Raw genomic sequence first — 1,140,841 nt, forward strand, 5'->3', positions numbered from 1 at the left:
GACTCTGTGTGACCCCATAGACGGCAACCCACTAGGCTCCTCTGTCCCTGGGATTCTCCAGGCAAGAACACTGGATTGGGTTGCCATTTCCTTCTCCAATGCATGAAAGTGAAAAGTGAAAGTGAAGTCGCTCAGTCGTGCCCGACTCTTAGCGACCCCATGGACTGGAGCCCGCCAGGCTCCTCCATCCATGGGATTTTCCAGGCAAGAGTACTGGAGTGGGGTGCCATTGCCTTCTCCGATGGACTCCCTAGTATTAGCTAAATCTAGGATTGGGAGAGGATCCCAAGGGTGAGAAGACTAAAATTCCTGGAAGCTGTCTTGGTGTTGCTGAGGTCTATTTCCTCTGAGATTTGGCATGAGTTTTCAGTAGTTTGTGCCTTTTCTTTTTGTTGTATGTTTCATAGGCATGTTATTGTTGTTGTCATTTAGTCATCAAGTTGTGTCTGACACTGTAGTGAGCTACCATTTCCTCCTCCAGGGGATCTTCCCAACCCAGGGATTGAACCCAAGTCTCCTGCTTGGCTAGTGGATTCTTTGTCTCTGAGCCACCAGGGAAACCCTTGTTATGGGGAAGTTAAAAGAAGCTATATTGAAGACCTCTAGCCAGAACATCCTTGTAACACACAATGGGTCTGAACCTTTGACAGTCCTGTGGAACAACCAGATACTGAATTCGAAGGTTCCTGGAGCTGGCACCAGGGGCAATGGAATGCTCCCCCTCCTCCAGCCCTCCTGACTGTACTCACTTCTTACCATCTTCAGGAAGAAAATGAGGTCTGGCTAGATCAAATGTCTGTGGCTCTGGAAGAGAGTCTCAGGAGTGTAGCGCCAGGAGGAAAAAAAGCCAGAAGCGTTATGTAGACTTGTTTCTCTTAAAAAAAATCTGTGTAATTCCCTGGCTGTCCAGTGGTTAAGATTCCGTGCTCTCACAGCTGAGGGCCCAGATTCGATCCCTGGTCAGGAAAGTAAAGTCCCACAAGCCACGAGGTATGGCCAATAAAACACAATACTTGTTGCTTCCCTTGTGTTCAATTAGGGCAGAGGGTGAGTCTCCTTGTGGCCCCTTCTCACTCATGGTGCTCTTACTGACCAGGGCCCCTTTAGGTCTCTGCTCCTGACCACGATGCTCTTTCACAGCTGGGTGAAGCCAGCACCCTACAAAGGTTCTTACTGCAACTATCCTCTCGTGACATCTCAGACAAGTATTTGGGAACTTATGCTCTGCAGTGTGGGCTCGACAGAAGGGGTGACCCCACTTTGAAGAAGGAGGGTCCCCACTATGGCACCCCTTCTACCACCATAATCTCCCCATAGCCAATTGTCCCAGCCCCTGACAAGCCCCTAGGTTTTTTCCTCTCTGAATTTGTTTATATATATATATCCAGTACTCTTGCCTGGAAAATCCCATGGACGGAGGAGCCTGGTGGGCTGCAGTCCATGGGGTCACTAGGAGTCGGACACGACTGAGTGACTTCACTTTCACTTTTCACTTTCATGCATTGGAGAAGGAAATGGCAACACACTCCAGTGTTCTTGCCTGGAGAATCCCAGGGACGGGGGAGCCTGGTGGGCTGCCATCTACGGGGTCGCACAGAGTTGGACACGACTGAAGTGACTTAGCAGTAGCAGCAGCATATATATAATTATGTTAAAAAACTTATTATTTCTAGCTGCACTGGGTTTTCATTGCTGCATGCAGGCTTTCTCTAGTTGTGGCAAGCAGGGCCTGCTCTCTAGTTGTGGTTTGTGGGCTTCTCGTTGCAGTGGCTTCTCTTGCTGCAGAGCATGGGCTCCAGGGCATGTGTGGGCTTCAGTAGTTGTGGCTCAGGCTTAGTTGCTGCGTAGCATGTGGCGTCTTCTGGGACCAGGGATCAAACCCATTTCCCCTGCACTGGCAGGTGCATCCTTAACCACTGGACCACCAGGGAAGTTCTTCCCTCTGAATCTGATGGTCATGGCAAATGATCCCAAAACATTACATTCATTAAAAAGACCCCTTAGTTGGTCTAACAATGGCACCCCACTCCAGTACTCTTGCCTGGAAAATCCCATGGACGGAGGAGCCTGGTAGGCTGCAGTCCATGGGGTCTCGAAGAGTCAGACACGACTGAGCGACTTCACTTTCACTTTTCACTTTCATGCACTGGAGAAGGAAATGGCAACCCACTCCAGTGTTCTTGCCTGGAGAATCCCAGGGACAGGGGAGCCTGGTGGGCTGCTGTCTGTGGGGTCGCACAGAGTCGGACACGACTGAAGTGACTTAGCAGAGTAGCAGAGTTGGTCTAAAGGATGAAAAGGAGTGAAGAGATAGGTGTTGCAGTGGAGGGAGGAACATCCCACTGTAAGGGGCCAATGTGAAGGACAGTTGAGGTGGCTGGCTGTTGGACAGTGAGGAGCACCAGTGCAAGATAAGGCCAGGGATTGCTGGGGCTAAACATTTTGATCTTTATCATGATAGTGATGGAGAGCCATTCAATATTTTGAAACAGATTAAGTGATACAACCTGATTTGTGCTTTAAAAAATAATCTGCAAAATAATTTGGAGCAAGTCAGAAGGATATAGCTATGGCCCAAGTGAGAGATGATGGTGATGGAGAGAAGACTTATTTAGAATCTGGGGGGAGAGGAATGAAAGATGTCCACAGCACAAAGGTAGGGTTGTTTTCCTGTGTCCATGCCTACCTTTCTCTATACATTCACACCTACATTCATACTTTCACTTCACTTTGGAGAGGTTTTCTCTGTCATCTCGGAGGGAGAACTTGGAGAACTGGGAGCTTTGGGTAAGGAGATAAACATACAGTAGGTGAGATGGGGATGGTGAGATCCCAAGGTGTGGATCACTCTAGGTCAACAAAGCTGTTCAATTTCATCTAGCCAGACCCTCACTGAGAACCCTGGAGAAAAGCTATCCAGCTGCTTCCCTGTAGACCCAGAAGCTCCCTGGGTCCCAGTCTCTAGAGAAGTTGCACTAGGGTGCCATGGCTACAGTAGTCATGTGACAGACTACCTCCACCCCCATATCCCTAAGGACCTGGTGCACCACACTTGGAAGGAGGTTTGGTAGCAGGACCCCTGGGTTTTCACACAGGGCCTCTTAATTGTCTTGGTGACAGACACAGCTGAGGTGTGGTGTTTTCTGACTTTAGTCCTCCACAAGGGGCTGGTCTACCCAACCAGAGGGAAGAGTTGATGGGGGCGACAGGCCAAAGGTCAGAAAAAACCTGGAGACCTTGGAGGAAGAAGCCAGGCACCAAGAGAGGGAGATTGGCCACTGGCCTCAAGGTAATAGAATCAAAAGCAAGAAAGTGCTCAAAAAAAACAAGAGAATGAGAACATATCAAGAGAACACAGGAGTTGATCTGAAGGAGCTCCCAATGGTCAAAGCTGGAACAATCTGAGCAATAAAATGAATATTTTATTATCCAAAAACATTAAATATATGTACATGCATTCATAGTCAGGAAAATATGTCTGAATAAATAATTAAATGGGGATGGGAGAGAAATCTTGCCTCCAAAAGTTCTTTTAACTTATGTCAATAGTCCCTCATCTAGAAATCGGAGCTTAGTTCCCTTTCCACACCTAAGGGTGGACTTGATACTGTCTGTATTCCAAAGAGAGTTTGGAGAAGGAAAAATAGTAACATTACTACTAGTGGAAGAGTCTGGCAAACACTGCCTTAACCGTGTGATCAAAGTAAACATCACAGGTGATGTTGTGTGGGTTTGTTGTTGATTCACTCAGTCGTGTCTCACTCTTTGTGATCACATGGACTGAAGCGCACACCAGTCTTCCCTGTCCTTCACCGTTTCCGGGAGCTTGCTCAAAGCCATGTCCATTGAGTCGGTGATGCCATCCAATCATCTTGTCCTCTGTTGTCCCCTTCTCCTCCTGCCTTCAATCTTTCCCAGCATCAGGGTCTTTCACAATGAGTTAGTTCTTCTCATCAGGTAGCCAAAGTATTGGAGATTCAGCTTCAGCATCAGTCCTTCCAATGAATATTCAGGACTGATTTCCTTTAGGATTGACTGGTTTGATCTCCTTTCAAGTCCAAGGGATTCTCAAGAGTTTTCTCCAACACCACAGTTCAAAAGCATCAATTCTTTGGTGCTCAGCCTTCTTTATAGTCCAACTCTCACAAAACCATAGCTTTGACTATATATATGGATCTTTGTTGGCAAAGCAATGTCTCTGCTTTTTAATATGTTATCTAGGTTTGTCATAGCTTTTCTCCCAAGGAGTAAGCGTCTTTTAATTTCATGGCTGCAGTCACCATCTGCAGTGATTTTGGAGCCCCAAAAAATAAAGTCAGTCACTGTTTCTGTTGATTCCCTATCTATTTGCCATGAAGTGATGGGACCGGATGCCATGATCTTCGTTTTTTGAGTGTTGAGTTTTAAGCCAGATTTTTCACTCTCCTCTTTCACCTTCATCAAGAGACTCTTTAGTTCTTCTTCACTTTCTGCCATAAGGATGGTGTCATCTGCATATCTGAGGTTATTAATATTTCTCCTGGCAATCTTGATTCCAGCTTGTGCTTCATCCAGCCTGGCATTTCATGTGATACATTCTGCATATAAGTTAAATAAGTAGGGTGACAATATACAGCCTTGAAGTACTCCTTTCCCAATTTTGAACTAGTCGTTGTTTCATGTTGGGTTTATGTGCCCCCTAATGTGATGCAAAGAGAAATGACTTCGTCTCTGTGGTGTTCTTTCCTGAAACTCACAACTCCAGTCTAGTTATGAGAGGAACATCAGCCAAACCTAAATTGAGTGGTATCCTATGAGATAACTAACCAGTATTGGGCTTCCCCAATACTGCACTATTTTCACAATGTTTTCTGTAAATCTAAAATTATTCCAAGTTATGATTTTTGACTAATGCAGTGAAATTGCCTTCCTAGTTGTTGTTGTTGTTCAGTCACCCAGTCGGGTCCAACTCTTTGCGACCCCATGGACTGCAGCTCGCCAGGCCTCCCTGTCCCCCACTATCTACTGGAGTTAGCCCAAGTTCATGTTCATTGCATCAGTGATGCTGTCTGGCCATCTCAGCTACTGACACCCTCTTCTCCTCAATCTTTCCCAGTATCAGGGACTTTTTCAGTGAGTTATTTATTTGCATCAGATGACCAAAATACTGGAGCTTCAGCTTCAGCATCAGTCCTTTCAGTGAATATTCAGGGTTGATCTCCCTTAAGATAGACTGGTTTGATCTTCTTGCTGTCCAAGGAACTTTCAGGAGTCTTCTCCAGTGCCCACATCCGAATCCCTAGAATCTCTGAGTGTTATCTTATGTGACAAAAGGGACTTCGCAAATACTATTAAGGGTCTTAGATAGGAGGCTGTCCAGCATATCGCAGGTGGGCCCAGTGTGAAGTTGAGACTGAGCAGGGTTCTGTGTGGCCTTCCTGGGTACAAAAGACCCTCTGTGTCTTCCATTTCTTGTCTGTAGGAAACAGGCTTTAGTCTCCTGGGTCTTTCCTGAGTTCCAAAGGCTACTCCATTTCTTCTAATTGATTCTTGCCCACAGTAGTAGGTATAATGATCATCTGAATCAAATTCATCCTTTCTCATCCATTTTAATCACTGATTCCTAAGATATCCATGTTTAATCTTGCCATCTCCTGCTTGTCAATGTTAAATTTACCTTGATTTGTGGACCTAACATTCCAGGTTTCTATGCAATATTGTTCTTTTCAGCATCAGACTTTACTTTCACCACCAGACACATCCACAGTTGAGCAATGTTTTCACTTTGGCCCACTTGCTTCATTCTTGCTGGGGCTATTAATAATTGCCTGCCTCTCTCCTCCAGACATCTTATGACTTAGGGATTCATCATATCTTTTTGCCTTTTCATAGTGTCCATGGGGTTCTCTAGGCAAGAATACTGGAGTGGGTTGCCATTTCCTCCTCCTGTGAATCACATTTTTTCAGAATGCTTCACTATGACCCATCTGTCTTGGGTCCTCTAGTTTGTCTTTCATTTTTCTGATTTTTTTTCCTCCCATTCCAAGAGGGGTATCTCTACCTTAGGGCCATTTTCATGTCAAGACAGAAATGAAAGTAGTCAGAGGGAAGGCTAAGGTCCTTGATGGGTTGATACTGGGATGCAGAAAGAGTAGTAGCAGTAGCAGTAGCAGTAGCAGTAGTAGCTCAGTCGTGTCCAATTCTGCGATCTCAAGGCAAGAATTCTCCAGGCAAGAATACTGGAGTAGATTGCCAAGCCCTCCTCCAGGGGATCTTCCCTACCCAGAGATCAAACCTCAATCTCTCGCATTGCAGGCAGATTCTTTACTGTGTGAGCCACCAGGGAAGCCCTTAGAAAGAGAGAGCATACATCTGAAGGGATAAGACTGAAGTGGAGAGGGTAGAGGGGAGGGAAGAGTTCTGTAAGATTAAGACAGTAACTTAGGGGTTCCCAAACATGTGAGAACCCTGTCCCATTGAGTCATCTGGCAGAAGTGGTGAAATGGTAGAAAGCAAGAGCCACACAGTACCCCCAGGCTCCCTACCCAGAGATCAAACCTGAATCTCTCGCATTGCAGACAGATTCTTTACTGTGTGAGCCACCAGGAAAGCCCTTAGAAAGAGAGAGCATACATCTGAAGGGATAAGACTGAAGTGGAGAGGGTAGAGGGGAGGGAAGAGTTCTGTAAGATTAAGACAGTAACTTAGGGGTTCCCAAACATGTGAGAACCCTGTCCCATTGAGTCATCCGGCAGAAGTGGTGAAATGGTAGAAAGCAAGAGCCACACAGTACCCCCAGGCTCCCTGGTTGCCGTCCCCACCATGCTTCCTAGGGGAAGGGTGGTTTGGAGGCTGTGGCGCTACTTCACACATCCCCCAGGGCTGGACCAATTAGCATCTTACTGCTGCTCCTGAAAGGTCTCCTGGGCCTTGCTCAAGCCTGGACTGAACTGAATTTTTATTAACTGAAGTAGATTTAATTTGACTGAAGGGAATTAAAGTAATGCACCATTTCTTGCATATCCAGTTTGTGAAGCAAAATTTATAGCTGCTTTGAGTGTGCTAGTCAACTTTCCTAAATAGATGAGACACTCTCTAAATGCAGAGCTTACCTTTTATCATTCATTTGGTCAACAAAGATTTATTGGGAACCTCTATGTGGTAGGCACTGATCTAGGTACCAGGTATACATGAAATAATTCAGACACGGTCCTTGATCTCTTGGACTTACAGATTCATCAGGGAGAAAGAAAATAAACAAAAAAACCAAGCAAGTATATAAGTGTAAATTGGGATGAATGCTATGAAGGAAAAAAACCAGCTGTTCATCTTATAGCTGAGGACATAACACAGAAGCTGGCCCTGAAGCCATTGCTATCAGGGAGGGGAACTTGAGGCACTAATGTAACCCACGCCGCAGCTCCTCTGCTGGAGCAGCACCTCACCAAACTCCAAGTCCTTGGGTCTCATGTTGCTTTTTGTAACGGCCGCACCTGCCTGATGCGAAGACTCATTGGAAAAAACCCTGATGCTGGGGAAGATTGAGGGCAGGAGGAGAAGGCGGGTAACAGAGGATGAGATGGTTGGATGGCATCATCAGATCAATGGACGTGAGTTTGAGCAAACTCTGGGAGATAGTGAAGGACAGGGAAGCCTGGCGTGCTGCAGTCCATGGGGTCGCAAAGAGTTAGACACGACTGAGCAACTGAACAACAACACGACCTGCCAGATCTTTTCAATTTGAGTGTTTAATATTCAAATACCATAATCAAATCGTCAGTCACATTCTGAGGAGTAACTACTGAATCTGACTCATTATGCAAGTCTCAGACATAAATTGCAAACCCTGAAGTTGTCAAGGTTTCGGTTTTTGAGGGACTGAGAAATGGCTGATGGTGCTGGAGGGAAGAACAGGATATAATAAAACTGGGTGCTAACTTTGGGGAAGGTGCGCCTGGCCATGGTTTAAGTTCAAATTTTGTGCTAACTGCAATGGGAGTCACATGCGGATTTTAAGTTGACAAGTGTCCGTCTAATTTTTCTTTTAAACCATATCACATAGTGCTAGGTTTTAGGAGAAAGGACTATTTGTTTTTGATTTTTTGATGATTCCTTGCCATACTGAATTAAACTATGAGTTGGTAGATGCAGGGGGAGAATTACTTTATGGAGATGACTTCCTTATGGTTAATAAAGACTGGTAAGTGAAAAAGTTCTGTGTTGGAGCCTTTTTAAGTTTCCCAGTCTGTGAGAGTCAGAACCTGGAAAAGCTAAGTTGTCCTCGTTTCCTCTTACTCAGCTTCTCCCTTTTCCAGTCTGAAAAAAACCACTGAGGAATGTTTTTTTTTTTTGGATAATTCCCTATGTTTCCTTATTTATATTGGTGTGTCAGAGATTCCAGGCAGTGTGTGTGTGTGTGTGTGTGTGTGTGTGTGTGTGTGTGTGTGCATGTATAGCAAAGTAATGAGTGAGGCTTATGATTTTAGGGGAAAGGCAAGTTATGGTGAAAAACAAAAAGAAAAGAAAGGGACTTCTGGGCAAAGATTAGGACCTCTAAAATCACGGTTAGAAGTTGTTTAGGCAGGGGCATGTAGGTCTGAGTTGCTGTGAAGCTCCATGGAACCAAGGGTGACGTCAGTGTGATGTGGCCTCTGGGGCCTGGCAGAGCAGGAGGCTGACATCACTGCCCAGGGGATCCAATGAGCTGACTCCAGGGAGGCCTCCTCACAGCCCCCAAAGATGCTGGAGCAGCAAACATGACCCAAACGGACCCTGGGGACTGAGCTGCTCCCATTTGCTGTTCAATTATTGTCCTTTCCTTCACAGCTCCACGAGCATAGAAGCTTACCTCAGCACTGGTGAGGGAGAAGGAAGGAGTGTTGATGCTCTGCTCCCAGTAAACTTTAGACCTGTGGGGAGACATATTTTTTCCCTTAAAAGAGAGCCATCAGCTGAGTCAGGCTCCTGCCTGCAAGGAGGTCATGGTATAGATGATGAGACAGAATGAAAACTAATTAAAGCAATAAAGGAAAGCATATGAGCTCTGAGGTGGGGCCTGACTTCAAACCTCAGTCTGTCAGTGACTAGCCCTCTGACTCTGGGCAAGTTATTTAACCATACTGAGCTTCAGTTTTTTCCTCAATAGCATGGAGACAACAACTTTTGTCCTACAGCAGGGTAATTGTGACAATGAAATGAGAGAAACAGAATTATGTTCCTGGAACCTAGCAGGTCTTAATAAGCAGAAGCTGCTGTTATTGCTACTACTTCAGGTCACACCATGTGACAGGGACAATATCGAGTCATGTATTAATGCAAGACAGAGGGTGTTGACGAAGGACCTACTGTTCAACTGCCTGTGTTAGGAAAGAAAGGGTTATCTTCACAGAAGAAGGTCACACAAAGCTGGATCTTGAAGTATAATTTCAGCAAGTGAGGAAGGAGGAGGAAAGGGAAGAGCACTTCATTCAGAAGGAACAGAATAGCATAAGCAAAACCTGAAAAAAGCAACCGGTAGTTCATTTCAGATCAGTTCAGCTCCACTCAAGCTACATGAATTAAGTGCTGTCTATTCTAAGCCATTAAAAAAAGTTTTTTTTTTTTTGGAGTATAGTTGATTACAATGAGTCTGAGTGAACTCCAGGAGTTGGTGATGGACAGGGAGGCCTGGCGTGCTGCGATTCATGGGGTCACAAAGAGTCAGACACAACTGAGCGACTGAACTGAACCGAATGTCAGGCAGGCCATCTTCACTGGAGTTTTCTACACTAGTCACTCCAAACTCACACTGTTGCTGGTAAAAACTCATGTGAGCTCTCTGGCTGCTGAGGGCGGGGGGGGGGGGGCTAGAAATAAAACCTGCTGACAGTAGCAGAAGCTCATTTAATCACTACTATACATATTTAGTCTACATACCCATCTTCTCCCTGTGAGGTATAAAAAGCTTTTTGCTTAGATGTTAAAATTGGTGATTGAAGGGACCAGAGATCTTTAGAAATATGAAAGCCTTCATACTCTTCCTGCCCCGCCTACCTGTGTCTGAAATTGTTTAAGCATGAGTAATGAAACAAGGTGAGACAGCCAGAGATTGTCTAGAAACAGACAGGTTTAGCAACCTTCTCAGTTCCTGGCAAACCAAGACTTGTAACTCATTCTCCTCACTATTGCTTTGTTTATTTATAAAATGTGCTTTTAATTAATAATGACTATTCTTTATTAAAAAAGCAGTACATATACAAGGGAAAGAATTCCAAAACTGCATGCATAATAAAAAATATCTTCCTGCTACTTCATGCCCCTTCCTCCCAATATCTGTCCTGGTTGTCACTAATGTTTACAGTTTCTTGGATACCCTTTCAGAAATATTCTGTGAAGTATTTTATACATATATAAGTATATATATGAATTTTTTCTTTGTGACTTTTTACTGAGGTATAACTGACACACACATCACATTAGTAATTTCAGGTATACAACATGATGATTCGATATTTATGTATGTTCTGAAATGATCACCACAATAAGTCTAGTTAGCAACTGTCACCATATGTATTTATGAAATTTTTTTTCTTGTGGTGAGAACTTTTAAGACCTAGTCACTTAGCAATTTTCAACTGTGCAATAGAATAAAAATTTTGTTTTTGTCTTTCATTTTTCATCAAATATTTGTTGTTCAGTTGCTAAGACGTGTCTGACTCTTTGCAAACCATGGACTGCAGCATGCAAGGGTCTTCTGTCCTCCACTGTCTCCTGGAGTTTGCTCAAATTCAGGTCCATTGAGTTGGTGATGCTATCTAACCACTTATCCTCTGCTGTCCCCTTCTTTTTTGCCCTCAATCTTTCCTAGCATCAGGGTCTTTCCCAGTGAGCCCGTACTTTGCATCAAGTGGTCAAAGTATTTGAGCTTCAGCTTCAGCATCACTCCTTCCAATGAGTCTTCAGGTTTGATTTCCTTTAGGATTGACTGGTTTGATCTCCTTGTAGTCTAAGGGACTCTCAAGAGTCCTCTCCAGCACCACAATGTGAAAGCATCAGTTCTTCAGTGCCCAGCCTTCTTTATGGATCAAATCTCACATCCATACATAACTACTGGAAAAACCATAGCTTTGACTATACAGACCTTTGTCAGCAAAGTTATGTCTCTGCTTTTTATATGCTGTCTATGTTTGTCAGAGCTTTCCTTCCAAGGAGCAAGCATCTTTTAATTTCATGGCTGCAGTCATTGTCCGCAGTGATTGTGGAGACCAAGAAAATAAAATCTGTCACTGCTTTCACTTTTTCCCCTTCTATTTGCCATGAAGCGATGGGACCAGATGCCATGATCTTAGTTTTCTGAATGTTAAGTTTCAAGCCAGCTTTTTCACTCTCTTCTTTCACCTCCATCAAAAGGCTCTTTAGTTTGTCTTCATTTCCTCTATTTGGGTTGTATCATCTGCAATCTGAATCTAAGATTGTTAATATTTCTCCCTGCAATCTTGATTCCAGCTTGGGATTTACCCAACCCAGCATTTTGCATGATGTACTTTGCATATAAGTTAAATAAGCAGGGTGACAATATACATCCATGATGTACTCCTTTTCCAACTTTGAACCAGTCAGATGTTCCACATCTGGTTCTAACTGTTGCTTCTTGACATGCACACAGGTTTCTCAGGATACAGGGAAGGTGTCTGGAATTCCTTTCTCTTTAAGAATTTTTCACAGTTTGTTGTAATCCACACACTCATTGAAACATTCTATCACCTTTTAACACATAAATAGAAACAGATTTAATATAAATAGAATTACACTGAAGTTGAGGTAAAAAAACAAAAACTTATAACTTTCCTTGGAAAACTATAAATAAATTGATAATTTCCCGTCAGTTTTGCATTAGCTTTCTCTAACTACGTCAAGGTTTATGCTCTTTTAGTATTGTATTTTTTATGCTGATCAACGTGATGTAATTTCTTAGCCAGAAAGAATTCAAAGCAAAAATCAGATTTAGGGTCTCAACCTGTTCCAATTGGTTCTTCAGTTCAGTTAAACTCTTGGAGACCCCATGGACTGCAGCACGCCAGGCTTCTCTGTCCACCACCAACTCCTAGAGTTCACTCAAACTCATTTCCATAGCATTGGTGATGCCATCCAACCATCTCATCCTCTTGTCTCCTTCTCCTCTTGCCTTCAATCTTTCCCAGCATCAGGGTCAGGTGGTCAAAGAATAGGAGTTTCTGCTTCAGTATCAGTCCTTCCAATGACTATTCAGGACTGATTTCCTTTAGGATGGACTGGTTGGATCTCCTTGCTGTCCAAGGGACTCTCAAAAGTCTTCTCCAACACCACAGTACAAAAACATAAATTCTTTGGTGCTCAGCTTTCTTTATAATTCAACTCTCACATCCATACATAACTACTAGAAAAATCATAACTTTGACTAGACAGATCTTTGTTGGTAAACTAATGTCTCTGCTTTTTAATATGCTGTCTAGGTTGGTCATAATTTTCCTTTCGAGGAGCAAGTGTCTTTTAATTTCATGGCTGCAGTCACCACCTGCAGTGATTTTGGAACCCCCCAAAATAAAGTCTGACACTGTTTCCATTGCTTCCCCATCTATTTGGCATGAAGTGATGGGACCAGATGCCATGATCTTAGTTTTTTTGAATATTGAACTTTTTTTTTTTTTTCCTAATTTTATTTTATTTTTAAACTTTACATACTTGTGTTAGTTTTGCCAAATATCAAAATGAATCCGCCACAGGTATACATGTGTTCCCCATCCCGAACCCTCCTCCCTCTTCCCTCCCCATACCATCCCTCTGGGCCGTCCCAGTGCACCAGCCCCAAGCATCCAGCATCGTGCATCGAACCTGGACTGGCAACTCGTTTCCTACATGATATTTTACATGTTTCATTGCCATTCTCCCAAATCTTCCCACCCTCTCCCTCTCCCACAGAGTCCATAAGACTGTTCTATACATCAGTGTCTCTTTTGCTGTCTCGTACACCGGGTTATTGTTACCATCTTTCTAAATTCCATATAATGTCCATCAGCAGATGAATGGATAAGAAAGCTGTGGTACATATACACAATGGAGTATTACTCAGCCATTAAAAAGAATACATTTGAATCAGTTCTAATGAGGTGGATGAAACTGGAGCCTATTATACAGAGTGAAGTAAGCCAGAAGGAAAAACATAAATACAGTATACTAACGCATATATATGAATATTGAACTTTAAGCCAACTTTTTCAGTCTCCTCTTTCATGTTCATCAAGAGGCTCTTTAGTTCTCTTTGCTTTCTGCCATAAGGGTGGTGTCATCTGTATATCTGAGGTTATTGATATTTCTCCCAGCAATCTTGATTCCAGTTGTGCTTCATCTAGCCCAGTGTTTCTCATGATGTACTCTGCATATAAGTTAAATAAGCAGGGTGACGATATACAGGCTTGATATACTACTGTTCCTATTTGGAACCAGTGTGTTGTTCCATGTCCAGTTCTAACTGTTGCTTCCTGAACTGCATACAGATTTCTCAGGAGGCAGGTCAGGTGGTCTGGAATGAGTTTGACCTTTTAAATATGATATAATTGTTTATGAAAAGTTGCTTTAATAAGTAATAATTAAAATTCTATTGCCTTTTTAAAACTTGAAATAACTTTTGTTTTAAAAAATACAGCAGTAAAGACCGACGCATAAACTTTTCACAAAACATACTTAGTCTTTTTACACTGAAAATGTTTTGCACTGAAAACATATTTTGTATAGTCCAGGGACTTATAATGGCCATTTCTTTCTCATTTTCACCTTTGTTCCCAGTCAATGTTTTTTAGGGTCCATATTCTGACTGTAAACACCAAGTTCATATTTACTTTCTTCCTGTGGATGGACGGAACCATATATGAGAATTTTATATCCAATTTGCAACAGTAAATCTTTTAAAGGGAAAATATCCTAATTGACTTGAGCTTCTCTGGTGGTGCTAGTGGTAAAGAATCTGCCTGCTAACCCAGGAGACACAAGAGACACTGGTTTGACCCTTGGGTTGGGAAGATCCCCTGAAACAGGAAATGGCAACCTGCTCCACTAGTCTTGCCTGGACAATTCCATGGACAGAGGAGCCTGGTGGACTACAGTCCATGGGGTTGCAAAGAGTCAGACAGGATTAAGCACACACAACCAAAGGCTTTAGCATAGTCAATGAAGCAGAACTAGATGCTTTTATGGAACTCCCTTGTTTTCTCCATGATCCAGTGAATGTTGGCAATTAGATCTCTGGTTCCTCTGCCTTTTCTAAACCCAGGTTCTATATCTGGAAGTTCTTGGTTCACATACTGCTGAAGCCTAGCTTGAAGGATTTTGAGCATAACCTTGCTCGCATGTGAAATGAATGCAATTATACTGTAGTTTAAACATCCTTTGACATTGCCTTTCTTTGGGATTGCAATGAAAACTGACCTTTTCCAGTCCTGTGGCCACTGCTGAGTTTTCCAAATTTGCTGGCATATTGAGTGCAGCACTTTCACAGCATCATCTTTCAGGATTTGAAATAGCTCCACTGGAATTCCATCATCTCCACTAGCTTTGTTCATAGTGATGCTTTCTAAGGCCCACTTGACTTCACATTCTTGTATAGTTCTGTGTATTTTTGCCACTTCTTCTTCATCTCTTCTGCTTTTGTTAGGTCCTTACGGTTTCTATCCTTTTCATGCTCATCCTTGCATGAAATGTTCCTTTGATATCGCCAATTTTCTTCAAGAGATCTCTAGTCTTTGATCTGTATTAAAAAAGAGATCCAAGATGCTTTTGATGCAGGTGGTTGTTGGCCCAGTTGAGCCATTAGAATAAAGTACAAATTTCTGTTCCTGGTGTTCCTTTTCCAAGATGCTTTCCTAGCACCATCTCTTGTTGCTAATTCCCTATACATCAGTGCAAATGAAGTTCTTTCTGGTTTTCTAGGTGCTTCTCACACCTTCCAATCACACCTTTTGAAATGTTCAGGCATAGTCTGTCAATGAATTCTTTACTGACAAAAGTGCTTGCCCTGTTTGATTCTCAGAACTTGCTTACAGGTACATTACACCTTATCTGTTAGTTTTGGGGTTTTTACTTTTGGGCTTTTCCTCTTTCATAACTTGTAAGATATCTGTTCGGGGAAACCTAGTTAATCCTTCCTTAATATTCATGCCTAAAGAGGCTTTTGCACTTTGAGGCAAGGGTCTTCAACAAGAACTGCCTGACAATCGCCGTTGCATATGAAGTTCTTAATTGTTCTTGCCTTACAGTAGAACTTTTTTTTTTCCCCTGAAAAACAAATTTATTTATTTGGCTGCACCAGGTCATGGTTGCAGCACATGGGATCTAATTCCTTGACCAGGGAGTGAACCCGGGTACCCTGGCTTGGGAGTACGGAATCTTAGCCACTGGATATAGTGGAGCTTTTAACACAAGTTTGTGGCTTCAATGAATAATGTGTGAAATCAGGCTATTTTTCCCAGAGAACTACAAATCCCAGCGGGCATCGCGCGGAACGTCCGCGGACGTGGTGATGCTAGGGGGCGTGCCCAGTCTGAGGGAGGGGTAGTCCTGCGGGTGGCCGGAGGCTTAGGATCCCCGGGAGCCTGGAGTGAGAGAGAGAGAGATTGAGAGCGAAAGGTGAGCGGAGCTGAGGGAGGGGACGCGCTGCGGGGCTCCCCGAGTCTATGGAGCGGGTTAAGATGGCGGAGGCGGAGAGCCTGGAGACAGCGGCGGAGCACGAACGGATTCTTCGAGAGATCGAGAGCACCGACACGGCCTGCATCGGGCCCACGCTCAGGTACCCTGGGTACCGGGGCCACAGAGGGGTGGGCACGGGCGGGACCCGGGAGCAGGCTCCCTCGGGACTGTGCGCCTGGCCGGCCTCCTGCAGGGCCAGTGCCGGCCCCTCCCTTCAGAGAACCTGGCGAGCGACCTCCACCCTCGGCGAGGCAGGTCCCCCTCCGTAGCCCCGCAGACCCGACGTGGGGTTCCTTCCCGACCGTCGGCGCCGGCAGCCCCGTTACCCTGTAGGCTCCTTCTGCCTCCCTCAGGGCTGGGGCAGCCTTCGTTCTCCCTCCGAGGCTGGCCCGGCGCGGGCAGCCGGAACGCGCCCGACAGATGGTGGCTCTTAGCAGAGGGTCCCCCTGAGGACATCACCCTTCTGCCCCAGACGCAGGTCCTGCTCTTCAGGCAAAACAGAATTCACCCCACGGTCTGTTGCTCGGAGAGCAAACTCTTGCCTCTTTAAAAATCACAATCACTTCTCAGAAACGAGTTCCTGAAAATCCTAGGCCTGGAAGGAAGGAAGTTTCCTTCAGCCCGCGCGCCCCTCTCCTGGGAGCGGGTACTTGCCGAGCCCTGTCAGGAGGACGACCTCCCCAAAGGTCAGATTCCTGGTGCTCATCGCCGAAAAGACGTTATCTCCCCCCGTTCCCCGTGACCCTTACTTTGCCCACACACCCCCATTTCACTTGGAGACGTCAAACTAAGCCGCCACCTACCTCAACTTATTTAACAAACTTAGCTACAACTTACTGTGTACAGCGCAAGACATTTATTAAGAGATTTACAAGTATGACTTATTCAAACCGCAAAACAGCCCTATTTGGTAGGTACTGTTATTACCCTCATTTTACAGATGAAGCCCAAAGAAGTTAAGTGACTTGCCCAAGGTCACAGAGAAAAGTAGGGGAGTCTCGATTCCTGCTCAGGCATTCTGGATCCAGAGTATGCATTCTTAAGCCCTCTTGTTCTGCCTCAGTTGGGGATCACCATCTATCCGTACTTTCTGCTAATTACTCAACCAAGCGCAAACTACCTTTCTCTTTCCCCTCAGTTTATTAGTGCCCTAGAACCAACACATCGTCCTTCCTTTGGCACCTTCTGATCTCCATGCAGCCAACAGAATGATCTTACCCACCTTGTACAGTCTTGGGAAGCTATTCCTCCCTTCATAAAGATTATTTATTACTCACTGCTTGTTTTTTTCATGGGGAGAAGTTGTCTCATGAAAGTCGTTGAAAGAGGGGGCAGGCTGCGGACTTCGCTTCTCATCTCCGCCTCCACAGCTTCCTTCTCCAGGGCACATGGTTCTCCCAATGCCATCCCTGGACATGGGACATGACCATCCTTAGTAGTTTGCTTTTTGTCCCTGACTGCGCTATGATCATGACTGTCACGCTCCTCTTTTTTCATATTTTCTTGAGCTCTTAAAGGTAAATGACCCTTATTTCATTATCTTTACTTTTATAAAAACTAAGACTACTTACTGGTATTCTATGTGCATTACTATTGGTTATTAATGTTTGGTTTTTGTAAAACAAAATGTTATTAGACTTACAGAGGATGCTGTTTGAGGATTTTACTAAGAAATTTGGCTGCTGAGCTATATAGCTGGCAGCCAAGCAAAGCTCCCACTAGAATAGTTGGGATTACCAGAGTTTTTAGGAAGGATTTTTCATCAGAATACCATTAATATTGTCTTGAGTTGGTTGTTTTGAGTTGCTGTTGTTCTTGGTTTATATGATAAATGACTTAATTTAGTGTTATCAATTTAGTTTGTTGTGATTTATTATGTTAGCCCTCCACTGAATAATAATGCATATTTGTTCAGCTGAATTTTAGCCTGTAATTTTCCATTATATTGACTGAAGAATATATACATTTTGTTTAAAATGTTATCCATTTTCCCTAAAATTTGCTGCGTTATCACTGAATTCCATTGGAAAGTGGGGACTTTTTTGGGCTAAGTGAAGTAGAGATCTTTTGTCCTAAGGGGACATGGTAAGAAAAGTTTTGAGAACCACTGCACTATCCTACTAGTTTAATTTTCTTTTGTTGACTCCCTTTTTTCTTTATCAGGGGCTTTTCATTTTTGGTGTTGTCCTGTCTTTGATGGATAACCCTAAATCTTAACTATCAGACCCAAGATTCAATCATGTGAACATCCTATAATACAAGTAATATCCACTGTCTTTGTCTTCAGTCTAGCTTGTTCCTGCCTGTATTCATAGGAGATGATCTCATCTTTCTTCCTCATCCCATGCAGAGGCAGCGGCATGCATAGACTTGGTGTTTCAGATCTCATGCTTTACCCTGGGTGCGTGTTCATAATCTTATCTCTTGGTTTTCCATCACAGTCAGTAAACAGGTATGATAGAGGCAATAGGCTCTTCTTCCTACCATTGCCCTCAACTGTAAATCTCAGCCTCTATCCCTCTTCATAGACTTTCCTATTTCTTCTGTCTTTTGAGGCATTTTTAAGGCTCTTGGTTCTTACCTGTCCCTGAGACAGGTGTTCTAACTGAAGAGGAATTAAATAACAATAATTTGTGGTACCAAATTATTCTTCCAATTTTATCCCTTTTTGTTTGAGGAACCCCAATGGCTTGACTTTTTCATTATATAACTATCCTTATTTTAATCTTGAAACAGTACTTGCAATATTAGTTGATTACTGTTTATCATAAGGAGTGACTTTATTTATTTATTGTAATTCTAAAAGTCCCAAGCTTATCCATACATACAGAGGCTGTTGCCTAGAAGATTCTTTTGGGGAAGCGGCCATCTCTTCTCTGTCTTCATCTCAAAAATTATTTTGTTAGCTACAAGTCCTAATTTTGCAGATGAGGAAAGAAGCCTGCCGGGAGCCGGTAAGGCATTCTACTCGTGACAGAGGTCATGAGGAAGGAGGCTAGGCATATGCAAAGGCGGGATCGAACCTCAGGAGTCCCCCCGGATATTCTCGAGCATCTACCCCCAAAAAACCAGAGTTTGCCTACTTTATTGTTTTGTGCTCTCACCTCTGACTTTACTGGGGGCTGTTCCCCACCACCATCTCGCTCTCTCTGTCAAAGAGTTAACTTACAGCTCCAATTAATAAAGTTCCTGGGCAATTAGGAGTGTTTAAATCCAAACCCCTCAGATGGCTCTCTAACTCGCCTGACAAATTTACCCGGACTCCTACAGCTATGCATACTATTGTTTACAGTCTCCCAGCCTCTAGAGGCACAGGAAGCTTAAGATATTCAAATAGCTTAGAGCCTCTCAGAAAGTTAGAAACTGTCAGAATAAAACTAGTAAAAGATTTCATTGATGTGCCAATGCTTGTTGCCAAGTTTCCACATCCCCTGAATTGTATCCTTGAATGTGTATTAATTAATATAGTTGGTATGTAGAAAAAATAAGTAGTGGCCTTGGTGTTAGTAACTTTAGACCCTTAAGGTAATAAATTCTTTCCTTTGTTGTAAACCCATTACACATCCGCCCTATAGGAATGCAATTTTATCTTCGGAAGATGGCGCCAAACCTTAAAATAATTACTCTTAGAGAAAATAAGTCTTTGTTGATAAGTCTTTGTCAAGAGTCATAAAATGTTAATAAGCCTTCTGGCCAGAAGATGATGTAAATCACCTAAACCATTTGTATATGGTAAATTTGCAGGAAAGAAACCCTGGTTTTTGATAAGGATCAAAAACTGCTGACTTTGCATCCCCTATTATCCTCTATGTGTAACTTAGGGTATAAAAGCCCCTGTTGAAAATAAAGCTACGGGCCTTGCTCACCAAAGCTTGGTCTCCCCATGTCATTCTTCCCCTTAACTTCCAGCTGAGTCTCTATCTGGAGCGCGGATATCCTCTGCGACCATTTATTTGCCTGGGCTTCTAAGACCCACTCGAGAAGGTGTCTAAGGTGGGGCACCTTCTGCTATTCGAGAGGGCGCCTGCGGCCTCCGTGGTCAGAGCTAACCTGGTGTCACGGGTTATATTGATTTTCCACGTAAACCAAGCTACTCAGCTTCTTTTCTCCACTGAATTTTCCTACTGAGCTATCCTCATTCTATTACTCTTTATATCTTTGATAAATAAATAAATAAATAGGTCGCCGAAGCCGTCTCTCCTTTGAATACCCTGGATCAGCCGGGGCTGGACCTCGACAGAAGCCCATTAGGTGTAAGGGCATGTCTTGTTTTTAAAATAATATTGATTCTTGCTTTGTAGTGCTAATGCATTACAGAAATTGATCACAAGATATTGTGCTGCTGCTGCTAAGTCGCTTCAGTCGTATCCGACTCTGTGCGACCACATAGATGGCAGCCCACCAGGCTACCCCGTCTCTGGGATTCTCCAGGCAAGAACACTGGAGTGGGTTGCCATTTCCTTCTCCAATGCATGGAAGTGAAAAGTGAAACTGAAGTCGCTCAGTCGTGTCCGACTCTTAGCGACCCCATGGACTGCAGCCTACCAGGCTCCTCCGTCCATGGGATTTTCCAGGCAAGAGTATTATGCTGATAATACACTGCAAAAATTGATCACAGAATATTGGTCACAAATCACTCATGAGTAATAGCTCTATATTCTCATTTTTCAAATCACATCTATGTATCCCTAGTCTTCTTTCATATCATTTATTCAAAATAAGTTGTTTCCTCACTTTGCTCTCTGGGTACTAGCAATTAATATTCAGTCTTAATTGTTATTTAAGATTTTAAAAGAGACTTTTAAATTTAGCAGTGAAGTACCTTGCCTTTAAAACAATAGCTTTATTGAGATATTCATATACTGTACAGTTAACCAATTGAAACTGTACAATTCAATGTTTTGTTTTTTTTTTAGCGAATTCACAGAATTGTGTAACAGTTACCACAATCTAATTTTAGAACATTTTCATCAGCTCTGAAAGAAACCCCATACCCATTAGCAGTCACTCTTCATTCTGTCCCTTCCCCAGGCAGTCACTACTTTCTGTCTTCATGGGTTTGCATATTTTGTTCACTTTGTATAAATGGAATCATAGAACATTTTGAGGAACTGCTAAACTGTGTAACAAAATGCCTGCACCATTTTTTAGTCCCACTCCAGTACTCTTGCCTGGAAAATCCCATGGACGGAGGATCCTGGTAGGCTGCAGTCCATGGGCTCCTGAAGAGTCAGACACGACTGAACGACTTCATTTTCACTTTTCACTTTCATTCATTGGAGAAGGAAATGGCAACCCACTCGTGTTCTTGCCTGGAGAATCCCAGGACTGGGGAGCCTGCTGGGCTGCCGTCTATGGGGTCGCACAGAGTCGGACATGACTGAAGTGACTTAGCAGCAGCAGCAGCAGCAATGTATAAGTGTTTTAGTTTCTCCATATCCTTGTCAGCACTTGTTGCTATCTCTTTTTATTTTAGCCATCCCAGTGAATATGAAATTGCATCTCACTGTCATTTTGATTTGTATTTCTCTAATGGTTAATCTTTTCATGTGCTTATTTAGTTATTTGTTTATGTTTTTTGTTTTGTGTATTATGTTTTTTGGAGCAGTGCCTTCAGTTCCTTTGCTCAGTTTTTAATTGGATTATTTTTATTGTTGAGTTATAAGTTTTCTTTATATATTCTGGATATATCTTCTACCAGGAATAGGATTTGAAAATACTTTTCCATTCTTTTGGGTGGTTTTTTCATTTTTCTTGATGGTATCACCTGCTGCACGAAAGTTTTAAATTTTTGATATGAGGCCAGTGTATCTAGTTTTTATTTTTTTGCTTGTGCTTTTGGTGTTGTATCTAGGCAACCTCTGCTTAACCCAAGATTATGAACATTTGCTCCTAAGAGTTGTATAATTTTATTTCTACATCACAGTCTGTGATCCATTTTGAGTTAATTTTTGTCTATCATATAAGGAAGGGTGTCCAATTTCATTCTTTTGCATGTTGATGTGCAGTTTTTCCAGCATCATTTGTTGAGTGCCATTTTTTTCTTATCCAGGTATATTTCAGGTTGACTTATTTTGTCTTTTTATCATGAAATTTATGTTCTTTATTTGTAGCAGCAGTGTAACCTTCAAGACCTTGTCATTGTGTTTATTGGACCTCCCTTGCTGAGTGTTCTCACCTGGGAAAAAGTTTGCTCTATTGTTTTCAGCTCATGATTTTCTCTTTTTAGCTTAGTTGCTGCCTTCCATTTCTAAGGGGTCGGTGTTGTAAGAATGATATGATTTCTATATTTGATCCTGGTAAAGCACTTTACTGTAGGGACTGAATCTTGTCTTACCGTATGGAGTGGTTTTGTGCTATACTGCTTAGTTTTAAGATTAACAAAGGGTATTAATGATAGAATCTTATCCATTTGATCTTTATCACTATTAAAACATTAAAAATTCTGTCAACATTATAAAAATTTTGGAAGCTGTATTAAGAATTACTTGTACTATTGTGACATAGCTGCTGTTGTTTTGGTGCATTTCCTTTTAGATGCTTGCTTTATTTATTCTGTTGTTAAAAAGTTGTATTTTTGGTATAGCAACAGTTTTCTCTCTTGCTTATTTGGTGGTGGAGGTGGTTTAGTTGCTAAGTTGTGACCTTCTCTTGTGACCCCATAGCCTAACCCACCAGGCTCCTCTGTCCCTGTCCATGTCTCCTGCATTGCAGGCAGATTCTTCACCGCTGAGCCACTGGGGAAGCCCAAACCGTGTATAAAGCTGCCTCTTCCAGAAAACAAATATGGGGGATATTTTCAAAAGCTCTTTTGCTGAATGTCATTTGATAATTTAATATGGTGAACTGACCTCCCCACTTACTGCTTCTCTGCCTTTGGCCACATGGCTTTGTTTTCCATCCTTTGGCCTTCCATTACCTGCTACTGCTAAGTCACTTCAGTCGTGTACGACTCCATGCGACCCCATAGACGGCAGCCCACCAGGCTCCTGTTCCTGGGATTCTCCAGGCAAGAACACTGGAGTGGGTTGCCATTTCCTTCTCCAATGCAGGAAAGTGAAAGGGAAGTCGCTCAGTCATGTCCGACTCTTTGCGACCCCATGCACTGCAGCCCACCAGGCTCCTCTGTCCATGGGATTTTCCAGGCAAGAGTACTGGAGTGGGTTGCCACTGCCTTCTCCACCATTGCCTAAGTTGTACAAAATCCAGATAATCCTTGGTTGATGACACTTTCTCATTATTGGTCCTTGTATGGATCTCTTTAAGCAGTTAATTATTTTTATAAGCAACTTACTACCTGAGTGGGCAATTTTTTTTCATCTTTAAGTGGGGATACTACCTACATTGCAGGAACAGTATTAAAAAAAAAGGAGATAAAGCATTCTTCATGGTACCTGCTGCTGCTGCTAAGTCGCTTCAGTTGTGTCCGACTCTGTGCGACCCCATAGAAGGCAGCCCACCAGGCTCCCCCGTCTCTGGGATTCTCCATGCAAGAATACTGGAGTGGGTTGCCATTTGTAACTCCGATAGTGTGAATCATATTCTGCCTTTTACCCTTGAGTTTGTAATGAGGACTTAGGTGTTTCATTGTTGTTGTTTAGTTGCTAAGTCGTGTCTGACTCTGTGACTCCATAGACTGTAGCCCACCAGGCTCCTCTGTCTACGGAATTTCTCAGGCAAGAGTGGGTTGCCATTTCCTTCTCCAAGGGATCTTCCCCACCCAGGGACTGAACCTGTGTCTCCTGCTTGTCAGGGGGATTCTTTACCATCAAGCCAGTGTTAATTACAAAACTTTGTGTTTGGAGTGATTCTTGACTTTCGTTTTTTACTTCTACTCATATATCTGAGGGATAAAATATTCATCAATAATCAGACCCTGGAAGTGGTTATTTTGAGATAGATGGAGAACGGAGGAGGAGATAGGAAACAATTTTATAAAAGCAGTTTAGGTGACTCTGATATTCTCCCTCCTTGACAATCAATGAGGGGAAAGAAATGATCTCCTATTTCTGATTGTTTATTTTTTAGTAGTAACTACCCATTCATGGGAAATAGATGGGGATACAGTGGAAACAATGTCAGACTTTATTTTTTTGGGCTCCAAAATCACGGCAGATGGTGAATGCAGCCCTGAAATTAAAAGATGCTTACTCCTTGGAAGGAAAGTTATGACCAACCTAGATAGCATATTGAAAAGCAGAGACATTACTTTGCCAACAAAGGTCCGTCTAGTCAAGGCTATGGTTTTTCCTGTGGTCATGTATGGATGTGAGAGTTGGACTGTGAAGAAAGCTGAGTGTGGAAGAATTGATGCTTTTGAACTGTGGTGTTGGAGAAGACTCTTGCGAGTCCCTTGGACTGCAAGGAGATCCAACCAGTCCATTCTAAAGGAGATCAGTCCTGGGTGTTCATTGGAAGGACTGATGCTAAAGCTGAAACTCCAGTACTTTGGCCACCTCATGCGAAGAGTTGACTCATTGGAAAAGACCTTGATGCTGGGAGAGATTGGGGGCAGGAGGAGAAGGGGACGACAGAGGATGAGATGGCTGGATGGCATCACCAACACAATGGACATGAGTTTGGGTAAACTCCGGGAGTTGGTGATGGACAGGGAGGCCTGGTGTGCTGCGATTCATGGGGTCGCAAAGAGTCGGACAGGACTGAGTGACTGAACTGAACTGAACCTTTAAAAAATTTTTTTTATATTTTAATTTATAACTGTAATGTAGTGACTTTTAAAAAGAAGAAACAGACAACAACAAACTTAATCCTACCACCCTGTCACAACTCTTATTTTTGTATATTTCTTTTAAACTTTTTCCATATTAATTTTATTATATTAGAAGAATAATGTCATGTTATATGTTGCTTTTTCAGGTAACATTATACATTGTTATATATCTATCATTTTAGTGGCTTCATTCATGAATTAATTTATTTGTTTATTCAACAGATATTTATGAAACAACTTCTGTGTGCCAGGTATTCTTCTGGACTCTGGGATATAATAGAGAACAAAATAGATACGTCCTTGCCCTTTTGGACCATGAATTCTACTAGAGCACTTACAGAATAAACAGACACATAGGCACATGAAATAATAGTGCTATTTAGTGGTTATGTTACATGTGATGGGATATTGTTTCTGACTTAGGTGTTTAGAAAAAGTTGTTTGAAGTAGCAAGCCATGTATCTCTTCCAGACAGCAGGCACAGTATGAAGACCCACAGGAGAAGCATAGTGGGAGGTGATGGTAGGAAATCAGTGAGGGTCCAGATAGCATAGACTAAGAAAGAGACTGTTTTTATTTCTAAGTGTCATGTCAAGGTAGAGAAGAGCATGCAGCAGGGAAGTGACATGCACTAACTTAAGTTAAACAAAGAACATTCTGGCTGCTATATGGAGATTGGAGTAAGAGAAGAAACAGGAAAACCAGTCAAGAAAGTGAAAGAAAAGTGAAAGTTGCTCAGTTGTGTCCAACTCTTTGCGAACCCATGTACTATCCATGGAATTTTCTAGGCCAGAATACTGGAGTGGGTAGCCTTTCCGTTCTCCAGGGGATTTTCCCTACCCAGGAATTGAACTCAGATCTCTCGCATTGCAGGTGGATTCTTTACCAGCTGAGCCACAAGAGAAGCCCAAGAATATTGGAGTGGGTAGCCTATCCCTTCTTTAGGAGATCTTCCCGATGGGAAGAACTGGGAAGTCTCCTGCATTGGAATGGAACCGGGGTCTCCTGAATTGCAGGCGGATTCTTTACCATGTAAAGAATGACAGGCATCAGAGGCCAATTACTTTAGGTTATGCTTTCAATGAAGAGAAAAAGAAACTCTAAAATTGTATATAATTCCAAAAAATAAAATCTTCTGATATGTCAAGGTTTTCAAGATTTTCAGCAGTTTTATACAGGGAAGCTATCAGGGAAGCTTTAACCAGTCAAGGGATATTTGGAATTATATCCAAATGGTTATAGCATGGTTGTATAATGAGATGGTTGTAGCATGCAGTAAGCTATTGGGGAGAAGGTGATGAGAAGTAGTTGGATTTAGAATATTATTTTGAAAACAGAGTCAAACTTTTGGGATTACTTATGGGGGTTAAAGAAAGAGAGGAACCAAGCATGATTCCAAGGCTCTTGGCCTAAGTAAATGGGTGAGTAATGGTGGTGCCATTTGTTGGAGTAGAGAATAAAGGGGAAGGAACTTTATTTTTCTTCATAGCACTTCTGCCTGACATATATTTTTGATTGTCTCCTCTATTGGAATTTGTATTCCAGGAGGGGAGGAATTTTATTCCTTTTGTTTGCTACTGTATCCTGGGAACCTAAGAGAGGGCCTGGCAAACAGTTGGTGCTCAATAAATATTTGTTTAATGAATAGAAGAATAAAATAATTGTACCATGAGCTGTTAATTATCTAGGGGATTAATTAACTGATTTGCAGATTAACTGTCTTTAAAAAAGTATGACTAGGCTTTTGAGCTGGAGAAGGAAATGGCAGCCCACTCCAGTACTCTTGCCTGGAAAATCCCATGGACAGAGGAGTGTAGTAGGCTACAGTCCATGGAGTCGCAAAGAGTCAGACACGACTGAATGACTTCACTTCACTTCAGGCTTTTGAGAAAAAATAAACTGCTGAAAATCTTGAAAACCTTGACATATCAGAAGATTTTATTTTTTGGAATTACATATAATTTTAGAGTTTCTTTTTCTCTTCATTGAAAGCATAACCTAAAGTAATTGGCCTCTGATGCCTGTCATTCTTCAGTATTTTTGCAGTGTTGTTAAAAATTTTCAAATTTAAGTATAACTCTTGAGTAAAATTTTATTTTCTAAGTTAAAATATTTATAGATTTGGGAAGAATGGAATAGAAATAAGTTTCAGTTACACTATGGAATTGTTGTTCAGTCACTAAGTTGAGGCTGACTCTTTGCGACCCCATGAACTGCAGCATGCCAGGCTTCCCTGTCCTTCACTATCTTCCTAAGTTTGCTTGAACTCATGTTCATTGAGTCTGTGATGCCATCCAACCATCTTGTCCTCTGTTGCCCCGCTTCTCCTCTTGCTCTCAATTTTTTCCCAGCATCAGGGTCTTTTCCAATGAGTCAGCTCTTCACATCAGGTGGCCAAAGTATTGGAGCTTCAGCTTCAGCATCAGTTCTTCCAATGAATATTCAGGGTTGATTTCCTTTAGGATTGACTGGTTTGATCTCCTTGCAGTCCAAGGGACTCTCAAGAGTCTTCTCCAACACCACAGTTCAAAAGCATCGATTGTTCAGCGCTCAGCCTTCTTTATGCTCCAACTCTCACATCCATACATGACTACTGGTAAAACCATAGCTTTAACTATATGGACCTTTATCAGCAAAGTGATGTCTCTGCTTTTTGATACATTGTCTAGGTTTGTGGTAACTTTTCCTCCAAGGAGCAAGTGTCTTTTAATTTCGTGGCTGCAGTCATCATATGTGTGATTTTGGAGCCCAAGAAAACGAAATCGGACACTGTTTCCACATTTTCTCCATTTATTTGCCATGAAGTGATGGGAGCAGATGCCATGATCTTCAGTTTTTGAATGTTGAGTTTCAAGCCAGCTTTTTCACTCTTTACTCTTTCACCTTCATCAGAGGCCCTTTAGTTTGTCTTTGCTTTCTGCCATTAAAGAGTATCACCTGCATATCTGAGGTTGTTGGTATTTCTCCCTGCAATCTTCATTCCAGCTTGTGCGTCATCCAGCCCGGCATTTCACATGTTGTACTCTGCATATAAGTTAAATCAGCAGGGTGACAGTATTCAGCTTTCACATACTCCTTTCCCGATTTGAAACTAGTCCATTTTTCCATTTCCAGTTCTAAGTATTGCTTTTTGTCCTGTATTCAGATTTCTCTGGAGGCAGCTAATGTGTCTGGTATTCTCATCTCGTTAAGAATATTCTATAGTTTGTTGTGATCCACACAGTCAAAGGGTTTAGCATAGTCAGTGAAGCAGAAGTATATGGTTTTTTTGAATTCCCTTGCTTTTTCTATGATCCAGCATATGTTGGCAATTTGATCTCTGGTTCCACTGCCTTTTCTAAATCCAGCTTGTACATCTGGAAGTTCTTGGTTCACATACTGCAAAAGCCTAGCTTGAAGGATTTTGAGCATAATCTTACTGGCATGTGAAATGATTGCAATTGTATGGTAATTTGAACATACTTTGGCATTGCCTTTCTTTGGGATTGGAATGAAAACTGACCTTTTCCAGTCCTGTGGCCACTGCTGAGTTTTCCACATTTGCTGGCATGTTGAGTACAGCATTTTCACAGCATCATCTTTTAGGATTTGAAATACTCAACTGGAATTCCATCACTTCCACTAGCTTTGTTCATAGTGATGCTTCCTTAGGCCCACTTGATTTCACACTCCAGGATGTCTGGCTCTAGGTGAGTGCACCATTGTGGTTATCTGGGTCATTAAAAGGTTTCTGTACAGTATGAAGTAGGATAATGAATTTTTTTGTAGTTTGATAATGTTAGGTTTTATTATAATAACTTCATTGAATTGTCAGGGAAATTGGAAAAATGAACAAAGCCGTGTAGCTGGTAAGACATTGTTGGTTTGGTTCTATCAGCAGTGGGCTCCAACTTTGATTTTATTTGAGCTAAACACAAATTTTCATTGCAGCTTTTCCGGTGGAAGGTTATTCTAGTGTGTTATCTGATCAATTAGATTCAAGCCATAAGAAAATTAGTAGTCACAGAGGGAAATTAAATGGGAGAGTAACATTTGGCAATCATTCCTATATTGAATTTGAAGAGTTTATTAGGTATCATCAGATCAAATATGTGATGCTGGTGAAACTCATGTGGAAGTTTTACCTAGTATAATTCTGAAAATAAAAAAACGAGTAGGTAAATTATTTCTATGGGTTAGAAATATTTAAAAAGTGCAAATAAAAAGGTATGAACCATAAATCTAGTATGTTTCCTATTCCCTCTTTTTGTTTTATTAGTTTGTTGTTTATTCTTCCATTGTATTTTATTACAAATATAGGTGTATATGATTTTATTTTCTCCTCCCCTTTTATATAATAAATAATATACTGTATATACAATTATGTATCTTAGTGTCTTGTACTTTTTGTATTATTTCATCAATATATTTTGGAGATCTGTCCGTATCAGTATGTAGAGATTTTCCTTATTCTTTTTTACAGCTACATAGTGTGACTGTACTATGGTTTATTCATCCAGTCCCCTATTTCTGTATATTTGGGTATTTCCAGTCTTCTTTTGGACAAAATGATGCAACTGTGAATAACCTTGAATATCTGTCATTTCTTATTGTACACGTTGTACCGTATCTGTAGGATGTGTTTTCAGAAGTGGGATTGCTAGGTAAAATGATGAATGTATTAAATATTTCTACTTTCATAGGTATTACTCTCTATAGAAGTTATATCATTTTGTTCTCCTTCTAGCGGCCTATGAGATTGCTTATTTCTCCATAGCTTTTTAAACAAAGCATGTGTGTTAGACTTTTGAGATTTTTCCAATATGATAAGTGAAAATGGTATTTCAGTGAAGTTTTTATTTGTGTTGTATTTCTTTCTATGAGTGAGGCTTAATGTTTCTTCCTATATATAAAGGCTGTGTGTGTATATGTGTGTGTTTGCTGTTTGTCTGTGTCCTTTGCTTATTTTTCTATAAGGTTGGCTTTTTTTCTTTTTGATTTGAGCACTAGTGAAGAGCCTTTGGACATGAGTTTGAGTAAACTCTGGGAGTCGGTGATGGACAGGGAGGCCTGGTGTGCTGTAGTCCATGGGGTCACAAAGAGTCGGACACGACTGAACAAACTGAACTGAACTAAGAGCCTTTGATAGGTATACTGTGCTTAAATGAATTAGGAGTATGCAAACGAAAATGGGTTGTAATTACTAAAACAAAGGAACTGTTGTTTTTTTGTGGAATGAAAGTTTCAAACTTTCCTTTTTATTGTTTTAATTATAAAGGAACATGAATAAACAGACTGTTTAAAATTACAAAAATCTTATACCTGTAGGCTATGATAATTTGAAATCAGCAGGTTTTGGGGGAATGCAGTAAACATTATTAGATAATACTGCTTCATATACAAATGAAATTCTTAGCAAATCAGAGGATGTCAACATTTTAATAAATTCTTTACTTTAAAATGTTATGGTATATATTAAAATGTTTACATAATTTCCAGCATCTGCATAATTTGTATATGAATTAGTTGCAAAAAATTATTGAGAAGGACAGTTGTGTAGTATGGACAGTTATTTTGAAGGACAGTTATTTAGTATGGACATTTATTTAGGACAGTTATTTCGGAAGCAGTTTAGGATTTTAGATGACATTTATGATTTTGCTTTAGTTTGAAATATGATATGTGTAGTTTAAAATATGAATATAGTTTGGAATATGAATATTTTTATGTCATTGAGGAAAATAATATTTTTATTCTTTCCATCATTGGATTTGATAGCTTTTAGCATTTGCTAATGATGTAATAATTGATTTAATCACATACGGGGTTTCAGCTTCCTGCTGAAAATAGCCTGAAATTAAATTTGTAAGTAGCTTCCCTATGAAATGTGTGAATCTAGGTTGAGATACTGAGCATCTATGATATTTAATATTTGCTTGGAGGAAATACCAAAAATAATAAGGGGAGATGAGTTAGTAAAAACTGAGTTAAAAGCAGAGCTGGTCTTAAACACTTGTGACCTGTTGTGACTAATAACTTATTTTTTAGAGATAACCTGCTAAGGCTATGAGAAAAAAGAGTAAAGTTTTTTTTTGTAGTGTTGTAGTATCTGCTGGAGTATGTAACAGAAAACAAAGAAGACAGTTTGCTGACTAACTGATGTTGCACGAACTTTGTTCGAATATTTGAAATAAGCAGAGGTCAGCTAAGAAATAGAAAATGATAATGAAATATTTTAATATTTTGGCTATTTTAAAAAGCAATTTGTGATATAAATTTGTAAGTTATATTTATGTTATATTTTGCATTTATAGATATCCTAAGGATGTTAAATGTTTTTCAAATTGCAGGCAACTTAGCATTAATATTTCCTTTATGTTTTGACTGATTTTTTGAAAGGTAATTAATTTTGTTTTAACTTTGTTTTGTGGTTATTCTCAATCTCCTTCCCCTCTTATTCTGGTTGACAGTTGACTGTTCTCCCCTTCCCTCTCTTTTTCTCTGATTTTCCCTTTGCCTTGTTGTAGAGAGGAATTAGATGTTTCCAAAAATATATGTGATTTACAAAAATACATATAGTAGATACAGTCAACGGTGGTGAGCAAATTAGGGCAAGGGAAAGCAAAGGTAGGAAAGAATATGAAGTCAAGAGAGAGCTGTAAAAAGATTATGTTTGTTAAAGTAGCCATCGGTTTGGCTCTAGGGTTTCCAGCAGCTAGTGCAAAAACGAGATATGCTTTGTTGTTTGAGTTATGGTGTAAAATTAAAAAGTAGTTACTTTGGAGAAGCACAGCTATTCTTGGTTCTGAGTAAGACCAGAGAGCTGTTTATACCATGTGTCCTTACAAAGAAGACCCTGTGTAATGTAGCTTTAATATCCGTATAGGAAATGCAGCAATATGTGACAGGCTGCTTCTTACATTGTCCTCTAGTGAAAACATACGGCATAACCAAAGCACAATTCAGTAAAAGCAGTTCTGCAGGGAGTCAAGGGAATGAAGGTGTCTGCTTGTCTTGCCTTAATCAGGGCATAGATTTGACAATATATACAGTGAAACTTGTGCACTTACCTCCTTTTTTTGATTATTGATCACTTTGAGAATCTTTGAATGCTACACACCCTTTCCTTAGTAAAATGCTTGTGACCAGTCTTCATAATTTCTAATATAGAAGAGTGTATGCGTTACATGTACATTAGTCAATTCTTCCTAAGTACTGCTTTTAGTAGTCAAGGTTTTTGACAATGACAATTATCAATGAGTTCAAGATTATACATATATATACTTGCCTTTCTTTCTGAATGTATCACTTGCCTGTGTTCTTAGTTAAGTAAGACCCACGTGTACTTTAAAAGTAAACCATCTGTGGATTGGAGTATTTTTATGAAAGTTGAAGAACCTGAATAAGCCACTTTATTCCTTCAAAAGAAATGCAGTGAGAGAGAGTACTTAAGGATAGAGCCAAAGGTCTTTGAAAGTTATTTGGGTTGTGTTCTAGAATGACATAAATGCTGTTAAAGCCATAATAATTTTATTCCTAATAGTCTTAAATTTGGTGTTAAAAAAGACCAACCTACCTTGGCCATTTAAAAAATTGCCAGCAAATAAAGTAATCGTAGATATTTTGTCTTAAGTTGTGTAATTCACAATATACTCTCTGGAAAAGGTATGTGCTATTAATTAATGGAGGCTATTTACCTACAATGTCTGGAACCTAACTTACTCTCAGTTCAGTTCAGTTGCTCAGTTGTGTCTGACTCTTTGAGACCCCATAGACTGTAGCAAGCTAGGCCTTCCTGTCCATCACCAACTCCTGGAGCTTACTCAAACTCATGTCCATAGAGTTGGTGATGCCATCCAACCATCTCATCCTCTGTTGTCCCCTCTCCTCCTGCCTTCAATCTTTCCCAGCATCAGGGTCTTTTCCAGTGAGTCATTTCTTCGCATCAGGTGGCCGAAGTATTGGGAGTTTCAGTTTCAGCATCAGTCATTCCAATGAATATTCAGGACTGATTTCCTTTAGGATGGACTGGTTTGATCTCCTTGCAGCCCAGGGGACTCTCAAGAGTCTTCTCCAACATCACAATTCAAGAGCATCAATTTTTCAGCACTCAGCTTTCTTTATAGTCCAGCTCTCACATCCATACATGACTACTGGAAAAACCATAGCTTTGACTAGATGGACCTTTGTTGGCAAAGTAATATCTCTGCTTTTTACTATGCTGTCTAGGTTGGTCATAACTTTTCTTCCAAGGAGCAAGCGTCTTTTAATTTCATGGCTGCAGTCACCATCTGCAGTGATTTTGGAAGCCCCCCCCCAAAATAAAGTCTGTCACTGTTTCCACTGTTTCCCCATCTATCTGCAATGAAGTGATGGAACTGGATGCTATGATCTTAGTTTTCTGAATGTTGAGTTTTAAGCCAACTTTTTCACTTTCTCTTTCGCTTTCATCAAGAGGCTCTTTAGTTCTTCTTTGCTTTCTGCCGTAAGAGTGGTGTCATCTGCATATCTGAGGTATCGATATTTCTCCCGGCAATCTTGATTCCAGCTTGTGCTTCATCCAGCCCAGCATTTCGCATAATGTGCTCTGTGTATAAGTTAAATAAGCAAGGTGACAGTATACAGCCTTGATGTACTCCTTTCCTGATTTGGAACCAGTCTGTTGTTCCATGTCCAGTTCTAACTGTTGCTTCTTGACCTGCATACAGATTTCTTAGGAGACAGGTAAGGTGGTCTGGTATTCCCATCTCTTGAAGAATTTTCCACAGTTTGTTGTGATCCGCACAGTCAAAGGCTTTGGTGTAGAAGTAGATGTTTTTCAGGATCTCTCTTGCTTTTTTGATGATCCAGCAGGTATTGTCAATTTGATCTCTGGTTCCTCTGCCTTTTCTAAATCCAGCTTGAACATCTGGAAGTTCGTGGTTCATGTACTGTTGAACCTATTCTAGATTTATAATTAAAAAGCTGAGATGTATAAGTCTAAGAGCACAGTGATTGATAAAATAAATTTAATCATGTGATATGTATTTGCATAACTGTGAACTGTGACTTAGAACTTTGAAAAACATGCATTGCCCAATTAAACATCTAAGTAAGCAAGAGCTATCACAGTACATCCAGCTAGATTACCTTGATGTGATTTGTGATGATATATATGGACTAGGACTCTGTTAATACATGCCTCCCATTCACAGTTTTTTTTTCTTTTTTTGGATAGGCACCATTTCTAAAGTCTTTATTGAATTTGTTATAATATTGCTTTTGTTGTTTATGTTCTGGTTTTTTGGTTGTGAGGCATGTGGGATCTTAGCTTCCCCACTAGGGAATGAACCTGAGCCCCTGGAACTGGAAAGTGAGATCTTAACCAGTGGACTCTTGAGTCCCCCATTCAGAGAGTTGATGATCATCTCATTGACATGTATCTTGCACTGTAATGAATTTACCTTCAGTTATATGGTAATTTGATAATCAGACTAGATAAAAGCAAAAGCAAAAACAATGACAGTAATAACAGACTTTTAAAAAGAGTAGTTCTATAATTTTTTGAGTTAAATTTAGATGTTTCCTGTGTGGCACCCCACTCCAGTACTCTTGCCTGGAAAATCCCATGGATGGAGGAGCCTGGCAGGCTACAGTCTATGGGGTCGCTAAGAGTCTGACACAACTGAGCAGCTTCACTTTGACTTTTCACTTTCACGCATTGGAGAAGGCAATGGCAACCCACTCCAGTGTTCTTGCCTGGAGAATCCCAGGGACGGGGAAGCCTGGTGGGCTGCTGTCTTTGGGGTCGCACAGAGTCGGACACGACTGAAGTGACTTAGCAGTGTTTAGGATGCTGGATAAATATTCTTTTGTGTATTAGATAAGTGATAGGCCATTTGCCAAAAGTGATAATTTGGATTAAAATGAGGCTCTTTTGCTGTAATTGTTTTTGAATAAAAAGCTGTGGAGTAACACAGACTTTCAGTTTTGATTGTTTTTATGCACTTGGAACATGACAGGCTGGGATGAAGCTGCATCTCTTGGCACTGTAGTTTTGTTTAGTGAAGCACTGACATCTTATTTCTTGTCCAAGCCTTTGCTCTTATTGTTCTCAGTATCTCTATATTTGAAAAGTGCTTTTTAATGTTTTTCTCCTTTGCATATTTTGGCTTTGTTTCTTTCCCTATATTTGTGCTTGCTTTTTGTATCTCTCTTCTGCTTCCTGTGATACATCAAAGCAAGCAAGAATCATCACAATGCAACTAACTTCCACTTTCTGGGGAAGCTCTGGTGCCAATAAACAATAAAATTTTAAGGGTATTGATATGAAATGTGATCTTACCAAGAAATATGAATGAATAAGGCCTTCCCTGGTGGCTCAGCAGTAAAGAATCCGCCTACAATGCAGGAGATGCTGCTTCCATCCCTGGGTGGTGGAAGATCCCCTGGAGGAGGGCATGGCAACTACTCTAGTATTCTTGCCTGGAGAATCTCATGGTCTGAGGAGCCTAGTGGGCTACAGTCCATAGGGCCGCGAAGAGTTTGACACGATGGAAGCAGCTGAGCATGCACGCACGGATGAACAAAAACAGCAGACATTGAGCTTGACTGAATCCATGTTATGAAACATTTTTGGTATGGAGTTTGATTTTGAGAAAGACGTGTTTGTATAACACATTAAAAAAAAAAGGAAATAAGGGAGCTAGCCAAACATTTTGTTTTTGATGAGGTAAAAGAATTACTTGACATTTATAAGGGAGAAGTGTACAACAAAGATCTTTTGGCATTGGAGTAGCAAAAGAAAGAGGAAAATGGGATGAGAACAGCTCTGGAAATCTAAAGTAAAATAGGCTATTGGAAACATTTTAAATGGTAAATGTGGATCTGGCTCTATACATTTATTATTTGCATTTTTTAAAAATGTAACTTTTTGTTTTGAGATAATTGGGGATTCAGTTCTAATAAATTATACAGAGATCCCCTGTACCTTCTACACACTTTCCTCCACTAGTAGCATCTTGAAAAACTGTAGCACAATATATCAGGAGCAAGATACTGGCATTGTTACAGTCAAAGTACAGCACATTTCCACCATCACAAGCATCCCTATTTTCCTTTTGTCCCTATATGCTCTTTAATCCCTGACAGCCAGTAAACTGTTCTCTATTTCTATAGTTTTGTCATCTCAAGAATGTTATATAAATGGAACCATACAGAATGTAACATTTTGAAATTGGCTTTACTCACTCAGTATAATTTCCTGGAGATTTCATCCATATTGATGTGTTATATCAAGTTTGTCCCTTTTTATTGCAGAATAGTATTCCATGGTATAGCTGTACCACAGTTGTATAATCATTTACCCATTAAAGGCCATCTGGCTTGTTTACAGTTTTTGGTTATTAAAATGAAACTGCTATAAATACATCTGTAAGTTGAACACACATTTTCACTTCTTTGGGGTATATAACTGGTAGTGGAATTTCTGGGTCATACAGTAACTCTGTTCAACCTTTTGAAGAACTACTAAACTTGTTTTCTAAAGTGGTGATAGTATTTTACATCCCCACCAGCAATGTAGGTGGGTTCCATTTTTCCAGATCCTTGCTAGCAATATGAGGTAAAGTGTCTGTCTACAATGTGGGAGACCTGGGTTCGATCCCTGGGTCGGGAAGATTCCCTGGAGAAGGCAACGGCAACCCACTCCAGTACTCTTGCCTGGAAAATCCCATGGGCGGAGGAGCCTGGTGGGGCTGCAGTCCATGGGATTGCTAAAAGTCGGACACGACTGAGCAATTTCACTTTCACTTTCATACTGCATCGTGGTTTTAATTTGCATTTTTCTAACTGCTAATGATGCTGAATATCTTGTTATGTGCGTATTTGCCATATGTGTATATACTTTGTTGAATTGCCTCTTCATGTGTTTTGCCCAATTTCTAATTAGATTTTTTTTAATTGTTGAGTTTTGAAAACTGTATCCTAGATACTAGTCCTTTATTGTATGTGTGATTTATAGACATTTTCTACCACTCTGTGACTTGTCTTTTCACCCTCTTAACAGAGTCTGTTGCAGATCAGAAGTTTTTTATTTTGATGAAGTTCAAGTTACCATTTCTTCTTCATATAGAACATATTTTTGGTGTCAATTCTGAGAGCTATTTGCCTAGCCTTAGATCTTGAGGATTTTCCTGTGTGTCATTTTTTAATCCTAAAAGTTTATAGTTTTACTAAAATGTAAAGCGTGTGATTCATTTTGAGTTAATTTTTTTAATTTTGTAGTTTTTGTATAAGGAGTGACACTTCAAAATTTCTCTCTCTCTCCCTCCTCTCCTCTCCCCACCACCCACCATGGATATCCTGTTGTTCCACCTCCTTTTATTGAAAAGGCTCTTTTTCCTCTAATGAACTACTTTTGTACCTTTGTCAAAAGCCACTTGTGTATTCTGGGGCCTCAGTTTTTCTGTTGATCTATATGTCTATCCCTCTGCCAGCATCATAGTCTTGGTTACCATAACTAAATAGAATAAGTCTTGATAATGGGTAGACTGATTCCTCCCACTTTAATCTTTTTTTAATCAAAATAGTTTTAGTTCATTTATTTCCTTTGCCTTTCCAAATAAATTTTAGAATAATTTTGTCTGCATCTATGAAAGTAACTTGCTGAGATTTTGATAGTTGCATTAAACCTGTTATCAATTTGTGGAGAGTGGACATCTTTACTTCATGAGTCTTCCAGTCACAGACATGATATGTCTTTCAATTTGTTTAGCTCTCTTTTCATCACCATTGTGTAATTTTTTGCAAACAAATTCAGTCTATATTTTGTTAGATTTACACTTCAGTATTTCTTTTTAAAAAAAGTGATTGTAAACGGTATTTTTAATTTTAGTGTCATTATGTTCATTGCTAACATGTAGAAATATAATTAATTTTTGGATGTTTACCTTGTATCTTTATAACTTTCTTTATTATTCTAGGACCTTTTTTGTAGATTCCTTGGAATTTTCTATGTGGATAATAATGTCATGTGCAATATGGACAGTTTTATTTTTTCTTTCTAATCTGTACCCTTTTACTTTTAACTTTTTTTTTCACTGTCTAGAACTATGCTGTCAGGACTGTCCAGGACTGGACAGGACTATGCTGAATGAGACCAGCGAATGTGGACATCTTTGTCTTGTTCCTAGTCTTAGAAAGGATCCAGTCTCTCCCCCAAGTATAGTGTTTAAGTTAATACGATTTTTTGCAAATACTCTTTATCAAGTTGAGGAAGTTTCCTTATATTCCTGTTTGCTGAGAGTTTTTAATCTTGAAAAATTGTTGAATTTTGTCCAGTGCTTTTATTTCATTGGTTGATATGATCATGTGGTTTTTCTTCTTTAGTCTTTTGGATTACATTGATTGATTTTGAATACTGAATGAACCTGCCTTCCTGAAATAAACCTAACTTAGTAATTGTATATATTCCTTTTTATATACCTACTTGTCCATTTTTTCTTAAGAATTTTTATGTTTATATTTATGGGGGATATTGATACGCAGTTTTATTTATTTTTTGTTGTCTTGATTTTGATGACAGGGTAGTTTCAGAAAAATTAATTAGGAGATGTTTCTTCTTTCTTCTGTTTTCAAGAAGAGGCTTTAGAATTAATTAATTCATAATTAGGTTAATTTTGGTTTAAGCATTTTGTAGAATTCTCCAATTAAACTAGGCCTGGAGACTTATTTTTTGGGAGATCTTATATCAATATTACAAATTCTGGGCTTCCCTGGTAGCTCAGTGGTGAAAAATTCAGTGCAGGAGGTGTGGGCTCGATTCCACGGTCCAGAGAGGCTTTCCTGGTGCCTCAGACAGGAAATGGCAGCCCACTCCAGTATTCTTGCCTGGAAAACCCCATGGACAGAGGAGCCTGGCAAGCTACAATCCATGGGGCACAAAGAATCTGACATGGCTGAGCAGCTGATACTTTCACTTTATGCAAGAGTGTTGAGAAGATCCTCCGGGAAGGAAATGGCAACCCACTCCAGTATTCTTGTCTTGGAAATCCCAAGGACAGCAGGGCTACAGTCCATGGGGTTGCAAAAAGAGTCAGATATGACTTAGTGACTAAACAACAAGTCGATGGACATGATTTTTTTTTTTTTTTTTTTATGGACATGACTTTGAACAAGCTCCGGGAGCTGGTAATGGACAGGGAGACCTGACGTGCTGCAGTCCATGGGGTCACAAAGAGATGGACATGACTGAGCGACTGAACTGAACTGATTACTAATTGAGTTTCCTTCATAGTTGTAGGGCTAAATTACTGTTTTATAGTGGGTAAATTGTGATAATTTGTGATTTTTGAAGACTTGGTTTATTTCATCTACATTATCAAATTTATGTCAAAAGAGTTTATAGCTCTCTTTTATTATCCCTTTGATGGCTACAGGGTATGTAGTGATATCTGTGGTTTTATTCCTTACCTTGATAACTTGTTAGATATCTGTTGATTTTGTTGGTGTCTTCAAAGAATCATTTTTCCATTGATTTCATTGTTTTCATTGATTTTCTGTATTGTTTTTCTGTTTTCTTTTGTATTGATTTCTGCTTGCATCTTTACTATTTCCTTCCTACTGTTTGTCTTTTGTTTTGTTTTTGCTCTGTAGGCTCTTCAGGTATATAGCAGCTTCAAATATTGGTTTGAGATTTTTCCTTTTTTCTAATGATATAAACTGTGTCTCGTGCTGTGTGCACTCGGTTGTGTCTGACTCTTTGGGACCCATGGACTGTAGCCTGCCAGGTTCCTCTGTCCTTGGAATTTTACAGGCATGAATACTGGAGTGGGTGGCCATTTGCTTTTCTAGGATATCTTCCCAACCCAGGGATTGAACCTGCATCTCTGGCATCTCCTGCATTGGCAGGCAGATTCTTTACCGCTATCACCACCTGGTAAGCCCATCTCTAGTGCTACCTATCTCTATATTTATAATACTATAAATTACCTCTGGTGCTATAAATAGCTCAGCTCTGCTTTACCTGTGGCCCACAAATTTTGATATGTTGTATTTTCATTTAGTTTAGTGTATTTTTGATTTCCCTTTAGACTTCCTGTTTGACCCATGAATTATTTAGAAGTGTGTTGTTTAGTATCTAAGGATTTGAATATTTCCTGTTATCAATTTCTAGGTTGATTCTATTATGGTTGGAGAAGATACTGTGTTGATTTCAGGTCTTTTGAATTTGTTGAGGTTTGTGTTATGGACTATATGGTCTTTCTTGATATATATTCTACAAACTTTTGAAAAGAATGTGTATTTTGTTGAGTGTGTGTGCTCAGTTATGGTCAACTTTTTGCCACCCCATGGACTGTATAGCAAACCAGGCTCCTCTGTCCATGGAATTTTCCAGGCAAGAATACTGGAGCGGGTTGTTGTTCAGTTACTCAGGCATGCCCAGCTCTTTGTGACCCCGTGGACTGCAGCACGCCAGGCTTCCCTGTCCTTTGCTGTCTTCTGGAGTTTGCTTGAACTCATGACCATTGAGTCGGTGATGCCATCCAACCATCTTTCCCTCTGTCATCCCCTTCTCCTCCTGCCTTCAGTCTTTCTCAGAATCAGGGTCTTTTCCCATGAGTTGGCTCTTCACATCAGGTGGCCAAAGTATTTGGAGCTTCAGCTTCAGCATCAGTCCTAAAAGATGATGCTGTTAAAGTGCTACACTCAGTAACTGGAGCAGGTAGCCATTTCCTCTTCCAGGGGATCTTCCTTACCCAGGGATCGAACCCATGTCTCTTGCATCTCCTGCATTGGCTTCTTCACCACTGTGCCACCTGGGAGGCCCGTTCTGTTGGGCAGAGTATTTTATAAATGTTCATTAGATTTCCATTAATTTGTGTTTTTCTATATCCATGCTGATATTCTATTTCTCTTAATTGTTGAGAGAGGGGTATTGAAGTCTCTTAATTATAATTGTGGAATTGTCTATTTCTCCTTTCAGACCTGTCCATTTTTGCTTCATATCTTTATCAACTCTTTTGTTTGGTACATATGAATTCAGAATTGTGATGTCTTCTTAGTGGACTGAGCATTTCGTTGTTTTTTTTCCTGGTAATTTTCTTTGCTGTGAAGTCAGCTTTATCTGATGATAATATTAAATATTAAATTATTAATTAATAGTAAATTAATACTTATTGAAATATTAAATATTAAATCTGATGATAATAGATTACCCATTTTCCTTTTTTACTGTTTACACGATATATAACTTTCCCTTCTTTTGTCTTTGACCTGCCTCACTGCATTTTAATTTGTGCTGATAGCGTGTAGTTGCTTTTTTCATCTGCCCTTTCTGTCAGGTATAATTAGAACATTTACATTTAATGTAATTATTGATATGCTAAATCTTAATTCTGTTGTTTCATTGTTGTTTTCTGATTATTCTCTCTTTTGTTTTTCTGTTTTCTTTTTTATGCTTTTCTTTGAATTACTTGAACATTTTTAGAGAATTTCGTTTCGATTTATCTAATGTTTTTGAGCGTACACTTTTTGGTGGTTTCTCTAGTGTTCATGTTGTTTTTATTTAACTTCCTGACGTTTTACTAGTGTCATCATTTTCTACTTTGAGTGAAGTATGGAAACCTTACCACCCCCCCCTCCACACCATGTCCCTTTATTTATCCACATTTTTGCTTACTGTGTCCTTTCTGATACTCCAAGCTTTCCTTTTTTAAAAAAATCATTTCCTTTCTGTTTAGAGAACATCCTATAGCTATTCTTTTAGAGTAGGCATGCTGGCAACAAATTCTCTTTACATGGGAATGGCTGAGTTTTCCTTCACATGAGAAATGTTTTGATTTTTCCTTCATTCCTAGAGGATATTTCTCCTGGGTGTAGGATTCTGGTTGAAAAGTACTGTGCCACTTTTTTTTGGCCTCCATGGTTTCTGATGAGAAGTTTGTTGTCATTCAAGTAATTTTTCCCTTAGAGGAAAGATGTCATTTTTCCTCTGATTACTTTCAAGATTTTTTTTTTCTGTCTTTAGTTTTCAGGAGTTTAATTTATAATGTGTCTTGGCGTGAATTTCTTTGGGTTTATCCTGTTTGGCATTTGCTGATCTTTTTGAATTGGTAGGTTTGCATCCTTTGCCAAACTTGGGAAGTTTTTAGCCATTATTTCTTCAAGAACTTTCTTGCCGCATCGTTTTTCTGTTCTCCTTCTGGGACTTTGGTAACATGGATGTTAGATTTTTGGTACAGTCCAACAACGGCCCCTGAGGCTCTGTTCGTTCTTTCAGTTGATTTTCTCATGTTGTTCTAATAACGTGATTTCGCCTGTTCTTTTATTTCACTGAGTCTTTTCCTCTCTCCCTTTCACTCTATTCTTGAGTGTAGCCACTAAGTTTTTAATTTCAGTTATTGTATTTTTCAGTTCTAAACTCTCAATTTGGTTATCATTTCCTGTATTTCTTTGTTCGGGTTCTCTTTCTGTTTCAAGCATGTACATAATTATTTGTTGAATCATGTTTATCATGGCCACTTTGTAATCTTCACCAGATAATTCTTTTCTGTTGTCTCCGTTTTGGCACCTAATGATTGCCCTTTTCATTAGTTTGGCAACTTCCTGGTTTTGGTCTGAAGAATGATTTTTAATTGAAATCTGTACATTTTTGTATTATGTTAAGCAGCTCTGGCTCGCATTTAAACCTGTTCTTTTAGCTGGCTTTCTTTGATATCACTTGGGTAGGAGAATGTGTGGGTCACTGCTTCAGTACTTTTAGGTAGGGTGCCCCTTGGTTTCTGCTGACATCTGAGAATGGTTTCTCATCACTGCCGGAGATGGCAGTTGTGACTCTTGGTCTCTGCTGACACTGTGGTGTGGGAGAGGGGGTTGTAACCATTTGGTGGGGATGAAAGTTCCAGATCCCTTCTTGGCCTTCTCTGCCACCCTGACTGGGGTGTTGGGTGCCTTGTCATCACCTGTGAGGGTAGATTTCTAGGTTTTCTTTCTGACTGTGGTGGTCTGGGTTATGGGTGGGTCACTTTCCCCACCCTCCCTTCCCCCGAGCCCTGTGGTGTTTATCTTGAATAGAAGGGTGATTGTATAAATGTTTTCTGTCTTGATTGACTGCCTCTTTGGTCATCTTTTGACTAGAGAGAGCAAGCGTTTGTGGGGGCTTTTTAAAATTTGCACCTGTTTGTGTTTCTGGGTTGCCAGTCTCTTTAGTTCCAAGTCTGAGATACAAGGCAAAAAGAAAGCACAGGGGACTCATCATTGTGTCATGCTTTTTGTTTTGAGATCCAAGCCAGTTTGCTGCCTTCTTTCCACCTTTCATATTTTCTTATTTTGTTTTACATGTAATGTCTAGAGTTTTAGTTATACTAATGGGGAGAAATAGAAAATACTATGTCTGCTACATCTTTCCAGAAGTGGAAGTCTTATTATAAGCCTTTTGATTCTCAGTTTTTTTTTTCTTTTTGTAAGTATGATGCATGCTTACTAGTAAAAATAAAATTAAGCAGTAGAGAGAGTATAAAGATGATACAAGTATATATCAGGCAGAAATCTATTTATGAGATATGACCATCATTAACTTTAGGTCAACTTTTTACTTAAGGTAAAAAGTCAGTTTCCATATTTTAGGCAAATTGAATTCCATTCAATTTTAGGCACTATTAATTAATTTCCCATTGTGGAAGAAAAGGGAAATTAGTGCTTTTTTCCCCCAATGGCTTTATTGAAAATAGTTCATGTACTATACAATTTACTTATTTAAACTGTACTATTAAGTGGTTTTTAGTATATTGTAGGCTACATAATTTCTCCAGAAAAGAATCCCCTGATACCTTGGTAGGTGTTTGGCTGCTGGAATCTCCATGTATGGGGTGCACGTGTATGGGTTTGACTGTTCTGTATTAACTATTTCAGTTCATCTGTTTGTTTTCAGTGCTTCCGTTATTCATGGCGTTCTAAATCCTGACCTTCTCCATGATTATGGTTGGTACCTAGACTCCCTTTTGGATTTCATTCCATTGGCAAATAGACTTTTTTTTGTACTAATCTGCTTCATCCTTATTGCCATTTAGCAGCTTTTCTTCCAGAAAATGTTGCTATATCTTGTTAGCTGCAGGTTCTTTCCTAGTTCTTTTTGGAGTAATAGGCTTACCTTTTCCTTTGGTGGAGTTTTAGGAGGGAGGAAGATAAATGTATGTTGTTTCATCACATTGAAATAGAAGTCTGAAAGCCAGAGTTAACTCACACTGCTCAAGCTGTTACCCTCTAGGCTGAAGCCAGTATACATTAAAGAGTGGATATTCACTAGAGTTTTAAAAATGAAGGAAAGCTCTAAAGATTTCCCGTGGCTACTAACTGGCTGTCCTGCTCCCCATCCCTCATTTATCAAGGCTGTTTTCATGTGACGTGATGACCCTCTCCCATGTATGGAACTTTTTCACTATCTCCTAATTTTCTTTCCACATATTTTGTGTCTTTTTCTCCTCTTCCCTTGTTTTACACTGCTTGTCTTTTCTCATCCAGTGTACCTTGGTTTTCTCTATCCATGATTTTCCTATAGAAACCTTGTTTATATATGTGTTCCAGTGTTTGCATTTCTTCTTTTTCTTTCATATTTTATAAAAAGTGTATTGGTTGATGTGATTTTCCTTTAAACTTTATTGTTTTCTATTTTATGTAAAATTTTATGTCATATCTGTGAGTGTGTGACAGCCCCTAGGCAATTCTTTAAAATTTTTCTTTTGTTAATTGAGTAACATTTATGTTCCAGGTACTTTATTTTTAAACAGTAATGACTTTTAAATATTTAAAAATTTTACGTTTATTATAAAAAAGAAACAATTTAGAAGTATAAGTAAAATTCCCTCTCTTCCCCACTCTAAAGTTGTCTCTTCAAAGCATTATTAATTTGATGTGTAGTTTTCCAGACTTTTTTCTATGATTATATAAGCATGTGTATATCCATTCTTGCATTCGTATGTACATACATAGTCTTATAGTTTTCTTTTTAGCTAGGAGTTATCATTTACATTTTGTTACATATCTTTTTTTTCTATTTAGTAATATGTAAATATGTCAGGTATATTTATGAATTGAAACTTCTAATTCTACTTTTGTTCTTTTTAATGACTGTAGAATACTTTGTTGTAGAATTAAATATTCTTCTCTTGATGGACATTTAGATGGCCTCCTTTTTCTCCTTCCCCACATTGTTTTTACAAAAATTTTTGTTATCAGTATCTTTTTATATATCAGTACTATAGAATAGATTCTCAAATCTATTTGAGAATAGATGTGGGATTGTTGAATATGAGCTTTAATTTAAATTTAAAACTTTAATAAGTACAGCCAGTTCTTGTCATATTCTTTTTTCTTACCAAATGAAGTGGAAAATTTAAAGGGTACAAAATTGAAAAAACAGTATAATAAATTCCTGCGTACCCTTCTCACAGTCTTAACAGTTATGAACACACAGCACATCTTGTTTCATCTAATTCTCTAACTGCCTACCCTTTCTCCCCATCCCAGCCTTTGCTAATTTTGAAGTAAGTCCTAGACATCATATCAGTTCTTCCATAAACATTTCAGAAACACCTGTATTACTTCTGAAAAATTTTGGTTTGATTTATAAATATTTGCTTTGTATATAGACTCCTAGGAACTTATTTATTGAATGAATCAGGGACTGCCTGTAGTTGGTCTGAAATTATCCTTTCTGGCAGTAATTAGGCAGCAAGGCCAGTTGTCTAAGGTCATACCTAAAACTGTATAATCAATATATAAGATGTAGCTTTTGTTTCCATTCTCTGCAGGTAGGCATGGGGAGGGTGAAATGGGGAAGAAAAGCATACATTCAGCTCAACCAAAAGAGTTTAAATCTTTAGGGTTTAAGACTAAACAACAATAAAAGAAGTCTTTGTTTATCTCCCTGAGTTATCATCTGATCTTTCAGAAGAGTTTGCCTATAGTTCCCAGCTCCTGCACCAGATTTTACAAATTGACTCTAAAGACTTTGAGTTCATAATTTTTTTTTACTGAGAATCTTAAGTAAAGAAGCCTAATGCAGTTGATATTCTTTGTTATGATTCATTGCATTCATTGAGGATGCTGGCATGTAATTATAATGGATTACTTAGTATGTACTAATGGATTATGTAGTAATATACTACTTTTTTTTTTGTAAACTGAGGATGAGCAAACGGTTCTTTAAAATAATGACTCAATAAGAAAAATAAAATAAAAATAAAATGAAATAATGACTCAGGCCCTCCTCTCCAATCAGAAAAGACATTGATGTGGAGGAGGTAAATTGGCAAAGTGATTCTTAAATACTGCTGGAGTGAGGAAATCTTCCTAAGGCTTTGTTTAGCTTGAACTTTTAAATCAGTTGTACAGTATGAGGGCCTGTGATCAGTACTTTAAAGTGGCCTTATTTCAACACACAAAGTTCTGAGAGTTTATAAAGCTGGGAAAATAACCTCCCAAAGGTATACCAGACTTAAAATGTTGTCATCTCCTTTGTCACATTTGGACAGCATGACCCAGAATTTAACCTTGTTAACCAGACTTATTAAAAAAAGAGTTTATAATAATTAATTCTTAAAATAATTCCCAGGTCTCATTTTCTTGTGGTTTTATTTCCTATGTTATTACATAAACTTGGTCAAGAGTTTTATTTTTTGCTCTCTGTCAGTCTTTGACAAAGTAGGAGGACAAATTCCATGTCACTTCCAATCAGGTTTCTTTTTTTTGTTTTGGCCGTGCTATGCGGCCTGCAGGATCTTAGTTCCCTGGCCAGGGATTGAACCTGTGCCTCCTTTCTTGGGTGCACAGAGTCTTAATCAGTGATCAAAGAAGCAGGGAGAAATTTCTTAAGATACTTGAAGTAGAGTTGTAAAAGTGTATCACTGGATTACAAATGGCTAGAAAGGCTTTGAAATTCCTTTAATCTTTCTGGTTCTCCTCAGTTTGCTAGTCTGCAAAGGCCAGTCATACACGGAGATGGCTCCTTAAATAGCTCTTTTAAGTGTTAAATGAAGGAGAAATTGTCATCTGTCTGGTCCAGGAGTGAAGAGGGGCTGCAGAATGCTACAAATTGCTGTATACCTCAGCAGATTTATTTCTGGTATTACTATTTTGCACCATTAGGTTCTGTTCATCAAATAAAAAATTTTTGAAAGACTATTTTGCCCTAACTAACCCAAGTTAGTAGGTTGTCAATAAAATAATTAGTTGCTAGTGATCAGACCACTCATTTCACCATGGCCTTGAGTGCGTGCGTGCTCAGTTGTGCCCAACTCCTTGTGACCCCATGGACTGTAGCCTGCCAGGGTTCCTTTGTCCATGGGATTTTCCTGGCAAGAATACTGGTGTGGGTTGCCATGCCCTCCTCCTGGGTATCTGTCTGCCTGTATTGCGGGCACATTCTTTACCACTGACCCACCAGGGAAGCCCCTCTTCATGGCCTTAGGATGGGCTGTATCAGACCTTTGTCTATTGTGGTGTTTTTGTTTTAGAGATACAACAGATAAAATAGGAAAGCAGATCTATTAAAAAATAGATAAAAATTAAATTGACTCAGAGTCAAATGAAGGATATTAATCTGCAGCAAAATTCTTAAACTAATTGTGCTTTCCTATGTACTAGATCCATAGTCAAAGCAGCATCATCCTGTTTGCTGGAAAAGCCAAGAGTCAGAGGACAACCTGCTGGTCTTTATGTGCTTGAGGCTGCAAGCACAGAGCTATATAGTTTTATCACTAGTTACTTGGAAAGATGAGGTTATAGGTTATGTATGTAGCAGGGAGACTCCTATCAGTCTAATGTCTTGTCAGCTTTACCTTTTAAAGATTTCTGATTTACTGGGAGGTTCATGTATGGTCTGCTGCTGCTAAGTCGCTTCAGTCGTGTCCGACTCTGTGCGACCCCATAGATGGCAGCCCACCAGGCTCCCCCGTCCCTGGGATTCTCCAGGCAAGAACACTGGAGTGGGTTGCCATTTCCTTCTCCAATGCGTGAAAGTGAAAAGTGAAAGTGAAGTTGCTCAGTCGTGTCCGACTCTTATTGACCCCATGGACTGCAGCCTTCCAGGCCCCTCCGCCCATGGGATTTTCCAGGCAAGAGTGCTGGAGTGGGGTGCCATTGCCTTCTCTGATGTATGGTCTAAATTAGGTTAATTCTTAAGTGTGTTTGCTTTGCACATTTGTGCAGGTTGTATAGTGCATAGCTGGGCCATATCAATGATGATGACATTCATAGCATATGTCATGTAGGTTTGTACATTGATTAGGACAGTTTTCCAGCAGATGGCAGGCAAGTATCTTGAAGAGGAGAAAGATACCATATGGGCAAATGTGTTTTTTTTGAGTATATAAAAATTTCTTGCAAAACTGTAAATGAGAACTCTTTTTTAAGTTGTATTCATAGATGGAGTAATTTTAAGTGCATTGTCCATATATTTAACGCCTCTTTCCTGTATTTATTATGTCTCTCACATTTTCCTTATTTTAATACTATGTATTTTTTTCCACCCCTTCTCCTGGACCCCTGGAGAAATGAACTCAAGTAAATTTGCTATGAAAAACTTTTGGACTTATTTTTGGCATATTTAGTTTGTTCATAATTAAGCAACTCTGAGCTTTAACATGGATGTTCTTGACATTTTGAGATGACTTAATGCTTGGATCCTGTTAATAGTTCCATTGTATGTTGTATAAACCGCACATCTTTGCCAGAGGTCTGTTCTGTCAGTATGTGATCAGCTGGGATTCTGTTTGTTACTGTCTAGAATTTTCAGAAGGTTGCCCTGGGTAGCACCAGGCTTTTGATAGGATTCACCATCTGGGGCTGTTGTTTGTAATGTTAGGCTTGGCAGTTTTGTTATTTGTTCTCTTTGCATCAAGATTAGTCACAGGTCAGGTGGGATTGCTTCTTCATTAATGATATTTTGAATATTTTTGAGGCCTTTATCCCTTACATTTATCAGAAAGAAGGCTCTCAGTGGAGATGTCACCTACATTTGTTTGGATTTATGTGGCACCAACAATACCAAGAGGTGTTTAAATTGGTCTTTCAGGTTACTAGATTGTGAGTTCATCTTAAACAGTGGTCCTCAAACTGGAGAATGGGTCAGAATCATCTGGATACAGGTTGTGGGCTCCACCCTCAGATTTTCTAGTTCAGCAGGTCTGGAGTAGAGCCTGAGATTTTGCATTTCTAGCTAGTTTTTGGCGATGCTGATCAGCTGCTGGTCACTTTGAGAACCATTGCTCTTAAGATAAAATTATCTTATTCTTCTCTAAATTAACAGTACTTAGCATCTGTCATGAAAAGAAATAGGTTCAGGTCTTTGATAAGATGATCCAAATCTTAGACTTCTTTGTTTTATAGATGAAAAGGGATTTTTTTTCCTCTCTGATTTAAAAAATTATATATATATATATAGTAAAAAAAATCAAACTAAAAGGAAAAGTTTAAAGATAAAAGTGAAAAATACTTAAAATCCCATTATCAATACCCTAAGCTAATTTTGGTATACTTCATTCCAGATGTTTTCAATCCATTTACATACATTTATGATCTCATTTAAAACAATTCAATTTATACCTGACATTTTGTAACCTATTTCTAAAATTCAAAAATATTCATTGACTCAGAAGTACATCAGATTGGTATTCCATTATATAGATTACACAATTTATTTAATCAATAATAATGATAAACATTTAGATTGTTTCAATTTTCTAGCAATTATAAGTTCTTATATTATATCTTTGTACATATGTCTAATCATCTTATGAATTACAAGAAGTGGTATTGCTGGATCAAAGGAAATGTACATTTAAAATTTTTATAAATATTGTCAAATTGCCCTCGAGTTAAGGTAGTGAATTAACACTTGCAACAAGCTTTCACAGATTTTTCCTGGGAAGTGAAATGGTTTTAAAGATATTAACTTCCTTTATTCTAAATTCCAATCTTTGTATGGTAGAAAATGTTCTTTCTAAGATAAGTGTTAGTCGCTCAGTCATGTCTGACTCTGTGCAACCCCATGGACTGTAGCCTGCCAGGCTCCCCTGTCCATGGGATTCTCCAGGCAAGAATACTGGAGTGGGTTGCCATTCCCTTCTCCAGGGGATCTTCCCAACCCAGGGATCAAACCTGGGTCTCCTACATTGAAGGCAGATTCCTTACTGTCTGAGCCACCAGAGAAATAGACTTTCTAAAATGAACAGTGTCTATTCTTGGAGCAAATAAATATTCTAATAGTTCTGGGATTGAGAGTCTTTAGTTCTCTATCCCTTCAAATTTCATCATGGTTCTGATCAGATTATTTAATCTTGGTGAGCGTCAAAACACTGTCCCAGATGTTACCTTTATATTCATGATACTGAAAGGACCTTCTGGGATGACAGATGCATTATTTGTCCTTCATTCAAGTTTTGTTGAAAGTTTCTGAGAAGGACCTTTATTTCAGGGTAGGAACAGTCAACATGGTGTTTTTGGAATTCATCTGGTGACCAGTTAAACAGCTAAAAATATCCTGAAACTTTAGGGTGTAAAAGGGAACCTTTAAAATAAAAGTCAAACCATCTTTATAGTGATGTAATTTTTTTTTTGCTAAGTTGTCTTTTTTTTGACCATGTATTCCTGTCAGTAAACAATGAGCACACTTACCCTCTTTAAAGTATATTTGTTTATAAATTATGTGCAAGTACTAAAATATTATATATTTTATAAAACATACATTGGAAAATAGAAATGTAAATGGATGAGATTAAGAGATTGATAGTAAGAATGTAAATGTTTTATTTCTGTACTTCAGTAGAAACTATTGCTCTGTTGAGGGTTTGTTTCTTTTTTTTTTTTTTTCCTTTTTTTTTTTAATTTAATTTTTTAAATTTTTTAATTTTTTTTTTTTTTAAATTTCAGGTTTCTTAAGAATCATTTTCTACAGAGAATAGGGGGGCTTCCTGATTTGAGGCATCTGTATGAGCTGAATTTTTATATCTATCACAGTCCTACGAAGCCCAAGTACCTATTTTGCTAGTTTGTTCCTGAACCTGATAATGCACTTTATGTTTCTTTAGCAACTTCTGGAAAACTTAAGTTACTTGTAATCCAACTCAAGTTACTTGTAATCTCCACCACAGTGGAGAATGAGAAGAAGAGGATTTTATTTGATCCTTTAGGTAGATGGAAACATTCTTTTTAAAATCATTTATAGAGCATATATTACTTTGACTTTAGATCCAGTTCTATTCAGAATCATAGAATTTATAAAAATTATTGTAGGGACTTCCCTGGTGGTCCAGTGATTAAGACTACCTTCCAATGCAGAGTTCATGGGTTCAGTGTCTAGTCGGAGAGCTTACAATCCCACACGCCTGGGAACCAAAAAATAAAACAGGAGCAATATTATAACAGATTCAATAAAGACTTGAAAATGGTCCACACCAAAAAAATCTTAAAAAAAAGTACTGTAGAAATCATCTCATCTCATTTTTCTTTATTATGTAGGTTTTAGTGTGGTAATTTAGAATCCAGTCCTAGACTCTGGGGTTAGCCTACTTGGGCCCCATTTCAGGCTCTGTTCCTTATTTACTGTGTGATCTTGGGTGAGTCACTTTACCTTTTTGTGCCTTACTTTCCTCATCTGTAAAATGGGGCTGTAAGAGCATTCATCTTATGAGGGCTATTGTGAGAAACAGTGTCTCTCTTGTAGTCAGAGCTTCTACTAAATGTTGGCTATTATTACTACTATTCATTCATTGTTATTAATTTCAAAGAAATATGAAATGGAGTATTTAAATTAAAATTAAAACTGAAAAATTTCACTTATAAGTCTCCTATCAGCTATTTTGGTATTTTATGACAAAATGAAATATCTTTCTAGAGTTCTACTGCTTGGGTTTGAACTCTGGTTTTATTACTTACTAGCTATGCCGCCATGGTCAAATCAACTTATATTTGCCTCTGGTTTCTCATCATTTAAATGAGTGATAATAATAGTACCTATCCTGTAAAGTTATTGTAAGAATTAAATGAATGTGTAGGGGTTAGGAGAATTCTTGGATATAATGAGTGATTATTTTATCCTTTACAGATACTTAAAAATATATTTGTAAAGTTTAATTTTTAAAGTGGCGGTGGTGGTTTAGTCGCTAAGTCTTGTCTGACTCTTGCAACTCCATGGACTCTAGCCTGAGACTTCTCTGTCTATGAGATTTCCCAGGGAAGAATACTGGAGTGGGTTGTCAATTCCTTCTCCATGGTATTTTCTGACCCAGAGATTGAACATGGGTCAGAGGAGGGCATGGCAACCCACTCCAGTATTCTTTCCTGGGAAATCCATGGACAGAGGAGCCTGGGGGGCTACAGTCCACAAGGTCTCAGAGTCGGACATGACTAAAGTGACTTAGCACTTAGCTCTCCTGCATTGCAGGTAGATTTTTTACCTTTATGACCGACTGACTCATCAGGGCAGCCCTTTATTTTGGTTTAATTTTTAATGTCTGTGATGCTGGTTCAGTCCCTGGGTTGGGAAGATCCTCTCGAGGAGGACATAGCAACCCACTCCAGTATTCTTGCCTGGAGTAGTGACTGAGCACACACGTGCGAAGGTATTCTTGGTTACCACAGGAAAGAGTTGTTTTTATGTCATTCTCCCATTTAAAACCTTGGTTAAATTATTGCTAACAAAAGAGATTTTTTTGGGGGGGGCAGAATCTGAATATGATGAAAGGTATAGTTCCTTTCCCAGTAATAACAACCACGAAGAAATTTTGTAATAGTTTTGGAATGGCCTTTTAGAGGGCTAGCCTGACTTTGAAGACCTTTTCAGTCTAGCCATAATCTAGCTGTCCTTTTGTTCTGACCCTGTCTCCTAACCCAATTACTCTGTTTTTTTTTTTTTTTTTTTTTTAGTTATTGCTTCTCAAACCTGGCTGTACCTGAGAAATGTACATAAAATTATGTATCCATAATTAACTCCTTCCCTTTCCAGGCAAGGTTGAGAACCACTGATACAGACACATTGGATTGTTATATTCCTGGAGAATTTAATCTCTTCCTTTTCTTTTACTCAGCTCCTCTAGATGAATTCCTAGTATTTTTTCAAGGTCTGAGTGAGATGGTGCTTATTCTGTTATTTTCCCTGACTCAATTCCTATTAGAACTTTTCTGTTATTTCTTTACACTTAGATTTCACACTTTTTATAATTTCTGTTATAACAGTTAACTCATTATGTTTAGTTCACATTTGTATTCTGAGCAGGTTATGAATTCCTTGTTTCTAGCACCTGCTACACTCATTGGGTCATGTTAGGTCAGTTCACTTCAGTCGCTCAGTCGTGTCCGACTCTTTGTGACCCCACGGACTGCAGCACGCCAGGCTTCCCTGTCCATCACCAACTCCTGGAGCTTACTCGAACTCATGTCCCTTGAGTCAGTGATGCCATCCAACCATCTCATCCTCTGTCGTCCCCTTCTCCTCCTGCCTTCAATCTTTATTAGCATCAGGGTTTTTTCCACTGAGTCATTTCTTCACGTCAGGTTGCCAAAGTGTTGGAGTTTCACCTTCAGCATCTGATGCTGAAACTGAAAGCTGAAACAATATTCAGGATCGATTTCTTGTAGGATGGACTGATTTCATTTCCTTGCAGTCCAAGGGACTCTCAAGAGTCTTCTCCAGCACCACAGTTCAAAAGCATAAATTCTTCAGTGCTCAGCTTTCTTTATAGTCCAACTCTCACATCCATACATGACTACTGGAAAACCATAGCTTTGACTAGACGGACCTTTGTTGGCAAAATAACGTCTCTACTTTTTACTATGCTGTCTAGGTTTGTCGTAGCTTTTATTCCAAGGAGTAAGCGTCTTTTGATTTCATGGCTGTAGTCACCATCTGCAGTGATTTTGGAGCCCCCAAAAATAAATTCTGTCACTGTTTCCATTGTTTCCCCATCTATTTGCCATTAAGTGGTGGGACCGGATGCCATAATCTTAGTTTTCTGAATGTTGAGTTTTAAGCCAACTTTTTCACTCTTTTCTTTCACTTTTATCAAGAGGCTCTTTAGTTCTTCTTCACTTTCTGCCATAAGGGTGGTGTCATCTGCATATCTGAGGTTATTGCTATTTCTCCTGGCAGTCTTGATTCCAGCTTGTGCTTCATCCAACCCAGCATTTCGCATGATGTACTCTGCATATAAGTGAAGTAAGCAGGGTGACAATATACAACCTTGATGTACTCCTTTCTCGATTTGGAACCAGTCAGTTGTTCCATGTCCAGTTCTAACTGTTGCTTCTTGACCCACATACAGATTTCTCAGGAGGCATGTCAGGTGGTCTGGTATTCTCATCTCTTGAAGAATTTTCCACAGTTTGTGGTGATCCACACAGTGAAAGGCTTTGGCATAGTCAATAAAGCAGAAGTAGAGGTTTTTCTGAAACTCTCTTGCTTTTTCGATGATCCAGTGGATGCTGGCAATTTGACCTCTGGTTCTTCTGCCTTTTCTAAATCCAGCTTGAACATCTGGACATTCACGGTTCATGTACTGTTGAAGCCTGGCTTGGAGAATTTTGAGCATTACTTTGCTAGCATGTGAGATGAGTGCAATTGTGCAGTAGTTTGAATATTCTTTGGCATTGCCTTTCTTTGGGATTGGAATGAAACTGAAATTGACCTTTTCCAGTCCTGTGGCCACTGCTGAGTTTCCCACATTTATGGCATATTGTATGCAGCACTTTCACAACATCATCTTTTAGGACTGATATTCCATCACCTCCACTAGCTTTGTTCGTTGTGATGTTTCCTAAGGCCCACTTGACTTCACATTCCAGGATGTCTGGCTCTAGGTAAATGATCACATGTTAGGTACTCAGTGTTTATTTTGATCATTTGTCAAATAAACTTACTGAACTCATTCATCTGCTTATGTTTAGACTGTAGCATTTCAGCACCTTCTCTAAGAAGTGAGTAAAGGAAAGATATGTATAAAGTGGTAGGAACTGATTAAAGTGTTTTTGATTATTAGTGTACTTTATATGAGTGAACTTTCTTTTTCTGTTTGTAGCTCTACGTCTCAACCAAGTATCTGGGTGATGTTCACCAAATTTCAAGAGTACCTTTAGGATTGTTTGACATTGTTTTTGGGGAGCTCTGTAGGGAGGATTACCCCCAAACTACACAGTTATCATTGCAGAGCAGCTGATAGGGAGTTAGGTTAAGAGTCCCATGTGGCTGCCAGTTTGGAGAGTCATGCCATACATAGTTAAGCTGCCATAGATGGAGAAACAGTAGTTTCAAATGTTGGCTCCAAATCAAAGGTCAAATGATGGGTTATATGTGTGTTTTATCAGAATTGAGCTGCTCCTAACAAGGGCAGCTCTATATTGCATGAAACAGAATTTCTCTGTTTATATAATGATTAATGAGTATACTGAGCAATGTGGCAGTGGTTAGTGCGAAGGCAATTAGTTGTTGATAAATCAGTATTCATCTCTCATCCCTAATACTGAGGAGTACTTCCCTTTTAAAATGAGGTTTAGAGCAGCTCTTGCTGGCACACCATGGCTCCACTGGAGAGACTGAGGCTCAATTTAGTTTTCTCAGCATTCTTTCTCTTCCATTTTATTAATGTGTCTTACATACTGTCTACCAGCTCTTTGCCCATATCGTATTTGTTGTTCTAGGTACATATTATTCCAGTATCTTGTTTTCTAATATACCTTTTTCTTTCTAGTGCATCTTAACCTTCCCAGTGGTAAAAGGGGCTCATCTCCCAGTTGAAGTATTCCCCTTTATTAGTTTTGTTTTTTCCTGACGCTGTACCTAATGATTTCTTTTTACATCTCATTTACCTGTTTGTAAGGGTTGTCCTTTCAACCATTTTCCACCTCAGAGCCAAACCTACTCTTCAAGGCCCACTTGAAGTGTCTGTCATCTCTTTTCTCCTAACTCCTTCAGGTAGTTAAAGTAGTTCATTTTCTTTGCTTCAGAACAACACTGTTCATATCTCTGTTATGGAATTTATAACATTATTCTTGCCTGTCAATTCCTTCTTTCCCCTCAAGACTGAATATTTTATCCTTCTGTGAATATTTGGGATGGGTGAGGCATAAGCCTTTATCTGTGTTACAAATGCAGCCTGTTCTTAGGCAGATCAGTTTTAGAAAGTAGTATATACGGGAGCTATGGGTCTGAGTTGAATTCTTGAGAAACCGTATGCCCATTTACTGTTTGGAAACTCTGTGTATGTTCTTTGTGTACCTTTTGTGTAGATATGTGAAAATCTTTAGCTTATACATCAGATTACATGTCAAGGAAATGGTCACATCACCAGTGTACATAATAGTTAAAACATGGAAATGATTCAGATGTACAAAAACAATAGGATGGATGAATATTATATGTTCAGATTGTAGAACAGTATATAATAATGAAAATGGATGACTCATAGGTAAGGTAGAACCACATGGATTCAGCTCATTATTTATGTAATACTGAAAGAAACAGGGCACAACAGAATGTCTTGTATTCAGTTTGTGTAATATTCCAGAATGAGCAAAGCTAACCAATCTTGTTTATAGGTGCATATGTATATGGTAAGATATAGAAGAGAACAAGAAAATGATTATCACAAACTCAGGGTAGTGGTTACCTCTGGGGAAGGAAAGTGAGATAGTGATTAGGGAGTGATACTTGGTAGGGCAAAAGTAATGATTATAAGTGACCCAGTGAGTTTGGGCATATTATCTAACCTTTTAACCTCAGTTTCTTTAATTGGAATAATGTAACTACTTTATGAAGGTTGTAAGGATTAAGAGAGATAACCTATATAAAGCAGTTAGCTCAGTGTCTGGCTAATAGTTAAAACTAAATAAATGATAATATTGTCCTTATTATATTGTTTCTCTCACCATGACTTGAAGTAGATGCTATAGACTTTTGGTACGGAGGATAAAGTTCAAAAAAAGTGGATGAAATTGAAATAAGAAAATCTAGAAATAATGAAAAGGACAAGGAAACTACATTTAGGAACTACTGAACTACTGTGTCATATGTCTTGCTAGGTGAGTACATTATTTAATCTTCAAAATAACCCTGAGGCCAGATTCAGTTATATTATAATAGCCAGAGTTAACCCATATCTTGTGGCCTAGGTGTCACTATTACCATTTCATGTCAGATTGGTTAGGTAACTTTCCCAGGGTTCTACAACCAATAAGTAATAGAGCTGGAATGTAAAGCAAGAAATTTCCCCACTGTGCTGTTATAATGATTAAATTTAACTTGTAAGTTGCCAGAAGATAGTCTACATTTGTTGTACCTGTAAATGCTCACAGAATTATTTAACGAGATTTATCCTGAGAGATTTCTCTTGAAGAACATTAGAGTATATTCATTTCCAGAGAGGGACTCCATTTTTCTATGGCTGTGCAACAGAGTCTGGTTAAACTACTGTAGTTTATTCTGGACTTCCAGGATTAATTCTGATTTAATAGGATCGATTCTGGAATGCTGAAGTTGAGTTTTGAAGAAATTATTTGGAATCTAAATTTCAGTGAATTCAACATTAGAAGACAGAAACTTACAGGGTTGGTTGCTAAAGAATATCTCATGTTGAATTATTGTGCTCACTGTCTTAGGTGTTTACTGCAGTGAAGCCAAGTGTGATAGTGTGCAATCAGATTTTCAATATACTCCAAGGATTAAAAAGATGAGTTAATCAAGAATTGCTTATCTACTAGGGATATATCCTTTGGGTATTGACTCCTTCCCTGTTGTGTTTGCTCTCTTCATTATTATTTCTTAATAAGCATTTATATAGCCCTTAGTTTTAAATTTATTTTTAATTGGCCTATTTTCAGTTCAGAAAGCATGGTTAGTATTGCTCTCAGTTTAAGTAGGTAAAGTTAAGTGGCTTCCAAAAACCACCCAGAGAGATTGTAGTGATATCAAGATGTATATCCCCAGCTCCAGATTGCTTTTAATGCCAGTATTAATCATCTTATCTAATTTTCTAGACTCTTGTTTTCTACTGAGAAGTTTTGAGTTAAAATGGGCCACTTTGTTTTGATTGGAGGATAATTGCTTTACAGTGTTGTGTTGGTTTCTGCCATACAACAGTGTGAATCGGTCCCAAGTGTACACATGTCTTCTCTCTTGAGACTCCATAAAATGGACCACTTTTATCTTGTCTCCTACATTACTTAAGAAAGGAGCTATGAACAGTTTGTTCCCTCTTTAGGTTAAAAATTTTTGGAGAACAGAGGAAGCTGAAAGCATAGCTTTGTGTCCCAGAAACTACCCGAGAGACCTTTTAATAAGGTGGGACTTCTCTGTGTCCCAGAAACTACTTGAGAGAACTTTTAATAAGCTAATTATTGCACTTTAAAAAAAAATCCCTGTTTTCACATTATTTTTGTTTCCTGTTGAAGAGCATATTGTGGATTAGGTCCCCCCTGAAGTTGTGGCATTGATGGCTACTAAATACACAGTTTTCTTACTTCTTTTTAATTGAAAAAAAAAAAAAAATCTCTCTTTTGCTACTTAAGTTATAGAAACTCACTGCTTACTGCTTCTATGTAACTGCTTTTTCTAAGGCTTATTTAATTTAACTTAGTATTTTCATTCTTGGATTTAAAAATTAAAAAAGTTAATAAAGGCTCCGGCCATATCAGCCTGAAGGTGCCCGATCTCGTCTGATCTCAGAAGCTAAGCAGGGTCGGGCCTGCTTAGTATCTTAAAAAAAAAAAAAAAAAAAGTTAATAAAGGTTTGTAGTGTTTTATTGGGAGAAGGCAATGGCACCACACTCCAGTACTCTTGCCTGGAAAATCCCATGGATGGAGGAGCCTGGTAGGCTGCAGTCCATGGGGTCGCAAACAGTTGGACATGACTGAGTGACTTCACTTTCACTTTTCACTTTCATTCATTGGAGAAGGAAATGGCAACCCACTCCAGTGTTCTTGCCTGGAGAATCCCAGAGACGGGGGAGCCTGAAGGGCTGCCGTCTATGGGGTCGCACAGAGTCGGACACAACTGAAGTGACTTAGCAGCAACAGCAGCAGCAGCAGTGCTTTATTGGAGTTTTTGTGGTAGAAGCTGGGAATACACTCAATAGACCAATCCATTTCAGCTGACTGTGTTAGAGAGTAAGGGGATTTTTATGGCTGCCAGGTGGAAATTCCTTTTCCTAGTTGGCCTTGTGCTATTCTTCTGAGTGTGGCCTTCTTAAGGGGGTCTATGAACATTTAGGTAGATTGGTATAAGACAACAAAATTTATAAAAATAGCATCAGAAAGATTTTGCTTTCTATTAGATGGCATAGTTTTCCCTCCCAACTTCAGGGAGTGTTAGTGTATGAGTGTGTTAAGTTCTGCCACTCTGCCCTCTGCTGCCCTTTTTTTAAGCAATGTAGGTTTAGTAATTAATTATTAGCATTTGCCATATTAACTCTACACAGTTTCCTCTTTGAGCATCAAATTGGCTTTTTATTATATAGTTAAGAGAAAGTTCAGGTTGGTATCCACTAGGTAGTTAGTAGTTCTGATTTTCACATTCTTCCTGAAATGTAGAACATTTTGACTTCTGAATCAGAAAATAGAGCAGTTTTCTTTCTGATGTTAATCATGACATAAACATTAAACATATAATCACACCCACAGTTTAGGAACTTGGGAGGCACAGCTAAAATGAGGAAGTAGGAATTGGATATCATTAATTTACCTTCAGCTCAGAAGATACTGAGTTGTCAAGAACCCTAGTGTCTCCAAGCTGTGCCTCAGCAAGTTAAGCAGGCACACCCATCCTAGTCTCTCCAGACTTTTTCATTGTATACTCCTTGGAGGTGGGGATAAAGTAGAGCGAGGAAGGTAAGAAACTAGCATTTATTGATTGGTGCAAGATGTATTATGTATCTTAGGTCATTTAATAATAACAGCAATGTTCTTATAGATATTAGTATCCCCATTTTATAACTGAGGAGACTGAGGTTCAGATAAGTTAAATAATTTGCCCAAAGTCACATACTCATAGTAAGTAGAGGAGAAGTATTTTTGAATTAAAAAAACAACTATGTTGTTTTTAGGTCACTGTGATGACAGTATAATCAGGTACATTTGAATTAGAGATCTCAGATGAAAAATGGTTCATTTAGCATCTTGTGGGGCTTCCCAGGTGGCTCAGTGGTAAAGAAAATGCCTACCAATGCAGGATGCACTGCAGACTTGGATTTGATCCCTGGGTTGGAAAGATCCCCTGGAGAAGAAAATGACAACCCACTCCGGTATTCTTGCCTGGATAATCCCATGGACAGAGGAGCCTGGCAGGCTACAGTCCATGGGGCTGAAAAGAGTTGGACACAACTGAGTGCACATGCACAAGCATCTTGTAGTTGGGTAAATTGTCTCACGTGATCAGCAGTCTGGGTGGGATTTGTTAATACTGCTTCGTAGAAGGTGGTTGACAAAGGTCTTAGTTCTTTTGGGATTTGATAGTGCTAAGTAAAGAACTTGTTGACATGTTTTGTGCGTTTCCTCACCCTGATAAAGAAATGGTGGAAAATTGCAAGTTAAACTAGTCTTAAATACAGCTGAATTCCATCACATCAGCATTCTCAGGAGATGGCGCCAAACATGGCACCACACCCAGAATCAGCCAGGCACACCCAATTAGAGAGTCTAAATCAAGAATTTAGTGGAGAGGTTGTGACTCATCCCAGGATCTTGGAGAAAAAAGCTGACATTAAGCTCTCAGGAGGAAACTCAGGAAAAGAATGGGATTCTTGCTCATTTGCTGGTGGTAGCATCAAGGACAGTCTTGATACTCCTGAAGGATGTATGTTAAGAATCTGCAGCTTCAGAACACTGCTAAATGTTGATGCGGGGTAGTTTCCTGGGCTCATGCATGGGCTAAATGACTAGCCTTCACACTTATGTTAATACCGACTCATGTCCATCTGGTTGGTGATGCCATCCAACCATCTCATCCTCTGTTGGCCCCTTCTCCTCCTGCCTTCAGTCTTTCCCAGCATCACGGTCTTTTCCAATGCGTCAGTTCTTTGCATCAGGTGGCCAAAGTATTGGAGTTTCAGCTTCAGCAACCGTCCTTCCAATGAATATTCAGGACTGATTTCCTTTAAGATTGACTGGTTTGATCTCCGTGCAGTCCAAGGGACTCTCAAGAATCTTCTCCAACACCACAGTTCAAAAGCATCAATTCTTCCACATTATCTACCCCAAATTTCTCTTTCTTTTCCCAGTCACATGTTATGATTACATGCCCTTGGTCCTTGGAAGTTAGATGTGGCCATGTGAGTTGCTTTGACCTGTGTTGTGTGAGCTGAAGTCATCTTAGTCTCTGCCACAGTGACCTGTAGCTCTCTGATAAGGCTGTGGGCCAAATATGGTCTGTTGTCTGTATTTTTAAATAAAGTTTTATTGGAACATGCTGCTGCTACTGCTGCTAAGTCGCTTCAGTTGTGTCTGACTCTGTGCGACCCCATAGACTGCAGCCCACCAGGGTCCCCCATCCCTGGGATTCTCCAGGCAAGAACACTGGAGTGGGTTGCCATTTCCTTCTCCAATGCATGAAAGGGAAAAGTGAAAGGGAACTCGCTCAGTCGTGTCAGACTCTTCGCGACCCCATGGTCTGCACCCTACCAGGCTCCTCCGTCCATGGGATTTTCCAGGCAAGAGTACTGGAGTGGGGTGCCATTGCCTTCTCCATTATTGGAACATAGCCATACTTATTTGTTTATGTATTATCTGTGGCCACTTTTGCACTACAATAGCAAAGTTAAATGGTTGTTATAGAGACCGTATGGCCTATAAAGCTGAATATATTTACTATATGGCCATTTACAGAAAAGTTTTGTTGACAGCTTTTCTGGATGTTGGCTCCTTCTTAGAATGAGGACTTTGTAGAGCAGAGACTCCTACTGACCCACAGTGGAGATATGCATATGCCATCAACAAGAAATAAATCTTTATTCTTTTAAGTCACTGATATTTGGGAGTTGTTTGTTATAGTGGTGTAATCCAGCCTGTCTGACAGTTGGGCTCTTATAGGAAAAATGTTTCAGTGGTTCAGAGAGGAGGAACCCTTATGGATAGTAGCAATGTGGAACAAAGATGGATAGCAGTGTTATGGTAATGTTGTAAAACTGTGAGACTGTTAAGCTCAACTGTTTAGATTTTGTTTAGAATCCTCAGTATGGAATCAAGACTTATGATTTTTTTCAATGGACAGAAGAATAGTATGGTGGGAACTTTATGGTAAAAAGCTTAATCTGCGAATAGTTATCAAAAGGTTGGGAGCATTTGTTGAATCAGGAATTTGATCTATGTAAAACGAATGTTCCTGCAAACTGGACTGACAGTGGTTTAAATGGAGTTTTTTTTCTTTTTAATTTAACAATTTGCAGTGACTTAGTTTCTTGTCCTGTTTAATGCTTAATAGCAATCTCAGATTTTCTGAAATTTGAGCTGTTACACAAGTGAGGAATCCTCACTGTAAAGAGAATTGTGATAATTGAGGGCAAGTTTTTAAAAAAATTTTTCTTCCCTTTTTCTTTGATTTCCTCTTTTTTAGATAAAGCAAAACATCAAATACTGCCATCAACTCAGTGAACTTGGTGTCACTACCTAACTTGGTGTCAGGTAGCCAAAGGGAGTTTAAATGGAAAAACAGTCACTTTAGAGTTAGATCTTACTGCATCTCCTGTAACTTCATCTGCTGTATATCTGCTGAAGGAAACCTTCGTCAATTTGCCATGTTACATGAATACAGCTCAAGGCTGATGAGTCTAGCTAATGGTTTGTCAATTTGGTTTTTCTCAAAGAACCAGCTTTTAGTTTTATTGATCTTTTCTATTGTCTCCTTCATTTCTTTTTCATTTATTTCTGCTGTGATCATTATGATTTGTTTCCTTCTACTGTGGGTTTTTTTTTGTTCTTTTTCTAGTTTCTTTAGGTGTAAGGTTAGGTTGTTTATCTGTCTCTTGTTTCTTGAGGTAGGCTTGTATTGTATAAAACTTCCCTCTGCATTGCTTTTGCTGCATTCACAGGTTTTGAGTTGTTGTGTTTTCATTGTCATTTGTTTCTATGCATATTTTGATTTCCTTTTTGATTTTTTCAGTGATCTGTTGGTTATTCAGAAGCATGTTGTTTAGTCTCCATGTATTTGTTTTTCATAGTTCTTTTTTTTTTTTTTCGTGTAGTTGGTGTCTAATCTAGGTCAGAGATTATGCGTTGTGGTCAGAGAAGATGCTTGAAATGATTTTACTTTCTAAAGATTTACCAAGGCGTGATTTGTGGCCCAAGATGTGATCTATCCTAGAAAATGTTCCATGTGCACTTGAGAAAAAAGTGAAGTCTATTGTCGTTGGATGAAGTGTGCTGTAGATATCAGTTAGGTCCAACAGGTCCAATGTATTATTTAAAACCTGTGTTTCCTTAATAATTTTCTGTTCAGATGATCTGTCTGTTGGTATGAGTGGGGTATTAAAGTCCCCCACTATTACTCTGTTACTGTGCAGTTCAGTCACTCAGTTGTGTCTGACTCTTTTTGACCCCATGGACTGCAATACGCCAGGTTTCCCTGTCCATTACCAACTCACAGGCTTGCTCAAACTCATGTACATGGAGTTGGTGATGCCATCCAACCATTTCATTCTCTGTTGTCCCCTTCTCCTCCTGTCTTTAATCTTTCCCAGCATCAGGTCTTTTCCAATGAGTCAGTTCTTTGCATCAGGGGGCCAGAGTGTTCGAGTTTCAGCTTCAGCATCTGTCATTCCAATGAATATTCAGGATTGATTTCCTTTAGGATTGACTGGTTTGATTTCCTTGCAGCCCAAGGGACTCTCAAGAGTCTTCTCCAACACCACAGTTCAAAAGCATCAATTCTTTGGCACTCAGCTTTCTTTATAGTCCAACTCTCACATCCATACATGACTACTGGAAAAACCACAGCTTTGACTATATGGACCTTTGTTGGCAAAGTAATGTCTCTGGTTTTTAATATGCTGTCTAGGTTGGTCATAGCTTTTCTTCCAAGAAGCAAGCGTCTTTTAATTTCATGGCTGCAGTCACCATCTGCAGTGATTTTGAAGCCCCTAAAATAAAGTCTGTCACTGTTGCCATTGTTGCCCATCTATTTGCCATGAAATGGTGGGACTGGATGCCATGATCTTAGTTTTCTGAATGTTGAATTTTAAGCCAACTTTTTCACTCTCCTCTTTCACTAAAGAGGCTCTTTAGTTCTTCACTTTCTGCCATAAGGGTGGTGTCATCTGCATATCTGAGGTTATTGCTATTTCTCCTGGCAGTCTTGATTCCAGCTTGTGCTTCATCCAGCCCAGCATTTCACATGATATACTTGGCATATAAGTTAAATAAGCAGGGTGACAATATACAGCCTTGATTACTCCTTTCCTGATTTAGAACCAGTCTGTTGTTCCATGTCCAGTTCTAACTGTTGCTTCTTGACCTGCATACAGATTTCTCAGGAGAAGGTCAGGTGGTCTGATATTCCCATCTCTTTAAGAATTTTCCACATGATCATGATGGATATTTGGGTGTTGTTCATAATCTGCTTTAGTTCAAGGAGCCAGTCATACCACATGCTGGACCAGGTAGAGCCACAAGCAACAGGGTTAGTCTGGGGAGGAACAAGTGAGAGGGTAACAGATAGGAAGGCTGGAGACCCCCAAACAGAGGAAATAGGCTGCAAGTGTCAGATATTTTTATCTCTCTCTTAAGCAGCAGGAGGAAGCAAACTACAAGTGTCAGATCTTTTTTCCCTTTCATATACAAAATTAAAAGGAGATTTCTTTTAAAATTCTGTGCTGCCATGACGACACTTGGTTCCACCTGAGCTTAACTTTTCTCAAACCTTGAGCTAACCAATGCATTTTTCTTACATAAGTATTTTTCTTAAGCTATGTTAATGAACTATGTATTTACCCTAGACTCTGTCTTTCTTCAAGTCAATTCCACCTAAGACTCAGAACTGATAATGGCTCAACAAACCAATATGTTTTACTGATACAATTGTTCTTCAGTGTATTTTAATAAGACTATGTATTTGCTTGGAAACCTGCCCTTCTTCAAGATTCATGTCAATTGTTTTATGGCCTGTGATGACTCACCTTGTGCCAGTGTTATCTCAAAATGCATGTTGTGGGTGAGGGGCCTGGTGCCACTCTCTGAGTTTGGAGACATTTCCTTTCTCTAATTAGCAGCCTGCTAGTAGGTATATAGCATGGCCCCACCCATCAGAACAAGACCCAGTTTCCCCACAGTCAATTTCTCCCATCAGGAAGCTTCTATAAGACTCTTATCCTTCTCCTTATCCTTATCAGAGGGCAGACAGAATGAAAACCACAATCACAGAAAACTGATCACATGGACTACAGCCTTGTCTAACTCAATGAAACTATGAGCCATGCCGTGTAGGACCACCCAAGACGGATGGGTCGTAGTGGAGAGTTCTGACAAAAAGTGGTCCACTGGAGAAGGGAATGGCAAACCACTTCAGTATTTTTGCCTTGAGGACCCCATGAACAGTATGAAAAGGCAAAAAGATAGGACACAGAGAGATGAATTCCCCAGGTCAGTAGGTGCCCAATATACTACTGGAGATCAGTGGAGAAATAACTCCAGAAAGAATGAAGAGATAGAGCCAGAACAAAAACAACACCCAGTTGTGGATGTGACTGATGATGGAAGTACAGTGTGATGTTGTAAAGAACAATATTGCATAGGAACGTGGAATGTTAGATCCATGAATCAAGGTTAAGTTGGAAGTGGTCAAACAGGAGATGGCAGGAATGAATATTGACATTTTAGGAATCAGTGAACTAAAATGGACTGGAATGGGCGAATTTAACTCAGATGACCATTATATCTACTACTGTGGGCAAGAATCCCTTAGAAGAAATGGAGTAGCCCTCTTGGTCAACAAAAGAGTCCGAAATGCAGTACTTGGATGCAATCTCAAGACACAGAGTGATCTCTGTTCATTCCCAAGGCAAACCATTCAATATCACATTAATCCATGTCTATGCCCTGACCAGTAATGCTGAAGAAGCTGAACAGTTCTATGAATACCTACAAGACTCTCTAGAACTAAAACCCAAAAGAGATGTTCTTTTCATTATAGGGGACTGAAATGCAAAAGTAGGAAGTCAAGAGATACCTGGAGTAACAGGCAAATTTGGCCTTGAAGTACAGAATGAAGCAGGGCACAGGCTAACAGAGTTTTACCAAGAGAATGCACTGGTCATAGCAAACACCCTCTTCCAACAACACAAGAGAAGACTCTATACATGGACATCACCAGATGGTCAGTACCGAAATCAGACTGATTATATTCTTTGCAGCCAAAGATGGAGAAGCTCTATACAGTAATCAGAAACAAGACTGGGAGCTGACTGTGGCTCAGATCATGAGCTCCTTATTGCCAAATTCAGACTTAAATCGAAGAAAGTAGGGAAAACCACTAGACCATTTAGTTATGACCTAAATCAAATCCCTTATAATTATACAGTGGAAGTGACAAATAGATTCAAGGAATTAGATCTGATAGAGTGCCTGAAGAACTATGGATGGAGGTTCGTGACGTTGTACAGGAGGCAGCGATCAAGACCATCCCCAAGAAAAAGAAATGCAAAAAGGCAAAATGGCTCTGAGGAGGCCTTACAAATAGCTGTGAAAAGAAGAGAAGCTAAAGGCAAAGGAGAAAAGGAAAGCTATACCCATTTGAATGCAGAGTTCCAAAGAATAGCAAGGAGAGATAAGAAAGCCTTCTTCAGTGATCAGTGCAAAGAAATAGAGGAAAACAATAGAATGGGAAAAACTAGAGATCTCTTCAAGAAAATAAGAAATACTAAGGGAACATTTCATGCAAAGATGGGTACAATAAAGGACAGAAATGGTATGATCTAACAGAAGCAGAGGATATTAAGAAGAGGTGGCAATAGACAGAAGAACTATACAAAAAAGATCTTCATGATCCAGATAACCACGATGGTGTGATCACTCGCTAAGAGCCAGACATCCTGGCACATGAATTCAAGTGGGCCTTAGGAAGCATCACTATGAACAAAGCTAGTGGAGGTGATGGAATTCCAGTTGAGCTATTTCAAATCCTAAAAGATGATGCTGTGAAAGTGCCGCATTCAATATGCCAGCAAATGTGGAAAACTCAGCAGTGGCAACAGGACTGGAAAGGTCAGTTTTCATTCCAATCCCAAAGAAGTAAGTAAGTAAGTGAAGTCACTCAGTCGTGTCTGACTCTTTGTGACCCCATGGACTGTAGCCTACCAGGCTTCTCCGTCCATGGGATTCTCCAGGCAAGAATACTGGAGTGGGTTACCATTTCCTTCTCCAGGGGATCTTCCCAACCCAGGGATCGAACCCGGGTCTTCCGCATTGGAGGCAGACACTTTAACCTCTGAGCCACCAGGGAAGATAATCCCAAAGAAAGGCAATACCAAAGAATGGCCAAAGAATGTTCAAACTACTGCACAATTGTACTCATCTCACATGCTAGCAAAGTAATGCTCAAAATTCTCCAAGCCAGGCTTCAACATTATGTGAACTGTGAACATCCAGATGTTCAAGCTGGATTTAGAAAAGGCACAGGAGCCAGAGATCAAATTACCAACATCCATTGGATCATCAAAAAAAGCAAGAGAGTTCCAGAAAAACATTTACTTCTGCTTTATTGACTACGCCAAAGCCTTTGTCTGTGTGGATCACAGCAAACTGTGTTACTGTCCGTTTTCCCTTTAGTAGTTGTTAGCATTTGCCTTATGTATTGAGGTGCTCCTATTTTGGGTGCATATATATTTATAATTGTTATATCTTCTTGGATTAATCCCTTGATCGTTACGTAGTGTTCTTCTTTGTCTCTTATAATGGTCTTTATTTCAAAGTCTATTTTATCTGATATGAGTATTGCTACTTCAGCGTTCTTTTGGTTTCCATTCACATGGAATATCTTTTTCTAGCCTCTCACTTTCAGTATATATGTGTCCCTAGGTCTGAGTTGGGTTTTTTGTAGACAGCACATATGGGGTCTTGTTTTTGTATCCATTTAGCCAATATGTATCCTTTGGTTGGAGCATTTAGCCCATTTACATTTAAGGTAATTATTCGTATATGATCTTGTTATCATTTACTCTGTTGTTTTGGGTTTGCTTTTGTAGGCCTGTTCTTTTTGTGTTTCCTGTCTAGAGAAGATCCTTTAGTGTTTGTTGAAGAGCTGGTCTGGTGGTGCTGAATTCTCTTAATTTTGCTTATCTGTAAAGCAAATTTGATTTCTCCTTTGAATCTAAATGAGATCCTTACTGGATAGTAATCTTGGTTGTAGGTTTTTCCTTTTCATCACTTTAAGTATTTCTTGCCGTTCCCTTCTGACCTGTAGAGTTTCTGTTGAAAGATCAGCTGTTAGCTTTATGGGGGATCCCCTCACATGTTATTTGTTGCTTTTAATATTTGTTTTTTTGTGTTTCATTTTCGTTAATTTAATTAATTGTGTTAATATTTATCTTGGCATGTTTCTCCTCGGGTTTATCCTGTATGAGGCTCTCTGGGCTTCCTAGACTTAGGTGGCTATTTCCTTTCCCATTTTAGGGCAACTTTCAACTATAATATCCTCAAATATTTTCTCATGGCTTTTCTTTTTGCCTTCTTCTTCTGGGACCCCTATGATTCGAATGTTGTTATGCTTAATGTTGTCCCATTTTATTGTTCAGTTGCTCAGTCATGTCTGACTCTTTGCCACCCCATGGACTGCTGCACACTGGGATTCCCTGTCCTTCACCATGAGGTGAGCTCTGTTGTCCAATAGCTCTTCTCATTACTTTTTATTCCTTTTTCTTTATTATGTTCTGTTTTAGTTATTTCCACCATTATATCTTCCAGCTCTCATCCATTCTTCTGCCTCAGATACTCTACTGTTAGTTCCTTCCAGTGTATTTTTAATCTCAGTTATTGCATTGTTAATTGTTTATTCTTTAATTCTTCAAGGTCTTTGTTAAATATTTCTTGCATCTTCTCAATTCATGCCTCTGGTCTATTTATTTGTGCCTCCAGTTTATTTTCAAGGTTTTAGATCATATTTACTATCATTACTCTGAAATCTTTTTCAGGTAGATTGTTTCCTCTTCATTTGTTTGGTCTTGTGGGTTTTTATTAAGGTGTTAATCATTCCTTTTCTCTTGGGTCTAATATTTTAATAATGTATTTCACATAGACCATTTCTTTAACAGAAATTAATAGTATAGAAATTCTTTTTTACATATTTATTGATTATGAAAATAATACATACTTAAATTGCTTGGGATTCTGATTGCAAGCGATAGAAATATGTGAATTAACTTTAGCAAAACAGTTCAGTTTATTAGCTTCCTTTGAGTAGGCATCTGAAGACACAGGGTGAAGCTGGTATTATGTAAGACTGCAACAAGGGACCCTTGTGTTTTTTTTACTGACAATGTGTTTTACATTTTTAGGAAATGTTTTCAATGTAGTTGAAAAATACATGTACAAAAATGTACATTTAGAAATTATATATATATATATATATATACATACATGGGTTTCCCTGGTGGCTCAGATGGTAAAGAATCCGCCTGCAGTGTTGGAGACCTGGGTTCAATCCCTGGGTTGGCAAGATCCCCTGGAGGAGGGCATGACAATCCATTCTAATATTTTTGCTATGAATAGAGGAGCCTGGTGGGCTGCAGTCCATAGAGTCGCAAAGAGTCGGACACGACTGGGCAATTAAGCACAGCACAACACGTACGTGTTTTTATATAACTTGTATATTTATAATGTTATGTTTATTTTGTCATGGAACAGCAAGTTGTAATCTGTACATTTCATGTATGTATATTATATATATATATTTTTAATGGGTGGATAGAGAAATAACTGAGTGTGGGATTCTGTATCAGTATACGTATACCTTATCATGGCTCTGTGACTTGGCAAATAATTTGTCTTATCTGTGAGTCTTTGTATGTAAAAATGAAGATAATAGTATTCTCTATCATGGGGTGGCTTTGAGGTTAACAAGATAATAAAGAGTGTTTAGAAGCATCCTTTATAAGTAGTGAACATGGGCTAAATGTTAGTTATTATAAATGCTGTAATATTTATATTACACTTTTGTTGTTGTTGTTCAGTCACTAAGTCATGACTGATTCTTTCTGACCCCATGGACTCCAGCATGCCAGGCTTCCCTGTCCTTCACTATCTTCCAGAGTTTGCTCAAATTCATGTTCATTGAGTCAGTGATGCTGTTTTATCCTCTGCTACCGTCTTCTCCTTTTGCTTTCAGTCTTTCCCAGCATCAGGTTCTTTTCTGATGAGTTGGCTCTTCACATCACCTATCCAAAGTATTGGAGCTTCAGCTTCAGCATCAGCCCTTCCAATGAGTATTCAGGACTTATTTCCTTTAGGATTGACTGGTTTGATCTCCTTGTGGTCCAAGGGACTCAAGAGTCTTCTCCAGCATCACAACTTGAAAGCTTCAATTCTTCGGCATCCAGTCTTCTTTATGGACCGACTCTCACATCTGTACATGACTACTGGAAATACCTTAGCTTTGACTATATAGACTTTTGTCTGCAAAGTGATATCTTTGCTTTTTAATATGCTGTCTAGGTGTGTCATAACTTTTCCATGGGTTGGAAAACTCAACAGTGGCCATAGGACTAGAAAGGATCAGTTTTCATTCCAATCTCAAGGAAAGACAATGCTAAAGAATGTTCACATTACCATACAGTTGCACTCATTCCATGCACTAGCAAGGTTATGCTAAAAATCCTTCAAGCTAGCCTTCAGCAGTATGTGAACTGAGAACTTGCAGATGTACAAGCTGGGTTTAGAAAAGGCAGAGAAACTAGAGATTAAATTGCTAACATTCATTGGATCATGAGGAAAGCAAGGGAATTCCAGAAAAACATCTACTTTTGCTTTACTGACTTTGCTAAAGCCCAAGCAAAGAGAAACTAAAGAACCTCTTGATGTAAGTGAAAGAGGAGAGTGGAAAACCTGGCTTAAAACTCAACATTCAAAAAACAATCATGGATCCAGTCCCATCACTTCATGGCAAATAGATGGGGAAACAATGGAAAAACAGTGACAGACTTAATTTTCTTGGACTCTAAAATCACTGCAGATGGTGACTGCAGCCATGAAATTAAAAGACGTTTGCTCCTTAGAAGAAAAGCTGTGACCAACCTAGACAGCATATTAAAAAGCAGAGACATTATTTTGCTAACAAAGGTCCCTGTAGTCAAAGCTATGGTTTTTCCAGTAGTCATGTATGGATGTGAGAGTTGGACTAAAAAGAAAGCTGAGTGCCAAAGAATTGATGCTTTTGAACTGTGGTGTTGGAGAAGACTCTTGAGATCACTTGGACTCCAAGGAGATCAAACCAGTCCATCCTAAAGGAAACCAATTCTGAATATTCATTGGAAAAACTGATGCTGAAACTGCAGCTCCAGTACTCTGGGCACCAGATGTGAAGAATTGACTCATTGGAAAAGACCCTGATGCTGGGAAAGATTGAAGGTAGGAGAAGAAGGGAATGACAGAAGATGAGATGGTTGGATGGCATCACCAACTTGATGAACATGAGTTTGAACAAGCTCCGGGAGTTGGACAGGGAAGCCTGGAGTGGTGCAACCTATGGGGTCACAAAGAGTCAGACGTGGCTGAGTAGCTGAACTGAACTTGACTGTATGGATCACAACAAACTGGAAAATTCTTAAAGAATTGGAAGTGCCAGACCACCTTACCTGTATCCTAAGAAATCTGTATATGGGTCCAGAAGCAACAGTTAGAACTTTACATGTAACAACTGACTGGTTCCAAATTGGGAAAGGAGTACGGCAAGGCTGTATATTGTCACCCTGCTTATTTAACTATTATGCAGAGTACATCATGTGAAATTCCAGAGTGGATGAATTCCACCTGAAATTGAGATATCAACAATCTCAGATATACAGATGATATCACTCTAATGGCAGAAAGTGAGAAGGAACTAAGGAGCCTTTTGATGAAGGTGAAAGAGGAGAGTGAAAAAGCTGGCTTGAACCTCAGTATTCAGGAAACTAAGATCATGATATCCAGCCCCATTATTTCATGGCAAATAGAAATAATTTGCCATGAAAATTACATCCATACATCATGTATGGATGTGAGAGTTGTTCCATAAAGAGGTCTGGGTGCTGAAGAATTGGTGCTTTTGAATTGTGGTGCTCAAGAAAACTCTTGTATTCCTTGGAGTGCAAGGAGATCAAACCAGTCATTCCTAAAGGAAATAAACCCCGAATATTCATTGGAAGGATTGATGCTGAAACTGAAGCTCGAATACTTTGGATAGGTAATGTGAAGAGCCAACTCATCAGAAAAGAACCTGATGCTGGGAAAGATTGAAAGCTAAAGAAGAAAAGGGCGACAGGGGATGAGATGGTTAGATAGCATCACTGACTCAATGGACATGAATTTGAACAAACTCTGGGAGATAGTGTTGTACAAAGGAGCCTGGCATGCTGCAGTGCATGGGGTCTCAAAAAGTGGGACACAGCATACAACTGGATAACAACAATGGGATTGCCTGATGGCTCAGTGGTAAAGAATTTGCCTGCTAAGCAGGACACCCAGGTTCAATCCCTGGGTTGGAAAGATGCACTGGAGAAGGAAATCGCAACCCACTCCAGTATTCTTGCCTATAGAATTCCATGATCAGAGGAGCCTGGTGGGCTATAGTTCATGGGATTGCAAAAGGGTCTGACACTACTGAGCAAGTCAACAACAACGATGGATAGATACATATGGATTTTGTACTGTGCTTTTTTCACTCTTCTGTTTGTTTTCTTTGTTATATTTTTGAACTTTTAACACCTTTTGGAAAACTCATAAGCCTAAACGAGAGAATATTTGGAGTTCCTTGGTGATCTTAACTTTCCTCTGAAACATGGCATTTTGGGAAAAACTACTTGAGCATGCTAGCCTTTAACCCAGAGGTGTGATGTTTTCAGAAGGAATGGGAGATGACTAACACCAAATCTTAGTCATGATTTATGGTTGTTGCTTTAATGTGTCAATTATCAAGATCAGTATATCCCTTTCGTGAACTGAAAAGATAATTTTTTGATTTAAAGAGTCGAAAGATCAGCCAGGGACTCTTTACCAGTGATTAAAATGACAGTTTTTCGTTAGTAGTATAAACCATATTGTGATTACATTTTAAGTTTCTGTTTATTTTTGTGTTCTGCAGGATAACCGATTTGTTATTTGCACTACTTATGTGGGATTTATTGTTGCTGCCCGTTTGATATTTTCAGATATGTTCTGTTACCCTCCTAAAGGTTGCTAATACATTTTTTAATGGGACTGAATAGTTGCCGGGGACCAGCCCTGGCTGATCCAGGGTATTCGAAGGAGAGACGGCGTAGGCGAAGATCAGGAAACAATTGCTTAATTAAATGTTAATTAAGGATATAAAGAGTAATAGAATGAGGATAGCTCAGTAAAATTCAGTGAAGAAAAGAGGCTGAAATAAGGATAGCTCAGTGAGGAAATTCAGTGGAGAAAAGAGGCTGAGTAGCTTGGTTTATGCGGGAGACCAATAAAACTTCAAGACAAGAAGTTTGCACCACTTACGTAGGCCGCAGGCGTCCTTCCGTTCTCCCGAAGGAGAGGAGACACTGAGGCCTCCCCGGTCGGATCTTAGAAGCCCAGGCATAATTAGTAAGCATGGCGGGTTCTGCGCTCCAGATGGAGACTCAGCCAGAGTGAGAGAGAGAGCGACATGGGGAGACCAGTATTTCGAGAAACTGATCCCAATTCTTTATTTTCCATGGTCTACTTTTATACACTGAGATGTTATGCAAAAGTCACGTGGGGACAGCAGTCCTGACCTTTATCAAAGTCAGGTGCTTCACACAAATGTATACAGAGGTCTTAGGGGTGTTACATCATCTTCTGGCCAGGGGGGCCTGCTGACAATTTACGACCCTCTCCTTGTGACAACGGTCAGTCAACCAGGACACTTATTTCTCCAGGGGTGATTATTCTTAAAACAGACACCACCCAAATAAAGTTACATTCCTATAGGGTGATGGTGTAGTGGGTTTTAGTTAAGGAAAGAATTTACTTAGCCTAAGGTCTAATGTGATTAATATCAAAGGTTAATACTTATTTCTTCTATATTCATTAATGTGTGTAAGGGCAGGGGATGTGGAGACTTAGCAACAAACATTGGCTCAACAAATGAAAAACCCTTCACCAATACAATTTCTAATCAGCCCATTATACTTATACTAATAGTTTTCTAACTTCTCTAAAGAACCTGTTTTTAGAGGGTTTAAAGCATCTCGTGCCTCTCACGGTTGGGAGGCTGTGAGCAATCACATGTGGCTGGACGAGCCTGTCAGGCAGGCTAGAGAACCTTCAGAGGAGTTTGTAGGTTAAAACACTCTTGTCACGCCCAAGAGTTTTTATTGACTGGAGCTCTAGGTTAACTCCTTCTCCGAAAGAGGTGGTGGGGGACAGCCCCCTGTAAAGTCAGAGGTGTAGGTGAGAGCACAAAGTAGTAAAGTAGGCAGGCTCTGGTTATGGGGGTAGATACTCGAGGATTTCCAGGGGGACTCCTGAGGCTCGATCCCACCTTTGCGTATGTCGAGCCTCCTTCCTCATGACCTTTGTCATGGGCAGAGTACCTCACTCTGGCCCCCAACAAATAGTGATATAATGAATGTGATTTTTTGAATTGTAATGAATTATGTCAACATTTGGAAGACCTGCAAAACTCAGAGAATGAGTATTCTTCAAATGATCAATGTCCGATATTACATAATCATACATGGGTAAAAGTTTCATTTGAGGTTTAAGATCAATGGATTTTAATCTAAAACTCATCAAGTTTTGAGGTTGTATCATAAATTTGCATATATATATAATATATAAAGTTTCCTGAAAGGCCTTTAAAAATACTTTGTCCTTTTTCCAACTACATTTGTGCAAGGCTGGATTTTCTCTATATACCATAACCAAAACATGACATTTATTATATTTAATGTAGAAGTGGTACAGAGTCCAGATGTCTTCTGTTAAACCAGACATTAAAGATATTTGCACAAATGCAGCACATACTCTTCCAACTATTTTTAAGAATATAAAAATATTCTGTTTTTCCTGAAATGTATTTTTTAACATGTAAATATTGTTGGTTGTTAATATTAAATGAATTAATTAGTATTTTCTAATTTTTAGTTTTAATTTCTAATACAGTAAGTATTGATGTATATAAAATTAATGTAAACAGAAATTATTTAGGGTTATTAAGAATTTTTAATAGTCTGAAGGGCTCTTGTGTTTAAAATGTGGAGAACTGCTAGTTTGGATGAAAGAAAACAGAAGATACATGGCAACTGAATGTAATTCATGGTCCTAGATTGAATACTCTCCAGGAGGAAATGAAACCACTCTAAAGACCATTATTGGAGGACTTGCCTGGTGATCCAGTGGTTAGAAATCTGCCTTCTAATGCAGGGGATGTGAGTTCAATCCTTGTTTGGGGAACTAAGATCCCACATGCCATGTGGCAACTAAGTGTGCGTATGTGTTGCACACCACAAGTAGAGAGAAGCCCATGTACCTGAAGTAATTACTGATGTAGCCAAAAAAAAAAAAGTGGGACCAAGAGATGGAAATGGTCCCCTGATTAAAAAACAACAACAACAAAGATTATTATTGGGACAGATAACAGGATTGGACTATGGACTATGAATTAATTATAATTTTATCAATGTAAATTTCTTGAATTTGATAATTGTGTTGTAGTTAGGTATGAGAGGAAACAGTAGTCTTAAGAGTTTAATACATGCAACATATTCTCAAATGGTTTAGAAAAATAAATATACAAATATACAGGTACATATACCGATGTACATATATGTACATATGTGTAGAAAGAGAAAATGATAAATGAGGCAAAAATGTTACAAATTGGTGAATTCTGTATATGGCTAAATAAGAGTTCTCTATTATTTGTACAATTTGAAAGTATTTCAAAATAGAAATTAAAAACTTATGAAGTAATGTAATGAATCTCTTAGAAGCAGATTTTACAGATTAACTGGTGAGAGTTTTATTGTGCTTGTGAATGACTGAGATTTTGAGCAGTTTATCAGTTCAGTTCATTCGCTCAGTGGTGTCCGACTGTTTGCGACCCCATGGACTGCAGCACGCCAGGCTTCTCTGTCCATCACCAGCTCCCCGAGCTTGCTCAAGCTTATGTCCGCTGAGTCAGTGATGCCATCCAACCATCTCATCCTCTGTCGTCCCCTCTCCTCCTGCCTTCAGTCTTCCAGCATCAGGATCTTTTCCAGTGAGTCAGTTCTTTGCATCAGGCGGCCAAAATATTGGAGCTTCAGCTTCAGCGTCAGTCCTTCCAATGAATATTCAGGACTGATTTCCTTCAGGATTGACTGGTTTGATCTTGCTGAACAGTTGATAACTGGCTATGGCACCCCACTCCAGTACTCTTGACTGGAAAATCCCATGGACAGAGGAGCCTGGTGGGCTGCAATCCATGGGGTCTCTAAGAGACAGACATGACTTCACTTTCACTTTTATGCATTGGAGAAGGAAATGGCAACCCACTCCAGTGCTCTTGCTTGGAGAATCCCAGGGATGGGGCAGCCTGGTTGGGCTGCCGTCTATGGGGTCGCACAGAGTTGGACACGACTGAAGCGATTTAGCAGCAGCAGCAGCATAAACTCCTTTGGAGTTGTCACGGCTTTTCAGAGGACACTCCTTGTGCTCTGCTGCCCCCTAGTGACATTTATGCTCATCAGCATTTTATTGTGCAAGTACAGTAAGTTGGGAATTTATAATAAATCATTGTAGTTATCATTTAAAAGTACTTTAGTAATTTTAATTAAGCAAAGTAACTTTTAAGGGGAGGTTGGGGAAGATACTACCCTGAGGCCGAATCTCATGATCTTTTTTTTTCCTAATTTTTTAAAAACTATATTTTTGTTCTTAGAGTTCCTTTCTATTGTATCCTTAATCCCTCCTCCCTCCCACCTCTCTTTTTTGAAGATAGTATTTATTGGTTCCTCATCTGACAGAGATATCTCTAGGATATAGTGAAGGACAGGGAAGCCTGGTGTGCTGCAGTCCATTGGGTCGCAAAGAGTCAGATGCGACTTAGCGATTGAATAGCAACATCTGACAGAAATAGTAAAACTTCCTGTGTTTTCTTTTCTGTGACCACAGATATTAGTCAATAATATTATCTTAGTGTTTTACTTTATAGCCTTAAAATGTTTAGAATTCTGCTAGCCCATAATCTCTCATTTGCAATTTGAAAGTACCAAAGATTTTGAAATCATTTGTTATTAAAAGCTATCTGAATTTATTTGGTGAGAAAACTTAATGTGAGTTGATATGAGATAGTCTTTCTTTATATTTACCACTTGTGTGAATATTCCTGCATTTTGCTGCAGAGTTACTGATGTGATTGATTAGGGAATGTTTCTTAAGACCTCACTGGGGATGTTATATATAAAGCACGCACTATAATTATTTTTTAAAATCTGCAAAAATCTGAATTATGGAACATTTCTGCTCCAAGGATTTTAGATTAGGGATTGTAGACTTGTATCTGATTTGCTTAGCTTTGACTCCCAGTCACTATGTATTAAGCATCACCAGTTTATACTACTTTCTTTTTTCTCTTTTTTAATTAGTTGTATAATTTTTACATGCTATTTAAAAATTTTTATTGGAGTGTAGTTGACTTACAGTGTTGTGTTATCACATACTATTTTTATATACCATATTTTGTCACTCTTAATCTGATCTTTTTGTCTTAGGGTTGCAGTTAAGTATGTTCCCTCATTACTTCCAGTCTTTTTTGTTGAAGTTTCTCGTGTCATTTAGTTTGGTTGGAGTTTCTTCTCTACCAATTCAGAATGATTCAAACAATAATTTTTGGATTATTAGATTTTCAGAATGACTGCTCTGTAGACTGTATATTCAGAGGACAGTTTCATTGATCTTAAAATTTTGACTCATATGTTGTTTCCCTGAGTATTGACTTCTGGTGTTCAATGTTGTCCGATGGCTGCTGGGTTTTGCTTATATGATTACTGACTGTTTATTTTTTCATTTGATGTCTTTTGGTTCTTCTTTTTCTAATCTACTTCTTATATGAAGTACTTTTCTGAGTACTTCATATTAAGTATTATATGAAGTACTATTCTGAGTACTTTATATAAGTAGAGTTGTGCAGTATTTGTCTTTTTCACTTAGGATAATGTCTTCAGGTTTCACTCGTGTTAGTACGTGTTAGAATTTCCTTCTTTTTAAGGCTGAATAATATTCCATTGTATGTGTACCACATTTTGTTTACCCATTCGTCTGTTGATGAGCACTTGAGTTGCTTCCTGCTTTTGACTCTGGTGAATAATGCTGCTATGAACATAGATGTTTAAATATCTCTTTGAGTCCCTGCTTTCACTTTTTTGGAGTATGTACCGAGAAGTAGAATTGCTGGATTACATAGTAAATTATTTTTAATTTTTTGAGGGACCACTAAAATGTTTTCTGTAGTAGATGTACCATTTTACATTGCCCGCTTTAACTTTCAAGGGGCTTTTTTTTTAAACTTAGTTTTCGGATTTTAAGCTGGCAGTTTATTTTTTGTTTTTAGCACTCTACTGTATCATTCAGTTGTTGTTTGACATGTATTTCCTGTTAAACAGTTAGCTGTTAATGTTGTTCCTTTTATATTTTTTACCATGTTTTTGGTTTTCTGCAGTTTTACTATGAGGTATTGAGGTATAGTTTTCTTTGTGTTTATCCTTTTGGGGTTTGTAGAGCTTGAAACTGTGGACTGATGTCTTTCATTAGTTTTGGGAAACAGTTGACTATGATGTTTTCAATATTACTACCACCCCATTATAAAAAGAGTAGACCTCTTTCTGCAGAGTCACAAATTCAAAACTATTTCTTAGTAACCACTAAGATATTATTTACTTTTTTTACTCACATTTCTGTTGGAGAATATAGTGAAGTATCCGAGAGGCTATATGATATGTGAGGACTATCATTGTTTTAATGGGTAATGTAATATATGCTTGTATATAGTTATATTTAAATTCTTATTCAACTTTAATTTTTAATGTGATAAATGTCAATAAAAATAACCACATATACAAAATTTTTTGGGGACCTTCATATTTTTTAAGAGCATGAAAATATCCTTAAGCCAAATAGTTTGAGAACCGCTGGGATACACATTTTGACTCTTATCTCATACATTTCGTATAGTCTTACATATTTTATGGACTTCCCAGGTGGTGCAAGTGGTAAAGAATCCACCTTGCATCTCCATCTGGAGATTCAAGAGATGCATCCCAGGGTTGGGAAGAACCTTGGAGTAGGAAATGGCAACCCACTCCCATTTTTCTCGCCTGGAAAACTCTATGGACAGAGGAGCCTGGTGGGCTACAGTCCATACGGTCACAAAGAGTTGACACGAATGAGCACACACATGTGTATGTGTTGCATTTTACATATTTTTATTTTCTTCTTTATGCCTTAATCTGAATATTTTCTATTAATTTATCTTCACTAATCTTCTCTTGCTGAAAAACCATTCTATTGGAACTCTTAATTTTAAAAATTACAGTTTTCATTTCTTATTTTTCTCAGTTTTTAAATAACATAGATTTCAATGCTCTGGTGAATTTTCCATCTTTTTATCTGTTTTGTTCATCTTTTTCTTATCATATTACTCATAGACATTTTAAGTCTTTTTCTCATAACTTCCAATATCTAGATCATCTGGATCTTGATTTTCAGTTTTATGGTCTTCCTTGGCATGCCTGGTAATTTTGGACTGAATGGGAATTTAAAATTTTAAAATTTAAAAATTCATGGAGGTTCTGAATAGCCTTCTCTTGCTTAAGGTTAAACTGTCTTCCCCTTACCCCTTTCTAAGGTGGATAGAATGGCAGTGATCTCAATCCAGTCAGGGACAGAACTGTGGCTATCTCTGGTTCAGGACTGCCTTTTGATATAAGTAAGTGTAAGTGAAGTCGCTCAGTCGTGTCCAACTTTTTGCGACCCCATGGACTGTAGCCTACGAGGCTCCTCTGTCCATGGGATTTTCCAGGCAATAGTACTGGAGTGGATTGCCATTTCCTTCTCCAGTGGATCTTCCTGACCCACGGGTTGAACCTGGGTCTCCCGCATTGTAGACAGACGCTTTACCATCTGAGCCACCAGTCTTTCACATATTCTAAAGAGCCTTGAAGTGATGATTAAGTTCCCTTTCTTCAGATGGCGTGAGGTTGAACATTTTTTCATGTGTTTATTAGCCATCTGTATGCCTTCTTTGGAGAAATGTCTGGAACTTCACCTCTTAAGTCTCTAATTTATGTCCCTTCAGTGCCACAAAACTGTCATAAGCTAATTTCTCTACCTCTTCTACTTGATTCCTTTAATGGAAACAGCCTCTTGTTTGCAGATTTGGCAAATATCTTGGGAAAAAGTGAAAAAGAATGTTGGTACACCCCTTCTCATTCTTCCCCTGGTCTCCAGCATTTTGTTCCCTTAATTTCTGGTTGTCTAGCAGCTCTGTAAGTCAGCCAAGAAAGAACATCACAAATACGGTATGCAGAAAGCCTGAACAGGTGTTAGTTCAGATTGGAGCAGGGGAAATGGGGTCATCAAGACAGAGTTTTCCAGAAAAGGGGGGGTTCCAGTAAGAAAGGGATGGTAATCTTAGTATACAACCTGGCTTAACAATAAAGAATATTTATATAAAATAATACAAATATTGTTTATTGCCTTTCAAAGACAAAGTACTGGTAAACCATAAAAGCTGCTTTTGATTCTGGTATAGAATATCTATGTTATCAACTCAGTGTATAATTCATTTCATCATTTGGAAGAAGGTGAGGAAAAGAAACCAAAAGAAAGTAATGGAGAGCTAATGCCTCACTTTGCACAGGTAGGGCGTTGAGATAATCTATAGATAATAATGTAAGAATTAAAAGCTTAAGTACATTATTAAGAAATAAAAGCACAATATTAGGCATAGTATATTAATTACAAAAATCTTTAGAAAAACTAACAGTGGTATATGTATATTGAGGAGGGGAATGTTATGATATGATGAGGTAAATCTGCTCTGATTACAACAGGAAGTAGTCAGTATCTAAGCTGATAAAGGAGCTTCCCGGGTGACTCAGTGATAAAGACTCCACCTACCAATGCAGGAGGCTGCAGGAGTTGTGGGTTTGATCCCTGCATTGGGAAGACCTGCTGGAGGAGGAAATGGCAACCCACTCCAATATTCTTGCCTGGAAAAGTCCATGGACAGAGGAACCTGGTGGGCTACAGTCCGTGGGGTCGCAGAGTCAGACATGACTGAGTGACTGAGCACAAACTGATAAAAAGAAAGTAGTCTTATCATATTTTTTTTTACAGATATGGGTTTACCTCCATAAAATTAAAATCAGAAATTTTAAAAAGCTCAAAGTAATTTCCTCTGGAATATTAGAATGGAAGTCCAAGAAGCCTAAAGATCCTTAAGCAGGATAAACACAGCAACAAAACTATACCAAGACACCATCAAAAGAATCACAATAGCTCAAAAGATGAGAAGGGGAAAATGAAAGTATACTCAGTTAATTACAAAGAAGAAGAGGGAATTATTTATATTAATATAATTACCTATTTGACTAGGTTTAAATTTATTATCTTGCTATAATTCATTTGTCCCATCTGTCCCCCTTTTTTCTCTTTTTTTACTCTCCTTAACTAACTTAGATTAACTGAATACATTTTAGGATTCCAATTTTCTCCAGTATTGTCTTATTCAGTATACCTTTTTATTTTATTTATATGTTTTCATTATTCCTTTAGGGTTTATAATATGCATTTTTACTATTTGCTACTGCCTGAATGTTTTGTATCTCTTTAAAATTCATATGTTGTTATCTTAACCTCCCCTTCAATGTGATGATATTAGGAGGGGAGGTGTTTGGGAGTTAATTAATTCATGAGGAAGTGGTGAGAATGAAATTCTTTTGAATGGGATTTGTACCCTTGTAAGAACAGACATGAAAGCTCTCTCTGTTCTCTGCAATGTGAGGATACAGTGAGAAGATGGTTGTCTGGTAGACCAGGAACCTGGCTCTCACCAAACATTGGATTTACCAGCACCTTGATCTTGGGTCTCAGTCTCCTGAATTGTGAGAAATAATCTTTTATTAAGCCATTCAGTCTATGTAATTTGTTATAGTAGCCTGAACTGATTTAGACAACAAGCTACTTTCACATGATATCATGGCAGTTCATGTATAACACAAACTTGTAATAGTATACTTTCATTTCCACCATTGGCCTTTGAGTTATAGTTAACATGTAATTTACTTCTACATATCTTATGAATTCCACAATTCATTGCTATAATTTTTGGTTTAAAACATTCGTTTATCTTTTAGGGACTTCTCTGGTCATCCAGTGGCTAAGACTCTGCTTTCCCAATGCAGGGGGCCTCCATTTGATCCCTAGCTAGAGAACTAGGGAGTTCACATGCCACAGCTAACAGTTTCCATGCCTCAACTAAAAAGATCCCACATGCTGCAATTAAAATCCAGCGTGGCCAAATAAATAAAAGACAAAACCATTCAGTTATCTTTTAAGTAAGTTTAAAAAATTATAAAAAATCTGTATATTTATTGTTACTGTGATCTTTATTCCTTTGTATGGACCCATATTTTGATGTGATTTTGTTTTCTTTTCACCCGAAGAACTAAACTTTAATGTTTCTTGTAGTGCAGGCACATTGGTTGGAGAAGGCAATGGCACCCCACTCCAGTACTCCTGCCTGAAAAATCCCATGGACGGAGGAGCCTGGTGGGCTGCAGTCCATGGGGTCGCGAAGAGTCGGACATGACTGAGCGATTTCACTTTGACTTTTCACTTTCATGCATTGGAGAAGGAAATGGCAACCCACTCCAGTATTCTTTCCTGGAGAATCCCAGGGATGGGGGAGCCTGGTGGGCTGCTGTCTATGGGGTCGCACAGAGTTGGACATGACTGAAGTGACTTAGCAGCAGCAGCAGCAGCAGCAGGCACATTGGTAACAGCATCTCTAAGATTTTGTCTGAAAAAAATCTTTATTTTTCCTTAGATTTTGGGGAATATGTTTGCTGGGTATAGAATTCTAGGTCTGTAGTTTTTCCTTCAAAACTTTAAAGATATCTTTCCATTGTCTTCTTGCTTGCATAATTTGGATGACAAATCTGCAGTCTTTTTTCTGTTCCTTTTTTTGTTTGTGTTTTTTTTTTTCCCTCCTCTGTATGCTTTAAGCTATTTTTTCTTCTCCTTTTTTTTTTTTTTTTAACTGATTTTCACCAACTCCAAGAAACCCTTTTCTGATTAATCCAGTTCCACACCAAACATTATGTTGCTATAATGCTGTACAGATTTAGGTATATAGCTTTAAGAGTACAGATTTAAACATTATATTAATTTCTGTACAGATTTATAGTTTATAATTACCTTCAATTGTACTTCCTTGTGCTTTTCTTTACTAATTAAAGTATGTGCTTCCACAAAGAGTATGTGCTTCTTGTCTCCTTTTTAGTAAATTCTCAATAAATGCTTATTAAATGAGCCTATGATGTAAAATGTCTAAACCACCTGGTAGAGCCAGTTTCTATTTAACTTGCTGTGGTCATTTCATTTTATTATTTTCCTATTTTATTTCTTTGTAGTCAAATTTCTCCTTCCTTTTAAAGTTTATTTCTTCTAGTTTAGTGTGTCATGAACATTATTAAAAAATTGCTCCATTTCCCTCATTAAGTAAACAATCAAGTTACTCCTTAGATTGGACAACCAGAGTATTATAGTGATATTCCATAGTTTTTGGAGGGTGACCTAAACATAATCTTATGGAGAAATAGTTTACTGGTAAGCAGCATTTGTTTTTTCAGTGATTTTTGAGGCCATATTAGATTGTCATTTTGTTGACTGCAGAATTGATCTCTGTAGGGTATCTGATTCTTCAAAGAAGTTATATGGTCTAGACCAGATTGATTGATAATATATAATTGATAATAGATGAGTAATAAAAGTATGCACTAGATCTTAGGTAGATATCTAATGAATTGTATAACAAACTTTAATCATAGGATCATTTCTGAAGGAAAGGCAGTTTACTTTTTCCATACTTACCCATTGTACATCTCTTAAATTGAACTAATAATGCGACATTAATGGCCTCTCTTCAGAAAAATGTCTCTAAACATATTAAATTAGTCCATCTCCAATCTTTATGTAAGTTTCCATGTTAGTCATTCTGTTAAACTTTATTTTGTATTGGAACCATTTTCCCATGTAAGTCCATATAGATCAAGGTAGTTTCAGATTTTCTTTTAATCTTTCAAGGTATTAAAAAGAACATCATTTTAGTATCATTTATGTAGTTGAACAGCATATTTTATTTCTTGGTCTAGGTATAAAGTAAATGTATTCACTAGAGCAGGTACTAAGATGACTCCATGTAGAGATAGTTAATGACTGAAGTAAAGTCTTAATCAAAGACCATGACTAGCATTTAAACTAACCCTGTCTTGAACATAAAGTATATAGCAAGGCTGACTGTGATATGCCAGGGCAGTGTTTGGGGATTATGATCCAGATCATTGGTTCTGGATGGTAACATTTGAGAATGATTTCTTGATGGAGCATTTGTGACCTTGGAATTATGAGTTGTCTTAGAATTTCTTTTCAAGGGAAGGAAGCATATGAATGGGAGGGTAAGCAAATATTTTGTTAATAATTTGCTATAAAGATGGTTTATTACAGTTTAATATTAAACAGCTCCGGAGGCCTAAAATTTATCTCGCTTGGTTCTAACTGGTGTTTCTTTCTGACACATGTTGTGAATCAACTGTCCTTCCAACTTGAAAGAGCAGAGAGCTTGCTGACGCAACTCTTTTGTTCTGGGGAATTGTTTCCACTGTGCCTTCAAAAGCAAGGGACATTAAAAGCTTTGACTCATAGCAAGTTCTCTCCAAGTTGGTCACAGTTGGAGGATTGAATGCGGGCTAAAGGAAATGGGTTGATGATTTCTTCTATATCCTGGACTTAAAAAAATAAAATTGAACATTTACTTTTTTGAGCTCTCTATTTAACCTTATGTGATTAACAATCCTTTCTGCCCTCTTAAAATGGAATCAGAAATGTCACATGTTGGTGTTTTCCAGAGTTCTCCTTTCTTAGATCCTAGAGTTGCTTGGGTTTCTGCCCTTCCCCATAGTTGAATTACTTTTGTGAAAATATTCATATACCTACTTAACTAAGCAAAACATGAAAAGGGAAGATTCAATGACAAAATCGTGTCTCAGAAGATCTCAGACAAGAAAAAGGATTATGATTATAACAGGTAATAAGTAGTAGATTCAGAATATCAACTGAATGACTATAGCAATATGTTAAAACAAAGATTTTATGTGACTTTAAGCTCAGTGTACAGCATGATATACCTGCCAGAAACACTCAAGCATTATTTTTAGACTGTTTTAATAGAGGCTGAGTAACAAGTTAAAGGCACTGAGTTTTATTTTCCTAGTTTGACTATATTTGATTTGAAAATTGTTTGTATTTGAAGTGTGCTTTCTGTGTGTCATGTACTGTTTTGAATGTTTTACTTATGCCACTTGATCTTTACATAACAACTATATGAAGTGGTTGCTATTTTTATCTGCGTTTTATAGATGTGGAAACTGAAATAAAGAGAAGTTTAATAACTTTCCCAAGGTCACACAATTAATAACCAAGACTTGAATTCAGGAAGTTTGGCCTTGAAGCCTGTGCTCTTGACTGCTGCACTATAAATGCTGTCTGTATTGTTGCCTTTTAGGAATGTTGACTACTAGAATGTGTCCAGAGGGTAAAAGTCTGAATTGAAAGGACTTATGTAGAATAGTTGATTAATTTGGATTCTTGAGTTTGGAGAAGGGAAGGGAGTGACCAAGGACTCATTTTTGGTGGTCCTTAGAGTGTAAAAATAAGATAAATGATGAAAATTACAGGAAGGCAAATTTTATTTTTTACAGGAACTTTGCAATAGCTATTGAAATGAGATTGGTTACCTTGTAATGAGCTTCCCTTTACTAGAGATGATCCTCTGGAGGAGAATATGGCAACCTACTCCACTGTTCTTGCCTGGAGAATCCCATGGACAGAGGAGCGTGGTGGGCTATTGTCCATAGGGTTGCAGAGAGTTGGACATGACTGAAACGACTTAGGACACATGCATACATGTGATAGAGACATTTAGAAAAAACTGAACTTTTGTCTGAATTAAGGCCAGTCATTTCTGAGGTTCTTTTTTTCTGTACATTTCTATGTATCTCTGTTAAATAGGGATCTTTCAAATGGGCTAGTGTACACTGTCCTTAAGCAAATGCTTCTATTAAAAAAAGGCAGGATATTGATTCCTGATGGAAACATGGTGTGAGAGCCTGGATATGTTCTCATTTATTTTTGTCTAAAACATGAAGGTTTGTTGCAGATAGTTTTATGATGTTGGTAGGAAGTTCTTTGCACATCTGTTAGTGGTATAGGAAACAACAGAAAATGGCCTACTTTTCCAGTTCACAGATCAAGTTACTTAAATTGAGTAATAGATCAGAAGTTCCATCATAGTAACCATTGAGGCTCCCTTCTTCCCCACCATATAAAGGATTATGAAAGAAGGTTAATTGGTGGGGTTCATAGTTGTGATGGAAGGGCTCTGGGAAACTGCTATGTCAATTTGCAAATTAAAAATTTCAGGGTATCAGGTATATCTATTTAAGTGTATTTTGAGGTGATGATCAGTAATGAGATGGTTAGAATATAGAAGAGACTAAATTTTAGCAATTCTGGAATTCTGTGGTGGTCCAGTGATTAGGACTCCATGCTCCATTGCAGGGGGCATGGATTCTATCTTTGGTTGGGAAATTAAGATTCCACAAGCTGAGCAGTACAGGCAAAAAAAAAAAAAAAAAAAAATCAATCCGTGGTGATTGCTTCTTGGGTTTGTAGGTGATAGATTGTGGGAAGAAATTCTTGTTCTTTTTTTTTACATAATATTTTGAAATAACTGTTAAAAACGAGGCCCCCAGTTACTCTGAAGTGTTTGTTCTTGTTTGTTTTTTATTTCAATTAATATTTTATTGAGCATCTGCTATGAACCAGGTACTATTGTAGACTTCTAAAAATACACCTCCTTTTTTCAATTATGTAAAAGCAATTATTGTAAAAGCAATGCATGGAGACTTCTCTAGCGGTTCAGTGGTTAAGAATCTGTCTGACAGTGCAGGGGACACAAATTCAATCCCTGGTCCAGGAATTAAGATTCCATATACCCTGGGGCAACTAATCCCGTGAGCCACAACTACTAACGCCTGTGCGCCTAGAGCCTGTGCTCTGCACCACGAGAAGCCACTATGATAAGAAGCCTGCACACCACAACCCAAGTGTAGCTCCTGCTCACTGCAACCGGAGAAAGCCCGTATGGCATCCAAGACCCAGCACAGCCAAAAAAATTTTTTAAAGCAATACATGTTTTAGAAAATAAAAAATGTAGAAAAGTAGAAAGAAGTCACATTTGCCTTATTCAGACACTGCCATTTGTATTATTTTCGTGATTTTCTCTTCTCCCTTTTCCATCTTGTCCTCATCTTCCTGTGTCCCCTTTTCCTTTTCTTCCTTCTCTTTTATCTTTTTTTCTTGATATAGTTGTAGCAACCTGGGAAAGGGTAAATATTTTTGTTTCCTGGCAATGTCAGAAAGATTGCTTCATGTGTGAAATGATGATAATAACAATGGGATTATTTTTTTAAAAGATTTATTTATTTACTTTTGTAACATATAATAATAATGTTACTATAATTTTGAGCTGGATTTATCATTTAATGTTCTGGGTGATATTGGTGTAATAAGATTTCCTAGACTCAATTGCTGGGTGGTTGAATGACTGGCTTCTAATTTTCTTTATGAGTTGGTACTGTAAGTGACTTTTTTCACTCACATTCTTGAGCCATCATTACAAACTTAGACATATACCTTAGACTTTTTTCACAACCACAATTAGGCATAAATCAATTTAGCTGTTCCATAAGATGTATGGTAGGATTTCTCTTCATATTACTATGATAACCATTTAATCAGACACTTTATCCAGGTCGAAATAGAGTAATGAAAAATTGCTAAATAGCAGGATGTTTAGCATTGCTCTGTTCAGCTTTCTGTGATTGTACATTATAGTGCCTATTCTGGGTATGAGACTGATGTTTAGCATTATGATACAGAATTCTTGACTACTTTTATGTTCTACCAGATACAAATCTTTAACAGACTCTATCCTCCCCTCCTCCTTCAAAAAAGAAAGACTTTCCCAGCAGATTTTTCTCTCCTTTGAGAGTTAGCTTTGTAATTTAGAGCATATAACCATGATGTTTGGGAGCTATCTAACTATTTCCACTGTTGAAATCTGGTTGTCCGTGGTTTAATCATCAGTAGTTAAGAAAGAAAGCAAAAAAAAAAAAAAGTGGCTCCAGGCTGCAGATTACCATAAAAAATTTCCACTTGGAAGCAATTTTTTTCTAAAAGCCCTTAGGGACTGCTGTCACCCTCCGCCTCTACTGGCAACAAGGTCTAGAAACACGGGTTCCCTTCAGAGCCAGGTTTTGTTGCAATTTAATCGTCTTCCTTCTCCTAGCTTCCGGAGAAAGTTTGAGGAAAGCTAGGGAAATAAATTCAGAGAAGGCGATGGCACCCCACTCCAGTACTCTTGCCTAGAAAATCCCATGGACGGAGGAGCCTGGTGGGCTGCAGTCCATGGGGTTGCGAAGAGTCGGACACGACTGAGCGACTTCACTTTGACTTTTCACTTTCATGCATTGGAGAAGGAAATGGCAACCCACTCCAGTGTTCTTGCCTGGAGAATCCCAGGGATGGGGGAGCCTGGTGGGCTGCCATCTATGGGGTCGCACAGAGTTGGACACGACTGAAGCGACTTAGCAGCAGCAGCAGCAGGGAAATACATTATTCCCAGACACTTCTCTTCTATAGTAGATTTTCTTGAACCTCCTAAGTTCCTTCTTTTCTTCCTCTAACTCCTCCTTTTTCTGTTAAGCATTTTAGCTGAAGTATAAATTATTTGCACTGCTAGAACTTGAATTTCCTTTTAAGCAAGAATGTTTATTATTAGCTCTAGTGCTTGTCTTTGGAGAAGGTCTAAATATTCAAACATTTTGGGGCATTGCTTTGGGCCCTTTGTCACTTTATAATGTTTTCTCTGTGGGAGGTGGGCATTGTTCCAGGTATAAACCCTCAAGCAACTTGTGGTCCTGTAGGGGAGATAGACATGCAAATAAATCATTACTGTGTAGACTGCATTACGGTGTAGACTGCTCAATATAGTGCCTGTTCAAAAATATGAACAAATAAACATTTCAAAACAAAAGCATATCAACTCAGCTTTCCATTGGTGAATGTCATTAGAGGTGGTGCCCATTAATTTCTAGGATAATAGTATGCATTTGTTCAAGAAGAAAACAGGATGATAGTACTTCTGGTGAAACTTATCTCAAGCCACACATGGGTTAATAGGATCAAGGACGGTTCACATTGTACAGTGTCAAAATGAGGTGGTAAATGAGGATACTGTGGCTATAAAGGAGCCACTTATATCACTTCCTATCAAGGGTAGGTCTGGGTGTTTCAACAGATATTGTTGCTTCATTTTTAAAATTGAATTTTAAATATATTTCTTAAAAGTAGGCTATTACATGCTATAACAAGCTTTTAATGTAGTTGAAGTTGGCTTCTTTTTGGGAAAGTAGCAGAAAAGTAACCTTCAGTATGAATCTTCAAAGAATGGACTCATAATCCTGTTTGGTGTAAATGTCTTGAGAGAGTACAAGTTTAAATTCTTTCTGGTTTTATAAACAGTTTCTTAGGTTCTGCCTAGTTTGTAAGGAGGGGCGTTTCTATATCGGGTTAGAGTAGTTGTAGTAGGAAAGGAGGTTTTAGAGAGAGAGTGTTATGAGCTGAATCTTGAAGGACAAGGGGGAATTTGCCACCTAAAGTGATAGTAAGGAGATTGTGGGCAGAGGGATTATATAGTACACTCAAGGAACTTTAAGCAGAGTTGTAGAGTGGTATGGGGAGTACTCAGAGGTAAATCTGTACATGGAGGTGTCTCATATTCTATGCTAGGGAATTTGGATTTGATCCTGAGGCAGAACTTAATCCTAAATTGTGGTGTGTGTTTTATGATCATATTTCATTTAAAGGTTACTGCAAAAGAAGTATTAAACATGGATTTTTAGGGAAAGATGAAGAGGGAGGTGAAAACAGTTGCTCAGAAAAGAAATAATGACATGAGGCAAGGCGGTGGCAGGGGAGGATAGGGAGGAAGAGAAGCATAGAAAAGCTATTATGGAATTAAATTAGGAGGACTTAGGGATTGATTAGTTGAAGGCAGGTGCAAGGTGGAGTGAAGTGTCAAGATTAATTTATGTATTTCTAGTTTGGGTAACTGGTTGGCTGGTGTTTGTTTCAGTTGAGATGGTAAATATAGGAGGGATGTGTAGGTTTGGGAAGAAAAGCTAATGGTTTAGCTTTTGAGATGCACAGTTTGAGATGTATTTGAGGATGAATGGTGGTTGAATATTCAGGTTTGTGGGATTTGACAGATATGCCTTGTTACTGATTTGGAAACCAAAGATGTTTAATTAACAGTGAAAGCTAAAGTATTGATAGATATCTCTTAGGGAGTTTGAAGAATGAGAAGAGGTGAAGTCTGAGCAGATATTGAGGGCCAGAAGGAAGAAGAATTATTGAAGACTGAGAAGGGGACTATAATAGAAACTCTGGGAGAAGATATTTCAGAAAGAAGAGTTGGTTAGCAGTGGCACATACAAAGAAGGAATCAAGCAAATGATGAATGGAAGAATGAATATTTCATTTGAGAGTTAGTAGGCTTTTAGTGACCTTAGTTAGCAAGAATAGGTTCTTTGTGGTGATGTGGTAAGAAACAGGTATGCTGGGTTGAAGAGCAAATCTAACTTGAGGAAACGGAGGTGATGAGTATGGACTGCTCTTTAAATAATCTTAACTATGAAAGGAGAAAACAGGAAAGAGAAAGGATACCAGATTAAAGTTACTGGAAAAGAGATTTTAATAATAGTACTTCTTAAAAAAAAGAGCCCAATTGTTTTATTAAGAGGTGGCATGTTTTGTTAAGAAAAAGAAGTCAGTAGAGCTAAAACATGAAAACTATAGATATTTAAAGATGTTTTGATGGGGTAGAGGAGAAAGGAGATTTTTAGAACATAGTATTAAAGTAAGGTAGATCATCTATTTTGTTGAAATCAGTTCAGTTGAGTCACTCAGTTGTGTCTAACTCTTTGTGACCCCATGGACTGCAGCACGCCAGGCTTCCTTGTCCATCACCAACTCCCAGAACTCAAACTCAAAATCGGTGATGCCGTCTCATCATCTCGTCCTCTGTTGTCCCCTTCTCCTCCTGCCTTCAATCCTTCCCAGCATCAGGGTCTTTTCCAATGAGTATCAGTTCTTTGCATCAGGTGGCCAAAGTATTGGAGCTTCAGCTTCAGCATCAGTCGTTCCAATGAATATTCAGGACTGATTTCCTTTAGGATGGACTGGTTTGATCTTGCAGTCCAGGGGACTCTCAAGAGTCTTCTCCAACACCACAGCTCAAAAGAATCAATTCTTCAGCACTCAGCTTTCTTTATGGTCCAACTCTCACATCCATACACGACTACTGGAAAAACCATAGCTTTGTCTGGATGGACCTTTGTTGGTAAAGTAATGTCTCTGCTTTTTAATAGCTTTTCTTCCAAGGAGCAAGTGTCTTTTAATTTCATGGCTGCAGTCACCATCTGCCCTGATTCTGGAGCCCAAGAAAATAATCTGTCACTTTTTCCATGGTTTCCCCATCTATTTGCCATGAAATGATGGGACCAGATGACATGATCTTCGTTTTTTGAATGTTGAGTTTTAAGCCACCTTTTTCACTCTCTTCTTTCAATTAATTGAGATAGGAATGTACAAATGTTAGGGTATATGGAGACAGAGATAGACTTGAAGATTAAGAAGATTCATGCCTAATATGCCTGGATTTTCTTTATGAAATAGATGGCAAAGTCATTTGTTGTGAGAGTAAATTGTGAAAGTGGAAGAATGAGTTGATAAAAGACATACCAAATGTTTGAATGGTGCTAACAGTTCATCTGTTTGTATAATTAGCTCCATCAGTGTAAGGTTCTATATATTACTGTAGTTGAGTCCTGAAGAGAATGACAGCCAGTTCTAAATGTTGATTGATAAAGCTCAACAGAGAGGAGTGCCCTTCCTCTGTTTGGAGACTTATTTTGGTCAGGTTTATAGGTTTGTCTTTTTATTTCTAGAATAATAACTTCTTTGTATCTTTTATCAATATTGGGAAATCTTCAGCTGTTTCTCTGGATATTAATATTACCTGTTTGTTATTTCTTATTAGAGCTCCCATTAAACCTGTCCTATTCTCCATGTTAGAACTGGACATGGAACAACAGACTGGTTCCAAATAGGAAAAGGAGTTCGTCAAGGCTGTATATTGTCACCCTGTTTATTTAACTTATATGCAGAGTACATCATGAGAAATGCTGGACTGGAAGAAACAAGCTGGAATGAAGACTGCCGGGAGAAATATCAATAACCTCAGATATGCAGATGACACCACCCTTATGGCAGAAAGTGAAGAGGAACTAAAAAGCCTTTTGATGAAAGTGAAAGTGGAGAGTGAAAAAGTGGGCTTAAAGCTCAACATTCAGAAAACGAAGATTATGGCATCTGGTCCCACCACTTCATGGGAAATAGATGGGGAAACAGTGGAAACAGTGTCAGACTTTATTTTTCTGGGCTCCAAAATCACTGCAGATGGTGACTGCAGCCATGAAATTAAAAGACGCTTACTCCTTGGAAGGAAAGTTATGACCAACCTAGATAGCATATTCAAAAGTAGAGATATTACTTTGCCAACAAAGGTTTGTCTAGTCAAGGCTATGGTTTTTCCTGTGGTCATGTATGGATGCGAGAGTTGGACTGTGAAGAAGGCTGAGCGCCAAAGAATTGATGCTTTTGAACTGTGGTATAGGAGAAGACTCTTGAGAGTCCCTTGGACTGCAAGGAGATCCAACCAGTCCATTCTGAAGGAGATCAGCCCTGGGATTTCTTTGGAAGGAATGATGCTAAAGCTGAAACTCCAGTACTTTGGCCACCTCATGCGAAGAGTTGACTCATTGGAAAAGACTCTGATGCTGGGAGGGATTGAGGGCAGGAAGAGAAGGGGATGACAGAGGATGAGATGGCTGGATGGCATCACTGACTCGATGGACGTGAGTCTGGGTGAACTCTGGGAGTTGGTGATGGACAGGGAGGCCTGGCGTGCTGCGATTCATGGGGTCGCAAAGAGTCGGACACGACTGAGCGACTGATCTGATCTAATCTGATCTGATGTGATTCTCCATGTTCTTAAGCTTTCTTTAATGTTTTCTGCTATAGGTTGAGTGTTTTGTGTCTCCCATCAAAATTCATATGTTGAAATTCTAACTCTAAGGTGATGGTATTAAGAGGATTAATGTAGTACCTTTAGGGGTGATTATGTCAAGAAAGTGGAGGCTTCATGGACAGGATTAGTTTTTTGAGCCATTATAAAGAGGCCCCAGAGAGCTTGCTTGCCCTTTCAGCTCTGTGAGGATACAAGTTGGCTGCCCAGAAGAGAGAGCCCTTAGCTGACCATGCTAACACCCTCATCTCAGACTTCTACCCTCCAGAACTGTGAGAGAGGAATTTTTTTTTTTTTTATAAGTTACCCAGTCTGTGATATTTTGTATAGCCACCTAACAGACTAAGACATTTTACATTTTTCGTCTTTGTGCTACATTTTGTGTAGGTTTTACGTATACTTCCTAGTTAAATATTATCCCTCCCACTTATTAAATTTTAAAATATCAGTAATTATTATAACTTTTATTCCAAAAGTTCTATCTTTTTCAGTATGTCTGTTTTTGTTTTGGTAGTTCCCTCGTATTTATTTAAATGTATTACATGTTTAATTTTAACTTATTTATTTTCAAGTTTTACAAGTCTAATTCTGTTATTTTTGTTGATTCTTATTTATCATGCTTTGTTTCTTTGTGTGTTTCATCGTTTTTGATACTTGAGTTCAGCTCAAAGGAATGTTATTTGTGACACTAATTAGAACTATGACTTAAGATGTATTCCTCTAGAGAAGTTTTTCCTTTTCTTCAGTCAGTTTTCTGGGGATACTGACAACCAGACTGGGATGACTTTTAAAATAAATTCTCAGTTTGAGATATCTTAGGCCACACAGGCAATGGTATGAACATGGGCCCTCCCTTTGGGTGAGAAGGGCCAGCTTGTGGTTTCAAATTATCCCAGGAGTCCATCCCCCACTTCCCTAGCCAAAGCAAGTAAGTTTCCTTTCAACCTTCTTTTATGGGGAAGAATTTTTCTACATCTTTAACTAAGGGAGTAGCCCTTGGGTATCTTGGCTTTATTCGTTTGGAGGCCTCTTACTGGACTCTCTCTTATGGGCCCTAGGTTTTGTCTCTTGTTCTCTAGATAGCTATAAAATAGAAGCATTAGGTTATAAGGAATTGGTGGAATCTGGATTCCTCTTCCAGTTTTGTTTTAGCCTCTGGAAATCTTTTCTTTTTTTGCTTAGTCATGCACTAGAAAAAATTTAGCAACTTAATGCAGCAGTTTTAGAAGTTTGATAGTAGGGACGTTTTTCATGGTATATTCAGTCTTGCGTATCGTTCATGGAATTTTATCCTGTTTTGCCTACTTAGTCTCCATCATTTTTTAGGATGGAAACTATTCTAATACCTTTTATCCATCTTCCTTACAGGGTCTTCATTGCTTAATGAGTCTTAAATTGTGGTCAGTTTTGGCCATGGTGTGCAAAATTGAACCAGGAATTGAATGTTATTTTGCCAAATCAGGTTCTGTTCTAAGAAAATCAGAAAAATGTGTTGTGTGTGTGTGTGTGTATGACTACACTCATACATATAGGATCAGTTCAGTTCAGTCCAGTTGCTCAGTCGTGTCCGACTCTTTGCGACCCCATAAATTGTAACACGCCAGGCCTCCCTGTCCATCACCAACTCCCAGAGTTCACTAAGACTCACATCCATTGAGTCGGTGATGCCATCCAGCCGTCTCATCCTCTGTCATCCCCTTCTCCTCCTGCCCTCAATCCCTCCCAGCATCAGAGTCTTTTCCAATGAGTCAACTCTTCGCATGAGGTAGCCAAAGTACTGGAGTTTCAGCTTTAGCATCATTCCTCCCAAAGAAATCCCAGGGCTGATCTCCTTCAGAATGGACTGGTTGGATCTCCTTGCAGTCCAAGGGACTCTCAAGAGTCTTCTCCAACACCACAGTTCAAAAGCATCAATTCTTTGGCACTCAGCCTTCTTCACAGTCCAACTCTCACATCCATACATGACCACTGGAAAAACCATAGCCTTGACTAGATGGACTTTTGTTGGCAAAGTAATGTCTCTGCTTTTGAATATGCTGTCTAGGTTGGTCATAACTTTCCTTCCAAGGAGTAAGCGTCTTTTAATTTCATGGCTGCAGTCACCATCTGCAGTGATTTTGGAGCCCAGAAAAATAAAGTCTGACACTGTTTCCACTGTTTCCCCATCTATTTCCCATGAAGTGGTGGAACCAGATGCCACGATCTTCGTTTTCTGAATGTTGAGCTTTAAGCCTACTTTTTCACTCTCCACTTTCACTTTCATCAAAAGGCTTTTTAGTTCCTCTTCACTTTCTGCCATAAGGGTGGTGTCATCTGCATATCTGAAGTTATTGATATTTCTCCCGGCAGTCTTGATTCTAGCTTGTGTTTCTTCCAGTCCAGTGTTTCTCATGATATACTCTGCATATAAGTTAAATAAGCAGGGTGACAATATACAGCCTTGACGAACTCCTTTTCCTATTTGGAAACATTCTGTTGTTCCATGTCCAGTTCTAACTGTTGGCTTCCTGACCTGCATACAAATATTCTCAAGAGGCAGATCAGGTGGTCTGGTATTCCCATCTCTTTCAGAATTTTCCATAGTTTATTGTGATCCACACAGTGAAAGGCTTTGGCATAGTCAATAAAGCAGAAATAGATGTTTTTCTGAAACTCTCTTGCTTTTTCCATGATCCAGCGGATGTTGGCAATTTGATCTCTGGTTCCTCTGCCTTTTCTAAAACTAGCTTGAACATCTGGAATTTCACGGTTCATGTATTGCTGAAGCCTGGCTTGGAGAATTTTGAGCATTACTTTACTAGCATGTGAGATGAGTGCAATTGTGCGGTAGTTTGAGCATTCTTTGAAATTGCCTTTCTTTGGGATTGGAGTGAATACTGACCTTTTCCAGTCTTGTGGCCACTGCTGAGTTTTCCAAATTTGCTGGCATATTGAGTGCAGCACTTTCACAGCATCATCTTTCAGAATTTGAAATAGCTCCACTGGAATTCCATCACCTCCACTAGCTTTGTTTGTAGTGATGCTTTCTAAGGCCCACTTAACTTCACATTCCAGGATGTCTGGCTCTAGGTCAGTGATCACACCATCGTGATTATCTTGGTCGTGATCTTTTTTGTACAGTTCTTCTGTGTATTCTTGCCATCTCTTTTTAATATCTTCTGCTTCTGTTAGGTCCATACCATTTCTGTCCTTTATCGAGCCCATCTTTGCATGAAATGTTCCCTTGGTATCTCTAATTTTCTTGAAGAGATCTCTAGTCTTTCCCATTCTGTTGTTTTCCTCTATTTCTTTGCATTGATCGCTGAGGAAGGCTTTCTTACCTCTTCTTGCTATTCTTTGGAACTCTGCATTCAGATGCTTATATCTTTCCTTTTCTCCTTTGCTTTTCGCTTCTCTTCTTTTCACAGCTATTTGTAAGGCCTCCCCAGACAGCCATTTTGCTTTTTTGCATTTCTTTTCCATGGGGATGGTCTTGATCCCTGTCTCCTGTACAATGTCACGAACCTCATTCCATAGTTCATCAGGCACTCTTATCTATCAAATCTAGGCTCTTAAATCTACTTCTCACTTCCACTGTATAGTCATAAGGGATTTGATTTAGGTCATACCTGAATGGTCTAGTGGTTTTCCCTACTTTCTTCAATTTAAGTCTGAATTTGGCAATAAGGAGTTCATGATCTGAGCCACAGTCAGCTCCTGATCTTGTTTTTGCTGACTGTATAGAGCTTCCCCATCTTTGGCTGCAAAGAATATAATCAGTCTGATTTCGGTGTTGACCATCTGGTGATGTCCATGTGTAGAGTCTTGTGTTGTTGGAAGAGGGTGTTTGCTATGACCAGTGGATTTTCTTGGCCAAACCCTATTAGTCTTTGCCCTGCTTCATTCCGTATTCCAAGGCCAAATTTGCCTGTTACTCCAGGTGTTTCTTGACTTCCTACTTTTGCATTCCAGTCCCCTATAACGAAAAGGACATCTTTTTTGGGTGTTAGTTCTAAAAGGTCTTGTAGGTCTTCATAGAACCGTTCAACTTCAGCTTCTTCGGCATTCGTGGTTAGTGCATAGACTTGGATTACCGTGATATTGAATGGTTTTCCTTGGAAACGAACAGAGATCATTCTGTCATTTTGAGATTGCATCCAAGTAGTGCATTTTGGACTCTTTTGTTGACGACGATGGCCACTCCATTTCTTCTGAGGGATTCCTGCCCACAATAGTAGATATAATGGTCATCTGAGTTAAATTTACCCATTCCAGTCCATTTAGTTCACTAATTCCTAGAATGTCGACATTCACTCTTGCCATCTCTTGTTTGACCACTTCCAATTTGCCTTGCTTCATGGACCTAACATTCCAGTTTCCTATGCAATATGCTCTTTACAGCATCGGACCTTGCTTCTATCACCAGTCACATCCACAGCTGGGTATTGTTTTTGCTTTGGCTCCATCCCTTCATTCTTTTTGGAGTTATTTCTCCACTGATCTCCAGTAGCATATTGGGCACCTACTGACCGGGGGAGTTCCTCTTTCAGTATCCTATCATTTTGCCTTTTTGTACTGTTCATGGGGTTCTCAAGGCAAGAATACTGAAGTGGTTTGCCATTCCCTTCTCCAGTGGACCACATTCTGTCAGATCTCTCCACCATGACCCGCCCATACACACTATGTAATATACTTTTATGTATATATGATGTATACCTATATAGGTATAATAAATATTTACAAATGACATACACATTTACAAATGATGTCAGATTTATTAATGTTGGTCTAACAAAATTGATTGAACCAATTTTCCAAGAATCACTAAATCATGGAATTTTTCAAATTTTCAAAATCTTCTGGGAAACTTGGTTGGTTGAATTTTGTTAGGCCCACATTAAATCTACATGCATAAGGAGACCAGAACTATTCACTGAAATGTTTCTAATACCCACCCTACATTGGTTTGCTTCTGTATGAATACTTTTATGATTCTTGTTATTGAAACCAGAATGATAATTTTAAGTGTGGAGAAGCTGAATCATTTCTTCAATTAATAGGCAGTCTTTTAAAATATTTTCAGAGCTCTTCAGAGTAATTACTTAAATACTTAAATCTTTTGTAAAGGATCTTGAAGAGTTTTACTAATATACCCTAAATCCAGATGATTATGGTAGTGGGAGACAGTGAGTCAGTAGTTTTATTTAGTTCCAACTTTGCATGTTTAAGTGTTAAATTTGACACTTTGAATTCCAGGCAGTGAAATTGGAGCTTATCTATTGATGTTAATTATAACCCTGTATTTGCCAACTGTATCACCACTCTACTTTCAGCAGTTTTCCAGTTTAGATTCAGTCGGTATAACCAGGCCATAGTTGGAGTATTTGTTTCATTTGACAGCAGTATCTAAAATCTAACTTTTAGCTGCCAGATTTTATGACCACCACTGAAAACTACAATCGGATAAATCTAATTACACTTAATACAAATTGATACAGAGGTCAAAATGAAGGCACTAATATATCCTGTAGTGCCTTTATGTCTTCAGTTACTTGTGCTGATTACTTGTTCTAACAGTGTGACATTATCCTGGTAGTAGTTAGAGCATTCTTTGTATCCTTACTTTGGAGTTTACTTGCTTTCGTTTCAAGGCTGTATATTGTCACCCTGCTTGTTTAACTTATGTGCAGAGTATATTATGTGAAATGCTGGGCTGGATGAAGCACAAACTAGAATCAAGATTGCTGGGAGAAATATCAATAACCTCAGATATGCAGATGACACCACCCTTATGGCAGAAAGTGAAGAAGAACTAAAGAGTCTCCTGATGAAGTTGAAAGAGGAAAGTGAAAAAGTTGGTTTAAACCTCAACATTCAAAAAACGAAGATCATGTCATCTGTTCCCATCACTTCATGGCAAATAGATGGGGAAACAATGGAAACAGTGACAGACTTTATTTTCTTGAACTCCAAAATCACTGCAGATGGTGACTGCAGCCATGAAATTAAAAGACGCTTGCTCCTTGGAAGAGAAGATATGACCAACCTAGACAGCATATTAAAAAGCAGAGATATTACTTTGCCAACAAAGATCCATCCAGACAAAGCTATGGTTTTTCCAGTAGTCGTGTATGGATGTGAGAGTTGGAACATAGAGAAAGCTGAGCGCTGAAGAATTGATGCTTTTGAGTTGTGGTGTTGGAGAAGGCTCTTGAGAGTCCCGTGGACTGCAAAGAGATCCAACCAGTCAATCCTAAAGGAAATATTCATTGGAAGTACTGATACTGAAGCTGAAGCTCCAGTATTTTGGCCACCTGATGTGAAGAACTAACTCACTGGAAAAGACCCTGAAGCTGGGAAAGACTGAAGGCAGGAGGAGAAGGGGACAACAGAGGACAAGATGGTTGGATGGCATCACTGACTCGATGGACATGAGTTTGAGCAAGCTTGGGGAGTTGGTGATGGACAGGGAAGGCTGGCATGCTGCAGTCCTGGAGTTGCAAAGAGTTGGACACGACTGAGGAACTGAACTGAATTGCTTTCATTAGTTTATTTCCTAACAGTCTGTTGTTGATTTGACTGATGTTTTGTGACAAGGTCCCTTTCTCCATTTTCCTGTGCTGTTTAACTAATACCAGGTTTTTAGTAGGCTCTATGGCTAAGTGCCATTTGAAAGTTCTCTACTCTGTTTTTATCCCTTTGAAAATAGCTTTCATGGAAGTGGGTTTCCTTCCTTGCCTTGCGGGAGAGTTCCATCACAACTTCTTTTGGTTGCATGGGCTATCTTGGTCAAGCCAGTTCTATACCTTGGTATCTGTAAGAGTGGGAAAAGGATTTGAATGTATTTGATCTCCTGTGGCTGTACAAAAACATTTGATTGTGGTCTTCAACTTAGACCTCATCTATTAGCATATCCTTCCCCTGTCATTGATGATAATATACAGTGGTCTTCTTTCACCTTTTGCAATCGGCATTCAAATTACCTTAGTAAGGTCTGAGTTAAATTGATAGACAAACTGAAGTAAGGAAGGGAAGGAACTTTAAACTCCTCTTGACCTCCTGCAGTTTCTCTTGCAACATCATGCTCAGATCTGTTTTTCCATTTTATTTTTAACTTTTGGAATAAACAAGAAATACTAATGATGCTTTTATGGAGCTTAATGAGAAGAAAATGTTTCATGACTAAAACCATGACAGAAGTTAAAAAACATATATATGAAAAAGAAAAGAACAAACCAAACTCTGAATTTTTTTCTTGGATTAATCAAAAACAAAAGCAAAATGTTTAGTCCTTTGTGTCTTGAAGTTCTCTTTGGTTCTGAAAACATTTCAACAGATAAACTTTGTTTGATATAATACTCCTTTGTATCTATCTTTGAGGCAATCAGAAACCTACATCTTAGTTTCCTACCCTTCCTTCTCTTTCTCTGTTTTTAGCATATATGGAGGGTCTCCTCTATGCCAGTCTCTGTGCTATTAGCTGGAGATAAAATGGATAAGACATGGCCTCAGCCAACAAGGAGATTAACCTTTTGGTATGGGGAAATCGACAAGTGAATGGGTAATCAGAATATAATTAAACAAGTTCTGAAATGGCATTAATAACAAAAGAGAAACACATAACAGAGTCTATGTTTAGAGAATGTTTCCCAGTAAAAGAAAGGGGCAAGCTGAGATTTGAAGAGTGAATTGGAAGTTAACTCTTAACTAAAAGAAAATGGAGAAAAAGCAGTCTAGGTCCCGGAAACAGGATTCCTTAGCCATATTTAGACTTTGGCTGCTGGTTGTTTTCTTTGATTTGCCTGCTACCTTTGAAGAATGAACAGTGGTAAACATTTAGGATACTTTCCTTTCCAAGTAGCAGACTATTAAGACAAAGTGGAAATAGGAAGTTTTCCCTAAAATAGAACATTTCTTATCACACATAACATGAAGACTGGAGATAGGACTATTCAAGGTTCATCATTAAGGACCCAGTTATTTTCTTTCCTCGTTGGAATTATCAAGTTATTGGCAGTATCTCCTCTCATCTCTGGATGGTTGCTGCATCCCAAAGCATTATACAGAACAATTTTCAAAGTAGAAAAAGCAGTTTCTTTTCCTGTATCCTTCAGGAAAGAAGCCTTTCTTTGGATCCTCACTCCCAAACTTCCTTTTACTTCATCAGTGAGTTGAGTTGTGTCATCTGTTAATTGGTCACTGACTAGGGGAATTAAATTACTGTAGTGGTCTAAATTATTAATAGTTTTACTTCTTGCAGTGGGCTTCCCATGTGGCTCAGTGGGTAAAGAATCTGCCTGTCATGCTGGAGATGCAGGGGACACTGGTTCGATCCCTGGGTTGGGAAGGTCCCGTGGAGGAGAGCATGGCAACCCACTCTAGTATTCTTGGCTAGAGAATCCCAGGACAGAGGGGCCTGGCGGGCTGCAGTCCATAGGGTTGCAAAAGAATTGGACATAATTGAAGTGACTAAGCATGTGTGCACGCACCTCTTGGAGTAGGATAGAAAGGTGAAATACCAGAACAAATTGGGCCTCTTCCAATAGGAAGAAGAATGGAATAGCTGTTGTGTAGGCACAGCTAGTAGATAACTGACTCATCTTAAAGCAGAAGTGTGTATGTGTGTCTTTTTAAAAACCATGCTTCATATTGCATTGTCAGGCTTCATATTGCATTAGTTTTTCCTTTTTTTGCGGAGAGGAGGTGGGCCCAGGTGTATCAGTAACAGGCAATGTAATTTTGATTAAGGCGTTTAACTTTTCTTGATTTCAGTTTCCTCCATTGTACAATAAAGGCTTTGTATTCCATTTGCAAGACCTCTTTCAGCTCTAATGTTTTAGGGGTCCATGTGACTTTCTTGCTGTCCTTTGCTGTAAAAGGAGACAGACTGATGTACTACAGAGAATACTCTCTAGGAGTGTGGACTTGGCAAGTTACTTCATCTTGGATTTTAGGTTCTTCAGAATAGAATAATGTCTAATTTATAAGGTGCCTAGGATTTACATGAGATAACATATGCTCATTACATTGTATTTTTTTTATCTTTTGACAAACCAGTGGGAGTTGATATAGGCTTTCACAAGGGATATAATCCTCTTATATCAGTACTTGGGAATAAATATTTTTGTTGAATAGAATTCCTGAAGTTTTTTATTTATAAGTTAAAAAAATCTCTGTTAATTTAGGTGCAATATTTAAAAGTATGTGTCAGATATGGACATTACGATGAAACATTTTCGTTTTCACAGAAGCCTGTGGTTTATTTGGGTATGTTTTTTGGAAATGACTGCACAAGGCAGTATTTATGAAGTTGAATGAAAATTTAGGCTATACAAAGTTGCTAGTTTCCAAGCATATCTTCTTGTTTAACTTTCACTAGGTACCAGAATATTTGTTGGATCATCACAAATAATTAAACCCATGGTGCCGTTTATTTTGTAGTCTTGTTTAACTATGACACACCTAAGGCCCACATGTCAAAAGCATAGAACTTTGTTTTTAAGATTCTACTTTCTATTAGAAATGGACATTTAAACATTAGAGTACTTTATATACAATATCATTTAATAACAAGTTATAAGACTTTGGCTAGCAAATATTATAGAATATAGTTTTAGATTTTTTTAAAAATTTTATTTTATTTTTAAATTTTACATAATTGTATTAGTTTTGCCAAATATCAAAATGAATCCGCCACAGGTATACATGTGTTCCCCATCCTGAACCCTCCTCCCTCCTCCCTCCGCATACCATCCCTCTGGGTCATCCCAGTGCACTAGCCCCAAGCATCCAGTATCGTGCATCGAACCTGGACTGGCAACTCGTTTCTTACATGATATTTTACATGTTTCAATGTCATTCTCCCAAATCTTCCCACCCTCTCCCTCTCCCACAGATAGTTTTAGATTTTTAAGCAGTCCTTTGCTTGGTCACATCAAATTTTAAAGAATGTTAGAAATGGGCCATCACTAGATGGCAGTCTTTCTCCAGTTTTAATTCATTTATTGCAGGGAAGGGAAATAACTCGTTGTTCAAGTTCAATGTTGACTACAAGTATTAGATTAATTTCAGGAGATCTATGGTCTTTCCAGAATTTAAGGCTTGTTGTTTTTGTTTTTAGCATTTTATATCTGATGGGTGGTTAGCACTAAGTCTGAGGTATATGTGAAATGCCGATGTAAGTTGAACTGTTAGGTACTGACTATAATTATAATTGCCTTTTCTATGTTAGGCAATTTGAAACAAACTTTTAGGTTTTTAACCCTTTGATAACCAGATGAAAACTATGGATATTTCCCTAAAAACTTATATATATGTGCTTTTTCCTATACATACAAAATCCATATAAGATACGGAAATTGTGGTTTTCCAGTTGTGTACTCTTGGAACACATGTTAATTAAACACAGTCTAAAACTCCTGTTTTAAGTGTAGGTTTTACATTTTATTCTAACTTTTTAAATTCTCAAGATACTCAGGAGATCCACTATATAAGCCTTTCATATTATTCAACATTATTATAATTAAGAGAGTGTTAGAATCATAAAGGCCCTAAAATAGGAGAAACAGGTGGGGCCCTAGTGATAAGGATGTAGAAAATACATTAACTCTTTACATTGTTCTGAAAAATGTTTGATGTTTACGTTATCATGACTGGACTTGAAAGTGGAATTGAATTGTAGAAATTTAGAGCTAGGCTGATGCTAAAAAGAATTTATAATTGATTGCTTCCTATTTCCTAAATGAGAAAGCTGAGTGTCCTAGAGATTAACTCCTAGTTAATCACATGGCTAAACACCAAGGCCACACAGTCAAGGCAGCTAAAATCCACTTTTCCTTTCTTTCACTTATACTTTTTAAAATAGAAATTTCAGGGAGCTAGGGAGGCACTATTAACATAAATTATAAACTTCTTAACTTTGAGATTTTCTTCTCCTTGAGGTTGTCTTTTGCATATTAATGTAGCTTTTTGGAGGAAGAACAATAGAAAGTTTTACATTGTATAAGGAAGTATACTTACTATTTAAAAGTATTATTGGGTCAAGATATAACTGAATTTGAAACCAAGAGGCTTGTGTCAATATTAAGTAATAATCTTCTTATGCCATTTACATGGTTGGATTTTCAGTGGTTATTTCTCTTCTTCAAATGGCAAGGAACACTGGTGCCTTTACATGGAAACCTTTCTTTTTCTTTCCTTTGGAGGGGGAACAGTTAGGCTTGTTTGAGGTTAGTTACAGATAGCTCATTTAGGCATTTTAATTGTTTTAATTGTCAAAGAAAGGGTTATTTATAATTTATTTGAAGATCTCTTCCTTTTATTTATTCATAAATAAATGTTCAGAATTTTTACTGTAATCCAAACTTGTATATGTATTACGTTCTATGATTATTGCTGAGTTTTGGGCAATGGAACTTACTTGCTGAATCAGGATGGTAATCTGGTATCTACAAATTATGTGCTGTGTGTGCTCAGCTGCTTCAGTTGTGTCTGACTCTTTGTGACCCTAAGGACCATAGCCTGCCAGGCTCCTCTGTCTGTGGGATTCTCCAGGTATGAATACTGGAGTGGGTTGCCATGCCCTCCTTTAGGGGATCTTCCCAGCCCAGGGATTGAACTTGCATTTCTTGAATTGGCATGCGGGTTCTCTACCACTAGCACCACCTGGGAAGCCCAAATGATTATAGAACCAGAAAATGTTGGTAATGAGCAAAAGTATATTTGTTGAATAAATGTCAGACATCTAAGAGCTCTTAGAGATAATGTTCTTCCTAGGTGGCACTGCTGCTGCTGCTGCTAAGTCGCTTCAGTCGTGTCCGACTCTGTGTGACCCCAGAGACTGCAGCCCACCAGGCTCCCCCGTCCCTGGGATTCTCCAGGCAAGAACACTGGAGTGGGTTGCCATTTCCTTCTCCAATGCATGAAAGTGAAAAGTGAAAGTGAAGTCGCTCCGTCGTGTCCGACTCTTTGCGACCCCATGGACTGCAGCCCACCAGGCTCCTCCATCCATGGGATTTTCCAGGCAAGAGTACTGGAGTGGTGCCACTAGTGGTGAAGAATCTGCCTGCCAATGCAGGAGATGCAGGAGACACAGGTTTAGTTCCTGGGTCGATGAGATCCTCTGGAGAAGGAAATGACAATCCACTTCAATGTTCTTGCCTGGGAAATCCCATGGATGGAGAAGCCTAGTGGGCTACAGTCCATGGGGTTGCAGAGTTGGACACGACTGAGCAACTAAACAACAACAGAGACAACAGTAGTCATTCATTTAGTTGGTGAATGTTTACTTACTACCTCTTACCTATCTGGCATTGTTTTAGAGATAGAGGTGAATGTGGCAGACAAAGTTGTTGCCCTGGAGCTTACAATCTAATTGGGATGGGTTGGGGGGGAAGATAACAAACTGAATGAGAAGGAGAAAATTGTTTGAAGATGTAGGGAATGAGTGTCATTAGCATATGAACAGCAAAAACAAAATGCTTGAGGCAGGAAGAGACTGAAAAAAAATCCTCTGTAGCAGGAGCATAGAGGATGGAGGAAGGCAAGGCTAGAGGTGTGACTTAGGGAGAAACAATATTAGAAAAATAATCAGAGGCTAGGTTATGTGGAATGTTATAGGCCATGATAATAAGGATTTATGACTTTTATTCCTTTTGTAAAGAGAAGGAATCGGAGAGTCCGACTCTTGCAACTCCATGGACTGTAGCCTGCCAGGCTCCTCTCTCCGTGGGATTCTCTAGGTTAGAATACTGGAGTGGGTTGCCATTCCCTTCTCCAGAGGGTCTCCCTGACCCAGGAATCAAATCTAGGTCTCCTGCATCGCAGGCACTGAGCTATGAAGGAAGCCCCTTGACTAACACAAACAAGAGGGTAACATCTGAACTACTGCTTCATAAAGGCCATTTTTACTGCTGTGTGGAGTATCTCCTTTGGGACAAGAAGTAGCGGGAGTGAGGGGTGCTGAATGGAGAGTTTTAGGAGGCTATTGCTTTGGTCCAGTGAGCCAGTGATAGCAGTTTAGACTAGGGTTTTTATTGGAAATGGTGGGATGGTGGTTAATTTTAAGATATGCCTTGGAGGTTAAGTTGTCAGGACTTCCTAGCAGATTGGATGAGGTTTGATGGAAAGAGGTGCATTGGGAGTGATTCCTGGATTTGGGTATTTGACTTGGGCAACTGGATACGCCATTAGCTCTGATGGGTAGCTGAGTGGTAGAGAGCTTTTGAGAGGATCAAGTTTGGGATTGGAGATAGTTTGGTGATAGATGATTTTTTTCTATGTTAAAATTCAAGATGATTTTTAAAAATCCAATTGGAGTTGTTAAATAGTAGCTAGGCATTTGAGCCTAGTGCTTAGGGAAGTGCTCAGAATTGAAGGTATAGATTAGGAAGTCTAGCACTATAGTAGATGGTATATATTATAAAGACATGGAATTAGCTGTCATTTCTTGGTGAGAGAGCACAGGTAGGTAAGAGAAGAGCTCTTTGGAATATTAAGAAAAAGAATAGAGGAGGAGGAGTCCAGGAAGGAGATTAAGAAGGTATGTCAGTAAAATGATGAAAACCACTTAGTGTGGCATCATTGAAGTCTAGAGAAAAGAGTGTTTCCAGAAGGAAGATATATTAAACCATAGAAAATGCTGCCATTAGGTGCAGTAAGTTGCTAACTATTCGGAGGTGAGGAGGTAGAAAGAAATTTTGCTGGGAAGAGGAGCAGTGACATAAGATGGTGGCTGGAGGGAAATGAGTAGGTAAAGATGGATTTCATAAAGTCATGTTTATATATTCATGAGAATGATTTAGTAGAGTGGAAGAGATATATAATTCAGGGTAGGAATGAAAGGGGATAATTGCAGGAGTAAAGTTCTTAGAGACAACAAGAATGACTATAGATAAACACTTGAATTTTTATTGTTACAAGAGGGTGGACAGAATAGGAGTTTTAAATGTAAGCAGGTTGTTTGAGAGGAGATGAAATAATACATATATGGTATATATAGATAACATATATATATATTTCTGTGAAATACAACTGAAAGTGACAGAGAGGGTGGACATTTGAGGAGTGGAGAAAGTAAGGTTTTCACACATTTTAGAGACTACAAAGTGATTTTTTTTGGTGGTGGTACTGGGTGGGATAATTTTAATATTATTATCTAGTGATGTTTGGCTGCCCAATTTAAATTTGTCATCAGATGTAGCTGAACTGTTTAGCAGCACAGCTGTGTGATTTGTCTCTAGCAATGTCAGCTTCTTGAGTATAATCTTGGAGTAAATGTATAGTTGGGTTTTTCCAAAATTAAGTTTTTCTAGATTAGTTTAACTGAGAAAGAAAGGTACAGAGGAATTAAAATTCAGTCTTTTTATGATGAGAATTCTATGATGATTACTGTCAAACACTTAAATATTTTTCAATAAATAAGGAAGTAAAATTTTAGATTTTCCTAAAAAAATTCATCAAGCATTGGGGCAACATTAATACAATTGAATTACTCTGTGGTTTATGTTACTTAAACATCTAATTTCTAAATAAATTTGCTTGTGGGTTTGTAATTTTGTCTCTCTTTCTTAAGTATAAATCTATGTCTAATCTTCATGGCATTTTTTTTTTTTTTTGTAAAAGGTCTGTCTATGATGGTGAAGAACATGGACGATTCATGGAGAAGCTTGAAACTCGTATACGCAATCATGACCGAGAAATTGAGAAAATGTGCAACTTTCATTATCAGGGCTTTGTGGACTCTATAACAGAACTGCTGAAAGTAAGAGGAGAAGCCCAGAAACTCAAAGTAAGGAGACTCTCTCTGTCTTGGGGTTTTGGTTAACATTAAAGGAGTAGGGACTGCATTACAGGTTACATATTTGTGGTAAAGATTTTTGAATAGTAAGAAAGAGGTTTGTACTGAAACATAGATAATTGGGATTATAGCTTTTAGCTGAAAAGGATACTCTTTTAAGTTAAAATTTATTGGGGATAACTACATGTGGATGAGAGCTAGTAATAAAAATCAGTTTCTTCCAGATAGAAACTTAATTGATCCTTCTAGTCCTCTGTCTACTTCCTTGCTAGATAAAACCCATCACCATTGAATGACAGAATTGCAAGCCATGGCTGCAGAAGTCTTTGCGGCATGGCAATCTGCAGCTGCTGCTGCTAAGTCGCTTCAGTCGTGTCCGACTCTGTGCGACCCCATAGACGGCAGCCCACCAGGCTCCCCCTCCCTGGGATTCTCCAGGCAGGAACACTGGAGTGGGTTGCCATTTCCTTCTCCAATGCATGAAAATGAAAAGTGAAAGTGAAGTCGCTCAGTTGTGTCCGACTCTTTGCGACCCCGTGGACTGCAGCCTACCAGGCTCCTTCATCCATGGGATTCTCCAGGCAAGAGTACTGGAGTGGGCTGCCATTGCCTTCTCTGATGGCAATCTGAGGCAGGGGAAAAAAAAATTGTGATAGTTGTGGAAGGTCTTCTACCAAAGTATGGAAGTTCTTTCTTGATAGGACTAACTCAAGTTCAGGAGAGAGGGTGGCTGTATTGGTTTTGTCCCTGGCATAGCAGATTTCCTTATCTTGGGTAACTGACTTTGCTACAGAAAAACTACTGTGTTTGATTATGGGATGCTGTCTTAGTGCCTTTTGGGGGGGGGGGTGTTATGAAATAAACAATATTGGCTCTATAAAATCACCCAAATTCTGAAGTACAAATCACAGTGGGTCTGCAAGGTTTCAAATAGGAATTTATGGACGTGTATAACAACTATCCAGTCATCATAAGAAATATAATGTTACAAAGAAAATTAAATCTCTCTTTTTTACCCTTCTCAGTAGCTTTCTTCACTCTACCATTCAAAAATAGCAAATCTTATTTGTTGTTAATGTTCTTTAATGCTTAACTATTATCATTGAAATTAAATTAATTTATTCAGCTTACCAAATTTAATTTCAGGTGAATTAAAAAGTTAAATGTAAAAAATAAAACCGTAAAGAAACAAGTAGAAAATATAGATGAATATTTATGTGATTTTGGAGAGTGAGGAATGCATTTCTAAACACAATTCCTAAGCTAGAAAGAAAATATTGATCCATACAATGATAGTACAGTGAAAGAACTTTCTACATACAAGTTAAAAATGTAAAAGTAAATAATAAAATATTTACAAATACATATGACAAATGATTGATATCCTAACAGAAAATATCTTAATAGGAAAAATATGAATACTAATAGAAAACAGAAATGCTTGTTAATGTACAGTTTACATACAAAGAAATAGAAGGAAATGCTACAATTTAGAAATAATTAAATACAAATTTAAACAATAAAGTGCCACCTAATAAAATAAAAAAAATGAAACAAATGTTAATTAAAGTTGGAGATGATACTTATCAACTGGGGAATGCCTGGTTGGAGTGGAGACTATTACAACTTTTAAGGGGAGCAGTTTTATATATCAATACTGAAAACTTCTTATGGATCACTGCCTTGTCATGGTGAAGGGGCTTGCATAACTCAATGAAGCTATGAGCCTTGCTGTGCAGGACCACCCAAGATGGACACGTCATAGTAGAGAGTTCTGACAAAATGTAGTCCACTGGAGGAGAGAATAGCAAACCACTCCAGTACTCCTGCTATGAGAACCCCATGAACTGTATAAAAAGGTAAAAAGATATGAAACCAAAAGATGAGCGCCCCAGGTCAGAAGGTGTCCAATATGCTACTGGGGAAGAGCAGATGGCAATTTCTCATAGCTCTAGAAAGAATGAAGCAGATGGGCCAAAGCGGAGAGATGCTGACTTGTGGATGTGTCTGGTAATGAAAGTAAAATCCGATGCTATAAAGAACAGTATTGCACAGGAAGCTGGAGTGTTAGGTCCATGAATCGAGGTAAATTGGATGTGGTCAAGCAGGAGATGGCAAGAGTAAACATTAACATATTAGGAATCAGTGAACTAAAATGGACGAGAAGGGGAGAATTTAATTCATATGACCATTATTACATCTACTACTGTGGGCAAGAATCCGTTAGAAGATATGAAGTAGCCCTCATAGTCAACAAAAGAGACCAAAATGCAGTACTTGGTTGCAACCTCAAAAACAGCAGAATGATCTTGGTTCATTTCTAAAACAAACCATTCAACATCACAGTAATCTTAAGTCTGTGTCCAGCCACCAGTGCCGAAGAAGCTGAAGTTGATCAGTTTTATGAAGACCTAGAGGACCTCCTAGAACAAACACCAAAAAAAGAATGTCCTATTCATCACAGGGGATTGGAATGCAAAAGTAGGAAGTTAAGAGATACCTGTAGTAACAGGCAAGTTTGGCATTGGAGTACAAAATGAAGCAGGACAAAGGCTAGCAGAATTTTGCCAAGAGAATACACTGATCATAGCAAACACCCTTTTTCAACAACACAAAAGAAGACTTTATGCATGGATATCACCACATGATCAATACCGAAATCAGATTGATTGCGTTCATTGCAGCCAAAGGTGGAGACGCTCTATACAGTCAGCAAAAACAAGACCTGGAACTGACTGTGGAACAGATCATCAGGTCCTTATAGCAAAATTCAGGCTTAAACTAAGGAAAGTGGGGAAACCACTAGGCCAGTCAGGTATGATCTAAAAATCCCCTATGATTATAGTTAAAGTTAAGTCGCTTAGTCGTGTCTGACTCTTTGCGACCCCATGGACTGTAGCCCACCAGGCTCCTCTGTCCATGGGATTCTCCAGGCAAGAATACTGGAGTGGGTTGCCATTTCCTTCTCCAGGGGATCTTCCAGACCCAGGGATCAAACCTGGGTCTCCCGCATTGCAGGCAGACACTTTAACCTCTGAGCCACCAGGGAAGCCCCCTATGATTATAGGGAGGTTACAAATAGATCTGGTAGATCTGGTAGACAGAGTTCCTGAAGAACTGTGGACAGAACTTCCTAATATACAAGAGGTACTGCAAGGAGGCAAAGTAGTTTTACAAATAGCTGAGGAAAGAAGAGAGGCTTAAGGCAAGGAAGAAAGGGAAAGGTATAACCAACTGAATGCAGAGTTCCAGAGAATAGCAGGGAGAGACAGGAAGGCCTTATTCAATGAACATTGACGAGAAGTAGAAGAAAACAACAGAAGGGGAGAGACTAGAGGTCTCTTGAAGAAACTAGAGATATCACAGGAAAATTTCAATGCAAAGATAGGCATTATAAAGGACAGAAATGGTTAAGACCTAGTAGAAGCAGAAGAGATCCAGAAGAGATGGCAGGAATACACAGAAGAACTGTACAAAAAAGGTCTTAATGACCCAGATAACCACGATTGTGTAGTCTCTCACCCAGAGCCAGATATCCTGGAACGTGAAGTCAAGTGGGCCTTAGGAAGCACTGCTGCCAATAAAGCTAGTGGAGGTGATGGAATTCCAGTTGAGCTATTTAAAATCCTAAAAGATGATACTATTAAAGTGCTGCATTCAATATGTCAGCAAATTTGGAAATACCAGCAGTGGCCACATAACTGGAAAAGGCCAATATTCATCCCAATTCCCAAGAAAGGCAGTACTAAAGAATGTTCAAATTACTGGACAGTTGCATTCACTTCCTATGCTAGTAAGGTTGTGCTCAAAATCTTTCAAGCCAGGCTTCAGCAGTACTTGAATCAAGAACTTCTAGATGTCCAAGCTGGGTTTAGTAAAGGCAGAGGAACAGGGATCACATTGCCAACTGAATCATAGAGAAAGCAAGGGAATTCCAGAAAAAAACTTCTATTTCTGATTCATTGACTATGCTAAAGCCTTTGACTATGTGAATCGTAGCAAACTGGAAAACTCTTAAAGATATGAGAATACCAGACCATCTTACCTGTCTCCTCAGAAACGTATTTGTGGGTCGAGAAGCATCAGTTAGGACCTTATATGGAACAACTGACTGGTTCAGAATTGAGAAAGAGTGCGACAAGTCTGTATATTGTCACCCTGTTTATTTAACTTATATTCAGAACACATTATGTGAAATGTTGGGTTGGATGAGTTACAGGCTGGAATCAAAATTGCCAGGAGAAATATCAACAATCTCAGATATGCAGATGATACCACTTTAATGGCAGAAGGTGAAGAGGAACTAAAGAGCCTCTTGATGAAGGTGAAAGAGGAGACTGAAAAAGCCAGCTTAAAACTCAGTATTAAAAAAAGCTAAGATCATGGCATCTGACCCCATCACTTCATGGCAAATAGAAGTGGAAAACATGGAAGTGGTGACAAATTTCCTCTTTTTGGGCTTTAAAATCACTGTGGATGGTGACTGCAGTCATGAAATTTGAAGACGATTGCTTCTTGGAAGGAAACTATGACAGTCCTAGACAGTGTATTAAAAAGCAAAGACATCACTCTGCTGACAAAGGTCCATATAGTCAAGGCTATGGTTTTTCCAATAGTCATGTACTGATGTGAGAGATGCACCATTAAGAAAGCAGAGCACCAAAGAATTGATACTTTCAAACTGTGGTGCCGGAAAAGACTCTTGAGAATCCCTTGGACCACAAGGAGATCGAACGAGTCAGTCCTAAAGGAAATCAACCCTGAATACTCATTGAAAGGAGTATTAATGCTTGAGCCACCTGATGCGAACAGCAGACTCATTGAAAAAGACCTGACGCTGGGAAAGACTGAAGGCAGAAGGAGAAGAGGGCGACAGATGAGATGGTTGAATGGCATCACCGATTCAATGGACATGAACTTGCGCAAACTCCGAGAGATGGTGAGGGACAGGGAGGCCTGGCGTACTGCAGTTCATGGGGTCACAAAGAGCTGGACTTGACGACTGAACAACAACAACTGAAAACTGCAAACAGCAACAAATGAAAACTATGTTTTCGTTTATTCTAAAGCTACAGGTGCATGTACAGTGATGTGCATGTGATTTTTTTTTTTGATGGCTAAGACTTTAAAATGTCCCTGAAAGTCATGTACTAGAGGATTAGTAAAATAAAGCATGGTATATCCATTTAAAAGAGTAAGAAACTACATTACTGTAGAAGGATATCTGATATGAGAACGTTTGCGTAATGTATAAAAACAGATTGAAAAGTATGAACAATTCGGTTCAATTTAAAAAGTTATACTGAATTTTAGGGGACTGAAAAGCCTCAAGTGGACAGAACTGTTTGAAATATGTGAAAATAAAGATACGGCGCTTCTGCCAGGAGTTGTACGTGCTGTTCGTCCTCACTCTTCTTCCTCATCCCAGCTTCCCATCCATCCTCTCCGTGTGCTGTTCTTGATGCCTGTGTTTGAAAACCTCTCTCTCTTCCTCGGGTGCTTTGTCCATGACAGGCAAAAGGGTGCTTTGTCTCTGGTTACTGAAGTAGACATGTAGTGGAGTACCTGAATATTACCCATAATGTTCTCTGTTAACACATGGGAGACTGCCCTAGGGGGCATCCTTTCAGCTTGTGTGAGGAGCCTGTGAAAATTCTTGAACTTTAGAAATAAGTTTAGAAAATGGAAAAGTTTGACTATTACATACTATCAGTGTTATTTGAACATAGCAATGAAATTTCTGTGTTCTCTAGGATGCCAGTTATTTTTTTTTTTTGATTCACAGTATGTGTGTGTGTGTGTGTGTGTAGGTGTGTATAAATATATATACATATCATACATATGTTCTCTGAATCAAGAAGTAGCATTCTAGACAAGCAGTATATAGAGCCTTTATTGAAATAAACATGGTATGTTTCTCCATTTATTTAGATCTTAATTATTTAAAATCCATCAAAGAGGTTTTTAAAAAAATTTTTTAAATTACGAAAGTATGATAACACTTTTCAGATGACTTGGAAAACACAGAACAAAGTTACATACAGTTCCACTATATATTACAATTATGTTTTAAGTAGATAATTTAAGATTTTTAATTGGAGTTTTAATATCAAACTTTCAGAAATTCATAGCATGAATAAGCAGAAAAGTAGAAGAATACAGTAGACCTGAAAAGCAGTATGAACCAATTCAACATAATTAAGATTTATACAATTTTCACACAATAGCAGGATACAAATTCTATTCAAGTTCCCATAGACTGTAAAGCAGGAGGCACTGAAACATATCTAGGGACATAAAACGGGGCTTCCTAGGTGGCTCAGTGGTAAAGAATCTGCCAGCTAATGGAAGAGACACAGGAGACTCAGGTTCGATCTCTGTGTTGGGATCAATCCCCTGGAGGAAGAAATGGCAACCTACTCCAGTATTCTTGTCTCGGAGATCCCGTGGACAGAGCATCCTGATGGGCTACAGTCCCTAGGGTCACAAAGTTGGACACGACTGAGTACAGACATGCACAAACGCCAAAGAAGGTGCAAAAATTTCATGGTCTAAAGGTATTGGAATCATACAGAATCTGTTCTCTTATCACAGTTGAATTATGTTAGAAGTCAACATTAAAGATACTCGAAAATATCCCACATATTTTCAAGTACAATGTGGCATTTATCAAGAGAGATCTTGACTTAGCTGTTGAAAGCCTCAATAAAGTTCACTTGTTCAGTTGTGTCCGACTCTTTGCGACCCTATGGATTGCAGCATGCCGGGTTTCCCTGTCCATCAACAACTCCCAGAGCTTACTCAAACTCATGTCCATTGAGTCGGTGATGGCATCCAACCATTTCATCCTCTGTTGTCCCCTTCTCCTCCTGCCTTCAATCTTTCCCAGCATTAGGATCTTTTCCAGTGAGTCAGCTCTTCACATCAGGTGGCCAAAGAATTGGATCTTCAGTTTCAGCATCAGTCGTTCCAATGAATAATCAGGACTGATCTCCTTTAGGATGGACTGGTTGGATCTCCTTGCAGTCCAAGGGACTCTCAAAGAGTCTTCTCCAACACCACAGTTCAAAAGCATCAATTCTTCAGCACTCAGCTTTCTTTATAGTCCAACTCTCACATCCATACATGACTACTGGAAAAACCAAAGGTTTGACTAGAGGGACCTTTGTTGGCAAAGTGATGTCTCTACTTTTGAATATGCTGTCTAGGTTGGTCATAGCTTTTCTTCCAAGGAGCAAGCATCTGTTAGTTTCAATAAAGTTAAAAGACTGAAAAAAACACAGAGGGTGACTGTAGAGAAGGAAACATTTAAGTGAGAAATTAATATTAAAATGAGAAATTAATATGAATGATACTTTAAAAAACATGTATTTGGAAATTAAATGTGCACATTTAAGTGATGGATGTATCTAAGAAGCCATAAAAAGGAAAATTAGAAAATGTTTGTAATAGAATAAAAATGAAAGGAAAATTTATCAGATTTTGTTGCATGCAGGTAAAGCTGCTCTGTGCAACTGAATACAATGTGGAATCTTGAATAAGTTATGAAAAAAATAATGGACACTAGCATAAAATTTTGTGAAATTTGAACAAAATCTGTGCTTCAGTTAATAATACTGTATCGCATGTTGATTTTCTGGTTTTTTTTTTTTTTTTTTTTTTTGCATCATCGTATTTCTTTATATTCTCAGAATTGGATTGAAAATGTCAAGCCTCATTCAAATTGAAAAAATGTCACAAAGATAATAAACTTTCTAGACTTTTAGCAGTAATACTAGATGCCAGAGTAAGTGGAATTATATCAAAGTTTTGAGTGAATATAAGTTAGAAATCTAGGATTCCATTCATGCTTAAGCAAACAACTGGAACCAAAATGTCATAAATTTTTTTAGCTAAGCAAAAATTCATAAGTTTCTAAAATATATATTATACATATTTCACTTTTTCTATTTCACGTTCAGTGCTTCCATTTTGTTTAAATGCTTTCCAATTTCTCCTTCTTATTTTTTGTTGTTCTTTCTCAAGCCTTTTTCGAGTGCATTTAAATAAAATGGGAGCACAGACTATGAAATAGAAAAAGTGAAACAAACTAGATAAAAGTAAAAAGTAATACTGTAGTACAGTTATTTTTAAATAGGGCTGTTTATTAGACTCACATCTGAAGCTTTGGAGAAAAAAACAATACCTTGGCATTTGTATTTTACAAAAAATTTCAAGATAATTCTAATGTGCATCTGGATTTTAAAAAGTGATTGCAGGTTTTTCTATTAAACGGTAGTTTCAGTGATATAGAATTTACTATTTTCTGTTGACCAGTCATGATACAATGGTGTTAAAATGAATAACAGTTACATAATCACAGTAGTAAAAAATATTTTTTCAGTTTTCATGATCAGTAGCCAGATAAAAAATAAAAGAGAATTTACAATTGCAAACTATAATGGCAACATGATTAACCTAATGATATAAAATACTTACAGTAGAGTGATGTGGTAATTGGAAGTGTATACTTCCAATTGGATGTGCGTAATTCCAAGTGTTTTCATCCACCCAGCCAGTCTATGTTTTTTGGTTGGTGCATTTAATCAATTTACATTTAAGGTAACCTATTGCTGTTTTCTTAATTGTTTTGAGTTTATTTTTTGTAGTTCTTTTCCTTCTCCTTGGTTTTTCTCCTTAGAGAAGTTTCTTTCTCATTTTATATCCTGCTGTTCCCTTCTGCCTTGTTCCTTTTGCATTTTATATGATGCCATTCCCTTCTGATTTCTGTTGAGAAATCAGCTGATAACCTTATGGGAATTCCCTTGTATGTTATTTGTCATTTTTCCCTTGTTGTTTTTAATGTTTTATCTTTGTATTTAATTTTTGTTATTTTGATTGCTATGTGTCTTAGTGTGTTCCTCCTTGGGTTTATCCTGCCTGGGAGTCTCTGTTCTTCCTGGACTAGGTTGAATTTTTCCTTTTCCATGTTAGGAAAAGGAACTGTTATCATTTTAGACATTTTCTCAGGTGCTTCCTCTCTTCTCCTTTTGGGACCCTTATAATGTGAATGTTGGTGTGTTTAATGTTGTCCCAGAAGTCTCTGGCTGTCTTCTTCTTCTTTTTTTTTTTCCTTTTTTCTATATTCTGTTTTGTGGCAGTGAGAGCCACCATTCTGTCTTCTAGACCATTTACCTCTTCTTCTGCCTGTTACTCTGCTATTGATTCCTTCTACTGCATTGTTCATCTCTGTTTGTTCTTTAGTTATACTTGGGCTTTGGTAAACATTTCTTATATCTTCATTCTTTTTCCAAGATCCTGGATCATTTTCACTGTCATTATTCTGAATTCTTTTTCTGGAATGTGCCTATTTCCCCCCTTTTTAGTTGTCTTCCTGAGATTTTATCTTGTCCCTTCATCTGGGACACAATAGTCTGCATTTTCATTTTGATTAACTTTCTGTTATGTGGTTTCTCTTCTGGCGGCTGCAGGATTGCAGTTTTCCTTGCTTCTTCTGTTTGCTCTCTGGTGGATAAGGCTAAGAGGCTTGTGCAAGCTTCCTGATGGGAAGGACTGGTGGTGGGAAAAACTGGATCTTGCTCTGGTGGGCAGGGTTGTGCTTAGTAAAACTAATCTGGGGACTTCCCTGCTGGTCCAGTGGTTAACACTTTGGCTTCCAATGCCCAGGGTGCAGGTTTGATCCATGGTCACGGAGCTAAGATCCCATATGCCCTATGGCCAAGAAACCAGATCATAAAAAGCAGAGCAATATTGTAACAAATTTAATGAAGACTTAAATTAAGAAAAAAAAAGTAATCCAGTTGTCTGCTTATGGGTAGGGTATTGCACTCCCTCTTTGTTAGTTGTTTGGCCAGAGGGAGCCCAGCCCTGGGGTCTACAGGTTCTGTGGTAGGGTTAATGGTGACCTCAAAGAAGGCTCACCAAGGGGCGCCTCCCAGGCTGCTGTTGCCAGTGCGTGTGGCCAGCCACTGTTGATCCACACCTCCATAGGAGACCCTCCATCACTAAGTAGGTCTGGTTCAGTCTCCTGTGGGGGGTCACTGCTCCTTTCCCTTGGGTCCTGGTGTGCTCAAGATTTTGTTTATGCCCCCCAAGTGGGTGTCTCTGTTTCCCACAGTCCTGTGGAAGTCCTGTAATCAAATCCCACTGGCCTTCACAGTCAGATTCTAGGGGGATTTCTAGTCCCTTTGCTGGATCCCCTGGCTGGGAAGCTTGATGTGGGGCTTGGAACCTTCACAACAGTGGGAGAAGGTCTTTGGTATTATGCTTCTCCAGTGTGTGGGTCGCCTGCCCAGTGGGTATGGGATTTGATTTTATAATGATCGCATTCCTTCTGCTGTCTTGTTGCAGCTTCTCCTTTGTCTTTGGGTGTAAGATATCTTTCTTTGGTCGGTTCCAGCATCCTCCTGTCAATGATTGTTCAACAGCTAGTTGTGATTTTGATGCTCTCGCAGGAGGAGATGAATACATGTTCTTATACTCAGCCATCTTGAACCCCTAGATAAGCTGTGTAGATGTCCTCTCGTTGTTATGTTCAAATAGTATTGAAATAGTAATTATCTTTCTATCAGAAGCTTTAATTAGGCTCCTGTGGCTGTTTTAGAATTCTGGTTTGCGTGAAATTGGTTTAGTGGGCCATGATCAGTATTTTTAATAAAAATTGAAATAGAATGGAAAAGGGAACAATAAAGTGTATTATATGCAGTAAGACAAAATTGTTTCTTGAAAATTTTGTTTCTCTCTGTGTGTGTGTATTTCCTATACTTGCGTATCAGGTTGCAATGTAAAATATATTTCTTTCAATGAGTTTGAGGTTAAAAAAAAAGTTTCAGAAATATCTTTATAAAGTAAACAAGGCATTCTAGTAGAGAATGTGATACTGAAATTAGTAGTATTTATGGAAGGTTGAATTTTATGAAATCTCCTATTTACATGAAAAAAAAAATCTAATCATTCTTAAATAATAATCACTCAGGGGCTGCCCACACCACTTTTATTCACATTGTTTAAAAGCTTTTTCTTATATTGAACTGATATTAATCCCATTTTTGAATAACGTCCATATATTGGTTTGAATAATAAGCTCTTCAGTCTCACTTATTCTAGACCAAGAATCAGCAAAGTATATCTTCTAGGCCAAATCCAGCTTGCCTCCTAATTTTGCAAATGAATGTAGAAACATATTGGAACATAGAAACACCCATTCATTTATGTATGTATATGGTTGCGTTTTTGCTTCAGTGACAGTGCATGTAGTAATCTGCTCAGAAAATGATAGTCCAGGTATAGTGTATAGTTTTGGGCAAAATTTTCAAAGGTGTGTTCCTAAAAAACTGGTTTCCTGAGATGATCCTCAGTGAAAAGATGCTACATAAAATAAGTTGGAAAACACTGTGTGATATCTCCTTAGGCATTTATAGTGCTATAGAATATTAAATGCTTCAGAAGTTCCCAGTAAACGAACCTTTTTAGTATTATTTCCTATACATATTATGTATGTGTGTGTCTATGTTTGTGTGTATACAGAGTGCAGAGTATCTATTAGTATAAAATTTGTTGTCGTTCTGAGGGACATAATAGAAAATGCTGGGTTAAGGAAATATCTTAAACATAAGGAGAGATTTAGAGTCCACCAATTTAGAATTGGTGGAAGTATAGGAAGCCTCTATTAAAGAAAGCTTTAGAAGTTAATATTGCTCATGTTTTGATAATGTTTAAGAAGGTGGGGAAGTTACTATTCTATAAAGTTAATTTTTATATCTACTGATTCTTCAAGAGTGGCTACCAAAATGAGTGGTGCCAATTCATGAATTCTATGTAAATTTAAAGCTTGTTTACCTGATTTTTTACTATCTGATGGATAAATTAGAAAAGAGGGAATATGGAAATGTTAGGAACTATCAAGAATTAGTGATCCAAGAAATTAAGATAAAATACTTTCTAAAATTAGATTATAAGTAGAAATATTTGACCTGAGTTCCGTTCAGTTCAGTTTAGTCGCTCAGTCCTGTCTGACTCTTTGCGACCCCATGGACTGCAGCATGCCAGGCCTCCCTGTCCATCACCAGCTCCCGGAGTTTACTCAGACTCCCTTAGTTAAACAATTCAATTTATGCTCAAGTAAGGTTCTTTGTCCCACTCCAGTGTTCTTGTCTGGAGAATACCAGGGATGGGGGAGCCTGGTGGGCTGCCATCTATGGGGTCACACAAAGTTGGACATGGCTGAAATGACTTAGCAGCAGCAAGGTTCTTTGTGGGTTATTTTTTCTATTATAGTTTTTCTTTCCATTTCAAATGAAAGTGTGATATTTATTTGTGTTATATAGTTTGTACTATTTCAAACTGAACATATTTTTTAGTAATTTTTTTTTATTGTTCAAAAAGTCATATAGATGTTCAGTAGACAAGTTAATACAGTTTAATCCCAGGAGAATACAACTAAACCAAAATGTGGTGAAATATGGAAACAATCTGAGTACGTACACTAAATATTTTCATTTAAAGTCTTCATCTTAATCAAACTATTGTCTAGGTATTTATTATAAGTTTAAATTGTCTTCTCTCCACAGAATCAAGTGACGGATACTAATAGAAAACTACAACATGAGGGAAAGGAAGTAAGACCAGTTTACCTTTTGAAAAAGTCTTTTCTGTTTCCTGTCATTCTCTTTGATGACTGTGTTCCTGATTTAGTGGCTTGTGAGACCATAAGCTGCATGTTGGAAGGAGTTGGACATTATCATTGCTTCTCATGTTTGTCTGCAGTAAATGAATATAATCACTAGAAAGCTTAGTGAGAGTATGTAGCCTTCCTTAGTTGTATTTTTAAATCACTTGAGTAGTCATAATATGGCCAATGCTGTTTCCGCTGCCTAGAATCTTCTTTCTCCAGTGTTTATGCACTTCATATATTTGCTCATATGTTACCTCCTAATGAGGCCTTTACTAACCAACTTACTTAGAATTGCAATCTCACTTTCACCTTTTGTTTTCTTTTTACCTTTCCTGCTTAATTTTTCTCCATTGCACCTATCATGCTCTGATATTATATAGTTTTCCTTATATGTTTGTTTTTTTGGTCTCCTTCCAGTAGAAATTAAGCTCCATGAGGTCAGGATTTTTTTTTTTTTTAAATACACTGCCATATCCCCTCTACCTGCCTAAACAGTGACTGGCACAACATGAATGTGCCATAAGTATTTGTTAAAAAAGTGAATCATTGATTCTATTAGTTGATATATTCACCATTTAAATCATAGTTTATAAGATCACTTGATGTCCATTTTCTCACTTAATCCTCATGGCTGACCTGTGACAAAATTAGGACTAGTATTTTATTGACCAGGAGAATAAAACAGATGATTTGCAAAAGTTTACATAGTAATTGATATGGCTGAGACTAAAATCCAAGTTTTCTGACTTATAGTCAGTTACTGTTCCCTGTATCATGTACCTTCCTTATTGCCTAATACTTATTTAATGTTTAATAATCTTTAAGATTAGCCTTTGATTGTCTTATCAGTAACTTAATCACGACCACTTCTCTCTTTTTTTTGGGAGGGGGGCATAGTATTTAAGTAGCTAACATTTTTAGGTATGGATATGGGATGAATTCTATAAGAGGCCATGTAGCTTATTGCTTTTTAAAAGTTTGTCTCACATATTTTAAGTTTTTGCAAAGAGCACAGTTTCTTCTAGTTTTATTTTCTATCACTTCAGAGGGAAGACTTTAAAACTCTATGAGAAGATAAATACTGGATAAGTACTTCACTAAACTGGAATTCTTGCAAAAGCCACAACTTCTAAGTGTGTGGTTTATTCTCTATTGAAATAGAGATTTAGTTAAAGATTATTTTCAAGATTCATTTGAAGCTGTATAAGAAGGACTGTTTTCCTCTAGGCATCTAGCACTGATGAAAGAAATATAGGATCTTCTTAGATTGATGAAATCATAAATCATGAAAAGTCTGAATAGGGTTTGGAGCAAATCTGCAAGTTTTTTTTTCCTGGATAGCCCCTGAATTTTAAGATTTCATTTCACCCAGCCTTTTCTAGTGTAGTATGTATGCATCTTGGGGAGAAAGGGGGAAACCATGCAGGGATGTTTTACTGGTTGGGAAAGGCAGTTCCTTAGTCCACTTGGCAGGTCTTACTATGAAACTGTCTGGGATGTTCTGATGAATTGAACATAGGGTGGAAAAATGTGACTGAAAGCTTTTTATTTACAGCTGTTGGCATAATTCAGTTTTTTTTTTCCCTCTTGCCAAGCTGGTGATAGCAATGGAAGAGCTGAAGCAGTGTCGACTACAACAGAGAAATATTTCTGCCACTGTTGATAAATTAATGCTGTGTCTTCCAGGTGAGAAACTGGATATAGAGTAGAATTCTTGATGCAGTTTCTTTAGCTTTAATTAATCTTTCACTTTCTCTAAATTATTCTAATGTGCTCTTTTTCCCTTCTCTTTAAAGTTCTGGAGATGTATAGTAAACTGCGGGAGCAGATGAAAACTAAAAGGTAAGTTTTTTTTTATTGAACTTTGTGTTATCTAAAATTTGTTATTTAGAATTTTTTTAAAAGTCCATATTTAGCATAACCTTTCAAAAATAATTGTTGATAAGACATCTTCTCTAGCCTTTTGTATATCTATTGATTCATCCTGAGAGTTACTATTATTTTCATATGCTAGTGGTATGCTGATGTATTTTGTCATGTATTATGTTTAAGAAAAAATACTACACATAGTTTGATTTTTAGAAGACCCAGTTTTTTAGGGGAAAAGCATATAATTGTTTTAGTGATAGTTAATTTCAGAAATATGCTTTGGTTTAGAAAAAATAGTTACTGGTTCTGGAGGTTCTCCATTGAAACAGAACCAATAATGTGTGTATCTGTGTGTGTGTGTGTGTGGAGAGAGAGAGAGAGAGATTGATTGTTTTTTTTTTTTTTTTTTAGCAAATTGGTTCACATGATTATGGAGGCTGGCAACTCCAAAATTTGCCTAGTAGATTAGTAAGCTAGTTAGTGTCAGGGAAGAGTGAATACTATTGCCTGAGTCTGAAGACGGTCTGCTGGCCAAATTCCATCTTCCTCTGGGGAGTTTAGTCTTTTTTCTATCAAGGTGTTTAACTGGTTTAATGAAGCCCATTCACATTATGCAGACTGTTCTTCTTTACTCAAAGTCTACTGATTTAAGCACTGATAAACTGAGTGACTTCACTTTCACTTTTCACTTTCATGCATTGGGGAAGGAAATGGCAACCCACTCCAGTGTTCTTGCCTGGAAAATCCCAGGGACAGGGGAGCCTGGTGGGCTGCCGTCTATGGGTCGCACAGTCGGACATGACTGAAGCGACTTAGCAGCAGTAGCAGCAATCTTGTGTCAAAAATACCTTCACAGAAATATCCAGAATAATATTTGATCAGATCTTTGGGTACTATGGCCTAACCAAGTTGACATGTAAAATTAACTATCACAAGGGGCAAAGTCAAGGTTAAGCTCAGAGGATTGCTTTCCTATGTATTATTTTAATCTGGTTTTATTTCAGAGGAAACTTTATAGTGACTCTTTGGCTCTTCTTCCCAAACTAGAGTAAGCATCCCCATTGTCTCTGCCCTGGGGTACCCTGCAGTATGATGGGGGTATGTGAAGCTTTAAGATAAACAGGACACATTTTCCTGGAATGTTAATTTTACCTAGTTTTGAGGGAAAAAGTACAGAATTAAAATATGTTAATACTGAAATAAGATTAAAAATATTATGAATAAAATTATAAATCCTCAAGACTTTTAAAGTTAAAACATGAGGCATCAGTATTTTTTTAATTTCTTAGGGCTACTTCCCAGACTGTCTTTTCCCCAGGAGAACATATTCATATAAGCGAACACAGATTGAACAGTATGAGAAATTCTGTTAAGAATGATAGAAAGTAGTATTATTTCCCTGATAACCTTTTTATGAAGTTCTAGAATTATAGAGAATTATAGAGATTTAAAAAAAAAAAACCAAACTTCTGTGTCAACTTCTCTGAATTAACAAATAGTAACAATTCTGGTTTTAATTCATATATATAAATATTTATGGCATATATAAACATATGTGAGAGACAGGTAAACATGTACATTTTAAGAAATTCAGGTAGAGCTCATCCCCTTCCTCAGTCCTTTTCCTTTCCTTTCTCCTTTGAGGAAACCAGTATCATAAATCTGGTATTTCCTTCTAGTCCATGTTTTTAATGTCCAAAAATCATATTGTATTTTAAAAAACATTTACATGAATAGTTCTGGTATTTGTTTTTTTGAGATTCATTCATTCATTCAATAAAAATGAATTGAGTACCTACTGTGTTGCTAGGCATTGCTTTTAGTGCTGGGGATATAGCTCTGAAAAAAATAGTATCTGCAATCATGGGCTAACATACTAGTGGAGAGCTTATTAAAACATATATAGAGATCTAGTTCACTTATTTTAATTGCTTTATAGTAGTCCATTATATGAACAATCTGCATTTTTCCTCTTAATTCAAGTGATTGTCATAAGTGCTGTTGACCAATATTTCCAGTTCAACCTTTTTCTGTTGCATAGAATAGGATTATATTTTGGGGGCTCCCTTGAGCTGTATCAGCACCACATACTGAGTTGCCCTCCTGTATGGTATCCTCCTTAATCTGCTTGGGCTCTAATACCCAGTGTTATGCTTCTGTGCCTCCTGAATGCCCTTCTCATCCCTGTTTGGCCCTGACACAGCTGCCTTCCTATACAGACAGTCTTACCGCACTAGGTCCCTTGTATCCCATGCTGGTCCATCTTACCCCTTATCCACCAGTATATGAATGCTCTTGTTTATTTGGATCTTCTTTAGCTGTTTTCTGCTTTTTAGTGAACAAGTCTTATATATCTTTTGTCATATTTCCCCCTAATTATATGGTATTTTTTGATGCCTATTTTCAATGGTATTACTTTTTAAATTTTAATTTTCAGTAATTTATTACTAGTATACTATTAAATTTGTGTATTTATCTTTTATTCTGCAATCTTATTAAATCATTTACTAATTCTAGGAGCTTTTTTGTATATTACATTGAATTTTCTATGTAGCTGATTATCTTATCTGCAAATAAAGACAGGTATATTTTTTTCTTTCCAATTGGGATGCTTTCTTTTTTGGTTTGGTTTTCTTGTCTTGTTGAACTTGTAGAGCCTCTGAAAGTGAAGTGAAAGTGAAAGTTGCTCAGTCATGTCTGACTCTTTACGGCCCCATGGACTACACAGTCCATGGAATTCTCTAGGCCAGGATACTGGAGTGGGTTGCCGTTGCTGTCTCCAGGGCATCTTCCCAGCCCAGGGATAGAACCCAGGTCTCCTGCATTGCAGGCAGATTCTTTACTGTCTGAGCCACAAGGGAAGCTGGTTAGAGCCTCTGGTACAGTGTTACATAGAAATAATGAGGCTAGATATCTTTGTCCTGTTCTTGATCTTAGGGGGAAAGCATTTAACCATTGAATCATATGTTAGGTGTAATTTTTTGGTACATGCAATTTATAAGGTTGAAGAAGTTTGCTTCTATTTCTAGTTCTTGAAACTTTCTGTTAGGAATGAATATTGGTTTTGTCAAATGCTTTTTCTATGTAAGTGAGATGATCATTATGTGTTTTAAGTTGCTTCAATTGTGTCTGACTCTTTGCAACCCTATGGACTATAGCCGACCAGGCTTCTTTGTCCATGAGGATTCTCCAGGCAAGAATACTGGAGTGGGTTGCCATGCCCTCCTCCAAGGGGATCTTCCCAGCCCAAGGATAGAACCTGCATTGGCTCCTGCACTGGCAGGCGGGTTCTTTACCACTAGTGCCAGGTGATCATATGTTTTTTAAAAACTGCTTTTAGTTTCTTAATATGATGATTTATATTGAATGTTAAATGTTAAACTTGCATTAATGGAATAAATCCCACTTGGTCATGATATACTGTCCTTTTTAATATGATGTGGTATTTGATTTGCTAAAATTTTGTTAAGGATTTTTGTATCTATGTTCATGAGAAATGTTTATTTGTGGTTTCCTTTTTGTGTTATATCTTTTTGGAATCAGATTCATGCTAGCCTTATGAATAACTTGGAAAGTTTTCCGTCTTTGATTTTCTGGAAGAATTTGTATAGTGTTAGTAATTATTTTCCTTAAACATTAATACTTGGTAGAATCTACCATTGAAACCACTTGACCCAGGAAATTTGCATCTTTTTGGTAAGAAAGTTGTTAACTACAGATTTGATTTAAAAAATAAATACATGGCTGTTTGCATTTTGTGTTTCTTGAGAAAATTTTATTTGTATCTTTCAAGTAATTTGTCTGTGTTACCAAAATTCTTGAATTCATTAACAAAAATTGTTAATTGTATTACTCTATGCTTTATTGACTATGCCAAAGCCTTTGACTGTGTGGATCACAATAAACTGTGGAAAATTCTGAAAGAGATGGGAATACCAGACCACTTGATCTGCCTCTTGAGAAATCTGTATGCAGGTCAGGAAGCAACAGTTAGAACTGGACATGGAACAACTGACTGGTTCCAAATAGGAAAAGGAGTTCGTCAAGGCTGTATATTGTCACCCTGTTTATTTAACTTCTATGCAGAGTACATCATGAGAAACGCTGGACTGGAAGAAACACAAGCTGGAATCAAGATTGCCGGGAGAAATATCAATAACCTCAGATATGCAGATGACACCACCCTTATGGCAGAAAGTGAAGAGGAACTCAAAAGCCTCTTGATGAAAGTGAAAGAGGAGAGTGAAAAAGTTGGCTTAAAGCTCAACATTCAGAAAATGAAGATCATGGCATCCAGTCCCATCACTTCATGGGAAATAGATGGGGAAACAGTGAAAACAGTGTCAGACATTGTTTTTCTGGGCTCCAAAATCAGTACAGATGGTGACTGCAGCCATGAAATTAAAAGACGCTTACTCCTTGGAAGGAAAGTTATGACCAACCTAGATAGCATATTCAAAAGCAGAGACATTACTTTGCCAACAAAGGTCTGTCTAGTCAAGGCTATGGTTTTTCCTGTGGTCATGTATGGATGTGAGAGTTGGACTGTGAAGAAGGCTGAGTGCCGAAGAATTGATACTTTTGAACTGTGGTGTTGGAGAAGACTCTTGCGAGTCCCTTGGACTGCAAGGAGATCCAACCAGTCCATTCTGAAGGAGATCAGCCCTGGGATTTCTTTGGAAGGAATGATGCTAAAGCTGAAACTCCAGTACTTTGGCCACCTCATGCGAAGAGTTGACTCATTGGAAAAGACTCTGATGCTGGGAGGGATTGGGGGCAGGAGGAGAAGGGGACGACAGAGGATGAGATGGCTGGATGGCATCACTGACTTGATGGATATGAGTCTGAGTGAACTCCGGAAGTTGGTGATGGACAGGGAGGCCTGGCGTGCTGCGATTCATGGGGTCGCAAAGAGTTGGACACGACTGAGCGACTGATCTGATCTGATCTGATTATTTTAACATGTAGAATCTATAGTGATACTTTCTCTTTGATCACTTATGTTGATGATTTGTCTTTTCTGTCTTTGTTTCAGTCTATCTCTCATTATTTTGGCTAGTTGTTTGTCAATTTTATTGATTTTTTGAAAATAGCATCTTTAGGTTTTATTGTTTTTTTTCCTTATTGTTCTATTTTACTGATTTTTAATATGAGGAGAAGAGGACAACAGAGGATGAGATGGTTGGATGGCATCACCGACTCAATGGACATGAGTTTGGGTAAACTCCAGGAGTTGGTGATGGATAGGGAGGTCTGGAGTGCTGCAGACCATGGGGTCACAAAGAGTTGGACACGGCTGAGCAACTAAACTGAACTGAACTGACTATTTCCTTTCTCCTATTTAATTGGGGTCTAATTTGCTCTTTTTTTTTTTGGTTGAAGTATAATTGATTTGCAATGTATTAGTTTTAAGTGCACAGCAAAATGATTCAGTCATAAACACACACACATGCCTGGCTTGCTGCAGTCCATGGGGTTGCAGAGAGTAGGACATGACTGGGCGACTAAACAGCAACTCTCTCTATATCTATCTGTCTATCTCACATCTTCTTTATCCATTCATCTGTTGATGGACACTTGGGTTGCTTCTGTATCTTGGCTATTGTAAATAATTTGTTCTTTTTTCTAGCTTTTTTAGGTGGAAGCCCAGGGCATTGATTTTGGTTCTGTTTTCTAATGTAGCTATTTAAAGCTGTACATTTCTCTTTAACAGTGCTTTAACTAAATCTTACATGTTTTATAATGTTGCAGTTTTTTTTATATTTATTTAAAATATTTTCTAATTTCTGTTGTGATTTTTTTTGATATTCCAATTAATTTTATTAAGTATTATTTTTCATGAAGTTCATAATAACTGTGCAAAATTCTCTGTTGTATATAATTTTTGTTAATTGGAAACCAGATTGTCTTTATTTTTTTTTTTAAACTTTACATAATTGTATTAGTTTTGCCAAATATCAAAATGAATCTGCCACAGGTATACATGTGTTCCCCATCCTGAACCCTCCTCCCTCCTCCCTCCCCATACCATCCCTCTGGGTCGTCCCAGTGCACTAGCCCCAAGCATCCAGTATCGTGCATCGAACCTGGACTGGCATCTCATTTCTTACATGATATTTTACATGTTTCAATGCCATTCTCCCAAATCTTCCCACCCTCTCCCTCTCCCATAGAGTCCATAAGACTGTTCTATACATCAGTGTCTCTTTTGCTGTCTCGTACACAGGGTTATTGTTACCTCTTTCTAAATTCCATATATATGTGTTAGTATACTGTATTGGTGTTTTTCCTTCTGGCTTACTTCACTCTGTATAATAGGCTCCGGTTTCATCCATCTCATTAGAACTGATTCAAATGTATTCTTTGTAATGGCTGAGTAATACTCCATTGTGTATATGTACCTCAGCTTTCTTATCCATTCATCTGCTGATGGACATCTATGTTGCTTCCATGTCCTGGCTATTATAAACAGTGCTGCGATGAACATTGGGGTACACGTGTCTCTTTCCCTTCTGGTTTCCTCAGTGTGTATGCCCAGCAGTGGGATTGCTGGATCATAAGGCAGTTCTATTTCCAGTGTTTTAAGGAATCTCCACACTGTTCTCCATAGTGGCTGTACTAGTTTGCCAAAAGAAACTAAAGACCTATATATAGAAAACTATAAAACACTGGTGAAAGAAATCAAAGAGGACACTAATAGATGGAGAAATATACCATGTTCATGGATTGGAAGAATCAATATAGTGAAAATGAGTATACTACCCAAAGCAATTTATAGATTCAATGCAATCCCTATCAAGCTACCAACAGTATTCTTCACAGAGCTAGAACAAATAATTTCACAATTTGTATGGAAATACAAAAAACCTCGAATAGCCAAAGCGATCTTGAGAAAGAAGAATGGAACTGGAGGAATCAACCTACCTGACTTCAGGCTCTACTACAAAGCCACAGTCATCAAAACAGTATGGTACTGGCACAAAGACAGAAATATAGATCAATGGAACAAAATAGAAAGCCCAGAGATAAATCCATGCACATATGGACACCTTATCTTTGACAAAGGAGGCAAGAATATACAATGGATTAAAGACAATCTCTTTAACAAGTGGTGCTGGGAAATCTGGTCAACCACTTGTAAAAGAATGAAACTAGAACACTTTCTAACACCATACACAAAAATAAACTCAAAATGGATTAAAGATCTAAACATAAGACCAGAAACTATAAAACTCCTAGAGGAGAACATAGGCAAAACACTCTCCGACATACATCACAGCAGGATCCTCTATGACCCACCTTCCAGAATATTGGAAATAAAAGCAAAAATAAACAATTGGGACCTAATTTACCTTAAAAACTTCTGCACATCAAAGGAAACTATTAGCAAGGTGAAAAGACAGCCTTCAGAATGGGAGAAAATAATAGCAAATGAAGCAACGGACAAACAACTAATCTCAAAAATATACAAGCAACTCCTACAGCTCAACTCCAGAAAAATAAATGACCCAATCAAAAAATGGGCCAAAGAACTAAATAGACATTTCTCCAAAGAAGACATACAGATGGCTAACAAACACATGAAAAGATGCTCAACATCACTCATTATCAGAGAAATGCAAATCAAAACCACTATGAGGTACCATTTCACACCAGTCAGAATGGCTGCGATCCAAAAGTCTACAAGCAATAAATGCTGGAGAGGGTGTGGAGAAAAGGGAACCCTCTTACACTGTTGTGATTTTTAAAATTTATTTCACAGACTATTTAGTTCATTGGTTAATTTCTAAATATTAGGGGATTTTCCTGATGTATCAAAATTGATTTATATTTTAGTTCATTGTGTTCATAAATGTAAAATGTATGATTTCAATCTTTTATATTTTTTGAGACTTGATTTATGGCCCAGTTTTATGGTCTGTTTTGGTGAAAATTACATATATACTTTAAAACAATATCTATTGTTATTGAGAAGAGCATCTTTAACTTTCATTTAGACATACTCGTTGATAGCATTATGCAGCTTTTCTACATCCTAATGATTTTGTATTTGTTATTTGCTGACAGGGGAGTGTTGAAATTGCCTATTATGATTGGACTTACATATGTGTTCTTTTTATTCTTTCAATTTTTTCAGTGTATATTTTGAAGCTCTTTTATTGGTTGCATACACATTAAGCATTGTTTTATCTTCTTTATGAAAGGACCCATTTATTATTATGGAAAGTTCTTCATCCCTGGTAATATTTTTTCTGAAATATATGTTGTTTGGTATTAATATAGCCAACCACTGCTGCTATCTTTTTGCTTAATTTTTACATTGCCTATTTTTAACATACATTTTTCTAAAATATTTTTAACAGCCTCATTGAGATATAGTTCATATACTTTTCACTTCATTTATTTAAAACATACAGTTCAGTGGCTTTTAGTGTATTCAGAGTTGTATGACCATCTTCACAGTCAATTGTAGAATGTTTTTATTCTTTACAAAAGAAACTCTGAGCCCCTTGGCCATCAGTATTCAATTTTTTCCTGTCCCCTGCCTCCCTTGCCAGCTACTGGGAATCACTGATCTGTTTTCTGTTTCTTCATATTTACTTATTCTGGACATTTCATATAAATGGAATCATACAATATGATTGGCTTCTTTAGCATAATGTTTCTCAGGTTAATCCATGTTGTACCATATATCAGTACTTTATTTCTTTTTGTTGCTGAATATTCCATTGCATGGATATACCACACTTTTATTTATCCATTCATTAGCGGATGAGCATTTGGGTTGTTTAAGTTTTAGGGTTTTACAAATAATGCTTCTATGCATTTTTGTTTACAATTTGTTGTGTGGAAATATGTTTTTAATTTCATTTCTCTTGGCTTTCTTGGAATGAAATTTTGCTGGATCATGGTAATTCTGTTTAACTATTCAAGGAACTGCCAGATTGTTCTCCAAAACAGCTGTGCCAAATTACCTTACACCCAGCAGCATATGAGGATTTGATTTTCTATACATCCTAGCCAGGACTTAGAATTGTCTTTTGATTACGGCCATCTTGGTGAAATGATACCATATTGTTCACCTTCATTTTTGAAATCTATTTTTGATGGATATATAATTCTAAGTTTATAGATTCATTTGTTCTTGAGATGTCTTTTTTTTTTTTTTGTCTTCTGGCTTGTATAATTTCTGAGAAAGAAGTATATGAACAGCTTTTTTTGGTCACTCTCCTTATTGTGTATTTTCTCCAGCTATTTAAAAACTTTTGCCTGTAAAATTTGTTCTCAGCAATTTGATTTTGATGTGCTTTTGTATAAATATGTATGTATGCATTCATGTATGTGTGTATTTATCCTGCTTGTGGTTTGTTTAGTTTCTTGGTTTTGTGAGTTTATAATTTTCATAAAATCTGAAAGATGTTCAGATACTATTTTTCCAAATATTTTTTTTTGGTCCCTTTTCCATCCTCATTCTGAGATTTCAGTTTTATCTATGTTGGACAACTTCACAAAATCCCGTAGGTGATTTGAGGATCTTCTTTTTTTCCCATCTTTTTTCTCTGTACTTTATATGGGATAGGTTTTATTGCTGTGTTCTTTTTCATTGTCAAATCTTTTAATTTCATCCAGTGAAATTTTCATTTCAGATGATATATTTTTCATCTTTAGGAGTTCCATTTGGTTTTTTATTTTTAATTTCATTTGTTATTTTTCATCTTTTAAAAATACATGTTATAGTGCTCTAATTTCTCTGTTTATGTACTTCTTTGCTAGTTCTGTCATTTTTGGTATTTTGGATATCTCTGAAGATTGTTTTTCCTAATTATATGTCAATTTTTTGTTCTTTTTGTTTCTTGTAAGTTTTGATTAGATAATGGCCATTATATTACGTTGCCGAGTGTTTGAAGTTTGGAGGACTTTTCTTTCTTACAGGATATTGGTCTTTGTTTTGGCAAATAGTTTAGTTGTTTGCAGATCCATTTGAATCCCAGTCTCATGAGACCCCATTTTTAAAGCTCGGCTAACTTTTCCTTTTGGGGCTTCCTTGGCAGCTCAGCTGGTAAAGAATCCGCCTGCAATGCGGGAGAACTGGGTTTGATCCCTGGGTTGGGAAGATCCTCTGGAGAAGGGAAAAGCTATTCACTCCAGTATTCATGCCTCGAGAACTCCATGGACTGTATAGTCCATGGGATCGCAAAGAGTTGGACATGACTGAGAGACTAAGCACAACTTTTCCTGTATTCCAGGGGTCGCTTGGAGTAGTATTCATCTCCTTTGAAAAACTCTTAAAACCCCCAAGAGCTCTGCACTCAAATGTTTTCTCTGTCTTATCTGAGCTCTTTGAAGTATTTTATCTTACATCTCCCTTCTGTCTGTCTCTCCTTCCTTGTTCTTCCTGTCTTTCGTTCCCTTCCTTTTTTTCTCTTCCCTCCCTTCTTTATTCCTGTTCGTGCAGAATTTTACTTTTCCTGTGCTTGGCCTAGTACTCAGCAAAGGCTCAAGGGAACTCTTGTATAAATTTCTGCACTTCTTTCTGCATTGCTTCCCTTTTTTGAGGAAATTTCTGCACAACCTTTAGGTGTATCATTATTCCTGAACTGCATCTCTGATGCTGACTCTGCTAAGTTGTTGGGCTCTGTTTGGGTTTTCTCTGACTGTGTCCATGATCTAGAAGTCACATTCAGGTAACTATTAAATTCACCTTGTTTTGTTTTCCTTTTTTCAGAGACCACAGTTTTGTGTTATTTGATGTTCACTGTCTGAAAGCAGTTGCTTTATGAATTTTAGCTAGTCCCAGGTGGTGTTAGTGGTGAAGAACCCGCCTGCCAGTGCAGGAGGCATAAGAGGCATGAGTTTAATTCTTGGATTGGAAAGATCCCCTGAAGAAGGGCATGGAAACCCACTTCAGTGTTCTTGCCTACAGAATCCCATGGCAGAGAAGCCTGGTGGGCTACATTCCATAGGATCACAAAGAATTGGACATGACTGAAGTGACTTAGCACACACGTAGCCAGTATTTTACTTCTTAAGAGTGGGAGTTCGTTCTCTTCCTTGTTATTCCTTCATGACTGGAAGCTTAGTTACTTTTTTTTAAAGCTATAAATACTGATTATAATACTAGGTTTTGTGCTCCCTGAGGAAAGCTATCTGACCATCTTTCTATCATTAGCTCATAGAAGGAATTAAGTATTTTTTATTAATGATCTTTAATTAGGAAAGACACCAGTGTTTTCTGTGGTGAAAGCTTTTATTTCATATTCTTACCATACTCTGAATTAAAAAAAAATTCTCATGGTAGTTGTGATCCACTTTAAAAGATCAATTAGAAATTTAACACCTGTCACTGTGAAAGAGTGCCATGTGCTGTGCACTGCTTAGTTGCTCTGTTGTGTCTGACTCTTTGAGACCCATGGACTGTAGCCCACCAGGCTCCTCTATCCATGGGGATTCTCCAGGCAAGAATACTGCAGTGGGTTGCCATGCTCTCCTCCAGGGGATCTTCCCAACGTAGGGATCGAACCCAGGTCTCCTGCACTGGCAGGCGGATTCTTTACTGTCTGAGCCACCATGGAAGCCTAAAAATACTGGAGTGGGTAGCCTATCCCTTCTCCAAGGGATCTTCCCAACTCAGGAGTGGAACCACGGTCTCCTGAATTTCAGGCAGATTCTTTACCAACTGAGCTACCTGGGAAGCCTGAAAGAGTTCCATACTATGGCAAAAAAGTACCAAAATTTAATTTGCATATAATCAACAGTCCTCTTTTTAGAATAGCATTCAACCATGTTTAAGTTATTCTGAGCTTAGGTTATCCAATTTTTAGGATTATTTTGACTTCATTTCCTGCCTCATTTTTTAAACAATTTTTTGCTTTGAAGTGGGGAGAAGGGGAAAACTAGCACACATGCAAATGAAACTTAGGAATTGGCTTTTGATTCCATTTTAATAATGTTTAGAGGTTTTCAAAAGTAATGTCAAAGTTGTGTTCTGGATTTCCATGGCCCCTGGAAATAGAATTTTATTCTTTTGTTGTCTGCTATAGAGGAGTTTATACAGTCCATGGGGTTGCAGACAGTCAGACACGACTGAGCGACATTTACTATTTTATAGAGGAGTTTAATTGGAGGATCATGGGAATTTGAATGAATGCTATTGATCTATTATTGATGAAATATGAGTATGGTAGGGAAAGGACAATGGAGAAATAAAGTAACATTCTTTATCGCCAGAAATCACTGGATTTTATACTAATTAGCCTCGAAAAATGTGGCGTTATTTGACAGACCAGATGTTTCCAGCATACAGCCATGTGTCTCATCAGTGAATGTGCCTGTGTCCGCAGGCAACATTGTTAGATTTTTCTCATTCTGTAAACAGTGTTCCAAAATATAACTAGACCCTAAAGTGTGTTTATCTTTTGGCTTAATTTCTGAGTTTATATCCATTCTAAAGTTTCTCTCTAGAGGAAATGCATTTTATTGCACATAGCTCTTCATACCTAATTGTAGTATAAACACCATTATGTTTACACTAAACCATGTAAATTGTACTGTTTTTGAGTCTGTAACATTTTGATAAAAGCAACCATTTCAGGTTAAACTATATTTGTAGTTTTATTTCTAAATTTAGGGGAAATAAATTTCTTCCCTTCATTTATTTGGATTAAAATTTTGATTTTTGGAACAGAGGAAGGGAAAACATAAACAAAGAAAACAAGTAAATCCAACCTCTAGGCTTTAGTGTTTGTGGTATTAAGTGCATTGGAGTTAAAAGAGTTTAAGTATCTACCATGAAATTCATTCTTAAAACCTAAAGTAGAACTAGAAGTCTTTCACTTAAAGGATCAGAACTGAGTTTTTCCTCAGTTCAGTTCAGTCGCTTAGTCATGTCCAACTCTTTGTGACCTCATGGACTGCAGCACGCCAGACTTCCCTGTCTATTACCAGCTCCTGGAGCTTGCTCAAACTCATGTCCATCGAGTTGGTGATGCCATCCAACCATCTCATCCTCTGTCGTCCCCTTCTCCTCCTGACTTCAGTCTTTCCCAGCATCAGGGTCTTTTCTAATGAGTCAGTTCTTCGCATCAGATGGCCAAAGTATTGGAGCTTCAGCTTCAGCATCAGTCGTTCCAATGAATATTCAGGACTGATTTCCTTTAGGATTGACTGGTTTGATCTCCTAGCAGTCCAAGGGTTTTTCCTATGCCAGGTATATTATGGGAAATGTGGAAATTAAAAACATGAAGAAGAAATTTATTACCTTTAAGGTTTCTATCCAAAGGAAAGAAAAAATCACAGTTAACATTTTTGTATGTATTTTCCTAGTCATTTTCTATGTACTTGTTTGTGTGGGGGCTTATATTTGCTATATGTAGCCATACATCGGAGAAGGCAATGGCACCCACTCCAGTACTCTTGCCTGGAGAATCCCATGGATGGAGGAGCCTGGTAGGCTGCAGTCCATGGGGTCGCGAAGAGTCGGACATGACTGAGCGACTTCACTTTGACTTTTCACTTTCATGCATTGGAGAAGGAAATGGCAGCCCACTCCAGTATTCTTGCCTGGAGAATCCCAGGGACGGGAGCCTGGTGGGCTGCTGTCTATGGGGTTGCACAGAGTTGGACACGACTGAAGCGACTTAGCAGTAGCAGCAGCAGCAGCCATACATAGATACATATTCATAATTTACACATATATATGTATTTGTAATTTTGAAAAACATGATTATACTTGTAAGTTCTATTTTTTGAATTAACTTTCATTCAACAATATTGTGAACATTTTGCTATTTTATTATTCTTTGGATATACATATATACTACATGGATATATCATAATCTGTTTAACCAATTCCTTGTTAATAGAATTCTACTTTAGTATTTTATTTGCTAATATAAGTAACTTTAATTCAAGAGGCTTATACATATTTTTGTGCATCTAATTTTTTTTTGCGGGGGCAGAGAAATGCAACTGTTTAGAATATGTGTTTGGTAATATTTTTCATTGAAAACTTGTATCAGTAATATAAATTTGTTTACCAGCAGGATATGAATTCTCATTTATTGAAACTTTTGATAATAATATCCATTGCCTTTTAAGAAATCGTTGGTAGTGTGAATGACAAAATCATATTTTTGACTTTGATGTCTTCATATCAGTCCAACTTCTTTTTTGATGTTTGCCTTTTGGGGTGCTCTTGTGACTTTTCTTTTGCTCATTGCTTTTAAAAAACCCTCAAATTTATATGTTGCAAATAATCTGTACTAGGTTGCTGTTTCTTCTTTATTCTTATTATATATATATATATATACTTTTTATATATACTTATTTTGTTTTTGGTTAGTCAACTGTATCAATCTTAGTTTCGTCTGTTCTCTTATGCTAATAGAAGCTTTCCTACCTAAGAGGTAAATCTTGTCCCTATAAAATTATTATAAAATGTCCTTCTATGTTTCCAACAATATTTGTTGTATATATTTTTTTTATTTTTCTTTTTTTTTTTTTAATTTATTTTTTTTATTTTTATTTTTTAAATTTTTTATTTTTAAACCTTACATAATTGTATTAATTTTGCCAAACATCAAAATGAACCCACCACAGGCACACATGTGCTCCCCATCCCGAACCCTCCTCCCTCCCCCCTCCCCACACCATCCCTCCGGGTCGTCCCAGCGCACCAGCCCCAAGCATCCAGCATCGTGCATTGAACCTTTTATTTTTAAACTTTACAATATTGTATTAGTTTTGCCAAATATCGAAATGAATCCGCCACAGGTATACCCGCATTCCCATCCTAAACCCTCCTCCCTCCTCCCTCCCCTACCCTCCCTCTGGGTCGTCCCAGTGCACCAGCCCCAAGCATCCAGTACCGTGCATCGAACCTGGACTGGCGACTCGTTTCATACATGATATTATACATGTTTCAATGCTAGTCTCCCAAATCTCCCCACCCTCTCCCTCTCCCACAGAGTCCATAAGACTGATCTATACATTGGTGTCTCTTTTGCAGTCTCGTACACAGGGTTATTGTTACCATCTTTCTAAATTCAAAATGGATTAAAGATCTAAACGTAAGACCAGAAACTATAAAACTCCTGGAGGAGAACATAGGTAAAACACTCTCCGACATACATCACAGCAGGATCCTCTATGACCCACCTCCCAGAATATTGGAAATAAAAGCAAAAATAAACAAATGGGACCTAATTAAACTTAAAAGCTTCTGTACAACAAAGGAAACTATTAGCAAGGTGAAAAGACAGCCTTCAGAATGGGAGAAAATAATAGCAAATGAAGCAACGGACAAACAACTAATCTCAAAAATATACAAGCAACTCCTACAGCTCAACTCCAGAAAAATAAATGACCCAATCAAAAAATGGGCCAAAGAACTAAATAGACATTTCTCCAAAGAAGACATACAGATGGCTAACAAACACATGAAAAGATGCTCAACATCACTCATTATCAGAAAAATGCAAATCAAAACCACTATGAGGTACCATTTCATGCCAGTCAGAATGGCTGCCATCCAAAAGTCTACAAGCAATAAATGCTGGAGAGGGTGTGGAGAAAAGGGAACTCTCTTACACTGTTGGTGGGAATGCAAACTAGTACAGCCACTATGGAGAACAGTGTGGAGATTCCTTAAAAAACTGGAAATAGAACTGCCTTATGATCCAGCAATCCCACTGCTGGGCATACACACTGAGGAAACCAGAAGGGAAAGAGACATGTATACCCCAATGTTCATCGCAGCACTGTTTATAATAGCCAGGACATGGAAGCAACCTAGATGCCCATCAGCAGATGAATGGATAAGAAAGCTGAGGTACATATACACAATGGAGTATTACTCAGCCATTAAAAAGAATACATTTGAATCAGTTCTAATGAGATGGATGAAACTGGAACCTATTATACAGAGTGAAGTACGCCAGAAAGAAAAACACCAATACAGTATTTGTTGTATATTAATATAGCCATTCAAACACTTGTATGGTTACATTTTGGGTGTATATTATTGTAGCTTTTACTTTAACCTGTTTGTATCTGTGACTCTAAAGTGGGTTTCTTGTGGGTAACATATAGTTGGATCATGCTTTTTAAATCTGTCTTTTGATTAGCAAGCTTATTAGCCCATTTGCATTTAATATAATTATTAATATGGTTGGGTTTTACTCTCTATTTTTCATGTCTTTTTTGTTCTTATTTATCTTTTACTCCTTTGTTGTATTAAATATTTTGTAGTATACTGTTTTAATTCTTCCATACATTTTTGTGAAAAATTTATTTATTGTTTCTTTACTTAGACTGTGGTGGGTCTTCGTTGCTGTGCACAGCCTGTGCTGAGCACGGCTGCGGCGAGTGGGGACCACTCTTCATTGTGGTGCATGGGCTTCTCGCTGCGGTAGCCTCTCGTATGGGGTACAGGCTTCGGAGTTGTGGCACACGAGCTTAGTTGTTCCAGTGCATGTGGAATCTTCCCGGACCAGGGATAGAACCTGTGTCCTCTGCACTTGGAGGCAGAGTCTTAACCACTGGACCGCCAGGGAAGCACCGTAAATTTTTTAACAGTGTATTTTTTGAGTTGCTTGTTTTTTTAGAGGTTACTCTATGGATTATAATCTGCTTCTTCATTTGTCATAGACTATGTGTCATAGTCTATTTTAGGTCATTGCTGATATAGTTTTGATGTAGTATATAGAAGTAGTTTTGCTTCAACTTGGCTCCATTTCTTCCCTCTTCTTTAGTGCTATTATTGTTATTTATTTATTTAATTTTTTTTTATTCTCTGATCACCTTTATTACTTGAGGTTTAAAGAAAACCTTTTTTTTAACTTTTTTTTTAAATTTTATTTTATTTTAAAACTTTACATAATTGTATTATTTTTGCCAAATATCAAAATGAATCCGCCACAGGTATACATGTGTTCCCCATCCTGAACCCTCCTCCCTCCTCCCTCCCCATTACTCAGCCATTAAAAAGAATACATTTGAATCAGTTCTAATGAGGTGGATGAAACTGGAGCCTATTATACAGAGTGAAGTAAGCCAGAAGGAAAAACACCAATACAGTATACTAACGCATATATATGGAATTTAGAAAGATGGTAACAATAACCCAGTGTACGAGACAGCAAAAGAGACACTGATGTATTATTGTTATTTATATTTCATCTATATATTTTATAAAGCCAACAATGCAATATTATAATCATTGTTTTATAAATGTCTTTTATTGTATTAAAAGAAGAAAAGAGAAAAAACTATGTTCAGTTTTTTATATTCAGCAGATATTTATTGTTTCCTGTGTTCTTCTTCTTTCTTTTTTACTGAGAATTCAGTTTACTACTTGCTATCATTTCCTTTCTGACTTTTGTTAGTATTTCTTGTAAGGAAGATCTATTAACAAGGAATTATCTCAGTCTTTGTTTTTCCGGGAATATATTTCATTTTCATTTTTAAAGTTTAGTCATCAGCTAATGATTGGTCCTGGGTGCTCTAAGAAACTTGAGCCAATAAAAGTATCTACCCTTTGTCAGTGGATTTGTTTGTGGATTAGGGACTTCAGTAAAAATTCAGGCAGTTTTCAACTTTGCTGAGCTTTTATTTCCTTCTCCTGGGTGCAAGTCCAGTGCTGTGTGTGGTGCTTAGGCCCTTTTAGGTGTTACTTGTGTTTGTGCACAGCCTCTGGGTCAGCCAGTGATATGCAGAGAGCTGTCAGGTTATTCGTATTGCTGAAGCCTGGCTTGGAGAATTTTGAGCATTACTTTACTAGCGTGTGAGATGAGTGCAATTGTGCAGTAGTTTGAGCATTCTTTGGCATTGCCTTTCTTTGGGATTGGAATGAAAACTGACCTTTTCCAGTCCCGTGGCCACTGCTGAGTTTTCCAAATTTGCTGACATATTGAGTGCAGCACTTTCATAGCATCATCTTTTAGGATTTGAAATAGCTCCACTGGAATTCCATCACCTCCACTAGCTTTGTTCATAGTGATGCTTTCTAAGGCCCACTTGACTTGACATTCCAGGATGTCTGGCTCTAGATGAGTGATCACACCATCGTGATTATCAGGGTCAAAATTCTCCCAGCCAGGCTTCAGCAATATGTGAACTGTGAACTTCCAGATATTCAAGCTGGTCTTAGAAAAGGCAGAGGAACCAGAGATCAAATTGCCAACATCTGCTGGATCATTGAAAAAGCAATAGAGTTCCAGAAAAACATCTATTTCTGCTTTATTGACTATGCCAAAGCCTTTGACTGTGTGGATCACAATAAACTGTGGAAAATTCTTCAAGAGATGGGCATACCAGACCACCTGACCTGCCTCTTGAGAAACCTGTATACAGGTCAGGAAGCAACAGTTAGAACTGGATATGGAACAACAGACCAGTTCCAAATAGGAAAAGGAGTACATCAAGGCTGTATATTGTCACCCTGCTTATTTAACTTATATGCAGAGTACATCATGAGAAACGCTGGACTGGAAGAAGCACAAGCTGGAATCAAGATTGCTGGGGGAAATATCAATAACCTCAGATACACAGATGACACCACCCTTATGGCAGAAAGTGAAGAAGAACTAAAGAACCTCTTGATGAAAGTGAAAGAGATGAGTGAAAACGTTGGCTTACAGCTCAACATTCAGAAAACTAAGACCATGGCATCCAGTCCCATCACTTCATGGGAAATAGATGGAGAAACAGTGGAAACAGTGGCTGACTTTATTTTTCTGGGCTCCCAAATCACTGCAGATGGTGACTGCAGCCATGAAATTAAAAGATGCTTACTCCTTGGAAGGAAAGTTATGACCAACCTAGATAGCATATTCAAAAGCAGAGACATTACTTCATCAACAAAAGTCCGTCTAGTCAAGGCTATGGTTTTTCCTGTGGTCATGTATGGATGTGAGAGTTGGATTATAAAGAAAGCTGAGCACCAAAGAATTGATGCTTTTGAGCTGTGGTGTTGGAGAAGACTCTTGCGAGTCCCTTGGACTGCAAGGAGATCCACTCAGTCCATCCTAAAGGAGATCAGTCCTGGGTTTTCTTTGGAAGGACTGATGTTGAAGCTGAAACTCCAATACTTTGGCTACCTTATGTGAAGAGCTGACTCATTTAAACAGACCCTGATGCTGGGAAAGACTGAGGGCAGGAGGAGAAGGGGACAACAGAGGATGAGATGGTTGGAATGCATCACCAACTCAATGGACATGCTGCTTCTGCTAAGTGCTTCAGTTGTGTCCACCTCTGTGCGACCCCATAGATGGCAGCCCATCAGGCTCCCCCGTCCCTGGGGTTCTCTAGGCAAGAACACTGGAGTGGGTTGCCATTTCTTTCTCCAATGCATGAAAGTGAAAAGTCAAAGTGAAGCTGCTCAGTCGTGTCCGACTCTTAGCGACCCCATGGACTGTAGCCTACCAGACTCCTCCATCCATGGGATTTTCCAGGCAATAGTACTGAAGTGGTGTGCCATCGCCTTCTCTGCAATGGACATGAGTTTGGGTAAACTCTGGGAGTTGGTGATGGACAGGGAGGCCTGGCGTGCTGCGGTTCATGGGGTCGCAAAAAGTCGGACACGACTGAGCAACTGAACTGACCTGATTAGGTTATTCTGTGGGTCTCTTATTTCTTACTTCCTTGTTAAGTTTTTGATTAGTCCTCTAGTCAGCACTTTGTCCCAACCAAGATGAACATCAGGCCAGTAGATTTGGAAGCTCCCACCTCCTTTTTGTAACTGAGTTTGCTACTTTTCCTAACAGCACTAGTCAGTATAGGATTTTCATCCTCTGCTCCAAATCATGTCAACCCCTAATGGCAGAGAAGTTGCTCATTTTCCTGACAAGTTGTAACCAGGGATATGATGAGGGAAGGTGAAGAGGATGATGGAGGTAGCTCCAGGCAAGAACACCATTAAGTCCCTCTTTGTTTATCAGTTTTCATGAATAAACCCTTCTCAAGCTATTGTTCTACTTTCCAGAGTCCTTTCTAATTTCCAGTCCTGAAATGGCTGTTTGCAAAGTTTTATCCAGTTTATATTTGCTTTTTGAGTAAAAGATTTGCTAAGTTCTTCTGTGTGCCACAGTTGAAAGTCTGTCCTTGGGATGATTTTTATGGCACTGATAGGATCATTTTGTATTTCTCTTTATTTTCGCTCTCTTTTTTTAATCTCCTAGCTGTGGCCTTTATTCTTTATGTAATGAATTTCATTGGTGGATTTTCTATGTTTTCTCTATTCTTGGGATAAAATATTTTTTGATTATAATTTATTAAATCCTATAATACATATATTAGTTTTTAATAATTTGATATTTATTTTTCCATTGATGTTTTTATTGAAACAGTCCTGCATTTGTCTTAATGTAAGTGAAAACTAATTCAGGCTAGAAATTTTCCCTGAAGAATATATCTGTGGCCCTAAAGAAGACTAAATTGACCTAAAGGTGATGCAATTCCTTTTATAGGCATTATCCTGCACTGAAAACTCTGGAACATCTAGAGCATACCTATCTTCCTCAAGTAAGCCATTATCGATTCTGCAAGGTGATGGTGGACAATATCCCCAAGCTTCGAGAAGAAATTAAGGATGTGTCTATGTCCGATCTGAAAGACTTTCTGGAGAGTATCCGCAAACATTCAGACAAAATTGGAGAGACTGCCATGAAGCAAGTAGGTCTGGGGTTTATGATAGGTTGGCCAGTGACTTTGCAAGTATTCTATTACATAGATTTCTTTTTGCTAAGTGTCTTAATTGTTTCTTGTCATTTTAGGGAAGTCCTTCATCTTTATGGGAACACGTGGTTTTAAAATATTTTTTATTTTCTTAACAGAGCAGTGAATTATTTACTAGTATATTGTTTTGCTCTGTAAATGCTCAGTAAATATTAATTGGCTGTTATGGCTTATACTGTTGTTTTGAAGAGGTTTTTCTATTTTTTGAATACTTTTCTAGACTTTGGGTATGATTCATAGCCCAGGGTTTCAAAAAGTACTACTTATAGTTAATGAGCTAAATTGTGCTGCATATACTTCTGATTGATTATTTACTGTGCAAGCAAAATGTTATATATGAGTATTTCTGTAATTGTTATTTCATGTATCAGGGATATCGATGAAAAAAGGCCTGTTGGAAATGGTGTGATTTATGATCATAGAAAGGAACTCACTTATAACTCATTAAAAAGTAACAAAGTATTTAGATTTTTTCTTTCAGTATCTTCATCTCTAATTTATGAAAGTCACACAGAACATCCAGAAGTACTTTGTTGTTATGAATAAAGAACAGTAGTCATTTGCAGTATTATTTGCTCTTTGAAACTTAAGTCATGCTGATTTTATTAAAATTTCTCAGGATACCTTGATGTAACCTACAATGATAGGTAGTAGATTCATTTTATTATGGGAAGTCTTTTTTGGTTCTATAAACAACTATGTTCTTGAATAAGTCATTTGTAGTTTGCATCATTCTGTGAGGAAGAAGGGAGTAGGTCATATTTTGGGTCAGATTTTTGGTCTCAGCTATTCTTTTAGGTATTTGATTCTGTAAAAGAGATCTGCCTGTTGGAAATCCCTTTCCTAAGAGAATACAGATATTCTTTTCTCCTTTCTCCTTTAAAATATTTTTATTATTATACTTTGCAAAGTGCAAAATTTAAAACTAGTTGATAAACTTTGATGGAAATAATCATATCATGTCTTTTTTTTTTTAAGTGATGTATAAAAAATTAATCATTGGAAATATACTTTTGCTTTGCTGTGTATATTTTGAGTACAGGAATGAAAGTATCTTGTAAGGCAAGTCTTTATTGTGGTTGAAAATTTTTTACTAACCTTTCAAAATATTGAAAAGTAGAGTTGCTTTTTTCGGCCTTTGCTTGAGAAATTACTTCGGTTTTGAAGTAAAAGACAAGATTCCATGAAAAGTATTATTATTTCATTTAATGAGATTTTCTGTCTCTCTCCCTAGTTATTTGAAGAAATTATGGCCTAGGGCAGGGAAGTGATTTGCTCAAGTTCAGTTTATAAAGGTCAGATCCTGTAGTATAGAATTCAAATTAGATTGAGATGAATTTATCTGCTGTGTCATTCAGTCTGTGTAAACTGTTAGCTGTTGGCTGTATTTTTGTCATTTAAAGAAATGGTGATGAAATCTTTTGTGAATTCAGGACTTTTTAATTAATTGATAACCCTTTATTCCTCCTATAATATTTTTCATCTCAAGTATAGCTCTTATTGCATCTATTACTATCTTATGCTATAAGATCCTTGAGTAAGGATATCTTACACATTTTAAAATCTTCTGTAGTCCCTAAAAAGTAAGGAAAGTGGGAGGGAGAGAAACTACCACATACCCGCATACTTTGTACGTATAGGTGTTCAATAAATATTTGTTTGAATTCATGGATGTTGGATTAAAAGGGAGAGGTTATGGTTTATTTCTCTCTTATGTCAAGTCCAAAATGATGTTTCTGATTTGTGATGGTTTTCTTTGCAATGGAGATTTAAGAAATGTCTCCATTATATGGCTCTGTCATATTTAATATGGTTTTGAAGCTTGCTGCAGAAGGGGAAAGACCAAAGAGTACTGGATGTGGTAGGGTTTTTTTTTTTTTTTTTTTTTAAGAAGCTTATTTATTTTGTTCTTAGCACACATTTTATTATTTATTTATCTTTTTGTCTGTTTCTTTGGCTGTTCCCTGTGGCATATGGGATCTTAGTTCCCTGACCAGGGATCAAACCCATGTTTTTAAGTTCTGGCCAATGAAATCAGTGTCGTAGTGATGATGTGTCACCTCCATGCCTAGCCCAAAAACCCGACCACAGGGTCTTCCCTGGTGGTCTAGTGGTTAATATTCTGTACTTCCAGTGCAACGGATGAGGGTTTGATCCCTGGTCAGGGAACTAAGATCCCATATGCCACAGGGAACAGCCAAAGAAACAGACAAAAAGATAAATAAATAATAAAATGTGTGCTAAGAACAAAATAAACAAGCTTCTTAAACAAAACAAAACAAAACCCTGCTTCTGCTAAGTCGCTTCAGTCGTGTCCGACTCTGTGCGACCCCATAGATGGCAGCCCACCAGGCTCCCCTGTCCCTGGGATTCTCCAGGCAAGAACACTGGAGTGGGTTGCCATTTCCTTCTCCAGTGCATGAAAGTGAAAAGTGAAAGTCAAGTCACTCAGTCGTGTCTGACTCTTCGCGACCCCATGGACTGCAGCCTACCAGGCTCCTCTATCCATGGGATTTTCCAGGCAAGAGTACTGGAGTGGGGTGCCATTGCCTTCTCCTTGAAGAGATCTCTAGTCTTTCCCATTCTATTGTTTTCCTCTATTTCTTTGCATTGATCGCTGAGGAAGGCTTTCTTATCTCTCCTTACTATTCTTTGGAACTCTGCATTCAGATGCTTATATCTTTCCTTTTCTCCTTCGCTTTTCACTTCTCTTCTTTAATGTTCTGAACAAAGATTTATTTAGTCCAGATTTGTGGGTTTTTGGCATTATAGTTACCTCACAACTTAGTAGACCTCTGATCTGTTTGTTTCCAGTAGGTTCTGTTTAGATAGTGTACCCAGTGTTCTTTTCTAAATATAATTTTCAGGAATGATTTTTTCCTTCTTCCCTGTTTGGAGAGGTAGTGGAATTGGGAGAGAATAACTCTTGCCTCATGTCTTTTTTCTTATTTTAATGGCCCTACTTGGAGGCCATTGGAAATAATGAGTAAGAAAACCATACCTGAATCTAATTTTTGCCTCAGAATTAAGTTCAACAAGTTTTTCTTTAGACTTAATTGCTCAAACTTTTACCTTCTTTTTCTTTTACTGTTTGGAATCTGTATGTGATCAGCTTTCTGACCCTCTGAGGCCCAAGTTTCTGGGCTCAGAAATATGGCCCAAATATTAGTTTGCAAATTAGGAAATTCTGTGCTCATCTCTTTTGTGTAAAACTTTGCTAAAAGCAGAAAGTAAATGCCAAGATACACTATAACTCTCTACATTCACTTATAGAGCTACAGGCCCAGTAGCCACGTGGTATGCCTTTTCATTTATTACTGGTTCCCGTTTTACCAGTTTTTTTTTTTTTTCCCCCCCACAATATCATAGGGCTCTTCAGGCTTTTGACTTGCTTGCTAAATGTATATATTCTTAAAGCCTACTGCCTGATCTCTAAACTGATGCCATTTATTTTAGGCTTTTTTGTTATTTTTTGTTATCAACACCATTCTTCCAACTCTAGTGATTGTTTCTTTAAATAATGCTACCTCTTATAATAGTTAAGCTCTAAAATCTCACCCTAGAAATTCTATGTTTTTGCTTAGGTGAAGTCTTCAATGGATATTCCTGGTGGGGTAGCTCTTCTTCAAGTGACTATGAAGGGATCTAGGACTTGTGGCTCTGTCACTTCACCATGTGACTTTCAGTGTTATAGCAGTAGGGAAAGGAGTAACAGCATTAGGGACTTTTTTTTTTTTTTTTTTTTCATTGACCAACTTGTGAGTGATACATATGACTGCTGCCAACATTACTTTGGCTGAAGCTCACACACTGCAAGTGAGGATTGGAAATACAGTTTATCTGTATGACTGGGAGAAAGAAGAGTTTCGGTGAATAGCTAGCTACTCTGCTACAACCTACTATTACATAGCCTAGAAAAATACATATCTCCATGTTTTTTTCCTTTTTTCTTCACAGTTTCATCTCTTTAACATTTCTCCCCTGTATGTTTGCCTTATAATTTACTGACCCAGTTTTTAGCATTGTCTGTGCCACTAATCATCGTTTTTAGTTCAACAACTGCAGTTTTGGCCTTAAAAATATGTTCTTGTCCTTTAAAGAAAAATTTAAGTGGCCTTCTTCAGAATTATACAAGAAAACAGATTTGAAAGTATCAATTTTGATAGTTGGTCTAGGTGCTTCTAGCAATTATGTAGTACATTATGCTTTTTCTTGGTGGACATCTCCCTTTTTCTTATTCTACTTACCCTATCCTGAGTTGCTGCATTGATCCATGGTTGAACTTTGTCCTTTGTAAAATGAAATGTTGGAGGCAGTTGGTAGACTGGCTTCTCTTTGGGATATACCATTTAAGCCACCAGAAGGACTCCACCAAATTGGGGTTTAATGAGCAAAGTAGGCTCCAGACTTTTATCTGAGATTATAATCTCAAAGTGTTTGTTCAATTTTGTCAAGATATACGATGCAAAAATTATGATTTGAGGCTGATGAAAAAATGCCATTTGAGGGATATGTAGTTTTATTCATTTTTCTGTATTCCAACTATTATATTGTTTCTGGATAAAGCTTTATCTGTAGGAAGATCTTTGCTTTGGTTTCAAGTGGTAGGCAAAATTCTGAGATAGTCCGCAGAATTCCTGCCCCCTGGTCTGTACACCCTGTAAAATATTCTCCCTTGAGTGTGTGAGCCTAGTGTATAAGGTGAGCACCTTTAAAAGAAGGTCTAGAAGTACAGTCAAATGTCCATATAGTCAAAGCTGTGGTTTTTCCAGTAGTCATGTGTGGATGTGAGAGTTGGACCATAAAGAAAGCTGAGCATGGAAGAATTCATGCTTTTGAACTGTAGTGTTGGACAAGACTCTTGAGCGTCCCTTAAACTGTAAGGAGATCAAACCAGTCAATCCTAAAGGAAATCAGTCCTGTATATCAGAAGGACTGATGCTGATTCTGAAGCTCCAGTACTTTGGCTACGTGATGCAAAGAACTGACTCAGTGGAAAAGGCCCTGATGCTGGGAAAGATTGAAGGCAGGAGGAGAAGGGGATGACAGAGGATGAGATGGTTGGATGGCATCATCGACGTGATGGACATGAGTTTGAGCAAGTTCTGGGAGTTAGTGATGGACAGGGAAGCCTGGTGTACTGCAGTCCATGGGGTCACAAAGAGTTGGACACAACTGAGCAGCTGAACTGAACTGACAGGTTAGATACAGAAATTAGATTAAAAACTGCATCTGATGCTTAACTGTTGATCTTGAAGAAACAGATTGCCATGTTTTGGAGAGGGCCATGTGGCAGGAAATTGTAGGCCGCCATGAGTTGCTGAGAGCTATCCCCAGCCACCGGCTAGCAAGAAAATGGGGACCTGAGTTCTACGACCACAAGGAACTGAATTCTGGCAACAGTATGAGAAATTGGCTAATAATCATGTTTAGGGTCACTTGAGAGTCCCTTGGACTGCAAGGAGATCCAACCAGTCCATTCTGAAGGAGATCAGCCCTGGGATTTCTTTGGAAGGAATGATGCTAAAGCTGAAACTCCAGTACTTTGGCCACCTCATGTGAAGAGTTGACTCATTGGAAAAGACTCTGATGCTTGGAGGGATTGGAGGAAGGAGCAGAAGGGGACGACAGAGGATGAGATGGCTGGATGGCATCACCAACTCGATGGATGTGAGTCTGAGTGAAGTCCGGGAGTTGGTGATGGACAGGGAGGCCTGGCGTGCTGCGATTCATGGGGTCACAAAGTGTCGGACACGACTAAGCGACTGAACTGAACTGATAAGTATGAAACTGTTAGGGGAAGCACACTGACTAAACTGCCCACCCTGGCCAGGCTCTATAGTAACCATTGGCATGAGTTATTTTACAGTAGGAAGTCCTGGTAAGGAACACGGACTTAATAAGCCACCACCAACTGTAAGAGTTTGGGAAAGGTCAAAAGGAAATGTAAACGTGTCCTACCACCTTCCAGAAATCCTTCTCAGTGACATCCATCTTGGCACAAGGTGTGCACCACCAGGAAGGACCCTGAGTCAGAGTGACTGGCCAGAGACAACCTGGAAACTAACCTGATCGCCTTAAAACCTGAGGCTGCGAACCGTGTGGCAGAGCAGTTCTGTTGGGTTCCCTTACCTTCCTTCTCTCTGCCCAGTTTCCCCTTCCCAATAAAGTCTCTTGCTTTGTTAGCACGTGTGTCTCCTTGGACAGTTCACTTCTGAGTATTAGACAAGAGCCCAGTCTTGGGCCCGGGAAGAGTTTCCCCTTCCTGCAACAAAACCTAGAATAGAAGTTCAATCATATACTGGAATCTGAGGAGGAATTTTAAAAGTGTTCATTCTACTGTTTATTGCCATTTTGAATTTTTATTTAAGTAGTTTTATTAAAAAAGCAAAACCAAAAAACCCACGTTCATCTTCCTGTATATCTCTTAACATGAATTGGCTTGAAAGCATTTAATGGAGCCTCCTGTGAGTTCTGCCACAAGAAGTAGAGCCATCTTTAAAGCAAGTAGAAAAACCTTCCCTTTTGTCCTGTCCCATTTTCTGTGTTGATATTCTTACAGTGTGCTTCCAGAATACTGTGTATGTCTTATTTTGGAATAATCAATTTAGCTTGACCTGAGTTTATGAAAAATGTCTAAAGTATTTCTTTGTTAATTGTATACTGTTTTTTAGTTTTCTTTATGAAATTGATTTCTGTAATTCACTTGTTATGGAATTTGTGCAGGAGGGAAGTTCTGTATTTGTTATTTTGATTAGTTTGCCTTAGGCTTTGTGGGACTAAATAACATTTGTAACATAAACATTCTTGGCTAGGTTGATTTCTATGTGAAGTCCTTTAACAAAAGGAAGAATTTATTTACTTTTAAAATTCTAACTTGGCTTTGCCAAATTATATGGGTTATATAACTGATGCTTAGAAAAGGAACTGGTTGCTCATAAAAGAAATTGAAGGCTCCCAGGCATTCTTCCTTTAGTAATTAGTTTTAAAGAAAGTGATCCTTGGGTAAGATTAGTTTTCATCATGGCTCTTTCCATGGTCTTCTGAAGTGGCCCAGTGGTAAAGAATCTGCCTGCAATGCAAGAGACTTGAGTTCAATCCCTGGGTAGGAAAGATCCCCTGGAGAAGGAAATGGCAACCCACTCCAGTATTCTTGCCTGGGAAATCCCATGGACAGAGGAGCCCAGCAGGCTGCAGTCTCCATGGGGTCTCAAATAATTGGACATGACTACGCGACTGAGCACACTCATTCACACAATTCTTTCAGCCTTTGACTTTCTTTGGTTAAATCTTGGCTATAGCAAAATGAGCTCTTTTGTTTATTGTGTAGAACATCTTTTGATTTAGATCAGGCATGGTACTACCAGCTGAGTTCATGTAGGCCACGTAATGCCTGCCGAGTAAAAGCAGTATTGCCATTGAAACCTCTTTTGTGCTGGGTGCTCTGCAAAACTTCCACAGAATATGGCCTTTGGAGTCAAAGAAGTTGATGCTCACTTGGTTTGGTGTTCCTGGATTTATGTTTATTCTCTTTTCTTCTTGATTTTGATATTTATGTATTTGTGCAATTTCTTGCTCCTTATTCTTTGATAATACAGATGGCCTTAGGGTAGGGCAGGGGAATATGGATCTGTAAAACAGGGATTCTTGAAGTCGGAACCAATCGGAGTAGCTTATGCTAGATCGTACAGTGTTAGAATCTGAAGAGGATAGTAGGCAGTTAAGTTTACTGTTCAGTAATGATAATTAACAGAATAGACTTTGCAGTTTGGGTTAGACTCCTAGATTTTCCATTTGCTAGCTGGATGACAACCTGCAATTTACTAAACAAAACATTCAGTCTTCACAGCTCTATAGTTAGAATTTTTAATCTTCTCTTCAAAGATGTGGAAACGTTTAGGGAAATCAAGGACTTAGATTAGTCCTACGCTTATAATATATGTTAAATTAAAAAGAAAGAACCATCCTAGATGAATGGTGAATATAAATAGATTCTAAGAGTATGGAGAAGAAGAAGATAAACTTGATGATTGAAATACTTTAAATTTTATTCCTAAAATTCAGTTTTCTGTCACAATTGTCAGCCTTGAATTAGATATCAGTTTTAAACATTTTCCTCCTTCCCATAAAAATTATTTCTATTATGTATACTTTAAAATATTTTGCACCTGATTTCAGTTAAAAAGATGAATGTTAAATTTAAAAGGGCAGTGACTCGATTCATGTTGCATGAAAGAACATACAGAATTTATTTCTTAAATCTGAGGACAATATTGAGGCTTGGTTTTGAGTTTTCTTCAGGATAAAAAGGAAACTATGGTGTGTGTATGTGTAAATATAATAAATGTATTATTTATTTGCCTTGACTAAGCAAAGCATGCTAGCTTATTAGAAATTTTTCTGTTATCAAAGGCAAATTGTCATATGGGTTCTCAATATAATTTGTAAACATGGCCTCATACTGTGCTCATACTAAATAGACCATTACTTTAGAGAAACAGCAGCTATTGCAATATTTACACCATCTCTCACAAATATGCTACATATATACATATTTATATATGCACATGTATATGTTTCAGTTATTTTAAGATTGAATTCTTTTGAAAATATTCCTTTTACTGAGTCTTGGCTTATACTGTAGAGCAGTAATACTTAATTTAAAACTGTATGGTATCATAAGAATAAACTGCTGAGTAGAATAGAAATACAAAAATTGACCCGAATATATAGTATACGAATTTAATAAGTGATAAAGGTAGTGTTAGAGGCATAGACACAAACAAATTAGCATTATGCCATTAAGTTGTAAAGTAAATTTCCTCAGTAAGCCTTATAGGCAGAAAGGTCAGCACAGTGCACAAAAATACCATCTTCCTGTCATTTTATGAAGGAATCTGATGGGTTCTACTTTGCACTGCAAGCAACAGCATACGCCTCAGGAGAAGGACTCCGCTCTTGTATTATTGATAGGGAAGCTGAGAGAGGGGGAGGAACGTCTAGTCAATATGTTGGATCCTTGTTGGTCAGAGAAATGATTTGGTTAGGGGAATTCTCTTATCAATGCCACTTATATTGGCTAAAGAGACCTCGTCTTCAGATGAACTTACTCAGTCTACTGAACTAGTTCATTGCTAAGCTTTGAGAATGGGAAAGGTAGAGAGTTACTCGGGCCTCCAAGGTAGCATCTCATAGCAGGAAGGAATGCCATCAGTGTAATTGCTGCTTTACTTATCTGTCTTCCCAAACAGCTTATGGTCTCTCTAAGGATAGGGGTAGGTTTTTTAGCTTTGTATCTTCAGCACCTTTATAGCATAGTGCTTGGTCATAGTAGATAGTTAATAAATCAATTAATTACTCTTAATTATGTATTTAATTAAATTTAATGTACCTACACCTTAACATTTTTCAGGAACGCTACCCTTTTTGATGGTCTAAGGTATATTCTCTTATTTCAATTATATTCTGAACTATATGAAAATACCTAAAGTTGCTCTTTGAATGGATTTTGAAACTATCTGAAAGTTCTCTGGAGGTGCTATAAAGTGATCAAATTAACTTCTTAATAAAGATGGTGTGTTGAACACATACATTTCTGTCTTCTGCCTCTCATAAAAACAACAGCTAAGGAAATTTTTTTAAAAAAAGCACAAGCTGTCAAACAAAGAATGTAGAAGAGAAGGTGACAGCACATTTTTTGGAAATTGCAAAGTAAAAGATGTGTGAAAAGTGTCCTAGCATATCCAAGAAAACTCAGTCCTGAATTGGTAGTAGAAGAAAGTGAGAACAATCTAGTTTTAGGGTTTTGCAGAACCTCTATGTTTAAGAAATTGCTGGCCTCAAGGAAAGGGGGGTAAAATTGATGCCCAAAAAGAAAGATTGGTTGAATGTCTATTTAAGAACCAGTTAGACGAACCATTGGTTGAGTGTCTGTTTCAGAATCAATTAGGATTCCTTCCTCAGCTTTTCTTGCCAGTTAACTACCTGATCCCAACTCTAGCAGAAGACCAGAGAACAATAGACACAAACTGAAAACAGTGAGTTTATATCCTAAATATTGAGATTTATCCTAAATCTCACAGCCCTCTTTTCTGATTTAGTTTCCAGAACCAGACTTACACCCTTCAGGTGTGAGACTGGAAGATAATCTGAATACTCTGAATAATATAATTAGCCCAAGAGAAGTGTCCTAAAGATATGTCCACTGGGTAGTCACCAATAAAAAGAGCAAGTCAGATCACTTTGAAGGTCACAGTTGATTAGACTAATGTACAGCCAGAGAAATTGCAGTTAGCTTTTTAGTTTCCCAAATTAAAATTTGAGCAGATGGCTAAGGATCACCAGATACTTGAAAAAAGATTCTAACATGAAAATAGAGTCAGAACAAATGTGTACAAAGAAGCAGCATGAAGAAGAAAGAGACTATGCAAGAAGAGGAAAACCTAAAAGGCAAAACGAAACAAACTATCATCAGTAGCATTAGAAAGATAAGAGAAAGTAAATTACATGGTAGAAGCAAGATCAGAATGCTACATAAAAGAAGAGCAGAGAACAAGAAGAATGTTTAAAAATTAAAAATATGGCAGCTGAAAACATTTAAAGGAGGGTTTGGAAAATAAAGTTGAAAAAGTCTTTTAGAGAGAAGAGGTAAAAGAATATTAGGGAGTCAGTCCAGGAGATCTAAAATAGCATTTGAATACTAGATATTTTAGAAAAAGGAAGCAAAAAAGAAGGGAAGGAATTCATCATAGAAATAATGCAGGAAATTTCCCCAAATTCTATTAATAAGACACAAACAAGCAGATTAAAGGACCCACCAAGTATCCAACAAAAAGGATGAAAGTAGACTTACATCAAGGCATATTGTAAAATTTCAGAAACCAGAGGACGAAGTGAAAGTTGTAGGTGTCTTTAGAGATTATAGGCAGTATCCTACATGGCTGTGAATTGCATTCATACAGTTATAATAATTAAATGCAAATGCTAAAAGTTAACATATCTAATTAATCCATTGATTTATCTCTGTGGTAGAGGGATAGGTGAATGGACACTGCCCAGATATGTGGTACTGGTGTGTTAAGAACGTGAAAGAGACCTAAACCCCCTTCTTCCTTGGTGGAAAGTCAATAGATAATGCTTAAAACTAAACCATAGTAGCCAAGAGGTAGAAACAACCCAACTGTCCATTCCATTGACAGATGGATAGAAAAGCAAAAAACGGGTGGAATATTATTTCACCTTAAAAAGGGAAATTTTGACACATGCTACAACATGGATGAACCTTGAAGACATTATGCTAAGTGAAATAAGCCAGGCATGAATGCACAAATACTGTTTAGTTCCACTTAGCTGAGGTTCCTGAACCAGTCAAATTCATACAGACAGAAAGTAGAATGATGGTTTCCAGGGCTTAGTAATAAAGGGAATAAGGAGTTAGTATTTAATGGGTACAGAGTTTCAGCTGGGGAAGATGAAGAGTTTCTGAAGATGGTGGTAGTGATGGTTGTACAACAATGTGAATGTACTTAATATCACAGAACTATACAATTAAAAATGGTTAAAATGGAAAATTCTATGTCATGAATCTTACCACAATGAAAAAGAATCTAAAGAAACAGGCAGTAGCACACACAAGCATGGTATATAGAGATAAAGAGTGGTTGCTTCTGGGGACCAGGATTTGGGGGATAGAGGAGAGGAGAAAGCAGTTGTTTTTCATAATAAGTCTTTGTGTATAATTTATGCATAGATTTGCATATATAACTTAGATAAGATATATTGGAAAAAAAAAGAACAGAAACTTAAGTCAGGTTTGGTATATGTGTGTAATAGATAGGATTTGTTGGTGGACTGGATTTGAGATAGAAAGTGTTATGACTGTCAGGTACAAAGGAAGTATTCTCTTATATAAGGGATTATTTATACTTATTTATGGCATTATTGATTTTCCTTTCTGCTTTGTGTGGGTAACTGAGGAGTCTTCAGAATCATAGCTGTAGCAAGATGGAAAAGGAATTATGTGTTAGATGTAAATTAAATGATTCCATTCAATTCTCTGTTGTATTGTGTGCCTTATTAAAGAAGTGAACAGATAAGTCTGATATAATGGACAATAAAGCAAGTGTTTTTTTTAATAATATAAAAATCTTAAAAGTGATGATTGTTGTTGAGTTGCTATGTTGTTTCTGACTCTTTGCTTCCCCATGAACTTCAGTGATGATAAAGATGGCAAATTTGTGATCACCAGAATGATCTCTTCCCCTTGCCTTGAATTCTTAAGATAAACATTAACCCTTGTTCAGAAGAGAATATGAGGTCTTCAGCACTCCCCTTTGGTTACAAAATGTTACACTACCATACCCCTGCCACTATTGCAGGCTCACACACATTTCATACTTGGTTATGTGTTCTGATGAGTGAAGAGTCCCTATGCTGCTGCAGGAAAAGATGGGGAAAGAGGGAATTAAGAGGGCAGTGAGGGAAAATATTTCTGATAAGTTAGTGTACAATAATTTGGCTTGGCCTCAGAGTCTTGTGGGAGAGAGCCAGTAGCCTCATTATTATCAATATTTCATTGGGAAACTTAACTTTCTGCTAAATTTAAGATAAAGGAGAATGACCTACACTGTGAAGTTTTTCTTGGAGGGTTTATACAGTAACTGAACTTCATTCCATTACAGTGCTCATAGGATTTCCTACAGCTTCCAAGTATCGTGAATAATTGTGCCGCACTGTGTGGAAATGAAATTCAGATCATTGAACTCACTTTTGAATTGAGCTTGAGACCAGTCCTTTATATCTAAGTTATGAGGTAGAAAAATTGATTTCATTGACATAAATAAGATGCTTGCTGTTTGTGTTTTTATTATATAATTTAACCTCTGAAACATGCAAGGATATGAAAAGTTATTTAAAATGATGCCTTAATTATAATACAAAAATATACAGCTGTTAAATATTACTATACAGGGGGTCAAGAACGACCACTTTATTATCTTTATTGTCAGATTAAATTTATTTATTGTTATTATTTTTTGAAAAAGCCTTTATGTATTTACTTATTTTTGACTGGACCATGCAGCAGACCCCTGGCAGTAGATGCACAGAGTCCTAAGCACTGGTCTGCCTGGGAGTTCTCATTACCAGATTAAGTTTAGGTCTGGTCAGACACAGCCTCTGTCTGCCTTTCTAAACGATGAATGGAAGCAAGATACATTTTTCATCTCATAGGAATGAACTGTTAAATTTCATGTTTAATAGGCAGTATTCCCTCATTATAAGACTGAATGAACTAGTATTCTTGTATTATATCTATTTATAAACTTACTCTGCTTATGTATCACTTCAGTTCAGCTCAGTCACTCAGTTGTGTCTTTGCGACCCCATGGACTGCAACACGCTAGACCTCCCTGTCCATCACCTAATCCTGGAGCTTGCTCAAACTCATGTCCATCGAGTCAATGATGCCATCCAACCATTTTCATCCTCTGTTATCCCCTTCTCCTCCTGCCTTCAGTCTTTCCCAGCATCAGGGTCTTTTCCAGTGAGTCAGTTCTTCACATCAGGTAACCAAAGTATTGGAGCTTCAGCGTCAATGTCAGTCATTCCAATGAATATTCAGGACTGATTGCCTTTAGGATTGACTGGTTTGATTTCCTTGCAGTTCAAGGGACTCTCAAGAGTCTTTTCCAACACCACAGTTCAAAAGCATCACTTCTTTGGCGCTCAGCTTTCTTTATGGTCCAACTCTCACATCTGTACATGACTACTGGAAAAACCATAGCTTTGACTAGATGGACCTTTGTCAGCAAAGTAATGTCTCTGTTTTTTAATATGCTGTCTAGGTTATGTATGGATGGTATTTTCTCAAGGCAGATATAACAACTGCATGATTGAAGCACAGAATATACATTTTAAAACAAAGACTTTTTGACAGTTAGATGTCTGCCACGTGTGCAGAGTGTGGTAGAACCAAGTTTGAGGTTTGGATTTAGAGCCCTTCCCAAATCCCTGTAGTGTGCCCTTTGACCTGAAGGATCAGTCTTACTGGCCCTGGAGAAATCCAGTTAAGAATTCCTAGGATTGTTATGCTCTCAGTGAGTTCTTTATTCTTGTGTCCTCTGCCAGATGTTCTCTTTACTAAACATGAAAACTCCTTCAAAATAATGATAAGGCAACTGGTATGTGAGGAAATAGAAAGTAATGGCAAGGGAACTGGTATGTGAGGAGACAGGAAGAGAAAGAAATATTCTCATTTATATAGGAGGGCCAGAGATGTGGACCTAAGGATGTTCTAGAACAAGAGGAATCTATTTTGTCACATCCTTCTAAATATCCCTGCTGAAAAGTTTTAGCAAGTAAACTTAAAGCAGCTTTACAATTAAAAAAATTACATACAATAAAATCTTTTTTGTTGTCATCCGTAAGTTTTTTAACATGCATAGATTGATGTAAGCACCACCACAAACAGAACAATTCCGTCATCTTTCCAACTTCCTTTGTGCTCCCTCTTTGTAGTCAAATCTCTCTCTTCCTAATTCCTGGCCATTGATCATGAAGTTTGTCAAAAGTATAGCGTAGGAAGCACATGGAACAGATAATGAGACTACCAGAAACTTTTTAGTTAATTAATTATTGCTAATTTTTATCTCACTGATTGAGAATGTGGCATCTCTTAATCCTTCTTGTTTAAGATCTCAGCACAGAAATGAACCCCAAACTTAAAACACAGAGAAATGAAATCTTTGTAATTGAAGAGTGACAGGTGACCACCTAAGTTGTTGCTTTTTCTGGGTCTGTGTGATTGTATGCTTTAGAGGCTTTATGAACTTTGATGGATTCTTTCTGTTTTCATTAGAAGGTGAATGGTTACATGACTGCACCAAGCTGGCTAGGGAATAAACACTAGACTGGGAATATGGAAAGTGGTTAGATCACTAGAGCTGAATTTTTCACTCAGACTCATCTTTGTTCTTTGTAAGTGGCTCCTGAACAAAGCAATGGCAAGAGTTTATACTGTAAGCTGAAAGTTTTCAACTGACTACATTTCATTTGTTTTGAAAGCTTGCAAAAAGTTATTTTGTTGAGAGTTCAGGCTACTTTACCTTCCTGACATAACTTTCTAATTGTACATTTACAGCAGATTTAGAAGTTTTCAGTGATTACTTCTGTGTATGCATGCAGAGGAGAAAATACTCGACAGATTAGAGAAGTTGTTTGAGGGGAGAAAGAAAAGACCTTGTCAGGTTGTGGTGCCTACTTTCACGTGTGTGTTTGCTTAAACTCAGAAGTCAGCCAACCATTGAGGCCTCTAGTGTGGTTAGCTATTAGAACAGTGATAATGGATCTTTATATAAATGTTTAAGTATTTGGAAATTTTTAAAAATTGAGAAAATTCTGCTTTAGAGAAAATCAGGGTGGGTTGTCAGGGGAGATGATTATACTCTATACCAGTGAGATGTTAATGAGATTGGGAAGGAAGTAGGGAATTTAAGAGCCCTTATTTTTAAAAAGTCTTACAGTGCCAATGCTTAAGATGTGTTCTGTGGCACACCACCATAAATCACAGGGGACTGACTTGCAGAATACTAGGTAATAAAAGGGATCTGGGGCAGGTGTTTGGAGGAGGGGAACCTAAAGCTAGGATAGAGTCGAGGAAGTGGAACTAAGATGATAATCATTTACTGGCATTTTCTCGAGAGCATGTGTCTGAATTAGCTTCATCTTTTTGTTCCCATAGAACCTAGCACACTGCATTGTACAGACTTGGCATTCGATGCATTTTTATTATATTAAACATATATACACTTTTTTCCCCGTTGTCAGGGCACTTATGCATTTAAGGACAGAGAATTTTCATGGATATTGTAAGCATTTTAATATTTTTCTGGTCTTCTTCGACTCTTAATTTGCTGATGAAACCTTTGACTGTTATGTTCAACTTTGATATCTCAAGATGCAAATTGTCTTGAAGTCCCAGGTGAAGTTTTTCACTTAGGTATAATTTTATCTTGATTCTCCACCAGTGAATATTTCTCACTTTTATGCTTTTTTCCTCCTGGAAAAATATGCATAATATAAAATTTACCTTTATAAAATCATTTTTAAATTATACAGTTTTATGATATTAACAGGTATATTCACGTTGTTGTGTAACCATCACCACCATCCATCCTCAGGACTTTTTCATCTTCTGAAACCAAAACCCTGTAACCAGTGAATCAAAAGCTTACGGTTTGTGCTTTAGTACTGACTGAACAAATAAAGTCTTCTATTTATATACTGAGGAATGTGTGATCTCTTTGCTGGGAAGAAAAAGAGGCAAAAAGCAAATCTGGAATTCACACAGTAGCTTATTAATTTAATAAGAAGTAGATTATAGTTCCTGAATTTTTATAGATAGATTTTTCTCTTCTTCAGTTTCCTTAAGAAATTTGTTCAGAAGCAACTACTGGGAGTAACTCTTATTCTTCCGAAGTATTTCCAGTCTCCGTGTATGTATGTGGTGTGTGTGCGTGTGTTTCTGTAGTCTTTGTATCTAACAAGACATGGAAAGCTATAGTTTTACTTTAGGTTTTGTTTTAGTGTTGTCACTGGCTGGCTTGAACCACGGTGGTCTTCATCTACTTTTGAGGGTTGTGCCCTTGACTATGGTGACTTTACTCTGGTGTCAGAGAATTTAAGGATATGGAGGATCTTATTTTTGGTACTGTAATCTTGCTGACTTAGGCTGAAGTCTGTTATTAATTTTTACCTTCCCCTTGCTTTCCATGTAAGCAAACAAGCAAATGTCAAAAAATAGTACAGCTTACTTTCCAACAGAATGACTTCAGCTCTCTTCAGTTTGTTAAACATAGGCATCTCCTAGCCTCCCTGATGAAGAGGCTATGGTCTAGCTGGCATGCCTTCTGTTTTGTTTTTCTTGGTAGGTCTTTAAGCAGAGTTGGTCTTTTAACATTGGAGAAGAGAGATATCTATAGCAATGGTTCATAAACATTTTAGAGACAAAAACTTAACCTTTTGAGAATCTATTGAAAGTCATGAACCCTCTTCTCAGAAAAGTTACTGAGTGAACACAAATTTTTCATAAAGTGTCAGAGCATTTGAATACTCTGTGAAATATATCCTTGTGGGAGCCATCTGGACTATTAAGATCCAGTATCTGTATCAGATTCAGTAGTATATTCTGAGATACTCCATTTTTATTTTCATCATGGTTTGTGAAGAATACATAGTGGAAAAGCTTGAATAAAATTGTTTAACAGTCTCACAGTTCAGTTTTATGTCCTTTGTGAAATGGATGCTATTTTTACTATAAAACTTTGACAAGTAGGCTTAAGATGTTGGTATACTTTTCTGAGTTGCCCAGTTTAGACAGTAGATAAGTCTCTGAGAATAAGTTGATCTGTATTGTATACTGTGAAAGTTGGATACGGTTATGTTTTCAAACTTTGGTTTGCCTATGATTTCTCATATGTTTCTGTCACTTTTTTTCTTTCTTACTTCTGTTGTATAAGAAGTACAGAAGAAATACAGAAGGGCAAAATAACAGTGGAAAAAATTATTATTATTATTATTTTTTTGTAGGGCATAAGAAATCCTTTTTTTTTTTAAATGGACAAAAATTTTTTTTTCAGTTTTATTTATTTATTTATTTTACTTTACAATATTGTATTTGTTTTGCCATACGTTAACATGAATCCGCCATGGGTGTTCATGTGTTCCCCATTCTGAACGCCCCTCCCACCTCCCTCCCCATCCCATCCCTCTGGGTCATCCCAGTGCACCAGCCCCGAGCATCCTGTATCATGCATCAATTTTTGACATGAAACAGCTAGAGATAGCATAGTGTGAGTAAACTTAAAGTTGGTATGTTCAGTATGGCTTAAAATTGGTCATATTCTGTATGACATAAAAAGACATTTTGGTGAAGACTAACCTTTTTTTCACAGAGCAAATATTCCTTTTTCTGTACAGGTGATCTTCTTAACCAATGTCATAGAGAAACTGAGGACTTTTAAGCAGAAACTGTCTTGACTTTCAAGACTTATTTCTTAACTATGTGTCTCCACCATTCTTTATTCCTTCAACTCCAGTTTCAGAGGAAGAGGCTATTCCTCCTGTTTAAGACTATTTCTTCCACTTGTGCTCATCCTTATTTCTTTGTTCTGTCAAATGTTTCGACTTTCTCTTCCTTCCTTTTTTCTGTTTTTCTTCAATCTTTCCTTTCCAGACTGCTTTCATTTTACATTTGATGTGCTCAGGTCTTCCTTTCATTGGTCATACCACTGTATTTCCTCTTCCTGTTGCCAAACCAGTCAATGCTCTTCTTCCATATTTCCTGTCTCATTGAAAGATATCATTGTTCATCCAAGAAAGGAATTTGCCATGCTAAGGTTTTGATAGCTGGGTGGTGATCTAAGTGTAATCAGTAGTATAGTAAGTAAAATATTGTGGGATGAGGGGAGTATACATATATTGTAAGGTAAAAATGCACTGTATTAGTAAAAGCAGAATACTAGAACTATGGAGATTCTTACTTCCTGGGACAGTTTGGAACTTGTAATGTTGGGAAATAATGGTGGACTAAATAGTGGAGCTCTTTTTCCAACTTTTACTGCATGTAGTAGTGCATGACAACTAACTGAAGGTTTTTCAAAAAAATTTGGTACCATCATCTACAAAAGAAAGAACATTTATATCGAATAGCTGTATATTTGTAAATATAAATTTTATGTATATATTAATTTCAGTAGTAGTATACATATGGTTCTAAACTTTTTGATTATGATTATATACCTCCAGTAAAAATTTTTGTGTATGTATGCATTATATATGTATATGTTATTTATTTATAAGTAGTATACATATGTACTACTCTTTTTTTTTTTTTTTACTTTACAATATTGTATTGGTTTTGCCATACATTGACATGAATCCGCCATGGGTGTACATGTGTTCCTCATCCTGAACCCCCCCCCCCTCACTTCCCTCCCCATCCCATCCCTCTTGGTCATCCCAGTGTACCAGCCCCGAGCATCCTGTATCATGCATTGAACCTAGACTGGCGATTCATTTTACATATGATAATATACATGTTTCAATGCCATTCTCCCAAATTATCCCACCCTTGCCCTCTCCCACAGAGTCCAAAAGACTGTTCTATACATCTGTCTCTTTTGCTGTCTCACATACAGGGTTATTGTTACCATATTTTTAAATTCCATATATATGCGTTATTATACTGTATTGGTGTTTTTCCTTCTGGCTTACTTCACTCTGTATAATAGGCTCCAGTTTCATCCACCTCATTAGAACTGAGTCAAATGTATTCTTTGTAATGGCTGAGTAATACTCCATTGTGTATATGTACCACAGCTTTCTTATCCATTCATCTGCTGATGGACATCTAGGTTGCTTCCATGTCCTGGCTATTATAAACAGTGCTGCGATGAACACTGGGGTACACGTGTCTCTTTCAATTCTGGTTTCCTCGGTGTGTATGCCCAGCAGTGGGATTGCTAGGTTGTATGGCAGTTATTTCCAGTTTTTTAAGGAATCTCCACACTGGTCTCCATAGTGGCTGTACTAGTTTGCATTTCCACTAACAGTGTAAGAGGGTTCCCTTTTCTCCACACCCTCTCCAGCATTTATTGCTTGTAGACTTTTGGATCGCAGCCATTCTGACTGGCGTGAAATGGTACCTCATTATGGTTTTGATTTGCATTTCTCTGATAATGAGTGATGTTGAGCATCTTTTCATGTGTTTGTTAGCCATCTGTATGTCTTCTTTGGAGAAATGTCTGTTTAGTTCTTTGGCCCATTTTTTGATTGAGTCATTTATTTTTTTGGAATTGAGCTGTAGGAGTTGCTTGTATATTTTTGAGATTAGTTGTCAGTTGCTTCATTTGCTATTATTTTCTCCCATTCTGAAGGCTGTCTTTTCACCTTGCTAATAGTTTCCTTTGTTGTGCAGAAGCTTTTAATTTTAATTAGGTCCCATTTGTTTATTTTTGCTTTTATTTCCACTATTCTGGGAGGTGGGTCATAGAGGATCCTGCTGTGATTTATGTCGGAGAGTGTTTTGCCTATGTTCTCCTCTAAGAGTTTTATAGTTTCTGGTCTTACATTTAGATCTTTAATCCATTTTGAGTTTATTTTTGTGTATGGTGTTAGAAAGTGTTCTAGTTTCATTCTTTTACAAGTGGTTGGCCAGTTTTCCCAGCACCACTTGTTAAAGAGATTGTCTTTTCTCCATTGTATATTCTTGCCTCCTTTGTCAAACATAAGGTGTCCATGGGTGCATGGATTTATCTCTGGGCTTTCTATTTTGTTCCATTGATTTATATTTCTGTCTTTCTGCCAGTACCATACTGTCTTGATGACTGTGGCTTTGTAGTAGAGCCTGAAGTCAGGCAGGTTGATTCTTCTGGTTCCATTCTTCTTTCTCAAGATTGCTTTTGCTATTCGAGGTTTTTTGTATTTCCATACAAACTGTGAAATTATTTGTTCTAGCTCTGTGAAAAATACCATTGGTAGCTTGATAGGGATTGCATTGAATCTATAAATTGCTTTGGGTAGTATACTCATTTTCACTATATTGATTCTTCCAATCCATGAACATGGTACATTTCTCCTCTGTTAGTGTCCTCTTTGATTTCTTTCACCAGTGTTTTGTAGTTTTCTATATATAGGTCTTTTGTTTCTTTAGGTAGATATATTCCTAAGTATTTTATTCTTTTCATTGCAATGGTGAATGGAATTTTTTCCTTAATTTCTCTATTTTGTCATTATTAGTGTATAGGAATGCAAGGGATTTCTGTGTGTTGATTTTATAGCCTGCAACTTTACTATATTCATTGATTAGCTCTAGGAATTCTCTGGTGGAGTCTTTAGGGTTTTCTATGTAGAGGATCATGTCATCTTCAAACGGTGAGAGTTTTACTTCTTCTTTTCCAAGTTGGATTCCTTTTATTTCTTTTTCTGCTCTGATTGCTGTGGCCAAAAGTTCCAAACTATGTTGAATAGTAGTGGTAAAAGTGGGCACCCTTGTCTTGTTCCTGACTTTAGGGGAAATGCGTTCAATTTTTCACCATTGAGGATAATGTTTGCTGTGGGTTTGTCATATATAGCTTTTATTATGTTGAGATATGTTCCTTCTGTGCCTGCTTTCTGGAGGGTTTTTATCATAAATGGATGTTGAATTTTGTCAAAGGCTTTCTCTGCATCTATTGAGATAATCATATTGCTTTTATTTTTCAATTTGTCAATGTGGTGTATTAACTGATTGATTTGCGGATATTGAAAAATCCTTGCATCCCTGGGGTAAAGCCCATTTGGTCATGATGTATGATCTTTTAAATTTGTTGTTGGATTCTGTTTGCTAGAATTTTGTTAAGGATTTTTGCATCTATGTTCATCAGTGATATTGGCCTGTAGTTTTCTTTTTTTTGTGGCATCTTTGTCAGGTTTTGGAATTAGGGTGATGGTGGCCTCATAGAATGAGTTTAGAAGTTTACCTTCCTCTGCAATTTTCTGGAAGAGTTTGAGTAGGATAGGTGTTAGCTCTCCTCGAAATTTTTGATAGAATTCAGCTGTGACGCCGTCTGGTCCTGGGCTTTTGTTTGATGGAAGATTTCTGATTACAGTTTCAATTTCTGTGCTTGTGATGGGTCTGTTAAGATTTTCTATTTCTTCCTGGTTCAGTTTTGGAAAGTTGTATTTTTCTAAGAATTTGTCCATTTCTTCCACGTTGTCCATTTTATTGGCATATAGCTGCTGATAGTAGTCTCTTATGGTCCTTTGTATTTCTGTGTTGTCTGTTGTGATCTCTCCATTTTCATTTCTAATTTTATTGATTTGATTTTTCTCCCTTTGTTTCTTGATGAGTCTGACTAATGGTTTGTCAATTTTATTTATCTTCTCAAAGAACCAGCTTTTGGCTTTGTTGATTTTTGGTATGGTCTCTTTTGTTTCTTTTGCATTTATTTCTGCCCTAATTTTTAAGATTTCTTTCCTTCTACTAACCCTGGGGTTCTTCGTTTCTTCCTTTTCTAGTTGCTTTAAGTGTAGAGTTAGATTATTTATTTGACTTTTTTCTTGTTTTTTGAGGTATGCCTGTATTCCCATGAACCTTCCCCTTAGCACTGCTTTTACAGTGTCCCACTGGTTTTGGGTTGTTGTGTTTTCATTTTTATTCATTTCTATGCATATTTTGATTTCTTTTTTGATTTCTTCTGTGATTTGTTGGTTATTCAGTAGTGTGTTGTTCAGCCTCCATATGTTGGAATTTTTAATAGTTTTTCTTCTGTAATTGAGATCTAATCTTACTGCATTGTGGTCAGAAAAGATGCTTGGAAAGATTTCAATTTTTTTGAATTTACCAAGGCTAGGTTTATGGCCCAGGATGTGATCTATCCTGGAGAAGGTTCCATGTACACTTGAGAGAAAGGTGAAATTCATTGTTTTGGGGTGAAATGTCCTATAGATATCAATTAGGTCCCATTGGTCTGTTCTATCATTTAAAGTTTGTGTTTCCTTGTTAATTTTCTGTTTAGTTGATCTATCCATAGGTGTGAGTATGGTATTAAAGTCTCCCACTATTATTGTGTTATTGTTAATTTCCCCTTTCATACTTGTTAGCATTTGTCTTACATATTGTGGTGCTCCTATGTTGGGTGCATATATATTTATAATTGTTATATCTTCTTCTTGGATTGATCCTTTGATCATTATGTAGTGTCCTTCTTTGTCTCTTTTCACAGCCTTTGTTTTAAAGTCTACTTTATCTGATATGAATATTGCTACTCCTGCTTTCTTTTGGTCTTTATTTTCATGGAATATCTTTTTCCAGCCCTTCACTTTCAGTCTGTATGTGTCCCTTGTTTCGAGGTGGGTCTCATGTAGACAACATATATAGGGGTCTTGTTTTTGTATGCATTCAGCCAGTCTTTGTCTTTTGGTTGGGGCATTCAACCCATTTACATTTAAGGTAATTATTGATAAGTATGATCCCATTGCCATTTACTGTATTGTTTTGGGTTCGAGTTTATACACCCTTTTTGTGTTTCCTGTCTAGAGAAGATCCTTTAGCATTTGTTGGAGAGCTGGTTTGGTGGTGCTGAATTCTCTCAGCTTTTGCTTGTCTGTAAAGCTTTTGATTCCTCCTTCATATTTGAATGAGATCCTTGCTGGGTACAGTAATCTGGGCTGTAGGTTATTTTCTTTCATCACTTTAGGTATGTCCTGCCATTCCCTCCTGGCCTGAAGAGTTTCTATTGAAAGATCAGCTGTTATCCTTATGGGAGTCCCCTTGTGTGTTATTTGTTGCTTTTCTCTTGCTGCTTTTAATATTTATTCTTTGTGTTTGATCTTTGTTAATTTGATTAATATGTGTCTTGGGGTGTTTCGCCTTGGGTTTATCCTGTTTGGGACTCTCTGGGTTTCTTGGACTTGGGTGATTATTTCCTTCCCCATTTTAGGGAAGTTTTCAACTATTATCTCCTCAAGTATTTTCTCATGGTCTTTCTTTTTGTCTTCTTCTTCTGGGACTCCTATGATTCAAATGTTGGGGTGTTTAACATTGTCCCAGAGGTCTCTGAGATTGTCCTCATTTCTTTTAATTAGTTTTCCTTTTTTCCTCTCTGTTTAATTTATTTCTAACATTCTATCTTCTACCTCACTTATCCTATCTTCTGCCTCCATTATTCTACTGTTGGTCCCCTCCAGAGTGTTTTTGATCTCATTTATTGCATTATTCATTACATATTGACTCTTTTTTATTTCTTCTAGGTCCTTGTTAAACCGTTTTTGCATGTTCTCAATCCTTGTCTTCAGGCTATGTATCTGTAACTCCATTTTGTTTTCAAGATTTTGGATCATTTTCACTATCATTATTCAGAATTCTTTATCAGGTAGATTCCCTATCTCTTCCTCTTTTGTTTGGTTTGGTGGGCATTTATCCTGTTCCTTTACCTGTTGGGTATTTCTCTGCCTTTTCATCTTGTTTATATTGCTGTGTTTGGGGTGGCCTTTCCATATTCTGACAGTTTGTGGTTCCTCTTTATTGTGGAGGTTCCTCTCTGTGGGTGGGGTTGGACAGATGGCTTGTCAAGGTTTCCTGGTTAGGGAAGCTTGTGTCGGTGTTCTGGTGGGTGGAGCTGGATTTCTTCTCTCTGGAGCGCAATGAAGTGTGCAGTAATGAGTTATGAGATGTCATTGGGTTTGGTGTGACTTTGGGCAGCCTGTATATTGAAGCTTAGGGCTATGTTCCTGTGTTGTTGGAGAATTTGCGTGGTATGTCTTGCTCTGGAACTTGTTGGCCCTTGGGTGGTGCTTGGTTTCAGTGTAGGTATGGAGGTGTTTGATGAGTCCTATTGATTAATGTTCCCTGGAATCAGGAGTTCTCTGGTGTTCTCAGGATTTGGACTTAAACCTCCTGCCTCTGGTTTTCAGTCTTATTCTTAAAGTAGCCTCAAGACTTCTCCGTCTATACAGCACCAAAGATAAAACATCTAGGTTAAAGATGAAAAGTTTCTCCACAGTGAGGGACATCCAGAGAGGTTCACAGAGTTACATGGAGAAGAGAAGAGGGAGGAAGGAGACAGAGGTGGCCAGGAGGATAAAGGGGGAATCAAAAGGAGAGAGACAGATACAGCCAGTAATCTGTTCTAAGTGTTCTCCACACCCTGGAACACACAAAGAGGTTCAGAGTTGGGTAGAGAAGAGAAGGGGGAGGGAGGAGATAGAGGCGATCCGGTGGAGAAAAAGGAGAGTCCAAAGGGGGAGAGAGCAGTTAAGCCGGTAATCTCGCTCCTAAGTAAAAATGGGTACTGAAGATTGGGTTCTTAAAGGTACAAAATTGATAACAAATACCAAAAAGCAAAGATTAAAAATCTAGAGTATTTGTTGGATTCTCAAAAACACAATATTAAAGAAAAAAAAAAGTCACAAAAGTTAAATATATATATGTTGTTTGCTTTAAAAAATAGGGTCTTTTTTCTTTTTTTCAAAGTAATAGTAGGTTATAAAAATGAAAATTAAAGGAGTAATAGAGGACTTAAAAATAAAACAAGTTTTTTTTTTTAAACTTAAAGAATGATAATAGTAAAAATATATCTAGGACTTTCTCTGGTGTTGTTGTGGACAGTGTGGGGTCAGTTTATTTTCAGATCGTTCCTTGATCTGGCTTATACTTCCCAAGATCTATAGACCCCTTCCTATGTAGTCGGTGCTAACTACAGGGTTTTAATCTATTGCACCTGTCACTTCCAAGGCAGTTCCCTCTGTTTTAGCTTCTGTTTGCTGGTCTCTTCAGTGTCTAATTTCCGCCCTGACACAAGGGGGCGGTGGTGGACACTTTTTTAGGCTCACTTGTTTAGTCGTGCTGTGGGGAGGGAGGAACACTGCAAACAAATAACACTGGCGTGTGCTCACAGTGTCTCGGCCACACTGGATTTGCCCCCGCTCATGGCATGTGTGCTTTCCCTGTCTACACTGCTTAGGCTCTAGGTTGCTCTGCCGGGAACTGTCTGAGACTGGCCCTGGGTTGTATGCACTTCCCAGGTCTAAGCCGCTCAGGTTCAGGTACTGGGGTACTCCACAAAGGCACAGACTCGGTTGGGCCTGCGTTTTGTGCCCTTCCCAGGTCCGAGCAGCTCAGGTGACTAGGTGCTTGGCGAGCGCAGTCGCTGCGACTTATCACCTCCCCCATCCCTGCCGCTTGGTTTTCTGGGTGTACAACTGGTGCGCCTTCTCAGGTGTGCCATATGTCTCTTCTGGGTAGCTGATCTCCAGCTGCAACCCTCCTGGTGGATGTCGACCGTCCAGAATCCCAAGAAGTCTTGGTTAGCAAGGAAGCCTGCTTGTAGTTTGGTAGATGATGCCGCGATTGGGGGCCCAGCTCTGGCTGCCCTCGCCTGCCTGTCAGTGGAGGGGGATAGTCTGCAGCTGGCTAGCTCTGCTCAGTCCTTTGTTCTATGAGCGGGCCTGACGGTGTCTTAGGTTAGGGCTTTTTGCGTAGCTCTAGTCGATCCTTTGTTCTGTGAACGGGCCTGGCAGTGTCTTAGGTTTGGGCTTTTCGTGGGGTAGCTATCCCACAGTCTGGTTTGCTATCTCAAGTTAGTTCCCTCAGATTGCCCTCGGGGCATTTAGGCAGGGTCCTTACTCTAAGCAGTGCAGCCCGCGCCTTCCTGCCTAGCCACCGCTTGCTAGTGGCAGATGAGGTCGTCTGCGCTGATTCTCCGCTGGGAGTTACCATTGGGCATGTAATCTGTGGGTTTTAATTATTTATTTATTTTTCCTCCCGGTTATGTTGCCCTCTGAGGTTCCAAGACTCGCCACAGACCCACCGGTGAGAGTGTTTCCTGGTGTTTGGAAACTTCTCTTTTTTAAGACTCCCTTCCCAGGATGGATCTCCATCCCTGCCTCTTTTGTCTCTCTTTTTATCTTTTTTCCTACCTCCTTTTGAAGACAATGGGCTGCTTTTCTGGGTGCCTGATGTCCTCTGCCAGCATTCAGAAGTTGTTTTGTGGAATTTACTCAACATTCAAATGTTCTTTTGGTGGATTTGTGGGGGAGAAAGTGATCTCTGTGTCCTATTCCTCCACCATCTTAGGACCGCCCCCCTGTACTACTCTTATTAGCTACTATCTTTAGGCAGGATGTATAGTTAGGGAGAGATTCATTGTTAACAATGTTTAAATCCCCTTTTTAAATAGTCATTTTATAATTTCAAATTCAGGGTGTTATTTTCTGTCAGACTTACTTTGATCATCTTTATATTTGCCACAGGGCTTCCCTGATGGCTCAGTGGTAAAGAAGCTGCCTGCTAGGCAGGAGACGTGGATTCAATCCATAGTGTCGACAAGATCCTCTGGAGGAAGAAATGACAACCCACTCCAGTGTTCTTGCTTAGAGAATCCCATAGACAGAAGAGCTTGGCAGGCTACAGTCCATGGAGTTGCAAGGAGCTGGATGCAACTGAGGCGACCGAGCACGCATGCATGCATATTTGCCACATACTATATTTTATGGGGAGGTCTTACCAGGTGTATCAGTTAATCTATTTCTCTTAACAAACTACCTCAAAATGTAATGACTTAAAAATAATACTTGCATATTTTTTCTTTTTTTAAATGTTAATTGAGTGGCATCATGATAGAGCTGATGCTTAGAATAGAGATTGGTTCGTGTTAACTCTTGGCTTTTTTTTTTTTTTCCCTTGGCTGAATCACGTGGCTTCTGGGATCTTAGTTCCCTTACCAGGAATGGAACCTGTGCCCTTGACAGTGAAAGCATGGAGTCCTAACCGCCAGACCGCCATGGAATTCCCTGATGTATTTTTTTCTTATGATTCCATGCATTAGCACCTCACACTGGGCACAGCAAGAGAATTTATCTGCTGTCTTCACCTGGAAATCACTAATGTGGCTGGCTGGCAGTTGGTGCCAGCTGTTGTCTTGGTTCTGTACCTGAACTGCACCCTGTTACCCTCCCACTGCCAAGTAGGCTAAACTGTGCTTCCTCATAGCATGGTGGTCTTCCTAATAGCATTCCTCATAGCATGGGTTCGGACAGAGAAAGAGAGCTGAAGCTGCTAGACCTCTTAAGACCTGGACTCCAGAATTTGGCAATGTCCATCACTTTCTGTTAGCCAAAAGCAAGTCACAAAGCCAGTCCAGATTGAAGAGAGTGGGGAAATGGTCTCTATCTCTTGATAGAAGCAGCAGAATCACATTGCTAAGGGACATGCACACAGGCAGGCTTGATTCACTGGGGACCAATATTAAATGTGCTTCCCAGGTGGTGCTAGTGGTAAAGAACCCGCCTGCCAGTTCAGGATGTTGCAAGAGACACAGGTTTGATCCCTGGGTGTGGAAGATGTCTGGAGGAAGGCAGGGCAACTCACTCCAGTATTCTTGCCTGGAGGGTCCCATGGACAGAGGAGCCTGGCAGGCTACAATCCATAGGATCACAAAGAGTCGAACATGACTGGAGTGACTTAGCATGCAGTATTATAATGGTCTTACCGCACTAGGATGCAGATAGGTGTTAACCCTGTTTATTAGTATTATTTCAAATGACCGTGTATATCCAGGAATATGCTAAAACTATTTCTACAAGTTTAACTAAAACTAGGTAATATAACCTAATTTTCATATACAGCATATGTAATCTATATCACAATAAACTGAAAGAAAATCAACAAATGACAGTATTACTATCAACGACTCTGTCCTCTTTTTTCCTTAATATATATATTTTGAATTCCATGTGTGGTATTTGACTATCAGAGGAAGAGGGTATCAGTGTCATTTCTTAAATCAAACGTTAGTAACTTAGTTTCTTTCTTTGTTCTTTTAAAACAAATACAAATATAAGTACTAATGTATTGTTTTTGCATAACCTTGGTGGTAGACACCACCCCACCTGGAGACCAGCGGTCTAACTGATGTGGAACAGTTATGTGCCGCAAGTCTGTGTCACTTGTTTATGTTCACCCTGATAGAAGTCAGTGATTCAGCATGACAGCCTTGCCACTGCACTAGACTAAACTGCAGAGTCCTTCTCAGTGGACCAAGCCAGCTTTCAAAAATAGATCATAGATGACACATGAGATAAAATGTGTTTGTTATTCTGGTTATAAGAGATTAATTGCACTTGTGGAAGAGGTAATGTGTTCATATATTTTGCAGTTGGTGTTTGGAAAAGATCTTTTCAACAGTATGTGTGTGTGTTTTTGAGGGTTTGCTTCAGTAAGTTGGGGAGATAATGCCTTCCATCTCTGCTTTAGTAATTTTCTTTTTTATTCAATCATCAATGGTAACTTTCCTTTGGTTTCCACATTCAAAGAAATTTAATAGCATTTTAATATATTTTAAACGTGTGTAGATGGGAATTGGAAACAAGTGTTTATTTCTAAAATATGAGGTTTGTTTTAATCCTTTGTGTCTACAAAACTCAGTTCACAGTTGCACTTTCCTGATGTTTGAGAGTTTGCTGATGTGAGTTCTTTACCTTTTGATATATGATTGTCATATTGTGCTGCTGGAGTTTTGTGCTTTTACTAAGGAGTTTACTACTTGAAAAGCTTTGTTAAAATTCTGGTGTACTCACAGCTACTTCTCTTATAGTGTGGTTTTCTGTGTCCTGGTGACTCTGGAGAATGCTTCTTCCATGCAGCCAGCAGGATTAACAAATAGCCAAGCTGAACCTAAAGCATTCAGCCTTCTTTCCTGCTTTGACCCCATAACCTCTCCTCTGGTTGGCAGTGTGCTGGTGTTGACAGTTCTCCTGGTTCAGCCAAAGGTGAAAGATAATTGCTTGTGGAGTAGTGGTTGGGATGGTATGTGTTTTTGCAGCAAGCACCCCCACCCCCGTCCGCAGGCAAAGCTTTGGATCTGGTGCACATTTCAAAGCATGTGTTAAACTTTATGTGATACTGATTAAAATAGAGGGCTCCAGGGTGAATTGGCAGAGCCCCACAACTGCATCTGCCAAATGACATACAAAGAAATGTCTTGCTACAAATGGAAGGCCTGAATTCTGTCTATCTTAGCAATATGTAAGCCTACAGAAGGAAAGGTGACTCTGGGCATGTATACATATACAGGCTGTGGAGCATCCAGGTTTCTTTAGTAACTCCTTTGTTCCTGTGACATTCTAACAGGGGAAAAAAGCCTTTTTATTTTTGTTCTCCTTTGAACAACAACAGCAAAACCCATATGGAAATAATAGTTCATATTACCATGTCCTTCAGTTTGCCATTTCCATTGAACATTTATTAAAAACCTAACTTGGACTAAAGACACAGAGATGGAAGAGCTATTTACTTTCTGAAGCTAGATTTGAAGCTAGATTTTTGGAATGAGATCCATAAATGTCATTGTTGAAGGAAGCAAGCTTTTACAAAGCAGACAAGTTTGTTTCCAGAGGTTTTTAGGTTCAAGGTCTCCTCAGGATTCCTTTCTAAAAAGGAGTATGTATTTTTTTTATCATGTGCATAGATCAACACTTCCCCAGAGGGAACATAAATGACAGTATTGCAGGTCACGTTTCCTTAGACATCTTGCCCTGCTTTTATGACAGAGTTAGGCTAGAGAGACCATCAGGTCTTTAAAGAGATTTAGGCATTTTGTTAGGGACAAAGTAAGGAATTTAGAGGCGTAATAAGGGTAAGTGGAGACCTGCAGGAGGAGTTGAAGAGATTGGTGGAAAGAGGTGGATGAATAAAGAGATCAGCCAGGCTTCCAATCCATGGGTGAATCAGAGGGAAAAAATATTAGGGATTATAAAATGAGGAGTCGGTATGAAAAATCAATGAAAAGTAGCCATAATTATATTGATTTATGGATTTAAATAACGCCACTAAACATTGATGTGTTTTATCACATTCATTCTCTTCTCTGGAAAATGAAGAATTGTTTTATTCTTTGCATTATCCTTTTGTTTTTCAGAGTGGCCCAAAGATGACTTGGGGACTTACTATAGGCTTTGTTATCACCTAGGTCATATTTGAGGTGGGGAAGGATAACTTGAACAATTTCACAGGAAAAGAAAAGTACTGTGTACAGCAGATCCTGAATTGGGCAAACAATTACATTTTATTGTTCAGATTGCTTTTACAAATGCTGTGTACAAAACAATCATGAAAAAGCAAACACTGTACATATGGATATATTCCAGTTTTCAAGGTGAGACTATCAGATCTGTTTTGCTTATAACTGTTTTCTATGATGTATCCCATTTCTTTGTTAAATCAAATTTCATCCTCCCCTCCACCTCTTGCTTCTCCTCTCATTTCTCCTCTTTTGTCTTTATTCTTTTGAAACAAAGGTGGAGAATGTACAGGAAACAGAAAGAGAATATGCTGGCTGTTTGCCTACTATTTTGGAGCTTTTATTGAATTTCATACAGTTTGTTTTCCTCTGGTTTTAAAGCTCAGTTTCAGTCATGAAGATATTTCTAGAGTATTTTCGATTAAACTTTTGTGTAAGAGTTGTTTGGGGGGTGGGAGATTGGTAATCTATTTTTCTCTCTGCTAGAGTTTTGGTAGGGTCAAATAGGATTTGCCCTGAGGATATTAGTATTGACTTCATATAAAAGAAGTTTGAAACCTAAGAGTACACTTAGTTTCCTCTCCTGGGCTTTTGTAGAATATTTTGCAGAGAGAAAAATGCAACTGGAATGTAGTTAGCCACCAGTCTTAGTAGTGAATGCCACTTCTTTCCAGCTATCATTTTAGAGCTTCAAATGGGTCAGTTACCAAATGGAAGCTTCACTTTATATAAAGTAAAATTGATAAAGAATACTATGAAAACAGAAGAGGAAGGTTTACACAGTTCTTTATGTAGTTGAAGTTGTAAAACAGAAGGTGGAATAATAAAGAAGAAATTTGTAACTTGTCAGTAATCACACAGTATTCTTCTTATGTAACACATTCATTTCACTGTTTTATGTGTCAGAGATTATCCTTGTCTAGAAATGTCCCAGAATTTGAATATAGTTTAAAAAAAGTCAAGTTTAATATCTTTATGTTTTATACTTCATATATTATTTCTGTCAATAAATACCTATTGAGTGTGTATTAAAAACAAGTCAGTTTAGTTTGTCAGGTGGTGGTATTTGCTATGGAGACAAATCAAGCATGGAAGGGGAAAGGTTTAGCTGTTTATTTAGAGGTTGGGTAAAGAATTCAGTCCTTAAATGTTCTATAGTTACTTAAAAATTAATTTTATATATTTAAAAGATTCATTGACTTCACATCAACCAAATCATCATCTCGTTAGAGTAGGCTACCTTTGGGAGGCAGCACTTAATGCTTCTGCTTCTTCAATAGCCCAGATTCTGACTGTAAGCAACTATTTTAAAGTTAAATGGGCATATAATTTTGTATTTGTCTTTGTTTTTCATAGTATCTTTGGCTAGTACAAAGCCGAATACAACAGCAGATCACCAAATAATAATATCCAATTTTTAGAAAAGTTCTTGAAACTTTAAAGAAGTTTTTATGCATTATAAATTTATATATTAGGTCAAAAATGTATTTGGATATATTTCCCCTTTTTTTCTTTCTTTTCTATTTTTTAAATTATGAAAATATGATAACACATTTACAGGAGACTTGGAAAATACAGAACAAAGTTACATATGGTTCCACTGTATGTTATGGTTGTTTAAGTTGATAAATTAAGATTAGTTGGAGTTTCACTATAAAACTCTCAGAAATTTATAGAATGAATGTACAGAGAAGTAGAAGAATATAGTAGATCTGAAAAGCATTATAAACCAATATGACATAATTAAGATTTATAAAATTTTCACAAAATAGTAGGATACAAATTCTATTAAAGTTTCCATAGACTATAAACTGGGAGACACTGGAATATATCCACAGACATAAGACAGAAATTTCATGGTCTAAAATCATACAGAGTCTATTCTCTTATCACTGTGGAATTATGTTAGAAATCAATATCAAAAGATATTTGAAAATAACCCATATATTTTCAAGTGCAGTGTGACAGTACCAAGAGAGATCTTGGACTTAGCCATTGATTGCCTCAATAAAGTTAAAAATCTGAAAAAAACACAGAGGGGGACTGCAGAGAAGGAAGCATTTAAATGAGAAATTAATATAGAAATGAGAAGTTATATAGATACTTTAAAAAATTCCATGTATCTGGAAATTCAGTGTCCACTTTTAAATGGAGGGTACATCTAAGAAGCCATAGCAAGGAAAATTAGAAAATATTTGTAATGGAATAAAAATGAAAAGAGAATTTACCAGGATTTGTTGCACGTAGCTGAAGCTGCTCAATTCCATTCAATACAATGTGGAGTCTTGAATAAGGTAGAAGACAAATAATGGACACTAGCATAAACTTTCATTATTTATTATGAAATTTGAACAGAATCCACACTTCAGTAGGTGATGCTGTGTCCTACGCTAAATTCCTCATGGTGTTTTTTTTTACAGCATAATATTTTTTTTTATTATTGGATTTATTATTGGATTTTTTATTATTGGATTTATTATTGGATAGAATTGGATTAGAAGTTTCAGACTTCATTCAAAATTTTTCTTAATTGCTAAGGTAACAGACTTTCTAGACTTTCAGCAGTAATGCTAGATGCCAGAATACATGGAACTTTATCAAAATTTTGAGTGAATATAAATTAGTAATCTAGCATTCTGTGCATACTAAGTCAAACAAGTGGAATCAAAATGTCATAAATTTTTTAGCTAGGCAAAGATTCATAAGTTTTCTAAAATATATATTATATTGTACATACTATTTATATTACATATATAAAACAAAGTTTTTCTACTATCCTTGGTAAAGACTTGAAAAAGAACATTAAAAATAAAGATGGAGAAATTGAAAAACAAACTAAATAAAATAGAAGCACTGAATGTGAAATGGAAAAAGTGAAACAAGCTAGATAAAAGACCATCATATAGTGCAGTTGTTTTTAAAGATGGTTGCTCGTTAGATACTCATCTGGAGCTTTGGAACAGAAAAAGCAACATCTGGCCATTTGTGTTTTTAAAAAAATTCCAAGATAATTCTGTTATGCATCTGGACTTTTAAAAGTGATTACAGGTTTTTCTATTAAATGGTAGTTTTAGTGATACAGAATTCTATGATTTTCTGTTGACCAGTCATGATGAAGTGAAGTGAAGTCGCTCAGTCATGTCTGACTCTTTGCGACCCCATGGACTATAGCCTACTACGCTTCTCCGTCCATGGGATTTTCCAGGCAAGAGTACTGGAGTGGGTTGCCATTTCCTTTAAGCAAAAATTGCAATAGTGGAAGACATTTACCAGTTTTTGCAATCGATAGCCAGACAAAAAAATCAAAGATAATTACAGTTGCAAGCCATAATAGAAACATGATTAACCTAACAATATAAAACAATTACATACAATATGGGGGGTTAAGTAGGCTGATGTGGTAAGTGGAAGTGCATGCATGCACATGTTTTCATCTGCCCAGCCAGTCTATATCTTTCGGTTCGTGCATATAACCCATTTATATTTAAGGTAATTATAGATACATATGATCCTACTACTATTTTCTTAGTTGTTTTGGGTTTCTTTTGTGTAAGTCTTTTCCTTCTCTTGTGTTTCTTGCTTAGAGAAGTTCCTTTAGCATTTGTTGTAAAGCTGGTTTGGTGGTGCTGAATTCTCTTAACTTTTGCTTGTCTGGAAAGCTTTTGATTTCTCTGTCAAATCTGAACCAGAGTTGCTGGGTAAAGTATTCCTGATTGTAAGTTCTTTTCTTTCATCACTTTAAATATATCATGCCATTCCCTTCTGGCTTGTAGAGTTTCTGTTGAGAAATCAGCTTATAACCTGATGGGAGTTCCTTTATATGTTATTTGTCTTTTTCCCTTGTTGCTTTTCATATTTTATCTCTGTCTTTAATTTTTGTCAGTTTGATTACCACATGTCTCGGTGTATTCCTCCTTGGGTTTATCCTGGCTGGGTCTCTCTGTGCTTCCTGGACTTGGTTGACTATTTCCTTTCCCATATGAGGGGATTTTTCAGCTATTATCTCTTCAGATATTTTCTCAGATCCTTTCCCTCTTTCTTCTCTTTCTGGGACCCATATAATGGGAATGCTGGTGCATTTAGTGTTGTCCCAAAGGTCTCTTTGGCTGTATTCTTCTTCTTCTTTTTTTTTTATTTCATATTCTGTTCTGTGGCAGTGATTTGCACTGTTCTGTCCTCCAGCTCATTTATCCATTCTTCTGCCTCAGTTATTCTGCTGTTGATTCCTTCAGGTACATTGTTCATTTCTGTTTGTTGGTTCTTAAATTCTTCTAGGTCTTTGGTAAATGTTTCTTGCCATCTTCTCCTGGGATCCTGGATCATCTTCACTATCATTATTCTGAAATCTTTTTCTGGAAGGGTGCCTATCTCCACTTTATTTAATTGTTTTTTTTCTGGGGTTTTATCTTGTTCCTTTATCTGGAACATAACTTTCTGCTTTTTCATCCTGATTATTTAATGTGGTGTTTGTTCTAGCCACTGTAGGATTATGATTCTTTTTGCTTCTGTGTGCACTCTGATGGAGGAGGCTAAGAGCTTTGTGTAAACTTCTTGGAAAAGTTGGGTCTTGCTCTGGTGGGCAGGGCTGTGCTCAGTAAAGCTTTAATCCAGTTGTCTGCTGATAGGTAGGGTTGTGCTCCCTCCCTGTTAGTTGTTTAGCCTGAGGTGACCCAGCCCAGGGGTCTGTGGGCTCTATGGGAGGGTTAGTGGTGACTTGCCAAGTACTTGCCAAGTGGTCTATGTGTCAGACCAGGTTTAGTCAGAGGAGTAGAACCACTGGGAGAGTCTTACCCAATTCCTACAATTGTGTAAGGCAGCCCGTAAGCAGAACTGTTATCTTTGTGTCTGATACTGGAGTTTGAAATCCAAAGGGAAGATAAGAGAAAGAAGAATAAAGTAGGGGAGTAAGACAGAACTCACAGGCATGAGCTAGAACCAAAGAGAATGGACTGAAACTCATTCTTACTGCTTCTGATTTTGATGATGTGTACATACTGCAGGAGAAATGGTGCCCCACCTCTGGGAACTAAACACATACCTGGCCTAGGAGAAGCTGAAGGCAGATCCAGGGGAAAGTGGAGTAATTGGCAGGTTTGGCTGTTGTTCTGTGCCAAAAAGCTTAACTAGCAGATAAAACGTAGCCTGTGAGCTACAAAATAGCTGCTGCTTCATTTCCTCTCTCTACATTTTGCGCTGGAATATCTCATGTGTCTCACCATAACTAGAAACGCATAGGGAGGGGAATTGTGGGAAATGTAGTTTGGCATAGCCAAGTTGACTCATAACTATGTGTCTGTTTCTGGGACAATTAAGAACCATTACTCTATAGCAGGAGTTGGAACTACAGCCTTCGGGTGGACCACCTGTTTTTGTAAATAGAGTTTAACTGAAACATAGCCTTGCTAATTTGTTTACATGTTGTCTACTTTTGTGCTGCCAAGGCAAAGTTAAATAGTTGCAATAGCCACAGTATGGCCTGCACAGCCTAAACTATTTACTATTTGGCTCTTTAGGAGCAAGTTTACTGACCCTCATTCTGTGGGAACTAAAGGAGTCTTTGGATCCCAGAAGGCTCATATCTATCTAGAAACACTTCTCAAAAGCTCTAGAACATTGTATTTATCCCCAGGAAGCCTTGCTAGTTTATATTTTATTTTTGTAAGCATTCTTGTTAAATTTCGTTTATCTTTACCTTTGTATTTTTAAGTTTCCTGAAATGTTAATCAGAAATCAAATACAAATTACTCATGACATATTATTGATTGACATTCTTTTAAGAGCTCTATGAATTAACTGCATATTCATCATGGTTTTTCTATAAGCTTTGTAGCTAAACATTGTTGTGTGTTATTTTTTTTTAATGTGATCCTTCAGTTTATAGTTAAATTTCTTAAGGAAGGTGTATTAGTTTCCTCAGGCTGTTATAAGAAAGTAACACAAATAAGGTGAATTAAAAAAAACCCCAGAAATTCATTCTTTCACAATTCTGGAAGCTAGAAGTCTGAAATCAAGGCGTAGGCAGGGTTGATTCCTTCTTGAATCCTTGGAAAATCTGTTACATGCCTCTCCTGGTTTTTGGTAGTTGACAGAAATCTTTGGCATTCTGTGGCTTGTGGCAGTATAGCTTCAATTTCTGTATCCTTCATCACATGACATTCTCCCTGTGTGTCTGTCCCTTTTTCTTTTCTCATAAGGACACCAGTCATGCTGGATTAAGGCCCAGTCTGATGATCTTATATTAACTTGATTATGTCTGCAATGACAGTTTCCAAATAAGGTCACATTTACAGGTTCTGGGAGTTAGGACTTCAACATGTATTTTGCATGGGACACAATTTGACCCTCAACAGTAGAATTTAAGTTGACTGCGTGCCTGACATGCCCTTCTTAGCAACTTTTTCTCTGTATTGTCATGCCACAAAGAAAGTGTAGAATTGAGCTTTACACACCCTAGAAAATTTTAGTGTAAGAAACTTGTCCTTAGGAAAAACTGATAAAGGCTAAATAGGATGTGAAAGTCGCTTAGTCATATCTGACTCTTTGTGACCCCATTTTCCAGGCCAGAATACTGAAATGGGTAGCCTTTCCCTTCTCCAGGGGATCTTCCCAACCCAGAGATTGAACTCAGGTCTCTCACATTGAAGGCAAATTCTTTACCAGCTGAGCCACAAGGGAAGCCCAAGAATAGTGGAGTGGGTAGCCTATCCCTTCTCCAGCAGATGTTCCCAACCTAGTAATAGAACTGGGATCTTCTGCATTGCAGGAGGATTCTTTACCAACTGAACTATCAGGGAAGCCCTGATAAGTAGGTATAACAGGTTCTATATTCAGAAACTCAGACTATGTCAGTATACAGAAGGTTGGCAAATTGATTAAAAAGACTGATTCATGGTTTGTTACTAGTGTTTGTCAACAAGTCAACAGTGGTTAGTCATTGATATTTTTTATATGACCATTAAGTACAAGGTCTTATGTTAGATGTTGTCAAAACACTCAAAAGAAAGAATCCCTTAAAAAAAAAAAAAAGAAAGAATCCCTTGAGAACCTTTTCAGGAAATGTGAATTGCTGTATGATCAACTGATAAAACTATTGAGGCCCCTTGGGAATAAAGGAATGATTAGGTTAGTTTAATTTAGAATATAAGATACTCCTTTATTTCTTGTCCTATGGAAATAAAATTATTGGTATATGCATAGGGATATGAAAAAAGCCATTTATTAATTTGTCATTAGTTAATTGTAATGTTGCTATCCTTGGCTATCATGTACCCAGAAGATACTCAAATGATGAAAAGATTGTTGATGATATGAAACATCTGTTTAGAGGTTTTAAAGTTACTGTTGACGTTTTTGTGAAGTAGGTCAGTGTTTTATCTTCTCTGCCTTATAGACTATGAGGAAAGGCAGTGTCTCTGGGCAGGCTGGCTATAGAAACTTTATGATAAACTGATTTGAAATGAAGGTTTAATTCCTGGGTTTTAATAAACCATCTCTGTCACCCTTTTGTGAAGAGTTCAGACTTGTAGAACGGGTTGTCTTGACAGAATCAGAGCTAGAATGAAAAGTTAGGCAGTATTCCCTTGAATGTCTTATATGTGTTTTGGTCAGATACTCTCTTTAACTGTACCAGAAATCTCAGGGACACTTAAGCAGCAACTAGCTATGTCCCCTATTTGTCTGGTACATTATGGACCACCTGGGAAAGACAGTTAACACTCTGCACAGTTGTGCATACTTAAACTGAAATAAGGTGATCAGATTGCAAGGAGAAACAGTGGGAGCCCCTGTGAGAAACAAGCATGTGTATAAGGCTCCTGGCAGAGAGAGCCACACTTTGGCACAGGACCTAGATATTAGAAAGGAGCATTGATCTGACCATTCTAACCTAATCATCTTCCTAACCTCACTCTAGAGCCAAGCAGTTGTATACCCTAGGATATGAAACTGAGATTATATCATTAGGAATCCCAGTTCTTCTACCTGTGAACGTGAATGTGAACGTGAAGTCGCTCAGTTGTGTCCGACTCTTTGTGACCCCATGGACTGTAGCCTACCAGGCTCCTCTGTCCATGGGATTTTCCAGGCAGTACTGGAGTGTATTGCCATTTCCTTCTCCAAGGGATCTTCCCAATCCAGGGACTGAACCTGGGTCTCCCACATCGTAGACAGACGCTTTACTGTCTGAGCCACCAGGGAAGTCTCACTACCTATGAGATACCCATCTTTAAACAAAGTATGTAGAGAAAGGGCATTTCTGTAAAGAATAGAGAGAGAGTCCTACAAAGTGGTCTGCAAGCCAGAGTATGAGGGGAAACTGCGGATAGATGGGGAAAAAGTGGAAACAGTGGGAAATTTTATTTTCTTGGGATCCAGAAACACTGTGGACAGTGACTGTAGCCATGTAATTAAAAGACGCTTTCTCATTGGAAGAAAAACCATGAGAAACCTAGACAGCATATTAAAAAGCAGAGACATCACTTTGCTGACAAAGGTCCATATAGTCAAGGCTATGATTTTTCCAGTAGTAACGTATAGATGTGAGAGTTGGACCATAAAGAAAGTTGAACACTGAAGAACTGATGCTTTCAAACTGTAGTGCTGAAGACTCTTGAGAGTCCCTTGGACAGCAAGGAGATCCAACCAGTCCATCCTAAAGGAAGTCAACCCTGAATATTCATTGGAAGGACTGATAGTGAAGCTGAAGCTCCTGATTCAAAGAGCCGCCTCACTGGAAAAGACCCTGATACTCGGAAAGGTTGAGGGCAGGAGGAGAAGGAGGCAACAGAGGATGAGATGGTTGAATGGCATCACTGAATCAATGGACATGAGTTTGAGCAAACTCTGGGAGATAGTGAAGGACAGGGAAGCCTAGCATGCTGCAGTCCATGGGGTCATAAAGAGTCAGATACAACTTAACGACTGAATAACAACAAAAGAAAAGGCAATTCTATAAAGAATAGAGAGAGACTCCCACAAAGTGGACTGCAAGTGAGAGTATGAGGGGGAACGGAGGTCTAGCTGTTTTGGTAAGTTTTTGAGCCAATGGGTGTAAAGACATTGTTAGAATAGGCTACTAGAATACTTAGATTGCTGGGTTTAGAGGACATTCAGGTTGCATTTACCTTTTGGAAATTTAATATTATGGCCAAGTATGTGTTTTAATTATGGTTACCTAATTGTGAATTAAAGTAATGTACCTTTCTGGCCAGCTGCTCTGGGCTAAAATTCTTAGAGCTGGGAATTGGCATAATAAATGTGAATATGAAAGTTAGCAGGTGATACATTTGAAAGTTTAAAATGGGCACCATGAGTTTAGCTTTTAATTTTACCTTAATTTACTTTTGGAACTACGACATTACTTTGTTGATTTTGACTTGTTTTCTCATTGGTGAAATAGGGATGGTTAATGTTAATCTATGATACAGAGTAATAAGGATAATAGCATTAACCCAAATAATGTACAGCTTTGACTAGATAATTTTGTAAAACTGCTTGGTAATTTTGGGACCCTTATCACTTATTACCAAGTTATTAGCTTTATAAAAGACAGTAGAAAAGGATCAAGACAGAACCTCCAAGAGACAGTGTTTTACACTGAATAAAATAGTGACACAAAGTAGCTCAATTATCATAATGAATGTAGCGAATGCCGTTGTGTTTTGTTTTATATCCCTTTAGACTTACCCTTTCAGTGTGTGCCTACTGAATCTCCAATTCCAGCACCTGCATTTCTTTGCCTAAAAGTTTTCTTTGGATGTCAGAAATAGGGAATTAATTCCACTCCGCACACACTCAATCATTGATTAATAACTGATGGAAATTGATGTAAATACTTCACCTCCCCTGCCCATCAGGGGGTAGGATGGTATAAAATACTTCTGAGGCAGGTATTCTATACTATTTCTGTGTACTCTGTGGAATTGTCTCAGTTGACCTAATTTGCTTGATAATAGACCCTTTATTATAAGGCTTCTTTCTTTTCATTGTCTCACTTACTTCTTCATGTCCCTACCAGCCCTTCCTGGGGTCTTCTCCAAAATGAATTCTTTGGACTGAAAAGCTTGTCTCTGGGGGAACTGAAGACAATAATTAATAGCAATGAAAAGTCTGGATCCTGTTTCTATACCTCCTTAGCAGTAAATGTGAGTTTCTTGTGGTCCAAGACAAAGAATATGTACATAGCCACTTAACTCCAACTCCCATTGAAGTTATAACCCTCCTTCTCTTCTCCTACCTGTGCAGTGATCTGGATGGACAATTCCTTTGGGGAGAAACTTCCTTTGTCAGTATCTTTTGGTGATTTTTTTTTTTTTTTTTGCTGTTCAAATTATTCCAGTTAGGAGATTCTAGAATCCTTCTTGCTTGCCAGCATTTTAAGAAGTCTAAGTAGAAGGAAAAGACTGGGAATTCCAGCATTTAGTAAGTAGACTCTAATGCTTAATCCCCCATTTTCAAAATGATACTCATATTCCCCAGTTCAGAGACGTTCTATCTTTTTGCTGTGGTGAGGGAAGGATAGGTGGTGCCCAGATGAAGTTAGAAAGGGGAATCTGAGAGCCTAATTGTTTCTTAGACATACTTTCAACTTAGCTTATTCAAGCTTCCTTTTCTACTCTCCCTTCCAGAAATACCTAGTACTACCAATGTGGTACAAGTTAGGCTGCCACTTGGTCTTCCCTACTGCTTGCTTTGTCTGCTTACCAACTGGGCCCTCTACTTTGCAACTTCCAACATTTTTTGCTGTTGGTTCTTCTGTACTCCTTGATTCTTGTAGGTTTATGCTTTTAAAGCTCAGTGCACATGCTCAATCCAGTATTCTTGCATGGAAAATTCCATGGACAGAGGGACCTGGTGGGCTATAGTCCATGGGGTTGCAAAGAGTCAGACACGACTAAGCAGCTATCATTGTCACTTCACTTCACATGCTCAATCTGCCATCTTTAACTTGAAATCATAGAAGTTAGTTTGCACCAAAGAAAACATAATAAAAGAAGGTTGTATAGCCAGCAGTAGATTGTGTATAGTGCTCCCATAGTTAACTATTTATTTATTTCTGAGCATCTGAGGAAGAACATTCCATGCGATTATTTCTTTTTGGATTATTCATAAAATGATTTTGAGTAATAAAAACATAGACAAAAATGAAAGTTGGGGAAAAAACTAAGATCTTATGATTTTAGTGGCATGAGATATATATTCTCTATTTGTGTAGGGTATTTGTGCTGGGTATCATTGTTTGGGATGTAAGTACTATATGTATGTATTGTACAGGTCCTCTTCTTTTATAGTAGGATGAAATAAGACTATAGCAAGAGTACTTACTTCCTATTGCTTCTGGAAGGTAAAGAATCTGCCTGCAATGTAGGAGACCTGGGTTCGATCCCTGGGTCGGGAAGATCCCCAGAAGAAGGGAATGGCTACCTACTTCAGTATTCTTGCCTGGAGAATTCCATGGATGGACGAGCCTGGTGAGCTACAGTCCTTGGAGTTGCAAAGAATTAGACATGACTGAGAGACTTTGGGCTTCCCTGGTGGCTCAGATGGTGAAGAATCTACCTACAAAGCAGGAGACCTGGGTTTGATCCCTTCCATTGGGAAAATCCCCTAGAGAAAGGAATGGTTACCTACTACAGTATGCTTGCCTGGAGAATTCCATGGGTAGAGGAGCCTGGTGGGCTGCAGTCCATGGGGTTGAAAAGAGCTGGACATGACTGAGTGACTAACACTTTCACTTTCCCTATGAGAAGTTCAGTCTTTAAATATAAATAACTTAGAAAATTTGGTTAATTTTAATAAAGAATTAAGAATTTTGCTATGGTTACACAGAAGTCTCCAAACAGAACACTAATCCTTCACTTCTGAAACCTGTACTTCTTCAGATACTATTCCTTGGCAAAAAATCTGTGCCATAGTCAATAGTTTTACAATAGATCTATCAGATCATAATTGTACATTCTAAGATTCCTATTGACTAGTGATTTTTCCCTAAGAGAATGTCTTTCTCCCATCACCCATGGTAGAGTCTATCTTATTATATCTTGAACTGCATTAATTCAGTTAATTTTGTATGTAGCATATTTGTTAAGTTAAAGAATTCTGTGGGTGGTTTTTCTATCATGACTGTTTTGCCTCTTAGACTTAAAAGCCTGAGCCTACCTAAGGAAATTCACTTTTCAAAACTCCAGACTTAACGTATGATGAAACTTAAAAGAAAAACTCTTGGCTGAGTTTGAATGCTGAGAGCCAGCTAAGTGGTTTTCTCTGTCTGGAGAAAATTGGAAAAAGGGAATTATTAAGCCCAGCAAATGTAGTTGCTGATGGAAATGCTGACATACTGGTCTTGCTTGGTGCCACTGTTGTAAGAAGTCGATCAGTATTAGATGCATTGTAAGAGCTGCTGCTTATGTGCAAGTTGTGTCTTGTAGACTGTCACACATAAATAAACCCCTTCAAAAAATGTTAAGTGATTTTCATAAAAAACATTTATTTTGTTCTCTGTCGTAAGCCAAATTCTTGTTGTTTATGGCTTCCTGTACCCAACAGTTCCTGATTGTCTCAAAAAGCAAAACATATCCTGCATGGATTAAGCTGCTGAAATGCCTCTCAGGCATTGTTTATGAGTCTGCTCTCTTTATTTTCAGAGAGAAAGCGAATACTTTAATGTCTTCCATATTCCATAAATCTGTCCCATGCTGCAATTCAAAGCTGTGTGTGTTTTTGTTAGAAGGTACTTCTGGTTGTACTTAGGGAAGAAAAGCTGCTTAAGAATGTTAGTGAATATTTGGGTGGTGGTGGCAGACTCCCCTAAAAAGGATTTGTACTGGTTAAAAGGGCTCTTGATTTTTTCGCTCAGGAAAGAAGTCACCAAAGGTGCTGTTAGAGTTAGTAGTAGTGTAGCAGCTCTTTGATTGCTTTGCACCAGTCAGTTTCCTGTTTGGCTCATCCTTTGAGACCAGTTTTCCCTCCAGGCAGGCTTGCTGATTTACCACTTTGACTGTACTGCTAAGTAGCATATTGAGTGTGCTTGTCTAGTGTTGTCAGTAGAGGGAAACTGGACTTCACTTCTCCCCAAAACTCTGTCTCTGGAGACTGAGCAAAATGTAATCTGAGCTGGAGGTCAAAGTTTGCCTTTTTCTTAACTTTTTTTTTTTTTTGAAAAAATGTCAAACATGCAGAAAAGCTGAAAGAATTGTACAGTTAAAAGTCACACTTATCTACCACCTAGATTCTACAGTTACCATTCTACAATACTTGTTTTGTTATCTAATCTATTAATATTATTCCTCAACCCATCACATCTTTTTTTGAAAAATGAATTTCAAGGTAAATCTGAGACATCAGTACACTTCGTCTCTAAATACTCCAGCATGTATAACATTAACTCGAGTTCAGTATTCATTTGACTATTTCTTTGAGGTAAAAGGTGGTGCTAGTGGTAAAGAACCCACCTGCCAATGCAGGAGACATAAGAGACGCCGGTTTAATCTCTGGGTCGGGACGATCCCCTGGAGGTGGGCATGGCAACTCACTCCAGTATTCTTGCTTGGTGAATCCCCAGTGGACAGAGGAGCCTGGCAGGCTACAGTCCATGGAGTCACAAAGAGTTGGACATAACTGAGGTGACTGCATGCATGCATGCACGCATGCATAATATGTACAAATCTGAAGTGTGTTTTTAGTAAGTATATACAGTGTTTAACCTAACCCCTGTCAAGATATAGGACATTACCATCTCCTTAGGAAGTTCTCTATACTCCTTTCTCCTTGGTCCTCTACTCTTTTCTTCCCAGAGACAACCATTTTTTTCCATTACAGATTAATCTTGCCTTTTGTAGAACATCATATAAGTGGAATCATACAATATGTATTCTTTTATATAAGTCTTCTTTCAGTCAGCATAATGATTTAGACATACATTTATATGGTTACATGTTTAAATAGTTCATTCTTTTTCATTGCTGAATTTTATTCTCTTACATGAAATTAACAGTTTGTTTATTCATTTTCCAATGGATGGACACTCAAGATATTTCAGCTTTTGGCCATTATGACTAAAGGTACTCTGAACACTCTTACGTAAGTCCTTTGTGAACATTTGTTTCATTTCCCAGGGTAAATATACCTGGAGGTGGAATTCTGGGTCACAATTTTATGAGACTGACAAACCTTTTTGCAAGTGGTTGTCCCATTTTATACCCTATTAATATATGAAAGTTTCAATTGCTTTTCCTCCTTGCTAACATTTGTGTTTTCATTGTGTTCAACATTTATTTTTGTTTTAATATCAGAATGATAAGAGATGGAAGGGACATAAAACCAAGTTGTATCAGCTCAAATAGTGAATTTTCTGCCCTGATGTTGGATGTGGAGTGAGGAATACACAAAGAAAAATAAAACAGAAAGTTGGACTGATAAGACAGATGAAAAAGGACTGGACAGCCACCAGGGCTGAAGACACTTCAGGAATTTGGGAAAAAGTATAGATGTTAGCTTACAGAGTTAAATTTAATTGATTTTTTCCAACATAAAAACATTTTAATTGTTTTGATATTCATGGGAGGGATTAATATTCATTATTTAAAAATTTCATACACTATATAATGGTATAGGTAATGAGGAATGTGGGAATCATTCCAAAATCCCACAGCTCACAGATAACATTTTGGTGAAAAGATTTTATATTTTCTTTATGGATAAACAAGAATCACTTATATATACATGTCAGTATATAGATATTTGCAAAAATGAACTTAGAAAAATTTTTGTAAACTATATAATCTTTCATTCACATCTTAGACATAGTGCACATAAGTATATTAAATCACTTAAGATGTTTTATATGGTATTTGTATAATTATATAAATTATTATATATAGTGGTATAATATATAATTTTTCCTGTTTTTCTGGACATTGGATTGTTTCTAATTTTTTTTCCTTTCTAATATTTTTAAAGTAGTTCTTTTTTACTGTGTAAAACTTTATGCTAGGCACTGGGTGGGCAGGGTTGAGGAAAGCAAAGAATCAAGAATGAAAAAGACATAGTTCTGCCTTCTAGGAACTCACAAGCCAGTGAAACTGAATCAGATGCTAAAAGCTTTCAAAGTACGTGTTTTTCTAACTTTGAGTGTGCAGAGTGTGTGGTGGTTTGTGCAAAAGCTCTTTAAGTGAGATTTAATATTACTATTGCTTGTCAGTCCTTTGTCATGTACCTGGGCAAAGAGATTGCCAAATTTTGATAGAGTTTGCTATTCTAAGAAGTATTTTAAACAAGTTGCAGTTTAGTAATAAAACACTCTACCTGTGGTTTTTCATGTGTGACTCCACAGAACCTTAATATTGCATGAGATCTTTATAAGGGTTCATTGAAAGAAAGAATCATTTTAGAGAGTGTGTCTTTACCAGTGTTTACATGTAATCCCACAGTAAGATTTCAGTAGGTTATAAAACAAGACCGCAGAATAGCTTCATAGTTTCTGCTTTAACTAATGTGAAATCAAGTTGGACTTTTTTCTTATAGATTTCTTATTAGGTATGTTTATAAAGTCAGAGCAAAATCAGTTTCAATAGTATTATTTGGTAACTTTGTTACCATCTGACTTAAATGTTTTAAAATTATTGAATGAGTGAACAGTTGGTTTTCTCCTGTGCTTTCTCCTTATCTCTTATAGTTACCCTGTGGTTTATTTTCGAGCCCATCATTTCTCCTTTCAAAAGTACTCTAAAACATATTTTCTTCCAGGAATCTTCTTACAGAGTTTTCTTACAAAAGGGAGAGCAAAGAAGATGGAGAAAATGATAGAAATAGAAAAACAATAAAATATGTCTAGGAGTTTGTGCACTTTTACTGTTACTATTCTCTGAATTTTATCTGGTTTAAATTGTGGTCTTCAACTCCAGGGATCTTGTTTCTTGAATAGAATAAATAATGTCAGCCTATCCATTTGTGAAAATGGAATCTTAGGAAGAAAGAGCAGATGGTTGGAACCACTGTGTTTCTTACCCAGCTGGGAAAGATACTATTTTCAAATGTTATTTCCATTGTGTTTAATATGGCTCAAGGGCCTATTTCCAGCACCTTTTTTATTTGGCCATGTGTTTTGCCCAACGCACGGTGCAAAAAGGAACTCTGGTCAAGACTTTGATTATAGGAATTAACCAGGCATTGTGACTAGCAAAATTAAATGCCTTCACAGACAGATTGTATTAGTTCTTTTTTTTTTTAGATACTCTAGTTAGAAATAACTTTATGAATTTAGGCCATCCTGTTTCATTGCCAGTGGAGAGAAGGGACCTAGAAAGTTGTCATTTTCTATGGTCTATGCCTCTGGCAGCAAAAGCATTTTCAATTGTTAATATTGTTTTTAGCAGATTAAGAGCACAATATTGTTGTGACTGGTGTATATTAGGCAATCAATGAACATGTGTTTGGAGTAAACGCCCTTTCTTACCAAAAAACAGTGTCATCTACTTTTTCTGATCTCTGAGGCATGAAGCTGGTTTTTTTAAGATGGAAACTTGCATGGCTAACATTTTACATACTTGGTTAAAAGTATAGATTTCACTTAAACATTAGACCTCTGCTTTGGACAAATGCTTTCACATACTGTTATTATTTAGTAGCTAAATTGTGTCTGAGTCTTTTGTGACCCCATGGACTGTAGCCTGTCACCAACTTTCTCTGTCCAGGAGATTTCCCAGGCAAGATTACTGGAGTGGGTTGCCATTTCCTTTTTCAGGGCTTCTTCCTGACTCAGGGATTGAACCTGCATCTCCTGCATTGGCAGGCAGATTCTTTACCACTGACCTACTGGGGAAGCCGTTTCATATGCTGCTCAATAGATTATCTTGTATCTCATTGAAATTTATGTCAACATTGGAAATTATGTCTATATTGAAATCTCTTGTCAAGATTCTTATCGATTCATTCACTCAGCTCTTATTGAAAGCCTGTATCATATCAGGTTTTGTGCTTGAAATTTGAAGGCTTAAAATACATAGATCTTGCCCCTAAGCAGCCTAGAACCTAATGAGCATGATAGCCTAGTCAGTGATTACAGTATAATACCATGGTGGAGGTATGCATGTAGGGTTTTGTGCTCTCAGAGAGGCATCTACATCATACTGAGATGTTCTGAGAGTGAAAATGAGATGGCTAGATGAATAAGGGTGAGATCCTGTTCTAGGCAAAAGAAAATCATCTATGTTAGGGATTTAAGGTAAATAAATCGCTGGTGGCTCAGATGGTGAAGAATCTGCCTGCAGTATAGGAGGCCCACATTCAATCCCTGGCTCAGGAAGATCCCCTGGAGAAGGGAATGGCAACCCACTCCATTATTCTTGCCTGGAGAATTCCATGGACAGAGGAATTCCATGGACAGAGGATTCCAACCAGGTGGGCTACAATCCATGTGGTTGCAAAGAGTCGGACACAAGAATTCCATGGACCGAGAATTCCATGGACACGAGAGTTCCATGGACAGAGGATTCCAACCAGGTGGGCTACAATCCATGTGGTTGCAAAGAGTCGGACACAACTGAAGTGACTTAGCATAGGGATTGAAGATTTTATTCATAGAACTATATTGAGGCCTGAGTGAAGGGTATATTTGTGGAAGTGTAGAGATGAGAACAAGGAAGTATGCTCTAACTAAATGATGATGGGCTTTATAATAAGTTTAAAAAGTTAGAATCTTATCCTTTTTTTTTTTTTTTAAGCTCAGTCAAATTGGTTTACTGAAAACAAAGAAACAAATTCTTCCCCCGTCAGAATCTCATAGCCATGACTCGGCTGGACCACATCACTTCAAAGATATAGGGTATTATTCTTAAAGCTATTATTGAAAAGTTTAAGGACGATCTCAACAGAGTTGTATGTATAAAGAATTACATGTATAAAATCCCCTTTGACAGCCATCAGAGAATAAGTTAAAGAATGACCAACCTGGAGACAGGGATTAATAACTTTGAAGTTAAAAGATGAAACATCATGACTTTTCCCACTGTTTGTTTCTCTTTTTTTCTGTAATTAGCTTAGTCTAAGGCAGAGAGTGGTGGGGTGAAATGGGACGGGAGTAAGAATGATGTTTGGAAAGGAGTAATAATAGCAATAATGAGTAAGATTTGAGTGCTTTGTATGTGTCGGATATTATTCTAATAGATGCTTTACATGAATTATCTCATTGTCATTTTATTCTTTACAACAACTTCAGGTAGTGTTATAGTATCCCTATTTTACAAATGAGGAAACAGAAGCAGAGGCAAAGTTAAAAAACTTACTTGTCTAATGTAACAGAGTGACAGAGCCAGAATTTAAACCTAGACAGCCATGCTCAGAGCACATATTTTTAAATACTTTTAAAAATAATATCAGACTGAAAATTTACAGAAGTTGTACAAAGAAGTCTATATACACTTTATCCAGGTTGCTTAAATGTTAGCATTTTACCATATTTGCTTTACCCATCTCTCTCTACATATAGTTAGACATAATATTAGTTTTTTTTCCAAACAGTTACAGACATAATTCCCCCTTTAAAAAATGCATTCTGTTAAAAAATACGTTCTCTTAAAAAAATGCGTTCTTTTATATATTCTCATATATTATCTTTTATATTCACATTTGCAAAGTCAGGGAATTAATATTCGTATTGTTATTGTTTAGTTGCTAAGTTGTCTCTCTTTTGCTTCCCATGGACTGTAGCCCGCCAGGCTCCTCTGTTTATGGGATTTGCCAAGCAAGAATACTGGAGTGGGTTGTCATTTCCTTCTCCAGGGGTTCTTCCCGACTCAGGGTTCGAACTCATATCTCCTGCTTGGCAGATGAATTCCTTACTACTGAGCCACCTGAGAAGTCCCCATATCCATATTATCCAATCTATGCTATGCTAAGTCACTTCAGTCATGTCCGACTCTGTGCGACCCCATAGATGGCAGCCCACCAGGCTCCCCTGTCCCTGGGATTCTCCAGGCAAGAACACTGGAGTGGGTTGCCATTTCTTCTCCAATGCATGAAAGTGAAAAGTGCAAGTGAAGTTGCTCAGTCGTGTCCGACTCTTAGTGACCCTATGGATTGCAGCCCACCAGGCTCCTCCGTCCATGGGATTTTCCAAGCAAGAGTACTGGAGTGGGGTGCCATTGCCTTCTCCAACTTATCCAATCTATAAACCTTATTTAATTGAAAAAATTTAAAGATCTTATTGGCTTTATTCAGTGATTCATGAATCAGGCAGCATCCAGTCTAACAGGTAGATAAGATCTCTCTAAAATTTTATAAAATAAAAAAAATTGTCCCCAAATCCAATCCAGGATCACCTGTTCAGAGTTTGTGCTCTTAATCTCTACATTGTGTAGCCTTCCCACAGGCTGGTCACCACTGCTAGTATTAAATACTACCAGAATCATTGTCTCTAGCTAAGCTATGAGACATGTTATGTCTCTAGCTATGTTCCATGTTTCTTTTGAAATCTTCTATCACCATTTCTGTCAGCTCAAAGATTTAATAATCATGGATCCTGTTTTTCTCTTTTTCAGAAATTTTTTCTCCAGTTATAAGTATACACTCTATCTTTTCTGTCACTTTCTCCCAATTCATTTTACAGCTTATATACCATCAGTGAAGTCCCATGACATTACCAATTTTTTAGAATTTTACAGTGTTAGAAATTTCATTTTCTTCTAAACTTCCTTTCTTCTCTCCTTGACCATAAACCTCCAAAACCGTAATATTTATTAACAGATTATATCTAAGGGACCCACATGTCCCTTATTTACCTTAAGATGTCTTTTTTTTTAGAACTGGAATTCTGTCTTGTTTTTAATTGAACTATAGTTGATTTACAGTGTTGTGCCAATCTCTGCTGTACAGCAGATTAACTCAGTTATACACGTATATACATTGTTTTGTAATATTCTTTTCCATTATGGTTTATCACAGGATATTGAATATAATTCCCTGAGCTATACATTGGAAACTTGTTGTTTATCCATTCTAAATGTAATAATTTGCATCTACCAGTCATCTACCAACCCCAAACTGAGTCCATTTCTCTCCCCACCCAGCTTGGCAACCTCAGTTTTGTTCTCTATGTCCATAAGTCTGTTTCTATTTTGTAAATAGATTCATATGTGCCATATTTTAGGTCCTGCATATATTTGTCTTTCTCTTTCTTAGTTCACTTAGTGTGATAATCTCTGGCTGCATCTATATTGCTGCAAATGGCGTTACTTTTGTTCTTTTTTCTTTCTTTCTTCTTTATCATTGATCAGCAGTGTAGGATGGCTCCCTTTTCTCTACACCCTCTCCAGCATTTGTTACTTGTCGACTTTTTAATGATGGTCGTTCTGACTGATGTGAGGTTATGTTTCATTGTAGTTTTGATTTGCACTTCTCTAATAATTAGTGATGTTGAACATCTTTTCATGTGCCTATTGGAATTCTTAACCTGTGGCCCATTAACCTGCAATAAGTTTATGTTTTTGCAGATATTTCTGGAGAGAGTGATCTTATCTTTCAATGGAATCTTAAAGTAATTGATAGCCAAGAATGATTTTTAAGAATTGTCTAGTTAGTTTGTTAATTTCTAGAATGGCGAAATTGTATCTTGAGGGGTTGTGTGTGTGTGTGTGTGTGTGTGTATGTGTCTTATGAAATCCTAGTAGACAATAAAACAGTCGGTCCTAGCAAATTTTAATCAAGTGCACTTTTTGAAAATTTATACTGTACACTAATTTGATGTGTGCACGTGCACGTTAGTACATCTTTGTTCCTAATTTAAACAGACTGCTATTGTGTATGTTTCAGCTATTAGCCTGTTTCTGTTCCTTAGTAACAGTCCTATCTACTTCTTATTGCTGCCTCTTCCAGGGAACCAGTGCCAATCCAGTCACACTATTTTACTACTGGGCAGTGAAATCAGATTGCACACTAGTGGCAGCCACATTTACAGGCACTGAAACAGAAATTGGTAATCGTATTACAGATGTTCAGTAAGTCACATTTCATGACCAGCTTTACAAGAAAATATTGCAAGTGTGAACAGCTGTTGGTACATTGCATTTGCATTTCTGAAATTTCAAGTGAGGATAAAACATTAGCAGCTGTGATAGACGGATTCCTGCATTTGCCCTAGTGCCTCAGGGTATGTAACACACTGATGTCATCAGACTGTCAGGGTCCTGCTGAGAAGTGTGGAGAGAGGGAGAATCTAAGAGATGAAAATAGGTTTGTTATTCTTTTAAGCTTTTACTTTTTTTTTGTTTTAAAATCTAGATAGACCTACTGGAATCTAGCAATTCCCATAGTCAGTGAAAGAGCTTTTGATATAGAAATTCCAATAGTTGATTGTCCTCGGACTGTGTATGCCTTAAAAATATTAAATAGTTATCTCTCTTGTAGATTGACCATTTTTAAATTTTGTCTGTTCTAAATTGTGTGCCTTTATGAGCTTTTAATTCTGCTTTGAATTTATTTGAGTTTCGTCTTCTGTCTTCACTTAAGGCATTGTTGAGGAACTCTTTTATGAGATCCAAATGCTTGAGGCCTGAATTAAACTTTATTGATGAAATTACTTTAAGCTCACTTCTCATAATATTTATTAATAAATTATTTTTTCTTTCTCCTCTAGGAGTTATGAAATAAACTGTCAAGGAATATACCACTGTTTGACTTTTGGGTCCACTGAAGCTCAATGTGTAATGCTTTGGAGAGGGTCCAGATAAAACTATTCAGCAGGATTTAAAGTGTGAAGAGTAGGCTTGAAGGCGTTGAGTGCCTAGAGCTGTGAAAGAAAGAATTGGGGAGGAGCTGAAAAGGATCAATCTCCAGTAAGGATCGATTTCTTATAAATTTGAAAGTAGTTAGTTATTCTTTACTGTTGTGCTCTCATTGTCCCCATTTTGTTGAACTATAGAAAGGAAGGTCTAGGGTTTGGTCTCTGATAACTGAGAATTAGGTTATAGATTAGGACTGTGTGGATTCTGAAACACTGAAGTATATTCCAAAAGTTAGCAGGTTTTTGGTCCAGTGATACTAGTAAGAAAGGTAAATTTAATGTTTTGTTTGGAATGGTTTATTTTAGAAGACCCTTGAAGATATTTTAGTCTAAGATTTAGATTCTGAAACTACAACTTAGTGGATCTTATGGGAAGAACAGTAAGTCATTTGTGTGTTTTTTGTTGTTGTTGTTGTTTGTTTGTTTCTGGCTCATTTGACTCCAGAGCATCACTCTGATGTGTCATAATGTGGGTTAACACAGAACTTCTTTGTTTTGGGTCTTTTTGTGTGTGTGTATAATTCCTTCCTTGTTTGAAAACAAAAATAGTTTTTCAGTCATTGGTAGTATCTCCTTCAGCTGTTTAGGAGGCAAAAGATCTTGTGATCTGATTGTTTATCAAGAATATATTTGACATCTGATTAAACAAGGATGCTTTTTCTTGCCTTCTTTTAGTTAGAACTTTTGCCTCTGTTTTGGAAATAGCATTTGGTGGTTCCCCCTCCACTCTCAACCACTAGACTTGTTAATCTTATTGAAGTCTTGAGATTTTATATGCAGCCTGTGCAGGTAGCCAGATGCCATATGCTGTTAATTTCTGATTCCATGAAGGCCAGATCATACAGCTGGAAATGATTGAAAGGAAAAGCATGTTCTTTTGTTTAACAAGACAAAGCCTATTGTGTACTCTGCTTCTGATACTTAAAAGATGTATTTTTTTTTTTTTTTTCCTTACTGCATAGTATGTAGGGCTAAAAGTTTTGAACTCTTCACTTCAGAAATTACTTTTCCAGACAGAAGAGCATAACAATGTTTGTATAAATTGTTCTCTGGAACATGACTGATAGTGTTTACAACATTTCTATGACATTTTGATCCAGTGGGGAGTACTTGGTGAGGTATTTAAAGTGCTTTTCACTAAATCAGATGCTTTGTACTGTTTGAACCTTTAAAAAAAAATTATTTGAAAGGTTGAGCTGAGAGACAGAAAATGGCCAGGTCCTTCTCTAAAGACTAAGAATGGCTTATCATAAGCAAAACTAATTTTCTTCCCTCAAAAATAGAAAAACAACTTCTTTTTTAACTAGAGTGAGATGCATACATATTGGTTCAGAGCTTTTTTATTCATGTCAGCCCTTTCATAGGGGCTGTGTGTAGAGTCTACCTGCCATTCAATGAGAATTCTTTAGAAAAAGCCATTCAGTGTGTGTGTGTGTGTGTGTGTGTATGTGTGTGTGTTTAAATTCTACTGCAGAGGAAGTTATAGCTTGATTCAGATATCAGGGACATATTAGTAGAACATAGAAGAAAGTACTACATAAGTGTCTCTATTGAGCCAAAGATAGAGTATACATGGAGAAATCTGTGTTTTGAACATTGTTTTTTTCTAATCCTGATGGTTGACATGTGAGTTGAAGACATTTAGCTGCTTGAAACTGCCTCAGGGGAGCTTACAAGCTATAAAAACTCCACAACATAAGTATTTAAGTAATTGACTCAGTTTGTATCATCAGTTACTTACAGAGAATCCCAGCTTTTAATGGTGATTTTTTAAGGCATTCTGTTTAGACTGCTGCTGCTGCTGCTGAGTCGCTTCAGTCGTGTCCGACTCTGTGCGACTCCATAGACGGCAGCCCACCAGGCTCTCCTGTCCCTGGGATTCTCCAGGCAAGAACACTGGAGTGGGTTGCCATTTCCTTCTCCAATGCATGAAAGTGAAAAGTGAAAAGTCAAGTCACTCAGTCGTGTCCGACTCCCAGCGACGTCATGGACTGCAGCCCACCAGGTTCCCCTGTCCATGGGATTCTCCAGGCAAGAGTACTGGAGTGGGGTGCCATTAGTGGAATGTTTAAATGCTGTCTTTAAACTGGGAAGCGATCATTTTCAGCATTTTATTTAATTTTTATTTTTTAATCAGCTATAGAAATTTTGCATCACAGAATTCCAGATATGAAAGTCAATGCAAAGTTCAAATAACTTAGTGATATGCCCTGATCATATATCATTTATCAGTAACAGACTTTGGGATTGGACTATGCTATGTACATACTTGTATAAATCATCACAGAGCAAGATATTTTAGTTTTGCCTGTTTTGAGTGGCATATGAAGAAACAGGTCAATCTTATTTTGTAGATGGGCTACATAATGAAGTTGGCTCTTAACCTAAAGATATGAAAGAAATATATTTAAGGAGCATTCCAGCATCATTATTAAGCACATTTATTGTTGTGTATTAGGCAATTTAGACGGAGAAGGCAATGGCACCCCACTCCAGTACTCTTGCCTGGAAAATCCCATAGACGGAGAAGCCTGGTAGGCTGCAGTCAATGGGGTCACTAAGAGTCGGGCACAATTGAGCAACTTCACTTTCACTTTTCACTTTCATGCATTGGAGAAGGAAATGGCAACCCACTCCAGTGTTCTTGCCTGGAGAATCTCAGGGACAGAGGAGCCTGGTGGGCTGCTGTCTATGGGGTCGCACAGAGTCGGACATGACTGAAGCAACTTAGCAGCAGGCAATTTAGATAGTCAAATGGACACTGTCTGCTCTGTAGGCCTTTGTATGCTAAACCAGATAAACATTGTTTGTTTAACATCGGTTTCCAGTCAGATGCACAATCTTTTTAAAGGTACATATATCATTACTACTGGGTAGATATAAATGATCGAAATAAATGGACATCTGCAGAAATGCATCTTCGTGTGTACAAGAGTATGAAAAGTAAGTGAAGAACATTGAAAGTTGAGCTAACACTGGTTCCAAGACTATTAATGAAATGCTTTGTATGAGACGTGGAACTTTGGATTTGAAAGATTATTAAAGGTAGAGAACTTGATAGTCTATAAAAGACAGGACTTTCCTAATCATAGAGCAAGATCTGAGAAAAATCTCAGAAGAAAGGTGATGTCGTTGAAGGGAGATTGGAAATATGCTTGTTTGATAGAGGTACAAAGGACCAAACTAGGGAAACAGGGAATTGGGATAACTGAAACTTCCTAGTGAAACTCACTGAAATGAAGAAATCATAGTTTTGTAAAATCAAAATGGTAAAGGATATCATTTAAGTCATATAATCTAACCTTTCCACCAGTATAAAAGTCTTTCTTCAGTATTACTAATAATCGAAGTGAAGAAAGGAAAGTCCCTCAGTTGTGTTCGACTCATTGTGACCCCATGGACTATACAGTCTGTGGAATTCTCCAGGCCAGAATACTGGAGTGGGTAGCCTTTCCCTTCTCCAGGGAGTCTTCCCAACCCAGGGATTGAACCCAGATCTCCTGCATTGCATGTGGATTCTTTACCAGCTGAGTCACCAGGGAAGCCCACTAATAATTGAAGGGAATTTTTAAATGTTTAAAAAACTCTTTGGTCAGTCAATAAATGCTTACTGAATGTCTGCTGTGTGTCACACACTGTACTATTATTAATGTAGATACGAAGGAAATAGATACAGTCTTCTGCTCATGAATTTTACTGTCTAATTGAGAGTTGATGGTGGATGAAGAATAATCTTAAGGGGCTTAAAAACCAAATATATACTTATAACTTTGTGATAAGAATTATTTTCTTTCCAGTTACAGAAACCTAACTCTAATTACCTTCACCAAAAAAAATAGGGGGAACTTGCTGGTATACATAATTGAAAGTTCTAGGAATGGATCTACAGATGGATCTAATGTGCTCATTATATCTACTTTTCTTTGTGATGACTTAAGGAGACTTTTTCTGCCAGGTGGCAAGGATAGCCATGAGCACCTCTAGGCTTACATAATATTAGACAGTCAGTACTTCTCTTAACTTCAGTAAAAGCTCAGAAAAGGACTCAGCTTGAGTCATATGCTTAATCTTAAACTATGATGACCAGACGAATGGGGTACTCTAGCTAGCCAGTGTAACTTGGCAGCAATCCCCAACCTTTTTGGTAACAGGGATGGGTTTCATTATTTTTCCAGGGACAATTTTTCCAGGGACGAGTTAGAGGGTGGGGCTGGTGGGAGGAGAGATGCAGGTGGTACTAAGAGTGATGAGGAGCAGTCCAGGGGTCGGGGACCCCTGTTATATGGGCAACCTTGTGTGGGGAAGACAGAGAATATCACTGACAGTCACATTCATTTATTCCATAAATGCTAATACTAATATGCTCCAGACCAATTGAACCTGAATCAATGAGGATGGGGCCTGGGCGATGGTAAATTTTAAAAGCTTCCCAAGTAATTCTATGTATCCAGTCTAGATTAATGCTGATATAGGCCTTGAGTTAGTATAAAGACTTACTTTTGAGTGAGAAGGAAGCCTTTGGAGGGTTTTGACTAGAAAAGAATTGATCACTTTTTTGACTCTTTGGATACATCACTCTTACTGCTGTGTGGAATACAGACAAAGAGGGTAGAAATAGAATAAGAAGACCAGGTAGGAGGCAATTTTAATAATGCAGGCATGAGAGGATATAGTTTAGATAAGACTGTACTGCTGGAAAAGGGTTACACTCTGGATTTAGTATATTTTCAGTGTGGAACCAATGGGTGGATTAAGTAGGGTTGTAGAATAAAGAGATACCAGGAATGACTCTAAGACTTTTGGTTTGAATAGGTCAAAGAATAGAATTGCTCTTTACTGAATGGAGAAGAACGTGGGTGGAGTAGGTTTTGGTGGAGGAGAAGGGACTGGGAGAGGGAGTCAAGAGACAAGGGTTTGATCCTTATGTCAGGAAGATCCCTTAGAGTAGGAAATGGCAACCCACTTTAGTATTCTCACCTGGGAAATCCCATGGACAGAGGAGCCTGGTGGGCTACAGTGCCAGGGGACACACAGAGTCAGATGCAGCTGAGCACACGCATGCACACATACTACGGCAGAGATGCCTGTAAGACTTGTGAGTACAGTGTTTAGTAGGGTGATGGGATTTATGAGTCTGTGGTTCAGGGGAGCGGCCTCAGGTTGTGATATAATTTTGAGACTCATTATAGAACTGGAAGGGTTTCCCTTGTGGCGCAACTGGTAAAGAATCCACCTGCAATGTGGGAGACCTGTTCGATTACAGGATCTTTTGGGAAGATCCCCTGGAGAAGGGAAAGGTTACCCACTCCAGTACTCTGGCCTGGAGAATTCCATGGACTATATAGTCCATGGGATTGCAAAGAGTCAGACACGACTGAGTGACTTTCAGATAGAACTGGATGGATCACCTAAAAGGGTAAGCATTGATAAAGAAGACATCTAAGGCCTAAGCTCAGGAACCTCTCCAAAACTGAGAGGATGAGGAAAGGACCTGTAACTAGCAAAACAGATTAAGAATGTGTGTCTGTGTGTGTGTTAGTTGCTCAGTTGTGTCCGACTCTTTGCGACCCCATGGACTGTAGCCCACCAGGCTCCTTTGTCCATGGGATTCTCCAGGCAAGAATACTGGAGTGGGTTGCCATTTCCTAGAAGAGAGTTATTCCAGGTTTTGTTTTGTTTTTATAATGAAGAAAGCTTTTAGTATGAAGGAAAAGAAAGTTCGGAGAAAGAAATATTGTGTGACAAATAATAGTATCATATGCTATAGGATCTTGAATGCCATTTTGAGGAATTTGGGCTTCTTCCTTTAGCCCAATAATTTATAAACATCAGGGAGCATGATTAGGTTTGTGTTTTAGGTAGGCTTGCTGGTTAACATTGTGATGGCCAGGTTAAATGAGAAGGGAGAGACTGCAAAATTTCAGGGGAGAGGTGATACAGTTTAATGTACCAGTTCAGCTCTGTCAGACCCAATGCTGCCTTTTTCTAAGAAATATTTAATGCCCCTGTTTACAGTTCTTAGTAAAATAAATAGATAATATAATCTACCTGTGTACATGATTCAGAAACTAACATAGTACCCTAACTCTAGTATAAAGGAGAAATGAAAGTAAGTTGCAATAAAATATTATAACAAAAAAAAATTATATATAACTTGACTTGTAAAGTGTTATTACACTCCATCCATGTGTGCATGAGTGAATCTGAAGCAGACACCATTAACAGCATACAATTCTTACAGATGTGAATCCAGAAAATAGAACTGAGCCTGTGTATTTTAAAAAAATGTTTATTAAGCAGCTTATCCGGTGCGGCTCCTACGTGCACTGTAGTATTGTAGTATTAATTGTAGTATTATTGTGGTATTAATTCCTCATATTTTTGAGCTCTGAAGCATATAAAAACAAATAGATAAAAATGGTATTTACCCCTTTATTGGAGAAGGAAATGGCAACCCCCTCCAGTGTTCTTGCCTGGAGAATCCCAGGGAGAGGGGAGCCTGGTGGGCTGCCATCTCTGGGGTCACACAGAGTCGGACACGACTGAAGCGACTTAGCAGCAGCAGCACCCCCTTTATAAATCAGAATCTTTTTTTTTTTTTTTTTTTTACTTTGTTTTTCCCTCTTATTTGAGAAAAAAATAAATGATCTTTGTTAGCTTAGACTGCAGTTACATTTTGGGTAAGAGAAACTTCACAGTGAACCTCCCACATTTTCATTGAGTGTTATGAAGATTTTTTGACTACCTTTAGTGGTTGGAACTTTTTTTTTTTTTTTTTTTGCTGCAAAAACCTTTATTGTTTCCATTTGGTCCAAGGCTTTAGAGAGGGCTCCAGGGTGTTAAAAACTTGCCTAGTGGCTGCAGAGAGGGGCTTCAGGCAGCCCTGATGTTAGGTGGGCTCCTCAAAGGCCACTGGTTTCCAGAAGCTCCTAGTCGTGCTTGAGGGTGAGCCTTTTGAAGAGATACTCGCCCAACCCAGCCTGGAGACCAGCCAGCCTGTGAGGGTTGGTCAGGTGGTCACCCATTTTCTTGATGAGTTTCACTTCCTCATGTAGGAAGTGGTTCTCCAGGAAGTCACAGATGTGGGGGTCCGTGTGGGCAGAACCCAGGTCATGTAGATCCAAAAGGGCCTGATCCAGGTTCTTCTCTACGAGAAGGGCGGCTTCCATAGTGTCCTGGGTTTTACCCCACTCATCTTGAGATGGCTTCTGCATGTCCAGGAAGAGGACACGGCCGGCACGCTGGTTTTGCATTTTCAAGAGAGACTCCATGCCCTCGCGCTTCTCCTTGGCCAGGTGCGAAAAAAGTGATCCACACATTGTATAAACATTGTAATGTAATGTAATACTCTATTATATATATGTACCACAACTTCTTTATCCATTCATCTGTCGATGGACACCTAGGTTGCTTCCATGTTCTAGCTATTGTAAATACTGCTGCAGTGAACTATGGGATACATGTGTCTTTTTCAATTTTGGTTTCTTCAGAGTATATGCCTAGGAGTGGCATTGGTCATATGGTGGTTTTATTCCTAGTTTTTAAAGAAATCTCTATACCGTCTTCCATAGTGGCTGTATCAATTTACATTCCCACCAACAGAGCAAGAGCATTCACTTTTCTCCACACCCTCTCCAGCATTTATTTTTTGTAGACTTTTTGATGATGGCCATTCTGACCAGTGTGAGGTGATATCTCATGGTGGTTTTGACTTGTATTTCTCTAATAATGAGTGATGTTGAGCATCTTTTCATGTGTTTTTGAGCCATCTGTATGTCTTCCTTGGAGAAGTGTCTGTTTAGGTCTTTTCCCCACTTTTTGATTGGTTTTTTTCTGGTATTGAGTTGTATGAGCTGCTTGTGTATTTTGGAAATTAATCCTTTGTCCATTGTTTCATTTGCTATTATTTTCTCCCATTCTGAAGGCTGTCTTTTCACCTTGCTCATAGTTTCCTTTGCTGTGCAAAAGCTTTTGAGTTAATCAGTTCCCATTTGTTTACTTTTGTTTCTATTTCCCTTACTATAGGAGGTGGGTCATAGAGGATCTTGCTTTGCTTTATGTCGAGTGTTCTGCCTATGTTATCCTCTAAGAGTTTTATAATAATCTGGTCTTACATTTAGGTCTTTAATCCATTTTGAGTTTATCTTTGTGTATGGTGTTAGGAAGTGTTCTAATTTCATTCTTTTACATGTAGCTATCCAGTTTTCCCAGCACCATTTATTGAACAGGCTATCTTTGCCCCATTGTATATTCTTGCCTCCTTTGTCAAAGATAAGGTACCCATAGGTGCTTGGGTTCATTTCTGGGCTTTCTATCTTGTTGCACTGGTCTGTATTTCTGTTTTTGTGTCAGTACCATACTGTCGCGATGACTGCAGCTTTGTAGTATAGCTGAAGTCAGGAAGGTTGATTCCTGCAGCTCTGTTCTTCTTTCTCAAGACTGCTTTGGCTATTCGGGGTCTTTTGTGTTTCCATATGAATTATGAAATTTTTTGTTCTAGTTCTGTGAAAAATGCCATTGGTAATTTGATAGGGATCGCATTGAATCTGTAGAATGTGTTTGGTAGTATAGTCATTTTCACAATATTGAGTCTTCCTACTCAGGAACATGGAATGTCTCTCCATCTGTTTATATCATCTTTGCTTTCTTTCATTAGTGTCTTATATAATTTTCTGTATACAATTCTTTTGTCTTCTTAGGTATTTTATTCCTAGATATTTAATTCTTTCTGTTGCAGTGGTGAATGGGATTGATTCCTTTCTCTTTCTGATTTTTCATTGTTAGTATATAGAAATGCAAGTGATTTCTGTGTATTGATTTTGTATCCTGCAACTTTGGTAAATTCACTGATTAGCTCTAGTAATTTTCTAATACTGTCTTTAGGGTTTTCTATGTACACTGTCTTGAGTTTATCTTTGTGTATGGTGTTAGGAAGTGTTCTAATTGCATTCTTTTACATGTAGCTGTCCAGTTTTCCCAGCACCATCTATTGAAGAGGCTGTCTTTGCCCCATTGTGTATTCTTGTCTCCTTTGTCAAAGATAAGGTACCCATAGGACTTCCCTGGTGGGTCAGACGGTAAAGTGTCTGTTTACAATGTGGGAGACCGGGGTTCAATCCCTGGGTTGGGAAGATCCCCCGGAGAAAGAAATGGCAATCCACTCCAGTACTGTTGCCTGGAAAATCCCATGGACAGAGGAGCCTGGTAGGCTACAGTCCATGGGGTTGCAAAGAGTCAGACACAACTGAGCAACGTCACTTTGACTTTCATGTACAGTGTCCTGTCATCTGCAAACAGTGAGAGCTTTACTTCTTTTCTGATCTGGATTCCTTTTATTTGCTTTTCTTCTCTGATTGCTGTAGCTAGGACTTCCAGAACTATGTTGAATAATAGCGGTGAAAGTGGACACCCTTGTCTTGTTCCCTGATCTTAGGGGGAATGCTTTCAGTTTTTCACCATTGAGAATAATGTTTGCTGTAGGCTTATCATATATGGTCTTTACTATGTTGAGGTTGGTTCCTTCTATGCCCATTTTTTGAAGAGTTTTAATCATAAATGGGTGTTGAATTTTGTTCAAGGCTTTTTCTGCATCTATTAAGATTATCGTATGGTTTTTATGTTTCAGTTTGTTAATATGGTGTGTATCACACTGATTTCTGTATATAGAAGAATCCTTGCATTCCTCAAATAAACCCAATTTGATCATGGTGTATGAGCTTTTTGATGTGTTGCTGAATTCTGTTTGCTGAAATTTTGTTGAGGATTTTTGCATCTATGTTCATCAGTGATATTGGCCTGTAGTTTTCTTTTTGTGTGTGTGTTGTCTTTGGTTTTGGTATCAGGATGATGGTGGCCTCATAGAATGAGTTTGGAAGTGTTCCTTCCTCTGCAATTTTCTGAAAGGGTTTTTAAAGGATAGGCATTAGCTCTTCTTTAAATGTTAGATAGAATTCTCCTTTGAAGCCATCTGGTCCTGGGCTTTTGGTTTTTGGGAGATTTTTGATCACAGCTCCAATTTCAGTGCTTATAATTGGGTTGTTTATAATTCCTATTTCTTCCTGGTTCAGTCTTGGACAATTGAACTTTTCTAAGAATCTGTCCATTTCTTCTAGGTTATCCATTTTATTGCCATATAGTTATTCATAATATTCTCTAATAACCTTTGTATTTCTACATTGTCTGTTGCAACCTCTATTTCTCATTTCTAATTTTTGTTGACTCGATTCTTCTCTTTTTTTCTTGATGAGTCTGGCTTAAGGCTTGTCAATTTTGTTTATCTTCTCGAAGAACCAGCTTTTAGTTTTTATTAATCTTTACCATTGTTTCTTTCATTTCTTTTTCATTTCTTTCTGCTCAGATATTTATGATTTCTTTCCTTCTACTAATTTTGGAATTTTTTTTTTTGGTTCTTCTTTTTCCAGGTATTTTAGGTGTACTAAAAGGTTGTCCTTTCGATGTTTTTCTTGTTTCTTGAGGTAGGATTGTATTGCTATAAACTTCCCTCTTAGAACAGCTTTTGCTGCATCCCTTAGGTTTTGAGTTGTCATGTTTTCATTGTCATTTGTTTCTAGAAATTTTTTGACTTCGCTTTTGATTTCTTCAGTAACCTGTTGATTATTTAGAAGCGTGTTGTTTAATCTCCATGTGTTTGTGTTTCTTATGGTTTTTTTCTTGTAATTGATATTGAGTCTCAGTGTTGTTTTCAGAGAAGATGTTTGATATGATTTCAGTTTTCTTAAATTTACTGACGTTTGATTTGTGACCAAGATGTGGTCTATCCTAGAGAATGTTCCATGTACACTTTAGAAGAAGGTGTATTCTTCTGCATTTGGATGGAATGTCCTGAAGATATCAATGAGATCCATCTCATCTAATGTATCATTTAAGACTTGTGTTTCCATATTAGTTTTCTGTTTTCATGATCTGTCCGTTAGTGTGAGTGGGGTGTTAAAGTCTACTATTATTGTGTTACTGTCAGTTTCTCATTTTATATCTGTTAGTGTTTGTCTTATGTATTGAGGTGCTCCTGTGTTGGGTGCATAGATATTTACAATTGTTGTCTTTCTCTTGGGCCGATCCCTTGATCATTATGTAGTATCCTTCCTTTTCTCTTGTAATCTTCTTTATGTTAAGGTCTATTTTGTCTGATATGAGGATTGCTACTCCAGCTTTCTTATGTTTCCTGTTTGCATGGAATATATGTTTCTATCTTCTCACTTTCAGTCTATATGTGTGTTTAGGTCTGAGGTGAGTTTCTTATGGACAGCATATTTATGGGTCTTGTTTTTGTATCCATTCAGCCAGTCTGTGTCTTTTGGCTGGAGCATTTAATCCATTTCCGTAATTATTGATATATATGTTCCTATTGCCATTTTCTTAATTGTGTGAGATTGATTTTGCAGATCTTTTTCTTCTCTTGTATGTCTTGACTGTATAAGTCCCTTTAACATTTGTTGTAAAGCTGGTTTGGTGGTACTGAATTCTCTTAACTTTTGCTTGTCTGAAAAGCTTTTTATTTATACACCAATTTTGAATGAGATCCTTGCTGGGTACAGTAATCTTGGTTGTAGACTTTTCCCTTTCAGTACTTTAAATATATCCTGCTCTTCCCTTCTGGCCTGCAGAGTTTCTGCTGAAAGATCAGCTGTTAAGTGTATGGGGTTTCTGTTGTATGTTTCTTGCTGCTTCTCCCTTGCTGCTTTTAATATTCTTTCTTTGTGTTTAGTCTTTGTTAGTTTGATTAGTATGTGTCTTGGCGTGTTTATCCTGTATGGGACTCTTTGTGCATCTTGGACTTGATTGACTATTTCCTTTTCTATGTTGGAGAAATTTTCAACTATAATCTCATCAAAACTTTTCTCATGCCCTTTCTTTTTTTTCTCTTTTTCTTCTGGGACCCCTATAATTTGAAAGTTGGTGGGTTTGATATAGTCCCAGAGGTCTCTGAGACTGTCCTCAGTTCTTTTCATTCCTTTTACTTTATTCTGGTCTTCAGAAATTATTTTCACCATTTTATCTTCCAGTTCACTGGTTTGTTTTTCTGCTTTAGATATTCTGCTATTGATTCCTTCTGGAGTATTTTTAATTTCAGTAATTGTGTTGTTTGTCTCTGTATGCTTATTCTTTAATTTTTCTAGGTTTTTGTTAATTGATTCTTGAATTTTTTCTATTTTGTTTTCAAGGTTTTTGATCATCTTTACTATCATTATTCTGAATTCTTTTTCAGGTAGTTTACCTATTTCCTCTTCATTTATTTGGACTTCTGTGTTTCTAGTTTGTTCCTTTATTTGTGTAGTATTTCTCTGCCTTTTCATTATTATTATTATTTTTTAACTTACTGGGTTTGAGGTGTCCTTTTCCCAGATTTCAAGGTTGAATTCTTTCTTCCTTTTGGTTTCTGCCCTCCTATGGTTGGTCCAGTGATTTGTGTAAGCTTCCTATATGGTGAGATTTGTGTGGAGTTTTTGTTTGTTTGTTTGTTTGTTTCCTTTTCCTCTGATGGGCACCTCTGAGTGAGGTGGTAATCCTGTCTGCTGATGATTGGGTTTTTTTTTTGTTTGTTTGTTTTGTTTGTTGTTTAGATGATGTGTCCTGCACAGGGTGGTACTTGTGGTTGAGTGATGCCAGGTCTTGTATTCATGTGGTTTCCTTCCTGTGAGTTCTAACTATTTGATACTCCCTAGGGTTAATTCTGGAAAAGGCAATGACACCCCACTCCAGTACTCTTGCCTGGAAAATCCTGTGGACAGAGGAGCCTGGTAGGCTGCAGTCCATGGGGTCGCTAAGAGTCGGATATGACTGAGCGACTTGACTTTCACTTTTCACTTTCATGCATTGGAGAAGGAAATGGCAACCCACTCCAGTGTTCTTGCCTGGAGAATCCCAGGGACGGGGGAGCCTGGTGGGCTGCCGTCTATGGGGTCACACAGAGTCGGACACGACTGAAGTGACTTAGCAGCAGGGTTAATTCGTTTGTGTTTGACTCTGTGACCCCATAAGCTACACAGTCGTTGGAATTCTCCAGGCCAGAATACGGGACTGTGTACCTATTCCCTTTTCCAGGGGATCTTTTCAGTCCAGGAATTGAACCCAGATTGATTATATTCTTTGCAGCCAAAGATGGAGAAGCTCTATACAGTCAGCAAAAACAAGACTGGGAGCTGACTGTGACTCAGATCTTGAACTCCTTATTGCCAAATTCAGACTTAAATTGAAAAAGTAGGGAAAACCACTAGACCATTCAGGTATGACCTAAATCAAATCCCTTATGATTATACAGTGGAAGTGAGAAATAGATATAAGGGAATAGATCTGATAGAGTGCCTGATGAACTATGGACGGAGGTTCATGACATTGTACAGGAGACAGGGATCAAGGCCATCCCATGGGAAAGAAATGCAAAAAGCAAAATGGCTGTCTGAGGAGGCCTTACAAATAGCTGTTAAAAGAAGAGAAGCGAATAGCAAAGGTGAAAAGGAAAGATATAAGCATCTGAATGTAGAGTTCTAAAGAATAGCAAGGAGAGATAAGAAAGCCTTTCTCAGCAATCAACGCAAAGAAATAGAGGAAAACAACAGAATGGGAAAGACTAGAGATCTCTTCAAGGAAATTAGAGATCCCAAGGGGACATTTCTTGCAAAGATGGGCACAATAAAGGACGGAAATTGTATGGACCTAACAGAAGCAGAAGATATTAAGGAGAGGTGGCAAGAATGCACAGAAGAACTGTACAAAAAAGATCTTCATGACTCAGATAATCACGATGGTGTGATCACTCACCTAGAGGTAGACATCCTGGAATGTGAAGTCAAGTGGGCCTTAGAAAGCATCACTGCAAACAAAGCTAGTGGAGGTGATGGAATTCCAGTAGAGCTATTTCAAATCCTGAAAGATGATGCTGTGAAAGTGCTGCACTCAATATGCCAGCACATTTGGAAAACTCAGCAGTGGCCACAGGACTGGAAAAGGTCAGTTTTCATTCCAAGCCCAAGGAAGGGCAATGCCAAAGACTGCTCAAACCACCACACAATTGCACTCATCTCACATGCTAGTAAAATCACGCTCAAAATTCTCCAAGCCAGGCTTCAGCAATGCGTGAACTGTGAACTTCAAGATGTTCAAGCTGGTTTTAGAAAAGGCAGAGGAACCAGAGATCAAATTGCCAACATCCTCTGGATCATTGAAAAAGGAAGAGAGTTCCAGAAAAACATCTATTTCTGCTTATTGACTATGCCAGAGCCTTTGACTGTGTAGATCACAATAAACTGTGGAAAATCCTGAAAGAGATGGGCTTAAAAAAAGACCACCTGACCTGCCTCTTGAGAAACCTATATGCAGGTCAGGAAGCAACAGTTAGAACTGGACATGGAACAAGAGACTGGTTCCAAATAGGAAAAGGAGTACATCAAGGCTGTATATTGTCACCCTGCTTATTTAACTTATATGCAGAGTACATCATGAGAAACGCTGGACTGGAAGAAGCATAAGCTGGAATCAAGATTGCTGGGAGAAATATCAATAACCTCAGATATGCAGATGACACCACCCTTATGGCAGAAAGTGAAGAGGAACTAAAAAGCCTCTTGAAGAAAGTGAAAGAGGAGAGTGAAAAAGTTAGCTTAAAGCTCAACATTCAGAAAACTAAAATCATGGCATCTGGTCCCATCACTTCATGGGAAATAGATGGGGAAACAGTGGAAATAGTGTCATACTTTATTTTTTAGGGCTCCAAAATCACTGCAGATGATGATTGCAGCCATGAAATTAAAAGACGCTTACTCCTTGGAAGGAAAGCTATGACCAACCTAGATAGCATATTGAATAGCAGAGATATTACTTTGCCAGCAAAGGTCCTTCTAGTCAAGGCTATGATTTTTCCAGTGGTCATGTATGGATGTGAGACTTGGACTGTGAGGAAATCTGATTGCTGAAGAATTGATGCTTTTGAACTGTGGTGTTGGAGAAGACTCTTGAGAGTCCCTTGGACTGCAAGGAGATCCAACCAGTCCATCCTAAAGGAGATCAGTCCTAGGTGTTCATTGAAAGGACTGATGCTGAAGCTGAAACTCCAATACTTTCTCCACCTCATGCGAAGAGTTGACTCATTGGAAAAGACCCTGCTGCTGGGAGGAATTGGGGGAGGAGGAAAAGGGGACGACAGAGGATGAGATGGTTGGATGGCATCACCGACTCGATGGACATGAATTTGGGTAAACTCCAGGAGTTGGTGATGGACAGGGAGGCCTGGCGTGCTGTGTTTCATGGGGTTGCAAAGAGTTGGAGACTACTGAGTGACTGAACTGAACTGAGGGTTAATTCTTTGGTAGTCCAGGGTCTTGGAGTCAGTGTTCCCACTCCAAAGGCTGAGGACTTGATCTCTTGTCAGGAAGAAAGATTCTACAGTGCTTTATTATGGCATTGTTGCTGCTGCTACTGCTGCTAACTCGCTTCAGTTGTGTCAGACTCTGTGTGACCCCAGAGACGGCAGCCCACCAGGCTCCCCTGTCCCTGGGATTCTCCAGGCAAGAACACTGGAGTGGGTTGCCATTTCCTTCTCCAGTGCATGAAAGTGAAAAGTGAAAGTCAAGTCGCTCAGTCGTGTCTGACTCCTAGCGACCCCATGGATTGCAGCCCACCAGGCTCCTCTGTCCATGAGATTTGCCAGCCAAGAGTACTGAAGTGGGCTGTCATTAAGTAAGATTAAAACAAACATCCAAAAACGAGAAACCAAAGATAAACCCCAAACAAATAGCAGTTACAAAATCAAGCAAATAATAATTAAAATAATGGAATATACATATATACATATACACCCATGAGCAAAGTCAAAACAGTCCACCAATAATAAAGTACAGTAGATTGACCTGGTGAACAAAGGAAATAAAAAATTATATTTACCAGTTAAGAACAAAATTATCTAAAGGACAAACTGGTAAACAAAACTTAAAGCAAGGTGCCAAGTGGGGAATAAAGCAGTGAAAAAATAACTGTCAAATATGTTGAGAGAAAAGGAAAGAAAGAAAAGATATGCAGAGTTAAATAGAGGTAGATGAAGAAGATTTATATACATTAAAGATTAACTGCAAGGGGAAAAGAACAGTAGGAAAGGCAAAGGAATACCTGTGGAAAAAATATAATAGGTTTAAAAAAATTAAAACTTAAACTAATATAAAAGAGAAAAGAAAAAAATGGAAGAAGAAAGAAAATAGGAAATAAAAAGAAAACTCCACAGAACTACAGAAGCCCAATGTAGAGGCAGAAGTTTATAACAACAATAAAAAATGTAACTGAATATACAAATATACATATACACCCACAAGCAAAATCAAAACAGTCCAAAAAAAATAAAGTGCAATAGATTGATCCAGCAAAGAAAGGAAACCAAAAATTTTATCTACCAGAACAAAACTAACTAAAGCACAAACTGGAAAACAAAACTAAAGCAAGGTGCCAATTGGGGAATAAAGCAATGAAAAGAAAACTAACAAATATGTTGAGAGGAAAGGAAAGAAAAGAAAGAAAGAATAGATATGCAAAGTTAAGTAAAGGTAGATCAAGAAGATTTATATACATTAAAGATTAACTGCAAGGGGAAAAGAACAGTAGGAAAAGCAAACAAAGGAATAAATGTAGAAAAAGTAATAATAGGTTTAAAAAATTAAAAATTAAAAAAAGAGAAATGAAAAAAAATTAAAAAGCAAATCTTCACAGAACTTCAAAAGCCCAGTGTAGAGGCAGAGGTTCATAACAACAATAGAAAATGTGAGTGAGGGAAAAAAAAGTTCAAAAGCTTAATTAGATTTCATAATGGCAATAAAATCGACAACTACAACAGCTGGGGAAAAAAAGGCAAAAAAAAAAAATAGAAAAAGAATCTACAGAACAAGTCAAAACATAAGAATAATAAATGTTTTTCTTGAGTCACTGCTGTCAGAGTCCTTTCCCTCCCTGGGAGTTACAGTCCACCTCACCTCCCTAGGATGCCCTCCAACACTGTGCTGATCTCTGGACCTGCTGTGGGCACAGCTCAGATTCTAATCTGGTCCTACTCCTGTGTGTTCTTGCCTCCAATGTCCACAGCTATCAGAACTAGTGTGTTTTCTTTTGTGGGAGCTCTCAATGACCTTTTATATATCCCATAGACACAGAGTCTGCCTCGTTGATTGTGTGGATTTAATCTGCCAGCTTTTATAGCTGGGGGGAAGGTTTTGGGTCTTCTTTCTCATCCACACTGCCCCTGGGTTTCAATTGTGATTTTCTTTCCACCTCTATGTGTGGGTGGTTCAGCGGGGTTTGCTCCTGAGGCTGCCCTGGAGGGCTTGGGTTTGCCCCTATGAGGGCCAGGTGTGGAGGTGGTGCAGCTGCTTGGGTTGCAGGGGTTCTGGCAGCACCAGGTACTCAGGGGGTTGGTGGCTAGGGCAGCAGAAAATACAGTGCTCTTGAAGGTTATGGCAACCAGTACTGGCCAATATGCGCCAGTATTCTTGCTTGGAGAACCCCCTCCCTGACAGAGAAGCCTGGCAGGCCACAGTCTACAGGGCTGCAAAGAGTCCAGACACAACTGAAGTGACCCTGTGTGCATACATACAAGACTTTTTTTGCCTGTGGTAGCTCTGCCCCTGTGAAGGTTGAGCATGAAGGTGCCACAGCTGCTTGGCTTGTGGGAACCCTGGCGGTACCAAGTGTGCAGGGACATGGACTGCCTCTGCTGTAAGAGTAATGGCCCTGTCAGAGTCTTTTTTTGAGCCTCTTGTAGCTGGCGATCAGAAGACCTCTTTGGCCAGTCTTTCTCCGTAGCTTCCCCTGTTCAGGCCCTTAGAGGGCTCCCTTCTCTGTTGTTTGTCAGGTACACAGAGGGCACCCCCCTGGCTGGGGTCCTATTCTTTAGATCGGCCATCAGACACTTAAAAAGGCACCCTGGGTGGGGTCCTACTCTGTAGTTCAGTGCGTCAGGCATTTGATGGGCCAGCCTGTCTATTGTTCAGCTGCCGATGCTGACGTGTGGGGAGAGAGAGGCTATGGTCATGCCTCCACCCTCTACACGTGACTCAGCCCTATTGCCTTGCTTCCATGACTGCCTGGCTTTCCTCCGTGGGCATTTGCCACCACGATCTCCTCCCTCACATCCCCTCAATCTGTCTCTCCACAGTCATTAGCAGCCCTCGCCCTGGGATTGCTGCACAATCCCTAACCTCTAGCTCCTAGTCGCTGCGCCTTGCAGGGGACCTACCTGTGTCCCTATCAGGGGTGTACATGGCTGCGTCAGGGACTGTCTGATTCTCATTCCATTTAGACTGCCACAGATCAGCTGTTTCACTCTCAGCCTTAAGTGTTTCTCCTCTGACTCAGACAATTCCCCGACGTGAGGACTGGGCCCCTGCTTCAGTTCCCCCGCTCACTCAGGGCAGGTCCAGTCCTGTTTTTCCCCCGGTTCCTTCATCCTACTGAGTTTTGCATGGTTCTATCTATTCTTTTCCTCTGGTCATGTACTTTGTCCGCTCTCAGCTGATGTTCTGCATGCACTTCTGTGTCTGAAGGTGTTTTCCTGATGTATCCATGGGGAGAGATGTACTCCGTGTTCACCTACTCCTCTGCCATATTGTTCTCGATTTATCTGCTTTTTAATACACTGTCTAGGTTTGTTATAACTATCTTCCAAGAAGCAAGTGTCTTACAATTTCATGGCTGTAGTCACTGTCCACATTGATTTTGCAGTCCAAGAAAGTGAAATCTGACAGTTTCCACATTTTCCCCATCTATTTGCCATGAAGTGAGGACTGGATGCCATGATCTTCTTTTTTTGAATGTTGAGTTTTAACCCAGCTTAAAACTGAATGAATATTTTTCTCTGTAAAACATTTCATAGTTTTAGGTTTTACAACTAGGACTATGATTCATTTTTAGTTAATTATTATATACAATAAAAAGTTCAAAGCTTTCCTTCCCCCACCCCCACTTTGGGCAGAAGGGAACATATGAATGTCTAGGAGATCTAGCATCATTTGATGAAGAGACTTTTTTCCTCCAATGAATTTTTCTGCCCCTTTTTCAAAAGTCAGGTGGCCATATTGATGTGAATCTATTTCTGTCATTTCTCTTCCATTGATGTATGTGTACACCACTTTACCAGTAATATGCTGTCTTGATTGTTGTAACTTTAAGTCTTAAAAATTAGATAGTATAGTTCCTTTCACTTACTTCTTTTTCCAAAATCAGGAAAATATTTCAGTTCCTTTGCCTTTCTACATGAATTTTAAAATCAACTTGTCTAATATCTAGAAAAAGTCCTATTGGGATTCTAATTGCAATTGCATTTAATCTATGGTTCAATTTGGGAAAAATTGATGTCTTTGTAATGTTGAGTCTTCTAATACATGGATATGATATGTGTCATCATTTATGTAGGTCTCATTTGATTTCTGTCATTAGCATTTTGTAGTTTTCAACATACAGATCCTGTATATATTTTGTTATATTTTTACCAATTCATATTTCATTTAAGGTATTGTAAATGATTTGAGTTTTTGTTTTCCATTTATTTATTGATAGTTTATAGAAGTACAGTTGATGTTTGTATGTTGACCTGTGTTTTCCAAGTTTGACAAACTCACTTTTTTGTTGTAGGACTTTTTTTTTTCTTGAAGGATTTGTTACTGTCTAGGTAGATAGTCATGTCACCTGTGAATAGGAAGTTTTGTTTCCTTTCTAATCTGTATGCTTTTAATTTCCCAGTCTTGTTTTATTGCATTGACTAGGTATTTTTCAGTTTCCTGGCTTTTTGAAAAAAATCCTTTAGTTATAAAGCTTGGGCTTTTGTTATTCTGCTTTGCTGTGGGACTTCCCACCTGCCCCCTCATCCTGAGACAAACAGTGGAAAGATATGAAGAAGGCAACCCTGGGTTTGGTCCAACCCTCTAGGAACCACAGCCTTACTATATAGAGGGAAAGGTTATACCCTTAAGATCTTTAGCTCCTGTGGGCTCCTATTAGTGACCAGTGCCACTGTTGCTTAGAAATTCCTTATAGGCTTTTGGTGGGATGGAGAAGGGAAAGAGAAAAAACATGAGATACTTCTGTACTCTCTGAACATTAGGTAGTCCCTTTCCTGTTTCTTGACCCAAAATCAGAGGGCAGGTCCTGAAGCTTTGTGGTCTACTTCAAAGTTTTTGGTACATTGAGTTCAGGCTAGGAGACACCAGGAGAAAAAAAATGTAAATTTACTGTCAGTTTGGTGGTGCTTCAAATTCGGATCTTCTTCTCTAGTCAAGGTGCTACTGTTTCTTTTTAAGTCCTCAAGTAGCTGCTCCATGCTTTATGTCCATATTTTATAGTTATATTCAATAGAAGAGCTTGGTTTGAGTATGTTTACTCTGTTTTACCTGAAATTTCATTAATGGAATTTTACAGAGATTGAGTCAAGCCATCTCTCTTTTGTATAGACTTTAAGTAATCAAGAATGAATGAGCTCATGATGTTGCTGTAGTTATAACTGAAAATATTCTGTGGTAGATCAATTAATAGGCAAATGCATTGATGGAGACAAAGTTGTTTTTCAGTTCAGTTCAGTCGCTCTGATGTGTGCGACTCTTTGCAACCCCATGGGCTGCAGCATGCCAGGCCTTCCTGTCCATCACCAACTCTCACAGTTTACTCAAACTCACGTCCATTGAGTGGATGATGCCATCCAACCATCTCATTTTCTATCGGCCCCTTCTCCTCCCACCTTCAATCTTTCCCAGCATCAGGTCTTTTCCATCAAATCAGTTCTTCGTGTCAAGTGGCCAAAGTATTGGAGTTTCAGCTTCAGCATCAGTCCTTCCAATGGATATTCAGGACTTATTTCCTTTAGGATGGACTAGTTGGATCTCCTTGCAGTCCCAGGGACTCTCAAGAGGCTTCTCTAACACCACAGTTCAAAAGCATCACTTCTTCGGCACTTAGCTTTCTTTATAGTCCAACTCTCACATCCATACATGACTACTGGAAAAACCATAACTTTGACTAGACGGACCTTTGTTGGCAAAGTAATGTCTCTGCTTTTTAATATGCTGCTTAGGTTGGTTATAGCTTTTCTTCCAAGGAGGAAACATCTTTTAATTTCATGGCTGCAGTCACCATCTGCAGTGATTTTGGAGCCCCCCAAAATAAAGTCTGTCACTGTTTTCATTGTTTCCCCATCTATTTGCTGTGAAGTGATGGGACCTGATGCCATGATCTTAGTTTTCTGAATGTTGAGTTTTAAGCCAATTCTTTCACTCTCCTTTCATCAAGAGGCCCTTTAGTTCTTCAATTTCTGTCATAAATGTGGTGTCATCTGCATATCTGAGGTTATTGATATTTCTCCCATCAGTCTTGGTTCCAGTTTGTGCTTCACCCAGTCCAGCATTTCTCATGATGTACTCTGCATATAAGTTAAATAAGCAGGGTGACAAAGTTGTTTTTAGGAGGCATTGAATCATAATAATATTTGTACATTGTTCCTGAAGGGAGTTTCAAGAATACTGTAGATAATTCATCTTTATTATTTATTATTAGAAAGAGATACAGTTCTATAATTTTTTTATTAATCAAAAGAGAATAGGAAGAAACCTAATTATCGTAAAGCTGAGAAAGGAGAGCATTTTCTGAATACCAGTCTACAAATGTCTCTGGAAATTTGTGCGGTAAGTATGTATTGTTGACTATATTGAAGATAATTAACTTATTATAGGCTTTTATTTCCCCAGCTTTTTGATTAGACAAGTCAAAGTTTTAAAGAATTAGGATAGTACTGGCTATCAGCAGACTGAGTTTTAAAAGCTAATCCTTCGCTCTTACTCTAAAAAATGTTTACTTAAAAGAGTGAGAGAGAGAGTGTGTAGTAAAGGGGACCATTGTGTCAAATTTATGCTGCGATTCCTCATTTTGGGGTTTGTCCAGACTGATCTACATGGGATAGACCTTTTGCTGTTTTCAGATTGCCTTTAGTAAGCTCAGTCTTTTAAGAGTTTAACATTACAAATACCTTGGGTTCATTGGCATATGCAGAACAAATGTGAATCAAACACAGAAGTGATTTCTTCAGGAATTTTATTTATTGATGTGGTAGCGAAATACTACACCGTTTACAACGGAGAACTAAGTGGGATTTTGGGTATGCTGAGAAGTTGACAGCTGGTGGGTCTTGAACAAAATACTGTCTTTTGTGGGATAAAAGAAGAAAATATTATGTTCTTGAAATGATTATTTATAAATTATTTGAAATCTTGTTCTGCTTCCAGCTCAGAAGGTTTTGCCAGCTTTGTGGTCACTGCTATAGTGAAATTTTGGATGCAAAAAAATCCTCACAGAATCTGTTTACATTTGAGTAACAAGTTAAAGAACTCTTATGTAGACTCGGAAATAAGATATAGATGTGCTCACAATTCTTTCACTTTCTTTTTTATAGTAAAATAATTAGGAATTGTAATTAAAAGTTGAAGGAATCAGTGAAAAGTGAATCATGGGTAGGTGGGAAGGATCTTTGCTTGTTATAACGTGGGTAAGAGATTAGCAGTCACGTGATTGAGGAATAGATACCCCGTGAAGAGATTTTCTTCTTGTGTGACTTTATCTTCATCATGGGATGATAATATCTCATTTTTGGCTGTTTTTTAGAACTTGGGCTATAGTCAAAAGACTGCATTGTTTTCATATTGTATATATTCCAGTTTGTTTATTAATTTATTGTATGTTTCTGCTTATTTAAAAAAAAAATTGAGGTATGTTTGGAAAAAGACAGACATACAAATAGTGGACATGGAACAACGGACTGGGTCCAAATAGGGAAAGGAGTACCTTAAGGCTGTATATTGTCACCCTGCTTATTTAACTTATATACAGAGTACATCATGAGAAATGCTGGGCTGGATGAAGTACAAGCTGGGATCAAGATTGCTGGGAGAAATATCAGTAACCTCAGATATGCAGATGACACCACCCTTAAGGCAGAAAGTGAGGAAGAACTAAAGAGCTTTTTTGATGAAAGTGAAAGAGAGTGAAAAAGTTGGCTTAAAGCTCAACTTTCAGAAAACTAAGATCATGGCATGTGGTCCCATCACTTCATGGCAAATAGCTGGGAAACAGTGGAAACAATGACAGACTGTTTTTTTGGGCTCCAAAAATCACTGCAGATGGTGACTATAGCCCTGAAATTAAAAGATGTTTACTCCTTGGGAGAAAAGTTATGACCATCCTAGACAGCATATTAAAAAGCAGTGACATTACTTTGCCAACAAAGGTCCATCTAATCAAAGCAATGGTTTTTCCAGTAGTCATGTGTAGATGTGAGAGTTGGACTATAAAGAAAGCTGAGCACTGAAGAATTGATGCTTTTGAACTGTGGTGTTGGAGAAGACTCTTGAGAGTTCCTTGGACAGCAAAAAGATCCATTTAGTCCATCCTAAAGGAAATGAGTCCTGAATATTCATGGGAAGGACTGATGCTGAAGCTGAAACTCCAATCCTTTGGCCACCTGATGCAAAGAACTGACTCATCTGAAAAGATCCTGATGCTGGGAAAGATTGAAGGCAGGAGGAGAAGGGGACGACAGAGGATGAGATGGCTGGATGGCATCACCGCCTCAATGGACATGAGTTTGAGTAAATTCCGGGAGTTGGTGATGGACAGGGAGGCCTGGTGTGCTGTGATTCATGGGGTCGCAAAGAGTCAGACAAGACTGAGCAACTGAACTGAACTGAACTGAAGAAAAGGGGGAAAGAAAGGGAATAGCTAATCAGGAGAGCAGCCAGAGCACACAGAATTATTAATTAATTTTGCTGTGTATGGTCTCTAGTATCCTATATAGTAGTGTACTACTAAGTCCCTTGGACTGCAAGGAGATCTAACCAGTCCATTCTGAAGGAGATCAGCCCTGGGATTTCTTTGGAAGGAATGATGCTAAAAGCTGAAACTCCAGTACTTTGGCCACCTCATGCGAAGAGTTGACTCACTGGAAAAGACTCTGATGCTGGGAGGGATTGGGGGCAGGAGGAGAAGGGGACAACAGAGGATGAGATGGCTGGATGGCATCACCAACTCGATGGACGTGAGTCTGGGTGAACTCCGGGAGTTGGTGATGGACAGGGAGGCCTGGCGTGCTGCGATTCATGGGGTCGCAAAGAGTCGGACACGACTGAGCGACTGATCTGATCTGATCTGATACTACAGTATACTGTAAGTCTACTACTTATAATAGTAATATGGATCACTGACCACAGATCAGTTTAACAAATATAATAATAATGAAAAAGCTAGAATCACTAAATGTGATACAGAGACACAGAGTGAGCAAATGCTATTAGAAAACTGGCACCTATAACCTCATTTGACACAGGATTTGCCACAAACCTTCAATTTGTAAAAAAGCACATTATCTGCAAAGCACGGTAAAGGCATACCTCAGTAAAATGAGGTATTCATGTATGTGGAAGGATGTACATAGGATGCAAATACTACATCATTTTTATATAAGGGAACTGAGTATCCATGGATTGTAGTATACGTAGGGGTTCTTGGAATCAGTTTCTCACTGATACTAAGGAATGAATAAATTTGAATATGTATGTATACAATTGTATTTGTGTGTGTATGTACACACACACATGTATTCAAAAGGTCTGGAAAGACATACACCAAAATGATGGTTGTAGTTATCCCTGGGTTGCAATTTTATATATTAAAAACATTTAAAAACAGTTCTATGATTAGCATCCTGGAATGAAGATTTCAAATTTCCTCAGTAGTGATTGAATGCAGCTTTTTAATCTGTACTGTTGGCTGCCTTTTTTTCTTATTGAATTTACAATGTATTAATTTCTGCTGTACAGCAAAGTAACTCAGTTATATGTATATATATATATATATATATACATTCTCTTTTATTTTCTTTTCTATTATGGTTTATCCCAGCACATTGAATACAGTTCTCAGTGTAGGACTTTGTCATCCATCCATTTTATATGTAATAGTTTGCATCTACTAACCCCAAACTCCCAATCCATCCCTCCTCTACCCTCCCTCCCCCTTGGCAACCACAAATGTGTTCTATATGTCTGTGAGTCTGTTTCTGCTAAGTGGATACGTTCATTTGTATCATATTTTAGATTCCACATGTAAGTGATATCATATGATGTTTGTCTTTCTCTTTCTGACTTACTTCAGTTAGTATGATAATCTCTAGTTGCATCCATGTGGCTGAAAATATCAATATTTTTTATAGCTAAGTAGTATTCTACTGTGTATATGTACCACATCTTCTTTATCCATTCTTCTGTCGATGGTCATTTAGGTTGTTTCTATGTCTTGGCTATTATAAATAATGCTGCAATGAATATAGGGGTGCATGTATCTTTTGGAATTAGAGATTTGTCCAGATATATGCCTAGGAGCGGAATTGCTGGATCATTTTAGTTCTGTTTTTAGTTTTCTTAGGAACCTGCATACTGTTTGCTTTAGTGGTTGCACCAACTTACATTCCCACCGACAGTGTAGAAGGAATCCCTTTTCTCCACACTCTCTCCAGAATTTGTTATTTGTAGAGTTTTTGATGATAGCCATTCAGACTGGTGTGGGATAGCCTCTCACTGTAGTTTTATTTATTTATTTATTTATTTATTTTAATTGAAGGATAATTACAATATGTGAAGAGTTTTGTCGTACATCAACATGAATTGGCCATAGGCATACATGCGTCCCCTCGCTCTTGAGCCCCCTTCCCACCTTCCTCCCTATGCCATCCCTCAAGGTTGTCACAGAGCACCAGCTTTGGTGGGGTTCCCCACATCATACATCAAACTCCCACTGGCTATCTGTTTTATATGTGATAATGTGTATGTTTCAGTGTTATACTCTCAAATCATCCCACCCTCTCCTCCCACTGAGTTCAAAAGTCTGTTCTGTATGTCTGTGTCTCCTTTGCTGCCCTTCATGTAGGATTGTCAGTACCGTCTTTCTAGACTCTCTATATATGGGTTAATATATGATGTTTGTCTTTCTCTGTCTGACTTCACTCTGTATAGCTGAGTAAATAGTCCATTGTGTATATGTACCACAGCTTCCTTCTCAATTCATCTGCTGTTGGACATCTGTGTTGCTTCCATGTCCTGGTTATTGTAAATAGTGCTGCAGTGAATATTGGGGTACATATGTGTTTTCAGTATGTTTTCCTTAGGGTATATGTCCAGTAGTGGGATTGCTGGGTCATATGGTAGTTTTATTCCTAGTTTTTAAAGAAATTTCCATGTTGTTCTCAATAGTGGTTGTACTAGTTTGCGTTCCCACCAACAACGTAAGAGTGTTCCCTTTTCTCCACACCCTCTCCAGCGTTTATTGTTTGTAGACTTCTTGATGATGGCCATTCTTTCTGGTGTGAGGTGATACCTCATTCTGGTTTGATTTGCGTTTCTCTAGTGATGAGCCTTGTTTAGCATCTTTTCTCGTGCCTGTTGACCACCTGTATGTCTTCTTTGGAGAAATGTCTCTTTAGGTCTTCTGCCCATTTTTCGACTGGGTTGTTTTTGTTTTTTTTCAGTAAACTTTTTACTGATATAAGAAGAAAAAAAAATGATATCTTACTGTTTTGATATATAATGTTTTGACTATTTTATTTCTTCTTTTGTAAATGCCTTTTCTTGTCCCTTGCATTTATTTATAGGCATTTTGTTTTATGTAATCATATTTGATGAGCTTTTCCTTTGTTTTCTATTGTGAAATCTTTCACTATTATAAGATTAAATAGTTATGGTATGATTATTTTAGTATGAGATAGAAACATAGCATTGTATTTTTTACTATAGTTTATTCATTTATGCCATTTATTAAACAATTAATATTTTCCTGGCTGATTTGAAATACTACCTTTATAATTTTAGGCTGTTTTTAGACTTTCTAGTCTATTTTTTTCTTCTGCCTAAGGCACACTATTTTTAACTTTAAGTTATATTTCACTTTAAGTTATATATCACTTTAAGTATATTTATCTGATATTTTAGTTTTCCTGTCAGTATTCTTCAGTTCAAATTGATTTTGAGCATTTTCATTTATGTTTCTTCATTTCCAACATTATCTTAGAAAACACTGTCACGTTTCACACTAGAACTTTGTTTAAACTTTGAAAAGAATTACCTCATATTTCCAATTTAATTTGTGGGTGAATAGACATTTTACAATAGAGGCATCACATCTAAGAATATGGAATGTATCTTCACTTATTATGGTCTTTTTTATGTCTATTAAGTTTTGTAGACCAAGATATTATCAGAAAATATGTAATTTTAAACTGGGAACCTTTGCAGAATATCTCAAGGATAGTTAACTAGTTCAGTATTGTTATTCAGTTGATAGTCATGTCTGACTCTTTGTACCCCCATGGACTGCTGCACACCAGGCTCCTCTGCCCTCCAGTATTTCCCAGGGTTTGCTCAAATTCATGTCTATTGAGTTGGTGATGCTATCTAACCATCTCATCCTCTGCCACCTGCTTTTGTTTTCAGTCTTTCCCAGCAACGGGGTCTTTTCCAGTGAGTTGCCTCTTTGCATCAAGTGGTCAGAGTATTGGAGCTTCAACTTCAACTAAATTACAAAGGCACTTTCTACATAAAAATTAAATTTATACTTTTGGTCATTGTGCTTTCAATAATTTTTTGGAATCTATTTTATTAAATATTTTGGTGTTTATATTCAGATGTTAAATACTCATTTTGGGGTTCTTATTATGATTAGTTTTTGTTTATATGAGTGCATCTTTGAATACTTTTTCAGTAACTTTACATGGAGTGGCATTTATGTGGATGAAAATCTTTTGGAACTGTTGTATAGCTGAAGAATTTTTTTTACTCCTTTTTCTTTGTCTCACAATTAACAACTTTCTTAAAAACAGAATTTTTGTGTCATACATTTTTTCCACCCCAGAAGGTATCTATTTTCCTTCATCGTCGTCTTGTATTTATGATAGAAGTCTTTATATATATATGCTTGATTTTCCCTTTTAGCTTGTCTCTAAAAAAGCTATGGATTTAAAGAATTAAGGAAGAAAAAAACCTTGATAGTTTTGAATCAGTTAGCATCGTTATTTGTAATATGTACTTATAAATTTTTATTGACCTTTATATTCCCCAGCTATTAAGGTGATCATAGTTACAGATACTCTTCTGCATAAACTTCACTGCTCCTAATAGTGCTTTGTGTAGAGTGGTTACTAAATCTCTACATATTTGTTTGAGTTTACTGGTTTTACTGATCCAGTAATTCTGGACTCTGGGTCAGTTAGAAAACCAGATTTGTTTTTCAAAAGATAAATAGAATTGTAAGTAAAAATAATGAATTAATTCTGTATTAGTACTTATATATGGTGTTATTTGTTTTCAAGCAATAGTCCTGTCTGTTTTTTGGGAATTATTTAAGGTAGCGCACGTAGAATAAAACCCAAGAAAACGTGTTCAGCCTGTTTTCTGCTTAATTAACATGTAAAAGCATACAGCCAGCTCTCTTGCTGAGAGATTTTTGTGGTTGGAGCATTAGGCTATCTGGATATGTGGGTGATAACAGCTGTTGAGAATTATATTTGGGGACTTTGGATTTAAAATAATCCTGCCATAAAGTTGTGTGGTCAAGAAAGGCAAAATGAAAGAAGCAAAGGAAGGATGGAAGGAAGAGAAAGACAGAAAGAGAAAGAAAAACAAATTATTTATCCTTGTGTTCCACATGTAAATATTTCATGTATTCAGAAAGGAAGAAAAGGCGCTTAGTTGTTTAACTTACATCTCTAAAGGAGTCAAAAATAGTAAGACACAATCAGAAACTCTACATGTCAGTTTTAAAATCTAATCTCCCCCTCAACCCAAATCATTGTTGTTAAAAACTTTGGGTTTTTCTTGGTTAACCCAGGCAATTAAACATGAGAGGAATTAGGAAACTGATTTAAGGACTCGATGTTTGAATCCTTTGGGAATAAGATAAGACTTGTTAGAAGACAGTTATGAAAGACTTCTGTGTGGATTGAAAACTGGAAGAAAATCTAATTTAAAAAGTGTGTTTCTAAAAAATTAAAAAGGGTGTTGTGCAGTGGTGTTATCAGAGATAGCCCTGTAATCCTTTGGATGTTATGAATACATAATATCCTTTTAGATTCATTTCTAGCAATGCTGCCATCATTGCTTATAGAAGCTTGGATGATTCCATTGAAGCACATATGTGGGAAGATTTTTATTTGATAAAACCTCTGCTAAATGTTAGGCTCAAATGTTGGATATGAAATCAATAACTTTTCTCAGCCAATTAAAATTATTTTTTCTTTAGAGAGTATTTATAATTCAGTAACTAAAATGGACTGGAATGGGTGAATTTAACTCAGATGACCATTATATCTACTACTGCGGGCAGGAATCCCTCAGAAGAAATGGAGTGGCCATCATGGTCAACAAGAGTCTGAAATGCAGTACTTGGATGCAATCTCAAAAACGACAGAATGATCTCTGTTCGTTTCCAAGGCAAACCATTTAATATCACAGTAACCCAAGTCTATGCCCCAACTAGTAACGCTGAAGAAGCTGAAGTTGAACGGTTCTATGAAGACCTACAAGACCTTTTAGAACTAACACCCTAAAAAGATGTCCTTTTCATTATAGGGGACTGGAATGCAAAAGTAGGACGTCCATAGGGTTGCAAAGAGTTGGACACGACTGAAGCAACTGAGCATGAGCACACATTGTCTTCTTGCATTTATGGTAGAAGTCTTATGTTTGCTTGATTTTTGCTTTTAGCTTGTCTTTAAAAAATCTAGAAGTTTAAAGAACATATATAAACTATATATACATATATATAGCTTATTTTTGTGGAATTTTTTTCATTTAGGTAAGCAATAGAAATTATAATTAGATTGGTGTAGCAACAAGTAATAAAAGTATTTATCACTATGTCATTGCTGATAGTTGCAATTTCATTTGATTAATCGGGAAAAATCATAGGTAGGAGGAATTCTTTTTCTATCAAAACTGTTACTCTGTGTTACTGGCTAGGAAAAGCGACATTATTTTGGTTAGTGATTTGAGTTATTGTTGAAGCCACTATGACTGATTTTTAATGTGGTTTGCACTGTGGCAGTAAAATCTGTTGAAAAGTTGGGATTTTTGTGTCTTAGCACAAAAGTTAATCAGCCTTTCCTATCTATAAAGTGGTTATCACTTTTAATTTCCATTAGTTTTCTAACTTTAATATTTTGCAGAACAAGGGGTGGCGAGGAGTTGGTAAGGATTCTGTGGTTGTTGGGTAATTTTGTTACTTAGCTAAATAAATGTAAGTTTGGCATCACATTGAAGAAGCTGGCAGAGCCATTACTGAATAATAGAATTTGAATTTATTATAAAGTCAGAGTAAACTAGAAAGACACATAGATGCAAATTTAATAAGAATAGAGGGAATGGAATGTGTATAGGCTAGGCATAAGGTATAAGGGAGATACAAATTCAGTGATTTGTTAAAAGATGATTTCATTATAACTAAGTAGGGTTTGCAGCAGCAGCAGGGTTTGTTATGGAATATAAATCCTTAATTTTATGAAATAAGACGATCATTATTTCACTATCATTGTCATTTTTTCATTTATCATTATCACTGTTCAACATTTAATAGAAATTCTGTCACTCCAGTAAAAGAATAATAGGAAATGAATTGTGTAAAAAATGAAAAAGGAACAGAATTATTTAACTTGCAATGTAATGCTATTTATTGGAAAGACCCAAGAAAATCAGTTGGAAAATTATTTGAACTAGTAATAGAAAGTAGTAACTAGCTGCACATACATAAAACTTAGTGCTTTACCATATGCAAGAAATAACAGGAAAATAAAATGCGAAGAAAGAGCCCATTTCCAAGAGTACTGACAACAGCTATGTGTACTCAAGTGTATATTTCCTCAGAAAAAGTAAGGCACAGTTAAACAATTAAATTTAACAAAGAAGATATAGAATCTATGTGAAGAAAACAATGAAACATTATTAAGGGACATAAAATAAGACTAATAAATGAAGACACTATGTTGATGGGTGGGAAATTATAAATTTAACGTAGTTATTATGAAGATTGAAGTGAAATGTGAAATTCTTTTGGATAAAATGAAAAATTTCAGAATTCACTTGGAGTAACTATTGTTACTATGAATAATGGTGGGTGGCTTCTGTGGAATTTGTGATTTGGTGCTAACATAGGGAAAATATGTGGGCTTCCCTGGTGGCTCAGACAGTAAAGAGTCTACTTGCAACGCAGGAGACCTGGGTTCGATCCCTGAGTTGGAAAGATCTCTTGGAGAAGGAAATAACAACCCTCTCCAGTATTCTTGCCTTGTCCAGTATCCCCTGGACTGAGGAGCCTGGCAGGCTGCAGTCCTGGGGTCGCAAAGAGTCAGACACGACTGAGCAAGGAACACTTTCACTTTTACTAGGAAAATATGTAATTCTATAATATACAATAATATCAGACAGAATGGAAGATTAGAATCAAAAGTATATAAATCATAGTACATATAAGAAGTTAATATGTGATAGGAAACATTTAAAATTATTAGTAGGAAGACTGAAGGGGTTTACAGACACTACAAGTGGATTAAAAAGTAAATATAAAGTCTGCCAAAGTATTAAACAATATGTTTACTAGTCGTGGGGTCAGGAGGAACTTTTAAACTTGATACCAGTATTTGGGAAAATTTTAGTAAATTTACTTATAACATTAAAAACCTGTGTCTTATTTATTAAAATCAAAAGTAAAAGACAAAACAGACTAAGGGAGAATATTTCATATCTGATGAAGGACTTATATCCAGAATATATGAATAACTCTTAAAACTCAGCATTTAAACAGGACACTCAATTAAAAAATTCCAGAAGAGCTGAACAGATACCTCACCAAAGATATTTACATAAGAAAATTAGCCTATAAAAAGATTCTCTGCATCATATGTCATTATGGAATTGCAAAGTTAGACAGCAACGAGGTACCACTACATGCCTACCAGAATGACCAAAATCCAAAACACTGACAATACCAAATGCTGGCGGTAACGTGAAACAACAGGAGTTCGTATTCATTGCTGGTAGGGATACAGAATGGTTCAGTCACTCTGGAAGACTGTTTGGCAGCTCCTTATAAAGCTACACATACTCTTACTATATGATCCAGCAATCATGCTCCTGGGTATTAACTCAAATGAGTTGAAAACTTGCATTCACACAAAAAAACCTGCATGCAGATTTTATGGCAGCTTTATTCACCCTTGCCCAAACTTGAAAGCAACCACGTTTTCCTTCAGTTGATGAATGGTAAATAAACTATGGTACATCCAGCCAATGGGAAAATTATTTAGCACCCCCCATGCCCCCAGAAAAAGCCTGTAAGGTCATGAGGAGACATGGATAAACCTTAAATGCATATTGCTAAGGGGATGAAGCCAGTCTGAAAGGCTACGTGGTATATGATTCCAACTATATATATTCTGGACAAGGCAAAACTATGGGAGAAGATCAAGGGTTGGAGTTGGGGTAGAGGATGAATAGATGGAGCACAGCAGAATTTTAGGATAATTGAACTATTTCTGCATGATACTGTAATGATGGATGCATGCATGCATGTGTGCTCACTGTGTCCAACTCTTTGCTACCCCATGGATTGCAGCCCGCCAGGCTCCTCTGTCCATGGGATTTCCCAGGCAAGAATACTGGAGTGAGTTGCTGTTTCCTTCTCCAGTAATGATGGATACATGTTATACTTTTGTCCAAACCAACAATTGTGCAACACAGAGAGTTGAACCTTAATGTGATCTTTGGACATAATAATGTATGATTACTGGTTTATCAGTTGTCACAAGTGTACCCCACCAATGCAAAATATTAGTTTTTAAAAAAAATATCTAGGAACAAACTCTTTGACATAAATTACAGCAATATCTTTTTGGACTCATCTATTAGAGTAACAGGAATAAAAACAAAAATAAACAAATGGGACCTAACTAAACTAAAAAGCCTGTGCATAGCAAAAGAAACCATAAACAAAACAAAAAGACAACCTACAGAATGGCAGAAAATATTTGCAAATAATGTGACCAATAATCGCTAAAATATACAAACAGCTCATATAGTTCAATATCAAAAAAACCTAACAATCCAATAAAAAAATGGGCAGAAAATCTACATAGACAGTCTCCAAAGAAGACATACAGGTGGCCAAAAGGATCATGAAAAGATGCTCAACACTGCTAAAATTGTTATAGAAATATAAATCAAAACTACAATGAGATATCACCTCACACTGGTCAGAATGCTATCATAAAAAGTCTACACATAATAAATGCTGGAGAGGGTGTGGAGAAAGGGGAACCTTCTACACTGTTGGTGGGAATGTAAATTGGTACAGCTATTAGAGAGAACAGTATGGTGGTTCCCTAAAAAATTAAAAATATAGTTTCCATATGATCCAGCAATCCCACTCTTGGGCATATACCCAGAGAAAAACGTAATTTGAAAAGATATATATACCCTCATGTTCATTGTAGCACTGTTTACCATAGCAAGGACATGGGAACAACCTAAATGTTCATTGACAGAGGAATGGATAAAGAAGTGGTATATATGGAATACTGCTCACTCATAAAAAAGAATGAAATAATTCCATTCATAGTAACATGGATGGACCTAGAGATTATCATACTAAGTGAAGTAAGCCAGACAGAGAAAGACAAATATCATACGAGTTTGCTTATATGTGGAATCTAAAAAAAATATGAATGAACTTATATGTAAAACAGAAATAGACCCACAGACATAGAAAACAAACCTATGGTTACCAAAGGAGAAAGGTGGACGATGGATACAGTAGGAGTTTGGGATTAACAGATAGATACTACTATATGTAAAATAGATAACCAATAAGAATCTATTTATAGCAACAGGGAAATATTTTGTAATAACCTATAAAGGAAAAGAATCTTAAAAAATAGATATGTATGCATAACTGAATCACTTTGCTGTACACTTGAAACTAACACAACATTGTAAATCAACTATACTGCAATTTAAAAAAAGCCTAAAGTGAAAGGCAGAGCAACTGGAAAACATTTGTATTGTGGAAAGCAAATAAATAGTTAATACTTTAGTTTTAGAGAATTCTAAAGACAAAGGGCCTCATAAGATGGGCAAACAACATGAACAAAAGAAGACAAGCTTAGTAAAAAATAATAGAAACGTGCATGAAAGCTCTAATATGGGCTTCCCTTGTGGCTCAGTGGTAAAGGATCTGCCTGCCAATGCAGGAGACACAGGTTCCATCCCTGGTTTGGGAGGATCCCACATGCCATGGAGCAACTAAGCCTGTGCACCCCAACTGTCGAGCCTATGCTCTGGAGCCAGGAACCGCAACTACTGAGCCTATGTGCTGCAAAACTGAAGCCCATGGGCCCTAGAGCCTGTGCTCCACAACAAGAGAAACCACTGCAATGAGAAGTCCACGTGCTGAAACGAAGAGTAGCCCCCACTTGCCACAACTAGAGAAAAGCCCTCGCAATAACCAAGACCCAGCACAGCTCCCCACCACACACAAAAAAGAAAAACCTCTAATATGATGTTATTTGCCACCTGGAAATTGGCAGAGATACTCAAAAAGTGATAGTGTACCATGACTAAAACATTGAGAAACAACTTTTTTTTTTAACTTGGAGAAAGTATTAGAGAGTGAAAGAAAATTTGAGGATACACATCAAAACTTTAAAGGCTTTACCTAGAATTTGAAGGTTGATTATCCCAGTTAAATGATCAAGGGTGTGTGCAAAGGTCTGTTTATAATGATATACTCTGCCCTAGGTCAATAAAAATTGGAAACTGCTTAGATCGCCGCCATTAAATAAGTCATTGTGTGTTTATACAGTAGAAAAATATGCTGAAATGGTTTTCTAGACAAGTGAGTTTTCAAACTTAAACGTGCTTCAGAATGACTGGAACCTCATCTTCAGAAATTCTGTTCTGTCGGGTCTGAGGTGGGGCCATGAATTTACAATTGATCAACATCTGCTCGTCTGGGGACCATATTTTGAGGACCGCTTTTTAAAGAGAAATATCTAAGGAAAGAATACAGATTATCAAAGTGTTTATAATGTGATTCTACACTTGTAAGTGAAGAAAATAACATTCATTTGTAAAAGTGTTGAAATACTATACACCGAAATGTTTGTATGGTTGTTTTTGTATGATGGAGATATGGGTGATTATGTTTTCTGCTTTTTGTTAATGTGTGTTTGTAAAACTTTCATAATGAAGAAATTTTTAAATAACGGAAAAATTGAAACAACTTAAAAAACAAAAAGATGAGGTAGAAGACTTAATTCTTTTCAGGTTGAACATGAGAACTAAAATCTCAAGCTGTAAGTGATTCCTTTCTCCTCTACCATCTCCCACATACAATTAGTTGTAAAGATGTATCAATTTTACTTTTTAAATGTTTCTTTAATCTTTTCTTATTTTGTCATTCGTTCAGCCACTACTTCATTTAGTTTGTTATAATCTCACTAAGAAGAGGTGGCAAGAATACACAGAAGGACTGTACAAAAAAGATCTTCACGACCCAGATAATCACGATGGTGTGATCACTCACCTAGAGCCAGACATCCTGGAATGTGAAGTCAAGTGGGCCTTAGAAAGCATCACTACGAACAAGCCAGTGGAGGTGGTGGAATTCCAGTTGAGCTATTTCAAATCCTGAAAGATGATGCTGTGAAAGTGCTGCACTCAATATGCCAGCATATTTGGAAAACTCAGCACTGGCCACAGGACTGGAAAAGGTCAATTTTCATTCCAATCCCAAAGAAAGGCAATGCCAAAGAATGCTCAAACTACCGCATAATTGCACTCATCTCACACACTAGTAAAGTAATGCTCAAAATTCTCCAAGCCAGGCTTCAGCAATACGTGAACCCTGAATTTCCAGATGTTCAAGCTGGTTTTAGAAAAGGCAGAGGAACCAGAGATCGAATTGCCAACATCCTCTGGATCATGGAAAAAGCAAGAGAGTTCCAGAAAAACATGTATTTCTGCTTTATTGACTATGCTAAAGCCTTTGACTGTGTGGATCACCATAAACTGTGGAAAATTCTGAAAGAGATGGGAATACCAGACCACCTGACCTGCCTCTTGAGAAATTTGTATGCAGGTCAGGAAGCAACAGTTCAACCTGGACATGGAACAGCAGACTGGTTCCAAACAGGAAAAGGAGTATGTCAAGGCTGTATATTGTCACCCTGCTTATTTAACTTCTATGCAGAGTACATCATGAGAAATGCTGGGCTGAAAGAAGCACAAGCTGGAATCAAGATTGCCGGGAGAAATATCAATAACCTCAGATATGCAGATGATACCACCCTTATGGCAGAAAGTGAAGAGAAACTAAAAAGCCTCTTGAAGAAAGTGAAAGAGGAGAGTAAACAAGTTGGCTTAAAGCTCAACATTCAGAAAACTAAGATCATGGCATCTGGTCCCATCACTGCATGGGAAGTAGATGGGGAAACAGTGGAAGCAGTGTCAGACTTTATTTTTTTGGGCTCCAAAATCACTGCAGATGGTGACTGCAGCCATGAAATTAAAAGATGTTTACTCCTTGGAAGGAAAGTTATGACCAACCTAGACAGCATATTGAAAAGCAGAGACATTACTTTGCAAACAAAGGTCCATCTAGTCAAGGCTATGGTTTTTCCAGTGGTCATGTATGGCTGTGAGAGTTGGACTATGAAGACAGCTGAGCGCCAAAGATTTGATGCTTTTGAACTGTGGTGTTGGAGAAGACTCTTGAGAGTCCCTTGGACTGCAAGCAGATCCAACCAGTCCATTCTAAAGGAGATTAATCCTGGGTGTTCTTTGGAAGGACTGATGCTGAGGCTGAAACTTCAATACTTTGGCCACCTCACGCGAAGAGTTGACTCATTGGAAAACACTCTGATGCTGGGCGGGGTTGGGGGCAGGAGGAGAAGGGGACGACAGAGGATGAGATGGCTGGATGGCATCACCAACTCAATGGACATGAGTAAACTCTGGGAGTTGGTGATGGACAGGGAGGCCTGGCGTGCTGCGATTCATGGAGTCACAAAGAGTTGGACACAACTGAGCGACTGAACTGAACTGAACTGAACTGAATCTCACTGGAATAGAATCCTTATTTGTTTCCCTTACTTCCATTCTTATTCCCTTCCAAATCCATTCTTTACTCATCAGCCAGAATAATCTTTATAACATTAAAAATTGAAGGATTAAGCATATATTGTGTTTTAGTTGCTAGAGTAAAATCCAGACTCTTACCTTACCTCTCTTGCTTATCTTTCATAATTTTCCATTTCTGCTTTCCAGGGATTTTGAGCTCCTTTTATTTTAGATCATGTAAGATATATTTTAGTTTCACTGTTCAGGTCTGAACACTTTCCCCCCAACTCTTTGTGGGTCTTATCCTTTCACTTCACCCTTGACCTAACTAACTCCTACTGATTTCAGCATCAATGTTGTTTCCTTTATTGAGTGTTTTGTAAGGTGTTTCTTCACCATACTACTTCCTCATTCTATTAAGCACCGTTTCTGTGTACTTACATGGCATTCTCATCAGAAGACCTTCCACACTGCATTTTAGTTGCTTCTTGTCTGTATTGCTCATTTGACTGTAAACCTCAGAGGTAGAGATCAGTGCCTGGTACAGAGAGGGAGCTTAAGAAATAATTAATTGTTCATGACTGAGTGAATGAAGGAAGAATGAAACATGCAAATGATGTGTAGAGATGCACTGATGTATAAATAAGTATAACTCATGTAACCTGCTCTGGCTAGACTGGAATTCTCTTCTTATGTTACCAGAAGTTAAACTTTGAAAAAATTTGGAGAATTACCCTAATGATTATGAGCTAGAAAGAAGAACCAATGAAATGAAGTTAAAGGAACTAAGAAAATTATGAGTAGCTTGAAAATTAGCAGTATGATCTAAAGCTGTATATAAATATATGCATGCACAATTAATTTTCTAGAAATACATTGATTAGCTGGCTATTCTCCACCTTTTCATGAGGAAAGATAATTTGATTCTATAGCAGACTTTACATTTAGTATATGGGGTAAAACTTAATGGCTGCCAGTAAATCCTGAATTTATTTTACAATATGAAGCAATGGGATATGCCAGCTTTTGTTTTAATATATAAAAATCCTTGTAAGTTGAGAAGTCTTTTTGAGAAAGATAAAGGTGGTTTCTGATGTTCATTTTGTCAGTAAATAAAGTACATATAATAGTAGTGCCTAAATATTATGGAAATGTAAAACTAAAATTTCTCCTCCAAAAAAGTTTTTCAGAATTGAATATCGTTGATACGAAATAATTTTCTGACTAATCTTTGGAATACCCTCACCAATTTCCCCTCAAGATTTAAGAAATTTTAGCCTTAAATCTATGGGGAAAAGTCTGTCAAAATCTGAGATGTTAATAATCAATATATGAAGAGCTATTTGGGGAGTAACATGAACCTAGAAATGTTGACTTGAAGAAGTGAGTGATGTGTATCCTATATAATCAACAGAATGTAAAGTTTAGCTTTCTATGCAGCTGCTGGTGACATATTTAATTAATACTGAAGCAATTATCTTGACAAGTAAATCAAACTCAGTTAGATCTCAATTAGAATATTAACATTTTCTAAAATACTGTATGGTTGCCAGATGGTTACACTTCTTTTTAGCCTCCTACCTGCTTTGTTCTTTTAAAGATAGACTTTCCCACTACTGTGTCTATTAGGTATAATCACTTGGTTTTGTTTACTTATTTTGGGGAGGAAATTTGAAATTTAAGTGTATATCAAAATTCTCTTCCTAGCAGTGTGTAGTTTTGTTTTATAGAAGATCGCAAAAGTAACAGATACTCACTTATAAATTTAACAAATTCTAATTAGAGATTTTAGATTACTTAGGAAGAGGTTTTCAGAAAGTATTTAATTCATACCCTTGCCAGAGGCAGCACAAATTACAACTGGATCTATATATCATTTGTGTCATAGTTATATTTTCTCTCTGAGTAAAATGGAATCATAGTATTTTTAGACTCCATAAGTGTAGGTATTCCAATTACTAACTGTTATGTAATGCCCGATAAATAAGAAATTATAACATCTTCTACTCTTCAGTTAGTTATACTTAGAACAACTGAGTCTTCAGAGGTGTTCTTTTTTGAAGGTCAACTAAATTTATATATTCAGGTCCAGCTATTTCCCCTCAATCTTAAATTTAATTTCTTGCATCCCTACTTGTCTGAGGAGGCCTTACAAATAGCTGTGAAAAGAAGAGAAGTGAAGGAGAAAAGGAAAGATATACACATTTGAATGCAGAGTTCCAAAGAACAGCAAGGAGAGATAAGAAAACCTTCCTCAGTAATCAGTGCAAAGAAACAGAGGAAAACAATAGAATGGGAAAGACTAGAGATCTCTTCAAGAAAATTAGAGATACCAAGGGAACATTTCATACAAAGATGGGCTCAATAAAGGACAGAAATGATATGGACCTAACAGAAGCAGAAGAGATTAAGAAGAGGTGGCAAGAATACACAGAAGGACTGTACAAAAAAGATCTTCATGACCCAGATAATCACGACGGTGTGATCACTCACCTAGAGCCAGACATCCTGGAATGCAAAGTCAAGTGGGCCTTAGGAAACATCACTAAGAACAAAGCTAGTGGAGGTGATAGAATTCCAGTTGAGCTATTTCAAATCCTGAAAGATGATGCTGTGAAAGTGCTGCACTCAATATGCCAGCACATTTGGAAAACTCAGCAGTGGCCACAGGACTGGAAAAGGTCAATTTTCATTCCAATCCCAAAGAAAGGCAATGCCAAAGAATGCTCAAACTACCACATAATTGCACTCATCTCACACACTAGTAAAGTAATGCTCAAAATTCTCCAAGCCAGGCTTCAGCAGTACGTGAACCGTGAACTTCCTGATGTTCAAGCTGGTTTTAGAAAAGGCAGAGGAACCGGAGATAGAATTGCCAACATCCTCTGGATCATGGAAAAAGCAAGAGAGTTCCAGAAAAACATGTATTTCTGCTTTATTGACTATACCAAAGCCTTTGACTATGTGGATCACAATAAACTGTGGAAAATTCTTCAAGAGATGGGCATACCAGACCACCTGACCTGCCTCTTGAGAAATCTGTATGCAGGTCAGGAAGCAACAGTTAGAAATCGACATGGAACAACAGACAAGTTCCAAATAGGAAAAGAAGTACGTCAAGGCTGTATATTGTCACCCTGCTTATTTAACTTCTATGCAGAGTACATCATGAGAAACGCTGGGCTGAAAGAAGCACAAGCTGGAATCAAGATTGCCGGGAGAAATATCAATAACCTCAGATATGCAGATGATACCACCCTTATGGCAGAAAGTGAAGAACTAAAGAGCCTCTTGAAGAAAGTGAAAGAGGAGAGTGAACAAGTTGGCTTAAAGCTCAACATTCAAAAAACTAAGATCATGGCATCTGGTTCCATGGGAAATAGATGGGGAAACAGTGAAAACAGTGTCAGACTTTCCTTTTTTGGGCTCCAAAATCACTGCAGATGGTGACTGCAACCATTAAAAAATGTTTCCTCCTTGGAAGAAAAGCTATGACCAACCTAGACAGCATATTGAAAAGCAGAGACATTACTTTTCCAACAAAGGTCCATCTAGCCAAGGCTATGGTTTTTCCAGTAGTCGTGTATGGAAGTGAGTGTTGGATTATAAAGAAAGCTGAGTGCCGAAGAATTAATGCTTTTGAACTGTGTTGTTGCAGAAGACTCTTGAGAGTCCCTTGGACTGCAAGGAGATCCAACTAGTCTATCTTAAAGGAAATCAGTCCTGAATATTCTTTGGAAGAATTGATGTTGAAGCTCAATCTCCAATACTTTGGTCACCTGATGCTAAGAGCTGACTCATTTGAAAAGACCCTGATGCTGGGAAAGATTGAAGGCAGGAGGACGAGGGGACAACAAAGGATTAGATAGTTGAATGGCATCAACTACTCAATGAACATGAGGTTGAGTGGACACTGGGGCTTGGTGATGGACACAGAGGCCTGGCGTGCTGCAGTCCATGGGGTTGCAGAGTCAGACACATCTCAGCAACTGAACTGAACTGAAGTTGGATGGAACAGTGGAATGGAATAGAACTGCAGGTTTGATCAGACTGCCTGAATTTTGAGTCCTGGCTTTTCCACTTTTTAGTAGTGAAGCTTTGGCAAGCAAATTCTGTGATCCACAGTTTAAGGTGATAAACTTAATTTAAGGTATAGTAGTTGAAGATTGAGTAAAGATTTGGTGTTGTTTTATTATTATCCATGTACTTAATCATTGTTTTTCCTCATTCACTTTTTCAATGAATACTTGGGTAATACTAGTCTCTGTGCATGAATGCTAAGTCATTTCACTTATGTCCAACTCTTTGTGATCCTATGGACCCTCCAGGCTTCTCTGTCCATGGAATTCTCCAGGCAAGAATACTGGAGTGGGTTGCCTCGTCCTCCTCCAGGGGATCTTCCCAGCCCAGGGATTGAACCTATGTCTCTTGTGTCTCTTGCACTGGCAGTTGGTTCTTTACCTCTAGTGCCATCTGGGAAGCCAGTGCTAGTCTCTTGATTACACTGATTCTTAAATTTAAAGATTTTTGATTTTATTAACTTTGCTTATGTTAGCATATATGTAGGATTTTCAGGAAAGATGAAATAGTCTCAAATTATTTTCTTGTTTCTGTTTTATCATTTTTCTATCCATTCTCCATATACTCTACATCAGGTGTGGACATATATTTTGTTTCAAGGGCAAGAGGGCAAATACTAATTGTAAATATTTTAGGCTTTGGGAGCCACATCGTGTCATTTATGTATGTTATATATATAAATTTCTTACTCTTGAGATATAGATTTACAGAAAATTGCAAAGATAATCTAAAGAGGCCTCATATACCTTTCACACATTTTCCCCAGTGGTTACATCTTACATAATTAAATTGCACCAGGGAGCTCACATTGCTGTATGTGTGTAGAGTTCTGTGGCGTTTTTTCACATCTGTGGATTCCGTTACCTACCACCTCAATTTGCAATCAAGATACAGAATTATTGCATCAATTGCAAAGAACCTCATGCTTCTCCTACTTATCTCACCATCCTTAACTCCTGGAAATTTGTTTATATTCTTGTCATTTTGAGAATTTTCTATGAATAGAATGATATAGTGTGTGACTTTTTGGGACTGACTTCTTTTGTTTTTTCTTGAGACAGTTTCATGTTATGATGTACCATTTTTTGTTTCTTGTGTGTAGTTTTTGAGGAGTTGGTTCATTTCATCTAAGTTGTGTAGAGTTGTTTGTACAGCAGTATGGCCTACATAATCTATGGTGATATCCCCTAGTTCATTCCTAATTTATGCCTTTTCTCTTTCATTGTCAGTCTTGTTAGAAATTTTTCAAGTTTGTCAATTTTACTAATATTTTCCAAGAACCATCTTTTTTGTTTTATTGATTTTTCTGTATTATTGCCCTGTTCTCAATTTAGTTGATTTGTGTGTTTGAAATTATTTTCTTTGTTCTGCTTGTTTTGGGTTTATTTTGCTTTTCTCATTTCTTGAACTTAATTGATTTGAGATTTTCCCTCTTTTCTAATGTATACATTTAGCGTGATGAATTTACCTACTGCTTTAGCTGTCTCCCACACATTTTGAAGCACTTCATTTACATTTTCATTCAGCTCAGTGTACTTTTGAATTTCCTTTGAGGCTTTCTCTTTTCTCATGTGTTGTTTAGAAGTGTTTTGCTTAGTTTCCAAGTGTGTGGAGATTTATTATTTTCAGAGATCACACCGTCTGATTTAAGTTATTTTAAATTTGTTTACATGTGTTTTATTGCCCAGAATATGGTCAGCCTTAGTCTGTGTTTTGTGAGTACTTGAAAAGAGTGAATATCCTGTTCTTACTGTAAGGAGTATTCTAAGAATGTCAATTAGATCTTTTTGGTTGATGGCATTTTGAGTTGTTCTATATCCTTGTTGATTTCTTGTCTGCTTGTTCTATCAGTTGTTGAGGTAGGGGTGTTGAATCTCAACATATAACTGTGAAACGTTTCTCTTTCCATTCTATCATATGGTCTCCATTGACACTGTGCAGGGGGATTCCTTGTGAGTGCCCTGGCTCCCTACTCTGCCTTTTCTGACAGCATCTGTAAATGAGGGAGGAGTTAGAGCACCTCATTAAAGTCTGGAGGGGTGGAAGTCTTGGCTCCTTGGTAGGCTTTTGATGAGGTGGTGGTGAGTGGGGCTGCAGTTTCTTCAGTGGTGTTTGGCTAGAACAGAGTGGTTACTGTGTAAGTTTTCTGTCTTGGTAGAATGCTCCTTTCCTGGTCCTTTGGCTAGAGACAGGGAACTTTTTGGATTTCTTTTGGTCAGCTTTCATTGACTTTTCCAGGTTGCTGGCTTCCCTAGTATCCAGTATGGTATATAGAAGTCAAAATAAAACCCAGAGAACTTACTGCCATGTTGTTTGTTGGGCCCCTTGATGGTATACTGCATTCTTTCCTCCTCTAACAATCTCTATGTAATGTCTAGAATAGCTGTAGTTAGCAGCAAGAATAGGAAAAAATACATCTGTCTTTCTGAAAGTAAAAGCCTGTTTTGTTTTACATTAATTTCTTCCAAGATATTTTTTTGGGGCAGTGTTTGGTTCACAGCAAAACTGAGAGAAGGCTACAGAGATTTCTCGTATCTGTGCTATCGCCACATGTGCATAGCCACCACCTCCATCATCAGCCACCTCCTTTACCCTCTACCATTTCAACTGATGGATGTATATCAACACCTTATATCTCTAGAAGTCCACAGTTTACATTATCGTTTGCTACTGTACATTCTGTGGGTTTGGGCAAATGTGTAATGATATGTATCTACTATTATAGTATCATCCAGAATATTTTCACTGCCTTGGAAATTCTCTGTGCTTTGCCTGTTCTTCACTCACCCCTGCAACCCTTGGCAAACGACTTATCTTTTTATTAACTTCATCATTTTGCCTTTTCCAGAATAATGTCATATAGTTGTAAAGTATGTAGTCTTTTTAGATTGATTTCTTTTACTTAATAATATGAATTTAAGTTTCCTCCATGATTTTTCATGGCTTGATAGCTCATTTGTTTTTAGTGCTGAATAAGGTTCTGCTGCTTGGGTTTGTCACAGTGTATTTATCTACTGAAGGACATCATGGTGGTTTCAAGTTTGGGCAGTGATAAATAAAGCTGCTGCAAACACTTGTGCAGGTTTTTGTGTGGACATAAGTTTTCAGCTCCATTGGATAGATACTAAGGAGTGCAATTGATGAATTGTATGACAAGGGTATGTTTAGTCCTGTAAGAAATTGCCGTAATGTTTTCCAAAGTGTCTATACCATTTTGTATTCTTGTGCGTGCATGCTAAGTCACTTCATTTGTGTCTGACTCATTGTGACCCTATGGACTGTGTAGCCCACTAGGCTCTTCTGTCCATGGGATTCTCCAGGCAAGAACACTGGAGTGGGTTGCCATCCCCTCCTCCAGGGGATCTTCCTGACCCAGGGATCGAACCCATGTCTCATGTCTTCTGCATTGGCAGGTGGGTTCTTTACCATTAGCACCACCTGGGAAGCCCTTTGTATTCCTATCAGTGATGAATGAAAGTTCCTATTACTCCACATCTTCCTCAGCATTTCGTGTTGTCATTGTTCAGGATTTTGACCATTCTAATAGGTGGATAGTGGTGTCTCATTGTTTTATCATGTTTTTTGTACAATCCTTAAAAATGTTAAAAAACATTCTTAGCTCTAGGACTGTGTGAAAGACTATGGAGTGAATTTGGGTCATGGGCTGTGGTTTGCCCACGTGATAGCTGCCTCTAGTTTTAAAGTCTCATCTTGAGTCTTTCTCGTGATTGCTCAGTATATTGCACTGACTGGATTATTATTATTATTTTAATCTGCCAGTTCTTTGCTGTCTTTGGACCTTCAATCATACACTTTTGTTTTTTAAAAATTTATTTATTTTTTAATTGAAGGCTAATTGCTTTACAGAATTTCTTTGTTTTCTCTCAAACATCAACATGAGTCAGCCATAGGTGAATCATACACTTTCTTGGTGGAGATTGTTCTCATCTTTTGTCCCCTTCCATGTCTCTTGTTTATCCTTTAGACTTTAGCCTAAATATCATCTTCTAAAAACAGTCTTTCTTGACCCTAAGCAATCTAAGTTAGATTCCCTACACTATTTAATAAAACTGTCCACTTTTCTTTTATAGTGTTTATGATGATATCTTACTCTAAATTTTATAAGTGTGACTATTTATTTAAACTTTGTTTTTATTCTTACAAAATTGTATGTCCTTCACTGGAACAGACCTCCTACACCCTCATCTGTTTTATTCACCAGCTTACACTGCCCTGGAGCAATATTTCAGTGCTTAACCAAGTAGTTGACACTTCAGCAATTTATTAAGGGGAAGTTGAAATTTTCATTTGGGTCAGCTCCAAGATATTGTTCTAGGTGTTTTACTGATGTTTGCTAATTTTATGTTTATAGAAATGTGTAAGCCAGACATTGTTATTCCTTTTTTATAGGTGAGGATGCTGAAGTTCTAAGAGCTAAAGACATTTAATGCTGGAGAGTTAGAAAGGACCAGAGTCATGTGGTCTGAATACAGACTTTTTTTGTTTTTAATTACACCAGTGGTTCTCACTGAGGCCTCAGAATCTTAATGGCAATAGGAATGGAGTGATATTAAAATAACACAACAGCAAAATGAAATGATATATGATCCTAACTATTTTCTTCACCAGTTTGGGGGCAGGAAGTCAGGTGGCCAGGAATGTCCTCTGGTGTTTAGAATCCCCGCACTTCCACCTATTGGAGAAGGAAATGGCAGCCCACTCCAGTATTCTTGCCTGGAGAATCCCAGGGACAGAGGAGACTAGTGGGCTGCCGTCTATGGGGTCGCACAGAGTTGGACACGACTGAAGCGACTTAGCAGCAGCAGCAGCAGCACCTCCACCTGCTGGCAGACAGAGCACTTTTTGTTAAGGGACTTAATATTTGGTCTGAGAGTCAAATTTTGTATTTTATAATTTGCTATTGAGCTAATAAGTTAATACTGCTACTGCTGCTAAGTCGCTTCAGTCTTGTCCGACTCTGCGACCCCACAGACGGCAGCCCACCAGGCTCCCCGGTTCCTGGGATTCTCCAGGCAAGAACACTGGAGTGGGTTGCCATTTCCTTCTCCAACGCATGAAAGTGAAAAGTGAAAGTGAAGTCGCTCAGTTGCATCCGACTCCCAGTGACCCCATGGACTGCAGCCCACCAGGCTCCTCCATCTATGGGATTCTCCAGGCAAGAGCACTGGAGTGGGGTGCCATCGCCTTCTCCAATAAGTTAATAAAATGTATAAAAAAAAGGAGATAACAACGGATATACCAAAGAGAGTACAATTCATTCTAGTTGGACAGTTTAAAGAAGTTTGTTCACGTCCCATTGGGAAGCCAGGGTGTAAATTAATTACAAAGCTTGGGATTTACTTCCAGGGGCCAGTTAGTGTAGACTCTTACCAGATGTAACGTATGGGTACTAAGTAGAGGGTATACTAAGAATGTAAAAGGCTACTATTATTAAATTTTTGCTTGTTTTCCTCAAGAATTTTGTTCTCCATGGCTATGCTTCTATAAACATTCTCAATCATACTATATATGTAGCTGTGTATCTTATTGTATACATTTACTTATAAGTGTTTTCATGTTGTCTATTCCATGTAAACATCACTTGTACTGAGTGTTTTTTATTCACGTAGAAAGTGATTATGCTGTATGTTAATTATTTTTACTAAATGATGGATGTTTAGATTGTTTTTAGTTTTTTAGAATTGATTTTTAGTTTTTTTAATATTAAAATATCAACAATGTGCCCATAGCCTTTTCCATATTAAGATCATTTCTTGAAGATGGATTCTGAGTAGTGGAATTATTGAGTTAAACAACATAAATATCGTCAAAACTGTTGCTCACATTAAAGAATTGTTTTCTAAATTGATTTTTCACATTTTACTGATATTTTCAGAGAGTTTGTTTTTTTGTTTTTTTGAAAAATGAATTGTTTTTTTCAGCATTTAAAAATTTAATAGGCATTGCTTTACTTTGCATTTCTCTAATTGCTAGTTACAAGTAAACATTTTAACATGTGTTTATCCATTAGTTATATTTCTCTTTTGTGAATTGTGTGTTCATTTCCCTTGTTCATGCTTCTGTTCTATTGGGAGATAGTACCTAGGGTTGTTTTTTTTTTTTTTTAAATCATTAATTTGTGTTTACTTCACAGTGTATCTTCTATTCTTTTTTCTTTGTGATTTATTCTTGTTTTTATATTTAGATATTTATATTTGATCCAGTTTTTTAATAGTTTGAGTGTTTTTATCCCTTAATTTAGCTCTTTAATCCATTTGGAATTTATTTTGTTGTGCACTGTAAAGTAAAAATTTAAATTGCTTTCCAAGTTAGCATCACCATTTATTGGATAATCCTTATATTGTATTATGAATTTGACTCCTGTACACATTTGACTCCTGCCCGTGTGTTTGTGCATTAAACATTACATTTGGATACAGTGAGGAGTAGAGCAGTAGAAGTTCTATATAATAATGATGTGTGATTATGGATAATTAATAACCTTTGACTCATTTAAGTTACATTGTTTTATACACAGTTATATTGATATATAGATATATATATATGCACATACATCTGTAAACACATAATTTTATGCTTTAGAACTATGAAGAAATATTAGCAATGCTATTTTGCTCTTTTACACTGTGATATATTTTCCTTTATAAAAAGTTGATTTTTGTAGGATGTTGTGATTAGTGATAGTATTGCAAAGTCATGATGAATGTGCTATTGGGTAGTTTGCTATGTTAGGACACCACTTTGGGATTATTTAGTTTCGTTCAGTGATTTGATATGGTGCCAGCATTTTTCCTTTAGGGTTGATTGGTGTAGCATTGTTACTCATATTGCTCTTTCCTACTGAGATTTTCACTTGAGCATTAGAATTTTTTTTCCAGGGCAAAACTATAGTTAATATGCTTTAGATTGCCTTTTCTTCTACTGTAATTGTTTAATTAGCTAGCTTGGGAGTTCTTTTCTCTCTTACTTAGCTTGAGAAGTAATCCTATATTTCCTAAATTCTGAAAGCATTATTTCAGAAATGTAAAAAAAAATTTTTTTCTGCTTGGAAATATATACACACATTTATTATACAATACAGAAGAGTACATAAGAGTATGTAAGAGTTGATGATCACAGAAGAATATTTCAGAGGTCACAGTGGAGGTTGGAGGACAAGGTCATGGACATGGACAGGACTAGGTTGTCTTGGGACAGACATCTCATAGTCAGTAAACTCCAGGAATTGAGCAGGTGTGTAAATAAGTGTGGTGACGATTGTGCAGTTCTAAAGGGATTAGCTTCTGTTAGGTTCATACCATTTCTGTCCTTTATCGAGCCCATCTTTGCATGAAATGTTCCTTTGGTATCTCTGATTTTCTTGAAGAGATCTCTAGTCTTTCCCATCCTGTTGTTTTCCTCTATTTCTTTGCATTGATCGCTGAAGAATGCTTTCTTATCTCTTTTTGCTATTCTTTGGAACTCTGTTATTCAGATGTTTATATCTTTCCTTTTCTCTTTTGCTTTTCGGTTCTCTTCTTTTCACAGCTATTTGTAAGGCCTCCCCAGACAGCCGTTTTGCTTTTTTGCATTTCTTTTCCACGGGGATGGTCTTGATCCCTGTCTCCTGTACAATGTCACGAACCTCATTCCATAGTTCATCAGGCACTCTTATCTATCAGATCTAGGCCCTTAAATCTATTTCTCACTTCCACTGTATAATCATAAGGGATTTGATTTAGGTCATACCTGAATGGTCTAGTGATGTTCAAGCTGGTTTTAGAAAAGGCAGAGGAACCAGAGATCAAATTGCCAACATCCGCTCGATCGTGGAAAAAGCAAGAGAGTTCCAGAAAAACATCTATTTCTGCTTTATTGACTATGCCAAAGCCTTTGACTGTGTGGATCACAATAAACTGGAAAATTCTGAAAGAGATGGGAATACCAGACCACCTGATCTGCCTCTTGAGAAATTTGTATGCAGGTCAGGAAGCAACAGTTAGAACTGGACATGGAACAACAGACTGGTTCCAAATAGGAAAAGGAGTACATCAAGGCTGTATATTGTCACCCTGCTTATTTAACTTCTCTGCAGAGTACATCATGAGAAACACTGGACTGGAAGAAACACAAGCTGGAATCAAGATTGCCAGGAGAAATCTCAGTAACCTCAGATATGCAGATGACACCACCCTTAAGGCAGAAAGTGAAGAGGAACTAAAAAGCCTCTTGATGAAAGTGAAAGAGGAGAGTGAAAAAGTTGGCTTAAAGCTCAACATTCAGAAAACGAAGATCATGGCATCCGGTCCCACCACTTCATGGGAAATAAATGGGGAAACAGTGGAAACAGTGTCAGACTTTATTTTTGTGGGCTCCAAAATCACTGCAGATGGTGACTGCAGCCATGAAATTAAAAGACGCTTACTCCTTGGAAGGAAAGTTATGACCAACCTAGATAGCATATTCAAAAGCAGAGATATTACTTTGCCAACAAAGGTCCATCTAGTCAAGGCTATGGTTTTTCCTGTGGTCATTTATGGATGTGAGAGTTGGACTGTGAAGAAAGCTGAGCGCTGAAGAATTGATGCTTTTGAACTGTGGTGTTGGAGAAGACTCTTGAGAGTCCCTTGGACTGCAAGGAGATCCAACCAGTCCATTCTGAAGGAGATCAGCCCTGGGATTTCTTTGGAAGGAATGATGCTAAAGCTGAAACTCCAGTACTTTGGCCACCTCATGCGAAGAGTTGACTCACTGGAAAAGACTCTGATGCTGGGAGGGATTGAGGGCAAGAGGAGAAGGGGACGACAGAGGATGAGGTGGCTGGATGGCATCATGGACTCTATGGACATGAGTCTGAGTGTACTCCAGGAGTTGATGATGGACAGGGAGGCCTGGCGTGCTGCGATTCATGGGGTCGCAAAGAGTCGGACACAACTGAGTGACTGATCTGATCTGATCTAATCTGAAAGGGATTAGCTACTATTCAGCTGTAGCTGATTATTTCATTGGGGCTCAATGTTACTAGACCTTAATTTTTTTTCCCAAGAGATATTGGAAACATGGATTTTGCGTGAATTCTCTTAATTTCTAAATATTGGCAAGTCATACAATTGTGATCACTTAGGAGATCCCACTATGTGGGAATAGTCGTTCCCTTCTCCAGCAGATCTTCTCAACCCAGGGATCGAACCCAGGTCTCCCTCATTGCAGGCGGATTCTTTACCAGCTGAGCTATATGGGAAGCCCAAGAATACTGGAGTGGGTAGCCTATCCCTTCTCCAGTGGATCTTCCCTACCCAGGAATTGAACTGGGGTCTCCTGCATTGCAGGTGGATTCTTTACCAACTGAGCTATCAGGGAAGCCCTGATTGGCATTTTAGTCATTATTTATACACAGTGAGGCCTTCCCTGGTGGCTCAGATGGTAAAGAATCTGCCTGCAAAGCAGGAGATCTGGGTTTGATCCCTGGGTTGGGAGGATCCCCTGGAGAAGGAAATGGCTACCCACTCCAGTATTCTTGCCTGGAAAATTCCATGGACAGAGGAGCCTGATGGGCTACAGTCCATGGGGTTGTACAGAGTCAGACACGATAGAGAGACTTAAGCTTTCATACACAGTGAAGAAGTTTTAGTTGAGTATAAAGACCAATAAGTAGAAACTGGTTGAATATAAAGTACAATGGTAGATGAATCTGTACAAACAGAAGATTGCTGCTATTGTATAGTAGGGTTCTTTGTGTTGATTATTGACTTTTTTTTTTTTTTATCTTTTTGCGGCCGGCGGGCTGCGGGCGAGCGGCCGGGCGGGGGTCCCGGGCGCCAGGAGCTGCTGGAGGGACGGTTAGGACGGCACCGCGGCGCCTGGGCTGGTCGGGTCCCGCCCGAAGCGCGGAGAAGCTAGGGGACCGCAACAGCGAGGGGCTGCGGCGGCCGGGGGGCGCGCTCCTCCACACGACTTCGCAGCGCCTGCCGAACGCAGCCTCCAGCGCCGCTACAAATGGCCTAATCAGACTAAAGATATAATGAATAGGATGAATATCAGAAACAAGATTCTGAATACTCTTTTTAGGGTGATAAATCTGGCTTCATCCAATAGAATAAATTTTGTCTTGAGTTGAAATTTTATCTTGAGTACGTTGCACTGCTTTTAAATCTATAATAATTAACTGTTAAGTACAATGTGAGAAAAGTTTATAAGCAATGTGTGTGTATGTGTGTGTAGGAATCTGGTCATTTAAAAAAAAGGCTGCATGAATAGTTTATTACTGAATGAGTGTATTCTGTTTGGGATACACGTGGAATATAATATTTAAAATAGCTTTTGGTGCAGCACTGTAATAGGCGAGCAGTGAAGCAGAGCACCTTCAGGGAGGTGGAAGTAGAGTAACTATTCAACAAACACCTCTGGCTCTGAGGAGTAGTTGAAGAGCTGAAAGAAATTTTAAATTTGGAAAACAGAACTTTGGGGGCCATTGGTATGACTTTATATTTTGAAAGGGTTAAACATGGAAAGTTAATTAGAATTGTAATGTTTTGGCACAGATAATAGCATTAGATAGATAGAAGCTTTAGGGTTGGGGATAGATTAGGGTAAAGGGGAAAAGTGCAGGATAGGAACTAACATTTCACACTTTAAATGTATTATATCATATACTCCTATAAACACTGAATACATTATATATTACTTGAAGAACTTAATTTTATGTATAAACATTTTTATAATATAAAATATTTTTACAAGTTTGCTGATCCCACATTTGCTTAAAACAGCATTTAAAAGCTAATATAGTAGTTCAGATGACTTCTATATGCCGCATTTACAAAACTAATGAAGAATAACAAATGTGTCTACAAAAATACATTTATCACAAAATACCACAATAAAAAATGAGAAACCATGCAACCCGAACCTTCTATACATTACCTCTTTCTGTTTCTTGTGAGCAGATTTTCCTAACTTGGCATTTTCTGATTAAAAGGATGTAAAGTACTGGGGATACACTATATCATTTTCTTTCAAAAAAAAAAAAAGAAAAGAAAAGATAGATGTGCTAGGCCTCTGCAGAGTACATTTGCTTCCTAGGTAGCCAGATTGTGTGTGGCAGTTGAATAACACAAACAGAAACAACCAATACTTTCATTAACAACTCATGTAAGAACTTTTATTAGTAACTTTATTGATTGTTTTCTTTGAATATAAAAACATAGTGTATTCTGCTTGTGGCTGTCTCCATCCAAAAGCTTTTCCACCTTAGAAGTGATTTCTGTGGATGGTATGCTGGTTGTATAAGGGTGTACAGCATAGTCTGTTAAATTACAAAAGTTCTGTTCTGTGAGTGGTAAATTATAATAAAGTTGGGCAGTGATCTCTAATGTGGCACCAGTAAAGGCAGTACTGCTGAAATGGAGAGTGTTTTTAATATGTACATTTTAGGGTCTTCAACTCAATTAGAGAAGGAATTTGGTTTGTAGTTTGCCCTGACTTTCAGTAACCTGAGAAGCAGGGATGAAGAAAGGAATAATTTTATATGCAGAACAGCATTCAGAGCAGCTAAAGAAAAATAATAGGACTTTGATTTTTCTGTGTGCTTACTAAAGGCGGTTCATGAATTTTGTCCTCACCCATTGTCTTCATAGTAGCTAAGGGGGCAGTCCTTCCTTGCTGCTGCTGCTAAGTCGCTTCAGTCGTGTCCGACTCTGTGTGATCCCGTAGGCGGCAGCCCACCAGGCTCCCCCGTCCCTGGGATTCTCCAGCAAGAACACTGGAGTGGGTTGCCATTTCCTTCTCCAATGCAGGAAAGTGAAAAGTGAAAGTGAAGTCGCTCAGTCATGCCTGACTCTTAGCGACCCCATGGACTGCAGCCTACCAGGCTCCTCCATCCATGGGATTTTCCAGGCAAGAGTACTGGAGTGGGGTGCCATTGCCTTCCCCGAGTCCCTCCTTACTCAACTACAAAATATATGATATTCATCTGATACTGCTTTCTTCCTTAAATCATCAACAGATCCACCCTGTGCAGTAGAATACTGTATAGTGAAAGTGAAAGTGAAGTTGCTCAGTCCTGTCCGACTCTTTGCAACCCCATGGACTGTAGCCTACCAGGCTCCTCCCTCCATGGGATTCTCCAGGCAATAGTACTGGAGTGGGGTGCCATTTCTTTCTCCAGGGGATCTTTCCAACCCAGGGATTGAACCCAGGTCTCCTGCATTCCAGGCAGACACTTTAACCTCTGAGCCAACATAGGTAGTCTCAGAATACTGTATAAGCCACATTAAATAGAAAATTAAAATTGCTTCTGAATACTAATATCTATCCAATAAGGTATATACTTAAATGTGAGAAACCTCTTTTTACTTTTTTTTTTTTTAATATGTTTATTTTAAATATGTGGGCTAACATTTGCTCCTTGCTGGGCAATGATCTTGGGATGATTCTGATCTATACCTTATTGGATAGATATTAGTATTCAGATGCAATTTTAATTTATATTTAATGAGGCTTAGGTACTCTTGCCTGGAAAATCCCATGGATGGAGGAGCCTGGTAGGCTGCAGTCCATGGGGTCGCTAAGAGTCGGGCACGACTGAGCAACTTCACTTTCACTTTTCACTTTCATGCATTGGAGAAGGAAATGGCAACCCACTCCAGTGTTCTTGCCTGGAGAATCCCAGGGACGGGGGAGCCTGGTGGGCGCCTGTCTGTGGGGTCTCACAGAATCGGACACGACTGAAGTGACTTAGCAGTAGCAGCAGCAGGTAGTCTCAGAATACTATATAAGCCTCATTAAATAGAAAATTAAAATTGCTTCTGAATACTAATATCTATCCAATAAGGTATAGATCAGAATCATCCCAAGATCATTGCCCAGCAAGGAGCAAATGTTAGCCCACATATTTAAAATAAACATATTTTAAAATAATAAAAAAGTAAAAAGAGGTTTCTCACATTTAAGTATATTATGGGGGTATCAGGAAAACAAAAAACTCCTCCTTATACTTAGCAATATTTAATAGTATGTGTAAAGTACTATGCAAGTTCAATGCCAAAAAATTATTAAAAGCTTAAGATATTGCCTTTAATATTATTATAGTCTACGTGGGAAGACAAAGCTATTATGTGTAGAAAGAAACTAAAATGGTAGTATATAAACAGCAAGTAAATATTCTAGGCAATGTGTGGTAAAGGTTTTCAGTACAGGGAGAGATCACTGTTGGTGGAATGGTCAAGGAAAGCTAAATTGGAAAATTATCAGAACTTCGTAGTTTTTAAGGACCTACAAAAGTCATCTTGTCTAATAATCCATTTAAGAGTTGACTAGTCTACAGTCAAATACCTCTAAAAATTGAAAACTTAACCTCTTTCCAGTTTTGGTCGATGAGGTCAAATCATACAACGGGACTTCCCTTGTGGTTCAGTGGTAAAGAATCTGCCTGCAAATGCAGGAGACCCAAGTTTGATCCCTGAGTTACAAAGATCCCCTGGAGAAGGAAATGGTAGCCCACTCCAGAATTCTTTCCTGGGAAATAATTCTTTCCTATGGACAGAGTAACCTGGCGGACCATAGTCCATGGGGTCACAAAAGAGTTGGACACGACTTAGTGACTAAACAAATAGCAACAACAATAAAATCATAAAATATCCCTCAAAATATATTTGGGAGCTATTATGCCATCTATTTATTATCTTAAGAAGAACTATATACTATTAGGAGTCTTTGGTATTCTCTTCTAGATAACCATTTAGTGCTTATTCTCCTCTTGATGAATCCAGCTAGGTCAGTTGCTGAAAGACCTGATCATTTCTGTAGTTAAATATGAATGAGTTCATCTGTAAGAATGAATTTAGGATATTTTTATATTTCATCATCTTATTTTTTTTAGTGAAAAACATGTTTTTTGGAATTTTAAATGATTTTTTTTTCGAGATTTGATGAGGTGTTCTGAAAAACAGGGAAATGTTAAGTTACTTGATTTATGCTGTCGTTCTGATATAGGAAAGGAAGGGCTACTGTTTAAATTCTGAATGAAGGTGAATTCAGAAGAGAGGTTTATATAAGCAGAAACTTTGAAGAATAGCCAGAATATCTAAGTTTAGACTCTGAAACCATAGAAAAGTTAAAATAATTCGGTAAAATCCACAATAAATTCAGTTGAAACCATTGTTTTCTGTAAATGATGATGAAACATGAGTTGAAGATCAGGGCATTCCTGAAGTTAAATTTGTAATGGATCCTCTGTGGTGGTCTTGTAGCAGTGGAAGGAGAATAGGAATACCCACTGATACTTGTATGATTCAGTAAAAGACTTAAGAATCCCAAGAGAATGCATAACATTTAGAATCTGTAACAAGACTGCAGGAATTTGGAGGTAATTGGTATAGCCTGGAGCCTTTCTGGGTATATGTTAGCAAATTTTGGAAAACAAATGTTCTCTTTCCAGATGTGTTACATGGGAGAGTTTCTGGAATGAGGACAATAGAGGAAACAAGAAACTGATGTTTCCTTGCTTTCCTTTGATGGACAGGAGAGGGGGCCAGTTGCTCCTCATTCAGAGTCTGGAAATAAACTTTTTGTGAGAGATAACTGAAATTAGTGAACCCAGCAGAGCTGTAGTTAAGAGTTTTGGACATATATTTGACTATATGATTACAGGCAAATATGAAAAAACTGCCTCATTTGAAATTTCATAAGTGAACAAATTTTGAACAGTATTGAGTCTTTTTTTAATGTCTCTTTTTATAGAAGAGAAAAACTGTATGTTCCTGAGCATGGAAAAAGATATGGAAAGACAGACCACCAGGCTATAATCATTGGTTAGAAGGTAGAAGAGTGTAGTGGTTAATACTACATAATGGACTCTGCAGCCAGACAGTATGTTTCAGACCCTAACTCTGCCACTCTGTGTGTAACATTCCTAACCTCTTGGTGTCTGTTTCTTCAGGTGATGTGAAAATTCAATCAGGTAATACTTTAAAGTACTTAGAATGGTGCCTGGCAGATGGTCAGTACTATATAAATGCTTTTTATAATAAAATAGAGTAAATAAAATTTTCTTAACTTGATCTGTAGGGAGAAAATATAGAGTTACTCTTTACATCTTTGTTCTTCATTTCTACTGAGGTCTGAACACAGTGTATTGTTAAGTGATTTTGTCATTATATTAATGTGCTACAGTTCATGGAACTGTTTTTATACTATTAGATATTTAAATTGTTTCCAACCTAAATCTTAGGGTCTTTCAAAGATCTTATGTATATATTAAAAAGTTGTAAAAAAAATAGAATCTGAACCCAGCTTTAATATTTATACAGATACGCTTTTAATTTAAAAATATCTCTGATGGCTTTCATTGAGACTGAGTAAAAATCAGTTTTCTTAACCTTAAGAATATCTGATTTTACCTTATTTTATCCTATTGAACTTTATTCCCAGAAGTGAATTGTGGTTTTTGAGAGAGCCAATGTAGTGCAAAATTTTTTTAAAAAATTTCATAGTTATCTCCTGTGGAAACTTCATGTTTTTTTGATTGAAAGACTAATGAAGAGGATATATATGAAACTGTAGTTTTGTGCCTCCTTTCTGTACTGTATCCAAATACTTAAGCAGATTATATTTAAATAGCAAATTATCACTGTTTCCACTCCCATAAATGAGACAGTAAGATTAGAACTTTTCCTAAAATTTTAATTTTTGAGTCTAGGTACAGTGAAAGTTAAATTGCTACATGAACGTCAGCCAATAAAATTTAGTTTAGCCCATTACCCTGAATAATGTTTCTGTCTTTGTATTAATTAATGTTTATTAAACATCGACAGATAACACCATCTTTATTGATCTCTAGCTTAGACCTTTTTGCCCTCTGGTTTTTTTAACCATTTAAAAAAAATCACCCTAATTTCTTTTAGTTATCAAAGAACTTTCATTTTATTTCTTTTATCCTTTGAAAATTTTATGGGTTTATATTCAAATGCCCCTTAGATTTAAAAAGCTGAGTCAAAAAACAAAGTACACAGTTGAGAAAATAGTGACAGGCGATGAATTATTGAACTCCTTCAAGCTCAGCTTCAGCAGTTTGTGGAACTGAGAACTTCCAGATGTACAAGCTGGGTTTAGAAAAAGCAGAGGAACCAGAGATCAAATTGCTAGCATTTGTTGGATCATGGAGAAAGCAAGGGAATTCCAGGAAAACATCTACTTCTGCTTCACTGACTACACTTTGACAGTGTGGATCACAACAAACTGTGGAAAATTCTTAAAGAGATGGGAGTACCAGACCACCATACCTGTCTCCTGAGAAACCTGTAGGTGAGTCAAGAAGCAACAGTTAGAACCACACATAGAACAACAGACTGGTTCCAAATTGGGAAAGGAGTACCTTAAGCTGTATGTTGTCACCCTGCTTATTTAACTTCTATGCAGAGTACATCAGGACAAAAGCAGGGCTGGATGAAGCACAAGCTGGAATAGAGTTTGCCTAGAGAAATATCAACAAACTCAGATATGCGGAAGACACCTTAGGCAGAAAGTGAAGAGGAGCTAAAAAGCCTACTGTTGAGGGTGAAAGAGGAGAGTGAAAAAGCTGGCTTAAAACTCAACATTCAAGAAACTAAGATCATGGCAACTGTTCCCAGCACTTCAGGACAAATAGAAGTGGAAAAAGTGGAAGCAGTGACAGATTGTATTTTCTTGGGCTCCAGAACCACTGTGGATGGTGGCTGCAGCCTTGAAATTAAAAGATGCTTGCTCCATGGAAGGAAAGCTATGACAAACCTAGATGGTGTATTGGAGAAGGCGATGGTAACCCACTCCAGTACTCTTGCCTGGAGGATCCCATGGACAGAGGAGCCTGGTGGGCTGCAGTCCGTGGGGTCGCGAAGAGTTGGACACAACTGAGTGACTTCACTTTTACTTTTCGATTTCATACATTGGAGAAGGAAATGGCAACCCACTCCAGTGTTCTTGCCTGGAGAATCCCAGGGATGGGGGAGCCTGATTGGCTGCCGTCTATGGGGTTGCAGAGAGTTGGACACGACTGAAGTGACTTAGCAGCAGCAGCAGCAGCAGATGGTGTATTAAAAAGCAGAGATGTCACCTTACTGACATAGGTATATGTATCTTGTATATCCTTTAACTATCCATGTAGTCAAAGCTATGGTTTTTTCCAGTAGTCATGTCCGGATGTGAGAATTCATAAAGAATTCTCAGTGCTGAAGAATTGATGCTTTGACTTGTGGTGCTGGAGAAGACTCTTGAGAGTTCCTTGGACTGCAAAAAGATCAAACCAGTCAATTGTAAAGGAAATAAACCTTGAATATTTATTGGAAAGACTGATGCTAAAGCTGAAGCTCCAATACTTTGGCTACCTGATGTGAAGAGCTGGCTTTTTGGAAAAGGCCCTGATGCTGGGGAAGATTGAAGGCAACAGGAAAAGGGAGCAGCAGAGGATGAGATGGTTAGACACCCTTACTGACTCAGTGGACATGAATTTGAGCACACTCTGGGAGATAGTGGAGGACAGAGGAGCCTGGTGTGCTGTAGTCTATGGGGTCACAAAGAGTCAGATGAGACTTAGCTACTGAAAAACAGCAAATTATTTAAAAATATTTATTGTTTTTTTTGATATTTCTTCTTTGAGATTTTCATCATTTGGACATGTATGTAGAAGAAACATGGCTTCCCAGGTGGCACTAGTGGTAAAGAACCCGCCTGCCAGTGAGGAGACAGGGATTCAGTCTCTGGATTGGGAAGATCCCCTGGGAGAGCGCATGGCAACCTACTCCAGTATTTTTGCCTGGAGAATCCCATGGACAGAGGAGCCTGGCGGGCTGTGGTTCATAGGGTTGTAAAGAGTTGGACATGACTGAAGTGACTTAGCATACACGCATGCACATAGAAGATACATGGGGAAAAGAAAAGGTTAATGCTACCTGCTTTCCAGGAGTATTACTGCTTTTATGTAACAGGACACTGCTTTATTGTATTATGCTGCTGCTGCTGCTGCTACTGCTGCTGCTAAGTCGCTTCAGTCGTGTCCGACTCTGTGTGACCCCATAGACGGCAGCCCACCAGGCTCCCCTGTCCCTGGGGTTCTCCAGGCAAGAACACTGGAGTGGGTTGCCATTTCCTTCTCCAATGCATGAAAGTGAAAAGTGAAAGTCAAGTCGCTCAGTCATGTCCGACTCTTCGCGACCCCATGGACTGCAGCCTACCAGGCTCCTCCGCCCATGGGATTTTCTAGGCAAGAGTACTGGAGTGGGGTGCCATTGCCTTCTCCGATTATTATTATTATTATATTATGAGTGTTCTTCAAATTTTCTCAGGTTGGAGTCCTTCCATTTTTCAGTCTTCTGTACTTACTGAAATTTGCCTAAAATTTGATACTCTGATATCTTTTTTAGCCATATCATTTGTATTTCCTATATGAGTGGTATTTTTTCTGAATATAAGTTTTGCCATACTGTTAATGAAACTTTATTCATAAGTGTTTGGACTTATTCCTAAGATTTCCATTGGGTATAGAATAGTTTCATATTACATAGACCAGCCATCAAGGCTGTCCACAGCTTGTCACAGCCTTTCTTATCTCATTGTCTTTTTCTCCTTTACTCAGATATTCTTTTCCTGCCTAGATTATGCTGTGAACGTATCAGGACCTCGGTTAGCCTGTACGTGTATGTAAAATCCAGTACTATATTCAGATCCCAGTCATTTACTACCTCCTTTATATAGGTTTCTTGGTATCTTCAGTTAACTTTCTTTAAATTTTTAAATAATTAGAATTACAAAACTGCAGGGATAGTATGAAGAAGTCCTGTGTACTGTTTACCCATTTTTCTCCACTGGTCACATCTTACATAATATAGTGCAGTATTAAAATCAGCGAACTGACATTGGCACAGTGTGTGCGTGTGGACTAGTGTGTGCCATTCTATCATTTGTGTAAATTCTGTATTTTTGCCACAATCAGGATGTAGAACTGTTCCATCACCACAGACATTTCCTGATATCAGTGTTTTGCCAATTAAAGTGTAGGAATCTTACCTTCTCCATGTTTTTATTATCCCTTAAATAATAATGTAATGGTCTTTAAATTTTTCTCTCTATAAGTTTGAAATCTCTACCAGACAATATTGTATTTTTGCTTTGATCATTGAATATAATTTAGGAAACTCAAGAGAAGTAGGAAAGTCTATTTTACTTATTCATGCTTTTTCTCTTTCTGTTATTTTTCCTTTTTTCCTGATGTTCTAAGACTCACTCATTTATCATTTCCTTTCTTTTTAAGAACATCCTTTAGGCATTCTTTAGGGTAAGTCTGTGGGTGACAATTCTCTTAGTTTTCCTTCATCTTTAGTGTTTTGAGCTATTCTGATGGCAATATGGAAGACACAAATTCCCCTTTAGTCACTTTTTTTTCTTTTTACTATATATCTATGTTTATTGAGGTATAGTTGATTTACAGTGTAAAGTTTTAGGTGTATAACATAGTGATGCGCAGGTTTTAAATGTTATACTCCATTTATAGTTATTCTAAAATACTGACTATATTCCCTGTGCTGTACAATATATCCTGTACCTTATTTATTTTCTACATAATAGTTTGTACCTCTTAATCCCCTACCCCTATTTTCTTTACATGGTTTTTCTCATCTTCACAGTCTTCTTATGACAGCTGATACTAAAATGATTGTTTTGTGATTTTATCACCTTCCATGACTATGAGAATATAACATACTCCAGGGGATAAAGAGAAGGAAGACCGGAAGATATCAACCTCTGTTTCACCTTTTATCTCTTGAGAATACCTTAGTTTACTAAATTACCTGTTTGTTGACCTTTGTTGATCTTGCATGGAAATGATCAATGCTATGTAACATCTGTAGACAGTTAATTACAAATTTGTACAGTATGTTTTTTGCGGTCATATGTTTTTGCCTTTATAAAAGGCAGCAGCAATTTTTTTTCTATGTCTAATTTTTTGTACATACAATTTCAGTTGTGGGTAGTTAGAATAGTTTGTTACCCACATCTTTTGTTTTTTGATGGGGCTCTTGGCCTGAGAACACTGTGACCATTTCAGTATTTCACTATTTTCTAAAGTACTCCAAAGGCTACCTTATTGGAACTTCCCTTATGTAGAACATAAAAGTATTGTTGTTGTTTTTAAAATTGCAGCCATATTTTTAAATTAAAATCAGTTGCAATTCCAGAGAACAGTAAGTCACAAAAATTTCCAAACACTGGCCTTGAGCTGTTGTTTCTGTTTTTAACTTTATGGAAACTAACTTTTTTTCTTCTTATTATAAAAGTAATATATATTCATTCTAGAAAACTTGGAGAATATTGAAGTACAATGAAGAAATACACATCAATAATGATGTATCAGCCAAGAAAGAGATTAACATTCTGACAGGTTTTATTTTTTTAAAAGATATTTAAGGACACATTTATTTATCAAAAACATTGACATCATATTTATAGACTGTTGGGCATAGTTTACTATTTGTGTTTTTCATTTGTTATAAAATAGAAAATGTAACAAAATATGTAATATATGAAAACTGTAAAATATAAAAATAAGTATCTTTGTATTACTCTCCAGCTTAAGATAGATATTATTAGCAACTTTGAAGTCCTCTGAGTAGATCAATTTCATCATATCCCTGCCTTTTCCTCCACAAGAAATACCTAGTGTGCTGTATTTGGTGTATATAATTTACTTCTGTTTTCTGTAGGTATGTCTAACTATATATAACGTATTGTTTACTTTTCCTTGCTTTTGACCGCTGTGAAAAGGGTAACATATCTGAGGCTTGTACTTTACTCTCAACATTATGTTGCTACAAATCATTTATGTCTTTGTGAGTCATTTACTTTCATTGCTCTAGGGAAATATCTTAAGGTATACACTCCACCGTTCTTCTGAAGGCGGACACTTAATGATGGCAAGTTTGATTACCTGAAAGTAGTACAGTATGGTTTGGTATGTAAAATTACATACATAAAGTTTATGTGTGTGCATTATACTAAGTGTATTACTATCACTTTTTGTTTTATTTATTAATAGTTTGAAGCTGTGTTCTTAGGCGTTTGAATCTTACTGTAAGATCTTTTATCTGTAGTAATCGTTTGCCTTATATTTTGTGTGATATTAAACGAACTATGCTAGTATGTGTGTATATATGGTTAGTATTTTTATTATTTTCAGAGTTTTTTTGAAAATAAATTTTTAAATGTGTCTCTTGTGAAGAGCATATTGCTGGACATATAAACAATCCAGTTGGATCCATTATCAGTGTTATTGTATTTACTAACAGGGGCATTCAGTTTACATATAATTTATTGTTAGTACATTTGAATTTTTGTCTGTCATCTTAGTTTGTATTTTCTGTTTTTTGGCTCTTCTTTGTTTCTTTCTCTCCTTTTCTTGCCTGTCTTTGGGTTGATTTTTAAAAATCCTTTATCCACTATCTCTCAATTATTTCTCCCTCTTTGAAAGTTATACACACTTTCTGTTCTTTCAATGCTGACCCTGTAAATTATAACATATATCCTTAAGTTATGAAAGTCTAAAGCTAATTAAACTTCTACTTTCCTGATGGGTAAAGACCTTAGAACACCAAAATTCTGTTTAGCCTCCACATGATTTGTGATATCATTGTTCTATATTTTAATTTTCTTTTTATTCCTGCTAGACCTTATTATAGTTTCACAAAATAAGTGTTAGTTTATATTAGCAGCTTGCATTTTGGCTTTTTATTCCTTCTTTCCCTCGATCTCAGACCTTCCATTTGAGATCACTTACCTTCTGCCTGAAGAATGTCCTTTGTAATTTCCATTGATGGAAGTCTCTCTGCAACTAACATTTTCAGGTTTTGTAAAAAAAAATTCTGTTGTTTGGCTTGAAATTTCTTTATTTCACTCTTATTTTTAAAAGTAGGTATGTAATTCTGAGCTTGCAATTATTTTCCTGTAGTACTTTACACACAGTATTTCACTGTCTTCTAGCTTTGTTTTTTGATGGTTTAAAATTAGCTATACATCTGATTTCCACTTTGAATGTAATTTATCTTTCTTCACTTGTCTGCTTTAAAATTTTCTCCATATCCTAGACTTTCAGCTGCTTCATTGTGAGATGTTGGTGAGTAGATTTCTTTTCGTTTATATATTTTGGATTTATTGCATGTTTGAACCAGTGGATTAATGTCTTTCATCAGTTCTGGAAAATTCTCAGCCATTTTTTAAGTATTTTTCTTGCCTCAATCTTTCTGTTTTCTCTTTCAGGAGCTTTAATTAAATGTGTATTAGATTAATTTCACTCTAAACTCCATGTTTGTTATTTTCAGCTATATAGTTTTCATTTTTTTCTGACTTGATTCTGTGTAATTTCTTCCAATTTATTTTCCAGTTAGTTCTTTCTTCTGTTGTGTTTCATTATCAGTAATGTAGACTGAAATTAAAATTCAGTTTTTTCCCCCTTTTCTAGGATTTCTGTTTTTTCCCCAAATCTGGGTGTACGTGTGTGTGTGTGTGTGTGTGTGTGTGTCTACATATCTATCTGTCTATCTATATATATGTTTTTCATATTCTTTTCCATTGTGGTTTAGTACAGGATATTGAATATAGTTCCCTGTGCTATACACTAGGACCTTGTTGTTTATCCATTTTATATCTACCAGTTTAATAGTTTTCTATTTTTTATAAGGTATTTTCAACAATTTTATTTTCTGAAAACAGGTAAAGAATAGTTGTAATATCTTTGCCTATTAATTCTAACAGTTGAAGTCTTGTGGGTGTTTTTCTGCTAGTTCATACTCATAGATCTTCATTTTCTTTTTTGCCTAGTTTTCTTTGACTCTGTCATGGCTATTACCTTTGAAAAAAAATGTGTATTCATCTGTGTGTTTGTGTGTATTCCTTGAAATCTTGTATGAAAGTTTCTTTCTCCAGGGCTGAATTTTGTCTGTTTCTGTCAGGTACCTAGTAACACTGCCAATAAAGGACTTTTTAAACCAAACTCATGTAGTCTACCCAGATATGGGCTGCAAATTCTTTTGAGGCTTTGGGTTTGAATACAGCTTCTTCAGAATGTTGTTTATTTTAACTCCTCTACTCCCTGATCCAGCCCCCTGACTTTCTTTTTTTTTTTTTGTGATATTGTGTTCTGCTCTGCACCAAGGTAACTTTCATTGGACTCCCCTCTGGATGGTAAGGATTTAGTGATCTATTCCTACTTCTAGAGTGTAGTTATTCTTTGAAACTTCATATGGGAGAGAATCTTGGATTCTTGGATGGATTTGACCCTTAAATTCTGCTTTCTTTGCCCTTTTAGGCTCCCAAGATGAACCTCACATTTTTGGAATTGTAATTGAGAAATATCTTCAGTTCAAAATCAGTTTAGTGCTCTAGTATTCTCCTTATTTCCCTGGGTATCAGGTTTCTTCTAAAACTTGTCCTGGTGTTTTCACAGTAGCTTATTAACACTTTGCTGTTTTTCAGTGATGCTTTAATGTTTTAGCTAACACATATTTTAAGAAGAAATGTTGGTTTGAGTAACTGTATGATTTGTTGTTGTTTTTACTGCTAACTCAGTTTCTTGGGGACTTTATTTATGGGTGCTATTGTTATGAGAAAGCTGTATTAGTAGCTGCACATGGGGTGGGGAACACTGATTACTTGATATCAGTGTAAACTAAATTTTCACTTTGGTAGTTTTTCTGCCCCCGATCCATATGTAGACTATGTAGTAGCTACAAATGCCCAAGGAAAGTCTTCTTTTTACCTGGTCCCCTGCCCATGAATATTATTGTGTAAGTAGGCCTGGGTCCATGTTATATGATTTTGTGGGATATATATTTCTCTAGTTTGCTTTTGATTAAGGGTGTATCCCTTTGTTCTTATGCCTTTGTACCACATCTCCAGTTTAATTCCTTGCCCTGTGTGAGCCAGAGGCTTTGTTTCCTGTCCCCCTTGTGTATTCATTAAAAATGAAGCTATTGGCCAAGAGTTGGCAAACTTTTTCTGTGAAGGGCCAGATAGAAAATATTTTAGATTTTTCAGGTCATACAGTCTCTGCTGTTGTGATATGAACATATCTGTAGACAAGACTTAAATGAATGAGCATAGGTATATTGTAAAGAACTTCATTTATAGACACTGAAATTTGAGTTTCATATAATTTTCATTTGTTAAGATTTCTTCATTTTTATTTTCAACTATTAAAATTTAAAAACTATTCTTAGCTTATGATTATAAGCTGGATTTGGCTTGTGGATTATAGTTTTCCGACTCCTGCTTTAGGCCATTAAGATAGCTTTCCTCCTTGCTGCTCTCATTCCTGGCCCTTTTAGGATTTTTCTCACTTCCATGCAAGCTTAGGAAAGCTTGATATTCATTTTAATATGAAGTTAAAAAAGCAAAATTTCTATTTTATCCAGCATTTTAGGTTTTTTTGCAGTAGGAACATTTCAGAATACACACACACGTTGCCAGATTCATGTTTATTTCATCATTTCATATTTAGTAATATATAGTAAAATATGAACAAAAGGCCAAACATTCCATTTTAGATTTTATGACCCTGTCTGATCCTTGTTTTGCATTCTTTGTTTTATATAACTTTAAGAGTGTATGTACATTGTTTTTGTTCTGTGCTTTCAATTAATGTTCTTCTGTATGCATAACAATCTCCATACTTATTTTTTGAGTATATAATATTCTTTGTCTTGTCGTACTACAATTTCCTTAATTTACTTCCTTATTTGGAAATTGTGGAGTGTTTTTCCCCCCTTCAGGTATTTGTTTTTGTTGTTGATTGCAACTGAGTTTCTGCTGACAAGTGCTGAGTAGTGTCTGACTGTCTGTAAACCCATGGGACTTTTCCAGGCATGAATACTGGAGTGGGTTTCCTTTTCTTTCTCCAAGGGATCTTCCCAACCCAGGGATCGAACTGGGTCTCTTGCATCTGCTGCATTGGCATGCAGATTCTTTACCACTAGCACCACCATAACTGAGTACTATAGCAATTAAAAAAAGTGGAAAATGTTTTTGTTTCCCATCATGATTCATTTCATTAAGACTGTTTAAAACACTTAAAGGAAGGTGCTTCCTAAAGAGGGGATCTTATTTTGTTCCTTCTTCACTCCAGATAACCTCTGCACAGCAAATGTCTATTCAGTAAAATGTTTTGTTACATGAACACTAAGTCATTAAAATGAGAGTAAATTGAGAGGTATATCTCTGATTGTATTGTCATTGTTTTAATGATAATGAAACAATTCAAGCTGTTTCTCCTTAGCTTTCCCCCAAACAAGAATGGAACATTTCCTCTTCTACCTGTCCCAGGGAACCAAAGCCAGTAGGTATTGTGGCTTGAAAAATACCAAATACAGCTGAGTTGAATGACTGTCTTAAAAGTAGATTTTTGTTCTCTTTTCAACAGGATAAATAATAAGAAAAATTGGCATATAACCATCAGTTCTTTACTATGTGTATTGTATACATGTGTTCAAAGAGACAAAAATGGCATTTAAAAAGAGAGGGTTATATTTCTCTTTATCACAAAGTAAGGTGGTAGGCAGTTCAGTGCTGATGCAGTTGGGGCCCAGTCTTCTTCTATACTTCTGCCCAGAAATCCATAACACGTAGCTTTTACCCATATGTGTTATCTTCTCATAATTTCTGTCTCCAGTGTTATGTCAAGAAGAAGAGTAAGAGGTGAAGGGGGTCGCAAACCGAGCTGAACCTTTACTTTTTTAAAGAGCATTCCTAGATGATTTTTGTATACAATTTCAAAATGTAGTTTTTTAACCTAAGCACACTGCTACTTCTAACAAAATTGGAAATCTTTTCTTTTTCTTTTAAACTAATTTATTTTTTAATTGAAGGATAATTGCTTTATAGAATTTTGTTGTTTTCTGTCAAAGCTCAACATGAATCAGCCATATGTTGATTCATACATCCCCTCTCTTTTGAAACTCCCTCCCATCTCCCTCCCCGTCCCACCCCTCTAGGTTGATGCAGAGCCCCTGTTTGAGTTTCCTGAGCCATAGAGGAAATTCCCGTTGGCTGTCTATTTTACATATGGTAATGTAAGTTTCCATGTTACTCTTTCCATACATCTCACCTTCTTCTCCCCTTTCCCCATGTCCATAAGTCTATTCTCTATGTCTGTTTCTTCATTGCTGCCTTGTAAATAAATCCTTCAGAACCATTTTTCTAGATTCCATACATATGTGTTAGAATATGATATTTATCTTTCTCTTTCTGACTTACTTCACTCTGTATAATAGGTTCTGGGTTTATCCATCTCATTAGAACTGACTCAAATGTGTTCCTTTTTATGGCTGAGTAATATTCCATTGTGTGTGTGTGTGTGTGTGTGTGTGTGTGTGTGTGTGTACTGCAATTTCTTTATCCATTCATCTGTCGATGGACATCTAGGTTGCTTCCATGTTCTAGCTATTGTAAACAGTGCTGCAATGAACAATGGATACATGTGTCTTTCTCAATTTTGATTTCCTCAGGGTATATGCCTAGGAGTGGCATTGCTGGGTTGTATGGTGGTTTTATTCCTAGTTTTTAAAGGAATCTCCATACTGTCTTCCATAGTGGCTGTATCAATTTACATTCTCCACACCTTCTCCAGCATTTATTGTTTGTAGACGTTTTGATGAGGGCCATTCTGACCAGTGTGAGGTGATATCTCATGGTAGTTTTGATTTGTATTTCTTTAATAATGAGTGATGTTGAACATCTTTTCATGTGTTTGTTAGCCATCTGTATGTCTTCCTTGGATAAGTGTCTGTTTAGGTTTTTTCCCCACTTTTTGATTGGGTTGTTTGTTTTTCTGATTGAGTTGTATGAGCTGCCTGTATATTTTGGAAATTAATCCTTTGTCAGTTGTTTCATTTGCTATTATTTTCTCCCATTCTGAGGGTTGTCTTTTCACCTTGCTTATAGTTTCCTTTGCTGTGCAAAAGCTTTTAAGTTTAATCAGGTCCAACTTGTTTACTTTTGTTTTAATTTCTGTTACTGTAGGAGGTGGGTCATAGAGGATCTTGCTTTGATTTACGTCATTCAGTGTTCTCCCTATGTTTTCCTCTAAGAGGTTTTTAGTTTCTGGTCTTATATTTAGGTCTTTAATCCATTTTAAGTTTATCTTTGTGTATGGTGTGTTCTAATTTCATTCTTTTACATATAGTTGTGCAGTTTTCCCAGCATCATTTACTGAAGAGGCTGTCTTTGCCCCATTATATATTCTTGCCTCCTCTGTCAAAAATAAGGTACCCATAAGTGCTTGGGTTTATTTCTGGGCTTTCTATCTTGTTGCATTGGTCTATATTTCTGTTTTTGTGCCAGTTCCATACTTTCTTGATGACTGTAGCTTTGTAGTATAATCTGAAGTCAGGAAGGTTGATTGCTCCAGCTCGATTCTTCTTTCTCAGGACTGCTTTGGCTATTTGGGGTCTTTTGTGTTTCCATATGAATTGTGAAATTTTTTGTTCTAGTTCTGTGAAAAATGCCATTGGTAATTTGATAGGGATTGCATTGAATCTGTAGATTGCATTTGGTAGTATAGTCATTTTCACAATATTGATTCTTTCTACCCAGGAACATGGAATATCTCTATATCTGTTTATGTAATCTTTGATTTCTTTCATTAGTGTCTTATATAATTTTTTTTGTTGATTTTACATATAAGTGTATTACATTTATATGTAATATCCTTTTATTTATTTTTTTAAATTTTATTTTATTTTTAAACTTTACATAATTGTATTAGTTTTGCCAAATATCAAAATGAATCCACCACAGGTATACATGTGTTCCCCATCCTGAACCCTCCTCCCTCCTCCCTCCCCATACCAGTTCCTTCATCTCCTTAGGTAAGTTTATTCCAGGTATTTAATTCTTTTTGTTGCAATGGTGAGTGGGGTTGATTACTTAATTTCTCTTTTTGATTTTTCATTGTTAGTATATAGAAATGCAAGTGATTTCTGTGTATTGATTTTGTATCCTGCAACTTTGCTAAATTCACTGATTAGCTTAGTAATTTTCTGATACTGTCTTTAGGGTTTTCTATGTACAGTGTCATGTCATCTGCAAACAGTGAGAGCTTTACTTCTTTTCTGATCTGCTGCTGCTGCTGCTGCTAAGTCGCTTCAGTCGTGTCCGACTCTGTGTGACCCCATAGACGGCAGCCCACCAGGCCCTCTGTCCCTGGGATTCTCCAGGCAAGAATACTAGAGTGGGTTGCCATTTTCTTCTCCAATGCATTCATGCATGCTAAGTCGCTTCAGTAGTGTCTGACTCTCTGTGACCCTATGGACAGCAGCCCACCAGGCTCCTCTGTCCACAGGGTTCTCCAGGCAAGAATACTGGAGTGGGTTGCCATTTCCTTCTCCTTTCTGATCTGGATTCCTTTTATTTGTTTCTTCTCTGATTGCTGTAGCTAGGATTTGTAGAACTATGTTGAATACTAGTGGTGAAAGTGGACATCCTTGTCTTGTTCCTGATCTTAGGGGGAATTAAGCTTTTCACAATTGAGAATAATGTTTGCTGTAGGTTTATAATATATGGCCTTTACTATGTTGAGGCCCATCAAGAAAAAAAGAGTGGTAAATCAAATCAACATAATTAGAAATGAAAAATGAGAGGTTACAACAGACAATGCAGAAATACAAAGTATTATAAAAGAGTATTATGAACAACTATATGGCAATAAAATAGATAACCTGGAAGAAATGGACAGATTCTTAGAAAAGTTCAATCTTCCAAGACTGAACCAGGAAGAAGGATAAATTATGAACAACTCAATTACAAGCACTGAAATTGAAGCTGTGATCAAAAATCTCCGAAAAAACAATAGCCCAGGACCAAATAGATGGCTTCATGGAAGAATTCTATCAAACATTTGGAGAAGAATTAATGCCTACATTTCTGAAACTCTTTCAAAAAATTGCAGAGGAAGGAATACTTCCAAGCTCATTGTACGAGGCCACCATAATCCCGATACCAAAACCAGACAAAAGCAACACAAAAAAAGAAAACTATAGGCCAGTATCACTGATTAACCTAGATGCAAGAATCCTCAACAAAATTTTAGGAAATAGAATTCAGCAAGACATCAAAAAGCTCATACACCTTGATCAAGTTGGGTTTATTCCAGGGATGCAAGTATTCTTCAATACATGCAAATCAGTGTGATACACCATATTAACAAATTGAAAGATAAAAACCATATGATCATCTCAATAGATGCAGAAAAAACCTTTGACAAAATTCAGCACCCATTTATGATTTTCTTCAAAAAATGAAAATCTTTTAGAATGGAAGGAGATAATTGATCTCGGATAGGCAAATGTCAGCATCTGCCTCATTTAGGATGCTACTTTTGTAGAAACTTCAAAAGAAAGGTCATAGAATTAAAAATTTGACCTTGAGGCATGTGATACTCAACTTCTGTGGTGCAACAAGAAGAGAGTTTTTCAAAACTCTCATGGAGAATTTTTAAAAACTATCAGAAATGCTTTAATTTACATTGTTCCTTTTTTATTGCATTACTGCCAGTGTTGTTGTACATTTTACAAGAATTAAATATTATTTAAATAGTTTTTAATATTGATTTTCACATTTAAAACATTATTTATTAAGCTTTTAGCACATTGTTAAATTTCCTTTTAAACATTTTTTAAGGTTATATACAGTATCTCATGATATAGGTATATCATATATAGATATATGATAATTTTTTTTTACCAGTTCTCTTACTATTAAACATTTACTTGTTTAGTCTGATTACGAATCGATGCTTTTGAATTGTGGTGTTGGAGAAGACTCTTGAGAGTCCCTTCTCTGCTAGATCAAACCAGTCCATCCTAAAGGAAATCAGTCCTGAATGTTCATTGGATGGACTGATGCTGAAGCTGAAACTCCAATACTTTGGCCACCTGACACGAAGAATTGACTCATTGGAAAAGATCCTGATGCTGGGAAAGATTGAAGGTGGGAGGACAAGGGGCAACAGAGGATGAGATGGTTGAATGGGATCACCGACTCCATGGACATGAGTTTGAGTAAGCTCCGGGAGTTCGTGATGGACAGGGAAGCCTGGCATACTGCAGTCCATGGGGTCGCAAAGAATCGGACATGACTGAGTAACTGAACTGAACTTGCCTATTTAATTATACTTTAGGGGAAATAGTTTTAGATTTACAGAGAAATTTCACAGATAATACAGAGTGTTCTTACATTCCCCTTACTCAGGTCCCCCATTGTTAACATCTTACATTTACACTTGTCAAAACTAAGAATCTAGCATGGATGCATCACTGATAACCAAACTCCAGAGTGTCTTTATATTTCACCAGTTTTCCCGTTAATTCCCTCTTTCTGTTCACTGATTCAGTTTAGGATAGCACATTGTTTAGTTGTTTTGTCTCCCCATTTTCCTGTGATCTGTGATAATCTCTCACTCTTTCCTTATTTTTCATGACCTTGACAGTCTTGACAATTTCCGACTAGGTATCTTGTAGAATGTCCCTCAATCTGGGTTTGTCTGATAATTTTTCTTATAATCAGATTGGGATTGTGGGTTTGTGGGAACAATACCACACAAGTCAACTGTCCTTTTTAATATCATCATATCGGGAGTGTGTGGTATCCACATGACAGCACTGGTGGTATGACACTTCATCACCTGGGTAAGGTTCCGTTTGCCAGGTTTCTTCACTAAACAGCTACGGTTTTTCCCTTCTTCCTCCTTGGAAGTGAGTCACTAAGTTCAGCTTACACTTAAGGTAGTGTTGTGGGGTGGGATGGGGAGAAGCAGATACTCTTTCACCTTCTGGCAGGAGTGTGTATATAAATTACCTGAAATTCTTCTGTAAAGAAGATTTGTGCCTCCCCCCATCATTAATTTATTGGTTCAGTGATTTATTTATATCAGCATGATCTTATGTATATTTTATACTTTGAATTGTAATCCAAAAGTGTATTTTTTATTTAGATGCTGAGATCATTCTAGTTTTGGGCATTGTGAATTCTTTAAAGGCTGCTTTCTATATACCTTTGATATACTCCCATTAATTAAAAAAAAAATCAGTTTCTTAACTTTTTATTGAGATGTAGTTGATTTACAATATTACATGTGTTTCAGCTAAAGTATTGGCTGTATTCCCTGCACCATACAACTTTGTAGCTTATTTATTATACATAGTAGTTTGTACCTCACCATCCCCTATCCCCCTTTCCCTTTCCCTTTTCTTCTTCCCACTGGTGACTACTAGTTTTCTATATATGTGAGTGTCATTTGTGTTGTACTCAGTAGTTTGCTTTATTTTTTAGATTCCACATATAAGTGATAACATACAGTATTTGTCTTTCTCTGCCTGACTTATTTCACCAAATATAATATCCTCCAAGTCCATCATGTTGTTGCAGATGTTGCAATTTCATACTTTTATATGACTGAGCAGTGTTACATTGTATATACCTACCACATCTTTTTAAATTTTTAAAAAACATTTACTTATTTATTTTAATTGGAGGATAATGACTTTACAATATTGTGGTGGTTTTTGTCATACATCACTATGAATCAGCCATAAGCATACATGTGTCCTCTCCATCCTGAAACCCCCTACTGCATCTTCTTTTTCCGTTCATCTGTTGATGGACTCTTAGGTTATTTCCATATCTTGGCCATTGTAAATAATGTTGCTATAAACATTGGGGTGTATGTATCTTTCAAATTAGTGTTTTTGTTTTTTTCAGATATATACTCAGGAGAGGAATTGCTGGGTCATTTGATAATTCTATTTGTAGACTTTTTTTTTGGCTGTGCCACATGTCTTGTGGGATCCCAGTTCCCTGACTAGTGATTGAACTTAGGCCCTTGGCAGTGAAAGTGCAAAGTCCCAACCACTGGATTGCCAGAGAATACCCTCCTGTCTTTTAAGGAACATTGATACTATTTACCACAGTGATTGTACCAGTTTTCATTCCACCAGCAGTGTATAAGGATTTCCTTTTCTTCAAAGCCACATCAGCATTTGTTATTTGTTGTCTTTTTGATGATAGCCAATCTGACATTGGAGAAGGCAATTGCACCCCACTCCAGTACTCTTGCCTGGAAAATCCCATGGACGGAGGAGCCTGGTAGGCTGCAGTCCATGGGGTCACGAAGAGTCAGGCACGACTGAGTGACTTCATTTTCACTTTTCACTTTCATGCATTGGAGAAGGAAATGGCAACCCACTCCAGTGTTCTTGCCTGGAGAATCCCAGGAATAGGGGAGCTGTCTATGGGGTCTCACAGAATCGGACACGACTGAAGTGACTTAGCAGCAGCAGCAGCAGCAATCTGACATATGTGAGGTGATACTGAGAATTTGAATTGCATTTCTCTGATGATTAACAGTGTTGGACATCTTTTCATGTGCCTGTTGGCCATTTGTATATCTTCTTTGGAAAAATGTCTATTCAAGTCTCCTGCCCATTTTTTAGTCAAGTTGGATTTTTTTTTTTTTTTGATATTGAGTTTCATGAGGTATCCATATATTTTGGATATTAACTCCATATTAGCCATACCATTTACAAAAATTTTTTCTCATTCAGTAGGTTGTCTTTTCCTTCTGTTGATGGTTTCCTTCGTTATGTAAAAGCTTTTAATTTAATTAGGCCTTATGTGTTTACTTTTCTTTTTGTATTATTTACCTTAGGAGAAAGATTGAGAAAATTATTGCTGGGATTTATGTTGAGGAGTGTTCTGCCTATATTTTCTTCTATGTCTTTTATTGTTTCTGGCCTTAAATTTAGGTTTATAATCTATTTCAAGCTATTTTTTGTATATGGGATAAGGAAATGTTTTAATATCATTCTTTTATATGTACATGTCCAGTTTTTCCAGCACCACTTATTAAAGAAACGATTTTTCTCCATGTGTATTCAATGCCTCTTTTGTAATAGATTAGTTGACCACAAGTGTGTGGGCTTATTTCTGGGTTCTCTACTCTGTTCCATTAATCTATATGTCTGTTTTTATGCCAGTACCATACTATTTTGATTACTGTGGCTTTGTAGTATAGTGTGAAGTCAGGAAGTGTGGTATCTCCAGCTCTGTCCTTTCTCAAGATTGTTTTGGCTTTGGGGTCTTTTGTGTTTTCATACAAATTTTAAAATTATTTATTCTAGTTTTGTGAAGAATACCATTGATATTTTGATAGAGATTGCATTGCGCCTTCAGGCTGCCTTTGATAATATGGTTATTTTAAAAAATATTCTTCCAATTCATGAACATGATCTATCTTTGCATGTGTGTGTTTCCTCTTCAGTTTCTCTCATCAGTGCCTTATAATTTTCTAGTACAAGTCTTTTACTTCCTTAGGAAGTTATTACTAGGTATTTTAATTCTTTTTGATGTGATTGTAAATGGGATCATATCCTTAACTTATCTTTCTGGTAGTTCATTGTTAGTGCATAAAATGCAGTATATTTCTGTATATTAAATTTGTATCCTACAGCTTTAACAAATTCATTGGTGAGCTTTAGTAGTCTTTTGGTAATATCTTTAGGATTTTCTAAGTATAGTATATATGTATAGTCTGCAAAGAGTGATGTTTACTTCTTTCTTTCCAATTTAAATTCCTTTTACTTCTTTTTATTGTCTGATTGCTGCGGGTAGGACTTTCAAAACTATGGTGAATAAAAGTGGTGAAAGTGGGCATCTTTGTCTTGTTCCTGATGTTAGAGAAAATACTTTCAACTTTGTATGATTGAGTATAATGTTGTTGTTTAGTCCCTAAGTCATGTCCGATTCTTTTTGCAATCCCATGGACTATAGCCCACTAGGTTCCTCTGTCCATGGAATTTCCCGGGCAAGAATACTGGAGCGGGTTGCCATTTCCTTCTCCAGGGAATCTTGCTAACCCAGGAATCAAACCTGCGTCTCCTGCACTGGCAGATGGATTCTTTACTACTGAGCCACTGGAGAAGCCTGAGTATATTATTAGCTCTGTGCTTATCATATATAGCCTTTATCATGTTGAGATCACCTCTATACCCAATTTCTGGAGAATTTTTATCATATATGAATGTTGTCAAAATGTTTTATGCATCTGTTGATATGCTTATATGATTTTTCAAACTGTTAATTTGTAGTATAGTGTGAAGTCAGGGAATGTGTGATATCTGCAATTAACACTGCAGATTAAAAAAAATTTATTGGGGTATAGTTGGTTTACATTATTGTGTTAGTACTTTGCATATATTGGGCCATCCTTGCATCTCTGGGATAAATCCCACTTGATCATAATGTATGATCCTTTTAATGTATTGTTAAATTCTGTTTGCTAATATTTTGTTGAGGATTTTAGAATGTATTCAGTTCAGTTCAGTTCAGTCACTCAGTCATGTCCAGCTCTTTGCGACCCCATGAATCGCAGCACGCCAGGCCTCCCTGTCCATCACCAACTCCCGGAGTTCACTCAGACTAACTTCCATCGAGTCAGTGATGCCATCCAGCCATCTCATCCTCTGTCGTCCCCTTCTCCTCCTGCCCCCAATCCCTCCCAGCATCAGAGTCTTTTCCAATGAGTCAACTCTTCGCATGAAACTCTTCGCATGAAACTCCAAAGTACTGGAGTTTCAGCTTCATCATCATTCCCTCCAAAGAAATCCCAGGACGGATCTCCTTCAGAATGGACTGGTTGGATCTCCTTGCAGTCCAAGGGACTCTCAAGAGTCTTCTCCAACACCACAGTTCAAAAGCATCAATTCTTCAGCGCTCAGCTTTCTTCACAGTCCAATTCTCACATCCATACATGACCACTGGAAAAAACCATAGCCTTGACTAGACGGACCTTAGTTGGCAAAGTAATGTCTCTGCTTTTGAATATGCTATGTAGGTTGGTCATAACTTTCCTTCCAAGGAGTAAGCGTCTTTTAATTAGCTTGGTGCAAATATAGTTACAATTTGGACTGTGAATTTTAAATCATTATAACTAGGTTCGAACACATCTTTATTAATCAAAACAGAAACCATTATAACAAATACATTTTTGCCAACAAGAAATGTTTGCTTATTCCTTTAGCATAAAAATCTATGCTTCAGGATTTGACAAACTCTTGGAAAGCATTTTCTGCATCCTGCTGGTTGTGAAAGTGTTTTCCCTGAAAAAAGTCATCGAGATGCTTGAAGAAGTGGTAGTCAGTTGGCGAGAGTTCAGGTGAATATGGGAGATGAGACCAAAGCTTCATAGCCAGATTCATTCAACTTTTGAAGCGTCGGTTGTGCAATGTGTGGTTGGGCATTGTTGTGGAGAATTGTTGGGCTCATTCTATTGACCAATGCCAGTTGTAGGCATTGCAGTTTTCAATGCATCTCGTTGATTTGTTGAGCATACTTCTCAGATGTAATGGTTTCACCTGGATTCAGAAAGCATTAGTGGATCAGCTGGGCAAGAGACCACCAAACAGTGACCAGGACCTTTTTCTGATGCAAAAGTTGACTTTGGGAATTGCTTTGGAACTTTTTCTCAGTTCAGTCCATCCACTGAGCTGGTCATCACTGGTTGTCTTACACAACCCACTTTTTGCTGCACATCACAATCCAATGGAGAAATGGTCCATTGTTGTTGTGTAGAATAAGAGAAGACAACACTTCAAAATGGCGATTTTTTTGATTTGCAGTCACCTCATGAGGTACCCACTAATTAAGCATTTTCACTCTTTCAGTTTGCTTCAAATACTGCATGACAATAGAATGATTGATGTTGGGTTCTTAGGCAACTTCTCATGTAGTTGAAAGAGGATCAGTTTCAATCATGGCTCTTAGTTTTCATTGTCAGCTTCTGATGGGCCAGGACTGCGTTCCTCATCTTCAAGGCTCTCATCTCCTTTGCAAAACTTCTTGACCCACCATTGCACTGTACGTTTGTTAGCAGTTCCTGGGCCAAATGTGTTGTTGATGTTGTGAGTTGTCTCCATTACTTTATGATCCATTTTGAACTCAAATAAGAAAATTGCTCAAATTTGCTTTTTGTCTAATGTCATTTCCATAGTCTAAAATAAATATAAAATAAACAGCAAGTGATAAGTCATTAGCAAAAAACATGAAGTGAGAACTGTGCATTAAAAGGATGTATAACATAACCACATTTATTTAAAATGTATTCCAATATCAAATGGCAAATTTCAACAATGCAAAACTCACAGTTACTTTTGCACCAACCTAAGATATTCATCAGTGATTCTAGCCTGTAATTTTCTTCTCTGTGATATTGTTGTCTGATTTTGGTAAAAGGGTGATGGCGGTATCATAGAATGAGTTTAGAAGCATTCTCTCCTCTTCAATTTTTTGTGGTAGTTTGGGTTGGATAGGTGTTAACCTTTTAAATATTTGGAAGATGTCACCTCAGAAGTCCTAGACTTGTGTTTGTTGGAATTTTTGAAAATTTCTGATTCGGTTTTGTTGATGGTAATTGGTCTGTTCATATTTTCTACTTCTACCTGTTTCAGTCTTGGGAGACTGTACATTTCTAGGAATTTGCCTGGTTCTGCTAGGTTGTTCATTTAATTGGCATATGTTAATAGTTGTTCATGGTAATCTCTTATGACCCATTATATTTCTATGGTGTCAGTTGTAACTTCTTTTTCATTTCTGATTTTATTGATTTAGGCTCTCTCTCTTTTTTTCTTGGTGAACTTGGATATGGGTTTATTGATTTTGTTTATATTTTCAGTAAACCAGATCTTAGTTGCATTGATTCTTTTCTCTTTTTGTTTGTTTGTTTAATTTTAGTCTCTATTTCATATATTTCTGCTCTGATTCTTTTGGTTTCTTTCCTTCTACTAACTTTGAGTTTTGTTCATTCTTTTTCTAGCTACTTTAGGTGTAATGTTAGGTTGTATATTTGGGATTTTTCTTGTTTGCTGAAGTGAGATTATATTGCTATAAAGTTCCCTCTTAGAGCTGATTTTGCTGTGTCCTATAGATTTTGAAGCCTTGTATTTTTATTTTCATTTGTTTCAAAGTATTTTTGGTTTCTTCTTTGGTTTTTTGGTTGATCCATTGGTTGTTTAGTAGCAGATTTTTTAACTACCATGTTTGTGTATTTTGCAACATTTTTTCTTGTAGTTGGTTTCTGTCTCCTAACATTTTGGTCCAAAAAGTTACTTGATATGATTTCAGTGTTCTTAAATTTAAGAAGGCTCCCTTTGTGGCCTAGCACGTGACTTATTCTGGAAAATGTTCCATGTGTGTGTTGAAAATAATGTGTATTCTGCTGCTTTGGATGCAGTGTTCCATATATATCATTAAATCTATCTGATGTAGTGTGTCACCTAAGGGCAGTATTTCCTTATTAATTTTCTGTTTGCCTGATCTGTCCATTGATGCTAGTGAGGTCTTAAAATCTCCTACCAATTTTGTGTTACCGTCAACTTCTTTTTTTTTTATGTCTGTTAATACTTGCTTTATGCATTTAAGTGCTTCTATGTAGTGTACATATATATTTGTAATTGTTATATCTTCTACTTAAATCAACCCCTTGATTATTATGTTATGGCCTTCTTTGTCTTGTTCAGTAGTCTTTGTCTTAAAGTCTATTTTGTCTGAAATAAATATTGCTTTCTATTCGTTTTTGCTTGCATGATAAAACCTTTTTCCATACCCTCACTTTCTGTCTGTGTGTCTTTACATTTGCAATAAATCTTGTGTAGGCAGCATTTATGGGTCTTTTTTTTTTTTAATATCCATTCAGCCACTCTGTGTCTTTTGATTGGTACATTTAGTTCACTTATATTTAAAATAATTATTAATATGTACTTTTTCTGCCATTTTGTTAATTGTGTTTGTAGTTCCTTTTAGTTCCTTTCTTCATCTTTTTTGTCTTTTTTTATTGTGATTTGATGACTATCTTTAGTATTATTTTGGATTCCATTCCCTTTGTGTGTGTGTATGTATATTTGTTAACAGATTTTTGGTTTTTGATTACTGTGAGAGATATATATGATAGTTTTAAGTTGCTGATCTCTTAATTTAAAATTAATTTTAACAGTCCTGCATTTGTAGTCTCATCCCCTCATGATTACCGTCTTTTGACATTTTATTTTGCATCTAATTGTTTTGTGTATCCCTTAACTCCTTTTTGTGGGTAAGAATGATTTTATTCCTACCTTCCTACTCGCTTTGTGTGTGGTTGATTTCCTATCTTACCCTATATTTTCCAGTACTCTTTCATGATTTCATGTTTCTAGTTTTGGCCTTTCCTTTTTTGCTTAGAAAGTCCTTTAAACATTTCTTATAAATTGGTTTGGTGGTGCTAAATTCTTTTAGCTTTGCTTGTCGGTAAAGTTTTGACCTCTCCATGAAATCGGAATGAGACCCTTGCTGGGTACAGTATTCCTGCTTGTAGATTTTTAAATTTCATCAATTTGCGTATGTTGTGCCATTCTTCTGATCTGCAGAGTTTCTACTGAGAAGTCAGTTGGCAGCCTAAGGGGAGTTACCTTATATGCAACTTGTTACTTTTTCCCTTGCTGCTTTTTATATTATCTCTTTATCTTTCATTTTTGCCATTTTAATTAAAATGTGTCTAGCCATTCTTTCCGGACTTGAATGTCTGTTTCCATTCCCAGATTAGGGAAGTTTTCAGCTATTATGTCTTCAAATATGTTCTCTGTCCCCACCTTTTTTTGTCTTTGCTTTTTGGGACTCCTCTATTGCAAGTGTTACTATGCTTGATGTTGTCCTAGAGATCTCTTAAACTTTTCTCATTTGTTTTTATTTTTATTTCCTTCTTTTTGTTCAGGATCAGGATTTCCACTGCTCTGTCTTCCAGCTCATTAATGGGTTTCTTTGTATTGTTTATTCTGCTTTTGATTTCTACTGTGTATTTTTCTTTTTGTGTGTGTATTATCTTTTTTTTAATTAATTTTATTTTATTTTTAAACTTTACATAATTGTATTAGTTTTGCCAAATATCAAAATGAATCTGCCACAGGTATACATGTGTTCTTATTCTTCATGTCTGGTTGGTTGCTCTTTATATTTTCCAACTCTGTGTTACAAATTCTGTCTTCTCGCTCTGTGTCCATTCTTCTCTCAAATTCTTTGATCATCTTTACAGTCATTACCCTGAACTCTTTCTCTAATAGTTTGGTTATCTCCACTTCCCTTGATTATTATGGGCTTTTATCTTATTTGGAACATATTTCACTGTTGACTCATTTTGCCTAACTTGTTTTATTATCTTGTTCCTTTATTTCAAACATTTTTATTGTTGACTCATTTTGCTTAACTTGTTGTTTTATTTCTATGCATTTGGTAGATTGGTTATGTTTCCCAAGTTTGGAGATGTGGTCTTTTGTAGAGGACTTCCTGTATGTACCAGCAGACCACCCTCCATTTGGCCACCAGAGCTATATGCTCTAGGGATGTCCCCTATGTGGGCTGTGTGAGTACTTCTGTTTTGTTGAACTGGCTACTGTGGGTGGTCTGGTAGGCTTGGTTGGTTCCCGGTTTGATTGGTTGCCAGGCCCTGCCTTGTACAAAGGTTTCTGGCACCTCATTGGCAGGGCTGGGTCACACTGCAGCTGGCTGAATAATCCTGTGGGAACCTGCGGCTTGTGCTGACTTACTGGTGGGTAGAGTTGGTTCCACGAGATCCCCAGGCTGGTACCGCTGATGGGTGAAGCCAGGCACCAGGGCTAGTGCTGGCCCCCTGGCAGGTAGAGTTGGGTACTGGTGTCTAGCTGCACAGCCCAGAGGCTCCAGAGCTGGTGTCAGCCTGCTGGCGGGTGGGCTGGTTCCTGACACAGTTGTCTGTTTGGTTCATGGTTCCTGAACTTTATGTTGGCCTGCTGGCTGGTTAGCTGTGTCCTCAGGCTTTGGGGCTCTAGTTGTCCTGTGGCTGGTGTCCTCTTGCTAATGAGTGAGGCTACTCCTGATGCTAGAGACAACTTGCTAGTGACCAGGACCAGAAATTCTAGTTCCTGTCCACTGTTGTGTGTAGGTGGGTCCCGTGGTCCCTGGCAGCAGATTCCCATGGATCCCAGGTTTAGCGTCTATACAGTGGTATGTAGGTTCAGTCTTGGGCCTTTTGGGCAGGGGCAGCTGTGGGCTCAGGGGCCTAAAGTCAGCCTTTGTGGTTGGATGGAGCCGTGTACTTACCTGTGTAGTTAGGTACTTGGCCTGAGGTGTCCTAGTACTGGTGTCTGTAGGCCATTGGGTAGGTACAGGTCTGGATTCTGAGGCTCATAAGCTAGGGGGAGGATTCTAAATTTTTTTTTGCCAGCACCAATGTCCATGTGGTAGAACAAGCTCCCTGAACTGTCTGCTGCCGCTTTCTCTTTCCCCAGGGTAGGCTCCAGTTGCCTTCTATCTCTCTGGGAAACTCTCAAGATCAGCAGATAGGTATGACTTGGGCGCCTTTCAAATTATTGCTTCTGCCTTGTATCCTGGAGCATATGAGATTTTATGTGCACTTTTTAAGAGTGGAGTCTTGATCTCTAACCTTCTGGGACTCCCAACAGTAGGCCCTGCTGGCCTTCAAAGTCAAATGTTTAGGTAACTTGTTTTACTGGTACAGGACTTTTGGGCTGGGAAGCCTGCTGTGGGGCTTAGATTCATTACTTTTAGGGGAGAACGTCTGCAGTTGTAATTATTCTTCCATTTATGGGTCACCCATTTGGGGTATGGGCCTTGACTATACTGTGTCTCTGCCCCTCCTGCCCATCTTGTTGTGGTTCCTTCTTTAATATCTTTAATTTGTAGAAGATCTCATCTGATAGGTTCCAGTCATTTTCATCAATAGCTGTTCTGTTGTAATTTTGGTGTGTCATTAGAGCAGCCGAGCTCAGGATCTTTCAATTCTGCCATCTTGGCTGGTATCTTCTGCATTTTTAATGTTAGCCTCTCTGTGTTCTTTAAAGTGTGTTTCTATTACATAGCATAGATTTAGTCTTTCTTTAAAAAAATTTTTTTTGTAAATCCATTTTGACAGTATCTGTCTTTTACATGGTATTGTTAGTTCATTTGCATTTATCATAAATCCTCATATGGCTGCATTTAAATTGTGTGTTTCTTCTTTATTTGTTGTAGCTGTTCTTTATTCATTTGTTCCTCCTTTCTTTTTTTGGGTTCATTCAGCAATTTTTAGAAATCTATTTCATCTTCTCAATGAGCTGTTTGCTTTAGTCTTAATTTTTATATACTAATTTTTTACTGGGCTTCTTTGGTGGCTCAGATAGTAAAGAATCCACCTGCAATCTGGGAAACCTGGGTTTGATCCCTGAGTTGGGAAGATCTCCTGGAGAAGGGAATGCCTACCCACTCCAGTATTCTGACCTGGAAAATCCCATGTACAGAGGAGCCTGGCAGGATACAGTCCATGGGGTCTTCTTTTAATAACAGTAATTTTTTTATTAGACAGTCTAAAATTTTAATATATATGTTTCAATATTTGTAGCATATCCATATAGTGTGTGTGTGTGTGTGTGTGTGTGTGTGTGTGCGTGCTCAGTCACTCAGTCATGTACAACTCTTTGAGACCCCATGGACTGTAGCCTGCCAAGCTCCTCTGTCCATGGGATTTTTCACACAAGAACACTGGAGTGGGTTGCCATTTCCTTCTTCAGGGGATCTTCCCGACCCAGGGATTGAACCTGTATCTTTTGAGTCTCCTGCACTGACAGGGAGATTCTTTATCACTGCATCACTTGGGAAGCCTATCTAGTACTAGTTAACAATTTTTATACTTTCAGTTCAGTTCAGTCACTCAGTTGTGTCAGACTCTTTGCGACGCCATGAATCGCAGCACGCCAGGCCTCCCTGTCCATCACCAACTCCTGGAGTTCACCCAAACTCATGTCCATCGAGTCGGTAATGCCATCCAGCCATCTCATCCTCTGTCATTCCTTTCTCCTCCTGCCCCCACTCCCTCCCAGAAGCAGGGTCTTTTCCAATGAGTTAACCAAAGTATTGGAGTTTTAGCTTCAGCACCAGTCCTTCCAAAGAACACCCAGGATTGATCTCCTTTAGAATGGACTGGTTGGATCTCCTTGCAGTCCAAGGGACTCTCAAGAGTCTTCTCCAACACCACAGTTCAGAAGCATCAATTCTTTGGTGCTCAACTTTCTTCACAGTCCAATTCTCACATCCATACATGACCATTGGAAAAACCATAGCCTTGATTAGACGGACCTTTGTTGGCAAAGTAATGTCTCTGCTTTTGAATATGCTATGTAGGTTGGTCATAACTTTCCTTTCAAGGAGTAAGTGTCTTTTAATTTCATGGCTGAAATCACCATCTGCAGTGATTTTGAAGCCCCAAAAAATAAAGTCTGACACTGTTTCTACTGTTTCCCCATCTATTTCCCATGAAGTGATGGGACCAGATATCATGATCTTAGTTTTCTGAATGTTGAGCTTTAAGCCAACTTTTTCACTTTCCTCTTTCACTTTCATCAGGAGGCTTTTTAGTTCCTCTTTACTTTCTATAGTTTACAACAGTATTATTCCACTTACCGCATTCTCTTTTTTGTGCTATTGTTATATATTGTATTTTATTCCTACATATTTTATAAATCCCTTAATATGGTATTACCACATTTCGTTTAAATTCAAAATCCTTTAAATACATTTTGCAAGAGTCTTTTATATTTATCCACCTATTTAAACTGTTTGGTGCTCTTTTTTTCCTCCTTCATAACTGGGTCTCCATCAAGGATCATTTGTTTTCAGCCTGAAGAACTTACTTTTATATTTATTATTGTGCAGGCTTTCTGGCAATAGTTTTAGCTTTTACTTATCTAAGTGTGCATTTATTGCACCTTCATTTAAAAGAATATTTTTCACTAGATATAAAATTCTAGATCTGTTTAGTTTTTGTCTTTCCCATAACTTTAATAATGTTATTTCATTATCTTCTGCTTGTATTGTTTTTGATGAGAAACCAGTTGTGAATATCATACAATATCACTTATACGTGGAATCTCAAAAATGGTACACAGAAACTTATTTGCAAAGCAGAAATAGAGTCACACATGTAGAAAACAAGATTATGGTTATGGGTTGTGGGGAGGGAGTGGGATAAATTGGGAGTTAGAGATTGACATATATATATACTACTATGTGGGCTTGCCAGATGGCTCAGTGTTAAAGAATCTGCCTGCCAGTGCAGGTTTGATCCCTGGGTTGGGAAGATCTCCTGGAGGAGGAAATGGTAACCCACTCCAGTATTCTTACTGGAAAAATCCTATGGTCAGAGGAGCCCGGTGGGCTACAGTCCATGGGGGTCACAAAGAGTTGGACACAATTGAGCATGTGCACACTTACTCGTCCTTGCACACATACACACACTACCATGTATATAATAGATAACTAATGAGAACCTACTGTGTAACACAGGAAGCTCTACTCCTCTATGGTAATTTAAACGGGAAAGAAAGCTAAAAAAGAGTGGATATGTGTATATGCATAACTGATCTGCTTTGCTGAACAGCAGAAACTAACACAACATTGTAAAGCATCAGTATTCCAGTAAAAATGAACTGAAAAAAATCACCTGTGTTTCTGTTGCATCCCCTGAATGCAATGTGTATTGTTTTTTTAGTTGCTCTTAATATTTGTTGTTGTTGTTGAGTTTGCATAGTGTTCAGGAGAGGATTTTGGGGTGCGTGTGTCAATTTTTTCATTCTTGGGGTTTACTGAGCTTCTTGGACCTTGGTTTGGATTTTTTCCTTTTTTGAATTTTGGAAAGCTCTTATACTTGATCTCTTCAAATATTTTTTCTGCTTCATAATTTGTCTCTTTTCTTTTGGGAATCCAGTTATGCTTTTGTTAGATTTGATCATTTGTCTCTGAAACTTTTTTTTCTCCTTTGATAGTTTGATTTCATTAATGCTATCTTCTCTTTCATCTGTCTCCTTTTAAGACCATACAGTATGTTCCTCATTTCTGATACCTTATGTTCCACACTGAAATTTCTGTCTGATTCTTTTTAGAGTTCTCATTGCTGAATTTCTTCTAGTCTTCTAAATTCTTATATTTAGTATTTATTTTACTGTTTTTTTCTGCTAATTTGGACAATTAGCTCATCTGTGAATCTTCTATTACTGTTGATTTTTGATATATAAGTTACTTTTCCCCCCTTTTATTACATGTCTTCTCATAATTTCTGATTCTCTGCTCTTCTAGCAGGGCTCTAGGATGTAAGAAATGTGAAGCTCTAGATTTCCCTGTGTTTTCTGGTACCATCCTTGCCTTCCCACATGTTGCTTACTCAGTTAATATAACTCTGTGAGCAGAGGTGGGGTGAAGTGGTAACTGGGTGGTGAGGATTATGAGCTTTGTGTTTGGAACATTTCTAGATTACTGCTTAAGCATTTCTATTGATTTGAACATCAGTCTTTCTGCCACTCAGCTTCATCCCATTCATCATCCAGCAGGCTCTCTCAGCCACCTCTGGCAACTCAAACTTAACCACACTGCACCCCTTTGGCTTCCCATTCTCCATCTTGATGGTGGCATACAGCACGTGGCTGCATTCGTTGAACTTGTCTTTTAGCATCTTCCATGTAAAATCAAATGGGAGGTTTGTCACAAATATCTGGCATGCTTTCCTGGCCACCCCAGGGGCATGGCCTCCAGTTCCACCAAAGGAACCTGTGAAACTTCCTCCAAAATTGCCATGCTCCATCTCGATGGCACAGTCAAAGCTGACACTGCCACCGCCACCCATGGCCAGGCCCATGAGCTCAATGCCAGCGTCCAGGGCTGGGCCCATGGCAGGACCTATGCGTTCCAGGCTGTTGGCGCCCATGCGCTCCAGGGCCATACGCTGGAGACTGTTGGTGCTCATATGCCCCAGGCCCATGCACTCCAGGCTGGTGGCTGTGTGGTCCATCACAGGGCCCGTGCTCTCCAGGCCTGTCCCCATGCCTGGGGGCACCATGTGCTTGATGGCAGGGCCCGTGCGCTCCACACCAGAGCCCATGTGCTCGATGTTCTGGCCTACATGGTCAGTGGGCATGGCCAAAGACCACGCTGGCACACATGCGCTCCACGTCGGAGCTGATGCGCTCCGTGATCTGGCCCGTGTGCTCAAGGCCCAGGGGGTCCATGTGCTCGATGCCAGAGCCCACATGATCCGTGCTGTGGCCTAGGCCTGCGCCCATGCGTTCCATGCTGTCTGCCCTGTCCCCACCCCGCCCCTCTCCCCCCCTCAGCCATGCGGTCAGTGTTGGGGCCCATCCTCTTGATTCCAGGGACACTGCCTCCGCCTCCACCATTTATTCTGCCCATGTTCATCCCAGATCCAAATCGACCCATATTTTTCATACCACCACCAATAGGTCCTTCCATGCCTCCCATTTTATTTGTTCCAAATCCTATGCCTTCCATTCCCATTCCTGCAGGTCCCAGGTTGCCCATTCCAATGCCTTTATTCAAATGGTTGGCATCAGTAGGCTGCCCTCCTGGTCCTAACCCCATGCCAATACCACCAAGTCCATGGGGAAGTTGTTGCAGATGCTCAGGAGGGAAAATATCTCCCTTTGGTAAGGCCTTCTTATCCATTTTCCCGTGCATTGGTCTCAAACAGCAGCTGGCCACTAAACATAGATATAGTTTGCATGGCTTCAGTGGACTGTTCAAAAGTCACAGTGCCTATTCCACGACTTTTTCCATCTTTATCCTCAAGAATGTCTGCTCTGACCACCAAACCAGCCATACTAAAAACTTCCTTCAGTTTCTACCAGCCAACTTTATAATCCAGATTTGCTACAAATACTGTGCTTCCCAGTCTTCCAGCCTTTTGCACTGCTCTCCGGGCATGTTCACCATCAGGATCTTCTTTGACTTTCAGTGGTCAGACTATGCTTGTTTAGAACTTCAGCAGCGTTTTTCATGCTCTCTTCCATCTTGAATTCAACAACAGCTCATCCCCTTGACTTTCCTTCAGCGTCCAACTTTTTCTTTAACCAGATCTTTATGTGACTGCCATCTCGCATCAAAAGGTATGTTTGTAATGAAGGCTCTGTATCTTTTAGTTGGATTGGCATATGGCTCAAAGCGATTGCCTCTCTTTTGATGTTTTTCTCCTTCCTCTTCTCATTCTGAGCAGGTTGTTTTCCTTCACCTTTCGGGCCTGGAGGGCCGTTGCCACTTGGCATGCCGGGCGCGGCACTCTCCTCCTCCATTTTGGGCTCCGTCGCCGCCACCTTGGCCGCTGCTTCAACCCATACTGCCATTTTCTGCGTGTCGGGGCTTTAGACTTTCTGGAATTTAATGACCTTTAATATCTAGAAATCTTGAAACTTTATTGTTTGTCCCTTATTCTCTGCTTTTTGCAACTATTTCCCTTTAATATCTTCTTTGTGTTGGTATTGAGTAACTTATTAAGTTCTTAAGGGATTTAAAAGTTCTTTAAAACTCTGGGCTTTTTGTGTTAAATCTTAATGCTATTGTCTGAGATCCACGAAATAAGAAATCAGGGAGGTAATTTTTAGGATATTTTATTTTGTGTTTTTTGTTTATTTAGCACTGTTTGGTTCATTTATATGTTATTTTTGATGATAACGTTCCTTCATATTTATTAAACATATATAAAACTGTCATTTTTTCCAAATAATATTCCCTTTGTTTTGGCACAGTTTTGGTAATTTACTTGACCATACCCTAGAAAATCTTAAGTATAGGTCTATCTGGTATCTTTGAAAATTGGGTAAGTGTTAGAAATGATCTGTCAGCTAGCAGGCTAGCTGTCTAACAGTATTGTAATGATGTTTTCTTAGATTGTCATATTGAATACTATCAAATATTTGGTTTATCATATGTTGGTTCAGTTTTTAAACACACATTTCTCTCTTCACAAATGGACATTTTTCAGCTTTATTGAGGTATAATTGATAAATAGAATTGTAGGGTATTTAAAGTGTACAACATGATGACTTGATATACATGTATAGTGAAAGGATTCCTTCTATCAAATTAATGAACACATGCATCACCTCACATATTTACTTCTTTGTTTTCTCCTGAGAGCATTTAAATTCTACTTCCCTAGCAGTTTCAGTTATACAATGCAGTGTTGTCAGCCACAATGATGTTATAAGTTAGGTCGTCAGATCTTATTAATCTTATAGCTGAAAGTTTGTACCCTTTCAACAACCCCTTCCTATTTCTCCCACCCCTACCCTGCTAACTGCTTTTCAACTCTGGTAACCACTGGTAACCACTTTTCTACTCTGTTTCCATATGTGTGTGTGTGTGTTTAATTACACATATAAGTGATACCAACACATGGGTATTTGACTTATTATGTTTGAAGAATCTAAGAAAAATTAATTTATATATGAATTTTTATGAAGTTAGAAGAATTTATCATGTTATTAATTATCCATTTTCTGTGTAAACCTCATTAAAAGGGACGATTGATTTTTTTTTTTTTTCCCCGTCTGTGGACTAGGGAATGACTGACTGGACTCTAGGATATAGCATACATTTTCAAGTATCCACTTAAAGACTTGGATTGAGCATTATAATGTATCTGTGAAAATATTATTATATCTTAGGAAAGAGTTTCTAGGTGATTGGGTATAGTCATTATTTTCAATGGTTATGAGACATAAGACTGTCCTAATTATTTGGGGAAATAACTGGATATTTAGAGTTAGATTTAGTGCATATCTAGCGGTATTTGGGGAATAGGTTTTTTATATTGTAATTTGTGTTCACTCTGAATCTGAAAAATATTTAATTCTTGTTTTCTGATTCATTCCACTGATGAGCTGTAGAGGGCATTACATGAATAGTAAATATAGCTTTGTATTTTCAGTTTTCATCTGAAGTCATTGTACAAGGTGACTAGATTCTGAGTTATTATTCACTTTCTTTGATATGACATAAATATCAACATTATCTTCAGTGATAATGGATTGAGATAAAAATATTTATGAAACTTAATTTAATTACCATGAATTTTTCATTAAAATAATATTTTTCATTAACTGTGTTTCATTTTTTCTGAGGGCTAAATGAAAAAAAATGTGTTTAAAGGGATTTTGAGAACATATAAATAAAGCTTCTTAAGATATGTTTGCCTAGAATGGATTAGTTAATGAATCAGGCTTTTAATGTATGTGTACTAGTCTAACCTTTCCTAAAATGCTACCCGAGTGATCCTTGCTATTTTAGAACAATAAGGTGAATAAAGGTATTTTTTTTTCCCCCCTTATTGCAGACATTTTGTGAACTTAAATTGCAAAGAGTTTAGTTCTCCTTATCTCTGAGACAAGTTAATATAATTTAATGAGAACTAATAAAAACTTACAAAATGCTTTTCCTCTGGCCTAAGGGGCCAACTATCTAATCAAAATAAGAATGGGAAGAGACTACTAGATGGGACTGGAAGTTGAGAAGCCCACCTTGCTTTCTTTTCATAAAGTAAACTAAGTGACATGCCTTCTTATCTTGGGGTTTTAGTGTTCCTCTCTGTAAGTTGGAGATTCTTCAGTGTAACCTTTATAAGATAGTGTTTTGCTTTCAGATTTTATGAGGTTCTTAAGGACATTAAGAGATGCTTATGTTCTTGTACACACCACTGAATAATCAGATACCTAGTGCTACCATTTTCTTTTTTTATGGTGTCAGTAATTGGGAAACTGAGTAAATGAACGAGTGATTCTAAAAAAGTAATTTGTGTAAAAACTTATCTTTACAGTATAGAAAGACTTTTTGCCTAGAATTTTAAAAATAATTTCTCTCATCCTTTGGTATAATACATGCCAGACTTGGAATTGCTGTTCAGTCACTAACTCATGTCTGACTCTTTGTGACCCCAGGGACTGCAGCACAGCAGGCTTCCCTGTCGCTCATTATCTCCTGGAGTCTGCCCAAACTCATGTCCATTGAGTTGGTGATGCCATCTAACCATCTCATCCTCTGGTGTCCTCTTCTCTTTCCTTCAGTCTTTCCCATCAGTAGGGTCTTTTCCAAGGAGTCGGCTCTTCACATCAGGTGGCCAGGACTTGGGGTTAAAATACTTTTAATGTAAGATAGCCTGATATGATCAGCAACAGGTGTTCTATATACAGATGAGAATATAATTGTAATGATTATGTGTACAGCCATTATTGTTAGTTTGCCTTCAAATCTTAGTTGTGCCACTCTCTGAAATTTGTAACCTGTGGTCACTTAAATGGCCTTTCTAAACTTTAGATTCAGTTCAGTTCAGTCACTCAGTCATGTCCAACTCTTTGCGACCCCATGAATCGCAGCACGCCAGGCCTCCCTGTCCATCACCAACTCCCAGAGTTCACCCAGACTTACGTCCATCGAGTCAGTGATGCCATCCAGCCATCTCATCCTCTGCTGTCCCCTTCTCCTCCTGCCCCCAATCCTTCTCAGCATCAGAGTCTTTTCCAATGAGTCAACTCTTCGCATGAGGTGGCCAAAAAGTACTGGAGTTTCAGCTTTAGCATCATTCCTTCCAAAAGAATCCCAGGGCTGATCTCCTTCAGAATGGACTGGTTGGATCTCCTTGCAGTTCAAGGGACTCACAAGAGTCTTCTCCAACACCACAGTTCAAAAGCATCAATTCTTCGGCGCTCAGCCTTCTTCACAATCCAACTCTCATATCCATACATGACCACAGGAAAAACCATAGCCTTGACTAGACGAACCTTTGTTGACAAAGTAATGTCTCTGCTTTTCAATATGCTATCTAGGTTGGTCATAACTTTCCTTCCAAGGAGTAAGCGTCTTTTAATTTCATGGCTGCAGTCACCATCTGCAGTGATTTTGGAGCCCACAAAAATAAAGTCTGACACTGTTTCCACTGTTTCCCCATCTATTTCCCCTGAAGTGGTGGGACCAGATGCCATGATCTTTGTTTTCTGAATATTGAGCTTTAAGCCTACTTTTTCACTCTCCACTTTCACTTTCATCAAGAGGCTTTTTAGTTCCTCTTCACTATTTGCCATAAGGGTGGTGTCATCTGCCTATCTGAGGTTATTGATATTTCTCCTGGCAATCTTGATTCCAGCTTGTGTTTCTTCCAGTCCAGCATTTTTCATGATGTACTCTGCATATAAGTTAAATAAGCAGCGTGACAATATACAGCCTTGATGTACTTCTTTTCCTATTTGGAACCAGTCTGTTGTTCCATGTCCAGTTCTAACTGTTGCTTCCTGACCTGCATACAAATTTCTCAAGAGGCAGATCAGGTGGTCTGGTATTCCCATCTCTTTCAGAATTTTCCACAGTTTATTGTGATCTACACAGTCAAAGGATTTGGCATAGTCAAGAAAGCTGAAATAGGTGTTTTTCTGGAACTCTCTTGCTTTTTCCATGATCCAGCGGATGTTGGCAATTTGATCTCTGGTTCCTCTGCCTTTTCTAAAACCAGCTTGAACATCAGGAAGTTCACGGTTCATGTATTGCTGAAGCCTGGCTTGGAGAATTTTGAGCATTACTTTACTAGCATGTGAGGTGAGTGCAATCGTGTGGTAGTTTGAGCATTCTTTGGCATTGCCTTTCTTTGGGATTGGAATGAAAACTGACCTTTTCCAGTCCTGTGGCCACTGCTGAGTTTTCCAAATTTGTTGGCATATTGAGTGCAGCACTTTCACAGCATCATCTTTCAGGATTTGGAATAGTTCAACTGGAATTCCATCATCTCCACTAGCTTTGTTCGTAGTGATGCTTTCTAAGGCCCACTTGACTTCACATTCCAGGATGTTTGGCTCTAGGTCAGTGATCACACCATCTATTAATACTTTATAGGGTTGTTTGTAGTTTAAATACAATTATCCAGTTTATGTGTTTAATATTATAATGCTTGTTGCATAAACAGTATACATAAACATTATTATTATTATAGAATTCCTTTTTATAATTATTTTTAAGGCAAAAAATGTTGCGATTTTCCTCATTTTAATGGTAAAGTGAAAATATTAAAGTATCTTCAAAGGACCTGAAATCTGAGTTTATTCACAGGTCTTTTTTGTAGTGAATTTAAGACTATGAATAATACTAACTCTCATGGGGAAATCTCCAGACATCTTTGAGATCTATTTCAATAACACTGACTTTAGGTTTTGTATTATACTTCCTCCTAAGGTGGTTAGAGTCAATAAATCATTTGGGGAATCTAGACGATTAGTGTGACAGAAATTTACATCAGCTCCAAGTGACCAGGCACTAATAAATCTAAGATTTTTTTTTCTGGCACAATTAATAATTCAGAAACTCTTGATGGAACATATCAATGAAAAAAAAAAAGGTGTTTTTTTTTTTTTTTTTTTTTAAACATATCAGGAAACCACTCTTGCTATTAAGGGGGAAAAAATGTCCAGGACCGTGAAGGGAAAAATGTGAGTGGGGGAAGTCCTTGAAAAGTTGTTAACTTGAGTAAGGGAAATACCAGTATCTCTGTGGTCTTTCAGGAACAAAAATCATCTTTTGCAAAGGGCCTTGTGTTTGAGCCAAGTTATGAAGTGACCTTTGTGGCTGGCTGGCTCAACCTCAGATTTTCCTAGGGAGAGTTAGTCAGCATTGCTTCAGTGCTTGTCAATGGGCAACAGATCACTTATCAGTGGGAAGCAAGGAAATGATGGTTGAAGCAGGGAATGACTGTTATTTCTCACCAGCAGATAGGTACACATCACTTGCTGAAATGATTCAGCAGTTTAAAGTTGAGTTGAGACTTTGTGAGTTACCACATGGGGAACACAGGACCCAGGAGGGTCAGCTGTGTTGGAATACTTCTGGGATTGCTCTGTTCCCTTCTGCTTTGAATCACAATTGTAGGCTTTTTTTTCTTTTTCTCCTCACTCCTAACCCTACCCCCAAAGCTCCCTAATAACAGAGTATTATTCTAGCCAGCAGCAGGTAAAAAATTTTCAGTTGTAGTAGGAGTGTGAGGGGCGGGGGAGGGGGAGAAGGAAGGTGCTTCATGTATTTCATTGGTGTTTAAGATACTTCCATCTTTTAAAACTGACACAGTTCTGTTCCACCCTCACTGCCATAAAAGAACAGGCCTCTTGTCTGGATCTTTTCCTTTTAATGATTTCCATGAAAAAGCTTTTACCCAGTTTCTGACATGACTGTCAGAACACACATTTAAATAAACGTGAGACTACTTTAAAGGTTATTGATATTCCCTGGTGGAAAAGAAAGGGCTTGGAAAAAAAAAAACCATCTGTCCATACACAAGTTAACTCAGGCTGTTTATTATTATCTCCATTCTTGCTTTCTCCCTTTCTTCCTCCCTTCCTTCCTGTCTTTCTTTCCCCCATCTCTTTTTCTCCTCCTTGCCTTCCTCTTCTCTTTCCCCCTCTTTTTACTCAAAGACTCAGTTTAAAGGCAGGTCATTTGTTTCACAAAATTCTTGTGTTACTGTGTCTTAGAAGCTGTCATTTTTATACATTGATGTCTCTGATAAATTTAATCCATATTCAAAGATGTTGAATGGCAAGGAAGAATGCTGAATTCTAAGGCTGCTGTTTAGTTTCTATAGACTATTCCTTTTGCCTATAGGATTCATTTCTGTTTGTATGTCTCAGATTTGTTAGCAGAACTCAGTTATCTGTGTGATAAAAAGATGGTATATACAGCAGGAATTTATACATAGTATTCATAATAAAAACACACACATTAAAAAAATATATTGGGCATCAAAAAAGCACATTGGGTATGGATTTACTAAGAATTAGTGGGAATTAAAGTTCCTATCAGATTGCTGTACTACATAAACCAGTCTTTTATAGCAAATGGGTTCTCAAGTAACAACCAGATATTTGGTAAGATTTCAATTATTTGATAGGCATGAGAATATGGAGTTGTTAACATGGTTTGTCTATTCTGTTTTGAGAGAATGTTCTAATTACTATTAACCACTGTGTTCATTGTTGTTCTCTTTTCCTCACATGAAGTACGATGATTTTATTGAAGAAGCAAGAGATTAAGGTAGTAAATTTCATAAGAAAAAGCATTTGTGGCTACTTATAAATACTTAATTATCTCACAAGTCCTGGTTAGTTTTTCTGTGGTGATTATTGTAAACTTTTTTTCATGTTACTCAGTACCACAGCTTTACCTCTGTTCTGTATTTCAGCAGATGTTCCTTTATGTAGAAAGTGGACATGATTAGGTAGAGGTATAAAAGACATCTAGGCCATTTAGAATAACTGTATCAGATTTCTTTTTTTCTGTTTCAAATTCCCTCTGGGTCATCACCTCCCTTTGCTCTTTCACAGAAAGAAGTGCATAACTTCCATAAGGCTAATAGCTACAAGCTTTTTGATCTCGGTTCTTCCTAATTTTTCTAAAACATTGTTTCTATAGTGTATCTGTCTTTTTCTTACCTCTTCAGTCCCATAGTTGGCCCTTTTGCCACCAACTTGGTCTTGTAAGTTATAATAACAGAGAAAAAAATTATTCTAGCTATACTTCCCTCTTGAATGAAACTTTAGCTTTATAGTTCTTTTTTAACATTTATATATTTTTTATTTAAACTAAAATTTGTTTACAGTGTTGTGTTGGTTTCTGCCATATAACAGTGCAAATCAGCAATAATTACACATACACTGCCTCCCTCCCCAGCTTTCCTCCCTTCCCCTCAGCCCATCCCTCCAGGTCATCACAGAGCACCAAGCTGGGCTTCTTGTGCTACACTTTCTCACCAGCAGCTTCTCACCAGCTGTCCATCTCACACTGTATAGTGTGTATATGTTGATGCTACTTCCTCTGTTTGTCCCACTCTCTCCCTCCTCTGCTTTGTCAACAAGTCCATTCTCTATGTCTGTGTCTCCAGTTCCTTGCAAATAGGTTCATCAGTACTCTTTTTCTAGATTCCATGTATACGTGTTTATATACTATATTTCTTTTTCTAACTTACTTCACTCTGTATAAGAGGCTCTAGGTTCATCCACCTCACTAGAACTGACTCACATGTGTTCCTTTTTATGGCTGAGCAATATCCATTGTATATATGGACTACATCTTCTTTATTCATTCGTCTGTCAGTGGACATCTAGACTGCTTCCATGTCTTTGCTATTATAAATGGTGCTGCTGTGAACATTGGGGTACAAGTGTCTTTTTCAGTTATGATTTTCTCATGGTATATGCCCAGTAGTAATGCTTTAGCAGTGATATTTTTAATGTTTTTCAATGAAATTCAGTATTTACTGAGGACTGCCTACTGTGTGCTCAGCACAAAGATAACAGAGTTTTGGCCTCTGTCTTCTGAAACTTTATGTATATGTTGGTTTGGTGAAGAGGGGTAGATCTAGTTATAATAATAAGTTGTAGGTGCTTTAACAGAGATACGTACTTAGTGCTACAGGAGTTTATTCTGGCATTTCCAGTGTGTCCTCAACTTGGCTTTTCACTTTTCACAACACTCTAAATGTTGAATACTTAATGATTCTCCCAGTGGAGGATAAAGGAATTAATGCAGTTATACTGTGTCCTTTTTATTTTCATCTCATTTATTCTTATCTTTTCTGTTTTGGAGTTCATGAGTTCTGGTTATAATTAATTATTTTATGTTATATGAAGTTTTACAACATATTATAATCTTCATGTAATTTAAAGCTTCTACTTTTTATAACAGTTTCATGTAGTCTTATGAATGTGAGGTAAATTATTTAGAGCCAGTTCAATTTTAAAAGAATTGGTGCTTCTACTAATCCTTTCATAGCCAACTTCCTCAGTCACAAGTACTTTATTTTAAATCAAGGCTAGTTGAATTTCTAACTTCAAGTAGAGTTTTCAAAAAGGGTTCATAAAATGTGATATTTTCCCCATGGATTAAAAAAAATATGAATATATCCTCCTGAAAGTGAAAGTCTCTCAGTTGTGTCCAACTCTTTGTGATCCCATGGACTGTAGCCTGCCAAGCCCTTCAGTCCATGGAATTCTCCAGGCCAGAATAGTGGAGTGGGTAGCTGCTCCCTTCTCCAGGAGATCTTCTCAACCCAGGGATTGAACCCAGGTCTCCCTTATTGCAGGTGGATTCTTTACCAGCTGAGCTACCAGGGAAGCCCATATATCCCCCTGATAATATGAGCAAATAGAATGTTCTCATATGCTGATTCTCTCCCTAGTGCAGTTTCCCCCATTATTAATATCTTCCTTTTGTGGGGTATTTGTTACAATTGATGAATCAGTATTGATTTTTTGAGACATAATTGTGTAAGTTTAAGGTGCATAGTGTGTGGACTTCATCCTTTTATAATATTATAGTATGATTACCACCATAGCTTTAGCTAACACCTCTATCATGTTCCATAATTATAATTTCTTTTTTTGTTGTACTGATAACATTTAAGATCTAGTCTCTAAGCAGTTTTGAAGTTTATAATGATTATTGTTGACCATAATCCCTGTGCTCTAGGACTTACTTATCTACTGATTGTAAATTTGTACTCTTAAATAGTATCTCCCCAATTCTTCTACTGCCGGCCCCTGGTAACCACCATTTTATTCTCTGGTGTTAAAAATTTAGCTTTTTTAGATTCCATATATAAGTAGTATCATACAGTATTTGTCTTTTTCTAACTTACCTTGCTTAGCAATAATGTTCTCAAAGTTCATCCATGTCGTTGTTAATAGCAGGGTTTATCCAAAGGAAAGGAAAACAAGATATCAAAAAGTGATTGTACTCCCATGTTTATTGCAGCATTTATTCACAGTAGCCAAGATATGAAAGTAACATAAGTGTCTGTCAGTGGATGAATGGATAAAGAAGATATGATGTGTATGTATATGTGTGTGTGTATAAATAAAAAAGGAGTATTATTCAATCATGAGAAAGAAGGAGATCCTACCATTTGTGACAATATCCACTCCAGTACTCTTCCCTGGAGAATCCCATGGACAGAGGAGCCTGGCAGGCTACAGTCCGTAGGGTCGCTAAGAGTCAGACATGACTGAAGCAACTTAACACACACAATGCTATATTATTGTGTGTTTTTTTAAAATTTTATTTTATTTTTAAACTTTACAATATTGTGTTAGTTTTGCCAAATATCGAAATGAATCCGCCACAGGTATACATGTGTTCCCCATCCTGAACCCTCCTCCCTCCTCCCTCCCCATACCCTCCCTCTGGGTCGTCCCAGTGCACCAGCCCCAAGCATCCAGTATCGTGCATCGAACCTGGACTGGCGACTCATTTCATACATGATGTTATACATGCTTCAATGCCATTCTCCCAAATCTTCCCACCATCTCCCTCTCCAACAGAGTCCATAAGACTGTTCTATACATCAGTGTCTCTTTTTCTGTCTCGTACACAGGGTTATTGTTACCATCTTTCTAAATTCCATATATATGCATTAGTATACTGTATTGGTGTTTTTCTTTCTGGCTTCCTAGGTTTATACTTTAAATTAGGGCTTATGCTTTGTTCTGTACAGTTCTGCAAGTTTGAGTCATGCATAATGTCATGTATCCATCACTGTAATATTGAACCAAATAGTTTCACCATGCTAATAATTTCCTGTGCTTCACAACTATTTATTCCTTCCTCCAACTCCAAGTCTCTGTGACCACTAATCTTTTTATTGCCTCCATGGTCTAGTTTTTCACCTAGACTGTCATATAATTAGAATCATATGATATGTAGCCTTTCAGACTGACTTTTTTCACTTGGCAGTATGCTTTTAAGGTTCCTCTGGGTCTTTTATGGTATGATAGTTCATTTTTTTTTATTTCAAATTAATATTTCATTGTATATATGTGCCACAGCTTCTTTATCCTTTTACTTAATGAAAGACATCTTGGTTGCTTCCAAGTTGGGCAGTTATGAATATAGCTGCTATAAACATTTGTACCTATGTAAATTTTAAACTCTTCTGGATGAATACCTAGGAGTGCACTTGGTAAGTGCATATAGAAAAAGTATATTTAGCATATTTTAGCTTTGTAATAAACCACTGAACTGTCTTCCAGAGTGGCTGTGTCATTTTATATTCTCAATAGCAATAAATGAGAGCTCTGATTGCTCCACATCCTCACCAGCATTTGGTATAGTTAAGGTTTTTTTCCCCCCTTTTTTGGTCACAACAGGTCTGTAGTGGTATCTTGTTTTATTTAGCAGTTCTCTAATAAAAGATGATGTTGAGCAACCTTTCATATGCTTAGTTGTTATCTATATATTTTCTTTGGTGAGGTGTCTATTCAGAACATTTACTCATTTTTAAATTGAATTGTTTTTTTAATTGAGTCTTAAGAGTTCTTTATATATTTTGTATAGCAGTTCTTTTGTTAGATATGTGTTCTGCAAAAGTTTTCTCCTAATCTATGAGTTATCTTTTTACTCTCTTAGCAGGGCCTTTCACAGAGAAGATGTTTTTAATTTTAATGAATTCCCGCTGGCTAATTTTGCTGTCATGGCTCATGCTTTTGGTATTGTTATCTAAAAAGTTATCACCAAGCCCAAGGTCACCTGGATTTTTCTCTATCATGTAATAGTTTTACATTTTTTGCATTTTATATTTAGATCTACGACACATTTTTTTTTTTTTTGGTGAATGGTACTCAAGTTTATGTCTATATTAATTCTTTTGCATGTGGATATCCAGTAGTTCTAGCATCATTTGTTGAAATGACTATTTCTTTTCTATTGAATTGCCTTTGTTTTATTGTCAAAGATCATTTGACTGTATTTATCTGGGCCTAGAATTTGCATTCTAGACCCATTTATCTGGTTTCTAGAATTTGCATTCTATCCTGTTGATCTGTCTATTCTTTTGCTCCTACTGATAAGTTGCTTCAGTCGTGTCCGACTCTATGTGACCCCTTAGACGGCAGGCCACCAGGCTCTGCCATCCCTGGGATTCTCCAGGCAAGAACATGGGAGTGGGTTGCCATTTCCTTCTCCAATGCATGAAAGTGAAAAGTGAAAGTGAAGTCGCTCAGTCCTGTCCGACTCTTTGCCACCCCATGGACTGCAGCTGATCAGGCTCCTCCGTCCATGGGATTTTCCAGGCAAGAGTACTGGAGTGGGTTGCCGTTGCCTTCTCCGTTTGCTCCTACCATCCTGTAATTATTACAGTATCTTTATCCTAAGTCTCAAAGTTGGATACTATGAAACCTCTTACACCTTTCTTTGTCTTCAGTATTACAATGACTACTTTGTATCTTTTGCTTTTCCATAAATTTTAGAACCAGTTTTGTGATATCCACAAAATAACTTGCTGAGATTTTTTATCGGTATTATATTGAATCTGTAGAACAAGTTGTGAAGATATCTTAACATTATTGAATCTTCCTATCAGTGAACATGGAATATATCTCCATTTATTTAGATCTTCTTTGCAGGCAGATTCTTTACCGACTGAGCTATCAGGGAAGCTATCATCTTATATCATAGTCTTGTCATTTCCTCTTATAGGTATTATACAGTGAGATTTATACCTAATATTTCTTTTGGGTGCTAATGTAGGTAGCGTTGTGTTTTAAATTTCTAATCCCAATTGTTCATGTCAAGAATTTAATGAAGCAGTTAACTTTTGTATATTCACCTCTATCATGCAACTTTTTTTGTAATCACGTACTAGTTTTAGGAGGTTCTTTGTTTGTTGTTGGTTGTTGGTTTTTTGGAAATGTTTACATAATCATGTCATCTTCAAACAAAGACAGTTTTATTGCTTCATTCTTAATTTTATTCACTTTATTTCCTTTTCTTGCCATATTGCATTAGGCAGGACTTCCAATATAATGTTGAATAAGAGGGAACATGCTTGCTTGATTCTTGATCTTAGGAGGAAAGCATGTAGTTTCTCAACATTAACTATAATGTGCTATAGAAGTTTTTAATAGATGTTCTTCTTTAAGTCTAGGAAGTAAGTTATTAAGTATTACCTTCTTTATCCTTGGTACTTTCCCTTGTTCTGTGGTCAGCTTTATCTGAACATATATAGTTACTTCATTTTCCTTTGAAATAGTGATAGTGTGCTCTGTCTTTCTCCATTTCTTTACTTTTTCAACTTGTGACTTTATGTTTAAAGTGGATTTCTTGTAGGCAACATATAGTTGGGTCTTGTTTTTTCATCCAGTCTTTTGGTCTTTGTATTTTAGTTGGTATATTTAGATTGACATTTAAAATAGTTATTGACAGATGGCTTAATATCTACCATATTCGTGATTCTTCAATTTATTGCATTTGTTCTTTGTCTCTGTCTTAAAAAGCCTCTCTAATTCTGCCTTCTATAGTTTTGAGTATTTTATAATTCCATTTTCTCTCTTCTTTCAGCAAATAATTATATTTTCTCTAAGTTTTTTTTGCTGGTTGCTCTGGCATTTGCAATACACATTTATAGTAAATCCACTTTCAAATAGAACTTCACAGGTTGGGCAGATATCTTAAAAGAGAGTATTCCAGGTCCTCCTTCTATCCCATATATTATCATTGCTCTTGTATATGTCCCTTACCCATAAACTGTGATAACCCAATACACTTAGCTATTAATTTAAATTAAAAAAAATTTTAAAAATTGAGGTTAAATTCAGATAACATAGAATTAACCATTTTAAAGTGAATGATTTAGTGGTATTTAGTACATTTACAGTGTTGTGCAATCACCATCTCTATTTACTTCCAAAACATTTCTATTATCCCCAAAAGAATCCGTACTCATTTTTTCCACGTTTCACTCTTTTTCTAGCAGACATGATGTGTCATATACTAGGAACTAAGGAAAACAGGATTTTAATGTGAGTGTTTATGTGTATCACAGGAGTTGCTGCTGCTACTAAGTCGCTTTAGTCGTGTCCAACTCTGTGCTACCCCATAGACGGCAGCCCACCAGGCTCCCTGTCCTTGGGATTCTCCAGGCAGGAACACTGGAGTGGGTTGCCATTTCCTTCTCCAATGCATGAAAGTGAAAAGTGAAAGTGAAGTCGCTCAGTCATGTCGGACTCTTAGTGACCCCATGGACTGTAGCCCACCAGGCTCCTACATCCATGGGATTTTCCAGGCAATAATACTGGAGTGGGGTGCCATTGCCTTCTCCGATCATAGGGTTTATTTAGTGTTTGCTTTACCTCTAGCTGTTAGAGGCTCAAATTTTTTGTTTTGCTTTTGTTTGACCTTTCATCTTTGGGTTTCCCTAGTTGCTCCTTTTAAAATAGAGTCTTTTTCTTGTAACTCTCTCAGCTGTAATTTACTGTAATTACACTGGAACCCTGTTGATGTGGTGGTAAAGTATTGGGGAATGGAAGTAGTCTGTAGTCTTAAGATTATATCTCCATTTTTTGTTTTGTTTTAGATTGGACAAAATCTCAGAGCTGTGACCTTCAAAGTTTCTTAACTTTTCTTTTTTAATCATCTTCTTTGATAAAGAAGGCTAGAGGGTCCTATTTCAAAACGATGCTTTTCCTTTTCCCCTGTTGTAAGTATAAGGGAAATTTTCTTGGTTGTTCTCCATGAGTACCTTGTTAAGCTTCTGGAGGTGAAATTCATGGATGTGTAAGGATCCTTCTATCACTGGGTCCTCAGGAGTTTCAATTTTCAGGCTATCTCAGACCCAGCCTCTGGGAATTCAGTGTATCATTTAAGTTTTCCTACCAGTTACTGGGTTGGCTTTAGGTACTTCTGTTTCTGATAAGCTGTGATTCTCTGTGTCTGCTTCTTTAATTTTTAGATAGCAGTCTGCCTTTTGATCTCAGTTCTCTAATGGATTTAGAAGAGTCGGTTTGCTTTCTTTTTGTCAGCTTTTTTCTTCTTTTGAGAACAGGAGTGACAACTTCAAGCTCTTTGCTCTTTGGAGCTGCAATTGGAAGTCTATTGCATTTTAACTTTTTATATTATCTTTGAAACAAGTCCTTCCTTCACTTTCTTTCTTAACCCCTCTATATTTTGACATCTTTTGTTATTGAGAAGAAGCCCAAGATCTACTTGACTTTTCTTTTTTTTTTTCTTTTTAATGATGCAGTGTGCTTCTTTTGACTTGATAATGATGAGATCTTTAGACTTAAGCTTTTGAAATCTTAGACTGTAACTTGATATTGATTATTTTGGAAGAATATGGTAGTGTTCTTTGATATAGAAATTTAAAACTTTTTTATCCTTCAACATTTTTGAATTCTACTTGTTTTTTCTCTTAGTCTGAAAGCATTTCATTGTTACTTCTTCATATGTATTATCATTTCACTAATTGTTTCATATCTTTGTCTCTTATCTTATTATGTATATATGTATTTTTTCTTTAATTGATGTCAGCTCTCTGCTTTTTGTGCCTAACTTGTTGTACTGCTGCTGGCTTCTAATATGCTTTCAATTATGTAATGGTTTAATATTTTATTCAGTTTCTTCTACTAACTCTCATCACTCTTAAAAAAAAAGGCACTCTTTTGACATTTTCCTTTTTTTAGCATGTTGTTTCTTTTCTTTGATCACTTGTTTTATAGTACTTATGTTTTCTTAATTTCTGTTTGCCTTTTGCTACATCAAATTATTTTTTGAAAATTTTTTCTTTTAACAATATTATTTTTATTTTAAAAATTATATTATTAGCCCATCCTTTGATTTTATGTCTTTCCTTTTTTTTTTTTTTCCCCATGCATGACTTCTCTACTTACTATCTTTGAGTTGAAGTGTTTATTTCTAGAACTGTAATTTTCCAAAAAATATTGTGAATAGGTTCTCTCTGACTTCTTTCTTTCTTTAACTATGTACTATTGAAATCATCCTTTTGAACTTGAGCTACAGAACTCAAAATGGTTTTCAATACTACTCTTGTGGTTTGGGGTTCTTATTAAGTAAAATAAAGGTTATTGAACACAAGCACTCTTGATTCCGTAAAACAATCAATATGATAACGGAGATGAGTACTAACTGACTAGTGGGCAGGATACGCTGGACAAAGGGATAATTCATCATGAGCAGAAAGCAGGATAGTGAGAGATTTAATAATGCTACTCAGAATGGCATGCAGTTTAAAACTTATGGATTGTTTATTTCTGGAATTTTACACTTAGTATCTTTAGACCTTGTTTCAGTGCAGATGATGAAACCATTGTTCACTTAGGAAGGCTTTCTAAGTGAAACAGTGAAAAGAAATAAGGAAAACAATAGAATGGAAAAGGTTGGAGATCTCTTCAAGAAAATTACAGATGCCAAGGGAATGTATCATGCAAAGATGGGCACAATAAAGGACAGAAGTGGTATGGACCTAACAGAAGCAGAAGATACTAAGAAGAGGTGGTAAGAATACACAGAAGAGCTATACAAAAAAAGATCTTAATGACCCTGATAATGACAATGGTGTGATCACTCACCTAGAGCCAGCATCCTGGAGTGTGAAGTCAAGTGGGCCTTAGCAAGCTTCACTATGAACAAAGCTAGTGGAAGTGATGGAATTCCAGCTGAACTATTTCAAATTCTAAAAGATGATGCTGTTAAAGTGCTGCATTCATTATGCCAGAAAATTTGGAAAATTCATTAGGCCACAGATGGAAAAGATCAGTTTTCATTCCAGTCCCAAAAGAAGGGCAGTGCCAAAGAATGTTCAAACTACTGCACAATTGCAGTCATCTCATATGTTAGCAAGGTCATGCTCAAAATCCTCCAAGCTAGGCTTCAACAGTATGTGAACCGTGAACTCCCAGATGTACAAGCTGGATTTAGAAAAGGCAGAGGAACCAGAGATCAAATTGCCAACATCCATTGGATCATAGAAAAAGCAAGAGAATTCAAGAAAACCATCTACTTTTGCTTCATTGACTATGTTAAAGCCTTTGACTGTGTGGATCACAACAAACTGTGCAAAATTTTTCAAGAGATGGGAATACCAGACCACCTTACCTGCCTCTTGAGAAATCTGTATGCAGGTCAAGAAGCAACAGTTAGAACCATGTTGAAGTTTGACAGAAAACAACAAAATTCTGTAAAGCAATTATCCTTCAAAAAAAAAAAAAAAGGAACAGTTAGAACTGGACATGGAAAAATAGACTGGTTCCAAATTGGGAAAGGAGTACGTCAAGGCTGTATATTGTCACCCCACTTATTTAACTTATATGCAGAGCACATCATGTAAAATGCCAGACTGGCTGAAGGGAAATCTGGAATCAAGATTGCCCAAAGAAATATCAATAACCTCAGATATGCAGACGATACTACTCTTATGGCAGAAAGTGAAGAGGAACTAAAGAACCTCTTGACGAAGGTGAAAGAGGAGAGTGAAAAAGCTGGCTTAAAACTTAACATTCAATAAATGAAGATCATGGCATCTGGTCTCATTCTTTCATGGCAAATAATGGGGAAACAATGGAAACAGTGACAGACTTTATTTTCATGGGCTCCAAAATCATTGCAGATGGGGACTGTAGTCATTAAATTAAAGGACAAAAAGCTATGACAAACCTAGACAGCGTATTCAAAAGCAGAGACATAACTTTGTTGGCAAAGGTCCATATAGTCAAAGCTTGGTTTTTCCAGTAGTCATGTATGGAATTGATGCTTTTGAAGTGTGGTGCTGAAGAAGACTACTGAGAGTCCCTTGGACTGCATGGAGATCAAACCAGTCAATCATAAAGGAAATCAACCCTGAATATTCACAGGAAGGACTGATATAGCAGAAAATCCAGTACTTTGGTCACCTGCTGGGAAGAGCTGACTTTTTGGAAAAGACCCTAATACAGGGAAAGATAGAATGCAGGAGTAGAAGGGGACAACAGAGGTCAAGATGGTTGGATGACATCACTGACTCAATGGACATTAGTTTGAGCAAACTCTAGGAGATGGTGAAGGACAGGGAAGGCTGGCATGGTGCATTCCATGGGGTTGCAAAGAGTTGGGCACAACTGTTCTACTGAACAACAGCTATAAATGAAACCATGGAAAGTGAAATGCAGTTACAGCAGGGACTGTTGGCAACACTTTCCTGAGTTCTGTGAGCCAATCTAGCAAATTTTGGAACCTGAAGATGGAATCATGGGAACTCCCGATTTGTGGCCAAATTGGACAGAAGTGTGGGTTTGCTGGGCACCCCGTTTTTGTGGCTGGCATCTGAAGTGATGGCAGTTGCATGAGACTGAGACCTTAAACCTGTGAAGTCTGATTACTAATTTCAGGTAGTTAGTGTCAAAATTGAGATGAGTCATAGGACACCCACTCCAACTCCAGAGAATTAGAGAACTAGTTGGTGTGCGGAAAAACCTCATACATTTGACGTCAGACCATTTGTGAGTAAAAACAGATCTTGGCCTCAAATTGCATTCCGAAGAGAAACACCGTTTGGTTATGAAGTATTAGCATCACACACACACACACACACACACACACACACACACACACACTTCTATTGTTTTATTGAGTTCGCTGTTAGTGTTACATGTTTATATGTCTGTTTTTACAAGGGATGTATAGCTGTAGTTTTCTAGAATAGTTTTTGTTTGGTTTTGGTGTCAGGATAATACTGACCTCTCAAAATTAGTTTGGATATATTCTATTCTCTTCTATTTTCTGGAAGCATTGTGTGGTATCTAGATAGATATAGACAAGCATATACAAATATAGATGTTTGATTGAATTTAATAGTAAATTTTGCTTTCAGTTTTATTTGTTGGAAGATTTTTTTCTACAAACTCCATTTCTTTACTATTAATAGATATAGGACTATTCAGGCCATTTCTTTCTTCTTGAGTAAGTTTTAGTAGTTTTTGAATTTTTCCATTTTGTCTAAATTGTTGAATATCTGGGCACAGAGTTGTTCACAATATTGCCTAATCTTTTGAATGCCTGTTAGATCCGTAATGATGTCCCGCTTTTTGCATCTTTAAAGTCTGTAGTCTAATGATTGTAACTTTTAGAACTTGATTATATTTTCATCTGTTTTTTTGCTCTCTGTTTGTTATTCACGTAGTCTCATCTCCTTATGTGCTTGTTCACTTTTGATTGTGTGCAGGGCATTGAGTTTTTAAATTATTTGTAGGAACAGTTTAAAATGTAGGATGATGATATCCTTTCTTGGAGAGGAGTCATGTTTGCTTTTATCAGACACTTTGTTGTTCAGTCGCTCAGTCTTGTCCAACTCTGCAACCCCATGGACTGCAGCATGCCAGGCTTCCCTGTCCTTCACTATCTCGCAGAGTTCGTTCAAACTTATGTCCGTCAAGACAGTGATGTCATCCAGCCATCTCATCCTCTGTCATGCCCTTCTCCTCCTGCCTTCATTCTTTCCCAGCATCAGTCTTTTCTAATGAGTCAGTTCTTTGCATCAGGTGACCAAAATATTGGAACTTTAGCTTCAGCATCAGTCCTTCCAATAAATATTCAGGACTGATTTTCTTTAGGATTAACTGGTTTGATCTCCTTGCAGTTCAAGGGACTCTCAAGAGTCTTCTCCAACATCACAGTTCAAAAGTATCAATTCTTCAGTGTTCAACTTTCTTTATAGCCCAACTCTCACATCCATACATGACTATTGGCACAGCTTTGACTAGATAGACCTTTGTTTGCAAAGTAATGTCTGCTGTTTAATATGCTGTCTTGGTTTGTTATAGCTTCTCTTCGAAGGAGCAAGCCTCTTTTAATTTCATGGCTGCAGTCACTGTCCACAGTGATTTTAGAGCCCAAGAGAATAAAATCTGTCACTGTTTCCATGTTTCACCATCTATTTGCCATGAAGTGATGGGACCAGATGCCATGATCTTAGTTTTTTTAATGTTGAATTTTAAGCCAGCTTTTACATTCTCGTCTTCCTCTCTTTTATCAGACACTAGTAGACAGTATTATTCTAAGTTATTGGTTGACAAGTAGCACTTTAGGATCACTTTAATCCAATTAATTGCTTAATTTAAGTCCCTACAAGAGCCTGTATAATTCTGGCTTAACCTTTTCAAAGGGCAGCGTTCAACCCGTTAAGAAAGGTATACCCAAGGCCATTCCTCCCTGGTGGCACTTGACTTTTACTCCAGTTTTCTAATTTTTCAGTATTTCATATAGTTACCTTTTCAGTATTGATAAATGCACTTGGGAAAAATGGCTACAAATGTTGATATCCCTTCCTCATGTCAATTCCCTTTCCTGGATTCTGGGCTACTTAATAAGTTTTTCCATCATGTTAACTTTCTGAAGTCTTTAAGCAATTGACTTTTATATTTTGTTCAGTTATTCATATCTAGTTATCCAGCTTACCATAGTTTAAGGTGCCTATTCCCATACAGTTGTTTATATCCACAAATGTTTTATAAAATTTTGATCATATTGTCTATATTAATTATATCTCTTATTTTATACTTACTATTAAGAATATTTGTCCATATAACTAAATATCCTTTAAAGACATGCCTTTAAAATATTTATTGGATAATATTTCTTTACATTCTTGTTGAATGCATGTGTGCTTAGTCACTTAGTCGTGTCTGACTCTTTGTGACCCTTTGGACTGTAGCTCCTCTGTCCGTGGGAATTTTCAGGCAAGAATACTGGAATGGGTTGCTGTGTTCTTCCTCCTCAGGATCTTCCTGACCCAGGGATGGAGCTTGCATCTCCTGTGTCTGCTGCATTGCAGACAAACCCCTTACCCACCAAGCTCTCAGGGAAGCCTCTTTTATGTTGTATAATTTCCCATTAGTTTTTCTGATCCAATTCTCTATTAGTAAACATTTTGTATTCCCTCTTTTTATTTGCTACATAGTGCTAGATTCAAAATTATTTACAATTCCTCTGCTTTACACATTTTATAAATATAACCTTGGTCATACTTACTGGAATAGACATGTAATGTGATAACAAAATTGAATTCTTGAGGGAGGATGCAAAAGAACCTTTAATATCTTGAGAAACACCTGGTTGTTAAATTAAAACTGGAAACAGAAGCTTGTGTAAATGTATAGTTTTACACCTAGCAATAAGAGAATACATGTCCTTCTGCTCTAAGGATGATTTTATAAGTTTCAAATGGGTCTTTGGGCCTGAGCCCTTCTTGCTGTCATTTTTTGTTAACTTTGTTCTCTTTTTCTTCTTATACAATGCCTTCTTTTTGTAATATTTTTTAAAAATGTAATTCCAATATATTGTAATATGGTATATTAAAATAGTATATCTTAGTCCATTAAAAAGACTCATAAAACATCATAACTTAAAATATGCAGTAAATAGAACCACAGAGTTAATCTTAACTTTCTTCTAGCTATTTCATAGTCAATCACTTGGCAATGATCATCACCAAGGCGCAAATTTTTTTTTTTTAAACAAGCGTCGCTACTTTCGTTTGTGGATAAGAATGAGACATTTAATATCACATTTCTTTGATGGAGAGTCCAAATTGGAAATTTTAATAATGTCACTGAGATTAAATCTTACAGTTTACTACTTGATTTTTGCGTGGCATTTGTAGTGGCCTGTTAGTTTATTTTCATAAACTAGATTAATATTTGTGATGTTGGGTCTTTCATAGATTGGCTAAATTGCAGTTATTGCTATTCTTTTTCCTGTGGCACTTAAGAGTAGGTAATAGAAATACGTTCTCTTTATTCTGTAACACTGTCTACTATGGTTTATCAAAACTCAGTGTTGCGAGAAATTGTGTTCAATTTTTTAATTCGTTTATGAACGAATTTATGGTTTATGGTTGTTATATTTAGCAGTCTTTTCTAGGTTGACTACATTATAATTATGCTGCTCCTTTTCCTGCTGCACTTCTTAAAGAAGTGGGTAATAGAGATATGCTCTTGCTGTCCTGGTATTTTTTTTTTTTCCCCAGTAAAGATGAAAAACATGAGTTTGAAAATCAGCACTGTGCCCATCCCCCCACCCCTGCAGCTTTCCAGTAGATAAAGCTGTCATGGCACTCATGTGGAAAGGTTAGTCCATCTAGAAAGGTGGTGCTGATGAACCCATCCACAGGGCAAAAATGGAGATGCACACATGGAGAACAGGCTCCTGGACACAGTAGGGGAGGGAGAAGGTGGGATGATCCGAGAGAGCAGCACTGAAGTATATATACTCCATATGCAAAATACATACCCAGTGGTAAATCACTGTAAGGAAGAGGGAACCCAAAGCCAGTGGTCTTGTGACAACCCAGAGGGATGGGATGGGGAAGGAGGTTTGAAGGAGGTTCAAGAGGGAGGGCTATGGCTGATTCACCTATGGCTGATTCACGCCGATGCATGGCAGAAACCATCACAATATTGTAAAGCAATTATCCTCCAATCAAAAAAAAAAAATCATCATGTAGAAGAAAAATAAAGAAAAGGTTAACCCAGGAGGCCTACATTGTCCTAATTCTACAGCTTCTAAATCTTCAAGACTGGCTTTTGATCAGTTCTTGGAAGAAAACCTCTGAGCCATTGAAACATGCAGCCTGATAAGCAAGTCTTTGCGTGCCTGGGGCCATGTTGGATTGTTGATACTGACAGTGCCATCTATGGGGAATGCTTGCTTTCTTTTGCCTGGGGCCCTGGGCCATGCCAAATAAGTTTGACTTCTTGGGGAAAAGCGAGTTGGAGACTGAATAGCTAAGTTCAGTCACGTGGTTGCTTCCTGCCTATATAACCCCCAATAAAAACCCTCAATATTAAGTTTCAAAGGAGTTTTGTTGGTTGACCATAGTTCATACGTATTGTCACATACTGTTCCTGGGGCCATGATGGGTTGTCTGTTTGATTCCACTTGTAGAGGAACCTGGAAACTCATGCTTGGTTTCTCCTATACTCTGCCTTATACCCTATACACCTTTGATTTTTTTAAAAAAATTTTTATTGAGGGATAATCGCTTTACAGAATCTTGCCGTTTTCTATCAAACCTCAACATGAATCAGCCATGGGTATACATAATATCCCCTCCCTTCCAAAACTCCCCCTATACCTCCCTCCCCATCTCACCCCTCAAGGCCAACACAGAACCCCTGTTTGAGTTTCCTGAGCCATACAGCAAATTCCCACTGGCTATCCACCCTACACATGGTAATGTAAGTTTCCACGTCACTCCTTCCATACATTCCACCCTCTCTTCCCCTCTCCCCATGGCCACAACTCTATCCCCCATGCCCCCACTCTTGCCTGCAAACAAATTCCTTGGCACCATCTTTCCAGATTCCATACATATGTGTTAGAATATGATGTTTTTCTCTCTCTTTCTGACTCACTTCACTCTGTATAATAGGTTCTAGGTTCATCCACCTCATTAGAACTGTCTCAGATGCGTTCCTTTTTATGGCTGAGTAATATTTCATTGTGTATATATACCACGACTTCTTCATCCATTCATCCATTAATGGACATCTAGGTTGCTACCATGTTCTAGATATTGTAAATAGTGTTTCAACGAACAGTGGGATGCATGTGTCTTTTCAATTTTAGTTTCCTCAGAGTATATGCCTAGGAGTGGGATTGTTGGGTCGTATGGTGGTTTTATTCCTAGTTTTTTAAGGACTCTCAATACCATCTTCCATAGTGGCTGTATCAATTTACATTCCCACCAACAGTGCAAGAGGGTTCCCTTTTCTGCAAACCTTCTCCAGCATTTATTGTTTGTAGACTTTTTGATGAGGGCATTCTGACCAGTGTGAGGTGATATCTCATGGTAGTTTTGGTTTCTTTTTTCTCTAATAATGAGTGATTTTGAGCATCTTTTCATGTGTTTGTTAGCTATCTGTATGTCTTCCTTGGAGAAGTGTCTGTATAGGTCTCTTTCCCACTTTTTGATTGGGTTGTTTGTTTTCCTGGTATTGAGTTGTATGAGCTGCCTGTATATTTTGGAAATTAATCTTTTGTCAGTTGTTTCATTTGCTGTTATTTTCTCCCATTCTGAGGGCTGTCTTTTCACTTTGCTTATAGTTTCCTTTGCTGTGCAAAGGCCTTTAAGTTTAACCAGATCCCACTTGTTTACTTTTATTTTTATTTCCATTACTGTAGGAGGTGGGTCACAAAGGATCTTGCTTTGATTTATGTCATTGAGTGTTCTGCTTTCCTCTAAGAGTTTTTTAGTTTCTGGTCTTACATTTAGGTTTTTAATCCATTTTGAGTTTATCTTTATGTATGGTGTTAGGAAGTGTTCTAATTTCATTGTTTTACATTTAGCTGTCCAGTTTTCCCAGCACCATTTACTGAAGAGGCTTTCTTTGCCCCATGTATATTCTTGCTTCCTTTGTCAAAAATAAGGTACCCATAGGTGCTTGGGTTTATTTCTGGGCTTTCTGTTTTGTTGCATTGGTTTGTATTTCTTTTTTTGTGTCAGTACCATACTGTCTTGATGACTGTAGCTTTGTAGTATAATCTGAAGTCAGGAAGGTTGATTCCTCCAGCTCCATTCTTCTTTCTCAGGACTGCTTTGGCTATTTAGGGTCTTTTGTGTTTCCGTATGAATTGTGAAATTTTTTGTTCTAGTTTTGTGAAAAATGCCATTGGTAATTTGATAGGGATCACATTAAACCTGTAGATTGCACTTGGCAGTATAGTCATTTTCACAATATTGTTTTTTCCTACCCAGGAACATAGAATATCTATCTATGTCATCTTTGATTTCTTTCATAGTGTCTTATATTTTCTGTGTACAATTATTTCATCTCCTTAGGTAAGTTTATTCCTGGATATTTAATTGTTTTTATTGCAATGGTGAATGGGATTGATTCCTTAATTTCTCTTTCTGATTTTTCATTGTTAATATATAGAAATGTGTGATTTCTGTGTATTGATTTTGTATCCTACAACTTTGCTAAATTCACTGATTAGTTCTAGTAATTTTCTGATACTATCCTTAGGGTTTTCTATGTACAGTATCATGTCATCTGCAAACAATGAGCACTTTACTTCTTTTCCGATCTGGATTCCTTTATTTGTTTTCTTCTCTGGTTGCTGTAGCTAGGACTTCTAGAACTATGTTGAATAATAGTGGTGAAAGTGGACGTCCTTGTCTTGTTCCTGATCACAGTGGGAATGCTTTTAATTTTCACCATTGAGAATAATGTTTGCTATAGGTTTATCATATATAGCCTTTACTATGTTGAGGTAGGTTCCTTCTAGGAGGATAGGTTCCTTCCTCCTATCTAGACAGATATTCTTAATACCTGTCTAGTGTGGTTCAGGAAAAGCATATGTTCTTGTTGATAGAAAGTAATTGATAAAGCAAGGAAACATTATTTTATGGAAGGAAGAGATAAATTGTTATTTTCAAATGTCATTGCTCATTTTACCCTGTGCCAGTTACAGTGCTCGGGACTCTCATGTAAACTGAAGGAAATATTTTGCTCAGAACCTTTGACATTTTAATGAAAAATTGTCAAAGTAGTTGAAGCTTAGTTTTGGAAATGTTAATTTTTGCAGTGTTTTCTTTGTAATTTTCATTGTTTCTGGAGTAAGTGAATCAAGTGCAGAAGAGTAATTTATGGAATTTTTGGGGAAATATTCCTATTCTTCAAAGATTATCTCTCTTTATAGTTTTTTTTTTAAGCAATCTTTATATTAGAATATGGACTTAAGCTTAGTGTTTTCATAACTTTCCTGTTTGTATTATAAACTACAATGCTCTCTGCATTATTTTTCCAGATTGGCTTTACTACCAATAGTTTATACTGTATATGAATTTTACTAGGATCATAACTGAATTTTTCCTTGTATGGAGTTCTTTGGTATGAGCAATTGTCCTATATACATTTGATTCCCCATCTTTGATCTCATTATCACTCTTCTAGCCAGTGAGTTATACCCAGTAACCTTACTGCAGTCCCAGAATCATGCCCAAAAATCAAGGTAATTTACAGGATAGGAGAAGCATACCATGTCTTTCCTAGTAAACCACACTAAAGGTATGGGTTTCCTCTGCTAAAAATTGGCTTCCTTCATCATTCTCCCTTCTTTAGAGGGCAGTTTAGAGTATTACACTTCACTTTGATGTGGTCTTTAAATTTCTTTTCTTAATTGTACTTCTTACAGAAATCTTTATTTGAAACAGAATGTTGAAATCTAATTGTGGGTTTGTAACACATAATTTTTTTTTTTCATTCAATACTATGCCAAGTAAGTTGAGTTGGATCTGCTAAATCATTTTCTTGATGCAGAGCCATGAAGAGAAAAGCATATGTAGGTAGACATGGGAAGTAGTTCTAGTGACTTAATGCCCGTACTTAGAGCAACTTGTTTTTAGACTCCTTAATTTTGCTAGGGGAATATTAATACTTAGGTAGACAGTATATCTTACTGGATCTATTAGATACAAAGTATACAAATATACCTTAATATTCTGCTCCTTTTCAAAATTTAAAACTTTTAACAAAGGAATAATTTTCTTTATCTAGTCTGTGTTCCTGTTTTAAATATTCAATGTATATTGTTGAATATTTTCTATTTGATAATATTTAAGAAATCCAGAGCACTTTGTAATACTTTATAGAAGAAAATGGAAGGGGAAAAATTTGCTGTTTACTTAGAACTATGGTTACTATTTTGATTCAAACTTTTGCATGTTATTATAGCAATTATTAACTTTGTATCTTCTGTCTTGGTGGAAAGAGTTCTGGTACTTAGAAAAACGGATCCCTTTACTTTTTCGTTTTCAGAGTCTGATAATTATTTGTTCTATCCCCTTTTAAATGAGGTTGTTGTTTCAGGTGTTTAAATAATCAATATATATCTTTAGAGACTCAAAATTTTCATTTTCCTTTCAGCAAACCAAAATCATATAGGGTCATGTAAGCGACTTCACTTTCACTTTCACTTTTCACTTTTCACTTTCATGCATTGGAGAAAGAAATGGCAACCCACTCCAGTGTTCTTGCCTGGAGAATCCCAGGGACGGGGGAGCCTGGTGGGCTGCCGTCTATGGGGTCACACAGAGTTGGACATGACTGAAGCAACTTAGCAGCAGCAGCAGCAAGTATTGAGTAGCACTTAGAACTACAAGTTAAATCTCATAACTCTGATCAGTATTTTTTCTTTTTAGTCATGCCATTTTGTTTTGTCATAGTAATGCCTTAGTATTAACTTCCTTGTGAAGAATTCTGTCTTGAAAAAAATTCTGACAGACAGTTCAAAACTGGGGCCTAATTGGATTCCTCTTTTTGTGATAGATTACTGCTGAGAGAAAACCATAATTATGAATTTGAAGGGAAGTGTTATATTGGATTGGAATCCTCAGTATAATGTTGGAATGGGAAGCTTTTGTCCTTTGGGTTCTATTAGTAGTGATATAAAAGTTTTTGTTTTTTAGGTTTACCTAACATTATTATCCCTTCTCCTACTCCCTACCCTTCTCAGATCCCTTCTCACTGTCACCTGTACTCAAACAAATAACACAGTCATGGAAGTTTGAAAGGGATGAAGAAATATGGTAACAATACTTATCTTTGTGTAAATGACTTGTACCTCAGACATTTTGGAAAGATCGGTATCTCCTCTACTTCTGATAGCTCTTGAGACTCTAATACATTTTATTACATGAATACATTTTATTAGAAATTCATTGAAGAATTTAAAGGCTTGGGCAAAAGTTACAAATTACGTAGTTTCCTGGAAGGAAGGCATAAAGGATAAAGACTGGTAAAGATACATATAGAATTACTATTTTGCTGAAAGGGTAAATCAGTAGAAGAGATAATTTTGAAATAATTCTTCCTGTTCAAGAGTAAATCCCAGGTTCTCTTGATTTTATTTATACTTTCTACCACACTTCTTAATTTTATCCTGTTTTTGTGTTTCTTACCTGGCTTTTGACTATAGGTATTTAAGTAAACCAGAAAAAAGAAGACATTTTCTCTGTAAGCCTAATATAGAAGAAATGAAAGGGACATTGAGAATAATAGCTTGTTGTCTACCTTGGAGATATATTGTGACCTTGTGTTACTTAGTGACACTTTCTTTCATTGAAATATAATTGACATGCAGTCTTAGTTTCTGGTGTACAGCATAGTAGTTTGACTTTTGTATACATTGCTGGGTGAATACCATAGCTTTGGATACAATCTATCAACATACAAAGCTAATACAATATTATTGATGTTATTCTCCATGCTGTACTTTACATCCCCATGACTTATTTATTTTATATCTGTAGGCTGATACTCCATGATCCTCTAGCCTCATCTCCAGTCATGCCTCCCTTCCCCCACCCTATGGTAACCAACAATGTCTTCTCTGTATCTATGAGTCTGGGTATTGTTTTTTCTCTGTTTTACTTATTCCACAGCATATTCTGTCCTCAAGGTACATCCATATTGTCACAAATGGAAAGATTTCATTCTTTTGTCTGACTGTGTGTGTGTGCCTGTGTGCACAGGACTCAGTTTCTAAGTCTTGTCCGACTCTGTGACCCCATGGACTGTAGCCCGCCAGGCTCCTCTGTCCGTGGGATTATCCCGGCAAGAATACTGAAGTGGGTTGCCATTTCCTCCTCCAGGGGATCTTGCCAACCCAGGGATCGAACCTGTGTCTCCTGTGGCTCTTGCATTTGCAGGTGATTTCTTAACCACTTGAGAAGCCTCATGACTGAGTCCACACACACACACACACACACACACACACACATGTTCTTTATCCATTGATTTGTCATCTATCAGTGGTCAGTTAGGTTGTTTCCAAATCTTATTTTTTATAAATAATGTTGCAATGAACATAGAAGTTATATATCACTACAAATTATGTGTTTGTTTTCTTTAGATTGGTATTCAGTTGTGGAATCACTAGATCATACAGTATGTCTATTTTTCTTATTGATGAAGAACCTTCATACTGTTTTCCATCGTTGCTGCCCCATTTACATTCCCACCAACAGTACATGGGGGGTCCCTTTTCTGTGCATTCTTGCCAACACTTGTTATTTCTTGTCTTTTTGATAGGAGCCATTCTGACAGTTTTCAGGTGATATCTCATTGTGGTTTTGCTTTGCATTTCCCTGATGATTCATGATGCTGAACATTTTCCTATGTGCCTGTTGACCATCTTTTAATCTTATTTGGAAAAATGTCTATTCAGATTCTCTCCCCATTTTTTTTTACTGGACTGTTATTTTTGTTGTTGTTGTTGATATGTATGTGATCTTTATATATTTTGGATGCTAACCCCTTGTTAGAAATATGATTTACAAGTATCTTCTTCATTTTGTTGATCATTTCCTTTCCTATGCCGAAGCCTTTTAATAAATGTTGTCCCGTTTATTTATTTCTGCTTTTGTTTCCCTTGCCTTTGGAATCAGGTGCAAAAAACATCTCTAAGACTGGTATCAAGAGGCTTAGTACTTGATTTTTGGGGGGGGTTTACGGTTTCAAGTATGTCATTTAAACTTTAATCCATTTTAAGTTACTTTTTGTGTGTGGTATAATATCAGCTTTTGTATGTGGTGTAACTTCAGTTTCATTCTTTTGTGTGTAGTTGTCCAGTTTTTCCAGCATCCTTTATTGAAGGGACTAGAGTTTCCCCGTTGTATATTCTTGCTTCCTGTGTGTAAATTAATTGACCATATATCTATGGGTTTATATCTAAGCTCTCTTTTTGTTCCACTGATCTATGTGTCTGTTTTTATGCAAATACTATGCTCTTTTTTTTTTACTATAGCTATGTAGAGTAGTTTGAAATCAGGGAGCATGATACCTCCAGCTTTGTTCTTAGATCCCAAGATTGCTTTGGCTGTTCAGGATTTTTTATGTTTCCGTACAGATTTTGGAATTATTTGTTCTCATTCTTTGAAAAATGCCATTGGAGTTTTGATAGGTGTTGCATTAAATATGAATTTTGCTTTGGTGAGTAGGGACTTTTTTTTAAAGGGGAGTGTGGACATTTTAACAATAATAATTCTTCTAATCCATGACTGTGGGATGCTTTTTACATATTTGTGTTTTCTTCAGTTTTCAGATCTTTTACCTCCTTGGTTAAATTCATTTATAGATACTCTTTTTGATGCAGTTGTATTGCATCACAATTGTTGACTGATTTCTCTTTCTGATAGTTTTTATTTATGTATAAATATAACAGATTTTTGAATATCAATTTTGTATCCTGCAGCTTTAGTGAAGTCATTTATTAGTTCACATAGTCTTTTGGTGGAGTCTAGGTTTTTCTACATATAATATCATGTCATCTGCAAATAATGACAGTTTTGTTTCTTCCTTTCCAGTTTGTATGTCTTTTATTTCATTTTCTTTCCTAATTGCTGTTACTAGGAGTTCTAATACTATGCTGAATACAAGTGAGGAGAGTGGGCATCTTTTGTTCTGTTTCCGATCTTAGAGAAAAAGCTTTCAGCTTTTCACTGTTGAATATGATGTTAGTTGTGGGTTTGTTGTATATGGGTTTTATTTTGTGAGGCAAATATTTCAGTAACATGTTTAATTCCATGTTTTAGTGTTTTGTTTTTTTTTTAGTTTGTTCCTTATAATTAATTTTTATTTTCATTTCATAGTGGTAGGAAAAGATACTTCAATTATTTCAGTCTTCTTAAATTTACTGAAATTTGATTTTACTGAAATGTGATTTATCCTGGAGAATCTTCCATGTGCACTTGAGAAGAATGTGTATTTTGCTGCTTTTGAATGAAGTGTTCTATATAAATCTATTTTGTTTATCTGATATGATGATATTTTCTTATTGATTTTCTGTCTGGACAATGTATCCATTGCTGTAAGTGTGGTGTTAAAGTCTCCTACCATTATCATATTGCTGTTAATTTTCTCTCTAAGTTCATTAGCATTTGCTTTATATATTTTGGGTCTTCTATGGTGGATGCATACATATTAATAAATGTTATATCTTCTTGTTGGATTAGCCCCCTTATTGTTATGTAGTTTCTCTCTTTGTCTTTTATTACAGTCTTTCTTTTAGAGATTATTTTTTCTCACACGAGTATAGCTATACCAGCTTTTTTATCATTTCCGTTTGCACAGAATGTATTTTTCCATCCTTTTACTTTCAGTCCATTTGTGTCCTTACTTATTATGAAGTGAGTCTTTTGTAGGCAACGTAAAGATAGATGGGTCTCTAAAAGAAAAATCCATTCAGCCATTCTGTATATTTTGATTGGAGAATTTAGCCTGTAAAAATTGGTGTCTATGTTGATAGTTATAATTGAAACTGTTGGTTCAGTTGAAATAGTGATTGAACCAACAGTTTAAATTATAACTATTTCTGGCCCTTTTCTGTTGAAACATGGGGTGCTCCTTGGAGGAAACCTTGCTTATATATGACATCTTTTCTGGGAGACAAGGTTAGTAAAACATTAAGCAGCTTGGCAATTATTTTTCTTCCCAGGTTTACTTATATTTTTTATATTTGGGGGTCATTATTATAACCATTTAAAATTGACATTTATAAAAAGATATAAAATTCAAACTGGTATGTGATAAAAAAAATTGTGGAGAAAAGTTAATGCTGTTTTCAAAAATAATGTTAAAGATTATCTTGAAATTTAGTTTATCCATTGACCAGCTATCTTAGAATAATGTGTAAATGATACTGAGTGATCATTTAGTGTGTTAGACATGTAGCAAGACTACCATAACACGCCTATCTTCAGGTTGTGTGTGTGTGTGCACGCTTAGTTGCTCCGTCATGTCCGACTCTTTGTGACCCCATGGAATGTACTGTCCAACTCTTTGAGACCCCATGGTCTGTAGTCCACCCTGCTCACCGTCCATGGAGTTTTTCAGTCAAGAATATTGAAGTGGGTTGCCATTTCCTACTTCAGGGGATCTTCTTGACCCAGAGTTCAAAACCTATGCCTCTTGCGACTGGCAGTGGCAGGTGGATTCTTTACCATTGCACTACCTGGGAATCCAGGTTATTGGCATTCTGAAAAGAATGTTGTGTTTGAAATGACTAAAGGTTTCTTGAAACATTATTAACATGTTAGATATTGTCTTTCTAGATATTAGAATATATAATAATGTTTTCAATAGTATAAAATATATGTAGGAATTCAAGATTAAAATGTTGTTCACATGCATATCTCTTTTCTTAAGCCTCTATGATTATTAAATAAATAAGTACTAATGTCTGAAATGCAAATGCCACTTTATGAAAGATACTTTCCTTGATCACTCTGTATTAGAAAAGCAGCCTCTCTTTTCTTATGATTGCTAGACTATTTTGCATTTTCAATTCTATTCATTCATTTCTGGGAATCATTTACTGGAATCATTTGCTTTCAGCCTGAAAAACTTCCTTTAGCACTTTTATAGTACAGATGTGTTGGTCTTAAATTGCCTTTATTTTCTTTTATCTGAAAATGTTTTCCTTTTGTTTTCATTCCTATATTAGTTTTCTAGGGCTGCCTTAACAAAATACCCAAAAGTGGATTTTTGTTGTTGTTCAGTCACTCAGTTGTGTCTGACTCTTTGTGACCCCGTGGACTGCAGCACATCAGACTTCCCTTTCCTTCACTATCTCCTGGAGTTTGCTGAAACTCATGTTCATTGAGTCGATGGCGCTGTCTAACCATCTGATCCTCTGTCACCCCCTTCTTTTGCCTTCAATCTTTGCCCCCTATAAGAAATGTTGAAGTCCTAAACATCTCAGAATATGATGTTATTTAGAAATAGGATAACTGCAGATGTATTTAAGATGAAGTAATATTGCAGCAGGCTGAGTCTTTAATTCAATATGATTGATGTCCTTTTAAGATGAGAAGAAGACAAAGATAGAAGATACAGAGGAAAACATTAGGTGATAATTGAGTCATATTAAAGCAATTTAATTGCAAGCTAAGGAATGCTAATATTGTTGGCAAAACACAAGAAGAAAGGAAGACACAAGGACACAAGACCCTACTGACACTTTGATTTTGAACTTGTAGCATCCAGACCTGTGAGACAGTATTTTTTTTTTTTTTTTATTAAGCCATCCAGCTCTTTGGAAGAGAGTGAAAAAGCTGGCTTAAAACTCAACATTCATAAACAAAAGATCATGTCATCTGGTTCCATCACTTCATAGTGAATAGATGGGGAAAAATTTTTAAATTTTTCTCTCGATCTTTGATTTTCAGTAGTTTGACTATGGTGTTCCCTTTGGGATTCATTAAGCTTCTTGACTATGGTACTTTATGTCTTATATAAAATGTGGGAAATTTTCACCTATTGTTTTTTCAGATTTTTTTCTTCACTATATTGTTTCCCCTTTTTGTTCTAGGATTCTGGCACTACTTAGGTTAGACTTTTTGATAGTGTCTTCCATATTATGCAGGCTTTGTTTTTCATGTTTGTTTGCTTTTTTAACCTTTTATTTATTTTTTTCCTAATTTGATAATTTCTATTGATCTATCTTCAAGTTCACTGACTATCTCTTTTTGACTGTTAAGTGCTTTAAATGGTGAATTCTTTATTTCAGGTATTTTATTTTTCAGTCATAGAATTTACTTTGGTTGTTCTACATAGTTTTTATTTTTCTGATGATATTTACTGTCATTTCATTAGTTTATAATGAGAATGAACAGGGCATAATAAATCTTTGGCAGAAACAGAGTTGAGGTACATCTAATGTCAAAGCATCTAAATATGTTAAACAAATTACTAACAGTTCTGAAGGAAGAAATAGACAGCAATACAATAGTAATAGGAGGCTTAAATACCCCACTTGGACAATGGATAGATCTCCCAGACAGAAAAATCAGTAAGTAACCATTGGACTTGCACTAAACTTAAGACCAAATAGACTTAAAAAAGCATGTAAAGTTTATTCCACCTAATAATAGAATGCATATCCTTCTGAAGTGCACACAGAGTGTTCTGCAGGGTAGATTATATGTTAGTTCACAAAATAAGTCTAAGCGAATGTAAGAAGACTGAGATTATACTAAAGGATATTTTTCATACTATTATAAAATTATACTATGTTTCTAATCACAATGGTATGAACTTTGAATGATGGAAAACTGGAAAATGTATAAATGTGTGGAAAGTAAACAACACATTGCCGAACAACTTAGCAATAATGAATCAGGAAGAACAGGAAATTTGAAAGGATCAATTTTGAGTAAGGAGATTGAAACTAATAAAATGCCTCCCAAAATCTAGAGAAGAGTTAACATCCGTTGTTCTAAATTCTTCTAATAAATTGAATAGGGAACACTCTCAAACTTATGTTACAAGGTGTCTTAATAAGGTGAAAGTGAAAGTCACTCAGTGTGTCTGACTCTTTGTGACCCCATGAACTAACTATACAGTCCATGGAATTCTCCAGGCTAGAATACTGGAGTGGGTAGCGTTTCCCTTCTCAGCATTTGCTTATGGCCATTCTAATCAGTATGAGGTAGTACCTCATTGTACTTTTGTTGCATTCCTCTAATAATTAACAATGTTGAGCATCTTTATATGTGCCTACTGGCCATATATATGTCCTCTTTGGAGAAATTGCTATTGAGGTTTTCTGTCCATTATTTGATTTGGTTGTTTGTCTTTTTGTTATTGAGATGTATGAGCTATTTGTGTATCTTGAAATCTAACCCCTTGTCATTTGGATTACAAACATTTTCTTCTAGTCTGCAGGTTTTTTGGTTTTGTTTATGGTTTCCTCTGGGCCTCCCTGGTGGCTCAGAAGGTAAAGAATCCCCCTGCAATGAGGGAAACCTGGGTTTGATCCCTGGGTTGGGAAGATCCCCTGGAGGAGGGCATGGCAACCCACTCTAGTATTTTCACCTAGAAAATCCCCATTGCAGAGGAGCTTGACAGGCTAAAGTCCATGGGGTCCAAAGAGTCAGACATGACTGAGCAACTAAGCACATGGTTCCCTTTGCTGTGCAAAAGCCTAAAACTTTGAAAAGGTCCTATTTGTTTATTTTTGCTTTTATTTCTATTGCCTTGGGGGACAACTGAAGAAAACATTGGTATGATTCCTGGCAAGCTTTGTAATATTTCTATATAATAAACCAAATTTTTAATTTTTAGGATACCAATGAATTTTTTAAACATATTATTTTGTTTTCTACCTTATCTGCTCCATATAGCTAGTACTTTTTATTGTTGTTATTTGTTTTCTCATATTGGTATTTTGTATCTCTTTCCAGTTGGATATTTTCCTCAAATATCTATTGATCCTTGGCCAGTCACTCATATTTAGTAATAAATTACTTAACAGTTTACAGGAAAGTCTATGGGCATAGAAGACTGTAAAGTAGCAAACTTCATGGAATTCTATAAAGGAAATCACATCTTTGATTGGGAAATATAAATAGTGCTTTGTGGCAGTTCTTTGTTAATTTCTCTAGAAAAAAATTTTCCAATCTCCCAACTAAGAATATAAGTGCAAACATTCATTGCCAAGTGAGTTGGATGGCTAGATCATATGGCAACTCTACTTTTAGTTTTTTAAGAAACCTCCATACTGTTTCCCACAGTGGCTATATTGATGTACATTCCCACCCAGTGAAAGACATGGGAATACCAGACCACCTGACCTGCCTCCTGAGAAATCTGTATGCAGGTCAGGAAACAACAGTTAGAACTGGACATGGAACAATAGACTGGTTCCAAATTGGGAAAGGAGTATATCAAGGCTGTATATTGTCATCCTGCTTATTTAACTTATGTGCAGAGTACATCATGAGAAACGCTGGACTGGATGAAGCACAAGCTAGAATCAAGATTGCTGGGAGAAATATCAATAACCTCAGATAAGCAGATGACACCACCCTTAAGATCATGGCATCCCATCACTTCATGGCAAATAGATGGGGAAACACTGGAAACAGTGGCAGACTTAATTTTCGGGGGCTTCAAAATCACTGCAGATGGTGACTGCAGCCATGAAATTAAAAGACATTTACTCTTTGAAAGAAAAGTTATGACCAACCTAGACAGCATATTAAAAAGCAGAGACATTACTTTGCCAACAAAGGTCTGTCTAGTCAAGGCTATGGTTTTTCCAGTAGTCATGTATGGATGTGAGAGTTGGACTATAAAGAAAGCTGAGTGGTGAAGAATTAATACTTTTAAGCTGTGGTGTTGGAGAAGACTCTGGAGAGTCCCTTGGACTGCAAGGAGATCCAACCGGTCCATCCTAAAGGAAATCAGTCCTGAATATTCATTGGAACGACTGATGCTGAAGCTGAAACTCCAATCCTTTAGCCACTTGATGTGAAGAACTGACTCATTTGAAAAGACCCTGAGCTGGGCAAGATTGAAGGTGGGAGGAGGAGGGGATGATGGAGGATGAGATGGTTGGATGGCATCACCAACTCAATGGACTGGGTTTGAGTAAACTCTGGGAGTTGGTGATGGACAGGGAGGCCTGGCACGCTGCAGTCCGTGGGATTGTGAAAGAGTCAGACACGACTGAGCGACTGAACCGTGACTGTGCAGTGGTGTATTTGTAGGGCAGTTTGCTTCCTTCATCCCTGGACTTCTGAGACGCCATATGGAACTCACTGTGGGCGGAACTAAATGGGGAGTGTATCTGGCTGCTCTTTGGTCAAAGTTTGCCTCACTTCTGGGTTGAGAATCATGAATGCTAATTAATTGCTGTGGGATTCCACACTGTAATGTCTGCAAAACCTCTGGGTAGAAAGCTGGAAGTGTGGCGTACATGCTATGTTGGTTTCAGTTTACACTATATGACACTTCCAAGGCTTCCCAGAACTGGTTGCTGATATTATACTTGAAATAAGAGCTGAACATGAGAGGATGTGAGGTAGAGTACAAGAAGTGTGCAGTACAGATATCTAATAGTTGCAGTATAGTACAAATACAAAATTGAATGGCAGTGTGAAGAAATATGAGATAATATTTTTTTTATGAGATAATATTAATCATTGTGTATCTAAATATTGCTAGATCTTTGATACTTCCAGAGTAGAGAGTGAAACAAGATTCCTATCTCACATTCAGAGGAAGACAGGTGGAACTTAAAATTTTAGTGTGTTTTTTTTTTTTTTCTTTTAAAAAAATGTGCAACATAATAAGTATAATTAGCTCTGCTCTATGTTATATAAAGTTGATAAGAGTAAATCCCAAGAAGTCTCATCACACAGAGCAAAAAATTTTTGTATTTACCTAATTTTTTATCTGTATAAAATAATGAATGTTCACCAACATTATTGAGATAATTGTTTCATGATTATGTTAAGTCAAAAACTTTTGCTTAGACGTATCTTTTAATTCAGGATCATTTACGTGGGGCTTTCTTGGTGCCTCAGGGGTAAAGAATGTGATTGCCAACAGGAGACACAAGTTTGATCCCTGATATGGGAAAATCCCACATGCCACAGAGCAACTAAGCCCATGTGCCACAGACTGTTGAGCCTGTGCTCTAGAGGCTGGGAGCTGCAAGTACTGAGCCTCCGTGCCACAAATACTGAAGTCCGAGCACCTTGGAGTGCAAGCTCTGCAACAAGAGAAGCCACTTCAGTGAGAGACAGGCCCACCCACCACAATTAGAGAGTAGGCCCCGCTGTCTGCAACTAGAGAAAAGCCCCTGCAGCAAGAAGACCCACTGCAGCCAAAAGTGAATAAATAAGTAAAATTATAAAAAAAAAAATGAGTGAATGATTAGGCATGTAAATTAAATGCCATTGAGCTTAAAACCTGTTCCCAAACACAGTACTTCTGCACATTAATTAAAAAAAAATTTTTTTTAAAGATAATTTGCATGTATTTTTAATTTAATCCTTGTGGCAGTTCTGAGTAGATGGGATGTTGCATTGAGAAGAACCTATCCATGGTTATATAATTAATATATCACAGAGCTTAGATTTAAACATATCTTACTCAACGAAGGTTTTTTTCTTCTTCATTTTCTTTTCTGATACAGCACCCTGTGATTGAAGTCTGTGAGCTATAAGCCTAGGCCTCTCTCCATTTGTATTTATTCCTTTAGTCCACTAGAGGTCAGTATTGGGCTGATAAAGAAAGGAACCTCTGTTTTTTTGATTCACAGAATTTTGAGTCTTATTGCTAGGTACCCTTGGAAGTTGTATTTGCAATAAAACTTTATTTAATGGCATGTGTAATGACAGCTGTAAAAGTTGTAATAGCTACATTTTTAGGTGAATAATTCAAGTTAGGTGATTCTTATCCCCCCCCCCCCCCCCCTTAAATAAATAGGAGAATATTCAAATTGTCTTTTACAGATATCCCTCTCTTTTGTTGGGCCAAATCTCATTCTTACATAGTTTTTTTTTTAATTATTTTTTCCTTTATATAGTAAGCATTTATCTGAGTTTTCTGTGTATATGTCATTGTATCTGGACTTGGGGGATTCTAAGAATAGGCAAGTATGTTTTCTATCCTGAAGAAGAGAAGAGTTGAACTCTGAAGTGCTGTACTGTCATTTTTTATCTGAATATCTGACAAGTTTACTTAACTCATCTTCTGTATCCTGCCTTTAACTTACTATTTCCACAGTTCCTATTTTTTGGAATGATCCCATCATCTAGTCTTAAAGACCAGAATATTTGCAGTTATTTTTATTTTCTTTCCCTCTTCCACATACAACATTTAAATCAGTAAACTATATTGCTTCTGCTTTTTCTGTATCTGCTGCTACCTTAATTCAAATTCTCATCATTGTTATTTGGACTCCTTTCAGTTCAGTTCAGTTCAAGTAAGTTGCTTGGTCGTGTCCGACTCTTTGCGACCCCGTGAATTGCAGGCCACCAGGCCTCCCTGTCCGTCACCAACTCCCGGAGTTCACCCAAACTCACGGCCATCCGTCAGTGATGCCATCCAGCCGTCTCATCCTCTGTCGTCCCCTTCTCCTCCTGCCCCCAATCCTTCCCAGCATCAGAGTCTTTTCCAAGGAGTCAACTCTTTGCATGAGGTGGCCAAAGTACTGGAGTTTCAGCTTCAGCATCATTCCTTCCAAAGAAATCCCAGGGCTGATCTCCTTCAGAATGGACTGGTTGGATCTCCTTGCAGTCCAAGGGACTCTCAAGAGTCTTCTCCAACACCATAGTTCAAAAGCATCAATTCTTCGGCACTCAGCTTTCTTCACAGTCCAACTCTGTGATCTGTATTGATTTTCCTGTTTCTAGTCTTTATCTTCTCCCAGTTGACCATTGCTCAGCTCCCAGAGGATGTGCCCGAATTGTAAAGCTGATCGTTTTCTTCCCCTGCTCACATTCTTCTCTTGTTCCTCCATTGCCTACTAGCTGGCCTTGAAACTACTTTGTATGGCATCTTTAACTTTGTCTCTTATTGTTGTTCAGTCGCTAAGTCCTGTCCAACTCCTTGTGACCCCATGGACTTCGGCACACCAGTCTCCTCTATCCTTCACTATCTCCCAGAGTTTGCTCAGATTCATGTCCATTGAGTTGGTGATGCTATTCAACCATCTCGTCTTCTGCCGCCTCCTTCTCCCTTTGCCTTCAGTCTTTTCCAGCATCAAGGTCTTTTCTAATAAGTCCGCTCTTCACCTCAGGTGGCCAGAGTATTGGAGCTTCAGCTTCAGCATCAGTCCTTCCAATGAATATTCAGGGTTGATTTCCTTTAGGATTGACTGATTTGACTATCTCCTGTTAGTCCTTCATAACTTATGTTCTTATACAAAATTATTTATTGCTTGGGTGGATAATGTTATTTCACATGTCTTTTCTTATGCGGTTTCTTTCTTCTGGAATGGTTACCCTTTCTACCTATTTCCCTTTGTAAAAATCATATTCACTTTTTTAAATTGGAGGATAATTGCTTTCCAATGTTGTGCTAGTTTCTACTGTACAACATAGTGAATCATCTATAAGTATACGCATATCCCCCTACTTCTTGAGCCTCCCCACTTGCTACCTTTTCCTCCAAGTTCCTGAAATCCTCCTTGCAAGTATGATTACTTTCTGCTAATCATCGTACCCATGCTTATTTCTATCATACTCATTGCACTGATTTCAGCCACTTGTTTGCTTATCCATTTCTTAAAATGATGTGAGGTTCAAGAGTCAGAAAATCTGTTTTATTTGTATAGTCAACACAATACTGGGCTCAAGTGGTTGTTCAGTACATGTTTGACTGAAAGTAGGGATATAGGGAGAAAGCACTATGAGTTAAAACAGTGAGAGGAGGCTTTCTCAAGGAAAAAGAATTTTAGTTGGGTTTTGGAGGAAAGATTGAGTACAGGTAGGGAGAGGTCATCTAGAAGAGAAATGGCTCAAGCAAAGATATAGTAGTGAAAATATTCTTAGTATATCATGAGGTAGATTCTGTTCCAAGTAGAAATTCATGTTGGAGAATATTGGAAAATACATTGGGACAATCAGGTTCACCTCCCATTAACTGTAATGAGAAGGTGATGAGTTCCATTTTAGGTATGTAGTAAGTGAAGTGATGATCGCACACACAGTAGTAATATAGAACTAGAGATACACTATTGAATTCTGAGGGAGTGGGAAGAGTGGTAGAAGAGTAGGGGTTGAGGAATAAACTTGCTTTATTTCTATATATTAGGAAAACAGAGAAGAACATATGTGAGGGAATCTTGAGGAAGAGGTGGTTAAATGTGTAAAGATTATTCACAAAGAGAATGAACAAAGAAGTTAAAAAAAAGGCCTAAATGTTTTCTAAAGTCTGTTTGTTTGCTTGATACCCTGTTACCTGCACTCTAGGCAGCAAAAGTCAGTCAGCTGCTTCTTTGTCTCCAAGGTTGTCCTTGGAGGGACAGAATAAATGGTTCTGGTGAGATGGCTTAGCATGTTAGAAAAGAGCTCTGAAGAACTCTTGTTTGTTGTATGGACTTTAGAGTCACATTTTAATTTTTACATATATTGCATATATTTACATATTTTTATCTCTATTTACTCTTCTCTACTTCCTGCCAGTCCCATAACATAATTTTGAATAGATGGTGGTTTTCATTTGCTTTCTAATGGGTAATATCTGAGTATGTATTTCATTGTTCTACTTGTTTCAATATTTCCAACTTGATTAGTTCTTTCTTGGCAGATCTGCCCTGACTGCTCCTTTATAAATGGAAAAGCCTTGATAATTTTGACAGAGACCCCAAGTGACTATCGAGCCTTGGAATAAAACTTACAGTGCTCTCATTTCTAGCGTAGGGTATGTTGATTTGGCCTAAGCTACTTTATGCTCCATCAAAGTGATTGGTAAACCAGGCACAAAAAGAACAAATCATAGATGATCTAAAATTACTTCCATAGGGTTTCTTTCAGATTTGTATTATTTGAAGTATAAGTGATACTACTTAGATGTGGCTCCTCTCAATTGCTTTTGGTACATTGATAGTATTTTATTGATTGTGAAAGAAAAATATTTAACTTTGGATTCAATAAAATAAGACCAACTTATGAAAGGTTTTAGTTTTGCTGTACTGAGAGAAAGAATAAAGAGACAAGTGATCATTCTCTAGTTGAGGGCTTGCTTTTCTAATATGAAAGCTTTAGCTTTCTAGAGTCCTCAATCTCTTATTGTGTGGTTTACATTGAAAATAAGTGAGGGGGGGAACTTCCTACCTTTGAGAGGAGTAGGAAGAATGTTTTGTCGAATTTGGGATCTCGAATGCTTTAAGGATATATATTCTTGTTTACAAACATAAAGTAAATGTTATTGGGTATCTTCCCTCTCAGTTTGGTTACTGAAGCCATGTATTTTATGTAAGTCAAATCAAAATATCAACAAGTACTATGCAGAGAAACAAGTTAGTCCATTGATTCAAATCTCTGGAATGTAGATTCTTTTCATTTTCTTGGCAGAGTCTAGCTCACATAGTTGAAGTTTTTCTCTGTCCTGTTATAATTGTCTTATTTAACTAGTACCTGGACTAACCCTTATACTTAGTATTTATCTAGAATTCTTAATCTCATTCAAAATATTTGGAGATTCTGTTTTTTCTCTTGAATTGATTTCTACTTGTTGCTGAGTAGAAACATCATATAGTGATTAAGGAATGCATATTCTGAGAAGTCACATTTCTTAAGCTTTATATCTTTGGATGATACTAAGAATTAACATTATTGTTTTTAAAAAGAAAAGTTCCACTGTGAAACACTTTTGGAACATGCTGGATTAAAGCATGTTAAATAACTTTTCTTAAAATAGGACTTTTCCCAGTTTTTATTCTGTTAATGTATTGTACATCATATGTCTAGAAGAAGGTTTGCATAACATGGAGTGTTTCACATTTATTTGACTGCAGAACTCTTTTTTGGGGGACTGTTTTTGTCATGCTTTATGGGTCTGTTGGTGTAGTGGGAAGATGACTCATATGGAATTTAGGAGATCACACTTTGGGCTTCTGATTTACCACTTACTAACCTTGTGGCCTCATACAATCCTTTGTCTTCCAGTGTATTTCCTGAGTGGTGATTAAGATCCCTTCCAGCTCTGATACTTTGGTCTAACTTCTGATGTTGACTCTGTATAGTCACACTTTCCACCTCTTTGGATGTATGGAAACCACATTGTTATTTGAGTGTACTTTGTTAAGCTGAGGGAATTACACTTTTCTATAAAAGTTTAGAAAAAGAAATGCTTAAAACTCTGACTTCCTCAGACTAAGGTCATGAAATTCTGTTGGATTCATTAGTTCATATTACTCTATTAAGATATTTCATTCTCCTGATTAAAATTTATTGATCTCATATATCCACATATCTGTTTTTAAGAGTACCCTAAGCTTGAAGACTCCTGTCCCTTTTCTCCAAACCACAGTGGTTCTAGTATAGCACTTATCTTTTAAGAGATAAATATTTAGTCATTTGCACTAATCTCTTCGCTGCTGTGCCATGCTAAGTCATTTCAGTCGTGTCCAACTCAGTGTGACCCTATGGACTGTAGACTGCCTGGCTCCTCTGTCCATGGGATTCTCCAGGCAAGAATACTGGAGTGGGTTGCCATGCCCTCCTCTGGGGAAATTTTCCTGACCCAGGAATCCAGCCCGCATCTCTTACGTCTCTTGCATTGGAGGGTAGGTTCTTTACCCCTAGTGCAACCTGGGAAGCCCCAATCTCTTGGCAAATCAATAGATTTCATTTTTGTGATGACAGTGTGTGTATTTAGAAAATCTTCCCAGGTGGCACTATTGGTAAAGAACCCTCTTCCAATGCAGAAGACTTAAGAGATGTGGTTCGATTTCTGGGTTGGGAAGACCCCCTGAAGGAGGCCATAGCAACCCACTCTAGTATTCTTGCCTGGAGAATTCCTGGCACAGAGGAGCCTGGTGGGCTGCAGTCCATGAGGTTGCAAAGAGTTGGACACGACTGAAGTGACTTAGCTCTCACTAAGTGATTATCTTTTTTTTTTTTTTTTCCTATGTGCTACATTAATATGTTTGGTTTTATTTCTGGTACTAAAACTTTATGTATTTTAAGGCATTTCATTGTATTTTCTTTTGATACCAATTAATTCAAAATTAAAAGTTCTTTGAATGCTTAAGTTTTGTTTCTTCTTTTGTTTGTTTATTTGTGTGTATTTATTTCTATCCTAGGCACAACAACAAAGAAACCTGGATAACATCATCTTGCAACAACCCAGGATAGGTAGCAAGAGAAAATCTAAGAAAGAAGCTTATACAATTTTTGATACAGAAATAGAAAGCACTAGCCCCAAGTCTGAACAGGATTCAGGAATTCTGGATGTTGAAGATGAGGAAGACGATGAAGAGGTAACTAACATTTGAACCGGGGCAGTGAACTTATTGTTCCTTTAAATATAGTGTGTTTGAGATGTGATCAGGAATTTATCAATGTAACATAACTTGTGTGATCTTCAGGATATTAAAGATCATTTAAAATACAAATGGTGCCTGATTTAAGGAAACTGAAGATGTACTAAGATATCTTAGGTTCTAAATCTTTATATTTTAAATATATTCATCCATTTTTTGTTTGTTTGTTTGTTTCAGTGTTTTTGATTGTATACTGAGTACTTCATTAAGGGAAGAATAGAGTTTACCTGACCTAGAGAAAGAGACCTAGATGACCTCTGCTGAAGCTGGAACAAATTACTTGAGACAAATAAAAGATGTTACTTTAAACAGTGGAGTGTAAACAAAGAGCTTTCTTAGCCTTGAGAAATGGTTCAGATTGAAATTACTAAATGGTTTCAGAAAGTTGAGAACATATTTCTAGAAGAAATAAATGTATATATGATTATAGAGTATCTGGGAATTTTGAGACATGTCCATGCTGTCTTAATTCTGTGACACTCTGAGGTGAAGAATAAGATTAAGTGGCTTAACTAGTATATTTTTATATCTTTATTTGTTGTTAAAAGTATATTTAATGTATTTTTAAAAATAAAACTACTGTGATATTTGAGATTTCCAGTTAAAATATTTTTGAACTACTTATTATTTGCATAAACTGGATCATTTTTTGTGTAAGTATAGTGGTTAGGGTGACAATATACAGCCTTGACGTACTCCTTTTCCTATTTGGAACCAGTCTGTTGTTCCATGTCCAGTTCTAACTGTTGCTTCCTGACCTGCATATAGGTTTCTCAAGAGGCAGGTCAGGTGGTCTGGTATTCCCATCTCTTTCAGAGTTTTCTACAGTTTATTGTGATCCACACAGTCAAAGGCTTTTGCATAGTCAATAAAGCAGAAATAGATCTTTTTCTGGAACTCTCTTGCTTTTTGGATGATCCAGCAGATGTTGGCAATTTGATCTCTGGTTCCTCTGCCTTTTCTAAAACCAGCTTGAACATTATTTAACTTATATGCAGAGTACATTATGAGAAACGCTGGACTGCATGAAGCACAAGCTGGAATCAAGATTGCCGGGAGAAATATCAATAACCTCAGATATGCAGATGACACCACCCTTATGGCAGAAAGTGAAGAGGAACTAAAAAGCCTCTTGATGAAAGTGAAAGAGGAGAGTGAACAAGTTGGCTTAAAGCTTAACATTCAGAAAACGAAGATCATGGCGTCTGGTCCCATCACTTCATGGGAAATAAATGGGGAAACAGTGGAAACAGTGTCAGACTTTATTTTTGTGGGCTCCAAAATCACTGCAGATGGTGACTGCAGCCATGAAATTAAAAGACGCTTACTCCTTGGGGAAAAAAGCTATGACCAACCTAGATAGCATATTGAAAAGCAGAGAGAGAACTTTGCCAACAAAGGTCTGTCTAGTTAAGGCTGTGGTTTTTCCAGTAGTCATGTATGGATGTGAGAGTTGGACTGTGAAGAAAGCTGTGCGCCGAGGAATTGATGCTTTTGAACTGTGGTGTTGGAGAAGACTCTTGAGAGTAGTCCCTTGGACTGCAAGGAGATCCAACCAGTCCATTCTAAAGGAGCTCAGCCCTGGGTGTTCTTTGGAAGGAATGATGCTAAAGCTGAAACTCCAGTACTTTGGCCACCTCATGCGAAGAGTTGACTCCTTGGAAAAGACTCTGATGCTGGGAGGGATTGGGGGCAGGAGGAAAAGGGGACAACAGAGGATGAGATGGCTTTATGGCATCACTGACTTGATGGACGTGAGTTTGAGTGAACTCCGGGAGTTGATGATGGACAGGGAGGCCTGGTGTGCTACGATTCATGGGGTCGCAAAGAGTCGGACACAAATGAGCGACTGAACTGACTGACTGATAGTGGTTAGGTGCATGAACTTTAAAGGCTTATGGACCATTCAGATATTGATTTTGCTATTTTATTTTACTTAAAAATTATGAGTAATGATCATATTATTTACTTTTCAAATGCTCACTGAAATGAGCAAGAAACCATTTACTACTGTTCTCAGTAACCTGTTTTATCTTTAATTATTTGTCTCCTTTTTATGTTTCCCCAGGTAAAACTAGATTCACTGTTTCTTCCCCATCCGTGTTCTTTGTTATATCCTTACTACACTTCTTACTCTTCTCTCTCTGCTGAAACTACAGCCCCAAACTTTTCACTAGCTTTGTAATCTTAGATATTGTTTGGAACTTCTCACTATGTCTTCTCACTTAGTCTTCCAAACTAAAGTTTGGAACTTTAGTGTCTTTGGAACAAGTGCCTCTACTATTAAAGGTGGTCAGCAAATTTCACTACTCTTTGTTGCTGATTTCTCTTTCATATCATTATTATCAGAGTGCCTGCCCTTATTATCATTACTCTTTTTGCTTCAGAAATTAAATTAACACTATTTAAATGGGGCTGAAAAACAAATAAATGGATTACTTACTTATTGTCTAAGTCATTAGCATTTAACTGTCATTGCGTATCTGAGAGACTGTCATATACATAAGGTACTACATTCTTTTATATAGTTTTTGTTATTGACGGGATACATTTCTATAATCAAATCAATAATTTTATGTACAGTTTATCAGGTTGTGTTTACTATGTGAATGGGTTACATCAGTATTTCACTGGGCGTCCCTGGTGGCTCAGATGGTAAAGAAGCTGCTTGCAGTGCAGGAGACATGGGTTCGATCCCTGAGTTGGGATGATCCCCTGGAGAAGGGAATGGCTACCCACTCCAGTATTCTTGCCTGAAGAATTCCATGGACTGAGGAGCCTGGTGGTCTGTAGTCCATTGGCTTGCAAAGAGCTGGACACGACTAAGCTACTACACAATAGTTAATAAAATGTGAAAGTTTCATTTTAATCCCTAATGTACTTGGATAAAAAGAACTTTTAATAATTCTAAGATATAGAGGTAAGGAAAAACCAGACATTTCCCTGATACCCATGGAAATAGAACGGGGCAGAGAAAACTTGATCCCCTGAGTATTTTTTAGCTTTCTCTCTAGCTTGGAATGACTCGTATGGTTGGATATGGATCCACCCAGGAGACCAGATTGTCAGGGATTAGACTCATCACAAGTAAGAAGTTTATTAGCAGTAAAATAAAGCATCAAGATCAGGATGAGGTCCAGTTAACATTTTAAATTTACATTTTAGATTCCCATTAAGGAAGTTAAATTCTGTCAGGCACTATGGCTTAAGGAAACAAGTTAAACATAGTGTATGCCCCTGGATAATACACACCCCAAAGAGAGGGTTATGTGATAAGATGAAAGAATGAAAGATGTACACAGTTCTCATATATTAGTGAGAGCCTGCTGGATATGAGCCATTCTTTATTGTTAGCTCGCTGAAGATGCTGGGCAAGTCCTTTTTTAATCTTTGTTCCATATTTTTTCATTGTTTTGTCTTCTGACGTCCAGAGAAGATGAAGAAAGTCTGACTAGTAAAATATGTTGGGGTTCCTCATAAAGGAAGTATTATAAGAATGTACTTGGAAGTTAGCATTTTAAAATGGTTATGTATCCCAAATCAAACAGAATTTGTATTAGAGATTTGCTGATTGCGCTCTTACAATAAGAATTCAGCACTTTGCTGTCATCTAATGGCATCCTATCTTAAAAAAAAATCCTACCTTATATTTATTTACTTCTCAGTTTGAATCTTCTTCAAGTGCACATTCTTAATCTCAAACCTCATGTAGAGAATTATTTATTTAGATGTCTCCAAACTGGTTTCTTGGCATAGTTCTTGCATGGTGTGAATAAATTCTTCAGATAAGGTCTTCCATGACCCACTGTGACGTTCTGACCTTCATTCTTGTCATTCTTCAACAGACCTCATTGAGAGTAGCATAAATAGTTTTTGAAATATTTTGACTTTAAACTGTGGCATAGAATTGAGTAGTTCTTAATCTATTTGGAGGTCATATTTTCTGTGACAGTTTAATAAACTATATGGACTTTACCCTTTACTTTGCTGCTTTACCCAGTAAAATCTATGTACATTCACTTACAAAAAATTATGTATAAAATTTTAGGGAATTTGTGAAACTAATGTTGCCCCTAGGACGTAAGTTAAGAACCTGTGTTGTAGAGAGAGTGCTTCTTGAACTTAAATTTGCATAGAAATCAACTTGGAATCATATTAAATGCAGATTCTGATTGTGTAGGATGGGGGTGAATCTGAAAGTCAGCGTATTTAACAAACTCCCAGTTAAGAACTGTGCTTCTGGTCCCTGGGCATACTTTGAGTTGCAAGGCTATAGTGGACCATGAGGAAGCATTTTTAGTACATAAAGCAAATAAATTCATGAATGTTTAGGTGTCTTACTGATTTTTCGTTAATGTGTCCTAACATTTTTCCAGCAAAGAATACTGTACTTGAATCAGTTCAGTTCAGTTCAGTTGCTCAGTCATGTCCAACTCTTTGCGACCCCATGGACTGCAGCACGCCAGGCTCCCTGTCCATCACCAACTCCCGGAGCTTACTCAAACTCATGTCCATTGAGTTGGTGATGCCGTCCAACCGTCTTATCCTCTGTCGTCCCTTCTCCTCCTGCCCCCAATCCCTCTCAGCATCAGGGTCTTTTCCAATGAGTCGGCTCTTCGCATGAGGTGGCCAAAGTATTGGAGTTTCAGCTTCAGCATCAATCCTTCCAATGAACACTCAGGACTGATCTCCTTTAGGATGGACTGGTTGGATCTCCTTGCAGTCCAAGGGACTCTCAGGAGTCTTCTCCAACACCACAGTACAAAAGCATCAATTCTTCAGCACTCAGCTTTCTTTGTAGTCCAACTCTCATATCCATAGATGACTACCGGAAAAACCAAAGCTTTCATTAGATGGACCTTTGTTGACAAAGTAATGTCTCTGCTTTTTAATATGCTGTCTAGATTGGTCATAAATTTTTTTACAAGGAGCATCTTTTAATTTCATGGCTGCAATCACCAGCTGCAGTGACTTTGGAGCCCCCCAAAATAAAGTCTCTTACTGTTTCCATTGTTTTCCCCATCTATTCACCATGAAGTGATGGGACCAGATGCCATGATCTTAATTTTCTGAATGTTGAGTTTTAAGCCAACTTGTTCACTCTCCTCTTTCACTTTCATCAAGAGGCTTTTTAGTTCCTCTTCACTTTCTGCCAAAAGTGTGGTGTCATCTGCATATCTGAGGTTATTGATATTTCTCCCGGCAATCTTGATTCCAGCTTGTGCTTCATCCAGTCCAGCATTTCTCATGATGTGCTCTGCATATAAGTTAAATAAGCAGGGTGACAATATACAGCCTTGACATACTCCTTTCCCAACTTGGATCCTGTCTGTTGTTCCAAATCCAGTTCTAATTGTTGCTTCCTAACCTGCATATAGGTTTCTCAAGAGGCAGATCAGGTGGTCTGGTATGCCCATCTCTTTCAGAATTTTCCACAGTTTGTGGTGATCCACATAGTCAAAGGCTTTGGTGTAGTCAGTAAAGCAGAAATAGATGTTTTTCTGGAACTCTCTTACTTTTTCGATAATCCAGCGGATATTGGCAATTTGATCTCTGTTTCCTTTGCTTTTTCCAAAACCAGCTTGAACATCTGGAACTTCACAGTTCAAGGACTGTCGAAGCCTGGCTTGGAGAATTTTGAGCATTACTTTGCTAGTGTGTGAGATGAGTGCAATTGTGTGGTATTTTGAGCATTCTTTGGCATTGCCTTTCTTTGGGATTGGAATGAAAACTGACCTTTTCCGGTCCTGTGGCCACTGCTGAGTTTTCCAAATTTGCTGTCATATTGAGTGCAGCATTTTCATAGCATCATCTTTTAGGATTTGAAATAGCTATTGAATAGAAAGTACTTGAATAGAAAGTCGTATTTTGTTTTCTAAAATCTGTTGCTTTCCAGGTGGCACTAGTGTGAAGAACCTGCCTGCCAATGCAGGAGATGTAAGAGTGCAGGTTCAGTCCTTGGGTTGAGAAGATCCCCTGGAGGGGGGCATGGGAACCCACTCTGGTATTCTTGTCTGAAAAATCCATGGACAGAGGATCCTGGCGGGCTATAATCCATGGGGTTTCAAAGAGTCAGACACAACTAAAGCAACTTAGCATGCACACATAATAAATTAGAGCATTATTTTTAATGAAATTTTATAATTCTGATTTAACATAGTTCAGTTTAGGTATTTTTTTTCAATATCTGAAGAACGTTTTGCCCTTTCCTGTGTTTTTAGTGAAAATATACTTAATATATTTTTTGAGCCAAGTGACATTTGTACATTATTTACTATGTCTTTAGTTTGATAATAATAGTAGACTATAGAATGAGATGGGTAAGGAAAACTGAACACCTGCAAAAGAGGTTTCTACATAGCAAACAGATTGTATATTTTTAAACTGAAGTAAAGTTTGTGTCAGACATAGGAAAAACTTAATAGCCTGGGGATGAAAAACTTAATAGCCTGAAGATGAAGTCGCAGTAGGAAGTTGTCATCTTGGATGAAAAAAATGATTAAATGTTGAACTGACTGCCAAAGTCAGTCTCTTGATTGCTAGTTGCAAGAAAACTATTCCCCTGTAAATTCTCTCCCTATTTGTATTTTATTTTTGTCTAAGTTAATGAAAGGGTCACCTTAATTAATGTAAGTTTTTTATTTTAACTTGTCATATATATATATAAAGTTGAACTATATAAACTGCTGGTATTTGCCCATTTTTTGACCAAGAACTTAGTTTTCAGTGGAAGTATGTATGAATTTTAGAATTAAAAAGTATTTATATTTCAATTATATGGCATTATAATTTGAGATCTGTAACATTACAAAGTGATCACTCCCCAAAGGGTCACTTCTGTCAACATACTGCTGACCCCTTGAATGCCTTGAAGCCCTCCTCCAGGCCCCTTCCCCTCTGTTGACTACTGGTCTGTTCCCTGTAACAATGTGTTTGTTTTTATTTTATTTAGTTTTATATTCCACATATGAATGAATTCATACATTATTTGTCTTTTTATTTCTGATATTTCACTCAGCATAATAACCCTCAGTTCCATCCATGTCATCCCAGTTGGCAAGATTTCATTGTTTTTATCTAGTTGATTAGTATCTACCTATATGCCAGATCTTTTTTATCCATTCCTTATCCATTAATGGACATTTTCCCCTATCTTATGGCTATTGTACAAATGGCTATCGTAAATAATCCTCAAGTGAACATAGGGGTACGTATATCTTTTTGAATTAGGTTTTCATATTCTTTATATATATATATACACACCCAGTAGTTACAATACCTGGATAATATGGTAGTTCTATTCTTAAGTTTTTGAGGAATCTCTGTACTGTTTTTCATAATAGCTGCACCAATTTACAATCCCACTAACCATATTTGAGTGTTCCCTTTTCTCTATATCCTCTCCAGTATTTGTTATTTTTTAACTTTTTGTTAAAGTTAAAGCCATTTGTTAAAACTTTAACAAAAGCTTTTTCATTCTGATGGATGTAAGATGATATTGTGGCTTTTATTTGCATTTCTGTAGTAAATAGTGATGTTGAACATCTTTTTATGTGATTTTAGCCACCTGTATGTCTTTAGAAAATTGTATATTGAGTTTATTTTCCCATTTTTTAAATTGGACTGTTTATTTTTTGTTGTTGAGTTGTGGGTTCTATATATGTTTTAAATATTAACTCTTTATCAGATATGTGATTTGCAAACATCTTCTTCCATTCAGTAGGTTGTTTTTTGTTTTAATGATGATTTCCTTTGCTGTGCAAAAGCTTCTTAGTTTGATATAGTCCCATTTGTTTACTTTTGCTTTTGTTTCCCTTCCTTTTGGAGTTAGATCCAAAAATCATCACTAAGACAGCAATCAATGAGATTACCTCTTGTGTTTGTTTTCCAGGAATTTTATGGTTTCAGGTCTTACATTTAAGTCTTTAAACAGTTTTGTGCTAATTTTTGTGTGTACTTTAAGATAGTGGTTCGGTTTCATCCCTCTGTCTGTAGCTGTCCAATTTCCCAACACCATTTATTGAAGAGACAGTCCTTTTTCCATTGCATTATATATTCTTTGCTTCTTCATCATAAATTAACTCTTTATTGACCAGGAGAGTTTTGCAGAAACTAATGCCTGTGGCCAGCGATTTGTTATATAAGTGAATATTGAAAAGTCTCTGGTCGATAATGTTTGGGTAACAAAAGATGTTTTCATATGTCTCTGTTCAGTAATGTGATAACTGTCCACATATATGTAGATAGTTTTTGGGCTCTTAATTATGTTTCATTGGCCTGCGTGTCTGCTTTTGGGCCACTGCCATTTTGTTTTGATTACTATAGCTTTGTAGTATAGTTTGAAATCACGATCATGGTCTCTCTGGCTCTGTTGTTTTTCAAGATTGTTTTGACTATTTGGGATCTTTTGTGGTTCCATACAGACTTTAGAATTGTTTTTTCTAGTTCTGTGAAATATTTCATGGGGAATTTTGATAGGGATTTATCTGCCTGCAATGAAGGAGACCTGGGTTTGATCCCTGGGTCAGGAAGATCCCCTGGAGAAAGAAATGGCAACCCACTCCAGTACCTTTGCCTGGAAAATCCCATGAACAGAGGAGCCTGGTAGGCTACAGTCCATGGGATCGCAAAGAGTCAGACATGACTGAATGATTTCACTTTCACTTTTCATTGAATCTGTAGATTGTTTTGGATATTATGAACATTTTAACAGTGTTAAGGCTGTATATTGTCACCCTGCTTATTTAACTTATATGCAGAGTACATCATGGGAAACGCTGGACTGGAAGAAATACAAGCTGGAATCAAGATTGCCAGGAGAAATATCAATAACCTCAGATATGCATATGACACCACCCTTATGGCAGAAAGTGAAGAGGAACTAAAAAGCCTCTTGATGAAGGTAAAAGTGGAGAGTGAAAGAGTTGGCTTAAAGCTCAACATTCAGAAAACAAAGATCATGGCATCCGGTCCCATCACTTCATGGGAAATAGATGGGGAAACAGTGGAAACAGTGTCAGACTTTATTTTTGTGGGCTCCAAAATCACTGCAGATGGTGACTCTGGCCATGAAATTAAAAGACGCTTACTCCTCGAAGGAAAGTTATGTCCAACCTAGATAGCATATTCAAAAGCAGAGACATTACTTTGCCAACTAAGGTCTGTCTAGTCAAGGCTATGGTTTTTCCTGTGGTCATATATGGATGTGAGAGTTGGATTGTGAAGAAGGCTGAGTGCCGAAGAATTGATGCTTTTGAACTGTGGTGTTGGAGAAGACTCTTGAGAGTCCCTTGGACTGCAAGGAGATCCAACCAGTCCATTCTGAAGGAGATCAGCCCTGGGATTTCTTTGGAAGGAATGATGCTAAAGCTGAAAGTCCAGTACTTTGGCCACCTCATGTGAAGAGTTGACTCATTGGAAAAGACTCTGATGCTGGGAGGGATTGGGGGCAGGAGGAGAAGGGGACGACAGAGGATGAGATGGCTGGATGGATGGCATCACTGACTCGATGGATGTGAGTCTGAGTGAACTCCCGGAGATGGTGATGGACAGGGAGGCCTGGCGTGCTGCGATTCATGGGGCTGCAAAGAGTCAGACATGACTGAGCGACTGAACTGAACTGAACTCTTCTATTCCTTGAGCATGAAATGTTTTTTCACTTACTTGAGTCTTCTTTAATTTCTTTCATCAGTCTTCGAGTTTTCAGTGTACAGGCCTTTTATCTCCTTGGTTAAATTTAATCCTGGATATTTTATTCTTTTTGATGCAGTTGTAAATTGGATTGTTTTCTTAATTTCTTTTTCTGATATTTCATTACTGTTGTATATGCTTTCCTGGTGGCTCAGACGGTAAAGCATTTGCCTGCAATGCAGGAGACCTGGGTTCGCTTCCTTGGTCAGGAAGATCCCTTGGAGAAGGAAATGGCAATCCACTCCAGCATTCTTGCCTGGAAAATCCCATGGACGGAGGACCCTGATAGGCTACAGGAAATGCCATGGATTTCTGTGTATTGATTTAATATCCTGGAACTTTGCTGATTTCATTGATTAGTTCTGATTTTTTTTTTTTTGGTGGGGTCTTTAGGGGTTTCTAAATATAGTATCATGTCATCTGCAAACCGTGACAGTTTTACTTCTTTGTTTCTAATTTGGATGCTTTTATTTAATTGCCTTGCCTAATTGCTGTAGCTAGGACTTTGAATACTTTTTTGAATAAAAGTGGTGAGAGTGGACATCCTTGTTTTATTTCTGATCTTAGAAGAATAACATTAAGCTTTTCACTGTTGGCTATGGTGTTAGCTGTGGGTCTGTCATATATGGCCTTTAGTATGTTGAAGTATATTCCCTCTATCCTTGGACAGAGGAGACTGGCAGGGTATGGTCCCTAGGGTCACAAAGAGTCACATGTGACTGAAGCGACTTAGCACACAGGCATATTCCCTCTACACCCACGTTATTGAGAGTTTTTATGGTAAATGAACCTTGAATTTTATTAAAAGCTTTTTCTGCATTAAGATGATCATATGTTTCTCCTTTATTTTGTTAGTGTGATGTATCACATAGATTTTAGATGTAGAACCATCCTTGATCCCTGGAGTAAATCCCACTTGATTGTGGTGTATAATCCTTTTAATGTATTGTCAAATTCAGTTTGTTAATATGTTGTTGAAGATTTTTACCTCTATGTTCATCAGGGATATTGGCCTGTATACAGGTTTTCTTTTTGATGTTGTCCTTGTCTGGTTTTGGTGTCAGGGTAATCATGGCATCATAAAAAGTGTTTGGAAGCATTCCTTCCTATTCATTTTTTTTTTTGGCGGGGGTGGGGGGAAGAATTTGAGAAGCATGCATGTATGCTAAGTCACTTCAGTCATGTCTGACTGTTTGTAACGCTATGGACTATAGCCTGCTGGGGCCTCTATCCACCAGATTCTCCAGGCAAGAATACTGGAGTGGGTTGCCATGCTCTCCTCCAGAGGATCTTCCTGACTCAAGGATTGAACCCTTGTCTCTTATGTCTGGTACATTGGTAGGCAGTTCTTTACTGTTAGCAGCACCTGGGGTGCCTGAGTTTGAGAAGGATAGGTATTGAATCTTTTTCAAATATTTAGGATGATTCACCAGTGAAGCCATCTGGTCTAGGCCTTTTGTTTATTGGGAGGTTTTTGATTAGTATTCGGTCTCCTTGCTAGTAATCAGTCCATTCAGCTTTTCTGTTTCCTCACTATTCCATCCTGGTAGACTATATGTTTTATCTGTTTCTTCTAGGCTGTCCAATTTGTTGGCATATTATTGTTCATAGTATTCTCTTACCATTCTTTGTGTTTTTGTGGTATCAGTTATAATTTCTCTTTATTCCTGATGTTATTTGACTCCTCTTGCTTTTTTTCTTGCTTTGTGTAAAGGCTTGTCAATTTTATTTTTCTTCTTAAAGAACCACCTCTTAGTTTTCTATTGTCTTTTTGCCTTTACATACTGTTCATGGCGTTCTCAGGGCAAGAATATTGAAGGGTTTACCATTCCCTTTTCCAGTAGATCATGTTATTTCAGAGAATGAGATAGTTGGATGGTCAGCATCACTGACTCAATGGACATGAGTTTGAGCAAACTCCAGGAGATAGTGAAGGACAGGGAAGCCTGGTGTGCTGCAGTTTATGGGGTTTCAAGGAGTCTGGTATGACTTAGTGACTGAACATTTGTCTTTTTAATTTCTATTTCATTTATTTCTGCACTGATCTTATTATTTTCTTTTATCTACTAACTTTGGACTTTGATTTGTTCTTCTTTTTCTAGTTCCTTAGCATTAAAATTAGATTTCTATTATTTCTTGAAGTAGTCCTGGACTGCTGTTGACTTCCCTCTGAGAACTACATTTGCTGCATCTTAAAGACTTCAGTGTGTAATATTTCCATTTTTCTTTGTCTCTAGGTATTTTTTTTTAATTTTACTTTTGATTTCTTCAATGACCCACTGGTTGTTTGGTAGCATATTGCTTAATTCCCACATTTTTATTGGTTTTTTGGTTCAGTTTTCTTCTTGTAATTGATTTCTGTTTTCATAGTGTTGTGACTGTGAAAAATGCTTAATATCTCAATCTTCTTAAGTTTATTCATTTAATTTCTTTTTTAATTGGAGGAAAATTGCTTTACAATGTTGTGTTAATTTCTACCATATAACAGCACAAATCAGTCATAATTATATATGTATTGGGTACATTCCACAATTCTAAATTTTTACTACCCCCACCAAATTTTATGTTTTTGATGTCACATTTTGCATCTTTTTATTTATGTTTCCTTAGAAAATTATTGTATTTTTTTGTAGCTAAGTTTACTTCTTTTGTCTCTTAAGCTTTATGGTAGTTTTATAAGTGCTTGATTGGCTACCTTCTTTTTTAAAATTTTTAATTAATTAATTTATTTTAATTGGAGGATAATTGCTTTACAGTGTTGTGATGATTTTTGCCATACATCAGCATGAATTGGCCACAGGTATACATGTGTCCCCCACATCCTGAACCTCCCTCTGACCTCCCTCCCGACTCTATCCCTCTGGGTTGTCCCAGACCACTGGCTTTGGCTACCTGCTTCATGTATCAATCTTGCACTGGCCATCTGTTTTACATATAGTAATGTCCAGGTTTTAATGCTATTCTCTCAAGTCATCCCATTCTCCCCTTCTTCCACTGAGTCCAAAAGTCTGTTCTTTACGTCCGTGTCCTGCATGTAGGATCATTGGTACTGTTTTCCTAAATTCCATGCTGTTGCTGCTGCTAAGTCGCTTCAGTCGTGTCCAACTCTGTACGACCCCATAGACATCAGCCCACCAGGTTCCTCTGTCCCCGGGATTCTCCAGGCAAGAATACTGGAGTGGGTTGCTGTTTTCCTCTCCAATTCATGAAAGTGAAAAGTGAAAGTGAAGTCGTTCAGTCGTGCCCGACTCTTAGCGACCCCATGGACTGGAGCCTACCAGGCTCTTCCATCCATGGGATTTTCCAGGCAAGAGTACTGGAGTGGGGTGCCATTGCCTTCTCCCCTAAATACCATATATATGTATAAATATCAGTATTTGTCTTTCTCTTTCTGACTTGCTTCACTCTGTATATTAAGCTCCAGGTTCATCCACCTCATTAGAACTGTCTCAGATGCATTCCTTTTTGTAGCTGAGTAATATTCCACTGTGTGTATGCACCACAACTTCCTTGTCCATTCATCTGCCGATGGACATCTAGGTTGTTTCCATGTCCTAGCAACTGTAAATAGTGCTGCAGTGAACATTAGGGTACATGTGTTGCTTTCAGTTCTGGTTTCCTCAGGGTGTATCTTGCTTACGTTTTCCCATGAGATTTTTACTTTCCTGTGTTTTCTTCTTATCAGTTAGTGTTGTTTTTTTTTCAACTTAGGGAATTCCCTGTAACATTTCTTGTAAGTCCACTTTAGTGGTGATAAACTTCTTTGCCATGCTGTGCTTAGTTGCTCATTTGTGTCCGACTCTTTGTGACCCCCGTGGATTGTAGCCCTCCAGGCTCCTCTGTCCTTGGGGATTCTCCAGCCAAGAATACTGGTAGCCATGCCCTCCTCTAGGGGATCTTCCCAACCCAGGGATCAAACCCAGGTCTCCTGTATTGCAGGCAGATTCTTCACAGTATGAGCCTCCAAGGAAGTTAACTTCTTGAGCTTTTGCTTATTTGGAAAGCCTTTACCTCATCTTTAATTTTGAATGACAAACTTGCCGATTAGAGAAATATTGGTTGGAAAAATTTTCCTTTTAGCAATTTGAATACGCCATGCCACTCACTTATGGCCTGTAGAGTTTCTTCTGATAAATCTGCTGGAAGCTTTATAAGGATTTTTTTTTTTTTAATATAATAAGTTTTAAACTGTGGAAAATTCTGAAAGAGATGGGAATACCAAACCTATATGCAGGTCAGGAAGCAACAGTTAGAACTGGACATGGAACAACAGACTGGTTCCAAATAGGAAAAGGAGTACATCAAGGCTGTATATTGTCACTCTGCTTATTTAACTTCTATGCAGAGTACATCATGAGAAATGCTGGGCTGGAAGAAGCACAAGCTGGAATCAAGATTGCCGGGAGAAATATCAATAACCTCAGATATGCAGATGACACCACCCTTATGGCAGGAAGTGAAGAAGAACTAAAAAGCCTCTTGATGAAAGTGAAAAAGTTGGCTTAAAGCTGGCCAACTGGCCAATCTGGTCCCATCACTTCATGGGAAATAGATGGGGAAACAGTAGAAACAGTGTCAGACTTTCCTTTTTTGGGCTCCAAAATCACTGCAGATGGTTATTGCAGCCATGAAATTAAAAGATGCTTGCTCCTTGGAAGGAAAGTTATGACCAACCTAGATAGCATATTCAAAAGCAGAGACATTACTTTGTCAACAATGGTCCGTCTAGTCAAGGCTATGTTTTTTCCAGTAGTCACGTATGGATGTGAGAGTTGGACTATAAAGAAAGCTGAGTGCTGAAGAATTGATGTTTTTGAACTGTGGTGTTGGAGAAGACTTTTGAGAGTCCCTTGGACTGCAAGGAGATTCAACCAGTCCATCCTAAAGGAGGTCCGTCCTGGTTGTTCATTGGAAGGACTGATGTTGAAGCTGAAGCTCCAATACTTTGGCCACCTGATGTGAAGAGCTGACTCATTTGAAAAGACCCTGATGATGGGAAAGATCGAGGGCAGGAGAAGAAGGGGACGACAGAGGATGAGATGGTTGGACGGCATCACTGACTCAATGGACATGAGTTTGAGTGAACTCCGGAAGTTGGTGATGGACAGGGAGGCCTGGTATGCTGTGGTTCATGGGGTCACAAAGAGTCAGACACGACTGAGCGACTGAAATGAATGAATGAATGAAGTTGTTTTTCTCTTATTGCTGTTAGAGTTCTCTCTTAGTCCTTACTCTTACCATTTTAATTATAATGTGTCTTGGTGTGCTTCTCCTTGGTGTCATCTTTCTTGGAAGTCTCTTGACTTCTAGACCTGGATGTCTGTTTCCTTCCCCAGCTTGGGCAAGTTTTTCAGCCATTATTTTTTCTGACCCTTTTCTAAGTTTTCTGACCCTTTCTCTTATCTTTCCCTTCTGAAAATTCTATAATGTGAACATAATTCCACTTAATGTTGTCTCAGATATCCCTTGAGGTATATTCACTTTTTTTTTTAAGATTCTTTTTTCATTTTTCACCTTTTTCCAGGTGATGTCCATGTTTTTCTTCCAACTCATTGATTCTTTCTTATGTTTTAATCCAATCTGCTGTTGAATCCCCAAAGTGTATTTTTCAGTGAGTTACAACTGCTGTTTAGTACTTTCTTATATTTTCTATCTTTTTGTTGAGGATTTCACTGTATTCATTCATTCTACTCCTGAGTTTGGTGAATATCTTTATGACTGTTACTTTAAACTCTTTATCAGGTTGGTTGCTTATCTCTGTTTCATCAAGGTCTGTTTCAGGGCATATGTCTCCTTCTTTGGTTTTGGAATACGTTCCTTTGTCTCTTCGTTTAGCCAGACTCTCTGTTTGTCTAAATGTGTTAGGTGAAACAGCTGTCTCTCTCAGTCTTAAAGGAGTGTGCTTTATAAGTTATGATCCGTGTGGCCTGGAAGCACAGTCTTCCCTGGCCACCAGAACCAGGTGCTCACAGGCTGTCCCTCATGTGGACCATGCATGCCCTCCAGTTGTGATGGGACCTTCGCTGCTTTGTGGGGAGAGTGGAGAGTGGTGCACTTGTCCGGCCTAGTTTTGATGTTAGAAATTTGTTTTGAATCTTTATATCTTACTGTGGTATATTCAGATGTTTTTGCTTATTTCTAAATATCTAGACAGAACTTTAAAAATCTTTAGAAGTAGTGAACAGTTTAGTTTGAGAATGTATTAGAGTCATCAGAAATATTATTTTTGAAATATTGGAAGATAGAGTGCAAAGAACCATTTAAGATGATATATTATTTGTGAGAAAGTGGCCAGTAATACCTACAGAGAGTAGGGTTGTTGTGAGGATTGACTGAAGTAATTTATATAATGTTTTGTCATAGTGCTTGGCACTTACAATCCTACCAGTATATAATAGTTAACATTGTAGCATTCTGACTGTGCTTTTTTTTTGCAATAAAGATGAAATATATCTTGATATATTTTTGATAATGTACCAAAAAATGGTAATGATACCATCTATTGTAAACAAACAAACAAAAATCTATTGAAATAAAGCAATATTGAGTAAGACATAGTTTGAAGAAGCAGGGCCTATGATTTCTGCTTTGTCCTAAGGTTACTTAGAGCTTCTGCATTCTTAGAATACTTCATTGTTGCCACATTTCTGGCACATCTCATATTCTAGTTTGTTTGTTACTTTTCTTAATTTGTTTACATACTGTTAGTTATGTAAACTGCAAGGTTGCTACAAAGGATATGGTTTTCCACTAATCCACAATCCCTGTTGTGTCTGCATGTTGGATATTGCTGTTTCTCATCTTATTTGTGCAGGTGCTGAGGGAAATATATTATTGCTTTTAACAAGTGTGTAATAAAAATAGGAAAATGGAAGATATACTGTCAGGACCACATGTTTGGGAAAAAATAATGACAATATAGTTAATTGTAAAAATGAGTAGTAGTCCAGTATATCTGTTAAGAGAATACACTTTAATGTGCTGGCCTGCTTTGCTGATTCCCTGTATCCACTAACCCCTGCTGGCTTTGCATTTTCCATTTCTGTTCTTGATGAAAACTGGTCTGTTAAGGATAAATGTAGTCAAACGAAAAGTAAGTACCTATATTTATAAACAAGTGGCAATAAAGGCAATAAAGACAGTTGACAGAGTTGAATGAAAGCAGTGTGACATGCTTTAGGTATTCTATTTTGCTTTTCTCATTCCTAGTGTTTGATCTTTTAAGTCTATCCATTGGCAAAAATTTGTTATGGCTTACATTGATTTAGGATCTTAAAATTTTTTTCTTTTTCTGATAGTATAAAAGTTTTGTTTTGAAAATTTTTGCCTTAATTATCAAGGTTTACCTATCTTTTCAGGTCTTCTTGAATATCTACTTTATGTACTTGTTGCTTTTTCAGCCACCACTTCTAACTATATGCGAAGTTGCTATTAACCCCGAATAGGGAATGTACTTTCCCCCATTCCGTCTCTGTAATACCAAATTCTACTTTTCCATGAGGACTAGTTGAATCTCACCTCTTCTGTACTTATTTATCTTTTACTTATTTATAAGAATTTTTAATTAAATATGCTACATGTCAGTTAAAGTATAATTGACATATAGTGTGATATATTGAATACACATACACAAACACACACAGACTCTTCACTTAATATTCCATTATTAAATTTAGAGCCTTTTCTCTCAGAAAAATGATTTTGAAAGTCAATTTTATTCTTCATTCTTCCCCACTGTCCCTGTTAAATCTGTCATTTGAAAGAAAGTGGTATATTTTAAACATCATATTTGAACTCTCAGTACATTGACTTGTTTTCTGAGAATGACATCCTTCCACATTATCACAATAAAATAATCACACTCAGGAATTTAATATATAACTTATATACAAATTTTCCCAGTTGTCCCAATATTATAGCAGTTTTTTCTTTCATTTTTTTCCTGCAATCATATGTAGACATGTATCACATGTTGCATTTAATTTTTATGTATATTTATTCTCCTTTAATGTTCTTGTATTTAGGTACATATGGTACACCCCCATGATTAGATTCAGGTTAATAATTTTTGGCAAGAATATTACAAAAGAAGTATTATGTTCTTTTCAGTGCATCATATCAGGAAGTACACAGTTGATTAAGGTGGTGTCTACCAGATTTCTCTACTGTTTTTCACCTATTGGTTTTAGAATTGATTGATGATTCTTTCCTGAATCATGTATTACTATGGTGATTATAAAATAGTGATTTTTCTATCTTTACCATTTGATTCACATTGATTGGTTGGCATTCTTCTAAAAGAAGAAATTTACTTTTCTCCCTTTCCTTTTTTTTGTCTCCGTGTTGGCACTTATATGTTTTTTAGTATACAGCTGCTTATAGTCCATTCTTGTCTTTCATTTTGATTCTCCATTTGTTCCAAACTTGAGTCTCATCCATTGTGCTCTGCTGTGTCTCTGTCAGTTCTGAGCATCTCATTCATTGTCTTGCACAGGATGGGTTCACTCCAGGTTTTGCCCCAGCCCCAGCATTAGCTGTTTTGTCAAAGAGTTCTTGTTCCTTTTACTGGAGAACGGTATTTAGAAACCAAGATACGGGCATTGGGTGTGCTCCTTTTGTGGACAGAATTAAGAAATATACATACTACACTGGCAGAGATATTTTTATAAATTGTAAGTTAAGTCTGATGCTTCTAATTCAAACCTGATATCATAGCTCTTCCTCTTCTGTTGCATATTTGTGTCTGAGAATTCTGGTTCCCAGAGTATTAATATATTTACTCCTCTTCTGTTGCATATTTGTGTCTGAGAATTCTGGTTCCCAGAGTATTAATATATTAATAATAATTAATAATATAATTAATATAATAATAATTATATTAATAATAATTAATATAATATAATTAATATATATTTGGGCAATAATAAATTAATGCCCAAAATAGTTTCAGAATTTCTATGCATATACCACTAAAAGCAGTAAACTTACTAAGTTCAAGATTTCTTTGCTGTTCTTTTCATCTTAAATGCAGTGGAGCTATATTGTTCAAAATGTTTTGCTCAGATGTTTGTTGGCTATTTTAGTTTCTCGTGTGTGCTCATTATCCAATTTATATATTCTTAGGCTCATTGATTTCTTTTTGAGTAATTTTTGGAGGTTCCCTATCCTTATTAGTTTAATTTTTTGACTATATAAAATATGAACATGGTTCAAAAGGCAGAGTTATATAAGACAGTATGTTCACTGAAATCCCACTCTTCTCTTTATCTCTCCCTCCTGATCTTAGCCACCCTTTGTAAGTAGTCAATATTGTGAGTTTGTGTTTGTGGCGTGTATACATACTCTTTCTCATACCTTATATAACATTAACAGCATAATGCATATATATATGTTTTGTACTTTGTTTTTTCATTTGAAAATATATCCTGAAAATAATGATTTTTATATCAGTTCCTGGAAATCGTTCTCATTCTATTTTTACTACTAAATTGTACTCCATTTTTGAATGTACCACAGTTTATTCAGCTAATCTCCTGTATGTAGGAATTTAATGATTTCTAATCTTTTCCTGTAAAAGTATAGTGTTTCTGTTATAGAGCTATTTTGATTAGCTCAACAAAATACTAACAATACCAGGTACTGGCAGGGTGCAGGACAGCTGTGCATTTGCTGTAAAAATGCAAAATGGTTCAGTCAGTTTGGAAAAGAGTCTGTTAGTGAATTTATAAAGTTGAACATACACTTACCATGTGACCCAGCAGTCTCACTCCTAGGAATTTACCCATTATGTTTACACAGTAACATCTACCTGAATTTTTATAGCAACTTTATTCATATGTTGCAGCAAGTAGAAGCAACCCAAGTGTTCTTCAGTGAGTGAAGAGATAAAAATGAACCGTGGTATATCCATAATTAGAGTGTCACTTTGAAGTAAAAAGAAGTAAACTATAGATACATGAAACAACACAAATGAATCTCAGATACTTTATGCTGAATGAAAGAAGCCAGATTCAAAGGTTATGTACAGTATGAGTCTCTTTATATGACATTCTTGAAAAGGCAAAACTCTAGGGACAGGAAATGGATCAGTGTTTGGCAAGGGCTGAACATTATGGAGTAATTTGACTACAGAGGGACATGCCGGAAATTTTGGGGGTGGTGGAACCTTCTTTTAAAATCTAGATTGTGACAGTGATTATAGGATTAGATGGATTGTTTTAGAACATAAAGTTGTTCTAGAAAGTTGTCACTAGAAAGGATGAATTTTCCTCTATGCAAAATACCTTAAAACTTAAAAAAAAGTTTTATAGTAAACCCTCAAACCTGAAAATTGTTTTATATATAGTTGGAGATGTTTCTTCAGGGTAGGTTTCTAGATTGCTGATTCAAGGGATAAATGCATGTGTAGTCTTGTTGGATAATGTGAAATTCTGCTCTATAGAGGTTGAACCATTTTCTGCACCTCCCCACTACCAGCCATGTATGAGATGCTTATTTTCTTACAGCTTCTTTCAGGGAGAATTTTGTTAAGTTTTTTATTTTTTGCCAGTTGCATAAATGAAAAATAGTATCTCTGTATAGTTTTAAATTTGCATTCCTATTACTATGGGTGAAATGTGGTATCTGAGAAGTTTGAGAGGCATTTGTATTTTTTTCCCCAGTAAGCTATCTGTTTGTTTTTTTACCCATTTTTTTCTGATTTTTTTCCCCTTCAATTTTTATGATTTGCTTATATATTAGGGATATTAGTTCTTTAAGATTTTATTCTACCTACTTTTGATCAGCTTAACTTTTCCTCCCCTTAGAACTTTTATATGTAATACCACATTCATGCTAAATTTCCTTTTTGCCTGATAGTTTAGAGTTTCTTAGCATACAGTCTCTCTCTCTCCAGTTGCTAAGTCGTGTCTGACTCTTGCGACCCCATGGACTGTAGCCTGCCAGGCTCCTCTGTCCATGGGATTCTCCAGGCAAGAATACTGGAGTGGGTTGCCCTTTCCTTCTCCAGGGGATCTTCCCAATCCAGGAATTGAAGCCAGGTCTGCTAGACCTGGCAGATTTTTTACCGACTGAGCTATGAGGGAAATCCTAGTATACAGTAGACCATTGTTAAATAAAGATCAGTTCAATCTTTATTTCCTAAATGTTCAGGTTCAAGCAGAGAATTCTTAAAGGACTCTCATTTGATTTGGTCACAGGGTTTTTTGTAATGCCTCAATAAGGAGAAATGCTGTTATCTTTCCTGATTTTCTTCTGTTTAGTGCAAACATGAATTAATTAAGTGGTAATCTACTTAGGGATTTTTCAGGAAGAAGTTGAGTAATTTGTGAGATGCTCAATAGAAAAAAATGCTGTACTTTTAGGGTAGGGCTCTGGTCAGGGTGTTCTTGAGTGTTCAAAGGCTTAGAATGTTTTTTATCCTTTTACTCACCCTAGTGACTTAGAGTCCTATCTTCTAGTTTGTTGGTATGTCTGTGGTGTTAGTCCAGCTCTATTAGAGCTTATGTCCAAATGAATTTTACCCTTTTTTTCCTCTGAAATTTGTAAGTCAAATAGTTCAGAAATGCACACTGGTAAAAAATGTCTGCCAGGTACTTCTTGGCTTCTGGACATAATATAGGCAGTCACAGTTGATCTTCTGGATTCAAAGGCAGTACCCCTTTAGCTAATCATTTGTTGTTTTCTCTCTTGAGAAACATACCTGGTACATTTTAGTAACTTGAGAGTCAAGTAATTTTCAGAAATAGGTACCAAGTCCCTACATTCATTTATCAATACCAAGAAACCAAAGTACCAAAATTCTGTTTTATGTTAAGTGGTAATCAAAAAGTATTTTCAAGATCAAGAATGACCCAAATAATTAGTGAGAAGCATATCTACATTTTTTACAAACTTCTGTCATACTCTTTTTGGAAGGTCCACCTGCTTTGAAAGAGTTCATGAGAAAAAGATAAATGATGTGTGTGTGTGTGTGTATCTCCCGGGCCTACTTAGAGGGAAAGCAGGTAGATTTATCTGATTGTTACCTGCAGATACTCTTTCCCCCACCTCCGTTCACTAGTGAGTCTTTGAAGTTATGGAGAGAGCTAAATTCTAACTCCTTTTTTTTGAGGGGGAAGGTTGTGTTATAAAACTATTAAGTGAATATATCTGATAAAGCTTGAGTGTCATTATTTTAAAATAAAAATCTCCTTTAAAAAAACTAAATCATTTTCCTATCATTTATGAGACTAACTTATCCACTAGCCTTTCCATTTTCAGAGATTTCCTTTGACTTGAACTAAGATATATTAGAAAACAAGAAAAACGTATCATAAAACCAAATCCTGATGTTTTGCAAGAATTTTCATAATGAGAAATACTCTTTCTTTTCTTCTTGATATCTAATATTCCCATTTCTCCTCTGAATCTTTATATCTTATCTAATGTATGTTGTGTACAGAGGTTCATAGACTATTTTTTTCTAGGTGCTTTTCATTAATCCTATTTATAGAAAGGTTAGCTTTTCTTTTTTTCAATATCCTCTGTCTCCAGACTCTTTTTGCCATCTATGTAGTGGCATCATGTGACAGCTGGTGTATTGATGGATATAATGGTATTTAACAACAAATAGTCTATACACAATAATTAGGAATAATTGCTTTGACTAAAGCTGTTCATTTTTATCATAAGTATATAAGATTGAAACAGTCAAATTAGCCTTATAGATTGGTATCTAATGGCACATATCTCTGGTGGGTATGTGAATGTATAATTGTTGAATGTAGTTGTTGCCTTGATGATATCTCTCTGTGGATGTGGTAGGCCAGTCATCCAGAGATTATTTTAACAGCTTATTATTATCTGTTAATTTAAAATATATCCAAGTTTTCTTAATTTCATGGGCTTCTCAAGTGGTGCTAGTGGTAAAGAACCTGCCTGCCAATGTAGGAGACTTAAGAGATGCAGGTTCGATCCCTGGGTTGGGAAAATCCCCTGGAGAAGGGAATGGCAATCCACTCCAGGATTCTTGCCTGCAGAATACCATGGACAGAGGAGCCTCAAGTGCTATGGTCCATAGGATTGCATAGAATTGGACATGATTGAAGTGACTTAGCCCTAGCACTCTCTTAATTTATATAATTTATATTGTGCTCTCCTTACCTGCCACCTTACCGGCCTCCTGAGAAACCTGTATGCAGGTCAAGAAGCAACAGTTAGAACCAGACATAGAACAATGGACTGATTCAAAATTGGAAAAGGAGTATGTCAAGGCTGTGTGTTGTCACCCTGCTTATTTAACTTATATGCAGAGTACATCATGTGAGATGCTGGGCTGGATGAAGGAAAGCTGAAATCAAGATTGGTGGGAGAAATATCAGTGACTTCAGATATGCAGATAACACCACCCTTATGGCAGAAAGTGAAGAGGAACAAAAGAACCTCTTGATGAAAGTGAAAAAGAAGAGTGAAAAAACTGGCTAACATTTTTTCAACATTCAGGAAATGAAAATCATGGCATCTGGTCCCATCACTTCATGACAGAAGGATGGGGAAACAGTAGAAACAGTGATAGACTATTTTCTTGGGTTCCAAAATCACTGTAGATGGTGACTGCAGCCATGAAATTAAATGATGCTTGATCCTTGGAAGAAAAGCTATGACAAACCTAGAAAGCTCATTAAAAAGCAGAGCCATTACATTGCCAACAAAGGTCCATCGAGTCAAAGCTGTGGTTTTTCCAGTAGTCACATATGGATGTGAGAGTTGGAGCATAAAGAAGACTGAGCGTCGAAGAATTAATGCTTTTAAACTGTGGTGTTGAAGAAGGCTCTTGAGAGTCCCTTGGGCTTCAAGGAGATCAAACCAGTCAGTCCTAAAGAAAATCAGTCTATTCATTGGAAGGACTGATGCTGAAGCTGAAGCTCCAATACTTTGGCCACCTGATGCGAAGAGCTGACTCATTAGAAAAGACCCTGTTGCTGGGAAAGATTGAAGGCAGGAGGAGAAAGGGACGACAGAGGATGAGATGGTTGGATGGCACCACCAACTCTATGAACATGAGTTTGAGCAAGGTCTGGGAGATGGTGGACAGGGAAACCTGGTGCACTGCAGTCCATGGGGTTGCAAAGAGTCGGACATGACTGAGTGACTGAAAAACAACAAATAGTGTGCTCTCAGGCATACATTTCTTGGTTGTGTGTGTGTTAAGTCACTTCAGTGTGTCTGACTCCTTGCGACCCTATGGACTATAGCCCACCAGGCTCCTCTGTCCATGGGATTCTAGGCATGAATACTGGAGTGGATTACCATGCCCTCCTCCAGGGGATCTTCCTGACTCAGGAATTGAACCCATGTCTTTTATGCCTCTTTCATTGGCAAGCGGGTTCTTTACCACTAGCACTACCTGGGAAGCCCGGATTTCTCATTTACATAATCTAAAATTTTACCTACTATTTGGTCCTTCCTGACAATAAAGAGGTTTGAAGGGACTCTTCAGAAACTATAGGGAATTAGGCAGCTGCTGTCCTTGGTGATGAAATTATTTCATGTGAATTCTTAAGGAAAACAACTAGTTAAAAAAGTGGGATAATCTTAAGTGCATTGTTTGTGACTACTGTTGGTATGAAGATAGATCTGTTTGAACTAGAAAAATACAGACTGCAGTATCTTAATGTCTTGAGTTCCTGACTGCCATGCAGAGGAAATGTTTAACTATTTTAATCATGTTTCTGTATCTCAGAAAGAAAGCCCTTATGAAAGGAAATGACAGCGTCCTACCACAAAGTTATCTCTTATCAGTTATAGTCTTAGTCGATAATGATTTGTCAAAGTTGGACATGTGTAAAATGCAAGGGCTGTGTTATTTACTTTGGAAAGGAAAAATTAGATGAAGCTGATAAAGACGGAGTCATGGCTTTTGTTAGGAGACAGAAACCATTAAAGGCAGTCATTGTTAGCTTAGGAAAGTGTCCTTGGACCCCTCCCTCTGTCCCAGCTGAGACCTAAACCTGCTTGAATCATTCTTTGCAACTTGAGGGGAGGGAGGGACAACTGAGGGGAAGAAGAATGAAGACAGCTCCGACAGAGATTTAGCATTTTAAATGGGGAGCAAAATGTGGACCTTGAGGCAGACTATTTATTTGAGTCAGAAAACACTGCCTTTTGTTCTGGTACTCACTCCCATTTATTTCGGTTTTTGAAGGTTCATTTCTTATCCTTCCAAACATGTAGCATTCCTTCACGTACAGTGTACGTTGCTCTCCTCCCTTCACCTTTCTGTAGATGTGATTCTTTTTCATTAGTGGAAGCAGAGAAAACACATTTAGCTCAAAGCAACATGAGTCAGTGCATGCTTTACATACCTTTCTCCTCACAGCACTCTTCTGGTTTCCTCACAGTGTTCCTAGTGTTCCTCACAGAAGGGAGCATGAAGGAAAAATCATCTCTAAATAGTAGACTATTTGGAGGGTGGAAGTAAAGTTTGTGAACTTAAGCCCCGTTCTGCTCCTTTTTATCTTGATTTCTGTGTACCACCTTCAAGGCAGGAAAGCATGTCCTTAGGAGGACTTAACTGGATTATGATTTCAGAGGCTAAGAAATAGCGTTGACAGCCCTCCTGCGTCAGAGTACTTTAAACAGTTAGAAGCTGAATATGATGATGTCAAGACAGCCTCACAGAGAATAGATTTGGTTGTAAATATTTGGTGGAGATGACAGAAAAGGCCTTTGTCTCTTCTCTAATTATATCTATTTTTTAGTTGGTCCAGAAAAACCAGTCTTCCCATGCCATTAGTAAAGGGCCCCATTAGGTTATTTGTCACAGATTTCTTGGGAAATTGTCCCCTAAGGTGGGATGTTCATTCTTTAAGGATGGGTCTGACATGTGAAAGGGCTAAGACTTTGACTGAGCAATGGCTAGAAGCAGTTTCCTTTTGAATGAAAGGCTTTGAGTTCAAAGCAAAACAAAATAAACTGTATGAAGAACATAGAAACAAAGTTGTGATTAAATTTGTTGTTTAAAATTAAGTAGAATGTTCTTAATATTTTTAAAGGTATATACTTCTAAAAATAACTTTATAATCATTAATTCTAAATAAAAGGAAAAAGTTTAATTTTCCACACAGATCAAAGTAATTTTTTAATGCGTTTCTGTTCTTGTCTTTTTCATGTACACATGTAATTTTTAGGTAATTTAAATACTATTGTAAATATAATTTTATGGGAATTTTCTGTATTTCTTCTTTTGAAATTGTTTTTCACTTAGCTACAGTTTTCACTAGTAGGCTCTGATTTTCCGGAAAAATAAAATAAATTTCCTTGAAATCTCCACTTCAGAATCAAAGAGGAGCGACTGTAAAGGTGCTTAATGTTGTAGTCATTTTAAAGAAGAGGGCCTGTAATGATCACCTATTGCCCATTGTTGTGTTAAGATGAAAATGAAGGTCCATTTGTATCCTTAAAGTTAGAATTTTTACATGCTTTTTAATCATACTTTTCTTTACCTACATGGTGCCTGTCCATGAAATGTTTTACTTAGTAATTTGGCAGTGCTCACTAACTCTTCTAGATTTTTTTTTTTTTTTAAGTAAAACTGTGCTTTGGCCATGGTGTAGGATCTTGAGCACCTTATCAGTCTTTGGAGTCACAAAAACATATGTTTGGAGTGCTTATAGATACATAATATATTGAGTGAGATTCCCAAACATAGAGGTTTAATTTCTGATCTCATGGATGCAAAGCAAATAAACAGAATGGCCAATAAATTTGAACCAATACATAAAGACATGTGATGGTTTTGAAGGGAAAAGAAAGTGGATATTGTACTATTGAATTAGGATGAATAGGTTTCATTAGAAACAGCATCTTGATGAAGAATCAGTTCACCCAAAGAAGATATGAGGTTTACTTTTATGAAGTAAAGGAAACTGACCTTATAATCATGAATCAGCCCAATCCAATTTAGATGTGCCTGCTGCTCGTATTCAGATGAATTACAGTTACTAGTGTTGTACTAAAAACTTTAGTCTTTGTCTTTATTTAGTCTTTAGTTTTTATTTTAGTCTATATTTTGACTTCTGTATTTCTTCATGTAGTTGTGTCTTTTCTTTTTTGTTCTGTTTTGCTTAATACTTGCTTTCTAGTGTTTCCTTTTATTCTTATTAAATTTATTTAGGTCAACTAATATTTTTCTTTTTCAGATGAGGAAATTGAGGTCAAAGAACATTGTGACTTATTCATCATCACAATTGTAATGCATCAGTTTTAGCACTGTGACTGTATTGCAGTTCTAGTTTTTTGTTTTACTTTCCTTGTTTGATGTCTAGGATTAATCTGTATGCATTTTTCATACTATAATTTGTTGATACTCTAGGTTTGATTTTTCTATTCATTATCTTATTTTTAAAAATATCATCTCCCCTCTCTTCTTGGAGTATTTCTGTATTTGACTGCATGCAGTCTTAAATATTCACAGATTCTAATGCCCTTTCCTGCTTTTTTTCTGCAGTCTCCAAGTGTATCTCTAAAAGCATATGCAAGACCAGAGACACCTGTTACTCTTCTCTGTTATCTGTTCTTCAGTTCTCTGTGTCCCAACCTTGGTGATAGCCTCACTGTTTTTTAATCTATGACTGAAATGCTAAAACTAGGTTTCTTGAAGCATACTTTGTTTTGTTTTAACACTTTAGTATTAAAAATGAGTGCTATTGCTCTTTATAGCTTTGTTTGAATATTTTGTGACAATTTTGGTTGTTTTGCAGGTACCTGGTGCCCAAGATTTGGTTGATTTCTCTCCTGTTTATCGATGTCTACACATATATTCTGTCTTGGTGAGTCTTTGGCTTTGCCTAATAAAACTTTACATTGAATTCAAATCTCTGCTTTCTCATATTTGATAGTTTTTCTTATTATTATTAAGGAATAAGAAACTATTATTAAGGAATTGTTATTGTTATTCAGTCACTAAGTCATGTCTGACTCTTGAGACCCCATGGACTGTAGCACACCAGGCTCCTCTGTCCTCCACTATCTCCCAGAGTTTGCTCAAATTCATGTCTGTTGAATCAGTGATTCTGTTTAACCATCTCATCCTCTGCGGCTCCCTACTCCTTTTTTAAAGGAATATCATTTATTAAAAAATAATCTTTTCATTTCTTCCTGAATCTTTTATTTATCTTTGCCATGTCATATGTGGTAACTAGTAACATTAATTTCTGTCAGTCATCAACAGATTATTAGATTATAGCTAAAAATAGTGACACACAAATTTGAATTTCTACTGTTAATTTAAAAATGTGTTATTCATATAACAATAGCCTATCTTCAAATATTAAAATAAGATTTTTTATTCCTGATGGTAATTACTCCTTTGTCATGTAACACCTATGGAAAGAGGAACTTCTCTGAGGAGAAATACTGTGGATATCAATGTCATTCTAAGAAAGGCGCTTTATCCTTCATGGTAATATACCTACATGCAGACACACAGATACGTACAATCAGTAAAAAGATTAAACTCTAAAGTATCATCAAAGACAAATTGATTAGAAAAGTCCATTATCAATACATTTTATAGCAAAATTCAGTGAATCTTCTATCAGGTTTTCAGTCTATTTGAATATGTCTTATTGCCTAGTGTGTTATCCATATTCTTTCCTTATATATTTACCAAAGTATCATTACTCCAGATAGTTTGGGTGGACTTTATAGCCTGAAGTGTTTTTGGTAACCTCCAGTAGCTTGAGAGCTTCCCTGGTGGCTCAGAGGGTAAAGTGTCTGCCTGCAATGCAGGAGACCTGAGTTCCATCCCTGGGTCAGGAAGATCCCTGGAGAAGGAAATGGCACCCCACTCCAGTACTCTTGCCTGGAAAATCCCATGGACAGAGGAGCCTGGTAGGCTGCAGTCCATGGGGTCACAAAGAGGTGGATATGACTGAGCGACTTCACTTTAGTAGCCTGAGAAAAGAACTGAAAGCTTCTTCTCTTCCTCCTCTCACTTGTTGCTGTCTGTTTCCCTTTTCCCCTCTCCCTCTTTTCTCACTTTCTATTCCTTTTCTCTGTTCATCGTTCTTTTGTATAAAAATGGGGCTTCCCTGGTGGTTCAGCTGGTAAAGAATCCGCCTGCAGTGCCAGAGACCTGGGTTTGATCCCTGGGTTGGATAGATCCCCTGAAGAAGGGAACGGTTACGTACTCCAGTATTCTGGCCCGGAGGATTCCATGGACTGTATAGTCCATGGGGTCACAGAGAGTTGGACATGACTGAAGCAAGATATAGATAAAATTGTATCAAAACATCTAAAATAAGTTGACTACTTCTTTTTAATATCATGTGTATGAAAGTCACTCAGTTGTGTCCGACTCTTTACTACCGCATGGACTGTAGCCTTCCAGGCTCCTTCATCCATGGAATTCTGCAGGCAAGAATACTGGAGTTGGTAGCTATTCCCTTCTCCAGGGGATCTTCACAACCCAGGGATCGAACCCAGGTCTCCCTCATTGCAGTCATATGCTTTACCCTCTGAGCCACCAGGAGAATTAAATAAATTATATACATCTTAGTTTGTGACATGCTTTTTTTGTCACTTCATACAAGGTCCCCTGCTGTATTGCGTTTTGTCATGGTTTTTCCATTCATCCCCTGTCCATAACTCCACTTGTCTCTCATCCCCAGTTATACTAACTCTATTATGTTTAACATATGATCGTGGTTATGGTTTTGAAAAGTATATAGTAACTTTGTATTTGATTTTAACTTATTCAAATAGTATTGTCTTATGGACCTAGTTCTATTTCTTATATCTTTTGTTTAGTCCTATTTTTAATATCAGTTCCTCATTATAGTTTGTGTATTTAGTTCATTGCCTCCTGCTTATATGTGATATTTAATCGATCCCATTTGTATTTGCTGTGTTTTAATTATCTATTACCTTAGTATGTGTTAGTCATTCAGTTGTGTCTGACTCTTTGTGACCCCTTGGACTGTGGCCCACCAGCTTCTCTGTCCATGGGATTCTCCAGGCAAGAATGCTGGAATGGATTGCCATTCCCTTCAATCAACTCTTAAACTGCCTAATATATTCTGTTGTAACAAATAAATACCCTCCTATGGACTTGTAAGTTTCTATACTTTAGGTATGAAATTCTTGGTTGTAAGGTATATGTATAATATTTAATTTTACCAATTTCTAATTTCTGATAACCTGATGGATATTGATATCATTTTAATTTGCATTTCTCTGAATACTGGTAACATTATACTTCTCTTTTTGAACCTGCTGCTACTGCTGCTGAGTCGCTTCAGTCGTGTCCGACTCTGTGCGACCCCATAGACGGTAGCCCACCAGGCTCCCCGTCCCCAAGATTCTCCAGGCAAAAACACTGGAGTGGGTTGCCTTTTCCTTCTCCAGTGCATGAAAGTGAAAAGTGAAAGTGAAGTTGCTCAGTTGTGTCCAACTCTTAACGAACCCATGGACTGCAGCCCACCAGGCTCCTCCATCCATGGGATTTTCCAGGCAAGAGTACTGGAGTGGGGTGCCATTAATCCTTTAAGATTTTTCTTCTCTGAACTGCCTACTTTTAGTCAGTTGAATTTATAGTTAAATTTTGGGAAAAAAATGATTACTTCATAATACTAAGTCATCCCATTTATGGAAGAATAAGGCCTACTTTAAAGTTATTTAATTAAGCTTTATTTTTCTCTGTTAATAGTCTTGGGCACTTTTTGTTTAGTTACTAACAGAACACTTAGTTTTTGTTGCTATTTTCTGCTTTCATTTCTAAAATTATTGCTGATATTGAGAAACACTATTGGTTTTTATAAGTTAACCTACATCTGGCAACCTGCTCAATTCTTTTGTTAGTTATTATAGTTTGTTTTTTGGTTTATGATAGGTTTTCTGTGTGGTTGATTATAGCATATGCAGATATTTGTTTCTTTTCTTCCTAACCATTTATCTCTATTCTTTCTATTGTGGTGTTGTATTGACCAGGATCATCATTACTTTGCTGTTCAGTAAAGTGATAATGGATCATCCTTCTCTGATTTCTAAATTCAAAGAGAGTATCTAAAGTTTCTCCATTAACTGATGTTTGCAATAGGATTTTGGTAAATATTCTTTATCTAGTTATTCTTAGACTTATATTTTTTTTTATAAAAACATAAATGAGTATTGAATTTTATTGAATTTGTTTTCCAAATATATTGATAAAATGCTGTGGTTTTTATTCTTTAATTCATGAAGGTGATGGCTTTCATTGGTAGATACTTTTGATAGTAAACAATTCTTTTATTCTTAGATAAATCCAACTTGTTAAGGATGTAAATCACTGCCTTTCTTTAACTCCCTGTGGAATTTGACTTCTTTTTGTCTATTTTATTTTTAATCTTTTTTGTATTTATGTGTACGGCTATGAGTAACACAGGCCTAGTGTTGTTCTTACTCTTCTTCTTTTTTTTTTTTTGTATTTTCTTGTGTGGTTTGTAAGTCAGCATTATTTTAACCTCATTAGAATTGTTGAACATCCTTCCCTTTTTTTGGTCTTACGAAATGATTTATGTAACATAAAAGTTATCTATTTATTGAAAGTTGAGTAGAAATCACATTCAGTAATATGCATTTTTCATTTGCCACATACTTCCTCCTCCTTTTTCCCATATTATCTTACTTCTCTGACGCACTCCAGTATCCTTATCTGGAAAATTCCATGGACAGAGAAGTCTGCTGGGCTATAGTACACAGGGTTGCAAAGAGTCAGACATGACTGAGTGACTAAGAGCATATGTGTCATGATTTTGTTTACTCTCTTCAATAGTATGTATAGCTAAAAAACCATATTTGCTTATATAAAATTTTAAGTTTTATTATAAGCCTCATAATTATAAATCAAGTGAATATTTCCTCATAAAGTATAGGAAAATGGGTAGTTTGTTTAATGTTATATCCTCAGTACCAACAAGAGTTCTTGGTGTAGGTACTCAGTAAATATTAGTTAAATAGATAAATAAGTAGTACGTGAAGATGGATAGGGCTTCCCTGGTGGCCTCAATCAAAGACTTATGCTTTTACAAAATTATAATCTGTCAGGAAATAAGTTACAACATTTGAATGACTATAATATGACAGCACTATATCTTATCACTGTGTGTATATTAATTCCTCAAGTGAGAAATCTAGTAGTGATTCATAAGAGTACTAAAGTAATTTGTTTACATAGTAGTGGTGTTAAGCAAGTTACCCAGATCTCAGCTTTCTCATATATAAAATGTGATAATAATGTTCAGTTGCATCTTACTCTTTGGGACCCCATGGTCTGTAGCCTGTCAGACTCCTCTGTCCATGGAATTCTCTGGGCAAGAATATTGAAGTTGGTAGTCATTCACTTCTCCAGGGGGTCTTCCCAACCCAAGGATTGAACCCAGGTCCTCTGCATTGCAGGCAGATTCTTTACCATCTGAGCCACCAGAGAAGCCCAATAATTACCTACTTAGTGCAGTTATGGTATGGTATGAACGTTGCCTGGCTTAGTGCATAGTTGGCATTTAATAAATGGTAGTTAATATGTCAAAAAGTATGTGTCTCTGATGCCAATCATGAGACATGTTATAGGTATTTTTCAAAGTATATGACAAAGTATAGACATGTTGATAGAGATTGTAGTTTCTGCCATCAACATGCAATCTTTATCAATTATTTAAAATTCACACATTCTTAAATATACAAAGTCTATATAGTCTTAAATTGTAAGAACAAAAAAGAGGGCCTTAAACTGCCCATTTCAAAATACATTCAATAATATTGAAATATTTAGTGTTTGTTAATTTTAATGTGGGGCTTCCCTGGTGACTCAGATGGTAAAGCATCTGCCTGCAATGCTGAAGACCCGGGTTTGATCCCTGGGTTGGGAAGATCCCCTGGAGAAGGAAAAGGCAACCCACTCCAGTACTCTTGCCTGGAAAATTCCATGGACAGAGGAGCCTGGTAGGGTACAGTCCATGGGGTTCCAAAGAGTTGGACACGACTGAGCAACTTCACTTTCTTATGGCAGAAACAAGCCTCTTTCCCCATTTGTAATGTTTCTTACAAGTTTTGAAAAGGTACAACCTTCAACTAGGGTGGTAAGAAGTCGGCTATGTATTTTTTGGAATACATGTTTAGTTTTTAGATGTTGCTGTACTCGACCTATATGGACTTTAAATAAGAACTCAGTTATCTCATTTGCTAAAACAAGAGCCAAATCATGTATAACTTCTAGGGTTGGATCTTTTCACAGGTTTTTGGGGGCCATAATCTGTCACTTTTCTGTATTTGTTTCCTTATTCTCAAGTCACTAATTTGTATTATTACGTGATAAAAGGTAGTTCCTCATATTGTTAATGACAATGATATTTAAAAATAGATTACTTAATATAAATATTTGTAACATAAATATTTTCTTATTTCCTGATGTAGTTCATATTAGCATTTTACTTGTTGTTATTTAGTCTCTAACTCGTGTCTGGCTCTTTGTAACCCCATGAACTGCAGCATGCCAGGCTTCCCTGTCTTTCACTATCTCCCAGAGTTTGCTCAAAATCATGTCCGTTGAGTTGGTGATACTATTCAACCATCTAATCCTCTGTTGCCCCTTTCTCTTCCTGCCTTCAATCTTGCCCAGCATCAAGGTCTTTTCCAGTGAGTTGGTTCTTCACATGAGGTGGACAAAATTTTGGAGTTTCGGCTTCAGCATCAGTCCTTCTAATGAATATTTTGGGTTAATTTCTTTTAGGATTGACTGCTTTGATCTCCTTGCAGTCCAAGGGACTTTCAAGAGTTAGGCTTGAAGAAAAGATTTAGGAATAGAGAAATGAGGAGTGAGGAGAAAGTAAACCTTCTCTTTCTCATTCTTTTCCATTTCTATACTTGTCTCGACTTCTTCACTTTTCATTCTTTCATCAACCTAGTGTATTTATCTTCTGTTTATACCACTACCCTGAATCTGTATGTTACTGGACTTTTTAGCAGTTTATGACTTTGATAGTTTACAATCTAAAACTAAGTTAACTGCTTAATCCCTTCCTATTTCAATAACGTATTCAGATCTCAGATCTTCCAAGTGTTACCTCTTAGGTGTCGTTTTACTTCACCTTCTCCTTTCCTAAAATGATTGCTCTAGTTTAGATTCTCATCAAGATTACTGAAAACTGTCTCCTAACTGTTCTCCCTACCTTGTATCTTAACCCCTCACTCACTTCTCACTGTAGTGTGTTAATAATCTATCATATAAATCTGATCAATGATGTCTGTGTAAAATGCTCTAATTGGTCATCTGTGGAGTAAAATGTAGAGGTATAGAAGAAGACCCAGCATATGAAAGCATAGTAGGTTTTCCATGTCCAGTCTGCTGTTTTTCCTGTGGTTCCCACCTTCCTTTACTGATACTGAAATGCTTCCGGTTCATTGAATATACCATGCTGTTTCACGCAGCTCATCCTGTCTTCATGCTAGTGCTTCTGCTTGAATTACTATTCCCATTCTATTTTACAGATTCATATTTATTTGCTACTCAAGTCCTCTAGCAAATTTTCCTGATGTTTCAGGTTAAGCACAGTGGATGCTGTTTCTCTTTGCACTACTATAGAACCTGGTGCATATTTACATTAGTGCTTACTATATTATATCATTGTATTCTCAATAGGCATTCTTTTTCTGCAGTAGACTATAACACTTAGTCTTAATACTTATAATACTATAGCACTTAATTCTTAGTATTAGTAGAATATAATGCTAAATACAAGTTTTTTTATTTTGAAATATAACTACCCTCCTTTTGACCTGCAAATGAATCCAGTATCCTAGTCTCGGTCAGTGTTATACAATATCAGAGCTGGGGCTTATACAAGGGAAAACAGTTCTATTGGTGTCCAACGGAAGGATCATAACAGAAGTAACAAAAAGTTCTAATATTTGTCATTTACAATAGTGTTTATCTGAACTTTTGGCCTGGAGGATAACAAGGCACACTTTGAATAAACATGGCAATATTTATTATTTTTAGTGAAACCGACCTTCCATTCACCCCCCTTTTATGGCTGTGCTGCTTATAAATTCCCAAAGGATTATTTGAAAAATCCTACTTATATCTGCCAGCCTTATCAGTAGGGCAGGAGTTCACGTATTGTAACAGGAGGTCAGATTTCGGTCATGGTCTTATAGATGGGGCCAAGCACCTGTAAATTCTTCCTTTGGTGACTAAAGTGAAGTACAATATCAAACAGGCTGTGAGACTTTTCTAGGAAGTGCTGAACTTTGGCAGGAAGGGCAAACTTTGGCAGGAGGAGGGGAGGGAAGAAAGTGAACAAGGGTCAGATAGTGGTTAATTGAGACTTGGTCCCTGGTGTAGTAAGGCAAATGGAAGTGTACAAAGCAGAGGTAGGTATATTTTATAGAATTGTTTTAAAGAGCTTCAAGTGTTTAAATCTTCCTGTACAGTTGAGAAATGGGCAGGTAAGGGATAGGATATAAGACATCTCACAGTCATTAAGGATAATTTTTTAGGAAGGGAGAAAATAGCATAAACTAAAAATTTAACTGGAAGGGAAATGATGAAGAATAATCTGAGATTCTTGTACATTGTGTAGTTTTAGTTTAAAAGATGGATAGTTGTCTAATGAAGACAGAAACAAATCTGTCTTGCAGATTTTTAAAAAACATCTCATCAATCCAGGGATGTCTGCCATGTTTATGGGCTTCAAGCCTTGAATTCCAATCAACTTGGACAAAGATTTGTACATACTTCAAGCTTTTCTATGTACTATTCCATCTTTCTGACTCTTCTTCAGATTCGTTGCTCACTCACCTTTCTCTCACTAAAGGGTGTATATATGCCCCATAACAAGGATCTTGGGTATCATTAAGATACTAGGGGAGCAAATCTGTAAATATAACCATAACCCCTAGTTTGTGGGCCTGATTTATAATCTTCTTGTGGTATGTTGGTTGTCAGTGATCTATATCATCTGCTCATTAACAATTTAAAAAACTACCAGATTAAAAAATGTTGACAAATGTATACCTTTGATTTATGTACTTTTCTGCATGTGTATTACACAATAATGAAAAAAATTATTTTAAACATTTCTGACTTCTCGGGCCTAGGGATAGCAATTATAGCAATATATGGATTTTTTTTAGTAGGCAGTAACCCCTCAGTATTACCTAAATCATCAAAACCTTAGTTTAATATAATTGTCCTTTAGTCAGTAAAGAACACTGTGAAACTGCCTAAGATATAAGGAGAGAAGAATGCTATTGTGCAGTGAATTCATTATTATAAAGGCAATATAATACTACAAATGTAGTATTTTTAAAAACTCTCTTCAGTAGGAGGCCTCTGAGAATTAGATGAAAGCTGAGAACCCTTTCCCCAGATAAGATGTGCATATGTCCATGTACTTTGTATTCTGCTTAGAATTTCAGAGGCTTCCCTAACTCCTGAATCTCATCCAAAGACCTAAAAAGAATAATTCATCTAAAGGGAGCTACAAGTTGAGTTAGATTTCAGGTATCTACTGACTATAGACCTATGCCCCAGAGTAACTTATCCCAATTCCATTTGAGTATCCCCTTTTATAAGCCCCCTAAGGACTCCCTACCACCTTGTCTTTTTCTTAGACTTGCAAACCTTGCCAAAATCTAACTTTAAAAGCATATTTCAAAGTAACCTTATTTCTTTGTCATAAATCTTTATTCCCTGGGAAGCCATTATACATGGCAAGTGAGTGGACCTGTTTTTCTTTTAAGAGTAAAGTTAACATCAGCATCTAAACTAATAGTTTTATTCCCCTGAATTCTTCAGCTTAGAAGGATACAGAGCAGAGATTTAGAAATAATATGAAGACTGTAGTTAGTAGTTTATCTTCCTGAATATAACTGTGGTAAATTTCAGAATATGTTACCTCTTACTTGTATTTAACAGTATCTCTTTTTAAGTATTTGGCCATAATTAGAAGAGGTGAGTCAGCAGCAGAGTTAGAATTTACCCACAATCTCTTTAAAGTCCTTCATTCATGATCATTGTTGATGCAAGAGATGGGGGAAGCTTGGGTGGGCAGAAACATTTCTGGAACATGTTTCTCCCTTTATAATCTGAGGATTTCTGCTGGTATGGTCTGTACTGGCAGCTGGGAGAACTTAGAAAATCCGTGGTCATGTAACTACAGATTATACTAATAGTAAGGAAAGGATTTGGAGAGTGGAAAAAGGAAAAGCTATAAGCAGTTGTAAGTGACACAAGTTTTCTGAGCTCTCAAGGGAATTATTTAATGAAATCAGTTAAAGAACTTTGTGGTAGCAATTGGCTATTATATAGAAGTACTTGAGGAATAAATATTTGAAGAGTCTGAAATTTTCAATTAAAGAAAAATGATTAGTTTTGGCATTCTTAAGGTTAAAGATCCTTTTGAGTAGTGGTCGTTGAGGTGTTGTAGCTTATGCCTGTATTTATAATTTTATCATCTTGGATTTTATCTAATACTTTGTTCAGCAGTCTCATAGTGCTATATGCAAATTTAACTACATCAAATAAGTGACTCATTCATATGGTAAATATGAGGGAAACACCTTATTTCATAAAGACTAAGCTCACTCTGAAATAGTTGTTTTTTTGCTACCAGAGGTAAGGTTTTATGTTTCTTATTTCTGTAGTTTTATCAAAAAGTACTTTAACTGCCAAGTGAATTTAGTAGAGGGCTTCCCTGGAAGCTCAGTGGTAAAGAACCCGCCTGCCAATGCAGTAGACACGGGTTTGATCCCTGGGTCGGGAAGATGCCCTGGGGAACGAAATGACAGCCCCTCCCGTATTCTTGCCTGGGAAATCCCTTGGACAGAGGAGCCTGGCGGGCTACAGTCCATGGGGTTGCAAAGGAGTTGGACATGACTTAGTGACTAAACAACAACAAATTTAGTAGAAACAATTAGATCATAGACTTAAAGGAAATCAGAAGGATGGGGTATATTTTTGATGGTCAGATTTTTTTAAATTGTTATTTTTTAAAATGAAACCCCCTTAAAAAAAAACAAAACATCTCTGCTACACTTTGATTTTAAGATAATTGATTAGCAAATGAAAAAAAAAAGATATTCAGGTATTAACCTCACATAGCTTTTGACGGTGCTTCTCACAGATCATTGACCTGGCAGTGTGTGTGTGTTTGCTAAGTTGCTTCAGTCGTGTTGGACTCTGTGCAACCCTACTAACTGTAGCCTGCCAGGATCCTCTAGCCATGGGCTTCTCCAGGAAAGAATACTGGACTGGGTTGCCATTTCAGTGAATTTGATAAATAAAGCTCTGACTGATTATTTAGTTTTCATTACAATTGATTGTACTTTTACAGTAGCCTAGTTTGTAAAATCTATTCTGATTCTACTTTGAACAGTTGATTTGTATTAATTTATATAGCTGTAGTAAAAATCCATTATTTAAACTCTTTCAATTTCTTACAAAGAAACTTGAATTTAAATTTTGGTTTGGATATAAATACAAGTGCAGTCATTTATTAATATTACTGCAATGGTAGAAATAAAAACAAATGGATAAGGCCTATATGCAAAATTCTTGGTGCTTAGAGTTAGTGGATAAGGTTGTTTTTGTTTTTCTCCTTGTTTGACATTCGCAAAGATGGTGGTACAGAGAGAGGGAAATATCAGTTGATTTTGCCTGTCACACAGAATTGGAAATTGTGGATATAGAATTTCAGCATTGTCAGAGGCAAATAGGATCTAAGTCTCCTTACAGTTGTTTCTGGAGCTGTCTTTCTGGGGAACCCCAGTTTTATCAGTTGATCTGTTTTTGTTTTTGTTTTTGTTTTTCTGTTTTAAAAAAAAGGAGGGGAGCCCTATTTCAAATGTCTTTGAAGCTCTGTGTACTTTATTTATGTCTTGGGTTTTTCACAGTTCACACTAGTATATTCAAGTATATTCTGAGATCTGAAAATAAAAATGTTATATTTCACTCAAGCAAACATTTCCTAATTCAGTGGAATGTGTATAGATGATCAGGATGTCTCCTGATCATCAAACTTTTTGGTAATCAAAAAATTTATAATTTGATCAATCTAGAGTAAAGCTCCTTTGTAAGAGACTCTGAAGAGGTCTGTTTTTTTTTTTTTTTAATTCATTATGTTTAGTTGAAATATGTATACTTACTTTGGGAAGTAAGAAAAGAAAGTTGAATTTTCAATCAAAAAGCCTTCCAGAGAACCATAATTTGAAATGAGTAGGTACTATTTTCAAATCTTTATACTGTTAGAATAGAGCTGAAAGCTTTCCTGATTGTTTCCATGGTGACCTTGAATACTTCCGAGCAATAAGAATGTATTTAAAGTATTTTCTTTAGAGATATTTTTTAATGTGGAAAGTTTTGCCCTGAAATACTTGGTGACTCCTAGTCCATCTTTGACACTTAACAGATTGTCTCATCACTATCCTGCCATATCTCACTGCCTCCTAGTTTTACTGACCTACCAGTGCCTGGTGAGGGTAGATAGGCATAAGCACTACATAGATCACAGCGAAAAGCTGAGGGTGAGCTACTCTGTGCGCTGCATTGATAAGGGCACAGGAAAAGCCATGTATAGTGATAACTTTACTGTAGTAAGGGCTAATGGGTCCTGGTTTGTAGTAGCTGCAATCTAACTTTTTATAATTGTCATATTGCTCTTTTAACCTGGTGACCTTATTACTCATGGGCATACATATCATTTGGCTTTGAATAAAACAAGAGGGAAAAAAAGTGATTAAAAGTGTTTTTTTCTAGACATGCTTGTGTTTGTTTTTCAGAATGCTTACTTTGGGAACATGGAACTTCTCAAGTGTGCTTACGTTTTTTAAAACAAGAATATCTCACTTAAACAGCTTTAGATACCACAATAATGTAACTGTTTAAGTCCGGACAAAATGAACAAGAAATAATTCACTTTCCTTATAACACACAGTCATCTTTCTAAACACAGTTTAAATCATATAAAAACTGTGCTTTAAATACTTTAGTTTCTTATTGTTCTCAGAGTAAAGTAAACTACTTAACTCGGTCTGTGTAGTTTTCCATATTGTATCCTTGCTTATCTCTCTTACCTCATTCTTAGTGCTCTTTTCCTCCTGCCTGCTCCAGATGTACAGACCCCGGTGTCCTTTCATAATGATGCCTTGGCACAGGCAGTTCTTTCCTGAAACATACTTCATCTTTTCTTTCTTCTTTTGATGTTTCTTCCTATTAATTATGCCAAATTTCTTCATTGCTGTGATCTCGATTTGGCATTTATAATCTTCTTTCCCTCATCTCATATATCCAGATCTCTTCTATCTTTTTCTTCCTTTTCCTTCTTTCTTGGTGGTGACTGCCAGGTATTTTTTTGTTTTTAAATTAAAAATTTTTAGTTTGTTTTGTTTGTTTCTCTAAAATAGCTTCTATACTAGGTACTTAGTTTAATACATTGCCCTAATAGTTGGGGATTCTGGAGGGGGGGCATAAATAATTGTTGCCAGAAACTTGTGATCTAAGTGAGAGGGCATGGAAGGGAGGAATTTCCTTTTGTTTTAAAGGTGAAATTTGGTCATTGATTTATGTAAATTACATGTGCCAAAATGATCTTCGCATCAGAAACAAATACTGGAGCTCATGTTTATCTGTGATTGATTGTAGCAGGTGTAATGAAGAGGTTTTTTTTTCACCTATGAATACAAATGGATTTAGTTTAAATTGTGCGGCCGTGCATACGGGCTCACTCACTCAGTCATGTGTGACTCTTTACGACTCCATGGACAATAGCCCACCAGGCTCCTCTGTTCATGGGATTTCACAAGAGAAAACTGGAGTGGGTTGCCGTTTCCTTCTCCAGGGGATCTTCCTGACCCAGGGATCAAACCTGTGTCTCCTGCATTGCAGGCAGATTCTTTGCTGCTGAGAATTGTGGGGGATTCAAAAAGCTGAGTTAAAATAGAAGTGGATTCTCTTTTTCTGATTCCAAAACTCAGATCACAGTCTTTAGGTGAAGTAGTCTAGGATTTTGACATTGGCGTGGAATTGCTTGTCCACACCCCTGACTCTTTGCTTGTCCACACCCCTGACTTTCTCAGGGAATGTAGGCAGTTTAGTTTCTTTCTTCAGTGTCTTTAACCGGAATTTCTGGAAATCTCAGAATACTGTGTCATTCACACCTCACAGAAGGAGCTTAGCAAATAATTTTAGAATTAATAAATGAACAAATATCATCAAAATATGTCAAGAAAATACTGTAAAAAATAAAAGGACTATGGTGGAAAACTGAAAGCATTCCCTCTAAGATCAGGAATAAAATATGCCATAGAGTAAGATTTAGATGTTTTAACTGAAATTAATACAGTTAACCTATTGATTATATACAGTGTTATCATTTAAGATTTGGAGTTTTGTCTTGTCCTAAATTGCCAACATCTGCTGGATCATCGAAAAAGCAAGAGAGTTCCAGAAAAACATCTATTTCTGCTTTATTGACTATGCCAAAGACTTTGACTGTGTGGATTACAATAAACTGTGGAAAATTCTTCAAGAGATGGGAATACCAGACCACCTGACCTGCCTCTTGAGAAGTCTGTATGCAGGTCAGGAAGCAACAGTTAGAACTGAACATGGAAAAACAGACTGGTTCCAAATAGGAAAGGAGTACGTCAAGGCTGTATATTGTCACCTTGCTTATTTAACTTATATGCAGAGTACATCATGAGAAATGCTGGGCTGGAAGAAGCACAAGCTGGAATCAAGATTGCCGGGACAAATATCAATAACCTCAGATATGCAGATGACACCACCCTTATGGCAGAAAGTGAAGAAGAACTAAAGAGCCTCTTGATGAAAGTGAAAGAGGAGAGTGAAAAATTTGGCTTAAAGCTCAACATTCAGAAAACGAAGATCATGGGATCCGGTCCCATCACTTCATGGCAATTAGGTGGGGAAACAGTGGAAACAGTGTCAGACTTTATTTTTGAGGGCTCCAAAATCACTGTAGATGGTGACTGCAGCCATGAAATTAAAAGATGCTTACTCCTTGGAAGGAAAATTATGACCAACCTAGACGGCATATTAAGAAGCAGAGATATTACTTAGTCAACAAAGGTCCGTCTAGTCAAGGCTATGGTTTTTCCAGTAGTCATGTATGGATGTGAGAGTTGGACTATAAAGAAAGCTGAGCGCTGAAGAATTGATGCTTTTGAACTGTGGTGTTGGAGAAGACTCTTGAGAATCCCTTGGACTGTAAGAAGATCCCACCAGTCCATCCTAAAGGTGATCAGTCCGGGGTGTTCATTGGTAGGACTCAGGCTGAAGCTGAAACTTTAATACTTTGACCACCTCATGCAAAGAGCTGACTCATTTGAAAAGACCCTGACGGTGGGAAAGATTGAGGGCAGGAGGAGAAGGGGACGACAGAGTATGAGATGGTTGGATAGCGTCACCAACTCGATGGACATGGGTTTGGGTAGATTCTGGGAGTTGGTGATGGACAGGGAGGCCTGGCGTGCTGCGGTCGCAACGAGTCGGACACGACTGAGTGACTAAACTGAACTTGTCCTAAAATGAAGTGTAAGATATGTTAATGTATTTTTTAGATGTGAAAAACTAAGTCATTTATAATGTTTAATGATGATGTTTGTGGCAGTGCAGATTGTATTTGTTAACGTGTTTCTAAAACCCAAGCATAATGGTTTAAATGAATGCTTGGGTTTTAGAAACACGTTAACAAATACAATCTGCACTGCCACAAACATCATCATTATTATTACATTCATAAATGAATATAGAGTTTGTTTCTTTATATATGATAAAGAAGTCCAGATATAGGCAATTCACTATTGGTATGGTGACTTACACTGTCATTAAGGCTTAGGTTCTTTTAGTTGTTGCAGTTCTCCTTCTTTAGCACGTAATGTGTCTTCCATTTTGCAAGGTGGATCTTTTTCATATTTCAGAAAGACAGCAGGTGCGAAGGCCAAAGTGTAAAAGCTGCATTCCCATCTGTATCCGTTTCTGTTTTCAAGAAAACAGTAGCTTTAGTAAAAAAATAAAAGGTTCTGCAAAAATGATGAATTATTTTGTAATTTTAAAAACAAAAAATTGGGAACAAATCAGACAATCTTGAATCCAGATCTTGATCTACAGTGTATTAGTTAACTTCTTATAGCTTCAGTTTCCCATTAAAAATGCAAATAAGAGTGTTTATCTCACAGTGTTTCTGTGAGAATGAAGTGAAAGAGTATATGTAAAAAAAAAGTACCTGGCATACTAGCTTGATCTGAAAAGAAATATTTCTCCTTCTAACTTGTACATGTTCTGCTCACCCCCATCTCCTATCACCAAATTCTTATAAGGATGTGATACAGATGGAGGAAGGGACTAGAAACTAGACTGATGCATGTGTAATACATATGCAGATGTAAGAAACAATTCAAGAAAACCCATACAGTTCCTCTCACAGCCCATCCCCATTTAATGTCGTCGTTGTTGTTTACTTGCTAAGTCATATCCAACTCTTTTGCAACCCCATGGACTATAACCCACCAGGCTCCTTTGTCCATGGAATTTTCCAGGCAGGAATACCAGAGTGGGTCGCCATTTCCTCCTCCAGGGGATCTTCCCAACTCAGGGACTGAACCCGCATCTGGCAGGCTGGTTCTTTACCACTGAGCTGCCAGGTAAGCCCCATTTAATGTTACCTTTATAAAAAGTCTAATCTACAGATTAAAAGCCATGCTATATTAAGAGGAGAAAGACCTTTGTATACCTTTTCTTTTAATCATCTTATTTCCCAGAGAGGGAAACCTCGGCCTAGGGCAGTTGAATTACTCACCTAAAGTCCCCTATTGCTAAATAGCAGAATTGAAACTAAAACTGGAAATACATCTCTGTCTTGTGTTCTTTCCTCCATCAGTTTTCATTATCATTAAAGCAGTTAAATTTATCATCCTTTGTGTGATGCCCTATTCTAAGCACTTAAAAGTGTTAATCAGTAAATTATATTGTACTCTAATTTGGTAAAGAATAATTATATGAAATTTATAAACCTAATTAACCTATGGTTTTTCTTATTCTACTACAGTTAGGGACTAGACTTGGTTTCCTGTCAGTAATGATTGCAAATAGCGATGCAAAGCCTTTTGTATTTATTGTCTATCTTAATTTTTTTTTCTCTTTCAGCATTTTCTTTGCTATATACTTTAACAATTCTGTATTCTCAATTCTTATATGACCATATTTGTCAACATTCTTACTCTGGTTGACCAGAGCCATGTTACAGGGAAGCCTAATGATCATAGTTGTTGTAGGGAAATGACCATTTTCCTTTCTTAAACAGTAAGATCAGTTACTTTTCTTCCATGAAAATAATCTGTCTCCTTTTTTAAAATTTTTTCCCCTGTCTTGTAACATAAATGCCATTGAAACCAGTATCTATCAGAGAGTGAATAGTCCACACTAGACCACAGTTGGCTGCAACTGGTTTTGGGCTAAGCAATCAATAGCAGCTACTTGTGAATTTTTTTAAGCTATTATTTGGGATTTTAGGAGGGTCCTCAGTCCATTCTGAAGGAGATCAGCCCTGAGATTTCTTTGGAAGGAATGATGCTAAAGCTGAAACTCCAGTACTTTGGCCACCTCATGCGAAGAGTTGACTCCTTGGAAAAGACTCTGATGCTGGGAGGGATTGGGGGCAGGAGGAGAAGGGGACGACAGAGGATGAGATGGCTGGATGGCATCACTGACTCGATGGACATGAGTCTGAGTGAACTCCGGGAGTTGGTGATGGACAGGGAGGCCTGGCGTGCTGCGATTCATGGGGTCGCAAAGAGTCGGACACGACTGAGTGACTGATCTGATCTGATCTGAGGACTCTTAAATCTTAAGTTTTAGTTGTATTTGACCTCTTGTCTTTCTGGATTTTCCTACATTATTCAGAAATTCACAAACATAATTTCTTCCATCAAATGATACAATAAAGTATAGTTGGGCTTTAAAATCTTAATGAAAAATAGAAAAATTTATGAGTATAGGTATTTTCATTGGGGAAAAATCAGAAAACTATGAGTCTATACTGATAATAAACAGGTATATAAATGAATAAACTATTACATATATACTTAAGTACATACACAAATAGAGAAGAAGGCTGTGATCTTACTCATAGTAGGATGCTGCATCTTGACTGATGGGAGACAATTATGGGTGTCTTGTATCTTTCTACATCTTGTGAGCACAGGCACTGACTTTGTTCTGGACTAGGTTTTCAAGGATGTTTGTGTAGTCAACAGATTTCTAGAGGAGGGATAATGTCTCTGCTCAGAGAAAAAAGCAGGTGTGCTTCCAAGTTTGGAAGACTGAGATTGTGTTTTTCTTTTTTTTTTAAATTTTATTTTATTTTTAAACTTTACATAATTGTATTAGTTTTGCCAAATATCGAAATGAATCCGCCACAGGTATACTGGAATAAAAATATTTGGGTTCTCTACACTCAGGGATTCTCTGCTTTAGAACAAACCTAGATTATTTCCCATTGGTGTGTAGAAATTGGAACTCTGGGAACTGGTGCAAGTATAATTGTTGATATCCTGGCCACTGCTGTTGATATTAGTAATGAAGTCCTTTGTCTCTGATCCAGGGATCCAGCTTTTTTTTTTTTTCTGCCTTCTACTGCTACTGCTGCTGCTAAGTCACTTCAGTCGTGTCCAACTCTGTGCGACCCCATAGATGGCAGCCCACCAGGCTCCCCCATCCATGGGATTCTCCAGGCAAGAACACTGGAGTGGGTTGCCATTTCCTTCTCCAATGCATGAAAGTGAAAAGTGAAAGTGAAGTTGCTCAGTTGTGTCCGACTCTTAGCGACCCCTTGGACTGCAGCCTACCAGGCTCCTCCACCCATAGGATTTCCAGGCAAGAGTACTGGAGTGGGGTGCCATTGCCTTCTCCACCGCCTTTTACTAGCATCCATGAAACTGTGGCAAGCTAATTTGTTGGCTTATAAGTGAGTAAGTCTCAGATTCTTAATGGTTATTCATTTGCAGACATTATAATAAAAACTTATTCAGGTAGAAATCATCAATAGATACTAAATTTATTGGGATAATTGGAAAAAAAAAGTTTATTTGTGTGGTCTTAAATTGTCTCCCCAAGATTGTTTATTAATAGCAAGACAAAAATTGTAACTAGACACTACCTTTGCCAGGTGATCAAAATTAACATGGTAATTAAGGATCATTGAGTGCCTATGAATGAGAAGCCCTGAGAGGGATGTACTATTTTGACCTGGAGTGTATATCCTGAATCTAATTTACAAGGAAACATCATAGCAACTTCAAGTGAGGAGCATTCTATTATGAAAGAAAGAAAGAGTGAAAGAGAGAGAGAGAAAAATTTTCAAAAATATCAGTTATAAAAGATAAATGCTTAGAAACTATTTTAGACTAAAGGAAGCTAAAGAAAACATGAGAACTAACTAAATGATCTAGATCTGGGATTGGCAAACATTTTGTCAAAAGGACCTGACAATAAGTATTTAAAGCTATGAAGGCCACAAGGTCTCTGTCACAACCACTGAAGTTTACTGTTACAGCTCAAAAACAGTCAGACACAATGTGTAAATGAGTGTGGCTGCATTCTAATTAAACTTTATTTGCATAACAGATAATGGGATGTATTTGACCCGTGGGCTGTGGTTTACTGATCCCTGTCCCATATTCAGTCTTGTGCTTGAGGGAGAACATGCTATAAAGAGCATTTTTGGGTCCATTGACAGAATTAGAACATGGACAGTAGGTTAGGAAAATGTCATATTTTTTCTGAAATTGATAAATATTCTATTATTATCTAAGAAATTATTCTTATTCTCAGAAAATACACAATGAAATATTTAGAAGGAAAGAGATCTGTATATTACATACATTCAAATCGCTAAGGAAAAATATATGCAGAAAGAGCACATGAAAAAGAATATGGGGCAAAATATTAACAGTAGGTAAATCTGGGTGGAGTATATGGGTGTGTTTTTTGATACTATTCTAACTTTCCTATAAATTGAAATTGCTTCCAAATGAAAAGTTAAATGAGTATATGTGTTTATATATGTAAACTTATATGCGTGTACATAGCCCATAGGGAGAGAAAAATATAAAAGATTTTGGTAGCTTCTTTACACTCTCTTGATACCTATTAAAAAAAAAAAAAGGGAGAATTTAACCAACACATGAATTGAAAATGAAAATCTGTGGTTGCTCTAACAAGGGGAGCCAGCAGACATCATCTTTGGCCTAATCTGAATGCACTTAGTTACCAAGTGGCTGTAGTCTAGGGGCCAGAGGTTTTTAGTGCGGTCTGAAAACGATGGTGGGAGCCACATTTTCCAGACTATGAAACACAGGGCACCTTGTTTAGTCAGCACAGTTTAGGTCAAATGTGGTTATGAAAAACAGATGAATTCTGGTGATCAAGTTGTACTTTGACAAATATTCCATTGTTTGAACATGCAGTAATTTCTGAAAAATGTGAAGCAGCTTGGACTGCAGAGATTGAGTTCTCTCTTCTCAACTCCCTTGCCTGCTCACAAAGGTCTTGTCATCATGGGGAGTAAAAATAACATGGCAGAAGAAGTATATTAGATACCACTCCCCCCCTTTTTACCCTTTTCTTTGCTTTACTGGTAAATCAAGCAGTTTTGGGCAGGCTGTTTTGTCAGCTGGAGGTCTTACACTTACTCTGGGCTTTGGGTACAGCTTTTGTGCTTCAGTTTTATGGATAGTGGTGTGTTCTAGTGAATTAGATACTTTGAGTTTATCCCATTAATAAGAAAATGGTACTTGAGGTTTAGTGAGACGTTGTTGTATTTCACTGGCTGTTCTGGTCGTGACCTAAGAGTCATTATTTCATCTAATGTCTAACCCTAGCTCAAGAGGCTTATCCCTAGAGCTCTGTTCCTATAACTTAAGAATTATAATAATAGTATAACAGGCCAGAGCTACTTGATGCAGAAAATTTCACATAGAATCAAGTCTCTGATGGCTTATTTTTCCATTTTTGTGCTAGTGTTGTATTTTTTGTTGTTGTTGCTTTATGGTGTTTGTCTTACTTTACTCACTTGGTTCATTTATCCATTCAATAAATATTTATTGCATACTTATTGTATACAGAATACATGATCCAGCCTTCTGCCTTTGAGTAGGATTTTCATTTTGGATGATTTGGACTTCTGGTGTTTAATATGGTAACCATCAGCCACATGTGGCTTTTGAGCACTGGAAACAATGGATAGGCTGAATCAAGATATAACTATAAAATATGCATCAGATTTCAAAGACTTAGCATGAAAAAAGGAGTGAAAATTATTTAATAAGTAATTTTTATATTAATTAGTTCAGTTCATTTCAGTTGCTCAGTTGTGTCTGACTCTTTGTGACCCCATGGACTGCACCACGCCAGGCTTCCCTGTCCATCAGCAACTCCCAGAGCTTGCTCAAACTCATGTCCATCGAGTCGGTGATGCCATCCAACCATCGTATCCTCTGTCATCCCCTTCTCCTCCTGCCTTTGGTCTTTCCCAGCTTCAGGGTCTTTTCCAGTGAGTCAGTTCTTCACATCAGGTAACCAGAGTATTAGAACTTCAGCTTCAGTATCAGTCCTTCCAATTAATTACATATTGAGATGATATTTTAGATATATTAAATATATTATTAAAAGTTAATTATACATATTATATTAATACATTATTAAAATTTATATCACTTTTTTACTATTGCTTCTAGAAAATTTAAAAATTGAATATGTTGCTTGCAATATATTTCTGTTGAACATTGTTGCTCATCATATATGAACTCTGAGTATTTTTCTCCTCTCACATGAAGCTATCTTGGTCTTTTCTAGTATTAGTATGTTTAGCATTTTTATATAAAAACTAATCAGCCGCAACTATTATACCTTCAGTTTTTTTCTTTCAGTTTTGATGATGATCAGCACATATAAAATATACCATCAGTTTGTGTCAAATTGGTATATAATTTATGAATAAATTTGTTATCTTAATGAATATTTCTGAGCATCTAGATAAGCTTCGGAGAAGGCAATGGCATCCCACTCCAGTACTCTTGCCTGGAAAATCCCATGGACGGAGGAGCCTGGAAGGCTGCAGTCCATGGGGTCGCTAAGAGTCGGGCAGGACTGAGCGACTTCATTTTCACTTTTCACTTTCATGCATTGGAGAAGGAAATGGCAACCCACTCCAGTGTTCTTGCCTGGAGAATCCCAGGGATGGGGGAGCCTAGTGAGCTTCCAAATCTATGGGGTCGCACAGAGTCGGACTTGACTGAAGCGACTTAGCAGCAGCAGATAAGCTTAATAACAAGCTGACAATTGTAACAATAATGATTATTGGTCAGAAATCTTGAGTGTAGTGTTCTTATGAATTCTGCTAAAATTTTTATATAAGCTACTGAAATCTTACGGGAAAGTTTCCTTTTTTTTTTTTTTAATTATTCTAGCTACAGGAAGTAAGTCTTGGTAGTTGCGTGAGCTGTAAAATATGAAAGAACTCATCTCTAATCTTGAACATTTAATAATTTTTAAAATTCTGAGTAAGTATAAAATGGTGCAGTGCATGTTTAATACTTATTTGTGAAGATTACTTTTTGTTGCTGAAATCTTCAGTGCATTGTGCTTTGAGAATAGACTGAGGAAATTTTTCAGATGACTGTCTGGCTGTATCTTTGAAAATATTGGTTCTTTCATGCCCTGGGAAGTCTGCCAAGATATAAGTATTGCAGTGCCCTACAGATAGCGTTATTTTTTAGAAGCTTGAAGCTAAATCTTCATTGTATATACTAGTGTTGGAGCTCTGCAGGTGTTTGTGGCAGTATTAACATCTTTTGTCATTGTATCCCCATGGTTTGGATTTCGATTGCCTTTCATTAGGTAAGTCATATTTGGTGTTAGTGGCATACCTGAATTTGGGAAAGTCTTTAATCTCTTGAAGTCTCAACTGTGGTATAGATACTTTTCAGGGCTGTAGGGACTTCTGTGACTTGAGATTCCATCAGGGAACAAACAGTCCTGATGAGGAATGAAGTTGTGGGCAACTTTAAGGGAAGAGAGAAACAAAAAACTCCTGCTATAGAATTGCTTAAGCAGAGGGTGGAAGCATGGATTTTAGCCAGGAAGAATCATATTCATCTGGATAAGGTGAGATCCACAATAGGAAGCCAGGATGGTAATTATCATTCTTTCTCTCTCCTCTTTTTTTTTTGTTACCTTGTACTGATACATCTTTGCAATGAGCTTATTAGGAAAAAGGCCAATCAATCTGAGAATATTGTTTTTACTGTGTCTTATACTTTGAGGAGAGACTAAAAAAATGGGTCATATTCTTATATTCAAGAAAAATTGATATACTGGAACTGCTTTGGTGGTCCAGTGGTTAAAAGTCCCCGCTTCAAATGCAGGGTGGTGTGGGTTCGATACCTGTTATCGGAACTAGGATCCCACATGCTGTGCAGTACAGCATAAAGTAGAATAGACTAGAATAAAAGAGTAAGGTCAAATAAAAATAACTTCCTTGAAAAAAAGAAAAAAAAAAAGGATATAGATAAGACATGAGATGAGTACCAGTATGTATAGAAGTTTTTAAATTTGGTAAGGGGCGTCTATGAAAAATCCACAGCAAAGATCAAAATGACTGAACTTTACAATGATTTCCAATAAGTCAAGAAGAAGACAAAGACAAATACTAGGCATGGAAAATACATGCCAGCATCATGATCATTATTCCCAAGGTTCTAGGCCAAGAAAAAAAGAGAGATTTAAAAAAGTATATAACATACCCAATAACAATTCTTTAAATCAATTATACTCATCAAGAAGATACAATTGAAAATAAATAAACCCTTTAAAATAGGTTATATAGAAATTAACCTGAAAAATGTACAAGTCCTTTATGATGAAAGTTTCAAATTTCTATTAAAGGACATGTAGGTGTAGGAAGTACTGAATAAATGAATAGTGAGATACTCTTCCAACAGAATGTCTGAACATTGCAAAATTATCAGTTTCTCCCTTATTTTATTAGTTAAGTCAATGAAATTCCTATAGTAATCACAATAGAAAGGTTGTGGTAATGTTACAATCCTCTTTTTAATTCATCAGAGTTGCTGTGCTGTAACGTATAGGCAAGTGACTTACTGTCAAGACTTGAGGCTGCCACATTGTAATGGCCTCTATCCCATAAAAAACTCTCCTTTATTCCCACAAGGTTGCATTTATGAGGGTTTTATTTTGGCATTGTTGAGAGTGGTAAATAGTGGAGGCAATCTAGGTATTCATTACCCAGGAACTAGATGAGTAAAATTCGTACTTAGAGATGATTGAATGTAATATGAAACACATAACAAGCACTGTAAATGATGAATAATACTTACATACTATAAGGATTTCAGAACTAAAATGCTGAGGATCGAAGTAAGAAACAATACATTTGATAGCTCAGTGTCATTTATATAAATTAAAATTAATGCATAAACTAGTACTGTACATACTTAGGTCAAAGATGCATTTTTAGATAAATAACTATGAAAGATTCATATGAATAACAGGTCTTATATATAGTAAGATGGGTGTTTGTGTTGATAAGGAAAGTGATTTAGGAATGGAGTATAAAAGAGAAAAAAATTTAAATGTGTAATACTGTATACTTCAACAGTTACATTTTGAACTGGGATAGTATTATAATATAAAGTCAGTTCTTTGGAAGTGATACCCTATTACAATACTCTTAAATTGCTTCTACCTGCATGTCACATTATCAGATAAATTCCATTCAGTTGAGTTGCTCAGTCGTGTCAGACTCTTTGCAACCCCATGAATTGCAGCACGCCAGGCCTCCCTGTCCATCACCAACTCCCGGAGTTCACTCAAACTCATGTCCATCGGGTCGTTAATGCTATCCAGCCGTCTCATCCTCTGCTGTCCCCTTCTCCTACTGCCCCCAATCCCTCCCAGCATCAGGGTCTTTTCCAATGAGTCAGCTCCTCGCATGAGGTGGCCAAAGTATTGGAGTTTCAGCTTTAGCATCAGTCCTTCCAGTTAACACCCAGCACGGATCTCTTTTAGAATGGACTGGGTGGATCTCCTTGCAGTCCAAGGGACTCTCAAGAGTCTTCTCCAATACCACAATTCAAAAGTATCAATTCTTCGGCGCTCAGGTTTCTTCACAGTCCAACTCTCACATCCATACATGACCACTAGAAAAACCATAGCCTAGACTAGATGGACCTTTGTTGGCAAAGTAATGTCTCTGCTTTTTAATATGCTGTCTAGGTTGGTCATAACTTTCCTTCCAACAAGTAAGCGTCTTTAAATTTCATGGCTGAAATCACCATCTATAGTGATTTTGGAGCCCCCCCAAATGAAGTCTGACACTGTTTCCACTGTTTCCCCATCTATTTGCCATGAAGTCTTGGGACCAGATGCCGTGATCTTCGTTTTCTGAATGTTGAGCTTTAAGCCAACTTTTCACTCTCCTCTTTTAACAACTGAGCTATCAGGGAAGCCCATAACTTTTCTTATAATCCTAAGAAAATATACTTTAAAGAGTTGTTGAGAATAGAAATGGGACACTAAAATTGTTTTTATAAAGCATATAATAGGTGTAGTGGTTGCTCCCGCATGCATGCTAAGTCGCTTCAGTCATGTCTGACTCTTTGCGACCCATAAACTGTGGCTGACCAGGCTCCTCTGTCCATGGGATTCCCAGTCAAGAATACTGGGATGTGTTGCCATGCCCTCCTCTAGGGGATATTCCTGATCCAGGGATTGAACCTGTTTCTCTTATGTCTCCTGCATTGGCAGGCAGATTTTTTACCACTAGCGCCACCATACTTCATAAAAATAAGCTCCACTTAAGAGTCTAGAGGGCTTCCCTGGTGGCTCGGACAGTAAAATGTCTGCTCACAATGTGGGAGACCCAGGTTCAATTCCTGGGTCGGGAAGATTCCCCTGGAGAAGGAAACGGCAATCCACTCCAGCACTCTTGCCTGGAAAATCCCATAGATGAAGGAGCCTGATAGGCTACAGTCCATGGGGTCACAAAGAGTCGGACACAACTGAGTGACTTCACTTCATTTCACTAAGAGTCTTGAACAGGTAGGAGTTGGATTTAGGATTTGATGAAGTAAAAGAGGCATGCTTAACAAATGCTTTATTATATACCATCTTATACCATGTAATTTTGTTATATGCTTTTTAAAACCTGAAGCATAGATTATTTTCTCTTTTTTCAGAATAATTAAAATTATTTGTTGCTTGTGGTTTCTATGAAATATCCTTTGTGAAAATGGCCAGCATGGAGGATCCAGTTTAACTTTTAGAGCTATATCTATCTTCTCAAATTTCTTACAAATATGAAAATAGAGAAGGATCAAACTTTAGTCCTCATTAGAAGGAAGGATAGTTTTTGTCTTTTTTCTCCATTTGAAAGTATTACCTATGTTTGTGTTCGTTGCTCAGTTGTGTCTGACTCTTTACGACCCCATGGACTGTAGCCTGCCAGACTCCTCTGTACATGGAATTTTCCAGGCAAGAATACTGGAGTGGGTTGCCATTTCCTTCTCCAAATATTACCTATAGCTGTAAGGTATTCTACAGTCAGTGTCCAAACTGCTGCATTTTTTTAAGTTTAGGATACCAGTCTGACAAAAGCAGGTTTTATAGTCAGCATCATATATTGACTTGGTAGTTGAGGGAACTGAAGTTCAGCAAGATCAACTGAACTGCCTAATGGATCATGTACTCTGTATACATTATGTGAAATGCCAGGCTAGATGAAGCACTAGCTGGAATCAAGATTGCTGGGAGAAATATCAATAACCTCAGATATGCAGATGATACTCCCCTTATGACAAAAAGTGAAGAGGAACTAAAGAACCTCCTGATGAAGGTGAAAGAGGAGAGTGAAAAAGCTGGCTTAAAACTCAAATTCAGAAAATTAAGGTCATGGCATCTGGTCCCATCATGGCAAAAAGATGGGGAAAGAATGGAAACAGTGGCAGACTTTATATTTTCTCGGGCTCCAAAATCACTGCAGATGGTGACTGCAGCCATGAAATTAACAGACTCCTGCTCCTTGGGAGAAAAGCTGTAACAGACCTAGATAGCATATTAAAAAGCAGAGACATTATTTTGCCGACAAAGATTCCTATAGTCAAAGCTATGGTTTTTTCAGTAGTCACGTGAGAGTTGGACCAAAAAGAAAGTTGAGAGCCGAAGAATTGATGCTTTTGAACTTTGGTGTTGGAGAAGTCTCTTGAGGGTTCTTGGGACTGCACGGAGATCAAACCAGTCAATTCTAAAGGAAATCAATCTTGAATATTCATTGGAAGGACTGATGTTGAAGCTGAAGCTCTAATACTTTGACCACCTGATGCAAAGAGCCAACTCATTAGAAAAGACCCTGATACTGGGAAAGATTGAAGGCAGGAGGAGAAGGTGATGACAGAGGACAAGATGGTTGGATGTCATGACTGACTCAATGGACATGAGTTTGAGCAAGCTCTGGGAGATGGTGATGCTTCTGGACAGGGAAGCCTGGCATGCTGCAGTCTGTGGGGTCGCAGAGTTGGACACGACTGAGCAACTGAACAACCACACTGGATCACAGTGCTAGTGGTTTGCAAAAATAGGAGCTAAGTTTGTTTTTGCATTGTATTTGAAACCTTGTATTACTTTTCTGTATCATTAATGTTTCTGTTCCGGGGCAAAAGTTATGTAGTAAGTAAACAAACTTTTTCTATAACTATACATTCTGAACATACTACTAAAAAAAAATAGATTGACATTATTTTGCATTCATATCTGGTATTTGAAATTTGAGGAAAAAGAAAAAAATTATAAAATTCTTAAGAAAGCAATGTTCTTGGTAGTTTTGGGAAATTTTTTTTTTTTAAATAATAGTCATGCCCTTCCAGGCAAAGCCTGGAAATCAGATATAAAGGCATAGAGAAACTCAGTCATATTAAACCACATATGTATTGGCTTAGAAAAATGGCCACAGTAGAGAGAGAAGGTAGACAAATATGTTTAATATTTTGCCCTTGGATTAGGAGTATTGGCTTATAAAGTGAAGTCACTCAGTCGTGTCTGACTCTTTGTGACCCTGTGGACTGTAGCCCACCAGGCTCCTCCGTCCATGGGATTCTCCAGGCAAGAATACTGGAGTGGGTTGCCATTTCCTTCTCCAGGGAATCTTCCCATCCCTGGGATCGAACCCAGGTCTCCCGCATTTCAGGCAGACGCTTTAACCTCTGAGCCACCAGGGAAGCCTAGGAACTCTAATAATGCGTTAGTGTCGTCATGCAAGGTCTCTTTGAACATGTCAGAGTTTTGCAACTGCCATGTGCAACTGCAGCCTTGCTGGGGTAGCTCTGCACAGTTCATCCTAAGGGTTTATTTTTAATTAGAAATTATCCTGCGCTCACTCTCTGCTCTTCACTCTAAACCTGGCTTGGGAAATTCAGGAGGGGAGAGGCAGGTGATAGTTTTAAAAGGATCACGGCCAGCCCTCAGTTAGGCAAAGCCAAGCTCACTCTGGACTAGTCTTAGGATAGATCATCCTTCCTTGAGTTGCCAAATAGCCCTTCATAATGCCAGGTTATTGTGCAGTTTGTTCCAAGATCAAGCTTCACTTGGACCCTCCCATTCAGAAAAGAGCAAAAATTTTTCTCTTTCCAGGCATAGTTTTTTTACTCTTTTAAGGGAAATTTTCAAACAGACGTTCTGTTGAAAGTTTCTACAGTGCCAGATATCTTCTGTCTAAAATCGTCCTGTACAGTTATTATAGAGTTGTATACTTGGTTTTTACAGGAAGGAGTCTTCAGATAGGCAGCCACCTTGTCTGTAGGCAGAGTGGTAGATGGCACGGTCCCAAAGTATCAGTTTTATGGTTTTCTTATTGCTACAGGATGGTGAGTTCCTTTCCAGGTGCCAGCTGTTACTCTAACCCTGTCCAACTCTAGACATAGCACAGGAACCACTTTTATTCTCACCTATCAACTTTGAAGAAAGAACTTATTTTTTTTTCTCTTCTTATGTTCTTTATCTCGGGATATGGCAGTTTCTATACTAATCATTCCAGTCTGTCCTAGGCTCTTTCTACCCTGACCTGGTGAGATCATGGACCCTGTGATGCCTTTGATATTTATTTTTCACCTAAATGTCATTGTTCCTTGTTTTAAAAAGTTGAAAAATTTTAAGAAACCAAATTACTTGTAATTTCCCCACAATTTTGGTCTGCTTCCATACAGACATTATTCTTTGGACACATTTGATATACTTTTTACATAAATTTAATTATACTGTGTGCATTTCTTTATACTTTGCTTCCCCCTTCCCTTAATATGAACATTATCACAAATATATGTTCACGTCATATGTTGTCATATGATGTTACAGATCAACATTGTTGTTTTTATTTTCACTATATAGGTTTCCTTAATCTAATATTGTAATTAATCACGATAGTCATGAAAAACAGTAATGATGATAGTGATGATGATGATGATGTCAGTGTCACCATTTATTGAGAGCTTAGTATATGCTAGGCGTCATTTTGTATGATTTGCATACTTTGTCTTATTTTATCCTCCTAGCAATCCTGGCAAGTATATATATTAATATTCCTATTTTTCAGGTGAGGCAGTTGAGACTTAGATTAAATAAATTGCTTAAGATCACAGAGTTAGGAATAAGCCAGGGTTCTAACCTATACTGTAAGAATGTGAACCTGAGTTCTTTCAACTGTGCACATTTTAAGCATTTTTTTAAAAAAATTACTCAGCCGTTAAAAAGAATACATTTGAATCAGTTCTAATGAGGTGGATGAAACTGGAGCCTATTATACAGAGTGAAGTAAGCCAGAAAGAAAAACACCAATACAGTACACTAACGCATATATATGGAATTTAGAAAGAAGGTAACAATAACCATGTATAGGAGACAGCAAAAGAGACAATGATGTATAGAACAGTCTTTTGGACTCTGTGGGAGAGGGCGAGGGTGGGAAGATTTGGGAGAATGGCATTGAAACGTGTATAATATCATATATGAAACGAGTTGCCAGTCCAGGTTTGATGCACGATACTGGATGCTTGGGGCTGGTGCACTGGGACGACCCAGAGGGATGGTATGGGGAGGGAGGAGGGAGGAGGGTTCAGGATGGCGAAGACATGTATACCTGTGGCAGATTCATGTTGATATATGGCAAAACCAATACAATATTGTAAAGTTAAAAAATTTAAAAAAAATAGTTTAAAAATGAAAAAAAAATTACTCATCTAATGCTTACTTTAGGTAAATGATTAAAGTGAGTTACAGGGCAGACGTATTTTTAGCTTCCTGATAATCTCTCAAAAACGTCATGACAATTTGCATTCCTTAAGAAAAGAATTTAGGGTTGTGGTTTTGCCATATTTTCAATGATACAGAGTATTGTCTTTTTTCTTTTGCTAACTTTGTAACAGGAAAACAAATGGTACATTGGTGAATTTTATTAGTATTTTTAAAATCACTATTGATTTTGGACTATTTTAAACAAAAATTATTCTTTTTTTTATTCTCTCATTGTTTTTTTTATTGAAATATATTTGATTTACAAAGTTGCAACAGTTTCAGGTATATAGAAAAGTGACACATACTTGTACGTACATACGTGTACACACATATATCCTTTCCTTTTTAGATTATTTTCCATTATGGATTATTACAAGATATTAAGTATAGTTCTCTATGCTATACAGTGGGATTCCCAGGTGGTGCTAGTGGTAAAGAACCCACCTGCCAATGCAGGAGACATAAGAGACACGGGTTTGATCCCTGGGTTGAGAAGATCCCCTGGAGTAGGAAATGGTAACCCACTCCAGAATTCTTGCCTGGAGAATCCAGGACATGGACAGAGGAGCCTGGTAGCTACAGTCCAGAGGGTCACGTGGAGTCGGACACGACTGTAGCGGCTTAGCACACACGCTGCACAGTTGTCCTTGTTGCTTGTTTTATGTGTAGCACCATGTGTCTGTTAGTTCTACATGCCCAGTCTACCTCCTCTTCTGCTTTGGTAACTCAGTTTGTTTTCTATGTCTGTGAGTTTATTTCAGTTTTTTAAGTATGTTCATTTCTATCATTTTTTAAGACTGCATATAAATGATATCATGCAGTATTTGTCTTTCTCTGACTGACTTCAATTAGTATGATAATCTCCAGATCCATCCATGTTGCCACAAATGGCATTATTTCATTCTTTTTTGTGGATGAGCAATATTCCATTATGTGTGTGTATGTGTATATATACACATGTGTATATAGCACATCTTCTTTTTTCATTCCTCTGTTGGACATGGAAGTTGTTTCTCTGTCTTAACTGTTGTAAATAGTGCCACCTTGAACGTCGGAGTGCATATATCTTTTTGAATTAGAATTTCTCTGGATATATGCCCAGGAGTGAAATTGCTGGATTATATGGTAGCTCTATTTTTAATGTTTTAAGAAACCTCCAGATTGTTCTCCATAGTGGCTGCACAAATTTACATTTCCACTAACAATGCAGGAGGGTTCCTTTTTCTGCGCACCCTTTCCAGGATATTATGTTTAGAGTTTTTGATGGTAGCCATACTGACTGGTGTGAAGTGATACTTCATAGTTTTAATTTGCACATCTCTAATAGTGATGTTGGGAATCCTTTCATGTGCCCATTGCATGTCTTCTTTGGAGAAATGTCTATTTAGATCTTCTGCCAATTTTTTTTTTTTGGGGGGGTTGATATTAAGCTGCATGAGCTATTTGTATATTTTGGAAATTAAGCCCTTATTGATCACATCATTTACAATATTTTCTTCCATTCTGTAAGTTGTCTTTTCATTTTGCTTATGGTTTACTTTGCTGTTCAAAAGCTTTAATTAGGTGAAGATGGTTAAGAGGTACAAACTTTCAGTAATGACAAAAAATCCTGGGGGTGTAATGTACAGCATATAGACCATAGTCAGTTATATTGTAGAGAATACTTGAAAGTTGCCATGAGAATAAATCCTAAAAATTAAGCTTGTGTGGTGATGGATGGTAACTAGACTTATTGTGGTGATCATTTCACAATGTGTACTATCTAATCTGAAACCAAATGACGTTATATATAAGACATAGCTCAATGGAAAGCTTTTTTTAAAAAAGAAAGATGTATGGAATTGACAAAGGGCTACACAGACCAGTGGGACAGACCAGAAAATTTAGAAAGATAAAAACATGGGATGGAGTTGCAGAAGCAATTCAACAAATGGTGCTAGAATAGTTGCACATTCACACAGCAAAACAGTGAACCTGCAGTTACTTCTCACATTTTGTACAAAAAGTGACTCAAAATGTGTTATGATTTAAACGTAAAATGCAAAACTAGACAACTTTTGAGATCAAGACAGTATGGTACTGGCACAAAGACAGAAATATAGATCAATGGAACAAAATAGAAAGCCCAGAGATAAATCCACGCACATATGGACACCTTATCTTTGACAAAGGAGGCAAGAATATACAATGGAGAAAAGACAATCTCTTTAACAAGTGGTGCTGGGAAATCTGGTCAACCACTTGTAAAAGAATGAAACTAGACCACTTTCTAACACCATACACAAAAATAAACTCAAAATGGATTAAAGATCTAAACGTAAGACCAGAAACTATAAAACTCCTAGAGGAGAACGTAGGCAAAACACTCTCTGACATACATCACAGCAGGATCCTCTATGACCCACCTCCCAGAATATTGGAAATAAAATCAAAAATAAACAAATGAGACCTAATTAACCTTAAAAGCTTCTGCACATCAAAGGAAACTATTAGCAAGGTGAAAAGACAGCCTTCAGAATGGGAGAAAATAATAGCAAATGAAGCAGCTGACAAACAACTAATATCAAAAATATACAAGCAACTCCTACAGCTCAACTCCAGAAAAATAAACAACCCAATCAAAAAATGGGCCAAAGAACTAAATAGACATTTCTCCAAAGAAGACATACAGACGGCTAACAAACACATGAAAAGATGCTCAACATCACTCATTATCAGAGAAATGCAAATCAAAACCACAATGAGATACCGTTTCACACCAGTCAGAATGGCTGCCATCCAAAAGTCTACAAATAATAAATGCTGGAGAGGGTGTGGAGAAAAGGGAGCCCTCTTACACTGTTGGTGGGAATGCAAACTAGTACAGCCACTATGGAGAACAGTGTGGAGATTCCTTAAAAAACTGGAAATAGAACTGCCTTATGATCCAGCAATCCCACTGCTGAGCATACACACTGAGGAAACCAGAAGGGAAAGAGACACGTGTACCCCAATGTTCATCGCAGCACTGTTTATAATAGCCAGGACATGGAAGCAACCTAGATGTCCATCAGCAGATGAATGGATAAGAAAGCTGAGGTACATATACACAATGGAATATTACTCAGCCATTAAAAAGAATACATTTGAATCAGTTCTAATGAGGTGGTTGAAACTGGAGCCTATTATACAGAGTGAAGTAAGCCAGAAGGAAAAACATAAATACAGTATACTAACGCATATATATGGAATTTAGAAAGATGGTAACAATAACCCGGTGTACGAGACAGCAAAAGAGACACTGATGTATAGAACAGTCTTATGGACTCTATGGGAGAGGGAGAGGGTGGGAAGATTTGGGAGAATGACATTGAAACATGTAAAATATCATGTAAGAAACGAGATGCCAGTCCAGGTTCGATGCATGATACTGGATGCTTGGGGCTAGTGCACTGGGACGACCCAGAGGGATGGTATGGGGAGGGAGGAGGGAGGAGGGTTCAGGATGGGGAACACATGTATACCTGTGGCGGATTCATTTTGATATTTGGCAAAACTAATACAATTATGTAAAGTTTAAAAATTAAATTAAATTAAAAAAAACAAAAACAACAACAACAACAAAAAGAAGACCCTCAGACTCTAGAGGTAGACAGAGTCCTTGTACTTTACTCCAAAAACACTTATCACAAAAAGAAAATAATTGATAAATTGAACCTCATCAAAATTAAAAGACCCTGTTAACAGGGTGAAAAGCCAAGTTACAGAGTGGGAGAAAATGTTAGCAAATGGCGTATCCAAAAAGGACTAGTATCTAGAATGTATATAAAGACTTTTCCAAACTCAACCATAAAAAAGTAAACAATCCAGTTGGTATGGACAAAAAACACAATAAACTGTTTACCAGTGCATATGGACAGATGGAAACTAAGCATTTGGTAACATCTTTTGTTCAGCATCATTAGTTATTAAAAAGAATTAAAGCCACCATGAGCCATCATTACATTCCTTTACAATAATGACTACATGAAATACCATTACGATTGCTGATGGGCACATATATGGTGCAGGTCACCCTAGAAAACAGTTTGGCAGTTTAAAAAACTCAGCATGAAACTATCATGTAACCCAGCAATTGCACTCATGTTTACTTATCCCAGAGAAAAGAAAGCTTATTTCAGGTATTTTACTTCAGGTACTTTATAGCAGCTTTGTTCATAATAGCACCAAACGGGAAACAACCCTATAATCTTGAAGGAGATGAATAGTTAAACTATGGTCCATTTATACGATAGCATCATGACATATTACTCGGCAATACAAAGGAAAGAACTACTGATATTTGCAGCAACCTAGATGAATCTTCAGAGATTTATGCTGAGTGAAATAAGCCAATCTCAAAAGGCTGCACACTGTAAAATTCCATTTACATAAGTCTTAAATGACAAAAATTATAGGAATGGAGAGAACATTCAGATCAGATCAGATCAGTCGCTCAGTCGTGTCCGACTCTTTGCGACCCCATGAATCGCAGCACGCCAGGCCTCCCTGTCCATCACCAACTCCCGGAGTTCACTCAGACTCACGTCCATCGAGTTGGTGATGCCATCCAGCCATCTCATCCTCTGTCGTCCCCTTCTCCTCCTGCCTCCAATCCCTCCCAGCATCAGAGTCTTTTCCAATGAGTCAGCTCTTCGCGTGAGGTGGCCAAAGTACTGGAGTTTCAGCTTTAGCATCATTCCTTCCAAAGAAATCCCAGGGCTGGTCTCCTTCAGAATGGACTGGTTGGATCTCCTTGCAGTCCAAAGGACTCTCAAGAGTCTTCTCCAACACTACAGTTCAAAAGCATCAATTCTTCGGCGCTCAGCCTTCTTCACAGTCCAACTCTCACATCCATACATGACCACAGGAAAAACCATAGCCTTGACTAGATGGACCTTTGTTGGCAAAGTAATGTCTCTGCTGAGAAACGCTGGACTGGAAAGAACATTAGTGCTGACCAAAAGCTCAGGAGAAGGTAGGGATGGAGGGAAGTGGGTATGGCTATAAAAAGGACACTTGTGACATCCTTGTAGTTTTGGAATTGTGCATCCTTGACTGATTGTATCACTGTCAGTGGCCCAGTTGTGATAGTGAACTGTAGTTTTCTAAGATGTTCACCTTTGGAAAACCTGCTTAAAGGCACACGGAATCTCTATTAATTTTTTTATAATTGCATGTAAATCTACAGGCCTCTCATAATAAAAGTTTAATTAAAAATTAGTATTGAAACTCTTAGTTTCCTTTTTTCTCTTAATCTATATTCTTATATTTTTAAGCAAACATCAGCTGAATATATTTATCTTTTTTTGTTTTTAGATATTCTGCTTGTTTTTCTGAATATCTGAAGTTCAGTGTGACAGATTTTTTTTTATTCTTATATTCTAAATTTGTCTGTTTCTGTACAGTTTCTGTTAACGGGGGGAAAAGGCATAGATTTATTTATACAAAATTCCTCCAGTTGTCACTTAACTATATAAAGGGCTGTTTTGGGAGGTGGTTTGGCAAGTTTGATTTTGAAAGGCAGGGAGCAGCCATGTGTCTTTAATAAAACAGCCATTACATACATTTATATATCATAAAAATAATGTGTATAACTCGTTTAGTTTATAAACTTCTTAGACTGAGCCTCAGATTTTTTGCTTTTCCTGGTGTTGACTTCCTCTCATATACTTGAGAAGTCACTTGAAAGCTATATGCCTAGTTCTTCTTGTATAAAATCTTGTATTGCACCTTCTGTTAAGCCAGCAGTTTCTATTTACTTATTGTTAATAGTGAGAACTATTAATAATATCTCATTGCCTTTCATCTCCATGAAGTGATTGTGTATAACAACTGTGACGTGATGATATAATTTTTATTTACATTTTTAGATGGTACCTTTTTCTGTGTGCTCTTTAGTAATTGTTCAAAGCCCTATTCATTTTGGCAACATGAAAAAAGATTAAGAGATTGGGAAATTTTAAAGTTTTACATTTTGAAGCACTTCAGCAGTTGAAAAGATTGACAGTTGTGAGTTAGAAGAGGCTTCTAACCATCATAATCAAATCACCATACTGGATGTCTTAAACTTACACAGAGATGTAAGTCAATTATTTCTCAGTAAAACTGGAAAAAAAGAAAGCGAAAAAAAGAATTCTCTTGCTAATTGTCTACAAATTGATTAAATTGTATTATAGTATACAATTAGCACATTATTTGTGCATGTAATTGTACACAGTTATATACAGATTATTCAACTTATGTTTTTTATAACAAAATGGCACACTTAACCTTAAAAGTGAAATCCAAGTCTTTTCCTGATCAATTACCTTAATCATAGAGGAAGTCTGGGTTTCTGTTCTATCCAGGTAGGTAGGTTGTAATTTTAAGCAGTTTGGTTTGCTAAGCATGATTAAGACACTGTTCCCTTTGAGGTTTACCCTTTCGCTTCTAAGGTACAACTGTTTATCATCTTGGGTCAAAGGTTATAAAAAGTAGTCATCAATTAAAGCTTTATTGGTTGTAATTGGTAATGCTATGAAAGGAGGCAGCCAAACTGAATCTAATAATAAAAGACTCTTTGTTAAAATATTTAATAAATTAACACTCTCTCATGGAAGAGGGGAAGCTAATTACAAAGCCCAAGATTGTTAATCATAATGTTTACTTTCTTCAAAAGCACAGACCCAACTATCCATAATCATTAGACATTAGATTTCTTTCTTTTTTAAAATTCTGTAGACTTCTGTCATTCCCGGAGGGGATGTTCTTTTCTATGGCTCAGACTTGGGGTATGGGAGAAAGAGGAAATGCCAAGACAAACATAAGTTATAAGGGGCATCTTAAAAATAAACAGGATTCTGTTAGAACATCAGATTACCGTTGCTCTTCAAACAGGGTCAGAAGTTTATGTAGGTTTACTCTGTAGGCTAAGTGAGTAATAGCAAGAATCGGGGCATTTAGAAAGTAATGGTTTTTTGTTTTTTTCATGGTTAATTATTTACCAGAGCAATTATCCTTTCCACATCTATGTTGTGAACAGTGTGGTTCTTGAATTTTAGACATTTTTCAAAGCCATAATGTAGGTAAGTGGAGCAGTGACACAGTACTACCTTCACAACTCTTGAATGATCTTGCCATGAGAACTGTGAATGGGCTTTCACATCTGAGAATCAAACGATCAAATGAATGTTTCTAGATTTAAGAAATAGGGGACATCTTGGGTTTGTTCTTTACATATGTTTCTGTAGTCTGATCTTTAAGTCACTTCTAATGAAAGAAAATCCTGCTTTCGGCCTGCTGTTCAAATTAGCCATATGGTGAAGTGTAATATCCCGCTGAATGTCATTACGGTGCCCTGTGATATGTGCTCCCCTTTTCACATGGAAGCAAATTAAAATAGCCCTTTCAGGTGTTTTTTTTTTTTTTTTTTTTTAAACACTCTGAATAAACCTGTCTTCACTTGGATGCTGGGACAGTTAAAAGGGTGTTCTCCAGCTGCAGTCAGGGCAATGAAATTATAGGCTTTGCTCAAGACCAAATGGAAATATTGCTTCCTGTAGGCAAAGCCGGAAGAACCCTGCATGTGATTCCCTTCTTCCATTTCTCTCTCTCGTTCTCTGCGTGCTTGTCCATAGTTGTTTCTCAGTCCAAGGGTTCACTGTGTTTTGTTGTGATGGATGGGAAGGATTCTGTCTACTTTCCAGTGAACCTCATATCAGTCTCTACCATGGAAGAGGCACTAGATGAAGAGCTGTTTAACCAAATCATGGCATAGTAAATATTTAATAAAGAAAATAGAAGGTCTTTTCCTCTTTCTGTTGTGTAGACATATTGCCCCTATGAGGAAGTATTGTCCCAGCATAAGCTTTTTTTCCTATGAAACTGGACATGTTTCCACTAACATTTAGAGACCTGGGGATCAGTAATTGTATGAAATGCTCAGGGTGTTTCTGCATATAGGATACATTGTTACCTTTTATGAAGGAAAGAAATTCAGGAAAGGTCCTTCATCTGGCCTTCTCTTTTCCCACTAAGAGCAAGGATCACATGATCCTGACTTATTTGATTCCTGGTGTGACCTACTATAGCAACTATAATTTGACTTTGAGCTTTGTTAGCAATGAATTTTATCACTTTTATTTATATACAAAAACAAAAGGCCTTACTCATTTGCCCCCACTGAGTGGCAATACTGTGTTGTTTTTTTTTTTAATGTTTATATTCAGACAAGTCTAGACATGTGGGAAATTCAAAATCATCACTTGTGTTTTTATTTTTAAACATTTATTCATAACTCATGTTTGTTCTGGCATTTGTATGGCAGTCTGTAGCATGTGTTTGAAGAAAGGCAGTTGGAACAGTGTTGTGCAGTAAAAGTGGATCATACTGGATTATGATGTTCTGGAAAAGATTTTTGCCTGGAAAAGTCAGTGAAAAGAATATGTATACTATGATATATGATCCTATTTATAAATGTGTTATATGCACATATGTGTGTAGGTAAAATACCTGTTTAGAATAGCTCCCTGGTACCTCAGACAGTAAAGAATCTGCCTGTAATGCGGGAGACCTGGGTTCAATCCCGGGGTCTGGGAGATCCCCTTGAGAAGGGAATGGCTACCCACTTCAGTGTTCTTGCCAGGAGAATTCCATGGACAGAGGAGCCTGGTGGGCTGCAGTCCATGGGGTCACAAAGAGTCAGACACAACTGAGCAACTAAGCACACACACACACGAAGTAGTAAGCAGTAGCTGTCTCTAGGAGATGGGGATTATGAATGAGGTTTTTAAAAATTAAAGGTTGATTTATAATATTATCAACATATTAGTTTCGTGTATATAACATAGTGATTAAACATTTTTATAGATTATAGTGCATTTAAAATTGCTGTAAAATATTGGCTATGTTCCCTGTGCTGTACAGTATATCCTCATAGCATGGTTATTTTATATGTGCGTAGTGGTTTGTACCACTTAATCCCCACGCATGTCTTGTCCCTCTTTCCTTCCCTTTACCTATTGGTAACAATTTGTTCATTCTCAATATCTGCTAGTCTTCTTGTGTTTTGTAATATTCAATTGTTTATTTTTTTTATATTTCACATGTAAGTGATAACATGCAGTATTTATCTTCCTTTGTCTAACTTACTTCACTAACCATAATACTCTCTAGGTCCATTCATGTTGTCGCAAGTGGCAGAATTTCATTCTTTTTTATGACTGAGTAATATCCAATTGTATATATTTGCCATATCTTCTTTATCCACTCATCTGTTAATGGACATTTAGGTTGCTTCCATATGTTGGCAGTTGCAGATAGTGCTGCTGTGAACAATGGGATGCATATATCTTTTTGAATTATTGTTTTTGTTTTCTTCAGATCTGGATATATAAACATATAGGAACACGTATATCAGGCAACTCAAAATGTTTACCACTCTGTGTATGTCTGTGGATGACTGTGAAAGTGCCATGGGTTTTGATTTTGAGACTACCCATAAATTTTAGCAGGCAGACAAATTTGCAAATTAGGAATCCATGAATAATAATTGACTGCATTTCCCCCTGATTCCTCTCTTATTAAATGACACCACCAGCCAAACTAGTTACCTAGGTTAGAAATCTCATGTCAGTTTTCTTTCCTTCATATCCTTTACCACATATATCCAATTGGCTTGTGCCTCTTTAAGTATATGTCAGAGTCTAATCCTTTTGTAGCTAATTTCCCCTTCCTTCATAGTGCTTACTACATTACAGCTTCCAGGTGTTTAAAACTAGAGTTGAAGTCCAAATATCGTATCATGATTCACAAAGTCCTCTGGCCTTGTCTCCTATCATACCTCTCCCTTACATGCTGAAGTTCCAATTGTGAAGAACTTCTTTCAGATCATGGAGTGTGTGATATCTTTTTTCATTGAATCTCTCTGTCTCTACAAGGAACAGTTTTCCCCCCTTTCTGTTTACCTGGCTTATTCTTCTGAGTCATTCTTCAATTATGGGTATAAATGTTATTTTTTTCCTGAGAATCTTTCTCTAACATTTATCCCTCCCCCATTCATGTGCATGCATACACACACACACACGCACACACACACACTCAGTTATACATTCCACTCCAATCCATAGGATTTTATTGTTTATTTTAATATAATTGCTTATTTAATTTCTAGTCTTCCACTGTAGACTAGAAATTCACTGAGGAGATTCTTAGTGTCTTTCACATGGTAAGCACTTTATATACTTTGTAACTGATTTTTCTGTAATAATTAATTAATTATCGTATAGTCTTCGGAGCACTGTCATTCTAAAGACATAAAATGAAAACGAAAACAACTTTTGCCTTGCCTTCCTGTTGTTTTGTATCTTTTTGTTTATACCTTTATTAGCTGTTCAGGTGACTTTTTTGGTTTGTGTTTTGCTTTTTTTCATTTGAGTGGTTAAAGGAGCTTGAGGCCGTAGTGGCAGGACTCTATAGAGCATTGTCTATTGACCTATTTGTGAATAGGCAGGCACTTCCTCAATTACTCAGCTGTATTGGGCAGACATCTATTTCTCAATTTCTTCCTATAAGCATTGAGTTGACAAAATTGGCAAAAGAAATAGAAAAATCAGAGGTGAATTTCTTGAACATTCACTAGGGAAAATCTAACTCAATTTTGTAAATGGAGAAGCCAGACCTATTAGATAAATTGGTCTTTTCTTATGTTTTAATTTTATTAAAAAACAAAATGTATATAGTTTAGAATTAAGTAGAAGTTCATGATTTGGTTTTTATATAGAATTTCATCTTGTTTATTTTTTATCATTTATGACAAATAATTAAATTAGTATGCTACTGCTAAGTCACTTTAGTCATGTCCGCCTCTTTGCTATCTTATGGACTGTAGCCCTCCAGGCTCCTCTGCCCGTGGGGTTCTCCAGATAAGAATAGTGGAGTGGATTGCCATTTCCTCCTCCAGGGGATCTTCCTGACCTAGGGATTGAACCCGTGTCTCCTACAGCTCCTGCATTGAAGATGGATTCTTTACCACTAGGCCACCCGGGAAGTCTCGGTTAGTCCCGGTTAGTATGCTGTGTCCTAATTAACAAGGCTTTCCCTAAATTCTCAACTAAGTGTATCTTGGCTCAAAAGTATGTTGAAAGTGTAATGTCACACTCACATAATAAAGGGCCTTTTAGGGCTGTTAACCTTAAAATGAAATGTCCTTCACTGTGTACAAAAGGTAATTGACCTTTAATAATACCACTATGCTGGAAAGTGGTGACAAGTAGGGAATAACTTAAACAAACCAACAGACAGTTTCCACTTCTTATTTCTTAAATATAATTATTTGCTACCTCACTAGCTTATGGACTAAGAAAGTCTTGAAATAGCTGTCTTAAGGTTTGTTTTCATTTTTTAGACAGAAAAATTCAGATGTATATAGTTGTCAAAACCTTACTGTGTTAAAATATTTGATTTTAAGCTACACCAAGAGTTGTCAAACCATGACTCTTGTGTTAAGTCCATCATATTGCCTGTTTTTGTATGACCTTGTAAACTTTTACATTTTCAAATGATGGGTGAAAAATAATTTTTTATCCCTCGAGGACTAATATTTTATGACAGGTGAAAATGGTTTAAAATTCTAATTTCAGTTTCTACAAATAAGGTTTTATTGGAACAGAGCCATACTCATTTATATATTGTTTATGACTGCTCTTATACAACAGCAGCAGTGTTGAGTAGTTGCATCAAAGACTGCATGGCTCAACAAAGACTATTTACTATTCTACTCATTACAGAAAGCATTTGCCAACCACTGAGCTACACTATCAAGTGTGCATGATTTAGTACCTTAAATAGCTTTTCTAGTTTAAGGATAACAAAGAAGTCATGTTGAGTAAGATTCTTCAGACTTTTGGGAAGGTGAAAAAAACTGAAGGTAGATAGTACATGGAAAATCTTCCTTCTGTGCAGGGGACCTGTGTTCAATCCCTGGGTTGGGAGGATCCCCTGGAGAAGGGAATGGCTACCCACTTCAGTATTCTTGCCTGGACAGAGGAGCCTGGCAGGCAATGGTCCATAGAGTCTCAAAGAGTCAGACATGACTGAAATGATCAACACTTTCACAGTAAACCTTATCTTCACATGGGTGGGGCTTTCACTTTCATCATTGATTTCATCTTATGTTTTAAATAAGTATTTGCATAGTGGTTATTATTTATCTAGACAGTATTCTAAAAGCTTTATAATGCTTCATAATCTTTATAACAAACATAGGAGGTTGGCATCTCTACAAATAAGTGAGCCATAGCATGTTTACTAGTGAAAGGTAAAGAGTTAAACAGTGGAAGTTAAATTAATGAAAGGGAAATTATATAGCTAGTTGTATGAGTTATACTGTAGGAGGAAATGGCAACCCACTCCGGTATTCTTGCTGGGATAATCCCATGACAGAGAAGCCTGGCGAGCTACAGTCCATGTGGTTGGAAAGAGTCAGACACAACTGACTGACGGAGCACATGAGTTACACAGTTAGTAAGGGCTAGGCCATGATTGGAATAAATTCATCTGGTTCTAAATTCAATACTGTTAACCGCTATACAATGCTGTCTCTCCCTTTCTACTTTTGTTTATTTAGAAAAGTCTTGGGTTGTGAGTAGAGTTTAATAAAAGAGGAGCATCATGTTTTAAAAGTTTTGAGTTCATATCAGTTTCTAGGATTGTTATAATCAAGTACCACAACTCGGTGGCTTAAAATAAGAGAAATTTCTTCTGTCACTGTTTTGGAGAGTAGAAATCCAAAATCAGGATGTTAGGAGGCTGTCCTTCCTCTGAGATTCTGGGTAGAATCCTTGCCTCTCTGCAGCCTCTGTGGTGGCCAGGAGTCCTTGGTGTTGAGATGTATCAATCCCATCTCTGCTTGTGGCTACAGGTTGAATTCTCCCTGTGCTGTCCTCATATAGCATTCTCCTCTTCTTATGAAGACACCAGTTATGCTAGATTAAGGATCACCCTGTTATAGTATGGCTACATCTTAATTTAACGAATTATACCTGTAAAGACTATTTCTAAATGGTCATGCTGTGAGGTCCGGGGAAGGACATTAATTTCGAGAGGACACTATTCAACCCCAGTTATAGAGCATATAAATCAGCTCTTGTTTTCTAGAGTACCTTTCAGTTTAAGCCCAAAAACCCTGAATGAAAAGTTACAGGGCTTTGTTTCTTCCTTTTTGGTGTTAATCCTGTGCTAGATAATACTCTGTCTGAGAAGACTGACATTATTCTCAATTGCTGCCTTTTTCTTGCCTTCTTTTGGCCTCTTGCTCATAATTTATTTGAGGCTAGATTTTATTCTGGAATTTTCTTCTGGGATGTTCTGTGATTTTTTTTTTTTTAAGGATCATTTTCTCAACTGTTATTATAACCTACAAGAATGTTGGTTTGTTTTTTTCTTGTAAATTTGTGATAATTAGTTCAAAAACCAACTTTGGTGTTTTTGGAGGTTGAGTTCCGACAGTTTCCTCTGAATAATCTTGTGTCCATTTCTATTGGGATTTGTAAGTTAGGTTCAGTAAGTTCTAATAATTATTTTTGTTTTTTCAATGGTTATTATTGTTTAAATGACAGATTGTGAGAAATGTGGGACTGCCTTAGCTTCTGACCTGGGAGCTTCTCTTTTCCCACGAAATACTAGAGTGGTTGGCCCAATTGTGTCAACCTATTTCCTTTCATTTGTTTTGCAGGGGGCCCGGGAAACATTTGAGAACTACTACCGAAAACAAAGGCGAAAACAGGCTCGTTTGGTGCTCCAGCCTCCGTCTAACATGGTAGGATAACCACTTTTATTTTTCTCCCTTTTTCATTTTTCTTCTATATCTTTTAATTATTTTCCACTTGTGATTCCCCCCAGCCCCAAATTGTCATTTGGGGACCACTTTTGGTGGCCATGACTTGCACTAAGAAAGTAGCAACTAACATTTCTTGATTGCTATGTTTCAGGCATTCTTCTAAGTACTAGATATGTATTGTCTCATTTTATCCTCACTGTAATCCTATAAAGGTAGGTTGTTGTTGAGTCACCCAGTCATGTCCGACTCTTTGCAACCCCATGGACTGTAGCATGCCAGGCTTCTCTGGGCTTCACTATCTCCTGAAGTTTGCTCAAACTCATGTCCATTGAGTTGGTGATGCCATCCTACCATCTCGTCCTCTGTCAACCCCTTCACTTCCTACCCTCAATCTTTCCCAGCATCAGGGTCTTTTCCAGTGAGTGAGTGCTTTGTGTCAGGTGGCCAATGTATTGGAGCTTCAGCTTCAGCATCGTCCATCCAGTGACTATTCAGGATTGATTTCCTTTAGGATTGCCTGGTTTGATTGCTTTACTGTCCAAGGGAATCTCAAGAGCCTTCTCCAGCACCACAGTTCGAAGGCATCAATTGTTTCATGCTCAGCCTTCTTTATGGTCCACCACTCACATTGGTACATGACTATTGGAAGAACCACAGCTTTGAGTATATGGACTTTTGTTGGCAAAATGATGTCTCTGCTTTTGAATATGCTGTCTAGGTTTGTAATAGCTTTTTTTACAAGGAGCAAGTGTCTTTTAATTTTATGGCTGCAGTCCCCACCTGCAGTGATTTTGGAGCCCAAGAAAATATAGTCTGTCACTGTTTCCACTGTTTCCCCATCTATTTGCCATGAAGTGATGGGACTGGATGCCATGATCTTTGTTTTCTGAATGTTGAGTTTTAAGCCAGCTTTTTCACTCTTCTCTTTACCTTCATCAAGAGGCTCTTTAGTTCCTCTGCACTTTCTGGCATTAGGGTGGTGTCATCTGCACATCTGAGGTTATTGTTACTTCTCTCGACAATCTTGATTCCAGCTTGAGCTTCATCCAGCCCAGTGTTTCACATGATGTACTCTGCATATAAGTTAAATAAACAGGGTGACAATATACAGCCTTGATGTACTCCTTTCTCAATTTGGAACCAGCCCATTGTTCCGTGTCCAGTTCTAACTGTTGCTTCTTGACCTGCATACAGGTTTCTCAGGAGGCAGGTAAAGTGATCTGGTATTCCCATCTCTTGAAGAATTTTCTATAGTTTGTTCTGATCCACACAGTCAAAGATTTTAGCATAGCCAATGAAGCAGAAGTAGATGTGTTTCTGCAGTTAGCTTGATTTTTCTGTGATCCATCTGATGTTAGCAGTTTGATCCTCTGCCTTTTCTAAATCCTGCTTGGACATCTGAAAGTTCTTAGTTCATGTACTGTTGAAGCCTCGCTTGAAGGATTTTGAGCATTACCTTGCTACCATATAAAATAAATGTAATTGTGGGGCAGTTTGAACATTCTTTGACATTGCCCTTCTTTGGAATTCAAATGAAAACTGACATTTCCAGTCCTATGACTACTGCTGAGTTTTCTAAATTTGCTGATATACTGAGTGCAGCACTTTAACTGCATCATCTTTTAGGATTTAAAATAGCTCAGCTGAAATTCTGTCACCTCCACTAGCTGTGTTCAAGACGCTTTCTTGGTTGCACTTGACTTCCCATTCCAGGATGTCTGGTTCTAGGTGAGTGATCACACCATCATGGTTATCTGGGTCATTAAGACCTTTTTTGTATAGTTTTTCTGTGTATTCTTGACACCTCTTCTTAATATCTTCTGTTTTTGTTAGGTCCATACCATTTCTGTCCTTTATTGTGCCCATCTTTGCATGAAATGTTCCTTTGGTAATTTTCTTGAAGAGATATCTAGTCTTTCCCATTCTATTGTTTTTCCCTGTTTCTTTGCATTGTTCACTTTAGAAGGATTTCTCATCTCTCCTTGATATTCTTTGGAACTCTGCATTCAGCTGGGTATGTATGTTTCTTCCTTTCTTCTTTTTACGTTTGCTTCTCTTCTTTTTTCAACTATTTGTAAGGCCTCCTCAGACGACCATTTTGCCTTTTTGCATTTCTTTTTCTTGGGGATGATTTTGATCACTGCCTCCTGTACAATGTTAGGAACCTCTGTCCTTGGTTCTTCAGGCATTCTGTCTGTCAGATCTAATCCCTTGAATCTATTTGTCACTTCCACTGTATAATCATAAGGGATTCGATTTAGGTCATCCTTGAATGGCCTAGTGGTTTTCCCTACTTACTTCAATCTAAGTCTGAATTTTACAATAAGGAGTTCATGATCTGAGCCACAGTCAGTTCTCGATCTTGTTTTTGCTGACTGTATAGAGCTTTCCCACCTTCAGCTGCAGAGAATATAATCAGTCTGATTTTGGTACTGACCATCTGGTGACGTCCATGTGTAGAGTTGTCTCTTTTCTCTTCTGTTGTTGTAACAGGGTTTGCTATGATAAGTGTGTTCTCTTGGCAAAACTCTGTCGGTGTTTGCCCCACTTTATTTTGTACTCCAAGGCCAAACTTGCCTATTATTTCAGGTATCTCTTGATGTCCTACTTTTGCATTTCAATTCCCTATGATGAAAAGGACATCTTTTTTTGGACACCTTGTTAGTTCTAGAAGGTCTTGTAGGTCTTCATAGAACTGTTCAGCTTCGGCTTTTTCAGCATTAGTGGTTGGGGCATAGATTCGTAGGTACTCTTATTGTATTTACTTTATAGTCTTGGGAATTGAGCCTTAAGAAATGAATTAGCTGATTTGTGTCTTTATCAAAACAAAAACAATAACTTCTTTCTTCTTTGCTTTTTTGTAGCATGAAACTTTAGATGGCTACAGGAAGTATTTTAATCAAATTGTCGGGTGGGTATTTGTGTGTGTGTCTTAAATTTATACACTTTCAATAGTTTGTACACTTTTCCTGAGACTTGGAAAAGTATAGCAAGTGTTCTTTGGGAATTTATTTTTTTTCCTTTATTTAAATTCTTAAAACAAGATTTGGTTTTGAATATCTGATAATTTTAAAGGAACATCTATTTGTTTCAACATTATATTGTTGGAGAATACTTTTTACGGAGAAAGGAAGAATAATGTTGAATTATAACCTTATTATATGTGATATTTTGCTTTTCCATTATTGTTAAGAGAGAACCCAGCAATCAACAAACGTTGGCACTTTTTTTTCTAAAAGAGCCAAATAGTAATGTGTTTTAGGTTCAACAGACCAAACAGTTTCTGCTATTCAGCTTTGTTGCAGTACAAAAACAGCTATAGACAATATGTACATGAGACACAATTGGTGTGTTCCAATAACACAGCATTTATAAAAATAAGCAGTGTGCCAAACTTATTCCATGGACTGTGTCGTTTGCCACCCTCATCTTGAGAATACATACTAGTTTGGAATTCCAGTTCCCCAATAAGCTTCCCAAATATAGGCAGCTTATTCTTATTGCAAAATAGTGATTTTGTAGTGAAAAAAGGGAAGTAAGTTGAATTGTTCCATGAAATTTCTTTATTTTTCAAATTCAGATTGTTATACTGTAACTGGTAACTTTATTAAAGTGTTATCATGAGCAATTCTCTAAAGAATTGTTTTAATTAGTATGACTATTTAGGTAAGATAACTAAAGATAATTTCAGATGCATAAAAATTAGGACACCACAGCAGAATGTTAAAAAAATATGTGTGTATTTTTTTACCTTTGTGCTATATCTTTTCAACACTTTGATGAAAATGTTTTATATAAGGGGAATTGTTTTAATATTTTGTGTGTTGGATTCTTAAAATAATGGGTGTTTTAACTTTTGTTGTTTTTTGTAAAATGTTTTAATGGCCTGGTATTTTTACTGTAGTGAAACTAGTCTCCTTCATCTATAAACATTTTTTTCTTCCCTTTTAAATTCCAGGATAGCATGGTTAACATTTAATGCAAATGTAATTCCAGTTTACAAATGTAATTCCAGTTTATTGAAGTGATTAAAATGATATCATGATCAAAGGTATAATTCCAAGTCTAATAAATGTGATTTTGTTTGTTATACCAAGTAACTTTCTTTAAGAAAAACACTAGTATTGCCTTCAAATTTAATGGCAGCTCTTAATGTTTGTGACATGCTGAAAATAGTAATCAAACTATTTTCTGACAGCTGTGCTTTCTTTTTTTCCTCAATCTTAGCTTTTTTGTGGTTGAAGATCACATTTTACATACAACACAGGGCTTAGTAAATAGAGCCTACATTGATGAACTGTGGGAAATGGCACTTTCAAAAACCATCGCAGCACTCCGTACTCACTCGGTATGTAAGACACCCAAGAGAAATTTTTACTTCAAGCTAATTGTCTCTACAGTATTCAGTCTTCTACAGCTTTAAAATCATCCTATGAATACCATTTACTCATGAAAGATGTATGGAAGTAACCACTTCAAACTGCATGTTCTCTAATGCTAAGCCCCCTTTATGGATGTTCTTTGCATTAAGAAAACAACAGCTAACATTTACTGATTGTTCTCTATGTCTCAGGCATTGTTATTGTATTGTTACTGTGTAGTGCATATATATTTCATCTTCACTTCATCTTTCTGAGGCAGATACTGTTTTTATATTTGTCATGTAGACTGCAGAACAACCTCAGAGAGGTTAAGTAACTAGCCCAATATCACCCAATAAGTGGTAGAGCTTGGATTCGAACCTTGACAGTATGGCTGCAGACCCTGTGTTCTTAGCCACTACACCATAGTGCCTTTGTAATGCCTATTAATACTGGTTTGGAGTTCACAGGTTTATTCTTACTCCATAACATTTTAATAAGTTGCCCGATTTTCAGTGTCCATGCTCTATTGATCTGTTTTATGACAGCATCAATTTTAAATGGTAATCTACTTTATTACAGGTGGGGAATCCTGGCTCTGAATTATTCATTTATTCATTCATTCAGTATTTCTTGAACAAGGATTACATGTTGATGATAGCAATACAAGAATGAATAAGACTAAGGACTTTGTTCTCAGAGAGCTGTATTATGACTGGGGAGATTCCCAATAAACTAATCAATATCAGACAGTGATAATGCAATGCAATTAAAAGAGAGTGATATATTAGGACAACAAGGTGTCTGATTTTGATAAGTTGATATGACGTGGCATTCTGAGATATAAATATCAAGGAGTCAGTATTTGTGCAAAAATCAATTAAAAGATCATACTATAGGTATAAGGAACAGTAGTGTAAGGACTTTGTGGCATTATTATGTATGAATGTGTTTCAGGAACAATAGTGAGAAGTTAATAATAAGAGATAATTTGGTATTTTAAAAATTTCAAGAAATGGTTCTAGTATGCATATTATTTTGTTAACCAGAAGCTTAAAAGTCATTCATAACCCTACAAGTCTCTATCCATTATCAGGTGTTCCAGAGTAAATATCATGTCTAAAATCTAGAACTGAAGGGAGCGTAGCCACTTTAAAGGAAACTGAACAATGCTCCAAGTAGTTAGAACATAAGACATAGAACCCTAAGGAGGTATGGTAAGAAGTAAGAATAAAAAAAAATAGGAAGATTTCACATTATATAGGGCCTGGTTGACCCTTTAAGCAGTGAGTTAAGTGGAATATGTGTGTTCGGGACAGGAGTAGAGTAAATTGGAGTGAGAAGATCAGATTTCTATTTTTAAAAGATTATTCTAGCTAAATAATGGATGAGGGATGAGAATGGATATGGGGAGAAGAGTTATTGGTAGGCTGGTCTAGTATTCCAGACAAGAGATGATGATTGCTGGACAAAAGTGATGGTAGATATGGAAAGAAGTGAATGAGTTTGAGAGATATTTAGGAAGTAAGATTTATAATACTTTGTGAGGGACTAAATATAAGAGATAAGGTTAAAGAAGTATCAGGGCCTAGTTTACGGTTTTCTTCTTTGGATGATAGTGTTGGTATTGATGGTTTGGAGTGGGAAAGTCATAAGTTACTTTTGGATACGATTACTTTAGATGCTTTTGTGCAATTAAAGTAGTAGGCTCTGTCGTTGTGGGTCAGTCGCTGTCATTTCTGACTCTTGTGACCCCATGGACTGCAGCACACCAGGCTTCCCCGTCCATCACCAACGCCCGGAGCTTGCTCAAACTCATGTCCATTAAGTCACTGAAGCCATCCAACCATCTCATCCTCTATCATCCCTTTCTCCTCCTGCCTTCAGTCTTTCCCAGCATCAGGGTCTTTTCTAATGAGTCAGCTCTTCACATCAGGTGGCCAAGGTATTGGAGCTTTAGCTTCAGGATCAGTCATTCCAATGAATATTCAGGATTGATTTCCTTTAGGATTGACTGGTTTGATCTCCTTGCAGTCCAAGGGACTTTCAAGAGTCTTCTCCAACACCACAGTTCAAAAGCATCAATTCTTTATCACTCAGGCTTCTTTATGGTCCAACTCTCACATCCATAGAAGACTACTGGAAAAACCTTAGCTTTGAGTAGACAGACCTTTGTTGGCAAAGTAATGTTTCTGCTTTTTAAAACACTATGTGGGTTTGTCATAGCTTTTCTTCCAAGGAGCAAGCGTCCTTTAATTTCATGGCTGCAGTCACTATCTGCAGTGATTTTGGAGCCCAAGAAAATACAAGTAAATTTTCTCAGCAAGAAAATACGCTGTTTTCTTCATCATACAATCATATTTATTATCATTAAGAATAGGACACATTGCAAGTGTGCTGATTAAGTTGTATATCTATGGAAAAAATTAATTTAATTTAATTTTCATCTGTGGATCCACTGTATATTCTTTTGAACTAAAGGGAAAATGACACAACTACTTTTAAAAAATAGTTCTGCATCAGTCTACAGAGGCATAAAGAAATTAGTCGTCTCTTAGGGCTGAAAGTGGGTATGAGGAATAATGAGGTGATAGTTTAAGGGGCACAGGGTTTCTCCTTGAGGTGATGAAAATGTTCTAAAGTTGATTATGATTATATTTGTACCTATCTGCAAAGATATTTTTAAAAATGTAAAAAAAACATTGAATTATATACTTTAAGTGGGTGAATTGCATGGTATTGAAATTGTATTTTAACATAACCATTAAAATATAACTCAGCCTTACATTCATTTACCCACTGAACCATATTTATCCATTATGAGATAGTGTAGTTGATGCCCATATACCAGTTCCATTCTATGATAACTATTTACTGTATTATATTTTCAGCAAGAAAGACAGATAGACAACCCAAACATCAAAACAAATCTCAAAAGGAAACATTTTATCTGAGTGGTTATTTTTTTATAAGAATTCTATATTATTCCAACTTTCTGTCACTAATTAAAACTCTTCATATTTTCTAATTGAATTATCAATCTTTGTATAAATTAGAAACATTTTGAAAGGTATATTATTCTCAATGCTGATTTCAAGAAAAATCTTATACAATCCATTTCACATAGATTTCAAATTTAGCAGTACCTAATACATTTTCTCAGCAAGAAAATACACTGTTTTCTTCATCATACAATAATATTTATTATCATTAAGAATATGACACATTGTAAGTGTGCTGATTAAAGTGTATATCTATGGAAAAATTTAATTTAATTTAATATTCATCTGTGTATTCTACTGTATATTCTTTTGAACTGAAATAATATACAGTATTCTTGTTTTAAAATAATAATATGCTAATACAGAATTCATATAAGAAATGGCTTCATATTGGAAGATCTGTTAATATAATTGCTAGCCTGGCTGCTAGTAAAATGATAGGCCGATCATCTGATAATACTGGAAAAATACTTTTTTATAATTTAAATTATGGAACAATGTAATCTATAGGCAAAAATCCTCATGTTTTATAGCTATTAAACATTAGACATCTTTTCTTATTATGTGATAGGCACACAAGAGTGTGTACTGTGATAGTGGTTTGATACACACCCACAGCCATATTCACCCTCTCACACACCCGTTTTTGAATCAGAGGGTATACTGAGAATATGTGTCATTCAGCTCCCCTAACCAAATTGACATTGAAATAAAATGTAAGAAAAACTAAAAGGAAAAACAGTTCAAAGTGTACCTCTATAGGCTAGAAAATTTGAAAAATTTCTCTGAACTTAGAAAATCAGATGGAATCAGAATAATGACTCAGCCTGAGGAAAGAAAATATTGGATTAAGTATGAAGTAGAGGGTTTTGTGGCAGCCCACTCCAGTACTCTTGCCTGGAAAATCCCATGGACGGAGGAGCCTGGTAGGCTGCAGTCCGTGGTGTAGCTAGGAGTCAGACATGACCGAGCGACTTCACTTTCACTTTTCACTTTCACGCATTGGAGAAGGAAATGGCAACCCACTCCAGTGTTCTCGCCTGGAGAATCCCAGGGACGGGGAAGCCTGATGGGCTGCCATCTCTGTGGTTGCACAGAGTTGGACACGACTGAAGCAGCTTAGCAGCAGCAGCAGCAGCAGAAGGTTTTGTTAAAGCAGGAAATGTTCCAAATGGAATCTACTGCTAAGTCACTTCAGTCATGTCTGACTCTGTGTGATCCCACAGACGGCAGCAACCAGGCTCCCCTGTCCCTGGGATTCTCCAGGCAAGAACACTGGAGTGGGTTGCCATTTCCTTCTCCAATGCATGAAAGTGAAAAGTGAAAGTGAAGTTGCTCAGTTGTGTCCGACTCTTAGTGACCCCATGGACTGCAGCCTACCAGGCTCCTCCATCCATGGGATTTTCCAGGCAAAGTACAATGGAATCTAGGAACACTCTAAATTCAGTAAACAAATGTCATGAGCAGGAATGAGCCTGGGAGAAATCTTGGTGGAAATAATTTAGAGATCTGCCTTATATGCAGAATACATCCTGCAAAATGCTGAGCTGGATGAATCACAAGCTGGAATCAAGACTGCTTGGAGAAGTATCAGGAATCTCATATATCCAGATGATACCACTCCAGTGATAGAAAGTGAAGAGGAACTAAAGAACCTCCTGATGAAGGTGAAAGAAGAGAGTGAAAAAGCTGGCTTAAAATTCAACATTCAAAAAACTAAGATCAGGGCATCCGGTCCCATTACTTCATGGCAAATAGATGGGGAAACGAAGGAAACAGTGGCATATTTCATTTTCTTGGGCTCCAAAATCACTGCGGATGGTGACTGTAGCCATGAAATTAAAAGGTGCTTGTTCCTTGGAAGAAAAGCTGTGACAAACCTAGCTGCTGCTGCTGCTATTAAGTCACTTCAGTTGTGTCCAACTATGTGCGACCCCATAGGCGGCAGCCCACCCAGCTCCCCTGTCCCTGGAATTCTCCAGGCAAGAACACTGGAGTGGGTTGCCATTTCCTTCTCCAATGCGTGAAAGTGAAGTTGCTTGGTTGTGTCTGACTCTTAGCGACCCCATGGACTGCAGCCTACCAGGCTCCTCCATCCATGGGATTTTCCAGGCGTGAGTACTGGAGTGGGGTGCCATTGCCTGCTCTGTGACAAACATGTATTAAAAAGCAGAGACATTACTTTGCTGACAAAGGTCCATATAGTCAGCGCTATGGTTTTTCCGGTAGTCACATATGGATGTGAGAGTTGGACCATAAAGAAGGCTGAGCACCACAGAATTGTTGCTTTTGAAATGTGGCTCTGGAGATAACTCTTGAAAGTCCCTTGGACAGCAAGGAGATCAAACCAGTCAATCCTAAAGGAAATCAACCCTGACTGTTCTTTGGAAGGACTGATGCTGAAGCACCAATGTTTGGGCCACCTGATGTGAAGAGCTGACTCATTTGAAAAGACCCTGATGCTGGGGAAGACTGACGGCAGAAGGAGAAGGGGGTGATAGAGGATGAGATGGTTGTATCCATCATCGCCTAAATGGACATGAGTTCGAGCTAACTTTGGGAGACAGTGAAGGACAGGGAAGCTTGAAGTGCTGCAGTCCATGGGCTCACAAAGAGTTGGACAAGACTGAGCGAGTGAACAACAACATTTACATGATATAGAAGACATTAATAATCAAAATGAATAGCTATTCTTTAGCAAAAACAAGTAATTCATGGACTAGGAGAAAAATTTATGAAATAACAATCATTTCTCATTTTAGGAATATAGGAGGCTAGATTATTCATAGCAACTGTTCAGCTTGAAACAACTAAAAGTACTGTAATATGTAATATGCATCATATAAGACATTAAGTCTCAGAGTACTTAGTAAGGTTATTAAGGAATTTATCAGGCCAAATCCAGGGGAAATTGAGAGTCCAGAAGTTCAGAGTGATACGCTGAAATACATAAGCTGCCTTTCCCTTGAGGTTGCTTGTTAGTCCAATTTGTACTCAGATTTTATAGTCTCTTGGGCCTACCTGAGATAAAGAGTCTAGTATGGTGCCCTCCCCACATTAAGCTGGAGAAACTATTCCTTTCAGGTTAAGAATGTATCTGAAGTAAGTGATCAGCAGTCACAGTTCTTCCCCCAAAGAGATCTTCAGGTTTGGGGAGTTTTATCTTAAATTGTTATCTATATAAATTCTTGGAGAACAGAAAAGGAAGATACTCACTAACTCATCTTATGAGTTGTATGAGGTGTGAGTAATCTTGATAATGAAGCTAGAGAAGGATAGCATAACTCATAAGCTCATAAATATACAGGCTTATTCATAAATATAGTTGTATTTAGTAAAGATAGAAATATAAATAAAAAATAAACCTTTGAAAGGAAAAAGGAAAATTGTCATTTTTGCTGATGATATATTTTAGTATATTGAAAATCCAAAGAAATTTACAGAAAAAATTATTCCAATAAATGGAAGAGGTTAGCATATTCTATGTTGCAAAATTGTCTCTTTATATCCAGGAATAAAATTTGAAAAATTAAAAATTTTAAAAGATAAAAATTGATACAATAACATATATTAAAAGTAGTAGAAATATACCTAACATAATATGTCAAGACCTAAATGGAGAAAATTCAAAAATATTTTTGAGAGATGGAAAGGAATTAAAGAAGACCTAAATAAAACTGAGAGTAATAGCATGTTCAGTGATTGGAAGAGTTATTGTAGATATCTACTGTCTTAAAATTTATCTATAAATTTAATTCAATGCCAATTAAAATCTCCATAATCTTATTTTTGGAAAGATGAGTACCTTTGCAATTAGATTTATAATATTTTTAAGCCAGTACAAAAGCAAAGAATAGCTAAGAGACTCCTTAAGACTGGAGGCAGGTGGTTTTTCTCTACCAAATATGAAGACTCAATTTAAAAATCTTACTAAATCAATACCAGACCCTCTGGTACTGTCATTGGATAGATAGAACAGAATATAGCCCTCAAAAAAATATTTGATATTTATCAAAGACTGTTGCTGGTCAGTGGGTAGAGAACAGACTTTTCAATGAATAGTACTAGAACAATTGATTATCAGTATGGGGGAATTGGAGAAGGAAATGGCAACCCACTCCAGTATTCTTGCCTGGAGAATCCCAGGGACAGAGGAGCCTAGTGGGCTGCCATCTATGGGGTCGCACAGAGTCAGACACAACTGAAGCGACTTAGCAGCAGCAGCAGCATGGGGGAAATAATTATACCAAAAAAAAGTTTCAGGTTGATAAAATACCAAAATGTGAAATGTAAGACCATAAATTCTCTACAAGATAGTGTAAGATAATATCTTTGTGGTTTAGGATATGGAAGAAATTCCTAACTAAAATACAAAAGAGACACTAACCATAAAGATTCATACATTAAGCTACATTAAAACTAAGAAAAAAACAAAAAAAAAAATTAAAGATACTAGATAAAATAAGATATATGATGAGAAATGATATCTTCAACAGAATATCAGCAAAGAACTAACATAAAATATATAAAAATTTTCACTATACATCATCACAATAGAGACAAACATCTCAGTAGAAATAAGAAGCAAAAGATTTACAGTTATTTCATTAAGGAAGGAATTCACTTGGCTGAGAAACATGTGCTCAACTTCAGTGCATCGGTGAAAGGCAGATAAAAACAAAATGAAATAGCATGTAAAAATTAGTAATACAGATGTTGACAAAGATATGAATCATTCAGAACTCTTATATACTACTAAGGGAATAAGTTTAAATTGATAAAACCCTTTGAAAAAAATAGCAGTATCTTCTAATCAACCATCCACATTAACCACAAATTCTTTTACTAACTATATTCCCTTGAAAAACTTGCCCTAATGCACCATAGTACACATGCAAGAATATTCATTCCAGCATTGTTCAGTTTTAAAAATTAGAAATGACTTAAATGTCCATGGTTGGATGGCATCCGTGACTCAATGGACATGAGTTCAGGTGAGCTCTGGGAGATGGTAAAGGACAGGGAAACCTGGTGTGCTGCAGTCCACGTGGTTGCCAAGAGTCAGACACCACTGAGCATCTGGACAACAAAATGTCCATTGGTAATAAAATGAACAATCTGAGTTAAAGTCATAGCATGAAATATTATACAGCATGAAAATGCCCACCCTGCAGCCATATACAGTAGCATAGATGAATTTCACAAGTACAATGTTGAATTATAAAAGCAGGTCAGAAAATTATACATACAGATTTTTATCCATTTACATAATGTTGAAAAAATATTGAGTAAGGCTGAATATTTAGATGGTTACAAAACAATGAAATTAAGAGAATGAACTGACAAGCCACAGATCAGGAGAAAATCTTTGCAAAACACATACCTGTTAAAGGCCTGGTACTGAAAATACATACAGAACTCTTAACACTCAGCAGTAAGAAAACAACCCAATTAAAAAATGGACAAAAGTTCACCACAGAAAATGCTCAAAGATCAAGAAAGCATGTAAAAAATGCTTAACAACATATGTCATCAGTTCAGTTCAGTTCAATCCCTCAGTCGTGTCCGACTCTTTGTGACCCCGTGAACCACAGCACAACAGGCCTCCCTGTCCATCACCAACTCTTGGAGTTTACCCAAACTCATGTCCATCGAGTCGGTGATGCCATCCAACCATGTCATTCTCTGTTGTCCCCTTCTCCTCCTGCCCTCAATCTTTCCCAGCATCAGGGTTTTTTCAAATGAGTCAGCTCTTTGCATCAGGTGGCCAAAGTATTGGAGTTTCAGAATCAACATCAGTCCTTCCAATGAACACCCAGGACTGATCTCCTTTAGGATGGACAGGTTGGACCTCCTTGCAGTCCAAGGGACTCTCAAGAGTCTTCTGCAACAACGCAGTTCAAAAGCATCAATTCTTCTGTGCTCAGCTTCCTTTTTAGTCCAACTCTCACATCCATACATGACTACTGGAAAAACCATAGCCTTGACTAGATGGACCTTTGTTGGCAAAGTAATGTCTTTGCTTTTTAATATGCTGTTTTGGTTGGTCGTAACTTTCCTTCTAAGGAGTATGCATCTTTTAATTTCATGGCTGCAGTCACCATCCACAGTGATTTTGGAGCCCTCAAAAATACAGTCTGACACTGTTTCCACTGTTTCCCCATCTATTTGCCATGAAGTGATGGGACCTGATGCCATGATCTTTGTTTTCTGAATGTTGAGCTTTAAGCCAACTTTTTCACTCTCCTCTTTCACTTTAATCAAGAGGCTCTTTAGTTCTTCTTCACTTTCTGCCATAAGAATGGTGTAATCTGCATATCTGAGGTTATTGATATTGCTCCTAGCAATCTTGATTCCAGCTTGTGCTTCCTCCAGCCCAGCGTTTCTCATGATCTACTCTGCATGTAAGTTAAATAAGCAGGGTGACAATATACAGCCTTGACGTACTCCTTTCCTGATTTGGAACCCATCTGTTGTTCCATGTCCAGTTCTAACTGTTGCTTCCTGATGTGCATACAGATTTCTCAGGAGGCAGGTCAACTGGCCTGGTATTCCCATCTCCTTCAGAATTTTCCACAGTTTATTGTGATCCACACAGTCAAAGTCTTTGGCATAGTCAATAAAGCATAAATAGATGTTTTTCTGGAACTCTCTTGCTTTTTCAGTGATCAGCAAATGTTGGCAATTTGATATCTGGTTCCTCTGCCTTTTCTAAATTCAGCTTGAACATCTGGAAGTTCATGGTTCATGTATTGCTGAAGCCTGGCTTGGAGAATTTTGAGCATTACTTTACTGGTGTGTGAGATGAATGCAATTGTGCAGTAGTTTGAGCATTCTTTGGCATTGCCTTTCTTTGGGATTGGAATGAAAACTGACCTTTTCCAGTCCTGTGGCCACTGCTGAGTTTTCCACATTTGCTGGCATATTGAGTGCAGCACTTTGACATCATCATCTTTTAGAATTTGAAATAGCTCAACTGGAATTCCATCACCTGTACTAGCTTTGTTCGTAGTGATGCTTTCTAAGGCCCACTTGACTAAGGATGGCTGGCTCTAGGTGAGTGATCACACCATCGTGATTATCTGGGTTGTGAAGATCTTTTTTGTGTAGTTCTTCTGTGTATTCTTGCCCCCTCTTCTTAATATCTTCTGCTTCTGTTAGGTCCATACCATTTCTGTCCTTTATTGAGCCCATCTTTGCATGAAATGTTCCCTTGGTATCTCTAATTTTCTTGAAGAGATCTCTAGTTTTTCCCATTCTATTGTTTTCCTCTATTTCTTTGCACTGATCACTGAGGAAGGCTTTCTTATCTCTCCTTGCTGTTCTTTGGAACCCTGCATTCAAATGGGTATATCTTTCCTTCTCTCCTTTGCTCTTCGCTTTTCTTCTTTTCACAGGTATTTGTAAGGCCTGCTCAGACAGCCATTCTGCTTTTTTGCATTTCTTTTTCTTGGGAATGGTCTTGATCCCTGTCTCCTGTACAATGTCATGGACCTCTGTCCATAGTTCATCAGGCACTCTGTTACCAGATCTAGTCCTTTAAATGTATTTCTCACTTCCACTGTGTAATCATAACGGATTTGATGTAGGTCATACCTGAATGGTCTAGTGGTTTTCCCCACTTTCAGTTTAAGTCTGAATTTGGCAATAAGGAGTTCATGATCTGAGCCACAGTCAACCCCTGGTCTTGTTTTCACTGACTGTATAGAGCTTCTCCATCTTTGACTGCAAAGAGCATAATCAATCTGATTTCAGTGTTGGCTATATGGTGATATCCATGTGTAAAGTCTTCTCTTGTTTTGTTCGAAGAGGGTGTTTGCTACGACCAGTGCATTCTGTTGGCAAAACTCTATTGTCATATGTCATCAGGGAATTCCAAATTAAAACAGCAGTAAACTACTGCCACATGCCCAGTAGAATGACTATAATGCTGAAAACACCAAATTCTGGAGAGAATGTGGACAACAGGTACTCTCCTTGCTGGTGGGAATGGAAAATGGTACAGCCAGCTTAGAAGAGAATTTGGAAGTTTATACAAAATGCAACATAGATATAAGATGCAGCAAGTAGGTATACACTATAGGTATTTGCTAAATGTGTTGAAAATGTATGTTAACACAAAAATCTGCCCACCAGTGTTTATAACAGCTTATTCAAAATAACCAAAACCTGGAAGTAACCAAGATGTCCTTTAATAGGTGAATGGATGAACTCTAGTACATCCTTATAATTGAATATTACTCAGTGGTAAACAAAAGAAGTAATCTGTCAACCCACAAAAAGACACGGAGGAAGCTAAGTGCATATTGCTAAGTGAAAGTACCCAAACTGAGAAGGCTACATATTCATAGGATTCCAACTATATGACATTCTTGACAAGGCAAAATTAAGGAGGCAATAAAAAGATAAGGGTTGCTAGGATTTGGGAGAGGGCTCGAGGGATAAATAAGTGGAAGACAGAATTTCTAGGGCAGGCAGTGAAACTATTCTGTATGATATTGTAATGGTGGAATACATCATTATGCTCATGTTAAAACCCATGATTATATAACACAGAGAGGAAACTCTAAATAAGCTATAGAATTTAGTTAATAAGAATAATAATGTGGATAATGTGTCAGTATTGGTTCACCAACTGTACCAAATGTCACCACACTAAGGGAAAATGTTATAATAAGGGAACCTGTGCATGAATGTCTGTATGAAGGGATATATGGGAACTCTGTACTTTCTGTTCAGTTTATCTGTAAATGCAAAACTGCTCTAAAAAATAAGATCTATTAAGCTAAAAAATACAAAGAAAAAAGAATGAAAGAAAGATATGTAATGATTATAATAAATGTCATGATAATGTTTTCCTGAGTGGAAAGGAAAGAAGTTGTTTTTGAGCTTCTGATATGCTGGTGCTGTTCAGTTATGTTTGCCTGGTAAAATTACATGTATAGGTTTTATTTATGTATACTATATTCACAGTTATACAAAATGTGAGAAGGAGGAAAAGGAAGGATGGCAGCCACAGAAGAATATAAATCAAAGATTAATGTTGTTTTATTGAGATTTATGCCTACCAAAATAGAGAAATTTAATTCTAAGATTAAATAGATAAAACTGAATATCATTCTGTGATCAAGAAGACAAAGTCAAATACATAACCCCAATATAGAGCAGAGACACAAAGAGATGGAAAATATTAATGAAAAGTTAAGAAACATGGATAATTGCTGTAGATTTTGGTTGTATTTAGTAGAGATTTAGAAATAAAATATAGTCACAAAGGAGGGACCTTAATAATTAAATGAAAGAGGGAAATTTCCCTGCAGTAGAAAACGACTAGATTACTACAGCTGAAAGGGTGCATCTTTTTGTCAGGCAGAGTAAATGAGGCAGGCAGTTTTCTCATGTCTGAAATGGTGTATTTTAGTTTGAGTGCAAAAGAAAGACATTTCCAAACACATGAGGATACAAAGTTTACTTTTCACCCATCTTATCTTACTGATGTCTTACCAAAAATGAAAAAGAAATTAAAAATACGTGATGGGGTGAGAATAAATAAAATGTGTGCAAAAAATGAGAGTAAAACTCATAGATAAATCTAAATAACTGATCAGTTGTTTGTAAGTGAAAATCACTCAGTTGTGTCTAACTTTGCAACCCCATGGACTGTACAGCCCATGGAATTCTCCAGGCCAGAATACTGGAGTGGGTAGCCTTTCCCTTCTCCAGGGGATCTTCCCAACCCAGGGATTGAACCCAGCTTTGCCACATTGAAGACGGATTCTTCACCAGCTGAACCACAAGGGAAGCCCCCAAGAATACTCAAGTGGGTAGCCTATTCCTTCTCCAGGGGATCTTCCCAATCCAGGAATAGAACCAGGGTCTCCTGCATTGCACGCAGATTCTTTACCAACTGAGCTTTCAGGGAAGCCCATTGTTTGTAAAGTTTAATGCTATTAAGAATCCCTACAAGAGGAGTGGCTTAATGTTTAAAACATTTTTAAAATGACACTACAGATTATTTCAAGTAAACAGTGGACAGAAAGTATCAGTTCATTTCAGTTCAGTCGCTGGGTCGTGTCCGACTTTTTGCGACCCCATGAATTGCAGCACACCAGGCCTCCCTGTCCATCACCAACTCCCGGAGTTCACCCAAACTCAAGTGCATCGAGTCGGTGATGCCATCCAGCCATCTCATCCTCTGACAGAAAGTAAATATGTTATTAATAACCAGTATAAGATAATTTGAAAAAACTAATCCAATGAAAAACATGAAATGATACAAAAAATAAAGAATAAATCATTGAAAATAGAAAACTTAAAATAAGATGGCTAGAATAGGTCCAAATATGTCAGTATTCATGAGAAACATCACAGGTAGAAAGTATTATAGTTTGGTTACTAAGGGAGATTTCTGCATTAAGATTATATAGAAAGATTAAAAATGAAGAATGGGGAGCAGAAAGGGCAATATTCTTCAAGAACACCGGATTGAAGTTAAAGACTGTTAAACGGGAGAAGAGAGCAACATTTTGTTTTGATAATACTTTTAACCCATCAAAAAGACCGTATACCATTTACTGGAAACGAGCAAGCATCAGATCAGATCAGATCAATCTCTCAGTCGTGTTCGACTCTTTGCGACCCCATGAATCGCAGCACGCCAGGCCTCCCTGTCCATCACCAACTCCTGGAGTTCACTCAGACTCACGTCCATCGAGTCAGTGATGCCATCCAGCCATCTCATCCTCTGTCGTCCCCTTCTCCTCCTGCCCCCAATCCCTCCCAGCATCAGAGTCTTTTCCAATGAGTCAACTCTTCACATGAGGTGGCCAAAGTACTGGACTTTCAGCCTTAGCATCATTCCTTCCAAAGAAATCCCAGGGCTGATCTCCTTCAGAATGGACTGGTTGGATCTCCTTGCAGTCCAAGGGACTCTCAAGAGTCTTCTCTCCCTCTTCAGTGCTTGGGATGGATGGAGGTGTTTCAGCTGGCTTTCAGCTCTTGTTAAAGGTGCAATTTCTAATTAAGTGATGTTTCCTGGCCTGGGCTGCAGGCATACTAACATATATATATGGAATTTAGAAGGATGGTAACAATAACCCTGTATATGAGACAGCAAAAGACACACTGATGTATAGAACAGTCTTTTGGACTCTGTGGGAGAGGGAGAGGGTGGGGTGATTTGGGAGAATGGCATTGAAACATGTATAATATCATGTATGAAACAAGTCACCAGTCCAGGTTCGATGCACGATACTGGATGCTTGGGGCTGGTGCACTGGGACAACCCAGAGGGATGGTATGGGGAGGGAGGAGGGAGGAGGGTTCAGGATGGGGAACACATGTATACCTGTGTTGGATTCATTTCAATATATGGCAAAACCAATACAATATTGTAAAGTTAAAAAATAAAATAAAATTAAAATAAAGAGTCTTCTCCAACACCACAGTTCAAAAGCATCAATTCTTCAGCGCTTATCCTTCTTCACAATCCAACTCTCACATCCATACATGACCACAGGAAAAACCATAGCCTTGACTAGACGAACCTTTGTTGGCAAAGTCATGTCTCTGCTTTTGAATATGCTATCTAGGTTGGTCATAATTTTCCTTCCAAGGAGTAAGTGTCTTTTAATTCAGTATGTATATAAACAAAAACTGATAGTAGTAGGAGGAGAAACAGAGGCCACACCACTTTGGGAGAATTCAACGTGCCTTCTTTAGGAATTGAGGAGTTAAGTAGAGAGCAAGTAACCAAATTATACTTAAGAGAATTTGAATATCAAAAGTCACTGAAAAATAGTGACATAATATATCTTTGTAAAGAAGATGCCTTCCAAGTCATTTCAGTTTTCAAATTTTTTAAGAGATTATACATTGAATTTGTTTGTAAATTTTATTTTCTTCTGTATTATATTTATTTTCTGTGTTCCTTGCATTGTTGTTTCTTTTTGTTGTTTAATTGGACTTACCTGTGATTTGTCTCTCATACTGATTTTATGTTTAACTTGAGTTTTTGGTTTCATTGATCAAATCTTTCATGTCTTCTCTGTGTCATTAATGTCTGCTTTTTATTTTATCAATCTCTCATTTGTGGTTTATTTTGGCTTTTTTGGCCTGCTTCATGAGTTGAGTTCTTAGTTTATTATAAGTCTTTTATGTTTTCTAATGTTCACATACATTTTTTAAATGGCATTAGCTGAATTCTATAAGTTTTGATATGAACTTTTTTGTTTTTTTACTATTTGTTTTATTTGTTTTTAATTAATTTTATTTTATTTTTAAACTTTACATAATTGTATTAGTTTTGCCAAATATCAAAATGAATCCGCCACAGGTATACATGTGTTCCCCAGTATCAGCTTTGATTTCTTCTTTAACCAGACAGTTATTTAGAAGTGTGTTTTTAAATTTCCAAAAGTTAAACATGTAGGTCATGGATTATTGGAGTCTTACTCATTCTCCCCTGACTGTATCTGGTGTTAACCTTAAACCAGGAAGGCTTTCCAGAGAACCTGCACCAGGTGAAGCGTTAAGTAATTGAATAAATCAAAAGATAGTTTTGTTTTTAATAAATATGTTTTTCCTCATTGTCTTTTATTTCCTTTAGTCTTACTGCTCTGATCCAAACCTCGTGTTAGATTTGAAGAACCTCATTGTGCTTTTTGCTGACACACTTCAGGTTTGTGGCTTATATTTATGTGATCTTAACCTAGATGAGTGTTTCATCAGCTCTATATCCTTTGATTGTCTATCTAAGCTTGAGTAAGTATCTTTTTCTTTTTAGTTGTGTTTCTTCTTTTCCTAGCGCTAGATAATTTTTGTCTCTTTGTAGCATTTCCTGGTCATCACCTTGTCTATTATGTTCTCATAATTTGTTCTCATCCCCCCTTTTTTTTCTCAAAGCAAATTGATTAAATGAACTCACTACGTTAGTTCTTAAACTATTGTCTTACCTACTCTTTTGAGTAATGATTATTGATATGAACCACATGTTATATTCAATAGAATAACATTAGAAGTGGGTAAGATTGGTAGCATTCTCATTTTCTGACCCTACTCTTAAAAGTTGCTAAGAGTTACAGAAGGAGTTATAGGGAAAACTTCATTGACAGTTATATCCAATATATATTAATTTTATTTTTTATTATTTTTTTTAATTTTTTATTCCTTTATTTCTCATGTGTTCCCCATCCTGAACCCTCCTCCCTCCTCCCTCCCCATACTATTCCTCTGGGTCGTCCCAGTGCACCAGCCCCAAGCATCCAGCATCGTGCATTGAACCTGGACTGGCATCTCGTTTCATACATGACATTTCACATGTTTCAATGCCATTCTCCCAAATCTTCCCACCCTCTCCCTCTCCCACAGAGTCCATAAGCCTGTTCTATATATTAATTTTAATGTTCATCTTTTTATTATTTTCTGACTGGTTCAAATATTTTGGTATATATCTTTTAATTATTGAGGATAAACACTAGATATTAGGTGGGAATGGAAGATTCTTGTATCATGGTTTTATTTAAATTGTTGTGCAAAGAACAAAATTATCTTTCAGTGCCTAATCTCTCTCATGTTGTTTAAAAAAATCACCTTATAAAATGAAACTTTTTTCTTATTTTGTTTCAGGTGTATGGTTTTCCTGTAAATCAGCTTTTTGACATGCTATTAGAAATCAGAGACCAATATAGTGAAACTTTGCTAAAGAAGTGGTCAGGTATTTTCAGGTGAGAGATTATCTATAGTTGTGTGTGTGTGGGCATGCATGTTTGTACACTCATCTTTATACATACGGGTTTTCAGGTATAATAGGCAACAAGTGTATGTGGCTCATTTTTTTTTTTAGGTCTGATTCCAATTATGATTGGGAATTCAATTAAATAGTGATGGTATCCCAAATAAAGTTCCCAAGATATTCAAACTCTGGATATTAGTACCTTCTATGTGAGGAGTCCCCAAATCCCCAGATTTGTTTCATTGAATAAATGGCAAATACCTTGGTTCATACCAACCAGATCACCTTGTGTCATCTTAATTTGATTTTTGATTTTCTCTTTGGGGATCATGCCTAATCTATGTCTCACTTGTAGGATAGTGGCTTTTGAACCCTTTTGAATAATTTAGCTTTTTTTTTTTAACTTGTTTGAAGACTCACTCATGTTATTCCTCATCTTCTTTACTCTCCATACCCAAAGAAGAGATCTATTACAATCTAATATTTGAAGCATATTATTTAAATAGTTACTGCAACATGCATACAAAAATAAGAAAATTATTGTATTACATCTCCACTTACAAATATTTCCTTGGACATGTTTTCCTCACACATAACTCTTGTCAACTCACTTGCTTCTTCTTTTAAAGTGATCTTTCTGCTTACTGCAGGACCACTTCCCCAGATCAACTTTCTTTGTTTTCAAGTTCTTATAGCTTTAAGGTATTACATTGTCCCATTAATCTTACTCTTCACATTTTATAAACATATAGCTAATAATTATGTAGTGTAACTCATTAGTATATTCATATAAATATTTGTATTTCTAAAAAGTCCTGTTTATTAATGATATAATTTTCTTTAGGGGAGATTATCTTTGAATATTAGTACCATGATATATCCAAATGCATCTGATCTGAAGCCTTCAGTAAATTTCTTTTTTGATTTTGGTAGTATGGTCTCTGCTCTGGAGAATTCCTAGTCTAGTTAAGGACACAGAACCTTTGGATGAAGAAAAGTCATTCTTAATATAGAGCAGTAGATGAAGTACATGAACATAGTTTGATAAAATTTTTTTTTTTTTTAAGAAAGCGTATAAAACCTCTTTGCCTTTTCCAGAGCTCACATTTTTTTGTTGTTGTTGCTCCTCATTTGCCTTAAGGCTTCAACGTGTTGCCTTGAAATTTTCTGTCTGAGCTATAAATCTCAAATACTATGAGGTCATCTTTATATTTGTGTTCCATTTGTTTTAGAATGCAATTTCCCTTCTGTGTTTTTTTTTTTTTAAGATGTCCTTACCTAAGACCAAATAGCTGTACTGTAAAAGGAATAGATTAGGGACTAAGAAATGTTCATTCTGAAAGTTACTTGTGATCACTCTACTGATGAACTCACCTGTCTTTCCTTTTTTACTTTATCCCTCCCTCCTTTCCTTTCTTCTTTTATTTTCTTTATAGAAACATACTTGATTCTGACAACTACAGTCCTATCCCAGTAACAAGTGAAGAGATGTATAAAAAGGTGATAGGACAATTCCCATTCCAAGATGCAGAGCTGGAAAAGGTAAGGAACACTAAAGTAAACTTCTCTGATTTGACATCCTCTTAAAGCTTTCTTTGTATCAGTCTCATTAAAGGCATAATTTCTAACTCAATGAGTTAGGAATCTAAAACAGTTTCAAAGGATGATTTTTGGGCTTAGGGGAGCCAAAGTTCCTGTTTGGAGAATCAATCAGTAAATGGCTTTGGAGTATTGTCACCTCCAAAGTGTTGAGGAGATTTCTGGCAGTGTTTCCTTTTGACTTACACATTGAAATATTTGCTTTTCTTATACTTTGAGGACATTTTATCCCCAAAATATACAGTAAAATTTACCTTGCTATATAATTGTATTGGTTTTGACTGTGCTTTGTGGTGTATGTACTACCACAACAATGTTGCAGAATAGTTCCATGATTCCCCCAAATTCCCTCATGCTATACCTTGGCTTCTGTCTATGGGGTCACACAGAGTCGGACACGACTGAAGCGACTTAGCAGCAGCAGCAGCATACCTTCTTAATCAATTACTCCTCAAGCCCCAGCTTTTGGCAACCACCTATCGTTGCTATCCATCTACTTTTACCTTTTCTAAAAGGCCTTATAAATAGAATTATATAGTGTGTAACCTTTTGAGATTGGCTTCTTTGACTGAAGATAATGCTTTTGAGACTCATCTAAGTTACTTATTCCTTTTTATTGCTGAGTATGTATCAGAATTTGTTTATCAGGTTTTACAGGATGTTAGAATCATTTATTTAATTTAATCTTATTCTTTTTAGTATTAGAAAACTTTCACAAATATGTTTTTAAAATGTAGAGTTGTTAAGAAGGCAGTTCCTGGTATGCAAGAAAATCTCTTTTGTATTTTAGTTAGTAGGTATTTTCAATGTATGCTCATTTGTAACTTTCATTAATTCTTGCTTTTACAGCAACCATTCCCAAAAAAGTTTCCATTTTCTGAATTTGTGCCAAAAGTTTACAACCAAATTAAAGAATTTATCTACGCCTGTCTGAAGTTTTCAGAAGATCTTCATCTAAGGTATAGTATGAAATAATGGAAGTGCAATAGATACTGAGATTATGGCTCTATATACATAAATATTCTGGAATACTTTTGATGTTCCCTTCAGTTCCAAGTTTGAAAGTCTTAATATTAGCCTTGTATGGTATGCCACTGCCCTATTTATATGGTCAGGTTATAAAAAAGGGAAGTTGGAAACTCTTGAATAATTTCTTTTCATATTACTTACTTTATTCTCTACTGTTTTCTTTACAGACTTGCATTTCTAGTGAGAATTCACTAGAAAAGAGTAGTATAATATTCTGGTTTTTACATTATATTGATGAAATGTTAAGGCCAGTAGAGGAGTGGCATGTGAAATTCTTGCTGTGATCTCCTTGCTATCCAAAGGAATCTCAAGAGCCTTCTCCAGCTTCACAGTTTGAAAGCATAAATTCTTCGGCACTAAGCCGTCTTTATGATCCAGTTCTCACATCTGTACATGATATTGGAAAAACCATAGCTTTGAGTATGCAGACCTTTATCAGCAAAATGATGTCTCTGCTTTTTTAATATGCTGTCACATGAGGTTTGTCATAGCTTTCCTTCTTTGCTCTTTGGTTCCTTCACTTTTTGCCTTTAGAGGGATATCATCTTCATATCTGAGGTTGTTGATATTTCTCCTGGTAGTTTTGATTCCAGTTTGTGATTCATCCACCCTGGCATTTCGTATGATGTACTTTGCATATAAATTAAATAAGCAGGGTTTTTGTTTTTTTTAATGGTGTGGATGGGGAAACAGTGGCTGCCTTTATTTTTCTGGGCTCCAAAATCACTGCAGATGGTAATTGCAGCCATGAAATTAAAAGATGCTTACTCCTTGGAAGGAAAGTTAGGACCAACCTAGATAGCATATTAAAAAGCAGAGACATTACTTTGCCAACAAAGGTCCGTCTAGTTAAGGCTATGGTTTTTCTGGTGGTCATGTATGGATGTGAGAGTTGGATTATAAAGAAAGCTGAGCACAGAAGAATTGATGCTTTTGAACTGTGGTGTTGGAGAAGACTCTTGAGAGTCCCTTGGACTGCAAGGAGATCCAACCAGTCCATCCTAAAGGAGATCAGTCCTGGGTGTTCATTGGAAGGACTGATGTTGAAGCTGAAACTCCAATACTTTTGCCACCTGATGCGAAGAGCTGACTCATTTGAAAAGACCCTGATGCTGGGAAAGATTGAGGGCAGGAGGAGAAGGGGACGACAGAGGATGAGATGGTTGGATGGCATCACTGACTTGATGGACATGGGTCTGGGTGGACTCTGGGAGTTGGTGATGGACTTGGAGGCCTGGCGTGCTGTGGTTCATGGGGTCACAAAGAGTCGGACATGACTGAGCGACTTAACTGAATAGGTCTCTCATGCTTTCTTTACAGTTTTTCTCTTTGTTCCTCTTTCTGTTTTTAAATGGCCTGTTTTCTAATGCCCTGATTCTTTCTTCTGCATTATTTAGTCTGCTGTTGATGCTCTAAGAATTTTTCAATTCTTTTATTGTATACTTCAGCTCCAGGATTTGTTTTTTTTTTTATAGTTTCTATATCTTTATTAAACTTCGCATTTTATTTGTGCATTGTATTCTAGATTTCATTTTGTTGTCTCTCTGTGTTCTCTTGCATATTATTGAGCTTAATACGATATTTCAAATTCTTTTTAGGGCAATTTGTATGTCTCAGTTTCTTTGGGATTCATTAGTGGAACTCATATTTGTTTTCTTTGGTGGTGTCAAGTTGTTTGATTCTTTTTGGTCCATGTAGCTTTGTATTGGTGACTCTGCCTTTGTGCTTCTCTGGGGACATGGAGATATGTGTCTCCCCCAGGTCCCAGGGTGGCAGGACTATTCCTGTACCGTGCCTGAAGGGGCCTGGAGTCAAATCACAGGTCTGCTTCGGGGTTTCACAATTAGAATGACTGATAGATTGTGGCTCTGCAACTGCACTGAGGAATTCATCGCTCAGTGGGGCACTTCTGGGGTTTCCTTCTGGTGGGTTCCTGGAAAAGTAGGGTTTCTCTTAGATCATAGTTGGGAGTGGCTGAAGCCAGATTCCAGAGCCACTTCAAGATCCACAATGAGACTGAGGTCACTGGGCCTATCTCTAGGGGTACATATAGCCATGTCTCCTGTTGGATCCCTGGCAGGCACAACTGCCTCCCGTCCATGGGTACAGTGGGCTAAAGCCAGGTTGTGCGGGCACATTAACCTCTCCAGTCAAGTTTGAGATTGGCGGCCCTTCCTCCAGGTGCATGGAAAGTTATTGCTCCAGCAGGTCTCTGAGTAGGCAGGAGTGTTCCTGGTCTGTGGCTATGAATATATGGGGTAATGTTACAGGGATTTTTTTAGTATTTGCAGTCAGACAAAGGTTGGAGAACTTGCCTGGATTCATGAATGAGCATGTCTCTGCCCAGTCATAGGCAGGCAGGGTGGGCAGCTAATAGGAGCTGGAGTTGGGTCATGGAACAATTCAGTTTACAGCTGGAACTGAGGTTGGCGGACCTATTATCCAAAGCACAGGTTGGCATGACTCTTGCTGGGTTGTTTTCCAACTGGTGATGTTGGCAAGGCCAAATAGGCCATGTCCATAGGCTGTCAAGGGTCAGGGTCTGTTCCTGGGACTGTAGGTAGGACTATGGTTAGCAGGTGTGCCACATGAGTGAGTTTATGCTTGCCTTCTAAAAGCAACCCTCCTTGGTCTTAGATGCTACCAGACTTTTACAGTCTTCTTTCTTCAATCCAAAGTTTCACAAAAGTACTTTTGTCTCTGCTTGCCTGCCAAATTATTATTGCTGAGAAGGGATATGAATGCAGGACTTCCTGTTCTGCTATTTCTAATGTCATTCCTCTATTTTTAATTGGTCTTACAGAAAATTGCTTGTGTACATGAAAAATAATGATAGTATCTGGTAAAGAAATGTAACTATAAAAGTAAAGAAGGCAATGGCACCCTACTCCAGTATTCTTGCCTGGAAAATCCCATGGACGGAGGAGCCTGGTGGGCTGCAGTCCATGGGGTCGGGAAGAGTCGGAGACGACTGAGCGACTTTACTTTCACTTTTCACTTTCATGCATTGGAGAAAGAAATGGCAACCCACTCCAGTGTTCCTGCCTGGAGAATCCCAGGGACAGCGGAGCCTGTTGAGCTGCCATCTGTGGAGTCGCACAGAGTCAGACATGACTGAAGTGACTTAGCAGCAGCAGCAGGACAAAGAATATGAGAGAGGAATGTGATTTACTACTTAAGGATTTTACATTATGCATGAAGTAGTATGATCTAGAACAACCACTGAAAAAATGGTCAAAAACATGAAAGAAGTAAAAGTAATAAGCCAATAATGAAAATGAAAAGGAATCATGGAAAGAATACTCAATCCAGAAACAACCAACTGAAGAGTTAAATGGGCCATAGAACAGGTGGAACAAATAGAGATCAACTAAGAAAATGGTACATTTAAATCCAGGTACAATAGTGTTCCATGTATATTTGAATAAAATCTGTATCTTTAGTTGTTGAATGTTGTATTCTCTAAATGACAACTGGATTAAATTTATTAATATTGTTGTACAATTTTCTGTATCCTCTCTTTTGTAGGTCTGCTTTTTCTGTCAATAACTGAGGAGTGTTCAACTGTCCAAATATGATTGTAGATTTGTCTGTTTCTCTTTTGAGATCTCTCAAGTTTGCTTCATATATTTGAATATATCTTTTAAGTTTATGCACAGTTTGAATTATGATATCTTCTTGTTATATTCATCTTTTTAATTTCATGAAATGTCCTTCTTTGTGTTAAAAATTATAATAGTCTTTTTTTATGCACTTATTTATTTATTTATTTTTTAATATAAATTTATTTATTTTAATTGGAGGCTAATTGCTTTACAATATTGTATTGGTTTTGCCATACATCAACATGAATCTGCCACGGGTGTACACGTGTTCCCCATCCTGAACCCCCTCCCACCTCCCTCCTCATATCATCCCTCTGAGTCATCCCAGTGCACCAGCCCCGAGCATCCTGTATCATGCAACGAACCTGGACTGGCGATTCATTTCACATATGATATTATACATGTTTCAATGCCATTCTCCCAATCATCCCACCCTCGCCCTCTCCCACAGAGTCCAAAAGACTGTTCTATACATCAGTGTCTCTTTTGCTGTCTCACATACAGGGTTATCATTACCATCTTTCTAAATTCCATATATATGCGTTAGTATACTGTATTGGTGTTTTTCTTTCTGGCTTACTTCACTCTGTATAATAGGCTCCAGTTTCATCCACCTCATTAGAACTGATTCAAATGTGTTCTTTTTAATGGCTGAGTAATACTCTATTGTGTATATGTACCACAGCTTTCTTATCCATTCATCTGCTAAAGGACATCTAGGTTGCTTCCATGTCCTGGCTATTATAAACAGTGCTGCGATGAACATTGGGGTACATGTGTCTCTTTCAATTCTGGCTTCCTCGGTGTGTATGCCCAGCAGTGGGATTGCTGGGTCGTATGGCAGTTTTATTTCCAGTTTTTTAAGGAATCTCCACACTGTTCTCCATAGTGGCTGTACTAGTTTGCATTCCTGCCAACAGTGTAAGAGGGCTCCCTTTTCTCTGCATCCTCTCCAGCATTTATTGCTTGTAGACTTTTGGATCGCAGCCATTCTGACTGGCGTGAAATGGTACCTCATAGTGGTTTTGATTTGCATTTCTCTGATACTGAGTGATGTTGAGCATCTTTTCATGTGTTTGTTAGCCGTCTGTATGTCTTCTTTGGAGAAATGTCTATTTAGTTCTTTGGCCCATTTTTTGATTGGGTCATTTTTTTTTCTGGAGTTGAGCTGCAGGAGTTGCTTGTATATTTTTGAGATTAATTCTTTGTCAGTTGCTTCATTTGCTATTATTTTCTCCCATTCTGAAGGCTGTCTTTTCACCTGGCTTATAGTTTCCTTTGTTGTGCAGAAGCTTTTAATTTTAATTAGGTCCCATTTGTTTATTTTTGCTTTTATTTCCACTATTCTGGGAGGTGGGTCATAGAGGATCCTGCTGTGATGTATGTCAGAGAGTGTTTTGCCTATGTTCTCCTCTAGGAGTTTTATAGTTTCTGGTCTTACGTTTAGATCTTTAATCCATTTTGAGTTTATTTTTGTGTATGGTGTTAGAAAGTGTTCTAGTTTCATTCTTTTACAAGTGGTTGACCAGTTTTCCCAGCACCACTTGTTAAAGAGATTGTCTTTAATCCATTGTATATTCTTGCCTCCTTTGTCAACATTATCCTCAATGGTGAAAAATTGAAATTATTTCCCCTAAAGTCAGGAACAAGACAAGGATGCCCACTTTCACCACTACTATTCAACATAGTTTTGGAAGTTTTGGACACAGCAGTCAGAGCAGAAAAAGAAAATAAAAGGAATCCAGATTGGAAAAGAAGAAGTAAAACTCTCACTGTTTGCAGATGACATGATTCTCTACATAGAAAACCCTAAAGACTCCACCAGAAAATTACTAGAGTTAATCAATGCATATAGTGAAGTTGCAGGATATAAAATCAATGCACAGAAATCCCTAGCATTCCTATACAGTAATAATGATAAAATAGAGAAATTAAGGAAACAATTCCATTCACCATTGCAACGAAAAGAATAAAATACTTAGGAACATATCTACCTAAAGAAATAAAAGACCTACATATAGAAAACTATAAAACACTGGTGAAAGAAATCAAAGAGGACACTAATAGATGGAGAAATACAGCATGTTCATGGATCAGAAGGATCAATATAGTGAAAAAAAGTATACTATAGTATACTGTATACCAAAGCAATAGTATACTTTGGTAAAAGTATACTATATACCAAAGCAATCTATAGATTCAATGCAATCCCTATCAAGCTACCGGTAGTATTTTTCACAGAGCTAGAACAAGTAATTTCACAATTTGTATGGAAATACAAAAAACTTCGAATAGCCAAAGCAATCTTGAGAAAGAAGAATGGAACTGGAGGAATCAACCTGCCTGACTTCAGGCTCTACTACAAAGCCACAGTCATCAAGACAGTATGGTACCGGCATAAAGACAGAAATACAGATCAATGAAATAAAAATTAAAATAGTCTTGATGTCTTGCTTGCCTTGTATTAATATGACCACCACTTTCTGTTATGGTATGCCTTTGTCTCTTCTATTACTTATAACCTTTTTTAGCATGTTATTTTCAGATAATTTCAACATTACAGAAGAATTTTGAAAATGTTGCTGAACTGAAAGCTTTTTCCCCAAATTCTTCAGTTTTTGAAATGTTGCCATATTGACTTTATTACTTCCTTTCTCCCTTCTTTACTGTTTCTCTATATGTACCTATGTGTGTTTAGCATTTTAATCTCTTATGGTTCATATTAATTTTAATTAGCTAGTTAAGATTTTTCTGTTTTCTGTGTATAGTTTCCATTTTTCCTTTTGTAATAAGTAATGTTTGTATTAAAGTACTTTGAGACCATGTATTTATTCTTTTGGTTACTAGATGTCTTTCACTATAGTATTCATTAATGATTCTTGCCTGAATCAGTTTTTTTTTCTCTGATAATTTAGCTAATATGGGATTTTTTATTCCTTAAGGGGCTACTTTGTTGGTGCAGCAGTGAAGAATCTGCCTGGAGTGCAGAAGACTCAGGTTCAGTCCTGGGTCAGGAAGATCCCCTAGAGGAGGAAATGGCACTCACTCCAGTGTTCTTGCTGGGACAATCCCATGGAGGAGAGGGAGAGGAGAGAAGAGGAGCTTGGGAGCTACAGTCTTTGGAGTCACAAAGACTCAGACACCACTGAGCAACTCTCTCTGTGTGTGAGTCGCTCAGTCACATCTGACTCTTTGTGACCCCATAAACTGTAGCCTCCAGGGCTCCTGTGTCCATGGAATCCTCCAGGCAAGAATACAGGAGTGGGTTGCCATTCTCTTCTCTGGGGAGCAACTGAACATGTCAGTATGTTATTACTTCACATTCTGTATTAGGGAGTCCTTCTGTATTACCTATTTACCTGTCTGTTTATCTTTCTATCTGTCTACCTTTGGTCTCCTATTATTGTATTAGACTCATAGATTTTTACATCATTCAGTCAAGTTGTTCCTTTAATGACCTTATTCATTTTGATGCTCAGATGGTCCCAGATGTAGCTGGTGTAAGCTACCTCAAGCTGGCTCATATGACGTGTTGATGCACTTTTATCATTTTGGGCAAATTTCCTAACTTAATCATGAGACCATTAATTTTTTCAAGGAGCTCAGTTCTTTTTAGTGCTGAATGGCATCTTGACAGTAAGATCTGGCCATGTGTCCTTGTATTTAAAATGTGTCAGTTTGAATCAACAGGTAGCTAGGTATCGGTTTTTTATTCATTCTGCCTAATTAGAATATTTATTCTATTACATTAACTGATTTAGTGATTTATGTGGATTTAAGTCTTGGATCTAGCTATTGTTTTTCTATTCCATTCTTTTTTTTTTAAGCTCCTTTTGTTCCCCCTGTTTTCCTTCCTTCTTCTAGATTACCGTCTTTTAGTATTATCATTTAGTTTCTCTATTGGCTTACTGGAGTATAACTTTTAACTTTATTTATTATTTGTTTGTATTTGTTCTGGGAATTACAATGTATATCCTTAAGTTATTAGTTTATCTTGAATAATGATATGTCACTTTACATGTAATTTAAGAATCTTATAGCAGTATAGTATAATTTACCTTTATACTTACTTTTTTAATGTGGTTGGTATATACTTATACAGTTATTTTTAAACGCTAAATATGTTACTGTTTGTGCTTTGAACATTTAATTGTATTTTAAAATTCAAGAAGGAAAAGTAGTTCATTATACTCATCCACAGATTTGCTATTTCCAGGCCTTCTCATTCTTTCTTACAGATCTATGTTATGACTTGGTGTCATTTTCTTTCAATGTGAAGAATTCTTTTAGTTATTCTTTTAGTGTATATCTGCTGGTTTTAGATTTTCTTAGCTTTTGTTTATCTAAAAATATTTTTTCATCTGTTTTCAAAGTTCTCCCTTTCCCAACCCCTTAAAGATGTTATTCCTCTGTTTGCTTTGATTGTTTCTGAAGAGAGATAAGCCAGTAGTCTTACTGTTATTCATCTAAATGTATTGCCTTCTTTTTCTGGTTGTCTTTAAGGTTTCTTCTTTATCTTTGCATTTTGCAGTGTTTGATTTTCTTGTGAGATTTCATTTGCATCAGTTCTTTTGGGGTTGTGTTAAACTTCTGAGATCTGTAGGTTGAGATCTTTTATTAGGGTTGGAGATGATGTTGCCAGTTTCCCCTTAAATATGTCTCTTTTCTCATTTCTCCTTTTGCAACTCATTGTGTTGTTCAGTTGTTCAGTCATGTTCGACCCCATGGACTGCAGCCAGCCAGGCTTCACTGTGCCTCCTAGCTGCTAAATATATCATTCAGATTTCATCATTACTTGAGTGAACTGAATGTGAGTCTCAGTTTTTATTAGTTTCAAATTACTTATGATTTCAGTTCTAAAAATTCTGTTGTAGAGTCTCTTTGTCCTTAAGACTCTGAAATTCCAAAGCTTCTATCCAGGGGCTTATCTCTGATTTTAACAGGATTTGAGTTGGGCTGGGTTTCAGCTTTGATTGGTTTTTACTCTCCTTTGGATTGAATTGCAGTAGAACCTTGGACTCTAAACCCTTTGCAAAATGTGCAACATTTCTCTCTGATTTCTAGCACTCCCCATCCCCACCCCCACCCCACCCCCACCCACCATTTCTTATGGAACCGAATTGTTTTAGGGAAGAATTTTGGGTTAGTATGTTTATTTTTGCTTAGAGGCTCTTCCAAGATTACAGTCCAAAATAGCAGCCCACACTATTAAAGGATTGCATGGTTTGTTCTTGTTGTTGTTGCTTTTTTTTTTTTTCATTCCACCAACGTCTCTCAGCATATGACTGTTTCACTCTCTCATCTCTGTGTATCCAGATTAGACAACTGGCCTTAGATATGAAGGTGATGGCTGCTTTTTGCTCATCTTTCAAGAGCTTTATCTCAGTGTGCAGTTTAATTCAGTTATGCATCTTTGTGTATATTATACTTCATTAATATTAAAGGAAAATACAACTTTTAGCTTAGACCTAGCTTTCTTCTGCTTTTGAAGGTAATGACAGCGTTTCTTGATCTTTGACATCGTATCTAAGAATAGAATTTCTACCAGATCTTCTTAAAGCATAATAGAAATATGTAATGTAAGTAGAATGCTAGGTGGGTGATTACTATCAGAGTCACCAGATTATTTTGGGCCCCTGTGTTCATCACTTGTATAGCAACCTGTACTTATTCATTACACATACTGTAATTGATATGATATAACTGTGAGTCTGACATATGAAGGCAGGAACCATGAATATTTCTTCGCTATTGTAAATACAGTATTCCATCAACACAAGTGTAACTTCAATATCTCTTCACCATTGTAATTTCAATACTCCATTAACACATTTTTGTAATGAAGTTTTAAATTCAATAACATTTTTGGAAAGGGTGGCAATAGGCCAGAGTTTATCATTCAGTAAATATATCCTGTAAGAATATTTTGAGGTATCTTTTTTTCCCCTAACTGAATTTCCTACCTGGATTCCTTGCAGTCTTCTTTATTTCAAATAATTTTCTCTTCTGCATAATAATCTAATTTGTGTACATATTTAGTAATTTAAGATTTTTAATTGAACTATATACTAAGGCTCTGATATTCTGTAGAAAGAGAAATCAATAAGATAAAATTTGTGACCTTTGCTCACAAGCAATAAATTACTGAAAAAGAACTGCGTACAAGTCTTTCAGATCAGATCAGTCACTCAGTCGTGTCCGATCTTTGCAACCCCATGAATCGCAGCACACCAGGCCTCTCTGTCCATCACCAGCTCCCGGAGTTCACCCAGACTCACGTCCATTGAGTCAGTGATGCCATCCAGCCATCTCATCCTCTGTCGTCCCCTTCTCCTCCTGCCCGAGTCTTTTCCAAGGAGTCAACTCTTCGCATGAGGTGGCCAAAGTACTGGAGTTTCAACTTTAGCATCATTCCTTCCAAAGAAATCCCAGGGCTGATCTCCTTCAGAATGGACTGGTTGGATCTCCTTGCAGTCCAAGAGACTCTCAAGAGTCTTCTCCAACACCACAGTTCAAAAGCATCAATTCTTCGGCGCTCAGCCTTCTTCACAGTCCAACTCTCACATCCATACATGACCACTGGAAAAACCATAACCTTAACTAGATGAACCTTTGTTGGCAAAGTAATGTCTCTGCTTTTGAATATGCTATCTAGGTTGGTCATAACTTTCCATCCAAGGAGTAAGTGTCTTTTAATTTCATGGCTGCAGTCACCATCTGTAGTGATTTTGGAGCCCAGAAAAATAAAGTCTTGACACTGTTTCCACTGTTTCCCCATCTATTTCCCGTGAAGTGATGGGACCGGATGCCATGATCTTTGTTTTCTGAATGTTGAGCTTTAAGCCCACTTTTTCACTCTCCACTTTCACTTTCATCAAGAGGCTTTTGAGTTCCTCTTCACTTTCTGCCATAAGGGTGGTGTCATCTGCATATCTGAGGTTATTCATATTTCTCCTGGCAATCTTGATTCCAGTTTGTGTTTCTTCCAGCCCAGCGTTTCTCATGATGTACTCTGCATAGAAGTTAAATAAACAGGGTGACAATATACAGCCTTGATGTACTCCTTTTCCTATTTGGAACCAGTCTGTTGTTCCATGTCCAGTTCTAACTGTTGCTTCCTGACCTGCATACAAATTTCTCAAGAGGCAGATCAGGTGGTCTGGTATTCCCATCTCTTTCAGAATTTTCTACAGTTTATTGTGATCCACACAGTCAAAGGCTTTGGCATAGTCAATAAAGCAGTAATGTTTTTCTGGAACTCTCTTGCTTTTTCCATGATCCAGAGGATGTTGGCAATTTGATCTCTGGTTCCTCTGCCTTTTCTAAAACCAGCTTGAACATCAGGAAGTTCACGGTTCACATATTGCTGAAGCCTGGCTTGGAGAATTTTGAGCATTACTTTACTAGCGTGTGAGATGAGTGCAATTGTGCGGTAGTTTGAGCATTCTTTGGCATTGCCTTTCTTTGGGATTGGAATGAATACTGACCTTTTCCAGTCCTGTGGCCACTGCTGAGTTTTCCACATTTGCTGGCATATTGAGTGCAGCACTTTCACAGCATCATCTTTCAGGATTTGGAATAGCTCAACTGGAATTCCATCACCTCCACTAGCTTTGTTCATAGTGATGCTTTCTAAGGCCCACTTGACTTCACATTCCAGGATGTCTAGTATTATTGCAATACTGACTTTATTTTGAAGAAATATTTGTCTCAAAAGGGTATCTTTTATAGAGAGACATCTTGGGTGACACTTTTAGGGGCTTGTGAAAGATACATAGTTCTGGAATTTTGTTTGTTGATTGTAAGATTTATTTTTAAAACTTTGCTTGTAAAGATAGCTTTGGAGTTATTTTCTTTATGTTTAGTTTCCTTTACTGAATAAAAAGTATCATTATTGATCACTTTTGTAATAGTAAGGATTATAAAACATTTAGGTAGAATTACATTATTGGTTTATTTTCGAAGCCAGGGGAAAAGAGAGTGCCAAGATAGATGTAGGGAATTAAGAAGTACATACTACTGTGATTGGACTAATAACCTGCAAGGATAAGTTGTACAGCACAGGGAATATGGCCAATGTTTTATAACTTTAAGTGGAATATAATCTTTAAAAATTTTGATTCATTTTGTTGTCTACCTGAAAGTAATAAAATCTTATAAATCAATAATAAAGGTGAGAAATGGTAGAGACCTAGTAGATGCTGAAGAGATCAAGAAGTGATGGAAAGAATCCACAGAACTGTACAGAAAAGATTTTAATGTACTGGATTCCTACAATGGTGTGCTCAGTCACCCAGAGCCAGACATTCTGGAGTGCAGAGTCAACTGCTGTTAATAAAGCTAGTGGATGTGACAGAATTCCAGTAGAACTATTCAAAACCCTAAAGGATGATGCCTTCAAAGTGTTGCATTCAATATGCCAGCAAATCTAGAAGACCCAGCAGTGGCCACAGGACTGGAAAAGGTCAGTCCTCATCCCATTTCCCAGGAAGGGTAGTATTAAAGAATGTGCTAACCATCAGACAGTTGCACTCATCTCTCATGAGGTCATGCTTAAAATCTTGCATGTTAGGTTCAGCATTATGTGAACCAAGAACTTCCAGATGTCCACTCTGGATTTAGAAAAGGAAGAGGAACCAGAGATCAAATTGCCAACAGTCTCTGGGTCATAGAGCAGGTTAGGGAATTCCAGAAAAACATCTACCTCTTTTTTATCGACTACGCTAAAGCCTTTGACTGTGTGAATCATAAAAAACTGTTGGAAGCTCTTAAAGAGATGGGAATACCAGACCATCCTACCTATCTCCTGAGAAACCTGTTTGCAGGTCAAGAAGCAACAGTTAGAACCCTATATGGAGCAACTGATTGGTTCAAGATTGAGAAAGGAACACGACAGGGCTGTCTGCTGTCTCCCTCTTTGCTTAACCTATACACTGAGCACATCATGAGAAATGCTGGGCTGGATGAGTTGCAGACTGAAATCAAGGTAGACAGGAGAAACATCAACAACCTCAGATATGCAGATGATGCCACTCTAATGGCAGAAAGCGAAGAGGAACCTCTTGGTGAAGGTGAAGGAGAAGAGTGAAAGAGCCTGCTTAAAACTAAGTATTATAAAACTAAGATCATGGCATCCAGCCCTATACTTCATGGCAAATAGAAGGGGAAAATGTGGAAACAGTGACAGAATTCCTCTTCTTGGGCTCTAAAATCACTGTGGATGGTGACTGCAGCCATGAAATCAGATGATTGTTTCTTGGCAGGAAAGCAATGACAAATCTAGACAACATGTGAAAAACAGACATTGCAGTACCAACAAAAGTCTGTAGAATCACAGCTGTGGGCTTCCCAGCGGTCTCATACAGCTATGAGAGCTGAACTGTAAGAAAGGCAGAGCACCACAGAATTGATGCCTTCGAACTGTGGTGCTGGAGAAGACTCCTGAAAGTCCCTTGGACAGCAAGGAGATCAAGCTGGTCAATCTTAAGGGAAATCAACCCTGAATTCTTGGAAGGACTGATGCTGAATCTCCAGTATTTTGGTCATCTGATGCTAACAGCCAACTCATTGGAAAAGTCCCTGATGCTGGGAAAGATTCAGGGCAGAAGGAAGATAGGGTGTCAGAGGATGAGGTGGCTGGGTGGAATCACCAATGCAATGGACATGAACTTGGGCGAGCTTTGGGAGATAGTGAGGGTCGGGAAGGCCTGGCGTGTTGCAATCCATGGGGTTACAAAGAGTTGGACATGACTGGGCAACTGAACAAGGAGAAGACATAATATGAAATATGATGACATAGGAGCAGAGATATTTTTCTTTTTTTTAGGAGCCTTTATCAGCTAATTGTGCAGGAAGGCTACAGAGAGATCAGCTTGAAAAATTATGAATATTAACTGTGAAGGAATTTGAATGTGTGGGAGAAATAAAGGTTTCAGGACACAGAATCATGTTAGAGGATTCTTCATGAGAGGTAGTGTAGCATAGTGTTTAAGTGTTGTTGGCTTTAGATCTAGACTGCCTTATTAAAATCTTTTTTTATTTTTTTTGCTATCTGCTCAATACTAAAATTATTTCTCATGGTTATTGTGAAGGTTGAATGAATTTTTATACATTAAAGTATTTAGAACCTAATTTTTGAAGTACAATAAATATTTCCTGCAGTTATTATTAGTATTATTAAAGTACTACTGGAGCCTTGTTTGCAAAATAATTCTCCTACCTATGACTGACTCTTGATACTTCCTTTTTAGCTCAACTGAAGTTGATGACATGATTCGTAAATCAACAAACCTGTTGCTAACTAGGACTCTAAGCAACTCTCTGCAGAATGTCATTAAAAGGAAGAATATTGGACTTACTGAGGTAACTCTGCTATTATTGGAGGCAGTCAAGGCAATATGTGAATAGATCTCCTAAGCCCTAGGGCTTGTGTGTTAATTAATTACAATTTTCTGTGTGGTCTGTCATGTTCTTCATGGGATCATGGTGAAAGTGCAAAATAAATTCCTTGTATTTTTCATTTGTTGCCTTGGAGAAATCCAGTATTTTTTGGAAAAGTCACTTTTCTCTCTCTCATATCTTCACTAATTTAACTGGTTTTCCTTTCTGAGGTTATTGGGTTAAATTTCTATTATTTGCAATTGATTATATATTTTATAAACATTGTTGATTGGAGAATAGAGTCAATGTCAGGATCCTGTTTAAAATAATGGCACTTTGAGTACAACATACAGTATGAAATCACATTTTGCCTACATAAGTCACTGATGCCAGGGATATTAGCATTCATAGTCATTGGTTAGTGTTAGATTCAGATTTTGTTTTTGAGAAACATTAGGAATATGAATAGTAAATTACTCTTAATTAGCATGTAACTGGGAATTTAGGATTGAGGAAATGTGAGAGAAAGGCAGTTGTCACATTTCTGTGGAAGCTTACACAATCTCACAAAGGATGAAGGGATATTGTACATATGTTGAGAACAGTATCTTTGCAAACCGAATATCTGATGCATTGTCTTAAGTCCTAAAATTTAGAAAGATGTGAAATTTCCTTTTCTTAGAAACCCAGGTTTGTGTAGGAGCCTCAAACTGCCACTTTATGGAAATCATAGTGCCAAAAATGAGAGATGGTAAGAATCTTATTCACAAGCAAAGGGAAAGGCTGTTGGCCATCTGCTTTACCTATATAGGTGGTGTAGTTTCAAATTCAGTTGGTCTAGAAAATTGACATTTTTAGGTATATGTTACCAAGGATGAACATCAGAAAGTGATTAACGATACTGACCCATAGGTAAATATAGCTGGAAGCCAGGTGAACATCTATTGTTACTTCTGATTTTGGAGTGATTGTTTCTTTCCCTGTGTTAATATTTTAAAATACTGTATTATAATATATAAATAGTGTATTACAACATGGGACATTGGCAGTGATTGAATTCTACTTATAACCAACTTATTTTTATAGTTTAAAGTCACATTTGACATTATTAGACAATCCCTTCACTTTGCAATGCTTTGTTTCTGTTGCCTGATCTAGAAGTGTTAGTTATTGCCATTATGTGTCTGAGGATAGGCTAACTTCTTTTGTAATCAGGAACGCTACAAAAAACCAAGTTCGACTGAAAATTTGGCAGTCCTTCTATTTTGTAGACTATTCTGTTCTCCTTTTCTGAATCCCAAGTAAGACAAGAAATTTATTTATTTTACGAACTGCTGCTGCTGCTGCTGCTAAGTCGCTTCAGTCATGTCCGACTCTTTGCGACCCCATAGACGGCAGCCCACCAAGCTCCCCCATCCCTGGGATTCTCCAGGCAAGAACACTGGAGTGGGTTGCCATTTCCTCCTCCAATGCATGAAAGTGAAAAGTGAAAGTGAAGTCGCTCAATTGTATCCAACTCTTAGCAACCCCATGGACTGCAGCCCACCAGGCCCCTCCGTCCATGGGATTTTCCAGGCAAGAGTACTGGAGTGGGGTGCCATTGCCTTCTCTGATTTTATGAACTACTTCTGCATTAAAGCTCTTGATGTAATTCTGCTTCTTGCCATCTTAAAAGCCGTTTTATTTAATTATTTAATTTTTATTGAAGTTTAGTTGATTTATACTACTGTGTTAGTTTCATGTATCCAAAAAAAAAAAAAAAAAGAAATCCATTTTAAACAAGTAGCATAGCAGGAATGTGGTGTGGTAGAAAGAGCTTTGGCCACAGAAGACTCTGGATTTAGTTATGACTATGCCATTGATTTACTGTAGCGTCTTAAAAGAAGACCTAACTCCTTAGCTCTTCAGTTTTTCTGACTCCATTGTTCTTTTCAAGGGTACTGTACAGATCAACTAACAACAGGAAGAAGCAGTAGGAGCTTGTCAAGAAGGACTGTATCACATTTCTTGACATTATTTCACTGAATGCTAAATGTTATTGCTAAGTCATTGGATTGTTTTAGGAAAAAATACTTTTGTTATCAAAATCTTTGCATATGCATGAAGGAACATCCACACATATTTATTTATTTTGGCTATGATGGTTGTGTGTACACACAACTAGTGATTTTTTTCATCACCAAGTAAATCTTTGACTAACTTCACCTTTTATGAAAGGGAGGACATTATATCTTCCTTTATAGGTAACTGAAGTGATTTTTACATCTGAAATCATCATCATAATAGGCAATGTATGTGTAACAATTTATATTCTTCAGGGGCTATTCACATATAATCACCTTATCTAAATAAGGTGATTTAGCACAATAACATTTGAAGCAGGTTGGGCATATATTATTACTCCCTTTTTATAGAAGGTATAATTAAGGTTCAAGGAGAATGCCTAAGCGAGCAAAATGATAGAAATGAGGCTTGAGTTCAGGTTATTTTTTCCCCAAACTTACTAATATTTACTATATTGTATTTTCTCCCATATTGACTTAATTATTCTATCATAACAAGGATAGAGATTTTTATAGGAGGTCCATGGTAATATGGAAATGGTTCTACTTATAGATGATTTTCCGAGATCAGTCAAGATCGGGCGCGTTCAGTGGCAGAAAGCGAAGAGGAACTAAAAAGCCTTTTGATGAAGGTGAAAGAGGAGAGTGAAAAAGTTGGCTTAAAACTCAACATTCAGAAAACGAAGATCATGGCATCTGGTCCCATCACTTCATGGGAAATAGATGGGGAAACAGTGGAATCAGTTTCAGACTTAATTTTTTGGGGCTCCAAAATCACTGCAGATGGTGACTGCAACCATGAAATTAAAAGACGCTTACTCCTTGGATGAAAAGTTATGGCCAACCTAGACAGCATATTGAAAAGCAGAGACATTACTTTGCCAACAAAGATCCATCTAGTCAAGGCTATAGTTTTTCCAGTGGTCATGTATGGATGTGAGAGTTGGACTGTGAAGAAAGCTGAGTGGCGAAGAATTGATGCTTTTGAACTGTGGCTTTGGAGAAGACTCTTGAGAGTCCCTTGGACTGCAAGGAGATCCAACCAGTCCATTCTGAAGGAGATCAGCCCTGGGATTCCTTCTGAGGGAATGATGCTGAAGCTGAAACTCCAGTACTTTGGCCACCTCATGCGAAGAGTTGACTCCTTGGAAAAGACTCTGATGCTGGGAGGGATTGGGGGCAGGAGCAGAAGGGGACGACAGAGGATAAGATGGCTGGATGGCATCACTGACTCGATGGACGTGAGTCTGAGTGAACTCCAGGAGTTGGTGATGGACAGGGAGGCCTGTTGTGCTGCGATTCATGGGGTCGCAAAGAGTCGGACACGACTGAGTGACTGAACTGAACCAATAGATGATTTTGTAATATATCCAGTCAAATGATAGAAGTATTGTAAGCACTCAAAACTCACAAGAGTCCTATTTTTGGTTACCAGACAGACAATGCTTTTAGCATTTAAAAGCTCACATAACTTAATGTCTTCCTGCCTATCTTGATGCGCGATTATATGCCATCTCATCTCTTATTTTTTTCTGTCCATATACTCTATCCTTTTATCTCTTTCTCTCTATAAACTAGCTTTTATGCCTTTCACAAGACTTCTTTACTTCCCACGTTAAGCCAACTCAACATTACCTTTCATTTCTAGCCCGTAATGTAACTTGAATGCCCTAACTCTCAGACCCTAAGTGATGATCTACATACAGTTCAGTCAGCACGTACAGCTGTTTCCTAGGGATTATTCTTCCAGGTCTGTGAGAAGGTTAGCTGAGCAGCAGTGAAGAGTGTATGTTTTAAAGCAGACTGCATGGGTTCCAGTTCTGGTTTTCTTTAATAAATATGATCCTGGGTAGATTACTTGGGTTTATGTGAAAAATGGGGACAAGAGTAGCATGTATTTCATAAGATTTCTGTGAAGATAAAATGAACAGATAAGTGCTTAGCATAGTTCCTGTTTCATAGCAAATACTCAATACATATTGCCTATTATTAAAAAAGAGGTCTGGCAGATAGGGTGGTGGTTAGGGCTGGTACAGAAATGGAATTTTTCTGTTAAGAAAAGTCAGAAGACTAGAGCAAGATGTCCTATTAAGGTAAATAATTTTTAAAATTAACTCCTACTCTGTGACAGGCACTGATCTAAGTCTTAAGAATAAATAAGTAAAGAACAATAAGAACAACAACAAAAGAGATTTTTGCTTATATTCTAGTGGCAGAAAAGAGATAATAAAGAGTAAATAAAATAAATAAGTAAATCATCTAGTATGATGAAAGGTCTTGAGTTCTATAGATGAAGAGAAAGAACCTGGGTTAAGGAAATCAGGAGTCTGCTGGAGGTTCAAGGTTGGTCTTACCAAAAAGAGCAGCATATTGACAGTAATTTACCATTGAAGAAGAAAGAGTATTCTTGGCAGAAGTTAGAACTAGAGCAAAGGTCTGAAAGTACTTAAGTTATTGGCAAGTTTAGGGAATAATAAGGAAGCTAAAGTAGCTGGACTGGAGTGATCTAGGGGAAGAGAAAGAGGAGATTAAATCAAAGAGGTACCTGGGATTCATGCTAGGCCATTAAAAAGTGTTTGGCTGTTGTTTTGTATGAAAAGGGATGCCATGGCAGGATTTTGATAGTGGCATGATCTGGCATATCCAGAAAGGATCACATTGACTATGGTATTGAGAATTAAATGTATGGTAAAAACAGGGAGACCAGTTAGGAGGCTATTACAGTAATCCTGCAAGATTTGATGGAAGCTTGGGGATAGAGGTGATGACAAGTGGTCCTATTTGGACTGTATACTCAGTATGGTTTCCTGATGGTTAGATGTAAAGAAAGCAAGAAAATGAGAAATTGATACTTTTCAATATTTTCAAGTGAGCAACTAGAATGCTGCATATAACATGTGCTTTGATAGGAAAAATTTGAAGTAGAGCTAAATTTGGGGTAAAGGAAGATTGGGAATTTGGTACTGGATATATTATATTTGTAGTGTTATTAAACATAGTTTGAGATACTGAGTTAACAGATATATATATGAATTTAGTTTGAGAAAGTGATTTGACCTAGAGATAAAAAGTTGGGACCATAAAAATTATGTTTATAACCACCTGACTGCATAATATTACTTTATTTGTAAAGATGCAGAGAAATAGAGGAAAACAATAGAATGGGAGAGACTACAGATCTCTTGCAGAAAATTAGAGATACCAAGGGAACATATCATGCAAAGGGAAAGAAAGTGAAAGTGAAAGTTGCTCAGTCATGTCCAACTCTTTGCAACCCCATGGACTATAGAGTCCATGGAATTCTCCAGGCAACAATACTGGAGTGGGAGGCCTTTCCCTTCTCCAGGGGAACATCCCAACCCAAGGATCGAACCCAGGTCTCCCACATGCAAAGATGGGCACAATAAATGACAGAAACAGTATGGACCTAACAGAAGCAGAAGATATTAAGAAGTGGCAAGAATACACAGAAGAACTATACAAAACAGGTCTTAATGACCCAGATAACCATGATGGTGTGATCACTCACCTAGAGCCAGATATCTTAGAGTGTGAAGTCAAGTGGGCCTTAGGAAGCATCACTACAAACAAAGCTAGTGGAGGTGATGGAATTCCAGCTAAGCTACTTCAAGTCCAAAAAGATGATGATGTTAAAGTGCTGCATTCAGTGTGTCAGCAAGTTTGGAAAACGCAGCAGCGGCCACAGGACTGGAAAAGGTCAGTTTTCAAAGAAGGGCAGTGGGAAAGAATTCAAATTACCACAAAATTGTACTCATTTCACATACTAGCAAAGTAATACTCAAAAATCTTCAAGCTAGGCTTCAACAGTATGTGAACGAAGACTCCCAGAAGTTCAAACTGGATTTAGAAAAAGGCAGAGGAACCAGAGATCAAATTGCCACTCTCCATTGGATCATAGAAAAAATAAGACAATTCTAGAAAAAATCTACTTCTGCTTTATTGACTACACTGAAGCCTTTGACTGTGTGAATCACAACAAACTGTGGGAGATTCTTCAAGAGATGGGAATATCAGACCACCTTACCTGCCTCCTGTGAAACCTGTATGCAGGTCAAGAAGTAACAGTTAGAACTGGACATAGAACAATGGCTGGTTCTAAATTGGGAAGGGAAAACATCAGGACTGTATATTGTTACCCTGCTTATTTAACTTATATGCAGAGTACATCATGTGAAATGCTGGGCTGGGTGAAGCACAAGCTGGAATCAAGATTTCCGAGAGAAATATCAATAACCACAGATACGCAGATGACACTACCCTTTCAGCAGAAAGCAAAGAGGAACTAAAGAGTCTCTTGATGAAAGTGCAAGAGGAGAGTGAAAAACTTAACATTCAAAACTCAACATTCACAAAACAAAGATCATGGCATCTGGTCCCATCACTTCATGGAAAATGAATGGGGAAACAGTGGAAACAGTGACAGATTTTATTTTCTTGGGCCCCGAAATCACTGCAGATGGTGACTCTAGCAATGAAATGAAAAGACGCTTACTCCTTGGAAGGAAAGTTATGACCAACCTAGACAGCGTATTGAAAAGCAGAGACATTACTTTGCCAACAAAGGTCCATCTAGTTAAAGCTATGGTTTTTCCAGTCTGTCTGGATGTGGGAGTTGGGTTGTGAAGAAAGCTGAGTGCCGAAAAATTGATGCTTTTGAACCATGATGTTGGAGAAAACTCTTGAGAGTCCCTTGGACTGCAAGGAGATCAAAGCAGTTAATCCTAAAGGAAATTGATCCTGAATATTCATTGGAAGAACTGATGCTGAAGCTCGAATACTTTGGCCACCTGTTGAGAAGAGCTGACTCATTGGATAAACCCTGAAAGAGCACACAGCAGCAGGGTGAAAGACCATGGAAAGGAAGATTGAAGGCAGGAGGAGAAGGGGACAATAGAGGACGAGATGGTTGGGTGGCATTACCGACTCAATGGATATGAGTTTGAGCAAGCTCCAGTAGATGGTGAAGAACAGAGAAGCCTGGCGTGCTGCAGTCCATGGAGTCACAAAGATTGGGATGTGACTGAGTAAGTGCACAACAATTTATAAAAATGGAGAAGAAGATAAAGAATTGAACCCTTGGACTTTTTAGTATTAAGAAATCAGGAGAAAAGAGGAATCTGGAATGGAGGATGGGAAAGAGCTACTAGGGAAGTAAAAAGGTAACAACAAAAACAAACAAAAACCCCACAAAACTCAAGAGTGTAGTGTCCTGGAAGTCAATGAAGAAAGTATATCAAAAAGGAAGGAGTGGTCAATTATGATAATAATTTGTGATACTTCAGGTAATTGAGGATTAAGATTTACCATTGGATGTAGCAACTTGGTGTAAGATGGTGACCTTGATAGGAGCATTATTAATAGAATGATGTTAGGAAACTCTTCATGAAGTAGATTTAAAAGAGAAGGAGTTCTTCACAGAAGAATTTCAAATAAACTATATGGATATTACCCCTCCAGGGCTGGAGCTTTGCTTCATACCCCTTGGGTAGGTTGTTCTTAGTGACTTACTTCCTAAAAGCGGAGTGTTGAAGGAGGGAAATGCTGCTTTACAGTGAGCAAATCTGACACACTATTTAAGTCAGGTAATCAAGATTATCACCAATTCAGTGGACATGAGTTTGAGGAAACTCTGGGAGATAAAACGCTGGAGATGAGAGGAAACTCAAGGGAAGCCTGGTGTGCTGCATTCATGGGGTCACAAAGAGTTGACATGACTGAGTGACTGAACAACAACAAAATATTTTAACATCATCAGTTATAAGCAGTGTTGATGGCATGTACCTTCAATATGATGTGATAAGGTATTTTACCTCTCTGGTCTTCCTTCCAAACCCATGATGTTAGTCTATCCATGAGAAAAACATTAAACAAAACCAAATTGAAGGATATTCTACAAAATACCCAACCAGTACTCCTCAAAACTTCATGATCAACAAAAACAAGGGAAGTGTGAGGAGGCTAAGGAGACAAGATAAATAAATGTAATGTGGTATCTTAGATGGGCTCCTGAAAACAGTAAAGAACATCAGATGAAAACTAATTAGACCTAAAGAAGGTGTGTTGTTCAGTTATTGGCTTCTGTCATAGCTCAGTTGGTAAAGAATCTGCCTCCAATTCAGGAGACCCCAATTTGATTCCTGTGTTGGGAAGATTTGCTGGAGAAGGAATAGGCTACCCACTCTAGTATTCTTGGGCTTCCCTTGTAGCTCAGCTTTGTTTGTAGTGATGCTTTCTAAGGCCCACTTGACTTCACATTCCAGGATGTCTGGCTCTAGGTCAGTGATCACACCATCGTGATTATCTGGGTCGTGAAGATCTTTTTTGTACAGTTCTTCTGTGTATTCTTGCCACCTTTTCTTAATATCTTCTGCTTCTGTTAGGTCCTTACCATTTCTGTCCTTTATCGAGCCCATCTTTGCATGAAATGTTCCTTTGGTATCTCTGATTTTCTTTCCTTTTTTTTTTTATTTATTTTTTTTTAAATTTTATTTTATTTTTAAACTTTACAATATTGTATTGGTTCTGCCATATATTGAAATGAATCTGCCACAGGCATACACGTGTTCCCCATCCTGAACCCTCCTCCCTCCTCCCTCCCCATACCATCCCTCTGGGTCGTCCCAGTGCACCAGCCCCAAGCATCCAGTATCGTGCGTCGAACCTGGACTGGCGACTTGTTTCATATATGATATTATACATATTTCAGTGCCATTCTCCCAAATCATCTCACCCTCTCCCTCTCCCACAGAGTCCAAAAGACTGTTCTATACATCAGTGTCTCTTTTGCTGTCTCACATACAGGGTTATTGTTACCATCTTTCTAAATTCCATATATATGCGTTAGTATACTGTATTGGTGTTTTTCTTTCTGGCTTACTTCACTCTGTATAATAGGCTCCAGTTTCATCCATCTCATTAGGACTGATTCAAATGTATTCTTTTTAATGGCTGAGTAATACTCTATTGTGTATATGTACCATAGCTTTCTTATCCATTCATCTGCTGATGGACATCTAGGTTGCTTCCATGTCCTGGCTATTATAAACAGTGCTGTGATGAACATTGGGGTACATGTGTCTCTTTCAGTTCTGGTTTCCTCAGTGTGTATGCCCAGCAGTGGGATTGCTGGATCATAAGGCAGTTCTATTTCCAGTTTTTTTAAGGAATCTCCACACTGTTCTCCATAGTGGCTGTACTAGTTTGCATTCCCACCAGCAGTGTAAGAGGGTTCCCTTTTCTCATCCTCTCCAGCATTTATTATTTGTAGACTTTTGGATCGCAGCCATTCTGACTGGCGTGAAATGGTACCTCATAGTGGTTTTGATTTGCATTTCTCTGATAATGAGTGATGTATAGCATCTCTCTGATTTTCTTGAAGAGATCCCTAGTCTTTCCCATTCTGTTGTTTTCCTCTATTTCTTTGCATTGATCACTGAAGAAGGCTTTCTTATCTCTTCTTGCTATTCTTTGGAACTCTGTATTCAGATGTTTATATCTTTCCTTTTCAATCCCGGGGTTGGGAAGATCCCCTGGAAAAGGGAAAGGCTACCCACTCCAATATTCTGGCCTGGAGAATTCCTGAGACTGTATAGTCCATGGGGTTGCAAAGCATCAGACACAACTGAGTGACTTTCACTTCATTTCACTTCAGTTAATGGTAATGTACTGACGTTGTTTCCTTAGTTATGGCAAATGCACCATAGTAAAGGGCTTCCCAGGTAGGTCAGTGGTTGAATAACTACCTGCAATGCAGGAGATGTGGGTTCAATACCTAGATTGGGAAGATCTCCTGGAGAAGGGCAGGGTAACCCACTCCAGTATTCTTTTTTTTTTTTAATTTTTAAAAAATTAATTTAATTTTTACTGAAGAATAACTGCTTTAGAGAATTTTGCTGTTTTCTGTCAAACCTCAACATGAATCTGCCATAGGTATAAATATATTCCCTCCCTTTTGAAACTCCCTCCCATCTCCGTCCCCATTCCACCCCTCTATGTTGATACAGAGCCCCTGTTTGAGTTTCCTGAGCCATACAGCAAATTCCCGTTGGCTATCTATTTTACATATGGTAATGTTTATTTCCATGGTCCTCTTTCCATACATCTTACCATCTTCCCCCCTCTCCCCGTGTCCATAAGTCTATTTACTATGTCTGTTTCTCCATTGTTGCCCTGTAAATAAATTCTTCAGTACCATTTTTCTAGATTCTGTATATGTTTGTTAGAATACGGTATTTATCTTTCTCTTTCTGACTCAATTCACTCTGTATAATTGGTTATAGGTTCATCCACCTCATTAGAAATGACTCAAATGCATTCCTTTTTATGGCTGAGTAATATTTCATTATATATATATATAGCAGAACTTCTTTATCCGTTCATCTGTCGATGGACAAAGAGGTTGCTTCCATGTCCTGGATATTGTAAATAGTGCTGCATTGGAATAGCAATGCAGCTTTAAATATAAATATATATATATATATTTAAATATAAATTTATATATATTTATATATAAATATAAATAGTGAACATTGGGATACATGTGTCATTTTCAATTATGGTTTTCCTGGGATATCTACTCAGTAGTGGGATTGCGGGGTCATATGGTTTTCTTATTCCTAGTTTTTTAAGGAATCTCCATACCGTCTTCCATAGTGGCTGATCAGTTTACATTCCCACCAACAGTACAAGAGTGTTCCCTTTTCTGCACACCCTTTCCAGCATTTATTGTTTGTAGACTTTTTGATGATGGCCATTCTGACTGGTGTGAGGTGATGACTCGTTGTATTTTTGATTTGCATTTCTGTAATTATGAGCGAGGTTGAGCATCTTTTCATGTGTTTGTTAGCCTTCTGTATGTCTTCTTTGGAAAAATGTCTGTTTAGGTCTGTTTCCTACCTTTTGTTTGGGTTGCTTTTTTTTTTTTCTGGTATTGAGTTGTATGAACTGCTTGTATATTTTGCAAATTAATCTTGTGTCAGTTGTTTCATTTGCTATTATTTTCTCCCATTCTGAGAGTTTTCTTTTCGCCTTGCTCATAGTTTCCTTTGCTGTGCAAAAGCTTTTACGTTTAATCAGGTCCCACTTGTTTACTTTGTTTTAATTTCTGTTACTGTAGGAGGTGGTTTATAAAGGATCTTGCTTTGATTTATATCATTGAGTGTTCTGCCTATGTTTTCCTCCAAGAGTTTTATAGTTTCTGGTCTTACATTTAGGTCTTCAATCCATTTTGAGTTTATCTTTGTGTATGGTGTTAGGAAATATTCTAATTTCATTCTTTTACATGCAGCTGTCCAGTTTTTCCAGCACCATTTATTGAAGAGGCTGTCTTTGCCCCATTGTATATTCTTGCCTCCATTGTCAAAAATAAGGTACCCATAGGTACCTGGGTTATTTCTGGGCTTTCTATCTTGTTGCATTGGTCTGTATTTCTGTTTTTGTGCCAGTACCATACTGTCTTGATGACTGTAGTTTTGTGGTATAATCTGAAATCAGGAAGCTTGATTCCTCCGGCCCCATTCTTCTTTCTCAAGACTGCCTTGGGTATTTGAGGTCTTTTGTGTTTCCATATGAATTGTGAAATTTTTTGTTCTAGTTTTGTGAAAAATGCCATTGGTAATTTGATAGGGATCACATTTAATCTCCAGATTGCCTTTGGTAGTATAGTCATTTTCACAATATTGTTTCTTCCAACCCAGTACATTGGAATGTACTCCATCTGTTTATGTCTTCTTTGATTTCTTTCATTGCTGCTGCTGCTAAGTCACTTCAGTCGTGTCTGACTCTATGTGACCCCATGGACAGCAGCCCACCAGGCTCTGCCATCCCTGGGATTCTCCAGGCAAGAACACTGCAGTGGGTTGCCATTTCCTTCTACAATGCATGAAAGTGAAAAGGGAAAGTGAAGTCGCTCAGTTGTGTCTGACTCTTTAGCGACCCCATGGACTGCAGCCTACCAGGCTCCTCCGTCCTTGGGATTTTCCAGGCAAGTTTGTGTACAGTTCTTTAGTCTCCTTAGGGAAGTTTATTCCTGGATATTTAGTTCTTTTTGTTGCAATGGTGAATGGGATTGATTCCTTAGTTGCTCTTTCTGATTTTTCATTTCAGTATATAATGCAAGTGATTTGTGTGTATTGATTTTGTATCTTGCAACTTTGCTAAATTCACTGATTAGTTCTAGTAATTTTCTGATACTATCTTTAGGGTTTTCTATGTACAGTGTCATGTCATCTGCAAACAGTGAGAGCTTTACTTCTTTTTTTTCCAATCTGGATTCCTTTTATCTCTTTTACTTCTCTGATTGCTGGAGCTAGGACTTCCAGAACTATGTTGAATAATAGTGGCAAAAGTGGACATCCTCATCTTGTTCCTGATCTTAAGGGGAATGTTTTCAGTTTTCCACCATTTTGAATAATGTTTGCTGTAGTCTTATCATATATGGCCTTTACTTTGTTGAGGTAAGTTCCTTCTATGCCCTTTTTTTGAAGAGTTTTAGTCATAAATAGGTGCTGAATTTTGTCAAAGGCTTTTTCCGCATCTATTGAGATGATCATATGGATTTTATCTTTCAGTTTGTTGATATGGTGTATCACATTGATTGATTTGTGTATACTGAAGAATCCTTGCATCCCTGGAATAAACCCAAATTAATCATGGTGTATGAGCTTTTTGATGTGTTGGTGAATTCTGTTTGCTAAAATTTTGTTGGGGATTTTTGCATTTATGTTCATCAGTGATATTGGCCTGTAGTTTTCTTTTTTTGTGTTGTCTCTGTCTGGTTTTGGTATCAAGATGATGGTGGCCTCAAAGAATGAATTTGAAAGTGTTCCTTCCTCTGTAATTTTTGGAAAGAGTTTTAGAAGGATAGGCATTAGGTTTTCTCTAAATGTTCGATAGAATTCTCCTGTGAAGCCATCTGGTCCTGGGCTTTTGCTTTTTGGGAGATTTTTGATCACAGCTTCAATTTCAGTGCTTGTAATTGGTTTGTTCATAATTTCTATTTTTTCCTGATTCAGTCTTGGAAGATTGAACTTTTGTAAGAAGCTGTCCATTTTGTACAGGTTATCTATTTTATTGCCATATAGTTGTTCATAATAGCCTCTTATGATCCTTTGTATTTCTGCAATATCTGTTGTAACCTCTCCTTTTTCATTTCTGATTTTGTTGATTTTATTCTTCTCTCTTTTTTTCTTGATGAGTCTGGCAAGGGTTTGTCAATTTTTTATATCTTCTCAAAGAACCAGCTTTTAGTTTTGTTAATCTTTACTATTGTTTCTTTCATTTCTTTTTCATTTATTTCTGCTTGGATGTTTATGATTTCTTTCCTTCTACTAATTTTGTTTTTTTTCTTCTTCTTCTTCTTTTTCCAGTTGCTTTAGGTGTAAAGTTACGGTCGTCTATTCGATGTTTTTCTTGTTTCTTGAGATAGGATTGTATTGCTATAAACTTCCCTCTTAGAACTGCTTTTGCTGCATCCCTTAGGTTTTGAGTTGTCATGTTTTCATTGCCATTTGTTTCTAGAAATTTTTTGATTTCCCTTTTGATTTCTTCAGTTACCTGTTGGTTATTTAGAAACGTGTTGTTTAATCTCCATGTGTTTGTGTTTCTTACAAGTTTTTTCTTGTAATTGATATCTAGGCTCATAGTGTTGTGGTTGGAGATGCTTGACATGATTTCAATTTTCTTAAGTTTACTGAGGTTTGATTTGTGACCCAAGATGTGGTCTATCCTGGAGAATTTCCCATGTTCACTTGGAAGGTGTATTCTTCTGCATTTGGATGAATGTCCTGAAGAAATCAGTCAGATCCATTTAATCTAATGTATAATTTAACACTTGTGTTTCCATGTTAATTTTCTGTTTTCATGATCCGTCCATCGGTCTGAGTGGGGTGTTAAAGTCTCCTACTATTCTTGTGTTACTGTCAGTTTCTCGTTTTATGTCTGTTAGTGTTTGTCTTATGCATTGAGGTGCTCCTATGTTGGGTGCATAGATATTTACAATTGTTATGTCTTCCTCTTGGACTGATCCCTTGATCATTATGTACTGTCCTTCTTTATCTCTTGTAATCTTCTTTATATTAAGGTCTATTTTGTCTGATATGAGGATTGCTCCTCCAGCTTTTTTTTTTGCTTCCTGTTTGCGTGGAATATATTTTTCCATCCTCTCACTTTCAGTCTTTATGTTTCTTAAGGTCTAACGTGGGTTTTTTGTAAACAGCATGTATGTGGGTCTTGTTTTTATATACATTTAGCCAGTCTGTGTCTTTTGGTTGGAGCTTTTAATCCATTTCCATTTAAAGTAATTATCGATATATATGTTCCTATTACCATTTTCTAATTGTTTGGGGTTGATTTTATAGATCTTTTTTCTTCTGTTTTATTTCTTGACTATCAGTTCAGTTCAGTCACTCAGTCGTGTCTAACTCTTTGCGACCCCATGAACTGCAGCATGCCAGGCCTGCCTGTATATCACCAACTGCCAAAGTCTACCCAACCCCATGTCCATTGAGTCAGGGATGCCATCCAACCATCTCATCCTCTGTCGTCCCCTTCTCCTCCTGCCCTCTATGAGTCAGCTCTTTGCATCAGGTAGCCAAAGTATTGGAGTTTCAGTTTCAATATCAGTCCTTCCAGTTAACACCCAGGACTAATGTCCTTCAGAATGGACTGGTTGGATCTCCTTGCAGTCCAAGGGACTCTCAAGAGTCTTCTCCAACACCACAGTTCAAAAGCATCAATTCTTCAGCGCTCAGCTTTCCTTATAGTCCAACTCTCACATCCATACATGACTACTGGAAAAACCATAGCCTTGACTAGATGGACCTTTGTGGACAAAGTAATGTCTCTGTTTTTTAATATGCTGTCTAGTTTGGTCCTAACTTTCCTTCCAAGGAGTAAGCGTCTTTTAATTTCATGGCTGCAGTCACCATCTACAGTGATTTTGGAGCCCAGAAAAATAAAGTCAGCCACTGTTTCCATTGTTTCCCCATCTATTTGTCATGAAGTTATGGGACCAGATGCCATGATCTTCATTTTCTGAATGTTGAGTTTTAAGCCAACTTTTTCACTCTCCTCTTTCACTTTCATCAAGACGCTCTTTAGTTCTTCTTCACTTCCTGCCATAAGGGTGGTGTCGTCTGCATATCTAAGGTTATTGATATTTCTCCCGGCAATCTTGATTCCAGCTTGTGCTTCTTCCAGCCCAGCATTTCTCATGATGTACTCTGCATATAAGTTAAACAAGCAGGATGATAATATACAACCTTGACGTACTCCTTTTCCTATTTGGAACCAGTCTGTTGTTCCATGTCGAATTCTGACTGTTGCTTCCTGATCTGCATACAGGTTTTTCAACAGGCAGGTTAGGTGGTCTGGTATTTCCATTTCCTTCAGAATTTTCCACAGTTTATTGTGATCCACACAGTCAAAGGCTTTGGCATAGTCAATAAAGCAGAAATAGATGTTTTTCTGGAACTTTCTTGCTTTTTTGACGATCCAGTTGGCAATTTGATCTCTGGTTCCGCTGCCTTTTCTAAAACCAGCTTGAACATCTAGAAGTTCATGGTTCATATATTGCTGAATACAAGTCCTTTTAACATTTATTATAAAGCTGGTTTGGTGGTACTGAATTCTCTTAAATTTGCTTGTCTGAAAAGCTTTTTATTTCTACATCAATTTTGAATGAGATCCTTGCTGGGTACAGTGATCTTGGTTGTAGATTTTTCCCTTTCAGTACTTTAAATATATCCTGCCATTCTCTTCTGGCCTGCAGAGTTGTTGCTGAAAGAGCAGCTGTTAAGTGTATGGGGTTTCCCTTGTATATTATTGCTTCTCCCTTGCTGCTTTTAATATTCTTTCTTTGTGTTTAGTCTTTGTTACTTTGATTTGTATGTGTCCTGGCGTGTTTCTCCTTGGGTTTATCCTGTACGGGACTTTTTGTGCCTCTTGGACTTGATTGGCTCTTTCCTTTTCCATGTTAAGGAAATTTTCATCTATAATCTCTTCAAAAATTTTCTGGTACCCTTTCTTTTTCTCTTGTTCTTCTGGGACCCCTATAATTCAAACATTGGTACCTTTGATATGTTCCCAGAGGTCTCTGAGAGTGTCCTCAGCTCTTTTCATTCTTTTTACTTTATTCTGCTCTTCAGAAGTTATTTCTACCATTTTATCTTCTAGCTAGCTCACTGATTCATTCTTTTGCTTCAGATATTCTGCTATTAATTCCTTCTGCAGTATTTTTAGTTTCAGTAATTGTGTTGTTTGTCTCTGTGTGCTTATTCTTTAATTCTTCTAGGTGTTTGTTAACTGATTCTTGCATTTTCTCTGTTTTGTTTTCAAGGTTGTTTTGTTTTTGTCTTTTTTTGTTTTTTTTTTTTTTAACCATCTTTACTATCATTATTCTGAATTCTTTTTCAGATTATTTTCTTAGTTGCTGTTCACTGATTTGGACTTCTGTGTTTCTTGTTTGTTCCTTCATTTGTTCAGTATTTCTCTGCCTTTTCTTTTTTTTTTTTTTAAGTTATTGTGTTTTAGGTCTCCTTTTCCCAGGCCTCAAGGAAAGTTGAATTCTTTACTTGAAGAAAGTTGAATTCTTTCTTCCTTTTGATTTTTGCCCTCCTAACTTTGGTCCAGTGGTTTGTGTGAGCTTCATATAGGGTGAGATTTGTGCTGAGTTTTTGTTTGTTTGTTTGTTTTTCTTCTGATGGGCAAGGGTGAGTGATGTGGTACTCCTGTCTGCTGATGATTGGATTTGTATTTTTGTTTTGTTTGTTGTTTAGATGAGGCATCCTGCATGGGGTGCTACTGGTGGTTGGGTAATGCTGGATCTTGTATTCAAGTGGTTTTTTTTGTGTGAGTTCTCACTACTGGATACTCCCTAGGGTTATTTTCTGGTTGTCTAGAGTCTTGGATTCAGTGCTCCCACTCCAAATGCTTAGGGTTTGATATCTGGTCAGGAACAAAGATTCCACAAGTTGTTTGTCATGGAAGAGAAAAACAAATATCTAAAAATGAGAAACCAAAAATGAATCCAAGGCCAATGGCATTTACAAAATCAGGCAAATAATAATTAAAATAATGGAATATACACATATACATATACACCCATGAACAACATGAAAACTATCCAACAAAAATCAAGTACAATTGATTGATCCAGCGAACAAAGGAAATCAAAAGTTATATTTGCCAGTTAAGAACAAAACTAACTTAAGCACAAACTAAAAAACAAAACTAAAGCAAGGTGCCAAGCGGGGAATAAAGGAATAAAAACAAAAGTAACAAACATGTTGAGAGCAAAGGAAATTAAGAAAAGAAAGAAAGAATAGGTATGCTAAGTTAAATAGAGGTAGTGAAGATTTATATACATTAAAGATTAACTGCAAGGAGAAAAGAACAGTAGGAAAGGCAAATGAAGCAATAAATGTAGAAAAAATATAATAGGTTTTAAAAAATTAAAATTAGAATAAAACAGAAAATAGAAAACACTTCAGTATTCTTGCCTGGGGAATCCCACGGACAGAGGAGCCTGGTGGGCTACAGTCAGTAGGGTCACAAAGAGTTGAACACGATTCAAACGACTGAGCACGCATACATGTACCATAGTAATGTGAGATGTAAACAATAGGGGGAACTGGGTGTGGAGTATTTGGGAACTCTTTGCAACTGTCTTGTAAATATAAAATGATTCTACATAAAGTGTTTGTTTATATTAATATTTTTAAAGAATGGAAAGAGAGGAATTGGAGACAGTGTGTATAAGACAACTCTTCCAGGAAATTTTGTTACAAAGGTAGGTAAGGAAATGAGGTCATAGCTGTCAGTGGAAGTCGGTTAATTAAAAAAAAATTGTGTAATAGCAGAAGTAACAGCATGTTATTTATGGTGAGAATAATACAATAGAAAGCAAAAAGTTGATGATGTATGAGAAAAGGGGAAATCTCCAGAATGCTGTACTTGAGTAGGTGAGAGACTTTAGAATCCCATGCACAATTAGAGGAATTGGTTTTAAGTGGTATGAAGTTCACCTCTGGTAACAGATGAGAATCACAGTTTGTGGATGCAGATGGTGGTGATTGTGTATATGTTATGATGGAATTTTCCAAGTGCTCAGTTTTCCCACTGAAAGAAGTGTCTTTAGCTAAAAGTGGATTTCTAGTACAAATGTTGGGTTTAAGTTATCTCTGAAGAAGAGAAGGTATCTCTGGGCGCTGGAAAAGAGAATTACTTCATGAACAGTAATGTGGTTATTTCATAGCATTATATGTACACTTTGGCTAGTGGATATGAAGTAAAGTGAGGCTAGCCAGCCTAGTTATATATTTTATTCAGCCATATAAGCCATATTTAGCTGAATCTGTATATAATAAGCAGTAAGTCCACATCAATAATAAAGTTCCCATGAATTTAGTACATTTTATACTTGATACTTTATTATTTATATTGTTGTTGTTATTCAGTTGCTAAGTCTTAGCTGACTCTTTGCAACCCCATGCACTATAGCATGCCCAGCTCCTCTGTCCTCTCCTATCTCCTGGAGTTTGCTCAAGTTCATGTCCATTGAGTTAGTGATACTCTTTGACCATGTCATCCTCTGCCACCCTCTTCTCCTTTTTATTTTTAAAATTTATTTTCTCTTCTCCTTTTGCCTTCGAAAAATGAGTTGGTTCTTCGCAATAGGCGGCCAGTGTATTGGAACATCAGTTTCAGCAACAGTTCTTCCAGTGAATATTCAGGGTTGATTTCCTTTATGATTGACTTGTTTGATATCTTTGTTCCCAATTTGGAACCAGCCCATTATTTCATGTCCCGTTGTAACTGTTGCTTCTTCACCTGAATACAGATTTTGCCAGAGGCAAGTAAGGTGGTCTAGTATTCCCATCTCTTGAAGAATTTTCCAGTTTGTTGTGATCCACACAGTCAACGTCTTTAGTGTAATCAATGAAGCAGAAGTAGATGCTTTCTGGATGTGGAGATACCATATTATCCTGCAATCCCATTCGTGGGCTTATATCCAGAGAAAATCATTCTTTGAAAAGATACATGGACCACCCCCCACCTTGTTCATAGCAGCACTGTATACAGTTGCCCATGGGAACAACCTAAGTGTCTATCAACAGATGAATGGATAATGAAGATATGGTATAATTGTACAAAATATTACTCAGCCAAGAAAAGAAATAATACCATTTTTAGCCACAATGATGGACCTAGTGATTATCATACTAAGTGAAATAAGTTAGAGCAAGACGAGTAATATATATATCATTTATGCATTGAATCTAAAAAGTGATACAAATGAACTTATTTTTAAAATTGAAACAAATTCCAGACTTAGAAGCTTATGGGTACCTGAGGGGGATGGTGAACAGAGGGTGTCAACTAGGAGGTTGGAATGAACATACATACACTACTATATGTAATATATATACTCAACAGACATCTACTGCATAGCCCAATGAACTTTACTCAATGCTGTGTAATAACTTACATGGGAAAATAATCTGATAAAATTATATATATGTGTGTGTGTATGACAGTCACTTTGATGTATGCTTGAAACTAACACAATGTTGTAAATCAGCTGCATTTCAATTAAAAAAAATTTGAAGTAAGTTTTAAAATAAGGTTTATCTTTTTTCTAAGCCTTTTCTTTTTTACTACAGAAATTTGAAAACAATGTTGTAAAGAGAAAGGAAATAAACCACAAGTTTGTTAATTTCAGGATATCAGAGAATTAATTAAATTTGAAAGAAGGTTTTAAAATGAATCAAAGGATATTCTTTCTGTATTAAAAATGTACTTATAGGCTTAAGGTATAAATTAGACTTAAAATTATTTATTTATCACATATGGTAGCAATATATCTTCAGTTAAGTCCCTACTCAAATATTATTTCCTTAAGGAGATTTCCTTGACCACCTATTCTCAGAATAGCTCAAATCTCCCATCCCCATATACCTCCTTGTCCTTCCTTCTATTAATAATATTCCCAGTGCTTATTGCCACCTGTTGTTGTTGTCATTCAGTTGGTAAGTCATGGCCCACTCTTTGCAACCCCATGGTTTGCTGGTTTCTCGGTCCTCTGCTGTCTCCTAGAGTTTTCTCAAATTCAAGTCCATTGAATTAGTGATGCTATCTAACCATTTCATCCTTTGCCACTCTCTTCTACTTTTGCATTCAATCTTCTGTAGCATCAGGGTCTTTTCCAATGAATCACCTCTTCACATCAGATGGTCAGAGTATTGGAGCTTCAGCTTCAGCATCAGTCCTTCCAAATGAATATTTAGGGTTGATTTCCATTAGGATTGACTGATTTGATCTCCTTGCAGTCCAGGGGAATCTCAAGAGTCCTCTCAAGCACTACAGTTAGAAAACATCTCTTCAGCGCTGATCCTTCTTTATAGTCCTGCTCTCACATCCATACATGACTGCTGAAAAGATCATAGCTTTGACTGTATGGGCCTTTGTTGGCAGTAATATCTCTGCTTTTTAATACACTGTCTAGGTTTGTCATAGCTTTCCTTTCAAGGAGCAGGCATCTTAATTTCATGACTACAGTCACCATCTGCAGGGATTTTGGAGCCCAAGAAAATAAAATCTGTCACTGTTTCTACTTTTTCTTCTTGTATGTGGCATAAAGTGATATTAGTTTTTGTAATGTTAATTTTCAAACCAACTTTTTCAGTCTCCTCTTTTACCCTCATCAAGAGGCTCTTTAGTTCTTCTTCACTTTCTGCCACTAAAATGGTATCATCTGCATATCTGAGGTTGTTGATATTTCTCCTGGCAGTCTTGATTCCAGTTTTTGATTCATCTAGCTCAGCACTGCACATGTTGTACTCTACATATAAGTTAAATAATCAGGGTGATAATTTACAGCCTAATCGTACTCCTTTCACAATTTTGAACCAGTTCATTGTTTCATGTCTGGTTCTGTTACTTCTTGATTCACATATAGGTTTCTCAGGAGACAGATAAGGTGATCTAGTACTCCCGTCTCTTGAAGAATTTTCAACAATTTGTTATTATCCGCACAGTCAAGGGCTTTAGCAAAGTCAGTGAAGCAGAAGTAGTTTTCCTGGAATTACTTGGCTTTCTCCAAGATCTAATGAATGTTGCAGTTTGATCTCTCTTTCTTCTGCCTCTTCAAAACCCAGCTTATACATCTGAAAGTTCTCAGTTCATGTACTGCTGAAGCCTAGCTTGAAGGATTTTCAACATAACCTTGCTAGCATGTGAGATGAGCACAGTTGTAGTTGGGACATTCTTTGGCATTGCTTTTCTTTTGGATTGGAATGAAAACTTGACTCTTTCCAGTCCTGTGGCCACTGCTGAATTTTCCAAATTTGCTGGCATATTGAGTACAGCGCTTTAACAGCATCATCTATTAGGATTTTTAAATAGCTCAGCTGTGATTCTGTCACCTCTAGCTTCCTCATAGTAATGCTTCCTAAGGCCCACTTGACTTCACACTACAGGATGTCTGACTCTTGAATAATGGTCACACCATCATGATTATCTGAAATTCTTCTGTGTTTTCTTGCCACCTCTTCTTAATCTCTTCTGCTTCTGTTACATCCTTATCAGTTCTGTCCTTTATCATGCTCATTCTTGCCTGAAATGGTCCCTTGATCTCTTCAGTGTTTTTGAGGAGATGTCTTTGCCCTTCTATTATTTTCCTCTGTTTCTTTGCACTGTTCATTTAAGGAGGTCTTCTTATCTCTGCTTGCTGTTGTCTGGAACTCTGCATTCAGTTGGCTGTATCTTTCTTTCTCCTTTGCATTTCTCTTCTCTTCTTTCAAAGCTATTTGTAAAGCCTCCTTGGACAACCACTTTGTTTGGGGTAGTTTTGGTCACTGCCCCCTGTATAGTGTTACAAACCTCCATCCATTGTTCTTCACACACTCTGTCTACCCGATCTAATCCCTTGAATCTATTTGTCACCTCCACTGAATATAATGTAAGAAATTTGATTTAGGTCGTACCTGAATGTCCTGGTGAATTTCCCTACTTTGTTCAATTTAAGCCTGAATTTTGCAATAAAGAGCTCATCATATTAGCAGTAGTCAGCTACAGGTCTTATTTTTGCTGACTGTATAGAGCTTCTCCTTCTTTGGCCTCAAAGAACATAATCAGTCTGATTTCAGTATTGACCATTTAATGATGTCCATGGGGCTTCCCAGGTGGCTCTAGTAGTAAAGAACCCCTACTGGGAATGTAGGAGATGCAAGTTTGACCGCTGGGTTGGGAAGATCCCTTGGAGGAGGGCATGGGAACAAAGTCCAGTATTCTTGCCTGGAGAATTCCATGGACAGAGGAGCCCGGCAGGCTACAGCCCATACGGTCACAAAGAGTCTTACATGATTGAAACAACTGAGCAACAGGGCAGTCATAATGTCCATGTGTAAGGTCATCTCTTGGGTTGTTGGGAAAGGGTATTTGCTATGACCAGTGTGTTCTCTTGTCTAAATTCTGTTAGCCTTTGCCCTGCTCGTATCCCAAACCAAACTTGCCAATGGTTCCAGGTATCTCTTGATTTCCTACTTTTGTATTCCAGTCCCCTGATGAAAAGGACATCATTTTTGGTATTAGTTCTAGAAAGTAGATCCTCATAGAACTTGTCAGCTTCAGCTTCTTTGACATCAGTGGTTGGGGCATAGACTTGGTTTGCTGTGATGTTGAATGGTTTGCCTTGGAAATGAATTGAGATCATTCTTTCTTTTCAGGTTCCACCCAAGTACTGCATTTTGTACTCATTTGTGGACTGTGAGGGCTACTCTTCTTCTAAGGGATTCTTGCCGATAGTAGTAAATATAATGAATTAAGTTTGCCCATTCATGTCCATTTTAGTTCACTCATTCCTGAGATGTTCTATCTTGCCATCTCCTGCTTGACCATATCCAGTTTACCTTGATTCATGGACTTAACACTACAGGTTCCTATGCAATATTGTTCTTTACAACACTGAATGTACTTTCACCATCAGGTACTACCACAATTGCTCATGTTTCCACTTTGTCCCAGCTGCTGCATTCTTTCTGGAGCTGTTAGTTATTGCCCTCTGCTCTTCCCCAGTAGCATACTGAACACTTTTCTACTTGGAGAGCTCATCTTCCAGTGTCCTGTATTTTTGCCTTTTCATACTGTTCATGGGGTTTTCCAAGCAAGAATACTGGACTGGGTTGCTATTTCCTCTTCCAGTGGACCATGATTTGTCGTAACTTCACTATGACCCATCCATCCTGGGTGGCCCTGTACTGCATGGCTCATAGCTTCATTGAGTTATACAAGCCTCTTTGCCATGACAAGGCTGTGATCCATGAAGGTTTTACAGTGAATGAAAGGATATTCTGTTTCTTTATGAAGAATGTAACTATAGAAAGGCTTAAAATATAAATTAGACATAAAATAATTTATTTATTACACATGACAGCAATATACCTTCACTTAAATTCCTTCTCAAATATTATTTCCTTAAAGAGGCCTCTTGACCACCCTATCTCCAAGTAGCTCAGATAGATTAATACCCTCCCCTTGTACCTACTTTTTCTCTCTCCTATTCCCGGTGCTTACTACCACCTGCTGTCATACTATGTATTTGTATGTTTATATGTTTACTATAATCTCCATGAAACCAAGGACTGTGTCTTGTGTATAATTATGTACAACCCTATCCCAGTTCCTGGGCATATAGAAATTGTTAAGTAATGAAAGAGAGAAGAAGGGGAAAAAAAAAAAAGAAAGTAGGTAGGTAGGTTTTCAGTGTAAAGTTAAAGAAATTTAGAGGGGCTAGTAGTTATACCATATTGAACACATATTTTTATGATTATAATCATGCCCCAGGGGATCTGAATAAATGACTGATGCTTTGCATTCTCCTTTTCCTTTTAATATAGTTTAGGTTGATGACCATTCCTATGTTATCTCCTGCATATCATTTGTCTCCATCCCCTATTGTTAACAGCAACGATATTGCTAATATTATGTTAAAACATTGTATACAGAAGTTTTTCAAATATAACCTTTGTGTTAGTCCTTTGAATTTGAAACCAGTAATTCCAAGTATTTTAATAGTTTAGATATTTACCATAGAGATGGTATAAAATGGGTAGCTGACACAGCTTTTTATACCCTCTTGCTGCGGTGAAATGGAGATAAAATTCCTTGAAGTCTTCAGTTCAGTTCAGTTCATTCACTCGGTTGTGTCCAACTCTTTGCGACCCCGTGAACTGCAGCTCACAGGCCTCCCTGTCCATCACCAACTCCTGAGTCAACCCAAACCCATGTCCATTGGGTTGGTGATGCCATCCAACCATCTTATCCTCTGTCGTCCCCTTCTCCTCCTGCCCTCAATCTTTCCCAGCATCAGGGTCTTTTCCAATGAGTTAACTCTTCGCATGAGATGGCCAAAGTACTGGAGTTTCAGCTTCAACATTAGTCCTTCCAATGAACACCCAGGACTGATCTCCTTTATGATGGACTGGTCTTAGGGATAGCTTATACTTGTGAATGAGAAATAAGACTGTTATTTAGTTTTTAATCTTTTCTATCAGGAGTTGAGAGGCATTGGTGGGTGGAAAGAGTCATTTTCTTGGCTTGGATTAGTCCATTTGGAGCTTCAGTATACTAAATTATCTGTTTTGGGGGACAAGGTAATGTAATATATCAGAAGTAACTTATAATCAGGAATGGAAGCCTCTTCTTGGAATTTAAGGCTTAGTTTTGAACTGTTAACGATTATGAAGACATTTTCTTTCCTGGAGTTTGTCAGGAATATGAACACCTATCTGTGATCATAGTTCAGCTTCTGCTGTGGTGTTTGGAGCAAAGTTGAAGAAGTGATGCCTACAATCTACTCTGTGCCTTCTTTATTAGATTCTCTCTGATTTTAGGAAGGAAAGAGCCCCCCCCCCAAAAAAAAAAAAAATTCCTGTTTCTTAATGGTTTTTCGTCTAAGTAACTTCTGTCATTTGGTTGTGGAAGTGTTTCTTTGCTTTTTGGTGTTTTTTTGTGTGTGTGTGTACAGTTTTCATGGAAATCCACTTTATGTGAGATATAACCAGTATCTTAATACATTGTTAGTTCCATGTTCTTGAAACAATAGGACAGTTTAGACTGCTGCAGTGATATATTTTTAAACGAGAGTGGGTAGTATGGGTTAAAAATATCAAAGGAGCTCAAACTCTGATGGAAGTTGATATAAGAAATTGCTTCATTTCACCCTTAAGTTCAAAATAACTCCCAAAGCATCTGGCTTCACATTTGTAAATGCCCTTTTAAGGATTTTGGTTAGCTGTCATTCAGGAGTAGAGATCACTTAGACCTCATTAACAGACAAATATTCCCTTTGAAAATGACATGATATCTACTGTAATCCTAGAGTGTTTTAATAGTCTCTTCTGTGCTCAGCAATGAAACATTTCAAAAGTGACTGACAGCCAATTGATGTAATTCATGGTGATCTTTTGTGTTGACAGATCTTTAAAAAATCATGGGAAATTACTACTGTACCCAGTGAAGCCGCCTCCTTTTTTTTTTAACTGCCAATATCCTGCAAAACATGACAATTTTCTCTTTGACTGCCACTGTTTTTTATTTCTATAACATGACACGATTCCTCCTTATTATTAGGATTTCTTTTGATAGATAGAATGTGTTCCCTATTGGTAATGCTCATTTTAAAATAGAAAATTTTTGGTTCCCCAAATTAACTCTCTTACTTTTCTAGCTTCCACATCAAGACAACCTTTCCAGTAGCCACATTCCCACTCATGAAGAAGAATGATTTAATGTATAAAATTTAAATTTTTAAAGTGATTTTAGTCCTTCTCTGAAGAAGAAACACATTGAAAGGAAGAGGGTAAGAAATCACTTATTTTTGTGGGTGTTTTCCCCTAAAGCACTCTCAAGTTAAAAAGCTGATATTTTGGGTAATTTTATAGGTGACAGAATTTTTTTTCCAAAATTCGAAGTGTCCAAATTCAAACTATCGAATAAATGGAAAGGACCTGGGTATGTGCTAAGTTGCTTCACTCGTGTCTAATTCTTTGAGACCCCATGGACTGTAGCCCACCAGGCTTCTCTGTCCTTGGGGATTCTCCAGGCAAGAATACTGGAGTGGGTTGTCATTCCATACCCCAGGGTATCTTCCTGACACAAGGATTGAACCCATGTCTCTTATGTCTCCTGCATCGGCAGTTGTGTTCTTTACCACTACCCCTACCTGGGAAGCCCAACCCTGGGATCGAACCCAGGTCTCCCACACTGCAGGCAGATTCTTTACTATTTGAGCCACCAGGAAAGCCCAGAAAGAGCCTAATGATTAATATGAACTTGTCTGATGAGTTTTGGGAAATAGTAAAAGACTTAGTCCCATTGTTGCCCTAACTTATCTTTCTTGGAACTCAGTCTTTTATCTTTGCCATTATATTTCAAAAGTAGCTGTTTTTGGCTGATCCTTAGTGGGTAGAAGTTACCTTTTCCCTTACTTGAATCTATTACTAAAGCATTATTATGAGTTGACATGTATTTTTGGAGAATGAACTGTGTATTTGGCCCTGTGCTGTGTGCTGTTTGAGGAGGTTGTTGTTGTTCAGTCGTGAAGTCATGTCCGACTCTTTGAGACTGCTTGGACTGCAACACACCAGGCTTCCTGTCCTTCGCTATCTCCTGGAGTTTGCTCACATTCGGGTCTGTTGAATCAGTGATGCTATCTAACCATTTCACTCTCTGCCACCCCCTTCTCTTTTGCCTTCAAGCTTTACCAGCAGCAGGGTCTTTTCCAATGAGAAGGTTTTTCAATCAGGTAGCTATAGTATTGGAGCTTCATCTTCAGCATCAGTCCTTCCGATGAATATTCAGCATTGATTTCCTTTAGGACTGATTGGTTTGATCTCCTTGCTGTCCAAAGGACTCTCATGGCTGCAGTCACCATCTGTAGTGATTTTGGAGCCCAGAAAAATTAAGTCTGACACTGTTTCCACTGTTTCCCCATCTATTTCCCATGAAGTGATGGGACCAGATGCCATGATCTTCGTTTTCTGAATGTTGAGTTTTAAGCCAGCTTTTTCACTCCTCTTTTACCTTCATCAAGAGGCTCTTTAGTTCCTCTTCACTTTCTGCCATTAGAGTGTTATCATTGGCATATCTGAGGTTATCGATATTTCTCTCAGCAATCTTGATTCTAGCTTGTGTTTCATCCAGCTTGGCATTTCTCATGATGTACTCTGCACATAAGTTAAATAAGCAAGGTGACAATACACAGCTTTGGTGTACTCCTTTCCCAGTTTTGAACCAGTCTGTTGTTCTGTGTCTGGTTCTAACTGTTGCTTCTTGACCTGCATACAAGTTTCTCAGGAGACAGGTAAGAGAGTCTGAGACGTACTCACATCTCTCTAAGAATTTTCCACAATTTGTTGTGATCCATACAATCAAAGGCTTTAGTATAGTATTTCTGATTATGGTCCTATTAATAATTTAATTTAATATTCCACAGCATAATACAGTCACTTTTACTGAAGTACAGTTCTATCTTTTAAACATTGTTTTCGAATATCATTTGATTTAAAAATGTGTAGTACCTCCCTTCATCTTTAACTCCAGTTTTCCCCTTCTGTCATCTACTTACTTCTCTGGATTATTATCTCACTAGACTAAAAGAGGATGCAAGTTCATTCATAGCCTTAAACACCAAAACTCCCCTGCCTACCACAACCCCACCCCTAGACATATTCTTGTGAAAATGAAAAGTTAAAGATGTAGAAAAGAAAAGTAAAAAGGTTCCATTTTACTTTCTCTTTGTATTTCTTTTTGGGGAATGTGAATAGTTTTTTTTTCAATATAAATGTATTTATTTTAATTGGAGGTGAATTACTTTACAATATTGTATTGGTACATAGTAGGTATCAGTCATTAAAAATTTTAACTTAATTTTTTACATAAGGTAGAATCAAAGAATGGAGATGTATGGTTGATGTCAGCCCCTGAATCTGATAGTTCAGCCTAGTATACATAAAAATGTAGTACTCCAGGGCTGCCATCTTAAGCTTATGCTAAAAGGCACTGGCTGAAATCATTAAGATGAGACCATAATTTGAAGGTTGATGACTTGGATTTGAATCCCAGTTTAATTTCATTTTTTGTTTCTCTTATGGTAGAATGGAAGTAATAAGTATGCCCACTTAACTTACTTCTTCAGGTTGCTAGGAGGGTGATGTAAGAAAATGAACTGTAAAGTGGTTTAGAAAGTTTAATTCTACAGACAGCAGTTTTCTTTCTCATCTTGCTCTCGAAGAAATTTAGAGATGGCTTTTTATCATCAGTACTGCCTTCTTTAAGGATCTCTTCTGTAAGAAAAGGAAAATAGTATTAACAAAAGAATATTTAGTCTTCATAATAAGTGTGAGTTAGAAATTATTATTAATATTTTACAGGTAAATAAATAGGCTTAGAGAAGTCAAGAAACTTTGTCAGTATCAATAATTTGTAAGTAGTTGCTCCCTGGTTTCTCTGATTCCTGTGCTCATATTTTTTTCTTTCATAGAAACTGATGTAGTTTATTTATATATTGCAACTGTTCCAAAATTCCTATGTTCACTGTGCCTTATTTTGAAACTTACTGTCCTTTACTGTCTTATTCTTTTAATAGGAGTTTATTTTATTCATTTGGCAATTATTTATTTCCAGGTTGTGTGCTAAATACTATCAGTTTTTTATCTTAGCCTAGTCTTTATTTTGAACCAAAGATATGAGTTTAAAATAGTGACATTTACTCCTATAGTTGGGGGAAATGCTAGATTCTTTGGGAAGTCAGGGAAATCTTCATAGAGGAAGTGATACCTATCCTGTGCTTTCACTTTAACATTTACAGAATACAGATGGCCTCTGCCATTATGCCTTTTATTTTTCTTATACCAGTAGATTCATAATGAGCCATGCATCCAAGGTTAAATAGTCAAATGACCCTTACATGTTCTTGTTATTTTCTAGCTTGTCCAGATTATTATCAATACAACACACTTGGAGAAATCCTGTAAGTACTTGGAAGAATTTATCACCAATATCACTAATGTCCTTCCAGAGACAGTCCACACTACCAAGCTGTATGGCACCACGACTTTTAAGGTGAGAAAGTCCTGCAGTACTATAGAAGTGCTTCTGGTGTGCTGGGGCTTTATACCTAACCTTGCTTTGTTTCTCTCATAAGTCATACATGGTCTTGAGAATAAGTCCTTATTATTTCCTTAGGAAAACAAATACCAATGCCTGTTTTGGGGTGTTTAAACTAAAAAGGGTCTATGGTTGTATTCACTGAATCTTCCTTATATTTCATACGTAAAAATGACTGTTTTCCTCTATTGACTGCCTGGCATTCAAGAAGTCTTAAGTTTGGTCTAGAAAATGGTGGTTATAGCTGAAATCAACAGCAATTAAAATTTAAATTTAGCCACCTTCTCTTCTCTGTGTCCTATTTCTAGTCTTTTTTTTTTTTTTTACCTTACTAGAACATGTATGTTTTAGGATTCTGTTGTTATTATTTGATGATTTCAGTTTTCGAGCAAATATATGTTTTGAAATCCAGAAGTTGATATGAATTAGATATAAAATTATAGAATTGAAATTTTTTTTCTCTATTTCTCTTTATTGATACCTTCCCTTGAAAATAGATTTAAGAGTACAAATCAAATTTGATTCATGTTGCTTATTATATTTTATGAGATATAAAAATTGTTGGTATGATCTACTTTTTTCTGTTCTAAGAAAAAAGATGTGAAAGAACCTGCCCAAAGCAGTCTTGAGAGAGAAGAACAAAGCTAGAAGCATTACACGATCTGATTTCAAAATGTATTATAAAGCTATAGTAATCAGAACGGTATAGTATTGACATAAAAACAGAGATACAGATCAATGGAACAGATTGCAGAGCCCAGAAATAAACATGCATATATGGTCAATTAATTTATGACAAAATGGCCAAGAATGTATAATGAGGAAAGGATGGCCTTTTCAAAAAAGTAAATCTAAACCACAATGTGATAATGCATCACACATGTTAGAATAGCTATCAGTAAAAATACAAGAGATGATAAATACTGGTGAGGATATGGACTAAAGGGAACACTTGTACACTGTTGGTAGGAATGTATATTGGTATAGCCATTATGGAAAACAGTATGGAGGTTCCTCAAAAAATTACAAATAGAGCTTGTAATTTCTTGAAGAATCATATGATCTGGCAATTCTGCTTCTGGGTGTGTATTCAAAGAAATTGGAAAATTGTATTTCAGAGTTATATATAGTTCCATGTTCATCGCAGGAATAATCACAATAGCTATGACATGGAAACAGTCTTCAGATAAGTGGATAAAGAAATGTTTTATATATATATATATATATATATATATATATACACACACACAAACATATATTCTCCATATATGTATTGATATTGATATGTGTATATATATGAATATTATTCAGTTATGAAAAATAAGAACATCCTACCATTTGTGATAATGTAGATGGACCTAGAGGGCATTATGCTAAGGAAAATAAGCCACACCAAGAAGGACAATTACTGCCTTTATATGAAGAATATTTTTAAAAAATTAGTAGAAAAGTGGTTGCTAGGTACTAGAAGAGTGGGTTAGGCAATAGAGAGAAGTTGGTAAGGAGGAACAGACTTTCAGCTTTAAGAGGAAAAAGAGTTAAGGATCTAATGTAAAGCATGATTCCCATAGTTGATAGTACTGTATTGTTGCTAAGAAAATAGAACTTAAATGTTCTTATAGAATAAAAAGTAATATGTGAGGTGATGAGTATGTTAAATAACTAGATGATGGAAAAGAAATACTCTCACAATATATATGCGTGTTAGATCACCACAATGTATGGTTTTAAATATCTTATGATTTTGTTTTCAGTGAAGCTAAAAAAAAGGAAAAAATGGGATGTGTAACAACTGGTGTATTCTTTCTCTATGTTTATCATTACATTGACTGCTAGATGAATTACACATTTATGATGTGACCTTGGGTTATTTCAAATTATCTATAAAATTACTTACAATAGAATTCATTATACATGATTTATATTTGTAGCTTGTGAACTTTTCAATAATGTCTCATTGTATTAATATTGACTCTCTTTTAGTGATGGATACTGAGCGACTTCACTTTCACTTTTCACTTTCATGCATTGGAGAAGGAAATGGCAACCCACTCCAGTGTTCTTGCCTGGAGAATCCCAGGGACGGGGGAGCCTGGTGGGCTGCCTGCCGTCTATGGGGTCGCACAGAGTCGGACACGACTGAAGTGACTTAGCAGCAGCAGCAGCAGATTTACTTTATAAAGAGGCCCCAAGTATTAATATGAAAATATGACAAGAGATTTAAGAGTTTTAGGATGACTTTCCTTAGGTAATTTAATAGGAATTATAAATATTCTTAAATATTATCATTATTATGGAACATGGGCAATAATTTTATCAAAAAGTATTTCTACATGATTTCTACATGTGGAATCTAAAATTTCTCCTTGAAAGAAAACGAGGTAGGGACTTACAGTTGAGTGTTGAATAGAAAATAGGAGAGAGAATGTGATGTGCATTTATAGTTGTTTACCCTATGTATGTAATATAATTACATACATATGTATGTACGAATATGTAATATGTACTACTATTCTTCCTCTAATCCATTTCAATTTTCTTATTTCAAGGGCTTTTCAAATTATGGTTAGAAATCCTCCCAGAGGATGACTTGTGTATTTTGTTGTTGTTCCAGCATTAAAATTGCTGAGGGAAAATTAAAGGCAGACAGGAAGGCATAGAGGTTGAGCATCCAGTTAAATACTTAGTAAAGGAGAAGTTCTGGAGACCACTAAAGGTCATGTTGACAGTGCTTATTGGAAACACTGATTGCTTAAAACACATTGAAAGTTTATTTTTACCAGGACTGTTTCAAAGCAGCTAACCCAGAACTCAGTATAAACATGGCAATTATAAGAGCTTCATATTGTGTATTTTCCTAAGCTACTGTTTCCAGAAAACTTCTCCTAGCAGATGGAAACCTTAATGCTGAAAATGGGGCAAAAATAATCCGAAGGTCTTCAAGGTATTTTCTTGCAGAGTTCCTTCTTGTTTTTACCATATGTGACCTAATCAAGCTGATATTCTTAGCTTTCCTTGTTTATAAGAATTCCCTCACTCACTGACAATATAAAATGAAGGTATTTTACATCACAAATATTGCCTGTGTACCTACTATTAAATAAGGTAGATTTTTGGGTAGAAGAAGAGAAAATACTTAGTCCTTTAATTTAGAGTTTATAATCCATAGGGAAGACAGTCACTGTAAATTTTGTAAAGAACTGTGCAAAAAAAAAATGCTATAATAATACAATAAATACATTAAACTTCTCCATTTTCTTAAAGTTTTTATAAAGCATTGGTTACATACCAGGCAATAAACCAGTGTCCTGGCTTGACATAGCTTGTATTCTAGTGGTGATAGATGGCACACAAACAAAAAATTTAATATAATGTCAGGTAGTGTTAAGAACTAGGAAGACAAAGAAATGATCTGAATGAAATCAGAAATTGAATCACTTGGATTTCTAATAGATAAGCATTCTAGTCGGAGCTAGGGCTTGCTAGGTGGCTCTAGTGGTAAAGAACCCACCTGCCAATGCAGGACATGTAGGAGATGTGGGTTGGGAAGATCTCCTGGAGGAGAGCATGGCAACCCACTCTGTCCAATAGTATCCCATGGACAGAGGAGCCTGACAGGCTGCAGTCCATACTGTCTCAAAGACTCAGACAAGACTGGAGTGACATAGCATGCAATCATGCATGCACGTCAGAAGTTACAGTATAGTTCAGTTCAGTTCAGTCACTCAGTCGTATCTGACTCTTCGCGACCCCAAGAATCACAGCACGCCAGGCCTCCCTGTCCATCACCAACTCCTGGAGTTCACTCAGACTCACGTCCATCCAGCCATCTCATCCTCTGTCGTCCCCTTCTTCTCCTGCCCCCAGTCCCTCCCAGCATCAGAGTCTTTTCCAATGAGTCAACTCTTCACATGAGGTGGCCAAAGTACTGGAGTTTCAGCTTCAGCATCATTCCCTCAGAAGGAATCCCAGGGCTGATCTCCTTCAGAATGGACTGGTTGGATCTCCTTGTAGTCCAAGGGACTCTCAAGAGTCTTCTCCAACACCACAGTTCAAAAGCATCAATTCTTCAGCGCTCAGCCTTCTTCACAGTCCAGCTCTCACATCCATACATGACCACAGGAAAAACCATAGCCTTGACTAGACGAACCTTTGTTGGCAAAGTAATGTCTCTGCTTTTGAATATGCTATCTAGTTTGGTCATAACTTTCCTTCCAAGGAGTAAGCATCTTTTAATTTCATGGCTGCAGTCACCATCTGCAGTGATTTTGGAGCCCAAAAAAGTAAAGTCTGACACTGTTTCCACTGTTTCCCATCTATTTCCCATGAAGTGATGGGACCAGATGCCATGATCTTCATTTTCTGAATGTTGAGTTTTAAGCCAACTTTTTCACTCTCCACTTTCACTTTCATCAAGAGGCTTTTTAGTTCCTCTTTACTTTGTGCCATAAGGGTGGTGTCATCTGCATATCTGAGGTTATTCATATTTCTCCTGGCAATCTTAATTCCAGCTTGTGTTTCTTCCAGTCCAGTGTTTCTCATGATGTACTCTGCATATAAGTTAAACAAGCAGGATGATAATATACAGCCTTGACGTACTCCTTTTCCTATTTGGAACCAGTCTGTTGTTCCATGTCCAGTTCTAACTGTTGCTTCCTGACCTGCATACAGATTTCTCAAGAGGCAGGTCAGGTGGTCTGGTATTCCCATCTCTTGCAGAATTTTCCACAGTTTATTGTGATACACATAGTCAAAGGCTTTGGCATAGTCAATAAAGCAGAAATAGATGTTTTTATGGAACTCTCTTGCTTTTTTGATGACCCAGCGGATGTTGGCAATTTGATCTCTGATTCCTCTGCCTTTTCTAAAACCAGCTTGAACATCAGGAAGTTCACGGTTCACGTATTGCTGAAGCCTGGCTTGGAGAATTTTGAGCATTACTTTACTAGCACGTGAGATGAGTGCAATTGTGCGGTACTTTGAGCATTCTTTAGCATTGCCTTTCTTTGGGATTGGAATGAAAACTGACCTTTTCCAGTCCTGTGGCCACTGCTGAGTTTTCCAAATTTGCTGGCATAGTGAGTGCAGCACTTTCACAGCATCGTCTTTCAGGATTTGAAATAGCTCAACTGGAATTCCATCACCTCCGCTAGCTTTGTTCGTAGTGATGCTTTCTAAGGCCCACTTGACTAAGGATGGCTGGCTCTAGATGAGTTATCATATCGTGATTATCTGGGTCGTGAAGATCTTTTTTGTACAGTTCTTCTGTGTATTCTTGCCACCTCTTCTTAATATCTTCTGCTTCTGTTAGGTCCCTACCATTTCTGTCCTTTATCGAGCCCATCTTTGCATGAAATGTCCATTGGTATATCTAATTTTCTTGAAGAGATCTCTAGTCTTTCCCATTCTGTTGTTTTCCTCTATTTCTTTGCATTGATCGCTAGGGAAGGCTTTCTTATCTCTCCTTGCAATTCTTTGGAACTCTGCATTCATATGCTTATATCTTTACTTTTCTCCTTTGCTTTTTGCTTCTTTTCTTTTCACAGCTATTTGTAAGGCCTTCCCAGACAGCCATTTTGCTTTTTTGCATTTCTTTTCTATGGAGATGGTCTTGATTCCTATCTCCTGTACAGTGTCACGAACCTCATTCCATAATTCATCAGGCACTCTATCTATCAGATCTAGTCCCTTAAATCTATTTCTCACTTCCAGTGTATAATCATAAGGGATTTGATTTAGGTCATACCTGAATGGTCTAGTGGTTTTCCCTACTTTCTTCAATCTAAGTCTGAAGTTGGCAATAAGGAGTTCATGGTCTGAGCCACAGTCAGTTCTTGGTCTTGTTTTTGTTGACTGCAATGAGTTTCTCCATCTTTGGCTGCAAAAAATATAATCAATCTGATTTCAGTGTTGACCATCTGGTGATGTCCATGTGTAGAGTCTTCTCTTGTGTTGTTGGAAGGGGGTGTTTGCTATGACCAGTGCATTCTCTTGGCAAAACTCTATTAATCTTTGCCCTGCTTCATTCCGTATTCCAAGGCCAAATTTGCCTGCTACTCCAGGTGTTTCTTGACTTCCTACTTTTGCATTCCAGTCCCCTATAATGAAAAGAATAACTTTTTTGGGTGTTAGTTCTAAAAGGTCTTGTAGGTCTTCATAGAACCGTTCAACTTCAGCTTCTTCAGTGTTACTGGTTGGGCCATAGACTTGAATTACTGTGATATTGAATGGTTTGCCTTGGAAACGAGCAGACATCATTCTGTCGTTTTTGAGATTACATCCAAGTACTGCATTTCGGACTCTTTTGTTGACCATGATGGCTACTCCGTTTCTTCTGAGGGATTCCTGCCCGCAGTAGTAGATATAATGGTCATCTGAGTTAAATTCACCCATTCCAGTCCATTTTAGTTCACTGATTCCTAGAATGTCGACATTCACTCTTGCCATCTCTTGTTGGACCACTTCCAATTTGCCTTGATTCATGGACCTGACATTCCAGGTTCCTATGCAATATTGCTCTTTACAGCATCGGACCTTGCTTCTATCACCAGTCACATCCACAGCTGGGTATTGTTTTTGCTTTGGCTCCATCCCTTCATTCTTTCTGGAGTTATTTCTCCACCCATCTCCAGTAGCATATTGGGCCCCTATTGACCTGGGGAGTTCCTCTTTCAGTATCCTATCATTTTGCCTTTTCATACTGTTTATGGCCTTCTCAAGGCAAGAATACTGAAGTGGTTTGTCATTCCCTTCTCCAGTGGACCGCATTCTGTCAGACCTCTCCACCATGACCCGCCCATCTTGGGTTACCCATAGTAGAAGGTATTATGTAGTTAAGGTGATCAGTATGCAGAGGGGTCAGTCTGGCAATGCTGTATGTATCATTTGTGGTAGGAATGGTAAGAGACAGGATTTCGAATCATATGATTTCTGGATTTTAGGCCACAGTAAGGAGAAGGCGATGGCACCCCACTCCAGTACTCTTGCCTGGAAAATCCCATGGACGGAGGAGCCTGGTGGGCTGCAGTCCATGGGGTCGCTAAGAGTCGGACACGACTGAGCGACTTCCCTTTCACTTTTCACTTTCATGCATTGGAGGAGGAAATGGCAGTCCACTCCAGTGTTCTTGCCTGGAGAATCCCAGGGATGGGGGAGCTGGTGGGCTGCCGTCTATGGGGTCACACAGAGTCGGACATGACTGAGGTGACTTAGCAGCAGCAGCAAGTATTTTTTATTTTATTTGAAATGAAATGTGAGGCCATAAGAAGACTGGAAATGGTGGTGATAACCTGATTTTATAATGGGTAACACTGGTGGCAATGTGGAAAATATATGATAGGTCAAGAAGAGTGGAAGAAGGCGCCCAGTCGGAAGGTCATTACAATAGTCTAGGTAAGAGAGACTGATCATCTGGACTATAGTGGCAGGGACAGAAGTGTAAAGAAATATTTTTGAAGGTAGAGATGGCAAGTTTTACAGCTAGATTGGGTATGAGGTTATAAGAGAAAGCATGGAGTCAAAAATTATTCTAAGATATTTAAGCTAAGCAAACTAGATGAGTAGTGATGCTGTTACCTAAGATAGGGAACAGTGAGAAAATAACAGGTTTGGGGAGTGGCAGTAGAATCAAGATTTCCATTTTTAATATATTATGTTTGAAGTATTTAGTAGTCATTTATCATTGAGATATTAATTTGACAGGATAAAGTCATGCTGCTAAGTCACTTCAGTCGTGTCCGACTCTGTGCGACCCCATAGACGGCAGCCCACCAGGCTCCCCCGTCCCTAGGATTCTCCAGGCAAGAACACTGGAGTGGGGTGCCATTTCCTTCATAGTTGTACATAAAACTTTAAAACTTATATATATATAAAGATGGTATTTAATACCATGGAGCTGGCTTTCTGCTGGGAATTGAATATAGATAAAGAAAAGCGGAAGAACAGGGAAGCCTGCAGTCCACAGGGTTGCAAAGAGTCAGACTCTTGCTAAGTCAGACTTAGCAACTGAATAGCAACAACCAAAGAAAAACTATGAGGTTTGAGCTCTAAGGAAAATCAACTTTAACAGATCTAGAAGAGGTGAATGGTACTTATCCCAGGTATGAAACTTTCAAGGAGGACTTACCAGAAAAGGCTTAGTAGGAGGTGTCCAACAGGAGTATCTTTGGACCTGCAGAATGTATCCAGAGAAAGGATGAGGAAGGGATAAGAGACATTTTTAGGTGAGGCAACTTCATGTACAAAAATGAAATAATGAAATAAAATTGTACATGTTCCATGTCAAATAAGGGTAGCAATGACTTATAGAAGTAGGTAAATGTCAGTATGTGAAGCACTGTGCTTTATGATGATAGATAATTTGGATTTCATCCTAATAAAATCTTTGAGAGACTTTAAGCAAGGGTATGTCACAATTTAAAAAATAATTGTTTATTTTGCTTAATTAGAAGGAAGGAAAAGGACACTTCCCTGGTGGTCCGATTGTTAGGAGTCCTCCTTGCAGTGCAGGGAATGCGAATTCAATCCCTGGTTGGGGAACTAGAGTCCCTATGCCTCGGAGCAACTAAGCTAACTCCATGCACCACAACTAAGACCTGAGTCAGCCAAATAAACAAATAAATGTTAAAAAAAAAAAAGGAAGGAAGGAAAGAAGGAGACAGGAAGGAAGTATTGAGAAAAGGATAAAGAGCAGAAAGGAAAGGAGAACAGAAGGAAAAAGCAAGGAATAAATAAATCACAGTTACTTGAAATTCATAATCAGAAGAAATGAAATATATCTCCAGCATATGTTGTATAACTCTATGCTAATAAATTTGAAGATCTATTAGAAAATGTGTGATTAATAAATGATACAAGAAAATACAGAAGATCGGCATAACTATGAAAGACATGAAAATATTGTTAAGTATTTCTTGAAAAGAGGATGGAGTCGCATGATTTTATAAGGGAATTCATTTATGCTTTCATGAAACAGATAACGTCTGTATAATTTAACATACTCTAGACTATAGAGAAAAAAGGAAAATATGTCAGTTAATTTTTGTGAAGTCAACTTAGCAATGATTCAAAAACTAGAGAAACCACAAAAAGCCCTGAACAATTAAAGACAAATATTATGTGAAAATCATAAATAATAAAATATCAAACAAGATCTGGAAGTGCATAGAAAATAGGGATAAATAGGTTATGATAATGCAATAAATAAATAAATAAATAATTAATAATAAATAATAATAATAATAAATAAATAAATAAATAAATAAATAGGTTATGATATGCAATGATGATTAGTACTAGAAAATTATATAAAATTATTCACTACTGTAATAGATCAACTGAGAAAAAAGGCATGAGTATTTAAAAAGGTATTTATTAATATATAAGACAGATTTTATTCTCTTGGGCTCCAGAATCACTGCAGATGGTGACTGCAGCCATGAAATTAAAAGACCCTTACTCCTTAGAAGAAAAGTTATGACAAATCTAGCCAGCATATTAAAAAGCAGAGAAATCACTTTGCCAACAAAGATCCATACAGTCAAAACTATAGTTTTTCCAGCAGTCAAGTACAGATGTGAGAGGTGGATCATAAAGAAGGCTTAGTGCCAAAGAATTGATCCTTTCCAATTATGGTGCCGAAGAATACTTTTGAGAGTCCCTTGTATTCCAGGAGATCAAACCTGTCAATCCTAAAAGAAATTAACTCTGAGTATTTGTTGGATGGACTCATGCTGAAGCTGAAGCTCCAGAACTTTGGCTGCCTGATGTGAAAAGCCAACTCATTGGAAAAGACTCTGATGCTAAGAAAGAATGAAGGGTAAAGGAGAAGGGGTGACAGAGGATGAGATGGTTAGATTGCAATGACCAACTCAGTGGACTTGAATTTGACCAAACACTGAGACATAGTGAGGGACAGAGGAACCTGGTGCACTGCAGTCCATGCGGCTGCCAGGGGTCAGACACGACTTAGCAACTGAGCAACAATACCAGCTTATGTAAGACCACATCTCTTCCTGGTAAAGTCTCTTAGTAAACCCCTCTATCAGCAATTGACAGATTATTAGCAGAAAATTAGTAAGGCTGGGGTTTAACTGAATGGTGCTATCGATCAGCTGGATCAAATTGACATTTGTAGAATATTTCATCTAATAACAACATAATACATATTCTTCTCAAAAGTCATAAGAACGTTCACCAACACAGATTATGTTCTGGGTATTAAAACACATCTTAAAAATTTTAAAGAATAAAAATCATATGAAACTTGCTCTCAGGCCAAATGGTATTAAACTCTAGAAATAAATAATAGAAAGATAGATAGAAAATCCTCAAATATTTGGAGATGAACCTACACACTTTAGAAAAACACGAGTCCAAAAAAATTTTTTTCAAGAGAGATTAAGAAAGACTTCAAATTATTTTATATGACCCCCATGAACTGTAGCCCGTTCCTCTGTCCAAGCAATTCTCCAGGCAGCTAAACTGGAGTGGGTAGCCATTCCCTTCTCCAGGGGATCTTCCCAACCCAGCAATCGAAACCCAGGTCTCCTACATTGCAGGTGGACTCTTTACCATCTGAGCCACCAAGGAAGCCTAAAATAAAGTGTAACTTATTAAAATTTGTGGCATCAGTGAAAGCACTGCTGATAGAGAAATTTACAGCATTAATCACATAAATCAGAAAATAAGAAATTTCAAAGTCAATAATCTAAGATTCTGCTTTAGGAAACTAGGGAAGGAAGAACTAATTAAATCTGAAATAGCCAGAAGAAAAGAAAGTTAGAATAGAAATCATTGAAAACAGAAAGGCAGGGGGAAGGAGGGTTCGGGATGGGGAATGTGTGTGTGCCTGTGGCCGATTCATTTTAATGTAGGGCAAAACCAATACAATATTGTAAGTTAAATAATAAAAAAAAAAAAAAAAGAAAACAGAAAGGCAAAGGAGAAAACCAATGAAATCAAATACAGATTTTTAGAAGCATCAATAAAATTGATAAACTTTGAGTTAGGCTGACCAATAATAAAAGAGAGAAGACACAAGTTATTAATATCATAAATAAAAAAGGGGCCATCACTAGTGATTCAGTGGATTAAAAGATTAACAAGGGCATATTATGAACAACTCTGTACCCACAAATTGATAGTCTACATAAATTGAACAAATTATTTCAAAGACACAATTTACCAAAACTCAAAAAATGATACTCTAAGTACCCTTATATCTATTGAAGAAATTGAATCAATAATTAATAGCTTTTCAAAATAGAATTAATATGTTACCAATATCCAGACTATCCAAAATGACCTGCAGATTCAATGCAATCCTTATCAAAATGATTATTTTTAATAGTATGATATTTTTATAGAAACTTAAAAATCAATATTAAAATCTGTATGAAAGTTCAACAAACTCTGGAAATTCAAAACAATCATGAGGAAGAACAAAGCTGGAAGAATCACACTTCATGATTTCAAATTATATTATAAAGCTATTGTAATCTAAACAATATGGTATTGGTATAAAAGCAAACATATTTATCAATGAAACAGATGGGATCGCCAATACATATATCACTTGTATATATCTCCAATACATATATGGGATCTCCCATACATATATGGTCAAGTGATTTATGACAAAAGGGCCAAGAAATACAATGAGGAAAGGATAGTGTCTTCAATAAGTGGTTTTGGTAAAACTGGATAGCCATATGCAGAAAGAATGAAACTGGATCTCTATCTTATATCATAGGCACAGATTGACACAAAATGGATTATAAACTTGAATGTAAGACTGAATCCATAACACTCCTAGAAGAAAACTTAATGTGTAACTTCTTTGACATTGATCTAGGAAGTGATTTTTTGGAATTTACAACAAAAGGAAAGGCAATAAAATACAAAATAAACAAGTGGGACTTCTGTGTGAAGTTATTTACAAAACAGGAACTAGAGCCACAGACACTGAAAATAAATTTATGATACCAAAGGGGAAAGGGGATGGGGGAGCTATAAATTAGGAGTTTGGGACCAGTAGATACAAACTGCAATATATAAAATAAATAAATAACAAGGTCTTACTGCATAGCACAGGAAACTGTATTCAGTATCTTGTAATAAAACATGTGGAAAGGAATATATATATGTGTGAGTTTGTGTAAACACACACACACACACACACATACTTGGCTGAATCACTTTACATAAGAAACTAATATAACACTGTAAATCAACTTTCTTTTTATTAAAGAAAAAAGCATAGATGACAAATGCTGCAAAGGATTTGGAGAAGAGGGAACCCTTGTATACTGTTGGTGGGAATGTAAGCTGATACAGCCACTGTGGAAAACAATATGGAAGTTTCTCAAAAAATTAAAAACAGAGTTACTATATGATCCAGCAAGTCTACTTCTTGGTATCTTTTCAAAGGAATCAAAATCATTATCTTGAAGAGTTATGTATACTCTCAAGTTCATTATTACATTAATTAAAATAGTGAAGATTGGAAACAACCTAAGTGTCTAATGGATGAATGGCTAAATTACACACACACACACACGTGCACACACACCATACATACAATGGAATATTATTCAGCTATAAAATAGAAGGAAGGAAGTACTGCAAAAACATGGATGAACCTGGAAGGTATTATGCTAAGTGAAATAAATCAGATAAGGAAGGACAAAAACTTCATGGTGTCATTTATATGTAGAATCTGAAAAGAAGTTGAACTCATAGAAATAGAGAATAGAAAAATTATTGCCAGGACTGTTGGGTGACAGAAGTAGAGGCTGATAAAAGACTATAAACTTTCAATTGTAAGATGAATAGTTTGAGCACCTAGTGTATAACAATGTGACTGTAGTTGATTGCACTGTATTATACTAATGGTGATTACTAAGAGAATAGGGACTTCCCAGATGGTGCTGCTGCTGCTGCTAAGTCGTTTCAGTCGTGTCCGACTCTGTTCGACCCCATAGACGGCAGCCCACCAGGCCCCGCAGTCCCTGGGGTTCTCTAGGCAAGAACACTGGAGTGGGTTGCCATTTCCTCCTCCAATGCATGAAAGTGAAAAGTGAAAGTGAAGTCGCTCAGTCGTGTCCGACTCTTCGCAACTGCATGGACTGCAGCCTACCAGGTTCCTCCATCCATGGGATTTTCCAGGCGAGAGTACTGGAGTGGGGTGCCATTGCCTTCTCCGCCAGATGGTGCTAGTGGTAAAGAACTCGCCTGCCAATGCAAGAGTCATGAGTCAAGAGTTAGATCCTTGGGTGGGGAATATTCCCTAGAAGAGGGCATGGCAACCCACCTCAGTATTCTTTGCCTGGAGAATCCCATGGACAGAGGAGCCTGGCGGGCTATGGTCCATAGGGTCACAAAGAGTCAGACATGACTGAAGTGACTTAGCGTGTACACGTGCTATGAGAGTAGAACTAAAATGTTCTTACACAAAAAAGTAAATATGTGAGGTGATGATGTGTGTTAATTAACTTGATGTGGGGAATCTTTTTGCAGTGTGTCCGTATATTTAATCATTATGTAGTACATTTTAAATATCTTGTAGCCTCTCAATTATATCCAAATTAAGCCAAAAAAACTCTATCTAATATTTAAGGGTGAAATTTCACCCCTTCTCTATAATATTTTCTAGGAAGCATAAGCAGAGGAAGTACTACCTAACTCATTGTAGGCATGCATGTATGCTCAGTTGCTCAGTCATGTCCCACTTTTTATGACTGTAGCCTGCCAAGCTCCTCTGTCCATGGGATTATTCTGGTAAGAATACTGGAGTAGGTTGCTGTTTCCTTCTCCAGGAGATCTTTCTGACCCAGGGATCAGACCCACATCTCCTGCAGCTCCTGCATTGGCAGGTGGATTCTTTCCCACTGAGGCGCCTGGGGAGCCCTAACTCGTTGTATGAGTTCAGTATTATCCTAATACCAACCAGACATTGTATGAGAGGAAAACTACAGAACAGTAGTTCTCATGAACATTGATATAAAATCCTCAACAAAATATTATTAAATTGAGTCCAATAATGTATCAGAATTATACATGACAGCCAAGTGGGATTTATTCTAGTTCTTCAAGGCTTATTCAGCATCAGAAATCAAGTAATGTATTCATCACATCAATGGGCTGCATACAGAACAATTAGATTAATAGAATCATATCAATAAATGTAGAAAATGTGTTGACAGAATCCAACAGCTATTCATGATAAAACATCTCAGCTAACTTTAATAGGGGCAGGGGGGGAAATTTCCTCAACTTGACAGAGTACATCTGCATGAGTCCTATAAATAACTTCATACCTGCTGATGAGAAACTAGAAACTTTCCTGTTAAAATCATGGGAAAAGAAGGCAGGGTTGTTCTTTCATGCCAGTCTTCTTCAGTGCTCAGTAAACCTTGATATCAAAGATTTACAAATTGGATGTTGCTGTTTAGTCACTGAGTCTGTCCAACTCTGTGACCCCATGGACTGTCACCCACCAGGCTCCTCTGTCCATGGATCTCCCAGGCAAGAATACTGGAATGGGTTGCCATTTCCTCCTCAGGGGATCTTCCCAAACCAGGGATCAAACCTGCGTCTCTTGCACTGGCAGGCAGGTTGTTTACTACTGAGCCACAAGGGAAGCCCCTTAAAGATTGGGAAGATAGAAATAAAGCTGATCTCAGTTACAAATGACATGATTGACAACGTAGAAACTATAAAAGGATTAACAATAACAAAAAGACTACTGGAAGTAATGAAAGGTTCAGATTATAAAAGTGATATACAAAAGTCATTTGGTCTTTGTATCAGTAATGAATAACGCATTTGTAATTGAAAATGCAATACTATTTAGATTAGCATTGAAGTAGGATAGAAATATGCATAAATCTAACAAAAAAAAACAGTATCTATATGAGGAAATCTTTAAAACTCTGATACAAAGTAGTCAAAAAAGTAAGATCTAAATAATGGAGATATATGATTTATAAGTATTCATGGATAAGTAGATTTAGTATTTTATGAATATATCAGTTGTTTTCAACTTAATATAAAGATTCAGTCCCAGTCAAAATTCCAGCAAATATCATTTTGTGGATATTGGCAAATTGTTTCTGAATTTTATATGGAAATGCAAAACACCCAGTACAGCCAACACAGTATTGACAGAGAAGAACAGTGTTCGAGAACTGACACTCCTTGACTTCAAGATTTACTCTAAAGCTACAGTGACAAGACAATGTGATAATGGTAAAAAATAAATAAATAATTCAATCAAAGGAACAGAATAGGTAGCCCAGAAATAGACTCACACAAATATAATCAATTGATTGTTGACGTGGAATAAACTCAGTTTAATGGGAAAATGAAAAGCTTTTCCATAAATGGCTTGAAACAACTTGTCATCCACATGCAAAAGAAAAAGAAAGAAATCTAAACACAGATGTTACACTTCAAAATTGAGTTAAAATTTTGAGGATTTTTCTCCTGAAATTTTTAAAAAATTTAATTGCAGGATGATTTCTTTATAAAATGTATTGTTTTCTGCTGTACAGCAATGTGAATCAGCTCTAAGTATACATCTGTATCACCTTTCTCTTGAAAAAAAAATTTCAGTTTGAATTAAACTCAAGAAAATTTGAGTTAATTGACTTAAAGATTAACACAAAAGGGATCACAGACTTACAGGTAAAACACAACACAATAAAACTCCTAGAAGATAATATAAAGGGAAATGTTGCTGACCTTGACTATGAAACTTTTAAGGTTCAGTTCAGTTCAGTCGCTCAGTCATGTCCAACTCTTTGTGACCCCATGAATCGCAGCACGCCAGGCCTCCCTGTCCATCACCAACTCCCGGAGTTCACTCAGACTCACGTCCATCGGTGAGTTGGTGATGCCATCCAGCCATCTCATCCTCTGTCGTCCCCTTCTCCTCCTGCCCCCAATCCCTCCCAGCATCAGGGTCTTTTCCAATTGCATGAAGTGGCCAAAGTATTGGAGTTTCAGCCTCAGCATCAGTCCTTCCAGTGAACACCCAGGGCTGATCTCTTTTAGGATGGACTGGTTGGATCTCCTTGCAGTCCAAGGGACTCTCAAGAGTCTTCTCCAACACAATGGTTCAAAAGCATCAATTCTTCGGTGCTCTGCTTTCTTCACAGTCCAACTCTCACATCCATACATGACCACTGGAAAAACCATAGCCTTGACTAGACAGACCTTTGTTGGCAAAGTAATGTCTCTGCTTTTGAATATGCTATCTAGGTTGGTCATAACTTTCCTTCCAAGGAGTAAGCATCTTTTAATTTCATGGCTGCAGTCACCATCTGCAGTGATTTTGGAGCCCAAAAAAAAAATAAAGTCTGAGACTGTTTCCACTGTTTCCCCATCTATTTGCCATGAAGTGATGGGACCAGATGCCATGATCTTCGTTTTCTGAATGTTGAGCTTTAAGCCAACTTTTCATTCTCCACTGAAACTTTTAAGGTGCAACAACCAAAACATGATCCATCAAAGAGAATACTAAGTTGGACTTCATTAAAATGAAAAACTTCTGCTGTAGAAAAGATACTATTAAGAAAATGAAAAGACAATCATAAAATATTTGTAAAAGGCTTATCTAATAAAGGATTTATATCTAAAATATAAAAAAACTGGTAAAACTCAACAATAACAAAATTTAAAACTGGGTTTAATATGGGTTCACTCTAAAAATGGGCAAAAGATCTGAACAGATATCACACCAAAGCATGGAAAGGGTATTATAAATTAAAACAACAGTTAGACACCATTGTATAGTTCTTAAAATGACTAAAACCCAAAATAGTAACAACAATTGCTGGAGCAATAGCAGCTTTCTCATTCATTGCTGGTGGTAATGCAAAGTTCAGTTCAGTTGCTCAGCTGTGTCTGACTCTTTGCAACCCCTTGGACTGCAGCACGCCAGGCTTCCCTGTCCATCACCAACTCCCAGAGCTTGCTCAGACTCATGTCCTTTGAGTTGGTGATGCCATCCAGCCATCTCATCCTCTGGTAATGCAAAATGGTAATGTTATTTGGAAGACAGTTTGTCAGTTTCTTACAAGGCTAAACAGAAATAGTCTTCCTATGCAATTGATCAATCATGTTCCTTGGTGAGGGGTGAATTGAAGTCTTAATCCACACAAAAACTTACACATGAATGGCCACAGCAGCATTGCTAATAATTGCCTGCATTTGAAGACTACCAAGATGTCCTTCAGTAGGTGAATGAGTAGAAAAACTGTGATGTATCCTGACAATGAAATATTATTCAGTGATGAAAAGGAGTGAACTATCAAGCCACAGAAGACCTGGAGGAAAATTAACTGCACATTGCTAAGTGAATTAAGGCAATTTGAAAAGCTACATACATGATTCTCAGTATAAGACACTCAATAAAGTTAAAATTTTGGAGAAAGTAAAATGATCAATTATTTCCAAGATTTGGGGGATAAGCAAGGTAGGGATAGTTAGAGCAGAGTGGATTTTTAGGGCAAGAGAACTCTTCCATATGATTCTGACTGTAATGGTGAATACATGGCATTACCCATTTGTAAGTACCCATGGAACTGTACAACATGAATAATAAAATCTGGTGCAAACTATAGACTTTATTTAATAATAAAATATTGTTATTGGTTCATCTGTCGTAACAAATGTTCCGCACTCACTCACGGGTTTTTTAATTGGGGAAACAGGAGGGAGACAGGGATGCAGCATCTGCGAATGCTCTGTGCTTTCTGCTCAAGTTTTCTTCAAGCCAGATTTTCTAGAAAATAATGCTTATTAAAAGAAAATTTAGTAAAATGGGAATTCAAGGACAACATTAGATTATCATACAAGCAAGTAAATAAGCAAGTAATCAGAGAAATGTTCTTGAAACTGTTCATATAAGTAAACATAGTCAGTGCCTATATTAGAGTATGTAAATACCTTGCAAAATTATGCAGGTATTAAAAAGGTGAAAATGGAGAAGAGGTTATGAGTTAGCATAAAATTTGGAGGTTAGAATTTATAGGACATAGTGACTGACTATGGAGGAATCAGTGGAATCTAATATGTTGCTTAGATCTCTGCCTTGAGTGGTTCAGTTTAGTCACTCAGTCGTGTCTGACTCTTTGTGACCCCATGAACCTCAGCACGCCAGGCCTCCCTGTTCATCACCAACTCCCGGAGTCAGCCAAACCCATGTCCATCGAGTCGGTGATACCATCCAACCATCTCATCCTCTGTCGTCCCCTTCTCCTCCTGCCCTCTATCTTTCTCAGCATCAGGGTCTTTTCCAATGAGTTAGCTCTTCGCATCATGTGGCCAAAGTACTGGAGTTTCAGCTTCAACATCAGCCCTACCAATGAACACTCAGGACTTATCTCCTTTAAGATGGACAGGTTGGATCTCCTTGCAGTCGGATTATAATTATTCTAGTCCTGGACTTGGAATAATATTTAAAGTTTCTGTGAACCATAATGCAGGAAACAATCAGTTATACGTGTCTTTAACAAGAATGGGCTTGGACAGAGATGGTGAGTGAAAGGCATAGGAGGTGATGAAATCACTCAGCAAAAGTGAGAGGATTAGAGGCCAGAAAAGTAAAAGAAAAACTATGTCCTGAAAGCCAAAAAGGAACAGGGTTATAGCAGAGAATGTTTAACAGAGGATGGTCAAGTAAGATCAGCCTGAAAAATGAATATTAGATATGGTAGCCTGGCGAATTACCCTGGACCAATCCATGTTGATGGATTGTTAGCGTTTCAGTTTAGACTGCTTTGCCCTAAAAATGTTTTTCTTGGAGCCTTAGTCCCATGACACTTCTTAGCACCTTTTATATGCCACTGTACATCACAACTCTTTTAAATAGGGTTTCTCAAACTTGCTTGATTTAGGAACATTTTTTGTTATTGTTTAAGTACTTTTCAGGACTATTGTTAATTAGCCTGAAATTAAGTACTTTTCAGGACTATTGTTAATTAGCCTGAAATTGTTAATTTTTGTAAATATGTGCCCATTTTTGGAGAAACTTCATTATAAAGAATCTAGAAAGCTGGGATGGTAACTAGTGGAAACAAAGAGCATTAAATTTGGAACTTCAGGAAACCTACAATAAGGAAAGTGAAGAGACTAGCAATTTTAAGAGAGGTTGGTATTGTCAGGAGAGAGGTTCTTGGAATCCCAGAAGAGAAGAGAAGAGAACAGGATCCTGAGAATGAGTCTGGTTTTGATAGTTTGTTTGATAGATAGTTGAGTATAGTTTGATGGATAAGAAAGTAAAAAGGATGCAGATAGCTGAGAGTAGTGAAGGCAGTTTCTTATTTGGTAAATCTAAATAATAGCTTGTTTTGCAGACATAAATTGAAAAGATTCTACTGAGCTTTTGGAAAAAAGAAAAATTAATGGAGACTGTAATATTACTTGATATTCTCAATTATGTTACTCAGTTTGAGATGTTTCCAAGCAGAAATTTCTGCTTTGTTTGTAATGCAATTCTGAATGATTATTAAAATTTCATATATCACAGGATGCCAGACATGCAGCTGAAGAAGAGATTTATACCAACTTAAACCAGAAGATTGACCAGTTTCTACAGCTGGCTGACTATGACTGGATGACAGGAGATTTGGGCAGCAAAGCTAGTGACTATCTAGTGGACCTCATTGCCTTTCTACGTAGCACCTTTGCTGTATTCACGCACCTTCCTGTAAGTGACAATTGCTTGTATTTTCTCCGTCATATAGAAAAAGGATTTCTTAAAATCTAGGTTGGTGAAAGATGTTTGTTTCTGCTGTAACTAGCCAGGAAGCAATGGGTATAAAATCTCACATTATAATTATCCCTTAACAATATTTACAGACTTCTTCCATCTTATTCTAAGACTTCTTTTTTTCATTGACATTTGCATTTTGTTTATTCTGGAAATGATTCCTAATATTATGTCTGCTTATATATCCCTACTAACTTCAAGGTAATTAGTACAACACATGATGGATGCCTTGGTGGAAGTAAAATAGAAAATTAGGAGTTAGAATTTTCTATATGTATCTTTTAATTCTATAATGTTGATTTAATTTTTTTTTTAGTATCCTCAAATTCTCTGGTAAAATTCTCCAAGATTTTTCTATTTGTCTATCTTTTCTCTATTTTCTTAAGCATATGTATCACAGTCTTTTAAAAATTAAAGTATAATTTATTTGCAGTATTATATTAGGAACTTCCTTGGTGGTCCAGAGATTAAGATTCCTTGCTCCCAATACAGGGGGCACGAGTTTGACCCCTCACTGGGGAACTAAAGATCCCACATTTCTCACAGCATAGCCAGAAGAAAAGTTACATTATATTGGTTTCAAGTTTACAGCATAGTGTTTCAGTGTTTTTACAGACTGTAAGATAATGGCTATAATTCCATGTGCTGTATGTATATCCTTGTTGCCTATCTGTTTGATACACAGTAGTTTGTGTCTCTTCACCCCTTTCTCCTGTCTTGCCCCTCCCTCTTTCCCTCTGGTTTATTGATTCCCTATTGTTTATTGATCTCTGTTTTATTCATTTTCTCTCTAATCTTTATTATTTCCTTCCTTCTGATGACTGGACTTTGTTCATCTTTTTCTAATTTTTAAAACAGTGGTGGGTTAGGTACTTTATTTGAGGTTTTACTTATTTCTTGAGAAAGGCCTGCACTGCTGTACACTTCCCTCTTAAATACTGCCTTCTGCATGCCATAGATTTTTGGAGTTTTGTGTTTCCATTTTCCTTTATCAGAACTGGTTTTCTGATTTCCTCTTTGATTTCTTATTCAATTAGTTGGTTTTTTAGTAAGATGTAGTTTAGTCTTCACATTTGTGCTTTTCCCATTTTTCTTCCTGTAATTGATTTCTAACTTTATACAATTGTAATGGGGGAAGATGCCTGATATAATATCTATCTCCTTAAATTTGTTCTGACTTATTTTGTGGCCTAGCATGTGATCTGACCTGGGGAATGTTTCGTCTATACTTGGAAGGAATGTATATTGTGGTACTTTTGGATGAAATGTCCTGTCAATAGCTTTTAACTGTTCAAGTGTGTTAGTTAAGACTACTGTTACATGATAAATTTTCTGTCTAGATGGTGTGTTCACTGATGTAAGTGAGGTGGTGTTGTTGCAGCCCTATGGGCTATAGTCTGCCAGGCTCCTCTGTCCATGAGATTTCCCAGGCAAGAATACTAGCGTGGGTTGCCATTTCCTTCTCCAGAGGATCTTCCAGACCCAGGGATCAAACTCATGTCTCCTGCATTTGCAGGCAGATTCTTTGCCACTGAGCCACAAGGGAAGCCCAAGTGAGATGTGAAGTCCTCTTTTGTTATGGTATTATTGTCAATTTCTCCCTTCGTGTCTGTAAATATTTAGGTACCCTTGCGGTGTGCATATTAATGCATATAATATCCTTGTCTTGTATCGATCCCCTTATCGTGGAATAATACCCCTCTTGGTGTTTTGTTATAGCCTTTGTTTTAAAGTCTATTTCATCTGAAGCAAGTATTGTTACCTTGGGTTTCTTATTGTTTCTCTTTGCATGAAATACCATTTTCATTTCCTCACATTCTTCCTATATGTGTATCTTACTTTGAAGTGAATCTCTTAAGCAGCATGTAGAAGGGTCTTTTCTTTTCATTTAATCTGTCACCCTATATCTTTTAATTGGAGCATTTGTCCACTGATATTTAAAGCAATTATTGGTAGGTATATAGTTACTGCCATCTTGTCGCTTGTTTTCTGATTGTTCTTATAGTTCGCTGTTCATTTTTTCTTCCCTTTGTATCTTCCCTTGTGGTTTTGCTGACTTTTCTTTAGTAGTATATACCAGAGAACTCTCAGACTGTTTTGAATTTTTACAATTTGCTCTTTTTTTTTTTTTTAACTGTTCAGATTGGGCGATTTCCTCTATTTTACCAGATCACTTACATGTTCCTCTGTATCAATTAGTTTGCTTTTCATTTTTCCTAGTGTGTTTTTAATTTCAACTATTGAATTCCTCTTTTATTATTGGGTCTTTTTAAATAGTTTCTAGTTTTTTTATTAAAATTATCACTTTGTAGATATAGTCTTTCCCCTAATTCAATTAACGTTTTTTATAACCAGTGGTTTGAATTCTTTATCAGATGAATTATTTATGTTTTATTATTTTTTCAGGTGTGTTTTCTTGTTCTTTCAATTGATAATGGCTCTTCTGCCGTTACATTTTGCTTAACTTATCTGTTTCTATGAGTTTAGGTGAAACAGTTACCTGTTGTGATCTTGAAGGGGTGTTCTATGTGGCAACAACCCGATGTGTGCCCTGTGCCTTTGGTGTGAGAGCTGCATTTGACGGGAAACAAGTCACAGTGATAGCTTTCCTCAGGTTGTGCTGATAGCATCAGCTTGGTAGAGAGTGGGGCTCCAGAGGGAGGAGCCAGGGTCTGTTCCGGGTGTGAAATGGGACTTGCCCTCTGCTCAGTGGGCATCAACACTCTATGGGGGTGGGGTCTGATTCCAAATTCCTGGAACAGAAGTCCTGAGCACCTGGCCTGGGCCAGCTCTGTCCCTTTAACTATGTGTTTCCCATTTTTTCCACACTGGGAGCCTTACCTGAGTGGTGGGAACTGCTGAAGTAAGTTGGGTCCTTGGGGGCTCTTGGCTTGTGTTGATTAGAGGCAGAGGCTTAAGCCCCTCTTATGTGCTGCCTGTATGGGATCCCACATTTTTTCCCTTACTCTGCTCTGACTCAGCCACAGGTCCAAGTCCTCTTTGTCTCTCACAGCTGATCACTGCCCTCTGTCCCAGCTCCCCCTCTCTTGTCGGGAACCACATTATAGTGTTGTTGCCTATGTTGATTCTCAGTGTGTGTCAGGAGGTGAGCTATGCTTGAGTGCTACCATGAGAGATCTGGGTTGCTTGTGATGTTCTGCTTGAGTAAGCATCAACAATGACCCCATCCCCCCACCCCTCAGGCTCCCCCAAAAGACCAGATTGCTTCTGCCTCCCAAGATCGAGTTTTCTCCCTGGTCATGACCACCCCAGATTTAATACCCTGCTGAGATGTGAATAGCCATGGTGCACTGGCTCAGCTTGGGCTGAGTCACACACTGAGGTGGTTGTGGGAAACCTGGCAGCCTCTGGAGTATACCTCTTTCCACCCTGTCTTGGGGTATGAATGTGCTCCTCATGAGTGGAGTGCAGACTTCCCACTGCCCTCCTAGTAGTGCCAGTGGCCCTCAAACCAGCCAAGAAAGCTTATCTCTCCTGCATAGGACCCCAGACTTGGGCATCTAATTTATGGCTCTCACTGCTCACTCCCCTGGGCAGGTGTCCACCTGTGTATTCCCCCTTTTACTCTGAGTCACCTCCCAGGAACACATCCTTCCTGATTACTTGTGTATTTTTCTTCCAACCTTTTTCATGCTAGCTGTCTTCTGTCAGTTTCCAGTTTGTTTTCAGTGAGAATTTTTAGACTTGTAGATGTCTTTTTGGTATGTTCATGGGGGGATATGAGCTCCATGTCCTCTTAATCCACTATCTTGATCCTGCTCCTCTGCAGTTGTTTTAAACATGTTTATTAATGCCTACATATAATTCACCTACATATTGGTTAGATTTGTTTCTGAGTTTTATTGTTGATGTTGCTGTTCTCAGTCATATGGTCCTATCTCGTCCTATCACTTTTTGGTATATGGTAGACATTGTTTTTAAAATATGTTTTAATAGGTGTTCCAGATAATATCTTCTGCCACCAGAATTGTTTCGTCCTTTCCCATACTAAGTAGTTAAAATGAGTGGGTGGTTTGTGGTTTGAACCTCATCACCTTAATCCAATTATGAACTGGTCTGGATTGAGCTTGGGTTGCAGTTGTATTGTACCTTTGGTTTACATTTGTTGCTAGGATGTGGTTCTTCAGAGCTTTTAATGAGAGCCTGGCACATTATTGTCTCTTCAGTACCAAGAGGACTGTGGAAATTTCCACTTTTCATATAAACTTAGCTCTTCAGCTTCCTGCTTTTTACAGTCTTAAAATTTGGCTAATATCTTGAGTAGGTGTCTTACTCAGATCAGCAATTGCTAACAGTAAAAACTGTGATTGGAGACTGTCGATATCAATTCATTAATCCCTCAAGAGCTTTCAAGTTGCCACCTGTGATTCTTATGAACACTCCCACTAGTGAGTTGTTTTTTCTGAAACATTGTGAAACTGCAGGAAAGCTTACTTTGCTTTTGAAAGGTTTTGGCTTAGACTATTATTTTCCTCGGCTGTATAGCTTTAGAATTCAGAAAATGTCTTGAGAAAACTGGCCCTGAGATCTCTAATTTTGGCACTTCAGCCCCATGGAAGCAACAAAAATTCAGTGATTCTTTTTTTTTTTTTTTCCTCCAGGGCAGTTGCTTTCTGCCTGGACCTAACCCAGATTTTCAGTCTGTTACTACTCCTAGGTTTGTCAAATGCCTCCAGGGACAACTTGAGATCCTCAGCTCACCTTTAACAGGTCTGCCCTCTTTGCAATTTTATTCCCTTACGTTTTCATTACTTCCTTGCCTTCTGGTTTTCTCCAAATTTTTAAATTACCTTTCCTAATTTTTGGTGGAAGCACTACCTATAAAAAACTAGGCCATTTTATCTTGATACCAAAGTCAGAGAAAGTAGCCCAAAAGACAAAACTATAAATTAATCTCACAATTATAAATAAAAAAATTTAGCAAATCTATTCCAGAATGTTTCAAGAAAATAATTTAGCATTAGTATGTAGGATTTACTCTAGAAATGCAGAGATAGTTTGATATTTAAAAATCTAATAATATAATTTATTATAATACTAGGTGAAGGAGATAAAGTATATGATCATCTTTATGTAATTCTAAAAAGATATTATATAACGTCCAGCCTGCTTTTCAAATTTTTTTAAAAAGTTTTAAATACAAGAAATATTATATTTCAGTAGCATGATAAAGAGCATCTATATGAAATTTAGCAGCAACCAAAGATTTAACAGTGGAACACTAGGAATATTTATTTGCATCAACATCAGAAGAATGGTGAAGACATCTCACCATTACTTTAGATGCTCTATAAAATAAGGTAAAAGAGAAGTAAATTTCAAATATTACAATGAGCCATGTATCTTATCATTATCCTTATGTTAGTATTGTGTGGTTGAAAACTCTAGAAAATCAACTGAAAAATAATTAGGACCAATAAAACTTTTGGTTACAGAGTACACTTAGAAAACAGGTCATCTTCTCTTACCTTTGCAATACCTTCATGGAAAATATTGTCCTAAAAGTATCCTATTTGCCATTGATGCATATTATATAAGGTCTCTGTGAGTATATTTTAACAAGTCATGTATAGCATCATTGTGGAAAACATGTCACAGAATAATTTAAAAGATACTTTATTATGATCAGATATGTGCAGGGTTCTAGGATGAGAAAATAAGGATTGTGGCATCTGGTTTCATCACTTCATGGCAAATAGATGGGGAAGCAATGGAAACAGTGAGAGACTTTATTTTCTTGGGCTCCAAAATCACTGCAGACAGTGACTGACCCAGAGGGAGGGTATGGGGAGGGAGGAGGGAGGAGGGTTCAGGATGGGGAACACAGGTATACCTGTGGTGGATTCATTTCGATATTTGGCAAAACTAATACAATATTGTAAAGTTTTAAAATAAAATACAATTAAAAAAACAAAAAAGACACTTACTCCATGGAAGAAAAGCTATGATGAACCTAGACAGCGTATTAAAAAGCAGAGACATCATTTTGCCGACAAAAGGTCCATATAGTCAAAGCTATGGTTTTTCCAGTAGTCATGTGTGGATGTGAGAGTTGGACCATAAAGAAGGCTGAGTGCTGAAGAAGTGATGCTTTCAAACTGTGGTGTTGGAAAAGACTTCTGAGAGTCCCTTGGACTGCGAGGAAATCAAACCTGTCAATCCTAAAGGAAATTAATGCTGAATATTCATTGGAAGGACTGATGCTGAAGCTGAAGCTCCAGTACTTTGGCCACCTATGTGAAGAGCCAACTCGTTGAAAAGACCTTAATGCTGGGAAAGATTGAAGGCAGGAGGAGAAGGAGACTACAGAGGACGAGATGGCTGCATGGCATCCCTGACTCAATGGACATGAGTTTAAGCAAACTCTTGCATATGGTGAAGGACAGGGAAACATGGCACGCTGCAGTCTATGGGGTCGCAAAGAGTGGACACGACTGAGTGACAGAACAACAAGGATGAGAATAGTAGTTTTTCCAAAATTAATCTAACTGCAGTGAATCCGAAGTAAATTTGATGGTGGTGGGTTATCTTAACAAAATAATTCTACAGTTCATTCAGAGACAAAAATGGATAACACTTGGCAAAAAAAAATATAGAAAAGAAAATTAATGAGTGTAGTACCTTTGAATATAGAAATGTTATTATTAATGAAAATAATTAATATCCCTTCTACACAGGACTGGACTGATAGAATAAAGGGATAGTTAAAGAAAATATCTATAAATATTTCAAAGAATATACGGGCTTCCCTGGAGGCTCAGACAGTAAAGCGTCTGCCTGCAATGTGGGAGACCCGGGTCCGATTCCTGGATCAGGAAGATCCCCTGGAGAAGGAAATGGCCATCCACTCTAGCACTTGTGCCTGGAGAATCCCATGGATGGAGGAGCCTGATAGGCTACAGTCCATGGGGTCGCAAAGAGTCGGACATGACTGAGCGACTTCACTTTCTTACTATGTGATAAAAATGGCATTTAGCAATTGCTGTTACCAATGCTGTCTGCTTGTTGGGTAAAAAGAATATTAAGTCTATACCTCATATATCAAAATGAATTCTAGATCAAATGCATGTTCATATTTTTAAAAAGAAAGAAACTATGGGAAAACCAATAAAAATATTAGCAAATATATCTATAATCTGAAAGTGACTTACTCTCATAAGGATGACACCAAAGACTGAAATCATTAAGGAAAAGGTTAATAATTTGACTACAGAAAATTATTTATAATGTTCCTAAAAGGTATTAGTTAGAAAATAGAATGTAAGATTATCAGTAAAAACATTTATAGTAAATATTCCCAAAGGTTAATATCTATAATGTATAACAATATAACACATTCTTTCAATTTTAATCAGAGGAAGATACAACTTGAAGAAAAATTTGCAAAAGTTGTATTAAGGCAATCAGAAGAGGAGAAAAATCAAAGACTAATAATAACATGAATAAAGCATGTAATTCTAATAATGACATATATATATATATATATATATATATATATATATATATATATAAACATTGTGGGGTATTTTTGCCTATAAATTTGCCAAACGTAAATAAGAAATGACAGCCTTCAGTATTTGTGATTAGTATTTCAGGAACTATGTATTCTGATACTTTGGTGGTAGGTGTGTAAATTGGTATAGTCTTCTTAGTACTTAATTTTTCAGTGTCTCTTATAAATGTTTTAAAATTTGTGTACCTATTATGCTGAAATCCCATTTATAGAAATCTAACTTAATGAACTTAATCTAACTTAATGTTCAAGCTGGTTTTAGAAAAGGCAGAGGAACCAGAGATCAAATTGCCAACATCTGCTAGATCATCGAGAAAGCAAGAGAGTTCCAGAAAAACATCTATTTCTGCTTTATTGACTATGCCAAAGCCTTTGACTGTGTGGATCACAATAAACTGTGGAAAATTCTTCAAGAGATGGGAATACCAGAGCACCTGACCTGGCTCTTGAGAAATTTGTATACAGGTCAGAAAGCAACAGGTAGAACTGGACATGGAACAACAGATTGGTTCCAAATAGGAAAAGGAGTACGTCAAGGCTGTATATTGTCACCCTGCTTATTTAATTTATATGCAGAGTACATCATGAGAAACACGGGGCTGGAAGACACACAAGCTGGAATCAAGATTGCCAGGAGAAATCTCAATAACCTCAGATATGCAGATGACACCACCCTTATGGCAGAAAGTGAAGACGAACTACAAAGCCTCTTGATGAAAGTAAAAGTGGAGAGTGAAAAAGTTGGCTTAAAACTCAACATTCAGAAAACAAAGATCATGGCATCTGGTCCCATCACTTCATGGGAAATAGATGGGGAGACAGTGGAAACAGTGTAAGACTTTATTTTGGGGGGCTCCAAAATCACTGCAGATGGTGACTGCAGCCATGAAATTAAAAGACAATTACTCCTTGGAAGAAAAGTTATAACCAACCTAGACAGCATATTCAAAAGCAGAGACATTACTTTGCCAGCAAAAGTTCATCTAGTCAAGGCTATGGTTTTTCCAGTAGTCATGTATGGATGTGAGAGTTGGACTGTGAAGAAGGCTGAGCGCTGAAGAATTGATGCTTTTGAACTGTGGTGTTGGAGAAGACTCTTGAGAGTCCCTTGGACTGCAAGGAGATCCAACCAGTCCATCCTAAAGGAGATCAGTCCTGGGATTTCTTTGGAAGGAATGATGCTAAAGCTGAAACTCCAATACTTTGGCTACCTCATGCGAAGAGTTGACTCATTGGAGAAGACTCTGATGCTGGGAGGAACTGGGGGCAGGAGGAGAAGGGGATGACAGAGGATGAGATGGCTGGATGGCATCACTGACTCGATGGACATGAGTCTCAGTGAACTCCAGGAGTTGGTGATGGACAGGGAGGCCTGGCGTGCTGCGATTCATGGGGTCCCAAAGAGTCGGACACAACTGAGCGACTGAACTGAACTGAACTTAATGAAATTTCCTTCATGGCTTATAGCCTTGATGTGATGAAGTGATTTGTGTAACTCAGTGAAGCTATGAACCATGCCATGCAGGACCACCTAAGATGGATGGGTCATAGTGAAGAGTTCTGACAAATCGTGGTCCACTGGAGGAGGAAATAGCAATCCACTCCAGTATTCTTGCCTGGAAAACCCTATGAACAGTATGAAAAGGCAAAAAGATGACACTGGAAGATGTTGGAAGGTGTCCAGTATGCTACTGGGGAAGAAAGAAAAGTGAAGGAAAGTGTTAGTTGCTCAGTCGTGTCTGACTCTTTGTGATCTCATGAACTGTAGCCCAGCAGGCTCCTCTGACCATGGAATTCTCCAGGCAAGAATACCACAGTGGGTAGCCATTCCCTTCTCTAGGGTTTCTTCCCAATCAGGGATTGAACTCAGATCTTGTGCATTGCAGGTGGATTCTTTACTATCTGAGCCACCAGGGAATCCCCGGGGAAGAGCTGAGGGCAATTACTAATAGCTCCAGAAAGAATGAGGTGGCTGGGACAAAGCAGAAATGACATTCAGTTGTGGTTGTGTCTGGTGGTGAAAGTAAAGTCTGATTCTGTAAGGAAAAATATTGCATAGCAACCTGGAATGTTAGGTCCATGAATCAAGGTAAATGGCACATGGTCAAACAGGAGATGGCAAGATTGAACACTGACATCTTAGGAATCAGTGAATTATTAATAAAATGGACAAGAATGGGCAAATTTAATTCACATGACCATTATATCTACAACTGTGGGCAAGAATGCTTTAGAAGAAATGGAGAAGCCCTCATAGTCAACTAAAGAGTCTGAAATGCAGTATTTGGGTGCAACCTCAAAAATTACAGAATGATCTTAGTTCATTTTCAAGGCAAACCAGTCAACATCTCAGTAATCCAAGTCTATGCCCCCACCACTGATGCTTAAAAAGCTAATGTTGACCTGTTCTATAAAAACCTACAATACCTTATAGAACTAACACCAAAAAAAGATGTCCTTTTTATCATAGGGGGTTGGAATGCAAATAGGAACTCAGGAGATACCTGGAATAACAGGCCAGTTTGGCCTTGGCATGCAAAATGAAGCGGGGCAAAGACTAGCAGAATGTTGTCAAAAGAACACATTGGTCATAGCAAACACTGTTGTCCAACAGCCCAAAAAATGACTCTACACCTGGACATCACCAGATGGTCAATATTGAAATTAGATTGATTCTTTTCTTTGCAGCCAAATCTGGAGAAGCTCTATGCATGCTTGTGTGCGTGCTAAGTTGCTTTAGTCGTGTCTGACTCTGTGCTACCCTATGGATTGTAACCTGTCAGGCTCCTCTGTCTATGGGATTCCCAGGCAAGAATACTGGAGTCGGTTGCCATGCCCTCCTTAAGGGAATCTTTCAGACCCAAGGATTGAAGCCAAGTCTCTTTCATCTCCTGTATTGACAGGCACGTTCTTTACTGCTAGTGACATGTGGGAAGCCCTGGAAAGGCTCTATACAGTCAGCAAAAACAAGAACTTCAGCTGACTGTTATTCACATCAGGAGCTTCTTATTGCAAAATTTAGGCTTAAATAGAAGAAAGTAGGGAAAACCACTAACCATTCAGGTATCACCTAAATCAAATCCCTAATGATTGTACAATGGAGGTGATTAATAGGTTCAAGGGATTAGATTTGGTAGGCAGAGTGCCTGAGAAACTATGGATGGAGGTTCATAACATTGTAAAGGAGGCAGTGACCAAAGCTGTCCCACAGAAAAAGAGATGCAAGAAGGCAAAGTGGTTGTCCAAGGAGGCTTTGAAAATACCTAAGGAAAGAAGAGAAGCAAAAGGCAAGAGAGAAAGGGAAAGATATACCCAACTGAGTGCAGAGTTCCAGAGAATAACAAGGAGAGATAAAAAAGGCCTTCTTAAAGGAACAATGCAAAGGAATAGAGGAAAACAGTATAATGGGAAAGACTAGAGATTTCTTCAAGGAAATTGGAGATATCAAGGACGCTTTTCAGGAAAGAATGGGCATAATAAAGGACTGAAATGGTAAGGACCTAACAGAAACAGAAGAGATTAAGAAGAGATGGCAAGAATACACAAAAGAGCTATACAAAAAAGGTCTTAATGACTGGGATAACCACGATGGTGTGGTCACTCACCTAGAATCAGACATCCTGGAGTATGAAGTCAAATGGGCCTTAGGAAGCGTTACTATGAACAAAGCTACCTGCAGTGATGAAATTCCAGCTGAGCTATTTAAAATCCTAAAAGATGATGCTGTTAAAGTGCTGCATTCAGTATGCCAGCAAGTTTGGAAAATTCTGTGGTGGCCACAGGACTGGAAAAAGTTAGTTTTCATTCCAATCCCAAAGAAGAGCAATACCAAATAAAGTCCAAACTAGCATACAGTTACACTGATTTTACATGCTAGCAAAGTTATGCTGAAAATCCTTCAAGCTAGACTTCATAAGTACATGAACTGAGAACTTCTGGATGTATAAGCTGTATTGTATAGCTGTATTATATAAAAGGCAGAGGAACCAAAGATCAAATTGCCAACATTTGCTGAATAATGGTAAAAGCAAGGGAATTCCAAGAAAACATCTACTTTTGCTTCATTGACTTTGCAAAAGCCTTTGACTGTGTGGATTACAAAAAACTATGGAAAATTCTTAAAGAGATGGGTATACCAGACCACCTTACTTTCTTCCTGAGAACCCTGTATGCAGGTCAAAAAGCAACAGTTTGAACTGGACATGCAACAATGGACTGGGTTCAAAATTGGGAAAGTAGTATGACAAGGCTATATATTGTAAGCCTGCTTATTTAACTTATATACAGAGTACATCATGCAAATGCCAGGCTGGATGAATCACCAGCTGGAATTGAGATTGCTGGGAGAAATATTAACAACCTGAGATGTATAAGACTCTGATGCTGGGAGGGATTGGGGGCAGGAGGAGAAGGGGACGACAGAGGATGAGATGGCTGGATGGCATCACCGACTCGATGGACGTGAGTCTGAGTGAACTCTGGGAGTTGGTGATGGACAGGGAGGCCTGGCGTGCTGCGATTCATGGGGTCGCAAAGAGTCGGACATGACTGAGCGACTGAACTGAACTGAACTGAACTGAGATGTATAGATGATACCACTCTAATGGCAGAAATTGAGGAGGAACTAAGGAGCCTCTTGATAAAGGTGAAAGAGGAGAGTTAAAATGCTGGCTTAAAACTCAACATTCAAAAAACTAAGATCATGGCATCCGATCCCATCACTTCATAGCAAATAGAAGGGAAAAAAGTGGGAGCAATAGCAGATTTTATTTTCTTGGGCTTCAAAATCACTGTGGATGATGACAGCAGCCATGAAATTAAAAGATGCTTGCTCCTTGGAAGAAAAGCTATGACAAACCTAGACAGAATATTAAAAAGCAGAGATATCAGTTTGCTGACACAGGTAAGGTTTTTATATAGTCAAAGGTAAGGTTTTTCCAACAAATTATATATGAATATGAGAATTGGACTCTAAAGAAGGCTGAGTGCCAAAGAATTGATGTTTTCGAATTGTGGTGCTGGAGAAGACGCTTGAGAGTCCTTGGACTGCAAGGGAAAGGAAATCAAGAATAAATATTCATTGCAAGGACTGATGCTGAAGCTGAAGCTCCAATACTTTGGTCATCTGATAAGATGAGCTGACTCATTGGAAAAGACCCTGATGCTGGGAAAATTTGATGACAAAAGCAGAAGGGGGCAGCAGATGATGAAATGGTTAGATAGTATAAATGACTCAATGGACCTGAATTTGAGCAAACTCAGGGAGATGGTGGAGGACAGAGGAACCTGCGTGTTGTAGTCCATGGAGTCACAACGTGAAAAATGACTTAGTGACTGAACAACAACAAAAAGAAAGTTAATGAAATAACCATGGATGTATTATAAAATTAAGATATAAATATGTTCACCATTGCATTACTTCCCGGGTGGCTCAGAAGGTAAAGTGTCTGCCTACAATGCAGGAGACCTGGGTTGGGAAGATCTCCTAGAGAAGGAAATGGCAACCCTCTCCAGTATTCTTGCCTGAAAAATCCCACCGACAGAGGAGCCTGGTGGTTTATAGTCCCTGGGGTCACAAAGAGTTGGACACGACTGAGTGACTTCACTCACTTTGTATAGTAAAAAGTTGGAAATAAATTAAAAATCTAGTAACAGATGTACTAGCTAAATAAATTATTATATATTCACATAATGTGATGTCAGTGATTCACTAAATTAATGTAAATGATATTTACTTATTTAAAAATATGTTATTTGTCTCTTAATTTGAAAATTGAGATTACTTTTTAAACTGGTTGGAGAGAAGGTGAAGTCCAATGATGTTTTTTATTTTAACTCCAGATTACTCTTTTATTCTTAGATAAAGAAGACTATAACCATAAAAGAAAGGACATCCCTGCAGTCTGGTTGTTAGTACTTGGTACTGTCCTTGCAGGGGCCCAGTTTCAATCTCTATTCAGGGAACTAAGATTTTATTAGCCTTATAGGATGACCAAAAAAACACCCAAAATACAAACAAAAAACTGTAACAATATGATCTCATTTTTATTAATATAATTATAGGGACATTATTCATTATTCATAGATACTAATGTGTTATAAAATACATTGATATTAATGTGTAATAAAAAACTAGAATTAAATTACTCTCTAGTTTACCTGTACTCTGTATAGTCTGTGACTTTTCCCTTTTGTTTATCTGTATTAAAAGTTTTTTTTTTCCCGTCATGAAATCATGAAACGTTTATAATCCTGGGTTGGTGGAAGGTCATGTTTAGAATCTATCTCAGTATATTATTATTCTCTATCTCAAGATTATTTTTTGATAATTCATATTAAAATATTTTTATTAATGAAACATTATTTTTAAATGTGTTTCATATTTCAATAGGAAAGTGGCCAGCAGTATTTTGGTCATTATGTCTCCCCCAGTATTGTACAATGCTTTGACTGAGATTTTGGAGTATCATAAGGTAAAAATGCAGTATGCCAGGAGAAGGCAATGGCACCCCACTCCAGTACTCTTGCCTGGAAAAACCCATGGACAGAGGAGCCTGGTAAGCTGAAATCCATGGGGTCGCTAAGAGTCGGACATGACTGAGCGACTTCACTTTCACTTCTCACTTACATGCATTGGAGAAGGAAATGGCAACCCACTCCAGTGTTCTTGCCTGGACAATCTCAGGGATGGGGGAGCCTGGTGGGCTGCCATCTGTGGGGTCGCACAGAGTCGGACACTACTGAAGTGACTTAGCAGCAGCAGCAGCAGCAGCAGCATGCTGTTCTTAGTGGCCAAGTCGTGTCCGACTCTTTGTGACTCCCATGGACTGTAGCCCACCAGGCTCCTCTGTCCATGGGGATTCTCCAGGCAAGAATCCCAAAGTGGGTTGCCATGTCCTCCTCCAGAGGATCTTCTCAACCTAGGGATCAAATGCAGGTCTCCCACATTGCAGGTGGATTCCTTATGGTCTGAGCCATCAGGGAACCCAAAGAATTCTGGAGTGGGTAGCCTGTACCTTCTCCAGGGGATCTTCCTGACCCAGGAATCGAACCAGGGCCTCCTGCATTGCAGGCAGATTCTTTACGAACTGAACTACTGGGGAAGCCCCCAAAATACTATACTTCTAGTCAAAACCATGCTGTACAGGTGTTCTCAGTGTTCAAATTTCTTTTTATTTTCTGTTTTTAAAATGTAACAAACAACTTATACCAAGTGTTATTGTTCATACATGCCATATAATACAGTGGTTCTATATATACAGTAACTATCATATGTCAATACCATACTTACTTCAATGTCCAGGCCATTTAGAAGTAGTACTTTGAATTAAATTCATGTTTGTCTAACTACAGGTACACACTTTTTCCACTTGTGGAGTTGTAATCTTTGTTATAGGATTATATTGTAAGTATTTAATTGAGGGTATTTTTTTCATTTTTGTTTATTCTGAGGTGCCATTGCTTCCTAAATATTATACAGTAACCTCTCAGTGTAGATTCAGTTGATCCTACCGTTCATAATCACCTTACCACTTACCACTAATAATTGAACTCAGGTAGTTCAGAGTCCTGAATCGTCAATATCACTTTCATAATTGCCCTATTTTTGTCTTGTCTAATATAGAGATGTCTTTCTGAAGCCATACTTTAAAAACTTAGTCATATTGACCAACTTTGTATTCGATAAAATAAAATTAGTATGACTTTATAAAACTGCCCCTTGTTTTAATTTTTCACAGCGATCACTCCACACTTATGTTCATGTTCCCAGCATGCTAGATAACTTCTTCGTGGAACTTTATTTTAGTAAAATGTATTAGCAAAAATAGCTGTGTCTGAGATTCACTGTAGTGCGTTATTAGTGAACAATGAGAGAGGAAGGAGCTAGGTATTTCTGAGAAAGTACCAGGGTTACCTGTCTTTTCATAAATATAAATACTTCTTTTCATTTAAAAAATTCCCTGATAAGAGTGACTCTATGTCAAAGAGGGATTGAATGATATGAAATATGGATATGGAAAGAACTGTAAAGAAAAAAAGCAAAGACTATCTTGTTCTTTTACACTTTGAAATCCCCAATTTTTCTTAGTTCTCAAAGATGTTTTATCACCACAATAGCAACAAAGCTAAAGGGTGTGTCAGTGACTGACTGTGTGTGTGGTGGGGAGGGGAGATGATGTCCTGGATTAGATTTATTAGATGGTGAATGATCAGGGGAAAATTATTGAAATTTGCAACTATTTTCTCATTGAAATTTTGATGACCAAGATAGCTTACCTCTTTTCACATGTATTGTATCGTGTGTGTGTTCAGTCGGGTCTGACTGTGATGCCATGGACTCCTCAGCCCATGGAATTTTCCAGGGAGAATACTGGAGTGGGTTGCCTTTTCCTACTCCATGGGATTTTTGTTGACCCAGGGATCAAACCCACCTCTCTTGAGTCCCCTGAATTGGCAGGCGGATTCTTTACCACTGAGCAACCTGGGGATGATTTGTGGGTACCTCCTAACTCTTCATGAGACACCCACAAATCAGTAATAATAAGATTTTCCACAGTTAGACTTCTAAAATGTTGCTGTGTCTCTTTAATTAACAAATGAGGTAAACAGACAAGTATTTTTTCAGCCTCCAGTTGTATAATTTACACTTGCATGCATAGCTACTCATTTTGCATGCTCAGCATAAGAACATACTTTTGAGAGTTTATCCTTGTTGTTCTGATAATTATCTTTCATAAATGCTTGAGAGAGAGGAAATACTGTCTCAAGTATCAGACCCAGAGGAGGGAATCTTGAATTAGTTTTCTCTGTCTGCTGTTAATGTTAATTTATATGACCTTGGACAAGATCTCTCTTAACCCGCCTTAGTTTCTTTGTCTGAAAATACAGTGATACCTGTTACTTGATGGGTCATCTTTAAGAGGAAGTTATTTTCTACGTGCAAGTTCCTGAAATTCTTCTAAAATCTTTTAAAAACGGACATTCCTCTCAGCACAAATGGATGGACCTAGAAGGCAATGGCACCCCACTCCAGTACTCTTACCTGGAAAATCCCGTGGATGGAGGAGCCTGGAAGGCTGCAGTCCATGGGGTCGCTAGGAGTCGGACACAACTGAGTGACTTCACTTTCACTTTTCACTTTCATGCATTGGAGAAGGAAATGGCAACCCACTTCAGTGTTCTTGCCTGGAGAATTCCAGGGACATCGGAGCCTGGTGGGCTGCCATCTATGGGGTCTCACAGAGTCGGACACGACTGAAGCGACTTAGCAGCAGCAGCAGCAGCAGCAGTGATTATCATACCATGTGAAGTAAGTTGTCAGAGAAGGACAAGTATCATATGATACAGCTTGTACGTGGAATCCAATTTAAAGAAAAGATACAGAAGAACTTATTTCCAAAGCAGAAGCTGACTTGTAGATATCAAAAACAAACTTAGGACTACCAAAGGAGAAACTTTGGGGGAGGAATGAATTAGGAACTTGGGGTGAACACATGCATGCTACTGTATATAATATAGGTAACCAGCAAGGACCTTCTGTATAGCACAAGAAACTCTACCGTATGTATTCTGATAACCTACCTGTATGAGAAAAGAATCTAAAAAGAACGAACATATGTATATATACAACTGAATCACTTTGCTGTGTACCAGAAACTAATAATACATTATAAATCAACTATGTATGTATGTGTGTGTGTATTAAGTCACTTCAGTCATGTCTGACTCTTTGCGGCCTATGGACAATAGCTCGCCAGGTTCCTCTGTCCATGGGATTCTCCAGGCAAGAATGCCGGAATGGATTACCATGCCCTCCTCCAGGGGCTCTTCCTGACCCAGGGGTTGAACCCACGTCTCTTATGTCTTCTGCATTGGCAAGGAGGTTCTTTACCACTAGCACCACCTGAGAAGCCCAAATAAAATATTAAAAACCTTCATTACTGAATTGAAAAGGAAAAATAAGATAATAATAATAAGTCCAAATACATTAAAGATCACAGTAACTGTGAAACTAGTACAATTTCCTTTTCAACTTAGAGATTGTCAAATTTACTTTATGTCAGAATTTGGCTTTGTGTTGTTTACAAGAATAAACAAATTAGGCAAGATAGAAAAATGCAAAATAAGTGTGAGAAATAGTCTAGGCTAAGAGCAGAAGAGATTAGGAAGAGGTGGCAAGAATACACAGAAAAAATGTACACTAAAGGTCTTAAAGACCTGGGTAGCCACTATGGTGTGGGCACTCACCTAGAGCCAGACATCCTGGAATGTGAAGTCGAGTGAGACTTAGGAAGCATCACTACTACAAACAAAGCTATTGGAGGTGATGGAACTCAAGCTAAACTATTTACAGTCCTAAAAGTTGATGCTTTTAAAGTGCTGCACTCAATATGCCAGCAACTATGGAAAACTCAGCAGTGTCCATAGGAATGGAAAAATTAAGTTTTCTTTCCAATCCCAAAGAAAGGCAATGCCAAAGAATGTTCAAGGTACTGTACAATCATGTTAATTTCACATGCTAGCAAGGTAATACTCAAAAATCCTGCAAGCTAGGCTTCAACAGTATGTGAACTGAAAACTTCCAGATGTACAAGCTGAATTTAGAAAAGGCAAAAGAACCAGATATCAAGTTGCCAACATCCATTGGACCATATAAAAAGCAAGAGAATTCCAGAAAAACATCTAGTTCATTGACTGCACCAAAGCCTTTGACTGTGTGGATCACAACAAACTGGAAAATTCTTCAAGAGATGGGAATACCAGAACACCTTACCTCCTCCTGAGAAACCTATATGCAGGTCAAGAGGCAATGGTAAAAACCGGACGTGGAACAATAGAATGGTTCAAAATTGCAAAAAGAGTACATCATGGCTATATATTGTCACCTGCTTATTTAACTTCTGTGCAGAATACATCATGCAAAATGCTGGGCTGGATGAATCACAATCAGCAATCAAGAGTGCTAGGAGAAATATCAACAACCTCAGATATGCAGATGATACCACCCTAATGGCAAAAAGCAAACAGGAATGAGCCTTTTGATGAAAGGAGACTGAAAAAGCTGGCTTAAAACTCAAAATCACAGATATGTCATCCAATCCCATTACTTCATGGCAAATAGATGGAGAAACAATGGAAATGGTGGCAGACTTGATTTTCTTGGGCTTCAAAATCACTACAAATAGTGACTGCAGCCATGGAATTGCTCCTTAGAAAAAAAGCTATGACAAATTTAGACAGCCTATTGAAAAACAGAGACATAACTTTGCCGACAAAGGTCCATGTAGTCAAAGCTATGGTTTTTCCAGTAGCCATGTATGGATGTGAGAGTTGGACTATAAAGAAGGCTGAGCACAGAAGAATTGATGTGTTTGAACTGGGGTGCTGGAGAAGACTCTTGGGAGTCCCTTAGACAACAAGGAAATCAAACCAGTCCATCCTAAAGGAAATCAACCCTGAATGTTCATTGGAAGGACTGATGCTGAGGCTGGGGGTCCAATACTTTGACCACCTGATGTGAAGAGCCAACTCACTGGAAAAGATCCTGATGGTGGGAAAAATTGAGGGCAGGAGGAGAAGGGACTGCAGAGGATGAGATGGTTGGATGGCATCCCCGACTCAATGGACATGAGTTTGAGCAAGCTCCTGGAGATAGTGAAGGACAGGGAAGCCTGGTGTGCTGCAGTTCATGGGATCACAAAGAATCAAACACAACTTAGTGACTCAACACCACCACCAAGACAAACAGCATATATAGCAGTATTAACATTATATGGTTAGCAGACATTTTTTCCTGTCCGAAATGTTCATAAGAAGTTAGGTTCATGCCAAAAGGTTTTAATATTTGGTCCTATTCAAAATCACTTTTCATGCCCATGGGCATTTTGGATAGGACCAAATTTCAGAGACCTTCTGGCATCAACCAAATGTGTTACGGACACTTTGGACAATACCAAATGTCCTACAAGGCATTATATAAAATAGAAGTTAAGTTAGACAAGCTCAAAACTAGAAAAAATAGGTATATAGTGTAGTATAAAAAATTACACTACCAGGCAGATTAAAAGGGAAAAACCGTATATTCATATAGTAATGAAAGGAATAATATTTTAACATGAAATTAAAAATTTAACATTGAATATATAGCCATTCCTAATAGAAGCTGAACAAACTAATATTAGACTGAAACTTTTGTCAATTTAATAGCTGCTGTCTATCAGAGACTTGGAAGAAACATCATGTTTAATGGTGAAACACTAGAATCAATCTCGTTATGCCAGATCAAAGAAATAAAAAGACTATTATCACCACTGCCGTTCAGTGTTTTCAGGGGATCCAAACCAATGCAGTAAGACAAGAAAAATAAAAAGCAGTAGGACTGTTGGAAACCAAGCGAGAAAGCTTCAGTATGCAAACAGTGTGATTATGTAAAACAGTCTTAAGATAACAATTGTGGACCGACTGGAATTGACGAGAGTTTAATAAAAATGACTGACTGCAGCATTATAAATCATATCCTTCAGCTTTTGTGTGCCTATAACATATTATGAAATGTAATGAAATTGGTTTGCGTTCACAACTGCCAGAAAAATAATAAAAGTCATAAATATACATGACAAGAAGTATGTTAGACTTATAGGAGGAAACTTTGAAAGTTTAATGAGGGGATCACTAGAAAACCAGATTAATAACAGGAATACAATGTTCCTGGACAGAAAGGTTTGGGATTTGAAATTACTAGAGTGTAAAGCAGTAATAACTAAAACAGTAATGTGTACTAATAGAAAAGAGAACAGTGACCTAGAAGGGGAACCAAAATTATTTTAAAGTGCCTCATAAAATTGAAATTTGTGTACGATATAAGATACTGCATAATAAAGATAATTCTAGATAAAGACTGAGGAAATATTTATAATATAACAAAGATTAATAATTAAATCTTACAAATTATTAAGAATAAGCTTAATAGAAAAATAGGAAAAGTATATGAATGAATATTTTACTAAATGCCTGGTAATAAATGAAAAGAGATTCAGTCCTTACTTCAGAAAAATAGAGTTTAAAATCATAGTAATACATATTTTTCCTATCAGATTAGCTTAAATGATAAAGATAGATAAAATACAAGAAAACCAGCTCTTTCATATATTTTTGATGATAAGCTCTTTTGGAGCACAATGTAACAGTATCTAACAAAACTTTTAAGTACATACTCAGAGTCTGCAATTCCGTGTTATACTCATAAATGAAGATCAATATATATAAATATTCATCATAACAGTGTTGTATGAAAAATTGAAAAGAACCCAATTGTTCATTAATAGGGGGCTTGTAAAGTAAATTCTAGTAAGTACTGTAGTAAACAATTAGACTAATATTTAATCTTTTAAAATAAAGCAATGATGTGATAAGTTGCTATTTGAAAATTTAAGTTGCCGAGCAATAGATACATTATGACTTTATGTTTTAAGAAAAGATATATATGCTTGTGCAAATGTATGAAAATGTATAAAAGCCAGACTGGAAGAATGTATTCCTTGCTGTTAGTGAGTATATGTGAAGAAGGACTTACACATTTTGCTCTATTAAATTCTTAATTATTTTGAGTCTTTTATAGTGACAGTGTAACGAAAAATTAGAAGAAAAATGTTGAAATGACAAAAAATGCACAAAGTACAATAAGTAAACTTATTTGCACTCTCAATTATAGAAACACGTAAAAACAGGGAGATTTTTCATCTATCATATAAGGAAAGGTTGAAAAGAACTCAGTCTTGGGAAGGTTGTGACCAAAATAGGGCCGGATATACCATAGGTTAGAATATAATTTGACTTATCATATTATGAAGTCAGTTGACTTCATCTAATGAAATTCTATTTTTTTATTTAGCAATCTCATTCTTATATAGTACTTTAAAGACACCTCTTCAAAAGGCAACAGTATATCTCTAAAAATTTTTTTTAAGCTTTTTCAGTTATTCAGTTTTTACAATGCTATGGAAATAATCAGCAGGGACTTAAATTTTGACACATTCATATGTCAAAATTTGTCCAAGATACACATTAAGATTTTTTTTTTAAGTTTGGTACAAATAAGCATGTCTAGTGTGATCTCATTTTTCCAAAATGTGTGTGTATTCACAGGGTATTTTGGTTAGGAAAAAACTTATAAAGGTAAGTAAAAGGTTTGAAATCAGTAATCCCTGCAGTGAAGGAAAAGGGACTTGCTCTTTCTTACTTAAAGATTTCCATGATGTTTGATGATTTTTTTTTTTTAGCTGCAATTATGCATTGCTTCATCAGGGAACCACAAATATGGCAGTTGAGCTATAGAGAATCTGTCTTCCTATTAAAAAAATGTTCTGTGATTTTTAGGAGTTGAATAAGCAAAAGTCTTTTCTTGTTTTTGTTCATTTTTCATCCCTTTGTTATCAGTGGTAACAATAATATCTAATATTTATTCAGTGTGTATTTTGTCAGGCACTGCTCATGACAAATAGCATTTATTTTAATCCTCAAAATCCTTGAATCATTATTATTATTTGTGCTTTATAGTGGCAATTTTCAAACTTTTTGGTTTCAGGATCTATTTGTATGCCTAAAAAGTATCAGGGACCCTAAATAACTTTTGCTTATTTGTGTTATATCTGTATGATATATGCCATATTAGAAATGGTCTTGAGTGAAGTCGCTCAGACTATAGTCTACCAGGCTCCTCTGTCCATGGGATTTTCCAGGCAACAATACTGGAGTGGGTTGCCATTTCCTTCTCCAGGGGATCTTCCCAACCCAGGGATTGAACCCGGGTCTCCTGCATTGCAGGCAGATGCTTTACCCTCTAAGCCACCAGGGAAGTCTAGAAATGGTCTTAGACTTCTTCTAAGTATTATTTTATTTAAAAGAGCAATAATAGATCTAATATGTTAATATAAATAACACTTTTATGAAAAATTACTATTTTCTATATAAAAATTTACTCTTTTGAGTAGCACTATTTTACATTTTTGCAAATCCCTTTTACTTTCTGGCTTAATGGAATACAGCTGAATTCTTCTACATCCTGCTGCATTCAATCTGTTGTGATACATTATTTTAGTAGATTATATTATTTCCAGTTATTCAGTTCCCTTCCCTGTGTCAGGCTTGGCCATGTGACTTGCTTTGGCTACTGAAATGAAAATGTTTCCTGTATTACTTTTCAGAATAAGCTTTAAGAGCCATTTTGTGGTTCTTCATCGCTCTTTTTCCTCTGCTGTGTGCATAGAATGTCATAAAGAGTAGCTGCTTCATTTCCAACTTTGTTCTATGATAAAAATGTCATGAAGCAGAGCAACTGATCCCTAGCCAACAATAACTGAGGGAGGATTAAACCTTAGTTGTAAGAAACTGAAATTTGGCAGTTATTTTGTTATCATATAATAGCTGAGTATAAGGTAACTGATACAGAAATTGATAAAACTCTATGAGATACTGAAGTGATAAACACACATACAAAAATACCTAGAATATATGACACTGACTTTGGGGCTAAGCAAAAGTTGATTCCCATGATAAAACTTTTGATGAAGTTGTCTCTTGAGATAACTGGAAATCAGATACTATTCCAGACGAGTGTACCAGCAAAGAGTTTGGGAACAGAATATGATCAATATTCTTTGGTTTCTCTTGGTTTCATTTGATTACAAAATAAAGATGAACTCAGGAAAGAATTGACCTGTTTATAATCAGAGGGTAAAGGGAATGGAGAGACTCTAGAAATTTCAAGAATAACAGTCAAACTGTGAAACTTTTTCATTTTCTCATTTTTGGTAATATACATAACTAAAAAATTATATGAATGGATGGAAGTCTATTTCAGCTGTCTGTCAAAGATAACATGAGGGTTAAAGCCAGCATATTTTTTTAAAAAAACTTAGATTCAATTAAAGTAGGTACCCAGTAAATATTTTCATTTGATTGAAATGTCTCAGAAGGCAAAACAAGTACTGAGTATGTGGTTATACCATAGAAACTTGCTCACTTCAGGAAACTTGTAATTAAGTCTAGAGTAAGAGGCATATCCTGAAAATATTTGTAAATATGGGTACTGGCATAACAAGATGACTGCAGTTATTAATAAATAAATAAAATTTCAAGAGTGTTGTACTGCCAAATGAGCTAGTAGGTTCCACTAAAATAGATTTGTGATTGTTCATAACTTGTGTGCCTCCTACCTTCTGTGAATTAGAAGTAGCCTGAGAAAGCTGCTCAAATCACCAAGGAAGTAGTAGTGAGTCATATTCTTCAATACCTTATCTATAGATCTAATGAGGGTCAAAGAAAATGAACAGCCTCTTACAGGCTGAGCCAGCAGCCTCAAAGAACAGTGAGTTAGGAAGGTACCCCAAGAGAGTGAAACCAGGGCCCAAGTAAGGTATGCTCCCCACTTCAAGGGCAAGCGGCCCTCACAAGTTCTGAATTGATGTGGATACGTGCTGTGTGTTTCCCATTCTTCCCCTTTCCAAATTGGAGATTTAATCCAGTTGTGTTTTTCCCCTTCTCCACTTATATGTTGGATATGTGAGGGGCAGCTCACTTGTTTTTTTAGTTTATTGGTCTACAGAGTAAGAGGTGCCACATCTGGGTTTGGTATGGAGTCGATTGCCATGTCCAGAAAGGACTTTGAGGTTATCCCTTCTGGGAAACAGGGTGTGTGTAGTTCATGTGCAGAAGGCAAAAGCAAAGCTAACTGGTTATCAGTTAGCAGACTGTGGTATTATTATTTTATCCAATTATTTGCTGCCTCTCCCTGTGACAGAATTACGATTCTCCATTCAGTGATTGGAGTGATTGCCACAATCACTCCACGGCCACAATCACAATCCACACAGTGATTGCCTGTGTCCAGGGTAATGTGAACAGAAGGGATGCATGTCACCCCCAAGCAGAATCTTTAGAAACATTACATTGTTCTGCCATGGCTGTCTTTCCTTTGCCATGAAGTTAGCATGTCCATGAAAAGGGGCTGCTTCTGCAGCTGACATGGAACATGGGTAGAAAATAAATCTTCGTAGTTGTAAGCCACAGAGATTTGGGAGGTGTGTAAGCTGTCTGACAAATCAGTATTTGGCTGAAGTTTTTTGTGTGTACTGCAAGAATCCTGAAGATGCCAAGACTCCAAAATCTCCTGGAAATCACGTTTTCTCTGCACTTTACTACCAGAAGATATACAGTAAAAAGTATGATTGCTGTTTGGCACTGTTTCGTATGTAGTCTCTGTTGGTGGTAGCAGTGATGTTCAGTCATTAAGTTGTGTCTAACTCTTTGTGAGCCCGTGGACTGTAGCACGCCAGGCCTCCTTGTCCCTTACCTTCTCCTGGAGTTTGCCCAAGTTCATATACTATATACATACAGTTGTTATTTTTTTTTACAGTTCTAAGCTCCAACTTGTTTTGTCATAAGATCAGAAATTTCATTTTTTGCTACCTGTTTCCCCTTATAAGCAGAGTGAAGCAGTGTCCTGCAACAGTTTTATTCCGTTGGCTTTTACATTGGCATGGTTAATTCTAGAAGCTGTGATCTAAATTGGTTTATCATACTTTGGACACTTAAATACAATGAGTTGTAGCAGCTGTCTGTGATTGAATACAGTCAAAAAAACACATGGAAATGTCTCCACACTTTTCAAACTACAGTGTCAGTACATTTTTAAGAGTTTTCGGGATCCTTTTCAAACGTAGGTTTTTGTTTTTTGTGCCCTGAGAAGACCTTGCTGCTTTCCCCCACTGCTTTTTGTTTGCCACAGCTACAACGATTTGGCCTTTGATCAGTGTATTCTTTGGAGGACCCTAGGCTCAGCATCTTTTTCCTTTTTGTTTGCTCTTTGACTTGTAAGCTTTCAGAACTCTGAGCTATATTTGGGAGACTGGGGCAAAAGCTGCAGTCAGGAAATTTGTTTAATTTAGCTGAGTTGTAGAGACTTAAGGTTCATTATCTTTCCTGACTTCAAAATATGAATGCGTACCAAAGTTTTAAGAATCTTTCTGGATTGCTGCAGCCATTGATTGTGTTTAATACAAGAAAGATATATTAAAAACTCCACTTGTTCATATCCTTTACAAAAACATTTTCACCAAGTAAGTGAGAGGGGAATGCTTCTGACCAGGTTAATTCAGCCGAGGCTGTGGGCGTAGTCTGAAATTAGGCAAGGGAAAAAAGGACTGCCATAAAATAGACTGTAATCTGCTAAATTGTCTGACTATTGATCCTCTGCTAACCAAATCAACTTGAGGTAAGTACGAGCAGAGCTGAGCAATTTTAATGATCTGGTAAATTTTATAAACTTGAAAATTGTATTCTTAGGATTTATCTTAAGTCTGTCAAATGGACTTGAATTCAATGTAATGCTCAAGAAGTTGGCACAAAAAATAAGCAAAGCTATGTAAAGGTCGTTGATTTCTAAAGTTTAACCAGTTGACACTGAGTGCATCAGATCCTTGCAAGAGTGCTCTTGAACATATTAATATCACTGCAAAGAGGGCCTCTGGCAGTATTGTGTGAAATTGGTAGGATTCTCTGTCTTCTTGTCACATTAGCTAACTGGAGTCAAGTGCTCAAATTTGAAAGTAATTCCTTTTTTTTTTTTTATAGTTTTTGTTAAGTATTTATAGGAAGAAGGCAATGGCACCCCACTCTAGTACTCTTGCCTGGAAAATCCCATGGACGGGGGAGCCTGGTAGGCTGCAGTCCATGGGGTCGCTAAGAGTCGGACACAACTGAGCGCCTTCACTTTCACTTTTCATTTTCATGCATTGGAGAAGGAAATGGCAACCCACTCCAGTGTTCTTGCCTGGAGAGTCCCAGGGACGGGGGAGCCCGGTGGGCTGCTGTCTATGGGGTTGCACAGAGTCGGACACGACTGAAGCGACTTAGCAGCAGCAAGTATTTATAAAACTGTCTTTTTGGATGACTCATAATTAGACAAGTAAACTATTCATATAGTAGTGAGGGAAGCATTTAGTTTTCAAGGGTTTTTGGAAAGCATTATATAGTTGATTCATTGTTTTTTGACATCCTTAGAAATTCTGTTAAGAGAATTAAAAAAAATAATTTGTAGAATGCTCAGTCCAGAGCCTTTAAGTTCTCTTAATGTCAGGGAAAGGACACCAAGATATCTTTAAAACTGGTATGCTTTTAAATTAGAGATGACAGAGATCTGGAACTCCTCTTAGCTTAATGAACTAAAACTAAAATATAAGAAATAATACACTCTCTTCATATATGAATATGTCACTAATGGTTTAACTATGTAATGTTCATTTTGTTGATTTTCTCAGTAGAGATGGAAAATAAAGAACAGGAATGTTTAGTTGGTTATTCAAATCAATTGTGCTTGTTAAAAAAAGGCTTGAAATCTTGATAAGGAAGAATGGAACTGGAAGAATCAACCTGCCTGACTTCAGGCTCTACTACAAAGCCACAGTCATCAAGACAGTATGGTACTGGCACAAAGACAGAAATATAGATCAATGGAACCAAATAGAAAGCCCAGAGATAAATCCACGCACCTATGGACACCTTATCTTTGACAAAGGAGGCAAGAATATACAATGGAGAAAAGACAATCTCTTTAACAAGTGGTGCTGGGAAAACTGGTCAACCACTTGTAAAAGAATGAAACTAGAACACTTTCTGACACCATACACAAAAATAAACTCAAAATGGATTAAAGATCTAAACGTAAGACCAGAAACTATAAAACTCCTAGAGGAGAACATAGGCAAAACACTCTCCGACATAAATCACAGCAGGACCCTCTATGACCCACCTCCCAGAATAGTGGAAATAAAAGCAAAAATAAACCAATGGGACCTAATTAAAATTAAAAGCTTCTGCACAACAAAGGAAACTATAAGCAAGGTGAAAAGACAGCCTTCAGAATGGGAGAAAATAATAGCAAATGAAGCAACTGACAAACAACTGATCTCAAAAATATACAAGCAACTCCTACAGCTCAATTCCAGAAAAATAAACGACCCAATCAAAAAATGGGCCAAAGAACTAAACAGACATTTCTCCAAAGAAGACATACAGATGGCTAACAAACACATGAAAAGATGCTCAACATCACTCATTATCAGAGAAATGCAAATCAAAACCACAGTGAGGTACCATTTAATGCCAATCAGAATGGCTGTGATCCAAAAGTCTACAAGCAATAAATGCTGGAGAGGATGTGGAGAAAAGGGAGCCCTCTTACACTGTTGGTGGGAATGCAAACTAGTACAGCCACTATGGAGAACAGTGTGGAGATTCCTTAAAAAACTGGAAGTAGAACTGCCAGACAACCCAGCAATCCCACTGCTGGGCATACACACTGAGGAAACCAGAAGGGAAAGAGACACGTGTACCCCAATGTTCATTGCAGCACTGTTTATAATAGCCAGGACATGGAAGCAACCTAGATGTCCATCAGTAGACAAATGGATAAGAAAGCTGAGGTACATATACACAATGGAGTATTACTCAGCCATTACAAAGAATACATTTGAATCAATTCTAATGAGGTGGATGAAACTGGAGCCTATTATACAGAGTGAAGTAAGCCAGAAGGAAAAACACCAATACAGTATACTAACGCATATATATGGAATTTAGAAAGATGGTAACGATAACCCTGTATGTGAGACAGCAAAAGAGACACAGATGTATAGAACAGTCTTTTGCACTCTGTGGGAGAGGGAGAGAGTGGAATGATTTGGGAGAATGACATTGAAACATATATAATATCATGTAAGAAACGAGTTGCCGGTCCAGGTTCGATGCAGGATACAGGAAGCTTGGGGCTGGTGCACTGGGATGACCCAGAGGGATGGTATGGGGAGGGAGGTGGGAGCAGGGTTCAGGATGGGGAGCACGTGTACACCTGTGGTGGATTCATGTTGATGTATGGCAAAACCAATACAATATTGTAAAGTAATTAGCCTCCAATTAAATAAATTTAAATTAAAAAAATGGCTTGAGAATTTGAGTTGACTGCAAATTCAGGTTAAGTAAGCAAGATCTACCGAACAGCTTAATTGTTATAATATTTTATTATAGAAGAATAGTATCTAACAGTTTTCAAAATGTGGTACCTGGAACATCAGTGTCATATTTTTGTTAAAAAATGCATGACCTCAGGCCCCATCCTAGACATACTGAATCAAAAACTTGGTTTTTGCCCTAGCGATAGGTATTTTAATACATCCTCCAGGGAATTCCTGATATATACTAAAGTTTAAGAACTACTGATCTAGAACAAAATCCTCTTCTACTTGATGCTGACCAGAGCATTGTTTTGGATCAGTTGTTTTGCTTTTATTTTGTAATCTAAAAAGGATGCTGAGCAGTGGAGTCCTCTAAAAGAAAATGCTGTGGTGTAGAAAGGACTAGAAACTAAACCGTATAGGGATATTTGAAGATGTTTATTTAGCTTTGAGAAAAGATCACTTAGAGGCTCATGGCATATAGTTGTGGCCTTTTGTTAGCTAAAGGGCTATTTTAGCTCCAGAAGGTGAGGTTTAGCTGAAAAACCTTCTGACCAAAGTTTTATTTGATGTCTCTTTGATTTTGTGATCTTTACTTCTCTGGAAGCATTTGTGTAAGTTCTAGACACCCTCTTAATGGCAGTACTGTAGTAGTCATTTATGTAGTAGTTAGAATCAGATGCCACTAACTAAGGTCTTTTCTATATTTAGTTAGTGGCATCTGATTCTAACCACTAACTAAACTAAATGAACTAAAATGGACCGGAATGGGTGACTTTAATTCAGATGACCATTGCATCTACTACTGTGAGCAAGAATCCCTTAGAAGAAATGGAGTAGCCCTCATAGTCAACAAAAGAGTCTGAAATGCAGTACTTGGGTTCAGTCTCAAAAACGACAGATTGATGTCTGTTCATTTCCAAGGCAGAACATTCAATATCACAGTAGTCCAAGTCTGTGCCCCACCCAGTAATGCCAAAGAAGCTGAATGGTTCTATGAAGACGTATAAGACCTTCTAGAAATAACACCAAAAGAAAGATGTCTTTTTCATCATAGAAGACTGGAATGAAAAAGTAGGAAGTCAAGAGATAGCTGGAATAACAGGCAAATTTGGCCTTGGAGTACAAAATGAAGCAGGGCAAAGACTAACCAAGTTTTGCCAAGAGAAAGCATTGGTCATAGCAAACACCCTCTGATCAAATGCCTTCACTGATCTAAGACTAGGTTTTTGTTCATATTTTAGCTTAGGGCTTCCTGTACTACATTTGTATTGTAAATTCTGACAGCATATCAATACTTAGATTTTTATTTCTCATGGAAGGCTATTTTTTTTTCCAGTGCAAAATGTCACTTTAATCTCATTCCTTTTGACTGAAAGTATAGCCTTTTTGAGGTCTCAAAAGTGCACGTGCTATGGACTGAATATTTGTGCCCCAGTGAAATACGTATGTTGAAATCTAACTCCATGTGATAGTGTTTGGGAGTCTTTGGGAGGTAATTAGGAATGAAGGTGGAGCCCACATGAAAAATGGATTAGTATTAGCGGGCTATAGTCCATAGGGTCTCAAAGAGTCGGACACAACTGAAGCACCTTGACACGCACACCCACGCGTGCCCTTATAGGAGACCAAAGAGCTAGCTTGCTCTCTGCTCACCATTTGAGGATACAAAGAGAAATTGGCAGTCTGCAACCTTGCAGAGGGTTCACACCAGAACTCAGTCATGTGGGCATCCTGATCTTGACCTTCCAGTCTCCAGAACTGTGAGAAATAAATGTCTGATGTTTACACACACTCAGTCTGTGGTACTTTGTGGTAGTAATCTGAAGTGACTAAGCGGGAGTCTATTTTATATCTGCATTCTTTCTGCAGATCCCAAGGCGTATTGCTCTGTTGATATTAAACTCCTGTATGTAGCTATGAATTAACTCCAGCCTCGTGTCCTCCTGGGATCAGGGCAACAAAATACTAGCAAAGTGAATCCAACAGAATATTGAGAGTATTGTGTCCCTGGACCAGCTGGGATCTTACCTAGGAATGCAATAGTGGTTCACTGTAAGGGGGTCAATAATTATAATACAGTCAATAGAATGAAGCACAAATACCACGTGATCATCTCAGTTCTTGCAGAAAAGTGATTTGACAGAATGCAACACCTTTTTATGGAGAAACGATCAGTAAACTAGGAATAGAAGGGAACCATCTTCAGTATGATGGAGCATTTTTGAAAATTCCACAGCTAACATCTTACTCAGTGGTGAGCGACTAAAAGCTTTCTAAGAACAGGATCAAGACAAGCATTCCTGTTTTCACTGTTACTGCCCAACATTATACTGGAAGTTCCAGCCAGGTCTCTAGATGAGAAAAAGAAATAAAAGCCTTCGAAATTATGACGGAAGAAGTTAAAGTATCTCTAAAGCAGATGATGTGATTCTCTATGTACAAAAATTAAAGAATTCACAGAAAAGTTATTATAGCTAATAAACAAGTTCAGAAAAGTTTCAGGGTACATGATAAACACACGAAATCCTGTTCTGTTTCTGTATACTCACAATGAACAATCCAAAAAAGAAAACAAGAAATTCGTTTACAATAGTGTCTTTAAATATTTCACCTTCAGTGTATTTCCTATATATTTGTAGCTAGTGGTTAATTGATTGATTTTTGGTATATACACTTATTAGGTTAATAAATTTCCTGATATTCCAATGATTATGAATATTTTTCTCACCAGTTACTGAATTCCTCACTTTCTTTTCTTACATTTTTTGAGACAAGTATGTGATATTTCCCCCTTTATTCTGTTACAAGATAAATTACAATCTTGTATTCCTGGAACAAACTGATTGTGATACATTTTTACATGAAACTGGATTTCATTTGCTAATATTTTGTTTAGAATTTTGTTTCTGTATTCATGTTAGAGATCGGCCTATGCTTCTTAGCTATAATGTCTTCATCAGGGTTTGGTATGAGAATTATTCTGCTTTAGAGAACAAGTTGGAAAATGTTTTATTATCTGGAAGTATTTGTGTAAGATTATTTGTTTCCTTCTTGTTGTTGTTGTTTAGTCACTATGTTGTGTCCAACTCTTTTGGGACCCCATGGACTGTAGCTCGCCAGGTTCCTCTGTCCATGGGATTTCCCAGGCAAGAGTACTGGAGTGGGTTGCCGTTCCCTTCTCCAGGGGATATTCCCAGTCCAGGGATTGAACCCAGGTCTCCTGCATTGCAGGCAGATTCTTTACTACTGTCTGAACCACCAGGGAAGCCCTGTCTGTAAGTATTTGTTTAAGATTGGTATTATTTGATTCTTTACTGTTGGAAGATTCAGAGAAGCCCCCTGTGCCTTTGCTTTTAAGGAAAGTTTGAACTGGGATAAAGTTTTTAATTGCAGGATCAATGTACTTCAGGGCTATCCAGATTTTCTTCTTCTTGTGTCACTTTTGATAAGTTGTGTCATTTATTTCATCTACCTTGTTAATTTTATTGATATTTATTTGTTAATAATATATTCTTATTTTTAATGTCAGCATTTATAGTGATGTCCTGTTTTTCAGTCTTCCTGATGCTATTGATTTCTTAAATGCTCTTGTTATTATTTATGTTGACCATCAAAAATTTTTAATCTTTTCTTGTTAGTTGTTTGTAATTTGATTTATGCTTTCAAAAGCCAACTTGTGGTTTTATCGTTTTCTCTATTGTATGTTTTTCCATTTCATTTCTTTTTTCTCTTATTTTTATTATTTACTATTGATATGTTTAAAAATACATTTTCCTACTGTTTGTTTTTTGAGATGGATACTTACATAATCAATGTACAGCCTTTAAAACAATGCATGTTTAAGGCTGTAACCTTAAGCGTCTCTTTAGTTACATTGCTCAAATTTTGATGCATTATATTTTTATTCTGGTTCAGCTCAAAGTAGTTTTTAGTTTACATTGTGATTGATTTCTTGGCCAATAGATTATTGTTGCTTGATTTTCAGTTTCTGTTGTTACTATTGCTGTTGGGAGGGGATTTCTTTTTTAGGTGTCTTTTCTCAAAATCCATTTCTCGCTTACTTCCATTCTGGTCAGAGACCAAAATCTATATTAAATTTTAATACTATCAAATTCATAAGGACTTGCATTATGACTATGACCTATTAGTCATATGAGCTCTTGAAACATGCATATATTCTGAAGTTGTTAGGTTCTGCACTATTTTATATATATCAATTAGGTTAAACTTCTTCATTGTGACATTTAAATATTCTGTATTATTTTGCCTTATTTGAGTTAGTCTTTTTTTAGTTTTCTTGTTTTTGTTTAATATATTTGAAGCTAGTTAAGTGCATATAAATTTAGATTTATTATATCTTTTCATTGGATTAACTTTTTTTATCTATGGGGATATTTTCATACCTTATAATCTTTTTTTGATATTTGCTAAGGTACACAAACTTTCTTTTAATGCTTAGATAGTGTATCTTTTTCCATCTGTGTGTCCTTACTTAAAGGTACATTGCTTTCAAGTAGCGTATGTATGTATTATTACATATTTTAAAAAACTATTTTGACAATTTTTTCTTTAAATTGTACTGTCTATTTGACATACTTCTAATATGATTACTGTAGCATTTCTATTTAAATCTACCACCTTACTTTTTGCATTCTCTTGGTCCCATCTGTTTTTTGTTTCTATATTCTTTTCTTTGCCTTATTTGGATTTAATCAATTCTTACTATTCTCTTGTTCTATATTAGCTTGTTCTATAACTTTATTATTTTAGTTGTTTCACAAGAGATCACAGCATGCATTTAAAAATTGTTTAAAGGTATTGCAAACAAGAAATTTTGCTAGTGCCTGAATAATGCAAAAACTTTATAATACTACCATTCCGTTACCTTCTTTCTGCCTTTTGTGCTACCATTGTCACATATATTAATCTTACATTTATTTTAAAACTTTTAAAACCTTATTATTACTGTTTTGCAGTCTATGCATTAACCTCGTTTATAATTTCTTTTTGCATTATCTTACTTCCATCTTGGTATTATTTATGTCCTGGGTAACTCCCTTTAGTATTTTTTGTTTTTGTGAGTCTACTGGCAGAAAATTCTCTTCCTTTTGTGTGTCAAAACTTAAAAAAAGTTTTCTTCATTTTTGAAGGATTTTTTAAATTAATTTTTATTGGGGTATAGTTGCCTTACAATGTTTTGTTAGTTTCTGCTGTGCAGCACGGTGAATCAGTTATACATATACATATATCCACCCTATAAAAAGATCTCCTTCTAAGTTTCCTTTTAGATTTGCTTCAGATGACCATTAGGTCATCACAGAGCACTGAGTTGAGTTCCCTGCGCTATGCAGTAGATTCTCATTAGTTATCTATTTTGTACATAGTAGTGTATATAAGTCAATCCGAATCTCCAAATTCATCCACCTCCCTTTCCTCCTTGGTAGCATAAGTTTGTTCTCTACATCTGTGACTCTAGTTCTGCTTTGCAAATAAGTTCATCTGTACCATTTTTCTAGATTCCACATATAAGTGATATTATCCAATATTTGTTTTTCTCTTTCTGACTTACTTCGCTGTGTATGACAGTCTCCAGGTCTTTCTATGTCCCTACAAATGGCACTATTTTGTTCATTTTCGTGGCAGAGTAATTTTCCATTATGTATATGTAACACCACATATTCTTTTAACATTCCTCTGTAGATGGACATTTAGGTTGCTTTCATGTCCTTGCTGTTGTAAATAGAGCTACAATGAACTTTGGGGTGCATGCATCCTTTCAAATTCTGGTTTTCTCTGGATATAAGCCTAGGAGACGCATTGCTAGGTCATATGGTAGTTCTGTTTTTAGTTTTTAAAGGAGTCTCCATACTGTTCTCCATAGTGACTGTGCAATTTTACATCCTCAACAACAGTGTAGGAGGGTTTCCTTTTTCCCAGATCCTCTCCAGCATTTATTGTTTGTAGATTTTTTTGATGGCACCCATTTTCACAGGTGAGAGATGATACCTCATTGTTGTTTTGATTTGTAAGTTTCTAATAATTAGTGGGCAGCATCACTGATGCAATGAACATGAACTTGGACCAGCTCCAGGAGATGGTGAGGGACAGGGAGGCCTGGTGTGCTGCAGTCCATGGGGTCACAAAGCGTTGGACACAACTAGACAACTGAACAACAAGAACAACAATTAGTGATGTTGAACATTTCTTTCTGTGTTTGTTAGCCGTATGTATGTCTTCTTTGGAGGAAAAAAAATTGGGAAAGAAGAGGTAAAACTGTCTTAGTTTAATTTTTTTCTTGGCTCCCCTTTGCAAACATCAGTTGATCTGGTATTAACTTAATCTTCTGTCTTCAAATTGATCATCTCTGTTATGATTTTTAGCTTCTTACTAGTTTTCTAAGTTCTGGGAAAATGTTTCATGTTTGTTTTCCAAATAACTTGGGTAATTTTTCATAGCATAAGTCCTAAACTTATGCCCTCTCCTTTGAATCTTAAACTCGTTACTGTGCTTTTGGTTTTTCTTAATAACTCTTTATCTTATTCATGTCCCTTTATATTTCTATTTGATTTTTTAATTTATCACGTTATTATTTCACTTCACATTATTCTCTTCTTATTCTCTTGTGCTTCTCTTTTTTAATAGTATTCTTTGTTTTTATTTTTAATTGGAAGATAATTGCTTTACAATATTTTGTTGGTTTCTGCCATACAACAATGTGAATCAGCTATAAGTATACATACATTCCCTCCCTTGGAGCCTCTCCCCAACCCACCCCACCCCCATGTCATTCCTCTCAGTCATCACAGAGCACCAAGCTGAACTCCCACTAGCATTCTCCCACTAGCTATCTGTTTTACACGTGGTAATGTATGTAATTCAATTCCCCTCTCTCAGTTCATCCCACCCACTCTTTCTCCCTCTGTGGTTCATAAGTCCATTCTCTACATCTGTGTCTCTTTATTCCTGCCCTGCACATAGGTTTATCAGTATCATTTTTCTAGATTCCATATATATGTGTTAATATACAATATTTGTTTTTCTTTCTGACTGACTTCACTGTGTATAACAGGCTCTAGGTTTGTTCACCTCGGTTCAACTGACACAAATTTGCACCTTTTTATGACTAAATAACATTCCATTGTATATATGTACCGTAACTTCTTTATCCATTCATCTGTCAGTGGACATCTAGGTTGCTTCCATGTCCTGGATATTGTAATAGTGCTGCAGTGAACATTGGGATACATGTGTCTTTTTCAGTTACAGTTTTCTCAGGATATCTGCTCAGCAATGGGATTGCTGGGTCATGTGGTTGTCTTATTCCTAGTTTTTTAAGGAATCTCCATACCTTTCTCCATACTGGCTCTCAGTTTACATTACCACCCACAGTGCAAGAGGATTCCTTTTTCTCCACATTCTCTCGAGCATTTATTGTTTGTGATTTTTTGATGGTGGCCATTCTGACTGCTGTGAGGTGATACCCCGCTGTAATTTTGATTTGCATTTCTCTAATAATGAGTGATGTTGAGCATCTTTTTATCTGTTTATTTGCCATCTATAAGTCTTCTTTCGGAGAAGGCAATGGCACCCCACTCCAGTACTCTTGCCTGGAAAATCCCATGGATGGAGGAGCCAGGTGGGCTGCAGTCCATGGGATCGCTAAGAGTCAGACACGACTGAGCGACTTCACTTTCACTTTTCGCTTTCATGCGTTGGAGAAGGAAATGGCAACCCACTCCAGTGTTCTTGCCTGGAGAATCCCAGGGACGCGGCAGCCTGGTGGGCTGCCGTCTATGGGGTCACACAGAGTTGGACACGACTGAAGTGACTTAGCAAGTCTTCTTTGCAGAAGTGTCTATTTAGATCTTCTGCCCATCTCGGGGTTGCTTGCTTTTCTTTTCATGGAAATGGTTTATTTTATACTCTAGCTGATGATGCCATAGAGTTGTTTGAAAAAAAATTTTTTTGATCCTCTAATATATAATTTTATGAAGCTTTATAATTTTCCTAGTCTTTCAGATATTGTATTAGTCAGAATTCTTCAGAGAAATAAAACCAATAAGTTATGTGTATAATAATCTAAGAGACTTACGAGGAATGGGCTCATGCAGTTATGGAGGTTGGGGCGTCCCAAGGTTTGCAGTGGCAAGCCTGAGACTGAGGAATTTGATATAAGTTCATGACCAAGAGCTAGCATACTGACGATCCAATAAGAGCCATAATTCAGTTTGGTTCTGAAAACTGGAAAGACTGATGTGCAAGGTCAAGGCAGTTAGGCAGAAAGAATTCCCTCCCACAAGTGGATAGCCTTTTTATTCTACTCAGGTCTTCAACTGGTTGGATGAGGCCCATTCACAATAAAGAGGGCAATATGTTTTACTCAGTCTCATTTACTCAACCATTTAAATATTGTGGTTGTTCAGTTGTGCAGTCATGTCTGACTCTTTGCAACCCTATGGACTTCAGCACATCAGGCTTCCCTGTCCTTCACTGTCTCTCAGAGTTTGCTCAGATTCATGTCCATTGAGTTGATGATTCTATCTAGCCATCTCATCCTCTGTCACCCCTTTCTCCTCCTGCCTTCAGTCTATCCCATCATCAGGGTCTTTTCCAGTGAGTCAGCTCTTCGCATCAGGTGGACAAAGTTTTGGAGTTTCAGCTTCAGCACCAGTCCTTCCAATAAATATTCAGTACTGATTTCCTTTAAGATTGACTGATTTGATCTCTTTGCTGTCCAAGGGATACTCAAGATCCTTCTCCAACACCACAGTTCAAAAACAATTCTTCATCGCTCAGCCTTCTTTATGGTGCAACTCTCACATCTCTACATGGTTACTGAAAAACCATCACTTTGACTAGATGGACCTTTGTCAGCAAAGCAATGTATCTGCTTTTTAATATGCTGCCTAGGTTTGTTGTAGCTTTTCTTCCAAGGGACAAGCGTCTTTTAATTTCATAGCTGCAGTCACCATCTACAGTGATTCTGGAGCCCAAGAAAATAAACTCTGTCATTGTTTCCATTTTTTCCCTATCTATTTGCCATGAAGTGATGGGACCGGAAGCCATGATCTTAGTTCTTTGAATGTTGAGTTGTAAGCCCGTGGCCTGCATGGGGGTCACTGGCACTGGCAGCAGCAGGCCTGGGAGGCACAGGGTGCTGGCACAAGTCCTCCTGGAGGAGGTTGCCCTTACCCCTACCTTAGGGCCTATAGCCTACCACAGAGACTGCAAACTCTAGAATGGGGCCACCTCAGGCCAAACTACAGGGAGGGACCACAGCCCCGCCTTCAGCAGAAAGTTGGATTAAAGATGTTCTGTAGTTTCTTAATTGTCCACCCTACGGCTCTGTGGTGGGACTAATGGCGACCTCCTCCAAGAGGACTTGCACCACACACAGTGCCTCCCAGAACTTCTGTGGCCAGTGCTCCTGTCCCCGCGGCAGGCCACTGCTGACCCGTGCCTACACAGGAGATCGTCAAGCACACACAGACAGGTCTGGCTCAGTCTCTTGTGGCAGCCACTGCTTCTTTCCTTGGGCCCTGGGGCACACAAGGTTCTGTTTGTGCCCTCCAAGAGTCTGGTGGAAATGAGGTTTGATATTAAACACGATTGTGCCTCTCCTATTGTCCTGTTTCAGCTTCCTATTTGTCCTTGGACATGGGGTATCTTTTTTTTTGGTGGGTTCCAACATCCTCCTTTCAATGGTTGTTCAGCAGCTAATTGTGGTTTTGATGTTCTTACAGAAGAAGATGAGCTCATGCCCTTCTGCTCCACCATCTTGCTGGTGTATGATTTAAATATTAATTTCATCCAAAAATACTTTTACAGTCACATTCAGCATAATGTTTGACCAAATCTCTGGGCAGCTCATGACCTAGTCAAGTTGACACATGAGATTAACCATCACAGAGTTTGTACCCTGTCCTTTGTTTTATAGTATTTCTCCTTGGATTGTATGTTAGTATTTTTACCTTCCTCCTTACCTGAAGAAGATATAGAAGTCTTTTCACACTGTATACTTGTCCAAAAACAAGGTAAGTAGATAGCCTTTCATCCCTTTCTTCAAACTATCCATGTGTACATCTCTCATCCAATTTCCTAATTCTACTGGCTTGGACCGCAGCCCTTCCAACTCCTGTCCATGACATTTGCCAGGCAAGAATAGTGGAGTAGGTTGCCATTCCCTTCTGCAGGGGATCTTTCTGACCCAGGGATCAAACCTGCATCTCCTGCATTGGCAGGAGGAATCTTTACCACTGAGCCAGCAGGGAAACCCAACTGTCTATATAGCCAAGGATTATTTTGTTAAGGTAGAAGGGAGCGTGGATAATATATAGGCAGCTAACATATTCTGCAAGTATATTCTTTTTTCAATGCTAGCATATTTTTCCTATCACCAGTGTTTGGTTCTCTGAAAATTATCTGAACTTGTGGAATATAATGTGAATGATTAATATCTAGTATGTTCTGTTGTAGAGTTCCTTCTACAAGGGCAGTTAGGGACATTGCTCAAGGAACTATACCAGTATCTCATCAATATCTGCAGCTTCTGATGAAATAAGAAACTAACCAGGCAGCAGGTAGTAGGTGAGGAACCCACTAGGAATAGGAAGAACCACATTTTAACTTAATGGCTAGGCGTAGCAAAGTATAAAGAGGAGCAGCTTCCCGGTTCTGTGTTATGCAACACTTAGAGTCTGTGAGAACAAGGGATAGACGGAAGAGCACTTTACAAGAATGTTTGATGTCTCATATTCTGAATTTCTAGGAAGGCTTTTCTTAGGTCAGCTTCTGCCTTCCACATAGTATAACTTCCTTTGTGGGTTTGTCAATTATGGTTTTAGCATTATTGTGGCTTTTCATCTTTTTCTGGGTCTTTACTATTGCAAATGTTTGTAAAAAGCTATATTGAGGTTGTTAGCCAGGCAACCTGTATTCAGTGGGTACTTATTTTAATAGCCATTTGGTTTCATTACTGTTTAATGAGCTTTTTGATAGTAAGTTTCTTAATTAACAAGGCAGTCTTTCAGATTTCCTCTTTTCTAATTGTTAACATATTTTGGTGCTTTCACATAGATATACTGTGATGAAAAGTTTCCTCTTTTATAGCTCCTGTCGGACCATTCAGAAGGGAAAAAGACAGGGATGGGAAGAATGTACAGCATATTTCCCTGAGATATAAATGGTTTAAGAGCATTTATCCTTTCAAACTGAGACATAGTCTTGCTTTATGCTCAATTTCCTGCAGCATGATTAAGTCAGTGTGAATTTCTAGCTGTATGAAAGTTGATTAAGTTCAACTCATATTAGAATTTGTATGTTGAGTTTTTATATAACCACGTTTCCCTGGGACCCAAATAAATTTTCCCTTTAAATTTTCTTTGATGTATTGGCAGTACTGCTCAAAATGACAGGGATATTTTATAATAAAGTATCTACCATTCATTGAGCCTCTACTATGTGCCAGACACTGTACAGGGCTCTGTATTATATGACCTCAGATATTGCATATGTTTTCTGCGTAGTTGGTGTTACTATATTCATTTTGCTGATGAGGAAGTTGATTCTAATGAAGATTAAACTTTCCCAAGAGTCACACAAGTGATAGGGCCAGGATTTGAGCCTACGTTAGTATGAACCAAAGTTATTGCTCTTTCTCTATGTCTTACTTCCACTCTGGTCCTATCTTCTTTTCACTATTACTTACCATAAAATGGATATAATGGTTCATGCACTATTCTCCCAGTAGTGAAATTAATTAGAGCTAATTAAATTCTTGTAAAGAAGATCTTAAATTGTCTCTGTCAGAGAAACCTGAGGTTTTAAATATTCTGAAATGAAGCATATGTTATTGGCAGAAAATAATGAACCAAAGCACCTACAGGATACATTAGCTCAAAAAAGCAAAAAAGAAGCAGGCTAATGAGGTGTTTGGGTGGAGAAACGCTCTTATTTAGGGTATTGACCAGTTAGGGACTGAGTAATAAGTTGTATGTGGAAGTTAAAAGCAACTGGCTGGCAGACATTCAGGCGTCTGTAGCATCGTGTTTTGTAAACTTTCTCCTATGGCTGTGGTGTGTTTTTTCCAGGCCCATTTAATTTTTTATGAGGTTTGTAAAGGTCTTGAATAAACAATTGAGATTATAGAGGTTTTCCTGGAAGCTTTGGTTAATATTTTAATATGATTTGCTTTGTCACATTATTAAATGGCTTATTGGAAAGTTTGAAAGAAAAGGTTTATTTTTTACTTTTCCTATTTTTCTTCTTCTCTCCTCCCCGCCTTTTTTTGTTCTAGTAGTTAAATATCAAAATTGGCTTTAATTTTTAGCTCATTCCCACTCTTCTTTTTATTTTAACTTTATTCCTCTACAGATCACCCTTGGGTTGGGAATTCAGCTTCTGGGAGGCCTCCACTTAAAATGCACTTCCAGTGAATTACAGTTTAGAGGGTATATCTTGAAATGAAGCCAATGACTGTAAATGTGTGTAGTAAGAGAGGACTGGAGAAAGGGAGAAGGAATTGGATAGGGTCAGAAAACAAGAACTAATGGAACTTTGGAGATTACTTCATCATGACCTTTTGCTTATTAATATTTGAATCTGATTCTTTGGCATCTTGGTTGCAGTCTGGTGAAATGTCAAACATGACAAAGACTGAATACTCTTAAAGATATTTCTGTGTTAATGAGATGACTTGATGAAGTTGAACTTTAACCTGAACAAGAGTTGAGAAAAGGGAAAGGAAAAGTTTTTATTTCTCATTAAGTGAAAAGTAAAAGTGTTAATTGCTCAGTCATATCTGACTCTTTGTGACCTCATGGACTGTAGCCTGCCAGGCTCCTCTATCCATGGAATTCTCTCGATAAGAATACTGAAGTGGGTAGCCATCCCTTCTCCTCTTCCAAACCCAGGGATCGAACCCAGGTGTCCTGCATTGCAGGCAGATTCTGTACAGTCTGAGCCACCAAGGAAGCCATTTTGTAGAGGTTTGTCTAAATAGTAATAATTGTTGTTATTTGTAAAATGTTTGCCTCATTTCAAATTGGACACCAGTTAAATATTTCTATGTTGTTGGGATGAAATGAGGGTCACCCAGCAAGTTCTACCGCTTTTGTGAAGTCTTCTCTGATTATTTTGGCCTCATAGTCTTTTCTTCTAAAATCATATAGTACTTAGAGTTTATTCTGCTCTATTTAGCACTTAATTGTATGTTCTCCTTGATTTGCTTCAGAATAGGAAGTATGCTTTCCATTTTTTTGTGTGACAATTTTTGGTTTCGAAGAAAAAAATCATATGACTCTATAAAAGGCATAAGTGATTAGTAAAATATTATGTACTTATAAAATACTTATATTTTAAGCAAGTATACCCATTGTCTTTTTCAACTGTTTTTCATGTTCAGGATCATAGAAATAAAAATTAATCATAATTATAAGACATTTGCCAAATAATTAATATAAGACAGGTACTGCAGTAAATACTACATAGGAATTATTTTTATTTAACCATTATAACAATCATATTGTTTAGGTGATGAAACTGAGAAACAGATTAAATAAAGTTAATGCTCTAGGACATTGTATTTAATTTGTATGTTGATTTTCATTAAAACACATATCTGTACTTTCTCCATTTGCCTTTATATAGATGTCTTTGTTTTGCTCTGACAATGTTTTGATCTACGGCACTAGAACATACAAGCTAAGATTTTGGCCTTTGGTGGTTTTGTTGTTTGATAATATGCATGTACTGATTATTGGCTATACCCTTTATCCCTTATTGTAAATTTGAGTTCAAAAGAAACATATATGTGTGCATTTACTTTATAAAGCAAAAATGATGGCTAAGATGATAAAGGAAATCAGGACTAGGGCATATAAAAATATTGACCAGATTGACATTCTTTGTTTTCTATACTATTCTATAATTTGACTACTATAGTTTTTTTCTGGTTGATATAGATTCGTAAATGATTTTGGGGGATTCTAGTTGTGATGACATAGCGAGTATCAGACTTATCCTCTAGCCATCAACAATTATAAAAACTGGACAAAATATAAATCAGAATATTGTCAAAAGAGTGAATCAGTGTTTGGGATTCCATAAGAATTGGTTATTGAGAAACAGAATACTAAAGAAGAAGGAGACATAGAAGAGGGGCCCCCTCAGTGTCTGTATAAAATTCTTCTTCAGTCTTTGGCCAGTTTCTAAGCTGAACATGAATACAGCATACTGTGGACTTAAGAAGACATCAGTTGCTAAGATATTGATAGCTGAACAAATATTCTAGAAGTTACGTAGTGGAAACATTGCAGATTGAACCCACAGAGTGACTTGATGAACATAAGATTCAATTAAGGTCAGTTCAGTCATGTCCAATTCTTTGTGACCCCATGGGCTGCAAAACACCAGGCTTCCCTGTCCATCCCCCACTCCCAGAGCCTGCTCAAACTCATGTCCATCGAGGCAGTGATGCCATCCAACTATCTCACCCTCTGTGGTCCCCTTCTCTTCCTGCCTTCAATCTTTTCCAGTGTCAGGGTCTTTTCCAGTGAGTCAGTTCTTTGCATTAGGTGGCCCTAGTATTGGAATTTCAGCTTCAACATCAGTCCTTCCAATGAATATTCAGGACTGATTTCCTTTAGGATGGACTGGTTGGAGCTCCTTGTAGTCCAAGGGAATCTCAAGAGTCTTTTCGAACACCACAGTTCAAAGGCATCAATTCTTCTGCACTCAGCTTTCTAATAGTCTAACTCTCACATCCATACATGACTAGTGGAAAAACCATACCTTTGACCAGACTGACCTTTGTCAGTAAAATAATGTCTCTGCTTTTTAATATGCTGTCTAGGTTATTCATAGCTTTTTTTCCAAGGAGCAAGCCTCTTTTAATTTCATGGCTGCAATCACCTTCTGCAGTGATTCTGGAGCCCAAGAAAATAATTCTGTCACTATTTCCATTGTTTCCCCACCTATTTGCCATGAAGTGATGGGGCCAAATGCCATGATCTTGGTTTTTTGAGTGATTGAGTTTTAAGCCAACTTTTTCACTCTTTTACTTTCATCAAGAGGCTCTGTAGTTCTTCTTTGCTTTCTGCCATAAGGATGGTGTCATCTGCATATCTGAGGTTATTGATATTTCTCCCGGCAATCTTGATTCCAGCTTGTGCTTCATCCAGCCCAGCATTTCTTATGATGTACTCTTCATATAAGTTAAATAAGCAGGGTGACAGTATACAGCCTTGACCTACTCCTTTCCCAATTTGGGACCAGTCTGTTGTTCCATGTCCAGTTTTAACTGTTGCTTCTTGACCTGAATACAGATTTCTCAGGAAGCATGTCAGGTGGTCTGGTATTCCCAGCTCTTGAAGAATTTCCCACATTTTGTGGTGATCCACACAGTCAAAAGTGTTGGCATAGTCAATAAAGCAGAAGTAGATGTTTTTCTGGAACTGTCTTGCTTTTTCAATGATCCAGTGGGTGTTGGCAATTTGATCTCTGGTTCCTTTGCCCTTTCTAAATCCAGTTTAAACATCTGGAAGTTCTCAGTTCACATACTGTTGAAGCCTGGCTTGGAGAATTTTGAGCATTACTTTGCTAGCATTGGAGAAGGCAGTGGCAACCCACTCCAGTACTCTTGCCTGGAAAATCCCATGGACACAGGAGCCTGGTAGGCTTTAGTCCATGAGGTCGCTAAGAGTCGGGCACCACTGAGCAACTTCACTTCACTTTCACTTTCACTTTGCTAGCATGTGAGATGAGTGCAATTGTGCACTAGTTTGACCACTCTTTGGCATTGCCTTTCTTTGGGATTGGAATGAAATCTGACTTTTTCCAGTCCTGTGGAGTTTAAATATCTGTAAAGTCGTTTGAAGGGATTACGGACAAGGTCCTAAGTATAAGGGAAAAATCACTGTAATTTTTAAAACAAGCCTGACTATATCAAGATGACCCACTAATAATTTAACTGCCTGCCTAAACAAAACTTAAAATTCTATTTAGGAAGGTAAGATAATCTAGAGCCTCTATAGCATCTTATTTGCCATATGAAACAAAATTTCTTAACAGGATAATAAGCAGAAAAAACTGAACCTTAATCAAAACTTGAAACAGTCAATAGAGGCAGAGTATTAGATAATCTGGATATTTATGCTAGGAAACAATGATTTCAAAGTAACTATGATTAATATGTTAAAGAGGAACGAATGGACAAAATACCAAAGCAAAGAAAAAAAGATTATACATTCTTTGTACAGATATTAAAAAGCAAGTGTGTATTCTAGTATGCTGTGCCGTGCTCAGTCACTTCAGTCATATGCAGCTCTTTGCGACCCCAGGGTCGCAACCTGGACTGTAACCTGCCAGGGTATTCTGAGGCAAGAATACTAGAGTGGGTCACCCATGCCCTTCTCCAGGGGACCTTCCTGACACAGGGATCGAACCCCTATCTCCTGAATTACAGGTAGATTCTTTACCAATGAGCCCCTTGGGAAGCCTGTATTCTAATATATAGCAAAATACAAAATCTGTAATGAAGAACTCATTAGGTGAAGTTTTTAAAATGTATTACATGGGGTTTAACAACAGACTCAACAAAGTCTGAAGTCAAGATTTGTAAACTCAGAGATCTAATATTAATATTTTTTAAAAAAGTAAACTTAAACACATATATAAAAAAATAAATTTTTAAATTTTAAAACTAGTAAGGAGCATAAAAGAGAGATGCAACATAATTGAAAGGTATAATCTATATGTCTTTGGAGTGTCAGAAGGAGAGGAGAATGAAAATGGTACAGAAGCATTACTTAAATAATGCTTGAGCATTTTCTGTATCTGAGAATTGTATCAATCCACAGATTTTTGGAAGATCAATAGGTATTGGAACCCCCTGAGGCTTTGGCTAAATATTAACTGTTCATGCATAGGGTGAAAAAAATCCATGAGGTTAGGCAAAAAACAACTTCTGGGGTACAGAAGCTGAGCACAATTGCCAGAATTCACATAAGGAAGGGAAATGGTCAAGTTCCTACTTGTAAGATGGAAAAGTAGAACTTCCAGAAGAGTAGAGACTCTAAAGTTTAACCACAGCTTGTCTTAAGCATTGAAAACCTGAGACCTCATCTCACCATTAGGACCAGAGCAATGTTTGGCAGGGGCTTCCCAGGTGACTCAGTGGTAAAGAATCTACCTGCCAGTGCAGGAGACACAGAAGACACAGGTTCCATCCCTGGGTTGGAAAGATCCCCCGGAGAAGGGAATGGCAACCCACTCCAGTATTCTTGCATGGAAAATCCATGGACAGAAGAGCCTGGCGGGGCTACAGTTCAGGGGGTCACAAAGAGAAGACAGGACTGAGCACACACGCACAACAAGGTAACTGGAGAAAAGATGATTTCTAATCCCTACATAAGTTTGTATGCCAACAAACCTCCAAATTTCAAAGTGAAAGAAAAAAAATGGAGCTGTTTGTTTCAACAAAAGTCAACGCTCTTTAAAGAAATTCATAAAGAAGAGAGACTGTAAAAGGTTAAAGATGCATATTATAAACCCTGAAGTAACACTGCATATATAAAACAAGGAGCAGTAGCTAATAAGCCAAAAATAGAGTTAAATAGATTCATAAAAATATTCAGATAATTCAAAAGAAGCCATAAAAATTGGAAAATAAGAGATTGGATGAAAAAAAAGCTAAGATCTAAGTAATCAAATTAAATCCAACCAATTCTGTTATTTATATTGTACCAATACTCTGAATAAATGGCAGAGAATAATTATTTTGGATAACTAGAGTTATTCAACTGTATTATAAAAACACAGATAGGTTAAAAGTAACAGGAAAGAATAAAGTTATACCATGTAAACACTAATCATAATAAAGTCGAGTTTCCATATTAATATCAGGTAAAGTAATCTCAGAAGAAGAAGCATTCTAGGGATAAAGATTGGTATTTTATATTGATAAAATGACCAATTTGTTAAGGATATATTGCAGTCTTAACCATGGCTACATTCAGCAATGTGTGAACAAAATTTTAAATTCATGAACCAAAAAGAAACTGAGGACTGCAAACATAAACAAATACAGAATTGCAACTAGTTAACACTCCTTCAGTTCAGTTCAGTGGCTCAGTCGTGTCCGACTCTTTGGGACCCCATGAATCGCAGCATGCCAGGCCTCCCTATCCATCATCAACTCCTGGAGTTCACTCAGACTCAGGTCCATCAAGTCAGTGATGCCATCCAGCCATCTCATCCTCTGTCATCCCCTTCTACTCCTGCCTCCAATCCCTCCCATCATCAGGGTCTTTTCCAATGAGTCAACTCTTCGCATGAGGTGGCCAAAGTACTGGAGTTTCAGCTTCAGCATCATTCCTTCCAAAGAAATCCCAGGGTTGATCTCCTTCAGAATGGACTGGTTGGATCTCCTTGCAGTCCAAGGGACTCTCAAGAGTCTTCTCCAACACCACAGTTCAAAAGCATCAATTCTTCACCACTCAGCTTTCTTTAGAGTCCAACTCTGACATCCATACATGACCACTGGAAAAACCATAGCCTTGACTAGACGGACCTTTGTTGGCAAAGTAATGTCTCTGCTTTTGAATATGCTATCTAGGTTGGTCATAACTTTCCTTCCAAGGAGTAAGCATCTTTTAATTTCATGGCTGCAGTCACCATCTGCAGTGATTTTGGAGCCCACAAAAATAAAGTCTGAGACTGTTTCCTCATTTCCCCATCTATTTGCCATGAAGTAGTGGGACCGGATGCAATGATCTTCGTTTTCTGAATGTTGAGCTTTAAGCCAACTTTTTCACTCTCCTCTTTCACTTTCATAAAGAGGCTTTTTAGTTCCTCTTCACTTTCTGCCATAAGGGTGGTGTCATCTGCATATCTGAGGTTATTGAGATTTCTCCCGGCAATCTTAATTCCAGCTTGTGCTTCTTCCAGTCCAGCGTTTCTCATGATGTACTCTGCATGTAAGTTAAATAAGCAGGGTGACAATATACAGCCTTGACGTACTCCTTTTCCTAGTTGGAACCAGTCTGCTGTTCCATGTCCAGTTCTAACTGTTGCTTCCTGACCTGCATATAGGTTTCTCAAGAGGCAGGTCAAGTGGTCTGGTATTCCCATCTCTTTCAGAATTTTCCACAGTTTATTGTGATCCACACAGTCAAAGGCTTTGGCATAGTCAATAAAGAAGAAATAGATGTTTTTCTGGAACTCTCTTGCTTTTTCGATGATCCAGCAGATGTTGGCAATTTGGTGTCTGGTTCTTTTGCATTTTCTACACATGGACATCACCAGATGGTCAACACCAAAATCAGATTGATTATATTCTTTGCAGCAAAGATGGGGAAGCTCTATACCGTCAACAAAAAACAAGACCAGGAGCTGACTGTGGTTCAGATCATGAACTCCTTATTGCCAAATTCAGACTTAAATTGAAGAAAGTAGGGAAAACCACTAGACCATTCAGGTATGACCTAAATCAAATCCCTTATGATTATACAGTGGAAGTAAGAAATAGATTTAAGGGACTAGATCTGATAGAGTGCCTGATGAACTATGGAATGAGGTTTGTGACATTGTACAGGAGACAGGGATCAAGAAAAAGAAATCCCCAAGAAAAATAAATGCAAAAAAGCAAAATGGCTGTCTGAGGAGGCCTTACAAATAGCTGTGAAAAGAAGAGAAGCGAAAAGCAAAGGAGAAAAGGAAAGATATAAGCATCTGAATGCAGAGTTCCAAAGAATAGCAAGAAGAGATAAGAAAGCCTTCCTCAGTGATCAATGCAAAGAAATAGAGGAAAACAACAGAATGGGAAAGACAAGATCTCTTCAAGAAAATTAGAGATACCAAGGGAACATTTCATGCAAAATGGGCTCGATAAAGGACAGAAATGGTATGGACCTAACAGAAGCAGAAGATATTAAGAAGAGGTGGCAAGAATACACAGAAGAACTGTACAAAAAAGATCTTGACGACCAAGATAATCACGATGTTGTGATTACTCACCTAGAGCCAGACACCCTGGAATGTGAAGTTAAGTTGGCCTTAGAAAGCATCACTACGAACAAAGCTAGTGGAGGTGATGGAATTCCAGTTGAGCTATTTCAAATCCTGAAAGATGATGCTGTGAAAGTGCTGCACTCAGTATGCCAGCAAATGTGGAAATCTCAGCAGTGGCCAAAAGGCCTGGAAAAGGTCAGTTTCATTCCAGTCCTAAAGAAAGACAATGCCAGAGAATACTCAAACTACTGCACAATTGCACTTATCTCACATGCTAGTAAAGTAATGGTCAAAATTCTCCAAGCCAGGCTTCAGCAATACGTGAACCGTGAACACTCCTACAGTAATTGATAACACAAGTAAAGAGAATATCAGTAAGGATATTGAAGACCTGAACAGCAGTATCAAATAATTTGACTTAATTGGCATTTATAGTTCCAGTAAACAAAGCATTCAGTAAGCAAGAGCATATTCTGGACCATAAAACAAGTCTCAATAAATTCAAAAGGAGTAAAATCATATGACTATTTTGCCATCTGCAACAGAAATAAATTGGAAATCAGTAACAGACACATTTATATAGCTATAGTGCATCATCTTTTTTTTTAATATAAAGGCTGGACTTGATTTTTTATTATTATATTAAATTTTGTGTGTGTTTATATGAGATACTGTTCTATAGTTTTCTGTTCTTGTTTTGTCTTTCCATTTATTTTTATGAGTGATGTTGATTTCATAAGTTTATAAATATTTCCCCCATCTATTTTGTGAAAGATTTTGTTTAGAATTGGTTTAATTTCTTCAACAGAAAGATTTTTAAATACAAATTAAATTTCTTTATTAGAAATAAGCTCATTCAGTGTGTGTATATGTGTGTGTCTGTCTGTGTGTGCATGTGATCATCTCAATAGATGCAGAGGAAGCATTTGATTGAATACACTTTCATGAAAAAGAGACTTTTGGTAGACTAATCTAGTCTTTTCTAATCTGAAAAAGGGTATCTATGAAAAACTTACTGCTAATATTTTAGTTAATGGCAAAAGACTGAAAAAGGCAAGATTGGAACAAGGCAGGTTATGTTTGCTTTTACCATTTCAATATAGTATCCTGTTGGAACTAGTAAGTGCAATATGGCAAGTAAAAGAAATAAAAAGCATATTACTTAAAACAGGGAAAAATTAAGCTTTTTTTCTTTTTTTAAAAGATCACACTATCTTTTTATTCTTACAATATATTTATTGAAAAAATAAGGAAACCACAAGAGAAAGACTCACAAATTGGACTACATAAAAAATTAAAATTTCTGCATTACCAAATACACAGTACACAAAGTGAAAAAAATCAAGTCACAAAATCAAAGATTTGCAGCGTGTAAAACCACCACCACCACCATCAACAAAAATGCCCACTGTTGTCTATATAGAAAATCCTAAGAGATCTACAAAAAAGGGTATTAGAACTAATAGTTTAGCAAGATCATAGAGTACAAAGTCACTATGCAAAACAATTCTATTTCTAGGTACCAATAATGAAATAATTAGAATCTGACACTAAAAATCAATATAATTAAATAGCATCAAAAAACTGGAAGTACTTTGTAATAGGCAAAATATGTACAAAACTTATACACTCAAAACTGCAAAACATTATTAGCAAAATTAAAAATCTAACTAAGTGGAAGCATATACTATGTTTATGGATGCAATATTGTTAAAACATCAGTCCTCCCATTACTAATCTGTGGCAGTTCTTCTCCAGGCTTCTGAGTGAGAATTAAGCCTTAATGCTCTAAGCCATCCATTATATGTAATAAATTAATATTTCTTGCATTCATGTAAAATCATACTAGCTATACCAATCTAGAGGAAATTGAGTATACATGTTAACAAGCTGATTTCAAGATTTATATGAAAATTAAAAGGACCTAAAATAAAGACTATCATGAAAAAGAAGAATAATGTTTGGAGAACTTTATGCTGCCTGATTTCTATATCTACTCTAAAGTTTGGGCTGTTAAAGACAGTGAAGTATTGGCATAAAGATAGACAAAAAGATCAATGGACCTGAATAGGGAGTCTCAAAATAGACCCACATGTAGTGGTCACTTGATTTTCAACAAAGGTGCCTATGCAGTGGGAGAAAGATGAGTCTTCTCAATAGATGTGTTCAAGTAATCCAGTATTTGAATTGACAAGAAAATTAGTACTGACATCTATCCCACACTATTAATTAAGATGGATTATACAGCTAAATGTGAAAGCTACTATAGTAAATTGTCTAAAAAATGTATGAGAATATCTTCAAGACTTTGACTTAAGCAAAGATTTCTTAGACAAGTCATAAAGGTTATTAGCCATAAAAAGAAAAGTTAATACTTTATCAAAATCTTACATTTCTGATCATCAAAAAAAAACCACCATTAAGAAAGCAAAAAGGCAAGCCAAAGAACATGTGAGAATATTTTCAGTACTTGTATCAAATCAGTCATTCAGAAAATACAAAGACCTTGTACAAATCTCTAAGGAAATGTTAGTTCACACTTTCACTCACCCCCAGTGTGGACAATCAACTTAACTGGCACTTTACAAAAGAGGATATACATTTGCGCAACAGGCCCTTGAAAATATGCTTTAATAGACTTACTCACAAGGGACTGTAGATTGAAACTGCAATAAGATGCCACTATATGCTGGTAAAATAGGAATTAAAAAGGCTTATAAGACCAAGTGTCAAAGAAGATACAGAACAACTCTCAATACATAGCTGGTAGGAGAATGAAATAATACAGTCACTCTGAAGAACTTTGACAGTTTCTAATAAAATTAAGCATACTATTAATAAACTCGGAGAAAGCGATGGCACCCCACTCCAGTACTCTTGCCTGGAAAATCCCATGGACAGAGGAGCCTGGTGGGCTGCAGTCCATGGGGTCACGAAGAGTTGGACACGACTGAGCAACTTCACTTTCACTTTTCACTTTCATGCATTGGAGAAGGAAATGGCAGCCTACTCCAGTGTTCTTGCCTGGAGAATCCCAGGGACTGGGGAGCCTGGTGGGCTGCCGTCTATGGGGTCACACAGAGTCAGACACAACTGAAGTGACTTAGCAACTAACAAACTATGATCCAGCAGTTTCACTCCTAGGTATTTTTCCAAGGAAAACAAATAGTTATATTTGAAAGACTATTCACAGGGCTTCCCTGATGGTCCAGTGGTTAAGAATCCACCTGCCAGTGCAGGGGGCACAAGTTCGGTCCCTACTCGGGGAAGATCCCACATGCCACGGAGCAGCTAATCCTGTGTGCCACAAGAACTGAACCGGTGCTCTAAAGCCCACAAGCCACAACTACTGAGCCCTCATTTCACAACTGCTGAAGCCTGTACACCCTAGAGCCTGTGCTCCGCAATAAGAGAAGCCACTGCAATGAGAAGCCTGAGCACTGCAACAAAGAGTAGCCCCCACAGCTAGAGAAAGCGCATGCATAGCCATGAAGACCAAGTAAGGCCAAGTATAAATAAGTAAATAAATCTCTAAAAAAAAAAGAACACTCCTTGACATAAATCATAGCAATATTTTAAAAGACAATTCATAATACTGCCTACCTAGAAATAAACCAAATTGGTGTCAATAAGAAAAATGAATAAACAAATTGTGATTTATTCATACCTGTAAGGTTTTTCTTTTTTCTTTTTTTTAATGAATGAAGTTCAAGAAACAGGCAAAACATATATCTATGGGCTTTAGAAAAGTTACGTCATGGTGTCAGTGGATCTACTGATTTGAAAGGGGGATGAAGAACTTCCACGTTTTGTGGAAATATTTCACATCTTGATCTGAATGTCAGTTTTAGAGGGTTTTACATATAAAGGTCATAAATGGAAACAGTGACAGACTTTATTTCCTTGGGCTCCCAAATCACTTCAGAAGGTGACTGCAGCCATGAAATTAAAAAGATGCTTGCTCCTTGGAAGGAAAGCTATGACAAACCTAGACGGCATATTCAAAAGCAGAGACATTACTTTGCTGACAAAGTTCCGTATAGTCAGAACTGTGATTTTTCCAATAGTCATGTATGGATGTAAGAATTGTACCATAAAGAAGACCAAGCATCGAAGAATTGATGCTTTGAACTGTGGTGTTGGAGAAGACTCTTGAGAGTCCCTTGGACTGCAAAGAGGTCAAATCAGTCAATCCTAAAGGAAATCAAATTGCCAACATCCTCTGGACCATCGAAAAAGCAAGAAAGTTCCAGGAAAATATCTATTTCTGCTTTATTGACCATGCCAAACCCTTTGACTGTATGGATCACAATAAACTGTGGAAAATTCTGAAAGAGACGGGAATACCAGACCAACTGACCTGCCTCTTGAGAAACATGTGCAGGTCAGGAAGCAACAGTTAAAACTGGACATGAAACAACAGACTGGTTCCAACTAGGAAAAGGAGTATGTCAAGGCTGTATATTGTCACCCTGCTTATTTAACTTATAGCAGAGTACATCATGAGAAAGCCTGGGCTAGAGGAAGCACAAGCTGGAATCAAGATTGCTGGGAGAAATATAAATAACCTCAGACATGCAGATGACAACACCCTTATGGCAGAAAGTGAAGAGGAACTAAAAAGCCTCTTGATGAAAGTGAAAGAGGAGAGTGAAAAAGTTGGCTTGAAGCTCAACATTCAGACAACTAAGATCATGACATCTGGTCCCATCACTTCATGGCAAATAGATGGGGAAACAGTGTCAGACTTTATCTTTTTGGGCTCCAGAATCACTGCAGATGATGACTGCAGCCATGAAATTAAAAGACACTTACTCCTTGGAAGGAAAGTTATGAACCTAGACAGCATATTAAAAAGCAGAAACATTACTTTGTCAACAAAGGTCCGTCTAGTCAAGGCTATGGTTTTTCCAGTAGTCATATATGGATGTGAGAGTTGAATTATAAAGAAAGCTGAGCACCAAAGAATTGATGCTTTTGAACTGTGGTGTTGGAGAAAACTCTTGAGAGTCCCTTGGACTGCAAGGAGATCCAACCAGTCCATCCTAAAGGAGATCAGGCCTGGGTGTTCATTGGAAGGACTGATGTTGAAGCTGAAACTCCAATACTTTGGCCACCTCATGCGAAGAGCTGACTCATTTGAAAAGACCCTGATACTGCGAAAGATCGAGGGCAGGAGGAGAAGGGGATGACAGAGGATGAGATGGTTGGATGGCATCACTGACTCAATGGACCTGAGTTTGGGTAGATTCTGTGAGTTGGTGATGGACAGGGAGGCCTGGCGTGCTGTGGTTTATGGGGTTGCAAAGAGCTGGACACAACTTAGTGGCTGAACTGAAAGGAAATCAATCTTGAATATTTATTGGAAAGACTGATGGTGAAGCTGAAGCTCCAATACTTTGGCCACCTGATGCAAAGAACTGACTCATTGGGAAAGACCCTGATGCTAGGAAAGATTGAAGGTAGGAAGAGAAGGGGATGACAGAGGCTGAGATGGTTGGATGGCATCACCAACTCGATGGGCATGAGTTTGCACAAGCTCCGGGAGTTGGGGATGGACAGGGAAGCTTGGTGTGTTGTAGTCAATGGGGTTGCAAAGAGTCAGACACAACTGAGTGACTGAATAACAAAGGTCATCAAGCTGTATATTCTTAAGATCTCCATATGTACAGTTTGTGATCATACCTCAATAAAACCATGGGTAGTGAAAAGTATTTTTAAACAGTTTCTTGTGTTTCTTGAAAAATGACTGAGAATAAGAGTGAAACAGGTGGGTGAGTCTGAGAACCAGGTTTATGGCATCTATTACATCCCTCCTCTGACACCTCCTTCCATCTACATCCTAGTTTTCTTTTGACTCTGCTTTTTCATTTGAACTTATTAATTTTTTCACGAGAAATTGATTAGGGATTATTTCCCCTTATTTACTTTGTGTTGTGTTTTTCTTATTTTTGGTTTACTAGAGGTTCACCATCTCATTGTAGACTCTACTAATGTCATCAAATAACACCACATACCTTGCCTAGGATATTTTAACTATCACCCTTGGGCTTAATTTTCTGTAGTTGTTAGGGAATATTTGTTTATCTAAAATAGGGCTTTGTGAATCTTTTGATGAGTGGATATTTATATAGATTCTCTAATTGAATTTGAGATTACTCTTTAAACAGGATTATAATCCTTCCTAAGACATGGATACAGTTGTAGGAAAAACTGCTTGGACAGGCTATATGATTTTTAAGATGGTTTAGATATAAAGACTTTGCCATGGGGTTTCTGCAGCACATAGGAAACAAAGTTCAAAACATGGGTCACAGACAACAGGAACATATGGGGTGATCCAGAACTCTGCTCTCTGAACGTGGCTTCTAGAATATCCATTCTAAGTAAATGGGAAGTGTAGTGCTCCGGGAATGAAGCGGCCGTACCCGTGTCTATGGGATACTGAGGAAAAAGAACAAGACAACATGCTTGTTCAGTGAAGAAAGGACAGCCGGAAGAAACTGTGTACAGTCGTGGCCAGGGCAGAAGGTTAAGGAATTAGAGGCATGGGTACACAGAAAGAATGAGCAGTGTATAGGGTGGATTTACTTCTCTCTGAGTAGTTCTTACTTGCCTTGCTAGAACAGTTTCTGTGTCTGAACTTTTCTCTTTCACAGTGAAATAACTCTTTAAATAACTAGAGAGAGATAAAATTTGACACATTATACCGTAAGCAATGGAGTGTTACTCAGAGAGCAGAGAAGAAAGTTGGTGTGAAAAGACAGCTCTTTCACAGAATAGTTCCTCGCCTTCTTTCCTTACTTTGAAACTTAAGATTATCCACAGAGAGAAATTTGGCTTTTACCACTTAAAGTCATGTAGTTAAGATTCTTGATGATCCGGAGGTCAGATCTGATCCCAGTAGGTTGACAGAGAGCTGTGGTTGGGATTCGTTCTAAACATCTGTGAATCCAGTGTTCTGTGGATGCTTACTTAGATGGAGAAGGGAGAAAAAAGAAGTTTTCTTTTTGTCCTCTTCATTCCCTTACCCACAGTCTCAAAACTACAGAAAGACAATATAATAAGTATCACAAGGACTTTTACTGGCAGGCAGAATCAAATGATAAGAGCCTTTGGAGTTTGACAAGGCTGAATTCACATCTTTGGTCCACAACTCATAAGGTATTTTCATATGGCTTAACTTCTCTACCCTTATCTATAAAGAGAGGGTTAAATACCTCATGGGGTTCTTGTGAGAATTATATGAGAAACTATTTTCAAAACACTTGGCACATAGTCAGTGCTCAATATATGGAAGCAGCTGCTCTGGTGATGGTGGTAGGATTTGTGGTGATACTGTGGGTGATGATGCTTTCTCTAAACTGTTCACCTCAACTCGTTTTTACTACTATGACATAGCACTAAGTATTGTATAATTGAAGTACGTAGTAATTGAAAGTTATGAATACTAAGCTTTCTGTATTTATTTGAAATCTGTGAGATTCCTATGTATCTTTTTTAGTTGTGTTTATATCTATGTTATATCTATGTATGAAACAATGGATGGCATCTCCCTTTTTGTAGAAGAGAATGAGATAGCCCCAAAGCATAAAGTTGGATGGCAGTGTGTACCTACTTTGCAGTCTAGAACTGTTGCTTCATTTAGATACACCAAAGTTTTAAATGCCATAGTGTCTTTCCTTGCAAATCACATAAATTTCAAGGAAATGTAGATGCATGAAATGACACTGCAGTAAATCATTTAGTGCAAAGTTTTATGTTACAAGGGAGACTGTAAATAGAGAATAGGAGGTAGATGGAATAATTCAAATTGGATGATGTGAATCTGCATGTATTTTTGAAGGAAGTGGGTTGATTTGGTTACTAAAGAGCTCCATGGTGAAAACCAAAAATGTATTATCACAGATCTTGACTTACGCCCAGTGAGGGTTCTCACTATGGTAATAAGCCTGACTTTGAATTTACAATATGAATTTTCACCAATGTACTCTTCTTGGTTTCCCAAAACTTTTTTTTAAAAAAGGTATTTTAAATGAATTGATAAGTAGTATGAACTATTTAAGTCCTTTGGTAATTGACTTTTAGTTCATTTAGTTGATATTTATTGACTCTCTTGGAATACGGAAATATTGTAGCTGCATCAAGAGGCAGTATGATGTTGCCTCTAGAACTTTTTATAAGACTGCATGACTCAAATCTCCCTGCATCCCAGGTTCCTCATATATTCAAAATATGATGATAACGCTTAGGTCATTTTTCATCTTCTCTGACATTCTATTTCTATTCATGTGTAGTCTCTGTACACTAAGACTATCATAGCCTCATAATCACCTAGTTGTGATTATCTAGGTTGTGATTTGAAAGTGTTCCTGGGGGCATCCAAAGGCAGTTTTGGTCATATTAAGTTTTTTTATGTTCCAGATTTTTATCCTGGTCCTAGAGTTTGGCAGTTCATCCCTAGAAAGAATCTACTTCATAAACAGATTACTTAATAAAGAGGGTGAAAGCACCAATTTTTATTGCTTAATGCTTTGATTATTATTGCCTGAGTTACTGTTTATCCTTTCTTACAAAACCTATGGATGCTGTGGTAACCAGAAGTAAAAAGGGAAATGGGAGAATGAATAGCAGACTGTGAATTAGCAAAGCTCCAAAATGCTTTCTAGAATTAGAAAAAATGTTTAACAATGAAAATATACATTTCTGCAATTATCACTATGTTTGGAAATAAAGAATTAGCTTGAGTGGGAGGAAATGAGGTGGAAAGTGATTGGAGGACAGTTAAGTAATTCAGTATGTTAAGGTAGTATATAGCATATGGTCAAGTACAAGTGCCTTTGGCTCTATTGATATCAGCTGATAGATTTGTTTCATGTTAATGCTAAAGTTGATAAGCTGTTTAATATTTTGAGATAAATAATGATCGAACCCAGGTCTCTCACAATGTAGACAGACGCCTTACTGTCTGAGCCACCAGGAAGTCCAAGAATCAACTAACTTGTCCTAAATTGCATTTCTAAAAAGTGATGGAGACAAAAATTCAAACCTTGGTCTTTCTGATTGTGAGCTATCTTATTTTAATTTTATTAGGTCAGTTTTGCTTCTCCTTGGCAATCTGTTTTGACTGCTCAAAACAAGCTTTTCAAATGTTATCTTCTCAGACTCCAGCTTAATTGGACTTTTAGCTGTTTAATTTTTACAACATCTCCTTGTTCAGTTTGTTAGGACCTTTAAATATCAATCTTGGCCTAGATAATTATTTTGGACTTCAAGTTAAAAAGCATGCCCCAGCAGATACGCAGAATTTGAAGAGTTGGCTCCTGAGCTACTACTGTCCTACCTGTTTGGACCTAGTTTTTATGTCTTGGATAACCTGTCAACCCTGTTATTATCTGAACCTGTTTCTGCCCAACTGTTCCAGTAGAAGACAATGTAAGATTTACTGTTGCTTTTTAGGTAATGATTTACTGGAAAGATACAGATTTAGGATTGGGTAGAAGTAACAAATAGCTGTATTAGTTTGTCTAAATTTCTTAACCTCACAGAGAAGTGAGGTTTATTCATCTACAAGAAAGAATAATGCCAACTTCTTGGGGTGATTGGGAGAATTAAGTGAAATAACATAAGATGTCAGCTGCCTAAGACAGAGTGTCTTTCCCTTTTCTCTGCCTTCTGATTTGCAGTGTTATCTCTGGACTTACAGTTTAGTCTTTCCTAATTGCTTCACTGCACTCCCACTCTCATTGTTGAAAAGCCATAGGGCTTCTCACAGCTTTGATCTGCCGCCTCTGAGTGTTCACATGGGACATAGCCTAACAACTGTGTTGAATTATATGGTTTCTTGGTGGCACCTGTTCTAGGTTTCCAGCATGCCATTTAATGTGGATTTCTTTTTGTGACTTTTCTCTTTAGGCTACTTTATGCTTCCATTGCCTCATTCTGACTTGGTCTCTATTCCCTAACTTAAGTATTTCCATTTGTTGTCTAAATCACCTACAGAGTATGGGTCTTCAGAACATACAAACAGAACCATCTAGAGGAGGAACATTTTTAGAATGTGTAATTTCACTGTTTATTAGTTATTTTTTATTCTATAAAATAGTTTTAAATCAAATAAAATTTAGAAAGTTTCTTTTTTTTTTTTTTTTACTTTCTCAAAGGTAGAAGCCAGACATACAAATCATAAAATATCTCTTATTTAATTGTGGAAAAAATGTTATAGTACTCATGCTGGTGATTATGCAACTAAGTGACACTCAGAAATATCTAGGAACATTGTAAATCAGAACATACGGTAGGCAGAGCTATTTATAGTTAGGTATTTGGAAATCTGGCTTCTACCCATGTTCCTCTTCATATATACACATGTACATTATGAATCATTCTCATTCTAGTAGATTCAAGAAATAACCTTAAAGGAATTATCTGAAGTATATAAAAAGGCATGCAAATTTAAAACTTCATTCTGGTATTGTTTGTTCTATTTGTTCAGTTTAAAGCCTGCTACTTTTGTAAAAGGGCTTCCCTGGTGGCTCAGTGGTAAAGAATCTGCCTGCCAATAGAAAGGGGTTCAGTCTCTGGGTCGGGAAGATCCCCTGGAGAAGGAAATGGCAACCACTCCAGTATTCTTGCCTGGGAAATCCCATGGACAGAGAAGTCTGGAGGGCTGTAGTCCATGAGGTCGCAAAAGAGTCAGATGTAATTTAGTGGCTAGACAACAGCAACAACTTTTGTAGAAGGCCCTGGCCCAGAGAAACATGTGGCAAAAAAAAAAAAAAAAAATATATATATATATATATATACACACATATGAAAACTATAGTCAGAATCTGGTATAATAGGAAAAAAAAAACCCCATAAACCATCAACAACAGAAAAATGGACAAATGAATTATGGTATAGTCCTAAAATGGGATACTGTGGAATAATTAAAGGAATAAACTACAACCACATGTATTTCATTAAAAAAAAAAATTCACATTCATAACATTGAGAGCAAGTTGTAGAAGGATATCCTGTGTAGTAATAGAAAGTTCCAAATACATAAAATAAGATGTTGTTTTTTATTATATACTTGTCATATAGTGTTTTTATAATACAAATGGTATACTTAAAGTAAGAAATGGTCACCTCTGGGGAGAGGGAAGAAAATGATTTAAGGAGGCCATATAGGGCTGTTGGGAGAAGGCGATGGCACCCCACTACAGTACTCTTGCCTGGAAAATCCCATGGATGGAGGAGGTAGGCTGCAGTCCATGGGGTCGCTAAGAGTTGGACATGACTGAGAGACTTCAATTTCACTTTTCACTTTCATTCATTGGAGAAGGAAATGGCAACTCACTCCAGTGTTCTTGCCTAGAGAATCCCAGGGACGGGGCAGCCTGGTGGGCTGCCATCTATGGGGTCACACAGAGTCGGACACGACTGAAGCGACCTAGCAGCAGCAGCAGCATAGGGCTGTTGACTATATTTCTAATGTTTAGTGGATATGTGTGCTCGTCATAAAATTATATATATTTTTCTGTATGACTAAAATACTTCATTATTTCACAAAAGAAGGATCCACTGAGTAATATGAGGAGTCAGACTTTTAAAAACTTATCAGGCTTTTCAGACCAGATGATAAATAGCAGAAATAAAATGAATATACATCTGGGGAAGAAATGGATATGTCCTCCATACTGTATAACTCAGACCTGGGACTAAAATATAATTCACTAGTGTAAAAATGAATCTTTCAAAGAAATAGCAAATTACTAATTTTGATATCAGTGTTTTAAAAATTAGCTTAGAGTATGTGCTTATAAACTTCAGTGCTTATTTTCTGAGAAAATTTACCCTTTTATTAATTTTTTCAGAAAACTCTTTTGTTTTAAACCATTCTTTTCATTTATTTTTTTATTTTTTATTTTTTTAATTTTATTTTATTTTTAAACTTTACAATATTGTATTAGTTTTGCCAAATATCGAAATGAATCCGCCACAGGTATATCTGTGTTCCCCATCCTGAGCCCTCCTCCCTCCTCCCTCCTCATACCCTCCCTCTGGGTCGTCCCAGTGCACCAGCCTCAAGCATTTTATATGTGTTAAATCATAAAGTAGTAAACACTTTGGTTTCTAGATAAGTTAGGAAATTGTTTTCATTTGCTCTTTAAGAACTACAGTAGTTTTGAAGGGATTGCTGAAATTTATTCTCTCTGGAAACATTCCTTCTCAGTTTAATTAAGATTTTGAGTATTGTTTATCTATTGTTGATTTAGGGGAAAAAACATTTTGTGAATGAAGAGCTGGGATTTATGAATTTTAGCTGAGTATTATAGTGACATAACTAAATGGTGATGGAGCTAATATTTAAGATGTTTGCCATCAGGTGCTATTAATTTCAAAATTATTTGAAAGGAAGGGTTATCATGATGGAGAAAACCTTTAAAGAAATTCCTAATTGAAAAATAAATGATTTTAATTTTTGTTGGAATTTCATTTTAATCCATCAACCTTATGATTTGCTTTCTTGTATTTCAGGGAAAGGTGGCCCAGACAGCATGTATGTCAGCTTGCAAGCATTTAGCCACATCTTTGATGCAACTTTTGCTGGAAGCTGAAGTAAGGCAGCTCACCTTGGGAGCATTACAGCAGTTCAACCTGGATGTCAGAGAATGTGAACGTAAGACAGGAAACCATCTCTTTGTTTGTTTGTTTTACCTGCCTGCTCACTACTGCAGGAAAAAAGCTTTAGGTCTGTGGGGTTTTGGTCCTAATGGAGTCAAAAAATACCTAAGTGACAGAAATAATTTGTAGGTCTAAAAGTAAGACTCTGTCAGCAAGCTAATTTGAACACCCAAAAGTGCATAGGCCCACATATAGGAAAAAGACCCCTGGCTGCATGGAAGTCTAGGGGGAATACAAGGCAGACATGCATTTCATACACAGCAAAGGAAACCTGATTAGTTCATAGACTTCAAAAGAATGCAGTTCTCAACCATTTGCTTTTTATCTTGTAATTTAAAATTATTTTTTCATCTTATGTGCAAACTCTTCTTAGTCTAAAGAATAAATGGAGTATGCATTTATCAGTCAGAAATGCTTTCTATGACAGGTCGAAACAGAAAACCTTAGGCAGAGTAGTTAAATAGGTTTTGATTTTCTCAGAGACCGTGGGTTGCTGTACTAATTTAGTTGTTCAGTGATGTCATCAAGGACCCAGGCTCTTTTGTTCCCTCTCCTCTGTCACACTTAGGAATATAGAATTTTCCTTCTCATCTATATTATAGTCAGAAAGGACTCACATTCAATGGACAAAAAAGGTGCCAAGATCACCTAGTCTTTTTTATTTAAAAAATTAAAATCTTTTCAGTAAACCCCTAACAAACTTTCCTGTATGTCTCGTTGATCAAAATATAGTTGTATAATATTGAAGAAGTGAATGAGTCTTATTTTCGTGTGTAATTAGTAGATTTATCACAGTCCAGATTCTAATCTAGTTTCATAAATAAATAAATTATTCATTACATGCAAAATATGTATATATATATAGGTGTATAGGTGTATGATCACCTCCAGCTCTCAGGGAGGCTGGGGGATTGAGTATCTGGCAGAGTGAAAGAGGAGCATCATTCCTGACATAGTTCATTTATCATGAATCATCTACTTGGAATTAAACATGAAATCAGGCTTTGGTTAGCAAAGAAGGAAGGGATGAAAAGTGTGTGCCATCAGTGCACATCTCACTGTGCCATCGGTGAGAAATGAAAATGAACTAAAATGATATGACTTCTGGAAACTTCTGTTTCTAGAAAAATTAAAATAGTGAAAAATTACATAAGTGTACTAATACTTCTGCCTCACCTTTTTATTTTTCTACTGCTAATTGGTTTCCTTTTGTGGACATTTTTTTTTTTAATGTACCACGCAACCACAGGATCTTAGTTCTCCAACCAGGTATTGCACCTGGGTTCCCTGCAGTGGAAGCGTGGAGTCCTGACCACTGGACTGCCTGGGAATTCCACCTCTTGGTTGACTTTTGATGGCTAGAAATTAAGGCTATGCTATTTTTAGTTAATTAAATAAGACTTCCAGTTCCAGCATCATGGTGTAACAGCTATCAAAGTCACCCTTTTGCCATAAACAGCTCTAAAACTGGATTAACTGTATGAAGCAACCTTTTTCATGCATTAGACAGCAGACAGCACACGACTATGATCCTTCAAAGGGGAAGTGCACAAGGTAACCTTGACATTTGCTCTTGTTTTCTGTCTAAGGGCACTATCCAGACACAGCACAGAAAAGTAGAACCCCTATAAAAAGCTGTGTTTTACATAGGAAAATACCCAGAGATTGGCATATAGAACTGTTGAGACACCTTAGCTTAGGTTTATGGACCAAGGTACCATAGAGCAAGGAGTTGTTTAGAGAAATAGCTCTAGAAATATGCATTGGAGATCCCTTGAGTCTTTGATCAAAAACTAAGTTGCCATGTGTGGTGTAAAACTCTGGGAGGCTTAGCAGAGAATAGCCACTAAGGAGTTATGAGCTGAATAGGAATGCCAGATGTCACAGAGTGCTAGGAAGCTCTGGAATTCTGACCAACCAGAATGGAAAGACCACCCTAACATATTGTGCATTCAGTAATACCCTTAAAAGTTAGGCATTAAGAATACTTTTCAAGCTCTGGAGTAAGAGCTAATCTTGATCCACCCTAATAAAGCCTAATAACAAGACTTGACAAGATGAAGGTAATCCACCAGTAAAATAACTGCCTGCCAAAACATTCAAGAGTCTTTGAAGGAAGAGGAACATGAAAATGTTTTCAGATTCCCACCATCTAGCATCTATAATTTCACATCAAAAAACTAAAATTTGGGATTTCCCTGGTGGTACAGTGGATAAGAATCCACCTGCCAGTGTAGGAAACACAGGTTCAGTTCCTGGTCCAGGAAGATTCCATATTCCGCTGAGCAACTAAAGTCTGTAAACTATGACTGATGAAGCCCATGCGCCCTAGAACCAGCAGGCTGCAACTGCTGAGCCTGTGTGCCTAGAGCCCGTGCACAAGAGGAGCCACTGCGATGAGAAGCCCGCTCACTGCAGCTGCAGATGAGCCCCCGCTCTCTGCAAGTGGAGAAAGCCTGTGTGCAGCCATGAAGACCCACTGAGACCAAAAAAATAAGATAAACATTAAAAAATTTAAAAAACCCTAAAATATGACAAACAAATATGTAGGGAAATATGACCTATAACAAGAAAAAATGACAAATAGAAATAGACCCATTGATTATACAAATGTTGAAAATAGTGGGCAGGGCCTTTAGAAAACAGAATATAGTCAATAATATAAAGGAAAAGGTGGAATGACTATAGCTGAAATCTTTTCCAGATTTGATTAAAAAAAGTGTTAACTCACTGATTTAAAAAGCTTAACAAATTTTTAGCAAGATAAACGTATAGCCACGCCCAGGCACATTATGGTCCCTAAAAATAGCAATAAAAGAGAAAGTCTTCAAAGCAGAAGAAAATACACATTACGTAAAAAAGAACAATGATAAGAATTAGAAACAGTGCAATCCAGAAAGCAGTAGAAGGACATCTTTACAATACTGAAAGAAAAAGTCTGTTAATCTTAACTCAAAAATTCTTTTTCTTGTGAAAAATATCCTTCAAAGATAAAGGTAAAATATAGACATTTTCAAATATGGACGTTGAAAAAAATTGTCACCAGAAGATCACCACATTTAAAAGTTGGTTTTTCAAGTTGGAAGGAAATTATACTACCTGTCTGTCACCCCAGCTCTGCAGTGAAGATAACATTGTTCAAAGATGTAAACCACAGTATCTCTTTCCTCACATCATTTGTAGAATCTTGACACTACTAAGAATTGACGTCTGTTAGAGGGAAGTGTGCAGTATTGTATGCATGTTCAAAATTATTTAATTGAAAAAATAATCAACATCTAATTCCCCTTCTCTTGAATCTGAGCAAGCTTGTGACTTGATTGTAACCCACAGAATGTGGCAAAAGTGGCTTTTGTGGCTGGATCATAAAAGACAATGCAGCCTCCACGTTCTTAGCTGCTGTATATCAAGTCCCTCTACCCTGAGGTGTCCATGCTGTGAGGAAGCCTAAACCAGCTCATGTGGACAGACCACATGGAGGAACTCTGGTATATGACATATAAAACTGTATGCTGTTGCTACTGTGTTTTGTTGTACTCCTTCAAATAGTGCTAGATTTTGTTCTGACCTAGAATTGCATTACTGGTTGGATCCTTTTGAGATTTGTTTTTCATTTATATTAGGTCTAGAGCAACCTTTTGTCTCAGTCAGATTTAACCCCAAATCTAAAGCAATGCCCTTTGAAATATTCTACCTCATTACCCCAAGTATATGAAGATATTTCAACTCTGGCTGGTGGAAACCCAAAGTATGCCTGGCTATATAAGAACTCCACAAATTATTCCGTCATTTCTTTCTTATAATTCTTTGCCCAGCCTTGGGTAGTTTCTTCTCATGCTATCCTATGCTATGCTAAGTCACTTCAGTCGTGTCCAACTCTGTGCGACCCCATAGATGGCAGCCCACCAAGCTCTGTCATCCCTGGGATTCTCCAGGCAAGAACACTGGAGTGGGTTGCCATTTCCTCCTCCAGTGCACAAAAGTGAAAAGTGAAAGTGAAGTCACTCAGTCGTGTCCAACTCTTAGCGACCCCATGGACTGCAGCCTTCCAGGCTCCTCTGTCCATGGGATTTTCCAAGCAAAAGAGTACTGGAGTGGGGTGCCTTTGCCTTCTCCGATAGCATCCAGCAGCTATAGAATTTTTTCTAGAGTTTGCTCAGCTTTATGTCCATTGAGTCCAATGATGCTATCTAACCATTTCATCCTCTATTACCCTTTTCTCCTTTTTGCCTTCAATCTTTCCCAGCATTAAGATCTTTTCCAACAAGTTGGTTCTTTGAATCAAATGGCCAAAGTATTGGAGCTTCAGCTTTACCATCAGTCCTTCAATGAATATTCAGGGTTGCTTTCCTTTAGGATTGACTGGTTTGATCACCTTGCTGTCCAAGGGACTCTCGCGTCTTCAACACCACAGTTCAAAAGCATCAGTTCTTCATGGTCCAGTTCTCACAGCCATACATGACAACTGGAAACACCATAGCTTTGACTATGCAGACTTGTCAGCAAAGTGATGTCTATGCTTTTTAATACACTGTCTAGGTTTGTGATAGCTTTCCTTCCAAGGAGCAAATGTCTTTTAATTTTATGGCTGCAGTCACCATCCACAGTGATTTTGGAGCCCACAGAAATAGAGTCTGTCACTGCTTCCACTTTTTCTTCTTCTACTTGCCATGAAGTGGTAGGACTGGATGCCATGATCTTCGTTTTTTTTAATGTTGAGTTTCAAGCCAGCTTTTTCACTCTCCTCTTTCACCCTCATCAAGAGACTCTTTAGTTCTTCTTCACTTTCTGCCATTAGAGTGGTATCATGTGCGTATCTGAGGTTGTTGTTGTTTCTCCCAGCAATCTTTTTGATTCCAGCTTGAGCTTCGTCCAGCCTGGCATTTTGCAGGATATACTCTGAATATAATTTAAATAAACAACCAGTACCATTGGTTGAATAGGAAAATCTGAATTATTGGGAATGACTTGTGACTGCATTTTTGATAGAGCTAAAAGGTAAAGAGGGATGAAGGGTGATAAGCTAAAATATATTAACCTTGAGGAGGAGGAGCACTGAGAGAATAAGGAAAAGGCCCATCTTATAGCCCAATTCGGAAATTTATTTTATATGGAAGAATGAACAGTTTCTACTTTAGACAATTTATAGGTGAATTGGTATCCTTAGTAGAGAGCCATATTTCAGTTAATATTGAGGAAGAGAGACCATTTAATGAAAAGTTGGAAACTGTGCAAATAGTTTGTTAATTTTGCAAAAGGAGTTCCAGGGGCCAGTGTCTTATCTGAAAAGCCATTCAGTATCTGTAATAGCCTTTTGTAATTGGGATCAGCTTGAAGCTAACATTTGTAAAGCGTGACAGTGCCTCTAATAACCCTATTACCACTGAAATTTTTTCTCCGTATATTGAGGAGCCTCTAAGGTTCATTGATTTAGAATTTAATGTTTCATTTCTGATTGGCATTAATTTGTCTGTCAAAAAACTTTTCATGGACATTTATTTTAATTTAAAAGAAAGAATTCTATGTCTTTTGCTATACCATCCCCCTCATTTTCTTCTTTAGATGCTCAGTGGTCTATAAAAAATCTTAAAGAAATGATACATAAGATTCACATAACTATACAGAGGCGTATTAAAGCAACTCCAAATGACAAGATAATTAACACTTACATCTTTCTACCCAGTGGTGTGTACGTGAGGTATTTTTGCTATTGTCTGTGAGTCCTTGGAAGAACTGTGTATAGGTCTTAAATAAAACTTTGGACAAGATAGAATGTGAATGTATCTTTAGTGTTTGACTCTGAGGCCTGGCCTGCCACTTTGTTAGATTCAAATACTTAGATGAATTGTATGCATACAAGCATGAGATAATCAATTAGTATAGTGTAGTCATTAAGAACTCAAATTTTAGAGTCAGCTCAATCAGATGGATTCAAGTCACTACTTCTTTTTAGTGTGATTGTGTATAAATTAACCTCTTACAGCTCCATTTATGAAATAGGTACAATAATAGTACCTAATATTACAGGAATGGGTTCAGAATTAAATGAGATAATGCATGAAAGAGTTTATTTCATTACTGGCAAAATATTAAATATGCAGTAAGGAATAACTTCTCCTATTGTTATCATTGTCAGCAATTAATAAACTGCTGTTTATTAACAGCAGTTAATAAACATCCAGCAACTCTCAGAAGGTCCTTTGCAGTTTCTGTAGTTTGTGAATCAGTTAGGTTTGGAGATGCCCTTTTATTTGATTTATGTTGTGCTTTTTTGTAGCTGTCTGTCAAGCTTCCATATTTATTTGGAAAGTTATCATCCAGAACTGATAATTTTCTAATTCTTAGCTTATGCTTTTGCAAGAAATCAATTAGTTAGCTCAGATGTTTACTAGAGATGGTACCTACTGCTTTGGATACCACCATCTAGGAATGTTGTTGATTTCTTACTGACAGACTGTCAAACCAAGTACCTTTAAGGTGACAATTATTAGGACTTAGGAGATATGAAGAAAATATTCCTTTTCCTTTAAAAATTGACAGTAATCTCTCGGTATTTCTTCTCTGTTTGAGTTCATCTTATATTCTCCATATGTTTGTATGTCTTATATGTAGTTTTGGATATTGGAACACTGGATCCCAACAGAGAAACTGGATTTTGAATACTAGCAGGTCTTGATGACCTAATGCTTACCTCCTTGATAAAACTTCAGCTTTTGTAACTTTCATGTACTAGGATGTTCAGTCTGTGTCCAGCTTTGGAATTTCCAAATGTTTTACTTTGTATATTCTAAAAATATGGAGGTCTAGGTTCATATTCAGGCTCAACTACTTGTTAACAGCACTAATTCAGTAATTTGTTCATTTATTCAAAAAATTCATGTGAAGCCCCTACTCCATACAAAGTACCATGCTGGAGGCTTGAAACAAAATGGGAAACCACTGATGTTAATTAGGAGGGTAATGAATCTAAATTCATTAGATATGTGGTTTGAAAAGGAACTCTCCAATTTATCAGGAGCCTCAGAGATCTGTTGTAAGGCTGTTGCAGTAATCCATAATAGAGATGATTTGGAAGCTTTAGCATATTTATGCATCATAATTCAAGCATTATGTGAATGAGTGAATGAAGCAACTCATCTAACCTCTCTTGAGTCCATCAGTAAACTGGAAATGATAATCCCTGTATATTTTTCTCACAGTATTGTTATGAAGTCAAATGAGATACTATACATAAAATCATTTGTATACAGCCATGGAAAATTTATTTATTATAGCTGTCATTTCTTTATCCATATGCTTTCATATGTTTTTATTTTGTTTTCTTTCCCACTTCCACTGTTATATGAGTTATAATGTTAAATATTTTCATATTTTAATAATCTGTTCACGTTCCTAAATTATTTGAAAGATTGGTGTGTTAAAAATATAACAATTAAACCAAATCCAGGGGACATTTGGTTGTGAGGAAATGCAGCAGCAATTGCATCTTTTAAAATTTGCCATAATCCATCTTTTCCCAGGGCCCATAAGCCTTTTGCACAGAATAGACCAAGTCCTTGTACAGAAAGGTTAATAGTATGCATCTTGCCAAATTCCCAGCTCTTTGATGGTCAAGTTAACCAGAGCTCGGTTTGCTATTTTGGAAAGGAGCAAGGACTCCAAAGCCTTGTATTTCACCCTTCTTACCACAATAGCCCTTGCTTTACAGGTCAAGAAACCAATGTGGAGAATCTGCCTAAACTCAGGACTTAATAAAACAATTTCAGATTAGATTCATGACTTTACTGAGCGAATTATGGTATAAAATATTGGCAGAACACCATTTGTCACTTAACTCCATAAACCCCACTCTAACTGAAAGATCAGATCACTTTCTACATTCCTAGAGAAGTAGTTTTAGCTCAAAGTCAGGATCAAATAGCCCAGTACTGAAAAGTCTGAATTTTCTATCTCTTAGTATATATTTACTAAAACAAATGGCTACAAGTTTCCCTTGTGGTATAGCAGGCTCTCCTCTGACTCAGGTGTGAGATGTTTTAGCAAATCTTACTGGGACAGACCTTAATAGGCTTGCTTATGATTTTGCAACTGGAGCTTCTGAACTAAAGAATCTTTATAAAGTGATCTTTCTGAATTTTAAGTACTAAGCCCAAATACCTGCCATTTGAGGTAACTGTACTCACTTTTTGTTTTTTCTGTTACTTGGGTCCAGCTATCCTTGACTGTCCACCTCTGTATAGTTAATTATCCCCATAGACTCCCTACAAGAGTCTGAGAACTTTCAGGCATCCCTTTACCAATCTCTTCCTGGTGAGAGGGAGACAGTAGAGAAGTGAGTCCTCAGGACCCTGGTCAGAAGCATCATGGAACCATATGTGACAGCTCTCACATCCATTCTTCTCTTACAACCTTTGAAGTTTACATTTGCAAAAGGAATTTTGATCTTGAATAACTACGCCAGTGTTAAACTCCCTGGTGGCTCAGATGGTAAAGAATCCACCTGCAGTACAAGAGACATGGGTTCGATCCTTGGGTCAGAAAGATCCCCTGGAAAAGGGAATGGCTGCCCACTCCAGTATTCTTGCCTGGAGAATTCCATGGACAGAGGAGCCTGGCAGACTACAGTCCATGGTGTTGCAGAGTTGGATACGACTGCACAACTAACACTTTCACTTTTCATATTTTTCAAATCCAAACTGCATCAGCTAACCAAACTGTACAAAGTGACTACTAGCTCATGTATTAAATCACGCCTCTCTGGTGAGATGCCTTATAGTAATTAACTTGTCATTCAAAATTATGTTTAGTTGTCCTTGAATAAGTAGTAAAAAATGCATATCCACACTGTTGTTTTTTTTCCCCCTAGAGATTCCTTAGAAAACTCTTCTGTTTCTTTCTGAATGTATTCTCTGCTACTCTTATTTAGCATATCACCTTTGAGACCACGTTGTGTTTAGATCCTAGTCACGGGTCAATATTCAGTAAGGGGTAGAGCAGAGCAGAGTGCTACCCTTCTGTGGCAAGGGAGACACAATGGAAAGCATTCTGGAGAAGACCGAGGAATCAAGGTTTCAAACTTTCTCTTAGCACCCTTGCATTTTTCAAGGAGATGTGGTGAAAGTATGAAGGCAGATGGTGTGTCAGTTCATAACTTGAAAGAGCAGTTTGTGCCCCATTTTCATTGTAAGTTGCCCAGTGTTAGTAAAAGCTTTTACATGAAAACTTTTCATATTCTTCAGTTTACTTAAATTGAACAATGTCAGGACAACCTGGAGAAGGAAGTGGCAACCCACGCCAGTATTCTTGCTGGAAAATCCCCTGGACAGAGGAGCCTGGTGGGCTATAGTCCATGAGATCTCAAAGAGTCAGACAAGACCAAGCTAATTTAACTAATGCTAAATTCTAGGACAACCTAGTCCTCCAAAGCTTCACCTTCAATGAGAACTTGTTCCCAGGTGACTCAAAATAATACCTTAATTTTGAGCTTGGCTGCCATATTCCACTGACCATTAACTTCTCATCCTAGGAAATGAAGGGATTCTTAATGCCCTTTTCCCTGCCATCACCTGTTAATAAATTCCAAATATTCTACTTTTTAAATAAAGTCTTTGGATTGCCAAGTCAATCTTCAGTCATCTGTCTTAATTAAATTATGCTTATTGCATGAAACAAAAATTTATTCAAAATAGTTCAAAAAAAGAGGAGGGCTTATTTTGAATACATGGATTTCATAGGACCCCAGAAAAAGATAAATAGATCATTTAGGTTAGGGATCATGTCTGCTCACGCATGTCTCCTTAGTCTCTTACATAGTACCTGACATGTGGTACTTACTTAATATTTATTTATTGAATGAATAAAAATGATTCAGCAACTACCCAAGTTTCTGGATCTTTCTGGTCAGCTCTGACGATGGAAGGGAATAGAAGTAAGAAGTGGCTTGGAATGGATGTCATGTGATGTGAACAGCAAGACAAACAGGGATGTAGTTGGAACCCCAAGGAATATTCTCTTAGGAGAATGGACAATTGGCAACTTGAGTACACATATCCTACCAACTTCTATGGATTATAAAGCCGTTCTTGCCAACAACAGTCACTTTTTGATATATCACCTGTATAATATATAATAATTAAAATCAGAGGTGATGCAAACAGATTGGCCTTTGACATCAATCTGTTTCTATCACTTCTGATTTTTATCATTATATATTATATTTAGTAGTTTGGACATATTTTATTCCTCTTCTAAACCTCAGTCTCTCTACTTATAAAATGAATTTACAATTATACTATCTCACAGACTTGTTCAGTTGGTTGAGTAATTAATACATAACAAATGCTCAGTAACTGCTAGCTGCTATTCTCGTTGTCTGTGTCATTATCGTTGTCATAGAGTATTAACCTGGAAGGAAAGTTGTATTACGACCTCAGTTTTGCCACTGATTTGCTGTATGATCTTGTTAATTCATTAAATCTGAATTTGGGCTTCTTGGGAAGCCCAAAGTGTTCCAATATGGGAACACTTGGCTAGACTGTTTCTGAGTTTCTATTTAGTTCTGGCTTCCATGATGGCTCAGACAGTAAAGAATCCACTTGCAATGTGGGAGACCTGGGCTCAATTACCGGGTTGGGAAGATTCCCCTGGAGAAAAAAATGGCAAACCACTCCAGTATTCTTGCCTGGAGAATTCCATGGATAGAGGAGCCTGGTGGGCTATTTAGTTCTAAGATATTATAGTTTATCGTGGGAGGGAAGATCGTGTGGATATGTTTATATGTATGGAAAATTGTTATAATTTATATTGTTATATTAAATGAGATAATGTAATGAAATGCTTTATAAATCCTAATACATACATATTTGTAAGCACCAGTAAATATTAAATAGGTTTCTTATAGTTTTTATTATATTATGTATGATACCGTGTTCATCAGGGAACTTGATAACATGTTCATCAGGGAACAGAGTATATGGAAGTAGAAAGCAGGCTTTGAGTGATTGCCATTAAGGGTTCTTATAAACTTAATGACCATTGGAATAGGGTCAGTGGTTTTTTTTCTCAAAGAAACTTTCTGTATGATTAAGACAAGATTGTCCCAGCCTACTTTATGCTATTTACTTTGGATAATATTAGTTTAGGAAGAAAGCAAGCTGTCTAGTCAATACCTAAAGCACTATGAAACAGTGGAAGTGTTAGTCACTCAGTTGTGGCCAACTCTTTGCGACCCTGTGAACTATGTAACCCGCCAGGCTCCTCTGTCCGTGGGCTTCTCTGGGCAAGAATACTGGAGTGGGTTGCCATTTTCTTCTCCAGGGGATCTTCCTGACCCAGGGATTGAACCGTGGTCTCCTTCATTGCAGGCAGATTCTTTTACCATCTGAGCCACCAGGGTATCCCCTAGAAATGTCAGTGTGGTTTTGGGGAAAACCAGAGTTGCCGTGGTGAATCATGTTAGCAGTCCTGAATTTCAGAAGTCTAAAGAGTATGATTACATTTCTTTGGGAACTTACTTACTAGAACCTAGTACTAATATAGTACTGATATGAGAAATAGATTTTTAAAAATTGGCTTTCTATAAGATTTACTTTAATCTTAGAAATGTTAAATTATTGTAGCAAATGGTATCATTACATATTATGAGATTCTTGTGAAAAGTCTTGAATTTACTTCCTTTCCTATTAAAGCATAGGTTTTATGTTTTATCCAGAAGACACTTTTCAAATTGTATCTTAATTATTTTAATTGTACCTCTTCAAATCTTAAAAAGAAAGCCCTGTTAAGCCCTCTTAAGAATATAAGGCTTGAAAAGAGACAAATGGAGAAAGTTTGAGCCCAATAAAATTTTAAACCTCATCTTCCTAAGTTATATCAAAATAATAGATGCCTCCTTTGTTTGAGGATATGTAATGCCTGAAGATGCAAATTTCCTGTTGCAGACTATTGAAGGACATTTTGTGTGTTTCAGTATCATTAATTTCAGATCCCTTAGCTTCTATCCTCGGCCTCATCTTTCTAAATTGCAGTTTTAAAACAAGCTTTCCTGTTCTGCCCTCTTCCATCTGAGAAACATTACAGTGGAAAGATTGATGATAGACTTCGAGTTTGTATGCAGAAAAATAAACTTGCTTCCTATAATTTGCAGTGTTCTGCACATGTGAAAATCTAAGGATAATTAGTTGTTATTGCTTTAATGTGATGGAGACAATAACTTGTTCTGTGAGACAAGCTCCATGGCTGATGAATTTTGTCTTTTGGTTGATTGACTGGTTAATGGAATCAGAAAGAAATATTTTATGTTTCTTCTTCAGAAAAATGCTTTCATTTTCTGTTGGAAATGTACAGGGATTTAGTTGGCCACTCTTTGTTAGAACACATCTTTCTTTATTCTATCATTTGTTTTCCCTTTTTCTCAGTTTTGTTCTATATTCTTGTTTCTCATTCTCATTTTGACTCAATATTTGCAATGAAACTCACATTTGCAAGGGAAAATCATTAAGCTGGCCGTTATATATGCATATGTATTAAATATAGTTATAGCTATCAATATTTCATTCATTCTCTTCATTCCTTGTTTTCTCTGCAAGACCTGGAACACTGTAGATGTTCTATACAAGAAATCAAATTTAAAACTAAAGTGCAGTGGGAATTTGTAGGGTGAAAATAGAGGCCATTTTTCTGAGAGGTACTTTCTCAGTCACACAGCTCTCAATCAACCTATGCAGAGGCTTCCCCAGAAACATACAGGTTGTGTGGCTTTGTCTCTCTCCCTCTTCCCAGGCCCTTACTAGTTCTTTTTAAAAGTAGGATTGAGCTTGAATTCTTAGATCTAAAATGGTGTGGGAAGAACACAACTGCAGATATCTTCCTTCTGTCAAAAATAGGCAATACAAAACCCTGCTTTGCTCGCTGTTGTCTTCCCACACCAGCAAGGTTTGTCATGCTAGGTGCTGTGCTGTTATGATGTGCCTTTCTTAGCCACGGAAAACCCAAACAGAAGGTTTCACTGCCGTTTAAAGGGCCATGTCACTTCTCTTTGACTATGGATGATGGACCCTGTACCCTCTGGAAGGACTTTTCCCAGACATGGATCAGTGAGTAGTGCCCACTCAGCAGTTATTTTGGTTTATGGGCTGAAGTTCCTTGAATTCCAGGAGATAAGACACTCATTGTCTCTGTGAGCCCACTGCCAGACGCCTAGTCGTTTGATAGTATGTGCTGCCAACCTGAGCGCTGAAGGCAGGCAACCTGCTCTTCCTCACCATGGCGAGGATGCCATCCCTGTCAAGAAAATGGAGATGAATCATGCTGCTCTGACCTGGTTATGCATCACTGTCAAACCCTGTTGTTGGCTTCCAGACATTGGCCAACAGAGACAAAATACTTTTTCTGGTAGCAAGTGTGACCTTGGATTGTTTGTGAGCATTTAAGTGATGAGGAAGTACAAAGGACCTGCTACGTGAAGAATCATACTACTCAATTAAGCTTTTTTATTTGTGACAAACTTAATACTCTAAATTCTGTTTGGCTGTTTGGTAAATGTGGTACTTATCCCAGCTCTAAATAAGGACAGGGACTGATTCCTCTTTGAAATTGTTTAGATTTTTCTTCCCAGCTTTGTTTCAAGGGATATTTGGAGGGAGGAAGATACAGGTGGTAGGAGGAAATTAACTTAAATCAGCTGGTAGCTTCCAGAAGTCCATTTTTCTACTGTATGATTTTGAAAAGAAGAAGACCAGATGTTTTTTAAAGTGATATTCCAAACTTGGTGCTCCTTTCTTCTTTTTCTACGTTTTTCATTACTTATTTTTTCTTAACTTTGAGACCTTCTGCACTTTGGAAGTTTCAGAGACTGGAAAGATTAAGAAATGCCATTTCAAAGAAGTAGAAATTTAAAAATATATTGTGGTTATTGCTATTTTCCTGTTACTTAACCCTGGTTCCAGACCCAGTAAAACAGATTTTTCTTAAAGTTAAAAGAGTATGTTATAGCAATTTCATAATCTCCAAAGACTTTTTACTATTTCTCTATTAGAAACTTTAAAAACAATTATTAAGTTGCCAGTCCAGGTTCGATGCATGATACTGGATACTTGGGGCTGGTGCACTGGGATGACCCAGAGGGATGGTATGGGGCGGGAGGAGGGAGGAGGGTTCAGGATGGGGAACACATGTATACCTGTGGCGGATTCATTTCAATATTTGGCAAAACCAATACAATATTGTAAAGTTTAAAAATAAAATTAAAAAAAATAATAAAAATTAAAAATAAATAAATAAAAACAATTATTTGAACATTTTCATGAGTCCTCATAATTTGCTTGAAAACACCCAGAAACATTTTCCTGGAGAAATGAGCCCACTGAAACAACAGTGTTTCTTAATCATTGCAAACCAGAGACCTCACCTCACCATTAGCACCAGAGCAGTGTCTGGCTGAGGCTTCCCAGGTGACTCAGTGGTAGGAACCTGCCTGCCAATGTAGGAGATGGGGATCAGTAGGTTCAGTCCCTCGGTCGGGAAGATCTCTTGGAGGAGAAAATAGCAACCCACTCCAGTATTCTTGCTAGGATAATCCCATGGACAGAGGAGCCTGGTGGGCTACAGACCATGAGGTTGCCAAGAATCGGACACGAATGAGCCACTGAGCTTGACGGTGTATGTACGGCTGGCCATCTCTTTTTCCTATATCAACTATATCAACTACAAACATCACCTCAGGTGAAGAGTTACTTCTTCAGCATCGCTGCCTCATTCCATCAAGGCATTTGCACCTCCCTTTTATTCACATAGGCTAAAATCCTAATATTTGTACTAAACCAGACTCTCCCAAGAACATCTGATGCATTTACTGTACTTGTCTCCGAGTGATTATGCTGAGGCGTTGTGTACGTTTTCTATTTTCTTTGGCCCTTACTTCCTGTCTTTGGGGTTGAGGCCAGTAAACTATTTATTTTTTTTTTTTTTCCTTTTTTTTAATATTGAGTTTGTTTTTTTTTTTAAACTTTACATAATTGTATTAGTTTTGCCAAATATTTTAATTAGGCCATTTTATAGGGTGTAAACCAGGAAATCATATTAAATACAATGTATATTTAAAAATCATTTTAATTGTTGAAAATTGACAGACTTGGGCCCACAAAAAATGCCTGTAACATTCTCATCCACCTACTGCCTTTAGGTGGAATAGTACTATATACATCTCAAAAAGTTGATCAAAGTCCTAATTTTTATGAAACATTTTAAAAGAAAAAAACTTTCTTTTCCATTATCACCTGCTGTAACATTTTAAGAGTTAACAGATTCTGATTTGAGTTCTAATTTGAGTTCTGAGGTGATTTTAATTAAACCATCTATCTGATCTAGTTTTTCTAAAATTTATTACAAATTTTAGAAATTTATCCTTTCTCTCTTCCTCTGTTCTATGTGTGTGTATATGTATGAGAGAGTGGCACCCCACAATTCCCTTAGCATTCCCAGTTTCTTTTTTCTAAGATTGGAATTTAGAAAATATGAGTAAAATGTCACTGCCAACACTTCCACTTAGAAAAGCTGAAGTTTTCAGAAACTAGTGAGACAATGAATAGCATTTTTAAAGTCTTACCTATAATGTTCTGTAATAGTAGTTGATCTATATTTTGCTTCTATTTTCTACTCCTTTCCTGGGAGGAGAAAGTAGTATATATTAGGGTCACTGGTGGGATAATGTACACCTACCAGTACTTTGGATGGGTGAATTGAGGCCTGTGTTTTTGTCTTTGTTTGATCACTAAGTAGCTGTGAATTTGGACAGCACACTTAATCTCTTGCAAAATCTTTTTACTCATTTGTTATATGTGAATGATTTGGACTAGGATATTCCATTGGACAACGTGGCTAGGAATTAGCCATTCAAGTAGGATGAGGTAGACTGGGAAGGGTGTTCTGACAAAGGCAAGTATTTGTATCAATTCTGGGAGGAAATAAAGAATATGGCCTATTAGGGAAATAAAGCTAGTTCATTTGACTAGAAAATATAGTGAAATGAACTGGGGTATCCAGAAAGAAACATGGAAATATAATTGTTACTATTGGAGCCAAAGCAGATTTTAGAGAGCACACTTTCAGTGGAAGTAGATGATGGACCAGATTGCTAGGAGTTGAGAAATGAATGAAAGACAAAGAAATTGAATCAGTGCTTATAAAAGACTCTCAGAAATTGACATTGAAAGAGAGGAGAGAAAAGGTTGTTTATTTCATTGCCTCCATTAAGCCTGATAATTGGGACTGTTTAATTGTAAATAACAGCAAATATTTTGTATAATGTAGCCAAGAATAAAAGAAAAATAACTCTTAAATTATTTTGTCAGTATCAGTAAAATTTCCCTAGTAATCTTTGTCTTCTTTCTCTGCTCTTTTTTCCTGAATGATGTGCCTTTCTGAAATTCAAGCCTCCTCAGTTTTTCACCAAATCCCAGCAGTCAGGCTTAAGGGCCTGCCATTCCGTCTGGCTCACAGAATCTCTTTGTCAGCTGTCTGCCTGTCAATAGATGGAAACAAGGTGTAGCATCAGCTCCTGTCCAGACAATTAACCAGGGGAAAGAATGTTTCTGTACTCTCCTGTAGAAAAGCATTTCGAGAGCTTTTAAACATTTTAAAGACAGAAGTGCTTTTAATACTTGAGATGCTCATTTGTCTCCTATACTTCCTATTTGTTAGGATATTCCTTTCAAAGCACCAGTTTATCATGGAAAGAAGTTGCTTATGTACCTAAAGAAACACTTACTTCCATTTCCTTTTTTTCCAACTGACTTAAATTCTCTTAAAACACTAATCTCCCCCTTTCTTACCAGCGCCTCCAAGTTAAACGCCTAACATTGCCTCTGGAGTTCCCCGTTGTGTCTGCCTTCAAGTCTTTGGTCTTACAACCACCAGCTTAAGGTCTCAGGTTTCACTGACAGAGATTCTCTTCTTCACCTTCTTTTGTTTTTGTTTGCTTCATTGTTTGTTTTAGGGGAAAAAAAGAAAAGGGAAAATACACCTCAAACTGAGCTCTTAGTGGCAATGTTTATATTCTTTAGTAAGATAGATCCTGAGTGTAGATCTTGACCTCTGAAAACAAATTCATTAGTCTGTATAACTATAATGGCAGACCAGTATTTATGTTCATACTGATCTAATGCAAACATTTAGTGTGGAAGTGGATCATTGTTTTAATACTTAACATTATAATTCCATTTGAGGAGGTGAAATTCCCAACAAATACTTGAACAATTATATGAAGTAAAGCTAGAAAGTGTAGAAAATGTTATTGTTCTCTGAGAAAGATATGTGAAACCTTTTATTTTGCTATGTCAAAAATAATCTCTTCTAACGAACACTCAGTTTAATGCAATATCTTTAATAAGTTTTTTGATTTATTGAAGAAGTGGCCATGTAGGCAAAAAAAAAGCATATCATTATTTTATTATATCCGTTTCCAGTTAATTTCATATTTGTTATGCTGGGACATATCTGGCTATAACCTAGATACTAAAATGTACCAAATATCAAGTTGTATTGTACATGATCTGAGTTGAAACTTGTGTTCCAACAGCAATTCTTCAACACCAACTGAGTGAGGAGTAAAGTTGCTCAGTTGTGTCTGACTCTGCAACCCCACTGACTATACAGCCCATGGAATTCTCCAGGCCAGAATACTGGAGTGGGTAGCCGTTCCCTTCTCCAGGGGATGTTCCTAACCCAGGTATCAAACCCAGGTCTCCCACATTGCAGGCAGATTCTTTACCAACTGAGCCACCAGGGAATCCCAGCAACAGCTGGGTGTTCTACAATTCAATCCAGTTCTAACAGTAACTACCTGGAGTTAGTAGAGATTCTACAAATTAAGGGTTCAGTCCCACAAGACTGCCCCTCTACAGATGTCAGCTACAAGCCTCAGGTGTCCTCAAGCCACTCCCACTTCTTTCTAGCTGACTACAGATTTTGGGGGCTTCCCCGGTGGCTCAGATGGTAAAGTGTCTGCCAGCAATGCAGGAGGCCTGGGTTCGATCCCTAGGTTGGGAAGATCCCCTGGAGAAGGAAATGGCAACCCACTCCAATACTCTTGCCTGGAAAACCTCATGGATGAAGGAGCCTGGTAGGCTATAGTCCATGGGGTCGCAAAGAGTCGGACCCGACTGAGCGACTTCACTTTCATTTTTTATTTTCACAGATATTGAGCTCACCACATCCCCTTTCAGTTCAGTTGTTGTTGTTCAGTTGCTAAGTCATGTCTAACGCTTTGGGATCCCATGGACTGCAGCATGCCAGCCTTCCCTGTCCTTGACTATCTCCTGGAGTTTGCTCAAATTCATGTCTGTTGAGTCAGTGATGCTATATACCCATCTCATCCTCTGCTGTCCTCTTCTCCTTTTGTCTTCAGTCTTTTCCAGCATCAAGGTCTTTTTCAGTGAGTTGACTATTCACAACAGGTGGCCAAAGTATTGGAACTTCAACTTTAGCATCAGTTCTTCCAATGAATATTCAGGGTTAATTTCCTTTAGGATTTACTGGTTTGATCTCCTTCTCCAGCACCACAATTCAAAAGCATCAGTTCTTTGGCCCTCAGCTTTCTTTATGTTCCAACTCTCACATCTGTACATTCAGTTCAGTAATTCACTACAAAAACTCACATAACTCACCAAAAATGCTGTACTTATGATTGCAGTTTTATTATAAAGGCTATAACTCAGGAACAGCCAAATGGAAGAGATATACAGGATAGGATCCTGGGGAGGAGGGTGGCAAAACAGAATTTCCATGTCCTGTCCTTAAGGAATCAGGCATGTCAACCTTCCAGCACATCAGCATGTTCACCAAATCAGGAAGATCCACTGAGTTTCAGTGCACAGAGTTTTTATATGAGGGTTTTATTATGTAGTGAAGTGAGTCGTTCAGTTGTGTCCAGCTCTTTGTGACCCCGTAGACTGTAGCCTGCTGATTAATTAATTAATTAATTAATTCCTGTCCATGGAATTATCCAGGCAAGAATACTTTAGTAGGTAGCTATTCCCTTCTCCAGGGGATCTTCCCAACCCAGGGATGGAACCCAAGTCTCCACATTGCAGATGGATTCTTTACCATCTGAGTCACCAGGGAAGCGTGAAGCATGATTGAATAAATAAATTGCTACATGATTGAAATCAACCACCATCCCTTCCCCTCTCTGGAAATTGGGAGTGGGGCTGGAAGTGTCAACCCTCTGGTCATAGGCTTGGTCATTCTGGGTTGTGCAGCCCCTCCCTTAAAACTACTTAAGGGCCCTCAGGAGTCAACTTCTCAGCATAAACTTAGGTATGATCAAAATGATTCAATTATGAATTGCTCAGGAGCTTTCCTTTTGCTTAGGACCTTTGGAAGATATAAAACTCCTTGTCAGGAGCTAGGACCAAAGACCAGGTATATTCCTTGTTATATAATAGGCCTCAAGAGTATATTTGATTCAGTCCCATAGCTTTAAGCAAGTGAAATATTATTGCCTTCATTTTACAGAGGAGACATCTGGCACTAAAAACTTATATGATAGACCCAAGGTCACATAAGTAAAATCTAGAAATGTTGGAATCCCAGTTACCTTAGCTAATGATATATCCATTTCCTGTGAACACCAATCAATGTAGACTGAGACTCAGTTTTCCTAGCAAATTGTGAGACTATCCACGAAACTTATACCAAAGAAACATTATTGGCTTTCAGTTTAGAAAGAATTACAACTAACTTAAAAAAAGTCTAGCTCTTTTAACTTAGCAAACATCCTATGTGGAACCTACCTTAATCATTTCTCTTTTGGCAGTTTTGGTACCTTTGTCTACCTTTGTCTACCCTGTTCGAGAGCGCTGACAGTGTCCTGATACTTTTCCTTTTAATGAAAGCATTTGTTTTGTGTTGTGGACTTAACAAAACATTTTGGAGTTATAAGTCAGGATTGTTATTATCATCACTTGCTGGGGAACCTGAGAGTCAAAGAGCTTTGTCTGGAAACATATACTGGTCAACTATCAGTTTTTTAAATATACCTTAATCATCCCAAAATGATTTGAGACTACTTTCAGTAGGATAAGTTGAAAAAATTAGTGAATTAGATATTAAGAAAAGAAAATGAGATGAAGAGAAGAAAAGAAAGAATACTAGCATAAGAATTAATAGAGAGGTACTGTAAAAATTTATTGACAGACATGGTGAAGAATATACAAAGTATATAGCTGTATCAGAGGGTGGCATATTTTAAAAATATGAGCTGAAGAGAAGCCATTGTGTAGTACCAGGAACATTTGTTTCGATCCTAATTTCATAGTCAATGTAGAAACAATTCATATTGCTGTGAATTTGGAGAGTGCTCTTTCCTTGTCATTTCAAAGTCTGAAATCATTCTTTGCACATTTCATTTTAGCTTTCATTCTTTACAGTCAACATCATCTGAAGCTGTGCTGTCCAAAACTGTAGTTACAGCCACAAGTGGCTATTAGAGCATTTGACACACAGCTCAAATATGCATTGTACTCTAAGTGAAGAACACATCCTGGATTTCAAAAAAACCTCATGAATAATTTTTTAAATGCTAATTTTATGTTGCAATTAAAATATTTTAGATATATTAAGTAAAATAAGATATGCTATTATTAATTTTTAATTGATTTTTATTTTCTTAAGTGTATCTACTTAAAATTCTAGAATTACACAGGTAGCTCTTGTTTCTATTTGGACCGTGCTTTTCTAGAGAATTTTTCACCTTATGTTAAATGCCTACAGAATCCTTCTCAATGTAAAATTTCAGATAAACTTAATTCTGTCTTGTGTCCATACAACAGAACGATCAGTGCTGAACAGACACATGGATAAGATTAAGTCCTTGAAAGCACAGTAAAAATACCAGGGATATAAAGTTGCTACTTTAGAACACCAGCCTTTCTCATTTCTCAGGAAACCCACGCCTTTCATTGCAAGTTCTCAGCTTTCTTTAATATTATGCACAGAAGCACTGCTGTTTGCTAATTGGCAGAGGCATCTTTTCACTGTAGTATTAAAAAATCTATTATGAAATTGGCCTTTATTTTGCAAAATTGCAAAACTTCAGAAGAAAATTGTGATTTTACACAGATCTGTATATTTTTATGACTTCATTGTTATTGAAATGAAAAAGATATACACACATATATATGCATATATATGAGGAACGTGTAAAGAAAATATTTGCTTTCAGACATTATAGGTCAGGGATGCATATTGAAATAATAGGGGAATTAGGTTTTAACTGATTCACCAACTTACTTTTTTTTTGGTTTTAATTTTTTCATCTGTAAAAGTCCTCAGCAATTACAAATGCTCCTTTCAGCTTTAGGATTCTTGGTTGTAAACTCAAGTCCTAGGACATTTTGTGCTGTGTTTTTGGCAATTATTTATGGAATATTAAGGGAACGTCCAGTGCCATGTGGCATGACATTGTTCTGCCACTTGTTATGGGTCTTGGCTTTCCTTAACCTTCTTCCTCTGCAATGCAAAGGGTACTCTGTTTAATTTGGTGAATACATCTAACGTGTTCTTATCCACCATTTAGAATACTATTTCCTTAAACAAAGAACACCACTGTATTTCTATAGAAGCACCCAGTGGCACCTGGAATCCATGACATGGTAGGAATTTATGTCATCTCCTTCTTTTAAATCTTGAATAAAATTATTTTCTAGTTTGCTTTGCTAGAAATCAATCAATTAATTTCATTAAACTGTTTACAGATTCTTCTTCTATGTTAGAGATGTTAGTAGGGCATAAAAATCAACTTCTCCAATTTCCTAGGTTTATTCCACGTAAGACAGCTGTGTCCAGGGGAATGTGTTCTGTCATTGACACCAGTCTCTGCCAGTATATGAACCCTCGTTTCCTTTCAGTGGTACGGCATAAGGGACAGACACATGGAGACTGATTGGCTTATTTACTCAGCGGCATCGTGGAAGTTCCTTCATGCTTGTGGCCATTTTCTCTCTTACAGTAGATTAATCTTTTATTAATTAAAAACCTATATTTATCTGTCCTAGTTTTCAATTGTCTTTTAAAGCAAAAGGAGCTAGGAGAATTAAACTTTGAAAACAATTTATGAATCTATTTAGAGTGCTGCTTTGGCATTTGCTATCAGACTCTGTTATTATCAGTTTTACTTGTATTTCTCACACAGAAACTCAGAATAGGTTAGATTGTACTTTACTCTGCCCTTCTTAAGGCAGAAGGTCTAGTGAGTTTAAAATATATGAAAGCAAAGAAAAATTTATATCACAGGATTATACTCTATGTAATTAAAGGTGACTGTTTTTTATGATCACATGTTCATACAAACGCTTACACAAGTATAGTCAGCTGAATCTTCAAGGAACTTGTCCCTCCCCACTCCCGCCCCCACCCCCGGGCCTCCCTTCCTTTTTCCGTCTCCTTGATAGCTCTCTCATCTGTACTTACTTCCTTATGTTCTGGCCTACCTTTCTCTGACCATCAGGGCCTTGAGTGGAGTCCCTGTGGAGTCCATCAACTCTTCTTCGTAATTAGCTTAGTGGAACCACTGTGAAGTGATGCAAGAAGGCTTTAACTTCCCCAGAGCTACACTTCATAGTCTAGCACACTCCTTATCTGTTGCCCCAGGGACCCAATACCAGGAAACCGTTATGTTAATACAGCAACAGCAGCTCTTATTTTTAATCCCATAAAAACCGCATGTGACCTGACCTGATCTCAAGATATAAACAAGTACCCAATATAGTTTGAGTTCCAGAATACTGATTTTCCTTTCTCACCTGACATTTTGGCCAAAAACAAAACCCTAATCTGTTCAGTGGAGGCTGGTAATGCTATCTTGTCCACTGTCTAACTTGGAACTTCACTGAAAGCAGTAGTATATTATGCTAACCAGGAATTTCTGGTTAAAATTTTGCCCACTGCCTTTTCAATTTTCTCTTATTTGAACAAATTAGCTTTTCCTCTAAGAATTGCTATTTTACCTACTTCCCAGATACTGTACTAGTTTTGATTTTTTGAAATAAATTTTGCCTTGCTCATCGTCCTTTGAAAATTATTCTTGTTTTATGGACAATTTGCAAAGATTCAGAGGAATTTCTTTTATATTCTGTTTCCCACAAGTTGCTTTTGATAAGTTCTCAAATGTCCTGTCTGATTACAGATTACAGACTAAGGCAGCCTTTTTTTGGTGGAGGGAGCTGTTTTATTTGGTGACCTTGTTGTTCAGTCGTTAAGTTGTGTCCGACTCTTTGGAACCCCATGGATAGCAGCACACTAGGCTTCCCTGCCCCTCTGTCTTGGAGTCTGTCCAAACTCATGTCTGTTGAGTTGGTGATGCTATCTAACCGTCTCATCCTCTGCCACCTCCTTCTCCTCCTGCCCTCAGTCTTTCCCAGCATCAGGGTCTTTTCCACTGAGTCAGCTCTTCACATCAGGTGGCCAAAGTATTGGAGCTTCAGCTTCAGCATCAGTCCTTCCAATAAATATTCAGGGTTGATTCCTTTAGGAGTGACTGATTTGATCTCCTTGCAGTTCAAGGGACTCTCAAGAAAACTATCTAGCACCACAGTTTGAAAGCATCAATTCTTCCGCGCTCAGCTTTCTTTATGATCCAACTCACATCCATACATGACCACTGGAAAAACCATAGCTTTGACTACTGAGAACTAAAACCTAGGAGGCACCTCTCAGATGAAACTGTTCCAAAAAGGTAAGGGAGGAGCCAGAATATATAGGAATTTTTGCTGAAAAAGAAAACAGAGTCAAACATCAATAGATTACCGCTAATCACAGAAGGCAGACATCTCAAATTAATGATTTTGGTTCTTGTCTATAGATGGAAAGATGCAAAAGTCTGACTCATAGAATTTATTCCTTTGATGTGTATCCTAACTATCTTGGGCCAATATCCTGTTTTTCTGCATCCTGAAATCCCTTCAGGGCATAGTTAGGGTAGCTGCAATGGTTGATGGCTTGATGGTGGACAACTTGTGATTTTTACCAGAATGGCAGGCAACATTCTTGTTTATTGAAATGGCAGGCAACATTTTTTTATCCATATTGATGTTAAAACTTAGAAGTGCTGTATCTTGGGAATCCTTCAAGCAAGAGGAGGGAAAAAAGGAGACACATAAGTCAAGCTTTTCCAGGCCTCCACCAGCCAACTTCACCTATAATCATTTAAGGTTTAACCTTTCTGAGTTTAATTCACTTTCCTTTACTCTCTCAAGGCCTTGAACTCTGAAAAACTATAATACTGTTCTCTGGCTATAAGGCATCATTTTGACTCCTCAAAGCCTCTTCTAACTGTGACTCTCCCATTTTTTCTAATTAGGGTTCTATGCTTTTTTTTAAATTAGGGTTCTATGCTCTTTATCAAATGTATATTTTGTTTTCTTCAGCGAAATGTGAATGTACCAAGTAATTTTAAAGTTTATTTAAACATTTTTTTCCTCCCCTCTCTAAGTGGTAGTTCATTTTAAGAAGAGCCTTCAAGAAGTCTAGAAAGCATTTTGAAATTAGTTGAATTCCTCTATTTTCTACTTTGGTAATTTTTATTTCAGTAAAATATGAAGGTTATTAGAACTGTAAACCTGTTGGATATTTTTGAGAAATTAATATTGATTTAAAAATATTGTCACACCTCATAAATTTAAGTGTGTATGAGAATGTGAAAAAATGTTGGATATTTGTTAAGTAAAAGTGAGAGGTTTTTTGTGTGTGATTTTCTTTCCCTGTTTATACCTTCACTTAACAGTATGCCACCTTTCCTATAATTTTTATACCTCCCTTTAATTTTTTAATGAAATATTTATTTCATTAAAATATTTTTTATACTTGCAAATTGGATTTGAGAGTCAGGCTCTGATAGCAGTTTCAACTCTTGAGAAACCATACTGTGATTAAGGACAGTAAAAAGGAACTGGAGTGAGCCAAGCTCTCAAAAAGATGGCTTGGCCAGAAGCTCCAATAACCTGAACAAGTCTTTTAAGAGGAAGCTTTCTTGCCAGCCCATTGGAACCTTGATTCAGTCCCCAGATAACATAAGATAGTCAAAGGTAGGATTTGGTTCTCTGTGAAGTGGAACAAGCACCTTGATATTCTTGTGAGGCTGGCGCCACTCTGCAGAACTCCAGGCACTGGCTTAAGCCTCTTAGAGACTGAAAACCTACTACAGATCTTGGAATGCAGAGACAAGTCCAGAAAGAGGCGTCTTCACTGTCCCATTCATCCGTTGGTTCTACTTGGCCACTAGTACAGACATGTTCTCCTTTTCATTTGTGATTATAAAGGAAAGCGTCTCTGTGTTCATGGAGTCAATCTGTGTGTGTTTCAATGGACTGGGGGCTGCTGTACCCCTCCCACGTGTAGTTGTTCTCATCTCTGTTAAGCAGCCTCTGAGAATATGGGTGTGCAAATCAATCCCAGTTGCCTGTAATGCTAAATCCTGAACAGGTTATAGCTCTTGTTACTAGAGAAAATAGCACTGAATAATTTGGGGATGTATGTGTTCTTCTATTTCCTGTTCTCTGATTATAAAAGTGGTCTGTACTCACTTTTAAAGTTTATAAAATGTAAAGGAGAATAAAATCCCATGTAATTGTTCTCTCTCTAACAGCCTCAGCTAACATTATGAGATGAATGCCTACTGTCATGTGTTTCACTGTTACTGTATTTTACATAGTTGAAGATAAATGCAAATTTTAATTTAAAAATATTCACACTTTCTTATGCTATTAACATTTTTCATATATGTAAAAAATTGCCTCTATAGGAATAGTCCTGTTTTAAAGGAAACATTGAATCACAAAATTATAGGAGATCTGCTTAATATATTTATTGATTTTCTAAAATAATACTAGTGAAAATTCCTGTGCTGTGGCTAATACACTAGTAATTAGTCATATCAGCCTTCTTTAAGTGAATCACTTAAATATTTGCCCATAAATTTCAATACCAACTCACTAACTTACAACTGAATGGAAGCTGAATTTTCTTCTAATGTTTTGTCCTGGATATAAAACAGTGTTTCTTTACATTTGTTTGGTCACCTACTCTCTGAGAATTCAGTAAAACATACCCACCTTCTTCACAGGGAAACGCATATTCCCACAAAAAACTAATTGTAATGATAATCAATTATGATATGCCAGGCACTCTACTCTGCCAGTGGCTTTACATGTTATTTCACTTAACCCTCATAGCAGCAGTGTAAGGAATACACTGCCACCCTCATTTTTGAGATAAAGATATTGAACCTTTTAGGAGATTAAGTAGTTTGCACATATCCATAGAGCTAGTAAGTAGAACTCAAACTCTGATTTTTAAAACCCCAGAGCCCATCCCCTCAATCATTGTGCACCTAATTTTAGGAAGCTCATATATTCCTAAAGCCTACTTATTGATACTCATGTTAAGGACGCCTTACTATTGCAATCCAAAGAGTTTCATTGGCAGTAAAGAATGTGTGTAATTAATTGATCTTGTTATTTCTGTAAAGTATAGGTATTTGTTGGACATCTACTATTTTGAACACTTTGCTGTGTTCTGTGATATAGTCCTTACCCCTAAGAATTTTACTGTCTACACGAGAGGATAAGCACTACATTCATAAAATAATGAGAAAATATAAATATGAAGTTGAATATATAGTATTTAATATTTCTATATTAAATAATTAATCTCTTAACTTTGTTGCACCTGATGCAATTGTCATTTTCTGATTTATAAAATTAAAATCAAATCTAAAAGGCCACTGTGTCCTCTGGGAACCTGGAAAATTGAGTGTGTCATAAAATGAGATCTATAAAGTGTGATTTACTAAATATGTATCAGATCCAGATACCTGAGTGGTTTCATCAGCATCATGTCAGCCCCAGGGAGCATGCCCAATAACGAGATTCAGGAATGTGTAGCCAGCTCTCAAGCATTCAACCCGTGTATCACAGGGCAGTCCTGTTGAACTGAACATGTGTAGGTCAGCAGAACACCTTGGCAGTTGCTGTGTCTTGACTTGTGGGGTTCCTACTGACAGAGGAAACTTCAGTACTTCAAATGATGCAGCATAAGGCATATGTCATATGGGAGTAGCAGTGATAATCTACCAACATTGGATGAAATCGTCAGACATAGGAAGCTTATTTAAGCTGACTGTCTGACCGTCAAGGCTGTCAAAAAGAGTGACTGTGGCTATGACTCAAAGAGCTGCTTTCTATAGGAGCATAGTATGAGAAAGTTGTACGTGTGATTGAGCAGCTGTTACATACAAGGTTATCACAGATGATTGCTATGAAGGATGGATTATTTAAGCTTTTATTAACATGGCTCTTATCATGTATTTGTACAGTTTTAGAACTTTACCCTTTTAAAACTTTAATTATCTGCGCTATACATATGATGGAATTAATTTATAAATGACATATAAATTTTCTTTCCAAAGTAAATAGAAACTTAGTGTGCTGTCATTCTATATAGTTTATCTCCTTCCATTTGAGTTATTTTTATTTGAAATCTCTGAAGTAAGACTATTTTGTGAAAACTCCAGGATAAGAATGTTTTTTTTTTATTTCACATTTGTGCTCTATATAATTAGTTTAGCAAATTGGTGTAAATTTTATTTCATGTAGTGTTTTTATATTCCCTGCAACTTAACTTGTTAACATTATTTTTTAAAGTAGGGCAAGGAATTTATGAAAACCCATTAGACATTTCCTAGATGGAAAATAGTTTTAAAGAACAGGAATATCTGTCATTGTTCGTAAATCATCATTTGAAGCTATCCAGTTACTAGTTGTTTGGAGGAATTTTCCAGACATATATGCAAATATATTGGTAGATTTTATTTAATTTCAAAAGAAAATATGATACCAACTTCCTGTAATTTCTTAAATTCATTCCTGGAGAAAAATAAAATCAAAAGGAAAACATCCCTTTTCATATTTGTTTTGAGCAGATATTTGAGTTGTTTTTGAAGTAAATAGTAGATTGATGTTAAATGTTTATCCTGCTTTGTTTGACTTCACGGATAGAATTCAAGGGATAGTAACTGTACAACTTTTGAATTTTCTCTGTGTCTATTTTGTCTGTATATAGGGGCTTAAACAAGACCTTTCGATTTCATAATAAGCAGGGCTTAGGGACAATAAAACTTGACATTCTTAACTGTTAACTAGTACATTTCCCTGTAGTCCTATGCAGTTACCTTCTTCTTAATGATGTAGAAGCCAGAGTCATAAACTAAGCATGTACCCAAGGCACTATTGTAAATTGCAAATAGCATTCATGTGTCTCTTCGACCTAAGACTCAATTGGAGTAGAGGAAGAGAAAAATAATTTTTAAGAGTGAAATAGAAGTCAAAAACAAAGAATACACTAGGAGGATAGACATATACAAAAATTTCCTAAGTTTTTGCAGTGATATTTATTTAGATGGGTCTTTTCATATCTGCAATACTCTTTTACTGAAGAGCCAAGCACTGGATTGGGGCAGCCTCTGCTGCTGGTGTGTGTGTTTGTGTGTCTGTGTGTGGGTTGGCAATAATGCACTCATGAGATAATACAAATAATCAGTGAGGGAATAATTAATGATGTGGCAGGGAATATTTTTTGATAAATGCTTGGGGAATGAGGTGACAGGCGTGAAATTAGAAAATTCCTTCAGCGATCTAAAATATAAATAGCTTTCGGAACTGAAAAGAGTTTCACAGCTGAAGATTTTATTGTGTTGAGAGGAAAAACTTTTTTCTCTCCCCCACTCCCTCCTCCTTTGCAAGTTGTTTGTCCATTCACAAAACAAATACTCTGAAGCCCAGCGCGGCTCATGGGAATAAATTTCAGGTCGAATTAGTACAGTTTCCTTGCTGTCAGGATGCTGGAATTAATGGTGTTTTGATGACACGAATTTTGAAGGGCAAACAAAGAAGCTGAAGGGAGAGAGACATGACTCCTTAGAAGCTTGGTCCTCCTCTCCCCCAGCCTCTCTTGTCTTCCCTGTCATCCGTCTGCCAATCTCCCTGTCCATGGTTAGTTAAAGGCGCTTTTTATCCTCTTTTCTTTCCCACAGAGTTTGCCAGATCCGGCCCGGTGCCTGGGTTCCAGGAGGACACGCTGCAGTTGGCCTTCATCGACTTGAGACAAGTAAGTCTTTGTGTTTTTGTTTTTTGTTTTTCTTTTAAGATGTGTGACTGAAGACCATCAGGTCTTAAGGAAAAGGAGAGGGGAGGGGCATTGGCATTGGCGATTCACACTGGAGACCTAAGGGCTTTTCCCTGTGTTTGAGGCCACCTCTTTTATTTAGCTATCTGGGATCCTTAGCTATGGTGGAGTTAAAGGTTTTGTGGATGGAAGGAAAGGGAGGAGGTGGAAGGAGGGCCCCAGAATGTAGTGGGACTCAAGTGACCCTCAAGTGATGTGACCCATTGTGCTATAGTTGGCTTTTGCAGACACAGCAGAAAAGATAACTCAGCAAACTGATGCTAAGCAGGTGCACTGATGCAGACTGCCTGCTTAGAGAACTTCTGTTTGCAGATAATGAGGGCAGTAACAGTTAATAAAAATGAAATATTTTACATTCTGGATTGTTGATTTGGTTTGTTGACTTTTTTTTCTGTTCCCTTAAGTCTTCTCATCCCCACCTTTGTAGAATGTGGTCAGCCATGAGTGACTGAGTGGTCATTGTAGATGACTAGTAAAGGCCCTGAACAGTCATGATAACCTGACAGGTAACCCTACTGAAGTAGTGTGATGAAAGCGGGTACTTAGGTATACCTGAGGTTTGCAAGCCCATCAGACAGAGTCATTCTGTAGAGCTGTTGCTTGCAGATTGAAAAGGGTGGGTCGGTGGGTCTTGGTGGATTTGGTACAGAGGAGCAGTATGGGTGGGGGCCGACAGAGGGAGAGGGTTAACTGGGCTCTGTCATCTCTTCACTCTGAAGATGGATGGGGTTGGATAGAAAGTGTGAATGAAGTAAGAATCAATGACTGATGCTTCTCTCCTATTAAAACAATCTTTTTTTTTTTGTCTGTTTTTAAAAGGGTGCTGGCTTTGTTTCTCCTGCCATAATGATGCAGTGCCTCTTGTTTTCAGAGCTGACAAAGTTTGCATTCTGAGAACTTTTAGATGCCCAGGGTATTTCTTAAAGCTGTAGGACCCCTTGTATTGGTAGTCTCCTTACCACTGTGACTCGATTCATGCTAGCACAGCTTTTAACCCATAATGGATGGCTTGAGCTACCCCTGAATCCTTGTGGATGGGTGGTGTAATCTGTCATCTGATGACAATTCTGGAAAGCCCTGTTAAGCAGAAAACAGAAAATTGTGTCTCTATAGACCTGCAAAGTTTGAGGATTCAGGCTGTGTCCCAGAAACGTGTGTCAACTTAATATTTAGGAGTTGAGATGGGGGTTCTCTTAAACATAAAGGCTTTCTCAGCATGGTCCCAAATGGAGCTGAGTATCTCTTTCCACCCTTTAGACCTTCCACCTGTGGATTCAGCAACTCAACTGAGGCGTTCAGGTTTTAACCCCTTGACTGATGCTAAGGCTGAAAGGTTGGGATTTTGCTTTGGAGTTTTGTGGTATGGTATCTGTCTGACTATCCCCACACTGTTCTTTCTCAGAGACTTCTGAGCCAATTGGCTTTTCTTGGAAAGCAGAAATTGAATTTCATTGGAAAAACACATCCAAGGAAAAAATTTTCTCTTCTCACTGTTCATGAAAAGGAAGTGTGGTAATTCTCTCAAGTTTGTGGTTTTGGTCCCTATGGAAAGTGACTGGTGTTCACAGAAAATGTTAACTAAAGGAGTAAGTTAGAAAGCACAGCCAAAATAAGGTGGATCTGAGCTGGGATGAATGCTGAAATACTTGTGAGTTCTCAGTGAGCACTGTTGTTTATGCTTAAGTTCCTATTTTCTATTACATTTTTGTTCTCAGAGTTCCTTGCATGAAATTTTTAGGAGTAGAAAAAACTCTAAAACTCACTGAATCATGAGAGTATGCCTCTTCCTATTGAATCTATCACTTAATTTCTATTTATGTCTGTCTCTATTAAGGCAGCTTAAATTCTTCTTAGATCATATGAAAAACTTCCCTAGCTCATTATTAGCATTATTTAACCTCAGGTAGGTTAAATCAGTGTGACAAAAATGATCTTTCCCCATCCCATGCTGAAAATGCATCTCTCTTTGTAGTTCATCTTAGTCATTCTCATAAATTAATTAAAGTGAGCGTTGTTTTTAAAGGGAGCAGTTTATGAACTATAAGAGATGTTCAGATTATAAATAGAAAGCCTGGAAGCATGTTTTCAAATAAGACATGATTAGGTGTCCTTTAATATATGTCCCTTTGCCTGCACTCTTTGGACTCCTAAAATAAGAGTTATAGAATTTTGGGGGCTACGCTGGGTGCTGATCTTAAAAATCATGTAAATGTATCCTGATTTATGGAGCTTCCATCTGCTAGTAATTGAATCTTTTTCACACATAACATTGTTACCCACTCTGTATCTAGTTCTTACGTGGTTGATTTTATACACCACAGCTGAAGGTTTCGCTATCTTTGGACAGTGTTTGCCTTTTAAGACATTTTATTAACAAACCAGATTTTAATCATTAAATCGTTACTTAATAATTAGTCATTTCATTATTTATTTAGCCTGTCTAAACCTTTAATGTCTTGACTCAATTATCCACCTTACTACTTGATTTGACTGTTATGTTCCTTATAAGTCAAAGATAACAGTATTGATCAGAAATGGCTGAAGTTAAAGAAAGAAATTAAAGCATGTTATAGGATACATATATGCACCCATGGAAAAGGGGGATTTGTGCCCGTTCAGTGCAGCAAGGATGTTCTTTTACTGTCATTGAATTTATTTTGCTCTCTGGTTTATGAATATATTCATGCTGATCATGCTTTTCATGTCCTTTTGCTTTAGAGTGTTTCAGACTATCAACTGAATTATAATTTTGAAAATATTCAAAACATAGAATATTTGATGAAATCATCTCTGTACAGACTATAATAACAGAGTGTCATTTGAAAGCCATAGAATTTTATTAGGAAGCAAATTAGATGTGGATAGCAAAACTATTTATCCTTTCTGAGCCATCCTGTCTACTCTGATTTTTCTACTTCTTAAGGAAAAAAGTGAAATGACATTCTGAATACACAGGATTTCATGATATTTTACATTTGTAAAACACTTCAGAATTAAAGCATATTTATACACATAAGTCATTTGTCAGGTTTGTGGATTTAGAAAACCAGCTGTTAATGGAAATTTGTGCAAATCAAAGGAGAAGGCAATGGCACCTCACCCCAATGGTACTCTTGCCTGGAAAATCCCATGGACGGAGGAGCCTGGTAGGCTGCAGTCCATGGGGTTGCTAAGAGTCAGAAACAACTGAGCGACTTCACTTTCACTTTTCACTGTCATGCATTGGAGAAGGAAATAGCAACCCACTCCAATGTTCTTGCCTGGAGAATCCCAGGGACGTGGGAACCTGGTGGGCTGCCGTCTATGGGGTCGCACAGAGTCGGACACGACTGAAGCAACTTAGCAGTAGCAGCAGCAGCAGTGCAAATCAAAATCTTCTTCTTTTACACTTTATATTTTCTGTATTCTGAAGCTCATGAAAGGATTGCAGTACAATTTCACATCCATGTATCAAATGTGTGATATTTCTATTAAAATCCAAAATTTGGATTAATCCTAAATATTGAGAAGGTCAGCTTAAGGGCTCACTTATTAACTGCCTTGAAGTAGCATGTATATTCTAGGTACTAATAGTTGCTGTCCCTTAATGGTTCATAATTGAAAGTAGCAACTCAAGGCCACTAGCAGATCCTCAGTAGTTATTTGATTCTCAAACAGTACTATGGTTGGTATTTTCTTCTGTTGTTAGAGTTTAAGTAAATAATGCCAATGAACACCAGAATTTTAACTTTAGTTGATTTTCATTTCAGTCTATCAAACTCTGAGTGCCTACTATGAACAAATTACAACTTAGGTGTTGTGGGAATAGACAGTGGATATAATACACTCTAATAGCAAAGCGGTGAACGGCAAATACTGGATTCTAGTATAAGGCACACTATGAGTAAGTATTTCATTGGAAAGCTAAAACCATTGTGTGTGTTTCAGTTATTTCAACAGCTTTCGCTGCATAACAGATCACCCCACAACATATTGGCTTAAAATAGGAATCATTTATTTAGCTCATGTTTCTACAGACTGGACAGATTCAGCTGAGCTCATCAGACTTTGAGATGAGCTACTAGAGTGGCTGCAGACTACCTGATCCAGGATGCCTTAGCTAAGCTGACTCTTCTCTGCTCCTTGTGATTTCTCTCTAACCAACTGCCCAAGCCAGGCTTCTTCACATGGCATCCTGGCAGGGTTCTGGAAAAGCAAGAGGAGATGTGAAAACCTCTTGAGGCCTACACTTGAAATATCACTTCTTCAGCATTCTGTTGGCTAGAGCTGGTCACAGATAGGGGCAGCCCAAATTCAGGGAATAGAGAAATAGATTCCAACTTACAGTCTCATTGGAATATGACTTTTATATAATGATGCAAAATAAACAATGCAAATCAGGAGCAAAATTGAATCTCTAAGTACAAAAAGAGGCCATGAAGTAGAGAGGTCTTTGTAGGCCTTGGCAGTATAAAATTTTTCATGGAAAAGGTGGAGAGTTAAACCGAGAGGAGAGTTAAATCAAGAATAGCTGGATTTAAGTACTGTTTGGAAAAATCTGTGCATGTGTCTGTGTGTTTGTTGTTAACCAGGATCTAACTGTCTTTCTGCCTTTAACTATTAAGCTCATCTCTTTAAATACCATTTTCTTAATTTCTCTTCTTTATTCTTTGTTTTTACTTTTCAGCTTCTTTTTGGACCTCTTTTTTTATGTTCCATATCTCCTCATCAAATGCTGTTTATTACAAGCTACCCTGAAACATTTCACATTTCTGTTATTCCTTTCATTATGAGAGTCTTAATTTCCCCTGATAATTATTACATTATTTATTTAATTTTTAGCTGTTCACCTTCCATTTCTGACCAATAGGGAAAGGCTTGAATGTGTTCTTTAGCAATGTCACATTATTTTCTGTTCTTTGGCATCAACAATTATTTACTTCCAATATACTTAAGTTTTATAAAGCTGAATGAATTAGGTTGTGACATTGCATCAGATCTCCTGAATGGAGCTTGTTGGCAACGACTCTTAAACAGCAAAGCCATCCCAAGATATCTGTGGCTTTTTTTAGATTGAGTTGGTGACATTCCCTCTAGGCCAGTTATTCTCCAATTTCTAAACCTTCTGTCTAAAGTAAACACAGTGCCTTTCCATTGCAGGCACTTAACATGCCTTAAAAACAACTATAGGACCTAAAAGAAATAATTGTAAATTTCTTTGGAGATATTGAACAAATTCTGGTATTATACCTGTTAGAGATATAGAGGCAAAATCAGTAAGTTAGCCAACATCAGGTAGGGAAACCTGAGAACCACCCAAGAATCTTACTGCGTAGAACTGCCCCTTTTATTTCCCCTCCTATCTTGATCCTGTTCAATAAAATTTTGTCTTTTTATTATATTTACTTTCTGTCTTTTTTGGCCTACCCTCAAGTTTAATGAACAGTGTTCCATTAAGAGGAATATGTTCCCTTTGCTTGACTGCTGTTGGCTCTTATGGAAAAAAATCCTAACTTCGCTTTATAATCACTTATATTTTAGCCTCAGTAGAATATCCATTTATATCAAAAAACTGCTTTTGTCTAATATGGCATATATCAAAATGATACTTAATAGAATTTATTTTATATTATTTCACCCTAACCAGACTAAACAACCCCTAACTAGGTGATTAGGAGGCTAGGCTAGGGGACAGGCATGAAAGGCCTCAAGGATCAGTCTTCATCACTGATCATTTCTTCCAGTATTAAACTGGAAGAAAGCCATCTCCCCCATGTACTTCTTAATAGGGAGGGGTGGTAGCCTGTAGTTTTCCCATGTATTTACTGAGCAGTTGTCAGTAAGTGATGGTAAAGAAGGGAGGTGTGGGTGTAGATAGATAGGGGAAAGTTTTTCTGAAAGGATGTTCCTGTTGGAGGAAAATAGAGACCGTGGTGTATTAACCCTCTAGTATTGAAGTGTGTGGATCAGTAATGTGGTCAGTAGAAATACTCTCCAGGTGCTCAATTGAAATAGTTTGTGGGTATTTAATAATGACCTATAAAACTGAGAGTCTGCTGCTGCTGCTGCTAAATCGCTTCAGTCGTGTCCGACTCTGTGTGACCCCATAGACGGCCTCCCACTAGGTTCCCCCGTCCCTGGGATTCTCCAGGCAAGAACACTGGAGTGGGTTGCCATTTCCTTCTCCAATGCATTAAAGTGAAAAGTGAAGGGGAAGTCGCTCAGTTGTGTCCGACTCTTAGCGACCCCATGGACTGCAGCCTACCAGGCTCCTCTGTCCATGGGATTTTCAAGGCAAGAGTACTGGAGTGGGGTGCCATTGCCTTCTCCAGGGAGTCATCTACACCAGAGTTATTAATCAAATAGTTTGATAACCCATGAAATTGGAAGATGTCATTTATATAAATGATGTGAATGGTGGGGTTGGAAGGATGGTTTAAGACATTAATTGAATTATCTAGGAAAAGATTATCTGCACAGCCAATATGATAGCATATGTAACCTATCCCTTGGACAGTAGGGAGATCAATGCAGTATGTCCTAAATTTAGTAAATCCTAAAGGAAATCAACCCTGAATATTCATTGGAAGGACTGATGCTGAAGCTGAAACTCCAATACTTTGGCCACCAGATGTGACGAGCTGACTCATTGGAAAAGACCCTGATGCTGGGGAAGATTGAGGGCTGGAGGAGAAGGGGAAAACAGAGGATAAGATGTTTCGATGGCATCATCAATTTAATGGACATGAGTTTGAACAAACTCAGGGAGATAGTGAAGGACAGGGAAGCCTGGCTTGCTGCAGTCCATGGGGGTCACAAAGAGTTGGACACGACTGAGTGACAAACAACAGTGTAGGTAGATGTCATTTCAGGAATGAAATCCAGGGTTATCATATCCCAAAGGCATTTGCTGATTAGAAGAGGTTGTAGTATTAATAATATATTGGAACACCTTCACAAATCTATGCTGATACAGAGCTACTAAAAGTTCCTGCAGGCTATAGTCCATGTTTTGATATAACCATGGCAAGCACTTGAATGTTAATATAGACCTCCCTAATCAGAAAGTATTTATTCATTCATTCATTCAACACTATGCCTAGCACTGTTATAGTGGGTATAGTGATATAGGGGGTATAGGATAATGAATAAAATATGATCCATCCCCTTGTGGAGCTTATATTCTGGTATAGTTTGCCCATGGTTGTAAAATAGGCCTTTTTAATGTTCTGGCCTTCCAAAAATCTCTCTTCATGTGACCCTGGTGCTTTGAGAGAATGCCATTTTGTCTAGATAATCTATTTTTTGTATTGATGCTGTATTGGTCAGTTTTAGGGACAGCTGCAGAATTTTCTGTAAAGATCCCCAGGACAAGGTGAAGTCTGTTGCATATTGATAAGCAGGCTTTCACAAAAGAGTATTTAGGTATGGTTGGCAGCCTGGCATAAATAAGATAGTTAACTTGAAATACTTCAAAAAATAGTCCTTTGGTTTTTGAAGGCAGGTTTTTCTAATTGTATTGACAAAATTCTTTTGCCCAAGTTGTTTTGACAGATGCTTATAACCTTCACAGTGATACCTCTAACCTTAAAGGAGGTTCTGACAGCAAATAATTTGTATTCTGAAGTAGGAGAAAGCTAACACTTTTAGGTCTCTAAGTGTAAGTAAGTGAAAGTCACTCAGTCATGTCCAGCTCTTTGCGACCCCATGGACTATACAGTCCATGGAATTCTCCAGGCCAGAATACTGGAGTGGGGAGCCGTTCCCTTCTCCAGAGAATCCTCCCAACCCATGGATCGAACCCAGGTCTCCCGCATTGCAGGCAGATTCTTTACCAGCTGAGCCACCAGGGAAGCCCTTTTGGGTCTGGTTCTGTAAAAAAAAAAAGAAAGTAAAAATGGGAATATTTCCAAGAATAGACTCTACTGAGCTAGACTTTTGACCTCAGCTAAGTCAACGCTAGATCAGCATACACACAGATGGGGCACAGGTGAATAAGGTCTTCAGCTGCTGCAGTGTGGCTGCAGCTTTTGCAAACCAGATATATCTCCTTACCTTCCTCACGACAGTATTAACTAGAGCTGTCACAGCAGCTTTACAGAAGGAATTGCCAGTAATATGTCATACATTCTAGGATTTACTGAATGCTTTTGGTTGGTTGGAGAATTTATTCTAGAACTGTTGAGACTTTGTCTCACCTAGACCAGCCTCTTAACTGGGGAGGAGGTGAGCTCAGAAATTCTGTCTTAGGGCTCATTTCTGATTTAACACAGAACCCATTTTTTCTAGACCAGGGTTTTATGAAATAATATCCAAGTAGAGTACAACTGTTTGGTAATAGAAAATCGTATAAAGAATCACTTAAGAACTAGGAAAAGACCCAGATATTTAATGGGCCAGATAACATTATAGCGTGTTAGGAAAACCATTTCCTATTTATTAACCTCTCTCTATGGAGATCATTTTAGCAATTCAGAGGTCTAATTTCTTAAAGTCTCATGGAATCATTTCAGGAGGTCAGGAGTCAGAGGAGAGGGAACAAATATTACTGGTTGATCCTCACCGCATTGAGACCATGGTAGTCTCAGAAGAAGGAGACTCCTCAATGATTTTTTTCAAGTGAAGAATAGTTGGGGCCTTGAAGGGAAGGGGGAAGGGTTAATGAGCTCCACTGTGTATTTGCCAGGGGCTTTGCTTTTCCTCTGAGAGGAGGCATATCTACTTAGCAAAAATTTAGGCAACAGAAACTCTCTGCACAGTTGTGCTTGGTGGAGAGGCCTCTTAGCTTCTTTAAGGGCCTCCTCCTGTAGGTAGTTTGTGTGTCCAAAATGCTGAATCATTAATAATAGGATATTAATGACAGATACATGGAAATAAGCAATGGATGAAGAACCTTCAGTTAGAGGGGTTGTGGACAATCTTTTGGGTAGCACGAGATAAAACACCAGGCTTTTGATGTGTTTTCCCACAAATAATACATTGGATTTGGCCTTTGACTTACAAGCTGGCTAGGCTAACGTTTTCCATTGTTACTGGCAACTCATATTGATACAGTCCTGGGTTAGATGGCTCATCTAATCTAAAGCTGGTCAACAGAGTTGTCCACTACTTCCCACTTTAAACTGGAGGCAGAGAGATCTGCCAGCTAGAGGTTCTACCCAAGTATAGAATAGCCTTTCCAGAAGAGTGAGTCTATAGTGTGTGACAATCCTCCTACTCCTTTGGTCCAGTAAAATCTCTGTAACATTTAATATGGGCATGGTGCCAGCATCACTCCAGATAGCCCCATAGTGAAATATGTCAGTTCAGAGGCTAGTTTCATTCCCTTTCAACTCTTATGTGAATAGCGAATAAGTGTAGCATAGTAAGCCACATGGTTATTTCTACGTTGGCTCATAGACCACATTTGTGATCCTCATGCTAAATCATAAAAGACCTAGGCAGTCTGTGAGACTAGCTACTAGGCTGACCTAAGGCACTGCACCACTCTCTACTTTCTCAGCAAGCCAAGCCTCAGAACAGATTTCTCCCTTACCTCCAACACAGTGTGGATATGCATATGCATAAACCTGGAATTTGTGAATTTCTTAGATAATAACATCTTCAAGAGAAAGGACAGGAAAGTCATCACCAATGAATTTCCCTGGGAGTAACAGTGGAGTCAGAGGCTGTTGTTGGTAGTGCTGGCTGAGTTGCAGCCTGGTGAGCTCCCAACACAAAGCTCATCTGCATTAACTACACTGTCTAGTGTCCTATTAGAGGACACTCACAGGCCAGAGGGCAGTAGAGCCAGTGCGTGCGTGCTCAGTTGCTATGTTGTGTCCGACTCTTTGTGACCCCATGGACTGCAGCCCACCAGTCTCCGCTGTCCATGGAGTTTCCCAGGCAAGAATACTGGAGTGGGTTGCCATTTCTTGAAACTAATTTTTAACAGGGCTTCCCTTGTAGTTTAGTTGGTAAAGAATCTGCCTACAGTGCAGGAGATCCAGGTTCGATCCCTGGGTCTGGAAGATCCTCTGGAGAAGGAAATGGCAACCCACTCCAGTATCCTTGCCTGGAACATCTCATGGACAGAAGAGCCTGGTGGGCTGCAGTCCATGGGGTCGTAGAGTGTATCCTACTGGTAGCCGCTGGAGGGCAGCAGAGAGTGACAGCAAAGGGCTAGATTTGGGGAATTGGGGCATATTTCATTTTGCCAAGAAAGAAGCCCCCATAACTGTAAGAGAATTAGCTCTCTGGGAGCCACCATTACAAGCATAGGCCCATGGTGAACAAGGAACAAAGAGAACATCCAGAACCTGATCTGAAGGTTAAAACCCTTTATTAGGCAAGTTCAGAAACCAGGATTTGGTAAAGAAATGAAGTAGAATGAACTATGAAAGGGGAACCAGACATCAGTAAAGATCGGGAACCAAAAGTGCTGTCTAAAGTGTCAAGTTCAATGAAGCAAACAAAGATGGAACAGGAACCAAGTGAAAGAAGCAACTACAGTGGGACGCACGCCAGAGTGAGTGCACTGAGGCAAACAGACAGTCAGGAACGACTGACTCAGGCAGCCGTACAGGAAGGAGCCTTTTGTAGGACACCTATCAGCAAGCAGGGAGCTGCAAAGGAATTTCAGACACAATCACACAGCTATATCAACGGGATGCTCACCTCGTAAAGTAGTCCCTCCTTGATTAGACAGGATTATTTCTTGTTTTGGTCTTTGTTGATTTCAGAAGCCAAATAACCCATTGAGAATGTGGAGAGGAAGAAATGATAAGGCATTTTAAGATGTGACCAAGGAATTATTATGTATGAAATGTTAAATTTGGGCATGAAGCCCTTCTGAATAGTATTGGTGTCAAAGGACAGCTCACTTTCCTAGTATAGCCTCTGATGTTCCCTTTTGGTATTTTTACACTGTAACATTTGCTGAGAATATCCAGTGGAAAAGAAAACCAGGCTCTTGACTAGTTATATAGGCAAGATCCCAATCAATCCAAGATTTGGGATCTGTTCCCAGTAGGTTAGCAGAGAGCTTTCTGGAGTCTATTTTTCCAAACCTCTTAAGTATGGAGAAAGAAAACTCTTTTTTGGCCTGTTAAAATTCTAGTGTCTCCCTTTGTTTCAACTCCTTAAACATCAGGAAAAGGAAATTCTTGTACCTGCAAATTACAGTAACCTTATGGTGGCTGTTAAGACAGCATAATGGTTAAGAAATTTGGAATCAAGAAGACCTGGATTTCTAGCTGTGATATTGGCAAATTATTTGACCTCGCTAAGATGTAGTTTCCAACTATCTTTGATTATACGCTTACCAAATACTGTGATGTAATTACAATATCTTATTTAGTGCTTACTCCAGCATTTTTAATCTTATAAGCTATAAAATCTTCATTTTTATAGACTAAGAAATGTTTCCATAGGTTAGTTCATAAATATAACAGGTGAATAAATTATGCTATGCCCTATATTAAAGAAATATCTCTCATCAATAAAAAGAATAAACTACTGATACATCCAATTCTAGAATTTATGTAAAATTCCAGAAAGGGAATTTCATACAGCATATTTGAGATTCATCCATGGAGTAGACGTATCAGTAGTTCATTCCTTCCTTATTATTGATGAATGATATTCTTTATATGGATATATTGTACTTTATTTGATTTTTCACCTCTTATGAACATTTTGTTTCCAATTTTGCACTATTGTAAATAAGGCTGATGAACACAAGGAGTACTTGCATAGATACATGTTTTTATTTCCCTTGAGGAATTATTGGAGTATATGTTTGACTTTATTTTTTTAAGGTCAAACTCGTTCCCAAAGTGGTTGTACCATTTTCCATACCTGTCAGCAGTGAATGAGAGTTCTGGTTGTTCCACATTCTCTTCAACACTTGGTGTGACAGTCTTTTATTTGTTTGTTGGTTTGTTGAGGCATAATTAACATGTAGTAAAAATTCATCCTTCTTAGATATACAGGTCTATAAATTTTTACCAAGTTGTGCAATTGTGTAACTACCACCAAAATCAAGATACAGAATATTGCCATTACTCAAAAAATTCCTTTATACTTCTTTGCAGTGAGTCTCTTCTTTCTACTTTCAGCTTCTGACAGTGATTGTTTTGATCTCTGATGCTACAGTTTTGCCACTTAAAAGGAATAATACATATAAATGGACCCATACGTTTCATTTGACATCTTTCACTTAGCATGATGCTTTTGAGATTCATTCATATTGTTACATATATTAGTAGTTTCTTCATTTTTATTACAGACTACTATTCTGTAATGGGGATTATTTATTTACTCATTCACCAGTTGGTAGATATTTGGATTTTTTCCAGTTTGGGGAATATTATGAAAAAAAAAAAACCCACAATAAAGATATGTGTAAAAGTTTTTATGTGGACATGTGTTTTCATTTCTCTGGAGTACTTAGGAGTGGGGTTACTGAGTCATATGGTAAGTATATGTTTAACTTTATAAGGAACCATCGAACTGTTTTCAAAGTTGCTTTACCATTTTACATTTTCACCAAGAATACTTGAGAGTTACAGTTGCTGTGCACCCTTACTAACATTTGATAGTGTCAATTTTCTTTTCATTTTTTAACATTCCAATAGGTATATATAGTGTATCTTGTGGTTTTTATTTGCATTCGTGTAATGACTGTTGATGCTGAACATTATTTTGTGTACTTATTTGACATCTGTGTTTCTTCTTTTGTGAAATATTTGTTCAAATCTTTCATCCAGTTTTAAAAATATTTATTATTGAGTTGTAAAAGATTTTTACATATTCTTATTAACAATTCTATTAGATATGTTTGGCAACTTTTTTCCTTAGTCTGTAGCTTTTAATTTTCTTAACAGTATTTCTTCAAAAGTTTGAGATTTTTACCCGAATAAAATATAGTTCACAGTGACATCAATTTTTTCTTTTATGGCTCGTGCATAATGTAGAACATGAAGTTCTTTGTTAAGAAATTTTTACCTAACCCAAAGATACAAAGATTATCTCCTGTTTTTTCTCTAGGACTGTTATATACAGTTCGGGGTTCTGGTTTTTTTTTTTGTTTGTTTGTTTAAAAACCCACATTTTATTTATGTAGATGCATATACCTATATATATATATATTTTTAATTTTATTTTATTTTTAAACTTTACATAATTGTATTAGTTTTGCCAAATATCAAAATGAATCTGCCACAGGTATACATATGTTCCCCATCCTGAACCCTCCTCCCTCCTCCCTCCCCATACCATCCCTCTGGGTCGTCCCAGTGCACTAGCCCCAAGCATCCAGTATCGTGCATCGAACCTGGACTGGCAACTCGCTTCTTACATGATATTTTACATGTTTCAATGCCATTCTCCCAAATCTTCCCACCCTCTCCCTCTCCCGCAGAGTCCATAAGACTGTTCTGTTTTGTTCGTTTGTTTGTTTACATTTGCATCTCTGTTCATACTTTCTGAGTTAATTTTTCAATGTAATGTAAAATATGGTCAAGGTTCATATTTTTATATAGAATGTATGTGTTTTCTAGCCCCATTTGTTAAAAAGGCCATACTTTTTTTATTGATTTGCCTTGAAACCTTTATCAAAAGTCAGTTGACCATAGATGTACTGTTCTATTTCTGGACTCTATACTTTGTTCTGTTCATCTGTGTGTCTGTTGTTTTACTCTGTCTTGATCTTGCTTTTATATTGTCTTGAAATGAGGCAATGTGGTATGTCCTCCTGTATTTTTTCTTTTTCAAAATTGTTTATTTACTCTAGGTCCTTTACATACATATTCTAGAATCATTTTGTCGATTCCTACTAAAAAAACTCTTGGTGGAATTTTGACTAGGATTTTACCAAATTCATAGGTCACTTTGGAGAAAATTGACATTCTGACAATATTGAGTCTTCTAATCCATGTACATAGCCTGTCTCTCCATGTATTTGTGTCTTTGATTTCTTCTATCAGTGCTTTGTACTTTTTCAGATAATGTGCACATACTTTGCTAGAATAAATCAAAGTACTTAATGTTCATTTTAAAAGCTATTGATTTATGTCAATTTTTAATTGTAAATTGCTAGTATATAGAAACCCAATTGGTTTTTGTATGTTGATCTTAAATATCAAAAATTTTAAGCTCACTTATTATATCTAATAGTACTTTATGCATCTTTGGGATTTTCTAGGTAGACAGTTATGGCATCTGTGAATAAAGACAGTTTTACTTCTGCCTTTCCAATTGATGCCTTCTGACTTGACTAGTTGCACCAGGACCTCCAGGACAATCTTATATAGAAGTGCTGAGAGCGGATTCCTTGCTTATTCCTGATCTTAGTGGGAGAATATTTGATCTCACACCATTAAATGTAATGATAGGTGTAAGTTTTTTTATGCTTCTCATCAGTTGAGAAATTTTCTTTTAATTCTTAATTTGCTTAGAGCTTTTATTATGAAGAATATATCAATTTTGTTGTTGTTGTTTAGTCACTAAGTTGTGTTTTACTCTTTATGACCCCATGGACTACAACACGCCAGACTTCCCTGTCCTTCACCATCTCCCAGACTTTGCTTAAACCCATGTCCATTGAATCAGTGATGCCATCCAACCTCTGTCACCACCTTTTCCTGCCTTCAATCTTTCCTAGCATCAGGGTCTTTTCCAGTGAGTCAGCTCTTACCATCAGGTGGCCAAAGTATTGGAGCTTCAGCTTCAGCATCAGTCCTTCCAGTGAATATTCAGGATTGATTTCCTTTAGGATTGACTGGTTTGATCTCCTTGACATCCAAGGGACTCTCAAGAGTCTTCTCCAGCACCACAGTTCAAAAGCATCAGTTCTTTAGCACTCAGCCTTCTTTATGTTCCACCTCTCACATCTGTACATGACTACTGGAAAAACCGTATTTTTTACTATATGGACCTTGGTTGGCAAAGTGATGTCTTTGCTTTTTAATATACTGTCTAGATCTGTCATAGCTCTTCTTCCAAGGAGCAAGCGTCTTTTAATTTCAGTATCTCATCATTTAATTAGTCACTATTAGTTTCAGAGAAGGCAGTGGCACCCCACTCCAGTACTCTTGCCTGGAAAATCCCATGGACAGAGGAGCCTGGTGGGCTCCAGTCCATGGGGTCGCTAAGAGTCAGGCACGACTGAGCGACTTCACTTTCACTTTTCACTTTCATGCATTGGAGAAGGAAATGGCAACCCACTCCAGTGTTCTTGCCTGGAGAATCCCAGGGACTGGGGAGCCTGGCGGGCTGCCGTCTATGGGGTCGCACAGAGTCGGACACGACTGAAGCAACGCAGCAGCAGCAGCAGCAGCAGTTTTGGACTTATGTTATTACTAGTGTTTTTTTATATATTTAAATTATAATGTGTTCATACATAAAGCCTTCTTTTAATCTGAATTTTTCCTTAAGGTAATTTCTTTATGCAAGAGTTATAAAAACATTTTTATGGCTTTTAAATATATTGCTGGTTCATATAACAAAGTAACTTAAAGTACACCTAGCAGTGTATTCATGCACTAGTTTTTCAGCACCCTCAATATTGAGTCTATAAATTATAAATTTTAAGTGTTTGGTTAACACAATATGTATAAGAGGGTATTCTTATTTTTTTATTCCATGTCTTTTTTATGTTGCACATTAAAAAAATGAGTAGCCCATGAACATCAGTAAGGGCATGAATTTACCATTGTCTGGTTTTCAGTTCTCAGTGCCCTGTCCTGTGATAGGTTTTTGGTAATCTGATTTGATGGATCTCCAATTTAGCTTTTAGCTTATTACAATCTAGTAGGAAAGATAAACCTGATATTTCTAAAAAGTAGCATATCATTGACAAATTAAGTATTGTGCAAGCATTACGGGCATTTGAAAGAGAGAAATATTGCTGAGCCTTTAGAAGTGATGATTCTTGCCTTTTTGGTTAATGGGTCAGTAGGAGATGATTTTGTTTCTTAATTTTATTTTGTTTACTTAGTTTTATAAAAGTGTTCTGTGACCAGTGCATTTGAGATTCACTATTTATGGTGTCTCTAAAATTGTGTGTGAAATTTAATTCCATGCTAATAATAAAAAATGTTCAAACTATTGCTTACCTCCAGTGTTACTGTAAAAAGATCAAATGAGCCTGCTCTTGGCTAGAAAAACTAAGGTGTGACTTCTCTATTTTCCAGAGTATGCTAAAAAAACAATATGCTCCAGAGATTTTATCTAAAGATTGAGGTGCAGGTATTCACCTAAGCTGAACATCAATCAGAAAAGACCTATCAAATTCTTCCCAGAGTTCTGATGCTTTGGGCCTGGTGAAGACAAATAGCAGGTTCTCTGTCATAATGTTTTGGCTACTTTAATGGCTACTTTAAAAGCTACCGCAAGTATAGTCTGTGGTATTCTGTGACTTGGGACCACAAGAGACTTGGAGAGACAATGGGAAGAAAGTGGTTCTCAGGATCTACTGGTACACCAAAGCTCTATTTAAGAGAACAATAATGAATTAGCAGCATCACTGAAAGTGAATGTATGTTAAGAGGGAAAGGAAGGTGTATCATTCTTTTTAGATTATATATTGCTAACAATTTGTCAATACAACATTTGTAGTGTATGTGCTTCCCTGGTCTAAATCCAAGTGTGATTAGAGTTACATTGTTGTTGTTGCTCAGTCACCCAGCTGTATCCGACTCTTTGCAACCCCTTGGACTGTGGCACGCCAGGCCTCTTTTTCCCTCACCATCTTCCAAAATTTGTCCAAGTTCATGTCCATAGCATTGGTGATGCCATCCAGCCATCTCATCCTCTGACACCCTCTTCTCCTGCTGCCCTTAATCTTTCCCAGCATCAGGGACTTCTCCGATGAGTCAGCTGTTCACATCAGATGACCAAAATACTGGAGTTCCAGCTTCATCAGTCATTCCAGCGAGTATTCAGGGTTGATTTCCCTTAAGATTGACTGGTTTGATCTCCAGCTGTCCAAGGGATTCCTGGGAGTCTTCTCCAGCAACACAGTTAGAAGGCATCAATTCTTCAGCCAAGGTCCGTCTAGTCAAGGCTATGGTTTTTCCAGGGTCATGTATGGATGTGAGAGTTGGACTGTGAAGAAAGCTGAGTGCCAAAGAATTGATGCTTTTGAACTGTGGTGTTGGAGAAGACTCTTGAGAGTCCCTTGGACTGCAAGGAGGTCCAACCAGTCAGTCCTAAAGGAGATCAGTCCTGGGTGTTCATTGGAAGAACTGATGCTGACGCTGAAACTCCAGTACTTTGGCCACCTTATGCGAAGAGTTGACTCATTGGAAAAGACCCTGATGCTGGAAGGGATTGGGGGCAGGAGCAGAAGGGGACGACAGAGGATGAGATGACTGAATGGCATCACTGACTCGATGGACATGAGTTTGGGTGGACTCTGGGAGTTGGTGATGGACAGGGAGGCCTGGCGTGCTGCGATTCACGGGGTCGCAAAGAGTTGGACACGACTGAACGACTGAACTGAACTGAACTGAATTCTTCAGGGCTCCACCTTCTTTACAGTCCAGCTCTCACAACCCTATGTGACCCCTGGGAAGACCATAGCCTTGAATATATGTACCTTTGTTGACAGAGTAATGTCTCTGCTTTTCAACACACTGTCTAGGCTTGTCATAGCTCCCCTACCAAAAAGCAGCAGTCTTCTGATTTCATGGCTGCAGTCACCATCTGCAGTGATTTTAGAGCCCAAGAATAGGAAATCTGTTGCTACTTCCACCATTTCTCCCTCTATTTCCCATGAATTAATGGGTCCAGATGCCACGATCTTAGATTTTTTAATATTTAGTCTTCAGCCGGCTCTTTCACTCTCCTCCTTCACCTTCATCAAGAAGCTCTTTAGTTCTTTCACTTTTTCCCATTAGAGTGGTATGTCAGATATCTGCATATTTGAGGTTGTTGATGTTTCTCATGCCTATCTTGATTCCTGCTTGTAACTCATTCATCACTTCTCATGATGTGCTCAGTGTATAGACTAAACAAACAGGGTGACATTAGACAGCCCTGTCATACTCCTTTCTCAATCTTGAACCAACCAATTGTTCCATTCAGGGTTCTAACTGTGGCTTCTTGACCTGCATACAGATTTCTCAGGTAACATGGTCTGGTATTCCCATCTCTTCAAAAGCTTTCCACAGTTTATTATGATCCACATAGTCAAAGGCTTTGTTTGGTGTAGTTGATGCAACAGAGGTAGATGTTTTTCTGGAATTCCCTAACTTCAACTATGATCCAGTGAATGTTGGCAATTTGATCTCTGGTTCCTCTTCCTTTTCTAAACTCTGCTTGAACAGCTGGAAGTTCTTGGTTCACATAATGCTGAAGCCTAGCATCCAATATTTTAAGCATGACCTTACTGGCATGGGAGATGAGTGCAGTTGTTTGATGGTTAGCACATTCTTTAGTACTACCCTTCTTGGAAATTGGGATGAGGATTGACCTTTTCCAGTCATGTGGCCACTGTGGGGTCTTCCAGATATGCTGGTGTATTGAATGCAACACTTTGAAGGTATCATCCTTTAGGGTTTTGAATAGTTCTACTGGAATTCTGTCACATCTACTAGCTTTATTAATAGCAGTGCTTCCCAAGGCCCACTTGACCAAACCCTCCAGAATGTCTGGCTCTGGGTGACTGACCACACCGTTGTAGTCATCCAGTTCATCTGGATCTTTTTTGAACATAGAGTTCCATATGATGCTGTTAATTTAATTTTTCCTTCCATTATAACCTCTGATAGAAATCATTAAAAGAGAGAAAGTGGTTTTTCTTGTGTTTTCTTGGAAGAACGTAGGAAGTTCTTTCCAACTTCCTATGTCTATCTGTGTGAACCTCTTTTCCTTCACTGTCTGATTGATTAAATGGTAGTGAAAGAAGACAGTTTCATTGGAGGAGGTAATGATTGACTTGGAACATAAGTGGATAGTGGTTATGTTCATGATACTTTCTGTTAAGTATGAAACTATTTTATTGTCACTTCTTCTCTTGACCTGTCTTATGCTGCTACCATTAAAAATTTCTTATTTCGTTTTTTTCATTCTGCTACCTACTATTTTTAAAAACTACAGTTATTGTTAGGTCGTTTGCTTGCTTATAAAGCCTAAGAGCTCTGTTGCCCAGAGAACAAATGAAAAACTCCCAGCAAAACAAGTCTGGTCCCAGCTTGTCTCTCTAGTCTCCTTTCCCTGTCTTTTCCCCATGTAACCTCTAATGGGACCACTCTTTACACCTCCCTGATCCAAAAACTGGACAAGCTTTAGGCCCCCTCTGCCTGTCACAGACTGCTCTCTTGATAAAGTGACAAACTCCTTCCCTTCCTTCACAGTTTGGCTCAAATGTCATCTCCTTTATAAATTCTTCCCAACCTCCTCAGACAGATTTAATTGTTCCCCCTTTGGGTCCCTGACATTTTGTATATCCCTTCATTACTAATTCCTTTGTAATTACTTGTTTAATCATCTGCCTTCTCCATTAGATTCTGAGTTCACCAAGGGCAGGATCTCTGTTTTTATTTATCCTCAAATTTCCCCTGCTCCAGTGGGTAACGTAGTTCCTATGAGGTATTATGCTTTCATAACTGCTTTCTGAATGCATTGACTTAATATTGTTTTGTGCCATTTTAGAAGTAAATGGAATTAGATTGAATTTCTGATAATATTTGTACTCAAACTCCCTTAAATAAATAGTATTCATTATTTTCCTCCCACACCATGCTCTTCATTTTCACTTTACTTTAGTCCTGTTAAATGAAGTGCAGAGGTCACAGCCCTGAGGAAGGTAGGACCAAATATAGGGAAAGGGAGCGTCACCGGTAGTCCCTGTGACCCAAAATAGGAAGAGCTTCACTTCCTACAGTGAGAGTCATGAGGGAAGCCGACCTAGAAAGACAGTAGCTCCTCTTCTGGTAAATTATTCTTATTACTTCAACAAGAGATGACTTCTTAGATGAAACACTTGGTCATATTCCTCCAACCTTAATGAGCACCTGAGTTCAAGTATCAGGTGATGCCTTTGTATTTCTGTGCCCAGATGCGTGTCATTTTTTCTCAATGCAAATGTTCTGTTAGAGTCCATCCAGTATTTCATCCTTGCTATATCCCTCTGAGATGCATGTATCCCCTGTAACTGAGCTCCAAAATTAGGCCAGAATATCAATCCAAATTCTTAAATCAGTTCACAAGGTTGACATCTTTTTTTAGAATGACTTCTAGTTTACAAATAATTCTTATTGAGGCAGTGAGGAATTTTGAATCAAAGTGATTATTGCATTGAAAATATAAATATGGCCTTATTCTCCAAGCCAGAAATATACTATCTTCATCTTATATAATATTTTAAAAACTCTTAATATGTTATATCCTAATTTTAAATGTCCTGAAACTAAGTTCCTGATTCCCCCTCACCCCAGCCCCATAAAACCAGGCTTCCCAGGTGTCATTAGTGGTAAAGAACCTACCTGCCAATGCAGGAGAAGTAAGAGATGCAGGTTAGATCCCTGGATCAGGAAGATCTCCTGGAGGAGGGCATGGCGACCCACTCCAGTGTTCTTGCCTGGAGAATCCAACACACAGAGGAGCCTGGTGGGCTACAGTCCATAGGGTCACAAAGAGTTAGCCTTGACTGAAGTGACTTAGCATGGCATCCTCAAAAAAACCTGTTCCTTCTGTAAGGAACCTGTTCTTCTTCACCTCAATTAATGGCAATTCTGGTCTTGCTTGTAGGAATAGATATCTTGAAGTCATCTTTGACTCCTTTCTTTTTCTAACTTCCTACATCTAGTCTGTCATGAAACCCTGTTTTCTCTCCCTTCAAAATATATCCAGAAACCAGCCATTTAGAACTATCATTTTTCTCGTGATTGAAGTAATAATTATTTCTCATTGTATTCTTACAGTAACTTCCTAACTAGTCTCCATGATTGTGACTTTGCCCCCTACAGACCATTCTTTGCCCCCTACAGACCAGCATGAAACAAAACAGAAGTCAGATCATATCAGTCCTCTGTCCAAAACCTTACGATGATTTCCCATTTCACTTTAAGTAAATGCCTGAATTCTTTTAATGTTAAGTCGCTCCAGTGGTGTTCAATTCTTTGCAACCCTATGGACTGTAGTCCACCACGCTCCTCTGTCAATAGGATTCTCCAGGCAAGAATACTAAAGCAGCTGCCATGCCCTCCTCCAGGGGATCTTCCTGACCCAGGAATGGAACTCTTATGTCTCTTATGTCATAAGAACTCTTATGTCTCTTGTGTCTCCTGCATTGGTAGGTGGGTTTTTTACCACTCGCACCACCTGGGAAGCCCTTTTAATGACCTACAAGCTACTGTAGAATTTTCGTGCACACACACACACACACACACACCCCACTTGACTGTCTGGCCTCATCTCTGCTGCTTTTCCCCTCACCCACTCTGGTTCTGACAGCCTCCTTGTTGTCTCTCCACTATGTCAGGTACAGGCCCAGCTCAAGGCCTTTGCACCTGATGTCAACTCTTCCTAGAAGGCCCTTTTCCATATTTGTAGTGTTTGCTACTTTCTCTCTTCAGGTCTTTATTCAAGTCATTTAAAATTCACCTTTACGTGGAGGCCTTTTTTATTTAAGATTGTAATGTCACTCTCCTGCTACCCCTGCCTCCCTACCAGCAAATCAAAACCAAATTAAAACTCTATCCTTTTCCTTGTTTTAGTTTTGTCTGAAGAATTCATTATCTTCTGGTATGTACCTTACATATCTTGCTTAATGTATTTTCCCTTCACTAGAAAATGATTTCATGAGGGTAGAGATTTGGCCCATTTTGTGAACAACTTTATTCTTAGTTCTAGAACATTCCTAGTACATGGTAGGCCTTCAGTAAGTATTGTTGAGGGAAAAAGTGTAACCTCTACATGTTTGCTTTAGTTTTAAGTACTGACAGGTTAATATCCTTTTAGACATGAACTTTTCTACAAAGCAACCTTATACTATGATATATATGATATAATTATACTATTATAAGCAACCTTATACTATAGGGATTTCAAAAAGCTGTTACTGATCAACAGCTTTTTGAAATCCCTATAGTATAAGGTTGCTTATAATAGTATATTATATATATATATAAGTATAATAGTATAAGGTTTACAGATGACATGATCCTCTACATAGAAAACCCTAAAGACTCCACCAGAAAATTACTAGAGCTAATCAATGAATATAGTAAAGTTGCATGATATAAAATCAACACACAGAAATCCCTTGCATTCTTATACACTAATAATGAGAAAATAGAAAGAGAAATTAAGGAAACAATTCCATTCACCATTGCAACAAAAATAATAAAATACTTAGGAATATATCTACCTAAAGAAACTAAAGACCTATATATAGAGAACTATAAAACACTGGTGAAAGAAATCAAAGAGGACACTAATAGATGGAGAAATATACCATGTTCATGGATCGGAAGAATCAATATAGTGAAAATGAGTATACTACCCAAAGCAATCTATAGATTCAATGCAATCCCTGTCAAGCTACCAATGGTATTTTTCACAGAGCTAGAACAAATAATTTCATAATTTGTATGGAAATACAAAAAAACACGAATAGCCAAAGCAATCTTGAGAAAGAAGAATGGAACGGGAGGAATCAACCTGCCTGACTTCAGGCTCTACTACAAAGTCATCAAGACAGTATGGTACTGGCACAAAGACAGATATATAGATCAGTGGAACAAAATAGAAAGCCCAGAGATAAACCCATGCACCTATGGACACCTTATCTTTGAAAAAGGAGGCAAGAATATACAATGGAGAAAAGACGATCTCTTTAACAAGTGGTGCTGGGAAAACTGGTCAACCACTTGTAAAAGAATGAAACTAGAACACTTTCTGACACCACACACAAAAATAAACTCAAAATGGATTAAATATCTAAATGTAAGACCAGAAACTATAAAACTCCTAGAGGAGAACATAGGCAAAACACTCTCCAACATAAATAAAAGCAGAATCCTCTATGACCCACCTCCCAGAATAGTGGAAATAAAAGCAAAAATAAACCAATGGGACCTAATTAAAATTAAAAGCTTCTGCACAACAAAGGAAACTATAAGCAAGGTGAAAAGACAGCCTTCAGCATGGGAGAAAATAATAGCAAATGAAGCAACTGACAAACAACTAATCTCAAAATTATAGAAGCAACTCCTGCAGCTCAATTCCAGAAAAATAAACGACCCAATCAAAAAATGGGCCAAAGAACTAAACAGACATTTCTCCAAAGAAGACATACAGATGGCTAACAAACACATGAAAAGATGCTCAGCATCACTCATTATCAGAGAAATGCAAATCAAAACCACAATGAGGTACCATTTCACGCCAGTCAGAATGGCTGCGATCCAAAAGTCTACAAGCAATAAATGCTGGAGAGGGTGTGGAGAAAAGGGAACCCTCTTACACTGTTGGTGGGAACGCAAACTAGTACAGCCACTATGGAGAACAGTGTGGAGATTCCTTAAAAAACTGGAAATAGAACTGCCTTATGACCTAGCAATCCCACTGCTGGGCATACACACTGAGGAAACCAGAATTGAAAGAAACACGTGTACCCCAATGTTCATTGCATCACTGTTTATAATAGCCAGGACATGGAAGCAACCTAGATGTCCATCAGCAGATGAATAGATAAGAAAGCTAAGGTACATATACACAATGGAGTATTACTCAGCCATTACAAAGAATACATTTGAACCAGTTCTAATGAGGTGGATGAAACTGGAGCCTATTATACAGAGTGAAGTAAGCTAGGAAAAAAACACCAATACAGTATACTAACGCATATATATAGAATTTAGAAAGATGGTAACGATAACCCTGTATGCGAGACAGCAAAAGAGACACAGATGTATAGAACAGTCTTTTGGACTCTGTGGGAGAGGGCGAGGGTGGGATGATTTGGGAGAATGGCATTGAAACATGTATAATATCATATATGAAATGAATCACCAGTCCAGGTTCAATACAGGATACAGGATGCTTGGGGCTGGTGCACTGGGATGACCCAGAGGGATGGTATGGGGAGGGAGGTGGGCAGGGGTTCAGGATGGGGAACATGTGTACACCCGTGGTGGATTCATGTTGATGTATGGCAAAACCAATACAATATTGTAAAGTAATTAGCCTCCAATTAAAATAAATAAATTTTTTAAAAAAGATTAAAAAAGAAACCAAAAAACAAAATACAAAAAAAAAAAAAAAAAGTATGTTGCACATATTGAACATAAACTCTTTCAATGAAGTAGAGAAATGGTATTTCCTAAGTGTTCTTGGTTGTGGATTTCTTTGCTTCATAATATAGATTGATAGATACTGATAAATCTCTCTCTCCAATAACCTATTCCCAGGATGATAATGATGGTGATGATACTGTCTGGAGAGGTAAACTGTAAGCCAGGCGCCATAATTTCTGATCACAAGGTAGCAATGAAACTTAAGGCAACTCTGCTTATCAAGAAATGCAGAAGTCACTTTACAGTGGCCAAAGTAAGTCAGCAGAACTTGATGAGAAGTAGTGTTGTCGTAAAGGGAAAATTGACTCCTGATTGCAGAAGTGTGTTGTGACTTTTACAGAGGACTTTTAATGTTATATAGGGACATTATATATTCTTTTTCCAGCACAATACAGTGGAGAATAATGAGATATGGAGAGTTTGGGAAATCAAAGGATACCAGGTGAATATGACACCCTGGATAATCAGCGTGACTACACCAAGGAGATAGAGAGGCAGAAGTCCTCCCTGCATTGTGATAATCCACATATTCTATTTTGTATAACAGCAACAACAGCAGCAAGAGATATTTAAACTGTGTAATCAATAATTAGAATCTATAAATTCAGTAGCTCATCCTGAGAAGTGGCAGAGAATTCTGAAATTAGATTTCCCTTCATTTTTGTTACCTTTTTTTCCTTCATCTCCTTACTCAATATGGTTATATGTCAGTGTCCTGGAGGGCATTAGGCTCATAAAAACCCAGAGAAAGAAGGGTGATCTGTGGAGGATCTAGCCTGCAGAAATCTCCCACTTCTTTTACAAAGGGCAACTGCCACAGTTTACTGTCCTTAAGCAGCACATTGCCTGGACAGGGATCATAGGATTTAATTATTAAATCTGTGACTGGCTAATTGCATAGATGCTAGGGTTGGGTGGCCTAGATAGGCCAACTGACTCCCTAAAATGTGAGTTTTTTTTTTCATTTCACTGTCTGGAACAGAAGAAAATGGCTGTGGTTTTATGTGAGTTGCATCCTGTAATGTGCTGGGAAGCATGAGTTTCAGAGATTTCTTTATTGTGGCTCCCGCTTTTTATGAGGTAATAGAACTAAAAAAAAAAGTCTTGGCAAAAATCAAATGTGGGAGAGGTGAGGTGAAACCATTCACCTTTTTTCCTACTTTCTCTTTCCCATTTTCATTCCCCAGAATCCAGTGGTGGTTTTACATTCACACACACCCCTCAAAATCTCTTATGCAGAGCTATTGAGTTTTGAGTTGTGTACTGTCTTTTGGTTTTCTAGGCATACTAGCCCCTGGGAGACACCTGGAGTTCACTGGTTTTTAGAAGTCATCCCCTAGAAGAAAAGATGTTATTTAGACTCAAATATCCTAGAAGTGACTTTCTAGTAAATTGAGGCTAGAATTGCTTACAGTGTTAAAGCATTGTGAGTGGCAGTGTTTCACCCATGTTTTGGTCTTCCTCACTGAAGCCCCAGAATAAAGTAACTGAGGAAAAGAATCCATTAAGGAAGTGGAAGTAGATCTACCCTCTATGGACCATCCCAGGATGCAGAACATTGAAGGGGAAGTCAGGATAGCTCTGATGTTGCAGCAACTAGGTTATTTTAGAAAAGTCCTTTCCTTGTATTTTAATTTCCCCAATGTAAAATGAAAAGATTAGGTTAAATCTTCATGTTCTCTTTGATCTCTTGTGTCCTGTGATTTTCGATCATACTAGCTTTAAACTTCTCTTCAAGATGGTTTCTTCCTTAACTTCTCATATGTACTTGTTTAGAATTCCTATATTCCTATATTTCAGTTTTAGAAGATAGCATGTATTTGATAGGGAGCTTTTTGGCTTTATCAACACTGATAATTGTCAGCTTATAACACAGAATCCACCGAATCTTTTAGTTAAATTAATGCTTATTAATCCACAAGTCTATATCTCATAGAACTTATTGACTCAGTTGCAGGGAGCAGGGTGGGGGTCGGGGAAGGTGGAGAGTAAGTACTGACACCAGGAGATTCCCTACTTGGTCTCTCCTTTTGAAAACCTGAGGTCAGGATCTTGCTTGCCAGCAATGGAATCTGCCATCAAGGTACTGCAGCTTTCCACAGCTACCTTGCTTTAGAGAGTTCTAGCATGATCTATTATTCTATTGCCTGGAGCAAGATGTTCCTGGTAAAGAGGTTTCTGAATGTTCAGCCAATTTAGCAATTCATTGGCTCAGTGTTAGAGATATTTCAGTATACTATGTGCAAACCTGAAATTTGTCTGGTCACTGCCCAAGAATCAGCACCATTAATGATGACTGGATTAGGAGGTAAAAGACTGGGCAAAAGAGCTTTGGGAAAATAGCATGTTAAGTGATGTTTCCAAGTTAAAGAGGAAATTAGTAAGTCAAGAGAAGACAAAACTTCACATAAGAATCTTTAAGATACCTCAGGATCTACCTCTCTGACTGTTTCCCAGGCTCTCTTTTTGCAGGAGGTGGGAGAGGGGTTTTTTCTTCTGATTATCCTTTAGTATCAGCATCTTACTTCAAGGGCTCAACCAGTCTTCTGTCAGATCTGCCAGTCCTCTGTTCTTCTTACTCTGTATATTTACCTAGCCGAGGTAAAAATATAAGGGTGTGTGTATATGTGTGTGTGTCAGAATAAATGCCCTGTTCCTCCAAAGATGTCCACATATTAATCCCTGGGACATGTCCATGCTACCTTTAAGACAAAAGAAACTTCACTGATGTGATGTTAAGGACTTTGAGCAGATTATCCTGAAATTGTCTGGGTGAGTCCAGTCTAATCCCATGAATCTTTAAAAGCAGAAGAGGGAGGCAGAAGAGTGGGTCAGAGAGATGAGATGAAAGAAAAAAGAGAGATTCAAAGTGTGAGAGGGATTTGATAAACCTTATTGGTTTTGAAGATGGAAGAAAGAGGCCATGAGCAAGAGTACAGGTGGCCTCTAGAGCCTAGGACTGGCTAGGAATAGCTGACAGCCAGCAAGGAAATGGGGATCTCAATCCTCTAACAACAAGACACTGAGTTCTGTCAACAATCCAAATGAGCAAGGAAGTCCAGCCTCCAGAAAGGGATGCAGCCCTGCCAACACCCTGATTTTAGTTGGTGGACACCCATGTTGCACTTCTGACCTATATAGAGCTGCTGCTGCTGCTGCTAAGTCGCTTCAGTCGTGTCCGACTCTGTGTGACCCCATAGACTCAGCCCACCAGGCTCCCTCATCTCTGGGATTCTCCAGGCAAGAACACTGGAGTGGGTTGCCATTTCTTTCTCCAAGTGCATGAAAGTGAAAAGTGAAACTAAAGTCATTCAGTCATGCCCGACTCCTAGCGACCCCATGGACTGCAGCCTACCAGGCTCCTCCGTCCATAGGATTTTCCAGGCAAGAGTACTGGAGTGGTGTGTCATTGTATATAGAGCTAGAAGATAATAAATTTGTGTTGCTTAGGCCACTAAATTATTATGGAAGCAACGGAAAGCATACATTCCTTCTTTTGTTACCAAAATCAAAAACTTTACATTATGCTATATAATAATGAAATGCAGTACAGTAGAGAAAAAAAGAGTGTGGTTTGTACAGTTAGACAAAGCTGGATTTGAATCTTGTCTCTATCATTTCCTACTGAATGACTTTGAGAAAATTCCCTTTTTGAACTTTTTTTTCCTCTAGAAAATGGCCTACTACCAACCAGGTTAGAGAGAGGGAGAATGAGAGTAACAGCAAGAAAGGGGCGGGTGGAAGGAAATGAAAGAGCACACGTGAAACGCCAGCATGTGGTTGCAATTTGATAAATTGTAGTGATTAATATAATAAAAATTAAAGCCAAAATTGACATATTTTAGCTCTCTAAAGAAGCACCGTAGTTAAATATGATATCAAAGAAACAAGCAACAAAAGAAACATAAATTAGACTTCATTACAATTGAAATTTTTTGTTTCAAAAGACACTAGGAAGAAAGTAAATGACAACTGATACAATAGGAGATAATATTTGCAAATCATATATCTGATAAGGGGCCAGTATCCAGAATATACCAAAGAATTTACAACTTAACGATAAAAAGAAAATCCAATGTTAGAGTGTACAAAGGATTTAAATAGACATTTCTCCAAAGAAGGTATACAAATGCCCAATAAGCACCTGAGAAAATATTCAGCACCATTAACCATTACAGTTCAATATTACTCTATACCTACAGGGTAACTGTAATCAATAAAATGGAAAATAACAAATGTTGGTGAAGATATAGAGAAATGAGAACCCTTATACATTGCTGATGGGTGTAAGATGATGCTGCCTCTGGAAAATAGTTTGGTGGTTCCTCAAAAAGTTAAAAAGAATTACCATATGACCCAGCAATTTCATTCCTGAGCACATACCCCAAATAATTGAAAACAGATGTTTAAACAAAAACTTGTACTTGATTATTCATAGCAACAATATTCACCATAGCCAAAAGGAGAAACAACCCAAATGTCCATCAACTGATGAATAGATAAATAAAAGGTAGTATATATACAATGGAATTATTATTCAGCCAAAAAAACGAGTGAAATACTGGTACAACATAGAGGAACTTTGAAAACATTATGCTTAGTGAAAGCAGTCAGATGCAATAGGGTCACAAAGTGTATGATTCCATTTATATGAAATATCCAAAATAGCCAAATTCATACAGAGAAAATGCAGGAACCAAGAATGTAAGGATGAATGTTCAGACTAATTTTCAATAACTCCACATTTTAGTGAGGGGTATATTTCAAGAGGTTCACTTGAAAACAAAGTTTCTGAAGAGATTAGAAGAGCATTATTAACTTGACATCAAATGGTGGGAGCCAAATGAACCTCCTATAGCAGCCAGGTCACTTTCTCCTCATTTTAAGTTCTCTTTCCTATTTACCTGCGTTTTGTCCCTCTTTTCTTGTAGAAAAAAATTTTAGGTGGCCATTTAGGATCAGTCACAGAAAAAGAGAAAAGTAAAAGCAGAAACACTTCAGGGCAGTTTTATACTGCTATAGAAAGCAACATCCCCTGTTGGTCAGAGGGAGTCTCAGTGTCTTAGGGCTGCCCCAACAAAAATACTACAGACTGGATCTCTTAAACACCAGACATTTATTTTTCACAGTTTTAAAGGCTGCGAAGTCCAATATCAAGGAATTGGCAAATTTGATGTCTGATGAGAGCCTGCTTAGTTCATAGATGGGCATCTTCTTGCTGTGTCCTCACATGGCAGAAGGAATAAAGAAACTGTCTGATGTCTCCTTTATAAGGACACTAATCCCATTTAATGGACAGCAAGGAGGTCAAACAAATCAATCCTAAAGGAAATCAACTCTGAATATTCATTGGAAGGACTGATGCTGTAGCTGAGGCTCCAATACTTTGGCCACCTGATGTGAAGAGTTGACTCATTGGAAAAGACTCTGATGCTGGGAAAGATTGAAGTCAAAAGGAGAAGGGGGCAGCAGAGGATGAGATAGTTGGAAGGCATCATCAACTCAATGGACATGAATCTGAGCAAGCTCTGGGAGATGGTGAAGGACAGGGACATCTGGTGTGCTGCAGTCCATCAGGTCACAAAGAGTAAGACATGACTTAGCAACTGAATAGCAACCACCATCATCATGACCTAATTGTTTCCCAAAGGCCCCATTTCCAAATACCATCATTTCATTATTGGGGAACTCAAAACATACAGTGTACAATGTAAGGTTATCTATCCCTTGCTTCTCCATGATTATACTTGAGATAACTTATTTCCTAAGGTTTTTATTACTTTTCTGTCAGATTTGCCATTTTTTTATGTTAGTAGAAATTATTTTTTCTCATGACAATTAAATCATTTTGACTTAAGTACTTCCCTTATTCATTTAGAGTCATCATTTTCATTAAATGACAGAAAATAACTTTGTTTTCCTACTACTAAAAAATAAAAGTAGACAAAAAAGTTTAACTAAAATAGTTTTAGATGTTATGAAGAACTTCCTATTAGGATAGGGAAAGTAACAAAGTTGGGATATTAGAAACTTCCCTAGAAATGTACATGTATAGAGATTGTCATCAGCCATGAGTAAACTGCTACTGCTAAGTCACATCAGTCGTGTCCGACTCTGTGCGACCCCATAGATGGCAGCCCACCAGGCTCCCCCATCCCTGGGATTCTCCAGGCAAGAACACTGGAGTGGGTTGCCATTTCCTTTTCCAATGCATGAAAGTGAAAAGTGAAAGTGAAGTCGCTCAGTCGCGTCTAACTCTTCGTGACCCCATGGACTATAGCCCACCAGGCTCCTCTGTCCATGGGAGTTTCCAGGCAGGAGTACTGGAGTGGGTTGCCAGTGCCTTCTAAGACGTCTCTTATTAGCCCAAAATGCTGGCCCAGGTTTTTATTTACTTAAAGTCTTAACTTCCAGCTGCCTAATGAGAAATGAAAAGACAACATAATAGTGCCAGGCACTAAGCATTTCGAGTGATTAACTCATTCATTTCTTACAATACCTCTATGAGGTGGATACTACTGTTAGTCTCACTGCAGATGTGCTCTCAGTAGTATAAGTTGATCAGTTAGAAACATCGCTTTACTTTAGTGTGTTCCTTCTTACCAGCTCCGTAGCTGTTTTGTTACTTATTTATTCCATAGCTGTTCCTCTTGCTACCTTTCTTTGATCTCTTTGTTTAGGCTTTCAGTGTATCTACAATAAAAGAGAGTTGATTTTGACAGTTAATAATGCCATAAAACAAGAAAAACCAAGGATGAGATGTTTAAAGGATGATCCACTGTTGTAGAAAGGAGCTAGTGTTTAGGATTGATAGTTCTGCTTGAGCAGATGCCAGTAGAAACATGGGCATTTCCTGGAGACTTTAGGATCATTTAATGAAGTAAGTGTAGAAAGCAGAAAATATTTACGTACTGTGATCTTTGCTGAGTTTTCCTTCTTTGAAGTTTCTGTAGAGGAGATTTCTTCACTTCAAAGTATGTAAAGGACTCAACTTATTTAATTTTGTAAGTCTTTCAAATGAGTCAACTATTTTAGCACAGTGTTTTGATAAATTTTCAACAATGACTCAGGAAGCCCCGATGGCTATGTTTTTGTGATGTATGATTGCCTCTTCTAGTTTATATTCTATTGTATAAACATATTTATAACGTTTTATGGTGAAATATTACAAAGTATTTGCCAGACACAGACTTTACTAAGTTTGTTCTTTGTATTACATCTTGATATAAATCCACTGAACACATAATTGAATGTAAGATGCTGTGCTAAACTTTGGGTGGAAGAGATATATAAAAACCAGCCCTACTAGCCCAAGTTAGTTCCCTCAGATTGCCCTCGGGGCGTTCAGGTCCAGTTCTTACTCTAAACAATGCAGCCCATGCCTCCCTGCCCAGCCCCCTTAACAAGTGGTGCTGGGAAAACTGGTCAACCACTTGTAAAGGAATGAAACTAGAATACTTTCTAACACCATACACACATAAAAAAAACTAAAAATGGATTAAAAATCTAAACATAAGACCAGAAACTATAAAACTCCTAGAGGAGAACATAGGCAAAACACACTCCGACATAAATAAAAGCAGGATCCTCTATGATGCACCTTCCAGAATATTGGAAATAAAAGCAAAAATAAACCAATGGGACCTAATTAAAATTAAAAGCTTCTCCACAACAAAGGAAACTATAAGCAAGGTGAAAAGACAGCCTTCAGCATGGGAGAAAATAATAGCAAATGAAGCAACTGACAAACAACTGACCTCAAAAATATACAAGCAACTCCTGCAGCTCAATTCCAGAAAAATAAACGACCCAACCAAAAAATGGGCCAAAGAACTAAACAGACATTTCTCCAAAGAAGACATACAGACGGCTAACAAACACATGAAAAGATGCTCAACATCACTCATTATCAGAGAAATGCAAATCAAAACCACAATGAGGTACTATTTCATGCCAGTCAGAATGGCTTCGATCCAAAAGTCTACAAGCAATAAATGCTGGAGAGGGTGTGGAGAAAAGGGAACCCTCTTACAGTGTTGGTGGGAATGCAAACTAGTACAGCCACTATGGAGAACAGTGTGGAGATTCCTTAAAAAACTGGAAATAGAACTGCCTTATGATCCAGCAATCCCACTGCTGGGCATACACACCGAGGAAACCAGAATTGAAAGAAACACATGTACCCCAATGTTCATTGCAGCACTGTTTATAATAGCCAGGACATGGAAGCAACCTAGGTGCCCATCAGCAGATGAATGGATAAGAAAGCTGTGGTACATATACACAATGGAGTATTACTCAGCCATTACAAAGAATACATTTGAACCAGTTCTAATGAGGTGGATGAAACTGGAGCCTATTATACAGAGTGAAGTAAGCTAGAAAAAAAACACCAATACAGTATACTAATGCATATATATGGAATTTAGAAAGATGGTAATGATAACCCTGTATGCGAGACAGCAAAAGAGACACAGATGTATAGAATAGTCTTTTGGACTCTGTGGGAGAGGGAGAGGGTGGGATGATTTGGGAGAATGGCATTGAAACATGTATAATATCATATATGAAATGAATCACCAGTCCAGGTTCAATGCAGGATACAGGATGCTTGGGGCTGGTGTACTGGGATGACCCAGAGGGATGGTATGGGGAAGGAGGTGGGCAGGGGGTTCTGGATGGGGAACACGTGTACACCCGTGGCAGATACATGTTGATATATGGCAAAACCAATACAATATTGTAATTAGCCTCCAATTAAAATAAATAAATTTATATTTTAAAAAAAGAGTCCTTATCTTTGGTTTACACTCTAGTGGGGAGACAGAATATACAATATCTAGCTCTTAAACTCCTGAGGTAAAGAAGGCTTGCTTACTGCTCACATGAAAAAAGTCTGCTCTTACAGAGTTTTCTACAGTTCATTAGAGAGATCAGACGTTCAGTAAGCAATTTGAATAAGGTGAGCTGATTAGTGAGGAGCTTTAACTTAATGATAGATTTTAGTGACATTTAAGAGTAGCTCAGTAAAATTTAGCTAGGAGAGGGAAGGTCAGTCCCTTGGTGCATGCATTTGAAGTCCTGATCTTAAAATGTGTGCTAAAGTGAAAGTTAGTCACTCAGTCATGCCCGACTCTTTGTGACCCCATGGACTGAAGCCCACCAGACTCCTCTGCCCATGGAATTCTCCCGGCAAGAATACTAGAGGGGGTAGCCAATCTCTTCTCCAGGGAATCCTCCCAACCTAGGGATCAAACTCAGGTCTACTGCATTGCAGGCAGATTCTTTACCATCTGAGCCTAAAGTGAATACCTAAAAAAGCAACATGACAGGAATCTCATTTATAAAAGAGACGTAAATATCTTAAATAAAATAGAATTTAGTTTTAATAGCATTATCTAGAAGCTCATGTGTAGTAATAAGAAACCATTATCACATTTCCCCAGAATTACAGATATTGAGAGCATATGGAAACTCACTACCACTTACAAGAGAGGACTAAGATTTGGGGAGAAGTAGGCTTAGATGTGGAGAAGGCAATGGCAACGCACTCCAGTACTCTTGCCTGGAAAATCCTATAGACAGAGGAGCCTGGTAGGCTGCAATCCATGGGGTCGCTAAGAGTCAGACATGACTGAGTGACTTCACTTTCACTTTTCACTTTCATGCATTGGAGAAGGAAATGGCAACCCACTCCAGTGTTCTTGCCTGGAGAATCCCAGGGACAGAGGAGCCTAGTGGGCTGCCGTCTATGGGGTCGCACAGAGTTGGACACGACTGAAGCGACTTAGCAGCAGCAGCAGCAGCAGACTTAGATGTCATTGAGTAAATTGCCAGTCTTTTTTGGAGAGAAGTTTAGCAATAAACAATGAAGATCATAAAATGGGCACTATTTTTGACCTAAAACTACTATTTTCATAAAATTACCCAAAGAGGTTAGAAAGAACTACATATGTATAGCTTCACCATCACTATTTTTAATAAAAATGAGGTACTAGAAGCTCATGTGTAGTTGAAACTAAGTGCTAGACTGTTGTATGTTAATAAAAATTGATTATTGTAATTGAAATCACAGAACTGTTGACTGTGTTAATGCATGTGAGGAGAATAATACATATAAAATGTACAACAAAGTAATGTTTAAAAAAATCAAAAAATGGCACATCCATATGATACAATTATATAAAATGTATTTTTAATAGTAAAGGTAGGAAACATAATTTATGTTTCTTAGACTCAGTTTTTGTTTTTTTTTTTAATTATTTTTACTTTTGGCCGCATTGAGTCTTCATTGCTGTATGTGGATTTTTCTCTAGTTGCAGCAGATGGGGGTCACTCTCTGGTTGTGTGCAGGCTTCTCGTTACCTGCAGTGGCTTCTCTTGTGGAGCACAGGCTCTAGGCGCCTGTGGACTTCGGGAGTTGTGGCGTGAGGGTTCTAGAGCTGGTGCACGGGCACAGCTGGTCCGTGGCGGGTGGGATCTTCCTGGACCAGGGAGCAAACCCATGACCCCTGCATTGGAAGGTAGACTCCCAACCACTGGACCACCAGGGAAGCCCCCTTAGATTCAGTTTTGTTAGCTGTAAAATGAGGATGTTGGATTACAAATGTATACATTTTTCTTTTCAATTCTAATCTATGAAATATTTATCCCCTTTTTTGTAAATATATTTAAGTGGGCAATATATATGAGTATATCTTGAGATATGTCTTAAGATGAATCAGCTTATTCAGAGTAGGAAAGTTCCTCCTTTCCTTCAACTGAGCCTGCTCTTCCCAAGAGGAAAAATGTATTCAGAATTTTTAGGTCTCTGGGACCATGCTGCTTGCTCCCCCTTTTGGAACAGAAGAACAAGACAGGAGCCCCAGCCACATGCTGTGTAAATTAGAACAGATTTCTGAGCCTTAGAATTGTAATCTTTTAATTTTACTAGCTTCTTGAGATCTTTTGAATCTTACCAGCTAGTGTTCAGAGTTTTAACAAACCTAAATTAATTTGAAGTCAGTAGTAGAGATTAGTTTCCTAAACATCTGGAGGATACTAATATATTGAAACTTGCTACTTATTAGAGCAGACAAGGAATTTGGTGGAATACATTAGAGATGGAAACTTTGTGTAACTATATGCTAGAAGTATCTTCTTATAAATCTTTCATTTTGAACACAGCATCTATTTTAGCAGTGTAATCTACTTTGCAGTCTTAGGTGGATAATTTGACTATATAATTTTAGTATCCACAAGGACACAGTTAACATTCCGTGAAGACAAATATTCTAACCTTTCTTCACAGGGTTCAAAAGGAACAACTGGCTCAGTGTATAAATGATCAAACATCAGAAAGGAACAAAAACAGCATCATATACACACCTGTAAACATGCACTCACACCCTCACTCTTATACCATATATTTTTTTCAACTTAATTGTCTTAGGCATTCCTGTGAAATCATTCCTCCACTAGCCTCAGAGCCAAAGCCAACCTGGCTTTACCTACATAAACTTAGCAATATAACCCTGGACAAGTTCATAGCCATTCTGTGCCTCAGTTTCTTCACTTGTAAAACACAGATAATAACAGTAGCTGTTTAGAAGCTACCTCATATGCTTGTTGTCATGATTAAATAAGCTAATCCATTCAGAGTGCTTAACATACTACTTGTCACATGATAAACATTCAGTAAATGTTTGTGATTTGTACTTGTTCTGATTTACTGTATCATTCAGAAACTCCTTCATTCTTTAGGCATGCTCACATTGGATTTGTTGAAAGAAAAAGATGTATGATGCATGTTCTCCCAGATGCCTCTGAATGCCCACTTTTCTTAAGAAACCTTGTTCTCAGTCTCAGCTGCCTGATAGCAATTCAAATAACCTAACCCCAATCTTACTGAATTTCTTCCTTGTTGTCTAGGGCCCTTGCACCTTAAAGGTGGTCAGGTTCCCAAACATTAGTTTTACATTTGGGGTAAAGAGGTTGGTAATAATAGAACTGATATGACCAAAAGTAAGGGTCCTGTTGAATGCAGAGCTGATTAACCTTTTCATATCACAAAAGGGATTTTGTATTAGAGGGATCATCTTCAGGTTGACTCTGCTACGTAAAATTCACTCCATCTACTCCAGTCTATTTAGTGTAGCTTAACTTTTGAGAGCCTTACTTACTGACAGTCTAGAAAGAGATGGGTGGTAGGCAACAGACAGATTATCAGCTAACACTGAAAGGTGTGTGTTTGTTTTAATTTTGCTGCATAAAAAAGTGAGAAGTTACCTGTTTTGTCCTCGTTTGGATCAGCTGGATTTCTCTTCTGCATCTCTCTAAAACAGTAGTCTAGAACTCAAGGAGTGCTATTGGCAAATTAGGGAGTGAGATATATACCTCATCCACGATGAAATAAAGCATAACTGTCCTAGAGTTATGCTGGGTATTTTGTTCTTTGCTTTGGTTTTTTATTTTAACCTGCTGCTGCTGCTGCTAAATCGCTTCAGTCGTGTCCGACTCTGTGCGACCCCATAGACGGCAGCCCACCATGCTGTCCTGCCCCTGGGATTCTCCAGGCAAGAACACTGGAGTGGGTTGCCATTTCCTTCTCCAATGCATGGAAGTGAAAAGTGAAAGTGAAGTCGCTCAGTCGTGTCCAACTCTTCCTGACTCCATGGACTGCAGCCTACCAGGCTCCTCCGTCCATGGGATTTTCCAGGCAAGAGTACCTAGATAGGTTTAATTTGGAGATAGAGAAAGGATCAATTTCTTGGTTACTGAACCTTATATTTCCACTGCACATTTTATCACATATATTTCCCAAAAATTATTGCTCAGAACTGCCCGCACCCTCACTCTTCTTTCTTAAAAATAAATAATACAAATATTTATTAGAGAATTATAGAGCTTACTTTCAATATACTAACATTAAAAGAAAAGAGAAATAGAAACAGCAGAGTATACATCACCAAATTGGATTTTGACCAACATCCAGACTTAGCACAGGGAAGACCCGTGTCACAGCACTTCTGGAGTCTCAATTGGGAAAAGGTCCCAGGCAGCACATCCGATCTGTGGGTGAGACTTCAAAGATTGCAGGTCAGGATTCCCATTTATAATCCCAGAATGCCAACTGATTTCATCATCAATCTGTGACCAAATTGCAGCTCTGGTTTCATGTTAATGCTGTAGGTTTTGTCATGTAAACTTGGAATGCTGCTAAGCCTGGGGCTCGGTTGCCCAGGTCCCCTCCAGGGTCACAACAATCTTAAAATTCCTCCCCCATCTTTCTATGGCACTGGAAGTCTTGCACTCACAGCAGACAGTTACTCACAGTCAACTCACAGTCAAGGTAGTATCCAGGCAGGTTAGAAGCAAGGTTAGAGGCCTACTCTGATTTGTCTCTGAAGCCTAAGCAAGACTATTTAATTTCCCCAGGATTGTTTAGGCTGAAGAGAAAAGGAACAAGGCAAAATAAGATAAGCAGTCTTATTGATTTTACAAGTAACAATGTAGAACATATTGTAGGTTTTAGTGAAAGCAGTCTATTCACAGGAATTGATGCAGTGTTCTAATAAACAGGGTTCTCAAATTTGAGAATTTGGTTCATAGCAGTTCTTCCATAGCCTTGTCACAGTCTGTCAGTAAATGGGTGCAGTTGTCAAAGTCTAGATAATTTAACCACCTTTGCAAGAGTCTATGTGTTATGCTTCTTTTGGCCAACAGTAGGGCAGGTGAACTTGTCTTGCCACCCCCACTCTTGCCCAATACTCAGTTTATACCTGAACCACAAAGAAAACTTCCTGGGTGAGGGGGCAGTGACTATCCTTTGCTATTCTTTCCTTAGCAGAAAGAAAGTGCATGAATGACTGGCTTTTGTTGTATTATTGTATATTTTCTTGCTATTTTGCTTTTTTTTTCCTCTTTTACTCTTTGGCCTACTATGTTTTCATTGTTTTTTATTTTTGCTGGTAAACAGAAGATTTATGTTACACTTTTATTTCTACTGGTTTTTAGTTTTCCCATACTAAATTTTGTTTTCTTATTCATGTATGAGACAGAAATTATTTATTAATTCATGCTCCACTCCCATAAGAGTTAATAAGCATTATTTTTCTTCTCTTAATTTTTTCTTTCAACCTTGCTTTTGCTATATTGATACTTGTGTATGTATAATGCAGTAGTATACATATGGTAGTATACATATAGTATTATGGAGTTGAGTGCATGCCTACTTAGTGATGTTCGACTCTTTGCGACCCCATGGACTATAGCCCTCCAGGCTGCTCTGTCCATGGGATTTTCCAGGGAAGACTATTGGAATGGGTTGCCATATCTTTCTCCAGAGGATCTTCCTAACCTTCCTAACCCAGGGATCAAACCTGTATCTCTTACATCTCCTGCATTGGTAGGTGGGTTCTTTACCATTAGAGCCACCTGGGAAGCCCTCATATAGTAGTATACTGATATATAAAATATATCTAAATCTATGTTAGCAGTAGGAAGTATGGAGAAGAGGAAGGTTAGGTAAGTGACAGCAGCTTAGTGAGGGGACTGGAAGGTTGAACAGGAGATGACAGTACAGTATGACAAACGCTATAAAAGAAAATCACATGCACAAAGTGCACACCTCGCCTGAATTAGGGAAGGGAGTCCTCGCAGGGAACAGTGTCAGCATTTGTTCCTGTCTTATACTTATTATAACAATTTTTAGATTTAACACGTTTGGCTGATTTCTTTGTTCACTACCAGGACATAGAACACATTGACAACATAATTTTTCCAGAATTCTTGATAGGCTAGTGAGTGTCTTTGGGTAATGTTTTCAGGAGTGATTTGAAGTAGATTTTGTAGGTCTTTATATACTTGAAAATCTCTCTTTTTTTTTTTTTTAGTTTCACATGGCAGTAACAACCTGAAGAATATAAATTTCTCAGGTCATATCCTTTTTATCCTCTTGGACATTGCTTTGTGATCAGCTTGATTTTTGTTACTAAAAATTTACCTCTTACATTTTGTTGCTAATAATTTACCATATATTTGTAAACTTATTTCCTTATCATTGAAGTTTAACAAATTTCCCAGGATATATATCCAGGTATTGATCTCTTTTCCTTAAGTTTTCTAGTTATATGGTGAATCTTTCCAATCTGTATGCTTCAGTCTTTGCACTGCTCAATTTTTTTTCTGTTGTATTAATTTATTTCCTATGTTCTTTTCTTCCTCATGGATATGAATAATCTATATGTCATAAAAAAACTTTATATTCACTATTATGTGCCTTTTTCTGTCCTTTCCTCTATTTTCAGAGGAAGCATCTCCAATCAAAGGATTAAATCTGTTGGGTTTTTAAATTTTCACTTTGTAGGACAGATTGTAGTTTTACTTGCATTTTTATTTATCATCTCTTGTGACATCTACCTCATTTTAAAGTTCCATGAAACTAACAATTTTTTCAGTATTTTTATCTTTCAACTCTTTCTCCCAGAGAATCTATCGTTCCTTGAAGTCTATTGAAAATATTAAAATTTCTGTCCATGCTTAAGTTTACTTCTATAGTTTACTGTCTTTTTATTATAAACTCCTTTCCTCATCTTCCATGATTCTTTACTTCCTTTTCCTTAAAATTATGTACCTGACTCTGAAAAGAAAGGTCTATTTGGATCTACCACTTGCTTGTGAAAAGGTTGTCATGTAATTACCGACGTGGGGTCTTTACACCTCTCATCCAGGAATTATTAGAACTGTAGAATCTCATACCCTACTCTGGACTTACTGAATCAGAATCTGCCTTTAAACAAGATACTCAGGTGACTGATATACATATTAAAGTTTAAAAAGCACCATTCTCCATTATTGCTATTAGAATACATACAATCTCAAGTTAGAGGGGTGATTGATGGAAGCATCATCTATTCCCATTTGATTAATTGTTTGATTATCTTTATATAGGATCACAATCTGCAGTTCTGCTTTAGCCATAAAAATTGGGGGAGGAGCAGGAATCAGTAGCCTACAAGATACACTACTCTTATGGATTTTCCAAGCTCATCTCCTTCTTGTTGACAACTTTTCACTGAGAGATGAAGCTTTATCCCTTTACTATTTCAGTCTCAAACTATGTTTTATTCCCTGTGTAGAAGAGGAAGTACTTTAATTCTATACCCTGAGGGCCTATAAATTAAACTGACAGAGGATAGACTAATAAGAGAACAGACATATACATTTTAATATATTTTTTGTTGTTTGTTTTTTCTTGTAATAGATTGATTCTTTTTTAATTTATTTTTAATTGGAGGATAATTGCTTTACACTATTGTGTTGGTTGCTGCCATACATCAACATGAATCAGCCATAGGTATACCTACATCCGCCCCCTCGTGGCCTCCCTCCCTCCTCCCACACCATCCCACTCCTGTAGGTTGTCACAGAGCACTGGTTTGAGCTCCTTGAGTCATACAGCATTTTTATATACATGGGGGCTTCACAGAAAAGAATTGGAAACCCAAAGAAGGAGCTAGATTCATTGTATTATATATACCATTTTAACAAAGGGTGATAAATTGTGGAGAAGTGTCTAGATAAAGGAAAGGGGATTTGGGATCCTAGGGGTGGTGAATTTGGGGACAGTGGTTGGGAAATGTATGATACAGCAGGCTCATCTGGTGCCATATCTGTCTTCTGAGCATAGGAGGGTTTACAAATGGAAATTTATATCATCTTTACAAAAGAAAATTTATGCCCTGTTCTTGGGCCAAAGGTGGAAGAGCAAAGTATTCTTCTGTATAAATTGTTTCTCTTTTGCCTTCAGCTCAAGACAATCCTAAATAATACTAAAGTGGCATATTTTGGAGTAGCATATTCTAACCCCCTTTACAGGGAATCATAGTCCTAAAATGTCCTTTTAGGACATGCTTTTACAGCCTTATCTATGCTTTGAACAATATGAATTCTTCCTGAATCTTGACAAGTAAGTTTCTTAGTTTTCAATCAGCTTGAAACTTATCATCACTTGCTGTAGTTTCATGAGAATTTTAATGGGAAGCTGAGGAAGGGCTAACAGGACATTGTTAACATTCCCATCATTGAACAAGGAGCTCTCACTGTAAAAATGCAGACGCCAGATGGCCACTTTTGAGAATGCTGTATGAAGAATTCCTCCCTGATAGAAGATTGCATGGATGACTTTGAGGTGTTCTCCCACCCAAACAGATCATCATTTAGCAGTCCTTTTGTTGCATGTAGTCCAATTTATATCCCTCTCTTAATATGGAGTAAAGTGAAGGTTTATAAAGGCATACAGCTTACGGAATGTTTAACTATAAATACCATTTTGGGCTTAGTCTTTCTTAAATTATTTAAAATGTTGAATTGTTTCTTATATTTAGTTTATAATTTACACACACTATGTTAATATATGTTACGCTTTTGAGTCACATTTTACAGTTGAATTAAAATGTGGCCACAAAGATTAAGCAACTTGTTTAAAATAATTTAGCTGATAGTTGCAGAACCTCAACTACTTACTGGCTGTGTAAACTTCTCAAGTAACTAACCTGTGTGTTTTCAGTTTCCTCATTATAACAAAGGGATTGCACCTTACTGCAAGTAGTTCTTGTGAAGATTAAACATGTCAGTGTATGTCAAAGCATCTAGTATCAGTTCAGTTCAGTTCAGCTCAGTCGCTCAATTGTGTCCAACTCTTTGCGACCCCATGAATTGCAGCACGCCAGGTCTCCCTGTCCATCACCAACTCCCGGAGTTCACTCAAACTCACATCCATCGAGTATAGTGTCTGGTAAATCGTAAATGTTCATTAACTGTTTATTTTTTCCCTTTTCTGCAGTTATGGTTTCTCAAGCACACTTTGTGCCTTTCTGATTTCATATCTCTACTGCCTCTTCTTTTTGCCACTAATCTCAGTCCATTGAGAAGGCACCCATTTAATTTAGGCTAGAGAAGTAATCACCCAACTGGACAAAGTTGTATGTACCAAGAAGTTTGTCACAGTATTGTTTGTAATGGCAAACATTTGGCACCATTTTGATTTATTTAATCCAAGTTTGGATTAAATTATTGAATCAAAATTTGATTTCTTTAATCTGATTAAATAAATTATGATACATACATACCATATGGTATGGCACGTACCTCAGATGTAATGAAGATTGAGTTGATATTTATAAAGCACTTCAAACAGTGCCTAGTACAATCACTATGCTTTTTTAAAATGGTAAATTCAAACCACAGAATGTGATACACTTGCTAGAGATGATTTTTATACCTGTGGCGGATTCATGTTGATGTATGGCAAAACCAATACAATATTGTAAAGTAATTAACCTCCAATTTAAATAAATAAATTTATATGGCAAAAACCAATACAATATTGTAAATTAAAAAAAAAGAAAAAATAAAAAATCTACTTTTATTTACATTCAAATTGGCCACAATATATTGTTAAGATAGAAAGTAGCTCATAGTACAATTATCTATAATATATTTTTTCAAGAGTATATAAATTTTTTGCAGAGTACAGAGCCAGAAATATAGCCTGATTTTTTTCTGCCTGACTTCTTGGCAGTAAGTCAGGATGGGATTATATATGACCTTGAGAGATTTATTTAATGGTGATAAGTTTTAAGGACTTTACTTCAGCTCTTCTTAGTCCATGTGGCTGTCCAAGTAGATTCTTATGATGAAATTCTATAGCTCAAACTGATCAGACTTGCTTACTTGGAAATTAAGGAGCTTTGGGGTTAGAGGACAAGTGGCAACTTGCTTAACTCACCTTAGGTGGGGGTGTTTAGATATAACTAACAGATTACAAAGTTCCTTAAAGGGAAAACCATCAGGATGTCCTTTCTGTGAAAATGCTATTTGGGGAGACTAATTTCACTTATCCCTTATGGGGTTGCTGTGAGGATTAAATGAATTAATATATTTAAAATATGTAGAAGAATATCCAGCATACAGTAAGCACTACATATGTATTTCTTAGTGTTTATGTGTGTATGTTTTTTGAGCCAGTATTTAAATGGAGCAGAAGCTCTCGTGAAGTATCTCACCTAGTGACTGTTTTCACTTAACCAAAAGACAGGGAGGAATACTGTTTCTTTTCTCAGTGTTTTTGACTAGATATAAAAATATATATATATATTAGAAAGGAGGAAATGAAGGTGTCCTTATTAACAGTGTATATCATCATCAACCTGAACATTTCAAGTGAATTGATTAAAAAACAATATTCTAATAAAAAATGGTAAGCAAGTCTGTCAGGCATAAAATTAATATACTAAGACAAATGCTTTCCTGTATAATAGCAAACACCTGTAGAGGGGAAAAAATCCCATTTATAATAAGAATAGAATCAGTAGAATAAAATAGGCCATGGAAATTTAACTTACTTATGATTTAGAGACAATTTAAACTCAGTCAGAAAAATGTTGGTAAATGGTGCTGAGTCAACTCACTGTTTCTTTAGGGAAAACCCTAAGTTAGATCACTCCTTCATAGCATTGCCCAAAATAAATTCCAAATGTATTAAAGGCTTAAATGTAGAAGATATTTAAGAAAAAAATAGGAGAATGATTTTATATGCTTAAGGTAGAAAAATACTTTCTGACTGAATACAAAATGTAAAGCCATACAATAAAAGAGTGATAAGATTTGAGATTTTAACATGGTACAAGTCAGTATAAATAAAGTTCAATCACAATCTGAGAGAATAATGGTAGTAACTATAATGAAACACTGATTAACATTCAGAACATATTTAAAACTTTGCAGACTCAATAAGAAAAATTGGTAACAACCCAGTAAAAAGTGATCAGAGAATAATCAATAGGCAGTTTTAAAAATAAGTGCTCTGTGACAACCTAGAGGGATGGGATGGGGCAGAAGATGGGAGGGAGGTTCAAGATGGAGGGGGTATATGTATACCTGTGACTGATTCATGTTGATGTATGACAGAAACCAACACAATATTGTGAAGCAATTATCTTCCAATAAAAATTTTTAAAAAAAAAGAACTAAAGACTTGCATGGTGGTCCAGTTGTTAAGAATCCACCAGCCAATGCAGGGGACATGGGTTCAGTCCCCAGTCAGGGAAGATTCGACGTACCACAGGGCAGCTAAGCCCATGAGCCGCAACTGCTGAGCCAGCGCCTAGAGCCTGCAAGCTGCAACCACTGAAGCCCACGCGCCCTGAAGCCCACGCTCTGCAACAAGAAAAGCGTCTGCAATAAGAAGCCCCTGCACCATAACTGGAAAGTAGCCCCCGCTTGCTGCAACTAGAGAAAGCCCCTGTGCAGCAATGAAGACTTAGTGCAGCCAAAAATAAATAAACAACTTTTTAAAACAACTAAAAGTCCCCCTCCCCTACAATGAAGACAATTACCTTCATTATTAATGGAAATTAAAATTATAATGAGGTACCATTTTTTGATTATCAGATTAGAAAAAAGTTTTAATTTACAGTATCTAGCTTTGCCTGGAAAATCCCATGGATGGAGGAGCCTGTTAGGCTGCAGTCCATGGGGTCGCTGAGAGTCGGACATGACTGAGCGACTTCACTTTCACTTTTCACTTTCATGCATTGGAGAAGGAAATGGCAACACACTCCAGTGTTCTTGCCTGGAGAATCCCAAGGATGGCAGAGCCTGGTGGGCTGCCGTCTATGGGGTCGCACAGAGTCAGAAGTGACTGAAGTGACTTAGCAGCAGCAGGTTTGCAAAAAGGAGTGAAGAAACTGACACTATTTTGAAGCTGTAAATTACAGTGTGAATTAATGCAGCTTATTTGAGGACAGTTTTGGAAATAACTATCATTATTTTAAATTACACTTTCTACTTGATCTCTAGTAATTTTACTGCTAAGAGTCTATTCGAAAGAGTCAGTCATGTTTCCAAGAATATGAGTGTAAAATATTCATTAAAGTATTCTAGCAAGGGTGAGGAATTAGAACAAATATCCTTGGAAGAAGAATGGTTAAATGATGAACCATTTCTAGTTGAGATATTATACATCCCTTGAAAAGGCTGAGGCAGTCATATACATATTGGCATGAAAAGATCTCCCAGACATACCAAGTTTAAATAAGTCACCAAACAATACTTATAGTAAAATCCTATCTACACCTAAAAATCTGTCTATATTGTGCATATTTATCTATATTAACAATTAAATTATTCTTCATCTTGAATATGGGAGAAAAGGGAGAATTTCAACTTTTACTTGATATCTTTCTTTAAAATTTTGAGAATGTTTTCACATATTCTTTGCATACTTTTTCAAAATGCAGTTAAGAGGTGGATAAATTTAAAGGTGGAAAATTCTGTAGAATAATATTGTTCATGTCTTTCTTGTTTCTGCAGGTGTATTCTCTATAGAATAGTATAAAAAGATCAGTCTTTCACATGACTATGCACCATCTTCCCCAGGGAATTTAGTTCACAAGTAGAAATTTAGGAAAACTCAGAAAAGCTTTCTTTTTACTCTGCATTTTCCTTTGCCTAATTTCATCCCATTAACACAGGGTTAAAGTCTCTTTAGATGTTACCTCTGTCTCCTTGATAGTCACATTCATGAAATACTTGGAGAATCATCATAGAATCATGGAAATAGAATGTCTTTTCTATTTCCATTTTAAAAGCATTATTGTACACATATCTTTTATCATGAAATACCTAGAACACTTTTTCGGAGCAGACAAAATAGATAAATAATCATAATAAATCATGATATCTTCATCTATCTGCTCTACTCTCATCTATTATTTAAATGTATACTATACATATAAGAGATCCTGGATAAATACTGAATGAATTATCTTTAAATATTTAAGGGATTCTCTTGAACTCCCCTTCTTCCCTGTCCATTTCTGCTCTAAAGAGAACAGTGGTATTATTAGGAAGGCCAAAGAAATTGACCTTATAGTTTTGGCAACTCAGAAGGCTTTTCCACTGGAAAAATCTGAATGTCCCATGTTTCTTCTCCCCCAAACATAATCAGGTATCATTTCAGCTAACTCAAGCTATATTACATTAGAAAGTTCCTGTTTTGTATTGGAAACTTCCAGAATGAATATAACCTTATATTCAGCACTCCAGTAGTACATACTTATTTATTCCAAAGCATATCTATTGTTTTTAATATATTTTTATTTAATATCATGTAAAACGGAGACTTAGAAGAAATGGAGTAGCCATCATAGTCAACAAAAGAGTCCGAAATGCAGTACTTGGATGCAATCTCAAAAATGAAAGAATGATCTCTGTTTGTTTCCAAGGTAAACCATTCAGTATCATGGTAATCCAAGTCTATGCCCCGACCAGTAATGCTGAAGAAGCTAAATGGTTCTATGAAGACCTACAAGACCTTTTAGAACTAACACACAAAAAAGATGTCCTTTTCATTATAGGGGGCTGGAATGCAAAAGTAGGAAGTCAAGAAACACCTTGAGTAGCAGGCAAATTTGGCCTTGGAGTACAGAATGAAGCAGAGCAAGGGCTAACAAAGTTTTGCCAAGAGAACGCACTGATCATAGCAAACACCCTCTTCCAACAACACAAGAGAAGATTCTACACATGGTCATCACTAGTTGGTCAACACTGAAATCAGATTGATTATATTCTTTGCAGCAAAAGATGGAGAAGCTGTATACAGTCACCAAAAATAAGACCAGGAGCTGGCTGTGGCTCAGATCATGAACTCCTTATTGCCAAATTCAGACATAAATTGAAGAAAGTAGGGGAAACCACTAGATCATTCAGGTATGACCTAAATCAAACCCCTTATGATTATACAGTGGAAGTGAGAAATAGATTTAAGGGGCTAGATCTTATAGACAAAATGCCTGATGGACTGTGGATGGAGGTTCATGACATTGTACAGGAGACAGGGATCAAGAACATCCACAAGAAAAAGAAATGCAAAAAAGCAAAATGGGTGTCTGAGGAGGCCTTACAAATAGCTATGAAAAGAAGAGAAGCAGAAAACAAAGGAGAAAAGGAAAGATATACCCATTTGAATGTAGAGTTCCAAAGAACAGCAAGGAGAGATAAGAAAACCTTCCTCAATGATCAGTGCAAAGAAATAGAGGAAAACAATAGAATGGAAGAGACTAGAGATCTTTTCAAGAAAATTAGAGATACCAAGGGAACATTTCATGCAAAGATGGGCTCAATAAAGGACAGAAATGCTATAGAAGCAGAAGATATTAAGAAGAGGTGGCAAGAATACACAGAAGAACCGTACCAAAAAAGATCTTCACGACCCAGATAATCAGGATGGTGTGACCACTCACCTAGAGCCAGACATCCTGGAATGTGAAGTCAAGTGGGCCTTAAAAGCATCACTATGAACAAAGCTAGTGGAGGCGATGGAATTCCAGTTAAGCTATCTCAAATCCTAAAAGAAAATGCTGTGAAAGTGCTACACTCAATATGCCAGCAAATTTGGAAAACTCAGCAGTGCCCACAGGACTGGGAATGGTCAGTTTTCATTCCAATCCCAAAGAAAAGCAATGCCAAAGAATGCTCAGACTACCACACAATTGCACTCATCTCACACGCTAGTAAAGTAATGCTCAAAATTCTCCAAGCCAGGGAGAGTTTGTGTGAACTGCAAACTTCCAGATGTTCAAGCTGGATTTAGAAAAGGCAGAGGAGCAGAGATCAAATTGCCAACACCCGTTGGATCACTGAAAAAGCAAGAGGGTTCAAGAAAAACATCTGCTTTATTGACTACGCCAAAGCCTCTGACTATGTGGATCACAACAAACTGTGGAAAATTCTTCACGAGATGGGCATACCAGACCACCTGACCTGCCTCTTGAGAAACCTGTATGCAGGTCAGGAAGCAACAGTTAGAACTGGACATGGAACAACAGACTGGTTCCAAAGGCTGTATATTGTCACCCTGCTTATTTAACTTCTATGCCGAGTACATCATGAGAAACTCTGGGCTGAAAGAAGCACAAGCTGGAATCAAGATTGCCTGGAGAAATAGCAATAACCTCTGATATGCAGATGATACCACCGTTATGGAAGAAAGTGAAGAAGAACTAAAGAGTTGGCTTAAAGCTCAACATTCAGAAAACAAAGATCATGGCATCTGGTCCCATCACTTCATGGCAAATAGATGGGGAAACAGTGTCAGACTTTATTTTTTGGGGCTCCAAAATCACTGCAGATGGTGACTGCAGCCATGAAATTAAAAGACGCTTACTCCTTGGAAGGAAAGTTATGACCAACCTAGACGGCATATTAAAAAGCAGAGACATTACTTTGCCAAGAAAGGTCCTTCTAGTCAAGGCTATGTTTTTCCAGTGGTCATGTATGGATGTGAGAATTGGACTATAAAGAAAGCTGAGCACTGAAGAATTGATGCTTTTGAACTGTGGTGTTGGAGAAGACTTTTGAGAGTCCCTTGGACTGCAAGATCCACCCAGTCCATCCTAAAGCAGGTCAGTCCTGAATATTCATTGGAAGGACTGATGTTGAAGCTGAAACTCTAATACTTTGGCCACCTGATGCAAAGAACTGAGTTCTTGGAAAAGGCCCTGATGCTGGGAAAGATTGAAGGCTGGAAGAGAAGGGGACGACAGAGGATGAGATGGTTGGATGGCATCACCGACTCAATGGACATGAGTTTGGGTAAACTCCGGGAGTTGGTGATGGACAGGGAGGCCTGGCATGCTGGAGTCCATGGGGTTGCAGAGTCAGACATGACTGAGCGACTGAACTGAACTGAACTGAAAAACGGAGAAATAACATGTTCAGCAATCTGTTACGATTCTCTTTCTGTGTACCCTTGGACAAATCCATAACTGTCCCTGTCCTTCAGTTCTTCATCTTTAAGAGTATATCTGTGTATTTATTTTACAGAGAAATTTTGAAGCAGAGTTCTTATTATAAGAACTCCTTATAAAGATTTAACTTGTTATTCAGTCACAAAGTCATGTCTGACACTTTGCGACCCCATGGATTGTAGCACACCAGGGTCCTCTGTTCTCCACCCTCCTAGAGTTTGCTCAAATTCATGTCTGCTGAGTTAGTAATGCTATCTAACCATTACATCCTCTGCCACCCCCTTCTCCTTTTGCCTTCAATCTTTCCCAGCATCAGGGTCTTCTCCAATGAGTCAACTCTTTTGCATCAGGTGACCAAAGTATTGGAGCTTCAGCTTCAGCAACAGTCCTTCCAATGAATATGCAGGGTTGATTTCCTTTAGGATTGACTGGATTGACCTCCTTGCCATTCAGGGGATTCTCAAGTGTCTTCTCCAATATCACAATTTGAAAGCATCAGTTCTTTAGTTCTTGGCCTTCTTTATGGTCCAACTTCTTTATGGTCCTTGTCCTTTATACAGTATCTTTTTCTATGTTAAAAAAATTACATACTGTAAGTCTGCTTTTCTATTCTTAATTTGTTTTATGCTCAGTTGTCTTATCTTTTATAATAAATATACTGGAAATGACTTCAGTATATCATCTGGTCTAATAATTGGGATCTCTGACTCAGTTTCCCATAAAGCTGGAGTCATTTCAAAGCTCTCTTGGGAAAGATTTACTTCCTTGCTTACTTAGTAGTTGGTTGTTGGAGGATCCATTTTCTTATTGGACTGAGACCTCAGTTCCTCAGGAGCTCTTAGCCAAGACCTTCTTTAGTTCCTTGACACATGGGTCTCTCCCTAACATATCTCATAACATGGCATATTGCTTCATCAGAGCAAGCAAGTGAATGGGTAACAAAGTATAAGAGCAAGACAGAAATCAGTCTTCTGGAACCTACCACAGAATCCCCTCACTTTCCCCATATTCTACTTTTCTCCTTCTTGTCTGGGTTTAAGGAAGTACTCATAACTGATCTGACATGTACATACATGTGACAATAAATATCCAGTTGTTTCCTGTCAAAACAAAAAATTTCACCTGTAGCTGTAGACATTTAAGATCTACACCAATTTTTAGGCAGCTGAATTCACACCTGGGACCAGGATTCAAACTAGGGGTTGATTCACCTGACAGAACCTTGAAACCAAATACTCCTCATATCTTCCATTTTTTCTCTTGATGCCTAAAAGGTTGGATAAAAGATAAACTGAGGCATATGTGTCTTAGAAGTAATACAGAACCTTATATAGATGATGAAACATCTTCATTCAAACTAGATGAATATATGTTGATAGCTAGATCTGTTTCTCTCCTGCAGAAAGTTATCACCCGTAATGAACCAGTTAGCATAGTGGCTTCAGTTAGCATTGGAAGATGTACATATGAAAGAAGAAAGCAAATCAAATCAGTTGAAATAAAGCAGGGGAAATACTTTTTCTCTAGGTCATACTGAAGTTTTACCCACTTAGGAAATTAAAAAAAAAAAAAAAGTCGCTCAGTCGTGTCCAACTCTTTGAGACCCCGTAGACTATAGCCTACCAGGCTCCTCTGTCCATGGGATTTTCCAGGCAAGAATACTGGAGTGGGTTGCCATTTCCTTCTCCAGGAGACCTTCCCAGCCCAGGGATTGAACCCAGGTTTCCTGCATTGTCGGTAGATGCTTTACCGTCTGAGCCACCAGGGAAGCCCAAGGAAATTAAGGTGGCAGTTTATTAGGTGGGAGGGAATGGTTTTCACTGTCTTTGAGGATAGATGTTCTGCAGTTTCATGATAGCTTTATTACAGTATTTTCAACTCTTCACTTAAAACCTGTTTCTTATTATTCTGGCCTTGATTGAGTTCACAAGTCATTCAAAACCATTATTGCATTAATTTTAGATCACAATTGGAAATGGACCCACATACCACTGTATACATAAACAGGTACCATACAGTTAGGGAATTTTCTTCTCACCCTTTCTTCTCTAGGTTCAAATAGCCCCAGCTTCATTAGCCTCTCCTAGGACCTATGTTCTGTCTATTAAACCTTGTGACTTCAGACCTTCTTTGAGTTTTTAATGTAGTTTTTTTTTTCTTTCTCTGTGAATTTGACAGTCTTAATTTCAGGTATTTTACAGATATTTCATACAAAAGTGATTTTTGTTTTTTGTTTGCAAGCCATTTTTATCCAGTCCCTTATTCTAATCTTCCTCTCTTTTTTTGGTAAATAGAGAGGGATTACAAGATTACATTGGTCCTAGCCATCCCCTCAAAATATAAATAATTAGGTAATTATAAATATATAAAGAGAAATATATACATAGAAATAAACACCTAATAAGGATTTTATTCTGGCAAATTTGCAATAAATTTAGGAGAGATGAAAAAAGAGGCAAACCAAGGATGTCTGCTCTCAGAGGTTCACTGGCTTGTCCTGACTTTTTGTCCTTTTGGCTCTGATCACAGTGATCAGTGGTCCCACTAGATTATGCTGCATCTTTGTCTGGATTTATTAGGAGTCCCAAAGATCTATTTTCCTGGTAACTGACTCCTTATCTCTCCTTCTTTCTCCTCCTACCATCTGGAAGACATACGTTTGCTGATATAATTTCAATTCCAATTTCTTTCTCACAGTTCCAATTTAGTGAAAATGAGAGCCCTGCCCCCTAGAATCACCGAAAGCTTCATGCATGTCGTTACACTACAGGATGCGTACGGATCTTTCTCTATGCCTTTTCCAGTCAACTTACAGAAGCAAAGATTGAAGTTATTAGTCTTCATTCTGTACACCAGCTGGATTTGTCATACTCATAAAAAATCGTAGAACCTTTAAGATTCACCCTAAAGTGAATCTTTGTTTTTACATTCAATGGAATAGGACGTGGGACAAATATTTAGGCCTGCTTTTATGTTATAGAAAAACCAAGTTTTCTATTAATAGAATGAGCATGCCAAAAGAAATTAAGCAGCATCTCAGAGATTATATACTTTAAAGAGCGCATATTTGGTCATTCTGGTTTTAAAATACTCATTGACACTCTAGTTTTATGGTTTTTAAAAATCACAGTAAATAATGACTGCATATCTACTAGATTTACGGTCGAGTCTCTTTTTATCAGGGGAATAGGAAAGTGGAGAACCTAGAGCTGTGCCTCTTACTTCATGTATTGTCATCTAACCTTAGAAAAAGGCTGAATCCAATCACACTGGCCCCATACTTTTTCTCTGTAGCAACAGTTGGCAATCTGTGGCCCACTGCCTGTCTCTAGAAATAAAGTTTTATGGGAACATAGCTATACTCATTTGCTTACTGTCTGGGGCTGCTTTCACATTACAATGGCAGAATTGAAGACTTAATTCAGAGAATAAATATATGGCCCAGGAATGTAAAGCATTTACTCTCCGGCCCTTTACAGAAAGTTTTCCACCTCCTGCTCAACAGAATTAAATGCAAGAAAGTGAAAATCTTTACAAACTTAAAATAGGATAAAAGTCTCTATAATACTAATCAAGTTGTCCATGTTTTTGATCAATGGAATTTTTTTTAATAAGAGGATGTGATTTTATAAAAGGACTGATAGGGAAAATTAAGCTATTTTTAAACATGAAGTCTGAGTAAATTTTGAGAGACATTTTTAATATTTAAGATACTTTTGAAAAACAAATAAGATACTTTTGTGTGTAAATACTTAAAAATAAGAAGCTGTGTCTGAAATCCCTAATAATATCAACCATACTGAGAGATGAGAAGTGTAGGGCTAATAATGCTCTTTTAGTCTTGACACTAATAATTAAGTTTATATTTTAAAAATTGAATTGAGACTGTATACATTCTAAATTATTATCAAAAACTAATCAAAGAAAATTTCTGTGTAGCAAAGGAAACAACAAAGAAGAAAACAAAGCAGAAAGCACAAAAACAAATAATGCAAGCCCAAACATACTCATTATGATAATAAATATAATTAGAGTAAATGTTCTACTAAAAGGCTCAGATTGGCTTTTTAAAAATATCAAAATATGAAAAATAGCTCTGAGATGTTAAAAGACAAATAAAAGGCAAAAATTCAAGCAAATACAATTTAAAGGAAAGTGTAAGTTGTAGTTTGATTATCATGTTAAGAGTTAGTATATTAATTTTTTTAATGGGACTTCCTAGGTGACGCTAGCCTGCCAATGAAGGAAATAAAGGAGACTCAGTTTGATCTCTGGGTTGGGAAGATCCCCTGGAGTAGGAAGCGGCACCCTACTCCACTATTCTTGCCTGGAAAATTACATGGGCAGAGGAGCCCGGTGGGCTGCAGTCCATTGGGCCACAAAGAGTCCCAAATGACTGAGCAACTCAGCACCACCATATTGATTTTTACTTGAAGAAATTACAGTGCAACTGCATTTAATTTCATTGAACATTGTTATTGAGTTAGCAATGAAGCAAGATTGTTAAGGTCTATCATTGTAGTAAACATGTATATAATCTCTGGACATTAAAGTATATTGTATTTTGGATTAGTGTATAAATGTGTAAAAGAAGGAAATCTGTTTAAGATATATCCAAGTTTCTGAGGAAAGAAAGTCAGACACAGGTAATTATTGCTTATCTTCAACATATACCTTGCTAATTCTTAATGCCTTGAAATTAGAACCACATTGGTCAAAATCCCAGAGCTAAGCAATTGTTATCAGATTCTCAATGATCTATTTCTATTATGAAGAATCAAACTGAGGACAGGAGAAGAGAATGACTATAATGTTACCTTGTGGAGAGTAAACACTAAATAATTGTTTATTCAGTTCTTAGATCTTGTCTCCCCATACAAATCATTTTCTTTATCTGTTTCTTTTCTTTTTTTTTCATTTCAGCACTCATTAAAGTTATTCAGGTTTGTCCTTCATATCTGTTATTTAAGTTGCTGAAGTTGTGATCATCATTACCTTCAATATTTATTGAAAATTCTACTATTGCAGGTTTTTTGCATTGTTTCCACTATCTCCCTTAACATGAACTTTCATTCTGGACTTCTGCTTCCTTGCATTGTATTGAGAATGCAAATTAGTTTTTATTTTTTAAAGTTCTCTCTGGTTTCTATACTTTAAAAAAAAATGTGCCTTTTCTCTTAAAGAGATCCCTTAAAGAGATCCCTTCCATGATCCTGGAGTATTTTTCCATATTTTTTTTTTGTTTTTTTCCTGATTATCCATCATGGAAGGAATATTTAGATGCATTCTGCATATCAACAGACAGGATATGTCGTTCACTATATATGAACGACATATCCTGTTTCTTAGGTTTGTTTGCCATATAGTATCCCAAGAAATATCAGGAAAGGAAGTTCATGTTCTTGTATCTACATTAGGAGTCAGCACAGTAGCATGTATTATAAGCCTAGAGGAAAAAAAATGTTGGCTTATAGGCTACATTACCATAAGCCATTTTTAGGCCAAAAGCCATTTTTATACCAAACTTTCAGTTTTAAAAACCAGACATCTATTTACCTTATTCTTGAGTGTGATTAGCCTCATCTCAGATCCATAGCTGGAGAGTGCATTGATATACACAATTTCTATCCAAGTACCTCACCATTAGCAGATATTCATCAAATGCAATGTGATTTATTGTAAGCCTATACCCTCATTGTATCTTTCTCTAATATTAACCAGAGAATGAATGGAAACTCTGTTGCCCTAATATGTCCTCTTACTGGGCTCTTTAATTTGTGCCCACATCATGACTCCATAGTATTTTGCATCACTTAAGTCCTGTTGCCTTTTGCCATGTTATAAAGGCATAAGCTAAGCTAAGTCACTTCAGTCGTGTCCGACTCTGTGCGACCCCATAGACGGCAGCCTACCGGGCATAAGGGCTCAGAAAAAAGGATATCCAGCTTTGTGTACCTCAGGAAGCATGAGGTAAATGAAATGCTGGTGAGAATGCAGCACAATTGAATCTCTCGTGTATATATTACTGGTGGGGATATAAAATGGTTCTGTCACTCTGGAGAACAGCCTAGCAGTTTCTTATAAAATTAAATATATCCTTGTCATATAAACCAGCAGTCACACTCCTGGGCATTTGTCCTAGAGAAGTGAAACGTTTACCAAAAAAAAGAAAAAGGAAAACCCTGTACGTGAATGTTCATAGCAGCTTTATTTGTAATAACCAAAACTGGAAGTGTACTTCCAATGTACAGTCCAAATGTACCTCAGAGAATGAATGGATAAATAATCTGAGATACATCTGTACAACGGAATACTGCTTGACAGTAAAAAGACTGGTCTGTTGATATGTATGCAAAAACTAGGATAGCTCTTGAGGGCATTATGCTAAGTCAAAACTAAAATTCAAATTTTATATACTGTCTAATTCCACTTATGTGACATTCTCTAAGTTACAAAATTATACTGATGGAGAACAAATCAGTGGTTGTCAGAGGTTAGTGCTGGAGAAGGTTTGACTAGTAAGAAAAAAAACAGAGGAGTTCCTTAATGGTGATAGAACAGTTTTGCATTCTTGATACAAATCTACATGTGATAAATTTTTGTGCAGCTGCATGCATACAAGTGTATGTCTGACGCTGTGCGACCCCATGGACTATACAGTCCATGGAATTCTCTAGGCCAGAATACTGGAGTCCGTAGCCTTTCCCTTCTCCAGGGGATCTTCCCAACTCAGGGATAGAACCCAGGTCTCCCACATTGCAAGCTGATTCTTTACCAGCTGAGCCACAAGGGAAGCCCAAGAATACTGGAGTGAGTAGCCTGTCCCTTCCCCAGGGGATCTTCCTGACCCAGGAATCGAACCGGGTTCTTCTGCAGTGCAAGCAGATTCTTTACCAACTGAGCTATCAGGGAAACTGCATATAAAACACACATATACAAAAATGTGTGCAAAAACTGGTGAAATCCAAATAAGGTCTATACCTGAATTCATAGTATTGTACCAGAGTCAGTTTCCTCGTTTTGACAATGTGTTCTGGTTATATAAGATATTATTATTGGAGGAAGCTGGTTGAAAGGTTTATGGAAACCCTTGGTATTATTTTTTGAAACTTGTCATGAGTATTTCAAAATTTTTTAATTATGTTTTTAAAAAAATAGCAGCAAGTATGCAACAGAGCAGTATCCAGTATCCAGTTTTAGTAATTGCTATAGACCAGTAGTTTTCTAACCTGGGAGATCATCAGATTCATTTAGTGTTTTATAAAAAATATTCACTTACAGACAACTCCCCCTACTCCCCAACTACCCAAACCAGACTTTGAATTAGGATCTCTACAAATGGAGCCAAAGGATCTGTATTGCAGAAAATTGCCCGATGTTGAAAAGTACTGTTGTAGAGCCTAGTTTCTGACCTGGGGGTAGGAGTAGAGAAGTCTGGTGAGTCTGTTCTTATGAGCCCTGAACTGGGATTCTCAATTCTGCTCTCTTCCTGTTCATTTGAAAATCCTTCTGAATTTTGGCCATAGTTTAACCATTCATTTTAGAGTTTAACATTGTTAAGAGTTTCTGCTTTTTTCAAAGTTTTTATGGCCATTTCAGTGGGAAGTGTCTTGGTGCTGTATCTTTAGCTCCTAATCAGTTGCCAGCGTAAACCAGAAGCAGGGCAGCAGTACTTTTGTAGATGGACCCTGTCTTTGCCTTATCCACATGTGAATGGTGACTTGCTTCCAGCTCTCCCCAGTTAGGCTACAGAGTTCTACTTTACTTGATCAGATTTTCACATTGATGTGGCGTCAGCGTAAATCATGCTTCCCCCAAGATTGGCTAGTACGTGGAAGACAGCCAAGGCACACCACAGTGAAGACATCAGTTAGGAAAATTACATCCAAAACCTGAAAGCAGCTGTCACTGAAGTTTTTGTTTATGAAAATTGGAAAAACTTTCCTCTCTCAACCACTGACATCCCTGATTTATTGTTTCTCTGCTGAAAATTATCCAAAGATGTTTTCAGACATTAGCTGGTGAAAGCCAAATTTATTGAAGGTGGAAGAAAATGTAAAGAACCATTCTATTTGTGAATTTCTCAGTCAGATATGGCAACTTTTTAATAGCTAGAGATGACCAGATTCTTTTTGTGCATGTAAAAAAAAGCCGTTGAGGAGCTAATATGACTGATCGTGCTAGAAGGGACAGGTATCGTAGGTGGTGGTGCAAAGAATTCTGGCCCCATAATCAGGACACTTGAATACTTACCCTAACTCTGCTGCTAACTAAAACTGTATTCTTAGTTGAATTTCTTGACTGCTCTGGGTCTTGGTTTCTGTATCTGTGATATTTGGAGGTAGATATTAGATCCAAATCTACTTATATGACCTGTTGTTTGGAATTTTTAATTTTGAATATTGAAAGCTAGTATTTTTAGTATTTAATTTCAACTTGTGTTTCTAAATATTATAAGAAAAGGTCTTTCATGCTAGTAAGTGCAAGTAATTCTCAGAAATAAATGTCAACACAACTAATCTTAAATCCTGATAAATATAAAGGCAAATTAAACATATTTCCTCTTTTTAAATATTAAGTTTAAAAAGATTAAGACTATGTACATTGTAAGGAGTCTGATCAATTTAATGTGATTGCATGTTTAAGATATTTCAGACTTATTTGCAAAATTGTGATAATTTTATGGTCTTTATGTATTTTTATTTTTTCAGTATTTCTTATGTTTTCTGCCTTTAACAAATGATCTATTATGGATAAAAATTAAGCAATGTATGAGTGTATTAGTCAGAGTTCTCCAGAGAAATAGAACCAATAAGATATATGTGTATGTAAATGTATGTATGTATACTTATTTACTTACTTACAATGAATTAGCTCGTGTGATTATGGAAGCTGGCAAATTTCCCTAGATCCGCAGATCCATCAAGCTGCAGACGCAAGTAAAGTTCCGTTTTAAAATGCTAGCAGATTTGAGACCCAAAACTCATGTTTTCATTTCAGTCAAGGCCAGAAAAGACTGATGTTCCAGCTTAAGACAGTTAGACAGGAGGAGTTTCCTCTTACTTGTAGGAGGGTCAGCCTTTTGATTCTATTTAGTCCTTTACCCAACTGGATGGGGCCCACTCACATGAGGGAGAGCAATCTGCTTTACTAAGTCTATCAATTAAAATGTTGGTATTTATCCAGAAATACTCCCACAGGCACACCCAGTGTAATGTTTGACCTAATTTCTGGCCCAGTCAAGTTGACACATAAAGTTAACCATCACAATGAGTACAAATGAAAACATTTTCAAGTTTTATGGTGGTAAAAATACACACACACACACATTTGTATCACAGAACCTAGCTGTGTCAGCTAGGGAGAAAACCAACCAAGACTCTGGATCTGTGAATACAGTCTTCTAAATTCCTTTTGCTATTCATGACTTACTCTAAACCCACTTAGAGGATCTGAAGCAATACAGATTTAAAGGAGAAAAGTTTACAAATGAACTTGTTTACAGAGCAGAAATAGAGTCACAGGAGTAGAAAGCAAAGTTATAGTCACCAGAAGGAAAGCAGAGTGTGTAGGGGAGGAGGGATGAATTGGGAGATTGAGACTGAAAAATATACACACTACTATATATAAAATCAGAGCTTCCCTGATAGCTCAGTTGGTAAAGAATCCACCTGCAATGCAGGAAACCCCAGTTTGATTCCTGGGTAAGAAAGATCCACTGGAGAAGGGATAGGCTACCCACTCCAGTATTCTTGGGCTTCCCTTGTGGCTCAGCTGGTAAAGAATCCACCTGCAATGCGGGAGACCTGGGTTTAATCCCTGGGCTGGGAAGATCCCCTGGAGAAGGGAAAGGCTACGGACTCCAGTATTCCGGCCTAGAGAATTCCATGGACTGTATAGTCCATGGGATCACAAAGAGTCAGACATGACTGAGCAACTTTCACTTTCATATATAAAGTAGATTACTAATAAGGATCTACTGCAGAGCAGTCTTCTCAATACTCTGTAATGACCTATATGGGAAAAGACTCTAAAAATGTGTGGAGATACACATATATATGTGTACTAATCTGTGAAACTAATATACATTGCTATACAACAGAAACTAACACAGCATTATAAATCAGCTATACTTTAATTTAAAAATGTTGTAAAAGACAGTTCATGTCTACTTTTTAATAAGTTCTACCCATGAAGGAAAAAAATTGAGGAAAGTTAGAATATTCCTTTTATTGACATTTTAAAGTCAAGGTTATTGTAGAATAGAAAAAGCTGTAAATTACAATTGTGCACCTTGGTTTGTCTTTGTAAAGTGAATGCACCCATAAAACCCAGAAAAAATTACTCGTTCTTGGGAATGAACATTCTCATTATTCCTGTTCCCAGTCCCTAATTCCTCTCATGCAATAGTAATCACTATACTTATTTCTATCAACACTGAATAGTTTGACCTGTTTATGAGATTCATCTAAACTGTTGCATGAGGTGATAATTTATCCTTTCTCATTGCTGTAAAGCATTCCATTATATAGTTATGCAGATATACAAAAAACTCAGCAGTGGCCATAGGACTGGAAAAGATCAGCTTTCAATCCAGTCCCAAAGAAGGGCAGTGCCAAAGAATGTTCAAACTACTGTGCAATTATGCTCATTTCACATGCTGGCAAGGTAATGCTCAAAATCCTTCAAGCTAGGCTTCAGCAGTATGTGAATCGAAAACTTCTAGATGTACAAGCTGGGTTTAGAAAAGGCGGAGGAACCAGAGATCAAATTGCCAACATTCGTTAGATCATAGAAAAAGCAAGGAAATTCCAGAAAAACATCTACTTCTTTTTCATTGACTATTCTAAAGCCTTTCACTGCATGGGTCACAACAAACTGTGGAATTTCTTGAAGAGGTGTGAATACCAGACCACCGTACATGTCTCCTGAGAAATCTGTATGCCGGTCAAGAAGCAACAGTTAAAACTGGACATGGAACAACGGACTGGTTCAAAATTGGGAAAGGAGTACGTCAAGGCTGTATATTGTCACCCTGCTTATTTAACTTTGATGCATAGTGCATCATGTTAAATGCCAGGCTGGATGAATCACAAGCTGGAATCAAGATTGCTGGGAGAGATATCAACAACTTCAGATATGCAGATGATATCACCCAAATGGCAGAAAGCAAAGGAACTAAAAAGCCTCTTGATGAAGGTGAAAGAGGAGAGTGAAAAAGCTGGCTTGAAACTCAACATTCAAAAAACTAAGATCATGACATCTGGCCCCATTACTTCATGACAAATAGAGATGGGAAAAAAGTGGAAACAGTGGCATATTTTATTTTATTGGGCTCCAAAATCACTGCCAATCATGACTGCAGCCATGAAATTAAAGGATGCTTGCTGCTTGGAAGGAAAGTGATGACAAACCTATTAGCGTATTAAAAAGCAGAGACATCACTTTGCCGACAAAGATCTGTATAGTCAAAGCTGTGGTTTTTCCAATAGTCATGTACAGATGTGAGAGTTGGACCATAAATAAGGCTGAGTGCCAAAGAATTGATGCTTTCGAATTGTAGTGCTAAAGAGGACTCTTGAGAGTCCACTGGAGATCAAACCAGTCAGTCCTAATGGAAATCAACCCTGAATATTCATTGATGCTGAAGCTGAAGCTCCAGTACCTTGTCCATCTGCTTCAAAGAGCTGGCTTGTTGGAAAGACCCTGATGCTGGGAAAGATTGAGGGCAGAAGGAGAAGGGGGCGACAGAGGGTGAGACATTTAGATAGCATCACCAACTCAATGAACGTGAGTTTGAGCAAACTTCAGGAGACAGTAAAGGACAAAGAAGGTTGGCACAGTGCAGTCCATGGGGTCTCTAAGAGTCGGACATGACTTAGGGACTAAAGAACAACAAATACAGATAAGCCACAGTTTAGTCATTCCTGTTTGATTGTTGATGAACATAAGGGATATTTCTTCAGTGGGGTTTTTATAAATAGCACTGCCTTAAACAGTCTTGTATATGCTTTTTGATGTGCCATTTTCTGTTGGATATATACCTAGGGTTGAATTGCTAGTCATTTGTTAGGATATATGCGTCAGCTTTAGTAGATACCACTGGTTTTTCAGTGATTGTAATCAGTTTATACCAACAATGATGGTAGTTCAACTTACTCCACATCTTCAACAATGTGTGGTATTGTATTCTTCCTAATTTTAGCCATTCTGGTGAGTGTACTGCTATTTTTTTGAGTTTATTGTGTAATATAATTATTAGTAATATTTTTCTAATATTTATGATATTAGGCAATCTTTGTATGTTAATTAGCCATTTTGGTATCTTCTTTTGTGAAATGCTAGTTCAGCTATTTTTCCCAATTTTCTGTTGGGATTTTCTTTCTTATAATGGCCTGTGGGGTTTTGATAGCAAGGTTATGCTGGTCTACTAAAAATACTTGATAAGTTTTCCCTCATTTTCTTTCTTAAGAAGAATTTGTGTAAGATTAGTTTTATTTTTTCCTTTAATATTACAAAAATTTCACCATATGGACCAGGAAATTTCTTTCTGGGAAACTTATTATAGACTCAACTTCTTTAATCCACAAGTGTCCCATCTTCTATTTATTCTTGTGTCAATTTTGGAAAATTGTGTTTTCCTAGAAATTTGTTTCATCTAAACTTCCTAATATGTTGACATAAAGTTGTTTATAATATTCTCTATATTTTTAACATCTATAGGATATGTAGTTATATGCTTCTTTTCATTTTGAATACTGGTAATTTGTGCCTTCTTTCCGTTCTCTTTGATTATTGTTAATGCAACATTTTGTCATTTTTAGCAGCCTTTTCAACAAGCCATTTTTTTCCTTTATTGATTCCACTTTACATATGTATTCTACTTCTCTTATTCTGCTATAAGCAGTGGCAGCAGCAGCAGTTTGCTATTCTTTAACTTCTTGAGATACATATTTAGATCTATCTTTTTTCTTCTTTAGTTTTTCTTCTCTTTTAAGGTATTCATTTAAGGCAATAAAGTTCCCTAGAGATACCTTCATCACAGAAATCTTTGTACCTCATATTTTCATTAACATCTCCAGATATTTCTGATTTCCATTTTGATTGCTTCTTTGACACATGAGTTATTTAGTAGGGCATTATTTTCCATTTTTTGATTTCCTGGCTGTCTTTGTGTTGTTGATTTCTACCTTGATTCTGCTGTGGTCAGAGAACATAATAGAATGATTTCTAGTCCTGTGAAATTTGTTGAGACTTGACATTTGGCTCAGCATATGGTCAGTGTTGGTACATATTCTGTACGCCGTTTAAAAATGGAACTTGTGTTTACAGTTACTGTCTGCAGTGTTTCTATAAACATCAACTAGATCAAATTTGTTAATTACAATGGATAAATAGTCTATATCTCTATCAATCCTTTGGTTTTATTCTAGTTATTCCATTGATTGTTGACAGTTGTATGCACCCCTCCAATTATGATTGTGAATTTATTTCTCTTAGTCCTGTCCATTTTTGCTTTATATATAATATAACCATATATTACTAGGGGCATATAAATTTAGGATTTTTTATCTTCTTGTTAAATTGACTTTTAACATTATAATATATTATTATTTATATATATATATATATAATATGTTATAATAATGCCTTTGCCTTAAAGTATACTTTGTCTGATATTAGTATAGCCACATCAGCTTTCTTTTTGGCTAGATTTGCACAGTATATGTTTTTTCATCAGTTTACTTTCAACTTTTCAGGATTGTTATAGTTGAGGTGTGCTTTTATAAGTGGCATGTAGAATGTTTGTTCAAACAAATTTTGCTTTTTATTGGAGTATTTAGTAAATTTTCATTTAAGTTAATTACTGATATGTTGGGATTTATACATAGCATTATACTTGCTTTCTGTTTTTGCCCTCTCTTTTGTTTTTGTTTTGTTTTACTTCTTTCTTTCTTTTTAAAAATTAATTATACTTCACTACTCTACTTTTTTTTCTCCATTATCTTGTTTGTTATACAGTCTCTAAGTGATTCCTCTAAACAATACAACCTGCACCTTTTACTTATAAAAGTCTGATATAACTTAAACCCCACAAAAATGCTAGAAATTAAAGCAACTTTAATTTACTCCATTCCTACTTTTTTTTATTATTGCTAACATTTTCACTTCACAAGTATTTTAAGTCTAAATCAACATTAATATTACTGATAACATTTATTTATATGTATCTAATATATGTATATATGTTTCCTTGCACATTGTTTTTAATGTATCTTTTAGTATGGATCTGCTAATAATAAATTATCTTAGCTTTTGTCTTGAATTTTTTTTGCCTTCATTACTCAAGAATTTTTTTTACTGAGTGATGAATTTTAAGTTGCCAGTTATTTTCTTTTAGCATATCCATGTGTGGTTCCATTGTTTTCTGATTTTCATCATTTTTCTTGATGAAGTAAAGTGTAAGTCTTATAGCTGCTCCTTTGAAAGTTTGTCTGCTTTTGACCATTTTACTCTAATGTGCATAGTGTGGTTTCCTTTGTATTTTTCCTCTATGGAGTGTAAAATTACTGTTGAATCTGTAGATTGGGTTCTTTTGTAAGTTTTAGAAATTTTGCAGCTATTATGTCTTCAAACTTTCCTTCTCCTATTCTCTAGCTTCTGCTTTTGGGGACTCCAGAAAGACATATTTGGCTCTTCTCACTATGTCCCATATGTTCTGTCCTTTTGTTTCAGTCTAGCTATTTTCTTCAGTCTAGGTATTTTGTACTCATTCCAATTTATTAATCTTGTCTTCAACTGTGTACAATCTGCTTGTCAACCCACTATTTTATTAATTTTAGTTATATTTTTCAATGCTAGAATTTCTTCTTTTTTAAATATTTCAGTTGTATGGTGCAGTTTTGCATTTTCGTTTGCATTTTATTATTTCTTAGTCATGTAATGTAAGTCACAGTTTTTTTAAAGCCCATTTCTGATTTTGTTCATCTGTAGGACTGTTTCTATTGTCTAGTTTTCTCTTGCTCCTGTTTTTGGCAAATCTAAATTTTTATTGAGTCCCTGTCATTGTGAATGAAAAGTGTTGCTGGTTCTAGATGACGACATTTACTGCAGAGATGCATCTTGTCTTTTGGCAGGTACCAGGAGTGTGGGTGACATCACCACAGTCTGCCCAGAACCTTTGCAGACTTGGTCTGGGGCGTGGCTCAGCCTACTCTTTGCTCAGGCCTACCATTATACGTATTCACCTTTGTGTCCCCGCTGAGCGTCCAGGGCATTTTAGTAAGGCTTCTCCTAGGTGGACCTGAACTCTTCATTTTTGTTTCCTCAGCACCAAGAATCTATAGAAAACTGTTCTCTACTTTTTAGCCATTATCTGCTTGGCTTCTCAGGCCCTACGTCCTACAGCTTAGCATCAGCACATACCAGTAGGCTCACTTTTCTGTCCCTCTCCAGCCCTTTGAGTTTTCTAGAAGTTCTCTTAGCTCCTCTGCCTTTCTCCCAACACCAAGAACCTGGTGTACAGAATTTTGGCTTCATCTCAAAGAACTTCTTTTTCTTCCCAGTCTTGTCTTCTCAAATCCTGTATTCCTCAGTTGTTAGCTGATTTTTTGCTTCTAATCTTCCTGATTGTTTTTGGCAGAAGTGTTGGTCTGCTACAAGTTACCTCATTATATTCAAAAACCTGTTTATTGATTTAAAATAGAAATTCTTACTGATGCCATTACCACCTTGAACAATTTGAAACCTCAGGAATTCCCAAACACACCTATGACTACATGATTTCTGAGTGAAAGTGAAAGTCGCTCAGTTGTGTCTGAATCTTTGTGACCCCATGGAAAATACAGTCCATGGAATTCTCCAGGCCAGAATACTGGAGTAGGTAGCCTTTTCCTCCTCCAGGGGATCTTCCCAACCCAGGGATCGAACCCAGGTCTCCCACATTGCAGGCGGATTCTTTAACAGCTGAGCACCCAGGTATATTTAATTTTAACTTTTAATTTTAAATTAAAATATACTGAATACTTAAGGCATATTTAATTTTAACTTCTAATATTAAATATACTGAATACTTAAGGCATATTTAATTTTAACTTCCAATGATTCTTTCATATAAACATCAAGAACTTTGATACCTATATCAGTGTATGGGAAATGATCATTTCTTTTTGCTTAATTCTAAAATCTGTTCTCTCGGGTTTATTTATTTTCAAAAGGGTTATGAGCACAAAAAAAAAAAAATTGTGAAAAGAAAGAGAAAAAAATAGAGTTTCCATGTTTAAAATATATTTGAATTTGTGAACCAGTCATCAGCAATGCAGGCTCCCAGAAAAGAATATGAGATGTAATAGGGAAGTAAAAGTACAGAAAGAAATGCCAGGGTATGATTTTTGAATCTATGTCATAAAAATTACTTTGTTCTAATGCCACTTTTTAAGTACAGAAAAGGAGAAAATAGCCAGATTGAACTAGAATGATAAGAAGAAATTAATAATGACCAGAGGTTATAATGACTAAGACCCTATGCAGATTGAGTACTTGATACATGGTTGCTATGAGACAAATGAAAGATGTACTTTTAGAAAGCATTTCTTGGTTCAGTAAAGCAGGATTTTATTGTCATTGTCATTGTCATCATCATTGTTGATAATGATGTTCCTCAGCCATCTGACTGCTTCTCAATGTACCTTTAGAAAAATTATCTGTTTTGCTAGTGCACTGTTGATCCAAAAGGAAAGGGTAAGTTTAGCTTAACTGAAGTTCCTTTGTCATCACAACTTTTTAGAGGAATAAAAAATGAGTTCCAGCTCACAATTGTATTTTATCACATAAAAAAAAAAAAAAGAGTTCTTTAGCATTTGAACCCTTATATAATTTTTGTGTGGATCAAGGTCCAAATTTTCTAAACCACCAAGTCCCTTACCCTAGCCATCTTGACTGTCATCTAAAGGTATGGATCATAATATCCCTGAGGGAAATCTAAAATGTGACTTTGTGACTCCCGAAAGTTTGGCAGAGGAATAATTAACTAAAGGTAAAGATCTTAACACTGGTAATAGGCCTATGACTTCTACACTTCTGAGAGTATGTAGTTGTTCTACTTCCAGTTCAGCCCTGACTCGGGTATAAAAGAAGAAAGAAGAAGGACTTCCCTAGAGGTCTGGTGGTAAAGACCCTGTGCTTACACTGCCGGGAGCATGGGTTCAATCACCGAACTAAGATTCCACATGCCGTAGGGCACGGCCAAAAGAAAAAAGAGGGAAGGAGGAATAGAATAAGGGATAGTGATGGGAAAGATGTGGTGATTGAGATGGAAGTCCTTTTCATGTTTTTAATCTTAGTAATATTCTGAAACCAATTCAGTTTGATATATCCTGGGATTTATCTTTGGGCTTCCCTGGTGGCTCAAATAGTAAAGAATCCACCTGCAAGGCAGGAGATCTGGGTTTCATCCCTGAGTTGGGAAGATCCCCTGGAGGAGGGCATGGCAACCTACTCCAGTATTCTTGCCTGGAGAATTCCATGGACAGAGGGGCCTGGCAGGCTATAGTCCATGGGGTTCCAGAGTCAGACACGACTGAGCACAGCACAACATAGGAGCTTACTTTGGAACAAACCCAGGGCTCTGGATTCCCCCTACCCCCACTACACAACTTTAATTCCCTAAAGTTAAACTTGTACCCCTGTACCCCTTGGATACTAAATTACAAGCTGCCTGGGTGTTCACCTAATGGCAGTTGATTTACAAAGTCAAAAATATATTTCTTTCTTATCTCTCTCTTGAACATTTAGCATACTTAGGATCACACACAGGATCCTGAATCAGTTATAAACCAGGAACAGTGCTTGATAAATCTTATCTTTTATATCTTGAAAATAATCTTGTGAGGTAGCAATTATTATTCTACTTAAAGAGGTAAGGAAATAGAGGCAAGGTGCTCTTAGGCAGTATCTTATTGCTATGAAGTAGCAATGTGGCACCCCACTCCAGTACTCTTGCCTGGAAAATCCCATGGATGGAGGAGCCTGGTAGGCTGTAGTCCATGGGGTCGCTAAGAGTCGGACACGACTGAGCGACTTCACTTTCATTTTTCACTTTCATGCACTGGAGAAGGAGATGGCAACCCACTCCAGTGTTCTTGCCCGGAGAATCCCAGGGACGGAGAACCCTGGTGGGCTACCGTCTATGGGGTTGCACAGAGTCGGACACGACTGAAGCAACTTAGCAGCAGCAGCAGCAGCAGCAATCTTAAATTTGGACTCCAGTGTTCTGACTTCAAGTTCAATGCTCATTTTAGAAACACAAAGTGTGTTAGTCGCTAGTTTCTCAGTTGTGTCTGACTCTTTGTGACCCCATGAACTGTAATGCACCAGGCTCCTCCTTCCATGGAATTCTCCAGCCAAAAATAATGGAGTGGGTTGCCATTTCCTTCTCCTGGGGTTCTTCCTGACCCAAGGATTGAACTGCATCTCCTGCGTTGCAGGCAGATTCTCTACTGTCTGAGCCACCACATGATCAGGATATCAGTAAATACTTGGTTAATTGGTGACTGAGAAGGAACAATTTTCCTAAAATAGAAGGCAGACTTTAAATGACTTCCTTGGCTTGATTTAACACTCATTATACCTCCTTTTGAATTTCAGGCAAGGGAAATGATTAGTTTGATTATTGCCATTTTTAAGTTGAGACCAGATAAGCTTTATTGAAGGCCTCAACTTTCAATTGTCATTCTACATTTCTCATTAAGGAAAGTTGAGATGTGTGGAGGTTGTCATCTTGTTTGAAGATAAGATGGAGTGTTTCAGTGATGACTGCTATAGTGGCTTGTCTCTTGTGATCTCTGTGATGATGTGATGACTAGGGATTTCTGAGTGAATACAGAGTGAGGGAGGAGAGAGATATCATTTCTGCCCCCTTAAAATGTTCCACACAGAAAATAATTTTTTCCAATCTGAGGCAAGGCATTGTAATGCAAGATTTATTAAACATTTAGGATTAGCTAGATTTTATAGGGAGTATAATATAAACAAGACAAAGCTCTTGTCTTCAAGAGATAGTCTTTTAATAGAAAAAAGTTCTAACATGGTCATTTTCATATAGTTCTGAGTTAATTAAGTTTGAGGAAATGATTTGCCACTTACAAATACCTATTTCCTAATTACTACCAACACCATGTCTTAGAAGCTTTTAAGCTGTGTTGGGTGGTAGCTAGTGGTTCTATTGAGTTCCCTTGGGTATGATTCTGTACTGTGCTGGTAGAAGTGGGGAAAATTGAGGAGATAGATGAGCTGAGCTGATAGGTCTTGGGGTGGTTTATCCTAAATCTGCCCAAGCAGCTTTCATATTACACATTTCATATTTTGGGCTTCTTCATAAGATTCATTTGGGAGAAGCAAACAGGCTCTGCAACTAAAAAATTTAAATCACTGCGTTATGCAACAGTAACAAAACATCAGGCTTTATGGTGGGGCACTCATCTAAATGCTTTGTGGTCCTGCAGGAACTAAAAATTACCTCCCTCATTTGAAAAGCACTATTGAAATAATGTGCGGTTAACTTTTGAGAGTGAAAAGGGTTGTCATACCACCCACTTATTTGCCAAGAAAGGATCCTCTGAAGAGGGAATAAGTGAACATTATAGAAATTGTCCTTTCATTTTGTCAAAAAGGATTGACAAGACAGATCAAGCTGTAAGAAAGCAGATGCAGCCCAGCCAAGTGGGATCTAAATGCCAGGGAAGACTGCTCTTAAGCAATTTGAGACAAAGTACCATACAACTAATAATTGTTTCAAGGGGAATAAATGGCCAAGAATAAACGGGGTCTCTATTTTTTTTATCTCTCCAAAACAGTTCATAGTATGAACCATAAATACTAAGCAGTTGAGCGTTTAGATAGTTTGAAAAACTAAAAGAAAACAAAACAAACAAAACATGGCTAAGCTCTGTGAAATGGAAAATGACTTTTCCATACAAATGACTGATGAGTTATGCAAAAAGCATTCCTGAGCAAAAGCTTTAGGACCACTTGCTTTTAGTTTGGTTTGGTTTTTAAATGGGAAAATGGGTCGGTTGGTCTTATTAAAAAAGTGAAAGTTGCTCAGTCCTGTCTGACTCTTTGGGACCCCATGGACTGCCAGGCCTTTCTGTGCATGGAATTCTCCAGGCAAGAATACTGGAGTGGGTAGCCGTGCCCTTCTCCGGGAGATCCTTCCAACCCAGGAATCTTACAAAACATCCCCACAAAGCTTGTCATTCCAACATGTGATACCGTATAGACAGTAGAGATGAGAAAAATCACATCTGAAATGATTCCTCTCATTAATGTTACCTGGGCTTGTTCAACCTGATTTGTAAGATAAAGAGCCTTTGTCTGTAGAAAACATTTACCCTTCTGAGAACTTCCATTTCTGCTCCTCTGTGTGTGTGTGCTTAGTCGCTCAGTCATGTCCGATTCTGTGACCCCTTGGACTGTAGCCTGCCAGGCTCCCCTGTCCATGGAATTCTCTGGGCAAGAATACTGAAGTGGGTAGCCATTCCCTTCTCCAGGGAATCTTCCCAACCCAGGGGTAGAACCCAGATCTCCTGCATCACAGGTGGATCCTTTACTGTCTAAGCCACCAGGGAAGCCCTTTTCTGTTCCTGCTCACTGAGAAAGAGAAGGAAATCAGCCCTGTCTCAGTTGCCATCAATGCAGAATCAAGCTTCCACTGTTGTGGTCACTTCAGAATGAAAATATAAGGCTGCTTTGGAGCCAGTTTTGTTTCTGGCAGTGATGTAATCAAGTAAACACTAGAAACTCCTGAAAGGCTCCACCTCAAAAGTGTAGAGCGTTCCGCCACAACCCAGAATCAGCAAAGATGGTCATTGGTAGTGAACCTCTCAGAACTGCAGAAGGCAGGAACCATGGCTCTGCTTCCCCCTTCTACCCTCTCCTTTCCTTCTCCCCCACTCCCTCCTTCCTTCAGAGCTACTAAGTGCTCTCTCTGGAATGTTTGAAGATGAGGATTTAGGTCTGGGCAACCTGTTAAAAATATGAATTGTTACCATGAACTCTGAGTGGCCTTTCGGCTTTGCTGACAGAAATTTACTCCATGTAGACACCTCCCTCCAAAAAAAAAATTAAGCAGGTAAGGTCATTTGGAGTTGAAACAAGCATGCAGTCGGTGTGTTTGAAATGAAATTATAATTAACCTACTGATGGCTGTGAGGTGTTACCTTGAACTCTGTGTGGCCTCTTGGCACAGCGGCTGAACTTGCTTTATTGAATACCCAGAGACCTGAACAGGTGAAATCAGGATATGTCCAGGGCCAATTGTACTTTTAGAAAAAAGGTTATTTCTCTTTTAGTGCTGATTATAAGAGAGTTGAGGATTAATTGAGCAACACTAATCAGAAAATAAAAATGAGTTTTGACCATTCATGTCTACATGAAACATAAAATTGGTTAAAACTGCTGAGGAAAATGAGTTTACTTGCCCACTTTGTGAATTGATTCCTGAAGTGATGAGAAATTACTAGGCCTGAATAGTGGCCTAGGAAGATTATTGCAATTTGGAAATCATATATTATCTACATGTTTAGGAAAACATTATAATTACCAGCTGAGAGATATGAAGTGTTGCTCAAAGTCCAAGTGGTCTGTTGACACATGGGCTGGACAACTTTATGGAGCTATTCAAAATGAGGTAGGTAAAATTATACAGCAGTAACTTAGCATTGTTAATGACAAGGAAGGATGGTGAGGTCATTTATGGTGTAGAATGAATGAGTCAGAGATAAAGTTTAACTCTCTCTTGTCCATGAAATATTATTTTAACAGAAGTGTGCAGCTTACTGCCTTACAGAATCAACAAAATTGAATAATGGGTACTGCAGTTATCAAGTATGTACTAGATTAGGGGAATACTATAAACAATTTATTGACAGAGTTGGTTATAAGCTATACCTTGTCTTGGCTTTAAGCTGACAAGAAATCCATTTCACCCCTTGTGACACTGAATAAAAAACAACTGCATTATTCTTTTGCTTCCGTCTTCACATCTCCTCCCTCTCATTATCTAATATCATTGCATGGTAAAGTCACGGTTCATAAAAGCAAAAGTTGGGGGATCCTGCTTGTTTTGGCTGAGAGCACCTATTGTTCGACTAAACAGAGTGTTTGGTTCATTTTGTGCTTTTGACACACTAGCTGGAATGAATGCTCTTGTTGGTTTAATAAACAAAGAATAATAATCCAAAATGGGGTTTGATTACTATGTGGAATTTCTCGTTCATAGAATGATCTAATTGTTCACATCTCTGCGTAGTGTTAAGCAGTAAAGTATAAGTAATATGGAGGTTTTTCTATTTGAAAAGAAGTTTCAGTTAGGACACACGTAAAAACACTCTTGGCCTTCCCAACTCCTTTTTTAGTAGGAGATGTCATCATATACTCTTCTGTTTCTTACAGAACACTTAAGTGAAGTAGAAAGTTCACAAAGTACTAACCAGTAATCCAGGTTCATATCAACTTAATGGGATTTCACTTGGTTGATGACTAAGGTTCAATATTGGTAACAGACCAGAGAAATCTATCTTTTTGGAAGTAAGTGCTTTGTATTTGCCCAGCATGTTTCATCTCCATCTAATGCACAAACTTAGAAATGGACTAAACTCCCCACAATAGTTATAGGTACGATCATGTCAGCTCAGTGTCGACAGTGCTTGACTGCCGAGTCCTACTTTGGGGTGCCATGTAGATTTTGGTAGACTTCAGTGTAACTTAATATACCTGCCTAAATGTATAAGGCCTTGGATAATTTTATTTCTCTTGTTTTCCCCAATAGTCTGATGTTCTCCAGTTCACAGATGCATCATGGTTCTATCCTGTATTTAGAGGCATCACACTTTATTTGAAAGATTTCTGCAATCTGGGATGGTCATCCTATTACAGCTTCAGTTGTATCTGTCTGCCTGCCTTCTCCTTAAAGCCTTTCCTTATCATCCCATTCCAGTCTCTGAACTCTTATTATATTGATTTTCCATAACACTCATAATGGTGGCAGATATATGACAAAATTTAAATAAGTATCCACACTTACATCAGCACTTTTAAACTTAATCATACTAATTTTACATACTTGTCTCAGAGTCCCCTCTGCTTTTGCATGGTAGCTACTCCCTTCTGATTACTGCCAAAGTTATCTTTCTAAAATATAAATTTGATTGATTATTCTTCTGGGTCTGCCCATCATCTCCAGAAAGGGAAGAGAAAGCCCTTGCATATTGCTGTCTTTTTAAGCCAGCTCCCACCTACCTTTCCAACTGTGTCTTCTACCATTCCTTTGGTATACCCACACTTGGTTGCTATTCACCCAACATGACGTAGCAGAGTTTCTTCCTTTTAGCTGGGCACTTATACCCCTGGCAAATATTTACTCAACTTTTAAGACTCAGATGTTTCCTCCCCTTGGAAACTTTCCCTGACTCTTTCAGGCAGGAGCTGGCCTGCCCTCTGCACCTCTTTAATACCATACACAATGCTCTAATACAGTATATCTTACTGTACTATTTTTGTTTTCCCATATGTCTCCTCTTCTAACTGTACACTATTTAAGATAGAAACTGTTAAACTGTTACCTTCCTCACATTTATATCCTAGCTCAGTTCCTGCCACATAGCAGCTGCTCAATAAATGTTTGTCAAATGAATGAACAAATGAACTTTTTCAAAAGAAAAAGTTTAAAAGCCAAGTACTCTCCAATGAGAAAGATGCTTTAAAGTATTTTATATCCATAAATATCCTTCCTTTTATGTCAGTATATCGGAGAAGGCAATGGCACCCCACTCCAGTACTCTTGCCTGGAAAATCCCATGGATGGAAGAGCCTGGTAGGCTGCAGTCCATGGGGTCGCGAAGAGTCGGATACGACTGAGTGACTTCACTTTCACTTTTCACTTTCATGCACTGGAGAAGGAAATGGCAACCCACTCCAGTGTTCTTGCCTGGAGAATCGCAGGGATGGCGGAGCCTGGTGGGCTGCCGTCTATGGGGTCACACAGAGTCGGACACGACTGAAGCAACTTAGCAGCATGTCAGTATATGAACTACTTGCTAAGGAGCCTGGGTGCATACCCTCTGTTGTCTTTCAGCAGGGAATCCAGTCTGTTGAAATATGTCTTGACCATGAATACTTTGATTGGAGAAAGTTTTCTAGTTTGAGAAGAAGTGATTATTGCTATTGTTGATCACAGCTAGATTCCAAAGTAGATCAGATAGGTGTGAGGACAATTTGACTGTAATAGGGTAGAGTTTTTAGTCTTATCTTTTACCTTCTCTTTACTGCAAAGTGAGCTTCAGAAAATTAATACTGTTCCTTAGTGTTGACCTTAACAGGGCAGAATGAGTCAATATTCCCATCTGCTTTGTAACAATTCACATAAGACCCAAGCAATGGCCAGTTCTATCCAAAATTAACATAAAGGAACAATGCTAATATCCTCTTCAGGGACAGCCATAGGGCTTCCCCATCAGCCGACCCTCAACCCCCAAATCTGGAAGCACAAACTTGAAATTTGATATTCTGTTTCTTTTTCTGTTCCTGAGACCTAGGTGTTCTACTGGCCAGGGCTCTTTAAGCAGGTAATTGAAGCAGTTCAGGAATAAAGAGTAAGAACTGCCATTTTATAGGAGAATACAACAAGGCAAGCGAAGGTTATCCAGATTGTGAAACGATGTTGGGAAGGTTCGGGTACAGGTCAGTGCAGTGCTGAGGAAAGCACCCAGGTATCCTTGACAGGTACCCGGGCTAAATACCCGACTCTTCCACCCTGGGCAGTTTAACTTGTGCCAGCAATCCCATGGATTTTCTGAATGAATTACCATAATTGGATTTAATTCAGGAGGGGGATGTTTCCTGTACACACCAAACAAGCTGCATACTGGATTCTTTTGCCCCTGTGACAGGGAAAAGAAACCCAACAGGAAATACATCTTTGCAAATTAAAAAAGTTGATGAGCTAAGTCCTTCAATATTGGGCACTTATCCAAAGTGAACTCCTAGTGACCCCCTGGCACCTTGGCTCACCTCACCACACTTCACAGCCAGAAGCATACCAGGTGGATTCCCGCTCTTCCCTCCCTGATAAGGCAGCAGGACCTTGCCACACCCACACTCACATCCAGTCGCCTTCCCAGCTTCCGCTGACCCCAGGTCTGATGGAAATCCAGGGTGATAATGCTATTGAGGTACAGGCCATAAACCATATCAGTATGTACGTAAGTGGAGGGAGGGGAAATGGGGAGGAAAAAGCAAAAAAGGCCAAATGGAGAGTTCAGCGTCACCTCTGGGTGACCTTGGCAGCATGTAGAGTAGAAGGGAAATTGCCAGGAACTCGCAGTCTTTTGTGGAGCATTGTTTTGACTTGGCTTTGCTACAGAGCAACTTTGGGGGACTGGGGCAAAAAATAGGTCATTGTGAACTGCAGGTGCGGTTTTGATCTTGAACTATAATCTGAACTGTATATGTGCAAACCCAGAAGTATTTATTGAGATGAAAATGAAGCTTTCCCTCATAGATAATACAGACCACTTTACATTATAATGGCACCAACAACATAACTGGGTTTCTTTCCCCAAAATGGAAGGATAGAGTAGCCAGCTCTCCTTCCTTCCCCCTGCCCCTCTCCTCTTTTTTCTCTCTCCCTCCCTTTCTCCCTCAATCTCTCCCTCTACTTCTCTTTTCTTCTCTCACGCCCTCCCTCCTTCACTTCCTCCTTTAATAGACTGTGCTTCTCTATTATGAAAAGCCTCATTTGACAAACCAACCTATGAATCTGAAGGTATCCTCGTCAGGAGATACTGATTAATGTAGGCAGATGCACTCAAAGACTCAGTGACAGGCAAGATATTCAAAGGGCTGGGACTTTAACTGTCGCTCCCAAATAGTCAGCACTTACCATGATCTTTGCCTACTTAATTTAAACTCTTGAGAGTATGCAGGCCAGTGTGCAGAAAAAACATATCCCAGCAAATGAAAGAGAGTTTTAAAACCCTTACTCTTGGCCTCAATCATGTCATTTAATCCCTCCCACCATATGTTTGCTCGTTTTCTAAACCTAATAGGAAACATGTCAAAGCACCTGGCTGCTAAAGTGATAGGCACTGTCTTTGGACTAAGAGGAAAATCTGGAGAGTATTGCCTGAGCAATTTTGTTCTTGAGAACTATTAAACACGTTGCTGGGGTTGCTGATTTCTTCCCTCCAAAGTACTCTGTACATACAAAGAAGATTAAGAGAGCAGAGGTTTAAATTGCAGCAAGAAATATTTAGATTAGTCTAGAAATGCCCTGCCACAGATTTGTGTGGGAAAGGTGTCTTTGGTGGTGGTGGTTTAGTTGCTGAGTTGTGTCCAACTGCTTTACAACGCCATGGACTATAGCTGGCCAGGCTTCTCTGTCCATGGGATTTTTCAGGTACTGGAGTGGGTTGCCATTCCCTTCTCCAGGAGATCTTCCCGACCCAGGAATAGAACCTGAGGCTCTTGCAGTGCAGGTGGCACCATTCTTTACGCTGACCCACCAAGTTAGGTGAGGCCTGATACCAAGAAGGCCAGTTTTATTCATTTTCTGATCACTGTGACTTTTGAAGATTAATAACTTAAAGGAAAATAGGTATCTGCTACTGACATTTTTGGGGTAAAGTTGGATTCATTGACTGAAAATGTTGAGAAACATAAGCAGCTAAGAAAAGTGGTTTCATTATGTTTTCAACAATGACTTGTGATGTAATCTGGATAATGTGGGTGGGAAGGTGGAAAAGGAAGGATAGGTAGTCAGATGGACTCCACTGGAGGTTTCTTCAAACTTTGTGATTTAATATGTTTGAACAGCTCAAAGTTTTTTGTTCTTTTTTTCTGAACCTTTATTGATATTTGGAGGAAAGAGATGTAAACTATTATCTCCTTTCAGGAGCGAGACAAGATTGGGGTAGACAAATATGTTAGGACACTGTGTTGGCCTTCATTTGGGATTCCTCTCCTGTGATTCAGGGTGGGGTCCCCTAAGACACTAGGCTGCTTAGACAGAGTACGAGCCACCATCCCCTTCCAGTGCCCCAGAATTTCGTCCACCCAGGAGACCCAGCTGCTGCCAGCAGGAAGTATCACATTTCTGTGATCTCTGGAATCCAGGTTCCCAGAGGGAGCAGTGATCTGGAGCTGCTACCAGCTACACCTCTGTTATCCTAGAAACCTTAAATTCCCAGACCGGGATACTGCTAAACTATTCATAGAACAGTGACTCTCAGTGATGATGGGAGGGGCACTGGGGTTAGGGGCACATCTAGAAGGCTTCCTGACCCCAGTCATCACCTCACATCCTACTCACCTCTTCATAGTCTTCCACTATTATGATGGAAACTCCTCATATTCATCATGTATGTAGAATTAATAAAAGAATGGTTAACCTTTAAAAGTCCATGTGTAACAATAAATGCTTCCTCATCCGTTTCATTTTCACTAACCATTCTTTGAATATTTCCTATGTGCTAGACAAAGTGGTATATTTATACATTAGCTCAGGAAATTTTCCAAAAATTATGTGAGATGGGCTTCCCTGGTGGCTTAGATGGTAAAGAATCTGCCTGCAATGCGTGAGACCTGGGTTCAGTCCCTGGGTGGGGAAGATCCCCTGGAGAAAGGAATGGCAACCTACTCCAATATTGTTGCCTGGAAAGTTCTGTGGACAGAGGAGCATCGCAGGCTGTTACAGTCCATGGGGTCGCAGAGTCATACACAACTGAATGACTAACACTTTCTTTCTTCACTTTCTATGTGAGATAAGAATTATTATTTCCATTTTATACATGAGGAAATGGAAGCTTAAAGAGGTTAAGCAGCATAGCTAAAGTCATACTTAGTGGCTGAATCAGGAGTTAGGCCCAGATCTGTGTGATGTCAAAGCTTCTTAATTGTTACACTATTCTGCTTCCTCTTGCCAGTGTCCTTGCCTAGAACCAGTATTGCTGAATGGCTGGCTCATGTCTATAGAAGCAATTGTTCACTCAGATAGCCATGAACTCTCTCCTTTAATGTTTCAGACGAAACATTAAACAGTGCTAAGTCTTTACGTATGTTTGGAATTCCTAACATCCCATACATGCGTTTTTCCATGCCAGTCAAGTGATTGGCCCCTTTGAGGTCTAATTTTCTTAAGAAGTTTAAATAGAACAAATACTATATTCCTACTACCTAGACTTGAAAATTAACATTTTTGTCTGATGTTTCATCTTTTTATTTTAAAACTCATACATTGTCAAGAAATAAACAAAGAAAGGAAAAATAGTTAAATGAAAATAAATAAAAGAAGCAAAACAGTATAACGTAGATAACATCCTAGGCAAGCCCATTCCTGCCATGAGTTTGCCATTTATCCTTTCAGTTTTTAAAAATATTTTAAAGCCATTTATGAGTATCTATGTAATGTAATGTATATGTAATGTTGCTTTGTGGGCTTTCTAGGTTTATGTATGTAGATCATGCTATGTATCATTCTGTTACATTATTTTTCGGGCTCAATAGGTAAAGAATCTGCCTGCAATGTGGGAACCTGGGTTCAGTCCCTGGGTTGGGAAGATCCCCTGGAGAAGGGAAGGGCTACCCACTCCAGTATTTTGGCATAGAGAATTCCATTTTAGTAGTATTTTCAGAATTTCTTCATCCTTATAGTGAGATCCAATTCATTCCTTTTATCTGTAACATAGTTCTCCATTGATTCCTCTGCCACTTTTTATTTTCCATTCTGCTATTGATGAACATTTCAGTTGTTTCTGTTTTATTATTTTGTTTCCAAATCGCATTTCATGGAACATTCTTCATTGCTTCCTTGTGCATACATATGTGTGTTTCTTGAAAGTTTATTCCTAAAAGCATACCTACAGGTAAAATGACTGGCTCATTAAGTTGTCTAGCCTTTTTTTAAAGCTATTTATTTTGTATTGGGATATAGCCAATTAGTAATGTTGTGATAGTTTCAGGTGAAGAGCTAAGGGACTCAGCCATACATATACAAGTATCCATGAGTTGGATATATATGTATTCTTGAGAATATACATGTATTCTTGAGTTGTCTTGTCTTGATGCACATGAGATTTTTATATGTTGAGATAAATCCAAGTGAAACCATCAGTGTGTGTTTGCAGTAAGAGAAGAAAGGTAGGGATAGTGTCATTGTAGAGTATAGAAATGAGAGACTGGCTCTCAGGGCTGTCAGTAGCATTGTTCCCCTTCAACAGACAGAATGTCAGTCTTCAGCTCTACTGGCAGGAGAGATCACTGTAGTTCAGTTGACTATATATGTCATCTTCTCTTTATTGGAATGTTTCCCCTTTTTGATACACTCTGGGATAGGCCCATTCCTTAATTCAGAAAAAGGAAATAAAATGTTTTATGCTCAAAATTCAAACATCAGCCAGCTCTGTGGTATTCTAAGCAAACTGCTTTCAGGATCTTCATAATATCCCAACTGTCTGTCAGAATGCTTTACTGTGGTGCCTGCAGCAGAACCTGAAAGAAAGAATTTCTCTTTGCAGGAGTGGCTGAGAACGGCAGGACTGTGCATTGTCTGGATGTTCTGCTGTACTTATTAAGTATTTATTTACTTTATTTAGTGGCAAAAGCTGTGACTCTATCTTCTTCTAGCTCATTTTCCAGTGTAACAGGATAAGACCACTCCTGCCATTATGACTTACCATGCAGTAAACAATGAGGGCTTTTGGACTGCATTTTACAGAATTGCTTTATTCGGTTCTCCTTCCAACCCCTTTGGGAAACAATTGACAATTGATATTTCTCTTTTGGATTTCTCGGTGAATTCAGCATTCCTAGATTTGGTTTCTGTTTGTTATTGTCTTGTAAAATCCATCACTTTGGGGGTAAGAATGGCCTATGTCCAGCCTAACAGCTTTTTGCTTACTAGTCTACCCAGTGACAGGAGGGAAAGCGCAACGTGGCTTGCCCTGGCCCTGTCTCAGTTGTGCTTTTCGTATCTACTTCAAACATAGCAGTGCCCGTCTCCCAGACAAACGACAGTTGGGTGTCACCTTTGACCATGGAGCGTAGGCCTGTCCCAGGAGTTCATCTACAGTCATGGAAAGTTCAGGTATCTCAGAGTCAAAATTCTACAGAATTAATCGGCTCATCCTAGTCTCTCTGTCCTCAGTCATGCCCTACTCCGCAACCCCATGGACTGTAGCCTGGGGCTCCTTTCTCCATAGAATTCCAGGCAAGAATACTGGAGTGGGTAGCCATTCCCTTCTCCAGGGGATCTTCCCAACCCAGGGACTGAACCCAGGTCCATTGCATTTCAGGAGGATTCTTCACTGTCTGAGCCACAGAAACCCCATCCTAGGGGCCAGTTAATTTCACAGGGCATGTTTATTATGCTGATAGAAGAGGAGTTTCTGGATCTTTTGTGTTTTGAGGCTTTCATGTAATTTTCAATCTGATGTCAAATGTAAATTGATCCCAATTTTAAATTATCCCCCAACTTTGGATCTTGCTTTCAGAGGAAAAGATTGAGTATAGGTGCGTTTTTATTTTATGCATCCATTTTTTCCTTGTATCAGCATAGCTTCTTTGTTATCTGCATATTTGTCTTTTTAACATTAGTTGCTGAGTTCCTTTAAGGCAGGCCTCATTCTTTTTTATGTGTGTGAATTTCAGTTCTCAATGCCTTTTGTCTTGTTGATTTGCAGTAAGTAGATATTGAATTAATTCCATATGTATTTTCAGGGGTGAATTTGGAACTTATGGAGGGTAGGAAAGATACAAAGAAAGCACATAAGCCAAAACCCAACCATTGTGCAACAGAATGCTATTTTGCCCAAAGCTCTCAAACTCAATTTTAACTACTAGCCCAGAAGTAATATATACATCACTCCATTCTGCATCTTTGCTCTATATATTTTATATTCAAAATTCTGATTAAAAGGTGAGTATAGTTGAGCTTTATCCGCTACCACTCAGGCTGATATTTAATTGTCTTAAATTTATAATTTGTCTTTAATGTCAGGGGAGTAAGTATTGGGATTTCAGTTGGGAGGTATAAGAAACCCTTCTGGATTGCACCAAACCTCTTAAACAAAGACCAGGAGGTGCTCACTCGTGCTTTGATCCTTTGCAACTACATCCTTTGAGACCTGTATCCAGAGAGAATACATTTTTGTTTTCCTTCGTGGACAGGAGTAGAGACCCGAATAAGGGAATTAAACTGGCCTGTAAGAAGGAAGTTCTTCATCCTAAGACTCATTGCTTTCCATTCATTCCTTTTGTAATCACAAAAATCCTGTTATCCATGTTGAAGAAACATATTTTTCCTATATTACAGATTATTTTCAACATGATATAAAGAATTCTGACCTGAGAATACAGAGATCCATTTCTTATTTCTGTCTCTATTTCTTTTTGATTAAATGTGAGCAAGTAATCTAACCTTTCTTGTCAATTTTCATTGGAGGCAGTTAGCTATGATAATAAGCCCATACCTAAGGCATTGCGTTTGATTTGGAGTACCACATGTTGAGCAAGACACTGATAAAGTATGTTTAGAAGATAAAATTAATCAGATTATCAAGAGATCTGGAAATCCTGTTTAAAGAAATGTGGATATTTCAACCTAGAAAAGAGAAGGCTTGGGTGATTTATGATACCCAGTTTCAAACATATGAGGACCTCACTTGTTAAGAATTGTGAGTAGACTTACTTCTGTTTTGCTAACTAGAACCCATGGTTGAATGTTAAAAGGAAGCAGATTTCCTCAGTATTAGAGAAAAACTTGTCAACAGTTGAGAACTCAAACATTTTAACAGACCACATGTCCTATGAGGCATGCAAGCAGAAAACAGATTCATATTTATAAGGGGATATTTTATATTGGGTAGCGAACTCTACTAAATGATTCCCAAGGCCCCTACCAAAGCTAAAAGTCTATGATTCTGTGAGTAGACACACTCAAATTCCTTCCACCCTTCACTTCTATAATCCTAGAGGATCTATACATTTTAACAAACTTTTCTTAAAATCATGAGAAAAATAGATAAAGCATGTTATTTCGTTACTTTAGAATCTGGCAGAATTTCAAAGTCTGATATGATCACAAGTTCCCTGGAGGGGGTGCTCCAAGCTTGTTCTTCCTCTGCTGGTTCTCCCTCCCTCCAAGCACATCTGCCACGTTTTTTTGTTTTTTTTTTTTTCTTCTTCTTCTTCTTAGTGATTTTTGTATTTTTTTGAATCTTTACAGGTGGTAGCAATTTTGGCTCATCTGACTTGATGGTATGAAATTCTAAATAGTTGGGGGTCATTTGGAGTGATTACTTTTTTCTTTGTATTCTGGGAGCCTGGGGGAGTGTATGGAGCTGCTTAGTTTATAGTCCTTGTCAACATAAACTCTGTATTCATCTTCCCATCTCTGAAGAACAGACAGAGGAGGTTCATGATATCACAGATGTCCTGCAGCAGACACATACAGAGTCAACAGAATTACAATAGTCTCTAAACTGGACAAATTTTGTAACTTACTTTTTTAAGTCAGTGCTTCAGGCGGCGGGGGGGATATCTGTATATTATCACCAGATAGAAAATAAGACCTCAGTTTTGATGGACAATGTCTCTAATAGGAAATTTGTCAGTGTATGCTCTTGCATGTGGGAATATCTTCACCTCACCATCCCCCCAAGGATTAAGTTACTGAGAATTGCAGCTATTACAATGAAATTGCCAAGATCTTCTCTGTTCTCTTATCAAATTATCTGGATGACTGGGTTTTGTTTTGTTTTGTTTTTTTTTCCTTACTTCCCATACTCCTCTTTCTGAATTCTGCTGGAGCCCACATTTTATATGAGATTCTTCCCCATTACACTTTCTGGGTGTTTGAAATCCTGTCTAGATTATTGGCCATGGGGCAGGGAAAGAGAATCTTTGAACTTGATCTGTGTGGCAGCATATTTTAAAACAATCTCTTCCAACTTCACAGAGATTGTGCTTGTGACTCTCTGCTCATAATTGTTTCTTCACATAATCAAAACTGGATATAACTTCTGTTATCCTACAGACTTGTTTCAAAGCAAATTTTCAAAAGTAGATTGCCATTCTTTCATAATGTCCCAGTCAGCCTCAACTAACCCTGTGATATTGATGAAAGCCTAACCGTCTTCATGGGCCACAGCATTCCCCTTGGATATGCCCACACAGTTCAGTTTTCCTTCATACATCTAACTTTTCTTTAAGGCATAATTAAAGATCGTTGTAGTTGTTTAGTAGCTAAGTCATGTCCAACTCTTCTACGACCCCATGGACTATAGCCCTCTAGGCCCCTCTGTCTTTTCCTAGACAAGAGTACTGGAGTGGGTTGCCATTTCCTTCTCCAGGAGATCTTCTCAATCCAGGGACTGATTCCTGTCTCCTGCATTGGCAGGGAGATTCTTTTCCACTGAGCCACCAGGGGAGCCTTTAATTAAAGAGACTGCTTTACTATTATCTATAAACTTCATTAGCTATATACTTAAGGGGGAGCTCAACCACTGCTACTCCTCTAAGAGAAAGGAATCCAGAATGCCATGCTGGGATGACACTGCTGCTGCACTAGACACTATAATAAAAATGTAAATTATAAAGTTTAGGGGATGAGTATATAGTTGTTTATTGTTAAATTGTTTCAACTTTCCAGTATGTTTGAAAATTTTTATAAAATGTTAGTGAGAATAGTCAAGAAGCATTAATAACCACAATGACAAGAAAAGCCAAGCTTAAAGTTTTCAATGGAGTAATTACTGTCTCAATCTGTATGTGTTAGAGCCTTCTAATACTGTTATTGTTATTATTTTTTATTATTGTTATTATTATATTCACTCATACACTTATTCAGCAAGCATTCATAGAGTACTCACAAGTTCTGGTCTTAATGCTGGTAACAACAGGATAAAAGAAAGATAAACCCTGCCCTTAAAGAGCTCACAGTCTAATAGGGTAGGGGAGCTAAGAGATGCTTCCATGCTGTTCTGGTAGCTCAGACCTAAAGAATCCACCTGCAAGCAGGAGACCCAGGTTTGATCCCTGGGTTGGGAAGATTCTCTGGAGAAAGAAATAACTACCCACCCAAGTATTCATGGCTGAAAAATCCCATGGACAGGGGAGCCTGGTGGGCTACAGTCCATGCGGTTGCAAAGAGTCAGACACGACTGAGTGACTAACACTTTCCATGCTTTTCATACTTAACTTCTCAAAAGAGAAACATCTCTGTTTCCTTGCTTCTTTGTCTTAGTAATCTGAGAATTTAAAAATGAATAATTGAAAGACTGTATAAAATCTAAGCAAATGTAGGATTTTAGTTATAAAGTACTTAAAGACTCTAAAAGTGAAATCTAGTGAGTGAACCATCCTCCTCCTGAAAATCCCAGGATAGAAGTTCCCAGAGGGTGTAGGATATAACACAGAACCGTGGGAAGAGTCCCAGTTGCCTGAATGAGATATTTGTGTGCCCCTTTAACTTTAACTCTTCAAAGAGTCTTTAAAGAGACTGGTGTTGTAGAAATTAGAATGCTATCTGGGATGATGTGATTCCTCTCCATCAGCCTCATACTGCCCTGTGACTGTAGATTGTGAAGACTAGCCCAGCCCTGGGAAATGGGGTAGATGGAACAAACAGAAAAAATAACTCCTGCTTTGATCTTCCTCAAGATAACCAGGGATCTGTGTTTCATTGATCTTTCTAGGTTGTCCAAATTCTGCAAAATTCACAAATCCTGTCTCCATAAGGATCTTCTGCGGCTGACAGACATGTAATTCAGGCTCTATGTGTTGACAAGCCTTGTTAACACATGGTATTCAGCAAATAGTAAACATCAGAAAAATACTTTTCCTTCTGTGTTGACTTCATGACCAGAGAGTCATAGTGATTTTTAATTCTGCTAAGATTGTGTTTACTCAGGATCAATGAGTTTTAATGATTACATTTAGGCTCTAATACACATTAAATTTTTCCACACCTACTATTGCAGTTAGACATTAAATTTAGGAGACAAAATATGGTAAACTTGAGAGCCAAGAAGATAACTCAAGCCTAGATTTAAATACAAACAAAAAAACCGTATATAGTCAAGCTGGGCCTTTTTCTAAGAAGGAGGATGTGTTTTTTTTTCTTAAAGCTGTGTGACTTCTGAAAGATGGAAAAGATTTTGTGAATATCATTCTCAGATGTGACAAATCCATGTTGGCAACACTAGCTTGTATGCAGACATTCTGAACGATACCTGTTTCACTTGGCCTGTGCTGTGTCACATATGTGCTTTCCCTTTGTGGAGAGAAAACACTTTACACAATCATCCTGTTCACAGAACACGATGAGATGCGACAGGAAGGAGTCAGCCAGGGACAGTGACTGGTTATGCAGAACAAAGATATTAAGAGTTATTTTAGGCCCAAATCCCATGCCCCTGGAACCTGGAATAAATAGGTTCCAGATACTTGCTTTTACATTCATCCTCTTTATGTTCACAGATATACACAGTCCACGCCCTGCATATATTTAAGTGTTGAAAACTATGGGAATAGGTCTCTAATCCAATACGAAACATAGCACCAAGTGAGATTTGATAACCATCTCACCCTGTGATTCCCAAACTTGGTGATCTTTAATCAGCTGGGAATTTTTAAAAGATAGATTTCAGAGCTGCAGTGATTCTGAATTAACAGGTTGGACAGGGGTGGTGTGATAAAGGCTGGGAGTCTATAGTAAGTCTATAGGAAGCTTTTTATGTAAGCTTTCCATGTGATTCACATGACTAGCAATTTTGAACTCTCTCTGTATATATATAATATATGTATTATATATATTAATATATATATATTTATATATAATATAAATTAAGTATGTATATATATATAAAATACTCATCATCCCCACTCTCACTTTTACAAATGAGGCAGCTGATGCCCAGAGAAGTTATGACTTGTCCAGAGTCCCACAGCTAACACCAGAACTAGAACTCCCATCTCCTCACTTTCATTCCACTGCCTTTTCACCCTACCTTGAAGCAACAGTTGCAAAGACCATCTGTTTCATGCTTTTTCTTTAAACTGAAATCACTTAAGTTCTTTAAACTTTAGTTACCTTAGCTGTAAAATGCTGTCTTAGTTGTATAAGTTTCCTGTGGCTACAGTAACAAGTTACCACAAACTTGGTAGCTTGAAATAGCAGAAATTTATTTTTTAACATTTCTGGAGGCAAGAATTCCAAAATCAAATGTAAGAAGGGTCATGCTGTCTCCAAAGCTTAGCAGAAAGAATCTTTCCTTGCTTCTTCCCCTTCCAGGGATTCCTTAGCTGTGGTTTGCGTAACTCCAGTTTTGGCCTCTGTGTTAAATGACTTCTCTTCTTCTCCCCACGTCTTCTCCTCTTTTGTCTCTCAGAGGATATTTGCCATTAGATTTAAGGCTTATCTGTTTAATCCAGAAATAATGTTTTCTTAAGACCCTTAACCAAGTTACATCTGCAAAGATTATTTTTCCAATTAAGGTCATATACAGAGACACTTGAGATTAGGACCTGGGCATATCTTTTTGGGAATCATCATTTAACCCACTAACTTTAACTTTTTGGCTTTAAACAAATCAAATCTATCCCACATGAAAAACACATTCACCCTGTTCCAACATCTACAAAAGTTCAACCCATTACAACATTTTCTCCAGGTCTGAAATCTCATTTAAATATTATCAGCTCAAGAGTCACACATTTTATCATCTAAATGATCTGTGTCAAGATGTAGGTGAGAATCTAGGTATGATCAATACTATGGTAAAACTCTTCTCTATTTATGACTCTATGAACCTACAAAATAAGTTATCTGTTTCCAAAATTACTGTGATGTTTCAGGCACATGATAGACATTTTCATTCCACAAGGATAAAATGAGAGAATAAAGGGGTTACTAATCCCAGAAACTTTGGAATACAGTAAGTAAAATTCCATTAGATTTCGGGGATTGGGACTTGCTCTGTGGCTCTTAGCACTGCCCTCTGGGCCTCTGACTCCAACCTCCACATCTGTGGCATCTCTATCAGCTTTTGCTTCTGCATCTGAGTCTGTCCTGGAAGTCATTCTTTCCTTTCCTTGAATGGCAGCACATGTTTGCAGTTGGGTAGCTCTATCAGCACATTTCCTGCTTGTAGAATTATGGAAGTGCAACAATCTTTCTTCACTTCCTCCTGTCTTAATCTCCTTCAGTTCAACCTGACAATGCTTCTGCTGATGCCCTATTCCTAAATATTGTAGAAAAGATTCCTGTGTATGTCACAGGAAGCCTGATTTTTTGACAGTGTAATAATGTGTGGATTGTTCTTGTTGTTCAGTCACTAAGTTGTATCTTACTGTTTGTGACCCCATGGACTGAAGCACAGCAGTCTTCCCTGTCCTTCACTGTCTCCCGGAGTTTGCTCAAACTCATGTCCATTGAGTTGGTGAAGCCATCCAACCATCTCATCCTCTGTTGCCCCCTTCTCCTCCTGCCCTCAATCTCTATAGTCTTTCCCAGCATCAGGGTCTTTTCCAATGAGTCTGCTGTGCGCATCAGGTGGCCAAAGTTATTGGAGCCTCAGCTTCAGCATCAGTCCTTCCAATGAATATTCAGGGTTGCTTTCCTTTAGGATTGACTGGTTTGATCTCCTCACCGTCCAACTGACTCAAGAGTCTTCTCCAGCACCACAGTTCAAAAGCATCATTTCTTCAGTGCTCAGCCTTCTTTATGGTCCAGCTCTCACATCTGTACATGACTACTGGAAAAACCATAGCTTTGACTCTACAGACCTTTGTCTTTCAAGAAGCAAGCATCTTTTAATTTCATGGTTGTAGTCACTGTCTGTAGTGATTTTGAAGCCCAAGAAAATAAAATCTGTCACTGCTTCCACTTTTTCCCATCTATTTTCCTTGAAGTGATGGGACCGGATGCCATGATTTAAGTTTTTTGAATGTTGAGTTTAAAGCTAGCTTTTTCACTCTCTTCTTTCACCCTCATCAAGAGGCTCTTTAGTTCTTCTTCACTTTCTGCCATTAGAGTGGTGTCACCTGCATATCTGAGGTTGCTGATATTTCTCCCAACAATCTTGATTCCAGCTTGAGTTTCATCCAGCCCAGCATTTTACATGATGTATCCTGCATATAAGTTAAATAAGGGTGACAATATACAGCCTTGACGTTCTCCTTTCCTGATTTTGAACCAGGTGTTCCATGTCTGGTTCTAACTGTTGCTTCTTGTCCTGCATACAGATTTCTCATGAGGCAGGTAAGGTGGTCTGGTATTCCCATGTCCTTAAAAATTTTCCACAGTTTCTTGTGATCCACACAGTCAATAGCTTTAACTGAGTCAATGAAGCAGAAGTAGATGTGTTTTTTTGGAATTCCCGAGCTTTATCTCGGAGAAGGCAATGGTACCCCACTCCAGTGTTCTTGCCTGGAGAATCCCAGGGACGGGGAAGCCTGGTGGGCTGCCGTCTATGGGGTCGCACAGAGTTGGACACGACTGAAGCAACTTAGCAGCAGCAGAAGCTTTATCTATGATCCTGTAGATATTGGCAATTTGATCTCTGGTTTCTCTGCCCTTTCTAAATCTAGCTTGTACATCTAGAACTTCTTGGTTCACATACTGTTGAAGCCTAGCTTGAAGGATTATGAGCATTACCTCACTAGCATGTGAAATGAGTGCGATTGTACAATAGTTTGGACATTCTTTGGCATTGCCTTTTTTTGGGATTGGAATGAAAGCTTACCTTTTCCAGTCCTGTGACCGCTGCTGAATTTTCCAAATTTACTGGCATATTGAGTGCAGCACTTTAACAGCATCACCTTTTAGATTTTGAAATAGCTCAGCTGGAATTCCATCACCTCCACTAGCCTTGTTCGTAGCAATGCTTCCTAAGGCCAACTTGACTTCACACTCCAGGTGAGTCTGGCTCTAGGTGAGTGACGCCATCAAAGTGGTTACCAGGTCATTAAGACTTTGCTGTAGAGTTCTTCTGTGTGCTGTTGTCACCTCTCGATCTTTTATGCTCTTGCTAAGTGAAGTGACTCAGTTGTGACCAACTCTGTGACCCCATGGACTGTAGCCTGCCAGGGTCCTCCATCCATGGGATTTTCCAGGCAAGAGTACTGGAGTGGGCTGCCATTTCCTTCTCCAGGGTATCTTCCCAACCCAGGGATTGAACCCAGGTCTCCCGCATTGCAGGCAGATTCTTTATTGTCTGAGCCACCGGGGAATCTTATGCTTCTGTTAGGTGCTTGCCATTTCTGTCCTTTATTATGCCCATGCCAAAGAATAAGATATGTGTTTTTTTTCTGTGCCATTAACATAGTTATTTATTTAAACTCTTGTTTATTTAAACTTAGTTAAATTTTATTTATTTGTTTATATAGCATTATTTGTGTAAACTAGAAATGATTATAAGAAGCAAATAAAACCATTGGCTAATAGTTCACCCATTTACATTTATCTGTATATTCAGCAGGTGTTTATTGAGTACCTTTTCTGTGCTAGGCAGGGATATAATACTGAACCAGACAGAGTAAGTCCCCAGTCTGTTTATAAGCTGATGGAAACAGACAAACAAATGACCATACAAATAAACAATAAATTATCAGGTGGTAGTGATTAGTTTTATGGTAAAATAAACCCATATGCATTTGACTTTTGATGCTGGTGTAAGAGATATCCATTTGGAAAAATTTTACAAATCAGTTATAAAATTAAAGAACCCTATATACTTTTTTGTCCACCATACAAAAAATGTCTCTCCTAGAAATCAGTACCAGGAAAATATTTGACTATTCAGATGAATTCTATTGAAACTAGAAATTTTGTGTGTTTTTCTTTTTGTTTGGCAGCTAGGAAGCCAGTGAAACTGTTTAGCACTCCATTACAGTGATAAATTTACCCAGATTCCCAGTTCATCTTTCTTACTTTCATTTCTATTTTTTCATTTTCTAAAATCCAACTCTTTTCTATTTGTATATATTTTAAATTTTTATTGCATTTTTATTACTTCTGTTATTCTATTATTTATAGCATTTTTACTATATACATATATTCATAATGTTTTACTATTTCTACTATTAATTTTCTTATTTCCACTTTTTCTTATTTTCAGTTACTTTTTAAATCATCGTATTTTTTACTCTTTATATCAATTAATCAATCAATACTTTGACCACCTGATGTGAAGAACCAACTCACTGGAAAAGATTGTGATGCTGGGAAAGATTGAAGGCAAAAGGAAAATAGGAAAGCAGAGGATGAGATGATTAAATAGCATCACTGACTCAGTGCACATGAGTTTGAGCAAACTCCAGGAGACAGTAGAGGATATAAGAGACTGGGGTGCTGTAGTCAATGGGGTCGGAAAGAGTTGGACACAACTTAGTGACTGAATGACATATGTTTTAATGTTATAGGCAAACATGTCATTTTTGGTAGTAAATAAGGTATGAATAATAATTTAACGAACTCTTAAGACACGCCACTTTCTCATTTTTTCTACAAATACCCTTATATGAACAAACACTACATATGGCACTGGTATAAATTGGGCGAACTTTAAGCTAAAATGCCTCTGCTTGCAAAGGGCTTAAAATTCAACAAATCCAGATATAACTGTTATTTCTTAAGTGTCTGTAAGTGCTGTTTACAATAAAATGATGACTTATCACACCTATATCCTACCTTCAAAGATGGTCAGTCTGGTTGGTAAAAAAGAACAGAAATCTAAGATTAATGTTAACTGAAAATGTAGTACCTATATCTGTCATGGGATATAGAATTATAATAATAAAAATGTTCTAACTTATTTTTAGATGTTGTCATTGTTTTTGTGTTATCTAAGTAATTCAGAGTGTGAAAGAGAGGGTCAAGTAATGTGGAGATGCCTCCAGAAGGATTAGAGAACAGGCCAGTGTCCCAAGGCCACTGGCAAACATAGGCACCAATAGACTCACTGTCTGATTAGATTGTATATTGTTGTAGAATCTTTAGTGAAAGGCTTTTCAGGACAAATTAGCCTGTCTTGCATTCTCTAGGCCTCCTCTCCCTATACCATTAAAAAGATAGATAACAACCTTTTTAAATCCCCAAAATTCTTTATTTTATTTTTTTAATTTTTTAAATTATTATTTTACTTTACAATATTGTACCAAGATTCTTAAGAAAGAGATTGAAATTTAGATTCAGAACATTTTAATATGCTTTCCAAACTTTTTTCATAAATTGAGTCAAAACAAATTACTGACCAAAAGTATGAACTTTGAGAAAACTACTAACCATTCTTCCCCTGTCCCCCACAAAAAGAGTCTCATCTATGAGCCAGTCATCATGTTCTGACAAATTCACAAATTTCCCATATTTGCCTTCCAACACAGCTGTAGAAAAGGAGATGGGAGTTTACATGAGTAGTTACAGTCATAGACTTCAGTCTGCCAAAAAGTGTCTCAATTTCATAGCAGATATGAGAGGGAGGACTTTGACATCTGGATGGAGCTGGAAAGGCCAGAGGCACATCATCAGGTCAGCACAGTATATTATCCTTGGGAAACCCTGGGAGAAGAGCTCGAGGAAGACTAGAAACTTTTAAAAGGCCCTAAGCAAACAAACACTGCTTCCCTGGTGGCTCAGAGGTTAAAGCATCTGTCTGGAATGCAGGAGACCCGGGTTCGATTCCTGGGACTGGAAAATCCCCTGGAGAAGGAAAATGGCAACGCACTCCAATACTCTTGCCTGGAGAATCTCATGGAGGGAGGAGCCTGGTAGGCTACAGTCCATGGGGTTGCAAAGAGTTGGACACGACTAAGAGACTTCACTTTAAGCAAACAAAGGAGTTCCCTGGTGGCTCAAGTGGTAAAGAATCTGCCTGCAACACATGAGACCTGGGTTCAGTCCCTAGGTTGGGAAAATTTCCCTTGGAAAAGGGAATGGCTACCCACCCCAGTATTCTTGCCTGGAGAATCCCCATGGACAGAGGAGCCTGGTGGGCTACAGTCCGTGGAGTCGCAAAGAGTCAGACACAACTAAGCGCAGCACATTTTTATTTTTTTTATTTTTTTGCATTGAGTTTATGAGCTGTTTGTATGTTTTGGAAATTAAATCCTTGTCAGTCATTTTCAAATATTTTGTCCCATTTTGTAGACTGCCTTTTCATTTTGTTTATGGTTTCCTTTGCTGTGCAAAACCTTTTAGGTTTGATTAAGTCTCATTTATTTACTTTTGCTTTGGGAGATTGACCTAAGAAAACATTTCTACAATTTCTGTCAGAGAATGCTTTGCCTATGTTCTCTTCTGGGAGTTTTATGGTATCATGTATTATATGTAAGTCTTTAAGCCATTTTGAATTTATTTTTGTGTATGGTGTGAGAGTAGCCTAACGTCATTGGTTTACATGCAACTCTCCAGCTTTGCCAACAACATTTGCTGAAGAGACCATCTTTTCTCCCTTGTATATTCTTGCCTCCTTTACTGCAGGTTAATTGATTGTAGGTGTGTGGGTTTATTTCTGGGCGCTCTATTCTGTTCCACTGACCTGTGTGTCTGTCTTTGTGCCAGTACCACACTGTTTTGATTACTGTAGCTTTGTAGTATTGTCTGAAGTCTGGAAGGGTTATGTCTCCAACTTAGTTTTTTTCCCTCAGGATTGCTTTGGCAGTATTGAGTCTTTTGTGGTTCCATATAAATATTAGGATTATTTGTTCTTGTTCTGTGAAAAATGCCCTGGGTAATTCGATAAGGATCACATTAAATCTGAAGATTGCTTTGGATGCCCTTATTATTCTTGATAATTTTCCTTGACTCTGAAATCCACATTGTCTGAAATCAATAGGTTTTATTCCAACTCTTTGGTTTTAATCTGTCTGTGTCTTTGTATTTAAAGTGAGTTTCTTATGGGTAACATATAATGGCATCTATTAAATTTATTTACTCTGTTACTGTTCATCTTTTAATTAATATTTAGATCATTCATTTACATTTTAAATGATTATTGATATAGTTAGAGTAATATCTACCATATCTGTATTCTCTATCATTGCCCTTGTTCTGTGTTTGTTTTTATTTTTATTTTTTGTTATTTTTCTCTGTCTTCTATGGTTATAATTGAATGTTTTAAAGATTTCTTTTTTCTCCTCTTGTATCATATCAATAATAGTACTTTTTTTAGTGGTTGCTGTAGATTTTGAAATATAAATTTACAATGAATCCAAGTCCATTTTCAAACAGTCTCCCTTCATGGGTAGTGCAAGTACATCATACCAAAGTATTCTCAATTTTATCCTGCTATTTCTTATAACATTGCTGTCAATTTATTTCATTTACCCATAAGGTATATATAATTCCCTAGTATGATGTTGCTATTATTGTTTTGAACAAACTGTTAAATCAATTAAGGTTAAGAAAATGAATTTTGTATCACCTTAGTTTATTGCCACCTCATGTGAAGAGTTGACTCATTGGAAAAGACTCTGATGCTAGGAGGGATTGGGGGCAGGAGGAGAAGGGGACGACAGAGAATGAGATGGCTGGATGGCATCACTGACTCAATGGACATGAGTCTGAGTGAACTCTGGGAGATGGTGATGGACAGGGAGGCCTGGCGTGTTGCGATTCATGGGGTCGCAAAGAGTCGGACACGACTGAGCAACTGAACTGAACTGAACTGAACCTATTCCATCTCTAATGCACTTTATTTAGAGTTGATTTTCTGATGTATATAAGTTTCTTCTTTTTAAGAACTTCATTTAAAATATCTTGCAAAGAACTGGGTATAGGATTCTAGGTTAGGGGTTTTTTCTTTCAGTGCTTTAAATATTTCATTTCACTGTCTTCTTGCTTGCATGGTCTTCTGAGAGAAGTTTGAAATATTTCTTGTCCATAGTCCTCTATAAGTAAAGGCTTTTTTTCTCTTACTTTTTTCAAGATTTTCCCTTTGTCCTTGATTGTTTGCAGTTTCAATATGATATGCGTTAAGTGTGGTTTTAGATATTTATTCTGCAGATTTTCTCTGAGCTTCTTGTACCTGTGACTTGAGGTCTGTCTATGATTTTGGAAAGTTCTCAATCACTATTACTTCAAGTATTTCTTCTCTTTCTTCTTTCTTTTCCTTCTGGTGTTCCCATTACACTTATGTTATACCTTTTGTAATTGTCCCGCAGTTCTAAGATAGCAATAGTCCCCACTCTCTGAAACTTCACATTACACCATTTGCTTTTACAAAAAACCTATGTTGATACTTCTTTTCACTAACCAAAATAAATCCAAAGGGAATTTTTTGTTTAACAAATAAAAAATCGTTACCATACTAACATTGGTCTTTCACGAAAGTAAAACGGCATGATGTGAACTTTTAGCAAGCATGGGATACTGTCTGCTTTATGCCAGTTTGGCATATAAAAGTTTTCATAGGAATGCTCTGCATTCAGGTCCTGGGAGAGACCTGTATTCTGTTCTTTCCCTTTCTCTTTACATTTCAATTTTGACAGTTCCTATTGACATTTCTCCAAGCTCACTGATTCTTTCCTCAGCATGTCCAATCTAGGGATGAGCACATCAAAGGCATTCTTCATTTCTCCTCCAGAGGGCTTTTGATTTCCAGCATTTCCTTAGATTTTTTCTTAGAGTTCTTATCTCTCTACTTATGTTACCCATCTGGTTTTGCATGTTGTCTACATTCCTGACTAGAGCCCTTAGCATCCTAATCATAGTAGTTTTATTCCCAGTCTGGTAATTTCAACACTTCTGTCATATATGAGTCTGTTTCTGGTGCTTGTTCTGGCTTTTCAAACTGTGTGGTTTGCCTTTCAGTATGTCTTGTAATTTTTTGATTGTAAGCCAAACATGATGCAAAAAAACTGAGGCACTAAGATGTCTTTAGTGTAAGGTTTTATGAATATCTGGATAGGAGTCAGGTTGTATTTACTATTTGTTTAGATCTGTCAGAGGCTAAAATTTTCTCTGATGTCCTTGTTTTTGTCTTCCTTGTCTTTGGATTTCCCTAGAAACTTCTTTAAAAAAAATAAATAACACCTAAGATATGTTGTTCGTTCAGTTATATTCCTCATTTGTTATGCAAGAGCTCTGTTGTTATGGCCATGAGGTGTGGGGAGAGGGGAAGTGTTCTGTAGTCCTAGTGTTTGGTCTCAGTCTTTTAGTGAGCCTTTGCTCTTGAGATATTACCGTCACAAGCACATCTTATCTCTCCCCACCCACTCTGATGAAATAGGAAGGCTGCAGAGGGCTGGAGTCCAGTATTCTCCTTCCCCCAGGCTGGAAGGAAATACTTGGAACAGTCTGGAGCATTTCCTTTCCCCAGGATTGTTAGGCTCTGATAAAACCCCAGTTAGGTTCTAATAAAATAGTTTTTCTTGAGAGCAGGCCTTGCTGAGAACAGGATGCTCTGGGAGTATTTCAAATTGACTACTGAAAATAGCTACAGGGTTTCTTTTTAGAGTGATGAAAATGTTCTAAAAGTGATTGCAGTGCTTGATGCACAGTTAATGTGACTGTCATAAAGACCATTGAGTTATACACTTTTAAGTGGGTGAATTATATGATATGTGAGTTGTATTTTAGCTAAACTGTTAAAAAAAAAATGCTTCCTCAAGTCCAAAAGTGAAAGAAATTTTTGCTTCCTTTTTTCTTTGGCCTTGACTCTCTCCTGTCTCTTCTCCACCCACACTTCAAGTCAGTAGCCTCCAAGGAGCACTCAGTTTACAGCCCCTGCTGCCACAATGTCAAACTCTGTAGAAATATGTTATGCAGAGCAGAAATCAAAAAGTCATAGTATGTGAAGTCCGACAGAAACTGGCAATTGCACAGACACTGAGAGGTCAGGCAGGGGACGAGGGTAAGAAGAAGGACAAGCTGACTCTGGAACATGTTTAAATTCTCTTTGTCCTGTAGCTTGTTTTATATTGTCTGCTAGAGGCTTTACTTCATTTATATTCAAGTTTCAAGTTTACTATGTATTTTGTTCATAATCTACATGTTGATTTCTTTTCATATTTTTATTATGCATATCTGTTGAGTCTTGTGCGCCTGTCATATTGGCCCTCTTTTTCTAGCAAACATGTATGGTTGAAATTTGTATGTGTACATTTTCAGCATCATGATTGTATTCTCAGAGAGAGGCCTGTATTTGGCCGATGATAAAACTATTGATCAGAAATAAAGGAGACAGCATCTCAGTTATAAGCTGCCTGCCATATAGCACACGTGCTTTCCTAGTTTGGTCTTTGCATTTACTCATCCTAGTGATAGATTTAACTTTGGAAAATAACTTTCCAAAAGTTATTCCAACTGTTAAAGGAATGTAACAGTTTGCATCTCCACTACTTAACATAATGCCTGGTCACTCTTAATGCACTCCATAAATATTTATGAATGAATGAATTCATGAATGAACTACCTCGTAGCCTCTACTTAGTACTGATGCTTCCACTCACTTCTTTCTCTGGTGCCTTTTTCTTTTTCAAGCCTACCTTTCTACCTTGAAGTCTCAGGAAATACTGACTCTCTTTAGAGTCTATAGCTGTGTCATCTGTCTGTCCTGCAAGTAGAAAATCATTCTGGAAGAAAAGAAAAACTTGATTACTACTTCTCTGTGTCTAAATATGAGACTAGTCATCTGCTGTTGACAGTGATCAGAGACAGCATTGACTTTGCCAAAGAGTAGTGGAATCACCTGAAATTGTCTGGGAGAAATTGAGAGCCTTTGTGGTCTCCTTAATTTTGATGTCACTCTTTGCTTACAATTCTATAATACATCTTTTTGCACCAGATCTGGCTAAATGACAGTTAAGGCAAAAATTACCAGGGAAGTAACTGCATCTTTCAAGATTCTTCTGCTGAGTCACAGAAATCTCACCACTTTGCCTGTGGAATAGCATCACTGATTGATTGAGTCATCATGGGCCAAACATGTCAAACAGTTCAAAAGACAGGGACAATGCTGGAATGCAGTTTCCAGGGCCTACTGCAGAACCTAAGAATATTTGAATTTATTGGTAGCTGTCTTACAGGAAAGTGTGAGGAAAGTTATATTGTATTTTAAAACCAAATATTTAGTGATTTGAGAAGTCTAAATTCAAGACAGTACTGACAAGTCAGTGCCAGGATCTGATTTACTTCCCTTTGCCCTCAAAATGGTGTATCCAGAAAGTTACTTTCCAAGCTCAGAAAAAACTAGGATTCTGAATATTTCAAATCACTTCATCTCCTCTTCTGGATGGAGTACCCTAGTATTACAGCCCTATTTTCCAACTGCCATGTGCCTGCAAACATAAAACAATACCAGCTATGCTGGTAAGCAAGCAGTGGTACTGAAGGAATTAGTTACTTTGATTTGCCAAGAGGTTGCTTGATCTGGTCAGGAGAGAAGCATTCTTAGTTCCCTTTAGGTTCAGTTCAAGAATATGAGGAAAGTAAGTTGGCTATTGTAGATGTTAATTCATATATCCATAGAATGTGAGTAGGAATCCCTTCTTCACGAGAATTATCAGAATGGTTAGATGTTAGCGTTTGTTAGGTGTGTTAAGCTCTGTCATCAGCTGGTATCTGTATATATGATATCTGTATGTATGTGTGCATCTGTATGGTTGTGTTTACAATCTTCTTGATATGGGTGGCAAAATATACCTGTACAAAGATAAGCCAAAATAAAAGGTAGTGTATGATAGTTCAGTTCAGTCGCTCAGTCATGTCCGACTCTTTGCGACCCCATGAATCGCAGCACGCCAGGCCTCCCTGTCCATCACCAATTCCTGGAGTTCACTCAAACTCACGTCCATCGAGTCAGTGATGCCATCCAGCCATCTCATCCTCTGTCGTCCCCTTCTCCTCTTGCCCCCAATCCCTCCCAGCATCAGAGTCTTTTCCAATGAGTCAACTCTTCGCATGAGGTGGCCAAAGTAATGTATGATAAATGCCAAATAAATGGTACAAGCATTGGGAAGAAGAGATGATAGCAGAGGCTGCAATGATGTAGAAAATCTGCTTGGAGAGACAGAGAGCCTTACTAATGCAGCAAGGGGGAGGACAAGGACTGCACTGTAGAAAGAAGGACAAGGCATCCAAAGAACGTGGCTGGGAAAGAGACTGGAGTAAAGGAAGTTAGAAACTGAAAGGCCTGTATACCTGTGTCTTGGACCCATTTTAGCTTTTATAAGAGTGGGGTTTGTTTAGTAGGGTTTATTTCCCTGAGTATAAAAGTAGTACATGTTTATTATAGAAATTTTGAAAAATATGGGTAAACTATTGGGAATTTACAATAACCTCAAGTTTATTGCCCACGTTTCATAGTAACATTATATTCTTATCAGTTATAGCTCTTCATATAGTAGAGTTATTACTTCTTTGTCATATATACTGAAGACATTTTCTGTGGTTTCTTTGCCTTTTGTTTTTTTTTACATGTATTCTAAAGCTGTAAATTTGTATGTATTAATAGTAATTTGTAATTCCTCCTATTCTTCAAAAGTCTTTCCACAATCAGAAATAAGATTAATACTGTCATTTCTTCTTTATTGTTTCATTTTTTAAAAAAAAATATATTGTAAATGCATCTAGAATTTATTTTGGAGAAAGGCCTGAAATTAGGATTTATTTTTGTCTCATGCATCTAATTTTCCAAGCGCCCTTGTTGATTAATCTATTTCCCCAGATTTGGCAATCTGGTCTTTTACATTTATAGTGCTGTTTACTTAAAGAATGTATGTGTGATGTTTTCATGGAAAATAGGAAGTTGGGAAAGTTGGGAAAATCTTCCACCATGTTAAACCAGAACGAGGTTCTATTTTCAGTGGGAACTTTTAAATCAAATAATCTCAGTGGATTTAATTTTTTCAAATCAAAGCTATTCTTTATTTCTAGCTGGTCTCATTGATGGAAAAAGATTGTAAGTTTTCCTTTTTGATTGTTTTAACCTCTGTTCTCTGACACATACCAGTAAGGCCTGTTTCTTCATTCTTAGGAATGTGCCAGCTTTTTTACTGCTTTCATTCATAGTGCTTTTTGCCTGAAAGGGCCTCTTTCTAGTCATCTTCCAGTAGAACTTCAATACCCAGATCAAATCCTAATTCTTCCAGCTTGTTTTGTTTGGTCCTCTAAACTTCAGTAACATTGATGGTCTGTATCTAACGATTGAGCCCTTTCATTCATTTTATCCCCTATGTAAATCTTGTTTTACAAGATATTGTAGGCTTCTTGCAGAGACTATTTATCTTCCTTAATACCTAACACTAAGATTTTCTTTTAATCTCATTTTAATATATGGATCGGGTCAATAACTAAAATATTAGAATGCAGAGAATCACAATAACTAAAATATTAGAATGCAGAGAATCAAGTGTTATATATTTACCATCCTCTCTACCATCATCTCATACAGCTAGTATCAGGGTGTCTGTAAGACTAAGGCAAAATAAATTACTTTCCCTACTTGACACAAGAAAGAATTGTAATGCAAAATGTACCATCAGTTATTTAAAGACATCACTCAGAAATAAGAACTCCCAACTTCAATCTTCTTGTCTTTCTACTAGTTCTTCCCTTTCCAAAGCTACTTTGTTACCAAATGATTATTTTAATTTAGTTTATATTTGTCAAAGTATGTTCAATAGAACCATAGTTTCATAGCATGCTAATAAGTGTTTTGCAATGAGAGTTCCATAGTAAATAAATTTGGGACATACTGAGTTAAATTTCAAATGAGCTTTTTACAGCAGAACTTCTCAAAATCCTATACTTGACATGGTGGGTTTAACTTTTAGATTGCAGAATTCTTTTGTTTTTCACAGAGAATCTGTGAACATATTTTGGGAAAGAGTGCTACCCTGTTACTTTACCTAGGCATTTACCTCTCTCTTTCCTGCTTTTTATATTCCTTTTTTTGGTTTCTGTCTAGGGTATAGTGTACAGTAAGGTGATCCTGCCTTTAAAAGATACTTTGAGATGGGGATGCCTGTCAGAAAGAATCCCTTGTCTTGATATAATTACATCTAGTAACACAAAAATAGCCAAAGCTTTATCATTTTAAGGAACGTTATTAAGTGGCATGTGGTATCTATTTCTTTGAAATAGGCAGCTTTTCTAAAAGAAATGTTTTGAGTTAATGTACCAAAATTTACCAGTTTGAATCTTTGTTGGGAATTTAGGTGATTTATCATTTTTGCTATTGCAAGTGACTCTATGATACACATTTTCATGCAGTATTAACTATAGAAGAATGAAAATGAAACAGATATTTGAATTTGTAAATTGTCTCTCTCTTTTCTTCCCTTTGTGTGATGCTCTGTAGCCTCCACTGGGGGAACTCCCTACCTTGACCTCTCTGATAAATATACTTGATTTCTTCCAGGCCTGGGAAGAGGTGTCTTGCTTATCATTATAGGCAGCAGTGGTTGGACTAAACCTGTCCTGTTGTCATAAAGATTGCAAATGGCAGACTGATTCTGGGTGCTCAGTTTCTGCCAACCTGAATCTGTCTGACCTCTAATCATCACCTGCTTTCTCTCTGCTTAATGCTGCTTCCTCTACACTCTCCCATCACTGTCAGAGTTAGATCTTCTTCAGGATGTTCCACTAGTACTCCAAATGCAGTGTGTCCTAAATGTGATGCTTTATTTTTACTTTTTTTCCATTCCTTCACTGCCCAATCCATCATTCAAACTAAAACATCTTTAATTTACCCTTGATTCCTCTTTTTCTCCCACTTAACTATTCACCCTCCTGGATATAGGGCAAATTTTCAAGTAAGGTCAACTCCATGTCCTTATAACTGCTGCTGCTGCTGCTAAGTCGCTTCAGTTGTGTCCAACTCTGTGCGACCCCATAGACGGCCTCCTACCAGGATCCTCTGTCCCTGGGATTCTCCAGGCAAGAATACTGGAGTGGGTTGCCATTTCCTTCTCCAGTGCATGAAGTGAAAAGTGAAAGTGAAGTCGCTCAGTCGTGTCTGACTCTTAGCGACCCCATAGACTGCAGCCCACCAGGCTCCTCCATCCATGGGGTTTTCCAGGCAAGAGTACTGGAGTGGGGTGCCATCGCCTTCTCCGGTCCTTACCACATCTCAGACCAATTGTTTACTCTGTCTCTCCACTGCTTCTACCCAACTGAAGCTCTTTGAATTTATCACTCTCTTCGTTATTTCTTCAATGTATTCCATCCTCCACAATGGAATAGAACGATGAACGTTATCAACTCAACACTTCGACACCTGTGATCACTTCCCTTTATCTAAATGGTAAAATCCAAACTTCCTTCTTTGGTATAAAATCCAAACGTGCTGACTCCAGTCTGCTTTCACACCCTCTTTCCTCCTTTTTCCCTCTCACCCTATGTACGCTGTAATCATACTTTCACCCTGAATGTCTTGCTTTTTCACCACTTTACCTTTACAACCTTTGTTCCCCCACCGGCAATACTCTCCTTGTTGGCCTGATGGATTCTATTAATGAGCAACCTTAGTTATGTAATGCTGAAATGAAGGTATCACCTCCTTAGCTTTTGCCCAGCCGAGCTGTTTTTCTAAGTTGAGTAAAATCATTAGCTTCCTGATGAAAGATTGTCTTGTTTAAAAAAAATACATGCAGCTTCAAGTTATTTGTTTATAATTCTATTGCCCTAATACAAAGAATGTGGTATTTTTTGAGATTTGCTTTATAGCATGTTTCTGACCTAGTTTTGTAAACACCCCCTAGGTGCTTGTAAAGAATATGTGTTTTCTCATAAATAAATGCAGGGTTATATAGCCAGTGAATCAAACTTAATAATTGTTCTCAGTCATCTGCAGCTTTACTAATTTGTTTAAAACCTGCTTTATCCAATTACAAAAAAAGAGTCTTAAAAACTCCCTCTATTATTGTGGTGTATCAATTTATTCTTATAATAGTGTCAGTCTTCATTTTGTATATTTTATTATATAGTCTGAGATCATGGTCTGGGTACATAGAAGTTTAGAAGTTTGATGTCATGGTGAATTTTTCTTTTACCGGCGTACTGTGGCCCTTTTTATTCCTGAAGACTGCTTTTTTGTCTCATAGTCTGTGTTGCACCTACCTTCTCTTTAGTTTTTACTATCTGCTCAGTATGTCTTTTGCCATTGCTTGACTTTGCGCTTTCTGTGTCCTCATGGTTATCTTTAAATTTATCTTTTATAAGCAGCATACAGTTGTATTTACTTACTAATGCATGAAAATGTTTACCTTCTGACTGTTTTAATTTAGATCATTGCAATCACATTTTTGTTTCTAACATCTTATTTGTGCTGTATGTACCATGCTTTTTCTTAGTTTCTCTTTGTTTTTATTTTTTCCTGCTTTCTATTTCTTATTTTGGTTTTAAAATATTAGCATTACAAATATGAATTTATAGAATGCAGATTTTTTTTTACACGATTTTACCCTTGGAATTGCTTTCAGTCTTTGACACACATATCAAGGATTATATCTTTTATTTGTTTGTTTGTTTTATATAATGGCTGCTTCCTATTTACCTGAGAGTTCGACTGCTTCTTATTTACCTGGAAAAATAAACTGACAATTTGCTTCTAATTAAGAAGGCAGAGAACATGCCATTTCTAATTTCAAAGCGTTCATTTTTCCCTTTGCTATTATTTATTTGAATGACAGAGCTATGAAATTTAATGTAATCATCACCAGTTGGCTTTTCGCACACTTTGCACACCAGTTCACTGATGAACCAGGGCTCCTGACTTACTGGATGAAATCAGCCCTGTGCAGTTACTACCAGAACGACCGTGCTCTGGTGGTGGTCCTCATCGTGGTGCGTGCCTGCGTGCAGTCATGTCTGACTCTTTGTGACCCCGTGGACTGTAGCCCACCAGGCTCCTCTGTCCGTGGGATTATCCTGGCAAGAATACTGGAGTGGGATGCCACTTCCTCCTCCAGGGGATCCTTGCGATCCAGGGATCAAACCCGCATCTTGTGGCACCTGCATTGCAGGCGGGTGGTTTGCCACGGAGCCACCAGGGAAGCCCTTGGTGATAGTATCAAGAGCTAATCAAAGTGAACAGAAAATCTAAATTCTTATTTTTTTCTTTAAAATGTGAGAACCTAAGTGAACCTCAACCAATATATTTTAAAGAGATATTATGCAAAAAGGAATAATAAATTCATACATCCAGAGCTGCACCTTGACTCTCCAGTAACACCAGGCTGCCTCTAGTTCCTTGCATGGATGGTACTGTTTCCCTCTCGATGTCTTTGTTTACACTACCCTCCTCACTTGCTGGAATGTCCTTCCCCTTTCCCTTGTGTTTTATGTAAAATTTGGGGGAGAATATTTTAGATACACAGAAATGTTACAAAGATAATACAGAGAGTTCCTGTATGCCTTTTAACCAGTTTCTCCTAATGTTAACATCTTTCCTCTTACTGTTGTATACTTGCCATACTAAGAAATCAACATTGGCATACTATTATTGACTAATTACAGACTTTATTCACATTTCATCAGTTTTCCCACTAATGTCCTTTTTCTGTTTCAGGATCCAGTCCAGGTTACTACATTGCGTTTAGTCGTTCTGTCTCCTTAGACCCTCTACGTTCTATTTGACTTAAAAAAATCCTTTCCCTCTTTTTCCCTTTACTCTGATGGTTTTGCATTCTATTTCTGTTCTTGTAGAAGTTACCAACACACCATGTTTCCTGAGATATGGAGGGACCATCACATATAGTCCTGTGGTGGTATAAATTGGCACAACTTCTAAGAAATATAGTGTGTACATCTTTTAATCCAACAGTTCCTCTCCAAGAATATAGTCCTACAGCTTTATATACTTGTGCACATATACTAGGTTATTTACTGCATCATTATTTATAATTGTTTAATAGGACACTAATTAAGAAGTTTTATATACTGATAGGAAATAATGCCAAACATATTATTGTTAAATGGGGACAGGGGAAGCAAAATTCAGAACAGTGTGTTTAATGTACTCTGACAAACAGATGTCCTTATTCCTGCTAGATTCGCTTTCTGGTCTGCCCTTTTATGAAGTTTCAGCTCTTGAAGAGCCTTGTCTTCACACAGCAGTCTCAGGTCTAATCTGGCTGCGTAGACAGGTCCAAGTCATTGTCTCCAGCCCCCACGTGGGCTTGAAAACCCAAGCTTCAGGCACCTCCCTGCCCCCTCGGACAACTAAATGAACTTTTCATTACTACCTGGTTTTGATAATGACTTTTTATATCAATGTAAAAAACTACCACTTAGGAATATGAAAATTAAATAAAGAATAATGTATGCAAAGAATTTAGCTCAGTACCTGACCCACGAAGTACTCAATTAACTTTAGCTATTGTTGTTGAGTTGCTTTTCTGGATACTGTCAGACTTGCTACTGATATTAGATTGATATTTATCAAACTTTCTTTACTCATACCTCTTCTTAGTAAGCCAAAACTATCATATCCTGTTTAATATTGTTTAAAATGATAAGATAAAGCAATTTTATGTTAAAAGACAATAAAAGCATTGGTAATTTCTAATATCCTTTTCAAACTACACATGTATTTGGTTTCTTTCCTCTTTCCCTCTGGGAAGATTCTGATATACTTTCTTCCTCCAAAAAAGGGTGCTGGTACCGTAGTTGATAGCCAGTGATTTAACTTCTTTCCAATTTTGTGTTGTTTGGTTTCCTTTTTCCCCTGAGAATTCTGTTATATACATCTTCATGCATATAACGTTTTTAGTCTAGTAGATTATTCCCTTCATATAAATTTCTAGGAGTCGAATCAATTGTGCCAGAGGTAGAAATATTTTTGTGATTCTCAAAACATAAGGTAGTATTTCTTCCTAAATTATTTGCTATATTATAGTGCTTTATTTGCAATGCATGAGTATACTGATTTTACCAAAACCTTGCAAGCATGAAGTTAATATTTAATGCATTTAGCTAATTCTTAGGTGTAAAATGGCAACTTCTCATTGTTTTAATGTCAGTTTTCTTGATTACAAGTGAGTGTAAACTAAATGTCTATACAACATACATTTTTGTTATCTTTTATTCCTTTAATGAGAATCACCAGGCATTAATCTAAAAAATTTCGTATTTAGGCACTCTGAAAAGATTTGGAACTTAAACAAACTGAAACAAAGGAGAGAAATTAAACTAGAAAGTGGCTGTGTTTATAAACAAGCAGTCTTGAAACACAAGACCATTGTGGTAATTGGAATGGTTTGTATCCCAGAATGTCCTTCTTAGTAGATGCCAAGCTTACCAACTAGCTGGGAAAAGGCAGAGCAGTGTGTTTGCCCCCAAGGTGTTCAGATGAGGCAAATCTGAGTTCCTAAGCTCCACAATTACTCTCTGCCCAAAAACTTACCATGGCCCCCACCATCTAAGTGTTTACGTTAAGGATTCTGTTTTTCTGGCGTGTTACAGGATTCTGGTTCTTTAAAAAAAAAAATCCTAAAATACAAAAAACAGGCATCTACTAGATCTGAGAACATTTTCTTTCTTTATAAATGTATTTAATAATAAAATAGAAACACATGTTCTTTTTCCAAATACCATGTTAATTCAAAAAAGGCCTTTTCATTAGATGATATATACACAAGGGCTAAAGATTACAAAGGAAAAAAATTAAATTGTAAACTATACAAGGATGCTTAGGAGAAAAGCTTAACAGGGGCCGTAATCAGAGATCCTATCCTTTCTGCTTGCTCTGTTTGCAATCTGACATTCATGGGGAATACTGTCTAGGGAGAGCCTGAAATGGTTTCATAATCTGTAACCACAAAGGGATGACTCAGATCTTTATCTTTTATAAACTGCACTCATAACTTGGTGCTGTACTCACTTTCCCAATGTCTAAATGTTTGGTCAAATGATTTAAAACAAGTTGAAGGAATCTTTTTGTTTTGGGTTTTTTTCCCCCACTGCATTTCCTGAATAGTGGTTTCTCAGTGGCTATTAGCCATTGAAATCGGTTAACCCTCATAACTTTATCTTCCTATGGGGCTTTTTTCTATCTTCTTACCGAGTTAGAGTAGAGCCTAGTGACCAAGGAAAAGACAGTGGTGTTCTTTGCGGACAGAGGTGCAGGGTAGAGGGGATGGAGCTCAGACATGCTGAGCACAGATTATGTTGCCACCACACATTTTTAGTCCTGGTGACTCACATAGAAAGCAGTCAGTCTCTAAAGAGAGAGAGTGTGCTGCAAGTACTCACGTGAAAGTAAATGTCTCTTCTTCTTCTCCTGGTATCTTGGCCACCAGCCTCACCTTATTGGTTGAGTTACTAAGAAATGGTAAATACTTGAAGGGAAGGGACCCCTACCATTAAAGTCTCTTCTGCCCAATTAGGGTTCAGAGTACCTTGTGATGAGTTATTTTAAGTGTTGTGCATATGTTAAGTGATATATACAACTCATCGTGTAGTCATAGCATTTTCCAGGGGAATTGCTCATGTAGCCAGGCAGCCCCATGACGTCTCTCCGACATAGGCCAGTATCAGATATTTCCTGAGAAAGGTACCAGTGAGCTCAGAAGGACTCAATTACAAAATCCTCCATCACAAGAAAGGCTGTGTGCTCCACGTGCTCTCCCCAGCTGATAGTTAGCTCAGCTTCCAGCCTAGGGCTGTTTGTTTTTGAGATCCTATAACTAGGTACAGTGCCACTCAAATATATCATCAAGTTTTTGTATTAAAAACGATTGAGAAGTTTCTTGAATAAATTGTCCTATGCCTTAAAAATATAGTTATTGCAAAGTTTTTATCATGTCTACACAGAGATACTTCCTTCCATGCTTTAAGGCCTACGTTTCCTGTAGAAAGGTTTCTCTGATAAATTGTGAACACAAAGATGGCCTTTGAACTTTTCTCATACATGGTGTTTCTCTACTGCAATAAGTAGGTATTAGTCAGCTTGGTATAGCACTTCCCCTCTTTTCTTAGATCTGATTCTGTCTTCCAAGGGAAATCATAGAATTCCCCGTGTCTTATAGGACTCATTATTCAGGTGCCTAGAACACACCAGGCAGCGAGGTCCAGCCAATAAAAGGATGGAAGTTGTAAATGTTTAAAAGAAATACCATCTTCCTTGGCGATTATTTCAATAGTGAATCTCCTAGGTTCTGAGAGGCTTTAATGACGTCTCTCGTTATTATGAGACTACTGGCTATTTCTCAGTTATTCTAAAATCTCTGGTTAGTCACATCCCTTGGCTTTGCCCAGCCTCACTTCCCTAGCTTGACCCTTTTACCAGCTAGTTAATTCATAAAGGTTTTCCAAAGCCAAGGAGAAGACAGATGAAAGAAGGCAGTCACAGAGTATTTATGGGTTTCAGATACATATGTCAGATGTGTCTTCAGATATTTTCTGGGCCAAAACTCTGAGTTGATTACAGTAACACACAGAAGAAGGTAGCCTCTGCCCTAAAGTACCTTAAAAGTAAATTATTCTTAGAGGTTCATTCATTCATTCATTTTTTTCAGTAAATATTTGCTGAGCCTCTGCTGTGTGCTGGGCACTTGAAATAAATCAGTGAACAAAACAGACTTCTGACTTCATGGAGCTTACAATTTAGGATGGAGAAGTGAGTAAATAAATAAATAAGGAGAATAATCCATCAACTGTGTACTTGTAAGTGGGTAATAAGCTCCATGGAAAGAATAAGAAAGTAGAATAAGGGAAAGGTGGGTTAGAGTGTGGAAGTCTGGGGATACAAGTCACAGTATTAAGAGAGATCAGGTAGGCCTTGTTGAGGGTGAGATTTGAGCAATGCCTTGTGGGAGATGATATAATTAGCCAAGCAGGTACCTGAGAAGAGCAGCCTTACAGGTGAATGGGAGAGCCATGATTTATCATTTAAAATTTGCAGGCATTTTTAAATTTGGTAATTTGATGTAGATTGTTTTATTCTTCTTTTTCAAGGGAAGAAACTGGATATACCAGGTGAATATCAGCTCTGGCTTAAAGAGATTGTCAGTTGAGATAGGTTTTAGACAGAGGCCATTGTCTTGGTTTTACAGATGGGAAAAAGTAAGACACAGAAAGGAAAGAGGAACCAAATTCCTTAGAGTTATGAAACTGAGCAACATGGAACAGGCCACCGTCTTTTAGATTAGCACTGCGATAGTATATCATCACAGGGTTTGTCCTCCCTGGAGCTTAGAGATTTCTTTCCTTGTACATTTATTTCAATTCTTTTATTTGATGTATTACATTTTCATCAGTTTCTCTATGTGATAAGATGTACTTTCATCTGTTGTAAAGCATGTTAAATGAATTTCAGTGAAAGGTGGCGGAGCGGTGGGGAACTATAATATGAAGACCTTGGACATAGGCCTAGGTCATTTCTAAGCAGCATTGCCACACTGTACATGCTTTGAATGCCCTGGAAATTATTAGGATGTTTTCTTAGAGGTCAGAGTGCCCATCTGGAAGGTCTGTAGGGAATCTGCTTGTGATCATCTCTGCTGCTTCAGGGGGCATGAAGAGCCAGCCCTCCTGCAGGATTTTCTCACCCCTGGCTGGATAGAGAGCAACCATCTGCTTTGGTTCAAGTGAGGAGGGCCAGCACAGTGAGGGCTTGCAAGCAGCAGGGCCATCACCTAGGAGCAGTTTAGAAAGAGCTGGGCATGTTCTCTAAGCTCAGTCCAGTTGATATACTTTGTAGAACCCTGAAAAGTATAAGCACTTAGAGATAAGTTCAATTCATTTCCATGCTTGGGTACCTAACGGAGCCTTAACATACAAAGTTAATTAAAACATTTATGTAACACTTGAAATCTCCAAAACCCTTTATAGTTATGTATTGGCTGATTAAAATCTGCAGCTTCCCTGGGAAATAAGTTGGTACTTTCATCCCCATTTTAGAGATTAGACACAAGTAGTTTAAGTGGCTTACCTGAGGCTGTAGTGTGAGTTGGGTCCCCAGCATTCCACAGTACATGAGCCACTATTCAACCATGACCCCCCAGCATAAATCACTTAACCTCTCTGAGCCTTAGATTTTTCATGTATGTATGAGATACTAATGATCTTCGTCCTACCTATTCTGAAGAATAGGTGTAAAAATAAGTCATTATATCATTCAGCAAACTCAAAGTGCTATAATGCTTGTTATAATTAGGTAATGGATTAAGGCAGAAAGAATCAGCAACTTCATTACTTAGTATTTAGGGAGTGCTACTCGTTTGGGGCCAGAGTGGAAGAAACGGGGAAAGAGACCAGCTATCGCTAACCCTTTAAAAAAACTGAGTCCTCCTACTTGTTTGACTCAGCCTTGATTAGAGTAGGGAAGAGAAGGAAAACAGAGTAGTGAACGAAAGATTGAAAGAGTGAGTAAATGCTGAGAGGAGAGAAATGAAAGAGCCAAGACTGCAAGTCTTCCCAAGATTAGCAATGAACTGCTGATCTCAGCCTAAGAATCACTGTCTGAACTTGGGCAGTATTGCAGCATACAGGGAGAGGCTTAACATTCCAGTGCAGAGGACACGAGCTGGATTTTGCTATCTAAACCATTGGTCCGTGTCCCAGATCTGGTAATGATCTAAGATCATGTAGTCCTGCTCTCCTTCCCTCCCCACTCCCCACCTCACTCCCTCCTGCCACTGCCTAAGCCAAGCTTCAGAAAATGAGACCATTACTTGGTTGTCAGTATCCGCACACCGGCTGACCACTTGATGATTGCAGCTGGCGTTCCCTTCAGCCGTCTCTAGTCTGGCTTGGAGACTTCCAGACCAGCCCTTTCTTTCCATATAATCACAGGTGAATGCAGGTGTCCCTTGTTGCATGTATAAAGCAAGGCCCCCACATACAAGCGACTGAAGGTATAATCAAGTTGCTAGAACTTTAGCCTTCTTTTCATTCTCTATGGTTTTTTTTTTTCATTCCTTTTTCTTTTTTAAGTTGGTCCATATAAGAGCAGAACTGAAGGTTTAAGTAAACATAAAAACTGAAGTAAGTCGTGTGGAATAATGCAAAAGAAGAGGTCCTGGGAACAAATAAAAACTCAGCAAGGTGATGAACAGTGTTGGAGGACAGTGAACAAATAAATCATTGCTAATCAGGTTGTTTGTTATGGATGTACATGCATACACATGCGTACACATTTTTGTGTGTGCACTCACACGTACACCATGTTATGATACCTTTGTTAGATGGTCTCCTCATTCTAGGTTGAGCCCCTAGAAATTAAGATAGAGTCAAATAATTTATTCATATGCATAAAAGCTAAAGAGTAAAATGTCTTATGCTTAGGATTAAAGCTCCATAGCTACTGGAGCAGGAAGCAACGTGAAAAATTCACCTTACTGAGGAGCTGAACACTAAGTAGCCGCTCTGCAGGCCTTACTGCACACATCCGCAAAAAACAAACACATTTATGAGATATTTTCTTGATTGACACAAGGAAAGTAATATTTTTCCTCTGAGTACACACTGACTGTTAATGGCAAAGTTTTCTTCCTTCATTGTTCCCAGTAGCGTGCATTTTCCTTTTCCAAAGAGTCCTTCGGTGATTTAGAACAAGTTACTTAACCTCTCTGGCCTCATTCTCTTCAACTATAAAGCGGGCTTATTAATAAACCCTGCCTCATAGGGTTGTTTTGAGGATAATTAAAATGATATATAAAAATGCTTCGCACAGGGTCCGGCGTGTCATTTCCATATTAGCACTTATCGCTTGCTGAATGCCGGTTACGGGCTATGTTCTTTTCAGGGCAGTGGAGGCACAAGGGAGGTAGAGCATAGCCAAGGAGGCCTCCAGATGCGCATCCTCTTCAATGCCTGGAAATTCCTAACTGAAAATGACCGATATCAGTTCTTTGAAGCAGACGCAATGTGCTTAAGCACTCAGGCACCCTCACTCACGCTGCGATTTTCCTGTCTCTTTTTTCCTGTCTCCCACTCTTTCGTCCAGCCTCTTAAAGGCAGTTCCCTCTATCCCACCTTGACAAGGAATGCCCCTGTGGTGGGAGACTGTGTCTTGGCCACTAGGCCAGGATCTCCTCGGTTGGAGCACTTTTCGTTCCTCTGCTTTAGGTGCCTGGTGTCTTACACACTGAGTGCTTGGAGTGCACCCACTCCTTTCACACCAGCTCCATTTTGTAGCTGAGGAGTGTGTAGCTCCACATGCATTTGGACCAATACCTTCATCCATGTCACTGACTTTGGAAGTCCACCTTGGGTATCCGTGCTGCCCCAACTCAGGAAATCCTATTTCTTGATCCTGCTCTGTTTGTTGTGTGTTGGTTCCTTATCCTAATTCAAGTAAAGGGACAGAAAGTAGCCAAGAGGGAGAGATTGAGAGGCAAAGATTGGTATTACCGACGATGGACCTGCAGTGGGAAAATACGTTATAACAGTAGGATTCTATGGGAAGCATAGTTCAATCCCTGGGTTGGGAAGATCACCTGGAGAAGGGAAAGGCTTCCCACTCCAGTATTCTGGCCTGGGGAATTCCATGGACTGTATAGTCCATGGGGTCACAAAGAGTTGGACACAACTGAGTGACTTTCACTTCACTTCACTTCATGGAAATCATGCAATGTACGCCTTTAACCCCCAAAGTTAGGCCTATAGGAGAGGAAGACACCGCAGTTCAGACCACCTTATTCCCTTAATCACCCCATTTGCTGCAACTTTTCTTCATGGTCTTCTGCTCCCAGTCTTACTGTCCACTGGGTGGTGTTCTCCATGTTGCTGTTAGATCTCTCACTGCTCAGAGACCCCATAGCCATAGGTCTCTCCTTTGACGGTTATTGCTTTCTACCTTGTGTGTAGAACTGTGTGTGAATATCCTGTCTTTGCCAGATTAGAAGGTTACAAGGTCACTGTGCTACAATATCTTTCTCTTCTTTGATTATCAGTCTTCTTTATTTTATGAACCACCCAGTCTATACTAGTCTATGGAATCAACTGCCTCTGTTTAAATCCTGGCCCTGCCACATGCTAGCTGTCTGATCATGAGTTAACTTTTCAGTGCCTCAGTTTCCACATTTATAAAAAGAGGGTGATAACAGAATCTTTTAGAGCTACTAAAGATCAAATAAGGAGGTACATAAATAATACCTGGCATATAGTTAATAGTTTATAAATGAAGCTGCTGCTGCTGCTGCTCTGCTGCTGATAGTCAGAGGACAGTGCTTTTCCCCAGGGCTTCTGAGGTTCTGTGCTTGCTTCTAAGGCGACAACTGTCCCGTAAAGAAGACTCATTCTTAGTCATGGGTAAGAGTGCCTGCTCTCGTACCAGCTCTTTAAACACAGGATCTGTCGTTACCTAACTCTTTGTTCTTTACAGTGCTGTGGAAATAGATGCTGACTTATGTCTTACGGTTTAGTTTTCCAATTTTAAAACTTCTAAATGCTCATTAAATAAACTTAGAGAATGTGACATATAATTCAGAAAGAAAAAATATTACCCATTTTTGTACAATCAAAGAGACTCACTGAAAATATTTTGATGTGTCTTCCTTCTTCACTAATATGGAATATGTATGATTGAACTGATTCTATATATATAGTTTTATATGCTGATTTTTTAATACTATTTTAAGAATATTTTCTCCTATATTTTTACAAACAGCTAACCTTGTGGCTGTACTATAAATTGACATTCCTTTATTGTTGAATGTTGCTAATTTTAAGTTATAATGAAGAAGTCTGTAATGATCAATTTGGTATATAATGCTTTTTTTAAAGCATGTCAGGGGACTCGGTACTTTCAGCTATCAAGAATAAAATTATAATGTCAAAAAATATCAGTGTCAATATATGAAACGTCAATTTCATTTTTGTTTTCAACATCTGTTTTCTTCCCTTTTGTGAAAGTTGAGACATTTGGTCAACTCTAGGCTTCAATCATTCTTCTTATTTTTTATATATTATAGTCCTTAATCATTTATATATTTGAAAAATAAAAGGTGAAGAGGCGTCTGCAGAGGAGTGGCCTGGCAGGTATGTCAGGATCTGAGCAGGATGAGAAGGATGTCTTCGTAGAGGGTGGCCTGACGCAAGGACTCAGGGCCCAGGAAGTGAGGAAAGCATGCCCACAGAGAGGTGGCCGGGGGTGGGCTGTCGGAGCCCACACAGAGTGAGGTCAGAGTGTGTGCTTGGGGGCAGTCTGGTTTCAGGGGTCAGAACCCGTGCAAGTAGGGGAGAGCGCACACTTGGAGGAGTGGCACGGCCTGGGCCAGCAGAGCGCAGGAGTGGCGTAAGAAGCACTTGCACCTGGGAGAGCTGTTCAGAAAAGGGAGTCAGAGCCAAACAGGAAAAGAGGGTATCCACATGTGGGAGAAGGTAGAAACCGAAATAGGAAACTCTTTGCAAAAGGAAAATTGATTGAATAAATAAGTGACTATATTAAGGATAATAGAAGCCAGTTTCTGTCAGAGAAGGGGTTTATAGATATAGAAAGGGAAAAAAGTCAAATGAACCCTATGGTGTGAACTCATGGTTCTTTATTATAGATAAATATAGAAGTAAATAAGTATATGTGTTATGTATGCATTCCCTAAGTTTGTCTGGGAATAGTAATACCCCCATGGAAATGAGTAAGCTTGTCTAGTGCTATATCTTGGCCTCTCAGTGTAATTGTCTACTAAAAAGAATCAGTGCGTTTTGGCCAAATGACTAATTCCTGGGTCATGAGTCTGTTTCTAGGCTCATCATGAGCCTAGAACATCTTGTACCAGAAATGAAGTGCTCAAAGAATATTGGAGGTACGTCAAAATGATACCAAAGCAGCCTAAAGGGGCCACTACTGGCTAAACTGGCGACAATTTGAGCACTTAACTAAATAATTAAAAACAAATTGTTATAGTAACAAATTATGTTGAAAAAATAAGAAATCACAAGGCAGTACAAACAACAAACTGAATACGTTGAAAGTTTGATGAAGAATGGTGTATTTATGTAATTTCAAAGTATGTATCTTCCCACAAAATACTTACTAGTTAAGAGTGAGAAAATGTGCCATTACACCAGATAAGCCTAGCAGATAGTGCCTTAATCAAGTGATCAAAGTGAACATCATCAGTAACAGGGAAATTTGAAATCATTTGATAGAATCTGAAATCTCTCGATAGGATGCAGTAAGGAAAAAAGCAAGATCACTGATATAATATTATTGACCAAAATGAATCATCTGAATCTAGTCATAGGAGAACATCAGCTAAATCCAGACTGAAAGACATTCTACACAGTAACTGGTCTGTAATCATCAAAAAATCAAGGAAAATCAAGGAGCTAACAGTTCCAAATCTAAGGAGTCTAAATAAGTGACAATTAAACACAACTCATAATTCTCAACTGAATGCTTCTGGTGTAAAAAACACTGAGACAACTAGTGAAACTTGAGTGGGATATAAGGACTAGATGATAGTAACTTAGTGTAATTTTCTGACTTTGATAGCTATACTGTGCTTATGTCGAATAATGTCTTTGTTTATAGGAAATATAAACTAAAGTATTTGCTAGAGAGAGGGAATCAGATTGGCATTTTACTCTCAAATGGCTCAGGAAATTTAAAAAAATTGTACTGTATTTCCAACTTTTCTGTAAATTTGTGATTATTTATCAAAGTATAAAATATTAATTCAAAAAGGGAAAAATAAAAGATTCAAAAATTACATGAAACCAAAATAAATTAACCTAATTGTGTATTAAAATGATAATATAAAATGAAAGATTCAAAATTTGCATGAAACCAAAATAATTAACTGAATTGTGTATTAAAATGATAATATAACCATGTGAGACAAATAGTAATTTCAAGTTACTTTTGAAAACAGTTCTATTCTTTCCACAAAAGGACTGCAAAATGTTTTTAAATTTTTGCTCATAGGTTCATTATAGTTGGTAATATTGATGTTATACTTTGAATCAACATTACGTATATTACCAGTCAACAACTAAAAGATCGATGTTATTAGAAACAAAGATTTTTACGAAAAGAAAGAAACTAATTTAAAATAAATAAAAGAGGCTTGAGGACTGAACAGTCCTCTGATGTGGTTTTTTACCATATATTTAGTGAATAATCTTATTTAATGTATTCCTTTACAACACTATTTAAATTATATCAGAATTTAAAAAAAACAGAACATCTTCCCAGTTCACTTTTTTTTAGTCTAATCAAATTAGACTAATTACTAAAGTTGCATTTCCAGAAACACACAAACAAACAAACATTTTAAATTAGAACATTTATTTTTTTAATCTGAAGTAAAATACTACTGAGTGAATTCAACAGCATTTTAAAAGAATAATCTGTCTTGACCAATAAGATTTATCTGAGAAACACAAGGATATTTCACATTATCAGTAGATGAAAATAGAAAAATTATTAGGTAAGATAATTAAATTGCTAAATAAGAATGCCCACTGTCACCAGTATCATGGTACTATATTTTCCAGTTAATGAATATGACAAGCAGAAATAAAAGGCAAGGAAAAGAAAAAAATTGTCCTTAATTATAAACAATATAATTGTCTGCTAATAAAACATATAGGAATAAATTGAAAACTAATTGGAGTTTAATGAAAACTTAAAAACCAGAGTTAAAATACAAGTAACAGACTAGAAGAAAATATGTTCATATCTGTAATTGACAGAAGATTAACATTCAGAACATATAAAGAGCTCTTACTAATCAATAGGAAAAAGCCTGCAGAAAAGTGGACAACAGATGTGAACATGTGTATATATTGTTGTTGTTTAGTTGCTCAGTCATGTCCAACTCTGTGTGACCACATGAACTGCAGCATGCCAGGCTTCACCGTCCTTCACTGTAGCCCGGAGTCTGCTCAAACTCATGTCCATTGAATCACTGATGTCAGCCAACCATCTCATCCTCTGTTGCCCCCTTCTCATCCTGCCTTCAATCTTTCCCAGCATCAGTGTCTTTTCCAGTGAGTTGGCTCTTCGCATCAGGTGGCCAAAGGATTGGAGTTTCAGCTTCAGCATCAGTCCTTCCAATGAATATTCAGGGTTGACTTCCTTAAGGATGGACTGCTTTGATCTCCTTGCTGTCCAGGGGACTTTCAAGAGTCTTCTCCAGTACCACAGTTTGAAAGCATCAATTCTTTGGCTCTCAGCCTTCTTTATGGTCCAACTCTCACAACCATACATGACTACTGGAAAAACCATAGCTTTGACTATATGGACCTTTGTCAGCAAGGTGATGTCTCTGCTTTTTAATACATTGTCTAGGTTTGTCTTAGCTTTTCTTCCAAGGAGCAAAAGTCTTTTAATTTCATGGCTGTAGTCATATGTGTGTGTGTTTCTGTATGTATGTATAGTGCAATACTGCTGCTGCTGCTGCTAACTCGCTTTAGTCATGTCTGACTCTGTGCGACCCCGTAGACAGCAGCCCAGCAGGCTCCCCCGTCCCTGGGATTCTCCAGGCAAGAACACTGGAGTGGGTTGCCATTTCCTTCTCCAATGCATGAAAGTGAAAAGTGAAAGTGAAGTCACTCAGTCATGTCTGACTCTTAGCGACCCCATGGACTGCAGCCTACCAGGCTCCTCCGTCCATGGGATTTTCCAGGCAAGAGTACTGGAGTGGGGTGCCATTGCCTTCTCCGAGTGCAATACTACTCAGTCATAAAAAAAGAATAAAATAATGCCATTTTGCAACAATATAGATAGACCTAAAGATTATCATACAAATTAAGTCAGAAAGAGAAAGACAAATATCATATGAAATCACTTGTATGTGGAGTCTAAATTATGACACAAATAAACTTATTTATGAAACAAAAACAGGCTCACAGACATAGAGAACAGACTTGCGGTACCAAGAAGGAGGAGAGGGGTGGCAGGGATAGACTGGGAGTCTGGAATTGCCAAATGCAAACTGTTCTATATAGAATGGATAAACAGGGTCCTACTGTATAGCATGAGGAACTATATTTAATATCCTGTAATAAACCATAATGGAAAACAAAAAAAAAGAATTATCCAATATAGAGCTTTTTCAGTCTGGCTTCTTTCACTTTGGGGCTTGCCAGGTGGCGCTAGTGGTAAACAATCTGCCTGCCAGTGCAGGAGATGCAGGAGACATGGCTTTGATCCCTGGGTCGGGAAGGTACCCTGGAGTAGAAAATATATGCATTGAGATTCATCCATGTTGTAACAGGTATCTGTAGTTCATGCATTTTGTTGCTGGGTAGTGTTCCATGGTATAGGTGTACCACTGTCTGTTTATCCACTCATCTGAACTATGTCCAGTTTTTTGAAGTTAGGAATAAAGACATTTTAAGCATTCACATACAGGTTTTGCTCTGAAAATAAGTTTTTCACTTAGCGTTTATAAATACCTAAGAGTAGGATTTGTGTGTATGGATTGTACGCTAAGCCTTAATGAGAAATTGCAAAGGTATTTTCCACGTGGATGTACAACTTTGTTTTTAATTTGAGCTGTTTCAGTAGGTGTATGGTGATCTTGTTGTGGCTTTAATTTATATTTCCTAAACAACTAATGATGTTGAGCATCTTTTCATGTGCTTATTATCATCTGTGTACCTTCTTAGGTGACATGTCTATATAAATTTTTTTCTCATTCAAAAAATTGGGTTTTTCTTATTATTCAGTTTTGAAAGTTCTTTTTTTATTCTGGATACCAGTCCTTTATTATATATATTATTTTAAGACATTTTCCCCTGGTTAGTGGCTGTTTTTCATTCTCTTTTAAAGGGCAGAAGTTGAAACATGTATAATATCATGTATGAAACGAGTCGCCAGTCCAGGTTTGATGCACGGTACTGGATGCTTGGGGCTGGTGCACTGGGACGACCCAGAGGGAGGGTAGGGGAGGGAGGAGGGAGGAAGGTTCAGGATGTGGAACGCGGGTATACCTGTGGCGGATTCATTTCGATATTTGGCAAAACTAATACAATATTGTAAAGTTTAAAAATAAAATAAAATTTAAAAAAAATGGGAAAAGAGAAATCAAAAAAAATAAAATAAAATAGCTCAACTGGAATTCCAAAAAAAAATAAAAATAAAAAAAAATAAAGGGCAGAAGTTCTTAATTTTTATGAAGTATGACTTATCAATTTTTTTGAGTTTATGGATTAGGCATTTTGTATTAGATCCAAGAAATCTTTGTTTAAACCAAGGCCACAAAGATTTTCTTCTGTAAGTTTTATAGTTTTAGATTTTTTTTGTTTGTTTAGGCATTATGTTCCATTTTGAGTTAATTTTTATACATGATATAATGTATAGATTGGATTATTTGTATACAGCTTTGGTGGCCTCAATGATGGTCCCCCCAAAGATATGTCCCCATCCTAACCCCTAGAACTGCGAATGTTACTTTATGAGGCACAAGATGCAATTAAATTAAGAATTTTGTTTATAATAGCCAGGACAAGGAAGCAACCTAGATGTCCATCAGCAGATGAATGGATAAGAAAGCTGTGGTACATATACACAATGGAGTATTACTCAGCCATTAAAAAGAATACATTTGAATCAGTTCTAATGAGGTGGATGAAACTGGAGCCTATTATACAGAGTGAAGTAAGCCAGAAAGAAGAACACCAATAAAGTATACTAACGCATATATATGGAATTTAGAAAGATGGTAATGACAACCCTGTATGCGAGACAGCAGAAGAGACACAGATGTATAGAACAGTCTTTTGGACGCTGTGGGAGAGGGAGAGGGGATGATTTGGGAGAATGGCATTTAAACATGTATAATGTCATATAAGAAACGAATCGCCAGTCCAGGTTCAATGCAGGATACAGGAAGCTTGGGGCTGGTGCACTGGGATGACCCAGAGGGATGGTATGGGGAGGGAGGTGGGAGGGGGGTTCAGGATGGGGAACACATGTACACCCGTGGCGGATGTATGTTGATGTATGGCAAAATCAATACAATATTGTAAAGTAAAAAAAAAAAATAATAATAATAATAAATAAATAAAATTTTAAAAATAAATAAATAAAGCTTTGGGGACACACACACATACAAAAAAAAGAATTTTGAGAGAAGTGTTTATCCTGTATTATCCAGGTTGGCCCTAAATGCAAACACATGTAGGAATTTTTGAAACATACAGAGAGAGAGGAGGTGGTGGTGTGACCACAGCAGCAGAGATTGCAGTGATGTGTAGGCTAATGATGCTTCCAGAAGCTGGAAGAAGCAACAAACATATTTTCCTCTAGAACTTTCAGAGGGATATGCCAGCATCTTGATTTTGGACTTCTGATCTACATAACTGAGAAGGAATAAATTTCTCTTGTTTTAGGCCACCCAGTTTATCATAATTTATTACGGTACTCATAGGAAGTTAATATAATGACTCTACAGTTCTTCCAGCAGCATTTGCGGAGAAAGCTCTCCTTTCTCTATTGAATTGCCTTTGTACTTTTATCAAAAACCAGTGACCACACATATGTGTTAGGTCTACTTCTGATCTTTCTGTTCTAATTTACTGACCTGTATATCTGTAATTTCACTAATACTACTTGGTCATGATTACTGTAACTTTATAGTAAGTTTTGAAAGTAGGTAATGTGAATCTTCAAATTTTGTTTTGTTTTCAAAATAGTTTTGGCTTTCCTAGTTTCTTTGCTTTTCTATATAAATTTTAGAATCGCCTTGTCAATTTCCGCTAAAAAGTTCCTGCTTTCACTGGAAATGTCAGTCAGTTCAGTCACTCAGTCATGTCCAACTTTTTGCGACCCCATGAACCGCAGCACGCCAGGCCCCCCTGGCCATCACCACTCCCGGAATTTACTCAAATTCATGTCCATAAAGTCGGTGATGCCATCCAGCTGTCTCATCCTGTGTCATCCGCTTCTCCTCCTGCCCCCAGTCCCTCCCAGCATCAGAGTCTTTTCCAATGAGTCAACTCTTCGCATGAGGTGGCCAAAGTATTGGAGTTTCAGCTTTAGCATCAGTCCTTCCAATGAACATCCAGGACTGATATCCTTTAGGATGAACTACTGGTTGGATCTCCTTGAAGTGCAAGGGACTCTCAAGAGTCTTCTCCAACACCACAGTTCAAAAGCATCAATTCTTCGGCTCTCAGCCTTCTTCACAGTCCAACTCTCACATCCATACATGACCCCTGGAAAAACCGTAGCCTTGACTAGATGGACCTTTGTTGGCAAAGTAATGTCTCTGCTTTTGAATATGTTATCTAGGTTGGTCATAACTTTCCTTCCAAGGAGTAACCATCTTTTAATTTCATGGCTGCAAAATCACCATCTGCAGTGATTTTGGAGCCCCAAAAAATAAAGTCTGACACTGTTTCTACTGTTTCCCCATCTATTTCCCATGAAGTGATGGGACCAGATGCAATGATCTTCGTTTTCTGAATGTTGAGCTTTAAGCCAACTTTTTCACTCTCCTCTTTCACTTTCATCAAGAGGCTTTTTAGTTCCTCTTCACTTTCTGCCATAAGGGTGGTGTCATCTGCATATCTAAGGTTATTGACATTTCTCCCAGCAATCTTGATTCCAGCTTGTGCTTCTTCCAGCCCAGCGTTTCTCATGATGTACTCTGCATAGAAGTTAAATAAGCAGGGTGACAATATACAGCCTTGACATACTCCTTTTCCTATTTGGAACCAGTCTGTTGTTACATGTCCAGTTCTAACTGTTGCTTCCTGACCTGCATGTAGGTTTCTCAAGAGGCAGATCAGGTGGTCTGGTATTCCCATCTCTTTCAGAATTTTCCACAGTTTATTGTGATCCACACAGTCAAAGGCTTTGGCATAGTCAATAAAGCAGAAATAGATGTTTTTATGGAACTCTCTTCCTTTTTCCATGATCCAGGGGATGTTGGCAATTTGATCTCTGGTTCCTCTGCCTTTTCTAAAACCAGCTTGAACATCTGGAAGTTCATGGTTCACGTATTGCTGAAGCCTGGCTTGGAGAATTTTGAGCATTTCTTTACTAGCGTGTGAGATGAGTGCAATTGTGTGGTAGTTTGAGCATTCTTTGGCATTGCCTTTCTTTGGGATTGGAATGAAAACTGACCTTTTCCAGTCCTGTGGCCACTGCTGAGTTTTCCAAATTTGCTGGCATATTGAGAGCAGCACTTTCACAGCATCATCTTTCAGAATTTGAAATAGCTCCACTAGAATTCCATCACCTCCACTAGCTTTGTTCGTAGTGATGCTTTCTAAGGCCCACTTGACTTCACATTCCAGGATGTTTGGCTCTAGGTGAGTGATCACACGTTCGTGGTTATCTGGGTCATGAAGATCTGTTTTGTACAGTTCTTCTGTGTATTCTTGCCACCTCTTCTTAATATCTTCTGCTTCTGTTAGGTCCGTACCATTTCTGTCCTTTATCGAGCCCATCTTTGCATGAAATGTTCTCTTGATATCTCTGATTTTCTTGAGATCTCTAGTCTTTCCCATTCTGTTGTTTTCCTCTATTTCTTTGCACTGATCGCTGAGGAAGGCTTTCTTATCTCTTCTTGCTATTCTTTGGAACTCTGCATTCAGGTGCTTATATCTTTCGTTTTCTCCTTTGCTTTTCACTTCTCTTCTTTTCACAGCTATTTGTAAGGCCTCCTTAGACAGCCATTTTGCTTTTTTGCATTTATTTTCCATGGGGGTGGTCTTGATCCCTGTCTCCTGTACAATGTCATGAACCTCCGTCCATAGTTCATCAGGCACTCTGTCTATCAGATCTAGTCCCTTAAATCTATTTCTCACTTCCACTGTATAATCATAAGGGGTTTGATTTAGGTCATACCTGAATGGTCTAGTGGTTTTCCCTACTTTCTTCATTTTAAGTCTGAATTTGGCAATGTATTTATCTACAATTTGGGAAATTTTGACCTCTTACTAATCTTGAGTCCTCTAATCCATAAGTTTGGGTATTTAGGTGTTCTTTGATTTCTTTCATCATTTTGTAGTTTTCATCATACAGATCTGGTACCTAAGATCATGGGTTTTGGTGTTTTTTAAATAAAAGTACTTAAATTTCTAAGTATTTATTTATATAGCATCAGGGTACATCTTTCTGTAGAGTGACCCTGTGTGCTGTCATCTTACTGAATTTGGTTACTAGTACTAGTAGCTTTTTTTGTAGACTTGGGGGAGATTTTCTCTGTAGATCATCTTGTCATATATGAGTAGTGCTATTTCTCCCTTTCTTTCATTTTTTCTTCCCTTGCCTTATTGCACTGCCAGAAACCTCCACTGTAGTGTTGAAGAGAACAGGAGTGGCATCCTTGTGTGGGTCTTCGCTTTCTGCTTCGTCTCCGAGTGTGTCTCCTCCAGCAGTTTACCACTGCTGTTGGCTATTTGTTTCTTGCTGGTTTGGAGGTGAGGAGTAAAAGTGTTCACATTTTCTCTTCTCAGTGCTCCTGCCCCTCCGTCAGCAGTAAGGGCTGTCTGATGATCTTGGACACCCTCCTTTTTCTGTGTTTCCCCATGGATCCAGGGCATCCATGGGAAGGGTATTCCCTTCCCCCAGCTGCACTGGATCTCGTCCTGTGCCCTAAATTCTGCCCCTTCTTTCCTAAATGGCTCAAGGCTTTCTTTTTTGCAATTGAGAAAGGGTAGAAGTACCTAGGACAGAACTCTGATCCTTTCTTGAAATGACCACCACATGTCTTCCCCAGGCCTTCACAGTGAAGGAAGCCTTTTCTCGTCTCTCCTGTTCCAATCCCAGTCTCTCTTGAGTGGTGATGTCTGTGAGAAAGAGTCTCCTAAATTCCTCTGGTGTATATTGTTCCCAGAAGTTCTGTACTCTGGCTGGTCCACACTCAGCCTTTAGGAATGTGTTAACAATTTTAGCTGACTTCTTACCAGCTTGCCTGGTACCCAGCTTCTGCTGCAGGTAAGCATGTGCTTGTCTTCCCTGTCTGCTTGAAGCTGCCTGTCTTTCCTTAGGTTTCAGACTGGTTAGTTCTGCAATATCGGCTGTCTGATAGCTTCAAGAATTGTTCCTTCCTTCGACGTTTCTACTCTGCTTTGATTTTCTTGGGCATTTTTATGTAGTATGATGGTTGCTTTCTTGGATATAAGTTTAGTTAATAAGCATGTGTTTAGTAGGGAGTGAGACGTGTTGCAGAGGTCCTGTGAGGCAGAAGATGCATCTGCTTCGGCCTTCTTGATTCCTGGAGGATGTTAGGGTGGTGAATCAAAGAGGTGTGATGAGACTCGTGCCTGGCCAGGCCGATCCCAGAGCGAAACGAGATTTCTCTCTACATCTTACCTCAACGGAGAGACATGATACTGTAAGACCTATTAGCTTCAATGTCCCTGCCTTCTTTCTGTGCCCAAGCAGGCAGGTGGGAAGGAGATGAGATTACGTGGCCCTCTGTCACTACGCAGCCAGCTCATAGTTTGAGCCTCATAAGTAGCTCTTGCTCTCCATTTCCAATGTAAGCCAGACTCCTATGATTAATGTGATGGGGCATTCACCAATGCTTTTAAAAGATGGATCATTGTGAAAAGGCCCAACCCTGTTTGCTGCATTTCCTCCCTAAAAGCAGTCAGTCTTGACAGAAGCTATGCGAGTCATCCTGTCTCCCATTAACAATGACCTCAGCTGTTTGTTTTAAAGAGTTCACAACCCCAAAGCAAAATTTTCACATACAGAAAAACATAGCACGAACCAAACCTTTTGGGAAAGCTTCTCCTGAGCCCTCAGCCTGTGTTTCTGTTCATTAAATCAAAAAAACCCTTTATAGTGGGTGGGAATCTCCCACCAGTTGCATTGGTGTGATCTGAAAGGAACTTGCAAACGGCCACCTCTCTATGTGCCTGCAATCTAACTGCACATCAGCTGATGAGTGGAAATTATGGCAGAAAAGAAATAGAAGAGGTGATTCCACAGAAGCAGGGTTGATTGGCTAGGGATTCCTAGTCAGAAGCAGACTCTGATAAGGGGCTTAGGCTGCCACAGCGGTGTGTGATAACAAATAGTCATCAGAAATGGTATTCATGAAACATCCTGTGCCCTAGGCACCAGTAACAATTCTCAATAATAGCAAATAACTGGATGAAGAGAAATGGCACATTCTTGACTTAGGTTTTCCACAACAGGAAGAGACTCATTCGAGGGCGTGGTGGACAAAAGAGCATCATCAGAACCCCTTTTTGAGCATGAATGGAGAGTTTCTGTTTCAAGAGCTACCAGTCTACAGATAAAGTCAATTTTTCCTTGAAGGTTAGTGCCATCCAGAAATCCTAACAAGACTTACTATTGAGAGTCGAAAGGAATTCATTCCTCCTTTTTCCCCATGTTGAGTGGATTGGTAAAACCAGAAAGGTGAATTTGAGGCTTCAAACTGTCTCTGAGTTCCCAAAACAATGACTATCTAACTTGTTCCTATAATTGATCTAGGAGGGAGATTTCCACCTGTTTTGATTTTCATTTGCTAATGTTAACCATCTACCCCCAAATGTAGTGACTTCAATCAACAATCATTTTATTTGTTCACCATTCTGGAGGTCACAGATTTGGCCAGGGTGCAGCTGGGCAGTTCTTCTGCTTTACATGGTATTAACTAGTGTCTTTTGTGAGGCTGCAATCAGATGGCACTTGTGGTTGGAGTCCCAGAATGGCTTTACTCATAAGAGTGGCACCTTGGGAGGGCTAACTAGGAGGCTAGGATATCTCTCTGCTTCCTCGCATGGATCGCTTGACTTCTTTGCATGACACCTAGATTCCAAGAATGAGTATTCCAAGTAGTGAAGCAGAAGCTATGATCTCTTAAGGCCCAACTACAGAAGGTACATACACAGCATCACTCATGATAACCTTTCGATGAAAACAAGTCCTAGGGCTAACCCATATTCACAGGGAATGTGGGAAATGGAAGGGTTACTCATCAAAAGAGCACGTGGCATGGGAGATATCATTGCAATCATCTTTTGAAACGCAGTCTACTACACCACCTAATGCTCTCCTTCCACTGCCTCAGATTCTGCTCTGTAAGAACTGTTTTGTATTTAACCAAAGTGTTATGTACTGCAGTTGGCATTCATGCTTTTTGTTTGGAGAATATGGGAGTCATTGCCCCTCCATACATCCCTGAAAGACTGATTATCCAATAGACTTGAACTCTGCTTAAGTAAGATTAGGAGTTGTGAGATATAACTTGGAAAGAAACAAGATGCAGATTCCTGCTTCATTTCCCCCATTGCTATCTACATCAAATGCATTTTTATTATTATTAAGTTAAAGGTGTTTTATTATCCACACAGGGATTTTCAGTTCAGTTAATATGCTTGATACTGACATTTAATTTTTTTTTATTACCCTATTCTTTTATCCCTTCTCAGTACCAGCAGCTCCAAGTCCTCTTTTATAGGGCTATTATTTTCTAGGGTTATTCTATTCCTACGTGTGTTAGAAATTGGGTTTATTTCTATGAGACATTAGTAATTAAAGCAAATCTCTACAACAAGCCATAAAATAGCCTGCCCTGCCCCAAGAAACTGGAACTATGGAGGAGACTAAAAGTTGAATCAGACAAAGATAAAGAGTTCTGTCGGTAGCTGATCCACCTACCATCACATCCTTTGAAACAGTTTCTGCTCCCTGCGTCTAAACATGCTTCAGGCCCCCTTTCAGGCAAAGATGTCACCTTTCTAGAAAGAGAGGCACCAACCTAGGCCAGACTCTACCTTTGAAACAGCACTCATTTTAACTCAGTGTTCTTGGGCCAAGGGGAGAAACACCCTCAGCATATTCCAAAGCAGTGGAGCCTTTTTTTTTTTTTTTTTTCCATCTCAACACACCTAAGGGATTCCACACACTCCTATCGGTAGAGACTCATTAGGGCAGTGAAGGGCTTTGTGGTTTGGGAAAAGTCCATTATTGAGAATCACAGAAATAAAACTTTAAATAGCTTAGGGTAACACTGGATGGCAGAGAAAGCCAAACAAAAGAAACAGTCAACCAAACTGATACACAACCTCCTAAATCCTTCACACAGCCTCTGAGGTTAACAAAACAAAGACTACTTTTATCCAGAATCACATTGGTTTCCTAGTAATCCTTGATTATGCTACCTGACCACATAATAAATTCACAATGAGAAGTGGGAACTTGGGTAATTAAAAATCATTCATAACTCTGCTCATCACCTTCTAGTAACCTTGCCAGGCACAGTGCCTCATTAAAATCTTCATAAAACCCGCCCTGTGGTGGGTGTGGTCTAGTGTTTCATCTCAAGCAGTGACCAAGTTTTTGTTTCTGTTTCGGCTGCGCACTCTTGGGGCAAGTGGTAGGTCTTCATTATGGGTCTTCATTAATGAGTAGATGAGAAAATGAACGCATGTGTGGAAATAACTCTGCCAGCCTTAGTCCTCACCTTGTACCTGACTTTTCTAAAGGCTTTACTTTCCCTGGCAGTACAGCCTTAGTAGAAGAGGAAGGCTCAGTTTCCCACCTCAATCTCTCATTGGAGAATATGGCATATGTAAAGATTAAGTTTCAGAGCTCGAAAGGGGCCCTTAGAAATCAATTAGCTCCAAAACTTCATTTTACAGATGGAGAAATTGAGTCCAGAAATATTATGACTTTGCCCAGCATCACCTGTCAGTACATCTGTAACTGAATCTCTGCTAGGGGGCGGGGGGGAGCATATAAACTGGTTCATTGAGGACTGAGTCTTAGAGGGCACAGGTGCCCAGGCATTTGGTGCAGACAGGACCCATTTCAGGTGGAGAGGGAGGAGAATAAAACGGCCCACCCTTTCCTAGATCAGCTCTGGCAAGAGGAAGCAGCAGCTGCCTGCGGAGGGTGAGAGGTGGTATGTTTGCCTTCCACCGAGACCATCTGACTCAGCCTGCTACTCTTTCGTCATCAGCACTCTCAAATAAGTTCTAAGTGAAAACACTTTGAGAAAAAGCCTTTGTAAACTTGGTTGCTCTCTTGTAACCCAGACATCATCTCAAAGGTTTCGCGGCTGAATGCCCTCTCCCCGTCTGCAAACGGCTGATAGGGGTGCGAGCCATGGGGTTTCTAAAGGGATGTGTGTACGCTTTGCTGAGGAAACAAGCCTCTCCATTGCAGACCACAAAAAAAAAAAAAAAGAAAAAAAATTCTCATTAGTAGTGCCAAGCAAGCTCCTGTGGGCTCTGTCCCTGGAGAAGCAGTGCACGCTGACTTGTTATGTGAAGCATGTCCCCCTCTGGGACGGCTGCCAGAAAACTGCACAACCTTATGGAAATTGTAATGACTTGGGGGCCCTTTGGGAAAGGTAGATGTCCTGGAAAACACCTGGTCCCTTAGCTTTGAAATAGATGGCAGGACAGGAGAGGGGGGAATTCAATCTATAAATATTTATTGGGTGTCTATTATGTGTCAGGCACTGTTCTAGGAAATAGGTATCTAGTATGAACCAAATAGTGTTATTGTCCACTGTTCTTCCTTTCTAAACCTTCTGTAGTGATCCATATCTTCCTGCACAATATGCTTATCTTATTTAGCATCAAAAGAAAATTAACAATATGCCATCCATAAAATAGTATTTGTTTTGACAAATACATTGGTCAGGATGCCCAATTAAATTGTAGCCTCCTTGAGGGCAGAGGTAATATTGTCTGTTTCCTTTGTAGTCCTCACAGCATTTCACATGATGGTGAGTGCAGAGAAAATATTCAATAAAGGGTAACTGACTAGATCCTTAAGAAATAATATCTGTAGACAACCAAAAAGAATTAGGGATAGCAAGCAGAAGTTTAGGATCCGAAAGAGAGGGCATCTAGAGATACCTACCAACAGAAAGCCTTATTGTTTACAGTGACTTTAACACCATCGTTGGGTCCATCGTATTCAATTGTAAAGAGCAGTCATAAAATACATTATCACTGAAGAACAAAATTAAATACCATTTATTTTAAGAAAGAAGGATTGCCGTGATTATGGCCATTGTATTCAGATGCTCACAATTATATTTTCAGTGCACTTGGCTTGATTTTAACCCTGAGGACACAGGTTATGGCACTCATTCTCTGATGCAGACATAAGCCTTTACTTCGGCAAATATTGTAATGATCGGAAATGTAACTACAGCCCCATTTCTTAAACGAGCCACTTGTTCTTTTCTTCTATGAGCTTAAGTCTGCTTTGGCTCTTTGAAACACGTATAGCTTCTGATCGAGTGGAATTCTTAGACTTCCTATTAGCAGGAGAGTATGCTAAGATGGAGACATTTAGAGGTCCTGAAGACATCAGGCTGAACTTTGCTTCTTCAGAAACCTGACAAATGAAGAAAGAAAGGAGTTATTATGGAATAGAGAGAAATTGCTGTGATTGTAAGATAAAATCCAAAGGGAAGATGGTTCTGAATCCTCGATTAGTGGCAGTGGAAGACAAGAGAACCTTAGAGAGTTCTTGATGATTTGCAACGAAAGGTGTGGGCACCCTGAGTTTATAGCATTGTGAGGTGCAGGGCTGGGTCTAAGATCTACAAAAGAGTTAAGAGGAGACTAGGCATTCATTTTATTTTGTAACTTAATCATCCTTTGATTGTTCTAGTTGGAGAATATGAGTTTTCATAGCCAATAACTTATTATTGTGGAAAAGTATTGTTTATACTTCAAAATGAGAATATATTTGAACACATTTTACAAATCATAAAGCACTAGATAAATGGAGGTTAGCACACTCCTTCCAGAATATTCCAGGTATTTTCAATGCGTTCTCTGGATTTTCAGTACATATATATGATTTAAACATCAGGGCAAGAAAGCATGGGATCTTATAGTAGATAGAAACCATTGAGGTTCCTAATACTTTCCATTCATCTAGGCTCTATTCAGTTATTTCCATTCAAAAACACTTTGATATATGTTAATGGAGAGTAAGTCGATACGCCATTTTGGAGGACAGTTTATCAGTGGATATCAAAAACTGTGACTGAGAATTCTGCTCCCAGAAATTTATCATCAAATATCATTATCAACATCATTATAGCTAACATTTGTTGTGCATTTACTCTGGGAAAGGCACTGTTCTAAATGCTTTGCGTGAATTTATTCAGTCCTCATAGCATTGCTATGGTGTGTGTTATTATCCCTGTTATATAGATAATGAAAAACTGAATTATAAAGAAGTTAGATAACTTGCCCAAGATCACAAAACTGGTAAGTTGAAGAGCTAATAATCTAAGTTAGGCTGTCCAGATCGAGTCAATACATTTAACCACTGTACTATATTAGGACTTGTGTTATTTCCTAAATAACAATTGAAGAAATGCACAGTGATGTATATTCAATATTTCATCAAGGCATTGAGTAACGTAGGGAAGGATTAGGGGAAACCCAAAATATCTGCCAGCAAGGCATTTGTTCAACTTAGTATGGTGTATAGCCATTAAAAACAGATACTGTGGTGTCTTTCAAATGATTAAGTTCATCAGTATAACTTCTTTTGACTATCAGTAAAAGATGTGCTGTATTAGTGAAAAAATCAACCTTTGAAAGTACATATAATTTGCTCTGTTTTGGTAAGAACATAGTCTTGAAGGCTAGATACCAAGTCATTATCAGTTATTATCCCTCCGAGATAAGATTATGGATGATAGGTTTTCCATTGTCTTTTTTTTTTTTTTTTTGAGTTAAAGAAGTTTTTCTTGAATTTTTATGGAAAAAATTATACTCAAAAGAAGTAGGTCTCATTCTACTCCCACATACATATCCCTTACATCTTCCACTCCAGCACAGTCTGCTGGTAAACAGCTCTCTTTGTTATAAAGTGTTTCTTCACTTCGTACACTAAGAGATTTTGTTGGTTTCTGGGGGCTTAGTCACAAACGTGTCGAGGCCCCACTATGTGTGCCTTGCCGTGTTAGGCATTCTGGATCTTAGATTGCAAAGAATTGACTTTCTATTCTGGGAGACTTTATCTCCTTAGGTTTGGGTTTCTCTCTGTATCAACATCTGGTTACTGACATACTCAACTATTTGGTTGTGAGGGACAAGTAGTTGGAAGAATAGAGAAGTATGTGACATGTGACACAATGCTTCCTGCGCACGTAAACGATAGGTGCAAGTGGAGTTCAGAGAAGGGATAAATCTAAGAAGCCGATAGCAGCATTCAGGTTTTCCTAAAGGAGATAAGGACTTAAGCAGGATCTTGAAGGTTGATAGGAAGAGGAGGACATTTTATCCAATCTCACCAACTGAACTTTTGTAGATTTCCTTCCTGGTTCTAAGATTCTGCTCTCATATTTAAAGATGCATTGAATCAGATAAACCTGAGTTCAACTTCTAACTTGTTTCATTAGCAGTGAACTTTTAAGCAGTTGTTTATTTGCTCCGTGCCTCAGTTTTCTTATCTATAAAATGGGCATGGTAATAGTATCTTCCTCTTAGAATAAAATTATATGAGACAGTGCCAAAAAAGCATTTACTATAATGCTTGGCCCACTTTCAGCTCACAGCAAATGTAATTTTTATTATACTTCCCAAACCCTCACCCCCAAGTTGCCACCCAAGGGTATAATTTCTTATTTTCTTTCTCTTGGAACATAGTTGCCTTTCTTCCTCCCCGAGTTTACTTTTTCAGTTCCTAACTGACCTGTTGAGTCTGTCTCTTTGCCCTTGGCTGGTATCTATGTGTTATGCAACTGTTTGCCTGATTTCAGACTGTCAGCTTCGTTACAGCCTCCTGCTTGCTCACTCTACTTTCCCGTGATTCTCATATCCCAGCCTCCATATGTTCAGACTCCAGGACTCACCACCAAACACGGAACTTGAACTGAGAGGCAAGAATCTGTTTTCATTCTTCTCCAAGTCCAAGCTAAAACTTTGGACACCAATTGCCCCCGTGACTAGAAGATGACTTCAGAATCCCCATGCCAAACTTAAATATCCCCCAGTACTGTCCTGGCTCCATGGCCATTTCACTTCTCCACTCAGCTCTGAGTGTCAAAGGCAATGCCAAAGCATTTCTAAAGGCCTGATTCTTTTGAGCAGTGAGAGGTCTTGCCTAGAGTGGAAGCTGAGCTAAGCCACCAGCTGCTTTCCTCATGTCATGGACCCTGGGTTTTGCAGCTTTTATGGTCAAGGCCTTGCCAACTGTAGAAACAATGAGTCTCTTTAGCACCCGTGTCTCTGCCGTAGGGTAACCAGAGACAGAATGACTCCTTTCCAAAGGTGACTTTGCTGGCCAGAGCCTATCACCTCAGTCTGGGCTTCCTGACCACATTTTACAATTCTTTTGGATCAAACAGAGTACTCTGTGGCCTTTTCTGGTTATAGAGGTCTCATTGTTTAATGGTCAGTACAGGCCTTTTGCAAACGTATCCTGGCTTTGGAATCTTAGAGGATTTAGCAAACTTTACTTCAGTGGAATATCCATTTTTTTTTTCTTTAACCATGAAACAGTGAATCATAGAAATAAATGTTCTTGGGTCATCTGGTCAGTCTCCCGGGTACAGCTACAGGGTGTTTCCTTTAGAGTATGCTCTAGTCTTTGTCCAGTCACCGTTTAAATGTCCCAGATGTCAGGGCATCCTCATCTCCCATAGCAGCTCAAAGAACAAAATAAGCAGTGTTTTCTTTCAGGCTTCTTTCTGCTGCCTGCTGCCCTTCAGTTTGCCCCATACTGTACAGCAGACCCAAGGAAGAGCATCTCTCATACAGGCAGAAGTGTTACACCAGGAATACCCTTTATGACAAGCCAGGAGTCAGGGTAGAACAGGCTCATGTTCACCTGCGAACTTGCAGATTGCCTGAAAATGGAACCAAGAGCAGCTCAGCTCTTCTGTTGAGTTTGGGGCTTTTGGAGTCTTCTAGAGCTTTAATTTCTCTCACGTGGCCAGATTTCTTTCCCCTTCTTTCTGGGATACCTATGCAGTGTTTTCCCTTTTGTTCGGAGCTGTGAAAAGGAACTGTTTGTTTGAGTTTCCCTTTTTTTAACTCCCCCCCACCCTAAACCCATAGCTCTCTTCCTCTCCCAAAGAAGAAAGAGGAAAGCAAGCCACAATAATACTTCTGTAAATTTATGGCCACTCTGTAATGTTTAATCACAGCTACGTGACTGGGGGCTTCAGAGCAGGCGTACAAGTTCAGCGCAAGGTGAATCTTGTCTGAGATAATCTGAAAGTTCATTCAGAGGTGAGGGCAGCAGCCTCTTGCAGACGGGTGAGGTTAACAGGAGGTCACCTGCTTTTTTTTTTTTTCTTCTGGTCTTCTCCCCTTTAATGTGTAAACAAAGGGAAAATGTAACTTCCAATGAACTTGGCATATGTTGTGCTCACGCTAATCTTGGCCTGGCCAACTGTAAACAGTCCAATATCCTGTGGCTGAGCCTTTCCACCCATTCTCCGCCCTTTGGAGAGCATGGAGAAACATCAGCAGAGAGCACAGACCAGCACCTTGTGGAGGCGGACTCTGGTGCCCCCAGAGAAGCACCAGGAGCCCAGCACGGAGGCCCTGGCCAAGACTTCAGACTGACGTTTCTGCTGTGATGTATTCAAGGGCCTCCAGCACATGTGATGCTTTCTGACAGCCATCAGTCAGCATGCACTTATTGAGCTTCTTTTCTGCCCCAGTACACAGCGCTCAGCACTAAGAAGTAAACATGCAGAGGCCCTAAGGTGCTTTCAAGCTGAAGGGCAAGAATGCCTATGATCTGGCCCTAGAGGTATGAGGATGAGGGAGGGACGTTGCTAGTATCCAGAGAAGGCTGACCACAGCTTCTGGATAGAACCCTGTCAGAAGCCCCCTCCATTGTAGGGCTGTGCTTTGGTTTCCATCCCATTTGTGGACAGACATGTCTCAAGGCTGGAGGATTCCAGAAGCCTATGGAGGCAGTATCTGCGGGCTGTATGGAGACCCATAGCCTAAGCATCAGCAGCTTACAGTACAGCAGGGGTTATTTGATGATTTGTTACCAGCTCTCATTTGCCATAAACCCAGTTCCTTGGGCCAATATAGATGTGCTCGGGGAACATACCTCTGCTGTACCTCAGCAGCTCTCTTGGGAATGTGGGAATGTAATTAGTATTCCAATATCCAGAACAGGAATTACTAATTAGTGAATTATTTGTTCAGTTCAGTTCAGTTGCTCAGTCGTGCCCGACTCTTTGTGGCCCCATGGACTGCAGCACGCCAGGCCTCCCTATCACCAACTCGTGGAGCTTACTCAAACTCATGTCCATCGAGGCAGTGATGCCATCCAACCATCTCATGTTCTGTCGCCCCCTTCTCCTCCCACCTTCAGTCTTTCCCAGCGTCGGGGTCTTTTCCAATGAGTCAGTTTTTCACAGCACGTGGCCAAAGTATTGGAGTTTCAGCTTCATCATCAGGCATTCCAATGAATATTCAAGACTGATTTCCTTTAGGATTGACTGGTTTGATTTTACAGTCCAAGGGACTCTCAAAAGTCTTCTCCAACACCACAGGTCAAAAGCATCAATTCTTTAGCATTCAGCTTTCTTTATAATCCAGTTCTCACATCCATCATGACCACTGGAAAAACCATAGCTTTGACTAGACAAACCTTTGTTGGCAAAGTAATGGCTCTGCTTTTTAATATGCTGTCTAGATTGGTCATAGCTTTTCTTCCAAGGAGCAAGCATCTTTTAATTTCATGCATCTGCAGTGATTTTGGAACCCAAAAAATAGTCTCTCACTGTTTCCATTGTTTCCCCATCTATTTGCCATAAAGTGATGTTTGACCAGATGCCATGATCTTAGTTTTCTGAATGTTGAATTTTAGGCCAACTTTTTCACTCTCTTCTTTCACTTCCATCAAGAGGCTCTTGATGAAAGACAAACATGAATTATCTGTTCAGTTCAGTTCATTCGCTCAGTCGTGTCCAACTCTTTGCCACCCCATGAACCGCAACATGCCAGGCCTCCCTGTCCATCACCAACTCCCAGAGTCCACCCACCCATGTCCATCGAGTCAGTAATGCCATCCAACCATCTCATCCTCTGTCGTCCCCTTCTCCTCCTGCCCTCAATCCTTCCCAGCATCAGGGTCTTTTCCAGTGATTCAGCTCTTCACATCAGGTGGCCAAAGTATTGGAGTTTCAGCTTCAACATCAGTCCTTCCAATGAACACCCAGGACTGATCTCCTTTAGGATGGACTGGTTGGATCTCCTTGCAGTCCAAGGGACTCTCAAGAGTCTTCTCCAACTGCTGCTGCTGCTGCTAAGTCACTTCAGTCATGTCCGATTCTGTGCAACCCCATAAGACGGCAGTCCAACAGGCTCTGCCGTCCCTGGGATTCTCCAGGCAAGAACACTGGAGTGGGTTGCCATTTCCTTCTCCAAGGCATGAAAGTGAAAAGTGAAAGTGAAGTGAACACCACAGTTCAAAAGCATCAATTTTTTGGCGCTCAGCTTTCTTTATAGTCCAACTCTCATATCCATACATGACCACTGGAAAAAACATAGCCTTGACTAGACAGACCTTTGTTGGCAAAGTAATGTCTCTGCTTTTTAATATGCTGTCTAGGTTGGTCATAACTTTCCTTCCAAGGAGTAAGCGTCTTTTAATTTCATGGCTGCAATCACCATCTGCTGTGATTTTGGAGCCCAGAAAAATAAAGTCTGACACTGTTTCCACTGTTTCCCCATCTATTTGCCATGAATTGATGGGACCGTATGCCATGATCTTCGTTTTCTGAATGTTGAGCTTTAAGCCAACTTTTTCACTCTCCTCTTTCACTTTCATCAAGAGGCTTTTGAGTTCCTCTTCACTTTCTGCCATAAGGGTGGTGTCATCTGCATATCTGAGGTGATTGATATTTCTCCCGGCAATCTTGATTCCAGCTTGTGCTTCATCCAGCCCAGCATTTCTCATGATGTACTCTGCATATAAGTTAAATAAGCAGGGTGACAATATACAGCCTTGATGTACTCCTTTTCCTATTTGGAACGAGTCTGTTGTTCCCATGTCCAGTTCTAACTGTTGCTTCCTAACCTGCATACAGGTTTCTCAAGAGGCAGATCAGGTGGTCTGGTATTCCCATCTCTTTCAGAATTTTCCACAGTTTATTGTGATCCACACAGTCAAAGGCTTTGGCATAGTCAATAAAGCAAAAATAGATGTTTTTCTGGAACTCTCTTGCTTTTTCCATGATCCAGCAGATGTTGGCAATTTGATCTCTGGCAAGCATTAACTCTTAAACCAGCTTCTAGAACCCCTTACTCATTTGAGAAGTATTTAGGGACTGTGGGCTTTCCAAACATTCAGCCAGCATATGACTTTTTGAGTAGTATGAGACAGTAAGAAAAGCTCAGAAATCCTGAACTGCCAAGAAGACACAGCGTTCAGCTGGGAAATTCCCTGTGTCCTGTGCTTGGTACCACCCTGTGACCAGGAAATAGAAACCTCTGTAACTACACTTAATATCAAGTATTTCATAGCTAACATGGGCCCAAGCTTGTGTTGGGTAGAAGCAAAGGGAAAGATCCTGTGCTTAAGAAGCTTATAATCTCCCTGAGGAGGCAAGACAAAAAATATTAATAATATTTAGGAGTTTAAGCTGGGTTTTGACACTATCAAGTGAGCCGTTGTACCTGGAGCACCTAATAACAATTAGGAGTTTAAGATGGACCATGATACTACCAAGTGAACTATTGGGACAAAGACTTGTTAAGGGTCTCTTTAGAAAGGGAAAGGTCCAGATGGGACACAGAGGAAAGGGGAGATATTCCACATGAGAGGACAGCATGAGGGCATTGTGAGGGCAGAGATGAATTTGTCAGCTTCGTTGTCGTTTTCTTCTTTTCCTTCTTTCATCATTGTCATCATCATAACTAATGTTTGCTGAGCATTTACCGTGTGCCAGGCACTATGCTAAGTACTTTACCAAGGTAGGCATTAATATTTCCACTTCCATGAAAGCCCAGGGCCACAGAAGTGAGACACAGTAGAAATTCTGAACTGTAGCTCCTAGGCAGATTGACTTGGATTTGGCTCAACACCACTCCTCTTTATAACTCTGAAGATCTCGTAATCCCCTCCCCTCTGCTCCCAGCCCAGTGTTGTAAAGTGTTTGATCTTGAGATCCATAGTGGGGACAGGGGAAGGTGCTGGGAAACTTTAGCTGCTGAAGAGGACACTTTCAGTCAGGAGCGGGGCTAGTTTGTGGAGAGGACTAGTTAAGGGCTGACAAGATGGTGATGATTTGCCAGTGCACTGTGCTAGCTCCTTTGGGGTTATTTTCTTACAGACATGCGAAAGGTCTCAGGTAGAAAACTAGATTGTTTTTCCCACAGCTTACCCACTGTATTTAAAGTGTGGGTGGTCCCCTCCTAAAAGCCACTGCTTATAATCTGGCCCTTGAAGGAACTCTGCTCCGAGGAAACAAGCCACATGGACAAATGCTAATCTGGAGAATGTCCATCCGCCCCTGGCTCACAAATAATACGGATGTGAAAGCCCTGGGGTCAGGGGAAGGGAGTTGTAGCTTGAAAGAAAGCCAGGGGCTCCAGCCTATATTACATTGAAGCAAAATTTAGACAGTTTTTGTTGCTTTAAAGTTCATGAAGGGTAATGTTTAGTTGCTTTTTAGAAATATCTTTGAATAGTAATGACGCCCTGTGATAAGAATGTTATTAACTATAATAACAATGTGAAATTTTCAAGTGGTTTCACTATGTCTCTTTTCATACCTTTATTCAATAAATTGGAGCAGTTTTTTTTTTTTTTAACAAATTCACATCACTGATTGATTCAGAAAACCATAATGATTTGTTTGAGACCTTACAACAAGCCATACTATAACCCAGAGGTAGTAAACAGGAAGATCTTCTGTAGGATAAAGGCCCCCATGCCATCAAGGACCTTATTACTCTGGCCATACAAGAAACCAGAAGGTTGATTTATCTTTGCAAAATAACAGAAGAATTCTTTCCATTCTAGGATCTCAGAGAATGACACTAAATTCTCCCCCAAGGAGGCTTCTTTCTTCTCCTAATTTCTGCTTCCCACCAAGTCAAACAGTAGCTAATGGGCATTTAGGTGCTTCAAGTTCGAGACAGAAGAAAATGGCTACTGAAGCAGAGTTTGCCATTCTCTGCCATCCCAGGTCAACCTCATCTTTGAAAATACTGTAGAAACCTCCTGGTCCATTCCCAGAGGCTCAGAAATGAGAATGTAACTTCCTGACTTTACTATTCAGAGAAGAATTAGTTTGTGTTTATCTTCATTCTAGCCTGAGTGGGTGTGCTTCTTTCTTTATTCCTCTGCATGTTCTTTCTCAAGGAGAGATGGCGCCCTTTAGTTACTCTTTAAGAGCCTTGGCCTGGACCGAGATTCCTCTGTGCCACTGGCCGTGGTGTCAGAGTCAGGAAGTGTTTAAGTTGGCCCGTTAAGTGACAGGACACTTTGCTATCATTTCAGGTGCGTGTGGTGGTAAGGATGAACTGACACCCCTTTCTCACTATACTCACCTGGAATGCTGTGTATTCCTTGCAGGCACTACAGATTCCCTATCAGCCAGAAGCACAGTTGTGCACATTCCCATCAGTTAATGAGTTTGATGAATACAGTGTAGTATATTTAAATATGCTTATACAGTGGAGAATATTCTTCAGCAGTCAAAAATCAGTGAACTAGGTTTACATGGATCAACGTAGGTAGATCTTGAAAGCATTCTCTTTTTTTTAACTTGGGGTATAGTTTCTTTACAATGTAGTTTCTGCTGTACAACAAAGTGAATCAGCTATATGTGTGCATATATCTCATCTTTCCCTCGCACCACCACTCCCATCCCATCCATCTGGGTCATCACAGAGCTCCGAGCTGAGCTCCCTGTGCTGTGTAGCATTTCCCACTAGCTATCTGTGAAAACAAAATACTGAATGAAAAAAATAACTTACAGAATTTTGTATACAATGTTTTAATATATATAGAAAGTAAAACACAAAACATTACCATATATCGTCTCTCTAGTTGTTGTTGTTGTTTAGTCACGAAGTCTTGTCTGAGTCTTTGCGACTCCATGGACTGCAGCACACCAGGCTTCCTTGCCCTTCACTATCTTCCAGAGTTTGCTTAAACTCGTGTCCAGTGAGTTGGTGATGACATCCAACCATCGCATCCTCTGTCACCCTCTCCTCTTCCTGCTCTCAATCTTTCCCAGCATCAGAGTTTTTTCCACTGAGTCAGCTCTTTGCATCAGGGGGCCAAAGTATTGGAGTTTCAGCTTCAGCATCAGTCCTTCTAATGAATATGCAGGGTTGATTTCCTTTAGGATTGATTGGTTTGACCTTGCTGTTCAAGGGACTCTCAAGAGTCTTCTCCAGCACCACAATTCGAAAGCATCAATTCTCCGGCACTCAGCCTTCTTCACGGTCCAGCTCTTACATCCATACATGACTACTGGAAAAACGATAGCTTTGACTACACAGGCCTTTGCAAGCAAAGTGATGTCTCCTTTTTAATACACTGTCTAGGTTTGCCATAGCTTTTCTTCCAAGAAGCAAGCATCTTTTAATTTCAGTCACCATCTGCAGTGATTTTGGAGCCCAAGAAAATAAAGTCTGTCACTGTTTCCACTTTTTCCCATCTATTTGCCATGAAGTGATGGAACCGGATGCCATGATCTTAGTTTTTTGAGTGCCAAATTTTAAGCTAGCTTTTTATTCTCCTCTTTCACCCTCATCAAGAGGTTTTTTAGTTCCTCTTCACTTTTCTGCCATTAGAGCAGTATAATCTATATCTGAGGTTGTTAATATTTCTCCCAGCATCTTGATTCCAGCTTGTGTTTCATCCAGCCCAGCATTTTGCATGATGTACTCTGTATATAAGTTAAATAAGCAGGGTGACAATAGACAGCCTTGACGTACTCCTTCCCCAATTTTGAACCAGTCTGTTGTTCCATGTCCAGCTCTAACTGTTGCTTCTTGACCTATATACAGGTTTCTCAAGAGGCAGGTCAGGTGGTCTGGTATTCCCAGCTCTTTTAAGAATTTTCCACAGTTTGTTGTGATCCACACAGTCAAAGGCTGTAGCATAGGGGGTGAAGCAGAAGTAGTAAAAGCGTAAAAACTTGTGCTGTGTGTATGCTATGTCTCTTCAGTCGTGTCTGACTCTTTGCGACCTTATAAACTGTAGCCCGCCAGGCTCCTCTGTCCATGGGATTCTCCAGGCAAGAATACTGGAGTAGGTTGCCAGGCCCTCCTCCAGGGGCTCTTTCCCATCCATTGATAGAACCCCCATCTCTTATGTCTCCTGCATTGGCAGGAGTGTTCTTACTGCTAGCGCCACCTGGGAAGCTCTTTAAAAAAAAAAAAAAAAATGTAGGCGATTACATAATTAAATCATGATGGTAGTCTCCTCCAAGAAGGCATAAAGGAGGGGGATTTCACCCTTACTTATGTTTTATTTCTTGAAAACAGAGGATCTAAACTAAATTAGACAAATTGTTAACGTTTGTTCACTAGGGCTAAGATGGACTTTATATATTCTTTTTTACTTTATTTTTTAATTAAAAAAAAAAAACCTCTTTCCTTCTCATTCACCTGATCTAGGCATTTGTTCTCATAGATTTTGGTTCTTCACCAGCTGGTTAAATTGCACCACACAACTGAAAGAAAAGTTGACTAGAAATCAAGGGCTTATGTTCTAATCCTGCCTGCATTCACGGAAGCTTTGCCTGTGATCGTGACATCTTTCTTGACCTGTTTCCTCCTCTGCAAGACAAAGAAATGGTCATCTTCTCTGCAGTTCCTCACAATCTGCCATTTTAGCAGGCTCATTCCTGCTAAGTGATGAGAATTACTCTCTGGGTCCTATAGTTGTTTACTTCCCAATAAGGAATTCTCTGGGTTTAGAATCTTAGAGCTAGAAGGGACATTAATGTTTCTGGTCATCAGTAAGTGTGATCTTTAGAGGAATCCTACTTAGTAGTAGGACTGTCTGCTATTGGCGGATGCAGGGCTGTGACGCTGGACCCTGATTGATTTTCCTGAAATTAAACGAAATAAGATGAGTAAGTTGCCTGGCCCAGCGGAATCTGTCGCATAGTAAGTGTTCAAGAAATGTCTAGTTCATTCTTCCCTTGAACACATCTGAGCTACTCCCCTTTCTGCGCTTTGACTGCCACTAGTCTTTTTGTCTGAAATTCCGCCTGTCCTCTTCTGTATTTGATGTGTTTTGTGCCCATCCTTTTGAAAGACTGAAACTTGAAATCATTTGGGCCTCTCCCATCTTTCCTTGTCCTGAATGCCTTCATTTGGCTCCCAAGGACAAGTGACATGCTTCACAGCACTTTTTATCAAATTTGTTTAATTCCACCTATTTCCAAAATGACCTTGAGGTGGCTCATTAGAATGATACATAAAATATAATTAGGAAAATAGGATTGAAAGGAAGGAAAGAAATTTAATGAAAAAGAACCAGCAAATACCCCAGCCCCATGGGGCTGAGTCTCTAGCCTTCCTAGGAACTAGTGTTTACTCACACAGTCTTTAGGAGGCAGAGAACCTTTTTGTGGTTTGGAGTGGTGGTTGAAAACCACTTATCATCTGATACTTCTTTATTTGGTCTATTGATCAGCTCCAAAATTTGGCAGTGGAATCTGAGTTGCAGTTTTCCTCGATCTCCAACGCCTCACACACAGAACAAAATAGATTTTATTTTTTTTTTTTTTTTATTTTTTTTTTTTTTCTGTTTGCTCGAGACAGTTTATTGCTTATGTTATTTCTTCTGTTCCTTTTTTTTTTTTTTTAATTTTTCAGCACTTTATTTATTTATTTTTTTTATTTGATAAATTTAACGCCTTTTATTGCCATACCTCATTTTACTGTGCTTTGCTTTAGTGAACTTTATAGATACATTTTTTTTTTTTTCCTTGTTAATTTTCTGTTTAGTTGATCTATCCATAAGTGTGAGTGGGGTATTAAAGTCTCCCATTATTATTGTGTTATTGTTAATTTCTCCTTTCATACTTGTTAGAATTTGTCTTACATACTGCGGTGCTCCCATGTTGGGTGGATATATATTATATAATTGTTATATCTTCTTCTTGGATTGATCCTTTGATCATTATGTAGTGACCTTCTTTGTCTCTTTTCACAGCCTTTGTTTTAAAGTCTAATTTATCTGATACGAGTATTGTGACTCCTGCTTTCTTTTGGTCCCAATTTGCATGGAAAATCTTTTTCCAGCCCTTCACTTTCAGTCTGTATGTGTCCCCTGTTTTGAGGTGGGTCTCTTGTAGACAACATATGTAGGGGTCTTGTTTTTGTATCCATTCAGCCAGTCTTTGTCTTTTGGTTGGGGCATTCAACCCATTTACGTTTAAGGTAATTACTAATAAGTATGATCCCGTTGCCATTTACTTTATTGTTTTGGGTTCGAGTTTATACACCATTTTTGTGTTTCCTGTCTAGAGAATATCCTTTAGTATTTGTTGGAGAGCTGGTTTGATGGTGCAGAATTCTCTCAGCTTTTGCTTGTCTGAAAAACTTTTGATTTCTCCTTCATACTTGAATGAGATCCTTGCTGGGTACAATAATCTGGGCTGTAGGTTATTTTCTTTCATCATTTTAAGTATGTCTTGCCATTCCCTCCTGGCTTGAAGAGTTTCTATTGAAAGATCAGCTGTTATCCTTATGGGAATTCCCTTGTGTGTTATTTGTTGTTTTTCCCTTGCTGCTTTTAATATTTGTTCTTTGTGTTTGATCTTTGTTAATTTGATTAATATGTGTCTTGGGGTGTTTCTCCTTGGGTTTATCCTGTTTGGGACTCTCTGGGTTTCTTGCACTTGGGTGATTATTTCCTTCCCCATTTTAGGGAAGTTTTCAACTATTATCTCCTCAAGTATTTTCTCATGGTCTTTCTTTTTGTCTTCTTCTTCTGGAACCCCTATGATTCGAATGTTGTAGCGTTTAATATTGTCCTGGAGGTCTCTGAGATTGTCCTCATTTCTTTTAATTCGTTTTTCTTTTATCCTCTCTGATTCATTTATTTCTAATAGATTTTAAATGCATACGTTTCTGGGCTAAAGGCCTTCAGAAGCTAGCCTTCTAGTGCTGAGCCTTTTGTCCAGACCCATGCATATTTCCCAGACCACTGAGATTGTAGCTTATTCTAAACTTATCCAGGGTATAAGGATGCTTCCTGCTTAACTACCCTTGTGATGTCAGATATTTTTTCTTAGGCCAATCAGGAAGTTCGTGGACTATAATTTGTAATGACTCATATAAGACAAGAAATAGTGTTCTATAACTAATGTTTCTAATTTATCCACTTACAAAAGAGAACCCAAACCGTTTTCATTATGAATTTTGATAGTTTTTCCTGCAGGTTATCTAACCAGTATCTCCAAACTTTTTGATTGGCCACTACTGCTGACAAAGACATCTTGAAGACTCACCCCAAATATATGTATAACAATTTATTAACAAACTGTAATTAGATACTGAATGGCTACAAAAGAATAGTCCAATACACGCCCTTCTCCCCACCTCAGTTTAAAAACAGAAATTATATTACCTTTGAAAGTCTATGTGTATACCCATGTGCGTGTACATACTCATGTTACTATCAGTAATATTTCAAGGCACAATATGTACTTAGGCTAAGTTAAGTTCATTGTTCACAATACTGGATATGAATCATGTTTTAAATAGCCTTTTTATAATTTCAGGTTTGGCAAACTGCTTTATCGAAGCTAATTAGTCATCATTGTTTTTACTTTGTAGTGTGGGTGATAAAGACCTTGCTCATGATCTGCAGACTTGTGTGCTCTGCCATTTTCTTGATGCTGCTTACACTTTATGGTTAATGTTATCTTCAATTCATGGTGTCTTTACAGGGGTATTTTTAAACCACTTATTTATTTTGACCAGAGAGGGAAGAAGAGTAGTTTAGTTAAAAACTCAACAGTATAGTGCCCAATCCGCCTACCTAGCACACTTTAACAGATCACAATATGCTGAAAAGGAACTGGGCCCTGGCTCCCACCTCCTGCCACATCTATGGCAGCAGTCCATCCAAACCAACACCTGCCTGCCTCCCCCTTCCCCATCCCAACAAGGGGCAACTCCGCCCAGGGCAGTCTCCCGTCCTCCCCTTGAACATGTATGTACAGTATGATGATCATCACCCTGCAGCAGGATAGATGCTGTCATGAATGAGAAATGGCCTTACAGTACAGTCTCTGACACAAAGGAATGCTTAGTGTTAAAATGTTTTGAATTTTGGGACTCTTCCCTCAGACTCCAATTGATGACAATGGGAGAGCCTCAAGCCTCCCTGTCTTTCCTTTTCTCTTTACCAGGGTAGTCTCAGAGGTGAAAAGTTTAGATAGCAAACCTATAAACCCATATTTATGAGGCAAATAAATATTTCCCAGAGTGACGTTCCCTTCCAGGCGAAGCTGCCGACGTGTAATGGGTTTCTGATAAAGAGCTGAGTGAAACTTCCATCCACCTGGCAGCTGGGCTGGAGGGAAAACAGGGACCTGCATAGCCATGGTTTGCCCCTCGCCTGCTGCACTCATCCGGGGGAGAAAGAGGAAGAAGGCAGAAGTTTCTGGGAGGCCCCAGTGCCAGCCTATAGAGTGACCATTGTTGCAAAACTCAGGTTTAAGCCAGATCCCTTTAACCTATAGAGATCCGGAGAAACTTGGAACCTCTCCCCACCCCAGTTTCATGGCCTGTGGAAAATCCTAAGACCTCTTTCAGATTTCTGTGGACCCCTAGATACCTCCAGTCTTCTTGTTTCCTGGGGTCCCCTTTCCACAGTCTATCTATGCAGCTTTCTAGGTGTCAAACTCAACCTTAAAAAAAAAAAGTCATTCGCCCAAGCAATTAGGAACAGATTGTCTTAAGATTGGGATTGAGGATATGGATTTTTAGGGGCGATTTATATCATACACAGCAAATAGCTTTGAAAAAGTCAGTTAATCAGCCATCCCAGATCTCCAAATTTGTTTGGGGCCATAGTAACAATAACAATAGGAATTCCCTTCTTAGCCCTTCTCACACACGTTAGTTGTCTCCTCTCTTTAGATTAGCTCCCTGCCTCTCAGAAACCAGAGCAACAAATTCTGTCCCCTTTCTGCACTGCATGTCTTGGCACCCTGGGGGATCTCACAAAGCAAGGTATTTCCCCCAAACACATTTTTCTATCCGATGATGCCAGATGTTAAGATAATGAAGTTTTTGCCATTCATGTTATAATCAAAATTGTCTCCCTGAAGCCATTTTCTTTCCTTCTTTTTTTTAATTTAGTGGCTATTAGACATTTTACACCTGAGAAAATTTCAGACCACTCTGTCCTCCCTGGCCTGAATCTAGAGGCAAATTTTCTCTGTAAAGGACTAGGTGGTGAATATTTTCGGTTTTTTAGGCTGTAATGGTCTCTGTCACAACTACTTAATTCAGCTGTTACAGCACATAAACATAGACAATATGTTAAGCAATGAGCATGACTATGTTCCAATAAAACTTTATTTGCAAAAACAAGTGGTGGCTGTAGTTTTCCATCCCATGATCTAGAAGAAAGCAGATAGCAGCTTTGATGAAAACAAGTAGAGAAGGCTCCAGGCTAAAATTCAATCTCCTCAGCTTATTAGCATATGAGGCCATTTATCATTTGCTTCATTGGTCCTACTTATTACTAAGGCAGTCTCCACCTACCTGGCTCAGGCTTAGATGCCCTTCTTCTGAACTTTCTTTGCACCCTGTTAGAGTACATCTCCTAGTGCTCACGTCACTCTGCATCTGTTATTTACTAGACTGAGTTTCTCAAAGTAGAAGTGTCTGCTTCATCCTTTCATGTGCCTAGAAGAGTAGCTGAGACTTTGTTGGTACTCGGTTTGTGTTTGTTAAAGTGACTGCTGCTTTCCCTTTCCTGTGTTTGCCCAGATTTCTGTGTCAGGAAGCATGGGAGGCAGACAGGTGGTCTGTGAATGAGAGTGGCCCAGCACCAAGGACAAGGAGTTGGGGGGACCTTGGGCAATAAACACAATGAGTCCTTAGTCAAGTCCGTGCTTTTTGGTGGACTTTCTACAGTTGTTCTCTTCATCTGCCCTCAGCTATTGATAGGAGCTCTTGTGTTTCCATATCCAAATGAGAAAAACAGATTTGGTGACTTACCTGGAGTCACACTGTCAGTTGGGGGACCTACAGCCTGAGGGTCTTTTATTGTGTTAAACTGCCTTTTAAAAGGCACCTGGGCATTGGATGTTTATGAAAAATACTTTATAGTGATATGATTGGTTTCATCCTGTTAGAGGCTAGAAGTCGACCAAAAAAAAAAAAAAACCCTGGCTTAGTGTTCTATATGTTTGAAAAATGAAAGTGAAAGTGTTAGTTGCTCAGTTGTGTCTGACTCTTTGCAACCCTATAGACTGTAGCCTGCCAGACTCCTCCGTCCATGGGATTCTCCAGGCAAGAATACTGGAGTGGGTTGCCATTCCCTTCTCCACGGGATCTTCCCGACCCAGGGATCAAACCTGGGTTTCCCACATTACAGGCAGATTCTTTACCATCTGACTGCACTTTATATGGTAGCCACGTTCTGAAGAGGTAGCATATTTAGAATTTTGTCATTTAGACTGTATGTTAAGAGTTCCAGAGGAGCATGTTATTTGAAATCATTTTGTCATCTAACCTGTTTCACATGAAGGTTTCTTCTGGAGTATATATAAAGTGCAAGTTCAGATCTTCATGTATCAAGTTTCCTTCAAGGACGTACTTTGGGAGCACAGTTCTCAACATGACTCAGTGTGCCTTTTCAATAGAAAATGTAAACAAAATCGCTTCTGGGCAAAAGAGGCGTGGCTCTGGTCAGTACGTCTTTGTGTCTGTCTGTGTGTACCTTCAGTGTGTGCCTGTGGTCCTTCGCTGCCCGTGTTATCTTTAAGAGGAAACTCTCCCTAACATGAGGTAGGCCCCATGCTGCCTGCTAGAAGCCAGCACAGTTAACTCGTAGAAGCCAGACATCTGCTGAGTTCCCATCACTAGTCACAGGATCTTCCCCTTCGTGCCCACTCATCTGTCACAACTCTTATTGCTCCCGTTTGATGTGTCCTTCTTCCCCAGACAACCTTGTTTCTAGTGCTGGTCAGAGGGACCCTAAGTTTGGTCTCTTTGTAAAGTTTGTTCTGAAAAACAAATTATAAGTCCGTCCCACCATCCCCAATATTGTTCCTATAAAATGTCATTTTTACCTAGCTTAATTCTATTTAATGTGCTTTTACTGATTACCTGCTGGTAACCTAGCCCTATCTGGTCCATGTTCTGGAGTAGTCAGGAGGAGGAAACATGATCTCCATCCTTGTGAAGCTCCCCGTCAACATGGGAGATGAGATTCATATCTCAAGAATTAGCAGTGAAGGTGAGAATATATAGAATAATTCTCCTCACCAAAGTAAGCATGATGTGAACTGGTTTAGTAAAAAATACTAGTCTAGCAAACTTTGGGAGATAGGACAGGGAAGCCTGGCGCGCTGCAGTCCATGGGGTCGCAAAGAGCTGGACTCGACTTGGCCCTAAACAACAGCAGTGGGAACATGCAGGGCGTCCTTCACTGATCTTTTCATTTTTACTTTCTGAGTTGGTGGGGGGCGAGGTGGTAATCCTTTCTGCCTCTGAGAACACAGGAGCACCCTCAGGACCATTTACTTGAATATTAACCTGTAATTCTCCTTTACCCATGAACAATTCATCCATTTGAATCACTTCTGCATGTTCTGTGGGAGAAGTATGTATGTTGATATGCATGAACAAGTATGTATGTTGACATGCTTATCTTAATATCTCATTTCTATGGTCTTTCCTAGAAGTTTGCGTTTGTTCTACTATTATGATGCTATCGACACTCTGCCAGTTAGCTCACTGTCTGGCTTTGAACTAGCTTGCACCTTGACTCATTTGAATTTTGCTAGTCTTTCCTAGCTACCATTGCAAAAAAATGAAAGTCTGGTCAGAACTTTGACCTAGCCTTAGGCAAGTGCTTTATCCAGAATCAATGATGATTTTTAAAAATAGACAGCTATGGTGTCTTAGGGAGTAGAAGTCATCAAGCCATGTCTACTACTTGTCTTCTTTGTGACTTTCAGCAATTTACTCATCCTTTCTGGGTCTTTCTCCTCCCCCTCCTGCCCACCCCCTGTCACCCCATGAAATCAGAACTGTAATTTGAGTCCTAGAAAGCCATGAGCATGTTCTGAAACAATGAAATGTATTAGAGTCAGGTTTAGAATTGCCAAAGCCCTAGTTAGAAGTCATATAGCTTAAATTCATGGAAGAGGGAAAAAAAAGAAGATATTCCTAGGATTAATAGCTTGTTTAGTATAACCTGATATCTTTCCTTGTCATATCCTTTACCTGTACAAAACTTGTACACAGTTTTGTATAATAACCAATAATCACATAATTTATAATATTTATTAACCTTTTTTCTTTGTAGCTTATAAGATGTCACATCAATTACTACACTAGTTTCTCTGATAAATACCATAAACAAATAACTCTGTGTTAGAGGTCAAAGCATCATTAATGATTGGTTGAGTTTGCTTTTGTTTGAAGAAGCCGTAACATTTATCAGTATGTTCTACTCTGAAAATATCCAATACTCCTGTTCCACCAGTTAAATGATAAAAATGCCCCCCCCCCCCGCCACATAATGTCTGATCTGTCCCTTGAAAATGGCTTATATAGTTTATAAAAACTGCACTTATATGAATAAATCAAGAATATGATTAATAAGGAATTAGCATCTTTGGTGTGAGTCCTAGGAGTACTGTTAAGTGAAAAACGCAAAAGTGCAGAAGAGTATCTACAGCATGCTACCCTTCCAGTGAGAAGGAAGAGGATATAAGAACATGCACGTGTAGCTTCTCGTTTGTACAAAAAAAGTAAAAGAAGGATAAACCAGAAGCCATATTGGTCACCTGTGAAGAGTCAATAGAAAAGATGTAGTAAGAAATGCAGAGAATAGAGCAGCTTAGTTGGGATGAGGAAAGAACGTTACTTCTGAGTGTACTTTTTCTATAGCTCTGATTCATTCACCAAAATAAATGATTTAAACCAACTAGAATGTGAGGGGGTCCAAAATGGAACACAAGCAGTGAAAACTAAATCTTAACTAAATTGTGAGAGAATAGCATAATCATACTGAAAGGAGTGAGGAAGAAAACAAGTAACGTAAGTAATTTTGAGATGGCTGGATGGCATCACTGACTCAATAGATATGAGTCTGAGCAAATTCAGGGAGATAGTGATGGACAGAGAAGCCCGGCGTGATGGATGCAGTTCACGGGGTCACAAAGAGTCAGACACGACTTAAAGAACTGTATAAAGTACTGAACTACAGGTAGTAAACTCGTTTTTCTCACATGGGTATGGATTAGCAGTTCTGAAACTACTTTAGACTGTACCAGGATGAAACCCAGTAAGTAAAATATAATGAGAGCCAGGTTTCTCATTGTCAGAGAAAGAAGTGATAAATAAGGAAAGAGGGAAAGGTAGACTGAATCCTGTGGTGTTGGCCTGGAATATGAACTGACATAAAATATGAACTCATAATTTTAAAATATATTCACAAAGAGATATAGAAATAAATATGTTGTGTTAATAAATATACATGTGTTTCCTAGCTCTGTCCATTAATAGAGCTTAGAAACATTAACACCACAATAGGAATGAGCATGCTAAGGGCCCAGATCTTGGTTTCTAAATCTATTCTACAATACAAGGAACCGGAGCTCCTTGGAGAAGTGACTGGTTCCAAAGCAGGGGCAGGGAATGTGCAAGATGAGCTTGGCACATCTTATAGCGCCAGCAAGTAAGGAATTGTTCAAGAAAGGATCAGTTCAGTTCAGTTCAGTCACTCAGTCATGTCCAACTCTTTGCGACCCCATGAATCGCAGCATGCCAGGCCTCCCTGGCCATCACCAACTCCTGGAGTTCACTCAGACTCACGTCCATCAAGTCAGTGATGCCATCCAGCCATCTCATCCTCTGTCGTCCCCTTCTCCTCCTGCCCCCAATCCCTCCCAGCATCAGGGTCTTTTCCAATGAGTCAACTCTTCGCATGAGGTGGCCAAAGTACTGGAGTTTCAGCTTCAGCATCATTCCTTCCAAAGAAATCCCAGGGCTGATCTCCTTCAGAATGGACTGGTTGGATCTCCTTGCAGTCCAAGGGACTCTCAAGAGTCTTCTCCAACACCACAGTTCAAAAGCATCAATTCTTCGGCGCTCAGCCTTCTTCACAGTCCAACTCTCACATCCATACATGACCACAGGAAAAACCATAGCCTTGACTAGACAGACCTTTCTTGGCAAAGTACTGTCTCTGCTTTTCAATATGCTATCTAGGTTGGTCATAACTTTCCTTCCAAGGAGTAAGCATCTTTTAATTTCATGGCTGCAGTCACCATCTGCAGTGATTTTGGAGCCCAAAAAATAAAGTCTGACACTGTTTCCACTGTTTCCCCATCTATTTCCCATGAAGTGATGGGACCAGATGCCATGATCTTAGTTTTCTGAATGTTGAGCTTTAAGCCAACTTTTTCATTCTCCTCTTTCACTTTCATCAAGAGGCTTTATAGTTCCTCTTCACTTTCTGCCATAAGGGTGGTGTCATCTGCATATCTGAGATTATTGATATTTCTCCCAGCAATCTTGATTCCAGCTTGTGCTTCTTCCAGTCCAGCATTTCTCATGATGTACTCTGCATATACCTTAAATAAGCAGGGTGACAATATACAGCCTTGACGTACTCCTTTTCCTATTTGGAACCAGTCTGTTGTTCCATGTCCAGATAGATAGATGGAAAATACATGGGAGAGCCAGTCTGCAGGCATCCCTGACAACCATAGCTGGAACAGTTCGAACAACAGCATGAATGATGATTGTATTAGATTATAATCCACAAAATAAATACCTCTGAGGTCATACTGATATAAATAAATGGACAAATAAATGGAGGAGAAGGGACAACACTTTTCCTCACAGGAGGATTTCATTTAATAACTGTATATATATATTTATTAGCATTATTAATTTAACATTATTAATAATAAATGTTGTTATAGACAAGATCTACCAATGGATGTTAACATTAGTGGACAAAAGTTTGAGGAGAAACAGGATATTTTCTTAGTATCAAAGTATATCTCTGACAAAAAAATATTAATTACAAAGGTAAAAATAATAATTTTGCAATAGAGAAACTTAACCACTTAAACTAAGTGATCAAGTGATCATTATTGGTTAATGTCACCAATAGTGAAATATGTGGATATCCTGTACACCTAATATGATACACTAAGAAGGGGACAGTATCACTTCTGTAGTGTTTTTGCAAAACAAAAAATGCACAACCTCAATCCAGAATTTGGTAACCGTGACACCGCTGCCATTTGGGCTTGGTAGTTCTTTGCTGTAGGGGCTGTCCTGAGCACTGGAGGATGCTTACCAGCATTCCTGGCTCCCTCGATACCAGAAGCATCACCTCCACTACCACCGCCAGCCTTGTTACAACCAAAAATGTCTCCAGACGTATTTCCAGGTGTCCCATGTGAGGCAAGGTCCCCCTCACTGAAAACTACTGCCTCAGTTTAACCAGAAGCAAATATCGAGGGAGTGAAGTCGCTCAGCCGTGTCTGACTCTTTGCAACCCCATGGACTGTAGCAGGCTTCTCCATCCATGGGATTTTCCCAGCAAGCATACTGGAGTGGATTGCCATTTCCTTCTCCAGGAGATCTTCCTGACCCGGGGACTGAACCCGGATCTCCCGCATTGCAGACGCTTTACACTCTGAGCCACCAGAGAAGTCTAAGCAAATATTGGGCAGACTCAAATTAAGGGACCTTCTGCAAAATAAATAACTAAGAGTAATTTATAAATGTCAAGGTCTTCAAAGATAAAAATGAGAAAATATACTGGAAGAGTCATAGAAGACATGATGATTAAATGCAGTGGGATACTGAATGTGTTCAGAAAAAGGACATTAGTGGAAAATCTGGTGAAAGTAGAATGAAATAGTTTAATAGCATTGTACCAATGTTGATTTCTTGATTCTGATCATTGTAATATAATATGTGGACATTAGAGAAGCTGGGTAAATCTGGACGTTAGAGGAATTGTCTAAACTATTTTTACAACTTGTATGTAAGTCTAAAATTATTTCAAAACAAAATTTTTTAATTTTGTTTAACAAAATCTGTGACTGATGGTAATAATAAAATGCAGGCAAATTTCCATATCTGACTCAATGACAGAGATATAATCATAACACATTTGTTTCTGCTGATGTGATTCTAATCACCTCAAACATTGTCTGATAATCAAAATAAATTTAAACCCAATGTGTGTGTGTGTGTGTGCATTCTGAACCACAGTTTATATATGCTGTTTAAATTTTGTTACAAGTGAAAAACCTTGTAGATTGTTCATGTGATAGTTCAAAAAGAAGAGGAATACATTACTTAATAGCATTAAAATCATTTGGCTTGGATTGCAGTTATTTGTGTTTTTCTTTTATTCTCCTATGTGGGGGGAAACCACATATCTTAATATCACTTGAAAAGCCCATCCCTGTCCTTCCACATATTAGATGCTTCTAAAAACATTTGCTGAATGTTTTTAGAAGACAATGGCTAATGTCTTCATTAAGACAATCTGAGACGAGAAAATATGCTTTATTATTTATGTTTCAAATCCTATGAGTAAATATTAGAAGAAGCCACTCGAACTTTTAAACTTAAGAAGGTTATAATTTTTATGCAACTCTTAAGAAATATAAATAGAATGAACATGGTGCAGGCCCACAACATGGTTCTGTAAATTCAATGAGAAGGCATCACATGGAAAATCAAGAATTTTAACAATGCTCTGACACAAAAGTAAGAGTTCATCAAAAGTCGATTACGTGGAAACCCACTCTCTAATGAGGGTTCCCGGGGATGAGAGAAGTGAACTATTCTCGTGATTGTGTTAACCTGTCGCCCCAGCCCATCTAGCCTCCCAGGTCTTACCAACCAAACCAGACCTTTGGCTGTGGACCCTGCTGACCATCCCAGCACACAGGGCCCAGGTGTGCTCTGATCCTCTCTCATAATGAGACTAATTCTTGCTGAAAACATCTGTTACAGGTGCTTCCCTGTGCCCATACACCACTTAACACTGGTGCAGGCACACAGTCATCACTCAACTCTTGGCTAAAGCCACAAATACCAAAACAGAGGGTGAATGGAGGGCTTCCCTCTTAGCTCAGTTGGTAAAGAATCTGCCTGCAATGCAGAAGACCCCGGTTCGATTCCTGAGTCGGGAAGATCTACGGGAGAAGGGATAGGCTACCCACTCCAGTATTCTTGGGCTTCCCTGGTGGCTCAGCTGGTAAAGAATCTGCCTGCAATGCAGGAGATCTGGGTTCGATCCCTAGGTTGGGAAGATCCCCTGGAGAAAGGAACGGCTAGAGAATTCCATGTATAGTCCGTGGGGTCGCAAAGAATCGGACATGAGTGAGCAACTTTCACTTTCACAGGTTGGATGGAATAGCGGAGTTACGGAAGGCCATCTGAAGTGGCACTTGAGTTGTTGCTTCAGTCGCTTAGTCACGTCTGACTCTTTACAACCCCATAAACTGCAGCATGCCATGCTTCCCTATCCTTCACTATCTCCCAGAGTTTGCCCAAACTCATGTCCATTGAGTCATGATGCTACCCAACCATGTTATTTTCAGTCTCCCCATTCTCCTCCTGCCCTCAATCTTTCCCAGCATCAGGATCTTTCCAGTGAGTCGGCTCTTTGCATCAAGTGGCCAAAGTATTGGAGCTTCAGCATCCGTCCTTCCAATGGTTATTCAGGGTTGATTTCCTTTATGATAGACTGGTTTGATTGCCTTGCAGTCCAAGAGACTCTCAAGAGTCCTTTCCAGCACCACAATATGAAAGCATCAATTCTTCGGTTCTCAGTCTTCTTTATGGTCCAACTCTTACATCCATACATGACTACTGGAAAAACCATAGCTTTAACTAGATGGACCTTTGTTGGCAAAGTGATGTCTCTGCTTTTTAATATGCTGTCTAGCATTGTCATAGCTTTTCTTCCAAGGAGCAAGCGTCTTTTAATTTCATGGCTGCAGTCACCATCCACAGTGATTTTGGAGTCCAAAAGAATAAAGTCTGTCACTGTTTCCACTTTTTCCCCATCTATTTGCCATAAAGGGATGGGACCTGATGGCATGATCTTCTTTTTTTGAATGTTGAGTTTTAAGCCAACTTTTTCACTCTCCTCCTTCACTCTCATTAAGAAGCTATTTAATTCCTCCTTTCTTTCTGCCATTAGAGTGGTATCATCTGCATGTCTGAGGTTGTTATTTCTCCCAGCAGTCTTGATTCCAGCTTGTTTCCAGCTTGTGATTCATCCACCCCCACATTTTGCATGATGGACTTTGCATATCTAAACTGAGTACAGGGTGAGATAGTACCGAGATGCACATTAAACACAGAATCATTGTTGAAAGAAAGCTATCCCTTTATAGCCTTTGCGACAACAAAGCAAGTATCTCATTGTTGTGCTGATGTTTGAGTTATCTTCTATTTATGACAAGTTAGAATGGTTTCCCATTTATGATAGTGGTGTAAAGTGTTCTTTAAAATTTTTTAATACCAAAATATGAATCAATGCAAAACTGTTAAATTAATAAATACACTTGTAGCATGAGGATATGGTAAAAATTATGAATTGATACTCAATAAAGTTTGAAGAATAGTTCAGTCTCCTGCCTTTGACACTCTCTTTTCTTCTTCTCCATCCCCCTCCTGCTTATAAATGTGAAGAAATAAAATATCTTAAGTGCATACATAGTATTCTACTTTCTGTGAAAGAAAGAAGAGGAAATAAGGAAGCAAACGTGTATCTGTTTATCTTTACAAATAGAAACATGTTGGAAAGAAAGTTATGACCAACCTAGATGGCATATTCAAAAGCAGAGACATTACTTTGCCAACAAAGGTCCGTCTAGTCAAGGCTATGGTTTTTCCAGTGGTCATGTATGGATGTGAGAGTTGGACTGTGAAGAAGGCTGAGCGCCGAAGAATTGATGCTTTTGAACTGTGGTGTTGGAGAAGACTCTTGAGAGTCCCTTGGACTGCAAGGAGATCCAACCAGTCCATTCTGAAGGAAATCAGCCCTGGGATTTCTTTGGAGGGAATGATGCTAAAGCTGGAACTCCAGTACTTTGGCCACCTCATGTGAAGAGTTGACTCATTGGAAAAGACTCTGATGCTGGGAGGGATTGGGGGCAGGAGGAGAAGGGGACGACAGAGGATGAGATGGCTGGATAGCATCACTGACTCAATGGATGTGAGTCTGAGTGAACTCCGGGAGTTGGTGATGGCCAGGGAGGCCTGGCATGCTGCGATTCATGGGGTCGCAAAGAGTCAGACACAACTGAGCGACTGAACTGAACTGAACTGAACTAATGAATATAAACTATTAAACAGTGGAAACCCATGAATCCATACCAGTAATAAAGCAGATGAATTAATAGTGGAGCAGAAGCGAGCACTTGCTTATGGTCAAATGCTGAGTGACAGCTGATAAACTTGGAGGGAAGGATGGAATCAGTTTGAAACTATCGTAGTGAAGACTAAATTGGAGAAACATCTTCAATAGATGCTAAATCTAATAGAAAATTTTAATCAGGAACAGTATGTTCACGTGATCTCCTAAATTGCTTGCTCGTTACAAAAGAAAAAATAATACCTAGACAGTGGAGAAATCAGACGACATCTTATCTTGACTGGGTGATCAAAATTAATGTCACCGTTGAGAGACACGTGAACATTTGCACCTCCAGATGTGATGCCCTGAGGAGGACACAGCATCACATGTAGGATTCTGGCCAGATATGCATATCTTACATCTTATTATGAGAAAGAGTTAGGAAAGTCAAAACCTAGGATGAAAAAGGAGGTAGGGAACTTTTGAAGAGTTGATATTATTAAAAAATGTCAATATCATATAAGAAAGACTGTGGAAATAGTCCAGATTAAAGGAGACTCAATAGCTAGCTAAATGTAATACCTGATCCTGAACAAAGAAGCTATACAGGACATTATTGGGTCAATTTATAAAATTAGAGTATGAACTGTATCAAAATTAGATTTATTGAAGTTAAAAACCATACTGTGATTATGTTTGAGAAGAATGCTGAAATATTTGGGGATAAAGGGCCATGATGTGTGTAATTACTCTCAAGAGACTCCAAGAAGAAATACTGTATATGTGCAAAAAAAGAAAGAACACAAATGATGGGGCATGCTGGGTAAAACATTGGTGATGCATGGATCTGGGAGGAGGGTATATAGTGCTCCTTAGACTACGCCTCTTCTTAGAACTTTCTGATAGATTGGAATTATTTCCAAAATGGAAACTTTTAGAGATAAAAAATTAAGATGTGCTCGCGACACACGTTCAGTGATGACAGAATGTTCAGCGTCCTCGGGAGAGACTTTACTGAGATCTTACAAGGCAGTTGCATGCAGAGAACTAGGCTGAGAGGCCTCATTCACCTCGGAATATCATAGTCTGGAGATCCAAGTGCCGTGATAAAGAGGCCTACTGGTTTTCTTATTCTCTTATTCTAACTCTGATCTAAAGAATCCAGTAGAGCTGTACCCCAGAGCAGGTTAACTTAGCTAAGTCTTACCCAGCCTCTAGTCTATGTCCATCTGTCTCAGAGGAGACCATCAGATCTAGGTGCAGGCCACAAAAAGGCCTGTGGGAAGCAGCATAGACCCAGAGCGTGAGCCGCAGGCTCATACTGGTTGAGCTTAGTAGAGTTGTGTGGTTTCCAGGCCCAGCGTGGGATAAACTAGCTAGCTTGTCATCCCAGAGGTCGTAAGCTCAGTACTGGCATTGAGAGACTTTGGCAAGAATTTAAAAATAGGAAATCTTGGGACTAAGTTATGAACTGCCCTCCACGCCCTATTGGTGATTTACCCAGGTTTCATCATCCAGAAAGACATGGTGTTCTTTGCAGTAAATCAGAAAATGCTGATACCATCAGTTCCATCACTGAAATTAGGATTCTATTAGTAGAGAACAAAATGAAATTAGTTTTATGAAATGTATATATATATATATATATATCCACATCTGAGAAATAATATCTAAAATAGCTTTAAGAAATCAGGTTTTCAAATTTTTCCAACTAAACTTATTTGTTATTCTTTCATGCTTCTTTTGTTAGGTCCCTAGCATGCAAACAGCAAAAAGCTCCCAACATTTTCTGTTTAGTTTTCTAAGAGGAAAAAAAACTAATTAATAAAATGCTCTCTTTTCCCATAGTTTCTTTCCTTGGGGTTTCAGGGAAAAACATAATCTTACTTGTAGAAGACCTTTAGAACAAGGGACACTCCAAATGTCTATCATGTTCCTTAGGAGGAACTGTCTTGAGCAGTCTTTAGGCTGGAAATACCAAGATTAGGATAGGAAGTCAGGGAAATTTTTCTTCTAAAGGAGAGCTCTGTGAGGCCTTGGGGCAGTGAAAGGAAGTGGTAGAAGCCCTTTTACTTGCCAACTAAAACAAGCATGACCTAAAAGAGGCCTGAGAGGGCCGTTTGGGGCCTTGCTGACCCAGGCCAACCAACATGTCTGTCTCTCTCCCCGTCTCCTCTCGTATTTAGTATCCCCTTCTTGGCTGAGGGTGTAGGGGCTTTTCTCTGTTTTAGTTTTGGGACTTTAGCCAATTTGCATCCTGAGGAAGTTCTTAACATCTATCCTAAGAGAATGGATAGAAGAGGAGACTTGGCCCACACTGCCTGTTTGCCCAGCTGCACAGTGGGGAAGACAGAGGAGGAAGGTATGCCTAAGAGCCCAGACTCCAGCGTTGAATTTGATTCTTGGCCTCTCCGCCTTAGTTCTGCACAGAGAGATTGTGGTCTGCTTACCTTCATCAACTGTTACCTCTTGGAAAGGGAGAAGTGGGGAAACGCCCTAAGTCCAGAAGCACTTGTGTGCATCTCATGGCTAGAAAGACTGCTTGAAGGCCCTTCTGTGTGATGATGTGAGTCTGGGGCAGTGACCCCCGCAGGTTTATACAGGGGGCTACCAGCTTCCCTTCCGTCACCCCTACCCCACCTTTGAAAGGCACTGATTTTTTTCTTTTTGAGTTTTATTTAGTTATGAGTTTTCAATATTTGTTAGACTGATACCTGAGGCTAAAGCTGGCTGAGAAGGAAAGCCTTTGACAAAATGTGGTTAGTTAGCAGATTTCTATCTGTTCAACCAGTGTCCACATGGGTGTTGTATATTGCCTCATGTAAATAGCATATGGTCCATTTGTGTCTTGGTTCAGTGTGTTTCTGTGCTATCTGTGTGTCCTGTTTGTTTTTGGCATGTGTCTGTATCAACTGAGTAACTTAGCAAAGTCAACACAGCAAGTCATGAAATTCATACTTGAACCCAGACCTTTTAACCTGAAAGCTCATATAGTTGCATATGGGGCACTGGACACACCCACCTGTATTTGTTCATGGTTGAATTCTGAGCTCCTAGAACGGTGCTTGGCACATGGAAGACATTTCGTAAGTATTTATTAAGTGAATGAGTGATTATTATGATAGTCTGGTGTTTTGATTCAGTCCAGTGCCAGTTTCTTTCCAGGCCTGCCTCTGAGAGCTCTCTCCCGGCATCAGCAGTGCAGTGCTTCCGGCAGAGATGACTCTACCTTACAGTGATTACCCGTTTATTTTCTTAGTTTTGTTACTGTAGCCATTCTTTCTCTTGTGTGTGTGTTAGTGGCTCAGTCGTGTCCAGCTCTTTGCAACCCCATGGACTGCAGCCCGCCAGGCTCCTCTGTCCATGGAGTCTCCAGGCAAGGACACTGGAGTGGGTCACCATCCCCTTCTTTGGGTGCTCTTCCCAACCCAGGGATCAAACCTGGGTCTCCTGCATTGCAGGTGGATTCTTTACCATCTGAGCTCTCAGGGAAGAGTCATACTCTTTCTCGTATTACAATTTTAATTTTATTTTTCAAATCTAGTGGGTAGTGAAGGGTGCTAGGAGTTTTTGAGATCCTGATTTGTCTTATCTGTCTGATTAATCACCAGAGTGGGGGTTTGGATATTTTACAGCTTTTGGATCTCTTCATCCAGTGGGATTGGTCAACCTACCTTGCTGACTACGGTCAGCCCACCTGCAAGTACCTCCGGGTAAACCCTGTGACAGCTCTGACCCTGCTTGAGAAGTGAGTACCCATCCCGTGGCCTGTTTTGAGGGGTGGGGTGATGGGGAGGGGAGACTGATACAGAGGATAATTTTCTCTTTGCCACTACCTTGAAAAGATGGCAAAGAGGCCCCACTCTAAAGCCGCCACAGGTGTTCTCAGCAGTTTCCATTGCTGGATTTGGCAGTTCAGTCTTCCTTTTGGAGCCTCTTAATCCCTGAGCCCCAGCAAGCTAGGGAAAGTGTGTGTCAGGGGAACTGTGGCATTACTTCAGAGCTTACCTACAGATGACAGGAAGAGAAAGGAAGATGCCTTAGCCTGGGGCTCAGGTCAGCCTGGTGAACAGAGTGAGCCAGCCCCAGCCATCTGGGGTGTGATGATGGATGGAGAGCGTCCCCACAGAATAGATGGCTTCTCTGGTTCCTGGCAAAGAAGCTCCTGAAATTATTTCAGCTGCCCTACCAACCCGTGACTCCATCAGATTGAGCTTTCTTATGCTGAATAGCCCAAGAAAGCTGTATTGGAAGTGTCTAACTCTTGCCTTAAGCAGTCACTAGCCAGCAAAGTGGCTGCCATGGGACTTGCGCGTCTCTGAAGCAGAGCTGCTGCCGTTGAGGTTGAGTTAGCCAGCTCCAGAACATCTCACTAACCAACATGTCACCCAGATGCTGGAATCTGCACTGCGTTGTAGCCTGGGCCTGGCTTTAGCTTACCTAGTTGAGAGCTGGCAGACCAGAGACAAAGACCCATGTAAAAAGGAAGCTTTCTCTTGTCATCAAACTAGATAAAACCCTTGGCTTCTTAGAAGAACGCCCTGCATATAGACAGTGTAGTAAGTCTACATATATAGCCAGTCAGGCAGGTCTCAACTCCTAAGAAGGCAAGAATCCGAGTCCAGGAGGCCAGAGTGAAGCCTTAAGCAGAAGGAGAGGCTGAGGGGTGCCTTCCTACTGAAGGCTATACTGGGGGAGAGAAGGGGAGGAGGTAGAGAGCGGGCGCGAGCAGAAGGCAGAGGTGTGCGCTGGAGCCAAGCCACTAAGAGCCCAGAATTGACTTTTTCCAGATCAAGACAGACTCATGTTTCCATTTTAACTCTGTTTCCCATGATTCTCTCTCCCAATGACCTTCTTCCCTAGGATATCTAGAGAGTAAGTATATTATTCACTTGGGCCTTTTCCACTACTTTCAGGCAAGTCCTTCTGGTTTCCTCATTGACACTAATGACTACACTAAAATCCCTACCCTGTGAGTTGTCCCCACCCTGACATACTAATCTGCTAAACCAGCCTGGTGCCAGCTGGCTGGCTGCCTCCTCTCTCCTTGGTCCTTCAAGTGACCCTTGGCTTACCAGTTCCTTTGGGGCTGGGAGTGGTGACAGGGATTTTCCCCCATCAGTGCCAGGTAAAAGGTTGCTCCCGCCCACCTTCCTGGCACACTCAATACTCTTGCTAGTCCAGGGCCTGAAATCCAGCCCTGACACAAGGGAGCTTCCTCAGCAGTCTTCCCGCCCTCCCAGTGGTGAGGCCCTGGCTTCAGGATCTCCCACAGAAGACTCTTTCTTAGAGGCGAGGCCTCACCCACGTTCTCTGCACCCTACTGGCTTTTGCGTTGCTGCTCGGGTGTCCTGTTCAGATGGGCTCTGGGATTCCCTTCGGCCAGTTGCCTCTCTCAATAGTTCTTACGCCTCTGTTCCTGAGAATCTCACATCCAGGAAGTACTGGCTTATCTACTTCCTGTGGATCAACAACAGGGTAAAATAATCAGCCTCTCAGTAGCATTCTGGAGGCCTAGCCAGTGATAATGCCATGTACTTACCCTGGGTGATCAGCAGGATTTAAAAGCCCCCTTCCAAACACAGTAGGGCCAGAGGCCACCCAGATCACTAAAATCCACATTTCCCAGCCTCATAGGAATCAGTCTCTCGATTTGACCCTCTCCTGCTCTCCCCACAGCCAGCTCTACCACCAGAGCTCAAAATTCTGTCCTTTCCAGCCTGACACTTCTTAGTGGGATGAGACGTGGAAAGACACAGGACATGATGAGGACTTTCAGGAAAGAGAAGAGGCCCCTGTGTCTTTGAGAGGTGTCCAGGGCCAGAAAGATCCAGATCCTGGGCTCACAGAACGTGATAGGGGATGGGGGCTGTCCTTTGGTTTTTGAGCATTGCAGGGTACACACCAGCATGCCACCATCAGCCCTCAGGGCACCTGAGTTTCTCCTTCAAGTAATCCCCACTCCAGGCCTTAATGGCTAAGAAATCCTGGCCTCTGGGGCCCAAAGACTACCCTTTTCTCCTGTTCCCTCCTTCCTTCTTTCCGGACCTCCTCAAAGGAAATTGAAAGCCATCTCTGTCTTTGGGCTGCTTTGAGGAGTTATGAAACGAGTGACCACATAGGATGTTAAATTAAGTGTTCTATAAAGGTCAGAAGTGCTTTTCTTCCTTTATTATTCTTTTTTTTGTTTGTTTAGTGTTGGTTTTATTTAGATTTATAGTATATCCAGCAAAGGAGTTGCTGTCTGGGATAAATAATCCTAAGTCAAGCCAGTTCCACAAATATCATGGTGCGGTTACTGTTTGAGAGACCAAATACAGTAATCATCATAGCCTTGAGGTCCTTTGTGCTTTCTTTTCAACCTAAACCTCTAAACCTCTGTCATCTCTTCTTCTTCCTCTCTTTCAAGCACAGACCTCCACATGTGGGTGGTTGTACCTTATACGCAGTGTCTAAGTATGCTTGATGAGTAATTCCAGGCTCAAGGCCCTAAAGTTTAGATCAGAGAGAGAAGTCTCAATTCATTTGTGGCTGTCACCATCAGCCAGAGCCATAAAGCTGGGATGCTCATCAGAACCTCCCTACCATATGGATATAAACGTCCTTGTGGACTCTCTGACCTTCTGGCCTCTCTAGTCCATCCCTCTGCACGGGGCCTCCCCACGGGAAAAAGTGGTCCAGGATTAGCCAAAGGCCCCTGGAAGTCTTCCTGGGAGTAGTTGACTCCCTGGTGCCAGGTTCCTTCTGTCCCCTCTCCTCGCCCATCGCCATGCAGGGCAGGGGGCTGTGAAGTCAGAGAGCCGGCCAAGCTCCTGAGGGATGGTGGTAAGGAACCACCTAGGCCGCCCCAGGGACAAATGAGTCTGGGCAGAGTCCTTCTTTCTCTACCACGAGAACTATCTGTGGGCTGGAGATCCGATGTGCAGAGGCTGGGGCCAAAGTTGACAATCACCAACAAATACCAGGGGCTGGGGCGCCTTTCAGGGGAATGAAAGGTTCCTGGGATCTGTCACGATGGCTGAGTCAGGCTTGGGGTTCCTCTGGACCTCAGCCTGGCCTTGCCTTTCTCCATCCATGCTTTCCAGTTAGGTCTCTCCATCTGCGGAATTGACGGCCAGAACTGCCCATGGTTTGTGCTCTAGGAATACGCCGTCTTGGGAGCTTTAGCAGCAGCCAGTTAAAAAGCTTTCCAAAGGTCGAGATCTGAAGGTGTCGCAGCCATTGAGAACTCAGGGGCTTCTCTTGCCTAAAGCCCTGGTTTTTCAACTGAGAGAACGGCTCAGCCTTTTGGCACCTTCTTTCCTCAGCACCGTGCCCTCTGAACCACCTCACTGCCTCTGGGCCCCATTCTGAGGCAAAGGAAAAGAGATCAGTCAGGCCCTTGGTTTTGTTAGGAGTAGGATAGAGTTACCAGCTAGAGTAATGTTTAGGAATGCATAGTGGCTTTCAGTACTCGTGTTCTTTTGAAATGCTCGTTAAGAGCATTGTCTTGCTTTCCCTTTCAAATGCCAGCTGTAAGGTCGCAGCAGGATTTCAGTAGGTTCGGGGTTGATGAGAAGACCTTAGACATTCTCTGAGGTCCTGTTGTCCATCAGGGCTGCAGCAGGTGCCAGACACCTACGCCAGGCTCATACCTGGGCATAGAAAGGGAGGAAGTAGGTACGGTGAGCATGGATAGTAAGGGGGCTGGCCATGGCTGGCTCTCAACTGTTTTCCAGAGGTGACTGAAGTTGGGAGGTATGGAGGTGCCAACAGGGCAGCTTTCTGAATAGTAGGTGAGCGTGGGCCTGACAGTGGAAATATTCTGGACTCTCTCAACTCCGGGTGGTTGTTCAGACATACTGGCCACCTTGCTGCCTCGAACACTTTGCTATCTCTCTTCCCCCTCTCTGTTTAGGATGAAGGACACCAGCCGCAAGAACAACATGTTTGCACAGTTTCGGAAAAATGAGCGAGACAAGCAGAAATTGATTGACACCGTGGCCAAGCAACTCCGGGGACTCATCAGCAGCCACCACTCGTGAAGACGGGCCTCAGGCCCACAGAGGCTGATGGCTGCAGCCCCAGAGTCCAGGACCCAGCGCTGGCTGGCCCTGCATTTGTGCATTCTTCTTCAAAGAGAACAAATGTATTTTTTTATAATAACCTATGTACAGTATTCGCATAACCTTTCCCTATAGTAGAAGAGGCACAAGAGTAAGCAAGTCCAGGAGATGTTGCTAGGCCGGGCTTCAGGGGAAGCCACACTACACTGTATCTTCCTAGAGATGGTGGCGTCCTCAGTCCGGTGTGAGGAACCCCCTTTCACCCGTGGCTCTAGAGCTTAGGTCTGGGACTCAGAAACTGCACAGACAAAATGGGCACTTGGCACTGGGAGATAAGGTGATAGGCAGAAGGATAATAAAGTACATCCTGTTCACTCCTAGGTGCCCCATTCACTGCGTAGGTGAGGCTGGTTGTTCTTGATGCAAGGAAAGGGCCTGGAAGACACTACTCCTTGGTCTATGAAAGACCAACACACAGCTGTGGAGTTCCAGAGGTTTTTTTTCTCAGTCCAGAGACTTTCCCTAAGCAGACAGCAAGCACGCCACTGTGACCAGCTGACAGCTTCGCTGCAGCTCCCCCAGGATGGCATCTTGAAGCCTCAATCTGCCCCCAGCGCTTGCACTCCTGATTTGTCTGGGGCATGGCAGAGCTGAGTACGCAGTGGGACTAACTAGACTATGACTAGCTGTAGGTTGCCCCCACACCAGGAGGAGTCTTGAAAGCCAGTGTGAATGGGGTCAGAGCCCAGCCCCTTCCCCATTCCTCTCACTGCCCTCCTTCCTGGTCAGGCGCTTGGTTCAGGGCCCAGGTCCGCAGTTATTCCACAGACAGAGAAGCTCAGACGTGGCCTCCGCCAGCAGTGTCACTGGGATAGTCAGCTTGCAGAAGCCTGAAAAATGACCTCTTGCTTTCCGCTTAGGTAAAACCTGAAGGTTACTTGCAATCGATCCTTTGTGTTTTAAAACCAACTTTCTGGCCACCATCTCTATGGGAAATGCCACCAGCTCTGTGCTGTGGGGAGAGCTTCCGCTGGACCTGCCTCTGGGATGGAGCCGCTGTCACCATGAAGTAGAGCAGAGCAACCCTGACTAATGGTTTGTCACCCCAGCCGTCCCTCACCAAGTCATACCCTGGATAAGAAGCTCCTGCTCAAGCCTAAAGCTTCCGTCCCCCTTTGAGGTCCCCAGAGCTATCTTTTGGCTTTGTCTGAGAAAGATTGCCTGTAATCCTATCCTTCAAGCTCTGGAGTTTGCAGAGGAGCCTGAACTGGCTATGTCCTCTGTCACAAATGGGCTCCTGTGACTTAATGCAAAGGCTTTGCTATGAGGTCAGTCATTGGAACCTGCCCTTTAAGACACTTCAGGAAGACGCTATTAAGGCTACTGGTGAGAGTATAATTGTGCATCACCAAACAATGACAAATAAGCCACACAGGCCTTTCCAGCTAGGATTAGTGGGAGGAAAGACTCATCAAACAGAATTCACTACCTTTGTCAGCTGTTGAGTTGCTTCTAGGGAGGGCAGTGCTTTTCACCACCACCCCCGCCCCCCTGCCAAATATTATGTCACAACTTGAAAACCGTGGGGAAGAAAATATGCACACAGACACACAGACTTCCTCAAAACTGGAAAGACCAGGCTGCTGGAGGCTCTGCAGAGCTTTCTGAGGCTCATCCTCAGGGCTAGTCATCCTGAGGGCTTGGTCCAGGGTCTTAGAATGAGGCTCAGAGATGAGCGCTGCCTCTCAGAACTGCTACAGCCAAGGGAGGGCAGGGGCCAAGGGGATGAGACCTCAAATGCCATCTCTCAGATTCTGGACTTTATTAGAAAAGAGCAAGAAATGATCACTCAAATCCTATTGCTTAAGAAGGGCCCCAAACACCCTGCTTCACTAGACCCGTTACAGCAGGATCTCTTCTGCTTTTTGCATTCCACTCTAACTTTGAAGTGGAATGGAGAGAAGCTTAAGTATGTCGCTTTATTTTTCAAGCATTATCATTGTCGGTCTGGTCTCAGACCCGTACCCTGGAGAAATAGTGTTACAAAGAGAAAATGAACAGGGTAGAGGAACGAGGGTCACCCTGCCCCTTGCACACAGAAGCCCCTCTGTAGAAAACACGTACTCAAGCCCGAGACTCACAGGGCAGATCCTTTGTAAGAGCCCTTCTTTCCTCTTGGTCTGCCTCCAGCCTTCCCTAACAAAACCAACCTGCACCACTGAGTTGTCTGTGGAGACACACTCTTGGTGACCAGGGAAAGGTAGAAAACAGGGACTGGCAATGTCCAGACTGTCTGAATTGGTGAAGTCGGAGTTTTAGTTTTGTCTGTAGGCCTCAAGCTAGGTCAGCCCTTGAGAGGACTTGGACGAAGCATGGGTGCCTGTGTCCCCCAGAATCCTGACATCTGGCCTCAGATGCCCAGAGATGTAGATGCGCCCCAGAGGCCTGAGGAAGAGGCGAGAAAAAGGGTGCCTGGAGGCCTTACCGTCTTCTAGTTGGCTGAGTTCTTGGGAAAACCAGACCCATATTCCTGAAGGGACAGTCAGGTTTGGGACCCTGGTGGGTTGCAAGTAGTATTTTAGGCAGCTGGAATAGTTTGAATGTATCACATGGCAAAATCTCTGAGGAGAATAAATGAAGCTGCTGATGGTGGGGAAGAACAGGACGTGAAAATTGGAAGCAGCAGAGAGTTCCCATTGGTAAAGGGCATATACAGCCTCCAGGGAGCAATGCCCAGCATTTGCGTTGTCTCCCAGGCCTCCGAGTCAGCCTAGCTTCACTGCGCACTTGACAAGTGTTTGCTCAGCAAGTCCCAGACCCAGGCCCTTTATCCCCAAGGTTGACATTGGCCGTGACTCTGCCCATGAGGCCTCTGAGCACACTCCCCACGGCCTGCTGCAGAAGCCCCTCACCAGAGCCTCGCTTCTCCCAGGACGCTGCTCCTGGCTGCTTCTGGTGCCTCTTTTATCTTTTTCCTTTGCCTGAGTTTGCAATTACTTTTCACTAATGTGTTGGAAATGGCCTTTTTATTTTGCACAAATAGTTGCACATTTATGAGGGAAATTTAGGAAAGTCCATTTTTAACTCTAAAGGGAACTTTTTTCTTTAAAACTCAACCAGTAAAGCTACTGATACAGATGGGCCTTGTGGTTAGTAGAAAACCTCTCACGTGGAAAGAGCATGTCTACTCCTCCTGTATGTTCTCTTTTAATTGCTATTAAATAAGGGAGCCTACGCACCTGCTCACCGTGTTGTCTCATGGTTTTTGTTCTCCCGCCCCTTTCACACCGTGGAGCGTGGTTGGTGATCTGGATAGAGACCCTGCACCCCTTCAGCCCCACTGGGGACTAGAGCAGGCAGAAGCCTGCTGGGGAGGAGAAAGCTGCCTGCTAGGCAAGGCGAGAAATCGAACTGTGGCCTTGGAAGCATTCCAAACCACCGGCCTAGGCTTTCCTGCCTGTACCATTAACACTGGCATCATCGTCATCAAGAGGAATAACCCTTGAGTTGCCTGATTTATGAGGAGTACCTGGCTAGGCTACTAGGGGCTCACGGTGTTCTGAACACTGGCCCTGCCATGGAACGGCTCCTGGTTAAGATGGAGCCAGGACGGATTATCTAGAGGAAGGAGCGAAATGAGCCTGTCTTAGAGCTTGGTGGAGAGAGGGACAGGCATCCCAGACTGCTGTGGGAACGGCTCTCGTCAGGGAAGCAACACAAAGTGAAAGTCGCTCAGCCGCGTCCAACTCTTTGCAACCCCATGGACTATACAGTCCATGGAATTCTCCAGGCCAGAATACTGGAGTGGGTAGCCTTTCCCTTCCCCAGGGGATCTTCCCAACCCAGGGATCGAACCCAGGTCTCCTGCACTGCAGGCAGATTCTTTACCAGCTGAGCTACAAGGGCCCAGAGAAATGGGGATGTTAATTAGCTGGACCTTGAAGGAATTAAATCCAATGTGGGGCAGACCACGTTAGAGTGAAAAGTTGGCACAAGTCTGGTGTGTGCACAAGTCTGGTAGGCATACCTGAAACCACGGTGAGTAAGGCCTGAAATGTCTGTGCAACAGCACCAGCCTTCCTGGCCCCAGGTGGAATGGGAATAGGCTGGAGAGAATTTCTTCAGTAACAAGTCTGACCACTACAACTGGGCTTCAATGCCTGAGAGACCTGGGCTTCAGTTCCTGCTGTACCAATACCAGCTGAATGACCTTGAACAGTGAACTCCCTGAATCTCATAATCCTTATCAGTGAAAGCAGAACCATAGTCAGGCCTAATGTACAGGCTTGTTGTGAAGTGTAACTGGGCTACGGATGGTCAAAAGGCCTAGCCATTTCCTAGCCACACACACAAGCTCTTCCAGGCCTTTCCCTCCCTCGCTTCCAATTCCACAACAGGCGGTGTCACGTCATATAGAATTGTCCAGAGCATCGCTGCATCCCGGGTTCCCCTCCCCAAGCCCATCACAGGCTTCATGGTCCCTAGGTCCCCCGAGCTCCTGCGTATCCACCGAGATACAAGCCTTCACTTCAGACAGCCAGTTACCTGGCTCAGAGTAGAGCCAGTTCTTCAGGTGGGATCTGCCCCTCAATTCCACTTGGAACCTCTTCTGCCAAAACTTACACCTCCTTCTAAAGTTTAGGAGTTCTTGACCAGAATTCCGTGAACCCTTGGAGTGTGTATGTGGGGGAATATATGTACAAACACACAGGCTTGTATCCACTCAGTTTTCTGGCTAGAAGGTACATGGCTTTCATCAATGTCTAAGGAAGATTCAGGACTAAAATCCTGAATAATAACCAGATCCCTTTGGAAGTATAGATCTCCCTGTAGAAAAAGCCAGACACTGAGCAGTCACCTCCTCTCTCTGCCTCACAGAGTTCTGGCAGGAGATTTTTCAAGACCTGCAGCCCTGCCTCCGACCCTCCCACCTCTCCCGGGAGCCTCTACATGAACCTCGGTTCACACCTAAAAACCAGCACAACCACCATTCCTAGCTTGACCTCCCTGAACCAGTTTAGGGTACCCAGGGGCACGCAAAGACCCTGTACTTCTGAGAAGAGAGACTTCCAGCTGGTTGAGGGAATCACAAGCAAGAAGGTTCAGTCTAGAGACTTGGGATGTGGAAGCTGAACCGAACCCAGACTGTTTCCCACAGCTTCTGAGTCTGAGCACTGCTACAAAGTCTCACCCACGGCTCTGTCCAGAGAGGGCCCAGCAACCCTTGTGGTACGTATGCACTGCGGGGAATCACACCAAACCAGGGACAGATGGGAAGCTCTCTCTAGCTTGCCCCTTATCTGATCTGCTCAGCAGGCAGACGAGGGTGGGGAATAGCCAGTGGGAGATAAGGGGAGGGAGGAGAAAGAGTTGCCAGACCCTTTACCCCAGAGGCCTCAGCTTTGATTTAATGGACACTGTTTGCCGGGAATGAGAGAGCCTCCAGGCCCAAGAGACCAGAAGACAAAAGGCTCTCGAGGAAGTGCAGGGAGGGGAGGGGAGTGGTGGGGGCCCCGCATTGTGCTGGAGCACCACCCCTCTATCTGTTTCAATCTCTGCTAGGGTTAGGGTTACCCTGCCTTTGGGGCCCCGGCTCCTTTGTGGGGTCTGTGACATCAGCTGTTGTGATGTTAATGGAGCCCCCACCCCTGCCCCCCACACAGGGGGTACCCCTGCACTGGCCAGCCCACATCAGCTCCTGGGGAGGATCCCAGCTCCTATTCCCTCAGGGAGGGGGCAGTCTGTGGGCCCAGAACCCAACCCAAGACAACAGCCCCCTCCCAATCTGAACCCACTGCTAAGCGTACCTTCCAGGCCCAAGCTGTGACCTTCCTCTCTCCAAAGCTCCAGAAAAGGAATGAAATCTGAACATTGAGACGCTTTTCTGGCCCTAAACAATCCTTCCATTCTCTAGGCTCAATGATGGGTCTATTCCCTCCTGTAAATGGGTCTCGTAATCTTCAACTTTTACCTTTGCTTCTAAGGGTAATTAATTGCATCTCCCTCTTGTTCTCCCCACACACTCCCCTCTCTGTTACAAGGCTCAGGTTAAGCTGGGTGGATGGCTTTTCTTTCTTTCTATTCGATAGAGTGCTTATTTTTAAAGCTGATGGAGTCACGCCCTGCCCTCTGCAGTGAACCTCTTTTCCGGAGAAGCCTGCCGGGGAAATACCACTTCCCTGGGCACAGGAAAGGGGGCCTCAGACTGTCCAGCTTTTCAGAGAGCCAGCTCTGAGCTACCATTTCACTCCTCCCAACCCCCAGATATGTTTCCAAGGTTTTAGGAAAGACATTTTCAGGTACCACTCAGGAGCAAAGTGGAGGGTTAAGCAGTGATCTGGAAAGTAAAGATGGGCATGGGAGAAAGCAAGACCAAAGGGTCAGAGTCTCCTTTTTTCCAGGATGAGGAGAAACAGTAAGGTTCAAGTGCAGGGCAGCCTGAGGACATCCAGGATGGAGGTGAGGGTAAGACCCATGAAGGCCAGCTGGCAGAGAGACTGCCGTGGTGGAGGCAGGTCGTGCAGGCAGCAGGTTGAACCCCACAGGGACTGCTGCTGGTTTCTGGTGTCGGTGTCCTTGGCTCATGCCTCTGCGATTCGAAGGCGGGAAAGACATCACAGGCCTGTCTGGGGCCCCCGCAGCACCTCACCCAGCAGATGGCATATGGGCTCTCGTGGCCACATCAGGTCACACTTAGTGATTCGCTACCAAGAGTGGGGACTGTGAGGGCAGCACCCCTTGCTAAGAGGAATTCTCTGTCACTGACATTCTTGAGAAAGCATATGGTGATAATAAAAAGCAAACCAACGTTTAGCCAGGTTTATTACCGTGTAAAATTCTCTGCAGATATGTTCCATTCCACTCTTGGTATGCCACGGAATAAGGAACAGGTTGAAAACAGATTGAGTAAGGTGAGAAATCAAAGTAGCATTTTAGTTCCTGATGGGCAGGATGTGGTCCTGGTGGTGATGGTGACCGTGTTCATACATGCCTGCGCACACGTGCACACAGAGATCCGACAGCACTGCTGGAGGGTTTCCCCACTGGGCCCGAAGGCCGTGCCCCACACTGAATCACTGCTCTCGGGATGGTGACGTTCTTCCAGATCATTTTACTACATACATACCGACTTTTTTCACAAAAAAATTATGATGTATTAACTACAGGTTTGTTTTTTTTTTTCCTACACTGTGTATCTTAAACATTTTTGTGGCAACATACAGGATATCTTCATCCTTTGTGAAGCTCATAATTATTTCTATTGCATGGATATACCTTGAGTTTGTTTAACCAATTCCCAATTGATGGATATTTGGGATGTTTCCAGTATTTCACAGGTGTTTCACAGTATATCAAGACATCTGTATACATCTTTGCCTTGTTTAGGTATTTAAAGGCTATAAATACCATTAATATTAATAAAAAGTGTGTCTTACTTTCTAGCAAATCACCAACTTATACTGTCTCCAATACTATATTATGAGTTTGTGTGTATTCTCAGCCCTAAGGAATTTCAATATTCTTCATTCATTTTTTTACAAAAGTAAAAAAATCATTTCCTTTTGTTTTATTTATACTTCCTTATAGTAAGCCTAGCATCACTTATATTGTTTACTGCTCATTGCATTTCCTCTTGTATGAAGTAGCCATCCGTTTATTGTGCCTTTAAAAAAATAGGTTGTTTCCTTGTTCATATGATTTGTAACTCTTTGTCTGTATGGGCTTTCAATTATTTGTCTTTTGCATAGCAAATATTTTCCCCAGCTTTTCTTTTGAGTTTGTTCACGGTCCATAGCTTTTAGAACTCTTCATTCTACAAGTGAAAAAAACCAGCTCATAAAAGGAGATCTGTTGATTGAAAGTCCAAAGTTAGTTCAAGGCTGTTTTGTTTCAATGACTGAAAAATATCAAGGTTCTTTCCTTCTCTCTACTATCTTTTCAAGTAGCAAGGCCGTCCTAAATTTCACTATCCTTCTGGTGGCTGACTGTCCTTTTTCCAGGTTTCATGTCTCCACACCGCACCGTGTAGAAACTGACTTCCATTGGCCCTCTGAGCTGAGTGAGGAACCTTCTGTCCCATACGCCTCCCCTATTTGGAGACCTAAAGTTAATTACATGTCATTCTTTTTGATCAGAACCAATTCATGAGTTTACTGCTTAGGCCAGAGTGACTTGTACCAATCATGGTGGCAGAGGCAACAAGGTTGCCTTGGTAGATTAAACCAATCAGTTCTTACCCCTAAAAGTTATAGTAAAGAGGTATTAATACTCCCCACAAAGCAAACGGCAAGACATCTGTGCAATGGGGAAGAGGCGGAAGGAATGTTGGGGAGACAGGCCACAATACTCAGTGCACGGTGCTTTTTTGTCGTATAGAAAGATTTTTCATTTTTGGAACGTTCATTTATCAGAATTTTCATTTATGATGTTTAGATTTCACATCATACTTAGATTTCCCCCTCTTCAAGTAAAAACATTGACCCACGTTTTCTTCTGGTATTTGTGTTTAATATAGCAACCATTTATCAGTTTGAGTTTTCCTTAGAGGTGAAGAATGTGGCAGAGATCCAGCTTTTTCTTTTTTTCCAAATGGCTCACCAGTTGTCCCCCAACAGCACTGATTTCTTTTTTATGTTATTTTTATCATACATAAAATTCCCACTGATTCTTGGGGCTATTTCTGGGCTTTCTATGCTGTTCCTTGATCATCTGTTTCTGAGCCATTACCATATTGCTTTAGTTACCATTGTCTTCGTAATTTGTTTAAATATCTAGTAACCTACATCGTGGAGGAGGAAATGGCAACCCACTCCCGTATTCTTGCTTGGAGAATTCCATAGACAGAAGAGCCTGGCGGGCTACAGTCCACAGGGTCACAAGAGCCAGACACGGACTGAGGCCACTGAGCACACATGCGGTTGTCTTTTTTCAAAATGTTCTTCAATATTTGGATACTTATTCGTCTCAAGTAGTTTTTTTTTTTTTAATTGAGGTACAATTGCTTTAAAATGCTGTATTCTCCCAGAGTAGTTTTAATCTTTTAAAAAAATGTTTAAAGGTATATTGTGATTTTGACTGGAGTTGCACTGAATCATAAAATAATTTGCAGGTAAATGACACCTTTATAACGTAAAGCCTGTCTATGCAATGATGAAAAATGTTTATTTTCTCACCACATGTGTATTCCTGACAATTTTTAACATTTTCTTCATTTAGATTCTTTGCATTTCTAATTCAATACAAACAGATGTTTTATGTTGTCATTATTGTTATAAATGGGATCTCTCCTTCCATGTTCTATATTTTCTTCGGCTTTTAATTACAGAAGTAATATATAAACACCTATAAAATTAGCAAAACTCCTGAAGTCTGATATTACCTAATATTGGTAAGGATATGGAAAAACATTTGTAGGAAGATAAATTAATACAACTACTTTAGAAAGTAGTTTGATGATGCAGATCCAAACCCCTCATCCACAACTTAGAAACCCAAAGAGCTCTGAAAACTGAACTGTCTTTCCTAACTCATCTGGTGGCAAATCCTGACCTGCTGTGAAGCTAAGTGGCATCTTTATTTGTCTCACTTTATGTGAATATTTCTATTTTTCACCACAGAAGAAGTAATACATCTGATTGTAGAATACTTTCCCAAACCCTACTGAAAGTGTTATGTATGGCATATATACTATATTACCTTTCTAAAATCCAAAAAATTCTTAAACTGCAACGTATCTGACCGTAAGGGCATTGAGCAATGCATTGTGGGCCTGTATCTAAGAAAGATGCACATATCCTAAGACCCAGCAATGTTACTTCTGAGAATATTCCCTCGGGAAATCAATCCTGTGGGCACGAGGAGACATAAGACGGTTCATTCTAGCCTTGCTTGGAATGATGAAAAACTAGAAATTACCTAAAGGTCCACCAAGCAGTGAGTAGATAAATTGTGATATATTCATCTAATAGAATATATCACAGCAGTTAGAATGAACTATAGTTACATAAGTCAATATGAATAAATCTTTTAAAAGCTGTTGAGTCAAAAAGCAAGTTGAAGCATAACAGTGCCTTGCCACTCTAAAAACACGCAGGAGAGCGATCAACAGTAAGTTCCTTCTGCGGCAGGAGGAACAAAGTAAGGTCCACTGGGGCACACAGGGCTTTTTTGCTTTATAAAGTCTAACTTCTTTTTAAAAAATCTGAAATGAACATGGCAAAATTTTGAAATGTTTTTACAAATAAATTTGTAGTCTACATAATGATCCTAACCCGTTTTGTGGCTGCATAGTATTCCATGGTGGGACTACTCCTTAATTTAGCCATTCCTTTACTATTTATTGATATTTAACTTGCTTTTACTTCCTTGTTATAACCAAAACTGCAGAATCAAGCACATTTGATATCATTTTGCATTTATACAAACATCTCTTTAAGATTGCTAGTAATTCCTAGGAGTGATGTTAGTAGGTAAAGGGTGTACATTTCATGGGCTCCCCAGGGGGCACTAGTGGTAAAGAGGCTGCCAGCCAGTGCAGGCTGCACAAGAGACACGGGTTTGATCTCTGGGGCAAGAAGATCCCCTGGAAAAGGGAATGACAACCCATTCCAGTATTCTTGCCTGGAGAATCCCATGGACAGAGGAACCTGGCAAGCTACAGTCAATGGGGTTGAAAAGAGTCAGACATGACTGGAGCAACTTAGCACACATATATTTTATATTTTGTTCAGTTCAGTTCAGTCGCCCAGTCGTGTCCGACTCTTCGCGACCCCATGAATCGCAGCACGCCAGGCCTCCCTGTCCATCACCAACTCCCAGAGGTCACTCAGACTCACGTCCATCGAGTCAGTGATGCCGTCCAGCCATCTCATGCTCTGTCGTCCCCTTCTCCTCCTACCCCTGATCCCTCCCAGCATCAGAGTCTTTTCCAAGATGATGCCAATTGTCTTTCCAAAAGGCTGTACTAATTTACTTTCTTACCAGCAATGTAAGATTATCAATTTCCCAACATCATCAGTGAAACTCAAACTGGAGTGAGGAGAAATGGTGTATTAATTTGCAGTTGTCAATTTCTGTTAGGCTGAATCATCTTTTCCTATCTCATTAGTCATTTATAGTATTCTCAAGAAATTGCCAGTTGATACTGTTTTCAATTCAAAGTATGTTCAGCTACAAGTAATGGAAAATGGACAATGACTTTGGTAAAGAATAAGGTAGGGATTTTTTTTGTTCTTCATTTGGTTTCCATGTTTTATTTTGACTAAGAAGAATTCTGGAGGCTTAGCACAAAAGCAGTACAAGGCTAGAGCAGCAGAGCAGCAGAGACCTAGGCACTTTCTGTCTTCCTGTTCTGTCTCCTTAGTATGCTCACCACTTCATAGGCACAGGGCAGCTGTGTCACCTACAGACAGCATGTCCACCTTCCAGGATGGAGGAAGAAAACAAAAAGAGATAAAGGCCTGTTCAGGTCAAAGCTGCCCCTTTCATATGTGCATGCGTGCTCAGTCATGTCTGACTCTGTGACCTCATGGACTGAAGCCTCCAGGCTCCTCTGTCCATGGGATTATCCTGGCAAGAATACTAAAGTGGGTTGCCATTTCCTCCTCCAGGGGACTTGCCTGACACAGGAATCCAACCCGTGTCTCCAGCATCTCCTGCACGGGCAGGTGGATTCCTTACCACTGAGCCACCTGAGAAGCCTGTCCCTTTCTTAGAAACCTGTAATTTTCATCTGTCTTTGGGTTTGAATATTACCCTAAAATTATGCATTCTCAGAATTATTTAAATTGCTATTTAGCATTATCTCTTCACGTTACCTCCCCTTACATCATATTGGTCAAAATGTGGCCACTAAACCAATCATGACCAAACAGAGTGTGACTATGGTTTAGACCAATGGTGGTTCATTCCCTGTGAGCTCCACCAGAAAAGAGTGTTTGTTCATAGACTTACCCTTAGTGTCTAGAAGAGTTTTTGCCACATAGAATATGTTCAATAAATTTTGCTGAATAAACTGTATCCATGAATGAAAAGATAAATGGAGCTGGGATGGGGTGGGAGATCAAGGGATTTGTAACAGCATTTGAGCCAATCTGAGTCCTGTCCACAGGAAGTCGTTAGGAATAAATACTCTCAAGAGAGGGGATCTATCACAATATCCTGGAACCACTGAGCCAATTGATGCTAACTACCTGTGTGTTTGGGCAACTATTGTCTCCCAGTCTTTCATTTATTTTTTAAATAAACTTAATTTTCAAATAATTTTAGGTTTACAGAAAAGTTGCAAAGTGGCACAGAGTTTATACCACTCACCCAGATTCCTCTGTTAACATATTATCGTGTATATGTGTGAAAATGTTAAAAACCCAAAGCGTTTTCCTAGCTCCTTGGTCTCCTCTGGCCCATGACAGTTTCTCAGTCCTTCCCTGCTTTTCATGTCCTTAACAGTTTTGAGGAGTACTGCTCAAGTATTTCGTAGAACGTCCTTCAAATTTGCGTCTGTCTGGTGCTTTTCTCTTGATTAGCATGGGGTAATGGGTTTTATGAAAGAATACCACAGAGGTGAAATGCACTTCCCATTGCGTATCAGAGCTTACACGATGTCCGTGTGACATCACTAATGATGCGAACCTTGATCACTTGGGTAAGGCAGCGTCTGCTCTGTTTCTTCACAATGAAGTCATTATTCATCCCTTCCCATATTCTGTTATTAGAAGCAAGTCACTAATTACAGCCCACACTTAAAAATGATGACAGGGAGAGGTGGAGTGTTTTTGCCTAAAAGGTACCTAAAAAAATTCTTTGGAATTCTTCTATAAGGATTGTTTTCTTTTTATTCTCATTTATTATTCTAAATTATTCATGTATTTCAGTGTGAATGCACACTCATTTTAGGGTTTTTTCTTTTTGTAACTTTTTATTGTGATATAACTCACAAAACGTAAAGTTCATCATTTCAAAGTGACAATCCAGGATTTGGGTATACTGTCAATGTTGTGTAGTTATCACCATCTAATTTCAGAATATTCCCATCAACCCAAAGGAAACACTGTATTTATCAGCAATCACTTCTAATTCCCTCTTTCTCTACCCCAGAATCTACTTTCTGTTCCTGTTAATTTGCCCATTCGGTACATTTTCTGTAAGTGGAGTCATATAATATGTGTCCTTTTGTGTCTGGCTTCTTTCACTTAGCAAAATGCTTTCAAGGTTTATACGTGTTGTAACATGTATCAGAACTTCATTCCTTTTATGACTAAATAATATTCCATTCTATAGATATTACTACATTTTGCTTATCCGTTCATCTGTTGATAGACTTTTGCCCATCAGTGAATAGACAAGTCCAACAGAAGAATAAACAGCTTGTTTCCACTCTGGGGCTCTTGTGGACAATGCCACTCTGACCATTAGTGCACAGTTTTGTTTGGACATGTTTTTAATTCTCCAGACACATACCTAGAGGACCTGCTGGGCCATATGATAGATCTATGTTTAACTTTTTGAGGAACTGCCAAACTGTTTTCCGAAGTGTCTGCATTACTTTATAGTCCTGTCAGCAATGCATGAGGGTTCAAATTCCATCACGTATTTGCCAGCACTTGGTATTTTCTGGTTTGCTTTTTTTTTATAATTGCCATCCTGGTAGGTATGAAGTGATATCTCACTGTAGTTTTAATATTCATTTCCCTAATGACTAATGATGGAGAAGGCAATGGCACCCCACTCCAGTACTCTTGCCTGGAAAATCCCATGGACGGAGGAGCCTGGTAGGCTGCAGTCCATGGGGTCACTAAGAGTCAGACGTGACTGAGCGACTTCACTTTCACTTTTCACTTTCATGCATTGGAGAAGGAAATGGCAACCCACTCCAGTGTTCTTGCCTGGAGAATCCCAGGGACGGGGGAGCCTGGTGGGCTGCCGGCTATGGGGTCGCACAGAGTCGGACACGACTGAAGCGACTTAGCAGCAGCAATGACTAATGATGTTGAGAATCTTTGCTTGTGCTTATTAGCCATTTGTATATCTTTGGAGACATGTCTGTTCAAATCATTTGTTCCTTTTTAAACTGGGTCATTTGTCTTGGTTTTGAATTGTAAAAGTTTTTCATATATTCTGGATATTAGACCCTTATCATATACATGATTTGCAAATTTTCTCCCATTCTGTGGAACTTTTCTCATTTTGACACTGCCCTTTGATCCAAAAAAAGTTGTAAGTGCTGATAAAGTCCAAATGTATCTCTTGTTTCTGTTGTTGCTTGTGCTTTGGGTGTGATAGCTGAGAATCTAAGAAAATGTTGCTTCATCCAAAGTCATGAAGAGTATGCCTCTATTCCAAGAATTTTATAATTTTACCTCATGTTTAGGTCTTTAATGATCCAGTTGGATTTGAATTTCTGTATGTGGTGTAAGTTAGGGGTCCAAGCTAATTCTTTCATGTGTGATATCCAGTTGTCCCAGCACAATTCATCGAAAAGACAATTATTTCCCCATGGAATAGTCTTGGCACCCTTGTTAAAATCAATTGACTATAGATGTATATGGGTTCATTTCTAGACTCTCAGTTCTGTTCCGTTGATCTATGTATCTACCCTTTGGGCTTACATATTTATTTCACCTTTTAGGTTATAATCCAATACTACGTTCTTTCTTTCTTTTATTGCTCAGATTATTTCAGGTTGGGAGCTCTTTTGGGTTGTCTCCAGAGTACCGTTGCCAAACCCCTATTCTTTTGTTAAAAACATTTCCTTGCTTTATCAAACTACAAGATGCTACAAGTTTATCTTCTCTTTTCCCTGTTCCAGCCCTAGAATTCACCAGTTTTTCATGGAGCCCTGATTCCTTTTATGAAAGAATGATTTTTAGAAACTAAGATTTGGATGTGTGGTGTGCTCACTGCTATTGAGATGTCATTTTTTATTTTTTGGCTCTCAGCAGACAGAGCTAGATACTTTATTATATATGATGTCCATATATACACATGGTATTACTGTTCCTATATCTATACATCTGTGTGTATATATGTGAGGTATGAGGCTTATGTGTTTATTTATACTATGCATCAAACTCTAGTACCATAGAAATAATTCTAACCTTTCATCATTGCTTATCTCTCTCCAACAGTGAGAACCTGGCTCCCATCATCATCTACCAGCCGTTAACTTAATTTCAACCCCAGTACACCGTTTCAGAATTGTTAGCTCATACACGTACTTTTATCTATTTTCATTGTTTATACTGGCTTTCCTCATACAGCATTTTGAAATTTGACGTAGTTGGTCAATTCTTTCTTTTAAAAAGGAAGCTCCTGAGTTTTGTATCTTGCCTAGAAGAGCTTTCCCACCCACCCCCAGATTATAAAAAATTTTAGTTTTGTTTTACATTTAGATAATCTTTCTGAATTTTATTTTGGGATTATATAAGATGCAGATCTAATCTTTTTTTCCCCCAAATGGCGATCTGAAGATCCTAAACACATGTTATTATGAGCCAGTCCTTCCTCACTGATGTGTAATGCATGGGTCTATTGATAGTCTACTGATCTATTGGTCTATTTCTGTGCCAACAGGAAACACTTTAATTTTTGTAATCTTAAAATACGTCTAATATCTAGTTCTAATATCTAGTAGAGAAAGCCTCCCATCAGCAACCTTCTCTGAAAATGTCTTGGTTCTTCTTGTATGTATATTCTCATAGATGAGCTTTAGAATTATTTTGTAAAGTTTTATTTTTAAAATTCCATGGGAATTTTGATTGGGATTACACTGAATTTATTCAATATTGGAGAAAGTGACTCCTAACATTGTGAGTCTCTATCTAGGTCTTCTTTTATGTCCTATGTAAAGTTTTGTGTTTTCTTCCCATAACTACTGAATTCATGAATTCACTTTATTTGCATTAATTACATAAATCCACAAGAGTATTCATATTATTTATTATATATTTTAAATTAAATTTCCAAATTTAATAATGTTAACATACATGAAAGCTATTGATTATATATTTGTCATGTATCTGAGCAAGTTACTGCATATTTTGTTCAACTGAATAGGTTTTCAGTTGATTCTCTGGGATATTCTATTATAGGCAGTCCTAATATCTGCAGATGATGACAATTTCACATTTCTTTGTAAATCAAAGAACTGTCTATTGGTGGGAGGAGGAAACACACAAATCACTAAGCAAACCTAAAAAATCATGGAAAAACAATGTAAAAAAGTACAGATACTACTATCCTTATTTCTAAATAAAACTAAGAAATAGAAAGTGGAAATTACCACTGAAAAGGGTTTAAATAATAATTTAAAATAATAGTTTAACTATAAGTAATGCTGCACTCAATATGCCAGCAAATTTAGGAAACTCAGCAGTGGCCACAGGACTGGAAAAGGTCAGTTTTCATTCCAATCCCAAAGAAAGGCAATGCCAAAGAATGCTCAAACTACCGCACAATTGCACTCATCTCACATGCTAGTAAAGTAATGCTCAAAATTCTCCAAGCCAGGCTTCAGCAATACGTGAACCATGAGCTTCCTGATGTTCAAGCTGGTTTTAGAAAAAGCAGAGGAACCAGAAATCAAATTGCCAACATCCACTGGATCATGGAAAAAGCAAGAGAGTTCCAGAAAAACATGTATTTCTGTTTTATTGACTATGCCAAAGCCTTTGTCTGTGTGGATCACAATAAACTGTGGAAAATTCTGAAAGAGATGGGAATACCAGACCACCCGATCTGCCTCTTGAGAAACCTGTATGCAGGTCCAGAAGCAAAAGTTAGAAGTGGACATGGAACAAAAGACTGGTTCCAAATAGGAAAAGGAGTACGTCAAGGCTGTATATTGTCACCCTGCTTATTTAACTTCTTTGCAGAGTACATCATGAGAAACACTGGGCTGGAAGAAGCACAAGCTGGAATCAAGATTGCTGGGAGAAATAACAATCACCTCAGATATGCAGATGACACCACCCTTATGGCAGAAAGTGAAGAGGAACTCAAAAGCCTCTTGATGAAAGTGAAAGAGGAGAGTGAAAAAGTTGGCTTAAAGCTCAACATTCAGAAAACGAAGATCATTGCATCTGGTCCCATCACTTCATGGGAAATAGATGGGGAAACAGTGGAAACAGACTTTATTTTTGGGGGCTCCAAAATCACTGCAGATGGCGACTGCAGCCATGAAATTAAAAGATGGTTACTCCTTGGAAGGAAAGTTATGACCAACCTAGATAGCATATTCAAAAGCAGAGACATTACTTTGCCCACAAAGGTTCGTCTAGTCAAGGCTATGGTTTTTCCTGTGGTCATGTATGGATGTGAGAGTTGAACTGTGAAGAAGGCTGAGCGCCGAAGAATTGATGCTTTTGAACTGTGGTGTTGGAGAAGACTCTTGAGAGTCCCTTGAACTGCAAGGAGATCCAACCAGTCCATTCTAAAGGAGATCGGCCCTGGGATTTCTTTGGAAGGAATGATGCTAAAGCTGAAATTCTAGTATTTTGGCCACCTCATGTGAAGAGTTGACTCATTGGAAAAGACTGATGCTGGGAGGGATTGGGGGCAGGAGGAGAAGGGGACGACAGAGGATGAGATGGCTGGATGGCATCACTGACTCGATGGACGTGAGTGTGAGTGAACTCCGGGAGTTGGTGATGGACAGGGAGGCCTGGTGTGCTGCGGTTCATGGGGTTGCAAAGAGTCGGACACGACTGAGCGACTGAACTGAACTGAACTGAATGTTGAGAATAATTTATGTAATTTTGTGTAAATAATCCATAAACCCAAAGAAAGACGACTGATGCTGCTACAAGAGTGTGTATTACCAAGAGTGACCCAGGAAGGGAGAGAAAACCCCCAAGATCAATAAACAGGAAAGAAGTTGAAAAAGTTGTCCAAGAGCTCTTAAAATTTTCATTTTTTAAAATTTTAAAATTTTTATTTACCCTTGCATTTCTGATTTTTTCTTCATTTATTTAGCTAAGACAACCAGACAGTATTGCCCGTTAGTGGTAATGGTAAGAATTTGTCTCTTTTCTTGCTTTAACCGAAATTCATCTAATGTTTAATTATTCATTATGAGGTTTGTTGTAGGCTTATAAAGTTAAGGGAGTTTTCTTCTATTCCTGGATAGTATAAGAAATTAGTGTTGAACTTTACTAAGTGCTGTTTTTTCCAGCCATTCCCTTCACTCATGCATACAGTTAAGTACTAATGTTTCAACATTTTGGTTCATTTATGGGTTCAACCCCAGTTGGTCGTCATGTCTTACTATTATGAACTTCTGAGTTTTATTTTGGAGCATTTATTTTAGGATTTTTGTATAAATATTCAGAAGTAAAATTTGTCTGTACTAACACTGTGTTTATACCACCTTCAAAAGGTTTGCTCTGGTCCTCAGGAAGATTTTTTGAAAGATCTTATCTTCCTTTTTGCTTTGGTGTATCAAGGGTTACCTGTTCCTTGACATGACTTGTAAAATTAACCCCATCTGTGGCAGGTGGAGGTAGCTAGCGTGCTGGTCATTGAGGTTTGTGGTTCCTATAAGCCACCAGATGAGCGTGGATGGGTAGAAGCAGTTAGTTAGGGTGGGAAGTAAGCTGAGAACATAGGTTACCAGCAGCCTTCATTTGTATATACTGTCTTCTCCATTCTGAAGCTTCCTCTACTCCGAGGACAGTGGAAACAGGAATGGAGATGAGGGGTATATTTGAGAACCAACGTGGAAGGTGACTCAGTTGACTTTGGTTAACTAAACAGCCAGGGAGATGGGAGATGTCAGGTTAATATCTTCTTGATTCACTGGGAAAAAATAACAGGATTGCTAGAAACAAAAGATTCCAGAGGAGATTTAGTTTTAGGGAAGATGAGAAATTCAGTTTTGGATGTGTGTGGAAGATATCTTTCAGAACTTGAAGAAGGAAAGAGATTGCGCACAGAATGTTATCAAATGGTGAGTGTAACTCTCACAACTCATTTACATCTGATGTACAGACTGCTAAACCAGAGGCCTGGAAAGATTGAGCTCTTCAAGTTCTTTTAATTCTAAAAATCATGTTCTTTTCAATGCATCCTTTATGAGATATCAGCTTAGGGTTCATTGGCATCAAGGGAAAGACTTTTCAGGCTAAGAGAGATATTTGTTTGGTCACAGGCAGAGGAAAGAAACATTTAGAAATGACTAGAATAAAGTTTGGAGAAGGCAATGGCACCCCACTCCAGTACTCTTGCCTGGAAAATCCCACGGATGGAAGAGCCTGGTAGGCTGCAGTCCATGGGGTCACGAAGAGTTGGACACGACTGAGCAACTTCACTTTCACTTTTCACTTTCATGCATTGGAGAAGGAAATGGCAACCCACTCCAGTGTTCTTGCCTGGAGAATCCCAGGGACGGGGGAGCCTGGTGGGCTGCTGTCTATGGGATTGCACAGAGTCGGACACGACTGAAGCAACTTAGCAGCAGCAGCAGAATAAAGTTGCTTGAAGTCTGAGTGAGGTCCTGGAGTACATAAGACGGGACTTAAGTTAGAAAAATACTTATTGAGAGTACAGACAGAAAAAGAATGTGTCGTGATTGCCCGACTTCCCCATTCTCACAGACACAGCCCACCCTCTCCTTCACTCTTCCTCCTCTCTCCAACGGTTCCAAAAGGCAGGAAACTTTTCTGCCTTAGCGGCCAAGGCAGAGGGCGGTGTGTGAGTGAGAAAGAGAGGAAGGACTATGGTGAGATGGTAAATGCTAGGGTGGTACGTACCGAATGTTCCGGAGCACCAAGGAAAGGTTGACAAACTGGAAAACTCCACACAAGGATATAATTCTTAAATTGGGTTTTAAAAGACAAGTAGACTTTTACTAGTCAGTGAAAGGGGGGTAGTCAAAACAGTGGTAACTGGGATGTGTGAAGGCTTCAGAGACTTCATTCTGATCAAACTGGCAAAACTAGAAATGAGCAGAATGCAAGAGTCGTTTATGATGTGAGGAACCAGGCACCTTTGTGCACTGCTGATGGACGTGAGCCAGTGCGGTCTGCCTGGAGTCACACAGCAAAACTTCATTTGCATCTGCACATTCCCTAGGATGCGCTCATTGCTGGTTAAACGCCCAGAGAAAATACATTCACTGCACAGTGTGTGCAGAAATAGGAAGCTGGAAGAAATCTGGGCGTCTGCTACCAAGGTAAAATGTGGTAGATACATATTTTGGAATATTTTACAGCAGTTACAGAGTAACAAACTAGAAATACATAAAGCAACATAAACAGAATTTTTAAATGATGTTAAAAAATTTTTAAACCTGAAATAAGATCTACATTGCAAGATGATTTGTGTTAGTTGAAGACACATACATACAAAAGATAATACTATTTTCAAAGATACATACACATCGCCAGACATATACCAACACAATGGCAGGTGGGCCTGGGGGTGGAGGTGAGGGTCAAAAGGAGGGCTGGGGATCAGAGGGGAAAAGGAGACGAGCAGAGGCTGTACTGACCAAAATGTTCAGGAACTGGCGCATGTGGTGATCAGTTTCCTGTCCCTAAAGTCCAAATAAAGGATCTAGAAGTGTAAAAGTGGATGGCGTGCCTTTGCCACAGAAGAGGCTGGGTAAGTTGGAGGGAACCCCAGAGCTGAGGCTGGGGGAGAGGCTGGAGTCAGAGTGCCAGCCTGAGACCCATCCCGAGGGCAACAGGGAGCTGCTGACAGCTTTTAAGGAGAAAAGAACATTTTGTTTTAAAAGATTCCCTCTGGTGATCTAGAGGACAGACTGGAGACAGTGGAGTGTTTAGAAGTCTACTTTAAAATGACAGGAGAGAGACATGGAGATCAGAACGAACGTGGGTAGGTGGGGCTGCAGGACTGTGGGTGGTCTGGAGTGAAGGCCATCTCGGGCCCCTGTGGGAACCTGCAGCAGACCATGTCCTCTTTGAATGGAAGCGGTCATCGGCCTCCCTCTTCTCAGGAGAGCAGCGGAGAGGCCAGAGTAGCGTTGTATCTCCTTTCCTAGTCTCATTCGCTCCTCCATCTCTGGCTGCAGCTGCGCAGAAAGCAGGAGACTCGAGTGCTAAGTCTAGCTCTTTGGGTTCCAGAAGAGACCTTGGACAGGTCACACCTTCTCTCCTGGCCTCACTTCCCCTCGCTTCTTTCCTTCTGCATTTTTTTTTAGTTCCATATGATTTCCCTAGTAATAACCCCCAACAAGGAAATCTTGCCCCCCACCCTCTGCAACCTCCCCCAGGTGTCTCCCAAGTCCTGACGTCCTCCTTAATCTCCCAGCCCCACTGCCCCGCCCTGGTGAGGAGGAGCAACAAATTGGTATCGTAATGGCCCTGCTGATCGCATTATGGGTGTCTAATGCAATATGCCCTCATGAGGACCATCCATCAGAGCAGAGCCCCTCCCCAGGTCCCTGCCACCCCAGTCACATTAGTCAGGCAGCTCATTCATCACTCCCGCGCACCTCCATGGAGACTGGCCTAGACAGATGAGGGGCCAAATCAGATTTATGGGGAGGAATCCTGGAAAAAATCGGCCCCATCCATCTCCCAGACACTGAGGAGGGAGTCCTGTGTCCCCACTCCCTCCAAGGCTCCTCAGGGAAACGGGTGCTAATGGAGAAGCCGGCCAAGTTGCTTTTGTTTTCCTGAAGGCCCATTCTTGAGCCCTGGGGTTGCCTAGCACAGCCCTAAAACTAGCTTCCCTAGGAGTTCATAATTTTTGGAGCAAAGTCTCTGCCAGGACTAGGACACAGTGCCCAGAATTCCAGGGAATTCATTTAAAGGGGTCCCAGCTGGCTTAACTGCTGTGAGCCAGAATGGGGTGCACAGCCTGGCTCAGGGAGGCAGCCGTCCCGGGGTGACCAGCTCAGGGAAGGTGACGGCGCCCGGGCCTTCCACCTGGAACGAGGCCTTGCCTGGGGCTGGTTTCAGCTCTGCCCACCTGACGGGGGCATTCTCCTGTGCCTGGGAGGCAGTGAGAGGCTTGAGGACGGGGTGGAGCAGGAAGGGCAATGGCTACCATCCAGGCCCCAGGATTTATGAAACCCGAAACCTTGGGGACCCTCTTGAAGAAAATAATGCAAAGTATAAATTTCCAGGGCTTCTCAGGAGCCTAGACAAGTGAGAAACCCAAAGCTTCCTGGCCTTCCTGTGGCTCTGTCCCGGCTCTGAGCCCACCACCGTGCCAAGTGTTTCACATGGAATATCTCTGACATTTTTATCAATGTCATCACTGCCAATTGCCCAGTAAGGCAAGACTTCTTTTCCCCATTCTTATAAGATTGAGCCTGAGGGGTGAAGTGACTTGGCCAGGACTGTACATCTGATGAGCGGCAGGAATGACTCCCTGACCTGTACTCCTGTTGGCTGGTTGGTTCCAGGCCATCCTCAAGCTGTAGACGGGGTGTGTCCTCTGCCCTGGGGATCCTGATGAGGGACCAGTCACAGGGACAGGACAGTAGAAAACAAATCCTTGTACCACAGAGCCCCAAGGGTTCAGTGACGGGTGCTCTGAGCCCCTGCCCTACAGCAAGTATTCTTTCTTCCTCTAAACCGACTAGGACCCCGTGGAGCTGGGTCACTGTAGAGGGGGCTCTGGGGTTAAGGGAGCCAGCAGAGAGCCACAGAGTCCTTCTCCTGTCACTGTAGCCGTCTCTGTGTAGCCTGCCCACGCCCCAGCCTCACCCCTGGCCTTCCCCACTCCACTGAGGCTCTGAGCTGTCCCTCTCTGCTGGCCAAGCCTGTCACCGCTCATGTGAGTTCTAAGGTACCGAGAGGGCTGGGTGGCCCAACCTTCTCCTGCCAGGCCAGAGGTGCCAAGGCCATGAAGCTCCGTGCCTGAACCGGCTTGTGGGGAGTGGGGAGGGGGCTGGGCATGCGAAGCTTCGGGGCGGGGGCTGGGAGCTCCGGAAGAACGTGTCTCCGTGAGCAGGCGTGAGTGTGGGAGAGCACCTGTGAGACAGGAACGTGAGCATCCACCCGAGAGGGGAATCTCTGCTAACGTTTCCCTGAGCATGTGCTCTCGGCTGGATGGCTGTGCAGGGGAACTTGCCCACAGCTGCCACTTGCCTCTGAGGGCAATGCCTTGTCTCCCCCCAGAGGGCAAGCCTAGCCTAGGGCTGTCTGAGCTGGTGCTTTCATAACTAGTGTGGGGAGACCTAGCCTAAGCACCTCCATCCTCCTCTACTTCCCTCACCCTTCTCTCCCGGTTGGCCCAGGCCCCTCCAGGGGAGCTTGGCAGCCCTGCTTGCCCAGCCAGCACATGGACTCTCCCTGATGGGTCAGGAGAGCAGTGGGAAGAGAGTCCGTCTCTCTCTCGCATTGCCTGGCTTTCTTCCCGTGCTTCCGCCGTTCCCCGTTCCCACTTGGTTCCCACATGGCTTTCAGTGTGGCCTCTCCATCTGGCGCGTTCTGGCCCTTCTCTGGACCTCACCGGATCCTCACACTCCCTGCTCCCACAGAGGCCCCCTTCCTGTCTCAGCCCTGAACAAACAACAGCAGGCCGCCCAGTCAGGTAGTGCTGTCTGGGGGACCCACAGTCTGCGGCAGCACGCCGTGCAATGGGGAGCTCTGCCGTGCCGTGCAACCTGGGTGGAGTGCAGTCTGTGGCAGGCAAGATCCAGACCCACGAGGAGGTGCCCCTGAAAGTGTTACGGCACTGTATGACATGGTGAAAAGCTCAGTGAAATGGATGGCTTTATACACAAGATGTCAACAGTAACTCAGCAGCTAGATTCAGAATCCTACCAATGACCATAGGTCAGGAAGCTCTATGCGAGTACGTGTGTGTCCCTAAGTTATGCGGGGGCGAAATTACTAACCTGAGTACCTTGATTACCCTGAGCTTCTAAGTGCTGAGTGGAAACAAACACGTCGGATCATCAGTCTCGTGAGGTTAACACTAGGGTGTGAGTTTGGGGCAAAGAAGAGAGGCCCCTCTTCCCCAGACCCCTTTTTCTCTGCTTGTGCCTTGAATGTTGGTGTCCTTGGGGCTCTATCCTAGGCCCACTTCTCCTCCCGTGTAGGCTTCTCTACTCCCACGCCTTCCATTATCATCAGAACACAGATGACTTTTAAATCATTTCTAAGAGCCCACCAGAAAACTCCATTTGAATATCCCCTAGTCACCTTGGGACTTCCAGGGCAAAACCAAACTCATCATCTTGTTCCCTGAGCTTCCAGCTCAGTAGGTAATTCTGACATGCACCCAGCTACCCCGCCTGAAATCCTAGACACCCACCTTCCTCCCTACCTAATCAGTTGCCAAATATGTCAATTTTTTAATTGGACACTCCTAAAATATGTCCGGATTCCCTGGTGGCTCAGACGGTAAAGAGTCTGCCTGCCATGCAGGAGACCTGGGTTCCATCCCTGGATTGGGAAGATCCCCTGGAGGAGGGCATGGCAACCCACTCCAGTATTCTTTCCTGGAGAATCCCAGGGACAGAGGAATCCACTTTTCTCCATCCTCACTGCAGCCAGCTTCGTTTAGTCCTTAGTATGCTGGCTAAGAGCCCTGGCTAATGCAGATTCCCTGGGCTTGAATTCTAGAGGAGATTAAATCTAACCCCCAAAGTGCAGCAGGATTCATTTGGGTAAGTTGTCAAAACACTTGGTGCCTCAGATTCTTCGTCTATGAAGTGGGACTATAGTACCTACCTCCTGGGGTTGATGTGAGGATTAAATGAAATAATATATGTGAAGTGCTTTGAAGCACACCAGGCGCATAGGACCCAGTGGTGGCCTTCGCTGCGGTGTTATTGCTTCACTACTGCTACTACTGTTATTGCTCCTGGGTTACCACCAGCCTTCTAACAGGACTCCCGCCTCAACCCTCATTCCCTTCTAATCCAGTGACCACATTGGAGACATATCCGAGGCTCAGATGACCAGCGCTCACGGGAATGAGCGGTGGAGCAGGCTCAGCGCCCAGGTCTCATGGATTCCAGAGCCAGTATTCCGAGTTACAGGCCACTCTGCCTATTTGCTGCAAGTATGATGAGTGAATGGATTTGGAAAAGCAGGGCAGGGAGGAAGGAAAGAAACCAGTGGAGGGAAAACTAAAAGAGAGAGAGAGGAGCTCCAGGTTTCCCACACAGAAGGGATTTCAGGAGGCAATCTAGTTGTGGGATGGGAGACCAGGGGCTTGGTACTGAAGCTTGAACTGAAGAGGAAGCCTAGAGTTCTGGTGGGCATGCTGATGGAGAGACTGTGTAGGAGGGGCCCAAGTCCTCCCACGAACTTTCTGGTGCCTCAGGGTGGTCAGGAAGGGGAAATCCTGGTGGGAGCACAGGTACAGGCTAGAACAGCCCTGGACTTCAGGACGGCGGGCCCCAGGGCATCTTGCTGGGAGCGCCTCCTCTCACCAGCGTCTGGGGAAGAATCTGAGGAGAGCCGTGGCATCTGGGACCACTTCAGCTCGGAGCTGGGGTGGACAGTGGGGTACAGGTGTGAGAAGAAAGGGGGGTGGACTTCAGGTGGGCGGCCATACAGCCCCCCTGCTCTGTGTCTCCTCCAGCTCCTCCTCCAGAGAGAGCCCACAGGAGCCACAGCCTCACGCAAGAGGAAGGGATTTGGACTCAGGGTTGGGGAGCTCTGCCAGCTAGCTTCTCGGGTGAGCTCTGCTCGCTGAGCTTTCTGAGCAAGGCTGCCAGTCAGCTGGCCGGCCGGCCTGCTGGGAGGCTTCTGGGCCTGAGCCAGCTAGGAATGGGAAGGCTGGTAGGAGTCAAATTGTTCTGGGCACTTTCTCTGGATGAGGGGATATTCTTCCTGGCTCCTTCGGCTGTGTCTGAGGCTGGCGACTGGGTTGCTGCTCTCTCCCTTCCAGCCCCAAAGAATGGAGACCTTTGGGAAAGCAGTCCAGTGACCCCATGTACTTTGCTTCAGGCCCCAAACTGCCTTGACAGTTCATCCAGCTCCATCTAGCAATCCTCTGAGTTCAGGTGCAGGGCAGAACTTTGGCAAGAAAAAGCCCACCCAATCCTTGTCCCAGCCAGGCCCAGGGAGAGAAGCTGGCTGCACAGGCCCGGATGGGGGAGGGCAGAGGGCACTGTACCTCCGTGAGCGACTCCTCTGAGCAGGCTTCCCAGCCCTCCCCTGGCATGGGGGGCTGGGAAGGGCAGCCCTGGAGGGAGGAAGCTGTGCTCCAGCTTGCCTGGCTCAGCCCGTGTGAAAATGAACAGTGTTCCTTTTAAAAATCAACCATCTTGCAATTTCTAGGATCCCTGGGATTTTTGCAGCTGAGGTGGTGGGTGGGGGGAACAGTTTTTAGCACCAACAGCGTGAAGGCAAAATCACTTAGAGCCACCCGACCACATCCCCGCCTTTGACACCGGTGTTTTACCCTCCACAAAAGCCTTGGGTTCTCTGTCGTGCCTTTCTTTTTTCCTCCTGGATCTCCAATTGTCAAGCCTTCAAGAAAATGCACTTCAGTCCTTTGTCACTGAGTGTAATTTGATAAACTGAGCAGAAACACACTGCTCTCCCCATCCTTTCAAAAACTGTTACTGCCAGAGAAAGAGGATGAGGGAAAGAGATCTGAGGTCTTTGAATGGAAGTTTAAGCACGAGCGCACGCGTGCGCGGACAGACACACACAGACACACTCACACACACACACACACACACACGACTCTCATGCACATACCAGGACATGGAGTTGCCTGGGATGGGAGGAGGTTGAATCCCAGATTCTTGTGCATGCGGCCTGGCCCTGGGGTCCTGGGGCGCATGCCCTTCCAGCTCCTAGCGACTCCCCTGGTTGCAACCGCCCAGTGGGCGGTGCCAGGGCAGGTTTCAGGCTATAAAGGGCTCTTGGCTCCCAGGGCCTGAGGGAACGCCATCGCTGCAGCACTGTCCCTGCCAGCCACAGCCAGCTTGGGGCACTCCGGCCGGTGTCCCATCGCCACCGGGCAGGCTACTCTTTTCCAGGCAGTGCCGACTTGGACACTGCCAGCTGCATTCCTCATCCCTACCTCGCTCCTTCCATCGGCAAGTCCCTTTTTTGGTTGCTTTGGTTTGGGTTGGGTATGGGGTAGGAGGAAGGGGACTGGCTGTGGGGGCTTTGACAGAGGAAGATGGGGATATTTCCATTTCTCTGAAAAAATTCCTTCTGAGGCAAGTGTCCGAAGCTGCGATTTCTGAGATGAGGTATGGGGTGAGGCTTGTTCCACATTCAGGCAAAGGAGGAAGCAGCAAAGTTCGCTCCTAAGGGCTGCCTGCCTGCTTCCCAGCGCTGCAAGGGGGTGGGTGAGGGGCTCCCTCCCCCAGCCATGGGTCTCGGAGCAGCTGGCAGCGAGGTGCCAGGCTGTGTCTGCATCTGGCCCCTGCCAGGTAGAGACACTTGGGGGGTTATCGATAAAATAAAACAAAAACAAAAGAGTCTAAAGAGCTAATGATGAGAGGGTACTGGGGGTAATGTGGGAGCAAGTCACACTGAGGGACAAGGAAGAAGAGGAAACCTTTAGGAAATAAATAATTAGAATCCAGAATCTAGCTCTGCTTCGGAAGCACCACAGGCAGCAGGATGGTGGCTCCAAAGAGGTGGGGGGCCTGGCTGGGACTCTGGCAGGTAGTGGTTTTGAAGGGGCCCATAAATGTTCTAAACAGTTCAGAGCCTAACTTGGGGGGTGGAGGGGTGGGGAGTGAAGGGGAGCTTAGCCCCTGGGGGCTCTAGGAAGGCAGCATCCACGGCACTCTGGCGATTTCCAAATCGAGCTGGGTTATGTCTGCAGCCCCGCCTGGCCCGGCGAGCAAGGGACCCAGCCCCTCGCAGAATCACCAGCACAGCCTGGGACTGCCCTCTACGCTGTCCTTGAAGACTGGGCGCCCGAGAGGCATGGCCGGCCTAGCGATGCCCGATCCGGAGGGAGGACATGGAGAGGAGAAGGGTTAGCTGTCCTTGGGATGAATGTCCGGGGCCACAGCTGGGGCCCAGGGCCAAAGGGGTGCTGCTAATGTGCTGGGGTGGCACATTAGCAGAACTTCTGCTCCAGTTCTAGAAAGCAATGGAAGAGCATGACTGAGTAGGGCCTGGTGGCCCAAGGCAACCTCTCTTCTTCACCCCTCAGAAACAGAATGTCACTTCCCCTCGGGACTCAAGGTTTTTCAGGCAAGGAGGCCTGCTTCTGCCATGCATCTACAGAGAGGCCTCAGAATGGAATGGGGACCAGCCTGAAGCCCTGGGGAGGATGAGGAGGAGAAAAGAGCTGACTTCCAAGGGTGCCTTGGTGCCAGCAAGGCAGGAGAGGGCAGCTTTATTTCTCAGGATAGACTACCGTGGACCCAACGGGAGGCCAGCAAAGCCCTGCAGCCTCTCTTTGACCTCTGAACAGTAGCCCTGCTTCCTACCCACAGCCTCCTGGTCTCTACTCTGGACACTGGCCACCTTTTATCATGGGCTTTTTTTTTTTTTTTTTTTTTTTTTGCCTCTTTCCATTTGGCTCCAGTTGGAGGAAGCAGAGGTAGTTTTAGGGGAAAGAAATTACTGCAATAAATCAGCATCAATTTTAAAAATTCAGGGCCAAAACTATGCAAAATTAGGTGTAAAACTAACAACTCCCTCCGTTGTCAGCTTTAATGGTCAGAAGCATGGATGTTAAACAAAGGGGCAGCTGCCATGTGGGACAGGATCTCCGTCTCAGGGGCTGTGTGCTTGACGCGGGGAGAGGGGCAAGGAGAATACAATGGAGATGGGGAGGGCCTCTCTGGGGCTAAGCTTTGTCTTCAGTACAAAAAGTTATATGTAAATCTAATATCTAAAAATAGTGTTTTCTCACAGGGCTGAGTGGAGATGAAATAAATAGTAGCTGTGGAAGAGATGTTGGCCCTACAGGGCTGCACACATGTAAAGGATTTGGAAAGTGCGATGTCGTTATTTCTTTGAGCACAGAAAGGCTGGGATACTCCTGGGGAGCCCTGTGCCTCTGTGAGGAGCTGACTTGCCCCATAGATGGGTGTTTCCTGAGCCTGGGAGGCGGGCGCAGAGCCTGTGCCTTGCCCGACTGACTACATAGTCCAAGAGTGTCTGATGTCTGCCCTTTGTGTTCTTTCAGCCCCTGTGCCAAGCATTGCAAAGTTCATCCAGGCAAAGCTCCACTTGAACTGGCATGATTGATCCCCCAGTCTGTTCTGATTTCAAGGTGCCCAGAAGGCCACAGAGACGTGGGAGGCAAGCTGTGAACCCAGGCTTCAGAGCACTTCAGGCAATAGTTGAAACCCCATGGAAAAGGGTTGTAAGTGGGGTGGGGTGGGAGGGAAATATTCTATCCTACAGCCGGGTCTCACTCCCAGAGCCTCCGGGCTGAGCTGCGTCCCATTGCTGGGGAGTCCACAAGGGTCCAGCCACACTCCTCTCGCCAAATGCAGGGTCGGATGATGCTTGAGAGGATTGGGGTTCAGTCTGGGGTCAGGGACAGGGTCCTGACCTATGACTCCATGACCAGGATAAAGGGTCAAGCTGGGATTAAGCTTGGGGATCTGTTTTAGGTCAGGGTTTTGGGTCAGACTGAGGTCTGGATCAGGGCTTGTTCTAGGGCCAGGGTCAGAGGAACATGTGAAGCGGATGAAGGCATGTTCTCAGTTGGAATCTGTTGAAGATGATTGCCGACCTTTCTCTGTCCTAGTCCCACTCTTTCTGAGGCTGCCCCACGGCCCCAGGATTCCTACTCTCCCTAGCACCTCTGGCAACATAGATAATTACAATACCATGGCTTTTCTTTTCTTTCTTTTCTCTTAAGTACTCTGTGATTTGAATAGAGAGATGGTTCCAATTAGGACATCCAGGGACTATTGCTATGTAGCCATGCTGTCCCTATGGGCATTCCCCAGGACCCCACTTGGTGGCTGGACAATAAAGACTCAGAATGACTCCCCCGGGGGCCCCTCCCAACTCCCACCAGAACAGGAGGAGAGGATGGAAGTGCTCCAAAGCCAACGGTGAAGCAGGAGAGGGGTAGGGGAAGACAGTAGGTTCCTGGAGACTTCTGAGGCTGTGATCTCTGCAGAGCAGACACCTCCTATGGTCTCTTGAGGTTGGAGGCAGGTGTTGTGTGAATTTGTTGACAATGATCTCTAAGTGTATGTGTCTGTGCCTCTCTCTGTGTGCACTATTCGCCTGCCTATGCATCTGTTTGCGTCTCTATAAGGCCATGTGTCCCTCCTTTCAGAGGTTGATGTTTCTGGAGATGGGTTCCCAGGGTGACTGCCCATTCTGCCGCCTTCTGGGAGTGCTGTGTCTAGGGCTCAGGCTAGATCCTTAGGGCTCTTCAAAACAGCAGAGCCTCAATAATCCACCCCCCTCCAGTCCTCACCCGAATCCCCTCCCCGCATGGGGAACACTGTGGTTTCGGTCTCACAGCTCCTGTGTTCCCAGTCCAGAGTTGTCCTCCCTGTTGTGAGGATGTGCCCCGGCTCTCTACTTCTGGGGTCGCAACGGTCCCAACGAGGACTCCGTGTGTCTGGGTCCAAAGCTGCTTGACGTGGCAATCTGAGGGCACCGAGGCAGGAGTGGAGCCACTTAGGAGCCTACAAGCAGGCCCTTTAGAGCCAACCTTCCCCTGCGAATGGAGTCAGGAAAGGGGGAGCCGGAATCGCTTCCCCCTGGATCTGTAGTGCTACGACTGTCCACCAGGTGGGGTTCCAGGGCAGAGAGAGAATTGAGATGACCCAGCGCTAGAAGCAAGAGACCGAGCTTTTAAACCTCCGCCCGCCACATCAACCTCGGAAGCGCTCGCACAGGGAGGAACAGCACAGATGCTCGCCCCTTAGACACTCACATACGTTCTCTTCCGGTGAACTCTAAAAGAGAACCCGTATTCGGTGCAGGGGACGTGTTAAAAGGGGAGTCGAGTTTCACTTACACACACATCATCCTAACCGAAGGTTAGGTCTTCTGCTCTGGGAATGCCAGAGTGAACGACGGAGAAAGGGGGCCGGGGGAACAAGACGCGCGGGAGAGGGCGAGCCAGGCGCGGGCTAGACCGTGTCGGGGTTGGCACGCACAGCTCCATGTATCACAGACAGCAGGAGGAGAGACCAGATGACAGACGGATGCACGATGCACAGACACACATTCAGCACCAGAGAGAACACACAAACGCGCAGACACGCCACGCAGCTCCACAGACGTCGGGCCGACCCGGGCCACACGCGCGCGCACAGACGCGGCCCCGGGCCACACGCACACCTCGCACAGGCGCGCGCGTTGGGCCCTCAGCGGCCGGCTGGGAGAAGGTGGCCGCTCTCACCTGGCATGTTTATTTATTAATATTAATTTATCAATGAATGTTTGTATCCTACTCCTCCCGCCGCCGGGTGCCGGGGCCGCCGCATTGGTCCTCTTCGCGGGACATTCACCAGCATCGGGGTTCCTCTGACGCTGCGGGGCGAGGAGGGGGCGGAGGGGACTACAAAATGAGAGAGTCTCGAGGTGTCCGAGGGGAAGGCTGCAGCGTCAGCTGCCCGGGACGCGGACGGGGAGAGGGGTACATCGGGTCCTGTAGGGTAAGAGACGTATAGAAGCGGGGGGAAGGGACCTTGGCCTCCAAGGTCTGAGGATGTCGGGATCCAAGATGGGGACTCCCCGCTAGAAGGAATTGGGAGTGACAGTTGAGAGGGCTGAGGGGTTCCGGGAGACGGGAGCCGGCGGGGTCCCGCGGGATAGGAGCTGGAGATCCTAAGCACAGGTTCAGGGGCTTTTGGCGCCCCTCAGTCGAGAAGCGGTCCGCCCGAGACCTCAGCTGCTGGGGCGACAGCCCACGCGGGACTGCCTGGGGGGCGAGAAGGGGGCCGGGGGCCCGGGAGGGGGGAAAGAGGGAGGGAAATAGCCTAGCAGCCAAGCGGGCACCATGCGAGCGCTCACCGTGTGTGTGTGTGTGTGTGTGTGTGTGTGCGCGCGCGCGCGTGTGTGTGTGTCTGTGTGTGTGTCTCATCTCGTCCGTCTGTAGGTGCCGGGCTCAGCGAGACGCCGGCGAGAAGGAAGAGGAGGCAAGAGGTGAACTGAGTTTGATCCTGCGGCGGCTACAAGTGGGTCCGCGGCGGGCGGCGGGCTGCGGGCGGCCGGGGCGGGGCAGGAGGCCGGCGGGCGCTCACACGCTCCGGCCGCCGGCCTCTCACCACGCCTCCGGCTTCGAGAGCGCGGCGGGGGGGTGGTAGGGAGGGTTGGGGGGGGGTGGGGGTGGGAGGGGGGGGCCCTGGCGGAGCGCCCACGGCGCAGCCTCCCGCCTCTATATAAACACACGCATCGCCTGGCTCTCAGAGGCACAAATTCACATTGAGGGAAGCTTTTAAAACCATCAGCCCTGAAATCCTGCCTCCGGCTTTTCCCCCTCTTTCATTCCTTTTGCCTTCCTTTCTTTTTCCCCCCTTTCTTTCCCCAGCAGCAACTCCAGAGCCGAGAGACCGCGTCCCGGGACGGACTGCCTTTTCTTAATTGATACAATAGCCTAGCTCGGGTTTTCACCTCCTCCCCCAACCCCACCCCGCCTCACCCCTCCCGCCCGCCGCCGCCGCCGCCGCCCCAGCGCCCGCCCGGGGCTCTGTCGCCGGCTGCGTCCCGTCCGGGCCGCGGGCCGCCGGCTCCGCACCCGCGTCCGCCTCGCCGCCTCGCCTGCCGCGCCCTCCTCGGGGGTGCAGCGGCGGCTCCGGGGCTTCGGCGCGCCGCCCCGGGCAGCCCAGAGGCGCTGAGCTCGGCCTCTCCACTCGCCTCAGCCGGGGAGCCTTCCCCCTTGCACCCAAAGTTTCTGGGTTCGTTGGAATTTGGGGATTCAGGATTTTTTCCTTTTTTTTTTTAACCTAGGAATTTGAGGGGAAAACTTTTGACAAATCCATCGCACTTTCTCTCCGCTAGTTCTCTGTCCCCCTTCTTCTTTTTTTCCCAAACAGGGGAAGGGGCTTACGAGAGAGACTCCCGCTGGACAAAGTTTTCCCCAAGTTTTCCGAGTGTGATGGTTGCGGGGAGAGCCAACCCACCAGCTTGATTCACGACTTCGTCTCGCCACCCCTCGAGCAACCCCTAAGCCCGCTATAAGGGAACAAACAAACAAACAAACAAACAAAGTTACACTCCGAGTCGCCTCGTGTCTCCTCTCTCTCTTCTTTTAGGCGATTTCCCGCCCCCCTCTGCTCTCCCCTCACAACCTCCACTTCCCTTCCCTCGGCCCCTTGCTCCTTCTCTGTTTCGGCTGGAGGTGCCAGGACCCCCGGCCGAAGCCTCCCCTCCCCCGCCGCTCGCGTCCCTTCTCGTCTGGCCCTCCCCTCCCCCGCCGAGGCCCGCACAGCCAATCCCCCGAGCGGCCGCCAACATGCTCTTTGAAGGCTTGGAGCTGGTGTCGGCGCTGGCCACCCTCGCCGCGTGCCTGGTGTCGGTGACGCTGCTGCTGGCCGTGTCGCAGCAGCTGTGGCAGCTGCGCTGGGCTGCCACCCGCGACAAGAGCTGCAAGCTGCCCATCCCTAAGGGCTCCATGGGCTTCCCGCTCATCGGAGAGACCGGCCACTGGCTGCTACAGGTAAGGGCGCACTCACTCCGTTGCTCTCCAGGTTCCACTAACGGCGAGCACCGGGCGGATGGAGCCGAGGGCCGGCCAGGGGGCGCCGGGAGCCTGAAGGCACCAGTCCCCGCCCCGCCCCTTCCCTCCTCTCCGCTTGAGCCGCCCGGGCTTCCCCGGCCCGCCTGTGGCGTGGTTCTGAGCCCGCTGGCGCCGGGTGCGCAGGTTCAAGGGGGTGGTAAGAGAGGTCCCTGGATCCCAAGACCGACTTTTTCCAGCCGCGAGCGACTCAGCAGGGGTGCGTCTAGCGTCCCGGGGGCTTCCCGAGCCGCGCGAGTCGGAGGGGGTGTCCCGTCTTGAGCCGCTTTCGCCTTTCCTTAGCGTTCCCGTCCCAGTCGCTGTCGACTTCCCTGTCTTTGTCGGTGTACCTGGGACCCGAAAACGGAGTCAGGCAAAGAAAGAGTGGGCCAGTGGCAGCCGGGATTGCCGCTTTAAGACCCGGGCTCTGTTCCCACCGCGTCCCGTACTGGCCAAGCCAGGTACTACTGCCCTGGTCCACGGTTCGAGAAAGTGTGTGTGTTTTGTGGTGGGGGAAGAAGGAGGTAACCCAAGGAAAATGAGAAGCCTGAGACCCGAGGTTTCTCGACTTTCGGAGAAAAGGGTCTATTTACTTACTAGGTGGGGACAGTTTAGCAGGGGAGAGGAACTTGGGAGAGGTGTGTGAGATCCATTGAGAGCGTTTGTGTTTGTTGTTAGACGCCGCACGACCACACTGACGGCGATAATGGGGGTGGGCCTGTCGGGGACCAGACCCAGGTAGGTAATGGGGAAATTAATCTGGAATTAACCTCCTCAAGCGCTAGACAACCGCTTTTGCAATGTGTTAAACAGCAGGTTTTTCTTTGGGATGGGGGTCCTCTGGGTTAACCGCGGGAGGTGTGTTGCGTGCGCGTGTGCACGCGGGTTTGTCTGGCAGATGCTGATGAGAATTAGAAGGATGGCTGTACTGAAACAGACAGTCCAGGCCCAGGAAAGCTGAGGCGGGAGGTGAAGGCAGAGACCTGTGGGTTTAGAAGTGCGAAAGCTTGGCTTGAAATTAACAGACGCGTGCAATCCGCGCGTGCACACACAGACACCCAGCGCAGCCCCGCCCCGCCCGGAGCCAATTGACAGAGCTGGGGCGGGAGGGGTACGCGAGCTTCCTCTCCCCAGTGGTCTTCCCAAGTCCCGAATCAAACTCATCTCTTTGGGGTTCGTGCAGCAAGGTGGGGTTCATATCAACCAGTGAGACCTACATACCCCGCCCCCACCGCTGTGAAGAAATCCCCAGAGCCTCTCCTGTGCCAACACACTTAAAGGGTTAACTGCAGCGGTGGTCTACGCTTTTGGCCGAGAATTTAGGAAATAAAATAATTCACAGGGGCGTCGGCCCCTGCCTTGTTATAGCCAATCTGCCGAATTCGCGGTCTGGCCCCCCCTTTCTTTACCCCCCCTCCCCCGGCCACCAACGTCCCCCTGACCTTTTCTCCGAATCCCACAAGGGCCTCTGGGGCTCCGCGTCCAACTCGCTTGTAAGATGGGGAGGGGGAAGCAGGCCTACGCCTCCCCATCCGTCCGCCCCCGGGGGCCCCTTGACCCTCCCGGCTGGCGGGTAATGAGAGATGCGTGTAGAGGAGCAGTGAAGGGGTTAATGGGAACCCTCTGAATCCCAGCTTTATTTTTTCGGAGTCATTTATCAGATTTTACTGGGGGACCTCCAAGGGCTCTCCGTTTCCACCGTGCGCCATCTAAACAGAGCCCAGGGCTAAAAATACAACATTTTTGTATAAATTGGACTCGCGGCCCGAGCGGCCGCCCCTATGAAAGTCCTCTTTGTGAAGACCGTGGAAACGGCGGACAAATAACCCTTTATTAATACCACAAAAAACGCACTTTAATTATAGTTAGGCAGATCAGAGGCGGGGGGGTGGTGCGGCGGGAGAAAGGCGGCGGCGACCTCGGAAAATTCACAACCCAACTTTTGTGTCGAAAGAAAAGAAAAACAGAGGAAACGCAGGAGAGGAGCGAAGGAGAGTCAGACGGAGTGAGAGAGACCGGTACCTCGGGCAGGGTGTAGGAGCCCCGCTCCTCAACCCCCTTTGGTCGCACCTCCACCCTCGCCTAGATTTCTCTTAAAGGGGTAGACGCCGCCTAGAAGTGCCGCAGAGTGGCGGGAGTTCTCCCCCACCCGCCAACCTGGAGGCGCGGGCGCTCCGGGCTCGCTCCCTGTCGCGCGCCCGGGCCGGAGGCACATGTGGAAAAGTGATTAGGGCTCCGGGTTCTGCAGAGTCACTTTTCGGCGGGGCTGGGGTGTGTACACATCTAACTGGCGAATACTTTTCCGCCGAAGAAAGGAAAGTGAGGAGGGGGACCAACCGGGGAAAAGAGGAAGCCGAGGGTCCCTTCGGGGGATGCATGACCCCGCAGGTCTGGAGCCCGCATCTGCACGTCTGCTGGCGGGCGGGCGGGACAGCCTGACAGGTGGCGCCCCTCCCCCTTCTCCGGGTTGTAGCCGCGGCTGGAGAAGGGTTAATGCGGGGTTGGGTGGCGAGCAACGACGTCAAAGGTGAGCGGGACGCCCCTGCCCCCGCCCCTCGGAGGTCCCCTCGGTTTCCGGTACCCTCGCGGGGCCAGCACCGCCAGCTCCTCCGAGCGCCCGGCTCGGGCCGGGGCCTGGCTCTGCTCGGCTCGCGCCGCCGCCGGGGATCCGGTTACCTGTGACGGCCGCCCAGCCCCGCCCCGCCCCGCCCCGCGGGAAGCGCCTTCCTCTGCGCTCCAGTTCCAAACTCCAAGGCGGCGACGAAAGTCCTGCTCAGTTATTTCGGGGCAAATTGCATTCGAAAATCGCGGCTCCGGGCCCGTGACTCTACCCTGCGGAGCTCTCAGAGGGCCGCCGGGTCCCTTCGAGGCCCACACCCGCGAACAGAGGAAACCCCAACCCCCATCTGTAGTGATTGCCTCGGGGCACCGACCGCTCGCCGCTATAAATAATCTTTGGCCTGCGGCCACCCCGCGGGGTCTCGCCAGCCCGTGGCCGCGAGCCTGGAAATATTTATTCCGAGAGTCTCCCGAGCGCGAGGCGAGGGAGGGGGGAGGCGGAGGCTCTAGTTTAGGGTCTCGCGGTCCGGTCCGTGATACCTTTTCCCTCCCGCAAGTCATTACTAAAAAGCCTCCCGCGGGGTGCCCTGGGCCTCTCGCCCCCTTGCATTATTTATTATCCTCTAGGCCCCACTTCCCAGTTCTCGTGCATGCTATGAAAAATAAAACCTACGTGCGTGCGTGCGTATGTGTATGAGTGGGATAGGGGAGGGCAGGGAACTGGTGCCCGAGGTGGGGGTCCTCCGCCCCTCCCCCGCGGCCCTCGAGGCTGGGCCTCCTGGACGTCCCATCTAGCGCTGTGGGCCCTGAGAAAGTTCTTGCGTGGCCCCTGTAGGGTTCTGGCTTCCAGTCGTCGCGGAGGGAGAAGTATGGCAACGTGTTCAAGACGCACTTGCTCGGGCGGCCGCTAATCCGTGTGACGGGCGCAGAGAATGTACGCAAGATCCTCATGGGCGAGCACCACCTCGTGAGCACCGAGTGGCCACGTAGCACACGCATGCTGCTGGGCCCGAACACGGTGTCCAACTCCATCGGCGATATCCACCGGAACAAGCGCAAGGTAAGAGCTCCGCAACCGTGCTCTGATCCTCTTCTCGCGTGCACCCCCTCGGAGTAAGGAGTTCTTGGGGCCCCGGTGACGTCCCCACCAGAATCCGCACCCGTATTCGCACACCATGCGGGAGAATCCCGAAGCTCCCTGCCTATACAGCTGCGACCCCAGATCCAGGGCCTGCACAGGCCTCCTCCGGGTCTGCCCTTTTGCTGACCCACCGCACCGTGCGCGCTACCAGGCCCAAAGGGAGGGTCATTGGGAGTTGGTTTGGACAACTTGAACATGCGGCGATAGGGGCGTCCAAAGCCTGTCCTCGCCGTGCTCCACAAACCTGGACAAAAAGAGAGGGCGGACGGTGGCCAGCGCTCCTCCTTATCGCCCCTTGGAATCCCGAGGACTAGAAACGGCTCATTCTAAAATCACACGTAGCCTCCCCTGCTGCAGGTTGCTTTAAGGGCACCGCAAGCAGGCGCAGGCGGCTGGGGGCACCTTGTGACAGAGGTTGCTGGGCCTTGCCTGGGAGGGGCGAGGTGAAATTTGGGCCACCGCGCTCGGATCTGGCCGAGGGGGAAGTACGAGGGGTGGGATAACAGCCGAGGAGGCGGCGGGGGATCAAAGCGCACCTACCCCCCTCCCATAAAGAGGAAGAGAAAGTGGGTGTTTATCCTGTGGATTTCCCGAGCGCCTGGAAGAGGCGAGGAGGAGGCGAGCCAGCGCGCACGGAGCAAGCCTCCCCCGCCCCCTCCCAGGGCTGCGCCGCCGCCGCGGCTCCGAGCGCGGGCGGCACGTGCTGTTTGAACTGCAGTAACCCGAAAGCTGAGCCGCCGGCGGGCGGGGCGCCGGCCCGCCGGCTTAAAGCGGCCGCGACAGGGGAAGGCGGCGCTGCACGACCTCCCCTCCCTTCATTTTTTCCACTGGGTCAGGGGACTCACCAGGTTTGAAACCTAGAGGAAAGGGAGAAGCAGCGTGTGATTTCTGGGAAGAGTGGCAGAGCCCGGGAGACAGGAGACGGCCACGGTGGGCAGTCCCCTCCGCCGGAAGTCTGTGTGTGAACGGAGGAATTCATCCCATAGAATTCGATGTCTTCCGAACGGCCCGCGAAGAGTAGTTCTTCGTAACAGACAAAAGGAGGAAAAATCAGAGGGGACTGGTCTGCACATACCCACCCCCACCCGGCCCCTGAAAAGCACGCATTTCAGGGGCTGGGAAAGGGGCTTCTGAAGTAGTCTCTCCAGCTGCTTCACTGGAGCCGGAAGCAGCTAACAGAGCCCGTGGGCAGATGGGGAGAGTTCTCGGGAGTGGCGGGGAGGGGGCTGCCAAACACTTCTTTTTTTCTTTTGGTGTTACTCCACCAAAAGTTTATTTTAAAGAGTTAGGAGAGAGCCCGAGACTCAGAAACCCAGCTCCAAAGAATGTGGCTTAGAAAGCCATTTTTGTCCTCCGCCCACAGAAGAGGACCCTGAGGCTTAGAGAGGTTGAGGGACTTGAAACAGGTCAGTTCAGTTCAGTTCAGTTCAGTCGCTCAGTCATGTCCGACTCTTTGCGACCCCATGGACTGCATGCAGCAGTCCAGGCTTCCCTGTCCATCACCAACTCCCAGAGGTCGGGAAACAGGTCGGGAAGGAGGAAAAGACAGGGCAGGGCTTGCAACACTGGCATCTCTGGGAAGAGCCTTTCTAAGCCATCGAGAAGAGCCTACTCAGCCCTGCCCACCCGGGGCTGCAAGAAGCTGAGGGTGGAGATGGAGGTGGGGGTGGGGGCGGTGCTGGGAGGAAGAAAGCTTGGTCAGGACCTGAGTGTGAGACCCTGGGGATGTGGAAGGTTTGCGGGGAGGCTCTTGCCTTGCAATTGCATTCACCCTCTGCTTGACTTGGCTGTAGGCCTTCAGGTGGGGCAGGGCCCTCTTGGAAAGCCCCCGAGGGTTTGGCTTTCTGTGGTCCATTTGGAAGGAGGGCCGGGAGGGTGGGGGAGGGGGAACACAAAGAATGCTGCTGGAGGAATACTCAGGGAAGGAAGCCTGAGGGACAGGGTTAGGTGGTGGGACCTGAGAGGCCAGAAAGCTGGATCACAGAGGAGGCATGGATAGTGTCCCTCTGCCTGGCACCCGTGCCCTCTAGCTCCTTGGGGGTCGGGAGCAGCCAAAGACCAGCTCATCCTGACTGAGACTTGGGGACCCTCTGTGTGTACAGGTGGTGGTCTTGTTATGTGGCATGTGTGTGTCTTATGTTAAAAAGACAGATGAAAAGGTCCTTCTCCCCCAGATCATTAATTGGTGTTCTGTCAGCTTAAGTTTACTGAGTTAAATAGCAGGGCTTGGGCTAGAAACAAACACAGAAGGTAGGTATACAAACATAAAGGCAAGGTCCTTGCCCTTGAAAAGTGGAATCTAGCTGGAGGGATGAGAAGAGAATACTCAGGAGCACACATATGGGTCCTGGAGAGAATGGCCTGTTTGCTGGACCCAGTGCCTGGTAGACCCAATTTGGCCAGGGTTGGGGCTGCCCTGTGGCACTCCTGCTGCCTTATCCAGCCCGCACTGCAAGCAGGGACCCTGCCGAGGGTAGCATGTACTCGCAGGCAGTGGGGCCCAGGTGTAGTGAGGCCCTGCTGGTGGGGAACTAGGAGCGTCACAATTTCCATTGGGGCAGGTACCCCACCCCTTCTCTGGGAGGTCTGACCAGATGTGCTGGGAAGGGGTTCCTCACAGTCATCGCTGAAGTCCAGGTGTTTGTCCAGGCTGCCCTGGTGGTCTAGGGCCCAGAAGGGTAGGGCTGCCAGGGAGAACACCTCGCCCAGTCTAACAGAATCCTCTCAGGACTCCAGGCCAATGTCGTCACAGCCACCACCTCAGGTTCCGTCCCCCTCCTCTGTTACGCCTCCCCTCCCTGGGGCCTGGGGAGTCTCTGATTTTGAGGGGAGGGACTGCATCTGTCTATGTGTGCAGAGAGGCTGGGTTGCCCTGGAAGAGTGCGTGGAGAGAAGTAGAGAAGATCAGGGGAGGGTTACCAGAGACACAGAGGAGGGGGACAGGGGATTGTTGTGCGTCATCCTGGAAACATCCAGTGCCGAAGCCCACACACAGGATCAGACATTTCCTCTTTTTCTTTGGAGCTGGGGCCTGGCTGCTTTACACCAAAGAGCCAGCATCTTCAGGGCATCTCAGGCAGTGGCCCTGAGATTCTGCCGGAGAACTTGGAGTTCTCTGCATCATAGTGCATCTCAGGGATGAACTTAGCTTTGGAACTCTAGACTGGAGAGACCCTAGGAGTGGTCTTCTTGCCCCTCCTACTCTGACCCCTGGCTCAGGGACTTCTGTGGCCATGACTGAGATAGGCGAACAGCTTCTCAGGTTTTGGGGGTAGGAATTAAGAAACTCTGCCCGCCCACCTAGGGCTCCTCACAGACTTAGCCTTTCGGCCCCCTGGGTGGGGATGGAGCTCAAGCTCAGGCTCATTGCACTTCTCTCAGAAATCCTGTGTATGCTGGGATTTGTGTCAGGATAGAGAGACCAGGAGGTGCTTCAGCAGGAGGCAGAGCCAAGAGGGCCACGGTTGCAGGATCCTGAGGGAGGCCAGCTCAGACCGGCTCCAGGTGTTCTTTGAACCAGTGCACAGCCTCTGACTCCAAAGTCATGTCCATCAGGGTTGGCTCAGGGCAGAAGCTCCTACCTGGGTTGAATGGGAAGGCAGTGAATGGCCAGGCAGCCCTGCTCCTGGGAGCTGCCCCGCCTCCCCCACCTCCGGCATAGGCTCAGAGCCTTTGTTTGGCCAGCGGAGGTCCTTCACCAAAAGTTACTGTAGCATCAGGGGCTTCTGAGGGGGCGGTTGACAAGAGCGGATGTCTCTGAAGGTCAGCGGGGGAGGGTGCCCACGGCTGGCTGCCAGGGCGCCTGGGAGTGGTCTCCTCCCTCTGTGTACCCTTGTGTCGGGCAGAGGCAAGTGGTGTGGGGGCTGTCCTCTCCCTTCCCTCTCCCTCCTGCGTCCTCCTCCCAGGGAGGGATGGATCCAAGACTGTGATGCTGAGGTATGTGCTCACTCTCCCAGCCTTGGGAGGCAGTTGTGGCCTTGGCCGGCAGCAGGGAGGCTTGGCCGGGGTCTGCTCCGGCCCTGAGCCCTCTATGCCGGTTGCTGTATCTGTTCTAGGTGCCCCAGGCTGAAGGGCAGAGGTTGGGGGTGTGCCCCAGGGGCTGACAAGGTTTGAGAGTAAACCAGAGTAGCCAAAACAGCTGGCCTTACCCTTAGAATAAACTTGGGCCCTTGAGGAGTGTCCCCTTCAGGCTCATAGATACATTGGAGTCCCCAGGACTGGTAGAGACTGGCTCAGTGGGTTTGGAGTGGTGGGAGGCTGGGTATTCAGGGACCCTGGTGAGTGTGGCCAGTCATGCCTGGGACTGTGACCTTGGGAGGCTTTTCCTGCTTTGGGCCTCAGCTTTCCAAGGGGGTTTGTCTCTGGCTGGAGGAGGGATAGAAGGGTCTGAGAAGACCTTCTCAGAGTCTATGGCCCAGCAGGGATGTACCAAGTGCTGCCCTCCCTTCACGCACTGGGTGCTTTTGTTGTGTGTGGAAGAGTTAGGGGAGACGGTCAGAGCTGGACTCAAACCGGGGACAGAAACTGTTCCCACAGGTGCTGAGGACCCCGAAGGGCATGCACAGGCTGGGCAGGGCGGGGGAGGTGGGTGTCTGGCCAGCACCTCCCCATCAGAGGGTCTGAGTGGGGCCTGACTCAGGAGGCAGCCAAGGTGAAGTGGAGGTCCAGTGGAAATGCCAGGCAGCCAAGGGGTGACGTCCTCTCCTGTCCTCCCCCTTCCTTGAGTATAAAGTACACACCTTGGCGTCACCCCTGTGCTGTGCGGACAGCTGCCTCGGCGGCTACCCGCCCTCTGTTATTCTTTCCACTCCGCAGGCTGCGGCTCCGGTGGCTTGGCGGGGTGGCCTGCCCGGGCCCCCACCCTCCCGGGCAGCCGCTTCCATTCCTCCCAGTCTGAGTCACTGGCCCGGGGAGTGGGTTCCCTCTCCGGCTCTTCCAGCTTCTGAGGCTGCCCATCTTTCTCTGCATCCATCCAGTTGTGAAGGGGCAGTTATCTGGCTGAGTGGGTCAGCAGAGGGCTCTGGGGGCCTGGGGATCTACTCCCCTACCAGGGTGAGATGTGGGGAGGGGGGCCTCGGGGTGTGAGGGAGACATTTGCAGAAACAATCACAGGGAATTTGAGCCTTGACAAGCCCCCTGGTGGTTACCCCAGCCCCCACTGTGGAATCCACTTTTATTCCAGGGAGAGGAAGAACCAGGGATGAGGGGTCTTGAGCCAACTGCGTTGCTGGGAAAGCCAGTAGAGGTAGGGGGAGGGTTTCCAAGCATGTCATCCTTCAAGGCCGGAGCCCATCCTGCTCTGGCGTCTGTGCCTGAAGTTCCCAGGTCTCCCGCGCCCTGCCCTCCCAGCACCAACCCCATGGGGCGTTCCCTACCTGCTGCTCTCTCTGCTGTGCTCTTTGGAGCCGGGCTGGTTCCCAGTGACCTTTGTCCAGCATTCTTGGCTCACTTGTGGGAATTCCCAGGGAAGCCCCAGAGGGAAACAAAGCAGTCCTGGCTCCCGCTGCGACTGCGGTCAGGCCATGGGCTCTGGGGCCACGGGACACCCTTCCCCTCCTCACCCAGAGCTGCTCCGCCGGCGCCTTCCCCAGTGCCCGAGTGCTGACCCTGCCCGCCCCCATGAGCCCCGGCCTTCCTCTGCCCTGGCCAGCACCTCCGCCTCCTCCTGGGCTTTGTGGTGGGCGGTGGTTTCTGGGCTGCCCCAGCTTTGGGAAGCGCCCGCGTTGTTAACCCTGGGCACGGTCCCAGGGATGAGGCCCTGGAGTTTCCCGGCGCCTGGGAGGCCCCGATGCCTGTGGAACGGCTGAGCAGGAGGCAAGAGCGTGGTCTTCATGACCACGGAGCAAAGCCCCTTGAGCTTGGAGTGCCCGCAACCTGCCTTTGCTTTGCTTCTCGTTTGGGTGGTTTTTCCCCCTCAGGGGCCCTCTAAGGAGAATCATGGGACTGCCAGGAGGAAAGGGATCCCAGAGCATCCAGTTAGACTCCTGGATGGGTCAAGATAAGGGCCCTGGTTGTGGCTGCCGTTCTTTCAGAAGCCCCACCTCAACGAGCCTGCAGATTCAGGCATCCTGGGGTCATTTCAGCTTCTGGCCTTGCTCAGGGCCCCTTCCCACTTGGACGTCAGGTGTGGACCCCCTGCTCTGGAATCGTTCTGCTCAGTCCCAGGTCCCCTTGGGTCCCTCCTGTTGTCCCTGGCTCCCAAGGCTTGAGTAGGAGCAATTCAGCCAGCCATCGCTAGAGGGCGCAGGGAATGTAACCTTTGGGACAGGGCAGGGCTTGTCCCTGGGTCCTGCCTGGCCACTCCTTGGGGTGCAGTGGGGTCCCTCAGAGCTCCCTGTTTCATAGCCCTGGAGTGACCCCTTCTGAGCCACTGTAGCCCATACAGAGTGTGTGAGTAGGGGCCCAGCAGGCAATTATACCATGTGATTATACCAGATTCTGGGCTTTGAAGGGATAGTGTCTACTTAGGGACACGTGGATATTGGTGTTTATGTGATTTGTACATTGAAAGGAACCTCAGAGGTCACCTGGTTCAGCCTCACCAGTTTACAGATGAGGAAACTGTGAGGCCGGGAGGTGATTTGGGCATGATCCTACAGTGAGCTGGTGGATGATCTGGGATTAAAACTCAGGTTTCCGGGTGCCAGGCCTGCCTTTTTCTACCACCCACTGCATGGACAGAGGAGCCTGTCAGGCCACAGTCCACGGGATCGCAAGAGTCGGACATGATTTAGCGACTGAACCACCACCAGCACTGCATCTTAGGAGCCTCGATGGCTTTGACTTTGGCTGATCCTTGTCAGCGTGGACCTCTGCTTGCTTCCCCCTCCCCCTCCACACGCCCACTTTTGTGGCCAGGTCTTCTGTGTGCTGGGGGCCCTGACCAGCCACTGCTCCGTTTCCTTCAGGGTAGTGCCCTTGACTCTGCTCTGGACCGGCTGGCTCTGGCCAGGCATGGTGCCCCCACCGTCCCTGCCTGCCCTACCTCCAGCCTCCCCACGGAGGCCTGGCAGCCACAGAATTATCATCCTGTGTCCCTCATGAGCCTGCTCGGCTCCCATGGACCACTTTCTGTGGGCTGTTTGCTATTTTATAAGGGCCCCTAGTCAGCTGGTGCTGGGTTCTGGGGCAGTGCCCTGCTCCTACCCATAAAACTCTTGGACCAGGAGTGGAACCTGGAATCCTAAGAACACCAGGGCTGGGGGGGCGGTGCTGAGGCAGAGAGCACGCTGGAGGGAGGTGGCCCTGGAAATGCCCCGGGCCCCCACAGCTGAGCAAGGTGTGAGTGACCTGGCCAGGCCTGGGCTGCCCCTGCCACCTCCCCTCATCCTGCTACATTTCAGCTGTCCCTTAGTAGCAGGAGCAGCCCCAAACAGTGCTGGTTTTTCTGCCCCTCACCGGCCTCCCTCCCCCCTCCCTCCCTCTGCCCACCGGGAATTTCGGAATGAAAGTGCTATTGTGAGCGTCTGGCTGGGCCACTGAAGGGCCAGCCCTGTTATTTCTGCAAACCAGCCCTCCCATTAGCCATGCAGGGCCGGGGCCAGGAAAATGTTACCTTTTCCTTCTTGAGCTGACTGCAGGGGAAATTCTCACATTTACAGTTTGTGCGGTGGTTGTGTTTGGGGGCAGGAGGGGAGGGCGGGCGCGTGTGTGTGGTTTGCGTGGGGCTGATTGGGGGTGGCTAGAGGGATATTTGTCTCCTTCCTCTGCTCTGCCCCTCCCCTCTCTGCCTTTCCTGATGACCTTTCCCTTGGCATTGGTGGGGGCACCCCTTCTTTCTGTCTCCAGGGATTGGGGCTAGAGGTTGTTGGTTGCCAGTGAGACCCACAGGCCACCAGTAAATAAACTCACATCTCACCCTCTCCTCTACACCTTGGGCAGCAACGTGAAACCGTGCACAGGGGCATCTGGGTGAGGAGGGGCAGGGGGGCTAAGGACTTCTTTGCTCAGGAATTGCGAGGACAGAAAGCAAGGGAAGTGGAAGCAGAGACTCACTGGCTACTTAAAATGAACTGGGAAGATGCAGGGAATTAAAAGACCTTCTGTTTGGCTTTCTGATCTTTTGAGGTGAAAAGCCTTACCTCCATTCCCATGCCTCCAGACCCGGTCACAGTGAAGACTTCTGGATGGCACAGTAACAGACTCCCTAGGATCTCCACCCAATAGGTGTTTCGCAGGGAGTGAGAGCAGCCCTGGGTCTCAGGAAGTTCTGCTTGCAGTCTAGCCTTAGACTCTCTTGTTCTCCCATCAGTGGAATAAAAGAGCCACCTCCTGCTTTCCACCTCTTCCTCGTCCAGTCCACTCACCTGTGTTCTCTTCCTGCTGGGCACATCTGTGCCGTGGCCTAGGCATTCAGGAATGGCCCCTGCGGCGGAGGGGCAGCCTCCCCTCCAGCCCTGCCCAGCCCCCTCTTTTTTGCCCCTCATGCTGGTATGGCCACATGGCCTTGCAGACCTGTTGGCAGCTGGACTGCCAGGTCTCCGGGCTTTGCCATTGTTTAGAGCACATGCTTTCCTGGGGCTTCAGTAAGAAAGGACAGCTCAGGTCACCCTGTGAGTGATGTTGAATGTCCCAACTCTGTGAACTGTTTTAATTCCGTCCTTCCCCTGCCTTCCCTTCAAGACATGGGCAGTGGGAGGGGGGCTCAGAGCGGAGGAGCCAGCAGAGGGACTGTGACTGGAGACAGGAAGGCCTGAGGCTAGTCAGGGCAAGGACCTGGAGTTTCCCTAATCGAGGTCATGGGGACTGCGCTTCGGCTGGGCAGGGCTGAGTCCGTCTGACCAGTTCACTCCTCTGCAGGTCTTCTCTAAGATCTTCAGCCACGAGGCCCTAGAGAGCTACCTGCCCAAGATCCAGCTGGTGATCCAGGACACGCTTCGTGCCTGGAGTAGCCACCCCGAGGCCATCAACGTGTACCAGGAGGCTCAGAAGCTCACCTTCCGTATGGCCATCCGAGTGCTGCTGGGCTTCAGCATCCCCGAGGAGGACCTGGGGCACCTCTTCGAGGTCTACCAGCAGTTTGTGGAGAACGTCTTCTCTCTGCCCGTCGACTTGCCCTTTAGTGGCTACCGGCGGGTGAGCACCCAGGGCCTGGGAAGAGAAGAGATGGGCATCCGTGAGCTCCCCTCGGGGAGGGGCAACTGACCGCTAAGCTGGTCACTGGTCACATTGGCAGAGAGGGGTTTCAGTGGGAGGGCACAGTGGACCCTTCACCTGGGCTCTCTGCTGCTTAGATGGGAAATTCTCAGAGGATTCCCTACCACACCTTGCCAGACCTTGGGAGGAGGCCCTGGGTGACCCTGCCCTTCCCCTTGGGTAACCCGATGGCCTCCTCCCTGCCTCAGGGCATTCAGGCAAGACAGACCCTACAGAAGGGCCTGGAAAAGGCAATCCGGGAGAAGCTGCAATGCACGCAGGGCAAGGACTACTCGGATGCTCTGGACATCCTCATCGAGAGCAGCAAGGAGCACGGGAAGGAGATGACCATGCAGGAGCTGAAGGTGGGGCCCCCTGACCCCCGGCCCAGGCAGCGCAAGTGCCGGAACTCTACCCTGGGACTGCATGTGCACCCATAGGGGTGGGGCCGTCCCTTCCGTCCCCATGACTTGCTGTGCACAGAGTCCTGATGATGAACTGGTCCCCACAGCAGCTGGGCCCCAGGCTCTCCCTCTCACCACAATTCCCTCTACCATTTTGGTAAAGATGCTGGAAATTGGATCCTAGAAATCCCGAACAGATGTGGCGTCAGGGGCATTGTCAATCCCCTCATCTGCTCCTCACCCACAACCCTCCCCCGACCAGTATTCACTATTGCAGTGCCTTTCATGGTCACAGTAGCCTTAGGAGCTCACCTAGGGAAATGAGGCCCAGCAGAAGCCACGTGCTGGAGGGCGGCCTCAGCCCTTGGGGAGGAGCAACCTTTTCAAGTTGGAGTCACAGCCTGCCTAGCACTGGCCAAATCCAGCTGGGCTGCCAGCCCCGGGACTGTCCTCTCTGGGCTCCAAGAAAGGCTTCCTGCCTACCCTTTCTTGAGGCGGATGTTCATCCTCACTTAGACTCTGCTGCCCACATGCTTCCCAGGTGCCCGTGGACACTGAACTGCCGACTGCTCCATCCCTGTCTCTGCTTCCCCTTTTTTTGGTTGTTTATAAATCTCTGATGAGCCAGAAAGGAGCTCAAAAGACTTCCCCATTTCATAAGAAGTTTTGTGACTTGTAGATAGTGCCATGGCAAGTAAGGGACATACTCGTTCACTCCGGTCTCTGGGTGCAGCGTCCACATTTGTAAAATGCAGGGCTTGGAATGAGACGGTTTGGGGAGACCTTTTCATGGGGCACCATTGCTCCCCAGAGGGCCCTGGAGGGGCTCTAAGTCCTCAGGGGGCCACCTCGCCTCAGCCTTCTCACTGCAGGTCCCATCCCAGGTCCTCCTGCCTCCTTAGCCCCTCAGCTCTCCTGACCACCTGCCACCTCCCTCCGTCTCCTGAGGAGGGAGGAAGAGCTGGGGCTGCCAGTGTGGAGGCCCAGCTGGAGACCCTGCAGCACACTCTACTGGCCCAAACAGTGCCTGCTCCCTGGGATTTGCTCATTTGCACTGATGAGGGCCGATGGCCAGCCCTGGAATCCAGCAGTGAGTGGGAAGCAGCTGTGCCCCAGGGGACTTTTAAGCTAGTGCCTCTGCCCAGCCAGGGGACTGGACCTATGTCCGCCGTGGCTGACACGCCCCAGCAATGTGAGGCTCAGAGGAAGCACCAGGGCTCAGATAGATGGCCCCAGGGTCGGGGGGATATGGGTGAAGAGGGGCTGCCGCCAGGCTGAACCCAGGTTGCAAGCGGCTCCTCCTCCCCGCTGCTGCAGGATGGGACCCTGGAGCTCATCTTTGCTGCCTACGCCACCACTGCCAGCGCCAGCACCTCGCTTATCATGCAGCTGCTGAAGCACCCGGCCGTGCTGGAGAAGCTGCGGGAGGAGCTGCGGGCCAAGGGCCTCCTGCACAGTGGCGGCTGCCCCTGCGAGGGCACGCTGCGCCTCGACACGCTCAGTGGGCTGCACTATCTGGACTGCGTCATCAAGGAGGTCATGCGCCTGTTCACGCCGGTCTCCGGCGGGTACCGCACCGTGCTGCAGACCTTCGAGCTCGACGTGAGACTCCCATGGGCTGTGGGGCGGGCTGACGGGAAAGACCAGCTCCCCGTGGGGTACCTCAGTCTCAGTCTCGTGGGGGGATGATGCTGACTTTCAGGGACCTTTCAGGCTGGTGGGAGGGTCTTTGCCCCAAATACTGGGTCAGATGCAGCCCCCCTGGGTGTCCTGTGAAGCTGCCTGAGACATCTATAAATAGGTGGACTGACATGCCCAAAGGAGAGCCTGGCCAGGCCCCTGGGACCACAGTGGGAACATCTGGGTGGAGACTGGCAGGCAGAAGGTCCGGGTCCTCTGAAACCCCCTTTGGTTCTCACCACCCCCTCCCGTCCCTTCCCCTACCTTGCCTCCAGGGTTTTCAGATCCCCAAAGGCTGGAGCGTCATGTACAGCATCCGGGACACACACGACACGGCGCCCGTGTTCAAGGATGTGAACGTCTTCGACCCTGACCGCTTCGGCCAGGCGCGGAGTGAGGACAAGGACGGCCGCTTCCATTACCTCCCTTTCGGCGGCGGTGTCCGGACCTGCCTAGGCAAGCACCTGGCCAAGCTGTTCCTGAAGGTGCTGGCAGTGGAGCTGGCCAGCACCAGCCGCTTCGAGCTGGCCACCCGGACCTTCCCCCGCATCACCTTAGTCCCCGTCCTGCACCCCGTGGACGGCCTCAGCGTCAAGTTCTTCGGCCTGGACTCTAACCAGAACAAGATCCTGCCAGAGACTGAGGCCATGCTGAGCGCCACGGTCTAAGGCTCCAGGCCTTGGGGTGGGAGCGCTGGAAGGGTATAAACCTGTGTGCGGGTGGGGCTGGAGCCCGGGGAAGGGGGAGGCCCCCAGGCCTTGCCCTCCCCTGTTCCCCTACCTGCAAACCTGCCCCAAGTCAAAAGGGGGCCAGCCTCCGGGGTGGGGCCCTCCCCCGACCCCTGCCTCTCTCCAGTCTCTCTGGTTCCCAACAGCTTAGTCCCCCGGGAAAGGGCCCGGCCCCCCGGGGCCCCGCATGCCCGTCACAGTGTTAACCGTCGGCTGTGCTGCAGCCTTTGCTTGTGATGTTCTGACCTGGTCTCTCCCCTCCCTTTTCTTTTGGACTCTTAGTTTGAGGTCAGGTGATTGCCATGGGGAGGGAGAAAAAGAGGTTCCCCCTGTGGCCCTCTCTTCAGCACCCGCCCCCGCTGCCCCGGCTCAGACAGGCGAGTGCCCCTCCCGGCGTGGCCACCCGTGCCCGCGGGGAACAGCATTGTGGGTAATAGAATGCCAGTCACCCTTGGCAGAGCGGGGATGGGTTGTCACCAGCCTGGAGGCCCACCCCTTGCCATCTGGGACGTTTGAAATTACCTGTTGCTGCTACTTTTTCTCTCTTCTGACCTTGGGGCAGAGGAGCCCCAGGCCCTGTCCTCCCAGCATCCTCCCTGGTGGCCCTGGGCACGCGCACTGACACCCCCACCTTTCCACCAGGCGGCTCAGAGCCCACCCTGCTCCCTGTACACCCACGCCCAAGGCCCTCTGCCCATGGGCTGACCCCCGTACCCCACCCCCCATATTTATTCACTGATATAACCGACTCTTGGTGTTACTGGGACTGGAACAAGCATTCTGCCATCCCCTGGCTTCCATCCCAGCTGTCCCAGGCAGGACTTCTGCAAGTGGCCAACCCCCAGCCCCTACCCCCACTGGCCAAGGGTCGAGCAGCCCCCCAGGCACCAGACCTTCTGTGGGCTCAACCTCGGAGCCTCACCCCCGAGGTGAGATCCAGTGGGTCTGCTTTTGTCCCCAGGGGAGATGGGGAGATGGCGCACTGCCTCCCCGCCTGCTCTGGCGGAAACCTCTAGCACAGGGGCCCTGGGGGCTGCTGCCGGCTCCCACGTGGTCACTGTCCACCGCGGTGCCCCCCACTCTGGCTGGTGAGTATGGAGAAGGATACGGGTTCTTCTGACGGGGAGCCAGGGCCTCCGTCATCCCTCCCTTGACCCTTCCCTTTGCCCTTGGAAAGGTGTCCCTGAAGTCCCTTCCCGCCTCTATGCCACTGTCTGCTTAGCCCAGCTCAGGGGTGTGGGGACCAGATGGAAGCCAGGGGAGGTGAGAGCAGAAGGCAGCCCTCCCTCGGCCGTGGTGGCTTGAGGTGGCTGTGGGGAGCGCTGCAGCGAGAGCCGAGGAGGAGGGTACGTGCGACTTGTCAAGTGATTTGGTGGAAAATGAGCGGTCAGGGGATGGAGGAGGAATAGCTCCTGCCACTGGCATTTTGAGTGTTGGCAATTAGGGATGCCTCCTGGGATGGTTTTGGGCCTCTGGTGAGTCTCTCAGTGATTTTGTCTGTTTCCAAACTTTTCTTTGATTTTCATGTTTCTCTGTTGGCTTTTGATGTTATAAAAGCAATGAATCCTCTTTAGGAGAAAATCAAAAACACACAGAAGAATAATGCGGGGCACCAGTGCCCCCGCTTGGCTCTCCGCAGCAGTGACTCAGTGGCTTCCCAGAGGCGTTCAGTGGGCAGGTGGCAGACCTCCACTCCTGCCCCCGCTCACACCTACCTTGTGCTGGGCTTTACGGGAATGGTTTGTGCCCACGGACTGGTCTGTGACACCCATTCTCAAGTATTTCATTCGGTTCCTACCTTTCCATCATTTAAAAAGCCAGTGCAGCACAGACATTATTGACAAAACTTGACATTAAAAAAATAGTAATATTATCAATTTCCCCCCACCCCATTCTGAAAAACAGGCAAAAAATACCCCACAAAAAAACGTGTTAAGGACTCATCAAAGCTTGCGAAACAGCTGCATGGTGCACCAAAATTTATCCCCTACACAAAGCCCAGTCTCTGGAAGGTCCTTGCTCCTCTATGCTGACCCATCTTATCCCAAACCAATTGTTTTTTGACTGCTTTTTGATTGCAGTAAGTGCAGATTCACCAGGAAGCCCGCCAGGCCTGGCCCTGGCAAGGAGCAGAGAGCTGGAGGGCTGTGGGAAGCTTCAGTGGCCTTCAGTTTCGGCCACCAGCCTGGGAGGGGCAGAGAAGGCAAGACAGAGGATCCCTGTGAGGGAGGGAAGAAGGATTACTTACCCCACTGGGTCTCAAAGGGGTTAAGAATAGAACTGAAGAAAGCTCTTGACTGGCTGACAGGAGGGTTTCCATGTCGAGGCTCATCCATCTCTCCTCTTTACATCCATCCGTGTCTGTGTGCTTGTCGTAGGTCTTAGAGCGGTAGCATTAGATGGGTGACGTGTTCTCACTTACCATTCCTACTATTGTAACTTGACATTAAAGAGACAGAACCCCACAGAGCTCTTCACGCCATGGGCTTGCGGATTGAAGCACTTTCAATGTTGGGCGCTGGCATCTGTGTTCTGGGCCTCATCTTGACTCTGCCCAGATCGCTCTAATTTTATACACAAAACTTGTTTTTTCATAAATGTTATAATTTTGTGTCTGTCTTTATAAACTATTATAAGTACTATTTTTGTTATAATTCAAAATAGATATTTAGTATAAAGTTTTTGCTGTTAAATATTTGTTATTTAGTAAAATATGAAGTGTTTCCTCTATTGTAAACATGGTTCAAAATATTAATATGTTTTTATCACAGTTGTTTTAATATTGAAAAAAAGCACTTGTGTGTTTTGTTTTGATATGAACCTGGTGCCGTGTGAGTGTTTTTGCCGTCGTGTGGTTTCACACTGTATATAATATTCCATGTTGCATATTAAAAAAATGTTGTGCATTTTGTGATTTTGGAAATACTCAATGTGGCTCTTTTATAGGCTTCCATAATAAACCGTGAAGACTCACCCTCGTTTGGCTCTCTGGCCTCTGCTTTCTCAGCTCCCTGAAAGGGTCCTCCTGGCCACCCACAGTCCCTTCATCAACACCCAGTCCCACCCACTTCTCAGGGAGGAAGGTCTTCCCCTCAGGGTTGGTCCTGAAAGGCCACCCCCCCACCAACTCCCCATGTGAAGGCACACAGAGATCTGTGGCTGTGTCCTGGGAGCAGCAGGTCCCCCAGGGAGTGGCGGGTGTACTTGGATGGTCGTTGGCCCCAGAAGCCTGATGTGGGATGGAATGACTGGGAGCTGAGTCCTGGCTGCATGGCTGGGCCAGGTGTCTTGGCAACCAGAGTGCTGCAGAGTCCAGCTTGTTTACACAAGTGAGGACATGGATGTTCACAGCCACACGACAAATAGGAGAGCAGAACTCAGTTCTCCTGACTTCCAGTCTCACACTCCATGAGGCACTTCTCAGGGCTATTTCATGGGTGTCACAGGAACGCATTGATTCTGGGACCAAATCCGTTTGCAAAAGGGCTTAAACAGAGTCAGGCACGCTGAGGGCTGGACAGTGAAGAGCTCACAGGCTACAGGGGTCCCTAAGCCCACTTGATGACTAAAACCATGTCCTCTTTGCCCATTCTCAAACTCTGTGACTGTCATAGAGCCCAGAGATGACCCTGCAAAAGACACATCGTCCAGTGCCAGACAAGGAACGTCCAGGGCAGTCCCTAGAACAAGGGGCTGGGGGTGGGGAGGGAGAGAGGGCAGTGAGTAGCAAAGCCGTGGTCCCTGGAGCTACACCAGGCACCGGGAGGCCCAGCCCTGGCAAGCACCAAGCCTCACAGTGCTCAGGCCAGTCCCAGACCCTGTCTGTGCCCAGGCCCTTCCTCAGAGCCTGGGGAGTGAAAGTCCCCACTGAGCTGGCCTGAAAAAGGCCGTTTTGTGGCTTCAGTGTTTCTTTTTGATACAATCAGTCAGACCCAACCTCAGCCCAGACAAGGCCTCTCACAACCTGGGTCACAGAACCGGGCCACCCAGAGGGGCATCACCAGCATCTCCTGGGCAGTGCCACCGGTAGGCTGCTTCACCCTTGCTCTGCTTCCCCACCCCGATCTGTACTCCCCAAGCCCTAACCTCCACCCTGGGGAGGGGAGAGCAAGGTGATCCCCCGTTTCCTTAAGCTGAAGCAGAGTCTCAGCATAGCAGGGATGTTCCCAGAACCATGCAGAAGCAGAGGATGTCCTATGCCAGAACGGGGACCACCTGGCCCTAACAGCACAGGCCCCACCCAAGGGCTCTCTCAGACTGAGGCCTCCAGGGCCAGCAAGAAGCAGCAACAGACACCCCCAGCTTCCCTAAGGAAGTGTGCCAGTGGAAGGCAGTAGTTTTTCAGAGTGTAAATTCCATCTCTCCCGGTGGAATGTCCTGTGTGGCAGCAGAGGTGAAGGAAGCCTGGTCCTCGGGCTGCCCTCGGTCTGACCGCCCTGCCACGGGGTGGGAGGACCCGGCTGGGCGGGTGGCTGACCTGTCATCACCAAGTCTGTCCTGGCCTCTCCCCCGTGGGCCCAGCGGGCCAGTGACGTCTCCCGCACGGCTGCCTGCCCCTGGGATCTCCTGGCCTGGAAGGAGAACACAGGCCGCTGTGGACAGGCCGACACGGCCGCTGTTTGTCCAGGGGTTGGGGCGCCAGGTTGGAGGGAACTCACAGACCGCACATTCTGCCACCTCCCAGCACTTTTCCAAAACAGCCTGCCTTGGTTGGGCCTGGCTGCCTGGGGTGGCCGGGGGCTGGGCGCCAGGAACAGGGCAGGGGAAAGCAGGGCCTCAGGGCCAGCGAGTGAGGTGGCTAGGTGAGGGCAGAGACAGCACTCTGCCAGAGCCAGTCTGTGGGCTGGGTCTTGGACTGGGGCAGGGGGAGCGGGAGGAGGACTGTGTGTGTCTGTGTTGGGGGCTAAAGGAAAAACAAGCCTGACTAGCCTGGGTACTCAGCTGAGCCAGCCAGGCTCTGTTCCTCACAAAGGCTCTGAAGCCCTGAGCACGGTGTGGAGGTGGTGATGGCGAAGCAGCAAGCTGGGCCTCAGGTTCCGCTGCTTATCTCCTGCCCCACTTTCCTTTCACCGGATTGGTCTGCCCTGCTGGCCTCATCCACCCCCAGGGACTCTGGCCTCCCAGGAGATACTTATTCTAGTCCCTGCAACCTTGGCCTTCCCATGATGAGAATGCCTCTCCGAATCCTCCTGAACCCTAGTGCTCTAAGCCTCTGCCCCCCTCCATCAGATCCCCCATGCTGCACAGTAGTGGAGCATATGTGAGCCCACAAAGACTTCCATGGGAGTGTGGCGCTAAGACACCAAATTTGGAAGCAGCTGGGTCTGCCCCGGGGGGCTGTCAGAGGCACAGTGGGGGATCCTTGGCTGCTGGCAGCCCTGTGGCCAGGTTGCTGGCCCACGTGAGGGCATCATGCTCCTGTGAGGGAATGTGGGTGGTCTTGGAGGCAGATGTGCCTGGGCAAGGCCCACCTGCTTGGCTATAGTCCTCTCCTTCCTGGCTTGTCTCCACCCAGAGAAGCCCTTTTTGCCTTGCCTCGTGTAGACTTGATTTTTTTTTAGACTTTGACATTTTGGTAAGTCCTTCCTTCCCACAGCTTTTTCCCTCTGGGACTCACCCTTAGATTCCCTCTGAGAGAAATGTTTTGTAGGACACATTGTGAGTGGTGCCCTCAAAGGTAGGCAGGAGCGAGAATGCTCCACCCTGAACCCATAGGACAGTTTTCACATAGCAACTCCTGCGAGGTCTCTGATTGGTCCAATTTGAGTCACATGCTTATCCCGATGGGAAAAAGGATGGCTACCTCTGATTGGTTACCTTGCCGTGGGAGCAGCTACATCGCATATGATTGGCAGCCCAAGGTGGAGGTGTGAGGGAATTGTTGGAGGGGACAGATGGAAGTAAAATTTACTCCAGAACACAGTCGAGGAGGGAGAGAAAGGAACAAGCAAGATGGGGAAAGATCCTGGCTGCCGAAGTGATGTGCCAGGACTGTAGAAGGAGGATGTGTGATGAATGATAGTTCAAGAGAAGAGAAGCTCTTAAGTGGCAGACTCGCATGCTTCTGGTGAGAATGCATGGCTATGATGTCAACTCCTCGTCCGTCAGAATAAAGTGCGCCATGTTTCCAAGGGCTTTGTGTGACAGTGCATGTTGGTATTTTATTTTGAAATAATTGCAGATGCACAGAAAGCTGCAAAGACAGTACAAGAGAGGTCGCATGCACCCTGCACCCAGTCTCTCCCGATGGCTTCTTACATAATTATAGTACAATATCCAAACCAGGAAACTGACACTGCACAGTGGTTGTGTGTAGTTTGATGCCATTTTATCAACTACAGATTCATATAGTCATCAGTGATATCAACATACAGAATTATTTCACCACCACAAAGATCTATATAATACTTTATACTCACTCGTGGTATACCTCCCCACCAGTCCCTTCTCTCTCTAAGCCCTGGCCACCGCTACTTTCCCGTGTCTATAATTCTGTCATTTCAAGAAGGTTAAACAAGCGGAATCATTCAGTGTGTGATCTTTTGAGATTTTTTTCCCCCTAACAAATCATAATGCTCTGAAGAACCACCCAAGTTACTGCTGCTGCTGCTAAGTCGCTTCAGTCGTGTCCGACTCTGTGCGACCCCATAGACGGCAGCCCACCAGGCTGCCCCGTCCCTGGGATTCTCCAGGCAAGAACGCTGGAGTGGGTTGCCATTTCCTTCTCCAATGCATGAAAGTGAAAAGTGAAAATGAAGTCTCTCAGTTGTCCATGACTCTTAGCGACACCAAGGACTGCAGCCTACCAGGCTCCTCCGTCCATGGGATTTTCCAGGCAAGAGTACTGGAGTGGGGTGCCATTGCCTTCTCCAGTTACTGTATATATCATTAATTTATTTCTTTTTGTTGCTGAGTAGATTTCCATGGTAAGGACGTATAACAGTTTGTTTAACCATTCACTTGTTGAAGGATATTTGGGTTGTTTCCAGTTTTTGGCTGTTTCAAATGTTATGTTGAGGTTATTTCCTTCTATTCCTAGTTTGTTGAGTTTTTACAATGAAAAGGTGTAAAATTTTGTTAAATGCTTTTTTAGCATCAGTTGAGGTGATATTGTCATGTCCCCACAATCATTCCATTAATGTGATGTACTGCATTGATTGAATTGTATATGTCAAACTATCCTTGCATTCAATGAATAAATCCCACTTGATCATATGGAATTTATTATGATATTGAATTTTGTTTCCTAGTATTTTGTTAGGATTTTTACTTCCATATTCATCAGGTATATTGATCTATAGTTTTCTTTTTTTGTAGTGCCTTTGACTATAGTAACAGGGTAATGCTGGTCTCATAGCATGAGTTTAGAAATGTTTCCATCACTTCAATTTTGGGGAAAGGTTTGAAGAGGATTGTCACTCTGCTTATTTAACTTATATGCAGAGTACATCATGAGAAATGCCAGGCTGGATGAAGCACAATCTGGAATCAAGATTGCCAGGAGAAATATCAACCTCAGATATGCAGATGACACCACTCTTATGGCAGAAAGCAAAGAACTAAAGAGCCTCTTGATGAAAGTGAAAGAGGAGAGTGAAAAAGTTCGCTTAAAACTCAACATTCAAAAACTAAGATCATGGCATCCCATCCCATCACTTCATGGCAAATAGATGGGGAAACAATGGAAACAGTGACGACTATTTTCTTGGGCTCCAAAATCACTGTGGATGGTGACTGCAGCCATGAAATTAAAAGATGCTTGCTCCTTGGAAGAAAAGCTATGACCAACCTAGACAGCATATTAATAAGTAGAGATATTACTTTGCTACAAAGGTCCCTCTAGTCGAAGCTATGATTTTTCCAGTGGTCATGTATGGATGTGAGAGTTGGACCATAAAGAAAGCTGAGCACCTAAGAATTGATGCTTTTGTATAGTGATGTTTGAGAAGACTCTTGAGAGTCCCTTGGACTGCAAGGAGATCCAACCAGTCAATCCTAAAGGAAATAAATCCTGAATGTTCATTGGAAGGACGGATGCTGAAGCTGACTCCAATACTTTGGCCACCTGATGTGATGAACTGACTCATTGGAAAAGACCCTGATGCTGGGAAAGATTGAAAACAGGAGGAGAAGGGATGACAGAGGATGAGATGGCTGGATGGCATCACCAACTTGATGTACATGAGTTTGAACAAGCTCTGGGAGTTGGTGATGGACAGGGAAGCCTGGCGTGCTGTAGTCCATGGGGTCACAAAGAGTTGGACACGACTGAGCGACTGAACTGAACTGAACTGAGGATTTCCTACCCATAGTATCCTGTTACGTTATCTGCAACCAATGACAGTTTTATGTCTTTCTTTCCAATCTGATTTCCTTTTATTTTTTCTATTATCTGACTGCTGTGGCTAGGACATCCAATAATATATTGAATTCAAGTGGCCAGAGTGTGTATCCTTGACTTGTTTCTGATCTTAGAGGAAATAGTTTCAGTTTTCACCATTGAGTATTGAGTTTTAGCTAGGGGTTTAAAACTCAATGAAACTATCAGCCATGTCATGTAGGGCAACCCCAGACAGACGGGTCATGGTGGAGAGTTCTGACAAAACGTGGTCCACTGGAAAAGGGAATGGCTAACTACTTCAGTATTCTTGCCTTGAGAACCCCATGAACAGTATGAAAAGGCAAAAAGATATGACTCTGGAAGATGAACCCCCCAGGTTGGTAGGTGTCCAATATGCTACTGGGAAAGAGGAGAGAAATAGCTCCAGAAATACTGAAGAGGCGGAACCAAAGTGGAACTGACACCCAGTTGTGGATGTGTCTGGTGGTGAAAGTAAAGTCTGATGCTATGAAGAACAATACTGCATAGGAAGCTGGAATGTTAGATCCATGAATCAAGGTAAATTGGATGTTCACATAGGAGATACCAAGAGTGAACATCAACATCTTAGGAACTAAAATGGAGGGGATGGGCAAATTCGATTCATATGATCATTATATTTACTACTACTGTGGACAAGAATCCCTTAGAAGAAATGGAGTAGCCCTCATAGTCAACAAAAGAGTCAGAAATGCAGTACTTGTGTGCAGTCTCAAAAACAGCAGGTTGATCTTTGTTCATTTCCAAAGCAAACCATTCAACATCACAGTAATCCAAGTCTATGCCCCAAACACTAATGCCAAAGAAGTTGAACAGTTCTGTAAAGACCTGCAAGATCTTCTAGAACTAACACCCAAAAAAGATGTCCTTTTCATCATAGGGGAAATGCTAAAGTAGGAAGTCAAGAGATACCTGGAGTAACAGGCACGTTTGGCCTTGGAGTATAAAATGAAGCAGGACAAAGGTTAACAGAGTTTTGCCAAGAGAACTCACTTGTCATAGCAAATACCCTCTTCCAACAACACAAGAAATGACTCTACATTTAGATGTCACCAGATGGTCAATACTGAAATTAGATTGATTATATTATTTGCAGCCAAAGATGGAGAAGCTCTATATAGTCAGCAAAAACAAGACCAGGAAGTGACTGTGGCTCAGATCATGAGCTCCTTATTGCCAAGTTCAGACTGAAATTGAAGAAAGTAGGGAAAACCACTAGGCCATTACGGTAATATCTAAATCAAATCCTTTATGACTATATAGTGGAAGTGACAAATAGATTCAAGGAATTAGGTCTGATAGAATGTCTGAAGAATTATGGACAGAGGTTCGTAACATTGTACAGGAGGTGGACACCAAAACCATGCCGAAGAAAAAGAAATACAACAAGGCAAAATGATTGTCTTACAAATAGCTGTGAAAAGAAGAGAATCAAAAGGCAAAAGAGCAAAAAAAAAAAAAAAGGCAAATTAGACCCAACTGAATGCAGAGTTCCAAAGAGAAGCAAGGAGAGAGAAGAAAGCCTTCTTAAGTGAACATCACACGGAAATAGAGGAAACAATAGAATAGGAAAGACTAGCAATCTCTTGAAAAAAATTAGAGATACCAAGGGAGCATTTCATACAAAGATGGGCACAATATACGACAGAAATTGTATGGACCTAACAGAATCAGAAGATATTAAAAAGAGGTGGCAAGAATACACAGAAGAACTGTACAAAAAAGGTCTTAATGATTCTAATAACCACAATGGTGTGATCAGTCACCTAGAGCCAGACATCCTGGAGCATGAAGTCAAGTGAGCCTTAAGAAACATTACTACAAACAAAGCTAGTGGAGGTAATAGAATTCCAGCTGAGGTATTTCAAATCCTAAAAGATGATGCTGTTAAAGTGCTACACTCAATATGCCAGCAAATTTGGAAAACTCAGCAGTGGTCACAGGACTGGAAAAGGTCAGTTTTCATTCCAATCCCAAAGAAAGGCAATGCCAAAGTATGTTCAAACAACTGCACAATTACACTAATTTTCCATGCTATCAGTTCAGTTCAGTTCAGTCACTCAGTCGTGTCCGACTCTTTGCGACCCTATGAATTGCAGCACGCCAGACCTTCCTGTCCATCACCAAGTCCCGGAGTTCACCCAGACTCACGTCCATCAAGTCAGTGATGCCATCCAGCCATCTCATCCTCTGTCGTCCCCTTCTCCTCCTGCCCCCAATCCCTCCCAGCATCAGGGTCTTTTCCAATGAGTCAACTCTTCGCATGAGGTGGCCAAAGTACTGGAGTTTCAGCTTTAGCATCATTCCTTCCAAAGAAATCCCAGGGCTGATCTCCTTCAGAATGGACTGGTTGGATCTCCTTGCAGTCCAAGGGACTCTCAAGAGTCTTCTCCAACACCACAGTTCAAAAGCATCAATTCTTCGGTACTCAGCTTTATTCACAGTCCAACTCTCACATCCACACATGACCATTGGAAAAACCATAACCTTGACTAGACGGGCCTTTGTTGGCAAAGTAATGTCTCTGCTTTTGAATATGCTTTCAAGGTTGGTCATAACTTTCCTTCCAAGGAGTAAGCATCTTTTTATTTCATGGCTGCAATCACCATCTGCAGTGATTTTGGAGCTCCCAAAAATAAAGTCTCACACTGTTTCCACTGTTTCCCCATCTATTTCCCATGAAGTGATGGGACCAGATGCCATGATCTTCGTTTTCTGAATGTTGAGCTTTAAGCCAACTTTTTCACTCTCCTCTTTCACTTTCATCAAGAGGCTTTTGAGTTCCTCTTCACTTTCTGCCATAAGCGTGGTGTCATCTGCATATCTGAGGTTATTGATATTTCTCCCAGCAATCTTGATTCCAGCTTGTGCTTCTTCCAGCCCAGCGTTTCTCATGATGTACTCTGCATAGACGTTAAATAAGCAGGGTGACAATATACAGCCTTGACATACTCCTTTTCCTATTTGGAACCAGTCTGTTGTTCCATGTCCAGTTCTAACTGTTGCTTCCCGACCTGCATACAGGTTTCTCAAGAGGGAGGTCAGGTGGTCTGGTATTCCCATCTATTTCAGAATTTTCCACAGTTTATTGTGATCTACACAGTCAAAGGCTTTGGCATAGTCAATAAAGCAGAAATAGATGTTTTTTCTGGAACTCTCTTGCTTTTTCCATGATCCAGCGGATGTTGGCAATTTGATCTCTGGTTCCTCTGCCTTTTCTAAAACCAGCTTGAACATCAGGAAGTTCACGGTTCACATATTGCTGAAGCCTGGCTTGGAGAGTTTTGAGCATTACTTTACTAGCATGTGAGATGAGTGCAATTGTGTGGTAGTTTGAGCATTCTTTGGCATTGCCTTTCTTTGGGATTGGAATGAAAACTGACCTTTTCCAGTCCTGTGGCCACTGCTGAGTTTTCCAAATTTGCTGGCATATTGAGTGCAGCACTTTCACAGCATCATCTTTTAGAATTTGGAATAGCTCAACTGGAATTCCATCACCTCCACTAGCTTTGCTCGTAGTGATGCTTTCCAAGGCCCACTTGACTTCACATTCCAGGATGTTTGGCTCTAGGTGAGTGATTACACCATCATGATTATCTTGGTCGTGAAGATCTTTTTTGTACAGTTCTTCTGTGTATTCTTGCCATCTCTTCTTAATATCTTCTGCTTCTGTTAGGTCCATACCATTTCTGTCCTTTATTGAGCCCATCTTTGCATGAAATGTTCCCTTGGTATCTCTAATTTTCTTGAAGAGATCTCTAGTCTTTCCCATTCTGTTGTTTTCCTCTATTTCTTTGCATTGATCACTGAAGAAGGCTTTCTTATCTCTTCTTGCTATTCTTTGGAACTCTGCATTCAGATGCTTATATCTTTCCTTTTCTCCTTTGCTTTTTGCTTCTCTTGCTATCAAGGTAATGCTAAAAATCCTTCAAGCAAGGCTTCAACAGTACATGAACTGAGAACTTCCAGATATACAAGCTGGATTTAGAAAAGGCAGAGGAACCAGAGATCAAATTGCCAACATCCATTGGATCATAGAAAAAATTAAGGGAATTGTGGAAAAACATTTACTTCTGCTTCATTGACTATACTAAAGCCTTTGACTGTGTGGATCACAACAAACTGGAAAATTCTTCAAGAGATGGGAGTACCAGACCACCTTACCTGCTTCCTGAGAAACCTGTATGCTGGTCAAGAAGCAACAGTTAGAACCAGGCGTGAAACAACAGACTGGTTCAAAATTGGGAAAGGAGTATATCAAAGCCGTATATTGTCATCCTGCTTATTTAACTTATATACAGGATACAACATGTAAAATACCAGGCTGAATGAAGCACAAGCTGGAATCAAGATTGCTGGGAGAAATATCAATAACCTCAGAAATACAGATGACACCACTGTAATGGCAGAAAACAAAGAGGAACTAAAGAGTCTCTTGATGAGGTGAAAGAGAAGAGTGAAAAGCTGGCTTAAAACTCAAGATTCAGAAGATGAAGATCATGGCATCTAGTCCCAACACTTCATGGCAAATAGATGGGGAAACAATGGAAACAGTGACAGACTTTATTTTCTTGGGCTCCAAAATCACTGCAGATGGTGACTGCAGCCACCAAATTAAAAGACACTTGCTCATTGGAAGAAAAGCTATGACAAACCTAGACAGTGTATTAAAAAGCAGAGCTATTACTTTGCCAGCAAAAGCCATATAGTCAAAGCTATGGTTTTTCCAGTAGTCTTGTAGGGATGTGAAATTTGGACCATAGAGAAGGCTGAGTGGTGAAAAATTGATGCTTTCAAATTGTGGTGTTGGAGAAGACTCTTGAGAGTCCCTTGGACCGCATGGAGCTTTCCTGGTGGCTCATGTGGTAAAGAACCTGCCTGCAACGTGGGAGACTGGAGTTCAATCCCTGGGTTGGGAATATGCCCTGGAGAAGGCCATGGCACCCCACTCCAGTATTCTTGCCTGGAGAATTCTATGGACAGAGGAACCTGTCCACAGGACTACAGTCCATAGGGTTCCAAGAGTAGGACATGACTGAGTGACTAACATTTCAGGCTTCCCTGGTAGCTAAGCTGATAAAGAGTCCACCTGCAATATGTGGGACCTGGGTTTGATCCCTGGGTTGGGAAGATTCCCTGGGGAAGGGAATGGTTACCCACTCCAGTATTCTGGCCTGGAGAATTCCATGGACTGTATCGTTCATGCGGTTGCAAAGAGCTGGACACAACAGAGTGACTTTCATTTTCACTGGACTGCAAGATCAAATCAGTCAGTCAAAAAGGAAATCAACACTGAATATTCATTGGAAAGACTGATGCTGAAGCTGAAGCTCTAATCCTTTGGCCTCTGATGCAAAGAGCCAACTCATTGGAAAAAACCCTGATGCTGAAAGATTGAAGGCAGGAGGAAAAGGGGACGAGAGAGGATGAGATGGTTGGGTAGCATCACAGACTCAATGGACATGAGTTTGAGCAAACTCTGGGAGATGGTGAAGGACAGGGAAGCCTGGTGTGCTGCAGTCCATGGGGTCACAAAGAGTCAGACACAACTGAGCGACTGAACAGAAACAACAATTTGTCTTTAATTCTTGCTCTGTTAATTGCAGTGTGTCTTGGTGTGGTCTTCTTTGGGTTGATCCTGTTTGGTAATCTCGATACTTCTTGGACATGGATGTCTATTTCCTTTCCCAGTTTAGGAATGTTTTCAACTATTATTTCCTCAAAATGTTTCCTGTTCTTTCTCTCTCTCTTACCCTTCTCCCCCTATAATGTTAATGTTAGTAGGCTTGATACTGTCCTAGAAGTCTTTTAAATTGTTTTCATTTCTTTTTATTAAATTTTTTTCTGTTCAGTCAGAGATTTCCAGTATTCTGTCTTCCAGCGTGTTGATTTGTTCCTCTGTATCATCTAACCTCAATTGACTTCTAGTGTATTCTTCACTTCCATAATTGTATACAACTTCATCTTTGTTTGGTTCTTCTTTATATTATGTAACTCCTTGTTAAAATTCTCACTGTTATCCAAACTTCTCTTGATATATCTTTAAGTATCTCAATATACATTTAAATATATCTTTAAGTTCTTTAAATATCTTTATGATCAGTACCTTGAACTCTATCCTTAACATAGCTTGCTGCTGCTGCTGCTAAGTCGCTTCAGTCGTGTCTGACTCTGTGTGACCCCGTAGACGCCAACCTACCAGGCTCCTCCATCCTTGGGATTCTCCAGGCAAGAATGCTGGAGTGGGTTGCCATTGCCTTCTCCAATTCACATAGCTTATCTCCACTTAGTTTTTCTTCTCAGGTTTTATCCTTTTTTTTAAATTGAAGTATAGTTAATTTATAATGTGTTAATTTCTGGTGTACAGCAAACTGGTAAACGGATTCAGACGTATATCTATATATATTCTTTTTAATATTTTTTCTATTATAGTTTATTATAAGATGTTGAATATATTTCCCTGTGCTATACAGTAGGATCTTGTTTATCATCTATTTTATATACAGCAGTTTGTGTCTGCTAATCCCAAACTCCTAGTTTGTCCCTCTCCCCATCTTCCCCCTTTGGTAACCATAAGTTTGTTTTCTGTGTCTCTGAGTCTGTTTCTGTTTTGTGAATAAGCTCATTTATGTCAAATCTTAGATTCACTATATAAGTGGCATCATATGATATTTGTCTTTCTCTGTCTGATTTCACTTAATACGATAATCTCTGGGTCCATTCATGTTACTGCAAATGGCATTATTTTATTCTATTTTTATGGCAAAGTAGTCTTCCACTGTGTGTATATATGTGCTATGCTGTGCTGTGCTTAGTTACTCAGTCGTGTCTGACTCTTTGAGACCCCATGGACTATAGCCCACCAGGCTCCTCTGTCCACAGGGATTCTCCAGGCAAGAATGCTGGAGTGGGTTGCCATGACCTCCTCTAGGGGATCTTCCCAACCTAGGGATTGAACCCTGGTCTCCGACATTGCACCTGTATTCTTTACTGTCTGAGCTTCCAGGGAAGCCATAAATACTGGAGTGGGTAGCCTATCCCTACTCCAGGGGATCTTCCCAACCCAGGAATCAAACCAGGGTCTCCTGCATTGCAGGCAGATTCTTTATCAGCTGCTGCTGCTGCTGCTAAGTCGCTTCAGTCGTGTCTGACTCTGTGCAGCCCCATAGACGGCAGCTCACCAGGCTTCCCCGTCCCTGGGATTCTCCAGGCAAGAACACTGGAGTGGGTTGCCATTTCCTTCTCCAATTTTATCAGCTGAGCTACCAGCAACTCCCTGTATGTATATGTGCGTGTGTATACATATGTATATACACACACCATGTTTTCTTTATCCATTCACTTGTCAGTGGTCATTAGGTTGCTTCTATGTCTTTTTTGTTGTTGATAGTGCTGGTATTAACATTGGGGTGCATGTTTCTTTTCAAATTAGAATTTTCTCCAGATGTGTCCACAAGAGTAGGATTGCTGGATCATATGGTAACTATTTTTAGTTTTTAAAGAAACCTTCATATTGTTCTCTATAGTGGGTGCACCAGTTTACATTCCCACCAAGAGTGTAGGAGAACCCCAGTTCTTCTGGGGTTTTATCTTGTTCCTTCATTTGGAACATATTCTTCTGTTGCCACATTTTGCCTCGTTTGATGCTTTTATTTCTATGTATTGTTAGGTTGGTTATGTTTTCCAACCTTGGAGTTGTGGCTTTTTATAGGAGACACCCTATGTGTCCCAATAGCACACTTCTATCTGGTCACCAGAGTTATATGCTCTAGGGTGACCCTTACGTGGGCTTCTCTTGTGGGTCCTTCTGCTGTGGTGGGCTGACTGCTGTGGGTAACCTGGGAGATGTGGCCGGCCCTCGTCTGGTTGGTTGCCAGGCCCTGCCCTGAGTGGAGGCTGCTGGCTTCTGGTTGGTAGGGCTGTGTCACCAGGCAGGTGACTGCAGAGCCCCAGCAGGTCCTGGGGCTAGTGACAGTAAGCTGATTGGTTGAGCCTGGTTCTGCCCATGGTTGCAGGGTCGGCGATGCTGGGTTTAGTCTTGGCTGGCTGGTGGGTTGGGCTGGTTCCCATCCCTGCTGGCTGTGGGATCCAGGGTGCCCCAAAGCTGGCCTTGCCCCATTGGAGATTGGGGCTGGATCCTGAGGTGATGGCCTGAGTGGTCCAAGGTGTCTCAGAGCTTGCTGGTGGGTAGGGTTAGAGCCCAGTGTTCCCAGGGCTAGTTCTGGCTCACTGGTGGGCAGTGCCTGGTTCTTGAGTCTCTGGCTGCAGGGCCGTGGTTGACCTGGTGGCCAGTGCTGTGGCCCAGGTGGTCCCAGGCTTGGAGCTGGCCCACTGAGGGCGGGCTGGGTCCTGATATGGCCACCTGCAGAGCTTGCTTTGGTCCCGGGGCTGGGGCCTGGAGGATTCCCCATGCTGGTGCCTGCCTACTGGTGGGTGAGGCTGGATCCTGCAGCTACTGCTGGCCCATTGGCGGATGAAACCAAATCTATGAATCTATGGTTGCAGATCCCTGGGGGTGGTGCCTAACTACTGTTAGAGGGAGACTGATCCCAGGGTATCTGGCTGTAGGGCCTTAGAGGCCTAGGGACTTGTGCGGAGGCATTGGTGTTTGGAGCTGAGTTCTGGGCCCTGCAGTGGACAAGGCAAGCTCCCGGGGCTAGCCAGTGCACTTGTGGGTGGTGTGATCCCGGGGCAGCTGGGGGCTCAGAAGGTCCTAAGGCAGCCAGCCTGCTGGTGGGTGGAGCTGTGTCTCTGCCTGGCTAATTGCTTGGCCTGGGGTGTCTCAGTACTGGTGCCAAAAGGCTGCTGGGAGGAGTCAGGTTCTGGTATTAATAAGCCAGAGAAAGGATTCCAAAATGGTGCTTGCCAACACCAGTGTTCATGTGTTGAATGAGCTCCCCAAAATGGTTTTTGCCAGTGTCTGTGTCCCCAAGGTGAGCTCCAATTGCCTCTTGCCTCTCTGAAAGGCTAAGATCAGCAGGTGGGTCTGACCAAGGCACTTTTCAAATTACCCCTTCTAACCTGGGTCCTAGAGCTTGTAAGATTTTGTGTGTGCTCCTTAAGAGAGGAGTCTCTATTTCCCACCATACTTTAGCTCTTCTGAAAGTAAGCCCTGAAAGTAAGTCGCTTCAGTTGTGTCTGACTCTGTGCAACCCTATGGACTACAACCCATCAGGATCCTCTGTCCAAGAGATTCTCCAGGCAAGATTACTGGAGTAGGTTGCTGTGCTCTCTTCCAGGGGATTGAACCCACGTCTTTTATGTCTCCTGCATTGGCAGGTGGGTTCTTTACTACTAATGCTACCTGGGAAGCTGAAAGTAAGCCCATTGACCTTCAATGCCAATTCTTCTGTGGGTAAGTAGAAGAGATGAGAAAGTGAAAGTCATTCAGTTGTGTCCAACTCTTTGTGACCCCATGGACTGTACAGTCCATGGAATTCTCCAGGCCAGAATACTGGAGTGGCTAGCCTTTCCCTCCTCCAGGGGATTGAACCCAGTTCTCCTGCATTGCAGGCGGATTCTTTACCAGCCGAGCCACAAGAGAAGCCCAAGAATTCTGGAGTGGTTAGCCTATCTCTTCTCCAGCAAATCTTCCCAACCCAGCAGTCGAACCAGGGTCTCCTGAATTGCAGGCAGATTCTTTACCAACTGAGCTATCAGGGAGAGACCCCAGAGACCTCAGAGAGGTCTCTCATCTCAATTTATCTATAGTATTTTTGACTGTATTTCTTTATGGTTTGCATTTCTTGGTGGTTGCTCTGGGTATTTTAACATATATGTCACCTATAAGGTCTGCTGGTATCAACATTTCAGCAGTTTGAGTGAAGCATCGAGACCTTAAACCTATTTAAGTCCTTTCACCTAGTTCACTTTTAAATATTATTAGCTTGAGTTTCGGGGCTTCCCTGGTGGCTCAGAGGTTAAAGCGTCTGCCTGCATTGCAGGAGAACTGGGCTTGATCCCTGGGTCGGGAAGATCCCCTGGAGAAGGAAATGGCAACCCACTCCAGTATCCTTGCCTGGAGAATCCCATGGACAGAGGAGCCTGGTGGGCTACAGTCCACGGGATTGCAAAGAGTTGGACACGACTGAGCGAATTCATTCAGATGGTGTTATATATTTTGTTTCAGTAATAAAATATAGTTTAGAAAGCTTACAAGGAGAGAATAGTTTATTGTATATTCCCATATTTATTTTGTTCTATCGTTTTATTTTCCTTCCTGATGTTCCAAGATTCTTCCTTACATCCTTTCCTTTCCATTTGGAGAATTTCCTTTTCCCATTTTAAGTCATATGAGAAGACATATACCTCCTTTATGCCCGAAAGACAGTTTTACCCAGTGTAGGCTCCACAATGGACAGATGTTTTTGCATTTGAAAAATATTATGCCACCTCCTTCTGGTCTCAGTGGTTTCAGATGAGAAATTTGTTTTTCAAATTGATGTTCCTTTACAGTTAATGTACCGTTTCTATTTGACAGTTTCAAGACCCTCCCCTTTTCTTTAGTTTTCATAAATTTAATTATGTATCTTGGCATGGATTTCTTTTGAATTTATCCTTTGGTGTTCATTCAGCTTTTTTGATCTGTGGGCTTATGTCTTTTGCCAAATTTAGGATTTCAGCTTATTTCTTTGAGGACTTTTTCAGCACTTTCCCTCCTCTTTTGCTTCTTGGATGGCAATTATATGAATATTGGGTCTTTTTTGTCATCTTCACATATGAGAAGCTCTGTTTATTTATTATATTTTTAGTACTTTCCCTATATGTTGTTTGGACTGGATAAATTCTATTATTATGTGTTCAGGCTCACTGATTCTTTTCTCTCTCAACTCCATTCTACAATTTAGCCTATCCAGTGAGATTAAAAAAAATTATTATTTTTCAGTTCTATGATTTCTATTTGCTTCTTTTTTATAGTGTCTACTTGCTGAATTTTTAAAATTTTTTCATTTGTTTCAAGATAATTTATAATTGCTGTCGAAGCAACTAATGTTTCAAAATTCTTGCCAGATAACTTATCTTATTTGGACCTCAGTTGATTGTCTTTCCTCGTTCAAATTGTAATTTCCCTGACTCTTGGTATGCTGGGTGGTTTTTTATTCTATCTTGTATGTTTTGGCTATCGTGTTAGGAGACTCTGGGTTTTATACAAATTTCCAATTTCAGCACTTAGTTGCTCTTTTTAGTACAAAGGTCTTGGCTTGCTTTTGTGAGTTGTAGCTTCATTGAAAATTTAAATTTCAGAGTTGTTTTGGTCTACTTGGTTTATCTAGGTGGCTCAGAGGTAAAAAGAATCTGCCTACCAAGCAGGAGACCTGGGTTCTATCCCTGGGTCAGGAGGATCCCCTGGGGAAGGAAATGTATTTCCCACTCCAGTATTCTTGCCTGGGAAATCCCATGGACAGAGGAGCCTAGTAAGTTACAGTCCATGAGGTCACAAAGAGTCTTTGTAGCTATATAAGTCTTAAACTTGGGTAGAATTATTTCTTCTACATTCTTCTTCTTTTTCCACATTGTTTTAGCTATTCCAATTCTTTTGCCTTTCTATACAAAATGTATAATAATTTTTTCTATATATCTACAAAAATTCTTTCTGGGATTTTGATAGGTCTTACACTAAATTCCTGTATCAATGTGAGGATCAGCGCATCTTGGCAGTCCAAGGTCGAGATGGGGTGGGATAGGGGAAAGGGACAGATGGAAACTAACATTATTCCAGAGGAAGAGGAAGAAGCTAGCAAGACAGTGAGTGGGAAAAAAAAAAAAAAAAAGGCAGCATGTGGGCTGGGAGTGGGGAATGACATTTTAAAGGTGGAGAAGCTCTAAGATGAAGCTGTTGCTGCTGCATGTGAAATTATTTGAGTTATTATGATGTCAAATCTTCCTCTTTCAAAATTAAGTCTACCATGTGCCAAGGGCTTTGTGTAATTCTGTGTGTGTGTGTTTAAAACATTTAAGCAGGACTGAGTCTCCCATCAGTGTCTCTGAATACAGAGCTGTTAGGCGGCACTAGTGGTGAAGAGCCCGCCTGCCAGTGCAGGAGACATAAAAGACTCAAGTTTGATCCCTGGGTTGGGACGATCCCCTGGAGGAGGGCATGGCAACCCACTCCAGTATTCTTGCCTGGAGAATCCCATGGACAGAGGAGCCTGGCCGGTTATAGTCCGTAGGGTCACAAAGAGTTGAACACTGAAGTGACTTAGCACGCATGCAAGATACATAGGAGCAGGAGTCCAGGCCCAAGGTTAGAGGGTAGGCAGAATGTATGCTCCTGGGAACCCCAGGGCTTGTCACTTATAACTCCAGTGTGGATGGGAGATACTGAGGGGTTTTTTTAAACCTATTTCTCAAGAGCAGGGGAAGCTAGCTGACCTCTTTGGTTTGCTCCCATTATTCTCCAAAAACAACCAGAATTGGAAATTCCCCACTAGTCTTCTACTAGTGTGAAAAGTAAATGGGGAAAAAGAGGGTGAAATTCAGTCAGATGTGACTGAATGCTTTCTATTAGGGACAGAAAGAGCCTTTTGGAGCTGGTAGCAAGCCTGAAAAATCATCCTCAAGTCTGAACATCCTTGCCATTTCTACCCTTCGTGGAAGTTGGAAGATGTATCAACCCCCTCCATGAGACCAGTCAACTGGCAACCCTCCCCAAGTTCAGGCCAACAGACGCCAAGCTTGCCCCATGGTCTTGAGACATAACCCATACCCTTTTGCTTGCCATAAACATCATAACTTATGAATAATTTCATCATTCACATCATAACTCACGAATAACTCACTACCTCAACGCCCCAGTTAGTGAAGGCGTTGGGTCTAAAAAGCATTACAGATTTCTAACTGCAAATGTATACTCTTCAGCCAGTCGAGATGATGTCAGGGCCCGTAGGTAGGAACAGTGCTGGCTGAGAAAAGAGCAGGCCCGGACAGCACTGTCCAGAGCTCTCCTTTCTGCTTACCTCTCCCCTCTCCCGTCAACATTCAGAACAGTTCCGCGCAGGTGGCCAGTGGAGGGGCGGCGAAGAGGGGAATGTCCAGAAGCCTGGCCCTGTCCACGGGCACCTGCTCACTCTGATTCCAGGCAGGTGGTCCTGGAAAGATTGGCATAGTGGGGAGAGAGGTCTGAACTAATCTTTCCTAAGTACAGAAAGGCAAAGGCCCAGAAGTGGAGATAAGCAAGCAGGGAGCCCTAAAGCAGAGGTCACCAGCTTAACTGGTTCCTCCTGGCTTCTGGGGACATTTGACACAGGACATACTCTCCTCTGCATTGCTGAGCAATGGCTGAGCAAATCAGTGCCACAGGAGGGGGTGCTCCTGCCACCCTTGGTGGTATAGCTCTCTGGACACACCGAGAAGGCCCAGCCCTCCGGTAGGATCCCCCCAGTCCTCCTGGCTTCTGTGTAGGTAAGCACCCACCCCTGTTTGCCCAGGTCAAAAGTCCTGTCTCCTAGGAAATGCTTCAGTCCTGGGCAAACCAGGCCAGGTTTTTTTGTTTTTGTTTTTTTACCCGATTTCTGTGAGTGGCTGTGAAAGTCGTTTCTAACCCACTTGAGGGGCAGCCCTGAACAGCCTGCCTGGGGCTCACAGTTTGGCTGAATACAATATAGAGGATTCCTCAGTAATGAAGGGTATCCAGCGTGATGGAAAGTGCTGCCTTCTAAAGCAGGGGTCAGAGCATCCCCACGTGGGACACATCCCTGGACCCAGTCTGCAGCCAGGCTAACCCAACCTCCTGTCTCCTGGAAAGGCAGGCAGATCCTGCCCACCTGTCACTAGGACACCAGGGGCCGGCTTCCACAGCCTCACAGCTTTTCCTTGGGAAGCAGCTACTGCTCTCTTCACCTCCCTGCCTCTCCGCCTCCAGGCACTGCTCCTCTTGAACTTCCATGCTGGGACGTGCTAAGGCCGCCCAGGCAGGAGCACTGGCTAAAGTCTGGCAGCTCAGAATGTCTCTCTGATGTCCTCACAAGTAATATGTCAAGGATTCCAAGAGACCTCACAGACCACTGAAGGTGTGTATTTCCCCTCCTTTTTGCCTGCGAGGAAGTCACCGCCCAGCTTACTCGACAGGACAGAAATTGTCAAATACCCTCCAGGAGGCTTCATCCCTGGCTCTCTGTGCAGTCTCCTTTGTCTCTAATCTGGGCAGATACACAGGTATCTTTTCTGCATCAGGACCTAGAGCTAAAAACCAAATCTAATGTAACCGTTAGTGCCCATGCCCTAGAGGTCTGAACTGGAGAGCCTCCCCCAGCCTCTTACTGTGCTGGGCGCTGGAGGAGGTGATCTGATTTATTAATGCTTTTTTATATTTATATATTTCTGTGTGCTATTTTCATTGGTCTGGTATAGTTCACACACAGAAAACTTAACATTCAAAAGAATGTGAGATTGTCCCAGGTAAGAGATCAGTCCTGGGTGTTCATTGGAAGGACTGATGCTAAAGCTGAAACTCCAGTACTTTGGCCACCTCATGCGAAGAGTTGACTCATTGGAAAAGACTCTGATGCTGGGAGGGATTGGGGGCAGGAGGAGAAGGGGACGACAGAGGATGAGATGGCTGGATGGCATCACTGACTCGATGGACGTGAGTTTAAGTAAACTCCAGGAGTTGGTGTTGGACAGGGAGGCCTGGCGTGCTGCGATTCATGGGGTCGCAAAGAGTCGGACACAACTGAGCGACTAAACTGAACTGAACTGAAGAGCTACAAAGGAGCAGGGCGTGGGACCACATCCTTCCGAGGACAGCCACCTTGCTTGGAGGCACGTGGGCCAAGATGCTGTGGGGCGGCAGGAGCCTGGTGGGAGAGGCACACCGCACATCCCACAAGCCACCCTTTGCTCTGCCAGGAGAGCTGCTGCCATCTCCAGGCCCTGCTTAGAATGGAGCGCAGAGCCCCGTGCACTTCTTTCTGCCTTGCACGCCCCTGCGAGTGTGCTCCCAGATGGGCCAGCTGGAGCACAAGTGCTTTGTTGTGGGCCCAGCGTGACCACTAAGGCTGGCCTCAGATAGCCCTGAGCGCCGAGCCCCACCCAGACTGCATCTGTGGAACAGATTTCCAATGCAGGGGCAGTGGAGGGCTGCAGGGGCCCCTCAGCCTGAGCACTGCTTGTGCAATGTTTGTGTGGTTGCCTTCTTAGAGGAGGGAGGTCATACCCTCCAGAGCTTTTCAGGGGGCCCCAGATCTAGAGAGAGGTGAGGAGTTGGTGCTCTGCGCTTCTGCCGGCAAGAGTAAAACAAGCAGAGACCATCCTGACTCGGCTCCTTCTGTGTCCCAGGCCCCATTCTCTCTTTTTTCAGAAGAGGAAACTGAGGCTGAGCTCTGGGCGCTTTGTTCAGGTTCTCACTGTTGGAAAGTTGGAGTCTTCAGAGGCGGTTTCTCATGGCTTTCTCCTGGAGATGGGGGAGCAGGCTGGGCCCTTGTGCAGCTCACAGGAGCCTCTCCTGGCTCAGGGCGGACGCCACATTGGGATGGCTGCCCACGGGCCTGGGGCGCTGCTGCAGAAGCTCCAGGTTGGTGCAAAGCCGTCAGGCATGGCTCCTCCCTTCCCTTCTGTATGGCGGCAGAGAAGGGGCTAAACAAAGGGGCAAGTAGGCCCCTCTGAGGCTCTGAGATAGCAGGGGGAGGAACAGCTCCATGCAGACCCTTCTCTGGCCTTTAAGGGGCTCTGGGGGCTCTGGGGCTGGGGGTGACCCTGGGGGCTCCTCAGAGTGGCAGGCTGGGCTCTGCGCCGGGAGGCTGGGAAGAGCGATGTGAACACAGAGAAGAGTCAGGGCATGTGTGGGCTAACACTGGAGAAACAGCATGAGGTGTGTCCTGAGGGGCCGAACCCGGAGCGTTAATACAGGGTGGGAGAAGCCGGTGAGGCACGCATGCTTAAGAAAACGACCCGGGGGTCAGGGCTGGCCCCACGCTGGCAGTGAGCAGCATTTAGAGCTGCTTGTGGGGTGGGGCCCATGGCAGGGTGTGGGTGAGCTGAGAGCCAGGAAGTGATCTTTCCTCAGCCCTCAGCATCAGCCCCACCCTCCCTGGAGTGTCCTGTCCGCTGAAGGGCAGGCTGTTGTCCGGCCTGGAGTTGGGGACCACCAGTCTGTTGCTGGTGTGTGGAAAGGGGGTGCCCTTCTCTGTCCCTCAGGCTTCCCTCAAACGCTCAGCCTCTCAGACTGAGGAGGGGTGTGAGGGGAAGGAGCGAGTGAGGACGGACACGGAGGGCCCCGGGGGGCCGGGCCCGGAGGGTGACCTGTGTCAGGAGCCTGCCCTTGGTGCCGCCCTTTCCCGGCACTTTCACTGCCTCTTGTCTGTCGGTCGCCTGTCCGTCAGTCAGCAGGCTGAGTCAGAGGCGCTCCGGGGCTGGGGGCCGCCTGCCAAAGGCCTGACTCACTGAGGATGGCTGACTGATTTCCCCACCTCTGCACCTCCCTGTCATGACACGCTGAGGGGTGAGGGCCGGGGGAGCACAGGGCTTCTCTCTCCCAGGAGGCTCCTCCAGACAGCACGGAGCACTGGGCTTCCCGGACAGGACCACTGGGACTGCAGATGGCTGGCAAGAAAGGCCCTCCTGCCACGTGGGCTTCTCCCCACTCCAGAGCCTGACACGGATCGTGCACGTGCTCAGAACCTGTGTAGTGACTGGATGCGTGACGCCCTCTTCACTGCTGGAGGAAAACGACACTCCACCCACTCAGGATCGTGTGGATCCCAGCTTCCTCAATTCCAGACAGTGGGAAACCCTCATTTGTGTGCCATGGTCCAAAAAGACATTTTCCTAGCATTAGTCCCATCATTAGTTCTGATTTCACATTTTATTTAAATGAGAAATAACTCCCAAGCTAGCATGCTAAGGAGACAAATCGAATGAAGGGTTTGGGCAGGGAGTGAGCCTCTGAGTGTACGTGATCAGGTGCAGCTCTTCAGAGCAGGCTGCATTCCCGAGGTGGGGACCTGGAGCTCCAGGCTGAGGCCCGGCAGCCAGGCTCGTGTACAACCCAGCCCCTGGCACTGGCGGGCGCCACGTCTGCTCTGAGCTGCAGGGAGGGCCAGTCTAGGACCACGGTCCTCACCATGGGGAAGCCAGGGCTGCAGGGCCACAGGTTCTGTGTGGTGGGTGAGGCCGAGGAGCCAGCGTGTTGCAGTGACAGCTGAGGAGTGAAGGTCCAGGTATGCGCCATCCTGTGTGTTAGAGCTGCGTCAGTCAAAACCCTTTCATTTACAAGCAGCAGGAAATACGACCCACTGACTCCAAGTCTAGCTCAGGCACACCAGGTCTGGGGTTCAAATAGAATCCCTCATCTGAGTATCTGTGTTTGGCTCCATTCTGAGCGAGTAGGGGGCCGGTGGATGGCCGTGTGCTGTCCGGTCCTTGCAGCCCTGGTGGAAGAAGAGCTCTCTCGCTGTTGATGCAACAGTGCGAGGAAGGTTCTGGCTGGAGGCAGGGACTGAGTCTGTGGTTAGGGTCACGTCCTAGCCTCCTTGGGGTGATGGAGGGTGTGGACTGTTGGCCCCACCTGGAATGCCTGAGGAGAGATGACTGAGGGGGCGGCAGGAAGCCTGTTTCTCCTAGCCTCTCTGGATGCTGGGCCTGTGCACGTGGTCATTTGCGGCTCTGACCCCTTCTAGCTGTGTACCTGAGTGAGCTCTGACCTGCTGAGAGGCTAATGGTTCAGGGAGGTAACAGACCTAAGGGGACATACTGGGAGATTGCAGCAGGACTGCTGTCTTCGTAACAAAGAGAATTTCAACCTGGGCAGACAGCCTCTCCCAGGGAAACCTTTTCCCTTGTGTTCAGCAAACCTACGTACACTTGCTGGGTCTTCTGGGGGAGATGATTGTGGGGAACCTCCAGCCCCAGGGCCAGCTGGGGTGATTGAATTCTTGTCACTCACCTCACTGGGGGGGCAGCAGGGCCAAATGCGGTGTCTGGAAGAGGACCATCCCCACTGGGAAATGCAGCTTTCTGCCTCATCCGTCTTCCTCCGGAACTAACCCTCAGCACTGGGCCCTGCAGGAGGTCAGCTCCCCTCTGAGTGACCAGGCCACGGCATGTTTCTCACCCCCCACTTCCCTCCCTTGGCCCAGGCACAAACCACCAGGTCCTGCATAATCATCTCCCAAACACCCCGCCAGTGCCTCATGGAGTAGGTCAGGTGGCTCGGAGCCTCAGTGTTCTGTCACGGGCTCTATCAGCCACTGCTGCTGCTGCTGCTGAGTCACTTCAGTCGTGTCCGACTCTGTGCGACCCCATAGATGGCAGCCCACCAGGCTGCCCCGTCCCTGGGATTCTCCAGCCAAGAACACTGGAGTGGGTTGCCATTTCCTTCTCCAATGCAGGAAAGTTAAAAGTGAAAGTGAAGTCGCTCAGTCATGTCTGACCCTCAGCGACCCCATGGACTGCAGCCTTCCAGGTTCCTCCATCCATGGGATTTTCCAGGGAAGAGTACTGGAGTGGGGTGCCATTGCCTTCTCTGTTATCAGCCACTGAACGGGGTCAAATGCAATACCTGCCAGAGCTTTCCTGCAGACTGAACACTTGGGGAGTGGCTGAGGGCAATGATGCATCCTGCAGCCATTAAGAGGGTCTCTCGCTTGAGGAGTGGACACAGCACCCCCTCCCTGAAGCTTCACACACCCCCCCCACCCCATGGCTCTACAAGTTTCTGTTCCCTGCTGGCCTGACGCTGCACTCGGCCCGTGGTCTTCCAGACCTGACTCGTGACTCTCCCCCTCCTTGGCTCTGGCCTTCTCAGACCCCTCTGAGCCCCTAGGACACTCGGCTCCGGGGTTGTTCCGCGCTCAATGCCCTCCCCAGTGGCTGGTCTCAGCGCCCGTCTGCGTTTGTCTGGGGACTCTGCCCTCGAGTCGGCCTCTGCTTGTAGTGCTCTTGGCCTGCTGAGTGTGGTCCTGTCTCCTCAAGAAGAACACAACCTCTGTAGTGATCCTGCTCACTGAAGTCACTTGGCCACTCATCAGTGACACTTGTACTCTGTAAATGGTTACCAAGTAGGGACCATGAGGTTAAAATGGGTATGAACTTCACTTGGTCCACACTTCCCACTTGACAGATGAAGTAACTGAGGACCAGGCAGGAAAAGCAACTTGCCTGTAACCAGCCAGCAGCTGACGCTGGGACAGTCTGTGAGACCTGACTGCCCTGGGTCTCAGGCCAGTGTCTGCCCACCTGCCCCTGCTGCCCGGGGAACTGATTCAGTGAATGAGTCCCTTCAGAACCAGCCACATGAAGGATCAAATAAAAATTCTCAGACCTTCCTGTACATGTCAGAAAGGGCAATTTTAAGAAAGGCTTAATAAGCAAACACTTGTGTATTAGTCAGGATTCTTTTAGTTACAAATGACAAAATACCCACTCAAAATAGTTTATGCACAAGAGGGATTCTATTGCCTCCTGTTCAAGGCAGTCCAGGGAGGTGCTGACCAAGAGGTGTCAGGCTGGTGCCAGTCTGGATGGATGGAGGTGCTGCTTGAGACTGAGGACCCGATCTTCTAATGCAGCTCCCCCTAGGGAAAGGGGTGGGGGTTCTTGGCAGGGGGAGGGGCGCTGCTGTGTGACTTGAAGAGGGAGGCATGAAAAGGGGAGCAAATGCCAGTTGCTGAGTCTGGAAGGAGCCCTCTGTGTAAAGTCCTGAGGCATGAAGTTGTGAGAATATTTTTGATTTATAATATTGTGAAGCATTGATATTTCTTACATATTAAAGAGCATTAAAGAATAACAACAAAGCAAATACTGTGGAACCACCACTGGGGATGGGAAAATGAACTCTGCCAGGTCTGATAACAACCAAGTGAAACTCACCCCAACTGCACACAATTCCCTTCCAATCCTTCTCAATTTTGAGTTTATTACTCTGTTTCCCACTTGGGAGTGTAGCCTTGAGCAAGACAATATTTAGCGTTGCTGACCATTTTGTAAATGGAATCCTTGTTCTACCTGTTTCTTTTGCTCCATGTTATGAATTTTGAGATTCTGCAAAATTAAGTTGATATGTGGAGTTGTGATTAATTTTTTCACTACTTTATGACATCCTATTATATATGAAAATACACCTCGATCTATCTATCCATTCTACAGTGGATTATCTCCACGTGTTTTTCTACCGTAAGCAGTGCTACTGTGAATATTCCTGTGGCCCGAGGAACAAATTCCACAGTTTCTTTAGAAGTAGGTTGTAGGATACATGGGTGGGAGTGTTCAGCTTTACAAGATGATGCCAAGACGGTTTCCCAGAGTATGTTCTTCCTGTGTGGTTGTTCCTTCCTGATACTGTCCTCATGCTTCCACTGAGACCATAGTTTAACACTATGGTCTGATGAGTTAATTTGGTGGAGATTAATGGGGGAGGCATTTGGCTCTTGAATGCCCTGGAATGTGAACTTGTTGGGGCCTGTAGTAGCCCCTCAGAGATTCAATATAGGTTCCAGGGAGATCTATACCAAGCAAGAAAGAAGACCGTTACTATGACCATGTGGCTGGCCGAGATGATAAAAAGGATGGCTGGGGAGCTTGTTGGCGCTAATGTCTGGGAGCTGGGAGAGGTCCTTGCTACCACTAACATTCCAGTATAGCCATATAGAAAGCCCTTCTGCACAGTGAAGAGACACCTGGCACCAGGCTCACCAAGCCGAAGAAACTTCTGTATTCATCAGTGACAAATAGACCTCTTGAGAAAAGTAAAGCCACAGAATAGCTCAGCCTTTCTCTTTTCCTTCCTCTAGGATGAAAGAGTTGAACAGAGACCCACATGCTTTTAGCACCACCTATCTCAAGCCCCAATACTGGAAAAGTAACATTTATTGAAATGGCCAATCAGTTCAAAAGAAGGGGGCTCTATCAGTTATCTATGGCTGCCTAACCAATTATCCCAAAACTCAGTGGTGTAAAACAATAATAAACACTTATAATCTGAAATTTCTGTGAGTTAGCAGTTTGGGAGACCCATGGAGGGGTGGTTCTGGCCTGGGGACTGTCATGAGGGTGGTCCTCCAACATGTTGATCGGCTGCTATCATCAGAAGACTTGATGGGTTGGGATGATCTTCTTCCAAGGTAGCTCATTCACACAGCTAACAAGTTGGCACTGGCTGCTGTTGGCAGGACCCCTTTTTTCCTTTCCAGGTGGACCTCTCCCCAGGGTTGCTTGAGCATCCTCATGACATGATGGTGGGCTTCCTCCAGAGGGAGAGATCCCAGAGGACCAGGAGGAGATCACAATGCCTTTATAACCTAGCCTCAAAAGTCGGGCACAGTAATGTCTGCACTGTGGTGAGACACCACTGGTCTCACAGGTTGCCCTGGTTCACTGTGTAGGGGGAACACAGAAGGGCAGGAAGAGCAGGAGGGAGATATCTCTTTGAGAGATATTTTGGAGGCTGGTTAGAAAGAGGAGGGCTTCCCTTATGGTTCAGCTGGTAAAGAATCCACTTGCAATGCAGGAGACCTGGGTTCAGTCCCTGGGTCAGGAAGATCCCCTGGAGAAGGAAATGACAAGCCACTCCAGTATTCTTGCCTAGGAAATCCCACAGACAGAGGAGCCTGACAAGTTACAGTCCATGGGTTTGCAAAGAGTCTTTATTATTGTAGCTATTGATTGTTCAGTTGGAAAAGAATCTGCCTGCAATTCAGGAGACCCCGGTTCATTTCCTGGGTCAGGAAGATCTGCTGGAGAAGGGATAGGTACCCACTCCAGTATTCTTGAGCTTCCCTTGTGGCTCAGCTAGTAGTAAGGAATCCACCTGCAATGTGGGAGACTTGATTCAACCCCTGGGTTGGGAAGATCCCCTAGAGAAAGGAAAGGCTACCCACTCCAATGTTCTGGCCTGGAGAATTCCATGGACTGTATAGTCCATGGGGTCACAAAGAGTCAGACACAACTGAGCGACTTTCACTTTCACTTAGAAAAAAGGAAACTGAACAAATATTCCCCTGTGGAGCAGAACTACTGCAAGAAACAAGAGAAAATAAAATGGAATGAAATAAAATACTATATCTGTCTTTATAACTTTTACAAATTTCATTGCACCTGTGAGAAAAGAGTAATTACAATTACAAAAATTTATTTTATATGAAAAATTGCTATTATAAAAGTATGAGAAGTGGATAGCATAATAACAAATATTATTAGAAAGCTAGCTTGAAAATTTCTATTAAATACCAGAGGAGAAGGCTAAAGGGATGAAGGAAATACAGGTGATGGAGCATTTGTATAATTGGGAGATGAAGGGAGCAAAGAAGGAGAAAAAGAAGATTCATTCATTCATCCACTTGTCATTCATTTAACGTATATTTATTGAGTCTATCATGAGTCAACAACTAGCGGAGACATTTTCTGTTCATTTAAAATTTCTAGTCAAGACAGAGAAAGACAAATACTATATAATCTCACTTATATGAGAAATTAAAAAAAAAAAGCCAAATTCATAGAAGATGATCTGGTTACCAGAGGTGGGGCTCGTGAGTGAGGGGACTGGAAAGAGCATCAAAGGTACAAAATTTCTGTTATAAGAAAAATAATCTCTGGAGATGTAACGTAGAACATGATGACTATAGTTAACATTGCTGTATGGTATATTTGAAAACTGCAAAGAGAGTAGATCTTAAACATTCTCATCACAAGGAAAAACATTTTCTCTTTCTCTCTTTTTCTGGCAATAATGTGAAATGATGGATGTTCAGTAAACTTATCATGGTAATTATCATACAATATACGCTAATTGGGTCATTATAATGTACATTTTAAACTTTTCTAGTGCTGTATCGTAGCAGTGTTAGTGCTCAGTCATGTCCTACTCTTTTTGCGACCCCATGAACTGTAGCCTGCCAGGCTCCTCTGTCCACGGGATCTACCAGTCAAGAATACTGAAGTGGGATGCCTTTTCCTTCTCCAGGGGATCTTCCCAATCCAATGATCCAACCTGGGTCTCCTGCATTGTGGGCAGATTTTTTACCATCTGAACCACCAGGTTCAATATATGTAAATCAGGTTACAATATATGTAACATATACAATATATGTATCAGATTACAATATATGTAAATCAGGTCACTATAATGTATACTTTAAACTTATAGAGTACTGTATGTTAATTATATCTCAATAAAGTTGAACAGAAAAAAAATTTTTTTAAGTTCTAAAAGTGTTCTGTAATTTACTATTCCTATAATCAAAGAATTAATAGAAAACTTCTCTGATGTGGAGGGTGTAAGCCATCAGATTTAATGGCTGAAATTAATGTAAAGGGACCCATGCATATTTGTGTCTTTATAAAATCTCAAGTTTCAAAGATAAAGGAAAAATGTTTTCATGTTTTTAGGAAAAACAGTTTACTCACATAGAAAAGAATGGACTTGTCCTAGACTTTATTAGGTAACTCTCAATTCTAGAAGACAATGAAGCAATTACTGCTGAATTTTTAGAAGCAACAAATGTGAAGAATTCTTTAAGTAGCTATGATGTCATTCATACATGGGTCAAGAGAAAGACATTCTTAGACATGTAAGGACTCACAGTATCTGCCTGAAAAATAATGCCGTCAAAGGTCCACCAATTAACCTAGAAATGAGTCAAAAAAAAGAACCCAGGAATGGAAGAGGTGGTACAAAAGAAACAATCATGAGTAATTAAGCCGGTAAAGAATAGTTAATGTCTAAATCATTGTTCAGAACATGGTTATGAAACCAAATGCAAACGTCAGAAATAATCTTTAAGGGAATTATTCTGACAAAAATTTAAGATGATGGAAAAGTAAAGAAGGAAGAGCCCTCAATTTCTCATCTAATTTGAATGCAGTTGTAGATATTGTTTAATTCTTGAAATTGGTAGAATTTTTTTAAACATTTTGTCTTATTCTATAAGAATACACAGAAGAACTATACAAAAAAGATCTTCATGACCCAGATAATCACGATGGTGTGATCACTCACCTAGAACCAGACATGCTGGAATGTGAAGTCAAATGGGACTTAGGAAGCATCACTACGAACAAGCTAGTGGAGGTGATGGAATTCCAGCTGAGCTATTTCAAATCCTAAAAGGTGATGCTGTGAAAGTGCTTCTCTCAATATGCCAGCACATTTGGAAAACTCAGCAGTGGCCACAGGACTGGAAAAGGTCAGTTTTCATTCCAATCCCAAAGAAAGGCAACGCCAAAGAATGCTCAAACTACCGCACAATTGCACTCATCTCACACGCTAGTAAAGTAATGCTCAAAGTTCTCCAAGCCAGGCTTCAGCAATACGTGAACCATGAACTTCCAGATGTTCAAGGTGGTTTTAGAAAAGGCAGAGGAACCAGAGATCAAATTGCTAACATCCACTGGACCATCAAAAAAGCAAGAGATTTCCAGAAAAACATCTATTTCTGCTTTGTTGACTATGCCAAAGCCTTTGACTGTGTGGACCACAGCAAACTGTGGAAAATTCTGAAAGAGATGGGAATACCAGACCACCTGATCTGCCTCTTGAGAAACCTATATGCAGGTCAGGAAGCAACAGTTAGAACTGGACATGGAACAACAGACCAATTCCAAAGGCTGTATATTGTCACCCTGCTTATTTAACTTCTATGCAGAGTACATCATGAGAAACGCTGGGCTGGAAGAAGCACAAGCTGGAATCAAGACTGCCGGGAGAAATATCAATAACCTCTGATATGCAGATGACACCACCCTTATGGCAGAAAGTGAAGAACTAAAGAGCCTCTTGATGAAAGTGAAAGAGGAGAGTGAAAAAGTTGGCTTAAAGCTCAACATTCAGAAAACTAAGATCATGGCATCCAGTCCCATCACTGCATGGGAAATAGATGGGGAAACAGTGGAAACAGTGTCAGACTTTATTTTTTTGGGCTCCCAAATCACTGCAGATGGTGATTGCAGCCATGAAATTAAAAGACGCTTACTCCTTGGAAGGAAAGTTATGACCAACCTAGATAGCATATTCAAAAGCAAAGACATTACTTTGTCAACAAAGGTCTGTCTAGTCAAGGCTATGGTTTTTCCAGTAGTCATGTATGGATGTGAGAGATAGACTTTAAAGAAAGCTGAGCTCTGAAGAACTGATGCTTTTGAACTGTGGTGTTGGAGAAGACTCTTGAGAGTCCCTTGGACTGGAAGGAGATCAAAACAATCCATCCTAGAGGAGATCAGTCCTGGGTGTTCATTGGAAGGACTGATGTTGAAGCTGAAACTCCAATACTTTGGCCACCTCATGCGAAGAGCTGACTCATTGGAAAAGACCCTGATGTTGGGAAAGATTGAGGGCAGGAGGCTAAGGGGTCGACAGAGGATGAGATGGTTGGACGGCATCACCGACTCAATGGACATGAGTTTGGGTAGACTCTGGCAGTTGGTGATGTACAGGGAGGCCCACGTGCTGCAGTTAATGGAGTCACAAAGAATCAGACATGACTGAGCATCTGAACTGAACTGATATGTATATAACTTTCAAATTATTACAGAAAAGCAAGCCAATAAAAATTGATCAACTAACCAAAATTCAGAAAAAGAAATGGCAAAGGAAAAAAAGCAAGTGCAAAATAATGTTACAAAAATAATACCAAACATAAACGTTTCATTCAAATATGAGAGCATGAATTCTACTATTAATAGTTGAAAACTTTTAGATTGTATTGAAAATTAAGGTATTTTGTTCATCAGAAACATAAGATGTTATGCAAAAGTGAAAAATACATGAATATAAAAGTATTATACTCAGGAAATGCAAACAAAAACAGCAGAAGTAGTGATATTGAAAGTATATGGGGTAAAATTCAAGAGAAAATGCCACTAAGAGACTGTTAATAGTAAACAAAGTGGGTTTCCCCCCGGTTCAGTGGTAAAGAATTTGCCGCCGATGCAGGAGATATGGGTTTGATCCCTGATCCTGGAAGATTTCACGTGCCACGGAGCTACAGAACTCCTGCTCCACAACTATTGAGCCTGTGCTCTGAGCCCAGGAGCCACTACTGAAGCCTGCGCTCCTAGAGCCTGCGTGCCATGACAACAGCAGCCACCTCAGTGAGAAGCCCACGCCCCGTGACTAGAGAGTAGCCCCCCCCACAACTAGGGCAAGCACGTGCAGCAGTGAAGACCCATCACAGCCAGAAGTGAACAAGTAAATATCACCCCCCAACATGATGAAAAAGTGTCAATCTACATTAAAGATACATGGTAGACTTTTATGAGCCGAATAACATCTCATTAAAAAAAAACAGAAGACAAAAGCTATTACAAACAAAAGAAGAAATTCACAAACCCATCGTATTAGTGGGGATTTAAAACATATGATCTTTGTATTTGACAGAGTGAGGAAACTTTTAGAGCTATAGAGAGATTGAATACTATGAATATAACAGTACAGGGGGTGAGTGGAGACTCCTGAGGTTTCATTTGAATAAGGAAGAATCACCTTTTAAGGTTGCAGTGCTCCCTTTAGCGTTTGTTGGGTGAGAAAGGAACACCAATACTTCATCCTCAACCTAGCCCAAGACTTTGTTCTGGGATTAAATCATACTCTCACCTTAGTGCGTTTACTCCAGCTTTCCCTTAGTTTGGAAAAACCTGACCTCTGCCTGACCTGTATTTTCTTGACTCATCCTCACTGCATTTTCTTGAAAGCTCAAAAGCCACCTCCTCAAAGAGGCCTTCTACTTTTCCTCATGAGAGGATTCTCCCTGTTGGCTCTAGGCCATCATTATTTCTTATTGTGCTTTCTTTGTTTATTTTCTGCACATAAAATTATCACTATTTGACATTATATTATTATATAAACATTTGGTTTGTTCACCTTTATATCCCCAGTACAAGAACTCTGTTTAGCGTACAATAGCACTGGCTCAATAATATAATTTGTAAATGAATGAAGTTACAAGTGTAAAAAATTTTAAACTTCTTCAAGTTCTTTGGGTTGCTATAAATCAATGGTTCTTGACTAAAGGTGATTCTGCACCCTCCCCTCTTCTCAGAACATTTGGTAACTTCTAGGGAAATTTTTGGTTGTCGTAACTTGGTAAGAGTATTTCTACCTGCCAGCAGCTAGTAGGTAAAAACTGGGGATGTTGCTAATATCCTACGCTCCCACCACAAAGGAAACTCAGCTTGTTGTTTAATCGCTAAGTCAGCTATAGAGACATTATCGCCTTTCTTTGGGAAGATACCTTCTTAGGATTTAACAAATTATGAATATGTAATAAGATTAAGAAAAGAAGGGCAAACCACTTCAGTATTCTTGCCTTGAGAGCTCCATGAAGAGTATGAAAAGTCAAAAAGATATGACACTGAAAGATGAACTCCCCAGGTCAGTAGATGCCCAATATGCTCCTGGAGAAAAGTGGAGAAATAACTCCAGAAAGAATGAAGAGACAGAGCCAAAGGAAAAAACAATGCCCAGTTGTAGATGTGACATGATGGAAGTAAAGTCCAATGCTGTCAAGAACAATATTGCGTAGGAAACCGGAATGTTAGGTCCATCAATCAAGGTAAATTGGATGTGGTCAAACAGGAGATAGCAAGAGTGAACATACACATTTTAGGAATCAATGAACTAAAATGGACTGGAAAGGGAGAATTTAATTCAGATGACTATTATGTCTACAACTGTGGGTAAGAATCCTTTAGAAGAAATGGAGTAGACCTCATAGTCAACAAGAGTCTGAAATTTAGTACTTGGGTGCAATCTCAAAAATGACAGAATGATTTCTGTTAGTTTCCAAGGTAAACCATTCAATATCACAGTAATCCAAGTCTATGCCCCAACCACTAATGCCAAAGAAGCTGAAGTTGAATGGTTCTATGATGACCTACAAGACCTTCTAGGACTAACACCCCCAAAAGATGTCCTTTTCATCATAGGAGACTGGAATGCAAAAGTAGGAAGTCAAGAAATACCTGGAGTAACAGGCAAGTTTGGCCTTGGAGTATAAAATGAAGCAGGGCAAAGGCTAACAGAGTTTTGCCAAGAGAATGCACTGGTCATAGCAAACACCCTCTTCCAACAACACAAGAGAAGACTCTACACATGGACATCACCAGATGGTCAATACTGAAATCAGATTGATTATATTCTTTACAGCCAAAGATGGAGAAGCTCTATACAGTCAGCAAAAACAAGACTGAGAGCTGACTGTGGCTCAGATCATGAACTCCTTATTGCCAAATTCAGACTGAAATTGAAGAAAGTAGGGAAAACTATTAGACCATTCAGGTATGACCTAAATCAAATCCCTTATGACTACACAGTGGAAGTGAGGAATAGATTTAAGGGACTAGATCTGATAGACAGAGTGCCTGATGAACTATGGATAAAGGTTTGTGATATTGTACAGGAGGCAGTGATGAAGACCACCCCAAGAAAAAGAAATGCAAAAAGGCAAAATGGTTGTCTGAAGAGGTCTTACAAATAGCTGAGAAAAGAAGAGAAGCTAAAGGCAAAGGAGAAGAGGAAAGATATACTCATCTGAATGCAGAGTTCCAAAGAATAGCAAGGAAAGATAAGAAAGCCTTCCTCAGTGATCAGTGCAAAAAAATAGAGGAAAACAATAGAAGGGAAAAGACTAGAGATCTCTTCAAGAAAATTAGAGATACCAAGGGAACATTTCATGCAAAGATGGGAACAATAAAGGACAGAAAAGTTACGGACCTAACAGAAGCAGAAGATAAGAAGAGGTGGCAAGAATACAGAGAAGAACTATACAAAAAAGATCTTAATGACCCAGATAAACACGATGGTGTGATCACTCACCTAGAGCCAGACATCCTGGAATTCGAAGTCAAGTGGGCCTTAGGAAGCATCACTACAACCAAAGCTAGTGGAGGTGATAGAATTCCAGCTGAGCTATTTCAAATCCTAAAAGATGATGCTGTGAAAGTGCTGCACTCAATATGCCAGCAAATTTGGAAAACTCAGCAGTGGCCACAGGACTGGAAAAGGTCAGTTTTCATTCCAATCCCAAAGAAAGGCAATGACAAAGAATGCTCAAACTACTATACAATTGCACTCATCTCACATGCTAGCAAAGCGGTGCTCAAAATTCTCCAAGTGAGGCTTCAACAGTATGTGAACTGAGAACTTCCAGATGTTCAAGCTGGATTTGGAAAAGGCAGAGGAACCAGAGATCAAATTACCAACATCTGTTTGGATCATTGAAAATAAATGCAAGAGAGTTCCAAAAAAACATCTACTTTTGCTTTATTGATGAAGCCAAAAGCTTTGACTGTGTGGATCACAGCAAACTGTGAACATTCTTAAAGATATGGGAATACCAGACCACCTTACCTGCCTCCTGAGAAATCTGTATGCAGGTCAAGAAGCAACAGTTAGAACCAGACTTGGAACAATGGACTGGTTCCAAATTAGAAAAGGAGTATGTCAAGGCTATATATTGTCACCCTGCTTATTTAACTTATATGCAGAGTACATCATGAGAAATGCTGGACTGAATGAAGCACAAGCTGGAATCAAGATTGCAGGGAGAAATATCAATAACCTCAGATATGCAGATGACATTACCCTTACACCAGAAAGTGAAGAAGAACTAAAGAGCCTCTTGATGAAAGTGAAAGAGGAGAGTGAAAAAGCTGGCTTAAAACTCAACATTCAAAAAACTAAGATCATGGCATCCAGTCCCATCACTTCATGGCAAATAGATGGGGAAACAATGGAAACAGTAACATTCTTTAGTTTTGGGGGCTCCAAAATCACTGCAGATGGTGATTGCAGGCATGAAATTAAAAGATGCTTGCCACTGGAAGAAAAGTTATGACCAACCTAGACAGCATATTAAAAAGCAGAGACATTACTTTGCCTACAAAGGTCCATCTATTGAAAGCTTTGGTTTTTCCAGGAGTCATGTACAGATGTGAGAGTTGGACCATAAAGAAAGCTGAGTGCCGAAGAATTGATGCTTTTGAACTGTGGTGTTGGAGAAGACTCTTGAGAGTCCCTTGGACTGCAAGGAGATTCAACCAGTCAATCCTAAAGGAAACCAGTCCTAAATATTCATTGGAAGGACTGATGCTGAAGCTGAAGCTCCAATACTATGGCCACCTGATGTGAAGAGCTGACTCATTGGAAAATACCCTGATGCTGGGAAAGATTGAAGGCAGGAAGAGAAGGGGACAACAGAGGTTGAGATGGTTGGACAGTATCACTGACTCAATGGACATGAGTTTGAGCAAGCTCCAGGAGTTGGTGATGGACAGGGAAGCCTGGCGTGCTTCAGTCCATGAGATCACACAGAGTCAGGCACGACTGAGTGAATGAACTGAACTGTTGCTGCTGCTAAGTCGCGTCAGTCGTGTCCAACTCCGTGCGACCCCATGGACAGCAACCCACCAGGCTCCCCTGACCACCGGATTCTCTAGGCAAGAATACTGGAATGGGTTGCCGTTTCCTTTTCCAGACCTGAACTGAATAAGATTAAAAATCAGTTTTAAATGGTTGCAAGAGATTAGGAAGTAGAGAGGGATGAATAGGCTGAGTGCAGAGGACTTTTCGGGGGCAAAACTACTTTTATGATAGTTGTGAATATTAGTCATTATACTTCTGTCAAAACTGTACAACAAGAGTGAGCCCTACTGTAGATTATGGACTTTGGGTGATTACAATGTGTCAGCATAGATTCACCATTTGTGTGGGATGTTGATAATGACAAGCTGTGCATGTGTGGGGGCAGGAGGTATATGAGAAAATACTGTGCTTTCTACCCAGTTTTGCTGTGAATGTAAAACTGCTCTAAAAATATAAAGCCTATAAAAAAAGAAAAAGCAGAGTTTTACCAAAACACATTGATATTCTAGCTCCTTGATGCTCAAATCATGGTCTTCAGACCAGATATGTTACATCATTTGGGAGTGAGCTTGTTAGAAATGCAGACTCTGGACCCCAGGCTTACTATTTAATGGCGTCCTGGGCCCATCACAAGCACATGAGTTTGAGAAGCACTGGGCCAGGACACTGTTCTCATTCTTGGCTGTTCATTGGAACCACCTGGAGAGTTTTAAAAAAACCTCAATGGCCAGGCCACATCCCAAGCCAATTAAACGAAAATCTGGAGGCTGGGGTGTAGGTATTACTATTTTTACAAACACTTCGGGTGATTTCAGTGTGGACCCAAGTAGTGTAGCCTTGCAGGGATCATAGGCAGAAGTGACTAAAGACAGTTAAAAAATTGGTTTTGTGACTTGGGCCCTTTACAAAAACCACTGGTGAGGGCCAAGTGGTGAGGGTTGGAGGGGATTTGAGAGGGAGGGTCTCCTTGGAGAATGTGGGCATGTGTGAGCCTCCGGCTCCCCTCACCTCTGGGCCCGGGAGACTTGGCTGTGCAGCCTGGGTGTGGGCATGCATGGACTGGGTTCTGACTTCTGCCTGAGAAGAGGCAGAGTGAGGCTGGCCACAAGGAGACTGAGCTTGCTTCCACCCAGGACTGATCTAGGGGCACCATTTCTCATGAAATCAGAGTGAACCTCGGGGTGAGAACTCACCAACTGGCTTAAGGGAAAATGTGTCCCACATCCTCTTCCCGCTTTCACTGTGACTGGAAAGGCTGTGGGAGAAAATGCATCTCCCCTTCAAAGCAAGTACAGCAGGGGATTCCCAAGAAGGTGCAGGCTCAGAAAGTCACCTTTAAATCACAGTGTAAAGCATTCTTGCAACAGTACCTGTCAGGTGGGTACTCTGCTCTCGCTCATATCCTTACTCCTCCTTCTTCTCCTTCCTCTCAAGACCCCCAGTCCTGGAAGGACAGATGCCACAGCTACTGGCCAAGGAGGTAGAGGAGCACCAGATAATGAAAGAGAGAACAAGTCATATGCCTAATGCCCACCCCAAGTTGCCCCCTATGCACAGCACCCGCTTCCTGCATGGGAGTGAAAATAAAAATCAGGTTTGAGGATTTTATTCTCAGTTGGGGGCCTGGACACTTCCAACTGAGTCAGTATTTGGAACTTCAAGTGATTTTTATTATTTGAAAGTGAGATACAGAGAAAAAAAATATTGCTCCAATGTTTAACCCAAGGCTTTGGGATTAAATAACATTGCTCACTGAATAGATCTTGAAGGGCTGATGATGGGAGACGGGAATAATGGAAACTACTGAATTCGCTGTGTAATTCCAGCTCAGTGGGCAGGCTACAGGAGGGCTCAGTCTGGAAGGCGGGGGAGGAATTTCACCAAAGACGGCTATATCCTTCCATGTAATCGAATGTAACAGAGCACAGAAGGAGGGGTCTTGGGGTGAGGGTCTGAGAGAGAGCTGGGAGAAGGGACTCAAGTGCAAGGCAAGGGCCCAGGCTAGTTCCTGAGACACAGACCAGGGGCCCTGCATGCTGGGCGTGCCCCAGTGCGCGGCTCTGAGAGTCACACAGGCCACACACATGCGTGTTTGGATGTCTAGAACCGTGTCACTGCACTTTGGCTTTTTCTAAGCAAGATAAAGCAGTTGAACCAAGGATAATAAGGTTCTCTCTTTCTTTGAGTTCCCTGAAACTTTGGGCTTCCCTGGTGGCTCAGACGGTAAAGCGTCTGCCTACAGTGTGAGAGACCCAGGTTCGATCCCTGGATCAGGAAGATCCTCTGGAGAAGGAATTGGCAACCCACTCCAGTCCTCTTGCCTGGAAAATCCCATGGACGGAGGAGGGTGGTAGGCTACAGTCCATGGAGTTGCAAAGAGTCGGACACGACCGAGCAACTTCACTTTCACTCACTTTCTTTGAGTTCGTGTCAGGATTAAGTGACCCCTCTCTTCCCTGAACCCCCCACTACCCACTGTCACACCTGGGGGAGAGAGGCCAGTGAGGAGCAGACCTGTTCTCAGCAAGTCTGGCTGCTTCCTTGAGGGTCCACTTGGCCTCTCCGCCTTTCTGTGTTCAATAAGCAGGTAAAATCGGGCCCCCAAGCCGCAAAACAATGCTCTTTGAGGGGCTCCTGTGCCCCCACCCACTGTCTGCCCCAGGTGTCTCTAGGAAGAACTTCCAGGCCACCTGGAAGTTGGGATGGTTTTGGACAGCTTGGGAAGGTTTCCCGGCTCCTCCTGTGCCTTTGCCATCCACGGACTCCCACCCTTGGTCTCTTTCTAGTGTTAAAAAATCTGGTTTGTCCCGAGGGGGATTGAAAGTCATGATTTCTCCATCCTTCAAGCTTGCTCAGGGGTCATCTGAGAGTATCCTACAAGCAGGGATATACACTCTGTATATATAAACTGTTGAGACCATTTTCAAAAATTATTTTTATTCCAGGTCACAAACACGTTATCAATAACCTCTAAAATGTACAAACTGCATAGGTTACATTCTCTGACTAGAATTTAAGAAAACTAGAAATCAAAACTTTCGTGATAAATAATCAACAAAATTACTGAACCACTTGGGAAATTAAATATCACTTTTTGAAGTCACTCTTGGGTCTAGGCGGGAATACAGACAGACATCCCTAATGAGAAGTATAGAACCAGTGATCATGATGACAACACAGAGAAACAAATGAGCCAAACATTTATTTCCAGATGCCAAAAAGAGATGAAAGCTAACTACCACCACCGCAACCCAAAGAAACAAGATGGTGAAGCTAATAACAAAAGCCCCAGAAATTAATGAATTAGAAAATGGGAAACACAAATTGACAAATGCATTCCGAATCTGGCTCTTTAAAAAGGCCGATGACTTAGAGAAGCCATTGGCAAGGCTAATCAAGGAAAGGAAAATGTGATTGGGCAGAAATGAGAAATGGTATGCCATTAAAGAAAAATGCCGAGGAGTAGGTTTCGGAGAAGGAAATGGCACCCTACTCCAGTACTCTTGCCTGGCAAATCCCATGGACAGAGGAGCCTGGTAGGCTGCAGTCCATGGGGTCGCTGCCAGTCGGACACGACTGAGCAACTTCACTTTCACTTTTCACTTTCATGCATTGGAGAAGGAAATGGCAACCCACTCCAGTGTTCTTGCCTGGAGAATCCCAGGGACAGGGGAGCCTGGTGGGCTGCCATCTATGGCGTCACACAGAGTCAGACATGACTGAAGCGACTTAGCAGCAGCAGCAGCAGGTTTTACAACTTTATATTAATAAGCTTGAAAATCTCAATGAAGAGGATGGTTTTCTGGGAAAATAAAAATTATCGAATTTGACTGAAGAAGTGGTAGAAAAGATGCATAGATGAAAAATCCTAGAAGAAGCTGAGAAAGTTGTCCAAAAATGTATTACCCAGACCCTTTCACCAGAAGTGAATCAACAAACTGATCATCTCCATGCTGTTTAAATAGGGTTAGCATGTGGGAAAAGAGAGGCAGCCCAAGTCATTTTAGTAAGCCAGCATTGCACACCACTCCCCCACCCCCCAACAAAAGCGAACCTGTCAGGCGGACAAAAGAAGAACGGCAGCCGAGTTTCACAGTAGAGACACAAAATGATAGAAAACTGAATGCAACCAAATGTGTAAAATAACAATACACTATGTACAAGCAGGACTAATGTCAGCAAAACAAATGTTATTGTATCGCTGATCCTGTTCGTGATGCCAAGTCGCTAAACTGAGGGTAGGCAAGGCGCAAGTGGGAAGCTGGAAGAAAATTCAAGGAAGCGCAGGAACTGCAGACATGTTTCTTCTCTCCTGGCTGGCACAGCAGCTGTAGCAGCAGACAAGCTATATTCTCCCCTCTTGTGCTTGACCCAGTGGTGGACACAGCCGTGATGCAGCAGCAATGCCACCACTTTTTAGGTGGAGCTCACACATCAGTACCACACAACCCCTGACAAAGGGAGAAACTCGTGATGTGCATGCACAACGCTATAAGTGTACTCAACTGTTACATAGTCTTACAGAAAGTGGGGCAAGAGCAAGGCCATGGGGTGAGAGAGCCTGACCACGCCATCTTGGCTAATTTGCTTTTCCCTACAGTTGTACAGTATCAGGAAATCTCTTAATGTGATCAATTATGTTAGTAGATCAAGGAGAACAACCACATTATTGCTGTCTTATGAGCTTAGGTTTTGAAATCAGAAAGTCTGAGTACAAATTCTGTCTTTTTTCAATTCTTAACTGTGAATCTTGTACACTTTCCCTATCTTCAAGTTTGGAAAATATTGTCTGAAGTCAAGGTCGTATACAGATTAAATTAAATAATGAATATAACTCTTGACACAGTGCTGAATGCATAAGCAGAGCTTAGTAAATGAGAATTTTAGAAAAATTCCAAGATATTGCCTTCCATTCCTGGTAATGTTTTGTAAATAAAACAAGAATTGAAGAACAGTCCTTTAGTATTACAAAGATAGTCTCTCTCAAACCAAAGTAATAATTAACTGTGGAAAAATTAGTGACATCCTAGTTAAACTCAGGAACAAGATAAGGATGCCTTTGTCTCCCCACTACCACTTATTAATGTTCCAGAAGTTCTAATAATGGATCTAACAAGAGAATAAAATAAGAGTCACAAATATTCCCAAGGAAGAAATATTATTATCATAATTTTCAGGAGATATGGGGTGTTTTTTGTCATTTGAACCTCTCAAAAAAATGGAAAACGTCATAGAGCTAGCAAGTGAATTTAGTAGGGTAGCAGTCACAAAATATAGAATTAGAGATGTAAAAACAAATACTTTTTTTTAATGATAATAAGCAAGCTGTTAGGAACATATCATGGAACTATATCACATTTACAGCAGCAACAAAATTCATGGGAATTAACTCAACAAGAAATGGACAAGATTTACGCAAAGAAAACAGAAAGACCTTTAGAAAGAAATTTAGGATGAAACAAGGAGATACAAAGGAGATACAAACACTCTTTTCTAAGAAGAGTCAACAATGTAAGCTTTCAGCTGTTCCAATGAATCTAGAAATGAACAAATTCCAATCTAAGTCTCAATGAGGTTGGTTTTTTTTTTTTCCATAGGGAAATCTTGACAAAATTATTGTAAATTTACTTGGAAGACTAAAAGTGTGAAGAGGAAAATGGTGCTGGAGAGCAAGGTGGATAGACTGGCCCTACCAGGTATTAAATATAATTAAAGACTCTAACAATTAAAACCGATTCACTGGTACATAAAAACAGACAGGATTCATGGGACAGATGAGGGAGGGAGGAGGAAATCCAAATGTGCATGAAAATTTATTATTTCATAGACCAGTCAATAAGCAAATCTCAGCTTCTACTTATGTATGTTTTTATTTTTGATCTTTTGTTTTGAAAAAATTTCAAGATTTTTTTTTTAAGGTGCAAGAAGAGTACAATAAATTCCATTATCCCTCATGAGATGATTCACCAGTTGTTAATATTTTACAATTGTTTATAACTTTAAGCTAATAAACTTATAAATCTCATGAATTCAAATCCTGGCTTTTTTCCACTTCCTGACTGTGCCGTGCACACACACACACACACAGAGACGCAAAGGAACACATTTTTTTCTGTGACAATTGACAGTAAGTTTCAGACCACATGTACTCTTTATCCTAGAGTGAAATTCTCCAAAGAACAAGGCTATTCTTTTGTGCAACCATAACACAATGATCAAATTCAGAATATTTAACATTAAGACAATACTCCAAGGTGGCTCAATGGTAAAGAATCTGCCTGCCAAGCAGGAGACATGGGTTTGGTCCTTGCATCAGGAAGAACTCCTGGAGAAGGTAACAACAGCCCACTTCAGTATTCTTGCCTAGGAAATTCTATGGACAGAGGAGCCAGTCCATGCGACACGACTTGGCAACTAAACAATAGTAACAACAAAATGTTTAGTCCATATTCAAATTTTGCTGTTTCCCATTAATATCCATTTTGGATACCCCCCTGCCTCTATCCAGGACCGGAATCTGGGGTCACTCGTTACATTTAGTTGTCACGTCTTTCGTTTCCTTTGATCTGGAGTAATTCCTCAGCCTTTCTTTGTCTTTCATGCTGCTGATATTTTTTGAAATATACAGAGCAGTAGTTTGGAGGAATCTCTCTCCATTTGTGTATATCCAGCACTTCTTCATAACTAGAATCAAGGCATGCATTTGTGTGGGGATACTGCACAAGGTATGTTATGTCCTTCTCGATGCTGCACTCTGGGAGGCACGCGATGTAGGTTTTTCCATTATTGGTGCTGTCAACTTTGATTGATCACTTAGTGAAGTAGTGGTTAATGGATTTCTCCACTGTGCAGTTATTCTATCTTCTTTTGTGATAAATACAAAATCTGTGACATAATACTTGGAAGCTATTTAAATATTTGTTACTCATTTTGGCTAAATTAGTTGCTGCTAGGGTTGCTGTAAGGTGGTGATTTTCCAATTCTGTTATTCTTTCTGTATTTATTAGTTGGCCCTTATTGTACAGAAGAGCTTTCTCTCCCTGTTTTCCCCTCTCCCTCTCTTCTCTCTTTCTTCCTTTCTTTCTCCTCTGTCAGTGTGGACTCGTGGATTCTTATGTTATTCAATGGGCCATCATCCATTACCATCATAATTCATTTTGATGCTGAAATTTTCCCCTGTTTGGCAGCGGGTCTTTTGCCCCTGGGACCCGTTCCCATCATTTTTAAAGCTCTCCTTTGCTTTCTGGCACAACAAGATGTTCCAGGCTTATTTTATACGTTCTCTGTCCCAGACTTGGAGTCAGCCATTTCTCTAGGGAACTTTGGTTCTTTTTATTGGGAAATGGTATTGAAAAATAAAGATCAGGGCATAATTAAATATAAAAGTTAAATCATAAAAGAACCATAGATGAAGAGTTATATAACCTTTGGGTGAGAAAGAACTTTAAAATATACTATCAAAGCCAAAACTCATAGATTTATCTATATATAAATTTAGGACCTTCTCTAGGAAGTCATCATAAACAAATATTAAAAGGTCCAAGCTCGTTCCTTGAATTTCTTCTCTTCTCTTTCCATACTCCTTTCCTTGGTGATTATGTGATGTTATGGCTTTAAGGATTAGTATATTCTGATACGTAACAAATTTGCATCTCTAGCCTGGATCTTGCTCCTGGATCCCACCCTTGTGTGCTCAACTGCACATTCAGGATCTTCACTTAGATGTCCACTATGAATCGCAAACGTCTCTACCCCACCCTCGCTTACTCATATCGCATCACCCCTCCGTCAGAATCCCCATTGCCCCTTGGCTCTCACAGCACTTGGAAGAGAAATCCAAGTCCTTGTAATGGCCTCCATGCCTCAGTGTCACTGGTTCTTAACTATGGCTACACGTTAGAATCATCTGGAAATTTTAAAAGAAGTAGAGATGCTTGGAATAGGGCCAATTAAATGAGAGTCTCTGAGAGTGGGTCATCAGCATTGGGAGTGTAGGAAAGCCCTTTGGGGTCCTAATGAGCAGATGGAGTGGAGAAGCCCTGCCCTTCACCTTCTACTGTTGCCTCTCTGGTTTCATCTTCTACAATTTCTTTCTCACTTGCTTACTCCATTCCAACTGAACTGGCTTTTCACTGATCTTGAGCACACCAGGCAAGCTCCTGCCTCAAGGCCTTTGCACAGGCTGTTTCCTCCTGCTTGGAACCTATTCCCTCAGACATCGGAGTGGTTTGGCTGCCTCATTTTCTTCAAGTCTTGCCCTGACTTGAAGACATGCCCTTGCTCAGTGAGATCTCCCTTGTTTAGAGTTGCAGTCCCTGTCTTCCTGCCAGTACACTTTGTCCCTCTTCCCCGCTTTATGTTTTTTTTTCCTCTAGCACCTCAATAATTTGACAGTTTATATATGTACGTTTTTATGTACTCATTGTATGTCTCACTCCTCTAGAGAAGAGGTTAGAAGCCACAGCACATAGGTCAAATTTGGCTGCAGCCTGTGTTTTTATGGGTCAGCTCGGTAAGCTAAGAAGACCTCAGAGCACCTCCTGCACCCATTTCCCCCTTAGCCTCCAGGGACTGCCTCCCTTGTCCCCCCTCCCCGGCCCCCAAGATCCTCTGGTTGATATCTCTGTGCTCTTGGCAACAACCAGGCACTGACTGGTGGAAGGAATATCAGTCTGGGAGACAGTGACTCAGCCAGCAACCCCCCCACCCCACCACCTACCGCTGCTCTGGTTGAGATGGCAGATTTTCTTGGAAAAGCAAGCTGTTTTGAGGGTTGGTTGTCACTGGAGCAGAGGGTGAAACTCTTCATTGCAGCTGCACCCACTCTTGTCTGCCATCCCCTCCTTGAGATGGTCACTCTTCTTCTCAAGAATGTCTGCAGTGGACGTCCACCAGCGCCAGTCGGGCCCATCACCCTGGCAACTGGGGTGGGGTCGGGAGGAGAGGGAGCTTTATCATTATATAAGTACCTACCTCAAACTTGTCTACTGACCTAAAGTATTTAGTATTATCTAGTCCTTTTCACGGAGAAGGCGATGGCACCCCACTCCAGTACTCTTGCCTGGCAAATCCCATGGACGGAGGAGCCTGATGGGCTGCAGTCCATGGGGTCGCGAAGAGTCGGACACAACTGGGCGACTTCACTTTCACTTTTCACTTTCCTGCATTGGAGAAAGAAATGGCAACCCACTCCAGTGTTCTTGCCTGGAGAATCCCAGGGACGGGGGAGCCTGGTGGGCTGCCGTCTATGGGGTCGCACAGAGTCGGACAAGACTGAAGCGACTTAGCAGCAGCAGTCCTTTTCAAAAAAAGTTTAGGACGTTTGCCTAAGTTTCATGAGGTCATGTCTTTTTAATCTTATTTTGTTCACTAATGATATTTCTGCATCTAGTAAAGTGTCTGGCACATAATAGATACTTAGCAAATATTTATAGATGAATACAAACCAAATAATAAACTAGATGATAAATGATAAAGCAAACGATAAGTACATTAAATATCACTTGTAATGAAAAGCCTTAAAATATAGAGCCAGCATATACCATTAAGAAAAACTTGAACATACTAAGAAAAAAAATCAAGTAAAGACAAGCAGATAAAGATTCACAAAGTAGAAATACAATGACCAGTAAACATGAAAACTTTAATAGCAATCAAATAAATCCAAAATAGGAAAAGATTTACTTCTCAGGTTGGCAAAGACTAAAATGATGAAATAGCTGGTTTTAGGAAGGCTGTTTGAACTGCTTAGTGTATTAATTTCTGGGTAATGAGATTATGAATGTGTTTTTTTTTCCTCTTTATCTTATAAGAATTTTTGAAAGTTTTATACTGAGCACATATTACTTAAGTAATGATCTAGAAACTTATTAAAGAACAAGAGGAGTTGCTGGGACAGCTGAATATCTATTAGGAAAAAATAAATCTCCACATTTACCGCTCATAAAAGTTAATCCTAAATGAGTCATAGACCTAAAATAATAAAGTTTCTAGAAAAAAACACAGGAGAAAATATTTGTGACATTGGCTTAGGTAAAGATTTCTGAAACAGAACATGACAAACACGAATCGTAAAAGAAAAATGATACAATGAATTTTATCAAAATTTAAAAAATTTGCTTTTCTAAAGACAATGTTAAGAAAATGAAAAGGCAAGTCACATAATGCGAGGATATATTTACTAAACATGTCTGGCCCAGGACTTGTATACAGAATATTCAAAGAACTCGTACCATTTAGTAATAATACAAATTACCCAATTTAAAAGTGAGCAAATAATTGAAGAGACACTTCACTAAAGAACACATATGACTGATCAGTGTGTGTCCTTAATTGCTCAGTTGTGTCCAACTCTTTGTGACTCCATGGACTGTGGCCCAACAGGTTCCTTGGTCCATGGGATTCTCTAGACAAGAATATTTGAGTGGGTTGCCATTTCCTCCTCCAAGGGATCTTCCCAACCCAGGAATCAAATCAGTGTCTCCTGTATCTCCTGCATTGCAGATGGATTCTTTACTACTGAGCCACTAGAGAAGCCTGACTGATTGATAAGCGCATGAAAAGATGTTTGAGATCACTAGTCTTCAGTGAAATGCAAATTAAATCCACAGTGAGAAACCACTATCTGCCTGCTAGAATTAAATTTGAAAGATTGACCATACCAAACATTGTTGAGGACAATCAACTAACAATCAGATTCATTACTTGGGAATGTAAGGTAATGCACCCACTTTGGTAAACAGGATGGTTCACCTTATCACATGAACCAATCGTGTCTGACTCTTTTCGACTCCATTGTCTGCAGCCTGCAAGGCTCTCCTGTCCATGAAATTTTCCAGGCAAGAATACTGGAGTGGGTTGCCATTTCCTACCCCAGGGGATCTTCTCCCCCAGGGATCAAACCCACATCTCCCACCAGCAGGTGGATGCTTTACCACTGCGCCACCTATCCAGTAATCCCACTCCTAGATAGTTACCCGAGAGAAAGAACATTTGTCCACTAACATACTTGTAAGAGAATGTTCACAGCACCTTTTTTTCATACATGTCCCAAACTAGAAACAGCCTAAATGCTCATCAGCTGGCAAGTGGGTAAACAAATTGTGGAATTTCTGTGAGGTAAACTTAGCAATAAAAAGAACAAACTATTGATACATACAATAGCATGAATTAATCTCAAGAGAGTTATGCTAAATAAGAGAAGTAAAGTGTAAAAGACCAGGTACTGTATGATTCCTTTATGTGAAGTTCTACAAAATGCAAGATTATAGTGACAGAAAGTGGATGAGTGACTCTCTGAGCCTGTGGGGCTGGGGGAGGGGATTGATACAAAGAGACACCAAGAAAATTCTAGGTTGATGAAAACACTTTTGATCTTGATTGTAGCAGTGGTTATATGACTGCATATAATTTCCCTGATGTAAAACTGATGAAGCTTTACACTTAAAATGAATATTAATGTGTATAAATTATACTCTAATAAGGCTGGTTTAAAAATCATGCGGGAAAAATAGAAAAATAATAAGAAGGACATTCAAAAAAGAAGGGACTGCAAGGAGACCTCTTGCTCACCCTAGGAGTGGCAGAGGGCCACTGGAACCTGAGTGATATTGTGTCCTGAGACAGAGAGCACAGTGCTTTTGGTAAGAAAGTAGTCTTAGAGTAATGCCTGAATTAAAGCCGTCAGCTGTGGCCACACCGCACCAATATAATTCTCAAGAAAAACGCTGGCCTAGACAGAATTTTCTCCATTTGAAGGGGAAATAGTTTCAGAAAGGAATCGTCAAGAAAATTGGTACAACAGAGAAGGGAGAAAAGACACATAAAAGTAAAAAGTTGATGACAAATGCATATCAGAAAAAGAATTACTCCTGGAAATAGAGGAACATTTCAGTAAAATACTCTGTCCATGATCTCAAAGAAATTAATGAGAACATGAACACTTAGGAGGGAAACGGAAGACAGAGAAGAGATAAAAGATTGAACAAGCAACATTAAGATAGTGGAGAGAGAGAAAAAGTGAGCCAATGAAGATTAAAAAATAGAAATATAAGATAATAATGTGTTAGAAAGTCAAAAATCTTATCTACAACACAAAAACTGAGCGTACTTTTGAAAGCAAAGTAAGTATAGTGTCTACTATCTCATACATAGTAGATAAGTATGAGAAAATTTACAAAATGAAATGAGAAGAGCAAATATAAAAAATAGATTAAATGCTCAAGATAGATCAAAGGACTGCAGCATGTATGCAATTGTTGTTCCATTAAAAGTGATACAGTAAAAGGAATAAGAAAAATTCAAAAGTAAATGAAAACTGTCCAATTAAGGAAGACCTGAATGTGCAGTTTGAACAGGCACGTTTATGTTCCTGAAAGAACACATCCTGGTGAAGTAATTAGGTATTAAAGCTAAAGAATCACTTGGGCAACCAGGAAGAAAAAGCAACTCACTCAAAGGAGAAAATAATATTAGCTGGCCTGAGGCTTATCTTCAGTGACATTCAGTAGCAAAAGAGAGTGGAGTTCTGTCTCGAGTTCTGGGGAAAGTATGACCCAACAAATTTTCACTCAGCCAAATTGTCACTCAAGTCTACAGGCAATAGTCATTCACAAACCTGAAAATACGCCAGGACTATTACATCCTGTATTTCTTGATAAACTGCCTGGGGTTGGAATCCAGTTAATCAATGGAGGAGTCTAAATAAAGAACCCAGTGGAATTGAGAAACCATTGTATTAGGTGGTGGGTGATGAATATTTAATAATACATTTATGTATAGAATTATTATGCTTATATTTAATGTTTTAAATAATGTTGCAAATGTAAAAACTTGTTGCAAGCACCACTGAAATTGTGGGATTTCTTATTGCTGCAAGGTAAAGTAGCACAAGCTAATTGATACACCGGTATTGGTCTACTAAACCAGAATTTACTTGAATGAGAGACTGAGGGGATTTGGGGGAAAGAATATGCCCTAATATTATAAAGGTCTTGGTTGGTCTTAAAGAGGCTAAGGGAGTATAATACAGGGTGATGTGTATTACTTAAATATGTTCTTGGCCACACCCCATGAAGTTGCATCTTATCCCTGGGGGAAAGAGAACTGCAGTACAAGTAAAAGCAAAATCTTTCCCTAAAAATCTAAAAGGTATTGTGACCAGAGCAATGAGCTTTGAGATTTTCTCCCAGAGGGCAGCACAATGGCAGAAGAAAGAGTCTGTCTCTCCACCCTGATCCTCTGATGACTTTGCATCTTGAGGGTACCAGAACACTGGTGTCTGTGCCCACTGGGAAGTGCTGTGGATAGGAGTCATGTTCAGGGGGTGGAGATTAGAGTCCAGTGGGAAAAGGCATAGTCCAGTGCTTGTGTAGGGTGTGTTAGATGCTGGATGTGTGCTGTACAGAAAAGGAAAGTGCAAGTAGCTCAGTCGTGTCTGACTCCTTGCATCCTCATGGACTGTAGTCCATGGAATTCTCCAGGCCAGAATACTGGAGTGGGTAGCCTTTCCCTTCTCCAGGGGATCTTCCCAACCCAGGGATTGAACCCAGATCTCCCACATTGCAGGTGGATTCTTTACTAGCTGAGCCACAAGGGAAGCCCCAAAATACTGGAGTGAGTAGCCCATCCCTTATCCAGAGGATCTTCCTGACCCAGAATGGAATCAAGGTCTCCTGCATTGCAGGCTGATTCTTTACCAGCTGAGCTACCCGGAAAGCCCCAAGGATTCCTTAAGAGATGTTCAAAAGGGGAATGACAGGGACTTCCCTGGTGGCTCAATGGTGAAGAATCTGCCTGCCAATGCAGGAGACACAGGTTCAATCCCTGATCGGGGAAGGTCTCACATGTGGAGGAACAACTAAGCCCATGTGCCATAACTATTGAGCCTGAACTACGGAGCTCTGAAGCCTGAGCATGTACCAAGTTCACGCTCTGCAACTACTGAAGCCCGTGTAGCCTAGAGCTGGGCTCCATAACAAGAGAAACCACTACAGTGAGAAGCCCTCACGTCGCACACAACTAGAGAGTGGCCCATGCTCTACACAATTCGAGAAAAGCCCATGCAGCAGCAAAGGCTCACTCAGCACGGCCAGTTCAGTGCAGTTCAGTCACTCTGTTGTGTCCAACTCTTTGCGACCCCATGAATCATAGCACGCCAAGCCTCCCTGTCCATCACCAACTCCTGGAGTCCACCCAAACCCATGTCTATCGAGTTGGTGATGCCATCCAAAGATCTCATCCTCTGTCATCCCCTTCTCCTCCTGCCCTCAATCTTTCCCAGCATCAGGGTCTTTTCAAATGAATAGTTCTTCTCATCAGGTGGCCAAAGTATTAGAGTTTCAGCTTCAAAATCAGTCCTCAATGAACACCTAGGACTGATTTCCTTTAGGCCAGAGTGGTTGGATCTCCTTGAAGTCCAAGGGACTCTCAAGAGTCTTCTCCAACACCACAGTTCAAAAGCATCAATTCTTCGGTGCTCAGCTTTCTTTATAGTCCAACTCTCACATCCATACATGACCACTGGAAAAACCATAGCCTTGACTAGACGAAGGCTGTGTTGACTAAGTAATGTCTCTGCTTTTGAATATGCTATCTAGGTTAGTCATAACTTTCCTTCCAAGGAGTAAGCATCTTTTAATTTCATGGCTGCAATCACCATCTGCAGTGACTTTGGAGCCCAGAAAAATAAAGTCAGCCACTGTTTCCACTGTTTCCCCATCCATTTGCCATGAAGTGATGGGACCGGATGCCATGATCTTCATTTTCTGAATGTTGAGCTTTAAGCCAACTTTTCCACTCTCCTTTTTCACTTTCATCCAGAGGCTTTTTAGTTCTTCTTCACTTTCTGCCATAAGGGTGGTGTCATCTGCTTATCTGAGGTTATTGATATTTCTCCCAGCAATCTTGATTCCAGCTTGTGCTTCCTCCAGCCCAGTGTTTCTCATGATGTACTCTGCTGCTGCTGCTGCTACTGGTAAGTCACTTCAGTCATGTCCGACTCTGTGTGACCCCATAGATGGCAGCCCACCAGGCTCTGCTGTCCCTGGGATTCTCCAGGCAAGAACACTGGAGTGGGTTGCCATTTCTTTCTCCAATACATGAAAGTGAAAAGTGAAATTGAAGTCACTCAATCGTGTCCAACTCTTAGCGACCCCATGGACCACAGCCTACCAGGCTCCTCCATCCATGGAATTTTCCAGGCAAGAGTACTGGAGTGGGTTGCCATTGCCTTCTCCGCATGTACTCTGCATATAAGTTAAATAAGCAGGGTGACAATATACAGCCTTGATGTACTCCTTTTCCTATTTGGAACCAGTCTGTTATTCCATGTCCAGTTCTAACTGTTGCTTCCTGACCTGCATATAGGTTTCTCAAGAGGCATGTCAGATGGTCTGGTATTCCCATCTCTTTCAGAATTTTCCACAGTTTATTGTGATCCACACAGTCAAAGGCCTTGGCATAGTCAATAAAGCAGAAATAGATGTTTTTCTGCAACTCTCTTGCTTTTTCCATGATCCAGCAGATGTTGGCAGTTTGATCTCTGGTTCCTCTGCCTTTTCTAAAACCACCTTGAACATCTGGAAGTTCACGGTTCACGTATTGCTGAAGCCTGGCTTGGAGAATTTTGAGCATTACTTTACTAGCATGTGAGATGAGTGCAATTGTGCGGTAGTTTGAGCATTCTTTGGCATTGCCTTTCTTTGGGATTGGAATGAAAACTGACCTTTTCCAGTCCTGTGGCCACTGCTGAGTTTTCCAAATTTGCTGGTATATTGAGAGAAGCACTTTCACAGCATCATCTTTCAGGATTTGAAATAGCCAAACTGGAATTCCATCACCTCCACTAGAATAATAATAAATAAATAACATTATTGAAAAGGGGAATGACATCATCAGTTTGCCTTTGTAAACATCACATCTTGTGTTGAGGAAGAATTAGGTCGAGGACACAAGTTGGGCAGGATGGTCTCCAGTTAGAAGACTACAGCAGCATCCTGGGTGGGGCCAGATGATGCATGAGGTCAAGGAGGTGGAGAGGAGGGCATGGGTTTGAGAGCTACTAGGTGGAGGCAGTTATAGGATTTGGAGATGGGTTGAATGCGGGATGTAAGAGAAGAGTCAAGAATATCTCCCACACTTCTAACCAAAACTGCGTGTCGGGTGATGGAACCAACTGACAGAGATGGAGTACAGAGGAAGCACTGGCTTGTTGATATGGGGAGGAGACGGTAGGTTGGGTTTTGAATCTGCTGGGTTTGAGGGCCTTTTAGGATTTGGGTCTGGAGCTCAGGAGTGCCATCATCTAATCAATGGAACTGAATTGGTGGGAGGGGAATTGCGTGTAAAGGGAAAAGAAAGCAACTCAGGAGAGAAAGTTGGGGAAGCCGAACTTCTAAGGACAGGCTAAAAAGAGCCTGAAAGAGGGCTAGGAGGAAAATCAGAGAGGGAAAGACACTTGGGAGAAGGAGGTAGTTGCCAAGAATCAGACACTACCAGGAAATCATGTACAATAAGGCTTGAAAGCAGCTGTTGAATTTAGCACCAGGAGGCCGCTGGCGACCTTGGAAACAAGTTTTCTTGAAGCGATAGAGGTGGAAGTCAGGTTGCAAAGCACTGGGGAAACGATGGGAAGTGAGGAGATAGAGAGGGTAAATCCAAACCCCTCTAAGGAAAAGCTTGACTGGAAAGAGAGCCAAAGGAGTTGATGGCAGGAGGAAGGGAAAGGCAGACAGACAGAAAATTCAGAAAAACCTGAAAGCTGCTTCCATTAAATCTAAAAGCCAAATAATTTTAAGAACGTTAATGGTGAACTAAATTGCATTAATAAATGACTTCCTTTGAAGGAAAAAAGTGAGCATTAATACAGACTTTAAAAAAATCAATGCTTGTAAGCCAATAATTTTAGCTTTTGTTACGTAATCTAATATTTTCTTATTATTAATATAAAAGTAGTACCGAGAGTAGTTCTCCTGGGTTCCCTATCTTGCTGCTCTCCACTTGAGCTCCCCTTTCCAATAAAGTCTCTTGCTTTGTCAGTAAAAAAAAAAGAAAGCAATATGTGTTACTTAAAACTTTAATTTTAATTTATATCATTTATATTAAGAATAATTTATAGATATATTACATACTTATAGATTTATTATATATTGAATTATTTTATACTTTATATAATTGTTTCTCTCTTGGTTATTTTTATTTATTTAGATGGTCAGAACTTTCATGCTAAGGGAAAGAGTTAGTGGAGGGGAGGAGAAAATGAAGTGCCCTGTTCCAAGTTCATGATCCCCCTAGGAGATTGAAACCGCCTCTTGCCAGCTCAGGAACCCCTTTAATTTCTCACACATTTGAGGAAGCGATAACTAAGGTCAAAGGATGAGCAAGCTCTTGCCAGCGGAAGTCACCATCCTTCTCCAGTGCCCAAGGCTTCCCACCTTCCGAGTGAGATCATTTTCCAGAAATTTATTGCATTTGCTTTACATCCATGTTTCCAAATGTGCATTGTCAATACACTGAAAGCCTCTAGTGCCCAGTCATTTCCTCACATGAGGCGGAGGAGTCTGGACTTGATCTTACAATATGAGTGAGAAGTTGGCTCCTATGCTAACCGCCCCCTGGGGTAAGCAGGCCTTCTCCTGCTGCCTCTGGACTGAATCTTCCCTCCTCCTGGGTGAACCATCCAGAACAAATGCAAATGTTCAATTCCATCACTGCCTTTTTGAGCTGATGACTCAGCTGATGATACCCAAACATCACCCCAGGATAATCAATCAATGTGCTGATATCCTGTAAGAGGCAGTCAGGACTGCAGACCCAGAGACAGCCGTGGGATTGCACAACTCTAAGTCATCATGGAAGCTGAGAGGGGATCAGGAAGCCTGGCCCAATGCCATCCTGAACTTAAAAACTGGAGAGAAGATGGGTTATGGCAGAAGGTATTATGGATGGGTGAAAAAAGAAAGTGGACAGTGCCAGGAACTGCTTTGGCTCTGCTCAAAAACATCCGTGAAATTCCTTCATGTTTGTTTTTGAAGGATTATGAATTAAAAGGAAGGGGCAGGCATGCCCATTTTACCTGGAGTTTTTCAGGTCACCCCTGTAGGGTCAAATGGTGGCCCAGGGGCTGGGATGACCTATCCCTTCTCTGACCTGCCTCTTTCCTTCTCTTACAGCTGAAGCCAGATGGATGGCTGTCCAGCTATATTTATATTTATTTAGGAATAATTCCCTGGGAAATGTAATGAGCTCAGTATGGATTTGGTTAAGTCAGCACAATTACCTCTTATTTTCAACTTGTTCTGATTGAAAGACTCATATTCAGAGATTAGGGACATCCTTGAACTCAATCTAATATAAGGTCTCTCTTGTCCCTGAGACGTTTCAGGAACTCTGGTCCATCCACATGTTGGGTCTGTGGGTCTGTGTCTGGTCCTTACCAGTCTGCTGCATCTGCTCTTTCCAGAGAAATGTACACAGTCCGTCCACCAGGACTGCCAACGTCTGTGGCTTGGTCCTCTCTCGGGCCCTCTTCTTGCCAGGCCTCTCCAAGGCTGGCCCAGCCTTGGCAGTATCTACAGCCAGTCTACTCTCTTTCCGCTGGCCCAAGCACACTTCCTGCCCCCATGACAGCTGGTGTGTCCCAAGCAAACGGCTGTTCCAAAGTCATGTCTGGTTTCTGATCCCAGCGTTTCTACAGCCTGCTCCTGTTCTCAGAGGTTGGAGCCAGAAGCACTAGTCTGGGGGACTCCAAGTGCCTGCCATTCCCACTGCTTCCTTATGAGGAGAGTGGCCTTGGGCAGCTGCTTGCAAGTGAATACTGGCTGTTATAGTCTGGGACCTTGCTCCTCTCTGGCCACGTGAATTGGCCCAGGAATTAGGACTTGAGCCCAAGGAGCCATTTATTGGCTGGGCATGGGGAGACTAGCATCCCATGAACTAGCCTGGAGGTTAAGATTTTGCTTACAGGACAGTTGCATATTAGTGACCAGCAGGCTCAATCAGATCTCTCTTGGGAATTTTGATCATATAAGTCAGGCAGTGAAAAGGAGAAACAAAGGCAAAGGAAGTACAAGAGAACTGCTTACTTCCGAGGTGGGGAAGATACCTTCTGCAGCCATGTTGAGCCTTCCTGGGTACCAGATAGCAGTCTGTTCCTCCACCTGGGAGCCAGACATGACTGAGACCCCGTTGGGGCAGGTTTTCCTCTCTTTTCCATCTCCCAAGGTTACACTGAGCCAAGCTTTATTCCCAGCCTCTTCAGGAGTGAATGGCCACACCCAGAGGGTAATTGAGGAAATGACTGTGGTTAGATGGAGGCAGTTTTCAGCAGAATGTCCTGGCTTGTTATTGATTCTAGTAGCTAAAGAGATGAGATGCAGATGACATGTTTATCGAATGAAGGTGTGACCCAGGACTGAGCGGGACAGTGAATGGGTATCAGGGTCAAAGGTCGAAGAGGCTTCGTGTCAGGCTGGAGAGATGGGCCAAATGCAATGTGATGACACTCCAAGGACAAATAGGAACTTCTTCCCCAACCCCCACGGTAGCAGTACAGCTCTTTAAAAATACTTGGCGTGTCTCATTGGCTGCGGGAAAAATAGCCCACAGAGTGAAGGAGTTGCTCCAAAGCGAGACCAAAATGTTTGAATCCTATAATAATGAGAGTATGGTCTCTGGTTCAACCTCCACCTGGAACAAAATGCCATGAGGCCCTATGGGCTATTCTAGTAGTGAGTGGAGCTTTCCATCAGAGGGATGAAGGGGCTGATGGTGCCCAGAGCATCATCCTAATCTTTCCTTCCTAATCCTTCCTTCCTTCTTTCCTTCTTAAGCCTTACTTTCTAAACCTTCTTCCTTCCCTTCCTTTCTTCATCCCTTCCTTCCTTCTCTCCTTCTTTTCTTCCTTTATCAAACACTGAGTGAACACCTCTGATCTGGCACTGATAGGTATTTGGTCTCACAGGAGAACAAAGAGGTCAAAGAAGTTGTACAGAGAAGTTTGTGTCTGGAGAAATGAGTAGGAGTTTCGTTTAGTCAAGCGGATTTAGGAGGAGGTGGGGGGCAGGGGAAGGTCATCCCAGTTGAATGGTGAGACGTTTAAACTGGCTGGAGTTTTGGGAATGGAGGAAGAGAAGTTATGATCCCACAGTGAAAGACATTACATATAGTGTGCCAAGGACTGTGGTCTTTATCCTGAGGTTGATTATTAAGAGTTTTTGAACAGGGACAACACAACCAAATCTGAGATTAAAGAGATCTCTCTGGTGGCAGGACAGAGGATGGTCCAGAGAGGATACAGATTAAGAGCAGTGAGATCCAGTTAGCCAGCATGGCAGTCTTCCTTCTCTTGCAGGCAGAAACCACTCCCTGGTAAAGGACTAAAAAGTCAGACACTGGCTTTCTCCACCTCCTTTGGAGCTAGATATGAACATATGACCTGGATTGGCCAATGGGACCAGGGAATCCTCCTGGGGACAGAGTTTCTGGGGGAAAACTTTTTTCCCTGATAAAAAGAGAAAAATGAGGTGAGAAATGTCTTCTTTGCCTTTAGATTTTGCCTTGTGCAAATGTAATGTCAGAATCTGTGGCCATTGTCTCACACACTCAGGGGAAAGCCACAGGAATCAAGGTGCATCTGATCCCAATCCCTAATATCTGGGTGGCTGAGTTAGCCAGTCCTTCTTCCCTGCCTCTTGGCTACCTCCTGTGGAATAAGGGAGGCTAAAATTCATTGAGTGCTAGCTCAAGAAATACGCATGTATTGATTCTTTAATTCCTGATAACCTCATAGGGAAATTTAAATATATATATGTGTGTGTATTATCATCTATATATTTAACACGTGTAGGTTATTATCTATACCTTACAGATGAGGAATTGGATACAAAAGACCAAAGTGACTTGGACACAGAGAATGCAACAACGAATAATGAAAGAACCAGAATTCAACATTTCACTTGGTTAAGCCCCTGATGGCTAGGTATTTTGTAATTGACAAACAGAGGCATGCTGACTGATGGAGGCTACTGCTGTGGCCCAGGGAAGACAGGGTCAGGTGAGGCAGGACGCTGGCCCTAGCATGGTAAGAGAAGACGGAGGAGAGAGAGATTTGAGGGGTAGATGATCAGCCTTGGTGCCCTACTGGGTGTGGGAAGTAAGGGAGAGGAAGGAGTAAAGAAACTTCCTAACTGCCTGGTGAGGTTGTAGAGAGTGACAGGCAAGGAGGGGGGTTCTCTGGAGGAAGAGGAATTTGGTTTGGAACAGTTGAGTGTTCCAAAGGGGTGTCCCTCTGGAGTTGTCAGGTAGCACTGGGGGTCCAGCAGGCCCTTGAAAATTCTCCTGTAGGAGGAGGGATGGAGCTCTAGGCTGCAAGCTGTTGACACAGACAGGGAGCTATGCTAGGTGGCTTGAAGTTATGCAGAATTGAACGTTTGGTGGTGGGGTGGTTCCTCGAGATGAACCTTCTTCTCACCTTCTCCCCCACTGTGCACTCTCTCCCCTCTCCTCCTGCCCCTGTCCGTGAGGGCTGCAAGGGCTTGAGGGAGCCATCAGACCAAAGTGGTGCTGGGAATGTAGCCTGGGCAAAGGGCAACTTCCTCCGGGCAGCCTGCCTAGGTCGATGGGGAGCTGGTGGGCTCCCGCACAGCTTCAGCTTGCCCAGTGGCCTCACTGCCCAGTACTTGGCCTGACTACTTCATGTCATTACTTTCAGGGATCCTCGCTCTTCCCTTGGCATTTCTGAAGCAGATAGATGTCTGTCTGTGAAGATGGGTTTCTCTCCCAAGACTGGATCTTCCTTTCTCCTCAAGGCACATTCTGGGAAGGAAGTGGACTTGGAAGATGACTGTCTGGGCAACCTCACAGGGGTTTACTGGGAATCCGGAGCAGAGTTCTCATGAGGAGATACTGGGGAGACTGAAGGGATGTGAGATATACTTCCAGGGCTATGGAGGTCCTGAGTCCCACCTCCTGCCTCCGAAGCCTGGGACTTGGCTGAGTTCCACGGCTCCACAGCTATCCTGGCTTGGGGGAGCCCTTGATGCTCCAGCACCACCAGGTACCTGTCTGGAGGAGGTCATCACGGGGTCAGCCCTGCTGGGTGGGGCACAACATATCACCCAGCTCTGGGGCTGTCAGCCCTTCCTACCTCTCAGTCCACATCCGCTTAACAAGGGAGAACAAGGTCCTTGGGGCCACTTTCCTCTGTGGGCAGCAGTACTTAGTGCAGAATAAATCCTGGTCCCCGATGGGCTCTGAAGTCAGACCACTTGGGTTCCCGAGTTTAAATCCTAGCGGTGCAGGTGCCAACAGAGCAACTTAAACCTCTCTGAGCTTCAGTTTCCATTTGTAAAATGGGGTTAATATTATACCCAATCTACAATGTTAATGTAAGGATTTAAGTGAGATGATCCACAAGCCAGGTGCTATGGTGTTCTGTCCCTTGGTGCCTTTGTTGGGACAGCCCTGTCCCCTGCATGTTCAGGGCACCCCCATCCTGGGGAGCAGACAGACAGGAGACAGCTCCGTCTGAGGAGGACTGTGCGTGTGTCCAAGAAGAGCTGATCCGTGAAGCGGAGCCTGGAATTCCTACACTCATCTGCTGGATCCCAAATGGAAACAAATCCAAAACCTCTCTATAAACAAAGACGGCATCTTAAAAAGAGAACAAACCAATGAGCCAGTCTGAACTGGAACTGAACCTCTGGGTTTTCTATCTAAATAGAAAACTCCTCTCCCCGCAGTGCCCAGACCTGACTGTCCTCCAGGCCTGGATGCCGGTGGCTGGAGTGCCTCCTCCCACAGTCCAGCCACGTGCCGGGAACTCGCCGGCTGTGGGAAATTCTTCCAGCAGCTTCTCTTCCAGGCCCAGCCAGCTAGGAAGGGAGATGATGTGGTCCTTGCCCCTTGAGGGACTGAGGTTAGTGGACACGTTCCCTGACTAAGGCGTCCCTCCCAGGTCAGTTCTCCACTCTGCTGGCTCCCTTCCCCATATAGCTCGGATTGCGTTCCTGTCCCTGTGTGGCTCCCCGTCTTCAAGAGAAGAAAATCAGGGTCCTTAGCTAGTGTTCAAGACTCTTTACAGTCTTTCTAATTTTCACTTAAGGTTCCTGCTCCCCCACATGCTGCCCACCAGGCATCCTCCTCTGGACCGTCAAACACTCTGAACACTCTCGAGGGACAGTGGGCCTGTACAGCCAGTGCTCCCAAATCTGGCTGTCTTATGTCCAGGCTCATTATGTCTTATGTCCAGGCCTCAGCTCATTGTTCTCCAAGTGCAGTCTTCTCTCACACACCCAACCCCAGCCCCCAACATGGGACTCTCCTGGAAGACATGGAACCAAGGCAGACTGCAGGGTCCCTGGGCCCCATACACTCAGAGCCTCTGGAGTCACCTCTTAAGCCAGCTGCCCTGGTGGTGTTTCTGGTTCTTGCAGACCTTTGAAGAGCCCTGTGGACATTGACAGAGACTGAAGGCTGGCGAGGGGTTTTTTCTCTTGGCTCTAGCTCTCAAAGCCCAGCGCAAACTCAAGGAAAATCTCAAACTCAAGAATTCAAGCAAAATCATGTCCCACAGGAGATCTAAGCTTCCAGGGGTTGTGTCTGCCTGTGGGTGGGAACACTCATGTCAGCAGTAACTGCTGCTGCTGCTGCTGCTGCTAAGTCGCTTCAGTCGTGTCTGACTCTGTGCAACCCCATGGATTCTCCAGGCAAGAACACTGGAGTGGGTTGCCATTTCCTTCTCCAATGAATGAAAGTGAAAACTGAAAGTCAAGTCGCTTAGTCGTGTCCAACCCTTTGCGACCCCATGGACTGCAGCCCACCAGGCTCTTCCATCCATGGGATTCTCCAGGCAAGAGTACTGGAGTGGGGTGCCATTGACTGAGGAGGGCCTTAAATAGCAAGGACCCTCAAAACACCAGTTTCCTTTAATGGAAGGGAGAGGATGGACAAGAGGTCTTCCAGGCCAGGATCCATGCAGGGAGCCACCACCTATTGACATCCCCAACCCAAAGGGTAAAGGACACAGTCCTCATCTTGGGGGTGCAAACTGGAGAACACACCCATGAATCAGTTTTTCTGAGAAGGTGACACATGTGGGGTCTCAGGAGGGAGGGACCAGCTACCAGCAGTTCCGGAGGGGCTCCTGATGGTAGCTGATTCCTCCTCCAAGCCAACTGTGATTTCCTGTGACCAGGTGTAATTGCACACGCCCACTGCATCCTGTGCACTGCTGGAGGGACACCGCAGCCAGGTAGGTGCAAGGTGGGCTCCTAATGCCCTGGGCCTCAGGTGGTGCTGGCCTTCTGTCCTCCAACCAGTTTCTGCCATCCAGTAGCCCAGGTTCCATGGGCCGTCACTCCCCACAATCCCTCTCCCCTGAGGCCTGGCCCACTCTAATCCTTGTCAGCACTCCATCAGGGCCAGAACCACCGTGGTTACCGGCAGCACTCAGAGCAGCAGAAACAGAACAATGCATGACTCAGAGTGCCACACTTCTGTTGTGGGTTCTAATTTTAGGCCATTGTTCCATTCCTCCCTTTGCCTTTCCCAGAATTCTAACGGGTGGGGGCAGACTGACTTGCCAAGATGGAGACCACGGCTGGGATGGGGTGCAGGGCTGAGGTGGGACTGAGGCATTGCTCTGGGGGCTGGGCGGAGAGCAGATGGCGAAGAAAGGTGACCCTTGGGGAAAAGGGACTCCGCCATCCTCCAGAGAGCAGCTCGAGGGTGGGGAGACTGGTGGCTCTGATCCTTGTAACCTCTCTGTGATTACTCAGCAATGCCATTTGAGCTACAGGGAGGGAGATCTGGAAACCTCATAGCTCTGAGTCACTTGGGTTCACATGCCAGTGAAAAGCCCCACAAATCTCAGAACGACAGCAGGCTCGTGCACTGGTGGGTGAGCACGGGTGTGCCTGTGGTTCACGTGCTCTGTGGCTGCAGGGCAGCTGAAGAACAGCTCCATGGCCCCTCATTTTCCTCATCCCATCCACAGAGGGACCAGCAACAGCCCTGCTCACCAGTGGTCCAGGCATGAGGTGGATACTGGGGGTGGGTCTGCACTGCCAGGAAGCCATCTGGCCACTGCTTCCTTCCTGGGCTCTGAGCATCAGTGTTCATGATGAAGGGAGGCAGAGAGCTGGTTTGGAGTCTGACTGTCTGGTGCTCCTGTGTTTTTGGAAAGTTTTTCAGAGCCTGCATTCCCCTGAGCAGAATGTGGTATGTGATTCACAGCTCCTTGCAGTCCGATGCGTGTGTGTGTGTGTGAGCGTGCATGTGTGTCCGAGTGCATGCACATGCATGCCAGCACAGTAAGCTCCCTCCCTGAATTGTGAATAATCATGGTCCTTCCTGGAAATCATCTTTGAGCTGGGATGTGAACCTCCTCATCTCAACTCACCTCTCCTTTCTACCCCTCACTTCCTGTGAAGTGATTACTTAGGTGTAACCTGGCAGAAAGAATAGGGCTGGGTGTCCAAGAGGCCTTGCATCCAGCTCCACCCATGCACTGGGTGTGTGGCCCTGGGCAGTTTCTTGTTCACCCTGCACTGGTTCTCCTGGAATCAGGAAACTTGCGTGCCCTTCTTTCCTCCTCAGAGAGCTTAGAAGGGTGGAAGGGCTCTGAGGAGAGCTGGGCGCCCCACTATGTGCTCTGGGAGGGTTTCCCTGGCAAATGAGGGTGGTCCTTCTCGTCCCTTGCTGACTCAGGCAGGGGACAGAGCAGACTGGATGCCTAGAACCCCACAAGGGCTCAGGATGCTGGCGCTCCTCTCTGCCTTCTTTCTGCTTTCTTCCCCTGAGCTCTCTGCCCCTTTACCCCTGGTTCAGGGAGGCTCTTCTGGCCCACATGCATTCTGGACTCCTCCACCAGCTATGCCCCCTCAACCCTTTTCATTAACTTCAGGGCTCATTTTCTCCCAATTCAGTGCCCTTTCCCTTACCCTGCTTTCCTCCCCTCAAGATCAGAAACATTTCACTCTGTCTCTTCCTCTGCAAATCCCCTGTGTCCCCCAATGTCAATACAAACCATGTCTCCCTTCACTCCAGTCCACGAGTACCTTTTGCTCTTATCCTGTTCCTGAGTGGTCTGCCTCAGCTATCTACTGCTGTGTAATAAACAACAAAAGCAACCACTGTTTTTTATACATCACAATTGTGTGGGTCGGGAATTTTTGGATGGGGCTCAATTGGACGATCCTTTCAATGTTTCCCATGATGTTGATTAAAACCTCTTAACAGTCCTTAGTGGATGAGATGGTTGGTCTGGAGGGTCTAAAATGCTTCATTCAGACATCTGGTATTCCCAGCTGACTTGTCCCAGAGTGAGTGTTCCAAGAGACTTGGATGGAAGCTTCCAGGCTAAGATCAGCTGGGGTTGTCACCTAGAGCATTTACAGGTGATCTGTCCAGCCTGGTGGTCTCAAGGGTAACAGCCTCAGCTGAGCCAGCCCATAGTCGAGAGGAGGGATTAGATTCTACTCTCAATGCAGGGACTAGCAGAGACTTTCAAGTCACCTTTCATTGACCAGCACATCTTTCAGGTCTTGCTCTGAAGCCTCTCATTTTGCCCTTGCAGATGAGGCATTGCTCTGTGACTTTTTCCTAGGTCCTTGATAGTCTTGGTTTTCCCAGCTGGGCTGTACACTCTTCCAGGAAGGGAGGAAGGGGAGGTGCTGGCCAGGTGCTGCAGGCAGAGGCTATGCCCAGCAGATGCTTAACAAAAAGAGCGGGAGAGGCTCTCAGGAGCTGGAAGATGAGTTGTATAGGTTAAGCATCATGTCAAGGACACGTATTATCCATAAGCTGTCCTCCAAACACCAGGAACAATCACGGGACCAAGAAATCCTAGCTCAGCGGCCTTGTTAGGAAGCAGGTATTTGGGCCCCCAGGCGGATGAGACAACAACCACCTGGTCAAAGTGGGCAGAGTGAGGCTGTTTTGATGATGGCAGTTCTCATTCACAGGCTCTTGGCTCCTGCAGATTTGAAGTTGGCTGCCTGAAGGAGGATAGAAGCTTGTGAATTTCACCTGCTTCAGCATCAGCGAGCTGTACAGAACGAAGCATCAGTGCGCAGGTGCTGCAACAGCAGTGCTGCACAACAGCCTGGTTAACCTATCATTGGTCTCTCTCAACAATTTGTTTGAGCTTCAGCTTTACAGAACCTATTGTCAGTTACCGTTTGGTTATCCACTTTCACCTTTCAATGTTTTGTGACTGTTTACTCTTCTATTCTATTTGTCTTTGTGGGTTTATACCTAAAACATCCACTTTTGTATTAGTGAGACTTCCAGTTCAGTTCAGTTCACTTCAGTTGCTCAGTCGTGTCCGACTCTTTGAGACCCCATGGACTGCAGCACGCCAGGCTTCCCTGTCCATCGCCAACTCCTGGAGCTTACTCAAACTCATGTCCATTGAGTCGGTGATGCCACCCAACCGTCATCCTCTGTCATCCACTTCTCTTGCCTTCAATCTTTCTCAATGTCAGGGTCTTTTCCAATGAGTCAGCTCTTCGCATCAGGCAGCCATAGTATTGGAGTTTCAGCTTCAGCATCAGTCCTTCCAATGAATATTCAGGACTGATCTCCTTTAGGATGGACTGGTTGGATCTCCTTGCTGTCCAAGGGACTCTCAAGAGTCTTCTCCAACACCATAGTTTAAAATCATCAATCCTTCTGTACTCAGCTGTCTTTATAGTCCAGCTCTCACATCCATACATTACTACTGGAAGAACCATAGCTTTGACTAGATGAACATTTGTTGTCAAAGTAATATCTCTGCTTTTGAATATGCTATCTAGATTGGTCATAACTTTTTCCCAAGGAGTAAGCATCTTTTAATTTCATGGCTGCAATCACAATCTGCAGTGATTTTGGAGCCCCCCAAAAATAAAGTCTGTCACTGTTTCCACTGTTTGCCCATCTATTTCCCATGAAGTGATGTGACCAGATGCCATGATCTTAGTTTTCTGAATGTTGAATTTTAAGCCAGCTTTTTCACTCTCCTCTTTCACTTTCATCAAGAGGCTCTTTAGTTCTTCTTCTCTTTCTGCCGTGAGTGTGGTATCATCTGTGTATCTGAGGTTATTGATATTTCTCCCACCAATCTTGATTCCAGTTGTGCTTATCCAGCCCAGCATTTCTCATGATGTACTCTGCATATAAGTTAAATAAGCAGGGAGACAATATACAGCCTTGACGTACTCCTTTCCCTATTTGGAACCAGTCTGTTGTTCCATGTCCAGATCTAACTATTGCTTCCTGACCTGCATACAGATTTCTCAAGAGGCAGGTCAGGTGGTCTGATATTCCCATCTCTTTCAGAATTGTCCACAGTTTATTGTGATCCACACAGTCAAAGACTTTGGCATAGTCAATAAAGCAGAAATAGATGCTTTTCTGGAACTCTCTAGCTTTTTCAATGATCCAGGGGATGTTGGCAATTTGATCTCTGGTTCCTCTGCCTTTTCTAAATGCAGCTTGAACATCTGGAAGTTCATGGTTCATGTACTATTGAAGCCTGGCTTGGAGTAAAGCATTACTTTACTAGCATGTGAGATGAGTGGAATTGTGCAGCAGTTTGAGCATTTTTTGGCATTGCCTTTCTTTGGGATTGGGATGAAAACTGACCTTTTCTAGTCTTGTGGCCACGGCTGAGTTTTCCAAATTTGCTGGCATATTGAGTGCAGCACTTTCACAGCATCATCTTTTAGATGAGACTTCCAGAGAGAGTGGCTAAGTCTGCCGTGTTTAACTGGAAGTTCCAGGGTGCATTATTTAGTCACTTTATATGGTGCTAGTAGTAAAGAACCTGCCTGCCAATGCAGAAAATGTAAGAGCTGTAGGTTTTATCCCTGGGTTGGGAAGCTCCCCTGGAGGAGGGCATGGTAACTCACGCCAGTATTCTTGCCTGGAGAATCCCTTGGACAAAGGAGACTGACGGGCTCCAGTCCATGGGGTAACAGAGAGTTGGACATGACTAAGCAACTTAGCATGCAGGCATAATGAAGAAAGTTAAGCTCACAAAGGATGTGAGTTGTGTAAAGACCACAAAAACAGTGAAAGAACTTGAACCCAGATCTGGTTCTAAATCTGGTGCTGTTTCTTGACCCACCCTTCGGTCATTCCTCTAATGATCATCTCTCATAAGACAGTTTTGTGCAATACGTTTTGCTAAAGGTTCAAGAAGGTAATAATGAAGGAGAGCTACATCACAGGGTATGCAACTCAACACTGAGCGTTAGACATTTTAATAGTCAGTTCTTCCCACAACTGAGAATTATATTTCTAACTACTTTTCCTCCTTTGGCTCCCTAACTGCTGTCTTCTTTCTTCTATTTCTCCCTGTATTTCAGGTGGCCTCATTATCCCTTTCTCAAGCTACCCATGAAAACTCAAAATTTCTCTCACAGTTTTCTGCACAATTGAGCTACTTCTTCTGTATTCTCTCCATGCCATGGAAGTAGTAGGAAGATAGGGAATGGGGAAGAATTAATTTTGACTAACCAAAAATCTCATTGTATTATTTAAGGTAAAAGGGTAAAATTCTGGGAAAAAAGGAATCCAAATTTATAGGACTGAAAACAATTTATTTCTCTTGTGTAAGGGTATTCGGTGGAGGTCTATGTATACCCCATCCAATCCTTCAGGGAACCAGGCTGATGGCAGCTCTGCCAACTTGAGTATTGACTTCCAAGGGTGCTCTGGTACTTGACATCTCAGTAAGCTGAAGGACTGTGGAGAAATGAATAAGCAGGGCTCTCATCTACCCCATCCTCCAGGGCAACTGGAAGCCACTTTTAACAAAAATCTAGCAGAATAAAAGCAAACAAAATAATCTTTTTGACCAGGATGAAACAATTTGAATAGGATCCAATACCTAAATTATTGCTTATTATTACAAGTCCTAGTCCTGAACAAATATGTACATCCTCTCTATAGGCAAACAAAAATCACCAGATACATGAACAAATTCAGCAGCTCCAAGCAAGGGATTCATTGAAAAAATTACACAATCTGAAACATATTTAATCCTTTAAACCTTAACTTTAAAAAGAAATAACCTATATTTATATTTCCAGGGAGAAGGAGTCTGAAATTAGTTTCCAGCAGTAGTTGAATCTCTCTTTACCTTTTATTTTTTTCTCTATCTTTACTTGGTAATCAATACGTTTTCTTTTTTGGCAGGATCCATGTGCTCCTGATTGCATCTTCCGTCATTGTTCAGCTCTGCAGTTACTTTGGAATGGCTTCTTTCTCAGGTAGCCTGTTTGCATGGTGACCCAAAGGGCTATTAGCAGCTCTGAGACTTTGCTTTTATAATATTAGCTTGATGCAAAAGTAATTGTGGTTTTTGCACTGTTGAAACTTGCCATTTGATATTGGAACACATTCTGAATAAATGTGGTTATGTTATACATCATTTTAATGCTCATTTCTCACTTTATTTTGTTTTTGCTAATGACTTATTACTTGCTGTGTATATTATATTTTGAACTGTGGTGTTGGAGAAGACCCTTGAGAGTCCCTTGGACTACAAGGAGATCCAACCAGTCCATCCTAAAGGAGATCAGTCCTGGATGTTCATTGGAAGGACTGATGTTGAAGCTGAAACTCCAATACTTTGGCCACCTCATGCAAAGAGTTGACTCATTGGAAAAGACCCTGATGCTGGGAAAGATTGAAGGCAGGAGGAGAAGGGGATGACAGAGGATGAGATGGTTGGATGGCATCACTGACTCAATGGACATGAGTTTGGGTAGGCTCCAGGAGTTGGTGATGGACAGGGAGGCCTGGCGTGCTGCAGTCCATGGGGTTGCAGAATCGGACATGACTGAGGGACTGAACTGAACTGAACTGATATTATATATATTTTAGACTTTGGACATAATGTTAGACAAAAAAAAATTCAAGCAATTTTCTTATTTGAGTTCAAAATGGGTCATAAAGTGGCAGAGAAAATTCGCAACATTAACAATACATTTGGCCCAGGAACTGCTAACGAATGTATAGTTCAGTGGTGGTTCAAGAAGTTTTGCAAAGGAAATAAGAACCTTGAAGATGAGCAGTGTAGTGGCCAGCCATCAGAAGTTGACAGTGACAACTGACAGCTATCATAGAAGCAGATCAGTCCTCTTACAACCACATGAGAAGTTGCCAAAGAACTCAATGTTGACCATTCTATGGTCCTTCGGCCTTTGAAACAAATTGGAAAGGTGAAAAAGCTCAGTAAGTGGGTGCCCCATGAGCTAACTACAAACCAAAAAATCATTTTGAAGTGTCATCTTCTCTTAATTCTATGCAACAACGAACCATTTCTCCATCAGATTGTGACATTCGATGAAAAGTGGATTGTTTACAACACCTGTCGATGACCAACTCAGTTGCTGGACCAAGAAGAAGCTCCAAAGCACTTCCCAAAGCCAAACTCAGCACCAAAAAGAAAAAGGTCATGGTCACTGGTGGTCTGCTGTTGGTCTGATCCACTACAGCTTTCTGAATCTTGGCAAAACCATTACATCTGAGAAGTATGCTCAGCAGATTGATGAGATGCACCAGAAACCGCAATTGCCTGCAGCTGGCATTGGTCAACAGCATCGGCTCAATTCTTCTCCACAACAACACCCAAACACATGTCGCACAACCAATGCTTCAAAAGTTGAACAAATTGGGCTATGAAGTTTTTGTCTCATCTGCCACATTCACTTGACCTCTCACCAACTGATTACAACTTCTTCAAGAACCACTTTGCAGGGAAAGCACTTCCAGAATGAGCAGAAGGCAGAAAATGCTTTCCAAGAGTTCGTCGAATCCCGAAGCATGGATTTTTATGCTACAGGAATAAACAAACTTATTTTTCATTGGCAAAAATGTGTTGATTGTAATTGTTCCTAATTTGATTAATAAAGATGTGTTTGAGCCTAGTTATAATGATTTAAAACCGCCAATTACACTGAAACTGCAATTACATTTGCACCAGCCTCATAGTCCCAGCAAAATCAATCTCATTGTCCTGGCATCAGTCAATGCCTACTACAGTACCTATAAGGTGGCCAAAGAATTGCCATGCTGTTATTGTCATGTATCTGTTCACCCATAGGATCTGGGGATAGAGTCTCATTCACTCAGCCCACATGAATCCAGAAGGAGGAAGAGGTGTTTCCTTAAAGGAAGAGATGGGTGCTGGACCAGCAGAAACAGCTTTTCACTTACCCAACCTAATTACTGTTCATGTGGAAGACAACACAGAGACACTCTTAGATACACTGGGATTCAGAAAGCAAGCTATCTATTGTTGTTGTTTAGTCACCAAGTCATGTCCTGGTCTTTGCAACCTCATGGACTGTAGCCTGCCAGGCTCCTCTGTCCACGGTATTCTCCAGGCAAGCGTACTGGAGGGGGTTTCCATTTCCTTCTCCAAAACTATCTATTACCCTTTCTGAAAAGTTGTTTCAAGAAATATAACTAAGAAATGAATCCAAATAAAAACTCTAATGTGGAAGATGTACTATAAAAGAAATGGTGGCAAGCAATACAATTATAAGACTTAGAGTTAATATATATATGACTACTAGTAACATAGTTAGAAATTTAATCAAATGAGAAAAATTCTTTAGAGAGCTAACCAAAGTGAAAAGAAATCTGTGGTAATAACTGACACCCAAACAACTCTGGTTTGTTGTTGTTGTTAATTCACTAAGTCATGTCCGACTCTTTGCCACCTCATGGACAGCGGGATGTGAAGGACACCTGTCCTTCACTGTCTCCAGGAGTTTTCTCAAAGTCATATCCATTGAATCAGTGATGCCATCCAACCGTCTCATCCTCTGTCATCCCCTTCTCCTGTCTTCAATCTTCCCCATCACCAGGGTCTCTTCTAATGAGTCGGCTGTTCGCATCAGGCGGCCCTAGTGACTGGGAAGAGCCAATTCCGACTGCATGTTGGATCAGTTTCTCTTACTTTCACCCTTGCACTTTGTTGCTTTTGCTCTTATGAGAGTGTTAGTCACTTAGTTGTGTCCGAATCTTAGTGACCCCTCGGACTATAACCTACCAGGCTCCTTGGTCCATGGGATTCTCCAGGCAAGAACACTGGAGTGGGTTGCCATTTCCTCCTCCGGGGGATCTTCCTGACCCAGGGATAGAACCTGGGTCTCCCACACAGCAGGCAGATTCTTTATCTTCTGAGCCACCAGGGAAGCTCTTTGTTCTTGTAATCGTACATAATGGCTTGCCTCAGGGAGCCCTGCCCCTCTGTGCAGGCTCAGTCACTTTAGTCCTGTCCAACTCTTTGTGATCCTATCTAGACTCTCTGCCCATGGGATTCTCCAGGCAAGAATAACTGGAGTGGGTTGCCATGCCCTTCTCGAGGGGATCTTCCTGATCCAGGAATTGAACCCTTGTATCTTATGCCTCTTGCATTGGCTGGTAGGTTCTTTACCACTAGTGCCACCTGGGAAACCCCTCTGCCTGAGGGAGTAAACTAAAGTGGCTTTGTTCAGTTTACAGAGGGACAATCTGACCCTTCCTATCTGTGAAAGGATGTAGAAAAGAAGAAATTAACATACACCCCTTCCTGTTTTGCAAGATAAATGGCCTTTTTTAACTTTAATTCCTCAACACCTCTCCCTTTCTGTTTTATTAAAAAAACAGATCCTGATAAGAAATTGGTAGTAATAACTGACACCCAAACGACTTTGGATCTAGATTCTGATAAGATGGTTTTTTGGCGACACTAATCTATCATCTTTTCATTCTACAGGCTTTCCAAATAAGGTCATTATTCCTTGCCTCATCGCCTCATTTCCCAATTCATTGGCCTGTTGTGCAGCAAGCAGAGTCTGGACTAGGTAACACTCTAACAAATTGCAACAAACATGATGCCTTGAGACAACATACATTTATTCTCTGGCAGTTCTAGAAGACAGATGTCCAAACAGCTCACTGGAATAAAATCAAAGTATAAACATGGCCATAATAATTTTGGAGGCTCAAGGGGAGAACCCATTTCTTGCTTCTTCCAGCTTCTAGAGGTTACTGGAATTCCTTGACTTGTGGCTGCATCACTCCAGCATCTTCTCCCTGCTTAGTCTGCACATCTCCTTCTCTGCTGTGTGTGTCAAATCTTCCTCTATCTCACTCTTATAAAGATAATAATAAATGGGATTGCATTTAAAGCCCACCATAATAATCTAGGATAATCTTCCCACCACAAGATCCTTAATTTAATCACATCTGCAAAGATATTTTCGTAACGTTTACAGGTTCTAGGGATTAGTATCTGAATATCTTTCAGAGGGCTTTTTTTTTCCCAGCCATAATCTCAAATTGGAAATAATCCAAATTTTTATGAACTGATGAGTGTATTTTGGTATATCCATATGATAGAATACTATTCACTTTTTAAAAAAGGAACAAACTCCTGATATTTACATGTGTGAATCTCAAAAACATGTTGAGAAAATGAAATCAAATATAAAGCACAAATTTTATCTGATTCCATCCCTGAAAAATTCTAGGAAAAGCACAGTTACAGTGATAGAAATCAAATCAGTGGTTGCATGGGGCACAGGTTGGAAGAGGATATTGATTGTAAAGGGGCCACAGGGAACTTCTTTGCATGATGGAAATGCTCTATATTTTTGGTGGCGGTTACAAGAATGCATTTATTTGTTAAAATCCATTAAACAGAACACTTAAAATGGGTGAGTTTAAAAGTGTAAATTGTATTTAAAACTAATATTTAAAAAGAAAGACTAAAGGGCCAAGAAATTTGAAAATCTAGATGAATTGGTTGAGTTTTAAGGAAAATATAACTAAAATAGAGTCAAGAAGAAAAATAAAGTTTGAACAGAGCAATCAACATGGAATAAATCAAGAAGTTTGTGAAGAACTTTGGTCCTTTTCCCAATATCCTCTAAACTGCGTCACAGGAACAGGAAGTAAATCTGCTTGTTTGTGATTTATTTCACACCTGAGAGAATTCCTATGCAACTTAAATTGCTCTAGTGAATAAATAAAGAAGGAAAAGCTTTCCATTTTTAAAATAAAATTTATTTAACCTTAATACAATACCTGTAAAACTTCACAAAGCAGAAAGCTACTGAATTATATGTACTTGAATAAAACATTAGCAAATTAAATACATTCCTGTGTAAGAAGAATAACACCACTAAATTAGAGCTCATTCCAGACATGCAGTGTAAGTTTGAGGAACTAAGAAAAATAGGTAGAGATTAACTTTGGACTTTTGCTTCCAACCTCACCCTCTCCAAAGGCGCAAGACAGATGGTCTCTATTGGGTGGGTGGGAAGTGGGGAGCTGTTTCTAGGGTGCAACAGGTGAATGAAGGCCAGCCCCAAAGAGCTGTTTTGTGGTGTGGATAGTGATTGAGATAGATTTCTCCTTAGTGCATTTCTTCTTCACCCAGATGTCTTTTATCCTCTCAGCTCACTGGGACTCACATAGATAGGGATCTGGCTTTGTACTGACTCACAGACCACAACATCCTCAGCAGAACATAAGCTGAGGTCCAAATATTACAGTTTAGAATCACAGTCATTCCAAACAAAAAATAACATATAATTGGAGTACAGGGTCCTTCAGAAGGAGAAGTATTAGAACAGACAGACAAATAATTTAGAATTAGACTAAAAGTGATAAGGGAAGATATTAGCAGTATCTAACATCTTAGGATAAAAATAAGAATAAACTAAATATATAAGAAACTAAATATACTAAACTAAATAAACTAAACATGTAAGAATATAAGAATAAACTAAAAGTGATAAGGGAAGATATTAGCAATATCTAACATCTTAGGATAAGAATAGGAAGATAAAGACCAAGCAGAAATACTAGTATGAAAAATGTGGCAGTTGAAATAAATGATAGAGCAGCTTAGATAAATAGCAGACAGGATCTATGTGGAGGGGATACATTAATGATGTAGAAGGCTAAACTGAGCTCATCCTCCCTTAAGGAAGAGGAAAATGACAAACAAAAAATATGAAATGAAAAGCCAAGACACATGGAAAAATCAAGTTGAAGTGCTAACATTCAGCTAATAGAAGTACCAGAAAGAAAGAAAAAATGGAGAGGAAGACTTATTTGCAGAAATAATAATGATACAATTTCCAAAGTAGAGGGAAAAGAAGAGGAGGATAAGAAGAAGGAAGAGGAAGGGGAAGGGGAGAAGACAAGAAGGTGGAGAAGAAAGTCTTTGGATTGAAAGAAACTGCAGAGGATAGGCAACATGGGATGAAAGTGAGAGTGAGAGTCACTCAGTCTTGTCCGACGCTTCGCAATCCCATGGACTAGACAATCCATGGAGTGAATGTGATTTTAAGAATAGCAAAGTTGACCAGAAAATTCTAAAATTTTCCAGAGAGAAAGAATAGTTCACACACAAAAAAACAAGAGTTAGATTGATCTTGAGAGATTTTTCAATTAAGTACTGGGTACAGGAAATCAGAAGATTATCATTTAAAAAATATTAGAAGGAAAGAACTTAGACTCTAGAATTTTATATTTAGCTAAGACATTTACATATGAGGGCATGATAAAAATATTCTTAGTCCCAGAAAGCTTCAGAAGGTTTGTCACAAAAAGATCCACACTGAAAGCTGTTTTGGATGAAGTATATAAAGAGGAAATACAAACCCAGATTTGGCTACCATATTGAACAGCACAAGTATAGATTCTTGCTTTTCAAAGTGTCGTGTTTTGAACCAGCATCAGCATCACCAGGGAGCTTGTTAGAAAAACTCACATCACACCTCAAAACATGCAGAATCATAACGTACCTTTTAACAAGAATTCTAGATGCTCTGAGACTTTAAGAAGCACAAGTCTAGATATATCATTATGATTGGGGTTAGGTTGGAGGGAAAACTAAGGGAATATAAAAATGTGCTAAAATGCTTATCAAATTAGAGGGCAAAGGACTGAAAAGAAACATTGTCAGACAACTGAAAAATTAAGATGGTAGAAACTAATCCAAATATATAAAAATAAATGTGAGTGGACTTAACTCACAAGTAAAAAGCAAATGTTGATAGATGGAATTTAAAAATTCAGATGTTATGTTATTTACAACACATACTTAAAAAGCTAAATGCAAGCCCAAGTTAATAATAAAAGGGAGAAAAAATGATATATCAGCAAATATTAACCTAAATACAATAGTTATAGCTATATTGGTATCCAAATATCTATATCTATCTATATTATATACATATATATAAAATATAGATATATTCATATACAAAGAAATAAAATTGACTTTAAGGCAAAGGGCATGATTAAGGATAGATAGAGCACTACCTAATGTAATGATAAAGTGTTCTTTTTTGCCAAAGAGATACAGCAATTTTAATGATGCATCTAACAAAAGAACCTCAAATAGCTATAGAAAGCAAAAACCAATAAATAAAGAGCTCATAAATCTACCACCATACTGAGAGATCTCAACTTTCTCAATTATATCAACAAAGATATAAAAATATGAATAATACAAAAGATTATCTAGTGGGAATTTATGACGTTCTGAATAAAAAATTGGAAAGTACACATTTTTCTCAAGCACGCCAGAAATACTTACAGTTTCAAATAACAAATAAAACTCAGAACATGATCTCTAACCACAGGATATGTAATTCTGGAGTAACCAAAAGATAAACAAGAAACCTTACATATTTGAAAACTTAAAAAATACACTGCTAATTAATTCATAGATCAAGAGAAAGTCATAATAGAAGTGTAAAAATATTTAGATCTTAAGTTCGGTTCAGTTCAGTCTCTCAGTAGTGTCTGACTCTGCGACCCCATGGACGGCAGCATGCCAGGCTGTCCATCACCCGGTTGTCCATCACCAACTCCCGGAGCCTACTCATGTCCACCGCGTCTGTGATGCCATCTAACCATCTTATCCTCTGTTGTCCCCTTCTCCTCCCACCTTCAATCTTTCCCAGCATCAGGATCTTTTCCAATGAGTTGGTTCTTTGCATCAGATGGCCAAAGTGTTGGAGTTTCAGTTTCAGCATCAGTCCTTCCAAAGAATATTCAGGACTGATTTCCTTTAGATCTTAAAAATTGTGAAGATACTAAATATCAGATTTTATGGAACTTAAAAAAAAAAAAAAGTGTAGCTTTAGCTATGTATATAGGAAAACAAGACAGCCTCAAAGTTAGTGAGCTATATGTCTAACTTAAAAAGGTAGGAAAAAAACAACAGAATAAAACAAAAGGGAGGGGAAACAGATACTATGAATGAAAAGGGAGGAGTAACTTCACATAGAAATTTAAAGATAAGAATATACTATCAGCAATTATATGCCAATAATTTTGAATCTGGAGTCAAAATAGGCAAATTCTTGGAAAATTGAAAGTGCTGCCTAAAAAGTAAAAACAAAGCATCAGTCCCAGATGGTTTTACAGATGAGTCCATCTTATATAACTTTCACGTAGGAGAAAAAGGAGGAATATAACTTATTCTATGAGGACTGCACCACCCTGATACCAGAGCCAAAGACATACTGAGGAAGGGAAAAAGGGAAATCTAATCTGAAAAAGCTATAGACAATACGGTTCCAATTCTATGATATTCTTGAAAAGGCAAAACTATCAAAACAGTAAAAAGATCAGTGGTTGCTAGAGGTTAGATTAGGAGGGATGATGAGCAGGCAAAATCCAGAGGATTTTTGGAGCACTGAAAGTAGTCTGTATGACAGCATAGTGATAGATACTCATCTTTATACATTTATCAAAACCCATAGAACATGTAATAACAAGAGTAAACACTAGTGTATATTGTGGATTTTGGATGATTGTGATATGTCAATGTAGGTTCATTGATTGTAACAAATGTCCCACTCCGATAGGAGATGCTAATAATGGTGGAGGCTATGCATGTGTGAAGGGAGCATGTGGGAAATCTCTGTACCTCCCCTCAATTTCACTGTGAATCAAAAACTGTTGTTAAAAAAAAGTCTTAGAAAAAGAGAGAGAAATTAAAACAATATGGAAAAAAATTTAAGAATTTTAGTTCTCTAAAAGATTTTTAAAATAAAAGAGAAAGTCAATCTAGAAACTGAGAGATGATCTTTGCAATATCTGCTGATGATAATGAGTTTGTATCAAGAATATATAAAGCACTCATACAAAATAATAAGAAAAGCACGTGTAACCCAAAAGAAAATTACCCAAAGATATGAAGAGACATTTCATGGAACAGGAAACACATATCACTCACAAATAGATGAGGAAATGGTCAGCATCATTAGTGACAAGAAAATGCCAATTAGCACTACAATGAGAAGCATTTAATACTCATCCAACTGGCAAAAATGAAAAAAATCTGACAATACAGAAAGTTGGAGTGGATATGATTCCAGAGGATCTCTTTCTTAAACATTGCCAGTAGGAATTTAAATTGATATAACCATGTGGTCCATGGGGTCGTGAGGAGTCGGACATGACTGAGCGACTGAACTGAACTGAACTGAACCATGGTAGAACGCAATTCAGGACAAACTCCTAAAGTTTATCATCTCTTTTGAGCCAACAATTCTACTCCTAGCTATATCAGAAATTCTCATATGTACAACATGAGAAATTCACATATGTACAACAGGAAGTATCCACAAGAGTGTTCATAGCAATACTGTTCACAATAGCAAAAATCAGTGAATGATTAAATGGAGATACTTGGATGAAAAAGAAGCACATGGCCTACAAAATAAATGAACTAACGTGATACACAACCATACGGATGAATCTTAATAGTATACTATTAAGTGAAAATTGTAAGGCCCCAAAGATTAATAACCTCAGATATGCAGATGACACCACTCTTATGGCAGAAAGTGAAGAGGAACTAAAAAGCCTCTTGATGAAAGTGAAAGAGGAGAGTGAAAAAGTTGGCTTAAAGCTCAACATTCAGAAAACGAAGATCATGGCATCTGGTCCCATCACTTCATGGCAAATAGATGGGGAAACAGTGTAAACAGTGTCAGATTTTATTTTTTGGGGCTCCAAAATCACTGCTAATGGTGACTGCAGCCATGAAATTAAAAGACGCTTACTTCTTGGAAGGAGGGTTATGACCAACCTAGATAGCATATTCAAAAGCAGAGACATTACTTTGCCAACAAAGGTCCATCTAGTCAAGGCTATGGTTTTTCCAGTGGTCATGTATGGATGTGCAAGTTGGACTGTGAAGAAAGCTGAGTGTAGAAGAATTGATGCTTTTGAACTGTGGTGTTGGGGAAGACTCTTGAGTGTCCCTTGGACTGCAAGGAGATCCAACCAGTCCATTCTAAAGGAGATTAGTCCTGGGTGTTCATTGGAGGGACTGATGTTGAAGCTGAAATTCCAATACTTTGGCCACCTCATGCGAAGAGTTGACTCATTGGAAAAGACTCTGATGCTGGGAGGGATTGGGGGCAGGAGGAGAAGGGGACGACAGAGGATGAGATGGCTGGATGGCATCACCGATTCGATGGACATGAGTCTGAGTCAACTCTGGGAGTTGGTGATGGATAGGGAGGCCTGGCGTGCTGCAATTCATGGGGTCACAAAGAGTCGGACATGACTGAGCGACTGAACTGAACTGAACTGAAAGATTACACTTTTTTAACAAAAATAAAATATGTTCAATTTTAACAAATATATATGCAATCAAACTATACAGAAAGAAAGTTTAAAGAGTGATGAATACCAGCTTATGAATGATGGTTAACTTGAGTTGGAACAGGAAGGGGAACAGAATACAGAGAGATCATATAATTTTGTTGTTCAGTCACTAAGTTGTATCCCACTCCTTGCCACCCCGTGGACTGTAGCATGCTAGGCTCCTCTGTCCTCCACTATCTTCTGGAGTTTTCTCATGTTCATTGAGTAGGACATGCTATCTAAACATCTCATCTTCTGTTGCCTCCTTCTCCTTTTGCCTTTAATCTTCTCAGCATCAGGGTCTTTTCCAATGACTTGGCTCATCGAATCAGTTGGTCAAACTACTGGAGCTTCAGCATCAGTACTTGCAATGAATATTCAGGGTTGATTTCCCCTAGAATTGACTACTTTAATCTTCTCGCAGTCCAAAGGACTCTCAAAAGTCTTCTCCAGCACCACAATTTTAAAGCATCAATTTTTCACCCCTCAGCCTTCTTTATGGTCCAACTCTCACATCCATACATGACTACTGGAAAAACCACAGCTTTAATTATATGGACTTTTGTTGCCAAAGTGATGTCTCTGATTTTTAATACACTGTTGAGGTTTGTCATAGCTATCCTTTCAAGGAGCAAGTTCTTTTATTTTCAAGGCTGCAGTTGTGGTACAGCAATTTTGGAGCCCAAGAAAATAAAATCTGTCACTGCTTCTACTTTTTCCCCTTCTATTTGTCATGAAGTGGTGGGACCAGATGCCATGACCTTAGTTTTTTGAATGTTGAGTTTCAAGCCAGCGTTTTCACTCTCCTCTTTCACGCTCATCAAGAAGCTCTTTATTTCCTCTTCTGTGTAGTTAAATGCAGGTTATTTTCAAGGTCGAAGCTCTTGTTTTGGATGTTGTGTTCACAGATGCTTATGTAATTATCAGAACTAAAAACCAACTAAGTAATTTACTATCCATTTCAGTTATTTATTATTGCCTAACAAGTCACTCCAAGGTAAATGGCTCAACAGAACAGTTGTTATTATCACACCTCATGCTTCTCTGGGTTGGGAATTTAGACAGTGCACAGAGAGGCTTGTTTTTGTTCCACAATGGCTTGGGTCCCTTGAGATTAGTTCAAGTAGCAGGGGGTGGGAACAGAGAGGGGCTGGCCAGGAATTTCTCTCTTTATCTCCATGGGGCTAGGCTTCCTCACAGTATGGCAGCCCCAGAGTAGCCGGACTTCTTCTGCAGTGGCTGAGGACTCTAGAGTGACTAGGTAGAAGTTACAAGGCTTCTTTTTATGTTGCCTCATAAATCAAGGAAAAGGGAGGAACAGACTCCATCTCCCTCCACCTCTGGAGAGGCAGGAAGGATGAGGAAGAGAGGCATTGATGGCAACCATCTTCACATACAAGCCTGCAGGAAGACTGTATCATAAATAGATCTATTCTCCCCTAATTAACCTATTACTTTGATATGTTTCTCAGCAGAACTCAAAGATCTAAAATTTATACAAAGGTTCAGTAATATAGAACAGTCAAGAATATTATAAAAAAGAGAAGTGATGAGAAGATATTTTTTTATCCAGGTATATAATGTATGTTCTTGGGGAAAGGGAAGGGAGAGGGGTAAAATAAAGACAGGGGATTAACAGGTGCAAACTATCCTGGATAAAATAAGCTACAAGGATATATTGTAAAACACATATTTTATTTTAACTAAATATTTTATTATAACTAAAATTGGGGTAGGCTTCAACAATATGTGAACTGAGAACTTACAATATGGCAGAGGAACCAGAGATCAAATTCTCAACATCCTTTGTACTGTAGAAAAAGCAAAGGAATTCCAGAAAAACATCTATTTCTGCTTCATTGACTATGTGAAATCTTTTAACTATGTGGATCACAACAAACTGTGGAACATTCTTAGAGATGGAATACGAGACCACCTTATGTGCCTCTTGAGAAACCTGAATGCAGATCAAGAAGCAACAGTTAAAACCAGACATGAAACAATGAACTGGTTCCAAATTAGGAAAGGAGCAATGGCTGTATATTGTCAAGGCTGTATATACAGTCAAGGCTGTATATTGTCACCCTGCTTATTTAACTTATATGCAGAGTACATCATGTGAAATGCTGGGCTGGATGAATCACAAGCTGGAATTAAGATTTCAAGGAAAAATAGCAACAACTTCAGATATGCAGATGATATCACCCAAATGGAACAAAGCAAAGAGGAACTAAAGAGCCTCTTGAAGGTGAAAGAGGAGCGTGAAAAAGCTGGCTTGAAACTCAGCATTAAAGAACTAAGATCATGGCATCCAGTCCCATCATTTCATGGCAAATAGACATGGGAAAAGTGGAAACAGTACCAGATTTTATTTTCTTGGGCTCCAAAATTGCTGACGACAGTGACAGTAGCCATGAAATTAAGACACTTGCTCCTTGGACGAAAAGCTATGACAAACCTCAACAGTGTGTTAAAGAGCACAGACATCACTTTGCCGACAAATGTCCATATAGTCAAAGCTATGATTTTTTTCAGCAGAAAAAGTGATCTCAGTTCTTTCCAAGGCAAAGCATTCAAAATCACAGCAATCCAAGTCTATGCCCCAACCGCTGATGCAGAAGAAGCTCAAGTTGAATGGTTCTACGAAGACCTACAAGATCTTCTAGAACTAACACCAAAAAAAGATGTCCTTTTCCTCATAGGGGTTTGGAATGCAAAAGTAGGAAGTCAGAGACACCTAGAGTAACAGGCAAGTTTGGCCTAGGAGGACAAAATGAAGTAGGGCAAATCCTAACAGAGCTTTGTCAAGAGAATTCACTGGTCATAGCAAACACCCTTTTTCAACAATACAAGAGATGACTTTACACATGGGCATCACCAAATAGTCAATATCCAAATCAGACAAAAACTATATTCTTTGCAGCCAATGATGGAAAAACTCTATACAGTCAGCAGAAACAAGACCTGGAACTGACTATGGCTCAGATCAGGAGCTCCTTATTGCAAAATTCAGGCTTAAATTGAAGAAAGTAGGGAAAACCACTAGGCCATTCAGGCATGACTTAAATCAAATCCCTTATGATTATACACTGCAGGTGATGAATAGATTCAAGGGATTAGATCTGGTAGACAGAGTGCCTAAAGAACTACAGACAGAGGTTCGTAACGATGTATAGGAGGCAATGACCAAGCCATCTTAAAGAAAAAGAAATGCAAGAAGACAAAGTGTTTGTCTGAGGAGGCTTTACAAATAGCTGAGGAAAGAAGAGAAGTGAAAGGCAAAGGAAAAAGGGAAATACACACACAACTGTATGCAGAGTTCCAGAGAAAAGAAGGAGAAATAAGAAAATCTTCTTAAAAGAACAATGCAAAGAAGTAGAGGAAAACAATAGAATGGGAAAGACTGGACATATCTTTAAGAAAATCAGAGATATCAAGGGAACATTTCATACAACGATGGGCACAATAAACGACAGAAATGGTAAGGACCAGAAGCAGAAGATTTTAAGAAGAGGTGGCAAGAATACACACAAGAACTGTACAAAAAAGATCTTAATGACCCAGATAACCACGATGGTGTGATCACTCACCTAGAACCAGACATCCTGGAATGAGAAGTCAAGTGGGCCTTAGGAAACATTACTATGAACAAAGCTAGTGGAGGTGATGGAATTCCAGTTGAGCTATTTCAAATCCTAAAGATGATGCTGTTAAAATGCTGCACTCAATATGTCAGTAACTTTGGAAAATTCAGCAGTGGCCACCGGAATGGATAAAATCAGGTTTCATTCCAATCCCAAAGTAGGGCAGTGCCAAAGAATATTCAAATTACCATTCAGTTGTGCTCAGTTTTACATGCTAGCTTCCCTTGTAGCTCAGCTGATAAAGAATCCACCTGCAATATGGAAGACCTGGGTTCGATCCCTGGGTTGGGAAGATCCCCTGGAGAAGGGAAAGGTTACCCACTCCAGTATTCTGGCCTGGAGAATTCCATGGACTGTATAGTCCATGGGTCACAAAGAGTCAGACACGACTGAGCGACTTTCACGTTCACGTTCAAAGTTATGCTCAAAATTCTTCAAGCTAGGCTTCAGCAGCTCCTGAACTGAAAACTTCCAGATGTACAAGCTGGGCTTAGAAAAGGCAGAAGAACCAGGGATCTAATTGCCAACATTCACTGGATCCTAGAGAAAGCAACGGAATTCCAGAAAAACTACTTCTGCTTCATTGACTATGTGAAAGCCTTTGACTGCGTGGAAAATTCTTAAAGATACGGGAAAGCCAGACCACCTTACCTGTCTCCTGAGAAACCTCTATGCAGATCAAGAAGCAACAATTAGAACTGGACATGGAACAACTGACTGGTTCCAAATTGAGAAAGGAGTACGTCCAGGCTGTCTATTGTCACCCTGCTTCTTTAACTTATATGTACAGTACAGGGTGTTAAAAAGCAGAGAAATCACTTTGCCAACAAATCTTCCAATAGTCAAAACTATGGTTTTTCCAGTAGTTATATATGGATGTGAGAGTTGATCCATAAAGAAGCCTGAGGGCTGAAGAATTGATGCTTTCAAATTATAGTGCTGGAGAGGGCTCTTCAGAGTCCTTTGGACAGCAAGGAGATCAAAGGAGTCAATCCTAAAGGAAATCAACTCTGAATATTCATTGGAAGGACTGGTGCTGAAGCTGAAGCTCCAATACTTTGGCCACCTGATGGGAAGAGCCAACTCATTGGGAAAATGATGCTGGGAAAGATTGAGGGCAGGAGAGACAGGGGAGACAGAGGATGAGTGGTTAGATAGCATCACCAATTCAACGGATTAAATCTGAAGAAACTCCAGGAGATAGTGAAGGACAGGGAAGCCTGGTGTGCTGCAGTCTGTGGGGTCACAAAGATTCAGACATGACTTAGAGACTGGACAACAGCAACATATTGTGCTCATGTAACTTATATAATACTGGACATCAACTATATTTCAATTAAAAGAAATTAAAGCAAAAACGTGGAGTAAATAGAAAGTTCAGACCCAAACAGATCTTTATAATGATTTAGCATAAGATAAAGATGAGGTTTCTTTCAATAAGGAAAGGACAGGCTATCGGCATAATTGACCTCTTTTTTAAGAAAAAATATGGTTGGATTCTCTTCCTTTTTACTTACTTTAAAATAAACCTCAAAATTAATACATATTTAAATAAAACAATTAAAAGAGAATGTAGAATATTATTTTCACTGTTTCAGAATGGGGAGGACTTTTTACTCTTGATGGTGAAAGCAATGAAACAAGATACTGACAAATTTGTCTACATAGAAAGTACAAATTTGTGCTCTAAAATTATCATTCTGAAACAATTAAAAGATATCAAACTAGAAATTTTTTTGCAATAAAAGTACATAAAGAGTTAATATTCTCTATATACAGCACTCTTAAAAATCAGGAAGAAAATGAATAGTGTAACTGTAAAAATATTGACAAATTACACAAGCAATTTACCAAAGAGGCAATGCATGCTAAGTCGCTTCAGTTGTATCCGACTCTGTGCAACCCCATAGACAGCAGCTCACCAGGCTCCTCTGTCCACGGAATTCTCTAGGCAAGAATACTGGAGTGGGTTGCCATTTCCTTCTCCAAAAGAGGCAATAAATATATTTAAAAAGTTAATATTCACTTAAAAATGCAAAATGAGATATCTTCTCCCCTAACAGATTGACAAAGGTTTAAAGGAGTAAAACTGCACAGTGCTTATCAGAGTATAAAGAAATGGTCACATTCATACCCCGATGGGGTACTTAAAAAATGGAGGGCATTTAGACCATCGCTACCAAAAGTCTTAAAATGCAAGCAAGCCCTTTGACAAAGTAATTCCACTTTGGGGAAGGAATTTATCTTAATAAGGAGATAATTGGAGAACTTCAAGTTAAACATGGTGGGTTTAAAAAAAAAAAAGGGTTTATCCCTGCCCCTCTCCTGAAACCACACTAGACTGATACAAAGTTAAAAAAGTGTAAAGTAACAAGGAGATGACAGTAGGGCAGAGTTGTCAACATAGCTTTGGAAGTTGAGAATGGATGAATGAACAGAGAATGGCAAACTGAACACATGCATTTAATTTTGTTCTCTTCCAAATATCCCATGAAATCTACAGTAAAAGGATTGTTTAAAAGGACTTGAACCCAGAAGGGTGGGGAGAATAGGAGAAGAGAAAGGAGGAACACAATTTTGTAAGCTAGAAAGTCAATGGATGAGTCATAATTTACTTGGTGAAGCTGAGAAAGCTGAGAACTCACCTGGTTTATACCACAGAATCTTCAAAGGACACAAGAATTGGAGGCCCCAGTTCCTCTGGAAGGAAGTGCAGGAAGGAATGTGTGTGACTAACATAGGGAGGATTGTTTGAAAGCCACTTAAGAGGCAATTAGATCCCTATGCCCCCTCTTCAACTCTGTGTCACTGAGTTCCTGCCTCTCCCCTATGCCAGCAGATGACTGGAGGTTTATTCTCTTTGGAGAAGGCTGTTTGGACTTGTGGCTATATTATGCCAGTCTCTGCTGCCACGGTCACACTGCCTCTTCCTCTTCTGTGCCAGTCTTCCTCTGCATTAGGATACTTATGATAGCATTTAAGTGAAAGTGTTAGTGGCTCAGCTGTGTCCGACCCTTTGCGACCCCATAGACTGTAGTCAGCCAGGCTTCTCTGTCCATGGAGTTCTCCAGACAAGAATACTGGTGTGGGTTACCATTCCCTTCTCCAGGGAATCTTCCCCACCCAGGAATCGAACCCGGATCTCCTGTGTTGCAGGCATATTCTTTACTGTGTGAGCCACCAGGGAAGCCCATGATAGCATTTAGGACTCACTTACATAACCGAGGATTATCTTTTCATCTCAGAATCCTTGACTTGATCTCACCTGAAAAGATTCTTTTTTCCCAAATCATGTAACATTTATAGATTTCAGGAATTAGGATGTGAGTATCTTTTAGGGGACAATTTTTCATCCTGCCAAATATGCTAAATTAAATTGATTAATTTGCAAATGTTAAACTAACTTTCCATTTCTGGAATAAACCCTATTTTGATTGTACTGTATTACCCTTTCTGAGAATACATTGTTGGATTCAATTTACTAAAAATGTTAATGGATGTTTTCTAAGCCAAATATCATGACTATCACAAAGGACATTTGTCTAAAACTTTCTTTACTCTCTGTTAGGTTTAGATATCATGGTTGTGATGTCAGTTTTCATTTCATGTACTTTGAATAACCAGTTTTTGGTTTCAATGATTTTTCTTCATCGTTTTTTTACTTCCTTCTAAAAATTTATTTCTGTTCCTTATTATCTCCTTCTCCCTTTTAACTTGGGTTTAATTTGACTTTTGTTTGTTTGATTATTTTAGTTTCTTAAACTTAAGCCATTAGTTTCCAACCATTTCCCACCTTGTCCCCTCATATAAAATCATTTAATGCTACAAATTTCCCTCAAAAGAATGTTTTACTTGTAACTTAATTATTTTGATTGACTGTATTTTCACTTTTATTTAATTCAAAATATACTTTTATTTTGCTTGTGAATTCTTTGAAAGATAGGTTATTTATAACTGTGCTATTTAATGTCCAAATATTTGGAAATCTCCCAGTGTTTTTCTGTCGCTGATTTATAGTTTAATTCTGGGTGGTAAGATGTATTCTTAAATATATTGAGATTTCGTTTTATGGTCCAGAATATAGTCTATCTTCCAGGACTCCATATGCCTTTGAAAAGATTTGTATTTTGCTATATTAGATGGTGTGATCTACAAATGTAAATTAAATCACATTCGTTGACTTAAGTCAAATCTTCCGTACTATTAATTTTCTACTTGTCTTATTCAGTTACTGAATGAGGGCTGTTGGAAAATTATAGTTATCTCTTCTTTCAGTTATATACTTTTATTTCATCTGGTTTGAATATTTTTATGTTCTGTTGACAAATCTGTCCTTTTATTCTAGCTTTATCTCTGGTAATATTCCTGCTCTGAAGTCTACTATATATGATATTAAGAGAGCTACTCCAGCTTTCTTATGAATAGTGTTTGCAAGATACATCTTTCTCATAATTTTGCTTTTAACCTGTGTTTTTGTATTTACAGTGGGTTTCTTAAAGAGGATATATTATTGGGTCTTGCTTTAAAAGAAAAATCAAATCTGATAGTCTTTTCTTTTTAACTTGTATGCATAGATCATTTATAATAAATGTACATTTCAATATTTTTCAGCTTAAATTTACCAACTTCCTCCTTGTTTTCTTCTAACTCCAACTGCTATTTATTTCTTTTTTTTTCCTCTTTTCTTTCTTCTCTGGTTTAAATTTTTAAAATTGTATCCCCACTTGGCTTTTTGCTCTATCTCTTTGCTTTATTTTTTAGCTATTGCTCTATGGTTTGCTATAAATGTCTTTAACTTATGCTTAATATATTACAGTATAGTTAAAAGTAATACATAACCTCACATGTATTTGTAGGAAACTAGAAATAGTATATTTTCATTACCCTCTCCATCCTTTATACTATTTCCCATAATTTTCCTTATACATATTTGTAAACGGAATAATACTCCGGTATTCTTGCCTGGGAAATCCCATGGGCAGAGGAACTTGGCAGGCTACAGTCCATGGGATCACAAGAATTGGTCATGACTTAGTGATTAAACCATCACCACCACTCATCCTAAAGCTTATGTGAAATTGCAAGGGACTCTGAGTAGTAAACAATTTTGAAAAAGAAGAGCAAAGTTGCAGGTCTCACATTTTGTGATTATAAAACTTACAACAAAGCTGCAGTAGTCAAAAGAGTGTGGTACTTCAGACATATTTAACAACAGAATAGAATAGACAGCCCAGAAACAAACCTTTGTGTGTACGGCCAAAAGGCTTTCAGCGGGGCGCCAGAACCGTGGGGAAACGCCAGCGGTTTCAACACGTAGTGCTGGGAAAACTGACATCCACACGCAGAAGAATGAAGCCGGGCCTGTACCTTACACAGTACATGCAAATTCATAAACATGGATTAAAGACCTAAATATGAGAGCTGAAGCTGTAAAACTCTTAGAAGAAACTACAGAGTAAAAGCTACATGACTTGATTTGATTATGATTTTTTGAATATGACACTAAAAGCACAGGCAATAGAAGAAAAATTAGGTAAACTGGACCTAATAAAAATTAAAAATGTTTACACATCAAAGGACATTATGATCTTAGTGAAAAGACAACCAATGGAATCGGAGGAAATATTTGCAAATTGTATACCTGATAAAGGATTGATATCCAAATTATATAAAGAATTTCTATAATTGACAAATAAAAAGCAGACAATTAATTTTACGAAAAAACAGAAGACTTTAATAAACAGTTCTTCAAAGAAGGTATATAAACTGCCTATAAGCACATAAGATGATGCTCAATGTCAGGAATCATCAGAGAAATGCAAAACAAAATCTCAATGAGATATCATTTATACCCATTAGCATGACCTCTATACAACAACAATCCAGAAAATAATGAGCATTGGTAATGATGTGAAGAAATTGAAATCCTTGTGCATTCTTGGTGGGATATAAAATGGCACAGTTCTGTGGAAAACAAGGTGGTTCCTCAAAAAAGAGGGCACTCTATTAGCTATGGCCTAACAATTTCACTCTAGGGTTATACTCCAAAGAACTGAAAGTAGAAACTCAAACAGATACTTGCACCTCTACATTCATAGCATCATCATTCACGGTTGCCAAAAGGTGGTAGTGGTTTAGTTGCTAAGTCATGTCCAACTCTAGCGACCCCCCATGGACCCCCTGCCAGGCCCCTCTGTCCATGGGGTACTCCAGGCAAGAGTACTAGAGTGGGTTGCCATTACCTTCTCCAGGGGATCTTCCCAACCCAGGAATCAAACCCAGGTCTCCTGCCTTGCAGGCAGATTCTTTACTGACTGAGCTATGAGGGAAGCCCTGCCAAAAGGTGAAAATAATTCAAATGTCCATCAACAGATAAATGGGGAAGCAAAATTTTGTACACACAATGGAATATTAAAAAAAAATTCTGACACATGTTATGATATCAGTGAAACTTGAAAACATTATACTAATATTTTTTTATGAAAAAAAGCCAATTACAAAAGGATAAGCACTATACAATTTCACTTATATGAGGTACACAGTGGAGTAAAATTTGTAGAAATAGAAAGTAGAATGGTAGTGGACAGGGGTTGTTTCAGTTTGGGGAGATGAAAAGAGTTCTGGAGGAGGATGATGGTTATGATTGCATGACAGTGTGGATATTCTTATAGCCACTGAATTGTACAGTTAAGGATGCCTAAATGGTGAATCTTATGCATATTTTACCACAGTATAAAAAAAAAAAGTACATTTTGCACTGGACCAGGGTAAATTTATCACTAAAAATCTATGCCCATCCTCATTGAAGACCAATTAAATCAGGTTCTGGAGTATCAGTATATATGTTTTAAATCTCTGCCAGTGATACTAATGTCAATCCAGTATTGAAGACATCTGACTTGCCTTATAGATGTCAATGATGGGAGAATTGTTTCCTGACTTTATTTTTATTTCCTTATGCTTTTGAGTTTGGATATGAAATATAAATTGTGTTTAAAGTAATTTTTCTAGCATCTGGCTATATTTTAGTAGGAGGCAACTTTAAAATATAAATTTAGATTTTTATATCCAGAGAAACTATTGATCAATCTTGAGGGTAGAATAAAAGCAATTCAGACACATACTTTTTCAAAAATTTTATCTGCTATTTTTCCTGAAGAAACCACAGGACATTGTGTTCCAACAAAATAAGAGACTAAACCAAGAAAATAAAAATAGGGGAACTAGGAACCAGGCTAGCCAACATAAGAGAGAAGCAAAGTGGTCACAAGATGATGAAAGAAATACTAAAAAAGAGATGTATTAGATGCTGTAGAAGCACACACAGTGGTATGAAGTGCTCAAGAGCCAGATCAGACGAGAAGAGTAGGGTAAATAACTATTTGAGGTGTTGGTCTTATTTAGAAAATTTTCATGGTTTTGTCAGAGAACTTGAGCAGAATTAGCAATAAATATTGAGAAAGTGAAGTAAATTTTAAAAATGAGGCAATTCTTAACTCTGGGAAGAATTGAAACTTTTACAGGAAAAAAAATGTAATCCTAGTATATTACAAGGCTCAGATTTAAGAATGTTGTAATTTAACCCTACTGGAAGATTGAGGAGCAGGGAAATGCTTGTGTGTGGCAGTACAAGAGCACTCCTTGCCCACCTCCCACAGTAGGAACTAAATAGACAATGTTTAAACTTGGTTAAAGAAAGTAGAATATTAAAAATTTATATGTATACAGTTAAATACCAGGAAAACTACTAAAAGAACTGTGAATGTCTTGGTGGAGGGGGAGAAATGAGACAGAACATTGCTGGTTTTCATTACGAGATTTTTTGACTTTTAAAATTTGGTTGGAGAGAAGTTCTTCAAGTATATAAATGCATAAAGATTTATTTATAAGGATATTCGTCTCAGCATTGTTTTTGCAGAGATAATTCGAGTATATACCTTACATGCAATCATTCTGCCAAGGAAAATAACTGTGGAAGAAGACAATAGAAGGAATGTTTATGATTAATGGCCAGATTGATTGTTAAGTTACACGGTTGCAGGATTCCACAAGACAGAAAGAGCCTTCTGGCTGTGTTTGGTTTGGGAAAGTAGATGATGTCTGTGTTTGGCTCAGGGGCCTCTGAAGCTGGGACAGGGGGTATCAAAGGCCCAGAAGAAGACCAGGAGCCCGGGGTCAGGGAAGAATGGGCACACTTGCTTAGCAGGTTGCGGAGGGGCATGGTGAAGCCAAGAGACCCGTTCCTGTAGGATGCTGGGCTACACTGCAGAACAATGGCTGTGGATGACTGGCAGCCTTGGCCATGTGCAGCCAAGCGTCATCCCACCAGGCCCTGCAGCAGGGTTCTCAGCGGTGTTTCTCTGGAAACACCTACATGCTCTTTTCCTCTACCTTTGAGATCAAACATGCAGTTTTGAAGTGGCCAGTGGCCAAGATTAGGCTCAGTGAAGCTGAAGGAGTTGGGATTAGGTAAGTCTGAGGACAGATTTAGCGGTGAGTCTTGGCCAGGGTTAAAGTTCAGTTTGAGGCCAGGTCTAGGGTTCAGCCTGCGATCATTGTTAGGGTTTGGATCTCATTTTTCACCCTGTCCATAAATGTTGCTGAAGTTCACGGATGAATTGCAAATTCTGGCCAGCTATCCTTCTCAAAGCTTTTCATACTGCCCCTTCTTTTGGCTTTCTGTCTCTCTCTTAGGACACCACACATACAGGCATCTCTTCCAACCCTCCCCAGGTCCAGGCTGCCCTAGTCTCAACCCACCACCTCTCCCCATCCTCATTAGCTAGGCTCCAAGCCCTCAGGTGCCTGGCCTGTGTTGTAAGGAAGAGTCTGCATGGTGAGAGGTGGTGGTGGGGCTCTGGTTCTCCTGCTAGAGGAGGCTGGCCTGCCCACCGCACCCCAACCAGTGGCTGGTGGCTCTTCCCCCCTCATCGTTCTAGTTGCCGGCCTTACTCAGTGCTCAGGAATCCTGGCTCACGCAATGCCTGGGTGCTTTCGAGGCAGGTTACTGAAACTTTAATCCCAGCTTTCCTTTCATTCCTGACCCCCCGCCCCAAGTGCCATGGTCTGTCGGGTCCCTCCCTTTCCCTGTCCCCAGAAGACACTCAAGGCCGACCTTGGAGAAGGACTCCTCATCCAGCCCAGTTCTGCCCTCTGGGTGAGGGACTGTCCCTCAGCTAGGTTGGGGTGAAGTGGAGGTGTGATGGTGTGGGCCACAGGGCAGGGCAGTTTCTCCTTGACCCAACGCCACCCCTCTGGGTGCATGCGTCCCTGGCATTCTGGTCCTCGGCTGCCTTCCAGTTTGGCTACCTTCCTTCTGCCTTCGTGCTTCAACATGCAGGAGTTTCAGGAGTGGCTTTGAGGATGCAGAGCCCAGCCTGGCACTGAGGCAGCCAAGGAGGGAGGGGCCCACGCTCTGGCTACCCTTCTGCCTCTCTCGGCTTCGCTTGGCCTTCCTCTCCGTTGCCCTTGTTTGCGCTCTCTGGGTCCCTGCCCCACCCAGGCCCTGGCCTCTTCCTGTCTCTGCTTGCCCCTCTCCTCTTTCCCTGACCCTACTTCTGTCTATCCCTGTCGCCGCCTTGCTCCTGCTCCGTTTCTCTGCCTCCATCCCTCAATGGGCTCTAGCCCCTATCTTGTTGCTCTTCGTGATTTCTGTCTGCACCTCTTGCTTGCAGATTTTTCACTCCATCGTCAGATTGGAGGGGCAAGTCTCATCCTCAATTACTTGGCAACAGAGACATATGACAAATACCTGTTGGTGATGATCATAATTTGAGGGACCCTTCCCGTAACCTCACCCCACCCAGTGATCCCCATATAGGAAACCTCGTCACCCACTCACTTCTTGGAGCTAAGGAATTCAAAACCACAGACTGTTCTCCACCAGGCAGGTAACAGCACTCTACTGGGGGTTGGAATATATTAGTAAGACAGACCTCCAGCCTCTAAGAGTTTGCAACAGAGGAGAGGTGGTGGTGAAGAACACAAATGCTGATGAGAGAAATAGCAATCTACGATGAAAGTGACTGTTGGAGGCAACAATGAGACTTCTAGCGGAATGTGCAGGCCCATCTCCCCTACTGTTTTGAGGAGTAAGGAGTCATCATGGGCTGAGGGAGCTTGTGGGAGCTGGGTGGAATTCATAGATGATGTGATTACACCTGGGGAGTGAGGTGGCCATTCCAGGGTGAGAAACGTGAGCAATGCTACAGAAGTAGAACTGTGCTTGGAGCCAGCGCCCTAGGGGGTCAGCTTGCTGAGACCTTGGTGTTAGTGTTTGTGGACAAATGGGGAAAAACTGACAGGCCACTTGAGCTCAGATAGTGGACTCAGACTGGACCCACTGGACATTAGGAAGGCAAGGCAGCTGCTTGAACACAGGGCTGATAGGCCTCAAGCGAGCACCAGCAAGCAGCTCCAGTCTGCCGTGTGCATCCTGCTTCTTCCCTTGACAGACAGGCTTGGACCCGGGTCCGTGTGGACCATGGCCACAAAGGCAGCTGTGTAGGTCCTGGTCTCCACTGAGACCAAACAAGGCCACAGTGTCTGTCTCCATTGGGAAGTCTGCAGGTGTGAGGACCACGGGGCCTAGGCCCAGGTAGGTCAGGAAACGTGGTGGCCGTGTCTCCTGTGTTTATGCCCTTCAGTGGCTTCTCCTGGCCTGGAATAAAGCTTAGGATCTGTGCCGAGGTCACAGGCCCTACCTGCCTGGAGCTTGTGTCCTGTTGTGCCTCCCCCATATGTTTAGACTGTCTCCCCGGGGACGCTCAGCCCACTCCTTCCCACCAAGGGCTTCTGCAGTGAGGCCTACCCTACCCATTGCAGGTGACCTTGGTCCTGCCCCTGTGTCACACTTTGAGAGTCCTGGTTCCTCTGCAGGCCCCATCGGGTGGGGCGTCTGGTGGCTAACTGGTGCTTGTAAAGCACTTGAAAACATAAAGGATGACACCAGCGAGGAATGCAGCTTCTAATCCCAGTGTCTCTTGAGTCAGAGGACAAACTGGGCAGGGGACAGTCCCAAGAAGCTTCTGGACTGGTTTCTTTTCCATCTTTGGGAGACATGCCCATTCAAGGTCTACACCCGTCTGGAGGGTCCCAGGAGACCCTCTTCTCAGGAAGCACCCCTGAGCACTGCATTGGTCCTGGTTGCTTCTGAGGTGGAAAGAGGACCTAGTGCAGGGTCAGGAGACCCAGGCTCTGACTTCTAGAACGTCTGTGAGTTCATTAAAAGACGCCTCTTGTATTTGAACCACCATGGCGACAAGTAACTGAAGGCCTGCTTCAAAGCAGCCTCAACAAGAGGGCTTGTCTTCTCACACATCAGGGAGTCTCTGACATATATATCTGATATACAGGGTGACCCCAGGCCAACTGACCTAGCAGGGCAACTGTCCCTCAACCCTCAGGGATCTGGTACCTCTCATATTTTCTTTGCCTAAAAGCAGCAATTGGCAGTGCTTCCCTCAGGGTGGTAAATAGCAAAGTGGTGTCTCACTTTTCAATACTGAGAGAATTTCCCCTTACACCCCTCCTCCCAGGTCCTATTGACCAAGATTGGATGACACATTCAGACCAGGGGAGTGAGACCCTGCCCCGCTGGCTCTCAGAAGCAGAGTGTGGTGCAGGGTGGTTGTCTTGGTGATGTGGATGCTCTGGCATTTGGAGGTGGGGGGCTGGGGATGGCCTGCAATGCAGGGGATGGTTTGTATCCCCCGTGACTTTTGACTGTCTTACGAGTCATTCGTGAAGGTGAAAAACCTTACTTTTACTGTTCAAGCCTAGGCCCTAACTCCATGTTATAAGAAGTGTTCTTGCCCAAGATTTACCACATAAATTGAGGGAAAATTCTCCGTGGCTTAGAGTCATCCGCCACTTTGGAAGATCCCAAAACTCAGGTGTGGCTGGATGGGCACAAGTGACCACCGCCCCTCTGGCCCCTGCCTTTGCCGCTATCCCAGTACATCCTCTTGGGTGATCCTGCTTGAGCACGTAATGTATCAAAACACAATTATCTTATTGGAAATTGCTTTTCATGTGTTCCTCCTTTATGTTAGGTATGGTGCTGTGTTGATTTTTTTCTTCAAAATTGTATTATCTATGGATTTCATTTCAGGGATAGAAAAGAGCCTGGCTCAAAGTGTCTGCTCTCCAAAGAGGGTGTAAGGTTTGAGAGGGTTGTGAGCCGCTGCCTTAGGCTAATGAAGCTTGTCCCTGAGGCAGAGAGCGGGCATCCTCCTTGGGCACCTGAGATGATAAACTTCAGGACAAAATTGGGAGTTCCGAGCAACACACCTTCTCTGGGGTGGGGTGGGAAGTCAGGTGGGAAGCTGTACTTATCCCATGGGGCCTCAGTTTGCTCATCTGTGGAACAGGTTGATACTTTCCGCTCTGTTCACCTCCTCCCTTGTGAAACTAATGCGGGGAACCGTGAACGTTTCTGGAGAAGAGTAAAGTGCTGAAGACTAGGAAGGCCCCCTGTGTCTTATGGATCACTGTTCCTTCCCTCAGGAGCCCATATCTTCACAATCCCATATTTTAGACCCAGAATCATTAGTGCCATTAATGTCGAACAGAAAGGCTGTTACCGACATAGAGCACAAACTTGTGGTTGCTAAGAGGGATGGGTATGGGCGAGGGATGGAGTGGGAGTTTGGGATTAGTAGATGCAAACCAGTATATGTAGAAGAATAAGCAACAAGGGCTTACTGTGTAGCTCAGGGAATTATTTTAAATAGTCTATGATTGGAGCTTCCCTAGTACCTCAGTGGTACAGAATAGGCCTGTCAACGCAGGAGACACAGGCTCAATCCCTGGTTGGAGAAGATCCCACATTCTGCAGAGCATTGAAGCCCATGTGCCACAACTACTGAGCCTGTGCTCTAGAGCCTGGGAGCCATAACTACTGGAGCCCGCACGTCTAGAGCCCGTGCTCTAGAGCAAGAGAAGCCACCACAATGAGAAGTCCATGTACAATGGAGAGTAGCCTGCACTCTCTGAAACTAGAGAAAAGCCCACGTAGCAGTGAAGACCCAGCACAGCCAAAAATAAATAAATAATAGATAAAATTATTTTTAAATTTATGATAAGCCGTAAGGGAAAAGAATATGAAACTATATTTAATATCCTTTGATAAACCATAATGAAAAAGAATATATATGTAAATATATATATATATATATATATATATATATATAAATATATAAAACTGATCCTGGGTCGAGGATGGCATGGCAGCCTGGAGGAGGGCATGGCAACCCACTCCAGTATTCTTGCCCTGAGAATTCCCGTGGACAGAGGAGCCTGGCAGGGTACAGTCCATGGGACTGCAAAGAGTCAGTCACGACTTAGCGACTAAGCACACACACAGCATATATAACTGAATAATCACTTTTCTATACACCAGAAACTATTATAAAACAACATTGTAAATCAAGTATACTTCAATTTTAAAAATTAATTAATTAATTTGAAAAAAACATAAAGAAGATAACAAGTGAAAGACAAAGGAAAGGAAAAGCTGTTACAACAGCATCCTGCAGTCCATGGTGTTTCTCGACCTGGCTCCTCAGGAGGCTGGCACACTCTACTGGACTGCCCCTCCCAGAGCAGAAGTGCGCCGCGGACCCTGTGCTCCGTAGAAAAGAAAAAAAATGAAGATGGTGAAATTCCAGGTACCAGAAAGTGCGGAGATGGTGCAACCGCTGCTGGCTGGCATCCACTTCTCTCCCCTGGGATTCACTCCTGGAGACTTAGACACTGGCTCTCAGTTTCTTCCAGGAGGCAGGGGTTGGGGGATGATGGGGATCATGGAGTGGGGCAGGGGGTGGTGGGGTGGGGACAGCTTTGGCAAAGTCACAGCTTGCTCAAATGGGGATGGGGTGGGATCAGTCTCAGCCTTATGGGCATATGGTAATTAAGAGCAAGGCTGACCACCTGGATTTAAAACTAATGCCTGGATTGAAATGCAGGAGCCACATTGTGCCTCAGTTTCCTCATCTATAAATGGTATAATAACCTATATTGGAGTAAAAGAAACAATGTGTAAAAAGCCTTAGAACTCTGCCTGTGCAGTATGACTTCACCATGAGCTGACTTGCTGCTGACGCATGAAGTTCTAGGGTTGAGAGGAACGTGCTGCTGGGGTACCCTCATCCTTTGCTGGGCCCAGGAGCTGTAGGGATTATGACTCACAGGCACTCTGGGGGAGCCACCTCGGAACCTCTGCTTCCCCTCCCAGGCCTGGGGTGGCTGGGCCCAGGGAATGACCTCAGCCTGGAGGAATGAAGAATCTAAAGGGCTGCTTCCCCCTAGGGCCCTCTCGAGTCCGCCTGGTGCCTGCTCCCTAGCAGGTGACCCACAGGCAGCAGATTCCAGGGGTTACCCCAATGACTCACTGAGGCCTCTCCTTTCACACCCAGTGCATGGGACCCCCCTCAGCCCCTCCCTTCTGCAGCCAACTCCAGTCTCAGATACATTATTGACTTTGACTTCTAGCTGACATCTCAATCCTGCTCTGAATGATGTGTGACCCTGACCTTTGACTGACCTCTGACTCTGGGCACAGACTGACTCCTGGGCTCAGGCAGTTCCAGTTCTAGTCTTTGGCTGAGTTCTGGACCTGGCTTGGGCCTGAACCATCTCCCAGGCATGGAAGATGGGATGAAGTCCCTCTCCTGGCACCACTTGCCTCTCCCTTCTGATCCCTGGGCTCTGGGCAGGCACGCTCCATCTGCCTCCCTGAAGGTGAGGAGTGCATGTCTGGCCCCCCTTGCTGGGAGTGGTCACACAGAGAAGGGACCTCACCCTGGGAGGAGTCCACTTCTCAGTGATACCTGCCGGGGAACATCCTTCCGCCTTCTGACTACAGCTCCCAGATGGAAAGGAACCACCCTCCCCATACCACACCCCCGTTAGCTCAGGAGCTCCCAACTGGACAAGGTTTCATAAGGAAGAACGGTGTCTCTTCCTTCAGACTGGGGCATCCTTCAAAGCTGGAGTTCTGTCTCAATCTAGAGATTGAGGGGTGTCTTCAAGAAGGGGATTAGAGCAACTTCGGTGCTGGAGTTGTACAAACTTGGATTCAAATCTTGACACTGTTCATTAGCCTGTGTTCTTGAACCAGTCCTTCAACCTCTCTCAGCTCAGTTTCTTCACCAGCAAAATGAGGCCAGTGGTATTACTTACCTCGTAGGGTTGTGAGGATTAAATGAGATGAGTTTCAGGAAGTGTCTGCCATTTGTAAGTGCTCAGCAGACATCAGAAGTCACGGATATTGTATCATGTTAGGGGTTTTGCAAGTGCTGGTAGGCTCAGTGAAGCTGAGATCTTTGCCTCCACCTCTCAAACTAGGTTTTTGTCACTGGCGGGGGATCAGATGGCAGTCTCTGGGCTGGCCTCCCCTGCCTCCCTCAGGGACTCTGGGCCTATAGAGCTTGGTCCAGCCTCTCTGCAAATCTCCTCTCTGCCCTTTGCTGTAAGAAGGCTTCTCCTTGGCTTCACTCCTCTGCATCTACTCATTCTTCTTGGGTTGCTGGCCCAGCCCAACCTCTTTAGCAAGCCTCTTGAAGTTGACACCTGCCAGGGCCTAGATCTCTAAGGCTAAGTCACAGAAGCCAGGGCTGATCCTCCACTGCCGATGGCCTTGCTGTGATCCCTGGCTGCCTGTTTCCACAGACAGTGAGGATCTGGGGCCAAGCCCACCCTTCCCATCATGGACTCTAGGGCAGGTCTGGGGTAGAGGTGAGGTAAGTCGTCTGAACATGAGACACTGCGGCAGACATCTCTAGCACTGGTGACCCAAACAAGTGCCCAAACTGTCCTTGGGAGGGTTTGGTTTTTCCTCTCTTTTTAATTCAGCAAATCAATTAAGTCATTTTGAATCATTCCAGTTAGCCACTTGGGGCTCTCTCTTTAGTGAAGCCTGATTCATTAGGGTAACGGGACAGGTGCCAAGGTCAGCCATGACTTCATGAGCCCAGGGCATACTTCCTGTGGGCAGGCTAGGGGGTCCTGCCCACAGACCATTACTCAGGAGAGAGAAGAGCAAGGCGTGCCCCATGCATGCCCCAGGACTGACCTCTGGAGGAAAACAAGGATGTGATGCCCAATGGGATCAGGTGGCCAAAGCAAGGTATGAACTCAGACCACCCCAGAGACTGGGGAATCCAATTTTTCAATCAGCCACAAGCATTGCTTTGATAGTCTTCTAGATGCAGGTTTGGGGGAAGGTGAAAAAGAAAATGGCTCTATGACTCCTAGAGACTCCCTTTTTACCTTGGTGGTTGGAGAGCTCAGATATTAATTTAATCCTTAATCACAGTGATCTAGGTCAGCCTCTGTGTCTGACATATTTGTATCTTTTTCCTCTCGAATTTTGATTTACTAGTATTATTTATTAGTAGAAGCATAGTATTATGCATGTATTTTATTGTAAGTCACCTCATGTCCCCTCTGGAAGTAAGTAGAGTATACATGGAAAATCAGGGTGGCTCCAGTGGAGCTCAGACTATTCAGGGAGACTTGTGGGATCCTGTATCTTTAATTCTTGGTGGAAGGTGACCTCAAGCTAAAGAGTTGGATAAAGTCAATTTTCTGTGGCCCAAGGATCTGTAAACAAATTTCCAGGGAGGGCCTTGGCTCTCTGTAGAGGGAAAATGGTCTGGTTCAGGGCCACAAGCCCTGACTTTTGGCTCCAGCTTCACTCTTCTGTAGCAGTGGGACCTGGGACAGCTCCGTTTGCTCCAGTGGGCCTCTGTTTATCTGGGTGTCAAATAGGTATGATGGGGGCTGATGGACTTTGGCTTTCATGGTGCTCTTCCATGGCTCCCCTGAGCCAACGGGCAATTTGAACAATTTTTCTGATCAGGACTGGTTTATACACTGCCCTTGCTGCTCAGAGAAGGAACAAGAAGGGTTTTCTCAGACTTCAGGGCTAGAAAGACCCCCTACTCCCAGCTCCTAGAGGAGGAATACATGTGTTATAAGAATAATTGCTTCTGGCACCAGAAAGACCCACTCCTCACCTGAGGCCTAGTCCCCTCTGCCCACTGCCTCCCCAGGGATACTGGCCTTTATCCCTCTATGTCACATTCCCAGAATCTGATGGTGACCCAGTGCCTGTGCCATAGCTGCCCAAATTCCTTGGAGCTGCAGCTGGCTTCTCAGCCTGGGGTGCCCTCCTGGGACTCTGAACAAGAGGAATTTGCTGAGCAAATTGACAAGCGCTTCCACGAGGATCTCTAACCTGGAAATGGTCCAAGTGGACTCTGACCCTCCTGCCTCCCAATGATTCTGAGCAGATGATATCACGGGCACAGTCAACATTTACTGAGCCCACATCATATGCCATCTGCTGAGCTGAATACCTTATTTAATCCACACAACATACCTATGAGTCAGGTATCATTATTAGCTTCATGTTACAAATGGACAAACCAAGGCACAACAAGGTCACACAGTTAGGAAATGGTGAATTACCCAAGTTCTCTTAACCATTACAATCTACAGACTCTCATTCATTTCACAAGTGTTTATTACATGTTTGTCACGTGCCAGGAGGTAATGATCCATTAACATGTGAACCAGGCTGGGAGTCCTGCCCACCTGGAACTGACATTCCAGAGTGGGGAGAAAGACAATAAATAATAGAATACAGTAGACAAGTAAATTGTATAATACGCTAGAGGGTAGTAAGTGGTATGGAGAAAATAAGGAAGAGTAAAGTGACTGAAGGATGCTGTGAGGGTGGAGGGAGTATTGCAATTTAAGGAAGGCCTCACTTTTGGGAAGACTTGAAGGAGGCGAGAGAAGGAACCCTGGGAGGAAGACGCACACGAGCCTGGGGGTGACCCTGGAGCGTGCCTGTGTATAAAGACAGCAGGGGGTCAGGTGTGACTGCAGGGAGGCTGAAGGACCTGAGGACAGAGAGGGACTGGGGGACAGGGACCCTGTGTGCAGGCGTCTGATGGCCATTGTAAGGCCTTTTGTGTTTTTTTTTTTTTTAAACCAAGTTGGTTTTATTACACAAATAGGAGGATGCCTGCATTGTCAGGGCTTTGGTTCTACTCGGAAAGTAACGGGTAGCCTTGGCAGAGTTCTCAGCCCAGAGGAACCTGCTCAGACCTCCTATTTACAAAGGCCCCCTCTGACTACAATGAGGGGTGCAGCTGAGGGCAGGGGTTCAAGGGCTGGGCTCCTGCAGACCCTGGGGCCTGGTCTGGTGAGGAAGGGGAGGTGCACTGAGGAACAGTGGGATTCTGGGTCTATTTTGAAGGTGAAGCCAAAGGATTTGCCTGTGGATTGGATGTGGATGGGAGGGAATGACAGGAGTCAAAAATGTGTGGCCTGAACAACTGGTAGGATGGGTTGCCATTTACTGAGATATGGGGTGGAGAATTTCTTTTTTGGGGTTTGCGGGATGATCCAGAGTTCGGTCTTGGGCATGTTGAGTTTGAGCTGCTTTTCATTGCAGCTCAGGCTGAGCTACTGAACTGGCAGCTGGACTTAGGGGTCTGGAGTCCAGGGAGAGGCCAGGCTGAGGCCTCGTCCCCGGGTGTTCTAGCATCAGAGCTTAGGGACTGCTGAGGACCAGGAGCGGTGGGATGTCAGGCCACGAAGTAGGCAGATAGCTGGGCTGGGACTGTCACTCCGTGCGGTCCCTAGGAAAAGGGCCACCTTCACTCACTGCTTTCTAGTGACAGCCAGCTCAGGGAAGATTTGTGGCTACTGAGTCCACCATGCCTGTGACACAGAAGGGCACTCAGGCCCACATAACTCGCCTGGGCTGGCGAGGGCAGGCGGCAGAGCTGGACCCCAGGCCTCCCTGACACAGGATTCAGAGATCTGTGCGTGACAAGATAGCACTCGTGGAAGCGCCCTAACAGGTCTGGAATGTGGGAGTGAGTGCGGTGGTGATTATCATTTGCCCCATTGGCTTGCCAGGGGCGCATTTCAGCAGGATTGCCCTCTCACCCAGAGAGCTCTAAGGACCGGCTCATGCGCTTCCTGCTGGGAGAGGCCCGATCCCCTGGGTGGGGGCCCAACACTCAGTACCTGCCTCCCTGATTCATTCCAACTCTCCTGGCAGCCTGAGTCACGTTCCAGGCGAGAGCGGCTGCCTGTTGGCCAAATCCCTGAATCCTGGAGGGAGCGATGGCAACGAGAGCCCAGGGTTAGTCCTGTGTGAGGCAGGCAGCCACCCACACCTACCCTGGATGCCTGTCTCAGCCTGGAATTCACTCACTTGTCTCACTAGCCAGCCAGCAAATCCTGAGTGACCATCTCTATTCAAATGCTCAGTACTGTGCAGGTTACAAACCATTTTCAAATTGTCCTATTTTGCAGATGAGAAGACCAAGGTTCAGAGAGAGGAAAACACTGTTTCAAGAGTGCCCGGCTAGTTAACAGAAGAGCCAGGGTCCAGCCCTACCTTTTCCGACTCCAAGAGCTCTTCTGTTTACATCCATTGCTGCCCCCAAGCCTGGCTGCCATTTTCCAAATCTTGGCCCCGATTCTCTGCTCTGGGAGGCAAACCATGACCTTGGGGAAATCTGTGGATTTGCCTTGTACTTTGGGTAGACAGTCTCTTGGATGACTGTGCAGCTGGAGCTGGACAGAGGCTCTGGGAGAAGTCTCTGGCAGAAGTCTTGGTGGGTGGGTACTTAGGAGCAGCTCCATGGAAGCAGTCAGAACATCAGAGAAAAAGTCAGCTTGCAGAAGGCATTCTAGGGAGGGAAATAACCAGAGGAATAGACAGAAATGTATTCAGGAGCCGGGATCATAGGGTCTGTGTGTGGGTGAGGGAAGGTCAACGTGCAGAAGTTCCAGAATGCCTATGGAAGGCTCTGGGCAGTACTGGTGAGGGGCTAAAGCGCCGCTTCTCCCAGGAAGGCGTCCTGTGTAAACTCTGCCGGCTCCTCTGGCCAGTCAGCTCTCCTTCCTTCCCTGGCATAGCCTGTGCTTCAGAAGGAAAGCATGAAACTTCCTGTGTCATGCCATCTCTCCCAGAGAACAGGGCATGGGGCAGCTCCCAGGGTACCCGTGTGACTGATAGAAACCAGAAGGAGCGAAGCTCAGAAGGAGGACCAGCCTCAGGACAGGTGCGTTGTGTTTTTCTTGAGGTATATTCAGACGTCTCTCCAAAGAGCCCCAACCAAACATTATGTGCCTGGAATGCAAGACGTGGAGACTATTTTGGCTGAAAGCACATCCCTTATCATAGGCAGATTCCCAGGAGAAGGGTGTTATTGTTCCCATCTCTATGAATGCCACAGTTTAACACTTTCCTCCCTGGTTGGGTGGTGAGGGTGGGATGGGGGAGCAGAGAAGAGGAGGGTGACCTGAGACCCCCACAGGAAGGCTGGGTGGCAGAGGCACCTCTGGCCACTTCAGACCTGTGGCGTGGGAGGACTGGGTCTGTTGAGAGGCTTCGCAATAATCCATTCCCATGTTCCACTGATACCCCGGCAGGTACATCAACTTCTGCCATCCTTCAATAAGACTCTTGGTGGATCCTGGTCTTCCTTGTTATAGGGCTGTATAGCGGCTGATTTAAGGGGACCAAGATGAGGGGTCTTGGAATCCAGTGCCCCTTAGCAGGCAGAGCCTAATTCAGGGAAAGCAAACCTGGGCACCTGTCAATCTATAGAGGGTACAAAAGAGTTAAATTGTAAAATGATGCCCTCTCAGGTTTCCACCTGTGACCCCATCTAGAACTGCCCAATGCAAATTAGCTCTACTCCTACCGAAATGGACAGTGCCCTTCAGCAGAATTAAGAAAAAAATACCAACCTATCCTGATACGTATTTCTGCAATAAGTATGCACATACTGCATTTGCATGTCACACCTCTCACCTAGAAGTCAAAGCTGCAATTAGCCAAAATCATGCAACCAAGCAATGCATGGTGGATACAGCACGACTTCTGGGGAAGGAGGGATTTGTTTTCTTATATAAAGTTAAACCTTTTGATATGACTTTCAAAAGCAAGTCTGGTTTAGAAAAAGGCAGTCTGAAAACTTGAGGAATGTGGCCAGTGGATGACCACAAGCCAAAATAAAAAAAAAGTTTAAATATGTTGTGAATAAGGCTTAGTAATGATAAGTATATAAGGTATTGCGTGTGTGCTAAGTCGCTTCAGTCATGTCCAAGTCTGTATGACCCTACTGTAGTCTGTAGTCTATAGACTGTAGTCTGCCAGGCTCCTCTGTCCATGGGATTCTCCAGACAAGAATACTGGAGCTCTAGCTGCTCCCTCTGCCTGTCGTGCCCCTTGCTCAGCTCTTGCTCAGACATGACTTTTGCCAGGAACCTCTGCTGCTCTCTGCAATGCCCCTGTTCTGTGTTGGCTGATCTGCTTAGTCTAGATTATGATAACGTGATTTTATCTCTCACATGGAGCATGGATGGAGGTCCTTTGATGTGGCGAGGGAGGCACCGGGAGCATCCTGCCATCTGGGACTGAGCAACATTGAGGGAACCCTGGCTCAAGGATTGTACTAATTTCAGGAGCTAATGGAGCACTGGGAACCCAGGACCTTAGACCTGCAAGGAAGAGGGGAGGAAGGTGCCCACGTAAAGCTCCCCCTGTGTGGGCTCTCTTTGCACCATGATCTCTAATCTAAAGCCCCTGATGCAGTTGCAATTTCACTTTTCTTTGATGGAGATCATTTCCACACCCAGACTGAAAGTTCTGAGGAGGCCCAGATGGTGTCCGTGCCTGGCCTGTCGCCTGAGCCTGGCACACAGCAGAGTTCAGCAGTTACTTTTGATAGACGTGAGACTTCTCTCTGCCCAGCTGGCAGGCAGGAAGAGCCGTGCCTGCTCACAGCTTCCCCGACCTCTTCAGAATCTGCACCTCTCAGCTGGGCTTACATGGATATTTCCCCACTAGCCCGCACGGTCATGGCTTACTCGTTTTGCAGGAGGTTACCAGTGACTCACACCTGGTGTGGCTGGGCCTGGCTCTGAGGGAGCTCCCCGGAGACTGGGTAGCTGCTCAGGAGACGTGTGCCGAGTTGAGTGTCAGCCAAGCTTGGAGGCAGACAGTGGGACAGGATGGCCTGGTTGGAGGAGCATGGGCCCTCAGAGGAGAGGACAGACAGGACAGGTGCCTGAGGTCAGGGTTCAATTCAGGGTCAGGTGGCGGGGCCTAGGCTCAGATACTGGGGAGTCTGGGGAGTTCCACGCCCCATGATCTGGGCTGGGTGCTCCAGATAGGATTCTGGCACACCCCCAGCAGCCTGCCCCCACCTGCTCCTGGGGCGGGGGTAGCAGGTGGGGCCCACTTATCGCCAACCAGGCCAGCAGGCGGAGCTGGCCCGGATCCGGGGAGATGACAATCACTCGGCACTCCTCAGTGGAAAATCACCTCACTGCACAGCCCCTTCCTGGGAATGGGGACAGAAAGAACCTGGGAGACATGGGGGGCAGAGGGCTCCATCAGGCGTAGGGTCTGCAGAAGACACTCAGACTCCTCTTGACCTGGAGGCAGGTGGGCTCCTCTCTGTGGGACACACAGGTGGGCAGTGCTCAGACTTTCCTCGGGTCTTGGGAAGCAATTGTAGCCTCCTTCTAGGCCCTTGGTGGGGGGGGTCTCTAAGATCACCTCTAACGAGTAGGCCTGGACCAATTTCAGTCATGGCCTCCTGAGGTCTCCTTAGATGTGACAGCTCCCTTGTCCAGGGCCAGCTTGAGAGCTGAGTGCTTCAGATACTGTTTAGGGGGCCGAGGTTGCTGGCCTCCTTACATTCAGGATTGGCAGGCTGAAGAATGTCCACATGACTTACTAACTGGCTTAAAGACAAAGACTTTTACATAAAACATGTGAATATACTGAGAGTATCCACTGGTATGTGCTTCCTCACACACGTCCACAAATGAAGACACGCTCTAGAGTGACCACAGACACAATCAGGCTCCTGTGCACCAATGCAGGGTTTTCATGCAGCAGTGCATGCATGTACCAGTCTCTACTAGCCCAGTCCTGTTCAGGAAGGTGAGCAGTCATGCAGATCTTCCAGCCTCTTTTCTCTACACTTAAAAAACATACATGCAGTTGAACTGTTTGCATGATTTTGTAGCTCATGTCATGAAACACTTTTTAAAAATGTCATTTTAAATTATTGCATAATCTACTGTCACATACCTGGAGAAGAAAATGGCAACCCACTCCAGTATTCTTGCCTGGAGAATCCCATGGACAGAGGAACCAGGGGGGCTTAAGTCCATGGGGTTGCAAAGAGTCGGACATGACTGAAGCAACTTAGCACACTGTCGGCAGACCATAATTTATTAAAACCAATTCTGTGTTATTGAACACATTATGTTTCACAATCATTTTCAGCTATTCACGAGACAGTGCATAAATCTCTATCCACCTAACAGATGATTTCCTTGGGCTGAATTTCCACAATTCACAATACTGTCAGAGGGTAAGATTTTTCCCCTCAATTTTATTGAGATACAATTGATATATAAAATGGTATGATTTTTGTAAAGGCTTTTGACAAATATTGACAGATTTACTTAAATAATCAATTTACATGTCCTCCAGCAGTGCTCATGTCCACCAGCAACTGCTCACTCCCTTGCCAAGCCTAGAAACTCTTATTTAAAAAACTATTAACTTCATGTGCAAAATTGTTTTTTGTCATTCTTGTAGTTTACCTTTGTAAATTATTAATGATTACAAACCTTTTTCTGTGTTTTTAAGCCATTTATACTTCTACTTTTTTTCTATTTAAGTCCTTTACCATTTATGTATTTTGATCCTAGCTTTTTGAAAATATTGATTTATAAGAACTCTTTGTATATGAAGGACACAACTCTCCCTTTAGTGGCCATAGTTATATCAAAGATTGTTTCTGTGTTCCTCCTTGGTTTTATATTTTGCTTATTTTTTGACATAGAGAAGACATGCAATCTAAGCTATCAAACTTAAAATGTTTTTCTTCAGTTTAAGAATGCTCTTGCCCAGTTCTAAATAGATGTTGATTATTAATTCTGTTTTCCTGTTGTGTTTGTGTGGCTTCATTTTACATACAGTTCTGTAATCATTCAGGAAGCAAGGAGGAGATGACATTATCCCTTCCCACAAAGGAGCTTGAGGGAACAGAGGAGAGGGAGTACCAGCCTGTGTTATCTCTGCTTTCATCTGTACCAGTGACAGGATGCAGATAGGGGTTCAGCGAAAGGAGAAGGAAGCTGAATGGAAGACACTTTATGGAGTCCTCAGAGTTGCACTGGGCTGAGAGAGGCTCTATTTATTTTTCAGACACATACCTAGAATTATTATGTGACAGGCATTGCTTTAGTGCTTTATGAATTTTAACTGATTCAATTCTTGTAACAATTTAGAATGATTATCTTACTATTACTATCCCCATTTTACAGAGTAGAAAACTGAGGCCCAAAGAGTATAAATTACCTACCCAAGACACTATACAAGGGCCAGGATTGGAACTCATGAAATCTGGTCAGATTGGAGGGAAACAGGGCTATTTAAGACTAAGGGACCTGAATGTTCAAAGGAAGAATTTAGACCAGTGTTTGGCCAGAAGTTGTCAAAATTTTCCTGTAAGGAGCCAGATATTTTAGATTTTTCAGGCCAAGCTAAAAAATTGAGGATATCATAGGTACTTAAATAATTCGAGAGAAAACAATTTCCCACAAAAATTTTGATGTAATTTAATAATAATAATAATAATAATAGCCTATAATTTAAAAAATAATACAGTTCCACTGATGTGAAGAATGGAATTATTTTGGAGGGAGCAGAAGATATTAAGAAGAGGTGGCAAGAATACATGGGAGAACTATGCAAAAAAGATCTTCATGACCCAGATAACCACGATGGTGTGATCACTCACCTAGAGCCAGACATCCTAGAATTCAAAGTTAAGTGGGCCTTACTTTTGAACATAGTGGGCATCACTATGAACAAAGCTAGTGGAGATGATGGAATTCCAGTTGAGCTATTTCAAATCTTGAAAGATGATGGTGTGAAAGTGCTGCACTCAATATGCCAGCAAATTTGGAAAACTCAGCAGTGGCCATGGGACTGGAAAAGGTCAGTTTTCATTCCAATCCCAAAGAAAGGCAATGACAAAGAATGTTCAAACTACTGGACAATTGCAATCATCTCACACGCTAGTAAATTAATGTACAAAATTCTCCAAGTCAGGCTTCAACAGGAAGTTCATGAAATTAAAAGATGCTTGCTCCTTGAAAGAAAAGTTATAACCAACCTAGACAGCATATTAAAAAGTAGAGACATTACTTTGCTACAGAGATCCATCTAGTCAAAGCTATGGTTTTTCCAGTAATCATGTATGGATGTGAGTTGGACTATAAAGAAAGCTGGGCACCAAAGAATTGATGCTTTTGAATGGCAGTGTTGGAGAAGACTCTCGAGAGTCCCTTGGACTGCAAGGAGATCCAACCAGTCAATCCTAAAGGAAATCAGTCCTGAATATTCATTAGAAGGACTGATGCTGAAGCTGAAACTCCAATACTTTGGCCACCTGATCCAAAGAATGGATCTCATTGGAAAAGACCCTGATGCTGGGAAAGATTGAAGGCAGGAGGAGAAGCAGACGACAGAGGATGAGATGGTTGGATGGCATCACCACCTCAAAGGACATGAGTTTGAGTAAGCTCCGGGAGTTGGTGATGGACAGGGGAGCCTGGTGTGTTGCAGTCCATAGGATCACAAAGAGTCAGACATAACTGAGCGACTAACTGAACTGAACTGAACTGAACATTTTGCTTAATTGGGATTTAAATTTAGTGGTCCCAATCATCTAACTGTAAGCTGTTGTTGTTCAGTTGCTCAGTTGTGTCCAACTCTTTGCAACCCCATGGACTGCAGTACGCCAGGCTTCCCTGTCCTTCACCATTTCCCAGAGCTTGCTCAAACTCAGGTCCATTGAGTCGGTGGTGCCATCCAAACATCTCATTTTCTGTCATCCCTTTCTGCTCATGCCTTCAATCTTTCCCAGCATCAGGGTCTTTTCTAATGAGTCAGCTCTTTGCATCAGGTGGCCAAAGTATTGGAGCTTCAGCCCAGCATCAGTCCTTCCAATGAACATTCAGGATTGATTTCCTTTAGGATTGACTGGTTTGATCTTCTTGCAGTCCACAGGAATCTCAAGAGTCTTCTCCAACACCACCGTTCAAAGGCATAAATTCTTCGGTGCTCAGCCTTCTTTATGGCCCAACTCTCACATCCATACATGACTACTGGAAAAACCATAGCTTTGACTCTATGGACCTTGATTGGCAAAGTGATGTCTCTGCTTTTTAGTATGCTCTCTAGGTTTGTCATTGCTTTTCTTTCAAGGAGCAAGCGTCTTTTAATTTATGGCTGCAGTCACCATCTGTAGTGATTTTGGAGTCCAAAAAATTAAAGTCTGTCACTGTTTCTATTGTTTTCCCATCTATGTGCATGAAGTGATAGGACCAGATCCCATCTGTAAAATCCACTCTCAGCTTGTGGGACCTTAGGAACACAGACTTGGCCTTGCACGTTTTCTGCTGACCTCGGCATGGAGCTTGGTGTGGACCTATTGTTGCAGGGCTGATCTGCATGGAGAAATGATGGGTGGCCTTGAAGATCTGTGCACTAGCTACTTCAAGGGCCCAGGGGTCCACCTGGGGCTAGGGCAGTGTAGGTGGGGAGGCAGGACAGTTCCGCTCTTTTGTTGCAGAGAAAAGCCAATTCTGAATCCTTGTTGGATCTGTTTCTTTGACTTTAACTTTTGCTTTTCATTGCTTTTGTTATTATAATCATGTATAATAGCCTGCCTCAAGGAACCCTCCCCCTCTACCTGACTGATAAAGTGCCTTTGTTAGAGATAGTCTGACCCAGTCCATCTGTGAATGGCTGTGGTAAAGAAGAAATTAACCCCATTTCTACTTTCTCACCTCTTTTCTCTCTCTGTTCTCTAAAGAAAACTGGCATCCAGACGCTGAAAAGAAGGTTATTTGGGGACATTAGTCTGTCATCTTCTCAGTCAGCTGGCTTTCTGAATAAATTCGTATTCCTTGCATCAACAACCTCATCTCTGATTTTATTGGCCAGTCATGCAGTGAATAGAGTAAGATTGGACTCGGTAACAACCTTTCTGAGGCTCCCAAGTGGGGAGAGGGCCCCACAGATAATGTGGGGTGCTGGGTATGACCCAGCACAGGGAAGCACAGTCCTGCTCACCAAGTCAGAAGTACCCCAGCACTTACCTTCTCTCAGATGGCTCAGGGGAGTCCATCTGGAAGCCTAGGCTCAGGGCCAAGACACCAAAGAAGACAAGAAGGCCATTCCTGCTCTGGTGGGGTCATGCTGCTGCCGAGCACCAGGAGGACCCCGCTCCAGAAATAGTCTCCACATCTGCTGGTCACAAGGCCAGTGATCTCACTGCAGAGAGACCTCTCTTGGGCTTCAGTGCTGCCCCTTCAGAATCCTTTCACAGAGTGTTGGGACATCCAGTCCTTCCCTTTCAGAGAGAGGTGAAGTTAGGGGCTGTATGGTAGATAAGAGAGTGTTGCTGAAATGGGGCGGGGCGGGGGAGGAACAGAGAAAGGGGATGCAAGGCAGTCTGAGAAAATGTCCCCTCAATGGTCATGGTTTCGACTGAGGCAGGTCCCACTATTGGGAAATGTTCCATGATTTCTCTCCTTGATACCTCCTTGGGAAGCACAAGCCTGCCCCCACCTGTGCTCCGTGTGGGGGCGGAAGGTGGCCACTTACTGCGGCCGGGCTCTGTAATTAAGTCTGTAGCAATGGGCGAGGGATCGGACAGATCTCATCCCAAAGTTCTTGCTGTCAATGGGCTTAAATGCCGACAGGTGCTTGCGAAACGCTCCTGAGAAATCACTGCGGGTGAGCCCAAGCTGTACCAGATGCAAACAAGCCTGAGGGACAAACACAAGGCACCTCTGCTGTGGGTGCAGTCAGTCCTCCTGTCCTCAGGTCCGGAGGGACTGCGGAGAGCAGAGTTAGAAGGCTGAGGACTGGGTTAGGGAGGGAGTGGTTCCTGCCCACGGGCTGTCAGCACTGTGTTCAGAGAGTCACTGTTCACGTGCAGGGCAGTCCCTTAACCCTGACTTCAGAGTAACCCTGTTCTAGCCTGACTAACCCTTGACCATGGCCTCAGCCAGAAATGTAATCTTTCCTCTCCAGACTGACCTTTGAACCCTATTCATCTTAAAAGCAAAGCTTCTTTATGCTAGGGGAGATTGGGCCCAGCAGTGTGGCCTCCCCACGTGCATCCAGAGGGACCCAGGCCACAGCCTGAGTCTTAATGCCTGGAGGGTGGCTAGTGGATGGCCTGGAAGGCCACTGGACTGAGAATAGGGCTCAGCCTTCTCCCCTGGCTCCCACTCAACTCGATTACTCTTGGTAACTGTCCAGCGGGTATATGGATACCACAGGGCAGGAGGAGAAGGGGACAAAGAGGATGAGATGGTTGGATGGCATCACCGACTCAATGGACATGGGTTTGGGTGGACTCCGGGAGTTGGTGATGGACAGGGAGGCCTGGAGTGCTGAGGTTCACGGGGTCGCAAAGAGTGGGACACGACTGAGCGACTGAACTGAACTGAACTTGCCATCTCCTGAAGTAGGTGTGAATGTTCAGTGTGGAGATGTGGAAGTGATTTGAAAGCCATGGAATGAACTTGATTGTATCATAGCCAGCTATGATACAAATCTGTAGTATTAAAATGAGAAAGATTGCTTGCATGGACTGCCTGTCATCAGTCTGTGCTTCCCAACCCTGTTGCGTATGATAACTTGGTTATACATTCCTTTGCCCTAAAATTTTCTGCTCTCTCCATTCTTTTTCCTTTTAGTATTCATTGAGAAATGTTCCAAATATAACATACTCAAAAGTAAATGTTTAATGAACTCTTTACGTGGTAGTCAAGGGAGCATGCTTAACAGACCTCTTAGTGCAGGGGCCCTAATTGATCTGGGGTTCAAATCCTGGGATCTGGTGGTGCAGAGACTGTACCTCCCCAGGGCTGGACCCTGCCAGCATGGCAGATACATTAAGGCCACTGCATCTTGAGACATGTGGGCTCCTCTACTAGCAATTTTCAGTCAAGTGCTCCCCTGTGGCTTTGTGCAACTGTCCTCAGGCTCCATGTCAGCCCCGAGGTGTCAGATGCACCCCCCCAACCTCTCTCCTTCCTGCTTCATTCAGGGGCAGACCTGCATGTAGAATGACAGCTCTCCCAGCCTCTCTGCCCTTTCTCTGTTCTCTTTCTCACTGGCATTTCCTCTAGTAAAATAAAAACCTTTAATCCCATCTTGGTGTCTGCTCCTTGGAGGACCTGGACGAACAGAAATGAGATCTCATATGTCCATCCTCCAAGGTTGACAGTTATCAGTATTTTCCCATATTTGCTTCATCTTGTCTTTCCTCATCTTCCCCCCGCCCCCAATGAAGTGATTTACAATAAATCCTAGACAATATGCCATTTCACTCTTAGAACACTTATTGCTCATTCTTCATAAATTCTGAATTTGCAAGTTCACCTACAGCCAAATTTTATTTGTAAGGCCAAAATCAATACTGCTGTGCTTTCATGGTCATTCATGAACGTGCACAAGAGTGGTAAAAAACCTGAGTTGCCAGCTGTCCTCAGCTGAGGTCAAACAAGCCAATGTCCTGGCTTTTTGTTTTCTGTTTTTTCCCCAGCTTTATTGAGATATAATTGACATATAACATTGTGTAAGTTTAAGGTGTACAAGGTGTTGATCTGATATACTTATATATTGCAAAATGATTACAGCCTTAGCATTAGCTAACACCTCCATCACATCATATAATTACCCTCATTTTGTGGGAAGAACACTTAAGATCTACTCTTTTAACAATTTGTTCTGCCTTTTTGTTTTGGCTCTCATACCATAGCAAGTGGCCTTTTCACAGTCTTTCTGGTTGCACATTTTTTGCATTTTTGTGCTTTTTTTTGGTGATTTTTCTGTTTAAAATGGTCCCCAAGCATAGTACTAAAGCACTGTCTCAGTACTTTTGAATTAAAGAAGGCTTTGGTGTGCCTTAGGGAGAAAATGTATGTTAGATTAACTTTATTTGGGCTTATGAATTATTCACTTTCATGAATTATTCAGTTATTGGTCAAATTTAATGTAAATAAATAAATATATTAAATAAGATGTCTTTAAACAGAAACACACTTAAAACAATACTATGTATTGATCAGTTGATGAAAACATGACCAGAAGCCCACAGGAACTTACCTTGTATACACCCTAGGAACAATGGTTTACTATTCAGTTGTTCAGTGTTTTGGTGACTTTATATAACATAACTTCCAAAGATAAAGAAAAATCAACAGTTCATGTAGAATTAACATTTTTTCACAGGACCAGAATGTCATAATCACACCTAACAAAATTAATACAGTTTCCTTGATAACACTTATGTCTCAGCCTCTTATCAAAGTGCTTCAATTGTTTCAAAAATGTTTTTTTATGATTGGTTTATTCAAATTTGGCAAGATCCAAGCATTTCATATTTGGTGGTTATTATTTTTAAGTTTTTGAATCCAGAGCACTTCTGCCTCCCCTTTTAATTTTTCTTCCGTGCCACTGACTTGTTGAAGAAACGGGCCAGTTGTCCTGTGAAATGTCTCACCTTCTGTGTTCTGTCTCTTTGCCTCCTTCTGGTATCATTTATCATTGAATGTTGTGGAATTTATCTCTAGAGGATTCTATTAGTGGTGGGGTACTGGTAGCTCAGCTGGTAAAGAATCTGCCTGCAATGCAGGAGACCCTGGTTTGACCCTTGACTCAGGAAGATTCCCTGGAGAAGGGATAGGCTACCCACTCCAGTATTCTTGGGTTTCTCTGGTGGCTCAGACGGTAAAGTACCCACCTGCAATGCAGGAGACCTGGGTTTGATCCCTAGGTTGGGAAGATTCCTTGGAGGAGGGCACGGCAACCCACTTCAGTATTCTTGTCTGGAGAATCCCCATGGACAGAGGAGCCTGGCAGGCTTCAGTCCATGGGATCGCAAAGAGTTGGACGTGACTGAATGACTAAGCACAATACAGGATATAAAGGGTGAATGGTGACAGTTGGGGTTGGAAGATGGTGTTTTATTGAACATGGTGACATTAGGGTTGGGTTGGGTTGAAGTTTGAATTCAGGGCAGAGCTACATCTGGCAGGATGATCCAGTGGTTAGCAGACTCAGGACTTCTGGGTACAAATTGTGCTCTGTCACTTAATAGCTATTGACTCTGAACAAGTTATGTAACCTCTCTGTGTCTTAGTTTCCTCATCTATAAAATGAGGATAACGAGAATCCTTACCTCATAGGGTTGTTGTGGAGTTTAAATTAGTTAATATATAAAAGCACTGGGTTGGTGCCTGGCACATGGTGATTGCTACATTAGGGTTTGTTACTCTGTTGTTATTGGGGTTAGACTAGGGGTTGGGGCTGGCTCAGTTGTATGGTAAGAGTGATTTCTAATTCATGATTCCACCCAGTACTGGAAGCTCCACCGCATACTTAGGAGGGGTTTGGAGGTGATGAGTGCTGAGACCACCCCTCCTTGGGTGGCCTTCCCTCATCCCCTCTCTAAAAACCTGTTTGGAATGGAAGGGGGAGCAGTGTGGCTCCATCTTTCCCTTGGAAGCTTTCCCATTTCAGAACCAGTTTTGACCCTGATCCTTCTTCCTTGCCCATATGCCAACAGGACTGTGGATGTCCTTTGATAAAACCACAATCCTGAGTGGGATGTTAGAAGGGTGGGAGGAAGTAGGCCTGGCCCTTTCACTCACTTCTGAGAAGGAAATTTTGTAGGTTGGGGACACTCATGTGGACATATGGATCAGTTACATAGGGGTACAATGAAGTGAAGTGAAGTGAAGGGAAAGTCACTCAATCGTGTCTGACTCTTTGCGGCCCCATGGACTATACAGTCCATGAAATTCTCTAGGCCAGAATACTGGAGTGGGTAGCTTTCCCTTTCCAACTTAAGAGTAAGACAGATCATACAGTGGCCACTAGAGGTGTTGGTGGACATGCATGGAGTATTCATCTATCCATCTATGTTGCATGCATCCGTCCATTTATTCGTCTGTTCATCTATCCATCACTACAGTAAACGCCAGGCACTCACTCTGAGTCAGGAACATCCTCCTGGCACTCAGGCAGCTCATTGTCTAGTGACGAACACCATGTGTAATGACTACATGCTGTGCTAGTAGAGGGATGTACAATATGTGAAGAGGTTTTCGGAGAGGGTGGAACCATCTGTGGCTGGGACCAGGGGCTAGAAGGGAGGCCCCCTCCTTTCTTCTTTGCATCTGGTTCTTCTGCCCTGGTGACAATTCCTGTCCCAGGGCTGGGTTCAGTGGCAGGCTAATTCTTCAGTTTCCTTGTTCTATATCACCAGGCACAACTGGAGAAGAGAACTGTTCCTTCTGGGAAGGAATTTTGGAGTTCAATCAGTCTACCACACCTGGCCAGGCACCCTGAGGCTGTAGTCCACATCTCTGGAGACAGGGTCTCTTCCTCATGAAGACTCCCTGGGAAGATGTGGACACAGTGTCCACACCACTTTCACCCACTAGACTGGCTGGATACGGTAGTGCTGTTCCCAGTTTGGAACTGCTTCCTTACTTAGGGCAGTGGAGACTGGACCGGAAGTCCATCTTGTGTCCTTCTCTGCTGCCTTGATCCCAGCCTAATGCTTGGCCTTTGGCTTGGGTCTCTTATTAATGACTCCTCTCAATCTTGAGTATCTTGATAGGGGCTATTTTGCCTCTAAGTAATGGCAGGGTCCAGAATCAGAGAGAAGGAAACGTGATTCCCCCAGAGGAGACCACGTTCCCCATGGCTGCAGCATGGTGCAGCCAGTCTTTTTGCCATTGGCCTGGGGGTCAAATGGAAGGGGCTGTGTCTGCTCCATCAGCCTAGCGCAGGGGAAGAGGCCTCGCCCTTCACGTCTTCCCAGCTCCAGAGAAGCAGCAAGCCCACAGAGCCTCACAGAGTGGCCTGTTTTGGGGGAAAACCTGCCAGGGCCCAAGACGGTTTCAGCACACTCTCCCTCCCTCTGTCTGTCTGACTAATGCTCCCATAAGCAAGCCCCAGGTGAGAGACGGCTGTGTCTCCTGTGGCTGCCCCAGGGAGAGGTTGTGTTTGTGGTGTAACTGCCTGATGGTATCACAGAGGGTGGTTTGGGTGAGCTGTCTCTTGGGAGTATCTGCCTGTTGTTTGCCTGAGCCCCCCACCTGGCCCCCACCCCAGCCCCCGCCTGAGCTCACTGCATTATTCGTAGAACTCTGGGCCCAGCGCCTCTGCCCCCAGCACTGTGAGACCCCTCCCTGGTTGATGCTGGTGTCCGTGTGTGTTTCAGGGGAGAAGAGTCCTCTCTGCACGTCCTCCTGAACTAGCCCCGGGATTTCTCTTCTAACAAGTCCCTCACTAGAGGATCTGAAGACATTGCTGCTGCCAGAGTGTCTCTGGGGATGAGAGGCCTCATTTCCACCTTCCGCATTACAGACATCCCAGCAACGAGTGCTGAGGTCTGACTCCCCAATCCTGAATGGCCCCTAAACACTCTTTCCTGCACTAGTGGGCTCCCAGATCCTTATTCTGGGAGATTTTTCTCTGCTCCCACCAGTGGAAGAGGGCCTCTTCCTGGCCCCAAGTCTCTTCCCAGTAAGAGAAGATAGGGGACAATGCCATTAACAGAACTTGGTTGCCAGCCCGGCTCGACCCCTACGACCAGCTGTGTGAACCACAACCACCAACCCACCCCTCCCACTGTACCAGTTTCCCAAGCTGGTAATGGAAATAATAGAAGAAGAGTCTCTTTGGGGTTAAAAGAGATCATGTATGCAAAGTGATGGACACAGGAATCCAGTGTCTTAACATTCTTCCTCTTCCTGACTGTCCTGGCAGTCCTGTATTCCCTAAGGACCGTCTCCTGGGCTGTAATCGTGCCCAGAGTACATTCAGAGGAGAAACAGAAACACAAGTAATAGAAGGAAAAGAACCCCACCCTACGAGATCCTCTGAGCTCATGGGAGAGATAACTTTCTGGCAGGGAGCTGTGTGTGTGCATATGTACGCATGGTGGAGGCGTTGTCTAAGCAGAGGAAGGGAGCCCAGATACATGTATCTAGGTTAAACCAGTGACTGAAGTGTCTTTTTAGTAAGCAAGACCAATCAGCAGATTCATTAAGTTCCTGTTTACCATCAATCGTCAAAGCTAATAATTTAACTAAGCTGATTATCTTCATTAAAAACCATTAGTTCCCGTACGTAAATGTTCCCGTGCTTGCATTTTCATAATTGTGTTGACATTTCACAACTTGCATTTCAAAGGAGTCCTGTGCTCAAAGTCTTCTTCCACGCCAGCCTGCCTGGCTCTCTGTGTTTATCTCAGCCCAGGAGCCATGTTAGGTGTTGGGGAACAGTGGGGAACAAGACAGGCCTGGTCATCCTTTGCCTGCAGCCCAACTTTGTTGTCTCTGGTGTTCTGGATGAGCCATGCCCTTCTGTCTGTGAACAGGACCAAGACCAGCCTGACATGCAGTTTTAAGAACCTCCCGGTGCCTGGTTGCCTAACTGAGTCCCTTAGAAGTGGGACAGCCCTCAACACAGCCTTTCAATGTCACCATTCATTGACACACCCACCATTAACTCAGGGAAGGAAGGCCCTCGGTACCGCTTCAGGGAAGAGGAAGGAACCAGTGTTTGTTGAGCACCCACAGCTGCCAGGTGCTGACATTGTGGTTCCCTCTTTAATACCTCCAGTAACATAGCAGCATCTCCATTCTACAGGTGATGAAACTGGGACTGGGGGAGGTTGAGTAACCCAAGTTCACACACCAGGAAGAGCTTCGGTTCTGGATCTGTACCCCAAGCCTGTGCCGTTTCCACCCCGTCACATCTTCCTTCCCAAGAGAAAGGTAAACATGGCCCCAGGCACTCTTTGTTCCAGATTCCCCAAGGTCCATGTGCTGGCTTCCCCAGCAACATCTGGGTCTACACTGCACTCCATGACGGTGGGACTCAAGGACCCTGGCCTTCCTCCACTGTGATTTTCCCTGTACCACAGGTCCTGGCCTGGCCCCAGGAGGCACCTGACTGCGAAAAGAATCTTGTGCATTCTGGGTCCTGGGCAAGAGTGCCTTCCCTCCCTTCTCCCCTGTGGCCTGAGTTCCCGAAGCCCACAGGCAGACTATGTGCAGGGCAGCAGGAGCCCAGCATCTGTCCTCCCACCTCTCTGGCAGGTGCCCTGGTGGGTTTTCCTAGATGCCCACTGCTCTGAATCAAGGGCCAGGGTCTGGGCTGGGGAAGCGTGGAGGTGGCACTCGCTTGGAGGACGAGGGCTCCAGATAGCAGAGGAGTCCGGCCTTGTAACAACAGCAACCAGGGACGATATCCACAGAGCACCAGCATGCACCTAGGCCCTGTGCTAAAAACTTCACCAGCGACGGGCAGGAAGATGTGGCTCTTGGACCCTTGGCATCCCTATCTCCATGCTCCCACACAAGGAAGTGTGTCCTGTGGGAGCAGAGAGCTCTGGGCTTGGATTTCTTGGTGCTGTGGACACAGTCTTCCTTGGTCCTGGACTGGGATGGAAGGGAGCCTGTGTCTGTCAGGGTCTCCGTTGCAGGTCCTGGGAGTTGGGGCGAGTCTGAGCCTGGAGGAAGGAAGGGCTCTTTCCCAAGGGCCGTGTGAGGACCCAGCTGCGTTTGGCATCGCCTGCTTGGCCCTCTTCCCTCCCTCCCGTGCTCTGCTTCCTTTTGCTGTGTCCTAGCTTCTTGTGGGGGGCACCTCTCCCCTACCCCATCTCTCCTCACCCCTTCTCTAACCTGCTTTTCCCAGGCCTCACTTGGGAGTGCTGTTCCCAAGGACACCCCCCTGCCCCAGGGTGCCAGAAACCAGCTCCACAGCCCCTCTTACAGCAGGATCCCTCCCTGGGACCTTGGGGCCCTCCTTTCCCTTGCCTCTTGCCTTCCCATCCCACCGCTGCTGCCCCTTCTCTTTCCTCCTTCCCTCTTCCTGCCTCCCCAGCTCCGCAAGCCACCTTCCTGACTGTGAACACCTCGGGCTCCAGCTGTGCTGTCTCCTGCTACCCACCTCCCTTGACCTTTGCTCTGTTCTGGATCTCCCCACTGCCCCTCCCTCACCCCCAGCCCAGAGCCACCTCTACACTTGCAGGAGACAGAAGCTTCTAGATTCCACATGGGAGGAAGCCCAGGGCCTGGACTGAGGAGTCAGCATTCTTGGACATTTGGAGGAGTCAGGGGAGCCCAGCAGAGGAGACAAGTGTTGCTCAGAGACCCGAGGGAGCCTGTGGCACTTTCTGTGGTGTGTCTTCCTATCGTAAATCTCCTGCCCCCCTTTGAGGACAGCATTGACTTTTTAAAAAAATGTAAATTTATTGTGACGCAGATGGTGAGTGAGGTGTTAGAGAAGGCAATCTGGGGCAGGAACCTGGGTGTGGCCATAAAGGAAGACTGCTTTGGTGTGCCCTGTCAGATCAGATCTGCTCTCCAGGGGTGGTCCAGAGCCACAGCCAGCCTCCCTGTCCTCCAGAGCTCACGTCCACGAGACAGGTTACCTGAGGGCTGCGAGAGTGCTTCTGCGTATGAGACAGAACAACTCGGTTCCTAGTAGGGAGAAGACAGATTGCGATGTGCAAAGCCTTAAAAGCTTCTGCTGCTAGAACATGAAGGGCTGCGAGCCTTGGTGCCAGGGAAGCAGGCGTAAGGCCCACTGGATTTGTGTTCCAGCATCACCATTTTCTACTGTAACATGGGCATGTAACCCTGAACATGTGACTCTCTGGAGCTTGGTTTTCCCACCTTTAAAATGGGAACAATGTTCAGACTCATCTCACAGTGTTCTTGTGAGGCTCAGCAACTGAAAGCGTTCAACATATTTTTGCTTTAAAGAAGGACATTTCTAAAGTGTCCCATCTCAAGAACATTTCTGAGTGAAGCACGAGCAACCTCCCAAGCAACTGCACTTCCAGCCATCCTCTGGAGTGCCCGAACAGAGAAGCTGGACTCTTCTCTGTCTCTGCCTCCCGCCTGCTATGTGCCCATCTGCAAAATGAAGAGGCTGTAAGAGATATTTCTCAGGTTCCTGCAGGTTGACATTATTTCCTTAAGAATCCAGTGTTTTTGTCGCTGGCCCCGTGGCAGTGGGAACAATCAAATGGGGGCTGGGGTGAGGTGAATGAGAAGAAGGCCCCCTTCCAAGAGCCTGGATCCAGGAAAAACAGACCAGATAGGAGAACTCTGGTCTTAAGTCAACTTCTAGAAGGAATTAGGGTCCATGCATGCCCTAGGGCCCCAAATCCAAATATTTGGAGGCTTCCACACTTGGGGTGTGGTGGGGTGAGTCACCCAGTAGGGAAAAAAACAGGGAAAAATTCCTCTTGTCCCCTTCCCTTCCCTCTCCTGGGCTCACGAGCAGGGAGGCTGAGCAGGATCAAAGCCACACACACCTCCAAGGGACAGATGTTGGCATATCTGTCACCCAGGCCCAGAGGTGGGGGGCAGGGAGGATCGGGAGATGGGGAGGCCTTCCGTGTCGTGGGATGTAGCAATGAGAGTGTGCACACACTCCCTCCCCACCACCTTGCACTAGCTTTATTGAGCAAAGCTACAGCCCTTTAAGCAGCTCACATCCATCCATGTTCGAAAGAAAGCACTATTAATAAGTCGCCCTGGGCAGCCAGTGATGATTGTCAGCGGTGGTAAGCCAGGGTACACGAGGGCACTGCAACTTGAAAGGGAGAATTTCCCAAAGGGAGGTGATAGGTCCTGATAATTGTTATAATAACAGCTCAGCAGCCCTGCGTTGGTTCCTTTCATCCTGTGAGGTCATAAATGGCTTTCTCTACCAGGGAAAGGATAGGGCCTCCACCCACCACAAACACACTCTTGCCCACACTCACCCAGCTGGGGATCTGCCCAGCTGTTATTTCTGAGCTGGGAAAACGTCGGGATTGTTAACACAAGGTGAGCTAATCAGGCCTGTGTGCGCCCTTGTCCCCAGATGGGAGTGGAAATTCCACTTGGCACGTAGGTTCTCGAGCCCTCTGCCAGGAAGCCTGGCCCATTATACTGGCTCTGTTGTCTCATGCACACACCTGGACTGTGCTGAGGAGTCCCCGCTTCATGTGCCGCCCGAGTGACCACAAAATGCATGGCGTGTTTACTCTCCTCTTCTCCTTAGGTGTGCTTACACTTGAGGAGTTGAAAGTTGTCCGCTGAGGATGGGAGGGTTAACACAACTCTGACTTGTATCTTCGTTGGGCTCAAGGCATCTCTTTAGGACTCTACCAATGAGCACCTCACAGTTCCAGCAGGCAAAGGGTGGGATGGCAATTGGAGTGCCAATAACTTGCTTGTAGATGTTATCCAGACCGGGTATTTATTTAAAGCTGTTGGTTCTCTATGTGTTTTATGATGGTTTGAGACAGCGAGATGACAAGAGCATGGGCCAGTGTGTGCCAATCTGAGACCACGGTACCCTGGGCCCCCCTCACCCTGCTAATTCCCCTGTGGAGGAGGAAGCCGTATTCATGGTCACTTGGTTAAAGAAGATGGTGATGGGAAGTGGGACTTGGGAAGATCAGAGTTCAGCTCCTCCACTTTCACAACCATAAAAATAATAACGATTACTCCTGTAGCTGATAGTCCACGGTCCAGACGCTATTCCACATGTTCTTCCTACACTAGCTGATTTTATCTCCTCATAATCCTATGACGTACATCCCTTATTCCCATTGTACAACAGAAGAAACTAAAGAGCAAAGGCAAATAACTTGCTCAAATGGGAGCATCAGAATGTGAACCCGCGTTCCTAAGCTCTCAAAGTAGTCACCTCCACTTTGCCTCTGCCCTGGTTCAAAGCTGCCTGCCCTATGTGTGATATCTTCCCAGCCCTCAGGGGTCTTCAGCTCCCAGATACTGGCTTTGCTGAACAACCATAACCTGCCCTGAGAGCCTATTAGAAACACACATCCCGAACTTTCCTGTGAATCCTTACTCAGTGTTCAACCCTTTGTCAGGCTCTGGGCCACATTTAGATCTTCCACACCAAACTGCATCACACATGTAGATGCCGTGTGGTGCTACGGGCATTCATGAAGCATGTAGACTTGATTTTTTTTCACATTAAGTTCTGTTCTCTTGTCTGACTACACAGACCTGGGCACAGAAGGGGCTTCTGGAAACTGCTGCTGAGATTGGAGAATATATGAAGATGTGCAGGTATGTAGAGAGTTTAGGAACATGAGTTCAATTTCTGATCCTCCCATTTGGCAAGTTATTTGCCTTTGCTCCTTAGTTTCTTCAACTGTATGATGGGAATAAGACACATAACGTCATAGGATAATGAGGAGATAAAATCAGTTAGTGTAGGAAGAACATTTAGAACAGGGCCTGGGCCATGGACTGTCAGCTGCGGTAGTAATCGTTATTATTTTTATCGTTGTGAAAGTGGAGGAACTGAACTCTTAGCTTTCCAAGTCCCACATCCCACAACCAGGGCCTGCATGATTCACAGGTGTGGCATGAGCTACCTGCAACCAGCAGACAAGGATCTTGTTAAAGCCTCTGGGACCATCCTTAACTCATATAAGTTTCAGCCTTCCGCTGTCAGGAATTCCCCTTAGATCAGACTTCTGACCTGCATGCTGCAGCCAAACCACACCTCTGTACCTGCCTCATGCTCCACGTAGAGGAGGAGGAAGGCCCTTCCTCGTAGCCAGTTTCCCAGGCTATGAGGTATCATGTGGCTATGAGTTGCCCAGTGACTAGAGTCTAAAAGATGGGGATAATACTAGGGTAGTCCCTGGGCATGCCAGCCTGATAGCCCAACATCTATGGCCTTTATATTCAGCCCTTAGAACAAGAGCAGCCACTCCAACACCTAGACAGAATGCCCATAAGGGCTTTGTGTACAAATCTTCACTGTTTATCCACCTCTCACCCCAGAGCAGCCTCTGATTGCAAGGGCCACACAGATGTTTCTTCACTGTGACTTTCCCTACTTCACCTATGGCTCAAGGAAGGTATGTTCTCCTAAACAGCAGTTCTCCATCCATATAGGTGCCACTGCAAAGCGTGTTTTCTTTGCTCTGTGCTGACTCCCTCTCTTGAATTCCTCTGGCCCTTGGAATTAATATGGGATAGGCCAAAGGTTTATCAGGCTCTGTGTCACCCTCCTACCTCATGCCTCCATGATGGCTGAAGTCTGGCCAGGATGAAGTGACAGAGCACCATACAATCTCTTCAGAAGCCAAGGAACAGACTTGCATCCCTGCCCTTGGGGAGGTGGATCTTCCCTGCACAAGGGTGTGATGGAGCCCTGGCCACATCTGCTTCTGGGGGGAGGGGGAGAGTCACTGGACCTCACTTTGAACTTGCATTGGAATGCTTACAGGACTCAAAGTTAAGGGCCAGGATAGGGGTGCACAAGTTGGCTTACCCCTGCATTAGGTTTGGAGATCAAGTGCCAGGAGAACGCTTCTGAGAAGCACCAGTGTCCAGTGAAGACTGCTTTGTGCTGGAGCGCTTTTGACCTCCCCTTGCCCCCGATGCTGTGTCTCAAGTCTCTGTGCCACTGTTCCTCAGCCGTCTCTTAGGGCAAGCTCACCAAGGTGCCTCACACGTCAACCAGAGGAGTGTGTGGACCCAGCCTTGGCACAAAGAGCCTTCTGCTCCCCTCTGATCCTGCCTCCAGATCCCAGTCTAAGATTGAGTCTGCACACCGCCAGAGCAGAGACTGGCCAGCTGGCCCCCAGTATCCATTTTCCAGATAGATACAAGCAAAGTCTTAAGCCTGAAACGCCAACCTGCCACGGCTCCCCCACACTCTGGATCATGCTGAAGTGAAGTCCCCCCTTGCTCCGAGGTTACTTTTCTTTTTAGTCTCAGACCATCTACATCTGCAAATGGAAAAGAGAGAAAATAATTGCCTTCCAGGAGAGGAAAACCAGGGAGTCCAAGACAGGAAATCACCAAAGGACTGTGACCTAGTGTCAGCCTCTGGAATGGCCAAGCTGTGACCTCTGCCTTTCCTGCCGTGGCTCTGACTTGGCAGCCTCAGGGAGCGAAGGAACCACCTTAGGTAACCATAACCAGGCAGGGTGCTGGGATGGTGGATAGAAAGGGGTGACACAAAAGTCAAAGGTTAGGAGAGGTGCATGCAGAATGAGACCGCCACCCTGAGGCAGGACTCCGTTCCAAGATCCAGGCATCTCCCTTTGTTTCCTGGCTGGACACACCTTGTCTCTCTCCGGGGATCTCCTTCCCCTCAGGAGTTTTCACACACAATGGTTGGCAGATTCCGACATTTGTTTTCATCACCATTTTTCAGGTGAATGACATTTGTCACATCCCTTCCTTGATGGCTTTGATGTGGGGATTTTCCCACTCTCTAATGACAGGTGAGGAGCTGACACCTGGCCCCTCTGGGCGGCTCGCCATCTCTGCCAGACCTGGTTCCCACAGCAGTTGACTCTGTTCCCGGGCTCTTAATTAAGATCCTCTCTAATGATGGCGGGGGACTTCTCCCGCGATTATCTCCTTGTTTTTCCAGCTCCCATAGGCTCTGTCTCTCCTTCCTTCTCCTGGGTCTCATGGGCTCTGTTCCTCCTCACCCTGATGTGAGGAGCTGAGGACAGTTTTCCGGAGGATCTTGGGGGTTCACACGAGGGTTTTGGGAATGTTTAGACATTCCAGCGATGCTTGAGTGCAACATAATAACATGCAAGATAGTTTTAATGCCTGTGCCCTAGAGAAACTGTAAAACTGCAGTATAGCCCAGAGCCTGGTGCACAAACGAAACTTATTACATGTGGGTTTCTTCAGTGAAATGAATGAAAAGATTAGCGTGTGGGTGAGTTTAGTACTGAACACAAATATGGACATTTGGGGCAGAACGCCTCTGATTTTCTGACCAGAAATAAGTCTCGGAGTCCGAGTCTCTCTCCATGAAGCTAAGTGTTGGTATCCGTCAAGTACGGGACATGGGGATCCGGTCATGATGGGGGTGTGTTGGGGCCAAGCTACACAGTGGGGGCAGCGCTGGTTCATGCCCTGCCATCCTTGCCTCTCTCCCAGGTCCACCCTGACTTCACTTTTCTGCCTCCATTTTCTTGGCTGCAAATTTTCTCAACCCCAGTCACACAGGTAGATTGTGAAGCAGTGACCAGAACCTGCCTGTAAACAATGTCTGGCAAGAGCCATTTCAGGATGGTTCAGGTTAAAGGTGGGCCTTGACTTCTTGGCCTCACAGAGTCCCACGCGGCCCACGGCCTGCGCTCAGCCTCCTCCTTGGCCCAGCGCTCCTGCCTCTCTTCCCCTCAGGGTCCCGTCTCTCCGCCCTCTTCAAGGGAGCCTCCCACCTCAACCCACCCTTTTCCTTCTGACAGCCATGGAGGGGCAGGCAGCCTTATCGCATATCTCCAAGGAGATATCGAAGGGAATTCTGGAGTCATATGACGAACCGAGGACCCCAAGACTAGGATTCATTCAGATCACCTCCTTCACGGTAAAGGCTGTGCATAGGCTCTCAAAGGTGAAAGGGCGGGAGTTGGTCATCCAGTTGGTCAGGTCTCAAGGCTGGAAAGAACTGAGGCCCCACCTTATGTTCTTTCCAGAAGCTAGTGGCCAGGACTCATACAGGGCAGCATAGACATGTGGGAGTGGCAGGGCAGGTGTATGCGTGGCTGTGCAAGGCTGAAGGGAAATCCCATCACGCCCCGCTTCTAACTGGGTCCTGCAGTTTGCTCATGGCGCGGGCACTCTGGGTAGAAACACCCAGCTTGCTTCCCACCCTCTCTGCGACCCTCAGTGTGTCCCCATCTGTGAAGTGCAGGGTTACAATAAGAAAACTCTTGTGTTGCCTCTGGCTGGGTCACTCCCTGGCACCATTCAGTGAAGCAGGAAATGTGGTAATTTTGTGTCCCAGAGAACCCCTTCACCCACCCTCTTGCCTCACCTCCCTTACACACACCTGTCCACTGTGTGCTCCAGTGGCCCTTCGGGAGGCTGATCAGTCCTGAAAAGTGGCTGGCTTTGGCTGGGGGTGGTGAGTTGCAGGCTGAGAGTCTGGAGTTTTGAGCTCTGTTGCTCATCTGGAAACTCACTTGTAGCAAAGCTGTGAGAAAACCAGGGGATGATTTTTGAGCCTAATTCTTTATTTGCAAAATTGAGACAACAGTTAGCCTTCAACCACCCACACCCTAGTGGCTGTGGGGCAGATCTAAAGAGTGCCAGTGAGGTGGTTATTATGATGAACCCCAAAGGGCCAGTGAGAGGGTGAGAAGGTGGAGAGAGTGCAGTTGGGTCAAGCCCAGAGAACAGAGCTGGTGGAGGAATGGTCGAGAGGCGCCACGCTGAGCCTCTGTAGAGGCTGCTTCTGCACAAGATTGTGGACGTGAAGCCGCAGCTCAGGCAGAGCCGGGAAGCTGCATGGTGGCCTTGAGTGAGCCCGGGGCTTCTCAGGGCTCCAGGTATGTCAGACGTAGGCCAGTGAGTGTGCTCAATATTTGTGGACTTGATAGCATGTTTTCATCTGTGTCAAGAAAGCTTCAGTGAAGGTTCTAGAAGGCCCACCAACCCATTTCTTTGACCTGGTCCCAGAGCTGAGAACTCTGTTTTGGGAGCTGGGGCTCGAGGGGTGTAGAGGGCCTGGCAGCCCGGAGCCTGCCTTGCCATTCAGGTCTGCCTAGAGGTCTTCACCCAGGGCTTGGTTTTTATTTGCCTAGTGCCTTCCTTCCCAGGAACTCAGAGGAGGGGCACTTTGTTATCTTGGAGACTTTCAACATCCAGGGGAGGCAGGGAGGTGACTGGGATCCTTATCAGGGGTGGGGCCCGGGCCTGCGGAGGGGCCACCCCATCTCTGTTCAAACTTCCGGCAGCCCAGAGCCTAGATATTCTGGGGCAGCTTGATTTCAGCCTCTGGGCCCAGGAGACAGCTAGCCTGCTCTCTAGTTGTTGCCAGAAAGGAAGACCTCAGATCAAATGCTTTATTAGCAAAACCATCATTTTTGTTTCTGTCCCTCAGCTTTTAATGCCAGATTATCCCACACAGGTCTCCTCCAAGTTACCTTGGGTTGCACTTTGCAAACAGTTTATCTTGGAAGTTTAGCAGGAAGGAGACTGCTCAAAACTATGCATCCAGGAGACTTCACTGACTCTTAAAAAAGGTGGGTTGATGTTTGACTGATTTTGCTCTAAAATGTTCCCAGGCTCAAGTCACTTGAAGCATGTTTCAATGAGTCCGTCATTATTTTCCAGGAAGACTCTTGGTCCTTGTGAGGCCTCTTTGATTTTCACAAGAGGATGTCCAAACTTTCCCCAGTTTGACATCTCGTGGGTCACTGGGTCTCATGCAAAATTTTATCACTTAGAAGGGCTTCAGTAAAGAGAACTTCTAGTCCCCATTGTCTGCCTGAATCTGGCCCAGAGACATTCTCCTTCAAAAACATTATTTTGGGGATCTGTAGACAACACCCTCCATTGTTTGCATCGACGTCTACCCCGGGACGAAGTCAGATCATCTGGAACACGTGTAGCTGTACCAAACCTCACATCCCTAGCCTCACAACTAACTGCATTTCCCATTAGGCGCACTCTGCTGTGCCCCACTGATGAGCGTAAGAAACAAAGCTCACAGCTGCGCCTGCTGCAGAGACGCCTCTGAGTGCTCTGCCCGTTGCCTTATCCCTTGTCCTCTTTGTGTGTGCGTGTGTTGGGGGAGAAGCTAAGGAGACATTTCTTTCTGTTCTCTGGGACATCAGGAATGCTGGTGTTTCTCCTGGGCAAGTAGCTTGCTTTAATCTCAAGGATCCTGGCAGTTGTGCAGCTGATCGTGTTTCATCTTGGCACTGGCTGTTAGAGGTTTTAGAGCCAAATTTGTGGCCCACCCCTAGCAAATGGATCAAAGTTTATGGTATGTTTACTTTGTATTAGTCCCATCCTTGGCTCCATTTTATGGCTTTACCCTTGCTTTTTCATTTTTTTTCTTTCTCACCTGCTTCTAATTTATGTCATCTTGCTGAATTTTATGCATCTTTGTAAACTGACTTAAATCCTTCTGTGAAACAAAGAGGTATGTATATACACAAACAGACAAACAAATGAATATTCTCCATCACTGGACAATGTATAATTTTTTGGTTTGGGAAATCGGGTTCATAAAGTTCCTGCTTTCCCCAGGGCCATCATTATTCCACAAGGCCAGCCAAACAGATCAACTGTGAATGAAGCTCAGCATGAATTCCCCTAAGGATGGAGAGACAAAAACGGAAAAAATAAGAACACAAAGTCAGGTGATGCTAAGGGCTGTGATGAAGATAAAGCAGGGCAGGAGGACTAGGGTGCTGATATAGCTTGGTCAGAGGTGATCTCACTGAGAGGGGATTTTTGAGTTGAGCTCAAGGAAAAGAAAGAGGTAATCTGGTATCCATGGTAGAGGAGCATCCCAAGCCAAGCAACTGGCTAGTGCAAAGCTTTGTGGCAAGTTGAAGGTGTTGGAGGGACTCAAGTGAGCTGATGTGCCCAGAGCTGAGCAGTGAGGAGAGTGTAAGGTAACTGAAAGCAGGGCCTTGACCTGGAGCCACGGTAAAGACTTGATAATCTTCTGAGAGGTGAAGACTGGTGGGTCTGGGCAGAAGTGTGACATGATCTGTTTTAAGTTGCATCACAATCAGTGCAATGATCAGGTCAAGGCTGAAGCAGGGTGAGGAGCTAGGAGGCCTGTAGGAGAGCTGTGAGCATTTGAACTACAATAGCAGTGAGAGAAGAGGTAAGTGGTCTGATTCTGGATCTTTCTCCACACTGTATCACCAAACTCAAAATCCATTCTTGTCTACTTTTGTTGTCTACATGTTCTCGACTATTTCATTCTTGAACAGTGTGAGCCAGCCACTGCCCCCGGCCCCTCACAGTTCGTCAACAACTCCTCTGCATGATGGGTGCTCTGGGGTCCCCCCTTCTTTTGTTTCTGCAGCCTACCTCTCCTTCGTCTCCTCCCCCTGGCACAGGGGCTTCTCTTGTACCACCCACCCCTTTCAGCTCAGTACTTCAGAATATTTTGTCTTCATCCCTCTTACCTGCAAAAACTGCTACATAATTGTGGGGAGAGAGGTAACTAGCCAAGATGGTGTGTTCAGGCTCTCTCATCCCATGTTTTGTAAATAATGACTACGTAACAGCTGAGATCATTTATAGCACTGTGGATGCATGTCATGAGGTACTCGCTTGGTCACGGGTTACTTTGTGCTCTACGGATGTGTGAGCTCCACCTAGAAAGCAGCAGCATTTTGCTGCGGCATCACTGCTATGTCTGTTGGGTCAGCCATGAGAGGAGAGAATGATGGTTCTGCTGCTGCGTCAGCCAGGAGAGAATACTGCTACGGCTGCCGTGCCAGCCAGGAGAGACTAAATGTGTCTGCAGTTCCTATGACTCTTTGAGTTTTCTTCTAGCCTCTTAGCTCATGCCTTGCCTTCCTTGGGTTCAATGAACAGTGTGCATAGTGAGATACAGTGAGACAATTCATGTCACAAGCAAGATCAGCAAGACAATAATTTACAGGGCCCAGTGCAAAATGAAAATGTGGGGCACCTACTTTAAAACTTAAGAAATCCAAGATTGCAACAGCAGAGCGTTAAACCAAACATGAGGCCCTTCTGAGCACAGGGTCCTGTGTGGTCACACAGCTATGAAGCCAGCTTTGCTCACTCTGTGTGTTCCCAGGACAATCTCATCCATGATGCCATTAACTACCACACATGCTAATGACTCCCTGATACATCTTCTTTCTTGAGTCGCAGACCCAACTGCTGTCTCAACCTACTGTCACTTTACAGAGAACTTAAAAGCATTGAGTTCAAGGATGAACTCATTAACATCCCCCCAAACCTGCTTCTCCTCCTGTATTCTCTATCTTGATGAATAGAAACATAATCCTCTGAGTTGCCCAAACCAGAAATCTCTGAGTCATCTCTGACTCTACCCTCTGCTTTACCCCTCATATCCAGTAGGTCTCCAGGTTTGAGTGATCTTAGTTCCCTGTTATCTCTGGAACCCATCTGGTGCTGTCAATGTCCCAGGCCACTGCCCTAGTTCAGGTGTTCAGCAGCTCCCACTTCCTCTGGTGCAGTGGTTTCCTCCCCACCTCCGCTCCTCAGCATTCCATCCAACCTCCTCCACCCTGTCATCACAGTGACGTTTTTAAAGCACAAAACCCAATTACCTCACTGCCATTTCTACAACTTCCAGAGTCTATGGAACAATGCTCAGACTCTTTGGCATCTTATGCCAGCTCTTCAAGATCTGGCCTCTACCAACCAGCATCTCCCAAACTAGGCCACACCCTTTCAACCAAGGATACCGATGGTCCAGCTGTTCCTGTCTCCTCTTGACAGGCTATGCACGTTCATGTGGCTTACCTTTGCATATCTTGGTCTCCCTAGCTGCCTGAGGGCCGTACTCCTGCTGGACCATCATGATGCAGCTCCAGGATGGCACTTCTCACCTCCAAAAGATGCACTGAAATGACCAATGAGAACAAGAGTTAGGAAAAGTCCATAAAAACACTGATAATCAGAGGAGGCTGCTATGAAAACAGAAGGCATTTATAGAGATTTCTGGAAGAAATGAAGCAGATAATTCCATCTAAAAATTAACAACAAAGAAAACAGTATATCAGGACTTATGAGGTGAAGCCAAATCTGTACTCAGAGTAAAATTCATTGTCTTAATTATTTTATTAAAAATAAAAGATTGGAAGGGACAGTCTGAGAGTTTTGTTTCAAAAAGTAGAAAAGAAACAATAAAACATCAAAAAATAAAAGTAGGAGAAAGAAATTGGTGCATTAGAAAGAAAAAAAAAAAGAAAAGAATTGACATAAAAAGGCAAAACACAACTCTATTGATTTACCTTGTCAGTAATATTTTTTGCCTACCAAACTTGCGCCAGGTACTGCACAAAGCCCATGGGGATCCTGAGATGAACAGAGCAGATGTGATTGCTATTCTTGTGGAGTTTTTTGAGAAGTTTTATAAAACAGAAAAAATCTCTTTCAAGACTGGCAAGAAAACAAGATAGGAAAAGAGTGAAAAAGAATACAAACACAATTTTATAAATAAGAAAGTAGATATAATTACATATATGGAGGAAAACCTTTTAAAAATCAGTGTTATGTATAGATTTGTGTCTATAAAATTGAAATTCTAGATGAAGTGGACACTTTTCATGCAAATGTAAATAGAAAAATGTAAATGCAAATGTAAATAGCAAAATTGGTTCAAGAGAGAACAGAAGACTGAAAAGCTCAACAAGCACTGAAAAAGTATAAATATAATAAAATATGTAACCTCAGGCCAGATGGTTTTACAAATGAATTGTATCTATCAGATCTCCCAAAGGCAAATATTTCTTATCTATATTTAGAGATAAAGCCCTTCCAGATTTGTTTTCTAAGACTCATTTAACCCTAATAATAAAAATCGGACAAAGATAGGACTAAAACATGAACAAATTTATGGACATGTAAAAATCTTAAATAAATCATTGAAAATTTCAATATAGCTACATAAGTTTTCCCATCCCTCAGGGTCGTCCCAGTGCACCGGCTTTGAGTGCCCTGTTTCATGCATCAAACTTGGACTGGTGATCCATTTCACGTATGGTAATATATGTTTCAATGCTATTCTCTCAAATCATCCCACCCTCGCCTTCTTCCACAGAGTCCAAAAGTCTGTTCTTTATATCTGTGTCTCTTTTGCTGTCTCGTATATAGGGTCATTGTTACCATCTTTCTAAATTCCATATATATGCATTAATATATTGTATTGGTGTTTTTCTTTCTGACTTACTTCACTCTGTATAATAGGCTCCAATTTCACCCACCTCATTAAAACTGATTCAAATGTGTACTTTTTAATAGCTGAGTAATATTCCATTGTGTATATGTACCACAGCTTTCTTATCCATTCATCTTCTGGTGGACATCTAGGTTGCTTCCATGTCCTAGCTATGTAAACAGTGCTGCAATGAACATTGGGGTACACATGTCTCTTTCAATTCTGGTTTCCTTGGTGTGTATGCCCAGCAGTGGGATTGGTGGGTCATATGGCAGTTCTAGTTCCAGTTTTTTAAGGAATCTGCACACTGTTCTCCATAGTGGCTGTACTAGTTTGCATTCCCACCAACAGTGAAAGAGGGTTTCCTTTTCTCCGCACCTTCTCCAGCATTTATTGTCTGTAGACTTTTGGATCGCAGCCATTCTGACTAGCGTGAAATGGTACCTCATTGTGCTTTTGATTTGCATTTCTCTGATAATGAGTGATGTTGAGCATCTTTTCATGTGTTTGTTAGCCATCTGTATGTCTTCTTTGGAGAAATGGCTGTTTAGTTCTTTGGCACATTTTTTGATTGGGTCATTTATTTTTCTGATATTGAGCTTCATGAGCTGCTTGTATATTTTTGAGATTAATTCTTTATCAGTTGCTTCATTTGCTCTTATTTTCTCCCATTCTGAAGGCTGTCTTTTCACCTTGCTTATAGTTTCCTTTGTTGTGCAAAAGTTTTTGAGTTTAATTAGATCCCATTTGTTTATTTTTGCTTTTATTTCCATTACTCTGGGAGGTGGGTCATAGAGGATCCTGCTGTGATTTATGTCAGAGAGTGTTCTGCTTATGTTTTTCTCTTAGAGTTTTATAGTTTCTGGTCTTACATTTAGATCTTTAATCCATTTGAGTTTATTTTTGTGTATGGTGTTAGAAAGTGTTCTAGTTCCATTCTTTTACATGTGGTTGACCAGTTTTCCCAGCACCACCTGTTAAAGAGATTGTCTTTCTCCATTGTAAATTCTTGCCTCCCTCATCAAAGATAAGATGTCCATAGGTGCGTGGATTTATCTTTGGGCTTTCTATTTTGTTCCATTGATCTGTATTTCTGTCTTTGTGCCAGTACCATACTATCTTGATGACTGTACCTTTGTAGTATAGTCTGAAGTCAGGAAGGTTGATTCCTCCAGTTCCATTCTTCTTTCTCATGATTGCTTTGGCTATTCAAGGTTGTTTTTTTTTTTTTTTTTTTTTTTGTATTTTCATACTAATTATCAAATTATTTATTCTAGTTTGTGAAAAATACCATTGGTAGCTTGATAGGGATTGCATTGAATTTATAGATTGCTTTGTGTAGTATACTCATTTTCACTATATTGATTCTTCCAATCCATGAACATGGAATATTTCTCCATCTATTTGTGTCATCTTTGGTTTCTTTCATCAATGTGTTATTGTTTTCTATATATAGGTCTTTTGTTTCTTTAGGTAGATTTATTCCTAAGTATTTTATTCTTTTTGTCACAATGGTGAATGGAATTGTTTCCTTAATTTCTCTTTCTGCTTTCTTATTTTTTGGGTATAGGAATGCAAGGGATTTCTGTGTATTAATTTTATATCCTTCAACTTTACTATATTCATTGATTAGCTCTAGTAATTTTCTGGTGGTGTCTTTAGGGTTTTCTATGTAGAGGAGCATGTCATCTGCAAACAGTGAGAGTTTTATTTCTTCTTCTCAAGTCTGGATTTCTTTTTCTTCCCTGATTGCTGTGGCAAAAACTCTCAAAACTACATTGAATAGTAATGGTGAGAGTGGACACCCTTGTCTTGTTCCTGACTGTAAGGGAAATGCTTTTAGTTTTTCACCATTGAGGATAATGTTTGCTGTGGGTTTATTATATATGGTTTTTTATTATGTTGAGGCATGTTCCTTCTGTGCCTGCTTTCTGGAATTTTTTTTTTTATCATAAATGGATGTTGAATTTTGTCAAAGGCTTTCTCTGCATCTATTGAGGTAATCATATGGTTTTTATCTTTCAATTTTTTAATGTGGTGTATCACATTGATTGATTTGAGAATATTGAAGAATTCTTGTATCCCTGGGATAAAACCCACTTGATCATGATGTATGATCTTTCAAATATGTTGTTGGATTCTGTTTGCTAGAATTTCGCTGAGGATATTTGCATCTATGTTCATCAGTGATATTGGCCTGAAGTTTTCTTTTTTTTTTTTTTTTTTGTAGCATCTTTGTCTGGTTTTTTTATTCAGGTAATGGTGGCTTCATAGAATGAGTTTGGCAGTTTACCTTTTCTGGAAGAGTTTGAGTAGGATAGGTGTTAAGTCTTCTCTAAATTTTTGGTAGAATTCACCTGTGAAGTTATCTGATCCTGGGCTTTTGTTTGTTGGAAGATTTTTGATTACAGTTTTGATTTCCATGCCTGTGATGGATCTGTTAAGATTTTCTCTTTCTTCCTAGTTCAATTTTGGAAGGTTATGCTTTTCTAAGAATTCATCCATTTCTTCCACATTGTCCATTTTATTGTCATATAGTTGTTGATAGTAGTCTCTTATGATCCTTTGTATTTCTGTGTTGTCTGTTGTGATTTCTCCATTTTCAGTTCTCATTTTCTTGATTTGATTCTTCTCCCTCCTTTTCTTGATGAGTCTAGCTAATGGTATGTCTATTTTATTTATCTTCTCAAAGATCCAGCTTTTAGTTTTGTTTTACAAGAGAAAAATAGGGGGCAAGGAGGGATGGGATGAACTGGAGGATTGGGATTGACATATATACACTACTATGTATAAAATAGATAACTAATGAGAATCTACTGTATAGCATAGGGAACTCAACTCAATGTTCTGCGGTCACCTAAATGGGAAGGAAATCCAAAAAAGCGGGGATACTTATGTATACACTGATTCACTTTGCTGAACAGCAGAGACTAACCCAACATTGTAAAGCAACTACACAACAATAAAAGTTAATTATAAAAAAGACATTGAATTTAATCCCCTTCTCATCTTGAGGTCAATGTCTAACCCTTTCCTGTAACATTAATTCTTGCTAATTTACTTATTTTGAGGTGAGGACAGAGGGCTCCTGGCTTCATTATTTACTAATTACATGACTTTGGACAAGTTAGTTAGTTTTTGAATCTCAGATTTTTTACCTACAGTATAGAGACAGTAATACTTACATCATAGAACTTCTGTGGAGATGGAAAAAAGATAATAAGTCTAAGGTATCTAACACAGAGGTGTGCACACAGTGGATGACTGAATACTACCTATTACTACTATATTACTACTACTACTAACAATAATGGCTAGCTTCCCTCATAGCTCAGTTAGTAAAGAATCTGCCTGCAATGCAGGAGACCTGGATTAGATTCTTGGGTCAGGAAGCCCCTGGAGAAGGAACTGGAAACCCACTCCAGTATTCTTGCCTAGAGAATCCCCATGGACAGAGGAGGCTGGCAGGCTACAGTCCACAGGGTTGCAAGAGTCAGACATGACTTAGCGACTAAACCACCACCACCACTAACAATAATAAAAACTGCTAAAATTTATTAAAATTTTTCTATGTGCTAGAAACTTTCTAAGTGCTTAGTAAATATTAACTGATTAAAATGAGAGAGAAATATCAAGTTTAAACATTCCAAAATCCTTAAGCATGCTCAAAATCCTTCAGGCTAGGCTTCAACTGAAAACTTTCAGATGTACAAGCTGGATTTAGAAAAGGAAGAGGAACCAGAGGTCAAATTGCCAACATTTGTTGGATCACAGAGAAAGCAAGAGAATTCCGGAAAAATATCTATTTATGCTTTATTGACTAAGCTAAAGCTTTTGACTGCATGGATCACAACAAACTCTGTAAAATTCTTAAAGAGATGGGAACACCAGAGCACTTTAACTGCCTCGTGAGAAACGTGTCACTTCATGGCAAATAGATGGGGAAACAATGGAAACAGTGAGAGACTTTATTTTTGGGGGCTCCAAAATCATGGCAGATGGTGACTTCAGCCATGAAATTGAAAGACATTTGTTCCTTGGAGGAAAAACTATGACCAACCTACAGAACATATTAAAAAGCAGAGACATTACTTTACCAACAAAGGTCTGTCTAGTCAAAGCTATGGTTTTTCTAGTAGTCATGTATGAATGTGAGAGATGGACTATAAAGAAAGCTGAGGGCCAAAGAATTGATGCTTTTGAACTGTGGTGTTGAAGAAGACTCTTGAGAGTCCCTTGGACTGCAAGGAGATCCAACCAGTCCATCCTATAGGAAATCAGTCCTGAATAGTCATTGGAAGGACTGATGTTGAAGCTAAAACTCCAATACTTTGGCCACCTGATGGCAAGAACGACTCATTGGAAAAGACCCTGATGCTGAGAAAGATTGAGGGTGGGAGGAGAAGGAGATGACAGAGGATGAGATGGTTGGATGGCATCACTGACACAATGGACATGAGTTTGAGTAAGCTCCAGGAGTTGGTGATGGACAAGGAAGCCTGATGTGCTGCAGACCATGTGGTTGCAAAGAGTCAGAAACGACTGAGTGACTAAGCTGAACTGAACTGAGAAACCTATATGCAGGTCAAGAAGTAACAGTTATAACTGAACATGGAACAATGCACCGGTTCAAAATTGGGAAAGGAGTACATCAAGACTGTGTATTGTCACCCTGCTTATTTTACTTACATGCAGAGTACTTCATGCAAAATGCCAGGCTGGATGAATCACAAGCTGGAATCAAGTTTGCTGGGAGAAATATCAACAACCTCAGATATGTGGATGATACCATCCTAATGGCAGAAAGCAAAGAGGAACTAAAGAGCCTCTTGATGAAAGAAGAGAGTGAAAAAGGTGGCTTGAAACTCAACATTCAAAAAACTAAGATTATGTCATCCTGTCCCATCACTTCATGGCAAATGGATGGGGAAAAAGTGGAAATAGTGATAGATTTTATTTTCCTGGGCTCCAAAATCACTGCAAATTGTGACTGAAGCCATGAAATTAAAAGATGATTGCTCCTTGGAAGAAAAGCTATGACAAACCTAGACAGTGCATTAAAAAGCAAAAACATCACTGCCTACAAAGGTCTGTAGAGACAAAGCTGTAGTTTTACCAGTAGTCATGTATAGACATGAAATTTGGACCATAAAGAAGGTTGTGTGCTGAAGAATTGATGCTTTTGAACTGTGGTGTTGAAGAAGACTCTTGAGACTCCAGTGGACTGCAAGGAGATCAAATCAGTCAAGCCTAAAGAAAATCACCCTGAATATTCACTGGAAGGACTGATGCTGAAGCTGAAGCTCCAATACTTTGGCCACCTGATGTGAAGAGCCAACTCACTGGAAAGGATTCTGATGCTGGGAAAGGTTGAGAGCAGGAAGAAGAGTGGATGACAGAGGATGAGATGGTTGGATAGCACCATCAACTCAACGGACATGAATTTGAGCAAACTCTGGGAGAGAGTGAAGGATAGGAAATCCTGGCATGCCACAGTCCATGGGGTTGCAAAGAGCTGGATAATACAACTTAGTGACTGAACGCCAATAAAGCATTCCAGACATTCAAGGGTGATTCAGTATTAGATAATTCAATAATTTATGTTAATAGATTAAAGAAAAATTATGATCTCAATAGATGGCAGAGTATTATGTGACAAAAATTAAATTCTGAGCTTGATGAATTCCTCATAATTCAGGTGGGTTTCCTAAATATCAACAATAATCTGTTAGAAAATAAAAGTTTTAAAAAAAGTCATTCAAAGAGTATGCTTAACTAGTAACAAGTTTAATAAAAAATGTATATGATGTGTATGAAACAAATTATATACTTTTTAAAGGAGTATAGAAATTTGAATTAATAAATGGAGAAACAATAAGTTTTTGGATGGGTAGATTTAAAAATTGTATGACAGATATACAGAAAAAGTTGATTTACCAAAGACAGTAGAGAGTATAAATATAGATGGATGTACATACACATATAAAAGAACTAAATGTGAAAAGGTTGAAATCATATTAGTAGGGGAAGAATCTTTTAAATAAATGATGCTTGAATATGTAGCTATCCATTCACTTGTAGTGATGTGGATGAACCTAGAATCTGTTATACAGAGTGAAGTAAGTCAGAAAGATATAAGCAGCTATTGTTATTAATACATATATAATGGAAACTAGAAATCTGGTACAGATGAATCATTTACACAACATGAATAGAGACACATAGGTAGAGAACAGACTTGCAGACACAGGGAGGGAAGAAAAGGGTGGGACAAACTGAGGGAGTAGCTGTTGACACTATTCCCGTTACTGACATAGTGGGAAGCTAATGAATAGCACAGGGAGCTCAGCTCAGTGCTCTGTGATGACCTAGATGGCTGGGTTGGGGGCCGTGGGGGGAGGGAGACTCACGAAGGAAGGGATATATATACCTACAGATGTTTCACATTGTTGTACAGAAGAAACAAACACAACATTGTAAAGCAATTATGCTCCAATTAAGAAAAAGTAATAATAATAAAAGGAAAAAATAGTGTCTAAGAGGAGAGTGAAAAAGCTGACTTAAAGCTCAACATTCAAAAAAACAAAGATGATGGCATCCAGTCCTATCCCTTCATGGTAAATAGATGGGAGAAAAGTGGAAACAGTGTCAGATTTCATTTTCTTTGGCTCCAAAATCAATGCAGACATGCTGCTATGAAATTAAAAGATGCTTGCTCCTTGGAAGAAAAGCTATGAAAAACCTAGACAGCATTTTAAAAAGCAGGGACATGCTTTCCTGACAAAGGTCTGGAGAGTCAAAATTATGGTTTTTCCAGTAGTCATGTATGGATGTGAAATTTGTACCATAAAGAAAGCTTGAATGCTGAAGAATTGATGCTTTTGAACTGTGGTGCTAGATAAGACTCTTGAGTGTCCTTTGGACGGCAAGGAGATCCAACCAGTCAATCCTAAGGGAGATCAGTTCTGAATATTCATTGGAAGGACTGATGCTGAAGCTGAAGCTCCAATACTTTGAGTACCTGAGGCAAAGAGCTGATAGAGTGGAAAAGACTCTGTTACTGGGAAAGATTGAGGGCAAGAGGAGAAGGGGGTGACAGAGGATGAGATGGTTGGATGTCATCACCCACTCAATGGACATGAGTTTGAGCAAGCTCTGAGAGATAGTGAAGGACAGGGAAGCCTGGTGTGCTACAGTCCATGGGGTTGCAAGGAGTAGGATGTAACTTACTGACTGAACAACAACAACATAGCTATTTGACACCATATACAAAAATAAATTTTATTAAGTAATTAAATATAAAGCATCTTGGAGAATACTTGCATAATCTTTTAATTTGAAATACTTCTCTAAGTATAACTTAAAATATAAAAGTTATAAAATGAAACAATGTCAGATTTTATTAAACATTTCTGTCCAGTGAAAGACCTAAATAGACTTTAAAAGATAAATGCAAAACTGCAAATAACATTTGTAATACATATATCAGAAAAATCATTAATACTCATATATATTAATATTAATATTTCAATCAGAATATATAAATAAGTTTTACAAAATATTGATAACTCATAGAATAAAGAGAAAGATTATGAAAAGTAATTCAGTAAATGTAAGAAAAGATGCACAAGTGTACTAATAATCAAAGTAATTCAAATTAAAATATAAATCTATCAGTTTGATAGGAAGGATTAAGAATATTGATGTGAATTGTTAAGGAGACTAAATTTGTAGTGTCTGTCCCTTATAGTCAGCGATTCCATTTCTGAAAATTTAACCTGTAAAATTGGGCTTCCTTGGTGGCTCAGTGGTAAAGAATCTGCCTACCAATGCAGGAGATGCAAGAGATATGTGTTTGATCCCTGGGTCAGGACGGTCCCCTGGAGCAGAAAATGGCTACTGGTCCAGTATTCTTGCCTGGAAAATTCCATGGACAGAGGAGCCTGGTAGACTACAGTCCATGGGGTTGCAAATAGTCGGACACGACTGAGTGACTGAGTACACACACATACAACCTATACAAATATTTACATAAGTGCCTACTAGTTATATATATGGATGTTTATATGTATGGTTTGAAATAGTAAAAATTGAAAATAACCTGAAGGTTTGTCAATTGGGGACTGATTAATTAAGGTCAATTCAAGTGCCAAATTATGCAAATGTGTACAAGGCGGTTTAGGAATTGGGAAGGAAAATCTGACAGGAAATAGTTCTATGTTTGAACATCATACTCTTGATTCTGCAACCCAGAGACCATACTCCACTTGGATACTAGGAAAGAACTTGGAGAGGTAGATAAAACGCTTTTGTTTTTCAAGATGAGGAATTTGATCCTGATAAATATTTGAAGACCTTAATTGGAGACCCTGGTAGAAAATCTTCCTTAGGTAAAGCAAATCTGACTCTCTGAAACCTGTTTGTCATCAGAGAGCAGCTGAGGAGACTGGAAAGAGGGATGGGAGTCAAAGGAGACAGAGTTTAGTGTAATGAAGAAAATCTTTAGGACTGACTGAAGAGGCCCTAGTGTGGTGACTCCTGGGAGACACTGTAGAAGGAATGCAGACGTTATTTGTGGAAGTTGGTTAATTGACCATTGAGCCTTGATATCTCACGATTCTATGGTTCCACTTATTGGATTCAGTTTTGTCCTTTGGAGAAATACAGATTTAACCTGATATCTGTCTGTTTATACCCTTTGGTTAACTGTAGAGGACTCTCCAGTTCACTTCTCGTGTTTTCTTCCTTAGGCTCTACATTTCCAGTTCCTTTTTTTTTTTTTTTTTTTTTAGTATACTTTGACTTACCTCATCGGCTGTTCTTCCTCCTGCCTAATTTTCTTTGGTCTTTTTTAAAATCTTGAACCATGAAACCTAGAATTTAGCCATGAATTCCAGCCATGGTCTAATACAGAATACAGAGTGAGATTTTTCACTTTCCTTACTTGGGACATACAGGTCCTGTTTTGAAGTCCTAAACTACTTCTTTGACTGCCATTTTACAGAACTGGATCCCACCAGAGTCACACAAGGGGTGCTCTAATACATTGCGAGTTTACATACTGCACAACTCTAGGGGGCTCTGTTTACAACAGATTGTAGATTTATATATTTGTTATAATAATTTCCAGCAGATGGCAGTAAAGTGTCTGAGGAAGGGGGTGCCTTTTCTATTTCATATAGAGACCTTCTATGGACTAGCAATGACCCTGGATTATGATCAATTATTATTAGTCAAGAAAAGCAATAGATATTTTTAATATGAGTTCACAGTCTTTATAGCAGACTCCTCAAGATTCATCTCGTTCCCTCTTCCTTCCTAACAAAACCAGTTTTGCTCACATATCCACCCACGACCCTCCACCCCCATGAAATTGGGGAAGGCAATCCTTTAACTCCCTCAGGTCTTGTCGTTAAGTCTCTCAGTCATGTCCAACTCTGGGATTTTTCTGGGCAAGAGTACTGGAGCGGGTTGCCATCTCCTCCTCCAGGGGATCTTCCCAACCCAGGGATTGAATTTGAGTCTCCTGCGTCTCTTCCATTACAGGCGGATTATTTACTGCTCTGCCACTGGGGAAACCCCTAGGTGTAGATTACTCTAAATCTGAGTTTCTTAGCCCTACTGATATTTGTGCTAGATAATTCTTTGTTGTGGAAGCTGTCCTATACTTTGTAGGATTGTTTACACCTTTGGACTCTCTCTCCCCATTAAATACCACTAGCACCCCCCGCCCCCGCCAACAATCCCCTATTGTGACAACCAAAAATATCTCCAGACATTGCTAAATATTCCCTGGGGGAAACTATGCCCACCCCTCCCCCACTGGCTGAGAATTATTTTACTTTCAGAGAAGTACAACTTTCACACTTCACACTTTCATACTTTCCCTCTATTTCGTTGTTATAGAAAGTGATAACTTGCCTTATCTGTCGTGAACATGTGTTTTCATTACATGCAGCCCAAAGCATGCCCATCTAAAATGAGGAATTACTACTAACTCACGTCAACTCTCATTGTGCTTATATTATTGCTTTCTTGTTACCTAAATGAAGAACTTTTTATTACTTCCATTCATTTTGTCAGTGAATTTTAGTTCATGTTCAGTCTACCAAGAGACTTCAGAATCCCAATTTTGTCATCTAAATTATTAGTTATCCCTCCCATTTGGCATTCTTTGCAAATCTGATAGGCATGTCATAGTCTTGTCTGAGTTGTCCTTTAGGGATAGTTATTTAGTCAGTTACGTGTTACTTAATGGATCAGTAACCAACTCACATTTCTTTATCTCATATACTAAAATTTCCAGAGAGACTTTGGCAAGTGCCTGACTAAAGCCAGGAGAAGCCTCGCCCATAGTGGTCTCTAACTCATAAATCAAATAATCAAGTGGAAATAGACTTTCCAAGTGTCACTAGTGGTAAAGAGCCCACCTGCCAATGCAGGAGACATAAGAGACATGGGTTCCAATCAAAAAATGGGCCAAAGAACTAAACAGCCGTTTCTCCAAAGAAGACATACAGACAGCTAACAAACACATGAAAAGATGCTCAACATCACTCATAATCAGAGAAATGCAAATCAAAAGCACAATGAGGTACCATCTCACACTGGTCAGAACAGCTGTTATCAAAAAGTCTACAAACAATAAATGCTGGAGAGGGTGTGGAGAAAAGGGAACCCTCTTACACTGTTCGTGGGAATGCAAACTAGTACAGCCACTATGGACAACAGTGTGCAGATTCCTTAAAAAACTGGAACTAGAACTGCCATACAATCCAGCAATCCCACTGCTGGGCATACACACCGAGGAAACCAGAATTGAAAGAGACATGTGTACCCCAATGTTCATTGCAGCACTGTTTACATAGCTAGGACATGGAAGCAACCTAGATGTCCACCAGAAGATGAATGGATAAGAAAGCTGTGGTACATATACACAATGGAATATTACTTGGCTATTAAAAAGTACACATTTGAATCAATTTTAATGAGGTGGATGGGATTGGAGCCTATTATACAGAGTGAAGTAAGTCAGAAAGAAAAACACCAATACAATATATTAATGCATATATATGGAATTTAGAAAGATGGTAATAGTGACCCTATATGTGAGACAGCAAAAGAGACACAGATATAAAGAACACACTTTTGGACTCTGTGGGAGAAGGCGAGGGTGGGATGATTTGAGAGAATAGCATTGAAACATATATATTTATATATGAACTAAATTACCAGTACAGGTTTGATGCATGAGACAGGGCACTCAGGGCCAGTGCACTAGGACGACCCTGAGGAATGGGATGGGGAGGGAGGTGGGAGGGGGGTTCAGGATGGGGAACACATGCACACCCATGGCTGATTCATGTCAATGTATAGCAAAACCCACCACAATATTGTAAAGTAATTAGCCTCCAATTAAAATAATTAATTAATTAAAAAGAGAGAGAGAGACGTGGGTTCAGTCCCTGGATAGGGAAGATCTCCTGGAGAAGAGCATGGCAACCCACTTGAATATTCTTGTCTGGAGAATCCCATTGCCAGAGAAGCCTGACAGGCTACATTTCATAGGGTCACAAAGAGTTGGACATGATTGAAGTGACTTAGCATGCATGCATTTGGTGTGAGCTATTCATTCCTTGAGAACCCATGTTTATGCATAGTAATTTAGTGTGAAGAATCTGTTTATTAGTTCATTCTGGTGTTTTGCTGGTAACAGGTGTCACAATTATCAGTCTGCAATTCCCACATACCATCTATCTTTCCTACATGAAAAATATTCAACATCTGTTGGTCTCCTGCTTTGTGCCCATCTCTAGTTTTCTAAGAATTCTCAAACATTATCGACCATAGCTTAATAATCACATTTGCAATGGTATTTTCTGTGCTGAGATTTAATTCATCTATGACATGAATTCATTCAAAATCACCTTTTGTGTAAAATATATTAAGTAAAGGGGCACTTACTTAGGCTTCCCTGGTGGCTCAGATGGCAATGAATCTGCCTGCAATGTGGGAGACCTGGGTTGGATCCCTGGGTTGGGAAGATCTTCTGGAGGAGGGCATGACAACCAAGTCCAGTATTCTTGCCTGGAGAATCCCCATGGACAGAGGAGCCTGGTGGGCTACAGTCCTGGGGTCGCAAAGAGTAAGACACGACGGAGCGACTAAGCACAGCAATACACTTACTCAACCAATACCAAGATGAAAGGAGTGTCTACTAAACACGGTGTTGATGGGCCTGATTAATAAATACCATGAAGAGCTGACAGACTCCACCTCGGTATCCAAAACAAATAGTCAGGATGTTTGGTAAACTAAGAGCAAAAGAGAACCCTTGAAGAGCTCCATGGGAATGAGAAAAGACTATTGAGAAAGCAAAATAGAAATGAATCAAGCTGGCAACTTCTATGGAGTTGAATTGAATTCCTTTCTCTCCTTCCTGCTTAACAATCCCTTCCCCCAACTTACTCCTGCAGGCTCCAGAGAGACACTGTTGACAGGAAACTGCAGTGATGTCAGGACCCACTTAGCTGTCAGGAGTGAGCATCTGCAGCCTTGGGGGATGAGCCAGACCCAGAAGAAATAACAATGTTGAGAAGTGGACCAAAGGGACCCCTGTCAGTGATTCCCCTTGAGAGTGGGGAAATGGAAGACTCGTCACAGAGCTATCTCTAAGAACCATGGAGGGACTTGGGCTTCTCAGTCTGCACCAGGAGAATGTCATGGTATCCACAGACGACTGTGGAGCAAGAGTGAATCTTCAGTGACTTTCCTCCCCAGTCTGGGTTTTCACTCCCGACCTGTAGGCTGCAGTTAAGGGGGCTGGAGCCAGACTGACTGGGTTCATCTACTGGATATCCAAGTTATCAGCTATGGGATCTTGGGAAAACCACTTAACCTCTCTGAGTTTCACTCTTTTTGTTGAAAAACAAGAGAGTATGTGTGGTATGGTGCCTGGCACATAGAATGCAGGGATGTGAGCAACCATCACTTTGAGACCATCTGCTTTGGAAATGCCCTCCTTTCAGAGATTTCCTCTCTTGAGGGAAGAGAAGGCCAAGACATTCTAAGCTTGATCCTCAAACTGAGACTTGGTCCTGGAGTTTACATTGTCTTGGTAGAAAGGATCAAAGCTGGAACACAACTGTGGTTTCTAAGGTTCACCCGTGATTTTCTTTGTTGCCAGAGGTAGGTTCTTAGATTAATTATTGGGCAATAGCCCTGTGATTAAGTAAAGCAAAAGGAATAGATTTCCAAAGAGCTAAGTCTCTGCATAACAATGTTAACAGGCTATCCTGAACAAGAATGATGGAGGTGGCTAGGGTGGACAGAGTTACACCTCTGCTGAAACACTTCCTTTAAAGAAATACCTCTTTCACAACTGCTGGATTAGGTTGTCTTTCTTGGTATAATATCCCTTGTTCTCAGGAGGCATTTCTTGGAGGAGACCCTGAAAATGACAGAAAGCCTGTGCAAGTCTGGTCAACACGTTGCTGGAGAAGAGGAGAAAGGAATGGTTTGGTTTGGATTTTTGATAGTTCACAGATGGTATTTTTTTTTAACACTAAATAAGTTAGAATTTGGGGAAGATCTTGATTTCTAACTTGGGTTCAGATACCTTTAAAGGTCAAAGGGCAAGATCATATCCTTGTGGGTTGGGTTGGGCTTTTCTCAAAGGAAGCTAATTTCTCATTGTCACTCATGCTTGCAAAAGGTTAATCACAGGGTTAAAAAATAAGACCTTGGAAGGTGGGTCCTAGAATTGAGTGAGGGAAAACTGCCTCCTGGCTGCAGGTCTCAGGATATGGCTTAATTGGATCTTGGGTTGGGCCATCGTGCTCAAGGATACTTCCTTTGGGGTAGACCTAGTAACAGGTGGCAGATGGGGGCAAGGCAGAGAGGCTGGCTTCTACCCTAACAAGGAGGGCCAGTATCAACAGAAAGCAGGGCAGTAGTGGGTCTCTGTGAAGGGGCCTGGGCTTGTGGCCTTAGGGTAGCCATCACTTACACTGGGTATAAAATGTTTGTGCAGAAATGCCACCTGTCATAGCCTACATTTCAATCAACAGAGGAAAGATAGGAAGGCTCTTTTCACACTTGGGGAAAAGTAGGTTCCTGGAGAAAGGAAGCATCTTGAGGAAAGCTGATCCTGAGTCTGTAAAAACAACATTCAGAAGAATAAGGAGTGTTCCAGGGGCACATGACACCTAGAGGTGGGAAGAACTCAGGAGGCATTTGGTGAGCACAGCAGTGTTCCCCAGGAAGTCCAGACATAGCTGGGGAGGGACAGTAGCTTAGAGTTCTATGAATCAGGGATTAAAGGGAAGCATAGCAGGTGTGGCTTCCTGAATCTGTAAAGCTTGGGATGTCAGGGAATGCAACTATATGACCTTCTGGCTGCATAGCTTCATCTGAGTTGCTTATCCTTCCAAGTCTGTTTCTTCATCTGGGAAATGGGGGTAATAACCTTGACTACCTCACAGGATTCTTGTGAAAATCAGATGACCTACAGTAGTTACTCAATTCACAGTAATTATTGATACTAACCCCAAGAGTGCTGGGAAAGCGTGATTAGTGCACTAAGCAAAGCCATTACCACTAATTGTCAGGACTCATGTAAGGTGTACAGATAAAACTTTTACATAGGGAAGAGGAGTTCTCAGCTCATCACTGACTCAGAGATGAGAAGACAGCCCTGACCCAGGGATCTGATGTACCAATGGCCCTCAGAAGCTCTCTTCAGATGAAAACCACCAGAAATGGGTCCTGTATCAGCATCTCACCCTCCTGGAGAAAAATTCTCCTTGCTGGGACCCAAATATAATTTAAAAGAGAGTGCTAACTCAGAAAACTCTGCTGGAAATGGGTGTGAGGACTTAGTATCATGTTGCCCCGACCCATTCTTCTCAAGCTCAACTTTGGTAGAGGCAGCAGAACACGAGATCTACGGTAATTCTACCTGGACCCCTCAGTGGACAGTCAGCTGTGTCTGTACTGAAGTGACTTGATACTGAGCTTCATGCTGGAACCATTCCTGGCTCATCCTTGTCAGACTTCCTCTCCAGCGCATTCTTCTTCTTCTTGCTTCCAGCCAAGCTCCCTGTGATATTCCCTTCAGCACCCTGACTCCAGTCATGGGACCCTGCTCACTATGCCCAGAGCTGTTCCCTCCCAGCCTTGACATCTTCCCTCATGGGATACTGCTTTCTGGAAGTTTCCACACACCCGTACTTCGTAATATACTGAATTAGGAATAAAGTGCCCCTCCATGGCACTCCATTCATCTATCATGCTTAGCACTGTAATATTGCTGTGACTTTATCTCTTCTCCAGTTGGAATGTTTGCTACTTTGGGAGAATGGGTTATGTCTTCTTTCTTTCTTTGTTCCTATTTCTACCTCAGTGTGTATTCCTGTTTCTAGCATAGTAAACACTTTTTAAACATGTGCTAGATAAATTCTTGAGCAAATGAACTCAAGTATACAGAAGTCAAACTAGAAAAGTTATTCATTAAATTAAATTCACTCAAGCATTGATTGAGCACCTACTGTTTGCCAGACACCCCTCCAGACACCGGAGACACAGTGGTAAACGCTAGACCCGAGCTCTGCCTTAGCGCCCGCAAATTCTAATCAGTGTGGAGAGCTGGAGCTAAGTGAGCAGACGGTTGAGCTCTCAGTTGGCAATGTGTGCTATGTTTTCAAATAAAGCCAGGAAAAGTGGGGCAAACCATAAGCATCGCATCGAACATTTTAAAGACAAACAAGTTAAGTAAAAATGTTTTAAATATTAAATAAAAATAAAATGAAGATAAATAGCTCAATCATATTTAGAAGCAAATATTGGAGTCACAACCCCGGATTAAATTTTTTAATGTTAAAATGATTAGAAACACTTTAGACATTTAAACCTTTCATATTTTTCTCTATGTGGTCATTTACATATGCATGCACATACACACATTATATACATAATGAAAGGTTTTGTTTCCCTGTCATTTTTTAATAAAAATGTAAAGAGGAAATATATTTATCCTTTTCTACCTCTTGCTCAACGCAACCTCATGTAAGTCTCTCTAAGGCAAAATGTGTATTTCTAATACTGTTTTTAAAACACAGCTGCAAAACTTAAAAGCTGGGAGAACATAATAGCAAATGAAACAACTGACAAAGAATTAATCTCAAAAATATACAAGCAACTCCTGCAGCTCAATTCCAGAAAAATAAGTAACCTAATAAAAAAATGGGCCAGAGAACTAAACAGACATTTCTCCAAAGAAGACATACAGATGGCTAACAAACACATGAAAAGATGCTCAACATCACTCATTATCAGGGAGATGCAAATCAAAGCCACAGTGAGGTACCATCTCATGCCAGTCAGAATGGCTGTGATCCAAAAGTCTACAAACGATAAATGATGGAGAGGGTGTGGAGAAAAAGGAACTCTTTTACACTGTTGGTGGAAAAGCAAACTAGTACAGCCACTATGGAGAACAGTGTGGAGATTCCTTAAAAAACAAACTAAAACTGCCATACGACCCAGCAATCCCACTGCTGGGCATACACACCAAGGAAACCAGAATTGAAAGAGACACGTGTACCCCAATGTTCATCGCAGCACTATTTACAATAGCCAGGATATGGAAGCAACCTAGATGTCCATCAGCAGATGAATGGATAACATAGCATATGGTGGTACATACACACAATGGAGTATTACTCAGCTATTAAAAAGAATGCATTTGAATCAGCTCTAATGAGGTGAATGAAACTGGAGCCTATTATACTGAGTGAAGTAAGTCAAAAAGAAAAACACCAATACAGTATATTAACGCATATGTATGGAATTTAGAAAGATGGTAATGATGACCATATATGTGAGACAGCAAAAGAGACATAGATGTAAAGAACAGACTTTTGGACTCCGTGGGAGAAGGTAAGGGTGGGATGATTTGAGAGAATAGCATTGAAACATGTATATTATCATATGTGAAATAGGTCTCCAGTCCAGGTTCGAGGCATGAGACAGGGTGCTCAGGGCTGGTGCACTGGGATGACCCTGAGGGATGGGATGGGGAGGGAGGTGGGAGGGAGGGTCAGGATGGGGGACACATGTACACCCGTGGCTGATTCATGCGAATGTATGGCAAAAACCACCACAATATTGTAAAGTAATTAGCCTCCAATTAAAATAATTTTTTTTAAAAAGCTGCAGAATATTCCATGATATGGCCAAACCATATTTTCTCAGTTTTTCCCCTATTTATAGGCATTAATTTTGTTTCCAGTTTTTCTTCCACAATAACAATGATGCTATAAATACCCTTGAATATATGTCCTTAGATACACTTAATGTTATCTAAGATTCCCAGCAGTGAGAGTACGAGGTTATATGTGTGTATATATATATAGATATATATATAGTTTAATTTCATAGGTTGCTTTTCATACTAGCTATAAATTTTCATATTGTTATCAGCAATATGTTAGAGTTTCTTTTCTTCCACATGTCCTCTAGGAATAGATGTTCAATGAAGTGACATTTCATTATTACTTTAATCTGTATTTCTCTGTCTACAGGTGATTTAGATTTTTTATTTGGGTTTTAGTAATTCAATGAATATCATTTTAAGTAAACTTTTTATAGAAGCACAACACATATGCAGATAAGTACATAAACACTAGTGTGCAGTTCAGTGAACAAATCCTTAAAACCAGCATCCAGATCAAGAAATAGAACATTACCAGTCCCCCAGCAGTCCCTTCATGACCCCTACTAGTGAATAGCCCCTGTGCCTCCAAGGGGAATCATTATTCTGACTGCTATCATCATAGATTCGTTTATTTTTGAAACATATATTTTTGAAATCCCATAGTCTATACTCTTGCCCAATAATATTTTATGAGATCTCTACTGTTGCATGAAGCAGTAAATCTTTTACTCTTTGCTATAAAGATTTACATTATTTAAATATACCATTGTATATCTATTCAATTGTTGATGAACATTGTGTTGTTTCCAACTTAAACTGTTATGCCTCTTGCTGCCATGAGTATTCTGGTATGTCATGATATCCTATTGATACACATCTAGCAATGGAATTGCTGGGCCATAGATGTATCCATGTGTTCACTTTTAGCAAATACTGGCAAACATCTACTGCTAAGGACCACTGCCAAAAATAATTCTTACAAATTCACACTACCCCAGCAGTGTCTGAGAGTTCTAGTTGCTCTGTATCTTTGCAAAATTTTTTATTTTTAGCCTGTTGGGTGTGTTTTTCATTTGCATTTTCCTTATGACTAATGATACAGCATACCTTACCATGTTTATTCATTTAGACCACCTTTTTTATGATATGCCTATTTAAGCCTTTTGCCCATTTCTCTGGTTCCATGATTTACAAGAGTTCTGTATATATTCTGGAAAAATATTCTTTGTCTTTATCAGATATTTATATTTTAATGTCTCCTCCCATTCTGTTGCTTGTCTTTTCTTTCTCTTAATGGGGTTTTTTGATGAATGAAATGAAAATGAAATGAAAGTCACTCAGTCGTGTCCGACTCTTTGCGACCCTACGGACTGTATAGTCCATGGAATTCTCCAGGCCAGAAAACTGGAGTGGGTAGCCTTTCCCTTCAGGGGATCTTCCCAACCCAGGGATTGAACCCAGGTCTCCCTCACTGTAGGCAGATTCTTTACCGGCTGAACCACAAGGGAAGTCCATGAAGTGAAAGTGAATGTGAAGTCACTCAGTCGTGTCCAGTTCTTTGCGACCCCATCCAATCAGGCTCCTCCATTCATGGAATTTTCCAGGCAAGAGTACTGGATTGGGCTGCCATTTCCTTCTCTAGAGGATCTTCCCAGCCCAGGGATTGAACCCAGGTCTTCTGCATTGAAGGTAGACGCATTACTGTCTGAGCCACCAGGGAAGCCCTTTGATGAATAGAACTTCTGAATGTAGGCTGATTTATCTTTTTTTTTCCTACTGGATTTAGTGCTTTTTGTATACGGCGTAGGAAATCTTTGCTTACCTCAAAATCATGAAGACATTCTCCTGTGCTTTTGTCTAGAACAATGTTTCTCAACTTTTTTCCCCATAATTTGTGATGAGTAGACTGCAAGGTTGGAGAAGGCAATGGCACCCCACTCCAGTCCTCTTGCCTGGAAAATCCCATGGATGGAGGAGCCTGGAAGGCTGCAGTCCATGGGGTCGCTAAGAGTCAGACACGGCTGAGCGACTTCACTTTTACTTTTCACTTTCCTGCATTGGAGAAGGAAATGGCAACCCACTCCAGTGTTCTTGCCTGAAGAATCCCAGGGACGGGGGAGCCTGGTGGGCTGCCATCTATGGGGTCACACAGAGTCAGACACGACTGAAGTGACTTAGCAGCAGCAGCAGCAGCAGACTGCAAGGTGTCCCCATAATTCCCACCTCCCAGTATTCATGTCCTTGTAAAATCTCCTCCCCATGAATGTGGGAGGGACCTGTGATTTACTTCTAGCCAATAGAAAACAGAAAAGGGGACAGGCTGTCCCTTCTGCCACTATGTTACCAAAGGTTGCTATGGAACTTTCCTTTGATGGTTTTGGACAAGCAAGCTTCCATATTGTAAGCTTCCCAGGAACTGAGAGTACTCGCTAGATGATAGCCAGGAAGAAATTGAAGTCTTCAGGCCCAAAGCCTGCAGATAACTGAGTTCCACCAACAACCTTCTGAGCTTCAACATTGATCCTTCCCCTACACAAATTTTCAGATGAACCAGTCTGGTTAATGGTTTAATTGCGGACTTTAGGGGACTGTCTAAGCCATCCCAGACTCCTGGCCCATAAAAACTGTGACGGATGCATGGCTTTAAGTCACTGAGTTTGTGATAATATTGTCTTGTAGCAATTTGTTGTTGTTCAGTTGCTCAGTTGTATCCGACACTTTGCGACCCCGTGGACTGAAGCATGACAGGCTCCCCTGTCCTTCACCATCTCCTGGAACTTGCTCAAACTTAGGTCCATGGAGTCCATGACCCCATCCAACCATCTCATCCTCTGACATCCCCTTCTCCTGCCTTCTATCTTTCCCTGCATCAGGGTTTTTTCCAATGTGTCAGCTCTTTGTATCGCGTGGTCAAAGTATTGGAGCTTCAGCTTCAGCATCAGTCCTTCCAATGAATATTCAGGACTGATTTCTTTTAGGACCAACTGGTTTGATCTCCTTTCCAAGGGATTCTCAAGAGTCTTCTTCAACACTACAGTTTGAAGGCATCAGTCCTTCGGCCCTCAGCCTTTTTTATTGTCCAGCTCTCATATCCATACGTGACTACTGGAAAAACCACAGCTTTGACTATATGGACCTTTGTAGGCAAAGTGATATCTCTGCTTTTTAACATGCTGCCTAGGTTTGTCAGAGCTTTTCTTCCATGGAGCAATCATCTTTTAATTTCATGGCTTCAGTCACTGTCTGCAGTAATTTTGGAGCCCAAGAAAATAAAGTCCATCACTGTTTATGTTGTTTCCCCATCTATTTGCCATAAAGTGATGGGACTGGATGCCGTGATCTTTGTTTTTGAATGTGGAGTTTAAAGCCAGCCTTTTCACTCTCCTTTTTCATCTTCTTCAAGAGGCTCTTTAATTCCTTTTTGCTTTCTGGCATAAGGGTGTTGGCATCAGCATATCTGAGGTTATTGATATTTCTCCCGCTAATCCTGATTCCAGCTTGTGCTTCATCCAGCCTGGAATTTTGCATGATGTACTCTGCATACAAGTTAAATGAGCAGGGTGACAACATACAGCCTTGATGTACTCCACTCCCAATTTGGAACAAGTCCATTGTTTCATGTCTGATTCTAACTGTTGCTTCTTGAACTGCATACAGGTTTTGCAGAAGGCAGGTAAGGTGTTCAGGTATTTCCATCTCTTTAAGAATTTTCCACAGTTTGTTGTGATCTACAAAGTCAAAGGCTTTAGAGTAGTCAATGAAGCAGAAGTAGATGTTTTCCTGGAATTCTCTAGCTTTTTCTGTGACCCAGTAGATGTTGGCAATTTGATCTCTGGTTCCTCTGCCTTTTCTAAATCCAGCTTGTACATCTGGAAGTTCTCAGTTCACATACTATTGAAGCCTAGCTTGAAGGAATTGGAGCATTAGTTTGCTAGCATGTGAAATCAGTGACATTGGGCAGTAGTTTGAACATTCTTTGGCATTGCCTTTCTTTGGGATTGGAATGAAAACTGACCTTTTCCAGTCCTGTGGCCACTGCTGAGTTTTCCACACTTGCTGGCGTATTGAGTGCAGCAGTTTTACAGCATCATCTTTTAGGAATTGAATTAGTTTAGCTGCAATTCCATCACCTCTACTAGCTTTGTTTGTAGTGATGTTTCCTAAGGCCCACTTGACTTCACATTCCAGGATGTCTGGCTCTAAGTGAGTGATCACTTAGATCACCATCATAATTACCCAGGTCATTAAAATCTTTATTGTGTAGTTCTCTGTATTCTTGCCACCTCTTCTTAGTATCTTCTGCTTCTGCTTGAATAGATAACTAAAATATCACACCCCCAAAGGAGACCACTTTGACTTTTGTTTTCATAATCACTACAGCCCCTCCACTGTGCAACTTTAATACTTGCTGTTGTTACTGGCTAGGTTGTGTCTGACTCCTTGTCCCCATGGACTGCAGTATGCGGGCTTCTCTGTCCTCTGCTCTTTCCCAGAGTCTGCTCAGTTTCATGTCCATTGATTCAATGATGCTATCCAACCATCTCATCTTCTGCCATCCCTTCTCCGTTTGCCTTCAATCTTTCCCAGCATGAGGGTCTTTTCCAATGAATCAGCTCTTCACATCAGGTGGCCAAAGTATTGGAGTTTCAGCTTCAGTCCTTCAAATTAGTATTCAGGGTTGATTTCCTTTAAGATTGACTGGTTTTATCTCCTTGCTGTCCAAGGGACTAACAAGTCTTCTTTAGCACCACAATTTGACAGCATCAATTCTTCAGCCCTCAGCCTTGTTTATGGTCCAACTCTCACATCCATATATGACTAATGGAATAATCACAGCTTTGACTATAAGGACCTTTGTCAGCAAAGTTATGTCTCTGCTTTTTAATATGTTGTCTAGGTTTGTCATAGCTTTCCTTCCAACATGCAAGCGTCTTTTAATTTCATGGCTGCAGTCACCATCCCTGTGATTTTGGAGACCAAGAAAATAAAATCTTTCACTGCTTCCACTTTTTCCCTTCTATTTGCCATGATGTGATGGGACCAGGTGCCATGATCTTAGTTTTTTGAATGTTGAATTTTAAGCTACCTTTTCACTCTCCTCTTTCACTCTCATCAAGAGGCTCTTTAATTCCTCTTCACTTTCTACCATTAAAGTTTATCATCTGCGTTTATGAGGTTGTTGATATTTCTCTGCACATTCTTGATTCCAGCCTGTGATTCATCCAACCCAGTATTTTGCATAATGTATTCTGCATAGACGTTAAATAAGCAAGGTGACAATACGGAGCCTTGTACTCCTTCCCGAACTTGGAGTCAGTCAGTTGTCCCACATCTGGTTCTAACTGCTGCTTCTTGACCCTCATACAGGTTTCTCAGGAGTCAGGTAAGGTGGTCTGGTACTCTCATCTCTTTAAGAAATTTCCACAGTTTGTTGTGATCCACACAGTCAAAGGTTTTAGTGTAGTCAATGAAGCAGATGTTTTTCTGGAATTCCCTTGCTTTCTTCATGATCTGATGAATGTTGGCAATTTGATCTCTGGTTCTCTTGCCTTTTCTAAATCCATCTTGTACATTTGGAAGTTCTTGGTTCGCATACCCCTGAAGCCTAGCTTGAAGGATTTTGAGTATTACTTTGCTAGCATGTGAAATGAGCATAGTTGTATGGTAATTGAAACATTCTTTGGCGTTACCCTTCTTTGGGATTGGAATGAAAACTGACCTTATCCATTCCTGTGACCAGGAATGGATTTCTGAGTTTTCCAAGTTTGCCCACATATTTAGCATAGCCTATCTTTCAGGATTTGAAATAGCTCAGCTGGAATTCCATCACCTCCACTAGCTTTGCTCGTAGTAATGCTTCCTAAGGCCCACTGGACTTAACACTCTAGGATGTCTGACACTAAGTGAGTGACCACACCATCATGGTTATCCAGGTCATTAAGACTTTTTTGTGTAGTTCTTCTGTGTATTCTTGCCACCTGTTCTTAATCTCTTCTGCTTCTGTTAGTTTCTTAACATTTCTGTTCTTTATCATGCCCATCCTTGCATTATATGTTCCCTTGATATATCCAATTGTCCTGGAAAGATGTCTAGTCTTTCCTATTCTATTGTTTCCCTCTATTTCTTTGCTTTGTTCATTTAAGAAGGCTTTCTTATCTCTCCTTGCTATTCTCTCGAACTCTGCATTCAGTTGGCTGTATCTTTCCCTTTCTCCCTTGCCTTTCACTTCTTTTCTTTCCTCAGCTATCTGTATAGCCTCCTCAGAGAACAACTTTGCCTTCTTGCATTTCTTTTTCTTTAGGATGGCTTTGGTCATTGCTTCTTGTAAAATGTTATGAACTTCTGTCTATTGTTTCAGAAACTCTATGAGATCTGATCCCTTGAATCTATTAATCACCAGCACAGTATAATTATAACGGGTTTGATATAGATCATATCTGAATGACATAGTGGTTTTCCCTACTTTCTTCGATTTCAACCTGAATTTTGCAATAAGGAGCTGATGATCTGAGTCACAGGCAGCTCCACGTCTTGGTTTTGGTGACTCTATGAAGTTTCTCAATCTTTGGCTGCAATGAACATAATCAGTCTGATTTTGGTATTCACCATCTGGTGGTGTCTATGTGTAGAGTCATCTCTTGGGTTGTTCAAATGCTTATACATCTGTTTATGTACTATCATTTCAGTTCAGTCACTCAGTCGTGTCCAACCTTTGTGACCCCATGGACTGCAGCATGCCAGGCCACCCTGTCCATCACCAGCTCCCAGAGTTCACTCAAACTCATGTCCGTTGAGTTGGTGATGCCATCCAACCATCTCATCCTCTGTTGCCCCCTTCTCCTCCTGCCCTCAATCTTTCCCAGCATCAGGGTCTTTTCAAATGAGTCAGCTCTTTGCATCAAGTGGCCAAAGTATTGGAGTTTCAGCTTCAACATCAGTCCTTCCAATGAACACCTAGGACTGATCTCCTTTAGGATGGACTGGTTGGATCTCCTTGCTGTCCAAGGGACTCTCAAGAGTCTTCTCCAACATCACAGTTCAAAAGCATCAATTCTTCAGCGCTCAGCTTTCTTCATAGTCCAACTCTCACATCCATACATGACCGTGGAAAAAACCACAACCTTGACTAGACAGACCTTTGTTGACAAAGTAATGTCTCTGCCTTTGAATATGCTATCTAGGTTTGTCCTAACTTTCCTTCCAAGGAGTAAACGTCTTTTAATTTCATGGCTGCAGTCACCATCTGCAGTACCATCATGTCCCCACTGCAAGGTAGTGTCACCTTTATCTTAATCAATGACTGTGTATATGTGGGTCTCTGATGAGTACATGATTTGTAGACAATTGATATCTTTATAATATTGAGTTTTCTAAAAGTTGACATGATATATAGTTGCATTTATTTAAATCTTTTAACTTTTTCTCAGTGGTATTTTTACTTTTCTTGTAGAGGTCATATATCTATTATATTAGATTAAGTCCTTGATATTTGATTTATTTGATCAATCATAAGTAGTACCATATAGTCATTTCTATTCTTTAATGGTATGCTGTTAGTATATGTAGATACAGTTGATTTTCCTATATTAATTTTGCTTTTAATGTCTTTGGTAAGTCCATTACTAATTGTAATAATTTACCTGAAAATTATTTATGATTGTTTATGAGCACAGTCATGTCATTTTTGAATGACATCTTTATTTTTCCTTTTCTGATTTTCAAATCTTTGAATTTATTTTTATTTTCTTACCTTAACTCATCAATTAAAATTATCAAAAACATTAAATAGAAGTAATAGCAGATATCTTTGTCTTCTTCTGGATATCAGTTGGGAAAGCTTTCAATATTTCATGATTAAGTATGATGTTTGGTGTAAGTCTTCCATTGAAACTAATTATCAGATTAAGGAAATTCTGCCCTACTCCTAGTTTCTAACAGTTTTAATTTTATTTTATCATGAATATGTGTTTAACTTTTATAATTTTTCTATGAGATAATCACTTGATTCTTCCTATATATTGTAATTAATGTAGTAAATTATATTCCTTGAGTTTAACATCCAGTTAAATTAACCTTTCACCTTGAGTTCTTGGACTAAATCCACCTTGGTTTTTTTAATACACATCATTGGATTCACTTTTATATAATTGGCTTATTTTTTACATCTATCTTGATAAAACAACTTAGTAAGTGCTTACTCCTTTTTTCATTCTTTGGAACAGTTTGTAAAACATTGGTGTTAATCATATTAACAAATTGAAAGATAAAAACCGTATGATTATCTCAATAGATGCAGAGAAAGCCTTTGACAAAATTCAACACTCATTTATGATAAAAACTCTTCAGAAAACAGACATAGAAGGAACATACCTCAATATAATAAAAGCCATATATGACAAACCCACAGAATACATTATCCTCAATGGTGAAAAATTGAAAGCATTTCCTCTAAAATCAGGAACAAGACAAGGGTTTCCACTCTCACTACTACTATTCAGCATAGTTTTGGAAGTCCTAGCCACAGCAATCAGAGAAGAAAAATAAATAAAAGGAATCCAGACTGGAAAAGAAGTAAAACTCTCATTGTTTGCAGATGACATGATCCTCCACATAGAAAACCCTAAAGATACCACCCCAAAATTACTAGAGCTAATCAATGAATATAGTAAAGTTACAGGATTTAAAATTAATATACAGCAATATCTTGTATTCCTAAACACTAACAATGAAAAAGCAGAAAGATATTAAGGAAACAATCCCATTTACCATTGCAATGAAAAGAATAAAATACTTAGGAATACATTTACCTAAAGAAAGAAAAGAACTATATATAGAAAACTATAAAACACTGATGAAAGAAATCAAAGATGACACAAACAGGTGGAGAAATATATGATGTTTGTGGATTGGAAGAATCAATATAATGAAAATTAGTGAACTACCCAAAGTAATCTACAGATTCAATATAATCCCTATCAAACTATGAACAGTATTTTTCACAGAACTAGAACAAATAATTTTGCAATTTGTATGGAAACACAAAAAGCTTCAAATAGCCAAAGATATCTTGAGAAAGAAGAATGGGCCTGGAGCAATCAATCTTCCTGACTTCAGACTATGCTAATAAAGCTATAGTCACCAAGACAGTATAGTACTGGCACAAAGACAGAAATACAGATCAATGGAACAAAACAGAAAGTCCAGAGATAAATCTACACACCTATGGACATCTTAAGGAGGCAAAAATATAAAATGGAGACAAGACAGTCTCTTTAACAAGTGGTGATGGGAAAACTGGCCAACCACCTGTAAAAGAATGAAACTAGAACACCTCCTAACACCATACACAAAAATAAACTCAAAATGGATTAAAGATCTAAATGTAAGACCAGAAACTATAAAACTCTTAGAGGAAAACATAAGCAGAACACTCTCTGACATAAATCACAGCAGGATCCTCTATGACCCACCTCCCAGAGTAATGGAAATAAAAGCAAAAATAAACAAATGGGACCTAATTAAATTGAAATTTTTGCACAACGAAGAAAATTATAAGCAAAGTGAAAAGACAGCCTTCAGAATGGGAGAAAATAATAGCAAATGAAACAACTGACAAAGAATTAATCTCCAAAATACACAAGCAGCTCCTGCAGCTCAATTCCAGAAGAATAAACAACCCAATCAAAAAGTGGGCAAAAGAACTAAACAGACATTTCTCCAAAGAAGACATACAGATGGCTAACAAACACATGAAAAGATGCTCAACATCACTCATTATCAGAGAAATGCAAATCAAAACCACAATGAGGTATCATCTCACACTGGTCAGAAGGTCTACCAACAATAAATGCTGGAGAGGGTGTGGAGAAAAGAGAACCCTCTTACATTATTGGTAGGAAAGCAAAATAGTACACACACTATGCAGAACAGTGTGGAGATTCCTTAAAAGCTGGGAATAGAACTACCATCAGTTCAGTTCAGTTCAGTCACTCAGTCGTGTCCGACTCTTTGCGACCCCATGAATCGCAGCACGCCAGGCCTCCTTATCCATCACCAACTCCCAGAGTTCACTCAAACTCACGTCCATCGAGTCGGTGATGCCATCCAGGCATCTCATTCTCTGTTGTCCCCTTCTCCTCCTGTCCCCAGTCCCTCCCAGTGTCAGAGTCTTTTCCAATGAGTCAACTCTTCACGTGAGGTGACCAAAGTACTGGAGTTTCAGCTTCAGCATCAGTCCCTCCAAAGAGCACCGAGGACTGATCTCCTCTAGAATGGACTGGTTGGATCTCCTTGCAGTCCAAGGGACACTCAAGAGTCTTCTCCAACACCACAGTTCAAAAGCATCAATTCTTCGGCGCTCAGCCTTCTTCACAGTCCAACTCTCACATCCATACATGACCACAGGAAAAGCCACAGCCTTGACTAGATGGACCTTTGTTGGCAAAGTAATGTCTCTGCTTTTTAATATGCAATCTAGGTTGGTCATAACTTTCCTTCCAAGGAGTAAGCGTCTTTTAATTTCATGGCTGCAGTCACCATCTGCAGTGATTTTGAAGATAATAACTAAAAAATAGGGATTTCATTTTGATGTTATGAAAATGTTCTAAAATTGACTATGGTGATGGTTGTCCCTATATGTGAATATACTAAGACCATTGAATTGGACACTTGAAATGGGTGAATTTAAGTGATAAGGAAATTATATCTCAATAAAGCTGTTAAAAATGTATGCGAAAACGAACCAGAGAATAGACAGAACAAATTTGAAAAAGAAGAATAAAGTTGGAGGAATCACACTTCCTACTTTTAAGATTTACTACAAAATTTTTAAATTTACTGAAGCTACAGTAATCAATAGTGTGAAATGAAGGAAGAGGTAGATTTAAAAATCAATGACAATGAAGCATTCAGAAATCACCCAACACAAATGTGGCCAATTGCTATTCTCGTGTATGGTAAAATATGCATAACATAAAATTACCATTTAAATCATTTAAAGGGCACCGTTTATGGGCAATTAATACATTCACAGTGTTATGCAATCATCATTAGTATCTAATTCAAGACCAATTTAATCACCTCAAGAAGAAATGCTGTTCCCATTAAATGTTCTTCATTACCTTCTGGCCCCAGACCCTGTCACCACTAATCTGATTTCTGTCTCTGTGGATTTGCCTATTCTGTATATTTATCTAAATGGAATCATACAATACACAGCTTTTTCTGTCTGACTTCTTTTACTTAACATAATGTTTTCAAGGTTTATCCATGTTGGAGCATGCATCAGTACTTCACTCCTTTTGATGACCAAATAATGTATCATCGTATGGATAGGCCACATTTATTTGTTCATTCATCAGTCAATGGACATTCCCACCTTTTGGTTGTTGTGAGTAGTGCTGCTATGAACCTGAGTGCACAAACTGTGTTTGAACATCTGCTTTCAAGTCTTTTGACTATATACCTAGAAATGGAATTGCTGGGTCACATGGTTACTATATGTTTAATCTATTGAGGAACTGATAAACTGTTTTACATAGCTGCTATATCTTTGTATATCCCACCAGCAGTCAATGAGGGTTCTAATTTCTGCACATCCTCACCAACAAATATGATTTTCTAGTTTTGCTTCATTTTTTTTTTTATGGGCACCCTAGTCTGAGACTGAAGTAGAATCTTATTGTGGTTTTGATTAGCTTTCCCGTGAGACTAGTGATATTGAGCATCTTTCCATGTGTTTATAGGCCATTAATATATCTTCCTTAGAGAAATGTCTGTTCAGATGCTTAGCCCATTTTTAAATTCAGTTGTCTTTTTATTATTGAGCTATGAGAATTTTTAAAAATATATTCTGGATTCTAGACCCTTATCAGATATATAATTTATAAATACTTCCCTCCTATTCTGTGGGTTGCCTTTTCACTTTCTTGATAGTGTTCTTTGATGCACAGAAGTTTTTCATTTTCTTGCAGTCCAATTTAGTTTTTGTTCTATTGGTTCTGTTTTGTTGTCATATTTATGAACCAAGGTTATAAAGACTTACAGTCATCTTCTTCTAAGAATTCTGTAGTTTCAACTCTTAAATTTATATAGATTTAGGTATTTGGCCCATTTCAAGTCAGTTTTTATATAAGGTGTGAGGTTGGTTAATTGATTTTTGACAAATGTACAAAAGCACTTCTATGAAGAAAGGATAGTCTTTTCAATTAATGATTTGTAAAAAATGGGCATTCAAATTCAAAACATTAACTTCAACCTATACCTGTACCTTAAGAGAGAGAAGTCCATAAATTAGCTCAAAGAGAAACTTAAGAGAAAACACCAGCATCCAAACTTGTTTGGGGGTCAAATGGCAATCAATGGAGAAGGAAGTTATTCTCTCCTTCTTTACATAAAACTCAGCAAAGTTTTGTTACCCTAAGGACTGGAGACTTCAGCAGTGCGTGGAATATGCACCTTGGCATGGGGCTCATTCTGGACAACAGCAATGACAATTTTACTGTTTTGGGGGATGGGATAATTTCATAGTGCACCATTCAAAGTGCTGGTCAAAAGCAGCCCTCTGAAAGTAAGCCCAGGAAAGCACAAACTGGAGCCCTCATTAAGTGATAACGACAAAATCAATGATATCCAAGAACTGGATGCATTTACTAATCCAATCCATTTTCTTCCATCCTTGAAAAGCATCAAAACAGTCCAAAGTTTCTACAGTTCTTTTCTCCTGTTGCTCACCATTGGAATGCAAAGAGAAATAGGGATCCCACTGGGGAATGTCAGTTTCTTTGAATCAAGGGAGTTGTAAAGAGGGTGTCTGGCAATGGCATGTGAGTCATAAATATTTGACTATGTGCATGATGTACCTTCGTCTTCCGAGGCCTATTTCTTTGACAGCAAGAAGCTGAAGTTCTTACATTTCCTATTACTCATAAATCCCCAAAGCCAAGAGCTCCTGGCCATTCCTCAGAATCACAGAATGAAGTCTAGTTGTAAACAGCAGTTGCTGTGATGACAAGATGTTATGGTTTATCTATTTGTTTCCCAAAGGCACATAGGTTCTAGAGAATATGAGGTGATTAAGGTCTTTACATAAGCTAACCCTTGGCCCAGTTGGGAGTCTATTTTCTGTTCACTCATCTTCAGGAGATTGACATGAAGGGAATCTGGGTTTTGGAGTCAGATAGATACACCCTGTTTCAAACCTCAGTCTAGTCAGGGTTTTAGCTGTGTGACTCTGAACAAACTTCTTAAGCTAACTGAACCTCAGTCTCCTCATGAGTAACAGTGTGGTTAATAGCACCCATTTTGCAGAACTGTTGAGAGGATTAAATGCAGTAATACAGGTGGAAAGTTAGAGAAAGTGCTCAGAAAATGTTAATTTCTATTTGCTTTTCCTCTTTAAATGAATGATGGGAATTCTGTTCTTTGATATCTGCAATAGTTTGAAACTAGCTTTGGGGTAAGACTCCAAATACAGTAGCTTAAATTTAAGAGAGAAGCTTATGTCATTTCTATTGATGAAAGCTAAAACAAATAGGGATTTATTAACAGTGTGGAGTCTTTGTGCTGGACGCCTATGTTCCCCTCTGGATCCACTCTTCATCTCCTCGCTGTGCTGAGGCCCAGGAGACTGACCTGTAGGGGCCACATTGACAGTTTCCTTGCCCTTATTGCACTTGGGTTTGGCCAAGAGAAAGCTCAACAGGAGATTGAAGGGTTGTAGGAGGCTGAGACTGGGCATTTAGTTGCCCAGAAGCCTTCCTGCAAGGGTGTCACAGATAGTCTGTGTCCCTCCCCTGAGCCTGCCTTTTCCATATGGGAGCTCATTCCATATGCTTGCTCCCTATTTCCAGGTTCCCTTACAGGTTGTCACCCTTGCCCCTTCCAGCCTAAGGAAGATAATGCCCCTGCTGCTTCTAGCCCTAGGCTGCTGTACTACCACTGTGGTTTTTCTACAGCGGGACCACACCTTGCATATAGTTTATTAAAACTTCTTCAAATTACCCACTTAGAGTGGGCCATCTGTTCCCTTTAAGAACCCAGATGATGCCTAATGCCCCAAACACTACAATGTCAAAAGGCACAAGAAAAATCTGTCAGAATTATAGAACAAGGTTTATAAAAGCAAACTTTTTTGAGATATTTTTAACCAACCATTATCCATCTAAACAATTTAAGGAGTAATGTAAAATTTGCATCTTAGATGAAAAGAATATGTACTATTTTCAAAAGCCCAATTTAGATAATTGAACAATATGTTCAATAAATATGGATAATGTTCTTAAATCACAGAGAACTTGGAAACAAAGTTATGAAAGGTTAATAAGCACATTAAAAATTTTTTAATATGACTGGTAATCAAAATATGCAAATTAAATCATAAAGTATCTTCTTTAACCTATCAAATTAACAAAGACTGAAAAAAATAGTGCTTGCAAGAGTTGATATGACACTGTTACAGCTGGTGAGAGTATGAACTGATAAAAATTTTCTGGAAAGAAATCTGTCCTCTATGTATCAAGGGCCTTATAAATATTTATAGTCTTTCAAACCAGCAATTCCACATCTAGAAATTTATTATAAAGAAATAATAAATAGTACAGAAGTGTTTATGGAGGTTTAGCATACATATTTATAAGAGAAAAATGGGAATAGTCTATATAATTAACAATAGTTGATGGTTGCTTTGTTATGTCCATGGAGAAATAAGGGCTTTCCAGGTAGCTTGGTGGTAAAGAGTGCGCCTGCCAATGCAGGAGATGTGGGTTCGATCCACTCCAGTATTCTTGCCTAGGAAATCCTATGGACAGAGGAGCCTGGCAGACTATAGTCTATGAGGTCACAAAATCAGTCGGACACAACTTAGCAACTGAACAACAATGTGGAAAAACACAGACACATTAAACTAGGGTTTTATAAAAAGTTAAATGAAACAGGACAGTAATCCCCAAATTATATTAATTTATCATAGTGAGACATAAAACTGTAGAAACAGTTTGATTCTTAAGTTTAAAATATGCATAAAAATATTAACAGTGTTCATACAAGTAGTGAATTACAGATAATTTTTACATCTCTCTCCCTTTTTCTGCATGTTCCAATTGCTCTACACTGAGTTTTACTTTCATCACGCTATGTAATTTTTCACGAAAAATAGTGAAAGGTCCAAGCTACCTAAAAAGTATGTCATTTCCACAAAACTATGATGTCCCAGGAGCCAAGTGATTCTGATGTACAACATACCCTTTCTACCTTCGTCACTCCACACGCAGTGCGCTCTCTTCGGAAGACACGTTCTTCTCACCCGGGAAGAGATTTTGAGCTGTCTCGGTCCAGTTCGTGTTGAGCACGTTAATTGCTGGGTGAGTGAGTGATCAGGGAAAAGGAAGGGGAAGGAAGACAACGGAAGAAGGACAGGAGGGTGTGGCTCAGAGAACTAGGGGGTCACTTAAACAGCATGACTGGGTGTGGGCCAGGTGAAACTGTGAAGGTAATGCAGGCCAAGAGCAGGTGTTGTTTAGAGCAACCCAGGTGAGCAGAGGCCAGCAGCCTGAACAGATTCACAGGAACATATATGATACCCATGGGTGGGTCTTAGGAATGCCTGACAGGTGGGGCTGCTGCTGCAAAGACCGCGACTTTATATATTAAAGTTACTATTCTTTTTACTACTTTTCTTTAGAAATCAATCTCTTTCTAAATTCTTTTTTATATGCAAACATCTTTTTTTTTCAATTGACATGTTTTCATTATTTTAGCTCTAAGAAATCCTTTAAAATTTAGTTTTAATGCCTGCTAGTACCACCTGACCTGCCTCTTGAGAAACCTGTATGCAGGTCAGGAAACAACAGTTAGAACTGGACATGGAACAACAGACTGGTTCCAAATAGGAAAAGGAGTACGTCAAGGCTGTGTATTGTCACCCTGCTTATTTAACTTCTATGCAGAGTACATCATGAGAAACGCTGGGCTGGAAGAAGCACAAGCTGGAATCAAGATTGCCGGGAGAAATATCAATAACCTCAGATATGCAGATGACATCGCCCTTATGGCAGAAAGTGAAGACGAACTCAAAAGCCTCTTGATGAAAGTGAAAGAGGAGAGTGAAAAAGTTGGTTTAAAGCTCAACATTCAGAAAACGAAGATCATGGCATCTGGTCCCATCACTTCATGGGAAATAGATGGGGAAACAGTGGAAACAGTGTCAGACTTTATTTTTTGGGGCTCCCAAATCACTGCAGATGGTGACTGCAGCCATGAAATTAAAAGACGCTTACTCCTTGGAAGGAAAGATATGACCAACCTAGATGGCATATTGAAAAGCTGAGACATTACTTTGCCAACAAAGATTTGTCTAGTCAAGGCTATGGTTTTTCCTGTGGTCATGTATGGATGTGAGAGTTGGACTGTGAAGAAGGCTGAGCACTGAAGAATTGATGCTTTTGAACTGTGGTGTTGGAGAAGACTCTTGAGAGTCCCTTGGACTGCAAGGAGATCCAACCAGTCCATTCTGAAGGAGATCAGCCCTGGGATTTCTTTGGAAGGAATGATGCTAAAGCTGAAACTCCAGTACTTTGGCCACCTCATGCGAAGAGTTGACTCATTGGAAAAGACTCTGATGCTGGGAGGGATTGGGGGCAGGAGGAGAAGGGGTTGACAGAGGATGAGATGCCTGGATGGCATCACTGACTCGATGGAAGTGAATCTCAGTGAACTCCGGGAGTTGGTGATGGACAGAGAGGCCTGGCGTGCTGCTATTCATGGGGTCGCGAAGAGTCGGACACGACTGAGCAACTGATTTGATCTGATCTGATCCACCCCAATATTCTTGCCTGGAGAATCTCGTGAATGGAGGAGCCTGATGGGCTGCAGTCCATGGGGTCGAGAAGAATTGGACACAACTGAGAGACTAAGCTCACCTAATCATTTCCTATTTTTCCCTCCCTCGTATGTCATTCTTCGCAGACATCTTCTGTGGTTCCCCAGACTCTCAACCTATAAATCACATGGTTTGTGCCCTGAGCCTTCCCTCCTTCATCCTTCTCATGTTGCTTATCCTGGATGCTCAGGTTTTCTGATCTGTGTTCAAAGCTTTTTTTGAGAGTATCAGAGGAGCTCTTGATTCTTTCTCCCCAGCATTGCTCACCCACTCCCTACTTCCAAATTTCCTGTGATGTTACAGCCATGCAATGTCATGTATACCATAGTGTTTTGGTTAGGTAATGAAATGTGATGCAAGTCGATCAATCAAAGCCTCTTTCTGAGAACGCCCTTTTCCTTCATGGGCGAAAGCTACAAGGAGGAGTCTGGAGTTTGCCTGTGGCCAGGTAGCCCATCCTGTGTGAAAATCAGGCTGAGAGAACCTAGTTCATACACAGAGAAGAGACACATGAAAGAAACAGTCCAGATGGTATTTGGTCCCTCAGCCCAGTTCTCCCTGAAAGCCAGTTCCATTCCCAACCTCACTATGAGTTGGTTACATGAATTTCCCCTTTAACATTTTGAATCAGTTTGAAATGAATTTCTGACACTATCAACCCAGTGTTCTAATGTAACTATTCCAGAGCTCTCAGAGTCCCCATGATTTAACATTGCAATAGTCCTTTGCATACCTCCCTCTGGAAGCTGTCTTATTGGTCTTCATATTCTCAGCACCCATCCCTCTGCAGGTACAGAAGTTCTGGACTCAGAATGGAGACCAGAATTCTACCACTGTCAGATAGAAAGAGCTAGTAAAAGCTGTGTGAGTTTGAGGATAGCCTTGAATGTGTGTGGGTCTCTATCCCCTCATTGATAAAAGAAGACTTGAATTAGATGAAACCTAAAATTCTTTCCAGCTCTAACGTTTTTAAATTTTATGATTCCGAATTCTCTCTCTCTAGGCTGATTTAGTCAAAGCTCTGGTCCAAAACCGGCCCGCTTAGTGTTTGCAGTTTTACCTCCCAACATGATTCCAGGCTCAAAAACTCTGAAACCAGTCATCATTTGTCCCCAACAACATGCTATTTTTTGTTTCTGCCAATGTTAAGTGACCACCAATTAATACTATTTCTTCCTTTAGAAATTCTTGTAGTCATCCTGTGTTGGGTTCTTTGTGCTATTTGTTAAGATCAATCTAGGTCTATCTATCTCAGTCTCTATCTCTGTTTCTCATATATAATTACATTGATATTTGTGTCTGTATTTATGTCTACATCCACATCTACATTTATATCATCTGTATCCCCAGTCTCTGCCTTAAGTTTCAGGCCCATATCTTCAAATATGTATTGAAATATCTCCCTGGTTATCTCTCAGATGTCTCAAACTCATTATCCTCTTCTCAGATATCTACTTCTTTTGTGTTACATGTCTTGCTTGGAGTTGTCATCATGCACTGGATTTCCCAAGCTATAACCTTGGACATACCCTTAACTACCTCTCTAATTCCATCAGTTTTATCTCAGAAATGGCTCTCAAACCTTTCACTACTCTCTTGAACCTACACCCCCTTCAAATTACCATAGGTCAGACTTCCGTTATCTCTCACTGAAATACTGCAACAGCCTCTTAACAAAATCCCTGCCAAAGTTCTCAGCCTATCCTATTCTCCACATTGATGTCAGAGAGTACTTTTCAGGGCATTAAATCCACCAAGTTTATCTACTGCTTGGCAACTTTCAAAGCTCACCCTTTTCCTATAGGATTAAGTCCAAATGTCTTAACATAGCCTGAAATGACAAAATGATAAGAATAGGGTGTTCTAAGATGGGTAGGAGGTGTTCAGAAATTATTTTGAATGGTAAAGCTCCCAAAGGAATTATTTTATGAACAGAGATAAAATAAGACATGAACAAAGATGGAGACTGGTGCAGCCAAGGAAAACAAGATTTCAGGAAGGACTCGGGCTTGAAGAAAAGTGCAAAACACTAACTAAACTATTGATCTTTAGTGGAAGGACCAGGTCTTTATCTGATTTTTTCCCTCCTATAATGAGGATTGGAGAAGGCAATGGCACCCCACTCCAGTACTCTTGCCTGGAAAATCCCATGGATGGAGGAGCCTGGTGGGCTGCAGTCCATGGGGTTGCGAAGAGTCGGACATGACTGAGCAACTTCACTTTCACTTTTCACTTTCATGCATTGGGGAAGGAAATGGCAACCCACTCCAGTGTTCTTGTCTGGAGAATCCCAGGGACGGGGGAGCCTGATGGGCTGCCATCTACGGGGTCGCACAGAGTTGAACACGACTGAAGTGACTTAGCAGCATAATGAAGATACTCAAGGTTTAAGACTGCTCCACAGGGCCAGAGGCATGGTCTGCTTTCTTTCCTGAATTCAGCGGTGACTTAACTTTCACGGGAATGGCAAGTTGGGTAGATCTGGTGATGCTCCTACTGCTGGGGTGGGCCTCCGGATCACTGCTGATCTGGGTTCTAGGGCCAACATCTTCTTTACAGCACACCCTCCTCTTCTTCCCTGGCCAGAAATGCTCAGAATTGCCCTTCCACACATGGCAACAGCTCCAGGATCTGAGACGGGGCTCACCTGGAGAGAAGCTCCCAGGATAGCCAAGGAACACCTGGCTCTGCCCTGCACTGGGGTCTGGGACAAAGTCCCCACTAGAAACAAGGGGTCCTATGCCTAATTTTGTCTTCTTTGTGCTTATTTTCCCTTTTGGAGAGTCTGGGGAAGGCATATTGTTGAAAGCCAGATTAGGGAAGCCATACCTAGGCCACTTATGTCTCCATGAGCTTATCAGTATGTCATTCTGATACAGTTCAAAACTTTCATGATTACTTTGTGTCAGACAAAGCAAGAGGAATAAGGAAGGGATAGGAACATGTTTTCTGGCAGATGGTATCTGGGAACAGATGACAAAGAGAAGACAGGTCAGTCAACTCCTACTGAAAGGGAAAAATTGGCTTTCTCTACCCAAGACAGAGATCTTCATTCTTGGAAGTGTAGAACAAATGTGGTCAGAAAGGAATGTGGATGTAAAAATAGAAGCAGGTGGTAAGAGAGCAATTTATTGCTTTTGAAAAATATTTAATGGTAAAGTTTTTTTTTAACTTTAAAGAGCAGTTTGAAGTTGAAATGTAGAAAGAAGGAAAGTCACTGCTAGCCCCACCGTGAGCCATGAACTTTATTAACAATTATTATCAAATTCCTCCCATACTCCACTTATTTTAACTGTACATATATTTTTATTCTTTTTATTTTTCAAATTGCAGTCTTAATAGACACAAAATTTTGTATTCTGCTTTTTTACTGGAATATTATAGAATAGTCATATTTATGTTCCACTGCACAGCATATACTCATCAAACACCTACAATGCCCAGGTATGGGCCAGTCACAATGAGCCCTCTTCCCTCATGGCATTAACAGTCTAGTGAAGCACTGAGGCATGGGAACACGAAGCCTGCAGGTACCCATGTGAGACCAGGGCCAGGGAGGGGGCACAGGCTCTGGGGGAGCATGTACCAAGGGCGCAGATGTCTGTGGGACGACTGTCACAGAAACTTCTTGGAGGAGGCGGTGGCTAAGCTGAGTCCTGCAGGGTGAGTAAGACTTGGCCAGGAAAAGAAGGTGAAGGAAAAAAAGAGTGTCCGGGGGTCTGGGAGAGAGTGAGAGCATGAGCAAGTGGAGGAAGTTTGCTCTTTGGAGCATATGGAGAGCCGGGGTTTGAGCACAGAGGGGGGCGGTCTTCATAAGAGGGAGGAGCAAGAGGGGGTCCGGTGTGGGGGAGGGGCACGACAGTCCCTGCCAACCTTGCCCAGGAGTCTGCTCACTGTCTGGAAGGCACTGGGGAGCAGGAAGGGCTTTAAGAAAGGGAGTGACAGGTTAGGGCTGCGTTGCGGAAAGATTGCCTAGGCTGTGCTGTAACTGGCACACCAGGGTGGGGTGAGAATAGTCAGGGAGAAGGCCCAGGACCCCCGGCAGTACTCCAGTGAAAGCGGGTGCATTTCTGACCTGTCTCCTCCCCTTCCAGCTCAGCTCCACACCATGCGTAGAAGTAGCCTTCCACAGGCTTCTCCACAGACTTTCCTTGGGGCCCTCTCCTGGCTGGGCACACCTGAGTCAGGGGACTGTTCAGTGACTTTCTTCTGATCTTCCAATTCCCCCTTTAGGACTGCTGCCCCCTAGATCCCCCCACACCACTGTAGTGTCTTATTCCTATAGCGAACCCCCCATTTCTTAATGCTCACAGCCCCTCTGCTTCCTGATTCATCCTCACGAATGCAGCCCCCAGTCATGCTGGCCCATGACTCTGTTGGCTCTTATCCTGCATGGAGTGGTCTTGTCTCCCCATATCGAGTGTGTCTCTGCCACACCGTGAAGCCCCCAAGTGCAGGGGCTTGATCTGTTTTGTTCCTGGTTCATGGTAGGTGTACAATCTGTTTGAGTGAGTGAGTGAGTGCACGAATGAGTGACTGTGTAGCTCAGGAGAGAGCTCTGGGCTATAGTCACTTAGGCCATGGAAGTGAGTGAGATCACCCATTGGAGAGTATGGAGTGAAAAGGGAAAAGGAGGAGGGTCAAATCCAGAATTCTGAAAAGGGCCCACGATGGAGGCACAGCCAGAGGCAAGAGCCAAATCGGGGGCTGTGCCAGAAAGACAGGGGTGGGAGCACTGGGGCTGGAGAGGCTGGGGCCGTGTGCTGCTGGAATCGGATCCAGCAGCAAGAAAGCCTCTGACTTTGGAGAGAGAAGTGTCAGGAAAGTGGTGGGGACAGAAGCCACACTACTATGGACCGAGGAGAAAGTAAAAGTCACGAGAGGAAAGCCAGCAAGTGTGTGTACTTCCAGGAAGTCCGCTGTAACAGGGAGAAAGCAGGGAGGGTGGCAGGTGGCACTGTGCCGCTTTAACATGGCAGATGCTTTAACATCATAAATGCTGATGGGAGGGGCAAATAGTTGTGCCGTGCTTAGTCGCTCAGTCGTGTCTGATTCTCTGTGACCTCATGGACTCTAGCCCGCCAGGCTCCTCTGTCCATGGGGATTCTCCAGGCAAGAATACTGGAGTGGGTTGCCATGCCCTCCTCCAGGGGATCTTCCCAACCCAGGGATCCAACCTAGGTCTCCCGCAATGCATGTGGATTCTTTACCATCTGAGCCACCAGGAAAGCCCAAGAGAGCAGAGATTAAATCATGCAGGGGCCCTGGGGTGCTAATTGCAAGACGGATGGCTCCCAGGAGGCAGAGAGGACACCTGTATGACTCTCAGTGGGGATGTAGCCCTGAGGGAGCAGAGGCTTGGGGCAGACAGCTCCCCCATGTTAACTTGAGTGGAAGACCAAGGTCGTGATAGGCTGGGTGCAGGGAGCCCTGTGTGTCTGGGGACAGGAGCTCCGGGGAATTAACATTCCTCTGCTTCCCCTCCCCGGGAGGTGGGAGCCAAGGCCATCTGCTCCGAGAGCTGGGCAGCAGTGGGATAAATGTTGTTGGCTCCTGTCCCATTAGTGTACTGAATCCTTCCTAAGGAGGGCATTTCCTGTGGCCAGAATGTCGCTGGCCCCTCAACTAGACCTTGAAAGTGTTCATTCCCATCCAGAGTCTAGCCAAGAGCAGTTTCCCCATTTTTAGGAAAAGACCATTTCTGAAGCTCTTCTGAGCCTCTGCCCACGCTTCCTCAGGGGATAGCTGAGGGCCTGGCCCACCCTCCCGCCGGGGGCAGTCCCCAGAGAAGATGTTCTCACAGGTGGGCCCTGCTGTGAGGACCCCCTTGTGAGACGACTCTAGCTGTCTAAACTGGGGCCGATAAAAGAATTTGCCAAGAGGTCTTTGAAGTAATGACCTCCCTAGTTAGTGCCTTGAAACATATTTTTACTTCTTGGAGGAGAGATTATGAGCTGGGGGGCCCAAGAGCCGTGGGAGGGTGAAAGACCCCTGAGGGTGGCAGAACTTGGCTCCTGTCCAGCGGTCCCACCGGGCGAGCCACGGCTGCTGCTCCTGGAGGGCCCCATGGCCTAGGGAAGTCAGCTTCACAGAAGTCTAAGTGTCTAAGCCCCAGCTCCTGTGCAAAGCGAGGTTTGTCTGGATGAGATCTGTTTATTCTCCACAAGCCCAGCCCAGGCGGGCTCCGTGTGGGGCCCAGGCCCGCTGAAGCTGCGTGGAGCAGCCCCTTTCCCTGTATCCCATGAGGATGAGCAAGGTGTGGGCAAGGTTCGGGCAGGAGTGTGGAGGCAATGTGGGGAGATGGGCCCAGAGGGATGCTGACCCACGTGGCAGTAAGGATCTTTCGCACGATTTAAAAAATTGTCTCATTTTCCCATTCATTCAGTCCCCAAATCTTTATTGAGCACCTACATATGGCACGCTCTTTGCAGGGTAAAATGGGTCTGGTCCTGGCCCCACAGAGCTGACACTCCGTGGGAAAGACGCATCATAAACAAACAGGTGTGCCAGTGTGTAAGGAGGACCCTGACAGAGCTACAGAGAGGAACAGCTGTGGACCAGGAGAGCTATAACCAGGACCTTGCAGCGTGGAGAGGGCAGTGCCTGGGGCTCTGGGGAGCTGGGACCTGATGCCTAGGTGACATTCACCAGGGCTGTGTGTGTGTAGGATTCGAAGCTGAGGGAACAGCACGTGGAAAGGTCCTCGGGGGCCAGAAGTGGGCTGTTCCAGGAAGCAGAGGGCCACCAGGACAGCGGGACACAGAGATGGAGCGGGCTGGAGGAGGAGGAGACGAGGGAGGCTGCAGGGGCCAGATCACACAGGGCCTTGTGGGCGGCAGTGAAAGGTCTGGATTTTATTCTGGGCGCAAATAGGAAGCTCTTGGCTGCCATGCCGTAGACGGCAGAGGTTTGCATGTGGAGGCCTCCTCCTGGCAATGACAAGGTGACCCATCTTGTCAGAAAGTGGAAACAGAAGTCTGCCCCACCACTCCCAGCCTCCCTTTCCATTTGATTTCTCTCCACCCAGGAATGCCTTCCAGGGAACAGCTGGAAACAGGAGGACCCCGGGTTTCCCCCTGCTCTGGGCTCTCAGGCTCCCCTGCAGGATTGCAGCATTGCCTGCAGGCAGATGCCAGGTGCGGTGAAGGGCTGGCCTCCTGTGGGTTTAGGGATGTACAGACTGATGTGGGAGGCAGGCGAGAGCTCTCAGCTCCCACGGGGTATTCGAGGTGCCAGAAATGCTTCACCCAGAGGCCTCAAGGGCCTCCCACCTGCATCTTTGGTGAATCTTTACTGTGAGCAAAATGCTGTAGGAGAAAATAAAGCAGACAAGATGTGTGTGTGTGTGTGTGTGTGTGTGTGTGTAAAGAGGCTCAGAAATGTAATGCTATTTCTTTGGAGAGTCTCAAAGTCCTCTCAGCAAACAGACCCACACCAATATGTTCTGGAATGCAGGATGAATTGGCAGGGTGGAGAGATAGGAGACAGGGCCAGTAGTGCTAAGGCTGCTGCGGTCTAAGAGGGAAACAGTCAAGTGTGATTATGGTGGAGGCAGGGAGGTTCGGGAGGAGTAGAGGCTGAGGCACTGCTGGCAGAGGCCCCAGTGAAACTTGTTGAGAGATGAGTGCTGTGTGTGTGTGTGTGTGTGTGTGTGTGTGTATGTGTGTGTGTGTGTGCTGGTGCTTGTGTGAATCTTAAAGGATGCCAAGGCCCTGGACATTCTTAGATGACTGTGGAGTTTGGTCCAGGTGTGGGTGAGAGGTGTGGCTGACTTTGACCAGGCTCAGGTGCTAACAGATTCAGCTCAGGGAGCCAAGTGGAGAATTGGTAAATTAAGCCTGGAACTCAAAAGGGAGGCGCTCTGGGGTTAACTAGCTTCCGGTATGAATTCATCACCAATTAACTTATTATCCTACAAGCAAAATGCCTCCTCTGTGAATTCCCACACTTCCCAGTCAAACCCTGCCACCCCAGTTACTGAATTTTGACTTGTCATTCCTAAGGTCAACCCCACCCTTGACTATCAGTAAGAACAACATTAGTTCATCCTTCATTCTCTACACCTCTACCTTCTTTTCCAACTCTGGGTGGAAACATACAGGGAAACTCACCTCTCAAATCCCATCTGATTTATCTCTTGAGCTTCCCTAAGGTTCCCTTGCAACCCCAGGGAAACCTGCGTGGCCCAGTCCTTTACGTTCTCACCAACATTTTTGTTCATGTGTTTGGCCCATCATGGTGCTTCTTCTGGGATGTCCACCCTTCTCCTGGCTTATCTCAGCTTTCCCAGGTGGGCAGTCCTTGTAGGTTGAAAACCACAAGGCTATGTGAACCCTACCCATTTTCCAAGGCCAATCCCTAGTTTCCCCTCCTCCAGGGGCTCTCCCATGATTATGCTTTAGTCAGCTCCCCTTGCAAGACCAGGAGGGTGCCCAACTCTGTATCACATGGATTGCTTGGGTTGCATATGGCATTTGCCCAGCAAGCTAGAACTTGGTCTTGTTCAGCCTGATTTTGCTGCTCCCTGCTCATTTCGTGCAGATGGGCTGTGCTAGTCTGACTAGCATGGAAGGTCGGACTCTAGGGGAGCAAAACCTTCACCCTGAAATCTCAGTAGTGTCACATAATGCAAGTTTATTTCTTGCTGATGCTCAATATCCCCTGTGGGTTGCTGCGAGGTTCTGCTCCCTTTTCACTTGAGGACCAGGGTGGATAGTGACTGAAATCTTGGAGCTTCACCACCTGGGATGGTGTTTTCCAGTAGAACTTTCTACGAGGATGGAGATGTCCTGGATGTGCTGTGCCATCGATGCCATCTCTGCACCTCGGCTTGCCACGTGTAACCGTCAAGAACTTGAAATGGGGCTAGTGTGACTAAGACACAGAATTTGAAATTCCATTTAATTATAAGTAATTTAAATTGCCACACATGGCTACCACATTTGGCAGTGCAGAGCTGTGCTATGAGGTCTCCGTGTTTACCTTCAGGAGGAGAGAGCATGTGGAGGATTGTGCCTGCCTGTCTGTGCTCAGCCAAGGAGTCATCATGGGTCAGAACTGGACACCAGGCCCAACCTAACTGCAAGGCTTCTAGAATAGGTGCAGGACCCCATGAATATTCAGAGAGCAAAAAATAGCTTCGCCACAGAACTCTTCTAAGTGCAGTCAAAACTTTCTGAGGCTAAGATGCATGCGACTTTGCAGGGAGTGCAGACTGAGATACTCTGGGTGGCGAGGAAGGGTGGGGGGTGGACTGAGATAGTGCAAAGGGATTATAGCTTAGAGATGCAGAGACAGGCCCAGAGAGGGCAAGGGGTACACACATCCAGGCTGGAGTCTTGACGTGCTGGCTCAGGGAAGAGGGAAGGGGAAGGTGAATGCTGTATATGCCCTTGGGGAACAACAGCCCTGGCTGGGACACGTCTAGTCTTCCATTCTGCATCCCTGGGAAGGGAAGAGTTCAGAGCTGCCAAAGGTCTGTTCTTGAAGCCCTTGGATGGAAAGGGCCCCACAGGGCTTCAGTGTTCAAATGGCCTTGGCTCTCTCCCCCTGAGGTGAGTCACCGAGCTGCCTGCCGAGAGAAGAACAGATGAACGGCTGAGCAAGAGCCCAGCATGAGGTCATCTGGGCCACACTTCCCTCCTGACCCTGGCCCTGGGGCCAAGTTCAGGGAGTTTCCAAGGCCAGCAAGGAAGGGGGTCATGCCCTGACTATTGTAGTGCTCCAGCCACTGCAAAGTGGGTGGAGGTGGGTGGGATATGTGCTGTTAGGGTCAGGGCCCAAGAGCTGTGGAATAGATATCAGCTGAGGTGGGGAACTGAGACCCAGAGAGAGGCCCCGAGACACCCTGGGGGTTGTGGTGGAAGGCCCTTTGCACCCCACATGCAGAACCTCTGAGGCAGTCTTGCCCAGATTTCATCTTCACCGTCTCCAGGTTGGTGCTTGCTCCAGCTGTTTCTATTTTTCCTAGAGACCCACATAACTTAGGCTCTGTCCACTTCTGATTTAAATCTTTGCTGCTGTTGGAAACCATTTCTCTCCCTCTCACCACCGCCCCCCCACCCCGCCCCCCCCCCCCCACCGCCACCACAGGACAGACGGCAAAGCTCCAGATGGAAGAGAAAAACCCATGTGAACAAAGAAACTGGAGCCAGGGAAGGTAGCCTCTGGTTCCCCTGACCAGGAGGACACAAATCTGTATTTAAAAAAAAAAAAAAAACTACAGCTGGAGAAATTCTTCACTTCACAAGCTACTCTTCACTTTAGAGCAGACTTTACCATAGGAGTCCATTAAAGCAAGGAGTTCCTGGTCTATTTCATATGGAATTTGATTCACAAACCGTCTAATTTCATCAGCAAAATTCTATTAACAATTACCATCTGTAAGACACCAGAGTTTTTAAAAAATGTGGCATCTCATTAAAGCCAGGCCTGTCTGTGGGTTCTTCAAGCTTCAGGGAACCCCAAATCAATTTGGACTATGCTGGCCTCCAATCTACCCAAATTGGGAGAATATAGCCCCCATTTCATAAAGCAAAAACTGATGTTGGAGTCAAGAATTAGAGCCAAGACCAGGCTCTACTGTGCAGGGAAGGGTGTGCTGGGAATCTGGTCCAGGCAAAGCTTCTTGCCTGAATCCTCTCATCTAGTCCCATGAGTCCTGCGGGCTGGGGCTCCCATTGTGTCAGAGACCAGAGTGCATTCCAGAAACAAACTCTCTTGCCCTCTTTCTAAACACTGCTCAGAAAACCCAAACCACAGTCCAATTTGACCTGCCCTCTGCTGCTATCTGTGGCAGATGGTATTTTTTAGAGACTTCCAAATATCTCTGGTGCACCTGTCCTACTCGGAGACCATGCCACACCCACATGGAACGTGGAATCTAATTCCCTTTCCCTTGTTTCTTATTTCCTCCCCTTCCCTTGATTGCTTGAACAATAGAGCACAGTGGAAGTGATGCTTCTGAGCCTGGGTCAGAGAAGGTGATGCAACTTCTGCCTATTTCCTATAACTTAGGGGCTCGTGGAAGAAATCCAGACACCTTGAGGCCAGCCGCCACGCTAGGAGGAAGCCAAGCCACGTGGCGAGGCCCCATGCAGGTGTTCTGGCCAATGGTCATGGCCCAGGTGCCAGACGAGTGACTGAGGAGCCATCAGATGAGTCTCGTCCCAAGCCGTAGAGCCACTCCCTGCCTTGGGATCTACCCAGCTGAACCCCAGACAGCGCAGGGCGGAGACTAGCCATCCCCTCCAGGCCTTTCCAATTCCCAGCCCACAGAGTCTGTGAGCATAACAAATGGTTGTCTGAAGCTACAAAGTTATGGGATCATTTGCTCCATGGCCACAATAACTGAACGAGACCTCGTTCTCTTCCATAGCACGAGGTGCAATGGTAATTAATGACCCCACTATCAGGCGATTTCTTCTTAACTGTCTTTCCCATTTGACTCTGAGTTCCAGGAAGACAAGGGATGCTGTCAGGCTCATCACTGCACTCCTCGGGAGTCAGCCAGGGAGACACTCAGTGACTGTTTAATGGATGACTGATCTTAACACTGTCCCCGGATTGACCCCTAAACTTGACCTCGGAATGACTCTGGCCCTGAATTCAGACTGACTTTAACCTTGGCCGCAGACCAACCCCTAATTCTGGCATCGAAGACCTAACCCTGGCCACAGCCCCAGCACAGCCTCTTGCTCTGGTGCCTGCTCACTAAGCCCAGCCTCAGACTGACCCTTAAACTTGACCTCAGAATGACCCCTGGCCTCGCCATAGCCCAGATGGACTGGCCCCAGCCTGCCTCTCCTGGCTCGCCTCTCCCCTTGTACCCCCCTCCACCCCATGTTCCTGCCTCATGAGCCTTCTTTCAGTCGCTTCAAGGAATAAAGCTCTTCCAGGAGTCAGAATGAACCCCAGCATATACTTGCCCCTGCCAGGAACACATTCCCTGCTAACTCTGCTCTTTCTTTCAATCTTTCCTTCAGGATCAGCTCATTTCGGTTAGACCCCTGTACCTAGAATTAAGTAGACTGCATGTGGCTCAATGGCCAGGGGTAGAGATGTGTGTGGTATTTGTTCCATCTATTAAATATTTATACATGAAAAAATAAAAAATAATGAGACCCCTTTATAAATGCTGTTAGCATTTTCCCACTTTATAACTATATATGTGTTTGCTATTTGCTTGATGTCCCTCTTCCTAGAGACTGGACTCCTTCCATGAGTACAGGAACCACATCTGCTTTGCTCACCACTCCATACACAGTATACCCAGCACAGGATCTGGCACCTACACCAGGGCTCCTGATTAACCGTAGGATGACTGAAGGAACAATGCCTGGTTTACATCTTCCAGGAGGCCATCTCTGTGACTTCTCCCGGCCCTGGTCGAGCTCCTGTTCTTCCCTGTTTCTCTTCCCTGGGCCCCGCAAACAACCCAGTGGGAGCGCTCAGCCGGGAGCTGGGTGATTTTCATGCCTTCCTGTCTCTCCCGCCAGTGTGTGGCCTCCTCCAGTCCTGAGCCCGGCCTCTCCCCTCAGCAGCTCCAGCACGCACAGGCCCGGGCAGCTCAATAAATGTTGATTGAACTGTTGAACTAAACCAATTCCTTCTCTCCAGCCTCCTTTCTGGCCTTGGCTCTCAACTGGTTCATGTAAGGGGCCATCAGCAGCAGCGCTTCAAACAGAGCAGGAACAAACGAAACAGCTGAGAAATCGGCAGGAGGAGACAGGCGGGGACATTCATCTCCTCCTGCCCTCTGTCCTCGCCATCCCCTCGAGGGTTGCAGGCAGTCAAAAGTTCAGGCTCCACATTTTCTGGAAGAGGGAGGGAAATCTGTGTGTGGGGGATAAAAAAAAGTCCCCAAACTCAAATCACGCACACAGAACAACAAGCCATAAAACAGAACACCATTGGGAGAAGATGGGGTCACATGGTGGGAATCTGGATTGCAACGGGGTGGGGGGGCGGGGTGGGGGCAGCACTTGAGAAAACGCAGCCTGCTCAATGGGAACCAGATGGGCTGCGTGTTCTTAAATAGAATCCCAGACTCGCAGCGCGGGCGGGAGCCGGGCTGGGGGCTCTCCCCTTGGCTCCTTCGTGGGCACAGGGTACGTGGAGACGGAGGGAGATGGTGGCAGGCCCTGAGGCTGGGACAGGGTGGCATCTAGGCTCGGTCTCCTGGCTCTGGGTCAGCGCTCCACTCACCCTGCCACGCTGTCTCCCAGCCTTTTGCCAGGATCTCCAAATTAGAAGCATATCGAGAAGCAATACTGTCATTTCCCCCCTTTTTCCGTCCTTTCTTTGAATTCTTTCTCTTTGCTGTATAATTTTAGAGGTGCCAGGAAGTCCTCCTCTTCCAATATCCCTACCCTGCACCCACCCCATCCACGGAACACACGACAAGACCTGTGATGGGCACTGAGGGGTGGAGGTGGGGGCTCTACAGCTCTTGAAGTCCTCCCAGCACCTGTGGGGGGTGGGTGTTGGTCTATTAGTTCACCATCTTGCAGGATGGGAGGGAGGATGGGGTCAGATATTGTCTTTTTGCCTTTTATTGACCACTTAAGATTTAGTATCTTAACCAGAGATTTTTATAGCAAAAAATAAAATAAAATAAAATAAAACTGTCCCTGCAGAAACCACTGTGTGGAGACATGAAAGTGGCCATGCATTCTCTTTCTTCCCTGCCCTCTCCTCCCAGGATAAAGGCATCATGGGTCTCTTTCCCAGCTCCCTGAAACAGACTCTAGCAATAAGCTCCGCGGGGTGCTACGAATGGCCCTGTATGCCCAACAGCCCCAGGGGCAGCATTCAGTGATGTGAGTGACACCCCCGGCCCCTCACAGAGACTTCCTGCTGCCTGCACAGGCAGGAGGCGGGACCTCATCCTCCTTAGGGCATGGTGAGGAAGCCCTGCTCATCTAGGGACTCAGACGAGTCTGGGTCTCCTAACAGGAGGGGTAAAAAATTAGGCATCCACTTATATTTGAAATCTTTGTCCTCTGGGTTGCCCCGGGGCTGGAAATCCTTCATTTTTAATCCCCCCAGGGGTGAGAGTGTCTCTCACAACCAGTCACTCAGTCATCCAAACAGTGGTGGCCAGCACCCTGCAGTGTGCTCCTGAATTGTGGGTGAACAGGCTACCAGATACAGAGCCTCAGGGTGGGTGTCCTGACAGAGGAAGTGCAGAAAGGCCAGGGGGGAAGGGCTGGACTGCACGGGGGTGAATGTGGCTATGGCACAGGGAGCAGAAAGGGCGGTGGTAGGGGAACCGGGAGGTGTGAGGTTGGAGCAGGGACCGACCCAGGAAGGGTCTGGAAGGCTGTGGCCAGGAGTCTGGACTCAATTTGAAGAGTGGTGGGGACACTTTGAAAGGCTCTAAGCTGGAAAGTGACGTGACTGACATTTTTGCAGCATCCCTCTGGCTGGAGTGGGTTAGGAGAAACAGAAGTGGAGCAGAGCATCATGAGAGAAGACTATTTCAGGGCTCCAGGTGGGTGGAGAAGGTGGCTTGGACAAGGGCACTGTTAGAAAGAAGTGGATGGATTTGAGGACATGTTGGAGAAAGACGCCTGGACTTCCTGTGGGATTTGATGTGGGTGTGAGAGATGAGGAGGGTCCTAAGTTTGGGGCCTGGATAAGCAGGGTAGCTGGAGGGGCCCCTCCTTGGGACAGGAAGGTCACCTCCTTCCCTAACTCCCATCTCTGCTGCAACCCGTGACTCCAGCAAGTGAGTAACACATGCTGTGGCCTCTCTCTGCTCCCTTCCTTGCAAAACAGATGGTGAGAGAAGGAAGAAGGCCAAGCCTCTGCCGCTGTGATTGTACTTTCCACTTTTAGCTCAGCAGTTGGGAGCCCGTGGTCTTGCCATTCCTTGCCTCCCACTCCTGGTTCTCCCAGATCTACCCTAAATCAAACTCGCCTCAGAATTGTTTACCAAGCACCTGCTGTGGCTCAGCCACATGAAGGCACTCTAGGCTAAACAGGAGAAGAAGTATGGGGTCCAGCCATTATGGCCTGAGGACAGCTGGGGACATGGGGCAGAGAAGGACTGAGCAGCCAGGGAGTCCTTCCTGGAGGAGGCAGGTATTTGGGTTGGCATGAGAGATGGGTGTGAGCTGAGCAGCAGAGAGACCAGGAGGGGAATCCCCATGAAATTACTTCCATGGAAGAGAAAGAGAGTCCTAGAAAGCTGTGGACACTTATTCAAGGTCAAACAGTGGGAACTGGAGGAAGAGTCAGCAGTTCAGATGAGCCCCTGAGTCAGGGAAAAGCTAGTGCCATTTCCATTACATGTGCCCTCTCTCTTTCTCTCTCTCTCTCACTCACACACACACACACACACACACACACACGCACCCACATGCATGCACAAGCGTGCGTACTTCCAGGAGGCCACCCCTCATTTCTCACCTCAGCCATATGCCTCCCTGTTCCCCAGTGGGGTGGGAAGAAGGAAGGAGATGGACGGGTCAGTTGTCCACTTGTCTGCCTCACCATCCCAGACCACCCCCAGAGGGTCAGCTAAAACATCTTTGAAGACAGCCGTTTGCTGACCTTCTGTTCTGAGCTTCCCCATGTGGCAGGTCAGCTTGTTCATGCCTCTAGAAAGCTCCAGCGATTCTCAAGGTGTGGACCCAGATCAGTAGCATCAGCATCAACCTGTGAACTTGTTAGAAACAAACGTTCTCAGACCCCACCCCAGACCTGCTGAATCAGCAACTCTGGGGCCTTAGAATCTGTGTTTTCATACACCGCCCCATGCCCCTGGGGGTGGAGAGCGGGGGTCCTGAGACAAAACTTCCCCAGAAAGGGGGATGTTTCTCTTCTGCTGCCGCCCCCAAGGGGAAACTCCCACGTGGCCCTCCAGGGCCTAACCCTGCTCCTCCCCAGAAGTCATTTCCGCCCAAACGGACTCTTTAACTCTTCAAGTTTATTGCCCACTCCCACCCCAGCTGGGGCTGTGGGAGAGAAAGCCAGGTGGCTGCATCTGCCGCCTTCTCCCCCAACCCAGCCTGTTCTGCCACATCCATGCAGGGTCCACAGAGAAGCCAGCTTTGTCCATGGAGAACATTCCAGGCAGCAGAATAAATGAGATGGCTTGTGAAAAAGGAAGTGGGGTACCCCGATGGCCCCTTTCCAGTTCAGTTTATCCAGCTCCCCCTTCTTCCCCAGAACCCTGCTCCTCACCATGGAGAGGGGCAACACCAAGCCATTGGCATGGTGCTGGGCTCCTGTAGATTAGAGATGAGAGGCTGGTGTGCATCAGACAAAATCAGTTGTCTGCTGGCTGCTTCCTGGGATGGGACAGTTTCATTGCCCCTAGGGAGCTCGTATGACAATGTTAACTCCAACTAGGGGCCCTGTTTTCTTTAAAACCACAAGCAGGAAAAAATAAAATAAAATAAAACCACAAGCAGTAGTTGCCCACCGAAGGGTTACTCCTTCCTGGAGCCCCTATTTGGTGGGATTCTTGGCTGAGCCCTACGGGAGGCACTGGGTGGTGATGGGGATTTGGTGCTATACTGGGCAGAGCTGAGCAGACAGAGAAGGCTGTGTGTGCGAGCAAACATGTGTCCAACCAGCCCCTGTTGGCAGAAGAAGGAACCAGGGATTACAGCCCATGCTCCGTTGCCAGTAGACTGAGCGGCTCTGGGAGAGTCAGCCTCTTTGGGTCTCAGTTTACTTGACAGACAAATGGGAATAATACTAGCTCTGCCTCCCCCGCAGGATTATCATGACATCCAAATGAGCTCATGTCTAGAATGGCCTTGAAAATACTGATGGCTACATAAAGCAAGACGATGTATTCACAACAAGGTCATTGCCTCTTCCTTGCAGGCAAAGACGGATTTTCCCGTGTTTTCTATTCCCCAGGGCGCCTGGTACCACCCTAGCAGGTGGTCAATCAGTGCTTGTTGAATGGATGAAATAGAAGACATGGTCCCTGTCTCCATGGAATTTAATATCTGGCTGGTGGATGGCGGTGGGGATGAGAAACACATAAGGGAAGGAACTTAAGAGTATAGAGGCTCTTGTTTGCTCAGACACCTCTCATTTAGAACTTGTGGTGCTTTCTCAGGGCCAGAGAGGAATTGGACCCTGCTGATTGGAACGCTTGGGCGCAGGAGGGCTTACAGGAGCTATCCCACGTTGAATGTCAGGAAGGGCAGCGGTGAGGAGATACCCCTCGTCCAAGGAAAGGAGCAGTGGCTGTGCTTTGCTGGAGCAGCCATGAAGAGATACCCCACGCCCAAGGTAAGAGAAACCCAAGTAAGACGGTAGGTGTTGCAAGAGGGCATCAGAGGGCAAACACACTGAAACCATACTCACAGAAAACTAGTCAATCTAATCACACTAGGACCACAGCCTTGTCTAACTCAGTGAAACTAAGCCATGCCCGTGGGGCAACCCAAGATGGGCGGGGCATGGTGGAGAGATCTGACAGAATGTGGTCCACTGGAGAAGGGAATGGCAAACCACTTCAGTATTCTTGCCTTGAGAACCCCATGAACAGTATGAAAAGGCAAAATGATAGGATACTGAAAGAGAAACTCCCCAGGTCAGTAGGTGCCCAATATGCTACTGGAGATCAGTAGAGAAATAACTCCAGAAAGAATGAAGGGATGGAGCCAAAGCAAAAAAAATACCCAGCTGTGGATGTGACTGGTGATAGAAGCAAGGTCTGATGCTGTAAAGAGCAATATTGCATAGGAACCTGGAATGTCAGGTCCATGAATCAAGGCAAATTGGAAGTGGTCAAACAAGAGATGGCAAGAGTGAATGTCGACGTTCTAGGAATCAGCGAACTCAAATGGACTGGAATGGGTGAATTTAACTCAGATGACCATTATATCTACTACTGCGGGCAGGAATCCCCCAGAAGAAATGGAGTAGCCATCATGGTCAACAAAAGAGTCCGCAATGCAGTACTTGGATGCAATCTCAAAAACAACAGAATGATCTCTGTTCGTTTCCAAGGCAAACCATTCAATATCACAGTAATCCAAGTCTATGCCTCAACCAGTAACGCTGACGAAGCTGAAATTGAACGGTTCTATGAAGACCTACAAGACCTTTTAGAACTAACACCCGAAAAATGTCCTTTTCATTATAGGGGACTGGAATGCAAAAGTAGGAAGTCAAGAAACACCTGGATTAACAGGCAAATTTGGCCTTGGAATATGGAATGAAGCAGGGCAAAGACTAATAGGGTTTTGCCAAGAAAATGCACTGGTCATAACAAACACCCTCTTCCAACAACACAAGAGAAGACTCTATACATGGATCACCGGATGGTCAACACTGAAATCAGTTTGATTATATTCTTTGCAGCCAAAGATGGAGAAGCTCTATACAGTCAGCAAAAACAAGACCAGGAGCTCACTGTGACTCAGATCATGAACTCCTTATTGCCAAATTCAGACTTAAATTGAAGAAAGTAGGGAAAACCACTAGACCATTCAGGTATGACCTAAATCAAATCCCTTATGATTATACAGTGGAAGTGAGAAATAGATTTAAGGGCCTAGATCTGATAGATAGAGTGCCTGATGAACTATGGACTGAGGTTCGTGACATTGTACAGGAGACAGGGATCAAGACCATCCCCATGGGAAAGAAATGCAAAAAATCAAAATGGCTGTCTTACAAATTACAAAATGGAGGCCTTACAAATAGCTGTGAAAAGAAGAGAAGCGAAAAGCAAAGGAGAAAAGGAAAGATATAAGCATCTGAATGCAGAGTTCCAAAGAATAGCAAGGAGGGATAAGAAAGCCTTCCTCAGTGATCAATGCAAAGAAATAGAGGAAAACAACAGAGTGGGAAAGACTAGAGATCTCTTCAAGAAAATTAGAGATACCGAGGGAACATTTCATGAAAAGATGGGCTCGATAAAGGACAGAAACGGTATGGACCTAACAGAAGCAGAAGATATTAAGAAGAGATGGCAAGAATACACAGAAGAACTGTACAAAAAAGATCTTCACGACCCAGATAATCATGATGGTGTGATCACTGACCTAGAGCCAGAGATCCTGGAATGTGAAGTCAAGTGGGCCTTAGCAAGCATCACTATGAACAAAGCTAGTGGAGGTGATGGAATTGCAGCTAAACTATTTCAAATCCTGAAAGATAGTGCTGTGAAAGTGCTGCACTCAATATGCCAGCAAATTTGGAAAACTCAGCGGTGGCCACAGGACTGGAAAAGGTCAGTTTTCATTCCAATCCCAAAAAAGGCAATGCCAAAGAATGCTCAAACTATTGCACAATTGCACTCATCTCACACGCTAGTAAAGTAATGCTCAAAATTCTCCAAGCCAGGCTTCAGCAATATGTGAACCATGAACTTCCTGATGTTCAAGCTTGTTTTAGAAAAAGCAGAGGAACCAGAGATCAAATTTCCAACATCTGCTGGATCATGGAAAAAGCAAGAGAATTCCAGAAAAACATCTATTTCTGCTTTATTGACTATGCCAAAGCCTTTGACTGTGTGGATCACAATAAACTGTGGAAAATTCTGAAAGAAATGGGAATACCAGACCACCTGATCTTCCTCTTGAGAAGTGTGTATGCAGGTCAGGAAGCAACAGTTAGAACTGGACATGGAACAACAGACTGGTTCCAAATAGGAAAAGGAGTACGTCAAGGCTGTATATTGTCACCCTACTTATTTAACTTATATGCAGAAACATCATGAGAAACTCTGGGCTGGAAGAAGCACAAGCTGGAATCAAGACTGCTGGGAGAAATATCAATAACCTCAGATATGCAGATGACACCACCCTTATGGCAGTAAGTGAAGAGGAACTAAAAAGCCTCTTGATGAAAGTGAAACTGGAGAGTGAAAAAGTTGGCTTAAAGCTCAACATTCAGAAAATGAAGACCATGGCATCTGGTCCCATCACTTCATGGGAAATAGATGGGGAAACAGTGGAAACAGTGTCAGACTTTATTTTTTTGGGTTCCAAAATCACTGCAGATGGTGACTGCAGCCATGAAATTAAAAGACACTTACTCCTTGGAAGGAAAGTTATGACCAACCTAGATAGCGTATTCAGAAGCCGAGACTACTTTGCCAACAAAGATTCGTCTAGTCAAGGCTATGGTTTTTCCTGTGGTCATGTATGGATGTGAGAGTTGGACTGTGAAGAAGGCTGAGCACTGAAGAATTGATGCTTTTGAACTGTGGTGTTGGAGAAGACTCTTGAGAGTCCCTTGGACTGCAAGAAGATCCAACCAATCCATTCTGAAGGAGATCAGCCCTGGGATTTCTTTGGAAGGAATGATGCTAAAGCTGAAACTCCAGTACTTTTGGCCACCTCATGCGAAGAGTTGACTCATTGGAAAAGACTCTGATGCTGGGAAGGATTGGGGGCAAGAGGAGAAGGGGACGACAGAGGATGAGATGGCTGGATGGCATCACTGACTCGATGGACGTGAGTTTGGGTGAACTCCAGGAGTTGGTGTTGGACAGGGAAGCCTGGCGTGCTGTGATTCATGGGGTTGCAAAGAGTCGGACACGACTGAGCAACTGAACGGAACTGAACTGATTGGAACATGCAGTGAACAAACTCCTAGTGGGAACGAGATAACAACAACAGGAGCTCCCAGCCTCCGAGCTCAGGTTGTGTTCCAGATGGCAGAGAGAGCGCCGTGCCCTTCGGCAGCACCTGATTGCAAGGGAACAGTTAGCATGCCAATCACTAGTGAACTCTGACCTCATCTCTGAAGCAGCCAGCACCTTTCCTTGACCATGTTTTGTTAATGGCCATTTAGGGTGACTTCATGTATTTAAGGAACATAAAACTTTATTTTGCTAAGACTAGACCATGCTGGCCTCCCTCTGCCTCCTCCTAAGCATCTCAGATCCATTCACAATTTTCAAATAGATTTGGTGACAGGGAGCCTGCAATCCACTATATCTTATCTTCCCTGGAGGAGCAGACATGGATTCCCTCAGCAGCAGCTGGAGGGTTTGTGGGCCTGGCAGAGAGCTCTTGTCTTCTGGGACTTGAGCCAGCCACTGGCCCTTCTGGGCTACAGTTGCCCCAATAAAAAGAGGAGGTTGGGTCAAATGAACCTCAAGGTAGGTGCCCGCCACATTGGACCCCCTGTCCAGTGTTAGAGGATGACAGTCCCTCTGCTGGCTGCTGCCTTCTTCTGCCCTGTTCTCTGGCCAGGAGGCGAGGCCCTGCAGGCTAGAGACAGATGGCTCAGGTAGTTTGTCTGTCCTTCCTGGTCCCAGATGCTTGGACCAGGCTCCCAGTGGACTGGGCTCAGGTGGAAGGAGTGCCCAGTTAAGCCATGCCAACAGGAGTGTTGGAGACCATGGGTAAATGCATGAGCATTGGCGTGGCAGTGGGAAGGCGAGAGCTCAAGTCCCTGCTGGAGAGAGCGGGTGGTGGGCAGAGTGGAGATATAGTAATGGGATGGGATGTGAGAGTTCCAGCTTCAGGGAGAGGGGCTCAGTCTTAACTGGTAAGAGGGAGTCATTGCCTGTTGTGAGCAAGGAGGGCCTGTGATCAAGGTTCGGCGTGATGGTCTGCACCCCTTCAGTGAGTCAAGCTGGAGCCCGAGGCTCTGGGTGTGAGACCTCAGGGGCTGACTGGCTGCAGAGGTTCAGCCCCACTGCAGGGAAGAGAGTAGATGTGCAGAGCTGGAAATCCTTCTAAGCTCAGAATTGCTAACTAGTTAGTGGCAGCTAGAAGGGCCCTGGAGAGACCCCTCTGCCCAGAAATATCTCACACAACTGAGATTCAGTAACCCCCAAGCCCACAGGCATCTACATCTCGTTTCCCTATTGAATCCTCACACAACCCAGCAACACACCATCATCACCATCTCGCGAGTGAAAACACCCAGCCTGGAAGAACTAGCAACATAACTGGAGGTCATAGGCTGGGAAGGGTCTGAGGCAGGTTTTGAACCCCTGCCTGTCTGACTCTAGAGCCCCTGCTCTTTCCATCACACTCCCCGCGACCATGCCTGGAACAGCCCCCAGGCCCAGAGCTGGCATGGGGATTGGACTTCTAGGGAGGGTCTGGCACCCGCTGTGCAGAGCGTCTTGTCCCACACCCCAGCCCTGGAGGCAAGCTGGACCCTATCAGAGGAGAGGCTGGGTCTAGTCCTGATGGACACCACTGTGGAATCTCCAGGTCTGAGTGCAGACAAGAGTCAAGTGATGCCCTGTACTAAACACACCCTGTGCTTTCTGCTCTTCATGCCCTTACTCAAAGCTTTCTTCTGCCAGTTCTGCCTCTTTCTGACTGAGCTTCCACACAAGTGTCCTTACATATCGTCACCCCTCTGTTTTCTCATCAGTAAACGGGGGCTAATAATAGTGTATCGTGGTCGTGAGAGAATCAGTGGAGTAATATACGCTGAAGTTCATGTTGTAAGTGGACTGGCTTTGTACAGCCTTATCTGCAGGCTTCTCCCCATTTCCCCTTGTCCACCTGTTGCACATTCCACTCATCTTCTAAAGCCCAGTGTAAATGCCTCTCATCCCTCTTGGCAGAATCTGTTTCCCTGATTTCTGTCCTGCTAGAAGCTTGGTAACAGCTTTATTGCATGATTTATCTAGGTCTGGGTGTAATCAGTTGAAGATATGTCTGTCCTTCCAGACAGCATGCCCCCAGGGACAGGGCCTCTACTCACCTTGTTTGCTTTCTCCTCCTTGGCTCAGGAGGGAACAGCTGTCGGGACAGTTCTCAGCAGTCCCCAGACACGTGCCCTTTGGCCATGCCCACCCGGGATCCCTCCTTCTTTCAAAGCAAAGGTCTCTAGTCTCAACCCTCTGCTTCCTTAAGGCCTCCTCAGCCCCCCAACAGCCTGCTTCCTGCCTCTCCAGCCACCTGTGACCCTCATAGCTATTCTTTATTTGGCTCACTCTTTCAATGCCTGATAATGCAGACCACTCCCTATTTCTAGAAATAAATATTTCCTTTTGTCTGTGTCACTATCTTCCTAGATTTTTCCTTGCTCTGGCCACTCCTTTTCTCCATCCTTCATAACAGAGATGGAAATTCATAGCACTTCAAGGTGATTCCAGCTCAAGGCAGCTATGAGAAATGTGCCCCTTCGCGGACCTCCCACGCGGCTGCCTGTCTACCATGCCCGCACATCCTGCTTTCCTGCCATCACATAGTTACACCAATTGCACTGAGCCATCAACACAGAGTGAAAGACAGTCAGCATGTGTATATTCAGAATGGCAGAGATGGTGATCTGTTCTCCAGGCCTCAGTCCCTCTGCCTCCTGGACCAGGCATCTCCCACCTCCTTGTAGGGACTAAATTCTGACCGATGTGATATGAGCAGACATGATGGAGGGCACTCCAGGCCTGGCCCTGAGAACCTCCCTGACAATATCCATCCTGGCTGGATATGGAGAGTCCAGCAGAGAACTCTGGAACTATGGAGTTGGCAGATTCCAGGTCCCTGAATCACAATAGAAGGAGAGTCACCCAATCAGCAATGCTTGCATTGGATTGGATTGCTATAGTAGTGAGAAAGAAACTCTAATTTCTGTTAAACCATTTTCAGTAAGGTGATCCTACGCCGATTACTACAACCCTAAGAGTACTTACACACACACACACACACACACACACACGCACACACACACACGCGCGCGCGTACATATGTGTGCTTCCATCCTGGAATCACCTGGGCTTCCCAGGTGATGCTGGTCATAAAGAACCTGCCTGCCAATGCAGGAGATGTAAGAAAGGCTAGTTCGATCCCTGGGTCAGGAAGACCCCCTAGAGGAGGGCACAGCAACCCACTCCAGTATTCTTTCCTGGGGAACCTCCACGGAGGAGAGGAGCCTGGCAGGTTACAGTCCATAGAGTTGCACAGAGTTGTACATGACTAAAGTGACTTTTAGCACGCATGCATGCATGCCAAAAATAGAGATATAAGCACGTAAGGACTGCCCTGGTGGCTTAGGCGATAAAGTGTCTGTCTACAATGAGGGAGACCCGGGTTCGATCCCTGGGTCGGGAAGATTCCCCTAGAGAAGGAAATGGCAATCCACTCCAGTACTATTGCCTGGAAAATCCTATGGACAGAGGAGCCTGGTAGGCTACAGTCCATGGGGTCGCAAAGAGTCGGACACGACTGAGCGACTAGAGAATAGAGAAAGGAAATCAAGATGGGGGCAAAATAGACTAGGGAGATAAGATGATGTAAAGAGTAAAAGAAAGGCAACAAGTCTTGCTAATCTTACAGAAAAAGAATAATATTCCAATAGAATAATGAGACAAAGGCTCTGAGCAGATAGCTTCCAAGTGAGTTAGCTCTAAGGCCAGTGCATACATGAAAAAGATGCCCCTGAGTAATTAGAGAAATGCAGTTTAAATAAAGAATGTGATAACCACTCCTTCGAGGAAATGCCAAACTATTCATCTTGGCAAAAACTAGACATTGTGACGATACCCAGTGTTGGTGAAAAGAGGGAGGAATAGGAACTCTGGGTCTCTTGATGGGAGGGTTAATAGCTTCAACCTCCTTGGACAACAATTTGACAATATCTAGAAAAACTGAAGATGAGCCCCCAGCTGTTCTACTGGAACTCTCACACAAACACAGCTGATACAGAAGGGATGCTAATCTGGCTCTGAGCTTCCTACATGCCAACGCAAACAGGAGCTGATGATTAATTACAAGATTCTCAATGCCCACGTAATAATAAAAGGCTCCGGCTTTTGGCCATGAGGTTGGAGAAAATGTTCTCTGAATTGCTTCTGGGAGCAGTGTACACTTTCATAGAAAAGATCTTATGCAACCTTCCCATAATAAATAGTAAATTGGATACCACTAGGTTTCAAAGCACATGTGCAGTCATATGAAACTTACTATCAATTATAGGAATGAAATTCAAGCAGAGGCTCAAAAGGCAATTCAGTATCAGCAATTATGAGAGAGAGTTCAAAGCCATGAGGTACATGTATGAGCTCTCCGGTGGCTTAAGATAGCCTGGCTTAATTCAGGAATAAGATTTTTAGTATTACCAGGAACCTCACTCCCTGCCCCCATGATGACTATTTCTTCAAAGCAAGCTTCTGAATAGAGCTAAATAGTAGAGAGTTCAGGTTATAATATCAGGCAAGCAAACAGAGTGAAGATATCCTCTACTATTGATTTAAGGCATTAACCATGAGCTATGTAAATGACATAAGCAAGAAAATGGCTGTCTTTTCATGAAAATGAAGGAGTCTTCAGGGGGAACAGTGTCTAGAAAGCTAGCCCCAGATCCAAAGGTGTGTGTTGTTGCTGTTCAGTCACCCAGTCGTGTCCAACTCTTTGCAACCCCATGGACGGCAGCTCAGCAGGCTTCCCTGTCCCTCGTTATCTCCTGGAGTTTGCCCAAGTTCTTGTTCATTATGTTGGTGATGCCGTCCAGCCACTCATTCTCTGATGACCTCTTCTGTTTCCACCCTCAATCTTTCCCAGCACGAGGGACTTTCCCAATGTGTTATCTGTTCACATAAGATGACCAAAATATTGGAGCTTCAGCTACAGCATCAGTCCCTCCAGTGAATATTCAGGGTTGATCTCCCTTAAGATTGACTGGTTTAATCTCCTTGCTGTCCAAGGGCCTTTCGGGTGTCTTCTTCAGCACCACAGTTCGAAGGCATTGGTTCTTTGGCATTCTGCCTTCTTTAAGTCCAGCTCTCACAACCATACATGACCACTGGGAAGACCATAGCCTTGACTATAGAAACCTTTGTTGGCAGAATAATGTCTCTATTTTTCACATGTTGTCTATATTTGTAATTGCTTTCCTGCCAAGAAGCAATCGTCTTCTGATTGCATGGCTGCAGTCACCACCTGCAGTGATTTTAGAGCCCAAGAAGAGGAAATTAGTCACTACTTCCACCTCTTCCCCTTCTATTTGCCATGCAGTAATGGGGTCAGATGCAATAATCTTAGTTTTTTAATATTCAGTTTTAAGCCAGCTCTTTCACTCTCCCCCTTCACCTTCATCAAGAGGCTGTTTAGTTTCTCTTCGCTTCCTGCCATTAGAGTGGTATCATCCACATATCTGAGGTTGCTGATGTTTCTTCCACCTTTCTTGATTCCAGCTTGTATCCAGCCTGGCATTTCTCAAGATGCACTCAGTGTATAGGGTAAGCAAACAGGGAAACAGCAGACAGCACTGTCATACTCCTTTCTTGACATGAACCAATCAGTTGTTCCATACAGGGTTCTAACTGTTGCTTCTTGGCCTGCATACAGGTTTCTCAGGAGACAGGTAAGATGGTCTGGTATTCCCACCTCTCGAAGAGCTTTCCAGAGTTTGTCATGATCCACACAGTCAAAGGCTTTAGCGTAGTTGATGAAACACATAGATGTTTTTCTGAAATTCCCTTGCTTTCTCTATAATCCAGTGAATGTTGACAATTTGATCTCTAGCTCCTCTTCCTTTTCTAAATCCAGCTTGGACACAAGGAAGTTCTTGGTTCGCATAATGCTGAAGCCTAGCATGCAAGATTTTAAGCATGACCTTACTAGCATGTGAGAGGAATGCATTTGTCTGATGGTTAGCACATTCTTTGGTACTACCCTTCTTGGGAACTGGGATGAGGACTGACCTTTTCCAGTTCTGTGGCCACTGCTGGGTCTTCCAGATTTGCTGACATAATGAATGTGGCACTTTGATGGCATCATCTTTGGGGATTTGAATAGTTCTGCTGGAATTTCATCACATCCACTAGTTATATTAACAGCAGTGCTTCTTAAGGCCCACTTGACTTCACAATCCAGAATATCTGGCTCTGGGTGACTAACCACACCATCGTAGTAATCCAGTTCATTAAGATCTTGTTTATACTGTTCTTCCATATATTCTTTCCATCTCTTCTTGATCTCTTCAACATCTACTGGGTCATTACCATTTTTATCCTTTATTGTGCCCAACTTTGGGCGGAATGCTCCCTTGGTATTTCCAATTTTCTTGAAGAGATCTCTAGTCTTTCCTGTTTTTATTGTTTTCTTCTATTATTAAGCACTGTTCATTGAAGAAGGCCTTCTTGTCTCTTCTGGCTATTTTTTGAAACTCTGTGTTTAATTGAATGTACCTTTCTCTCTCTCCGTTGCTTTTCACTTCTCTTCATTCTTCCGCTATTTGTAAAGCCTCCTCAGATAACCACTTAACCTTCTTGTTTTTCTTGGGATGGTTTTGTTTGCCACCTCCTGTACAATATTACAGACTACTGTCAAAAGGTCTTCAGGCACACTGTTAACCAGGTCTAACCCCTTGAATCTACTGTTATCACTACTGTGAATTCATACGGGATTTAAGTCATACTTGGCTGGCCTATTGTTTTTCCTAGTTTTCTTTAGTTTAAGTCTGAATTTTTCTATGTATAAAAGGCCAAAATAAAAGGCCAGAAGTGTGTAGAGGGGATATAAGTAAATAAGAGAAAGCCATATTAAGAAATCACATAACTGCAAGCTATTGCTGGTTCCTAATCACAAACTTCCTTACAGCCTAAGGGAAAATGGACAGTGACCACAGGCAGTGCTGTATTACATCACTTCTCCACAGGCACTCACTGACATTTGTTCTGAAAGATCTAGGTTATGGTCCAAGTGCCCATAGTTCCTGAGCAAGGCTAGGAGCCCCTAGAGGAATGAGTACTTGCCTTGTTCTTTTAGCTCAGTCTTTTTAATGGTCAAGACAAAAGCTGTAACCAAATACTCTTGGTTCAGGGCAAGGAGGTGCCTCGAAATCAGTCTTCCTTTATCGCATTTCAAAAAGCGACACTGTCTGTCAGATGGTTACTCCTAGGATTCCCAGTGTGGTAGGATGGTCAGAGAGGTTATCAGGGCATACCCAAGCCATACTAAAACCACCTAACTGGCCCCAACGTGGTTCCGCCTAGGAGTTAAAGAAAAAGACAGTGGGACCCAGACTAGGAAGAGGATGCCCTGTTTTTAGCTGTTGCCCATGTTGGGTAGAAGAGAGTGATGGGTATCAGCGAGAGGGTATTGCCATCCCAGATTTGGAGCTTACAGAAGAGGACTGTCCACCTCCTGCTAAGCTTGAAAGCAGCTCGAAAGCTTGAAAGATCTGTTAGGTCTGATACATAGAGAAGAGCTGTCCCTTCCTTTGGTGATATGAGCCCCTGCTTTTGGCTCAGCCTTTGTTACTTAACCAGGATGCAGAATAGACAGTTTGCAGGAATTTGGCTCCACAGTTGAGGGCAAAAGTTCAAAAGCTCTGAAAGCACAGAGGTCCTTCAGTGGCATTCTTCAGCTCCAGGAAGCAATCTTTAATCAGTGACATCACCAGGTGAGAAGGATGATTTGGGGCTCCACCCAATGCCCTTTGCCAGTTCTTTGTGCCCATCTCCTAGCTCTCGTGAGCTTCATTCTAAGAGTTGGCACCTTTGAAGGCTACCACTGGATCAACTAGAGCCACATCACCAGGACTCCTAGAGATCTGGAAATGCTGAGTTTCTATTTCCCCTGGGGCAGACTGAAGCTACTGCCTAACTGCTTGAGGAATATGGCAGCCTGGTTTCCTTATCTCTGTGAGGAGAAACTCTGTGATGTAATTTATGCCCCAGAGCTCCCTGCAGGATCAGGCAGAGGCTGGGACTTACCTGAAATCACACCATTATTGAACTTCTCTCTGACCTTCATGAATCATTTGTACATGACTCTCCATCTCAGCAGGTCCACGAAGGGGCCTTTCTGGGGCCTGACACAGAATGAAGAAGGAGACCTAGGCTTGCACTGACTTGTCCCCCCACGCTTCATTCGTCTCACTCTGCCTGGGTCAAGGGCAGCAGGGTCCTGGGGTGTCCATGAATTGCCAGTCTTTGACCGCCTCTAAGACCTGTGACAACTGGCTGGGTGTCGGGGCTTTTGAGAAATGCATTGCTCATCAAGCGACTGAGATGCAGGGCATTCTGGCCTCCTCCACTGTGTTCCTCTGGGGCTGCCCTGGTAGGCTTGCCAGGGGACTTCTGGATTCCCAGAGAACCTCGTAAAACAAGAATTTTATAGCCAGAGTATGCTGCCCAGATCAGGGAAGTCAGACAGACAATCAAGCAGCCCCACTGGTGCCGTGTGGCCACAGGGAAAGCACCACGGCAAGGCCCAGCAATGACCACACATCAACCCCTCAGATGCTGGGTGGTCCCAACCTCCCCAGGGTCTTCATGACCGCCTGACTGGGCCTGTCCAGGTCACCCAGAATTGATCCAAGTCCACCCATGTGCAGAGGGATTTTGTGAGAAGATGGGCTTCTTTTTTGGAACCCTGTAGAATGCCCATGTCAGAGATATGGCAATTGCACCATCAAAGACACCAGCCCTTTGGCTGACCTGCGAGCCCATTTCCCATCAACGTGTGTGATGGGCTGTGTTGTGCAATAATGTGTCAGTTGGATCAGACATCCCCCTTCAGTCACAATGACTTTCTCAGAGGTGTGGCCCATAGGGAGACGGTCTTCACAGGCAGCTTGCCCAAAGATGGGGTACAACCTGGGCCTTTGAGCCAGTATTCCTGGCACCCAGGTCACTTTCAATTAGCATAGCAATCAGGAAGGAGCTGGATGGGGAAACTGGGACCCTGCACCCAAGGAGCCTCCCTTGAATGGCAACAAAGGAACACAGACTCTGAAACTGGTCTTTTCCGGCTCAGTCAGGTGCCTGACGTCCTCCAGGGGCAGGGCAGCGGCTGGCCAGCTGGTCACCTTGTCAGCCACTGGCCGGCAAAAGCAGAAAATTCAGGGTTCTTACAAAGAGCATCAGCTTGGAAAGAAGGGCCTGGGAGTCCCCACACATTCTAACCCCACCCACTCCCTGCCCTTCCACCAGTTGGGCACAGCCCTCCTCCTCAAGTTCAGAAGTACCTTCCTTCCCATTTCAGAGGAAAAATTGTCTAGCATGTTCTCCAAGGCTGCAGGGGCCTTCTGCTCTGAGAACCAGCCTTCTGGGGGCTTCTCTGAGACCTTGTCCCAGCACGTGGTTTTGTGATCCAAGTCAGCAATGTTGTTCCGCCTGTGATGTCAATCTTATTCCCAGAGGGACACACAGGACCAGTCTGTCCCCCGCCACTGAGGTCCGGCCTCTGCTCTGTTCACTGTCCCCACAAAAGCCATTTGTGCCCTCTGCCACCAGGGGTGGAGGCGTCTCAGTCGTCAGTGCCTTGTCCTCTCTCAGTCTTGGTCACTGTTGGACATGTCCCCCTTCTTGACACCACCTTCTCTGTCCCCACCACCTCCTGGCCGTGCCTTCTCGTCTTTTGCAAGCCCTTTGTCCCCTGCTCTCGGCCTGGGCTCCTCTTGCCTCACTGTTCTCACTTTCCCTGGACATGAATGACTGGGCTCTGACCTGACACCAGTCACCTTCTCTGTGAATGCAGCTCCCTGTGCTTACTCCTTACAGCGTCCCTACCGGACATGCCCCTGGAAATCTGGCAAAGTTTTGGCCAGCTCACCTGCCCTAAACGAAACCCATCTTATCCCCACTTTCCCCCAAACCCACTCTTCCTCATTAAGCCCATTATATTTTGTACACACCTAACTCCTTCTCCCCCAGCATCCCCATTCGCAGCTAACAGCACCACTGACTGTACAGGTGTTCACAGCAAAAACCAGGACACTGTCCCCATCCCTTGCCCTTTCACTCCTTGGCCCCACACAGAACCCTGTTGGGTTTCCCTACACATGACTTGTCACTTCTGTCCTTAGTCTCTGTGGCCAGGGCCTGGGCTCTACGCAGGCCCCATCTTCCCCTTCCAACCCCTCTCGGAGAGCTTTTGCCTCTGAGTGCCCAGAGCAGGGTGCCTGCTCCTTCAGAGAGAACAAGGGCAGGGCTAGGAGTGGGCCACAAGCCTAGCTCCCTGCTAATGGCACCCAAAGAAATTCTGCTGGACCCAGGTTAAGATCCCACAGTCTCTCCAGAGTGGTGTGAGCCTTCCTGTGTTGACTGTATGTGTGCAGAAGCCTTGCACCCAGGCAGACTCAATCCTGGGGGTGTCTTCACTCCATGGCCATGCAAGGGACTTGGCTGGTGGGTGGAGGAGCGGGGTGGGGTCCCCGGCTGTGACCTCATATGGATGCACACTGCCTACACTGAGCTCATGCCTTTCCACGGCATGGATAGTTCTGCTCTGCCCACGCCAGCACACCAGCCCCTCAGCGACACAGGCCCCACCCCAGATCACTGTCCCCTAGCCCAGCCACTCCCGAGTCTCCAAATTGATTGTTTTAAAAATCCTGAGCCACCCCTGGCCCAGCCACCAAATGTCCAACTTCTTGGAAAAAGAAGCCTCTTCTGCACCTTCACTCCCGAATGAACAACGCTGGGGCCTCGGGAGCATCATGAGACCCCTGGTCCTTCAGAGGAGTTCCCTGTGGTGCTTTATCTTGGGGAACCTATCTTGCTCCCCTCCAAACCCTCTGATGAGGCACAGCACTTCTAGGAATTCTTCATTTCTCTGGGGCAAATGCCCTTGCAGGACAAGTCCCATAGGTTTGTCAACAGCCATGACTGACCCTGCAGAGCAAATGGACTGTGGCCCAAAAGGTGTGCGTGTGTGTGTGTCAAGAGGAGGCGTGGAAAGGCAGGGAGCACCCCGGAGACCTGTGGGCTGAGGGGGTGCCGTGTGGACACGTTGGGGCCACTGGGAAGTTGGGGAGCTGAGACAATCCCTGGGCCAGGCCGGCTTTGGGAACCCTGCGCGGGGACCTGGGGGAGGGGGAGGAGGAGGAGGCTGGTGGGAGAGAGGCTTTCAGACTTTCAGGGAACGTAAATTTTACCCCCGGCTACTTTCTCTGGGATTTATTTCTCGGTGAACTTGAGACTTTGCCTAATTACGTTTGGGTCTCTTTCAAAGCACATAAATTGCATCCAGTTCTTCTGCCTCCTTCTTAGGAATAAATTGTCCCTGTGTAAGGAGGGGTCTGGGGGAGAGAGTGAGACTTTATTAATTCGACACAGAACTCTGTTCCCCTGCCCTCCCCTCTGCCCCCTGTTGAATAATAAAATAATGAAGATTTGACTTGGACCAGGATGTGTGGATAAATATATTGGTGACATGAATGGAAATGGATTTATTACATAAACAGGAGACTTCATCAATTTAAACCTGGCCTCCTTTCAATGGGCATAAATTACATTTTCTTTTCCTACCAGTTGCTGTTTTTTTTTTTTTAAGAAACTGGATTTATCGGAATTGAGATTTCACTAATTTATTTCATGGAGCCTCATGCTTCCTCTTTCTGCCCAACTCGTTAAAGACAGGTTTTCTTCCAGCCGCCCTACTCGGGTCTCCTCCACCTCAGCCCCAGAGCAGCTCTATGGCCTGCTGGGATGCCGGGGTCATGCCTTTACTCACTCTGGAACTATTCAGTCCACCTTAGGAAGGATGCTGGAACAAGGTGGCCAGCCCAGAAGCAGAAGAAGGTCCCTTTCCAGGCCCCGTGGAGAGCCAAGGATGAGCTTGGCTGGTCCCAGGATGGGTCAGCAGGCAGTGGCAAAGAGGTTCTGCCAACAGGATTGCAGAAGAGCTTTGGTGTGCTTGGCCAGGAGACCCAGGTGAGGTAGGGTGGGAGGAGTGCAGAGAGTACTAGAAGGTTCCATCAAAGACTGAGGGCAGAAGGCTCACGCACAAGAGTTGATTTCGTACAAGTTCCAGGTCCAGTTTATATAGACTCCCTTCATTCCCATCCTCCCCCTTCTCCTGCTGCTTTCTCTTAGCGAAATGAGGATTCAGAGCAGCATCAGCGAAAATGCTTGGTTGGAGCAGGGAATATAACTTGAAACTGCCTTATAGCAGACAATGTGGCCTTTGGCAGCTGACTTGGTTTTTCTATATCTTTGCTGGCATGTCAAGGTCACTGACATGGGAATTCCAAGTATGGAGCCTCCCACCTTCCTCACCCCAGGTACCTCCACTCCAACTTACTGTCTCAAGTCTTGAATATTCTCATCGACTTAGAGTGGTAAGGAGCTCACTATGTTGACACTTCTGGGAAATATGGATGATAAAGAAGTGTGGTGCCATCTTACTTAGAGAACCCAAAGAGGGCAATGGCGAACTCAAGGGGTGACTTCTGGTGGGGGCAGGGTGGGCCACCGCAAGAGATTCCTGTTCACTGAGACTTCCTGACACCCAAGTCCCACGTGACAACAGGAGGGGTGCTGCCTTGGCAACGCTGGCCCTGCGGGGGCTTAGGGAGGAGGGGAGAGGGATGGAAGACACGACCCCCACCCAAGCCCTTACCCCCATCTCCCGTACCACCCTCTTCACCAGCCCCAGGATGGGTGTGGGGGGCAGTGGCAGCTCTGCAGGCTGTCATTCACCAGGCCTGCCGTCTGGCGCAGGTGTTTCTAATAAGGGCTCCTTCAGGCTTGCTTCATCCAGGAGGATGTTTACAAGAAGGTCTGATGAGAAATTGTCTCCAAATGCTGTCTTGTAAGCAAGACGTTAAGAAGGGGGTGGGGGTAGTGCCTCAGGCTGTAAGCAGGCAGGGCTCCTGGAATGGGGCCTGGCCAGTGCGCCCTCCACCCCCAGTCCTCTTGGCCAGGCCTGGCAGGCTGGGGCCTGGGCAGGTCTGGGCCCACTGCCAAAGGTGCTGAGTGCCATGGGGGTTGGGTTTCAATAAACAAAAGCAATAATGTTGGAAGAGCCTCTACACTAAACAGAGACTGGGGCATCCCAATATTGCTAACCCAAACCCTGAGGCTTTTTCTCTGACCCTGTGATCTTTCTTCAGCCCCTCCTCCACAGGTTGGGGGCAGGCAATCACAGGTTTTATTATCAGCATAATGAACCATCCACACATTATTAAGGAGCATCTTTTTGAGAAGCACAGAACAGGAGGGGAGGTCTCCTGCATTCACACACAGACTTCTCCAGTGTGGTTAGACCCTCTGGGAGGAAGGTAGAGGATGTGTATCAGAGGTGGCACACTTTTTCTGCAAGGGCAGATAGTAAATCTTTTTGACTTTGAGCCCCATATTGTTTCTGTTGCCACAACTCAAGACTGCAGCTGTTGGGGGAAGGCAGCCATAGCCAACAGGTAACTGAGAGGGAGGGCATGGCTGGGTCTGCTCCAACTGTAGTAGTCTGCTGACCTCTGAAGTATAGGAGGGCTTTCCTGGTGGCTCAGACAGTAAAGAATCTGCCCGCAATGTGAGAGACCCGGGTTCAGTCCCTGGGTTGGGAAGATCCCCTGGAGAAGGGAATGACATCAAGTGAGTTCCAGGGAGGTGAAGTGATCAGCTGAGATCACACAGCGTGTGGGCAAGTGAGCAGAACAGTTGTCCAGGTTCCTGACCCCTCACGCAGGGGTGGCCGTGACCCAACTCAGTGTAATGCCTGAGATGGCTCCCTGGAGACATGGACTTGACATCAGGAAATTGTAGCCCATAGAAGAGGTCAGGATGCTCAAAGCTGGAGAGAAATTTGGGACTTGGTCTCATTGGAATTAGAAATAATAGGAGGAATGTAGCCGGCGGCCTCAGTGTTGCTGAGTAAGAACTTCTGGTGCCTTCCCTGGGTCACGGAGCTGGGCCATAGGAAGAACATCAGGCCCTCGGTCTAGGCGTCGCTGCCCAAGCCCTCTCTGCTCATCATCCCTGTGTGTCCTGGCCTGCGTGGGGTCACAGGACCCATGGGACAAGGTTGTGTTGGAAAATAGGGTACAGTTGAACTGGGTGGTCTCTGTGAAGATGGAATCTCAGGTCCCTTCAGGCATGCGTGAGGTTGAAGGGCGCAGAGTGAGGCTGGGCTGGCAGTGTTTTGTGGAGGGTTGGTGTGTGGATGGGATTTGAAGGCCCCACGTAGCTGGGGGACCCAGTGAACAGTGTGTGAACTTACAGTGCTATCAGAGTGCCCTTTTTCTCTGGAGGGGCAGTGAGGTTTGGAATGGGGTGTTCAGCTTGCAGTGAGGTTAGGGGTTCAGTTTAGTTCAGTTGCTCAGTCATGTCCAACTCTTTGTGACCTCATGGACTGCAGCATGCCAGACCTCCCTGTCCATCACCAACTCCTGGAATTTACTCAAACTCATGTCCATTGAGCCAGTGATGCCTCCAACCATCTCATCCTCTGTTGTCCCCTTCTCCTCCCACCTTCAATCTTTCCCAGCATCAGGGTCTTTTCAAATGAGTCAGTTCTTTGCATCAGGTGGCCAAAGTATTGGAGTTTCAGCTTCAGCATCAGTCCAGATTGGGGGTTAGGGTGGTGTTTGGCTCTGGGGTCAGCAAGTCTTTGCTGGCTTGGGCTAGGGTTAAGAGCATAGAGGGAGGGTGAGGGTCAGTGTATGCTTGGGACATGGTCACTTTGAGGTTAAGTTTGGTGGATCACACTTTGTTGGGGCTGAGAGGGAGATGAAGTTCTGCAGTTGAAGACAAGGCCTGGTTTGGGGGTCGGAATGGCTGGTTTGAGGTAGCTAGGACTGAGGTCTTTGTTTGGTTGATGTTCCTGGCTGGAATTCAAGTCATTGGTTGACGGTCATGAGCTCAATGAATATTCAGATTGGGGTGTCTATGCCAGTGGATCTAACTGGGTGGTGGGCATCCATGTGGGGCTTGAGATAGGAGTGACAGGCAGTGATTGGGATGGGGGTCAGCTTGTGGTTGGAAAGCTGGCAGTCGGCACTCTTTGGGCTTTAGTGGATCAGTGTCATGTTGCATTGAGAGGGTTAGTGTATGTGCTGTTTGAAAGTGAAAGGGAAAATGTCTTAGTCATGTCTGACTCTTTGCCACCCCATGGACTACACAGTCCATGGGATTCTTCAGGCCAGAATACTGGAGTGGGTAGGCTTTCCCTTCTTCAGGGGATCTTCCCAACCCAGGGATCAAGCCCAGGTCTCCCATATTGCAGGTGGATTCTTTACCAGTTGAGTCACCAGGGAAGCCAGAGAATGCTGGAGTGGGTAGCCTGTCTCTTCTCCAGCAGATCTTCCTGACCCAGGAATCGAACCAGGGTCTCCTGCATTACAGGTGGATTCTTTACCAACTGCGCTCTCAGGGAAGCTGTGTGCTGTTTGGTACTGGGAAACTGATGTGTGTCTTGATGATCCTGCCAACTACGCCAACTGTCTTGCTGTATCTCACTGTTCATTGAAAGCAGGGTAGGCAAGGCGCAAGCAGGGAAGCTGGAAGAAAATGCGAGGAGCTGTAAGAAATGCAGACACGTTTATTCTCTCCTGACTGGCACAGCGGCTGTAGCAGAAGCCATGCTGTGTTCTCTCATAGTTGAGCAAGTGGACGCAGCATAACGCAGACACAACACAGCCATAAAGTAGACACACACAGCCATAAAGTAGACACACACAGCCATAATGCAGACACACACAGCCATAATGCAGACACAACACAGCCATAAAGTAGACACACACAGCCATAATGCAGACACACACAGCCATAATGTGGACACAAGTGCTTTGCAGGTCATAATTATATAGGACCACACCATGATGTGTGTGCACAGTGCCACAGATGATCTCAGCTGTTATATAATCATTATCTACCAAACGTGAGGCCAAACCGAGAGGCCATGGGGCGAGAGAGCCTGACCACTGCCATCTTGGCTAATTTGCTCTTTCCCTACAGTGTGTATCAGGGGTTGGGGTACCATGTGTGTGACTGCGTTCAGAGAAAATGTGTGGCTGGGCTATGTATTGCAGCAGGGTTGTGTCTGTGGGTCAGTGTAGCCAGGGATGGCACTGAGGCATTCATGTGTGGTTGGTGTTGGGGGAATCAGTGTGGTTTCGGGTCATTCATGGTTGAGAATTCAACATATAGTGGGTCTTGCAGTGTGTGGGTCTTTGCAAGTTGTGTTATTAGGTTGGAAGAACAAGGTGCAGGCAGGTCTGAGTGGTCCTTGTGGGTTGGGGATCAGTTGGTCACTTTGAGTTCCTGTGGGAGCAGTTAGGGTGTGGAAGAAATTGGGATGGGGGTGGATGAATGGTCTCCCGGGCAGGTTCCCCGAGGAAGGGAGCACTGTAAGCAGAGATTCCAAGGCTGTGCTGGCATCAGTTTGTGATTTTGACAGTAGGTTCCACACGCAGTGAGGTTTACAGGTCAGCTGGTCAGCATGTGACTACGAGGGCAAGAAAGGGTCCTAGGAGTTGGTAGAAAGAGTGTATTTGGAGAGTCAGTGCTTTGTCTGGGGTGGAGAGTTCTGGGTGTGATCTTTTCAAACTGAGCTTAGAGCGTGTAGAAACCAGGGGATATATAGAAGTCAAGTTTACTTGAATATTTGGGTAAAAATACTGTAATAAATTATACCATTGCCCTGCCCAGACCCTCTGGTATTCACCATTCCTTATACACTGATGGCTTTTGCACCTGCAGCTCTGCCTGGGCGTGTGGTCTAGCTGTGGGAGCAGGTTCCTTTCTCACCAGGCAGGTGCCCTCAGTGACAGCCCAACACTCATGACGGGCAGGAATTGAGAGAGATACACCTGCTTCGGGTCCTCCGCAGGACTGAGCCCCTTTCCTAAGGAGCCCCTTGCTCTGAGGCACCCTGTGGGCTTCGTCCCCTGTCCTGGCTCACATCTCAAGTCCCCACTCTCCTATCGCTCTTCCCAGGATCACATGAACAACTTGCCCTCAAATCCTTGTCCTGGGTTTGCTTCTGGGGAACCCAACACAAGAGAAACATTTTTTATAATAAAGCTAACAAAGGTGCATAATGAAGCATGAATTTCACATGACTTTTCAAGTTAAAGCAAAAACTAGGATAGAGTTGTGCATGCTCCTGGAGGCTCACCGAAGTGAAAAGTGTTATTCACTCAGTGGTATCCAACACTTCTTGCAACCCCATGAACTGTAGCCCACAGATTCCTCAGTCCATAAGATTCTCCAGGCAAGAACACTGGAGTGGGTAGCCATTCCCTTCTCCAGGGGATCTTCCAGACCCAGGGATCGAACCTGGGTCTCCTCCTGCATTGCAGGCAGACCCTTTATCATCTGAGCAAACAGGGAAGCCCTCACCTCACCAAAAGGAACTCTAATTTAGGAATCTGGTTGTAAGTCAGAGGGCAAAGCGGGGCATAATGCAGTCCCTAGAGGTCAGCTTCCTAAGCACAAAAAGCACAGAGAAGGATGGGGCAGGAATCTGGCAGCAGGGGGTGGGGGAATTGGAAAATTCTGAGCACGGCTGTGCACTTGGGTCTGCAGGTCAGCATGTAGCTGGGGTACAGTGAGTGTGACAGTGAGATTTCCTCTTCCATTTCTTCTATTGTAGAGTCAGCTGGGGACTGAGGTGGCTCGGCTTAGAGAGCAGTTTTTACATTTGGGGTGGTCTGTGTCCTGATGACATTGTGGGAATCGATATGCAATTGCTATGGGATGACCAATTTTGGTCATTATGTGGTGAGTGGACAATCAAGGACTGAGGGGATCAGCAAGTTTCTGATGTCAGGACTTGATGATTGTCATGAATTTTGCCGGTGGAAGGGCTGTGAAATTTGGGAGTACAGTGAGTCAATGGATTTGGGAGTCAGTATCTGAAGCAGTTAAGGTAGAGATCTGGATTTGCCCAAGGGATCTGTGAGCATGGCTGCCAATCACACAGCACCTTTGTGTGGGTTCTAGAAATGCCCCATTCTGGGTAGATGTCACCCTGCCCAAGGGGACAGGTGCAGTGAACAGAACGTGGGTGGACTTCAGCCCTCACTTCTGTTTGTGTGGGTACCTTCAGGCAATGACCAACGTGTATGTCAGCTCTGGGGTCTCTGAGCTGGGGATCCCCACTGACCCAGCATCCTCCACCCCTCCCCCTGCCGTCCTGACCTTCCAGAGGAGGCTGGGTAGGTTTCTGCAGCGTGAGCCCCTGCACCCTGTGAGGCTTGGGAGCTGGCTTCCTGGAGTGAGGGTCAGGGTCAGAGTTCGAGTCCTGGCCACGTCGTATATGTGTCAGAATGAGCAATGCCTTTTTAGGTCACATATACTTTGGACTTCAACACTGCTTTATGTAGGCCGTAAAATTAATAGGTGGGAACGGGATTTATGGGCCCCACTGGGCTGTTCTTTGCTTGTTAGGTTAAACACACTGATTTCCTGGTACAAAAGTGCTTGTTAAAATAATCTCCCCCAGCATGTTCAGAGGGGACATATCTGTCTTGTTTGGGGGGTGGGGAGAAGACCAAGGCACCCCATCCCCACCTCCCTGGCTGGCCCACCTGTCATGGCCTCCCCCAGCCCCAGCTGTGTGTGTGATGGAATGAATAATGATGTTTCTGGGTGGGGGCGGGCCAGGGAAGGAATGTGCCTCTGTGCAGATAACGCTAGAGCCAGACGTGCACTCCCGTCATCCCCGCCCACCCTGAAGAGCCGCTCGCCTTTGTTCTGGCCATATCTTGAGGAGGAAGGCTAGAAGCACGGGGCATATGTGGGGGAGTCATGTTGGAGCGGATGGGAGGATGTCCGCTTCTGAATATTCGCAAGTCAGCAATGGAAGCAGAGAGAAGGAGTGGCAGGGCCTGCTGCCTGAGCGCCTCTCTACATCTTCCAGCTCAGGTGGCACCATGTTTGCAGGTACATAGGGCTTGACCCTGCTTCTCTGCCCACTGTCCCTCACCTCCCACAGTGCTCAGGGGCGGGCATCCTCTGAATGCCTCAGCCACCCCAGGGAGTGGAGACTGCCCTGGTGGATACCCCTCTCCTCCTGCAGGTGTGATGGTGGAGTGAATTGTGCAGAGCGTGTAGAGAACTTCTGAGAGGTCCAGGTTACTCACAGATGTGAGGGGCAGAGATGGGAGATGGGCCTGGATGGGGCCCGTGTGGGCCTGATACAAGTGATGGCAAGACGGTGCTGTGGACGTCTGCTAGGACACATCTATAATACACAAGAAAGACCCAGGCTGAGCCCACACAAGACTGGTGTCTGGTCCTTAGGAGGCCCACGAATGCTTGTTAAACCATGGGCTGCTGGCCGGGGCGCTCCGAGTCCTCCACCTCCTTGTTAGACTCTGGCTTGCTATGAGACCCTCTGAAGATCACATCCCCCAGCCTGGCTTCATGGGACAGAAGGGCACCCCTGGGATCCTCACCCTCCTGCCAATCACCTGCACCTAGGAAACTCGTCCCATGGCCCCTGCTGTGGACACTCTTTGCCTTTCGTGTTTGATATTTGTGGTCATTTCAGTAAAGCACACAGCCTACTCCATGCCTGATGCTTCTGCCCCTTGACCCTGTGAGGTGTATATTATACCTAATTATAGACAGATAAAAAACTGAAGGCCCGAGACATCTGTCAGTTACCAAGGCCACCCCACAGTGAGCAGAGGAGCCAGACTTGAGCCAGGTCTGAGGACCCAGTCAGTGTCCGGCCCCTTAAGCTGCTGCCTACGTCCACCATCCCAGAGAATCAGAGTCTGAGTGGGATGCTGTCTAGACCACTTTGGGGTCTCTAACCCCCAGCACAACACTTAATCCATGATGAAAATTCAGCATATGCTGTGGACTGAGGCATGATGTTGCATCTGTATAGAGTTTAGGTCTGGATCTGGAGTTGGCTGCCTAGGTAAGAATCTGAGTTCCAGTACTTCCTGGCTCTGTGGCTTTGAACAAATTACTAAACCCTTCTCGTGTAAAATGAGGCTAATAATAGTACGTACCTCACTGAATTGTTGTGAGGGTTCAGTGAGACGCTCTGTGTGAAACATTTATGACAATGCCTGGCACATAGTAAGAGCTCAGTAACTCCTCTTTCTGCCATGGTCCTAAGTTGTCACCTTCTTGTTCTGAAATACTGCCACCTGCTGGTAGGTTTCTGGTGCAACCACCCTTAACCGTCAGTGTCCAGAGCCTCTGAGCGCCCTACTGGCAGCGTCCTTGACTCATCCGTTTGGACCATCCTGCTCCCCTCCACAGTAAGCCCTCCTCCTCTTCTTCTTTCAGGGCCTGCATAGCAGCAGCTCCTTCTGGGAGCTTCCTTGTTTATCAACCCTGCACAACAGGAGCCCAGAGCCATCTCTAGCTTCCCCGCTCTGTCTACCCATCCTGTTTCTTTGGTTGCATGGATTTTAGAGCCAGAAAGATGCGGATTTTGACCCTGGTGTCAAAAGCTAGTAGCTGGTGACACTGAACCTTTCTGAGCTTCCTGATTAAAGGACCTCCCCGTAAAATGTCACGAGTGGCGTTTATCTTCTGCCTCCTTGTCCCATTCAGTCCCTGATGTCCCCCCTCAGGTCCCCACAGGGCACTACTCGCCTCCTGCCACTGCCAAAGGGGAAAGGGAACAGCATGCACACAAAGAAGGGGGTTATTGTACCAGTTACAACGTATGTCATCGTGATGGTGACCCAGAAGGACTCGGTTCCCACTCTCTTGCTTCCATTCTCGCCCGCATGTGTTTCACTGTAGGCGTTGCTTGGAGGGAGCCAAGCCTTCCTGGTGTCTTCTGACCACACCCTGTGCTCTTCCAAAGCGGCAAGCTAGTGGAGCAAGGAGTTTGGCTTACTGAAAATCCTTCTGGAGGAGGATCTCACGGGAATTGATCTATAAACATGGGGGCTGAACCTCAAAGTTCTCAGAGGTCTTTCCTAGCTCTGACGTGCTTTGCGTCTGAGACAACCATTTTTGGCTGAATGACTCCCAAGTGTCTGCTTGGGAGAAATTGCCTTTGTACACATAGTTGACACTGAGCACCACCCACGTTGACTCAAGAAAACCTTCTGGGCCTGGTGGTGGTGAGTAGGTGCTTCTTGATGAAAGACAGTCTCTTCATTCAAATCCAGTGCAAGCTGCTATAAGCTGAGAAGTGATGGGAGAGACAGACGTGGTCAAGAAGGCACCATGCTTCTTCCTCTCATCGCTTCCTCTGAGATGGGTGCAGGTCCACTGTGATGGACACCCCACACAGGGCACTTGGCCCCCAAATGTGCTTTCTTCTGCCTGGAATCTCACAGTTCGTGTCCTTCTTTCGAGTTTTCCTCTACAAGCTCATCTCAAACCCAGCCTTACCCCAGGGAGGATGGCACGTTTGAGGCCCCTCCCCATACCATGTGAGTTTCCCAGACCCTCAACAGGCAGCCTGAGTTCCCAAGGAAATGGAAGGTGGTGGGGAAGGGCTCCAAGGGGGCCAGGCCAGGGAGTGTGGTTCAGACAGCCCTCGTCATGGGGCAGAGCCTGAGCGCAGGCCTGGTGGATTAGAAGGGGTGTTTGGTGAGCCCACAACTAGCCCGCAGCAGTGGGAGCTCTGCTCAGGCTTTGTAGACCATCCAATGGTCTCTTTCAAAACAGGGTTTTGATGAGTTAAGTGTAAATGAATCAGAAACACATGGGTTGGATTTCCCTCCAAATGCAATGGGGTTTGAACACAGCTCTGGGAGGGTAGGGTGGGGGAAAGAAGGGGAGCTTGGGGGAAAAAAGACATGTCTTTCTTTCTTTCTTCTTTCATGTCTAATCAAACAGGTCTTTTCTTTTTCAGTTAACATTTGCCACCAGTGCCCTGGGGCTCCCTGTCCTCCACCGTCTCCCCCACCCCAGCTCCAGGGGTGGGAGGCCGGGGTCTATGCTGCCCGTGCTAAGTGGTGGACCTGGGGCCAGCCCTGCCGGCGTCAGGCTCAGAAGGAGATGGATGCTCCCAGCCTCCCTCCAGGCAGCCGTCCAGGATGACTGGCAGAAGCAGCTGGAAGGCTTTTCTCTGGAGATTGTGTTTCTCAGCTCATCCTAGACTTCTGAGGTGGGTGACCCAGGTAGGAGGGCAGAGCTAGGGAGTGCGCGAGGCCCTTATAGGATAGCCCCAGGGACACACAGGCACCAGACCCCCTCTTAGAATGTGGTGTCTCGTGAGGAGGCGATCTTTCCAGGTAAGACCGGGTCTTCACCTATTTAAATCTCATGTATTAATTTACTTCTTTTTATAAACACTTTTTTCTTTTGGTATAAATCTTAAAAGCATAGAAAAGTAAAATAAAATTCTCTGTAACCCCACCAAAATGTGAGTGTGTTAACATTTGGTACAGCTGCTTCCAGGCCCGTATTGTATGTATGCGAGACAGCAAAAGAGACACAGATGTATAGAACAGTCTTTTGGACTCTGTGGGAGAGGGAGGTGGGGGATGATTTGGGAGAATGGCATTAAAACATGTATAATATCATATAAGAAACGAATCGCCAGTCCAGGTTCGATGCAGGATACAGGAAGCTTGGGGCTGGTGCACTGGGATGACCCAGAGGGATGGTATGGGGAGGGAGGTGGGAGGGGGGTTCAGGATGGGGAACACGTGTACAACCGTGGCGGATGCATGTTGATGTATGGCAAAACCAATACAATATTGTAAAGTAATAATAATAATAAAAATAAATAAATAAAAATACAGATTCAGAGTCATGCAGGATGCAGACAATAAAGCGTACTGGTTATAATTGGGGTCCAGGACGAGACAACCTCGGTTCAGATCCAAGCTTCACTATTTGCTGCATGTTAGATCACTTTTCCTAAACTTCAGGTCCTGGATCTCAAGCTAATAATAACAACAATGACAATAATAATATGCTAGTTGCCAGAACTGAATGGGATAGCATTTATAGAGCACTCAGAGGAGTCCCAGCATATAGTAACCACACAACAGTTGTTAGCTTTTAGTGTTTCTATTGTGTATCCTGTCTTTTCCTCCTATATGTATGACATCAACACTTCAATATGTCATTAGTATTCTCTATAACATGATTGGATGGCTGTATTCTTTTCATACATTATTTGACCAACTTTTTCCTTTAAGCATTTACTATAAATAGTGCAATGATGAACATCCTTCTGCATTCTAAAAGGGCAAAAACTTGAGTTTAATTTGTTGTCACACAAGTTTATTTTTGCATAAGTTAATTTGCCTGAAGAAAATTTAACTTGGAGAATATTTATGCTTATGAACTTGGAGGATATATTGGAGATTTCTAATCCCTACAGTTCTGCCTTTCCTAGAATGTCAAATAAATGAAATCATACTGTACACATTGTTTTGTGTCTGGCTTCTTTCACTTTGCCTAATACTTTTAAGATTCACTCATATCATATCAATAGTGCATTTCTTTCTATTGCCATGTAGTATTTCATTATATGGATGTAACATAATTCGCTTATCCATTTACTAGTTGATAAACCTTTGTATTATTTCCAATTTGGGCCTATTATTTTTTAAATTTTGTTGAGATATAGTATACAACATTGTGTTAATTTCTTCTGTACAGCAAAATGACTCAGTCATGCACATGCACATTCTCCTTCATATTCTTTTCTATTATGCTTTATCACAGGATATTGAGTGTAGTTCTCTGTGTGCTGTGTAATGAGACCGTGTTGTTTATCGACCCTATTATAATAGATTACATCTGCTAATCCCATATGCCCACCCACCCTCCTTGGCAACCATAAGTGTGCTGTCTGCGTCTGTGAGCCTGTTTCTGTTTTGTAGGTATGTTGATTGGTGTCGTGTTTTAGATTCCTGATGTCAGTGATTATCGTACGGTATTTGTCTTTTTCTGATTTGCTTTGCTTAGTATGATCATCTCTAGGTGCATCCGTGCTGCTGCAAATGGCATTTTATTTCATTCTTTTTGATGGTTGAGTAATATTCCATTACTTACTTTTACACACACACACACACACACACACATCTTCTTTATCCATTCAGATGGGCATTTAGGTTGCTTACATGTCTTGGCTATTGTACATAGCATTGCTATGAACATGGGGTTGTATGTATCTTCTCAAATTATAGTTTTTTTCTGTGTATATGCCCAGGAGTCGGATTGCTGGATCATATGGCAACTGTATTTTTAGTTTTCTGAGCAACCACCATACTGTTTTCCATAGTGGCTGCAGCAATTTATATTCCCACAAACAGCGTAAGACGGTTCCAATTTGGGCCTATTATAAATAAAGCTCCTAAAAATTTACATTCCAGTCATTGGGTAGACATATGTTTTCATTCTTCTTGAGTAAATTCCTAGGAATAGAATTTCTGAGTCACATATAAGAGTAAATGTATCTTTTAACTTTATAAGAAACTGCCAAACATTTTCCTCAGAGGCTGTATTATTTTGCATTTCCACCAAAAAATGTTTCAGACTTCTGATTAATCATATTCTTCAGCAGCACTTGGTACTATCAGTTTTTAAAACTTTAGCCATTCTAATAGAAATGGTAGTGGTACCATATTGTGTTTTTAATTTACTTTCTCCTAACCAGTAATGATGTTGAGCCTCTGTTTATGCGCTTATTTGCTATCCATACATGTTCTTTGGTTATGTGCTTAAATCATTTGTACATTTTTTGATTGGGTTAATTATTTTCCTATTATTAAGTTATAATTATTCCTTATATATTCTAGACACAAATTCTTTATTGTATATGCATTTTGCAAGTATTTCTTTACAATCTGTGTCCTGGCTTTTCATTTTCTAAACTGTGCCTTTTGAAGAGCAGAATATTTTAATTAGATAAAGTTTAATTTATTGATTTTTTTTTAATGAATTGTGCTTTTTAGGTTATAGCTATAAAATCTTACTCAGTCCAAAGCCACAAATATTTCCTCTAAATTTTTTTCTCTAGAAGTTTTATAGTTCTAGAATTTATATTTAGGTTTATAATACATTTTGAGTTAATTTCTACATGGCGTGAAGTATGGATTGAAGTAAATTATTTTGCATATAGATGCCTAATTATTTCAGCACCATTTGTTGAAAAAGCTATCCTTTATCTAATGAATCATTTGTAATCCTTCACCAAAAATCAATTAACCGTATTTGTGAGGCTGTATCTTTATTCTGTTCTGTTGATCATAGTTCTGTCTTTTCACCAACATCACTATCTTGTTTACTATAGCTGTATATGAATCTTGAAATCAGATAATGGGAGTCTTTCAACTTTCTTTTTCAAAATTATTTTGGCTATTTTAGTCCCTTGCTTTTCCATACATAGGCATACCTCAGAGATATTGCAGGTTTGCTTCCAGATCACCACGATAAACGAATATCTCAGCAAAGCAAGTCGCATGAATTTTTTGGTTTCTCAGTGCACATAAAGTTGTATTTACACTATACTATAGTCTAAGTTATGTGTGTGCAATTCTCGCATTGGTAAGAAGAAACTCCCCATCCATGAAAAGCTTTATTATGAAATTACAGAAGTTCAGCCACAGCTTCAGTCTCCACTTCTAATTCTACTTTGCTTGCTATTTCCATCATATGTACAGTTGCTTCGTTCATGGGAGTCTTGAGTCCCTCAAAGTCACCTGTGAGGGTTGGCATCAACTTCTTCCAAACTCCTGTTAATGTTGATATTTTTACATCTTTCCATGAATCACAGATGTTCTTAATGACATCTAGAATGGTGAAGCATTTCCAGAAGACTTACAATTTACTTGGCTCAGATCCATCCAAGGGATCACTATCTATGGCAGCTAGAGTCTTATGAAATGTATTTCTTAAATAATAAAACTTGAAAGTTAAAATTACTCCTTGATCCATGAACTGCAAAATGGATGCTGTGGTAGCTGGAATAAAAAGATTAATCTATTGTATATTCAATCAGATCTCTTGGGTGGCCAGGTACATTATCAGTGAACAATGCCTTTTTGAAAGGGATACTTTTTTCTGACCAGTAGGTCTCAGCAGTGGGCTTAAAATATCCAATAAACCATATTGTAAACAGATTTGCTATCACTCAGGCTTTGTTGTTCTATTTCTAGAGCACAGACAGAGTAGATTAGCAAAATTCTTAAGGGTCCTGGGATTTTCCATTTGTAAGTGAGCATTGGCTTCAACTTAAAGTCACCAGCTTCATTTACCCCCAACCAGAGTGTCAGCCTGTCCTTTGAAACTTCAAAGACAGGCATTCACATCTCTGTAGCTATGAAAGTGCTACATGGTTGCAAGGATGTTTCATCTACATTGAAAATCTGTTATTTAGTGGACCACCTTTGTTAGTTGTATTAGCTGGGTTTTCTGGAAAACTTGTTGCAGCTTCTGCATCAGTACTTGCAGCTTCCTCTTGCAATTTTATGTTATTAAGATGGTTTCTTTTCTTAAATTTCAGGAACCAACCTCTGCTAGCTTCAAACTTTTCTTCTGCAGCCTCCTCGCCTGTCTGTCTTCACAGTATTGAGGAGAATTAGAGCCTTACTCAGGATTAAACTGTAGCTCAGGGGAATGTTGTGACTAGTTTGATCTTCTATGCAGGCCACTAAAACCTTTTCCATATTAGCAATAAAACTGTCTCACTTTCTTATTATTCATGTGTTCACTGCAGTGGCACTTTTAGCTTCCCTCAAGAACTTCTTCTTTGCATTCGCAAGTTAACTTGATTAACTTGTGCAAGAGGCCTAGCTTTTGGCCTCTCTCAACCCTTGACATGCCTTCCTCACTAAGATTAATCATTTCTAGCTTTTGATTTAAGGGGAGAGACACAAAACACTTGAATGTGAAGCCAAGTGGGCCTTAGAAAGCATCGCTACGAACAAACCTAGTGGAGGTGATAGAATTCCAATTGAGCTATTTCAAATCCTGAAAGATGATGCTGTGAAAGTGCTGCACTCAATATGCCAGCAAATTAGGAAAACTCAGCAGTGGCCATAGGACTGGAAAAGGTCAATTTTCATTCCAATCCCAAAGAAAGGCAATGCCAAAGAATGCTCAAACTACCGCACAATTGCACTCATCTCACATGCTAGTAAAGTAATGCTCAAAATTCTCCAAGCCAGGCTTCAGCAATACGTGAACCGTGAACTTCCAGATGTTCAGGCAGGTTTTAGAAAAGGCAGAGGAACCAGAGATCAAATTTCCAACATCTACTGGATCATGGAAAAAGCAAGAGAGTTCCAGAAAAACATCTATTTCTGCTTTATTGACTATGCCAAAGCCTTTGACTGTGTGGATCACAAAAAACAGTGGAAAATTCTGAAAGAGATGGGAATACCAGACCACCTGACCTGCCTCTTGAGAAACCTGTATGCAGGTCAGGAAGAAACAGTTAGAACTGGACATGGAACAACAGACTGGTTCCAAATAGGAAAAGGAGTACGTCAAGGCTGTATATTGTCACTCTGCTTATTTAACTTATATGCAGAGTACATCATGAGAAACGCTGGGCTGGAAGAAACACAAGCTGGAATCAGGATTGTTGGGAGAAATATCAATAACCTCAGATATGCAGATGACACCACCCTTATGGCAAAAAGTGAAGAAGAACTAAAAAGCCTCTTGATGAAAATGAAAGAGGAGAGTGAAAAAGTTGGCTTAAAGCTCAACATTCAGAAAACGAAGATCATGGCATCCAGTCCCATCACTTCATGGGAAATAGATGGGGAAACAGTGGAAACAGTGTCAGACTTTATTTTGGGGGGCTCAAAAATCACTGCAGATGGTGATTGCAGCCGTAAAATTAAAAGACACTTACTCCTTGGAAGAAAAGTTATGACCAGCCGAGATAGCATATTGAAAAGCAGAGACATGACTTTGCCAACAAAGTCCATCTAGTCAAGGCTATGGTTTTCCCAGTGGTCATGTATGGATGTGAGAGTTAGACTGTGAAGAAAGCTGAGCGCCGAAGAATTGATGCTTTTGAACTGTGGTGTTGAAGAAGACTCTTGAGAGTCCCTTGGACTGTAAGGAGATCCAACCAGTCCATTCTGAAGGAGATCAGCCCTGGGATTTCTTTGGAAGGAATGATGCTGAAGCTGAAGCTCCAGTACTTTGGCCACCTCATGCGAAGAGTTGATTCATTGGAAAAGACTCTGATGCTGGGAGGGATTGGGGGCAGGAGGAGAAGGGGACGACAGAGGATGAGATGGCTGGATGGCATCACTGACTCGATGGACGTGAGTCTGAGTGAACTCCAGGAGTTGGTGATGGACAGGGAGGCCTGGCGTGCTGCGATTCATAGGGTTGCAAAGAGTCGGACACGACTGAGCGACTGAACTGAACACAAAATTCTTCCTTCCACTGGAACAGTTAGACGCCATTATAGGAGTATCAGTTGATCAAATCTCAATACTGTTGTGTTTCGGGGGATAAGGGAGGCTCAAGAAGAGGGAGAGAGATGGAGGAACAGCCAGTTGATGCAGCAGTAAGAACACATGCAACATATATCAATTAAGTGTACTGTCTTAAATGGGCATGTATCGTGGTGCCCAAAACACTTCTAATAGTGGCGTGAAAAATCACTGATTACAGATCACCATCACAAATACAATCATAATGAAAATATTCAAAATATTGCAAGAATTACCAAAATGTAACAGAGACATGAAGTGAGCAAGTGTTGGAAAAATGGCACTGTTACACCTGCTCAGTGCAGGGTTGCCACAAACTTTCAGTTTATTAAAAAAAAAAAAATACAGTATCTGCAAGGCACAATAAAGCAAAGTACAACTGGACATGGTATGCCAGTACATTTTAGGGCTATCTTGCCAGTTTCTGCCCAAAGCTTACTGGGATTTCTGTTGGGGTTTCTTTTTAATATTTTTTCTCCAAGTTTCTTGACTCTGTGGTTTGTTGTCCTTCAATACTTTGGAAAAGTTCTCTGCCACTACCTCTTCAAATACTTCTTCTTGTAAGTTCTTTCTGTCTTCTTTTGTAACTCAATTTGATATTATCCTAAAGCTTTAGAGTATTGTTTATGCTCTCTCTGTACCTCAGTTTGGAAAGCAGCTATTGACCTACCTTTAAGTTCAGTGATTCTTTTCTATATCTAGTCTATCGATAAACCTATCAAAGAAATTCTTCTGTATCTCTGGTGTAATAATGTCCTCCCCACCCCAGTATTTCTACCTGATTTTTTAAATAGTTTTCATCTCTATGTTTAAACTCCCCATCTATTTAAACATGCTTTTCCCACTAGATCCTTTAATGAATTAATCAGTTATTTTAAGGTGATCATTCCAACATCTGGGTCATCTCTTGGTCTGGTCCTATGGATTGCCTTATCTCTTGACAATTTTTTATAGCTTTTAAAAATGCATCTTGTAATTTTTTGTTGAATGTTGGACATGGTGTGAAGAAAGCCACACAGACTGAGACAAATAGTTCTTCTGCCTGAGATGGACATGACTTTTTCTGTGAGACCATTAGTATATGTGTGTGGGGGGGCGGTGGGGGGGCAGCTGTTGAGTTAATCTAATTTCTGTTTGAACTGGGTTTGAGTATTCTTGCTATAGTTGTCTTCACGATATCACATCTTGCAAATTCCTCTAGTGGTGGAGCACTGCTACTTATGCAACTGCCCCTTTCTTCTGCCCTCTGCCAAAAGGAAATAGTTTGCATATTCCATTTCTCCTCAAATGGGCTTTTCACTCTTTGATATTTAGTTCATGTTGTCACCTGTGACATCAGTTCACCGATGGGTCAGTCAATTATCAGCCTGATAATCTTATAGTTTATCTGGCTTTTCTTAAACCATTTTTTATGAGGGGAAGCAGTGTTCCTTTGTCATTTTCTGCATCCCAAGAGAAAGCATATTTTTCTTGCCTTTTCATATCTATCATAGGATTTTCTCCTTTTGCCTAAGGATGCAGTAAATTTTATTAATGCATTGTGTGTGTGTTAGTTGCTCAGCCATATCTGATTTTGCATGCGACCCCATGGACTATAGCCCACCAGGCTCCTCTGTCCATGGAGTTCTTCAGGCAAGAATACTGGAGTGGGTAGCCACTTCCTTCTCTAGGGGATCTTCCTGACTCAGGGATTGAACCGAGGTCTCCTGCACTGCAGGCAGATTCCTTACCATCTGAGCCACCAGGAAAATCCATATTAATGTATTATTTGCTATTAAATCATATTTACTTATTTGAGTAATGCCCATTGGCACATATTATTCCTTTACTGTAGTATACTGGATTTCATTTTATAGTGCTATTAAGTAATTTAGGTTTGTTACTTTATTTATTGTGTTTTTGTATAATAATTATCTACATTGATAGAATAAACTGTGATCTTTTGTATCTTTTTCTTTTTCTCTCAAAGTTTATGTGGCATGTAAATCCTCCATTCCATGAATTGGTAAAGCTTTCAGGCCATTGCACCATTTTTGGAAGTTGTTCTACATCAATCTTCTCCATTTGTTCCTTAATTACTGGTCTTTTAAGGCTTTATATTGCTTTAATTCCTGGTGACAGTATGCATTTCCCAAGAAAATAATTTGTCTTATTGACAAATAAGACAAGAAAATTGGAAAATTGGAAAAATTGGAAAATTATTTTTCCCAAGGAAATAATTGTCTTAAATTGTAGACTTGACTGAGTTTGTAACCCTCAGCTCAGCATGAGAAGGAAAGAGAGCTGAGACAGAGGCTCTAGGAGCATCAGTATTTAAGAGCAGAGGAGGAAGAAGTATTAGAAAGGACTGTGAAAAGGAACATCCTGAGAAATATGGAAAATCAGGAGGTCTGGAACCAAAGGAGGAAGAATTTCTCAATACTGACAGTAATCAAGCTGGGCTCGTATTTCTTTGCCATGTTAGAGAGCAGAAGAAACTAGAAGTAACCTATCCAGAATTTTAAAGGAAAGTTGAGATTCAAGAATTCCATATGAAAGGTAAGATGCCATTGTGTATGAAGGCAGTCGAAATAAATTCTCAGTTACACACGTTTTCAGGAAAAATACCACATCTATGTTTTCTGGAAAATTACTTATTTAAAAATATAAACCAGCTAACAAGGAGATAAAACAAGAGTTCACAAATGGGGAAGTCATGATATAAAGGAAACCATAGTGATTGTTGAAGTAATGTGGACACAGAACAGTCTAAATTATTGTCATTATTGTTTTGAAGCGAACTCCTTTCTTAGTTGATTTTGAAAAGATAACAATGTAAAAACAATAATGACTTGACAATGATAAAACTGAGGCAAAATTACCAAATCCTTTTGACAAATATTGAGAAGAGGAATTTAGGGGAAATCTGAAGTAAATGTGTACCAGTTCTTGATCTTTCGTAGGGATATCTTAATAGATATTATTTTTAAAGATACAATTCATTGGGGTATAATTTATTATGATAAAACACACATTTTAAGTATATGGACCAATGAGTTTTGTCAAATGTATAAAGCCATATGACCACCACCACAGACAAGATACAGGGCGTTTCACTTGCCCTAGGAAACTTCCTTGTGGCCTTTCCCAGTTAATCACTACCTTCTACCCCTCCCTGACCTCAGGAAACCATTACTTTGTTCTCTCTCTAGTTTTCCTGGAGTTTAATATAAATGGAAGCATGTAGTATACACTCTTTTGCACCTGGCTTCTTTTCTTCACTATAAGTAAGATTTGACATTAAATATTATAAGTTCTCCAACTGTGTTCTTTTTTTTTTTTTAAGCAAAATCATTTTATCTATCCTAGTTCCTTTATTTATTTATGTAACTTTTAGAATCAACTTGTCAATTCTATTTTTAAAACCTACTAGAATTTTGGTTGAATTTCCTGTTGAATCTATAAATTGATTTAGGCAGAAAATGCATCTTAATATCTTGAGTCTTCCAATACATGAATATGACCTCTTTTTTATCCACTTATTTAATTTTCTTTAATTTTTCTCAGCAGTGCTCTATATGTTTTAATTTTGTGTCTAAATATTTCATATTTTAATGGTGATAGAAATGATATTTTTAAAAGTTTAATTCCTAGTAATCCACTCCTAATATATGAAAATACAATGTATATTTGTTTATTGACATTTTATTCTGAAACATTTCTAATTTGCTTATTCATTTCAGTAGGATTTTTGTAGATTGACTCCTTATTTTATGAACCTAACTGTGTCATCCATAAATAGAGCTTAACTGTATTTACCAAAACTATATCCCTTTTGTTTCTTTTTATTTCCTTATTGTATTTGCTAGGAGAAGAGGGCAACAGAGGATGAGATGGTTGGATGGCATCACTGATTCAATGGACGTGAATTTGGGCAAACTCTGGGAGATGGTGAGACAGGGAAGCCCAGCATGCTGCAGTCCATGGGGTCGTGAAGAGTCGGATATGACTTGGTGACTGAACAACAACAAACTTACTCGGATTTCTAACCAAGTGCTAAATATAAGAGGTGAAAGGGAATATCATTGCATTGTTTCCCATGTTAGGGGGTAAGAATCATCATTATATAAGCATTTTATAAGGTATAGGTTTTTTCGGATTCATGTTCACAGCAAAATTAAGAGAAGCTTGAAGAAATGTCTTATACTGACTACCTCTCTCACATGCAAGTTACTCCCTCACCATCTCCTACCAGAACGCTACGTTTGTTACAACTAATGAACTTACATTGACACATAATGACCTCAAATCCATAGTTTACAGTAGGATTCACTCTTGGCTTTTTATAGCTACAGGCTTGAACAGAAGTATAAAAACACATATTCATCATTGTACTATCATTCAGAATATTGTCAATGCCCTAACATTCCTCTGTGCTATACCTCTTCATCTCCCATAGCAATCATTGCTAGCAATCGATAGCAATCACTGATTCTTTTTAACTGTCTCCATAGTTTTGCTTTTTCTATGATATTATATAGTTGGAATCATACACTCTGTTGCCTTTTCAGATTAGCTTCTTTCATTTAGTAGTATGCATTTAAGGTTTCTCCAGGTCTTTTCTTGGCTTGATAGCTTATTTATTTAGTTCTGTATATTATTCAATTGCCTAGATGTTCCACAGTGTTTATCCATTCACTTACTGAAAGACATATTGGTTACCTCAAACTTTTGGCAATTACTAATAATACTTCTATAAACATTTATGTGTAGGTTTTTGTGTGGCCACAAGGTTTCAACTAACTGGGGTAAAGGCCACAGAATCCAATTAGTGGGCTCTATAGAACTGGACATGGAACAACAGACTGGTTCCAAACAGAAGGAGTACGTCAAGGCTGTATATTGTCATCCTGATTATTTAACTTAAATGCAAAGTACAATATGAGAAACACTGGGCTGGAAGAAGCACAAGCTGGAATCAAGATTGCTGGGAGAAATACCAATAACCTCAGATATGCAGATGACACCACCCTTATGGTAGAAAGTGAAGAGGAACTAAAAAGTCTCCTGATGAAAGTGAAAAAGGAGAGTGAAAAAGTTGGCTTAAAGCTCAACATTCAGAAAACAAAGATCATGGCATCTGGTCCCATCACTTCATGGGAAATAGAAGGGGAAACAGTGGAAACAGTGTCAGACTTTGTTTTTGGGGGCTCCAAAATCACTGCAGATGGTGACTGCAGCCATGAAATTAAAAGATTCTTACTCCTTGGAAGGAAAGTTATGACCAACCTAGATAGCATATTCAAAAGCAGAGACATTACTTTGCCAACAAAGGTCCGTCTAGTCAAGGCTATGGTTTTCCCAGTGGTCACATATGGATGTGAGAGTTGGACTGTGAAGAAAGCTGAGCGCCGAAGAATTGTTGCTTTTGAACTGTGGTGTTGGAGAAGACTCTTGAGAGTCCCTTGGACTGCAAGGAGATCCAACCAGTCCATTCTAAAGGAGATCAGCCCTGGGTGTTCTTTGTAAGGAATGATGCTAAAGCTGAAACTCCAGTACTTTGGCCACCTCATGCGAAAAGTTGACTCATTGGAAAAGACTCTGATGCTGGGAGGGATTGGGGGCAGGAGGAGAAGGGGACAACAGAGGATGAGATGGCTGGATGGCATCACTGACTCGATGGACATGAGTCTGAGTGAACTCCAGGAGTTGGTGATGCACAGGGAGGCCTGGCATGCTGCGATTCATGGGGTCGCAAAAAGTCGAACACAACTGAGCGACTGAACTGAACTGAACTGAAGTCAAATTCAGACTTAAATTGAAGAAAGTAGGGAAAACCACTAGACCATTCAGGTATGACCTAAATCAAATCCCTTATGATTATACAGTGGAAGTGAGAAATAGATTTAAGGGACTAGATCTGATAGATAGAGTGCCTGATGAACTATGGACTGAGGTTTGTGACACTGTACAGGAGACAGGGATGAAGACCATCCCCATGGAAAAGAAATGCAAAAAAGCAAAACGGCTGTCTGGGGAAGCCTTACAAATAGCTGTGAAAAGAAGAGAAGCGAAAAGCAAAGGAGAAAAGGAAAGATAAAAGCATCTGAATGCAGAGTTCCAAAGAATAGCAAGGAGAGATAAGAAAGCCTTCCTCAGTGATCAATGCAAAGAAATAGAGGAAAACAACAGAATGGGAAAGACTAGAGATCTCTTCAAGAAAATTAGAGATACCAAGGGAACATTTCATGCAAAGATGAGCTCGATAAAGGACAAAAATGGTATGGACCTAACAGAAGCAGAAGATATTAAGAAGAGATGGCAAGAATACACAGAAGAACTGTACAAAAAAGATCTTCACGACCCAGATAATCACGATGATGTGATCACTGACCTAGAGCCGGACATCCTGGAATGTGAAGTCAAGTGGGCCTTAGAAAGCATCACTACAAACAAAGCTAGTGGAGGTGATGGAATTCCAGTGGAGCTCTTTCAAATCCTGAAAGATGATGGTGTGAAAGTGCTGCATTCAACATGCCAGCTAATTGGGAAAACTCAGCAGTGGCCACAGGATGGGAAAAGGTCAGTTTTCATTCCAATCCCAAAGAAAGGCAATGCCAAAGAATGCTCAAACTACCGCACAATTGCACTCATCTCACATGCTAGTAAAGTAATGCTCAAAATTTTTCAAGCCAGGCTTCAGCAATACATGAACCGTGAACTTCAGATGTTCAAGCAGGTTTTAGAAAAGGCAGAGGAACCAGAGATCAAATGGCCAACATCCGCTGGATCATCGAAAAAGCAGAGAGTTCCAGAAAAACATCTATTTCTGCTTTATTGACTATGCCAAAGCCTTTGACTGTGTGGATGACAATAAACTGTGGAAAATTCTGAAAAAGATGGGAATACCAGACCACCTGACCTGCCTCTTGAGAAATCTGTATGCCGGTCAGGAAGAAACAGTTAGAACTGGACATGGAACAACAGACTGGTTCCAAATAGGAAAAGGAGTACGTCAAGGCTGTATATTGTCACCCTGTTTATTTAACTTATATGCAGAGTACATCATGAGAAACGCTGGGCTGGATGAAGCACAAGCTGGAATCAAGATTGCCGGGAGAAATACCAATAACCTCAGATATGCAGATGACACCACCCTTATGGTAGAAAGTGAAGAGGAACTAAAGAGCCTCTTGATGAAAGTGAAAGTGGAGAGAGAAAAAGTTGACTTAAAGCTCAACATTCAGAAAACGAAGATCATGGCATCTGGTCCCATCACTTCATGGGAAATAGATGGGGAAACAGTGGAAAGTGTCCGACTTTATTTTTGGGGGCTCCAAAATCACTGCAGATGGTGACTGCAGCCATGAAATTAAAAGATTCTTACTCCTTGGAAGGAAAGTTATGACCAACCTAGGTAGCATATTCAAAAGCAGAAACATTACTTTGCCAACAAAGGTCCATCTAGTCAAGGCTATGGTTTTTCCTGTGGTCATGTATGGATGTGAGAGTTGGACTATGAAGAAAGCTGAGTGCCAAAATTGATGCTTTTGAACTGTGGTGTTGGAGAAGACTCTTGGGAGTCCCTTCGACTGCAAGGAGATCCAACCAGTCCATTCTGAAGGAGACAGTCCTGGGATTTCTTTGGAAGGAATGATGCTAAAGCTGAAACTCTAGTACTTTGGCCACCTCATGCAAGGAGTTGACTCATTGGAAAAGACTCTGATGCTGGGAGGGATTGGGGGCAGGAGGAGAAGGGGACGACAGAGGATGAGATGGCTGGATGGCATCACTGACTCGATGGACGTGAGTCTAAGTAAACTCCAGGAGTTGGTGATGGACAGGGAGGCCTGGCGTGCTGCGATTCATGGGGTCGGAAAGAGTCAGACATGACTGAGCGACTGAACTGAACTGAACTGAACTGAATGACATGTGATATGGAGCATTTTGTCATATGCTTATTTTCTATCTGTGTATCTTCTTTGTTGAGATGTTAAGGTATTTGGCACATTTTAAAATCAGGTTGTTTCTTTTCTTATTGTTTTACAAATTCTTCATGTATTTTAGATAATAGTTCTTTATCAGATGCATCTTTTATAAGTAATTTTTCTCAGTCTGTGGCTTGTCTTTTTATTCTCTTGACAGTGATTTTTCACAAAGCAGACATTTTTAATTTTAACAAAGCCCAGTTTATCAATTATTTATTTTGTGAGTTCTGCCTTTGATGTTACGTATAAAGAGTAAGTGCCATACCCGATGTCATCTAGGTTTTCTCTCTTATTATTTTATAGTTTTGTTTTATGCTTATGTTTATGATCCATTTTGAGTTAATTTTTGTGAGGGATTTAAGGTCCGTGTCTAGATTAGTTTTTTCATGTGAATGTCCAGTTGCATGTACCAGTACCATTTGTTGAAAAGACTATCTTTAACTCATTGCATTGCCTTTTCTTCTGTGTCAAAGAGCAACTCACATTGTCAACAGGGTTCTATTCCTGGACTCTATTCTGTTTCATTCGTCTGTTCTTCTGCCAATACCATGTGTCTTGATTATTGTAGCTTTATAATAAGTCTTCTTGCAGTAGCATCTGTCTTCCAGTTTTGTTCTTCAATACTGTGTTGGGTGTTCTGGGTCTTTCATCTCTCCATATAAACTTTAGAATTAGCCTGTTCATATCCACAGAATAACTTGCTGTGATTTTTATTGGGATTGCATTGAATATATAGATCAAGCTGGAAAGAACTAACGTCTTGACAATATTGAGTTTTCCTATCCATGGACATTGAATATCTTTCTATTTAGTTTTAAAATTTTCTTCTTCAGAGTTTTGCAGTTTTCCTCATACAAATTTTATACATATTTGCTAGATTATATCCAAGCATTTAAGTTTTGGGGGTCCTAATATAAATGGCATTATGTTTTTAATTTCAAGGTTTGCTTGTTTATTGCTGGTGTAGAGGAAAGCAATAGACTTTTGTATTGATATATTAATCTTCTATCTTACAACCTTGCTATAATCATTTACAGATTCCAGGATTTTTCGTTGTTGATTCCTTCAGATTATCTACATAGACTATCATGTCATCCGTGAACATTTATAATTTTTCCTTCTCAATCTGTATGCTCTTCCCCACCCTTTCCTCATCTTTAGATAGTACTTTCAGTATGATGTTGAAAAGGAGAGGGGAGTGGGACTTGCCTTATTCTTGATCCTAATGGGAAAGCTTCTATTTTCTTACCATTAAGTGTGATGTTAACTGTATGGTTTTGGGGTAGATATTCTTTGTCAAATTGAGGGATTTCCCCTATATTCCTAGTTTACTGAGAGTTTTTATGATGAATGGGTACTGAATTTTGTCAAATGCTTACTCTGCATCTATTAACATGAGCATGTGATTTTTCTTTTTTAATCCATTGATGTGATGGATAATTGATACATAATTGTATGTATCAATATGTATTGATATATAATTGTATGTATCAATATGAATCACAATTATGTGATACATAATTGATTTTTGAATGCTGAACTTGCCTTGCATATCTAGATAAATTCCAGTTGATCATTGTTGAATTTTATTTGCTAAGATATTGTTGAGAATTTTTACACTATGCTCTTGAGATATACTGGCATGTAATTTTCTTTCTTTTTTGTAATGTTTTTGTCTGGGTTTTGGTGATATGGAATTCTATTATTTTTCTGTTGATCAATCATATGATGGCGTTAACTGAGTAATAGTTACATAATCACAATAGTAGATGCTTATCAATTTTCACAATCAATAGCCTGACAAAAAATAAAAGAGAATCACAATTGCAAGTCACACTGGGAAGATGATTAACCTAAAATATAAAATAATTACACACAATTTGGAGGGTCAAGCAGACTGATGTGGTAAGCAGACGTGCATGCATGAACATGCTTTCATCTGTCCAGCCAGTCTATGTCTTTTGGTTGGTGCATTTAATCTATTTACATTTAAGGTGATTATCGACAGGTATGACACTATTACCATTTTATTAATTGTTTTGGGCTTATTTTCTGTAGATCTTTTCCTTCTCTTATGTTTCCTGCCTAGAGAAGTTCCCTTAACATTTGTTGTAAAGCTGGTTTGGTGGTGCTGAATTCCCTTAACCTTTGCTTGTCTGAAAAGCTTTTGATTTCTCCATCAAATCTGAATGAGTCTTGCTGGCTAGAGTATTCTTGGTTATAGGTTCTTCTCTTTCATCACTTTAAATATATCATGCCATTCCCTTCTGGCTTGTAGAGTTTCTGTTGAGAAATCAGCTGATAACCTGATGGGATTCCCTTGTATGTTATTTGTCATTTCTCACTTGTTGCTTTTAATATTTTATCTTTGTCTTTCATTTTTGTTAGTTTTATTATTGTGAGTCTTTGGCTGTTCCTCCTTGGTTTATCCTGCCTGGGTCTCTCTGCACTTTCTGGGCTTGGTTGACTATATCCTTTCCCATGTTATGGATGTATTCAGCGATTATCTCTTCAGATATTTTCCCAGGTTCTTTATCTCTCTCTTCTCCTTCCAGGACCTGTATAATGTGAATGTTGGTGTGTTTAATGTTGTCTCAGAGGTCTCTTAGGCTATCTTGATTTTTTTCATTCTTTTTTCTATATTCTACTTTGTCAAATGATTTCTACCATTCTGTCCTCCAAGTCACTTATCCCTTTTTTCTATATTCTACTTTGTCAAGTGATTTCTACCATTCTGTCCTCCAAGTCACTTATCCCTTCTTCTGTCTCAGTCATTCTGCTATTGATTCCTTCTAGTGTATTGTTCATCTCTGTCTGCTTGTTCTTTAGTTGTTCCAAGTTTTTGGTAAACATTTCTTGCATCTTGTCCATTCTGTTTCCGAGATCCTGGATCATCTTCACTATCATTATTCTGAATTCTTTTCTGAAAGACTCCACTTCATTTAGTTGTTTTCTTGGGGTTTTGTCTTGCTCTTTAGAACATAACTCTACTTTTTCATCCTGATTAATTTTCTGTAATGTGGTTTTTGTTCTAGCACTGTGGTATTGTGGTTTCTCTGGCTTCTTCTGTGTACCCTGTGGTAGATGAGGCTAAGAAGCTTGTGTAAGCTTCTTGATGGGAGGGACAGGATGGGAAAATCTAAATCTTGCTCTGGTAGGCAGGGCCTTGCCCAGTAAAGCTTTTAATCCAATTATCTGCTGATGGGTGAGATTGTCTCTCTCTGTTGTTCTGCCTGAGGTGACCCAGCCCTGGAGTCTACAGGCTCTATGGTGGTGTTAATGGTGACCTCCAAGAGGGTTTACACCAAAGGGGATCTTCCAGGAGTGCTGCTACCAGTGCCTCTGTCCCTGAGATGAACCCCTGCCAACACACGCCTCCATAGGAGACCCTCCAACACTAGCAGGAGACCAACCAACACAGCAGTTTTGGTTCAGTCCTCTATGGGGTCACTGTTCCTTTCCTCCGGGTATTGGTGACCACAAAATTTTCTTTGTACCCTCTAAGACTGGAGTCTCTGTTTCCTCCAGTCCTGTGGAAGTTCTGTAATCAAATTCCATTGGCCTTCAAGGTCAGATTCCCTGGGATTCCCAGTCCGTTTTTGGATCCCCAGGCTAGGAAGCCTGACATGGGGCTCAAAATCTTCACAACAGTGGGAGAGTTTCTTTGGTAATACTGTTCCCCAGTTTGTGGGTCGTCCACCCGATAGGTATGGGATTTGATTTTTTCCAGCAGACTCCTGTCAATGGTTGTTCAACAGCTAGTCGTGATTTTGGTGCTCTTGCAAGAGGAGACGAGCACACATCCTTCTACTCCACCATCTTGAACCTGAAGACTTTTTCTGCTTGCTTTTGATTTAGTTTGTTCTTCTTCTATTTTGCTAAGGTGGAAACTTATATGATCTATTTTAGGTCTTTCTTCTTTCCTAATATATATTTAATGCTCTAAGTATCCTTCTAGGTACTGCTTTCATTGTATTCCACAAAATTTGATAACTAGCATTTTCATTGTCATTTAGTTTAAAATATTTTTAAATTTCACTTGAGATTTCTTCTTTGACCCATGTGTTATTTAGAAGTATGTCATTTAATCTCCGTGAATTTTGGGGGTTATCTAATTGTCTTTCTTTTATTAATTGCAAATAGATGTGAAAAGAAGAGAAGCGAAAAGCAAAGGAGAAAAGGAAAGATAAAAGCATCTGAATGCAGAGTTCCAAAGAATAGCAAGGAGGGATAAGAAAGCCTTCTTCAGCAATAAATGCAAAGAAATAGAGGAAAACAACAGAATGGGAAAGACTAGAGATCTCTTCAAGAAAATTAGAGATACCAAGGGAACATTTCATGCAAAGATGGGCTCAATAAAGGACAGAAATGGTATGGACCTAACAGAAGCAGAAGATATTAAGAAGAGATGGCAAGAATACACAGAAGAACTGTACAAAAAAGATCTTCACGACCCAGATAATCATGATGGTGTGATCACTGACCTAGAGCCAGACATCCTGGAATGTGAAGTCAAGTGGGCCTTAGCAAGCATCACTATGAACAAAGCTAGTGGAGGTGATGAAATTGCAGCTAAACTATTTCAAATCCTGAAAGATAGTGCTGTGAAAGTGCTGCACTCAATATGCCAGCAAATTTGGAAAACTCAGCAGTGGCCACAGGACTGGAGAAGGTCAGTTTTCATTCCAATCCCAAAAAAGGCAATGCCAAAGAATGCTCAAACTATTGCACAATTGCACTCATCTCACACGCTAGTAAAGTAATGCTCAAAATTCTCCAAGCCAGGCTTCAGCAATACGTGAACCGTGAACTTCCTGATGTTCAAGCTGGTTTTAGAAAAGGCAGAGGAACCAGAGATCAAATTGCCGACATCCACTGAATCATGGAAAAACCAAGACAGTTCCAGAAAAAAACATCTATTTCTGCTTGATTGATTATGCCAAAGCCTTTGACTGTGTGGATCACAATAAACTGTGGAAAATTCTGAAAGAGATGGGAATACCAGACCACCTGACCTGCCTCTTGAGAAACCTATATGCAGGTCAGGAAGCAACAGTTAGAACTGGACATGGAACAACAGACTGGTTCCAAATAGGAAAAGGAGTACGTCAAGGCTGTATATTGTCACCCTGCTTACTTAACTTACATGCAGAGTACATGATGAGAAACACTGGGCTGGAAGAAGCACAAGCTGGAATCAAGATTGCTGGGAGAAATACCAATAACCTCAGATATGCAGATGACACCACCCTTATGGCAGAAAGTGAAGAGGAACTAAAAAGCCACTTGATGAAAGTGAAAGTGGAGAGGGAAAAAGTTGGCTTAAAGCTCAACATTCAGAAAACGAAGATCATGGCATCTGGTCCCATCACTTCATGGGAAATAGAAGGGGAAACAGTGGAAACAGTGTCAGACTTTATTTTTGGGGGCTCAAAAATCACTGCAGATGGTGACTGCAGCCATGAAATTAAAAGATGGTTACTCCTTGGAAGGAAAGTTATGACCAACCTAGATAGCATATTAAAAAGCAGAGACATTACTTTGCCCACAAAGGTTCGTCTAGTCAAGGCTATGGTTTTTCCAGTGGTCACATATGGATGTGAGAATTGGACTGTGAAGAGAGCCGAGCACCGAAGAATTGATGCTTTTGAACTGTGGTGTTGGAGAAGACTCTTGAGAGTCCCTTCGACTGCAAGGAGATCCAACCAGTCCATTCTGAAGGAGATCAGCCTTGGGATTTCTTTGGAAGGAATGATGCTAAAGCTGAAACTCCAGTACTTTGGCCACCTCATGCGAAGAGTTGACTCATTGGAAAAGACTCTGATGCTGGGAGGAGAAGGGGACGACAGAGGATGAGATGGCTGGATGGCATCACTGACTCGATGGATGTGAGTCTGGGTGAACTCCGGGAGTTGGTGATGGACAGGGAGGCCTGGTGTGCTGTGATTCATGGGGTCGTAAAGAGTCGGACACTACTGAGTGACTGAACTGAACTGACTGAATTGTGTTTCTTTTATTAATTGCTAGTTTAATGTCACTGTCATCCAAGAGTGGACATTGTATAATTTTTATTCTTTTATATGTGTTAAAGTGTGTCTTGTGGCTAAGAATATGGCCTTTCTTGGTTAATGTTCCATAAACTCTTAAAAAGAATGCTTATTCTGCATTGATGTATGTTTCACTATAATGTCAATTAGGTCATGTTGCTCGGTAGTGTTATTCAGATTTTCTATATACTTTCTGACTTCCTGCCTACTTGGTTTTTTTAAACTGAGGAGAAATTAACAAGAATAATTTTATGCATTTAAAGTGTATGGTGTGATGATTTGATACACACATGCATTGTGAAATGTTACTAGTATCAAATTAGTTAACTCTACATCATCTCATATAGTTGACGACTTTTGTTTATGTAATGAAAATAATTAAGATCTACTCTCAGCAACTTTCAAGTATACCGTATTGTATTATTAACTATAGTCACTGTGATATACATGAGATATCTAGAACTTATTCTTCTTATAATTAAAAATGTGTGCCCTTTAATTTACCCACTTTATTTCCCCCTACCTCAGATTCTGGCAACAACCTTACTATTCTGTTTCTATAAAATTTACTTTAAAAATACCACGTATAAGTGATGCCATACAATATTTGCTTTTTTTTGGTCTGATTATTTCACTTGACGTAATGCCTTCCACATTAATCCACATTGTTACAAATGACAGGATTACCCTCTTTTTTTATGGCTGAATTATATATTGCTTCCATATCTTGACTATAGCATATAATGCTGCAGTGAACATGGGTGTGTATATATCTCTTTGAGATGCTAGTTTCAATTCCTTTGGATATATATACCTAGGAGTAGGATTGCTGGGCCATATAGTAGTCAATTTTCTTTGAGGAACTGCCATACTGTTTTCCATAATCATTATACCAATTTACATTCCCACCAACCATGTGTAAGTGTTCTCTTTTCTCCAATTCTTACCAACATTTATTATTTCTTCTCTTTTAGAAAATAGTCATTTTAACAGGTGTAAGATGATATCTCATTGTGATTTTAATTTTTGCATTTCTCTCATGATTAGTTGAGGAGGGTATGGCAAGTCACTGAAGTATTCTTGCCTGGAGAATCCCATGGACAGGGGAGGCTGGTGGGCTATTATTCATGGGGTCACAAAGAGTCAGATGTGACTGAAGTGAGTTAGCACACACACATGCATAACTCAGTATGTTGAGCAGAGTTTCACATATCTATTGGCCATTCATATGTCTTCTTTGGAAAAATATCTATCTAGCTTATTTTCCCATATTTAAATTGGATTGTTTGCTTTTTTGCTATTGTGTTGTATGTCATTGATCAGTCGTAAAGATATGTCCAACAATTTGTGACCCCATGGACTGCAGCACAGCAAGCTCCCCTGTCCTTCACTATCACCCAGAGTTTGCTCAAATTCACGTCCATTGAGTCAGTGATGCTATCTAACCATCTCATCCCCTGCTGCCCTCTTCTCCTTTTGCCTTCAATCTTTCCCAGCATCAGGGTCTTTTCCAATGAGTTGACTCTGCATTAAGTGGCCAAACTATTGGAGCTTCAACTTTAGCATCAGTCCTTCCATTGAATATTCAGTATTGATTTTCTTTAGGATTGACTGGTTTGATTTCCTTGCAGTCCAAGGGACTCTCAAGAGTCCTCTCCCACACCACAATTCGAAAGCATCAATTCTTCAGTGCTCAGCCTCCAACTCTCACATTCATACATGACTGCTGGAAAAGCCATAGTTTTGACTATGCAGACTTTTGTTGGCAAAATTATGTCTCTGCTTTTTAATATGCTGTCTAGTTTTGTCATAGCTTTCCTTCCAAGGAGCAAGTGCCTTTTAATTTCATGGCTGCAGTCACTGTCTGCAGTGATTTTGGAGCCCAAGAAAATGAAATCTGTCACTGCATCCACTTTTCCCCTTTCTATTTGCCTTGAAGCGATGGAACCATATGCCATAATCTTAGCTTTTATTAATGTTGAGTTCTAAGCCAGCCTTTTCTCTCTCTTGTTTCTTCACTCTCTTTTTTGTGTTGTGTGAGTTCTTTATATATTTTAGATATTAACCACTTACAGATATGTGGTTTGGGAATATTTTCTCTCAATCTAGTTTGTATTTTCAACTTATAGATTGTTTCCTTTGCTGTGCAGAAGCTCTGTAGTTTGATGTAGTTCCACTTGTTTGTTCTAGTTTATGTTGCTTGCGTTTATAGTGTTTTATGAAAAAATCATTACTAAATCTACTGTCAAGTATATTTGCCCCTATGTTTTCTTCTCAGGGTTTTATGGTTTCGGGCCTTACATTGGAGTCTTCTATTCAAGTTAATTTTTTTGAGTGGTGTAAGATAGGTGTCTATTTATAGTTTCTTGCATTGGATAGCCAACTTTCTCAGCAGCATTTATTGAGGACACTTCATTTTCCTGCATGTGTGCTTAACGCTCTTGCCAAAAATTGAGTGTACATAAGTGGACTTATAACTGGCTTCTCCAGTCTGTTCCATTGGTCTATGTGCCAACTTTTATGCCAGTACCATACTGTTTTGATAACTAGCTTTGCAATATAGTTTGAAATCAAGAAGTATGATACTTCCAGCTTTGTTGTTCTTTCTCAGAATTGCCTCAGATATATGGGGTCTTTTGTAGTTTCATGCCAATTTTAGGATAGTTTTCACCTATTTTGTGAAAAAAAAAAAAGTCATTGAAATTTTGATAGATATTGCATTGAATCTGTGTCTTGCTTTTGGTAGTATGGACATTTTCACAGTATTCATTATTCCATCCCAAGAACACAGGATACTGTTCCATTTTTTTGTGCTGTTTTCAGTCTCTTTAATCAATGTTGTATAGTTTTCAGTGTACTTCTTGATTAAATTTATTCTTAAGTGTTTTATTGTCTTTGATGCTATTGTAAGTGATATTGCTTTATTAATTTCTCTTTCAAATAGTTTGTTGTTGGTGTATAGAAACACAGCTGATTTCTATATGTTGATTTTGTATCCTGCAAATTTGCCAATTTTATTTATTGAATATATTAGATCTAACAGTTTTTGGTAGTGTATTTAGGATTTTCAGTATGTAAGGACATGTCACCTGAGTAAAACAGAGATGATTTTACTTATTCCTTTCCAATTTGGATGCCTATTATTCTTTATTCTTGCCTAAGTGCTCTGGCTAGAACTTCTAGCACTGTTCACTAGAAATCAGAGTGGATATTCTTGAATGGTACTTAACCTTAGAGAAGCGACTTTTAATCTTTCACTATTGAGTATGATGTTAGCTGTGGCTTTGATGTGGCCTTTATTATGCTGAGGAACATCCCTTATATACCTAATTTGTTGAGAGTTTTTATCATGAAAAGATGTTGAATTTTGTCAAGTGCATTTCCTGCATCTGTTGAAATGATTACCCTATTTTAATTTTTCATTTGTTAATGTGATGTATCATACTTATTGGCTTGCATTAAGTTAAACCATTCTTGCATATCAGGGATGACTCCCACTTGATCATAGTGTATGATCCTTTCACTATGCTCTTGAATTTGGTTTGCTAACATTTTGTTGAGAATTTTGCATCTCACTTCATCGGAGATATTGGTCTGTAATTTTATTTTCTTGTATTATTCTTCTGGCTTTAGTATCAGGGTAGTGCTGACCTCACAAAATGAATTTGCAAGTATTTCTTTCTCTTCAGTTTTTTGGAAGAGTTTGAGAAGGATTGGTATTAATTATTCTTTAAATAGTTGGTAGAACTCACCTGTGACGTCATCTCATCCTGAGCTTTCATTTGTTGGGAGATTTTTCATTATAAGTTCAATCTCATTGCACATTATTGATCTGGTCAGTTTCCTGTTACTTCAAGCTTCTATCTTGGAAAACTGTGTTTTTCTAGGAATGTATTCATTTTTTCTAAGTTTTCTAATTTGTTGGCATATAATTGTTCTTACTAGTTTCTTACAGTTCTTTGTATTTCTGTGGTGTCAGTTGTAATGTCTCTTCTTTCACTTATAATGTTATTAACTTGAATCATCCTTTTTTTCTTAGTCTGGCTAAAGGTTTGTCAATTTTGTTTTTCTTTTCAAAAAACACAGCTCTTGGTTTTTGTTGGTTTTTTCCATTGTCATTCTAGTCTCTAATTTGTTAATTTCTGCTCTAATCTTTACTCTGCTAACTTTGGGTTTAGCTTTTTCTTCCCTTTTTAGTTTCTTGGGATGCAAGTTTAGTTTTTCTACTTAAGATCTTACTTTTTCTTAATTAAATATTTGTTGTTGCAAACTTCCCACTTGGGACTACTTCTGCTGCATCCCCAAAGTTGATTGTGTTGTGTTTCCATTTTTGTTTTTCCTCAAGATATTTTTGAATTTTTCTTTTGATTTCTTTTTTGACCCATTATTTATCCGTTTAATTTCCACATATTTGTGAATTTTCCAGCTTTCCTGCTGCCATTGATTTCTAGTTTTATACCACTGTGTTCAGAAAAGATACTTGATATGATTTAAATATATTAAAATTTATTGCATCTTGTTTTGTGACCTATAGTATGATTTATCCTGGGATATGTTTCAGGTGGGTTTGAAAAGAGTATATTCACCTACTGTTGATTGAAATGCTCTGTATATGTCCATTTGGTATAAAGTTTAGTTTCAGTTCAGTTCAGTTCAGTTGCTTAGTCGTGTCCGACTCTTTGCGACCCCATGAATCGAGCACGCCAGGCCTCCCTGTCCAACACCAACTCCTGGAATTCACTCAAACTCACGTCCATCGAGTCAATGATGCCATCCAGCCATCTCATCCTCTGTCGTCCCCTTCTCCTTCTTCCCCTAATCCCTCCCAGCATCAGAGTCTTTTCCAATGAGTCAACTCTTCGCATGAGGTGGCCAAAGTACTGGAGTTTCAGCTTTAGCATCAGTCCTTCCAAAGAAATCCCAGGGCTGATCTCCTTCAGAATGGACTGGTTGGATCTCCTTGCAGTCCAAGGGACTCTCAAGAGTCTTCTCCAACACCACAGTTCAAAAGCATCAATTCTTCAGCACTCAGCTTTCTTCACAGTCCAACTCTCACATCCATACATGACCACTGGAAAAACCATAGCTTTGACTAGATGGATCTTTGTTGGCAAAGTAATGTCTCTGTTTTTCAATATGCTATCAAGGTTGGTCATAACTTTCCTTCCAAGGAGTAAGCATCTTTTAATTTCATGGCTGCAGTCACCATCCGCAGTGATTTTAGAGCCCAGAAAAATAAAGTCTGACACTGTTTCCCCATCTATTTCCCATGAAGTGATGGGACCAGATACCACGATCTTCGTTTTCTGAATGTTGAGCTTTAAGCCAACTTTTCACTCTCTCACTTTCATCAAGGGGCTTTTTAGTTCCTCTTCACTTTCTGCCATAAGGGTGGTGTCATCTGCTTATCTGAGGTTATTGATATTTCTCCCGGCAATCTTGATTCCAGCTTGTGCTTCTTCCAGCCCAGCATTTCTCATGATGTACTCTGCATATAAGTTAAATAAACAGGGTGACAATATACAGCCTTGACGTACTCCTTTTCCTACTGGAACCAATCTGTTGTTCCATGTCCAGTTCTAACTGTTACTTCCTGACCTGCATATAGGTTTCTCAAAAGGCAGGTCAGGTGGTCTGGTATTCACATCTCTTTCAGAATTTTCCACACTTTATTGTGATCCACACAGTCAAAGGCTTTGGCATAGTCAATAAAGCAGAAATAGATGTTTTTTCTGGAACTCTCTTCCTTTTCCATGATCCAGCGGATGTTGGCAATTTGGTCTCTGGTTCCTCTGCCTTTTCTAAAACCAGCTTGAACATCTGGAAGTTCACGGTTCACATATTGCTGAAGCCTGGCTTGGAGAATTTTGAGCATTACTTTACTAGCGTGTGAGATGAGTGCAATTGTGTGGTAGTTTGAGCAGTCTTTGGCATTGCCTTTCTTTGGGAGTGGAATGAAAACTGACCTTTTCCAGTCCTGTGGCCATTGCTGAGTTTTCCAAATTTGCTGGCATGTTGAGTGCAGCACTTTCACACCATCATCTTTCAGGATTTGGAATAGCTCCACTGGAATTCCATCACCTCCACTAGCTTTGTTCATAGTGATGCTTTCTAAGGCCCACTTGACTTCACATTTCAGGATATCTGGCTATAGGTGAGTGATCACACCATCGTGATTATCTTGGTCATGAAAATCTTTTTTGTACAGTTCTTCTGTGTATTATTGCCACTTCTTCTTAATATCTTCTGCTTCTGTTAGGTCCATACCATTTCTGTCCTTTATCGAGCCCATCTTTGCATGAAATGTTCCCTTGGTATCTCTAATTTTCTTGAAGAGATCTCTAGTCTTTCCCATTCTGTTGTTTTCCTCTATTTCTTTGCATTGATTGCTGAGGAAGGCTTTCTTATATCTTCTTGCTATTCTTTGGAACTCTGCATTCAGATGCTTATATCTTTCCTTTTCTCCTTTGCTTTTCACTTCTCTTCTTTTCACAGCTATTTGTAAGGCCTCCCCAGTAAATACTTTATTTTCATATTGATTTTCTGTCTGGATGATCTATTTGTTGTTGAAAGTGCAGTACTGAAGTCCCCTACTATTATTTCACTGCTGTCTACTTTTGTCTTCAGATCTGTTAATAATTTTTTAATAATTTTCTGGGAAACTCTTTTCCTCTCTTTCATTTCTGAAGGACAGCTTTGCTGAGTAAAGTATACTTGGTTGACAGATTTTTTTCTTGGTCTCTTTGTGTATCCCATTCTCTCCTGAACTGCAAGGCTTCTGCTTAGAAATTTGCTGATAGCATTTTTGGGATTTCCTTGTTTGTGATGAGTCTTTTTCCTTTTTCTGCTTCCAGATTCTCTATGTCTTTGATTTTGAGACCTTGATTCACTGTGTCCCAATGAAGATCTCTTTAGGTTGAAACTCTGAGTTTTGAGCTTCATGTCTCCAGTTGGCCACATCTCTTCCCATATTTACAAAGTTTTTAACCATTATTTTTTTTTTAATTTTCTGTCTCTTTCTCTCTTATCCTTCTGAGACTCTCATAAGCATATATTGTTTTGTTTGATGGTGCCTCATAATTTATGTAAATTTTCTTTACTCTTTTTAATTCTAAATTCTTTTCTCTCTGACTGGATAGTATCAACAGAACTGTCTTCAAGTTTACAAATTCTTTCTTTTGCCTGATTGAGCTTGTTGTTGAAGCTGTCTATTGCATTCTTCATTTTGTTAATTGCATTTTTCAGCATCAGAATTTGTTTGATTCTTTTCATGATTTCTATCTCATTGTTGAACTTCTCATTTTATTCGTGCTCAGAGCAGCAGTGACTGGGGTAGTAATAGTGGAACAATGCATGGGGGGAAGGGCACTGAGCAAAAGCTGTTTCATTTGCATATATGGTGAGGTGTTATAGCATCCTGATCCCGGAGAGGCAGGCACAGAGGCAACTGGGCCCCTGAGGGCAGGTATCACTTCAGCAACAGTTTTAGTCCCTAGGAAGAGATGCAGTGGCAGGAACTTTGCACAGCATCAACAACTAGTATCAGTGTAGGTAAAGAATGTAGAGTGCTCAGAATCAAAGGCTGCAAATGTCCACAAGGTGAGATTTGCTGGGATTTCCCTCTCTTCTTCATCTCATGGGGTAAAATGCCTCTAAGGGGATCCCTGTTGGCTATGAGATGCTCTGAAATAGGAGAGGTGGTAATGCAGGTATAATGAGTGCTATACTTTTCTATGTGTCTATCCTCAAATTTTGAGCTCTGCAGGATTTTTGTTGATGGTTATGTAGTCCTGAGAAGTTGTCTCTTTATTGGTTTCATGGGAGAAGGTGAGGATTGGAACCTTTTTACCCTCCAACTTGGTAATGTCACCCTCCTTGTTCTTTCAGTTACTGAGAAACATGTGTTCAAAATTCTAATTAGTAATGGATTTCTCTATTTTCCATTCATTTCTGTTAGTTTTGGCCTCTTTTATTTTGATGCTGTGTTGGTGGGCATCAGAACATTTAGGATTGTCATAACTTTTTTATGCATTACCTTTTCATCATTATGAAATGCCCTTCTTTATGTCTGATAATGTTACTTCTTATTAAGTTAAACTTGTTACTCAAATAGCTAACCCAGCATTCTTGTGATTCATGTTTACATGGCATATATCTTTTCATGCATATATGGCATATATCTTTTCACTTTTTTGCAACTGGTGTGTTAGTCGCTCAGTCATAACCAACTCTTTTCAACCCCATGGACTATTTAGCCTGTCCATGGAATTCTCCAGGCAAGAATACCGAAGTGGGTTGCCATTTCCTCCTCCAGGGAATTTTCCTGACCCACAGATCGAACCTGGACTCCTGCACTGCAGGCAGATTCTTTACCATCTGAGCCACCAGGGAAGCCCTCTGGAATTTGTATTTCAAATGGTTAGAGCATGATGTTGGAATTTGATTTTTCTTCTACACTGAAATTTTCTGTCTTTTGTTGGAACTGTTTAAATTCGAAGTCAGCAAACTACATCCTGACAATTGTGATCATTCATTTACATGTTGTCTATCACTACTTTTATGCATTGACCACCTGTGACATTGACTGTATGACCCACAAAAGCCTAAAATATTTACTGTCTGGCCCTTTAAATAAAATGTTTACACACTCTGGTTTTGACCATTTACACTGAATGTGATTATCAATACAGTTGTATATAAATCTACCATCTTAGCATTTGTTTTCTTTTTGTCCCATTTATGCTTTTTTGTCTTCCTGTAAGTTAATTATTTTTTAAAATTCTACTTTGCCTCCACTATGGTTCACTAGCTATGCTTCTTTGCTTTTAAAGATTGCAGTAGTGTTTTTTTTAATATGTGTCTTTAATCACAGCCTGCCTTCAGCTATCATGTGTGCTCAGTTGCTCAGTTGTGTCCAACCCTTGGTGACTCTATGGACTGTGTAGCCTGCCAGACTTCTTTGTCCATGGAATTCTCCAGGCAAGAACACTGGAGTGGGTTGCCATTTCCTCCTCCAGGGGACTTTCCCATCCCAGGGATCAAACCCATATCTTCTCTGTTTCCTGCATTGGCAGGGAGATTGTTTACCACTGAGCCACCTGGGAAGCCCTACGATACCATTACACTGTTTAACATATCACATAAAACCCTACAAAATGCTTCCCATTTCCCTATTCACTGTGTTGTTGTTGGTATGCCTTTTACCATCTTCTTGTTGTTCAGTAGCTCAGCCGTGTCTGACTTTTTGTGACCGCATGGACCACAGAACACTGGGCTTCCCTGTTCTTCATTATTTCCCAGAGTTTGCTTAAACTCATGTCCATTGAGTCAGTGATGCCACCTAATGAGTTATAAACCCCACCTTACATTCTCATTGATTTCAACCAATCAATTATGTTTTAAAGAAATTTAGTTTTTCCTTCCGGTTTTATTGAGATATAATTGATATACAGTACTGTATACACTTGGGCTTCCTGGGTGGTGCTAATGGTAAAGAACCCTCCTACCAATGCAAGAGATGTAAGACTCAGGTTTGATCCCTGGATTGGGAAGATCCCCTGGAGGAGGACAGGGCAACCCACTCCAGTATTCTTGCTTGAAGAATCCCATAGACAGAGGAGCCTGGCAGGCTACAGTCTGTAGTGTCACAAAGAGTTGGACATACCTGAAGTGATCTAGCATGCATGTACTGTATACAATTAAGGTGTATAGCATGATAAGTTGACTTACATACATCAAGAAATGATTATCACAAGTTTGGTGAGCATTCATAATCTTATACAGATACAAAATTAAAGAAATAGAAACAAGATTTTCTTATGATAAGAACTGTTACGATGTACTTTCTTAACAACACTCATATGTAATGTACAACAGTGTTAATTATATTTATCATGTTGTACATTGTATCCCTAGAACCAATTTATCTTATAGCTGGAAGTTTGTACCTTTTGAATGCTTTCATCCACCCCCTCCCACACACACCCACCTCTGGTAATCACAAATTGATCTTTTTTTTTTTTGTCAATTTGTTCACTTGTTTTTGAAGAATAATTGACCTACAACACTACATTGTTTCTAATTACACAACATAGTGATTCAATATTTCTATACATTTCAAAACAATGATCACAATGAGTAGTTATGATATGCCTCCACTCAAAGATATTACAGTTGCTGATGATATTACCCACACTGTACATTTCATCCATGACTCATTTGTTTTTCAACTGGAGTTTCAACTGGACCCCTTAATCTAATCTACCTCACCTATTCCTTTCCTCCTCCACTCACTGCACCTCTGGCAATCATCTGTTTGTTCTCTGTACCTGTAATGATGTTTCTGTTTTGTTATATTTGTTCATTTGTTTTGTTTTTTAGAGTCCACATATAAGTAAAATCATACGGTATTTATCTTTTTCCATCTGACATTTCATGTAGCATAATACCCTCTAGGTCCATGAATGTTGTCACAAATGGCAAGATTTCATTCCTTTTTAAGGCTAATATTCACATATATGTGTATATATATATATGTATAATGCATATAACACACACATATATATGTATATATGTATATATATATATATATTTAGGTTGCTTCCATATCTTGGTTATTATAAATAATGCTATAATGAACATAGGGATTCACATATTTTTTCTAATTAGTATTTTTGTTTTGTTTGGATAAATATTCAAGAGTGAATTGCTGGATTATATGGTAATTTTATTTGTAATTTTTGAGGACTCTCCATAACCTACGCTACGCTACATTTACATTTCTACCAACAGTGCGTGAGGTGTTCCTTTTCTCCATATCCTCGCCAACACTTGTTATTTGTTGTCTTTGATAATAGTCATTCTAACAGGTGTGAGGTGATATCTCATTGTGATTTTGATTTTCATTTCCCTGCTGATTAGTGATGTTGAGCATCTTTTCATGTTCATCTTGACCATCTGTGTGTCTTTTTTGGAAAACATGTATTCAGAGACTTCCCACTTTATTTTTTAATTTCTTTTTATTGGAATATAGTTGCTTACACCGTTGTGTTAGTTTCTGCTCTACAACAAAACAAATCAGCCATAAATATACATCTATCCCCTCTTTTTAGGATTTCCTTCCTATTTAAATCACCATGGAGCACTGAGTGGAGTTCGCTGTGCTATATAGTAGGTTCTCATTATTTATCTATTCTATACATAGTAGTACATATATGGGACTTCCTTGTATGAGCCATGGGACTTCCCTGTAGTTCAGATAGTAAAGATTCTGCCTGCAATGCAGGAGACCTGGATTTGATCCCTTGGTCAGAAGGATCCCCTGGAAAAGGAAATGTCTACCCACTCCAGTATTCGTGCCTGGAGAATTACATGGACAGAGGAGCCTGATGGGCTAGAATCCATGGGGTCGCAAAGAATCAGACATGACTGAGCGACTAACACATTCTAGCTCTAGTGTATACATGTGAATCCCAATCTCCTGATTCATCTCCCCTTGATATATGTGTATTTGTTCTCTCTATATATTTGTTCTCTAGGTCTATATATCTATTTCTTCTTTGCAGATAAATTTATCTATACTATTTTTCTAGATTCCACATATATGTGTTAATATACAATGTTTGTTTTCCTCTTTCTGACTCACTTCACTCTGTATGACAGTCTCTAGGTCCATCCACATCTCTGCAAATGACACAATTTCATTCTTGTTTATGGCTGAGTTATAGCCCATTGTGTATATGCATCACATCCTCTTTATCTATTTATCTATTAATGAGCATTTAGGTTGCATCCATGTCTTGGTCATTATAAATAATGATACAGTGAACATGGGCTTCCCTGATAGTGCAGAAGACCCTGGTTCAATTCCTGGGTCAGGAAGATCTGCTGGAGAAGGGATAGGCTACCCACTCTAGTATTCTTGGGCTTCCCTTGTGGCTCAGTGGGTAAAGAACCCGCCCACAATGCAGGAGACCTGGGTTTGATCTCTGGGTTAGAAAGATCCCCTGGAGAAGGGAAAGGCTACCCACTCCAGTATTCTGGCCTGGAGAATTCCATGGACTGTATAGTCCATGGGTTCGCAAAGAATCAGACACGACTTAGGGACTTTCACTTCACTTCACTTACAATGAACATAAGGGTGCATATATCTTTTTATAATTAATTATCTTTGTTTTCTCTTTGGATAAATATTCAAGAGTAGAATTGCTGGATTATGTGGCACTTCTATTTTTAATTTTTGAGGATACTCCATAGTAGCTGTACCAATTTACATTCCCACCAACAATGCATGAGGTTTTCTTTTTCTCCACATCCTCACCAACACTTGCTATTTGTTATCTTTTTGAGAGTAGTCATTCTGACAGGAGTGAGGTGATATCTCATTCTGATTTTGATTTGCATTTCCCTGATGACTGGTGATGTTGAGCATCTTTTCATGAGCCTGTTGGCCATCTGTGTGTCTTTTTGGAAAAATGTCTATTTAGAGCCTCTGCCCATTTTAAAGTCAGATGATTTGTTTTTTGCTATGACCAGTGTGCTCTCTCAGTAAAACTCTGTTAGCCTTTGCCCTGCTTCATTTTGTACTCCAAGGCCAAATTTGCCTGTTACTCCAGGTATCTCTTGACTTCCTACTTTTTCATTCCAATCTCCTATGGTGAGAAAGACATCTACTTCTATTTTGTTGACTACACTAAAGCCTTTGACTGTGTAGATCACAACAAACTTCAGAAAATTCTTAAAGAGATGGGAATACCAGACTTTACCTGCCTCCTGAGAAAAATGTATGCAGTTCAAGAAGCAACAGCTGAATAGGACATGGAACAATGGACTGGTTTCAAATTGGGAAAGGAGTACATCAAGGCTGTATATTGTCACCCTGCTTATTTAACTTATATGCAGAGTACATCATGCAAAGTGCTGGATGAATCACAAGCTGGAATCAAGGTTGCTGGGAGAAATATCAACAACCTCAGATATGCAGGTAATACCACTCTAATGGCAGAAAGCAAAGGAGCTTCTTGATGGAGGTGAAAAAAAGAAAGTAAAAAGGCTGGTTTAAAACTCAACATTAAAAAAAACTAAGACCATGGCAGCTGGTCCCATGACTTCATGGCAAACAGATGGGGAAACAGTGAAAGACTTTATTTTCTTGAGCTCCAAAATCACTGCAGAGAGTGACTGAAGTCATGAAATTAAAAGATGCTTGCTCCTTGGAAGAAAAGCTATAACAAACCTAGACAGTATATTAAAAAGCAGAGATACCACTTTGCTGACAAAGGTCTGCATAGTCAAAGCTATAGTTTTTCCAGTAGTCATGTATGGATGTGAGTTGGACCATAAAGAAGGCTGAGCACAGAAGAATTGATGTTTTTGAATTGTGGTGCTGGAGAACATTCTTGAGAGTCCCTTGGACTGCAAAAAGATCAAACCAGTCAATCCTAAAGGAAACCAACCATGAATACTCATTGGAAGGACTGATGCTAAAGTCCCAATACTTTGGCCACCTGATGCGAAGACTCAACTCAATGGAAAAGATCCCAATGTGGGAAAGATCAAGGGCAGGAGAAGGGGATGATAGAGGATAAGATGATTGCATGGCATCACCGACTCAATGGACATGAGTTTGAGCAAACTTCAGGAGATGGTGAAGGACATGCTGCTGTCCATGGGATCTCAAAGAGTCAGACATGACTTAGCAACTGAGCAACAATAAGTTTGTTTCTAATGTTGAGTTGTGTGAATTTTTTGTATAGTTTGGGTATTAACCCTTTAACAGATGAATCCTTTGCAAATATCTTCTCCCATTTACTAGGCTACTTTTTGTTTTGTTTCCCTCACTGTGAAAAAGCTTTTTAGTTTGGGATAGTCCCATTTTTTTATTTTGTTTTTCTTCCCTGAGGAGACATATTTTAAAAATGTTATTAAGACCTATGTCAAAGAGAGTACTGTTGTTCTTGAAGTTTTATGGTTTCGGGTCTTACATTTAAGTCTTTAATCTGTTTGTAATTTAATTTTGTGCATGCTGTGGGACAGTAGACCAGTTTGATTACTTTGCATGTAACTGTCCACTTTTCCCAACACTACATATATATATATATATATATATATATTTGTAATTTATTTTATTTTATTTTTTAACTTTACAATATTATATTGGTTTTGCCATATATCAACATGAATCCGCCACAGGTATACACGTGTTCCCCATCCTGAACCCTTCTCCCTCCTCCTTCCCCATATCATCCCTCTGGGTCATCCCAGTGCACCAGCCCCAAGCATCCAGTATCATGCATCGAACCTGGACTGGCGACTCGTTTCATATATGATATTATACATGTTTCAATGCTATCCTCCCAAATCATCCCACCCTCTCCCTCTCCCACAGAGTCCAAAAGACTGTTCTATACATCAGCATCTCTTTTGCTGTCTCAATCATGGGAAATAGATGGGGAAACAGTGGAAACAGTGTCAGACTTTATTTTTCTGGGCTCCAAAATCACTGCAGATCGTGACTGCAGCCATGAAATTAAAAGACACTTACTCCTTGGAAGGAAAGTTATGACCAACCTTGATAGCATATTCAAAAGCAGAGACATTACTTTGCCAACAAAGGTTCATCTAGTCAAGGCTATGGTTTTTCCTGTGGTCATGTATGGATGTGAGAGTTGGACTGTGAAGATGGCTGAGCGCCGAAGAATTGATGCTTTTGAAATGTGGTGCTGGAGAAGACTCTTGAGAGTCCCTTGGACTGCAAGGAGATCCAACCAGTCCATTCTGAAGGAGATCAGCCCTGGGATTTCTTTGGAAGGAATGATGCTAAAGCTGAAACTCCAGTACTTTGGCCACCTCATGCGAGGAGTTGACTCATTGGAAAAGACTCTGATGCTGGGAGGGATTGGGGGCAAGAGGAGAAGGGGACAACAGAGGATAAGATGGCTGGATGGCATCACTGACTCGATGGACATGAGTCTGAGTGAACTCGGGGAGTTGATGATGGACAGGGAGGCCTGGCGTGCTGTGGTTCATGGGGTCGCAAAGAGTCGGACATGACTGAGTGACTGATCTGGTCTGATACAGGGTTATTGTTACCATATTTTTAAATTCCATATATATGTGTTAGTATACTGTATTGGTGTTTTTCTTTCTGGGCTTACTTCACTCTGTACAATAGGCTCCAGTTTCATCCACCTCATTAGAACTGATTCAAATGTATTCTTTTCAATGGCTGAGTAATACTTCATTGTGTATATGTACCACAGCTTTCTTATCCATTCATCTGCTGATGGACATCTAGGTTGCTTCCATGTCCTGGCTATTATAAACAGTGCTGCGATGAACATTGGGGTGGAACAAAATAGAAAGCCCAAAGATAAATACACGCACCTATGGACACCTTATCTTTGACAAAGGAGGCATGAATATACAATGGATTAAAGACAATCTCTTTAACAAGTGGTGCTGGGAAAACTGGTCAACCACTTGTAAAAGAATGAAACTAGAACACTTTCTAACACCATACACAAAAATAAACTCAAAATGGATTAAAGATCTAAACATAAGACCAGAAACTATAAAACTCCTAGAGGAGAACATAGGCAAAACACTCTCTGACATACATCACAGAAGGATCCTCTATGACCCACCTCCCAAAATATTGGAAATAAAAGCAAAAATAAACAAATGGGACCTAATTAAACTTAAAAGCTTCTGCACAACAAAGGAAACTATAAGCAACGTGTAAAGACAGCCTTCAGAATGGGAGAAAATAATAGCAAATTAAGCAACTGACAAACAACTAATCTCAAAAATATACAAGCAACTCCTACAGCTCAATTCCAGAAAAATAAACGATCCAATCAAAAAATGGGCCAAAGAACTAAATAGACATTTCTCCAAAGAAGACATACAGATGGCTAACAAACACATGAAAAGATGCTCAACATCACTCATTATCAGAGAAATGCAAATCAAAACCACTATGAGGTACCATTTCACGCCAGTCAGAATGGCTGCGATCCAAAAGTCTACAAGCAATGAATGCTGGAGAGGATGTGGAGAAAAGGGAACCCTCTTACACTGTTGGTGGGAATGCAAACTAGCCCAACACTTTTCTTGAAGAGATACCTTTTGTCATTGTATATTCTTGCCTCCTTTATCACAGATTCAGTTCAGTTCAGTTCAGTCGCTCAGTCGTGTCCGACTCTTTGCGACCCCATGAATTGCAGCACGCCAGGCCTCCCTGTCCATCATCAACTCCCCGAGTTCACTCAGACTCACGTCCATCGAGTCAGTGATGCCATCCAGCCATCTCATCCTCTGTCGTCCCCTTCTCCTCCTGCCCCCAATCCCTCCTGGCATCAGAGTCTTTTCCAATGAGTCAACTCTTCGCATAAGGTGGCCAAAGTGCTGTAGTTTCAGCTTCAGCATCATTCCCTCCAAAGAAATCCCAGGGCTGATCTCCTTCAGAATGGACTGGTTGGATCTCCTTGCAGTCCAAGGGACTCTCAAGAGTCTTCTCCAACACCACAGTTCAAAAGCATCAATTCTTTGGCACTCAGCTTTCTTCACAGTCCAACTCTCACATCCATACATGACCACTGGGAAAACCATAGCCTTGACTAGACGGACCTTTGTTGGCAAAGTAATGTTTCTGCTTTTCAATATGCTATCTAGGTTGGTCATAATTTTCCTTCCAAGGAGTAAGCGTCTTTTAATTTCATGGCTGCAGTCACGATCTGCAGTGATTTTGGAGCCCCAAAAAATAAAGTTTGACACTGTTCCCACTGTTTCCCCATCTATTGGCCATGAAGTGAAGGGACCAGATACCATGATCTTAGTTTTCTGAATGTTGAGCTTTAAGCCAACTTTTTCACTCTCCTCTTCACTTTCATCAAGAGGCTTTGTAGTTCCCCTCACTTTCTGCCATAAGGGTGGTGTCATCTGCATATCTGAGGTTATTGATATTTCTCCTGGCAATCTTGATTCCAGCTTGTGCTTCTTTCAGCCCAGCATTTCAAAAACATCTATTTCTGCTTTATTGACTATGCCAAAGCCTTTGACTGTGTGGATCACAATAAACTGTGGAAAATTCTGAAAGAGATGGGAATACCAGACCACCTGACCTGCCTCTTGAGAAACCTATATGCAGGTCAGGAAGCAACAGTTAGAACTGGACATGGAACAACAGACTGCTTCCAAATAGGAAAAGGAGTACGTCAAGGCTGTATATTATCACAGATTAATTGCCCATAAAAGTGTGAGTTCCCATCTGAGTTCTCTCAGAATAGTCTCATTAATCTGTGTGTCTATTTCTGTTTCAGTACTATATTGCTTTGATGACTGCAGCTTTGTAGTAAAGCTTGAAATCAGGGAGCATGATACCTCCAGCTTTGTTCTTTCTCAAGAAAGTTTTATCTAGTCAGAATCATTTATATTTCCAAACAAATTTTAAAATTATTTGTTCTAGTTCTGTGAAAAATGTGATTGGCATTTTTGACAGGAATAAATTTTAATCTGTAGGTTGCCTTGTGTAATATGGTCATTTTAGCAATACTAATTCTTTCAATCCATGAACACAGTATATCTTTCAAAGAAACAGCTTTTGCTTTCATTGACCTTTCCTATTTTTTTTTTATCTCTATTTTTCTTCTGTTCTGATCTTTATGATTTCTTTCCTTCTAATAACTTAGGTTTGTTTGTTCTTTTTCCTTTCAAAGAAACAGCTTTTGCTTTCATGGATCTTTTCTATTTTTAAAAAGTCTCTAATTTTCTTCTGCTCTGATCTTTATTACTTCTTTCCTTCTACTAACTTTGGATATCATTTGTTCTTCTTTTTCTGGTTCCTTTAGGTGTAAAGTTAGATTGTTTATTTGAGATTTGTGCTTCTAAACTACCCTCTTAAAACTTCTTTTGTTGCAGCCCATAGATTTTTGGATTGTTGTATTTCTTTTTTATTTTTTTGGTGTGTCTCCAACTATTTCTTAAATTAATCTTGAATTTCATCACTGACCCACTTGTTTAGTAGCATATTCTATAGCTTCTGCACATTTGTGGGATTTGCAGGGTTTTTTTTCCCTCAAAGTTGATTTCTACTCTCATAGTGTTATGGTCAGAAAAGATGCTTGATATGATTTTAGTTTTCTTAAATTTATTGATATTTCATATATATATATATATATATATATATATATATATATATATGTCTATGGTTTAATACACCATTTAAGGCCAGTGTCTCCTTGTTGATTTTCTGTCTGGATGATCTGTACATTGAGGTAAATGGTGTTAAAATGCCCTACTATTATTGCATTACTGTCAATTTATCCCTTTATGACTGTTAATGTTTGCTTTAGGTATTTAGGTGCTCCTATGTTGAGTGCAGGGAGAAGGCAATGGCACCCCACTCCAGTACTGTTGCCCGGAAAATCCCATGGATGGAGGAGCCTGGTGGGTTGCAGTCCATGGGGTCACTAAGAGTCAGACACAACTGAGTGACTTCACTTTCACTTTCCACTTTCATGCATTGGAGAAGGAAATGGCAACCCACTCCAGTGTTCTTGCCTGGAGAATCCCATGGACAGAGAAGCCTAGTGGATACAGTCCATGGGGTCGCACAGAGTTGGACACAACTGAAGCCACTTGGCAGCAGCAGCAGCATGTTGAGTGCATATATATTTACAACTGTTACATCTTTTTGTAATGTCCTTCTTTATCCCTTGTCTTTGCTTTAAAGTCTGTTTTGTCTGATATAAGTATTTCTATTCCATCTTTCTTTTGATTTCCATTTGCATAGACAGCTTATTCCATCCCTTCTCTTTTGTATGTATGTTTAGATCTTAAGTGAGTCTCCTGTAGGCAGCATACATATAGAACTTGTTTGGTATATCCATTCACCTACTGTAGTCCTTTGAATGAAGCATTCAGCCATTTCTTTTTAAAGTAACTATTGGTAGGCATGTACTTAGTCCCTTCATGTATCACAATTTTGCCATGGAGAAGGGGCTTGTGTCACTCAGTGAAGCTATGAGCCATGCTCTGCAGGACCACACAAAACAGACAGATAATAATGAAGAGCTTGACAAAACATGGTCCACTGGAGAAGGAAATGGCAAGCCATTCCAGTATTCTTGCCTGGAGAACCCCATGCACAGTATGAAAAGGCAAAAAGATAGGACACTGGAAGATGAACACCCCAGGTCAGAAGATGTCCAATATGCTCCTGGGGAACACTGAAGGACAATTACAAATAACTCCAGAAAGAATGAAGTGGCTGTACCAAAGTGGAACACTGTTCAGTTGTGGGCGTATCTGGTGGGGAAAGTAATGCCTACTGCTGTAAAGAACAATATTGCATAGGAACCTGGAATGTTAGGTCCATGAATCAAGGTAAATTGGATGTGGTCAAGCAGGAGATGGCAAGATGGAACATTTGCATCTTAGGAATCAGTGAACTAAAATGGACAGAAAAGGTGAATTTAATTCCATAGCCACTATATCTACCACTGTGGGCAAGAATCCCTTAGAAGAAATGGAGTAGACTTCATGGTCAAAAAAAGAGTCCAAAATGTAGTACTTGGGTGCAATTGCAAAAGTGACAGAATAATCTTGTTTCTTTTCAAGGCAAACCATACAACATCACAGTAATCCAAATGCATGACCCAACCACTGATGCTGAAGAAACTAAAATTGACTAGTTCTGTGAAGACCTACAACACCTTCTAGAACTAACACCCAAAAAAAAATGTCCCTTTCATCCTAAGGGATTGGAATGCCAAAGTAGGAAGTCAAGAGATACCCAGAATAACAGGCAAGTTTGACCTTGAAGTACAAGATGAAGCAGGGCAAAGTCTAACAGAGTTTTGTTCAGAGAACACACAGGTCATAGCAAATATCCTTATCCAACAACACAAGAGATGACTCTATACATGGACATCACTAGACAGTCAACACTAAAATCAAATTGATTATGTTTCTTGCAGCCAAACATGAACAACCTCTATACAGTCAGTAAAAACAAGACCTGGAGCAGACTGTGGCTCAGATAGTAAGTTCCTTATTGCAATTTTCAGGCTTAAATTAAAGAAAGTAGGGAAAACCATTAAGTAATTCAGGTATGACCTAAATCAAATTCTTTATGATTACACAGTTGGAGGTGATGAATTAGATTCAAGAGATTAGCTCTCATAAACAGAGTTCCTGAAGAATCATGGACAGAGGTCCATTACATTGTATAGGAGGCAGTGACCAACATCATACCAAAGAGAAAGAGGTTGTCTGAGGAGGCTTTACAAATAGCTGAGGGAAGAAGAAAAGTAATGGGCAAGGGGGAAAGGGAAAGATGTAGCCAACTGAATGCAGAGCTCCAGGGAACAGCAAGGAGAGATAAGAAGGCCATCTTAAATAAACAGTGTAAGAAATAGAGGAAAACACTAGAATGGGAAAGATCTCTTCAAGAAAATTGGCCGTATCAAGGGAACATTTCATGCAAGGATGGGCATGAAAAAGGACAGAAATTGTAAGGAACTAACAGAAGCAGAAGAGATTAAGAAGAGGTGGCAAAAATACACAGGAAAACTCTACAGAAAAGGGCTTAATGACCCAGATAACCACGAAGGTGTGGTCATTCATCTAGAGCTGGATGTCCTGGAGTGTGAGGCCAAGTGGGCCTTTGGAAGCATTATTATGAACAAAGTTAGTGGAGGTGATAGAAATCCGGCTGAGCTGTTTCAAATCCTAAAAGGTAATGCTGTTAAAGTGCTGCACTCAATATGTGAGCAAATTAGGAAAACTCAGCAGTGGTCATGGTGCTGGAAAAGGTCAGTTTTCATTCCAATCCCAAAGAAAGGCAATGGCAAAGAATGTTCAAACTATCATACAGTTGTGCTTATTTCACATGCTAGCAAGGTTATGCTCAAAATCCTTCAAGCTAGGCTTCAATAGTACATGAACCAAGAACTTCCAGATGTACAAGGTGGATTTTGAAGAGACAGAGGAACCAGAGATCAAATTGCCAACATTTGTTGGATCATGGAGAAAGCAAAGGAATTTCAGAAAAACATCTATTCTGCTTCATTGACTATGCTAAAGCCTTTGTGTGGATCAAAACACACTGCAGAAAACTCTTAAAGAGATGAGAGTATCAGACCACCTTACCTGCCTCCTGAGAAACCTATATGTGGACCAAGAAGCAGCAGTTAGAACCAGACACGGAACAACTGTCTGGTTCCAAATTGGGAAGGGAGTTACAAAAACGCTGTATTTTAACTTCTATGCAGAGTAATTCATGCAAAATGCCAGGCTGGATGAATCACAAGCTGGAAACAAGATGGCCAGGAGAAGCGTCAACAGTGTTAGATATGCAGATGATACCACTCTAATGGCAGAAAGTTAAGAGGAACTAAAGAGCCTCTTAATGAGGGTGAAACAGGAGAGTGGAAAAACTGGCTTAAAACTCAACATTCAAAACCTAAGATCATGGCATCCAGTCCCATTGTGGGTGTGTACTCTGTCCCATCACTTCATGGCAAACGGAAGAGGAAAGAGGGAAAGCAGTGACAAATTTTCTTTTCTTGGGCTCAAAAATCACTGCAGATGGTGACTACAGCCATAAAATTAAAAGCTGCTTTGCTCCTTGGAAGGAAAGCTATGACAAACTTAGTGTATTAAAAAGGAGAAACATCACTTTGTTGACAAAGGCCCATATAGTCAAAGCTATGGTTTTTCCAGTAGTCACGTATGGATGTGAGAGTTGGACAATAAAGAAGGCTAAGTGAAGAACTAATGATTTCAAATTGTGGTGCTGGAGAAGAGTCTTGAGAGTCCGTTGGACAGCAAGGAGATCAAACCAGTCAATCCTAAAGGAAATCAACTCTGAAGTACTGATGCTGAAGCTCCAATACTTTGGCCACCTGATGCAAAGAGCCAACTCATTGGAAAAGTCCCTGATGCTGGGAAAGATTGAGGGCAAGAGGAGAAGGGGAAAGCAGAGGATGAGATGGTTAGATATGACCCTGGGGCTCATACCTGCTCACTGGTAGATGAAACTGGTCTTGCAGCCTGTGCCAGCCAGCTGCTGTGTAGGAGTCAGGTCCCAGGGTCTCTGGCTGCAGGACCCCAGGGATTCCAGAGCTAGTGCCCATGCGTTGGTGTCGGGGACCAGGTCTCAGGCCTTCTGGTGGATAGTGCTAGGTCCCAGGGCTCCTATTCGCTCAGGCATCTTAAGCATTCAGTCTGCCTGTGAGTAGGGCTGTGTCCCCACCTGGCTAGCTGCTTGATCTGAGGCATCCCAGTCCTGGTGGGTGAGACTAGGTCCAGACACTAATAAGCTAGAGGAAGATTGCAAAGTGGTGTTTGCCGGCACCAATGTCCTCATGGTAGAATGAGCTCACAAAAGTGACTGCCTCCAGTGCCTGTGTCCCCAGGCTGGGCTCAAGTTGCCTCCTGCCTCTCCTCCTCCCTCTGCTTCCACCTGACCCAGGTCCTTTCAAATTATTGTCTCTGCCCTGGGTCCCAGAGTGTGTTGGATTTTGTATGTGCCCTTTAAAAGTGTAGTCTCTATAGATTCCCACAGCTCTCTGGCTCTCCCAAAAGTTAGCCCCACTGGCTTCCAAAGCCAAACTTTCTAAAGGCTCATCTTTCCAGTACAGAACATCTCCCAGCTTAGAGAGCCTGATGTAAGGTTCAGCCTCCTCACTCCTTGGGGAGAACCTCCACATTTGTAATTATCTTTCTATTTATGGGTCACCTGCCTAGGAGAATGAGGCTTCACTGTATCATGCCTCTGACACTCCTACAAGGCCCACTGTTGACCTTTCTTTACATCTTTAGTTGTAGAACGTCTTTTCTGCTAGTCTTCAGATTTTCCCCATCAATAGTTGTTCTGTAAATAGTTGTATAAAGGGACAACAGAGGACAAGATGGTTGGATGGCATCACTGACTCGATGGACATGAGTTTGAGCAAGCTCCGGGAGTTGGTGAAGGACAGAGAAGCCTGGCGTGCTGCAGACCATGGGGTCAAAAGGGGTTGGACATGACTGAGAGGCTGAATAACAAAAACAGTTGCAATTTTGGTATGCCCATGGTAGGAGGTAAACTATCTTGGCCACTCCCCCTAAGGAAATTTAAAATAAGAAAAATAATTCATGTTTATACCCTTTTCAGTGTTCTTCATTCTTTCGTATAGATTACAGTTTCCATCTGGTATCATTTTCCTTCCACTTGAACTACTTCCTTTAACACTTCCTGTAGTGAAGCATATAAATAATGAATTATCTCAGCTTTTATCTAAAAAGATTTAGTAGTATTTACAATTTCAAACTATTCACTGAATTTAGAATTCTAGTTTTACACTTTGTCTTAGCACTTTAAAAATCTCATTTCATTGTTTTCTGGCTTGAAAAGTCTTTGATGAGAGATCTGTGATTATATGCTTATCTTTGTCTGTATATAATGTATCTTTTTTCACTTGATATATTTAAGATTTTCTCTTTAACATCACTTTTTAGAAATTTTGTAATGGTTTTTCCTTTGTATTAATCTTTTGTGGAGTCTGTTAAATTGTGGGGAAGGGCTGTGGGTTTATAGTTTCCATCAAATTTTTGACATTTTAAAATTATAATGTCATCAAATACTTTTCCACCCCCTCCTTTTTCCTTGAGATTCTATTAGCATATGAGTATGTTATGCTCTTGATCCCTTGATATTACCTCACACAGCACTAAGGCTCTATACCCTGTCCCCTATCTTTTTTCTCTCTCTGCTTCATTTGTAGCTTCCAGTCTTCAAGTTTGCTAATTTTTCTTTTGCTGTTTCTAACACACTATTAATCTCATTCAGGAAAATTTTCATTTCAAATATTCCATTTGATAGAAATATATTATCTGTTTATTCCATTTTATTTAAATTCTTGAACATATTAACAATATCTCCTTAAGCATCCATCATCTAGACCATCTGAATCTCTTTCTATTGAGTGTTTTTTTTCCACCCCCCCGGCATGGATCACATTTTATACTGGAGGCTGGATGTTTGTCTTCCTTTAAAGAGCACTGCGCTTTGTTGCAGTAACATGTGAAATGAGTGTCTTAGCTCATCCTCTCAAGACTTATTTTTAAGCATTTTTCTGCTGAGCCTTTAATCTAGGTTTAGTCCTACTGTTAATGTGCGAGTCTTCTTAGGTTCTCTGCTAAATGTTCTACATGCTCAACAAGGACTCTTCCTGTCCTGTATGATATCTTTAAACTGTTCAGTGTATGACTTCCTGATTATTCTTTTCCCACTCTCATGGAACTTTACACATAACCATCTTAGTATTCATCAAAAACACAGAGGACCCTACATATGCAAATTTCTCAAGCTCTTTTCTAGATTGCTTATTCCATCTGGGAATTCTTCTCAGTACTCAGCTACCTCAGACTCCCTTAACTCAAATCTCTGTTTTCTCTTCCTAGTGAGACTGCCATACACAGCTTGGGATACCCCTCCCTCTTCTGTAGTCCAGAAGGTACCTCCAAGCAGAAGCCAGTGCAATCATACAGATCTCCTTATTTGTTCCCTGCCTCCCTGGGGCCACAGTCTTGAGCTGCCTGTTGTTCAAAATCTGAAAGTGGTCGTTTCATATACTTTTCTAGTTTCTAGTTGTTTAAGGTAGGAGAGTAAGCCCTATCCCTGTTAATCCATCATCAATGAAAGTGGAAGAGTAGATACTCTTTTCCTTCTTGACTTGGATAATCATAGAACTATAGAGTTAAATAAGCTGCAGAAATTGTCTGTTGATTTCTTGTGATATTTACTATAAATATTACCAAAATACAGAAGTTATGACAAACATAATAACCACTGTTAATATTTTGATGTGTTTCTTCACAATTATTTTCTATATTTGGTGACACTCATAGATATGGCTTTATAACTTTAACTTTGTAGTATAGTGTACAAGCCTTAGTAATTAAACAAAAGAAAAATAAGTAGTATAAATCTTGGAATGGAGCTGGAAATGTTATCATTATGTACAGACAATATGATTGATTGCCTATTTAGAAAACTCAAGAAAATAAAAATGACTGGAGATGTATGATTTTGCAAAAAGATTTCTATATGTCAATGTTAACTAAATTAGAAAATATAATGCGATAAATATCTTGATTATAATAGTAACAAATATATGTAATAACACACATATATATGTAAAACTCCAAGTTCATTTGAATGTTTAATTAATGAGGGAGAGCATTATGTTCTAATTTGGGAACATTTAATAGTGGAAAGTTGTCTATTTCCCATGAATTAAGCTATAAATTATTTGAAATCCTCACCAAAATCCATATGGGTTTTTTTTTTAGAAAAAGACAAAATGATTCTAAAAACCACTGAGAAAATAGTTTGAGAAGATCCAGAGGGGATTTGAAGGAGAGTTAATGATATGGGAGTTTCCCTACCAGATATTAAAATGTATAATAATAAAGTTGTAATAATCACAGTCATATGGAACCAGTGCAGGAATACAAAACAGATCATTGGAGCAAATGACAAAGCCCTGAAAAAGTCCAAAAATATTCAAGAAAATATTGCAAGTTAAAAGTAGCATTTTAAGTCAGTGGAGAAAAGATGAATTTATTTAACAAACAAATTTGAATTTACTATCTAAAGTATTTTGGGACAGGGAATATGTAAGGAGTTAATGCATAATTTATGTCAGAATAAATTCAGGTAGATTAAAGGCTTAAATGTAAAATATTAAGCTTAAAGGGGGTGGAAAACAGGCACTCTCATATATTTTTGGTGAAGAGCAATTTGTATAACTCTTTGGAGGACAATTTGGCAATACCCAACAATTCCTCTTCTGTTAATTCATCTGGTACTTTCTATAGATATACTGGTCCATATACACAAATAAATATTCTCAGGCAAGACTACTAGTAACAGCATTATTTATGATAGTGTAACATAATATTAGAACAGAACTCTTCTTGGCTCAGAATACCAAAGTGAATGAGCCATAAACTCTGCCCTCTCCATAAATTGGTAAAGAAATTTGGCCAAGAATCTGTTCAATGGTTCTTCAACTGCTCAGCCACATCAAGGATGAAAACAAGCTATGAAAACTACAAGGGTGGGGCATTTCAGGAGGGCAATTTTTAGAGAGAAATGTTGCCTTTTGGGGTCCTCACTGACATTTGGGGGACCAGTGAGGAAGACTTCTGTCAAGACTAGGAAGGGGGTTTTAAGGAATCTCTTGGAGAGCTTCCAAAGGCTGTGCCAGCAGTGGGAGACACAGAGGACCGATGTCTGGCCCAGGATTGGGGATGCTAACGTGGCCTGGGGCCAGGGGCTGACTTTCCCAAGAAATTCAGAAGTCAAGGAAGGCCTTCCTTATGGGGACAAAGCCCTACAATTACCACTGTGTTGGGATCAGAGATTTTTAGGACAAGGGATACATGAATGATTCAAGGCCAGTTATGGGTCATGTGCCAAAGAGAGGGCCAACATGGGGTTCCCCTGGGTCTGGTTTAGTAAAGCTGCCCAGAAGGCCAAGGTAGAACCAGGGTGGCAACACCTCCATGTGCTCACACCAAGGAACGAGTCCCAAGGGACCATTAGGCACAGGTCAGGAAAACTTCAGGGAAGAGGGGCTTTCTAGGGGGCCTCCAATGACACCCCCAAAGCTCCCGAAGAGAAAAAGGCAGTATGAGCCATCTGCTAGGGGCACAGAACTCAAAATCACCCCCACCAAATGATAACAACCATCTCATTCCTTTACTTTTCCTTGTTCATTTTCCCCCTACTTTCATTTTGATTCTTTTGGGGAATAAAGCAGCAACTAGTGGGGTGATGATGAAGAGAAGCAGATGGACTAAAGCCCCTTCTCCACTGCAGGCTTCCTTTTGGAAGCTGGCCAGTGTCTGGGGGAGGGAAGAAGATATAATATTAAGTCAAGTTCTGAGGGTTGGTTTATAATGTGGGAATGGATACTATAATTTCTGAATTGAGGCCGTGTTTGACCAAAAAATGAAAACCTACAAGAACTTCCAGTGTTTTCAAATATACACAGGAAATATTAATCTAAAGAAATACTTTTAAAGGGATGATGGAATAAAAAATAAAATTTTATTTTTATTATGTCATGAAGAATGCTTGTTCAACATACCAGTTACAGCCGTAAAACACTGGGAAAACTTAAAAGTCCACCAAAAAGGACTGGATAAATACACTTATGTGTCCATATAGTAAGATATTATGCTATTGTTAAAAATAATGAGGAAGATTTTTTATGCTCCGATAAGGAATGATCTCCAAATAAAACACTCAGTGGGGACAAAAGTAAAGAATAGAACACTTTATGGAGTGAGCTACCATAAATAGGGAATAAAAGGGTTGAGGGAACATTAAGTATGTATTTGGTTCATGCTAGAATATCTCTGGAAAGTTACCTAAGAAACTGGTCACACAATTTGCTTCTGAAGAATACAAATTGGATACTGGGGAGCAGGTATGAAAGAGAAATCTACTTTCTAACATGTGCATTTATAAATAAATTGTGGAATTACAAAAGTACTAGAAAAGACAGGTGATTATTTATCCAAATAAACCTGGGTAGTTTCATAGTTCAATCTTAACACAGAATAAGAGTTAAATAGAACCTTTGTAGAAAATAGAATTAGAAAGAATTTAGATCTTACTCTTGGGTAAATACCAGCGAGCTGTGGTGATAGTGTGAGCCTGTGTGAAAGAAGCACATTTTTAATGAGCCACAAAACATTTGAAAAATTCTCTTCCATCTCTGCCATTTTCTATGTTCTTCACATGTACAATAGCTGGTATCTACAAAATTTAGTATTTGTTCCACTCAATCAAAATTCATTTTGAAACTAAGAATGCATGGCTCAATTCTTCCACTCCTTCTTTTCTATGGATATACATTTTTCTTTTGCTAGAATTCTCTTTCCTAGGTAAACATCTCGAACCCCTCTTCTACATCTTTCTGATTCTGCAGCTGTTTCTATGAAGCATTTGTAAACACACACACACACACGAAAAAAAATCAGGAATACAAACAGACAGAATAGTCTTTGGTGTGGAGGAAAGTAGGGAAGCTATCAAATATTTAAACATTATTCCTCTGATGTTTTTGTGATCTTGGTGTGGGGCACATTTCACAAACATAAGACTAAATGTAAGGGGGAAAATATACTTAACTGTACTTCAAAACAACTTTTGAAAAAAACTGATACAGGGACTCTTTTGACCATGTATAAAGATATTATAAAGGTACAATTAATATAATGTGTTGGTAGTTGAAGGATCGACAAGGATACCAATGCAATATAACAGCACAGAAACAGACTCAGTCATATACAGAAAGTTAATATGACAAAAGGGCAATAACAAACCAGTGGCAAAATGAATGATTTAACAAATGCTGCTGGAATACTAAGTTATCCATATGAAAAAAAAAATATTAGATCCCTATCTCATACCATAGTTTAAAGAATAGAAAAACTTCAAAAGTCCAGGTAGATCAAATATAAAAAACAAAGCTTTTCACTTTTAGAAGAAAATGTAGGACACTAGATTTATGATCTTTGGAAAAGGAAAGCCAAAATTAAAACACACACACAGCCCACACCCTGAAGAGGAAGACTGATAGTAAGATTACATTCAAGTTGAAGATTTTTCTCAGCCAACACATTATACAAATTTACTAAGCAACCACCAACTGTAAAACAATCTGCAACAGGGAAAGGAATATGACAATTGAACTAGAAAAATAAATAGAAGAATGGGCAAAATACATGAGGATTTACAGCAAAGGGAAGCTTAATGTTCAAAAAATGTGCACAAGGATAAACAAATTAACTCGGGATTAGGCAAATATAGAAATAAACAGTGAGATAACATTTTTACCCATAATATTAGCAAGAACAAAAAGCCTGATAATCCTGTGAGCTGGATTAGGGAAACAATATGGAGGAGGGGATACAGTGGCTACACAGCTTGGGGGAGATGTTTGGCACCATCCAGGGAATCTGAGGGCTTCCATGGCAGCTCAGGGGTAGAGAGTCCACCTGCAATGCAGGAGACCCCGGTTCGATTCCTGGGTCTCCAGTATTCTTGAGCTTCCCTGGTGGCTCAGATGGTAAAGAATCCTTCCATAATGAGGGAGACCTGGATTCGATCCCTGGGTTGGGAAGATCCCCTGAAGTAGGTCATGGCAGCCCACTCCAGTATTCTTGCCTGGAGAATCCCATGGACAGAGAAGCCTGGAGGGCTACAGTCTATGTGGTCACAAAGAGTCAGACACCACTGAGTGATGAAGCACAAACACAGGGAATCTGAAACGGTTTCCCTGGTGGCTCAGCAGTAAAGAATCTACCTGTAAAGCAGGAGACCTGGGTTCAAGCCCTGGGTTGGGAAAATCCCCTGGAGGAGGACATGGCAACCCACTCCAGTATTCTCACCTGGAGAATCCCATGGGCAGAGGAGCCTGGAAGGCTACAGTCCATGGGGTCGCAAAGAGTTGGACAAGAGTGAAGCGACAGCAAGCACACATGCATGCAGGGAATGTGTAATGTGCACACCAGCTACCCAGACAGTCCACCTCTTGGCATGTACGTGGAGAAGTACATGCAAGTCCACATCTTGCACATGCACATAAGAGCCACATGCAATAATATTCAATGAAGTGTTGTTCTTATGAAAATTTAGGAGGAAAAACCCTAAGAGCCCAGCAATAAAATAAGCTGTGATGTATTTATAAAATAGAACAGTATGCCTCCATTAAAATGAATGAAATACAGCTGTATATTTCAATACAAATGTATTTCTAAAACACAATGTTGACCAAAAGCAAATTATAGGACACCTAAATTTCAACTTTGTTCATGTAAAGTTTCAAAACATTAAATGTGCAAAACAATGTCACATTTATCATTTATGGACACACACTGTAGCATTGCTATTAAAACATACGTGACAACTGGCAAAGGATTAATCTCCAAAATATGCAAACAGCTCATGCAGCTCAATACCAGAAGAAGAATCCAATCAAAAAGTGGGCAGAAGACCTAAACTGGAATATTCAGTTCAGTTCAGTTCAATTCAGTGTTCAGTCGTGTCCGACTCTTTGTGACCCCATGAATCACAGCATGCCAGGCCTCCCTGTCCATCACCAACTCCCAGAATCTACCCATACCCATGTCCATCGAGTCGGTGATGCCATCCAACCATCTCATCCTCTGTCAACCCCTTCTCCTCCTGCCCTCAATCTTTCCCAGCATCAGGGTCTTTTCAAATGAGTCAACTTTTTGCATCAGGTGGACAAAGTATTGGAGTTTCAGCTTCAACATCAGTCCTTCCAATGAACACCCAGGACTGATATCCTTTAGGATGAATTGGTTGGATCTCCTAACAGTCCAAAGGACTCTCAAGAGTCTTCTCCAACCACAGTTCAAAAGCGTCAATTCTTCTGCGCTCAGCTTTCTTTATAGTCCAACTCTCACATCCATACATGACCATGGGAAAAACCATGGCCTTACTAGACAGACCCTTCATTGGCAAAGTAATGTCTCTGCTTTTGAATATGCTATCTAGGTTGGTCATAACCCTCCTTCCAAGGAGTAAGCATCTTTTAATTTCATGGTGGCAATCACCATCTGCCATGATTTTGGAGCTCCAAAAAATAAAGTCTGACACTGTTTCTACTGTTTCCCCATCTATTTCCCATGAAGTGATGGGACCAGATGCCATGATCTTCGTTTTCTGAATGTTGAGCTTTAAGCCAACTTTTCATTCTCCTCTTTCACTTTCATCAAGAGGCTTTTTAGTTCCTCTTCACTTTCTGCCATAAGGGTGGTGTCATCTGCATATCTGAGGTTATTGATATTTCTCCCGGCAATCTTGATTCCAGCTTGTGCTTCCTCCAGCCCAGCATTTCTCATAATGTACTCTGCATATAAGTTAAATAAGCAGGGTGCCAATATACAGCCTTGACGTACTCCTTTTCCTATTTGGAACCAGTCTGTTGTTCCATGTCCAGTTCTAACTGTTGCTTCCTGACCTGCATACAGATTTCTCAAGAGGCAAATCAGGTGGTCTGGTATTCCCATCTCTTTCAGAATTTTCCACAGTTTATTGTGATCCACACAGTCTAAGGCTTTGGTGTAGTCAATAAAACAGAAATAGATGTTTTTCTGGAACTCTCTTGCTTTTTCAATGACCCATCGGATGTTGGCAACTTGATCTCTGGTTCCTCTGACTTTTCTAAAACCAGATGAACATCTGGAAGTTCATGGTTCACGTATTGCTGAAGCCTGGCTTGGAGAATTTTGAGCATTACTTTACTAGCGTGTGAGATGAGTGCAATTGTGCAGTAGTTTGAGCATTCTTTGGCATTGCCTTTCTTTGGGATTGGAATGAAAACTGATCTTTTCCAGTCCTATGGCCACTGCTGAGTTTTCCCAATTTGCTGGCATGTTGAGTGCAGCACTTTCACAGCATCATCTTTCAGGATTTGAAATAGCTCAACTGGAATTCTTACTCAGCCACAAAAAGGAATGTATTTGAGTCAGTTCTAATGAGACGGTTGAGGTTCAACCTGGAGTCTGCAGAAACCCGTAGAAAATGGGGCACTGAGGGCTACACCTGCCCTGTGAGGTCCTGTTCAAGTGAGCATCTCTTCCACATGAGTCGTTGCTCAGTCTCTTACCGTCTACATGATCTTGGGTGAGTCACTTTCCTCTCTGTGCTTCAGTTTCTACGTTAGACAAATGTGGAGATAATAATAGTAATACCTATCTCATAGAGCTATTGTGAGAATGCAGTGGGCTTATTTATATGACACACTTAAAACAGTTCCTGGCACATACTGTGTCCAAAAATGATAATTAATATTTGAAATATAATTAAATAGAATTAAATTTTATTTCTATTTTATTTAAAATAGAATTCGAAATTCTATTTTATGCTTCACTCACTGAAAAGCTATTTCTGAAAAGGACACAAAGCACAATCCTGTCCCCAGCAGTCCTTCTCCCAGAGCTCAGCTGTCAGTTGAGAAGTCGAACCACATTTAGCCATCCTGGGCCTCCCTCCTGCTACTCTTTGTCCTCAAAGAAGAGGCCAATTTAATCTGAAACACTCCAGCTGTGTTTTAGTCAGTGATGGTTTGGCCTGGGGTGCTGATGGAGCCTCTGTGTGTGGGGCCCAGGGACCTTCCACATCCATAGGACGTGCTCCATGGGCAGGAATGTGGGGAGTGGAGGACAGCTGCCCTAGAGCCAGGGGCAATCCACAAGATCTAGTCTTCAGCACTCTCCTTGTTAGGTCTTTCCCCAGACACAGCTGTCTGGAGCGGGATGAGGTATTTCAACCCCTTCATTTTACAGAAAAGAGATCTGAGGCCCAGAGAGGCAAGGCCAGCACAAGACCACAGGACAGAGACATGACCAGAACCTAGGTCTGGGGCGGCCTGGCCAGAGTGCCCTCTCCTGGAGGTCCTGGGTGCATTTTCTCACTGTCTTGCCCTCCATCCTTGCACCCCAAGCAGGCACTAGCTTTCATCAACACTCCCTGAGCTTGTGCAGGGGAGGGGGTTCTAGAACACAGATGGGGCGGGGGCAGGAGGGATGGTGGTGCAGGGAGTCATTCATCAGGAAGTTAAGGCCAGTCCCTGAGGCTGGTACTAGGACAGGGAGGTGGGCCGCAGCCAGTCTCAAACCCTCAAAGTAGGTCTCCAAGATACTTATATGATCAGAGGTCAGCCATCCTGGCTGGCCAGAAAAGTCTGATGTTTGGGTGCAGGGCCAAGGAAAGGGTGGTATGGGGCCGTGGGACCCCTGCCCAGGCCCAGGACACACCTGGCTGTGCTCCTTCTGCCAGGCCTGGCTGCTTCTGCACTCTGACCCCAGCAAGGGCCTGAAAAACAGACATGGCATCTGAACTGGGAATTCAGGGCTCATCTAGATATTGAAAACACTCAGTTCCGATCTTTCTTGGAATCCATTCCATCTTCTCTATTCTCTCCCTCTTCTTTTGCTAATCCTTCCAAGGTTTGATCCCGATAAAGGGTGTAAGTGGTCGACTTGTCAGCCCATCAGAGCGTCTGAAATGCCACTGTTGTCCTTCCTTCCCTTGGAGCCACCGTTCCTCCAGTTGGTGCGGGGTGTCTCTGCGCTCCTCCCTAGATTCAAACTGCATCAGGCCCTCAATACAACCAAGTCCTGCTTCATCAAAGAAGCCACCTTCAAATGCTTCCCTGATCTTGCCCCACTCTGAAAGCATATTAAACTCATTGCCCCATGCTGGAACCAGGTTTCAGCGGCTAACTTGGCTCCCTAAAGGGCACCCTGGGTGTAGCAGCCTCATCTCCTCCCTCTCTGTCTTCATGCTGCTACTGAACATGAGGCTCAGAGACAAGAGGGGTGGGACCTGGGGGCTGGTTAAAAACTCAGAATCCCATTCAATTCTGGTTTCCTCAGTGTGTATGCCCAGCAGTGGAATTGCTGGATCATAAGGCAGTTCTATTCCCAGTTTTTTAAGGAATCTCCACACTGTTCTCCATAGTGGCTGTACTAGTTTGCATTCCCACCAACAGTGTAAGAGGGTTCCCTTTTCTCCACACCCTCTCCAGCATTTATTGCTTGTAGACTTTTGGATCGCAGCCATTCTGACCGGCGTGAAATGGTACCTCATAGTGGTTTTGATTTGTATGGGGAGGGAGGTGGGAGGAAGGTTCAGGATGGGGAACACATGTATACATGTGGAGGATTCATTTTGATATATGGCAAAACCAATACAATATTGTAAAGTTAAAAAATAAAATTAAATTAAAAAAAAAACAAACAACTCAGAATCCCAGGCCCTACTCAGAACTTACTGGGCAGGGTGCCAGGGAATCCTCTAGGACAAGCGCCCTGGGTGATGGCCACAGCTATTTAGGCTTTAGAACCTGTGAGGGAGTCACAGGGAACCCCACTCCTTACCTCATGCATCACATGAGACAGAAGCCCTGACAGAATCCTTATTCTGGGTGGGGTAGGAGGAGGGGTTGGGGAAGGCTGTGGAAGAAGCAAAGGGAGAGGGAGGTGAAGACAGACGTGCCCCTCAGAGGCATCCAAGGCCCCAGGGGCTGTGGGGTCTCCAGGGGGAACGGCTTGCCCTGTGAGGCTGCCAAAGCCCAGTGAGATGGGATGGTGGCTGCTTCCTGCTTTGGGGTAGCTCTTTGCTTCTCCCCTGGGAGGAGACAGAGGCTCTCAGACACCAATGGAGTCCTTTGGGTGTCTCCTGGCTGAGCAGGCTGGCCACGGAAACAGGGATTCAGGAAGGAGAGAGAATAAAAAGGTACTGAGTTGGGGGCAGATCTGGGAGGAGGACGACATTGCTCCCCACCTCTGTGGAGACCTAAGGAGTCAGAAAAGAGAATGTTTTCAAATATAAAGTGGGTAAAGGGCAAAGAGCTTGGCTAGAGTCAAGGAGAGATGGGCTGGCTCCCATCAGTCCTGCGTGGATGAATTTTGCACTTGGGAGGCAGGGAGTGGGGAGCTTTTTCAAGCCCCTCCAAGCACAAGCCCAGAGAGGTCCCATCCAGGTGACAGAGAAAAGATGAGCTGCAGACCTGGAGTGCTTGCTGGCCAGCCTGGCTGGCTCAGCTGACATGAGGTTCAGCTGGTTCATGCTGACAAGTGATTCCAGACATGCACCCCAAGCTGGGCTGGCAGCAGGTGACCTCTTGTTCCTCCCTGGAGTATGCTGTGGAGAAGATAAGAGATGACAGGGAGGCCCAGACTCAGCCGTGGGAACCATCAGAGCACAGCACCAGAGCATGGAGGGGTATCTGCTCCAGGCCCCGTGTCCACACTCAGCCTGGTCACCACACTTATTTATGGGCACTTAGGATAGGAGCAGGAAGAGGAAGAGGATAGGAGAGGAAGGGGCTGTGTGCTGAGACAGTCAGGGAAGGCTTTCTGGAGCAGGGAACCAACAGGGCCTTGAAATACCAGCCAACTGTGATGGATGGATAGAGGGAACTGCTTTTTCTCTCCAGATTCCTTTAAAACAAGCCTTTGAAAACCACTCTCATCTTGTCACTGTGTTATTTTTTAAAAATTATAAAATCTAGTAGATCTCTTTTAATGCAGCTTTTTGTGCCTTATGCAGAAATGCTCTTTATTATTTTTTAATTAATTTATTTAATTGAAGGATAATCACTTTACAGAATTTTGTTGTTTTCTGTCAAATCTCAAAATGAATCAGCCATAGGTATACATATGTCTGCTCCCTTTAGACCCTCCCTTCCATCTCTCTTCCCATCCCACCCCGTAGGTTGATACAGAGCCCTGTTTGAGCTTCCTGAGTCATACAGCAAATTCCCGTTGGCTGTCTATTTTACATATGGTAATGTAAGTTTCCATGTTACTCTTTCCATACATCTCACCATCTTCTTCCCTTTCCCCATGTCCATAAGTCTGTTCTCTGTTTCTCCATTGTTGCCTTGTAAATAAATTCTTCAGTACCATTTTTCTAGATTCTGTATATATGCATTAGAATACGATATTTATCTTTCTCCTTCTGACTTACTTCACTCTGTATAATAGGTTCTAGGTTCACTCACCTCATTAGAACTGAACGCATAAAGATGCGTTCCTTTTTACGTCTGAGTAATACTCCATTGTGTATATGTACCACAACCTCTTTATCCATTCATCTCTCAATGGACATATAGGTTGCTTCCACGTTCTAGCTATTGTACATAGTGCTGCAATGAACGATGGGATACATGTGTCTTTTTCAGTTTTGATTTCTTCAGGGTATATGCCTAGGAGTGGGATTGCTGGGTTGTATGGTGGTTTTATTCCTGGTTTTTTAAGGAATCTCCATACCGTCTTCCATAGTGGCTGTATCGATTTACATTCCCACCAACAGTGCAAGAGCGTTCCCTTTTCTCCACACCTTCTCCAACATTTATCGTTTGCAGACTTTTTGATGATGGCCATTCTGACCAGTGTGAGGTGATATCTCATTGTAGTTTTGATTTGCATTTCTCTAATTATGAGCAAGGTTGAGCATTTTTTCATGTGTTTGTTAGCCATCTGTATCTCTTCTTTGGAGAAATGTCTGTTTAGGTATTTTTTCCCACTTTTTGATTGGATTGTTTGTTTTTCTGGTATTGAGTTGTATGAGCTGCTTATATATTTTGGTAATTAATCTTGTGTCAGTTGTTTCATTTGCTATTATTTTCTTCCTTCTGAGGGTTGTCTTTTCACCTTGATCATAGTTTCCTTTGCTGTGCAAAAGCTTTTAAGTTTAATCAGGTCCCACTGGTTTACTTTTGTTTTTATTTCCCTTACTATAGGAGGTGGGTCACAGAGGCTCTTGCTTTGATTTATGTCATCGAGTGTTCTGCCTATGCTTTCCTCTAAGAGTTTTTTAGTTTTTGGTCTTACATTTAGGTCTTTAATCCATTTTGAGTTTATCTTTGTGTATGGAAGAGTTCTAAATTCATTCTTTTACATGTAGCTATCCAGTTTTCCCAGCACCATTTATTGAAGAGGCTGTCTTTGCCCCATTGTATATTCTTGCCTCCTTTGTCAGAAATAAAGTACCCAGAGGTGCATGGGTTTATTTCTGGGCTTTCTATCTTGTTCTATTGGTCTATATTTTTGTTTTTGTACCAGTACCATACTGTCTTGATGACTGTATCTTTGTAGTATAATCTGAAGTCAGGAAGGTTGATTCCTCCAGCTCCATTTTTCTTTCTCAAGACTGCTTTGGCTATTCGGGGTCTTTTGTGTTTCCATATGAATTGTGAAATTTTTTGTTCTAGTTCTGTGAAAAATGTCTTTGATAATTTGATAGGGGTTGCATTGAATCTGTAGATTGTGTTTTGGTAGTATAGTCATTCTCACGATATTGATTCTTCCTACCCAAGAACATGGAATATCTCTCTATCTATTTATACTGTCTTTGATTTCTTTCATTAGTGTTTTATAATTTTCTGTGTACAGTTCTTTTGTCTCCTTAGGTAAGTTTATTTCTAGATATTTAATTCTTTTTGTTGCAATGGTGAATGGGATTGATTCCTTAATTTCTCTTTCTGATTTTTCATTGTTAGTATATAGAAATGCTAGTGATTTCTGTGTATTGATTTTGTACCCTGCAACTTTGCTAAATTCACTGATTAGCTCTAGTAATTTTCTGATACTATCTTTAGAGTTTTCTATATACAGTATCATGTCATCTGCATACAGTGAGAGCTTTACTTCTTTTCTGATCTGGATTCCTTTTATTTCTTTTTCTTCTCTGATTGCTGTAGCTAGGACTTCCAGAACAATGTTGAATAATAGTGGCAAAACTGAACACCCTTGTCTTGACTCTGAACTTTGGGGGAATACTTTCAGTTTTCCACTATTGAGAATAATGTTTGCTGTAGGCTTATCATATATGGCCTTTACTATGTTGATAAAGGTTCCTTCTACGCCCATTTTTTGAAGAGTTTTAAAGCTCAACATTCAGAAAACTAGGATCATGGCAACCGGTCCCATCACTTCATGGGAAATAGATGGGGAAACAGTGGAAACAGTGTCAGACTTTATTTTTCTGGGCTCCAAAATCACTGCAGATGGTAACTGCAGCCATGAAATTAAAAGACGCTTACTCCTTGGAAGGAAAGTTATGACCAACCTTGATAGCATATTCAAAAGCAGAGACATTACTTTGCCAACAAGGTTCATCTAGTCAAGGCTATGGTTTTTCCTGTGGTCATGTATGGATGTGGGAGTTGGACTGTGTAGAAGGCTGAGAGCCAAAGAATTGATGCTTTTGAACTGTGGTGTTGCAGAAGACTCTGGAGAGTCCCTTGGACTGCAAGGAGATCCAACCAGTCCATTCTGTCCTTCAGATCAGCCCTGGGATTTCTTTGGAAGGAATGATGCTGAAGCTGAAACTCCAGTACTTTGGCCACCTCATGTGAAGAGTTGACTCATTGGAAAAGACTCTGATGTTGGGAGGGATTGGGGGCAAGAGGAGAAGGGGCTGACAGAGGATGAGATGGCTGGTTGGCATCACTGACTCGATGGACGTGAGTCTGGGTTAACTCCAGGAGTTGATGATGGACAGGGAGGCCTGGCGTGCTGTGATTCATGGGGTCACAAAGAGCGACTGATCTGAATCTGAATCATAAGTGGGTGCTGAATTTTATCAAAGGCTTTTTCTGCATCTATTGAGATTATCGTATGTTTTTTATCTTTCAATTTGTTAATATGGTGTATCACATTGATTGATTTGCGTATATTGAAGAATTCTTGCATTCCCAGAATAAACCCAACTTGATCATGGTGTATGAGCTTTTTGATGTGTTGCTGAATTCTGTTTGCTAAAATTTTGTTGAGCATTTTTGCACCTATGTTCATCAGTGATGTTGACCTGTAGCTTTCTTTTTGTGTGTTGTCTTTGTCTGGTTTTGGTATCAGGGTAATGGTGGCCTGGTAGAATGAGTTTGGAAGTGTTCCTTCCTCTGCAATTTTTGAAAGAGTTTTAGAAGGATAGGTATTAGCTCTTCTCTAAATGCTTGATCAAATTCTCCTGGTCCTGGGCTTTTGTTTTTTGGGAGATTTTTGATCACAGCTTCAATTTCAGTGGTTGTAATTGGGTTGTTCATAATTTCTATTTTTTCCTGGTTCATTCTTGGAAGATTGAAATTTTCTAAGAATTTGTCCATTTCTTCCAGGTTATCTATTTTATTGCCATATAGTTGTTCATAATAGTCTCATAATCCTTTGAGTTTCTGCACTGTCTATTGTAACCTCTTCTTTTTCATTTCTAATTTTGTTGATTTGATTCTTCTCTCTCTTTTTCTTGATGAGTCTGGCTAAAGGCTTGTCAATTTTGTTTATCTTCTCAAAGAACCAGCTTTTAGTTTTATTAATCTTTACTATTGTTTCTTTCATTTCTTTTTCATTTATTTCTGCTCAGATCTTTATGATTTCTTTCCTTCTACTAATTTGGGGTTGATTTTTTTTTGTTCTTTTTCCAGTTGTTTTAGGTGTAAAGTTAGGTTGCCTATTGGTGTTTTTCTTGCTTCTTGAGGTAGGATTGTATTGCTATAAACTGCCCTCTTAGAACTGCTTTTGCTGTATCCCATAGGTTTTGAGTTGTCGTGTTTTCATTGTCATTTGTTTCTAGAAATTTTTTGATTTCCCTTTTGATTTCTTCAGTTACCTGTTGGTTATTTAGAAACGTGTTGTTTAATCTCCATGTGTTTGTGTTTCTTACAGTTTTTTCTTGTAATGGATATCTGGTCTCACAGCATTGTGGTCGGAGAAGATGCTTGACATGATTTCAATTTTCTTAAATTTACTGAGGTTTGATTTATGACCGAAGATGTGGTCTATCCTAGAGAATGTTCCATGTGCACTTGAGAAGAAGGTGTATTCTTCTATGTTTGGATGGAATGTCCCGAAGATATCAATGAGATCCATCTCATCTAATGTATCATTTAAGACTTGTTTTTCCTTATTAATTTTCTGTTTTGATGATCTGTCCATTGGTGTGAGTGGGGTGTTAAAGTCTCCTACTATTCTTGTGTTACTGCCAATTTCTCTTTTTATATCTGCTAGTGTTTGTCTTGTGTATTGAAGTGCTCTTTTTTGGGGTGCACAGATATTTACAATTGTTATGTCTTCTTCTGGGATTGATCCCTTGATCATTATGTAGTGTCCTTCCTTATTTCTTGTAATCTTCTTTATTTTAAGGTCTATTTCTTCTGATGGTGAGGATTGCTACTCCAGCTTTCTTTTGCTTCCTATTTGCATGGAATATATTTTTCCATCCTCTCATTTTCAATCTATATGTGTCTTGAGGTCTGAAGTGGATTTCTTGTAGACAGCATATATATGGATCTGGTTTTTGTAGCCATTCAGCCAATCTGTGTCTTTTGCTTGTAGCATTTAATCCATTTACATTTAAAGTAATTATTGATATATATGTTTCTATTGCCATTTTATTAATTGTTTGTGGTTGATTTTGTAGATCTTTCTTCTTCTCTTGTATTTCTTGACTATATAAGTCCCTTTAACATTTGTGATAAAGCTGGTTTGGTGGTACTGAATTCTCTTAACTTTTGCTTGTCTGAAAAGCTTTTTATTTCTCCACCAATTTTGAATGAGATCCTTGGGTACAGTAATATTGGTTGTAGATTTTTCCCTTTCAGTACTTTAAATATACCCTGCCATTCTCTTCTGGCCTGCAGAGTTTCTGCTGAAAGATCAGCTGTTAAACATATGGGGTTTCCCTCGTATGTTACCTGTTGCTTCTCCCTTGCTGCTTTTAATATTCTTTCTTTGTGTTTAGTCTTTGTTAGTTTGATTAGTATGTGTTTTAGCATGTTTCTCCTTGGGTTTATCCTGTATGGGACTCTTTGTGCCTCTTGGACTTGATTGACTATTTCCTTTTCCATGTTGGGGAAATTTTCAATTATTATCTCTTTAAAAATTTTCTCATACCCTTTCTTTTTCTCTTCTTCTTCTGGGACCCCTATAATTCGAATGTTGGTGTGTTTGATATGGTCTCAGAGGTCTCTGAGACTATCCTCAGTTCTTTCATCCTTTTTACTTTATTCTGCTCTTCATAAGTTATTTCCACCATTTTATCTTCCAGCTCACTGATTCATTTTTCTGCTTCAGATATTCTGCTATTGATTCCTTCTAGAGTATTTTGAATTTCAGTAATTGTGCTGTTTGTCTCTGTATGTTTATTCTTTAATTCTTCTTTGTTAACTGATTCTTGCATTTTCTCCATTTTGTTTTCAAGGTTTTTGATCATCTTTACTATCATTATTCTGAATTTTTTCAGGTAGTTTGCCTATTTCCGCTTCATTTATTTGAACTTTTGTGTTTCTAGTTTGTTCCTTCATTTGTGTAGTATTTCTCTGCCTTTTCATTTTTTTTTTTTTTAACTTACTGTGTTTGAGGTCTCCTTTTCCCAAGCTTCAAGGAAAGTTGAATTCTTTTCTTGAAGATAGTTGAATTCTTTCTTCCTTTTGGTTTCTGCCCTTCTAAGGTTGGTGTAGTGATTTGTGTAAGCTTTGTGTAGGGTGAGATTTGTGCTGAGTTTTTGTTTGTTTGTTTGTTTGTTTTTCCTCTGATGGGCAAGGCTGAGTGAGGCGGCAATCCTGTCTACTGATGATTGGGTTTATATTTTTGTTTTGTTTGTTGTTTAGATGAGGTGTCCTGCAGAGGGTGCTACTGGTGGTTGGGTGATCCTGGGTCTTGTATTCAAATGTTTCATTTGTGAGTTCTTACTATTTGATACTCCCTAGACAGTAAAGCATCTGCTTGCAATGCAGGAGACCTGGATTTGATCCCTGGGTTCGGAAGATCCCCTGGAGAAGGAAATGGCAACCCACTCGAGTACTCTTGCCTGGAAAATTCCATGGATGGAGGAGCCTGGTAGGCTACAGTCCATGGGATTGCAAAGAGTCAGACACGACTGAGCAACTTCACTGAGGATTAGTTCTCTGGTAGTCTAGGGTCTTGGACTCAGTCCTCCCACTCCAAAGGCTCAGGGCTTGATCTCTGGTCAGGAATGAAGATTCCACAAGTGGTTTTCTTATGTCATTAAGTGAGATTAAAACAAATATCCAAAAATGAAAAACCAAATATGAACTCCAGACAAATGGCAGTTACAAAATCAGGCAAATAATAATTAAAATAATGGAATATACACATATACATATACACCCATGAGCAAAGTCAAAACAGTCCAACAAAAATAAAGTACAGTAGATTGACCCAGAGAACAAAGGAAATCAAAAATTATATTTACCAGTTAAGGACAAGACTAACTAAAGAACAAATTGGAAAACAAAACTAAAGCAAAGTGCCAAATGGGGAATAAAGCAATGAAAATAAGACTAACAAATATGTTGACAGGAAAGCAAAGAAAAGAAAGAAAAATAGATATGCAAATTTAAATAGAGGTAGACAAAGAAGATTTATATATGTTAAAGATTAACTGCAAGGGGAAAATAACAGTAGGAAAAGCAAACAAAGGAATAAATGTATGAAAAAATAGGTTTAAAAAATTAAAATTAAAAAAAAAGAAAAGAAAAAGGAAAACTCTACAGAACTGCAAAAGCCCAACGTAGAGGCAGAGGTTTCTAACAACAATAAAAAATGTGAATGAGGAAAAAAAAAAAAAAAAAAAGCCCAAAGCTTAATTAGATTTCATTCAGTTCAGTTCATTCCTTCAGTAGTGTCTGACTCGTTGTGACCCCGTGGACGGCAGCATGGCCTTCCTGTCCATCAGCAATTCCTGGAGTTTATCCAAACTCATGTCCATTGAGTCGGTGACACCATCCAACCATCTCATCCTCTGTCGTCCCCTTCTCCTCCTGCCTTCAATCTTTCCCAGCATTAGGGTCTTTTCAAATAAGTTAATTCTTTGCATCAGGTGGCCAAAGTATTGGAGTTTCAGCTTCAACATCAGTCCTTCCAATGAACACTCAGGATTGATCTCATCCAACCAGGATGGATTGGTTGGATTTCCTTGCAGTCCAAGGGACTCTCAAGAGTCTTCTCCAACACCACAGTTAAAAAGCATTAATTCTTCGGTGCTCAGCTTTCTTTATAGTCCAACTCTCACATCCATACATGACCACTGGAAAAACCATAGCCTTGACTAGATGGATCTTTGTTAGCAAAATAATGTCTCTGCTTTTTAATATGCTGTCTAGCTTGGTCATAAATTTCCTTCCAAGGAGTAAGTGTCTTTTAATTTCATGGCTGCAGTCACCATCTGCAGTGATTTTGGAGCCCTCCAAAATAAAGCCAGCCACTGTTTCCACTGTTTCCCCATCTATTTGCCATGAAATGATGGAACCAAATGTCATGATCTTAGTTTTCTGAATGTTGAGCTTTAAACCAATTTTTTCACTCTCCTCTTTCACTTTCATCAAGAGGCTCGTTAGTTCTTCACTTTTTGCCATAAGGGTGCTGTTATCTGCATATCTGAGGTTATTAATATTTCTCCCAGAAATCTTGATTCCAGCTTGTGCTTCTTCCAGCCCAGCATTTCTCATGATGTACTCTGCATAGAAGTTAAATAAGCAGGATGACAACATACAGCCTTGACGTACTCCTTTTCCTATTTGGAACCAGTCTGTTGTTCCATATCCGGTTGTAACTGTTGCTTCCTGACCTGCCTACAGGCTTCTCAAGAGGCAGATCAGGTGGTCTGGTGTTCCCATCTCTTGAAGAATTTTCCACAGTTTGTTGTGATCCACACAGTCAAAGGCTTTGGCATAGTCAATAACAAAAATAGATGTTTTTCTGGAACTCTCTTGCTTTTTCCATGATCCAACCGCTGTTGGCAATTTGATCTCTGGTTCCTGTGCCTTTCCTAAAAGCAGCTTGAACATCTGGATGTTCACAGTTCACATATTGCTGAAGCCTGGCTTGGAGAATTTTAAGCATTACTTTACTAGCGTGTGAGATGAGTGCAATTGTGCAGTAGTTTGAGCATTCTTTGACATTGCCTTTATTTGGGATTGGAATGAAAACTGACCTTTTCCAGTCCTATGGCCACTGCTGAGTTTTCCAAATTCGCTGGCATATTGAGTGAAGCACTTTCACAACATCATCTTTCAGGATTTGAAATAGCTCAACTGGAATTCCATCACCTCCACTAGTTTTGTTTGTAGTGATGCTTCCTAAGGCCCACTTGACTTTACATTCCAGGATGCCTGGCTCTAGGTGAGTGATCACACCATCGTGATTATCTGGGTAGTGATAGTGCCAATAAAATTGACAACTATAACGGGGGAGGGGGGTGGGAAGCAAAAAAAAAAAAATTCAAAGGAAGCCACAGAACAAGTCAAAATATAAGAATAATAAATGTTTTTCTTGAGTGACTGCTGTCAGAGTCCTTTCCCTCCCTGGGAGTCACAGTCCACCTCACCACTCTAGGATGCCCTCCAACACTGTGCTTATCTCTGGACCTGCTTATGGGCACAGCTCAGATTCTAATCTGGTCCTACTCCTGCATGTTCTTGCTTCCAATGTCCACAGCTATCAGAACTAGTGCCTTTCTTTTGTGGGAGCTCTCAATGACCTTTTATATATTCCATAGACACAGAGTCTGCCTAGTTGATCCTGTGGATTTAATCTGCAGCTTGTACAGCTGGTGGGAAGGTTTTGGATCTTCTTTCTTAGCCACATTGCCCCTGGGTTTCAATTGTGGTTTTATTTCCACCTCTGTATGTGGGTCATCCACTGGGGTTAGCTCCCGGGGCTTCCCTGGAGACTTGGGTTTGCCCCTGTGGGGGCCAGGTGTGGAGCTGGTGCAACTGCTTAGGTCGCAGGAGTTTTGGTGGCACCGGGTACTCAGGAGTTGATGGCTAGGGAAGCAGGAAATACAGTGCTCTAAAAGACTATGGCAACCAGTATTGGCCAATATGCTCCAGTATTCTTGCCTGAAGAAACCCCCTCCCTGACAGAGAAGCCTGGCAGGCCACAGTCTACAGGGTTGCAAAGAGTCGGACATGACCAAAATGACCCTGTGCACATAGAAGAGACTTTTTTGACCTGTGGCAGCTCTGCCCCAGTGAGAGTTGAGAGTGAAGATGACACAGCTGCTTGGCTTGCAGGGACCCTGGTGGCACCAAGTGTGCAGAGACACGGACTGCCTCCATGACAGGAGTTATGGCCCTAACAGAGTCTTTTTCCAAACTTCTTGTAGCTGGCGATCAGAAGCCCTCTTTGGCCAGTCTTTCTCCGTAGCTCCGCCCATTCAGGCACTTGGAGGGTTCCCTTGCCTGGGGTCCTTCTCTGTTGTTCCACGCGTCAGGCACATAGAGGGGGCCCCCCTGGCTGGGGTCCTACTCTGTAGATCAGCGCATCAGGCCCTTTGATGGGTCAGCCTCTCTATTGTTCAGCTGCCAATGCTGGTGTGTGGGGAGAAAGAGGCTATGGTGATGGCTCCACCTCTACGTGTGACTCAGCTGTATCGCCTTGCTTCCATGGCTGCCTGGCTTTCCTCCACTGGCATTTCTCACCACAATCTCCTCCCTCAGATGCCCTCAATCCATCTCTCTGCAGTCAACAGCAGCCCTCACCCTGGGATTGCTCCACAATCCCTGAACTCCAGCTCCCAGCTACTGCGCCTGCCAGGGGACCAGCTTTCCTGTCCGGGGTATGTATGGCTGCAGCAAGGACTGTCTGATTCTCATTCCATTTAGGCTGCCGCAGATCACCTGTTTCACTCTCAGCCTTAAATGTTTCTTCTCTGTCTCAGACAGTTGCCCCAATGTGGGGATCATACCCCTGCTTCAGTTCCCCCACCTGCTGAGCGCAGTTTCTGTCCTACTAACACTCCTGTTTTTCTCCCTAGTTCCTTCATTCTACTGAGTTTTGCGTGGTTCTGTATATTCTTTTCCACTGGTCAGGTACTCCTGTCTGCTCTCAGCTGGTGTTCTGATGCACTTCTGTGTCTGAAAGTGTATTCCAGATGTATCCATGAAGAGAGAGATATTCCATGTCCACCTACTCCTCTGCCATCTTGATCTCTGTCTCTGTGTTCTTGTTCCTCGTGGGCCTTTCTGTGGTGCCCAGAAGTCCTGGCTGTGCTTGGGTAAAGGGACGTTGGAGGATGCTGTGCTGTTTGGCCCCAGTCTTGTGCTTGGCACCATGGACATAACGGACTGGGAAAGGACTTCTGGGGCCTCTGGGGAAGCCAAGGGGACAAGGAGGGACATACAGGATATGGCTCTCTTCCCCTTCACCCCAAGAGGGCTTCCTCCTGACAGGTGGTGGGGCCATCTGTTCTTGTCCTGTGGTCCTGGGCAGGGAGCATGACAATAGGGCTGCCCACCCACTGTATGCCAGGGCTTGGCCTGCCCTTGATGGTGCCTGGTGTTTGTGGCCATGTGGAGCTGGGCATGAGGATGACTCTGTGGTGGAGCAGCAGGGAGGAGGCCAGGCTGAGGCAGGAGACCCCTCTCTCCCCCTATGCCACAGGGCAGTGCTAGGGCAAGGTCCCCTCAGAATGGCACACCCTCCTTTCTCCTGAGGAGATTCGTGGGGCACCAGTGGCTTGATGAGAACATGCGGACCATGTCTCAGAAGTTGCCAACCCTCACACAGTGGAACCACGGCCACATCCTATCCTGAATTCAGACCCTAACTGATCCCAACTGACCCTGACTCTGTCTTCAGACTTGTGCCTGTGGCCAGGGACAGGGACTGGCTTGGCACAACCAGTGCTCATATTACACATCCCTTCCTCCATGCTGGGCACTATTCTAAACAGGTTCTATGGATTAATCTATTTAAATCCACACAATCCCTCATCAAGGCCAAGTTCCGCTCTCTGGGAGACTCTGTCTCTTCCACAGTGAAACAGGCAGTGGGGTGGGTTTGAGCTCACATGGTCTGGCGCCTGAGGCTGCTCCCCACCCACCGTGCTGAGGAGGAAGAGAAAGGCGGCCCTTCTGCTGGCCTGGCAGGTGGTCAAGGGCCTCATAGTCCTTGCTAGATGACAGCACGCTCATGCTCTTACCCTAGAGCTGACAGAAGAGGGGCAGAGCAAAGCTGGAAATGATCTGGCCCCCCATCCTGGTCTCTGGGCCTCATGTGACCCCCTGCCCTCCTTGGAAGCACTGGTGACAGCAGCAGCTGGTGATTCATTCTAGATCCATGGGTTTCTGTGCCAACTTCCTGCCCACCCAAGCTTTGCCTTCAACATCTAGCCATTCATTCATTAAGCATTACTGTGTGCTCAGCTCTGTGCTAGGAATGGGAGTGGCATGGATGGATGAGGTTCCATTTGTGCCGTCACAGTCTGCTGGGGCAACATTTGAATCAATCTAGCTAGCTAGCTATCATCTGTATCTTTATATATCTGTCATCGGTGCATCTATGCATGTGTCTATCTACCATCTAAGTATGACATATCATCTATGTAGCTATCGATACATCTATGTATATAGCATCTGTATATGTTTCTATCTATCAGACACAGTGAACACAGCAAAGTATCTGGGAAGGGGGAGCTGCTTGGGGAAAGTTTCCTGAGAGGAAGGGGTACCTTAGCTCAGTCTTGAAGGAGGTGACGGAGTCAGCCTGGTGCAGGCCTGGGGCCATGGGCCATCCGAGGGGGTGAGGGTTCCAGGGACAGAAACTTCGGGTGAGGCAGCAGGGCAGGGGCAAATTGAGAGTCACCATTTGGAGAGCAGGGTGTGAGGGAAGTGGATGGAGACATGCTGCGGAGCTAAGTGTGGCTCGCCACTGGGAGGGCCTCAGAAGACAACCTGGAACATACTCCCCCAGGCTGAGACCACGCCCTCTCCAGTGTGGTTGGAGAATCTCCCAGACTCCTGGCCAGGGCCTTCCTTAGCGGCCTGCTGGCTTCTGAGAATGGTTGTCCCGGCTGAGGAGCCTGTGGTTCCTCCTCTTCAGAAGTTCCTTGGGTGTTCTAAGTCGTTTTCCCGGGAAGGCTGCTCTGAGGCGGAGCTCTGAGGGTTCTGAGCATCTTGGTAAGAAGGTGCTGGGCTGCTGGGTGACCCGCTTATCGGGCTGAAAAACTACCTTTCAACTAAACCTCAGGTTGCAGCCTGTTCAATGCTGGCTGAGACTTCAGACTCACAGTGACCCATCACTCAGCCTAGAGTGAGGAGACTATCCATGTGTGGCGGAGCCAGGAGCAGTATTTTGGGGGCATTTTTAGTTTTTCTGCTATAAGGAAGTGTCTGCTTCAGCAGAGCGTGTTGTCCTTAGGAACAGAGGGAGACAAAAGCAACCAGCCCTTTGTGCTGCATTCACTACCCTCAAAGAGGGGCGTCCAAATGTTTAGAATCAGTATCTTTATGAATGGATAAAGAAGATGTGGTGTACGGGAATTCCCTGGCAGTCCACTGGTTAGGCTTTTTGATCTCACTGCCAAGAGCCCAGGTTCAATCCCTGGTCCAGGAGCTAAGATGCCTCAAGCCTCATTTATGACATGGTCATAAGAAGAAAAAAAAAGATGTGGAATACTAGCCACAAAAAATAATGAAATAATGCTATTTGCAGCAGCATGGATGGACATAGAGACTATCATACTAAGTGAAGTAAGTCAAAAAGAGGAAGACAATACTATATATCACATCATTTCAGCTCAGTTCAGTCACTCAGTTGTGTCCTACTCTCTGTGACCTCATGGACTGCAACGAACCAGGCTTCCCTGTCCATCACTAAATCCCAGAGTTTACTCAAACTCGTGTCCTTTGAGTCAGTGATGCCATCCAACCATCTCATCCTCTGTCATCCCCTTCTCCTCCTGCCTTCAATCTTTCCCAGAATCAGAGTCTTTTCAAATGAGTCAGCTCTTCACATCAGGTGGCCAAAGTATTAGAGTTTCAGCTTCACAGTCCTTCCAATGAATATTCAGGGCTGATTTCCTTTAGGATGGACTGGTTGGACCTCTTTGCAGTCCAAGGGACACTCAAGAGTCTTCTCCAACACCGCAGTTCAAAAGCATCAATTCTTTGGCGCTCAGCCTTCTTCACAGTCCAACTCTCACATCCATACACGACTACTGGAAAAACCATAGCCTTGACTAGACACACTTTGTTGGCAAAGTAATGTCTCTTCTTTTTAATATGCTGTCTAGGTTGGTCATAACTTTCCTTCCAAGGAGTAAGCGTCTTTTAATTTCATGGCTGCAGTCATCATCTCCAATGATTTTGGAGCCCCACAAAATAAAGTCTGACACTGTTTCCACTGTTTCTCCATTTATTTCCCATGAAGTGATGGGATCAGATGCTATGATTTTTGTTTTCTGAATGTTGAGTTTTAAACCAACTTTTTCTAATCTCCTCTTTCACTTTCATCAAGAGGCTTTTCAGTTCTTCTTCACTTTCTGCCTTAAGGATGGTGTCATCTGCATATCTGTCATATGCATATCTGCATATTGATATTTCTCCCGGCAATCTTGATTCCAGCTTGTGCTTCCTCCAGCCCAGCGTTTCTCATGATGTACTCTGCATAGAAGTTAAATAAGCAGGTGACGATATACAGCCTTGATGTAGTCCTTTTCCTATTTGGAACCAGTCTGTTGTTCCATGTCCAGTTCTAACTGTTACTTTCTGACCTGCATACAGATTTCTCAAAAGCTAGATCAGGTGGTCTGGTATTCCCATCTCTTTCAGAATTTTCCACAGTTTATTGTGATCCACACAGTCAAAGGCTTTGGCATAGTCAATAAAGCAGAAATAGATGTTTTTTTCTGGAACTCTCTTGCTTTTTCAATGATCCAGCGGACGTTGGCAATTTGATCTTTGGTTCCTCTGCCTTTTCTAAAACCAGCTTGAACATCTGGAAGTTCACGGTTCACGTATTGCTGAAGCCTGGCTTGGACAATTTTAAGCATTACTTTACTAGCGTGAGATGAGTGCAATTATGCAATAGTTTGAGCATTCTTTGGCATTGCCTTTCTTTGGGATTGGAATGAAAACTGACCTTTTCCAGTCCTGTGGCCACTGCTGAGTTTTCCAAATTTGCTGGCATGTTGAGTGCAGCACTTTCACAGCATCATCTTTTAGGATTTGAAATAGATCAACTGGAATTCCATCACCTCCACTGGCTTTGTTCTTAGTGATGCTTCCTAAGGCCCACTTGACTTCACATTCCAGGATGTCTGGCTCTAGGTGAGTGATCAAACCATTGTGATTATCTGGGTCGTGAAAGTCTTTTTTGTACAGTTCTTCTGTGTATTCTTGCCACCTCTTCTTTATATCTTCTGCTTCTGTTAGGTCCAAATCTAAAAAATGATTCCAATGAGCTTATTTACAGAACAAAAACAGACTCACAGACATAGAAAACAAACTTATGGTTACTGAAGGGGAAAGAGGATGGATGATGGATAAATTGGGCGTTTAAGATTAGCAAATACACACTCAGATCAGATCAGTCGCTCAGTCGTGTCCGACTCTTTGCGACCCCATGAATCGCAGCATGCCAGGCTTCAACTATGTATAAGATAGACAAACAGCAAGGCCCTAGTGTGCAGCACAGGGAACTCCTTTCAGTGTCCTGTAATAGACCATATCGGAAAAGGAAAAACAGAATCAGTATCTTCATAAAAATCAATATTTTTAGCAGGAGATTCTGTTGATACTTCCTTGAAGCTGCAGAGAAGAAGGCATCTGAGAAGAGGGATAAGGAGGAGAGAAGAGGGAGAGAAAGAAAGGAGGGGCAGGGCCTTCATCGGTACCAGACAGTCTTATTTTTGTAGGTCCCACCCCAGAGTGTATAAAAGAATTAAAATGCACCCACATCCCACATTAAATAGAATGATTTTGCTATAAAATACTTGGAAAGAATTTTTATAATTTTGCTTTTGAAATTATTTGGCTGAAGTTTACTCATTTAGTTTACCATCTGCTCTGACTTCCCAGCCCTCCTCACGCATACTCAGGAATCTGTAAGGCGAGGGAATCGAAGGTACAAATTGTTTTCAAATGGAGGGAGATTTTCATGATACCTAATTGGACAATTAATAATGTTTGAATGTATTCATTAAAAATTTACTATTTCCAATTTTGCTCTTTTGTATTTTGGAGCAACTTCATTTTTCCCAGCTCACAACAGTTTGATGGGTAGAGTTTATGGGTCCCAAATACTTGACTTTTTAGGGTTTGCTTTGCCATGAAATGTTTACAGTAAGGCCATGCAGGGAAGCGGGGGAAGAGGGGAGGGGAGAATGAGCTTCCTGGAGGGAGGGGCTGGGGTAGGCTCTCTGGCCGGTCCTTCCTCCAGCTGCCCTGCTTGCTAGGCCAGAGCTTTGCCACTGGGCCAAGGGCTCGAGCTGGGGAAAAGGCCCCAGTCTGGAGTCTGGGAGAGGTGTCTCGGGAAACCCTGGGTCAGCCTGGGTCAACCTGTCACACTCAATTCTGGTCCTGGGGTTATGAGAATCTCATCCCAGGCAGGGGGAACGTCTGAGGTCCCCTGGGGCCGGGCCGTGGGGCGCCTGTACTTTGTAACTTGGATTCCTGGTAACTAGCCCTGGGCGGACAGAGGAGGAGAACAGAAAGTCACTTGATGGCCTCCTGCTTTCAGTCACGACAGAGGTTTTATGATCTGAGAGGTGAACTGGGGAGCAGGCACAGACGATTTAATCTTTATCCTAACATACTGAACGAAAACACAGACAAAAGGGTTTGCGTTTTAAAAAAATCTTTTTTTAACAAAAAAGAAATAAAACTCCCAGCTCACTTCAGGTAATGGTGCTGGAGTTCTGCAGCCTTCCAGGTGGACATGGGACTGTCCCTGGCTCCAGGCAGCTGCCTGGGGGAAACCTTGCAGTTCAGCTGTGGTGACCTGGCCAGAGACAGACATGCAGGGGGTCCTATCCCCAAGGCCCATAACTCGGGCTCAGAAGCCCTGGTGTGGGTCTGCGGGGTGCAGGCTGCTGTCCCCGACTTCCACTCACTGCAGGACAGCGTGTCTCCCTCCCTGGTGGAGTGCAACTGAGGGAAATCACATTAGCACATGAGGTGTTGTGATTGATGGGGTCTCTTCTGGACGTCAGGATGATGAATGGGCTGCAGGAGTGGGCCTGACTACAGGATGGGGGCCGTGTGGGGACCACACCCAGCAAGCCTGGTGCACTGGGACTCTGTGCTAACACAGGGGAGGGACACAGGGCATTTTGAATGAATAGTCCATTGATGGAAACTTCGATACGGTCAGCGCTGTGTGGAGGCAGTGAGTAGAGGGCTGGATGTTGTCAACTGTTTTCTGAGGCACTAGAATCTGATGGATGAGTGACTCCCTGATCTCATAGTCCCTCACATTGCTCTGAAGGGCTCTTCCACAGGCATCCTTCCCCGACTGCCTCCCACATTGGCCATGGGTTTGGTCAAGGTGATGCTACATGCCTTCATAAATTAACCCCTAAATTTCAGTGGCCTCAGGGTGCTTTGTGACTGAGAGCACCCTTTCAGGGTAGTTTGTGGCCCACGTACGTGACAGTCCAACATGGGTGTTCTTGGCAGGCCTGTGACTTTCCTCCAGGTGGTGACTCAGGGACATGGCTCTTTTCATCTGTGGCCTCATCATCCCTTAGGGCCTTGAGACCTCTCCATATGTACAGCGAATGAGCAGAATGTGGAGAATGCATTTCGAAATCCCTTAGCTGGGAAATGATCATTTGTCTACCATTGGTGAGAATTAGTCACACAGCAGATAGTACGTCTGGATGAAAGGAGGGCTGGGGCCCATCCTCACTGGGAAGTTGATAGCCAGAAAAAAAAAAAAAAAACCAACTCTGTTCTACAGAGAGGAACAATGGAGAATAAGCCATCTCACTATTCACTCCCCAGAGGCCTTCATCCTTGCCATCCTCCTCCTCACTACCCAAATAGCTAACACACACACACACACACACACTCACGTGCACACACGTTATGTTCTGGTCGCTGTTCTCCGTGATTTGCATATTTTAAATCATGTAACTCTCACAATGACCCTAATGAGCAATTACTACTCTGTTTCACCAGTTCCAAGATGCACAATTTCTTTTCACACACTAGCTCCTCTGAAATCAGAACATAGTCAATGGCATCTTTTGATCACTGTCAGTTAGGCAGCAGTTATGGTGGCTGTGTGTGGAAAACTTTCCCCTGACATTGACACTTTCTAAAAAGATCCAGAGAGTTTCAGCATCTACAGATTTGGAAACTGGTGCCCAGAGAGGTTTAGTAACTTGCCCAAAGTCACACAGTCGATGAGTGATGTTCTGGGGAACCAGTCACGTTTAACAACTGTCCTCTCCCAGACCTCTCCTTAGAAGAAGCATTTCTCCACATCCAAGATCAGGGTCCTCGAAACTTACAGAAGCCCAATCCTTGCCAGAGTGATGGGACTACAAGGACGTCTGCTGAAGCCAGGATGCTTGCTACATTCTTGCCTGGCTAATAATTTAATCTCTCAAAAAGAAACAAGCAGAACTGACAGGATACACCAAATTCTAATCAACTAAGAGGCATGCAGTGGTGAAATGAAAGTGATAGAAGCCTGGGAAGAAAAGGACTTTATCACCCTAGCATTGACAATGTCACAGGAAGGGAGTGGTGAGCGAAAGCTCATAACCTACCAGTTATGTAGGGTGGACCTTGAGAAAGTAGATAGTTTCCAAACAAAGAAAATATAGTAGCCCTGAAAAGATGACTCAAAAATCAATGTGGCCCCTTGAGAAACTCAAAATAGAAAAGAAAAGCAAAGATTGTGATTGATAGCAACAAACAAGGAAAAAGATGGTGGGAGAAGGGGCAGTTCAGTATACTGACAGAACAAAACCAGACAACACACCCCCCACTCAGATCAGATGGTAGAGTGTATGTCAGAAACACCCCAGCCAGAAAGCGTCAAAGCCGAATAGGACCTTTGATGAGAGAGACAGCTGAACGTTTGCCTTCTAAAATCATTCAGGTCTTCCTTAGACAGTCAACAGCCCTGGGAACTGTCTGAATATGGGAGTAGCACCCTGATGCCCGGAGAGGTGGGAGGTACATGGGCCCAGATGAGCTGACTTTCAGTTCTGGGAAAAATTGCTGCTGAAACCCCATGATAAGAGGAGAGCTGAAGATGAGAGATGGATGAAGATTTTCGTGATCTTCCAGACGAAACTTGGAAGGTGGAGACAGTGAAGCAAGTACCGCAATAGACAGGAGCAGGCTGTGATTATAAACAGTTGACGGAGCTGGTCAGACCTGCCCTGTGCAGCCCCCTGGGCTCTCTTGAGTCTCACCCAGCTCTGCCCCCAGGCCAGCTGCAGGGCTGGTGCTGCCCTGCCTGCCACGCTCACATGGGCACCACCTGGTGCCCTAAGCCTAACCTCCCACACCCCACAGAGTGCCCTGGGGCACACTTGCTGCAGGAGGAGCACCCCCAGGCTCCTTCTGGGTGCCTCCCATGCGGAACCAGGAGTGTGGGAGTGTGAGCTCCCAGGGTGGAGCTGGAGCTGGAGCTGATGGGTGTTTCTGCTTCCCCTGACAGGCAAGCAGCCCTGAAGTACATTTTGTACAGCTCCTGGGGCAGCCCTGTGGAGCCCAGAGACGGGCAGTGATGGAGGCCAGCTCCCTTTTGCCCACTTCATTCCCTGTCCCACCCTCCTGCTCTCGGGAACAGTCCTCAATAAGATGCCTTCAGCTAATGTTTGTCTCAGAAACTGCTTTCTGCAGAGTGATGGAAAGTTTGGAAAACAGAAAGCCTAAGGCTTCCCTGGTGGCTCAGTTGGTAAAGAATCCATAAGCAATTTAGGAGACCTGAATTCGATCACTGGGTCAGGAAGATCCCCTGCAGAAGGAAATGGCAACCCACTCCAGTATTCTTGTCTGGGAAATCCCATGGACAGAGGAGCATGGCGGGCTACAGTCCATGGGGTTGCAAAGAGTCGGACATGACTTGGTGACTAAAAAAACAAACAAGTCACCCATTCCTATCTCCCTGACTCAACTTCTACAATATTGAGAAATTCCTCATGTGTACACATTGTTTTACATATTTACTCTCATGACCCTATGAACTGTAACCCACCAGGCTCCTCTGTCCACGGACTTCTTTAGGCAAGAATACTGGAGTGGGTTGCCATTTCCTTCTAGAGGAGATCTTCCTGACCCAGGGATTGAAGCCAGGTCTCCCACATTGTAGGCAGACTCTTTACCAACTGAGCCACCAGGGAAGATGCTTACTTTCATGGGTTTCACATAATTTTGTAGATTTCTTTTTCTGAGTTCACATTATATCTACATTTTCCCCCTGTGTTGTTACCATATATGTTTAAAAAATATAGTATTGCTTTAATGGTGCCAATGCTTTTCTATGGAGAGGATGTATCACAATCGACTTTGCCATTTTCCTGACTCTTGGGCTCTTAGGTCACAGCTGTTAGCATTATGGTGGGGTTATCAGGTCTACGAATTTGAACGACTTCATGGTTCTCAATACATAGCAATAAAATAAATGACTTTGACAGCCTATAAGAGAAAGTGAAGATGCCTAGGAACAAGCATCACTTTGCAAAGAGCAAAGGAAAGCTGGCAGACTCCATTCTCTCTTCTGGCACAGGCACCAGAGGCAAGGGGATTCTGTATATGTCATTGTTTCAGCTTGCACACACTCCGGTCATACTTTATGGACAAAATGGATAAGAATACAGATAGGATCAGAGATGGCTAAATTATCATTCATCAGTTCTACTGATTAAAAAGTTGATGTCCATAAGCCAGGAGATCTTTGGTGGCCTGACTTGTTCAGCATTTTTGTCATTGACCATGGATGAAGAGGCAGATTGCTCTTGTGTCCCAATTAGAGGGATGAACAACATGTTGAGTCAAAAGACAAGACTGGAATAGATCTTGAGAAGTTAGAAGAACGGACTATCGCTCAGCAGGATGAAATGTTACATAAGGCATTTAGTTAAAAAAATCAACTGCATATGGACAGGATGGGGAAGCCCTGCCTTACTTAATAGCTGTTCATGTGAAACAGACCCAGAGACTACAGTTGACCTCAAGCTCAATATGAATCATCTGTGCTGTGTGCCTGCCAAGGAGACTAATATAATGTTGGGCCACGTTAAGAGAAGTATAATATTAAGACCAGGGGAGGAGGCGTTCCCTCCAGGCTCTGATTAATCAGACCACAGTGGGAACATCGAGTCAAGTTCTCTAAGTCAGTTTTTCAGTGAAACATGGCCAAACTCACTTCTTCATAAAGCATTTATTGAATGCCTACTACATGCCCAACATTGTGCTAGCTGGAGGACACACAGATAAATGAGACAAGTTCCTGGCACACACGGGGGTTGCAGCCTAGGGATAGCAACAGTGTTCAGATTTCACATAACATTTAATAATTTAGAAAGCAAAACTTAGAAAGCTAAAATATATTCTGTCAGCTGTGCTTAGGAGCCTTTAAATGTTCTCAGGAAACACAAGGACATCACACACACACTCAAACACACACGCTGTGTGTCTTCATTGATACTGTGGTGGTCTTCATTTGAGGTGGAGAGTTAATACAGATTTCCTCTCCCACCTTCCCTTGCTCCTTGGAAGAAAGGCTATGACAAACCTAAACACCAATATTAAAAAGCAGAGACATCACCTTGCTAACAGAAGTTGATACAGTCAAAACTATTTTTTTTATGGGTTTTTCCCATAGTCATGTACAGATGTGAGAATTGGACCATAAAGAAGGCTGAGCACCAAAGAACTGATGTTCTTGAACTGTGGTGTTGGAAAAGACTCTTGAGAGTCCCTTGGACTGCAAGGAGATCAAACAGGGCAATCCTAAAGGAAATCAACCCTGAATAGTCACAGGAAGGACTGATCTGAAGCTGAAGCTCCAATACTTTGGCCACCTGATATGAAGTGCTGACTCATTGGAAAAGACCTTGATGCTGGGAAAGATTGAGGGCAGGAGGAGAAGGGGACAACAGAGGATGAGATGATTAGATAGCATTACCAACTCAATGGACATGAGTTTGAGCAAACTCTGGGAGCTAATGAAAGACAGGGAAGCCTGGCTTGCTGCAGTCCATGGGGTTGCAGAGTCGGACCTGACTTAGTGACTGAAGAACAACACCTGCCCTCCCAAGCCCATCTAATGTGATTTTGCTCCTCAGTTCCCTTCACCCAGCCCTGTTTGGTCCAACTATCAGGTTGTGGATTCTGCTTACCCTGGCTTTGAGCAGGAACACACTTAGGGTTCCAGTATGAGTTTGCTAGGTGGGAGTGCTAAATTGGCTTCCAGAATCAATCCTTTGAGAATGCTTTCCTGTATTACAGAAGCTGGAGAGCTAAAAACTACATTCCCTAGACTCCCCTAAAGCTATGATTCTGGATGCAAATTAGGTTTTGCCAACTCGATGCAGTTTTTGAAAGGTGGAATTGCAATAAAGGCCATCTTCCTACTACGTCAGCTCTTGCTTTGGGCAAGCAAGTAATCAGGGCCAGCATGTCCCAATGTCCAGTGTCACCAGTAAGAATGACCTACACTCTGGTCACTACATGCAGGTCAGGAAGCAACAGTTAGAACTGGACATGGAACAACAGACCAGTTCCAAATAGGAAAGGAGTACGTCAAGGCTGTATGTTGTCACCCTGCTTATTTAACTTCTATGCAAAGTACATCATGAGAAACATTGGACTGGATGAAGCACAAGCTGGAACCAAGATTGCTGGTAGAAATTTCAATAACCTCAGATATGCAGATGACACCACACTTATGGCAGAAAGTAAAGAAGAACTAAAGAGCCTCTTGATGAAATTGAAAGAGGAGAGTAGAAAAAGTTGGTTTAAAACTCAACATTCAGAAAACTAAGATCATGGCATCTGGTCCCATCACTTCATGGGAAATAGATGGGGAAACAATGGAAACAGTGGCAGACTTAATTTGGGGGGGCTCCAAAATCACTGCAGATGGTGACTGGCCGTGAAATTAAAAGACGCTTGCTCCTTGAAAGAAAAGTTATGACCAACCTAGACAGCATATTAAAAAGCAGAGACATTACTTTGCCAACAAAGGTCTGTCTAGTCAAAGCTATGGTTTTTGCAGTGGTCATGTATGGATGTGAGAGTTGGACCATAAAGGAAGCTGAGTGCTGAAGAATTGATGCTTTTGAACTGTGGTGTTGGAGAAGACTCTTGAGAGTCCCTTGGACAGCTAGAGATCCAACCAGTCCATTCTAAAGGAAATCAGTCCTGAATATTCATTGGAAGGACTGATGTTGAAGCTGAAACGCCAATACTTTGGCCACCTGATGCAAAAAAGTGACTCATTGGAAAAGACCCTGATGTTGGGAAAGATTGAAGGCAGGAGGAGAAGGAGACGACAGAGGATGAGATGGTTGAATGGCATCACCGACTCAATGGACATGAGTTTGAGTAAACTCCACGAGTTGATAATGGACAGGGAGGCCTGGTGTGCTGTAGTCCATGGGGTCGCAAAGAGTCGGACACAACTGAGCGACTGAACTGGTCACCACATCACAGGATTGACTGAGGAGCTGACCACTGCTTTCACCACGTGGGGACCCAGGCTGATAAAGCTACCAGAATGTGGAGAATGTGGGTCACTGTGGCAAGAGAAACAAAGAATACAGAAAATTACACCATAGCACTTAAAGCTTCCACTAGGAGATGACACATAAATCACAGAGTCTCGTGATCACTTAACTCTGGGGGCAGAGAAAGCTCATCCTACCACGTGACTGGGGGAGAAGTGGAGCAGTCTGGTGAAACCCGAATGAGCAGCACACTAGTCATCAGCTTCCAGAATACTGCAGGGCAGTTGTGGAGTGGCCGGGGCGTTTCCTCAGTCCCAATTGCTCAGCAGCCTCCAGCTTCCTGGCCGCCCTGGTCTTGGGAGACAAGGAGCCCCCTGGCCACATCCAGGAAGGATTTCTCAGGAAGGATTGATTACCTGGCAGGATCAGGTAATCAGGTAATTAGGTAATTAGGTGATTACCTAATCACCTGATTACCTGTGTTTGATCCCTTCCGCTTAACATCGCTTTGGTATCATCTATTTCCTACTGATCCCTGATGGACACAAGCTGCCTGCCTGTGTGCTCTGCCCTGGCCTCCAAGACTGCCACCCTCAGCACCATCCTCCTTTAACCCTGAGCACAGTCCTTCGAGGTTGCTGGGGAGGCCTCCTCAGCTCCTTGTTTACTGAGAGAAAAAGCAAGACCCATGGAATTTGAATAACTCATCCAGGGTCGTAGAATCAGACAGTGGCAGAGCTGGGTCACAAACCCAGCTTCTTGCAGGTTTGCGCCCTCCACTGAACCACGTCTAAACCACATTGTGCAGAGAAGCACACCACAAAGAGAGGGTCCAAAGGGCTGGACACAAGGTCTCACGAGGAAGACTAAAGACAACTTAGGGGGAGCGGTAGCCAAAAGAGTTGACTTAAAATACTATTAATGCACTTATGTAAAATCTAGAAAAATGATGCAGATGAACCCATTTCCAAGGCAGGAATAGAGATCCAGATGTAGAGAACAAAAGTGTAGACACAACAGGGGAAGAGGAGGGAGCAGCAGATTGGGAAATTGGGATTTACATATATGCACTACCATTGGTAAAACAGACAGCTAGTGGGAAGCTGCTGTAAAGCACAGGGAACTCAGCTCAGTGCTCTCTGATGACCTGGGGCGAGGGGATGGCGGTGGGAGAGATACATGCATATGGCTTATTTACTTCATTGTACAGAAGAAACTAACAAAGCACAGTAAAGCAATTCTATTACAATTTTTAAAAACACTTTAAGGGGACTGAAGCAGACTGAATTTTCCAAAAAATGGTCCCAGCAATATTTCCGGTCCCACATGCTCCTCCCTGAAAACAGAGAGACACACTCAGCAGACTGAAATGAGAGTCGAGGAGAACCAGCAGGCCATGGTCACCATTGTCCTGGCAGGGGAAACCTACCAAAGAGACTTTGGAAAGAAAGGCGAGGTGGTTACTGGAACTTCTGGCAAAAGAAACCATCATCTGCTGAGATGAGAAACTTTAGAGGAAGAGTGATTTGGGAAGGAGTTGATGAGCTTATTAATGGATTTATTGATTTGGGGGAGTTAAAATGATTTCAGCTACAAGGAACAGAATACCTAACCGGAAGTGATTTAGAATAAAGCTGTGTGTTTACTCATGTAGCAATAAGCCCAGAGATCCCAGGATTAGTTCATCTGTCCAATCAAATAATCAATGATGCAACATACTTTGCATATAGAAGTTGTTCCCTCATGGTCACAAAGGCTGCTGAAAGTCTAGACACTACCTCTGGATGCAAACTTCTGGCCAGAGAAGAGCAGAGTTTCCATTCATGAGCCTGTTTTAGTGGAGAGGAGAATTTTTCCTTTGATCAAGATGAAGTCATATGTCCATGTCTTAGCTGCAAGGGAGGCTGGAGAACAACCAGGTGACTTTTACAGCCCCTCTGTGGGAGGTAGACTAGAGTCTGATCTAGTGAAATTCAGGAAGCATAAAAATGGAAGCTCTGAGTCTGGTGGTTCTTGAGAGAACAGTTCAGCCCCAGACACACGAAGAGACCTGGAACCCAGATGCAAAGAACTGTGCTTCCCCAGGGAGTTGGGGCACCAGAGAAATAGCTACAGTGCTTGGTCAAGGGAGAAAGCTGAGACTGAACCAAGGAGACAATTATGAGAGAGAGTTCCCCTTTTGCTGAGGACAAGCTGACTTGAGGCCGGGGGGTGGATTTCTCATTCCCCTGAGGCCTCTCTGTGGATTGCCGATGCCCATGGTGGGGAAACCTGCTGACCAGGCTATGGCAGGGAAATGATTAGAGGAGAGAGAGAAGGAAAGAGCTTTCACCTCATGCTGGGGAAGTGATCCCAGTAGGTGGTTACCTGGAGAAGCAGCCTCTGAGGAAGTAGGACTTTTAAATGGACTTGGGCGAGATGGGTTCATATCATGGGTTCTTCTAGGTTCACCTGAGGCTGAGCCCTAAGCTCAAACCAGCTGAAGGAGCCCAGTCTGGTTGGAGCCTATTGCAGAACCCTACTGAAGAACATTCATGCTGAGAGCACTGCCCGGGGGCTCGGGGACTGGGTAGGATCCAGCACTGATGGCTGAAGCCCAGCTTGGATCATGGTGTCTGTGTGGAGGCAGTGGTGGTCACCAGCATTCCACTCACCCCACAACTGTCCTCACCCCCTTGAAGGGAAGAAGGGCCCTGGGGCTAGTTCTGAACAATGAACTATCTCATCCCCACCTTGTGAATGTCTGCTGATGAGATGACAGAGCCCCAACTCAAAGCAGCCTGCAACAAGAGTGGATGATAGCTACTCTGAAGAGTCCAGCTGCAGTTTGAGTGACAGAATAATAAGACTTTGCTTATAGTAAAATTCTGGGGCTGTTTGACACTGCAGTATAACATCACATATTTTTACCAGTACACAGTATGTGCTTGATATCCATCCATTTAAATTATAGCTGCTGCTGCTGCTGCTAAGTCGCTTCAGTCGTGTCCGACTCTGTGCGACCCCATAGACGGCAGCCCACCAGGCTCCCCCGTCCCTGGGATTCTCCAGGCAAGAACACTGGAGTGGGGCGCCATTTCCTTCTCCAATGCATGAAAGTGAAAAGTGAAAGGGAAGTCGCTCAGTCGTGTCCGACTCTTAGCGACCCCATGGACTGCAGCCTACCAGGCTCCTCCGTCCATGGGATTTTCCAGGCAAGAGTACTGGAGTGGGGTGCCATCGCCTTCTCTGAAATTATAGCTACTGACTGGTTATTTGACCCTGGGCCAGTTCTTTTCTCTCTAGGCCTCAGTGTCTCCATCTAAAAACTGGGAGTGTTTACACTTGCTTTATTTATAGGATTGTTGCAAGGACTGAATATGGCAATACTTGGCTTGGTATGAGACACAGACAAATCTTGTTCATGTCACTTCCATTTCCATGAATAAGACATAAAGAGGTAGGCAGCAAGGACCCTGACCTGGAGAGTGTCCAGTTTCACTCGTGGCTCCAAGTGAGCTGGGTTCTGTGACATCCCTGAGGGTGGGAAATGACACCGCCTAAGGACTGGCTGAATGTATGGCTGGAGCGTCCCAGTTTTTTGGCTGGCGCATCTTAAAAGTGGAGAGGAGAGGTCTGCCCTTCCCAATTTGGCAGGGCTTCCCAAGCCTCTTCTTCCTCATCTCAAAAATGGGTGTAACTCAAGAAGTCTTCCTAAGCGGTGCCCACTTTTCTCCTTTGCCTTCCCATCCTCCAAGTTTCCTCCAGGAGGGAAGTCAGTGGTTCATGACTGCCCCAGCTGCTCATGTCATTCTGGACATCCATCTCAAGAGGTGGGGGAGAGTTCCAGAAGAACTCTGCCAGCTCTGGGTCCTCTTCCTTGCTTGGGCTCAGAACTCTTGGTTCTGAGGTTGCTGCTGTTTCCATGTGTCTGGCTGTGGGCAAGGAGACTTAGGAGGGGCAAGTGATAGCTTGATCAGTCCCTGGGGGGGGGAGATGGGGACTGAGGGGGTGGACTGTGAGCTGGGTGGAGGGAAGCCATCCCAAGGCTAGGCTGAGGAGGGAGAGCCTGTCGCAGAGGGCCAAGTTCAGGCCCATAGCCCACTCCAGGTGCCCAGTGGCATCTGAGTGATTCTGGAAACAAGACTCTGGGGCTCAAGTTCTTGACTGGGTAGTCCTGGACAAATCACTTATGACTCCTCTGTTTCCATCTCTGGAAAATGAAGCACACGCCTGTCTCACAGGCCACACGGTGAAAGACTGTGCAGTGCTGTACTTTCAGCAGTAGGTAAAGCCTGCAGTCTGCTGGGGCAGCCTACTGGGAAAGGCAGCAGAGCAGGGGATGAGGACTGGGCAACGGCTGACGGATGACCCTGCTGAGGACCGAGGGGCTGGATTCCAGGGCAGCGGGGAAGCAGGGGGCAGGAGCCAGGGACTGCTGGCTGCGCTGGCACCAGGCATCCGTTCCTCGCATCTCACTTGGCCTTGGAGAGCAGCAGAGCTGGCCTCCCTCCCCAGCTGTTCCTCGTGCTCCAGATAAATTGTTTCCGCCTGAGCCGCCTCCTCCTCCCCCCAGCCCTCTTCCTGTTGCAACACCTCAGCCGGCAGGGCAATAAACACCGGCCCTATCTCTCTCCACCAGTCTCTGGCTTCCTGCCTGCACAGGCTAACCCTCCTCCAGCCCAGCCTGGCCAGATGTGCCAGTGGCTTTCCCAGCTGTTCCCTTGACCCTTGAGTCAAAGCTCTCTACGTCTAGGGATTGCCTTTGGCCCTCCCCACCCTCTCCTTTCTCCTCCGCCATCCTATGAGGATGGGAACTGAGAGGGTCCCAGGCTGCCTTTTCATTGCGGTTTTCTCTCACCTCCAGCTCCTTAGCAGCCTCTATAGACTCCAGCATTGATGCCCACCATGTCTTCATTGTGCCCCCAGCACCTGCTTCCCAGATTCTCCAGTCTGGTTTCCCCCCAACCCCCCTACAGGTACCCAGGCCCTCCAAGTGTTCCAGAATCCTCCTGACTGGGATAAGACAAGCCCACCTAGACGAGGTGCTTCAGACCCATCTCCTCCTCCCTCCCAAGAGGGTCTCTATCATGGCCTCACCTTCCCAAGGGAGGGTTATCTCCATTTGTCCTACCCTGGCCCTGGCCCTGGCCCTGAACCCCATCCACAGCCATTCTTCCAGAGCGAAGGGGGCTTCTCTTCTTTCCTGGTCTCCAGAGGTGCTGGGGGGGCAGTCCTGCTGTTAGCTAGGAAAGGAATAGGGCCCTTTACGGTCCTGAATAGGATTCTGGAGATTGTGGCCCAAGCTTCCAGGCCTCCATGTCCTGACCTGATCACCAGGACACAGCTCCATGGCTGCCCCACTTCTCTGATAGACGGCAAAGATGCCCATATCTGTCTGTTCAGATGACCCAACAGGACATTGGTGGATAGTCCCAGACCTCTCTCTGTCACACACACACACACACACACACACACACGCACACACGCATGCCCATGCACACGCACACACATCTCAGAAAGCCAGGAAGAAAGGCGGGGGAGCAACACGCCTAACCAACTCCTCTAGCAGCACACGTTTGATGCAACTGTGGTTAAGAGCATGATGAAAAGACCACCTGGATAAACTGTGAGAAGATGCTTCTGCTAGAATTCAGGGGAAACCTGAGTGCCAGCTAAGGAGGAGACTTCCTCCCAGAGGTCAGGGCCACCTGGGCTCCTGCCCCTGAGGGTCAGAGCGTGCTGAGCTTCTCTCCACCCAGCCTCTCCAGAGCTCACCCTTGGTCCTCTGTCACCTCCCCGTCCCTTCTCTACAGCTCTGGAGATCTTTCCTCACCCCATGGCTTCCTCATTCCTCACAAGTCATGGTACCTGAACTGATGGCACAGGCTGGGTAAGCTGATTAGAGAAAATGACGACTAGAGAAAGGGAAGTAGAAATCATTCTCACCACCTCTCTTTTTGTATAGGGATGTAATTGAGTCCCAGAGGTAGTAGCTGGCAGTGACAGTACAAGGATCTACTGAATATTTGCTGTGGACTGAGCATTTCACATCAATTACCTTATTTAATCCATGGGGTCACAAAGAGTCGGACATGATTGAGTGGCTGAACTGAACTGAATCCACACAACAATCCCCTGAGAAAAGTACTGTCATTCTTCCCATTCTACAGACCTGAAAACAGTCTTGGTAAGGTTACATGCCTTGCCCCAGGATACCCAGCTACTAAGTGTTGTAACAGAGGTTCTGACCCAAGCTAGCTCCATGCCTTAAACCCAAGCTGTGCTGCCTCTAGTGTAGAAAAGGGCTTTGGGAAGCAATTGGTCCAAAGTTGCACAACAAATTTGGAGAGCGGCTGGGCCCCCCACCCAGGATGGGCCGTAACTTGCTGCCCATCTTTAGGAGTCAGGTCCTCAGTGGGCAATTGCTGATGATGAGGACAGGGCCAGACTTGGCCTGAAGGCTTCCTGCTGGCCCTCTCAGATCCCAGCTCAGCTGAGCTCTGGGGGAATGTCAGAGCTGGGAGCCGTGGGAGTTGAACTCCTCACAGAGACCTGGTCAAGGTCACAGGTGAGCCGGAGGCAGAATCTAACACTCTAACCAGCCCCTCCCAACTCTGGTTCCAACCCTGCCAGAGTGGGCCAGGCCTTCCCAAGGTGACATCAGCTCCAAGAGTATTTTGGCGGTCAAGTCTCGATGGCAAGTCCCAACAAGTCCTCTTTGAGGGGTTAAGATTAGCACAGGGACCTCAGCTATGACTCATGGAGGTGACTGGGGTCAGGTCAGCCTGGCTCCCATTACCACTCTCCTCTGATTCACCAGTGGAAAAAAATGGTCCAAGATGTTTTCCTGGCTACCAGCTTCCTCTCTCTGCTTCCTAACCAACTGGGCAATGCAGAGCAGGGGCGGGGCCCTCCATTTCTCAGGCTCAGAGCCTGGGCTACCAACAGTGACTGGGGATTCCCTTCTTTGGGGTCCACTCTGATGTACCCCAAACCTTCTCTCATTTTATTAATATCCATCCTCCCCATCTAAATAGCTTAAGCCCAGTTTTCTGCTTCATAGGGAAACCCCAGGTCAGGTGGTGGCCTGGTGCAGCCAGCTCTGCCCATGCCTTGCTGTGGCTGCTCAGATTTCACTGAACATTTGGAGTTATGATATGGCTTCAATCCAAGAATAAGAGATGCACCATTTGTATGTTTCATGTCACTTGCACAGTCTTAAATCCACAAAGGGCTCAGTGACCAGGAATTACCTGTGTGTGTGGAGAGAGAGCTTGGGAAGTACAGATCTGGATATCTCATAGGGATCCAGGGCCCTGCCTTCAGAAATCTCAGATCAGGGCTGGCAGAACTCAACTTCCCCATCTGTAAGATGGGCATTTGTACTTGACAGCCTGTTAGTGTCTCAGCCTCAGGCTGGCTTTCCCAGTTCCAGCTACTCAAGTGCACTTGCCTTTTAAGACACAGACTTAGCTTGTCTGAGAGTTCCTTGGATACCAAGGAGATCAAACCAGTCAATCCTAGAGAAAATTAGTCCTGAGTATTCAGTGGAAGGACTGATGCTGAAGCTGAAGCTCCAATACTTTGGCCACCTGATGTGAAAGACTGACTCATTGGAAAAGACCCTGGTGCTGGGAATGATTGAAGATAGGAGGAGAAGGGGACAACAGAAGATGAGATGGTTGGATGGTATTACCAACTTGAGGAAATTCTGGAAGTTGGTAATGGATAGGGAAGCCTGGCGTGCTGCATTCCATGGGGGTCACAAGAGTCAGACACAACAGAGCAGCTGAACTGAACTGAAGCTTCCTTCCCAGTCTGCATCCTGGAGGCATCTGTAGAGGGGAGCAAAGGTCCTTCAGCATCCCTGGTGAGCACTGCTCTCTATAGAGGGCAGGAAAGAAGAAGCAGGAGGAAGGGAGAGGTTAATTTCTTGTGAAACCATGTGATTTCTGCCAAGAGCCATCAGAGATGGTCCCAGGCCCCCAACCCAACTGCCCTCAGGCTCTGGTTCTGGTTGGCGCTGTCCCCAAAGGCTTCAGAGTCCCTGGCATAGGGGATGTGGTGGTAACCACAACACTCCCTCTTCCTTCTCTCCTCTTCTTCCCTGAGACTGCATGGAGACATGGGCCCTGAGGATCTGTGAACCATGAATGGAATAGTCTGCAGGGCCTGAGGTTTGGAATATATGAGTTTATGGGCACCCCTGGAACCACCATGGAAAAGGACTGACCCAGTTCCTCCCCAGGACTGGGTGAAGTGAACAAGGGCCATTGGGGAGCAGGCCTTCGGAAAGCTCTCTTCCAGGGAGGCAGGGAGCAGGGGGGCACTGGGGGTAGGCCTGGGCAGGGAGGATGGGTACTGCTCACCCCTTGCCTCACGCTGGGCAAAGCTGGCAGAGGCCAGAGAGGGCTGAGCACCATCTCTGCAGCTGCAGCATCCCTGGGACAGCCTGCTCTCCCTGGAGCCCAAAGGCTAATTGGACAAAGCAACCAGTCCAGGAGAAAACAGCAAGGCAGAATGGCTTTCAAATGCTCCAGCCCTTAGTGGGCACAGCTGGTGGCAGTTCTACAAATCCACAAAGTGTGTGAACAGATACTCCCGTCAGTCAGGGGCTCATCACACAGAGGGCAGCTGGTAGCCATTGCTTGGGCTTGAGCTGGGAGGTGACGAGAAGCCATGGGATGGGAGTAGGGTGGGCAGAAGAGGGCTTTAGGTAGTGTCAGGGACAAGAGGGAGAGCTATATAGAAGAAAGGGTGATCAGGAACCATGGATCCAGAGGGAAGAGTGAGGGGCTATGGATGTCAAGACAAATCCACTCCACTGGGCTCTCCTCACCCGTAGACAAGTGGTCTCTGCAGCCCCCAGTCACAGGCTGCTGGGGAAAATCGGTCCTCAGGATGGGTGGCAGGGTCCAGCCTTGCTGGGTGGCTGCACCTTACAAAAACCAGGCTGAGCCAGGGTGCAAGGCAGTCTGTGTCCTGGGGAAGGGAGGCCACACACGGGGTGGGCTCGAGCCAGGGCAAGAGGTTACCTTGCTGGCTCACCCCAGGCCTCGGGGCAGGTCTGACTGTGCTGCCCAAGGCCACCCCTTGGGTGGGGAGCACAGCTGGCCTGCCTGGAAAAGCCCAGCACAGGCTGCATTCTTCTCACTTCATTCCTGTTGCCCCCAGGGACCGGCAGGGCCAGCCCAGGTCATTCCAGCTGACAGCCCTCAGAAAAGGACGCCCCCTCCACTCACGCCTACACAACCCTATCTTGTTTACACTGCTGTTCCAGGTCTGAACATGGCAGGATGCAGAGGAAGGATTTGAGGGGGGCCTCATAGCACGATCCAGGAGGAAATCTACTGCTCAGGACCGTCCCCAGAGTCACAGACCCTCTCTCCTCCAGTGAGGGATAGCAGGTAAGGATTGGGAGTGGCGGGGAGGAGGTTGTCTCTCCAAAAGCATGCATCCTTATCCCTGCTTTTGATAAGCTGGTCCCAGGATGGGCACATGAGTAGCAGACCCAAGCACCTCAGTTGAAGTGGCAGAGGTCTCTCTGACATCTGAAGGAAACCTCTGGGGCACCACTGTCAGTCTCCACACCCGCTTCATGGTAGGAGCTCCCCATGGCTTTGCAGACATGACCAACTCATCCATCCATCTGTCCATCCATCCATCCATCCTCCCATCCATTAATAAACTCATCTGACCTCCTGCTCCTCCCTTTTCCTACCCCGACTTCCTTCACCCTGAACTTCCTTAGTACCTTTTGTTCTGTGAGGCTTCCAGTCCTTGACACAAGCTGTGTCCTACAACCAAGCCTACTTGACCCCAGAAGCCCCTACTTGCCCATCCAGTCTCAGCTCAGGCATGACCTTTTCCAGGAAGCCTTCCTGGGCCATGTGCTGTTCCTCTGGGCTCCCACAGTCCCCTGGGCTTCTCGCATTGTAGCATGTCTCATGCTGAGTTGTCATTGCCAAGATGAACAAATGGACTCTTCATTGTGTGCCTGCTGCATGGTGAGCCCTCTGCAGGATGCTGGGGACAGGCGTGATGAAGCACCAGCCCCTGCCCATCCCCACAGTTTATAGGGAGAGGCAGGTATCTGAATTACTACAGAAAGTGGTGACCTTGTTCACGCCTGAGGCTGATTGTCTGCAACTTTCGAGTCAGCTTGGTCACCGTCACCATGATCACCACTACCATCTCTTTTTCCAAACAGCTTTATTGAGGTATTCGTCTTTGTTGTTGTTTTCACCAAGTCTTGTCCAATTCTTCACAACTCCATGGACTATAGCCCTTCAGGCTCCTCTGTCCATGAGATTTCCCAGGCAAGAATACTGAATTGCCATTTCCTTCTCCAGGGGATCTTCCTGACCCAGGGACTGAACCCACATCCCTTTCATTGGCAGGTGGATTCTTTACTGCTGAGCCACCAGGGAAGTCTTCACTGAGGTATAACTAATGTATAGTAAACAGACCTATTTAAGGTGACAGTTGGACCATTTCTGATATCTGCATACCGTCACCACAGTCAAAATAATGAACACCTCTGTCCTCCTCAAAAGATAATGAACACCTTCATCCTCTTAAAAACATTTCCTCCTGTCCTTTGTCATCCGTCCTCCCACCCCTCCCAGTCCCTTCCCTGTCCCCAGACAACCTCTGCTCTGCCTTCTGTCACTATAGATTAGTTAGCATTTTCTAGAGTTTTATATAAGTGGAATCATACAGCATGTGCCCTTTTTTGGCCTGGCTTCTTTCACTCAGCATAATTATCTTGAGCTCTGTCCAAGCTGTGGCATGAATCAGTCGTTTGTTCCTTTTTATTGCTGACTAGTGTTCCACTGGATGGATTTACTGGAGATGTTTATCCACGCACCTGTCGATGGGTGTTTGGGCTGTTTCCATCTTGAGGCTACTCCAGATAAAGCTGCCCAACACCTGTGTGTGTCTCTGCAGAAGCCCTTGTGTGGATGGGTGCTTTCCTGTCTCTCATCATCATCCTTGACACGGATTCGCCCTCCAGCGTGGAGGCTAGGGGCCTGGCCAGGAGGACCTCCTGAGAAGGCAGGAGGCATGGAGCAAGGAAGAACAAACACAAGCAGGACTGCCTAAGGCCTTGTCAGGTCCCCAGGGGCAGTAAAAGGACTGTCTGGCTACCTGGGAGGTGCCAGATCTTACACAACCCTCAGGCCCATCAGGGCTCCTGACCTCTTTACCAGGGTTGCTGTCTCCACACACAGCTGATTACAAAAAAAAAAAAAAACATTTTAGAGTCCTCCTCACTCACACCCTGTTTAGAACAGACAAGTGTCTACCAGCACATTCTTCTCCCTCTGGGGTAAGGAAATGTCCTTCTCTCCCTACAGCTGATTCCTTTCTTTCTTAAATTTACATACACACACACACACACACACACACACACACACACACACACACACACACACACTCCTCTGTAACCCACGGAGAAACAGACAGGTTTGGAGCTGCAGGGCTGAGGGCTGCGAAGGCAAGAGGGCCCTCAGAGATGGGCTTCCTGGCAGAGACAGTGGGTTTTGCCCTAAAGGCTCATGTTCCTGCCCTGGAGCAGTTTCTCTGGCCAGACTTCAGGTGACGGTGGAGCCACTGAGAGAGCAGCTGATACGGAGGACTTTGAAAAACCCCACCAGTATCTGAGCTGCTTTAAACGTGCAGCCTAATCCCCTCCCTCTGGACCTTGGACCCAGCATTTCTCTGCACCCAAACCTCCCACTCTGACCCTCCCTGCCTTCTCCCTGCAGTTGGGGTCACCACTTGGACACGCCGATCTTCAGACCCACTCTCTCCCCAGCTCACTCTGCCACAGGCCACCCCCTCTTCACCTCGGGCCTCCCCATCCTCAAAGTGAGCTGTCTACTCCCAAGGCCTTTCTCACTCTGTCCTCCGTTTGTCTTTTGATCAAGTCCCTCCCTCAACCTGAACTGCCAACCTTAGCTCTTTTTCACAAGGCCTGTGACCTGAAGTCACCCCCTTGCAGAGCCTCAGAAGGAGAGAATAGGATTGTCAGCATCGCAGAGACTGCCTCAGTCTCCCCATCTGCCTGCAGTCAGAACAGTGTTGAGCCCCGGGTCGGGGCTCAGCTTTCAGTTACTCAGGGATCAGGCTGCAGTGTTAGAACAAGGGACACGGAATCACCAGGCTTGAGGAAGTGAGAAGAGGCAGGAACAAGCTACTGCCGTGTCTTTTCCTTTGGAGTGAGTCCCCAGGAGCCAGAAAGGGGCAGAGTGGGGCTAGAACTCAAGAGCCCTCCCTTCCCATTGGGTGCTTGTCCCACCCTTGCATCAAAACATCACATCTCAATAAATGCTCCCCACAGTTAACTTGGGGCACTGGTGCCTGAAGGTCAGAAAAGACAATCAGTTGGGGGGTGGGGAAAGCCATCTGTGAGGACACCACAGAAAAAACTGTCAGGACTAGTCAAATATGAGGACTGGAGGTGTCTAATCTCAAATACAGAGAACACGCTCTGGGCGCCCAGTCGAGGAGAAGCACGCTGCAGTCCCTGGGGCCTGGAGGGCTTCTTGGATGAGCCCGGATGGGAGCTGGCCTGGAAGAGCAGGCGAGTGGGAGGAGCGCAGAGCACAGCTCCCTCAGAGGGCCGGTGGGCTGGGCCCGCACCGCTCTGTCCCGCTACATCCACCAGTGCCACCTTGGCCTCCTCTTCCTTCAGCTTTCACCCTCTGGGGGCTCCTTGCATCCTTCCCCCAACCTCCAGCCCCCGCCCCCAGGTCTCCTCTCCGGGAAATCCAGGGGGTCGGCATGCAGACGCGGCTGGGCACCCACACTTTGCCTTTCCTGTTTGAGGCTGGCGTCAGGTCTTTATCGGGAAATGACCATCCTGGGCCTGGCTGCAGCCCTGCTCCCTGCCTCTTGCCCTCTCATACCAGGCAGTCACCTGAGGCTCCAAGGCCCTTTGGGTGGGGCAGGTGAGAATGTGATGATATGGAGATATTATTGCCTTCAGCTATAAATACCCCGGCCGCAGAGGTGGGGTTGCTGAATATAGCATCTGGTCATCGGTCCTGACGTCTGTGTGTTTGTATCACCATCACCTTAGAAGCTTCTTAAAAATACGTGTGCCCAGGCCACACCCTGGAAACTGAGTCAGAACACCCAGGACATGTTGTGAGGAGGCATGTTTATACTTTTAACATTCACCAGCTGATTCTGATGTCCTTCACACGGCCCCACCTTCCCCTGAGTGGAAAACAAAAGAGGTTGAAGGACAAGAGAGCTTTGCCACCTGGCCTCAGGACTTCCCCATCCAGTCAGCTCTGGGCAGCCCCAGGCACTTCGGCCTCCTCTGGACCTTCGGGAGGCATGGAGGCCTCCTCACCCTCCTCATCTTTGGCTTCAGGGTCATCACCCTGCAAAGTCTCCATCAAAGCGGCCCTTCTCCCCTCTCGGGTCCACAGTCTCGGTCCTGTGGGCTTTTCTGCTGCTCATTCTCACTCACGTCTTGTAAAACCCACAGCCTTGGGCTCCGTAACTGGTGTTCTTGTTTCAGGTCAAATTTGAACCACTTCCATTCAAAAGTGCTTTTTTGCCCTTTTTTTTTTACAAAAGAAAACAAAAAACAAGTTATGTTTTAGATCCTCTCCCAGCTATTCTAGATCATCCTTCTTCTTCCCCAGCTCTCCACTCCCCTTGCTCCAGGATCCTTCCCTCTGGGGATAATGGTGGTGGTTTGAAGCCTCTGCCCCCTCCACCATCCCTGCTCCTCGTCCCATGGTCACCCCCACTGCAACAACCGCCATCAATGCTTAATCCCTGTTTCCATGACTGCCACTATCTCTGCTCCCTCAGTTACCAACATCATGAGAACTACTATGCCTGCCCTCACCTTCTTTATAACATCTACCTGGGCATTGACTGACATCCTGCCCTGACCTTCACTTGAGCCTGACTTGGCTTTGTGGTTGATGCCTCTGTCTTGCTTCAACTGCTCTTGTCCAGGAACTTGCAGGGGCTATCCAGTCTGCTGGAGGCGATGACATCCCCACGGACCCCAGACTACTGGAGAGACCTACTCTCAAGGGCTGCACAGTGGAGAAGATCCTTCATTGATTACCCACATTGATAGAGACCTGAAGGAGATATCATCTTAAGGAACCTCTAGACTGATGGACGGAGAAGGCAATGGCACCCCACTCCAGTACTCTTGTCTGGAAAATCCCATGGGTGTGGAGGAGCTTGGTAGGCTGCAGTCCATGGGGTCGCTAAGAGTCAGACATGACTGAGCGACTTCACTTTCACTTTTCACTTTCATGCATTGGAGAAGGAAATGGCAACCCACTCCAGTATTCTTGCCTGGAGAATCCTAGGGATGGTGGAGCCTGGTGGGCTGCCGTCTATGGGGTCGCACAGAGTCAGACACGGCTGAAGCGACTTAGCAGCAGCAGCAGCAGCAGACTGATGGAAGAAGTGTCTCCATACGGAGGTGGAGGCATTTCCTTAGGAATCTCCCTCCCCATGTCGACAGGAGGGCCTTCCCAGAGAGCCATCTTCTGACAGGTGGACTCTCTTTAGGGAGGCCTTTGACTAATGGATAAAGACCATAACCTAAGGAAGTCAGAGACTGCTAACAGGTGCAGAAGGAATGCAACTGCTAAGGAACAGACGTGCCTTACCGAGGCTCTCATTTGAGAAAACAGGGCTAAGATGTGTACTGAAAACTGTAGTGAAAAGTGCCACGGAACAGTGGAATGGCCCTTGGCCTGCTGCAGCTGCCACATCGGGGTGGCCACCTGATAAGGCCTCCTGAAGAAGGTGGCTCTGGGCTGAGTGAGCCCCTTGCAGCTCCCACCCCAGGGCTCTGGCTCCCTCAGTGACAACCCTGCCCATCGCCAGCCTGGGAGTGGCTTGAGGGTACATGCTGGACTCACATTGTTTCCATGGCCACTCCCTGTTTCCAGGTTGTGTCACCCCTGCCTGACGCCAGCCCCTGCCCGACGCCAGCCCCTGCCCGACGCCAGCCCCTGCCCTGGCAACCCTGAGTGCAGACTCAGAGACCAGGAGTACTTGGAGCTAGGAATGTGTGGAGAAGTGCCCCCTGGCAAGCCAGTAGAGAGTCTGCTTTTCCCAAAGGTGAGAGAAGATGACTTGGGAGTCCAGGCGTCTGTCGATGAGCTGGACCCTGACCAGGAGACACCATCATTTGGGGACTTTTCCTACCATTCCATTCAACTGTGTTCAGCCCCTCTCTTGTCCCTCAGGGTTTCAAGTTTCTTCTTCAAAATCTCACTAGAAACGTATTCTCTCCAGGAAATCATCCCTGTTTTTTTCCCTTAGAGAACAGAGTTCAAAATGTCATGGGGGCACTTATTTGTCTTATAGTCATTCTATTACCAGTTACAGAATAACTCCACCTCCCACCTCAATCAGAGCCTGGCCTCACACTGATCCTAACACTGACTGTGGACTGAATCGGACTGTAGCCAAGGGTAGATTCTAATCCTGGACTGTAACCCAGCACCCAACTCCACCTGCGGTTTAAAAAATATATATTTTTAATTTGAGGAAAATTGCTTTACAATATTGTGTTGGTTTCTGTCATACATCAACAAGAGTCAGCCATAGGCATATACATGTCCCCTCCCTCTGGAACCTCCCTCCCACCTCCCAACCCCGTCCCACCCCTCCAGGTTGTCACAGAGCACTGGGTTTGAGCTCCTCACATCCTACTATCTGCTGGCTTTTAGAGAAAGTCATTGGTTGCTAAGGGAAACCAACGAAGAAGCTATGGAGGCCAGACTCAGCCTCTCTGAAGCAGTTATCATTTTCACACACAACAACTGCTTCCACAAAGACGTGTGTGCGTGTGTGTGTCCTTTATTCTATTTAGGATTCCTTTCATCACAATTCTATCCCTACTTCTCCAGGGAACTGAGGAAATTAGGAAATGGATCTCGGGTTACCAGGAGAGGAAGTCTGCACTGGAGTGCAAGGGAGGCCCGCGGCCCCCTAGTGGGGCCCGGATGTCACTGCACCAGCCGCATCTCCGGCGCTCAGGGCAGAGCGGGCAGTTTGAGTGGTGCTGAGTAGGAGGCAGCCACTAGGACACGCCCTTCGGAGCTTCTGTTTGTCACCTCAGGCAGTGACCAGCATGAATGACACCCTCCTCAATTCATCTGTCCCCCCGCTCCCACCAGTCCAGACCCTCACTCCCCAGCCACACCATCCTTGGGTGGCTCTCCTCTGTCCCTCTCTCTTTCCACATCGTTTCATTCTCTCTCCATCTCTCTCCCTCTCATTCTCCTTCTCTCATTTTCTTACTTCCAATCTCTCTACTTTTTCACATCATCTCTCTTTTTTCTCATCCAGTTTCTCTGTGTCCCTCTTTTGGTCCCTTCCTTTTCTCAACAAAATATTAAACTTACCATATTTGTTAGCAAAGTTTAGTTTCACCTGATGTTAAAAGGCTCCACAAACCCATGCAATCACAAATCTGGCCTCTTTAACCAGAAATATGAGCTGAACTTTCTCTTGTCTTTTCTACAGCAGAGTTTGGCTCATTGCAAAATCCAAAAATACCGGATGGAGAGAAGCTTTGGAGATTCAACCTTCTTGTTAAACAATGGAGTAAATTTGAGACCCCATAAAAAGAAGGATATTTCCTTGGGCAGTCTTGCCTATTAATGGTGAAGTTAGAAGCCTGACCACTACCCTATCCCCATTAAGACTGTGCCTTTTCCTCTCTAAGGAAAAGTCTCTGGTCCATCCATACCTTTTGGTTTTAACTGAATTTGACTTATTTTTTAGATCAGTGATCTAAGACTAGAACATCTGATAATCTTTAAAAACATAAAGACATGTCTAGAACTATGGGGGCAGTTTCCCAACGTGGGAAAGGGAGGATGAGACCATGTGAGCTGAATCAGAAGGAAATAGCAAAATGATGAGACTTGGTCCAAATTTATGGAGATCTGAACTTGATGACAGTTAACTAGATGGATGAGTAGACGGACAAACCAACTGAGATCTGAATAAGACAATAATATGAGTACCGATGTCTCATCTCTGCTCACTTTACCCAAGATTGTCATCGATGTGATCAAAATATTAGAAATGTGGAAATAGGAAATGCACAGGATCACTGATAATATGGAAGAGCACCCCTTACATCCGGAAAGCTAAGGGTGGGGATTGCATGAATGCAAATTGAATCACAGCAGCAAAACAAATCTTCAGTGGCCCCATCTGAGAAGCAGTACACTTCCTTACAAGGAAGTGAGGAGAAAAGAGCCTGCAGACACTACCACTGCACCCTGATCTGAGGGATGAGGGTTATCAGAGAAGGAGGTCTGAGAGCAGAGGAGGCAAACACCATGTGTCTTCCCTCCATATTTCAGAGCAGCGGCCTGTGTAAGAAGCGCTGGGGGGCTCCTGGTTTTGAGTGGCAGCATCCTCCCACAGAAAGCCTGCAAGGGAGTTTGCCTCTGGTAAAGCAGGCAATGACCCACGGAAGGAGGGTGGTTTACATCTGGTGTGAAGGCCAGATCTAACAGGAAAACAGAAGTAGAAAATAGCTTCCCCAGACCCTGAGCTAGGGTCCAAGACACACAATTCCTGCTAGGACCGCTCACAGCTCTGCCTATCTTCCACTCGGAATTGATTGTGTAAATTATTGCCAGCCACCTCTCCAGCTTAAGATCTGTCAGAAGGATTTATACAGCAACCCAAAGAAGTTGATAGGAACTAAGAACAATACACCCAGTGGTTGTAGTAGCTGGCCAAACACCAGATTTTATTTTTCTGTGTCCTCAGGAGGAAGCTAAAAAGGCACCATGGACCAAAGAGATTCTGTAAAATAAAGCACCACAATCAAGATGCAGATGATACATATGCTTGGGTCAAATATTTAGTAAGGAACTGAAAGAACTGTTAGGGAATAGTTACTTTGTGTTCTCAAATAATTTTTTAAAAGGTGAACTCTATGAAAAAAGAGGTAACAGATGAGATAATAAAATATTACTCTGAGATGAAAAGGGTAAGACTAAGAGTTTAAAGAGAAATGGAGTCTGATGATGGGGAAAGAGAGTAAGGAAACTAGAAATGCCACAAAGAATTGAAATCATTAGAAATGGAAAGGAGTATTTGACACAGAAGAAAATAGAATTAATAATGTGAAGGATATTTTAGAAATGTTCTAATAATGCCAAGGAGAAGAATATGATGATAGAATGGTCAAAAGAGAACATGGATTTTTGTGTCTAGGAAGACCCAATATTGTTAAGAGGTCAGTTCTTTCCAACTTGATCTATATCCCAATCAAAGTCCAAGCAAGTTGCTTGTGGATATTGAAAAACTGATTGTAAAAGGTTGATATGGAAATGCAAAAAGACCCAGAAAAGCCAACACAATATTGAAGAAGAACAAAGTTTTTGGATTGACAGTACCTGATAACAAGACTTACTATAGTGCTCGCTTTGGCAGCACATATACTAAAATTGGAATGATACAGAAAAGATTAGCATGGCCCCTGCGCAAGGATGACATGCAAATTCGTGAAGCGTTCCATATTTTTAGAACTAGACATTTCTCCAAAGAAGACATACAGATGGCTAACAAACACATGAGAAGATGCTCAACATCACTCATTATCAGAGAAATGCAAATCAAAACCACAGTGAGGTACCATTTCACGCCAGTCAGAATGGCTGCGATCCAAAAGTCTACAAGCAATATATGCTGGAGAGGGTGTGGAGAAAAGGGAACCCTCTTACACTGTTGGTGGGAATGCAAACTAGTACAGCCACTGTGGAGAACAGTGTGGAGATTCCTTAAAAAACTGGAAATAGAACTGCTATACGACCCAGCAATCCCACTGCTGGGCATACACACCAAGGAAACCAGACTTGAAAGAGACACGTGTACCCCAATGTTCATTGCAGCACTGTTTATAATAGCCAGGACATGGAAGCAACCTAGATGTCCATCAGCAGATGAATGGATAAGAAAGCTGTGGTACATATACACAATGGAGTATTAATCAGCCATTAAAAAGAATACATTTGAATCAGTTCTAATGAGGTGGATGAAACTGGAGCCTATTATACAGAGTGAAGTAAGCCAGAAAGAAAAACACCAATACAGTATACTAATGCATATATATGGAATTTAGAAAGATGGTAACGACAACCCTGTATGCGAGACAGCAAAAGAGACACAGATGTATAGAACAGTCTTTTGGACTCTGTGGGAGAGGTAGGGGGGATAATTTGGGAGAATGGCATTAAAACATGTATAAAATCATATAAGAAACGAATCGCCAGTCCAGGTTCGATTCAGGATACAGGAAGCTTGGGGCTGGTGCACTGGGATGACCCAGAGGGATGGTATGGGGAGGGAGGTGGGAGGGGGGTTCAGGATGGGGAACATGTGTACACCTGTGGCGGATTCATGTTGATGTATGGCAGCAAAACCAATACAATACTGTAAGGTAAAAAATAAATAAATAATAATTTAAAAAAAGACTTACTATAGACTTCCCTGGCGGCTCAGTGGTAAAGAATCCATCTGCCAATGCAATAGACAAGAGTTTGATCCCTGGTCCAGGAAGATCCCCTATGCCAGGGAGCAACTGTGCTTGTGCACCACAACAATTGAGCTTCTGGTTTAGAGCCCAGGAATTTCAACTACCGAAGCCCATGTGCCCCAGAGCCCATGCTCTGCAACAAGAAAAGTCAGCACAGTGAGAAGCCCCTGCACGTCAACTAGAGAAAAGCCACTGCAGTGAAGACCTAGGATAGCCAAAATTTTAAAAAAATAAATAAATAAAGCTGTTTAAAGAAAAAAAAAGTCTTGCTATAAAGCTACAGTAATCAAGTCAGTGCGGTACTGATGAAAGAGTAGACAGCTCACTGGAACAGATTAGAGAACCAAGAAACAGACCTCCATCAACATACTTACCTGATATATTATAAAGGAGCAAAGGCAATACAGTGGAAAAAGACAGTCTTTTCAACAAATAGTGCTGAATAACTGGATATCCACAAGCTAAAAATGAATTAGACACAGAGCTTCAGCTTTCACAAATACGAGCTCAACACTGATCATAGACCTTATGTAAAACTGCAAAACTATAAAACCCCTAGAAGATAGTAGAAGAGAAAAACCAGATGACTAGAATTTGACAATGAGTTTTTTTTAGCTACAACACTAAAGTCACAATCCATGAAGAAAAAAATTGATAAGCTCAGCTTCCCTGAAATCAAAAACTTCTGCTTGGGAAAGATACTGTTAAGAAAATGAAAAGACAAACCACAGGCTAGGAGAAAATATTTGCAAAAGACACTTCTGATAAAGAACTGTTATTCAAAACACACAAGGTTTTCTTAAAATTCAAAACTAAGAAAATTAACAAAAGACCTGAACAGAAACCTTACCACTGCAGATAGCAAATAAGTATATTAGATAATGCTCCAAATCATATGTCATCAGTTCAGTTCAGTTGCTCAGTCATGTCTGACTCTTTGCAACCCCATGAACCGCAGCATGCCAGGCCTCCCTGTCCATCACCAACTCCCAGAGTCCACCCAAACCCATCTCCATTGAGTCGGTGATGCCATCCAACCATTTCATCTTCTGTTGTCTCCTTCTCCTCCTGCCCTCAATATTTTCCAGCATCAGGGTCTTTTCAAATGAGTCAGCTCTTTGCATCAGGTGGCCAAATTATTAGAGTCTCAGCTTCAACATCAGTCCTTCCAATGAACACCCAGGACTGAACTCTTTTAGGATGGACTGGTTCAATCTCCTTGCAGTCCAAGAGACTCTCAAGAGTCTTCTCCAACACCATAGTTCAAAAGCATCAATTTTTTTGCGCTCAGCTTTCTTCATAGTCCAACTTTCACATCCATACATGACCACTGGAAAAACCATAGTCTTGACTAGATGGACCTTTGTACAAAGTAATGTCTCTGCTTTTTAATATGCTGTCTAGGTTGGTCATAACTTTCCTTCCAAGGAGTAAGCGTCTTTTAATTTCATGGCTGCAATCACCATCCACAGTGATTTTGGAGCCCAAAAAAATAAACTCTGACACTGTTTCCACTGTTTCCCCATCCATGTGCCATGAAGTAATGGGACCGGATGCCATGATCTTAGTTTTCTGAATGTTGAGCTTTAAGCCAACTTTTTCACTCTCCTCTTTCACTTTCATCAAGAGGCTCTTTAGTTCTTCTTCACTTTCTGCCATAAGGGTGGTGTCATCTGCATATCTGAGTTTATTGATATTTCTCCCAGCAATCTTGATTCCAGCTTGTGCTTCATCCAGGCCAGCGTTTCTCATGATGTACTCTGCATATAAGTTAAGTAAGCAGGGTGACAATATACAGCCTTGACGTACTCCTTTTCCTATTTGGAACCAGTCTGTTGTTCCATGTCTAGTTCTAACTGTTGCTTCCTGACCTGCATATAGGTTTCTCAAGAGGCAGGTCAGGTGGTCTGGTATTCCCATCTCTTTCAGAGTTTTCCACAGTTTATTGTGATCCAACAGTCAAAGGCTTTGGCATAGTCAATAAAGCAGAAGTAGATGTTTTTCTGGAATTCTCTTGCTTATTTGATGATCCAGCAGATGTTAGCAATATGTCATCAGGGAAGCTCAAATTAAAAGAATGAAACATCACTACATACCTAATAGAATGGCCAAAATTCAAAACACTTGCAGCACCAACACGCTGGTAAGAATGTGAAGCAACGGGAACTCTCTTTCATTGTTGGTGAGAATGAAAAGTGGAACAGTCATTTTGGAAGACAGCTTAACAGTTTCTTAGAAAACTGAAAATGCTCCCAGCATATAACCAGCAATTGTGCTCTGTGGCATTTGCCCAAATAAGTTGAAAAATTATGTCCACACAAAAACTTGCAGAGGAATGCTTAGAGCAACTTTATTCATTATTGCTACAACTTGGAAGCAACCAAGATGTCCTTCAGTAGGTAAATGGATGAAACTGTGGTATATCCAGACTATGGAATATTATACAGTGCTTAAAAAATAAGCTACCAAGCCATGAAAAGACATGGATAAACCTTAAATGTATATTACTAAGTGAAAGAAGCAAATCTGAAAAGATAATAGAATGTATGAGTCCAACCATATGATGTTTGAGAAATGGCAAAACTATGGAGAGAGTAAAAAGACTAATGGCTGCTGGGATTATCCTGGAGGGAGGGCTGATTAGGAGCACAGAGGATTTTTAGGGCAGTGAAACTATCTGTGATACTGTATACTAGTATGAAACTACAATGGTGGATAGACGTCTTCATACATTTTTCAAAACTCATAGAATGTGCAATACCCAGAATGCACGCTAATGTGAACTGTGGACTTTGAGTGATATTGAGGTGTTAAAGAATATTTATCTATTGTCACAAAAGTACCACTTAGGTATGGATATGATACTGCAGGAAGCTGGGGGAGGGGGTTCTCTGTACTTTCTGATCACTTTTCCTTTGAAACTAAAACTGCTTTGAAAAATAAAAAAGCTTTTTAAAAAGGAGAGGCAAAAAAAGAGAACAGGGCATGTGGAAGGAAAGAACAGGATCCAATGTGCATGAAATTAATTGATAATCCTGAAATCAATTTCATCAGAACCAAAGAAATCCATTACAACAACAACGGAAACAAGACTTTCGTGGGTTAAAGAAAGATCTGAAAAGGAATCAACCCATTGGATATACTCCCAATGAAATTTCTAAAATTGAAAGATGAAGAACATCATGATGAAAAAGAAAATAGGTTACTTACAAAAGAAGAAAAATCAACTTCATATTTCTTTTCTGTTTAATGCAAAAAAATAAGGGAGTGAGGTGTTATGACCCTTTAAGAGAAAAAGTCTGTGATTGGAAACACAAACTAGCCAAGTTGTCATTTATGTGTAGAGGCCATTGTCAGATATGAAAGCGTTCAGAGCATTGCATCCATGTACCCTACCTAGAAGAATGTAAATATATATACATATATGATATTTATATATTTATTTCAAGTATATATAAAATATAATTCATCTGAACATATAATCCAACCAATAAAGAACCCAAGAAAGGACAGTGAGCACTATTAAATTCAGACTTGGATCTAAATAATCATGGTAAATATGGTTTAGAGAAAAATGACTGCCCCTCTCTAAAACTGGAGTGAACTTCTGGGACCTAGGTGGCCATTTCTATGTACAGATTCTATTCTAAATTCATTAATTCTTTGACCAGGAAGAATTCCCTAAACCATTAATGTGCTACCTTGATACAAGCAGTGTTTACATGGGTATATCCAAAAGTAAAAATTAAGATTAAAATTTAGTACTTAAGATTTAATCACATATAAATTATACCTCCATTAAAAATACATAAAGTGAAAAGACAAAAAAATCCATTGATATTGAAAGCACTGGAATTCCCACCACCAGGAAGAAATGCCATTAAATGGGTGTCTTTGGGGGTGCTGTCCACGTGACATCTTTGTGCAAGGTAGAAAGGGACATCTCAAGAGCCTTTACTTCCATCTCTTACAAACTCTAGCAATAAATATACTGTCTTTGATGACTATGATGAAATAATATCCCCTTAGCTCTCCTGCAGTTGTGCAGGGCGCAACCTGCCCAGTGTTATGGCTTAGACTTCGCTGTCCTGCCTCCCTCCACCCTTCCTCCATAGCCTCTGCCTCTGCCTAGAGTGACAGCCAACTGCTACTGGGGTATTTTCTTGCCTGGTTTGCAGAGTTCATTGACCCTGGCCCATTCTTTATTACCAAGCCTAGTCTCTAGAGAAATATGGTGGATTTCTCTGCAAGGGAAAAGGGAATCCCTTCCCTCGGCAAGGCAAGGGAATTTTGCCATAGGATTTGCCATAAGTTTGGCAAAAGACTCCTGTTTACAATTGCCAGAAATGAGTGGATAACTTCCACTTCTTACCACTGCTCAGAAATCCCTTGCCTTTTCCTACATCGACCCCCACAGATGCTAGGGCCTGCCGGTGAGTAGGGGATGAGTCTGTGGTTAGCCATCCCTCTCCTGTTTGTGACCTGGTACCCTAACATAGGAAGGAAACTAATGGGCTGAGTCTGCTCAGGACCCCTGGACTCGTTAGGAAGCCTGCTGACCAGAATGGTCACTCCCACACCCCAAAGTTCCCCAGGGCTGCCCGAGGCCCACCTGCCCCCACCATACTCTTCTGTCTTCTAAGGGCAGCCAATGACACCACCATCTCTTTCTCTTTCTGAATTAATTACACTAATGACAAGAATTTAGGGCATCTTTTTTCTCACGAGCTGTAGAATTTCATAGGGTTTACTTGCCCTGACAGCTAAAGCCCCATAGTTCTCATTATAGAATTTATTTATATACTTATCTCAAGAATAAATGAGATTAACAAACTTTAACAGTCTTCTACTGTAAAAAGGTCAGTGGCACTAGAATCTGTGTGCACCTTTCCCTAAAGATGAATTTTACAAAGAGAAATTACTGTCCCAAGCTGTGTCAGTTAATTAGATATGGCTGCTACAGAACACAGGGAGACTTGTTCATTGTCCTCAAATGACATAATAGAGTTGCACTTGATGCTCACCATGGCCAGGAATTTCACCCCCCAGAGAAGCTGTAAAAAGAGTCAGAGCATTTCCCCACTTTGAAGCAAATGGCCAGTGTGTGTTAAATTGTCTGTGTCCATCTGGTCCCATAAAAGTTCAGGGTTGAAGAGATCTCCTTAGACCGTACTTGGAAGAGGGAAGGGAGGAAGGTCAAGAGGGAGGCTGGCACACGATAGGTGTCTGTGCTAACAGCTAGGTGTAAGGAACTCTAGGGTAACCAAAGACGGAGGTGTGCTAAGTTTGTTGCCACAACTTAGGAAGGGGGGTTGCTACTGACATCTAGTGACATCTAGACATGCTGACATGCTACTGACATCTGTATATTTCAGGCTATATGCAACATTCTTGTAGCAAAAGCAATTGAATATGAAGATTAAAAGAAACAGCTCTAATATGTGATCAGATGTGTTCTTCCTTATTACACTGCCCTTAGGATTCAAAACCCTCAACAAATCTCCCAAGTGTGTCCCAGATATGAGCTGTCTTACCTAGATAGCATCTCTTTTCTTTTCTTCCCGTAAAAACTTGAAGCCAGCTAGGGGTAGGGGAAAGCAAGGACATATAGTGCATATAGCAAATGAAAGCTAAAACAACGTGGAACAGAGCCCTAAGAGGAATTATAAACAACATGAATGAAGTATGGCTATCTATGATAACAAAAATATGACAATAAATTAAATTTTACGCCAGTCACAAAAGACACACCTATACTAAAGTGATACAGAAAATTTGGGAGTAACTGAGTGAGTTGGGACTTCCCTGGTGGCCCACTGGTTAATGTCCCACACCCTCAATGCAGGGGGCCTGGGTTCAATCCTTGGTCAGAGAAACTAAATCTCAGGTGTCTCAACTAAAGATCCCACATGCCGTAACAGATCTCACATGCAGCAATGAATATCTCGTGTGCTGCAACTAAGATATGCAACCAAATAAACAGACATTTTTAAAACAAGCATTAATAGAGTGAATAAGAGGATGCCAAACAAGTGAGGAAACAGCAAAAAAATCAAAAGCCACAGGACTACGAAGCAAAGCAATTCGATTGGACAAAGCTTCACTTGATAAATGCTAAAGGTTACATCTGCTTCAATATTCATAAAACTTTATGCACAATTAACACACTGTTGAACTTGATAGAGCAATATCTGCTAAATAAGTAAGGAGAGATTGATAGGAATGGGGCCAAAGGGGAGATTTAATATGTCCATGTCATCATCAAACTAATAAAATAATTACAAAAGCAAGAGCATCTGAATGACCCAGCTAATAAAGTCAGATTAATATGCTTATAAGCCTCACATCTTACAGACAGAATACACTTCCCATTAAAACATTCATAATACATTAAAAAATGATCATATTTGTCGGCCACAAAGAATGCTTCCAAATAAAATCCTCAAAGCAGAAACTGTACAGACCACATTCTCTAACAACATTGCAATAAAATTGGATATTAATAACAAAAAGTACAGCTACTTAGGAATTTGCATGTAGTCTCCTAAATAACTCTTGGGATAAAGAGGAAATAAATTCTGCAATGATAGATTTTAAAGAAATAATGACAATGAAAAAATCAATATATCCAACGTGATATATACCACATGGTCACTATCATACAAAAAAAGTCATGGCAAAAGTATAGAAACTAATACAACATTGTAAAGTTTAAAAATAAAATAAAATTTAAAAAAAGTATAGAAATAAAATCCATCAAAGTGTTAACAATATTTGCCTTTGTGCAAAATTGAAGTAATTTTGGTAGGAGCTGGGAAACACATGCTGTTCCCTGGTTTTTATTCCCAACACCTATGAGATTAGAATTAATGCCCACTTTCACAGATGAGAAAAGCAAGGTTCACAGTGCATGATGCTGTGGAAAGCATCACATATTTGATGAAGGATTAAGAGCAGATCTGACACTACACACCCAGGTACTCTTCCTTCTACCACACTTTCCTGCCCTGGGGCCTAATTTTCCGCAGAGTAAATCTAAGAGGCCACAGACGGTTTGTGAGAGACCCTTCCAGCTCAGCCCTGGGCTCTAAGAAACAAAAGAAGAGACAACATAGCCCTGTTTTATTTCCACTATGGCTGAGAAGATAAGGTTTGCAACCTGGGAGAACTCACCTGGAGGGGAACATGAATCATACAGGAGGGAATACAAAAGCCTCTATCTAATCTTATCAGAGAAACATTTGTTAGGCATCCCTGTATGTGTTGGTGTTGGGCATGTGATAGGTGGGCATCAGGGACATGAAGAACAAATGGCCATCTGCCTTCTGAGAGCTCTTAGAGAGGAGCTGGCACCTCTTCCAAGTCATACGAGAGCCATGATGAACCTCAGAGGGCTGGAGAAAACAGGCCAGAGCCGGCCTTGGCACGTGGAGAGGGGATGGAGCTGCAGCCGGACCGGTGATGTGGTCAAAGTCTTGGGAAGTGAGATAAGCACAGCCCTGTATAGAGTTAAGGTTGATTGTTGGTGATGGACAGGGAAGCCTAGCGTGCTGCAGTCCATGGGGTCACAAAGAGTCAGACATGACTGAGCAACTAAACTGAACTGAACTGAACTGTGCTTTCGCTTCACTGGAAAGGCAGACATTCCGATTCTCTTGTTGTGGGTAAGGCCGTGCTCTCACTATCACAGGGATCTTGGCTTACCTCCTGTCCATCTTCTTGAAGATGTCTGCAAAGAACATGATGTATCTAACTTCCCCACACTCTCCTCTTCTTTCAAACATCTTCTCTGCATTTCACATTCCATGATACTTTAGATAGTGCTCATGTTTGAGGCACATTTTCAAAAAATGAAAGTTTTGGTGACATATTTGATGGGATTGAAGGATTTGAAACATCCTGTGACCATTTTGGTGGCTGAGAGTGGAGCTGTGGTGGGTGCCTGCAGCCCAGAGCCCAGTCCTTAGGGCCACTGTGTGGCCCGGGCCTCACAATTCTGAGGTGGGACCTCCCCTGCCCTTAGATCTTCTTGACTATTTTTGAGGGACCCAGAAAAGGTCTGATGCCTTCTCCATCAGATGGTGATGCCCCAGGGCAGGGACTGTGACGCCACCATCTGGGACCCCGAAGGAGGCCTGAGGTCTGTGTTCTCCTGCACTCCTTGGTCCGCTTCACCCCCTAGCCCCACTCCCTGACATTCTGGAGAAAATGACTTGGTATTGCAGCTCCCCTACCAGGAAGGCAGGGACATCAGCTTGATGGAATGTTAGCGAGCCTCTCGCCCAGCATTTCCCAACCACCAGTCCATGCCAGGCACAGGGCCAGGGCAGATTTTTCCTCCCCCGCATTCCTTTCATCCTAAACCTTACAAACAGAAGCACATCTAAGTGGCTCCAACCGCTACAGATATAGCAGGGAGTCTGGTGAGGGCTCCCAGGGCCTGGGGCACTTGTGTGCCTTTGTTAACTTAGTCCTGAGCCCAAAGACTGTCTCTTCCTCCAGCTTATCAAGGAGCCTGTTGAGGCCACCATCCATCCCCCAGCTGCCTATAGTCCCCACCACAAGTCAAGGTTCATCTTACTGTTGGGTTTACAGAAGCTGTTCTGTCTTGTTCCATTAGCACCACATCTTACTGTTTTAATCTGTTTTTTAATTGGAGGAAAATCCCTTTACAATTTGGTTGTAAGATTCCTTTTCAATGTGTGTTCATTTCTGCTGTACAACACCGCGAATCAGCCATAATTACACATATAAACCTCTCTCTTGAGCCTCCCTCCTCTCCCCCGTCCCACCCCCTAGGTCATCACAGAGCACCAGGCTGGGCCCTTTGTGTTGTACAACTTCTCACCAGCCATCTATTTTACACATGGTAGTGTATATGTCAGGAGAAGGCAATGGCAACCCACTCCAGTGTTCTTGCCTGGAGAATCCCAGGGACAGAGAAGCCTAGTAGGCTGCCGTCTATGGGGTTCACAGAGTCGGACAGGACTGAAGCGACTTAGCAGCAGCAGTATATATGTCAATGCTGCTTTCTTCATTCATCTCACTCTTCCCTTCCCCTACTGTGTCCACAAGTCCGCTCTCTACATCTGTGTCTCTATTCCTTCCATGCAAATAAGTTCATCAATACCATTTTTCTAGATTCCATATATACGCATTAATATATATTTGTTTTTCTTATTCTGACTTACTTCACTCTGTGTAATAGGCTCCAGTTTCATCCACCTTACTAGAACCGACTCAAATTCATTCTTTTTTATGGCCGAGTAATATTCCATTGTGTATCTGTACCACATCTTCTTTATTCACTCATCTGTCCAAGCCCCTCTAGGTGCTTCCATGTCCTAGCTAGTGTAAACAGTGCTGTTTATGAACACTGGGGTGCATGTGGCACCGCCTCTTGTGGAAATCTTCTCTTGCCCAGCGTCCCTTCTCTGAGGCTCAGTCAGGTGGCCCTGCTCTGTGGCCTCCAGGGCACCACCCACCCCTCTCTCTGCACACATATGCAAACACAAATAAACATCTGTGACCATGTAGATCAGTTTCTCTGTCTTCCTCAGCAGACATGAGCTGCTTAAGGGAAGCAACCTGGGATCCTCGACCACTGAGTTCTCAGGACCCAGCATGGTGCCTGGCATCTGGTGGGTGCCTAGTAAAAATCTCACTCGGCAAATGAATGTGTAGACAAATGGATGGGTGGATGGATAGGTGGATGGATGGATGCATGGGTAGATGGGTGGATGGGTGGATGGGTGGATGGATGGGTGGAGAGATGGATGCTTGCAAAATAGCTGGACCTTGTTATTTAATCTCCAGTATTATTGGGGAGAGAGCAAGAGATGCTGGCCAAGACCCCCAAGATGGTGTGTCCTCCTCTCTCTCTACCAGACACTAGATTAAAGATGTATCCTGCATCAAACTTAAAAAATGTGAGGATCATATGCTTGTGATTCCCTCTCCTTTGTCTCCTTAAAGAGGCTGTGATGGTAGCAGGAGGATCAAAGGAAGAATTCAGAATCTGCTTCTTAGTGTCTGAAGATCCAGCAACAGCTGTGGCCCTCTTGATGACTGTGGTCTCAACATCCAGAACAGCGTGTGTGTGTGTGTGTGTGTGTGTGTGCACGTGTGTGTCTGTATGTGTGTGTCTGTGTCTGCGTGTGTGTGTGAGTGAGATGGCAAGGTGTATGGGGCAGGAGAGGAACCTCAAGCTACCCTTTGCTCCTGAGCTGTCTCAGGTTGCTGTCAGCCCTTAGTCACCGCCCCCGCCCTGCTGGCCAGTTTGCCTGATTGGCTGTTTCCTCTGCTGAGCCTCTCTAACTGCAGAGCAGGTAGTCACTGTCACAAACACGAGCACACATATTCACACACTCATCTACACCCACACTCGTTCACGTGCACACTGACATATACTGTTACACACACTCATATGCTCACCCATGCACCCTCTATTTCTAATCTACTGGGAGTCAAAAGGGCATCAGCACCCAGAGTCAAAATTCCAATAATTCCCAAGGGCGGCGTTTCCTGGTGTCGTTGGATCGGGAACAGAGAAGGATGTCTTACCTCTTACCTGCAGTAACCTGAGCCCTGACAGACAGATCCAGGGGGCAGCAGGGTGTCACCAGTCTTTCCTCATCTGACCCATAGGTCTCTCCAGTGCTGGAAGGAGTTGCTCCATGGAGGACGCACCTAGGTGAATGAGCAGCGTCTTTCTGGTTTGCTTACAGCTTTACTGAGGTACGTTTTCATGCCATAAAATTCACTTGTAACACAAAATCATCAATGATTTTAGTAAATTCATACAGTTGCACAATCACCACCACAACCCACCTTTAGAAGATTTCCATCACCCCTTCCAAGCTTCTCAGGTTGGGGAAATTTCCCTCTCCCTAGTTTATTGAGCGTTTTCATCACTTTGGAGCACTTTGTCTGGGGAGACTAATAAGGTTCTTAGTCATTTATATCTTAGCATAGATTAATTTAATGCACTGCGTTTATAAATTCACTCAATTCTTCATTAAGCAATGATCCAGTACTGTTTCTACCACTGTTGAGGTTGGTGAGAGTTTGATGTCCCCTGGGCTCCTCAGCCTGGGGTTGGGTTGTTCTCTGGTGGCTCTGCCTCCACTCAGGTGAGCAGTAGGACATCATGCTCTGCTCACTGATGCGGTGACATCAGGGAGCCCCACTGGCGGGAACAGAGCCCATTCCCCAAGAGCTGCAGTTTTGTAGAGACAATATAGTAGTTACCCAATCACCATGATGCATTTTGGAAAGAGGTAGTTGGTTAATAGGCAATGGCAACCCACTCCAGTACTCTTGCCTGGAAAATTCCATGGACAGAGAAGCCTGGTGGGCTGCAGTCCATGGGGTCGCTGGGAGTCAGACACGACTGAAGCGACTTAGCAGCAGCAGTTGGTTAATAAAGGTGCAAAATGACAAGGTGCTGTGAAATTTAGAGGGTGGAATGCTTTTGTTGGGGAAGGGAGAGGGCAGTGCAGTGTGAAAGGCCCTGAGAGTGGAGTGCTGGGAATCAGGGATCAGGGAGTGAGGGGAGGCCAGGGATGTCAAGCTTGCTGGGACATTGTGGTAAGGGCCACTGTGCCAGAGCTCCTCCTGTAGGGCCATGCAGCCCAGACACATCCCCGGCTTCCTCGGGTGCCTCCGATGCTTCAGGTACTTTGGCCAGCTCTCATGGACAGTAATGCCACTCAAGAGGGGCAGGGCTGAAGACTCATGCAAGCCCCGACCAAGGCAAGATCTGCCTTTAGACATTGTCCCAGGGGCGGTGTGGGTACCCATTTTTATCTGGGTATGACCTGACAAGACCCACTGCCATGGCCCCAGGGTAGCCCTTAACCAAGCCAGTTAATCCTTGTCTCCTTCTTCCTTCATCTCTCGCTCCTTCCAGGACTTGGTTCCATCTCATTTTATTTTTTTCTGCTATCCCTTGCCCCTACCCCTGCTCTCATTTCCTCTTTCCAGAGTGCAAGGGAATTTCGGCTGGAACAGCCCATTGTGTGTGGTGGGCCTGGGGGGGCATCCAGAGGTCGCTGGAGCTGGGAGGGCCCCAGGCGGGGGCTGAGCAATGTGTCACTGCCAGGCCTTGGCAAGGGCTGCAGCCCTGGGGGGTTGGGACCAAGAGAGACCCAGGAGGTGGGAGGCAGAGGGCAGCCGAGAGGCTTGGAGCCTGCCAGAGAAGACCTGAGGCAGGGGTGGGGAGGCCCTTCAAGCTTGGAAAGGGGATCCTTGCCGGCCACTTCCCGTCCAAGCTCCCAGGGTCTTTGGTAGGCTATCCTGGCTTAAGAGGTACCAACATAGCCAAGAATTCTCCTTTCTTTAAAAAAATTTTTTTCACTAAATTAAATAATAGAGGGACTGTGTCTATCTCTATTTCCATGTAGCCAAGTCTGAGCCTCGGCTGATCCTGGAAGCCAACCAGGTATGTGGAAAGAGGAAAAAGCAACAGCCAAAGAAAATGAAGCGATGCCTTGAAGGCCAGATGGAGGCCATGGGCAGAGATCTGCAGGAGGCCCTGGACTAGGGAGCCAAGGAAAAGGGGGTCCTGTCTGGCCTCAGAGCAGTGGGTGAAGGCAGATTGAGAGTTGGTCTCCCCACAGTGGGCTCCTGGGAGGTTAGAGCCTGAACATGGGTGATCTGAGCATGAATGGAGACACATAAAGTTGGTGAGGAACCCCCAGGGAGCAGGGGGCACTAAGTCTGGTGGAGGGCAGGAGGGGCACGGTGGTGATTGGCCCGGCAGGAGAAGTGGGGTCACTTGGCGCTTGATGCTCCCCAGTCTCGTGTCCCTGCTCCTTCTAGCCTAGAACTCACTTCGGCCACCACTCCCATCTCCCACTCCTGCATGAGTCTCACCCTGAGGAACACTCAACCCAAGAAGGAAAATATGGCAGTGGGGTACCAGAAGGAGCAGCGAGCCTGCCCTATTGACTTTTCTGAGAAGGAGGAGGAGACACAGCAAGCTCCTCTGCCTTAACTGCCTCTCTCATCCACCCCCCTCTCTCATGCCCATGCTTCCGGGTGGGGTGGGAGCCCTGAAATGCCACATGGCAAAACCCCTTAACCACCCCTGCTGTGTGTACCCCAGGCCCTCTCAGAGCCACTCCCCACATCACAGCCAGAGCCCTCTTCCTCCTTTCAGATATTAATACCTGCTTTGCATCAGAACCCATCAATATTTTTCCTCAGCTCTCAGGATAGAGGCCAAGTTTCCAAGCATGTTCCCAAAGGTCCTACCAGGCCAGGTGCCTTCCTACTGCTCCAACACCATGTCCTAACACCCCCGCTTTACCCGCGTTCCTGCACCCACTTCACACCACTCATAATTCTCTGAGGGTCCTGCTCTCTCCCTGCCCACCTCCCCTCCCTTCTGCCAGGAAAGTACCCTCTGTCATGCACCCAATTAACTCCTTTCATACCAGCACCAAGGACAGCGCCTGGCACCGAATAGGTGCCAATGAATAATGATAATTGAATGAATCTTTCAGTCTCTGCCCTCCCTCCCTTCCCCTGGGCCAAGTCAGGCATTTCTAGCTGGGTTAGGCCTCCCTAGCTTTTGTCACTTTATACTGGAATAGCCTGATGGAATAGCCTTATGCAGATGATAGGATTTCAGCATCTGCATTGATGTACTCTTGTATCTCAGTACTTATTTTCATCCCTTGGCTTTCTCTAACTAAAGCTAGATTGTAAGCCATGTATGCCTCCAGGAAAGACTTCTTCAGTAGAAAAAGCAGAAATACACTTTAGAGAATTAAAAGCATAGATCTTGAGAGGACGGAAGAAGTGATGAATGTGGTCAGGATGCCCCAGAGTAAAGCAAAAGGAGTGAGAGGGAGGCGTGAGAGAGGAGTGGGGCCTGAACAGAAGGGAGGTGAACCCAGAGGAACAGAGTGTCCAAGGGTGGGATCAGCATCTAGAAATGCCTGCCCCCTTGGGAGGCAGCATTCATTACCAGCAGCAGGCAGCCATGTGGGAGCCAAGTGGTTACAACCTCAAGCTCCCTGATCTCTACTTGAGTGGACCTCCTGGGAGCTCTGATATACGGACAGCACCTGCTACAGACAACAAGCAGAACGCTGCCTATCAGCCGTCCAGTGAGAGGGAAGCCTTTCTCTGCGCTCTGTGTCCCCAGACCCATCCAACTCAAAAGAGTTGGACCCCCATGAACACTGTGCCATCCCAGGGATGTGGGGTTTTGATAGAGATGGGGTGCCGGGGAAGGAAATCTCCTCACACCCATTTCACACTTGACAGAACAGAAACAAGATGCTCCTTCCCACAGGACAGTAGGGAAGAATGTGAATCCCTGTTATGCTCACCTCTTTTTCACACTCAGCCGGGAGCCCAGGGCCAGTTGCATCCAGACCTCTTAGCATACTCCCTGGCACATTATATTAATAACTTCTCAACAAATCTAAGGCAGATAGTCCCCTCCTCTTCCTTACAGAACCTCAAATCTGTTCAACGAAGCAGTGTGATGCATTTTAAGTATTCAGCTTTAACAGAATCTCTTGCAGCTAGGGTCACATTACAACAGTGTTTTGGATCATAAAACATAAGTGGGATAATATAATGTATATAGAGAAGGGAATGGCAACCCACTCCATATTCTTGCCTGGAAAATCCCATGGACAGAGGAGCCTGGCGGGTTACAGTCCATGGGTTGTCAAAGAAGAGGACATGAATGAGCAATTAAGCGTTCATGCATATTATATATAATATAAAATATGTAGTGGGTAGGACTTCTGAGAAAGTTTATTGAAGGAACAGACGCAATAGGCATGTTCCTTTTCAGCTTTTGCCCTTCACTCTCACACTTCACCTTTCATCTTTCTTCCTGCCTAGAACATGGACATGATCTTCAGAGGTACAGGAACCATACTTTGAAACAATGAAGACAAGTTTTATACACTAAATATAGTAAAGCAGAGAGGTAGCAAAAGCTTGGGTCTCTAATAGCATGTTGGAGGCCAGACTCCGCCATTCCTGGACTGCCTTCTTTAAACTTCCTGTTACTAAGTGTGTCAGGCAATAACTGTCACTACTGTGCTGCATAACAAATCATCCCCAGACTGAATGGCTTTTTAAAAAGGTTATTCATTCTCATACATGCAACTCAGGACCAGCTGGCCTTAGCTCCAAGCTGCAGATGGATCAACTCCATAAACATCTCTTCCTTCTATGGCTAGCACTTAACCCAGAGCATGTTCTCCTATAATGACAGTAGAGTCACAAGGGGACAAGCTCAGCTGTACAAGTATATTTCAGGTCTCTATTTGCATCAGCTATGGTTTTCCCAGTAGTCATGTATAGATGTGAGAGTTGGACCATAAAGAAAGCTGAGCACTGAAGAATTGATGCTTTCAAACTGTGGTGTTGGAGAAGACTCTTGAGAGTCCCTTGGAATGCAAGGGGTTCAAACCAGTCAATCTTAAAGGAAATCAGTCGTGAATATTCATTGGAAGGACTGATGCTGAAGCTGAAGCTCCAATACTTTGGCCACCTGATGCAAAGAACAGATTTATTGGAAAAGACCGTAATGCTGGGGAAAATTGAAGGCAGGAGAAGGGGATGACAGAAGATGAGATGGTTATGGATGTGAGTTTGAGCAAGCTCCAGGAGCTGGTGATGGACAGGGAAGCCTGGCATGCTGCAGTCCATGGGGTCACAAAAAGACAGGCATGACTGAGCAACTGAACTGAACTGCATCACATCTGATTTGCATCACATCTGCTAACATCCCATTAACCAAAACAAGTCATGTAGAAGAGCCCAAACAGTTGAGGGCTGGCAAACTGTACTCTGCTTCTAAGGACCCACAGATTCACATGGCAAAGTGCATGGACATAGAGAGGAGTGAAAATTGGAATAATGGATTAGAAAATACTGGCTGGATAAATAAATTGAGTGCCTATTATACGTCAGACATCACTTAGGCACTTTGTGTTCATTAATAATTAATTCATTAGTTTGTTAATAAATCTTTGAAACAACTGATATGAAGCATGTTTTATTACATTTACTTTGTAAATTTAAAGATCCGTTTCTCAAAAAGGCTAGCAATATATCACTTGTGAAAATCTAGGGCAGGATCTCAACCCTAGTTCTGAATATGCTGAAGCCTCTCCTCATCCATTACTTCATGTGTCCTTTTTTTCCCCCTAGAGTCTTCTTAGAAAGAAAGGGTATCTGATTTGGGAAACCAATACTGGAAATAATGTCAACTTATTCACTTGTCCCTACACATCTGACTGCAAACCAAGTAGACTCCAAAGTGTGGGTGGAAGATGGGCAAAGAAGGCTCTGAGAATCCAGGCTGTGCTGGTTGCAAGCAACAGAAACTTAGTTTGACTGTTTTAAGCTAAGAAAGTCTATTTAGTGTTTCTGAGAATTGCCCAGAGTTGGAAAGATAGACTCAGAAGACAACAGGCAGCAGGGGAGGTCGAAAAGCCAGAGCACAACCCAGAGCATGCAGCAGAAGGAACCCTAACACCTGCTGCCCTGCACACTGGCAGAACTGCCACTGCTGCTGCACCAGCCACCCCCAGAGTAATTCTTCTCTTTCCTGGGCTTCAAGTCCAGGCCTCCAATAGGCCCAGGTCAGATGCTCAGGTCTCAGTTGCACAGAAAGAAAGTATCTGACTCCAGCATCTGCAGTAAGAAACAGGACCTGTCTTTCACCAGGATTCATGGTCAGGGATTCCTCCAAGCACAAGAAAGGGGTTCAGAGGCTAAGAAGCAACATTTTTTAAAAAAAGGATAAAAGTCCGTCCACAGGCTCAGGAGGCAACCTGCAGCTGGTGCAGTTGGAGAATATGTGAAGAAAGAGAGACAGGTCTGTCCCTGGAGTTCCCACCCCTGTTTATACACCTCAGGCAGTGGTGAGGCAGTAAGACCCAGAGCCGGACCTGAGCATCCTGGCCTCCAGCCCCAGGCGGCTCTTCTGATGTTTTTCCTGCTCTCAAGGACTTCCAGGTAAAGAAAATCTCACCTACAGGGAACTTCTTTGGAACAGCAGGGGCAAGTGATGGGTCTTATGCTTTAAGAGTTATGAAGACTTCAGAGAAGGGATTGGGGATGACAGAGAAGGCTGAGCTGGGCCTTGGAAGAAGGTAGAAGGTTCAGGATGGGGAATGCAGAAGGCATGCTGCTGTGAGTGGGGTGATGGGCAAGAGGAGGCTCCTGTCCCTTCTTCATCTCCTGCTGAGCTCTGCCAGTGCATCCTGGGCTGGCCAGCTTTCTCCAAGGCTGGGGGGAAGGGAGAATAATGGTAACCTACATTCAGACTGAGCCTAGATAACCTTGACATTCAGAAACTCTCTAGGTGCTGGGGTGAGCACGGACTTCAGATCCTCATCCTGCCTCTTCTCACTTAGACCAAGTTACTTCATATCGCTGAGCCTCAATGTCCCCATCCTTAATGTAACAAAATAGTGGTGCTTCCATCATTGGTCTGCTGGGAGGATTTACATCTGGTCCAGGTGTAAATTGCTTAGAACACTGTTGCACATACAGGTACTGTATACGGTTAACTATGCTATTACTGCTGATGACAAGGATGACGATTGCAGTAAAAAACCCACCACACAGATAAGGCCCAGAGTAGACTCCCATTAAAACTTTCTCCAGGGCTTCCCCAGTGGCTCAGCTGGTAAAGAAAGAAAGTGAAAGTGAAGTCGCTCAGTCATGTCCGACTCTTAGCGGACTAAGAGTCCGCTGGTAGACTGTAGCCTACCAGGCTCCTCCCTCCATGGGATTCTCCAGGCAAGAGTACTGGAGTGGGTTGCCATTTCCTTCTCCAGGGAATCTTCCCAACCCAGGGACTGAACCCAGGTCTCCTGCATTCCAGGCAGATGCTGTAGCCGCTGCGGGTTCAATCCCTGGGTCAGGAAGAACCCCTGGAGGAAGGCATGGTAATCCACTTCAGTATTATTGCCTGGACAATCCCAGGGACAGAGGAGCCTGGCGGGCTACAGTCAAAAGTGTCAGAGTCGGACACAACCGAGCAACTAAGCAAGCATGCATGTAAATGCTTTCTCCTCCCCTCTTTCTTTGATTTCACTGCCTTCTCTCCCTCCCAAGGTGCACAGTCCTCAGGACCGCCTCTCCCCAAGAATGGGACTTGCTATGGTCACGGCCACTCCTCAGGTCTTAGAGCCTATAATGAAGGGTATGTGGAGGAGCAGGGGAAGGCTGTGCACCCTCAACCTCATCTGCTTTCACGTCCTGAGAAGCCCGGCAGAGGCTCTGCTTCCCTGGTTTAGCCCCAGCGACCCCGGGCCCCTGGGACTGCACCAGTGCTCCGCATGCCCTGCCAGGTCTAGGCTCCTGGTGAGTCTCTGTTTTTCACCTGGACTGGAAGCTCCCTGGGGAGAGGGATGGGCCTGTTAACTGGCTGGACTCAGGGCCAGGGATGGTGGTGAGTCCTCAGAACAGTGGAAGGCACTAACCACAGCCTTACCAAGCATAGGTCTCCCCACCCTGCTCCCCTTCTCTCTACCTCCACGAAGCCCCCGGGGGAGAAGGGGGCAAGGGCTGGGGTCAGAAAGAGGCACCCCGAGTCTCATCCCGCTATGGAAGCTCCCTCATCGTAGAGGAGCTTCAGGAGCCCTTGGCCTGCAAAAGCGCCAGAGCAGGCTAGACTCCCTCAACCTTGGGCAAGGCTCCCTCCTCTGACTGCCCCAGGCAGGCCACAACTTGTACCCTGAGTTCTGGGGCCAGGGTCTGGACGCTTTGGACCCTCTAGTCCTACTCATCCAGCCCCATTCGCTGAGCAGGTCTGGGACAGCCCTAGGCGCTGGCTCACTCCCCTCCCTGCCTCCCCTTCCCCAGCACAGAAGCCCCTGTCAGGGATCACTGCAAAGCACCACGTGGAGATCTAATCTGGGGCGGGGGCGCCGAGCTGAGGCGGGGTGGAAGGGGTCGATGAGAGGAGGAAATTAATGATTAAATAATGGGTTCCAAATGTAGCGGCTCCGAGTGAAATCCCCAGCCGCAAGCCGGCAGGCTGCACGCTCTCGGCCTGGCTCCAGGAGCCCCGAGGAGGCCCGAGCAGGCGGCGGAGATGCTGGTGGTGGCGGCGGGCGGCTCCCCCCAGGTCTGGTCAAATGGTCCCGGGACCGGACGCAGGGTCAGCGTGGTGCCTGTGGGGCCCTGGTGATTCCTGATGACAGGTGGGAGCCCTGCCACTTGGAGCGAGGCCACCGAGCAGAGCAGGGCCCTTGCAGGGGACGCAGCAGTGATGGCTGGGCCAGGCAGGGGTGGGGTCTAGGCTGGCAGCTTGGCCAAGGCCGAAGCCACTCTTGGCCTCTATGACTGGCACCCCCTTCCCCATTTCATTTCATCCCTTCATCTTCCTGGATACCCTGAGCCTCAGCTTTTTCTAGCAAAGGGCCCGGCAGTGAATCCAAGGGGAGGGGAAGCGCCCTCTGCCCAGACCACCGCTCCCACCCTAAATCTTCCCCCAGGACTACATACTACTTCCTATGCCCTGCTAGGATGCTCACCCCTTACATGGAAGAGGCCATCCCCACACTGAAACTCTGGTCTTGTCTAGAGAAAATTCTTTCTCATTGTGCCTCAGTTTCCCTTTGAACACTAAGACCTGGGGTTCCTCTGTAGCCCTCCCTTAGGAGCTAGGATCCTTCTGCATTTTTTTTCTACCTGGTATAAGGGCGGGGAAGGTATGTGAGTTAGCAGTATTCACTCCCTGGGTCTCTGCCCCAGAGCATACTGCCGTGTGTCCTGACCACACCTCCTCCCCTGGCAGGACAGCCCAGGTCTGGGAAGCCTGGGACAAGCATCTTGGGCCCAAGGCTTCTTTCCCCCTCCTCTGGAACCCTGCTTGGAGCCTGAAATTTTCCACACTGAGACTTTGGCTGCAGACACTGGAACTTTTGCAATTTCCTGACTCAAAAACTGCTCCCCCACCCCTGCGCCCTCCACCACAGCCCTTGCAGGTCTTATGGGGTGGTCACCTCAGCACAAGCGCAGAGTCCAGACTGTTGGGAGCATAATGCTAGGTCTTCACCTGTGATATGGCAAAAGGCAGCCTTCAGCTAGAAGCCCCCATCACCCGCTTGTCTCCCCAAGAGCCTCCCAGGAGAACAGAGATCAGTGGGCAAGAAACAAACCAATCTCCAGGTAAACGGGCTAGAATGATGGGAATAGAATTTTCTCTGCATGACTCTAACCACACAGAACCAAATGACTCTGGAGTTTGGGACTACCTTCCAAGTGCTACCTTCCAAGACCAGATAAGGGAATATTGAGGAATATCTGGGCCAGAGAAGGTGACACATGTAGCCCTGCAAAGTACTGGGATCAGAGCCTGGGACCAGGCCAGCACTTGAGAAAAAAATGGAAGCCAGGAGCCCAGCGTTTCTCACAACAGCCTCGTCCTGCTGAAGTTGTCCCAGGCAGCCCCCGCCTGCCTCAGAATAGTGCTTGTGGCCAGGGGACAGCTGCCAAGCTGACAGTCACCCTGCAGGAGTCTGCAGGTGAGAGCTGAGAGGGAACGGTTCTTTTAAGCTTCGCCTTACGGGGCTGGGCCCTGCCCTTTCTCTGCCCCCACAGTTCTCCTGAGTGTTTCCTGTGACGTCAGGGACTGGCAGCCCACAGCCCGGCCGAGGCCTGCCAGGGCCCCTGTCACACCCCACCATGCTCTGGGACACCAGTTTCGGGTGGCTTTTATGGGCTTCCATTCTCTCCTACTCTGGAAAGGCAGGCCAAATAAACACTAGGCCGAATGAGCCTGAGGCCTTGCTCTCCCCAGGTCCCCCCACGCCACCTCATCCAAGATCCACACACCGTCCCGGATTGCGCGTGCAGAAGAATTTTAATAAAAACAAGCAATTCAGAAGGTCTGGCGGGGCGAGCAGGCTGGCCGGCCCCGAAGACTCAGTGCTATTCCTGGCCTGGGAGACCAGGAGGCTCTCCTAGGAACAGGAGCTCCCAAGACAAATACAGAGCAACAAGCAGGCTTTGTCTTCTTCCTTTGAAGACAGAATGTCCAGGCTGGGACGTGGCCACACAGGAGGAGAGGAGAGAGGCTGGGAGGGCGGGGGCCTAAGTGGAGGTAGTCAGGGCTGACAGCAAAGGGTGTTTGGGGCTCAGGTTCTCCGGGAAGCTCCCAGAGGTGGGCATTTGGGAAACCTGAGAGGAAGAGATTTTCCTTGGCTTGTCCACCTGTCTGGCCTCCCGTACTCCCCTCGCTCAACACCCCTCCCCAATGCACACAGTTCAATCAGGTGCCTGCTGTCCCCAAAAGCATGAAAATCTGTCACAAAGGGCCCTGAAACGATAGCATGGATGGGGTGAAAACTCAAAAACAAAACTGAAATCTTTTCATCCCTTGGTTCTGCAAAGACGGTTTTTTTTTGTTTTTTTTTTTCCCCAAAAGGAATTTAATTAAAGACAGAAAGAGACCAACATAAACCAAGAAATCACACACACATGTGAAAATGGCCTTGACAGCCTTGGAGTCCTGGCCTAAGAGTAGAGAAGTCTGGGAACAAGGTTCCTGGGCCCCCAGAAGCTGGGCCTGTGGAGTCTGACCTCCTCTGAGGCCTTTCAGGAGAGGGGATCTCAGATCTTCTTAAGGTGTAAGTCAGGCGATCTGTTGCCCCGGTCAGGGAAGCTCAGGACTTGGCCACTGCCTAATACTCATCCAGACCCATGGTCAGAATCCAAGCTTACACCTTGGGACATAGCCTCTCACAGACCATTTTCAGGGTTGCTCCCTGGTCCTGCCATGGTTCATGGTTCAGGCCTCTCCCTAAAGGCTTCCCCTTTCTGACCCTACCGTTTTTTTCACATTTTGACCTTGTATTGTCTCCTTTCAAAGCCCTCACCTCAAGCAACCGTTTTCACTCTGGCTGGTGGCTTCGCCCTATAACCAGGATGCAGAGTCCCATGGCAGCAGTGCTGCTGAGATGCCCCTGACTCAGCCTGGCCCTGGGCCCTTGCATCCGGGTAGAGCCCCTCCCAGGCAGTCCTCCTCTAGGTTTACCAGGGCCCCAAAGAGAGATTTAATGAACAAATGAGTAGTGAACAGTAAACTCCTATTCAGTCTTCACACACCAAGGCCTTTCCCCAGTGCCTGGGTAGAGTCACTCACTCCATAATAACCCCTATTCATAATTTTTATCATATACTTACCGCATTGATGTTCACCAATATGTTATTAAACCAATATTGCATGTTGATTCTCCCCAAGCTTTGTTTCCCTTTGCATCCCCCTAACATCTAGAACAATGTCTAGCCCATAACAGATGCTCATTAAGTGTCTGCAGAATCCCTGACCACTTTGAACTTTCTCAACCTGGGCTGTGAGCCTTTTTCCACCTTCTGCATCTGTCCTTGCCTTTTACTTCTAACCTTGAGCTCTTTCTTTTTCCTTTCACTATCATGGTCATTCAAGATTCTCCGGGCAGCATTTCCCTTGGAATTCTAAGTTGTAAAGGCCTCTGTTCTCTATGAATTTCTCAAGGGGTAGCCTCACCTTCTACGTTGGCATCCCACATTATAGCATCATGCCTGGCACTCAGTAAGTAACTGTTGGACAGATAAATAGACCAAATGCCTGAATTAATGAGCAAATATTTTTCCCAGAGCTTTCGGAAATCTCTCTAGCTACACAGTCACGATTCATCAAAATTATTCTCACTTTCAATTTTCTACTTAGTTTCTTCTTGCTGATAAGAACTAAATCTAACTGAGTATTCCATTTCTCCCCACTGCTTTATAGACCTCTGGAAGTGGTTCTTTTATCTTCTCTTCCCTTCCCACCCATTCCCATACCTCTAGAAGGTACATTGGATTCAGCTTAGTATCAGTCAGAACAGGCCAGGTTATGATACAGTGACAAATAGCCCTGAAATATCAGTGACTTAAATAGCAAAAGTCAGAGTGACTCTCCTGGGAAGGGTCTTCTTTCTACATGTCGTCTTAATGTTGCACTTTCTTATCAACGGCAACTGCATGGGCGCCACAACAATGGGAGAGAAAGATGGAGAGTTTGGCACAATTTAATTTTCTACCCAGAAAGTGGGTGGACATTCCTTCTGCTCACATTTCACTGGCCAAAGCAAGTCATGTGACCACGCTTAATTTATAGGGGTTGGGGAAGTTCAGTCTTCATTTGCCTAGAAGGTAAGGAGACCAGATATTGGGGAACAGTGGGAATCCCTGCCACACGAAGAATCGGGGTCAAACTCCGGCCTGCCGAGGCCATTAGATGTTCAGCCTGCGGCCAAGAAGAGGAGATGAGAAGCAGAACAATGGGAATGACTCCACCCTAGATCTGAACTGGGGCTTGGACTTCTCAGTCACTCTAATTACCATATCAGTCACTTCCTAGGATTTCTGCCAGAAGCTTCGCCAGGAGCCCTGAGTAATCACAGCTTCACAGTCAGCACCAGGGAAAGCTGTCCAACTTCTCTCAGGCCTGTGGTTTTCAAGTCAGGTCTGTGGAATTGAGGCTTGGGACCTGAGGCCTGAGATGCCTCTCCCAGGGGGCCTCTCACCCAAATCGAGTCCCTGCCCAGGGGACGCTCCAGGAAGAGTGACTGGAAGGAGGTGGTTTGCTGGGTGGGGTCACTCACCACAGCTCCACCCCTGCCACAGCCCTTCCCAGCCTCCACCCCTCCCACCCTCCCAGCCTCCCACTGCATGCTACTCCTCACTGCTGCCTTTTCCCCTCTGGCTTTCTTGGCCATGATCTGAGTCCTGAGGAGCCTTCTAGTGGCAGGGCCTGAGAGAGGAGGTCTGACTTCTCGTAGAAATATAGGAAGAAGGAAGAGGAGAGAGTGGACAAGTAAATATATAATATCATTCCGGGAGTGATACGGGGACACAATGAAGGGGGGCCTGATGAGGACCGAGGGTCCTTGTGAGGAGATGGAATCAGAGCTGAGACCTAAGGGATGGCAAGGAGCCAGGTCTGAGTAAGGGACATGGAAGGAGAGATGAGCCTTTCCCAAGAGAAGGGTCCCCTCTGCCTCTAACCCCAAGGTTGGGGGAAGGATCTAGGGAGCCGGAGGGTAAAGATGTTAAGGATGTCTCCCTCATGTGGTAAAGATGTCTTCTTCCCTTGTTTCGGTCACAGATGGTCTACAGCAGGTGACCAAAACTGCCTTGTTAAATTGATTTTCAATAATGTCCTTTTGGGTGCCTTACTTTGAAGCTACGCAGCTTCTGTGTAGTTTAAAGCTCTGGGTTAGTGGGCGGCATTCCCTGGAACAATTCTTCGAAAGCCTCACAAACTTCTTTATTCCACGCTGCTCCCCATCTGCCTCCCTCCAACACCACTTATCACTATAGAGCTGGAACCTTTCTGCAGTATTCACATTTTCAGCCCTGGGCAGGCTGGGCAAGCGTTGTCTGAGATCCTTGTCTCTGGGGCAGGTAGGAAGGCACCTCAGCCAAATGCTGGCCCAAGGCCTGGCCTTCTGGCATTGCTCCCATCCCCTTGGTCAGTCCTGACACATTCCAAACCTGCTCTGGACCAGGGTCTCTGCACTTCAGGATGAGGTGAATACAGATGAGTTCAGGATATCTGTTGGAAGGAGTGCAGTGCGTGCAATTGCAGACTCCTGTACAGTGGGGCCAGCACTGAGGGCCTGAAATGCTCCCTTCATCAGAAGGCCTCTAGCCCACTGGGATGCCAGCCTGTCCTGGAGGGACAGTGAGGAGAGGACCAGCGTGAGTCAGGCACAACTAGAGGCAAAGACTGTGGCAACAACAGAACAGGCATTTAGAAAGTGCCTGATGGAGGGAGGGGGTAAGGACACTAAGGGGGCTGAGTCCTGCTGTCTAGTCCCTGGAGGAGTCCTTGGCTCCCAGGAGAGGCACTGGTTCACCAAGAATAGGTGCAGATGGGCTGGCAAGTGCCTGGGGCATGGAGCTCTCTGTGCTTGCTACTGGCCTGGAGAAAACTTGCGAGGCTGCAGTAGTAAAGTGGGGCTTACCTGGGACAGAGGTGAAATTGACATGTTCAGATTGTGGTAGGTTTCTTTAAGGTTTATCCTTTGCTTTTTTAGGATAAATCTTCCCCTCTTCTCCACCCTTGACTCTCAGATTCACCTGTCTCATTTTGGCTTTCCAGAGCCATTTCTCTGTCATTGATCTTTATCTGTGCCTTTCCAGGCTGGTCTCTACATCACCAGACCCCCACCTTTCTTCTCTGGATGTTCTCCTCCACATACAGCTTCAGTAGTACCCACAAGTCTGTGATAAGAGTCCGGCATCCTCCTTCTGACATACAGGAGTCACCATGAATAGGACCTAGCTTATTTTTCTATAACCTCCAAAGCCTCTATTAAACTGTCATTTCCTCATCCTTGATGGGCAGAAGCTGAGCCATTGCTGGGGAAGGAAATTAAAGGCCAGTCTGGTCCCTCCAAATGTCAAGAGTGCCGCGAGAGCCACAGACCACATGCATCCTAATTGGGGTTTCCCAGAAGCAGAACCTGAGACAAGGATTTAAGTGAGGTAGTTTATTTGAGAGGTATTTTCTGAAAAAGCCAGTATTGGAGTGGGGGCATGAGACAGGAAATGGAGAGCAGTCATTGGGTGCCCTAACAAGCCAGCTACAACTGTGGGCCACTAGAGTTTAACACTACTGGGGGCTTTGTGGGGGCCAACAGAAGACACTCTTTGAGTTATTTTACCCAAGAGTAAGGGATCTGGGTATTTTATTGGTTGAGAGCTATTTTCAAGGAGTGTTAATACCCCAATACTTCTAGCCTCCAACCCAGAGAACAAAGCTACTGGTAATCAGAGAAACCCCACAGGAAAAGAAGTGTGAGTGCTGTTGGTTGGAAGTTGAGCCAGAATGCACTAAAATGGAAAGGGCAAAAGGATATGTGCAGTGACAGCATCTGTTACAATGTAGTAAGAAGTTTGTTTAAAGGAGATGGAGATCAGGAATGGTGCATAGGAGCTAAATTTGAGGTGGAATTTGAAGATTGGTTAAGATTTGAAAACCAAAAACAAGAGCATTCAAGGAAAAGGCAATAGTAAGAGTGAAATCATGGAAGCAAGACCACAGGACCAGTGGAAACTTAGAATAAGTTATGGGCTGAGAAATTTTGTTAGGTGATGTTCAAGCCATGGAAGGTATGGAAAGACCAGAGATCTAAGCTTGAATGGAAACTGATGGAGTGTTTTCTCTGATGGGATCAAGGCAGGTTTTAGGAGGAAGCAGAGTTTTGGGTACATTGAATTTGAGGTCCCTGTGAGTCATCTAGTGGAGATGTCTGGTAGGTTGTTGAACATAGGGATCTGAAGTTGTAGAATGAGGTCCAGGCTGGAGACAGAAATTTGAGAGTCACCTGCTTAGAGTTAGAGGTCAAAGCCATGGGATTGGTGAGACCATCAGGAAATGAAGAGAATAAAGTAAGGGTCAAGGAGAATGTGAGGAAAGTGGGAAAAGAAGCTCTGAAAGTGGAAAAGAAGACGAGATGTAAAGCAAAGGCACAAATGAAGAATCCGTGGAACTCAAGAAGCCAGAGGAGGAAGTCCTCCAACAAGAAGTCAAGGAACAATAAAAAAAAATTCTGCCAAAATCAAGGTGGATAAGGGCCATAGGTGCAGCAGACAGGACATTCACTGGAGCTGAGAGAAGTGGTTTTGGAATACAATGGGAGGGGAAGTTTGATGGTAAAGAGGATTGAATAGGGGTCATAATCCATCAATTTTTCAAGAACCTGTGTTTTGTAATTAGGTTGAGAATGAGGGCATTAGCTGATGGGAAACACAGATGATGGAAGTCATATTTTTTAAGATGGAAGGAGGTAGCATTAGGATGGAGGAGCCTGGTGGGCTACAGTCCATGGGGTTGCTAAGAGTTGGACACAACTGAGTGACTTCACTTTCACTTTTCACTTTCATGCATTGGAGAAGGAAATGGCAACCCACTCCAGTGTTCTTGCCTGGAGAATCCCAGGGATGGGGGAGCCTGGTGGGCTGCCGTCTATGGGGTCGCACAGAGTCGGACACGACTGAAGCGACTTAGCAGCAGCAGCAGCAGCAGCATTTTTAAAAATTTATTTATTTATTTTAATTGGAGGATAATTGCTTTACAATATTTGATGGCTTTATATTAAAATATATACACAATGAAAGAAATCTTGAACTGTGGCATCTATCAAACTTAAGATTAAACTCTGTCTGTGCAATTTACTAGCTGTGTAACTTTTAGAAAATTACCGAACCTAAGGCTTTGTTTTCCTCATCTGTAAAATGAGAATTATATTTGTCTTAACAGTTTCTCTGAGAATTAAATACAGTAACACTCAATAGAAAGCTTAAGTTATCTTCAAAATGTTAAGTTTCTCTTTTTTTTGTCTATTTTTCCATTATGTGAAAGAAGTTGGTTGGGTTTCCAGCAAGGTCAAAGGATATGTTTTGAATAGTCTCATATTATTAAAGGTTTCTAAAACTCAAGAATTAAGAAATGCAGGTTTTAATGCTCACAGGGAGCCAGGAAAACTATCCCCTAAGGCTAGGGAGTTGGGATTTATCATTCTTCATAATATCAAGATCATAGGATGTACCCTTACTGCAAGAGTAGAAAAGAATGATGCTTAACTACCTTCTTTCTCCATCTATGATCTAGATACAGGAAGGAATTAATCTCTGAGAATGTTTAATCATTCACCTGATGCTAAGTCACTTCAGTCGTGTCTGACTCTGTGCGACCCCATAGACGGAAGCCCAGCCCACCAGGCTCCCCTGTCCCTGGGATTCTCCAGGCAAGAATACTGGAGTGGGTTGCCATTTCCTTCTCCAATGCATGAAAGTGAAAAGTGAAAGTGAAGTCGCTCAGTTGTGTCCGACTCTTGGCAACCCCATGGACTGCAGCCTACCAGGCTCCTCAGTCCATGGGATTTTCCAGGCAAGAGTGCTGGAGTGGGTTTCCATTGCAATCATTCACATGCCTTTATGCAAATTTGGGCTTCATTCACTTTTGAATGATTCTCATGAAAAGCAGTTCCATCCCAATGAAATCCCTAGGATGCCTGGAAGAAGGAAACACAAAATCTTTGAAGATCAAGTAGTCAACCCAGATAGATGCCTATAGATTCCAACCCAGCACTAGATTCCTATAAATAAAGATCCTCTAAAAATGAAATTCAGAGAGGAAAAATTCTGTCATGAGCAAGAGGTAGTAAAATAAAACAACAAAACAAGTAGTTGAATTAGACTGTTAAGAATTCAGGTAATAAAACTATCAAATTGATACTATAAAATAAACATTTTAATTATTAAAGACAAAATATATATGTCTTAACAGTTTCTCTGAGAATTAAATACAGTAACACTCAATAGAAAGCTTAAGTTATCTTCAAAATGTTAAGTTTCTTTTTTTGTCTATTTTTCCATTATGTGAAAGAAGTTGGTTGGGTTTCCAGCAAGGTCAAAGGATAGGTTTTGAATAGTCTCAAATATAAGTCATAAATATATGACTAAAACAAAAATTCCCTCTAAAAAAAGAGCAGATTACCTTAAAAGAAAGCAAGTAGAACTTTTAGAAATAAATAAACAGAATCAACAAAATTAAAAACTCAATGGATGAGCCCTTTAAATATATTAGCTGAAGAGAGGGTTAGCACACTGGAAGATAGTTCTGAGAATATTCCCCAAATTGCAGGACAGAAATAGACATAATTGGAAAACACACATGAGAGTTTAAGAAATGTGGAGGGGAGAATCAGAAAATACAACATATTTCTACTGCAGGTTTTTGGATAGGAGAACAGTGAATGAGAGAGAGAATATCTGAAGATAATGGCTAAGAACTTTCCATGTTTTTTATGAAAGACTTATATTCAGGAAACAAAATATAAAAAGAAATCCACATATAGACACATCATAATGAAATTACAGAACCAAAAAGATAGAAAGGAAATATCAAAAGTGGCCAGAGGGGAAAAATAGGTTACTCACAAAGGAACATCATTTAAACTGATAGCAGAGTTTTCATCATCAACAACAGATGTAAATTGGCAATTGGATCATCTTCAAAGTAATGAGGGTAATTGTCAACTGCAATTCTATACCCAACTAATATATAATTAAAAAGTAAAAATAAAATAATCTATTCAAAACGACATAGGGAGTATACTATTACAGGCCCTCGCTGGGAAAAAAAAAAAAAATTGAAGAGCGTTTTTCAGGAGAAGGGAATTAAACCCACAAGTTAGTAATGAGATATAAGAAATGACAATGAGCAAAGAAATTGATCAACATGTAGGTAAACCTAAACAAGAATTGATACCATAAAATAATAATTATTTTGATGGCTAACTTTGGGGTATTACATCAGTTCAGTTCAGTTCAGTTGCTCAGTCAGGTCTGACTCTTTGCAACCCCATGGACTGCAGCATGCCAGGCCTCCCTGTCCATCGCCAACTCCCGGAGTTTACTCAAACTCGTGCCCATCGAGTCGGTGATGCCATCCAACCATCTCATCATCTGTTGTCCCCTTCTCCTCTTGCCTTCAATCTTTCCCAGCATCGGGGTCTTTTCAAATGAGTCAGCTCTTCACATCAGGTGGCCAAAATATTGGAATTTCAGCTTCAACATCACTCCTTCCAATGAATATTCAGGACTGATTACATTTAGGATGGACTGGTTGGATCTCCTTGCAGTCCAAGAGATTTTCAAGAGTCTTCTCCAACACCACAGTTCAAAAGCATCAATTCTTCAGCACTCAGCTTTCTTTATAGTCCAACTCTCACATCCATACATGACTACTGGAAACAGCACAGCCTTGACTAGATGGATCTTTGTTAGCAAAGTAATGTCTCTGCTTTTTAATATGATGTCTAGGTTGGTCCTAACTTTTCTTCCAAGGAGCAAATGTGTTTTTATTTCATGACTGCAGTCATTACCTACAGTGATTTTGGAGCCCCAAAAAATAAAGTCTAACACTGTTTCCACTGTTTCCCCATCTATTTGCCATAAAGTGATGGGACCGGATGCCATGATCTTTGTTTTCTGAATGCTGAGCTTTAAGTCAACTTTTTCACTCTCCTCTTTCACTTTCATCAAGAGGCTCTTTAGTTCTTCACTTTCTGCCATAAGGGTGGTGTCATCTGCATATCTGAGTTTATTGATATTTCTCCCAGCGATCTTGATTCCAGCTTGTGCTTCATCCAGCCCAGAGTTTCTCATGATGTACTCTGCATATAAATATAAATAAGCAGGGTGACAATATACAGCCTTGATGTACTCTTTTTCCTATTTGGAACCAGTCTGTTGCTCCATGTCCAGTTCTAATTGCTGCTTCCTGACCTGCTTACAGGTTTCTCAAGAGGCAGGTCCGGTGGTCTGGTATTCCCATCTCGTTCAGAATTTTCCGCAGTTTATTGTGAGCCACACAGTCAAAGGCTTTAGAGTAGTCAATAAAGCAGAAATAGGTTTTTTTCTGGAACTCTATTGCTTTTTTGATGATCCAGCAGATATTGGCAATTTGATCTCTGGTTCCTCTGCCTTTTCTAAAACCAGCTTGAACATTGGGAAGTTCACAGTTCACATATTATTGAAGCCTGGCTTGGAGAATTTTGAGCATTACTTTATTAGCATGTGAGATGAGTGCAATTGTGCAGTAGTTTGAGCATTCTTTGGCATTGCCTTTCTTTGGGATTGGAATGAAAACTGACCTTTTCCAGTCCTGTGGCCACTGCTGAATTTTCCAAATTTGCTGGCATATTGAATGCAGTACTTTCACAGCATCATCTTTTAGGACTTGAAATAGCTCAACTGGAATTCCATCACCTCCACCAGCTTTATTCACAGTGATGCTTCCTAAGGCCCACTTGACTTCACATTCCAAGATGCCTGGTTCTAGGTGAGAGATCACACCATCGTGATTATCTGGGTCATGAAGATCTTTTTTGTACAGTTCTTCTGTGTATTCTTGCCACCTCTTCTTAATATCTTCTGCTTCTGTTAGGTCCATATCACTTCTGTCTTTTATCAAGCCCATCTTTGCATGAAATATGCCCTTAGTATAGCTAATTTTCTTGAAGAGATTTCTAGTCTTTCCCAGCCTATTGTTTTCCTCTATTTCTTTGCACTGATCACTGAGGAAGGCTTTCTTATCTCTCCTTGCTATTCTTTGGAACTCTGCATTCAAATGGGTATATCTTTCCTTTTCTTCTTTACTTTTCTCTTCTCTTTTTTTCACAGATATTTGTAAGGCCTCCTCAGACACCTATTTTGATTTTTTTGCATTTCTTTTTCTTGGGGGTGATCTTGCTCCCTGTCTCCTGTACAATGTCACAAACCTCCATCCATAGTTCATCAGGCACTCTATCAGATATAGTCCCTTAAATCTATTTTTTACTTCCACTGTATAATTGTTAGAGATTTGATTTATGTCATATCTGAATGGTCTAGTGGTTTTCCCTACTTTCATCAATTTAAGTCTGAATTTGGCAATAAGGAGTTCATGATCTGAGTCACAGTCAGTTCCCAGTCTTGTTTTTGCTGACTGTATAGAGCTTCTCCATCTTTGGCTGCAAAGAATATAATCAGTCTGACCTCAGTGTTGACCATCTTGTGATGTCCATGTGCAGAGTCTTCTCTTGAGTTGTTGGAAGAGGGTGTTTGCAATGACCAGTGCATTCCCTTGGCAGAACTCTATTAGCCTTTGCCCTCTTTCATTCTGTACTCCAAGGCTAAATTTGCCTGTTACTCCAGGTGTTTCTTAATTTCCTACTTTTATATTCCAGTCCCCTATAATGAAAAGGACATCTTTTTTGGATGCTAATTCTAGAAAGTCTTGTAGGTCTTCATGCTGCTGCTGCTGCTGCTAAGTCGCTTCAGTCGTGTCCGACTCTGTGTGACCCCATAGACGGCAGCCCACCAGGCTCCCCTGTCCCTGGGATTCTCCAGGCAAGAACACTGGAGTGGGTTGCCATTTCCTTCTCCAATGCATGAAAGTGAAAACTGAAAGTGAAGTCGCTCAGTCGTGTCTGACTCTTAGCGACCCCATGGACTGCAGCCTACCAGGCTCCTCCGTCCATGTGATTTTCCAGGCAAGAGTATTGGAGTGGGGTGCCATTGCCTTCTCTGGTATGTCTTCATAGAACCGTTCAAATTCAGCTTCTTCAGCATTACCGGTTGGGGCATAGACTTGGATTACCATGATATTGAATGGTTTGCCTTGAAAACAGAGATCATTCTGTCATTTTTGAGATTGCCTCCAAGTATTGCATTTTATACTCTTTTGTTGACTATAATGGGTACTCCATTTCTTCTAACGGATTCGTGCCCACAACAGTAGATACATTGGTCATCTGAGTTAAATTCACCCATTCCGGTCCATTTTAGTTCACTGATTCCTAAAATGTCGATGTTCACTCTTGCCATCTCCTGTCTGATCACTTCCAATTTGCCTTGATTCATGGACCTAACATTCCTGGTTCCTATGCAATATTGCTCTTTATAGCATTGGACCTTGCTTCCATCACCAGTCACATCCACAACTGGGTGTTGTTTTTGCTTTGGCTTCGTCTCTTCATTCTTTCTGGAGGTATTTCTCCACTGATCTCCAGTAGCATATTGGGCATCTACCATCCTGGGGAGTTCATCTTTCAGTGTCCTATCTTTTTGCCTTTTCATACTGTTCATGGGGTTCTCAAGGCAGGAATACTGAAGTGGCTTGCCATTCCCTTCTCCAGTGGACCACATTTTGTCAGAACTCTCCACCATGACCCATCGGTCTTGGGTGGCCCTACATGGCATGGCTCATAGTTTCATTGAGTTAGACAAGGCTGTGGTCCATGTGATTAGATTGGTTGGTTTTCTGTGATTGTGGTTTTCAGTCTGTCTGCCCTCTGATGGAGAAGGATAAGAGGCTTATGAAAGACTCCTGATGAGATAGATTGCCTGAGGGGATAATGGGTCTTGTTCTGATAGGCAGGGCCATGCTCAGTAAATCTTTAATCCAATTTTCTGTTCATGGGTGGAGCTGTGTTTCCTCCCTGCCCCACTCCAGTACTCTTGCCTGGAAAATCCCAGGGACGGGGGAGCCTGGTGGGCTTCCGTCTATGGGGTCGCACAGAGTCAGACACGACTGAAGCGACTTAGCAGCAGTAGCAGCAGCAAACTGTGGTGGAGGTAATGAAGATAATGGTGACTTCCTTCAGAAGGTCCCATGCATGTACTGCTACACTTGGTGCCCCCGACCCTGAAGCCGGCCACCAGTGACCCACACCTTCACCAGAGACTCCCAGACACCCACAGGCAAGTCTCCTGTGGGGTCACTGTTCCTTTCTCCTGGGTCCTGGTGCACAAGGACCTGTTGTGCCCTCCAAAAAGTCTATTTCCCAGTCCTATGTAAGTTCTGGCAGCTCTATGGTGGGGTTAATGGCGACTTCCTCCAATGGGAATAAAATTTGGAAAATAGTGTGTTAATAAAAGTTTGGGTGTGATAGATCATCATACATAGAAAAGAGTAAATAGTTTGAGTAACTTTAGACTTTGTTACGTAGTAATATAAAAAAAAATTATAAGTTTTTTAAAACAGGAATAAATGTGTATCTTCCAAATAAGAGAAATATGTATCTACCATCTCTGGGTGCCTACCTTTAGTTTTCTCTCTTGGGAAAAAAAGCAAATAGGTTTTTGTTTAAGACATTGAAGTTGGATCTCTTGCAGGCACTGCCACATCTAATATTAACTAGTATAATTTCTGAATAATATTTCTCCACCAATATACCATAAGATCCAACTTGGAAGGGACAGTTTCTATATTTCCCCTTCCTATATTTAGGAACTTAATGTAGTACTTGTACAAATTGGGTTTATATGAAGAAGGGAGGAAAGGCAGAAAGAAAGGAAGGGGGAAAGGAAAGCTCTCTATAGACTCTTAACTATTTGAATAATCATAAAAAGTGTTTATTAATGAATCAGCATCAACCTGAAGAAGGATCTTAGTGTTCAATCTATATTAACATTTTTATCAATAATTTGGATAAGAACAATAACTTGATGTTATCCAATTTGACAGATGCTATACTATTAATGGGAATAAATAATATTAAGTGAAAGAATCAGGACAAAAAGTCTTTTCTGGCTGTGAAAGACAGAATAATGTGACCCTCCCCCAGAAAATGTTCAGCTACTATTCCCTGGAACCTATGAATATGTTACCTTATGTGGCAAAAGGTAATTTGCAGATGTGATTACCGTAAATCCCTTGAGAAGGGGAAATTATCCTGGTTTATCTGGGTGTAAGGATAAGAAGCTTCAGAGTCAGAGAAGGAGATGCGCTGACAGAAATAGAGGCAGGGTGAAGTCTAAACATGCTTTGCTGCTGGCCTTAAAGATGAAAAAAGGGATGGTGAGCCAAGGAATGAGGAAACCTTTAAACACTAGAAAAGACAAGGAAACTGATCTTATCTCAGTGCCTCCACACCTTGATTTTACCTCAGTGAAGCCCATTTTGGACTTCTGCTCTCTAGAACTATAAGATATAAATTTGCGCTGTTGTAAAACACTGGGCTTGTGACAATTCATTACAAGCAGCAAAAGGAAACTAATGCATTGCCTGAAAGTATAAGATGGTCTAACAAAATATTTAAAAATACAGATTTAATGCAAATTTTTATATTGAGATCAAAGAAGACAACCAAATCTAGATTGATACTTTATAATGTGTCAAGGGCTTATGAATTTTAATTAACAACAAGCTCAGTAGAAAATAAAGAGATGCAAAGAGATGTGTGGGCTTGGAATGGAGAAACAGAGGTTCCATGTCATCACTGAGAAGGGTCCTGCAGACCCCACATCATTATCAATGATGTGGCACAGTGGGCAGCCGTGGGTTTAACTCTTTACAGAGGATATTGACAGACAGAAAGGACATCTAGATGAGGAGGAATCTAGAAACATATTTAAAAAAGAAGTAACTAGGTAGGAAAATTTCATCAAAATAAGAGAAAGTCTATGAAGTTATGCCACTTTCTTAAGTGATAGGAGCTTATTTTCTGTGCTTCCTGTGGGTTTCCCAGGTGGCTCAGTGGTGAAGAACCTGCCTGAGATGCAGGAGACCTAGAAAATGCAGGTTTGATCCCTGGGTCAGGGAACTCTCCTGGAAGAGGAAATAGCAACCCTCTCCAGTACTCTTGCCTGGAAAATCTCGTGGACAGAAAGAGCCTGGAATCACAAAGAGTCAGACATGACTGAACAACTAACACTTCACTTCATGGACTTATTTTCCGTGGTCCCTAAGGTTAAAACTCAAACTAGAAGGCTCCAAGGGGATTTATTTTAATCCAGCATGAAGAAGAAATCTTTCACCCTCCCAGCAGCCCTGACATTGGATGAATGTGAGGGTGAATATTGGAGAAGGAAATGGCAACCCACTCCAGTGTTCTTGCCTGGAGAATCCCAGGGACAGGGGAGCCTGGTGGGCTGCTGTCTATGGGGCCGCACAGAGTCGGACACAACTGAAGCGACTTAGCAGCAGCAGCATTCTGAAATTCTTGCCCCTAGACATAACTAAGAGTATTCTGAGAGTCTTGTCCCTAGATGTAACTGAGCATAGCTTGAGCATGTATTTTAAAGTCTCTTTTGGTCCTTAAGAGACTGTGCTCCTTGAATGGAAAGTGAATAGGAATAGTATCATGGAAAGAAGAGAGATGACTCCACTGTTTCACCCAGCCTTCTTACCTCCATCCAAGCCACAGTTTCAGAAAGAAACCTGGGCCATTAGAATTCTGCCTCCATCTTGGAAAACCCAAAATCCTGATGATAAAAGAGAGGACCTTGAGTCCTTGCTAGGCAATTCATTCCCTCTCCTACCTCAGCAAACAACAACACAACCAAAGAAAAATCTGTAATTACATCAGTCAGTTCAGTTCGGTTGCTCAGTCGTGTCTGACTCTTTACGACCCCATGAATTGCAGCACGCCAGGTCTCCCTGTCCATCACCAACTCCCAGAGTTCACTCAAACTCATGTCCATTGAGTCAGTAATGCCATCCAGCCATCTCATTTTCTGTCGTCCCCTTCTCCTCCTGCCCCCAATCCCTCTCAGCATCAGAATCTTTTCCAATGAGTCAACTCTTTGCATAAGGTGGCCAAAGTATTGGAGTTTCAGCTTCAGCATCAGTCCTTCCAATGAACACCCAAGGACTGATCTCCTTTAGAATGGACTGTTTGGATCTCCTTGCAGTCCAAGGGACTCTCAAGAGTCTTCTCCAACACCACAGTTCAAAAGCATCAATTCTTCCGTGCTCAGCTTTCTTCACAGGCCAACTCTCACATCCATACATGACCACTGGAAAATGGTCATACAGCCTTGACTAGATGGACCTTTGTTGGCAAAGTAATACCTCTGCTTTTGAATATGCTATCTAGGTTGGTCATAACTTTCCTTCCAAGGAGTAAGCGTCTTTTAATTTCATGGCTGCAGTCACCATCTGCAGTGATTTTGGAGCCCCAAAAAATAAAGTCTGACACTCTTTCCACTGTTTCCCCATCTATTTCCCATGAAATGATGGGACCAGATGCCATGATCTTCGTTTTCTGAATGTTGAGCTTTAAGCCAACTTTTTCACTCTCCTCTTTCACTTTCATCAAGAGGCTTTTTAGTTCTTCTTCACTTTCTGCCATAAGGGTGGTGTCATCTGCATATCTGAGGTTATTGATATTTCTCCTGGCAATCTTGATTCCAGCTTGTGCTTCTTCCAGCCCAGCGTTTCTCATGATGTACTCTGCATATAAGTTAAATAAGTAGGGTGACAATATACAGCCTTGACGTACTCTTTTCCTACTTGGAACCAGTCTGTTGTTCCATGTCCAGTTCTAACTGTTGCTTCCTGACCTGCATATCGGTTTCTCAAGAGGCAGGTCAGATGGTCTGGTATTCCCATCTCTTTCAGAATTTTCCACAGTTTATTGTGATCCACACAGTCAAAGGCTTTGGCATGGTCAATAAAGCAGATATAGATGTTTTTCTGGAACTCTCTTTTCTAAAACCAGCTTGAACATCTGGAAGTTCACGGTTCACGTATTGCTGAAGCCTGGCTTGGAGGATTTTGAGCATTACTTTCCTAGCGTGTGAGATGAGTGTAATTGTGCAGTAGTTTAGTGCTTCTCAAAATCTATAAAATCTTAGAGTTGAGGAAATGTATTTTCTGGGCTCTTGTCCCAGTTCTCAGGGAAAAAAAATAGAGCAGTAAAATGAGCAGTGGTGTCCCATTTCTCACAGAGCCTGGTTCCTCTTGATCATGAAGAAGAAGGAAGGCCCCACCGGCTCCCCAGTCCCTCAAGTACTTGGCATCCATTCTTTCAGGAACCCCAGTCCTGTGGGGGAGGCATGGAGGAACTCCTTTTCCCAAATGAGACGCGGCCCTTGACCTCAGGGATGGCTTCTTTTTGAGTCCCAGCCTTGATATGTGTGTGGGGAGAGGTCAGACTAGGGGCACAGATTGATGACAGGGTGGACAGCCCAACCCCTTATAGGTTCCAGAAAACACAGGGCCCTTGGGTACCCTGGGGTTCTATGAGAGGGTGCGGGATGAGGGGAGATCAGAGAACACATCCTTCCTGGAATAGACTTGACGCCACAGATTTGTAGTTTCAGTCCTACACATGGCATCCCCCACCATCACCAACTTTAAGGGAATTTCCATCTCTTCTCTGTCCCTCGGCTCACCCTCCACCCTGCCCAGTCTTCAGGATGGGTGGGAAGGGAACTGTGGAAATTCCCTTTTCAGGGACATGCGGGGTGACCGAGAGAGCAGGGGGTGGTGGAAGCAAAGGGAACACTGAAAACTGAGAAGGATCCCTTGGCTTTCTGCCCCCACTTTCATCCTCAGCCAGGTCATCCTCAGAAAGGAGGAAGGCCTCACCAGACCCACCAGCAGGTGCTGAATTTTCCCAAGGCCTCCTGCCCACCCTCCTCCAGTCCCCCAGCCAGCCCATCCCACCAGGGAGTCAGAAGGCCCAGCTGACAGCTGGGTTGTGCAATCAGCAGCCCAGATGTGGCTGGGACTCTGGCTTGTGGCAGCTGCCTCTGTCATCACCCAGAGCCTATGGCCTTTATTTCACCCTTGAGCTGTATTCTAGCAACATTCCTGTTCTTATCCCAGACAGGCCCCACCCCGGCCACCATCCTCCTCCAGCAACTCCAGAGAACACTTAGCAGCTAAGGATTATGGGCCCAGCTCAGCCATGCAATGCATACTCTGCTGTGCCGCCAATGGGCAGGGCCTCACCCTCCTTGGGCCTCACTAGATACATGCTAAACCTTGAGCCCTAAGTTCTCTCCTGAACTTCTGCATCATTCTCAAGGCCCTTGAGTTTAGCGATGCATTTATTGGCTTCCCACAGTAACTGGATAAAATATAAAACCTTTTGTTGCCCTTGGGTATTCTAACCAGGGCAAGGTCACATCCCAAACAGCTACCATGACCACTGTTTGCAGGAAGCCTTGGGTGTGGTCAATCTTTAGGCAAAACCATTGATTCTTTGGCTTTAGGTTTGGCAGCCAATCAGACCTACAATAATTTCAGCCTGCTCTCTGCTTCATGCAGGACTGCCTGACTCAGAGCAGATGCACTGTAGTTATTTGCTAAATGGAAAAATACAGTAAAGATTAGCCGAGATAGAGAGCTGCTTGAGGTCACACTACAAACTAGCGGCCAACACAGGGTAAATCAGATTGCTTTTCCCTGCGCCATACTCTCTGAATTCACAGATGTGATGGTGGTGATGGTGGAGTGATGGTGAAGAAGGTGGTGGTCATGACGGCGGTGATGGTGGTGCTATGGTGATAGTGGTGGTGACGATGGTGATGGTTGCAGGGTTGGTGGTCAATGATGCCCGTGATGGTGGTGCTGGTGGTGAGAGTATTGGTGATGGTGGAGACGTGTTACTGGTTGTGGTGATGGAGGTGGTGGTTGCAGTGATTGGAGTGTTGATGAAAGCAATGGTGGGGGTGGTGGGGATGATGTGGTAATGATGACAGTTAAGATGGTTATAGTAAGGATGATGGTGACAAGGGTGGAAATGGTGGTGACGATGGTGGTGACGATGGTGACAATGCCTTGACATGATAATGGACATGAATCCCCCTTATTTCAAGGAGTTCTCTTTGGGAACACATGCTGCTGCTGCTGCTGCTGCTGCTACTGCTAAGTCGCTTCAGTCGTGTCTGACTCTGTGTGACCCCATAGACGGCAGCCCACCAGGCTCCACCATCCCTGGGATTCTCCAGGCAAGAATACTGGAGTGGGTTGCCATTTCCTTCTCCAATGCATGAAAGTGAAAAGTGAAAGGGAAGTCACTCAGTCGTGTCCGACTCTTCGAGACCCCATGGACTGCAGCCTACCAGGCTCCTCCATCCATGGGATTTTCCAGGCAAGAGTACTGGAGTGGGGTGCCATTGCCTTCTCCGTGGGAATGCATAGCACATTCCAATAACTTTGGTTCTCATCTTCAACTTTGGGAGGATTCAGAATCTGAGCCCTTACTCTAAGTTTTCCTCAGCAGCAGAAACTAAGTCAGCTTTGACCCCTGAGTCAGCCTTGAAGATATCTTGCCCAGAACTGCTGCTCTGATGAGGATATGGAAAGACAGCTCCAGCTGCTGCCCTGCTGGATCCACCAGAGTTTCCCGTGGTTCCCGGGGCTACTCCAGGCAATGGCAAAGCACAGCAGTGCTCCTAATGCTAGCCTATTCCTGGGGATGCAGGACTCCTCAGCCAGGTGAATTCGATTCACCATCCTCCCAATGCTGAGACTTTCTTGGAACTGTACCGCAGTCTCAGATTCTTTTCCCCCAACCCTCCTTCCTTCCCTCTCCCCTTCTCAGGGGCAGGCCTGCACTGCCCTCGGAAGGTTCCTCTCAGCCCCCTGGCTCCCTCTCCTTTATTCTGGGAGAGTGTTCCTCCTTCCTCCTTTGCAGGTGTTTCCTCTGGTAACTCTTTTGTGTCTTTTAATGTCCTGTTCTATGCTTTTCAGAAGACCCGGGGAGAAAATCTGATTGCTCAAGCTGGGTAATACCATTCTGGTGAAAGGGAATTTTTAAATAGACAAAACATTTTTTAAAATGAGATGGATTTTCTTCTGACTTTCAGACTGCCTCTGAGGACAATTCCAGGCTGGTATGTGTTATATGCTTTGAGAAATAAAATTTGCCTTTGGGAGATTAAACCCTTGCAAAGGATTTGAAATAGATTGGAGAGAAGGGGGAAGATGGAGGAAACACAGAGCAAAGACTTTGAGACAGGAATAAACTTGCTATGTTCTGGGGATGACTAAGGTGGAGGAGAAGTCAGAGAAGTGGTGAAGCTGAAGCTGAAAGGTGGAGGGAATGAGAGAAGGATGTGGAAGTCAAGGAGAGGACCTGGGATTTGATGAAACAAGAAAAGAGGTGACACAGAGGACTCTTGGTTGGGTGGGAAGTGCATTACAGAGTGGCCGGGCAAGAAGGGCTCACAGGGAAGAGGCCATCTGGAGGTGGCTGGGGTCATCCAGCCGAGCCACGATGCCAGTGGGATTGAAACGGGCTGAGAAAGAGTAAATCCGTCTTGTCTCACTGTGCATGACCACTGGAGAGGAGGAAGGCAGCAAGGCGCCTTGGAGCTTCCAGTCTGGAAAGTAGCCTGGCGGTACCTCTGACAGAAACAAGACGGCTGAAAGGTTCTGGAGGAGAGATTGTGAATTGGTTTTGGCCATGCTTTTCTGTTAATAGTGGGCATGTCCACCAGGGACTTGGAGATGTGGGCCTGAAGCTTGGCAATAAGACTGTGGACCAGGATGCGGGCTTAGAAAGGGAAGAATCAAAGGCGCTGTCCTCTGAGGCAGATGGAGGGAGAAAGCAGATCTTGGGAACTACCTACAGTGGTGGCAGGGAAAATGGAGTGGAGCAAACAGACGAGGGGGTGAGCCACAAGCAGCAGGAGAGAAAGGCAGGCAGTGCTTATAACCACAGGAGTCCTGGAGGCTGAGGGGTGCCTGTGTTTCCCTGAAGGGAAGTGGGGACAGGCATCTGGGGGTTTCTCACAACCTCAGAGGAGCTCTTCCCTAGAGCCAGGCCAGGACAGAGGGGTGACATTCTGGCAGGCTCAGAACATCTGCACCCGCCACCAGGGCGGCCTCCCACAGGCTGCTCCTGTGGTCCAGTGGACACGTCGCTCTCCTGGGGTCAGCGCCGGGGCGGCAGCAGCCTCCGTGTGAGGTGGTAGTGCTGGCATCTGATTCCCTGGAACAGGGACTAGGAAAACAGATGACCTCAGGCTGAAAGCTCTTAGAAGCATTGCTCAGAAGAGGGCGGAAAAGACGAGGCTAAAAATACACACAGACCCAAATTCCCTACCTCTCCGGAAAAATTCCAGGCAGAGTGTCCTACAAATGCGTCTGACACAGGCCCTGCAATTGGCTGTTCCCTCACCACCCTTTCCCCATCATGCTTGTCTCTGGCCTGTGCACCTGCCCTCCACCCAGGCTGGTTCCTCTCTGTGCCTGGGGCACCTTGGCTCAGTCCTATGTCCTGCCTGTCCCCACGTCCCCCCTACTTCCACCTGAGGCACCTTCCTTCTCCATTGGGCTTGTCCTCACTTGGGCAGCATTCATCTCAGAATGGCCCTCCAACTTCCTCCTCCTAGGAGCCTACTGGACCACCCATGCCAGGACTGCTCTGGGTCCCCTAACCCAGAATCTGAATCACACAAAATTGACCCTCAGATGGTCTCTCTTTCCCTCAACTTCTGAAGGTTAGACAGATCTCTTACAGTCATAACAGAATCTTCATAATGGAGGTGGAAGCAAGAAGGGACTTCTGATGTTTTCTTTTTCTTCTATCTCCAAAAGCACTCGGTCTATAATTAAGCACATGCGGAGCTTTAATAAGGTGGTGCTAGTGGTAAGAAATTAGTGAGCTTCCCTGGTGGATCAGACGGTAAAGAATCTGCCTGCAATGCGGAAGACCTGAGTTTGATCCCTGGATTGGGAAGTTCCCCTAGAGGAGGGCATGGCAACCCACTCCAGTATTCTTGCCTGGAGAATCCCCATGGACAGAGAAGACTAGTGGGCTACTGTCCATGAGGTCACAAAGAGTTGGACATGACAGAGCGACTAAGCACAGCACAGTGGCAAAGAATCCGCCTGCCAATGCAGGAGATGTAAGAGGCACGAGCTGGATCCCTGGGTTGAGAAGACCCCCTGAAAGAGAGCATGGCAACCCGCTCCAGTATTCTTGCCTGGAGAATCCAGACAGAGAAGCCTGGTAGGCTATAATCTATAAGGTTGCAAAGAGTCGAACATGACTGAAATGACTTAGCATGGCACAGCATGGCAGAAGCTTAATAAATCTTAGTGAGCAATTGAATAAATAGAATGGCTCAGTTATTAGCAATAAAAAAGTGGGTAGGGACTGTGGAGGGTATGGAGGATGATGGGGAAGGATGGGGAGGCTTACCCAATGTGTGTGTGTGTGTGTGTGTGTATGCGCACATGTGTGTGGGCAAGTGTGCCTGCCTTTGCATGTGACATGCATGAAAAACTGTACTAAACCAAAAGGGAGGAACTAGAATGTTTGGGATTCCTGAGTAGTTTCTAAGGTTCTTAAGACAGACCTGGGCTCCCTGGAAAGCCCAAGCCCACATCTTTGGGGCTGGTACTACCTGATTCTTGCCCTGAATCTCCTCATTTTGGCTGGAGATCGGGGAACCCTCCTGGCAGGGTTCCCAAGTAAAAGCTTTGGATCGTTTTCTGCCTCGAAGACCCTGGTTCCTCATCTTCAGTGGTGGGGAATGGGACACAGGGGTCCAGGGCATGTCTAATGGCCGGCGTCTCTTTACAGCGCTTCCTTTGCTTTTCTCTCAGGACCCTCTCCTTACTACTGCCTCTGTCCAACTGCTTCAGTCCTCATCTGGGAACCTCGAAGCTCCAGAAGCCCTGAGTACAGCATAAGACCCGACCCTCAGTAGGTAGCCCAACGTCGCAATAGGACGAAAGGGAGGGTAGGCAGGAAAGTGGGGGAGGAATTAGTCTTCCAACCTAAACCGTCTGGCAGGAGGATGGCAAAGAAGAAAGAGAAGGAAAACACATAGACCTCCTGCGGCATCATCCCGGTGTCCTTGCGGCACACGTGGCTCAGCAATGCCGGCTGACCTCTGTTTCAACAAAGGGACTGTCGAACAGTCAAAATAGTAAACATTACAGCTCTGACACGCTGGGGAAGGGGATGAGATTCTGACCCCCACAATTCAGCGTGACCCTCAGGGGAACGCCCAGTCCATCCCTCTCCAATCTAAGGAACATCAGGTGAGGAATCACAGACCTTCTCCTCATCTCCCTCCCTTCTGGCCCCAGCCAGCCACACTGGGGATCTGGTCAAGACTGGACACTTCACGGTGGGTGGGCTGACTCAGACACCACCTCTTGTTTCTTTCACTTCCTGGGACCCGGCCTTCCCAGGTAGGCCCGCCAGCCTCCTGCCTCCTCTCACTTCCTGTGCTACGTTCTCACGGCTTGCCCGAGGCGGGGTGGACCAGGTGCTCCTAGCCTGTGGACAGTGGGCAGGTGGCTGCCAAGCCTGCCACACTGCCCCGGGCTACGGAGTCATGCGGGGCTGGGGGCGGGAAGCTCTCCTTGGACTTCCCAGGAAGCTTGGACTGTCCACCCAGCTCATCAGAGCAGCCCTGCTTTGGGGAGATGCTGGGCATGCATTCGGAGATTAGGGAGCTGCTACTTTGTTTCCCTTTTGGATTTTATCCTTATGTTCAAGACTCCCTTGGCAGGAGAGCTGGAAGGCAAGGAGGTGAACCGTAGAAATCAGGCCCCAGACCTCCCTGGAGCCTAATAAGGAGCCAGTACAGAGATAACTCAGTGAGATGCTAAAAATGCATCCTCAAGGTCACATTTCCATCATGTTCTGCCCCCTTAAGCAGATAAAGTGAAGAGCACAGGCTAGGAGACAGAAGACTTGAGATTCCAACCCTCCCCTGAAGGAATTCTTTCTGATGCACAGCCCAGTGTCCTTCCGCGCAGCACGAGAAGATGGCTCTAGGAGACCGCAGAGGACCGAGCAGCCTCTCATGTTAAGCAACTTCAGGATCAGAATTCGGTTTGATGCCTTCAGTTCTGTGTGCAGGACAGAAGCCGAAGGAACTCAGTGGTGGAGCAATGGGGTCAGGAGAGGAACCCACATGTGTGAACCAACTGGAGACAAATGTTTGGCAGAGTTTGATTGAATGCCTGAGTGAGTGGATCAGACCGGCAGTGACGGCTTGTGGGCTGGAACTCTTGCAAGGGAGCTGTACATCCATATGCCCTACAAGCATCGACCGAAGGTTGAATAAATAATACAACTTGCATGTATATGTGTGACTATTTTTCAAATCATCAATGCTGCTGTCACGAATGAAACACAGATTCACTCGAAAGTAGTCCTGCGTGCAGACCGCCTTTGGGTTACAAGGCAGTTTCTCAAACAGCAGACCTTATAAAGACAACTGCGGTTTACAGTGAAATAAAACGATATCTGGGCTCTTCTTTAAAATACTCAAGGGAAAAAAGGCAGGGGGTAGATGAAACTAGGAGAGAATGTTAATAATTATTGACGCTGGATGATGAGCACATGGGGGGCTATTTACCGTTGTCTTACTTTTGTATGTTCAAACTTTTCCATAATAAAATGTTTTTTGAAAAGTATAAGTGCTCTTATGTGGTCATTCATGGAATCTATTGACATTAAAAAAAGAGATTTTTTTTTTGTGTGTGTGGAAAGCTGTTCACAATACATCGCTGGATGAAAAAAAGCAGTTGTGAAGCCATATGAAAGTATGACTTCAATTCTCTTTCTTTAAAAAAGTGAGTACAAGTATGTGTGTGTGTGTGTGTGTGTGTGTGTGTGTGTCTAGAAAAAGGCCTTCCTTTCAGACCCTCTGGAGATGTGAATGATGGTTACCTCCAAGTAGAAGGAATGGGATCATCTTTATTTTCTTTATTCTGTACATCTATATTTCCAATGAGTCTATTTTCCTTTTGTTATCTACCCAAAATATTATTTTTAAAACATTATAATAAGTATTCTTAGATTCTGAGAAAGGTTAGGAGGGATTCATATGGACCCTCGACTGTGATCAGAATGCAGTTTTCAGGGAAACGAGCAAGGGGAACAGGCTTGGGAAGCTGTCATGAAGGACAGACGCCTTGTGCTGGGTCTTAAGGATGGGCAGGATTTAGATCCCAAGGCGGGTGGGAGGCTGTTCCAGGCAACATCAAAACAAGTACATCCCGTCTTGAGACAGTGGCCTTCCCAGAGCTGGGATGAGCCCAGGGGCCAGGGGGCTGTGGAGGACATGGAGTAGAGATGGAGGGGTTGGGTGGGGCATGGCCTCGAAGGGCCATGGGGTTCTGGGAAAAGAGGAGCCTGAATGTCTGGCTAAAAATGGTCCTGGGTATGTGTGTGAGTGTGCACGCGCGTATTAACTGTGGCATTCAGAACAAGGGATAATTGGAAAAACATGACTGATGCTGAGCCACACGCATTTGGGGACATGTGGCTCCAGTTCTGGGATTGTTTGTCATTCCTTATTTCAGGAAAGCAGGAAGACAAAAGATGTAGCTTCGAACGCAGCGAAGACTCAGATGTCACCAGTCAATGTGGGGCCAGGCCACCGCCATCTATCAGCAGCGGCCTTTTGAGGCTGCCACCCGCCCCATGATCAGCCCCATGCCTGGGCTGTCCTGTGCCAGCTGCCAGATAGGACCCAGAGCCCTCCACAATCTGAGCTTTCGCACGCTGGGAGAGGGAACTCTGGCTCCTTCCCAAGGGTTTGCCGGAAGGGAGCTGGAGGGACAGCGGGATGCAAAGGAAGAGGTAAACTGGCAACTGGAGTTACAGGCAAACTGGAGTCAACCGGGAAACTCCCAGAAACCCCAGCACAAACCAAGGAACAAGCCTGGGTGACCCACAGAGGCCTGCATGACCTCAGGAAGGGCCAGAGGCTGCTGACTTCCAAAAGCTGGGGAGGTTGAGGGCCTGCTTCTCTGTACCTCTGTGTCCTTTCTGGCAACTGAAGTGGAGGCATCAGGATGCGGGTAGGGGGCTTGAAGAGAGCAGAAGACATAAACAGCATCCACATGCGAGGCCAGGCAGGTGGACTCCGGTTGGCAGGACCTGCATCCAACCCCCTTTGAGCAAGGTGATGGAGAACACACTTGCTAACTGCTAGCATCCAGTTCCTCTGAGTTCCCTTCACTCACTGGGATCTATCTAGTGCATAGACTCTTGGTATTTAGGACTGGAAGTGACATTACCCAAACTTGTTCTGATCTTTGAGAGAACACAGAACACTGTGCCTTACTCCGAGTAGGGGCTCAACAAACGTGAGGTCCCTTTACTGGCCCCATCCTGTCTCTGAGTCCCAGGAGACCTGGGTGGCAGCTTCACCAGGAACACAATAGCTTCCTTCTTGCTTTTCCAGCCAAGTCCTTTCCCCCTTCACTCAGCCAGAAATAAGACTGGACTTTTAAAAAATGTTTACTAGGAAACTAAGAAACAAACAAAGCAAACAGAATGCATGTGATGGAAGTTGAGGAACTATTACAGAATTCCAGATTTTATTAACACTCTTGGATCAAAGAACCCAATCTAAATCCCCCAGGATTTTTTCTCTTTTTTGGAGAAGTGCTTCTTGCTCGTATTTTATTGTTCTAATTTTCTTTCTCATTAATATTTTTTGCTAATATTTTTGAGCATTTGCCATGTGCCAAGCACTTTGCAATGTGATCACCAACCATTTTATCAGACTTAAGCAATGTGCACATATATCATTTTATCAGACTAGAGCGGTTAAATAATTTGCCCATAGTTGCTCCTTTGTGGCAGGAATGGGAGCTGAAATGAAACTCTGTGACCCTCTGCTGCTGCTACTGCTAAGTCGCTTCAGTCGTGTCCAACTCTGTGCGACCCCATAGACGGCAGCCCGCCAGGCTCCCCCATCCCTGGGATTCTCCAGGCAAGAACACTGGAGTGGGTTGCCATTTCCTTCCCCAATGCATAAAAGTGAAAAGTTAAAATGAAGTTGCTCAGTCGTGTCCAACCTCAGTGACCCCATGGACTGCAGCTTTCCAGGCTCCTCCATCCATGGGATTTTCCAGGCAAGAGTACTGTGACCCTCAAACCTGTGTTTTGATCACCTCTACCCTGACTTCCTTTGGCCTACACTCCCTTGTAACACCACCTAAGGAGGGTGAGGTAGGCTGGGGTAGGCTGGGAAGCCAGAAGGCACATGTGAAATTTGGAATCCACTTCTGCCCAGGCCTACTTTGTGCAAAGGTCCCTAACACTGACTATGAAACAGCTCGCAAGTTTAAGAAGACAAATAAATAAGTCTGCACTGTATTTCTTTAATTTCTATTTCTTATGGACTCATGTACACAAAGTTAGCATAATACCCAACTTACCTCTTGGCACGTTATCATCGTTGTTTCATACATGACTCTCAGTTATTTTTTATTTATGTATTTTTCTTTATTTCTAAGAAACTGAAGACCCACGGAGCACCACCCAACATTACAGGCAATGGACAATTACCTGTGTTCCCCTCCCTTCCTATCCCTATACCCCATCCCTTCAGAGTAACTATGCTGAATATCATGCTTATCATTCTTTTAAATGTCAGTTTATCAGATTTAATTGTATGTTTAAAAGTAGAATTTTTTTAGTTTTACTTGTTTTCAAACTTGCAGGATTATAGCTGAGCACCAGAACCTAAGATTTCTTTTTTTCACCCAAAATTATACTACCAAGATTCATCCATGTTGTAATGGGCCATTTCTCTTTTTTTCTGTTTGATCCTATCAATAAAAACAGTCTAGTTAAGTAACTTTGCCAAGATTTTTGATCACTTTTGCATCTGCTATATCTTGCATAGATTCTTGAATTTAGTTCTCCTCTTAAAGGACACTTCAAAGAATGTCTTCAATGCGGGTTTCTCATGGCTGGTCATTCAAGTCTATGTATCACTAGGAATATTTTCATTATGCCCTGACAGTTGGTTAGACATTTGGTTAAACAGCTGGTTAAACTGACAATTCGGTTAGCTATATAATTTATGTAAATAAATAACTGTGGCAAGAATACATACATGAGATCTACCTTCTTAACAAAATTCTAAGTATATGCTATAGCATTGTTAACTATAAGCACAATATTGTACAAAAGATCTCTAGAACTTACCATTTTTGCATAATTGAAATAGACAATTTGCTGCTGTTGTTCAGCCGCTTATCATGTCTGACTCTTTGCGACCCCACAGACTGCAGCAGGCCAGCTTCCCTGCCCCTCACCATTTCCCGGAGCTTGCTCAAATTCATGTCAATTGAGTTGGTGATGGCGTCCAACCATCTCGTCCTCTGTTGTCCCCTTCTCCTCCTGCTTTCAGTCTTTCCCAGCATCAGGGGCTTTTCTAATGAGTCAGCTCTTCCTATCAGGTGGCCAAAGTATTGGAGCTTCAGGATCAGTCCTCCAATGAATATTCAGGACAGATTTCCTTTAAGATAGACTGGTTTGATCTCCTTGCTGTTCAAGGAATTCTTGAGTCTTCTCCAGCCCCACAGTTCAAAAGCATTAATTCTTGGGCTCTCAGCTTCCTTCATGGTCCAATTCTCAAATCCATATAAGACTACTGGAAAAACCATAGCTTTGACTATATGGACCTTTGTCGGCAAAGTAAAGTTTCTGCTTTTTAATATATTGTCTAGGCTTGTCATAGCTTTTCTTTCAAGAAGCAAGAGTCTTTTAATTTCAAGGCCGCAGTCATCATCTGTGATTTTGCAGCCCAAGAAAATAAAATCTGTCACTGTTTACATTGTTTCCCATCTATTTGCCATGAAGTGATGGAACCAGATGCCATAATCTTCTTTTTTTGAAAGTTGAGTTTTAAGCCAGCTTTTTCACTCTTTTCTTTCACCTTCATCAAAAGGCTCTTTAGTTCTTCTTCACTTTCTGCCATAACAGTGGTGTCATCTGCATATCTGAGGTTATTGATATTTCTCCTGGCAATCTTGATTCCAGCTTTTGCTTCATCCAGCCCAGAATTTTTCATGATGTCCTCTGCATATAAGTTAAATAAGCAGGGTGACAATATACCACCTTGACATTCTCCTTTCCCAATTTGGAACCAGTCCATTGTTCCAAGTCTGGTTCTAACTGTTGCTTCTTGACCTGCATACAGGTTTCTCAGGAAGCAGAGAAAGTGGTCTGAT

General features: G+C 40.6%; 2 protein-coding genes, 1 long non-coding RNA gene and 1 other non-coding gene across 7 annotated transcripts; 3 read left to right on the forward strand and 1 right to left on the reverse strand.

The window, feature by feature from the left end:
- Positions 1-15,517: 15,517 nt before the first annotated feature.
- EXOC6B (exocyst complex component 6B) lies at positions 15,518-739,092 on the forward strand. 2 transcript variants are annotated; one of them, XM_027554900.1, is made up of 23 exons: positions 15,518-15,775; positions 107,650-107,815; positions 120,394-120,441; positions 122,093-122,183; positions 122,294-122,339; positions 142,832-143,036; positions 325,991-326,167; positions 353,662-353,730; positions 397,048-397,131; positions 400,017-400,063; positions 401,380-401,500; positions 417,123-417,194; positions 418,142-418,239; positions 419,684-419,789; positions 420,696-420,805; positions 434,731-434,842; positions 463,930-464,064; positions 483,644-483,823; positions 544,964-545,105; positions 574,194-574,267; positions 731,437-731,549; positions 732,665-732,676; positions 735,699-739,092. In XM_027554900.1, the coding sequence occupies exons 1-23, from the start codon at positions 15,663-15,665 to the stop codon at positions 735,823-735,825; spliced, it is 2,448 nt and encodes an 815-aa protein (XP_027410701.1). In that variant the 5' UTR covers positions 15,518-15,662; the 3' UTR covers positions 735,826-739,092. The 2 variants fall into 2 exon arrangements, with proteins under 2 accessions (XP_027410701.1, XP_027410702.1); XM_027554901.1 differs by lacking the exon at positions 732,665-732,676 and having other exon boundaries at positions 15,519-15,775.
- On the reverse strand, positions 463,176-567,728 carry LOC113901052. The gene is made up of 3 exons (XR_003513295.1): positions 567,598-567,728; positions 472,235-472,279; positions 463,176-463,286 (listed from the first exon to the last, which is right to left on the reverse strand). It is a non-coding gene; the product is annotated as an uncharacterized LOC113901052 (long non-coding RNA).
- Positions 739,093-763,491: 24,399 nt separating the features above from the next.
- LOC113901053 (cytochrome P450 26B1) lies at positions 763,492-788,020 on the forward strand. Of its 3 annotated transcripts, XM_027554902.1 has the most exons (8): positions 763,492-765,066; positions 767,779-767,857; positions 768,716-769,338; positions 772,790-773,014; positions 781,895-782,170; positions 782,440-782,595; positions 783,952-784,236; positions 784,590-788,020. In XM_027554902.1, exons 3-8 carry the CDS (start codon positions 769,135-769,137, stop codon positions 784,980-784,982), a joined length of 1,539 nt encoding a protein of 512 aa, XP_027410703.1. In that variant the 5' UTR covers positions 763,492-765,066; positions 767,779-767,857; positions 768,716-769,134; the 3' UTR covers positions 784,983-788,020. The 3 variants fall into 3 exon arrangements, with proteins under 3 accessions (XP_027410703.1, XP_027410704.1, XP_027410705.1); XM_027554903.1 differs by lacking the exon at positions 763,492-765,066 and having other exon boundaries at positions 767,649-767,857; XM_027554904.1 differs by lacking the exons at positions 763,492-765,066; positions 767,779-767,857 and having other exon boundaries at positions 768,425-769,338.
- A 302,436-nt stretch (positions 788,021-1,090,456) lies between these two features.
- On the forward strand, positions 1,090,457-1,090,563 carry LOC113902002. Its single transcript, XR_003513649.1, has one exon. It is a non-coding gene; the product is annotated as a U6 spliceosomal RNA (small nuclear RNA).
- Positions 1,090,564-1,140,841: the final 50,278 nt, after the last annotated feature.

The sequence above is a fragment of the Bos indicus x Bos taurus genome, chromosome 11 (assembly GCF_003369695.1).
Source record: "Bos indicus x Bos taurus breed Angus x Brahman F1 hybrid chromosome 11, Bos_hybrid_MaternalHap_v2.0, whole genome shotgun sequence".
Lineage (NCBI taxonomy): Eukaryota > Metazoa > Chordata > Mammalia > Artiodactyla > Bovidae > Bos > Bos indicus x Bos taurus.

Excerpts from the sequence above, each read along its gene's own strand:
- EXOC6B (XM_027554900.1), top strand. The coding sequence starts at position 15,663 with ATGGAGCGGGTTAAGATGGCGGAGGCGGAGAGCCTGGAGACAGCGGCG. Across the intron at positions 143,037-325,990 it reads GAGAGACTGCCATGAAGCAA|GCACAACAACAAAGAAACCT; the intron begins GTAGGTCTGGGG and ends TTTCTATCCTAG. Across the intron at positions 400,064-401,379 it reads TATTTTAATCAAATTGTCGG|CTTTTTTGTGGTTGAAGATC; the intron begins GTGGGTATTTGT and ends CCTCAATCTTAG.
- LOC113901053 (XM_027554902.1), top strand. The coding sequence starts at position 769,135 with ATGCTCTTTGAAGGCTTGGAGCTGGTGTCGGCGCTGGCCACCCTCGCC. Across the intron at positions 782,171-782,439 it reads CCTTTAGTGGCTACCGGCGG|GGCATTCAGGCAAGACAGAC; the intron begins GTGAGCACCCAG and ends TCCCTGCCTCAG. Across the intron at positions 782,596-783,951 it reads TGACCATGCAGGAGCTGAAG|GATGGGACCCTGGAGCTCAT; the intron begins GTGGGGCCCCCT and ends CCGCTGCTGCAG.